Here is a 1,153,433-nt window from a genome sequence, read left to right as displayed (position 1 = left end):
CAAGTTGTCTATTAGAGGACATTGGAAGAACATATGAAGAGGATCTCCCATAACGTGGGGGCAGGACCAGCATTTAGGAGAGTCAAGCAATTTAAATATATGAAAGTCACTGGGGGTAAGAAATAATCTGTAGTAAAAGTAATATAAGGTCGGCGTTGTGCTGGCCGAGCGGGAAGTGGTGTGAATCTTGGACCAAAGGAGATCCCAGGTATCTACAGGAAGATCAAGGCCTAGGTCCTTTTCCCATAGAAGTTCCAAAGGGGACTTAATTCTAATTGGAGGGGGATGGGATATCAACTTGTAAATGGTAGCTGCTTTAAATTGGGTGGAACAGTCAATAGGGGCAGAGGAGGAAGATGAATGATCGAGAAAAGAAGTGGAACTAGGGTTTGCAGGGTAAAAATAATAGGTGAGAGCATCTTTGAGTATACTATAGTGAGAGGAATGATGTGGTTAGATGTCATATAGAGATTGAAGCTCAGAAAAAGGTAGGAAAGTGTTGTGTTTCTCCAAATGCTGGGGGCTAATTATACCGTTATCAATCCACTCCTTCCAAAATAAGGCGCGATTATTAATCTTAACATTTTTGTTATACCAAAGAGGGGTATCCAAAGAGCGGGTGGTGGAAGAGAAGTGTGCAGCAAGTGAGGAAAGAACTAAAGCCTTAGAGTGAACAAGAGTGGGGAAGGACATGCGTTTCGGAGGTAAGGTGACCTGGATGGCTGAGAGAAGAGAAAAAGGAGAACATTGGGCCTGTTCTAAGGCGCTCCACGCCGTACATTGTGAGGCATCGGAATCGGTCAGAAAGGTCCAAATTTGTTTCAAAGTAAAAGCTGAATGATATCGTCTAAGGTTAGGAAAATTAACTCCTGCTAGATTTTTAGGGAGTTGAAGACAGGCCAGTGAGATTCTAGCTTTGCGATTATTCCAGAGAAATTTGATAAGCAAACTATTGATAGTGCGAAAGGAACTGTTCGGGAGAGAAATAGGAAGCATAGAAAGGTAAAAATTAATAATGGGGAGAAGCATAATTTTTATCGTGGCTAATCTGCCCCACCATGAAAGGAAAAGAGGAGACCAGATATCAGTAAGGGCCGTCATTTTTTAAAGAATTTCAGTATGATTGAGTTTATTAAGGTCTTTAAGATTATTACAATATAAAATACCAAGATATTTAATGTGAGAAGGAGTCCATTCGAAACCAGAATCAGTAAACATGGAGGGGAGACGGAATTTATTTAGAGGTAGGATTTCTGATTTGTCAACATTCAATTTGTATCCCGATACACTAGAATATTTTTTTAATAAAGAAAAAAAGGGCGGATGGGAGACAATTGGGTTAGAAATAAAAATAAGGATATCATCAGCGTAAGCAGTGAATTTTATATCAACGTTTTGAAAGTGAAACCCGTATAATCTTTAGAACATCTAATAGTCTCTAGGAAAGGTTCAAGAGCTAGGATGAAAAGGAGGGGAGAAAGGGGACAACCCTGTCTTGTGCCTCTGAGAAGGGGGAAGTATTGAGATTGACAACCGTTTACCCAAACTAATGTAGTAGGGGCAGAGTATAAAAGTTTTATGAAGTTAATGATAGTGTGGCTGAATCCATGCCATTTCAGAGACCCAAATATGAACTCCCAGCTTACCCTATCAAACGCTTTTTCAGCGTCTAAAGTGATAGCTGCAATAGGGGATTAAGATTTCGAGGCTAAGCGTATGATATTAAGAAGAGTGCGTGAATTATCTGTAATTGAACGTCCTTTAACAAAACCAGATTGGTATATGTTAACTAAATTAGGAATTACCTTGTTAATGCAGAGGGCAAGAAGTTTAGCATAAATTTTACAGTTGGTAGTTATAAGGAGATTGGTCTATAATTCTTGCACAAAGAGGGATCTTTTTCCTATTTGGGTATTAGACACAGCATTGCTTGCGTAAAAGAGCCCTGTAATTCGCCAGTGAGCAAAAAGGAATTTATCAGTGACAAGAGATGGGGGATCATGAATGCTTTGAAGTGTAGAAAAAATCGAACAGAAAAGCCACCCTGGAGTTTTAACTTTAGGTAGCAGGGCCATTGCCTCCATAAATTCAGTAGCAGAGATGGGAATATCAAGGGAAGTAAGATTAGGAATGTTGTCAGGGGATTTAGGAATGTTTTGGAAGAAATAATCGATAAGATCAGAAGACAGATTAGTCTCGGGTCTATGGAGAGAGGAGTAATATTTTGAAAAACAGTCAAGTATGGTAGAATCTGAAAAATGTAGAGTTCCCGAGTCATCCTTGATGGCTGCAATTTCAGATTTTTGTTTCTTAATCTTAAAATAATTTGCTAAAGATCTGCCTGCCTTATTGCGACTGCCACACATTTTGGCATTGAATTTTAGAAGGATGTTTCTAGCCGAATCCCAAGAAAGTTTGTTATATTGCATTTTGGCTTGAATAAGGAGAGGTAAAGTATCATGCCAGTTAGTAGTAAAGTATTTGTGCTCCAGGGCTTTAATTTGTTTAAGGAGCAATAATGAGTGTGAAAGAGCTTTCTTTTTTTTCCGGGACACAAAGTCAATGATAAAACCCCTGGCAGATGGTTTGAAAGCATCCCAAACAACGTGAAATTGAGAGATGGAGGTCAGGTTCTGTTGAAAAAACTCTTGGGCAAATGGAACAAATTGGGCAGAGAATTGCATATCTAGAAGGAGGGAGTTGTCAAAGCGCCATCTCTTGGAAGCAGGAGAAGGAAAGGGATAGTCCATATCGAGAATTACAGGGGCATGATCAGATATAAGTATAGAACCAATCTCGACTTTAATCATAAATTGGAATGCAAATTTTGTAAGAAAGATATAGGCAATCCGTGAATGCGATTTATGAATGGGGAAAAGAAAGGAAATTCCAGAGTATAAGGGTGAGAAGTGTGCTAGGTATCTATTAATCCCCTATTGGTAATGGTTTTGAAAAAGCCTTTCTGCATCCTATTCGGGATATATCTGGTCTGGGATTTCCTATCAAGGAAAAGGTCCATGAGATGGTTACAATCCCCACTCAAGATTAAGTGCTCGGCTGCATGGGAAGAAAGAAAGGTGGAAAGGTCACTCCAAGAAAATACATTCACGCCATTTGGACCATAAACATTGCAAAAAGATAACAGGTGGTTGTTAACTGTAACATCTAAATATAGCCATCTACATCTGTAAATGTGTTCTGTGATAAAACATTTAAAGATTTGTGAAACAAGATAATCACATCATTCTTATTATGAACAGCAGGTGAGCAAAAGATTTCACCAACCCAATATTTAAGTAAAATAGATAAGTCTGCGAGCTTGAGGTGTGATTCTTGCAACATTGCAATTTGGCAATTCAGTCTAGCAAGGTGCGATAGCATCCTTTGTCGTTTGATGGGATTGCGCAATCCCTTAACATTCCAATTTATAATACGTAAATGCACTTACTGAAGCCGAGTCCATTGGGAGCACCACCGCAACAGCTAGCTGCAGCCGCCACGCCTCGCCGGACCCGCTCCGCGGGTCCCGCTTCGCGGCTTAGAGCAGCTGACAGCATTTACCAAAGGGGCTTCACATCAAGCGACAGGACCGGCAGGGCTGCGAGCGCAGAGCGGGGGACTCCACGGACCAGGAGTCCCCGCGCGCCCATTCATTCAAATCCATTGCTATATTGAACATTTGCTGATGGAGAGGCACTGGCACGCATCTCTTGAAGGATGGCAGTGGGTCTTTACTCCTAGGAGTATCAGTGCACTTGTGAACCTGTGCTAAGGATTTGCTTCAGTGATTCTCTGGCAGCAGCAGGTTTGTGCCTCTGGATGTGTTAGTGCACCTGTCTTTCAGTTTCTCCATGATTCTGGGTGTGTTCATGTATATTATCTCTGATGTGATGGCTGTATTTCAGTGGCATAGTTCTCCTAGGTGTGAAAGTAGCTGTGGTTTAGTGACTGTCTGTCTAGTTGTCCCTGTGCCCGAGTGTTGGTATGGTACTGCAGCTGTGTGACAGTGGCTATATATCAGCAGTTGTATGCTCATGACTTTGCTCTGGCATTTATCAGTGCACATGCGCTCCTGTGCAAGGCCTGTGTTCCATTGGCTCCAGCTTAGTCACTGTGCAGTGTGTCAATGAATCTGTGCTCCACTGCCAGAGCACAAGTTCACCCGTGCTTGGTTTTGTTTCCATGGTTCTGTCTCTCTTTGTATGTGTCAATGGCTCGACACTCCTGGACATGTCGGTGTGTATGTGCAATTGCGTTAGGCTATGTTTCATGGCAGTCTGCTTCAAGGCACATATGCTTCTGTGTTTCAAAGCCTTTACACAAGAGCATGTGTGCACTGGTGCACCCAGGAGTACAGAGTCACTGAAATATAGTCTGGTTCAAGAGCACCTGTGCACTGACAAGTGGAGGAGTGTTGTGAATTGTTTCCATCACCTACCCATGGCTAGTCATCCATGGTGAATTAACATGAAATGGGTATGTGCTAAAAATCACAATGTGTTGGCTTATGATGATTTTGCATTGTTTTCATACATAATATTTGACTATGTTATGCAGATTTTCCATTGTATGTATGCTGCAATATTACGTGAAAGCCTGCAATTGGCAGTCAAGTTATCACCCTGTCCATGATCTGTGAACACTGACTCAACAAGGAGAACACTTACTATTGTTGACCCAAAGACAGACATGCAAGTATGTGAGGATTTATATTCTTAGCAGATTGGCAGAAATTTAAATGGAGGCTATTGTTGGCCCTTCATAAAATGTGAGGTCTTTATCTTCTGTTTACATTCCTAATCCTCACTTGTGCTACTGTTTTACTATGTTTCATACATACAGACCGGCACCTGTGCCACAAAACGACCAACTCAACAGGGATCTAGAAGCCCATTTGACTTACCAGTAACACAAGGCAAAGTTTGGCAGTCAGTTACCCCAAGTACTTGGGAATGTTAGAATGGGTTCCCTAAGTATTGTTGGGTACACATGATATATCCTGACACAGGAAACCGTTCAGTGACCGAAGTAGGAGAACTATTAAATCAAATTGTAGGTGTCTATACGTGGCTTAGGCAATATGTATTACAAACCAATGTTACAAGAGCAGTTCCTGTTGAACTTGCGCAACAACCCCAAGTTGCCATACAGTCAATTATTTCACAGACTATAAATGCTATTATGAGAAGGGGGAAGTATTGAGATTGACAACCGTTTACCCAAACTAATGTAGTAGGGGCAGAGTATAAAAGTTTTATGAAGTTAATGATAGTGTGGCTGAATCCATGCCATTTCAGAGACCCAAATATGAACTCCCAGCTTACCCTATCAAACGCTTTTTCAGCGTCTAAAGTGATAGCTGCAATAGGGGATTAAGATTTCGAGGCTAAGCGTATGATATTAAGAAGAGTGCGTGAATTATCTGTAATTGAACGTCCTTTAACAAAACCAGATTGGTATATGTTAACTAAATTAGGAATTACCTTGTTAATGCAGAGGGCAAGAAGTTTAGCATAAATTTTACAGTTGGTAGTTATAAGGAGATTGGTCTATAATTCTTGCACAAAGAGGGATCTTTTTCCTATTTGGGTATTAGACACAGCATTGCTTGCGTAAAAGAGCCCTGTAATTCGCCAGTGAGCAAAAAGGAATTTATCAGTGACAAGAGATGGGGGATCATGAATGCTTTGAAGTGTAGAAAAAATCGAACAGAAAAGCCATCCGGCCCTGGAGTTTTAACTTTAGGTAGCAGGGCCATTGCCTCCATAAATTCAGTAGCAGAGATGGGAATATCAAGGGAAGTAAGATTAGGAATGTTGTCAGGGGATTTAGGAATGTTTTGGAAGAAATAATCGATAAGATCAGAAGACAGATTAGTCTCGGGTCTATGGAGAGAGGAGTAATATTTTGAAAAACAGTCAAGTATGGTAGAATCTGAAAAATGTAGAGTTCCCGAGTCATCCTTGATGGCTGCAATTTCAGATTTTTGTTTCTTAATCTTAAAATAATTTGCTAAAGATCTGCCTGCCTTATTGCGACTGCCACACATTTTGGCATTGAATTTTAGAAGGATGTTTCTAGCCGAATCCCAAGAAAGTTTGTTATATTGCATTTTGGCTTGAATAAGGAGAGGTAAAGTATCATGCCAGTTAGTAGTAAAGTATTTGTGCTCCAGGGCTTTAATTTGTTTAAGGAGCAATAATGAGTGTGAAAGAGCTTTCTTTTTTTCCGGGACACAAAGTCAATGATAAAACCCCTGGCAGATGGTTTGAAAGCATCCCAAACAACGTGAAATTGAGAGATGGAGGTCAGGTTCTGTTGAAAAAACTCCTGGGCAAATGGAACAAATTGGGCAGAGAATTGCATATCTAGAAGGAGGGAGTTGTCAAAGCGCCATCTCTTGGAAGCAGGAGAAGGAAAGGGATAGTCCATATCGAGAATTACAGGGGCATGATCAGATATAAGTATAGAACCAATCTCGACTTTAATCATAAATTGGAATGCAAATTTTGTAAGAAAGATATAGGCAATCCGTGAATGCGATTTATGAATGGGGAAAAGAAAGGAAATTCCAGAGTATAAGGGTGAGAAGTGTGCTAGGTATCTATTAATCCCCTATTGGTAATGGTTTTGAAAAAGCCTTTCTGCATCCTATTCGGGATATATCTGGTCTGGGATTTCCTATCAAGGAAAAGGTCCATGAGATGGTTACAATCCCCACTCAAGATTAAGTGCTCGGCTGCATGGGAAGAAAGAAAGGTGGAAAGGTCACTCCAAGAAAATACATTCACGCCATTTGGACCATAAACATTGCAAAAAGATAACAGGTGGTTGTTAACTGTAACATCTAAATATAGCCATCTACATCTGTAAATGTGTTCTGTGATAAAACATTTAAAGATTTGTGAAACAAGATAATCACATCATTCTTATTATGAACAGCAGGTGAGCAAAAGATTTCACCAACCCAATATTTAAGTAAAATAGATAAGTCTGCGAGCTTGAGGTGTGATTCTTGCAACATTGCAATTTGGCAATTCAGTCTAGCAAGGTGCGATAGCATCCTTTGTCGTTTGATGGGATTGCGCAATCCCTTAACATTCCAATTTATAATACGTAAATGCACTTACTGAAGCCGAGTCCATTGGGAGCACCACCGCAACAGCTAGCTGCAGCCGCCACGCCTCGCCGGACCCGCTCCGCGGGTCCCGCTTCGCGGCTTAGAGCAGCTGACAGCATTTACCAAAGGGGCTTCACATCAAGCGACAGGACCGGCAGGGCTGCGAGCGCAGAGCGGGGGACTCCGCGGACCAGGAGTCCCCGCGCGCCCATTCCCAGCTGGGCTGCTCTCCCTGCTGGCACCGCCCCCGCCTTCACAATCCTCAAAACGCCGCTGTAATTGAGCAAAGGCGGATTGCACTTACTGAAGCCGAGTCCATTGGGAGCACCACCGCAACAGCTAGCTGCAGCCGCCACGCCTCGCCGGACCCGCTCCGCGGGTCCCGCTTCGCGGCTTAGAGCAGCTGACAGCATTTACCAAAGGGGCTTCACATCAAGCGACAGGACCGGCAGGGCTGCGAGCGCAGAGCGGGGGACTCCACGGACCAGGAGTCCCCGCGCGCCCATTCCCAGCTGGGCTGCTCTCCCTGCCGGCACCGCCCCCGCCTTCACAATCCTCAAAACGCCGCTGTAATTGAGCAAAGGCGGATTGCACTTACTGAAGCCGAGTCCATTGGGAGCACCACCGCAACAGCTAGCTGCAGCCGCCACGCCTCGCCGGACCCGCTCCGCGGGTCCCGCTTCGCGGCTTAGAGCAGCTGACAGCATTTACCAAAGGGGCTTCACATCAAGCGACAGGACCGGCAGGGCTGCGAGCGCAGAGCGGGGGACTCCACGGACCAGGAGTCCCCGCGCGCCCATTCCCAGCTGGGCTGCTCTCCCTGCCGGCACCGCCCCCGCCTTCACAATCCTCAAAACGCCGCTGTAATTGAGCAAAGGCGGATTGCACTTACTGAAGCCGAGTCCATTGGGAGCACCACCGCAACAGCTAGCTGCAGCCGCCACGCCTCGCCGGACCCGCTCCGCAAGGCCCCGCTTCGCGGCTAAGAGCAGCTGACAGCATTTACCAAAGGGGCTTCACATCAAGCGACAGGACCGGCAGGGGTGCGAGCGCAGAGCGGGGGACTCCAGGGACCAGGAGTCCCCGCGCGCTTATTCCCAGCTGGGCTGCTCTCCCTGCCGGCACCGCCCCCCTCGGTGAAGTTAATCCAGCACAGCTACAAAAGGAAGCACTATCTCCGCAGCGCGGGAGCGCGCGGGGAGCGCCGGGAGAAGACCGGGACAAGAGCGGGGCCGTCTGTGGCCGTCCGAGGCCAAACGAGGCCGGGCTGGGCCCTTTCTCTTAGATCTACCCGGCTATCTACTTGTCCCAGTAAGTTATCCTTGTGAAATCCTGCCCACTCGCCTTTCGTACCGCCTTACTGCCGACAGTGATGTCTTCTTCTGAGGCATTGCAGGCACCGGTCGCACAAGGGTCCTTTCCGCTAGGCCCTTTGGACAAATTCTTTGCCAAAATTAAGACTGACGTAGACCGGGAGCTTACCTTGGCTGAAAAAAGGGCGAGTCGACGTCTTTCCATTGACAGGCTGAAATCAAAACCTACAACACTCTTGGATGCAACTACAACAGTCAGCTCAACTCTTATGGATTTTACCCCCCCAGTAGATCATGTTAACATTTCACCTCCCATAGATGACATTCCACTCATCTTTCAGACCAAATCCACTGCGCAGAATGAAATCATTATTATTGAGGAGCCCATCAACTCTCAGGTACTTGACATTCAGTCAATAGATTTATGTACCCCCGTTGTAGATCCAGCCCCTCTCTATGATCCAGACATTCCATCTCCCGTGTTTACACCAAGCATATCTGACCACCATACTAAGTGTACTACCCTGGTCCAGCTCCCATTGTCATCACCCAGGGACACTCCTAAAAGCTCTAAAACCCCCTCCAGTAAATTCTCCTTTGGCTCCCCTCCTAGGAAGCGTAGAAAGAAGTTGACAATTAAAAAGAGAGTTGTCCCCCCTAATCAATCATCACCTTCCATATTTACTATTCCTAATAAGGTTGGGGCTGTAGTCCCCGAGAAAGAGACTACTTCCAGTTCCATCTCGGTACCCAGTTACGCGGGTCTACTGGATGACATCAACTGCCTTATTAAGGCATTGATCCTTCCCCTTACCGAAAGGATCAAAAGATTAGGGGAGAATGTGGAAAAACTTCTACAAGGGCATTCAGAGCCATCTTCTCTTAACTTGAATGCCCCTGGAGTCCCTACACAGCCTTCTAAAGAATCTAAAACATCTAAAACACCTAAGACAGTGTCTGGTACACCCAAGGCAATTGCACTTCCAACACCAGGGCCACGGAAACCGGCCCAAAACTCCATATCACACGCTAAAAATAGTAATAAAAGTAATAGTAAAACAACTGTATCAGAAAAACCTCCGACTGTGGATAAACCCAACTCTCCTAGAATGCCCCACAGTACGCGTCCCAACAATAGCACTAACTCAAAACCCTCACCTACCGTGCCACACCAGTCAATTAGAAGAACACAGAACACCGTAGATTTGCCTCCTGAATGCTTAAATTATGTTATAGCCCTCACGGGAGTGTTGCCCCCGCCAGAAGGCAAGCGCGAACATCAGGCCAACCTAAAAAATAAGGTCATCTATTGGCTGAGGAGGAATAGACCACTCCCGCCTCACCTTAATGGCGATATCGTCTCGGCCAGACGATGCCATTGGGTAGGTACTAGACCCAAGGATATTGAAGGTGACGTGATCCTAGTAAATTTCAAGGATCACAGATTGGTAACCTATATTAGTGATTGGTACCCTGGAATGGGGGAGGGGGGAATTTCAACTCACAACCTAAGCTATTTTTATCCTGAGGCTATACTGAGGAAACCGCCACCCCAGCCTAGACCCCACCACCCTGATAGCTATGGTTGTCCAAAAACCCCCGGTGGTTTTAACACCCCTATATCTCATAACCTCCACAAGGGCGATAACACTCCTTTTCCCTACCATCCGAATACTTTTGTCCCACTGCCATATAGACCTTCCGGCCGAGATAGTCTAGCATATGCGAAGACACTAATAGATCAGAATCTATTCCAAAATACCAATGACTTCTGGCAACAACCCAGTCAGGCACCATTACAACCAATGAAACCTAATTACTCCAATTTTCATTGGGGCAATCCACGTCATCACAATCCAAAAGAATTTTGGAACATACCTCTGTCAAATTTTTACCACCCGTTATCAGGATTAGATGACAATGAATTACTCCATAAACCATCTATCGGAGAGAAATTTTCGGATGGCCCTTGTTCTAGCCATCGCATCCCCATCCACCCCGCGTCATTCAGCCCTCTAAAGAGCAATAGTGGCAGAATAGAAGTGGGTACGGACACACTAAATGAACTACGGTCATCTGATCACCCACAGTCTCAACAGTGTGCGGATAACGGCTTAATTTCCAATCCTTTGAACCCTTCATATACTCCTATCACCAGAAGACAACAACTTGACCTACCTTGTGTGAATCTAGGCTGTCCTTCTGGAGACATCAGCAATGCCACTGCCTCTAGTTCTAGTTCACTCATCTCATGGAACGTGGCGGGTCTAGCTAGCAAGGCCCTCAACAAAGCTTGGCTGAATGTTATCCATATGTATGACATCCTATGTTTTCAAGAGACTTGGTGCTGTGAGGAAGTGCATTTACTGGGGTACCAAACTTTTCATTCTCCTGCCATACCATCAGCCCAGGGTCACAATAAGGGGGGACTCTGTGTCTATGTATCAACAGTAACAAAGGTTAAGATCCATAAATTCATCTCTAATACCCACTTTCAAATTTTACTCCTCAAGTTGGGCACATTAGAGAACATAGCCCTGCTGAACTTTTATAATAATATGGCTGATACTGAACTGGAGACCACTATGTCAAATATATCTCGTCTGCTGTCACACATTGTGGATCACCTTGAGGGGGCTACAATAATGTGGGTAGGGGATTTCAATTGCACCATCTGTCCACAGTCCGAATCCCCCCTGTGTGGTATTTCGGATCCTGGCGAGGAAAATCCAACTCACTTCGTGCATACAAAGAGGGGGATGTTGTTAAACACTTTTGTCCTTAAATTTAATCTCTGTTTTGCCAACCTGCACTGTCCCTCACCTGTGCAGTTTGAGCCAACGTTTTTTGGTAGAGACTGTAATTCAATCATTGACTTTATATTAATTTCCACTGCCAATTCTGGAATTTTGACCTCGTGTGTGGTTGGCAAGGATGTATTTAGTGACCATTACGCCCTTTCTGTTAGTGTTAAAACAAAGGAACGTAATTTCAAGAACCCCACCCTTTCCAGGTATCCCTATAGTGTAGATCTAGCCAAAATTAATGGCTTCGCTGTGAAATGGGAGAGGATTGTTCCCGCTGCTTTTTTGAAAAAACTACTTTCAGATTCCGCAAATGATGTTAACCTCTGCCTAGAGGAACAGGCGGATTCTTCTTCTGTTATGACCGCCTTTGGCAACATCCAACAGCGGATAAAACACTTGCTAACCAGGGCAGCGAATACTAACCATGTACAAAGAGAAGGGTGGTTTGATGGGAATTGCACAAAAGCATTAAAATCTCTCAAAAAAGCTTTAGCCCTCAAACCTAGGGACCCCGATACAATTCGTAGTGCTAGGAAAGCATATAAAAGTACATTAAAAGAAAGAACCCTGGCCTTAAAAAAGCAAGCGTGGGATACACTAAGAGAAGCCTCTGCCCAGAAAAACCCAACCAAGTTCTGGAGGCTTGTTAAATCCTTGTACCAGCCAATTAACAATGGTAATAAAATTGATCTGGCAATAACAGGTGACAGATGGTTGACACACTTTAAGAAGCTGTATACGGACACAAAGCCAGCTGAAACCATCACTCCAATAGGACATGTTCCAACTATCCCACAAATTATAGACAGTAGGAGAAAGACCGATCCCCATGTTTCTGCATTCCCTATTGATATAATATTCACGGTGGGGGAGATGTGTGATGCAATTAGGGACAGTGCATCAGGCAAAGCTCCTGGGCCAGATTGTACCCCGGTGGATGTGTACAAGGCTGAACCAGATTTTTGGGCCCCCTTGCTCACAAATGTGTTGAACAAGGGCAACCAACAGGGGTTTATAGATAGCTGGTCGGACGCAATAGTGGTCCCCATTTTTAAAAAGGGCAGGCGCGATGATCCAACCTGCTATAGGCCAATATCTTTATTAGATGGCCTTATGAAATTAGCAGGGAGGATTATCTTAAAGAGACTCCAAGAATGGGAGGAGGAACAAAATGTAGTTTCGCACCTCCAATATGGTTTCAGGAAGGGTATAGGGACTGCTGAGCAGTGTCTAAACCTGGCCCTTCTTTGTGCTAAATACACGCAGGCTAGAGGTGGATCACTTTTTATTACTTTTGTTGATTTGAGTTCGGCTTTTGATTGTGTGGACCACCTTTTGTTATGGTCAATATTGGCCGAAATGGGTATTGACGCACGCCTAATCACTTTTATTAGAGAATTATATCACAATTGCGGGGCAAGAGTGAGATTTGGCAAGCAAGGCGAATGTACTGACAAATTCGCCTTGTCAAGAGGAGTCAGGCAAGGGTGTATCTTAGCCCCCAGGCTATTCACTTACTATATCAACTCAGTGGGCCATTATCTTTCTCTTTTTCAAAACGACTACCCTACCGTGAAAGGTCTACCGGTCCCGATCCTTCTGTACGCAGACGATGCGGCTATAATGTCCCGGACACAAGTGGGACTGCAGAGGGCAGTGTCCAAATTTGCAGGTTTTATGCAGGATAGAGGGCTGAAAGTAAATATCCAGAAGACCTTCACCATGCCATGCACTAACAAGCGCACTAAGGTCCCTTGCAAAGTGCTCCTGAACAAGCAGAATATAGCCACCGTAGACAAGTTCTTTTACCTTGGTATAATGTTTGACAGGAAATGTCGCTGGAAACAGGCGATCGAAGCAAGAAAGCTGGCCTTTATCCACACTATAGGTGCCCTACGCGCCTTTTCAAACAGAGTGGGTGGTAAACCAGCCAAAGAACTGGTCCAAATATATCAGGCGAAGTGTGTGTCCACGGCCACCTACGGGGCGGGACTTTGGGGCATCGAGAAGGACCAATCCTTGCAGAGCTGTGAGAACCAGTTTATCAACTACCTTCTGGGTGTCCCAAAGACTACATCCTCATTTATGACACATATAGAGGCGGGAGTCAAACATCTGGGAGACATAATTAAGATGGCCCCAATCCTTTTATGGCACAAGGTATGGACTACTAGAGAGGCCAGCTTTAACAGGGACCTCCTAGAGGACTGTTTGGCCCTAGATGGGGTCGCAAACTTCCGGTGGTTGTCGTACGTAAGATCCGTACTCAGTGGCATAGGTCTCCTGGACCACTATGTAAATCCCAGGAGCATGGAGGGTGTACCTAGAGCAGTTCTCAAGAAAACATTGACCACTCATCTGGAAATCTTGAGATGGAACACCGAAAAAAACAAGCAAACCATCCTAAATTTCCAAGAAATCACCCCTATCGAAGGCATGCAAAAGTATTTAAAAGTGGACCCCAGCCCTTATTATAGAATGCTTCTGACCCGTTTACGTCTCGGTACTTTCTTTCGTATTGTTTCTGTACCGGAGATGAATAACTGGTCTACATCGACTTTGATATGTCCGTGTGATAACATCGCACTTCAATCTAACTTGCATTTAATGTTCTTTTGTTCCTTTTATTCCATCCCCAGAAAACTTTATTTGAAACCTCTGTTAAAACGATGGGGAGTAAGAAATTGCAGGCCTGCTTTCTTACGATTGTTAAAATTGGAAGACGAGCATGTGATCTTTGTGGTATCTCGTTTTTTAAGATCTGTCATGCTGTTGCGGAAAACCATGCTGTGAAACACTTTTGTCTGGGTCTTTCCATGTATTTTGTGCCGGTTATCACTATTTGCAATTCTAACTGTATGGTATTGGATGATTCTTAAGATTTGCTCATGACTGCAGCTCTTTTTAAATGTTAAATTTAATATGTAAGCTCCTATTAAGTGTGATGTTTTTACATGCATTTGTTGTGCTTTTATGATTTTATGCAAATCGAATAAAGCTTATTCTTACTTACTTACTTACGTAATCCTTTCATGAGTAGGAGAAATAAAAAGATAGAGAATTAAAAGAAAATTTAGAAGGAGGGAAACCGTTAACAGTGAGTATCTTGAAATTAAGGAAAGAATAGTTAGGTAGCATGAACGAGTGGTTAGAAAAAATATAAAAAAGAGAAAATAGAAAAAGATGGAGAAGTCGTACAACAAAAGAAAGAGAGTGTAGGGAGAAAAAACTCCGAAGGTTATGAAATGAACAAAACAGCAACTGATAGAAGAAAGCACGGTGAAAAAAGAAGAAGAAAAAGAGACAAAGAAATCTGAGGATTGAAAAAACATGAGGACCCATAAAAGAAAAAAGGAAAAAGGAGAAGAGAGAGGAACAAGTGCAAGAGAGAAAAGTGGTGAAGGAAAAGACTCCACCCAAGCAGATATCCAAAAGATGATGACCAAAAGTCCACAGACTTTAGCCATAGAATGATTTAGAGGAGAAGACATTGAAAAGGGAAGGGGTGCGGCGAAAGGCAAAACAACCACGCAGAAGAGGAACAACGAGAAGAAAGAAGTGATAAAGTGGGACAAGAAAAGGAGAGAAATGTATTTTGATTATGAAGAAGAGGGGTAAAGGAAGTGACTGTAAAAGGGAATTTCAATAAGGGAGAGTAAGGGAAGCTTACCATACACTGGGGAAAACAGGACCGTGGAGTAATACAGAACAAACAGGACGTACATGAGGGCCACGAGTGGAAGGGATATCGTCAACTGTAACGGGGGAAACAAACCTAGAGGACACAGAAGAGAATAAGGAAAACTATGTTAAAAGATTATGAAGAACATAACAAACAGAGAGAAAAACAAAGTTGATAACAATGAGTTATTATCATGGCTTGCTAAGTTCCATTAGGTCTCCTTTGTGAGAGTGGATAAACTTTCGGAGTTCGGCTGGATCCTCAAAACTCACAGTTCTGTCCTTATAGGTAACTTTAAAGAAACAGGGATGGATTAAACCATAACGTGCATTCTATGAGCGCATTGCAGGTCTTAATTCAAGGAATTCCTTCCGTCGATTGGCGGTCGACTTAGCGACATCATGACTGAAGAAGATTCTGTGGCCAGACCAGAAGAATTGTTTATGTTGTTTTGTAGCACTAAGGATAGACATGAGATCTGAATAAAGAAGGAAACAGACAATGATGCCTCTTGGCTTGGAAGAAGTAGAAGCACTCTGAGGCCCAAGTCTATGTGCCCTTTGAATGTTAAAATCCATAGTCTTGGGAGGGCCAACAAGTTGGAGAACTTGAGTTTTCAGGAACGTGATCATGTCGGTACCCTCAGAATTCTCCGAAATACCATAAATACGCAAATTATTGTGTCTGTTGCGGTTTTCCAAATCCTCTGTGGTCTTTTTCAATTGAGTTATTTCTTTTGTAAGATTTTCAACTTTGGTTAAGACATCTTGGGCATCAATAACCTTCTGTTCAACGTCTGCGAGTCTGGAGTCAAGACCCGTCCACTTGTCTTCGATGCATTGTAGTGAGGCAGGAGGGTCAGTCATGAGAGGCCTAATAAGGTGCAATTCCTCCATAATGTCCTCCAGCGTGAGAGGGAGTGGTGACTTGGAGGATGAAGGGGGGTCTTTTTTAAGGTGTTTGCCTGGTCCAGCGTTAGCATTCTTGCGCCAACAAGATGAGGGACCGTGAGGTTTGTGGGAGTGATCCATATTTGTTTATAAGAATAGTGAATAACCGCAGAGTTATTATTAAGATAGCACCAGTTGAAGTTGCGTCAGAGCCCTAAAAATTAACTGCAAAGTGGCACCATAGGAAGTTTAACAAGAAAAAATGGTAAAAGTAACTGAAAACGGTGCATTAAGACATTTTCACAACCACCTAAATGAGGCAAGAGGTGGTATCACAGTCAGCGTATGGAACTCCTTGATGGCGTTGAAATGGGAATAAAAAAGAAAATCAAAACCACTGTTTTGCCTCTGTTTCGCACTCCAAAAACAGTGTGTTTTTGCAAGATGAAGGTGATAAAGAAGAGAGAGAAAATGCGGCGTAGCAACATCGCACTGACTGGAATTCCAGCGCCTAGAGAAAAGGAACTAAAATGGCGGCCGCAAGGTGACAGGAAAAAGCGCAATAACTGGTCATTCAGACCCTAAAAAGATCTGATACTTTCCCAATGTTGTCCCCATGCATTCCGACGCCTGAATCCGCCGTGGAGCAAAGCAGCAATTCCCCTAGGAGGTCCCTGGTATTTCGAGATCTGCTCGATGTAGCGGGGCTCCTCAGGTGGTGGCCATCTTGCATCGCCGTGCCGTCTGCTATGTTTTAGCTTGTTTTCAATAAAGTTTCCCCATGTCGATGAGGGGTAATTCCTCAAGCTATCACCACAGACGGCAGTGAGTGCTCACTCATCTAGCATATGCACAAGAGAACTTCGAATCCGGTGGGATTGAGTGTCGATTTATTGCAAATGTGTATGACTTTGTTCTAAAGTACAGCCGCCGCTGAAAGCGATCTTGCGGATCTGGCCCACGATTGATCAATTATAGATTTGATCAGCTTGAGCAGGGTCATTAAAGTCATTAACTGTCTTTATTTATATTTTGAGCACCATTTTTTTTATTAATGCACTGCAGGAGCACTTCACCTCCCCTATCCCCTATGTACACCTTATTGCTTAATTTATGTAAATGATAGTGCAATATTCATCAAAAATATATCATTTACAGTAATTTTGCTGTCTGACCTCCATGTTTTCACTATGTAAATTCTACATAGGATTAATTGCAAAATTATCCAACAGAGCCAATTGTTTGTATTACATGCAATATTAGGCAGGGCTAAGAATGGTCCTGATGAAGGTCCCCAACCCTTTGGGCGATACAGGAGGCTAGTTTGGATGGATAGGTGAATTGCTTTCCTCCATAATCCACACAACTTGTTTCTAACCATATCCAGGGTTCCCAGTTAATAAAACTGAAAAGCTCATAAGTATACCCTGAGATTTTTAGGAAAAACATCTGGATTCCTACTCTTGTCAAGAACTATTTATCAGGAATTTCTGATTAGTGGTATCTGATTAGTGGTAGAGTCCAGCAGGTGGTACTTACCTACCATGGCGTGGATAGGTCACCAATGATGAAGCATGCCACATACTGTAGGTGACCAGTTCAAATCTTGGTGGATTACATTACCCCTCAGCTATAGAGACCTTAGCACTTGTTGGGTGTTATTTAGTTGTCGGAAGGTTGTCCTGAGATCTGTAACCTCTCAAACTCTCTCTCTGTGCGTTCACACATGTGCACTGACACACCCATAAGCACAGAATCTCAGAGATACACCTTGGAACATTAGCACATGTGCACTCAGACACCCAGAAGCACAGAAACATTGACACACAGTTGCCAAGAGCCATTGAAACAAGCCTCTGCACAGCAGCATATGTGTGTTGATATGCCTAGACGCCCTCTACTACTAACACACAGCCCTAGAACAGAAGCAGACATGCATCTGTACACCCAAGAGCACAGAGCTCCTGATGCGCAGTCGCGTACATGGAGCTGCCGACACAACCCTTGCACAAGAGCACATTTACACTCACACCCTCAGCAGCACAAAAACACTGATACACAGCTACTGAGACAGAACCATCTAAAGAAGCCCCAGGCCAGGGGCACATGCGCACTGACATGCCCACGAGCCGAACGCAGCCCTGCCACAGGAGCATGTGTGCACTGACAAGTCACACCCAGGAGCACAAATCCATTGCTATATTGAACATTTGCTGATGGAGAGGCACTGGCACGCATCTCTTGAAGGATGGCAGTGGGTCTTTACTCCTAGGAGTATCAGTGCACTTGTGAACCTGTGCTAAGGATTTGCTTCAGTGATTCTCTGGCAGCAGCAGGTTTGTGCCTCTGGATGTGTTAGTGCACCTGTCTTTCAGTTTCTCCATGATTCTGGGTGTGTTCATGTATATTATCTCTGATGTGATGGCTGTATTTCAGTGGCATAGTTCTCCTAGGTGTGAAAGTAGCTGTGGTTTAGTGACTGTCTGTCTAGTTGTCCCTGTGCCCGAGTGTTGGTATGGTACTGCAGCTGTGTGACAGTGGCTATATATCAGCAGTTGTATGCTCATGACTTTGCTCTGGCATTTATCAGTGCACATGCGCTCCTGTGCAAGGCCTGTGTTCCATTGGCTCCAGCTTAGTCACTGTGCAGTGTGTCAATGAATCTGTGCTCCACTGCCAGAGCACAAGTTCACCCGTGCTTGGTTTTGTTTCCATGGTTCTGTCTCTCTTTGTATGTGTCAATGGCTCGACACTCCTGGACATGTCGGTGTGTATGTGCAATTGCGTTAGGCTATGTTTCATGGCAGTCTGCTTCAAGGCACATATGCTTCTGTGTTTCAAAGCCTTTACACAAGAGCATGTGTGCACTGGTGCACCCAGGAGTACAGAGTCACTGAAATATAGTCTGGTTCAAGAGCACCTGTGCACTGACAAGTGGAGGAGTGTTGTGAATTGTTTCCATCACCTACCCATGGCTAGTCATCCATGGTGAATTAACATGAAATGGGTATGTGCTAAAAATCACAATGTGTTGGCTTATGATGATTTTGCATTGTTTTCATACATAATATTTGACTATGTTATGCAGATTTTCCATTGTATGTATGCTGCAATATTACGTGAAAGCCTGCAATTGGCAGTCAAGTTATCACCCTGTCCATGATCTGTGAACACTGACTCAACAAGGAGAACACTTACTATTGTTGACCCAAAGACAGACATGCAAGTATGTGAGGATTTATATTCTTAGCAGATTGGCAGAAATTTAAATGGAGGCTATTGTTGGCCCTTCATAAAATGTGAGGTCTTTATCTTCTGTTTACATTCCTAATCCTCACTTGTGCTACTGTTTTACTATGTTTCATACATACAGACCGGCACCTGTGCCACAAAACGACCAACTCAACAGGGATCTGGAAGCCCCTTTGACTTACCAGTAACACAAGGCAAAGTTTGGCAGTCAGTTACCCCAAGTACTTGGGAATGTTAGAATGGGTTCCCTAAGTATTGTTGGGTACACAGGAAACCGTTCAGTGACCGAAGTAGGAGAACTATTAAATCAAATTGTAGGTGTCTATACGTGGCTTAGGCAATATGTATTACAAACCAATGTTACAAGAGCAGTTCCTGTTGAACTTGCGCAACAACCCCAAGTTGCCATACAGTCAATTATTTCACAGACTATAAATGCTATTATGGACAGAGATGCCACCCATAGAGGAGTGCAACACCTGGGGAAGTGTATTTGAGAGTATCTACACCACTATGCATGGCACACCCTCATTAGCGGGTCTACCAGATGTCTTAAGACACGTACAAAATGAGCCTGTTCTCGATTTAGGTATGAAATTAATAGGACATTTTTACAGTCCCCTCAATAATTTTTAAATATCATTCAGCTGTGGCAATATACATACCAGAAAATGGCAACCTTTCCTGCTCAGAATCGTAAACAGGAACTACCGAAAATTATTTCAGAAGTTTAGACATCTGCGAGCCGTGATACAATAGGTACATGCAGGGCTAGCTTTAACACTGGTGGCGCCCTGTGCAACATTGTTTGTTGGCGCCCCCCCCAATGACCACATCTGCCATGAATTCCCTCACTAGCACCCTTTAACAGTGCCCCTTTAGGCTCCGTAACCACTGTCTCTCAGATTCAGTTAGCTTCATAGCACCACTCATACTAGTGTAATGGGTCAGAGCACTTTACATCACACACACATTGCACAGAGCCAATCATATGTGTGTAAATCAGTGTATAGGAAATGTTACATCAGGCAGGACTAGACAGTGTAGTGTAGGAGTGGAATAGGCACTTTACCCCACACACTTTTACTCCGCATGCAATTAGCCCGCAGTTTTCACACCGCAAAATCTTTTACAACGAGGGCTTTCCAACACAATCTATTCCAACGCATTTCCCATTACAACACAATTTACTATTCAGGGGCATTACTTTGGGGAATGCATTGTAATAGTTTGTGGTGTAAAGCTCTGCATTGTAAAAGATTTTGCAGAGTAAAAAATGCAGGGTAATGTTATGCAGAATGGAAAGGGGCGACCACTCGGTCCCCCCGAACGTATGGCAGGGTGCCCGGATCCCCCCGGGAAACCATTTTGGGCGGGGGGCGTGTCTCGGCTGGTATGCCCGAAGCGGCGTAGCCGGGGCGCGCCTTTTCCCGCCCAAGAAAGGGTTGTCCTAGACACCTACACCGTTGGTCACGCCCCGTAGGCGTACCAGAGGAGGGTACACGCCCTCCCGAAGAGGAATAAAAGGAGCAACAATCCAGAGAAGCATCCTCTTGTTCCTGTGCTTGGAAGCTGCACCCTCTCATTGCACGTGAGCCGTAGACGGAATAAGGAGCAATTTTGAGAACTTGTAATTTTTGTGTTTCTCTTCCAGGAGCCTTCTCTCCCAGCGACTTCGGACCTCCGGATCCAGGACCTCGTTGAGCAGTTAAGCAGCAAGGGTCGAGTCTCTGACAACGATGCCTGGCAAGAAGGCCGGAAAGAAGGCAGGGACGGAGCAGATGCTCCGCATGCTGATGAAAGACATGGCGAGCATGAAAAAGCAGATGGCGGCAATGAATAATACGGGCAGACCAAAGAAGGTCATCGGACCAGCATTGCCGGGAGTAGTCCCCGCAGGGAGAGGTAAAAGGGCCAGGAATAGGGCGGCAGCGGGGGAGCCCCTATTTCCCGAGTCACCCCCGGTAAGCCCAGTTAGTCCACTCGAAGCCCCGGTACCGATCCCGGATGTAGGTCAACCGATTCCGGTTGTAGTTACGCCCACTAGCGAGGAGGAAATGCCTCCGGAGTTGGCCGCCCAGTTGGCCGCATGGCTTGGAAAGAATACCGAGGGTGCAACGGCCCCCGGAGACACGGCCAAAGAGGCTAGGTTGCTAATAAAGCAGTTGCGGCAATCGCGAGATGCTGGGAAGGCGAATCTCTCTCTTGTCCCCTCACAGATTCCCTCGGAAGAACCAACGGCTGGCGGTGGGAAATCAGCGGGACCAGTAATGGAGTCTGGTAAGCAGCCGTTGCCAATGGCAAAAGGGGGGTCTTTGCCCTCAAGAAGGGAGAAAGTAGTTCAGCATATTCCTCTGGCCACGAAAGAGATGATTTGGGCTGATAAATATGTAAATATGTTTTCGCTCCTGACTGACCATCACGAGATTGAGTATGTTAAGGCTCAGAAGGATTTGTTGCATCCGAGTGTGTGGTGCGCAAAAATGGCGGGCTTCAGGGTGGATGAGACGATCTCTAATTGGGCCAAGGCCTTTGGGATGTTTACTGCTATTATGGGTGAACGTAAGCCAGAGATTATGACTGAATTAGCCTGTTATCAGACACGCATAATGGATTTCTATGAAACGTATGAGGGCGATCAATGGAGGGGTTATGATAGTAAGTTTCGTAAGGCCAAGGAGCACGATTCGTCTCTGACGTGGGACTGTCTCGACTCCGTCTCTTGGCAGAAGCAGCTCCTGCCGGGCACGACAAAATCGTCTTCGCGTGGCGAGTATGGGTTGGCGCCTTCCCGCCATCAATCGGCGGCGCCTTTTCGATCAAACCCCGCAGGTGATCACCAACCCAGGAGTGGTGGGAATGGGGGTAGAAAAGGGGTTTGCTGGAATTTTAACAGAGGCAAGTGCACGAGGCCACATGGGACATGTAAGTTCAGGCATGAGTGTGCAGGTTGCGGACATTCTTCGCACCCGGAGAGTTCGTGCAGAGCCAAGAATGGGGATACCGGGGGTAGAGGAGGTACCAAACAGGTCTAATATCGGCCAAGGGGTACCACTACCTACCCCCGTAGATATCATGGCAATGATCCCCTGGCTAAACGAATACCCTGATCATGTCTCCGCTGGGGTGTTACGGGACGGCTTCTCGTATGGTTTCCACATACTGGCGGGGGATTTTCGGGGGGACTCACTGTGCAGAAATCAACTGTCCGTTCAGCAGCACCCGATGGTGGTAGAAAGCAAGATTGCGAAGGAAGTTGCCCGGGGCCGGGTCGCCGGCCCATATAGGCACCCGCCAGTCCCTAATTTCAGTTGTTCACCGTTGGGTGTAGTCCCCAAGAAGGACCCAGGTGAGTTTATGTTAATTCATAACTTGTCGGCTCCTAGGGGTCTTTCGGTAAACGTTGCGATTGATCCAGGAGTCTGTTCGGTGCGGTACGCGTCATTTGATGAGGCCGTCGCCATGTTGAATCGCCTGGGGCCCGGAGCGCTGATGGCTAAATCGGATATTGAGTCAGCATTCCGGTTGCTCCCGGTACATCCTCAGGATCAGCGTCTGTTAGGTTTTGTATTCCAAGGACGCTATTACATGGATTGATGTATGCCAATGGGTTGCTCCATCTCTTGTGCTTATTTTGAGAAATTCAGCTGTTTTCTGCAATGGGCATTCACCAGAGCTACGGGCTATACACAGGTTATGCACTACCTAGATGATTTTTTGTTCTTGGGGCCAGCCGGTGACACGGAATGTGCACAGGCTTTACTGGAATTTTGCAATCTCATGAAACGGTTTGGCGTGCCATTGGCACCAGGGAAAACGGTGAGGCCATCTACTTCACTCGAGTTTCTTGGGATTGAGCTCGATTCAGTGGAGGGATGCTTCCGTTTGCCCAGGGAAGAGGTAATGAAATTTAGGGCCTCGCTAGAATTGTGCATTAGCAAAGAGAAGGTAACTCTCCATCAGTTGCAGCAAGCGGTGGGCCAACTTAACTTTGCCCTCAGAGTGATACCAATGGCCCGCCCCTTTTCCCGCTCTATTGCACAAGCCGTGGTCGGTCTCAAAGAAGGACACCACCGCACGAGACTGTCTGCAGAGGTTCGCCAGGATATGCGCATATAGTTGGCATTTCTGGCGGATTTCAACGGTCGAGTGGTATGGAGCAAACCACCAGCATCCTCGGAAGAGCTGGGTTTGTGGACCGACTCGGCAGGGAGCGTGGGATTTGGCGCCATCTTTGGTAATCGATGGTCGGCACAAACATGGCCGACGTGGTGGCACACCAGTGGGCTAACAGGTAACATTGGATTTCTTGAGCTGTTCCCCATTTTGGTGGCCCTGAAGGCATGGCCTGACAATTTCCGTGATCACTCAGTTGTATTTTGGTCCGGTAACATGACCGTGGTTGAATGCATAAATAATCAGGCAGCACGCTGCAAGTTGATTTTGAGATTGCTAAAAGAAATTGTCCTACTGTGCATGAGACTGAACGTTCAGTTTAGGGCAAGGCATGTGCCGGGTGTATTGAACCAGGCGGCTGATGCACTCTCTCTTTCCCACATGCAGGCCTTCAGGGGTTATCTACCTTCTGCGGATCTAGTGGCGGCACCGTTTCCCGAAGCTCTCTGGTTACTCGGTGGCCCGGATTACAGGACCTCGTGGGAGCCAGCCTAGCCCCCAGGACATGGAAGGCATACGAAGGAGCGTTTCGTTCCTATTGTGCATTTTTGGGTCCAACAGGAGGGGATAAGTGGGGACAGGAGGAGTATGTACTGAAGTTTTTGGTAGCACTCCACAAGGCAGGCCGATCAGCAGCGACGGCCAAGAGGCACCGGGCCGCCATTGCATTCATGGCGCAGGCTTACGGCATCAAGGACCCTACATCGTCCTTTCTGGTTAAAAAGGCGCTACGAGGGTGGCAACGCCTCGAGGGTCATAAAGTAGACGAGAGGCGCCCGATTGGGTTAGAAAGATTGTCCCTGCTGATGTCAGTGCTCCCTGCGACATGTTCCTCCCAGTCCGAAGTAGTGCTGTTCCGGGCTGCTTTCGCATTAGCATTCCAGGGGGCTATGCGGGTGAGCGAGCTGGTGGCAAGAAATAGGAAGGATGTGGGGGGAGGTCTATGCCGGGAACACGTTCTGATCAAGGGTGATTCAATGGTAATCACAATAGCCAGGTCTAAAACCGACCAGGGCGCAATGGGGGACAGTATTGTGGTCCAGCGCATGCGAGGGTCCCCCATGTGCCCGGTGCAGTGCGTTGAGCAATACCTGGCACAAAGGGCTGTAACATGGGGGGGGAAGCTTGCTGAGACACACCAACACCACCCCACTGACAAGGTTTCAGTTTCAGCGGGTGTTAACTTTGGCAATCGCGGCAGCGGGCTTGGACCCGAGCGATTTTGGGACCCATTCCTTCAGGATAGGGGCTGCTACAGAGGCTACAGCCAGGGGTCAAAGTGTGGAAATGGTGAAACAATTGGGACGATGGTCCTCGAACTGTTATAAAAGGTATGTGCGGTTGCACATGTTGTGAAGCTAATGTCATGCACTCACGCTTCTTGTCTTTTGTTTGGTTTACAGATTTGCGAGCTTGCGAGGCGGGGCGGACTGTGCAGTCGACCCGACACCTGGGGACCAGCGGTCAAAGACCACCGGCTGAGGAAAGAGTGGTGTGGGTCGTGGGCCACTCATACGTGAGGCGTGCCGCGTACGTATTCAAAGCAGGTGACATGATTCACGCAGCTGGGGATTACGGGTACAGGGTGACCTTCCATGGAAGGGGCGGGCTCTGTATTGACCGGTTTCAGTGTTTTGTCGAGGAACTGTTAGGGCGGACGAGGTCACCGCCGTCTATAATCATAGTGCATCTGGGGGGCAATGACTTGGTATCGCTCGGTCGACGAGTACTCCTCGAGCAGGTTCTATCCACTGTTAGCTGGTTGGCAAAGAGGATTCCGGGGTGCACGATAGCATGGTCACACATGATTGCAAGGAAGGTGTGGCGGGGGGCCCTCTCTGTGTTAGCTTTGAATCATTCAGTAAAGAAGGTTAATAACAAGCTGGGCAGATTGTTTCGTTCAGGACAGTTGCACTGTATTCCGCATGGATGTATCCGGGGGGATCATATGTATCTCGAAGACGGGGTTCATTTGTCCCGGGAGGGGAATGTCTTACTCATAGGAGACTTCATAGCATGGTTACGGGGTTTGTATAGTCATGACCTTTAGTAGGAGTGTGGGGGGTCCGGATAGCCGGTCAACTATCCGGCCTGTGGCGGTAAGGTCATGATCGGTGAGCAGTAATTTCAAGATCCCTAGAGGGGGCGTCACCCATTATGGATGGGAGCACCCGGGGGGAGGCGGCCATGGGCCCCTCACAAGGGGAGGCAGCACCCACTAAGTATGGGGTCGCCGAAGGGAAGGCGGTCATAGGCCCCTCCCAGGGGAGGAGGCGGCTCGATGCCCCTCCTAGGAATTTCCCGGGGCCAGGATATCCGCGACGGTGGATGTGGTGAACAGTGTGGGGTGGGAGGGGTGTCCACGCTACCTTCTAGACACCTCACACGAGTCCTCGGACGACCACTAAGATGGCGTCGAGTTAAATAAGGGGCATAGAGGTACAGTCCTCTGTGCGACCGCCCCTCACACGTGAGGGGGGAGTTCTGGTAGTAGGGATCTGACACCGGTTACGACCTTGCCGTTGGCCCGTAATGTTAGGATTTACAATTTTTTATTTTAGAAAGTATGCATTTGCAGGATGTTTAGACTCGGCTAGGAGAACCTTTGTATTAGAGATTTGTTAAGGTTGGCCAATAAACATGACTGCAGTGAAATGTATAAATGAAAAATTGTACATGATATGAAACTGTTATTTTAATGTTTTAATTTTGTTTCATATTTTAATAAATACGGCCGGGAGGGTAACTCCCTCCCGCCTTCCAAAAGTTCAGAACTGTGTCCGTCTTCCCATCCTTGGGGATTGTGTCGGGAGGGGGTGATAGGCATCCCGGCCATATAACGCATGCGGGGCAAAGGATGTTCCCCGTAGGGCTGACATGTCATCGGTACTCATAGGCAATATAGTCTAAGAGTCCTTATTCTGGAAAAGCACAAATTCAGAATTTAAAATATAACATAATTGTCAGGGTTTCTCTTTAATAATATGAATGGTTTTCTACCCAAATGAACCCCTTTGGCAAGATTAGGACAATGAAAGACTGGGCAAAAAAACATATAGCTCTCACATATACCTTGCAGTTTGCGTGCATCTCTTTGATGACAGTTAATAGCTCAATGTTCTATAATTAGGATTTTGACTTAACAAAAAGAGCTCTCTAATAGAATTAGTAACCCACTGACCAATTTGCATTATATCCACTTTGTTATCTTCATGGTACACGTTCTTAGCAGCAGGCATTTTAACCCTCCGTGCTACCTTAGGATAAGTCAAACCCTCCACTGGACAAACCTCCGTTCTCTTTCCAGGGAGATAATTAATCATTGAGGTTATCTGGACATTTTAATTGGTGCCTGAAAATTGCTGGAGGTCAGGAACATGGCAGCCGTTGCTTTAAAAATAATAATATACTTACAAAAATGAGGCCCCCACCCCAAGTCAGCACCCAGTGCGGTGGCTACAATCGCACTGCCCAAGAGCCGGCCCTGGGTGCATGAGCCAATTAAGCCACATCTCAAACAAAAGATGAGACTGAGGGTACTGGCAAGGAAAAAGCTGCTCAGACCCTAAAAAGAAGCAGAAAGTAAAACAGAAAACATGGACTGGGTCTTCCTCAATGCAGGAGTCCAGCCCGGGTGGAGATAATTTGAGGGACCGTGATAAAATGGAAAAAGCTGGAATGGTATTATCATCATCCTGACAGCCATTCTTCTTGTTCTTTACAGGACTCCAATAATATAATGGCAGAATTGAATGGATGGACTGAATACCCCAGGAAATACAAATCAAGCAGCAAAGTGAATCAGTGTGTGAAGCTAAAGTTAGTGTAAGGAAAGAAGAGAACCTTTCAGACTCCTAATTTGTGGACAACTTAGTAAGCATGTGTGAGGATCTAGAACTGGCATCTCTTCTGGATGGGCAGTCTGTGGATGTCTCTCAGGTGGGGGGTGATATGGATTCATTTGGGGAGGTCCAGGATGAGTCTGGCTGCAGCATTCTGTATGGTCTGCCGTAGTGACAACGGCCTGAGTGCGGGTCTTTTTTGGTGTTAGTTGGGATCCATCTGGAGATTTTGCTGTGCATGCGAAGTGTGTAGAATCAAGAGTAAGCAACAGTGTTGACTTGTACTTTCATGATCAGTTGGCTGTCAAAGAGGATGCATGCATGGTCGGTCGGTGTGGGTGTAGATTCGATTTCTGCAGGCAACCAACTGTTGTCCCATGCGGAGATGTTCTTCCAGAAATCAGTACTTTGGTTTTGTCAGAATTGAGTTTGTGGCAGTTGTCTCTCATCTATTTGGCTACATTGGTTATGGCGTCGCAGAAGTAGGATTTGGCGTTGGAAGAGTCCTCAGTGAGCGAGAGGATCAGTTGAGTGTCTTCTGTGCAGGAGACTATCCTGAGTCCGTTGGATATGACAACGTCTGCGAGGGGGGTCATGTAGATGTTGAACAGGTGAAGCTGAGAAATGATACTTGTGGTATGTCGCATATGATGTCTTTGGGGGCAGAGGTGAAGGGGGCAGCCGGATGCTCTGTATGCATCCCGTAAGGAAGGAGGCGATCCACTTGAAGGCATCTTGCTGTATGCTTATGTTGTAGAGTCTGCTGTGGATGAGGGCGTTATGGGAGAAAGCGTTGAATGCTGCAGAGAGGTCGAGGAGGCTCAATACCACAGTTTTCCCATGGTCGGGGAGTGTTCTGATGTTGTCTATGGCAGAGATCAGTGCAGTCTCAGAGCTGTGGTTGGCACAGAATCCTGATTGTGATGTGCCCAGTAGGCGGATTTGTACCAGGAATTCACTGGGGCTGCTGGTTGATGACTGTCTCAAGTACAAGTAGAACAGATGATAATTTTGGAGATCGCTGGGGTTGGCAGAGGCTTTCTTTAGGAGGGGCTGACGTCTGCTTGTTTCCATCTGTCCTGGAAGGTTGCTGTGGGGATGGAGGTGTTGAGGATGCTGGTGAGTTTCTGATTGGGTTCATTGCGAGCTTGTAGAGGTGGTTGGGGCAGGGGTCGGTGGGCGGCCCAAGTGGATGGAAGACATGATGGCTGAGGTGGTCAGAGTGGTGAGCGGAGACCAGGTGGTAATGGTTTGGCTGATGTTCACTGGCTGGTTGAGATATTTGGGGTTGAGGTTGGTGGGTTGGAGGTTGAAATTGTAGTAGATGTTGGTGATCTTGCTGTGGAAGTAGTCTGAGAAGGTGTCACAGAGTTCTTGGGATGGGTGGATGGTGTTCTCTATGGCTGTCGGGTTATTTGACTATTTTGAAGAGTTCCATTGTTTGGTTTGCTGCCGAATTGATGCAGGTGGTGATGGCTGCTTTCTTGGCTTCTTTGATGTGCCGGTGATAGTTGCTGAGGGCTGCTTTGTGAGCTGCTAAGCAGGTGGGGTTCTTGGTAGCGCACCATATTTTCTCAAGTTGGTGGCAGTTGTATTGGTGGTCCTGAGTTCTGGGGTATGCTAGCTGGAGGTCTTCTTGGGTTTGGTAGGTTTCAGTGGGGTGACTCTGTCAGCGTTATCGGTGATCCATGCAGCGAAGTCCAGGACAGTATAGTCGAGTTCTGTTAAGGCTTCAGGTTGGGAGGTGGTAAGGGTTTGTGACCACTGAGTTTCGGTGACCGTGCTCTAAGTGCGGTGTGAGGAGATCTGATGCTTGGTGATGATGTGCTGGCTGTCAGTGTTTGTGAAGTGTACGATGGTGTGGTCAATCCAGGTGAGTTCTGTGGTGTGGCTGAATTTGATTTTGTTGCTGGAGGTGAAAATGGGGTCAAGTGTGTGTTTGGCTTTGATCGTGCGTTCGGTGACCAGTTAGGTGAGGCCGACGTTTTGAAGTTCTCCAGGAGGGTAATGGAATTGGCGTCTTTGGGATCATCGATGTGGAAGCTGAGGTTGCCAAATAGGATGTAGTGATGAGAGGCAATTGCTAGGGCGGCAATGAGGTTGGGGATGGCATCGCAGAATTTTGCTCAAGGACCCGGAGGTCTGTAGGCAAGTGTATCTCTTATAGTGGTCTTTGGGTCAGTTTGCAGTAGGAAGTTGAAGTGTTCCATGAGAGGCATGGGGTCATTGTTGGTGATGGTGCATATGATGGTTTCCTTGAGGATGAAGGTGATGCTTCGGCCTTGATTGTTGGCGCGATCTCTGTGTATCATCTTGTACCCTTCAGAAGTGGTGGTGGTGATGTCAGGGCTCGAGGAGGAGTTGAGCCACTTTTTAGTGATGAAGGCAACATCCGTGGAGAGGGTGGTGATGGTGTCCCAGATTTCTGTGGCATGTTTGCAGAGTGAGTGGGCGTTGAGCAGGATACAGTGGAGCGGTTGATGGGTGTTCTTGGTCTTGTGGCAGAAGTAGTGCAGGATCGTTCGTAGGTTGTGTCGCAGGAGAAGTGGCAGTGTCGGCAGGTAAATGGTCCTTTGGTGCATAGTGGGAAGGAGGAGACACAGCTGTTGTTTCGGAATCCAGGGGTCAGGACCAAGAGTTCCTTAATGGTGGTGTACTGTGGGTGGCAGGAGGGAACGGTGCATTGGCGGCATGCCCGCTGCATGCGTTCACTGCATGGCTGTGTGGCAGCCTCCATTGGTAATACTGGCAGGCTGTCAAGGTGAACCTGGGTGCCAGAAAGGGTCTGGTGCAGAAAGCTCAGGATAGCAGGCAGCGCAAGGGCAGGTACAGCAGGCAGTGCAGGGGCAGCAGGCAGCGCAGGGTCAGTAGGCAACGCAGGGGCCAGGGCAGCAGGCAGCACAGGGAAAGGGCAGCAGGCAGCACAGGGGCAAGGGCTGCAGGCAGCGCAGGGGCAGCAGGCACTGTACCTTAAGCTGGGGGTCTGGTGAAAGAGGGGTGGCCGAGCCTGGCCTCCCCCGGGCTGTGATGGGGACCGATGGGCCCACCCTGGCCTGGGCACCACCTACACGTGTCCCAGGATGCAGGAGGCGACGCAGTGTTTTAAGGCGCCTGGGCATGAGAAACAGCAGGAAAGAAGCTCCAATTGCATCCCAGCAGCCTCTGGGTGTGTAGGCAGGCGGAAGGGATTTCAAGGAGTCCTAAGATGCAGGAGGTGGCGCAGAGTTTTAAGTTGCCTTGGCAGGAGAAACAGTGGGAAATAAGCTCCAATCGCATTCCAGCAGCGGAGGCTGCTGGGGTGTGTAGGTCGGCGGGAGGGATCTGGATGAATCCCGGATTTTAAGGAGCATGGGTGGGAGAAACAGCAGGTAAGAAGCTCCTTAGTACCTGAAGACCTAACAGAAATGTATGCAAGTGAGTGGGCTTTTAAATAGGCTCCAGCTTTGTATAGAAATCAAGCGGGTGGTGCAAACAATCAATTCCACACCTCATTCTCCTAAGGAGTGATCCCCAGGTGCAAACTCAATACCCTCTGAAGCTAGAAGCTAAATATGCCATGAAAGCTATTTTAGACCTATCATAATTATAATTAAAACCTTACAACTCATATAGAACAGGTTTAAATTATAGAAATGTAAACTCACATACACACACGTATGCTGTGCAAAAAATTCCATAGCACTGGACTGATAATGAACCTTGCGCGGAAAAAAATTGCTTACATTGATGACATTTACATCACAGACAATGACTTGACTGAACACTGGACAAGGGAGGCTAGCAAAGTGACTTTATTAACTAGGTACAGATATAAAGTCAACTTCAAAAAATCCAAAATTGCTTAAGAGTTGGCACTGACTTCCTACAGAAGTGTGCATCTTTACAACCTCCAAATACATTAAGACATTAAGAAAAGTACAAACCCTGGTGGGATTTCCTAACTTCGAGAGAGCTTCCTTGCCACACTATGCTGGGTAAGTAAAGCCTTTTATTGTTTTGATTTCTCACATGTTTTCAGAGATAACAAAATGAATCTAGGAATTGCAGTTATTCACAGTGCCTCCAGCTACGCAAACGAAGTTTGCAATGAGGGACAGACATTTACATATTTATACTCCACTGCTGAAGCACACTTCACTCCCACAGAGAAAATTCTTACTGCAGTGCAGATAGACATATTGAAAGAGCGTCCTTTGGAGCAGGGGTAGTTATCATATTAGTTTCTCCCATACCAAACTAAAGCTAACATACCTAATGCTCCCAACCTACAACTCTGCTGGGGCAGTGGGCCTATTGGTAAATTGAAGTTAAGGTAAATTTGAATCTGAAATTACAGTCTGCACACAAGAGCATTTGCAATATATTAAAAGCTGCACAAATGCTCCACAAACGCCTAATGTTTTATCCATACAAGAGTACAAGAGTGTGTTCTGCATTGCACCGATGGCTCTGCACAACCTGCTCTTGGAACTAAAGGAAACTACTCCGTGCTTGTGCTCTGATGCAGGGAATTTTGAAAGATGGTGACATCAAGCTGCTACATACAGACAGTACAATCTTAGGTAACTGCACTACACATCTCACAAAAATACATGCCCTGTTGTTTGTGCTACAAAAGGCTGATCCATAATTTTCCACACTGATAGTGCTGAATTTGGCATTTTGTGTGCCAGGTTACAATGTACATTTATCACATTGGCACTTAAATTGATTCAGAGAATTAAAGTGGAAATCAACAAAAAAATAAGTAACTTGGGGAAAGGTGGCTGCCCTCTAGTATAAGCTTCTTTTGGTCCATGTGCAGCACAATGGCTCATGAAAGTGAAGGAATTCATACCGATCAACAGTACAGACAGCAGTAACCTGACCTCACACCAAGATCAATACAGATATTTTGGCAGTGATGCAAGCAAAATTATAGGGAGAGAAGCCTCCTGATCCTGACCAACGGTGTTCTTATCGGAAGTGGAAGTGGAAGATAGTCTCTGAAGCTCAGTTTGAGTAGCATACACCGAGTCCAACGGTTTTCCTTCTAAATATGGACTCGAAATCTCGTTTGACCAACATATTGTAGTCAAAATATTATGACTACAAAAATATTATAGACAAATATATCAGAAATAACTCTACTGGTTTAAAAAAATATTGAAGTCAAAAATATAATTTACTAATATATTATTTCTATGGTGTGTTTTTACTATATAGTATTGTGGTTTTTTTATTATTTGATGTTAGTATTATAGTAATTTTTATATTTATAGATTTATTATTTAATATAGTAATGTATATATTTATTTTGGGTTGTGTTTAATGGGGGATTTGGTGAGTACATTTTTTTATTTAAATGTAATTCATTAATTTAATATTATGTATTTGTAATTTATTTGTTTACATGTTTAATATATTTCCTACTGTGTATTGAAGTTTAAATTCTGGTTGTATTGTTTAGGGGTCATTGGGTGAGCAGTGCTTTTCAATCATTTATGCATTAATTGTAATCTAAAAAAAAATAGTTCTGTATTTGCTTACTTATTTAATACTTAATTGTTTATTGCATTTTAATTTTGAGTTGTGGAGTTTATTGGGGGTTAGTGTGGATAAAATATGTTTGTAAATGAGCAGGTCATGTATCTTTATGCATAGTGTTTTGTTTATTTGGGTTTCAGTGGCTATTTTGTTTTTTAAAGTGTGTGTTAATGTTAGAAACTTTTTAAATATTCTAGCATTTTAATATTTGATATCGTTTCTTTTTATTTGTTTGTATGTGGGCATATTTAGGGAATGATTGGATAATATTTTTTATTAAAAAAATTGGACCACTACAATTAAATAAAAAACCTTTCATTATAACATGTTTTATTCATTTTCTTTTATGTTAGTGTGTTATTTTGAGAGTTATTGAAATACTCGGATCTTATAATTTGATTATTAAAATTATTACATTTGTGAATTTTTGATATATGTTATTTTGTAAGGTGTATTTTATTTTCTGTCATAATATAGTGATTTTAGACCTCTTAATGTTTATTTATTTTGTTTGTTTGTTATATTTGAACTCCTCAATGTGTGCACTTTACAAATGTCTGTGAAATTAGAATAGTAAATATGACACCATCAATGTATGGACTTTCCTCAATGTGTGTCAGACTGGAATTAGAATATTAAATCTTACCCCTCATTCCCAACACTTGAATGTTCCCCAATGTTTATTAGTCTGGAGTTAGAATAGTAAACCGGTCATCCTCCCTATGTGTGCACTGCTTCAAATGTTTTTAATTTGGAGTTAGAATAAATTATCTGACCCAATGTTTGCTTGCCTAGAGTTAGCATATTACATTTTGCCATCCCAAAGTAGGCACTTGCCCCAATGTTCGTTAGTTTGGAGTTTGATTTATGGTCACATAATCTATGCACTTTCCAGAATGTTTGTTAGACTAGAGTTAGAATAGTAAATCTTAAAACTCCATGTATGCACTTTCCCTAATATTTGTCAGATTGGATGCACTTTCTCCAATGCCTGTTAGATTATAGTTAGAATAGTACATCTGACCCAATATTTCTTCGACATGAGTTATCATAATAAATCTGTAGGCATTGCGCACAATGTTTGTTAGATTGGATTTAGAATAATAAATCTGATCCCCAAAAGTATATAATTTAGAAATTTAGAAATATTTTGAAGTTAGTTTTATATTGTGTTTTTTTAATTATTGGCTGTATTTTTCAACTTTTTTAGTGTTTTAAAAATATATTTTTTATGTATGTTAATATTTTTTATAGTTGGTGAATACATCTAAAATATGTTTAGGTCTTTTTTAAATAAATATTATTTATATGTCTTTTATTCTTTAATATAAATTAAAGTTATATCACATTTTTTATAAAAGCTTATGTTTATGAGTATAGTGAATGCACAGTCATTTATTATTCAATATATTATAGTGGAAGTGGATTATAGTCTCTGAAGCTCAGTTTGAGTAGCATATACCGAGTCCAACGGTTTTCATGCTAAATATGGACTCGAAATCTCGTTTGACCAACATATTGTAGTCAAAATATTATGACTACAAAAATATTATAGACAAATATATCAGAAATAACGCTACTGGTTTAAAGAAAAATATTGAAGTCTAAAATAAAGTTTACTAATATATTATTTCTATGGTGTGTTTTTACTACATAGTATTGTGTTTTTTTATTAATTGATGTTAGTATTATAGTAATATTTATATATATATAGATGTATTATTTAATATAGTAATGTATATATTTATTTTTGGTTGTGTTTATTGGGGGATTTGGTGAGTACATTTTTTAAATTAAATGTAATTCATTAATTTAATATTATGTATTTGTAATTTATTTGTTTACATGTTTAATATATTTCTTACTGTGTATTGAAGTTTCAATTCTGGTTGTAATGTTTAGGGGTCATTGAGTGAGCAGTGCTTGTCAATCATTTATGCATTAATTGTAATTTTTTTTAAATAGTTCTGTATTTGCTTACTTATTTAATTCTTAATTGTTTATTGCATTTTAATTTTGAGTTGTGGAGTTTATTGGGGGTTTGTGTGGGTAAAATATGTTTGTAAATGAGCAGGTCATGTATCTGTATGCATAGTGTTTTGTTTATTTGGGTATCGGTGGATATTTTGTTTTTTAAAGTGCGTGTTAATGTTTGAAACTTTTTTTAATATTCTAGCATTTTAATATTTGATATCTTTTCTTTTTATTTGTTTGTATGTGGGCATATTTGGGGAATGATTGGATAATATTTTTCTATAAAACAAATTGGACAACTACAATTAAATAAAAAAAACTTTTATTATAACATGTTTTATTCGTTTTCTTTTATGTTAGTGTGTTATTTCGAGGGTTATTGAAACACTCGGATCTTATAATTTGATTATTAAAATTAATACATTTGTGAATTTTTGATATATGTTATTTTGTAAGGTGTGTTTTATTTTCCATCATAATATAGTTGGGATTTTAGACCTCTTAATGTTTACTTATTTTGTTTGTTTGTTATATTTGAACTCCTCAATGTGTGCACTTTCCAAATGTCTGTGAAATTAGATTAGTAAATATGACACCATCAATGTATGGACTTTCCTCAATGTATGTCAGACTGGAATCAGAATATTAAATCTTACCCCTCATTCCCAACACATGAATGTTCCCCAATGTTTATTAGTCTGGAGTTAGAATAGTAAACCTGTCATCCTCCCTATGTGTGCACTGCTTCAAATGTTTTTAATTTGGAGTTAGAATAATTTATCTGACCCAATGTTTGCTTGCCTAGAGTTAGCATATTAAATCTCGCCATTCCAAAGTAGGCACTTGCCCCAATGTTCGTTAGTTTGGAGTTTGATTTATGATCACATAATCTATGCACTTTCCGGAATGTTTGTTAGACTACAATTAGAATAGTAAATCTTAAAACTCCATGTATGCACTTTCCCTAATGTTTGTCAGATTGGATGCACTTTCTCCAATGCCTGTTAGATTATAGTTAGAATAGTTCATCTGACCCAATATTTCTTCGACTTGAGTTATCATATTAAATCTGTAGGCATTGCGCACAATGTTTGTTAGATTGGATTTAGAATAATAAATCTGATCCCCCAAAGTATATAATTTAGAAATATTTTGAATTTAGTTTTCTATTGTGTTTTTTTTAATTATTGGCTGTAATGTTCACATTTTTAGTGTTTTAAAAATATATTTTTTTATGTATGTTAATATTTTTTATAGTTGGCGAATACATCTAAAATATGTTTAGGTCTTTTTTTAAATAAATAATATTTATATGGGTTTTATTCTTTAATATGAATTAAAGTTATATCACATTTTTTATAAAAGCTTATGGTTATGAGTATAGTGAATGCACAGTCATGTATTATTCAATATATTATAGTGGAAGTGGAAGATAGTCTCTGAAGCTCTGTAGCATACACTGAGTCCAATGGTTTTCCTTCTGAATATGCACTCGAAATCTCGTTTGACCAACACATTGAAGTCAAAATATTATGACTACAAAAATATTATAGAAATATATATCAGAAATAACTCAAATGGTTGAAAAAAAATATTGAAGTCTAAAATATAGTTTACTAATTTATTATTTTCATGGTGCGTTTTTACTACATAGTATTGTGTTTTTTTATTCATTGAGGTTAGTATTATAGTAATTTTTATATTTATAGATTTATTATTTAATATAGTAATGTATATATTTATTTTGGGTTGTGTTTATTGGGGGATTTGGTGAGTACATTTTTGTATTTAAATGTAATTCATTAATTTAATATTATGTATTTGTAATTTATTTGTTTACTATATTTCCTACTGTGTATTGAAGTTTCAATTCTGGTTGTAATGTTTAGGGGTCATTGTGTGAGCAGTGCTTTTCAATAATTTATGCATTAATTTTTATTTTTTTTAAAAAATAGTTCTGTGTTTGCTTACTAATTAATACTTAATTGTTTATTGCATTTTAATTTTGAGTTGTGGAGTGTATTGGGGGTTTTTGTGGGTAAAATATGTTTGTAAATGAGCAGGTCATGTATCTTTATGCCTAGTGTTTTGTTTATTTGGGTTTCGGTGGCTATTTTGTTTTTTAAAGTGTGTGTTAATGTTTGAAACTTTTTTAATATTCTAGCATTATAATATTTGATATCTTTTCTTTTTATTTGTTAATATGTGGGCATATTTGGGGAATGATTGGATAATATTTTTTATTAAAAAATTGGACATCTCTAATTAAATAAAAAACCTTTTATTATAACATATTTTATTCGTTTTCTTTTATGTTAGTGTGTTATTTTGAGGGTTATTGAAAGACTCGGATCTTATTATTTGATTATTAAAATTAATACATTTGTCAATTGTTGATATATGTTATTTTGTAAGGTGTATTTTATTTTCCATCATAATATAGTTGTGATTTTAGGCCTCTTAATGTTTATTTATTTTGTTTGTTTGTTATATTTGAACTCCTCAATGGGTGCACTTTCCAAATGTCTGTGACATTAGAATAGTAAATATGACACCATCAATGTATGGACTTTCCTCAATGTGTGTCAGACTGGAATTAGAATGTTAAATCTTACCCCTCATTCCCAACACATGAATGATCCTCCAATGTTTATTAGTCTGGAGTTAGAATAGTAAACCTGTCATCCTCCCAATGTGTGCACTCCCAAAGTAGGCACTTGACCCAATGTTCGTTAGTTTGGAGTTTGATTTATGGTCACATAATCTATGCACTTTCCAGAATGTTTGTTAGACTAGAGTTAGAATAGTAAATCTTAAAACTCCATGTATGCACTTTCCCTAATATTTGTCACATTGGATGCTCTTTCTTCAATGCCTGTTAGATTATAGTTAGAATAGTAAATCTGACCCAATATTTCTTCGACATGAGTTAGCATAATAAATCTGTAGGCATTGCGCACAATGTTTGTTAGATTGGATTTAGAATAATACATCTGATCCTCCAAAGTATATAATTTAGAAATATTTTGAATTTAGTTTTCTATTGTGTTTTTTTAATTATTGGCCCTATTTTTCAACGTTTTTAGTGTTTTAAAAATATATTTTTTATGTATGTTAATATTTTTTATAGTTGGTGAATACATCTAAAATATGTTTAGGTCTTTTTTTTTAAATAAATAATATTTATATGTGTTTTATTCTTTAATATGAATTAAAGTTATATCACATTTTTTATAAAAGCTTATGTTTATGAGTATAGTGTATGCACAGTCATGTATTATTCAATATTGAAATGTATACTTGTTTGCAATAATAGTTTATTAGAACATTATTTTCCTTAATCTATTTTATTTAAATTGTATTTAATTTAAATTATAATGTAATTACAATTACATATTTATAGTTACCATTATAATGTCGAAATTTTGGACCACACTATTTTTGACCTTGATATTTTTGTATTTTTTTTTATATGTATGTAGAGTGGATATTTTTGTGGTTATATGTTTGCACAATATTTTTGCAGAAAAATGTTTTTGTGGACGATATTTTGTCATACTCACCCACTGTATTATCCTGCAGAACACAGTTACTCACTAAAACCCTATTAACTCAACCTTACCTGGCAGTGGCTATGACACATGCATAGAATTTTCTCTTCTATTTTCCTTAAATGCTAAATAAACAACAGTCTTGAATTGCAGATTTAGCCTGTTTTTTGGCTAGCTGTGCTGAGGGTCCTCACAGAAGTACTTAAACTTTGTATCACTCTCATCCCCTAAATAGCTCTGTTCAAAATTATGGAAGATGGGTTTTAACAGATATTAGACGACCTTTCTTAAACTGAGTCTCTTTCTAGAAACAACAATAGTGCTCAAAACTGGAGATCATCAGAAGCCCCATGGATTGTCAAGTTAAACTTGGGGCTGGCCATGTGACATTTTCTCGATTTATCAGTCTCTGTAGCTCCAGGATGCCCCCAGAAACACCAAAAGATATGGGCACAGACTCAAAATCAAGCCACCCAAGCAAGAACAAACCCTATTTATAAGACTTAGGACCAATTACAATCTTGGCGGATGAGATACTCTGCCACCAATGTAACGGATATCCCGTCCTCCATATTACAAGTTCCATAGGATATTATGGAAATGTAATATGGCAGACGGGATAGCCATCATGTTTGTGACATAGTAACCCTGTCTGCCAAAATTGTAATCAGGCCCTGAAATTCTGGTGCGCCAACATACACATTTTTATACTTGTCATTGTCCTTTGTAATGTACATGGATGGAAAATTGAGTGCCACTGTTTGCCTGCGCTATTTGTTGTTTATTAAACAAAATAGTAATACAAAAATTACCAAAAATACTTGCTGGCATGAGTGATCATTGAAATGCCACAAACACAACTGTATATGTTTCATGACACATCCAGGGACTCACAGATACGCTGCTCAGCTCTGTTTACATGCATTGATACATAAAAGGGAAAACAGCCACTAATGCACCAAATGAGTGGTGCTTGTGCACTACACAGTTACTACATAGTTACTCACTAACAACTGCACTATAGCAAGCATATAAATGTATATATGTATGGTATATACAGCTGATGACACACTACCCCATTCACACATTTGCAATAAGACTACCATAGGTACACAGTCTCGCACACGTACAAAACCATAGAAATTCACCCATTATAGTTAGTTCACCTAACTATAACTTGCGCCCCAGCAATGCACTGCTGATGACATCACATATTACATCATTCATGACATGGTCAGTGACATCACTGATGACATCTCAAATGACATCATCCAGTTACTGTGTTTTAAAAAAAAGTTTAAATATGTATTAAATATATGCCGAGGTGTATTGAAGAATGAGTGGGTGTATAAGTGTCTCAATGGAGGATTTAGTAGGTCCGTGACTGTCTGTTTAACTGAGTGATTAAATGTGTCTTACTGAATACATGGGTTAGTGACTAAACTGTGTGAATGTCTGTATCAGTCTGTCTGTTGTTGTATAAGCTGCTGCATGTTGGTCAGTAGCTACATGAGTATCTATATGGGTTATCAATTGGTTGCTCGAGTATTTTTATGGGTGCCTGGATGTGTGTGTGGGTGGGTGGGAGGTGTGTGTATGGCTGCAAGAGTGCATGTGAAAACAGCTGTATGGGTGAGTGAGTTTGTGTATGGGTGTGTTGTTGAGTCAATGGATGTTTTAATGGTACATGTCCAAGTAACTACATGTATTTATTTATTTAAAGAGTTTTATATAGCTCTGGCTAGACCCGAAGGTATCAGAGTGCTTTACATAATGTTCCACATAGTTGCAAACTTACATCAGTTACATATTACCAATGATACCAATAAAAACATTTAAGGAGCATAGAAGAAAAGGAAAATGGAGTGAGAAGGGTTAGGGGGTAGGGGAGAAAGGGGTAGGGTATAGATACAATGGAGAGATGAAGGGAAAGTCTGCCCAAGGTCCGGCTGGGTAGGTGACGGCCGAGGGGGAATCCGCAGCCCATCTCCTCTTCAGCTATCAGGTAGCTCCAACGGGCATTAGTCAAATAGCTAGGTCTCAATAGAAAAACATGAAAGGGCTAGAAGGCAAGAGGAATGGAGAATAAAGGGGGTAGGGTGAAGAGGTAGGAGGGAGATGCGACAGAGGGACGAAGGAACGTCTGCCCAAAGTCCAGCTGGGTAGGTGACAGCCAAGGGGGGATTCACTGCCCGTCTCCTCTTCAGCTAACAGGTAGCTGTTAGTAAGACCCTTGCCTCAGGGATCTATCGGGTCACTGAAGAGCTTTGCAACTACTGGTGTTATGATTTTCATTTATTTTAACTGAACACGGAAATCTTTAGATGGTCCTAACATAACAAGCTCATTTTAATCTTTCAAATTAGCATGTATCTTTATAATAGTGACAAATATTTACAAATCTCAATTGTATAAGCAGCGGTACTCACTTTTCCCCCTTCATATTGTTTTACAATATCTTGCAGTTCAGATGTTTGTTTTGTGAGGGGACAGAGAACACAGGAAGTGGTAGGTTTTCCTCAAGTGCGTAGGTGGTGCTTCCTGTTATCACCCATTTGGGTGATGCTTTATTTGTAGATGCCTTTTTTGCATTTCAAGTGCATGTTTTTGGTATGCGCCATTCCAGCTGCAGTGTTAACTTGATGGTTCCTTTAGCTTCCTCTGTTGTTAACTTGGGCAGGTTGGTAAACATGGTCTTAAGCATAGGTCACTGCTCTTCTTAGGTCCAGTCTTTGTATTCTTCTTGTTTTAGTGGTTTGCCATAAACAACTATTGCAATTAATGTTCTTCTTGACTTATAGAACAAATTAACTGTTTCCACCATTGGTCTTGAACTTGTAGGTCTTTGAATTTAGCCTATGCATAAATGCATTAATAGGTATAAAGTACATTTCTTCACCAAGTCGTGTCAGGCTAATTTCTTTGCCGTTAATAAAACATCTAACCCTTTAAACAATTTCCTGTCTAGTACGGTTTATAGCCAAAACAGTTTTGTCCCATTGGACTTTCACCTCGTCTTGGTAAAATAGGGCCAGCCTCATCAGTGCTGGAACAACACTGCAGCAGGGATGTTACCACATTTAAAGGACCCCTTGTGCAGGGGTTTATTTATGATAAGATTCAACACAATGCGTCGATCAGTCCTCACGTCCGTTGTTTCTCTAATGTATGACTTTGCTTATGCTTTACTAGCATTGATGACCCACTGAAACTCTTCCCACATTCACTACATGTGTATGGCTTCTCTCCTGTGTGAGTTCGCCAATGCTCAGTTAGGGTTGATGCCCGATTGAAGCTCTTATTGCATACATTACATGTAAATGATCTCTCTCCTGTATGCATCTTGCTATGTCTAATAAATGTTGACGACTGAGTAAAGCTCTTTTCGCAGTCACTACATGTATACGTTTTCTCTCCAGTGTGTAGGCGTTTGTGTGACAATAAAGCACAGGAATCAAAAAACCTCTTCCCACATTCACTGCATGACTGTTTTTTCTCCTGTATGGCTTCGCTTATGTTTTACCAGTGCACACGACACTGTGAAACTTTTCCCACATTCACTACAATTATAAGGCTTCGCTCCAGTGTGTGTTCGCATGTGTTTGATGAGGGAAGATGCATGGCTGAAGTTTGACCCACACACATTGCATGTTAACGGTTTCTCTCCTGTATGTATTTTTATGTGACACATAAGTATGGATGATTGAGAAAAACTCTTCCCACAATCACTACAAGTATACGGTTTCTCTCCAGTATGTAATCGCTGATGTAGGACGAGTGCTTGTGAGTGGCTACATTTTCTTCCACATTGATTACAAAAATATGGTTGCTCGCCTCTGTGGACTCGCTGGTGTGAAATAAGGGTTAATGAATGACCGTAACTCTTCCCACACTCACCACATGTATATGGCGTCTCTCCCATACGTAAGGTTTGGTGCCTCTCCAATGCAGTTGATTGCCTGAAACATCTGCCACACTCAGCACAAGCATATGGCTTCTTACCAGTGTGATTTTGCTGGTTTACACTTTCAGACTGATTTAAATGCTGCTCACACTCTGTGTCTGGTTTCTCCCTATTGTGTAGTGCCTGGTGTTTCATCAAGTCTGATGACAGCATGACTCCCTTTCCACATTCTAAGCATATTTCCCCTGCATGTGTGAGCTGTTCTTTGAAGAAAGTATATGTGTGGCAGAAATTCTCTCCACAATGTTCACATTTATAGGACCTTTTACCTGTGTGGGTTTGCAGATGGCGGATATGATCAAATGAAGCACTGCCACTTATCCCACATTCAGGGTGTGTGTATGGTTTGCCACCAGTGAGCGTTTGTTGGTGCCTCAATAGATTATCTGATCAGTGGAAACATTTATCATGTTTCATTCCAGAATATGGCCTCTCTTTCCAGTGCATCTCCTGGTGCCCATGGAGGGATGGTGAGGAACCCAAAGTATGTCCACAATCACTGCATATGAACATGTTTACACCTCCGCCTAATCACACTGCTGAAATGAAGCAAAGCATTTTCCAGACACACTGTGAACAATTTGTTCCCAAATTCTAATTTCTTGTCCTTCACCTATCATAGAAAGCAATAGGAATGTTCCTAATTTAAATGCAATTGCACAGGTTTCATGAGTTCAGAGCTTCAAGATCAGACGTATTCACTGATTTAGACCTGAAATACTTTCATTTATTGTTGAGGATTGTTTTCAGCGATATGTGCCCTGTTGTAGAATCCTGTATGACGACTTGCTGAAAATATTCATGCATAGCCCTGGAATAGAATAAAAGTCAGAGGGGAGGTTATTCTGTGCACCGATGCACATGTTATAGAAACAGCCGTATGAATCTCTTCTTAAATTCAGTTTGCTACAAGGTTCTGCATTGCCAGTCACTTTGACTGGAATGAAAAAGTATTTCACTTTCTCTGTGCACATCTATGGCTTCCCTGGATGTAAAGGCTTGAGCAGATTTTCTGTACCAATTCCTCTCTTACATTATGTAGCAGATAATCTGTGTTTAACTCAGTCCTTCACGTTGCTTCTCAGTGAGGATTTCCTTTGCTGTAAACATAGAGCCTTAACACAAATCCCACTTGTGATGTAGTGTTTGAGAATAATTCATGTTCATAGTGATTGCTGCACTTGTTTGGATCTGCCCCTCCTCTGAAATCTTCTTTGCACCGCTGGAGGTTGGGCGCTGACATCTGCTGTGTGTACGTCTGAGGTCATACTAGGAGGGACATGGCACCAAATGGTCGAACAACTACGATGTCCACGACAATTCCAGACCCAAGTCACTAGGTGGCAGAATAATGCACAGCATATGATTGCAAAAAGGAGTCACTCTGCAAAACTGTTTTTGCTATTGGGAAGGGTGGCATTCTATCCTAGTCTAAAATTTGGCACTTTCCTTCCAAAAGATCCTCTACATTGTAGAATTCCCATTGTTCTTGCACTTTTTCATCTGCATCAGGAATTCATCTGCAGCGGTTTGTTGTCTCCCGTGAATAGTGTTTTTAAAACCAGATAGTCTAGGTCAGGCATGCTTTCTCAAAAGTTGTGCATGGCATAAGTATCAGCTTGCTTTGTCCACTGCATCCAGGGATGACGTAAGATAGGCACTGCCAATACTCTTTACCTCGTAGTATGACGGACTTTGCTCATTTCTTAAATTGATCTAGCAGGTATTGCATGAGCTCTTCTACTACTCGACACTGCTGGTGGCCATATCTACTGAGTACAACATTAGTGTGGAGTATTCTCCATTGCATAGCTGATGCCCTCTCCATCCCTCTACCTACTGCCTCCAACCTCATTTTATCTTTGACTGGGGTTGGGACCATAAAGGGAGCATTTCTAGAATCAATCTGGTTACATACCGAATGTGTATAAGCTAAACTCTTCACTAATGTGTGACATAAGGTTATGTCATCTGTTGGGGAAGGCCTAGATGAGTACTAATCAACCTCTTCTGGTGGGGAGAGTTGCAGCATGTTGCCAAATGACTTCATCCGGACTACCCAGTTCTACGGCTAGGTCTAAATCATCCTCTTAAAAAATGTCAAGAATTGGTGGTGGTAATTCATCTTCCTGCTCTGGCTCAGTCTCATTCCTGGGTGTTTTGTGCTTAGCTGGAATTCGGTATACCTTGGAGTCGTCTTCTATCTTCATGTTTTTGATGCAGTGCGGTCATTTCGGCTTGAAGATTGTGTATCACCTTCCTGATACACCCATTTGACGTAGTGCATTGTAATGGCTCTTTTGCCACACAGGGAGCAGTTCGGTCCCCTTCATTCTGGGGTTGATTGTCTTTGTCATTCCTCTGATCTCAACTAATTTTAGAGTTGAGCCCAAGTGTGCAGGGTTGTCCGCACTAGTGTGTTTTGACTTTGCCCAGAGGGCTCCCTTTCTTTTGGTGCTGAATTGAATGTTGAGTGTTTGACGGTGAGGGTTGTTTCCCTAGTTTTGAGCCCGTTCACATCAACCTGAACATACAGAGTCTGAGGCTTAGCGGGTATATTGTTTTTTATCAGTGTAAACTATTTTTTAAGAACGGTGTCTGAAATGTTTTTAATGTCTAGTTCTAATGATACCAACTCTTCAACATCAGAGCCCAACTGTTCCCCAAAAGTCCCTGCAGTCTCTTTGGCCTTTGGTCTTCAGTGGAGTAGAGAATGTTTTGTCTGAGCCATAGCATAGTGTGCAGAGTGTTGTTTTTCGTCCACCTTTTTGTTCTGTGCAAGAAAGCCTTATACGCCTTACAACCTTCCGACTTCTGGTCCCTAAGTAGGTTGCAGAATGCATGTGGGGTCTTCTGTTTTAGCTTGTGGTGACACTGGACAAATCCTAAAAAGTGTGTTTTCATCCTTCCTGGTGTAGGGAAACTGATCAGACCCTGGGTTTACAGCTGACCCCCGTCCATGCATTTTGCAACCATCCCTGTGGTCATGGCTCAGATAGAAAAAAACTATCTCTTTTGATTTTCTACACCGTTGTTACAGCACGCTGATGCAGCTTAGACATCAAATTTCTGCCATTGTGTTTGTTGCTCCTTCTCATCAGTGTTAGACTATCATTGAATCGGAGCACTAACTTACTTCCAAACCCAATGACAGAAAAAAATCTAAAATAGAAATTGTGCACTGGCCATTGTGGGATTATAATCAGTGTTAAAAAGGGGCAAAACTACTCCTCTGGTTGACCTCCACAAGGAAGACATACTAGGGGATTGCTCTTCTAGACTTAACTACTAAATGGAATGAATGTGCAGCATCTGAAACTAGAATCGAACAATGAAGCAAAGCACAATGTGCTTCTCCATGACTTTGAATGGTCCAACATCCTGGAAACTGCATGCAACAAAGTTGATGTCATCTTTCAAGAACTACTGGATAAACCTGAAGATATTTTCAAGTGATCTAAGAATGGCTTACCATGGCTCATTCACAGCTGGTGAGGGAAAAGTTTAAAAAGAAACCGGGGCCCCAAACAATGGTATAAAATATTTGATGTATCCTGATTTACCCAAGAAGGGACTCTTAAATTAGGCATGCTTTACACAGATGTTTAAAACAGTCCTTTATGACTTAAAGGGCTGTGTGTAACGCATTTTTTTAATAATAATATTAACATTGTAGGAGTAAAAAAGAAGCATACATGTACTTGCAGCAGTGATTGTATAAGAGAGTAAGTATGCATTTGTTCCTATTTGAATAAGTGATGTGGTGTGTAAATAACTGTATAGGTCAGTAAATGGAAGTGTGATTAGTTCCTTGCATGACTGACTAGGTGTGCGAGTAACTCTGGATGAGTGGTGGGGTGTGAGTGTCTGTATAGGTGTATGAGTGCTTATGATAGTCTTTTATTGATGAGTGATTGCATGTATGAGTGATTGTATGGGTGAATGAGTGGATGTGTGTGTAGACCTAGGAATCAGTGAGTGAGTATGTAGTAACTGGTATTGGTGTGTCCATGGTTTCGAAAATTGTAGTCTTTATTTAATGTAGGTGTATCAAAGGTTATATTAGAGAGTGAGGAGGTGGATCAGGTTTACCAGTGGATGATGTCATCAGTGATGTCACTGACCATGTCATGAATAATGTAATATGTGACGTCATCAGCAGTGCATTGCGGGGGCGCGAGTTATAGTTCGGTGAACTAACTAGAATGGGGGAATTTCTATGGTATTGTACGAGAGAAATGTCCAACTAACAATAACGTCCCTGAAACCTATGGCTTTTTCAGTGAATTTCTAAGGTTTTTTAAATGCTAATTTCTAACTAAACATGCCTGAAACCTATGGTGTTTTCAGTGAATTTCCAAGGTTTTTTAAATGTTAATTTATTATAATGTTCATTAAACCTATGTTTTTTTCAGTAATTTTGAATTTTTTTTGTTGATATTTTGTAACTTTAATATCCTAAAAATAGTTTTTGTATTTTTTTTTTGTTTGGTATTAAAATAATATAATGTCTTCTGTTTTCTCAAATATTAATATTTTTTGGGGGGGGAGAAAAAAGTGGATTTGCGCACCCATCATGTACCTATCTCGGTGGGTGTGCGGATTCAAACTGCCATATTGGTAAAGTCATGAAGGACGCGCGTTTTAGCCAGCCCACTCCGCTTACGCTTACATGGAGGGAACTACAACGCTACATGTCCCAAGTCTTCGTGATCTGCTGACCACAGGTCTAGGTGTCAGCATGCCAAAGCCACTCCCTCATGGCTGGTTTACACCCACACCACACCCATGCAGCAAAGGCGACACAGGACATGTGACCCTGCCAACAACAAGGGCCAAGCGCTTGTGCTCTATGCCATTTCCACTCTCTATCTGGGTGTATCCTTGTGCTTATTATGTTGGTGGCAGCCGAGGCCCTTTGGCCGACACAAGCCTCCCCCAACGTGGCGATGACTTGAAGTGCAAAGAGTTGGTGGCAGCTGAAGCACTTTCCCGGACACTGGCCTCCTGCCACGTGGTGATGACTTGAGGTGAACAGAGTTGGTGGCAACCGAGGCATTTTGGCCAACATGGGCCTCCCGCCACGTGGCGATGACTTGAGCTTCACTGACTTAGCATCACCAGAGCTGAGCCGCTGTGCAGCCTGCGATGATGTGTAGGCCTCGATACACCATCTTGGCAATCAAGACCCGATATGAATTGTGAGCTCGGGTGGACCGCATGTACGCCAAAGGCAGCTGGCTGTATAGACATGACTCCTCGGCGCGGTGCAGCACGATGCGCTGGGGGCCTGTGCCGCAGAATCCAGCGACGGCTGAGGAGGTTGGTCCGGCACGTGGTGGGCCCTCTTGGAGACACGCCGATGGCAGCAGGTGAGCATTGAGGTCTGGGTGTGCATGGTAGGGCAGTCATCGCTGGGCAGCGGATTGGTCTGGGGACCAGGGCTGGGATGCTTGAGAAAGATGTATGAATCATGCGCACTGTCCGAGAAGTTTGCGACGGAATTAGAGTAGAGGCCCTGGTGGTCCAGTTTTGCCTGCACATTGTTGGAATGTGTGTGGTTTCTGTTGCAGTGATTGTGTGCAGTGTCGGCAGGGGCCCAAGTACTACATGTGTGCAGTCAGTTGCCTGCAACATGTGCAGTAAGCCTGCTATGGCGTGGTTCTCTTGCTTGATCTCCAGCTGTTCCTGCGCAGTGTGGATGAAGCGAACATGCAGGTGTATCAAGCTGAAACGAACCGTGATGCTTACAGGTGTGATAAATCCTGCATATTGAGACCATAACAGAAGTTCTTGTGGTTGTAACGTTCCTTTGCTTTCCTACGAAGATTACGACCACACAAACGTCTGTTAGGTTCATTTTGTGCAGGATTGATCATACCTGTAAGCATTCCGGTTTTTCCAAGTGAAATATATTGTACCATAATACGTTTGTGACCATAGTAAAGCTTGACCATTGTCTTCATTTATCCAACAGGTTTCTGAATACAGAGTTTTTTGGATTTCCAGGAGGATATACAGTGTTTTCGATCCACAAGTTTATGTTACCCGTTGGCAAAGTCACTCGTTGTTTGATGTTTTTGTGTTGTTAATTTCTAATAAAGCACTGTTTTTCAACTACTGTTGACTACTAGACTTCATGACCTGGCGCACCCCCATTCAGTGACTACAATCTTGGATCCAGAGCACAGAGGCGTCAAGCAACGGCTGGGGTTGGGGTTGGTTGTGCAGGAATACTACGAATTGGGACGAGCGGGTGGTGCGGATACAAGGGCCCTACATTGCTTTTGTACACATGCATCCAAGACGTATGAGGAAGTTTAATAGGACTGCCTGTGAGACTCCTCCGATTCTCGCAGTTGTTAGTTGGAAAGTATCAGAGGCCAACAGGTGCAGCAAAGCCAGCAGCTTTGTCTGCGTAAGGATGTTGATTGTCCACTGTGTTGGTACCGTCAGCCTGTGTGCAATGTGGCAGTGTGCACCAACTTTAGAATGGAGTGATAATTCTTTCGCCACTTTTGCTGCGCTAAATTGCCAATAACTCAGTGATAATTCCCCACTGTTGGGTTATAGGGTGACTTTAAAACGAGCCCCTGTGTTTATTAGGACTTTGTTGTAACTACATGCGAATCACAAGAAAAAAGATGAAAAAACAAGAAAAATGGGCAGGGTACAAACACCCTGACCCCCTAGGCCTGCTCAGGGACTGGGTGCACGAATCCAGAAAGAAAAAAAAAAACAATGGGGCGTATTCTCATGGACTATCGCTGAGTTATCGCACTTTAGTGCAGCAAAAGTAGCGAAAGAATTATCATCCCATTCTCAACCTGGTCAAAACGGCAGATATCGCCAGTTTTCCAGCGATAGCTTCCGCAAAAAACATCGCCATGAATGAGAGCGACAACTAACGCTAATGATATGCAGATAGGCGTTCCCTGGGAAAAAAACACGAAAACACCACTTCCCGATATTTGCAATGACTAACCAAATTTGCGATGCAATCCAAAAACAGGGAATATAACGTGTTAGCACTAAGAATTTAGCATCTGCCTTTTACTGTTGTAAAGCAGGATGACTACCTACAATATGAAAAGGGAGCCCAGCCCAGAGCCACATCTGAAGACCAGCACATGTCATAGAACTACTGATCATGCAGCTCCGACACCGAAGAACAGATCTCACTATGCAGAGCACAAACCTCTCCATGTGTACATATACTGCTGGTGCTTGTAGTGTTGTGGACAGTGGACGCAACCATGTTACCTCAGGCAGTGGGGAAGATCTCAGTCATGTAGCTTTGTCGTGCCCCCCTTTAAGAGGAAGCGGAAGTGGAGTGGGCTGGCCAAACGTACGCCACTCCAGAGTAGGAGTGTGAAAAAATAGGCTGGGGCTCTGGGTGTGGTTCCCTTCTGGGAAGGCCAACGCATCTGACAGAGCGACGGCCCTCACCCTGCCATGAGGCCACCAGCGTGACCACCGACCTCATCGACACAGGCCACCTGCAACCCAGCGGCATAGAACCGCAGAGTTATGTCTGTACAGACTACTGCCTTCGATGTACACTGCGGACAGCAGGGCTCACAATTCAGATTGTGTCGCGATTTCAGATGACGCAGTGCAGTAGGCAACAGACATTGCTCCCAGTGCAGCTCACCTGGACCATGCATCATCGCAGGCTGCGCACACTCTGAATGCTTCTGGTCCCACTAACTGTGCAGCTCAACTCAATGCCATGTTGCTGTGAGCTCTTGCTGACCGCAGCCTCCGGCTTACATTGCGGACTGCAGGGGTCACAATTCAGATCGAGTTGCGATTGCAGATGACGCAGTCCAGTAGGAAACAGACATTGCTACCAATGCGGCCCTCCCGTACCACTCATCATCGCTGGCTGTGCACACGCTGAGTGCTTCAGGTGCCGCTAACTTAGTGCACCACAAGTCACTGCCACATAACCTTATTGAGAAAGAATTAATTAGGCAAAAGACATTGCTCCTAGTGCAGCCCATCTGGACCATGCATCATCACTGGCTGTGCACACGCTGAGTGCTTCAGGTGCCAATAACTCTTTGCACCTCAAGTGAACGTCACGTGGCTGTTGGCTCTGGTGACTGCTGCCTCCAGCCTACACTGGAGTTAGCAGGGCTGACAATTCAGATAGGGTCGCGATTGCAGACGACGCAGTCCAGTAGACAACAGACATTGCTACCAGTATGGCCCGCCCGGACCACGCCTCATCACTGGCTGCACACACGCTGAATACTTCAGGTACCACTAACTCTGTGTAGCTCAAGTCAACGCCACATGGTTGTGGGCCCTTGCTGACCACTGCCTCCGGCCTACACTCCGGTCAGCAGGGCTCACAATTCAAGATTAGTGCTGATGCAAATTGTGTAAGAGAGTATAATCGGTTAAGAAGACCAAATGCTCCCAATCTGTGCAGCTCAAGTCAACCCCACGTGGCTGGGGGCCCTTGCTGACTGCTGCCTCCGGCCTACACTGCGGTCAGCAGGGCTCACAATTTAAATTCAGTCTTGATTCATTAATTGCACTGTCCAGTAGGCAACAGACATTGCATCCAGGGCGGACCGCCCGGACCACGCATCATCGCTTGCTGTGCACATGCTGAGTGCTTCAGGAGCCACTAACTGTGCAGCTCAACTCAATGCCACGTGCCTGTGGGCCCTTGCTGACCGCTGCCTCCGGCATACACTGCAGTCAGCAGGGCTGACAATTCCGACAGAGTCACGACTGCAGATGACGCAGTCCAGTAGTCAACAGACATTGCTTCCAGTGCAGCCCGGCCGGACCACGCATCATCACTGGCTGTGCACACGCTGAGTGCTGCTGGTGCCACTAACTGTGCAGCTCAACTCAATGCCACATGCCTGTGGGCCCTTGCTGAACACTGTCTCCGGCCTACACTGCGGTCAGCAGGGCTCACAATTCAAATTCAGTCTTGATTCATTAATTTCAGAGTCCAGTAGGCAACTAACTATAACGTCCCGGAAACCTACGTATTTCGACAATGTATTCCGCACATATTTCATTTTTTGTTCCATACCCCTACACTGCGGTCAGCAGGGCTCACAATTTGAATTCAGTCTTGATTTATTAATTGCAGAGAGAATTGTACTCTATGTCCTTGGAGTTTGTCAAGAGGAAGTGACAAAAAGCATTCCTCGATGTCTGTGCTGACAACTGCCTTCCATCTACACTGCGGACAGCAGGGCTCACAATTCAGATTGAGTCGCAATTGCAGATGACACAGTCCCATAGGCAACAGCCCGCCCGCACCATGCATTATTGCTGGCTGCGCACACGCTGAAGGCTTCTGATGCCACTAACTCAGTGCACCACAAGTCACCGCCACATGGCCTTATTGAGGCAGAATTAATTAGGCAAAAGACATTGCTCCGATTGCGACCCGCCCAAACCACGTATCATCGCTGGCAGCGCACACGCTGAGCACCACTGTTGCCACTAACTCAGTGCACCACAAGTCAACACCATGTGGTTGTGGGCCCTTGCTGACTGCTGCCTCCGGTCAGCAGGTCTAACACATAGCCAATCCAATCCTGTCCTCCAAGTACATGCCATCATCGCTGGCTGTGCACACGCTGAGCTCTTCAGGTGCTCCTAACTCTGTGCATCACAACTCAAGGACCCTTTATGATTGGCTTTCATGCTGTAGACACCGGATGCAACAATGTCACCTCAGGCAGCAGGAATATCCCGAAGGGACATTAACAATGTCTTCACATGAGCACGCTCATCTCTGGTGCCCCTGCCTCAGTGCACCACAAGCCATGGACCCTTTACGATACAATCTTTTGTATGTGATTTAAGATCTGGTGCCCCTACCTTAGTGCACCACAAGTCAGGGACCCTTTATGATTGAATCTCTGTGTGTGACCTGATGATCACTGTTGTAGTTGTTGCCAGCACCAACCATTCGCTGAGGCCTGGCTAACACTCACCCCACACGCATCCAGCACAGACATGTGATCCTGGTAATAAAAAGGGGCCCTGCACACATGCCCGTAGCCTGTTCCCCTATCTATCTAACTGTGTCTGAGTGTTTATTAGGTATGCATGATGGCCCTGGACCCTACCACATTACATTGCGCTTTTGACTGCGCACGCAACCATGTTACCTCTGGCATTGGGGAAGACCTCGGTTATGTAACTTTGTCTGGCTCATTCTATGAGTACATGGGTAGAGACTGGATGATTAGAGTACTGCAAGGAGGATGTATGGTGAATTTATAAATGCTTGGGGATTGGCAGAGTTATTGGATAAGTACATATGTTGGCGGAGCCTAACCCCAGAGCATGAGCTTGGCTCTAATTGGCTGCCAACCAGTGGCACCCCAGCGGAGTGTCAGGATTGCAAACCAAGCCTTGGGAGAGCCGACGCTACGCACGGAGCGTGAGTAAGCACTGCGCCGGTTCCTAAGGTACCGGCCTTCTCTGCTACGGGATCACCACAGCCTTTGCTCTAGTACCCTGGGTTCCCGCCCACTAAAATCTGGGCGACTGGCTAGCGGGAATACCGCACGGATGCCTGGAAAACCGAGTACGGGAGCTTGGAATTCTCATTGTGGTATACTGCATTCTCATTCAGTGGATACCATCCCAGGTCGTTAATCTCTAGAGCAAGGAATTCTGACTGTTAGATCCCCGGTGTCCCTTCGACTGGATCCCTTAAAGCGAGCTACTGGGTTTGTGCAGCACCGGTAATAAAAGGCCCAGAATCCTGTCTGCAAGATATTCCCAGCCCCACAGCTGGATCATCGACATACGGCGGATAGAATCTACAGAATTCTGTAAGTGTAAGCGGAGTGGGTAGAGGCTGCCAAGGCCAGTCAGGGGCGCTACTAGAGCCAATTTTCGGGGAAGGCTGATAAAAAATGTTTGGGGGGGTAATTCTTCCAGTCATAGGCAGAGTGGATATGCAGGGGCTCTAAGAAGGGGTTGAAAACACAACAAAGCCTCCTTTACAGGTAAATGGTCTTTTAAAGGGATCACTGACATAATATAGAATGACAAAATATAGACTTACCAAAATATAGTCACCAAAATATAGAATGCCAAAATATCGAATTCCTATCTACAAACAGGTAAGTACAAAAATATCGAATCCAAAATATAGTCTGTAAAAAATATAGTCAGTCAAAATATCGAATTTTTTCAAATGTCTTAAAAGTAATTTAAAATTAATGAGATATAATTAATTTAAGTTATTAATAAAAAATGTACCATATTTTACCGTAGGATAGCAGGATGGTAACATTTAATATTACCACTCCAGTGAGTGCAACAGTAGGGAAAGCGTTGGATAGCGTAGGGGTAAAAAATACTATTCCTACTCCAGTGAGTGCAACAGTAAAGAAAGCGTTGGATAGCGTAGGGGTAAAAAATACTATTCCCACTCCAGAGTGTGCAACAGTAGGGAAAGCGTTGGATAGTGGGAGGGTAAAAAATACTATTCCCACCCCAGTGAGTGCAACAGTAGGGAAAGCGTTGGATAGCGTAGGGGTAAAAATTACTATTCCCACTCCAGATAGTGCAACAGTAGGGAAAGCTTTGGATAGCGTAGGGGTAAAAATTACTATTTCCACTTCAGAGAGTGCAACAGTAGGGAAAGCGTTGGATAGCGTAGGGGTAAAAAATACTATTCCCACTCCAGAGAGTGCAACAGTAGGGAAAGCGTTGGATAGCGGGAGGGTGAAAATTACTAGTCCCACTCCAGTGAGTTTAACAGTAGGGAAAGTAATGATTTAATACATTATTAAAAATAAATTAAATATCAATACCAATAAAACATTAATTGAAATTAATTACCAATGTAATATTATGTAATAATTAATTAGAAATACAACTATATATTAGTTATTAAAAATTAATAACCTATTCATAATTATTTAACAACTAATTAATGTTCAATAACAACAACGAATTAATAATAAAAATTAATACCAATTAAAAATTAACAGTAAATTAATTATCAATACACAAATAGTATTTTTAATATGTAATTAATTACAATTACATTACTTCCCACCCTATTCCCCTATAAACCCACATCCCACTACAGAAAATACATTAATACAATTATCATAATTATCAAATATTTAATTAATACAAAATAATTACCAATTAATAAAAATTAATTGCCAATTAATAGAAATGAATTACCAATTAAAAATTAATTAACAATAATTTTAAAATCAATACCAATAAATGAAAAAAATTACTTACTTAATTACAATTAAATTACTTCCCACCCTATTCCCCTATAAACCCACAACCCGCTACAGAAAATAAATTTAGAAAATTAACATAATTAACAATTAATCAATTAATACAAATTAATTGGCAATTAACAAAAATTATTTACCAATTAAAAAATAACAATAAATTCAAAATGAATACCAATAAATAAATAAAAATATTTAATGAATTACAATTAAATTACCTCCCACCCTATTCCCCTATAAACCCACAACCGGCTACAGAACTAAAAAGCAACATTTAATTAAAAATTAATAATAATTGCTAAAAATTAATATTTAATTTAATATAATTAAATTACTTCCCACCCTATTCCCCTATAAACGCTACAGAATTAAATTACGCAAAAATTAAATAACATAAAATTCATTACTTAAAATACATTAAACATACATTACAAAAATTTGTATACACTTTTCACACATATACTAACATACAAAACACTTTAAAAAAAATTATATTATTAAAAAATCGATATATTTAATGCCTATATTATATACTTCGATATTTTGACTTCTATATTTTGAAAATCGATATTACTTACCTTAAATTCGATATTTTTAACCACTATATTGTGTCCATTCGATATTTTGTCCATTCTATATTTTTATTTTGATATTATGTCCATTCTATATTTTGGAATCGATATTATGACTGTTTAACCTTTTAAAGACCTGTGAAATACTCGGGTGCCGCGCTGAGAGCCGCGCACCCAGGGCGTTCACACTAGAGGGCCGCGCTGAGAGCCGCGCTCCGGGCGCGTTCACACTAGGGGGTCGTGCTGAGAGCCGGGCATCCAGCGCATTCACACTAGAGGCCGTGCTGAGTGCCGGGCCACCACTCCAAACTTTTCTTTAAAAAAACGATCCACTTCCATTAATTTATATTCGCCCCGAGGACCTATGCCTCAGCGCATGCCCAATTCTTGAATGTTTTACTAATCATTAGGAAGGGGGGCCACGTCCACTTCTGGCCCCTGGGACCCCAACCCCTGGGGCCTGGCCTCATCGTTAGGGACCATGGGAGGAGCCCCAATGCCCCCCAAGGTAATAATGTAATGGTAATGTGGTTTCTTATATAGCGCACGTATCACCAAAAAGGGTATCTCGGCGCTTGCTTTGGGAACCCGTCCTGGTTTTTCCCTGTGGGATAGCCCAGCTGGGCACCCCCAAGGTGAAAGCCAGGCATCCCGCCGCGGGGCCGTAGTGGAGATTGAGCAAGCTATTGCCCAGAGTTGCAGAGCGTGAACCCCTGATTCAAGTAGGCACCGGAGCGAGAATTATCAGGTCCGTGGACATTTGGGCTCCAAACCCTGGTCCCGGGCCGACCTCTGCTTCTGGGTCTGCCTCCTCTAACCGGTGAGCCACACTTCTCCACAGGTACTGTCGTCTCCCTGCCTCCTGCAGGAACTCGCATTGCTTTTGGGCAAGGGGACCTGCTAACATACAGCTCCCCTTGCCCAAAAGCAATCCTGCTTTGCTTAATTGAAGCGAGAGCAGGAGTTCCTCCTCTCACTTCAGTGAAGCAAACCAGGGTTTGCTATGACAGGGTGGGAGACGTGCTGCCACCCTGTCACAGCAAACAACAATGTCCCATGTGAGGGCTACCCAGGACATTGCAAGAGCCGGCCCTGGTGGGTGGCGGTCACCAGAGCCATCAGAGCCCAAGGCCCCCCTGCATACTTAATTAAAGACCCGGGGGTGGTGATACCCGGGGCTGGGGGCCTCAGAGGCTTCCCCAAAAATTACAAAACAAGCTCCAGGGAGGTGGCGGTACCCGGGACTGCGGGAGGGCCATGTGCCCTCCATAGCCCCGGGGAGGTGGTGGTCCCCGGGGCTGCGGAGGCCCCGTAGGCCCCCACAATATAATTATAGGATTGCCCCAGAACCTGGCCCACCCGGGGGCTCATTTAAATGAAGTGGGGGAGCCCCCGCTTCAGTTCTTTTTTATTTTTATCCGGATTCGCGCACCCAGCTCTCATTCTGACATTTAAAAAAAAAAAAAACCTACTTTTTTGGGCCTGGGGGTCCTTGTGGGACCCCTGAGCAGGACTAGGGGGTCAGGGTGGTTCTACCCTGCCCCCTTTTCTTCTTTTGTAATTTTTTTTGACTGCTTTCTTGTGACTCGGTTCTACGGAGTCACAAGATAGCTGCCAACACTTCCTGGTTTGAAGTGTTGGCAGCCAATCACTGTGAAGCTTGTGGGTGTGGCAACCAATTACAGTGAAGCTTGTGGTCGGGAGGGTGCGCAAACCCACTGCTGCCCCAGATATTGAAACTTTTTTTTTTAATTTCTCAGCAACTACTGAACGGATTTACACCATTTAAAAAAAAAAGTCGCTTTCTGAATCAAGCACTACCTTTTTGTCAAATTTGGTGTAATTCCATCCAGCAGTTCGGGCTGTAGCCTTGGCTAAAGTTCCCTATGGTAAATTGACTTTTTAACTTTTCTTTTTTGAATTTCTCAACAACTACTGAACTGATTTACACCATTTAAAAAAGGTAGCTCTCTGACCCAAGCGCTACCTTTTTGTCAACTTTAGTGTAATTCTGTTCAGCAGTTTGGGCTGTAGCCTGTAATAAAATTTCCTGTGGAAATTAACATGGAGAAAACTTTTTTTGGGACCCCCCTTTTTTATCGGCTCACTGCTGGGAATGAACAACCCCAACGTTCAGGATAGGAGCTGACCGGGATAGACCTTTTTTGGGGAGAATTTCACAAACATTCGTCAAACGACACCAAAGTTATTAGCAAATCAAAAAATGCTTTGCCTATGGAAACTAGGTTCTAACTATAACTACCTACTGGCGACTATATATATTTTTGAAGTGTGTGCATAATATATATATATATATATATATATATATATATATATATATATATATATGTATATATATATATATATATATATATATATATATATATATATATATATATATATATACATTTATTTTACACAGCTCATTCTGCATGGAGACATACCTTGCAGCACATTGCCGCTATCATGGCCCTAGGCACACACTATCACTGATGCAAGAAAGAACCCATGTTTACTGACATACCCAACAGCACACAACCACTGACTCATAGACCAAAGGTAGTATATGTACTGGCCACACTGCATACAAGATTCTTATACAAAATGCTGTTTTGACCTAACGGTGAAAGCATAGCTCAAGCAGCACACAAGCACTCTAAACGTACAAATTGTAAAAATTCCCCACATGCAGAAGCCATGAGGGGCTATTGAAACCTTGCCCACACAATAATGTTCTGTCTAGGGAAAGCTGAATCCAACCTTCTTTTCCAAGCAGCAAAATGGTATGGCTCAAGTCCTCATTGTGTTACAAAATTAAATACATTAAATTATTTGCTCTACATGGGGACTTTGAATGTCATGCGTTTATCAAAGCTGGTGGTGTAGCAACCAGGGTTTTTTGAGATGCGCTCATTCACACTCCCATGTGATTGAAGTACACAGGAAGGAGATAGCCAGACATGCCCACTGGGTGCCAGTTAGTTATCAAATGAATAAAGGACTTTTGTGTAGTTTGATGTATGAATCAACTGCCTCAGCCGACAAATAAACTACTGTGTTCAATATAGCAGGGAAGCAAATGTAGGTGGTCACCAGCCAGGAAGTGAGGTTGGTGTATACCCACGCCGGGACACTCCTTGGAGTAGCTGTGTGCGTTATAAGAGTATGCAACATAACATAACGAATGGCAGTTAGTGGAGGAAGTCAGTTTGTGTCAGCTGATGGAGTCGTAGCAAGAGACGAGAAGAAGAGACGGGGTGCTGAAGAGCTAGGAGTGGTGACCACAAAATACCAGGAGAAGAGCACGTGTCTGAATTCCCCAGAGGGAGGCTTCTTCCTGGACCTTTCCACAGACTGGGCATTTGTGCTGACCCAGCCTGGGTTGACCTGAGCAGCTGGAAGTAGAGAGAGGAAATCTCTACAGCATCAATTAGGCATATACAACCCAAACCAAAAAAGGAAAAATAGAAATGTCACATTAATTTCCATATTCTAGGATTATATGGGATTGCTTCTTGTGAGGGGTATATTTGAGAAGGTTCCAACAAGATAATCAGAAAATATTAGCGCTTATATACATATTTGCAAATATCCACACTTAGAAAAAACACATAGGGGCAGATTTACAATAACTGGCGCATCCCTGCATATCAGCAGATATGGATGCGCCGCATTCACAATGCGGCGCACCATGGGGCAAAAATGGACAGATGCGTGACGCATCTGTGCCGTAAAGGCGGCGCATTGCTGGAGTTGCGTTGCAAGCGCGACGCAGCTCCAGCAAGGCTCCGGGGTGCCCTATCTTTCAAATGCTGCGTCAAGCCTTACGCCTTCTTCAAGCAGGCGCAGGGTTTTGATGCAGCATGGGTTTAAAAGTGACTGAGTGAAGTTTTGTAGATTTCACTCATCCACTTTTAGGAGGCGTTCCTGCGCCGGAACCCCCTCCCTCCCCCCCCTGAGCCGGAACGCCTACTTCTGGTGTCTGGTGCCGTTGCGTCACAAAAGTGACGCAACGGCGGCATTAAAGAGGCGCAAGGGGCTTGTAAATCTGCCCCATTGAGTCATCACACAAATGAGAAGACGTTCCAGAAATGTCATTGTTATAGAACGCATCCCTGGGGCTGGCTACGGGCGTGTGATTCTGTGGTGTCCCTCTATGTATTAGAATGAATCCACATGCAAGAACTTCCATGCATATTCGAAGTAAAACTAACCGATGTTTTCACACTGTTGGCTCACAGCAGGCCTGATGTGCAAGAGAAAGGGCTACAATGCAAACATCTGGCTCTAATTATAAGAAGGAAAATCTGTCCAAATAAATAATCCCAAAGATGAAATCATCGTTATACTGGTAAAAGTTCAAATAATAGTTGTGTTGTACACGAGAGAATTACACATCTACGAGGCATTCTAAAGACTTTTTGTAAAGGAGGATTTATGGCTGTTGCTAGTGCGTGGTCCTGTGAACATATTTTTAACTGCAGCAAAGTAGTTTGACTGGTTTAACACTGCAGAGAGCTGAAACGAGAAACAAGCTGATTTTTTTAAGCAAACTGTTTCTGTTTCATGTTGCAGGGTTGCAAATTTGAATTGAAATTATTGCTTATGTTTCTTGCAGTCATTAAATTGTCCAGTTCATTAAATGTGTCTGAAAACTAGAGAAAAATAGCACGAAGTGGTGTAGATCAGTTAAGGCCAGTGAATTGTGATTAGTGGGCATGCGCAGTTGATCTTAGAGATGAATTTAATTTGGAAAAGTTATCTGTGTCAATGAGCTTTAGTGTCTGGTGCATAAATTGCACCACGTGAAGCACCTAAGAACACAATGGGGGAGATTTACTAAAAAGTAGTGCAGTGCATCAGCCACATTTGTGGCACTGCGTTTCACTAGCGGGAGACAGAGCAGTGCAGGGACCTATCTACGAGGAGATGGCACTCACTGCTGCTCTCTTCCGCATTGCTTGGGCACAAACAATCTGCCTACCACAGTGCAAAAGTGTTTAAATGATGTCTAGCATAGGTTTTGTACTGCAAGGGAACCCTTCCAGTTCATAATGTTGTGCTTTCACTTCCCTTAAACCTGTGCTGTTCAGTGCATCACTCATGCAACACGCGAAAGGGTTGGAGAAGTAAAAGCATCTCTCCTTGGAAGAACCTTCCTCTAGGAAGAGTTATTGTTAGACACAAAGCCCTGAATACTAATTTTAATTGGTACGGCCATGTGTCAAAAACCATAAGTGGTAGCCAGGGAACGCCCATATACCATCCATTGAATGCTACCATTACGCAAAGTAGGGCAAATCAGTGCTTGTGTCACTTTTTTGCTACTTTCCTGTGCAAAAAAAGTTTAGTGCTGGAAAGTAAATACTTTATCAACAATTTGCATAACTTTGTGGTGGGGCAAAGTGTTGATCAGTCTGTTCCAATGTGTTACTAAAGAATTGGCAGGCTGGCGTTTGTATTCACGACTGAATCTTGGATACGTTAATGGTAGATGGCTCTTGATGCTCTAGACTTGGCAACCCTGGTATTCTCAGTGCTATACAGGCTGGTCTGAGTATTGCCTAACCAAATCCAGAACAAACAAGCATTTGCAATGCAATAGGTCTCGCATTATAAAAGTTTGAGCTGTTGGCATTGCTAATAATAATGCAACACTTGCAGCTCAAAGATTCAATAATGTGAGACCTATTAATATATATAATATAATATAATAATCTTTATTTGGATATAAAATAACATCCTTAAAAGACGCGCCAATAGCAATACACATTGTAAAAGCAAAACTAACATCAAATGATCAACTTTAAATAGATACAGAATTCCCACATTGCATTGTGCATCTCCCTGTTAAACAGTCCAGATAGCGTTAAAAATGACTTTAAAAGATACGGAGGTTGTTATACCAGTGATTTACAGTGTTGAACTTATAGGACAACCCACCGTTATTAAATAAGTACAAATGTTAAAAAAAGGGATCAGATATATTAGCAACAGCAGATCAATAACAGCAAGTCGTAATAGTACAGTTGTCAAGTTAAAAATGATACGATTTGATTTAGGCTGTTCCCAACGCCAGGGGAGCATGCAAAAAGTTGCGATATGCAAGGCGTATAAACAATGTGAGGCCGATGATTAAGGCTGTGTTTTCTGGGCATAAGGCCGCAATGATTGCCTGTCTGCAGGATCAAATTCCCAGCCTATTCCACTCCGTTTTCAGTTTGCGTCTGCGCTGTGACATGAGTGCTGGGCAAAGACAAACCACGTGCTCCAAATTTTCAGCCGTTCTGCCGCACCCCCTGCACCATGTTACATCTGACGTGCGACGCCAGCCTGGCAGGTCTTTTAAAAATTGCCAGTCACCGAGTCTGATGTCCATAAAACTGAGTTTTAGATGCAAGGAGTAGGTGCAGGACAGATAAGTTGGGGGAGCTAAACGCCCGTACGTGTTCATAATGGCCCATGCGTGTCTACGTTTGGCAAGGTGGTTTTTATCCATAATGAGGGAACTAATTCGGACGCTTTTCTTAATGGCGGATTTAAATACTGTTGTGCTGGTGTTGAGATCCCATAGGTCACCTGCCAAGAGTTCTTGAATGGACTCCTTGTAAAGGCGGCCACACGTGCCCCCTGGCTTTTTCTCGAAAATGTCTTGCCAAACTAGTGACTCTAATGAGCCTATGTCTGCTTGTCTGAATTTATGGCAGAGATTTAGGAATGTGCCGATGCTGGAGACTTCGTAGTTTAATAGGCCTGTGAGACCTATTGCATTGCAATTGTTTTTCTTTTTTATATAACTACACACACACACAACCACACCAAGCAATGGCATAGCCAATAGTTTTCGCTTTTGGGACCTTCTAAGCATTTATTTATGCAGCATAAAATCCTTTGTGCAACCACATCAACTGTTGCGTGGCTAAACAATTATAAGGTCCCAAAGGCGACACCTATTGGCTATGCCAATGCTTGGTGTGGTTGTGTGTGTGGTTGTGTGTGGTTGTGTGTGTGTGGGTGTGTGTGTGGATGTCTGTTTGGGTGTGCTTGGGTGTGGTTGTGTGTGTGGTGACATATTAAAATAGAGACATGACAGAAGTTTAGATTGCTCTTAACAAGCACAGGTCAGCGATGGGCCTATATGATTGCAGGATGAGAGGTATGTCTATGTGAGTGTAGTGTGAGAGGTGTGACTTTGAGTGCGCGATGAAGTGTACTGGTTGAGTGCAGGCAGAATGTCACAGGAGAAACTTTGTTTTGTCTTTGTGAGCTTGTAGTGAGCAAGGTGCTTGCATGTCAATGCTGTACTTGTCAGTGTTGGGTAATCGAAGAAAAAAACAAGGCATATTCACAACATTTAAAACACTTGGGGCCAGATGTAGGTAATCCCAGTTTACCGACTCTTAAATACCGAATCATACCGAATCGGTATTTCAGAATCGGAAAACAGGATGTAGGATGTAGGAAAAAAATCAGTAAAAATTACCGATTCAGTAACATTCGGATTTTCAAATCGGTATTTACCGATTCGGTAAATACCGATTCGGAAAATACTGATTCGGTAATACCCATTCAACCCTATGGTCCTCCAGGCCCATAGGAATGAATGGGATTTACCGAATCGGTATTTACCGATTCGGTATTTACCGAAACGGTAAATACCGATTCTGAAAATACCGATTCGGTAAATACAAAAAGAACCCAATTGAGCCTGTCAACCAATCAGGAACACCCACCACACCCCACAACAAAGCAACAGAGGAACCAACCAATCAGATACAACTACCCCTCCCCAGTACCTGGAAGTGGCCACACTCATGCAGTTGCAGAGCAACTGAACTGTTTGGAGTGCTGGAGGAAACACAGAGCAGCAGGCTGCCCTGAGCATAGCTGAGCTGCAGAATGGAGTCCCAGGATGGCCAGAAGGATGGAGCTGAGCGCAAGAGGAAAATGAAAGTCAGCCCAGCAGAACTGCAGGTGTTGGTTGAGGAGGTCGTCAAACACCGCTCCCAGCTCTTTGGCAAGCAGTCTCTGCATGTTGCTGAGTCAGTCAAAAGGAACACCTGGCTGGAGATTCAGTCTAAGGTCAATGCCATTGGGGTCATACACAGGGACATTGATGACATGAAGAAAAGGTGGTATGATCTGTGGATCATTACAACAACAAAAAATGCAGCACAGAGGAAGGAAGCTGGAGCCACAAGTGGAGGGAGGAACAGAGCACCAAGACTGACAGATCTGAAGCAGCTGGTGGAATCCATCCTGGAGCCAGATAGTATCCATGGGATTGGGGATGCTGACAGCTCAGCCAGAGCTGCTAAAAAACAAGGTAAGATGCATGGACATTAATCCCCACCCTTTTCCCTGACCCCCTTCCCCAATGTGGGTGTCTGCATCAAACTCCAGAACTGGTTTTATCTATTTCCAGCAATGCATCATGGGAGACGTAGTCATAGGATAATACATCAATGCAGTCAACATAGAAATCAGCAAGGCATGCCACACACTACATCCATAAGCTGTTGAGGACTAGGCAATTGTGTGATAGGAATGTGATTTAATAATGACACACAGGTGAACAACACCACTGACCCAATGTTCATATCTGTTCACAGGAGAGTCATCGTGCAGTACAGCGCAGGAAAGGGAGGAGAGGGCACCGGCAACGAAGAGGAGTCAGAAAACCCCCGAAAGAGCAGGTCAAAGCACTGTTCTGCAAAACACACCCACAGTGCAGGCAGCCACTACACCGGAGCGACCCACCACACCACAGCCTTTGTCACCTTTGCTGTTTGGGTCACAACATTTGGAACCACCTGCAGTTTCCCCCACACCAACCTCAGAGTCATCTGTGCTGGGAAGGCCAAGGAGGCATGATGTGCCCCCTCTCAGGATTCTGGAGACGTCAGATGAGGAAGATGTGGAGGATTCAAAACCAACAAATCCACCTCTGGCTGACAACGCTGGGCAGCAGACTTCATCTGGAGCTGTGCGTGCTGGTGTCCGAGGCCGAAGGGTACGGGAGAGAGGCGAAGGCCAGGATGGAGAGGGGGTCTTCTGTGGTCTTGAGGCCACCATGGTTAAAGTCCAGCGCCTGCAAGCAAAAGGCATTTTAGCAGTTCGTAGACAGGTGCGCACTTTAAATAGCAGGATGTCCAACATAGACTGGGGGATTGGCTCCATGACAGAGTGCATGCAGTCCATGGCAAAGGGTATGAGGGACATGACACAGTGCATGAGTGCTCTCTGCGAAAAACTAGATAGTGACCACTCCGAGAGGCGCAGGGATCGTCAGTGCATGGGGCAACAGACCAAAGCCATGAACCGCCTTGCTACAGCAACCTCCCTGCTATGCCGGCGCTCTGTCGCCATGCAGGATAACATTGTGCACTGCTGCACGGTTTTTTCGATGGGGAGAGTCACCTCTGCCTTGGAGCTTTTGCTCACACACCAGGCAGCCACTGCTGGAGACACAGGTGTTGGGGACACAGAAGACTCCACCAGCAGGAGTGGCTCTAGCACTCCTGTTCCTGACATTCGAAGGAGCAGCAGGCTCCAATCTGCAGACCCAGGCACCACTGCAACCGTTGACATCCAGCCTCGTGCATCCCACACTGTAGTGCGTGGGCGCAAACATTAATGATGCCCTAAACCTACAGGACAGGTCACGGTGAGGTAAACTGTGAGCACCCAGTGTGGAATACAGACATAATAGTACCATGGTGTGGTATCAGTAAAGTGCCGTAGTGACTATTAAACTACGTACTTCAAATACTAAACCTGTCTGTGTCTCCTTACTTACTTAGAAATAGCTGCGTGTGATCTCTGCCCGTCTCAGTCTCCCGTCTGTTGCTGGTGCTGCTCCTGCTGCATAGTGCTCTGCCTGTTCTGTTCCATCAGCAATATCCTCTTGATGTGTGATTTCCACCTCTGTGCCTTCCTTGGTGGCAAGATTGTGCAGCATGGCACAGGTCGCTATTATTTTGCAGCAGATAATTGGAGTGTACTGCCGTGCACCTCCACTCTTATGGAGGCAGCGGAACCTGCTTTTTAGTAGTCCAAATGTGCGTTCCACAACGCTGCGTATTGCTCTGTGTGCCACATTGTAACGCCTGGATTCATGTATGGGGTGAGAACAAAGGAGCGCAGAGCAAAAGCACTATCACCTAGGTGGAAAAGAGAGTGCCATTAGTTACATACTCATGATTGATTCATGTGCATTGACTATCAGGGTGGGTATCCATCCCCAAAATCACCAGCAACAAGGCGTGTGTATATCCCACTGTTCTGGAAGATGTACGAGTCGTGGGTACTCCCTGGGAATTTGGCCACAATGTCTGTTATAATGTTGCCAGCGTTACATATCACCTGCACATTGATTGAGTGCGTTGACTTCCGGTTCCTGTAAATGTGTTCTGTGGCTCAGGTGGGCAGAGTGGGATGTGGGTGCCATCTATACAGCCTATGATTTGAGAGAAGTGTGACAGTTGATAGAAATCTGTTTTGGTTTTCGAAGGTTCCGCAGGTGTGTCAGGGAACCTAATATAATGATGCATTCTCTGCATCATGGCCTCAAAGAACTTTCTGAAGAAACGGGACAGGCAGCTCTGGGACACACCACCTACTGCAGCAATCACACTCTGGTAACTCCCAGAGGCAAGCAGGTGTAGGCTACACAGCACCTGTACATGGGGTGGGATGGCGTACGCCCTTGGTGTTGGGTGATCCAGGAGTGGGTGAAGGTCCCTGATCAAGTCCAGGATGGTTTGGGGGTGCAGTATCTCTGGCTCAGTCAGTTGGAAGAGCGTTATCCTCTGCCTGTAGACTTGCTCCTCCCTTCTCCATACCCTCTCTCCTGCTGCCTGTAGCCGTAGCCGCCTTGCAATGACGTAGAATGCTGCCATTCTGGTAGCACTGTTGCATTTTGGGTCCTTATTTTATAGCCTGCACCTGGTTACCACCTGCTTTCAATCCATGGCATTTACCGACTCTTAAATACAGAATTTCATGAAATTCAATATTTTTTAGGTTTCCTACATCTCAATAGTCATTTTTTACCATTTCTTATTTACTGATTCGGTAATTAAGAATTCGGTAAATAAGGATTTGGACAATACCGAATCAGTAGAATAACGACTCTTATTTACCGATTCAGTAGTATTTTGTCTCATACATCTCATTTTCCAAATACCGGTCGGTAACGGCCGAAATTACCAAATTTCGGCCGTTACCAACTGGTATTTGGCTACCTACATCTGGCCCTTGCACACTTGAATGCTCAGAGAGCTGGCATGAAAACACAATTTCATTGCTCAGCCTCTTTTCTGCTCCACCAAAGCGAAATTACAAATCCAGATTGCCGAATCTATCTGAAAACAAAATTATTTTATCCTCTCACGAGAGGGCATATTTAGTAACAGTGTCACAATGGCAGTCATAGAAAATGTAAGCAGCCTCACCTAGACCTGGGGAACTGTTTTCGCCTTTCTAAACTCTGCTGCTCCCGCCGTTCGATTTTTAGCTGTACTCTTTCAAGAGAAGTGAACAGATTTTACTTTTTTTTCTTCTTTGCGTCTCTTAATAAAAGCTTCTATAATGGAAAATAAATGTTTTCAAAAGGGCAAGGAGGGAAATATTTCATCCCATCAATTATTTCCGCTTTGTTAGTATCCCCACCAAATAATGGAGAACTGCAGAAAAGTGAATACGGGCTGGCAGATTGTGCCAAGGATCGAAACCGCATCAAACCTGTTCACTAATGTAAGCCCAGTTTCAGAATGACGGTGGCTGGAGGGGGTTATAAAGAGGTGAGCACCAAAGGCTGCTCTGGTGACGCAGACTGGCTGTGTTTGCCAAGGGTCAAAACTGCATCAAACCTGTTCACTAATTCAAGCCAGTTTCAGAAAGAGGGAAGTGTGGGGGAGAGGTAGGCACCAAAACTTTGCTACGGGGACTGGGACTAGCTCTGCTCTGGGGCAACAGAGACAACACTTGGTCCAAACAAGATAGGGGCGCCTAGCAGTTGGGCTGCCTGAAGAAAGATTTCAAGATTTGTATACAAACTCAAGATGTATGTGGAGTTCAGAGGGCATGTCTGAAAATACAGCATCCTTCTCCACCCACGCCCCAGAATCTTCTGGCACGGAAGCACCTCAGGTTACGATTCCTGGTCTATCTCACCGCGGCAACAGCCATCAAACCACACAGACCCACAGGAAGCATGGGGTCCTAGAGACAGGCCCTTACCTGCAACTGACATGCACTTACAGGAAGAGGGAAGACATACGTAGAATGAAAAAAAAAAAGTGTGCATGTAAAACATTTCCCCCGCCAAGAAAAGTTTGCTCAGTGGTGTCATTTTCTCTGTTCTCAACTTGCTGGACAAATGCCATTGCGAGAAGGAAAGCACACATGGCATGCTGAAAACCCAAAACACAAGAAGCAGCCGCCATTGTGAAAGCAGTGTCTGTGAGCGGTGTGTGTGGCTGCCACTGCTAAAGCGCGGGGGTACTGGGCTGCTTACAAAATAAAAGCGTGCATGGTGCGCTGAAAATAAAAAAGCAAGCAGCATCTGCGAGTGGTGTGTGTGGCAGCTACTGCTAAAGTGCGGGGTGCAGGGCTGCTTAGAAAATGAAAATGTGCCCTGAAAATAAAAGTTTGGTTAGCGGTGCCGTTTTCTCTACTCTCATGACCAGCTTGCTAGAATGCACTTGCGCACGCAACGTTAAAAAGTGTTGCGCATGTCGCGCACATCTGTGCGCGTTCTAGCAAGCTGGTCACCGCTTTGGGAGCACTTCCAGAAGCCGCTACTAAATGTCTCTTCGAATAGCACATGTACGCTGACTCAGCGAGACCTAAAAAACAGAAAAGGAAACATATTACACACTGACTGGTTGTATCCAGATAAATCAAAATCCATAAGTTCCATTCTAAACACATACTTTATAGGGGTACATAAAATGTATAATAATTTACAATGTACTTTAAACACTCTTTATAACATATCCAATAAAAGTTCTCATCGAGGTCCTCAGATAGATATTTTGAATTGTTCAAACAAAATGGTTAGAGTATGGATTTGTTTTATTTTTAACTCTTTTTTTAAAATAAACTAATTTTTAAATATCCTAATTTCTGCATTTCTAGTTAATACATATATTGTAAATTATCATATTTTCTCTTGTCTTTATGTCATATATTAACTACTATTTTGTGATTGTGATTCCTACATATTCAAATCCCTCTGATAGATTCAAACAACAGCTGCTCCTCCTCTAGGATGGAAGAGTATCTCCCCCCACCCCCACTGCAAGCCCAGCATATGTAAATAAAATGGTATTTACCGCCGGTCCAGCCTAAGTGCGAGGGTGGGGCCATTCCTACTGATTGGCAGAAGGTGCCACTGGTCTAAAGCTTAAAGTGTACACGTTGGACATGCACACTTTAAACCTCACCAACCCGAGCTGTGTTAGACATGCCTGGTGAGGAGCAGGCATAGGTCCCGAGTCTCAATCGGAGCACTTGGTTAGCTTGCTCCAACCCATCCTGGCACTTCTCTCATGTTGATTACTGATATAAACAGCAGGAGAGCAGCTCCTGAATTGATTGGTTAAGTTAGTTGAGCCACGGTCTCATGTCCCGGACTGGAGGACAGGAGACGAGAGATGGCATACCGAGGATTCACATTTAGGGGGATATTCTCAAGAACGTGTGATAATCATCGCAAAAGTAGCTTAACGCAACTCCTCACATCGCAGTCTATCGCGGAAAAATAACGCTGTGTTAACACTGTATTCTCCACACAGCGGTACCATGCGATAGTTTCACGATAACGCATCAAATTACCGCATTAAAATCAACGCGACGCCGAAAAAACACGAAATACGAACGTGAAAATAGTAGTGATGAGCCAATCCCGATACAAACATCAGCGATAACCAGCGACAGGCCTGCAATTCCCAAGCGTCTGCAGGAAAATGCTCCATAAAAGCAGAGTAAAATATGGTGAGATGACAATGTACGAGCACAACCCCACAGCTGTGACGTAGAACAAATGATCATTGTCCCGCATCAGATAGGCATCTCCTCACAGTCACAATTTTCATTGACATGCATTCTGTATGTAAACTGCGCCAATGGGGAAACATACATGGAACACACTGTGAAACCGCATTTCCCCTTCACATTGCAGAGGGACAATCAACACCTCCTGCACCCAGACCTGTCATGTCCATGATCAATCAATTATGAAAGTATGGATGAATGTAGGGGCAGTGACGCCCCTTACGTACATGTTACCCATGTCGTGGGTCTTGAGCCACAGGGTACACCCCTGCATCATGGCGGTACCTATCTGACCCCAAAATAAGCCCTGTTGACACTTGTAGGCCACAATTGACAGCCAATTTGTAAAGATGTGGGACATGTGAAACGCTGAAGAGTGGGATTCCGTACCAACTGTGACATACAGAACTGGAATTTCGAATACGTAACATCCTAAACAGCCTCTTTGTACAGAGGTGACACAACCACCATCCATCAACAAATCTCAAAATTGCTAGCACTACATGTCGCACTCACACTTGTCTGAGTGATGTGCCTGTACAGATGAGTGGCTGTATGTGACTGGGATCTCCAGTTTTGAAGATTTGCACAATATTTTATTTAAAACACAATTGTTTCTTCACAATCTTGTCCGTAGATTCAATGATAGTTGCAAATAATCAGATTTCCATAGATTTTTCTTTATTTATATTATTTTCAATATCATTACTTCATGATTCAATTAGATGAAATGTTTCTCCACATTGTAACTCGAATCAATAAATGCTTTAAACAACACCCAATGCGGGTCGTAAAGGAGACCCTTCTTCAGGGGTCTGTAAAGGAAAGATACAGGACCAATTCAGTCGTTATAAATTAAATTAACCAACATAACCATCATACAGTTAGCAATAACCAATGTACATTGTCTATAATACATCTTATATACATCTGGCATCGTGTTGCTATCGTGATAACCTTGTGACCTTCCTTGGCATAGCGGATTGATGGGGCAAACAAAAAAAATGCTTATTAGCAAAAAGTATGGAGTTACGGAAAGGATGCTGTCTTGTGGACGAGGGCTTTGTACGATATTTAAATGTTCAACAACACTTAGCATGTGTTCATCATTGCCTTAGAGAAATACTTGCGTTAATTCATATTTACACAGAACACGTTCATGTTAGTATAATATGAGCAACATGCAAGGCTAGTACGCTGCGATACGAGATGACGAGTGCTCATATTTACTTATGGTTGTTAGTTAAAGCGTTCGCGATCACCATATTATTCTACGCTTCCTGATGCGGAATTCTGGGAAACTGTGAAAACCAATAACGTGTGTCTATAATGAACCTTCCGCGATCATTGAAACAAGTGTTTGGCTTCATTTTGTGTCACATGATGAGTGTATCCAATCGGAATACTCGAATTTCTCGGAATAAATGCGGGAACCTTAAATATGAATTTTAAGTATTAGGTTCATGTTTTAATTAAAATATTATTTATAAATGCAACAAGGCAAAAACGTCCTGCGTACTGTGTTACCTTTCCCAGTCCAAAATGCTAGGAAGATTCTAAAAATTAAAGCCTGTGGTCATGTGATACGAGAATGAGGCTTCACCATAGGTAACATGGTGTGCGACCCCATTCAGTTGAATGTGATTAAATCTACAATGTGGGAGGTCAGCATGGGATGTTGAGATGAAATGAAATGTTGCATCACAAATGACATTCAAAATATATTAATTGTGTGACATGCGAGTACATGTTCGCCATGTATGAAAATTATGTCTATTCGGGAATTAAGAGTAAATGAAGACATTGATGTGTACAACTATGACAATTATAGAAAACATGCATGTTCCACCCTGTCATTCACCCCAAAAGGTTGTAATGAGTTCATTTTTTTAATCCAATAAAATTCCACTCTTAAGCGTGATTTATGTGGGTCCTATACAGATGAGTGACATGCACACAGGGAATGTGCCTTGGAATGCATTTATTTGCACATGCTGTGCCTGTGGTCATTTTGTACTGTCCCATGATTGCTAAGGACTGTCACAATGTGACGTTAACATGAGAAGACATTGTCAATGATGGTGTTCCTACAGGCTATTCCAGCTGCGGCTGCAGCGGGGTGTGGTCCACCTGCCTCATCTTCATCATCATCGTCCAGTGCATCTGGCAACTGTATCCATGGGGCATTGCTGCGTACACATATGTTGTGCAGCACACAACATGCACGATCATCTTGCACACAATGTTTGGGCTGTACAGGAGCCTTCCACCTGTGATGTCCAGGCACCTGAAATGTGACTTCAACACGCCAAATGTGCGTTCCACAATGCCCCTGGTGTGTTTGAGGGCCAAATTGTACTGCCTCTGAGCCTGTGTGTTCGGGGCTCGGAGGGGTGTCATCATCCAAGCGCATAGGGCATATCCTTGATCACCTGTGACAGTGCAGAGAGACATGAGTCAATACTTCGTACTGCATGTGTTGGCAGGCTCACTGGTTCATTGGTGTGTGATATGTGTGACTTAGTGATTCCTGTATGACATGTACTGTTTGTTGCAAATGAGCGGCATCAATGTGTATTAGATAGCCTCACTGCTGCTCCTCCTTCCCCGAGCCTATTCACTAGTGTGCGCAGCGCGGTTGCAGCACTTGCACCCCTATGGTACACCATTGTCATGCCTGTCTGCACCTGTTCACAACCTGTCTACGACACAGTGATGTTGTGCGCTGAAGGTGGGTGGCCACGTGTGTTTAGGCCTATGGTAAGGACCGGGCAGACACAAATGTAGAGTTTATGCCTGGCTGAACTCGCCATCCGGTTGATAATATACATTTGGGGCATGCTGCGCTAATAGCAACACACACAACAGTTGGCATGTCTGATCCCTGACCCCGAGCAGGCTTGGGCTCCTTCATCTACCCCTTCGGCCGAGCCCGCACTCCGGGGGCATGCTACATAGCAACATTGTCCATTGCGGTACGGGCGGCACAGACACTACAACACGCAATAGTTACTTCCTTGGCAAGGCCTAAACTTAACCATGCCCAGAGCCATGTGTTGAAGAACCACACCCCTACGCTGTACTGGGTATACACCTGTTACAACGCAACTTTTACAACTACCTACCATTACAACGCAACTTTTACAACGCATACCATTACAACGCATTGCGCTGGGGGGCGCTCTAGGATAGGGAATACGTTTAATTTACTATCCAACACCTTCCCTAGTGTCCACGGGGACTGGAGTTGGAATAGTAAATTATACTTACCACTATCCAGCACCTCTAAGCGCTATGCGTTGTAATGGTATGCGTTGTAATGGTCGCGTTGTAATGGTAGGTAGTTGTAATGGTATGCGTTGTAACGTCATACATCCCTGTACTGTCGTACCCCTGTCCACTCCGCTTACTCTCACAGGGGTGTACGACACAGCTACATGTTCCAGGTCTACCTCACTGCCTGAGGTGACAAGGTTGCACCCGCTGTACACAACACAATGTAATGTGGAATGGCCCGGGCCCTCATGCATACATATTGACCACACAGACACACTGAGATAGTTTGTGGAACTGGCTACGGGCACGTGCACCCGGCACCTTTAATTGCCAGGGTTGCATGCCCATTGATGCCTGTGCTGGATGGGTGTTGGGTAGTGTAAGCCACCCCTCAGGGGTTGGTTGGTGCTGGCAACAACTACAACAGTGATCAGACAACCAGAAGTTCAAAGTTCAAACAGCAAGGGTCCATGACTTCAGCTGCACAGTTAGTGGCCCCGGATGCACTGCGGCCGGCACAGGCACACCACCACGGGGACGGTGACTTGCGGTGCACTAAGGTAGGACCACCAGAGTTGAGCGGGTCCTCGTTGATGTCCAAGGAGAATGTCACGGAGTGTTACGGGGGACAGTGGAAGGTGTCCTTCCAGGGCATGATGCAAGCAGTCAATGGCACCAGAGCTGGAGGGGATGCAGTCTGCGATGAGGCATGGACAATGATATGAACACTGCCATGAAGAGATCAAGACTCAGTTCCAATTGTGTGACCTACTCGACCGCAGTGTGTGCCGGAGGCAGTGGTCATCAGTGGCCCACAGCCATGTGTCATCGGCTTGCGATGCACAGAGTTAGTGGCACCAGTGCAGTTGTTGGTAGTGTTCGATCAACTCCGTAACGGAGATCCTTTTTTCCTCCGGACTGAACCACATCTTCCTCTTACTCCTCTCCTTGCGTACTGTGACATGAATTCTGCCATGAAGAAATCAAGACAGTTCCATATGTGTGACCTACTTGACCGCTTTGTCTGAGGTGGGATGTTGGTTGTCTGCTGTGTTGGTACCGTCAGCCTGAGGGCAATGATTGTCAGGATGCGGAGGATGGTTGTCCTTTTGAGCCTGTAGTGGGCAATGACATTCTCTGGTGTTAAGTCTCTGAGGCTGGTGCATTTCCTGAAAGTCCGCTGTCTTGTTCTGCGCTGCCTCTGTGGTGGTCCGAGGGGGGGCGGGAGGGGTCTGGGGGGGTTGGAGGCCTGAGGGGGGTGGCGGTGGGTGTTGTGGCCCTGTTGGGGCTCCGAGCTGCATGATCAGTAGCTCCATGGCGCCTACTCTGCATCTCATTACCGATAGTTGCCCAGGTCCTCTGTGGCAATGGTTTTGGCAGCCGCTTTCGCAGGTAAACTGGTGATATGGGCTGTTAGCACCAGGTTGTGAATGGGGCGATACATTTATCGCAACTTTGGCTGTGATAAGGTGCCAATAACTTGAAGATAAATCCTTGAGAATATGCCCCTTAATTCGAAATGTTAAGCAATTTAGGGCCAGATGTAGGTAAATCCCATTTACCGATTTTGAAATACCGAATTTTACCGATTCGGTATTTCAAAATCGGTAAATGGGATGTAGGTACCAACATCTGGATTTTTTACCGATACCTTGAAATTCGGTATTTACCGATTCGGTAAATACCGAATCGGTATTTGCTATTGAATCCTATGGGCCTTGAAGCCCATAGGATTAAATTCAAATACCGATTCGGTATTTACCGAATCGGTAAATACCGAATTTGTCAAGGGTGCAGGGGGTGTCACTTTGACACCCTCTAGCACCCCCAAAACGGGCATGTGTGCAATGTGGCACACAGACATGCCCTAAGGGCACGTCTGTCTGTCACATGGCACATGTGTACATGCACAGATGTGCATGTACACAGGAATCGGTATTTTACAATGGATTTGTATTCCCGGGTAAAATACCGATTCTGAAAGCCATGTGCCAATGGAAAATTGGCTACCCACATTGCATTTTCGGTAATTTTACCGAATCGGTAAATATTACCGAATCGGTAAATTTACTGATTCGGTAATAATAACGATTCGGTAAAATTACCGAATATGTGCCCCTACATCTCCATAGCCCTTTACCGATCGGAAACGGCCGAAAATCGGTATTTTCGGCCGACTCCGATCGGTAAAGGGCTACCTACATCTGGCCCTTAGTTCCTATTTATACCTCTGGTGTTTTACTTAATCTTGCATTGTTGCATTGCAATTCCTAAAAGTATTAGCTATTTCCTGGATGTTGTTTCTGTATTTTATTCATGAAGTACATTACTCTTGTACAGTGCATACTTTGAACTGAGTTGTGTTTAGGTAATTATAACAGGCCACAATTAAGAGCTCTGGAGTTGAGGCTGAAGGCACTCACTGTGCCTGTAAGTGGGTCAAAAAGTGTTCAAACTACATGGCCATCCACTCCTTGTCCTCTCTGCAGAGCGTTCAGGGCAGTGGTTCCTTATTCCAGTTGTAATTGTGACTCTCTGTAAATGAATATGATGGGGCACTCATCAAAGGTTACACGGTTTTCAAAATAATGACAAGGTGCAATTAAAAGAAAATGCAATGCTCGCTCGCTACTTAAAATTCATCCTTAACTTTTAAGCTCTACCACTTTCAAATGTCACCAGTCACCACTGATGCTGTAGTTGTTTTTTGTGCTATGCCTTCTATATCCAAGCTTTTCTTACTGAATAGAGTCACTGTACATGGAGTACAGTTTTGAGTACAATTTTGCGAAAATGTGGAGAGACATTGGGATAGCTGTGACAGGACAATGCACACATATATCTCTCATTCCTATTATTTGGTTTGTGCCACAAAGTGGAGCGGGTGCAGGAAATACCCAGGTAAAGCTATTAGTGCTAGAGTTGAATGCTGTGTCGGAGTCAAAATATTGTCTTGCTCACGCCTTTTTTTATGGCTGTAAAGGATAAAAAGTCTCAGTCAATAGTAAAAGGGGCCTACTACAATGAGGATACTACAAAGTATTCAGTCTGCTATGACGTGACCTAGAGTCACAGAGTACCTTGTGCCAGGTAGACAATACAGTGGCCCTGAGCCCAGGTGGGTGAGAACCAGCAAAATCTTTCAAAGATCAAGTCACCCAAATCACACCATCTAAAAAGAAAAAGGTCCCTACGAAGTGTGACATTTTATGGATGCCAAACAGATACTTCCCACAGTGCAAAGAGCCTCAGTTGATGTGACTGCTGTAGATCTAGTAGAAGGTACCTAGAGTCCTTACACACTGTTTGGGGAGGCTAGTTCCAGCCCTAACTGGTCTCACTAATAGATGTCAAAGGAGGGATTACCGTGTTGAGCTTGCTGGCCAAGTGGCTCGGGCATAAAAAATAAATGAATAAGTCAACAAACCTACCTACTGTGCTAACTTTCCAGCAACAAAATGCATATCTACCATAAGACTATGTTTCAATATGTTTAAAAAAAAGTGGAATGAGACTGAATCGACAGTGAGACTAAACAATGCAAAACGAACAACATTAATATTCTGCAACATTTCAAGTTCAATTTATTCCCCGTGAATTTATGTGAAACCAGTGTAAGGGCTCACAGGTACACACACCCCTGACATGCTTTTAAATAACATTTCATTTAGAACTTCGGAAACATAACGAAAAACTAACCTTTTTCAACATCCCAAACTCACTGATCCGCTGTCATGATCCACCAACAATTCTACTGCATTCTGGAAGTTCTTGTCTCTCTTTTACAGAGGAAACCCCCAATACTAGCCTTACTTCACTGCCTGAATGCTCTTCTTCTTTCTACTCCTAGTCTTATCTCTCTTTTCCCTCTCTTTGTTGCTCTTCCTACACCTCAGCCTCCCACTCATCATCTCCCAATATATTTTGTTTGTTTTTACCCCTCCTCTTGACCTGCCCATACCCTAATACTACTGTCTATCTTGTACTTCTATCTTTACCTATGCTGAAGTACTTCTAACTCTGCCTATATGTTAGCCCCTTTAATGCTACCTCTGCCCTTGTTTCTCTACTACACCTATACCCTGAGGCCTCTACCCCTGTCTTCACCCTAGAGAGTTTACCCTTACTTTTAGCATAGTACCTCTACCTCGGCTATACCCTTGTATATCTAACCCTCCCTATATTTTGCTACCTCTAACCATACCATTGCACCTGGAATTGCTAGCATGGCACCTCTTGACTTCATATATCTAAGGGCTGCAGCACTTATTGTGCCACCCTTAGAGGCCCTGTACCTTTACAACACACTGCCATAGCAGGCTGTGTGTTGGTGCACAACAAAGTGAAGAGTTGAGATGGCACACATCCCTGTGTGCCATCCCTACAACCCACTGCCCTGGCATAGGTAAGCCACCCCTCTAGCTGGGTGTACTATAGCAGTGATGAGGGTACAGGGGCATGAGCCCTGTACCACTACAGTGTCTAAGGCAATTCTATGTTGATCAAAAAGGACTAGCCTATTTGTGAATAAGAAAGGACTCAGGACTGTGTGGCAAAGGGGAAACCATTAGGTGTCTTCATGAAGCCCTCACCCACCAACCTAGTTGGTGGCATGCTTTATCATCGGGCCCACCCAGTGACACCGAGTGTGTCCGGGGTGTGCTACTACACCTGAACACAGCGGAGCTGGTATGTTGCTGAGTGTGCGATGATGTGCAAGTGAAACTTTAAAAGGCTATACATTGGTCCCAGCACCCGAGGGGATCATTAATCTTTAATATCTGAGCCTCTGTTCGCTTTAAAAACAAGGCAAGCGGACATGTGGAGTATATATTAGGACCTCCTACATCCAGGTGTGGTCTACATGTTTCAGCCAGGCCTTTGTAGTGAAACTGGCTTTCCTCAGGAACAATAAATAAGGGATTGTGCAATCTATACTTAAGTGAGTGTTTGATAGAAAAATGTGAAGCACTCACTAAGGTGGTATATATGTGCTATATATGTGGGAGGGGGATTCCCTCTCCAAGCATTAGCTAGCGTTTTGCTGAGAATGCCCCAGAGGAGTAATCCGGCAGAGTTGTTGACCGGCTCTGGCGGCCAAGACCTGCTGTAAACCTGTAGTTCCGTCACGGACCTCTTAGACATTGTAAGTTCAGTACTGCCATTAAGAGTATATGGTGCTGGGAGTTCGTCATTACATACTCCACTGCACCATGATGGCTTAACTGAAAACTGGGAAGGTTGGTATCAAACTTCTCAGCACATTAAACCCACACAGGTGCCAGTTTGGTATTTAATGCAAAATGCACACAGAGGGCATTTTAGAGATGCCCAATGAAAAATTACCGAACTCTAGTGTCCTGGCTGAGTGGCTGCTTGCCATCTGCCACCACCAGACATGTTTCTGGCCCCTGGGTCGAGAGCCTGATGCTCTCGGGGGTCTGAAACAATGCACATCCTGGGGCGAGGTGCTAAGCCTCCTCCCCCAGGATGGGCAGGGTGTACAAGGGAAACTTTAAAGGCTTGTCGCCCGTGTGAGCTACCTCAGGCCTATGCTGCTTCCAACAACTGACCCCCACCAGTTCTGAACCCCACTTTGATTGGGAGAATCGGCAGGAAAACCAAGTGATTAAGGGAGGTGTACCCACCTTTGCCAATCCCACCCCTCAGGTGGGAGGGGAGGTGAAGCACAACTCTCGGTCCCGCCATTTTGAAGATGGCGGTACCCAGCCAAGCAGAGAGAGGCATATGCCCCCCTCCACTGGAGGGTGGCATAATAGAGGGTGTACCTACCCCAAGGAAGGGACCCATTGGTCCCGACCTTTACTTACCTGTAAAGCCCCTAAATCTAGTATTTAGGGGCAACCCCGAACCTTGCCTGCTCAGACAAGAATCAACCAGAAGAAGAGCTGAAGAAGGACCAGAGAAGTTGTGCTGAACTAAGAAGAGGAGGAAGCCCACTAACTTGGCCCCAGCCCTACTGGCCTGTCTGCACCTCGAACCAGCTCCAGTGAAATCTCGGTGTGTCCTGCAGCCAGCAGCCCTCAAGAACCCGAAGGACCGGCCCTGCCTTCCAAAAACAAGACTTTGTCTCCTGTGAGCACTGGATTTTCTCACCCACAGATTCCTGACCTGGGATCTGGTGATCCCTGACCTACCTCAAATCTCCAATCGACGCCTGAAGCCCCTTTCTGGAGGATCCCCCCAACCGCGACCGGAGCTGGTAAGAAAACCCGACGCCTAAAGACACCCCTGCACCCGATGTCCCACGGCGTTGGGTGGCCCAACCGACGGTGTCCCAGCATCCCCAGGCATCCCAACTTACATCTCCAACCAGTGGTCATCTCCAGAAGATCTTCGTCCCCGAGCCTGCAGTGTTTGTTGCAACCGGAGAATACCCACTGAAAGCAACAGGGCACCCGACGCCAAACCAGCACCCTGCACCCAGCCGCCCCTGCGCCGATGCACTTTGTGTGCTAAACCGGATCCCCCTTTGCCCTGAGCCTAACACCAGGAGCTTTGCTCCCACAACATTGTGGCCTGCTCATGAGCAGCCACCAACCAGAGGCCCCCTATCCCCGATTGGATAACATTGAGCCTCAGTACTCTGCACCCGTCCGCCCTAGTGCCGCTGAGTGTGTAATGAGAGTGCATCCTTGACCCGGTGGGGAACCCTGGTTCTAACCCCAGAATACCAACTCCCACAAATAAGTACTTACCTGCTGTTAGGATTTGTGCCATAAACATGGCTAATCCTCATGCTGTACATTAAGCTTGTCTACATATGTAAATCATTGTGCCCCTCATTTGGATTATGTATCTAGACTCTGTATCTGGTTAGTTTTGTGAAATTGTGCACTGTAAACGTACAATAGTTATGATTTTGTGTGTAGACTGGTATTGTTTTCTGTAACAATGTCATAATCACCAAGCTGTTCTTGTATTGCAAACTGAGCCAGTTTAGCTTGGAAAAGCATTAACCAGCAGAAAAAGCGGCAGTTAACATGTGCCTGTCGATCGTCATCAGTTTGTTCATTTACATAGGCAACACGCGCTAGGCTTCGTTACCATTGAGTCAATTGATCCAATCAATGATTCAATTTAATTTTTATTATAGATTTGGAACTCCTAGGAGTTCCACATAAAAAACTATACATATTATTACAAGTAATAAAACAGAACAGAGTTCATTCCACGAACCATCATAAAATTATCAGGGACCTGCGTTAGCGAGGCTAAAATTCTTTTAAGTGACAGCAGTCAATATTATCAGTTATCACATTACGTAAAATACTTAAGGTTTTCAACATTAAAATCGTATACAGAATAAAATCCAAGGTGCAATTTCAACTAGAGGATCAAAAATTAGCAGCAAGAAGAATGGAATAACAGAACCTCTCGTAAAAATGTGCAAAGGGCAGTAAGTATCAGCCAGTTCATATGCAGAACAAAGTCAAAAGTTGAACGTCAGCCAGAAGATTCAATTTGGAATTAGCAGCGAAAAAAAAGGAATGACTAAACATAACCAAACTTGTGCAAATAGCAATTCAGTAGCAGCCAGTTCATGTGCAAAATACATTCAAAATCCCACTTCAGCTGAGTTTTAAAATGAACAACAATAACATAGTGGGACACAAACACAACATACCCCTATTGTGCAAAACAGTAGTAAATAACAACCAATCAGTGTGCAAAATACAAATTGATAAAAGACAAAATACTAATACTTTGCAAAAGTATAACAAACAAGGTGGTTAACCACCCATTTAAAAGAATATGTTATAGATTTCAAATATATACATAAACTCCTTAAAATTATTTAAAAGCTTTACACACACTGCTTCGTTTTTTGGACAAAAGAGACAGTCTTGTGCTGATGTTACATTTTTAACACCATTTTGTAAAAAAATCGGCCGAAGCCAACGATAACGACTCTAGTCCAGTACTGGACCAAACAAACAAAACATGGTCTAGGGTCTGAATGCTCAGCTTACACAAGTTACAAGTGTTTCCATTATTCAAATTCTGGGACCAGTTTGCTGTTAAATCACTTCCGTGTTCTAAATTCCAAAATAAGTATTTTTGTGCAATTCTCAGTGAGTTTGTCCTTACTATTGATTTTAATCTGTCTTTAGAATTGCAAAATTTAGTATCTCTATTAAAGCTAATTTTGTCACTTAAGGTTTTTAGGAGAGATTTAAATCCTAATGGTGGGAGTGTGAACATTGATTCTTCTTGTATAGCAAAGGTTTTTAGTGCCAATGAGAAATCACAGTAAAAAAAGTGATTACCTGCCTTAATATCGAAGATTTCATGACACATAAAACCTCTTAATGAATCTGGCTCGCTATTTTTTAGCTGATATCCCCATCCAATAACCCTAGATAAGCCTTGGATATAGGAGCATATCAAACCGAATTCCATTCTAATTCCAGCCATTGAGACTAACGTGTTAAAATTACATATTTTACATAGTATCTGACCTTCAATCCTATCCAAAACACCCCAGTTCTTAACAGGGATTGATTCAATCGCATAGAGCAAAGTTGGAGGAATTTTTTCTATGGAGAACGGAAGTTTGATCTATTTTTATTCATAACAAAGTCTTAGAAAGTTTTCCTAATGCTCCTTCTTTGTCTTGCAGATTTGCTGAAGGGGAACCTTTCTGCTAGGTAAGTACCTTTTTCCTGTGTTTATTGTTTCACTCAACTTAACTATAATTGTTCACTATAACACCAGTACTGTACAAGCTGAATATCAAGTCCTCTTAGTCACTTATCTGTATCTCTTTGTATCTTTTCTTCAGGAAACTTAAAGCGCTACTCCAGCTGACAAGACAATCGCTGACTCCAGCTGACAGGAAGCTCCACAAACTCTGAAACGTGCCGAAGGCTTGAATGACGCTCCGGTAATTCTCTTCTCTGAGACTCAGGTTGATTTTGGGGACAAGATAGTGGAAGAAAAAGGGAAGGAAATAATGAGGGGCAGAAGGGGTCTAAAAATATATATAAATCGACCCAAGGTAAGGGATAACGCGACGCTGCGGGCAGGGGAAGGGACACTGTGGAGAAGGGATATGACTCTAAGGAATATGGAATGGAGCTGAAACAAAACGCTACAGTCTCCTCAGAAACTCTGGTGAAGTGCGCACTTTCGTTAGCGCTCGCACTTCACCAGCTGTCATGGTTCGCCTGCAGACTACAACTAGACCGCCGACTCGTCTTCCGAGTCGGTGGCCACCTTGGAATTCCGCTCGTGAGTTAGGGTACTCCAGTGGCAACTCCAAGGTGAAACCACGGTTCCAAATGTACATTCAGAGTGTTTTCTTCTGGTCGGAATTCGGGTAAGCCTGACACAATGTCATAATCACCAAGTTGTTCTTGTATTGCAAGCTGAGCCAGTTTAGCTTGGAAAAGCATGAACCAGCAGAAAAAACAACAGTTAACACGTGCATGTTGCTCGTCTTCAGTTTGTTCATTTACATAGACGGCACGCGCTAGGCTTCGTTACCGTTGAGGCACCCGACCCACCTGAAGCCTATAATAGGCGTAAAAGCAGAACTAGACGAGCTTACGCTCATTATTGAAGTTCCCATTTACCTGATTTCTTTTCCTGAAGCTCCCGCACCAATCCAGCGTTCTTTTCGGCTCCCACTCCCGTCTTCAGCATCTAGGGCAACACGGCAATGCAACGACTTCCTGAACTGCAATCTGGCTTCAAAACCATACCGACCTGCAACAAAAGGCAAAAACAATTCGAGTAAGGCATTTCCGATTCTGGCGCTTGTAGAGGAAGCGCGTTCAAGTTAAAGCAGGTACTGTTTCTATTTTAAAACAAAATACTTATCTCCTATTCTTGCACTTGCAAAGGAAGTGTTTCTGGCTTGGTACAAACAGTGGGCTTTTTGTCAAATAAAACGGAGATAGGGACTTTCAAAATGAAAGGAAAACTAGACTCATTTGCTAATTATCATGAAATTGGATATTTACTACAAAGACTTTCTGTTTGACTATATATTTGTACGGATTATAATCATTAGAAGGTTTTATTCAATAGTAATTGTAGCATGAAACAGTGTATAAGCAATTATTGGTGAATATTCTAATGAGTTGACAAGTGTTATTTTGTTCCTACAGAGAACCGCTTACAGCATTAGATAAACATGAATGATCTGATGGTAAAGAGAGGCATCATCTCTATTATTTGCTGAGCAGCATGTTAAATCAAAGGTATAGTGTTGTGTATAGCATAAAACAATATTGTGAAGAACACACTATAGACCAGTCAGTTTAAATTTATTTATTCTTTGCATGTAGATATTGACCGCTGAAGAACTGCAGTATTAGTGTGTGTTCAAGATTCCACAATCATTGATACAGTTGTGCCAACCAAGAGCTGAACCCAGCAAAGTGTTTTCTTTCTGTTCATTTTTTATTTTGTCCCATTTTCCCCCTTCCCCTAGAGATCTGCTCTTGTCAAGCTGTGTTTTATATACAGTTGGACAGGCATAGATTTTTGGGGGCATAGAGAACAGTCATCTCATCTCTCAAATCGAACATGATTGATTTCAGGTGAGTGGAGATTCGACAGAAGTGCAAGCCTTCACAACAAATCAAGTTCCTTTTGAGAGATATGGACGTAGATCACAACCGCATTGTTGTCCAAGCCATGGCTCAGGCTCTGAGTGAGGACACGAGCCAAGATCGATCTGTAGCAGAAATGTTACACAATTTACAGTGTGAAATTCAAAAATTAAAAGATGAAAATATGGAATTGCGTAATGAATTGATACGTTACAAACCTAGGGAATCCTTTTGGGGCAGTCCCTTTCTTCAGGCCTTCAAGACCCCTACAGAATTAGGTGCTAGATCAAAGATGTCAAAAACTTTCATGGCATCCGATGCCACATCACCGTCAAAAGCTTTCTTGGCATCCAATGCCACATCACTGTCAAAAACTTCCATGACATCCGATGCCACATCACCGCCAGTTCATGTTACTGTAGCAGTACCTAATGTTGTGCCTTTAGCTGCACCAGAGCATTTGTTTGGTGATAGTGCTAAATTTAACATCTTTATTAGTCAGTGTCAACTGCATTTTATTTGTAAGTCACAAGATTTCCCCACTGATGCACCCAGAGTGGCTTTTGTGTTATCTTATTTGGGAGGCACAGCCGCTAATTGGTCTATCCCGTATATAGGTAGGAATGATCCTGTTTTGTATAATTGGCCTTTGTTTAAAACAACAATGACTAAACTGTTCACTAAACACACATATGTTCAGGCAAGCGATAATGAATTACTGAATCTTAAACAAGGAAGTAAGGATTTGTTGAGTTATTTAACCACATTTAATAGGTCATTGATAAAGACCCAATGGCCAGGAGAAAAACGCATTTCCCTATTCATTAGGGGTTTGCAGGAGTATTTGAAAGATGCTCTGGCACATATCGTTGAGTTACTGGATGATTATTCAGAATTTGTAGATTAAGTAGAAAAACAAGATCATCGTCCAGGAGAGTAAGTAAGTAAATTGTATTTGCATAGTTAATTAAAACCATTGCAATTTCTCCATTAAAAATGTTTTCTTCTACACACAATACATTTTCCTTCACACCCATAAAATTACATCTACATAAAAATATATGTTATATTTCACATTTCCTACTTAAAATCATGAGGTTATTACATTTTAACGAACATTGTTAAATAAGATTCAGTTTGAATTTAATGTTCTCTAAGAGCTTAGCGAAGGGTCGAATTCCAACATTCTCTTTTCTGCCACCTTCATAGATTTAATACTTTTAAACAACGTTAATAATTCAGCTTGATTTAATAACCACTAAAAGCATAATGAAGGGTCAAGTTTCTGTATCTTTTTTTCCACCAGCTTCATAAACTTCACCAAGCTACAGTTCAACTGCGGGTCGTTGGGTTCAAAACAGGCGAGAACTGCATGTCTTCGTGAGCATATTCCTCGCTTGTTAATATGGAATTTCAACAAACGTTTCCTTTCCTCCATCAGTTTCTCACAGGAGCACAGCAAATGTGGCATATCCTCAGACGCCATGCCACATAAACGACAGAGGGATCCCCCATTATCCTTAAGCCAGGGAAATGGCATATGCGAGGTAACAGGCCCAATCTATACTTTAAAAACTTCAATTTTGTAGTTCTTGAGTACCCCAAATCAAGGTAGCTCTATTGACCTTGTTTAGAGTAGGAGTTTAGGATGATCCACCCATGTGACCTCTTGGCAACAAGCGCCTTATCTTCAATCCATGAAATATGTTTTATTGTTTTCTTTACTAATCTTTTGATCGTAGTATGATTAGTAGGGGTATTCCACAGCTCCTGTAGCCCTAGGTTCGCCAGGCTGTTTTTCAAATACTTAGCGGATGGCAAAGCTGGATTCCGCTCTAGTTCTGACCATAAGTAGCCATTTAAGGTTCCCTTTTTGGCCTTCAGGACTTTGTCCCACGTAGTTATGTAAGCCCCCTGTCTTGCCAGAGACTGTTTCTGGCCGCCAAACTCTAGCCTAAGTTGAGCTGGGGAAGTATATTTTGGCAGGCTGAAGATGATTCTATATGCAGCTGTCACAGTTTTATCCAGAATCGCTGCGTCTCTTCCTCTCTGTACTTTACTCCCATAAGTGATTGTGGGCAGCAGTTTGGCTCTTATAACTTGTGCCAGGGGTAGAAGAGATGGACTGGTAAGTCTGCTATTTAACTTTTTAGGGACATTGCTATTGCAATGCCTTTTCCTCTGATGCTGGCTTTCTGAATAGTAAACTGGCCACTATTGTCAATTTTAACTCCTAGATACTTATACACTGTTGTATCTTCTATACGGATGTTGTTCCAAAACCAACCATGTGGAATTTTCCCTTTCTCTTTAATTGACATTGTTTGTGTCTTCTCCAGATTTATCGTCAATTGGTTTGCATTAGAGTACCTCTGTGTGGCATCCACAAGATTTTGCAGCCCTATTTTTGTATGACTGATTAGAACTATGTTATCCGCATAGAGTAGCGTTGGCAGTATTTGACCTACTAGTTTTGGTGCGTGAGAATTGCAATTGTTAAGAATCGGAATAAGGTCTCTTACGAACAAGTTAAAAAGCGTTGGGGCCAAAACACATCCCTGTTTGAGACCCTTATTGGTTGGGATACGTCTAGACAAGTGAGAACCGTCACCCAGCTTCACCTGTATCCATGTCTCGCTATGCAGGTTAATCCTCAGGTCTAGCAATGGCCCTGGTATTCCCCACCCCTTCAATTTAGTCCATAGAAGATTCCGATTAATATGGTCAAAAGCCGCCTGGAGAGAGTAAAGGGCTAAGAACAAGATTAGATGCCAGATTGATTGTAGCTAAGAATGACAAAAAGGATGCTGAAAATAAATTGCCTGAGCCAGAACCGATGCAGATAGGAGGAGTCAAGGGGCCATTATCTGCAGAAGAAAAATATAGGAAGCTTAAGTTGAATCTATGCTAATATTGTGGTCAGTCTGGACATTTTTCCAGAGATTGTTCTATAAAGCCAAAAATACCAAAAAAGATTAATACCATAGCTTCCAAGAATACAGAACATGAAAACTAAAGAACTCGTCAGGAATGGAGATCGCCTTGACGAGAGGCACAATTCCACATATCTCCCATCTAGCTAACACTGTAGCCCGTATACCAAGATATTTTATCATTCGGGTTAAATTGATTTTAAGCACACAAAATAGACATTTAGTTTTGGTCCTTTTACACTCTGGGGCGACAGGAAACTTCTTGGATATTCGGTTAGCACAAAAATTGCATATTCACTCAGTATCTAAGGCACAAACAGAACCAGTCTGTGCTGTTGATAGTTCTGCATTGTCCCCTGGTTTAATAACCAACCAGACTTGTCCCATCACTATGGTCTGACAGAATGGCCACACAGAAGTAATACATTTTGACCTCATAGACACACCCACGTTTGGACTCATTTTAGGTGTACCATGGTTAAAAATTAACCTGGACTTAAGAACAGTAACTCTAGACTCCTTACATTGTCGGTCACATTGTTATCAAGAAGCACACACAGACTCCATGACAGTGTTACATTGCGCCAACACCACAACATCTTCTCCTATCATACCTGAATACCAAGATTTTAAAGACCTTTTTGACCCTGAAAAAGCTTCTACTCTATCCCCGCATAGATCATATGATTGTCGTATAGATTTAATCCAAGGAGCTACACTTCCCAGTAGTAGAGTATATGCTCTTTCTGAGGAAGAAACACAATACCTACGGAGTTATTTGGATGATCTATTGGCATTAGGCTTTATTCGACATTCTACCTCCCCTTTCTCTTTGCCACAATTTTTCGTTCTAAAGCGGGATGGTGGCTTAAGAGAATGCATTGATTATCGCAGGTTAAATAAAGCCACTATTAAAAATATATATCTGTTACCATTGATCCCAGTCCTTCTTGACCAGTTACGTTATTCCACTATTTACACAAAATTGGATCTCTGAGGGCCTTATCACCTTATACGGGTCAAAGAGCATGATGAGTGGAAGACAGCATTTCAAACCAAGTTTGGTTTATTCAAATACACTGTCATGCCCTTTGGTCTGTGTAATGCCCCTGCGGCCTTTCAATATTTTATAAATGAGGTCTTAAGCGAGTTTCTAGATATCTGTGTAATAGTTTACATGGATCTCACCCTCATTCATTCAAAAGACAAAGAAGAACATGTTCAGCATGTAAATGCAGTTTTAAAAAAATTACAAGAAAATCACCTCTTTGCAAAATTGGAGAAATGCATATTTAATACCGATACCGTAGAATTTTTAGGGTATTGTTTGTACCCAGCTGGAATAATGATGGACTCAAAGAAAGTGAGTGCCATATTGGATTGGCCAGAACCGACGTCTGTTAAGGAAGTACAGAAGATATTAGGGTTTGCCAATTTTTATAGGCGCTTTATCCCTCAGTTTGCAGAAACTGTTGTGCCTATCACAAAATTGTTGCAAAAAGGACAGGCGTTTTCTTGGACAGATAAGGCAGCTCAAGCTTTTACCAGGTAAAAAGAGAAGTTTACTTCAGCACCATTGCTGTGACATCCTGATCCTGATCTCCCCTTCTTTGTGGAGGCGGATGCGTCACAGGTTGAAGTGGGAGGAATTCTCTCGCAAAGAGATTAACACGATGGGCAATTACATCCTGTAGCGTTTTATTCCAAAAAGCTACTTCCTGCTGAGCAGAATTATACGGTGGCCGAGAGAGAGTTACTAGCAATCAAACTAGTCTTTACACAATGACGACATCATTTAATGGGTACTAAATATCCTGTGATCATTTTTAGTGATCATAAGAATTTGCAATTTTTCAGTTCTGTCAAGGCACTTAAACCTCGTCAAATGCGATGGTTACATTTCATTAGTGCATTTGACTTTGTCATCACTTACAGGCTTGGCACAAAACAAATTCAATCAGACATTCTATCACGTTATGGACATACAGCTGATTCAAAGAAAGAGATAGTAAGTCCTCCTATTATTCCTCCTCATAAAATTGTAGCACCATTGTACAACAAAGTGTCATTACTTTAGTAAGAGAAGAACACCTTAAGTTAAACATACAAGAATGGTTAGCAAATCCAAAAAACACTACTCAGGACGGTTTATTCTATCATGATAGTCTCTTATTCATACCAACTTCTGACTTGCAAAATAAGGTCTTAATATGGCATCACGATTCAACCTTAGCAGGTCAACCCTAATATTAAAAAACTTTAGATAATTGCAAAAAACTACTTTGGTGGCCCTCCTTGTCAAAAGATGTTCAAACATATGTAACAACTTGTCCTATTTCAGCCAGAAATAAATCTTTACAATAAGCACCAGCAGGGTTGTTACAACCTTTATCTACTTCCCCAAGCCCATGGCATTCTATTAGCTTAGATTTTATTACCAATTTACCAATAGCCTATGGGTATACTACCATCCTTATGGTTGTAGATTATCTTTCAAAAATGGCACATTCATCCCATTGCATAGAATACCAACTGCTGTAGAACTCAGTAACATTTTTATGGCTGATATAGTCTGTTTGCATGGCCTGCCATCTAAAATTATCTCCGATCAGGACAGTCAGTTCACATCTAGGTTTTGGAAAGAATTTTTTAAAAACCTTCAAATGGAAATAGCCCTATCTACAGTCTTCCATCCAGAAACTGAAGGACAAATCAGGCTCTACTGCAAACCTTACGTTGCCTAATGACCGACATAACCAGTGATTGGGTGTGACTGAGAGGACACAATGGCAATTCATGATTCCCCTAATAAAGAGTGGTGGACAGTGAAACCCCGTTATCATCCTCTGTCCATTCTCTGCAGGACGAATGGAGCAGTGACGTCATACCACTGTGGCAATCACGGGAGGAGGAAAATGTGGAAGTTGCCTTTACCTGGGCATACGATCATCGAGATAAACCGCCCCCTTGTGACGTCAACCTGTCTTCATTGGAAGCGGATCAAACGTCGTGCATCGTCACCAGAGAGAACCCAACAGTGAGAGGAGTGACACCAGAGTTTGGAGAGGAGCGAGAAGGGAAAGTAACCGACGACCATGCAGGACAGACCCCGACGGAGGGAGCCCCGGCAGAGCCTGGAGGCCAACGACACTGCGCACCGCCGAGCCGCGTTCCTGGAGGAGCGTGGCTACTACAGGTACGGCAAAGAGTGTCGGGCTGGGTAGGGAGGTGGGGAAACACGGCGATATAGCAAGGTGCTAGCCCATACATCCCCCTCACCTCTCCAGTATCCTGATACTAAATCTAGCCCCCCAATACCCTGCCAGTACACCCGCTTTTCACCTGTGCACTTCCCTCACGTCGAGAGTGAATTGTGTTGCACAGCGGTGATCCCTGCACCCCCTGGTACCTTGGATAATACGAGTAATTTTGGACGTCATACCTGAAGCGCTGACTCTTTCCTCCCTACATCAACCTCGGCGGGAGTCCGTGGAAGCAGACCCGACAATCCTGACGTGGACAGGACAAGCAGGAAACCTCCAACCTCGAGGAAGCCTTTCACGACGGATCCAGCCCAGTATTCAAGGGTCAGACTTACCACTCGAGGTAAAAGAACCTTTACTAAAATAATACCTTATCTCGCAAGGCCTGGTCTCCGGTCCCTGACTTCTACCCCGCCACAACTGGTGTCAAAAGTGGGATCCACCACCTCCATCAGTCAACCAGGGATGGAGCAAGTCATTCAACACCCTATTAAGGGACAGAGAAATTAGAATGGGCGATAGAAAGGCAAATGCCGTCGGCCCAGGCCGATCGTGAGGTGTTCAAGAACACCATTCCCGCCCAGATTGAAAGCCTCCAGAAAGTTATCCATGACCCAGGGACCCCTACACATGGAGAAAAGCGAGCCCCTGTACACCATCCATCAGGGGTATCCCTACAAAAATATATTACAGGGGAAGACCCGGACGCCTTTCTGACAAACTTTGAAAGGGCCGCCCGAGCCTGCAGGTGGCCAAGGGAGAAATAGCCATTTTTTTTACACCTCTTCTGACCGGAGAGGCGCAGTCCGCCTATCAAGTCGCTAACGACACTGGGAATACTCCCTATCAGGAGATAAAGGATATAATACTTGATCACTTCGGGCTGGACGCAGAGGCCTATAGAGTCAGATTTCGGAAGCAAAAGGGTATACCTGGAGAAAACCCCAAGATTTTGTTTTTCCGACTAAAGATGGCTGCCGATAAATGGCTGAGACCGTCTAGTAGTAGTAAAGAAGAAATTATGAACAGTATATAATTAGAGCAGTTCATGGAAGCACTGCCTTATGGGACCCAGAGGTGGCTGAAGCAGCACTCGGGACTCACAGCTGATCAAGCTATAGAGATGGCGGCCAACTACTCCCGAGCTCAGCCCCGGGCTCTGCCTTGGGACAATGAAAAAAACACCAAGAACCCTTAGCAATACGGAGTGGAGAAAAAGCCAAAGATTGTAATGGACACATCAAAAAACAAGCCCTTCAGGACTGAGATTCCTCCATTAAAGGGGCCACAATATTTTGAACGTGGAGAGTGGGGACACCAGTGGAGGAACCTATGGAGGTTGGGTACATCCCGAAAGCGGTGATGTAAACTGCAGAAATAGGCCCCTCTTGTTACATAAGTGTCCAATTGAACAGTAAAACAGTGAGAGCACTATTGGATTCAGGTTGTAAGCAGTCTGTTATCCAAAAGGGTCTAAAACAACCTGACAACTGATCCCGGACACTTTGTTACATATTAGATGTGTACATGGGGATGTAAAACCCTATCCCCTTGCGCTGGTTACCAATATTCCTGAAGGTAGGTCAACATGTACAGTACGGGTGGGAGCAGTAGAGTCTCTCCCAGCGGACCTTATCAAAGGGGTAGATAATCCGGACTTTCTCTCCCTCTTTCAGATAGAACTGAAGAATCTAAAGGGAGGCCAGGAAGACCCATGCAGCGCCCTTATCACTACAAAACCGTGGTTAATAGACAGAAGTTTTCGCTTCGCCCAAGCTAACAATTCTTCCCATTTTAATGTTTGGGAGTCCGCCCATATTTCCATGTCTACCCCAACCGGCACATATCCACGATTTTTTATTGAGAAAGACCTCCTCTACCAAGAAGGAAGGGCCAATGAACCCCGTCAGCAACTAGTACCCCAGGTATTCTGAGCTCAGATTCTCTTTTATGCACACGCCCATCTTACAGCAGGACACTCTGGGTCAGAGAAAACGACTCAAAATATATTGAGACAGTTCTATTGGCCTGGCATCTATAAGGATACCCAAGATTATTGTAAAACATGTGAGATCTGTCAAAAAAGGAACCTACAACATCCTCTGGCTGTTCCTTTACAACCTATGCCAATTATAGGAAGGCCATTCAAAAGGATAGGCATGGACATCATAGGGCCCCTACCCCGAACCTCGAGAGGCAACCTATACGTGCTAGTATTGGTAGACTATGCCACATGCTTTCCTGAGGCCTTTCCTCTCCGGGTCCCCACTTCCAAGAACATTGTGGAAAGACTCCTTGAGCTGTTTTCACAGGTGGGGTTCCCCAAAGAAATTTCGACAGACCAGGGGACTCCGTTTGTATCTCGACTCATGAAGAAAGTATGTCAGACACTAGACCTACACCCTCTACGAACATCGGCCTACCACCCTCAGACAGACGGATTAGTAGAGCGTTATAATAGGTCGCTAAAGACCACCCTTAAAAAGATGCGTACGGTAGAAAACAAAAATTGGGACCGTCTACTGCCCCTGGCCCTGTATGTACTAAGGGATCAAGTACAGAGCAGCATCGGATGCTCATCCTTCGAATGACTATACAGGCGGCAACCCCGGTCTTTACTCGACATCACCAAGGAAGCCTGGGAGAAGGAGGAAAAAAATGAACAGAAGTCTCTATTGGAGTACACCCACCAATTGAAATCCAAACTGGGGAAGTTGCGAGATTTGGCTTACTCCAACTTAGAAAAAAAAAATTAAACAGAAGAAACAATACGACAAAGGAAAGAGATGGAGGAGATTGGCTGTGGGGGCTGGGCATTGGTGCTCTTACCATCGTCTTCACGGAAGTTCCAGAGTGAATGGCTTAGGCCTTTTCCAGTGATAGAGACCATCAGTAACACAACCTACCGGTTACAAATGTCTCCATTCTGACACCAATGTTATCACATCAACATGCTAAAGAAATGGCTAGGACCGCTGCCAAAAACTGCCCAATTTGGGCTGCCTACCTCTGTGAACCTCTCCACAGTCAGCCAACTACCCGTGAATGAGTTACAAGTTTCCTGTATCCGGCTACACCTTCCTCCAGACTACCCGTCACTCCGGGCCGCTCATGATCGCCACGAATGGCACTACCCGCCTTTGTGATTTAATACGAGCTTTCACTTACTAGCTTTACACTTTGGTGCGGACACGCTAGTTGTAAACCGAACCCGACCAGGACCGGGTTGGAAGTATCACCGGTCCCCCGAGACTATGATCTTTTACTCCTTCACAGCCCTGAAGAGTCAATGGGTTAACTGCCCTTACTGACGAAACACGTGTCGGCTGGTTTCTTTGTCTCTTTGGAGTCTCCTGGACAGGAGGCCCAACTTTTCACCAATTAAAAACTAAAGACGGAAAGAACATCGTGTGTGACCTTATCCTTGAACGTCTACCATAATTACCTATAACCTTACACTTGTTGTGTGCGCTTGACTGGCTGTTGTACCCGTGAATGAGGACCTGACAAAAGACATGAAGAAGGAACTACAGGACACCCTGCATCCGTTCCCTGGCATATTTTCCGATTCCCCAGGAAGAACAACATTCGCCGAACATTGTATCAAGATAATGGAAGGAAAATATGTAAAACAAAAACCCTACCGTATACCCGCCGCCAGAAGGGAAGACGTGAGAAGGGAAGAGCAAGAAATGCTACGACTTGGTGTGATCCGTCCCTCTAAAAGCCATTGGTCATCACCCATTGCGATGGCCCCTAAACCGGACGGGATGACCCAGTTTTGTCGCCTATCCCATTCCCCGAGTGGACGTATTGATCGAACGTATGAGGAATTCCCGGTTCTTCACCACGTTCGACTTAACAAAAGGCTATTGGCAGGTGCCCCTTCGGGAGGAAGAAAAACGCAAGACAGCTTTTTCCACTAATGAGGGTCTCTTCGAATTCAATGTCCTCTCTTTTGGCCTGCAGGGGGCCCCCGCTACTTTTCAGCGAGTCATGAACAACATCCTCCAACCTCACAAATCATTCTGCTCAGTATATCTAGATGACATTGTTGTCTTCAGCACTACCTGGGCAAAGCACTTAGAACGATCTTGCAGTCCCTGAAACAGGCGGGGGCCCACATAAACGCAAACAAATCCAGTGCAGCATTTCCCAGGGTCAAATACTTGGGTTATATCGTAGGTGATAGAGTAATCGCCCCTCAATCAGAAAAAGTTAAAGCCATAGCCAATACCCCCTTTCCCTCCTCCAAACGGGACCTACATGCTTTTTTTGGTTTGATCGGATATTACAAACGATTCATACTCAACTTTGCGGCCCTGGCGACCCCTCTTACAAATCTCTTAGGAAAAGACATTAGACAAACACACCTACTGAAACCAACTGAAGAAGTAGAGCAGGCTTTCAAAAACCTGAAGAAGGCTATAACCCCAAGCCCTGTGTTAGTGTCCCCAGATTTTAACAAAACCATTTTCTTGGCTACAGACGCCTCTAACAAAGGGTTTGGGGCAGTACTTTCACAAATAGAGGAGGACGGGTTGGAACATCCCATTCTATTTATCAGCAGAAAGATGTTCCTAGGGAATGTAAATATCCAAAAATAGAGAGGGAATGTCTGGCTATTAGGTGGGCTATTGAGAAGCTTAAATACTATTTAGAAGGGCAATTGTTTATCTTATTTACCGACCACGCCCCTTTGCAGTGGATGTGCCGGATCAAAGCCCAAAACTCCAGGGTTCTCTGCTGGTTTTTGTTCTTACAACCTTTTAAGTTCAAGGTACAGCACCGTAAGGGAGAGACAACGGCAACGCCGATTACTTGTCCCGAGCCTTTCCCCTCCCCGAATGGGAGAAACCAGGCGGGGTGGTGTGTGACCGGGAGGACCCGATAGCAATACATGATTCCCCTAATAAAGAGTGGTGGACAGTGAAAACCCCGTTATCATCCTCTGTCCATTCTCTGCAAGACGAATGGAGCAGTGACAACAAACTACTGTGGCAATCACAGGAGGAGGAAAATGTGGAAGGCGCCTTTAACTGGGCGTACGATCATCGAGATAAACTGCCTGCTTGTGACGTCAACCTGTCTTCATTGGATAAAGTTGAAGAAGTGGATCAAACGTTGTGCATCGTCACCGGCAGTGAGAGGAGTAAGACCGGTGTTTGGAGAAGGGTGAAAAGGGAAAGTAACCGACGACCACGCAGAAGGACAGACCCTGATGGAGGGAACCCCAGCAGAGCCTGGAGGCCAACAACACCATGCACCACCGAGCCACGTTCTAGGAGGAGCGTGGCTACTGCAGGTACGGCAAAGAGTGTCGGGCTGGGTATTGGGGAGGGGAAACACGGCGGTATAGCAAGGTGTTAGCTCGTACATCCCCCTCACCTCTCCAGTACCCTGAGCATCAGGATGGCGTTGATCCAGGCCATTGAGCCCTTTGTCGTGGACGGTGCCACCTCATCCCTCACCCCGCGATGAAGGGACTGGACCGACCGTCTCCAGATCTATTTTGAAGGGGCAGGTATAACCTGGGACAGGCGTAGAGCCCTATTCCTCCACCTAGGGGGCAAGGACATACAACGCATTTCCAAAACACTAGTGGAGGCCACACCCAAAACGTATGTGATGCTACTCAATGCACACTTTGAGCCGATGGCGACAGAGACTATGAAAGGTTCACCTTTCGCCAAGCCAAGCAGGAAGTGGAAAAGTTGTTGGACGTGTTCCACGGGCGTTTGAAGGAACTGGCCACCACGTGCGGCTTCCAAGATGAACAAGAGGAGATCCGGGGTCCAATAATACAGGGATGCTACTCGTCCAAGCTCAGAGTGAACATCCTTCAGAAGTCAGGAAAATCCTTGGCTGACATCCTCACCCTGGGTCCGTAAAAAGAACTATTGCAGGCCAGAGCATCCCATATGGAAGCTGCCCTTCACCGCCCCATCAAAACGGAACAGGTCAACGTGTTGGAGAAGGTGAATGTGGTGAGACCCAAATCACGCCAAAACCCAGGGGAACGACAGCAAGACAAAAGGAATGTGGCTACTGTGGAGGCACGCCCCATCGCATGCAGGACTGCCCAGCGAGAGTGAAGCGGCACACAGCTTGCAGGTGGATGAACCATTTTGCAGCAGTATGCAGATCATCAAAGTCCCGGAAAGAAGCAGCACAGACAGTGGCCGAAGCACAAGATAGTGAAGACATGGACGACGACATGGGAGACTACCCTGTCCATTATGTATTTGCAGTGGACCAACCACGATGGAAGAGCCCTATTCCTCCACCTAGGGGGCAAGGACATACAACGCATTTCCAAAACACTAGTGGAGGCCACACCCAAAACGTATGTGATGCTACTCAATGCACACTTTGAGCCGATGGCGACAGAGACTATGAAAGGTTCACCTTTCGCCAAGCCAAGCAGGAAGTGGAAAAGTTGTTGGACGTGTTCCACGGGCGTTTGAAGGAACTGGCCACCACGTGCGGCTTCCAAGATGAACAAGAGGAGATCCGGGGTCCAATAATACAGGGATGCTACTCGTCCAAGCTCAGAGTGAACATCCTTCAGGAGTCAGGAAAATCCTTGGCTGACATCCTCACCCTGGGTCCTTAAAAAGAACTATTGCAGGCCAGAGCATCCCATATGGAGGCTGCCCTTCACCGCCCCATCAAAACGGAACAGGTCAACGTGTTGGAGAAGGTGAATGTGGTGAGACCCAAATCACGCCAAAACCCAGGGGAACGACAGCAAGACAAAAAAAAGGAATGTGGCTACTGTGGAGGCACGCCCCATCGCATGCAGGACTGCCCAGCGAGAGTGAAGCGGCACACAGCTTGCAGGTGGATGAACCATTTTGCAGCAGTATGCAGATCATCAAAGTCCCGGAAAGAAGCAGCACAGACAGTGGCCGAAGCACAAGATAGTGAAGACATGGACGACGACATGGGAGACTACCCTGTCCATTATGTATTTGCAGTGGACCAACCACGATGGAAGAGACAACGACTTCCAAGGTGCATGCTCAAGATCCATCACCAGGACGTAAGAGCCACCATAGACACAGGGGTCTCGATCGAACTGATGGCCTCCAATGTATACAACCAATTAAGCCCACACCCACCTTGGAACGAAGCAAAGATTTGGGTATTTGCCTACGTACAGAAGACCCCATCCCACTCCTAGGATGTTTTAAAACAAAGCTTTGGCACCAGGACCTCAAGATCCCCACCACAGTATATGTGACCAAAGAAGGAAGTGGAATGCTGGTAAGCGGACAGATAGCAGAAGAGCTGAAACTGAGCTCCTTTGCCCTGGCAGTACAAGAAGAGGAACTAGAGGCCATCATGGAAGAATTTGACGACATCTTCAAGGGCATTGGATGCCTAAAAGGGAAAGAAGTCTCTCTACACATTGACCCATCAGTCCAACTGGTACCGCTGAGGCACAGGCACATTGCGTTCCACCTGCGAAAGAAGATCGAAGAAGAGCTGGAAGTACTGGAAGAGCAATGGATTATAGAGAAGGTCAGAGGACCCACCCCATGGGCATCCCCGATCGTAGTGGCACAAAAGCCAAATCAGGCAGGGCAGGTCTGCATCTGTGTCGACATGCGCCTCCCAAACGCAGCTGTAAAACGGGAACGCCACCTAACCCCTACCATCGACAACATCCTGAGGGAACTGAACGGTGAAGTGTGGTTTTCAAAAATTGACCTACGGTCCGGCTATCACCAACTGCCCCTCCACCTGGACTCTCAATACATCACTACTTTCTCTACACTCGTTGTCCTTCGGAGATACAGACTCCTCAATTTCGGGATCTCGAGTGCCGCGGAGGTGTTTCAGAACACCATCCGTGAAGTACTCAGCAGACTCCCAGGAGTTTTGAACGTAAGTGACGACCTGTTGGTATATGAATTATGAATGGAGGATCACCACCGTCGACTTCGCAGTGTTCTCCAAAGGATCAAATAGTCCGCACTTACCCTGCACAAAGAAAAGTGCCAGTTCTTAAAGAACAAGATCAGTTTCTTTGGCTACACATTCTCTGACAAAGGAGTAGCCCCCAACCCCGACAAGGTGCAAGACGTCCAGGAAGCGCCAGCACCCTCCAATATCTTGGAAGTACTGAGCTTTAGGGATGGCAAACTTCTGTGGGCGTTTCATCCCGGACTTATCCAACCTCACACAGCCCCTCATGGAGCTAGAGAATTCCACCACCACATGGCAGTTGGGCCCAGACCAGGAACAAGCTTTTAAGGACACCAAAGCAACCTTTCGGCAGATACCACGCTGTCGTATTCCAACCCGGCCCGGCCCACCAATGTCGCCATTGACGCCAGTCCCTATGGGCTAGGGGTAGTGCTCACGCAGCTACAAGGCAATGGGGAGTGGGCCCCGATTGCATACGCGAGCTGCTCCCTGACAGACACGGAACAGCCCTACTCTCAGATGGAGAGAGAAGCAATTGTCATCCATTGGGCCTGACGGCATTTCAATATCTACGTGTATGGTCATCCGTTCACGATCTCCACCGACCACAAGCCCCTCATCTCCCTGTTTCAAGGGTTGGCATCCAAGCCTCCCCCAAGGATTGAAAAATGGATCCTTCAACTGCAGGGGTATGATTACCGAGTGGAATACAAGCTAGGCTCATCCAACCCTGCGGACTACCTATCGAGACATCCGAGGGCCGCAACTAAAGCAGAGGAAGAGGATGCAGAGGAATACGTTCGATTCATAGCGAAAAGGTCCCGACCCCTTCCGATGAGCCTTGAAGCTATCGTGGAAGCCACCCGGGATGATGAATGCCTGCAACTGGCCATTGTCGCAGTTCAAGCAAACAACTGGCGCCCCATTCAGTCCACAATGACCCGACGGGCGCCCCAAGCGAAGACCATCCTGGAGTCAATGATGCGGATCAAGGACAAACCTTCTGTCGACAGCAGTGGTTGCCTACTCAGAGGTCCGCGACTGGTGATCCCATCAAGCCTTGCTCAACAAGCCGTGGACCTTGCACACAGAGGACATGGCATGGTAAAAACAAAGAGTCGCTAAGAGCAAAGGTGTGGTTCCCGGGATGGGCACGACGGTCGAGCACACGTTCATGATGTGCTCATGGTGCCAGGTATCAGGCCAACCGGATCGTCATCACTGAGGGAAACCCCCGACGGCCATGGGACTTTGGACATCTTCCGGATGGGCGGTACGCACTTGTGATTATTGATGATTACACAAAGTACCCCGAGATTGAAATTGTGGGAAGTCAAACAGCCATGGATGTGATTACCAAAATGGAGAAAACCATTGCAACTCACGGAATCTTTGAGGTGGTGAGAACGGATAGTGATCCACCTTTCCAGGGGCAAGAATTTGCAGACTATCTCAAGGCCTTGGGCATTCAACACCGAAAAGTGACCCTGCGCTGTCCCAAAGTAAACGGGGAAGTAGAGAGATTCATGCGCACTCTCAACAAGGTGATACGCATTGCGCATGCTGAAGGAGCGCCCCTAAAGAGAGCCATCTACAGTTTCCTGAGAGAATACCATTTGACACCCCATCTCATGACTGAGACAGTCCTGGGACCAGCAAGCCTGGGTCGAGTGGTGCGAGACACCATCCCTCATCAACCAAACTGGACCCCATCTCTGATTGACACCGCAAAGGTCCTAGCCAACAGGATCAGTACCAACGACCAAGCCAGCATCGACCGACAAGCAAAAGCATCGACCATTCACGTAAGGGACAGGGTCTATGCCAAAGACAGGTACCCAAGGAGCAAATTTCATCTTCCCTTTGAACGACGCCCATGGACAGTGATCCGCTGAACCGGCACGATGATAACAGCCCAGGGAAGAACTCACACACAACATATCTTTCTTCAAAAAGGTCCATGCAGTCAGTAGAAGAAAATATGGTTGGTGTCCAAGGGACGATCGCCATGGAAGATGCGGACAGATCTGACCAAGGTATCTCATCGCTGCTCGGAACTCCAGACAGGGGACTGCCAGGGTCCCTGGTGAGATCTCCAGAGGACTGGGTATAGCAAGAAGTTGCCCCTACCATCCTCAAGAGGAGATCATTTCAGATATGGCCTGAGGAGCAATCCGGCTCCCTCTTCACACCTAACAGGGTTCATGGTGTGATGAACCAAGGACTTGCAGCGGACGGTGACTGGTACCGGAGCTATATGTTTGATGTTTTGTTTATTGTTTAATAAAGGTTGGAAGGAATGTAATGTCCTCCAGCGGAGTAGCTTTGCAGTCTGCCCGCACTCGGAGGTGACACGCAAGCGCTGGCGCGTGTCGTCAAGCGCTGGGTATAAATAAAGAGGCGTGGCCCGGCTCCAGCAGTCAGGACCACGCAGTTAACTAATAAATAGTGTCCGGCTCTAATTGTAGCCACCTCACTAATTTTTCACCCGCGCGCGGCGCTCCTTCACAGGTCCCATGCTCACTGTGTAGGTGTTCTGGACATGCTTTAGCACCCTTCTGGGGGATAACCTGGCAGATTGGGCTGGACACAGTGGCGTAGCTGGGGGGGGCGGTGGGGGCAGTCCGCCCTAGGCAGCACTATTTTGAGAGCGGCAGCCGGGCTGCACTGGCCTGTTCCGGCAGCCTCTATAATTTATTTGGGGACACTGACTGACACTATTGTCAGTCAGTGTACCCAAATAAATTATAAAGGCCACCGCAACAGGCCAGTGCAGTGCGGCCGCCGTTTGAAGTGCAAGCGCTGCACAGCAGCACCGCACGTCACGTGGACGCGCATGCCGTCCGAATCATTGCCCTGAGGGGGTGGGATCACTGCAGGAAGCAGAATGTCAGAACCGCGAGGTCAAAGCTGGGGACCATTTAGGATGTGTGTGAAAGGAGCGCGAGGGCAATGAAGACACGAGCTGGACTCCAAAATGGTGAGAACCTTTTGTTTGAGGGTGTTTTGATGTAAAGTGCATTATGATTATGGCTTCCGGTTTTACTGTGTTTATTCTTTAACAACTCCAGGTGTATGTATCCATATTGATTTTCTGTTCATCTTGTCGCCATTTATGTTTCCACATTAATTTTATTATTTAACCAATAAAAATACACTCTTTGTTTGGTACCTGTAAGGCTTTAGAATACTAAGCTTCATTGTACGACATTACACTCACTTTAAAATTTTTGCATTGTATTGCAAGCATTGGTGCACAAATACAACTATGTAAGGATTCTCATCCCGCTTTTCTTAAGCTCCCTTATGGTGCCAATATGTACCAATATTGGCCTAAGTGTGTCAACTGGAAGAGTAGATGGTCACTCTGAACAAAACCTACTTGCTGTACATTTCCACTTTTAAAAGGAAATACAGACGGAAACTACATTGTGTTGTCAGTCCTTAAGTGTAAATATTTGTAAAAACAGATAACTGGAAGCCATACTAATTATTTACAAAAAAAATGATTTGGTTCCTAATGGCGCTTCCTTGGTAAGATAACTAAGGAAGAGTCCTTTCCTATGTAGCTCTCTCTCCTTTTTGACCTCTCTATCTCATTCTCTCTCTCTTTCTTTTACTCTACCCATTCTCTCTCTCCTTTGCTGTACTTTGGACCCTCAGTCCTATTTCTCCTGGTTCTCTATTTTTAACTCTATCCTAATCCCCGTTCAATTCTCTCACACTCCCCTTTTCTTTCCCTCTACCACCACCACCACACACCACTCACTCCATGTGTACAAAATGTTCTCTTTTCTCCCTCCCTGTGTATCTAAACCAGCCTCTGGCCAATAATCCCGTGCTTTCTTTCTTCTGTCTCCTGGGTTTTGAAATAACCTCTACGGAGACCCTGTATACAACAATAGACAAATATCTAAATACAAAATCCTAACTAATCCAATTGACTCGATGACTTGGTTTTTGTGAGGGAATCTGTTATGTGTTGCAAACGAGGTGAGCATACACTGGTGTTGTCACTGACTGGGCATCTTCGACCTCTGGTGCTTAATGAGACAGGCTGTTACTGTGCACCAACACGGGTTATCACTGATGGGCAGTGTTTATGGCTGGGCAACTTCTACTGCTGACACTGGCAGAAAGCTTTCACTGCTGGTTGTCCCTAAATGGTACAACATACACCACTTACTACTACTGGCAAACCCAACTTTCACTGTTGGTTTTCACTCACCAAGGTAACAAATACCACTAGTTATTACTGTCTGGGCCATTTTCTACACTGTTTCTGAGGGAACAGGACAACATCCACTGCTAGTCAGTTACCCTGACCATGGGCACCTTCCACTGCTATTTATTACAGACCAGTGTACCTTCCATTGGTAATTCTCGCGGACCGCAACAAACTTCCACCGATAATCAACTGGTAATTTTAACAGACTGCAGCAACCTTCACTGGTAATTTTAACAGACTGCAGCAACTTTCACTGGTAATTTTAACAGACTGCAGCAACTTTCACTGGTAATTTTAACAGACTACAGCACCCTTCACTGGTAATTTTAACAGACTGCAGCAACTTTCACTGATAAGTTTAACAGACAGCAGCAACCTTCACTGGTAATTTTAACAGACTGCAGCAACTTTCACTGATAAGTTTAACAGACAGCAGCAACCTTCACTGGTAATTTTAACAGACTGGAACAACTTTCACTGGTAGTTTTCACAGACTGCAGCAACTTCCACTGGTAGTTTACACTGACCACTGAATTTAAAGCAGTAATTGTCACTGACTGCAACAACTTCTACTGCTGGTTCACAGCACTTCTGGTGACCGCAGACCACAACAATTGTTAATTAACTGATAAATGTACACTCACCATATCCAAAGGTTTTACTGTGCTAAGTGGCCACATGGAATAAAACAATACACTCACCTGCAAACAACAGAGGCGCTGCACTGCCCCCTTGTCCAGCTAGAAACCTGAGGTCTTCTACTTCTCGCATTTATTAATCCCTCGTATTCACAAGCACAGATCATGCGGGTGATTTTGCTCGTAGCCCCCAGGGCATGGACCACTCTTACCTTTCACACTGGGCTCATGCAAAATCCTCTCGGTTTCTGAAAGGCACTCCAGACCTTTTTTATTAATTCCTATGCATAGATCCAGTATCCTGCTTTTTGGGTCATTGCTTTAAGGTTTAATAGCTCTAGGACACTCCTAACAGGAATCAGGGTAACAAGTGTTATATATATATATATATATATATATATATATATATATATATATATATATATATATATATATATATATATATATATATATATATATATATATATATATATATATATATATATATATATATATATATATATATATATATATATATATATATATATATATATATATATATTCCTGATATATATATAGACGGGACGGTGCGTGTTCACTAGATTAAGCATCGAACTGCCTTTTCCTTTGTGGAGCAATTTGAGCTCTCAGCTTTAGTGCCATAATGTCCGCAACAAAGTTGCGTGAGCGTGAGGAGGCGGCAGATGCCATGTTTTTGGATTCCCCGGCTGGGGGGTCCGGCCAAGTCCCACGGGCGTCACAAATTAACACAGGGAGCCCCACCATTCGTGACTTATTTAAGAAGCTGGAAAAGCTGATGAAGTCAGAACAATCGAAATGGTGGGAGCATAGGTCTCTCTCCAGGTACTTGCAAGTTAATCGAGTGCCCAGGGGGCTGAGAATAACTTTGGCCCCCAGTTACGAGAACCCGGACCCATCAATGCTGAAGGAATGGGCTGAAGCCAATTTAGAGTCATCAGCGAAATTATTGAGAATTTTGGTGAAATATGCAGCCAGTGACCGAGACAAGCTGCAGATTGAAATTGACAAATTGGAGGAGGAAATAGCTGGGCTGGGAGAAAACGAGCAAACTAAAAAATTGCGTGAAGAAATGTTGGTCCGTTTAAACAAGGAAGAGGAAACCATTAAAAAGAGGAAAGCCTATAAATTTGAGCGGGACCGTCTGGACTATGCTAACGGTCAGATCTTTACTTTTGCCAGACGATTTGAAGGAGTAAAAGCAAGGTTTAGGGGGGCACAAGGTGTGGTGCCTGCAGCCCGTGATAACTCCGTGTCCAGCTCAGAATTCAGCTCTAACATGGAGAGCGAACCAGAAAACGAAGGCAGAACGGACCCAGCATTGGGGTTTACAAGGCTCACTGCGGCAGAGGAGGTGGATTGTCTGTGCCAGGACCGCAAGGACACTCTGCGGTCAAGTCGATCAAATCGAACACCAGGCGCAACTACAGGAGGAGCCAACGCCGCAAAAGGTGCAGGAGCCGTAAAAGCACAAGCCAAGGGACCCCCAAGAGGCAGATGGAATCGCCCGAAACCACGCAATCAGGCGCAATCGAAAGCCCCAGCTCAGTGATTAACCTCACAACAACAGAATTGACAAGGCAAGAGGAGGCGGTCCTTGCTTTGGGACTTTCATACTGTCCGCCAAACAATTTCAATTATGCAGATGCACGTATGGACACATATAGATTCATTCGCAAACTGAAATTAAGTAAATTTCACTGCCTTCACTCCAGAAAACAAACTCCTGTTATAATTAGCAGTCCGACCTTGCTAACTGTGGGAGACCAGGACGATCTGAATGTAATTTGGTCCCTCCAGAATGAATCTACTGGTAACGATGGGGGGAGTTGCAACATGGAGCGTACAAATGCAGCTGCAGGTTTGACTCCGTTCAAGCCTAAATCAACGTTCCAGCCCATCATGCTCCATGATAATATTGACGTTTATCATGATTTGGTGACCAAGGAATTAAAACAACTGTATGTGGCCACCAACAAAAAGCATAATATTATGAATAAACGCAATTGGAGCTACATCAAACTGGTAGAAAAACTCAATGCGGATAACAATATTTTGGTGCGCCAAGCGGACAAAGGGGGCAATGTTGTCCTGTGGCCCAGGAATTTATATCTGCAGGAGGCAGAAAAACAGCTAAATGATCTTGCATGTTACAGGAAAAGCAATTGGCCAACATTAAAAGCAACTTGGGGGGACCAGGTGGCCAAGCTACAGGCATGGAGGAGTGCAGGTATCATTACGGAAGAAGAGTTCCGTTTTATGAGAAGGGAACATCCTGTGGTCCCTTCTTTCTATTTAATTCCGAAAGTCCACAAAGACAGCAGCATGCCCCCTGGACGCCCCATAATCTCCGCAATTGATAGCTCCCTGGAGAATGTATCTAAATACATAGACTTCTTTTTACAGGATTGGGTGAAGGGATTGAATTCATATGTGCAGGACTCGACAGATTTTATTCGCAAGACTGAAAAATTGGTTTGGGGCCCTGACCTCTTACTCATGACTCTGGATGTATCCTCGTTATACACCTCCATTTCCCATCGAGACGGTCTGAAGGCTATAGAACACTTCCTCAACAAACGCCCCATACATTATGGGGTGCACAATAGGATGCTGATTTCCATGGTCCAAATGTGTTTGGAGCAGAATTTTTTTCTGTTTAACAACCAGATTTATCATCAAATCAGGGGTGTCGCCATGGGGGCCTGTTTCTCTCCTAGCTACGCATGTTTGCACATGGGGCTATGGGAGGAACAGGTCCTGGCGGGTGATCTGCTTAACACCATGGAACAGCACGTGGTCACCTATTTACGATATATTGATGACCTTTTTTTCGTATGGAGGGGGACAGAGGAGTCAGCAAGACATTTTGTGGAAAGGCTGAATGTGAATAATTTGAACCTGCATTTTACATCTTGTATTGATGCTAAAAAAGTTTGTTTTTTAGACATGGAAATATATGTCAGTGAAAATCGCATGCAAACTAGGCTCTACAGGAAGCCGACGACTGGCAATACTATCTTGCACGCAGCCAGCCACCATCCCGGCCATCTGATGCGCAGCATTCCCTATGGGGAAATGTTGCGCATTAGACGCATATGTAGTAGCGAGGAGGAGTGTAATATAGCTCAAGAGGCTTGTAAAATCAGATTCCTAGCAAGGGGGTATTCTAAATCCTTGGTTGAGTCCGCTCAAAAGAGGACGCAACAGATATCCCGGGAATCCGCCCTGATCCCTAGAAACAGAGAGGAAGAAACCGCTGTGGGGGGAGGGGTGAATAGCCCTCGCATGATTATGACATACAGCAGGCAGCATTCAGCTCTAAGAAAGATATTTTGCGGTAACTGGAATCTCATATTGGGAGATCCGATTATTGGCAACAGAGTATCACAAAAGCCACTCCTCACCTTCAGAAAGTCCAAATCGATGGCTAATGCTTTGGTCCAGAATGCCTTGGAACCCCAGATGTCTTCGACATGGAAGGCTTTAGGAGGGGGTTTCAAAAAGTGCATCCTATGTAAGGCGTGCAAATATGGGATCAACAAATCTTCTTATGTTGTCCCATTCTCCAGTACCCCTAGGAGAATCACCAAACGCCTTACTTGCAAGACAGATTACGCGGTATATGTGCTGGAGTGCACGTGTGGCTTGAGGTACGTGGGTAGTACCCGCTTGCCGGTCCACAAACGTGTACTTCAGCACATCAGAGCTATTTCTAACAAAGACCAGGCCTACCCTGTTGCTAGGCATTTTGAACAGCATCATAGCTCTAATCCTATGCATCTGTCGTATTTTGTTTTGGATGCAGTCTGGCCCATGAAGAGAGGGGGTGACCGTGAGGCGAAATTGCGCCTACTGGAAACCCGGTACATCCTAGAACTTGATAGTAAGCAGCCACAGGGTCTAAATGCAACGGAAGATCTTTACACCTGTTTATAAAGTCATGACAGGCATTTTGCACTTGCTTTCTCTTCTGCGCTTACAATTATTCTAAGATATGTCAGCCATTCATTATGTGTTTGTTTGGAAATTGCCACATGGGTACATGGTCTTTTTAATTTTACAACACTGTTGTTGCTGCATGTTAAAACATCTAAAGCCTCCACATTTTCTGTGTTAAGAACTTTTCTATATACGGGAGGATTGGTCCTTGGAGTTTAACCAAGGGTTCAACACAACATGTGTTTTTTTGAATAAGTTATGATTTCTTTTTCATACATCTATTTGAGCACTAGCACGAGCACTTTATGTATTTTTTGTTACTTAGCACTTTTCTTAGCCTATGCCAGTAAGTGAGGTACTATATCAGGACGCAAATTCACGAGATTCTGTGCCCACTGGGGCTTAATTTTTCTCATCAAGTGCCTTGTACATTTGGAGGTTGAGCGTTTTGTGTATTTGAACATCTGATTGCAATGAATCCATGTTTGATTTATGTGGGTTTATGTTTATGTTCACGACACGATTAACTTGTATTTATACAGTTATTTACAACATTCTTTGTGGTTTTTAAAGTGTGAATATATATTTATATTTTATATATTAAGCCACTTGTACTTTTAGCAGGGTATGTGTATGAATTAGACATAGATCTGCTAGCACTTGAAAAGGAAGTATTTCTTCTATGTTGCTGATTCTTGTGTAATGATTTGCGCGCGCACTTGCACTTTAAATGTTTGGCATTGGCTGTAGGCAACTGGCCATGTGATCAAGCTGTAAAGGCGAAACGCGTTATGGCGGCGGCAGGCTTGCTGAAATAAACACGAAGGATTGAGCACTACAATTTGGGTCCGTTCTTTCGTCAGCGTGAGTGTGGGGCTGGGGCTGCTGCCTTAGCCGGTGACGAACTTTCGTTCATATATATATATATATATATATATATATATATATATATATATATATATATTCCTGATATATATATATTCCTGATTCCTGTTAGGAGTGTCCTAGAGCTATTAAACCTTAAAGCAATGACCCAAAAAGCAGGATACTGGATCTATGCATAGGAATTAATAAAAAAGGTCTATATATATATACACACACACACACATTTCACTATAGTAATTCAACACTAATCCTTTAATGGGTTCCGGAGTAGCGTGCTACTCTCCAAAAAAGCACTTCAACACACCAACAGGGGTAACAAGTGCTATATAAATGCAAACCTCTGCTATCCTTCTCAATCCAAATAACTGATTAATATCCACCACTCAAATTACTTTCATATTTCACTATACTAGTTCACCACTGATCCTTATGGGTTCCAGAGAAGTGTACTACTTACCAAGAAAGTGCTTCAACACCCCATTAGGGGTAACAAGTGCCATATTAATGCAAACCTTTTTCCCCTCTTCTATCCCTCTGCTATCCTTCTTAATCCAAATAACTGACGAATATCCACCACTCAAATTACTTTCTTATTTCACGATACTAATTCACCACTAATCCTTTATGGGTTCGGGAATAGCATGCTACTCGCCGAAAAAGCCCATTTACGCTTTGTCCGGGGTAGTAAGCGCTATATAAATACAATTACAATACAATACAATAAGGCTAGCAACAAGGAAGCAATGATGAATCCGAAGACCATAGAGGTAAATTGATGGATGTTTATAAGATTATCTCCTACAAAAATATTTTTGTGCTGCGATATTTAAAACACTGGTACAATACACCTGACAGCCTGCATGGAATTAGCAGGCCTTACAGGACAAAAGTCATCACCTATCTTTCTAGCTTTCTCTCCCTTTCTGTTTATCCATACTTGTCTGTGTGCCAGCCCGCCTCTATGCTTCTCCGTTTCCCCCTTTCTGTCTATCTTTCATCTCTGTCTCACTGTTTGTATTTTTTCCTAGTTGCCTTTCTTCCTCTTCTACTGTTGACTGCCTGTGTCTGCCATCTCCGCTGATATAAGTACCTGCCTATCTCTGTCCCTCTGTCTGCTTACTATCTCGCATTGTTTCTGCCCCTTTTTTTCTGCCTACCTTTCTGCCTGTCTCCCCCTCTCTAGTTCTTTCTGTCACTGTCTCTCAAGGTCTTTCTGTCCATCTCTTTCCCTCTGAATGTGTCTCTCTCTTTCTGTCTTTCATTCCCATTCGCACTGTCAGTCTTCTTTGTCTGTCTTTCTGCCTGTCCATTCCATCATTCTCCGTGTCTCATGTTTTGCCCCCTTCTGCATCATCTTGTTTCTCTCCATCCATCTAGCTCTCCCCATAGCTGACTGCCTCTATCCATCACTGTCTTTTCTATCTTTCTTTGTCTGTGATTCCTCTACAGCCTGTCTTACTTTCTTTAACACTTTTTATTTTTCTCTCCCTGTTTATGCCTGAGTTCTTCTTTTGTCTTTCTATCTGCCTTTTTTTTCTATCTCCCTACTTGAACGTAAACCTGACTTTGTAATCTCTATCTGCCTGTCCCCTCTGTGAGAATTAAGTTAGGGAGGGTCCAGGGGCAATGAGAGCGCCTCACACCACAGGAATTATTTAAAAAAATGAAATCTTGGCATTCAGCACCTGATCAATTGGGGACTCCCTGCCCGGGCCCGAAGCATACCACAGCAGCCACTTCAGCCACTTCAGGTCGCTGCGCCTGACACCTGGACACCACATTGTATTCTCTAACGCTTTCTAGCCAGGTAAAGGCCAAAAGCCATTTCCTTTTCTTCTGCTAAAGTCATGGAACTCACTGCAGGCTCCAGGCTCCAACGCACTCTGTTGGAGGTCGTTTGTAATTAATTTACGGCTTACGCAGATAAAACTCATGCACTGGTGCTTCTCCATAGCAGATGTTCACGTTCATGATCTTGATACTTGTGCACCTCAAAGAAGAGCGCTCCAGACACATTTTAATCCTATAAATGGGTACTTTTTCATGTCTTTAAGTTGTGGACCTGGCTGGCAATCCTTAGTGCCTCCGCTCTCTGCTACCTGTCTTTTGTGAGTAATTTACGGCTGCAAACCAGAGGATTCATGCTTCATCCTTGTGACCTCCCTGGTTGCAATAACAGCGCTAGTGAACTAATGCTTTTAATCCTATGTAATTATATATTTACTCCTTGTATTTTGGGCACCTCTCAAAAGGACCACTTGGATTCCTCTACTCGCCTTGGTACTCTCACCCGTACTCCCACCCCCAGGGGGGTTTACCACACTAGTGAGTAGGTATGCCATTCCCTAGATATTTGTCTATAACATTCTTAGATCGCCCACAGCAATTAACCAGCAGGTAATTATTTTCTCTCTTGAGCCACATCCTGGAACACGCCACTTTTCAATTTTGTACCATTAGGCTTTAATGTATCACTTTAGAATTTTTCCAACCGTGCTGGACTATATCCAGGTTCTCCTGCCTCTTGGCGGAAGTTCCAGCGGTGTAGCTGGGGGGGGCAGTGGGGGCAGTCCGCCCCACGCGGCACTATTTTGAGGGCGGTGGCCGCGCTGCAGTGGCACGTTGCTGCAGACTTTATAATTTATTTAGGGACACTCACTGACACTACTGTCAGTCAGTGTTCCCAAATAAATTATAAAGGCCTCCATAACGGGCCAGTGCAGCGCGGATGCATTTAGAAGTGCAAGCGCTGCGCAGCAGCACTGCACATCACGTGACTTCCTGCTGCTGTCCGATGCAGTGTCAACGGGTGTCAGCAGTGCCTGAGTGAGAATGAAGCTGTGGAGGCTCCAGCGGCAATGAGCGCACCTCACACCGCAGGAATTATTTTCAAAAATGTGTTCCTGCGACCGGACCCACCCAACCCAACCCCAAGGATCGCAGCAGCCACCGCAGCCCAGGGCACACTGTTGTGCAGCTTTGCTGCTGAACCTGAAGCATGCCTGGGCATGGTTTGCCCCGGGAGTCAGTGGGGCCACGAGGAGCCCGGGCCGGGCCGAATTGCCCCTCGCCTCGAGCGAGGTAATTGTATCTCTCATTCTCCTAGTTTTTAATAAAATTAAAGATGTGCTTGCCTTTTAAAATATCAGCGCCCAGTTCGTAGTCATGATAATCTTCAGCTGCCTGCTCTGTTACAAGATGTAGTTTTGCAGTCACTCACAGCCTGTGTCTGTTGAATCACTCGTTTTCACGAGACGCGCCTCTCCACATACAGTCGCACTAAAATCGTATTAGGCTGCTTGGGCAGATAGAGGTTCCCCAACTGGGGGAGGGGTGGGTGCGGGCCTCTCAGGGTTAATGATTTATATTACAGTTGGAGTCAAGTTAGCTTTTGGACAAAAAAACATTTCTATTCGTTTATGTTGGATTTTTTATTCAACCCCAGCGTGTTTCCCTCGTCTTCTTTGCTTAATGTTACTCGTGTGAAGGTGTTACTCATTGTCATTGAAATGTCACTCATAATTTCACTGAAATTATGAAACGTCACACATAGCAGTCTGAAACCTTGGCAGCTATGGTGCTCTCTCTGTTATGTGTAGAGGGAGTGGGTTGCAGGCTCTGACCTTGGCCTTGGACACAGGGACAAACCGGCACAGTAATAGAAGCAATGTTTTAAATGGGCCTGCACTTCAAAATACTATTCTTTTCAGTAATGGAACTTTTGTTTCGCAGTTTTGTAGCAGTACAGAGGTGTTAAAAGTACTACAATGTTCCTTGTATATTGAGTAGTTTTCGGGTAACACACAGTGTCAAGTAAACTCTAGTGATTAATTTACCTGCTGGAGAGAGATGGGAGTTTCATCTAGTGGCAGGTTTCATTTGTGTGAGGTATCGCAGGTGGTTAACATCATAGCTGCCAAGTATTCGCATTGCTAATGTGACATTTCCATTGATGCAGTGACTTATGAAAGACATTCCACAGCGAAATGTGACACTTCAAAAACATTTTATACTGTGGTAAAATAATGAATTGCCTATTCATTGTGCTTTAAGTCATTGGCTGGGACATCGTAGCACCTTAAATACAGAAGTCGTTAACCAGCACTCTTTACCCACCACCACCAGGAATCTATTCCTTTACTGTCCGGTTACACGCATCTGTAGTGACTGATTTAATCAATAAAATATCATAATGCAAACAAATGCATTTCCTACCGATTACTTTAACTTGGATGGTGTGCATACATTGTGCATTTATTGTATATGCTGTTACTTGAAGGTGAAGACAATCGAAACTTGGACAGAATAAACATATTTTGCCCTTCCAGCTTTGTTTTTAACTTACTGCCCCTCCCAACCCTCTTCCCCTTCATCCGGCCTGGTACTGCCCCAACTGCAGAACTCAAGTTAGTCTAGTGATCAGGTGCAAAGGACTCACCTGTAGTATCCTGAAGGTGCTGCCAGGGGAATCGTGGGCAAACCCAGTGTGGTGGACCAGTCTGCAGACATTGCTGAGGTCATGGACGGGGCAGATAGGGGACAGGGGACTAGGGTCCTGCACAAACTGTGAGGTTATGAGTGAGATGTCACAAACAGGGTGGGTAGAACTGATGTAAGTTTTGGGTTTCCTTCTGCTTTTCCTTCAGCGGCGTAGTTAGGTGGGGGCAATCCGCCCCAGGCGGCACTATTCTGTGGACGGGGGCTGTCTAGCCGTGGACCATGTCATGTATGTGCATGTAACTTGCATGATCCAGGTAACTATTAGCGGTGATACTACGTGTCTCTGTGCCCTCTTTCAGGTGCTCGCCGTCCTTTTTTCCCCAGCCACCCCACCCCCAGGGGTCGGTAATCTGAAGGACAGCCCAGGGCGCCACAAGCTCTAGCTACGCCTCTGGCTGGACAGCTTCCAGTGGAGTAGGACCAAGGATCCTCTTATCAGTTGTGGGTAATTCGAGCATTCTTGTTGCAACTGGTCACTGCGTTCCGCTTATTTCTGCATCGGCAGTAATGAATATCCACCACATGGTGGCGCTGTTTCCCTTTTTTTAAAGACAGCACGGCATTAATCGTTGGAAAAGTCTACCTAATTGAAAATCTGTTATGCGTATTTCTTTTGTGCTCAGAATTTTGGTTACTTGTTTTTATAGGGTGAGTACAAAAATGCACGTTTTTGTTTTATTATTATTAGTGAGATGTTTAGTGGGTTTGTTCTCACGGTCAGTGGGTGACACTAGCTGCGGTGGCCTCCGAGAGAACACCTTGTGGCCTTGCACTGGCTTCTCATTGTGTCTCCTGAATTACTGCCCAGGTCAGAACCTGTGAATGGCCAATTTAGAGCCACCGTCCTTCTGCGTGGTGCCGTATACAGAGGACACAGAGATAAACATGCATCTGGTATGCAGCACTGCAGGGCAGACTGTACAACACAAGGGGGCGCACATGGGAGGGGGAACCAGGCACCCGTCATTTGCACCTGCTAGTGGCTGGATCACCGTCCTATAACCAACTGTTGTCTTTCTTCTTGGGCACAAAAGGGTTACAAAAATACAGAATAACTGTTACTAACTCCTTTATTTATCGGATTCTCTTTGGTACTTGGTCCCTTATATGTGATGGAGCTTTTCTCCATGAGAAATAGTTCACAAAAACGTACACTCCAAAATACAGACTTCCAAAATCTCAACCGCAGATTTTCTTAGAATTCACGCAACGCAGTATAGCACGGCAAGTTATTGGGCTGCGTTGCATGAATGGGAGAGAGCTGAAAAGCACCATATCTACCAAGCCATGGCTCTCCTCATCTCTGTCCTTGCGCTGCCGCGGTTGAGGCTGCCTAGTGTCAACGCAGACACCTTTTCACCACGGGTTGAGGGTGCCTGAATTACAGGCAGTTTTTTTTTTTTTTAGGAAGATATATACCTTCCTGCACAAAAAAATCCTTAGAGGCATTTCCACATTTTTCCAGCATACATAGAAAGAGGAGATAACGAGGAGAAAAAAATATAGGGGCATATTACCAACGATTAGCGATATTTATCGCTAACAATGCTTAGCAACGAATTTTTTATCGCTAAGTATCGCCGGAAATTATCGCTGAGATAACGTGCTATTAGCAACGTTTATCTCCAAAGAGATACATTTTCCGGCGATAGCATGAATATCGCTGAGAATACAGCGATATTCACGTATTAGCGACAAAATGCTCTTAGCCATGTTATCCACCTCCCATTGGATAACATGGCTAAGGACTGGTCAGAGCAGGCGTTAGTTTTTGGCGATAGCAGGAATATTTCCATCGCTACGCCTGCCTTGCTAATAGGCGACAGCGACATTAGGGACTGCTTTCAGTCGCTAACTGGTTGGGTACGCCCACTTTGCAAGTCATTAGCGATAAATAACGCTGACATGCAAAGCAGGACCCAAACCGCTCGCTATCGCCTAAAGCTGTCGCTAACTGCTGTTAGCTACAGCTTGCTAATAGAGCGATAGAATTATCGCCGCTTAGCGGCCAAAAACGCCCGCTAAAGCGGCGATAATTGCCTATCGCCCTGCTTGGTAATATGCCCCATATTTCTTCTCATTACGCCACTGGGGAACGCTGAGAATTTTGACGCATTCTGCATTCCCAGGATACTAGCTTTATTAAATATGGGAATGCGCCAAAATCGATATTTGGATGTATAGGAACACCCATGCTCCACCAATGGAACGCTTTCTCAATTCAAGGTAACACAAGGCAGTTAAACCATGCAAACTGGCTCAGCATGGCTTAGTAAATACCAAAAACGATCTTGTGTCTGGTCTGTGCCTCAAAAGTGACGCAACCCCAATGCCAAATCATACTAAATCTGCAACTCGATCTTTAATAAATTAGCGCTCAGTCCTGGCTGTGTAGCTAAGAGAATTTTGTCTCCGAAAACTTCTAAAAGTCAGTACAAGCAGAAAGTATTAGATATATGACAGCTGAGCATAACTAAGCTGTATGTTTATCTTACTACTGTGTAGGATTCCTATATGATTCTGGCATGTTTCGCGAGGATTCCTACACACCTTAAAAGCTAAATTCCTAGTTGAATGGTGCCAAACTAAGACACTGATTTAGAAATATAAGTCGGAAATATACTTTCCTGGGTCTAATGTGAATTCTCGGGACAATCCCTAACATTATCAGAATTCAGGATTTTCTAGGATACATTCTGGAAAGCTGCGAGTGTCACAATTTTCCCAGGTGGGCTTCTGCAAATCTTTTGTAAGAGGAAGTACCCACAAGTATTTTTTAATCATGTTTGGTAATTGGTTTTCCCCATGAGGAAACATTTTTTTTCCTTTGGACAAACGGCTTCATTTGCACCCCCACCACTTTTGCAAGTATTCCTTCCTAATTCCCAAGTTGGATCTGTAGGTAGCCCTGCTCTTGGTAGGTAACCATTTCCATTTGTGTTCAAGGAGGGATTATGACTGGCAAAAGTTTGTAAATACCTGGTAACTTACTGTTTTGTGAGCGTTTACTTGCTTGATTTATTTATTTATTTATTTATTTATTTGATTTGTATGGCGCGTTATAACCACAGGGGTCTCTAAGCGCTGTCTGTCCAGATTTACGTGAAAGATGTTGCGTGATGAGATGTTACATTCACTTGAAACCAGCTGTGCACCTAAGAGCTACTCCATGCTTGTTTAAACAACACAGTTTTTAGTTTTTTTCTGAAGAGAAGTAAATTACTTTCCTTCCTGAGATCAAAATCCAATTTGTTCCATAAAGCTGGGAGCATGTTGGAGAACGCACGGCCCCCCACCGTGGTTAGTTTGAAGCGGGATTGGGACAGAAAAGTGGCGTCCGACGAACGCAAAGTCCTACCCGGCGTGTAGGGGGATATTCGGGATTTCAGGTATTTGGGTGCTTTGCCGTGCAGAGCCTTGTGAGCAATACACAATCCCTTGAATACAATTCGCTGACGTATTGGGAGCCAATGCAGCTCCTGCATCAGGGGAGAGGCACGGGCAGTCCTGGGTTTTTTGAATATGAGCCTAGCTGCATCATTCATAACTCCCTGAAGCTTGTCCAGCAGCCGCTGAGGCAAGCCTATGTATAGGGAGTTCCCGTAGTCCAGCCTAGCCAGAATTGTGGCTGAGACCACGTGTCTCAAAGTAGGGAATGAAAGCAATGCAGAGATCTTCCTTAGTTGTTTTAAGAGGCCTATACAGGTGCCCACTACGGTGGAAACCTGTTTTTCCATGGATAATTTGGTATCCACATATAAGCCTAAGCTTTTGACTGCGGCTGCCGGTTTTGGTGGTGTACCCAGCTCCTTAGGCCAGAATTTATCGCACCAGGGGTTGCCCGAGATGGAGATGGGCAACACTTCCGTTTTGTCCGGATTGACCTTCAGAGAGTTCTCGGACATCCAATTAACTGTGGTTTTCAGTATGTCCTGTAGCCTAGTGGATGCTCCTGGACCATCATCCAGCCGGATGATAATCTGGGTGTCGTCGGCGTAGTTATACACTAGGCAATCCATCCTGTTCAGGAGAGCAATTAGTGGCTGCAGATAGATGTTGAAAAGTAGGGGTGACAAGGCAGAGCCCTGTGGGACCCCGCAGGTGATCGGCGCGGAGGTGGAGAGTAAATCGCCCAGCTGCACTCGTTGTGTCCTACCCTGCAAGAATGATGCAAGCCATGCATGTGCTGTGCCCATGACACCAAAGGATCTCAACCGCGACAGAAGCTGTTTGTGACACACGGTGTCAAACGCTGCGGAGAGGTCCAATAGTATCAGGGCACTTGGTGTTTTTACATCAGCCCGAGTTCTTAGCTCATCTAAAATAGATAGCATAACTAGTTCCGTGCTATGATTAGCACGGAACCCTGCCTGATTGGTCTCCAGCAGGTTGTTGCTCTCTAGATGGGCCGAGAGTAGAGCTAACACATGCTGCTCAATCACTTTGGCCAAAAAAGGCAACTGAGAGATGGGCCGGAAGTTTTTCAGACATTTTGTGTCATTTTCAGTCTTCCATAATTGGTGCTTGACCAAACTTTACTGGACTCTGCAAGTGCATTTTTTCTAAAGTGAAGTAGAGTTGTTGTCATTCTGTCTATGGCAATAGCCCATCTCTCCTTCATACTTATCTTCCATATGTTCCTTCTAGTGTTTGTTTCCAGGTCCTCTGCCTATTTTCTTCTTTGTGTTCTCAGGATCCCCAGGCAAATTCTGGAGGCCATACCTTCTCTTATTTGGCTCCCATGCTATGGATAGTAGGGCACTCTTTAATACAGGAAACACACACTCAGACATACCTGACCCTTCACCTATAAGCCTTGTGTGTTAGATTTCACTGCGGCAGATTTTGGGCACTACTTTGTATCTAGCTTAGATTCCTTCTTTCTTCGTATCCATATTCTTCTTCTGAAGTCCTTGTTTGTTCAGACCCAAAAATGAAATTTCTATCTTTAGTGGGTTTTTTCGGGCCAGAGAGAGGGAAATAATACATATTTAGCTGCATCAGGGATCACGTGTATTTTATCCGAGGATGTGAGAGCAAGAGAAATCCATCTTTGAATTAATCACCTTCCTGAACGAAATTGCAGTTTCTTAGAATTAGATTATGTACTCTTCATCTTGCCAGTTGTATGAGAACACAGAATGGAAAAGAGAATGTGCATGTAATCACACTTTTTGAGAAAACCTTAACCTGTTTTCCATTGTTTCCCCATCTCTGTGCAAGTGGCTAAACCAGCCTTTAAAGTATCAAGGCATTATAACAACAATGTTATTTTGTAAATTCTGCATCAGAATTTGCATTTGTTAGGTATACATGGCTAGGCTGGTGATGACATAGGCCCCCATATAAGACTCATGTGGGTACATAAGTTCCATGCACTGTGTGTGCAGCTATTCACACACCAGTCCTTTTGCTAAAACTCTCTTGTTAAATTATTACTTCTTTAAAACTACAGACTGACTAGGTGATGAAAAGTAAGGCCACTGTATGTTAGTAATGTCTCTGGCCACTATAGAATTATAGATGTGTGCATACTTTAATACTGTCAGTAGCAGGAGAGGGTATGCTTACAACAATAGTGTGGTGAGCGCATGTAGCTCTTGGGATATCCTATTACTTATAGCAAATCTTGATGCTTCATAACTACAATTATGCATTCTCTATGATACAAGCCACCACTTCACCTATATTTACTTTGACAGGTAAATTCCGCAGTAGTTGTATAAGTTGCCAGGCGCAGCCCGTGCAGGTAAGCGCAGTGGGGCATGGGGGTGATTTGACGTAGGACGACTAGGGAAACTTAAATAAATAAAAAAACATGGTTTTCTTTATTAAATTAAAGTTTCCCTCGTTGTCATATGTCGAATACCCCCCTACCCGCCCCACCGCTCTTACTTTCACGGGCGGCACCTGTACATTGCATAAATAACAATGCTTAACCTATAACTATAGTACCCACATGAACAAACAAATGAGTATAATAAGTCTATACAAGTACTATAATTTTTATCAGCATTTGCATTAAGTTAATTGTTTGACTTTAGAGTCCATTATTTCTGGTTTGTTTCCAAAACATTTGCGGCACTCCGAAGACTGGTGTGTAATTCATATTTATTTCATCATTTAATTTTATTTCTTTATTTCGAGTTTTATACAGCGTGAGCTAGAACCGAGGACATCAGAGCACTTTACAAAGTTTGTGTAGAAGCATTAATAAGGAGTACGCTAGAAAAGTAGTATGTCTACATACAGCAACGTATATAAAAGGAAATACCATACAAGGGAGCGGAACAAAAGTCAATATAGTTCGGGGGTTGCGATGGCAGGATGTAACAGGGTTCGGCGGGATGAATGAGTAGTTGCTTCAAAGGTAGAGATGTGTGAGTTCTTCGATGGAGGATGGGGAAGTGCATCTGAGCAAGTTGATTATTATAGGAGGGTGGGTTCAGGTTTGTTGAGAAAGAAAAGTTTAAGGTTTTTCTTGAAGTATAGGCAGGATTGTTTGTCATATAATTCTTGAGGTAGAGTGTTCCACATTCTGGGCGCGCTCCCGGGGAAGGAACGGGTGAGTGATTTTTTTTGTCTTGAATTTCAGCAGAATCACGAGCAGTGTTTGAGCTTTGCAGAGGCCTCGTTTGACCAGCTTTTGAAAAGAAAAGTTTGGTTGTTAGTGAGGTAAGTAGGGTTTCCACTGTAGAGAGCTTTGTGGGTTATGCAAGCAGGTTTGAAAATGCTTCTCACTTCAATTGGTAGGCAGTTGAGTTTCCTGAGTGTGGGAGTAATGTGGTCATGTCGCCTCTCCCCAGAGAGAAGACTGGCCGCTGCGTTGAATGTGGATTTCATAGGTTTGATGTGGATTTTTGGAGAACCTGTGATCGTTGAGTTGCCATAAACCAGATTTGAGAGGACAAGGGATTGAACTACAGTTTTTAGATCTTCAATGGGGATTAAGGGTTTGATTTTGTTACGTGTTTCAGCAGGATGAAGACACTTTTTACCGAGATGTTATTATGTACTTTCATGTTAATGATGAACGATGCATTTCGACCAACAGGTCTTGTTCAGAGCTAGTTAGTCTGTTCTTTGTGGCTCTTTACATGGTTTCCCATGATGGCAATTAGAAGGCACACATGGGACTTGTAGTTCAACGCAAAGTGATGAGTGCATTTACAAACTTAAAGTGGCACTTGTGTTATATCAAAAGTGCAAACTGTAAGTAAAAATTATATAAAAGCAACACAACTAATTAGAATTCATTATAACTGTTCATAAGACTCTAAGGGGCCCATTAGGATGGAGGGCGGACTGCTGTCCGTCCCCCGCCACCCTAGCGGTGCTGGGACCGGCCGCCAGTGGTGTGGCGGTCCCGCACCGGCGATTAGGATGCCAGCGCCACCGTGGCGGTGGCATCCTCTATTCCCAGCATTGTGGTGGGCGGTGCTCACAGCACCGCTCACCACAATGCTGGGATGCTTGGGAATGCACTGCGTGCATTGTCATGCACAAGGTGACAGGCACCGCGAGGTGCCTGCCACCATGTCCATGACAATGCAGGGGGGTACCATAGGTACCGCCCATGTGTACCCCCCACCCCCCAATACACCGGGGGGCCCGCAAAGGGCCCCCATAAGAGCATTCCGCATGTCTTTCCATGGCGTCAATGCCGCCATAGAAAGGCATGTTCCCGCCCCCAAGCTAATATGAATGGCGGTGTCTAGATACTGCCACCATATTAACGGAAAAGCGGCAAACGGTCTTCCCGTCCATACTAATATGGCGGGAGTAAATGGGTGGCGGGCGGGGAAGGATGTAGGGTGGATCGCCACCGCCCGCATGGCGGTGGCGATCCGCCCTACATCCTAATGGGCCCCAGGGTGAAATCCCTAAGGTACATTGACACAAACGTTTTCACAATAATACTTTTAACTTTTTCGCTCAATATTACGTATCTCGTATAGCTGTTTTTTCTATAAAAAAATTCCAAAATCTAGGATTAACAATGAAGGCAATTACATCCTCAGTACGTTTACCATGTATTGACTAATTATACCAACTTTCCTTAATTCGATTACACGCACTATAGCTTTCTAATGACATTCTTTAAAAAAAAGTCCTGTTCAATTACATCACAAGTGCTTTAAAATGACATATCAATCAATCAGTGACACTTATAAAGCGCGCTACATACCCGTGGGGTCTCAAGGCGCTGGGGGGGGGGGGAGCCGCTACTGCTCGAACAGCCAGGTCTTCAGCTTCTTCCTGAAGGAGAGGTGGTCTTGGGTCAGGCGCAGGTCGGTCGGGAGGGAGTTCCAGGTCTTGGCGGCCAGGTGGGAGAAGGACCTTCCTCCTGTAGTCGCTCTTCGGATGCGGGGGACGGCGGCGAGGGCGTGGTTGGCTGATCGGAGGTGGCGTTTGGGAGCGTAGAAGTTGACTCGGCTGTTGAGGTAGCTCGGGCCTTGGTCGTGTAGGGCTTTGTGTGCGTGGGTGAGGAGGCGGAAGGTGATTCTTTTGTTGACGGGGAGCCAGTGAAGGTCTCGCAGATGTCCGGAGATGTGGCTGGTTCGTGGGATGTCGAGGATGAGTCTGGCTGAGGCGTTCTGGATCCGCTGGAGTCTCTTCTGGAGCTTGGCGGTGGTCCCGGCGTAGAGGGCGTTGCCGTAGTCCAGTCGGCTGGTGACGAGGGCCTGGGTGACGGTCTTCCTGGTCTCGGTGGGGATCCACCAGAAGATCTTCCGTAGCATGCGTAGGATGTTGAAGCATGCCGAGGAGACGTTGTTGACTTGCCTGGTCATGGAGAGGGAGGAGTCCAGGATGAAGCCCAGGTTGCGTGCATGGTCTGTCGGTTTGGGTGCGGTGCCCAGGGCGGGAGGCCACCAGGAGTCGTCCCAGGCGGAGGGAGAGGGGCCCAGGATGAGGACCTCCGTCTTGTCCGAGTTCAGTTTCAGGCGGCTGGTCGTCATCCACTCGGCTACCTCTTTCATCCCTTCGTGCAGGTTGGCTCTGGCGGCGGCGGGGTCGTTGGTCAGGGAGAGGATCAGCTGGGTGTCGTCGGCGTAGGAGATTATGCTGAGGTTGTGTTTGCGTACGATGGCCGCGAGGGGGCTCATGTAGACGTTGAAGAGGGTGGGGCTCAGAGATGATCCTTGGGGGACGCCGCAGATGACTTCGGTGGCCTCTGACTTGTACGGTGGTAGGCGGACTCTCTGTGTTCTCCCGTCGAGGAAGGAGGTGATCCACTCCAGCGCCTTGTCCTGGATTCCGACGTTGCTGAGGCGCTGTTGCATATGCGCAAAGTACTTTTCAGACACGGTGATCCCCATATGGGCTGTTTTCCCTTTGCTTTATATTTCATTCCCTTCTTTAAATTGTCAGTTAAAACATACCATTTTAAAGAAAACCACAGAAATTCACCAGTTATGTTTATCTCAAGTTAATATAATTAGTCCCCTAAGGTAAATATAACTTGCGCCCCCGCCATGCACTGTCTTCTCATCTGAGATGTAATTTCAGATGTGGCAGCAATGCTACCAACAATGTCATAGATCATGTCATGAGTGATGTAACATGTGTGGTAAAATAGTGCATGGCAAGGGCGCAAGTTATAGTTGATAGTTGAGGGAGGAACAAAACACTATCATTGTAGGGACTGGAATCTCGTCTCATAATAGATATCAATACAGTGGTGCCTTTTGGTATGAATCCCTATAAGGAGATGTCTGTCCCCTTGTAAGATGAAGAATGCATTAGCTATCGCTGACCCGAAGTGTATGATATCTCAAGGTTATAATCAGCGACGGACTGTCTGCAGTGGGCACCGGGCATTTCCCCCGTGGGCCGGAGAGCTGGGGGCCGGTTTTGTGCAAGTGGGGGCCGGTTTTGCAGCAGTGCGCAATATCGCCCCCCTGTAAGTAAAGCGGGAGCAGTGCTCTTCTTGCTAGCCCCGCCCCCACCTGGTCCCAGGGCCGGTCAATCAGCAACCTGCCAGGGCTGGTTGCTGTTCCCAGTCTGGCCCTGGTTATAATGTTGATTTTAACACACTTATTTTTTTTAAACAAATGTACAGTGTTGGTATCTTCTTGTTTTGGCGATTTTTAGATATATTTCTGTATTTTTCCATCAAGATTAGATCAGCATAAGATCACACAGGAGTTTTGTATCAATATTTTCAAAATGAACTTTTTCACCAATAAATGGTTGCCCACTAGGACTAGACTGCGTAACTTCAGAGATTTAATCTGTGTGTCTTTGGAGCATTATAGCCACTCATGGCCAAGAATCAAATTGATGTACTATGAATTTTGATTAGATCTGGACATCAGATTCTGACTATATACAATGGAATTATGCAATAACCATTATTGTAAATTAAATGATATGCTTTGATCTTGATTTTGTAACTTTAATAAGCAATGCGTTCTATAAACAGAATCAATTGTGTAATTAATCAGCTTTGTTACGCACATTTCTGTGCTTTTCACAGACCATGGTGTCTTTCAGTATGTGTCACGACTCAAGAAATATTTTTAATGGTAGATGGGATGTCATGTGAGCAAGACCTTTACTAGGTCCAAACACATCAGGTTTTCCTTGTTTGGTATAAAATAATAAAAACAAGTTTACAGCAACATATATATATATATATATATATGACCGTCACACACTCTGGGTCCTTGAGTGAAAAAGTAGACGGCACTCCAAGTCTGTGTTCACCACAAAAAGATTTATTGGCAGACCCCCCTGCCCCCTCGAAAAAAAATATATATATATATATAAACTCTGCAGTTGAAAAGATACTACTTGTAAAATTCCACTGTAAATTGCAAAAAATAATACATTTACAAAACAAGTGTAAGTTTACCTTTGAGAAGCAGACCCACAGAAAGAAGAGAGAGAATATTATTTACCGCAAGCAGTATGATGCAAGTGAGAAACAAATCGGTGATCCTGACTAAATATTAATTGCAATGTACATGTGCTATTGCAGTAAAACAATTTCTAACATTGGCATAAAAGCAATGATTTGTCTAATATTTTCAGTAAAACTTGAACATTAGAGGATTTATAAATGTTCACTAATTCTAACAGTCACTTTATTAATAAGGGAAAAATGTCCTTGGTTGCTTTACGATGTGTAATATAAAGGTAATAGTGTGTGTACGTTAAGAAACAATGCTTCACAATATTTACTCTACTAGTTAAAGAAGCGTAAACCAGTGCTACATTTCTTGAACAAGTCTTATGTTTATACCATATATATGTGGACAAATAATCCACATATACTGATACAATATTAGCTGGCTGTGAGTAAACAGTAAAGAAATTTAGATTTCAGTCAAAGAAAGAAGTCACTGAGCTTAAAGCAATTGTCTACTCATTAACTAATGGTCGTTAATGGCTTTTATCATCTTTTTGGTCCTGATTACAAGTGCCCTGAAAGGGGTAGGTGCTATTTATTGCAAGTGATAAAATCTGACTCCCCAGCGTTTGAAATTGATTGGGTGCAATAAATTGCATCTATTCTGAGTTTTTGGGCAATAAAATGGACTGTGGTTCTTATCACACCAAAAACTGCATACGCCAATAAATACCGTGGGGCATATTATCAAGGGGGTTTATCTCCGCTTTTTTGGCTTTAAAAGCCAAGAAAGCGGAGATAAAATTATCTCCCTATTACCTAGCTGTCTCTAACACCAGTTAGCGACAGCTAGTAGGAGATAGCAACCATCTTGGGCCCCACTTTGCATGTCAGTGGTATTTATCACTAATGATATGCAAAGTGGGCGTGCCAAGATGTTAGCGACTGAAAACAGTCGCTAACATCGCTATCTCCTATTTCCAACTTTTGGAGATATTCGCGCTAAGCGCGAATATCTCCAAAAGCTAACACCTGCCCTGAGCAGTTCTTAGCCATGTTATCCAATGGGAGGTGGATAACATGGCTAAGAGCATTAGCTCGGTAATGCATGAATATCGCTGACTTTTCAGCGGTATTCATGCATTGCGGCGATTTTTATCGCATTTGCGATAAACCTTGGTAATACCAAGGTTTATTTGCGGTAAAAATCGCCGCAGTGCAGCGGTAAATTTTTGTCTCTAACCAAGCAATAGCGATAATTATCGCTATTGCTTGGTAATATGCCCCCGTATTCTTTTCTCCTCTTTAATTCCAGCAGGTTTTACTTGCCAATCTCAAAGGCAGGGAGCAGTTTGTATTGCATCCAGTAATTGCTAAGTGCGGTAACTTCCGGGTTTGCGCACAGATCGGAACACTCAGGCCCACCTATAATCAGGGCCTGTGAGGACAAACAGTAATTTGCGGCTTATGTTTTTCTAGCTTGCTTCTGAAATACGTGGGAATTTATTTTTGGACACTCACATAAAAAAATGTCAAAATGCATACACTTTTCATATGCGTAATACAACATTATCACTTCACTGCACTTGAACCCCACATACATAATGGGCACTGCCTTTTGCCTCATTTCTCTGTGTGATGTGCACTTAGTATGACAGTTTTCTCACATGCAAAAACATTACATGTCATGCAAAATACAGCCTTCTGCTTCATATGTAATGACAAACAGCTACAAGTAATTTATATTTTGGAAAATTACATTACTAAACATGACTAAATAACTTCCCCTAAATTATTTACATTTACAATGCATCCTAAGAGAAGGTCAATAAAGGTACAAATATGTATGTAATACATTAAAAAACAATGATGATGTACACATGTAATTAAATGTATCAAATAGGGCTCAATACTGCACATCAATCATTGGCTGACCAATTAAGGATATTAGTGTTTTAAATGTGGGATTTCAATTGGAGAAATGTATACCCACTACACGGCATTCACATGTCAATTAGATCTGAAAGTAGATCCATGTACATGAAAGAGAAATGATGCAAATTACACATATGACACCTCTTGTATTGTATTATTTATGTAGCATGACTATCATATTTGCCATATTGAAGTGCTTGCCCGCATGTGTGCTATGCAGAATTGGGTGTGTGATTTGAACAGTGCTGTACTTCATTTGATCTCAAATAGGATGTATTTCCATGCTGCGTGTCATGTCCAGTGTGATGTGCTTCTCTTGTTATGGGAGGCAGGGCCCAGCAGTGTGTTTGTATCAGGAAATTTACTTTGTATTTATGGATAGTGTCAGCCACGGAGCCGGCGCCCGGATTCACGCAAGGCCCCGGCTTGGGCCTAATCGCCGGAGGTGCGGCGATCATGGGCTGCTCTGCCAGGTGAGGGGGGTGGCGCGGCGGATCGGAGGGCGCAGCTCTGGGGAGCGGACTCACAAGTCCCCAGCGCCCAACAACACAGAGAGACACTGCAAGGGCCCAGATAGCGCTGCCACAGTTAAAACAATGGCGCCACAAGGCCTAGCATAACTAGGCCACAAATAAGAGCAGCAGAGCCACCTGCAGAGGGGCGAGAGAGAGGCAACCCCAGGGCGGACAGGAGAGATCAGGGGGTGCTAAGCGAGCCTTGAAGGGAGTCCCGGGACCCTGACCGTGACAAAGCGAGTGGCCCCAACACTGCAAGCGCTGACCGTGCACCTCCATTGCCCACCAGGTCCACGAACCGGGAGAAGAGGATGAAGGGAGCCGCCGAAACCACAGTAAACAAGAGAGGGCTCGGGGGCAGTGTTCGGGACCCCAGAGAGTGCCTACGGACAGATTGACGCTCCTGGGGGCTGACTTGGAAAGGGCTCAGCGATCTGTCAGCGGAACACGAGGTGCGGAGAGACCCTGCCACAGGGGTAGCAGCTCGGGGGGCATAACACGGGCCTCCAGTGTTGGGCAGAGACCAGGGGCCGTACCGAAGAGACGTGGCCTCCGTGGCACGACGGAGCGGGCCGCTGCAGGGCGCCACGAGACAGCACATTCCGGGATCCTGGGCCTAGGGGTACACGACCCTCATGGAGTCGCAACGCCATCCCGATGCACAGCACCCCCTCCTCCCATTGCGCGTCCGTCACGGACTGACTGAGGTCCCGCCAAGGAAAGCGACTCGACTGGGGGACTCCCGGACCGGCAGAGGGGAGAAGGATGGCGTCCTCCAGCCGCAAAGGGAACCGCACCATATCTGAGATGCTGACCAAAGGGACTTCTAAGATCGACAACAGCCCTGACAAACCAGCTCAAGCGCCCCCCCCCCCCCTAAAGGAAAAGATCACGCACAGGGGGAGGCCCCGGCGACCAAAGCGCTCATGGAAGCCCTCTTCACCTCTCTTAAGGAAGACATCCAAACCTTCCGGCAAGAAATGGCAGGGGACTATAAAGAACTCCGACGGGATGTCGACGACCTTGGGAGAGGGTGGCCGCAAACGAGCTCATGGGTCAGGCCAGAAGCGAAGAGATAGAGCTCTTGCGGGAGGAAATCATTAGGCTTAACGAGCAACAAACGGACCTCCAATCTCACACAGAAGACCTGGAAAACCGCTCAAGGTGCAACAACATTCAGGTCCGAAATGTGCCATCCAAAGCAGAGGGGGACAATATGGCAGGATACCTACAAACCCTATTCCGAACGGTGCTCGACGAAGACGAAGACTTTGAGATCCGTATTGTTAGAGCTCACAGGGTGGGCCCAGCTCGCCGAGCTCAAGGTCCCCCGCCAGACATCCTGGCTTTCCTGCCCGACTACCCTCTCAAGGAACGCATACTGAAGGCGGCACTTCTCAAACAGCCTCTTCGCTTCCAAGGCCACGCAGTGGAATTATTCCAGGATCTATCGGCAATCACCCTACAAAAGCGGAGATCATTCAAGATAGCCACCACCTTTCTTCGCAACGAGGGGGTCCCATACTCCTGGGTGCACCCGTTTTGACTGATCTTCAAATGGAACGGGGCCCTTCACCAGCTGCGATCCTTATGAGACACTTGCACCCTGCTGGGCATTCAACACGAGGAGGACCAACCGGACGACAACGAGGGAGGGCGGTCGTCCGGGGCTTCATCCAGATCCCCACAGGCGACTGGCGATGGCTGGCAAAAGGTGAGACGAGGACGGCCCCCAAAGAAAAGCCTCAAGCCAAATCCAGAGACAATGGCACAAGAACAGGCCGCAGCGATTCAGGAGGTCTCCAAAGACACTGGCGCGAATCCTGAGAGACTGCAGCGATGGTCGTAATCAGCTAAGTTATGGTGTCAAGGTTGGGGGGCGGGACGGGGGGTCTTGAGCCGCCACTGCCACATAACCCACACGTTTACTCATCCACCACAGGCCTGGACAGACAGTATAAAGGCCTGGGACAATGTTTACCAGTTGGAGTTCCATGTTTGGACTGGGGGGGGTAGGGGAGGGAGGGGAGGGCGCAGGATGGGGGGGGGGGTTCAGGGGGTGAGTCCAGGTGTGTTCCATTCGCCCAGACAGCGAGATCAGAAGGGGCGAGTGATCTTCCACTAGAACCATGGAAGAGAGTGAGTGGTTATAGGCCTCCTCATGGCTGAAGAGTCTCTCCAGATTCTCACCCTCAATGTTAAAGGGCTAAACAACCCAATCAAGAGGAGAGCGGTGCTCTCATACCTCGAACACTCTGGAGCGGCAGTGTGCCTCCTACAGGAGACACATCTATTAGCTAAGGATTGGCACCGCATGAGGTCCAGGGCATTTCCGACCCAGCTCTACTCCTCCACCACAGAGAAAAAAGCAGGAGTGGCCTTACTCTTTGCTAAACATTTCAAAGGCCGGGTGGGGGACAAAGTAGCGGATTTTAAGGGCAGGCTCCTAGCCCACACGATCCACATTGGGACCTTGTCACTCACAGTGGGGTCCATCTAAGCCCCTAACACAAAGTAGGAGGCGTTTCTTACAGGGGCACTCTCCGAAGTTCTGAGCGCTAGTTCGAGGCACATACTGATTGGCGGGGACATAAATTTGGTCATGGATAACGAAAGAGATCGGTCGGGTCGTAGGTTTGGCGATTCTGGGGCTCTCTCCATTGAAGGGAAACATTGCCTCACCGACCGGGGGTTCCTGGATACCTGGAGGGAAACTCACCACACAGCCCCGGGGTTCACCTTCTACTCTCATGTACACCATCCATATGCCAGAATTGACCATTTCCTCAGCTCCGTTGACTTCGCCCCGATGGTGCAAGATATGGAAGTTACCCCAACGGCCTTATCTGACCATGATGCAGTAGTAATGCACCTACAGGTTCCATGACAACGTACACACAAGGGTAGTTGGCGTCTCCGGGAAACTCTGCTCTCCCGCAAAGGGGTCACACAACAGATAGGCCAGAGTATCACGGACTTCTTAAGCCAGAATGACACAGGAAAGGTGGCAATGACAGCGGTCTGGGGGGCGCTCAAGGCGGTTATTAGAGAAGAGCTGATTCCAATTTCAGCTGCAGAAAATAGGGAAAGGAAGGAGCGCCACCAGGAGTTGACGGCGCAAGTGCTAGAATTGGAACCGGCGCACAGCCGAACGGGGGCACCTAGAATCTGGCGCAAGCTGAAAGCAGCCAGGGCACAGCTGGTGAGCCTGGATCTTGATCGGGCGGAATACGCTGCACTGCGCCTCAAACACACATACTACGTGGGAGGGGACAGGACGGGCCGTTTCCTCGCCAATAAGCTCAAAGCGAAAATCGTCCGAGCTAAAATCCCACTCATATGCGAGGAAGGGGGCCGAGAGCTTCGGGAAGACGGCCATATAGCGGAGGCATTTAAGGCATTCTATGCCTTGCTCTACACAGCTGATCCCACCTCTGAATCTGAAACGGGAGCAGCATACCTGGATGGAGCTAATGTGACGGCCCTCAATGAGGCTAACGCCCAGGCGTTGGACACTCCCATATGACTAGACGAAGTGATCTCCGCTAGTGCACGCCTCAAACCGCTCAAGGCGCCAGGCCCGGACGGATTCTCCGCTGGCTTCTATAAGTCCTTCTGCCCCCTTCTAGCCCCGGCACTAACAAAGCTGTTCAATTCCTTTCAGGGGCCTGGAATGATCCCTCCAGAGATGCTAGAGGCCGACATTATCGTTCTACCAAAACCAGGCAAGGAAAAGACCCACTGCGCGGCTTACCGGCCAATCTCCCTCCTCAACCTAGACTTAAAACTTTTCACTGGGATCCTGGCAGCGCGACTAGGCCCATGGCTCCCCGGCATAATAGAGCCGGATCAGGCGGGCTTTATCCCCACACGCCAAAGCGCAGACAACACCAAGCGCCTCTTACACGTGATCGATAAAGCATATTACAACGCCACAGACGCGGCCCTTCTCTCAGTCGATGCTGAAAAAGCGTTTGACCGGGTTCACTGGATCCATCTAGACCGGACGTTAGCGAAATTCGGAACGAGCGAAAGGTTCAGGGCATGGGTGGCAAGCTGCTACACATCCCCTCAAGCAACAGTTAAAGTGAACGGAACGAGCTCCAAACCGTTCGCCATACGCCACGGCACGAGGCAGGGCTGCCCGCTCTCGACCCTGCTGTTCGCCCTCTATATAGAACCTTTCGCCCAGCGCGTGAGGGACAACCGGGCCATCACGGGCATTAAATTTGGGGGCGAGGAACACACGATAAGCCTGTACGCGGACGACATCCTGGTCGACGTGGATAATCCTAGGGTCTCGATACCAGCGTTCTTGGAAGAGATGGAACGATTTGGGGAGGTGTCGGGCTTTAAGATGAATATTAGCAAATCTGTCATTCTTCCACTGGGGTGCAACACCCACCAGGTCAACAGGGGCTCGTTAAATCTGAGAGGGCTGTCCACACAAACTTCACTCCCATATTTGGGGATTGAACTAATGCCCAACACGGCTCAAACAGTGGAGCTGAATTACACTAAACTGCTCACACGCATCCAGGAGGATATTCGGCGATGGAAACAACAACCGATCTCATGGCTGGGCCGGGTAGCTGCGGTCAAAATGTCCCTGCTGCCGAAGGTGTTGCACTTGTTTCAAACCATTCCAAACACCCCTCGGATAGGCATGATCAAGAAGCTGCAGGACATGATACAGCAATACGTATGGGCTGGCAAGCGCCCTAGGATGCAACGTGACCTGCTCACGCGCGTCCCCGTGGAGGGGGGGTTGGGGGTCCCAGACTTACTGCGGTACTTTCAGGCTGCACAGATGCGATATCTGTTGGAGTGGTCCAGGCCTATGTCTGAGAAGCGCTGGCTATTCCAGGACAGGGCCATGGTCGGGATGCCGCTCTGGAAGATTCTGTTCTTGGCGCGAACAGATAGGCCAGCATACATTAAAATATCACCCATCACCAGGACGCTTCTACACGTCTGGGATGCGGTAGCGGTAACTAAAGACCTCACGTCCTTTCCCTCGCCAATGACGCCACTATTTGAGAATCCGGCGTTCCCACCGGGAATGGTCCATGGCTCCTTCCCGCAATGGAAACAGACCGAGTGCAACTCGGCAGGTCACCTATTTGACACACAAGGCTTTATGACACTGAAAGCTATACAAGATGGGTTCTCCATCAATATACCGCAAAACTTTCAATATTTCCAACTGCGGCACTGGCTCACCAGTACGGACGTCATACCACACACAGGCCGCATTCTTAAGCCATACGAGAAATGGCTTCTTGCCAAAACCTCGGATAAACGGGCGATTACAGAACTGTACAGGATGTTAACTCCCCCCCAGCCAACAGCTAAATCCGCAGGACAGCAGCGGTGGGAGCGGGAGCTGGGCCGCACGCTCTCACACAAGGAATGGCAGGACGTCTACTACCGGGCACATCACACGGCCCGTAATGTAGCCAATCAGGAGGCGGCGGTTAAAGTGGCATATTACTGGCACTTGACGCCGGAGCGGCTACACAAAAGCAATCCTCGCCGAGACCCCATGTGCTGGAGGGGCTGCGGACACATAGGGTCCATGATCCATCTGCTCTGGGAATGCCCGATGGTACTGGAGTACTGGGAGGAGGTCCTTCGGGATGTAGACGACTGTTTCGAAACAGAGATTCCCTGTTTCCCCTCATACGCGATCCTAGGCCTGCTCAACAAGCTCACCTTTCCACTCAAGTCCATTTGGGGACGCCAAATGGGTCTGGCAATAGGAGCAGCGACGCAACATATTCTCTCACTCTGGGGCACCCCAAGGAAACCCACACACACAGGGTGGCTCCACAGACTATGGTATATACTGGGAATGGAACGGATACAGGCGTCCCTAACACAGACTTCCGACATCTTTAGGGAAACATGGGCACCCTTAATCTCCTTGCTGTCACAAGAATTCCGCGAGCTCACTTGCCCAAAGTATCTCAAAGTCCTTAGACTAGTTGCTGAATTCGATAAGCCACCAGAAGACAGGACATGAAAGGTCAACAGAGGATACACTCATATGCCACACACCTACACAGCAGAACACACCGGACAAAAAGGGGGAGGGAGGGAGGGGTTCGTTTTGGGGGCACTGTGGTTGGGGTTAGGGAGGGTCTAGTTGGGAGGCGGGGTACGGGGGTTTTGAAAGACAGTTGATTACTGGGCGGGACTCGTGCCCTCTTGCATGGACTCATGGCACTTTGCTCCAGAGAACAGCCTCCTGATGCTTATCACGGACTTTGGGGCGACAGACGCACTGGGGGCTATGTCTATCTGATTGCTGTAATTTTGTACTTGAATGCAAATGAAAATAAAAATAAATTTGATCCAAAAAAAAAATATATATAGAAAAACATGTTTTTGAAAAATAGATTTAAAACACTTCACACCCTATTACACTAAAATTACAACAACCACAGAACTAATTAAATAAGTAACAGAAAAAAAGCCAGAACACATTATTTAAAAATCAATAACAATACAAAATTAATTATTTTCCAAAACACCACAAACATAATATTGAATTAATATACAAATTACAAAATCAATTAAATTATTAACACAATTATATAATTAATCAATTCACAAATCAAACCATTATTATCTTTTTTAAATGTATCTATTAAATACATTTAAAAACACCTAATTTACTTAATTATCAAATCAACAAATGACACCTCATAAAAAACATTAGTCAATTAAAAATAAATATTAAATAATCCACCAAAATGTTACATGAAATAAATAAAAATGTAATATTACCAATTTAAAAAATAGCACTGCACTAAAAATATTTAAACACGATTAACATAATAACAACTAATAACACACAAACGAATAAAATTCACCTAAATAATAAAATAAGACATCATATACAACTATATCTAAAAAACATATTAAAAGACTTACAATAACATTATTCTTACTGACTATTCTGTCTCCCAATATGTTTGACATTATGATATTTTAAACATTGTATTTGTGTCTCATTATACTTTTTAAACAATATTTCAGTGTAATACCTAGAGATGTCTAGTTGTCAGCAACGCTGTCAAAACTGAAAAGTTTTCAGTTCAATTATAGTGATGTGGAACAAAAGCATTTTGGTTACTGGAGAGGAGAGTCTGTTACACCTAAATGACATTGAGATGAGCAAGTGTCTCTAGGGTTGGGGTAGGAGGTAGGGGTTTAGTCTTTCCTGACTTAGCTGTTCTGCATACCCACAGGATCGTTCAGTGATGAGTATGTTTTTTTGTAGCAAAAAGGTCACAAGTCTGGTTTTTATTGGGGGGTTTTGAAAGCAAGACATGAGATTTTAGACCTGTGAAGTTTGTACTAGATTCCATCCTTAATTTAGCAGATATGTAATATGCGTGAAAGGTTGGCAATCGAGGAAGTGGAGAGGAGGTCTTCATTACTGTCAGCTATTGGGAGAACAGTTCCTGAGGTTTGCAGTTTTCATTCATAGAGGTTTGATTTCTGTGCATCTTAAGACTATGAATCTTGACATTTGGAGGAATGCTTCATGACTGAAAGTATCAGGAAAACTCCTCGGTTATTTTTGCATTGGGTGTAGAATACAGATAGTCTTATTGTTAGTATTGTAAGGCAAGTAATGACAATAGAGGAAAAGAACGAGATCTCAAGGGCCTGTAGTTTGGGTATTTCATTGTTCATATTTTTCTCACCACTGTGTTTTGTGAGTGACAGGATGGGGTTTGGAGGGCACTAACTAGAGCTAGAGTGCAGTGTCATTGATCATCGAAGAAACTAAAGTTAAGGTTCTTTCGGTATGGGTGTAATTGAGTGTTGTGTTAGCTGTGAATAGACAACTTTTTATTTATTTAAAGGCTCATTGAGCATCGTGAAATGGAAGATGGGGTTGAGTTGGGTGTTATAAAAATGACCCCTGTGGTTTCCCCCACATTATTCTGCGTTCTGTAGACCAGAATAGAACAAAACATGCAGTATGAATGTGGGCTACTTCTTAATGATGCGTTAATACTGCACAATGAAAAACTGGAACTCCACAGCATTGGTGATTCTCCATGTTTTATTACTATATCATTTTAGCAAGGCACTCGAAAACGAAAAGAAAAAAAACAAAGTTAAACAATAAAAGAGACCAAGCAAAGTAAAGAATGAAAAACTACGAAGGAAAATCAGGTAAAAACAACCAGGTAGAAAGAAAAAGACATTGAAAAGAGAAATTAAATGAAAGAGGGTTATGGAAAAAGGAATACATGGCTAATTAAAATGAAAGAGTAAAAGAAATTGAGAGAAAATGTAAGGTGAAAAAGCATGCAAGAAAGGAAATAACGAAAAAAGAATAAAGGCAAGGAAGAAGAAAAATTGGAAAAAAAGCACAGTAAGAGACATCAAAGGAATAGAAAGAGAAAGCAAGAATGTGTCTGTAAATTTAAAGACATGAGCATGATGAAAGAAAAGAAAAAACAGAAAATTAGTGCATTTCAGAAAGAATCTGTGAAGAATAAATAATATGAAAAAAGAGCAAGATGGTAAGCGTCATGCTTCTTACATGCCTGCAGCCTGTGTTCCACAGACAAGGTGTCTCTCTGGTTTAGTCCCTGTCCTCATCTCAGAAGCTTCCATCCTATACAACTGCCTTTACAAACCTCTGCTAGCCACTTGTCTCCCTTTTTTAGGCGAGGGGTTTAGTAGGCTTCGGTGGGGGAGAATGGCGATTAGGTTGATCACCTCCCTTCAGGACATTATGGACATGGTTTCCAGTCCTGGGCTTTTGTGGGATAGCCTGGTGCATTCTGGGTGGTGTAGTCTAGATTTGCTTCCATTGAATTAATTAGACTAGCACAGCTGAAAGCAATGATTTGCAGGTGAAATGTTCAGGACTCAAGACACTGTCCATACTAACTTGGAGAGAGGTCACCCACCCTACTGAACAGTGAGGCCTCAAATTGCATGTTTGTTGCATGTCATCAAGGAGGGAAGAAAGAAACAAACAAACAAACAAAGAACAGAACACAAATAAAAAGAAAGTATGAAAAAATGTCAACATTTTAAAAAGGAAGGAAGGAAGGCACGTACACATCTTGGATTCTCTCATTGCAGCAGATGGGTAAAAATATGGATTTTCCGGTGTGGGGCTTTATCACATAAATGATTATAACACAACAAAATAACATGTAAATCGAGCAACATAACCACACAATTAAAACATATCAGGCATATCACAACAAAACAATAACAATGTGAATGAATCACAACCACCACAGGACATCGCAACACCACATTTTAATAATGCAGCACAAAAGCATAACAGTACTAAAAAACAACGCAACATATGAACAATAACACACAAAAAATATGCACAAAATTTCTGCCATTTTTATTATGCAGTCGTAAAAGGTGTTCACACCAAGCATGGCTTTACTTTCCACCAACGATATGAAATAGCACCTGTCAAAAATGTTTTGGGGTCTGGGCTGATGAATTTTCTGCTCCTCTCCTTCTCTCCTTTGGGAGTCTGCAGTCATACAGACCTAGTACCCTGGAATCCAGTTGATGCAATAAGGGAAGCCATTTTGAACTTGAATTCGGACAGTATTGAGTTTTTTTGTTATTCATTGTCTGGTGCTTAGTAGTTGATAGATTTCGGAGAGTATTGGTATGTCATCTGAAAAGACATAGGCCTAGATTACTGTCCCCTGTAAAAGGGTATGATATTTGTTCCAGCACTGCATGCATAGTAATTTACCAAGTGTGACAAATAGTAAACAATTATAACTATTACCTGAAAAATGGGGCATAACATGCAGATATTTGTGCTTGCTGCACAAAAATCTGCATGTGCCATTATTTACTGGGGCTAATACATTTTGGCAGATTTTACTTGCTGAAATTTACTGGAAGAATATGCGGTGGTTGCGATGCTGATCAGTACCATAATCAAGTCTTAATTGTCTTGTTGTATCTTTACCACTGCCCCTATCATCTCCCCTCTACTCCTCCCCCCTATTTCCTTCAGTACCATCCTACAAATGCTGGTGCTGTAATGAGAATTTCATAGGGAGCTAAATGATGACAATTACATGTGCATGTCTGTATCACACTCACATCTGCTCCTATTACATTATAGCAGCATTATTTAAAATTGTGTACATTAATATATTCTACTCTGTGCCTACTGAAAAATAATCACTAAAGAACTGCAAAAAAATAGAGCTGCCTGCATGCAACACTTTTAGCTTTTCAGCAAAATTGTTTGAAGATTATATAATAAAATACACTGTGTGCTCCAATGTTTGTGGGGGTGAGGTGGGTAAAACCCTTCCAGCGAGGGTCAGGCTCACTTATGCACTCAGTCCCTATTCAACATGTGGTTTAAAGTGAGGGGTATTAATATTCTGGACGCTCACTTGAACTGAGGGATCAAATATTGGGACATACTAACAGGGGTAAGATTTCGAATAGGTTGTTCGCCATGGGGGGTCTCATATTAAAACAGATAATCACCATTGGAGATAATATTTAGCAGTCCTTCAAATGCCCCAAACTTCTACCAAAACAATAGGAAGACAGATAAACCTGGAATCAGGAAGGAAGGTGTCTCTTTCTCATCCTCAAATGATAGAAAACAGAAAGACCCAAAATTGTATAAAAGATTGTGAGTGCTACAATGGTGGCAGTACCAAACAATATTGTTAATTTGAAAGGGTGTGCTGCAGTGCGAAAAGATCACAGTATTTCTGGCAAGAAGAACCATTTTGTAAAGGCTTGGAGAGAAAGAAGAGAGGTATTTAGATGTGGGAACTATGGAACAAACTACAAGCACCTATTGGAAATGGAAGTTGTAGCAATAACGGAGGCGGAAAAGGTTCTTCTCATGCATAGGCATGAGGAAGTAGATAGTGATGAAGTAAATAATCCTTCCATATGTGGGTTGGGGTAATGGATGAGTAGATATTTCTGGCTCTCCCTATACAATAATAACCCAATCTTGTACGGAGGGAAATTAAACAAATCAAGGTCTTAATGTGAAGAAACGTATACCTTAGGTCTTGGTAACCTAAAGGAAATAGTACAATCCTAATCTGTTATTTTACCTCCAGCGTGGAGTTTAAGGTGAGGAGCTGTGGTATATGTTTAAGGAAATGTGCGCCTGTGTTAGGGTGGGAAGACAATGATGTTTGTGGATTAGGTGAGTCTTATGTGCGCAAAGGTAGGTTATCACAGTCGAGGCAGTGGATAGTAAGAGTGCCACCATGATAGAGTTTCTGTGCATGTTTAATGGTAAATTACAGTGTTTTGTCTGTGAAACTTATTTTAAGTCAGATGCATGTCTGCAAAACATAAATTACACAGGGTATTATTGACAGTGCAAGGGAATCTGAGAGAAATGTTGAACAAACGTGTGACAGCGAAGTGATTGAAGAAGTCCCCAAGTGGGTATCTCTAAAGATCCTTGCCTGGAGGGCGGATGGATCCTTAAGAATGTGTATCAACTTTATGGTATCAGCTTTATGGAAGAAGTTAACGCAAACTTTATGATAACACTTCCATCCACTGTAAACTCTGAATGAGCTGTGGGCATGCTTGCTGGTGTTCTGAAATGTTGACATTGAAACTGTGCTCAACCAACCATCATCCAAGGTCAGAGCATCTCACAGCATTCATAACGTGTTAGGGCGTATTCCAGTTTATAAGAATGTCCTTGTCATCAGCATCAGCTCAATTAATTTTACACAGAGAAATGCATTAGATGTGTATGGACATGGGAGCTTCCAGGTGGACATGGTGATGTTTATAAGTGTTGTTGAGGAGAATACCAAGGTACAGGGAGTAGTGTGTGAAACATTTTGAAAGAATGGGCTTTCTCTGAAACGTGAGAAGTGTCCAAAGTAAAAGTCAACTATTTGCACCTCAATATATCAGAGGTGATATTTAGACTGACGTGTCCATTGGCTGAAGTGACACCTTGTACACTACATCTTGCTGCAAATGAGCAATCATAATTTAATGATTTGCACAAGTACTTTGCCAAGATTTTACAAAATGTTGCAGACAAAATGAAATCACTGAAATCACGTCTCAAGAAAGGTGCAGCATATGTTTGGGAGAGTGTTATCAACAATTCAATGTATTTGAATGAATGAAAAATGAAAGCCTTACTGTTCCTACGTGACATACTTTAATGTGAAGTGTGATTCTGTAATATCAGGGGATGCAATTACTTATTGGTTGGTGTAGTCCTTCCTAATGGAGTCCTTCCTAAGCTGCAGTAAGACTCATCCTCAAACTACCTTGCCGCACCCACATCACCCCACACTTAAGGAGCTTTACTGGCTCCCAAACACAAACACACTCGGTTCAAACTCCTCTCACACACATACAAACCACTACACAGCATAGGCCCTGCCTAGCTCAACAGCCCCATTCACTTCCACTGACTTCCCAGGCACCTATGCTCAGCTGCACACTCACTAGCACATATACCCTGTATACACAAAAACAAAGCTGGAGGTCGTGCCTTCTTGTACATCTCCTTTAAAGTATGGACTGACCTCCCACATCACATCAGAGCCTCCACATCGCTTTATGAGTTCCGCAAGAATCAGAAGTCTTGATTTATGATATAATCTCACTTGGGAGATAGCCGCCCACCCACCAGCTTAGTGTCTGGATACCCTCACATGTGGTTAATGCTCTAAACAGAGACATAACAGTGGAGGAGTTCTTACAGGTGGACCATGACATGTTTATCAAGGAGATTGTGAGAGGTAGACAACATTAATGCTCATGCCTCTGTCAACTGAGTTACACAATTAACATCCCCTCGCAGCTGTGTCTACACATTTTTATTTTATTTATTTATTTATTTTATTTATTGTGATTTTATATAGCGCAAACTTTACCCGAAGGTGTCAGAGCGCTTTACATAAGAACTAGTTGCAAAACATAAGGACTAAGGATTACATGTGTTACATAAAAGATACAAACAGAAAAAATTGCAAATGTACAAGATGTAGAGTCACACAAGGAAGAGATACAAACAGAAGGAAGAGATGCGAATGGATATACTCTAAGAGTCACATAGGAATGGTAGAGACTAAAAGGTCTATTGCATATGCTAGTGATTAGAGTTATCTCTATATACATAGGGAAGGGATACGAGTGGATATACTCTAAGAGTCACATAGGAACGGTAGAGAGTACAAAGGTCTACTTCATATACTAGTGATTAGAGTTATCTCTATATACATAGGGAAGGGATACGAATGGATATACTCTAAGAGTCACATAGGAATGGTATAGACTACAAAGGTCTACTGCATATACTAGTGATTAGAGTTATCTCTATATTCAAAGGGCAGGGATACGAATGAATATACTCTAAGAGTCACATAGGAATGGTAGAGAGTACAAAGGTCTACTGCATTTACTAGTGATTAGAGTTATCTCTTGCATATACTAGTGATTAGAGTTATCTCTATATACATAGGGAAGGATATGAATGGAAATACTCTAAGAGTCACATAGGAATGGTAGAGAGTACAAAGGTCTACTACATAAACTAGTGATTAGAGTTCTCTCTATATACAGAAAGGCAGAGTTCCATTAAGTGGGGTCGTAGGGGGGATGCAGTCACAGCACCGAGGGAGGGTGGGAGGGATACAATGGCATGGAGAAAAGGCAAATCAGAAAAGGGAAGAAACATTTGAGGATCGTCAAGGGGGAAAAGGGTTAAAGGATGAAGGAATGGACTAGATGGCGGGTCAGAGTCCAAAGAAAAGCGGCCGAGATCAGCAGCAAAATAGCGGCCAGGACAAAAGAAAAAGGAAAGAAGTCCAGGAGAGTCCGTGGCGTAGTTTCTTTTATTCGCATGTGGCTGCAGGGCTGCTGCCTGCATCTGGTGTTTTCACGGCCCCGCTGCTTTAATTTGCGGAGGGGTGTGTGTGCTCCGAGTGCATCTCCGGATCAGCCCTCTCTGCTGGCCCAGAATTGCGGGGGCTGCCGCAGACGTGGGGCTCTGCTTGCGCTGGTTGCTGAGGCAGAAGGTGCAGATCTGCTTGGGCTGCGCGTTATCACCCTCCCGGGCCGGGCTGCTGCCCTGCTGGTGGTGGGATACGGTGGTGGTGTGGCACGGCTGTCCGTCGCCCACCAGCAGCACGTTGCCCAGGTAGGAGATGTAGTTGGAGGGCAGCCGCAGGCGCGTCTCGATCTTGGAGAGCTTGCAGTCGGCGGGCTCGGTGGAAACGGGAGTGCGCAGGGCGGTGAAGGCCATGTTGACGCTGTTGGTACGGTCGCGCTCCCGCGTGTTGGCCGTGTGGTGCTGGCCGGCTCCAGGTGCAGCTGGTGAGTTATGTGTGGGTTCATCTGCCCTGGTTGTTGTGTGGGTTCATCCACGCTGAGGGTGCTAAGTAGCTACTGCACTTTAGGCTTCCGGGAGATGCAGAGCCTGCCAGCTGTGGTAGCCTCTGGGCCTCTACCCTTGATGTCACCACTCTTGCTTTAAGGTAATGCACTGCTGAGCTACGCGCTCAGGATGTCCTTATGTCCACCATTTTGGAGACAGGCAAGCGTACTTATTCCGATATTGCCTGAATCAGCTCCTAATTCAAATAATACCGCACCGGAGCTTAAGATGTGTGTCGGACGTCACTCGGCATAGATGTCCTCAGTGCAGCTTGTGACTGCCTGGATACGAGAGGCTCGTCCAATTCGCTCTCGCCGAGTTGAAAACAAAGGATCTTCCGCCATTTTGAGTGAGCCGCGCTCACAGCAACTTCACTCGCCGAGTGTAGAAGCCGGCATTATTTCCATCAGCAAGGACTCGCTTCTTCTTCCCGAGACCTTCCGATCACCGTGGCTATGTTCAGCAGGCGATTTCTGCGGCCCTAGCCCGAGGCACAGGCTAGGGCCTCAAACCAGCTGCTGGAGCCGCTGGATCCATGCGTGTCTCGTGCTCAAAGTTTATCAGCATGCATTCTTAATTGTCCACCAAAATGTTGAGTAACTTTTAATGTAATGATTAGAAGTGTGGCATTACATTCAGATCCCTCTGCAATCAGGAGTTTATATGGGGACTGGAATTCTACGTTTTGTGGCACACACTGCACCCCCAACATTTCCCTCAAATACACAAAAAGGTTCAAAAGGTGTAATTCATCACAGTAAATACAGACTTGACTTGTTATGTCTCATTATCAGTTACAAGTAAGAGGTGTTTGTAAAAACGAGAAAATTGCTCATTAAGGAATATCACATCTGGCGCAATCATCATCAGGTCCTTAATCGCAGGCATGCCAAGGTGATCTTCTAGTCAAGTTTCCTCTCACCACATTTGGTGGATTGTAATTTTCACTATATTTCACCAACTGCATGTAGAAAGAACTCATTTGATACTTGCACATAGGACTGTAACTCACTTAGGTCTAGGCCAACTCTTCACGACATACTTAGTCACCTGTCCCACATCGTTGTTCCGGACCAGGGCATGCAATTACTCTCTCATGGTACTGACAACATAAAGGTAATGCAACTTAGAATGAAGCATCTCTACCCTTGCTGTTAGTAATTATGGTGCATTCCTGCTCTCTCCAGTTGGTGCAGGGCAAAGCAGCAAGTTGGCTTGCTGCATTGCGTTGTGCCAAATAATGTTAAATATGGCTCCCAGTGGCTGCAGTTTTCTCTTGGTGCCACTGGCGGCTACCGCAATATTGAAGTGGGAGGGCGAGATGGGGGAATACATTTCTTTTTTAAACTTACTTGAGTAGTGACTACCTAAGTCTTCATCTCCGGCTCTCCTCGAGTTCCAGCATGCACGTGGTACAGGCTCCCCACCCAATCCCGGTGCTGCTTTCATGCTATGAGAGCAGCACCAGGATTTGTCTGAGCAGCGTGGTTTGCCACTCAGAATGATGCCTAGGTGCCTGTGATGTTTTTCCAAACTGGCTGTGCAACACAGCTGAGTTGGAGAAACCTAAGTGTGCATGTCTGTTTGGCCAGCCTAAGACTACCAGCAAAACAGACGTGCGCACTTACAGTGCACCTACCACTCCTTCCTGCTATAGCTGGCCCCACCTCTACTTATACAGCTGCCATCAGTTCAATCAGTCAGGGGTCATTTTATTTTTCGCTAGACAGTTGACTGACTGACCAGTGGGGCAATGCTCCTCTGCCATTACGGAGGAGCCACCCCTACTTGGTGCTTTAGGATAAGAAGAGGGTGTTGCGGTTTACAAGGTACAGAAATGGGTGAGTTAGGTATAGTGAAAGAGTAAAAAAGAGGTAGTGTAGTGTGTGCACCACTACTTAGCGCCAAAGTTTGGAGCTGCCAGGAAAGAAATCTTTTCCCCTGAAATATTTATTTTCAGATAGAATGTGGGTGCTTCTTGTAGGAAATGTTTAGAAGGATCCTGAATAAACTCCTCGACCTGAGCCCCACAAAAGCTTTGAAAGGCCTGTTGCCAGAACTGTTTCCAAACAGGGGCGGCTCCCCCAATAGGGCAGAGGCGCATCGCCCCACTGCTTTCTCGCAGTGCAAGAAGCAGAAACATAAAATGGTAAAACTACCATTTTATGTTTCTTTTTCTAGTATTTGCGAGAAAGCAGAAGTGTTTAGTTGCAGGCGGGCGGGTGGGCGGGTCTGCTCTACCAGTTGGGCTGGGCAGGGCTGGGGAGGGGAGGAGTGGTGTGCCCACTCATGATGAGGCATGACTTTTTAGGTCGGACCTCTGGGGCCGCCCAAACCAGTCATGCGCACTCTGCCCTTTCTCCATGCAGGCTGCAATTCAGCCTAAATAGAGAAAATGGCCTCCCCATAGGTGCCGGGAGGCGTTCCCATCATTCACAATGCTGCAGTTGCAGCTTTGGGATTGGCTTTAGGGAGGGGAGGGAAGCTGCCCCCTTCCTGTTCCTGCTGGAGCCAGGAAAGGAGAGCACGAGCCGCAGCCGAAGCTGTAAAGAAAACGCTGGACCTGGACGGTGGACAGGTATGTTTTTAAAACAATTATTGCATTTACACCCAACCCCAGCACGACCCTCCCCATGCGACCGCAGCGCTCGATCCAATGCCCACCCCCGCGATTAATGCCGGCCGCGACTGTTTCCAAAAGCTATCTGTGGTGAATCTGTCGAGCTAGCCGAGGTGGGGAAGTGTAGGCTTCCAAGAGGTGGAAGCCTAATTGCAGTGCTGCTTTGGACTGAAAGATATTGAGAGGACGTGGCGAGTCAGTATGTGATAATGTTTATTCCTCTTATTGGTTTGCTAGGGTTGCGTAGTGCCTGTGCATTAAAAGGTTTGAGCCACATCTGTCTTCAGTATTTTTTTAGAGTACTCTGACTCTTAATTGTGTGTTGTCCTCTAAAACTGTTTTTGTTAGGTCTGGACAAATATAGATGCAAAGTATCTATTTGCACAGCCTCTTAGAATGATGGGAACTTTGTAAACTTGTTAATCACCATAACACATAATATGTTTACTCCTTGTATTGTAAGGACAGTACCATGGACCTCTAAGTTTATTACATGTTAGAGTTTGGAGATACTATCTTTAGATTCTGATGGGCTGCAAAAAGCTAAAAAGAGAACACACAACTGTATTTAAATTAACATGTTTCATTATATGAAAACACCTTTTGTAGTATGATATATAGAGGCATATAAATAAAAACAATCTTGGTGAAAATCTTGCGAAGTACTTTCTACTCTGCCAGCAGTTGAATAGTTATAAAGTTATCAACTGCAGGGGGCAGTGTCGCTCTATTAACATTTTACAGGCCACCCTGCTTGTGTTTCAGCCTGTCACAGTGCTTTGAAGCTTGAGGAGCTGCTGCTCAGTGATTTTGACTCCAGCTCTTTACTGTGCACTATGGTCCAGAGTTAACATTGTGTCACGCAACACAGCACGGCAAGACAATTTGCTGCCCTGTGTGAAAGGGAGAGGAGAGGACAGGAATGTGCCATATCTATCAAGATATGGAACATTCCTGTCCTCTGCCTTCGCTGGCGCACAGTCAGCAGCTTAGCGCCAAAGCAGGCACTCTTGCGCCATGAGACACATTCCTGTACAAAAACAATCCTCAGAGATATTTTCCTCTTTATAAAGGCCAAGTTTATCATACTTTCATACACCATAGCAAGACACCTTGTTTTGCTGTGCTGTGTGAAAGGGAGAGGACTGCACCATATCTATTAAGGGATATATGATGATACAATGCATGTATTTACAACAAATGTTTTTACAACGCAGGTACCTTTACAACGCATACCATTACAACGTAAGTATTGGTAAATATATATTAATTTTATAATCGTAAATTAATTTAAAAAAATATAATTTAATGTAATTTAATTTAAATTTAATTTTAATTTATTTTTACCCTGTACCCCTGTACCCCAAAAACCCAAAACTGACCCTCAACCCCAAAAATACCCCTTTACCCAAAAACCCAAAACTGACCCTGAACCCCCAAAATACCCCTTTACCCAAAAACTAAAAACTGACCCTGAACCCCAAAAATACCCCTTTACCCAAAAACCCAAAACTGACCCTTAACCCCAAAAATACCCCTTGACCCAAAAACTAAAAACTGACCCTGAACCCCAAAAATACCCCTTTACCCAAAAACTAAAAACTGGCCCTGAACCCCAAAAATACCCCTTTACCCAAAAACTAAAAACTGACCCTGAACCCCAAAAATACCCCTTTACCCAAAAACTAAAAACTGACCCTGAACCCCAAAAATACCCCTTTACCCAAAAACTAAAAACTGACCCTGAACCCCAAAAATTCCCCTTTACCCAAAAACTAAAAACTGACCCTGAACCCCAAAAATACCCCTTTACCCAAAAACTAAAAACTGACCCTGAACCCTAAAAATACCCCTTTACCCAAAAACTAAAAACTGACCCTGACCCCCAAAAATACCCCTTTACCCAAAAACTAAAAACTGACCCTGAACCCCAAAAATACCCCTTTACCCAAAAACCCAAAACTGACCCTGAACCCCAAAAATACCCCTTTACCCAAAAACCCAAAACTGACCCTGAACCCTAAAAATACCCCTTTACCCCAAACATATAACATTTAAAATATAATTATATACTTACCAATACTTACGTTGTAATGGTATGCGTTGTAAAGGTACCTGCGTTGTAAATACATGCGTTGTAAAAGTTTTTGCGTTATAAAAGTTCAGTTGTAATGGTATGTCGTTGTAAAAGTTGCGTTGTAAGTGATGTTTCCCCTATTAAGATATGGAACATTTGTGTCCTTTGCCTGCGCTGGCGCACAGTCAGCACCAACGGAGGCACTCTTGCACCGTTGGACACCTTCCTGCACAAAAACAAACCTTAGAGGTATTTTCCTCTTAACCTCATCGATGCTCATGACGAGCTGAGCTCGTCATGAGGCACGGCGCTCATGACAAGTCGTGGAACGCTCACACACTGGGATAATTCCCCTGCTGTGCTGAGTGAGGGAATGGGTGTGGTCATGATGAGCTCAGCTCATCATGAGCCCACGAGCGCCGTGCCTCATGACGAGCTGAGCTCCTCATGAGCATGGGGGCGCTGTGCGTGCCCCCGCCCTCTAGCACAACGGGGGAATTACCCCCGCATGGAAGGGGTTAATAAGGTCCAAATTTATCATAATTTCAGGCACCATAGCGAGACACATTGTTTTGCTGTACTGTGTGAAAATGAGAGGGTATGAATGCACAATATTTAACATTATTTAGCACATTCCTGTCCTTTCCTAGTGCTGGCACACAATGTGGTGCCTTGCACCACTGCAGGCACCCTTGGGCGTGGTGCAAGGGCGCCTGTGTCGTAGACACGATTATTTTTGTGCTAGAAGGGGTACTTTCTTGCTCCAAAGCAATCCTCTGAGGCATTTTCCTCTTTCTAAGTGTGCTGCAGAATGAATGAATGAATGAACGCAGAATGTAACCATCCACTTCCCACCAGAAGCAATGTTAATCTGAGGACCTCAGAAACTGAGGAAAGTAATCTATCGGACAACAAAGTATCAGATGTCTCGGAGACCACCCTCACACAGGGTCCACAAACAAGTACTGATGGGAAGAGTTTTTTTTAAGCAATTCCAAACGCTCAATCAGGGACAGAGAGAACACCATGCAGAGCAGAATTTTTGGAGAGGCAAAGGAAGAAGCAATAGAGGAAAAACAAGAGGAATAACAAGCAAAGGCAAGACTTAAGAAAAGAAAGAACAGTGCCCATGGGAATGACAACAAGGGCATGACAACCAACACAATAAATGTTGTACATTTGTCTAAGTGTGTCTGTCCTTCCAGCAAAATTGAAGTTGAAAAAATGGTTTCACTTTCAGCCTATGAGAGTGCGGAACATAGATACCTCACCAGTATTAAGTAATTTGCGCATTGAGGATATTGAAAATTACACACATTGGCAATGCTAGATGATGGTCAAGATAGCCATGATGACCCCTTCATAAATTTGAGTAGTCTCAACATTGATGTGGACAGGACATGTCCCAGTACTTTCAAACTAGTCTACCTTCATACCAATGGTCCACTGTAAGGCTGTGGAGGTCTTTAAAAAGGGTGTAATTAATGAACTCAAGAGAATGAGATACAAGACTAAGGCCAACATAAAAAGAATTTGTCTGGTATCCACTTAATGCATTAGAATATTTGAAAAGGGATTCTTCTATTTTCATTCAGCAATCTGACATGGGGTGTAATTTTATACTACTCTCCAAGTCCGACTATCTCACTCAAGGAATGAGGCACCTTAATGATTCTACCTGTTATGCTAATTATGAGAAAATAGCCGCCTCAAATCTGAAGTAAAGGGAGATGTTAGTGAATTGAAGGGAGATAGGGCTTCTCAAATGAGAGGAATACCTCAGATGTGAACAGATATAGGACTATATCTGTTGCTCAAACTCCACAAGAACACACAGAAACCGCCAAGGAGACCAAGTGTTTCATCCATCAGGTTATTCCTTGAGAATGTATCTAAGTACATTGATCATTACCTCAGACCATCTATAGCTGCACTTCTAGCATATATCAAGGACATCATGCCCTTCCTTACTATTATTGAGAACATACATTGGGAGGAGGGTTACACACTTGTCACACTGGATGTGAGCAGCGTATTCCCAAGCATTAGGCATGACTTGGACATCTAGGCCGTCAGACTTTTTATTAGAGCCAGATCCAATCCCCTTCTGTTCCATACCAAAATGTTATTGGACATGATCTATTACTAGAAACACAAAAGGGGGCCTGAGGCGGTTTAAGGGACTAGCGAGGGCAAACTCCCCGTAATAATGCTATGGAACACACAAAGAGCCCTCAGGTCTGGAATCGCTCAGAGCGAGTGTGTGTGTGGAGACAACTATGCTAAAGCAGAGGGGGGAATCCCTTTTCAAGACGGTTTCCCTCACACACCAGAAGTATCATGCTTCATCATCGGGATGCCTCCTCGCGTCACTAGGCTAGTCATGACACGGGCTACAACCCCCTCGCTGCGAGGGAGGAGCTCAGGAATTTTAAAACCCAATGTGAGCGTTGTGTGAGGTAGAGGGAGTGCAGTGCTGGGTAGAGAGTGGTTTAAACCTGTACAAGGTTAGCCTAACGCAGTTTATTGTTGCTACCTTTTGCTAGGAATAAAAACAACAAGTGAGTAGTGCAACTGCCGATATTAGAGGCTGCAGCACTAGAAAGTAATCAACATGTTTCAACCCGTTTTTCTACAGAAGTGTCATGGCTTTCGTCAGGATCTCTTTGAAAAGCTACTGTGACGTGAGCGAAGAAAAGTTAAAACGTGATGAATAATATGTGTGAGATACTTAAACCAGTGATCCGGCAGTTCTGCAGATTCACCGGTCAGACCTGCTAAAGTCAGGTACACTGCACATCTGTCCCTGGCGGGTAGCCAAAGAGCTGGTGTTTCCATGCTCCACCAGAGCGGTTGGATAGGCGTTTGTACCTCTTTGGCTACCCACCAGGGACAGATGTGGTAGTATACCTGACTTTAGCTTAGTCCCCAGTCTGCCTATTACACCCTTACAGCGACTCTAAGGATGAGGAACCAGACCATCTGACAATTATCACAACATATTCCAAACAAGCATTTAACATCAGAAAGTTTTTTAACAAGAACCTGCATGTACCAAAAGTTGACGAGATACTAACCAGGTACCCACATGCCACCATACGAATCACCTTCAAGAATAGCAGATCCCTATGAGATAACCTCAGCCACAATCTTGTTACTCAACACATCACAAACAAACTGTGAAGGGGAGCAGGAGATGTAAGGCCTGCAGCAGTAGCTCCAGCTACCCCTGCATTAAAAATCTCAACACCTCAAGAGAACACATTATCAATGAAAATCTTCCATGCCACACGGTATAATGTGTTTACTGCCTCATCTGTCCTTGTGGAAACTCTATATTGGGAGTGCAGTACTCAAGGCCAAGATGCGTGTATTAGAACATAAATGGGCAATTCAATAGAATAATGACCAGTATCTGGTTGCGAGGAACTTCACAGAATGAAAAGCTACTCAAATTTGTAGTGATTGATGGGATTGAACCTAAACTTAGGAGTGGCCACAGAGAACCTAGGTTGCAGGTTCTGGAATCGAAATATATTCTTGACTTTGTGTCAGGACCTGCTCCACGGGAACCGATTGATGAACAAAGGGGTCCACCTCCTGACGTTACCAACCCCCTGAATATTATACACAGGGGGTTCGAACCATCAGGCGAGGGATAAATAATGAAAAGAGACCGGGGACGGGTAGGGGTCAGCAGGGACAAGGGATCTGAAATGACAGAACAAAATCTTTATAACACCTGTCATACAATCCGGCTACTCACAACATAACTCTATAGACCACTGAATACCTTATGTGGCTGTACACTGTTCGCCAACGAGTTTAAAGGGTTAATAGTTCTGTTTCCTGTAAGGAGAGACACCTGTTAACACATATGTCATTTATATGTACATGCTCTTGGAAATACACACCCTGCAAGAATACACACCATGTTATGTGGAAAAGAACTTCCGAAATATAGACCCCTCCCTGGTTAATGAACAAGTTCCTCTAAATACTTCTTTGAGATGAGCACAGGTTCATAGTCTTAATTTCTCTAAAACGAGTTTGCAGTAATCACCACATTTCATCACTCCTTAATAGAATATATGTCCCCTTCTGGATTTTACACAGTTCCTTCAGTATCACTATGATATGTCCGTTGGTGCACTCAACAGAAGACAATGTCTTTATCCAATATAACGGCAACGTGTGGTTGTGACCGCCACTACGTTCCGCTATAAAAACAAACCAAAGTTACAACTGAAATATCCTTGTTAACGGCAACGTGTGGTTGAGACCGCCACTACGCTCCGCTAACAAAACAAACCAAGATCTCTTTCACTCGCCGGTAGCATGTAGTGAGCCCACCACTAAGCTCCGGACCAATACGGAACAAAAGTAAGCTTGATTTCACCAAAGAACCACGGTAGCTTGCAGCGGCCGCCGCGAAGCTCCGGGAATCACTCACAAACCCCGAAGAGCCGGATTTGAAAGATGACACGCATCCAAACGGTGCGCGTCTTTAAAAGCGAAGGTGACGGTATTTGGTTGCCGGTATGCGCCCGAGGCCAGGGCTCCCTCCCGGATGGGGGAAAACAAATACCTTACAGTTGGAGCGGAGCAGGAATCAGCGCTCCCGCTTCATCTTAGGCAGCAACATCTCGAACAACACCGGACCTCCAAGCACGACAAGAAACATAGACATAGGACTAGGAATTACTTGCAACGAGTTTCCTGCCTTACCAGACTATATACTTCCTCCCAGCTAGAATCATGGGATGTGTAGTTCTTAAAGATTAGGTAGGCGCTGAATGCAGAAACCTGACAGTATGCCCTCCCTCCTAGCGCCTCCTAGGCCCAGGCTTGGTAGGAAACCTCCGATGAAATGCTCGAACAGCCACGGGAGCATGTACGTTCACTGATGGCTCCCAGGAGTCGTCCTCCACTGAGTAGCCCTTCCAAGCTATCAGGTACCACAATGCGCCTCTGCAACGTTTAGAGTCTTTTATGCATCGCACCACATACTCCAGCCCATCGTCGCCCAACACCGGAGGTGGAGCTCTCCTGTGAGCAGCAGAAGCTGGTTTCAACAAACTGCAGTGAAATACCGGATGAATACGGAGAGAGGCAGGAAGCTTCAGTCGATAAGCCACAGGATTAACCTGTTTCAACACCACATACGGGCCAATGAATTTAGGATGAAACACCGAACGGAGCTTGAATCTAATGTTTTTGGTGGATAACCACACCTTGTCTCCCACATGGTATACAGGTCCCACACCTCGGTGTTTATCTGCCCATTTCTTGTACTCCTGTTTGGCTCGGACCAAATGACTGGTCACTTTCTTTTGGATTGCATGCAGTTGTCGAACCGTGCTCAATACCGATGGTTGATTACCCACCTCACCAGGAATTGAAATCGGTAAGGCTCGGGCATCGAATCCATAGTTGGCATAGAAGGGAGACACTCCCAATGAGCTGTGCCAGGAATTATTATAGGCAAATTCAGCTAGCCACAGCAGGGACACCCATGATTCCTGTGCTTCTGACGCATAACAACGTAAGTACTTTTTCAACGTTTGATTGAGCCTTTCGGTCTGGCCATCAGTCTGTGGGTGGAAACTGGTTGACAAAGATGCTTTGATCTTCAACGCCAAACACCATGATTTCCAAAAGCTTGCAATGAACTGTGGACCCCTGTCCGATATTATGGTTTCAGGGATTCCATGAAGACGAAAAACATTAGACAACAGTAACTGCGCTGTTTGGCCTGCCGTGGGTAGATTTCGGCACGGTATAAAATGTCCCATTTTAGTAAGACTGTCCACTACCACCAGTACAGCTGTATGGCCATGATCAGAAGGTAACCCAGTGATGAAATCCATACTGATACTCTGCCATGGTTTCTTTGGAGTGGGCAGAGGCATAAGTTTCCCATTACTCAGGCACGGCCTCGTCTTTGCACGAGCACACTCCTCACACCGGCTCACCCACTCGGTAATGTCTCGGGACAAGGTATCCCACCAGAACTGTCTTTGGACAAGAAGCACTGTTTTCTTTATGCCTTGATGACCAGACATCGGAGAAGAGTGACACCACTCAAAGGCCTTTTTTCTACTCTCCAAGGAAGGCAAGAATAGTTTCTTTTCAACAAAAGGCAAACCCCTGATAAGGGATCGTCTGGTGTCTTTGCTACACCATGACCTCCAGGCTGTCTCAGTCTTTTGTCCCTTGATTGTCTCCAAGAAGACATCCGCATTAAGCACACAAATCACTTTGCTAGGCTCAATAATGGCATCCAATGGAGGATCGATTTTTTCCTCTAAGGAGTCGCCCAAGCGTGACAGCGTATCTGCTTTCTTGTTTTCAATGCCTGGACGGAAGGTTATCAGAAAATTGTATTCCGCAAAAAACAGCATCCATCGCATCTGTCTCTGGGACAGATGTCTAGCAGTTCGCATATATTGCAGATTGCGATGGTCCGAGAACACGGTCACTGGATGTAAGGCCCCCCAAAGGTACTGTCTCCATTCCTGAAAGGCCTTTTTAATAGCAAGGAGTTCTTTTTCAGCTATGGTGTAGTTTTTCTCCGCTTGACTCAGTTTTTTGGATAGATATGCCACCGGATGGAGTTGACCTGTTTGTGCATGTCTTTGAGACAGGATAGCCCCTACTGCTTCATCCGAGGCATCTGCCTCCACAACATATGGCAATTCAGGTTGAGGATGTGCCAATATGGGAGCCGTAACAAACGCCCTTTTGAGCAGATGGAAAGCAGAATCCGCTTCCTGCGACCAATCGAACACCACCCCTTTTCTAAGTAGCCTAGACAGAGGTGCAGCAAGGCGCGAAAAGCCATCGATAAACCTCCTGTAGTAGTTTGCGAACCCCAGGAAACATTGCACCTCTTTCACTGTTTTAGGATTGGGCCAAGACTGGACTGCTTGCACCTTTCTTTCCGCCATTTGCAGACCATCTGGACATAGCATGACCCCCAAGAATTCCACAGTGGTTACACCAAATTCGCATTTACTTAGTTTACAGAATAGGTGGTTCTCTCTCAGTCTCTGTAACACCTGCATCACATGATTGTGGTGTAAATCATCATTACAAGAATAAATCAGAATATCATCAATGTATACCACTACACTGATGTCTACTAGATCTCTCAAGACATCATTCAGGAAGTATTGGAAGGCGGCCGGGGCGTTACATAAACCAAACGGCATAACCATATATTCAAACAACCCATAACATGTTTTGAAGGCCGTCTTCCATTCATCACCCTCCCTCATCCTCACAAGATGATATGCCCCCCGGAGGTCTAACTTAGTATATATGCAGGCCTTTCGTACTTGGTCTAATAGCACAGGAATGAGGGGGAGAGGGTACCTGTTTCGGACAGTGTTTCTATTCAACATCCTATAATCCACACAAGCCCTCAACTCACCATTAGCTTTAGCTATGAAAAAGAGAGGAGAGGCCGCAGGGGACTTGGAAGGGCGAATAAAACCTATATCTTGATAGTGTGTCAGATACTCCTTGAGATGTTTGGTTTCAGGCACAGATAACGCATACACCCGACATGTGGGCATCAGGGCACCCTCAACTATGTCAATGCAACAGTCATACGTACGATGAGGGGGTAGTTCATTAGCCAGCTGTTCGCTAAATACATCAGAAAATGACTGGTAGGCCCCTGGTAAAGTCACTTCCTTTTCGGCCGCGGTCGCCACCTGAAAGGGAGTAGACAACTCTCTAGCCTGAGTTACCGAACGATCTGACATATGTTCCTGACACCCTGATGAAAGGAACCTCAATTTTTTCTCTTTCCAGTCTATGTCAGGGTTATGATAGGAAAGCCATGGCATACCCAAAATTACCTCATATTGAGGAGCCTCGATTATGTTGAGGGTTAACTCATCTCGATGTTCCCCTTCTGGTAGTTCTACCACCAACAACACCTCCTCTGTCTGTTCAGTAATCTTTCCAGATGTTAAAGGTTTTCCATCTACCGCCCATACCTCCTCTGGGTGTGCTCTGGGAATTCGTTTTAGATTCAGGGATGTGACCAGTCCACTATCTATAAAATTGCCCGTGGCCCCAGAATCAATCATAACCAGTACTTGGTGTCCCACTGAATGGCTTTCCAAACACATGGACAATACGATATGTGACACTGATTCCTGAAGCATATCACAAACCAATGAAGGCAGTTTTAAGGGTGTCGGATCATCCCTGTCATCCCTGTTTTTGTCATATACCTCGGTACTGGAAACCGCTAACCTTTTCTTGACCCAGCTCCCTGTACTTTTTGGCTTGGAAGGACATTCTCTCACGTAATGACCTTTTCGTCCGCAATACATGCACAATCCCTGGGTTCTACGGGTTTCTTTTTCCTCTCTGGTTAAGGGTGCTCTCACAGCCCCTATCTCCATAGGTTCATGGCTCTCCCCTATGGATGAAGGCCCTTTCTTACTGAAGTACTCTGGCCTAGATGATCCTCTGTCCCATTTTCTCCTGTCACCAGACCTCTCGGACATTCTGCCATCAAGTCTCAAGGACAAGTTAATCATACCTGCACAGGTAGTGGGTTGGGGGTCTATTTGAGCTATAACATCTTTCATCCCATCCCGCAACCCTTGATAATAGATGGACATCTGTTTCTCTTCAGGCCAGGATGACTCGGCCACCAATCTATTAAAGGATGTTAAATAGGTAATCAGTTCGTTACGTCCTTGTCTCAACTCCATTAGTTCCTTATCTGCCCTGAACGTAGTGGCTCTTCGATCAAATACTCTCTCAAACTCCGTTCTAAAAGCCCCCCAATCAGAAAGAATGGCATCATCCCTCCTTACTAGTGGGACTGCCCAACTGGCTGCGTCTCCTATCATATAAGAGATGGCAAATGCTACTCTTGAGTGGTGGTTGGGAAAAGAAGCAGGTTTGCATGAAAAATGCATCATAATCTGTGTGAGAAATATCTGCGTTTTAGAAGAATCCCCAGAATATCTCTCAGGGCTTGCCAATGGGATTGGAGGGGGTACAGTTACTTGTATGCGAGGATTGAGTGTAGCAGCATCAAAAGGATTACCAGCAAGCCTATCCACTCTTTCCCTTAAAGCGGTGGCTTCTGCTCTTGAGGCAGTAGCCTCCGCTCTTGAAGCCACCAATTCTTGTTGGACTAAAACCAATGCTTGTAGTACTTCCTCTAGGGTAGCCATGTTTGTTCAACAACCGTGTCAGGTGGAGCATATATCTTGGGCAAGTAATTCTGTCAGGACCTGCTCCACGGGAACCGATTGATGAACAAAGGGGTCCACCTCCTGACGTTACCAACCCCCTGAATATTATACACAGGGGGTTCGAACCATCAGGCGAGGGATAAATAATGAAAAGAGACCGGGGACGGGTAGGGGTCAGCAGGGACAAGGGATCTGAAATGACAGAACAAAATCTTTATAACACCTGTCATACAATCCGGCTACTCACAACATAACTCTATAGACCACTGAATACCTTATGTGGCTGTACACTGTTCGCCAACGAGTTTAAAGGGTTAATAGTTCTGTTTCCTGTAAGGAGAGACACCTGTTAACACATATGTCATTTATATGTACATGCTCTTGGAAATACACACCCTGCAAGAATACACACCATGTTATGTGGAAAAGAACTTCCGAAATATAGACCCCTCCCTGGTTAATGAACAAGTTCCTCTAAATACTTCTTTGAGATGAGCACAGGTTCATAGTCTTAATTTCTCTAAAACGAGTTTGCAGTAATCACCACATTTCATCACTCCTTAATAGAATATATGTCCCCTTCTGGATTTTACACAGTTCCTTCAGTATCACTATGATATGTCCGTTGGTGCACTCAACAGAAGACAATGTCTTTATCCAATATAACGGCAACGTGTGGTTGTGACCGCCACTACGTTCCGCTATAAAAACAAACCAAAGTTACAACTGAAATATCCTTGTTAACGGCAACGTGTGGTTGAGACCGCCACTACGCTCCGCTAACAAAACAAACCAAGATCTCTTTCACTCGCCGGTAGCATGTAGTGAGCCCACCACTAAGCTCCGGACCAATACGGAACAAAAGTAAGCTTGATTTCACCAAAGAACCACGGTAGCTTGCAGCGGCCGCCGCGAAGCTCCGGGAATCACTCACAAACCCCGAAGAGCCGGATTTGAAAGATGACACGCATCCAAACGGTGCGCGTCTTTAAAAGCGAAGGTGACGGTATTTGGTTGCCGGTATGCGCCCGAGGCCAGGGCTCCCTCCCGGATGGGGGAAAACAAATACCTTACAGTTGGAGCGGAGCAGGAATCAGCGCTCCCGCTTCATCTTAGGCAGCAACATCTCGAACAACACCGGACCTCCAAGCACGACAAGAAACATAGACATAGGACTAGGAATTACTTGCAACGAGTTTCCTGCCTTACCAGACTATATACTTCCTCCCAGCTAGAATCATGGGATGTGTAGTTCTTAAAGATTAGGTAGGCGCTGAATGCAGAAACCTGACACTTTGACTCACTAGCGCCTATTGGTTTGAATTCGAGTGAAGAAATGTCTGTGCATTTAGGTTATTCTGTGTAATTTCTGATTTATGTTTCTCCTCCCTTGAAGCTTTTTTAAGTGTCATTGGATGTTGAGCTGATTTTAAACACTTTTTAATCTTTTTCTCTTTTCTCCTAGGTACTTGCACCTATTGAAACTGAGAGTAGCCGATGAGCCCTTTTTCATTACCTTTTAAACAATGCTCTGGCAGTGATCACCTCCTGCGCAATGATAAGGCACATCGGCCCTATTGGGCAGGACTTTATTGTGTGCATCTGTGATCCATGTTAATGCCCCTGGCCAAAATGCAAGACCCTAGTCTGGGGTTCTTGTATTTATTTAACCTTACCCTCATCATTCAATTTGTGTAACACATGTATGCCAACTTGGGCTAGACTGATCTCTAAGAGGATAGGCTGGGAGGGGCTGTGAGCGGGTTGGGTCTCTTATAGAGGGGCATATTTTATGTCCATCCCTTTCGATCCATACACCCGCAGCAGGGTTATGGGCTTGTACTTTACGCTGAGCTATGAACCTGACCATAACCCTTTTTCTACTACGGCACTTCTCCTTTTGAATGGGGGTAGCGTAGCATCACACACACACCACACTGGATAACTCCGGCAGATCACAGGGGTACTATGTATGGTTACCTGTATATTTCCAGTAACGCTATGCAGAGCATTGTACTTAAAGAGTCAGAAAGTTTATATGGCACTCATGGAGGGCACACAGTATGCATAGAGTGGCCTACATCCAGGGAGACGCTCTTGGTAGTATTTGAGCTTTGCTATGTGAGGTGTCTATAGGATGGTACTGGTCATGCACACTCTATCACCGTATGCACTGCTGCCCTGGCGGGTGATCTATAATCATGTATTATACTTTGATTGTTATTTTTCTTTGGACTTTTCATGTAATTCGGTGTTTATTCAAACTCATGATACTATATATTTTGAAATTGAGAAACATATTCCAAAATGGCAGCCGCTCTCAGCTTTGTATGCACTTATCACTAACTGCAGTCCATTATCTCTGTTGATTAATAAGCAAATGTAATAGGGCATGTCAACTTCATTCTCTAACTGTGAGGAAGGCTCCGGCCGAAACAGGTCAGGGAGGCCATACCTTTCATTAAATCACCATTGACCATCCAGGAGTGTCCAAGTAGTCATTGATACTGTGAGGATTGCTTTGGATATATATATATATATATATATATACATACACTAAATGAAAACAAATCAGTGGTTGTGCGCAGTTCGGATAAGGGAGGAAATTTAGTGATTTGGAAGAAACATGAATAAAATAAAGAAGCATTTCAGCAACTCAACGATAGAGACTGTTATGTTAGAATGGCAAGCACTAACATCAAAACTATCGAGTCCAACTACTACCTCAAATTGAATACCTGGTTTAAGAAAGATCTCATCACGAAACAGGAATTCAAGTTTTCAAAGAATGAACATCCTGTGTTCCCCCTTACCTATTTTCTGCCCAAGACACACAAATATCCGATCAGGCCTCCGGGAAGACCCATTACATCCGCCCACAGGAGCCTATTAGAACATACTTCTCAATATATCGACCATTTTCGACTGACCCATGTCAAGGCATTGCCATCATATGTACGAGATACGAGTGATTTTATCAAAAAACTACAAGACATACAGTGGAGAGAGTCTTACCAACTGTTGGCACTTGATGTTTCCTCTCTCTATACGAGTATAAGACACTGCGACGGCATCACTGCTATCGAACACTACCTTGACAAGGAGTTGAACCACAACATAGAACATAAGAAAATGTTACTTGATATGTCCATGTATTGTCCTACCAACAATGTGTGCATGTTTAATAACATCCTATACTAGCAGATCAGAGGTGTCGCAATGGGGGCCAGCTTCTCCCCGAGTTATGCCTGCCTTCATATGGGCAGGTGGGAGGAGCTGGTCCTCAGACCCATGATACAGAACAGTGGTAGAATTATATCGTGGCTACGATATATTGACAATGTTTTTGCTGTATGGGATGGGTCACATGAATCTGCAACACAATTTGTAATGGACCTCAATTCAAATGAGATTAATTAGCATTTTACAGGGAACATCAATAACCAAACAATCACTTTCCTTGATACTGAGGTTTAAATCAGAGAGGGGCAGATTCACACTAAACTGTTTAGGAAACCTACAGCGGGAAATTCTACTCTGCATGCGAGCAGTGCTCATCCGCGGCATCTTATCAGTGGTATTCCGTATGGTGAGATGCTGCGGATGAGACGCTTGCATAGCAGTGAGGATGACCTCAAAACTGCTCAGAAAGAATGCATGCAGAGGTTTCTAGCTAGAGGCTATTCCCAAAGAACCATAGAATCAGCCATTAGTAAATCCATGACAAGGACTAGAGAAGAGCTGTTACAAGAGGGGGATGGTGATACTTCAACTCCCCAGAAAGAAAAAGAGAAAGAAAATGATGGCAGAGAAATGGCCTTCAGAATGGTTTTGCAATTTAGCAAACAACATAACCAAATCAAAACCATTATTGACAAAAATTGGCCCTTGGTTCTGGCAGATCCGATTATTGGGCCTGACCTACCCCCCAGACTTTCCATCACATACAGCTGTGGTCCATCCATGAGGGATAGGTTGGTGGACACCAATCCTGAAACCGTGGATTCAGTGGATTGGCTGAGAAACAGAAAGGGATGCTATCGCTGCAAAACATGCAAAGCGTGCCAACATGGCATTAACAAAACAGAATATAAGACCCCGTTCAGCGACAGGAATAAATCTATTAACAAACTGTTGACCTGTAAAACAGACCACGTAGTATACATTTTAACCTGTCCCTGCAAACTAAACTATGTGGGAAGTACTAAACTGGCAGCACATAAAATAATTCTACAGCATCTCAGGGCCATCAGTAACCAAGACAACACTTACCCTGTAGCACGACATTTTAAAGAAAAACATTCAGTCAATAACAAGGATCTTATATTTTATGTAATTGATACCATTCCCCTAAGCAGGAGGGGAGGAGACAGGGAAAGTGTGTTGAGGTTACTAGAGACAAGGTACATTCTGGAATTTAACAGCAAACAACCGAATGGCCTGAATGTTACAGAAGACCTACATACCTGTCTATAAACATGATTGGCCCTCTATAGATATCTGTATGCTCCCACCTTAGAACTATTTAATACAAAAAACAACAAATGGAAAATATATACTTACTGTTCCATCGCCTCTGGGCTCTATACCTCTAAGTCTCAAATATAGCACTTTATATATAAGGGATCATGTCCATAATATAGGAGGAATTATTTGTACATTTGCACATATATGACCATGAAATATGATATTGATATTTTTACTGTGGTTTTTAGTACTGTGGTTTTTAGACATGGGATTTTTTTAGACATTGTATTTATATGTATATATTTAATATGTATGTACATGTTTTATAATATACTATTTATATTCATATTTTTATTGAACCATTCATGTATTATTTATATACAACCTATATTTATTTTTAGGAAATATGGACATAATCTATGAATGCATTTTTTGCACTATGCGGAATATTATAAGTGTTGAATTTATTCTATTTTTCAATACTTCAGGCTCTTTGGGTATTTTACCAGAATCGAATCATGTCTATACCCATGAAAATCACTTATACTTTACAATATATACTTCTCTTTATTTGGTCTGATATTAATGTGCAATTCGTGATATAACATCTAAATTTATGGATATTTGACCAAGAGTTTTAAACACGTAGACCCTACAGTAGATAAGATGATTTAAAATACAATGTATGCACTGTCAACTTACATTCAGGTATTTTATTTCACGCATCACTTTATATTTTTTTAGCACATTTACACATTGTTTTATCAACACCATCAGACATAGATAAGGACGACTTTCACACAATGATATTCGATCTATCAAATCATGTGACTGTAACTGTCTATTTATTAAGAAATGTGATATGCATTTGCAATTTATTACTATTTACGTATTTATACGGCATATCGAAGTGTTTACAAAATTCAGTACATATCGGTAATATTCGCACCATGCCAAAGAAGTATGTCCACTATGTCTATTGGTGTATAGGAACACGTGAGCACTATCACTTGCACTTGCACATTAAACAAAAAAAAAGGTTGTTGTACCGTGTCATGTGATCAAGGCTCACCCCGAGCCGAAAAGCGTCAGGACCGACCAGGCAACATCAAATAAATCCATTTGGCACTATCTAAGTGGTCCGTCTCCGTTTCTTGCTCAAGTGAGGACGAAAAACGGAAATCTACGATATATACACATATATCTATATATATCTTTAAAATGAATAAAATCCGAGCGATTATTACCTCATGGAAGTGCTGGAGGTTCTTTGCTGCAAGAGTGCAAGAGGTGATCTTACTTGATATATATATATATATATATATATCATGTGATCAAGGCCTTTGGAAGCCAAAACGTGTTATGGCGGTTGTGCAGGGCAGCAAATAAATCCATTTTTGCACCAAAAACCTTGGGTCCGCTTTCGTCTGTTCCAGGGAAACTGGATGTCAGGGGGTGAAGTCAGCGATATATATATATATATAATATATTACCTACTGGCGGTAGTTTCCATAGGAAAAGCATTATTTTATTCGCTAATAACTTTGGTGTCGTATGACAAATCTTCGCGAAATTCATTTAGAAAAAAGTCTCTCTAGGTCAGCTGCTATCCTGAAAGTTTAGGGGTGATTTGTCAAGCGGTGGCTGAGAAAAAAGGGGGGTCCCAAAACGCGCTTTTCGTGTGGTCATTTCCATAGGAAATATTGAGACAGGCTACAGCCCGAACTGCGGTACAAAATTACCGCAAATTTGGCACAAAGGTAGTACTTGGTTCAGAAAGCAACCTTTTTTTTAAATGGTGTAAATTTGTTCATTAGTTCCTGAGAAATTCAAAAAATAAGAGAAAAAAACAATTTCCGATAGGAAATTTTAGGCAAGGCTACAGCCCAAAGTGCTGAACGGAATTACCCCAAACTTGGCAAAAAGCTAGTACTTGGTTTAAAAAAACGCGACCTTTTTTTTAATGGTGTACATCCATTCAGTAGTTGCTGAGAAAATCAAAAAATAAAAGTTTCGATATCTATGGCCGGGAAGGTTAGCGAACCTTCCTGACCACAAGTTTTATCCTAATTGGCTGTCAACACTCATCGGGTAAACATGATCATTTTAAGCGAAGGGGTCAAATTACGATCAGCTGAAGTGTTTCTGGAGTTATTGGGGGGGTGTTTGAGATTTCTGGCAAACTGTGCTATGCACATTGTAATCTTTCCTGCCACTGAAAATACCATGTTCTCAGCTTGCTTGCCATATTTTCCAAAGTTAAGGATCCAAACTGCTCATGCTCCATTCTTTCAAAACGTTCACCACTCTGTATGTACTGTAAAAGAAAGCATTGAAATGCAGTGGCACACGCATGTTTGAAAACACCCACACTTTTACTGAAATGGGCTTATCTATGATTTTTAAATGTATTTTCAGAGTAGTTGAAAAACTATTGAATGGTGCGCTGCAGATTTAAAACTTGAATCTTGTTCATTTCAGCCCAGTGACACTGTTATACATATACAGTGCTTTATTTTAATCGAACGCCAGGTGGATACAGTGATGTCTTGAGCGTCGCATGCAACTGGCTGCATGTTAAGTGAGAATGCAGACATCTCCCACTGCAGTCCAATTTACCCACTGAGCTACCTGCAGACGAAATGAATAGGAAAGTTCAAAGTAGCAATTATTATTATGAAATATGATGCCTATCTAACCACACACAGTTCTAACGTGCAGCACCAAATTACTGCAGCTCATGGTAGTGAAGGTTTTTATAGGTCAGTCAGGAGGTTTGCAGGGCTTCGTGAATGAGGACACGATAGGTAGGAGAACATATGAATTTACCCAACTGTCATGGTGCAGGCAAAATCTTTGGTAGCATTTACAGGAAGAGCCACCAGTGAAGACTAACCAAAATTGATGACATTAGCAATGTTTCAATTATTTGTGCTATATTCAATAAAAAGCTGCAGCCCTGTGCAGTACACTACATAGGATCTGAACTGCTTAGTAAAGGATACATAATTGGACGGCTTGCTTAGCAAGGAGCAGAATGAAATACAATTAATATTGATATTATGATTATATTTTGTTCATGCTGCTATACCGGTGTATTCAAAGGGCTGTCACACTAATCTGCAGGAGTCAGTACGAAGGTGAGAGCACAGCACTGGTGATTTCACTGTCCCACTTTGGGAATGTTTGATATGAACAAGAAATGTCCTGCCAGAATTACTTCAATCGTTAAACGGGACTGATTTCTTACATAGCACAGGCACAAATTCACAGCGACAATCTACCTTCCAAAAATGAGCCTTTTCATGACAATAACAAAGCTCTCTTTTTGCACACGGTAAAATAGGAAAGGTGGTTTCTTTGATCATGAGATATTGATCTTGGTAGTAGTCACAGTGGGTTTACCATTTCAGTGCATTCAGTGTTTAAATAAAATGAGCGCAAAATATACAGGGTGAAAGGGGGTACTCCTTGCCATCAGGTGGCACTACTACGCTTTTTAAACCTGTATTGACAACATATACGGGAAATGTCCCAAAAACAAATGTCAGGTTTTATCCAGTAACGTTTGTATAGATTCCTTGCTGCCGGTAATGAAACAGAAGCCACAGGTTCAAATAAATAATTTAGCAAATCTAGACACCACATTCCCTTGGTTGGACAGAACTGTGCTGTCTGAACGTAAATAGATTGCCATCTTGTAGTGGCAGAGCCTTGTGCTTTATTTAAAAAATTAACATTAAAAAAAAAAGTAGTCCCTTCGAAGTAGCGCCTGCCGCGACCTGCGTGCTAACATCAGGAGCGCGGGGAGGAGCGTCGTCCAGGAACGCGAGAAGGAGCGGCGGACATGGTGCGGGGGAGGAGCGGTGACGAACGGCGGAATGGTGGTGAGGACCGGCGGACAGGCGGGAGGAGCGGTAAGTGGCGAGGAGCAGCGGAGCGGTGAAATGAGGAGCGCGGGGGAGGAGCAGCGGCTGAGGTAAGGCTCCGGGCAGACGGGGGTCGGGGCAGGTGGGTGTCGGGATGGGCGGGGGCCCGGGCTGCTTGACAATGTCGGGGCGGGCGGGGGGGCGGGCTGCTGCACAATGTGCGGTGAAATGAGGAGTGCGGGGGAGGAGCGGCGGGTGAGTTAAGGCTCCGGGCAGGCGGGGGTCGGGGCAGGCGGGGGACGGGGCGGGCGGGGGCCCGGGCTGCTTGACAATGTTGGGGCGGGCGGGGGGCCGGGCTGCTGCACAATGTCGGGGCGGGCGGGGGTCGGGGAAGCCTGATTGCTCCCAGACAAGGTCGGGACGGGCTGCTAGTGAATATATATAGACATACACACACATATACATATATATGTATATACATATATATATATATATATATACAAATATATATGTATAAACACACACACATATATATATTTATACACACTTATAAACTTACCTGATATATACTTTTCATTCGATTGTAAAGGTATATGTGGTGAAGGCATATGTGTGGTAAAGACCTGAGTGGTAAAGGCAATGCATGGTAAAGATGCATGGTAAAGGCATTGTGTGGTAAATGCTGCGTTGTGAAGGTTTTGTTCCTGTGGGCAACACAATTAGTTTTGACTCAGAGTTCCCTTTAATCCAGTTGGACTCCTTTAATGACCCAGTTCCACACCATGATTGGAAAAAAGCCTATGCCCTAATTGGATCACAAGGGCTTGTAAACTTTCAAACAAGGCAGTCAGGAACTAGTGAGTTACATCAGCCATTTTCAGCACCGGCCTCTGAAGCTGCCTAGACAGTGGACGGACAACTCTGCAGCTCCAGAATTCAATCAGGTATTCAGAAATGATTCAAATGACGCTTTGTTATTAACTATAAATAGACCCACCACATCCACGGAGTTGATTGATTTAACCCTGAAGATCAATGCGCAAGGAATTCGGATAACTGATTGACGCACTTGTTTTCGTTGCCTTTCTTCTTTGACATTTAATCGACATGGGGACTGCTAGGGTTCCACACTTCCACCAAACCCCCTGACAATAGTGAAAGTGCAGCCCTCATTGAAGAATCCATGAAAAAAAGAAGACTTGAAAACCCCTGACAGAAGAAGAAAAGAAACGCCAAGAAAATAAGGAGTTTATTTTTTTTGTGGAAAGACGGGACATTTGGTAAGCTGGTCCTCAGTTGCAGGAAAATAACTCCTCCAATCTCTGAAGAATGGGCCCAGGCGGGCTCAGGAATTACGGAAATGTCCTTTACAGACCATGCACATTACTCAATGTCATTTATGATTGCTACCTCACAAGGACCAGTCTAGTCCTTGGCCTGTTGACTCCGGAGCACTCGGGTGTTTATGGACAACAAACTTCAAGAAGCTAAACATAACTTTACTAAGGAAAAATCGGTAAAAAGAGAGATTCAAGAATTGACGGCACTGCTCTCGCTTCCAGAGCTGTATGTTTCAAGGCTCTCACTTTGTTCCTGGCTACTCACTGTCGCAAATCCCTTTGCAATGAGACAGGAGTCGGAGCATTAAGTAGCACGTCTTTATTCTTCTACTACCTGGCACGTACTGCTTTGTTCCCCGGTTTTCCCTTTCCTCTTCCGGTTCCCGCCCCTTCCTACTTGCCTGCCCTGTCCCTAGACAGAGGTCAGGCATAACGATACGACACCTCCCCCTTTTGTACAAAGTCTTACTGTCTCTCATATCTCTTCGATGAGGCATGCTGGCCTTCTGACTTGTCTTGTCGGGCGACTTGATTGCTCTGGTGCCCTGGCGTGACGATCTGTGGCATCATCAGATCTCGCTGGGCTGTAATGACCTCGGTCACTGTTCTCACTTTGGATCATTGAGTCAGTGGAGGCTTCACGTGGCTGGGTCTCATGATGGCTATTGGAATTGCACTTCTTGAAGTGTGAGATGTTTCTAGTGATCCATTTGTGGTCAGCCTCTGCTGTGATCATGGTTCCTTTCCGCCTGCTGACTTTGAGGGGATGAGCGAGGTAGCGACTATCTGCTTTTGTTCTTCGGTCATTCCGGACCATTACCCAGTCTCCCTCTTGGATATCAGTGTCTCTGGCTCGTCTGCGCCAGTCTGCATACGCTTTCATTTGTAGTTTCTTTCCATGGTCTATCTTGACTAGTGTGTCATGATCAATGTTCATATTCCGTGACTGGAGTGTGCTCTCCAGTATGGGCAGTCGAGTGCGGGGAGTCCTTCTTAGCATCACAGTGGCTGGGCACTGATTGGTGGTGTTATGCGGCGTTGTGCGATATGCCCGTAGTACTTCGTTCAGGGCTTGTTGGATGTCTCGGTGAGTTAACTCTGCTTGCTAAACTGCCTTTTTCAGAGTCCCCATAAAGCGTTCCACCATGCCATTAGCTTGAGGCCACAGTGGTGTGATTTTCTGGTGCTTGAAATTGAGATGTTCTGCGAACTCTGTGAATTCATGGCCGTTGAATGGGGGCCCATTGTCAGATTTGACTCGCAGCGGGATGCCCCATGCTGCGAAGATTTCATCGAGCACTGGAATCACTGCGGTTGCTCTGGTGGATGACACTAGATGTGCGAATGGGAATCGGGAGTATTCATCCATGACAACAACAATGTATTGACCTGATTTTAGAGGACCAAAGAAGTCGATTGCGACTTGTTGCCATACCCCTTCTGGCAGTTCTGACATTTTGCGGGGATCGGGTGGTTCTTCGCGACTCACTAGTTGACATGGTAAGCAGTCTTTGAGAGTCGTCTCCACCATCTGATCTAGCATGGGGAACCAGACACGTTCCCGTAGTGCCTTCTTCGTGGCGCTAATGCCTCTGTGGCCTTCATGGGCGAGGTTGATTACTCCTTGACATAGCTTTTGAGGGATTACGATTCTCCCCCTCTCAGGAGTAGACCATCGTCACTGATGGACAGTTCTTCTTGGACATGCTTGTATCCTACCAGGTCACAGGTGTGCTGACTGGAATCTTGAGGTGAGTCCTTTACATGGCGCCAAGAGTTGCTGCGTACACGGGCCATGACATCTTGTAGGACTGGATCTTGTGCTGATGCGTCCCGGATGGCTTCCAATGGGACTATAGGTGGACAGGCGGTGCCGATGACAAAATGAATGTATTCTTCCGCCAGGGTGTGCGCCACACCAGTGAGTGGTTGGGGGTGTCGGGACATGTAGTCAGCTGGATTTTCTGCTTTCCCTGGCTTGTGGATAATGGTATATATATAGTCCTGGAGACGTAGTCCCCATCGTTCAATGCGCGGTGGCATCTTGGCGTTGGGGTTGCCAAAGATGGTGACGAGTGCTTGGTGGTCAGTGATAATAGTGAAATGCTTCCCGTATACAAAGAGATGAAAATGTTCACACGCCCACACCACTGCCAGGCTTTCTTTCTCTGGTTGAGAGTATGCTTTCTCGGTATCCGTGAGGCTGCGGCTGGCATACGCGATGATGTGGCGTTGATCTGAGTCTTCTTGATATTGCGCCAGGATGGCGCCTAGACCTACCGGGCTAGCATCGACTGTGATTTCCGTTCTTTTCCTGGTATCAAAATAGGCAAGATTGATGTCTGAGCTAACGGCCTGTTTGATCTCGACAAAGGCTTGCTCACACGCGGTAGACCACGTGAATGGTTGACCCTGACGTGTGAGCTCTCTTAAAGGATAGCTGATGGTAGCGTAGTCTCGGATGTAGCGTGCGCAGTAGCTTGCCATTCCGAGGAAGGAGCGGAGGTCACTGACGTCTCTGGGTGTCGGGGTGTCAGCCAGGGCAGACACTTTCTCTGGGTCTGGTTTAATTCCGTCTCTGGAAAAGATGTGACCGTAGAAGTTCAGGGTGGTCTTGTGAAATTCGCATTTGTTTGCGTTCAGAGTTAGGTTAGCATTCAGCAACGCATGGCATACTCTGTCCAAAGCAGTGTCGTGTTCGGTCTGGTCTTTCCCAAAGACTAGTAGGTCGTCACTGTAATTAAAAGCGTTGGGAATCCCTTGGATGACTCGCCGGATGGCCTCTTGAAAGATTTTGGTGGCTGATGAAATACCAAAGTTTAGTCGCTTATAGCGGAAGAGGCCCTGATGTGTTGTGAAAGTCGTGATGTACCGCGACTTGTCGTGGAGCTCCAGCTGGTGATAACCTTTGTTAAAGTCAAGCTTGGAGAATACTGTAGCTCCATTGAGGCGAGTGATCATATCACTTATATGTGGCCCTGGATGGCGCTCCCGCTCGATGGCAGTGTTGGGCGCGGTGATGTCCACACATAAGCGCACTTTGTTATCTTGTCCTTTCTTGGGTGCCACTACAACTGGTGCCACCCATGGGGTGGGTCGTGACGTGCGCTCGATGATGTCCATTTTTAGAAGATCTTGGAGCCCGTCATCTACAGCTTGTTGTAGGTGGAAGGGCACCTTTCTGTGATGTTGAGCGCCTGGGGTCACACGTTCGTCGATGTGCAGTTTCACTTTGAAGTGGTTGAGTTTTCCTAGTCCTTTAAAGAGGTTCGGGAATTTTGCGACGATGTCGGGGGCATCTTCGTTCATGTAGAGGAGTTCTACTCGTTTTAGTCTTTCAGCTGTTGGTAAGCTGAGTAAGCATATTTAATCAAAAGGAGACTAGCTCATCAACTACTAAGTTAAAGGACTCAAATATGTTTTGTCAGGGGGTAGGAAAGCCTTGTAGGTGTGTTCATGAAGCCCTCATCCACCAACCTAGTTGGTAGCATGCTTCATCATCGGGCCCACCCAGTAACACCTAGCGTGTCCCGGGTGTGCTTCAACGCCTGATTACAGCAGAGCAGGTATATTACTGCGTGTGCAGTGTGAGGTGTAAGGTATAGTGATGTTAAAACGGCTTGGCGGGGGTCCCAGTACCCGAGGGTAAATTAAACTTTAATAACTGGGCCTCCGTCAGCGGTTAAAAATAAGGCTTTTTGGATGTAGGAGGCGAGTTACGACCTCTCACATCCAGTGGTGGGTCGACATGTTTCAGCCAGTGCCTTATAACTATGCTGGCTTTCATCAGGACTAAGATAAAAGGGTGTAGGTGCGAATTAGAGGTAATGGGTGTGTAATCCAGACTATGTGTATACACGCCCTAAAGTGTTTATCTATGTGTGAGAGGGGGATTCCCTTCTCAAAAACACCTGTACATGTAACATATAGGGGACAGAGACAAAACATACAAGGAAAAAAGAGTCACTAGAGTGTTTAGTATCATACATATCAAGTTGCCGGCACTATAGCGGTAGAGGTGCTGACTATAGACGGCTACGGTGTAATGGTACTGGTGGTACCATTATGGTGAGGTTCGCACTAGTAATGCGGGTGTGGCGTGGCTAAAACACGGGTATCACATAAATGGTGCATAAATGTGATGAGGCGCAAGAGGACCTTCTTACGCTAAGTTTAGCTGTATATGACTTCAAGGTAGAGAAGTGTTTTAGCCACGCCACACCCGCATTACTAGTGCAAACCTCACCATAATGGTACCACCAGTACCATTACACCGTAGCCGTCTATAGTCAGCACCTCTACCGCTATAGTTCCGGCAACTTGATATGTATGATACTATACACTCTAGTGACTCTTTTTTCCTTGTATGTTTTGTCTCTGTCCCCTATATGTTACATGTGCAGGCGTTTTTGAGAAGGGAATCCCCCTCTCACACATAGATAAACACTTTAGGGCGTGTATACACATAGTCTGGATTACACACCCATTACCTCTAATTCGCACCTACACCCTTTTATCTTGGTCCTGAAGAAAGCCAGCATAGTTATAAGGCACTGGCTGAAACATGTCGACCCACCACCGGATGTGAGAGGTCGTAACTCGCCTCCTACATCCAAAAAGCCTTATTTTTAACCGCTGACGGAGGCCCAGTTATTAAAGTTTAATTTACCCTCGGGTACTGGGACCCCTGCCAAGCCGTTTTAACATCACTATACCTCACACTGCACACTCAGCAATATACCTGCTCCGCTGTAATCAGGCGTTGAAGCACACCCGGGACACGCTAGGTGTAACTGGGTGGGCCCGATGATGAAGCATGCCACCAACTAGGTTGGTGGGTGAGGGCTTCATGAACACACCTACAAGGTGTTCCTACCCCCTGACAAAACATATTTGAGTCCTTTAACATAGTAGTTGATGAGCTAGTCTCCTTTTGATTAAATATATATAAACCACGGGGATATGGACTAGCTATCTGGTCCTCTCTCTCTCTCTTGATACGCATAAGCTGAGTAAGCAGTCAGCTAGATCCGGACCTTCCACGACGTGAATATAGGCTGGAATCATCCGGTCTTTGTATGACAGTGTCATGTTGAAATGACCTAGGCATGGTAATGGCTTTCTTTTTTTTTTTTTTTTTTTTTTAATTTTTGGAAGACCTTTATTGACAAGAGGGTACACATACAATCCAGCACGCAGTCCGAAGGCTCACAATTGTAGTACATATCAATAAGACGAGTCTTTAAGGATCAATTACAGAGGTACTGCGGTCTAATTTTCAAATTAAGAGTCTGAAGGATAAATGGTATCAGGATATCGTGAAGCAGCACATTGGTCCCGGCCTTATGGAACCAGGAGAGAACAGTATGCAATGCAGTAAATTGCCAGAACCACATCTCGCCACAGTTGAGAGTCATCATGAAAGAAGCACAAATCGGGAAGCATAACGACCAGCAATCACTTATCAAATCACAGTGTCCCACCCTCAGGAGGCCAAGATCCATAACCAAGTCGCAAAAAGACACATTGCGTGAAACTCCCCAATCGTGCTGAACCCCAATCCCAAAGAGAGAATAAGATATATAAAAAGAAAAGAGATAAGAAAGAAAGATAGAGGGCCATAGAAACACAGAGGAACATAAAACACATCCCATCCCCCAACCCCCACCCTGCATACCAGCGGAAGGCCACGGGCCACCCCCCCATAGGCATTCCTGTCGCCCCAAGAAGAACCCCAAAAGTGGGAAAGAACGGAGGAGGGCCGTAGCACCAGCCCCATGTACACCCCCAACCCCAAAAGCATAAGCCCACTTAAAAGGAACGTGGGCACCAATGTACAGTCATCCCAGCCACCCAAGGTCTCCAGTGCAAACAATGTTCCGCTTCGGCACCGAGGTCACAAAGAAGTGTCGTAGACAGGCAATGGTCAGCCCTGGCCAGTCCGAGAAAAAGTCAGCAATCCTCCCCAAGTGTGCGCAGGTAGTGGCAATAAATCAACAGTACCAGAAGGGGCCACACAGGTTCGCAACAAAGACCAGAGTAATAACTCAGGAGCGTTCTCCCGGGATGTACCGTCTTCCGCAAGAAGGCAAGGCGATGGCAATCAGGAAATAAGTCAGCCGGCAGGAGAGCAAAAAGAGTAGCAAAGATGCAGTCCCGGTTATCGTGCTCACTGGTCTCGTCATCCTGCATCTCACACGCCTGGGAGAATCCTCAGCTGCAGCAACCGGGGAGAAATCGGGCTCACGTTCCTCAGTGCACACAGCTGTGCCCAAATGTTCCATTGCAGGAGAGGTGATGAGCTGCGAGGTATGCATATTCACCCGTAGTCCTTGCAAGTCAATGCACCAGTCACGAAGGGCCAGCCAAACATCTTTCACCGTAAGCGCCATTTTCTCACTACTAGCGCCCCAGGACCTCGGGCCTCACAGAACAAAGAAAGTCCGTCTCAGCGGCGGCCCGGCTTCAACTAACAATGCGCGGTGTTTGAAGGAGTTGGAAAGAGTCACACTCAAGCCCCCATGTAGCCACAGCGCTACGCGCCTCTTACCGCATTTCGGCCAGAGTCCGGTCCAGGCAAGCTGTTCTGCCTTCAGATTTACCTTCCCAAAGTCGCAGGTACCGGCCGGGAACATGCGCTGTAGAAATCAATGGCCCGTTTCCGCGATTTATCCAGGGGCTGCGGCAAAGAGTAGTTTTGGTTTCACCACTCGGGGCACCGAACCATCATGGCTGATCGAGGCTGTTGTTTACGCATTGCGGGGCGGCTGCAGCGTAACCCAAGGTCCCGGCTCACACCAGAGCGAAGGCCAGAAACTTCAGGACGACGATGCTCGGTCGTCCGAGGCGGTACGAGGACCGGAGTCACACGGTCGGGCTCCACCGCAGTTCCGCTGCACTGGACCACGGCTGGGGTGCAGGATCGTAGACAGGATGGTGTTGGAGGTGAGGGCGAGCTGCGGAGCTGGGCTTCTATGCGGCAATTTTGGCCGCCGTCTTGGCTCCTCCCCGGTAATGGCTTTCTTGACATCCACGTGAGTATGCGGACGGCTGCTGGCTCTAGCTTGGGTCGTGGTTTCATGCTTTGGTACTCAAGCGCGCATATGTAGTTTAGCGACGCTGCTGAGTCAAGAACAAATTTGGCCGGGTGATCTCCAATCTTGATATCTAGTTTCGGGTATTTCTTCAGGCAGTCAGGGTCTGACACCATGCAGATGTATTCGTCACTGTCTTGTGACACAGGTGTGTGTGATAGTGACTCGCTGGATATTGATCTTTGTGATCGGTATGAGCTTGTTGACCGACCTTGTGATCCTTATGAGCTTGCTGACCGGCCTTGTGACCGATATGAGCTTGTTGACCGAGCACTTGATCTAGAAGAGCTGGAGGAACGTCCTTCCCTCCCTTTTACTGCGCGGACGTGGCGTCGTGTGGTAGGCCGGGTTTTTGAAGGCCTTCGTCTTGACCGTTGGGTCTGACAAACTGTCTCAAAGTGATTTTCCCTCCCACAGCGATGACATCGCTGGCCAATAGCTGGGAATTGTCTTGAATGAGGGTAATCCTGTCCACACCTGTAGCATGCTGGCGCAGATTTGCTGGATTTCGTATGTTGTTGCTCGTGTCGGGACGATGTCCTCCTAGAGGTTGTGAAATGGGTTGGTTTGCTTGACCTGTGAGAGTCTGCTTTGTACCTTGTGTCCTTATGTGCTTGCATCTAATGCTTGTTCTTTCCTTTCAGTCTTGTGAGTCTCCATTATCTTCGCATGGTCTTCTGCCTGGTCGTTGATTCTCGTTAGTTCTTCAAACTCTTCAAGAGTGTAATGTTTCTTTAGTAGCCGCCGGCGTAGCAACTCTGATTGGCAGCCTTCAATTATGCGGAGTCGTAACGCATCTTCAGTGTTGAAGTCATCGAACTCGCAGTGGCGCGCTAATCTTCTGATACGCACAATGAAGTCACACATGCGCTCCTCTTTCTCTTGGGTGGCTAGATTGAACATGTAGCGTTCATAGTCCAAGTTACGCTTGTGTAGAAATCTTCTGTCAAGGGCTCCCCTCACGTCGTCGTAAGGGGCAGTGGCTGCATTTGGCAATTCTTTAATGATTTGCGCGATATCCTTACCTACTAAATTGCGTAGGGCTATAAGTTTTTGCTTGGGGTCCTGTACTTGCGACTCAGTCATGTAGTCTTCAAAGTCTTCGATCCAACTCTTCCATTTGGGTCCCATGCTATTGCCAGGGGTCAGTTCCAGGGGTTCCGGTGGCCGTAAATAAGGTACCCCCATGTGCGTCTGGGGTGTCAGTGCTGGGTTGCCTGGGGCTGCTGGGCCTGGTGGGTTGGTCGGAGCCGTCGCTCCTCCTGAGGTACTTGTAGAGCTGGGGATAGACATTCTGATATACTCTCGTCACCCCGTGCGTTCCTGTGACTTGATTTTCAGTGTCTCTGAGCTTTCCCGCTTATTTTTAATGGCTTATTGGCTGTGACTTTGGTGGAGCCTGACCTCAAAATGGCCACCTTTTCAGAATCATGTAGAGTCTATGGCCAGCGCCTGACCTCAAAATGGCTGCATCTAGGGACGCTGCACTGTGTCAGGCCTTGCTTTATTTCAGAGGTTATGCTTTGCTGCAAGTGTCCTTCATTCAAAATATGGAACTCACCCCAGTATTCTCTGCCGCCTTGTGCCCACTCGCCGGGCTGGGGTCGTTATCAGCGCTTCCGTTCTCTTCGCGCCGCGTCTGGGGTGTGAATTCTGCCACAATCACCTTTGACGGGGAGGGGGCTGTAGCTGCTTGGCTCCCGCTGCAATTCTTGTTTCTGTTGCGCCTTTCGTGCTGGCTCACACGCTCTCGGCAGCTCCCGACGCGCCGATCTTTGCTTTTCGCGCTCTTTCGCGCTGCCGTGTGATGGGCTGCAGACTCGCCGGTCACGGGCCTTGCACGGATGGCTGGGGCTGCGTTTATCTTCATTGGGCCTGCAGGGATCCCACCCTCGTCGCCAGTGTCGCAAACCCCTTTGCAATGAGACACAGGAGTCGGAGCATTAGGTAGCACGTCTTTATACTACTACCTGGCACGTACTGCTTTGTTCCCCGGTTTTCCCATCCCTCTTCCGGTTCCCCGCCCCTTCCTACTTGCCTGCCCTGTCCCTAGACAGAGGTCAGGCATAACGATACGACACTCACCAGGACACGTAGAAGAGATTCATTTAGATTTAACTGACTTGGCATAGGAGGCATAACACTCAAATGAATTGAAACATGCAAGAGGTAACTTTAAATTTGCCCTATTGCAATGCACATTGCTTTCTGAAAACAGTGACTGAAAAGGCCCAGTTTTTGAGGTGTTTCGTTCTACGACCAGGAATAAGGTCGGGTATGAAAATTAAGCAGTTTAAGAAATAGGAGAAACTGCAACATGAGCACCGAGGGAGGAGGTGACACTTTGCTTTGGACAGAAAGAAACAGCAAAGTTTGCATGACATGATTAGAAAGTAGTGGTAGCAGTTTGAGATTATGTGGGGCACTCAACACTGCAGAAGCTAGAATGCAAACAGTCACTACCCATATCAAAATTAGAGGTAGCCTGGGATAGTAGTTACTATACCTGGTTTGTATTTCAATGGCCCTGGAATTGCCATTGATGCCCAGGGATCTTTAATAGAGTAGCAGGAGCTATAAGAACATCTTACAAAGCTTGAACACCACCAATAAGGTTACTGATAAGGCAGAGGAGAGAGAAACTTAGGGGCTATAGGATCCAACTTCCCTAACTGAATGCAATACACATAAAAGTATCCTACAACCTCATTAGTTCCAGACCCAAATGATAGGGTACATAACTAACCTAGGTAATCCTCCCACAGACACTAATAACACAGTTTTAGTTCTTTTTGTAAAAGACCCTCACCCGCTCTAGTAGTAGCATGCTTCATCAACAGGTTGTATCTTGGTCCCTTAAAACCAGACTGGAGTCAACCATGTTTCAGGGAGTAGTTTAGAGATTGCTCTCTGCAGGGTCTTGAATAAAAATACCTCAAAACACCCAGGTATCCTTTTAATAGTAGGTGTTCTCGATACAGATAAAACCAAAGATCTAGAATGATAGTGGGGGGGTGTGGCTCTGCACTCTTATTCAAGTTGACATGTTTCAGCCCTATTTTGAGAACGGCCCATAGGGGCCTCGGGCTTTCATCGGGACTAAGGAAGTGCCCTGGAAATATTTGGCATGTTGCCGGTTTATATTGTGCTCGCTTGTTCTAACTCTGTCAGTCTGGACATAGAACACACAAAACACATAACTTGCACCTGTAGTCCCACATTCCTCACTGGTGTCATGTTGCTTTTGACACCTAAATATACTCCTTGTTTCTTCCTGGCGGCTACAAGAAGAGACAGATAGAAAAACAACAAAAACTGTTTTGTTAGGCTCCGTGGGAGGATTACCTAGGTTTGTCCGTACCCTATCATTTGGGTATGGGACTAATAAGGTGGTAGGAAATGAAAGTAAACAGGGTTCAACAAGTTGTGGTTTATTTCTGTGGTTTCCACACATAGCCTTTCCTATATTCTCTTAGCATCAGACTGTTTATGATCTAATGGTGGGACAAGGTCACAATCTTGTGATATCATCAGGGATCAAAATTAATGGCAGCAGTTTTGGGGCAGTAGTGATGGAGCGGGGAGAAGTTGTGGGGGTTAAAAAAAAATATGTATTGCTTACCTGCCTGTAGGCCAGCTGACCACCACCTCTCCTCTCCTCTGTTCTCTTCTCTTCCTGTCAGCACTTAAGCTCACAGGCTCCCAGATTTTCCTAGCCAATCACAACGCTGCTGTCACCAGCATTACAGCAGTGTCGTGATTGGTCTGAGCGGCCTCGTTCAGCACTCAGACAGGAAGTGGGAGCCTGTGCATGTTCTTCACCCAGGCAGTCCAATGCAGCCAGATGGAGAACATGCTAAGAGTGCATGACTGTTTGACCGGCCCAAGACGGCTGGCTAAACCATCATGTGCACTTAAATGCACCAACCACTCCTCCCCATGCTGGCTGTGACAACAGCCAAGCCCGCCGCGCCACGCCCCAAAAGTGGCTTGCGCACAGAAAAATTAAATGATTATCACATTGTGTTATTATCATGTTATTTTTCCTTTTTTGCACTGCTGAAAAGCAGTGGGGTGACGCTCTTCCACCTTAGTGGATGAGCCGCTGCTGGTCAAAATGTGCTTGATCTCACTTCACCTACTCCTGGCATTTTGTTGAATAGACATTCTTGATTGACTGTACTGAACATCTGGACTTAGGGGCTTGTATTTAATTTACAACTTTCTTTTGAACCACAAGTGAACCCCGTTGTAAAGACAACTGTTTACCATCTGGGCAATGCTCCTTCATAATTCCAGACATAGGACCTTGCTAGTCTAAATGATCACAGTACTTCTAGCAGAACGTATGGATAGATTTAAAGAATCCAGGTTAGTGCATTGAGAGTGATCACCTTGCTTTCACCCTGCTTAATAAATTTGATGATAATGCTCCGATAAGAAAGGACCTTGGCTGAATCATGGTCAGGGTAGACAGAGAAGCACTGAGTGACCTGGAATGGATGTCCATCAAGTGGCCTGCACTCAGATTTCCTTCAAGTGACCCAGGCTCGGTGTACCTGGAGAGGCTCAGTCTAGGTGTCTCTCGAGTGTTCACATACACCATGAACATCAACTGTTCAGTGAGGCTTGCGAGGAGCAAGCGTTTGTTAACATTGCCAACAGGAAGGAGGAGATTCTACTTTAGGAAAACATTTGACCTTTAGCAATTCTAATAAAGAGGAATGTAAACACTTACCAGTAAAATCACAGCCCCAAGGCTTTAATGCACCTAAACCTCTCCAGCCATTGCTAGACTGAGGTAATGGTCAGTCCGCCTCTGCTCATGGCAAAAAACATATCAACGCCGCCAATACTACTCTAAAATTGAACCAAATCACAAGTGGTTCAGTAAATATCTGAAAACAGAACAATTTAGACTGCCTTTCACCTGAACCCTACATCTTCGCGACTGAAGAAAATCAGGCAAGGCGTCAGGATTTCACTGGCATTGAGGACAGGGATCCGATGTTAACTTCACTTCATCCCGTTTCAAGCAAATAAGGTCTGTTATGAGCTTCAGTATCTGAAATGACTAGTGAAAAGTGGGAAAGGCTGTGGAAAGAGAGAAAACACTGTGTAAGTGCCTCGGCATGCTGACCTCGGAAGTGTGAATTGGCGGTAGGCTTGCATCAAAAACCCTCAATCTCTGATGGACAGACTGGTAACCCCCATAATCCTATAAAATAAGTTACGAGGGGGGCGTGTCCTAGATGGCGGCCTGACAAGACGTGAATCCGGAGGCTCCCTGGCCCTGAACCCCTTTCGCCCCTCTATTCAGCCGGCTACCCCCTCACACGGTCAGCTTCTTGACCCCCTGGTCGACACCTTGCAAGTTTTTATAAAACATATTGCCACCAGGTAGCCCCACTTCAATTCCTTCGACCAGCCTGGCGCGATCCCTGCAGAACTCCTGGAGGCGTCAATCTCAGTCATCCCAAAACCGGGCAGGGACACGACCCGTTGTGGTTCGTAACGTCCGATTTCGCTATTAAATATCGACTTCAAACTCTACACAGGTATTCTAGCAGGCAAACTGGCCCCGTACATGCAACAACTAGTGGAGCCAGACCAGGCGGGTTTCATACCCCAGCGACAGACCAGTGACAATACCAGACGTGTCCTCCACCTCATCGTGGCCGGTTCTCGCGCACACCCAGACTGTATGCTCCTCACGATCGACGCGGAAAAAGCGTTCGATAGGGTGCACTGGCCCTACCTGGAACAAGTCCTGCACCCTTTTGGCTTCGGGGAGGTCCTCTGCACCCGCATTCTGAACTGCTATAGACAACCTAACGTCACGGTCCGCGTCAATGGGCATACCTCTTCTCGCTTCCCGATCGGAAGAGGGACCAGACAGGGCTGCCCCCTTTCCCCCATCTTGTTTGCCCTCTACATGGAGCCACTGGTGCAAAGGGTTAGGCAGCACAGCCTCATCAAGGGCATTACATTTGGAGGTGACATCCACAAAATTAGTATCTACGCAGACGACGTCTTGCTCTCCCTTACCGAGCCTGTGCAATCACTTTGGGCGCTTTTCATTGAGCTCCATAGCTTTGCGCTTGCCTCCGGGTTTAAAATCAACACGGAGAAATCGATCGCCCTTAATATCTCTTTATCGCCTGACACCCTCTACGAAGTGCGAGCTGAACACGATGTGCAGTGGTCCGACTCTACAGTCCCCTACTTGGGGGTCCTTCTGGGCCCCACCATTCCCACTACGATAGAAGCGAACTATACCAAACTTCGCATGCAACTCCATGAAGAACTCCGGAGATGGAAACGACACTCCCTCTCCTGGTTGGGGAGGATAGCTGCCACCAAAATGACTCTGCTACCACAGATTCTCTATCTGTTCCAAACCCTCCCCCTGCGACCACGGCGCGGCTGGATCCAACAGATGCAGTCCGAGCTGACACGCTATATATGGCAAGCTCGTCGACCACACTTTAAACAAGCCATTGCAGTCCTCCCACCCGGTCATGGCGGCGTAGGGATACCAGACCTCCAGCTCTACTTCTACGCGGCACAACTCTGGAGCCTGGTGGGGTGGTATCAGCCTCACTCAGGCAAGCACTGGCTTTTTCAGGACCAGGCAGTAGCAGTGAAGCCCCTACAGGGGATCCCCTTTCTCCCTAGGTGCCATCGGCCGCCTAATCTTTATGCCTCCTATATCACAGGCACGGTCATGGAAGTGTGGGACCGCGTTGTGTCCAAACATGAACTGTCTTCCTTCACCTCCCCTCTAACACCGCTCTTTGATAATCCCGACTTCACCCCGGGCCTCGACCCGAAAGCATTCACGAATTGGCGCCGCTCTCCCTGTAGAGAACTAGGGCACCTCTTCAATTTGGAAGGAATCCTTTCCTTCTTGCAGCTGAAAGAGCATTACGGCATCCCAGAGGACGACCGACTAGCCTACCTGCAGGTTCGACACTGGGCACTCCACTCTGATGTTAAGCCCGGAGCGCAGCGGTTTCTTACCCCCTATGAGAAGTGGCTTCTTACTCGCACATCCGAGAAAAGTTGATCTCGGACCTATACCAACACCTCCTCCTCACGAACATACATACATACAACGCAGGCAGATGCCGATGGGAGCGGGAAGTAGGCAGAACCCTCACGCACAAGGAATGGAGTGGTATATACCACAGGGCATGACACTCCGCATACCACACCGGATTGACCGAAACCCTAACCAAAGTGGCCACCTACTGGTACCTCACACCTGCACGCCTTCATCAAGCTGACCCACACATTATCGACCGCTGTTGGAGAGGGTGTGGAGAACTGGGCACATTGGGGCACCTACTCTGGAGCTGCGATCGCATACAAGGGTATTGGGGCACGATAATAGATGAAATTGATTCCCACCTGGACACTCAACTTCCCCGATTTCCTGCTTACAACCTTAATGGGGCGGCCCAACACCCTGATGTATCCCCTGAAATCTTGGAGGGGTCGCCTCATAGCGATTACATTGGGAGCTGCCACACAAAACATCCTAGCACATTGGAGGACCCCGCAGGCTCCCCCACACACGGGCTGGTTGCACAGGTTATGGATGGTGCTCGGCATGGAGAAGCTGCCCTGGTACGGGCCGGCCGGGGAGACGAATTTCCAGAGCTATGGCGTCCCTTCTTGACTCTGCTCACAGGGGAGTTCCGCGAACTGAGCTGCCCCAGATACTTACGTCTTCTCAGGCTGGCCGACACTCCAATCCCGGAACCCAAGACAACCAAGGGAGCACGACACCACAAACACTGATGCTCCTTACATATTTACTACCTCTGGACTACAGTGGACTTTTTCTTTTAGATAGGTGGACAGGAGGGGAGGGGGGAAGGGAGGGGGTGGGAGACACTGTTTTGTGTTTACAGATATAGACGGCCTATATTGCTGCCTGCTTTGGCAGGCACAGGATGTACTTATCGCCTTTACATTGACATTTGCCTTGCTAACCTTGCCTAAAGGAATATGGCCCTATTGTCTTGTTCTGTGTGAAAACTCAATAAAAGATTTAAACCATAAAATAAGTTACCATTAATCTAAATATACGTGTGTACAACAGGTAATAACGTATAGTGAGTGTCAGTAGAATGGCTTTCCAGGGTATGGTAGTGGATGGACTATGCTTGAATTGCCCCCAGATGACCAGGATACAGTCCAGGAACCAAATATGAAGGTCTGCCTCCGACAGTTGAGTTGCCCAGTAGCCAAGATGTTCGAAGTTGGAGCAAGAATTCTTGAAAGAAAGTAAGCAAAGCTCAGAAACTGTGGAAGGAAGGGTTAACCTGAGTTGCCCTAACCACCTAAGGGAACCGAAGGGAAGCAAAAAAAAGGAGGTACAGGGAACCAAGGGGGTAGCCAGAAAATTAAAATACCCCTGCATTTTGATCCACCTTTCGGATCCTAGATTAGGTCCCTTAAACCCACTTTCTATCTATCTCTCTATACATCATTTAGGCCTTTCATGCATCCATCCATCTATCCCTCTTTTCATGCTTCCATCCATCCATTCTTCCTTTACCATTTTGTCTAGCCACCCTTTATTCATTTCACCCTTCCATCCATACTTCTGTCCTATCACTCACACTTCCAGCCATGTATCCATCCTTTTCTCATTCTTACATCCATTATTTTTCATCCATCCACCATTTCACCCTCCTTATATCAATGCACTCATCCATCCAGACTTCCATTCATCCGTTCACCCATTCATCCAGCCTTCCTCATTCCAGGCAATCGTTCTTTCACCAGCCAATGTAATTGTTGTTTTGCATTTCCATCCATCAGTCCTTTCACCCTTGCTCCCATCTTTTCATGCGTTTGCCCCTTCCTTCTTGTCACAGTTATGTTCTTTTTTTCATATGTCCCTTTCACTCTTCCTTCAAGTCCTCTCTCTGACAATCTGGGCAATAGCTTGCTTAGCCTCCACACCGGCCCCAACAGCGCTACGGATGCCTGGCTTCACCCTGGGGGTGCCCAGGAGTGGACACTTCACAGGGAAAGCCAGGAGGGGTTCCACAGCGGTATGAGTATCAGCGCCAGGAAGCCGAATAGGCGACACTGCAGGGTGACCGTCTGGTGTCAGTGCGCTCTATAAGTACCATGACACTTACATTTACATTTACATTTAATCCACTGCCAGAAACTCCCAGCCCATTTTTCCCGCTCTTGCAAGTTCCTGATTTCTCTTTTTGTGACGTTTTGCTGTCTTTCTCTTCCTTTGTCTTTCCTTGCACTCAGTAAACATCTGATGCAGGAAACAAGTGATGGCCCCCAAAAATAAACTCCAGGGGTCCCACTGGCAAGCACCAGATCAAATTAAGCACTGCTGGTGTCACTGCACCTTCTGCAACAATGGAAGCTGCATCACTGCACACTCTCTCCCTCCTTTGCTATGATTGACATCCCATTTCTGACCTCTGTTATGGTTTTCTCTTACTTTGTGTTACGTCCCTGTGACATTAGCCCTGATCTCTGTAGACCGCATGCCCTGGAATCCTGAAAAATCAGACTCCAACCTCCTATCTATCCTTCCTTCTTTCTCTATATGTATCTTCTGAATAATCCTCGGTGTTCTGAAGATGCCTAAAGGCTACACATAGCGCACTACAAACCCCCTTACACAGCAGCGAGCCGCGCCGAAATGATTTCATTGCCGTTTTATTTTTTTCACAAAGGCGGGCCACAGCATGCAACCAGCCGTCCCCAAGCCGGGAAAAGTGTGGGCGCGTCCTCTGCTGCTGATTGGCAGCATAGAGGACCGGAGCAGTGGCTTGACTGGAGCTCCAAAGTGACCATGTCACTTAGGTCGGCAGTCTCGCATCGGCCAAAGTGTCATGCGCATTTTGAAGCTCTCCACCTAGCTGTCAGACAGCTGGGTGGAGACCAAGCAAAGGCCTCCACTGCCCGAAGGAGCAGCTAGCCAGCCCACTCCATCCAATCCCGGCGTTGCTCTCATGCTGATTAACAGCATGAGAGCAGCGTCTAGATTGCTTAGGAAAGTTAGCTCTTACTCATGCTCGGAGCCAGAAACTATAAAGAACACAGTGGACACAGCCCGGGTAGGTAACATTGTTTTTATGTATAGTGTGTCTGTAGTCAAGCCTGTGATTTAGTGTTTATTTATTGTGCATGTTTGTTTTATTTATGTCTGTTGGGAAGCAGTGAGGCACTTACCTCGCCTCGTCACTTCCAAAGGCTACCAGCTGTCCCTGCCTCCAAATAAATAATAAACACAATACCTTGAAGATACTATGTTTTCATGCAAAATTCTCGGATAGACAAAGCATCACAGCATATTGGGATTTCAACAGTAAGAGTCTGAAGATGTTACAGCCAAAGTCACGCTGAAAAACCCTCACTCTCAAAACGGCTGTGACTATCGGCCACGTGTGCAAAATCATTCCAGTTGGCTGGTGTTCCCGTGCCAAAAAGTAACGTTTTAATGAGGAGGCTGAAATATCTACATCTGAACGTTGTTGATTAACTTCTGTTTTGCATTCTGGAAGGTTTGCACTGCTTACTGTATAATTCAGTCTTATAATGTGATATATCTATTATAATTGCATCACGATTGTGTATCGCTGACATGGATTGCATCACTTTTTCCTAAATGTTTCTATTTTGTACATCCTGTCTCAGCTGTGCGTAGGCTTTCTTACTGCATGCAACGTTGCACATTACAAATAAAGCAATAAACATAATCCGAACTGCCTCTGAATATTTTCCATTACTGACTTCTGCACGCTCCACTGGAAATACAATTCCATGGCTACAATGGGCAACACATTTCCAAATGCAGCCAAGTTGGTTCTAAATTGTTGTTGCTTTGGTTTCGTTGCATCCTGTAAAATACTTTACTTTTCTGGTGCTCACTGTGGTTACACTGTGAGGTATTTAGCACAGATGCTGAAACCATGCCAAATATGCAATTTCTTTTCTTTTTAATGAAATGCAGTTATTATTTATTTAAAATGAAATCCAGTTACTGGATGCCCAGCCCGGCTGATGGTAATTATTTTATAATCATTTCCCCATAGGTCTCCCACTCTTGTGTTTTTACTAGTGTACACATGTGTATAGTCCTGCTGGACACGTCACTGTATCCAGTCACTCTCTGAGGGCTGGTCTCTCACTCACTCCATACCCATCCAGTACAGGCGTCACGAGTGACGTGGTGCCTGCCAATTAAAAGGACGTGGCGAACATGCCCAGGGCCAGTTATATGTACCCTACATATGTGTCTGTGTCGTCCATGACTCTCCATGCAGGCCTAGGGCCCACAACTCTACAATGGGATGAGCAAGTCTGACAAAGCGGGTTTGCTGGCAGTAGCTCTGCAGTTCCTCGTGTGGGAAGCATAGCCTGAATATGAGGCAGGAAGACACCCAGGTCTGGTTTGGACTGACTCAGAGCCCCTTGGACACAAAGACTTTAAAGGCATTTAGGGGTATAAATGTGAGAGCTGAAACCCCTGAACTCAAGACTGAAATCCAGACTGAAAAAGGATTGAACGTACTTCGTTATCAAGAGGAACCTCTGCCAAAGAAGAACAGCTGAAGAGACTGAAGAGAAGGACTGCCCTTGCTGTGTGGTCTGGGCTGGCCTGCAGTTTGCTGATTTCACTAAGGAGAGGGCAAGGGACTTTGCTGTGTGTTGTGTCCCCCTGCTTGTGCGGACTTTGCTGTGTGCTGTGTCCCCCTGCTTGTGAGGACTTTGCTGTGTGCTGTGTCCCTAAGTAGCGTGTCTCCAAGGGCCCGAGGAGAGTTGGTCCCCTGTTGTGGAAACTCAAGAACATAAAAGTTTCCAACTGTGTCTCAGCGACGCTTGGTGCATGGTGCTTGTGCATGCCTGAGACTGCTGTGTGGTCTGTGGTACTGTTTACGAGGTGCCCCCTGATCGCATTGCCCATGCTACTGCATTGCTGTTTGTGGCCAGAGCCGTCATCTTAACTGAGGCTGTGAGTGAGGATCACCACCGCCGGCCCGAGCCGCAACAAGCTACAGGAATTCTGGAAGACTGCCGTGTGGTCTGTGGTACTGTTTACGTGGTGCCCCGTGATCGCATTGCCCCCGCAGCGTGAAACATCGTCGATGCTGCTGCATTGCTGTTTGTGGCCCGAGCCGCCATCGTACCTGAGGCTGTGAGGGAGGATCACCGCCGCCGGCCCGAGCCGCAACGTGCTAAAGGATTTCTTGAGGCTAAGAGAGCTGCAAGGTGAAAAGGATTGTGATTGTTGTTCACCGGGAGGAATCTGCCCAAGATCGTCAAAGAAGGAGAAGGCATTGCCGTAACCCGTCTGGCTACAGCGTCGCCTAACAACGGAGCTGCAACATCACCGGGGCCGCCCTGCAGAACGTCCGACGAGCGGGGAGAGAGAGAGAGAGAGAGGCAGCGCACCCCCCAGGTAAGGCTTGGTCTCCGGTCGGGAGCCGCAAGCGTGTGTGGCCTGGAGATGCGTGCAGGAAGAGTACAGGAGTGCTCCGAGCTCTCTCCCGCTGCACCACGTTAAACGTGCTGAGTCCCCGAGCTGCCCGTACCTGCCCAGCAGTACAGGGGCCGCCCCTTTAAGCTTATGACGGTTGTCTCTGTTGTTGGTGGACTAGTGGGGGCCCAAGTTGACCGCGCAGATTGGCGTACAGCATTATTCCTTGCATTACGAACTGCCTGATTCTTGCATTATGAACTGCCTTATTCATGCATTACGAATCGCATAATTCTTGCATTACGAACTGCCTGATTCTTGCATTACGAATTGCATTACGAATTGCATTACAAACTGCCTAATTCTTGCATTACGAACTGCCTTATTCTTGCATTACGAATTAAATTATTCTTGCATTACGAATTGCATTATTCCTGTGTTACGAACTGCATTAGTACGTGCATTAAGGACTGTCTTATTACTGCATTACGACCTGCATAGCATTGCACTAGGACTGCATTTGATAATCATGAACTGCTCATTAATACTGCAAGAACCTATGTGTGATTGCTGGCCTAATAACCGGCAAAGTGAAACATTATGAATACGCATTTGTTGGATTTCTATTGTTTGGCCTCATTGTATTCCTTTTGATAAAGATACCGCTATTTTCATAAAAACCAGTGTGGTGTCCATTTGTGGGATTATCACTGTGTTAGTGGGAGTGTTGTTGCAAATACTTTACACGTTGCCCTGGAGATAGGCCTGGCTGCGTGCCAAGCTAGCGGAAGGTGAGCAGGGGTTATCTAAGAGGGTGTCCCACCTTTACCTGACTAGAAGTAAGGGTCCCTAGTTGGACTAAGGTACCTACCTCAGGCAACTAAAGACCCCCAGGTCTAACAGAGCCCTTTACACGTATAATTTTATATGGTAGCACGCTACCTTGTGGCTACTTGAGAGCTGCAGATTAAATGTGGGTAAGTGTGGTGGGCTAGTAGTACGTGAGTAGGAGTCCTATTACAATGCATGATTGGGTGTAGTACATCTGCTGTCTGATGACATGATGGACGTAGGTGGAGGAAGATGGTGATTATAATGTGGGAGAATAAGGATTATGGTATACATGTAGTCCAATTAGAGTCCAGTCAGGAAGCAAAATGCCCCTACTGTGCATCATTCTTTCAATGCTGTGGTCTCCATTCTATTGCTTTGTCCTCCCTCATGGTAGCTGTTAAGTTGTTCTCGTTTTCCTCGAATTTACTATGGTGGTCATCACATTGTGTGCTGGAGATCATACTGGTGGGTGGTCTATGTTCTGGTACATAGTAGGATTTGATTAATATGCCAACAGACTGTCTACGGGTCATTGTCAGAAGGTAGCTACCTGTTAATGTACCTATATTGTGCTTAATTTGTGGGAAACAATTGTGCCCACATTTTTTCTTATAAGACTGATGCCCACTAACACAAAGTCCTTTCCCATTCTTCAAATATGGAGCCGCATATAATGTCCACCTCAGTCGTCTAATTAAGTAGGTAGATTTCCATGTTGGACCATCAATTTCAAATTATTCCAGTTACAGACACATCATACAATACATGTCACACTTTTTGTATTTATACTCTTTCTGGAAACAGCAACTCCTTTGGACTATACAGCAATCACCCTACTTGTTACACCATTGGAGTCGCTCCAGATTATAATAAAGGTCTGTAGAACATGCACTGTTAGTAACCCACCAGAAAGGTTATGGCTTTGTTTCTTATATAATTTGGTTTTTAAATAACATCGCATCAATTGTTTTCTCTGTGAGCTTCAGAGAGGACAGTTTATGCAGATGTACACACACATCCACCTTTATGCGCTGATGGGTTCTTGAGATGAGATTCCATATGTAAAAGTTCATATCTCAAGATACACTATGTTTTGTACATATTGTATATTATGTAAATATGTATAGTAATACTTAGTGAGATGTAAATTTATATTGTGAATAGTGGTATAGTACAGTCTCAGGTTTTCAGGTTTCAAGTCTTTATTTCGATTTGATAAATCATAAAAGACACATTGTAACACACTTTAAAAGATATAAGTTATATAATTTTCCAAAAACGAGTCCATGTACAGATATGTTTGTTATTAATTAAAATCTCACTACAACAACAGCTAAATTCAGATATGTAAAGAGAGCAATACATCACTGAACAAGGGCTTCATTCAAATAAACTAAGCTAACGTAAACCATACAGTACTAACCAACCCAAAATAAATTATTTAAAGAAAAATTTAAAAAGATATTAAACATCTTAGATAAGAAACCTGATACAATCATGAAAATTGACAATTACATTATAAACAATAGCATTTAATAGAACACCATTCCATATATAAAGTGCAAGAAGTGCAGTCGTATGTTTTGCAGTGGAAGGGGTGTGCAGCCTTATGGATGGGTATTAGAGGGCTCTATCAAACTTGTCAGATGTTTTGACCTAATAATCCAAGCCCACCCCAGATATTTGGCTAGACTCACTACAAACACCTCGGAGGTGTTAGTCTTTAGCGCCCAAATGGCCTCTGCAGATTTTCTAAAAGGTAGACGCTGGAATAGCGGTTTTAGCCATTTGGTTCGCGGCGCCAGGTAGCTAGGGCAGGCAAATAGAAAGTGGCCCTCTGATTCCTTCTGCCCCGAGCAACCTTTGCAGAGATCTGAAACACCAGTGGACCATTTATTTATAAAGGTGTTCAACGGCAAAGCTCCTACCCGGAACTGGTGGTAGAGTTTCCTGTCACGGTTTGGTGATAACGTCCCAGTAAAGCTCACGGGACGGGTCCAACTTAAAGGTAAGGAACCTACCCGTGAGGCTGGTAAAGCTGGAGACTGAAACTCGTATTTGACGGAGCGAAGCCCAATACAATGCTTTAAACTCTTGTTTAGAGGGAAAGGCACTAGTTGAGGGAGCTATCCAAAGTGGATCTAACCCCATATCCACCAAGGTGGTTTTTACCGCTTGGAGCCAAGGAATTTTCCCAGAACCTCCAATTGACCTGACTTCTGCTAATTCTTTCGCAAATAGGGACAGGTCAGGGGAGGTCCATAATCACCTCCAAAGGGCCACCAATCTGAATGTGGCCATCTCATTGATCGGAGGACATCCCAGATCCAAGCAAAGAGGAATGGATGGAGACGACTGTGGTAAGCCTACCAGGTTCCGTAGGAACTTACATTGGGTTTTAAACAGATTTAAGAGGTCCATATGACCCCAAAGATTTGCGCCATATAAGATTGCAGTGCTAATTTTGGCGTCATAGATCTTGAGAGCTGGGGTAACCCGCTTGGTGATGGATCTCTTTTGCTCCTTTATTAAACAGCCAGTTAGCCGTGCAAGTTTGAGATGTTGTGCACCGACTTGATCTTTCCATCTCAGACGGCTGTCTTGGGTAACACCCAGGTAAGTCATAGTCTCAACTTGCTCTAGGTTGACTCCACTCAAGTTTACAGAGCTCCGGACAGGGTGGTTTCTCGTAAAAACCATGAACTTCGTTTTGCCCACATTCACCGTAAGATTGTTTATGGCACAGAACTCCTCAAAGCGGTCCAGCGCCCGCTGTAAACCGCTACGCGTTCTAGAGAGGAGTAAGGTGTCATCGGCAAAGATGAGCATTGGGAACCTTGTCCCGGCCAGCATTGGGGCATCAGTGGGGGTATCCGAGAAAAATTTCACCACTTGATCAATGAACAAGAGGAAGAGTGTTGGTGCCAGGACACACCCCTGACGGACACCTCTAGTTACGGGAAATGATTCTGTCACTTGTCCCTGGCCTCCCCACCTCACCCTCGCATAATTATCCTCGTGGAGTTTAACTATTAGGTCAAGTAGCTCTGTTGATATTCCCAGGTCTCTCATAACTCCCCACAATTTGTCCCTTGGCACAAGATCGAAGGCGGACTTCAGATCGATAAATGCTGCAAAGATGGTACCACCACCGAGCAAGACCACTTTCCAGTAGATCAGACAAAGTCTGAACACCTGGTCGATGGTGCTTATGCCTGATCTGAAGCCCGCCTGCATGGGAGATAATATGCCCTCAGATTCGATCCAGCCCTGAACCCTGCCCAGGACCATACGCGCAATGATTTTTTGTATGGAGTCGATGAGACTAATCGGGCGGTAGTTCCCCGGGTTAGACCTGTCGCCTTTTTTAAATATTGGTATTATCTCGCCCCCTTCCAAGATTTTGGGATTCTTGCTCCTTTAGCTAATGAGTTAGCAATCTTGGTTATATAGGGCAGCCACAAGGCGGGGTTTGCTTTGAACAGATCAGCGGGGATGAGGTCCATACCAGGTGCTTTCCCTTGCACGGTCAGGCCTAGTGCGAGCTCAACCTCTGTTTCTGAAAAGATGAGTTTCTCCCCGTTGTTATGTAACGAAGGTGCCTCTCCCAAGATTTGTAGGGGTTTAGGGTTTTCAGCACTGAATTGGGCTGAATAAAAGGTTACCCACTCTTCTGGAGGTACATGGTTTGCGGGGGTGCGCAAATCAGAATCCTTCCCCCACTTGACTAAATCCCATAACTTTGTCGGATTGTTCGAGGTGGAAGCATCCAAAAGATCTGACCAGTACTTGTCCTCCCACTCCCGTTTGGCTTCCCACTGTATTTTCCTGTATTGCAGCCTAGCTGCTTTAACTGTACCCATATCTCGGGATTTAATTGCTTTAATAAGGTGTGTATGGGCCTCCCTGCATTTTTTGTTATACCATTTCTGGTGATGGGGGTTAACTTTGGTGGCACCATTCCGACATGGGAGAGAGAGTAGGGACTTTAACTGGTCAAAACAGCGAATATGGAGATTAATAACAATATTAGCCATTTCCGCACTACCCCCCAGCAAATCATTTTTCAACATTTCAATAAACACATTTTTGACCATAGTGTTAACATTATCGTACATATAGTACAGTCATATACATGCGTTAGCATTAAAATCAGCTGGTTTGTTTAGACATATGACCCCTTGGTGTTAGAGAAGCTCCCTATGTAAATATCAGTCCTTTAGATAATCCAAGTGTATGTAAATAATGCAACTAGTGGGACGCTGTGAATTGAAATCTAATTTGCAAGAATGATAAACTAAAATCAAGTTTTTTTCCATTATAGTATCAATCTGTCACATATAGTACATACAGAATTCCTGAGGAAGGCTAACCACCGAAACGCTTTGAAGAGGAATTGGTTCTGTATTTCAACAAAAGACTGATCAATTGATTGTGATTAATTTGTGTTTGTAATTTACTATATTTTTTTGCACATGGTCACTTGTAACAGGATACTATCTGTACAGTCACAAAAGATGTAAAGTTTTTTAAAAAAATATATAGATACACAAAATGTAAACAAACTTTTTGATACAACTAATAAAATTAAACTAAAAAACAGATCATACAAAAATTAATTAGTACCTGAATCTTCTTTCAGCGTCTTAACTATGTGATTTAAATCCTTGCACATAACCCAGTGCCAATTCCCAGTTTTCCCAAAAGCCCACTAACACCACTACTGGCACCCACTTCCATGACTCGTGCAGTCCACATGCACTTCATATGCGCCATCCAAAGCTTTTGATAGTCGCACTATATCTATGAATGTCGCCCTGGACTGTGCATATATAGAAAACAGCTCAACCCAGGTTTGCTGCTAGTTTTTTCATAAGGTAAGATGTGGAAACTGCTATTTGAGGTAGGTTTCCCCTGCATCCAGAAACTCCATTCACTTGCTTCTTTTTTCTGTCTCTTCACTGCAGTTCTTCATTCCAACTTGACTCTTTCTCATTGCAATTTTCTCATTTCCAATCTCTGCTTTTTCCTCTCCACCAGTATATCTTTGTCATGTTTTCTCCCTCTCTCCAGCACCAGTTTTCACCCGTTCTATCTCTGGCTCACCAGGGTTTTCTACCATTTCTCTTGTTTTCCCTCCTGGTCTACCTCTTTCATGAATTTTCCTCTCCTCTCGCTATCTCTTTCACTCTACTTTTTTCTACTAAGCCCTATTTATCATCCTAGTCCTTCATTCTTGCCCTTTCGCTAATTTTGCTCTTTCTTTATTCTTACCATCCCTCTCTCTCCCTCTCCCTCGGTTTATCATTCTCTTGTTCTCTCCCCTCCTATCTTATTCTCTCTTATTCACTTATACTCAAATCTTACTTCTAATAATATCATCCGCAATGACTTAGCCTTTCATTCACTCTAATTCAGTCCTTTCTCCATAGCTCTTCGTATGACCCCTCCTGTGCCCTCTCTCTTGCTGTGAAGCAGTCTGAGAGACAGAAAACAGAAAGAGGAAACATGCACAATCATTGTCCCTGCCCACATCAGTTTTATCTCTTAAAGGTCCACCTTCGTACAGTTGAATAGAGCCAAACCTTTCATCTTCACTAAATCGTTCTCCCCTAAGTGAATAACGAAACCATCTAGACATGGGGACGCTCTCGTCAATAACTCTAACTTTGGCAACAGCTCATTCCAACGCATCCCGCCTTCCCTGAAATCCTTGATTTGAACTGTAAAGTTATCAAATCCCAATAGTTTGCCACACTTCCATATTTCTTGCTTGATGCACTGATTTCATGAATGAGTGCCCAGAAATCCATGCCTCAATATGCTTGTGCTGAGGACCTGCAAAACAAATAACAGTTCATTAATGACAGTTACTCTAACGTCCAGCTCAAATTCAAATTGCACTTATAACAAACAGCCTGACCGCCAATGCCCCACCCTGCTCATTTCTTCATTAAACCAGCCTCTCCTCTCAGCCCCAGTTGCCATCCCACTTCATAAGAGATGTGTACCAAGTTCAGCCTCAAGTAATTCTATCAAAGCTAACGCCTTCCTCAGGACCCCCCAAAACATGCAACGCCAATACTTTACCATGTTCAGCATGCTGAAAAACCCTCTGCTTGAGTGACCACCCCCTGGTATAGTTCTTCCACCATAGCAGAGGACAAATCCTCTCGACCGGATAAACCCACAACAGGGGCGGCTCTAGGCTCATGGTGGCTCTGGGCAGGGAGCGTAGGTAGGGGCCCCTGAAGAGGGGGTCCAGGCGGGGCGGAGCGCGGAGGCCAGTGAAGAGGGGGTGGTCAGGGTGTTTGGAAGTGGAACAGAGGCCGCCAAATCCCTGCCAGGGCCCGCCACGCAAATATGTCTCCATCCTCAGAGGATTATTATATTAAGGATATATATTGGCGTGGTGGCCCCTGGGGTTTGGTGGCCCTGTGCAGGTGCACAGCTTGCACATGCCTAAGGCCGCCCCTGCCCACAACTTCACACATCAGCCCTGTCCTCTGGGATCCGTTTTTGACCTTGGTAACCATACCTGAGCTCCCTCACCCTTGACACTGACGTCCTCCCTCATACTCCCTCCTTCCTCTTAGACCCCACTACCTCTGCCACTCTAAAAGCCCCCAAAAATTGCCAGCAGACAGTTATCACCAAGAAAAGCAAGCACTGCTTCCCGTCCTTATACAAGTGTGAAAGAGCCCCATTCACTCTCCTTAAAATACGTAGGCACATATTCATCAGGGTTCAGCATTGCCCTGGCTCCACACAAAACGCAAAACCTAAATGAGATTTACCAAGCCATGCAAGGCCACCTTGTGTTGCTTGATAAATCTAGAATAACACAAGGCAGAACAAATCACTGCTGTGCGTTACTCTGAGGTAGGGGGGCATGCCACGGGTGGACCGTTGGTGCTCCCACACATCCACCCATGGATTGAGACGCATTCCCAGATTTACTAACATTGGTAGACCTGAGAAGGCATCAAAATGGCATGCCACCCTGATGGAGCAAGGATTCGCACGTAAAGCGCCTTGCTCACATACAAGAACCTCGCCTAAATGTATAATCATATTAATCCAGTTGTTCGTCATTTATTAAGCGTTTTTCCAAACACGCGGGTGTCCCCAGGATGCTTGCTTGTATGTCTTTCCCATACTAACGAAGCTTGCAATAAAGAAACGGCTGCTTCGCTGAAATTCGGTCTGCGCATGCGTCGGTCATACCCATGTGATGTGACGCACTCGCATTCTGGAGGGAATCTATTGCACATGCGCACTGCTGCAAACATGGCCGCTTGTCTTTCACCACGCTCTGTGCTTGCTACAGCTGCTTCAGCCTATCTGTCTTTTCGCACTAAACAGTAATGCTATAGTTATTATAAAGTAAGGGATGTTTAGACATTCATCATGGTATACAGTGTGATCATTTTATATGTGATTTTAATTTGTTCTCGCTTACTTTTCATGTAGCGCGTCTCTGGGGCTGGGAAATTCGGGAGTGGAGCCATACTTGAGGCTCTGCTGGGCTCCGACATGTGACCAGGGAAAAACTCTACTGCGCAGAAGCTGAAACAAGCCAGCTGGCTCCTGAAGCACAATGCGCCTGAGAAACTCTCTGGGAAGAACAAATCTCACCTTGGAAGAAGCAATACTGTTGCTACCTATTATGAACTTTACTGTACTGCTGTATGCTTATGCATGGGAACGTGAACCCAAGGGGCGGGTAGGAAAATTTTAATATTTAGGATGGGAAAGTCGAATTCTAGGAGGTGGTAATGACCGCACCACCTCTCCTGACCAATCATAATGTGGGAAATTGTCACTTGCAACATTAGTGGGTGGTCTGAGAGACCCCAAAACAGTATAACTACCCTAGTTTAGCTTAGGAAAATTGTCCGACTTGTCCGAGTAGCAGACCTGTCACTGACCCTACGAACTCTATAGGTGCTCAATCTAGAGTGCTGCGGAGCACTCTGTCCATACTTTCCACAAACTCCTAAGGGGTGGAAATAATCCTAAGTGCTGGCGAAGCACTTTGCTGGGAAATTCGAAAACCCAATCGGGGTTGCTGGCGGATTACTTGCAGGAGAGGGGTAACGCAGGCGTTGCTGTCCGAAGCTGTAGGTGTTGGTCGTACCCTGGGAGGCCCAGTCTTGACCCAAAACCTGAGGGGTATCCTGTCCTGACTGTCCTTGGGCTGTGTCTACTCGCATTCTGGGATTCCAAATCCTTGAGGGTCCTTGTCCCCGTCTTTTCCAAACTGACCCGTGGCCAGGGTTAGTTCTCACTCCTAATTAGGTAAATATGAACTGTGGGTTTGCGTTTTTCCATAGTCTTCTCTCACTTAGACTCATATCTTTTTCTCTTTCTTAAGGGAATAATCTTGACTTTGATATTGATTTCTGAAATGCCAAACTATATATGTTTTGCTTATTAGATTTGTTCCACATCTCTCCCTTCCTTTAGAACTTTGCTGAACCGTCGAATTTATTAGTGTGTTCCAATTTTTCCCTTTCCTTTAGTATGATTGCGGTGAACTTAGCAAGAATAGTCTAAAGAACGTAGGTTAAGTACATGTTTTAGGTCCCATCCATATCCTATGTCCTAGTATAAAGTTGCAGTGACTAGCTCTGTTCTAAATTCCTTCCTTTTAGTCTTCCCATATACTCAAATGGTCCTAGTTTTTATTCATAGTTACCTAGTGGTTTTGATCTTAATGATTGACGTATTACTCTGCATATCACTTATTGCCTTGGCATATTTTCTTTGAACTTCTATATAAAACTTTTAACATCATCAGGTGTCTGTGGTCATTTTACAGAAAATTGTGGATAAGTATGTACTGATTTATAAAGAGTATTTTTCTAGGCCCCTGTCTACTATTTCCCTGATAGCTCCATATCTGTCATAAATAATGTGCCTGTGGTAAGTCGGGTACATGGTAAGCAGAGGTGAGAAACCAAACCTTAATTGCTCATAGAAGCGTGCAGGAAGAGAAGAAAAGGTAATCATCACCCGGTTCACCCAAATGTCATTATTGTATTGAATATGCACGCCAGGGCCCAGTGCGTGTAAGAAATTGGTAACCTCGGTGACCCGGGTGGACTGCGCGCTCTATCAGTAATTTTCTGGTAACCAGAGGATGGTTTGGACTAGTTAGATTAGGTAGACAGGATAACTGGAAAAAAAAAAAAAAAAAAAAAAAACGTGAAAATAAAATGTGCTGCTGAAATTTCTATGCTGCTGATTTTTTTATTACATTGATTTAAAGATTTTGAAAAGTTTTTAGGATATATATGTCTATGTATATGAATGTTGCATTGCTGCTATTAGTGTGTATGTTATATTAACAGAAAAATTGTTTGTAAATGTTCAGTGTAGTCCGAATCCCCGGGGAAGTATTTAGCTAACGGTGAGCAGAATCCGGTTAGCTGTTGAAGTCACTGGTTTGAGACATTAGTGCAGGGTTAGGAATAACTGGAAGCACTAATTAGGACCTTTGTTTGCATCTGAAGTAAATGATAGCTACGAGTCCTTTATAAAACTTTCATTGCGATATCACCTAGTAAGGGTCACATACGGAAGAAGTAGTAGGGTCTCCGAGGCTTGAATGGTAAGTAAATTAGTCCGCTGGTGAAAGCCTGACTTAGTATATATCCCAGGGAGAAGTGGATAAGTCAGGAGAATAACAGGTTCTATTTTACGTATGTGAAAGGTTAGGCAAAGAAGTCTACCTTGAGTGAATGAAAAGTAGACAGAAGTGGTTTACTAGCAGTGAAAGAAAATTCTTCTATCTCTATAGAACACTCAGACATAGTGGCAAACGTTGCGTGTTGTTGACTAAAATTTGCATTCGCACTTTAGGGAGAGTAAAAAGTTTCCGTTACCTTGTGAAGGAAGGAGTCGGTCGGAAGACTGCCCTGACGTCACTCCGTGCCGCGCTGGTATTGGTCAAAACAGCGGGTGTGTAGGGAAGCTGAATTTGTGAAGGAGGGGTGAGTGCCAAAGCGTGAGACTCTGTCTTGCAGAAAGGCCGCGCACCCATTGGTTAAGGATCTTTTGTGTTCTTTGAGTGGATTGGGTATTACGAAATAAAAGTCGCGCTAGCATTGGAAGCACAAAGGTAAACAAAATTAATCAGGCCGAGTTAGAAGCGAGTCTGGAAAGTTGCATGTGGTATCCAGATTTCATACCGAATCCAAAGTACCTAGGATTTCATAAGGATCAGCTTATACGAGGTAGACCGCACATGATGTATGGAATAAAAAGAAAAATGTCATTTACTGATAAAATAAAGAATTTTTTCAAAACTGACAAGCCCATTAGAACGAGGGAAGGCGTGCTCATTCCCCCGCCAAATACTCCTGCCTCTTTCATGATGTTTGATAAAGGGTACCATACTTGTGTATGGTTAGAGAACTGGGCAAAGTATACTGCAGATGACGGACTCCTAGCCTTCCCTGTTGAAGGTACATTTAATGGTCGGATTCTGTTTAACTTAAGGACCCGCATGAATGAATTACATCCTAGACCTAGGTTGACCCAGTACGAAGCCCTAGAAGAATGGGAGATTGAGGCTCTAGAGAGAGATAGACCCTGGATGGACAAGGGAGTAAGTAAATGGTATCCGAGGGTTCAAGCGCAAACCAAAGAGCAGAAAATGAAACAGTGGAGGCAAACCATGATGACTGAAGGACTGTTTCCAATGATGGGGGTGTTAGAAGAGGGGAAAGGAAAAAGTAAAGAAAAGACCCATCATTTAATGCCCGTGGGGGACTCAGAGGATGAGCACCTAGAAGATTTGTTAATGAAAAATCCACCTCCCTATGTTGCAGAATCAGAACCTGTGCATTCTCCAAACCCTTTTTCGAAATATCCCAGATGTCGGAGGGATAGTGATACAGATGGAACGGGTACAGACAGTAAAACCAGTAATGGGGATGGGTTTTGCAGACCAAAATGTACGGTCCCAAATTATCAGCCGTTCGGAGAAGATCCACCTCGGTTGGTCACTCCGACTGCTCCAAGTATTTATCCTCCCTTGGTACCTCAGGTATTGCATGACAACTCTGCAGAAAAGGCTTTATGAGAGAAGGAGAAAGAAGCCCTGGCTAGACAGCGGGATGATTTAGTTCGAACCATTACCCAGATACATCCCCATCCTGATTCCCTGACTATTCCAGTAACTATTGGTCCAGCTATTCCACTGTATAGGGATGACCTGGCTAGTCCTCGTCCTCCTGTTATCACCCCAATTATGCCCACTCCTAGCATTCCACTCCCGAGAAAAGAAATGCTCATAGATGATGATCAAGAGAGTGAATGTGAATCAGTGGTTCTGATGGACATGCCCATCTGGGAAACCAGAACTAGCATGTCAGGATCCAGAAGTCAGAATAAGGCAAAAGAGGTTCTGATTGGGAGTACGTCGGGGGTTAGGAGTGCCACAGTAGTATCCCCAGAAGAATTAGACAGATGGACCAAAGAGTTGGAGAAAGAGACCACTCCCCAGTCCAGACCACTAGAAATTTAGAAACTAAGGATAGAAATAGAAGAAATGATGGCTGGAAACGTAGGAGTTGAGCGCCTAAACTCGTACAGTGAAGAAGAGTTACTGTTTATCAGCAAAAATCTTACCCGAAATGCTAGGTTGCTCCATGAAAGGATAATGGACACAGCCTCAGAAATGGGAATCGATGTCAGTCGCTCCAAAATCCTTCAGAAACCCTACAGAGTAGACTTTTCAGACAAAGATTTAGAAAGCTTGAATGTGGTGGGAAAACAGATCCAGATAAAGGAATTGTTGAAACTCTTGCAGAAGTGGGGAGAGGTGGGGAAATGGAGAACCCGGTGGGCAAAGAAAAAGGAAGACAGCAGGGCAAAATCACAGGCTTCAGAATTCGTGTTGAAAGAAATAAAGCCGACAGAAAAATTGTGCCCCATGAGAGAGGTCCCAGGAGGAAAATATGTACACGTCCCTTGGTCCCGACAGGATATTGTGTCATTTACAAATGACTTCCCGAAATTACGGGAGAAGCCTGTTGATTGGTACAGGCAGGTAGAACGCTTCATAAAAGTTCAGAAATGTCTCTTGAAAGACCTAGATGGGTTTTTCGACATTGTGGTCCCTGTAGACCTATGGACCGAATATAAAATAGAAATTAATTGGCCCAATGATGAATATCCCAGAGATGAGAAAACCGGAGCTCCCTCACCTGAGGTAATGAGGAAGTATGATCAGGTCATACAGTACCTGAAGAAAAAGGTGCCCGCAAAGGAGACAGATTGGACCAGAATAGATAGAACCACCCACGAACGTGATGAAACTGTCCATTCCTTTTATGAAAGGTTACTGCAAGTATTCAAGACTTACAGTGGAATCGATAATGTGGACATGAAAGACATGACCCATTTCAGTTACAGATTTGTGCTAGGATTAAGACCTGAAATATCACAATGGATTCGAGATAATAAAATCAGTTGGCAGGGAAAACCTATAGATGATGTCTTGAAATACGCAAAATATTGCGAAGACGAAATTGAAAATAAAAAGAAGGCTCTCAAGGAAAAGGTAATGTGGGCACAGGTGAAATTAGCTGAACAGCAGGAAAACAGTTAAGTAAATTAAATTCTAATAATAATGCTCAGAATGCCACTGCTGGGGGAGGAGGAAAGCCCCAAGCTAAAATGAGTCGGGAAGAGGCCATGAAGAAGTTTCCTTGCCATGGGTGCGGCCAGATAGGGCATTGGAGAGACGAGTGTCCACACCTGCAGGCCGGTAATGCCCCTGTAAATGGTTTAAATCCACAGGTGCCGAAAGAGGGGACAAGAAAGAACCAGCAACAGGTAAAATTACCTCCAGTACCTCGCGCTCCTAGACAAAATTTTAAGAATCAGGGTCAGCAGAATGAGAGGGCGGAAGTATGGGAAATCGAGAATGAAAGAGATGCCATCATTCCACAGTATTTGTTAAATGATACCTTCCTCCGTGAAGATCAAGATTGACGGGGCCTGAGAGGGGAGGACGAGGAGTGCGTGCTTGGCGCCTCCTTACCGGTAGACCAGACTGGACCATACATTGAAGGAAAGGTTGAAGGAAAAGACGTCACCTTTCTGTTGGACACTGGTGCTACCAGATCTACTGTAAGAACAGTGGATGTTCCTAACCTACCCCTCTCGGGAGAAGCGATCCAAGTAGTGGGTGTCTCCAATCAAATAATAAGTACTCCAGTAACTGAACCAATGGAAGTTTCTATAGGAAATTTCAAAGAAATGCACAGATTTGTGGTCTGTGATTCCAGTCCTGTGAACCTGCTAGGACGTGATTTGTTGTGCAAGATGCATTGTACCATCTATTGCACACCAAAAGGCGTCGAAATTCAGACCCCCGATGAAGATGGTCTGTACAAACTGATGTTGGTCAGACAAGATTCTGATATCAAACCTTTAACAGTTGAAGATTTACCTGAAGAGCTCCAGTTATAAGTAGTACCAGAAGTGTGGGATTTCACAGGAAAAGATGTAGGCTTAATGGCAAATGTGGACCCAGTTAAAATAGCAATAAAAACAAATGCTGTATACCCCAAAACCAGACAGTACAAAATGAGTGCAGAAGTAAAAGCAGGAGTAGCGACTGAGATTACCAGGCTGCTCGAAGCAGAAATAATAGAGGAAGTGATGAGCAGTCCCTGTAATTCACCTATCATTGGGATCAAAAAGCCTAGTGGAAAATACCGGGTGGTGCAAGATTTGCGCAAGGTAAACCAAATTGTTGTGCCTTGCTGTCCGGTGGTGCCTAACCCTGCAGTGATACTATATCAGATTCCCTGGAATGCAGAATGGTTCACTGTCATCGACCTGTGCCATGCATTCTTTTCCATCCCATTGCATCCAGAAAGCAAGTTCCTTTTTAGTTTTGAATTTGACAGTCATATCTATGTCTGGAATCGTGTCCCCCAGGGGTACACCGAAAGTCCATCGATTTTCAACCAGATACTAAAAAAGTGCCTTGAAACCCTAGTGCTGCCAAGAGAGTCTGTTTTGGTACAGTACATAGATGACCTGTTAGTGGCATCTAAAACCCAGACGGACTGTGTCACCGACACAATTGCCTTGCTGAATCACCTAGGAAAAGGAGGACATAAAGTGTCACCTGACAAGTTACAATTTTGTAAGAACTCAGTGAAGTATCTGGGGCACCAGATAGAAAAAGGAATCAGGAAAGTTACTACAGAAAGAATCAAAATAATTAAAGCAATGGAACTGCCCAGAACTCAGAAAGAGGTAAGAATGTTCTTAGGAGTTGTGGGTTACTGCAGACAATGGATTGTAGGATTTGCAGCTCTAGCAAAACCCCTGATAAAAATGACCAAGAAAGGAGTAGAAGACCCCGTCAGTTGGGACAGTGAAAGCATGAACGCTTGGGTAACTTTGAGAAACTGTCTATGTACCGCTCCTGCATTGGGTATGCCTGATTACACTAAGTCCTTTGAGCTATTCTGTGACACGAGAGAGAATTGTGCTCTTTCAGTCCTGACCCAGGAGCACGGATTAGTTAGACGACCGGTGGCCTATTTTTCGGCCACCCTAGATCCGGTGGCTGCTGGATTACCTGGATGCCTGAAAGCAGTGGCTGCTACTTGCGTCAGTCTGGAACAGAGTGAGAACATTGTCATGGGACATCACGTCACTGTATATGTTCCTCATTCTGTTGTAATCCTACTGACTAGAACTAAGACCCAGTACCTCACACCTAGTCGGCTGACTAAGTATGAGAGAATTTTGATTGGTGCTGAAAATGTAACCATTTCCCGGTGCAATGTCCTAAACCCTGCGACACTGTTACCTGTTCCTCTGGATGTAGAAATTGAAGAGGGAGGGGAACATAATTGCATCGATTTAACTGAGTTCAGTACTAAGCCCCGTCCGCACATCCGTGAGATAGCTTTACTTGATGGAGATCTTACCATCTTTGTGGATGGCTCGTGTTTAAGACATGAAAGTGGAGGACTGTGTGCTGCCTATGCTGTGGTCACATTGACGCACACTCTGGAAGCATCTTACCTGTGCGAGGTGAAATCTGCACAAGTGGCAGAGCTCATCGCGTTAACCAGAGCATGTAAGAGGGGTAAGAACAAGAGAATAACTGTTTACACCGACAGCCAGTACTGTTACGGGGTTGTTCATGACTTCGGCCAATTGTGGTTACAAAGAGAATTCATGACTTCCTCAGGTACCCCTATCAGGAATGGAAAGGTGGTACATAACTTACTGGAAGCTATTCAATTGCCCAAAGAATTGGCTGTGGTCAAGTGTGCGGCTCACCTATCAGGAAATGACGATGTGACAGCCGGTAACAGGTACGCTGACCAAATTGCCCAATTTTGCGCCCGATACCAAATGTCCCTCCAAATTGCGTTGTGGGGTGGAACCAGCTGCCAACTTATGTTGTTTGAGAATGTGTCAACGTGGGAAGAATTAAAGGATTTGCAACAGGCAACAGACAGGCAAGAAAAAGGCAGGTGGGCAGCAGATGGATGCAAATTGAGAGATGATGGTGTGGTGGTAAACTCGACTGGGGTGCCTGTACTGCCTGATAGCTTGATAGACCCCATGATCAGAATGATACATGAACCAACACATATGGGAAGGGACGCAATGTGTCGGGTGTTTGACAAGGTGTTCTGTAATTCAAAGTTCAGGAACCAGGCGGAAAGGCTTTGCCAGAGGTGCCTAGTGTGTCAGCAATTCAATGCAGGAAAAAGGACTGCGGTAGAACAGAGTACTATTGGAAAGGCAGTAGGTCTCTTTGTCAGAATGCAGGCAGACTTTATAACAATGCCTAGGTGTCAAGGGTATAGATACATCTTAGTCATAGTTTGCCTGTTCTCCCGGTGGGTGGAAGCATATCCCGCAAAGAAAAATGATGCCCTAACTACAGCCAAATTATTGCTCAGGGAGTTGATACCTAGGTACGGAATTCCTGAGACAATCGAAACGGACCAAGGTGGGCATTTTGCCAACGATGTCCTAGAAGAACTCTGTAAAGCATTCAAAATGAAGCAAAGACTGCATTGTGCCTACCGCCCAGAGGCTTCTGGGGTAGTGGAGCAAATAAATGGCACCCTGAAATCCAGATTGGCCAAAATGTGTGATTCCACAAAGATGAACTGGATAGAGGCTTTACCCCTTGTGCTGATGAGTTTGAGAAGTATCCCGAACAGAAAAACTGGCCTAAGCCCCCATGAAGTGTTAATGGGAAGAGTGATGCGACAGGCATGGGTACCCGGACACAAACTGCTAAGCATTTCTGATGATATGGTATTAGAATACTGCAAGCAGCTGGGTGACCAAGTGCGTTCTCTCTCTCAGCAGATTGGAGAGACAGCTGACGAGTGGCCAAAGACTCCAGCACATAAACTGCAACCAGGAGATTGGGTGGCGTTAAAGAAACACACCCGGAGCAGTTGCCTGAAACCAAGGTGGGGAAAGCCACGACAAATGATCCTCGTCACTACAACTGCTGTAAAGTGTGCTGGTGTACCGAAGTGGATCCACGCCAGCCACACGAAGCGGGTAACTGGAGAAAACGCGACTGGAGCTGAAGGCAGCGCTGCTGAAGAGGCTTCCGAGGAGGAAAGTCCGGAGCTAGCTGACATCGAACTGCCGAGCACAAGTCGAGACGTTGAATGGTTCCCCGCCTACGACCAGGTTCATGATCCAATACGAACAAGGAAATATTCCTACTTAGACAGTGAGTGGGATAGTCCAGGTGAGCTAGAGATAGAAGAAGAAGGTCAGGTCAACGGAAATCACATTACACCTGATCAGGAAGTAGGCCAAGTAGGGTCAGATCAAGACATCGAAACTCCTCCTGAAACTCCGGAGACTGGAGAGGGACAGATAATAATTAGAGCTGACGTTCATGCAGAAGAAAACGAAGAAATCGAAGAGCAGGAACAGGAACAGATAGAAATAGACCAACGTGTTCAGACAACCGAAATAAAAGCAACCAAAAATAAAAAGCAAGTACGATTTGAACCTGAGCAGGGTCAGATTAGGGACCAGGCAGAAGAAATAGATGAAAGACCTGGAACTAGTCAGACAGGTAGGGAAACAGAAGTGCCACAACAAAAAGTAAAGAGAGTGCACGAGGAAGGCCAAGTTTCCTCAACTACTGGGAGGCACGGAGGCAGAAGTGCACCCCGATACGTCAAGAGACTGAGGCTCAGACTAAAGACAGTCGAAGAAAAACTGAAAGACTGAAAAAGGGCTGAAAGTGAAAGAAAGGCAGCCCAAGGCAAATCGCTAAGAAAGAGCGACAGAGTAAAGAAACAGAACCGACTGTATCGGAGCCCTGAATGGACTTACTTTGTGTTGGAGGAAATTGACGAACCCCACCACAGTGGCAAAAGTGACGAAGAGTCCATCACTGATCGGAGTTCTGACGAAGACCCTCCTTGAGAAAGCCCCGAAGTGAGCCTCTGGTACAAAGAAACGAAGAGGGGTAGCAAAAGCCACCTGTAAGCTAAAAATGTCTGATCCGAATGTCTCTGGAAGGTCCAGATTTGGGTGTTGCAAAACCTGTTGTAAAATATGCTTATGTAGTATAGCTATGCTGATAGTGATGTGGATAGGACTAACAGTTTTCCTACCTTTTATGATAAGTAAAAATCCTAACTTGTCCCCTACTGAACCAGAAGCAGTAGACGTAGGGGCTGTACAGACTGCAGAGACACCACGAAGCTTAGAAAGACGTGACAAACAAATAAGTCTGACACACACACAAACCGATTTAGAAGCATCAGATGAGGATGGACTACACTTTCACAAAATGAGAAACAGGACACATTTAAATGTTTTTGCTAACTTGTTAGTGCATTACGTAGAAGCTATGGAAATAGAAGACTGTTATGTCTGCATGAAGCTACCAACTTCAGTGGCTGAAGGCGTGACATATCACCATCTACCTTTAACCTATGGAATTTCTTGTAGTATATTAGCTAGCTTGTTTTATAGGAGCACTTTGCAGTACTATTATTCAAATGCTGACGTAGTATTTTCTGAACTTCATATTAGAGGACACCTGAACCTTGTGCATGTTAGAAGTGAAGTGACCCGTTATATGGGAGAATATTTTCTGACTATAGGCAACATAGATTTAGACGAAGCAAGACAAGCTAATCTGACCTGTTCTCTGCAAGAGCAGGAAAAGATGTTCATAAAGATGGCAGACAGAAGGAGAGAAAAGTTTCAGAAGAAAGCAAATGACGAAAAGGATAGAGTCCCTAGGTGGGCTGAGCACATGGATAACACCTTGCAAGGCGAAGCTAATCCTGCCTTGTTGTTGGATTTTGAACGAAAGGGGAAACTTTGTATCCATAGGGAAAAGACAGAGTACTATAACAATGTATTCATCGGTTCCAGTGAGTATGAACATAATTACAAGGTAATTGGAGGTTGGGGTTTCAAAAATGGGTCAGAACCTGTGTTTCCCGGAATATATTATATATGTGGGAACAAGGCTTATTTCAAATTGCCGGATCACTGGTATGGAAGCTGCTACTTTGGCATTGTTTTCCCGAAAATATACCATGTGAATAATGCAGCTGGAAGCGATGAAGAGACTAATGGCTTAGTGCGTAGTAAACGTGAAAGTGTAGGTGAAATTATAGGTGATATTTTTAGTGCACTGATACCTGGAATGAGGTTGGTAGTTCTGAACACTCATAGAATCTGCAAATTGTCTACGGTAGTGGACCGGCTATCAACGGACACTGCTGCTGGATTCCTGATGGTCAATACTGAAATGGTTGCGATCAGATCAATGGTTTTGCAAAACCGTCTTGCTCTTGACACCCTATTAGCAAAAGAGGGCGGAGTCTGTAGAATGCTGAAAGCGCAACATTGTTGCACTTACATTCCTGATAAAAGTATCGAATTAAAACAATATGTGAAGAACATAACTAATTTGGAAAAAGAACTCAAACCATTGGAGGTTGACAGTGCCTGGACGAGACTGACTGGAGGTCTCTCCTCTATAGGTAGTTGGTTTACTAACCTAGGTAGAAATATTTTGTGGAAAATACTGATGCCAATAGTTGTAATAGGCGTAGTTGTATTGATCATTTTCATCTGCTGCAAATGCCAGAAATGCAAAAAGAAGTATACAGTAAATAAGAGGGGGGTGAAGAGAAATATTGATGAACTAGAATTAGAAGAATTAAGGAATGAAGTCTACAAAAGGGTGAAAAATCACCACTCTCATAGAGAAGCTGAAAGAAAAATCAACAATAAGTTTGTTGAAATCCAAATGAGTGATGTGGATGAATTAAAAAAAAAAGTTGGCATCTGTTTCCTTTATGTGGTGATGATAGTAAATATCATCAAAGAGGGGATTGATGGAGCAAGGATTCGCACGTAAAGCGCCTTGCTCACATACAAGAACCTCGCCTAAATGTATAATCATATTAATCCAGTTGTTCGTCATTTATTAAGCGTTTTTCCAAACACGCGGGTGTCCCCAGGATGCTTGCTTGTATGTCTTTCCCATACTAACGAAGCTTGCAATAAAGAAACGGCTGCTTCGCTGAAATTCGGTCTGCGCATGCGTCGGTCATACCCATGTGATGTGACGCACTCGCATTCTGGAGGGAATCTATTGCACATGCGCACTGCTGCAAACATGGCCGCTTGTCTTTCACCACGCTCTGTGCTTGCTACAGCTGCTTCAGCCTATCTGTCTTTTCGCACTAAACAGTAATGCCATAGTTATTATAAAGTAAGGGATGTTTAGAATTTCATCATGGTATACAGTGTGATCATTTTATATGTGATTTTAATTTGTTCTCGCTTACTTTTCATGTACCGCGTCTCTGGGGCTGGGAAATTCGGGAGTGGAGCCATACTTGAGGCTCTGCTGGGCTCCGATATGTGACCAGGGAAAAACTCTACTGCGCAGAAGCTGAAACAAGCCAGCTGGCTCCTGAAGCACAATGCGCCTGAGAAACTCTCTGGGAAGAACAAATCTCACCTTGGAAGAAGCAATACTGTTGCTACCTATTATGAACTTTACTGTACTGCTGTATGCTTATGCATGGGAACGTGAACCCAAGGGGCGGGTAGGAAAATTTTAATATTTAGGATGGGAAAGTCGAATTCTAGGAGGTGGTAATGACCGCACCACCTCTCCTGACCAATCATAATGTGGGAAATTGTCACTTGCAACATTAGTGGGTGGTCTGAGAGACCCCAAAACAGTATAACTACCCTAGTTTAGCTTAGGAAAATTGTCCGACTTGTCCGAGTAGCAGACCTGTCACTGACCCTACGAACTCTATAGGTGCTCAATCTAGAGTGCTGCGGAGCACTCTGTCCATACTTTCCACAAACTCCTAAGGGGTGGAAATAATCCTAAGTGCTGGCGAAGCACTTTGCTGGGAAATTCGAAAACCCAATCGGGGTTGCTGGCGGATTACTTGCAGGAGAGGGGTAACGCAGGCGTTGCTGTCCGAAGCTGTAGGTGTTGGTCGTACCCTGGGAGGCCCAGTCTTGACCCAAAACCTGAGGGGTATCCTGTCCTGACTGTCCTTGGGCTGTGTCTACTCGCATTCTGGGATTCCAAATCCTTGAGGGTCCTTGTCCCCGTCTTTTCCAAACTGACCCGTGGCCAGGGTTAGTTCTCACTCCTAATTAGGTAAATATGAACTGTGGGTTTGCGTTTTTCCATAGTCTTCTCTCACTTAGACTCATATCTTTTTCTCTTTCTTAAGGGAATAATCTTGACTTTGATATTGATTTCTGAAATGCCAAACTATATATGTTTTGCTTATTAGATTTGTTCCACATCTCTCCCTTCCTTTAGAACTTTGCTGAACCGTCGAATTTATTAGTGTGTTCCAATTTTTCCCTTTCCTTTAGTATGATTGCGGTGAACTTAGCAAGAATAGTCTAAAGAACGTAGGTTAAGTACATGTTTTAGGTCCCATCCATATCCTATGTCCTAGTATAAAGTTGCAGTGACTAGCTCTGTTCTAAATTCCTTCCTTTTAGTCTTCCCATATACTCAAATGGTCCTAGTTTTTATTCATAGTTACCTAGTGGTTTTGATCTTAATGATTGACGTATTACTCTGCATATCACTTATTGCCTTGGCATATTTTCTTTGAACTTCTATATAAAACTTTTAACATCATCAGGTGTCTGTGGTCATTTTACAGAAAATTGTGGATAAGTATGTACTGATTTATAAAGAGTATTTTTCTAGGCCCCTGTCTACTATTTCCCTGATAGCTCCAGATCTGTCATAAATAATGTGCCTGTGGTAAGTCGGGTACATGGTAAGCAGAGGTGAGAAACCAAACCTTAATTGCTCATAGAAGCGTGCAGGAAGAGAAGAAAAGGTAATCATCACCCGGTTCACCCAAATGTCATTATTGTATTTAATATGCACGCCAGGGCCCAGTGCGTGTAAGAAATTGGTAACCTCGGTGACCCGGGTGGACTGCGCGCTCTATCAACCCCACCAGAGGCGCAATTAGGAGAAATGTCTCTATTTCTCCTCTTTGTTTCCTCTTTCTAAGTGTGCTGCATTCTGCAACACACATAGAAAGAGGGAAATGCCTCTAAGGATTGTTTTTGTGTAGGAAGGTGTCCCTTCCTGGACAAAAACAATCCTTCCTGCAAAGTAGGCACCCTTGCATCATGGTGCGAGGGCGCCGGTGTTGGCGCTAGGCAGCAGCTTGTGCAGGAATGCGCCGTATAATGTTAAATACGGCATATTCCTGCCCTCGCCCTTTCATGCAGCACATCGCAGCAAGGTGGTTTGCTGCCTTGTGCTGGGTGAAATATTGATAAATATGGGCCCTAATGTCACAGACCGCTGAACCTTTCCCAAAGAAGGCAAAACTGCCAACTTACTAGCAATAGTCACTGCCGATAAACCTTTCTCAATTAATAACATTATGCCATTTGCAAATTTGCCCTTCTCAGCTCCAAGCCGGCGTCGACTCCATCTCCTAGCCCCTGAAGCCAAAAACCCTGATCATGCTTAACTATACGCCAGTCGTGTGGAATCCCATAAAGAACTACTGATCAGTTACATCACACGGCCCATCCAATGGTCCACATGGGTCTCGGCACTGATGTCTTCTTCTCATCCACCGAGGGTACAAGCCTACTGTGAATGAGAGAGACTATCCACAATGTCAATGTCCATTCCTGCAATGTGCCAGGCCTTAAACATCACTCTGAAGCACAAACATTCCAACACACAAAATGTGCTACAACTGCAAAACCTTTAAGTGCCCGTCAACTGCCGGTCGACAATATTGAAAACTCTAAAAAGGCAGTGCTGCGGCCACTGCACTTCTACTCGTCTGCCCAAGATTCCTCAAACAGGTTTCCTTGCCAAGATAACACCAAAATCAGCATCTGCCTCCTGCCCCATCCTTCACAAAAAAACACCGTGGAAATCTCTCAAAAAGCTGCCACACTCTCAAATGCACCTTCACCACTAAAGTCAAACACACCCTATGCTGAGGAGGCGAGGCCTCCTAAAGGGCCAAACCCAATCTCCAACAAAAGGTATCACCCACGCTCACTGTTGAACAGGCACCATTTGAATGGTCAAGCCGCACCAGAATGTCCCTTACCTGGACTTTTTGTTTTTGCCATCATCTTGTTAAAAAATCTACCATCCTTTCCTTCTCCACCTACAACCTCTCCTCCATTTTTAACAAATCCAATTCTACATCTAGACACCACCTATCACATCTGAAAACAATTCCACAGACCACTTTACCTCCTCCCACATCAATGTCATGGGAACACCGATGGAATCTCTCAAAAATGTCGGCCACACTCTCAAATCTTCCTTCACCCCTGAAGTCAAATGCCACATTTGGTGAGGAAGCGAGCCCACCAAAAGAGCCAAACCCAATCTCTGACAAAAGGTACGACCCGGACTCTCTGCTCTACAAGCAAAGTTTAAACGGCCAAGCAGCACCTGAATGGCCTGTGTATGGGCTTGTTTGTTTGCCAGAATCTGGTCCAAAAGATCTATGAACTTTTCCTTCTTCTCCACTGGCAACCTCACCTCTGTTTTTAACTAATCCAATTCCATGCCCAGAAAAGTCAAAACCTCAACCGGAGCCACTGTCTAATCCGGGCCAATTTCCCCATTGACTGCTGCGGGCCCTTGTGCCACCTGCCTATGTCCCATGCTGCATAATATGGTGCTTTCCACTGTACTTGGAACATTCATGCTTAAAACTTGTTGCATTATCCCTTGTTATGGGGCCAGCAACCCCCTGCACCTCCAACCTGTCTGCCGCCAACTATATCAACCCATCCTTGAGTAGGACAGCCCTGAAAGGGCTTCTATATCACTGGCCACCGACTGCCAGTATATATCGTCGCTGCCAGTTTGGTCGGCTCCATTGTCTGAAAAAACAATTTGTTGTCCAGCTGTCCCCAAATCCTGTCCTTATTTTCTGCTAACCATGCCCTTATCTTCTCAACATACCTGGCACACGCGTGGTGCCAAATTATAATTGTGCCTTCCACACCACATCATTGTATTTAAATAACGCCACATAGCATTCAGGAACATTTTCGCAACATACACTTGAATAGATAAGGAAGGCAACCGTTGAAATCTCTATTGGGACTGGAACCTTAGGCCTCTTGAAAAATTCATATTCTTTCTCGTGTGCCCACTCCTTTACTCTCACCTGTCTATGCAAAACTTGAAATGCTTTAATATACTCTCCTTTTCAGACATGCTGAATGGTTGGCACCACCAAATGTCCCCCCAGTGGTTTAGTAATTCCCATGTAAGAAAGTTTCTGATGCTTAATCTCTTTGCTCCCTCTGTGCCTTTAACCATCCTTTTTCATCCATTCACCTTTTTTGATAACTCCAGATGCTGTATGCTTAGTCTTTCCCTGCTCCACTTTATTGTCACCTTCCAAGCAGGTCCCCTTGTTCATGTATGTACTTGCCTTGAGATAACCTCAACTCTTTACTACCAGATGTGTCCATGGCGGGGAACATCACTTACAACGCATTTTTTACAACGCACTACCATTACATCGCAACCATTACAACGCATACCATTACAACGCATTGCGCTGGGGGGCGCTCTAGGATAGGGAATATATTTAATTTACTATCCAACACCATCCCTGCTATCCACGGGGACTGGAGTTGGAATAGTAAATTAAATAATTCACTATCCAGCGCCTAACAGCATTATGCGTTGTAATGGACTGCGCGGTAAAAACCGCGTTGTAAAGGCATGCGATGTAAAAGCATGCGTTGTAGTGACACCAATCCGTCAATGGCACATACCCCTACAGACTGCATTGACGCTATGTCCCCTGTTTTCTTCCATATTATTCTCATGTCCTTACCTGGCCTCAAGATCGGTGCCAGCGCCAAAGCCTGCTGTTCTGATGGCTGACTTTGCTCTGTCTGGACCAACACTGTCTTCTTCACTTCCAGCCTTGTCAATGCCTTCTGCCCACCACCACTCTTTTCCTTGTACCTCCACGTCACATATTTCACCCTCTGTCAAGTCAACATTCTCGTAATCCAACAACATATCATCCATCAAAGATGCCACCTCACAGAGCCGTTCACCACTCGTAGTTGGAACAGCACCATCACTGACAACTCCATCAACATACTATGCTTCATATAACACCTAGGAGTCCTGCTGCCTAGGTGAAGCCCCATATAGCCTTCCTCTCTCCCATCCGCAAAGTTCCCTTGATGTCCTAGAACTGGCCACACAGACACAAGTTCTGTCTTTGGTTTAGGGTATTCGAGGCGCACTACTCTATCTCAGCTGTGCTTTCCTGTCACCAGTGGCCACGTTGTATAAACCTACCTGTCCCACCAGATCAGCTGACAACTCACCCTGAGCCGTACCTCCATGTCCACTTGACTTTATTCAGCCACACAAACCCACCTGCCCCTTTACTGCCTAAACTCCTCTTTCATTCGACCGCACACCACTTCACTAGAAAGCCAAGCACTCAATCTGGTCATTTCTGTTCCCTCCCCCCACACCCCAATCACTTGCTGCTTCATCACTCTGACCCCAGCCCTTTCAGTAAGGGCCGCCCTTTCCCCTGTCCTTCGCAGCACGTTGTGCACAATAGCAGCCCTTCCATAGCCTTCTGTGGAACCCCACACCTCCTCTTCTGCCCTGTCTGCTCCTTTTGCATACCCTCCTCCTGCAAAGCCTCTCTCCTCGCCGAGCCCTTTGTTTTTATGACCATTCAGTCCTGCCGCTATGTCAGTGGTGCAAAGCTCCCACAGTTCTCTTTTCATTGCTATTGATTGGGATTTCCTTCACTTACTAGATACATCTAGTGGCAGGCCCACGTCACCCGAAGCCGCGCCAACCTCCTCTTCAGCTAGTGCCACCTTCTGATGAACAGGAAGCGCTGCGCTCCCTAAGGAATCCACGCTCCAGGCCCCCTCTTCAAAGAATACTAAGGTGTCTGCCTACACCAAATTATGCACCCCGGCTCCTTCCTCTACAAATAACGCCTCTGTCCTACACAGGCGCGCAACACCTATAGGGCTGAAAGGACTTCAGCCACCCCCAGTTGTGAATGTCAGCCCGGGCTGAGACAGGTTCCCGATTTGGTCTGTCTTATTGCAGCCGCACCCGAGTACTTCACAGGTCTTTAAAAGAACATTTACTTGTTAACGAGGCTTTGTTGTTTTTTCACCCTTTCTTAGAGCCCCTGCATCTAACTCTGCCTATTGCTGGAAGAGTTATACCCCGAATGTTTTAGTAGCTCCACCCCCGAAATGTGGCTCTAGTAGTGTCTCTGGTCCCACCCTGCCTCCCTGACACTACTGCTGCTCACACTCCATCTATAATGGGTATTTCCTCTGCTCCCGCTCTCGTCTTACTGGCCTCAACCTTTCCAAAGCATTTCCCATTAAATAAAGCCTCCTGGCATGGTCTTTGAGCCCTGGAGGTCTGTCTGGATGCGCCTCCTCCACTCCTTCTACTACCCCCAAACTCACATCCGCCCACTTCACTTTGCTTTTTGGGTGGGAAGCAGAAGAAAATAGCCGCTGCTACCCCCGCCTGACTAACACCTCTGATGTCACCCCCTCTTGTGGACCGATGCCTAACCTAAAACCCCAGGCGTTATAAGATTTGCTCTCCTTGCCTCTTCCAAAGCAAGTAGTGCCTCAATCACAACCTTACTGTGAGCTTTTGCCAAACTTATAACCCCTTTAACCGACAAGGTCCTAGCCAGAGATTGGACTGTCCCTGCTGTCTGCTATATAGGAACAAAGAGGGGTCAGCTACCCTCACCCGAGACAACCACACCTGGGCACCCGGCGCAGCCAAAGAACACCACGCCTGGATCTCCAACTTCGCAAACGAGCTCGCCCAGCTACGCAACCCTGACTGATAATGCCCCAGGAAAGCCGCCTGGTTCACCACTGCTCTTCAAGAAGCCAGACACACCTGCAGATGCCTGAAAAAGAACTGGAGAAACACCAAGACAACCGAAAACCACACCACCTACAAGGACGCCATTATTGACTACCACAACCAGATCAGAGCCACCAAGAGGAACTTCATCCACAACAAAATCCTGGCCAACTCCACCAACTCCAACAAACTTTTCAGTGTCATTCAAGAATTCACCAAGCCATGTAGCGAAGCCACAGACATCACCCCATCCCAAGACCTCTGTGACAAGCTTGGAACCTATTTCCACCTCAAGATCAAAAACCTCTATGACAACTTTATCGACCATCCACCAGACGCCACAGACGGCCCCCCAGAAACACCAGTCAGCCCACTATCACCAACTGGACACTGATCACAGCCGAAGACACTGCCTCGACCATGAAAAGCATGCACTCGGGGCCCCTCACATCTGCCACCTCACGTCTACCACAGAGCTGCGGCTGCCATCGCACCTGAACTACAATGCACCATCAACACCACCTTCAAAACAGGCACCTTCCCAGACAACTGGAAGTGCGCAGAAGTCAGAACCCTGCTCAAGAAGCCCACAGCTGACCCCACCGACCTCAACTTCCTCTTCCTCCATCTTCCTCCTCCCCTTCGCATCCAAAGTTGCAGAGAAAACAGTCAACAGCAAACTGACACGATTCATTGAAGAGAATGCCGTGCTCGACCCGTCCCAATACAGATTTTGATGCGACCACAGCACAGAGACTGCCCTACTCGCCGCCACAGACGATATCCGCACCCTTCTTGACCAAGGCCACTCTGCAGCCCTCATCCTACTCGACCTATCAGCGGTCTTCGACACCATCTCCCACCGCACACTAGTCACCAGAATACAAGACGCAGGCATACAAGGAACAGCCCTGGACTGAATCTGATCATTCCTCACCAGAAGAAGCCAAAGGATCAGACGCCCACCCTTCCTCTCCGACCCCACGAAAATCATCTGCGGAGTCCCACAGGGTTCATCACTGATCCCTACCCTCTTCAACATCTACATTGCCCCCTTCGCAGCCATCATCCGACAACACGCCCTCAACATCGTATCCTACGCCAACAACACCCAGCTCATCCTCTCCCTCACCAAAGACCCCACCACTGCCAAACTCATCTTCCAGAAAGGAATGCAAGACATCATAGTCTGGATGACGGACAGCTGCCTTAAGCTCAACACCGAGAAGACAGAAGTCCTCATCCTCTGTACCACCCCTTCTGCATGGGACGGCACCTGGTGGCCGACCGTCCTCGGATGCCAACCTACTCCCTCAGACCACGCCAAGAACATCGGCATCATACTCCACTCATCACTCACCATGAACCAACAGGTCAACGCCGTCACTTCCAGCTGCTTCAACACCCTCTGCATCCTCCGCAAGTCCTTCAAGTGGATCCCCCAGAGTCAAGTAAGACAGTCATCCATACACTCATCACCAGAAGACTGAACTATGGAAACGCACTCTACGCCGGCATCAACAAGTCCCTACTCCGCAAACTCCAGAAAATACAGAACACCGCCACCAGACTCGTCTCGGCATCCCCCGACATGAACAGCCAACACCTACAAAGTATCCACTGGCGCCCCGTGGAGAAAAGAGTCACTTTCAGAATCCTCACTCACGCCTACAAATGCCTACACAACAATGGACCCAAATACCTCAACGACAGAATCAACTTCCACGTACCCAAAAGAAACCTCCGATCTTCCAACCTCGCACCGACCGAAAACCCGCGCATCGACAGAGCCAGAGCAGGCGGGAGATCCTTCTCTTACATTGCAGCCAAGACCTGGAACGAACTACCAGTAGACAGCAGACTTGCCCCCTCTCTGAACACCTTCTGGAAGACCCTCAAGACCTGGCTCTTTGGCTAAACAGATCTGCGGACCCCCCTTCCTCAGCACCTTGAGACCCTCACGGCCTAGTATTTATTGTGTGAGAAATCTGAGTCCTGATGATGGAGAAACATTCAATGAAAAGTCCAAAGTTTCGTTTTTTCCCTTTATAATTATATGGAGGTAAACCTGCTCTGACATGTCAATTAATGTAGTGTAGACTTTCTATTCAGTGTGTATGATACTCTGCTGCATAAATTCTATTTGGACTGTGTGTTTGTTACCACCACCCCCATACATGTTCATCAGCTGCAAGTGAATTACATGTTGCAGGTCAGTCGGACAGGAGCATTCGTGATGAGATTTGAGCAAGTAAGGTCTCTGGGTGAATATTGAAATAACTAAAGTTCAGCATATTTAATGTTGATTTACTGTTTGCCTGTGTATTGGGCGTTTGTAGGTTTCTGGCTTCTCAGGAACAAACACTCTGTCTACCTGGAACAGCTGTTAGCATTTGATAAGAGGGAGCGGCATCCTGAGTCATAGATAAATGAATAGCAAATCAGCTGTCTCCATGGGAGTGTATGCAGACATCCTTATCCGGATGTTGGATGCATGAGGCGAAGGCATCTCCTGCAGAGATGGACCAGCTGAGGCCAAATGGGTCAGCAGACACTTGAAAGGGCACATAACACCTGGTGCAATACACATCTGTGGAACTAGACTTATTGGACAAACCAAATAATGAAAGCATGTATGGAACAAGGAAGTATTTTGTCCCATCTCCAGGAGAGCGATCCCTTTGACAGTGTTTGGATATGTTAGTGGACACAGTTAGTACCCTAAAGAACAAATATAGGGCACCTTATATATGAGGTAGAGCTAAGATAATTAGTACAGTTTGGTCCATCAGCAGTGGAGAACAGAATGTTCGTGAGCCTAACGACCCGCAGGTACGACTCAAATTTCTTAAAATGCTACATTTGGAGTAAGCCCCCAGTGAATATGAATTGACAATTTCTAATAAAAGAAAAAAAATACTTGAGCCATTGAAGAAAGAGATCATAATGCCCAGAGTCACATGGTGCTGGGCTAATCTGCCGCTGGTGCCGGGGATCGAACCGTGAACCCCAGATTACGTCACTGCAGAATTGAAGAAGCATAACTGATAAAAACCAATAATGTTTCCTTCTGTATTTTAGTTCTTCTGAGGCATGTGGTGAAATATACTTGTTGTTTGTTATAAAGAATATTCAGCAGAATTACATGCTCAATCAAAAAGATTTCAAACAAATGTTTGCTCCTGTTGCAAAATATTTTATTTTCTAATGTAAAATATATCTGATGTAAACTGATTTGAAATTTATTTTGTAATCACCTGTTTTGTTGAATCCCATCTATATGCTAGACGCTAGAGTCAATGTAATGTTCTTTAATAGTCCTCAATTAATGTCATGTACTCTCCGTCATGTTTATTATAATTCTGTTTCAGAAACAGGACCGTCTTCGGAGGTCCAGCCTGGTGGATTTGAATTTGTGCACTCTAAATTACCCTAATTTTGAGTCACTTATAATTGTAGAGTTCATTTTATTTGCCACTTATAGGAAGATATCACTCACGTTATATCAAGAGAAATATTTTAAAAGATATTACTATAAACACACCAATACAAACTCTAACAATACTTGAAGATGATCTGTTAGTTTATAAACTTGGAAAAATGCTAATCGAATGATTCACATTCGAGAATCTCCTGTGTTTCCAATTGGGTTCTCAATGAAGGCATGGTCTTACTCGAGCCATGGCTCAGCCAGGGAGCTCTCCTGCGGAAAGGTGTGCTCTCGCCTCTGTCGTTTGGGGCTGGAGCAGTAATGGAGTGCATGAGACTTTACCCAAATCCAGTGGAAAGACTTTTCAACTCCTCTCAGCCCTGTCTTAGCTAAGGGAAAAGTCCACAGTTGAGGTAGCAACCCATCGCCTGTCCAAATCCAGAGATGTGATGAGAGTTCAGTCCATAGATGTATAAGTAAGTCAGTGGCCTTTTCGCCCGACTGAATGGGGGAACATCCTTCACAACGCGGTCAAAACACCGCGGTGCTATTACGACGCGTCTTTTACAACGCAAGTCGTTACCACGACTTGCCCTGGAGGGGGCTCTAGACTAAGGAATAGTAGATTTACTCTTCCAACACCTTCCCTACTGTAGGTAGGCTGGAGTTGGAATAGTAAATCTTACTATTCTTAAGTCCAGCACCCTACAGCGCAAGTCGTGGTAACGACTTGCGTTGTAAAAGATGCGTTGTGATGTACCGCGATCATTTTGATCGCGTTGTAACCATACAATCACTGAATGGGTATGTATCGAAACATACCCATGGACAGCCCCAACCCCCACTGACCGCATCAATCAGTTTAAAAAAAACACCAACTCACGTACCCATTCTCCCCTACTACTAAGGGACCCAGAAACGGGGGACATATTGTGCAGAATTCCGATGCTACATGGGGGGTGGGGGGGGGGGGGGGGGTTCAAATGCTTCAGTAACAGGGTTAAGATGAGTGCAGCAGTGTCCTTGTATGCCTTGTTACCATTACCTTGTCACTGTCCTTGCCAGACTTGTCCAGTTCATGCTTTTCTGTTTGTTTATGTTTCTGGGTTATGTATTACAATGCCTTCCTCTTTGCTAATTCGGATTCGCATCGCACCTGAGCCATTACCTGGTGGGGCTCGGCACCTCAAACGCAAGAAGTTTTACATTCATAGTGAAATCAGACCTAACATGTATATGTTAATGATGCACCAAATTGTTATGCTCCTCAACTGTTGTTCTGAAGCTTTGTATCATCAGTACTAAACACTATAAAACTCAATAAAAATTAGTTTAAAAAAATGTCAATGGCCTTATGGCCCCTAATGTCTCCCTTCATGCCACACCTTGTTTATTTCTCCATTTCATGCCCTCTCCTTTTTGGTCTTGGCAACAGAAGACATAAAATGAATGTAAAATGTATTTTTAAGGGTATGTATGAGATTTTCATTCATATTTTATGTTGGATCTGGGTGAAAGGCTTGGTGCCTTGTGCTAGTCGAGTTAGTTTATCTGAATAAGTGCATTCAAAAGACTAAAGGCCTGATTTATTCCTTGGCGGATGGAATATCCCGTCACAAACGTAGCGGATATCCCGTCCACCGGATTACAATTCCATTATATCCTATGACACTTGTAATATGGCGGAGGGGATATCCGTCACTTTTGTGATGGGGTATCCCATCTGCCCTTACTTGTTGAGGTTAGATTCACCTTCAGAAGTCTAGGTTATTTTATACCTATCCCTCATCTCTCGCGAGCACTCCGTGCCAGCCGGCATGTGTGACTAGCGTAGTGGAGATATCAGAATACGATCCTTCTTGCTACAGCACCCTCCTGTTCTCCCAGCATGACAAAAATGCAACAGCATTTCATAAGAACTGGTTTATCGATAACCACTTCTCTAATCCCCTTTCTTTATTAGGAAGTTGCTCCGGGGCACCTGGAGCAGCTGCTTGCTGCAAGGGCTTCAGCCCACCTGGCGAAAGGCCTGGTGGAATACAATGCCTATCCAGCACTGGGCTTCGGACAGTAGCCCACTGTAATTATTATTCAGATTTGTACAGCGCATGGCTACCCAACCAAGAGTTTTCCAGCTATAAGTTACAATAAAGGTACACAAGAGCACAGTAGAGACTGCTTTAGTAACAACGTTTAAAATAATCCCATTGTAAGTTTCCTGTGAAAGAGTGAAAGCAAGCAGCAGGATCTCAGATCAGCAGGGAGAGAGTCCCACAGCGTTGGGCCTAAGGAGGGGAGGGCTCGACCTCGTTGCCTAGATCTCTTAACTCTGGGAACTACTGTGAGGTCCAAATTGCTTGAGCTTAAGGACCACTTCGAGAGTGTATGGCAACACCAAGGATCTTAGGTAGAACTGACCAGAGTTCAACAGACATTTGTGTACATAACACACTGCCTTAAATTGAATAAGACGTTCACTTGGGAGCCAGGGCAGTTCGCGAAGCAGCCTGACAGTAGAATGTAATTTGGGCGGACGAAGTAGAAGTCTTGCTGCTGCATTCCGCACTATTTAGAGACGTCTAAGAAGGTTCTTGGTTACTCAAAAATACAGAATGTTTCCATAGTCAAGCCTCAAAATCACCAAGGCCTGGATGACTATTCGCTGGGCTGAAAACGGACGACATCCTAAAAATCTTTTGAGCCAACTTAGAATGCAGAAGCAGGTATTGGCCACTTTGGAGATTTGGTGACTCATAGAAAGACTTGTGTACAGCCAAATCCAAGGTTCATGACTACTGGAACAGGGACAGGTATAGTCCCCATCACCTAAGGCCATAAACGAGGACACTACAGATGGGGACGGTTTCCAAACACTGGCACCTCAGTATTGTCTCCATTTAGCTTGAAAAAGTTAGAGTTCATCCTGGAGCAGCCTTTAGAGGATAAGGAGACAATGATCTGTGTATTTTCGGCATTAGATAGAAGTGAAAGGTCATGCTTTTCTATAATGTCCTTGAGTGGTCCTATGTACAGGTTAAAGAAAAGTGGGCTAAGAGAGTGGAGCCCTGAGTAACACCGAAAGGCAGAGGGTGTGGATTAGACCGATGATGGTGGGTGTTCACTTGGAAGACCCAGTCCCAAAGGAAAGACCTCTGCCAAGCCAGGGCTGTGTCCTGAACTCCAACGGCCTCTAACCTTTGAAGTAAAATGGTATAGTTCACCGTATCAAACGCTGCACTGAGATCTAACAGAATCAGTGCAGCAGCGCCACCACTATCTGCTTGTTTATTTTTGTATTTATTTTAAAGGTTCTATATAGCGCTGGCGAGACCCGGAGGTATCAGAGCGCTTTACATGAGTATCAGACCACAGTTGCAGGTTACATCATTACAAAGGTTACACGGTTATTAGAGCTTGGCAAACATAGTTACATGTAAGGTCGAGATAAACAAAAAGGACATATACATAAGGGAAAAAGCAGGCATGGGGAGAGATTCAGGGGAGGGGGCGGAAGCAGGGGGAAGAAGAGAGAGAATGGAGGAGGGAAAGAGTAGGGGAGGGTGAGAGAGACAGCATGGCAAGAGATGGGGAGGGTGACGGGGACACAAACCAGTAGACGAGTCAAAGCTGCGTCCAAAGTCCATTAAGCTGTGATCCCCGGGGAAGTGGTATCTTTTGCCATCGATATTCTGTTACGGCCAATAGAGCAGACTCTACTATAGCCGGATTGAGAAGGGTGGAGCAGTCTATTGTTTTCAATGTACGACGTGAGTTTATTATTCACATGCTTCTCTAGGGTTAGACAATATGAGCAGGAGGGGTATCGGCCTATAATTAGTCCAAATGGAGGAATCCAGAATGGATTTTTTAGGCATAACCACCGCATGTGTCCATGCCCCTGGAACAGTGCCTTCTGGGAGTGAGGCATTTAAAAGTTGCTTGAGTGAATCCAGCACAGATAAATCGAGACACCAAACACCGCAGGAGAGCAGTGGTCAAGAGGGGAACCTGACTTGACAGAAGTGAGGATTGATTTAAAAGTCAGGGGGTCCAAAAGTTGAAAAGCACTCAGTGAGCAGATCCTGGCAGGATGGTACAGTTGAGAATTAGAAACTAAAGTGGGGGAGACTGCGGCGTGCAACCTGCAAAGTTATCATCTGATGTAGAAGGGTGAGTGGCTTGAATATCAGCGACTTTCTGCAGGGAAAAAAACGTTTTTTTTTTTAGCAAGCCCCCTAAAAACAGATGACAATTACCTTCAATTACAATCAATCAAACTAGATTTGAAGAAGTGAATTATCAATGAAAGAATGTCTACTATTGGGTAATCTTGAGTTCAAAAGTCACCCACTGCAGTACTGGGAAATTTGCTTTTAGCAAAGGGCACTTGAACAAGGTATTTCTGACATCATAGATTATTTTAATGACTTTGCTAATATACCACGTGAGGATATTGAAAAAAATCTTGGCGGCAAAATTGATAATTGTGTGATACCGACATTTGCTGTTGCGAAATAAGATGCCAGTGGAGGACACGGGGTTGAAAGAAGGAAAAAGGTGCATTGCGATAGTGCAACTGTGTAACCAGGTCACAGCACATCCTGGGGGGTAGAGACACTTTTTAACCTTGCCGCCTTCCCAGGCGTGTGTTAATGTGCGTGAAGCACACACCCTATAATTTAATTTCTCTTGGTGGAGACACACGCCCTGTTGTGTGTAAATAAAAAGTAGAATAGAAATATCTGCATAACAATATTTTAACTCAGTTTCAAAGTCCTGGTGGCATTCAAGGCCAGTGACTAAAGAATTGTGAAAGCTCCCTCCCCACCTCCCTTCTGGAAATATTCACATTTTTTCATTTGTCAGATTTTCCTTCTGTTAAAGAAGGCTGCAAAGGACATTGTATAAACAGACAGAGAAAAAAAACATTTACCAAGCACTGAAAGCAAGATCGACCACAATTCGCAGCTGGCTGGGAAAATGTTCTACACAGTGGAGAAATTGAGATAAGAGGACGTGTTTAGCTTTAATTTTTTGGGAGAATTTTTTACTGGAAAAAAGGTTCATGTTTTGGGGCACTTGGTATTGTGAAGCTCTTTAGCTCCAACACCTCTCTGCGCTCTGTAGAATGGTAAGTGCAAAGATGAAGAAAAAGGAAGAAAACATTTGGAAAAATGGCTTTGGTTGTGTTGCGCATAAATCACCCGAGAGGCAGGAGTGTAGTTGGGTGGTCCCCAAAGTGTTTATACAAAGGGTCAGATTTTCAGCTTCTTGTTGAACTCAAGAAGTGAGGAGGAGGCTCTGATGTGTTGAGGGAGGTCATTCCAAGTCTTGGGTGCCAGGTAGAACTATTACAATAAGGACTTCCCCCCAAGAAAATTTCCTTTCCATTTTTTCATAAGAAACTTTATTGAAATACATGCAAAAGGGTCATTTGTATAAGTCGGGTGATTTATCACAGATAATTGCTACTAATGTTATGTTATTATGTATTGCTCTTTGTCACAGATGTGAATTTATATTGTGTGATGTTTGTTTGTAAAGCGCAATTAAGTTTTTTTTCAGTATGTTTGTAATGTTTTATGAAATGTCTTGCTATCTGGTTATGAATTGATCATGTTTCCATTCTTCATATGAAAATATAAAAAGTTTTCTACAATAATTTAAAAGAAAAAGGTAAAATAAAAATACCATGATAAACAAAAATGTGTTTGTCTACAGGATTAATACGCAACTTTAAAGAAATTGAGGTATAGGTGCACCTTTCTTAGTGTGCATTTATATTACCGCCCTGCCCCATCCTCGTCCCTTTGGGCCTGACTCCTCTTGTTTTTTTGTTTTATAAGCTACAGCACCACTTTTGATAGGATGGACCGAGGAAGACCATGGAGGAAATTGACCGCATGGGGGATTCCACCTAAGCTCCTGAAGGCAATCACATCTTTATATCAGGGACATGGGTTTATGTCAGCAGTTCCCAAACTGTGCGCCGCGGCACCCCAGTGCGCCGTCAAAACTAGCCTGAGGCGCCGCAACCACACTGCTATCAAGCACATGCCCAGGATTTGAAAGACTGTTGTTTTCTTTCACTCTACAATAGATATCAGTTGGTTGCGAGGCCGCTGCCTTCTGGAAAGCTGTGAGATCTGAGCAAGACTTTTACATTCGCAGGTCCCTGATTTTCTGGCTGTCTTGGAAAACCAAAATAATCTGGACCACATACAGTAACATGAAAAAGGTCATTTTATTAATCACTAATAAGCAGTGTTGCTTTGAATAATGGTGTAAACGCAGTCATTTTTCTGAATGCTTTTGGGCAAGTAGCAAATTCATGCTTGCTTTTTAACTTAAAAAGAAGGCATTTTATTGATATACTTAATGAAGCAGGCTGGCTTTCTGATTCATCTTTGTCTAAAAAGGAATGCTGTATAAACAAGTTTTGGAACATAACAGTGTTAGCTTCCACTTTAGGTTGTTTCATAAGTGAGTAAATACTTCTGATGCTCACATCATGGAAAAGATTATCTTCATACTCAAACTTGAGTGCAAACTGACTAAAGTGCTTCTCAAAGAAGGCGCACCTGAGAGAGCCTGTTGTATTTTTATTTTCTTACATTTATGACTATAATACCTTCATCCGCCTCATCCCAATTATTTTCAGGGATGATAAATGGAAGTACTAGCAAGGCTGGGCTTACATTCCCCCACCTAACAAAAAAATGTACATAATGGGGAGCCACAGCCAATGGGCAATAAGTTAAGGGAGCCGTGGGCCGGAAAATTTTGGGAACCACTGGTTTAGGCCATCACATTAACTTGAAGAGTCGCCACAAACAACGGGCTCAAACAGGGCTGTGTTTCTGGCCCCCTTCCTTTTCAATCTTTATACAGATCTGGGGGCCTCCCTTGAAGGAGACAGCCTAATCACTCTATGGCTGGGCAGGGTGAGACTCCCCATTTTGCAATATGCGGATGACACAGCAATAACGGACCATACCTGGGTGGGCCTCCAGCTAGCCCTTAACGCACTTGACTACTACAACCAAGAGAACCATCTACTGGTCAATCAGAGTAAAGCCAAGGTAGTTGTGTTTGGGAAAGACCTACATAACAGGCAAGCTCACTGGCAACTGGGAGAACAGCAAATAGGGACAACAACAGCCTACAACTTCCTTGGGGTCTGGCTTTTGGAGAGGGCAAAATCAGCTACCCACTTAAAGCACCTTAGCTTAAAGGCCAACTGTGTCATCCACACATTGAAGCGAATGAGCCACCGCCTGATAAGTCCAACCCCGAGCCAATGCTAACAGTTCTGAAAGCAAATTTGCTACCGGCATCAACTAAGGTCATCTGGCCTTTCCTGGCTAGATTTATAATTGCCTCACAGGCCAAGGCACACAGGACAGTGCTGCTAGATCCGCGGCATAACAGAGAAGCAAGGTGAAGGCTGGAGCTTGGCCTTGACAGGCCAGATTTGGCAAGTCAGAGGGACCTGATAAAGTTCTTCATTAGGGTCTTGAGTGCCTGTGAAGACTCACTTAAATACCAACTGAGGAACATTTATGAGGAGGAGGGCTCTCCCTGGCACTCCAGGCTTGGTCAGGCAATTGGCAACTTGAAGATTGAAGCAGAAAGCCTGCTCTTACCCGACATTCCGCTATCTGCCTGGAAAAAAGCAGTGAATAGGCAGGTATTCGTAATCTCGTTTGAAAAAGACTCTGCAACCTCTCGCCTCAGTTCCATTACAGTGCCATTGGATACAACATACATCTTGGGGAGGGCTCATCCTTATCGATAAAATGCATGGACAGCCCAGGCCCACAGGAAAATACTCAGCATGAGACTCGCCGTGCTACAAACCACAGATTTCAATACAGTTTGGGCATGTAAAGGAGAAGCTCTCGTGCAGGCTTTGCTCAGACCGCAAGAATCCTGGCTGCATCTGCTGCACTGCTGCCCCAAACTGGCCAATGACTGATGCCGCCTATTTTGCCCCATTTTCAGGGCAAAGGGTATTAGGACTTGGAGGGAGGCTTCGGACTTGTGCTTCACCGAAATCACAGCACGCAATCTAGTCAGTTTAGTGAAGTTCAGGAATTTCATCAGATTAGCAATTAATGAGTTGCCACAGATTAACTCTAGACATTCGACGGGCTAATACATTGCACTTTTAACTTGCATGGTGCACCTTAATTTTTTCAGGTGGTAGCATGGTATTTTCCCACCATGTGTAGAAGGAGAGAATAGCAAGGGCCACCCACCAGTAGTTTAACAATATTGGATTTTCGAGTCTCTAATACTTACTGGTTCACACTTGCTGGGCACCCATAGATTAACATCAACCCTGATGGGATAGCACATTGCACTTTAAATTTGCATTTTACACATTATCCTTCCAGTTTAGTTGCACAGTATGTTTCTATCATACTTAGAAGGAATATATAGCAAGGGCCTCACCTGACTACCAGTTTAAATAATTCTGGATTTTTAAATCTTTATTTATGGATTTTAGGACGAGACATTGCTCATGTAGGGTCGCACAGCATAGGTCTAACTTGACGTGTTATGCCTTATTTCAGGATATAAAATCAATCCTACAGGAGCCTATGTCTTTATTAAAAAGGGTCTGACATTTCTATCTGTTGCTCTTCTTCATCTGTAAGTGCAATTTACATTAACTTAAGAGTACTTATGACCCTGCAATTTTGAGATCCATGAGACCGGTGGGTGGGGGATGGCAAACAGCAACGTATATTTTACTGTAATTTTTTTTTTTTTATTGAACGGCTAATAAAAAAAATACCCACTTATTTTGCTTAAAGATAACTGGGTGTTATGTAATGTCTTGGCTAGTTGGTGTTGTTTTATTCTTTTGAAGTGCACCAAAGCTAAAGCCCCCTAGGTCATTGTGTTGGCGGGGTGACTAGGCTGAACTGAGCTGTCCACACAGCCATGACCAATCACAAGAAGGCCTCCTGGCTTCGATCGGCTGACTGCAAGGCACTGGTGTACTAACATAGGGACTCTTCATGCAGCATGTCATGGCAACCTCTGGATACAAGCGGTTCAACCAATCAGTAGATTTGTAGCGAGCTTCTTGTCACCCCAAAGAAAAGTTATTTCCTAACAGTAACGCAGTTTTAGATATCGTCCTGCCAAAATATCATAACCAAAATAACGACTACCATAACATTTGGCAGTTAAGTACATATAGATAAGTATAGAATTACAATACTAAACTTGCTGCTGTATATGTCTTTAAGGTACGTACATCTGGACTTAAGAATAGTAAATCTATACTTACCTGTATATATTTATTGTAAGAAATCAGAGTATTAGTTGAGTGGGTCAGAACAGACCTCAAATAACAATTACAATCCTTATCGTGGTAACCACAAAAGTCACTAAATTAACCTATGTTCAACCCACTGGTTGCATGGCACAAAGCAGTTAGGCTTAACTTTGAGGAATTGTGTAAAGTATTAATGCAGCATTCAAACAGTAATAAAGTGTAAGCACAACACAAGAAAATTCCCAAATCAATTTCTACAATAGAGAATGACAACAAAACAACAAAAATCCAAAGAGTAGAACTGGAGTTATGAAATTTTAGAGTTTAAGGTTCAAAATAGCATCTAAAAGTGTTAAGTGCCAACCGTGATTATCTGGTTGTTGTAGATTAGGCCAAAGTCAAAAGTTAAGACTGACTGCAATGAAGCATGACTCGGATACAGGGACCAAGTTTGTCTCAGTGGGAACAGTTTTACCTTCTGACTTAGGGTCATATGTATCAAGCCTTTTACCCGTTTGCAAACAGGCAGATTCTCAGAATCTGCCCGTTTGCAAATGTGAAGAATGGGAAAAAGTCTTTTGGGATGATTCTCTGTTTTGCAAATGCAATTAAGGAATTGCAAATTGCGATTGCTTAAATGCAATTCTGGAAGCACCAGAAATTTGCTATTTGGCCTTAAGGAATTGCAAATTACCACCAACTTCAAGTTGGTGGTAATTTGCGATTTTCTTTAAAAAAGCACTTTTTTGATTTTTTTAAAAGTGCCATATGGCGCACATATATGCCCTTAGGGCAGACTCCTTCAATCTGTGGGGCTTTTTGATTTTTCTAAAAGTGCCATATGGCGCACATATATGCCCTTAGGGCAGACTCCTGGAGTTCTGGACTTTTTGGTTCCGTCCAGAGGTGTCAGGGAACAACACCCAAAGACCCCGGAGTTCCACCTGCCTTGGTGCACAAATGAACAGAAACACGGGCTTCTCGATGGTGGCGTCAAAGACCAAAGGTTTATTACTGCAGGGACACAGAAGTCACAGATACTACACACGGGCAGTAATCAGGAGCCTGTTCAATTTGTACAAAGCGGGTTGCTCCTTATATACTAAATTTTAAGCTGGGGGCGAATTCTTTACATGTAATACATTCCCAAAACCTTTGTGTCTAAAACAATAAATATTTGGTGTTACACAGGAACCGTCGATAATATCTGAGGCCAAACATTGCGAAGAGAGGGGTTCCCACTAGTTTGTCACAATTCCCTGTCAATATTGCATTCAGGACCCGGACCGCCTCATCGTAAAGTTCGTTACCTCCCCCTAATAAAGATTCAGAAAGAAAGAAACAGGGCCAGGTGTGGAAGATAGAAAAGTGGGATAAGGGATGTTTGTGGGTTGTAAATGGGCAAGGCTACCGGCTTCGGCCGCCTAATCATGATCAGGACAATGGACACGAAGACCAGTTTGGCAGGACTGGCCTCGGGCAGAGGAGGTAGCCTTTGTCGAGTCATGCAGCTACAGCGTGATCTGGTTTAAGGTGCACGTGTCATGAAAGAGGTGAATCTCCGGCTAAGGTTACGTGTCCTTAATCGAAATGAAGTGATCAGAGGCTATTGCGTATGTGAGGGCAAGAAACACAAAATGGCGGCCATGATCTAAGATGGATGCCGTGGGTAGATCAGAAATGTGTTTATAAAAGGAGTGCTCTTGCTCATAGCGTAGCGTAAACACCAGGATATACTAAATGGATCATTTGCGGTTCGCTGATACCAATATTATGTATTTCCGACAAACTTGAAAACACGGGTTCAAATCGTCACGGAACCTCAGACCCTCCTTTTGCCCTTACATAGGCAATTACTCAATCTATGTCAGAATCTAGTTCTATGCTCATCAGGTCAGTGACATGCTGTTGTATCATCATCCTTTCTCGTGTCTTTTCTCCAAACGCAGGTGGTTTTCTGAGACAAGTTGCAGCACAAAGACTACACAGAGCAGGACCACACTGGATAATCAGACAACATGAGAATAGGAATACTAAGATGACACCAATGACCATCAGAACCTTCCATCCCCACGCTGATATCAGAGTCCAAAACCACTCCATGAAGGACCAGTTTCCCTTGTCTACATGTATGGAGTCTGAAATCTTGTGCAACTTAGAGATCGCCTCATAGACTGTTGGAGCATTATTAGGAATAAAGACACAGCAGCTCGATTGGATCATTCTACATACCCCACCTCGATCTGCAAGTATAACGTCTAGAACCATACGGTTCTGCAACGTCATGAGCCTATCCGCCTGAAGCTCAGCTGTCAGATTGCTAAGGGCACCAGCAGTTTCGGTAATAGTAGATTCAACTACCCGTGTTAGCTGACGTATGTTTCTACTATTGGCCATAGGTCCCCAGAACGGAAGGAAGCCTTTGAAGAAGTCTCCAGCTTCCTGACCAGCGGTATCTTCCTTGCTGAAGACACCTCTCGCTATTCTGGTTCTGTGGTAATCAGATGAAGCAGTGTATGTCGGAGGCAACAATCGAGCAATGTAACATGATCCTGAAAAGTCGGCAGGCAACCATGTATAGGCTCTGTCTCGACAAATGAAGTAGGTACCCCTAGCAGTAAGAAAGGCAGGGGAAGAGTTAGCCGGAAACACATAAGTCTCTACGCACTCACTCCTCCCTAGCTGAGCTCTCGGATTTCTTCCGTTACCTTGCAAACAGACCTGACCTCGGTGAGGTACGACCCAGATTGGAGTTGAGCTTTTACGCTTGCTTTCTCCTAAACTAAGGCGATACTCTGAAGTATTCCAACTTAAATATACTCGCAATTCGTCTCTAGGGTAAGATGGAGTATTATTGACGTCCTTGACCATGTCAATAATTCCCTGGACTAAGGCTTTGTTGGCAGAGTTATATTTAGTGGAACGCGGTGGACGTGGAGGATAGGTTTCAAGGGCATAAGCAAAGATGGTTTGGAAGGCCTGAAATGATCCATTATAGCTGTAAGGCAAAACCAGATAGGGAATACCTTTATCCATAGTGTGGGGTATCAAACCACACACCCAGCAGTCTGTAGTGTTAACTACCAGTTGGTGTTGGTGCAAGAGCTGTGCAAAAGTGTTGTTGGTGAACTCTGAGCGTCTGGCTTGCTCATGTTCCGGAAATGAGTGAAAAGAGTGTATAGAAGAAACAGTAGAAATAGCAGGATCAAGGGGAGGTACTGTAGAAACTGGCACAAAAATCAAATTTATACTAAAGACGATTCCACCCACCAATGTTGCTAAAACAATCAAAAATGTAATGGCACATTGCATCAAAAAGCATTTGCTATGAAGAATTCTATTAAGTCTGTTTCTGCGAACATAAATCACATTTTCTCGTTGCAGCGCAGGAAGCTCCATCTTCTACAATCCGCTCGCGACCACTGATGATGTGTACGTAGATGAAAATGCCTCTATCAGCCCTGGGAGTTCCCAGAACCAACAGAAAGATCGACCTTGTGTCAGACCCCTGCAAATTCAAACTAGGCACACAGCCACGACCCTACGGCTACCCAGACGGCAAGGCAATTTTAAAAACAATAAACAATAGCAAACTTCCTGGCTGAAGGCAAAAGTTCAATATATCAAAATCACAATATGCAGTTGCCTGCTTTATTTGTCCATTTTACGGCTTCTTAGGTTGTATCTCTGCTTCGCTGGTACTGTCTGATCGGAAAATAGTGTATCACTAGCAGCTGTTGCAGAGTTTAAGTTCGCAGATAGCAAAGTTTCTTCCGATGCTGGAGACAAATGTTCAATGTTCAAAGGAGTCTTTTCAGGAGGAGAGTCAGGTTTTGAAGTGTCAGTAATCAATTCGGCATCGCTGAAAGAGATGACCTTCGGTGTGATTTCAGATTCGGAGGCACCAATTCCCTTTTTCACCCAGTCGTCGTAAGGGAGCGGCAAAGGAACACGCTTAACATGAGAGGCGTGTATCCAGTGCTTACGGCCAGCTACACGAACTGCTGTCCTCGTTGCCAGTAAGATCTGAAAAGGCCCCACAAATCTCGGCTGAAGGTTCTTCGTCCTCGCGAAGTTCTTGATGACAACCAGATCTCCTGGTTTCAGCTGATGCCCTGGACTCTCCGGAGGTTTTGGCAAAGCATCGAAAACCTGTTGATGAATAAGACTCAATTTAGCAGTCAAGTCGTAAAGGTAGTCTATCAACATAGGATATTCTATGGAGCAAAATTCTTTAGGCCTTGGTACACCCCAGATATTTGCCGGGCGACCAAAGACTATCTCGTACGGACTAAGCCCTATTCTAGAATGTACTGTTGCTCTCGTTGATAACAAGGCCAAGGGAAGTGCGTCTGGCCAGGCTAAACCTGTGGATGCTTGTATTTTGGCTATTTTCAGCTTGAGGGTGCCATTGTAACCCTCGACTAAACCAGCAGACTGGGGATGGTTTGCACTGTGAAATTTCTGTTTCAATCCTAGGCCGGCACACACACTCTGCATAACTTTCCCTATAAACTCACTTCCGTTATCTGACCATACAATCCGTGGCATTCCATATCTAGGGAAAAATTCTTTGAGAAGAATTTTGGCAGTAGATAGGGCAGTGTTGTCCTTTAGTGGGTATGCTTCTATCCACCTGGAAAAAGCACAGACTACCACCAGGACATATTTCAAATTATTGCAGCGCTCCATGTGAATGAAGTCTAACTGAATCACTTCAAAGGGGCAGGAAGGAGGAGCGAAATGACCAGCTGGAGTTGGAGTTCCCTTGCCAGGATTATGCATCAAGCACACCATACAATTTTTCACCACTCTCTCTGCACACTTACTGATTCCCTCATTCTTCCAGACCGGAGCTAACATCTTACATATCCCTTTAGAACTTATATGCGCTACTCCATGTGCCATCGTCACTACTGCAAGCACATACGCATCGGGTAACATCCAACGCTGCTGTTCTGTCAAATCAATCCAACATCCATTCGAGTCCAACTTGCCCGTACTTTCTCTCCATACACGTTTCTCTTCCTCAGTTGCTTCTTTCTGAATCTCTTTCACACTTTCCATAGTATCCTCACACATTCCAGACTCAGCAATCCATCTTGCAGACGTAGCAACATACATTCTGCTCATCGTGTCTCTAGCTGTCTGTTTAGCAATTTCGTCAGCAAAAGCATTCCCACGACCAACATCATCCGTGATTGCTTTATGAGCACTGCACTTCACAATCGCAACTTCAGTCGGCAAGGTTAGAGATTCCAACAAGTCGTTAACTAGCTGACCATGCTGGATCTTAGTCCCATGGGACGTAATGAAACCTCTTTCTCTCCACAACCGGCCAAAACTATGGGCCACGCCAAATGCGTACTGACTATCTGTAAACACATTTACTCTCTTTCCCTCAGCTAAAACACACGCTCTCGTTAGAGCTATTAACTCTGCAGCTTGGGCAGAATTCTGACTCACTCTTGCAGTCTCCACAATCGTCTTCAAAGTCGTTACTGCGTAGGCAGCAGTCACATCACCATTCTCCAATTTAAAACATGACCCGTCCACATACAGCGTACCATCCGGATCTAATAACGGAGTATCTTTCAAATCTATGCGTCCTTTTGTCTCTTCCTCCGTTTTGAAATAGCAATCATGTGGCTCGGAATCACTCGACTCTTGATCAGTCGGCAACAATGTTGCTGGATTCAATACATTGCATCTTTTGATCTGAATATGACTCGCTAACAGTGTCAGCTCATAGCCTGATAATCTAGCACTGGTAAGGTGTTGTGTCTTGGTTCGGTTCATGAGTGTATCCACAGCATGAGGAACCATGACCACTAGCATATTGTTCATCACCAAACCAGCAGATTGTCGAATGGAAGCTGCAGCTGCCGCTGTAGCTCTCAAACAACTAGGTAACGCTCTAGCTACCGGATCTAATGTTGATGAAAAATACGCACACGGGCGTTGTTTATCACCAAACTTCTGTGTCAGAACACTCAACGCGCAACCTTCTCTTTCGTGAACGTAGAGCGTGAATGGTTTACTGTAATCAGGTGTACCCAATACAGGAGCTGAACACAATGCTCTTCGTAATTCAGTAAAACTCTCTTGGCATTCATCAGACCATGGCACCGGACTCGGAACATTTTTCCCAGTCAAAGCTACCAATGGTTTCGCTAAAAGAGAAAAATTTGGAATCCACTGCCTACAGTAAGAGGTAATACCTAGGAAGGCACGTACTTCTCTCTGTGTGCGTGGAACACTCATCTGCGTAATTGCTTTTAAATCTAAACCAAGCAGATTTTCATTACAACCTGTCGTCAAAATCAGGGGTGCTTTCAATTGGCACGGTCCAACAGAAATAGACAAAGGACCAGATATCGGGTTGTAAACAGGGGCGCCTGAAAAACCTACGGAAACATTTGTTGAGCCGGACAAAGGTGCGCCAGGGAGTTTCGCATGAATGATAGAACTTTTTGCGGCACCAGTATCCAACAGAAACGGTTCGACTACACCTGATGTTGCTACTGCGACATAAGGCCCACTCTGATCCACTGGAACTGATACTACTCCCTCTCTCTGTCCATGGCTGTCCTAGTACCCATTTTGCTGAAAACCCTCATCTACTTCATTATAGTCCTCAACAAGATACTGTTGAGATCTATTTTGCTGAGCAGATTGTCCATTTCGTTGATCAAAGTGATTGGAGGGACGATCATTCGTTTGTGGAGGCATAGCACCTCGTCCTCGTCCTCTAGAATTCTGCACAAAACCACCACGACCTCTCTGAGCTGCTGCTGCATTATTTTGCGCTAAGATCGGACATTCATTTTTATAGTGACCCTCTTTCTTACAGTACGCACACTGATTCCACTGATATTGAGGTCTTGATGAACCATAATCTGCCCTTTGGTATGAACCTTGCTGCGTATTAGTCTGATTCGTGCGAGGCGGATACGCCTGCTGCAAAAGAACTTTAGTTTTTAAATCTTTCGTTTTCTTCTCTGATTTTTCCTTTTCCTCTTTATCCCTATTTTCGTAGTACTGTGCAGTCGCAAGTATTTGCGCTGTCGTAGATACAGCCCACGCACTTTCTGAATCCTTTAATTTATTGCATAATTCAGGTAACAAATTATGCACAAATTTATCTACAAACAGTCTTTGCCCTCCTTCTGTACTCATGTCCTGACCACTATGATCTACAAAAGTCTCTTCGAACCTCGTGAAGAAGTCGGAGACACTTTCGTCTTTCTTCTGCCTGCATGCTGACAGCTTGTCCCAATTTACACGCAATGCTGGCATCAGAGTCTTCATTAGATCAATTATTCTACCTGGAAGATTAGCAATTAGAGGTTCGGGTTTTGCACCACCTATTTGTTGACCATCTGCTGCAGTGATAGCTGCCCAATCACCACCTAAGGCAGCTTGATGATCCTCTCTACGAATTTTAGCCCAAACTGGTTGCGGAACTACGTTACCAAACAACATATCGATGTCGGCTAGGTTCATTATACAAGCCTCAACTGTCTGTGTTAATTCCTTGTAATATCCAGCTGGATTCTTACGTGGATCTGGCAAGGCCTGTTTCACCGCTAACACTTCAGCTCGCTTCCATGGAATGTGTATCCACACTTGTTGAAACTGTGCTGGAGCAGCTGCAATTCCTGCATTATCATCACGTTGTATTGCTTCGCGCCAGATTGGAGGAACCTCCCTCATAGGATATTGGCGACTTAGTTTCATTTTACCTTTTTCTAAATCTCTCGGTGAACGAAGAGATGGATCATTCCTAAAACTTAAAATAAGTTCCATCGCTTCCTTTATATTCTCACCCACTATCATTCCAGCAGCGAACTCTTTCTGAACTCTAATTAAATCTTCCAAATCTGATTCGACATCATCTTCTTCTATTTCTTCACGTAACAACGAGCACATCTCATCAAAGACGTACCGTTGCGTTGGTTCCCCCCACTGCATAAATGTGTCTAGCACATCTCTCGTACTATATCTTCTACTCTTCGAAATCCATCTGAGAGCCGTGGAATCTAAAATTCCTCGTTCCTCAGTACTTGGAAGCTGACTTCGTCTCTGAACAGAGTCAGGAGTAGGAGTCTTAATTAGAGTTTTATATAAAGGAGACAGCATATTAGTAACAGAATCAGTGATTCTTCGACGAACAGAAAGCGGAGTTAGCACACTCGTAGACGTAGAGAACGCAGTAGAGGTAGGAATAGATAACGGAACAGTAGGAGTATCGAGGAAAATAGTTTCTGGAGCAGTACGTACAGAGGTAGGTATGGAAGCTGGCAGTGCAGGAAGAGAAGGAGCTGTAGGAACATTCACATTCATCACAGGAGGTACGGGAACTTGATTCTGAGGGATAGGAGCAGGAACACCAGGTTGTCCAGCAACCGGCAATTGAACATTCGGGACAAGCGGAGCCGTAGCACCTTGTGCATACGGTGGAGGTGACCTTAACAGATAAGATAGCAGAGGATCGTTTTCAGAATCCTCCAGTATCTTAGCCATTTTCGATGGCAAGGCAGGATAGCACTTGTCAATCGCTAGATTATGCTCTCTAATGGCTATATCTATGGCCTTCTCACACTCGTTAGCCTGCAACTGTTTAGCCGCTTGCTCTAGAGTTAACTCTTCTTGTTCTTTCTGTTCTTTCTTCAACCTTTTCATTTCTCTCTGTTTGGATTCTTTCCGCCAGTAACGGAAAGAATCAAACATTGCCGGCCGGGCTTTCTTCCTGAACAATTTCGCTTCTAAGTTGTCGAGAATCTCTGGTTCAAAACTACCATGCAGTGGCCAACTAAGGACACCATCCTTCTTACAATAACGGACCCATACCTCATTATAAGATATAGGACCCACGCCATGCTTACAATATAAATCATATAGGGGAGTCCCAATCGGAGGAACCAGACAAGAGTCCTCCAATCGTGAGTCACGGTTGCAACCAAAACAAGACAACATTTTCCGACTTACCATTTTCAGTCCGGAACACAAAACAAACGAACACGAAACAAATATGTGCACTTGAACCAAGAACTTAGGCCTACCAAAACGAACTGATGTATCGATACCCAAACTAAACCAAATAGATTATCGTAACTAGAACAACCAGTGATAATCTGACAAAACCAAACCAAACCAAGAACCGATCAAGGATTTTTAACAATCCTCACAAAAGTAACCAGCTAGCTATCACTAAATACTTAACTGAGTCACTGAAGACGTCACCAAGGAGAAACCCGTCACGTTTCGCCGTACTAAGGACTGCACCTCGGGTCCAAGACAGGGCGACGGTCAAGGCAACGGCCCACTGCAGCCGTCCTGAACGGGAAACCCTCGTGGAAGAGAACTTCGGGCCACTTTTGCGATATGCCGGGATCGATGAAGTGGGGCGCCTCCCTCAGGAATCTTCACACGAAGCTTCTCGAACTCTTCAGGCTTTTGGACCGGTACTGAATGACGTGGCCCCACGTTGGGCGCCAATTGGAGTTCTGGACTTTTTGGTTCCGTCCAGAGGTGTCAGGGAACAACACCCAAAGACCCCGGAGTTCCACCTGCCTTGGTGCACAAATGAACAGAAACACGGGCTTCTCGATGGTGGCGTCAAAGACCAAAGGTTTATTACTGCAGGGACACAGAAGTCACAGATACTACACACGGGCAGTAATCAGGAGCCTGTTCAATTTGTACAAAGCGGGTTGCTCCTTATATACTAAATTTTAAGCTGGGGGCGAATTCTTTACATGTAATACATTCCCAAAACCTTTGTGTCTAAAACAATAAATATTTGGTGTTACACAGGAACCGTCGATAATATCTGAGGCCAAACATTGCGAAGAGAGGGGTTCCCACTAGTTTGTCACAATTCCCTGTCAATATTGCATTCAGGACCCGGACCGCCTCATCGTAAAGTTCGTTACCTCCCCCTAATAAAGATTCAGAAAGAAAGAAACAGGGCCAGGTGTGGAAGATAGAAAAGTGGGATAAGGGATGTTTGTGGGTTGTAAATGGGCAAGGCTACCGGCTTCGGCCGCCTAATCATGATCAGGACAATAGACACGAAGACCAGTTTGGCAGGACTGGCCTCGGGCAGAGGAGGTAGCCTTTGTCGAGTCATGCAGCTACAGCGTGATCTGGTTTAAGGTGCACGTGTCATGAAAGAGGTGAATCTCCGGCTAAGGTTACGTGTCCTTAATCGAAATGAAGTGATCAGAGGCTATTGCGTATGTGAGGGCAAGAAACACAAAATGGCGGCCATGATCTAAGATGGATGCCGTGGGTAGATCAGAAATGTGTTTATAAAAGGAGTGCTCTTGCTCATAGCGTAGCGTAAACACCAGGATATACTAAATGGATCATTTGCGGTTCGCTGATACCAATATTATGTATTTCCGACAAACTTGAAAACACGGGTTCAAATCGTCACGGAACCTCACTCCTTCAATCTGTGGGGCTTTTTGATTTTTCTAAAACTGCCATATGACGCACATATATGCCCTTAGTGCAGACTCCTTCAATCTGTGGGGCGCGCCCCCCTGGGGGGGCGCAACACCATCCTAGGGGGGGCGCACACTGCACTCTAATTTTACCTTTGTTCCCTGAGTCACAAGTAGCAAGTCTTTTTAGAGAACTCCGGTGAGGGAGAAGGGAGGGGAAATCAACGGGGCACGAAGTGCCCATGCTTTTGTTATGTTAACCATCCCAGGAAGGGGTTAATTCATAGAGCTGAAATGCTTCAGCTGGAGTGAGGAGGCAGGAAGTCTCCTCGAACAGACAGGCCTGTTCCTTGCATTTGATATTATAGTAGAGGAGACATCCTGCCTCTCACTGCAGCTGAAACATTTCAGCTCTATGAATTAACCCCTCCTGGGAGGGTTAGCTCTTCACCAGAAAGGAGACAAAGTTTATTTTAAAACTACACAGGGACGCGCGCAAAATGCCAGCCAGCCATGTGTTCTTTTAAACAGACTGCAAATTGCTTGTCTGTAAATAAAGAAGCAAGTTCCCTTTTATTATCAGCCATAGATTATTCAGGCAGCCCTAGAACACAAGTAAAAGTTATTTCTATTTCTATTTGCTGTTCAAAGTATGCATGGACAACTACTGACAATACAGATTTAGGTGAGTGCTTATTTTTGGATCCCCTGGGACATCAAAATAATGAGCTGGCAACCCTAATCACAAGACTGGAAGTTTGTTGCAGGATCACCACATTATTTATTTCCTCCAACCTGATCCCTGGTTACTGCCATATTAGCAATAGTTAAACACTTTTGAAACCCTACGCTGCCATCAATAACATTCTGAGTTACTTCAAGTGTCGGGGAATGCACCTTGCATTCAGACAACTCGCTCCTCATTCTTGCCCTTCACTTTCAAGCTCACCCTGCACTCACACTGATCCCCATGCACTCACACCATTCACCCACTTACCCTCATTCACAGTGATCACTCTACACTCACAATGCACTTGCACTGTTCACCTTTTACCTCGCCCTGCAATCACACAAGCACACTACTCAACCTGCACTCAAGTGACACTTCACTCACCTGTCCCCCCTGGCAACTCCAGCTATTAAAACAAGGTGGTGGCATTAGAGCCCATTATGGGACTGGTAACGCACACGGAACTCTGAGAAGGACCAAGGAGATCCAGCTCCTAAACTGTATGTGGGAAATCATTCTTATTGCCTTTGCACATTGACGGAAATTGAAGAAACTTTAGGAGTGTCCAAATTAAATTGAAATAGCCTTGAGAAAGCCCTGGCGTTATTCGCCACACAGGGCGAAACACGTGTCGGCTGTCTGTGTTGAATGTTGAACCAATAAAGACATTTTGGGAAAAAATTCTAATGAAAATGGAATGAATCCTTTACATTTGAATGGTGTTTGCAACTAAGAGAAAAAGGATTTAGCTTGGAACTAATATACCTACAGAAAAGGAACATATACTCGTATCTATTCTACATTTTGAAACTTTGAAGCTCATAGGGTCCAGAGCTTTGAGTATGGTTCCCTTGTTTCTTTAAAACCCGCAATAAAAGATATATGCCTGGAATCCTTGGACCCTTTTGCTTTTGTTGAAACTCACCTGTCCCCCTCACTGCTCAATCTGCAATCTCACTCAAATAAGCCCACCACTAACCATACATTCATTCGTCCCATTCTGTACTTATATCTGAACCCAAATTCATATGGTCACCTCGCTCACCCTGCAGTCACTCCTCTTACCTTACTCGCAAACTGTTGCATGGCTCACCGTGCACTCACATTAGCACTCCTGCCACCCACACAGTGCAAAAGGTTAATGTGCCTGCTCCATAGAATGTGTACCATGCAGATCACAGAACTGAGTGTGAGTAAACAATGAGTAGCGCTACAACAAAATGAAGAGAGATGAGGTGCATCGTTGGTGAGTGGTAGTGAGGGAATTCATGGAGAAGGAGGACGTGTGGGAGGGGGCACCAAAAAAGACTGTTGCACTGTGTGCAACAAGTGCTTGGGCCAGCCCTGGCTTGGAGTGTTAGCCCCCACCCAAAGTTCGGGTCCTGTACACGAGTATGGGCATGTCGTGCCCCATCAAGATTTCCGTCCTAAACTACAAAAGGACACATTTACTTGCACTGCAATCCAGCTTTCTAGGGGGCCCCTTGATAGATAGCTCTGTTTTTGCCATGAAGGCCTGGAATAATTCCTAAACAGATTCTTGTAAATACTGTTTTGTTTTATTTCTTTTTATTATGATTGATGTAAGAAGCTATTACTATTTGCAGAGAAATGTTTGTTTCAAGCAACAACCATAAAAAAGTTTATTTTAGATCCAAGCAGCTTCTCACATATGAGAAATTGGAGGATGTCACAGAGATTATTCGCTGTAAAATTAGTGGGCTGCTGCTTTGTTACAACAGTGAAAACACACATCACTATCTGGACAACAACGCACACAACTGCAAGGAACTCTTCAACATCGTGAAAGAGCTTTCCAACCCCAGCGCAGGAAACAACGACATCACCCATCGCAAGACCTCTGCAACTCCCTCGCCTCATACTTCCACAACAAGATCACGGACATACACAGCAGTTTCAACAACCAACCAACGCACACCATGACCGACCAACCACCCCCCCCCACCACCACCCTCCACTCCTGGACCCCGATCAGCACCGAAGACACCATCCGCACGATGAACTCCATCCACTCCGGATCACCGACCGACCCCTGCCCTCACCACGTCTTCAACAGGGCCGACGCTGTCATCGCACCCCACCTGCGAGACATCATCAACACCTCCTTCGACACCGCCATCTTCCCTGAGAGCTGGAAACACGCCGAACTCAGCGCTCTACTCAAGAAACCAACAGCGGACCCCACCGACCTCAAGAATTACCGCCCCATCTCGCTTCTCCCGTTTCCAGCCAAAGTCATCGAGAAGACCGTCAACAAGCAGATGGCCGCCTTCCTCGAGACGAACGGATCCCTCGACCCCTCACAGTCCGGCTTCCGAGCCAAACACAGCACCGAGACCGCCCTCATCGCCGCCACCGATGACATCCGAGCCCTGATGGACAATGGAGAAACAGCGGCCCTCATCCTCCTAGACCTCTCTGCGGCATTCGACACGGTCTGCCACCGCACCCTAGTACGGCGCCTCAGCAACATCGGAATCCAGGACAAGGCGCTGGAATGGATCATCTCCTTCCTCGACGGAAGAACACAGAGAGTCCGCCTACCACCGTACAAGTCAGAGGCCTCCGAAGTCATCTGCGGCGTCCCCCAAGGATCATCCCTGAGCCCCACCCTCTTCAACGTCTACATGAGCCCCCTCGCGGCCATCGTATGCAAACACCACCTCAGCATAATCTCCTACGCCGACGACACCCAGCTGATCCTCTCCCTGACCAACGACCCCGCCGCCGCCAGAGCCAACCTGCACGAAGGGATGAAAGAGGTAGCCGAGTGGATGACGACCAGCCGCCTGAAACTGAACTCGGACAAGACGGAGGTCCTCATCCTGGGCTCCTCACCCTCCGCCTGGGACGACTCCTGGTGGCCTCCCGCCCTGGGCACCGCACCCAAACCGACAGACCATGCACGAAACCTGGGCTTCATCCTGGACTCCTCCCTCTCCATGACCAGGCAAGTCAACAACGTCTCCTCGGCGTGCTTCAACATCCTACGCATGCTACGGAAGATCTTCTGGTGGATCCCCACAGAGACCAGGAAGACCGTCACCCAGGCCCTCGTCACCAGCCGACTGGACTACGGTAACGCCCTCTACGCCGGTACCACCGCCAAGCTCCAGAAGAGACTCCAGCGGATCCAAAACGCCTCAGCCAGACTCATCCTCGACATCCCACGATCCAGCCACATCTCCGGACATCTGAGAGACCTTCACTGGCTCCCCGTCAACAACAGAATCACCTTCCGCCTCCTCACCCACGCACACAAAGCCCTACACGACCAAGGCCCGAGCTACCTCAACAGCCGAGTCAACTTCTACGCTCCCAAACGCCACCTCCGATCAGCCAACCACGCCCTCGCCGCCGTCCCCTGCATCCGAAGAGCGACTACAGGAGGAAGGTCCTTCTCCTACCTGGCCGCCAAGACCTGGAACTCCCTCCCGTCCGACCTGCGCCTGACCCAAGACCACCTCTCCTTCAGGAAGAAGCTGAAGACCTGGCTGTTCGAGCAGTAGCGGCACCCCCCCCCCCAGCGCCTTGAGACCCTACGGGTATGTAGCGCGCTTTATAAGTGTCACTGATTGATTGATTATGAATATTAGATGTAAACGCTTTTAGAATTTCAACCATAGTGCCTGTGCACCAGTAGTAGCCTGGCTAAAGAGGGTAAGGCAGAGCTGAAAGTAAATCATTTAGACTCAAAGCTGTTCTGAACAGGGGCCTCCAAAATAGTTTTGGCCCAGGGCACCCAAAATCCTTAACATGTCCCTGCCACCACAAAGTCTGTCAGACAATATTGCTCTGAAGTAACACAGACAACATCATTCATTTGTTCTATTTTTTTTAAACATAAGCCCGACGTGTCCTTAACGCCAACTGCTTCAGGCAAGCAACTTATCGTACTACTAAGGAATTCTCAATTAGGTGTTCGTTCAGCGCCCTCTCTGTGGACTTTCAACTTTGTCTTCGGGTCCATAACAGGTTGGTGGGCAATTATCCCATTATAATGCTGCCTAAAACGTTTGTTAATGATTTCAAGAGAAGATTTGTTTCTCGCGTACCAGCTCTGAGCTAGGGAGTGCTCAAAAAATCTGACAACACTGTCTCCCTTACAGTCCCTGTTTTGGCTTAAAATGTCGGCAGAATATTCAGCTTTGAGAAAAACTGCTATCAAACTCTCTTGCCTTTTAGCTCATCCTATTTATTTGAGACTGTGTTCTCAGCACTTGCGGTATTAAAGACTAGGGGGCAGATTTACAAGCGCCCTGCGCCACCAGTACGTCAGTTTTTGTGGCGTACTGGTGGCGCAGGGGGGTCCTCCATATTTACAAGGACGAGAAAAGCCATCCTGCGTGACTTTTCCTCTCCTTGTAAATACGGTCCCTTCACACGCAGCACTTTGTGTTGAAGGGTTGTTCCATGGGTATTGCTGTGGATGTTCCCACGCAACACCCATGGAACAAGACACATGTCCAGATTTACAAGGAATCGTAAATCTGGAAATGCATCTGAATGCTACGCCACCCTAGAGGTGGCTTAGCGAGGCGCAACATGGAGAAATGTTTTCATTTCTCCTCGTTTTTCCCTCTTTCAATGCGTGCTGCATTCTACAGCATGCATTGAAAGAGGGAAATGCCTGTAGTGATTGTTTATGTGCAGGAAGGTGCCCCTTCCTGCACAAAAACTATCTCCCCACGATGCAGGCATCCTTGCACCATGGTGCAAGGATGCCCACACTAGCGCATGGCTGCAGTTTGTGCGCCAGTGCAAGGGGAAGCACAGAAATGAATCATATTCTTGTAAATATGTCGCATCCCAGTGCTTCGGAAGTGCCTTGTAGATCTGCCCCTGGATGTGGAGCACAACCTGAGGATGGCAGTAGCAAAAATTCATCCACCGATTGACCGCCTGTGGCGAAAAACAGGCACACCCGTCACATTTATGTTGGTGGTGTTAGAAATCAATGTCATGTGCAAAACAAAGCATCCTAGTAAAAACAATTTGCACATATTTTATCTAGGAAATGGTGGTTTGAGCTGTGTAATCCAGGATATGCGCGCGGCGGTCGATTATATAATGTACCAGATTCCAGAAATTTCTGTCCGGTGTTGGGGGGGCCCAACAGCTAAAGAAATTGAGCTGGGGGTGCTCAACCTACAAAAGTTTGAAGACCTCTGCCTTAGGGCATGTATGTGCGCAAAATGTGCACACATGCATATTTCAGGGGTGCAACAGGGTGGCCTTTTGGCACCCTTGCAACCTTGAAATTGCATTCTCAATTTGCGATTCTCTAATTGGTAATCGCAAATTGAGAATGTCTTCCCATTCATTCCCATGGGCCTCCTAGCCAATAGGAATTAATGGGAAGTTATTCCTAATTTGCTAATCTCAATTTGCGATTTGCAAATAAGGAATATGTAGGATTCGCAAAATTTCGAGCAAATCCTACATACATTGCATTTTGCCAGCAGCAGGGTCCAGGGCACTTCGAATTGGAACTGGTGAGCTGGGCAGTGGCAGGAAAAACTTCTGAAAGCTTGTTGTGTCCCTGTAGCTCAATCAAGAAGTCAGCCAACTGACCCTTGGAGTCACTTCTGGCGTTTGAGATTCAAGGCAAGCAGGTCTAGTCTTCCTTCATGTTCTTCAGACAGCAGAGCAGTCCTTCTGATTCTTCACAGGTCCAGGTATCTTCTGAGGAGGGAACAGGGGTGCCACATTTATGCCCAGTGCCAGCTTGTGGGTGGGGAAAACTCCTGGCTACTCCCTAACCAATTTCAGTAAATGTTCCCTGGCCTGATCCAACCTACTTTTGCAGCACTTCATGTGTGTTTTATTGCATACTAGCCCACAGTGCTGTTCGCATCCTAAATCAAACATGGCAGAACTGTCCTTTACCTGATCAGAGCTCCCTGTACCCACCTAGAGATGTGGTAATGATAATGGGCAAACCTTCCCCCGTTGTACTCAAAAGCGTTTCTGGGGGCAGCCACTCTCCCACCAGGATTGTTGCCTGACTGCCTAGCAGGACTAGGTGTGAGTTGCATCTGCTTGTCACAAGGTAGGCACCTTTTGAAGTCAAATTAAGTTCCTGGGCACAGCCAGGGTGGCCATTCTGTCAGGGGAGAAATATCTTTACCACATCCAAGACATTTGTCCACTGTCTAAGAACAATCCTCAACTCACCACAGGAAAGCCTTTAACTGGGAGATGACACTAAATACTGAGAGGAAGGCACAGTTGGCTTAGGCAGGAAAATACCAACTTTCTAAAAGTGCCATTTTCAAAATAGTAATCTGAAATCCAACTTTACCCTTAGACTGGATTTTAAATTACCATTCGTTTGAGTCATTCAGTCACGGTTCTAGCTATTCCTAAACTGAAGTTCTGCATTATAAGGTCCTGCAATATAACCCAGTGCTTTACTGTGGGAGAGCCAGCCTTGTCACAGTGAAAAATGACTTTCAAGATTTTTCACTGCCATGACATGTCACTCAAGTATCCATCTCATACCTTTTAAATACCATACACCCAGTCCTATGGGAATTTAGGACCTACCTTAGACATGGAAGGTACATGCCTGGCAAGAGATTTATTTTCCAGGTCAAATGGCAGTTAAAAACTAACAACCCAGATTCCAATGAAAGACTTGTAGACATGTTTACAGTGCTACTTTAGTGGGAGGCACAATGAGTGATGCAGTCCACTAGTAACATTTAATTTACAGGCCCTTGGTATATGTTGTACCACATTCTAGAGACTTACAAGTAAATTTAATGTGTCAGTCAGAGATATGCCAATGTTATCATGTTTAAAAGAGACAGCACAAGCACGTTACCTCCGGTTAGCAGGAGTAAAGTGTGCAGAGTCTTATGGCCAACCAAAACGATTCAGCTACAGAAGGCAATACATCTGTGGGAATATGATGTAGAAGATGGTAATTTCCAACACTTACCTTCACAGTATCATGGAAGTCAATATTTTGGAAACAATATTCTGTCAGGATGATATTTTCTCACTCAATATTGTGATAGGCAACCTAAAGAAAATTTGCTACATCTTTAGAAGTTTGCCAGACTGTGTGATAATGTACCATTGAGACTAGGATTAGAAGGTGATACCAACGGGTATCTGGAAGGTTGAAATTTACAGTATCGCCCCCGCCTTAGTCTTAGACCTCATGTTCAAGTGGTAAGGAATGAAGCCTTTTATGATTTATCCATATTTGACATTTAAGATAACATCAGGGGGCAGAGCTTTAACAACTATTGATATATTAATGGCGATACCCCACTGTTTCGGGAGTGCGATTGTGACAACATCTTTATATAATATAATGAATCCCAGTTTATGACTTTTATATGGTTCAACTCTCCTGGTGATGAGTATATAATTATCAACATATTTGTCATATGTCTGTAGGCATGTTTTGAACCTATTGGGTTAAATAATAAACTTGAGCGTATTTTTTTAAACTGATGACTCATATACCAACTTAGCACACCTGCAGCCAGTATGCTATGCATAGTCACATTATCTTACTCATACTTAAGGAACACAAAATCTGACACTGCTCCAGCCTTTCAATCTTTTCAACTTAATTGGAAACATACAGAGCATCCTGACTCAGATGTCTGAAGTAAAGGTCAGAAAATGTCAAGGGTGTTACTTTTGTCTGCCTGGTATGATGTGGTAAGGGCTAGAACCACTTCATCCCATTACACACCATCACTCTCAACACATCTGCATTGATAAAACAGATCACTTCAGGGCTCAGCTGGATGGCGCTAAAAATAGACCCAAGAAGCTCTTTGAAATCATCAAGCGACAAGCTAACCACTCTTCCAACCCGATCTCGACTCCCATTCTCTTGCTCCCTAGTGGGGAGGATTTCACAGTTCACTTCTCTGAAAAAACAAGGAAAATTTAGCTGGAGCTACTACCATTCACCCCAATTTTGAGGCCTCTGAACCTCACCACAACATCAGCTGAGTTGGCGGAACCATTCGCAGCGTCCTCGCCCATCAGTTTTCAGACCCACACTAAAAGAGTGGCAGCTACCTGTGTGGGTCTACTGAGGAGTCTCAATCCAATACAAAAGTTTTTTGACTCCAAAGTTCGGCAGCTCATTGTACAGGCCACAATCCTCTCTCACTTGGATTATGCTAGTGTTCTTCTGCTGGGCGCTAACAAAGCCGAGATTGCGCGACTCCAACGAGTTCAGAACTCGGCAGCAAGAACTCTGGTGGGTCTTCCTCGCAGATGCTCTGCCAGAGCTACTATCATAAAGCTGCATTGGCTTCCTATTGAATCTCGCATTCAGTTTAAAACTCTTACCCTGGCATTTTAGATCCTTAAATCCAGCTGCCCTAAACTCCTATGCCCGCTTCTGACACCATATGTGCCTCAGCGCAGTCTGCGCTCATTGGGTCAACATCTAGTGACCGTACCTCGCACGAAACTCTGTCGCATGGGCGGCCGTTCCTTCGGGGTGCTGGGAGCCAAGCTATGGAACTCCTTGCCATTGAACATCCGCATATGGAGTACCTGTTTGCTTTACGGAAAGCCGTTAAGACCCATCTGTTCCCCCCCCCCTTAGGTTTGTCGTTCCAGCTCTTCACCTCTATCGGTACTGCACTTGTTGATCTCTAGCGCCGGGACGCCTCTTTGCTGGGGCAGCTGTTGCGCTTAAACAAACCATTAACATAACATAACATAACATTGGTTATGCTCTCAAAAATGCTGCCTCTTGTAAAACCTTTCTCCTTCCAGCTATCACTGAGCTTTTACACAACATGGCGTCCTTTAAACCCTCCAACCATTTCAGTGATCCTCTACCTGCTAAGTTTTTTAAAGATCTCAATTCAGCCATTCTCCCTCTGTGGTCCAGGATCATTCATGAATCTCTCATACAGGGAAGGATCCCTGATAGCCTCAAGGCAGGACAAGTTACTCCCATTTCTAAGAAACCCAACTCAGATTTATCTGATCCTAACAACTTCTGACCCATCGCACATCATGACTCTAGCTAAATTGATCGAAAAATGTGTCCACTTGCAGCTATGCAACCAAATAGAGAAATATCAGCTCCTTGACCCCTACCAGTCAGGTTCCAGAACAGGCCACAGTACTGAAACAGCACTAACTCACATTGTAGATGACAACTTGAGATCCCTTGATCAAAATGTCCCTTGTCTCCTGATCCTTCTTGGCCTGTCATCAGCATTTGATACCATCAAACATGAAAACCCGATTGCTCTTCTTCAACATAGGTTGGGTCTCACTGGCCCGGTCCTAAATTAGTTTGCCTCTTTCCAACATAACCGCACACAAAGAATCAAAGTCTACCACTCCCTTTCAACCAGTACCCCAGTTGGGATCAGAGTTCCACAATGATCCGCTCTCTCGCCACTCTTTTCAACCTGTTTATGGAACCACTTACCTTCATTCTGAACCATGTTAACATTCAGTACCACATGTATGTGGATGACACGCAACTGTACTTGAAGATCTCCTCTAATGAGGACATTAAAACGCCAAATGCTGCACTTGTACAAACGCAACAATGGTTCGCCCAGAACCATCTTAGGGGTGCCAACTTTCAACTCAACACCCTAAAGAAAATCCAGCCTTTCCTTCCCCCCCAAGGCATGAGGCCGGCTGTACAATCCCTGGTTCTCTCTAGACTGGAATATGGATTGGTTACCCTTGGTGGGCTTCCCAAAGCAAGCCTGGCCCCGCTCACAGATGCTCTAAACACATCTGGCAGGCTCATCACGGGCTCTAGAAAGTATGACCACATCTGCCCCGACCTTTTGCAACTTAATTGGCTATCTATCGAAGCTTGGATACGTTTCAAGATAGCCTGCTTGACGCATAAAGCCATACATTACAACACCCCGGCTTACTTGGCAATCCTTCAGAAAAATCTGAAAAGAATACAACAAAAAGATCCTCAACTCCAAAAAGGAATTTATTAGATCAGAAAGGGATAACGCCAAAAACAGACTACGGAAACTATTCGAGATCTAAAAACAACAATCCAATAAGTTGGCCAAATAGGCCCAAGAAATCACAATAACGCAACTAAGTTGTGAAGAATTCTCAACATTCTTCACCGACAAAGCCAACACGTTGGAAAGTGAGCTCAGGGGAGCAGTGGATAACCTTGACAACCAAACACCCTCAACGAGCAATACCAACTCTAAAACTTATGATGATAGGGCAAAAACAAGGCACATTGGGATACCTTCAAGTTATTGGACCAGAATACCATCGCCAAAACGCTATTAGATATCAAACCTAATAACCAGAATATTGACTCACTCCCATCAAAATGCCTGAAAGAAATCAGCCATATCGTGATTCCTATATGGACAAAAATTATAAACGCCTCTCTAGCCCAAGGGATAATGACTAAAAACAGGTCAAGTAGTCCCCATCATCAAAAAACCTACAGCGGACCCGGCAGATCCGAATAACTTTCGCCCAGTGACCAACATTCCTGTACTTGCTAAACTAATAGAGAAATGTGTACAAAAACAACTGAGCCAACACATAGCCAAGTTCTTGCTACTGAACAACTGCCAGTCGGGATTCAGAACAGGACACAGCACAGAAACGGCGATCCTACATATTGTCGATGATGCTCTACAGGCCCTAGACCACAATCGAACATGTCTACTCATCCACCTAGACCTGTCATCTGCATTTGACACGGTAAATCATGAAAAATTACTGAACAGGGTCCATGACAGGATGGGAATATCGGGTAATGTGCTGAAATGGTTTGAATCTTTCCTCCAGAATTGAACGCAAAGATTCTTGGTCTACCAATCACTTTCACCTTCGTACCCTAACTCAATTGGAGTCCCTCAAGGATCCACATTATCTCCATCACTGTTTAACCTTTATGTCGAAGCTCTTACAGAAATTCTCTGAAACGCCAAAATATCCTTTCACATGTACGCGGATGACATGCAGATATACATCAAGATCGCGACTCTGGAAGACATGTCTTGACTCTGGAAGACATCAGGTTAATGAATGAGACCTTAAAAATGGCATTACAATGGTTAACTAACAATCATCTGAAGGTAAACACTCAAAAAACAGAATTCCTACTAATCTCATCACCAAAGAACAACACAGAGGTGAAGGAATGGTCCAAAATGATCACGGCGCTTAACTGCACCCCGACCCTTGTTGACTCTGCAAAATCACTAGGAATCACTCTCGACGAGAACCTAGAAATGAAAGCCCATATCAAATCAATGGCAAAAAGTACCCGTTTTCATTTGAACTACATTAGAAAAGTGAAACATTCCATCTCTAAGGCGGATCTCAAACTAGCAGTCCAATGACTGGTTATCTCGAGATTTGAATATGGATGCACTACTTTAGCAGGTCTATCAAAAATTTCCACAGCACCACTAAAAGCATGCCGTAATGCAGCTGCAAGAATTATCACCGGATCAAGGAAGTTCGACCATATCTCTCCACACCTTAAACTATTAAACTGGCTACCATACAAAGCCAGAATTCAGCTAAAAATGGCATGTATCACCCACAAAGCGCTTCACTACCATACACCAAGATACCTTGCCCAGAAAATTGAAGTATCTGGAGGAAATAGACCAGCTAGGAGTGCCAAGGAGCTGGTACTGAGGCCACCCATTTTCCGGAAGAAGAAAACTTATGATAGGGCTTTCTTAGGAGCAGCCCCCAGAATCTGGAACTCACTTCCGCCAAACATTAGAAAAATACCAAACCCAGCAACCTTTAAGAGGGAAACTAAGATATTTCTAATGAGCAAGTTCCTCCCATAGACAAGACAGCTCATCATTAACACCATGACATAGTTTTGACCAAGACATATCCACAAGGGAAGTGAAAAGAAATTCACCAGCTGTTTTGGGGATACTCGCGGGCAGTACTACACGAATCCTGACCCAGGATTGGAGAATATGGAATACACAGGAAAAGTCAACTAAAAAATCTTTTGCACTTAGGTTTATCCAAAATCTACCTCATATCACTGTACATACTGTGTTAACCTGTTACTTATAGTTTTACAGCAGTATGGGGAATAGCCTTGATCAGTACTATACTAATCCTTGACCCAGAATTGAAGAATATAGAATATACAGGGAAAGTCACTTAAAAGCTTTTTGCAATCAGGAAGTCCCAGTTCACCATATAGATAGTTATATCCCAAATCTACTGCATGTCACTGTATATACTTTGTTAACCGTTTATTTTGATTTTACCATTTATGAATGTATACCTACCTACGTCATATCACTGTATATCATTATACTATACAAGATTTGTCTCTAATCTACCTCATGTAATGTAAAGCACTCTGATACCCAAGGGTCTTGTTCGCGCTATACAAAACTCTTTAGTATTAAATCTTTTTTATTGAGATTTTTACCAGCACATATAACAGGGTTACATGCAGGTTGGACATCTTATCACCTATCAATGCAAGATTTGAGTCTCGAAAAGACAGGCTGACAATATCCCCACTAGAACAAGTTCATGCCATTACAAGAAGGCTTGTTGTGTGCAATCAGGGACTAAATATAACAAAACTCCAAGAGGAATCCCCCCCCCAAACCTCTCCCTCCCCCGCCCACCCCCCACCCGTGTTCCAAGTCCACCTCCTATACTATATAGGCCGTTCGTACATTCTATCTTTGCGACACCTATACCATCTCTCAGAGCCGCAGTAAGCAGAGGTATCGAGGACAGGTGACCTCCCGGAATTCAGAGGCCAACAAGGACAAGAAGGGCTGACACAGCTGGACATACCTAGATCCCTCCCCTGCCATCGTCAGTGTAAGCTTCTCCATACCAAGAATCTGCCACAGACGATAGAGCCAGCCACTGAAGGTTGGGACGTGGGACATCCGCCAGTGCGTAAGTATATTTTGCATTGCTGAACCCAGTGCTACAGCTATCAGGCAGCCTCTGCGGGAGCGCAGTGGGTAGGTCAGAGGATTTGGAAGGCCCAGGAGGAGACATATAAGGGAAATCGTGGAATCTCTGTGTCAAAGTGCACGTCTATTTCGTCTAATATCTGTTTCCAATAAGCCTGGAGATGAACGCAGTCCCACAGGAGATGTACTAGGGTGCCCACCTGTCCACAGCCCCTCCAGCAAGTTTCTTATCTACTGTGGTCCATGGCATGGATACGCTCAGGAGTATAATACCAGTAGGTTACAATCTTAATGAGGGTGTCCGTGAGTCCCATGTGATATGCAGAATGTCGTGCTCAGTAGTATATATCCTCCCACTCCTTATGACTAAGTGACCTGCCCAAGTCCCTATCCCAACGCGCTCTCCCGCACTATATGTGTGAGTGAATCTAACCTGTAGCATCTTATATAAGTTGGATATAAGCTTTTTGTTTGTCTTGCATGTGATGAGCCAGTTTTCGTAGGGGAGGAGGTGTCTATCCACCTCGGAACGGACCGGGTCATTTAGCGCCCAATGTCGTGCATGAAAATATCATAGTCTCTCCGACCCTGGCATTTCATAGTCTTGCCTAAATTGGGAGAAGGGAATGATTCCTTCAGCTGAGTACATGTGATATAGGAAGCGACATCCCGAGGGTCGCCACCTCGCAAAGGCTGTTGTGTCCATACCTGGAGTGAAGTCTGGGTTATCTAGTAATGGAGTAAGCGGGGACGGAAATGTGGTAAGTTTGTGCTTAACATTGGTTTGATCCCAAATCTCCACCTTTGTGATGTATGAGGCGTATAAGTTAGGGGGGCTATGCTGTTTGCGTAGAAACGGAATTTCCTGCAGGGGTGTTGGACTTGGCCCTTCTGGCAGGTTCACCCCTGAACTTTTTGCCTAGTGTTTCTGGTCTTTGAGCACTTTGACACTGTGGCGCAGTGTAAAGTGCGTCCTCTCCCTGAGTGCGTGTGTGAGATTGGCCTGCTCTCCCATAGGAATGCATGGGGAATGTCTGTGTCCCTGGTAGTTCCTGATGCGTGAGGCGTGCATGGTCAAGTTTGGTATGTGCGAACTCGTGAGAGTGAATGCTGCGCAATGGTATGTGCAGCGTTTATGTGTCTTGTGCGGAAGCGCCACTTCTAGACATGGCTGTGTATGTGCTGTGAAGGTGCTGGCGTATGATTGGCTGGAGCTGGCTGGGATGCCAGGCTCCAGGAAGTCTGTGGGTCTGCCCCGGTGGTGAATGGAGAGATTAGCATGCTGATGTGAGGGAGGGGCTGCGCCTGTGTCCTGAATGAGGCTGGGTTTCCCCCACACAATGCTGGCTCCGCCCCCTGTGGTGCGACTGATGACCCTAGCCTGCCTGGTGAATGAAAGGGGTGGTTGAGCCATCAAGGGTACTCCAAGACCAGCTGCGACTGGTTCTGCCCCCACCCTGCACCTACAGACAAAGGAAAAGGTGTATAAAAGAGGGGCTGTGACCCCATGAAAAGGTTCTTGTTTGCTGCTTGAATCTGCCAGGGGCGTGCTGCTGCTTGGGCCCAGGGGAAGGCTTGCCTCCCCTGGGCTCTGCCCAGCCCCTGGACTCCTGAGGACCTTTTGCTGGACTTTTGGGTCAACTAGTGCTGGGGAGCGCGTTCTCTGGACCCTTTCCTGATTTATAGCGCTGGGAGCGCTGTATTCAATTGCCTAGCGCCTGGGAGCGCTTTATTTCACTTATTACGCTTGAGAGCGCTTTATTTTATGCCCCTAGCGCTTGGGAGCGCTCGTTGTGCAGCCGGTGCCCACCCGGCGTCTGCCCGTTTAATTGTGCCGATTTTCCAACGAGCGAGTGCCACCTCGCTTTATATCTTCATTGGACGCCGGTGCCCACCCGGCATTGCCCCGTCCTGGGATTGTAATTGATCACGAGGGAGCCCACTCCTCGGATCATGGGACCCCGCCTGCCTATCTGAGGCGAGCCGCCGCGCTGCCCGCGGCGACCCGGAAGTGCTTGGCCGGCCGGCCAATCAGAGCGCGGCTGGCCGGAAGTCCCGCCCCCGGAGCCCGAGGAAAGCAGGAAGAAGGACGGGAGCTCACCCCGCCGGCCTCCGACATGCAATATGAAGAGTGAGGATGGGCACGAGGTTCCCCAGGGCAGGAGAGCCCCGCCCGCGGCCCCAGAGCGACCGCCGGAGAAGTGCTGCAGGGAGCGAGGCTCCCGTGGGAGGAGGAGAGCCCCGCCCGCCAGGAGGAAGCCGGTGAGTGGGGCCCCGGGGGCATTCCTTCTTTGAGCCGGTCGAGGCTCCAACATCCAGGCAGCTTTGTTCATAGAGCCACGAGGGCTCTAGTGCCTCCCTGTTACGCCGGGTCTCCTGAGAGGGACCCCACGACCCGCATTTGTTTCCTGAGCCCTGAGAGAGGCTCGAAGTGCCGATTTGCTTTGCGAGCCAAGAGAGGCTCTTCAAGTGCTCCTAGGTCCCCCGTGAGGGACCCCACTGCCCAGTAAGGCGGCAGTCTTGTTCGAGAGCCTGTGAGAGGCTCAAGGGGACATTTTTGATTTACTGAGAGCCCACGAGGGGCTCAGGCGCCACCAGTATCTTTGAGAGCCCAGCGAGGCTCCCCCATTGTTGTTCTTGAGCCCTGGAAGGCTCAAACATTGTTGCACCAGTTGCCCAGCACTTTGTGGGCAACTGCCATGTTTAGGTTTTGGCGCAGTGGCGCAACCTGGACCCTGGACTTTGATGTAAGTTCTGGCTAATGTGATTCTGGCGCATTTATGATTTATGTGCTAATGTGATTTATGCGAAGTGTTCTTTGCTGCACCTCTGAATGTGTTGTAGATGCATCATGTGCCTTGTTCCTTACACCGCTGAACGTGTGTTGATGCGTCATGTGTTCCTTACACCGCTGAATGTGTTGTTGATACATCATGTGTTTTGTCCCCAGGTCTATACCCCTAAATGTATGTTGATATTTAGTTGGTTGTTCTTGCTAGTGCAGGTGGTGCTAGTAAGGTCCTGGTTCCCTGCGTGACCTGTTCCTAGGGTGGTTAGGATTGCGTAGGGAGTACTTACCTGATTACCAGTAGTTACTTGTTTTGTGCTACAGTGAGTTTACATTCTAAAAGTGCTATTTTTAAAAGTGTAACTTCTAAAAGTGCTGATTCCTGACAGTGGTCCAGGTGGCCCTGTCTTGTAAATATCCCCTGTAAATTCTGCCCGTGCCCCTGGCACATTGTAAAGTGTGTGTTTTATCTAATGTGTTTTGGTGTAATACAAAGGCTATTTTTATATATAACCTTGTGTGGAGTTTCCTTTGTGGTGGGCCTTGGGTGTTGTTGCTGGGGTGCGTGCGCAAATACTTAACTCATATCGCCTCCAAGTTTAGCCTTGCTGCTCGCGCCACGTTACCTAGAGGGCGAGTAGGGGTTATCTTGGCGTGTAACTCCCTTGCCCTGACTTGGGAGTGGTGGTCTCTGACTGACTTTGGCGAAAGCCCTGGCCAGCCAGGGATCCCATTTCTAACATTGGACGCAGCGGTGAGGATAAGGATTTGTGTTTGCGTTGTACCACAGTGGCAACGGGCCACACTACAAAACTCTGCATTTTAGATAAATCACATTTTGGGGATTATTGTATGGTGCTTTTGATAAAAATGTCATTTCTGTGGAAATGTGTTTCTTGTGCACTTTGAGTTAGGTGTCCCTAGCTCGGGAGGGTAGATCATCCCCCTAAGTGCAGTGTGTTTTCTGGATTCACCAGGAGGGTGGGATCCAGTGGTGGCAGCATAAGTGTGTTCAGTGCATGTGTCCCCCGTCCCTGCCCTGGAGTGATGGTACCTGTGTCACGTGTGGTCAGGTTGAGAAATCAGGGGTGGTAGAAACTGCCTTACCAGTCTGGGGAGGGGTGTGTGTGGACGAATGGTGTGTTGCACTGAGCAAGTGTGTGAGTTCTCTGGATGGGGAGCTTGCTGAATGCTTGTGTACTCTTGTTTTGCTCAGATACCTAAAGTTCCGTGTGTTAAACTTTTCCCAAGAACGTCTGCAGAGAGTGGAGCTGGCTTTTGATTTCTGTGGTCTATTTAGAGACAGATGTTTGGAGTTGGTAATGTTTTGGGAGTAGAGAGCCATAGGGGATGGAGTGATTCCAAAAGGAGTGGCTGAGGTGTCTTCCAGCCCAGTGTGGTGGAAGAGGTTAAGTGTAGCCCAGCTAGGTCTCGGTGTAGGGGCTCACGTCCTGTCTCAAGAGGAGAAGGAGTGGGTGGGACTGCATGTCTCCAGGTGCCCGAAACCCAGTGTCAGGACCTAGAATGTTTCTGAAGGGAACGTCAGGTCGGGGGCCTAGGCTGTACCAATAGGTCATTTGAGGAAGATCTCCCAGAGTGTTTGAAGAATGTAGAACATCGGTGAACAGGATTGCATGGGTGGGCCTGAAGCTCATGGGAGTTTCCCCTGCCCCTGTGCCATTGTGTTAATTGTTGGGGAGTGACCCTAAGGAAAGGTTCTGGTCTTCCAGCCCAGTGTGGTGGAAGTGGCTCAGAGGAGCACAAGCCTGGTCTTCGTAGTCTGAGTGTTTTGTTCTTAGGAACACCAGGTGAGGGAGCCTAGCATGTCCGTATGGAGCGTCCTTCTAGGGAGATCTCCCTGTGTGGAGAGAACGTGGAGCGCCTGTAAGCAGGGCTCTAGTAGTTCTGTTATCTGGCAGTACCGCTCCAGTTGGGAGGGTGCAGAAGTCCAGATGGAGGGGTGCGAGGGGGATAGGTTCCCCAGTGGAGTAACCAGTGGGTGAGGGGCCAACCAGAAGGGTTGTGTCGCCAAGGAGTGACCAGGGTGATGCCACTTCTGTCCTGTGTGTCAGGCAGACTTGTACACGACACATTAGTTATGTGTCACCCTCAAGGAAGTCCTGGTGCGCCAGGCATCTGACCAAAGGGGTACGTCCCTCGGTTGGGGAGCCAGTAGCCGGTGTGTCCGGATCTGGACGTAAGGGCAACTGTACGTAGTGTCCTGGAGTTACAAGAAGGAACTCCTGCCTGAAGAGAAGGAACCGGGTAAGCTGTATGGGGGATTGACCTGCAGTGGTTGCCTTGCTGCTGAAGGAGGAGAGAAAGTCTTAGATTTTTGTTTTCAACTTGTAGAAGTCCTGGTGCGCCAGGCATCTAACCAAAGGGTAGCGTCCCTAGGTTGGGGAGCCAGGTTCAGGTGGTTGCCTGTCCTGGACGGCAGGGCGACTGTAGCCAGTGTCCTGGCCGGTTTGTCTTCTAGGGGTACCCCTGTGAACACAGGTGGGGGTCATCTTAAGTGAAGAGACCCTGTGTTTCCCAGAAGGGGTGGTACAGGCCTAGCAGGGATTTTTAGGGTTCTTGGCTGAGTGTTGTGGTACTACCCTGAGAGCAGGTGGGGCCTACCTTAAGTGGAGGGACCCTGTTCTACAGTGGGAGGGTGCTGAACTCTGGAAGGGGGTCAGAGGAATTCTGACCCCTGTGCATCCGGTGAATTTGAATCCCAGGTGGGAGAGTGTGTTCTGGAGGGTGCTTCAGAAGTAGAGGTAGGGTGGGGCATTCTTGCCCGTGACCTCTGGTCAGCCTGAGGGTGTGGACCCTAGGTTGAAAGATCAGTGGTAGTTTGGAACTACACTGAGAAAGGGAGTGGAGAATGGCTATTGTAGGCCAGGGGTTACTACCCCCACTCTGGGGATTGGTAGGGACCAGTGGTATCTGGGTGGCCTAGGGCCTGGTCCTAGCCGTGGACAACTAAGGAGTACCAGTGGGGTAGCCTAGTTGGGCCTGGTTTTTTTTAAGTATGTGCTTGTCTTATGGATCAACGTGGCGTAGAACCGGAGGGTGTCCCTGCAGTGCGGGCCCGCGTCCGTGTTCTATCGCCCCAAGCAGGGAAGTCCATCACGGTGTGATTGTTCTCCCCTGTGTTTTGGCTGGAAGGGGGTTGTGTTGGACTTGGCCCTTCTGGCAGGTTCACCCCTGAACTTTTTGCCTAGTGATTTCTGGTCTTTGCGCACTTTGACACTGTGGCGCAGTGTAAAGTGCGTCCTCTCCCTGAGTGCGTGTGTGAGATTGGCCTGCTCTCCCATAGGAATGCATGGGGAATGTCTGTGTCCCTGGTAGTTCCTGATGCGTGAGGCGTGCATGGTCAAGTTTGGTATGTGCGAACTCGTGAGAGTGAATGCTGCGCAATGGTATGTGCAGCGTTTATGTGTCTTGTGCGGAAGCGCCACTTCTAGACATGGCTGTGTATGTGCTGTGAAGGTGCTGGCGTGTGATTGGCTGGAGCTGGCTGGGATGCCAGGCTCCAGGAAGTCTGTGGGTCTGCCCCGGTGGTGAATGGAGAGATTAGCATGCTGATGTGAGGGAGGGGCTGCGCCTGTGTCCTGAATGAGGCTGGGTTTCCCCCACACAATGCTGGCTCCGCCCCCTGTGGTGCAACTGATGACCCTAGCCTGCCTGGTGAATGAAAGGGGTGGTTGAGCCATCAAGGGTACTCCAAGACCAGCTGCGACTGGTTCTGCCCCCACCCTGCACCTACAGACAAAGGAAAAGGTGTATAAAAGAGGGGCTGTGACCCCATGAAAAGGTTCTTGTTTGCTGCTTGAATCTGCCAGGGGCGTGCTGCTGCTTGGGCCCAGGGGAAGGCTTGCCTCCCCTGGGCTCTGCCCAGCCCCTGGACTCCTGAGGACATTTTGCTGGACTTTTGGGTCAACTAGTGCTGGGGAGCGCGTTCTCTGGACCCTTTCCTGATTTATAGCGCTGGGAGCGCTGTATTCACTTGCCTAGCGCCTGGGAGCGCTTTATTTCACTTATTACGCTTGAGAGCGCTTTATTTTATGCCCCTAGCGCTTGGGAGCGCTCGTTGTGCAGCCGGTGCCCACCCGGCGTCTGCCCGTTTAATTGTGCCGATTTTCCGACGAGCGAGTGCCACCTCGCTTTATATCTTCATTGGACGCCGGTGCCCACCCGGCATTGCCCCGTCCTGGGATTGTAATTGATCACGAGGGAGCTCACTCCTCGGATCATGGGACCCCGCCTGCCTATCTGAGGCGAGCCGCCGCGCTGCCCGCGGCGACCCGGTAGTGCTTGGCCGGCCGGCCAATCAGAGCGCGGCCGGCCGGAAGTCCCGCCCCCGGAGCCCGAGGAAAGCAGGAAGAAGGACGGGAGCTCACCCCGCCGGCCTCCGACATGCAATATGAAGAGTGAGGATGGGCACGAGGTTCCCCAGGGCAGGAGAGCCCCGCCCGCGGCCCCAGAGCGACCGCCGGAGAAGTGCTGCAGGGAGCGAGGCTCCCGTGGGAGGAGGAGAGCCTCGCCCGCCAGGAGGAAGCCGGTGAGTGGGGCCCCGGGGGCATTCCTTCTTTGAGCCGGTCGAGGCTCCAACATCCAGGCAGCTTTGTTCATAGAGCCACGAGGGCTCTAGTGCCTCCCTGTTACGCCGGGTCCCCTGAGAGGGACCCCACGACCCGCATTTGTTTCCTGAGCCCTGAGAGAGGCTCGAAGTGCCGATTTGCTTTGCGAGCCCAGAGAGGCTCTTCAAGTGCTCCTAGGTCCCCCGTGAGGGACCCCACTGCCCAGTAAGGCGGCAGTCTTGTTCGAGAGCCTGTGAGAGGCTCAAGGGGACATTTTTGATTTACTGAGAGCCCACGAGGGGCTCAGGCGCCACCAGTATCTTTGAGAGCCCAGCGAGGCTCCCCCATTGTTGTTCTTGAGCCCTGGAAGGCTCAAACATTGTTGCACCAGTTGCCCAGCACTTTGTGGGCAACTGCCACGTTTAGGTTTTGGCGCAGTGGCGCAACCTGGACCCTGGACTTTGATGTAAGTTCTGGCTAATGTGATTCTGGCGCATTTATGAATTATGTGCTAATGTGATTTATGCGAAGTGTTCTTTGCTGCACCTCTGAATGTGTTGTAGATGCATCATGTGCCTTGTTCCTTACACCGCTGAACGTGTGTTGATGCGTCATGTGTTCCTTACACCGCTGAATGTGTTGTTGATACATCATGTGTTTTGTCCCCAGGTCTATACCCCTAAATGTATGTTGATATTTAGTTGGTTGTTCTTACTAGTGCAGGTGGTGCTAGTAAGGTCCTGGTTCCCTGCGTGACCTGTTCCTAAGGTGGTTAGGATTGCGTAGGGAGTACTTACCTGATTACCAGTAGTTACTTGTTTTGTGCTACAGTGATTTTACATTCTAAAAGTGCTATTTTTAAAAGTGTAACTTCTAAAAGTGCTGATTCCTGACAGTGGTCCAGGTGGCCCTGTCTTGTAAATATCCCCTGTAAATTCTGCCCGTGCCCCTGGCACATTGTAAAGTGTGTGTTTTATCTAATGTGTTTTGGTGTAATACAAAGGCTATTTTTATATATAACCTTGTGTGGAGTTTCCTTTGTGGTGGGCCTTGGGTGTTGTTGCTGGGGTGCGTGCGCAAATACTTAACTCATATCGCCTCCAAGTTTAGCCTTGCTGCTCGCGCCACGTTACCTAGAGGGCGAGTAGGGGTTATCTTGGCGTGTAACTCCCTTGCCCTGACTTGGGAGTGGTGGTCTCTGACTGACTTTGGCGAAAGCCCTGGCCAGCCAGGGATCCCATTTCTAACATTGGACGTAGCGGTGAGGATAAGGATTTGTGTTTGCGTTGTACCACAGTGGCAACGGGCCACACTACAAAACTCTGCATTTTAGATAAATCACATTTTGGGGATTATTGTATGGTGCTTTTGATAAAAATGTCATTTCTGTGGAAATGTGTTTCTTGTGCACTTTGAGTTAGGTGTCCCTAGCTCGGGAGGGTAGATCATCCCCCTAAGTGCAGTGTGTTTTCTGGATTCACCAGGAGGGTGGGATCCAGTGGTGGCAGCATAAGTGTGTTCAGTGCATGTGTCCCCCGTCCCTGCCCTGGAGTGATGGTACCTGTGTCACGTGTGGTCAGGTTGAGAAATCAGGGGTGGTAGAAACTGCCTTACCAGTCTGGGGAGGGGTGTGTGTGGACGAATGGTGTGTTGCACTGAGCAAGTGTGTGAGTTCTCTGGATGGGGAGCTTGCTGAATGCTTGTGTACTCTTGTTTTGCTCAGATACCTAAAGTTCCGTGTGTTAAACTTTTCCCAAGAACGTCTGCAGACAGTGGAGCTGGCTTTTGATTTCTGTGGTCTATTTAGAGACAGATGTTTGGAGTTGGTAATGTTTTGGGAGGAGAGAGCCATAGGGGATGGAGTGATTCCAAAAGGAGTGGCTGAGGTGTCTTCCAGCCCAGTGTGGTGGAAGAGGTTAAGTGTAGCCCAGCTAGGTCTCGGTGTAGGGGCTCACGTCCTGTCTCAAGAGGAGAAGGAGTGGGTGGGAATGCATGTCTCCAGGTGCCCGAAACCCAGTGTCAGGACCTAGAATGTTTCTGAAGGGAACGTCAGGTCGGGGGCCTAGGCTGTACCAATAGGTCATTTGAGGAAGATCTCCCAGAGTGTTTGAAGAATGTAGAACATCGGTGAACAGGATTGCATGGGTGGGCCTGAAGCTCATGGGAGTTTCCCCTGCCCCTGTGCCATTGTGTTAATTGTTGGGGAGTGACCCTAAGGAAAGGTTCTGGTCTTCCAGCCCAGTCTGGTGGAAGTGGCTCAGAGGAGCACAAGCCTGGTCTTCGTAGTCTGAGTGTTTTGTTCTTAGGAACACCAGGTGAGGGAGCCTAGCATGTCCGTATGGAGCGTCCTTCTAGGGAGATCTCCCTGTGTGGAGAGAACGTGGAGCGCCTGTAAGCAGGGCTCTAGTAGTTCTGTTATCTGGCAGTACCGCTCCAGTTGGGAGGGTGCAGAAGTCCAGATGGAGGGGTGCGAGGGGGATAGGTTCCCCAGTGGAGTAACCAGTGGGTGAGGGGCCAACCAGAAGGGTTGTGTCACCAAGGAGTGACCAGGGTGATGCCACTTCTGTCCTGTGTGTCAGGCAGACTTGTACACGACACATTAGTTATGTGTCACCCTCAAGGAAGTCCTGGTGCGCCAGGCATCTGACCAAAGGGGTACGTCCCTCGGTTGGGGAGCCAGTAGCCGGTGTGTCCGGATCTGGACGTAAGGGCAACTGTACGTAGTGTCCTGGAGTTACAAGAAGGAACTCCTGCCTGAAGAGAAGGAACCGGGTAAGCTGTATGGGGGATTGACCTGCAGTGGTTGCCTTGCTGCTGAAGGAGGAGGGAAAGTCTTAGATTTTTGTTTTCAACTTGTAGAAGTCCTGGTGCGCCAGGCATCTAACCAAAGGGTAGCGTCCCTAGGTTGGGGAGCCAGGTTCAGGTGGTTGCCTGTCCTGGACGGCAGGGCGACTGTAGCCAGTGTCCTGGCCGGTTTGTCTTCTAGGGGTACCCCTGTGAACACAGGTGGGGCTCATCTTAAGTGAAGAGACCCTGTGTTTCCCAGAAGGGGTGGTACAGGCCTAGCAGGGATTTTTAGGGTTCTTGGCTGAGTGTTGTGGTACTACCCTGAGAGCAGGTGGGGCCTACCTTAAGTGGAGGGACCCTGTTCTACAGTGGGAGGGTGCTGAACTCCGGAAGGGGGTCAGAGGAATTCTGACCCCTGTGCATCCGGTGAATTTGAATCCCAGGTGGGAGAGTGTGTTCTGGAGGGTGCTTCAGAAGTAGAGGTAGGGTGGGGCATTCTTGCCCGTGACCTCTGGTCAGCCTGAGGGTGTGGACCCTAGGTTGAAAGATCAGTGGTAGTTTGGAACTACACTGAGAAAGGGAGTGGAGAATGGCTATTGTAGGCCAGGGGTTACTACCCCCCACTCTGTGGATTGGTAGGGACCAGTAGTATCTGGGTGGCCTAGGGCCTGGTCCTAGCCGTGGACAACTAAGGAGTACCAGTGGGGTAGCCTAGTTGGGCCTGTTTTTTTTAAGTATGTGCTTGTCTTATGGATCAACGTGGCGTAGAACCGGAGGGTGTCCCTGTAGTGCGGGCCCGCGTCCATGTTCTATCGCCCCAAGCAGGGAAGTCCATCGCGGTGGTGATTGTTCTCCCCTGCGTTTTGGCTGGAAGGGGGTTGTGTTGGACTTGGCCCTTCTGGCAGGTTCACCCCTGAACTTTTTGCCTAGTGATTTCTGGTCTTTGCGCACTTTGACACTGTGGCGCAGTGTAAAGTGCGTCCTCTCCCTGAGTGCGTGTGTGAGATTGGCCTGCTCTCCCATAGGAATGCATGGGGAATGTCTGTGTCCCTGGTAGTTCCTGATGCGTGAGGCGTGCATGGTCAAGTTTGGTATGTGCGAACTCGTGAGAGTGAATGCTGCGCAATGGTATGTGCAGCGTTTATGTGTCTTGTGCGGAAGCGCCACTTCTAGACATGGCTGTGTATGTGCTGTGAAGGTGCTGGCGTGTGATTGGCTGGAGCTGGCTGGGATGCCAGGCTCCAGGAAGTCTGTGGGTCTGCCCCGGGGGTGAATGGAGAGATTAGCATGCTGATGTGAGGGAGGGGCTGCGCCTGTGTCCTGAATGAGGCTGGGTTTCCCCCACACAATGCTGGCTCCGCCCCCTGTGGTGCGACTGATGACCCTAGCCTGCCTGGTGAATGAAAGGGGTGGTTGAGCCATCAAGGGTACTCCAAGACCATCTGCGACTAGTTCTGCCCCCACCCTGCACCTACAGACAAAGGAAAAGGTGTATAAAAGAGGGGCTGTGACCCCATGAAAAGGTTCTTGTTTGCTGCTTGAATCTGCCAGGGGCGTGCTGCTGCTTGGGCCCAGGGGAAGGCTTGCCTCCCCTGGGCTCTGCCCAGCCCCTGGACTCCTGAGGACCTTTTGCTGGACTTTTGGGTCAACTAGTGCTGGGGAGCGCGTTCTCTGGACCCTTTCCTGATTTATAGCGCTGGGAGCGCTGTATTCACTTGCCTAGCGCCTGGGAGCGCTTTATTTCACTTATTACGCTTGAGAGCGCTTTTATTTATGCCCCTAGCGCTTGGGAGCGCTCGTTGTGCAGCCGGTGCCCACCCGGCGTCTGCCCGTTTAATTGTGCCGATTTTCCGACGAGCGAGTGCCACCTCGCTTTATATCTTCATTGGACGCCGGTGCCCACCCGGCATTGCCCCGTCCTGGGATTGTAATTGATCACGAGGGAGCCCACTCCTCGGATCATGGGACCCCGCCTGCCTATCTGAGGCGAGCCGCCGCGCTGCCCGCGGCGACCCGGAAGTGCTTGGCCGGCCGGCCAATCAGAGCGCGGCCGGCCGGAAGTCCCGCCCCCGGAGCCCGAGGAAAGCAGGAAGAAGGACGGGAGCTCACCCCGCCGGCCTCCGACATGCAATATGAAGAGTGAGGATGGGCACGAGGTTCCCCAGGGCAGGAGAGCCCCGCCCGCGGCCCCAGAGCGACCGCCGGAGAAGTGCTGCAGGGAGCGAGGCTCCCGTGGGAGGAGGAGAGCCCCGCCCGCCAGGAGGAAGCCGGTGAGTGGGGCCCCGGGGGCATTCCTTCTTTGAGCCGGTCGAGGCTCCAACATCCAGGCAGCTTTGTTCATAGAGCCACGAGGGCTCTAGTGCCTCCCTGTTACGCCGGGTCCCCTGAGAGGGACCCCACGACCCGCATTTGTTTCCTGAGCCCTGAGAGAGGCTCGAAGTGCCGATTTGCTTTGAGAGCCCAGAGAGGCTCTTCAAGTGCTCCTAGGTCCCCCGTGAGGGACCCCACTGCCCAGTAAGGCGGCAGTCTTGTTCGAGAGCCTGTGAGAGGCTCAAGGGGACATTTTTGATTTACTGAGAGCCCACGAGGGGCTCAGGCGCCACCAGTATCTTTGAGAGCCCAGCGAGGCTCCCCCATTGTTGTTCTTGAGCCCTGGAAGGCTCAAACATTGTTGCACCAGTTGCCCAGCACTTTGTGGGCAACTGCCACGTTTAGGTTTTGGCGCAGTGGCGCAACCTGGACCCTGGACTTTGATGTAAGTTCTGGCTAATGTGATTCTGGCGCATTTATGATTTATGTGCTAATGTGATTTATGCGAAGTGTTCTTTGATGCACCTCTGAATGTGTTGTAGATGCATCATGTGCCTTGTTCCTTACACCGCTGAACGTGTGTTGATGCGTCATGTGTTCCTTACACCGCTGAATGTGTTGTTGATACATCATGTGTTTTGTCCCCAGGTCTATACCCCTAAATGTATGTTGATATTTAGTTGGTTGTTCTTGCTAGTGCAGGTGGTGCTAGTAAGGTCCTGGTTCCCTGCGTGACCTGTTCCTAGGGTGGTTAGGATTGCATAGGGAGTACTTACCTGATTACCAGTAGTTACTTGTTTTGTGCTACAGTGATTTTACATTCTAAAAGTGCTATTTTTAAAAGTGTAACTTCTAAAAGTGCTGATTCCTGACAGTGGTCCAGGTGGCCCTGTCTTGTAAATATCCCCCGTAAATTCTGCCCGTGCCCCTGGCACATTGTAAAGTGTGTGTTTTATCTAATGTGTTTTGGTGTAATACAAAGGCTATTTTTATATATAACCTTGTGTGGAGTTTACTTTGTGGTGGGCCTTGGGTGTTGTTGCTGGGGTGCGTGCGCAAATACTTAACTCATATCGCCTCCAAGTTTAGCCTTGCTGCTCGCGCAACGTTACCTAGAGGGCGAGTAGGGGTTATCTTGGCGTGTAACTCCCTTGCCCTGACTTGGGAGTGGTGGTCTCTGACTGACTTTGGCGAAAGCCCTGGCCAGCCAGGGATCCCATTTCTAACAAGGGGTCTGCCCGCCACCGCCTGATCTTGGAATAACCAATGCTTCTCTGACTCCCAACGGCTCCACTCCACCAGGAGACGCAGTTGAGCAGCTTGGAAGTAGAGCAATAAATCTGGGAGCCCGAGTCCCCCCTCCCGGGGGAAGTGTGGCCAGCCTCGGTTTAAGTAGCGGTTTACGACCGTTCCATATGAACTGGGTCAGTTCTGACTGTGTTTGCTGTATCCAGCCAGCTGGAGGTCTGAGCGGGATAGTACGAAATAGGTATAGAATCTGTGGAAGGATTGTCATTTTCACTACAGCTACTCTGTCCAACCACGACAGAGGGTAATGTTTCCAATGCCCCAGTTCCCATCAAATCTTCTGCTGCAGCACAGTATAGTTAGTAGTAACTGTTTCCGTGAGGGAGGGAGCTAACTGGATTTCCAAATACGGGATCGCTTTCTCTGCCCACTGGATGGGGAGCAAACCCTGCAGGTATTCCCGAGTGGATGTCTCTAACGATAAATCCAAGGCCACCGACTTATCCATATTCACCTTGAACCCGGCAGATCGAGCAAAAAAGTACAGATCTTCCAGGCATGCAGGCAGTGCGTCTCGCGACTTAGATAACGAAATCAAGACGTCATCCGCATAGAGGCTAATCGTGTGGACATACCTGCCAAATTTGATCCCCTTAACCAATGGATTGCGTCTCAGCCTCTGTGCCAATGGCTCCATGTAGAGAGGGAAACACAGAGGCGATAGGGGGCACCCCTGCCTGGTGCCTCTCTCTATGGTGAATCGGGGAGATATGACTCCATTAACTCGAACCGTGGCCATCGGGAATTTGTAGCAATTTAGCACGTACGTGCGGAATTTCATTCCCAATCCCCATTCTTTCTACGACTAGTGCCAGGTAGGGCCAATGGACCCTATCAAAAGCCTTTTCGGCATCAATAGCCAGCATCATGTACTCTCCCGGAGTGTGTGTGGCTTTCTCAATGAGATGCAAGTCGCGTTTGGTGTTATCAGAGGTTTGGCGTTCCAGGATTAAACCCGCCTAATCCGGGTCAACTAGTCCAGACATGTGAGGTGCGAGACGGGAAGCCAGAATCCCAGTATATAGTTTAAAATCCACATTAAGAAGGGAGATAGGGCGGTATGCCCCACACTGAGATTTGTCATTCCCTGGTTTGGGAATTACTGCAATAGAGGCCTCCAGAAGATCTACCGGAATCGCACCAGGCTCCGAGAAGGAATTTAAAAGGTGGGTGAGGAGAGGGAAGAGTTGTGCACCGAATGTCTTGTAAAAGACCACGGAGAAGCCAACAGCTCAGGCGATTTCGCGAGCTTAAGACGCGAGATGGCGGAGATAGCCTCCTCCGGTCGAATGTCTTGGTGAAGAAATTCAGCTTGATCTTTAGTTAGCACCGGTAGCGGGACTTAATCTAGGAAAGCCTCCCCACTTGAGCTCTCTAGTGGAGAGCTAGTGTATAGATCAGGATAAAAATCCCTAAAGTCTGCAGCAATATCACCATCGTCCGTGACCCGACCTCCGTCTTTTCGAAGAATCTCTTGTACTTGTTGCTGCTGTCTAGTCTCCCGTAACTTATGGGTCAACAGACGCCCGCACCTATCACCCTGAGTGTAAAAAGTGTGTCGCAGCCACAGGGCTGCGAATTCTGCCCTGCCCTGGTCAATGGCAGCCAATTGTTGGCACACCGCTTTAAGCTGTCTCCACTCCCGAGGAGCTCCTGTCCTCTGGTCCATCTGCTCTAATTCCCTAATCTATTGAGTGTGTTTCTCCCGTTTGCGCCTGTGCTCAATGTTATCTGCGACTGAGATAGAGATCAACTCCACCGCCTTCAGTGCAGCCCACTGTGTAGTGAGCATGGTGTCAGTGTTATTGTTGTGAGCAATATAGCCTGTAATGACTTGCTGAACCCTTGTGACCACATCTTTGCGATGGAGTAATGTCTCTCTAAGGCGCCACGCCCGGATAGGGTGATGGAGTGGTGGAAATGAAAAAACAGCTGTCAGTGGGGCATGATCAGAGAGGGAGGCAACTCCTATGTCCACCTCCGTTGTCAGAGAGTGTAAGGGTGCAGACGCTAGCAAATAATCTAACCGAGCATATGTCTTATGTGCGTTGGACTAATAAAAGTACTCGTGTTCCTGTGGATGGAAACTACGCCATAAGTCCCTAAATCCCAGATCAAGTAGCCTGGTCAGTCCCCCAGTGGAAAGGGTGCCTGTTTGGTGTGTGTATTGGCATGACCTGTCTAAGGTGTTGTCAAAGACCAGATTCAGATCTCCCCAGAATAATGTGGCGGTCTGGCGTGGCGACGGCCTCTGTAAGCGCCGAGTGGAAGAAGCGCTCTTGGCTATCATTGGGGGCATATACTGAGCCAATAGTGATCCTTAAGTCGCCAATGGCAAATCTATAGGTTAGCAGTCTAACTTTTATCTCAGCGTCTTTGTGAAGAACCCTACCCCAAAACCGCTGAGCCACCAGGATAGCAACCCCTGCCGTTTTAGTATTGCTCGAGGAAAAGAACTGAAGAGGGAACTTTCGGGAACGGAGTCGGTGACAATCTTTCGACAAAAGATGTGTCTTCTGTAGGAGACAAATATCAGCTTGGGATTGTTCTAAACATAGAAGGATCGCTTTGCGCTTCACTGGGTTGTTAATACCCCTCACATTCAGGGTGATTACTTTAAGCGTGGTGGTCGGCATTCAAGCAAAATGGAATATGGTGAGAGCTGCAGGACAACACCATTTCGGATATTAACAAGGCCCAAGGACACTGCAACCCCAGACAACTCATAAAGCCCCGACCTACTTTAGCCCTAAACTGAAGGTGGACAAGGAACACAGCAACTCTCCCTCCAAGCAACCATCCCCCCCCCAAAAAACCCGTAATAGAAAAAGAGAAGAACAAAAACATATTGTCCACCATCCAAAGATGATCGTAACAATAGTGAATTGGGCCAATCCGTCAAAGTCGGTTAAGCCCCCTCCCGACCGACGGCACGGGACAAAACCAAGAAGCAAGTGGCCTGAGGTTGTCATTAATTCAGCTAGGTTGAGATGCAGACAATTCTGTGGACACCGCTTCCACTGCGGCCTGCTGCCCCTTCAAGATTTCTGCTACCGGAGGCTTCCGGGCACGCCACTGCCGTCCCTGTTGACGCCACCGGGGTCTGGAGCTCTCCACTTCCACTGAGGTATTCACCCTGTCGGACTCTTCGGCAGGGGGATCTATGCCCAACAGTCGACAGGCCTCTGTCAGGCATTGGAGCTGATAAAGTTTATTGTCCATTCGGAACACCAGACGGAACGGAATGCCCCAGCTGTATGTGATGTTGCACTCCTGTAGGTGAGCCGTAACAGGTTTAAAGAATCTGTGCTTCTGCAGTGTGAGGGCCGACAAATCCTGGTACAGGACCGGCGACTGGTTCCGAAATGCCAACAGATGCATCTGACGGGCCTTTTGGAGGATTTCTTCCTTGGTGCGATAGTCCTGCACACAGACTAAAATGTCCGGTGGGGAGCAGAGGAGGCATGCGGCCGACCCACCCTGTGCGCTCTATTCAGACGAAGTTCCGACACCAGAGGCCTCCCAGGATGTGATTGAAGAGTTCCTTCGTGTATTTGAAAACATCCCTCGTGTCTTCCTGGAGCTTCACCCCTCGGATCCGTATATTATGTCGCCGAGAACGATTTTCTAAATCTTCCAAGTGAGTCTGGAGATCAACTTGTTGGTCATGGATTCGGATGATTTCCTGTTGCAGCGCTGCTATTTCTGTATCCTTGCTGTCGCTTTTGTTCTCGAGCTCTGCAACTCGTTCACCAATACTATCCACGTCCCTACGGACCTGTTTTATTTCTTCAGTGAATTCCTTCTTGAGAGTGTGAATATCCTCCCTCAGCGCAACAAACATCGACTCCAAGAAGGCCTTGGTGATCGGCTCTGTACCTTCCTCCCTCTCGGAAACGGGCTGCGAAGTGCCCGAAGCCATGCTGGAAGAGTGTTGATTCGCTTCGGACTTGGCGAACAGGTTCCTCAAAATTTTGTCCTTACGTCCTCTGGATGTGGACATGTCGCGCGTCAGACCCCTCTGGACTTATAAGCTGAGCACGCACTGTCAGTCAGCTAGGTCACCACCTCAGTGCCCGCAGGGCCACAGCGTTTTGCCGTTTCGTTGTATCCCGCATTAGGGGATGTGTGAGGGCAGTGGACCGTGGGAGTGGGAGGCCCAGAGATTGCTGCGTCTTTCAGGATGAGGACCCCCGGCGCCTCTGGGCGTACTATCCCACCGGTGGCCTGAGCCACCCTCCCTGTGTGTAGACTTACTCTTGGCTCCACCGGTGGTGCGGAGCTCTCATCAGCAGGCTCTGCATCGGGCCCCCCACCAACATCAGTGTCTCCAAAGCCGGACTCGCAACCCCACTCTCCTGCAGCACCGGAGTAGGCTCAGAAAAGCACCTTGCTCTCCACCACTTGGCGTCTCTCCAAAGCACCAATCCACCCCACCAGTCGAGTTCCCTTCCAGCAGTCACTTCACCGCCCCCCTCAGGCCTCCCCAAAGTCCTTGTGGTGCACACGCAAACCTGGGACCAGGCCGCCACTCGTATCCTGCGTCCCTGCTCTCCGCCGCAGTCCGGTCACTGGCGCCCTCCCTGCTGTCTGTCTCCCAGTCCTTTGTAAGCCGCCCTCAGACTAACCCCTCTCCAAGCGGGACCCCGAAGTCCTCAGAACAGCCCCAGAGCCGGGCCGCAGTACAGACCACCTCTCACTCCGCCCTACCGGCCCGATGAGCCCAATCAGTGCCTCTCACCGCACAAAACATGGATCGCAGAGAGCTATTTGGCTAGAGACAGCACTGCCAGGGCCTCAGTGGGAGCCGCATGCAATCAGAGTCCTCGTTGCTCCACCCACAGGACCTCGCCTGAGCAGTAGCGATATGGGGCCCACAGCAGTGCTCTGCAGTCCTGAGGAGCCAGGAACACCACAGCGTGCTCTACTGCAGGAGGGAGGGCCAAGAACCACTGATGCGCTGTCCTAAAATGGTGGCGAGTGCTGTCTTATCTGGAAGCACCTACGTGGTCCCAGCAGTGGTGTTCCATCAATGTCCCTTGTGCAGCCTCCCGCAATGCCCACACTTCGCGACTAGATCACTCTCCTCTCCCTAGCCTTTTGTCAATTTCACATACCCTCGGTCTGGCTCCCGGCTCCCCACAGTCCACAGAGCAATGGCTCACCTCCTTGCTCTGCAACACCAGCGAGGCTCAAGTCGAGGTCCGCTTTCTTTCTGGTCTCTCCCAGATTCACTGCGACCCCCAGGCCAGCTCACTCGCGCCTTCGCACTCCGCCAGGTTCGAGCAGGGGAGGAAGCCCAGGTTCAGCCTCGGACTGCTCCACGTACCACTCCCCTCACCAACCTGTTCGCCAGGCCGCAGCTCCCCGCACCCGGGCACCTTCACTCTCACCCCGCAATGCCACCGCAGGAGAGCGCCAAAGTTCCTCGAAGGGCCCACAGCAGTCTCCTCGCCGGTCCCGGAACTAGTAAGCTACGCGCCTTAAATTGCGGATCGGGCCTCCCACCTCGACACTCAACGGGCTTCCCATTGCGGCGCTGCTCTGCTGTTCGCCCCCTCAGGTCAGTCCGCCGATTCTCCCCTCACGGCCAAGACATGCTGGGGTCAGGACTCCGCCGCCCAAGATCTCCACCTGCCAGTCCCGGACGAAGCTGTACAGTCCTGTCGTTACCTAGTGCTGCTGGCTCAGCCCCGGTCACAAGCTGCTTCAAGCGCCTTCACAACTCCACGCTGGTCCCCTACCATTCCGGGACCTCTCCTACCATTCAGGATGTGCCGACAGCAGCTGAAACGACCCCAGGGGCATTGCTTTATTAGGCCAAGCGGGAGCTCGGGAGCAGTGCGTCCGCTCACTCCGCCATCTTAGCCACGCCCTCCATACAAAACTCTTTAAATAAAATAAATAAAATAAGCTTGAACTTTCCGACTCAGGCCGGAACTTAAGAAGTACTTCCACCCTACTTTTGAAACCTCCCAAATTCAAAAAGAAAAGATCTTACAATCGTGCTTTCACTGGTCTTGCTCCAAGAATCTGGAACGCCCTGCCTCCCGAGATCAGATCCAATCCTCCCACTGCATCTTTCAAGAAACATGTCAAACAGCTATTCTTGAATGAACACTAACAACATGAACCTATTCTCATGCTGTGTCTACAAATTTGATTCTTATTGTGCCCAGTTGTTGTGATTTATTGTATGCTTGTCTGTTAAATTGTTATCGTGCTCTAGGGCACTTCTGATATAGTTCGGATCAAGCCAATTCCCCAACCCCTTACAGGGTTTGTTTCCCCTCTTTGTTTGACAATGTATGAACTTGCTACACCATTTGTACCACTGTGCTATGGTTACTCATGCTTTCTCCACATCCGTACAGCGCTCTGATACCCATAAGGGTCGTGTTTGCACATTATAAAACTTTTCAAATAAAAAAATAAAATAAAACTCTGACCATGTCCATCCTCAACAACACACCACAGTTCAATCATCTCTCACATAAATAAATACTGCAAACTGCACACCGATACAAAAGGGGATGATGGGCGGAGCGTTTGAGCAAATCAAACACTCACCCCCAGTCAACTGATCTTGATTTAATCCATCACCATTCTTTAGCTCACTCAGCCACCCCATTTCCGACATGGCCATATGAAAATCAGTCTGACCCTGTGCCTCATGGGAACAGTCCAGCCCGAACTGCCAAGCCATGTCTTCCCTGGACCGGAAACAAGCATCCTGGGACCGGTTTCGGATTCATAATCCTCATCAGCCAGGATATCTTGAACCCAGTGGCCAAGTGAGCAAGGGACTCACGTCTGAGCATACCCTGCCAACTTAGGGCGAACAAAGCGATACAAAAGGGGATGATGGACAGAGCGTTTGAGCAAATCAAACACTCACCCCCAGTCAACTGATCTGGGTTTAATCCATCACCATTCTTTAGCTCACTCAGCCACCCCAGTTCTGACATGGCCATATGCCATGAGGCACAGGGTCAGACTGTTTTGCATATGACCATGTCTGAACTGGGGTGGCTGAGTGAGCTAAAGAATGGTGACGAATTAAACCTAGATCAGTTGACTGGGGGTGAGAGTTTGATTTGCTCAAACGCTCCGTCCATCATCCCCTTTTGTATCGCTTTGTTCGCCCTAAGTTGGCAGGGTATGCTCAGACGTGAGTCCCTTGTTCACTTGGCCACTGGATTCAAGATAGCCTGGCTGATGAGGATTATGAATCCGAAACTGGTCCCAGGATGCTTATTTCCGGTCCAGGGAAGACATGGCTTGGCAGTTCGGGCTGGACTATTCCCATGAGGCACAGGGTCAGACTGATTTGCATATGGCCATGTCTGAACTGGGGTGGCTGAGTGAGCTAAAGAATGGTGATGGATTAAACCTAGATCAGTTGACTGGGGGTGAGTGTTTGATTTGCTCAAACGCTCCATCCATCATCCCCTTTTGTATCGCTTTGTTCGCCCTAAGTTGGCAGGGTATGCTCAGACGTGAGTCCCTTGCTCACTTGGCCACTGGATTCAAGATAGCCTGGCTGATGAGGATTATGAATCCGAAACCGGTCCCAGGATGCTTGTTTCCGGTCCAGGGAAGATATGGCTTGGCAGTTCGGGCTGGACTGTTCCCATGAGGCACAGGGTCAGGCTGATTTGCATATGGCCATGTCTGAAATGGGGTGGCTGAGTGAGCTAAAGAATGGTGATGGATTAAACCAAGATCAGTTGACTGGGGGTGAGTGTTAGATTTGCTTAAACGCTCCGTCCATCACCCCTTTTGTATCGCTTTGTTCGCCCTAAGTTGGCAGGGTATGCTCAGACGTGAGTCCCTTGCTCACTTGGCCACTGGATTCAAGATAGCCTGGCTGATGAGATTTATGAACCTGAAACCGGTCCCAGGATGCTTGTTTCTGGTCCAGGGAAGACATGGCTTGGCAGTTCGGGCTGGACTGTTCCCATGAGGCACAGGGTCAGACTGATTTGAATATGGCCATGTCTGAACTGGGGTGGCTGAGTGAGCTAAAGAATGGTGATGGATTAAACCCAGATCAGTTGACTGGGGGTGAGTGTTTGATTTGCTCAAACACTCCGTCCATCATCCCTTTTTGTATCGCAAACTGCACACCAGCACATTACAAGCCAGCAACCAAACACCATCCGCATTTCGCTCCTCAGTTAACAAAAAATATATAGTCCGCACTCATTGACACATGCTTTTTAACTCACCTTCAACAGCTGCAACCGCAGAACAGATAACAGACCCCATTATCACTAATAACATAGACTTGGTCTTGCAATATCCAGCATCCACTGTCAACAGGTACATTTGAACACCTCATCTTCTACGTCTGCCACATTCCACTCATTGCTACACTTAGAGTCTCACTACATATCATCTCAATACACATCACAACCCAATATTCATCAATGGTATAACTGTCTGTATAACAGCAACCTTCTTAAACTCTACCCTCAACACATTTCTTGTTGAATGTAACCTCCCAAGAGATTCAACTAAGTGAAGGCCACTTTAATGTGACTACACATTAAGACTATCTCACACTGAGAACTCGACAGAACGATTTGGTTCCAGACCTTTCTTGATGCTTAATAAGTCCTGGGGGTCCCTAGGATTTCCTTGGATTTTCCTAAAAACATACAAACAAAATACACTTTTGCACTGTATGAGTTAAAGTGAAGGGATTTCAAAAAGTTGTCATCACGGTGTCAGCTGTACCCTCTCTTCTTTGACCTGCGCGTCAACAACATTCTTGGATTGAATCAGTTTTGAATAAAAGTTGTTCTGTGGAATAGACAGATCCAAATGACTGTACTGGGTGGTGCGCTGGATCATGTAAATGCCTTAACTAATATCAACCCACTTCTGAGGGACCCTAACAGCATATTCCAATCAGCCTCAGACACACAAGACTCTCCCAAATCGTAATCATTGAATGTCAAACCATCAACTTCAAGGCTCAGTCTGGAATTGATTAAAAGCAATTACAACATCAGACATCCGGAAACCGAGACGCACAAACTTGCCAACCTAAAGTAACTTTAACCATCTGAAGACACTTCTCAAAAAACGTAAATTGGAGCCGGAAGACATTGACATTCACACACCAGGTGTTCCTCAGAAAAGTCATTTAGAAAGCCATCTGAAACTTAGTCCACTACAAAGTAAAGAGCAGCACCCTTTTACAGACCTGTCAGTCTCTTTTCACGTGAAGCACTGAGATTGCATTAATCCATGCAGTGGATGATACCCTCTAATTACAGACAACATTAACGTCCGTCTTCCCAAACTGCTCAACCTCTCCATATTATTTAACAGTTTTGACTATCAAACAATGCTGAATGTCCTCACACACCAAATGGAACTTCGAGGTCCTGAGCCTGCAAAAGGTCTCAACATATATGGGGAACAGACTACAGCTGGTACAGAAGACCTACTCTGGATCTTAGGCCATCCCAGTAATTTGAACATTCCCCATTGCTCCATCATTTACCCAGTATACATGGAACCCGTAGAGGTCCTTTTGGCTGACATAGTGTCAATGTCCACCACCTTCCCATCGATTCACGGCTATATCTTGTTATCACCTCACCTCAAGTCCTGACTCACTATCATCCAGTCATGGATGTCCAAAACTAACTTCAAGCAAAACCCAACCAAGACCAAGTTTGTCTTCATTGTTAATGCAATCAAATAACACATGTGCAGAACTGGCTGGATGAAATTAATCAAGTAGACTTCACGCCTTGAATTGTTAACTGTTCTAAAGAGTTAATTTAGACCCTGGCAGACAGTCACCATGCCCTCCGTAAAGGGAACTGTAAATCATGTACTCCACCACTCTAGAGGAGGACTGACTGCCCTATTCAAAATACACATCATTCACGAATAAAGATTACTAGGCATTAGCTATCATAACATCTGCACCAACTATAGTACTGTCTCTCCTTGACATTGACAGTGTCTTGCTTGTTGGCAACCCAGACACTCATCTGCCTTCTCTGCAGAGTGACCTCCATTCTGTTTCAGACCTCATTAAAGGTTTCTGAAAGTTTGCTACAACAGTACCATACGAGGTTCCACTCGCGCCCATTGCCTGCCCTTACCCTCTTCTAAACTTGCTACATCATCTAAAAGGCATTCAATGATGGAACACCACCATATCAGGAAGCCAAGTTAAAGACATCAATGTGAATCCTTACTAGATGCAGCAACAGAATTCCCAGACTATGGACCTCGAAGTGCAAGAAAGAGAATATCAGATACCAGGTCTTCTCCTTTTCTCGCCCCAAGAGTATGGTAAGTTATCCCAACAGAAATTTGACAAGCACCATCAAACCTCCGATAAAGAGCTTAAAGGGCTGATTTTTAAGCAATACCACATCATGGAGTTACCTCATGTTCACGGAATCCCCCAAATGAGAACTCCCTCTGAGATCTCATAGCTACACCTCCCACTACAAATTCATGGTGCTCACCTAACCCCTTTCCTCTGACGTCCCCCACCCTTGTACCTAGCCACCTTCCTATCTACCGTAGCTACAATGTACCTCAGCCCCATCATCTGTACATCTCTTATTTGCATTATAACTATGTTCGTACCCTATAAATCTACATAGCCATGCCACATACGCACATTGTATTGTAGCATGAGTTGTCTATCTGTTGCACTTACAGGCAATAGTTGCCCACAGAAAGTTAAGCATTTACTTTTAATTGCTTGCTCTGTAAACAAAGTACTTTATTTGAGTTCCAAAATCTATTTACCTAGATGTTTTAACAAAAAAGTCCATTCTTGTCTCTGTCATAGGAGCTGGAACTTCTTTCTGCAACTCATTTGCAGTAGAAGTCAGAGCTATTCCCAACTACCAATACATAGCAATGTAGAGTTAGTAAAGAAAACCGAGCACCTCATCCTCAGTTGTAGAAGAATATCTTAGTTGGTCAAGGGATGGCTTTAGCAAAATGGTTTCCCTAACCCAAGAGTTGACTCCTATGAAACCAATGTCTAGTGGCACAAATGGAAGCGTATTGCCCCCTCGCCTGCACAATATGGCGAATGTCCCAAGATTATCACCAACAGAATAAATGGTCAGCTATAATTTTGTCACTAACTCTGCCTACCTAAAACTCTGTTTCTAAGTCAATAGGGGTCTGGCCTGGTCTATGTGTCTATTGCCCTCATCTGTAATTACTTTGACGCTATGGCCAGCTCCAACTGTCTGACGCCCAGAGTAGGCTGAGACCTGCTGTTAGTGTTTGAGGCCATCAGCTTTAAGGACAGAAAGTCCTTGCCTTGCTTTATGACCAGTGATTGCAATTACATTTCAATTCTGGCCGCCCTACTGGTTTCTATAGTCCTGAGCTTAATACTGAACAAAAAGGTGTGAGTTGCTCTTGTAAGCAAATACATCCACTCTATTTGAAGGGTCTAAACTGGCTCAGTCAGTTTGCACTGAGAGGCTGTTCTTCAGAAAAAGGACCCAAATCCCTCACCTACCCTAGGTTCTCGGTGTTCTCCTTTGCCAGCAACTGTTGTTGGAAGGCAGGCTCTTCCACAGCTTGCTGTTGACCGATCTGTTTGGCATTTTAGAAAGTTGAACATAAACTTGTATTAGTTAAAGGAGTAGAACTTCTTTATTAAGTTTGCCTCCCTATTAATAAAAGATTTAAAATACTTATGATGGGGAATGGGTGGTTTAAGACATCTCCCTTATCTAGCCTGAGGTCGACATGTTTCTGCCCTTAGTTCTTAATAAATCACATGATTTTCAGTAGGACCTAAGATGTGAATCTCTATAACTCTTAACAACGTAAGTGAAGTCATTGTAGATAACGTGGATATTAGAATGGGAATGTAACCTGTACTTCTTGTGCTCAGGTGACTCATGGAAACTATCCTAAACTGTTACTCTCTGTGTACTCAGACTGGTAAAGGGAGACACGTGTCTATCTTTTGAGACTCTGCAGCGATCGACTAGGTGGACACACAGGAGTGCACCGGATTCAAGATTGCTCAATGTCTGGACATGACTCCTAGGCTCCTGCTACCAGTCTCAGTGCTCAAGGAGATTATTAATGTAGGATATATTACTTTCTCTTCACAATAACCTACACCTATTTGTAAAGTATTGGGAGCTGGCACTGGATTTGCTCGGTAAAATCTCCTCTCATTCCCCCAGTATTGTTGCAGCTCTGAGTTTAATGATTGAGGTCTTCTGGCCTGCTCCACATGTCTGGCCCTTCCTGCTGTGTCATTCTGACTGGTGCCACTTGTACAATGTGCTTGGGTTTAATGCCAGTGAGGTTCTGTCTTTCCACAAGTCTATGGGGCGCCATGTTTCAGTACCAGCAGAGTTCTGGTTTGTTCCAAGTGTGACAAACCCTCGTTTTATAAATACAAAGGGGCATATTTATTAAACATTCAGGCAGCACTGTGCATCAAGCTACAAAGCTAGGCTGCGCTGCGTGGCAGGGAAAGGGCAGGAATGCCCTGTATTTAACCTAATACGACAATTTCCTGTTGTTTCCCAGTGCAGGTGCACAATGTACTGCCTAGCACCAGTGCAGGCACCCTTGCATCATGGTGCAAGGGTGCCTGCGTAGCATGCAGGATAGTTTTTGTATAGGCGGAGACGCCTTCCTGCACAAAAACAATCCCCTGATGCATTTGACTCTTTCTATGTGTGCTGCAGCATGTAACACACATAGAAAGAGGAAAAAACGAGGGGATGCATAACATTTTGATGCATTCCAGGTCTACCAGTAATAGTAACTTTGGGAATGCACCAAAATCCATGAGTATCATGTGAGAACACCCACGCACCACCCATAGAACACCTTCCTGGGCAGAGTAACGCAAGCAGCTATTTGCGCTGCGCTATGTTATTCTATATTTATCAAGACACTCAGGGCCACGCAAGGTGGGCCTTGCGTCGCTTTAGAAATCAATCTTGTGAGTTGTGTCGCTCTTGTGCCCTGTTGCGTGGCGCAAGGGTGACACAACTCATTGGTAAATATGGCCAAAGTCCTCACACAATGGGAATCTTGTCTATGCCTAAAACCTGATTCACAAAGGTAAACATACACTTTTGCGTAAGTTTACAATTTTTTGCAATTCACAAAGCAATTTTATGAGTAATATCTTTACAACTGCCTTTCTTTTTATGTGCGGAGTCTGTCACAAGATACTACTAAATTTGCTTTTTGAAGTACAAAAAATTGTAAACTCACTCCGATGGACTCTGGGCTAAAGAATCAATAATTTGAATGTAATTGTAATTTATATAGCGCATTATCACCAACGGTCTCTAAGCGCTTGCGTTGGGAACCCGTCCTGGTTTTTCCCTGTGAGATAACCCATACTGGGCACCCCCAAGGTGAAAGCCAGGCATCCCGCCGCAGGGGGCCATAGTGGAGATTAAGCAAGCTATTGCCCGGAGTTGCAGTGTGTGAACCCGTGATTAGAGCAGGCACCGAAGCGAGAATTATCGAGTCCGTGGACATTTTGGGCTCAAGACGCTGCCGTGTTAGGAATTGAACCCTGGTCCCAGGTCTGACCTCTGCTTCATGGTCTGCCTCTTCTAACCATTGAGCCACACTTCTCCACTGTTATCACGTTACATACTACATTATTACTGAAGACTTGAAATCAGAAATGTAAAGCCTTAAGGAAGCAACCTAGCAGCAAAATGTATTGGTTGATAAGCCGACTATGAAAAATATCTGATAAATGTAAACAGGACGATCAAAACTGCAACCTAGTGGAAGAATAAAAGGCTTTCAAAAATTGGAAGAATATGGCTTAAAATGGACAAAAAATATTTAATATTGGCAACTGATTTATATTGAAGTATTTGCTCAGAATGGATCTTTTTAATTAAAGTTTCATTTGTTTATCAGTTGTATACTAAGCAAGACCATCAGCGATCTAAATTATATAAAGAATGTGATCTATCAGACGAAATCGGCATTTTAAATATAATTAGAACAGTGGAATGTTGGGATCTCCATTGAAGACAATTGAGTAGCTACGGGCTTCTAAAGGCTGATATAAGCCAGGACATTCCAATATTTGTGTTCCTGGTTCTCCCTTTTTGATTTAGGGCATTTTACCCTCAGTGGGTGGAATATTTTAATAGCCTTATAGGCCTTCTGCCTCTGGCTATACCACTTGTTAAAGGCCCTCTCACTCACTAAATGCCCTCACCAGTGGCAAGGGCCTATAACTCGGGTTAAGGACCTTTAGCAACCAGTATTGCCCTCAGCAGAAGGGTATAAGGCTATATTAGAGTAACTTGCTGCAAGGTGCTCCCTCACTCTTTTTGGAACTTACATAGTACTGTATACCTCGGGCAGGTATTCTGTGCAGGTGCGTGCACCGCCCTCCCGTAGCACCAGGCCTTAGTCTAATTATCTTAATTTGAAACTGTGTCATAAATTCCAGAGAAAGGATGGGCATGTTGCTGAGGTGTGATGAGATAGCCTGGCACACCCCAGGAAGAAAAACAACAAAGAGACAACATGTATACTAATTCCTGTAATCGAAAGGTCACGGGCATCTTTTACCCTCTTCATCTGGGACACTTGGCAGAACAGCGTGCTGACTCACATATAGGAGGATTTGCAGGTCTCTGCACGCTTGGGGACAAACAGGAATCTCCACAAGAGGTTGAGCCCAGCAAGGGATGGGCTTTCTGACTCATGGAGGAAGGAATAGGAAATGGGTGTCTCCGAAGGTGAGTTCGTAGTTTCCCGGACTGGTATTGGAAGCATAAAGAGAGTGTGCTTCAGTACCAAAGATGATCTTCCTACAGACTGGGGCTGCATGACTCAGCAAACATGTGAAAGGGAAAACAATATCTGACAAATTAGATATCCATAGAACAAACATACAGAACATGCCATTCAAGACAAACCTAGTAAGAAAAAAGCTGTTTGGAAAACAAAACAGAATTTGAGGGTGAGGTATCAATGCAACCTTTGAGTAAACTATGTATAAGCTCACCATACAACCCCAAGTACTCATATCCCTCCTCAGGATTGCACTCCCTCTTCGAGAGTCTGGGTATTTTGGTGATCGCAAATTAACTGTCTTTGAAAAGTATAATGTCCCTGGGGGGCGGAGCTAGCTCGCAACGAAGATGGCCGCTTGAGCTTAGCTCTCCGCAACGCCGACAACAATCCTCCAAATATCCTGTAGTATCCCTAAAGAAACATACATCACAAGCTGGGAGGTGCTATGGTAAGGAGCCCGGACACAGCGGATCGGATCCACACGGAGGTCTGTCGCTGGCAAAGGTTGCTGTGGCGCAGTAAAGGTGGGAGCCTTGAGGGCCACAGAGCACCGGGCTTGGGTGCCGACTGAGGCGGGACAATGTCACTCTGCGTGCGGCTTCCCGGCCGGCAGCTGCGGCGTGGGGGTGCGGAGCCCAAAGGAACCCGGACGTGCAGGTCTGTGCACACCCGGCGTGGACCGGAATTGCCGCAGCTGCGGAGGGTATGCCCTGGGGGCCTGGGAAAGTCTCCTTGTTCTCCCGGGGGAGGGGCCCCCTGCTTCTGAGACTTCACACGCTGACCGGGACTGGGAGCAAGAGGCAGCCGTGCTGAGGCAAGACATGCATAGAAGGCCAGGGAGCTGGTAATCCTGGAAGGCTGGTGTTGGATAGCGGGCAGTGAACAGAGGGACAGAGACCAGTGGACCACCTAGACTTTGCCCTGGGATCAGCACACAGGACGGAGTGGTAACGCCATACTGCGCACCATGAAGGCGCCGGGCCATGGATTGTAAGGCGGTGCCTGGTGGCAGAAGATGGCTTGTGTCACGGAAGCGCATCGCCCCTGCAGGAGTGGGCGCAGCATCAGGGAGCAGGCATAGGTGGGGGCACTTGATCGCTCAGTGCTGGGTGCATGGCCAAGATGATCCTCTGCTGGGGAGAGCCTAGTGAAAGTAGATTGGCGGGGCCTGCTGAGCTGCGTGGACACCACCTGCATAAGAGCAAGCACAGGAGCAACGCAACACCTAGCCCAGACGAATATACGCTAGCCGAGCAACGGCACGATCTAAATAGTGCTTGTGGTCATAGGGACTGGGACGCGGCCTACTACATATAGTTTGCGTGGGCCTTGCTTGGTGTGCGGAAAACCCCCTGGAGACCCGGCTACGAGTGGTGCTAAGACTCAGCGACCATGGGCAGAGGGGACAAAACACAACCCAAGCTCTCATTTGACCAGAAAAGATCTAAATCGCATGACGCCACGTCGGGCGAGGCCTCCCGACCTGCACCTCCTCTGACTGAAGAATCAGACACAGACATACGGTCTATTCTTAAATCTATGGAGAGATCGTTACAAAGTGGCATCGCGTCACTGGGCACCAAAATGGACTGATGGACAGAATGGTGGAGCGTCTAGACAAACACGCGGAAAGACTCGACATGTCGGAAAGACGCCTTACGGAGGTTGAGGAAGCACACACCTCCCTTAACTCGGAGCACAAGCAGATGGGGAAGGTGTTACGAGTACTACAGGACAAGACGGAGGACCTCTAAGCAAGCTCACGCAGATGCAACCTTCTAATCACGGGATTACCGGAGACGATCGCCACAGGCAATATGGAGCAGTTTGTCGAGAAGCTGTTGGTAACATTGCTGGGGGACGGAGTGTTTTCCACAATGTTTGTGGTGGAGAGGGCGCACGGTTCCCTGGGACCACGACCGCTGGTTGGGGGCCCACCGAGGCCGATCATCGCGAAGCTACTGAACTATCGTGATAGGGATGCAGCGCTTCGCATGGCCCGTGAAAAGAAAGTCCTGAATATGAGGGCTCTGAGCTATCTCTGTACCCGGATTTTAAGGCTCGCGTCCAAAGGGAGTGCAGGCACTTTGTTCCCCTGAAAAAGCAGCTGCGAGAACTCGCCGTTGACTACGCCATGCATTACCCTGCAAAATTAAGGGTGAACAGACAGGGTCGCTCACACATCTTCACGGACCCCAATGTGTTGAAGCAGGTGATTAAATCCTGGGCTAAGGAGTACCGCAGCAGCCCGGAGGAGTCTCAATGTAAGGAGTCAGCTGGTGGCACGCTGGATGATCAGGACTGACCTGCATTGACTATGCAGACACGATGAGTATGAGGGTCTGGTCTGGCTGGGGTGGACGGGAAAACGAAGTGGAGGGGCCACATGCGCTGCTCCCTGGCTCACAATATGGGGTTGGAGTTCCCGACACCTGCTGAAAGGTTACAGTCTCGGAGAGACGGAACATCGAGACGGGACTGGTCTGTATGTTTGACATGTTTGTGTGTAGTGTAGTTCGAATAATATATCCTATAGATTAAACGTAGGACTGATGTCTACTAGGTCTCTATCGAATATACTAGACTTAATTTGTGAGTGCCAGCTAGCTCAGAGTTCACTAGAAACTTTCTCGAATTAACAAAAAGGGATAAGTTTCTGACAACCGCATAAACATGACAACTTTGTTTCCTCAAGATAAAACTGATCTTCAGAGTCGTGGAAACAATAGATAGATATTTCACTCAGTCAATCGTGCATGCTTCGTTTCACTAGAGGTGCCAAGAAAATAGATAGACGGGCGTTTTCAATAAAAGGATTTATTGAACAGTCTTCTTTTTCAGGCATAAGAAATGAACTGCTACAATCGTAAAACTGGTTGCAAAATATAATGCATACAGTAGAAAGAGTAGAATAAAATATTACTGTAAAAGCATGGTATGGTTTCTAGACCATAAATAAGTACATACATAAATAACAGAGGCTAAAAGTACTCAACTGGTGCTCCTAAAATACGCCTACCCCGATGTACCTATCCTAAGCTTAGTACGAGGGAAGGAGTAAGTGAGGTGTACCATAAATGTACTATTCATTTGCCAAGAATCTGTCCAAGAGTTCTCTTAGGGTCTAATCAGCTCCGTACCTTGGTTACAACGAAGAAGGTCAGGCCCAGGACTCGATTTCCCAACAACCCGCAAGGGTAGCTTGGAAACACTGGAGCTGGATTTCTCGGCAAGAGAAAAGGCAGCGTCTCTCTCAGCGCATCTGCTGGAGGGTCGGCATCCTTCAGGACTTGCTGCAGCGAGATGCGTCAGGCAAGTAGACAGTCGAACTGCTCCAAACCACCGTGTGTTTGCTAAGGCAAGTGTGGGCATATTTCTACCTTGAAGTTGCCGAGTTTGAAGTAAAGGTGGACATAATAACATCATCAAAGAGTCTCAGTTCTTTGAAAACTCAATGAGTTATTTGATAAGTCAGTTTTCGAGCAAGAGGGAGTCCCTAGCTGCTGAAGCCGAGTTTTCCAAGAATCCGTTGTAGATTTTCGGAACTAGTGGAAGTATCCCTGCCGTATTTGGACTTTATAAGCTAGGGCCAAATATGGTTATGATTTCTATGCCTATATAAGGATATGGTGTTTTATACCTATATAAGGGCATGAATCGGGAAAATTACAATAGGGTCCTAAAATGGTACACAACATGTGTTTATGGTCAATGCCACTGAGAGGCAGGGGTTCCTAGAATTCGGGTAATGTTGTGTTGGAGGAATTATCCTTAGGTCCCGGGGAGCGGGGCGACCGCAAGGTTGAGCACGACACGCTGGGGGGTTACTGTTTACTATTTTTTACGGTGTTTGATGGTAGGGGCTGGGCAATGTATGCATAGTTGGGTGCTAAAGTGCGACAGACGGAGCTACCTCTGCCCTCGAGTGCCTGGCACACTGGTTCACTTAGGGGTAGGGTTTGGGGGGATGGGGAGGGGGAAGGGGGTGTGAGGGCGGGGATTCTGGAGTCTCATGCGGCCGAGTTGGGGGTGGTTAGCTGTGGGTGGGGGTAGAGGATGCAGGGGGGACAGTTGGAGTACTGAGACGTTGGGGGGAGGGGGGCGGGGTTCTTTTGGGATTGTTGATGCACCACACATTTACTTGCAATGCCGTACGACACAGGCACCAAACGGGCATTGGTGCGGACGGCGCATGACACAGGCAACACTCGTAATCCGATAGACTCCCTGCGAGCCGTGTCATGGAACGTTAGAGGTCTTAATGACCACTGCAAATTGCGGAAGGTGTTAAGCTACCTTAACAGGCAGAATGTGGATGTGGCCCTGTTACAAGAGACGCACCTACCACCATTGAGCCCTATGCTTCAAAGTAGGGAACTGCAGGGGAAAATTAACTCGGAGAGCTTCACCTCATATGCTAGGGGGGTATTGACTTGTGTGAACTCCAGAACGCCTTTCAAGCTGATACTGTTACATGCTGACGTAGAGGGGCGCTATGTGATTTCCAACTGTCCCTCCCCTGACAGTGGACTTATCAACTTAACAGTGGTGAATATATATGGCCCGACTATGACAGCCCTGAGTTCTTTTCGGTGCTGGCTGCCGTCACCAAGCAGTCTCGCAACACACAGTTTGTATAGGGAGGCAACTTCAACCTGACACGTAATCCAGAGTTGGACAGGTTGGTGGGGCAGCCCAGAAGGCTGGTTGCAGAGGCGCGAATATTGGACAGCATAATGGTCCGCATGGGCCTTGAGGATGTTTGGTGAGTGCGGAATAGTGATAAGGGCGGTTTACACATTATTCAGCTTTTTATAACAATCATACACGTATTGACTACTGGCTCGTGTCTTCCTCTTTGCTGTATCAGTTCAGCCATTGCGTGGTACTCCCGCGTACTCTCTACGACCACTCCCCACTGCTGATGGTGCTGACCACTCCGAAGCCCACCATCCCACCATTTACGTGGCGGTTTCCTCCCTACTCTTTGCTGGACCCGGTATTTAGGGAGGATCTCACTGAAGCCATAGAATCATTTGTTGATATAAATGTGGGTTCTGTGGATAGTTTCCAGACTGTCTGGGAGACGTTCAAACTATACATAAGAGGCATAGCAATGTCTAAACATGTGGGGTCTTCAGAGCTATCAGGAAGAGGTTATCTGACCTAACGCGAAGGCTGACAGACCTGGAGCGACAACAGGTCGAGAGAGGGACTGCAGAATGAGATACTGAGAATAAGAAACTGATAGATGAATACCACGACGCAGCCGACAGTGAAGTGAAGCATATGGGGAAATATGCGTTGACACGTACGTATGGGGATGGAGATAGGCCTGGTTCGGTGCTTGCACGGATTATGAAGCCGAAGCGTGGAAGGTGCAGATCTCTGAAATTAGATCTGCTGAGGGCACCGTTCTCACGGAGGAATCGGATATCACTGGACGCTTCAAACTATTTTATGCTGAATCATACACCTCCCGCCTTGGAAGCGCGGATGAGCAGATACTGGATTACCTGGAGCATATTAAGCTGCCGGTCCTCTCTGATATGCAAAGGGAGTTCTTAATGCACCCTATATAAAAGGGTTAGATTTCTGAGGCTCTGGCGGGTATGCAGGCCACGAGTGCGCCCGGGACAGACGGCCTGACGGTGAATTTCTATAAAACCTTCTTGGACCTGCTATTTCCACGCCTGTCCTCTCTATTTGATGATATGTGCATCACTGGTACTATGTCGCCGTCAATGAGAGAGGCTCTGTTGGTCGCCATTCCAAAGCAGGGAAAACCCCCTGATGAGTGAGGCTCGTACCGCCCCCATCCCTGCCCAATGTGGACACCAAGATATTCGGTAAGGTTTTAGCAAATAGGCTGGCTCTACTCTCTGCGGGCTTGGTGGCACGAGCACAGGACAGATTTATTCCGAACAGGAACCTTATATACAACATGAGGACTGTGTTTGGCACTATGCAACACGTGAAACAAGAGAACAAGGCAATAGCAGTATTTCTTGACATGGAAAAGGCTTTCCACTCGGTGGAGTGGGCCTTTATGAGGCAGGTCCTGTTGAGAATGGGGCTGAGGACAGCCTTTTTACAACTAATAGGGGTGCTATACCACTGCCCAACGGCGCGCATTCGCTTGGGAGATTTGGTCACGGAGCCGATCTCCATATCCAGAGGGACCAGGCAGGGCTGCCCCATGTCACCGCTGCTGTATGCTCTGGTGGCAGAACCGCTGGCATGTGCTCTGCGCGAATACCATGGTAGTGAAGGCATAGGGTTTCCTAAGTATAGAATAGTAGTGTCAACCTACGCGGACGATACCCTCCTGTATGTTCGCCACCCCGGATATAACTTAACGTCGGTTATAAGGGAAGTGGTACATTTTGGTGCTCTATCAGGACTGAAGGTCATTTGGGCGAAGTCTACTGTTTTCCCTCTCACCCCAGTTACGTCAGAATTTGAAATGGAGTACCCACTGCAATGGACCACTGATTCCATTCGGGTTTTGGGCATTAAGCTGCATACGGATTCTGAGACAGTGTTTAGGGAGAACTATGGCACAGCTATTGCCGAACTAGAGGATGACGTGGAAATATGGGCTAGACTCCCCTTGTTCCTGATGGCCCGTATTTCCATTATGAATGGTGGTCTTGCCTAGGATGTTGTTCCTTTTCATGAACATTCCGATAGTCTTGTCCCGAACCTTCTTTCTTAGGCTCCACCAGTCCATGATAAAGCTAGCTTGGGTGGGTAAGCAAGCTAGAGTAAAATGGAAGGTCCTTACGCTAACGTATCATACGGGCGGACTAGGGACGCTGGACTTTGAGCTGTATTACCGAGTAGCGCAGGGGGCACAAGTCCACTCCTGGATTCATGGGGGGGGGGGGGCAGATGTCCTGTACCTCCGCATGGAACAACTGTTCGAGGACCCCTATCCGCTGCCAGCTATATTTGAGCCAATAGATTGTATCCTACAGCAACAGGCAGGAGCATAGCTCTACTCTCCATACATGCCGATTGAGTGGACGCTGAGGCTGGGGCAATGCAGGGATAAGGGGGTAACGCAGGCGTTACGGACACTGTCGATAGCAATGGCAATGGATTTATTTCATGAGAGAGTGGTAAAGACGTGGCAGTAGGTGGAAGAGACAGCGGGTGAGCATACTATACTAGATAGATTCCAGTTCTAGAGTGCGCGGAGCGTTGCGCGATTTGTTGGGGGAAGACTTAGCAGAACCCCCTGAGGTGAAGGAACTGACACACGTGATCAGGACTGAGTCCCCTCGCAAGATGATTACTGCATTATATAAGTTACTCTTGGCGCACAGAGAGCATGGTTATACTGCAGCCCGACTGCCTGGCAAAGGGACTTGCAAATAACAATAGAAGACTCCATGTGGTCATTCTGCTGCCTCAACACGAGAAAGATTTCACTCCATGGCAGGCACCATCTCATACATTTTAAGTATATTAACAGGGCCTACTACACCCCGGAGCGGCTCTGCAGATACGGCCTACATGAGGAGGCCGCTTGTGAAAGATGCTAAGCACCAGAGGCAGACTTCTTGCATCTGGTGTGGCAGTGCCTTGGGATCCAAGCATACTGGGTGGAAGTGTTTAAGGAATTGGGACGGTGATTGAGCTGGATCTCTCCCCTGACCCTCCGATGGCACTGCTAGGATACACGAGGAAATTACCCAAGACGGTTAGGCGGCTGGTAGACATGGGGCTTCTCATGGCCAAGCGCAGAATAGCACTATGCTGGATGAAAGGCCCGGTACCGACACTTAGGCAATGGTCATATGACCTACTATGTTGTACATAATCCGAAAATTATAATGAGCTGCTCCCGCCTCGTAGCAGGCCTAAGAATTTTTGGGGAGTATATACAGCATACAAGCTGGGCAAGGCTGATGGACAGATGCGGTGGAGGATATGGTCGCAGAGGAGAGGGGGCCAACAGATCTAGACCCGGAGGGGAGACGAGAGGAAACCTGAAGATGGAAAATTGTGGCACAGTCACGTAAAGCCAACTCCTATGAGGTACACAGTTAACATGGGTTCAAGGGGGTGGAAAGCGCCAGATGAATGTATGGAGAAATTTATTTATTTAGTGTATTTTGGTATCGCGCACAGCTACCCCAACGGGGTGTCCCGGAGCTCCTGTGTGATTACATGCTGGCTAAGATGTTTATTTATAAAGAGAGATGATCAGCAGAACAGGTAAGTTTTTAGGGCTCTCCGGAAGGGTTGTTCATCCTGGATCAACCGGATGGCATTTGGTAATTTATTCCAGAGGGCCGAAGTCAATACTGGAAAAGTTTTCCCGCCTGAGCGAGTTTTCCTGAATCTGGGAACGGTAAGGAGATTTTTTGAGGAGGAGCGTAAAGTCCTAATGTTGTTATAAGGAATCAAGCAGGTGGAGAGATAAGCAGAGCCCTTGCCTCTCAACGCCCGATGAGCCAATACCAGCGCTTTGAATTCTGCCCTTTTGTGTATCGGGAGCCAATGAAGTTCACGACGGTGGGGAGAAATGTGCTCACGTAAGGAAATACCACTAACCAGTCGAACCGCAGCATTCTGGACTGTCTGGAGGCGATGACAAAGACCCACAGACAGGCCAGTATAGAGGCCGTTGGCGTAGTCCAGGTGTGAAGTAATTAACGCCTGGACTACGATCTTCCTGGTGTTACTGGGCAGAAAATGGTTGAACTTTTTTACCATTCTAATCTTAGCGAGACATGCTGCGGAGACTGTCTGAACTTGATGGTGAAGTGTGAGGTTGGAGTCCCATCTAACTCCTAAGTTTTTCACAGAATCTTTAGGGAGAGGGGGGGCACTCAAATCGAGAGGCCACCAGATGTTAGGGTCAAGTGGAGTCGGCTGGTGGAAAAAGAGAACCTCCGTTTTCCCTGCGTTCAGCCTTAGGAAATTATTGTCCATCCACAGGGCAATTGTGCGGAGGCAGTTTTTTAGGGGATCAAAGGTTATGGGGGTAATACTATTAAATGAAAACAAAAGCTGGATATCATCAGCGTAAGAGGTGACCTTTATAACAGTTTGAGCGATGATATCAAAAAGGGGGGAAAAATAAACATTAAATAGAAGGGGGCTCAGCGAGGAGCCCTGAGGGACTCCCCACCGAAGCGGGCGACTTTCTGAGGTAAATGGGGGAGTGGACACTGCCTGGGTCCGGTTGGACAAAAAAGATGAAATCCATTTTAAGGCCGTACCCTGGATACCCTTCGATTGGAGGCGTTCAAGGAGGAGGGGGTGGGAGATGGTGTCGAATGCTGCTGACAAGTCCAGCAGCACCAACACCGCTCTTGATCCCTCGTCCATCCTCCATCGTACTGCATCTGACATCTCAATTAGTGCCGACTCAGTATTGTATCCTGGCCTAAAGCTGTGCTGACAATCATGATAAGCACCTGATATTTCTAGAAAACCCGCTAATTGTTGTTGAGCGAGTCTTTCGAGTACTTTAGCAGGGGCTGGTAGCAGGGAAATTGGCCTGTAGTTGGAGGGCTCATTTGGGTCGGCACTAGCTTTCTTAATTATAGGGACTAGACGTGCTTGTTTCCAGGAATCTGGGAATACTCCCAACTGTAAGGAATCATTCCAGATCCCATTCAGAGTGGGGTTAAGAATGGGGGCTAAGGACTTATATTGCTTAGCGGGCCATGGGTCCAGAGGAGAGCCGGATTTGCTTTTAGGAAGTTCCATAAGAGATTGTTCCAAGGTAATCTCTGCAAAGTCAGAGAACATACACTCTGTGGCAGGGACAGGGGGTTGATGGAGCTTTTATTTACGTGAATATTGCTGGGGAAGGAATCATAGATAGTGGCTATTTTGTTCTCGAAAAAAACAGAAAGGTTATCACAAAGAATCTGTGACACCACTGGAGGTCGTTTTAAAGCTAGGGGATCTGTAAAAGATCTAACTGTCTCAAATATTTCCCTAGATGAGCCTTGTGAGCGATTAATTTTTTCTTCAAGAAAAATTCTTTTATGTTCGATGATCTTCTTCCTGTAGTTTTTTAAAGCAGACTTATAAAGGGATTTGCGGTCAAGTGAGAAGGTAATTCTCCAATGTCTTTCAAGGCGTTTACATTCCGATTTAAGCTTTCTAAGATCATTGGAGTACCATGGGGCCGATGGGGCAGAGCGATAAGTTTTTATGGGTCTGACTGGGGCAATAAGGTCGATTACCAAAGTGATCCGATCATTAAAGTTAGTCAGGCGAGTATCGAGATCTGAACTCGTATCTAAAAGGTCAATAGGTTGGAGATAAGATGCAAGGCTGTCAGGAGAGATTTTGCTCCAGTTTCTGCCCTGTTGCTTGGCCGGGCAGATGTGTCGGTTCATGCAGTGGCAAGGAAATGAGAAAGGGACAAGCAGATGATCCGACCAAATTACTGGAACAGGATCAAGAATGGGTAAGCCGTCCAGATTGGTACAGATCAAATCGAGGGTGTGGCCCACTTTATGAGTAGGGCAACTAATAAGTTGATTCAGTCCGCCATCTGCTAAGGTGGACAGAAAATTAAGGGAAGTGGTGTCCTAGGTATTGTCAACATGGAGATTAAAATCCCCAAGGAGAGTGAAATTGGCATATCGCAGTGAGGCTTGTATGACGTAATCTAGGAATACTGGGAGATGAGATAATTTAGAGTTGGGGGATCGATAAACCAGGAGACCCGAAAAAGGTAAAATTAGGCGAAATTTTAATGCAAAAAGGGAGTGCTTCAATGCTTTCCAATTGGTTGTAGGAAAAAGAAGAAATGGTCCAGTGGGCTCTATATATAATGGCCACTCCGTCCCCAGGATGTGGGCTCTGTCTATTAGCACACAAAATACTATAACCTGAAGGAATAGCTAAGTGTAACGCAGGATTAGTGTCATCTCCTAACCAAGTCTCGGTGAGAAACAACAGGTCCCATTTGTCCTCTTCCAGGGTGTGGAGTACATCAAGAGAATGTTTGACTAGGGACCAACAGTTTAGCAAGCCAGCTTTTAATCGTGCCTGAAACGGGGTTTTCTGCAGGAAAGGGCAGTTATGCTTTAAGTCGCCGGGTTGATCTGAAGAGCATTTTATGAGGGGAAAAAGGGGGTTGACAGCTATAGGTGTAATCGATGGTAAAATACAATGTCGAGGCCTCATGGATATAAGCATGGCACTTTCATAAGTCAGAGGGGAGGGAATGCTATGCATAGCAATACCTGCGTCTGTGGTCGCTGTCTGGTCGCGGACGGGCAGGACTGGTACTCCCCATGGGAGCAGGTTGTTGCCTTGCTGGGTGAGGAGAATGGCTGTGGCTATATAGAGGGCAGCAGGTATAAGACCAGGTAGCAGGGGCTACTCAATGTCATTCTTGCTAACAGGAGTTCGCAGGTAAAATTGATGTGTTGCTTGTTGCACGCCGCCTGCCCGGTTGGGTTGTTGGCACTCAGGCTGTGTAAACTAATATTGGCCCTGGATTGTTGGCCGAAAGGCCGAGTACGTGTGTTTGGTATACTGGGGGGTAAATTTTCTTATAAGCACTGCTGTGTTTTAAAAAATGCTTTATAAATAAAGTTAAAAAATAAATAAAAGTATAATGTCCCTGAGACATGGGTTGGATCCGAGGGAGGTTGATCAATTTAGGGGTATCAGCTGTGACTGCATCCAGCGACTGCTGTGATTGATGAGTGGACCCACCATCTCTACAAATATTGAGCAGTGCAGGTAAGTTGGGGGCAGGGATGTTGCAGACTGGTCAAGCTCCAATAAGGGACAGATGAATTGCTCAAGGTGCAGACTACAAAAGATCACAAAAGAATAACAGAATGAAAGATATGAGGTAGACGCAAATTGCACCCTTTCTGCAGGGGCCCAAAATTAAAAGGGATATAAGCAGTCTTGGTGTACGAGCAAATGATGTGCGGGAGACATGACCATCCAGGAATGGTCACCTGTTGCCTAAGAGTCAGAGTATTAGGCAGCGTGGAGAATTTTAGAAAGCCTTCCAGGCAATGTATGGACATCGCTGAAGAACCTCACATGGGTGGAAGGCAAGTCTTTGTTGTAGGATTACATATGGGCTTTCACTCATGACAGGCAGAAATATAAAACAGTATTACCTATCTTACAGGTACAGGAGCTAGCTACTGATGGTGTAGGGTCAGAACGTGATAAAGGCATGCACTGGGAAACAAGAAATCAATGGTCTTCTAGACTCCTAGGGGCAAAGCACAGCAAGCAGCCAGTCCTTCTTCTCTATCCATGCACAGCTCATAGCTTGGCCTCTTAGTTCATGGTTCCTGCCTGATATCACAATGATATCTTGAGATCTTGCTCATCCACTGAAGTCTGCTGCAGATGGGTTTGCTTGGTTCGCTGTGGATCAGGAAATGAATGGTAACGAGTGCATGAATCCTTCGCCAGTACTTTGCAGGAGTCCTTCTCCAGTACAGTGATCCCCAGCCCTACCCTTGACTGGTAAAAGTAATCCAGAGATTTAGGGCATCATCTATAATCTCCAAGGCCAGCCAGAAATAGTTCAGTCCTATGGAGGGATGGAGCCAGTGAAGACACAGGGAAGGACAGGAAATATTGAAACTCTTTCTACTGAAGATCAGCACCATAATGGAACGCTATCATTTTGGGAAAAGAGGCCAGAAGGAGGGGGAAACAGTGAAAGAGTTTGTGTCAGACTTGAGAAAACTAGCCGCTAGTTGCAAATTTGGAGGTGCGCGTGAGGAGCGCAGAAGAGATTAATTCTTATTAAAATGTAAAACATGGAGAATACGGGAAGAGTTGTGGTTGAAGAATGATCCGCCTCTGGGGGAAGTGTTGATTGTGGTGAAGAGGTTGAACCAAGATGCCTTGCGTTACGAGAGATAAAACAAGATGGAGTAAGGAAGACTACAGTGAGCGAGATCACGGAAGAACTAAGTGAAATCATGGTGGTCAAAGGAATGAAAAAAGAAGTGAAGAAAAATAAGAGTGTACAAGGGTTTAAAGGTCATTGTTACAGATGTGGTAAGGTGGGACATCTAGCCAACAACAAACACTGTCCAGCATTGAGAGCAATGTGCAATCGGTGCGGGCAGAAAGGCCACTTCAGGTTATGTTGTAAAAGTGGTACAAATTACCATAGTAATGTAAACTACAACAGGAATAGCAAGAGAGATGCACACACCACTTGTGACAAAATTGTTTTACAAATAGATGGAGCGGTGTTGGGCAACCCAAAGGATGTCAGCGATATTGAGGGGCAGAATGTTGAAGCTATGTTTAAATTGTGCTCCAAGTAGACTATAATTTCTAAGAATATGTTTTACAGAAAATTTAGAAAAGGGAGGAAATTGCACAAAATGGATGTTAAACCTGGCGGTTATGGGGGACAACCTATTTACATGTTGGGTTACTTTTGGGGAAATGTAGCTTACAAGGGCAGATACACAGTCACAAAAATGTACGTTTCTCTCAAGGGGGAACAACATTTGGGATGGCCAGCAAAGAAGGACCTCAACCCCAAAACAGATCCTCAGATTCTAGTTCAAAGTGTGGATCAAACTCTAACTACTATTGAAAAAAAGTTCCCAGAAGCATTCACTAGTGAACTGTGATGTTTAAAGCATTATGAGCACAGACTGAAACCAAATGAAAACTCAACACCAGTAGCAGCCAGAGTAAGGAATCTGCCTTTATCAATATAGGAGGCAGTGAGGGAGGAACTGGAAAAGTTCTGCAGGTTAGGTGTCAATGAACCGGTTGAAGCCACTGAGTGGTTAGCCCGTATTGTTGTAGCCAAAAAGGGTGATAGATCAATTTGGTTGTGCATAGATCTGAGGGCACTTTTCAAAGAGGTGGCAGTAGGCAAGTATCCCTAGCCAAACATCACATACATGATGAGTAGGGTGGCAGGTGCCAGAGTTTTTCGACCATGGATCTGGCATCTGCATATTGTCATGTCAAGCTTCATCCAGACTCTCAGGATCTAATGGCATTTATCATGTCCATTGGGGTATACAGGTTTAAACAAATGCCATTCAGGCTTTTCTCAGCGGCTACTGTATTTCAGAGGGTCATGACAAACATGCTGCAATGCATAGCAGGTGTATTCTACTACCAAGATGCTGTTTTAATAATTGGGGAAGACCATGTCCAACATGACCAAAGACTAAGACAGGTTTTGCAAAGATTTCAGGAGCAGGGCCTCATGGTAAGGCGTGAGAAGTGAAAGTTAGGTTGTTCTGAAATAGAGTTTCTATGACACAGGATCACAGTGAATGGTATCTTGCCCAAAACTGAACGTCAGAACACAATAGTGAACATGACACCACCTACAAACAAGGAAGAGAATAGGTCCTTTATGCGTATGCTTGAGTTCTATAGCAAATTTGTTGACAATCTTTCTAGGCGAAAATTTCACAGTCAGTCCTTACTAAAGAATGGGGTACAATTTGTATGGTCCGAAGACTGTCAAAAGGAATTTGATGATGCCAAGTCCGCATTAGCAAGACCACCCAATTTGAAGGCTTTCATTCCAGGCAGAAATACTGTGATAACCATGGATGCTAGCTCAGAAGGCTTAGGAGCAGTCTTAACAGAAGGAGAAAAAGGCGTTGAGAGCATTGAATTGACCTCTCGCTCATTGCGGCAGGCAGAAATTTGTGATAGAGAAGGAGGCATTGGCAGCACACTGGGCAATTAACAAGTTCAGAAGTCTTGTGTGGGGGACAATATTTGGGTTAAAGGCAGACCACAAGCCACAGAAAGGGCTGGATTTCATCTCCATTAGGATCAGGAGGTGGGTGGTGAACCTGCCGGAGTATATGTTAGTGGTGGAGTATGTGCCGGGAGTAAGAAACTATGCTGCAGATTGTCTTTCACGTCTCGTAGGGGAACTAAGGGAGGAGGAAACTATTAGCAACCCACAAGGGGAAGAGGAAGCAGAATTGCAAGATGAGAGTGTCTGTGCCTTAACACAAGGAGCAGTTGAGGAAACACAATGGAAGGAAGAATTGGGAAATGATTCTCTCTTACAGAGAGTTTGTAGTAAAACACAGGAGGGGTGGACAAGCCAAGACAGACATGAGAAAATACTCAAGCCATGTTGGATGGTGCAAGGGGAATTGCCCGTAGCGGATACGTTTCTTTTCAGGGGCACGAAACTTAGCCCAACTATGGTCATAAGAGACAGGTTAATTGACTTGGCTCATGAAGGACATCTCAGGATCACAAAGACCAAACAGAGACTACGTTTGGACTTTTGGTGGCACAGAATAGACTCGGACATGGACAGAAAGATACAGGAATGCATACCCTGCTCCATTAGTGACAAAATACTTAAACTTCACACAACACCCATGCACTACAGATCCCTACCCAAGGGCCCATGGGTGGATATCCCTTAGATTTTGTAGGTCCTCTTACAGGAGAAAAGCAGTTCCCATACATAATAGTGCTAGTGAATCGTTTCTCATGTTGGCCAGAACTAAAGTTCGTCTTGGATATCAGCACCAAGACTGTAATCAAATTCAAGCTAAAGGAGTTTCTTAGAGAGTGGTTGCCCAGCTCTATTCAGACATACAATAGGGGACAGTTCTGCTCCCAAGACATGAAAGAGTTTTTACATTGCAACGGTATCAGACACAGGTTAAGTTAGTTGTACCATCTCGAAAGCAACGGAATGGTGTAAAGGTTAAATAGAACCATCAAAGAGGGAATTCAGTTGGCTAGAGTCAGCGGTTTGTGTTTTAGCGAGGAAGTCATGAAACGACTAGAAGCATATCGCTTGAGTCCACACCAAACCACAAATGTCACACCTTTCGAGCTCATGAAAACTAGGAAACCTAACTCGAGACTTGTGCTTGGTTGGATGATGTGGCATAAGGGTTAGTTGGACTTTACTAAGGTCAAACAACATGAACAAATAGAACAGAGAGTCCAAGCTGAGAGGAAAATACGCTATGACAGAATACATGGAGCTAAAGACACTCAATTTGAAGTGGGAGAACTGGTTAAGGTCAAGGCACCCAAAGGCAGTGCAATGTGATCAGGCTTCACAGAACCTATGAGAATTGTGAAACTATTCAGGAATGCAGTAAAGACTCATGATGGCAGGATTTGGAATGTGGAAAGAGTAGCGAGATATTTTGATCCAAAAGAGAAGGGTCCTGTACCAGAGGAGAATGTAATGGTCAAGAATACGACTCTCACTACACATTACTCTGAAAAGGTCGGGGCTTCCATCAGGTCTATCAGCAGGAGAATATGCAGCCCACATTTTCTTAAAGAGATGTAATAAACACAGTTTGAATTTTCTTCTACTGTTTTTTTCATCCAGCATTGTTCCATGTTTCGTTTCTCCTTCTGGTTGAAGTATATTTCCTATTGTACATATATCTCCTCCTCTCACTCTTTGTTTCTCCCTCTTTCCCTTTTCAAGTGCTCTTGTTGTAAAAGAGGGGGATGTGTGGTATCTTCCAGCAGGGGGGAGTTTATCCCTCCTTTTCCTCCTCCTCTCTACCCTCTCTATTCTGTTTGGTTCCCTCTCCCCATTGCCTGGGGCCCATGACCCCCCTGGAATGTTGGGGAGGTTTGATGTGAAGCGTCAACGTCTCTAAGAGAGTTAGAAGAGGAAAACGGGTTGCATTTAAAAAAGAACATTTAAAAAAAATTCTATTTGCAGGCAGTGGTCCATGGGACCACTGCCTGCTCTGAAAAAAAAAATTGCTACCATTCCCAAAGGGGAAGGGTTCACTTGGGAATGTCCAATTTGCGAATGGGTTAACACCTACCACCAAGGGACCCCTTCCAATTTGAGAATGTAAAATATATATATTTTTTAAGAGACTGTAGTGGTTTCACGGAGCACTGCCTACTCTTAAAAAATGAAACTGAAAAGTTTCATTTTTTTCTTTTTAAAGACAGACCGTTTTTCTTTACGGAAAATGGGGTACATTTAAAAGTGCTTTATTAAACAACGATCACAGACATGGTGGTCTGTTGACCTCAGCAGGCCATCATCTCTGTAATGGCTGAGAACTGCGACCTACCTCGTTAACATTCATGAGGTAGGTCAATTTGCGACTCACTAGAAATCGCCATTTAAAAGATGTATGTTTTTTATTTCAGGAATTGCAATTTCCTAATTGCATCTCTAGATTTTTTTACATCTGGCCATATGTTCCTTCCATAGTTTTAATGTACACATAACTGGCATTTAACCTACTTTAAGAATCCATTCAAGAAACAACCTGTAGGGCAGTGCATGACAAACATAATTGTTTAATGCACTTTGATGCAACTTAACTCCTTCTCACCTCCTCCCACTAATAGGCCCGATTCACAAAAGTAATCTGAGACAAAATCCTAAACTTAGTACTTTTGGTATTCACAGAAGACATTTAGTAGTAGTAAAGTTAGGATTCCTAACTTTACTACTACTAAACTGAGACAAAATCCTAACTTTATGACTTTCGGTATTCACAAAAGGGATTTAGTAGTAGTAAGGTTAGGATTCCTAACTTTACTACTACTTAACTGAGAAAAATCCTAACTTTTCGACTATCGGTGTTCACAAAAGGCATTTAGTAGTAGTAAAGTTAGGAATCCTAACTTTACTACTACTAAATCCCTTTTGTGAATACTGAACGTCGTAAAGTTAGGATTTTGTCTCAGTTTAGTAGTAGTAAAGTTAGGAATATGTAGTAACTTACACCTCTGTCCATACTTGTTCTTCTCCTCTTTCATCACATGCAATGCCTCTAGAATGTTACAGTGTGATGATGCTCTGAGGAATGTTGGGTGTCTCTCAAGAAAGGCACAGTTGAGATGGGCTGAGCTGCCTGCTGGCTGCTCCTGGTGGGACTTGTACTTTATTACTTCTGGACTCAACTACTTATCTTCAATAAACCACCTTGAAATACCCCAATGTGTCCGGCTTCATTACTAAAATTTTATGGCGACGATTTGATCTTACCCTCAACGTGCTCAACTCAAGAAGTCAGTTTTCAAGAAGGCAAGATATTCAAAAAGCTTCATCTATCTTCAAACTTAAAACAAAGCCCGACCAGTGACCACTACAACGGTCGCCCCAACCTACACTCGCCAGATCCTTCTTCAACTCAAGTGTGTTCTCAACTTCTTTAACTTCAAGGGAAATCCACACTACTGCAACCTCAACACTTCAACAACACCACCTCTACAATGAAGGTAAATGTTTTTGCCTGAGTGTGTCTCCTGTGCGCAGTAAGGTGTTCATGTTCTGCGCATATCAACATCAACCTAATTCAAAATAGGCCAGTTCCCCCTGCCTGCGTCTCCCTGCTGCCTCACAGTTCTTGCTACTTCCCAGTTCCCGCTGCCTATTAGTTCCTGCTGCTTTCCTGCTGTTTTTACAATACCTCATTACCTCAAAAATCTAACGTTTTCAAAATGTCTGGGAAGTGTCACTGTGGGGAACTCTATTTTTCAATGTGTGAAACGCAACTCATGTCAGATGCCTCTCCAATATTCTTCAAGTCCAGTGTGTTTTCAAACTCTGCAACATCAAGGGAAGGGCCAAGAGTAAATCTTCCTACCTCGAAGCTACGTTCTTGTTCCTGCTGCTCTTACAGTACCTGAACCCCTTTCAACATGCAAGGTAATGAGTCTGTCTATGTGTCTCCCGTACTGAGTCAATAACTAAGCACTAACCTCTATACCAACGGCGATGTGCGGCCTAAAATGTGCTTATTTACCACCGAGACACCCACTTCTGGAGCCATCACATATTACAAGGAGCTATTTATACTATAAAATTAGCAGTTTCATTTCTAGCCCTCTGACCTACCACACCAAAGGGAGTAGTGATGACTGTCATAGTGATTATAACTACTGTAGCATCTGTACTGGAATTTATCTACTAGTGAGGGGTGCATCTATGTCATGTTTATCTCAAGCCAGCCTACTTCACACTTCACTCCGTCATGATGTGACTTAACGTCTGATCAATCTTGTTTCTTTCAAGTTCTCCAATCTTGTTACTTTCAAGTTTTTCAATTGGCACCATTGATCGACATCTTTTGGCACAGTGAGTTTCTCAAGTAACATTTTCCCTTTACGTGTGTTTTTATCAACAAGTCTCCATTTTTTTTATGTTTATGATAGTTTGCTCTCTGTGAGACATCCATATATCCAACTGCTGTACTTTTGTTTAAAAATAAGCCACGCGACTCTATAACCGGGCACGCTCTTACCTGCACGTGGATCTCCTTTACGATTCTGCATTCGATGTTCCTGTGACATCTCCCCTCCGTGGGATCGTTTTCGCTACAATGAGGTCTTCAATTACTGCTGGGTGACGTTTTTGTGCACTGACGCGCCGTTAGCCACCCGGTAAGACACACATCCCGTGCCACCATATTGAAGTTGACCAAACAATAATGGTTTTGTCGGGAGGAGTAATTCAATGTAACATTGTACTTAATACTTCAATGGCAATTATATGTCCCAGGAGGGGTACATATGTAGTAAGACAAATAAATGAATGAACACTGACCCAAACCGTGAGAAATTAAATCTTTAGTATTCAACTTTCTCTGTAATTTTAACTAAATCAAGCATTAGCTATGCTGTCCAAATTACAAGAAGACACATACAATGAAATACAACAAGTGATGTAGATCGTGATTTGTGATGGACAATTACAGGTTACACAACATAGATACATAAAAATGCAATTTTTCAAGCTTATCAACTGTAATCACAATAGTCTTTTGGCAAAATGATTTCTTTTGTTCCTATCAGACTTTGTACAGTTAGATCTATAGCAGAGTACGTCAACGTTTCAACCCTAGAGATGATGCAAAGACTATGTGCATCTGGGCGGGTCTTCATCAGGACTGAGAATAGGTTGGACAGTCTATAAATGAAAATAACACTGGGTCAGGGCTCTCCGTGGGTCAGTGAAAAACTACATTTGGTGTGGGGCACCCTTGGTGTGCTCACCTTGGTACTGGGTATACGTTTCCTCAGTTCTTAAACTGCTTCCGGTGCCTGTCAGCCGATAGGTCACACAGGATGTTGTTGGATCACTGGTTCTATAAATAATATATGGTAAACCCTAGTGCCCGTTAGATTGACGGTGATGTGGTCTTACTGTCTTGGTTTACAGTATCCTCATACCTTATTATTGTGTGATTGATTCTTCAACACCAGCCGGTGGGAAAATCTACGGATCTGGGACACCTTGGCGATTGCCTACAAGGATAATGGGTTGGGTCTCAGGCTAGTCATGGATAAATGCATGTAGAATGGTGACTTGAGTGATGTGAACCGTGCTCGATTAAAAACGGTTGCCAAAGTGGCCTTGTGTGGCATGCGGGATGTTCCACTGGTCTATCCTTAAGGATCAGAGTATGGCGAGCGTTGTTATTAAAGGTTGCAAACATTTGACTTGTGTCAATGAAATCGCTATAGTCGATCTATGCAATACGAAAATGGCCCCTGTGTGAAAATGTCTATTTCTAACACAAACGGAGGAAACGCTGTAAATTGCAACACGTCGTTAAGGGGTGAATGCGTGTGTTAGAACAGGTGCTAATAACGTCTTATTAATCTATTGACATGAGAGAATTCGCCGGTCATGCACACTCTGCGTGTGCGGCGAATTTTCTCGGCAAATATCACAACGCGAATTTTAAAAAAACGCGCTGCATATCAATAGATTTATAAGACGTTATTAGCACCTGTTCTAACACACGCATTCACCCCTTAACGGCGTGTTGCAATTTACCGCGTTTCCTCCGTTTGTGTTAGAAATAGACATTTTCACACAGGGGCCATTTTCGTATTGCATAGATCGACTATAGCGATTTCATTGACACAAGTCAAATGTTTGCAACCTTTAATAACAACTCTCGCCATACTCTGATCCTTAAGGATAGACCAGTGGAACAACCCGCATGCCACACAAGGACACTTTGGAAATCGTTTTTAATCGAGCACGGTTCACATCACTCAAGTCACCATTCTACATGCTTTTATCCATGACTAGCCTGAGACCCAACCCATTATCCTTGTAGGCAATCGCCAAGGCATCCCAGATCCGTAGATTTTCCCACCGGCTGGTGTTGAAGAATCGATCACACAATAATAAGGTATGAGGATACTGTAAACCAAGACAGTAAGACCACATCACCGTCAATCTAACGGGCCTAAGGTTTACCATACATTATTTATAGAACCAGTGATCAAACAACATCCTGTGTGACCTGTCAGCTGACAATCACCGGAAGCAGTTTAACCCCTTGTATGCTGATGACGGAACCGCTCCGTCATCAGCTGCGGTGGCGCTGTGCTGATGACGGAGCGGTTCCGTCATGGCCCGCCCTCCGTTCATGCGCGGCGCGAATTCCGCGCCTGCGCTGAGCGTTCTATTGAGTGGGCGGGGCCATGACGGAACCGCTCCGTCATAAGCACAGCGCAACCGACGCTGGTGACGGAGCGGTTCCGTCACCAGCATGCGCCCGCCGCTCTTCTGCCCCGCCCCCTTAGCACTGCGGCGGAATAGCCGCCGCAGTGAAGGGGTTAAGAACTGAGGAAATGTATACCCAGTACCAAGGTGAGCACACCAAGGGTGTCCCACACCAAATGTAGTTTTTTCACTGACCCACGGAGAGCCCTGACCCATTGTTATTTTCATTTATAGGCTGTCCAACCTATTCTCAGTCCTGATGAAGACCCGCCCCAGATGCACATAGTCTTTGCATCACCACTAGGGTCGAAACGTCAACGTACTCTGCTATAGATCTAACTGTACAGAGTCTGATAGGAACAAAAGAAATCATTTTGCCAAAAGACTATTGTGATTACAGTTGATAAGCTTGAAAAATTGCATTTTTACGTATCTATGTTGTGTAACCTGTAATTGTCCATCGCAAATCACGATCTACATCACTTGTTGTATTTCATTGTGTATGTCTTCTTGTAATTTGGACAGCATAGCTAATGCTTGATTTAGTTAAAATTACAGAGAAAGTTGAATGCTATAGATTTACTTTCTCATGGTTTGGGTCAGTGTTCATTGATTTATTTGTCTTACTACATACGTACCCCTCCTGGGACATATAATTGCCAGTGAAGTATTAAGTACAATGTTACATTGAATTACTCCTCCCGACAGAACCATTATTGTTTGTTTAATTACCCGCCCAGGTTCTGAGGGTTATAGGGTTACCCCATTACACTTAATGACCATATTGAAGTTGGCCTTCATTCCTGTTCCTTGATTTTTCAACTTCTATCGGCCAACCACTTTGCCGCCATTGCTTTTACATTGATATGGTGTATGCAACTCACACGGGCGTTTCTGATGCATTGCCTGTGTCTGTCAACAGTGTCAGTTTTAGGACACATTCCCTGGCCTTGTCGAAGCTTACACCTCTCCTTATGATACAACGTATGGTTTATGGTGAACTTTATTTTAAGTCCTGGTGGTGAGTGGTTGTTTGTTTTATCTAGAGACAATTAGATTATTTTTCAAATTGATTCAAGGAACACCAACCAAGCCAGTGTGTACTTATTGTTTCTCCACGCGCATTATTTGGCCACAGTTTCCAGTTTTTATGTAGAGCTTATGACCTGTGCACAAACCAGCACAACGTTCATTGCCACACAAACTTTTCCGTAAGAGTTTGTAATGGGAGAATGCATTGTGTCTCTCCACTTCGAGAATTTTAGTGCGTTTTCTTGGTTTAATGCTTACCTTATGGAGAATTTTCAATTCAAATGATATGTAAGCGAATGGAAATGTTTACATTACAGTTTTCTCAAATGTTTTTCCTCCCAGAATTCTATATTTTGTTTTTTATTTTGGCTCAATTCAATGACTCAATTACTTCTATGTCAATGCTTGTGTCCATCTTTCTCATAGTTGGGATTGCACACTTCTATTCACATTATTATTTAAATGTGCACGCATGCATGTAGTGTTCCCTAGTTGTGACATTTTATCTCAATTCTTCTATGTTGATGCATTCTTGAAACAATCCCTGGTAGGGTTTTGCGCATCTATTTTTAAGGTTAATACATGGGTTTACTACCTTTCAATTCTTCAATTTTTGTTCAATGAGTGAATTTTACTGTAATCAGTGATTACCCAGGTTTTCTCTCTTATGCAGTGATGGGGTGATGTTGTCCTGTTAAACAGATGTCAAAGTAAATGTGCTCTGTTCTGAGCTAGATTTCTTCAAGTTCAACTATTAAGTTTGGATGTGCCTGGGATCCATTTCTGAATGTTGCCTACTACTACCCAAACTGCATCCACCTATCTATACGTGGTTACTGTACATGAACTTGTGCAAGGACAGAGAACTCAAGACACCCTTAAGAGCATGCATTCAGTTGTGTATGTATGTAACGTTCAAAGTGAGATGTGGAGATGGTACTGACATGTAGTTTTACAGTTTTACAGTTTCCTTGCCTGCCAGTTCAACAAGGTCTCAAAATGCAAGGTATTTAGTTCACTTTCCGCTGTGTCAAGAATAAAGGTAACGTTTGGATGCCTGTGTTTTATTCAATTTTCAACTTTTAGTCAAGTTTGAATTTGGAGTGTGTTAGTCAATTAGTACTCGCTTCCATTCTATTGTTAGCATCCCGCCATTGCCGAGTCTGCCTGCTGCAGGGGTTGTGATCGACTTGAGCAAGAATGTGTAGTTTTGGTTTTGCTCAATTGATATTTCGCCCTCTTGCTACAAAGCCAGTGCTATCCTACAGTTGCTTTTTGTTTCAATTCAAAGATGGCTCGCAGACTCTTCCTTTCTAATGGTGTCTGCGCTTTCGAACCATTTAAAGGATTTTTCCTTTTGGGTTTCACTGGACGTTTGGCAGTGAACACACACATTGTTCAGGTTGCAAGTTCAAGTGGTGAATAGGTTTGCGTCTTTGATAGGACATGTTGTACGGGCCACACTGTTACTTCATGTTCTAGCACTATGTCAAAGACCTTTAGTTACCAGTCATGACGTTTCTTGTTAACCGTATCTACTTTGGACGTCATTGCTTCACCATTTTTAGTGTGGTGGTGTATTTCTCTATTTTAAAATGCTATTAATTGCTTATGTATGGTTTCGAATTTTACTGCAAATGTTCTAGTGTTACTTTTTATTTAAAGAGTACATTAATGCACCCTTTATTCGATTGTTTTATTTTTTTTAATTCATATGCATGCCTGTTTTTAGCTTTCATTTTTCAAGTCAGTTATTATCATAAGGGGCATTTACATTTCTTCTCTGGAATGTATCTGTGTAATTTCTATCCAGCTCAATAGTGTACACTTGTACTCTAATTATACACACTTAATTCAATTACTCAATTATCAAAGTATGTACATGTGTTCAAGCTCAAATAACGTTTATTACCAATACAGAATGTGTTTAAGCGTTATATTTCTAATACTCGATTTTCTCAATTCACTCAATTATCAAAGTATTTGTATGTGTTTAAGCTCAAATAACGTTTATTACCTTTACAAAGTGTGTTTAAGCGTTATATTTCTAATACTCGATTTTCTCAATTTCAATTTGTGCTTTTCAAGTGATCCCTGATTGAGGCTGCCCAGGTTACCCCTGTCTGCTTCAAATGATCTCCCTTAACTGTTTAATTACTCAATGTTTTTTATTTCAATTTGTTCAGTACTTTCTAGCTGGAAAGTCTTTCTCTTTTCTGGCATGTCAAGGTCAATTTTTACAGGTTTTTTTTTCCTCACAGTTCTAGCTCTACGTCAAAGACCAAATATCACTGTGTTTATTTTTAATTTGTTTCAGCTCATGTTCAATTACTCAATTATTCAGTTAAATTCTATTTTATGTCATTTTGTGTAGTATTTTCCTAGCCAGGATTGAACAGTTCAATAGACGAGATATGTATATATATATATATATATATATATATATATATATATATATATATATATATATATATATATATAATCTTGCTATAATTTTTCAAGTATTCAATATGTCTATTATCAATGTACATGCATGTATTTCTGTTACTCCATTACTTCAATGCTGTATTCTCTCTCCGGGATTGCACATTTACAATTTGCATGCATTCCAGAAGAATTCCCTTATTGGGATTTCATTGTGTTGTACTTACAACGGTACTCACGTTTTCAAATGGTCACCCTCAACAGTTCAGTTACTCTATTATTCAATTTTTTTTTCGATGTGTGACCTTTATTAGGCTGTCGATTTGTGTTTCTGCCTCTCAATATTTCAATGGTTTTTTTTTTTCAATGTGGACTTTTTGAGGTTGTCAGTATGGGGGTTCATTCCTCTCAATTCTTCAATGTTTCTTCAATATAACCTTCACTATGTTGTGGGGTTATTCTCCTCAATTTTTCAATGTGTGACTCTACGAGGTCGTCTCGATATGGGTTTTATCCCTTTCTATTGCTCAATATGTGAACTGTTACTTTGTATCTCTATTCCATTGCTGTCTACTTTATATTTTGCTTCTCTTTTAACAGGGTAGTATGAAGTATGAAGAAACTTTTGTTGTTCTTTCCTCTGCTTCTCTGTTTGTTTTTTCCATTTAGTCAATGTGTGTCTCCTTTCATACCGTTTACTGCCAGTGGGTGTGTCTGGAGTAGTTCTTGGGTTTCTCTTTCCATTTTCCTTCTCGTTGTTTTATGGAGAAGGGAGGATGAGTATTTATTTATGTCTTTGTACAAATCAGTGGTTTCCGCCCACTCTTTCTACATTCCTGTTCCTTCCATGCAGTTTTTAGGTCTCGGCCTATTCCTATTCCGCAGGAATGGAATAGGACGAGTCTATAGCAGTGAAACCAAGACTTAAACTAAGGTCTCCCAAAAAAGAGGATTTCCACGAGTGCATGTGCTCATGCACGAGCCCGAGCCTTCTGCCTGCCTCCTAGGCAATCTGCTTCTCCACCCCCTGGTGTTTCTGGCTTGCTCTTCAAAGGCTTCCCTTACCATTTGCTCCTGCCTCCCCGCCCACTGCTTCACACTTCACGGCCGCCAGGCCGTGACTCGCATTTCTGCCCAGCCCCCCTCCCAGCGCTGCCTTGTTTTTTTTTCGGTCTCAGTATCCAGCTGTCTTTTGCAAAGTCCTACCTATCTGATTGCCTCTTCTATGCCTCACACTCTGCCATGCCTCACCTTGTCTTGTTTTGTTCACTTCTATATAGCGTGAAGTCTACCCAAAGGTATTGGAGCTCTTTACACGAGCCCCACTTACATTATACAATGTCACGTTCATTTCACATAGGCACGGGGAGATTGTGTGATTACAGATTTGCCCAGAAGCACACCATGTTGAGCTGACGCCGAGACTGGAATTGAATAATTCCATAGTTCCAAAGTCGACGGCTCTGTAACGGCACGTCCTCTCGAAAGGTAGCCCGGAATCAGCTGTTCCAGCAGCACCGGCCAAGGGAGTACAGCAGTCCGAGAGCACAACACACTGACCAGCGCCTCGAGGTATTTTTGTAGCCCATGCACGACCGTCTACCCTATGCCTGCTCGTAGGTGCAGTGGCACAAGGGCTCTCTTGAGATTTAGTGGTTCACTGCACCCCAAACATTGCTTTCATTTACCGCCTCGCTGGACGACAGCAGACCTATTTTCCTTTGCATTAGGGCCCAATGCGCCCTTTCAACGTCACTGGGCGTGCCCTGATTTGGGCATGACAGCACCCTCCCTGCTAATGTAATTTTATAAAAAACAAAAACAACCAATGGAGCATTTTTTTTCTCCAAATGTCAGCCCGCCGCCTCTCAGACGGCTGTGGCGGGGCTGTCACCAGCAGCTGCACCATAAATTACGCGTCCAATTGGCACTGTATGCTGGCGATTCGAGGAGTGATTTGCTGGGCGTTTCCTGGATATAAATCACTGTTTCCGCTGCATCGTTTCACGAAGTGGCGAAAAGTTTGAGGGCGCTGCCAGTCAGCTAAAGCCCAAACGAAATATAAGGCACGGGCGGCGCGCAACGGGATGCCTGGCTACTTTGCTCAACTGGCGCTAGGTGAGAAATATATGGATTAGTGAGGAATGGTGTGCCCCCACCTCAACCAACCATAACGTATCACCACCTGTGAGTCTAGCGGCCTGAACCCTCTCCGGCTCCCATCCACCCCTTTATGCTGTTATAAACTACATCAGACCTCCTTTCATTTTCCTGAGTATGTGTTCCATTCACAAGTAACTATCTTTCACTACGTATCAGCTGAACTCCACCCTCTACTTTCCCCAGCGCACCATCCCACAACCGTACAAGAACCCCACCCCCACCTGACCTGGAGAGCCCGTCCTTTAACCACGTCGCTAACTGGGCTGCCTCACTGAGACAGTCAGCCCGGGGGAGGCTGTGGCTGCGTCCAGGTCCAGCTGTCAGTCACCTAAGCCTGGTCATTGTTGTACATGGAACTTTACTCCAGATCAACACATCTGGCATTCATTTACAGTTTACTGTAGGATTCGAAATTGACTTACATTTTCAGGAAATTGCAACCATAACGTACAAGAAAAAGACACGGCACTAACACACAAAAAAGCCTGCGTCCATGATTCATCAGCACCTGTGTTTGGTATTTACCATTATATGCATGAGTATTTATGACCAATTATATTCAGGTGTATCTCTGTAGTATAACACCTGACACTTTAAAAAATTCACTAGCGCACGTTTTATAGCGCCTGCAGTTAGAACGTCAGTCTGTCCAATCCGGTTCTGCAGTTAGAACATCAGTCTGTTCAATCTAGGCCTTGAGTTAGAACATCGGTCTGTCCAATCCAGGCCTGGAGTTACAACATCACTCTGTCCAATCCAGGCCTGGAGTTAGAACATCGGTCTGTCCAGTCCAGGCCTGGAGTTACAACATCACTCTGTCCAATCCAGGCCTGGAGGTAGAACATCGGTCTGTCCAATCCAGGCCTGGAGTTAGAACATCACTCTGTCCAGGCTTGGAGTTAAAACATCAATCTGTCCAATCCAGGCATGGAGTTAGAACATCACTCTACCCAATCCAGCCTGGAGTTAGAACATTGGTCTGTCCAGTCCGGGCCTGGAGTTACAACATCACTCTGTCCAATCCAGGCATGGAGTTAGAACATCGGTCTGTCCAATCCAGGCTTGGAGTAAGAACATCACTCTGTCCAGGCTTGGAGTTAAAACATCAATCTGTCCAATCCAGGCCTGGAGTTAGAACATCGGTCTGTCCATTCCAGGCCTGGAGTTAGAACATCAGTCTGTCCAATCCAGGCCTGGAGTTAGAACATAACTCTGTCCAGGCTTGGAGTTAAAACATCAATCTGTCCAAACCAGGCCTGGAGTTAGAACATTGGTCTGTCCAGTCCAGGCCTGGAGTTAGAACATCACTCTATCCAATCCAGCCTGGAGTTAGAACATTGGTCTGTCCAGTCCAGGCCTGGAGTTAGAACATCAGTATATCCAATCCAGGACTACAGTTAGAACATCCGTATATCCAATCCAGGACTAGAGTTAGAACATCAGTCTGTCCAATCCAGGCCTGGAGTTAGAACATCAGTCTGTCCAGGCCTGGAGTTAGAACATCAATCTGTCCAACCCTGGCCTGGAGTTAGAACATCGGTCTGTCCAATCCAGGCCTGGAATTAGAACATCAGTTTGTGCAATCCAGGCTTGGAGTTAGAACATCAATCTGCCCAATCCCAAACTTACAATCGTTTCAATGCCACTATATGCCATTGCCAAACAATAATGTATTGTAGATGAACAACTGATAAAAGAATTAAAGCAGAATACTTAAGACTATTGGCATGGACAAGAAAAGACAACCGCATTTTAGCCATGTTACCAGTGGCATAACAAAAGTTGTGGGGGCTCCCCTGCAAGGTACATGGAGAGCCCCGCCACGGATTTAATCCAGAGGTCTCAGGCGTGTGTACTGTGCAAAGGGGGGCCCCTGCAGCTTGGGAGCCCCCGCCCTGCAGGGGCATGTGTTATGCCACTGCTAATTATGCACAATTGGTGGTAGTGCAAAGATGGATATAGGGAAATTCCCCATCACTCATAAATTGCTAATAGACACACCCACTTCCATTTGAAATCACACATCACTCTCCTGTACCCACTGCTTAGAGACCATGCCCTAGACAAACAGATCACTTTTGTTTAATATAAATCTATGTCATATGAAATATGAATCTTAAAAAAAACAACTGTACCTCTGCACTCTCCAAATAAATTATAGTGGTCATAAAATGTTACACAATTACAATTAGATATCTAGCATGCCTGCTCACAGGAAACCAATCCATACAATCAGATTGCTGCACAATTTCATTTAATGTCAAGTGTGACGTTTCATACAAAAGTGCATAAACAATAGGCAGGGTTTAGTCGAAAACACAAGCAAATATTTCTTGATAAAAGTTCTGTTTTCATTAGTAAGTGCACGGTGGTCAAGATCATGCATCCTCACTGTTTGTAATGATGGAAAAACAGACAACAAGTGTTTTGTTACAAGGTAACTTCTTCAAGGCTGTAAATAGTATGAACATCAGTCAATAAGCATTTTCTTACATAATTGAACAATCTACTTGAGTTGGGCAAGTTTTAAAATAACCATTAAGACAAGGACCACCAAATTGAACTGTGTCAACAAACAAGAATAAGTGAATGAAAAAAAGGAGAAAGAGAGCCTAGAATCAATGACATGGACAAGTCAGGATGTGCCAATTTGAGAAAGTATATAAAGTGCACCCAAAGCTTCAGAATATATGGTAAAATTAAGGAACATAAAAATGATTGGATTAAACCAGTCACCACAAACAATTGATAGTGCCAAAATATGAAGAAAAATGTGTTGTGGACAAAAACTAAAGAATAAGTCCATCCTTCTAGAGATGCTAAATGGCATAAGCGGTGGAACAGGCCATAAGTGATTGTTTAATCTAACAGTAGATAAAAAGAAAATGGCTATATCTACCTATGCGTATGGAAGATGAAACATCCAAGGAGAGTTGGAAGCTAGCATTCTATTCTTATGAAAACAGAAGATAAAGACGACCCTACAATCAAATAAAGAGTGTCATAAAAAAATAATGGAAACTAATGACGTAATGAGCTTGGCTGGCTATCAAGATCAGCCCCAATTTGATAAATAAGATACCTTGAGAAGATCAATTTGAATCTCAGGCCATTTGTCTAAGGTGACTCCTTAATGCATACATTTAGCATTAATTTGTATGTTTCTTGTATTGCAGTGGCTTCACTCTATCTATCTTCGCCCTCACTCTATCTATCTATCGCCCTCACTCTATCTATCTATCGCCCTCACTCTATCTATCTATCACCCTCACTCTATCTATCTATCGCCCTCATTCTATCTATCTATCTATAGCCCTCACTCTATCTATCTATCGCCCTCACTCTATCTATCTATCGCCCTCACTCTATCTATCGCCCTCACTCTATCTATCTATCTATCTATCTATCCATCACCGTAACTCTATCCATCGCCCTCACTCTATCCATCGCCCTCACTCTATCCATCGCCCTCACTCTATCCATCGCCCTCACTCTATCTATCGCCCTCACTCTATCCATCTATCGCCCTCGCTCTATCTATCGCCCTCACTCTATCTATCTATCTATCTATCTATCACTCTATCTATCGCCCTCACTCTATCTATCGCCCTCACTCTATCTATCTATCTATCTATCTATCACTCTATCTATCGCCCTCACTCTATCTATCGCCCTCACTCTATCTATCGCCCTCACTCTATCTATCGCCCTCACTCTGTCTATCTATCGCCCTCACTCTGTCTATCTATCGCCCTCACTCTGTCTATCTATTGCCCTCACTATCTATCTATCGCCCTCACTCGATCTATCACCCTCACTCTATCTATCTATCGCCCTCACTCTATCTATCTATCTATCTATCGCCCTCACTCTATCTATCTATCGCCCTCACTCTATCTATCTATCGCCCTCACTCTATCTATCTATCACCCTCACTCTATCCATCGCCCTCACTCTATCCATCGACCCTCACTCTATCCATCGCCCTCACTCTATCCATCGCCCTCACTCTATACATCGCCCTCACTCTATCCATCGCCCTCACTCTATCTATCGCCTGCACTCTATCTATTGCCCTCACTCTATCTATCGCCCTCACTCTATCTATCGCCCTCAATCTATCTATCACCCTCACACTATCTATCCATCACCCTCACTCTATCCATCGCCCTCACTCTATCCATCGCCCTCACTCTATCCATTGCCCTCACTCTATCCATCGCCCTCACTCTATCTATAGCACTCACTCTATCCATCTATCGCCCTCACTCTATCTATCACCCTCACTCTATCTATCTATCTATCTATCTATCTATCTATCTATCTATCTATCTATCTATCTATCTATCTATCGCCCTCACTCTATCTATCTATCTATCTATCTATCTATCTATCTATCTATCTATCTATCTATCTATCTATCGCCCTCACTCTATCTATCGCCCTCACTCTATCTATCGCCCTCACTCTATCTATCTATTGCCCTCACTATCGATCTATTGCCCTCACTCTATCTATCGCCCTCACTCTATCTATCTGTCTATCTATCTATCTATCTAGTGCCCTCACTCTATCTATCTGTCTATCTATCGGCCTCACTCTATCCATCTATCGCCCTCACTCTTTCCATCTATCGCCCTCAATCTATCTATCACCCTCACACTATCTATCCATCACCCTCAATCTATCCATTGCCCTCACTATATCTATCACCCTCACTCTATCTATCGCCCTCACTCTATCTATCGCCCTCACTCTATCCATCGCCCTCACTCTATCTATTGCCCTCACTCTATCTATCGCCCTCACTCTATCTATCGCCCTCACTCTATCTATCGCCCTCCCTCTATCTATCGCCCTCACTCTATCCATCGCCCTCACTCTATCCATCGCCCTCACTCTATCCATCGCCCTCACTCTATCCATTGCCCTCACTCTATCCATTGCCCTCACTCTATCCATCGCCCTCACTCTATCTATAGCACTCACTCTATCTATCTATCTATCCCCTCACTCTATCTATCACCCTCACTCTATCTATCTATCTATCTATCTATCTATCTATCTATCTATCTATCTATCTATCTATCTATCTATCTTATCTATCTATCTATCTTTATATCGCCCTCACTCTATCTATCACCCTCACTCTCTCTATCTATCTATCTATCTATCTATCTATCTATCTATCTATCTATCTATCTATCTATCTATCTATCTATCTATCTATCTATCCATCTATCTATCTGTCTATCTATCTATCTATCTATCGCCATCACTCTATCTTTCGCCCTCACTCTATCTATCTATTGCCCTCACTATCTATCTATTGCCCTCACTCTATCTATCGCCCTCACTCTATCTATCGCCCTCACTCTATCTATCTGTCTATCTATCTATCTATCTAGTGCCCTCACTCTATCTATCTGTCTATCTCTATCTATCGCCCTCACTCTAGCTATTTGACTATCTATCTATCACCCTCACTCTATCTATCTGTCTATCTGTCTATCTATCTATCTATCGCCCTCACTCTATCTATCTATCTGTCTATCTATCTATCTATCTATCTATCTATCTATCTATCTATCTATCTATCTATCTATCTATCTATCTATCTATCTATCTATCTATCTATCTAACGCCCTCACTCTATCTATCTGTCTATCTATCGCCCTCACACTATCTATCTATCTATCTATCTATCTATCTATCTATCTATCTATCTATCTATCTATCTATCTATCTATCGCCCTCCCTCACTCTATCTATTGCCCTCCCTCAAGTTCAAGTTCAAGTTCAGGAATTTGTATAGCGCACTACTCACCCAGAGGGTCTCAAGGCGCTTGTGGGAGGGGTGCATTATTTATCGAATAGCCAGGTTTTAAGTTCCTTTCTGAAGGAAATGTGGTTCTGTGTGAGGCGGAGGTGAGTGGGGAGAGAATTCCAGGTCTTGGCCGCCAGGTAGGAGAAGGATCTTCCTCCCATGGTGGATCTGTGGATGCGCGGAACTGCGGCGAGGGCTTGATTGGAGGATCTTAGTTGACGGGTGGGTGTGTAGAAGGACAGTCGTGTGTTGAGGCATTCGGGTCCTAGTTTGTAGAGGGCCTTGTGTGCGTGGGTGAGGAGACGAAAGTTATTCTCTTGTTGACGGGAAGCCAGTGGAGGTCTTACAGGTGGCCGGTAATGTGAGCTTGGCGAGGGATGTCCAATATGAGTCTGGCTGATGCATTTTGGATGCGTTGGAGTTTTTTCTGTAATTTGGCTGTGGTTCCGGCGTAGAGGGTGTTTCCATAGTCCAGTCTGCTAGTGACAGGTGCGTGGGTGACAGTCTTTCTTGTTTCGGTGGGGATCCAACTGAAGATTTTTTTGAGTATACGAAGTACGTTGAAGCAAGAGGATGAGACGGCGTTGACTTGTCTGGTCATCGAGAGGGAGGAGTCTAGGATGAAGCCTAGGTTACGTGCGTGGTCTGTGGGTATGGGTGCTGTGCCCAGGGCCGATGGCCACCATGAGTCGTCCCAGGCAGAGGGGGATGACCCTAGGATGAGGACTTCCGTTTTGTCTGAGTTAAGTTTTAGGCGGCTGTTTTTCATCCATTCGGCTACTTCTTTCATGCCTTCATGAAGATTGGTTTTGGCGGTGTTGGGGTCTTTGGTGAGGGAAAGGATCAGCTGGGTGTCGTCAGCGTAGGAGATGATGTTGAGGTTGTGTTGTCGCGCGATGGATGCGAGGGGACTCATGTAAACTCCCTCACTCTATCTATCGCCCTCCCTCACTCTATCGCCCTCCCTCACTCTATCTATCGCCCTCCCTCACTCTATCTATCGCCCTCCCTCTATCGCCCTCCCTCTATCGCCCTCCCTCTATCTATCGTACTCACTCTATCTATCACATCACCACAGCATCACTCAGCACCACCACAGCATCACTCAGGGGCACCACAACATCATAATGCGCTACTCAGCATCACTGAACGCCACAGCATCACTCGTCGCCACCACAACAATACTCAGCGCCACCACAGCATCAATCTGTGCAACCATTCAACAACAACTGGTTCAAATATGTTCTCTCAATGTTTCAAGCTTTATTACAAATGTTACTAAAAGATGTTAATATGTCACTTCTGTTCTTGGATTTTCATCACAATAAAATACACTGAGCATAATCTTCATAAACGTTATTTACAGAAGTTTAAGCTATTGCCATTATAAATTACAATAACTTTTAATTAAGTATTAATTATTAAAAAAATAAAAGCCATTGTTATTTGTAATATTAATACATCAAGTCACGTAAATACAACACATATTGCATTACAAATGCTATAGGTGTCACATTTGTGAAAGTTAAAACTATTGGAATTGTAAATGACAAAGCTATTAATTTAGCTATTTTCAAAACCAACACATAAATACAAAATTCGGCATTTACAATCCCTATATCTCAAACTTTCCTAATGCGAGACCTTTTGCATTGCAAATGCTTGTTCTCTCTGCCAGTTCCTGTTGTTCCAGTGTTTTACTTCTCTATTTTTCTATCCATTGTTGGGTTAGGGAAGAAAGGGAGATATGTAGTAACTTACACCTCTGTCCATACTTGTTCTTCTCCTCTTTCATCACATGCAATGCCTCTAGAATGTTACAGTGTGATGATGCTCTGTGGAATGTTCGGTGTCTCTCAAGAAAGGCACAGTTGAGATGGGCTGAGCTGCCTGCTGGCTGCTCCTGATGAGGCTTGTACTTTATTACTTCTGGACTCAACTACTTATCTTCAATAAACCACCTTGAAATACCTCAACGTGTCCGGCTTCATTACTACAGAATCCTAACTTTACTACTACTAAATGCCTTCTGTGAATACCAAAATTAGTACGTTTAGTATTTTGTCGCAAATTAGTTCTGTAAATCGCCCCCAATGATTTTACCAAATCATGCCTAGCATGCATATATATATGTGTGTGTGTGTACGTAAGCTAGGTTTGATTTTATATATATATATATATATCTATATCTATATTCACTGAAAAAACCATAGGTTTCACACCAGTTATAGTTCGGAATTAGCATTTAAAAAACCTATTAAATTCAATGAAAAAACCATAGGTTTCACACCAGTTATAGTTAGCTGGAAATTTTACTGACATAAAACCATAGAAATGATAACATTATAGTTAGTTGGACTCACTATAACAAGCGCGCCTGCAATGCAATGCTGATGACGTCACATATTACATCACTCATGACATCGTCAGTGACATCACTCATGACATCACTGATGACACCAGCCAGTGAATGTGTGTCTTTCTTTAAAATTAATATGTTTAATATTTGTATTTGTAATGGTTGATGGACGAATAAATGGTTAAATAAGTGTGTAAATGGATGTTTTTTTTTTTTTTAAATGATTGGTTAACTGCTTTATTAAGTGTATTTTATTGAATACATATATTAGCGAGTAACTTTTAAATATTGAAATATATATATCAGTGTTTCACTTTGTGTATAAGTAGCTGCATGGGTTGGTGACTGACTCACTGTTTGTATGTGTTTTGAAGACAGCATATGTGCAGGACTGTATGGGTGGATGAGTGTGTATATGTGTGTGTTAGTGAGTGAATGACTGTCTCACTATTGTGTTTTTTAGTAACGACATATATTTTATTCTAGTGTATGTGAGTTTTGATGTATATAAGTGAGTATATGTGAGAGTAAGAGATTGTAAGAGTTCCTGTTTAAATAAGTATATGTTTATATAAATGATTGTTTAAGAGAGTAAGTATGTGTACGTTTCCTTAGAAGTAAAGAGGTAGTGTGTGTATAGTTTTATATGCAAATAAATGGATGTTCAATAATTTATTTGCATGTGTGAGTATGTGTGTGAGTAACTTTTGGATGACTGTCGGTATATAACAGGATGTATAGATATATCACTACATATGATGAGTGAGTATATGTATGAGTGACTATATAGAACTGTTGGTAAATTAGTGGATGTGTATATAGATGGTGGAATTACTGAATTGGTTGTTGTAACTGGTATGGGTATCTCCATTTTTTTGAAAATGTTAGTTTCTATTTTTGAATATCTATTTCAAGGATAACATTACACTAAAAGGAGGTCTGTCACTCTGTCACAAGGATGGTGTCATCAGTGATGTCATGAGTGATGTCACTGACGATGTCATGAGTGATGTAATATGTGACGTCATCAGCAGTGCATTGCAGGCGCGCTTGTTATAGTGAGTCCAACTAACTATAACGTTGGAATTTCTATGGTTTTATGTCAGTAAAATTTCCAGCTAACTATAACTGGTGTGAAACCTATGTTTTTTTCATTGAATTTGATAGGTTTTTTAAAATGCTAATTCCTAACTATAACTGGTGTGAAACCTATGTTTTTTTAAGTGAATTTCATAGGTTTTTTTAAATGCTAATTCCTAACTATATATAGGGCCTCAAACCTATGAAATGTAATATTTTTTATAATGAATCCTATATTGTATATTTATATAATATTTGGTTTTTTTTCTTAGTTTTTTTGCCCTGGTGCGCTCCCGGTGCGCGCCCCGGTGTGCGCACTGGAAAGCGCATTTTTTCGGAGCGCCCCGGGTCACGCACCGGTGAGCGTCCCGTTAGCGCTATTGCCGCGAACGAAAACATCATGACGTATCGCGTAGCCGCGTCCGCGTGATACGCACGGCGTAAGCGCACCCGGAAATACTCGAGCGAATACGATCGCGCAACGTAATCATCTGACGCGCTTACGCAATGCGCCCCGTGGCGCGTCCCGTGGCGCGCCCCCGGGCGCGCCCGGGTGCACGTCGCGTAAGCGTGTCGGGTCATGTGACCTAAAAATAACACTTTTTATTGGTACAGAACAGTTTTGGTTTCTAAATGATGAAAGCCCAGGTCATGTGACCTGAAAATAACACTTTTCATTGGTTCAGGACAGTTTTTTTTCCAAATGATGAAAGACCCCACCTTTTTTCCTTATTCTGACTTTGTCCTTTGACTGAGGAAGACCTGTTTGGAGATCTAACAGAAATATTTTGTACTTTAAAATGGCTACAGTAGCAGCAGCAGCTGGAGCATCTGCACCACCACCACCACCAAGAGGACCACCACAACATTACATCGGTGGTCAAGAAGAGGAGGAGGAGGAGGAGGGGAGAAGGTGGCTGCCAGAAGACAATACCCCATACAAGCCAAGGCAGCACATTGTATGGGAGTTTTTTTCTATCCCAGAGGGCAAGAAGAAAGTCAATGCTCCCAAGGTGACTTTCCAAATCTGTGGCATTGAACTGTCAAGGGGGAACCCCAACAAAAAATATTCTTTTGGTAATAATACCTTGATTAGGCACATGCAGCGCAAGCATCCAAACAACTATGCTGCCGCAGAGGTGAGAGAACTGGCCAGCAACCCTCCCCAATCTACACCCAGTACCTCCAAACGAAAACAACCCACTCCCTCGGGACCAGAGACAAGGGAGACGATCCCTTGCATACAACCACGGTTTGGTGAATTCAGGATCACATGTATTTTTCTGTGGTAAGACCATCTCCTATGGTGAGCAGAGCATAAAGCTCATCCTCCTTGCTGGTGACACCCACAATTGCCCCAAAAAACCCTAATTTTTTCCTGATTTTTTTTTGCTCCAGTTGAGCCATTTTCACTTCCCTGTTTTTTGTTTCACCCCATAATAATAAAAATAAAAATATAAAATAGTTCATAAAAGCCAAAAAAAGAAAAAAATGTTCAGAAAACATTAAAAAAATATAAAACAACAAAAAGAAGAAAAAAACAGTTCTTTTTAGAACTACCTCCAATTTATAAAAAAGGCTACATTTTTAAAAAACTCTATCATTCTTTTTTCCCCATGGAACGCTTCCCGGTACGCTCCGCGGTGCGCGTACCGGGCGCTCCCTCCGCGCAAATAAAAAAAAATATTTTTTTTTTTGCCCCGCGGGGCCCTTTTATAGCCCCCACATCAAACCTAGGGGTCAGGGGGGGTCTACTCTGCCCCCTTATGGTCATTTCCCCCTTTGTTTTTGCCACCTCTTGTGTCTGGATCCTACCGAGACACACGATGGCGGCCTCTCCGGACATGTTTGGAATGTTGACAGCACCCCGGTGCGCGTACCGGGGAGCGCTGATAGATATATATTTTTTTTTAACCTAAATTACTCAAAATCCACCGGAGCACATTTCTTGAGACATAGCAAAGGCACATCGGGCTACCAGTCCCTACAATTTTGCCAAGTTTGGTGGAAATCCATTCAGCCGTTCGGGCTAAAAGTGAGGTCGACCGCCCTATGGAAATTAACATGGGAAAAACACGTTTTGGGACCACCCTTTTATCTCGGCCCCCGCTTGACGAATCCCCCCCCAAACTTTCAGGGAAGGACCGGAGCGCCGTGAGGCAAATTTGAGGAAATTTTCAGGCAGATTCCTCAACCGGCGCCAAAGTTATTCACAATAGAATGTTGAGATTTTGTATTGAAAATAATCCTAACTATAACTACCTACTGGCGACCGCCAGTAGGATATATATATATATATATATATATATATATATATATATATATATATATATATATATATATATATATATGTATATAGATTACCTACTGGCAATAGCCAGTAGGTATATATAACTTTGGCGCCGATTGAGAAATCTGTGTGTAATTTTCCTTAAAATTGCCTCGCTCCGCTCCGCTCCTTCCCTGAAAGTTTCAGGGGGATTCGTCAAGTGGGGGCTGAAAAAAAAGGGGGGGCCCAAAACGTGTTTTTCCCATGTTAATTTCCATAGGAAACTTTAGACACGGCTTGGTGAAAATCTGTCCAGTAGTTTTTGCAAAAATTGAATGTGAAATGCAGCCCTTGAAATTTTCCATAGGACCTTTAGACACGGCTACAGCCCGAACGGCTGAATGGAATGACACCAAACTTGGAAAAATGGTAGGGACTGGTATGAAGTAGTGCCTTTTTTATATTTGGTGAAAATCGCTCCAGTAGTTGTTCAGAAAATTGAATTTTCCCAAATTATATATCTATGGGCGGGACACAGTCCGCGCACGGTTCATGCACGGTCCTTACACGGTCCTTGCACTGTGCGCGGACCCTAGGTGCGCGAGCGGAATTCTGATTGGCTTTTGGATGTCTGTCAACATTCCAGTCAGTCGAGATGAGGAAGTGCTGTCCGCCATCTTGTTTTTGTGGCAGAAGGTAGCTGTAAACAGAAGGCTAGTACTTGAAAAGGAGGCAGGGTAGAGATTCCTGACCCCCCGTGCGTGGACGGTGGTCTAAAAAGACTAAACAAAATACATTTAAATAACAAGTTTGAGTGTTTAGATGTTGGTTAAGTGTAATATTGAGTGGTGACTTTTTCACCTTTGGGTTTAGATAGGTGTTTTGTGGAGAGTTAGTATGGTAATAGATAGAGAGCAGTGGGTGTAGGTTGAAGATTATGTGAGTTTGAAAGTGTTGAAATTTTGAACCAATTAAAATGTTACTTTGGTTTTGATTTTGTGTGTGATGAAATTTGATTGGCTGGGTATCTGAATATGTATGAGAAATTAGAGGGAAACACAGCCATTTTGTAATTGTAGTGTCTGAGGTACACTTCTGAGGGATTTATTGGAGATGAATTTCTGGTGTGAGATTGACACAGTATTTACTGTACAACAGTTTTCTAGAAGGTGAGTTGTTAATTTGTAAGGAGATCTATGTTGTTTAGTTTAAGTTAATAGAAAAAATGTTTTGCTACTCTCTCTGTCTTTCTCTCTCTCTCACTGTGTCCCTTTCTGTCCACCACTGTTCTTTTTCCTTTTTATCTTTTTCTAAAAATTATTTTGTTTCACTTATTCCTTTTTCTTTTCTCTTTATATTGTTGTTTTTCTCTCAGTCTTCGATATTCCTGTTGATGAGAGTAATTTTGAAGGAGAACTTTATGATGGAGGAGATGGCATGGAGGATTTCTATGATGAATCCTTGGATTCAGATTTAATGGAAGCTTTGGAGTTCATTGAGTTTGAGGATTCTTTTTGGGAGATTTTCAAGGCCTCGCCGCAGTTCCACGTATCCAAAGAGCCACCATGGGAGGCAGATCCTTCTCCTACTTGGCGGCCAAGACCTGGAATTCACTCCCTACTCACCTCCGCCTTACACAGAACCACATCTCCTTCAGAAAAGAGCTCAAAACCTGGCTATTCGATAAAGAATGAACCCCCTCCCCAAGCGCCTTGAGACCCTCTGGGTGAGTAGTGCGCTATATAAATTCTTGAACTTGAACTTGAACTGATGATGCAATGTTAGACGATGATTTAAATTTCGAAAATTCCCAACAATAAATGTATATTTAGTAAATAAAATTTGTTTGAGAAATAAACTTTTTTAAATGTAATTTATGAGGTAGTGGTCAAATAATTTTTGTATGAAGTGAGATTTGTAGTATAGAGTGCAACATTTTTGTGTTATATAGTAAGTTTACTCATATCCTTAAGCCTTATTGAAATGTAAAGACATGGAGATTGCATGATAGTATGGGAACCGTGTAAATGTAACTGCATTGCTGTAATTTTTTAAATACCAATGCTGCCTTGTCTTTTTATACTACCCTAACAGCAGTGCACTATCCTTATTACTAAAGACTTGATAAAGCTAGTTTAATTTTAAGTATTTCTAAAAACGATAAATTAAAGTGATTTATTTTTCTTTCCAAGTTACAGCAAGAAAATTTAAATATAAAATTGATCACCACAATGAGGAGGCAGTTGTAATTTTTATGAATTTTCTGCAACCTATATTGAGATTATGAATGAACCAGAAATTGACAGTATCAGTAATAATCAAGTTGATGTTGGAGGCGAAGACATGATGGAATTCTTTGATCAGTCTGTGGATGATGAATTTGTAGAATGTTTGGACACCATAGAGTGCCAGGAAATTTCTTTGCAGACTTTTCATGAGGAGAATCCAGAAGATGTGAATGAAGAAGAAATACCAGATCAGTTAATGTGAGGAAATATGAATTTTTATGATCAATTGTGTCCCCTATCTTAGACCCCAACGACTCCGTGTACGCGCTACAAGTACATGTATGTTCCCTCCACTTCCAGCTATGAAGACGCAAATACATTTGCGTCCAACGTTAACGTGTCCTCTTTCAGATCCACCATGAATGGGTCGAATATTCCGTTCCTAAGTATGCCTTGCCAACGTCTTTATGTGGTGTACTTTACACGTTTTTCAGCTCTGGCGAAGTAGGCCCTGAATTCTGCCATCGAGCCTTTCCCTGCCTCCTGCCTCTGAATGTTTCAGCCGGGGCCTGCATCTGTATCCGTGACCTTTGTCTCACTCCCTGCGCGGCTAGCGGTGCCTGGCTCAGCCTGCCGGCCTGCCAAGACTGTATTCAGCCTTCAAGTTATCTGCTCCGCTCCTCGAAAAATACATTCCTGTCTAGTAGTTCAAGTAAACATCCTTTCAGCTGCAGAGCAAAGGGCCCGGCCTCACTGTCTCCGTGCAAGTAATTCATAGCTCCTGTTACCATGGTAGGCCCATGACCCCTCGCATCTCATGCAGACACGTAGACGCTTATACACGCACTCACAGTTAGTATAGAATAGCCTCTGCCCGAGAGACCTTTCCTTCCAGATAGTACAGTTCCTTAAACACGAGATATTAGATGCGATTTGGGATTAGGTTGATCTGACATCCCAGACTTCTGTCTCCTCATGTAGGGCTAAATGTCAAGTCCCCTTCACCCTCCAGTTACACGTCAATCACACGTCATGCTGCCTGCGCGCGCATCTCTGCCATGTATTTTTGCTGACACTGCAGGATACTCTTATGGATCCACCCACTTGTGACATCTCCCTAATGACGTTTCTAGTACACGCCTTCATGCACGCCTATTGTAACGCCTTTTCATTACGTATGTGTACTCTTATCTCTCCTCTCAGCTGTTACGCCTTCTGCATCTGTCTTTACTGTAATGCATTGACTATATATACGATTAACTGTCAATAAAGTATTGTCTGTCAGTCCCTTCCCGAACCTGCGTGGTGACGGAATGGTATGCTACCTTGGTTCGAACCAATACCAATTCCTTTTTAAGGAATAAAACCCCTTTATAAACCTCAAATATCACGGATTTTGCCTCTTCTTTTTGACTGAGTTATTCTTATTGAACTTTACCGCATAAATTAAGTATAGGTAATTTAAATTTACCACATAATTGGCGCCCGAACAGGGACCCCTCCCCCACCCCACGCACCGGAGGTGCGTTGCAGGCCTAGCCCCCTGCCACAGCCGGACGGACAACTACGCGTACCCGCAGGATTTCCTGTATTTCCCTCAGGCCAACGGAGGTGACTGAGGCTGCGATCAACACCCAGACGAGGCGGTGAGGAGTGCGGAGGATCCCGACCAGAGCCTAGCTGAGAGAGCAAGATCCGAGGTATACAGAGGCCCACCAGGTTCCGAAGTTCCGAAGTATCTGCGTCAGAAGTCGAGTCCAGTCCGGTCCAGTCCAGTCCAGTTTCCGAGGCCTTTCGTTCCGTGCTTCCCGGTGAGTACCATTGCTGGGGACGCATCTAGACGTGCGCATTAATTTGTGCCGGTCAAGACGGGTTTGGGTACACAGACCTGGTCTGCACTGTTTAGCAGTGTATCTGTACTGTTTAGCAGTACATCCAGTCTGCACTGTTTTAGCGGTGTATCTGTACTGTTTAGCAGTACATCCAGTATCATGTAGTTAGCTAGTTTTATTCTAATCATTGTTGTTCGTTTTAAAATGTTTTAATGTGTTTTCAAAATGTCGTGGTATGAGTGATTGTTCGATTTTCATTATTGTGATTATTGTGTTAATTGTGTTCATATCTAAGTAAGGATCAAGTAGCCTGAGTTTTAAGATGCCGTTATTCTCCAAATTAAGACAGATAAAAACTAGAAAAGGGATACTCGAGGAAGCCGTTCCCATTCCACCTAGGGACACTCCAGGGTAGTTTATGTACCACAAACATGGCCTAGATGCCGTTTTATATCTCGATTTATGGGTGGACTACACCAAGGATCTAGCAGAGAATCAGAGATGGCCCGCTGCTGGGACATGGGATGCAGATTGCATCATGAGAGTAGAAGAAGCATTATGGAAAAAGAAAGCCAGACAGTCACAGAAAGATGCCATTGAATTATGGCGTAAAGAATCGCATAGGCGTACAGAAAAAGCACACAGAAAAGAAGAGAAAAGTAGAGAGGATTCAGACAAGGCCCGAGAAAACGTATTAGTTGAGGAAGGTATCCGAGTAAAAATAGAACAAGTAGATAGACAACGAAACACCCTTATGAATGGTATGTATCCTCTTCTGGCCGAGGGTTTACCTAAGGCCACCCCGGAAGTACCAAAATATCTGCCACCTCCAATGCTCCCGACTAAAATGCATCATAAAACCGCAAAGGATATTTTCCTTTCTTCCTATCTAGACGATGCAGCCCCCGAATATGTTAATACCGCACCGCCCCGCACACCCCCTACTGGCGGCGCTCGACCCCGAGATAGTCAACCCCCACCTCCGCGACAGCTACTCCTCCTCCCGTTCCAACCCTTCCGGCTGTCCGTCCACCTCTTCCTGCACCTATTCCTCCTACTTTACACCCAACGAATCCCTTCGGATCCGGCGCCTCAGGAGGCGCGTCAGGAGGGGCGATAGGTTTCCAAACCCCACCACCAACACATCGATGGACTTATAGGGATCTAGCACAACAACGTACACCTCAAGCAGCCGATTTTGACATATATAAAGAACGTCTTGCAGATTGTAGATATGATCCAGTACCCGGTAAAAAGAATGATGACAGAATGATGCTCGCATCAGTACGATTGCGACGAGTTACAAACTTTTTATTGACAGTACCTCGAATGGTTGATCATCTAGATAGAATATATCATTTTGTTCAAACAGGGGTAGGCCCTGAAAGTATTGGCGAGGCCATGGCTTACCAAAAAGTTGATACTCAAGGCAAGATATTACGGTTTTTTATAAACTGCCTAATAAGAGAAGTGGATAGGCCGGGTGCAAACCCGGAAGAAATAAAAGCACTTCATAGATGGGGTCAGAATATAGCAGACGGGAATCATGATAAACAGGCTTGTATAGAAAATATGTACCGAAGGATCAGAAATGCAGTAATAAATATACATGAAAGAAGACAGCCAGCACCAGAAATAGATTCAGACAAACTTGAATCCTCGGGGGAGGAGGACGCACCAGAAGAGACAGCAGGACAAGCACAATTACCAGTTAGAGAAATGATAGCTTATGTAGGTAAGGGAAGATCCTATAATAATTCAATGCGTCCAGTACGTCCCGAAAGTAAAAGAATTTTTCAGGAAGCCATGTCTAATCCGAGAACGCCTGAACACTTATTCCAAGCCACTGACAACATGTACTCGATTCTATGGACGAACAAGAATTAGCTAGGTCAGCAGTACAATGGGCTGACAATCCTGAGAAATATAGTGATGATGCGTTAGCACACACATTTTTGAATATGACTCCAAGCGAACAGCGTTTAGCTGGTATGTACATGATACAACACCTACTCATATTGTATAGAAGCCAACACTCCGATCCAGGTCCCCTGCCTGATATATTAGCAGAACTACTCATGAATAAATGGAGAGGTCTAGGTACCGAGCTAATTAAAGTAATTCTAGAACATCGGCACAGATATAGTGCCTTCCTGTGTCCACAGCCTGATTCAGCACACTCCATGGAAAGAAAAATGTATTACATAGACAGACAGAATCCGTTACGAGAAGTGCACCCAGTTAAGAATGATGATAATACGCTCAGACGCGTGTTTGTGTACACGCCCATAACTAAAATAGAATTATTGGAAATGAAAAAATTAGTGCCCAGCCATGACAAAGATCCAGCAGGTTTTCATCGTGAAATAAAAGACATGTTACTCATGGGTGATTACACTTATCCTGACCTTATGAAAATATTGAAAGTACTACTGCCTGCTGGTATTTACGAGAAACTCAAAGAAAAAGAATGGGAAGTGGGAAATGCAAAGATTGATTGGGCTGCATTAGAAAACGAAGAAAATACCCGAATTCCAGGCCTAGGGCTTGGAGACAAAGTTAAAGCGTTACCAGGATTGTTAGTACAAGTATTGCCACGTTTATTAACTACGAAAAAGGAAGACTGGGGTGCAATCTCAGCCTGTAAACAGAAACCCGATGAGGACACTAGCGATTTTTATTCCCGATTTGAAAAATGTTTTGGTATTAACAGCGGCCTGAAAGCAAGTAGCGGATCATATCCACATCTTTTTGTAACAAAATTAGTCGAGAATTCACTGCCCCAGGTTAAGAACAGAGTACTAAAAGTCGAGAGTACTTGGCAAGCTAATACCCCTTCACAAATGTTGCAAATGTTACAGTACCACCAGAATAGAATTAGAGAAGAACAAGAACACGAACAAAGACGTATGAAAGACACGAAAATGAAAATGTTAGTTGCTCAGTCAGTTCCAGCTGACGGTCACAAAAAGGGTGCGACCCAGCCCAGTAATTCAACGGCTCCTGTTAAAGGGGTATGTAACTATTGTAAACAGCCAGGTCATTATATAAACGATTGTGCAGTTCTGAAACACAATATCTCCACGGGTAAGACCAAGGAGAGACCACGTCCACCTAGACAAGATCAAGCCCAACAACAAGTACCCCAGAATATACAGCATATACCGCCTATGCCAGCTTCACAACAGACCGTAGCAGTACCACAGCCACAGCCTATTGCCGCAACACAAAACACGACACAACAGATGTACCAGTATGCACAAAATGACTACCCCGATTACCAGCGATACACATGAAACAGCCTAGAGAGGGAGGTTGGCTTGCCTCTTATTGAGGTTCCTGTAGATCAAGAGGGTCCTTATGTACACAGTCAAGTATTAGGGAAAGACAGAAAGTTTTTAATTGATACAGGGGCAAGCAGAACAACGATTAGTCACGATGAGGTTCCGGGGGCACCCCTCTCAGGCTCACAGAATGTTTCCCTTGGATTTTCAGGAAAACCTATTATTAACGAAGTATCACAACCTCTTCCTCTTGCAGTTGGTCCTCTGACACGGACTACAGATTTATTGCTTACAAAATCATGCCCAGAAAACTTGCAAGGTATAAAGACACTGAAAGCTCTAGGAGCTATAATATGCTGTTCTCCGGAAGGAGTACGATTATTCTTGCGAGATTTTAAAGGTCACTATGTATTGAGAGACATGGATCACCGATTACAGAATGTCCCTGCACATTTGTGGGCACAAGGCCCCACTGATGTAGGTTGTATGCACATTACACCATATCGAGTCACACTCAAAGCAGGAGTGGTATTACCACGAATTCGGCAATACAAGTTACCCCCAGATGCTGTAGTGGCTTTACTGAAAATCATTGACGAGCTCATTGCACAAGGAGTGGTCGTGGAAACAGACTCCAATGTATGTAATTCTCCTATCATTCCAGTTCTTAAACGTACTGACCCAAATGCACCACCAGTTTATCGATTAGTTATTGATCTGCGCGAATTGAATAAATGCATTGTACCACAGTATCCCGTGGTTCCAGATATCTCTTCATTACTGACAGCTATTGATTCAGAAGCAACGTTCTTTACTGTAATTGACCTCAAGAACGCCTTCTTTAGCGTCCCAATCGATCCGGAAAGCCAATACTTGTTCGGATTCTGTTTAAATGGACGAAGTTTCAAATTTGCACGCGCACCTCAAGGATTCACAGAAAGCCCCAGCATCTATAGCCAAGCACTGAAAAGACAACTTGACAGTATCCACATGCCTGTTAACACCGCCCTACTTCAGTATGTCGATGATCTGCTGATCACCGCCCGAAGCGAACCCGAATGTGAAAAAGCATCACTGACGGTTTTAAATTTTCTGGCCGACAAGGGGCACAAGGTATCCTCTTTGAAGCTGCAATTCTGTGTTCAGCAAGTTGTGTACCTTGGTCACTTGCTGTCCAAAGGGGGGAGACAGCTCACACCTGATCGCATCCAGGTAATTGTAAACATGTCACCTCCCAAGACACAAAAAGAGGTGCGGGCCTTTATAGGCCTCACTTCGTACTGCAGACAATGGATTCCCCAATATGCATTTCTAGCAAAACCACTCATTCAGTTGACAACCCAGGAGGCAGCGACATCGACTGTCCTCCCTTGGACTCAAGAACATACACAAGCTTTTGAAGACTTAAAGAAAGCCTTATGTCAAGCACCTGTTTTAGCAACACCATGTTACAGTAAGCCTTTTACACTTTTTGTCACAGAACGCGAAGGTACTGCCTTGTCAGTACTCACTCAGGAACAAGCAGGTTCACACAAACCGTGTGCTTACTTTTCTAGCACATTAGATCCAGTAGCCCAGGCTCTGCCTGCGTGCTTGAAATCAGTTGCAGCGACAGCTTTAGCAATCAGGCAAAGCGATTCCATAGTGTTAGGACATCAATTGACAGTGCAAGTTCCACATTCCGTGGAAGTTCTTTTAAACCGTACACAGACCCAACACTTGACTATAGCAAGACTGACAGGTTATGAATTGACATTGTTTCAGCCATACATAGAAATCAGACGCTGTAGTACATTAAATCCTGCCACACTTTTGCCATTAAGTGGCGTAGACCCATTGGCACATGATTGTATTGAAGTCATTACTATTACGACGAAACCCAGACAAGACTTGACAGACGTCCCATTACCAGATCCAGACCTGACACTTTATGTGGATGGTTCATGTATGAGAACAAGTACAGGTGAATTAGTGGCCGCCTACGCAGTCACGACAGACACCGAAGTTATTGAAACCAATTGTATCGACACCCTGTCAGCTCAAGCAGCAGAGCTCATCGCTCTGAGCCTGCATTCAAGCCAAAAATAAGAAAGTTAACATATACACAGATTCACGTTATGCATTCGGAGTCGTTCACAACTTCGGAGTCCTTTGGCGAGAGAGAGGTTACTTAACTTCTCACGGTGCCAACATTCAACACGGTCCCCTCATTCAAGCTCTGTTAGATGCAATACACCTGCCTACTAAAATATCTATCATGAAGTGTAAAGCACATACAAAAGTCATCGATATCATCTCCCAGGGTAACGACCTGGCAGATCGAACAGCTAAGCAAACTGCTCAGAATCAAACTCATGTAACTGACGTGACAAAGACAATAGTTCCGACATCGACACATTGCATGACAGTCAGGGATCCCGCACATGATGTAATTGACATACAGACACATGCTACACCAGATGAAATCAAGAAATGGACTGAACTAGGAGGGATCCAAACAGATCAGGGATGGATGACGAAGGGAAAATCTACATGGTTTCTCCCCGACTCTATGGTTCAAGTCATCATTAATACGATACATAGTCCAGCACACCTAGGAGAAAAAGCCATGCTAGACAGTATTCAACACATATGGTTCAATAAAAACTTACGAGCAGCAGCCAAACAGAAAGTGCGTACTTGCATGATTTGTTGTCAGTTCAATCCAGGTAAAAGCATTCCCGTAGAGCAAGGTAGATTTCAGCCTCCTGATCACCCTTTTGAAGTCCTCCAGATGGATTATATCCAGATGGAACGTTGTCGAGGATTCAAATATGTCCTCGTAGTCGTATGTGCACTTTCCCGATGGACAGAAGCATATCCAGTCCCAGATTACACTGCTCCGACCACTGCCAAGCAGCTGGTTCGCGAATTCTTCCCACGGTATGGTTTGCCCAGTATCGTGTACTCAGATAACGGTCAGCCATTCTCATCCGAGCTTGTGAAACACATTACACTCCTGTTAGGCTATCAATGGAAATTCCATTGTGTCCGGCATCCCGAGGCAGCAGGTCTCGTGGAGCGCCATAATCAGACTCTGAAAATCCGACTTTCAAAAATCTGTAGAGAGAAAGGCGTTGACTGGATAGTAACTTTGCCAGTTGCGCTCTTCTACATGAGAATGATTGCGCATTCTCGAACAGGGCTATCCCCGTATGAGGTGGTCTTCGGTAGGCCACCAAATATGTGGGGGACGCCCATACCTCGTAAAATAACAGATGTTGACTGTATTATGCTGACAGATTACCTTGCTTCCTTGATGTCTGCACTACAATCTTGTCGTTCACAGGTAGCTGCAGCCTTTCCCGACAACACCCAGGTGAAGCCCCATGAAGTGGTCCCTGGGGATTTTGTTTTTGTACGTAATTTCGACCGGAGAAGTCCGCTGGAGCCCCGCTGGCAAACCCCGAAATTGGTTCTTCTGACGACGAGGACTGCCGTGAAGATTGAGGGCAGGAAAGGGTGGCTGCACTCGAGCCACATTAAAAAGTTTCATGGACTTCCTTCTGACTTGAACTCTCAGCCCTGCCCTCCTCCACAGACTGACTCAAAACTCCCCCTGGTTGAGAAAACCGCATCTCAAGAATATAGATTGAAACTACGGTCTAGCAAGTCAGACAGTTTAATTGTTTAAGTCCTCCCCTAGGTGAATCGGTTAAATTCGTTTCTGACATGTATCCCCTAGACCGAGATAGAGAGAGAGATAGACAGAGACAGCTCAAGAAACGTGCATATTGTAAATCACTTCGTAGTCACTGTATAGTGACATTATTGATTATGTTTTTTCTAAGTCTTCTGATTATTGCTGCAAGTATATTACTGCATATCTATTACCCTATTTTCAAGCGTGCACATTCTGCTTTCAACGTCACTGCCGAACATTCTTTTAGCGAATTACCTCCGCATGAATTGTCTTACAGACTTGCGCTACGCAACAACACATTCATTAGTATGTTACATCACTCCCATTTGACCAACAACGCTACAAATTGTTGGATATGTGGCCGACTCCCTCCCTTCCAGAAATACAAGGGAGTTCTGCCCCTTTTTCCGTACCCGTTCACACACAATGGCTCATGTGGTGCATGGTTTAGACTGATTAATTCTTTAGATTCTGATACTATAGTTTATGAAGGAAATTGGGTTTGGGGAAACCTGAACTTAGTTTTGCTTAAAGCCTGCTACCCTAACAAGGAGGGACTTCCCACAAGGACAGGAACTGATCTAGAAAATGAAGTATATGGATTAGGTAACTTTACCATTAACCTCATGATTTTGAATGTTGAATCCGAAGCTGCACCAGTTTTGCCTGCTATGTCAGTATTACCAGTCACAGGTGAATTATGTGTTAGGAAAAATGGTTCAGTACACTTTGGTCATAGTAAATGTACTACTGTGATCGAATTCAGTGATCAAGGCAAGTCTACATTCAGAGCTACTCGTCATTCCTACTTCATTTGTGGTCATACCGCATATATACGCTTACCTCTAGATTGGGATGGTACCTGTTACATTGCATTCCTTCTGCCACCTGTTTTCCTAGCCCCTCCTGATTATCATAGAAATACTAATCTAGTAAACCATAGACTCCGAAGAGATCTCCCGATTGTCGATTACACTGAAACGGCATGGGAGCAATACACAGACTTCAATAAAGGTTTCTTTCCCTACTTAGGTGCTGTCTTTAATAGTAAACTGATACGCAAATTAACTAGAACCCTCGAAGCAGTAGTGAATAAAACTACTTCTGCCCTAGGCAAGTTAACAGAGGAACAGTCTGCGATGCGGGTTGTTGTTCTTCAAAATCGTCTCGTCCTTGACGTCATCCTGGCCGATAGGGGCGGAGCCTGTAAGGTCATCGGGTCGAGCTGCTGTGTTTTCATTCCAGAAAACGCGCCATCAGTATATAAAGCTATAACCCGTCTCCATAAGATTGCAAGTTTGATACACCAGAATCCAGGCACCTGGACTTGGTCCGGTTGGTTCTGGACCACGTTGACCGCCTGGGGGTGGAAGGTCCTATCCTTCCTAGGCATTGCCCTTCTCGTAGTATTCAGTTGCTGCCTATGTCTGCAATGTGGGCCAGCGATTTGCGGCCTGTGTGCCACATCATGTATTCCACATTCAAGTTCCCATTCAAAACGCCATAAGAAGAAAGAAGAGCAAATGATGTTACGCGAACAGATTGATCGATTCATGAGGATCGATATATCATGAAGGGTCCGTAGGGGACAAGGAGGGAATGAGGAAATATGAATTTTTATGATCAATTGTGTCCCCTATCTTAGACCCCAACGACTCCGTGTACGCGCTACAAGTACATGTATGTTCCCTCCACTTCCAGCTATGAAGACGCAAATACATTTGCGTCCAACGTTAACATGTCCTCTTTCAGATCCACCATGAATGGGTCGAATATTCCGTTCCTAAGTATGCCTTGCCAACGTCTTTATGTGGTGTACTTTACACGTTTTTCAGCTCTGGCGAAGTAGGCCCTGAATTCTGCCATCGAGCCTTTCCCTGCCTCCTGCCTCTGAATGTTTCAGCCGGGGCCTGCATCTGTATCCGTGACCTTTGTCTCACTCCCTGCGCGGCTAGCGGTGCCTGGCTCAGCCTGCCGGCCTGCCAAGACTGTATTCAGCCTTCAAGTTATCTGCTCCGCTCCTCGAAAAATACATTCCTGTCTAGTAGTTCAAGTAAACATCCTTTCAGCTGCAGAGCAAAGGGCCCGGCCTCACTGTCTCCGTGCAAGTAATTCATAGCTCCTGTTACCATGGTAGGCCCATGCCCCCTCGCATCTCATGCAGACACGTAGACGCTTATACACGCACTCACAGTTAGTATAGAATAGCCTCTGCCCGAGAGACCTTTCCTTCCAGATAGTACAGTTCCTTAAACACGAGATATTAGATGCGATTTGGGATTAGGTTGATCTGACATCCCAGACTTCTGTCTCCTCATGTAGGGCTAAATGTCAAGTCCCCTTCACCCTCCAGTTACACGTCAATCACACGTCATGCTGCCTGCGCGCGCATCTCTGCCATGTATTTTTGCTGACACTGCAGGATTCTCTTATGGATCCACCCACTTGTGACATCTCCTTAATGACGTTTCTAGTACACGCCTTCATGCACGCCTATTGTAACGCCTTTTCATTACGTATGTGTACTCTTATCTCTCCTCTCAGCTGTTACGCCTTCTGCATCTGTCTTTACTGTAATGCATTGACTATATATACGATTAACTGTCAATAAAGTATTGTCTGTCAGTCCCTTCCCGAACCTGCGTGGTGACGGAATGGTATGCTTCCTTGGTTCGAACCAATACCAATTCCTTTTTAAGGAATAAAACCCCTTTATAAACCTCAAATATCACGGATTTTGCCTCTTCTTTTTGACTGAGTTATTCTTATTGAACTTTACCGCATAAATTAAGTATAGGTAATTTAAATTTACCACAAATGTTGAAAATTCTTTTCAATTTTGAAAATTCTGAAGATTAAATTTATATTTAGAAAGTAAGAATTGTTTGTTTGTAATTTATGAGGTAGTTGCCAAGTGAATGTGGTATGATGTAAGACTTGTAGTATAGAGTGCAATATCGCCGCCATTTTGTGGTTTCAAAAGAAAGTGAACAATAAAAGATGAAAACGTAGAAAGGGGTTCCCTGAAGGACTCCAAAGGTCAAAAATAATATTTATTTAAAAAAAAAAAATTCTATAGGTCCGCGCACAGGAAGTGCTCAGAGAGTGACCTGTGAGTGCTCGGAGAGCGCACTCTACCGGCGCCATTTTGTGGTTTTAAAAGAAAGTTAACAATAAAAGATGAAAACGTGGAAAGGGGGCAGGGTTGAGTGTCCATGACCCCCAAGCCCTTCTCAGGGGGTCTCTAAAGGACTCCAAAGGTCAAAAATAACGTTTATTTAAAAAAAAAAAAATAATTCTCTAGGTTTGTGCCCGGGAAGTGCTCGGAGAGTGCAGTGTGAGTGCTCGGAGAGCAAACCCTACCGCCGCCATTTTGTGGTTTTAAAAGAAAGTTAACAATAAAAGATGAAAATGTGGAAAGGGGCAGGGTTGAGTGTCCATGACCTCCTAGGCAAAGGGGGCAGGGTAGAAACAACCTGAGCCCCTAGGGCTGCTCAGGTGGTCCCTCAAGGATATTAACATATTTAAACGTTATCCACTAATAGAATTTTCATTTTAAAAACCTTGCGAATTCACTGAAAAAAACATAGGTTTCAGGCCTTATATAGTTAGGAATTAGCATTAAAAAAAACTTGCAAATTCACTGAAAAAACCATAGGTTTCAGGCCTTATATAGTTAGGAATTAGCATATAAAAAAAACCTTTGAAATTCACTGAAAAAACCATAGGTTTCAGGCCTTATATATTTAGGAATTAGCATTTAAAAAACCTTTAAAATTCACTCAAAAAACTATAAGTTTTAGGGGTGTTATAGTTAGCTGGACATTTCACTCATACAAAACCATTGAAATTGCTCCTATATAGTTAGTTGTACTAACTATATTTCGCGCACCGCAATCCACTGCTGATGATGTCACTTATTAGATCATTCATGACATGGTCAGTGACATCACTGATGACATCTCAAATGACATCACTGATGACATCACTGATGACATCATCCATGTGACAATCTTACACCTTTTCATACACTATTAAAATCTTTCATCACTCTTTGTAAAATACAGAGTATCATATTTGAATCCATTGTCACAGCAATACAAGTATCTAAAAATCCACTCAGTGATTCATAGATGTATACACACATCTAATCACTTACCAGTAGATTCACTCATACATGCTGTCAATGAACAATAGAACACTATAAAAAATACTTATACGCCAATATCGACATTAAACAACAGCACACATCCTAGTCACATATGAAGTCATCCTACTCACTTATGCAAACAATGGATCATACTTACCTATTTACTTAGCAAAACACTTATACAAACACCACTTCATCTATTCATTTAGATAGTAAGTCATACTTAGTGAATTTTAAAATCATTATTACAAGTATACAGTTATCCATACAGTCACTCACACAATCATTGAGTCTTATGTATACTTATTTATATACAACAACTGACACATACACTGCCTTTTATTTTTCTAGTTTGTTGGACATGTACCATTGAGAAATATATTTGCTCATCACCACACCCAAAAAGAGATTCACTCACCCAAACTGTTAGAGCATGTAGTTTTAACTTCATATATCTACTGAATCAACTATTCACACATCTTTGGACAGTCACACACCCCCCACCGAACCACACACACTTTCACACTCCCATACAAATACTCAGTTAACTAATCAATAACTAATATAGACTTTCACATAGCTAGTAACCAACTGTAGAATCAGTTTACACAACAACTGACAAAGTGATACAGATATTCACACAGTTTAGTCACTATCCACTATATTTAGTGAGACAATAAAAGATGAAAACGTAGAAAGGGGTTCCCTGAAGGACTCCAAAGGTCAAAAATAATATTTATTTAAAAAAAAAAAATTCTATAGGTCCGCGCACAGGAAGTGCTCGGAGAGTGACCTGTGAGTGCTCGGAGAGCGCACTCTACCGGCGCCATTTTGTGGTTTTAAAAGAAAGTTAACAATAAAAGATGAAAACGTGGAAAGGGGGCAGGGTTGAGTGTCCATGACCCCCAAGCCCTTCTCAGGGGGTCTCTAAAGGACTCCAAAGGTCAAAAATAACGTTTATTTAAAAAAAAAAATAATAATTCTCTAGGTTTGTGCCCGGGAAGTGCTCGGAGAGTGCAGTGTGAGTGCTCGGAGAGCAAACCCTACCGCCGCCATTTTGTGGTTTTAAAAGAAAGTTAACAATAAAAGATGAAAATGTGGAAAGGGGCAGGGTTGAGTGTCCATGACCTCCTAGGCAAAGGGGGCAGGGTAGAAACAACCTGAGCCCCTAGGGCTGCTCAGGTGGTCCCTCAAGGATATTAACATATTTAAACGTTATCCACTAATAGAATTTTCATTTTAAAAACCTTGCGAATTCACTGAAAAAAACATAGGTTTCAGGCCTTATATAGTTAGGAATTAGCATTAAAAAAAACTTTGAAATTCACTGAAAAAACCATAGGTTTCAGGCCTTATATATTTAGGAATTAGCATTTAAAAAACCTTTAAAATTCACTCAAAAAACTATATGTTTTAGGGGTGTTATAGTTAGCTGGACATTTCACTCATACAAAACCATTGAAATTGCTCCTATAAAGTTAGTTGTACTAACTATATTTTGCGCACCCGCAATCCACTGCTGATGATGTCACATATTAGATCATTCATGACATGGCCAGTGACATCACTGATGACATCTCAAATGACATCACGGATGACATCACTGATGACATCATCCAGTGAATGTTGTTTTGCTTTGTTATTTAAATATGCATTATATATATATAAATTTGCATTGAAGAATGAGTGGATATATAGAATAAATATTTGGATGGAGGATTTAGTAGCAGTGTAATTGACTGTTTACTTGAGTGAAATGTCCAGCTAACTATAACACCCCTAAAACATATAGTTTTTTGAGTGAATTTCAAAGGTTTTTTAAATGCTAATTCCTAACTATATAAGGCCTGAAACCTATGGTTTTTTCAGTGAATTTCAAAGGTTTTTTATATGCTAACTCCTAACTATATAAGGCCTGAAACTTATGGTTTTTTCAGTGAATATAGATATAGATAGATGGATGGATGGATGGATGGATAGATAGATAGATAGATAGATAGATAGATAGATAGATAGATAGATAGATAGATAGATAGATAGATAGATAGATAGATAGATAGATAGATAGATAGATAGATAGATAGATAGATAGATAGATTTATACATGATACCAAAACGTCTTCTCGGTTGCTGGAAACAAGACGAGGCAAACCCAACTTCAGTGCAAAGTATTTATTGATGCCCGACATAACACCGCCACTACGCGTTTCAGCCCGAAAAGGGCCTTGATCACATGACACTTCTGAGAAGTAAGTGTGCAAATTTAAAGCAAAAGTGCATGCCTAAACAGAGACCATTGATTGGTTAAATGACATAGAAGACATACTGTCGTCTTCTACTGTTACGAATCACATATTGTCATTCAATTACAAAACAGAGTAAAATCATTGTAAAATACAATACTGGGGCACTGAGTCGACAAAACTGACAATGTCAACCTAGCAGCATATTGAATTTAAAAAGACCATAAAAAAATAAATAAATATGCTATTTAAAAAAATCATTCAATAAATAACTGCATTAGTACAGGCAATAAAAACCTTAATTTACCTATGTACAATTGCTCGCCCATATTCCATTAACTGCTAATTATTGTGGAAATATCACTGTATGATTCCCTTCTCTTAAGAGCAGTGTATTAAAGACAATAAATTTAGCCCAAGTGGGCTGATATTATGTGGTCACATAAATATAATAATATAAATATGTGCAAAATTCCGCAAAACAATTTCCTGTTTTTAAGGCATGCTGTGCAAAAATGAGTGTTAAGAATAATAAATATCCTAGTGAAAAAAATATATATAACAAGAGTGAAAAATGTCTTTGTTAAAAGACCTAAACTAGGTCAGTAAAGCAGTTTGTTCACAGCGTTCAGTTACAGCACAAATATTCATAAATAAGTATAGCAGTCATCACTGGCATTTAATCCATTTGGTACTTTGCAATCTAATAAAATGATGTGCCTAGTCTCTAAACTATGAAGGAGTGCCTCACGATCACCCCCTCTCCTCAGTGGAGGGACACAGTCAATTACAAAGTATTTGACGCCAGAAGGATTTTTATTGTGTCCGTCCTCAAAATGCCGAGCGACCGGGTACGCGGTGTCGCCGTTGGTAATGGCTCGCAGGTGCTGGAGTATCCTCTTGTGGGCCTGCAACTTGGTACTACCCACATAGCGCAGGCCACATTGACACTCCAGCACATACACCGCGTACTCTGTCTTGCAAATAAATTTCTTTAGGATGTGGATCGGTCTATCTGTAAAGGGACTCGAATACTCGGTTTTGCTGATTCCATTCTTAAACGCTTTGCATACCGAGCATTTCAGAAACCCTTTACTGGTGGTGAGCCATGACTTAGAAGACCTAATCTCTGGGCTACTAGATACCAACCAATTGCTCATTGATTTTGCCTTCTTGTAGGTAATACTGGGCGAGCGTATCACATCTCGACCCAGTATTGGATCGCTGGCAATCAGGGCCCATTTCTTTTTGATAATCTTGCGGATAGCTAAATGTTGGCTACTGTAAGTTAGGATCAACCTAGTCTCATTTAGATTGGTCTTGAGCTTGGTTTGGCCACCTTTCAACAATACTTGTCTATTCACGGAATTGGCTCTGCTCATAGCACTATCCAAAATATTCGATTCGTAGCCTTGTCTCAAGAATCTAGCCCTGCATTCCATCTGAGCTGTTCTGCAATCTTGTTCTGTGCTACAGATGAGTCTAATACGCAGCATTTCACCGTATGGAATGCTGCGTATTAGGTGTGCAGGGTGGTGGCTGGAGGCATGGAGCACAGCACAGCATTGCCGGCCGTAGGCTTCCTAAACCTATATATATATATATATATATATATATATATATATGATGTGTTAATGTTGTACATACTAAATGATAAATATGTGAAAAAACTTAGCCTAAATCCACTAGGAGTTCAGGTAACATAAATAGACAGGCGCCATGACATATGGAATTAGCACTCTGTAACAATAGAAAATTTCCCTTAAATGACCCTGCGCGCCCTGCAATGACACTGCGAGGTGCTTACTAACGCGCGCCCTAAACATCAGAGCTAGCATGCGTACTAATGCGCTCAGAGTTTCCCCAAAACCGCTGCACCCACTGTAACAAAGCTTTCCCCAACGCAGATACAAGGCGGCTTGACAAACGCGCGCCTTTGAAACCCTGATAAACCGCGTGTGTTATTAAAACGCACGCATTATTTCCTGCAACATGCCGAAACTGTACCCGGTTTTTAAAACACTGCATCAAAGCTTTCCTCAACTCAGATAAGAGGCGGCATGACAAACGCGCGCCTGTGAAACCCTAATGAACCGCGTGTAGTGTTAAATCGCTCGCATTAGTCTTAGAACATTCCCCAACTGTACCCGGTTTTAAAACACGCTGAGAGTACACACAGTAGCGCGACAGACCCAACAACTCGGATTAAGAACAAACATGCAGGAATAGCCTATGGTGTCTGGTTACTAACTTACCAGCGCCGAGAAAGTTTTCCATTTGGGAATCGACTCGTGGCATTCAGTCCATCCAGGCAGAAACAATGCATACACATGCAGCGAGCAACAGGCAAGGCAGGAATGAGAAAATCACCAGGCTCATGTGACATAAGGGTTTCTATAGTAACGAAACCAAACAGGGGGGAGGATGATGTAACCAATTAGCAGTGAAATTGAAAGTAACTTGTTCATGTCAATTGTAAGTGGACGACGCCCCATATTACCATGGAAACTGGGTGTGACTAGTGTGTGTAATGAGAAAAACAAGCTAAATTGTGCGTAAAAACAGGAGTTGAACATGCATGATGTAATGCAATGACTAAGGGGTATAAATACAAACACAGAATGTCATGATGTTGTGAACAAGGCGGGTGCTTACCGCCGAAACGCGTCAAGCAGCCTATATGCAAGAATAAACTTATTTGGAATCAACAAAATTTCACGGAGTCAGTGCCTTACTTGGATGAGAAAGTTTGGAGTGTTCCAGATAGATAGAAATCTCCTGTCCTGGAGATTCAACACTGACCCTCCTCGATTTGGTGCACTGTGGAAGATAAGGACAAATTCTTGGGTATTCTTTCAGAGGAGAGACACGCAGCGCCCCCCTTAACCAGAAATTGGAACCTGTGAAGCACCAAGAGTGTCTGGAAAACACCACGGAGAGCCTGACTGGAATCTACAGTTTCCGTAAGGCGATTGGGATTGCCAGGTAAGGCCAGTACGTGTGTGAGAGTACAAGACCCAAGGGTGTGTATGCACTAACCAAGGTATTTAAGGGAGAGGTAGCCTAAGTGCGGAGTGCGCATAACTAAGGCAGTGAAATATTCCAAAAAACTTTTAATTCTTAAAGAAACACACAATGGCTGTGGAATGGGAGAGAGAAAGGGAAGAGGCGGCACGGAACATATTCCAAGACACTGACACAGGCGAGGACAACACTCCTAACGTGTCAGCCCCAAAAAACAAAGGAGGGAACAAAGATGTAACAAAAGACCTACTGACAGAACTGGAGAAGTTAAGGAAAAAAGAGGTGGCAAAATGGTGGGAGGTGAAATCATTAAGCAGATATATTGAAGTCGGCCGAGTACCAAGAGGGCTAAGAATACTGGTAGCCCCAACGTATGAAAACCCAGATCCAGCTATGCTCCAAGACTGGACGGATAACAGCGCACTAGCATCAACCAACATGCTAAAAATCTTGACAAAATATGCAGCAAGCGACAGAGAAAAACTTATCGCCCGCATTGAGGAAATCATAAAGGAATTAGACACTAAAGAAAACAAGGAAGAAATAGCCAAAAGTTTGGATGAAATCAAAGGGAGAGTCCTTAAACATGAGGAAGAAATAAAAGAAAGAAAAGCCATAAAATTTCAAAGGGACCGGAAAGATTATATGACTGGAAGAGTATATACATTCGCAAGAAAGTATGACCAAGTACGTAGCCAATCACTGCACAAGAGCATGACCAGCAATGGGACCCTAGGAGAACAAAGTGAACCAGACTTAAGTACTGATTATGAATCGGAGAATGAAATAAATAACCCGCAGGGAGCCACTGGACCAGTACCCACCCCTGCACAGGAGTTGGCTTTTTTAAGGGTACAACGCCTCACAACACTGAGGCCAAGAAGACCATTTCAACAAAGGAGCAACTCAACCTCAAAACAAGACTCCCAACAAAAACCAAGAGCCGCCGCCGGAAAGACAGACGGTGGGGAAAAGGACAAAGAAAAAACGAAACCAACGGTAACAGCAAAGAAACAATACAAAAAGAAATCTCAGCGATAATGACAGGAAACACAATAAGTAAAGATAACACAGTAATTAATCTTTCAAACATGGAATTGTCGCAAAGAGAAATAGAGATTTTATCCTTGGGACTAACGTTTTGTGCCCACACAAACTTTGACTATGCTCAAACCAGAATTGATTTCTTTCAATATATGCGGAAGTTAAAACTTCAAAAATATTTTGCAAACACCCTCAACCAAAAAGAAAGAATTGAAGGGAATATCCAAACCAATCAAGGACTCAGTGTGGCAAATATGAATGTGTTGAGGGATATGATTGACATTGAACAAGACAACACAAATAACTTGGTGTCATCTGGAATGGCTGCAGAAATCACAGACATAGACATTTACAAAACAGAAAAAACCAACTTCAAACCAAAATCGGTATTTATGCCAATAACGCAGAAGGATGGGCTTGACTTGTTCACAGAATGTGTTATCAAAGTTTTTAAGGATTTATCTACAAAAAGCTCAGAAGAGTTCTTTTCAAAATATCAGAATAGAAATAGGCAGTATGAGAAACTGATGGAAAAAATAAAAATGAGATCAGACATTGTTATCAGATGGTCTGACAAAGGAGGAAACATTGTGCTATGGCCATTACAAATGTATAACGATGAGGCAATCGCACAACTGCAAGATCAAGATTGTTACACCAGAATAACTCCGACACAGCTGGTGAGTGTCCAAGAGAAATACACAAATGAACTATATAGATGGAAAGGCACTGGGTTGTTGAGCAAAGAGGAATTTGAGTATTTGAAAACGGATTACCCAACATGCCCCCAACTATACCTCATACCAAAGATTCACAAAAATGAGACAACACCGCCGGGGAGACCGATAATCTCAGCTATCGGCAGCCTATTTGAGAAAACCAGCATTTTCATAGACCATTTTTTACAACCCTATGTGAAAGCCCTGCCAGCCTACATAAAGGACACGAGTGATTTTCTATGTAAAGTGTATGATGTACTTTGGGAAGATGATTATGTGTTCATGACCCTGGATGTTCAATCCTTATACACTAGCATTCGACACCATGATGGATTAAGGGCAGTGAAACATTTCCTAGGGCAGAAGCCAATTGAACTATACAATCACACCAAAATGTTGTTGGAAATGACGGAGTGGTGTCTGACCAATAATATTTTCATTTTCAACAGACTCCACTACAGACAAATCCAGGGATCAGCCATGGGTACTTGTTTTTCTCCCAGCTATGCGAATCTACACATGGGCTGGTGGGAGGAACAAGTACTCATGGCTGAACACCAAACTACTATGTCAAGTAATGTGATAATGTACAAGCGTTACATAGATGACATTTTTATACTGTGGAAAGGTCCTAAAGAAGACGCAGAATTATTTGCTGCAAAGCTAAATGAAAACACACTTAACCTGCGATTCACCTGTACTACTAACCCCACCTCAATTCAGTTCCTAGACATAGAACTATATGTAGAACAGGGCAAAATTCAAACGAGAACATACCGCAAGCCCACAGCCGGGAACTCGGTGCTACATGCACAAAGTTTCCATCCACAGAACCTGAAGGAGTCAATTCCCTACGCAGAATGCATAAGGATGACCAGAAACTGCAGTACCAAGACAGGACTAGATGAGGCTAAACAAAACCTGTTTGCAAGACTAGGAAAGAGAGGTTACAGTCACAAAACGTGTAACAGAGCAAACATAAAATGTAGTAAGACCAATAGAAAAGATCTCCTCTTTGCCAAAAAACAAGAAAAGACAGAGACTCCCAAACCAGAGCCACCTAGATTGATTACAGGATTTAATGCCTACCATAACCAGGTCAGAAAGATTCTGACCAAACATTGGCCGCTAGTAAGGAGAGACCCCGTAATTGGAGAACTATGTGGCAATAGACCAATGATGGCATTTAGGACGGCTAAATCCATGAGGGAGCACCTAGTCTGCAATGCGCCGGCCATCAAAAAACAGGATGACTGGCTGACAAAAATCAAAGGCTTCAGCAAGTGCAGTAAATGTAAAGCCTGCAAGCATGGGATAAACACCACTAAAGTAGAAATACCCTTCAGAAAGAGACCGTACAAGATCAGAGGCAAATACAATTGTAAAACGGACCATGCGGTGTATGTCCTAAACTGCATCTGTGGTAAAAGATATGTAGGCAGTACCATCCACCCTGTACATATCAGAGTCCTCCAACACCTCCGCGCTGTAAACAATGACGACCCAGCTTACCCTGTAGCCAGGCACATAAACACAACCCATGCAGGGGACATTGGAGTATTAACATACTTCGTCATTGACAATGTGCCAAAAAATCCGAGAGGTGGCAACCGCCTGCAGAGTTTGAGAAGACTAGAATCACGGTATATTATAATGCTTAATTCTAAGATACCGAATGGTCTCAACTCTGATGAAGCACTCAGTGTCCATCTCTAACCATGGAAACATGGTTCTTGATGACAATGCCCCGGAACCTGTCATAGGTAAACTTCCCCCCTCCCGTCCAGTTAACATCTATTGTTCATTTTTTAGAATAATTTTTCACTGTATATATTAGCACTATTATAACCCCTATAGCAGTTTTAGCCTGCAAGTGCAACATTTTAGACAAATCATTTTCACACACGTATATGTCAATATAAGGGGAATTAATGCTAATGTTACTTAATTGATGACCCAGAAAGCAATGCATAGATGCAATAAGGACCAACACTTTGGTTAGAAGTCATGTTGTAGTGCTAGATATGTCGTTATCCATCAGTGCAAGGCACTGAACAAATGCCTGTATTTTTGTCCACTAGGAAATGATGTGTTAATGTTGTACATACTAAATGATAAATATGTGAAAAAACTTAGCCTAAATCCACTAGGAGTCCAGGTAACATAAATAGACAGGCGCCATGACATATGGAATTAGCACTCTGTAACAATAGAAAATTTCCCTTAAATGACCCTGCGCGCCCTGGAATGACACTGCGAGGTGCTTACTAACGCGCGCCCTAAACATCAGAGCTAGCATGCGTACTAATGCGCTCAGAGTTTCCCCAAAACCGCTGCACCCACTGTAACAAAGCTTTCCCCAACGCAGATACAAGGCGGCTTGACAAACGCGCGCCTTTGAAACCCTGATAAACCGCGTGTGTTATTAAAACGCACGCATTATTTCCTGCAACATGCCGAAACTGTACCCGGTTTTTAAAACACTGCATCAAAGCTTTCCTCAACTCAGATAAGAGGCGGCATGACAAACGCGCGCCTGTGAAACCCTAATGAACCGCGTGTAGTGTTAAATCGCTCGCATTAGTCTTAGAACATTCCCCAACTGTACCCGGTTTTAAAACACGCTGAGAGTACACACAGTAGCGCGACAGACCCAACAACTCGGATTAAGAACAAACATGCAGGAATAGCCTATGGTGTCTGGTTACTAACTTACCAGCGCCGAGAAAGTTTTCCATTTGGGAATCGACTCGTGGCATTCAGTCCATCCAGGCAGAAACAATGCATACACATGCAGCGAGCAACAGGCAAGGCAGGAATGAGAAAATCACCAGGCTCATGTGACATAAGGGTTTCTATAGTAACGAAACCAAACAGGGGGGAGGATGATGTAACCAATTAGCAGTGAAATTGAAAGTAACTTGTTCATGTCAATTGTAAGTGGACGACGCCCCATATTACCATGGAAACTGGGTGTGACTAGTGTGTGTAATGAGAAAAACAAGCTAAATTGTGCGTAAAAACAGGAGTTGAACATGCATGATGTAATGCAATGACTAAGGGGTATAAATACAAACACAGAATGTCATGATGTTGTGAACAAGGCGGGTGCTTACCGCCGAAACGCGTCAAGCAGCCTATATGCAAGAATAAACTTATTTGGAATCAACAAAATTTCACGGAGTCAGTGCCTTACTTGGATGAGAAAGTTTGGAGTGTTCCAGATATATATATATATATATATATGTGTGTGTGTATATATATATATATATATATATACATATATATATATATATATATATATATATATATATATATATATATATATATATATATATACATACATATATATATATTTAGTTGTAATTATACAACTAAATTGATAGCCGGACTCTTAGACTCTTATGAGTCCGGCTATCAATTTAGTTGTATAATTACTCCTTGTTCAGAAAGCCTATAGCATACTAACAGAATCAGTGATGACATCATTGATTATATAATCCAGTCATTGTGACAGCTGCATATCAGGTTTGTGGACTTGAAGTAATGCAACATGCTACATTTGTGTCCAATTTGCTGGACACATAGCACATCTGCAAGTCACCCTTATTTGGTGAATGTTACCCTCTTTTTACTTGTATTCACCCACCTAACAAACAAATTGCCTTCATAGACTTCAATAGGGTCCCCCCTTTTTAACACCATCCATGCTCATGACGAGCTGAGCTCGTCATGAGCCGTGGAACGCTCACACGAGGGGATAATTCCCCTGCTGTGCTGAGAGTTCCACGAGAACGGGTGCAGCTGTGACGAGCTCAGCTGGTCATGAGCACCGGAGAGCCATGCCTCATGACGAGCTCGTCATGAGTATGGGGGCGCTGTGCGTGCCCCCCCACCCCCCAGCACAGCGGGGGAATTACCCCCTGCAGCGGAGGGGTTAAACCTTGAACGCCCTCCATAAAAGTGTTTGTACTCCATTCATCTTTACTAAATTACCCTTTTAAAAGCTTTACATGACCCTTCATTTTAAGTCAAGAGGTTGACAGGTATGCATTTGCCACTGAAAAGATATCTTCTGCCAGGCCCTTTGGAACAACCTCCATAGTTTTTTTTTAAATACACTACACACATTCTTGAGATGAAAACCGTGGCCTTTAACCACCGAGCCATGCTTACAACACCACTGTGAGATAAACCACCTCTAAGTGGAACACCTTCTATAGTCTACTTTATCCAGCAATCTGTAGTGCCTCAAAAGCTTCAGCAAAGACGTAGAAATAAAGATCTACACCTTATAAATGTACCTGTAACATAGAATTTTCAATAGCACTGTATTACAAGTCTTTAACACAGGCACGAGCCGAGATATCCACTGGTGGATAATCTATTGTCATCAAAAGCTTTGAAAAAAAATTGCAATAGGCTTTGGTTTTAAGACATACCTTACTTTAAAAACATATCTCTGTGACCCACATCATGTGCACTCATGCTTTACCTTGTTTAACATGGATTCATATTTGCACTCCCCATTTTAGTGATTTGTAAATGGTGCTGCACATAACTTTTAACAAGCAGCAACATACTTGCCTCAGCGCTTACGATATTTCCATGTTATGCTCCCACATGGGTTCACACAGTAGGTCTCTGCTGTTTATGACTAAGGTAGTAAATAACATTACATCGTTAAGGAAATTAACAATACTTCGTTCATAGTATTCACTTTCACAGTGTTATTTACCCCATTTGTAATTTAACATGTAACAACAAGGGTGAGATCATGAGCATTGCATTTTGTGTGCGGGTTGTGGGTTGCCAAGCTTTTAAGCAAGTTATGGATTGCGGTACTAACCAGACCTTGCCAATTTTTGTTTTCAGTTTTGATTCAAGACTACAACTGTTCTTTAATTGTATTTTAAGTGAGATTGTTTAAACATACGTGAAGGTGTAAGAACGACCATAGCTAACCACAACTTTACTTTATATGTATTCATCAAAAAAGCACAGTTAAAAACTTGGTTATGCTTTGGGTCGAATGCCTAAAATCACTGAAATCTGCCAGGTTTGACAAATAATGCATGCAACACGCGGCATAACTGAAGGCGTCAGCCATGATACTCTCGAGTCGTATTAACTCTTTTTCTGTGCCAGTAGCCATAGGTGTTTTGTGCATGGCAGTCGCTGAAAGTAATGGCGTATGGTATGTTCGTTCAAAACCATAACTGGTGAATTTCTTTGCTTTTTTTTCTCGTATGAACCGGAACTTAGTTTTTAACTGTGTGTTTTTCAGAGAATGTCATTGCTTTTTTCTATGAGGTGCTTAATTTTCAAGTTCCACTGCACACAGCATTCAGCATTGCATGGCAGTGGTTGGCTGTAGCCCAACATGCTACAGGCATCAAATCTGGCTGTGTGCAGCCCTGGACCCAACCCCAGTTGTGGGCGTCTAAACCCCACTATATAAGGCCTTTGGCCTGCTCCCAGACCCCGGCAGCCAACCTCCAATGCACACGGTGTTCAACTCTGTGCAGCAGGTGCTTACCATGAGCTTAGCTCTTATTTTGTTTTTAGTGGGTGGTTCTGAACAGAACAATTTTTTTAGGGGGAGTGATTTTTTGGGGCTTTTTGTTTTTTTACATTTTTGTGTTTTACTCCTTCCCTATTCTTTTATTCTGCTGCACACACCAGATGTGCACCTCGCATTCCAAGCGACAGAAGAAGACTAACAGGTCTCCTCCTCCTAGTGGTCCACCTACTCCAATGCCACTCTACTCCACCTCAGTTCTGTTCCTCTCCTACTGCACCGCATGCACTTGTCTTCATGCTTAGGCTTGAGATTGATGTTCTGAATATGTACAGTCCTTAGTCTCCTCTGCTTAGCTTTTGGTCACAGCTCGCATGTGACTGTCTCCATGTGTAGAGTTTCTTCTTACCTTCAGGGTGCATGAAAAATACCCAAACAATCAAAAACTTAGACTGGCCCGCCATATCTCAAGTGTCCATGGACATCCGTGAGCCACTGAGCCCCAGAGAAAGTCTGTCGCTTGCTGCTAAGAGTGCCCCGACCACAGTATGGCAACAGGGCTGCCGACCCGGCATACGTTTAAAAATTTGAGCTCATTATGTTTTCCTGACTACTTTTTGCATTTAAATCCAGGGCGCACCTAAGGGGACTATTTTATGTTCATCATTTGCTACTTGTATTTTTAAAATGCCTCCATTTGTTCTAATAGTGTACGTACTAGTTTTATACAGATACATTATGTTGTATTATTAATCTGCTTTTTTGACATTTTAACACACAATAATACAAAGGGATTGCAATGCTATAAGCAATACAGAAAGTTCCGAGTTTTTCTACAACAATAATATAAATAATGTCTTTTTTACTTCCCAGAGTAAAATTGTTGAAGTCAAACATATACAATGTTGAAGTTAAGAGAAGCAGGCCTACATGTTTGCCCATCTTGTAAGAAGAGGATTATCTCTTTTATTCTGTGTGTCACTGTTATATTTTATCATGTTTATACAGTTTGGAGTTTACCATATCTTCTCCCGGAAGCACCTCTTTAAATTAAGACTAGTATTGCAGAACAGTATTGGCCATTACAGATTTGCTATGAGATGTGACTTGCTCCCACAAAGGCAGAAGAAGCGAATTTCTATTTGGTAAACCAGTTTCTTAGAATATCTGACTGATCGTCAGTAGCTTGGGGCAGGCCTACAAAGGTTTCCTTCGAGAAAAGTGCAGACAGTCCATGTGCAGCAACACCAAAACAAAACCACACGTAGAAAATAAAATACTTAAATGTCAATTTAGTCAAAAAGAGAAAAATATCAAATGGTACAAAAATGAAGAAAGCACCATCAGGAGGTATTACAGAAACTAAAATCATTGAACAAGGAACAATGTGAAAGTAAAAGTAAATGTAAGTTTATGGGGTGCAGCACGCTAGAACCTCATCATCTTTAAAGCTGACCCATGATACAGTGTGTTTGGAAACAAGTTGATGGTTCTGATAGAGCGCAAACTGAACAAAAATGCACGAGTGCACTATAAGCACATGTTAGTCGCACAATTATAATAGAAGTGCCATTAAGGATTGAAGATATATATGCACCTATACTTAGACGTGTGTAGTTAACATAGAAAATACATATAGAAGTAGGACTGATGCAGAAATGTGTGGTAAAAGTATTCTTATTAGACGTGATTAATCATGATCCATGTTATGTAGCTGCTAATGGAGAAATGTCATGCTGTGAGGCATTGAAGGGAGCAGGCCTCATGGCCAGGACAGAAGGGTTTAGAAATGAACGCTCATACATGAACGTGTATTGCAATAATGTTATAGTGATTTGTTTACTCGTTAGATTTATATTCCATAGAAGTGTTTTCTTATTATTCGAGCATAAGATGTTAACATGTTATTTCAAGTTAACCACTGCGAAAAGGGTTGTAGGCCTGAAAGGAGAAATAGGGTTTCTTAGTTGCACGTGTTGACACATGTCGAGTTGTATTGAGAAATACGTTGCAAACTTCTGTTAAAAGTCTATGAGAACGGGATTCAAGCTGCGGATGTCTGTCTGCAGGTGCGAGGGGGTTCCGATTAAAAATATAATGAATAGAGCTCTGTTCGAATAGACTGGTACAAACATGGAGGAGGATTCAGGAATGTTTAGGGGGTATCAGCGGGCCCGAGAAGAGCCTGAGAAGCAAGGTCAACGCTGAACACAAGGCCCAGAGGAAGATCATCATGGAAAAAGCCAGAATTGACACCACGTGAGGGGCGTCTCGTGAGGGGCGTTTCAATTGTAAACTGTGTTTTTGTATTAGGGTCAGCACCCCTGGGTGGAGTTAGAGCAGATGCCTGAGGACCCTGCAGAGAGCGGATGGGTAGGCAGAGAGGGGTCATGACTGGAGATCATAGGTTTTCACTTAGAGACTAAGAGTGGGTGATCTTCTCAGGAAGACATTCACAGCTGACACCTTTGATAGGTAGGGACTTTGTTAAGTAGGGATACCATCTAGTACAGGGTAGGGACAGCCTAACCTGATTCTTTCCTTCCTCCTGTAAATGACGGACAGATCGCAGTTCGTGTCTATGCTTGCAGCCCTGTTGATTCTGGAGCTAGTCCTAGTAGTGTTCTTTGCCCGCCTAAGAGCTTTCAGAGAACACATGTTTGTAATAGTGCCCTTGTATCTTTTGAATCTCATTTTGAGATGTCTGTACTTGCAGTTATCAATGACTCTGTAATAAACCTTTAAAACTTAGAAGCAGTCTGTGGTTTTTCAGAGTCGAGCCCATTATTGATTAAGTTAACCTGGTATTGGATGCACTTTCTTTCCTCAATGACAGGCAATAAAGGTTCAGACGACCAGAACGGGGTTTAGATCTGGAGCGATAAGATAGAGGTCTACAATCTCGTCCTTTCAGTTGGTAGCTATAGAGGATGGTTGCCTTCTTGAGGAAGGTGATTTAGGCCAGGTTAGATTACCCCAAGGCCCCTAGTGATCGATGATCGGAAGAACCGCCCGCCGAAGAGGGTGCTGACGGCGCGAGAAAGAAACGCAGCAGTAACGGTCGAAAGTGAGTATAAAGGGTCATGCGTGTTAGATTGCGGTGTTTTTGTGTTGCTTCCATGTTGTAATGTTTGGCGGAGTTGAATGCCTGTAGAGTGACTGTGGAACAGGTTGTGAGCGCGCGCAACCGGTGCAAATCTTAAGTTCAGACGAGAGCTTAAGTGGTTCGGGTGTATCGGACATCCAAAGTAATTGTCAACCAAGAGTGAAGGGGGTCATGAGGTACCATTGATCGCCCGCAGGACCGTGATAGGGGGAACGTAAGAGTGAGCGTGTGAGTAACGGACGCTGGTCGGAAGTTACTGTGTGTAAGTAACCTATCAGAGAGACGACTGCCTGAAAAGGCATTTCGCCAGTTGTGGTGACAATTACAGATAGACTGTGGACGTACAGTCAAGAAAAGTGATCGCTTGGTCGGAAGTAGTCATTTTTCAGTGTATGAATGGGACGCATGCGTGACCGGGAGACGAGCTGAGAAAGGAGGGGAACAGCTGCGAGAGGGAGACGAGTGACGTCAGGAAGTGCCGCGCTGGGATTGGCCGGCAGGGGTGAGACTGCGCCGTAAGACAAGTGACGTCAGCAAGTGCCGCGCTGGGATTGGCCGGTACGGGTGAGACCGCGCTGTGATAGGCCAGCTAGCAAAGCCGCGCTAGGATTGGTAGATTGTCACCAGGAAGTAAACAGAATAGCGAAGCAGGAAATTGTGTGTTTAATCATGAAATGTTTTAAATGGATAAGAGCGGCGTTTAAAAGAGAGAGGCGAAGATCTTATGATGGGGAAGAAGCCCCGCCGGAGGGTACGCCGGCAGATTATATGGCAACGAGTGTTGGGTTGCATACTATATTGTGGATTTCAAATTGGAGTAAGATTACAGAAGGGAATGAGGAACTGACGTTTCCAAAGTACGGGACGTTTAGATTAGAGGTACTGCATAGATTAAAAACAGTTATGACCGCAATGAGACCTCTGCCTAGACCGACCCAGTTTGAAGCCCTCAATGCATGGATTAGGGCGGCGCACGAGAGAAACGAGAACAGGCGCCAAGAAAGGGTGAAAAGATCGGTAAGAGCAGTGCAGGACGCCAAATGGGATGCGGATGCTAAAAGATGGAGAGTGCATAACCTTGTAGTAAACAAACTGTACCCAGTGATAGAGGTGGCGGGAAACAAGAACCCATTCGAGGAAGATGAGAAGAGCGAGACAAAGGACAGCGTGATAAATAGGTTGCTAACAGACAGGCCACCCCCGTACAACAGAGAGACAGAAAATGCCGAGCCCAGCAGGGAAGGAGGGGCTGACATAGGGGAGTATAGACCGCTTCCTAGCACGGATTGGGATCCCACTGCAAATAAAGTATTGCCTCAACCTGGTCCGGTGCAGAGAGTAGTCGGAAGGTTTGTGGTACAAAAGGCGCCAGAAACGGAGCGTGCCACATCCTACGCACTGCCGGACGCCCTGCAAGTACCTGTTACTATAGGTCCTATAGTATCGATATATGACCCAGAGAGAGCCAGCGGGGAGGAACAGGTACGAGTGGACAGGGAGAGGGCAGAAATAATGAGGAGGGACGAAACGATCAATTCCCCCAGACAGCTGCCAGGACCAAGAGATTGGAGTACCCCAGTACACACAGCAGTAGATCCCACGAGAGATCAGAGGGGCCCGAGGTGGCCGACGGATCTGAGGGGATCAGGACCGAAATCCTTCCAGGAGTTAAGAGAGTACCTGAAGGAATGGGATGCGACAGTAGAGGCTCACAAGAGCCTGATAACAGCGGAAGCTGAAGGGGAAAGCCAAGATAGCAGGATCCGGACTCACTGCGGGGCTGGCGAAAGCAGTCCGGAGTGGGACGGGAGGAGCCAGGAAAATAGAGACGGTACTTGTCGCTCCAGGAGCGGAGGCAGACCCGTAGTGGAGAACAGGAACCGGGAGTGCGGGGAGGTGTCCTGTCCCATTCTCAGTGAAGGGGATAGGAGAACGCAAGAGTACAGGGACAGCTTTAAGTGTACACCCCGTATGTCTGGCAACGGCGGACAAAATGAGAGTTGCGAGAGGTCTCGCCATGACCCCTGTGAGCACGGACATGAACGTAATCCGGGGGACATGGGAAGCAGAGAGGGAGCCTACCAGATATTGAGTGACACGAGACAAAGAGGGAATAGCGACAGACTGGAGAACAGCAGAGAGTCCTATCATGGGGCCAAAGAGAACAGACAGGAGGGACAAAATGAAAGCGGGGGAAACAGGGCGGTGTTCCACCACCCTCCAAGGGAAGATGGCCGAGCATGGGACTTAGAAAGATGGGAACAAGGGAGGACCCTCCCTAACGCCCCTGAGCCTAGACGTAGGACTCGGAGCTGGGATGGGAGGGAGAGCAATGAACCCCTTAGGAAAGACATATTGCGAGCCGAGATAAAAGCAAAGAGACTTGATGTCGCCAGTTTAAGAGCAGATCTGGACGACATGGTAGATGGTACTTTGCCTTTGGAGAGAATGGAAATGTATGAACAGGATGAAATATTGTTCGTGGCAAAGGACGTCACTAGGAAAGCGAGAACAGCACATGAGAAATTAGTCGAACTGGACGGAAAATACATGGTAACCAAAGCATTACAGGGTAACCACAGGCTACATTATTCAGATCAGGACCTAGATGAGAGAAGGACAATCGGATTAAAAACACACATAAGGGAACTGATCACTGGAATAAGGACATGGAGAGCTCTGGATAAATGGGAGGAGAGATGGTCCAAGAAAGGGACCGTCAGGAGGAGCATGCTTGGGATGTCCCCAGAGGGAGGACTGCAGAAGGTAGAGGCATACCCTTTGCGTGAGGTCGCAAACGGGAACTACGTGCATGTGCCCTGGAGTAGGGGGGACTTAGCTGCCTTTACCAATTCCTTTCCTAAATTGAGGGAGAATCCAGTGGAGTGGTATAAGCAGGTAGAGAGGTTCGTAAAAATCTCCAAAGTACTCTGGATTGACCTGAACACCCTGTTTGACATTGTAGTACCAGGGGATCTGTGGTCAGCATGTAAAGTCAGTGCTGAATGGCCCACATCAGAACCAGAGAGAGATGCGCAGACTAATGGGCCATCCGAGACAGTAATGGCAAAATATGAGAGAGTGATGACTTGGCTGAAGGATAAGGTGCCAATGCAGGACATAGATTGGGTCAAAATAGATCGGACTAGACAGGAACCCAAGGAGACAGTCCATGAATATTACGAAAGATTGCTGAAGGCGTTTAAACAATATAGCGAGTTGGACGTAATGGATCCTAAAGACATAGGGCAGTTTGTGTCTAAATTTGTTTTGGGCTTAAGGCCGCAAAAGCAACACTTGATTTGTTGGCAAAATAAACCGTTAGATGAAATTCTGAGATATGCTAGGTACTGCAGCGATGAGATAGATTCCAAAGCCAAGAAACTAAAAGAAAAGCTGATGGTGGTCCAGATGCAGTCAGCTGGTAAGGGTGGACAACAGCAACAGGGAACAGGGACTGGGGGCAGGAGACCAAATAACCAGAACAAAGGAAATGAGGAGAACTCTAACTTCAGACCTAGGGTAGATATCGAGGCATTGAAAAAGACGACCCGGTGCCACCAATGTAACGAGGTGGGACATTGGAAACGCGAGTGTCCCTACAATGTAGAAATTGGAGAAGTAGAAGTAGAGGAGGAAGAGGTTCAAAACACTCCACGAAGAGGGGCAACAGCCTACCAAGGAAAGGTGGCCAAAGGGGGGACCCCTGCACCACGAGCCCAGTTCCCTCAGCCACCCCGAATAGCGACGGGGGGAAAGACCTATAGACAGATGCCTTTTTTCGTGGGTGGAGAAGAGTGTTACTACGTTGATCCCCTCACAGGGCAGAGAGTGGAGAGAGAGGACTGTACCCTCGGGGCCGTCTTAGAAGTAGATCAAAGGGGACCCTACGTGGAGGCTGAAGTGGCAGGGTGCCCCACGACTTTCTTAGTAGACACCGGGGCCACTCGATCCACGATAAGATCAGCTGTAGTTCCAGGCCTGCCAATGTCCGGAGAAACCATCCAAGTGGTGGGGGTCGCAAACAGGAGAATAACAAGCCCACTGACAGAACCAGTGCTAGTGAAAATAGGGAAATACAGTATCAGTTCGTGGTTTGTGATTCTAGTCCTGTATGTCTGTTAGGAAGGGATCTATTGTGCAAGTTAAATTGTACAATATATTGTACACCACAGGGAGTGGAGGTACTGACTAACGATGATGATGCTGACTTTAAAGTCGCTAACTCAAGAACATGCATAGAGCTGTATCCCACTCTGACGGTGGATGAGCTCCCCTGGGACCTGAGGGAGACTGTGATACCAGAAGTATGGGATTTCACTGGGGAAGAGATTGGACTAGTCAAAGGAGTGGACCCAGTGAAAATAATAGTGAAGCCAAATGCTGAGTTTCCGAGAACACCCCAATACAAATTGACACCAGAAACCATTGCAGGTATAAAACCTGTGATCGAGTCCATGATTAAGCAGGGAATACTGAAGGAAATCGTGGGTAGTCCATGTAACTCCCCGATTATGGGTTTGCAGAAACCAAGTGGGAAATTCAGAATAGTGCAGGACCTTCGAAAAATCAACAACATAGTTGTGTCATGTTGTTCAATGGTACCGAATCCATCAGTGATATTGTTTCAGATACCGTTCCAAGCCGAATGGTTCACCGTGATAGACCTTTGCCAGGCTTTCTTTTCGATCCCTTTGGACGAGGACAGCCATTTCCTTTTCGCTTTTAAGCTGGAAGGTCGCGTATTAACATGGTGTTGTATCCCACAGGGGTATACAGAGAGCCCATCGATCTTTAATCAGCTTTTGAAGAAGAATCTTGAAAGTCTAATACTGCCCCAGAATTCGGTTCTGGTCCAGTACATAGACGACCTACTTGTCGCGTCAGAAACTGAAGAAGCTTGCAAGGAGGACTCCATTGCATTGCTAAATCATCTAGCAGTAAACGGACACAAGGTGTCTCCGAGCAAATTGCAGTACTGCCTGACAGAAGTGCAGTATTTGGGGCACAGGATTGAAAAAGGAAAGCGGAAGGTGTCCCCAGACAGGATAGAGGCGATCATGAAAATGAACGCACCTAAAACACAGAGAGAGGTCAGGATGTTCCTAGGGATGGTGGGTTATTGCCGACAGTGGATAGCAAACTTTTCACTGAAAGCAAAACCCTTGCAAAAACTGACGCACAAGGAGGTGAGTGATCCGGTACCATGGGACAAAGATTGTTTCATGGCATTCCTGCAGCTGAGAGAGGACCTGTGTCGTGCTCCTGCTCTGGGAATGCCTGATTACGACAAACCATTCTTGCTTTACTGTTGTGAAAGAGAGGGTTGTGCCTTATCAGTCCTGGTCCAAATCCATGGGAATGCCCGTAGACCAGTTGCCTACTTCTCGGCTACCTTAGACCCAGTAGCCGCAGCGTTGCCCGGATGTCTCAAATCCGTTGCTGCAACGGGTGTCAGCATTGAGCGCTGTGAGAATATAGTTATGGGACACCAGTTAGAGGTGTATGTGCCACATTCTGTTGAACTGTTGATGACCAGGACCAAAACACAGCATCTGACGAATAGCAGGCTCACGCGCTATGAGCAAGTCATTCTTGCCGCAGAGAACGTGACCCTCAAGAGATGCTCTGTTTTGAACCCTGCCATTGATGCCACTTCCAACTGACATTGATGATGACGAATGTACAGACCACGATTGCCTCGATGTGACTGAACTATGCACCAAACCGAGACCCGACATCGTGGATGAGCCACTGACTGACCCTGATGAAGTTTTCTTTGTTGATGGCTCATGTGTAAGAGACGATGTTGGGCAGTTGAGAGCAGCCTATGCTGTTTGTACAATTACTGGAGTAGTGGAAGCCGCATGCCTGGAAGGAGTACACTCCGCTCAGGTAGCCGAAATTATTGCATTGACGCGTGCCTGCCTGGCAAGCAACCAAATTCGAGTCACCATATACACCGATAGCCAATATGGTTTCGGGGTAGTTCATGATTACGGGCAATTATGGTCTCAAAGGGGTTACATGACCTCGTCAGGTTCCCCCATTCGAAATGGAGAGTTCGGAAGACTATTGTTGGAAGCCTTGCAATGTCCGGCAGCTATTGCCGTAGTGAAATGTACCGCGCACACAAGAAATCAAGACTTTGTGTCACAGGGCAACAGGTATGCGGATGAGGTGGCACGATACTGTGCCGAGCAGGGATACTCTTTCACGGAGGTGGAAGTGGGTGGAATCAGTGTAAGGACTGAATTAGCCATGATATTGGAGACTGTAGATACTTGGGACGAGTTAAAATGTGCACAAGAGAATGCCCCTGATTTTGAGAGACACTCATGGGAAACGGCAGGATGTGTGGTGGGAGAGACAAACTTTTGGGTTTCATCAGATGGAAGGGCAGTGTTGCCAAATGAGTTGGTGAGCCCAATGGCGCGACAAATACATGGTCCAGTACACCTAGGGAGAGACGCAATGCTGAGAGTATTCAGACAAACCTGGTACAACCCTAAATTCAGAGTAGCAGCCGAAGCAGTATGCCAGCGTTGTGTGACCTGTCAGCAGCTGAACATAGGGAAAAGAACACCAGTTGCATTGAGTCACATAGGGAGGTCTGGAGGTCCATTCAATCGAATGCAAATCGATTTCATCGAAATGCCAAGGTGCAACCGCCTTCGATACGTGCTGGTGGTTGTTTGCATATTTTCCAGATGGGTCGAGGCATACCTACACGCAGGTGTGACACCCTCACAGTAGCTAAGTTATTGCTCAGGGAACTCATTCCACGCTTCGGGGTACCGGCCTCTTTGGAATCAGATAGGGGAACGCATTTCAATAGCGATCTTGTGAAGATGATCTGTGCAGCCCTGAACATAGACCAGAAATTGCACTGTAGCTATCGACCAGAAGCTTCGGGAATTGTGGAGCAGATAAACGGCACCATCAAATCCCGAATTGACAAAATGTGTTCATCGACATCTCTGAGTTGGCCCGATGCCTTGCCATTGGTTCTCATGAGCATCCGTAGTACCCCAGACAGAAGAACGGGACTATCGCCACATGAGGTGTTAATGGGGAGGGCAATGAGATTGCCATCAGTACCGACTGCAGCCTTATTGAATATCACAGATGATATGATCCTGGACTACTGTAAGGGTCTGTCTGACGCCATTCATTCTGTGTCTCTTCAGGTGCAGGCTGCCGAGGTCCCGACGAGCCAGGACTTGTGTCATGACCTGTGCCCTGGAGATTGGGTACTCATTAAAAAGCACGTCAGAAGAAGCTGCCTAGATGTCCGCTGGCGTGGGCCCTTCCAGATCATCCTGATATCGAACACTGCTGTGAAGGTGGGAGGTCTGCCCAACTGGATCCACGCGTCTCATACGCGGAGAGTTCCAGCACCTCTGGAAGAAACAGCTCCTCTCTCGGATGCAAGTCCAGCTGCAGACAGAGAAGCCACAGAGGGGGCCAGCCAAGCTGTAGAGGTGCAAGAAGAAGCTGGGAGTGTGTCTGACCAAGCTGAGGACGGTCAGTACAACTGTGAAACCGACGACGCCACAGAAAGAGGAAGTAGCTGGGAGTACGAATCAGACGCGGGCCAAGCTGAAAGTGAGCCCGAGAGAAGCAGAAGGACAAGGAGCGAAGGGGCAAGGCGTAGAGAGGCTAGTTGGCCCCAGAGGAGGAGGCCAAGTCTGAGGTCAACTCCAGAGAGGACTCTTGCTCCTGTATCCGAAGACTCAGATCCGGACGAAGGTGCTCTGGGCGCTGAAGCAGCAGGTCCAAGAAGGTCAAGGCGAGTACGCGTGCCTAGCAGAAGATACGCCACCCCTGAGTGGACATATCTGGCGACAGATGTCTTGGGAACAGACGACAGGGAGAATACGGGCGGTGCTGGTGGCCAATGTTGAACCCATCATCACAGTAGAAGTACAACTGTTGGTGCCTGGAGTTGAAGCAGAAGGGTCACTAACGTTCAAAGTCCCCAACCCTCCCTACCTGAGCAAGTTAAAGCACATGTTCTTCACCGAATTGCAATTCCCCGACTTTGGAACAACGATAACAAGTCATGAGGAAAGCATTCTTCGCCTGGAGCTATTGAACTTTGCTATCCAAGCCGCCGGTCCCAGTCTCATTGTAGATGCTTGAAGACTTTGTAAATAAGCAAGAAAAAAAAAGATAACCTAGCGCCTAGGAATGCAGAAAACTTAGGGGTTTCCTTTAAGTGGACGGAGAAGGGCTAGGGTTGTCTGAGAGAAAGTTTGAAAAGACTTTTGCCAAAAGGAGATTGCCAGCTTCCGATTGTGTGGTTCTAAGGACTGAAAAAGAAAAGACTGTAAAGGAACTCATGAGAAGGAACTTTGTGTTGAAGAAGAAAAAGGAACCATACCGTCTGAGGGACATGGAGGCCGGTAGCCCAAATCGTAAAGCCAAATGTATAATAGGCACACTTATAGTAGGAGTGATACTTCTTATAGCTTTAGTAGTTACTGTATCATATGTGATGGGACACGAGAGTGAGGCAGAGGTACCAGATGCAAAATCTGTAGTGACACCAAAACCCACTGCTGCTGGTAAGAACGGTGAAACCGAACAGGAGAGAGCACTATTAGCAGCAGAAGCCCGTAGGTTGCACATGGATGAGTCCCAAGGCGACTATAGGTCAAATGCTTATGCCAAATTATTGTACGAATATGTAGATGCCATGGAAGTCAAAGACTGCTACGTCTGTATGCAGCTGCCCGCGTCTGTAGATGAAGGCATTAGATATCATCATCTCCCATTGACTTATGGCATTACATGTAGCTTATTGCTTAGCATATTTTATGGTAGAGATAGTTTTGAGTATTATTTTTCCAATTATGATTCAGTGTTACCTGAGGTCCCCAATTATAAACAGATGAACAAGTGGGACTACTACAAGAGTGAGGACAGATTGGCCAAGTTCTTCCTTCCTTGGGATACTTTAGATACTTCACATGCCCGCAGAAACAATCTGACTTGCAAAGTGTCAGAAGTCGAGAAAAAGTTTATAGGGCAAGTGGATGATCGATATAGAAGACAAAAGATCCTGAAAAAATCAGGACAGTGGAAGACAGATTGGACCGAGGAGGAAAAAGATCACAAGAGAAAGGGTAGTAGTGGTCCTATAGCTTTGGATAAGACACAGAGAGGGAAGTTATGCCTTCACAGGAGCAAAACGTACTACGAAATGTATTCGTAGGGGAGGTCAGTTGTGAACATGCTTTTAGATTAGAGTATTACACAAAAGACTTTTTGAAGGGAATGCAAGTGATTCCAAATGTATATTTTGTCTGTGGAAGAAATGCCTATGTGAGACTACCTGACAACTGGTATGGATCATGCTATTTGGCCATTGTCTTCCCCAAAATATACCACGCTCAAGACTTAGAGATCATAGAGGGCAAGGTTCAAACACGAGGAAGGAGAGACGCAGGAGATGCAGAACTGGTTGGAGACGTGTTTGAAGCTGCATTTCCTATTTTAGGACTGATCCTCAATGATGTCAAGATTAGAAGACTGGCAACAGTCGTAGACAGGTTGTCTGCCAGTACTGCGACATCCTTGATGCTGGTGGAAGGAGAGATGCAATCGATAAGAGCCATGGTGCTTCAGAACCGTCTTGCGTTAGACGTTCTGCTAGCAAAAGAGGGCGGAGTCTGTAAGGCTTTGAAGGTCCAGGAATGTTGCACTTACATTCCAGACAATTCAAAACCTCTGGAGAAAGTTATCATGAACATAACTCACATTCACAAGGAGATCGAAGACCTGACTAAAGTAAATGTTTGGGAAAAAGTGGGTCATGGAATGGGTGAAGTTGGAGGTTGGTTCGCCAACATAGGGAAGAGCTTTGTATGGTACATACTGAAGCCTATCATCATAATACTGATCTGCGTGATCGTGTTGTGGGGATTGGTGAGGTCGTACCAATGGTACAGATCAAATAGGCTGGAGAGGGCCAGGAGAGAACAGGAACGAAGATTAGCTGCCATGCAAGACAATCAGTACAAGAGTCTGAGGGCTCTAGAGATGCTGAAACGAGAGAGAATGGCAACTAGTTCAGTTTGAATGTTGGTGATGACCACGAGAGGTCATCAAAGGGGGGAACTGATAGAGCGCAAACTGAACAAAAATGCACGAGTGCACTATAAGCACATGTTAGTCGCACAATTATAATAGAAGTGCCATTAAGGATTGAAGATATATATGCACCTATACTTAGACGGGTGTAGTTAACATAGAAAATACATATAGAAGTAGGACTGATGCAGAAATGTGTGGTAAAAGTATTCTTATTAGACGTGATTAATCATGATCCATGTTATGTAGCTGCTAATGGAGAAATGTCATGCTGTGAGGCATTGAAGGGAGCAGGCCTCATGGCCAGGACAGAAGGGTTTAGAAATGAACGCTCATACATGAGCGTGTATTGCAATAATGTTATAGTGATTTGTTTACTCGTTAGATTTATATTCCATAGAAGTGTTTTCTTATTATTCGAGCATAAGATGCTAACATGTTATTTCAAGTTAACCACTGCGAAAAGGGTTGTAGGCCTGAAAGGAGAAATGGGGTTTCTTAGTTGCACGTGTTGACACATATCGAGTTGTATTGAGAAATACGTTGCAAACTTCTGTTAAAAGTCTATGAGAACGGGATTCAAGCTGCGGATGTCTGTCTGCAGGTGCGAGGGGGTTCCGATTAAAAGTATAATGAATAGAGCTCTGTTCGAATAGACTGGTACAGACATGGAGGAGGATTCAGGAATGTTTAGGGGGTATCAGCGGGCCGGAGAAGAGCCTGAGAAGCAAGGTCAACGCTGAACACAAGGCCCAGAGGAAGATCATCATGGAAAAAGCCAGAATCAACACCACGTGAGGGGCGTCTCGTGAGGGGTGTTTCAATTGTAAACTGTGTTTTTGTATTAGGGTCAGCACCCCTGGGTGGAGTCAGAGCAGATGCCTGAGGACCCTGCAGAGAGCGGATGGGTAGGCAGAGAGGGGTCATGACTGGAGATCATAGGTTTTCACTTAGAGACTAAGAGTGGGTGATCTTCTCAGGAAGACGTTCACAGCTGACACCTTTGATAGGTAGGGACTTTGTTAAGTAGGGATACCATCTAGTACAGGGTAGGGACAGCCTAACCTGATTCTTTCCTTCCTCCTGTAAATGACGGACAGATCGCAGTTCGTGTCTATGCTTGCAGCCCTGTTGATTCTGGAGCTAGTCCTAGTAGTGTTCTTTGCCCGCCTAAGAGCTTTCAGAGAACACATGTTTGTAATAGTGCCTTTGTATCTTTTGAATCTCATTTTGAGATGTCTGTACTTGCAGTTATCAATGACTCTGTAATAAACCTTTAAAACTTAGAAGCAGTCTGTGGTTTTTCAGAGTCAAGCCCATTATTGATTAAGTTAACCTGGTATTGGATGCACTTTCTTTCCTCAATGACAGGCAATAAAGGTTCAGACGACCAGAACGGGGTTTAGATCTGGAGCGATAAGATAGAGGTCTACAATCTCGCCCTTTCAGTTCACCAATGTTAAAAGGTATTTAGGACCGAAACTACAGCATTATTCACAGCCACCTGGTAATGGGGTATACTTGGTGATGGGTCAATGGTTCATCCCAATTAAATGCTTTACCTTCCAGCTTTAAGCAGTTTTAGAGGGTAGACTATATGCTAGAGCTGAGCCTGGCTCCTCAAGGGTGAATACTTCTTTTTCGCAACACCGGGTAGCCTTTAACTTCACTGTGCATAGCTCAGAGTGGGACAAATTGTTAAAATGTATTCTGGGAGTGTATATCATTTATGAGTATGTTCCACTAGCGATAAAGAAATCCAAGTCCATGGTTTTACAAAAAGTTTTTAACCTTGTTATGATACTCCAAAAGGGCTTCTTGATTTCCAAGCCACAGTTTGAAGTTGTTGGAAGGCTCCCCACAACATTGGTTAGATCCACAATAACATGTCCACTTACAATTGGTTCTTTTAATCCTCTGTAGAGGCACCAACTCCCTGAGTCTGCAGGGTCTTGTTCGATTCCAAAACACAGGGAAAAAAAATCACATGGCAGCCCAAGAGATTCTCCTTGTGCAACTCCTGTACTGGTTCCCTTCCAAGCAGATACAGCTTCCTTGGTCTCCTAGTGTTTGTGAATTCTCTAGCTCCTGGGGATAATTTTTCCATAGCGGGGAGTCTTTACTGACCAGAATCTGAACATCTATATCATTGGGAGTCATGAAGAGGCTATGTTCATTAGCTCTTGAAGCGGCATTTCAGTCCCAGACATTCCAGACAAAGCTCAAGAAACAATTCTCTCTGCAGTCCTCTGTCAGGTCGGTAGGAATTTTTTCAGCTGCAGCACGCAATACTTCATTTTTCCTTCTGTACCAGTCAGCTCGCTCCCATACACTTGTCATGTATGGGTTTTAGCAAACTTGACCAGACAGTGATTGACAACAACCTTTGATCAAATCAAACTAATGTTCTTCAGTTTCACCACTTATGTTGTCATCTGTGTGACTCAAGACATGTTTCAGAAAGTACTTGTATGCAACAGCTGTCATAGACAGGCACACATGTAATCTAAGATTCCAGTAGGCTGATTCCATACTGTCGAACTGTTAAACTCTTTTCTCCTCTCAAACCGTGTGTGTAGCTCTACTTTTCTGAATTTGAGCAATCTTCAGAAAGAGACTTAGGCCCTCATTTCGAGTTGCCCAGAGCAGTATTCCTGACAACAGAAGGATACCACTCGGGCACACTAAGAGTTGTCTGGTGTTTTTTGACCCATCATTATTCGGTCCTCGAACATCGAACACAGTTTTACCAGGAGACTATCTCAACAAGGTAAAACTACAGGTTCAGAGGGACAGGGTCTGTGTACTGAGGGACAGCCTGGCCACCGCCCCCCAAATCACAACATGGAGCAGAAAATGCTCCACACAAAGACTCTTAATCCTGTGAAGCCACTAATGCCCCCCAAACCAACTCCCTGACCTTCACCAGCCTCTGCTTAGATATTTACCAGCTGCTCATGGTGGGCAGTAAATATGTGTGTTAAAACTTCGTTGTTGGGGTAAACCTGTGATAAAGGTCTTGGTAAACCCGGTTTGCAGGTAGTTCACGGCACACCAAATGAAGGAGCACCTTCAAGGCCTCATCCAGATTAATGAGATTTTCTCCCAAAGTCACAAATGCATACGGCACAAATTAAAGACCCTGCACCAGAGTTTTGCTTCACCCAACCCTGTTTAGTAGAATGTGGGGTTTTGTGAGCACTGGATCCTCCCCCTACCCCTCTCAGCACCTTGAGACCCTTTTGGGCGAATAGCTGCACTTAACAAGCCCTTGATTGATTGACTGATTGATTGATTATATATAAGGCTCCCAGTTTTCAATTTTTACTGATTTTTACAGATAAATACAGACAGAAAACGATGTGTTTTTTTAAAAACTTTTTTTCGTGACTGTGACAATTATTACACGATACATTCAATCATTGTACATTCTATCAGTCTTTTCCTTTTTCTTTTTTTTTGTGTTCAAATCATTTTTATTAGACAATACCGAAGAAATGAAAAGAAGGCAGGAGTGCATCAATAATACATACAGTCATGTCATTACATTGCTGATGTAAAAGAATAAGAATTGGCAAAGAGAAACAATAAGAAAGAAGGAAATAACAAACAATAATCAATAAGTACAGAGATAGTCAATAATCAATAAATAAATTAAAGTAACACATTGTTTGATTCAAAGCCACACCTCCATAGCGGTACACATAGTAGATGCACACAATTGGTTATGAAAAACAGATTGCCGTTCCGTAGTACTATGTGAAGATACAGCTTCATAATGGTGTAAGTGTGGGTTTGAGTAACAGTTAGCTTTCCGAGGTATACAGTGTACAAGCAACCGCCTTGTTCATGTATATTGTGTCAGGGATATAGCCTATGAAAACACAGTGCAGCACAGCGACAAATGCGAGATCTTACTGATAGAGTATGGTAGTATGTAAGACAACTATAGAATAGTAGTATACTAATTGTGATCTAAGTGTGGCCTGTCCCCGGGTGCCTACTCTCCGGTATTCTCAGGTAGCTAGTGAATATGTAGGTAGCCTATGGGGGGTCAAAGTTGAGGGAGGCTGCATCCAAAGAGGACCAGAGTTTCTTATTGGTAACTTGCCATGGGGAAGAGTGTAAAGCGGGATTGTCTACTCCTCTGATACATGATAGCCATTCCTTCCAGGCAGCGAAAGAGACCTCTGCAGCCGTCTTCCAGTGACAGAGGACCACCTTGCACGCCAGGGTTAGTAGTAGGTCAAGGAGTTGGCGATCGTGGTCTCTTATTAGCATTGGGTCAATGGCCCCCAGCTTTTCCTTTTTCTTTAACTTTAACTTTGGCGTAGTATCCTCCATATAGAATTTTCGTCATGTCTTATATTTCTCCGGATATCTTTCCATTACATCGTTTATCATTTGCATTCAAATTACAATATCGTGAGGTTCCGTGACGATTTGAACCCGTGTTTTCAATATTGTCGGAAATACATAATATTGGTATCAGCGAACCGCAAATGATCCATTTAGCATATCCTGGTGTTTTCGCTATGCTACGAGCAAGAGCACTCCTTTTATAAACACATTTCTGATCTACCCACGGCATCCATTTTAGATCATGGCCGCCATTTTGTGTTTCTTGCCCTCACATACGCAATAACCTCTGATCACATCATTTCGATTAAGGACACGTAGCCTTAGCCGGAGATTCACCTCTTTCATGACACGTGCACCTTAAACCAGATCACGCTGTAGCCGCATGACTCGACAAAGGCTGCCTCCTCTGCCCGAGGCCAGTCCTGCTAAACTGGTCTTCGTGTCCATTGTCCTGATCGCGATTAGGCGGCCGAAGCCGGCAGCCTTGCCCATTTACAACCCACAAACATCCCTTATCCTGCTTTTCTATCTTCTGCACCTGGCTCTGCTCCTTTCCTTCTGGGCCTTTATTAGGGGGAGGTAACGAAATTTACGATGAGGCGGTCCGGGTCTTGAATGAAAAGTTGACATGAGATTATGATGGAAAAGTGGGAACCCCTCGTTCGTAATGTTTTGACATCAGATATTGTCGACGATTCCTGTGTACACCAAATATTTATTGTTTATGACACAAAGGTTTGGGAATGTACTAACATGTGAAGAATTCGCCTAAAGGCCAAAATTTAGTATATAAGGAGCAACCCTCTTTGTACAATTCGAACAGGCTCCTAGTTACTGCCCATGCGTAGTTTCTGTGACTTCTGTGTCCCTGCAGTAATAAACCTTTGGTCTTTGACGCCACCATCGAGAAGCCCGTGTTTCTGTTCATTTGTGCACCAAGGCAGGTGGAACTCCGGGGTCTTTGGGTGTTGTTCCCTGACACCTCTGGACGGAACCAAAAAGTCCAGAACTCCAATTGGCGCCCAACGTGGGGCGACGTCATTCGGTACCGGTCCAAAAGCCTGAAGAGTTCGAGAAGCTTCGTGTGAAGATTCCTGAGGGAGGCGCCCCACTTCATCGATCCCGGCATATCGCAAAAGTGGCCCGACGTTCTCTTCCACGAGGGTTCCCGTTCAGGACGGCTGCAGTGGGCCGTTGCCTTGACCGTCGCCCTGTCTTGGACCCGAGGTGCAGTCCTTAGTACAGCGAAACGTGACGGGTTTCTCCGTGGTGACGTCTTCAGTGCCTCAGTTAAGTATTTAGTGATAGCTAGCTGGTTACTTTGTAAGGGTTGTTAAAATCCTTTTTGGTTCTTGGTTTTGTTTGGTCTCATAAGATTATCACTGGTTGTTCTAGTTACGATAATCTATTTGGTTTAGTTTAGGTATCGATACATCAGTTCGTTTTGGTAGGCCTAAGTTCTTGGTTCGAGTGCACATATCTGTTTCGTGTTTTGTTTGTTTTGTGTTCCGGACTGAAAATGGTAAGTCGGAAAAACTGTATGTTGTCCTGTTTTAGTTGCAACAGTGACTCACGATTGGAGGACTCATGTCTGGTTCCTCCGATTGGGACTCCCCTGTATGACTTGTATTGTAAATATGGTGTGGGTCCTATATCTTATAATGAGGTGTGGGTCCGTTACACTAAGAAGGATGGTGTCCTTAGTTGGCCACTACATGGTAGTTTTGAACCCGAAATTCTCGACAATTTAGAAGCGAAATTGTTTAGGAAGAAAGCCCGGCCGGCAATGTTTGATTCTTTCCGTTACTGGCGAAAAGAATCCAAACAGAGAGAAATGAAAAGATTAAAGAAAGAACAAAAAGAGCAAGAAGAGTTGACCCTAGAACAAGCAACTAAGCAGTTGCAGGCTAACGAGTGTGAGAAAGCCATAGAGGTGGCCATTAGAGAGCACAATTTAGCGATTGACAAGTGCTATCCTGCCTTGCCATCGAAAACAGCTAAGATACTGGAGGATTCCGAAAATGATCCTCTGTTATCTTATTTGTTACGGTCACCTCCACCGTATGCACAAGGTGCTACGGCACCACCTTTACCGAATGTTCAATTGCCGGTTGCTGGACAACTTGGTGTTCCTGCTCCTGTCCCTCAGAATGAGGTCCCTGTACCTCCTGTGGTCAATGTAAATGTTCCTACGGCTCCTCCTCCTCCTCCTGGATTGCCGACTTCTATACCTGTATCTGTCTCGCTTACACCTACTGTTCCACAAACTATCTTCCTTGATACTCCTACTGTTCCGTTATCTGTTCTTACCTCTACTGTGTTTTCTGCATCTGCGAGTGTGTTGACTCCACTTTCTGTTCGTCGGAGAATCACTGATTCTGTGTCTAACATGCTGTCTCCTTTCTATAAAACCTTAATTAAGACTCCTACTTCCGACTCTGTTCAGAGACGTAGCCAGCTTCCGAGTACTGAGGAACGGGGAATTTTAGATTCCACGGCTCTCAGATGGATATCGAAGAGTAGGAGATATAGTACGAGAGATGTGCTAGACACGTTTATGCAGTGGAAAGAACCAACACAACGGTATGTCTTTGACGAGATGTGCTCGTTGTTACGTGAGGAGATAGAAGAAGACGATGTTGAATCAAATTTAGAAGACTTAATTAAGGTTCAGAAAGAGTTTGCTGCAGGAATGATAGTGGGTGATAATATAGAAGAAGCGATGGAACTGATTTTAAGTTATAGGAATGATCCATCACTTCGTTCACCGAGAGATTTAGAGAAAAGCAAGACGAAATTAAGTCGCCAATATCCAATGAGGGAGGTTCCTCCAATTTGGCGCGAAGCTGTGCAAGCCGATCATAATAATGGTATTGTAGCCGCTCCAGCCCAATTCCAAAGAGTATGGATACACATTCCGTGGAAGCGAGCTGAAGTGTTAGCAGTGAAGCAGGCCTTGCCAGATCCACGTAAGAATCCTGCTGGATATTACAAGGAATTAACACAGACAGTTGAGGCTTGTATAATGAATTTAGCAGACATCGATATGTTATTTGGCAACGTAGTTCCGCAACCAGTGTGGGCTAAAATTCGTAAGGAGGATCATCAAGTTGCCTTAGGTGGTGACTGGGCAGCTATCACTGCAGCGGATGGTCAGCAAGTAGGTGGTGCAAGACCCGAACCCCTAATTGCTAATCTTCCAGGTAGAATAATTGATTTAATGAAGACTCTGATGCCCGCATTACGTGTTAATTGGGACAAGTTATCAGCATGCAGGCAGAAGAAAGACGAAAGTGTCTCCGACTTCTTCACGAGGTTTGAAGAGACTTTTGTAGATCATAGTGGTCAGGACATGAGCACAGAAGGAGGGCAAAGACTGTTTGTCGATAAATTTGTGCATAATTTGTTACCTGAATTATGCAACAAATTAAAAGATTCAGAGAGTGCGTGGGCTGTGTCCACAACTGCGCAAATACTTGCGACTGCACAGTACTACGAAAACAGGGATAAAGAGGAAAAGGAGAAATCAGAAAAGAAAACGAAGGATTTAAAGACTAAAGTTCTTTTGCAGCAGGCGTATCCGCCTCGCACGAATCAGACTAATATGCAACAGGGTTCGTATCAAAGAACAGATTATAGTACATCGAGACCTCAATATCAGTGGAACCAATGTGCGTACTGTAAGAAAGAGGGTCACTACAAAAATGAATGTCCGATTTTAGCGCAAAATAATGCAGCAGCAGCTCAGAGAGGTCGTGGTGGTTTTGTGCAAAATTCTAGAGGTCGAGGGCGAGGTGCTATGCCTCCACAAACGAATGATCGTCCTTCAAATCACTTTGATCAACGAAATGGACAGTCTACTCAGCAAAATAGATCTCAACAATATCTTGTTGAAGACTATTGTGAAGTGGATGAGGGATTTCAGCAAAATGGGTACTAGGACAGCCGTGGACAAAGAGAGGGAGTAGTATCAGTTCCAGTGGATCAGAGTGGGCCTTATGTCGCAGTAGCAACATCAGGTGTAGTCGAACCGTTTCTGTTGGATACTGGTGCCGCAAAAAGTTCTATCATTCATGCGAGACTCCCTGGCGTACCTTTGTCCGGCTCAACAAATGTTTCTGTAGGTTTTTCAGGCGCCCCTGTTTACAACCCGATATCTGGTCCTTTGTCTATTTCTGTTGGACCATGTCATTTGAAAGCACCTCTGATTTTGACAACAGGTTGTAATGAAAATCTGCTTGGTTTAGATTTGTTAAAACGACTATATGCGACATTGTACTGTTCTCCGGAAGGAGTACAGCTTACGTTGGGTAAAAATATCACCTCTCCGATGTACTTGTCAATGGATGCACTCCCGCCAGAGCTACGCTCACTCCCTGATTCTCTTTGGGCGACTGGTCCTAATGATGTAGGCCTTTTAGAAATACCACCATATGTAGTAACTTTAAAAGCGAATGTAAAATTTCCAAGAATTCCTCAATATAAAATATCTAGTGAAGGTGAGCGTGCACTTTTATTGATTGTGCAAGATTTGATTAAGAAAGGTGTGGTTGAAGAAACGAGAGGAAATGTCTGTAACAGTCCTGTACTACCGATTTTGAAACGAACTGATCCTACCAAGCCTCCAGTTTATAGGTTTGTTATCGACCTTAGAGAGGTTAATAAAATTGTGGTCCCGCAGTTTCCTGTAGTCCCAGACATTACTGCCTTGTTAACACTGATTCCTGCTACAGCTACTTGGTTCTCAGTCATCGACTTGAAGAATGCCTTTTTCAGCATTCCGATAGCCGAGGAAAGCAGAGATATTTTCGGCTTCTGTCTAGGAGGTCGAAGTTTCAGATTTAAACGCGCTCCACAAGGCTATTGTGAGAGCCCATCTATTTACAGTCAAGCATTAAAAAGCCAGTTAGATTCCTTTGTCCTTCCTCCAGGTTCTGCTCTAGTACAGTATGTAGACGATCTTCTAGTAGCTGCCGATGACAAGGAAACTTGCAAAGCAGCTACGATTTCGTTATTGCATCATTTGTCTAATTTGAATCACAAGGTGTCACCTTCGAAAATGCAATACTGTTGCCAAGAAGTGACCTACCTAGGTCATCTCTTGTCAAAGGAGGGAAGGAAGTTGACCCCAGAGAGAATAAAAGCAATTACGCAGATGAGTGTTCCTCGCACGCAGAGAGAAGTACGTGCCTTTTTAGGCATTACCTCTTACTGTAGGCAGTGGATCCCAAATTTTTCTCTTTTAGCAAAACCGTTGGTAGCTTTGACTGGGAAAAATGTTCCGAGTCCGGTGCCATGGTCTGATGAATGTCAAGAAAGTTTTACTGAATTACGAAAAGCATTGTGTTCAGCTCCTGTATTGGGTACACCTGATTACAGTAAGCCATTCACGCTCTATGTTCATGAGAGGGAAGGTTGCGCGTTGAGTGTTCTGACACAGAAGTTCGGTGATAAACAACGCCCTTGTGCGTATTTTTCATCAACATTAGATCCGGTAGCTAGAGCGTTGCCTAGTTGTTTGAGAGCTACAGAGGCAGCTGCGGCTTCCATTCGACAATCTGCTGGTTTGGTGATGAACAACATGCTAGTAGTCATGGTTCCTCATGCAGTGGATACACTCATGAATCGAACGAAGACACAACACCTTACCAGTGCGAGACTATCTGGTTACGAGCTGACATTACTAGCGAGTCATATTCAGATCAAAAGATGTAATGTATTGAATCCAGCAACGCTGTTGCCGACTGATCAAGAGTCGAGTGATTCCGAGCCACATGATTGTTGTTTTAAAACGGAGGAAGAGACAAAAGGACGCATCGACTTAAAGGATACTCCGTTATCCGATCCAGATGGTACGCTGTATGTGGACGGGTCATGTTTTAAATTGGAGAATGGTGATGTGACTGCTGCTTACGCAGTAACGACTTTGAAGACGATTGTGGAGACTGCAAGAGTGAGTCAGAATTCTGCCCAAGCTGCAGAATTAATAGCTCTAACAAGAGCGTGTGTTTTAGCTAAGGGAAAGAGAGTGAATGTCTTTACAGATAGTCAGTACGCATTTGGCGTGGCCCATAGTTTTGGCCGTTTGTGGAGAGAAAGAGGTTTCATTACGTCCCATGGGACTAAGATCCAACATGGTCAGCTAGTTAACGACTTGTTGGAATCCCTAACCTTGCCGACTGAAGTTGCGATTGTAAAGTGCAGTGCTCATAAAGCAATCACGGATGATGTTGGTCGTGGGAATGCTTTTGCTGATGAAATTGCTAAACAGACAGCTAGAGACACGATGAGCAGAATGTATGTTGCTACGTCTGCAAGATGGATTGCTGACTCTGGAATGTGTGAGGATACTATGGAAAGTGTGAAAGAGATTCAGAAAGAAGCAAATGAGGAAGAAAAACATGTATGGAGAGAAAGTATGGGCAAGTTGGATTCGAATGGATGTTGGATTGATTTGACAGAACAGCAGCGTTGGATGCTGCCTGACGCGTATGTGCTTGCAGTGGTGACAATGGCGCATGGAGTAGCGCACATAAGTTCTAAAGGAATTTGTAAGATGTTGGCTCCAGTCTGGAAGAATGATGGGATCAGTAAGTGTGCAGAGAGAGTGGTGAAAAATTGTATGGTATGCCTGATGCATAATCCTGGCAAGGGAACTCCAACTCCAGCTGGTCATTTCGCTCCTCCTTCCTGCCCCTTTGAAGTGATTCAGTTAGACTTCATTCACATGGATCGCTGTAATAATTTGAAATATGTCCTGGTGGTAGTTTGTGCTTTTTCCAGGTGGATCGAAGCATATCCACTAAAGGACAATACTGCCCTATCAGCTGCCAAGATTCTTCTCAAAGAATATTTCCCTAGGTATGGAATGCCACGGATTGTATGGTCAGATAACGGAAGTGAGTTTATAGGGAAAGTTATGCAGAGTGTGTGTGCCGGTCTAGGGCTGAAACAAAAATTCCACAGTGCGAACCATCCCCAGTCTGCTGGTTTAGTGGAGGGTTATAATGGCACCCTTAAGCTAAAACTAGCTAAAATACAAGCATCCACAGGTTTAACCTGGCCAGACGCACTTCCTTTGGCTTTGTTATCAACGAGAGCAACTGTACATTCTAGAGTGGGGCTTAGCCCCTACGAAATAGTTTTTGGTCGCCCGGCAAATATTTGGGGTGTGCCAAGGCCTAAAAAGTTTTGTTCTCTAGAATATCCTATGTTGATAGACTACCTTTACGACTTGACTGCTAAATTGAGTCTTATTCACCAACAGGTTTTCGATGCTTTGCCAAAGCCTCCGGAGAGTCCAGGGCATCAGCTGAAACCAGGCGAGTTTGTGGTTATCAGAAATTTCGCGAGGACGAAGAACCTTCAGCCGAGATTTGTCGGCCCCTTCCAAATCCTACTTGCAATGAGAACAGCGGTTCGTGTGGCTGGACGCAAGCACTGGGTGCATGCATCCCATGTAAAGCGTGTGCCTTTGCCACTTCCTTACGACGACTGGGTGAAGAAGGGAATTGGTTCCTCCGAATTTGAAAGCACGCCAAAATTCATCCCTTTCAGCGATGCCGAATTGATCACTGACACTCCAAGCTCTGACTCTCCTCCAGAAAAGACTCTTTTGAACACTGAACATTTGTCCCCTGCATCAGAAAGAACTTTGTCATCTGCGAACTTGAACACTGCAACAGCTACCAGTGAAACGTTATTTGCTGATCAGACAGTACCTGCGAAGCAGAGATATAACTTACGAAACCGTAAAATGGACAAATAAAGCAGGCAACTGCCTATTGCGATATTTTGAAATTTTGAACTTTTTCCCTCAGCCAGGAAGTTTGCTATTGTTTTGTTGTTTTTAAAATTGCCTTGCCGTCTGGGTAGCCGTAGGGTCGTGGCTGTGTGCCTAGTTGAATCTGCAGGGGTCTGACACAAGGTCGATCTTTCTGTTGGTTCTGGGAACTCCCAGGGCTGATAGAGGCATTTTCATCTACGTACACATCATCAGTGGTCGCGAGCGGATTGTAGAAGATGGAGCTTCCTGCGCTGCAACGAGAAAATGTGATATATGTTCGCAGAAACAGACTTTATAGAATTCTTCATAGCAAATGCTTTTTGATGCAATGTGCCATTACATTCTTGATTATTTTGATAACGTTGGTGGGTGGAATCGTCTTCAGTATAAATTTAATTTTTGTGCCAGTTACTACAGTACCTCCCCTTGATCCTGTTACTTCTACTGTTTCTTCTATACACTCTTTTCATTCGTTTCCTGAACATGAGCAAGCCCGACGCTCAGAGTTCATTAACAACACTTTTGTACAGCTCTTGCATCAACACCAACTGGTAGTTAACACTACAGACTGCTGGGTGTGTGGCTTGATACCCCACACTATGGATAAAGGTATTCCTTATCTGGTTTTGCCTTTCAGCTACAATGGATCATTTCAGGCCCTTCAAACCATCTTTGCTTATGCCCTTGAGACCTATCCTCCACGTCCACCGCGTTCCACTAAATATAACTCTGCCAACAAAGCTTTAGTCCAGGGAATTATTGACATGATCAAGGACGTCAATAATACTCCATCATACCCTAGAGACGAATTGCGAGTGTATTTAAGTTGGAATACTTCAGAGTATCGCCTTAGTTTAGGAGAAAGCAAGCGTAAAAGCTCAACTCCAATCTGGGTCGTACCTCACCGAGGTCAGGTCTGTTTACAAGGGAATGGGAGAAATCCGAGAGCTCAGCTAGGGAGGAGTGAGTGCGTAGAGACTTATGTGTTTCCGGCTAACTCTTCCCCTGCCTTTCTTACTGCTAGGGGTACCTACTTCATCTGTCGAGATAGAGCTTATACATGGTTGCCTGCCGACTTTTCAGGATCATGCTATATTGCTCGATTGTTGCCTCCGACATACACTGCTTCATCTGATTACCACAGAACCAGAGTAGCGAGAGGTGTCTTCAGCAAGGAAGATACTGCTGGTCAGGAAGCTGGAGACTTCTTCAAAGGCTTCCTTCCGTTCTGGGGGCCTATGGCCAATAGTAGAAACATACGTCAGCTAACACGGGTAGTTGAATCTACTATTACCGAAACTGCTGGTGCCCTTAGCAATTTGACAGCTGAGCTTCAGGCGGATAGACTCATGACGTTGCAGAACCGTATGGTTCTAGACGTTCTCTTTGCAGATCGAGGTGGGGTATGCAGAATGATCCAATCGAGCTGCTGTGTCTTTATCCCTAATAATGCTCCAACAGTCTATGAGGCGATCTCTAAGCTACACAAGATTTCCGACTCTATTCACGTAGACAAGGGAAACTGGTCCTTCATGGAGTGGTTTTGGACTCTGATCTCAGCGTGGGGATGGAAGGTTCTAATGGTCATTGGTGTCATCTTAGTATTCCTGTTCTCATGTTGCCTGATTATCCAGTGTGGTCCTGCTCTGTGTAGTCTTTGTGCTGCAACTTGTCTTAGAAAACCACCTGCGTTTGGAGAAAAGGCACGAGAAAGGATGATGATACAACAGCATGTCACTGACCTGATGAGCATAGAATTAGACTCTGACATAGACTGAGTAATTGCCTATGTAAGGGCAAAAGGAGGGTCTGAGGTTCCGTGACGATTTGAACCCGTGTTTTCAATATTGTCGGAAATACATAATATTGGTATCAGCGAACCGCAAATGATCCATTTAGCATATCCTGGTGTTTTCGCTACGCTACGAGCAAGAGCACTCCTTTTATAAACACATTTCTGATCTACCCACGGCATCCATTTTAGATCATGGCCGCCATTTTGTGTTTCTTGCCCTCACATACGCAATAACCTCTGATCACATCATTTCGATTAAGGACACGTAGCCTTAGCCGGAGATTCACCTCTTTCATGACACGTGCACCTTAAACCAGATCACGCTGTAGCCGCATGACTCGACAAAGGCTGCCTCCTCTGCCCGAGGCCAGTCCTGCTAAACTGGTCTTCGTGTCCATTGTCCTGATCGCGATTAGGCGGCCGAAGCCGGCAGCCTTGCCCATTTACAACCCACAAACATCCCTTATCCTGCTTTTCTATCTTCTGCACCTGGCTCTGCTCCTTTCCTTCTGGGCCTTTATTAGGGGGAGGTAACGAAATTTACGATGAGGCGGTCCGGGTCTTGAATGAAAAGTTGACATGAAATTATGATGGAAAAGTGGGAACCCCTCGTTCGTAATGTTTTGACATCAGATATTGTCGACAATTCCTGTGTACACCAAATATTTATTGTTTATGACACAAAGGTTTGGGAATGTACTAACATGTGAAGAATTCGCCTAAAGGCCAAAATTTAGTATATAAGGAGCAACCCTCTTTGTACAATTCGAACAGGCTCCTAGTTACTGCCCATGCGTAGTTTCTGTGACTTCTGTGTCCCTGCAGTAATAAACCTTTGGTCTTTGACGCCACCATCGAGAAGCCCGTGTTTCTGTTCATTTGTGCACCAAGGCAGGTGGAACTCCGGGGTCTTTGGGTGTTGTTCCCTGACACCTCTGGACGGAACCAAAAAGTCCAGAACTCCAATCGCCTGTATGTGAACTGTCCCTCACTCCCTTCCCTCCCCCTTCCTGTCTCCCGGCCATTTCCCTGCACATACTCTGTATTTTGGATATATTAGCTTTAGTATTTCCAGAGATTCTTTCAGTCTTTAGGCTTGGTTATCCGGTGCATCTTGTATTCGTATCTGTACTCGCTGGCATTCTACATATCATGTGTACAGTCATATGGTATGTCCTTGTGACAATTCTAGGTCTACATCTCCCATCTCTATCAACATTCATTCCCATTCTTGCGCTATAGGATATTTACGTAGTCCTTTCTCTTCTTCCCTACGCAGTGCCGCAGTTTCCGCTTTGCCCCATTTCAACAAGTCAGATCGCCATATTTCTACATTTGGGGGTCTGGCCAATTTCCACCTCATAGTGAGAACCCTGAGTGCCATCAAGAGGGCTAAGTCTAAGAATTTCAATTGTGCCTTACAGGTCTTGGATCTCTTCCTGTGTCCTACCAGGCAGGGTAGTGCCCCCTCAGGGATCTGCTGGGCTGTTGCAGTGTATAGTGTGTTTCTGATCGTCACCCAGTAATTGCGTATTCTCGGGCATGTCCACAGCATATGGAGGATGCTTGCTTCATCCTCCTGAAATCTAGGGCAGTTGTGGGGGGGTGGCAGGGAACATCCTCTGGAGCCTTTGGGGGGTGAGATATGCCCTATGTAAAATCATGGCCTGTATGAATTTGAATTTAACGTTTCTGGACACTCTCCTATGGTGACCTAGGATGACCTTCCATTCCCCGTCCGTTATGGCCTCCCCTGTGTCTGTAGCCCAAGCCTCCCTGAGTGTGGTGAGGGGCAAAGCTGCATGTTCTCTAATGCCTACATAGAGCCATCTCACTAGGTGTCCACCCGTCCCCATACAGTGGAGGAGATGGACCAATTCATGTTGGTCTGGCTTGGTGCGTTGTGGAGCCCATGTACGTCGTATATAGTGGGTCACCGAGGCATGCAGAAGGTACATTCATGGCGGGGCACCTGTGGATTGTGCAAAGGAGGCATGATCCAGTAGAGTGTTGTCTCCGAACAGGTCCCCCACTCTGTCCACCCCGGCATCCGTCCAGGGTTGTAATCTGCGTTGTGTCAGATTCCCTTGTGGCGTTGGGAGTCCCAGGAGGGGGATGCTGTCTGCGTAGGGAATAGTCCCTGCTGTGTACGTCAGTGCCTTTCTCCAACATCTCAGAGCAACATATAATAGGGGATGGCAGTCCCTGGGGATCTTGGCTGTGGGCAGTAGAAGGGAGTGTAGGTCTCCGCGTGCCAGTTTGTCTGCTGTGAAAGCAATCTCATGTAGGTCTCTACCCGCCACCCAACGTGTTAGCCATTGGAGTTGGCTTGCATAATAGTAGCTTCGTAGGTCTGGTACACCTAGGCCTCTCTGTCTGGTATTCAGTTGTTGTTTCTTAAGGCTTATTCGCCTTCTTCCCGACCCCCATATGAGGTTGATTAATAATGTGTTCAGTGTGGTAAAAATTTGCTGTGGAAGTAGCACCGGCAAGTTTACAAAGTAGTACAGTATCCGGGGAAGTAGGACCATCTTTGAGATCGCCACCCGTCCCATTACAGACAGGGGTAGGGACGTCCAGAAGTTCACACTACCTCGAAGGCCATTGATTGCCCTCCGTACATTACCCTCGATCTGGTCTTCCGGACTCCGGTACACGTTGATGCCGAGGTATTTAAATGTGGTCGGTGCTACCTGGATCTCATAGGTACCAAACTGTACATGGGTAGGCCGCTGCCCTTCCCGGAAAAAGAAGCCTAGGGATTTTCCCGGGTTTATGGCCAGGCCAGAGATATTCTCAAATCGTTCAAAGATGGTCGCTACATGTGAATGATCATCATGCAGATTCCGGAGGAACACCAATATATCGTCGGCATATATGGAGACCAAATTATCGATTTCTCCAACTGGTATGCCCGCCTCCGCTGCCCTAGCTCGGATTGCGATCGCCAGGGGTTCCGGTGTAAGTACGAACAGTAACGGCGACAGCGGGCAACCCTGTCGGGTGCCCCTGTGGACGTCATAACTGTCCGAGGTGTGCCTGCCTGTGCGTGCTCTAGCCGTTGGATTTGTGTATAGCAGACGGATCCATTTTATCAGGGCATCCGGGAAGCCGAAGCGGCTTAGGGCTTCAAACATAAAGTCCCATGTCAGGGAATCAAATGCTTGTCGGAGATCCAGGGCTATGCAGCCAGCGTGCGGCAGATCCTGTGGGGTGGTCGCCATGAGGGCGTGGAGTCGCCTCGTATTCTGGGAAGTGCTCCTCTCTGGGAGAAAGCCACATTGTTCAGTATGAATCAGGCCAGGGAGATGGGTTTGTATTCGCAGGGCAATAGCTTTGCTAAGGATTTTATACTCCGTGGAGAGCATGGAGAGGGGTCTATAGTTGCTCACATCAAGGGTGTCTCTGCCGGGTTTCGGAATGGATATTACCAAGGCCTGCATAGTCGTGGCTGGTAAGTGGCCGGCCTCATAAGCAGTTTTGTATATTTTCTCCAAGACGGGTGCCAGTGTTTCAGAGTAAGTTTGATAAAACTCCCCAGGCTGTCCGTCCATACCCAGAGTCTTACCCCGGTTAAGTGTGTGGATAGCTACTTTTATTTCCTGCTGCGTTATGGGTCTGGCTAGGGCCGTCTGAACCTCTCGGATTAGGGTTGGTATTGTTAGTTCTCCTAGGAAGTCTATCATGTCATCCCTAGCATCTGCGGGGGCAGGAGCATAGAGTCTAGAAAACTATGTGTTTCTTGTCTGTATTTATTTTTAAATGCAGAAAAATACAGAAAGTGGTACTTCTTGTGGTCGACTCTCTATGCTATCCTTCATGAATTTCAGGCCAACAGTTGAGCACAAAGATATCATGGGGTGGTAAAAAATGGGTTGAGATGTCCTTAAATACAGGAATAGCTTAATATATATTTGTATATAATGCTAATATTTACCTGTGGGTGTAGCATTTTGTTATTTTCTGCTTCCTAATTTGCTAAAAAGTGACAGGCATCAAATTATGAGTGAAACTTATCAGTTAAATAAATGTGGAAATATACCTTTTTACAACTTCATTTACTCTCAAAACACATTTAAATATAGATAAATATCAATACCATGGGTAAAAAATAAATATGGATAAATACAGACGGGAATATTAAAAAAATCAATACCATAAACCGGGAGGCCTGATTATATATATAGCCACTGAGGGGATCCTCCTGGGCAGGCCTGGGCCCAGGAATCTCAAGTGATATAACAAGCACTGTTGAGCGGAGGGTTAGTATTGCAAACTGGTGGGAGCTGGCGGAGTTATTACTATTGAATTAGGTTGTCAGAACTCCATCAGGGATGACAACTGCCATTGCAAATTAACCCTCACCTCTATGCCACTGATAGGTCTGTGAACAATGGACAAGCCAGATACTAAACTAAAGCGGCTGAACTTTGATGGCAAAAATGGAGGGTGCTCAGAGGAATGCTTGATAGAGAAATACTCTACATTGGCAGAAACTCACAGGCAAAGTGTGAGTGATTCCAGTGAGACTTCTCTTAGAAATGAAAAAAAGCCTAGCCACAATAGTCAATGAGATCAACTCCTTCACAAAGCGGATGGATGACATGAAAGATGGACTAGATGAAAAACAGAGCTGTCTGGTGGGTATGTGGAATGAGAGGCTGTGGTTCAGATATGCTGGCCCTGTGTTGTAGAGGGCTTTGTAGGCGTGTGTGAAAAACTTGAAAGGGATTCTTTTGTTGACTGGGAGCCAGATGAGTTCTCAAAGGTGCTTGGTGATGTGGTTGCGGCGGGGGATGTTGAGGACCCGTCTAGCTGCAGCATTTTGAACGTTCTGTAGTTTCCTGACGAGTTTCTGGGTGACGCCAGCATAGAGTGCTGCTGATGATTGCGTGGATAACCGTCTTTCTGGATTTGGTGGGGATCCATCCGAATGTCTTTCGAAGCAGGCGAAGTGTGTCAAAGACTGATGAGGATACAACATTGATCTGGTAGTCCATTGTGAGTGAGGAGTCCAGCATGATGCAGAGGTGTGCGTGGTCCGGGGTGGGGGGTTTAAAAATGCAACCGGCCACCTGGAGATGTCCCAAGCTGAGGGGATGGTCCTAGGATGAGGACTTTGGTCTTGTCTTAGTGGATTTTGAGGCAACTGTTTTTAATCCAGGTGGCAACGGCCTTCATTCCACTGTAGAAGTTTCTGGCAACTGTGGGTTCATTGGTGAGGGAGAGGATCAGCTGGAAGTCCTCGGTGTAGGAGACGATGTTGAGTCTGTGGTTCCTGACTATGGCTGTGAGTGGGGCAATGTAGACCTTTAAGAGGGTGGGGCTCAGGGAGGAGCCCTGAAGCAACCCCAAAGCTGAGGTAGTCTGACTCACAGTGTTTGAACGTTGAGGAAGAAGTAGATCCAGTCAAGGGCCTTGTTGTGGATGCATGCGTCATGGAGTCTCATGATTAGGGTGCAGTGGGAGACGGTGTTGAAGGCAGCTGATAGGTCCAGAAGGAAGACGGCTGCAGTTTCTTCCCTGTCGGGGAAGGGTCAGATGTCATCAGTCGCAGCGAGGAGTGTGGTCTTGATGCTGTGATTGCTTCAGAAGCCGGATTTGGAGGTGTCCAGGACGTGTTTTGCTTTGATGAACTCAGAGATTTGGGCATTGATGGCCCACTTGATGACCTTGGCTGGAAAGGGAAATACAGAGATGGTTCTGAAGTTCTTGAGGTCTGTAGGGTCAGCTGATAGCTTCTTCAGCAGGGGATTAATCTTGGCGTGTTTTCAGTCATCAAAGAAGGTAGGGGTCTCGATGGTGCAGTTGATAGTACGGCAAAGCCTTCGGGCGATGGAGGTGGCTGCTCTATGGAAGATGTGGTGCAGGCAAGGGTCTGAGGGGGCTCCAGAGTGGATGCTCTTTATGGTCTTGAGTGTGTCATTTGTGGTGAGCAGAGTCCAGTTGAGCACAATCTGTTGGGGTTCAGCGTGGTTAGATGTGGCGGTGTCAGGCATGGTGGGAAGGTCTTGGGTGTCATCATAGATCTGCCTGATCTTATGGTGGAAGAAGGTGCCGAGTTTGTTGCAGAGGTCTTGGGAGGGTGGGATGTCTGTGGTCTTGCTGTTGGGACTGGCAAACTCCTTTATTATGGCGAAGAGTTCTTTGCTGTTGTGCGTGTTGGTATTGATTCTGTCTTGGTGGGCTGTTTTTTTGTGGTTTTGAGGACGAGGTGGTGTGCGGTGATGGAGACTTTGAAGGTTGTGTGAGTTTCCTGGTTTTTGTTGTTTCTCCATCTCTTCTTGAGTTGTCTACAGGTGTGTTAAGACTCGTGGAGAATGGAAGTGAACCAGCTGGCTTTCTTGGAGTGTTGCTTGCAGGGTGAACTCTTGAGTGGTGTCAGAGCAGTTGGGGATCCATCACTGGAAGTTGCGTGCTGAGGTATTAGCGTTGGCGGATGTCAGCAGTGTGGTAGTGCTGAGGGAGGTGATGCACTGATCTTCGCTGACCTTGTTCCAGCTACAGCTGGTGCGCCGAGGGCAGTGGTGTACTGTGGGTTTGGTGATGGTGAAGTGCACACAGTGGTGGTCGGTCCCAAGAAGTTTGGTGGTGTGGCTGTAGGTGATGTTTTCATTGGCGTAAAAGAAGGGATCAAGCGTGTGTCCTGCTGCTTGGGTTGGAGAGATGACTAGCTGCTTGAATCCAATGTTGGCGAGGTTCTCCAGAAGGGATGCGGTGTTCTGGTCATTGAGGTTGGCCAGGTGAAAATTGAGATTGCCAAGTAGGATTTAATTGGTGGATTCGAGAGCCTGGGGTGTGATGAAGTCGATGATGGCGTCGGTGAAGGGCGAACGGGGGCCAGGAGGTCTGTAGATGAGGGTGGTGTTGAGGTTGGTCTAGATCTGGAAGTGAAGGTGGAGGTGTTCCTTGGCTGTTGTTGGGTCTTCCAAGTGGGTGATCAGGCGGAGGGTGTTTTTGTGGTTGATGGCAATTCCTCCTCCTAGCTGCTTGATGCGGTCTTTGTGGGTGATCTTATAGCCGTCAGGGATGGTGTGGCAATGTCTGGGCCAGAGCTAGGGTTAGTCCAGGTTTCAGCGAGGAAGGCGTTGTCGGGAGAGAGATTTCTGTGGCTTGTTTGTGGAGGGAGTGTGTGTTGAGGAGGATGCAGCTGAGTCAGTCGGGTGTGCTGTTGGTCAGGTGGATGCCGTAGGAGCTGGAGTGTGGAGGTGGGAGAGGGTACAGCTGCAGTTTCAGCAGGAGAAACCTATTTGGGTGTCCTTCGGTGACGCTAGGTGGCAGGCGGCGGGCGAGGCGTATGGTGTTGAGGTTGAGGAAGGTGCTGGGGTCACATCAGTGGAAGGTCTGAGGGCCAGGGTCCGTGGCGCTGGGCGCGGTCCAGGCGAGAACAGGCTTAGGCCACCCACTTCGGCCACCATTAAGTAGTGTGCAGGGGCTGGACAGCTGGGAGGCGAGAAACACTGGGAGCGGGAAAATGGAACTGGAGCGGGTTGGGTCAGCGGGGATTGCAGGGACAAAGAGTGGCAAAAGGAAAGAAAAAAAGGAAAAAGGGTAGAAAAAGGCAGAAAAAGAGAGACAGGGGGCAGCCCAGCAGCAGAGCAGTCACGCTCTACCACTAACCCACCAGGGGATGAGGCGCAGGTGAAGGAGGGCCTCGAACCACTGACCCGAGGGTCAGATGTTCAGCACCAGGGAGCTCGGGCAGCAGCTACCAGGCGGAGCTGGGCAAGGAAGGGAGTAGTGCACTGGTGAGGTCAGTGGATTACACCTTCACCGCACAGTACCATTATTAAATATGGTGCAGAGGGGGGGCTGGACAGCTGGGATGCGGGAAACGCTGAGAGCTAGAAAGTAGCACTGGAGGGGGCGGGCCTGGAACTTTAGACTAATACACTTCAAGTACATCCACAGGGCTTATTATACACATGCCATAATAGCCCGGATTGGCATGGCAGCGAACTCGGACTGTTGATGATACAGTGCACCTGAAGCACCTGAAGCAGACTTCATGCACCTAGCATGGGACTTCCCAGGTGGAGTTAGTGATAGACTCCTTTACTAGCCTTGCCCCATTTATGGCCTTGTTGGGTTGCGTGAATCATAACCCTAAAACATACAGACCCACTTCCTGCTACCTTCTGGGAAAACGCAGAGTTGCTATGTCATGGGGTAGAGGCCAACCCCGCAGCTCGCGGATTGGTTGAAAGGCCTATCTCCTTGTACGAACCAATCAGATGTATTTGAAATGAAGCCATGACTCCCTCTGCATCTCGACCTAGAGACATCTGGGGACCTCTCTCCATTCCAGATACCTTTTAATGCACTAAATCAATCCCTAGAGTCCACGTTTGCTCACTCTTACAATTAGTATGCCACAGGGGCCAAACAAACATTATGTGCGTGTGGCATAGCATTACAACTTGCAATTTTTTGGAGATTTGAGCGTGATTTGTGTGGAACTTGTAAAATCTTGAAACAGGTTTTTTTTTTTAGGAAATACAGGTCTTTGCAAGTTTAATTTTTACGAACTCGGCGAACTTTCGCATTCACTGTGCACAAAGACACCTCATAATAAATTACCAAGTCTTTAGTCCCACGCAGCCACGCCTATCCTCCTCCTCCTGGAGGCTCATGGGAGGCACGCTTGGAATTTCCAAGAAGCCCCCGCGAGGCAAAGGCACGTCATGTTTAGTCTAGAGAGCCGCTGCCGTTCCTGCGACGCTGTAAGACGCGCGTGAAGAGGTTTCAACACCCCAGTGAGACTCTGCCCTGGAACTTCAAAACGAAGGCGCCGTTGGTATTTTGAAGACGAAATTGTTGCTGTGCGTTTGTTTTTTTAGCACTGCATGGGTCCAGCGAGAGCATTCATTCCGTGCAGCTCTCGGTGTGAAATCCTATCCGAGTTTCACAGTTACGCTGTCAGAAGAATACCACATCCCTCACTGGTCCATTAATATATGGTGTCTTAACCAGAGATGTTATGTCTTGAAGCAGTGCAACCTTTAGGGTCACGGGATCTAAACAGGCTTTGTGCGGAAGCAGCCTTATGCCATACCCACATGCAGTGCTTAATTTCTAAAAAAAAAAACAAGCATTTGCAATGCAATAGGTCTCGCATTAGGAAAGTTTGAGCTATTGGTATTGTAAATGACAATTTTGTGTTGGTTTTGAAAGTAGCGAAATTAATAGCTTTGTCATTTACAATGCCAATAGTTTTAACTTTCTCAAATGTGACACCTATACCATTAGTAATGCAATATGTGTTGTATTTACGTGACTTACATGTATTGATATTACAAATAACAATGGATTTTAAAAAAATATTTAATACTTAAATAAAAGTTATTGTAATTTATAATGGCACTATATATATATGTGTGTGTGTTTGCATGTATGTACTCATATTGGCTGATAACATGTATGTATATATGTGTGTATGATATCATGTATGTCTGCTAGAGAGCAGCGGAGTACCGAACAGTACACGTGGTCCCAAGTCATTGCTCCAGTTTGCTGACAAGGCGCTTCTTCTGCTTAAAAGGCGCTGATGGGGAGGGTGGTGGGACGGGAACTGGTGCAGCGCCGGGGATGCTGTGCAGCACCAGGGATGGCATGCAGCGCAGGGGATGGCGTGCAGCGCCGGGGAGGCTGTGCAACGCTGGGGATGGCATGTAGCGCCGGGAGGCTGTGCAGCGCTGGAAATGTTCTCAGTGGGTGCTCTGCCCAAGTGTGCACCGCTGGGGACGGTGGACAGCGCTGTTAGCGGAGCAGGTATGTCCCTTCAGCTTCCAGAGGGCTGGTCTGGGTACAGCGCCGAGGCTGGTGTGCTGGACAAGGCCTTGTCTGACTCGCTCTTAGGGGGTGCTCTGCCTCAGCCCAGGTGTGCAACGCAGGAGCTTTCCTGTCCCTTTTGCGTCCAGGGGGCAGCTCTGCCCAATTGCAGTGCTCATGCTGGTGTGCTGGGAAGGTTACCTCTGACCTTTCCACCTTGTAGATGCCTGCTCTGCCCACACCCTAGAGCACGCGTGCAGGGCGATATCCCTCCGTGGCGCTTTCACCTGCCAGAGGCCTGCGGTGCCCTGTTTATACCCACCTCCGGGGGCGGCTGGATCCGTCCGGTCCACCCCATCCCAAGAAGAGGCTTATGATTGGTACAGGTTTGATTTTAGCGAGGCGTTCACAGAACAAGCTCTGTGACAGTGTTATCAGTGCAACAACACTACCAGTTCCGATCAGGTGCGAGGAGAGGGGGCCCGAAGAAAGGCAGGAGGAGAGAGAAAGGGGAGGGGGCGGGAGGAGAAAGAAAGGGGGCGATAAGGAGGAGAGAATGAGGAAATGATAGGGGAAGCGACGGGGGCTAGAGGGGGGAAGATGAAAGGAATGATGAGCGAGTGGGCGGCTCCAGGACAGCTTCAAAGGGGGAAGATTGGGTGCTTCAGTGAGACAGCTTAGTGGGTTCCATTTGTGTTGCTGATATGTGGACGTCGACTGAAAGCCGCAGGTTACAGTCCAACATAGTGCTGCGGGCAGTGGTGCTCCTTAGGTAAAACTCTTTACGCTGCTCGACCAGCTCTCAAGTAAGAGCTAGCCACAGCACGACTATTTTCCACCTAGAAAAGTTGCATAGAAGCACACGGATTTCATCAGGGTCTACCGTCAAAGGCACGGCGTGGATACCAATAAAAACAACTTTCCTAGATAATTGAGTTAGGCTTTTTTCCCATTAGAATCACTACTTTAAATGTCATGTACTTGCAGCCCAGGCTTGGCAGATTGTTTTCAAGTAAAAAACAGCTGGATACTTTATTATGATGAATTACGCATTTATTTTGTCACCGCTATTCGGCCTATTTTCAGTTTGCATCTCATCGAGGCTTGGATGTCCAGTCTCTGACAGCGTTTGACAGAAAAGAAACAAGTTATGCTTTGACACTAATCGTCCCCGCACTCACCTCTCAGCGCTGCCTCTTCTCCCCAGTGATGTATTGCTGAAAGGGACGCATCGCTGCCCAAGAAGGTGGAAGGAGGTGGCCCCCGATCATTCCTGCACTTCCGGTTTGCCCTTGGTGGCTGATAGGCCGCACCATCGCAATTAAAATCGATGTAAGGTTACCATGGCACAGGGCACAAAGGGGGCATGCCTCAACAACGTGATTAAAAGCGTTTAAAGCTCCCCGGGCATACACTTGCCTTCTGCTGGGGCGGGACTTCGTCCCCCAGCATTCCTACACTTCCTGTTTACCCTCAATGGTGGGGAGGAGGGGCCACATCGCAAAAACGTGCTTGAAAGCTCTTTAAGCTTTCCGTGGCAGGGACGCTCCTGGGAAAAAGGCGGGTCAGTCTTTCGCTTGACGAAGAGATGGCTATAAAAATAAACCAGGAGTCTGGAAAGAGAAGGGGAGGGGGCTCGAGGCACATTGCCGGTGCCTGCCCCCACCGCCTACCAATCCGTGCAGCCGCCACCACTGCGGGACAAGAGGAGCCCAAGAGACACGGTGAGTGGGGTCAGGAGGCTGTGTGTGTGCGCGTGAGCCCGAGACTGGAGCGGGAGGGGGGTGGGAGGGGGGTGCATGTGTGTGTGTGTGCGTGTGCGTGTGTATGCTGAACCTGTGTGCTGACTTGCTGAGAATCTGAAGCTGGGGATGTGCACGGCGCCGGCCTGGACGTGCACGTCCCCATACAGCATTTCATTTCTAATTGAGCGCGTTAACCGAAAGCGAAAGCGCGCCCACACAGCAAGCAGCCAGCAGCAAAAGTGCGCTCACAAAGACAAATCTGAGACAGAAAAAGCACGTGTCCGACTCGTGTCCACATTCCCAGAAACGGGCAACATAAGTTGTCGAGCTAGATGCAATGCTTCACATTGCTTTCTCTAGCTCGACCTTAAAAGTGCCTGGCTCTGGTCTGGAGGCCACTGCAGCTTGCACCCCACGTTGTTTCTGCCAGAGCTCCCAATGATAGAAACAATACAATTTATAACCATCACACTCCTAAAAGTGAGACAATTCAGATTATTCCAGGCCCCCAAAGCTGTAAGAATGGCTTGAGTGGCAGGTATTAGTCATTTTAATAAATCACTGTTGTTTTGATCATCACTAAGTTAGCCAGACAGCGCCACCTTGTCATAAGTGCCGGTGTTGATAATTAAGTTCTGGTGCCGAGCACCAGAAACCACTGGCTAAAATTAAGCACTGCCCACATATTCTAACATTAGGCAGGATTTCTAAATGCAGAGCTTGTTTTTACTTTCTCCTCAGAAGACTGGTCTTTTTCCTATGACTCCAGGTTGGCTGGGCAGGCAGTCTTTCAACCAGGAGAGATAAAACGGACCAGATAAAAACATCCAGAGGTCTAATGTTTTCCCAGGTTCTCATTTGAGTAGCTCAGCAAATCCATGTTTTTTTGCTTTGCATTCTGGGACAAGAAGTCCTGTTTTTGTAACTGGATAAGTAGGACCACATGTGTTAGAATACAAATAAAAATCCTGGACTGGATGAGCTGTTCATGCGTGGACCAGGGAACTTGACAGCTCTGCTAAAGTCACAAAGGCCACAAGGCTAAAGCTGAGCACAGCACACAGCAAGAGCCAAAGGATCATCTACGTCACATGGAAAGCGTCCAGAAGAACTGCTATTTTGTGAGCAAGACCAGACCCAAGCACAACTTGCATTCAATTCATAAAAATGTATGCCGACAAGTGAAGGTGTTGATGTCACTTAGCATGATAGGCACTCTTCTCACTTCTTCGCCTCCTCCCCCATCGGGCTTGGCTGTCTCACATTCAGCATGTGTGCTGTTGCCAATCTGAAGGAAGGCAGGGCCAGAGCAGTGACTGGCTCTCCCACTTTCAACAATGTTGACACTGACAGAAAGAAGGTCGATAGCAGTGACCAGGGTCAGATTTGGATTGCAATTAGGCCTGGGCAATCCCTAAAAAAGTTGCCCACATTCATAGGTTGTGCCCTTTCATGAAACATCATTTGGTTAGTCTCATTGGACTCATTTTTTGAGAAATGTTTGGCACCGTGAGAATTTGAAAGTCTATAGCATGAGTAAGATTGGTAAAAACAAGAAGCAATGCATTTTGGCCAGGTGAGCATGGTGAACTAAAATGTCTCAAGGGCCACAATACCTGATTTGGCTAGGGTTGCTACCAGGCTGTTGTTTTACCAACATGACCTGGTTTTTAATATCCTGGCTAGTACGAAAATGAAGAAAATCACAGAAATACTTTTTCCCCCTCTGATTCGTATGTATTTTAAACAGTCAACTTAAGGTGAAAGCACTTTAAAATGTGTTCTAAAGCTGTTTTACTCATCTGTGACTAATAGCTAAACTAAACAAAGAGAGAAATGCCATGTTAAAAAATAATTCAGATATTTTTATTTAAAGAGTGCTCTCTAATTATCATGCTCTGGCTTTTTCAGAATCTGATAGCATGAATAAATTGCAGATTTTTCTAATAGCTTTTTCTAGTTTTACGTAGGGTGAACTGTGTCCTAGGGCACTGTAGATAATTACATGAGCACCAGTTACACTAAACAACATCAAATACATTTTTACTTCAGGCATTGGGAGATTAAGTGGTTTACCCAGAATCACAGGATGTTGAGCCGACGTTGGGACTAGATCCTGGTTTCCTATTTCCAAAGTTAGCAGGTTTGGCTGTAACGCCACCTCTTCTGTCGTTTAATAAAAGCTTAATAAAGGTTGCCTCACAGCGAGGCCTATGCAAATACACACACACCCTCCGGGAGAGGATGTGGCCTTACAGCTAGAACGGTCGACCTCAACACTGGGGAACCGGGTTTGAGTCTCGAGAGGGATGCTCAACATCCTGTGATGAATGAACAAATCACTTAATTTCCCCTTGTCTAACCAAAAATGAATGAGTCCTTCTGTAAGCAACTGGTGCTCAGTAAAGCACTCTGATACCTTTGGGTCAAGTTCCCTCTATATAAAACTCTGAGGGGAACAAGCATTTACAATGCAATGGTTTCGCCTTTGCAAAAGTTAGAGCTATTGGCATTGTAAATGACAACATTTTTATTTATGTGTTGGATTTGAAAACAGATAAATAAATGGCATTGTCATTTACATTGCCAACAGCGTAATCTCTCGCAAAAGTAAGACCTATTGTACCCTACTGGACGAGCTCAGCAGACAGCAATTACTACCACACACACACCCAGAGCCAGCCACACACACACACACACCCAGAGCCAGCCACACACACACACCCAGAGCCACACACACCCACACCCAGAGCCACACACACACACCCAGAGCCACACACACACAGAGTCACACACACACGCAGAGCCACACACACACACGCAGAGCCACACACACACACCCAGAGCCACACACACACCCAGAACCACACACACATCCAGAGCCACACACCCACACACCCAGAGCTACACACACCCACACACCCAGAGCCACACACCCAGAGCCACACACACACACACACACACACACACACACCCAGAGCCACACACACACCTAGAGTTAGTGCATGGGCGCTATACAAGGACTTCACCTCATTGACGAAGGCGTACTTGACAAAATAAGCACACGTAGGGCAAAACGAGGCATTGTAACTGTGTGGTGATGGGTAGGGGAGAGAACGGTGTGCAGTTTGCCCCAAACTGCAACACAAAAAAAGCTCAGCCGAATCCAAGAAAAAAAAAATAGGCTTTTTATTTATACAACTCTGCAAACAGACCGAGGAACATCGCTGAATAGTTGACGTTTCAGTGTGTACTATATCAGCACTAAAACCCGACAGCAGAAAAGTAACGTGCTCCTGTGAGAGGGGTAGAGTCTGGGGCAATAGACTGACTGGCACTGCATGTCGGTCTCATCTGTGAGCAACTTCAAGATTTCTTGACCCGTGTTCAATGTAAAACATGAAATGTCAATAGACGGTGCTAAAGCGGAGTTTGCTATGGACCTCATAATGGGGCTGGCCATAGTGTGGACAAATACATACACGGAAAAACACCTTATAACCAGAGGGTACTCCGCCACACTAGCACAACGAACCTGACAGGTTTCTTTCCTACCTGGACTGTAGAATAATTTATTGTGCAGAGTGGAAGTCTGCTCTAGCTTTGCAACATGGAAAATCGGACTCCATAAAGTTTGAAAGGAGTCCAAAGCATCAGCAAACAACCCACTTCATATCACTTTGACCGTAACATTAATTTGCTCCTTGGTGGAAAACTGAACATTATTCTCTCCCAGAATATGTACAAGAAAGTAAATGCTTTGCTTATAAGAACGAACACTATGAAATAGTGTGGCGAATCTAAAGGTTATTGTTTGTAGACTATCTTCAGTAAATCTGTTTAGTTTACACTCTTCCAATACAGAACCTTCAAATAAACTAAGCAACGCATGTTCAGTGTAATGCTCCTATGTTTTTTTCGCTGCATGAATAAGCAGCTTGGATCCCCTCATTCTAGGTAAAACTGTGGCATGCCCAACTTTTAACTCGTACACGGACTGATGCTGCTTACGCACAACCAGGCTAAATGGGTAACATTTATTGCTGCATTAAACCAGAGACGCCCAATGGTTATTCTGGAATGGACGCCCAATAATCCGACTACACTCACACCCTGCAGGGCGTGAGAGAAAGTGGGTAAAAGCGATTATGTAGCAAACTGGGCAGGTACTCGATGGTGACTGCATGTTAGGAGCCGGAACCAGACGTGTGCCACCAACGCAGTGGGTGCCTGCCTCAAAAATATTACAAAAGTATTCAAAGGCGAAGAAGTAGTTAAAAAAAAAAGTAAAGAACTCAGGTCACATGTGACATTCATTCCATGACGGCCGGCACGTAAACCAATTCGAGGTTTCTAGACTGCTGGGAGACTCGGGGTGGAAGGTCACGCCCGCTACCTAAGTGCCGGCAACTTACCCAAGTGCAGTCAACCAGGAATTTTACATTCATGCGAGACTTGCATGCTGTGGAACTCGACGGCTATCGTCGCGAATATTTAAGCATCAACTATACTATGGTGTCTGCCTCAAGTTGTTTGCAGTGTTAAACAAAACAAGCTAGCAGTGCAAACCTGCTTCGGGTAATAAGTATCAAAAGCGAGTCAGACCACGAACGTATCAAGAAGATACACTATGCTACAGCTTCGGTTTAAGAGGAACTTGCTGGCTGTCCACTCTTAAGCGTATCAATGTTGCTTTTGTTCAGTCTAGTCATCTAAGTAGTTCAAGCCAGAGGCACTGCCCACAAAAACTCTCCACAAATAACTGAAGCGGGTACACAAAAAAAGTCAGTACAACTGCTAGGTAAACGCAATTTGAAAGAGAAAAAAACCCACAGAACAAAACCCAACCAGAAGGCATACACAGACAGCGGGAGGGGGGACGGGACATAAAACAAGGATCGCGGGAGGGGGGACGGACAGCGGGAAGGTGGTCAGGATACAGCCACGTGGGACAGGGACAAAGTTAATAATGAAGACAAACATCGGTGTAAAAAAAAAAAAGTACACGCCCACAGTGGCCACGTCTTCATGATGTTGCGGAGAGGGAAAGAATCTGCGGAACGCCCATGAATCGCCTCGGTGAATGAGTGACGCCTCTCTCTTCCAATGGCTAGCCTCCATTTATGGAGCTAGCCAATGGAACAGAGAGGTGGGAATAAGCCACATACTGGTAAACAAAAGTTTTCGCCTGCACGAAACGCTGCTTGCGCCGCTGTTCACCAGGCGAAACCTAAAAAAGGAAGGCTTCTCCTACTTCACTCCCTCCCCAGCCCTCCTTTGCCGTGCAGTGAAGGGGTCAAGAAAAAGGACACAACTACTGCTGCTCCAGTGGGGGCTGAGTGGTAGATGGCCCATAGCCGAAAATCCCTCCCCCCCCCAGAGAGATCCCTGCATACTCCCATCCTCCCCCACCCACCATTGCCTGAATGTGATGGCCTGGCAGGGGAGGGGGTCAGGGGCAAGACGCTGCTTCTGGGCCAAGTCGGACCCATGCGGCCAGAGGTAAGAATGGCCCAACAAATGGAGCAACACCTGGCCCCCAGTAAGGGCCATTTTCACACTTACCACCCTTGCCTGCCCATCACAGCCTGAAGTGCGAGAATGAAGCTGAGGCCGTTAAAAACAGCCCACATTTTACCCTTTGGCACCGGCACATTGCAAAATGGCCGACTGCTGGCTCCCCAATCCGACCTTGGCAGTGACTGACTCTTGCACTAGGTCAGGTTTCTCCAATGAGTAGCTGGAGAATTACTGGTGGCTCTCCGGCAAGCAGTAAGTATCTCTCCTGTGGCAGCCCAGCCTACTAAATTAAAATCTTTGCTAGGCTGCATTAATATAAGTGCACCAAAATTGCAAGGTGTGTAATTTAGAAGAAAATGTTTGCATTTTGAGAACTCATAAGCTAATATTTGGAGAAAAATGGTTGAATTTCCCAAGTACATTTGACATTTGAGTGATAAATTAGGTGGTGTTAGAGAAACTTTTACTAACATTATTTAGTTGGTGCCCGGGGTATTGCAGATATTATGGGTGTTGTGTATTAACCATGTAGAGGCATTCCACATTGAGAAAACATTTTTTTAGCTTGACTTCTGGCGACCTTGCCTGTTGCACTCAGATGATCTCTGCTGGTATTATTGCATATGGTAGCCACTAATGCAATCTAGTCTGATGTGCACTACACCAGCTCTAACAATATTATTAGCTCAGGATTACATGCCATGAACAAACATAACTCTTATTACAGAAAAGGTTTAAGACCTCTGCACTAGCTTCTGCCAGGACCAGCTCAAGAGAGCCAGGAGCAGGAACTTCGGATAAGTATGTCCCTCCTCACTCCTTTGTCATCATCATTGCAAATTTATAACGCTTGGGTTCCACTAGTTTGGTGAGAAGTGCTATGGTCTCCCAGACGGAAGGCATGCAGCTGTCTGTCTGCCTGTGTAGGTTAGATTGGTGGTGAAGCCAATATGAGGGCAGAAAATTGTGTGTCCTGGAGATGATTCGAGCTGTACTGTGGAGAGCACTAGAAGCCTAATGCAGCAGTTACCTCTGGAAGAATATGTATGGAGAGTCTTAACGGCTTCCTAGCACAAATGTGACACGTTGTCATAAAACCCAAATGCATTCACATTTGATTATGGCATGTCCTTCGTGCCCCCTTTTCCTGTTAATGTTCACAACTGGTGTTTTACAAAATGTACCTGAAGAAATAAAAATGATGGTCCACCAGGTTGTACCTGGTGGCCGCAATAGTTAATTTGTCAAAAAATACCTGCCGGGGCTCTCTTCAGGAGGCTGCTTGCACCAGCCCATTTTTCCTGTTAGCGCCGCCTAAAACAGAACCAGTTACTAACCATGAAAGTCATGAGTGGCATAATGGTTCAAATCGGTGTCAACATCCTGTGATTTTGTGCAAATTACTTATACTCCCCATTCATTATTGTGTCCTTAACTGGTGCTCATGAAACACGCTGGAAACCACCAACTCAAATTAAGCACTGGTGACAGTTCGGGATCTTTATTTTTATTTATTTATAAAGTTTTATATAGCGCGAACTTGATCCCAAAGGATATCAGAGCGCTTTACAATCTGAGCTCAGCAAGAACACTGGGATAGGGTAGGAACAGAAAGGCCTGTCATGGTGGAAGCAGGTGGGATGTAAAACCCTGTCTATAAGGCACTGAGGGAGCTAAGAATGTACACCGACAACCTGAGAGGGATCAATTCGCAAAATGTATAAATGTTCATACTGATGTTACCTCTACTGCTTGAATGCACGTTCACTCTTTTATGAATTCACAAAACGAATAGTGGTTGTACCTGGAACGGTGCACCACTTGCAGCAATCCAGGTACAGTGCAGGAAATGTTATGTTACTTATTTACACTTCACATTGGTATTCACACAAGGAAAATTCTACACACAGGACAGTTTCTGTGTTCAATTGCATCTGTTTTCCCCATGGAGAAACCCCTTCCTATGTACCCTCACGAAGGTAGAAGGTGTTCCAAATCTCTTCCCATCTGGATGAGATTTATCCAGCTCTTCACTGCAGTAAGCCTCTGACCACTTCCTGTGTGTAAAGGGCCAGAGCTGAGTTTGTGAATGCTCACAAATTAGCACAAAAGACAAACCATTCCAGGAGCCACCAACCCCCCACCCCTTGCCCAGGAGTTACACGTGCGTAACTGTATGTAGTCAGGGCAAACAATTAGGTAAGTGCAAATGTATATATACAGTATGTCAGTTACACAGTAAAATAGTTTACTATACATTTTCTATTATTAAAATAAAGAAGCCTTATCACGAAAACCATAGAAACACAGCAGGTTATCAGAAGCAGCTTACCTTCATTGGAAGGAAGTGGTACATTTAGCTGAGGAGGAAGCAAAATGTTGTCAGTGCAAACTGGAAATTAGGGATATTCCCATATTAAATAGAAGTGTTAGAGTTGCGCAGTAGATAGGGAATGTGTTTGAAATGACATCTGAAGTATGGAGTGGATGGGGAGGATTATACGTTCCCTCATTTAGTGAATGTGTAAAATTTAGGAGGGGCATGATTTTTAGACATTCATATTTAATTATATGTGTAATAGAGAGCCCCTGTTGAAATTAAGGACAGACAACCCTTAACAGATATCAACAGTGTCTGACAGACATGCCACTATCAAGGGAGTCTCCCCTTGAGCATATTATTTTCAATCGATGTTTGGCACTGCTCTAAGTCCTACCGGCTTTTAAGGTAGTGGTGGTCGTTTACAGTAGTGGAATAAAGAGTAAGGCAAGTATGGAGCCTCAAAACACTACTTATCCACTACTATAAACATAGGATCCCTTACTGAAGGCTAGAAGGTGAAAGACAGGATATATCCAGGCCAATTACCGCTTTCCGAGACAAGGAGTTGGTTCCATGGGGTGACAGCTGACCAATAGCTTTAGGGGGTGGTGTCAGGATGGCGAGTCCTGAAAAAAAGGAATTCTATTGTAAGCAGTCCTTTTCTCTCAGTGTAAGGAGCTAGGACTGAATGAAATGGTTTTAACGCCACCTTCATCTATTTTCACAATAAGTGCATGATTCCACTTAAAGGAACGGTGACAGTTATCCTGTGTTGGAAGAACTGGAACTGATTGAGTAGTTTTGACACCTCCCTCATCTTTTCCACCCGGGCAGTGGAGACCACTGACCTCAAGAGGAAATTGCCTGAGAAAGATCTTTAATACATCCCCAGATGTTTGAGGTATGCAAAGACTGATAAAGGTCTTGGCAAATGTGAATATACATTTTTTTCTGAAACTTTCCACCTGTTAAACGAAGGGCATGAACAAATCTACAGGAGCACTTATGTTACAATAAAGGAGGAGAAACGGCCTAATGTGAGAATTTTTTAGCCCACCAGCCAACAATGGATGTATGACGTTACAACGCATACATTCACAATGCGTACCATCACAATGCAACTTTTACAACACAAGATCCATTACAGCTCATGCTATTACAACGCATGCCATTACAACACAGGTCCTATTACAACACGTGCCATTACAACGTAAGTATGGGTAAGTATTTTTTAATTTTATTTAATGGGAATGTAATAGTAGTGTAAATGTTGGATAGTGTAGGGTTAAAATTACTATTCTAACTCTAGGGGGTGTAATAGTAGGGTAAGTGATGGATAGTGTAGGTGTCAAGAATCAGTACCTGGAATTCCAGATTCCGTGGGAGCGTCTGGCCGAAGAGTGAAGCTTAATTCCCAACTCCCCTACACCCCTGACCCAGAGGACTCTGGACTCAGAGATGAGGGGGAAAGGGGAAGTGGAAGAAAAAACAGAGAGACTGCCACACTGGTGTCTTCACCTCAATTCTTCTGCTAGGAGATGCGTCACCTGAAACAACAAGCAGACTTTTACTATAGTTCTAATAAACCTGACTAGAGATTTTATTCAGTAATCCTGCTCTGTCTCCTTACCTGACTTAGTGTGTGCAATTGCTTCTCTCTTGGTTTTGGTGAATGAATATTTGAATACTCTAAATTATACTGTCAACTTTATCTTCAAGAAAATGTCTCTATTGAATGCTTCTGGAGATCTTCTCTAGAGGTGGTAAGCAAAAATATATATATATATATATTTTCATCTACTTGAGTTAGCTGACAGGCTTTCTCTTACTGTTGAATTCTGCCAAAAGCCGAAATACTGCTCTCCAGAAGACTATCAGGAAGTTGACTAAATTCTTGTAAATAGCGCTACTAAATCTTGTCCAAAAGTGCTCACACAAGAAGGAACAAAAGTCTTGTGCCTCGTATATCCAAACAACTGTCGAAGTCTCTGTTAAGTCTAAATGGATATAATACTCTAGAGGCTGGCTGAATCTTCAAGAACAGAACGAGTGAGCACGTCGTGAACAAGAGCCTCTATATCCAGGGGAAAACACAGGAATTCACTGTAGCCAAAGCAGTAAGAAAATTGGGTGGATCTTACCAGCTACGCACAACCAGGAGTCTGACAGGAAACACTGCTCCACAGACGGAATGAGGACTCGCACTGCAGCTAGGAATCGAGGGCGGGAATACGGAGTCAGAAACTCCACTGGAACTCTTCAATAAACACCTCGGGATTGCGAATACAGGTCAAAAGAGGGAAGGGGCAGGAAACCTGAACGGTTGTGACAAGAATTACCGCCAAATGATGCGGTCGAAAACGGGAGCACGAAATACGCTGCCGTCTCCCGAGAATTATCAGTTGAAGTGCGCAGCGGATTAATTGCTCGCACACCAAATGTCCACCAGCGCGAGCGGGAGGTCTAAACGCTAGAATGCTAACCCGCTGCGTGAACAAGAGGAAAACAGGAAGGTTTAAACTATCTTGGCAAAATACCGGGCTACTAACTGGCTCCAACCAAGGTAGGAAAATGGCCTGCTAAATCTCTTCGACTTTCTGTAGATCGGGTAGAATGAAGTTGAGGATAAAATCTGGACGGGGATTTGACCATTCCTGAGAGTACCCCCCACCAAATCACCCTATCCAGGATCCAAGGGATGTGCCTTATGGAACTCTTTAATCAATCTGGGGGCATGAACGTTTGAGCTTGGTTCCCAGGACCTTTCCTCAACCAAGTAATAGACTTTGCCTCTCTTAATCTTAGAGTCTAATAACCTCTTGACCTCAAATTCCTCAACTGAATGAACCTGAATAGGAGCTGGTGGAAGTACCTTCCGAAGGTTTGGAGGGCTTCGTCTGACCAAGGAAACGTGGAAGGTAGGGTGAATCTTTAAAGTTTTAGGCAGGCTTACCCTAACACTCACAGGATTTACCATTTGCACTACAGGATATGGCCCCACAAACTTAGGCTGGAACTTTTGATTACCTTTCAACCGCATATGGCGAGTCGATATCCAAACTTGATCCCCAGGTTCAAAAACGGGACCCTCCTTGCAATGCTTATCAGCCTGCTTCTTACAGGCTGCCTTTGCCTTAACTAAATTAGCAGAGGCTTGCAGATAGGCTTGCTACAAATTCTGAACAATTTCCCCAGCAGCTGGTACATCAACTTCCAACCTCCCCACTAGCATATTGGGATGCCTGCCTGAATTCTGAAAGAAAGGGGAGAAACCGGTAGCAGAGTGGACAGCATTATTATAAGCAAACTCCGCTGTACTAAGAAGAGAAGGCCACTCACCCTCTTGTTCCATTAGATACAAGCGGAGATATTGTTCAAGATCTTGATTAACTCTCTCCGTCTGTCCGTCAGTTTCTGGGTGATAACTGGTGGACAAACGAGAGTCTACACCCAACCCTTTCAAAAACGATCTCCAAAAGGGAGACACAAATTGAGGATCCCGATCGGAGATGACTATCTTGGGTATGCCATGCAATTTTACCACATGCTGGACAAACAGAGTAGCCAATTGAGTAGCATTAGGAAGGACCTTAAGAGAAACAAAATGACTCATCTTTGTGAATTGATCAACCACCACCCAAATGATGGAATTCCCCTGACTAGATGGCAGATCCATAATAAAATCCATAGATACTGTATGCCAAGGATAAGGGGGAACTGGCAAGGGCTGGAGGAGACCGTGAGGTGATTGTCTAACATTTTTGCCTTTAATACATTGTTCACAAGTGGCAACATACTGTCTAACCTGAGCGTCCAAACCTGGCCAATCAAAATTACGTCTCAACAGTTCCAAGGTTTTAGATACTCCTTTGTGACCAGCTAATTGCTGATCATGAAACAAATGAATAGTCTCTTCTTGCAGTTTCTCACCCGGAACAAATGATTTTCCCAGAAAAAATGGCTTACCATCCTTGACTGATCGATCGGGACCCTCAGAATCCCAATTCAGACATTCATCTTTCAAAAATTCCTTCCGGATCTTATCTTCCAAATCATAATCTACAGACACAGCCACGATCTTTTCTTGAGGAATGATAAACTCTTCTTTCTTTAAGTCAAGATCTTCACCCAAATTCAGACGAGACAGAGCATCAGCCTTCCCATTAGCAGCTCCGGGCTTGTAAGTAAGGACAAAATCGAAATCTGCAAAAAAGAGAGACCACCTTAGTTGTTGTGGGGTCAAGGGTCGGGCTGATTTCAGAAACTGCAAGTTGCGATGATCCGTGAATACTGTGACCACATGTCTTGCTCCCAGCAAATAATGCCTCCATTCTTGGAATGCTTCCTTGACCGCCAGCAGTTCCTTATCGACGACTGGATAGTTGTTTTCAGCAGGTGACAATTTTCGTGAATAATAAGCTACCGGATGGAGTTGCCCAGTATTCTTATGGCGTTGAGACAAAACTCCTCCCACTGCCCAATTGGAAGCATCAGCTTCAACAAAAAATGGTTCCTTAGGATCGGGATGTCGTAAAATGGGCGCCGTGATGAAAGATTCTTTGAAAAACTGGAAGGCTTCTTCTGTTTCAGGTCCCCACAAAAATGTTAATTCTTCCTGACCAAACGTGTTATGGGACTCACTTTTTCCAAAAAGTTTTGAATGAAACGTCTGTAAAAGTTAGCAAAACCCAAAAAACTCTGTAGTTCTTTAACAGATTTGGGGGCAGGCCAATCCTTGATTGCTTTTAATTTTGACTCATCCATTGACACCCCCTTTGGGGAAAGAATAAAACCTAGAAATTCTAGTTTGGACGAATGAAAAACAAATTTCTCCAGCTTGACAAATAGTTGATTCTCCAATAAACACTCCAGGATTAAACGAACATGACGAATGTGTTCTTCTATATTCTTGGAAAAAATAAGAATGTTGTCAATGTAGACAACAGCAAACCGATCCTGAAATTCTCGAAGAATGTCGTTCACAAAATGTTGAAACGCTGCTGGAGCGTTGCACAACCCAAAAGGCATTACCTGATACTCAAATAGTCCAAATCTTGTACGAAAAGCCGTCTTCCACTCTTCTCCTTCAGCCATCCGCACCAAATGGTAAGCCCCCCTCAGGTCCAATTCAGTGTAAATGTGAGCTTCTTTGACTTGGTCCAAAAGTTCGGAAATGAGTGGTTAAGGATATCGATTCTTCTTAGTCACCAGATTTAACGCCCTATAGTCAATGCAAGTCCTCAAACTTTTATCCTTCTTGGGAATGAAGAAAAGGGGAGAGCAGACTGGTGACTGAGATGGTCTAATAAATCCGTTGGCCAAGTTCTGCTCGAGATACTCCTTCAAGTGCTGATTCTCAGATTCAGAAAGGATATATATCCGACTGCATGGCAAAGATGCTCCCGGCTCTAGCTCGATCTTACAGTCATATTCCCGATGAGCAGGGAGTTTCTGCGCTTCCCTTTCATCAAATACTGCCTTTAAGTCAAGATATTCTTCTGGGATTTCTGGGACATCTACAGCACATATCATCTGTGGTTGATTCGCCAAACAAAAGGACTGAGAGGGTTCAACCTCCATGGAACGTGGATGAAAACAGTGTTCCAAACAATATTCAGAACTCAGCTCAACAGTGCGCTTGGCCCAATCAATATTGGGGTTGTGTTCAGTGAGTCATGGCAACCCCAAAATCAATTGAAATTGCGGGGCATCAATTAAATTAAAACTGATGAAACTGCGATGTTCACCTGGCCCCAAAACTGTAATTACCTCAGTGTCAAACGTAATAGGACCTGAAGACAGCGAAGTACCATCGACAGCTCGCACAGGTTCTGGTTTAACTTTCTTTACAAACTGAATGCCCAAACTTCTTGCAAACTGAATGTCGCAAAAATTTCCAGTGGCTCCTGTGTCAATCATGATGGTTACTGTAGCTAATCTGGCTTCCCCAAACGAGATTTGACTAGCAATGATAAGATGCGGAGCAGCACTTTGCAAAGTATTTGCCAACAATTGAGGGTTGGGAGTTGTCTTCGAATCAGCTTCCACCAGGGCAACTCCGTCTGCTGGTGAAGCCGGTCTTTTAACCATGAAGCTGTCTTGGGCCGCCTGGGACACTGTTTGACAAAATGACCGGCTCCACCGCAATACATGCACAATTTCCCAACACGTCTCTTTTCTCTTTCTTCTTTGCTGAGCGGTCCTCGAACTGTGCCAATTTGCATGGGTTCTTCCGTAGATACTTCTTCCTTGGCCCTCACAACTTCAGTTCGTACTCGGTCAAATCTTGGTGGAATGGGTCGAGAATCCTTTCGTCGTTCAGTGCATCTTTCAGATTGTCTCTGATCAATTTGTAGAACCAGATCAATTAACTCTGAAACGTCTGCAGGCCTCTTAGGGATCTGAGCCAAGCCGTCCTTCAATTCATCCTTCAAACCCCGGTAGAAAATGGCCGCTCTTTTAGCCTCCGGCCATTTTGTTTCCACAATCAGTTTATTGTACTGAGCTAAGTAAGCCACTAACTCTCGGTTACCTTGTTTCAAATCCAAGAGTTCATTGTCAGTTGACTGTGAAATAGTTCTTCTATCAAAAATGCGCAAAAATTCTGTCTTGAAATTTTCAAAATTGTATAGCACAGGATCATTGGTGGATACTAACGGCATGGACCACGCTGCAGCATCGCCACTCAGGTAAGACAGCATGAACGCCACTTTAGATTAGTCCTCCTTAAAAATAATTGGCTTACACAAGAAATGAAGAGAACATTGGGTAACAAAAACCTGTGCCTTATGGGGATCTCCCCAAAACCTTTCTGGAGGGGCTAATGGAATGGTTGGGGACATAGCATGCACCACCTGTGTTGTAAGCTCTGAGTAAGAAGGCAAAGGGCTAAAAGCTTGGGACTTCTGACCACCAAAAATAGGACTAGGGCAAATAGAGAGTTCATTTAGACGTTGAGGAAGATAACTTGTTTCCTGATTAGATTTTCTAATCTCCTCTCTAGTCTCACTCAACTGTTTCTGCAACCCTTCTAAAATGGAACCCAGAGCCTTTACATCGAACCCTTCAGCCATGACGACCAGACGGAAGGCAACTGCGGGCACTTCAATCTGTCAAGAATCAGTACTTGGAATTCCAGATTCCGTGGAAGCGTCTGGCCGAAGAGTGAAGCTTAATTCCCAACTTCCCTACACCCCTGACCCAGAGGACTCTGGACTCAGAGATGAGGGGGAAAGGGGAAGTGGAAGAAAAAACAGAGAGACTGCCACACTGGTGTCTTCACCTCAATTCTTCTGCTATGAGATGCGTCACCTGAAACAACAAGCAGACTATTACTATAGTTCTAATAAACCTGACTAGAGATTTTATTCAGTAATCCTGCTCTGTCTCTTTACCTGACTTAGTGTGTGCAATTGCTTCTCTCTTGGTTTTGGTGAATGAATATTTGAATACTCTAAATTATACTGTCAACTTTATCTTCAAGAAAATGACTCTATTGACTGCTTCTGGACATCTTCTCTAGAGGTGGTAAGCAAATATATATATATATATATATATTCTCATCTACTTGAGGTAGCTGACTGGCTTTCTATTACTGTTGAATTCTGTCAAAAGCCGAAATACTGCTCTCCAGAAGACTATCAGGAAGTGGACTAAATTCTTGTAAATAGCGCTACTAAATCTTGTCCAAAAGTGCTCACACAAGAAGGAACAAAAGTCTTGTGCCTCGTATATCCAAACAACTGTCGAAGACTCTGTAAAGTCTAATTGGATATAATACTCTAGAGGCTGGCTGAATCTTCAAGAACAGAATGAGTGAGCAAGTCGTGAACAAGAACAAGAGCCTCCATATCCAGGGGAAAACACAGGAATTCACTGTAGCCAAAGCGGTAAGAAAACTGGGTGGATCGTACCAGCTACGCACAACCAGGAGTCTGACAGGAAAGACTGCTCCACAGACGGAATGAGGACTTGAACTGCAGCTAGGAATCGAAGGCGGGAATACGGAGTCAGAAACTCCACTGGAACTCTTCAGTAAACACCTCGGGATTGCGAATACAGGTCAAAAGAGGGAAGGGGCAGGAAACCTGAACGGTTGTGACAAGAATAACCGGCAAATGATGCGGTCGAAAACGGGAGCACGAAATACGCTGCCGTCTCCCGAGAGTTATCAGTTAAAGTGCGCAGCGGCTTAATTGCTCGCGCACTAAATGTCCACCAGCGCGAGCGGGAGGTCTAAACCCTAGAACGCTAACCCGCTGCATGAACAAGGGGAAAACAGGAAGGTTTAAACTATCTTGGCAAAATACCGGGCTACTAACTGGCTCCAACCAAGGTAGGAGAATGGCCTGCTAAATCTCTTCGACTTTCTGTAGATCGGGTAGAATGAAGTTGAGGATAAAATCTGGACGGGGATTTGACCATTCCTGACAGTAGGGGTTAATATTACTATTCTAACTCCAGGGGGTGTAATAGTAGGGTAAGTGTTGGATAAGAATAGGGGTTAAAATTACTATTCTAACTCCAGGCGGTGTAATAGTAGGGTAAGTGTTGGAGAGTGTAGGGGTTAAAATTACTATTCTAACTCCAGGGGGTGTAGTAGTAGGGTAAGTGTTGGATAGTGTAGGGGTTAAAATTACTATTCTAACTCCAGGGGGTGTAATAGTAGGGTAAATGTTGGATAGTGTAGGGGTTAAAATTATTATTCTAACTCCATGGAGTGTAATAGTAGGGTTAGTGTTGGATAGTGTAGGGTTTTATTAGAATAAATTAAATTTAAATTAAAACAAATTACATTTAAATAAATTAAATTAAAATTACATCTAATAAAAATAATAAAAATAATGTAAGTAAATGAAATTAATATTAATTAAATAAAATACTTACTCATACTTACGTTGTAATGGCATGCATTGTAATAGCATCTGCGTTGTAATGACATGCGTTCTAATAGCATGCGTTGTAATGGATCTTGCGTTGTAAATGTTGCGTTGTGATGGTATTGCATTGTGAAGGCTGTTTCCCACCAACAATATATATTTTTTTTAAATGTTTGATTTCACTAGAATAGTATTTTTTAGGTGGAGCCTCCCAGACAGCACAAGTTGTGTGGTTGCAAAATACCTATTGTGTCCTTACCAAGAACGTACAGGGGTTTACATCAGCCTCTCCCCCATTGCTTACCTTGGTTTGGCTTTATTGTCACTTACTTGCTCCTTTTTCAATGGCTTCCCTTGACCATCTTGTGTTTGTTCCTCCCTGGATCATAGCATCTTTACCTGTGTCCTATCACTACTCACTTTAGGGAAACTACTTCTTTCTTTTTCATTAAGTACTCCATCTGTACATGTATGTTTTTTCCAAGTTTTTCATTTTGTGTTTCCAGACCCCCCAATAAAAAAACCCTAGCCTGTGCTCTCTGTTGCCCTGTCTTGTTTCTACTCAGATTGGGTGTCCAGACGTCCGGGACAGTGCCAGGTTGGCTCATATCTCGGGTTTTTGAGGGGGTCAACTGAAAACAGTAAGATGCACTTTTTTGGGTGTTCTAAATCTGTGCTAGTTAAAAGCTGTTATAAGTAAGCAATTTAATTAAAAGGTATGATGCTGGTTGTAGAAATTACCTTTTATGTATTTTCGTAGTGCCTCTTCTGTGATCCTATGTTGATGAGAGCTGTCATTCTGCGCCATTCCGTTGATGTAAAATTGTAGTCCTTCTATTTTTGCAAAATGTCCCGGTTTTTGATTCTCAAGATTTGGTCACCCTATACTCAGTCCCTCTCCTGTGTACTTCTCCTCTGAAATCCCCCATGCTCTGTGTTGCTGTCTTCCTTGTGTGTTTCTCCCCCCCATGTTGCTCTCACCCTCTGCCCACTCCTTGTTGCTTTCCTCCAATCCTCTCCTTCATGCACTAATACCCACTCGCTCCTTTGTTCCCCCACCTTCGCCCTTCTTTTATATTTATTTTATATTTTTGGGGAGAGCCAAGCAGCAATTGCCCACCTATAAAAGCGCATTAACGGACTCACAATTTCTTTTTTATTGACCTACAGAATGACGCATCCGCCAACACCTGGCCCGTCAGAGTATTTTTTAGGTCTCAGCTGGCGAAATCAGCGCGCATGCAGTGCTCTCGTCATACGAGAGCTTCTTGGAATCAAAACAGATTTCAAAGCCCTCGGAGGCGGAGTTGTAGCCCCGCCCATCTTCCTCATTCGCTGGCGTCATATTCGATGCAAAACACTGGCTTCTGATTGTAAAGGAGGCTTCTTACTCCCTCCTTGTTGCCACCTTGTCTCCTTTTGGCCCCGCCCACCGGGATTGGATCGTTTACTGGCGGCGTGACACTCTCTCCTTCATTAGTCCCTACGCACTTTTTTTTTCTCATTTGGCTTTGGAAAAGTCAGCTGCGTGTTTACGTTCGCATCGTGCTTTCACTGCCTTTGCGTCGACACAAACAAAAACGCTGTATTTCCATAAGAACCCCAATTCTTGTGTAAAATGTACTTCACAGTTGTCCCTCCCTGCAAGCAACATATTTTTAGATAATTACACATTGAATGAGAAAGAGAGGATATGGGTGGGGTCTACAGAGACCCGTAAAAACATCCCTCTGGGGCAGCAACAAAACCGCATCATGCGGAGGATAGGAGGCCGGGGATTCCCCCAAATGGTGCATATGATAACACACAATCGAACTGTTATCTTCAACCAACAGAAGCACAGGGCACTTGCTTGGCCGAAGCACTCATGACAATTCCATCCGAGAGCGAGCCTGTGGTTCTCTATGTACTGCTCGCTTGCGGCACCTTGTTTATTTTTAATGCTTACTTCATCCCGCAGCAGCCAGGCACTTTAGTTATTTGACACACATTTACCGAACCCGAGAGAGCTGATAAGTAGAATAATAATGGTCCCTTCCTCTGACATCACGCGCAATCTACAATACTAAAGCCCGAGATGATTCTGCGCTGTTGCCAGGCAACGGGTCTGCATCCAGCACGCGAAGAATCTCGCACTTAGGAACGAGCTCATTGCGGTCACTATGAGAACGTTGCCAAGTATTTCGCACGTGTGACACCCGAAAATCACGGCATGCTCTGGCAGGGCTAGGCAGTGAACCATCACCACCATATGGCAGAAATCAGCGCAGACTGTGGCCCACCCATGCTCAGGAGGAAAGAGGCCTGCCAAGGCGTGGGAGGGCAGGAGGGAGGATTGTCACGGGCAGAGCCCGCCATGTGGTAATCTTAACCAAACAGTCAGTGATTTGCTACCATAGATTCTGTTACACACCGGAGCATGCTTTCCTGTTGAGTGTGGCGGTTTTAAAATGCAGTATACGCAGGACCACTGGAATTATGGGGCCGAGGAGGGCCAAATTATGTGGCAGGGTTGACGAAATTACACTGCAAGAAAGGGCAAATAATGGAGCATAATGCATCATATTTTGTGATAGTGATACTTCATTATTTTGGAAAAGATTGCATTTTATTAGTACCACCCAAATACAATAATAAGCAAATGAAAGGCGACAAGTCATCCTTTGCGAAGGGTCTTACAGTGTGTAGGGACACGTGTTGCCATGTTTTTAGTAGCTTTTAGAAAGTTTGAGCTAGAAATGCCCTTACTAAATTTATTCATACGTAAATCGCAACACATCCCAATTTCTTGGAATTGTTTGTATATTCAATGTTATTCCCATTAATGGCGATCTATAAATACACAAAGTAGGAAGTGTATGTTTGTGTATGTTTAAACATGCCACACAAAGTTAATTTGCTAACTTTTTCTCCTTTCACCTGTTGGAGATTTATACTTTTATCTGTGGAGAAACAATTTTGGGGTGTTTGCATCCCTTCCCATCCTAAAAATGGATTTACTTGGGTATCTGACAAGAGTGAATTTTCTGAAATGTGAAACAAAGGTTCATGTGATAAAGTCCAATTATGAGAAACTAGGCGTAACTCCAGAGTACATGCCTCTTCGTCTTTAAAACAAGAAGTTTAATAAGCTGTAAAAGAAACGTTGTTAACCTTCAGTACTTTTTTTTGAGCCCCTCTAGCCCCCTTTTGTGGTTTTGATCCCCTCCAACCTCCCAGGATTCGCCTGCGACAGAAGCACTGTTTTGGAAAACCTTTAGAAGTTGAGAAGCACGATTTCCGGTGCCTCGGCGGGCAGGGTTCCATAAAATAAACAAGCATTAAAAATGCAATAGGTCCTGCCTTTCATTTGCTTTGCTATACAATACCATTAGCAAAGCAAATGGGTCAAACTTAATCAAAGGCGAGACCTATTGCATTTTTGTTGCTGGTTTTTGTTGCAGATACTAAATAGCACAGATGAAAAGCATTAGGTGATACCTGCTGGCTTTCCCATGGCGAGTTAACTCAATGTTATTTGCTCCTAAAAGTTAAAAAAATATATTGTTGATGTCCTTAAAATAAACATTATTAACTCAACGAGTTGTGTATTTAATTTAGAAACATGATTGTCCTGAAATACCTCACAGCAGCACCCTTGCGCTTTTTCCTTTCCCATGCACCATTCTTAGAAACAAATATGTCTGCACCTGTTACACAAAGAATTTAAAATTTTGGGCCTACAGGTCGTCATGATTTATTGCAGACATAAAAACTGTACCTGAATTCTCAAGTCACTTTTCAAGCAGTTTCTAGTGTCAGAGAGGCGCCCGAAGTTTAAATCCAATAGGCTTGAGGCCAAATAGCCAACCGCAAAGCTGTGCTGAAAGATCTGTGCATCGGAAGAGCTCATACTTCCTGGTTCACACAGTAGTCTCCAGGTTTCACTGTAGAGTTCGTATCCATGTCCCTTCAAACAATAGTCACGCGCAGGACACCGTGGGGTTCTTGTTAAGGTGGGTTAGTTTCAACAATCTGTTTTAACAGCTGCCCCCGGCCAGTTCGGGAAACAGCATTCCACAGTAGAGAATGTCCTTATAAAAAGTTTGTAAAAACGAGTCCCTTTGGCTCAGAACTCACAGAGTGGTGCAGAATTTGACATGTTTTATACAACTTTTGACTTCAATTCTTAGAATTACAATTCATTAGCACGAAGAGTGTCAGCGAAGAATATCATTTTAGGAAGTTATGTACAGCAGTGGACTTTTCAACTTTTTTTCGTCCATCATAGTACTTGTTGTAAACACATACTCTTATCAACAAATTCAACAATTTTTTCGCATAATCCTCCAGATTTTCTCACAACTGGTACCACCTACCTTTATATTTTATATCTGTATATTGTTTCCTGCACTAACCTTTGAAATCAATCTTAACTCTTCTGCAAAAAAGACCCCAGAAATTAATATTTTATTTATTTGAAAAGTTTTATAAAGCGCAAACAAGACCCAGACAGGTATCAGATCGCTGAACAAAAAGAAAATAACGTTGACACGAGGAAATAGCAACAGTACAATACAATTAGGCAGCGTAAGAAGAACCTGAAACATAAAAAATTAATGTGGGTGCTAGGGGAAGTCGAGGTAGCATGTGATCAAACAGGTAACAACCCTACTAGAAGGAGGCGTGCAGTTTTAGCAGTGCACGAAGTCAAAAGAACAACAAAATACATTTCAAAAACACAAAGTAAAAATGATTGCCAAGCAAGAGAAGGAAGTGTCTAGCAAATGTCATAGAGGCTATTGCTGGTGAACGCCTTTTGCACCCCGGTTACCCACAAATTCCTGCACGCTCTTATTTATAATGGAGAAAGCTCTCAGAAGGCAGTGGTGCTGTGACAGTTTTCACAGGGGGGCTGCTGCCATGAATGTTATATCCCTGAAGTCATAGGGATTGTGAAAAATCCAAGCGTCATTGAAAAAAACAAGTAAGTAAATGTGGCACGACCATTCATGAGGAGTGGTATGTAGGTGGGTGTGCATTTTGGAGCACTGTTGAGGTAGTGCACTGTCATTTACAGACAGCACATTATCAGTTGAAATGGCCCCTAAATTTGCATAGACATGCAGTTTTACTGGTAGAACTATATGGCGCAAAACAATAAAGTGCAGAAATCGGGTTCCAGCGAATATATATCATTTGCGTATCACCAAGTGTCTTCATGTGTTTTGATCCTACTGAAATCCTTGTTTCCATCACACTTCAGAGTTGCAAAAAAAGTTTATAGTTCATTTACCAATATTTCAATGTTGGGTGTAAAAAAAACTGACATGCTACAGCCTTTCCTTTTATTTCCTGTACCCCAGCAGGATTGTCACTTAGATCACTTTTAGAAAATCCTTTCACTTTTCAAACATAGAAGTAAAAGCAGAAGACAAAGCCTGACATTTGACCTTATTTTGTGTTTGAATATGCACAAAATGTGACAAGATAAACACAAAATCCAAAGGCATCTTTATTTCTCATTCACCTTCAGAACTCCGGCATAGTTATTTTGGTTGTGATTCAGCACCCCCAGTACTCCTACTGTCAGCACCTATGTCGAAGCGACAAAATACTAGTCTTCTCAGGCGCTGTTAAATTGCCTCTAGCCATAGTTGCCATGGTGCCTCTACAAGCCAGATGGGGAGGGTAAGTTCGGAGAATGTTTTTAGGCTATGGGATAGGAGTGAGATTTCCACATCGGGGGATGTGTGGGAAGGGGACCACACACACTCCTTCCAGGATGTACAACGCCAGTTGTCATTATCCGCTACACAATTCCATACATTTCTGTAACTTCGCCATGCTCCATCATACTACATACAAATCCTGATTAAGCTACCAGACTATAGCTCCCTCAAGGCAAAGCTATGGACGGGTCTCTTGGTAGGAGCGCAGTGTTCTCCATGTATTGCACACCGATGACAATGCCAGAGAGACCCAGTTATCTCTCCGGCAGAGTTGTTTGGGATGAATAGGACCACTGGAGGATGACCACTTGCAAGATGCCCTATTGGCCCCCATGAGTAAGCCATTTCATCTAAATTGTTACTGATTCAACTATTTTATCTTTATGCTGCGTACCTTACACCAAGGTGCTTGAGGAGGACCAGGAGGCTTTCCCAGCCGGCCTGCTTTCGCTGCTCCTAAATGGATGCAGACTTTTTTCACATGGTGTGGGCCTGTCCACAAATAGTGGACTTCTGGCAGGCCATTGGGAGGACGTTGTCTCAAGTTCTGGATAAGCTGGTGGAGCTCACCCCGAAAGTGGGCCTTCTTGGTATTACGGAGCGTATTAGTGGATCTCACTATGACTAGATACTGGTGGGAGCGACTACCCTGGTGGCCAAACGGGACATTGCCCGTAAATTGAAATGTTCCTAACCTTCTGCCCTGGTAGAGTGTCGAAGGGGGATGGGACTCTTGGGAGTGCCCACAGAAGCACACCAAGATTTGGGGGATGTGGTGGTCGTACTATGGTGGGGGGAAAGTGGGGTGCTGGACTTTTATGCTGGGAGTCTCAGGTGGAATGTTTACTGATTAATGCTGTGTCACTCTTACTATGGACTCTAATGCTTGTTTGTTGTCAAGAAAAAAAAATTGGTTTATCAAAAGTTTGGAAAATGGTCCTTGTCTTAAGATGGCACCAAACTGCGAAGTGGCCCTGGATGTCAATGAACTATCTTCATGTCAAAAAGTCTAGGTAACAGTTTTAGAAACTCTCTTCCTCTAAACATATTCAAACGTACTACTAAGAACAACACTCCTCAATAGTCAGAGCTTCAGTTGACATTGTGACAGATGACTGAGAACATTGGACACATTTAGCCTAACAAAAAAATGAGGCCTGATGGTAGTGGAAATGCGGTACCAGAATATTGTTGAAAAAACACTGTGCTACAAAAATATTGCAGCACAAATACATTCATCTAAAACAGAGAGATCAATCTTCTCCAGCCAAAACACCTCCTCTCACCCACTGACCCATCTCCTAAATATCGCATCAAAGCTCCCCTCCTAAACTGTAGGACAGATGCCGCTAATGGAACTTTCAGATCTACCCTCATCCAAGACTGTGACCTTGATGCTATTACACTCATTAAAACCTGGTTCTGCTCGTCTTCCATGCCACGATTTGAGCTCATCCTGCTACTAGAATTCAACATCTTCCTCCTCAATAGAACAGAAAAAACCTGGTGAGGGTGTTGCCCATATCGAAAAGGTTCTCCTTAATGAACATTGGTTAAATCATTAACCCCTAGATGCATCAACATTGTCATTTGCGATTCCTTATTTGCGAAAAATAAGGAATCGCAAATGGCAATGCATCATTAATTTCGCTATTTTATTGAGATTCGGTAAAAATCGCAATTTTTACCGAATCGCAATAAAATTGCGAGTTTCAAATAGCAAATTCGCAATTCCCATTCATTCCTATGGGCTGAAATGCCCATAGGAATGAATGGGAATTGCGAATTCGCAATTTGAAATCGGAATGCAACAAAGCCTTTCAAGGGTGGAGAGGGGGGTCCAAAGGACCCCTCCCTGCACCCATGAAATGCACTTTTACATGTGAGTTACATACACACATGTCCTAAGGACATGTGTGTCTGTAACTTAGAAGTTTAAAAAATGCATTTTTATGCGTTTTTAAACATTTTTGCAAATTACCACGAAGTTCAACTTCGTGGTAATTTGCATTTGCAATTTGTAAAATCGCAAATGTTTTGAGAATGATGCATTGCATTTAAGGAATCGCAAATTTGCGATTCCTTAAAAGCAATCGCATTTTTGGAACTCGCAAAAAATAGCGATTTTCCAAAAATGCTTGATGCATCCCAGAAACCAATTTAGGAAGTGCAAAAGGCCGATTTTTGCGAATCGCACCTTTTGCACTTCCTAAAAAGGTTGATGCATCTAGGCATTTACTCCTTGTTAGAGTGCCTAACAGTGGGTATTACAAACACAACACATAAACCACTGAGTCTGGACACCCAATACTGCAAAGTTAATTTTGCAGCAAAATGAGTTTAGTTGAAGGTTTTCTTGATTATGGCACTGATCAACTCATCTCCTCGTGCGGTCAGATTTTACTGAGCGATATCATACTGTTCTGAGGAGGAGACGAAGACACCCTTATCCCACCGAAGGCCTTTTGTATGGGAAAACAACCTATCAAAACATTGCTCCATCCCTACCAGACAAAAAGAACTGTAACTTGGATAGGATATTCAAAAAGAAACACCTCTTACAAATCTCAAAAGTTCTGAAATTGGATTGGGAAGACCACATCTTAATTTCTCAGTTCTCAAATACAATGACAGCAAGCAATGGCAAAGCCAACAGGATTTAACGTGATAACAGATATAAAACCGGGGTTTTAGCAAGTGTACACATTATTTTACAAAATATAGTAAAACTTATAGGGTATTCTGCATCTGATTTGCCATTATCTCCTGTTTTTAGCATACCCTGCATACAAAAGTCATGTGGGCTATTGGCAGGAAGCTAGCTTGAGCAGAAAGTATCTTTCAGCTGCAGTTTTAGCTTACCCGCTGCTGAAAAGTAGGTGAAATCATGTCATGAGAAATTTCAAAAACGTTTTTGAAACCCAAACTTTGTGAATTTCACAAGCGTGGGTAAAATTCAACGGGACCTAATGCAAACACAGGCAAAACATATATGAGAAGAAAAAGACACAAGCATAGTAGGCACAAAGAGAAGTCCAGAAACACAGCACAGAGTTGCACATTTGTGAATGCGTTTCCATGTATTAGCATATTACAGCCAGTCCTACAGACTTTGGCAATGCTTACATATTGGTACGTATTGTCCCTTAAGCACTGCCCTTCCCATACTGCGACTGCACTCTGGAACAACCCTTTTTAAGTAAAACTTGCAGCAGGGCCTGTGGTATCTTCCTTCAGGAAAGCAGCAACTTCCTTTCACCACAAACAGCAAGAGTTAGGAGTAGTATACAAAGGATGTAACAACATAGTGTATGCATAGGTGTCCTCGCTTTGCTCATGTGCCCCTTGCCCTCCCTGTTCGCTTGTCAATTCCATCCAATACAGTGCCAACCTAGGAGTGCCTGTGTGGGTAAACAGAAGATGACTCATATTAATCTATTCCTGAGTGATGAGATCACAATGTTGATGCATGTTTGTCTTTACCTAACAGCTATTGTGACCTTGTATATACTCCAATCACCACGTGGGATATTACATAAAGCAAAGCCTCCCTTTTTCTGCCTTAACAGACACTCGAAAATAACACTTAAAATCTATCGCTGCTAGGGTGGCTTATGTCAAGGTTAACATATATAAGCAATATCTACCACAATCTACTCAATAGGAATTCTCCCCATCCAATCTAGATCCACTTATATTCCCCATCGCAGAACAGGACAGAAACCCTTTATGAACATGCAGCTCCAGAGGGACCCCTCAGCACAATACTGTTGGGGGGAGGCGGGCTTGGGACAAGGGGGTGCTGTGAAAGATGGCATTGTTATGTTTATGACTGTTGTTTATACATATAAAAGTAATAAAGAAGAATTATAAAATAAATTATAAGGAATTATTTTGTATTTTCAAATGAATGTTTATGTTACTTAAATTTGGTGGTTAATTATATAAATTGATTAATTGTTATTTTAATTATTTAAGTGTAGTTTGTGATTTGTAATGCTAAAAGTATGTTTTGTATAGCTAAATTAGTAATTTATATTTTAGTTGTGGGTTCTTGTGTTCTTAGGAAAACAGGGTGGGTCATTTTTTAAATCATAACTTTTTAAACAGAGGGATTATGTTTTAAATTGATAATTAATTATGTAGACTGTTAATTGGTTATGTGATTTCTTAATTATTTGTTAATTAGCACATTTACTAGCATCTGTATATTGTATTTTATATTATTTATTGCTTTTAATATCTAACCCTGCAAAAGTCCAAGACCGTCCCTCCTTTTGCTTAAATTGGAGTAGGATTAGTAAATATACCACCTCCAAAGTACGATACTTCCCTACTGTTCCTTAGATTGGAGTAGGAATAGTACATTTAACCCTTCTAAAGTCCATCGCTTCCCCTATTGTTGCTAGATTGGAGCCTGAGTAGTAAATGTAACTCCTACAAAGCCATACACTTTCCCTACTATTGATTAGACTGATTAGTGGGAACAGTAAACTTAACCCCCCAAAAATCCAATACTTTCCCTAATTTTGCTTACTTTGGAGTAGATCAATCTAATCTCTCCAAAGATCATACTTCCCCTGCTTTTCATTACATTGGACTGGACATAGTAGCTAACCATGAAAAAGTGAAAGACCTTCCCTTCTTTTGCTTAAGTTAGAAAGGAAAAACTAAAATTTTCCCCTCCAAAGTCCAACACTTTCTATTTTTGCTTGAATTGGAGCTAGCACAGCAAATTTGATTCTTGTGAAGTCCACCACTTTTGCTAGTTTTGTATATTTTTGATGACTGTTATTTTGTAATATTTCTTTAATGTTAATATATTTTTAAATATGTAATTTTGTTATTTAAATGTTAGTTTTATTAAATATTATTTTTCATTAAATACACGTATTGTTAACTTATGTTTGTTAATTTTAGTGTATTATTATTATTATTGATATGATGTTTTAAAAAAAAATTTAATGTGTTTTTTCGTTTTTAAAAACATATTTTACTTGAAAAAAAGATTTCTTTTTATTATATTAATATTTTTCAGTTTACTATTTTAAATAAATTACTTATAATGCTATATATTTTCAAATTTTTATATGCTCAGCTTTATTTGACGATATTCTATCCCACAATATTTTTGAGACATTAGTTCGCCACCCCTGGGGAGGTCAGAAATTCAATATGGTACTGCATCTCCCAGAAGAGGAGGCCACCAAAGCTGAGGGAGAGGTCTTTCAGCATTACAGCTAAGATTTGAGGTATGGAGCTACGGAACCTGGAATCTGTGTATGATAAACCTGAGGTCATCAATACCAAGGTCATATTGTAATTACTCTCTAAAAGACATATGGAGCAGAAATCCGACCCGCGGGACCTAGCCATTTCTGAGGGAGAAAAACTGATCATCAGGTAATTGTGGGCTCCAGAGGAAGAAGGGGCCACCACAAGCGGCGACGGAAACAATCTACTGATTAGTCCTGGGTAGGACATATTGACAAGGACCCACTGAAACTTACAGACAAGCGCAGCATCACTTTAAAACACATCAGTACCCCTGGGGAATGATGACAAACATGACTTTATAAGGATACATACACCCCTTCCCCTTAATAAAAACAAAAAAGATGCTTAGGAGCATTGGATTGGAAGAATAAAGTTGGTGTCATCCCAAACTCTACTGCACTTTACATTATTTTGTAAATTTTATCAAACTGCAAGATAATTCTTTTTATTACCTCCTTTGTTTCTTGCAATTATTACCCAATGCTGACATATGTTTTACATTGGGTGTTTTTTCTTAAATCAGCTGTGTCCTATCATAAATGTCTGGATTTCGGGGGGGGGGGGACTGATTATCTTTGGCATCTGAATAAAGAATTTGTTTCTTTGATTTGGTTTGAGTTGGGGCTCAATGAAAGAGTGGAGTTGGTGTAGCACTACTCAAGTTGAGGGGAGGTATATTGAAATGTCAAGGCTGTCAAAGGTGCGCAACACAGGGGTTCGCACTGAACCCCAATGGGTCTTGAAGAAGAGACTGAGGACCAAAGATGCATTGGGTGGCATTGAGAGCTTGAAATGAAGAATCTCTCCAAACTCTCCAAGAAGGTGAATGGAGGAAGGTGGCGAGAGGAAGCCTCCGCAGGAGGTGCTGAGAAACAGCTCAGTCAGAAATGCAACACTGGTGAGAATCGCTGGTATCACCATTGGGAGTCATAAGAGCAATTTAAAAAACTCCCCACCTAGAAATCAGGTTTTACCTGATGGCTTTACAGCATCCTTTAATAAGGCATCTAAAGGTGTCCTGACAGAACTGTTAACACAGGTATTTAATTACCCTAGAACCTAACAAGAATCCTACCTCTTGTGGGTAATTAAGACCTATACCTTTACTGAATAGCAATGTTAAGATATACACAAAAATACTAACATCCTGCCTTGAGAACAAAACATCCCTCACAACTGGGATTTATAATATGTAGACAAGCAATACATAGCATTTGCCTGGTTCTAAATCTTAGTTATATCGTCCTGAGGGAAAACCCCAGTACGTTCCTTCTCTCCCCTGATGCAGAGAATGTGTTTGATATATCTCATTAGAGATTTTTAAACAAAATGGTTAAAAAAGCAGCCTTGATCCAAACATTCAGTCATAGATCTTGGCTAGCAAACTCTGTATATCCCTCCGCCAAAATCAAGGTTAATATCACCAGCAGCCAAAACTTACAAAACACTCACCATGGAAATGAGACACGTATGCCATTTATCTCCACCTATCTTCTCCTTGGCCATAGAAACCCTACTGCAAAAAATAAGCACCAACCCTGTGATCTGAGGACTAAAGGTGGGACTGTCTACCTTTAAAGTAGCACTGTTGCAGATGACATATTATGCTTCATTGACAGAACAACCCTTACCAAAAAAGGCCCAAACATTAAAAAAAAATATTCTCCCATGTACTGGGATTTAGAATCTATTTTTCAAAGTCCATTGGTCAAGATGCCTTTGAGAACCTCCTCAGTCTTGCTGAAATAATGCAGACTTGTGGTTTCGCTTTAACTAGACATCCAATTGGGCTACCTAGAGATCAAATTGCCAATGAACCTAGACCATCTGTATGATGTCAAATTTATCCCACTACTTATATTTTATTGAAGAACTATACCACAAGGGAAAGCTAGAAATGTCATGGTTTGGTCGAGTAGCCAGCATACAATTTAATTTCCTCCTTCAGCTACTATATTACTCAAAATTCTTCCACTTATCTTTCCTATTGAAATCTTTAAGTGGATCCAAGTGAAACTACCTGTCTTCATATTTGGGAAAAGATACAAGGAGAAATGCAAGAAGAGACTAGTGTTCCATCATGTAAAACGCTACAAACAATAGGTAGAATTGAGATTCCTAATTAATCTCACAACAACCCAGAATCGAAAGCTCTGGGTACAAGCGGAACGAGAACATTCTGTAGTTCCTTGAATGAGGAGAGGAGAAACATATTAAAATCTACCTGATTTACTCTACAATATTGGATAATGTATTCTGGATAAGAGGAGTGACAACATTTTCCTCGCCGTAGTCGCCTATAATGAACAACCCAGATTTTTTTCCCGGATGCAAAGATAGGAGATTCAAATTCCAAAAATTCTTTATTTCGGCCTTTATGGCCATGAAAGCACATAAAAAAAGTATTACAGCATAATTTACACACGTGATTCTTGCAAAGGTAAAGTGTGCATGATTTGCAAAATTAAGAGAAAGAAGGGTTCTAAATATAAAAAGGAGCTAGTTCAGAGTTAATATTTTTAAAACATTGAAAAAGATAGTTTAAAAAAGCGTTGATACATTTTGTTTGCATTTAAAGACTAGATTATCCAATTAACCCAGCTTTTAAAATATATGACCGTAAACACCACATAGAAAATAAGTAACGGGTAACTGAGTACACTATGGGCTGACTGGTATCATATTTTTGGATCCCATAGGCCGCCGCGCAATACTTTGTCCCAAGGTTCCGACACACCAGTTGTAACCATCGGTGTCTAGCCTTCTGGTATGCCAGGCAGATGAATGAAACATGTTGGTCTGTTTCCAGTTTATCTGCACAGAATGGACAGTCCTGAGTCAAAGTATTTCCCCATTTACTTGTGAATACGCGCAATGGTAGTACACTGTACCTGAATTGCAGGTACCGTTTTTTTGCAAGTGGGGGCTTGTATGACATCAAGAAAAGATTCCAGCTTGTATTGGTCTTTTACCTCTAAAAAAGATAGGTTTAGTACGCCTGTATCGGAATTGGCCTTTATCTGATTACGTTTAAATTTTCTAAAGATCTTTGACAAGGCCTTCTTGGGAGTTGTCATGCTAGTTTCTTCAGCGCTAGTCCATAGGCCTCCCAGTCCCATCCTCATAGCAGCCAAGGTGGTTTTAATGTAGGACAGCCAGGGGGTTTTATCAACTCTCTGTAAGTTTACAACTTCTTTTTGGGGGGCGCTAGAGGGCGCACTGCAGAATGGCCGCACTGTCGTGAGGCTCCTGCTGCCCGGAGCTATTATCCGCCTAGGGATCCTGATTACCATTGCTGCGCCCTGATCTGACCCTATAGATCTACTGGGACACCGACTGGCCACCCACGGTCCAACTCCTGGTCCATTCGGAGGTTGCTGGCCAAAGTTACGAGGGCTCCAAGTTTCCCCGACTTGCGCTCTGGAGGTCGGGTGTTCCGTAGCCCGGCGTCATCCTTCACGCTAGCCTGCGGCTCTGCACGTGGGGTGTAGGCCCTGCTCTGTGTGTGCGTGGGGGTGTGGCTGACCGGAATACCAAGCGCGGCGGCCGTATATAGTGGGCAATGTTTGATTTATTTCGATACTTCGGTTCACAACAGGGTGTTTATCGAGCGTCAATGTTCCACAAATTAAAGGTACAGCTCCTCGGTTGGAAGAAGGGTCCGGGTTCAGTAACGTTTCCAGCGGGCTCTCCGGGTCTTCAAGTCTTGGGGATGTCCTCGGAGGTACCGGGAGGGAAATAAAGAAAAGAAAGGAGCCGTTAGTCCTGCCGGACTTCTCTCATCGGATCCCTGTTACCAGCACCTGGGAGTGTGAGGGGTATGAAGACGAAAGTGAGGAGGGGACGGTAGGGTCGGGGAAGGTACAGACACAAGCGGGGTATCGAGAAGCAGAAGGGGTGTTGGGTGGTGGGACGTGAGGGTTCGAGGGTTTATTTACAAAGTGGAGGAGTGCTTCACAATATTTACACAGTGCTACGGGTGACGACGTGAGCCTAAAGGGGTTTAAACTATACAGAAGGAGTTATTTACACTGCACCTAACGTGCTATCAGGGTGGTTCCGGTTCACTCACCCGCTCCGCCGCAACTCTCCAGGTTGAGTTGCGGCCGCTCCCCAGCAACCTCCGGTGGACTCCACCAATCTTCGGACCAGTCTTCTTCCTCTTCGCTCGTCCTCTCCTTCACCGCTCCGGTCGGGGTCTCCTGCCACAAGCTCAATCCGACGCTGGACTGTTTCCTGGTTCCGGTCTTTCTAGTGTCCGGATCACGTGAGGGGGAGGTACTTCCGGGGTCGGGAGGTAGTGCTTCCGTGTTTCCGCCGTTCCGGATTGGGTCCTGGAACAGAGGACAGAGGGTTGGACATTTGGTGGGTTGGGCTGTTACTATGGACGCTCTGGCTGGGATCTCTGTCGTACGCGAAGGACTGCAGTAACGTGGAGCAAGCCGGGTATGTGAGGACGCCGCATCACACTCTGCCTCTCTCCACCGGGCCTACTTGTTGGCCGGGCATGCTGCTGAATGCTCCCCTGTTCTTGAACTGATTTCTCGGCTCCAACATCTGACTGCCCAGGAACTATTGCTTACGGAGACACAGCGGATCATCGTCTGGTCGCCTGGAGAACAACCCCTTTGGCCTGGGAGCGGAGACGGCCATTTTTCTTCGCTGGGAGTGGCGGGGCGTACATGCCTGCTCGTGCCCCCGTTTTTCGGCGTTTGGCCTAGAACTAGGGCCGGCCTGCAGCCTCACTCTTCTTGACTTTGGTGCCCCGCTGTGCTACTAGCGCTTTATTATGGGGAAGCCGGACACTAAACAATCTAAGTTGTCCTTTGACTCTGGAGTGGCTAGGAGGGGAACGCGACTGCTCCAGGATGCTGGGACATCGCGGTCTCCCCCCCCCGCCTGTCGCTGATACTGTGCCGCAGCCACCAACTCCGGACTTTCACCAGATGATGCAGGAGATGAGGCAGGGGTTTACCACGATAGTGGACAAGGTGGACAAGATGTCGTCGCGCATGGATGCGGTGGTCCAGAAGCTAGACGTGCACGAGGAACACCTGACAACGGCGGAACAGCGCATCTCGGACCACGACGACACGGCTGCCACTCATACCTCCCAGCTGGCGAGAATGGATAATATATTGCGGGTAATTGCCGCTAAGAATGAGGAGTTGGAGGCGAGGAGTAGGCGCAATAACGTTCGTATTGTAGGTGTGCCGGAGTCAACGAATGTTGGAAAGATGGAAACCTATGTGGAGAGACTTCTGGTGGGCGCCATTGGTGCGGATGCTTTCTCGTCCCAGTTCATCGTCGAGAGAGCGCACCGGTCACTGGGGCCTCGGCCGGCCTCTGGAGCCGCACCGCGCCCCATCATTGCGCGTCTTTTAAACTATCGTGACCGTGACGCTGCCCTCCAGGCTGCCCGCACCAATCGGGCCCTCTCCTTTGATGGGGTGTCTTTTACCATGTACCCCGACTTCACGCCGATGGTGCAGGACCAGCGTCGTAAGTTCCTGGGGGTGAAAAAGAAACTTCGGGAACTGCAAGTAGACTACGCGTTGCTTTACCCTGCCAAGCTTAGAGTGACGCACCAGGCTAAGCAACACTTTTTCACTAACCCACAGCATGCTGAGGATTTTCCAAAGCGCCTCAAGCTCAATCGAGCGGCTGCAGATCGAGGAGGTGAACATTCGGCGGCTGAGGAGGAGGTCGCCTGATTGGGGTGACTTTGTTCCTTTTTTTTTTGTATTGAGACGTTATGGACGTATGTCCTTTGCATTGACTTCCTTCACCGCATTGGAGGCCTAACTGCCATCGGTATTTTTGAGACGGGGGCCTTATCTTGCTTGTTTGCAATTGTATGTATGGGTGGCGTTTATTGGGGTCGGTATGGAACCGCAGGATGGTGCTATTTGGTTTCGCGCTCTGGGCACCCACCCCCCCCCGCGCTGCGCCTGGGGCCATTTGGGACTCGTTGGCTCGGACACTGGCGTGGTGTGTGGGAGTGGTGTCGTGCACCTCTAGAGGGTTCCCCGAGGGTGTACCCCACTTGTACCTTTGGTTTGGATTCTAGTCCTTTGTTGGTTGACTGGATGTGTGTTGGGGAATGGGGGGGGGGTGATAGTTGGGGTGTCATCAGGTGGGTGGGTGGGGTGGGGATGATGCTGACGACACGTGCTCGCTCAGGCCTCATGGGTCCTTGCGGGGATTGCTATTGCTGTCTGTGTGTACAGGCGCGGCTCCGAGCCCGCTGCTTCGGCTGGTCCATTTTTATTCTGGGCGGCATTGGTCCTGGGGCCCTTGCCTTTGTCGGTTGTGGGCCTGAGAGGAACGGCCGCCATCTTTGGCGACCGCGTGGTGGTGAGCGCGCTACACGAGGAACGCGTGTGCGGGTTGTGGGCCGGATGTGCTGGGTTTGCTGCGTGCTGCGCGATGTGTTTCCTGGGTGCCTGTTGCACGGATGGGGCAGCTGGGGGGGGGTTGTTGCGGTTCTGGTGCTTGGTTTGGAGATGGCTGGGATGTGTGTGGAGTGTATGTGGTGGGACGACTGCGTCCTGGATTGGTGTCCTGCTGCTGGCTGCTGCTGGGAGTCGGACGTTCCGCCTTTGCTCATTGGGTCCTGCGGGGCCCTGAAAATGGCTAATGTCGACTGTCATTACAGATCAGATATCAATTTTGTCCTGGAATGTACGGGGTCTTAATGATGCCAGAAAATGTCGTAATGTGATCCAGTATTTGGACAGGCATGCTATTCATGTTGCCCTCCTCCAGGAGACGCATCTGCGACCCGGATCTTCTCCCAGCTTTGGTGGGAGGTGGGCTGCGGCCAGGATGTTTGCTTCATACTCCTCCTATGCTCGTGGGGTTGTTATCCTTGTTAAAAGATCGCTTGCATTTCAAGAACTGGGATCTATGGGGGACCCTGAGGGGCGCTATGTGCTACTGTGGGGGCGGCTTGGGCAGGTCACTGTGCTGTTTGTTAATTGCTATGCTCCCAATGTTGATACGCCAACCTTTTTTGTTACATTGTGGGGTCATGTGCTTGCTGTAGATGCCACTTACATTGTGTGGGGGGGGGATTTCAATTTTGCACTTCATGCTCAGTTGGATAGATCGGACGGGAGTCCTCAGTATAATGTGCAAGCTAGAGAAGTTCTGCGTGGGGTTGTAGAGGAGGCTGGACTGATTGACAGCGGGAGGTACTCTCACCCTGCCACTACGGAGGGCACTCATTACACTGCACACGCGCGCTCATGGGCGAGGCTGGACTATGTGTTTCTCTCTAGGGGGTTGGTGGCTGGCCAACGGGAGGCTGTGCATCTTGCTCGCACGTATTCTGATCACTGCCCGGTGAAGGTTGTTTTATCTGTTCCCGGGCTGCAAAGGCCGCGCCCGCCCTGGCGCCTTTTTCCGACTGCCTTGCTTGACCCTGTGTTCTGGGAGGAGCTTGGCGAGGAGGTGGAGGCGTTCTTCCCCAGAAACAAGGGTTCTGTCGACAGTGTTGAGGTTATATGGGAGGCATTCAAGGTTACGATCCGAGGAGTCACTATCTCTAAAAGTTGTGGAATGCTTAAACTGATTGTTCGGACCCTCGGGGGCTTGGAGTGTGACTTGCGTGACTTAGAACGCAGGATGCAGGCTGACTCGGATCCCGATCTTTTGAGCCAGTTCCGTACCAAGCTCTCCGAGTATGAAGAGGAGGCCGCCAGGGAGGCTAAACATAGGGGAAAGTATTGGACGGCGAGGAGGTATTGTGAGGGGGAGCGGCCCGGTAAAGTCCTTGCTGCCCTTACTAGACATCCAAGGCATGGGTCGGATGTGCTGGAATTGGTTCTGCCGGATGGCACTCGCTGTAGGGACACTGTGGAGATTCAGAGTACCTTTATTGACCATTACCCACACCTTTACACGACACAGCAGACTGGTGAGACACGATATGGCGGATTCCTTGATGAGTTGGCACTTTGTTGGTTGTCGGATGATCATCGGGCGTTCTTAGGTAGGCCCCTGGAGGTTGAGGAGGTCAGGAATGCCATCATGTCTTTGAATAATGGGAAGGCCGCTGGTCTGGATGGCCTTCCTGCTGAATTCTATAAGTGTTATGTGGACATTATGGCCCCCGTCCTCCGCGAGGTTTTTGAGGAGTCCCTGGAGGAGGGGCGACTGCCGTGTTCCATGCGGGAGGTCGCTATTACGTCGCTGCTCATGCCGGGAAAGGATCCGTTGGATGTGGGTTCCTATAGGCCCCTCTCATTGCTCAACTGCGATGTCAAAATACTCGCGAAGGTCCTGGCGGTGAGGCTTCTGAGCTCATGCCTGTTATTGTTCTGCCCGATCAGTCGGGGTTTGTGCCCGGTCGTGCTACCTCCCACAATCTTCGCACCTTGTTTTCCCTTATTTCGACCATCGCTCCAGATATCCCGGTCGCCGCCATCTTTCTTGATGCCACTAAGGCGTTCGACTCCGTTGAGTGGTGCTATCTTATTGATGTACTTTGTCGGATGGGCTTTCCTCGGATCTTTATTTCATGGGTTAAGCTCTTATATACTGATCCGATGGCGAGGGTGGTGGTGAATGGGGTGTTATCCCCCCCGTTCCCTCTCACGAGGGGGACTCGTCAGGGATGCCCCCTCTCGCCCCTCCTATTTGCCATTGCCATTGAGCCTCTGGCTTGCAGGATTCGTCAGCTACACCAGCAGAGCGCCTTTAATTGTCTTCAGCGTCAGGTCGGGATTTCTTTGTACGCTGACGATGTCACGCTTTATGTGAAAGATCCTGAAAGCAACCTTAATGCGCTCTTGCGAGAGCTGGTTGCTTTTGGGGGTGTCTCCGGTGTCCATATCAACTAGCGGAAATCCCAACTCTTCCCCCTTACTGCGGCTGTGGCTAGGTTTCCTCTTGATTACCCTTTGGAATGGTGCGATTCGGAGCTGCGGTACCTCGGCATTGTTGTGTCATTGGTCAGAGAAGAAACGATCAGGCTTAATTATGGTGTGGCTATTACTAAACTGGCAGATGACGTCACTAGATGGATGTCCTTGCCTCTCTCCATGGCCGGTCGGGCGTCACTTATCAAGATGGTAGTTTTGCCCCGCTTCCTGTACCTCTTTCAAAACCTTCCATATCATCCTGGTGCTTATTTCTTTCGCAGACTCCGCTCTGAGCTTATACGATTGTTTTGGGGGGGCAAACAGCCGCGGGTGGCTTGGGCTACCCTTACGCTACCCTATTCTGATGGGGGATTCGACGTCCCTGAATTTGAGCTTTACTATCTTAGCGCTCAAACGCATTACGCTTATCACTGGATGCGCCCCACGCCGTTTATGCCCCAAATAGCGGCTGAACATTGGGTCGCCCATCCGCTCCCATTGGAGGGGTTAGTATTGGGCAAGGTGTCAGATGTGGATACGCCTCGAACGACGGTGACATGCACGGTGGATGCTTGGAAACGGGTAGCACGACTGCTGGGTGTCTCCTTTCTTTATTCGCCGGCCCTGCCTCTATCCTATCATCCTGATTTGTCTCTGTTGCTGGAAACGGGGTTTCAACGAATGTGTAGGCGGCTCGGTATTCTTACGTGGGGTGACGTGTTTCACGAAGGTGCCTTCCGTACCCAGGCTCATTTCTTTGGAGTTGCTGCCTGCTCCCCTTTGGAGCTGTTTTACTATGTTCGTCTTAGGCAGGGCATGCGTGCCTTGTTACCGGATTTCCCTTCGGAGCCGGAGGTCACCCTCCCCCTCCATGTGCTGTTGGTTTCAGATGGGCGTCACCTGGTGTCGAAATTATACGGTGCTATTCGCCGACAGCGCTCTGTCCCGGCCAATCGGGTGCGTGAGCAGTGGGTTGCTGAGCTGGGTTCCCCTATTACTGACGAGCAGTGGAAGTATTGCTGTGGACTCACGGCCAATGTTTCTTCCAGTTGTCGCCTGAAAATCATCCATTACAAATTTGTCCAGAGGTACTATTACACCCCGGCGAGGAAACTTCTGTTTCATTTATCGGAGGATGACAGATGCGCTAGGTGTCGAGCAGAAGGTGCTGACTTTCTGCATTTGGCTTGGAGTTGTGCGGGGGTACTGGAATACTGGACTCAGGTCCATGAGGCCCTGCAGGTTATGGCGGAGGATGGGGTGGGGTTTGACCCCTTGGTGATGTTGCTGGGTTATTCTAAGGACGTGCCTGCCTCTCATCGTAGATTTGTTGACGTGGCCCTGCTTCTGGCTAAGCGTAGGGTTGCTTGCTGCTGGGGTCGGGGCAGGGTACCGCGCTTCCGGGATTGGTTGAATGACCTCATATACTGTCAGGACCAATATAATGTCTATTCTGAATTGATGCCTGTGAGGTGCAGGCCCAAGGACTTTTGGAGCCCGCTTCAGGTGTACCTCCTAACCAGAGCTGTGCAGGATTCTGATTCTGAACATGAGGACCGAGTAGGTGTTGGTTAACTGCAGCACGATGGGCTGGGATGTCATCCTACATTTGCTGATCCTCAGGTATCGGGGGGGGGCTGAACTGCATCCTCTTTCTGCGGGCTCAAGGGGGCTGTATTTCCTTGTATGTCGCTCAGATGGTAGAAATAGAGATCGAATTCCTGTCGGGTCTTAGCCCTTCTTTCTGTTCCTCCTTTGTTTTATTTTTGCGCTAACAGAACATGCCCATACTGTATCATCTCATCAGCTTACCTATGCGTCCTGGATCATCATTCTCCTACATGCTATGTGAATTTAAATATTGCTATATATATTGATTGCTATGCCACTCTGTACTCTGGACTTTTTTTTAGTATGTCGTACTATTGTAATGGCCATTTATGACTGTATGTATCATGTATGCACTTCCTTTTTCCTTGCTTATCTCCAAATAAAGGTTTAAAAAAAAAAAAAAAAGTTTACAACTTCTTTCAACTCTTGTTTGAAGGACTCAAGTTCTGGAGTACTCCAGATACGTCTCCAGTAGAGAACAGGCCTTAGGGCAACTTCCTCTGCAATGGGTTGACCCCAACGTCCATACGAAGCGGCAAAGAATAGGAGATTCACAAAATGGCTAAGACGAATGAAGGCAAAGTTTAAAGATCTATTTGAAAATGGATAACCTAGAACCCAAGTTTTCTGATAACAGAAATGGCAACTGCAGCAAAGTGACCCTTACAGAAATAACCAAATTATGCGGTGGGGCAGGGAGAAAGAAAAAGAGCAGGAATTTGAATTACAAGATATTTAACTGTCATTGAACACTTATTAAAAACACGAAAAAGGGCATAACTATGTTATATAGCCACCTAGGAAATCTACAGCCCTTCTCTAAACCCACATACACAACGAAATCGGAGACAGAATTTGGACTAGACATTAGCAATGACACCAAGTAAAATGTCTGGACTAGGCAAGTTACATCATCGATTTGAATTCCACATCAAGAAAATGGTTGCAAAAGCATAAGGAGGTGGGATTTAATTCCCACAAAACTCCATATCTCCGATAGCTGTTGGCGAGAATGCAGGGAAAGAGGTACTACGAAAAACACTTGATGAGCGTGTAGCAGGGTACAAACATTTTGGAAAGCTATATTAACACAAATCACAACCATAAGAGCTGCCAACCAGAACTAAACCCCTTAAGAGACAGCAGCAGTCTGAATACCCACTCACTTACACAACTGGCAAACTCCGTACCCACAAGGTTGCCTATTGATTCACTGCTGGGAACTAGCAAGTCCCACCCCTGCTAAACATTTGGTTGGCTAAACTGTGGTCAATATACCTAATGGAAAAATGAACTGCCATTGTACACTCACACATTCAAACCAGGTCTGGGGTAGGACAGAGCAGCCCAGGGCACATGTCAATGAAAGGTTCAGAAATAAACACACAGGGGCTTATTACAATGTCGGGCAGACTCGACATCGTTGCGGATTGCGATCGTCCGAACTTGGATCAGCGGTTCCAACCGCAGTATTTAGATGCAACTGCAAACAACCTTTTTTTAATGGAAGCTTATGCGGCAGGCCGAAAAGGCCCACAGCACAAGCTTCCATTGAAAAATGTATGTTTTCAAGTATCCCTGCATCATGTAGCAAGCACCTCAGAGTGCCTGCCACAAGTTGCAGGTATGTTTAGGGGGGGCACCATAGGTGCCCCGCTGGCCCCAGAGTGGAGGGCCAGGAGTGAAGGGGGCCCTGCTAGGGACCTCCAATGTCGCTTTCCGACAACCTTTCCATGTTAGAATAGCCAACATGGAATGGCTGCTGGAACCCGACATCATAATCTTGACGGCGGAGCTGCCGTCTTTAAGGGATTATGAAGTGTTTCCCACACATTGAAAGGCTCCTTGAGCCTGTCGGAAGTGCACTGGATGGTCCCTCTGCCTGCTACCTCTGACCACACACATTATAATGCGTCTGTCAGATCGCAGCAGTAGATGGCGGTTGGACTGCAACCGATGAGCCGTCGGTTGCGGTCAGACCGCCATCGTAATCGTCCCTAAAGACTCGTCGTGCTCTGCAAAGGTAATTTCTGAATCCTTTCATTTGTTGTAAAACAATATTTACTGCTATGCCACCTCTAAGCAGGGCAGTGCTTTAGCAAGGGTGCCATGAGCCTTAATGCAGTTAAGAAAAGAGGGCCTTCCAGTGGGCTTCGCGTAGCATCCGCTGCTTCTAATGATGGTGCCACTGCATCCGCTGCTTAAAATGATAGCTAGGTTCTTAAGGTGCAATTAATTCACTAAACAAAAACGCTGGAAGAGGGCCCAAGGCGATTAGAGATTATCGACCCTTCAGTGTCCTATCCCCCAAGCTACAAGTATTAGAAAGCAAGTGGGACACTATAGGTCAAAAAAATATGTGGACAGAAAGTAACAAGAAATGGCGTAGGCTGTGTCATAAGTGTGTGTCATCACAAGTGCCAAAGAAACCCATCAGCCCACCCAATGGCGGAGCATCATCATCTGGGATTTTTGAGAAAGAAAACTGGTATCCCATCCAAGAGTCCCACTAGTTGTTATCGTAGGACATCCACGGAAGGATCCGCCAGTGATGTACCAGTATCCAGGATGAAATATGGTGGTGCTGAGAAATAGCGAATTGCAGTGTGAAATGAAAAAAAGAAGTGCAAGCTAAAATTGGCAATTATGATGCCAAAGAACAATTTATTAAATGGTCATCATAATGTCAAGGTTAAAAATAGTGTTAGGATAGTCAAAATAGATGGTAACTATCCAATGGTAATCAAGGAGGTTGACATGCAGACGATAGGTAGTCCAGTGACCAGAAAGGATTAAACACTACTGCAAACATAAGTGAGGAGAAATAATTAATAAACATAGAGACCCTACCGTATGTCAGTGTTCCAAATCAGGAAAAAGGTGTCTCTGGAGGATAGTTCATATCCTGGGAAGTAAAGTGAATGCACAAACATACAATGACACACACGGAAATGGACACAGACATGTAAACCATCAAATGTAACAGTGATGACCCACATAAGTTAATGCTGTAGCCAGTGCATTATATCAGCAAGCTTTCATAGATATCCATATGGTATATCGATTGTTAATTCACCCAGAACAAACTTGGGATCAGACCTCACCTCTCCTGGCAACTCGCTCAGGCAATGAGGCCCCGCTCTAATAATATGAAAAAGAAAGAAGTAGTTTGCAAGAAAAATTGTTATCCTGCAAAAAGGTCATATTATTTATTTATTTATTTATTTATTTATTTATTTATTTATAAAATTTCTAAAGCGCGCAAATACCTTACGGCGTCTCGGCGCTAATGTTAGCATATTTCAGATTGCGAGGGTTACAGAATGTTACTGGTTAAAGAGCCAGGTTTTAAGATGTTTTCGAAAGGAAAACAACGAGGTGTGTTCCTTAATCTGAGAGGGAACCTGGTTCCATAATTTGGATGCCGCCACTACAAAACGTCTATCCCCCCATGTCACCTTTTTTGTTGGGGGGATTTGGAGCTGTTGGGCCGTCGATGACCGCAGTGTTCGGCTGGGTTTGTAGATTTTAAAAGCGTTTTTAAAGAAGTCAGGCCCATTATTTTTCAGCGCCTTGTAAGTAATGCACATGGCTTTAAACTTTATCCTGCTTCTTATAGGCAGCCAGTGAAGCTCCCGAATTGTGGGAGAGATAGAGGTATATTTTGGAATCCCCATGAGGATCCTTGCAGCGGCATTTTGGACAAGCTGAAGTTTGTTCACCACTTGTTCCTGTGCATTGAGCAGAAGGCCATTGCAATAATCCACCTTGGATAGTACCAAGGAGGACATTAGGGTTTTGCCAGCAGTAGGAGGAAGAAAAGGGAGCAGTTTCTTCACCATTCTCAAAGTGTAGAAAGAGGCCGAAACCACGGCATTGGCGTGACCAAGGAACGTGAGCTTGCTGTCAAAAAGCACGCCCAGGTTTTTCACCTTGACTACTGGCAGTGGAGGCATACCCAGTTCCGGAGGCCACCAGACTGGAGACCAAGACGGGGTTAGTTCGCCAAAAACCAGTACCTCCGTCTTGTCGGAATTTAGCTTTAGGCAATTCTGGTTCATCCAGGTGCTGATGGCCTTCATGCCTGCCTGAAAATTAGCTGCCACAGCTTCTCCGTTTTTTTGTATTTCCAGGATCAATTGTGTGTCATCGGCGTACGATGTTAGCCCTATGCCAAATGACTTAATTACCCTCGCCAAGTCCGACACATAGATATTGAAAAGTGTCGGACTTAGCGAGGAGCCCTGGGGAACACCGCACGGGAGAGAGAAATCAGGGGAGCTGAAATTTCCCATTATGTACACAGTCATGAAACCTTGATATCCGCTCTAGTCTCAGAAGGACAGTCTCAAAGAGACCTTGTAGTATTTCGATGGTATTAGTTGTCACCGTCATGAAGAGTGACTTAGCCTATTTGATTTGAAGAATAATGTTTGGGACATATCAAATATCACATCCTTGGTTGCATTGTTTTACTATTTCACAGCTACACTGGGCATTTGGTTTTTTTAAATAGCCCTGGGCGGTTGGGTGGCGGGTAAAAAGACGAACCAGCACATCAAGAAAGGAAATACGGTATGCCGGAAGTCAAAACATTAAATATTAGGTGTTGCCAAATCCAAATAGAGTTTCTGTGCAAGTTGAGGCAGGTGGCGGTGCCCAAATGTTGCAGTCGATGGCAGTTTCTTGCCTTACCTGTCTGTCGGTACCTCGGGCTTAAGCCTAAGCCGAGGGGGAGGTACCGACTGACCCAGTGCAAGCGGTATTTATAGTACTTCCCATTAGTTTAGTAATTGGTTTTCCCTCTAAATAGGGTACGGACCAGGAAGGAGGCTACTCGTATTCTGGCATAAACTGTTGTCCACCTATATGTATAGATATGTGGACCACAGAGGGGCCTATTTTACCAGGCAATAGGCGGAGCTAAGTATGGGCGGAAAATCCATTACGCTCGCGGATTTTGCGGATTTTCGGTAAATTCGCAATCCGCGAGATTTGTGAATTTCCCGCAAAATCCGCAAATTCGCACGCAGCGGATTTTTTTTGCGGCGCGCGGCGTGGGTGATACAATTTTTGCGGCGCGCGGCATTTATCATCGTTTGCCAAGTTGTTTTTCTCGATATTTTGCGAGTGCTGCGCCTTTTTGGATCTTGCTGTGTGATCCCGCGGGAATTTGGCGAGCGCGATTACGTCATCGCGGCTTGCCAACTTGCACAGCGAGAGTTTGTTAACGCGAGTACGGCGAAATCACGTCTCGCGGTACTTCGCAATTGCGAGATTTGAGATGCGGCGAGCAGCAACAATCTCGCACAAGCGAAAATATAAAATTTGCAATTCTGCACAAGAAATCTACCAGCAAGCAGCATAAACCTTCTTGAAATGATGATTTTAATCTGAATAACTCCTTAGGTTGACATTTGCCTGCACTTTTTTAGCGAGGAGTCCATTTTGGGGAGGAGGGGAGGGGGGTGGGAGGAAGGAAGTGCCCCACAGTCTTCAACTTCCTGTTCCTGTCCAGCAGGCTCCTCCCAGTGCTTTGTCCATCTCCTGGTCACTTTTCATTTGGATCTGGGGCTGGAAGGATTACTTTTTGTGGATGCTGCTGGATATTTGGATTTGAGGCCTTTTTGACTTTCTTTAGATCACTGTTGGATTAGAAATTTTACAAGTAAGTTTGTTTGGGGCATTACAGTTGCTGCAACTAAAATTTTGGAATTTTCAATTTTTGGGCGGTTTTGGGGCCTTTTGTCCAGGAGTACTCAGTGGTGGGTGGACTGAGTCTTTCTGTGGGTTGTCTTGAACTTACACATCATGGAGGGCATGGATGGATTGGGATTGTGCTGATTTTGCAGTGATTTTCGTTTTTTGGGACTGTACTTGTGGCCTTTTCACCAGGGGTATTTGAGTCTAGCATGGGCCTAGTCTTTCTGTGGGGTGTCTTGAACTTAAACATCATGGAGGGCATGGATGGAATGGGATTGTGCTGATTTTTCAGTGATTTTCGTTTTTTGGGGCTGTACTTGTGGCCTTTTCACCAGGGGTATTTGAGTCTAGCATGGGCCTAGTCTTTCTGTGGGGTGTCTTGAACTTAAACATCATGGAGGGCATGGATGGAATGGGATTGTGCTGATTTTTCAGTGATTTTCGTTTTTTGGGGCTGTACTTGTGGCCTTTTCACCAGGGGTATTTGAGTCTAGCATGGGCCTAGTCTTTCTGTGGGGTGTCTTGAACTTAAACATCATGGAGGGCATGGATGGAATGGGATTGTGCTGATTTTGCAGTGTTGTTCGATTTTTGGGGGTGTTCATGGGGAGGGACAGGCCATGTGGCTGGGGGCCATTTTGAGTGCTTCTACAGGCCCTGGCCATGTGCTGGGAGGCAAGTGGCCATTTTGAATGCAGGCATTGTTGTTAGGCCTGCAACCATTTTGCCTACTTTTCAACCTTTATGCCCAGGGGTAGTGAGTCTTGCATGGGCCTAGTCTTTCTGTGGGTTGTCTTGAATTTAAACATCATGGAGGGCATGGATGGAATGGGATTGTGCTGATTTTTCAGTGATTTTCGTTTTTTGGGGCTGTACTTGTGGCCTTTTCACCAGGGGTATTTGAGTCTAGCATGGGCCTAGTCTTTCTGTGGGGTGTCTTGAACTTAAACATCATGGAGGGCATGGATGGAATGGGATTGTGCTGATTATTCAGTGATTTTCGTTTTTTGGGGCTGTACTTGTGGCCTTTTCACCAGGGGTATTTGAGTCTAGCATGGGCCTAGTCTTTCTGTGGGGTGTCTTGAACTTAAACATCATGGAGGGCATGGATGGAATGGGATTGTGCTGATTTTGCAGTGTTGTTCGATTTTTGGGGGTGTTCATGGGGAGGGACAGGCCATGTGGCTGGGGGCCATTTTGAGTGCTGCTACAGGCCCTGGCCATGTGCTGGGAGGCAAGTGGCCATTTTGAATGCAGGCATTGTTGTTAGGCCTGCAACCATTTTGCCTACTTTTCAACCTTTATGCCCAGGGGTAGTGAGTCTTGCATGGGCCTAGTCTTTCTGTGGGTTGTCTTGAATTTAAACATCATGGAGGGCCTGGATGGAATGGGATTGTGCTGATTTTTCAGTGATTTTCGTTTTTTGGGGCTGTACTTGTGGCCTTTTCACCAGGGGTATTTGAGTCTAGCATGGGCCTAGTCTTTCTGTGGGGTGTCTTGAACTTAAACATCATGGAGGGCATGGATGGAATGGGATTGTGCTGATTTTTCAGTGATTTTCGTTTTTTGGGGCTGTACTTGTTGCCTTTTCACCAGGGGTATTTGAGTCTAGCATGGGCCTAGTCTTTCTGTGGGGTGTCTTGAACTTAAACATCATGGAGGGCATGGATGGAATGGGATTGTGCTGATTTTTCAGTGATTTTCGTTTTTTGGGGCTGTACTTGTGGCCTTTTCACCAGGAGTATTTGAGTCTAGCATGGGCCTAGTCTTTCTGTGGGGTGTCTTGAACTTAAACATCATGGAGGGCATGGATGGAATAGGATTGTGCTGATTTTGCAGTATGTTTCGATTTTTGGGGGTGTTCATGGGGAGGGACAGGCCATGTGGCTGGGGGCCATTTTGAGTGCTGCTACAGGCCCTGGCCATGTGCTGGGAGGCAAGTGGCCATTTTGAATGCAGGCATTGTTGTTAGGCCTGCAACCATTTTGCCTACTTTTCAACCTTTATGCCCAGGGGTAGTGAGTCTTCCATGGGCCTAGTCTTTCTGTGGGTTGTCTTGAATTTAAACATCATGGAGGGCATGGATGGAATGGGATTGTGCTGATTTTTCAGTGATTTTCGTTTTTTGGGGCTGTACTTGTGGCCTTTTCACCAGGGGTATTTGAGTCTAGCATGGGCCTAGTCTTTCTGTGGGCTGTCTTGAACTTAAACATCATGGAGGGCATGGATGGAATGGGATTGTGCTGATTTTTCAGTGATTTTCGTTTTTTGGGGCTGTACTTGTGGCCTTTTCACCAGGGGTATTTGAGTCTAGCATGGGCCTAGTCTTTCTGTGGGGTGTCTTGAACTTAAACATCATGGAGGGCATGGATGGAATGGGATTGTGCTGATTTTGCAGTATTTTTCGATTTTTGGGGGTGTTCATGGGGAGGGACAGGCCATGTGGCTGGGGGCCATTTTGAGTGCTGCTACAGGCCCTGGCCATGTGCTGAGAGGCAAGTGGCCATTTTGAATGCAGGCATTGTTGTTAGGCCTGCAACCATTTTGCCTACTTTTCAACCTTTATGCCCAGGGGTAGTGAGTCTTGCATGGGCCTAGTCTTTCTGTGGGTTGTCTTGAATTTAAACATCATGGAGGGCATGGATGGAATGGGATTGTGCTGATTTTTCAGCGATTTTCGTTTTTTGGGGCTGTACTTGTGGCCTTTTCGCCAGGGGTATATGAGTCTAGCATGGGCCTAGTCTTTCTGTGGGCTGTCTTGAACTTAAACATCATGGAGGGCATGGATGGAATGGGATTGTGCTGATTTTTCAGTGATTTTCGTTTTTTGGGGCTGTACTTGTGGCCTTTTCACCAGGGGTATTTGAGTCTAGCATGGGCCTAGTCTTTCTGTGGGCTGTCTTGAACTTAAACATCATGGAGGGCATGGATGGAATGGGACTGTACTGATTTTTCAGTGATTTTCGTTTTTTGGGGCTGTACTTGTGGCCTTTTCACCAGGGGTATTTGAGTCTAGCATGGGCCTAGTCTTTCTGTGGGGTGTTTTGAACTTAAACATCATGGAGGGCATGGATGGAATGGGATTGTGCTGATTTTGCAGTGTTTTTCGATTTTTGGGGCTGTACTTGTGGCCTTTTCACCAGGGGTATTTGAGTCTAGCATGGGCCTAGTCTTTCTGTGGGGTGTCTTGAACTTAAACATCATGGAGGGCATGGATGGAATGGGATTGTGCTGATTATTCAGTGATTTTCTTTTTTTGGGGCTGTACTTGTGGCCTTTTCACCAGGGGTATTTGAGTGTAGCATGGGCCTAGTCTTTCTGTGGGGTGTCTTGAACTTAAACATCATGGAGGGCATGGATGGAATGGGATTGTGCTGATTTTTCAGTGATTTTCGTTTTTTGGGGCTGTACTTGTGGCCTTTTCACCAGGGGTATTTGAGTCTAGCATGGGCCTAGTCTTTCTGTGGGGTGTCTTGAACTTAAACATCATGGAGGGCATGGATGGAATGGGATTGTGCTGATTTTGCAGTGTTGTTCAATTTTTGGGGGTGTTCATGGGGAGGGACAGGCCATGTGGCTGGGGGCCATTTTGAGTGCTTCTACAGGCCCTGGCCATGTGCTGGGAGGCAAGTGGCCATTTTGAATGCAGGCATTGTTGTTAGGCCTGCAACCATTTTGCCTACTTTTCAACCTTTATGCCCAGGGGTAGTGAGTCTTGCATGGGCCTAGTCTTTCTGTGGGTTGTCTTGAATTTAAACATCATGGAGGGCATGGATGGAATGGGATTGTGCTGATTTTTCAGTGATTTTCGTTTTTTGGGGCTGTACTTGTGGCCTTTTCACCAGGGGTATTTGAGTCTAGCATGGGCCTAGTCTTTCTGTGGGGTGTCTTGAACTTAAACATCATGGAGGGCATGGATGCAATGGGATTGTGCTGATTTTTCAGTGATTTTCGTTTTTTGGGGCTGTACTTGTGGCCTTTTCACCAGGGGTATTTGAGTCTAGCATGGGCCTAGTCTTTCTGTGGGGTGTCTTGAACTTAAACATCATGGAGGGCATGGATGGAATGGGATTGTGCTGATTTTTCAGTGATTTTCGTTTTTTGGGGCTGTACTTGTGGCCTTTTCACCAGGGGTATTTGAGTCTAGCATGGGCCTAGTCTTTCTGTGGGGTGTCTTGAACTTAAACATCATGGAGGGCATGGATGGAATGGGATTGTGCTGATTTTTCAGTGATTTTCGTTTTTTGGGGCTGTACTTGTGGCCTTTTCACCAGGGGTATTTGAGTCTAGCATGGGCCTAGTCTTTCTGTGGGGTGTCTTGAACTTAAACATCATGGAGGGCATGGATGGAATGGGATTGTGCTGATTTTTCAGTGATTTTCGTTTTTTGGGGCTGTACTTGTGGCCTTTTCACCAGGGGTATTTGAGTCTAGCATGGGCCTAGTCTTTCTGTGGGGTGTCTTGAACTTAAACATCATGGAGGGCATGGATGGAATGGGATTGTGCTGATTTTGCAGTATTTTTCGATTTTTGGGGGTGTTCATGGGGAGGGACAGGCCATGTGGCTGGGGGCCATTTTGAGTGCTGCTACAGGCCCTGGCCATGTGCTGGGAGGCAACTGGCCATTTTGAATGCAGGCATTGTTGTTAGGCCTGCAACCATTTTGCCTACTTTTCAACCTTTATGCCTAGGGGTAGTGAGTCTTGCATGGGCCTAGTCTTTCTGTGGGTTGTCTTGAATTTAAACATCATGGAGGGCATGGATGGAATGGGATTGTGCTGATTTTTCAGTGATTTTCGTTTTTTGGGGCTGTACTTGTGGCCTTTTCACCAGGGATATTTGAGTCTAGCATGGGCCTAGTCTTTCTGTGGGGTGTCTTGAACTTAAACATCATGGAGGGCATGGATGCAATGGGATTGTGCTGATTTTTCAGTGATTTTCGTTTTTTGGGGCTGTACTTGTGGCCTTTTCACCAGGGGTATTTGAGTCTAGCATGGGCCTAGTCTTTCTGTGGGCTGTCTTGAACTTAAACATCATGGAGGGCATGGATGGAATGGGATTGTGCTGATTTTTCAGTGATTTTCGTTTTTTGGGGCTGTACTTGTGGCCTTTTCACCAGGGGTATTTGAGTCTAGCATGGGCCTAGTCTTTCTGTGGGGTGTCTTGAACTTAAACATCATGGAGGGCATGGATGGAATGGGATTGTGCTGATTTTGCAGTATTTTTCGATTTTTGGGGGTGTTCATGGGGAGGGACAGGCCATGTGTCTGGGGGCTATTTTGAGTGCTGCTACAGGCCCTGGCCATGTGCTGGGAGGCAAGTGGCCATTTTGAATGCAGGCATTGTTGTTAGGCCTGCAACCATTTTGCCTACTTTTCAACCTTTATGCCCAGGGGTAGTGAGTCTTGCATGGGCCTAGTCTTTCTGTGGGTTGTCTTGAATTTAAACATCATGGAGGGCATGGATGGAATGGGATTGTGCTGATTTTTCAGTGATTTTCGTTTTTTGGGGCTGTACTTGTGGCCTTTTCACCAGGGGTATTTGAGTCTAGCATGGGCCTAGTCTTTCTGTGGGCTGTCTTGAACTTAAACATCATGGAGGGCATGGATGGAATGGGATTGTGCTGATTTTTCAGTGATTTTCGTTTTTTGGGGCTGTACTTGTGGCCTTTTCACCAGGGGTATTTGAGTCTAGCATGGGCCTAGTCTTTCTGTGGGGTGTCTTGAACTTAAACATCATGGAGGGCATGGATGGAATGGGATTGTGCTGATTTTGCATTATTTTTCGATTTTTGGGGGTGTTCATGGGGAGGGACAGGCCATGTGGCTGGGAGCCATTTTGAGTGCTGCTACAGGCCCGGGCCATGTGCTGAGAGGCAAGTGGCCATTTTGAATGCAGGCATTGTTGTTAGGCCTGCAACCATTTTGCCTACTTTTCAACCTTTATGCCCAGGGGTAGTGAGTCTTGCATGGGCCTAGTCTTTCTGTGGGTTGTCTTGAATTTAAACATCATGGAGGGCATGGATGGAATGGGATTGTGCTGATTTTTCAGTGATTTTCGTTTTTTGGGGCTGTACTTGTGGCCTTTTCGCCAGGGGTATTTGAGTCTAGCATGGGCCTAGTCTTTCTGTGGGCTGTCTTGAACTTAAACATCATGGAGGGCATGGATGGAATGGGATTGTGCTGATTTTTCAGTGATTTTCGTTTTTTGGGGCTGTACTTGTGGCCTTTTCACCAGGGGTATTTGAGTCTAGCATGGGCCTAGTCTTTCTGTGGGCTGTCTTGAACTTAAACATCATGGAGGGCATGGATGGAATGGGATTGTGCTGATTTTTCAGTGATTTTCGTTTTTTGGGGCTGTACTTGTGGCCTTTTCACCAGGGGTATTTGAGTCTAGCATGGGCCTAGTCTTTCTGTGGGGTGTCTTGAACTTAAACATCATGGAGGGCATGGATGGAATGGGATTGTGCTGATTTTGCAGTGTTTTTCGATTGTTGGGGGTGTTCATGGGGAAGGACAGGCCATGTGGCTGGGGGCCATTTTGAGTGCTGCTACAGGCCCTGGCCATGTGCTGGGAGGCAAGTGGCCATTTTGAATGCAGGCATTGTTGTTAGGCCTGCAACCATTTTGCCTACTTTTCAACCTTTATGCCCAGGGGTAGTGAGTCTAGCATGGGCCTAGTCTTTCTGTGGGCTGTCTTGAACTTAAACATCATGGAGGGCATGGATGGAATGGGATTGTGCTGATTTTTCAGTGATTTTCGTTTTTTGGGGCTGTACTTGTGGCCTTTTCACCAGGGGTATTTGATTCTAGCATGGGCCTAGTCTTTCTGTGGGCTGTCTTGAACTTAAACATCATGGAGGGCATGGATGGAATGGGACTGTGCTGATTTTTCAGTGATTTTCGTTTTTTGGGGCTGTACTTGTGGCCTTTTCACCAGGGGTATTTGAGTCTAGCATGGGCCTAGTCTTTCTGTGGGGTGTCTTGAACTTAAACATCATGGAGGGCATGGATGGAATGGGATTGTGCTGATTTTGCAGTATTTTTCGATTTTTGGGGGTGTTCATGGGGAGGGACAGGCCATGTGGCTGGGGGCTATTTTGAGTGCTGCTACAGGCCCTGGCCATGTGCTGGGAGGCAAGTGGCCATTTTGAATGCAGGCATTGTTGTTAGGCCTGCAACCATTTTGCCTACTTTTCAACCTTTATGCCCAGGGGTAGTGAGTCTTGCATGGGCCTAGTCTTTCTGTGGGTTGTCTTGAATTTAAACATCATGGAGGGCATGGATGGAATGGGATTGTGCTGATTTTTCAGTGATTTTCGTTTTTTGGGGCTGTACTTGTGGCCTTTTCACCAGGGGTATTTGAGTCTAGCATGGGCCTAGTCTTTCTGTGGGCTGTCTTGAACTTAAACATCATGGAGGGCATGGATGGAATGGGATTGTGCTGATTTTTCAGTGATTTTCGTTTTTTGGGGCTGTACTTGTGGCCTTTTCACCAGGGGTATTTGAGTCTAGCATGGGCCTAGTCTTTCTGTGGGGTGTCTTGAACTTAAACATCATGGAGGGCATGGATGGAATGGGATTGTGCTGATTTTGCATTATTTTTCGATTTTTGGGGGTGTTCATGGGGAGGGACAGGCCATGTGGCTGGGGGCCATTTTGAGTGCTGCTACAGGCCCTGGCCATGTGCTGAGAGGCAAGTGGCCATTTTGAATGCAGGCATTGTTGTTAGGCCTGCAACCATTTTGCCTACTTTTCAACCTTTATGCCCAGGGGTAGTGAGTCTTGCATGGGCCTAGTCTTTCTGTGGGTTGTCTTGAATTTAAACATCATGGAGGGCATGGATGGAATGGGATTGTGCTGATTTTTCAGTGATTTTCGTTTTTTGGGGCTGTACTTGTGGCCTTTTCGCCAGGGGTATTTGAGTCTAGCATGGGCCTAGTCTTTCTGTGGGCTGTCTTGAACTTAAACATCATGGAGGGCATGGATGGAATGGGATTGTGCTGATTTTTCAGTGATTTTCGTTTTTTGGGGCTGTACTTGTGGCCTTTTCACCAGGGGTATTTGAGTCTAGCATGGGCCTAGTCTTTCTGTGGGGTGTCTTGAACTTAAACATCATGGAGGGCATGGATGGAATGGGATTGTGCTGATTTTTCAGTGATTTTCGTTTTTTGGGGCTGTACTTGTGGCCTTTTCACCAGGGGTATTTGAGTCTAGCATGGGCCTAGTCTTTCTGTGGGGTGTCTTGAACTTAAACATCATGGAGGGCATGGATGGAATGGGATTGTGCTGATTTTTCAGTGATTTTCGTTTTTTGGGGCTGTACTTGTGGCCTTTTCACCAGGGGTATTTGAGTCTAGCATGGGCCTAGTCTTTCTGTGGGGTGTCTTGAACTTAAACATCATGGAGGGCATGGATGGAATGGGATTGTGCTGATTTTGCAGTATTTTTCGATTTTTGGGGGTGTTCATGGGGAGGGACAGGCCATGTGGCTGGGGGCCATTTTGAGTGCTGCTACAGGCCCTGGCCATGTGCTGGGAGGCAACTGGCCATTTTGAATGCAGGCATTGTTGTTAGGCCTGCAACCATTTTGCCTACTTTTCAACCTTTATGCCTAGGGGTAGTGAGTCTTGCATGGGCCTAGTCTTTCTGTGGGTTGTCTTGAATTTAAACATCATGGAGGGCATGGATGGAATGGGATTGTGCTGATTTTTCAGTGATTTTCGTTTTTTGGGGCTGTACTTGTGGCCTTTTCACCAGGGATATTTGAGTCTAGCATGGGCCTAGTCTTTCTGTGGGGTGTCTTGAACTTAAACATCATGGAGGGCATGGATGCAATGGGATTGTGCTGATTTTTCAGTGATTTTCGTTTTTTGGGGCTGTACTTGTGGCCTTTTCACCAGGGGTATTTGAGTCTAGCATGGGCCTAGTCTTTCTGTGGGCTGTCTTGAACTTAAACATCATGGAGGGCATGGATGGAATGGGATTGTGCTGATTTTTCAGTGATTTTCGTTTTTTGGGGCTGTACTTGTGGCCTTTTCACCAGGGGTATTTGAGTCTAGCATGGGCCTAGTCTTTCTGTGGGGTGTCTTGAACTTAAACATCATGGAGGGCATGGATGGAATGGGATTGTGCTGATTTTGCAGTATTTTTCGATTTTTGGGGGTGTTCATGGGGAGGGACAGGCCATGTGTCTGGGGGCTATTTTGAGTGCTGCTACAGGCCCTGGCCATGTGCTGGGAGGCAAGTGGCCATTTTGAATGCAGGCATTGTTGTTAGGCCTGCAACCATTTTGCCTACTTTTCAACCTTTATGCCCAGGGGTAGTGAGTCTTGCATGGGCCTAGTCTTTCTGTGGGTTGTCTTGAATTTAAACATCATGGAGGGCATGGATGGAATGGGATTGTGCTGATTTTTCAGTGATTTTCGTTTTTTGGGGCTGTACTTGTGGCCTTTTCACCAGGGGTATTTGAGTCTAGCATGGGCCTAGTCTTTCTGTGGGCTGTCTTGAACTTAAACATCATGGAGGGCATGGATGGAATGGGATTGTGCTGATTTTTCAGTGATTTTCGTTTTTTGGGGCTGTACTTGTGGCCTTTTCACCAGGGGTATTTGAGTCTAGCATGGGCCTAGTCTTTCTGTGGGGTGTCTTGAACTTAAACATCATGGAGGGCATGGATGGAATGGGATTGTGCTGATTTTGCATTATTTTTCGATTTTTGGGGGTGTTCATGGGGAGGGACAGGCCATGTGGCTGGGAGCCATTTTGAGTGCTGCTACAGGCCCGGGCCATGTGCTGAGAGGCAAGTGGCCATTTTGAATGCAGGCATTGTTGTTAGGCCTGCAACCATTTTGCCTACTTTTCAACCTTTATGCCCAGGGGTAGTGAGTCTTGCATGGGCCTAGTCTTTCTGTGGGTTGTCTTGAATTTAAACATCATGGAGGGCATGGATGGAATGGGATTGTGCTGATTTTTCAGTGATTTTCGTTTTTTGGGGCTGTACTTGTGGCCTTTTCGCCAGGGGTATTTGAGTCTAGCATGGGCCTAGTCTTTCTGTGGGCTGTCTTGAACTTAAACATCATGGAGGGCATGGATGGAATGGGATTGTGCTGATTTTTCAGTGATTTTCGTTTTTTGGGGCTGTACTTGTGGCCTTTTCACCAGGGGTATTTGAGTCTAGCATGGGCCTAGTCTTTCTGTGGGCTGTCTTGAACTTAAACATCATGGAGGGCATGGATGGAATGGGATTGTGCTGATTTTTCAGTGATTTTCGTTTTTTGGGGCTGTACTTGTGGCCTTTTCACCAGGGGTATTTGAGTCTAGCATGGGCCTAGTCTTTCTGTGGGGTGTCTTGAACTTAAACATCATGGAGGGCATGGATGGAATGGGATTGTGCTGATTTTGCAGTGTTTTTCGATTGTTGGGGGTGTTCATGGGGAAGGACAGGCCATGTGGCTGGGGGCCATTTTGAGTGCTGCTACAGGCCCTGGCCATGTGCTGGGAGGCAAGTGGCCATTTTGAATGCAGGCATTGTTGTTAGGCCTGCAACCATTTTGCCTACTTTTCAACCTTTATGCCCAGGGGTAGTGAGTCTAGCATGGGCCTAGTCTTTCTGTGGGCTGTCTTGAACTTAAACATCATGGAGGGCATGGATGGAATGGGATTGTGCTGATTTTTCAGTGATTTTCGTTTTTTGGGGCTGTACTTGTGGCCTTTTCACCAGGGGTATTTGATTCTAGCATGGGCCTAGTCTTTCTGTGGGCTGTCTTGAACTTAAACATCATGGAGGGCATGGATGGAATGGGACTGTGCTGATTTTTCAGTGATTTTCGTTTTTTGGGGCTGTACTTGTGGCCTTTTCACCAGGGGTATTTGAGTCTAGCATGGGCCTAGTCTTTCTGTGGGGTGTCTTGAACTTAAACATCATGGAGGGCATGGATGGAATGGGATTGTGCTGATTTTGCAGTATTTTTCGATTTTTGGGGGTGTTCATGGGGAGGGACAGGCCATGTGGCTGGGGGCTATTTTGAGTGCTGCTACAGGCCCTGGCCATGTGCTGGGAGGCAAGTGGCCATTTTGAATGCAGGCATTGTTGTTAGGCCTGCAACCATTTTGCCTACTTTTCAACCTTTATGCCCAGGGGTAGTGAGTCTTGCATGGGCCTAGTCTTTCTGTGGGTTGTCTTGAATTTAAACATCATGGAGGGCATGGATGGAATGGGATTGTGCTGATTTTTCAGTGATTTTCGTTTTTTGGGGCTGTACTTGTGGCCTTTTCACCAGGGGTATTTGAGTCTAGCATGGGCCTAGTCTTTCTGTGGGCTGTCTTGAACTTAAACATCATGGAGGGCATGGATGGAATGGGATTGTGCTGATTTTTCAGTGATTTTCGTTTTTTGGGGCTGTACTTGTGGCCTTTTCACCAGGGGTATTTGAGTCTAGCATGGGCCTAGTCTTTCTGTGGGGTGTCTTGAACTTAAACATCATGGAGGGCATGGATGGAATGGGATTGTGCTGATTTTGCATTATTTTTCGATTTTTGGGGGTGTTCATGGGGAGGGACAGGCCATGTGGCTGGGGGCCATTTTGAGTGCTGCTACAGGCCCTGGCCATGTGCTGAGAGGCAAGTGGCCATTTTGAATGCAGGCATTGTTGTTAGGCCTGCAACCATTTTGCCTACTTTTCAACCTTTATGCCCAGGGGTAGTGAGTCTTGCATGGGCCTAGTCTTTCTGTGGGTTGTCTTGAATTTAAACATCATGGAGGGCATGGATGGAATGGGATTGTGCTGATTTTTCAGTGATTTTCGTTTTTTGGGGCTGTACTTGTGGCCTTTTCGCCAGGGGTATTTGAGTCTAGCATGGGCCTAGTCTTTCTGTGGGCTGTCTTGAACTTAAACATCATGGAGGGCATGGATGGAATGGGATTGTGCTGATTTTTCAGTGATTTTCGTTTTTTGGGGCTGTACTTGTGGCCTTTTCACCAGGGGTATTTGAGTCTAGCATGGGCCTAGTCTTTCTGTGGGCTGTCTTGAACTTAAACATCATGGAGGGCATGGATGGAATGGGACTGTGCTGATTTTTCAGTGATTTTCGTTTTTTGGGGCTGTACTTGTGGCCTTTTCACCAGGGGTATTTGAGTCTAGCATGGGCCTAGTCTTTCTGTGGGGTGTCTTGAACTTAAACATCATGGAGGGCATGGATGGAATGGGATTGTGCTGATTTTGCAGTGTTTTTCGATTTTTGGGGGTGTTCATGGGGAGGGACAGGCCATGTGGCTGGGGGCCATTTTGAGTGCTGCTACAGGCCCTGGCCATGTGCTGGGAGGCAAGTGGCCATTTTGAATGCAGGCATTGTTGTTAGGCCTGCAACCATTTTGCCTACTTTTCAACCTTTATGCCCAGGGGTAGTGAGTCTTGCATGGGCCTTGTCTTTCTGTGGGTTGTCTTGAATTTAAACATCATGGAGGGCATGGATGGAATGGGATTGTGCTGATTTTTCAGTGATTTTTGTTTTTTGGGGCTGTACTTGTGGCCTTTTCACCAGGGGTATTTGAGTCTAGCATGGGCCTAGTCTTTCTGTAGGCTGTCTTGAACTTAAACATCATGGAGGGCATGGATGGAATGGGATTGTGCTGATTTTTCAGTGATTTTCGTTTTTTGGGGCTGTACTTGTGGCCTTTTCACCAGGGGTATTTGAGTCTAGCATGGGCCTAGTCTTTCTGTGGGGTGTCTTGAACTTAAACATCATGGAGGGCATGGATGGAATGGGATTGTGCTGATTTTGCAGTGTTTTTCGATTTTTCGGGGTGTTCATGGGGAGGGACAGGCCATGTGGCTGGGGGCCATTTTGAGTGCTGCTACAGGCCCTGGCCATGTGCTGGGAGGCAAATGGCCATTTTGAATGCAGGCATTGTTGTTAGGCCTGCAACCATTTTGCCTACTTTTCAACCTTTATGCCCAGGGGTAGTGAGTCTTGCATGGGCCTAGTCTTTCTGTGGGTTTTCTTGAATTTAAACATCATGGAGGGCATGGATGGAATGGGATTGTGCTGATTTTTCAGTGATTTTCTCTTTTTGGGGCTGTACTTGTGGCCTTTTCACCAGGGGTATTGAGTCTTGCATGGGCCTAGTCTTTCTGTGGGGTGTCTTGAACTTAAACATCATGGAGGGCATGGATGGAATGGGATTGTGCTGATTTTTCTGGGTTTTTTTTCCGATTTTTTGGGGGTGTATAACTGAACTGATGTTCCTCTGTCTTCCATTGTTTTTAGGTGCACAAGACTCAAGAGAACCACCATTGCCAGGAAGAAGTCCTGCAGCGGTGTGTGTGTGCAGCATAACGTCACGCGACGTCACGTCTGGCCTCAGACAACTCTACAATTCGTGCAACTGCGGCCTGCTGTCTGACCTGCTCTGAAGAAGATGGCCCCAAAAAAGGTGTCCGTAGCTCCTCTAGCAAGAAAGTTGCTAGTAAGGAGCAGAAGAAGCAAGTTACCAAGGAGGCTGGTGTGCCAACCGCCACGTTTTTTGGGAGCAAAAAAAAAAGTACGCCTGCAGCAGCAGGATCTGCTGGGGACCAAGCTGGGAGCAGCACCCCCGCTCCATTGGGTTCAGTGCCTCCACCACCACGCCAACTTAAGTCAAAGCCCTTGAGTGCTTCAGAGGCAGTCAGTGTTCTTCTCCAATCACCATCGACCAGTGATGTTGGCTCATCGCAAGAAAGTAGCAGCAATGTCCCTGAATCAACACAGGTTGTTGTAACTCATCTGACAAGTGTTGAACAACCACAGCCGCAACAACAACATGTGCAAGTACTACAAGCCCAAGTACATGTGGAAGGAGAGGCAGCGCAAGGAGATGCGCAAGTAGAGGTGCATGGAGGGTCACAACAAGATCCCACAATAGTTGTCCCTCCCGAAGTAGGGGCACATCAGGAAATCGACAATCAAGCCGAGGTATCATTGGAAGGCACTTCTCCTAATGATTATTCATTGTCTTCCACAACCCTAGCAAGGAAAAGATCAAGGGGGGTGTCTACATCTTCTTCAAGCCCACCTCCTTCTGATGATCTGGATGAAAATTGGAAACCACCACGGCTGTCTGAGAGTGAGGCACACCATGATCTGACAAAGATACCTAAGCGTAAAAGGAAGGTCGTCGAAAAACTCATACCTATGGAGTGTGATGAGGCTCAACAAGAAGTGACGCATACTGCTGCTGATGAAGCCCTTCACGACGACGATCCAGTCATCATAAATGTCACTGCAGCCCCAGCGGGCATGCAGCAAAGAGACATTTTGACCCTATCCCGAGAAGCTGCTGAGCGTGATGATGATGTTGACGAGGAGGCAATGGAAATGGAAACACAACAATCATTAGATTTGGAGTTAATTAGTACACCAACACCTACCGCTTCCATATTTCTTCCTCGCAAGAAGGGACCTCCATCCACCTCGACCTCAATTCGTGGTGGTGAAAGTGCAAAACGTACTGAAGTTCGGCAATCCACATCCTCCACTTCATCTGGCATTAGCAGCAGGACCACCACCACCAGTATCGCCGCCTCCTCCGGCCCCCAAAGACATTTCAAGTCTCCAGTTTGGGACTTCTTTAGTGTTTGCCCAAGAATGGAAAACGTAGCCATTTGTAGCATTTGTAAGCTTCGAGTTAGTCGTGGTAAGTTTGGTACCAACTATGGTACCGGAGGCCAGAGAGGTCATCTTAAGAGAGCGCACCCTGTCCAATGGTTTCCGCACCTAGAGGGGGTCAAGGAAGCCCGAATTGCACGTAATGAAAACGTTGATTTTTCATCTGATGATGACGAGGAGGAAGAAGACGATTCAAACACTTCACTTACACCCAGTACCCCTGTCAGCAGCACACCCCATGTGAGGCGACTAAGAGTGTGGGAGAGAGTGAGACATCAATGCGGAAAAGTTCATCAGCGAGCGTAACTGGGTCGAAGATATCATCATCATCCCGTAAATCCTTGGTCCAGGGCAACATTAAAAAGATGTTGTTTACAGAAGCGCAATATGAACGCAACCACCCACTGACGCGTCTGTATAATACTAAGCTGGCTAAAATGCTAGCTCTGGACCTTCTCCCTTTTTCTTTTGTAGAAGGGGTTGGTTTTCTAGAATTAGTGGCAGCGCTCTGCCCTAAATGGAAGGTTCCTAGCCGGTTCTATTTTGCCCGAGTTGCGGTTCCAGCACTACATGAAGATGTTTTGAAGGTGATTGGGGCAGCTTTGCAGAAGAGTGCTGTTCACACTATACATATGACAACAGACATGTGGACCAGTGGCGCAGGCGCTGATTACATGTGCATCACTGCACACTGGGTCTCTTTTTCAGGGGCTAAAGCAAAGCTAAACACAGGTGTTGACACGGACATTGTTTTTAAAGCTGCTCGGAAACATGCAACACTAGCCATGTTTGGTTTGGAGAAACGTCACACAGCAGAAAACATTTTGGATGTCTTTAACACAAAGGTCCTTAACTGGCTGTCCCCACTAAAACGCCAGGTTGGTTATGTTTCCACGGACAATGGCGCCAATATAGTTAAGGCCATGAGGGAGGGTAACTATTTCAGAGTGCCGTGTTTGGCGCACTGTATAAACCTGGTTGTCCAAAAATTCTTGGGTAATAAAGGCAGTGCAGCGTACAGAGTATTGGACACCTGCCGAAAAATGTGCAACCATTTCAGCCATTCTTTTAAGGCCTGGAAGCAGCTGAGGAGCCTGCTATATCAACGTAAAATGCCAGTGAAAGCACTCATCCAGGAGGTGGTAACACGTTGGAACTCAACCTTCTACATGCTTGAGCGTCTGTATGAGCAGTATACGGTACTCGATCAATATTTCTTTACAGAGGGTACAGAGGACCTGAGGATGGGTGCGGCGCAATGGAACATAGTTCAAAGCCTGACACGCATGCTTCGTCCTTTTGAATTCTTCACGCGTGCAGTCAGCAAGGAGGACTGTAATTTGGGAAAAGCTATCCCATTGTTGTACATGCTGGAGGACCAACTGAAGGAGGTGTGTTCTGTGTTTGAAAAAGATGTAAAAAACCAAGACTCTTTTGTTCTGGCTGAGAAATTATTAGAGCTCCTACAAGGTGATGAACGTCTTAAAAAGATCCACTCAGAAGAGCATTACATTTGTGCTACTATTCTGGATCCACGCTACAAAAAGGCGCTGGCAGGCCAAGCATTCTTTCCTTTTGATGATGAACATGTTCCAAAGTACAAACATTGGCTAGCCTTGTCAGCCAAGAGGTTTGAAAGAGAACGGCTGAAAATTGAAGGAAATGGCAGTACATCAGCAGGCCATCCCCAGTCAAAACAATCCACTTCTGCACCAGTGGCTGTGGCACAAGTGACCTCTCAGCCGTTAAAGACACCGGCAACCGGATCATCTGCACCAGACACAACAGAAACATTGGAGGCTGAAGAGGATTGGCTAGCTCTGCGTGGGTTTGGTTCTCAAAAGGTCAGAGGCACAGCAAGAGCTAAGCAAAGTGGAGGAACCTTGGATGAGGACCTTGAGTCGATGGTGAAGGACTATCTGAATGACTCAACAGAGGTCTATGTTAATTCTGACCCATTGGCGTATTGGCATGGGAAAAAAGAATTGTGGCCACAGCTCACCAACCTGGCTTTAAACTACTTGTCTTGCCCACTCGCAAGCGTGTCTTCTGAACGTGTTTTCAGTGCTGCTGGTGGCATTGTAACTCCCAAACGGAGCCGCCTCTCACCCAAAAATGTGGAGAGGTTAACAATGATCAAGATGAATCAGCACCTCATACCACCAGATTTCAGAGTACGAAAAAGCGCGCCGGATGAAGACGAGGTGGCCAGCAACATAGATGAGGGAATTTCTACTCTGTCAGGTGACACTGAGCTCACCCTGCCTGAATTCGCAGAGTATGATGACGAAGTCTTATTCTCATTCCTGGACCGTGATACCGAGCCCTGAAAATGAGACAACGAATCAATAACTTTCTTTTTCGTCCTTATTCACTTTTATTCCTGTGTGTCTGTCTTTCTTTGTTGTGCACAGTTAATATATTTCAAACTTTAATCAGATAATCACAAAAACAAGCCCATCAGCAGAACTGTCTTCACTGGTTTGCTAATTGATTTGAAGTTGCCGCAGTCTGCATTCCTCAGGTTCACAAGTTCAGAAGAACATGCTCCTCTATCCTCCTCCTTCAGACTCCTATTTCCATCAAACCAGAGGGCTGGTTTACGCCCAATGAAGAAAGACTCAGCACTTGTGGGGGTGTTGTTCTACCTCTTTGCAGGTGAGTTGACGGCTCTGGGACCATTGTTGGGAAGCTCTAATACCGGATAAAAATGGTTTGGACCAAATCCGAGGGGCACATTTTTTAGTGTTTTTGTTGACTTGCTTGCCTTTGAGGTGCTCTTAGGGGGCTTCCTGGTGTTTGTGGGTGAGTATCGGGGTCTGGGAGCACTGCTGGGACACTCTAATCTTGATTGCATTTGCTTTTCAGGAAATCCGCGGTGGCAACCCCGACTTATGGCCTAGCTACGCAGCGCGTTTGGACCGAAGGCCGAGAAATATTGCAAGTATGAGATTTTGCTTTTGGCCTGTTTGGGGGTGTTATGCTTCTTGGCGGGTGGGTTGGCGGGTCTTGGGGCATTCCTGGGAAGGTCTAATACCGGGTAGAAGTGGTTGGGACAATATCCAGGCCGATTTTATTTTTGCTATTTCTGACATTTTGCTCAATGTAGCGTTTTCGGGGGCCTGTTTTGGGGGCTTCCTGGTGTTTGTGGGTGAGTTTCGGGATCTGGGAGCACTGCTGGGACACTCTAATCTTGATTGCATTTGCTTTTCAGGAAATCCGTGGTGGCAACCCCGACTTATGGCCTAGCTACGCAGCGCGTTTGGACCGAAGGCCGAGAAATATTGCAAGTATGAGATTTTGCTTTTGGCCTGTTTGGGGGTGTTATGCTTCTTGGCGGGTGGGTTGGCGGGTCTTGGGGCATTCCTGGGAAGGTCTAATACCGGGTAGAAGTGGTTGGGACAAAATCCAGGCCGATTTTTTTTGTGCTATTTCTGACATTTTGCTCAATGTAGCGTTTTCGGGGGCCTGTTTGGGGGGCTTCCTGGTGTTTGTGGGTGAGTTTCGGGGTCTGGGAGCACTGCTGGGACACTCTAATCTTGATTGTATTTGCTTTTCAGGAAATCCGTGGTGGCAACCCCGACTTATGGCCTAGCTACGCAGCGCGTTTGGACCGAAGGCCGAGAAATATTGCAAGTATGAGATTTTGCTTTTGGCCTGTTTGGGGGTGTTATGCATCTTGGCGGGTGGGTTGGCGGGTCTTGGGGCATTCCTGGGAAGGTCTAATACCGGGTAGAAGTTGTTGGGACAAAATCCAGGCCGATTTTTTTTTTGCTATTTCTGACATTTTGCTCAATGTAGCGTTTTCGGGGGCCTGTTTGGGGGGCTTCCTGGTGTTTGTGGGTGAGTTTCGGGGTCTGGGAGCACTGCTGGGACACTCTAATCTTGATTGCATTTGCTTTTCAGGAAATCCGTGGTGGCAACCCCGACTTATGGCCTAGCTACGCAGCGCGTTTGGACCGAAGGCCGAGAAATATTGCAAGTATGAGATTTTGCTTTTGGCCTGTTTGGGGGTATTATTATGCTTCTTGGCGGGTGGGTTGGCGGGTCTTGGGGCATTCCTGGGAAGGTCTAATACCGGGTAGAAGTGGTTGGGACAAAATCCTCGCGGAAAAGCCTTTTGGCACTTTTTGTAACTTAGGGTTCGTTAGGGTTAGCCCTAGCAGCAGGATTGCATGTGTTTCGGGGTGTTCTAGATTTTTGCAACTGAGTTCTGGGGTCTTAGAGCACTCGTGAGAATGTGTAACTTTGGTTGCAAGTCATTTGAAGAAAATCCATAGTGGGAAAGGGGGGATTTGGCATAGTTAAAGAAAGCCTTTGCCACTATTCTTAACTTAGGGTTCGTTAGGGTTAGCAGTATTTCTATTGCATGTGTTTGGGTGGGGGGGTTTTCGAGTCTTGGAGCGATGCTGGCTATGGATACTTTTGCTTGGTTGCTTGCAAGTGGTTTGAATGCAATCCACGGTGGGTAAGGGGGTACTTGGGCCTACTTTTACTTTCAAAGTACGTTTTATCACCAGTTTTCTGCTAGGCCTAGTTTTTTGAGATTTGATTGGGGGTCTTCTACATTTTTGCGACTGGCTGTAGTAAGGGTCTGGGTGGGAGCACTGCTGGGAAGATCTAATTTTGTTCTAAAACACAGTTTACAGGACACCTAGCTTGAGGGGAAAGATCCGCTACATTAATTTGCCCATACTTATTTATCCTTCAAAAGGTGACTCTGACAGAGTACGCACTTTCAAAAATATTGTACTGTCTACTAGGAAAATCAAAGTGTGACTTTTTGCACTCCACAGCCTACATACCTTATATTTATTTATCAGTGGTGTTGTAATATTATATCACTTCCTGTTTTTCGTTGAATAATTACAGGCCGGGTTTCAGTCTGTGCAATGGGGAAAAAAGGATGGAGTCAGGCTTCACATTAGCGAGCCACAATTCAGCATCAGGCAGGCAGTGGACAGGGTGTCTTCTGGTCACCAACATCGATGGACGAAGCGTCAGCTGCAATGGAGGAGTGCCGCTAATAAGAGGATTTTTTTTCTGCAGGCAACTTACTTACCAAATTCAACAGGACAACTACAACAACATACAGATACAGTATCCTTTGTCTTTTTCTCTGACTGTGACTGCATTTCTTGGATCTCTCTCTGCTTCTAAATTTATCCCTTAACACATCACTTAGTCCACTCCACTATCACATCTGCACCACACATAGTCATTTGTAAGTGCTCCTACGTAATTCGCAAGTCGCAGCACGCCCCAGCCCGTAGAGGACTGGGATGGCCCCAATGATGAAGCATGTCACCAAGGGGCAACCCTGGTGAGTGAGGGGACACCTAGAAAAAGAGCAATTTCTCCTTTTCTATCTACTATACCTTCCAGACCAACCCCATTGAGTGTTGTGAATGGATTTATAGTGACCAGCAAGGCTCTCAGGTATCTGGCAACAGAGACCTTATGTTGAAGATAGTTATCAATAATTCCACACACGCCCTGTACTGTCGCATTCTTTCTTCCACAGTTGTCGAAAGTACTACTTACTTTTCACTGACATACATCCAGTAGTGCATGCACTTTCAAAGATTGATGGATAGGTTTGTACCCAAAGATTTCTTTATGTTCACAATTGTTTGTCCATGCTGTGCTATTTTTTCTTGTCTCCCAAAACCTTTCCCAAAAACCCCCATAACCATCCATTTTTCAAACCCTAACCCTCTTCCCCCGGGCTGTGTGGTTTTCATTGATGTGTGACTAAATTACAGCAATAAATCCACACACTTGCTGGGGAGGATAAGGTGATAGCAACAGGCTGGTGAAGAAATCCGAGGATATATTCTTACTCTGATTGACAAAGACCCATGGCTAATGTCAAATAACTTCAACCGAATTAGTTATACTTTAACATTTGTTAGGCTACAATGTGGCACTGTTCTAGTGTACTTCTGTCACCTGCTATATTCTCTATTGTACCGTTGTATTGCTCAGGAGGACAAACCAGATTGCATTTTCTTTTTTTTCATAGGCATGCAACTGCCACTGTGTCACACCACTAGTACCACCGCTATGAGGACATTTTATCCGCCCAGGATTGCCAACCTTATTCGCTGTTTCCCGTGGAGCCAGCCCTGGGCCTAGCCCTACTTGCAAACAGAAATTACAGGTAAGATAGGAGTTTGGTTGGAGGTAGTATAATGGAGTATTAGGAGAGACGAGAGATTGGATTGACGGTAGTACTACTAAAGTCCTAGGACTATTCAGGAAAACAAACTTACTGTTAAACCCCCACCCACCAGACTCAAAAACAGTAAAAAACAGGTATGGTCAGATAAAGTTTCAAAAAGTATATTTTTATAGCCCTAACAAAAGAATCTCCCGCAAGACCCTCCCTAACCCCAACGATTGTCCTTCAAAAGTCCCCAAAAATCCCAACTCCCAATTCCCACCCCCCAAAAGTCTCTAAAAAAGAGGCAAGGGACACTATGGCAGGGTGCTGTTGGAATTAGCAGCCAGGGCATCATGCTCCTTGCGGAGGGTGGCAAGTTCGAAGCGGAGGCCCTCCACCACGTTCTTATAGTTATGGACCTCCTGCTCCAGGTAGGACAGTCTGAGGGATAAGCGGCGCCGGTGTGCCTTGCAAATCCTGTGAGGGGCAGCTGCTTTCTTTGCTGCTCGGCAGTGGCGTTTGGCTTTGGTAGCCCGGCTCCGTACCGCTGGAGCACTGCGCTGGCTGGCAGCTCGCACGGAGGAGGATGCACCTGTCCCAGTGGACGTTGTTGTTGTACCAGACTGCGTCTCCTCCTCCTCCAGGGCCACCAGCCGCCGATATTCAGCGACAGTGGCATCCAGCCTCCGTTGCCGGGCCATTCGAGCCAGCTCCATCCTCCTTGATGGTGTCTTGGATTTGGAAGGAGCAACTACATGAAAAAAGAAAGACATAGTCTGTAACCAATGCTCCTTAAGATTAACACAAAATGATTGAGCAGAAAGTTGTCACAGTACAAGTAGCAAATTGAAAGCACAGTACATAACTATTGAGGACAGTATCTATGTAACTTCCGACTTCTTCATCCTTGCTCTAACATTAGTGGGAGTTTCAGGAACAAATTCTACGAGCACTATGGACTTCCATTACAGTCGACTACGACAGTACACCACTCTTATTCTTCTTCTTCTCTCTTGTTTAGGAAAATTGGTACGTTATCTTATGCAAGCCAGCATAATGCCAGCGCAGTGAACTTGCACCCGAGAAAAACAGACGCACACCATGGTGAGTGAGACAGACTTGCGTTACTGTACCGGTCCAGTACATGCAGGTGGTGAAGCTCTTACTTTTCTATTACGGGTGGCACTGAGAATACTCTGTTAAAAGGGCTACTGCTTAATTAATTTAGCTTTCACCCTAAAGTGAAAATGAGTATTAGAAAAGGAAAATGAAGAAGCTAAATTATCTGATTATCTATCACTTCACATGGGATGTATTTGATGACATATGGGATGACTTTAGGTGCTTTGCTTATTATTGAGTGAACAGTGATACCCCCACACATGAATGACGTACTACTACTAAACTAAAGTTATTAAGAGAGGTAGGGAGTGTCCACCATAATAACCGGATATATGCTGTGCTTGCAGTTGCAATACAAACTACTGCTACTATTCATGGTAGTATTTGGACAACGTTACAACTTCTTTTCCTTGCCTTTCCTACACTGGAACGGACATGCGGGTGCGGTGTTACATGCTCTTCAAAGTAACACTTAGTTCATCCAGTGACCGTCTACTCTCTCTAGATACACATATGCTATCTAAGAGTCAGATAGTACCATGAATGATCCAGGCATCCATCCATTCAAAGTATATGCACACATACAGTTTCTGTCTCACCCACCCAGGCTGTTCTCCTTCCACCCATCCTTGCTTCATCATTCACCCAGCCATGCACCATACCATTTTCTTACCTTCCCAGCCACCTCGGGGACCAAGCAAACACATATCATTCTTCTTTGCCAGTCATCATTACATTTCTCGTGCAGCAACACACTTACTTACACCCTTCTTTCGCTTTTCGTTCATCCCATCCATCAAGTTCACCTCAGATCTGATTGGGATTCTTCTCGCCAAAAACTTCACAGCTAAGTCGAAGTACATTTAGAGGAGGCTACTACCTGCTTTTTTTATAATACACCCGTGCAGAAAGCACACTCTGCAGTCTTCAATCTCAATGACTAAGGAATGTATAGCTTACCTCTGCCCGCCACCACCGTGTGAACCCTCACAGGCATGTCCTTGTCCGGCACTTGCACCGCCTCCTCCCCAGAGTTGTCCTCCTCGTCCAATGCCACCACCACCTCCGCGCTGGCCCCGTCTCCAGATGTTCCACCTACAAAGTGCATTTAATAATGTTAGAATACACCACTCACTACTATATAATATTTGGTCTAGGAGGAAGAAAGAAATGTGAAAAAAACAGTATACAATTTAATAATTTATGACTGTGTACTCTAGAGTAAAAATGTCCCTTTTTCCACGGAAGGCTGCTGTCTTGCTGCACTTTTTGGCACAACTGATGAATGTTTGCTTTTTACTTTTTAACACGCACCACTTTTTCTCCTAACAGACAGAAGCTTGACTTCTAAGAACACGAGCAGGATCAAGTTCAAACCAGGTGAGAGCTCGGCTCGACCACAAGAAATGTGTCCAATTAATCGTCAGCACTAAGCACTTTTCCATTTTCAGTTACACGTTCACTTTTATGACAAACTTGAATTTAATAAATGTGTTTACTTTTAATAAAGCTTTTAAACTTAAATAGACTCTGTGGTTTTTGGTCCTCCAGACTAGAGTGGATGAGCTAAAGGTTTTCGAATTTTTGCAAGCATGAGTCCGTGCCTCTGCCATCGGTGACTTTGGGAGCTAAATGACTCTGCCACACTATCTAGTCAGTAAGGAGATTGGGGGTTCAACTACAAAGTCTGTTATCACTGAGGTATGTGGAAAGTCTAACAGTTACAGCACCTATTATAATTGATAAGCTAAGAAGCGATGCATTATTCAGTGTCCATAGTTCTGTTTGTGCAGATTTGTCCCTGCAACAGTAGTAGAATGGATTGTCCTCCTATCCAAACCAAAAGTAAAGTAGTATCTTATTCTTTCTTGGTGGTCATTCACCTTTTTATTGTTGGCAATGGTCAAAGCATAAACATTTAGAATACTTGAAAAGACATTATGGACAATCCCAGAGGACTGCACTCAGTGCATAGAGCTATTGCTGACTAGAATGGTAGTCCAATGGAAATGCCAAATGTGCAATCTTAGTTAGCTACACAGACAGACTAATAAGAATAATCTAGTAATACCACACGGAGTCATAGTCGAGGCAGGATAAAAATTTAGATCCTGTCTACAAGAAGATCAAAGACGATTTTGAAAAAATCGAATGAGGAACGCTAGGAAAAAATAAGTACTCTATATTAAAATTAAAACTTACTGGGGCCAGCAAAGGAGCCCTCGCCTGCCCGGTCCTGGCCTGCATTGTCAACAGCACCCTCCTCCTCCTCCTCCTGTGTCCTCCTCTTGCCCCTGGGGGAAGATGATGTACAACATGAAAGAAAGAAAAACAGAAAACATGGATGATATTTCTCAACCAAATCAAACATTTCAAAAGAACTAACAAAGTAACAAAATATTTTTGTGAAATAGCAAATAGGGAACGACTCCACGGGATATATTATTGACCAATCTCATGTGGTCGACTACGTCATTACTTTAGTATTGCTTGATTTGCGGACCGTCGAATTGGAAACTACCCTATGTAACTCACTAAACAAAGTACTAAAAAGGTTTGCCTAGGATTGGCAGGCAGCAGTCCGCAGCACGCAAAGTGACAGCCAAAGTCCATCGTGATTGAAGATCAGCGACAACACTAAAGTTTCCTACTACATTAACCAGTCATTAAAATACTCAAACTATTAATCCACCACCACTATTTCTTCTTATCGCCATGTGTACAAAGGAAGGACTGGACTTGAGTCTGTAGGGGCTGATTTAGAAGGCCCTTGCGGCTCTTTTGCTCCATTGTTGCGTGACTTTTGTGACGCAGCGACAGCACAAAAGAGGTGCAATGGTGCGGCGTATATTAACAACGTGACGCATATGGGAGATGCATCACGTTGTAAAGCCCTGCGCCAATAGGGGGCGTTCCGGCGCAAGGGAGGGCGTTCCTGCGCAGGAACGCATCCTAAAAGTGGCTGAGGGAAATCTACAAGATTTCAATCAGTCACTTTGAGGACAATGATGCGTGACTCAAACCCTGCGCCTGCTTGAAGCACACGTACGGCTTGACGCAGCATTTGGGAGATAGGGCACCCCATAGCCTTGATGGAGCTGCACCATCGTTGCGACGCAACTCCAGCAATGCGCCGCCTTTACGGCACAGATGCGTAACGCTTTGGTGACGTTTTGGGCCCATGGTGCGCCGCATTGTAAATACAGCGCACCATGGGTGATGGTGGCGTGACGCACAATTACTGGTGCAACCCTGCTACTTTGCAGGGATGCGCCGGTAATTAAAAATCTGAACCTTAGTGTGTAGCATTACGCAGTTCTTTAAACTACACTCATACATAATTTCACAGGCCAATGAAATGAACACAAAATCTAAAACAAATAAGCATAGTAGCAACACTACTGAGAAGAAGGAGAGCAGTGTACCTGAAATGCACAGAAGATTTTTAAATATAATTTACCTACAATGTAATGAGCAGCATTATTGCTCTTGGTAAAAAACAAAAATTTGCAATATAATAACACAGCAGGAGAAAACATAGTAGTAAAGACATAGCTACTACTACTAACCAAGCCCGGGGATCTCAAAGCCAAGGAGGTCGAGCAGATCTCGCTCACGGGTCAGGACATCCGTCCAACGGTGGGTGGCCTGGTTGTAGGTGCGCCAGACCCGAGAGTGGTGGTAAATGATCTGGTACACCTTCTCCCACCGCTTCCGGCGCTCCCGGGCCCCGTACCCGGCACTGATCTTGCCGCCTCCCATGATGGTCCTGGGGAGGCGGCGCTGAACATAAAAAACGAGTTGGCCCACCTCCTCCGGGGTAAAGATCTCCCGTGGCATCACTAGCTCCCCCCTCAAACGCCCGCACGGGAGCCGGACACGGGGTGCGGGACCCTTCCCCTTCTCGGGATGCTTCCCGGCTCCCTTCACCATGGTCTGGGCGGAAAGGAATAAAGAAAATAGAATAGGGAAGAGAAGAAAAGAAAAGAGTTTACAAAAGTAGTTTAAAATTAACCAAAAGTAGCAGTAAACACAAAAATATAGGGCTAGAAAAATAGAGGGATAGATAATAAGTAAAATAGATCAAAAAAAACTTCAAACAAGCAAAGGATGGCAGAGATTGACAGAGGATACAAAGACCATGCCCAGAACCATAGCAACAGCGACGGCTCGTGGAGGGCGTTACGGTGGGGCAGGAGGGTGGGGAGGGGGAGGGGCAGGGTGGAGGTTGCTAAAAACAGGCATATGGATAATTGCAGGTAAGTAAACAATTTAATTAATAAAACGAATTTCGTAGTGCGCCTTGCATCACAAAATGCAATGCAGTGCGAGCTACGAAATTCGTTTTATTAATTAAATTGTTTACTTACCTGCAATTATCCATATGCCGGTTTTTAGCAACCTCCGCCCTGTCCCTCCCCCTCCCCGCCCTCCTGCCCCACCGTAACTCCCTCCACGAGCCGTCGCTGCATAGCAATGAATGAGAAACAAGATGGCCGCGCCCGTTCACGACCGCGCGGGTAAGTTCGCGCGAGATTTTCCTTGCGAACACGCGCGAAACTGTACTGGCAAGCCGCAGACTTTGCGAGATTACACTTCGCGCCCGGAAACGGAAATACGTCAGGCAAACAAGATGGCTGCGCCCTTGAACGACCGCGAGGGTAACTTCGCGCCTTGCGCTATGAGCGGCTCGCAAAAACGCACAAAACCTTGCCAACTAACACGCCGCAAAAAAAACAAATTGCATATTCGCACAAATTTGCGGCTTCCGAATCCGATCTCGCGCGAGTTCGCGCCCCGCGAACCCCGCGAAATTGCAGAAAAACGAGTTTTTCAAAACTGAAAGCACTCGGCAGGGGCAAGAGTTCAAACTCATCATTAGTAACAATTCCCTGTAGTGCTTCCTGACTGGGGCCCCTCCAGAATTCAGTTGCTAGTTGCAACAATTGTATGACCCTGCTCTGACCCTCACAGCAGGCTCATAGAATAGCTACAAGTAGGCCACAAAGGTCCTGGGGAAAAAAAATGCACTGCAACAGAAAGCAAAATTAAAGATAAGGAAGCAGGTGCCAGACTGGAATTTTAAAACAGTGACAGATTAATAAACTAACCCCAAATTAATTCATCTCAGTTGAAGCAGGGCTGGTGTGCTTGCTTTTCCCCCCCATAATCTACAGTAATGATGAACCAGAGGGTGGCATTGATGTAACAGAGGGTTGCAGTGGTGAAACAGAGGGTGCTGGGAACCTGTGATGATGAACCAGACGTAGAAACAACATAATCGCGACCGTTGCGCGCCGAAATGTAAGTTCGCAATTGCGAACTGGTACAAAACCCTCGCGAACTGGCAGAAATCCTTGCGAACACAAAAAAAAAAAATCTGCAAATTCGCAATAATTCGCTGATTTTGCGGATTGCGAGTTCGCAAATCCGCAAAATTCGCGAACGCGAGATTCGCAAAATTCGCCCATACTTAGGCGGAGCACATCCGGTGAGAGCGGAAGTGGTTCGGCTACAGGTGACAAGGAAACAGGAGATTGAGGCTGGTTTTTTACTTTACTGCCATTGGACATCGGCGCGTAAAAAATTGGTTACGCATCCGGATGTTTAAAGATTTCAGTAGGGCCGCTCGCAGATTGTCTGGCGAATTCTAAATAATCATCATGAGAGTATCCGTGCACGACTGTGGTGTCAATATATTGATCTATCAGTAAATCAAAAGACAGCTTGATGGTATAACATCCGGCGGACCGCAATGGAGCCATGTATTAAGCTGCAACCGGAGAATGGATTGCATCAATGTAGCAAAATAGCTGCACTCTCATTGGTCCTCACGTCTAACGGCCGTGACGGAGTGGCTTTACGTATCTTTCCAGAAAAGGCAGCGGTGACATCGATGTTCACAGTACCTCCGCTGTCCAATGATTAATGCACGATAAATATACTTTTGTAAGTACAAATAATGCACATATAGCCATATGGAAGAAGTTCTCTGGCAACGGCTCAGTGCTGCTGCATCTCTCAAGATAAACACATGTGGCCCACGGTACATAAGTAAACTAACTGTAATTAGTACAGATGGATGGGCGAATATCTTAGTGTATATTGGTCAAGTCATGTAGCAAATGGAAAACATTCTTTGGCAACAGCTCAGTGCAGCTGCATATGCCGTGGTGGACTCACAGCTCACGGTCCAAAGGTAGATTAACCATAGAGTAGGCAAAAGTCGAATATCACAGTGTGTATTAGTATAGCCAATATACCATGATTCTATTTGTTGGGGAATCTATTGGATACTAGATCAGTATTCAATTTATTGTCACAGACCCTATACGTATTGTCTCTCATAATCCTATACAAGAAAACAACCTGATGTTGAACCATTCTTACGGACTCACATGGGGCCCTCGTTGCATGTTACAGGCAGGTTTGGGAAATACCAGAGTTTGAATATAAGAGAGTCAAGAGTTATATCTTAATTAGTTACCACGAATTCAGGACAGACCTTCCCGATTCCGGCACCCTGGTGTTTTTAACGTATAATGTTAATCATAATCCGGGAGGCGTCATCATGATGTTAGCCCCTCGTATTGATTCTACTCTATATGAGGACTGCTCTTATGTCGTTTCACACTGCAATTCACTATTTCTCAGCACCACCATATTCCATCCTGGATACTGGTACATCACTGGCGGATCCTTCCGTGGATGTCCTACGATAACAACTAGTGGGACTCTTAGATGGGATACCAGTTTTATTTCTCAAAAATCCCAGATGATGATGCTCCGCCATTGGGTGGGCTGATGGGTTTCTTAGGCACTTGTGATGACACACACTTATGACACAGCCTACGCCATTTCTTGTTACTTTCTATCCACATATTTTTTTGACCTATAGTGTCCCACTTGTTTTCTAGCAATTACTTCACTGCCACTTGTAGGACACAGAAGGGCTGCCCTGCTGAACAAGTCCACCTGATGCATGGCACACTTAGCACTCACCACCATACAACCTCATTCTCACACACAGCATTCATGTATGTGAAAGATGGGCTAATTCTTTGCAAATCTATAAGGGTGCACCGCCATCAGACAGTAAAACAGGAAGTCCTGCCTCCTATCCCGACAGCCTAGGTATCTATTCATTGATGCTTCAACTCTATGTTTGAATTTATTTCCAAGGCTAACATTTGATTATGGAGGTTACAGTGTGAAGGAGAAAGGAGCCAAAAGACATTTTTTGGCAGTGTGAATCTTTAAGACAGTTTCGCCAATAAGAGATGCACAGTCTACATATATGATGAGTAGGAAGAAAGAAAATGTCTACAGAGAACATCATATAATTTATCATAGGAAAACTAATTTTTGTAGAACTATCAGTTTATAAGAAATTGTAAGAACATTTTACGAGGCAAACAGTAATTTTATATTTACATAAAATAAAATGTAAACCATCTGTACTTCACTGCTTTGAGGAAATGGCTGTTATTTGTATGCCACAACTGCTTAAAAAATGTGATAGTTAGCAAAAGCCAGTATTTCTTGCCTTCAAAATAAAACCTTAAAACAAGAAGTCGAAGAAATAATTTCAAAACTATTTTAGAGTTGTCTAATCTGTTTCTAAATTATTAGGATTGCGTATTAAAAAAATACTACAGAGGAATGTACACAAAGTCTTATTCACGTACTAGCAATTTACAGACATTTTTCATGAGAAAGGTGACAACTCCTTCTGTGTCTATTTCGGGACTCAATCTGATTAAAAAGAGCGATGATGCCATATTTTGGTGGTCTTTCCATTAAAAATGGATTTAAAACCACGGGCTATGCCTTCGCTCCCCGCCTGAATTAATTCTGCACACACTTGCTCAAGGGTGAAGAGATGGCACGTCGCCAAAGCTGAAGCAGCGTAAATACCTCGACATGTGGCAGCCGGTGCTGTCAGGCGCCGCCCTGCTTCAGGAAACAGGTTGAATTCCACTAGTGTCAGTTTCTGTCTTCCCTCCCAGAAGACGACACCTGGGTTCAAGCACTGAGGACAGAGCAGAATGCCAAAAGCGCAGCGTCAGTGTCACGTGACTATCTTACAACAAAGAAAACCGGGTCTCCTCATGTTGGGATATCTGAGAGTGTCACTGGACACGCTGTGACGTCATCTTTACAACACACTTCCCAGAGTGCTGTTTCTAGACTGACATCTGACCCGCTGTCATGTCACCTTTACCACAGACACACTCAGGGCCGACTTTAGCGCTGGTGTCGCCCTGCACAACAATCGGTTTTGGCAACCCCTGCCCATGACTTCCTCCTCGGATTTCCTCACTACCACCCTGCAAAAGTGCCCCTCATCTCTCCATGGCCCTTCTCTCACATACATTTCATGTAGTTGAAAGCACTGGTAAATGCTGGCCTTACTAATCCACTCAGCTATCCACATAAAACACAGTTCTGTCCTTATCAGCAGGCATGTTAAACCTCTGCCTTTACTTAATGGCGAGTTAAAACTGCCACTAGACAAAACTCCGATCTCTCTCTCTAGCAGGAACATTAACCACAAGAGTTATCGTTACATTTTAAGTGCTGCCTGAAAGCACAAGGAACTCTGCAGCAGGTGCTTTTAAATGGTAAGTAATTGTTAAGCACAGCACCCCCCCTGAGGTCACTGCCCCCCTCCAGGTAAGAGCCCAGTGTGACCGTACCTGTCGCACCTCCCAAATCCGGCCCCTGGTCTCCAAAACGAGTGACAGGATTTCACCCTGAGTGATAATTCGGGGTGAAATTCCACCACCCGATATTCAAAGTGCCTCTGGCCTGGAATTATTAGGTCCACAAACTCCGGAACGTATCATTTTTGGTCCAGAAGCACCGGACCCTTTTCCAGGCTGCAGACAGAGACTGTGGGCAGCAGCATGGCCCACACACAGCCTTATTCCTGCAGCAGTGTGCAGGGAGCAGAAAATGCCCTCTCCGATGCAGTAGCGGCTCCTCCACAAAGCGGAGGAATGTCGCCCCACTGCTTTTAAGCAGTGTAAGTAAAGGTAAAATAAAAAGAGAATAACCCTATATTACAATTAGATTTTTTCCTTGTTGCTGCAGCTTTATGGGCGGGGCTGCTCTGCTGACAGAGCAGGGGAGGGGAGGAGTGGTTTGCACTCCCTGAGGTGCGCATGAATGTTTGGCCGGCCCTCTCGGGCCAGCCAAACATTCATGCGCACTTCGCATGCTCTCCACCCAGGCTGCATTACAGCTTGGTGGAGAACATGCCCAGGCCCCTAGTCCCTATCTGAGCACCAAACCACAGCGTTCCGACCAATCACAACGTTGTATTACAGAGTTGTGATTGGCTCAGGGGAGCCTGGGTGCTTCCTGGGTGCTCTGCTCCTGTTCCAGAGACGATGGTGGGAAGAGTGGCTAGACTCGGCAGGATGTACTTTTTTTTCTTTACCCCCTCTCCTGATCCCCCAGCCCTCCGCTCTCCCACCCCGATCTGTGCCAGCCACCACTGCCCCAATTATAATGTTTTATACTACCCCGCTGACATATTTCATCTGCTCGAGGCAGATTCAAAATGTGAAAAAAATAATTCTTCGGAATCAGGATAAAAACTGCATGGAAATGGAGCCCATGTTGCTGGGTCCCATCATTTTTTTCCCATGCCAGAGAGAAAAGTTGTAGTCACTGGGTTTTGGTGCAGGGATTTTCCCATTGGCTGTAATGATAGATTGCAGTAGTCTGGTATCCCCACACCAAAAACTGGAATACTTTGTATGCCCTAGAGGTCTGAGTTCAGGCCAGATTTTTCGGCTAACCATTGACTATGTACATTATTTTCATTTAGCTATATTGCATGTAAGATTATGGGCATATCATGGAAATCCAGTTTGGACCTTACCTTTATTGACTGAAGTTCAGCAACCAAAGAGCAGACAGGTTTACGCCTGTTCCTTATTAATTGTAGGTCATTTGGCTGTGTTAGACCTGTCATCCTTAGGGTGGTCTTCCCCCAAACCTTTGGCTTTGACCTCCACATTTTGCTGAATCTTTTTTTAGGCCTTAGTACTCTGAGCATTTTACCACTGCTGACCAGTGCTAAAGTGCATGTGTTTCTTCCCTAAACATGTGCAATTGGTGTATACATAATTTACATATTTAATTTACCTATAAGTCCCTTGTAAAGTGGTCTACCATACACCCAGGGCCTGTACAATGCTACTAGTGGGCCTGCAGCACTGATTGTGCCTCCTACACAAGTAGCCTTTCAAACTTGTCCCAGGCCTGCCATTGTAGGGCTTGTGTGTGTAGTGTACTGCCACTTAGAATTGAAATTTAAAACTACTTGCCAAGCCGTACACTCCCCTTTTACTACATATAAGTCACCCCTAAGGGCAGGGTGCTATGTAAGTAAAAGTTAGGACATGCACTTTTATGTTTTGCATGTCCTGGTATTAACAAACAGCTAAATTAGTTTTTTACTACTGTGCGGCCTACTCCTCTCATAGGTCAGCATTGGGAATTCCCTTAATCACCTTAAGGTGGTAATTCCTGACCAGAAAGGGGTAGCCACTTCATGTTTTATATCTATGGAATAGTAATCATAAATCCTCCCTACTGGTGAAATTGGATTTACCATACCTGTTTTCAGAAATGCACTTTTAGAAAGTGGACATTTCTCTGCACTTACAGCTGTGTGTGCCTTGCAGCCTGACTCCAATACATGCCCAGGGTGGGTGACAGCTACACTTTGTGCATTCGCTCAAAACAGTCACATACACAGGAAGGATAGGTGTGTCTGAGTACCCATCTACATACATCTGCATTCTGATGGCCCTACCTGGGCAGGCCGGAAGGGAGGGGCTAACACGTCATTGTATAGGTAGTGTCCTGTACTCACACAAAGGGATGATTTACACCCCATAGATAGCCTGGCAGACAGTTCTGAATTGAAAGGAAGATCTATGCATCGCAAGGAGCTGCTTTGAAGTCACCCCCACATCAAAGTAACTTTTGGGTATAAGTATTGGGTCTCTGAACCCCTAAAATCAGACTCTAATGGACTTGTAACTGAAGCTCGGCCAGAAGAACTGATGTGCTGCTTAAAGGCCTGAACTGGACTGCTGGTTTGGAAGGCCCTGTTTCTCTGCTTGTTCCCCTGCTACCGGTTCCTCTCTGACTTTGCTGGAGGAAAGCTGGACTCTGTAATAATAGCAAGCGGTTAGATAACGTAGCCAGGGAGAAACAACATGTAGGAAGCACAGCAACCAATTAAAAAGTACAAAATTGAATTTATTTATGAGTATACATATTCATGGTAAAAACATTTTAAACTCAAAAAACATGGACACAAAACAAATTAAGAAAACAAATTAATCAAATGCAAATAAAATATCTTTCTAACACAGTTACACAAAAATTCATAAAACAGTGGCAGACAGAAATAGTCATCTGAACCCCTAAAATCAGACTCTAATGGACTTGTAACTGAAGCTCGGCCAGAAGAACTGATGTGCTGCTTAAAGGACTGAACTGGACTGCTGGTTTGGAAGGCCCTGTTTCTCTGCTTGTTCCCCTGCTACCGGTTCCTCTCTGACTTTGCTGGAGGAAAGCTGGACTCTGCCTTCTCTCTCAGTGTGCTCCAAGGGCTTGTTGTCTTGCCTCCTATTGCTTGAGACTCAGAGATATAAAAGTCTCTACCCCTCCTAATGTGCCTGGCTCACAGGAAGTGGCCCAGATACTTGCAACATGGACTTCAGCGCATCTCTTGTCTGTGTGTAGCAGAACCGGCGCATCGACCCCGTTGTGGGAGTAAATTTGGTGCATCGTATCGGAACCAACGCTTTGCCTTCTGAGATCGACGCATTAGACAGTGTTCACCGCCACTGCAGCTTGGAGAGATCAATGCATCCCCTCAACTGTGTGGAGAAACCCAGAGCATCACTCAACGCCTCTCGACTCTGGCACCCATCTATGAAATCGACGCATTGCCATCAGCGTATAGAGGAACTTGACGCATCCTCGACTTGCGGGACCCGCATCGACGCTTCTCATAACGCATCTTGATGTTGCAACCAGGAAAGGTACATTGTTCACAAGGGCCTGAGTGGGTTGTGTATACAGCTGGCGCATCCATTGCGGTAAGCCTGAACTTTTACTTTGTCCCGGTCCAGCGTGACCTCAAATAACCCCTAAAGCGCTATTTGCTTTTAACTTATTCATTTGAAATTCCATATCTCAACTTCTATACATTGTATTTTTGTATTTTTGGTCTTGTTTTGTTCATAATACAATAATCTATTTTTATAAACCTGTGTGGAGTCTTTTTGTGGTGTATTCATTCTGTTACTATGTTTGTGTGTTGCACAAATACTTTACACATTGCCTCTTTAGATAAGCTTGACTGCTCTGTGCCAAGCTACCACTGGGTGAGCACATATTATCTTTTAGTGTATACTTAGCTAACCCTGACTAGAGTAGTGATTCCTGCCTGGCCTGGGTGCATACCTCAGGCAACCAGGAATTCAATTTCCAACAGGCTGCTACAAGCTGGATGTTTCCTTCCTGATTCAGGAGAACAGCCTGGACTTCCTGTTTTTGACTGAAACATGGCTACACGAGGCCTCCGAGCCTGACATAGTCCAGGCCATGCCCCCTCTGTACCATATTGTTCAGCAACACCGTGAAAACAAAGAAGGTGCAGGATTCACTATTATCATTAAAGACCACTTCAGGGGTGTTATCACCTCTCCATCCACCAGGATTGCGAATGCCTCTCTTACTCCAACCATCACCTTCTCTGGGGTCCTACTATAACCCCTTAAGTGCTGCTGACGGCCAATGGTCGTCAGCAGCGCTACCTCCCCAGTGCTGCGCACGACCATTGAACGTCCATTCAGCACTAGTTCTAATGGACAGCGCAGCACTGGGGAGAAATGTTTACACGCAGCTAAGGTGTTAAAGGCCAACAGGCCCCCCCTACCATTTCCTCAACACACATCCTGAGAAAGTCACAGATATGGCCCTTAATAAAACCAAATTAACCCACCTGGTTCACTTTAATATTCACGCTGAGAATGGCGCAGTGGGCGCCTCCAACAGCCTGCTCCCTACAGTTCAAACAGAAGGTCAGCAGCCCTACCCACGAGAAAGGGCACACTATTGACGTGGTATTCATTAACACTCCCAATTTACAGGTACTACAACTACAACCTATTCCAGATATATGATCAGAACCACCGCTTGATTCCCATCACCTTGCACCTTCCCTCTTCACTCAATGGCCCACACCTGTCCAAGAAGAAGGATTGCTGCTGGTCTAAACTAGACAATGAAGACTGGGCAGCTACCCTTAGAAAGTACAACCCCGACCTGGGGAAACATATATCTGGGGTTAATTCCAAGTTCCTTAACTGGATTAATAATTACCTGGACAAAGTCCTTTCTGCGAAGACACAAAATAGTACACAGCAGAGTAAAAAATCTCCTTGGTTTTGCCTCCATCTGTTAGCACTCAAGAAGAAGTGCAAAAGGCTAGAAAGGAAATGGAGGAAGCACTACGATGAACTGAGTAATGGTAGTACCGGGATGTAGTTAGGCATTACCACTCCAAGATCAGAGCCTCCCAGGCATCCTTCTATACAATTAAAATTGAGAATGCCTCCAATTTGCCTAGAGAAATCTTTAAAATTCTGAAGTCCCTCATAGAGATGAAGACAGACTGTCCAACCTTAAAACGGTCAGTCACTCACTGCAGTAAACAGGCTTCCTTCTTCTCAAAAAAAAAATCCTATACATCTACTCATCCTTTCCTGAAAAAAACAAATGAGACTAAGTCCCCTTCAGGCAAACTACCCTTAGTTTGCCAAGAACACAGCCTTTCGGTCTTTCCTGCTATCACTCACTATCAGCTTTTGGCTTTATTCAGCCAAGTGAAGTCAGACTCCCCCCTTGAACCAGCTCCCCTCTGCATCTTAGCACAAGGCTCTGAGAGCATCTTTCCTGTCCTGCTCGAACTATTGATTCTATCATTACTGCTGAAAAAGCCAGACCTATACACTTCATGTCTGGGAAATTACAGACCCATCTCCCTCCTGCCAGGTGTATCCAAATTCCTGGAGAAACATGTTAGTCACAGATCTCCCTCTTTCTGGAGCCTAACAATCTCCTTCACTCCACCCAAATGAGTTTTGGACCACAGCACAGCACTGAGAGGGCACTGATACATGAAAGAAAAGAACTCAGGCACATTGTGAACCAGGGAGGCTCTGCTGCAGTCATCCTTCTGGCTTTAAGTGCTACTTTTGATACTGTGGACCACGCAGCACTTATCCAGAGGCTCTCAGAGGTGAGGATAGGCAAATGTGCCCTAAAATAGTTAAAGTCCTTCCTCTAAGGAAGAAGCTTCCAAGTACTGAACCAAACTTGCTTCTCAGACATTCTAGCTCTAAAATGCAGAGTCCCGCAGGGCTCCACATTAACCTCTACCCTTTTTAACATTTTTACATACGATCGTTAGCAGAGCTAGTTCAATCTTTGGTCTGCCTATATGTCTCCTATGTGGGCGATACACAAGTATTCACCTTTATTGCCCTGGAACACAGCTCCAAATGTAAACAACGTGCCCTCTGCTTAAGGGAGGTATCCGACTGGATGGCCAATTGCTCCCTCAAGTTAAACAAGGACAAGATGTAGCTAATGTTCTTAGGTAACAACAAAGCTAAGAGAGAGATACTCCCTTTGGCCAGAATGCCTTGGGACTACGCCGAACCCGAAAAACAAAATAAAAAGTCTGAGTAGCTGGTTGGATGATACACTTACCATGACACACTTACTGTGGAACCCAGGCCAAGACACCAGCAGCAAAATGTTTTGGAATACTCAGACTACTAATAAAAGTGTTAGTTCTTTTGTCCCCCATCACAAATACTCATCATACAGGCTTTGATCACCTCATGGCTGGACTATGAGAATTCCTTATATCTAGGATCCCCACATTGCATCAAACGAAGGTCACAGACCATCCAAAATGTGGCTGCCCACCTCCTTTTCAAAATTCCAAGGCACCTGTCCTCCACAAGGTTGGCCTTGGTTGACCTTCATTTGCTTCCCATAGAGCAGCTGGTGTGGTTCAAAGCTCATTTTATCACGCACAGGGCCTTCCACAGCATCAGACCACAAATTTGATGTGTTCTCATCGAGCCGTATTAACCCAGAAGGTCCCACAGATCCAGATGGACTGGGTGCTCTTTTAAGTACCAGGTGCCTAAATTGTGGAATTCCCTGCCACTCGCACTGCGTCAAATTGAATCTTAATCAACCTTCAGGAATGCTCTGAAGACATGGCTATTTGTCAAATAGTCATCTCTCGTCCACTCTCCAAATCAATTTAATTAGATTAGATTTAGGATTGGGTGAATTTTATTTTCATGACTTTGTAAGTGGAAGCAGTTCACGGTGCATATCCCTGAAGTGTTTCCAAGAAGCCTCTACCTTCCCCAGTTGTAAAACAGTACTGTGAGCGCAACCAACATGCCTACGAACATCAAACTGCATGATTCATGGTTAGTTCTGACAGTTTGTGCAGTCAGGGCTGTTCATGTGATTCTCCCTGCACCAGACCAAACAATGTTGGCCACAGAATACCATACAAGCTTCACAAACCTCCTGAAATCCCTAAAACCTGACAATTTTGTAGGTTCAACTATAGTGTGGATTCTGATAGTTTTTGTAGTCCAATTAGATTCTGCAAAGGGTTTGAAAAATTCAGGCAACATCTTCCTCCTTTACGGCTACATTATTATTTTACACTTGAATGTCTTAACATGAGATTAGCCAACAGATAACCTTGGGGGAGTACAGAGGTCATGCATAGCTCAGGGCACCCTTAGACTTTCCATTGAAAACATCCATGGCCACAAACCCATTGATGACACTGATTTGAGGATGCTAGGCCATTTGCTTTACTTGTATTTGGAAAAGGGTGTGCTACTCTAATACATGCATCTGTGTGGTTTAAGTTCCTTAATTAGATTTAACTGTCATCATCATATTCCCAAAATAGTACCCTATATCAATTGTGGTAAGATTTCTCTCCTGATTGGTCAACTGCTTGACCTCATGCACATGCATTCCTAGGGTTCTGGAATGAGTTTCATCCACAGAGCACATATTTCGCACAGCCTTGTATCCCTCTCTTCGTTAGGTGTTTCTAAGGGACCACTTACAGAATATCGAAAACACAAATATTGTGTGAACAGAATATCATGTCAAAAATATCGAGGACCAAAATATTGAGAAGGTAAGTGCAAATAGGTAAGTATAGATTTACTATTCTTAACTCCACATCTACATACTTTGAAGATATATATATATATTGTCAAGGTACATATATGTGGAGTTATATATAGTAACATTTTACTTACCTATAGAAACTTACCTTCACCATATTTTTGTCCTCCATATTTTTGACACAGTATTTTGGCCCACAATAATTGTATTTTCGATATTTGGTCGAAATACAATTTTTAAGCCCTTTTTTTACTTTTTTGGTAATAGTTACTTTTTATGTTTATAGTGTGAAGGAAGAGGACTAATCTGCTAAACCTGGACTCTACAGACAATCCCTGCAGAGATCTGTGACTCCGCCAACGCTTACTGGCTTACTGTTGTGAAATTCATTGGTAGCCTTAGGCCAAGATGACTGGAGGCAGGCTGATTCATGTAGAACCAATTTAATTCACTAACAGGCACGTTGAAAAATACACAGAAGAAATGTGAAGGTGCAATGGACGGATGCCAAACTAGGAGATAGATGTTACTCATTCAGCTCCCAGGTAGTATTGGCAAGATGTCAAACGACACACTATAATCTGAGCTGCAAACAGCTCTTCTATAAAACATAGTGTTATGGCAGGGGCACTGATAAATGAAGTTGTCCTTCCATTGTTGAAAGAGCCTCAACCCGACTACCCTGAGGTAGCCAACTAGTGGAGAATTTCACACTTGCCGTATCATAGGCCAGTGATTAGTGAATAATCAAATTCTGCCATTTGTGGGGATGTACTTGTTTTGTGGTTGTCAAGTGCAACTTTACCAAGAAGATGTCAGTGCGATGTACAAGGAACAACCAAGTAGGTGGGCAAGTCTTTACAGGAAAAACCAACAAAGAAGAAGTGATAAACAATGTATGCCATCTGGGGGAACTTGTTGGGTAAGGGTCATGGGACAAATGGGTTACTAGTCTCCACTTTTGTCAATTGAGCCTTTTTACCTCTGATGTCATAGGACCTCCTTAACATGAACTCAAAATCGAGCCCCAAGTACACCACTTTAGCACGCCACCCTCAAGATGGTTTGGCAGAGCGTCAAATTCTGACTCCGGGAAGTGATGCAGGCTAGAGACACAGAACTCAGTGTGCACAGTACTGTGTTTGCTTGCAGGAATATGCCACACCAGTGGTGCTGGATAAGATAGCAGTATCGCATTGCCTTCATGTCCCACGCTGTCTCTCCAACTGCATCTGTTCCCCTTTTTTCTCCTCTCCTTCCTCTTTTAGGCCCCACCCCAGGGACTGACCAAATGGCCACTGATCAGCCAGCAGGGTTCTAATGTCCTGCCCCCTGACCTGACCTCTGCTTACTGCTAGCCCACACCCCCCCCCCCCCAACTTGATGAGTCTCCCATTCCCCCATCGCCCCACTGTCTTTTAACCAGTGTCTTCCATTTCTTCCATGAGTCATGTTAGTTTCTGGGAAGTCTTCTGCAACTGTTGTCGAGGAGTTTGGCCAGCAGCTCTCTTCAGTGCAAGGCCTGCCACTTTTATTATCATCCTCCTAGGCGTTGCTCTCTTCCAGTTCATCCTGCACTACATACATTTTCACTATTCCTTGATGCAGTTTCTTTGGCATGACATTGAACTTGTTTCTTACCCCGTTCACATTCCACCACACCCAGCTTGTCGTGGATGTGTCTGAATGAGACCAGTTTTTTGAGTACACCCCGGCTGAGGAGATGTTCTCATCCAGGTGTTTCCAATCATTTTGACTAGGCATCCCTTGATCTCATGGAGGGTGGCATCTTCCTTGTGTTGCTTGTGATGGTGTCTAATGGCACAACAGAGTGTCGAGCCTGGTCTATTATAAAATGTATCTATTCTTCTGCTCGTGATTACCTTTCCTTTGTCGGTACTTTGGGATGCTTTGACATGTAGTCAGTCTGACTTTCTGAGTTCCCTGGCTTGTGCATGATGGTGTATGTGTAGTCTTTGCTATAGTATGCTATAGTTCTGGGGAACCAGATTGTACTTTGACTGTCTGTGAATTATGGTTCTGTGGATCCCTTCTTAACTATTTTCACTCTATTCCTATACACGACCCTGACACTGTGACTTGTTCTTGACAGGTGGGACGTTCCCGCTTTAAATCCCGCTCTCTTGTGAAGTTCCTTTGGGTGCAAGGCAAGTGAAGGAGTGGCAGAGGGGGAGTGCAGTTGCCCGACACAGGAAATCTTATACAATCCCCTCCGGAGTCACTCCGGTCCAAACAACATCAACCAAAAATGGCACCGATTATGTTTGAGGGCACAAAGGAGCACACACAGGGAAGTCTGATGGAAGGCTAAGTAATCATACTCAAGGACCTCTGAGCCCAGGAGAAGGTGAGTGCTGGGAGATATCTGTGGATGCACATTATATGGCCATCCCTCAAGGTCAAATAAGACCATGCTGAAGGAAGTGCAAACACTCTTGAACTGGCTTACCGTTTTGGTATATATGGTTGTAAGTCTGCTGCAGCAGAATGAATGCAGTGGGTAGCGGGTCTTTACCCTGGCTACAGCCGTGATACTCCTTAAGGCCAGAAAGCATGGCCCAGGATGTTCAAGACCAGAAGGCATGGCCCAGGATGTTCAAGGCTGTATTTAGGGAAACCAGGGACACAATAAGGGTTAGGTACAAAAACAGCTCACTGACGGTCTTGGTGGGCTAGACCTTCCTCAGAGCTTCACAGGGTGGTGGTAGATGTAGGAATGTAGTCTCTCCTAGACATCTCTACTTCTCCGGAACACTAGGCTGTGGATTCTTCTTCTAGGTACTGCCTATTCAGTATCCGCTTCTCAGTACAGCAAGTAAGCTCTTTCCTTCGAGGCTCAGCCTTGAAGTTCCTCTAGCAGGATGCTGGATGTCAGGTTTGTGCCCAAACTTGATGGAAGTTGGCTGTCAAGGACACCATCTGTGTTTGGCATATTGGGATACTGAGTGGAAATGGCAGTGTTTCAGGGATGTTTCACTGACTGGTGTCTAGGCTCCTTACCCAGTGCAGAGGAGAAAGTTTGGAACTCAGTAAAACGTTCTCCTCTTCACTGGGTGAGGAGCCTAGACACCAGTCAGTGAAACATCCCTGGAACACTGATTTGGCATTGCCACTCAGTATCCCAATATGTCAAACACAGATTGCATAAATCCCTCTCTAATTTGAGCAATATGTGGTGTCAAGGGAGTGGGCTTCTTCTATCACACAGACTGCAAAGCCACATCTCTTTTGAACTGCAACTGTGTGCCCTCATGGTGCTGGTAAGAGCAGTTATGCTCCCCATCATTATCATGGGAAGGCCCCTTTGAAATTTCCGTTATGCTGGCATAATCTCACAAAATGTCAGTAATTTCACATTACGCGTGCTATGTGAAATTCCCGAAACTACGCTATAATGCATATTGCATAATTGAATGCTTTTCATGGCAAAAATGTGGCACAAGCGCACAGCAACACCACAATCGACCAGAACGCGGCTTCATTTCTCACTAAAATATAGTTTAAAATGCTTCCTGCATTTCGGGTAATTACACATAATTTCACATAACTGTCCAGAAATGTTACCTAATTACGCAAATGTAAATTATGCAAATTAAGCACGGCCTTAATTATGAGATCCACACCACAGATCGTTTTAATTTCACACAATTTGATCTCTAGTGTATTCTATCTTTTCAACTAGGAAGTAAAAAGTGAGGATATGCAAAGTCACGACAAAATAATAAAAGTTTGCCAAAGATTGAAGCTTTGCCCAAAATATACATTATATGTATTATAACTCTGAAGCATATAGCTAAGACTATGGATGTTACAGGTTGGTATGAACATGGAAGCAACATTACTGTACCCAACAAATTAACAGCTAGATTCATCAACGAAAAATGGGCTTGCAAAGGGCCAGATTCTGAGAATCTGGCCCTTTGCGAGTGCAATTTTTGCATTTGGGATTCATTATCCCAAATGCAAAATTCGCTATTAAAGAATTCGCACATTTACGAGGAATTGCATTTAAGGAATCTCTATGTAGATTACAAATCCAATCCAATCCAATCCAAAAATCTTTATTTCGGCCTTTTAGGCCATAAAAGAAACATTCAAATACATACAACAGTATAAAAATCATCATTGGAATGTACACAAATACAAGTAACGAGACTTCTTATCCATTTTAAAATCGAATAGATAAAATACATAAAAAGGGAACAACACAATTCATAACATGAGAGTAAAATTGACATTATGGTAAAAGACATTTACAACGGAAGCCGTAAATAACAATGAGACAGTGGCAGAATATTCAATCTATGTTAGTTTATCCTTAATCAGCTTGGACCTCATACGCCAAATAGAACTGTCTCGAGTCGAAGGAAATGAGGCATAGAAGATCAAATGTATGTATGGCTCAATTAAACAAATGCAACTTTAACATGGGACACAATCATTTTATTACGAGGGCAACAGATTTAATTTGCCGCCTCTACATATAATTTTGAATGATGTCTAAAGAAATATGTGACTTGTATGCATACTAAGTCATTAAAAGAAACCCATGTGAATTATTAATCTCAAATCCTTTCTCTTAAGAACCATGAATTTGAACTAGTTGGATTTCGTCACAGATCCATCTGTTTTACCACACCACAATACTAAAAACTTGATGCAAAAAGATTTATTTGTTACAAAGCCACTTTATAGCTTTGTTTCAAATACCAACCTTCTTCAAATTGGTACTTCTTCTTGATAGTTATTTTAGCTATCTTGAACTAGCAGAGCCCAATGTATGTCAAACTATTAGAAAGCTTTAGAAAGATCGATTTGCATGTTTTATCTGCAGTTCATCCACAATTCCTTAGACTTACTCAATGGTCAAAACAATTTTGGAGATTTGTTTTAGATGTTTTATTAGTATGAATTAAAATAACTGGACTAAACTGCAACAATTGACAGTTTATCGTTCAAAAACCCCAAATGTTAGTGAGTAGTTTTATCTCCATGTTTCTGTGTTGCTGATTTAAGCACACAGGCTCACAGATTAGCAGGTAGTATACAGGCTTGGGCTCTGGGAAGGTAGCACACAGCTCGGGATGAGCTAGTAGCACAGAGGCCAGGGGTGGGCAGAAACATGAAGGGGTGGGCAGGTAGCTCACAGGCTCAGAGGTAGGTGGACAGCACACTGATTCAGGCTTAGAGTGGGCAGGTTGTGCACAGGTTAGTAATGGGTCAGCTGCACACCGACAAGGGTGGACAAGAAGCAAACCTGCTCAAGGTGAGCAGGTACCGCACAGGCTCAGAGGGGAGTGTGTAGCAGGAGGGTTCAGGGGTCAGCGGGCGGTACTCAGGCTCAGCCTTGACAGGTCACGCACAGGCTGATGTGTGGGACGGTAGGACTGAGGCTCATGAGTGGGCTGGTAGCTTAGAGAGGTTCGAGGTTGGATGTGTGACACAGAAGCTCCGAAGGGAGATACAGGATAAAGAATGCCCCCCGAATTGCTAATGGGCATTGACTAGGAAGCAGATTCTAAAAATGCAGTATTCTAAATGGAAAAAATATTCACCTATGGGATCATTTTAAGGAAACCCAGTAATAAACTGATGAAGTCAGGAGGGGTAATGTTCGTTCGCCAAAATCAACAGAAGGTTTGCATGTGTCTGAGACACACTCAAAGGGGCAACTCTTTATACTTCTTCACTAAATATTTCAAGACATGTTTTCTTGACCGATGGCTGTGGATACATGTGGTCTGTTTGGTAAGGTTTGGACTCCACTATTAAACTCCCAGATGGGAAGCAGAGTAGGGTTTGGGGCAGGTGAGCCTTTTGGGGGGCAGGGAAGGTGGGGATACACAGTGGGAAACCCCGCAGACTGGAGCTCCACCTCCGGCTAACTGCCCTTCAAATAGCCTCTACATTTCTCCCTCAGGCGTTCCCTGTTCATTCTCCTGCCCATCAGCCTGACATCAAAGCAGTGCCAGAAAAGATCTGCCTCCTCTCTAAGGCCACGACTGAGTGCGTACTTCAGCCTACAAGATCAAAAGAGTCACAAATCCTGAGTAGTACTAGCCCCTTCCCTGGAAGGCTCGTAGATGGTGCATCCAAGCTGCCCCTGGGGCAGATAGGAAAGGCTTTTGAAAAAAAGACAGAGGGTGGCTTTAGTCACCACTAAGGCCAGTTGTCAGTGTGCTCCCAGGTGTACTTGCAGACACGTTTGTGAAAGATATAGTAAAACTTCAGACTAATACTCTCTCTGCACATCCACTGGGCTCTAATTTGGGGGTTTTGAGTACCAGATAGGACTGAGTTGGTTTCTGATTTCTGAGCACAAGTTAGCAACAGGGGCTAGAACCAGCAGTTTTACTATATTAGTTGCTCCCAAAGTCTCTCTGATAGGAGGTCCAGCTACCACTGGAGAGGAAGCACCATGGCCTCGGCGGGTCCCCTGCCTCGGCTCTGGATTTCTTGGCTATGTTGTGACTCTCTTCCCTCAAAAGGGCCACGTGTTGTACTTGTCCGTGACTGCTGTTCAGTCCTACCTGCTGCAACCCTGAACTGGCGTAATCCAGGCCGCACTGTGGACATCTGCTTTCAAGTTATCCCCTACCTAAGAAGAAGTCTCTGACCCTTCCATGGGCAGGGCAGGACTTTTATTCCATGGGCATTTCCCCAGTGGGGTGGAGCCTTTGGAGGCCGGTTCTGAAAGCTTATTGCTGCTCCTGGTGCCTCTGTCACTTTCCCAAGCTCCCTGAGGTTTTGCAGCTGGCACTGGGAGTCTTCAGGTGACAGAAGAAGGGAGGGAGAAGGCATAGAGAAAGCGACCAGAGAGAGAGAAGAAAGAAAGAAAGAGAGAGAGAGAGAACCAATAAATGGAAAGAAAGAGTTTGTGTGAGAAGACGAATGGTGCAGGCTTGTTTGAGTATTTTTACCAACCGTGTCCGCCGGTTGATATCAAAATCTTGTACTTACCTGCATCCCCCACTTACTGCGTCACATGAGCATAGGTGGATCCAAGTCCCAGGACACTGCTTGTCTATCTGAACCCCAAGCCTTCACTACAGCGATAGGTTAGGATAGAAGGGTTAGGATAGAAGAGATCTGCGGAATATGTCCACCGGTGGCTCAGGACACACCCAGTTCAGACTATAGAGCCCTTAAACAACTGATGAGCTTGTGCCCTGTCCTGCCCAGGTCCATCTCCAGCTGGGAGTCTCTTACATGATTACCCCAAACGTCACCTGCCAGGCACCTCTTTGTTAATACCTCAATCTCCCACAACCTACTGGAACATTCATAATTTAGGCACAAACAGACACAACCATTCATGTGTTTAGGCAATCTGATAGATACATCTAGCCGCAGATTCCTTAACTTAGAATATACCCAGCAGGTGTCAGACTAGATCCGGAAAACTTTCCGCAGCAGCACCTCTCTGCCCCGCCGTCAGCAGTGCCATATATGCCACCCCCCCCCCCCCCCCGCAGCGCTGACGTCAGTTTTCTTCTTTGCCGCGTCCCAACATGGATCCTGGAAAACCAGTGGTTCCTTGGCCTGTTTTTCGGGTCTTCTCGACACCTTAGGTGACCCGCAACAGTGTGCAATGCCTTCGGGCTTTAAGGGGTGTGAGACCTGTGCACGTCAGATGTCTGTAACGGATCCGCACGCCATCTGTATGTGGTGCCTAGGAGTGCACCATGACTCCAAAGAGTACGACGTATGAAATTGCTGGCCGCACGGCTGTCCGGTCCTGCACCTTCGCGTCGCCGCTCTCCCTTTCGGCTTCAAGCCCATTCCCGAGGTCGTTCCCACGGACGTCGTTTGGAGGCGGGTAAGCACAAGCGTAAGTCATGTAGGTCTTCCTCCCATACGCGTGGCGCTGGCGCCCGCTCTTCTCGCTCCTTGCCGGGCACGGGCGTCCGGCAGTCGCATCCTTCATACCCCCCCTTTCCAGGTGTCGGAGCGACGCGGGCCCAAATGGATGCTTATTCCAAAGCACTACACTCTTACTTTGGGTCATTCCCTCTCCCTGGTGCGCCTTCGGGTCTCATAGAGGTGGAAGGCACTCATGTCGGGTCCTCGCCGGCGGATTTGTCCTCGGCGCCAGCTGCGTGCATCGACTCCAGTTCCGGAGCTGTTACGACGCCAATGAGACAGGGCCTAGAGGGCCCTCCCAGTCAGCCGTTTAGCCCTTCAGTCTCCGCATAGCCCTGAGCGGCTTCCTGCACTGACGTCGGAGGCGGCGCCGGGCTCGATGCCCTGTTCCCCACATGTTGCTGTGGGGTCGACGTCGGACGGCGGACAGGCCGAGTCCCCTTTGGAAGTCGTCGACATCCAGATGACTCCAACTCGACGTCGGTCGACGCCAGTGCCGACGTCAGTCAACACCGGTGCCGACGTCAGCGCCTCCTCTATTACAGGAGGTTGGTGTCCCATCCGACTCCTCGGACGTCGATGCAACTACCATGCGACATCGGTGTACGCATCTACACCACCTCTTATGAAGGAGGTTGACACTCCTCTGGACTCCCCAGATCTGAGGTCGTTTCGGTCCATGGTGCAGGTATCTTGTGTGGCGTGGCCTCTGGATCAGCCTCCGGCTCCTCCACTTTTGCTGTCTAATGGACGGACCATCTCCTACCGATGGTTTATTATCACCTCCCCGGATGGCAACTGAGGCTAGTGCTGCCTATGCACAGGCGGCAGCTATTCTTAGTTTTCAGCCCCCTGTGGTTTCCCTGCCTTCTGATCCCTATTTGACATCCTTTTTCGACACACAGGCAAGGCCTTCCTCTGATGATCCTGTTGATCGGGCCATAGCTCGTCGACACAGTCCTGCCCCGGATGATCCGCCCTGCCTATCCCTTCACCCTAGAGCTCAGGGCCTAGTTGTTCAGGCAGCTTTTGACTTAAAGTCTTGCTCCGCCTTACCACTGTTACCTCCCACCAGGGAGTCTAGGTGGTTGGACACATGTGGTCATCAGCTTTTTGCCTCTGCCAATGCTGGCATCTGCACATTAAATACGGCTTGCGTGTTCGCACGCAAATCCTCTACCTTTTGGGACTCGGTCGAGAACCTTCTTCCTTCTATTCCTGAAGGCCCGCAGGTAGAATTGTTTTGCATTTTGCGTGATGGTAGGGGAATGGTGCAATTTTCCCTCCGCTCTTCCCTTGACGCCACTGACTCAATGGGACGAGCTCTTGCTCGGCCTGTGGCTTTGCACCGCATTGCATGGCTGCTCGACAGTCGTTTCCCAGAGAATGTTCGGGATGCTCTTAGAGATCTACCGTTCAATGGCGTGGACCTTTTTGACAGCCACGTGGATTCAGCGGTCTTGCGCCTCATGTCTGGGCTACCGTGACTCTTGCGGCATGTTTTTCTGCCTTACAGCGTCTTTTTATTCTGCATAAGCGATGTTGCCTTGTTGGTTTGATTTTCAAACATGTCCCAGGTTCTTTGCATAGCACCCAGATGGTGCAGCACGCATAGACAGAGGAAAAAATTAGGAGAAATAAAAGTATTTCTCCTTGTTGCACCACTCTTATGCCTACCCACGGAAGGCGTAGGATTCGGATGTATTCCCAGCTTTACGTTGTAAATCTGGAAATGTGTCTGGTTCCATGGATGTTCCCTGGAAATACCCACAGCAACACCCACCGAACGCCCCTTACATGCAGAGTATCATGTTGGTTGAAGTATTGTTGGCACGCACTTCCGGTGGCGCCAGAAGTGACGTCATGTGGGAGCGCCGTGCAATCGTTTGGGCAACGCGGCGTGGGTCAGCAAGATTAAGTAGGGTATTTACAAGAGTGGACATGCTGCTTCCTCAACTTTTTTTGGGAGATAATTGCAGCTTTTTCTTCAACGCTTCCTCCGTTTGCTTTTTGGTGTAGGGAGAAACCTTTATCGGGGCAGGAGCGAGATCGGATTGCTGGCTTCTCAGGTAATTGACGGACTTGTGTTTTAATTTTCGGTGGTTCAGGAATTTTCTTTTTGTTGAAATCAGCCCTCGAATCAAAAAGGCTTACAGCAGCAAAAACTGCTGTTTGGTCATTCTCAAGCACTGTCTGGGCCTACAAGGAAACTTAGAAAAATAACAAATATATTTTTGAAGGAACTAATCTGCAGCAGCAAGGTTTAGAAAAATCTCGCGCTGCATTTGGATTAAAAAAAAAAACACAGCATTTTAGCCCCAAAACTGACCTGAAGTTTCTGCGCCACGCAAAGAAAAAATATTGATAACTTTGTGAGGAAAGAAAGTACTGGCCTGCAAGAAGATGCCTCTTAGGCATTGGTGCTCCTTTTCGGTATTATCTATCGTGTCATCTAGTTGGCATAGCGTGCATGGTCTGTGCAAAGAAGAGTGGATATTGGCTTCAGGGTTTAATTCTGTAATAAGAAGTAGGAGTTACATGTCATGAAACTCTGTTCCTGCAACATTAACTGAAATGTTTAGCATTGCTCGGGTTAATATTAGCGTATTTAGACTCTTTTCATCCAAAAAGCATATTTGATGTTTGCATTGTGGTATATTCGAATTGGCGACCATTTACTTGCTTACATAATTGAGACCGAAAGCTCTTTTCTGTACCAGTTATGTCAGCACCTAAATGTAAATATCGCGTCAGTCATCCTGGTATGCTTTTTTATAGAAAGTGCCAACACCCTTTAATGCGCTCTCATACGTCTATTGGAACAGTGTTTCAACTTGTCGGTATTGCTTAAGCATGGCCATTAGCAGATGACGCAGTTTACAAATTCCCCTAGAAGCAAAGTAGTATTAGAATTGTTTTTATAAGATTTTAATATTTTGAGGATGTGTGATGTCACATTATGTATTGTGTTAATTATTTTACGGCTTCAATATACACATTCGTTGCTGAACTATTCTTCTAATCACTGGTAACTTGTGAGGGGAATGTTTTGAAACTGAAATCTATGAAGGTGGCAAGTAACTACTAGAGAGAAACGGGAGTTATTTCTCAATTCTCTCTCCATCCTTTTATAACTCGCCTTCCTCTAGCCCTTTTTCAACTCACTTTCGAGTAGGTGACATGAGGACACAAGTGTAGAGGGAAATTTTGGAAATTGCGTGTAATTTAAATTTCACCCAGGCCCGTTTTTGACAGCCCTCCCTCTCAAACGCAAATGTAAATGTAATGGCTATTGTCAATTTGAAATATGTCTTTCCTTTAATGGTAGTGTGTTATCACACCATGCCTACTATGCCACTCCACTTTGTTACCATTTTTTTTTACAACTCTACATCACTTCACTGTACAACACTCTGCTCCGCTTCACTCGGCTCCACTCTATGCGATTTCACTGTAAGACACTCAACGACATAGTTCACCACTCAACGCCAACCCACTCTGCTCTACTATCCCCTCCAATATATCAACCTCCACTCCACGAGAATGTATCCTACTTAACTAAAATGTACCATTCCAATCACCCATACTCTACTCCTCTCCAATATACCCCACTCCAACCTAATCTACCACAGTACTGTTCTCTACTCTACCCCAAAATCCCATACTCCACTCTTTTTCATGGAAAATAAGGAAGGCCACATGCTTAGGATAAATAATAACACAGATTGTCCCAGGGGTGAAGATCAAAAACCAGGCAGCACACACTGTGTTTTACACTACCAAAAACACTTCCTCATGTAAAATGCCATTCTACTTGTGTTTGGCTGTGGTGTTCTCCACATTAGGAGCTCACCCATGGGGTGTTTTGTGTTATTATGCCATCATTGCTCTTGCTAGATGTGGTGCGTTTCCTTTAATTCGAACCTACATTTTGCCCTTTAAAGTGCCAGTAGATATCTTGTCTGTGCCATCGCCATAACAGCGTGTCTAAGTGCTGGACTTGCCCTAGAGCCGTGAGACTGAAGCAGACACTTGTGCAGAGGCTCTTGAACTGCTGCACCCTAGTACCGCACGGCTAAAGCAGACGCTACCTCAGCACTGATTGAGTCTTTGCCCACAGGAAGTAGGCAATGCTTTGGATATCATGGGCCTTGCACGATGTCTGCATGGGGTTGATTGCATACACCTCCTATGTTAATAAACACAGTAAGTTATCTTAATTACACATGTCTGGAGGTTGTCTCTTTAAAGGGCATGAAATGCTATTTAGTGTTAACGTACCTAGTGATCATCCCTCTTCCAATTCAAATGAAGGTATAGAAAAGCAGGAAACAAATTAGTAATGAGGTGTCTAAGAATAGAAAAAATACTAATTATTAAACATTATGGTAAAAGTTTTTTATATACATACATATATATGTGTAATTGCAAACAATGAGGGGGAATAACCTTAACAATGCCACGGTAGCACTCCATTATAACCAAAAAAATATACATCCTAGTTAATACTAGGAAAAAACATATTTTGCTAGATAAGATGTAATATGAAAAAGCTACACAAAAAAGTGCTGGGTCAGATAAGAATATAGGGTCTCCTTAAGAAATCAGGAAACAAACATATCTATTTTCTCTTTAGAGCCAGCCTGCGTTAAAAAGGAGAAACAAAAGAATAACCATTTCTCCACTCTCCTTGGATCAGATAAATCCGATAAGTACCTATGTCCTTCTAAATATGTATACCATCATCCTACCATATACCAGAGAGACGAGGATTCTTTGGTTAAATATATCTTTCTTCTCTCATTGTATTCTGTACAGGACGAGAGGCCGAAGAAACTCAGGTGCGAAGAAACAGCTACACGGGCATGTACCTCTGGCGAGGGGACGCAGAGGCGAAGGAACCCGGAAGAAGATATCAACGACCTGGGAGAGGAAGACCCGCGTGTCAGGGCTGGAACATGTCAGAGATGTCCAATCAAGGATCCACAAATTCCTGACTGCAGGACAACAGGACCCGAACAAGTAAGTCAACAACACAAAGGGAGTGCCGGAAATGCTAGGCAGAGCTGTGACTTATGCAAAGCACATTCTTGTCTCGGACTTCTCAATTTATTCACACTTCACTCCACCCCGCTCCCTGTCTGCAAATGGAGAGGGTGCGACTGACAAAGCCCCTACCCTGCTGTCCTTGAGTCTGAGTATAGAGCTCTGTGCCTGAACCTTGTTCTATCTAATGCCACTAATGGTGTGTGTTTAGGGCCTTGTTTTTTGTGAACTAGGTTTTCTGTAATTGATTATGGCAATCTTCAGAATTACCTCTTTTAGATGCTGAAAGGAGGATGTAGCGTGGATCCTTGTTCAACAATTTTTTTTTTTTTTTTTTAATTTTTGTAAACCTTTATTGTGCATGAAAATATAACAAATACGGGCCCACAACCATCAGGCCGGCCACGATACGTTTGAGCACTGGAGCGAACAATACAATTCCTCAGCGGCACCAGGTTAAATCAGCAATCAATTATCAGTACAACAAATAGATTCGTGTCGCCGAGAAACAGGAGCAGTGAAGGTTAATTTTAAAGTTTTTGTAATCTTAAAATATATGACAGTGAAGAATAGAAATCCAGGAGAGCTGAGTCCGTACAGTTACTTCACAGCATGAGCAGGCAAGAGCTTTACAGGAGACCAAGCGTTAAAGCCATTCCAGGCAATATGGCGGGTACGAGTAAGACAACAAAGCCGTCAGTGTAGAAATCCCACACCATGTACAGAACCGCCCACTCTCTAAACGTCCCTATCCCGGACCCAGAACAGAAAGTAGGTAAGAAAAGCGCAGAGAAAGAATAAAAATAAGGCCCATAGAAACCAACATGAGAACTAAAACCTTCCCCCCACCCTACATCATTGCAGAGGCTACGGCCTACCCCCCCCCCCCCCGCAGTGTGTCTGTCGCCCGCTAAAGAACCCGAAATATAGACAAAGGAAAGAAAGAGGGAAAACCCTAAGAAAAGAAGAAAGAAAAAAGTCACTTATGAATATAGGGAGAAAGAACAGTAAATCCTAATCCATAACTCCCAAGAAAAAGGAATGTGGGGAGGAGCCCACCAAACACCAAGTCTCTCGGACACCCCAACCATGCAGCAACTCCCACCCTATAAACCACCTCAGGATTATCAATTGTACAGTACGAAATAAAATAGGGAGAGATTCCACGTACCATAGCAGCACTCACATAAAGGGTGTCTCGTCCCGAGGTCCCGCCCGCCTGACAAGTCTAGTCGTACCATCCCCCACATGTACCAACAAAAACAATGAGCTGTGAACCCCATATAACACAAGGAGAATTACACTCGCACAACGCAGGAACCGATGCATACCGAGATTTTAGTCAGCCAGGAAAACACAGTCCACCAAGAAAGTCCGCTAACCCTGACCAGTACGTATTCGCCCCCACAGCCAAAACCCTCGTACGGCAGTCCACACGGGCTGAACAAAGGGACAAGATGGCCGCCCTCGGCAGGAAGATGGTGTTCCATAACAAAGTGGACGGGTCCGTCCGCGACCAGTTCCATGTATCCCGCTAGACAGCTCCAATGGTTGCACACTGGTCAGCAAGAAATTGAGTATCAGCAACAGGGCCAAATGAACACGGGCAGGCAGACTTACTGGTTGACGTGTCTGTGGCGGCATTACCAAAGGTAGCAAAGCCTCGATGGAAACTGTGAGCACTGGTGGAGGCAGAAACATTGTAGCGCCGGTAAAAGAAATAGGTAGCAATTCGCGTCCACCAACACTGCTGGGAGGCTGAAGGGTAGAGCACTTGTTTGGCAACAACGTCGCCTGGGCAGGAGTAGCCACAGTAACATCATCCCAGTGAGAGAGGCAGATCGGCGATGTGCAGGTCACCACGGGCGTAGCAGTCTCAAACCTCTCATACAACGATAAAAAGCCCAAACGCATCTCTGCCCGCAAGTCATGGATTGCAGCAAGAATGGAGCCATAAGTTGGTGCCGCTGGGGTGTCCATATTCGCCTCGATCACAGGCGCGGGTCCCCAGACAGGACAGTGTCCGGGGGACCTCAGCACAGTCCCGGTCCCATCCGAGGCAGCGTGAGCAGTAGATGCAGCCCGGTCAGCCATTCCAAGAGCCCCGCCGGGGGAAGCAAGGGGACGCGGGGGCACAAATGCCACAGAGATCGCAGAGATATAGATCGCTGTCCGACCGCTGACACCCAATCAATGGGCGACTCGTAATGGAAGCCCCACAGTGGTCGGGAGCAGGCTTGAGGGAGAGCTGCGGTGTTTAAGTGTCCGCCATCATGGGGGAGCGCTGCGTACCTCGTTTGCAGACCTCGGCAGCGGAGGCGCCAGAAGAAGTTCCCGGTCGGAAGGCACTCCGTGCAGAAATGAAGGGCAGGCGCGGTTAGCAGCAGGCAGAAGCGCAAGTCAAGGCGCTAGATTCACTCCGCCTCCGTAGCCTCGGTAGCTCCGGCAGCCGCCATGCCAGCGTGTCCGCCTGGGTCTCGGTCTCAGGGGTAGAGACGAGCTCCGCAGTTTTCTCGGCCGTGCATTGGGTCCCAGGCAGGCAGGAACGTCGGGGGAGCACCAGTCAATTCCGCACACTGTCCCCGTCCCCTCGCTGTTGTTTCATAGCAGGATAAGGTCAGGATTTCGACGAGGGGAACAAAGGATCGGGGAGCCGAGAGACTTCACGTCCGTTCACTTCGCCATCTTGGCTCCTCCCCCCTTGTTCAACAAATTTGAAATGCTTTAATAGTTGCAGTAAGGCAAGTTATGGAACAGATAGATCACTGGTATCCTGGAAAGCTATCACTCTACCCTGATAGTATGTCCAGAGGCTTATTTCTTTGAATGAGTGGTAAAGGGCCTTGGTGCCATAGTCATGCACCCGTAAAGGGCCAACATTGAATCAGTCAACTGTTAAATGCCAAACTTGTCACTTGCCCAAGCTGGAAAAGAACACACATGGTATCTCTCTCCTGTCTCTAGATGTCTAAGACGTTTATTTCTGACCTGCACCATCCCTTGGTCATGTGAAAGCCACTGTAACGGTGGCTATGCATTGAGGATCAGTCTAACAAAAATGTTAGAACCCGTGCAGCGATAATCTTACCTTTCACATGCTACCTTGGCAAAAATATTAAAGTATGTCCATGTCCATGTGCTTATATATAGTCAACATTTAGTTTTTCCAAGTTTGTCTCAGCCAATAAGACTTAGCAACTTACAAACTGAAAAAAGTAGCAGCAAATTGCGACCTGGCAGTGTATCCATTTTCCATGGTCTGGAACACAGAGTTGTGCCCTGTACCTTATAACCATGAGTTCACCAAGTTATGTGGTCAGTGCCCCATTCCACATGGCGGTGATCAGTGGCCTGGGGCAAACTTGCCTTGCTTTGCTATTACTAAGCGTGGCCTCATGACTCTGTTTGCACTTGTCAACTTTTATTGGGGGAGTCTGTTGCCCAAGCAAATCCACACCCAGCCACTACTGGCACAATTTCCACTCTGATTGATCTTGAACTATGAAAATACTTGAATATACATACAGTGTTAAAATATATATTTGCATATGTGGTCCAGGATCATATTATTGTACAAGGACTCCTTCACACCTAACTAACAGACGTCTGCAAAAGAGCAATAGGGGAGGGGTTGTAGAGTTTGCGCTACAAATGGCATGCAAATCTGGCGCAAAGCCTTGAGTTGGGGTTTAATTTCAGAATGTGTAGGTCCAGGTGAGGAGCTCAAACTGGATGAATGGGTGATGGCAAACTGCACTTATAAAACACTGTGCTCACAGCTTTTATTTAGACCTGATCAGCTCTCCCAATAATTAGATCAGTTGCCCTGTTCCAAACACTTAGCCGTAAGCTCCTTTTTGGATTTCTGGTCAGTATGGTAATTTCTTAGACTGTTTTGCAAATAAGAATATTGTAAGTAGAGTTCAGGCTCAACATGGCTGCCTCCATGATGGTTTTGTAAGTTAAATCTGGTATTGATCGCTTTCTGTTTGCATAGGAAGCGGGACAACGTCTGGTGAACTGCAGTTTCTTCACTTGGACGGGGCAGCCCAAACCTATTAAAAACCTAAAACAGTGGTGGTAACATGATACTGATTTATGTAAAAAAAAAATTCCCCAGAATTTATGAACTCTATGTGCAGGGATGGCGGCTGGCCAACACTGGACAACAAAACTATGAGAAGGAAGCTGGCTATAAAGTATGCAATGCCGGAAGAGGACTAAGGAAAACCCTGAATCTAGGAACAAATAACGACGTTGCTGGCTTTCATTCAGCCTTTTGTTCTTCTTGTAGTATTCTGGCATTTTTTCCCCTCTAGAACAGTGTCCTAGACTTTTTTTGTTCTATTCGGTATCCTGGCTCCTATGGAACCAAAAGTGTTTTAGATCAATAAAATTACACATGGACACATCCCCTTTGATGCTTTTTCATTTAACCATGATTTATTTCAGTCTTTTGTTACTGGTCATCAAGTTAAACAGCTCTAGGTAATTCTCTGTATCTCAAAGTAAGGCAAGTCCCAGTGAGTCTGGAGCATGGGAGTAGCTGCACAAGTTGTTAAACTCATCTGAATGCAAAGCATAACATTGTTGCAGACCACTACTTTTGTGACATATGGTACTTCTATAGCACAAAGCTAGCCAAAAAGAATGTTTCTGAGATTTATTTCATACAGTGCCCGCATCTCGCGATAGAGTATGAAAAGTATCTTTCCAGAGCAGGAGAATTTTGATCTGATAGTTGGGACCAGATTTATGGATGTTTTGCTTTTGGTGTGCTTAAGTTTTCTAATGCAGACTTGATTCAAAATCTTTTCAAGATTTACAAACCAAAGCAAATTGGTATTTGGTACAACACTCCTCCAAAATGGGTAAAGTTTTCACTTTTTTCTAGGCATAGTATTTTTTGTACTGAAAGAGGGCCCTTCCAGTACAAAACCTAAGCTAGACTCTCGCAGACATCTTTGCTGACTGACTCACTCTCTCTCACTGACTGACTGACTGACTCTCTCTCTCTCACTGACTGACTCACTCTCTCTCACTGACTCACTGACTCACTCTCTCACTGACTGACTCACTCTCTCTCACTGACTGACTGACTCACTCTCTCTCACTGACTGACTCTCTCTCTCTCACTGACTGACTCACTCTCTCTCACTGACTGACTCACTCTCTCTCACTGACTGACTCACTCGCTCTCACTGACTGACTCGCTCGCTCTCTCTCACTGACTGGCTCGCGCGCTCTCTCTCACTGACTGACTCGCTCTCTCTCACTGACTGGCTCGCTCTCTCTCTCTCACTGACTGGCTCGCTCGCTCTCTCTCACTGACTGACTCGCTCTCTCTCACTGACTGACTGGCTCGCTCTCTCTCACTGACTGGCTCGCTCGCTCTCTCTCACTGACTGACTCGCTCTCTTTTTCTCACTGACTGACTCGCTCTCTTTTTCTCACTGACTGGCTCGCTCGCTCTCTCTCACTGACTGGCTCGCTCGCTGTCTCTCTCTGACTGGCTCGCTCGCTCTCTCTCACTGACTGGCTCGCTCGCTCTCTCTCACTGACTGGCTCGCTCGCTCTCTCTCACTGACTGGCTCGCTCTCTCTCTCTCACTGACTGGCTCGCTCTCTTTCTCTCACTGACTGGCTCGCTCGCTCTCACTCACTGACTGTCTCTCTCTCTCTCTCTCACTGACTGGCTCGCTCGCTCTCTCTCACTGACTGGCTCGCTCTCTCTCTCTCACTGACTCTCTCTCTCTCTCACTGACTGGCTCGGTCGCTTTCTCTCACTGACTGGCTCGCTCGCTCTCGCTCACTGACTGGCTCGCTCGCTCTCTCTCACTGACTGACTCGCTCTCTCTCTCTCACTGACTCACTCACTCACTGACTCTCTCACTCACTCACTGACTCTCTCACTAACTGACTTACCTTCACCCTCCTTTTATTTATGCCCCCTCCATAAAGAAAAAAACACAACAAGCAACCATTGGGACAGGCAGATACAAGTTGCCAGCATTGAAAGGACAAAAAAAAAAACCCAGACGTTATTTTTAATATGTTCGTTCAGTTGTACATAATGTTTTTGTGGTCATATCTAAGGTAACAAAAATGCTTCTGCCACTTCTTTATTATAACTTTTTCAGCATGCAGCAGAATCTGTACAGAACAGCTTAGACATTGGTAAAGTCAATATCTCGCTAAACACTTAAAAGTTACCAAAGGCGAGACCTATTGGCTAAGCCAATGCTTGTTATTATTTAGTTGTGTAAACCAGATGCTTCATCCCTAGAACGTTTGTGGCATTTCCTATTCATGCCCCCAGTGCTTTTCTTTGCACTTCGTAGGCATTATGTGATTGATTTTTTTCAACTTAACCTATTTGATCATTATGATCATATTCTAAATAATGTAATAAACACTGGATGTTAAAAATAAAGTTGATACATAAGAACTATGCTATATTTTACTACTAAAAATGCAGCCACAATTGCAGTCACATGGTCAAAAAGGCAAAACCTATTGGCTTTGCCAATGCTTGTTTTTGTAACCATTATTTGCTCTGCTAACAAAGTAATAAAACTGTATTTCCTAACATCTTGTGAATGGCAAACAAGTATTACTACTGGAGGTCATCCTAGAATAATACTTCTGCATATTGACACCGCCATGCAGTAATACAGCCAGAACCTATCCTGCGGTAATACATACCCAATATTAATTAATCAACTAGTACGGTTCCAGTCACATTCTAAAGTTATCTTTGGTCATCCATGAGTAATGCAACCTCATCCTGAAATACTCAAAGGATCATTCTGGAGTAGTAAAAGGTCATCACATGTTTTCCACTAAAGTAATCAAGGACCCATCCTGGAGTCATCCACCCTAATCCTGTAATCAGCATGGGATCATCTGGCAGTAGTCCAAGCTAATCACATGTTTTCCACTGAAGTAATCGGGCCCTAATCCTGGAGTAGTTTCTCTGATGACTCTAGATAAAGTCATCCCATTTAAAGAATTAACCCTGTGGGCAGACTTCCGGATGGTCTGGGATGACGTACCCAGTTAATTACAGAAACAGTTGAAGTCATCAGATGGCTTCAGGATGGGTCCAGGATGATCTTCCTTTTTGACCAGGGTCTCCCTGGACTGGGTGCACTTGGTAGGACTGTTCAAAGCAAACACGGAGGGCACGCTGACAGGCCACTCGGATGTTCAATGATTTTTGATGCTGCGACCAGCGTAGTTTTTGTGGTGGCCGCTGGGCCCCCTGCTCCCCCCTCTCTTCCCCCCTCTCTCCCTCCCTCCCCCCGGCTCCATGTGCCTTCCCTTCCTCTCCTGTCCTACCCACCTATATCGGACATGACTACCCCGTAGTATTATATAACTGAGTGGAGGTATTTACAATACAGTGGCAGAGTTTCTTTTTAGTTCCATATTAATAGAGTTGGTAATTGGGGGGTGGGGGTGGGTAGTTCTATATTGATAATTAACACACTGATAATGTTTGATATATGTAGTGTTTGATATGTAATTGCATTAGAGATGGTGGTACAAATGCTGAATATCTTGACACTATATTGTAATGTAATATTATGATTGGAACATTGAGAAGACATGCATACTTCCTTACGAATATGAAAAACCCGAAAATGTAATCTGCTCCATGTAATATACATAACAGATTTGCAAAGCTTAATAAAATGTGTTAAAAATAAATTTAAAAAACAAGGAAGTTTGCAAGCCCAAAGCGAAGTGTACTACCATAATTCAGGTGTATAATCAAAGCTAGGATGACAGTTCTCCTGGTAGAATCTGGGAGAAAAAAAACACATTTTCTCAATGTTTTGATAATGGAAAAATGAGAAGCAGTCGTATGGTTTCTCAGAGAAGAAGGAAATCCTATTGTCAAAACGAATGCCTTGGTTTTTAGCCTGGGCAGAGGGACAGAGTTGAACCCCAACTCAGAGGGCCACCAGGCATCCAATCATACTGAAGGCTGGAGGCCAAAGAGGTGCAGCTTAGTCTTATCTCCATTAATCTGTAATCAGCTTGATTTCATCCACACAGCAACACCTGATATGTATGATCACAAACATTTGTGGATTGGGGCAATGCTGTCTTAGACCAAAACCACAATTTGGGTGTCGTTAGCGTAAGATATCACCTCATACCCAAAAGATCTAATCAGCTTGGTGAGACAGGAGACAAAGGTGTTAAACAAAGTAGTGTCAAGTAAAGCAAGATATTTTCCCTATGGGAGATACTGTTTCCTGATCCTGAACCAGGATTCAGAACGTCATACTCAATCTACAACAATCATTCAACTCGCATTTTGTTGGCTAGGAGAACACTCACCAGAAGGGAAGAAAAACAGTCTATTTGTAAAAAATATACAATTTATTTTAAATAAAAAACATATGAATTCTTATGCATAGCTGATTAAAAACATATAATTACACAATTAAAACCACCTAGTGTGGAAATGGAGAAAGAATTTGGGGAAAAGACACTGCTATCTGTCTTGATCATGTCATTTCGGGCCCCCGTTTGGCAACAATGGGAGGAATATTCTTTCCTTATAACCAAATAATTTGTTGACAACACCGAATATGACTTGTTGAAAATGCTCAGCCCATTTTGAAAAATATTCAATTCGGTATACTTTTCCATGAGTCCGTCCTTCATATCCTCCACTTCCATATCTAAATCCTGCCAAATGGTTTCTGGAAACTCAGACCATAACACTGGTGCCCTACACGGTTTCGGTGACTTGTCAGAATTTCGGCAGCGTTCACAACCTTGCACATGCCTTAATATCTGGTTTAATGGATTAAGACAACAACATGTGTGCCTAAAAGGGATGATACTAGAGATTCTCTAGCTTCACTTCTAATCTTTTGATCTGGACGTCGTTGGACCCCCGACGTCACCTTTAGGAGCACCATAACATAGAGTTAACCCTTCTTAACTCCAATAAAACCTCAGCTGTGCATCTATCCAATATTATATCATATTAATATCTGGTTAACCATATAAGGCCACCAAGACACAAGTCTCACTTTTCTTTCGGGAGCTGTTTCACCAAGGTGCCCTATTGTGAACTAATAATCTGCTTGCAAATGCCATCTGATGTTATAAAAACTGTCTACTTTCTTCACTATGTTATCCATTATTGAAATCTCCAGCCTTGCATTCCAAAAAACTTGGAGCTACAGCAATAGTAGCTATCCTTTGGTGAGAATGTATTAGTATACTCTCATACCCCACCCAACATAGTATTTCACTCCATGACCTCCTTCCATTAATCCTCTGAAATTACTGCTACCCACTCCCCTTTGGCTTCTTAGACAGTTACAATATCAAACTATTCACAAATTTGATCATATTTTTCACTGGTATGCCCAAATAGTAATCTTAATAGGCAATCAGCTATGACATTCACATCCCCTGGAATATATGACTCTTCAAAGTTATTTGCATATACCTTTGACAAAAAAAGACTCTTCCTACTCTGGAAGATGCTCTTCCTTTGCTATTACCATTTAACAAAGCCAAAAAAGGTTTATAATCAGTTCTTATCTTGAAATTCTTCCCTCCCAAATAACACCCAAAATATTTAACACTCCATGCACATGACAATGACTCTCTTTCTATTGCTATCATTCAAAATCGCTACCAAACGTCAGCAACTCGCATCAACTGTCACAATATTTCTAGTTTGGTGTGAATACGGAATGAGAAGTGAAGACATAATAATTTGCTTTTATAAGAAATACAAATGCCATTTCTTGTTCATCCATCAATTCTTCTTTTTACACCTCTTTTCAAAAGAGCCCTAAGCAAGAATTTGTTAATAAATATTTTGAAAAGCTCACAGAGACCAAGAACTTATCTCAACAGATTCTTGTCTTCAGGTTAACTAACTAAATTGATTGAAAAAATTCCTTCTACCGAAATTCTGAAACCCACATATTCAAGTTCATTAGCTAAGCATTCCCATTTCTCCATTGCAAGGTCATTCCCCTTTCTTATAAGATTAACAGAACATTTTCTAGCCATTTATTGTGTCCAACCATTGATCAACCAAAAATACAATATTTCATCTATTAGCCCATCTACACACATTTTACTTCAGCTTTGATAAACAGATGTGGCAGAAGCCAATCCAAATGGCATTCTCATACAACAGAAAGCCCCTTCCGGAATGATAAATGTTGCAATGCCTCTTGAACTAGGTTACAGTTCTATGTAGTGGTGTGTTGATTTAAGATCTAAGGTATTTGCTCTTCTAACATGGTGAGAATCTCCTGAATATGTAGAAGAAGATGACAATCCATAACAATCAGCTTATTTATTGAGAGACGGTCAGCACAAAATTTCAAACTGCCTGATTTTTTTCAAACCACAACAATGGGAGACACCCGTTCAGATGAATGAACAGGTCAGATGACACCTTGGTCTCACAGCTCCTTAGTTACATTTGTCAGATCTTTACATACAATAATAAGTACATCTCTTAACTTGTATTTAACTGGCACTGCAATTTCTAAGTTGGATATGATGTGAAAATCCTTTTACCTTTCCCAATTTATTGCAAAATACCAATTTGATAGCATGCCATGCAATCTTTCATCAGCAATTGCCATGTAATATAGCAGTGAAAGAAAATCAAGTACACAATGTAGTGGATGTTTAGCATGTAGATTTAGAGCAATTTCCATAGTTCCTTGGTGACGCCAACCCAAAACATGTTGCCATTTGAGTGCTACATACACTTTTACAATAATTTGTCTTCTCTCAAAGGCAATTATTGATTCAAAATATCCCCACATATCAATCTTCTTCTCACCATACCCATAAGTCCTGATATCATTTAGTTTTAACTTCCTGTGTTTGCAATTTTTGAGAAAGAAATCTTCAGATATGACGGTGAAGGGGAAACTGCTTTAACTTCCACCATGAGATCATCAATTTCCAGTTTACAATTCAGTGGAGGATATTGTTCTCCAGCAATTCCTACACAACTTCCTCTTCTCCCTGCTTTTCACTGAACTTATCCAAACTACTGCACTCATGATCACACAAACTTGAACTTCCAATATTCCCACCGGACTCCATATTTGTGCTCTCATCCATAACCATGGTTTGATTACCCAATATGTTTTTAGCCTCCTGTACTATACTCAACATCCCACTGACTGTTTCATATACAATAGATGAATTCTTGTGGACGACAGAAACTGTGTTACCAGTTTTCTTTTAGCGCGTGTTTGAGAAGTTTCCTATATTACTACAACAAAATACTCCCTTCCCACAGTAGGCAAAACTTTCTAGAAGATCTATAGTTTAATGAGCCACACTGTGTACATCTATTCCTAGAAGGGCCTTGCTGTTCAGACAAACTTTTGTTTTTAAGTCTTTCAATGTTTGTTTTGTCTTCAAACCGTTTGTTGAAAACTGCAGCCGCTTCCAGCTTGGACTCAGTCTCTATAATAGGTGCCTTAATTGACAATCTTGAGCTTAAGACCCTCCTCGTCACATCAATTGTTTCCGCTATGGTAGCATCCACAGCTCATCCCAAAACTCCTTATTGGAGAAACAAATGACAACAAGGTCTTCAATGTAAAGACCAACAATATTTTCAAAGTCACAGTTAGGCGCTAGTACTTTGAGCGCCAGCACATATAAATCTGTATGCCCATTAACTAACTGATCCCTGGTGTAGAAATTAAAATGTTGGATAATAATCAAGGCACCTTTGCGAATGAAGCACTGTCAAACACATCAGTGAAAACGTGATATTTCCTTACTTCAACTCCCTTTGAAGGCATAAGAGAAGGTAAATACCTCTTAACTTTCCATACCAATTAAACTAAGAGGCAGAGCTTTTCTACTGTTACATTTAGGCTTTCCTGTTTTCAGTCTCTATTTGTTGTGAATTCTGGTTAGATCTTTTCAGTGGTTTCCAATGTTTTCAAAAATTATAAAAATCAGCGGTTGTCAGTGTGTATTAATTTTTTTCCACATATAATTAAATGGCTAGTGTTTTTACAGGGCTCAGAAAGAAATTTGTTTTCATTTACTTCTTTCCTCATTCTTTCTTGTAGTCAACTATTTCTACATTTTTCCCTGCGCCTAACTCACTTCTATGTGCCCTTTCATTGAATTTGCTCTTTCAAGTAACATTTACTTATTTCTCTTACCTCCCTGCCTCTCTAATTCCCCAGTATTTCAAATCCTTCTTCACAGCAGTCCAGTCCCACCATATGTTAAGGATGACCATGACTGTTAATGTTAATGTTAAGCCATACTTTTTGAGCGCACGGCTACCCCAAGAGGGTGTCCTGGCGCTTTAGCAAAGAGTATAATAATAATCAACAGAAGTGTGTCAAGGTAACTCATATAACACGAAACAAGACTCAAAACTCATTGATGTCAAGTAGACAGAAAAGGAAGTACCACCATCTAAAGAAACAAAAAATTAAGTCAAGAAATCAGGAATAAGGTGCATGTGCTCAGTGATGAAAAAGAACCCTCAGGCACTGCCTATAAAGGTCAGTAGCCAATTGTCTTCATTGGGTTCAAAAAAGTAGGAAAAACGAAATAGTGATAAGGTAGTGCATTAAAAAGAGCGTGGGCTACTCATCACACATTACATTTTATTAAGAGGGTAGCTCTAACTCTAGTAAAAACAGTGCGAATTCAAGGACTGGTAGATGGTTGGGTTAGTTTGAACCAACAAGTCCTTACTAAAGTGACAAAAAAACAAAAATGGTCAACATGTTTCTGCTTTAAAGCCAGTGATCGGCTCAGCATTCGTCAGGACCAGGAAACTCTATCTTGTACCTAGAAGGGCCCTCACTAGGGTGTCCAAAACTAAGGTGCAGAGAAACAAGTATACAAGACTAATACAACCTGATTAGTGCAGACTTCCTATATTGGGTAAGTCTTCCAGCAGTCTCACCCCTAAGGGGGAGACAGAAAATCTGGAAATAAAACAAAAACAAGTTTGTTTTAAAACATGACTGATATGGCGTTTTCACAGAAGTCATACGTTTACATCCAACATGCACCAAATTTTGACCGGGAAAAATTATTCTTAAATAAAGTAGTCTTAAAGAACTTGAAAAACTAAGACCAGAAAAAAGCCATCACAATACATCAATGTCATTACAGTACATGAATGGTTGAACAGAGCTCCTAATTACAGAAGCCTGATATAAATGGCAAGCAGATGTTATTTATCTGCGTTCACAGGGTAAATATAAACTTTTGAAATGCTCGTCATAGTTTAAAACCAACCGGAGGTTGGGAATGAGGCGACTAGAGAAAGGGGCATATGAGCCTGGTCTGTCAATTCACACAAAAAGGGGGAGAAAGAACTCACATTTGTAAGCCCTCAATAGGACCTCATGGGCTGGCGGTGGGGGGAAAACCTTCACGCTCGGTCCATCTAGAAATGTGACATTGTATAATTCAAAGCGTTAAAATACACCCGATTCCGTACGGATATATTTAGACAAATGGGGGCATTGACACAAATGCATTACAAGCACCTACTTGATCCGATGCGACTCTCCGCCTGCGGACCTATTCAAAACCGCGACCGCCGCCCGTAACAACAAGCGGCAATGGAGGCGCGGGTTTGTTTTAGTAGAGAGAAAAAACGCGGAAGCGCCAGAGGGGCGCGGCTCACGTTAGCAAGTGGTCACGTGCTTGCAGTGACGTGCTCTCGCTAGGTATCGGATCGTTAAAGGGGCCTCGCACCACTACTCATGTCAATACACGGAAAGGGAGAGAAGACTCGTTTATCACTAAAAAGTCCTAATAATACTGGCAAGAGAAAGGGCACAGACTTGGGATGGTATTTATTTATGCGCCCTATATAGACAAGTAAGACTGTAATAAATCGCTACATTAGCCCAACTGCCACAGTTGATATAAATCGCGAGATACTACACCCTGGCACTGCCAAACAGGACACAATGGACCCAGTAAGAGCTCTTTCTGTGGGGAGGGAGAGGGTCCTAGTGGAGAAAAACACTGTTTGAAACCCATAAATCTTTCTCATTGTGATGCAGGTCACTGAAAATCAGAGTGATGATTAACAAAAGTAAATCATTCATAACAGTTATCGTCGCATTACCGTGCCCCATGGTATTTCATCATTAAGCCCATGTAGGTGAGTAGATAGGCGGTATATCCACCTCTGTTCTTTTTCAAAGAGGGTGCCCTCATTGTTGGAATTAATTTGCTCTATCACCACCCATTTCACATTGTTAGGGCTGTGACCATTTTCTAGATAGTGGGTGGTTAGTTTGGTAGTATTCCTGCCACATCTAATGTTGCTACGATGTTCCCCAATGCGTGTCGTTATCCGCCTGGTGGTCATGCCCACATACCTAAGATGGCAGGGGCAAGTAATCAAGTAGATAACATTACTTGAATTACAATTGGTGTGACTTCTCAATTGCCATTCTTTCCCTTCCTCCAATTGTAAGACCTTGGAAGTGGTGGTAAGGTGACACACACTACATCCCCCACAGGGGGAGTGGCCTGTAACGGGTGGTAAACCCCAGACATTAAGCACAGTTTGATGATGTAGGGTTTGATTTGTTCTGGGGCGGGTATGTACAAGTGCGTCATGTAGACTCCTTTCTCTTTTGTAGGAAAATAGAGGCTTTTGCCATTGCCGACCATTACTCGTGAGTATTCTCCAATGTTTATTGATGCAACCGCTAACGGCATTGGAGATGTTGCTAAAGGTGGTCACACATGTTAGAGGGACAGCAGATTCAGTTTCCTTTTCATGGTCCTCCAACAGGGCCTCTCTATTGTTATTCCTAGCCCTCTTGCGGCTTTTTTGTAGTACTTTCTTCGGGTATCCTCTGGTTGATAGTTTGACAGTGAGATCATCCGCCTGAGAGTTAAAATCATTCAGGTTACTGCAATTTCTACGGATGCGTAGATATTGGCCGAATGGGAGGTTTTCCCTTAAGGGACGAGGATGGAAACTCGTGAAATGGAGGAGGTTGTTGGTACTGGTCGGCTTATAATAGGTTTTGCTCACAAGGCGATTGCCTTCTCTGGACAAGGTAACATCTAAGAAGACAATTGATTTAGAGTCATATTGGTGGGTGAATCTAAGATGGGGGTCACACGTGTTCACCCAATCAAAGAAAGCCAGAAGGCTCTCTTCTGACCCTTTCCAAATTAAAAGCACATCATCAATGTACCTCTGCCACAGGATAACATTGAGAGTGTAGGGGTTACCAGGGCCCAAGATGTGCGTCTTCTCAAAATTGTGTACATACAGCCCCGCTTTAGCAAAGAGGCCTGAAGGAACCATGAAACCAAAGGCAGACACGCTACAGTCACGATAATTACTTAGTGAAGAGCAAAGTCTTCAACTCCTTCCTAAAAGCCAGAAGGTTATTCGCTTTCCGAACAGAAAGTGGGAGCTCATTCCACAAACAAGCTGCCACATGTTGGAAGGATCGGCCGCCCATCCGGGCACGTTTGACCGCAGGCACTTCCATTTTGGCCAAGTCAGCTGACCGCAGCGTCCTCCGTGGCGCATAGAAAGCAATACGCTTCCTAAGATAGTTGGGACCAACAGAATGAGGGGCTTTAAACGCCAGTGTAAGGAGTTTAAATCTGATTCTGCCAGAAATCGGTAACCAGTGCAGCCTACCTAGTAGCGATGGGGCACTGGCTCTCCTAGGCAGGCCATAAATGGCTCTGGCCGCCGAATTCTGGACGATTTGCAGTCTGGATAAAAGATACTTTGGTAGGCCTGCAAAAAGCGCATTTGCATAATCCAGACGAGATCCCACAAGCGCCTGGACTACATTCCTACGATACTGCAGTGAGAGCGGTGGGAGGAATTTCCTAAGCATCTTGAGGATGCCGAAGCATTTCCCTGATAATCCCAGAATGTGTGGACGGAACGAGAGATCATCGTCGAACACCACTCCAAGATTTTTTACTTGAGAAGATGGTTTCTCAGGGGGGAACATGTCCTGGGGCCACCATGTCTTCCAACCAGGATCAGGGGCACAGCCGAAAAAGAGCAGCTCAGACTTGTCTGAGTTGCATTTAAGGCTGTGCCGCTGAAACCACGCAAAGACTGCGCTCAAACAGTCTTTGATTCTGCCGCCGTCGAAGACCTCTCCCTTCCTGCAGGTGAACAGGAGCTGGGTGTCGTCAGCGTATGAGATGACCCGGGCCCCAAACGCCTCCGCTACCTCCGCCAGAGGGGCCATGTATATGTTAAAGATGGTGGGGCTCAGAATGGAGCCTTGAGGCACCCCCACCTCCAGCGAAGGCATTTCAACAGAGAACGGCGGAGCCCAGATCACCTGTCGGCGGTCGGCGAGAAAGGATTGGAACCAATCCAACACCGTCCCCCGCAGACCTATCTCCCTGAGTCTTAAAAGGAGACCTGCGTGTGGGACGGTGTCGAAAGCCGCCGACAGGTCCAGCATGACTAACATAGCCTTTCCCCCCTGATCGAGCGTCTCCCTGATGGCGTCGGTTACCTCTACCAGAGCTGTCTCCGTGCTATAGTTCGCACGAAAACCAGACTGGGAGTCATGCAGCAGTTTGTTATTCTCAATAAAGGTGGTAAGAGTATGCTGAACATGTTTCTCCAACACCTTCGCCAGAGCAGGGAGGAGGGAGATCGGTCTGTAGTTAGCCAGCTGCAGGGGATCTAGCAGAGGCTTCTTGATCAACGGCAGAATAAGTGCATGTTTCCATTGTCGCGGAACCACCCCGGAGCTCAATGATAGATTAAGCAGGGGGTTCAGCAAGCTGTTCACAGCTGAAGCCACCCTGCCCAAACATTTCGCCGGACAGGCATCCAGAGGAGAGCCAGATTGCAAACGGGATAGCAGCTCGAGCGATGTTTCACAGGACAGCTGGGGAAGGACAGATAGTAAGGGCCCAGACTGGGGATATGTTTGCACTCCATTAAGATTTGATTGGAGCAGATTAAAGATTAATGGTGGGCATTTACTAAACCTTCCTGCTGCTCTGTTTTCCCCATAAATTGCAAGGATTTGCTGAATTACAACTTTCTACATAGGACATGCAGTATATAATGGGGTGCTCCATGCTCAATTACTAGAAGCCTCTGTTCTGTTCTTTGGCTTGAGAAACCAAGGAAGAACTGGTCTAATAAATGCATTTTCATTGTCTGATCCAGGTCTCTTATCGCTCCACCTGGCTATGGGGGGAGTGCGTAAAAAACTATTATATGCATATTATTAGCTATAGGGAATTTGTTACAGCAAATTGTGTTACTGTATGAAGAATCAGCAAAGGTTTTAAAGACGTTTCATCACCAGCTGGAAGCCTTGGTTCATTTGTAGTTCACAACAGGAATCTTGTTTACTTTACATTGTTGGGCCCAGCCTGTGGGATTTTGTTTATCTAAAGACCTTTGAAGCATTCATTTTTTAACAGCAATGGAGTACGTCTTTATTTTTCTAAAAGCAGTGAGGGGTCTGTGCTACTGCCAGACATCCAGGACAGTTGTACAAGGCACTTTAGCTTTGTATTCTGTGCAACAGGCACTCTTCTAGTGCATTTTGAATCTTGGCTGTAAGAACGAGTACAGCTCAATATGTTTCCATTAAATAGGGTCTGAGTATTTTGCATAGGTGATGTTGCCAAGTTTCAAGCCTTTTTTGATACCATAAGTTCCTAGCATATTTTTGGTATGGAACCAGTAGAATTGAACGTTGAACATGGTGATCATGGGGTTGTATCAGTTTGCATGCTTAGAATGGCTCCGTCCACCTGTTTTTGTTGAAAGTACACAAATCTGCAGCACATACTAGGATAATGCCTGCAGTATTGTCAACGGTTTATGTACTATCCTCACACATTTTCTGAGTTCATGTATGCACTGAAAGCAGCACAGTTTTACCAAAAACATCTCATGGACCTATGGGCACTGAACATATTTATGATATGTCCCCTGATAACTCTGTTTGGAAGGATGCCGTTCCTGTATGCATGCTTTTGAGACAATCAGAACAGCATGTTGTTGAGTAGTGGGCTTTTGGAAAGACATTGATTCTGAAGGCATCTATATGCAGAGCACAATCACAATTCCTGAGATTTCAGAAGCAAAGCTCTGTCACAATCATGGAGGTGCTTCTCGCTCTGGACTGAGACACTGCAGAGGGTTCATCTGTGAACTTGCTGGCCACTACAGTGCAATCAAGCAGGGAACAATGACATTAAGCAGTATGATGTGAACAATGTTCCCATAACGAGAGAGGAAGTAGGTCCGGGTTTTTGCATTGACAGCCGATTGCCGATTGCCGTGGAAGGAGGAGAAGGAGGAGGAAGCCAAGACGCAGAGGCATTGAATTGCTGAATCGCAGAGATTGCTATCTCGTGCCCCCGCAGCTCCTAGCTCCAGGCCCCCGGCCTCTAATGTCCAGTGCTGCTTGAGTGTTGTGTAGTGCTGTGCTGTGCCCGGGGTTCCACAACAAGCTGGGAAGAGCTGACCCTGTGGAGCAGAGCGGCAGGGGCGGCTCTAGGCTCATGGCGGCCCTGGGCAGGGAGCGTAGGTAGGAGGCCCCGGAAGAGGGGGTCCGGGAGGGGCGGAGCACCCCGGAGCTCAGGAAGATGGAACAGAGCCGGAGGCCGCCAAATCCCTGCCAGGGGCCGCCACGCAAATATGTATCCATCCTCAGAGGATTATTATATTAAGGATATATATTGGCGTGGTGGCCCCTGGGGTTTGGTGGCCCTGTGCAGGTGCACAGCTTGCACATGCCTAAAGTGCCCCTGAGAGCGGGCTACATCTGCAGGTGAGGCGTGTAGCAGGGTGCTGAGTCAGTGCTTGCATCAAGGGCTGAATCAAGTTGGGGCTGTCCTGGCTGCACAGGCGTGAGTTGGCACCCCTGCCTTTAGCGCCACCTTGCCCCCCTTGTGTCCTGGGAGTCAGCTTCACAACAGCCCATCGCCGTTACTATTGAAGGATGGACAGCGTAGGAGAGCAGTGGTGAGGCAGGCCGGCCTCCCGGCGGGGTGGACAAAGCTGCAAGAGTAAGCTGAATAGCTGAACAAGCCAAGTCCCCTGTGTCTAAGAGACCTTTCAAACGCTCGTTGTTAATCTATCGCCAACCGGAGTCACTTGTTAGAAGAAAATCCGTGCTGTATTTTGGATCAATTGGGGACTAGCCAAACAAGGCTTTACTTCACCTGCTTTTGCTGTGTCTCTGAGCCGAGCACCTTGCTGTCCCTGCAATTACAACCAAGCTCTGTTGATTCTTGCTGAGTGGCTTCTGGTCTCGGCACTGCCTGGACAACAATATTCTATCAGGCGGTCGCTGTTGGCCTCTGACGGTTGCAGTAGATCTGACTGATCCCAGAGGTGTTGAAAGTGGTCATTGGTTGCATTCGAACAATATGTCCTGGCAAGAGCGCTACAAGCAGTGGTAAATGAACGCGGGGGCGCTACAGGTGGTGAGTGGGGCGTGTAACCGTCATTAGCGGGCGGCTGCCGGCGGTGATTCTAGGTTGAGGCGGCAGAAGCGGCCCAATCCTGTACACTCCACCGGCTCACTCTGCTCCCCGGATTCTTTGGATCAACCAGTTTGTGGCTCTTACCCACTACAGACAGGCAGTGGCCTATATCTACAGGGGTTTACTTTATAATGAGATCAGGCAAGGTCAGGAACCAACCAAAAACCAAAATCAAAAAGCCTTAAAACACCGTTGGGTAACTTGACAGAAACAACTTTAATTCCAGGGGCCACGCTATTACCATCAACGCATTCAATTTTTGGATCAATAACTCCCTCTGGAAAATTCACGTTCCTAAAAGATCCAACTGCAGTTATTTATTCTACACCAGGTAAAACCACTGGTCTTCCTAAACCTCTGACACCTTACAAAATTAAACCTTCTCAGGACGAGGTTCAGAGTGCAGTAAAGGAACAACACCAATAATAATGAAAAAAAAAGAAGTTTCAAAAGAAGTGGTCAACGTGGATAATATTCATCGGAATGTCAATAATATGTATACCATCCAGGCACAAGTGCATGCAATAAGCACAGCTCAGTCTGTACCAGTAATTGATCAGATTATGGAAACCACCAGTAACCATTGTATTAGTGGCAATCCCAATGGTCCCTCTACTCCTAGACAACAACCAGTTAAAATAAACTCACAGGTCGCTTTCAACCCTGTACAAAGCCCGGTTCCAAATACTGAGGATTCTTGGATCAAATCTCTCTAAATTTCAAACAAAACAGGTTTAATGCAGGCGATAGAAACTATTACTACAAATCTGTGTCAGACACAACTTATACCTTAAATAGGAGAGCAACAGAATTCAGTAATGGAAATATCAAGCATGCACAAACACTTTGTAAATGTTGTAACAAGCCCTGTTGATGAAAATTATATAATTTACACAGTTAATAATGAGCAAAAACCCAATATGAAGTAAACATCTACTGTAACAAGCCCTGCTGATAATAATGATACCATTTACACAGTTAACAATGAGCAAAAACCCTATATGGAGGAAATATCTGTTAAAAATAAGAGTGATCAATGTATGAGTCAAAAAAATATGGAAATAACTCAGTTATCAGGAAGCATCATCAGGAATAAAGCTGTTAATTTACAAACTAATAGTAATTCAATTCCTTTATTTGAAGCGCAACCACAATCAATAATAGAAATATCAATCTTGCTTGAACATCACAGCTTTATTAGCCGAGCAAAAAATTTAAATGGAAACAAAATATCAAATTGTGTACATGAGAAATTCACTCTCAATCCAGCTGGGCGTGCACAGGAGAGTGCTGTTCTAAATCACCCCAAACATAGTCCAGTAGCAAGGGGAAGAAGCTTTGAAACAGATTGGAAAATAGAAGACCTTATAATTTTGTATACCTCTCTTATAAAAACTTTACAAACGTCAGTATCGGCACTTAATTTGCAGTCGGACAACCTGGGTATTCGAAGTAATTTGATGAACATTATAGCAAGTTACATTGCAGGAATAAATGTCAAACTAGACTCATTGACAAGTCAAATTATTGCTCAAAACAGCATACCGACTCCGAATTCAGCTCCAGCAACTAACTGTGTATGCCGCAATATAATTGAAAAACTAAGTGACCTACCAAGCATCTTAAAGAATATTTTAAGGGAATGCAATCGGTCTGCCTCGTATTCAGAGCCACAACGTGCAGAGGTAATAGTTGCATCAAAGGGGATTAAGGTACAACCAACAGTATCGTACAGTAACGCAGTGGGTGCTCCACCGGATGGGCAAATGATTCAGGTCTCGCCATTCAATCGCGACAACACTCTTAATTCAAGGGGAATAAGGGCGCATAGACGGGAATTTAACGAGGACATTTCAATTTTAGCATCACAGCCTCTATTGTCCGTTACACTAGATAATTCACAAACAAACTTAACAGATGTGAGGTAATATGAATTTTCATGGTCAGTTGTGTCCCCTATCGTAGACCCCACCGGCTCCATGTACGTGCTTTAAGTACATGTATGTTCCCTCCACTTCCAGCTATGAAGACGCAAATACATTTGCGTCCAACGTTAACATGTCCTCTTTCAGATCCACCATGAATGGGTCGGATATTCGGTTCCTAAGTGTGCCTTGCCAACGTCTTTACATGGTGCACTTTCATGTTTTCTAGCTCTGGCGAGTTAGGCCCTGATTCCTGCCATCGAGCCCTTTCTGCCTCTTGTTTCTGAAACCTACAGTCTGCTGCCTCCTGACCTCTGCCTTACTTCCTGTGCGGCGAGCGGTGCCTGGCTCGGCCTGCTTGCCTGCCAAGACTGTATTCAGCCTTCAAGTTATCTGCTCCGCTCCTCGAAAATACATTCCTGTCTAGTAGTTTAGGAAAACATCCTTCCCAGCTGCAGAGCAAAGGGCCCGGCCTCACTGTCTCCATGCAAGTAATTCATAGCTCCCGTTACCATGGTAGGCCCATGGCCCCTCGCATCTCATGTAGACACGTAGTCGCATATGCACGCACTAGCAGTCAGTATAGAATAGCCTCTGCCCGAGAGACCTTTCCTTCTAGATAATACAGTTCCTCAAACACAAGATATTAGATATGATTTGGGATTAGGTTGTTCTGACACCCCAGACTTCTGTCTCCTCATGTAGGGCTAAATGTCAAGTCCCCTTCACCCTCCAGTTCCACGTCAATTACACGTCATGCTGCTGCGCGCGCATCTCTGCCATGTATTTCTGCTGACACTGCAGGGTTCTTCTATGGATCCACCCACCTGTGATACGTTTCATGTGACGTTGTCTAGCACACACCTCCGTGTACGCCCTCATGCACGCCTTCTGTTACGTACTTGTGTCCTTATCTCGTTTCTCTCAGCTGTTACGCCTTCTGCATTCATTACTATTATGCGTATTGACTATATATATGATGTTCTGTTAATAAATCATTGTACATGTCCATGTCCATTCCCTTCCTGAACCCTTGTGGTGATGGAACATGATACCTGGTTCGAACCAATTCCTTTTTAAGGAATAAAACCCCTACAAACCTCAAATGCCACGGATTCTGTCTCTTATTTTTGACTGAGTTATTCTTATTGAACTTTACCGCATAAATTAAGTATAGGTAATTTAAATTTACCACATAATTGGCGCCCGAACAGGGACCCCTCCCCCACCTTACGCGCCGGTGGTGCGTTGCAGGCCCGGTCCCCTGCCACAGCCGGACGGACAACTACGCGTACCCGCAGGATTTCCTGTATCTCCCTCAGGCCAACGGAGGTGACTGAGGCTGCGATCGACACCCAGACGAGGCGGTGAGGAGTGCGGAGGATCCCGACCAGAGCCTAGCTGAGAGAGCAAAGTCCGAGGTATTCAGAGGCCCACCAGTTCCGAAGTTCCGAAGTACCTACGTCACGAGTCGAGTCGAGTCCAGTCCGGTCCAGTCCAGTATCGAGTTTCCGAGGCCTTCTGTTTCCGTGCTTCCCGGTGAGTACCGTTGCTGGGGACGCATCTAGACGGGTGCATTAATTTGTGCCCGGTCAAGACGGGTTTGGGTACACAGACCCGGTCTGCACTGTTTAGCGGTGTATCTGTACTGTTTAGCAGTATATCGAGTATGCAGGTAGCTAGTTTTATTCTGGTTATTGTTGTTCGTTTTCAAAATGTTTAAATGTGTTTTAATGTCGTGGTATGAGTGATTGTTCGATCTACATTATTGTGTATATTGTATTAATTGTGTCCAAGTCCAAGTAAGTATCAAGTATCAAGTAGTACGGCTGAAACATGCCGCTGTTCTCCAAATTAAGACAGATAGGAACTAGAAAAGGGATACTAGAGGAAGCTGTTCCCATTCCACCTAGGGACACTCCAGGGTACTTTATGTACCACAAACACGGCCTAGATGCTGTATTATATCTCGATTTATGGGTGGATTACACCAAAGATTTAGCAGAGAATCAGAGATGGCCCGCTGCTGGGACATGGGATGCCGATTGCATCATGAGAGTAGAAGAAGCATTATGGAAAAAGAAAGCCAGACAGTCACAGAAAGATGCCATTGAATTATGGCGTAAAGAATCACACAGACGTACAGAGAAAGCACTCAGAAAAGCAGAGAAAAGTAGAGAGGATTCAGACAAAGCCCGAGAAAACGTATTAGTTGAGGAGGGGATACAAGTAAAAGCAGAACAAGTAGACCGACAACGAAACACTCTTATGAATGGTATGTATCCTCTTCTGGCCGAGGGTTTACCTAAGGCCACTCCGGAAATACAGAAGGATCTGCCCCCCTCCATTGCTCCCGACTAAAGTACGTCATAAGACCACAAAAGACGTATTCCTTTCTTCCTATTTAGATGACGTAGCTCCCCCATACACAAATCCATGTGTCCCTGCACCACCCGCTGACGGCACCCCACCCCGAGATAATCTACACCCACTTACGCAACAACAAACTCCTCCTCCCGTTCCACACCCTGCGCCTATTCTCCCAGCCCTTCCTGCACCTATTATTCCTGGCATTCACCCACTAAATCCTTTTGGACCTGGCACCTCAGGAGGTGCGGCAGGAGGTTTTCAAACGCCGCCACAAACACATCGATTGACTTATAGGGATTTAGCACAACAACGTACACCTCAAACAGCGAGTTACGACATACTTAAAGAACCTCTTACAGACTGTAGATATGATCCAGTACCCGGTAAAGACGACAGAATGATGCTAGCATCAGTACGTCTACGACGAGTTGCAAATTATTTAATGTTACTACCAGGAATGATTGATCATCTGGACAGAATATATCATTTTGTCCAAACGGGGGAAGGTCCTGAAAGTATTGGCGAGGCCATGGCACACCAGAAAGTTGACACTCAAAGTATGATATTACGTTTCTTCATAAACTGCTTGATAAGAGACCAAGATAGGCCTGGTGTAGACAAGGAAGAAATGATTGCACTTAACAAATGGGGTCAGAATATAGCAGACGGAAAACATGATAAACAGGGTTGTATAGAAAACATGTACCGAAGGATCCGAAAAGCAGTATTAAAAATACACGAAAGAAGACAGCCTGAAAGAGAAATAGATACAGACAAAAATGAATCCTCGGAGGAGGAGGAACAACCAGAAACGACAACAGGAGCATTGCAATTACCAGCTAGAGAAACGATAGCATATGTAGGTAAGGGAAGACCTTTTAATAATTCAATACGTCCGGTACGCCCAGAAAGTAAGAGACTTTTTCAAGCTGCCATGTCAGATCCGAAGACTCCTGAACATCTGTTTCAGGCTACCGATAAAATACTTCAAGAACGAATGGGGTACCATGTACTCGATTCCATGGATGAACAAGAATTAGCCAGGTCAGCAGTACAGTGGGCTGACAATTCTGATAAATATAGTGACGACGGCTTAGCGCAGACCTTTTTGAACCTTTCCCCTGATGAACAGAAATTAGCTGGAATATACATGATTCAGCATCTCATTACGTTGTTTAAAGGCCAACATTCTGATCCAGGTCCCCTACCTGATATTTTAATAGAGCTACTCTCGAATAGATGGAGAGGTCTAGGAACCGACTTAATTAAAGTAATTCTAGAACATCGACACAGGTATAATACTTTTCTGAATACACAGTTTGCTCCAGCCTCACCCGTAGAAAGAAAAATGTATTATATAGACCGACAGAATCCCTTGCGAGAAGTGCATCCAGTTAGGAATGATGATAATACCTTTAGACGTGTGTTTGTGTACACGCCCATTGTAGGAGAGTAGGGTCTGCAATCCTATGATCACCCAGATTTTTTGCTTTTGTTTCACTGGTTTACGACTTTCTCTGGCTGTGGGCCTGCCAATCAACCCCACAGCCTGGCTGTTCTCTTTCTAAATTACGATATGTACCCTAGGTGCATTTACCAATTGGTACTGGGCCACCTTATCAGACCCCGTAACGCAGGGCATAGGTGTACCCAGAGCCGCCAGGGGCTGCAGCATGTATTATGCCACCCCGGCTGCCCTCCTAAATTTGACACAACTGGCTGCATGACAGCTGGGGCAGAGTCGTGTAATCACCCTTTGCTTTAGGTATAGCAGCTCTATATCTAACCATACAATGGACACCCGAGTTCCTATCAGTCACTCCTATGGCAGGCCTTGACAATCCTGAAGGCAGAGTGCGTGGGCTCGTGTGAACTAGGTTCTGGCCCGAGCCGAGCCCGGTTGCAGCTTGCGGAATCAAGACCCAATGGCTGTTCCATGATAACGCGTACCACATCGGTAACTTCGGTGTCGCGTTATCAAGGCATGTCGAGTAAGGTGTCATACGAATCGGGATGCTGCCCCCTCACCAATTCTGGCGACGAGGTTAGCATTCCGCCCTTCTAGAGGGACACGACATGTACGTAACTGTGAACCCCGGGTAAAGTTAACTAAAGCCTCAGCTCCACAAAATGGATGCTGCCACCACAGACACGAGTCTGACCTCCTGCTGCTGGGAGTCCTTCCAGCGAGGAGAGCATGGACAAAGGGTTTCCTGTCGAGGGCGGTGTTCGCACCGTCCCAGACAGGGTTTGTGTATTCTGGGTAGGTAGGGCTTTTGCGAGAAGGTGACTGCGGAGTGGCACCCCGGTGCTCACTACGCATCTGCCGGTTAGAACCAGTTCCAGGGGCACCAGCCCTGGCCTGGGGAAAGTCCGGCAGGGGAGAGGGGTGTAACTACCCCCCTTCCTGGTCCCACCCTTAGGGCAGGACCTAGTCATGTACCCACCCCTTTCTTTAGAATAAAGGCCGGAGCGGGGACCCTTCCAAATTAGATCATCTTTGAATCAAGAACTACTTTCTACGAAAGGACATTCGAGACTCTTCTCAAGATTTCTCCCTTGTGACTAAGGAGTAGTCACCCTGCATCAGCGGGCACCATCTAAGAACTCTGCGGTTTGCTGTAAGTCCTTCCTCAAGGAATCCGACGGCCCAGCTCGACGAGAACCGGCTTCCCTGGCACCTCTGACCTCTACCCACGTCATCAGCTCAGCTGTGATCTGTGGGTGCGACGAGACCTCGAGGGACCGGCCATCATCAGAACCTGCACGCTCTTAACCAGTACGACCATCGAAGCAATTCTCTGGTGAGTGCTCTGGGGTCCGAGAAGCCCCGACCCTGAGCCGCTCCAGCACCGAAGTGCAGTCTCCCAGCATCTCCACGATCTGCGTGGGGCCCTTCTGCTCGCTGCTCAGCACGTTGTCCGGTCACTAGCCGCTGGCTTGTGCCCTTCCTTGACGACGACCGACAAACAACTCTGCTGGTCTGGTTGCTCCAGATCGGCCCTTGCTCCCTTTTCCGAGAGGAGCACCCCGGACCCTCCTGGTCCATTCAAGACACCATCTTAGGCCTACCACGTGGCCCTGAGATCTGCCAAGGCTTGTTGCCCCAATCCTGGGCCCAGCGACGCCGACAGCATCATCCTTCGTGGGACAGCTCGCACCTCCATCCTGGTCGCCGACAACGCCTCCTGGTCCGTGAGACTGCAGAGCCTAGCGTCGCCCACTCACCTGGTCGAGGTGACGGCCAACCGGTGCCCTCCTGGTACCCTCTGACTACTGGCTAGTAGTACGAACTTGGTCCCCTCTGCTTTCAGGTATCATCGATCTCTGATCCAGGCTTGGATCTCTACGAACTATTCATCACTGGTCGCCGGCCAGCAACTCCTTTTCTTCCGGCTCCTGGCTCGTCAGCGAAGACCCCCGACGCCTGTAAGACTTGTGCAGCCGCAGCCCTCGTGGCTAGGTAACTTCGGCATTTCGGTGCCTGCATAGCCTCCTTACTCTAGGGTCCTGAGTCCCTCGCTTCCGACTTGCCTTATCGGGTCCGCCCGAGACCACTAAACTTCCCGTGTCTTCGGACACTTGTTTTAATTGTGCACTTGAAGTATTTTCCTAAGAGATTTGGTTTGTGCTTAGTACCCTGTCCTCATAAAGAGTACAGGGCTGTTGTGATTCTTAAATAAATATACCGTTTATTTTCATAACACTTGTGTGGTGTCCTTTCACTGGGTGTTCAAGGGATACATGTGTGGTAAACAGCTGGCTTAACACGCCCTCTAGAGTCTTTAGCCTTAGACTGCTCGTATCCACGCTACTAGGATAGCTGGTCTATAGGTTGACTTACAACCAATCATCATAAGGGTCGTTTGGAACGATACATAGCGGTCGCTAGAATAGCGAACGCTGCATATCGGGCCAACTTCTCACATTGGTGGCAGCGGTGGGATTTGAGCTTGCTGTTGTTTTACCACACGTATCCTAAGAATATCTTGTTGAAAGATCACATAAGTACTGTTAGTACATATAACTAAGCTTAGAATACTCTTGAGTTCTACTGAACCAGCTGTTGCAGCTCCTCAAGGCCTAGCACACCTTGGCTGCAACTCTTAGCAAGGGATCAGTAGGTAAACACATAGTGTAGGTAGGTGCATCACTTACACCACACTAGAAACAGTATGTCGGACAAAGGAGGAAACTCTGAGTCTCCCCTTGTGTCAGTTGACCCTCCACAGGTCATCCCTTCAAGATATACTGTGCTGAGCTTCAAGGAGTTAAGACAAGTGTGTCACTCCAGGAAGATCAAGCAGGGGTCTAACCCCACAACGTCCTTTCTGATTGGTCTCTTGGAGACTTATGATGCCAGAAAAGCTGAGACCCTTCCCAGCTCTTCTAATCCAGAAGGAGACATGCCTCCCCTCGAGGGAACCAGAGACGATCCTGACCTCATCCACCTCGCAACTGAGAACGAAGATGTGGAGGATGATGAGGATGAGGATCCCTCTGGGGATGAGGCAGATAAGGGACAGGTAGAAGTCGTTAGACTAAGCAGGTCCAACTTAAGCAAGCATGACAGTGGTACTGGGGGACCCCCGGGGCCACTATCAGGTCAGCTTAACATTGGGAATGGACGAGCCCGATCTCTGTCAAGAGACTCTGGCAGATCCCTTCAAACCAATGGCTCTCACAACTCTTCTCAAAGAGGGATGACGTCCCCTCAGAGGAGAGTGTACGAAGCTAAGGAAAGGGCAGCTAATCTGAGGATTGAAAGGGAAGAACTTGCCCTGGCCAAAGAGAGGCTTGCCTTTGCTAGAGAGCAACAGTTAAGTAAGGCAGTCCCCACTGGTGGCAGCATTATACCTAGCAATAGGGAAAGGAGTTTTGATACGAAACACCTTGGTAAGATAGTGCCCCCCTTTAAACAAGGGGACGACATCCACAAATGGATTACTGCTTTGGAGAGGGCCTGCACTGTGCAAGGTGTTCCCCAGAGTCAGTGGGCAGCTATCTTGTGGCTCTCCTTTGAAGGTAAAGGAAGAGACAAGCTCCTCACCACAAGGGTAGAGGATGCTAATAATTACCACGTCTTGAAGAATACACTCGTCGAAGGGTTTGGCCTAACCACGGAGCAGTACAGGGTGCTGTTCCGGGATACCCAGAAAACGCAGTCTCAAGACTGGTCTGACTTTGTCGATTGTGCCACTAAGGCTTTTGAAGGCTGGTTGCTGGGCAGTAAGGTTACTGATTACGAAGGATTGTATAATTTGATGATGAGAGAGCAAATTTTAAACAATTGTCAGAACCAGTTGTTGCATCAGCATCTTGTCGACTCGGATCTGACCTCTCCCCAAGAATTGGGAAAGAAGGCAGACAGATGGGTTCGTACAAGAGTTAAACAGAACCAGGGCCAGAATCAAGGTGGTCAGAAGAAAGCAGACCAGAAGGGTAAAGATTCTAAGGGGGAATAAAATGACCAGAAGTCTTCGACAGGTCCCCAACAACTCAAAGAGGGTGGGGGTCAGGCTCCCCAAAAGAAGAAAGAAGGCCAATCCAAAAGATGGTGCCAGTACTGCAAAAGTAAATCTCACTGGTTTAGTGAGTGCACCAAGAAAGGAGGAGGGCAGACTCCTGCCACTGCAGCCCCTAAGGCACCTGTGCCCCCTAGTACAGCCAGCAGTGGTAGTGCACCTCCCAAGGGTTTAGTAGGGTTAACCCTGGGTTCTGAGGGGCGTGACAACTTAGTTGGCACACTCACTCAGGCTGTCCTTGTCAGTACAGGGGATGTGGATATGTCCCCTGACGTAAGTCCCAATACTTTGGGCAAATACAGACAGACGCCTTTCATAAACGGAAAAATGGCTCAGGCCTATAGGGACACTTGTGCCAGTGTCACCATGGTGACACCTAACTTTGTGGACCCTGGACAGATCATGCCAGGTACAGAATTCCTGGTGACCAATGCAAGCAATGTCACTACCAATCACAGTATGGCAATTGTAGCTTTCTCCTGGGGAGGGGTAACTGGCCAAAAGAAGGTTGTAGTTAGTTCAGACCTCCCAGTGGACTGTTTGTTGGGCAATGATTTGGAGTCATCACAATGGTCAGAAGTGGAGCACCGGACTCACATGGAAATGTTAGGCTTGCCAGCACATGTGTTCGCTGTGACCAGGTCACAGGTCAGGAAATGCCCCACTGAACAGGTGCTGGATCCTGGAACAACGGACCAGACACCTCCCAAGAAAAAGAGCGGTAGGGTTAAGGCTGCGCCTTCCCCCTTGCCCCAGGTCGTGGATCAAGTCTCAGAGGAGGCTGACCTACAGGAATTGAGGGAAACTGAGCCTAGGGAGTTCGAACTTGATCAAGTTGAATTCTTGGGTTCAGGGGGACCCTCAAGGGAAGACCTGGGGAAGGACCAGTTAGACTGCCCTTCTCTTGAACCCCTCAGACAGCAGGCTGCTGCTGAAGCTGCTGGGAACGCCACAGGTACCCACAAGGTATACTGGGAAGATGGACTCCTGTACACTGAGTCAAGAGACCCCAAGCCTGGCATGACCAGGAGGCTGGTTGTACCCTTGTCTCAGCGTGGTTTCCTACTTACCTTGGCCCACGAGATTCCCTTAGCAGGTCACTTAGGCCAGACGAAAACGTGGGACAGGCTTGTCTCACACTTTCACTGGCCTCATATGAACGAGGATACAAAGGAGTTTTGCCGCTCCTGTGTCACTTGCCAAGCCAGTGGTAAGTCAGGTGGCACGACAAAGGCCCCCCTTATACCAATGCCTGTGGTGGGGGTGCCCTTTGAACGGGTGGGGATCGACATCGTCGGTCCCATGGAACCACCAACAGCATCAGGGCACAAGTTTATACTGGTGGTAGTGGATCATGCCACCAGGTATCCTGAAGCTATTCCCCTTAGGACCACTACAGCACCTGTTGTGGCAAGAGCCCTAGTTGGAGTATTCTCCAGAGTGGGCTTCCCTAAGGAGGTCGTCTCCGACAGAGGTGCAAACTTTATGTCGAGCTACTTAACTGCTATGTGGAAGGAATGTGGTGTCAACTACAAGTTCACTACACCCTATCATCCACAATGCAATGGGCTTGTTGAGAGATTCAACAGGACCCTCAAAGGGATGATTCATGGACTACCTGAAAAGCTTCGGCGTAGATGGGACGTCCTGATCCCCTGCCTTTTATTCGCTTACAGAGAAGTCCCACAGAAGGGGGTTGGCTACAGCCCTTTTGAACTTTTGTACGGGCATCCTGTGAGAGGACCCCTATGTTTGGTGAAGGAAGGATGGGAGAGACCTCTCAAAAAGCCTGCAGCCAACATAGTGGACTATGTGCTTGGCCTCCGCTCGCGGATGGCTGAATACATGGAGAAGGCATCTGAAAACCTTAAGGCCAGCCAAGAACTCCAAAAAGCTTGGCATGACCAAAAGGCTGTCTTGACTGTTTACCAGCCCGGACAGAAGGTGTGGGTGTTGGAGCCAGTGGCCCCAGCAGCACTCAAGGACAAATGGTCCGGGCCCTACACCATCCTGGAGAAAAAGGGAGAGGTCACCTACCTGGTCGACCTGGGAACTCCCCGAAGCCCCCACAGGGTTCTTCATGTCAACAGGCTCAAGGCATATGTCGACAGGAAGGACATGAGTTTGCTCATGGCCCTAGATGAGGGACAGGAAGAGGAGAGTGACCCTCTCCCCGACCTGCTCACTCAGAATCCTGACGATGGATCGGTCGATGGTGTTGTCTTTTGTGGCAGCCTCTCCGAACATCAACAGAAAGACTGTAAACAGGTTCTTCAGTCTTTCACACATATGTTCTCTCTAACACCCAGTCAAACCGATTGGTGCACCCATGAGGTTGACACTGGTGACAGCTTGCCCGTCAAGAGTAAAATCTACCGGCAGCCTGATCACGTTAGAGACTGCATCAAGAGTGAAGTGCAGAAAATGTTGGAGCTGGGAGTCATTGAACCCTCGGATAGCCCTTGGGCTAGTCCCGTAGTTCTAGTGCCGAAACCTCACACCCAGGGCGGTAAGAAAGAAATGAGGTTCTGCGTAGACTACAGGGGTCTCAATGCAGTCACTAAGACTGACGCCCACCCAATACCAAGGGCAGACGAGCTTATCGATAGATTGGCTTCGGCCAACTACCTAAGTACGTTTGACCTGACAGCTGGGTATTGGCAAATCAGGTTAGCTGAGGACGCCAAGCCTAAGACCGCATTTTCTACCCCTGGTGGGCATTATCAGTTCGTGGTGATGCCCTTTGGTCTGAAAAATGCACCTGCCACCTTCCAAAGGTTGGTGAATCAAGTCCTTACTGGGCTGAATGACTTCTGTGCGGCGTATCTAGACGATATTGCTGTCTTTAGCTCCACCTGGGAGGATCACCTGGTCCACCTGCGGAAAGCGTTAGAGGCTCTGCAAGCAGCAGGCCTCACTATCAAGGCCACCAAGTGCCAGATAGGGCAGACACAGGTTGTATACCTGGGCCACCTTGTAGGTGGAGGCCAGGTTCAGCCACTGGAGAGCAAAATACAGTCAATCAGGGACTGGGCTCCTCCAACCACCCAGACTCAGGTTCGAGCTTTCTTGGGCCTGACTGGATACTACCGGAAGTTTGTCAGGAACTATGGTTCCATCGTGACACCATTAAACGAACTGACAAGCAAGAAAATGCCAAAGAAGGTTCAGTGGACAGCGAGCTGTCAAAAAGCATTCGATGACCTAAAGCAGGCCATGTGCACGGCGCCTATCCTTAAGAGTCCGGACTACTCCAAACCATTCATTGTCCAAACAGATGCTTCTGAGTTGGGTGTGGGAGCTGTTCTTTCTCAACTGAATTTTGATGGTCAAGACCAGCCCATTGCTTTTATAAGCAGAAGGCTGACCCCTAGAGAGAAGAATTGGTCAGCTATTGAGAGGGAGGCCTTTGCTGTGGTTTGGGCCCTGAAGAAGCTGAGGCCATACTTGTTTGGCACTCACTTCAAGATTCAGACCGACCATAAGCCCCTCTTATGGCTAAATCAGATGAAGGGTGAAAACCCCAAACTGCTTAGGTGGTCCATTTCCCTACAGGGGATGGACTTTACAGTGGAACATAGACCTGGTACTGATCATGGCAATGCCGATGGGCTCTCCAGATATTTCCACTTAGAACAAGAAGACTCACCTGGTCAAGGTTAGCTTATTGTTCCGACGTTTGGGGGGGGGTCATGTAGGAGAGTAGGGTCTGCAATCCTATGATCACCCAGATTTTTTGCTTTTGTTTCACTGGTTTACGACTTTCTCTGGCTGTGGGCCTGCCAATCAGACCCACAGCCTGGCTGTTCTCTTTCTAAATTACGATATGTACCCTAGGTGCATTTACCAATTGGTACTGGGCCACCTTATCAGACCCCGTAACGCAGGGCATAGGTGTACCCAGGGCCGCCAGGGGCTGCAGCATGTATTATGCCACCCCTGGCTGGCCTCCTAAATTTGACACAACTGGCTGCATGACAGCTGGGGCAGAGTCGTGTAATCACCCTTTGCTTTAGGTATAGCAGCTCTATATCTAACCATACAATGGACACCCGAGTTCCTATCAGTCACTCCTATGGCAGGCCTTGACAATCCTGAAGGCAGAGTGCGTGGGCTCGTGTGAACTAGGTTCTGGCCCGAGCCGAGCCCGGTTGCAGCTTGCGGAATCAAGACCCAATGGCTGTTCCATGATAACGCGTACCACATCGGTAACTTCGGTGTCGCGTTATCAAGGCATGTCGAGTAAGGTGTCATACGAATCGGGATGCTGCCCCCTCACCAATTCTGGCGACGAGGTTAGCATTCCGCCCTTCTAGAGGGACACGACATGTACGTAACTGTGAACCCCGGGTAAAGTTAACTAAAGCCTCAGCTCCACAAAATGGATGCTGCCACCACAGACACGAGTCTGACCTCCTGCTGCTGGGAGTCCTTCCAGCGAGGAGAGCATGGACAAAGGGTTTCCTGTCGAGGGCGGTGTTCGCACCGTCCCAGACAGGGTTTGTGTATTCTGGGTAGGTAGGGCTTTTGCGAGAAGGTGACTGCGGAGTGGCACCCCGGTGCTCACTACGCATCTGCCGGTTAGAACCAGTTCCAGGGGCACCAGCCCTGGCCTGGGGAAAGTCCGGCAGGGGAGAGGGGTGTAACTACCCCCCTTCCTGGTCCCACCCTTAGGGCAGGACCTAGTCGTGTACCCACCCCTTTCTTTAGAATAAAGGCCGGAGCGGGGACCCTTCCAAATTAGATCATCTTTGAATCAAGAACTACTTTCTACGAAAGGACATTCGAGACTCTTCTCAAGATTTCTCCCTTGTGACTAAGGAGTAGTCACCCTGCATCAGCGGGCACCATCTAAGAACTCTGCGGTTTGCTGTAAGTCCTTCCTCAAGGAATCCGACGGCCCAGCTCGACGAGAACCGGCTTCCCTGGCACCTCTGACCTCTACCCACGTCATCAGCTCAGCTGTGATCTGTGGGTGCGACGAGACCTCGAGGGACCGGCCATCATCAGAACCTGCACGCTCTTAACCAGCACGACCATCGAAGCAATTCTCTGGTGAGTGCTCTGGGGTCCGAGAAGCCCCGACCCTGAGCCGCTCCAGCACCGAAGTGCAGTCTCCCAGCATCTCCACGATCTGCGTGGGGCCCTTCTGCTCGCTGCTCAGCACGTTGTCCGGTCACTAGCCGCTGGCTTGTGCCCTTCCTTGACGACGACCGACAAACAATTCTGCTGGTCTGGTTGCTCCAGATCGGCCCTTGCTCCCTTTTCCGAGAGGAGCACCCCGGACCCTCCTGGTCCATTCAAGACACCATCTTAGGCCTACCACGTGGCCCTGAGATCTGCCAAGGCTTGTTGCCCCAATCCTGGGCCCAGCGACGCCGACAGCATCATCCTTCGTGGGACAGCTCGCACCTCCATCCTGGTCGCCGACAACGCCTCCTGGTCCGTGAGACTGCAGAGCCTAGAGTCGCCCACTCACCTGGTTGAGGTGACGGCCAACCGGTGCCCTCCTGGTACCCTCTGACTACTGGCTAGTAGTACGAACTTGGTCCCCTCTGCTTTCAAGTATCATCGATCTCTGATCCAGGCTTGGATCTCTACGAACTATTCATCACTGGTCGCCGGCCAGCAACTCCTTTTCTTCTGGCTCCTGGCTCGTCAGCGAAGACCCCCGACGCCTGTAAGACTTGTGCAGCCGCAGCCCTCGTGGCTAGGTAACTTCGGCATTTCGGTGCCTGCATAGCCTCCTTACTCTAGGGTCCTGAGTCCCTCGCTTCCGACTTGCCTTATCGGGTCCGCCCGAGACCACTAAACTTCCCGTGTCTTCGGACACTTGTTTTAATTGTGCACTTGAAGTATTTTCCTAAGAGATTTGGTTTGTGCTTAGTACCCTGTCCTCATAAAGAGTACAGGGCTGTTGTGATTCTTAAATAAATATACCGTTTATTTTCATAACACTTGTGTGGTGTCCTTTCACTGGGTGTTCAAGGGATACATGTGTGGTAAACAGCTGGCTTAACACGCCCTCTAGAGTCTTTAGCCTTAGACTGCTCGTATCCACGCTACTAGGATAGCTGGTCTATAGGTTGACTTACAACCAATCATCATAAGGGTCGTTTGGAACGATACATAGCGGTCGCTAGAATAGCGAACGCTGCATATCGGGCCAACTTCTCACACCCATAACGAAAATGGAACTATTAGAAATGAAGAAATTAGTGCCCAGTCATGACAAAGACCCAGCTGGTTTCCACCGTGAAATAAAAGACATGTTACTCATGGGTGATTATACCTATCCTGACATCATGAAAATATTGAAAGTATTACTGCCTGCCAGTATTTACGAGAAACTCAAAGAAAAAGAATGGGAGGTGGGAGAGCAAAAGATTGAATGGGCTGCATTAGAAAACGAAGAAAATACTCGAACCCCAGGCCTAGGGCTTGGGGACAAAACTAAAGCATTACCAGGATTGTTAGTACAAGTATTGCCACGTTTGTTAGCAACGAAAAAGGAGGACTGGGATGCAATCTCAGCCTGTAAACAGAAACCCGATGAAGACACTAGTGATTTTTATTCCCGATTTGAGAAATGTTTTGTTATTAATAGTGGCCTGAAACCAAGTAGCGAGTCATATCCACACCTTTTTGTATCCAAATTGGTCGAAAATTCTCTGCCCCAAGTTAAGAATCGTGTTCTGAAAGTCGAGAGCACATGGCAAGCTAATACCCCTACACAAATGTTACAAATGTTACAGTACCACCAGAACAGAATTAGAGAAGAACATGACCACGAACAAAGACACAAAAATGAAAATGTTAGTTGCTCAGTCAGTTCCAGCTGACGGTCAGAAAAAGGGTATGACACAGTCCAATAATTCAGCAGCTCCTGTTAAAGGGATATGCAACTATTGTAAACAGCCAGGTCTCTATATAAACGATTGTGCAGTTTTGAAACACAATATAGCTACAGGTAAGACTAAAGAAAGACCGCGTCCTCCTAGACAGGACCAGGTCCAACAACAAGTACCACAGAATATCCAGCCTATGCAAGCTTCACAACAGACAGTACAGACCGTAGCGGTACCACAGCCACAGCCCATTGCCGCAACACAACATGCCACGCAACAGATGTACCAGTATGCACAAACAGATTACCCCGATTATCAGCGATACACATGAAACAGCCTAGAGAGGGAAGTTGGCTTGCCCCTTATTGAGGTTCCTGTAGATCAAGAGGGTCCTTACGTACATAGTCAAGTGTTAGGAAAAGATAGAAAGTTTTTGATTGATACAGGGGCAAGCAGAACAACGATAAGTCATGATGAGGTTCCAGGGGCACCCCTCTCAGGCTCCCAGAATGTTTCCCTTGGATTTTCAGGCAAACCTATTGTAAATGAAGTATCGAAACCAGTACCTCTTTTAGTTGGTCCGTTGTCTCGCACTACAGATTTGTTATTAACGAAATCATGTCCAGAAAACTTGTTAGGTATCAAGACACTGAAAGCTCTAGGAGCTGTTATTTGCTGTTCTACGGAAGGAGTAAGACTGTTCTTACGAGACTTTAAGGGTCACTATGTGTTGAGAGATATTGATCCCAGATTACAGAATGTTCCTGCACATTTATGGGCACAAAGCCCCACTGATGTAGGTTGTATGCACATTACACCATATCGAGTCACACTTAGGCCAGGAGTGGTCTTACCACGTATTCGACAATACAAGTTACCTCCAGATGCTGTAGCGGCTTTACTGAAAATCATTGACGAGCTCATTGCACAAGGAGTGGTTGTAGAAACCGACTCGAATCTATGTAACTCCCCCATCATTCCAATTCTTAAACGTACTGATCCAAATGCAACCCCAGTTTATCGATTAGTTATCGATTTGCGCGAATTGAATAAATGCATCGTACCACAGTATCCCGTGGTCCCAGATATCTCGTCTCTATTGACGGCCATTGATTCCGAGGCAACGTTCTTTACTGTAATTGATCTGAAGAACGCCTTCTTTAGTGTCCCCATTGATTCGGAAAGCCAATACCTTTTCGGATTCTGTTTAAATGGTCGAAGCTTCAAATTTGCACGCGCACCTCAAGGATTCACTGAAAGCCCCAGCATCTATAGCCAAGCACTGAAGAGACAACTAGACAGTATACACATGCCTGACAACACTGCCCTGTTACAGTATGTCGATGATCTACTGATCACCGCCCGTAGCGAACATGAATGTGAGCAAGCGTCACTGACGGTTTTACATTTCCTGGCTGACAAGGGACACAAGGTGTCCCCTTCGAAGCTGCAATTCTGTGTTCAGCAAGTTGTTTACCTTGGGCACTTGCTGTCCAAAGGGGGGAGACAGCTAACACCTGACCGCATTCAGTTAATTGTAAACATGTCACAGCCCAGGACACAAAAGGAGGTACGAGCCTTTATAGGCCTCACTTCTTACTGTAGACAATGGATCCCTCAGTATGCATTTCTAGCGAAACCACTCATACAGTTGACAACCCAGGAGGCAGCGACATCGACTGCCCTCCCTTGGACTCAGGAACACACACAAGCTTTTGACGACTTAAAGAAAGCCTTATGTCAAGCACCAGTTTTAGCGACACCATGTTACAGCAAGCCTTTTACACTTTTTGTCACAGAACGTGAAGGTACCGCATTGTCAGTACTCACTCAAGATCAAGCAGGTTCACACAAACCGTGTGCTTATTTTTCTAGTACATTGGATCCAGTAGCCCAGGCTCTGCCTGCGTGCTTGAAATCAGTAGCAGCAACAGCTCTAGCAATCAGACAAAGTGATTCCATAGTGTTAGGACACCAATTGACAGTACAAGTTCCACACTCCGTGGAAGTTCTTTTAAACCGAACACAGACCCAGCACTTGACCATAGCGCGACTGACAGGTTATGAATTGACATTGTTTCAGCCACACATAGAAATCAGACGTTGCAACACATTAAACCCTGCTACACTTTTGCCATTAAGTGAGACAGACCCATTGGCACATGATTGTATTGAAGTCATTACCATTACGACGAAACCCAGACAAGACTTGACAGACACCGCATTACTAGATCCAGACCTGACACTTTATGTGGATGGTTCATGCATGAGAACAAGTACAGGAGAATTAGTGGCCGCCTATGCAGTCACGACAGAAACTGAAGTCATAGAAACGAATTGTATTGACACCTTGTCAGCTCAAGCAGCAGAGCTCATCGCTCTGACTCAAGCCTGTATTCAAGCCAAGAACAAAAGAGTTAACATATACACAGATTCACGTTATGCATTCGGAGTCGTACACGACTTCGGTGTATTATGGCGAGAGAGAGGTTTCTTGACCTCTCACGGTGCCAAAATTCAACACGGTCCTCTCATTCAAACTCTGTTAGATGCAATACATCTGCCTACAGCGATATCCATCATGAAGTGCAAAGCACATACAAAAGTCACAGATACAATTTCCCAGGGTAACGACCTGGCAGACCGAACAGCCAAGCATACAGCTCAGACTCAGACTCACGCAACTGATCTGACAAAGACAATAGTCCAGACACCGACACATTGTATGACAGTTAAGGATCCCGCCCTAGATGTAATTGACATACAGACACATGCTACACCAGACGAAATCAAGAAATGGATTGAACTAGGAGGGGTCCAGACAGAACAGGGATGGATGACGAAGGGAAAATCTACATGGTTTCTCCCTGACTCTATGGTCCAAGTAATCATTAACACAGTACACAGTCCTGCACATTTAGGAGAAAAAGCCATGTTAGACAGTATTCAACACCTCTGGTTCAATAAACATTTACGAGCAGCAGCCAAACAGAAAGTGCGTACTTGCATGATTTGTTGTCAGTTCAACCCAGGTAAAAGCATTCCCGTAGAGCAAGGTGGATTTCATCCTCCCGATCACCCTTTTGAAGTCCTCCAGATGGATTATATCCAGATGGAACGTTGCCGAGGATTCAAATATGTCCTCGTAGTTGTATGTGCACTCTCCCGTTGGACAGAAGCATATCCAGTCCCAGATTACACTGCTCCGACCACTGCCAAGCAGCTGGTTCGTGAATTTTTCCCCAGATATGGTTTGCCCCGCATCGTATACTCCGATAACGGTCAGCCATTCTCGTCCGAGCTGATGAAGCAGGTATCTCTCCTGCTCGGCTACCAGTGGAAGTTCCACTGTGTCCGACATCCCGAGGCAGCAGGCCTCGTGGCACGCCACAATCAGACTCTGAAAATTCGCCTTGCCAAGATCTGTAGAGAGAAAGGTGTCGACTGGATAGTAGCTTTGCCAGTCGCACTCTTTTACATGAGAATGGTCGCACACTCCAGAACAGGGCTATCCCCGTATGAGGTGGTCTTTGGTAGGCCACCGAATATGTGGGGGACGCCTCTGCCTCGCAAAATCACTGATGTTGACAGTAATATGCTGACAGATTACCTTGCTTCTTTGATGTCTGCACTACAATCATGTCGTTCACAGGTTGCTGCAGCCTTTCCCGACAACACCGAGGTGAAGCCGCATGAAGTGGTTCCGGGAGACCTCGTTTTTATCAGTAACTTCGACAGGAGAAGTCCGCTGGAGCCCCGCTGGCAAGCACCAAGACTAATGCTTTTGACCACAAGGACAGCGATAAAAGTCGAGGGCCGCAAGGGTTGGCTTCATTCGAGTCATATAAAAAAATGTCATGGACTAACGCCAGATCTAGCCTCCCAGCCCGGCCCTCCTCCACAGACTGACTCAAAACTCCCCCTGGTCGAGAAAACTTCTTCTCAAGAATATAAATTGAAATTAAGGTCTAGCAAGTCAGACAGTTTAATTGTTGAAGTCCTCCCCTAGGTGAATCGGTTAGACGAGTCTCTGACATGTATCCCCTAGACCCCAACAGAGAGAGAGATAGACAGAAACAGCTCAAGAAACGCGAATATTGTAAATTTCTTCGCAGCCACTGCATTGTGACATTATTGATTATGTTTTTTCTAAGTCTTTTGATTATTGCTGCAAGTATACTGTTGCATGTATATTACCCTATTTTCAAGCGTGCACATTCTCCCTTCAATGTCACTGCCGAGCACTCTTTCAGTGAACTGGCCCCGCATGAATTATCTTACCGACTTGCGCTGCGCAACAACACATTCATTAGTATGTTACATCATTCCCATCAGACCAGCAATGCTACAAATTGTTGGATATGTGGCCGACTCCCTCCCTATCAGAAATACAAGGGAGTTCTGCCCCTCTTCCCGTACCCGTTCACACACAATGGTTCCTGTGGTGCATGGTTTAGTTTAATGAACTCTCTAGATTCCAATTCCGTAGTTTACCAGGGCAACTGGGTATGGGGAAATCTGAACACAGTTCTGCATAAAGTATGTTTCCCTGACAAGGAGGGTCTTCCAAAAAGGACAGGGACTGATCTAGAAAATGAAGTATATGGATTAGGTAACTTTACACTTAACCTCATGATTCTGAATGTTGAATCCGAAGCCGAACCAGTCTTGCCCGCCATGTCCGTACTACCAGTCAAAGGTGAATTATGTATCAGAAAGAATGGTTCAGTACACCTGGGTCATAGTAAATGTACTACTGTGATCGAATTCAGTGATAAGGGAAAGTCTACGTTTAAAGCTTCTCGTCATTCCTACTTCATTTGTGGTCATACCGCATATATACGCTTACCTCTAGATTGGGATGGCACCTGTTACATTGCATTCCTTCTGCCACCTGTTTTCCTAGCCCCTCCTGATTATCATAGGGACACCCATCTAGTACACAATAGAACACAGAGAGATCTCCCGATTGTCGACTACACTGAAACGGCATGGGAACAATATACAGACTTCAATAAAGGTTTCTTTCCCTACTTAGGTGCTGTCTTTAATAGTAAACTGATACGAAAATTAACCAGAACCCTCGAAGCAGTAGTGAATGAAACTACTTCCGCCCTAGGTAACTTAACAGAGGAGCAGTCTGCTATGCGGATTGTTGTTCTTCAAAATCGTCTCGTCCTTGACGTCATCCTGGCCGATAGGGGCGGAGCTTGTAGAGTCATCGGGTCGAGCTGCTGTGTTTTCATTCCAGAAAACGCGCCATCAGTATACAGAGCCATAACCCGTCTTCACAAGATTGCAAGTCAGATACACCAGAATCCAGGCACCTGGACTTGGTCCGGTTGGTTCTGGAGCGTGTTGTCAGCCTGGGGATGGAAGGTCCTATCCTTCCTAGGTATTGCCCTTCTCATAGTATTCAGTTGCTGCCTATGTCTGCAATGTGGGCCAGCGATTTGCGGCTTGTGTGCCACATCATGTATTCCTCATTCAAGTCCTCATTCAAAACGCCGTAAGAAGAAAGAAGAGCAAATGATGTTACATGAACAGATTGATAGATTAATGAGGATTGATATATCATGAAGGGTCCGTAGGGGACAAGGAGGGAATGAGGTAATATGAATTTTCATGGTCAGTTGTGTCCCCTATCGTAGACCCCACCGGCTCCATGTACGTGCTTTAAGTACATGTATGTTCCCTCCACTTCCAGCTATGAAGACGCAAATACATTTGCGTCCAACGTTAACATGTCCTCTTTCAGATCCACCATGAATGGGTCGGATATTCGGTTCCTAAGTGTGCCTTGCCAACGTCTTTACATGGTGCACTTTCATGTTTTCTAGCTCTGGCGAGTTAGGCCCTGATTCCTGCCATCGAGCCCTTTCTGCCTCTTGTTTATGAAACCTACAGTCTGCTGCCTCCTGACCTCTGCCTTACTTCCTGTGCGGCGAGCGGTGTCTGGCTCGGCCTGCTTGCCTGCCAAGACTGTATTCAGCCTTCAAGTTATCTGCTCCGCTCCTCGAAAATACATTCCTGTCTAGTAGTTTAGGAAAACATCCTTCCCAGCTGCAGAGCAAAGGGCCCGGCCTCACTGTCTCCATGCAAGTAATTCATAGCTCCTGTTACCATGGTAGGCCCATGGCCCCTCGCATCTCATGTAGACACGTAGTCGCATATGCACGCACTAGCAGTCAGTATAGAATAGCCTCTGCCCGAGAGACCTTTCCTTCTAGATAATACAGTTCCTCAAACACAAGATATTAGATATGATTTGGGATTAGGTTGTTCTGACACCCCAGACTTCTGTCTCCTCATGTAGGGCTAAATGTCAAGTCCCCTTCACCCTCCAGTTCCACGTCAATTACACGTCATGCTGCTGCGCGCGCATCTCTGCCATGTATTTCTGCTGACACTGCAGGATTCTTCTATGGATCCACCCACCTGTGATACGTTTCATGTGACGTTGTCTAGCACACACCTCCGTGTACGCCCTCATGCACGCCTTCTGTTACGTACTTGTGTCCTTATCTCGTTTCTCTCAGCTGTTACGCCTTCTGCATTCATTACTATTATGCGTATTGACTATATATATGATGTTCTGTTAATAAATCATTGTACATGTCCATGTCCATTCCCTTCCTGAACCCTTGTGGTGATGGAACATGATACCTGGTTCGAACCAATTCCTTTTTAAGGAATAAAACCCCTACAAACCTCAAATGCCACGGATTCTGTCTCTTATTTTTGACTGAGTTATTCTTATTGAACTTTACCGCATAAATTAAGTATAGGTAATTTAAATTTACCACAGATGGATCAAGAAATTCACTCAAGGACGAAGTAAATATGCCCCCAGCCGCCCTAACAAAAAGGCAAAAGAAGCAGTTCAGGAAGGCCAGAAAACGCCCTCAAAACAGCAAGGAAATAGATCAGAAGGTGACTGGCCTCTACCCAATTTTTAACTTCAAGGGGGGAAAAAATCAGCCCGCAACCACCTTTATTTTGGATAGTGGCCAAAAGGAAGTAAGGGTGCAACATTTCAAGTATCAATTGGTGAGGACGGAAGTATCAAACCCAGGAAGTGGAGAGTCTTTCAATTCAAATAGGGCACATGACTTAAAAAAGGTACACAAGACTTATGTGAGGCGGGGTCTGGGTTAAATGCTGAACAGGTAGTAACAAGGCATTTCAAGGGTAGTAAAACGTCATCCATCATTTTTTTTTTTTTTTTTTTTTTTTTAAATATATTTTTATTGCAGGAATCAGTAAATCAGTACAGTAACGACCAGCATTGTATCATAAGCAATATTAACAGAATAAAGCCCTCTGGCCCCCCTCCGTAAAGTCCGTACACAGCCAACCGGCCCACAACCCTGGGGTCGGGCGGCAAAATGCAATGGGGGTCAGTAGGATGCTGGAGCTGGTCCGGATAATGCACTGTCCGTCATCTGCTTTTCCAAACAAGCCTAACACCCCCAAAATAAACCCCCCCCCCAAAATGTCTACTAACTAAGAACCCCCCCCCCCCCCACCACCACCAGCGCCAGGGAGCTATCAACATAGGATCTGCTATTGGACCCACGGGGAAGGCAATAGGACTGTCAGTGCTAACGTTCACCGGGACTCGGGGCGAGTCGACTCTTCACTTTCAGAGTCGCTGGGGGCACAATAATCCCTGAGGGCCTGCACCAACGTTTCCCACTCCAACGCGGCCTCCTGCGCCTTCTCATTACCCTGCCTCCAAGCCACTTGATATCTCAGCGCGCTCTCTCCCGCCGCCCACTTCAAAAGCTCACTGTGCCATCTGCTGCCTGCCGGACCAGCTCGTGCTTTCCAGTTCCTGGTCACCTCTCGCTTAGCAAGGAGGAGCCCCAGGTCGATAAATTTACTGGAAATTTTATTCCTGGGGGTATGGGGGAACCAGTGCAAGAGCCCCACCGCCGCATCCAATGATAAGAGTCTCCCTGTCACCTCCTCCAGGGTCGTCGCTACCTCCTGCCAGTAGGACGTCAGTCCTGGACAGGCCCATAACATGTGTAGGAGGTCCGCCTCCTGAGCCGGGCATCTAGGGCATTCCGCCGAAGCCGTGGCAAAATAATGCCTGATTTTCACCGGGGTCAGGTACGCTCTATGGAGAACATAATAGTGGACCAGTTGGAAACGGGCGTTACGTGTGCCCTTCCAGGCTCGTCTCACCAACTGGGCCCAGGTCGTCTCCGGGATCTCCCTACCAATGTCCTCCTCCCAGCGGGTCCTCAAAGTGGTGAGAGGAGCCAACCCCTCGGTAATCAACCTGCCGTAGAGGCAAGTGACCGCCTTCACCGTGCCCGCCGACATCATTACGTACTGGCACACCTGAGATAAGTGGGGTTCCTCCTGCCCGTTCTTCCAGTGTGCCTAAATCGCTCGTACAATGGCCGAGTGCAGCAGAAAGTCACCCCGGGAGATCCCGAAGCGGTCAATGAGATCCTGAAAGGACAAGAGCGCTCCGTCCTCGTACAGATCACCAACGAGCTGTAAACCGGAATCCTCCCAGGCCGCCAAACGTGACCAATCCCCTCCGTGGGGGAGGGCCGTCAGCATCCCCAACGGTATTTCAGGCGCATATGGTGTTCTCAGGTGGCCTCGGGCGTGGGCCCGATTCCAACACAGGCGGGCAGTCCGCTCCTCCATCGACAAGTCCCGCAGGACTAAACGTTGTCGCAGCGCTATAAAGGAGAGAACATGCCTGGCCATACCCGTCCCTCTTCCGTCTTCCGGGCCCCGGAATTCCCTGGCGATCTCCTGGGTGAAGGTCTGGAGCTGCGCCGCCAGATAGTACTTTTCGAAGTCTGGCACAGCGAGCCCCCCCTCGTCTTTCGGCCTTATCAAGGTATTGAGGGCCACCCGCCGCCGGCCCGTTCCCCAGAGGAATCCGAACACCATAGAGCGTAAGCGACGAAACGTGGCCGGTGGGACCCAGATCGGCAAAGTCCGGAAGTAATACAATAACCGGGGAAGCGCCACCATTTTGAGCAGGGCGATACGTCCCGCCACTGAAAGCGGCAGCGTGGCCCAAAAGTCCATGCAACCTCGGAGTGCTCGAATGCAGCGGGCAATGTTCCCATCTAGGAGGTCGGGTTGGTCGTGGTAAACGAATACCCCAAGGTACTTAAAGCAGTCGGGCTCCCATCTAATCTCCCTACTTAGCGCAGGGGTGGGGGTACCCCTGCGTACCGGAAAAAGACAGGTCTTAGACCAATTCACTCGGAGGCCCGAGACCTCTCCGAACTCCGTGAGCGCCAATTCCGCTCCCCGTAAAGCGTCGACCGGGTCCTCTAGGAAGAGCAACAGGTCGTCCGCATATAGCGAGACATAATGCGGGCCCGCAGACGTCCATAAGCCCGTATAGTGGGCTCCCGAGCGAAGGTGCATCGCCAGTGGCTCCACCGCTAGCGCAAAAAGAAGCGGGGACAAGGAGCACCCTTGCCGCGTGCCTCGTTCCACCGGATACCGCGATGAAATCAATGGGCCCGCTCGGACCCTGGCCGAAGCAGAAGCATAAAGAACCGCGGTCCATCTGACAAATCCCTCCCCGAGGCCGAATCTCCGTAACACCGTGCAGAGGTAGTCCCACTCTAGGCTATCAAAAGCCTTCTCCAGGTCCACCGACAAGACTACCGGGGACGGGGCATCCACAAATGGTTCCCCTAGCAAACGGAACAACCTACGAATATTCATAGTCGTGTTCCGCCGTGGGATGAAACTGGCCTGGTCCTCATGCACCAGGGAACTCATATGTCCCAGCAGCCTCGAGGCCAAGATGCTGCTCAGTATTTTGTAGTCCACCGTCAACATTGATAGGGGACGGTAGGACCCCGGGTCGGATGAGTCTCGGCCCGGTTTGAGGAGAGGAACCACCAACGCCTCACACATCGAGCTCGGGAGTCGCCCCAGCCTCTTCGCCTCCCTGTAGACCACCAGTAACCGAGGGGCTAGGAGGTCAGCGTAAGCTGCATAAAACTCCACTGGTAGGCCATCTAGGCCCGGGGTCTTGTTTCTCGCCATCCGTTTAATGGCCCCGCGGATCTCCCCTAATTCAATGTCGGAACCCAGAGTTTTCGCCACTTCCTGCTCCACTGTGCGGAGCTCCAGTGGGCGAAGATAATTATCAAGCCGGTCTGGGTCACGTGCGGAGCGACTGCAGTATAAACATTCATAATAATGCCGGAAGCAACTAAGAATCTCCGGTTGGGTGCATACCTCGGTCCCGTCTGCCCCACGCATATTTGTCGTCGTCTGGGACTGGCGCGTAGGGTTGGCCAACCACGCCAACAACGCACTCGACCTGTCTCCCTCCGCGATAGACCGGACCGTATAGGCCTTATAATCAAAACAGCGGAGCCGTTCGACCTCCACCGCTACCCTCTTCCTCGCCTCCGCCATTTGTGCTTGCAATTCCGGGTGTCCGGGGCGGCGAACTTCAAGCTCGCGGAGTGCCCGGTCCGCTGTGTCTAAATCAGCCAGGATGACGCGCCTCATGCCCACCTTCTTAGAGATACAGTAGCCCCTCACCACTACCTTAAAAGCGTCCCATTCTAACGCCCTAGTACTCGCGGAGCCGCCGTTGGACGCAAAATAATCCGATATTCTCTCCCCCAAGTCCGCCTTGAAGACACTGTCCTCGAGGATCTCGGGTCGCAATTTCCAGGTGGGCACCGCCGGCGTCCCAGGAAACCAGCGAAGGTCCAGTAGGAGGGGGTTATGGTCCGAGATGGTCCTCGATAAGTACTCCGATCGGACCGCTGCCGAAACCAGTTCGGGCGAGCCAAGAAAGCCATCTAGTCTGACATGCAGCTCATGGAGGCTCGAGAAATATGAATAATCCCTAGACGCGGGGTGATGCGCCCTCCAAATGTCCGTCAAACCCCAGCGGGTCTGCCAATCCTGACGACCCTTAGCCGTGCGACGGACCGGGGAATCGGGGAGCGGGGGATGCGAGCGGTCTATGTCCACATCCACTACGGAGTTAAAGTCTCCCCCCAGCAGGAGGGGCCCGGCGAAAAAGTGGGCCAACGAGCCCGATAACCTGGAAAGGAAGGCAGTCTGGTCTACATTAGGAGCGTATACACAGCAAACGTTCAGGTCCCTCCCTCCTAGAGTGCCCGAGATGGCCACGAAACGCCCCTCTGGATCTAACACTGTCCTCGTGACTTGGAAGGGGACCCCTGCCCTGATCCATATTAGCGCCCCCCTGGCATAAGCAGAGTACGCCGTGGAAAAGACCTGCCCCCGCCATCTACGCTGAAGCGCCGCCCCTTCCGCCTTGTTCAGATGAGTTTCCTGCAGCAGCGCCATTTGCACTCCCCTACGCACTAAATAAGCGTGGACCTTGTGGCGCCTGGACATAGTGTGAAGCCCCCTTACGTTCCAAGTAACACATTTCAAGTTAGCAACATCAGCCATTGTCCCAGATTGTTCTTGCACAGTCCCCCCATCCGGGTCCCCACAAAGAAAAGGCATCAATCCTCCCAGCGCTGATGGCGGCCATTTTCCCCAACCAAAACCAAACAACCCAAAAACCAACCAAACCCCCCCCCACCCACCCCAGAACAGGACCCAAACTGCACCATCTAGATCCCATCCAAACCTCGTCTTTCATCAACCCCAGAACCCCCACTAATCCTACGGTCGCCACCGTAGGAAGGCCTTATGGGCCAGGTGTGGGCTGGGCGGAGGCAGTGGGCCCTCGTCGCCCAGGCCACCAGGACTATAACAAGCCCCAAACAGTGCCAAAACCTTCCGGGGCAAAAGCAGAGGCCCCCCAACCCTCTCTCCCTCTTTGTCAGCAATAAAGGACGGCAACCGCCTCCCCCCTGCCGGGCCCCCACCCAAAACAAGTCAGTATACCCCGTTACCCTTGTCCATCTAGAAGGTCCTCCACCGATTTTGGTGTGATCACCGGTGTATGGGTACTATCCGCCACTGAATCCTCCGAGTCCGATGGTGCTCCCTCATCACCCGGGTTTTCTTCGTCCTCGATGGCTCCATCCCTTGCTCCCGACAGCTCCGACAATACTTCCAGCACTCCCCTCCGTTCCGATGATGTCTCCGCAGTCGAGGGCCCTCCCGTGCGGCCGCGGCGATTCCTGACCCTCTTGGATCGCCTCCTTTGTTCCGGCTCATCTGCCTGTTGGGACGAGGAGCCAAAGCCATCTTTCCCTGTCCGGTATAGTTCGAGCCAGACACAGACATCCTCCGGGGTGTCGAAGAACTGGGTTTTGTCATCGACAATGATGCGGAGCCTTGCAGGATATAGGAGTGAATACTGAATGCCCTCGCTCCTGAGCTCGCGCTTAACCGCTAGGAAGGAGAACCGCTTGCGCTGCGTCTCGTAGGTGTAATCCGGGAAGATGTTCACCTGACTGTTCGCTACTTGGAACGGGCCATTGTGCCTGGCGGCATTGAGGATTAAGTCCCTGTCCCGAAAATGCAGCAACCTCGCCACCACCGGCCTCGGGGTGCGTCCCTGCTGTGGGGGCCGTGCTGGGACTCTGTGGGCCCGTTCCAGAGTGTAGAAGGAGGACAGTCCCTCCGGGACCACCGTGTCTCGGAGCCAGGTCTCCAAGTATCGCACCATGTCGCCATCCTCGATCTTTTCCGGCAGGCCCACCACTCGGATGTTGTTCCTCCTGTTGCGGCCTTCCGCATCCTCCGCCCTCCGTTCCAGGGTCTCAATTCGGGATAGGGCATCCTTCATCGTCGCAGCCAAGGTTCGCTGCGCCGGCTCCAAGGTTTTCACCGTGCCCTCCACCTCCTTGACCCGGTCTGAAAGTTTGCCATGGTCCGCCCTGAGGAGGCCCAGGCTCGTCGCCACCTGAGCAATGTCCTGTTGGAGGGCTGATCTCGTAGTCTCTATCGCCTCTAGGACACGGTCGAACTGTTGCTGCATCGGCGCGCTACCAGAACTTTTTGGGTCCCCATGCTCCTCTTTGTCCTGGGCTTCAGAGTCCGAGGCGGTCTGGGTGGATCCCTTGGCTCCTCTAGGTTTCCCCATGCTTCCAGGGGCACTCCGTGAGGGTCCCGGAGTAGGCGTCTCCGTGTGCAGGTGTCGACCACGACCTTCCCGGGTGCTTGTCCTCAATTCGGGTATGGGCGACCTCCTTCTCCAGAGCCTGTGGAGACTCCGCCGCTTCGGCTCACGCCACCGCCACGGCGTCCGAGGGCACCGATGAGGGGGCGGAGACAGCCGTCGCCGAGTCGGGCAGACCCGTTCACCCACTATAGCCCCGGGGTGAGGGCCACCAACTCCCTCGGATGATCTGTGGCGCCAGAGTGTCGCGCATCCCATGTAGGTGGACTGGCCAGGAAGACGTTGCTAGTTGCGGAGTCGCGAGGTGGGCCACCGCTCGGATCACAGGGCGTCCGCTCCCGGTGCCCTCCACTGCGTGGGCACCCGTCCGGCCGTCCAACTGAGTGCAAATCCGTTGCAAAAGGTCCAATCCAGTAAATGTCCAATGTCCAGAACAGCCGGGGATGGCGAAGCCGGGCGCCAGTCGGCACCCGCGGCACCTCTTCAACTCAGTAGTTCCGACCAGGGGGACAAAGGAGTCCGGGCGCCATGTTGGGTCGCACTCCGCAACTCCGCAAACTTCGGTTTTACTCCGGAGCAACCCTCGTCCGAGCTCCACCAGGGGCCCCGGCAGGTTTCCGTCGGCACGCTCAGCAGAATGCGGGGTCTGGGGTGCCCCGCAGCCTCCGATTTTCAGGATAATCCCGGGCTTAGTCCCGGAGCCGAGCTCTCAGGCGACCATCGCCATCGGCGCCCAAGCCACGCCCCCTAAAACGTCATCCATCATGAATAATATAAAAGTAACAGATACCATACTAGATCAATGTGTGATGGCGACAAACAACTGTGCAGAAAAGTACGACCCTATGCTTCGTAGTTCAGCTCACGATTCAGGCCCAAATACCAAAGTCCCGTTGTGGAAAGGGAGAGAGATCAAAATACAGAAAGGATTCCTGTTGGGTGTAGAGCTGAGTGACAGAGTTGAAATAAAATCTATTTCGCAGCACGTGATAGAGCAGGGTCCTATTAAGCCTGGATCCTCTGGTGAATAAACTACCAGCCCTACTCTTATCATGCAACCAAGAGTCAAAGAGCAAACACATCAGCTACATAATCAGTTATTACTTGCTCCACAATAAACCTCACTGGGCCCTCAGGATTATTTGAATAGAGGTAACATTTTGAGTTTAATGGCAGCTATTCCTACTTTAAAGTGCTTAAGGTCAAACGACCTCCAGTCAATTGAGTTCGACTAGAATTCGGTTTACAACAGCAACAGCTTCATAGAAGATATGCCATGTAAGAACATGTTATAAAATTTGGCGCAATCGAGATAATGAACTCAATAATGCACTCTGGACTGCGTTACAAGATGATCCGCAGTCCAGTCCGCCTATTATGCATATCTTCAAACTTCATTACAGGTCACAAACATCGCAGCTCTTTGGTAGAAGAACCTTCCTTATTCAACTTTCCAGAAAATCCTGAAGAAGGGAGCAAAGCACCACTCGTTACTTGAGGACAAGGCCACCCTAAGCAGATGGGCACATGCATGGATGGTCTTGCAATCTTATGTAAAACTGCAACAGGCGGCATATTTGGATCAGCTATTTTCTTACCATTTAAAATCTAAATTCATAGTGATACACTTATGTAAATTGCCATCAAATGCAGACCAGCCAAAATGGAAATATCCGGGCCCAAAATCTTGTTGTCTCTGTGGAGCACTAACGCAGGATTTTATTCACTTAGTCTGTATCTGCCCAGCGTTAGGCGAGGATTGCCGAAAATTGTTTAGGGGGCCACTCAATACAAGAGGCGTTTGCTCTTGCAGAACTGCAATATTAAAATACCTAGATCCGGAAGATCCACAGCTTAACTGTTGTTTGACCAAACTCCTAATTAAATATGAGGAAATATCAAATAAAGACTAGTGGCAAGGCTAAATTGTTACAAGATGTATTATTGGAGACTATGCTAAGTGGACCACTTACTCTTGAGGAACTGATATATTAAAATGCTCGTGAGCAGCCTAGTCAACCCTTGATCAGCCTCAAAATCTAGTAAAATGAACATTCAAAACAAGGCCAGCGGCCTGGTAAAATAGTTGTTTGATGTAACACTTGAGACATTGTTTTTAATATTAGGACATTTTATTAAATGTTTTGTTTACATTATATAGGAAGAAGTGTAAATATCATGATAAGAAATATTCTTATTTTCAGACAACACAAAAAGTGATATTTGTTTTAATGTTGCTATTGTTGTGGTTTTAATTAACTGAACAATAAACGTATTTTACTTACTAACTGCACAAGGACGCTTTAAATGGCTTAAACATGGTCCACGTGGGTTATATGGGGAGCATCCATCCCAGAAAAGTGCTTAGAGAGAAGGACTGCATTTATACGGTTTGACACCAGAGGCCACAAAAACAAAAAACAGTCCTTTCGGGTGTAGTGTACTTCCTGTATTCCCAATAGGCTCTCCGCATTGGAATAATATATCCTATAGATTAGACGTAGGACTGAGGTCGAGTAGGTCTCTATCGAATATACTAAACTTAATAGGGAGTACCAGCGAGCTCAGAGGTCACAAGAAACTTTCTCGAATTCACAAGAAGGGATTCGTTTCTGACAACCGCATAAACATGACAACTTTGTTTCCCAAGAATAAGAAATATATCTCTAGAGTCGCGGAAACAATAGATAAGTATTGTGGTTCTGTGGTCCCGAATTGGGTTCGACAGTTCCGAAACCCGATTTATAAAGAGCGTCGGAAATGGACGATTTTGGTGTCAACAGACCGCAAATGGCGAGTGTAGCATGTCTGAGTGTTTTCGTATGAATCGATATAGGGGAACACTCTGCATTTGAGGATTTAGTTTGAACCCTCGGGTTCCATTTTGTATGTGGCAGCCATCTTGTGTGGTTGCCCTAACATAGGCCCTATGATCGTGGCCGAACGAGTCCTTGACACGTACGCCTTAGTTGACTTCTGGTTGACCTGGCCGAACTGACTCCTCGCCTGGGGCGAATCCCGCTGAGCCAGTTCCTTGTTCAGCAGCTGCACTGATAAAGATCAAAGAGCAGGACGTGCCCTGACTTTATGGCACACCGTTCCCACTCCTCTATCTCCTTTCCATCTGTTTCTGCCTTTCCTTTACGACATGTTCATCGATCTGGGTTGAAGGTTTTATGGTGGGTTTGTCCGGCCTGATCAAGCAGGAACTTAGCATATGTCCGATCGTTTTGGTGGGCTGGACAACGGAAAGTGGGATTAACTTTGTCTGTCGTGATTCGTTACCTTTTGAACTTGTTCATTGGTTAGTTTGTATGCACCGAATGTAAATTGTGATGTTGCCAGAGGTGTAATTTTCGGCATAAAAGACCGAGTTTCGTTCATTGAGTGGGTGCAGTCTCTGTCGAACTACCCGTGTGTACTTCGTAGACCTCTGTCCCTGGTTGCAACCAATAAACTTTGGTCTTTGACGTCATCGAGAAGTATTCCGTGTCTCTGTTTGCCAAGACAGGGGAATCCGGGGTCTTTGGGTGTTGCCCTGACACCGCTGGGTTATTGTAATAGTATTGGTTCCGAGAAAACCCAGTACCTCAATTGGCGCCCAACGTGGGGCGACTTCAGCGGTACCGGTCCAAGCCAGAGGTTCGTGAGGAGCTTCGTGAGAAAATTCCGGAGGTTGGCCAGCCACTTCAGCGACCCCTGTATGTCGACGTGGTTCCGAAGGTCTTTGCTGCGAGGTTTCCCGCGTCCTGACGGCTACGAAGGACTGCTGCCCTGACTGTCACCCTGTTTTGGAGCCTTAGACGTTTGTAGAGCGAGACGATTGACGGGTCTTCTGGTGACGCCATCGACAATTCAGTTAAGTATAAAGGGAGTGTCTCCTAGTCCTTAGTTTGTTTTGTATCCTTTAGTGGATAGCTTTGATTTGGTACCTGCAGGCCCCAAAGCCAAGGGATTTGTGTATTCACGAGCTTATCAATTTTAGATTACCCTTGTTGTTTGAGGCTAGACTAGTGAGCAAGATGTCTGGGTTTAGCAGTTTTAGGAATTTGTTTAGTTGTGGTACGTTGAGGGATTCCCGGTTAGAGGATTTGTGTCCGGTTCCTCCGATCGGAACTCCTACATACGAGTTGTATGTGAAACATGGAGTAGGTCCTATTAGCTACAATGAGATTTGGGTAAAATATACGAAGAATGACGGCGTCCTACAGTGGCCCCGGTATGGTAGTTTCGAGACAGAAGTTTTAGATAACCTTGAAGTGAGGTTGTTCAAGAAGAAAGCCCGGCCGGCAATGTTTGACTCTTTCCGTATATGGCGCAAGGAAGCCAAACAGAAAGAAATTAAGTTAGCAAAGAAGAATAGAAAGGGTATGTCAATGGTGCAAGCTGCTGTTGCATACAGAGATGACAAAGAAGAGAAAAACAGTGAGCAGATGCTTAGAGTGAGGAAGTTAGAGGTAGACAGGTGCTACCCAGTCTTGCCGGGTAAAGAGCAGAAAGACGATAAGGAGCTTGTGAAAGACCCTTTGATGTCGCATTTGCTAAATTCACCACCACCTTATGTGCAGAATGCTACGGCACCACCACCACCTGTTGTAGCCGCGCAAGCACCTATTGCTTTGCCTCCTGTTATTCCTCCACAGCCAGCTTCTTCGTTGGCTGTTGTTCCTTATGCGCAGCCTTCTCAAGGGTTGCCAACTTTGCCTCTTCCTACTACTATTGCCTCTATGCCTGTTCCGATTATGGATCCTACTACTACTACTGTTTCGTCTCCTCTTGTCCTTCCGACTGTTCCTTCTCCTAGACAGCGGGTGACCGCTGCCTTTTCTAATTTTCTAACTCCTTTGTTGGGACAAATGGGTATGTCTCCTGTGAGTGAGCGTAGACAATCGCGTAGCCAATTGCCTGATACAGATGAGCGAGTGGTTTTGGACCATATGGCACGTAGATGGGTGACGTATAGGTCCCAGTATGATCTAGAAGGTATTATGGATGTTTTCCGACAATGGGAAGCACCAAAGCAGCGCTATGTTTTTGAGCTTATGTGTGCGTTCCTCCATGAACAATGGATGGACGGATTGGGTAGAGTTCCTGTAGAATTGTCTCGATTACGTTCAGAATTTGCTAAAGGAACGATTGTGAGTTTGCTCGATGTTGAGAAAGCAGTATCGACGTTATTGTCACTTCGTAACGATGTCCCTACTGAACGGCTGTTTGAGCCAGATTCATCCGTAAGAAGACATGCGCGTCAATATCCGATGCGAGAGGTTCCTCCGATATGGAGACCTGCTGATGCTGCTGCTAATCCACCTGTTGTTGCGCACTTTCAGCGAGTGTGGGTTCATATACCATGGAAGCGTGCAGAAGTTTTAGCGCTTAAGCAGACCTTACCCGATCCGCGGAAGAATCCGGCAGGATATTATAAAGAACTTACGCAAACTGTGAGTTTGTGCGTTATGAATTTGGCGGATATAGATATGTTGTTTGGGAATGTTGTCCCACAGTCCATCTGGAATGTCGTTCGGCATACAGATCATGATCATGAATTGGGCGATTCATGGGTGAATCTTGTTGCAGCAAACGATAGACAAGTTGGAGGTGCTAAGCCTGAAGATGTTATTGCTGAACTTCCTGGTAGAATTATCACTATCATGAAGACTTTAATGCCTGAAGTCCGTGTTAATTGGGACAAATTGTCAGCCTGTAAGCAGAAGAAAGACTTTTTCTCGCGTTTCGAGGAAACTTTCGTTGATCATAGTGGTCAGGATATGGCTACTGAAGGTGGCCAGAGATTGTTCGTTGATAAATTCGTGCACAATCTTCTTCCTGAGTTGTGTACTAAGTTGAAGGATTCCGAGAGTGCTTGGCCTGTTTCTACGTCAGCGCAAATTCTTGCTACGGCTCAATACTACGAGAATAGGCGTAAGGATGAGTTAGAGAGAGCGGATAAGAAGACTAAGGAATTGAAGACTAAGGTTCTTCTACAACAAGCTTATCCACCCCGTGTTAATAATCAGCGCGATTATCAGCTGCCTCAACAGTATTCGAGGAACTCGCAAAGAGACGAGACTCCTCAACAACAGCGTATTCAGTATGGGCCTAATCAGTGTGCATATTGCAGAGAAGAGGGCCATTATAAGAACAGTTGTCCGTTTTTGTTGCAACGTGCTAATAGTGCTCCTGGTGTTAGAGATAGAGGTGCTCAACAAGCGCCTAGAGGTAGAGGTCGCGGACAAAACGCGCGCCCTTTGCCTCCGCAGAATTCAATGAACAGTTTCGATCAACAGCAGAATGCTTCTGGTAGGTCTACACAGTACTACGTAGATGATTACTATGCTGAAGGTGATGAGGAGCAAGGTAATGATTGTTAGGACAGCCATGGACAAAGAGAGGGAGTTGTTTCAGTTCCGGTAGATCAGAGTGGACCTTACGTGGAAGTGATTGCATCAGGTGTGTCAGAGCCTTTTCTGCTAGACACTGGTGCTACGAAGAGTTCTATTATGCATTCTAAACTCCCTGGCGCACCTTTGTCTGGCTTTAATAATGTTTCTATAGGTTTTTTTGAAGAACAAACGAGTTGCTGGCCCTCACACAGGCAAACGGCAAACAGGCAAACGGCAAACAGGCATCAGAAATTACTAGTCCTTGAGTTGATTATTCAGCATTCTAAATTATCCAAAAAAGAAAAATGTAATTCTCTTTTTTGACCTTTTGGGCACTATAGTGGTTTGAAATTTCGCAAAGAATAATTATTTGTGGATATACAATCGCTATTTTTTTGTGTAAAAGAAGTTTGTGTATAAATGTTCATTTACTTGTATATATGTTAGTTGTATAATAGTTGTAAATATTTGTAAATGTTTGTGTAAATATATCAAAAAATAATTCAAAATTTCAAAAGGGTTGAAATAAAGTAACCCAATCAAACAGAAGATTCGCCTTTGTTTGTATTCTCAATACTCTGAGAGAAAAAATCAATGTGAGGGCCAGCAACTCGTTTGTTTTTCATATATATTAGGTCCAGCTGCCCCCTTGTCCCAGGACCAGACTCCGTTTTTTTCACAATCTATAGGTTTTTCTGGCGCCCCCATTATGAATTCGATTTCCGTTCCATTGCCTCTTTCTGATGGTCCTCGTAGGTTCGAAGCACCCCTTCTTTTGACTACAGGTTGTAATGAGAACTTGCTAGGCCTTGACCTGTTGAAGAGATTGTATGCGACTTTGTACTGTTCTCCGTCAGGAGTACATCTTACTTTGGGTGAGAGTGTGATCTCTCCGATATATGTTTCGAAAGATTGTCTTCCACCTGAGTTGTCTTCGCTACCGGATTCGTTATGGGCTACGGGTCCAAATGATGTGGGCCTGTTAGATATTCCCCCATATGTTGTGACGCTGAAGGCAAATGCTCAGTTACTGCGCATTCCGCAATATCGTATTTCAAGCGATGGTGAACGAGCGCTTTTGGCGATCATTTATGATCTGATCGACAAGGGTGTTAGTGAAGAGACTCGAGGTAATGTGTGTAATAGCCCGGTTTTGCCTGTTTCGAAGAGAACTGATTCTTCACAGCCTCCTGTATATAGGTTTGTTATCGATCTTCGTGAAGTGAATAAAATTCTTGTTCCACAGTTTCCTGTTGTACCCGATATTACTGCATTATAGACATTGATTCCGGCTTCTGCTACCTGGTTTTCGGTGATTGATTTGAAGAATGCTTTCTTCGGCATCCCGATTGCCATAGAGAGTAGAGATATTTTTGGACTCTCTTTAGGAGGACGAAGTTTCCGCTTTAAGCGCACTCCTCAAGGTTATTGCGAGAGTCCATCTATCTATAGTCAAGCTCTGAAGACGCAACTTGACTTGTTGGCCTTGCCCGAAGGTGCAGCCCTTATCCAGTATGTTGATGATTTGTTGGTCGCTGCCGATACAGAAGACATATGTAAGGATGCCACCGTGGATTTGTTGTCTCATTTGTCTGAATGCCATCATAAAGTTTCTCTCTCGAAATTGCAATTCTGTCGCCAAGAAGTAACCTATCTAGGTCACCTCTTATCGAAGGAGGGAAGGAAAATGACCCCAGAAAGAATCCAGACTATTGCGAGAATGAGTGTCCCTACGACACAGAGAGAAGTACGTGCGTTTTTGGGCATTACGTCGTACTGTAGACAGTGGATCCCAATTTTTTCCCTTCTAGCGAAACCTTTGATAGCTCTTACGGTTAAGGATACTCCAAATCCGATTCCTTGGACTGAGGAATGCCAAAAGAGTTTCTCTGAACTACGTAATGCGTTGTGTTCGGCTCCTGTGTTGGGTACTCCCGACTACAGCAAGCCTTTCACATTGTATGTCCATGAGAGAGAGGGATGTGCATTATCGGTTTTGACTCAACAATTTGGCGGGAAGCAACGCCCATGTGCGTACTTTTCGTCAACATTAGATCCTGTGAGGGAGGAGCCAAGATGGCGGACGGACAGGACGTCTGAGTTCCCGGCTCCGCTGCCCGTCTGCTGTTTACATGCCATCCTGATCTCCATTCTTGCCTACGACGCGAGCAAATGTAGCCACGAATGCGCTGATACTTCCCGCGTTCCTCCGATGTCCCCGCCGGCTTTTTTGGTCGAGGATTCGTAGAGTTTGCCGACTTCGGACTTTGCCCACGGACTCTGGCCCGATCACCGCCGCCGGACACCGCTGATCACGTACGGTGAGACGACCTGGGGCAGGACCGGCGTCTGGGGGAACGTTACCGGCTGTGGAGTGGGCGGCTTGGCGGAGCCCCCTTAACGACGGAGAGGATACTTGTGTGGTTGGGACCGGGCTGGCGATACTTCCCTTGTTATGCGGCCAGCGGTCAGAGCGGCATCCATTTTAGAGCGCCTACCACCCGCATTGCCATACAGCCGAGGGCTCTCACATCGCGCGAGCCCCGTATTGCGAGCAGTATCTCTCTTCTTGGCTTTGAGTGCTGTTCCCCCGTGCTATGGAGTCGCCCTCCCCCCTCCGATGTGGGCTGACTGCAGAGATGGTGACGGTGCCGGTCTACCTCGCCGAAAAGACGAAAGCTTTCATACCCCCGACGCAAGCTGCCCTGCCTACTGTCGAGATGAAGGGTGCCCTGGTGGCGCCACTGCACACTGCTGCCAGGCTGAGGCGGGGAACAGATCTGACCTACGGTGACATCCTTCTAGCCCTTGAAGACCTAAGGGCGACATGGTGGCGAAACACTCGAGAGCTGGAGCGGAAGATTGATGACGCTGTGCCATCCAGGGGACTACTGCGGCTGTCTGACCCCCCAATGCCTCTCATTCCCTTCGAGGCGGATACAATGTGGCGACAGGGGGATACTGTGGAACGTCCTGTCCCTGGCTACAGTGTCGAGTGTTCTTTTAATGACAAAGCTGCAGCTACAAAGTTCCCTTTCACTCTCAAAGCTGAGACTCTGCCTCTGCAAGTGTTGCCATGGCATCTTCAACATCGCTGGAGTGTGTGCCGTTCTGTGGGGGAAAATGTGTTCGTCATTTTGGACATGGTGATGGTCGGTGATTGGGAACTCTCGCTTCCTCTTCCTCTGCTTCTTCTATGCCGTGAGCGGCCATCTTGCTCCTTTGTTCTGCCTGAAGTGCACTCCCAGCGGTGGCCATGCTTGGAGGGGTTTCTGCGTTCAGGCCAGGGCTGATGTTGCCCCCCTCGATGATCTTGCCTGATCGCCTGGCCATGACCCGGACTAGAATACCTGTCGATGTATTTGGTGTGTTGCATACGTGTAATCCACTATTGTAGATTGCAATTGCTAATATTTGCCACGGTCTTCCTCGTTTTGGGTCGCATATGATGTATCTGATTTTTGTCCCCCCCTAACGTGGTGGGTGTACGTGCGGACCGGGGGCCTGGGGGTCACTATTGCTGTTGGTGGTCACGAACTTGTTTTTGCTTGGCTGGGGGGGAATTGGGTTGGAACATCACTTTGATTGAGTTGGGGCAATACGTGGGTTATCCCTTCTAATCAATGGCAATGACTTCTGTATTCGCTCTGTTTTGGTCGACGGGTTGTAGGTCCTGGGCGGGTAGTGGGAGCCGGGACTCGGAAATTATGGCCCTCCTCCGGGGTTAGGTGTTTCGTGGGAGTTTTAGATTAGATCACTCTTTTCTTGCTCCCTATATCTAAGGTGATGTTATAATTTCTTTTTTCCTTTTCTTACTCTTATCCTATATTTCGGGTTTATGGGGCGACAGATGCGCTGCAGGGGGGGGGTAGGCCGTAGCCTTCGCATGCGTGTAGGGTGGGGGTTTGGGGATGGGTTTTTGTTTCCTTTCTGTTTCTATGGTGCCTTGTTTTTTCTCTTTGATTTACCCCTTCTTTCTTCTCTCTTGGGTCCATGTCGATGTAGTGGCGGGTGGGTGGCGGTGGACAACTGTTAGGACTTCGGGTCTGATATCCTTGCTGCATACTTTCTTGCTGCCAGGCCGCCTGGTTATTTCGCCATTTAAATTGTTGGGCCGTGTGTGCCTATGTCGCTATTACTATATTAAGTCCACACGGACCCTGTTCTTGCTTTTGGCTTATTTTTCACTTTATATTGAAACAAAATGGTTGGAATTTACTAGCTGCTACGAAAAATTTAAAAATTAACCTTCATTGATCCTAGGCGCGTAAGCACACGATCTACAGTGTAACTGCTGACTGCTTGCTATTTGTTATTGTTATGCTGCTGCGCCACCGTATTGCATGCACCTGTGCTTAACAGTATTTGTGGCCGGCCTGAGGGTTGTGGGCCACTATTTGTATTTTCTGGATGCACTAATAAAGGTTTTCAAAAAATTAAAAAAAAAAAACATTAGATCCTGTGGCTAGAGCGTTGCCGAGTTGCTTGAGAGCAACTGCAGCAGCGGCTGTTTCAATTCGACAGTCTGCTGGTTTAGTTATGGACAATACGCTAGTGGTTATGGTTCCACATGCAGTGGATACCTTGTTAAATCGGACGAAGACACAGCACTTGACTAGTGCTCGGTTGTCAGGGTATGAGCTTACGTTGTTAGCAAGCCATGTGCACATCAAGAGGTGCAATACCCTAAACCCGGCTACGCTGTTGCTGATTTCGCTTGAGACAGACGATGATAGCGAAGAGCAACACGACTGCTTCTTGAGACCAGAAGAAGAAACAAAAGGGAGGATAGATTTAAGATATACTCCTCTTCCTGACTGTAATGATGCTTTGTGGGTTGACGGCTCGTGTTTTAAATTACCAAATGGCGATACCACTGCAGCATATGCCGTGACGACTTTACATACAGTTGTCGCAAGCGGCGGAATTAATTGCACTCACGAGAGCATGTGTGTTGGCCAAAGGGAAACTAGTGAATGTGTATACTGATAGTCAGTATGCATTTGGAGTGGCTCATAGCTTTGGACGATTGTGGCGTGAACGTGGATTTATTTATTTATTTTTTTAATTTTTGAAAACCTTTATTCGTGTAGATGGTTGCATACAAGTACGGGCCTACAACCCGGAGGCCGGCCACGGAACAAACTGGAAAGCACCTTTATCAATAAAAATACAGAGTGGTTACACGGTACAGCACAATGCTGCGAGTCCGTGATGCTAACTAAGTGGAACCACTCGGCATAGGATCAGAGAAGGTTAATTTTTATATTAAGAGAATAAAGGATCGGTTGTACAATAAGCGTCCTGGTGCACATGGCGGGGAACAAAACCAACAACAGTATAATAGGGAATCCATAGATCTATCATCAGAAAAGTTCAAAGCATGCAAGTCATAGATGCTCCTGCAATTCTCCTTCGGCAGTGTCCACCCGCAACCTCATGTGCCCAAAGACAAGCAAAACATAACTCTCATAACAGTCAAACCATCAGAGAGACGGATCAATTTGCAATCATTATACATCCCAACCCGGAGAGTAAAAGGAAACAAATAAAACTAGAAAAAAGGAAAAGGGGGGACTCCACGTCACTGTACCCACCCCACGGCGATAATGGCGATCAACAGTCCAGATAGCAAACATGCTTAGGGGTGCGGCGGCTAAGTCAGGATAAGCAGAACCTAAAGTAACGTATTATATAGGACTACCCAATCCTCCCCCCCAGTAACTCACCCGGCGGGAATCACGCACAGTCATGGAGACCCAAGAAAATGACACAAAAGAGCCATAGAAACAAATAACTATCTAATAGACCCCAATCCACCCGCCCCACCCTGCACCCCTGCAGAAGGCTATGGCCTACCCCCCCCCCCGGCAGCGTGTCTGTCGCCCTAAACATGAACCCGAAATATAGAGTGAGATAAAATAGGGAAAGGGAAAGAAAAAAGGGAAAAAGGGAAAGCCAAGGGAGAGGAAACCATGTAACAGGGCGCACGGCCCCCCACCCCCCGCCCATACAAACAGTTAGTGCTGCCCAAAACGAAACTGGCAAGTTTTCAGGTAGCAATGCTTATTAAGGATTCGACAAGTTATCGCAATTTGGGGCAGTCCATAACTCCATGCACCGAACATCAGCCCTCCGGATTAAGAACCGGGCTCACCCCAGTCCTTTCTTAGCTATCGCCATGATGTATGTCGAAGTAGCGGGCATAAAACAAAGCGGTGAGAAAAGGCCGTGGAGCAGCCGCTGAATGGCAAATGGAAGCAACCCATGGGATCTCCTCCGCCGATGGTAATGCAGAAGCTGTTTACGGCAGTCATATATACCAGTGTCAATGGTCTCCAGCAAGTCTTCCCGCATGCGAACCGGAACATCGCTACCCCCACCAGAAAGCGGGGAACAAACAGCGACCACCTCGGGCCCATACGCATCTCTGAGGGACGGCCCGGGAGTAATGGCGGTCACAACACTGTCTTGTACACAAGAATCCCGGGCCAAGGTCACCTGCCAAATCCTCAGAGCTCGCAGGACGTCGCCAATCGTGGGTTCGCGCTCCCCAGTGCAGGCCCCAGCACAGTACAGTGGTACAGCATCGACATCCCGGGGCGTTCCACAGCACACGACAACAGCCGCCATTTTGCGAGGACAGCGCCCTCCCTTTGGAACCAACTCCTGGGGTGGGCTCACCAGTAGGGCCCCACGGGATCCCCCTCAAGCACGCGACAGCACCCTCGGTGCAGAAATGAGAACCACCAAAAGAGGGAGACCCGCCGGCGCCACCGCTTCGCTGGAGCCACTCTACGCCACCGAGCGATGAGGTTCGGAATGGCCGGGCAAGGCAACAAAAGGGGGGAGCTAACAACACGGCGTCCCCCACACACAACTTGCCGCACTTCACCTCTGGAACACCGGACGGTAGTCCCAGGCGCGTTCAGTTGCCTTCGGCCTTTTCGCACAACGGCATCTTCCGGCCGGCCTCCATCCGCCACCCGAGGCCGCCACCGAAACCGTCTCGCCGGCCACTCGCTGAAGGCAAGGCCCCGGTCTCCACCCCACAGAGGCCGCACTTCCTGGGAGGACGCCGCTGCGGACCCACTGAACGCCGGATCCACCAGGACGGGTGGTGAGTATCAGCAAACATTCATCTATAAGATGTTATCCTTTTTGGGCAGGATGGGCAGCAGGATAGATGAGAGTGGGCAGGGAGGTCGGCGGAGCCGAGCTACCATGCGGCCATCACGATGTCGAGCTTGGCTCCTCCCCGTGAACGTGGATTTTTGACATCGCATGGGACGAAGATCCAGCATGGGCAGCTGGTGAATGAACTTCTTGAATCTCGTACGTTACCTTTGCAAATAGCGATCGTGAAATGCAGTGCCTATAGAAAGATTACGGATGATGTTGGTCGTGGTAATGCGCTTGCGGATGAAGTTGCGAAAGAAACTGCTAGGAATGTGACGAGTCGAATGTATGTTGCGGGTCCAGCGAGAAGGGTTCCAGAGAAGAGTATGTGCGAAGACACTATTGAGAGCGTGAAGATTATCCAGAGTGAGGCCACTGAAAAAGAGTTGGATGAATGGAGAGAGAGTAAGGGTAGGTTGGATTCGAATGGTTGTTGGACTGATTTGTCGGAACATCAAAGATGGTTGCTGCCAAACACGTATGTGCTTCCAGTTGTTACAATGGCACATGGATTGGCACACATTAGTGTGAAAGGGATTTGCAAGTTGTTGGCTCCGGTTTGGCAGAATGTGGGAATACCCAGATGTGCAGAGAATTTGGTCAAGAACTGTATGGTGTGTTTGATGCATAATCCTGGTAAGGGAACTCCAACACCAGCTGGTCATTTTGCTCCTCCTACGTATCTGTTTGAGGCTTTGAAGCTAGATTTTATCCATATGGAAAGATGCAACAACTTAAAGTATGTATTAGTGGTTGTTTGCACTTTTTCTAGATGGGTAGAAGCATACCCCCTTAAGGACAATACTGCTCTGTCCACTGCGAAAGCTTTGATCAAGGAGTTTTTTCCGAGGTTTGGTTTGCCGAGAATCATTTGGAGTGATAACGGAAGTGAGTTTGTGGGTCAAGTGATGAAGAGAGTGTGTGATGGTCTCGGAATTAGGCAGAAATTTCATGCTGCAAATCATCCCCAATCAGCTGCTTTAGTTGAGTGCTATAATGGCACTCTGAAACTTAAGTTGGCCAAAATTCAAGAGAGCACTGGTTTACAATGGCCAGATGCCTTGCCATTAGCACTTTTGTCCACCCGAATGACTGTGCATTCACGAATGGGTTTGAGTCCGTATGAGGTTGTGTTTGGTCGCCCGGCGAATGTTTGGGGCGTACCAAGACCGACGAGGTTTAGCGACCTCGAATATCCTGTTTTGCTTGTTTACTTGCGTGAATTGACGACTAAAATGAGTGTTTTACGCCAACAGGTATATGACTCCCTTCCACAAGCTACAGAAGATCCAGGCCACGCCATAGAACCTGGCTCTTGGGTCTTCGTCAGGAATTTTCAGCGCACGAAGAACGAGCAGCCCCGCTGGACTGGGCCCTACCAGGTCCTGTTGTCGACGAGATCTGCGGTGCGAGTACGTGGGAAACGCCATTGGATACACGGCTCCCACACGAAGAAAGCACCCTTACCTTTGCCGTATGATAAGTGGGTTCAGGATGGTCTCGCAGATTCTGAAACAGAAACAATACCGAAATTTGTAACGTTCAGTGATGCTCGTTTGATTGGGACTAGCTCAGAACTGGAGAGCGATCGTTTTTTGCAAGCATCAATACCCCCTGCAAATCGATTGGACACTACTGAGCCTCATCTTTTGTTTGCTGATCAAGAGTTACCTGGAAGAAATCGATACAATTTGAGATCGAGAACTAAGGACAAATAAAAAATTAATAAAGTTGATTTTTTTTTTTTACTGTTTGCAGGTTAACTCTCCACCAAGGATCTACGTATTTTTGTTTTTCTGAACTGCCATCCGGTTCTTGCTGCTAGGGTCGCGGTTGCTACCAATCTTGGGAGTGTAAGCCTGAGACACTAGGTCCTGGGTTCTGTTGGTCCGAGGCAGTCTTCCTGGGTGCAGCAGAGGCACTCTCAAGCAGAATCAACCAACCACCGCAGGCAGCAACTTTAGTTTAGGATGGATTTCTTTGAGTTGGAGAGACCTGTGCAGACACTGACTTTTAGAAAACGCATTTGCAAAATAATGTCGAAGAAATGCTTTTTGATACCATGCATACTTTTACTACTGAGTTTCGTAATTTTCATAGTTGGTTATGTAGCATTTGTTTTTAAAATGACGTCTAATTCCACTGTGCAATCTACACCTTCACCTACTGTTTCCTCTCATTCTTTCCACCCTTTGCCCGAATATGAGGTAGTGAGACGTAAGGAATTCTCCAATAATTCCTTCATACAGCTTTTGCACAGCATCAGTTAGTGATCATTCACCTCATTCACCATCTTAAACAAATAGGGGTATCAGGAACAGCCAATCGATGGCTACAATCTTTCCTAGAAAATCGCTCTTTCCGAGTAGTTGAGGGCACCACACAATCCAGGACCTGGCCTCTTGACCAGGGTGTGCCTCAGGGCTCGTCCCTGAGCCCCACCCTTTTTAACATATATATGCTCCCCTTGGCAGACATCGTCCACTCATTTGGCCTGGAGTTGGTCACATATGCTGACGATACTCAACTGATCGTCTCCGTGAACCAAACTATCGCCTCCCCGCCCAATCTCGAGGAATGTTTAGTGGCAGTTAACAAATGGATGGCCAGCTCTCACCTAAAACTTAATGGTGATAAAACGGAGCTTATGATTCTTGGAAATCCAAACATCCCCTGCCTGCTACCAAACTGGCCCCCATGCATGGGTACCCAGCCTCAGTCCAAACCCCAAATAAAGAGCCTGAGCATCTGGCTTGATGCCAATCTGAATTTCAACTACCAAGCAACAATCGTATCTGCCACCTGTTTTGGCTTGATGCGTATGCTCAGGAAAGTACTACCACTTCTCCCCCCACAAGCCCGCAGGATCATGGTGCAAGCTATTATTCTGTCCCGTTTAGACTACGGGAACACGCTGTACCTAGGGGCCCCAGCCACTACAACAAAGAAGCTCCAGGTCACGCAAAATGCAGCAGCCCGTCTCCTGCTGGGCCTTAACAGGCGGGACTCAGGGACTGCTGCCCTAAAAAGACTCCACTGGCTACCCATCAAGGCTAGAACACTGTTTAAATCAATGTGCTTTATGCATAGGGCTATGTGGAAGGAAGCACCAGCAATGATCTGCTCGCTGGCCACTCCATATCTCCCCCGCAGGTCGCTGCGTTCCAGCACAGCCTTTCTGGCCACCGAGAACCAAGTCAAACGTGCCAGATGGGGAGGCCGCTCCTTCTCTTGGAATGCGGCTAAGGCATGGAATTCTCTGCCAGTCTCCCTGCGTGGGGAACCTAATCTCCTAAAATTCCGGAAGGAATTAAAAACCCTCCTTTTCAAATAAATTACACCGCCTTTACCTGTCCCCCAGTCATATTCAGCGCTACGAGGCCTCCGGGTTGTCTGCGCTTAATAAAACCCATTTAATAATAATAATAATAATAATCAATACAACGAACTGCTGGATTTGTGGTTTGATGCCTCATACAACCGATAAAGGAATTCCTTATTTGGTCTTGCCCTTTAGTTTGAATGGTTCGATTCGAGCATATAGAACCATGTTCATATTTGCCCACAGTGTTGACCCCTTACGTTCACCGAGAGATAATCCGAAGAATAGTCCTATAGCTAGAGGCATAGTCGACATGATTAAAGGGACTAATGCAGTAGAGACTATTCCAAAAGATGAGAGGCAACCATATAGTGGTTGGAACGTAACTGGATATGGAGTTAGTCTGAGTATTAACCAGCGAGCGAAAAGTCCTCTACCGATCTGGATAGTGCCCCATAAGGGCTACTATTGTCTACAGGGCAACGGTAAGAATACGAAGGCTCAGTTAGGGAAGAGCGTTTGCGCTGAGACGTATGTGTTTCCGTCTCAGTCTTCTCCAGCGTTCTTAGCTGCTAAGGGTACTTACTTTGTTTGCTATGACAAAGCGTATACTTGGTTGCCCGACGACTTCTCGGGCACATGTTTTGTTTCCTTTCTGTTACCCCCCACTTTTACAGCTGCGGCAGATTACCACAAGACGAGAATTGCTAGAGGTGTCTTTAGCCAAGAAGACACTGCAGGACAAGAATTGGGTGATTTCTTCAAGGGTTTTCTGCTGTTCTGGTGACCCATGGCTAACAGTAGAAACATTTGTCAGCTTACGAGAGTGGTGAGTCCACCATAGTGGAGACCGCCGGTGCCCTTGGTAACCTGACTGCTGAGCTCCAGTCGGATAGACTTATGACACTTCAGAATAGAGTTGCCCTAGACGTTATTCTGGCAGATCGAGGGGGAGTTTGTAGATTGATTCAATCGAGCTGCTGCGTTTTTATTCCTGACAATGCTCCGTCAGTCCTCCAGGCCATTTCCAAATTGCACAAGATCTCCGATTCTGTCCATCTGGACAAAGGGGATTGGTCTTTGATGGGATGGTTATGGGGATTGATATCCACTTGGGGTTGGAAGATTCTGATGGTCATTGGTATGGTTTTAGCAATTTTGTTAATGTTTTGTCTCTGTGTACAGTGTGCTCTGGCTATTTGTGGCCTTTGTGCTACTTTGTGCGTACCGAAACCTGTCCGGAGAGAAATGCATATGTAGCCGGGGCAGGGGGGCTAGGAATTCTCACAGTGGTAACAACAGGCTCAACAGACACTTGACCAGTATACCGTTTTAAACTGGGTTTTATTTTTAAAGTTCTCTTGGTTCGAAATGTAAGTCTCTCCCTTTCAAACTCAATTTTATCCGTGGTGGTGGTCTTCGGGACACGCAGTTTTACAGCTTGGAGTTTCCAGGGCACACAAGATGGTTCAGCGTCGGGACTACTCCAGGTAGGCTACGGGCTGTTAGTTGGATCTCGTCTCCCGGTCCGGTAACATGGAAGAGAATGGACAGAGGGAGGCCGTTAGTCGCTATATCTGATAAGTGTTTGCACCCAAAGGATTCCCGTGAGTGTGAGGGTCACCGGTGTATATACAAACACTCTTGTGCGAAGAACGTGATAAAACTAGGGTAGGAGTGAGGTACGAGAGAAGGTACGGTAACAGGAGAGGGGAGCTGGAAGAGAAGGTAGGAAGGGTACACAGGGGATAGAACGTACAAGGGCTTTTTACACTATTCACTCGGGGCACTCTTTCTCCCCACCCAGGCTGCCCAACGCCGCCGTACCTGGTTAAGCCATACTCCTCCCCCGGGAGTATGGCACGGCGAATCGCAGGAACGTTGGCCTCCTGGCTTTCCGTCTGCTTCTCGTCCTCGGTTTTCTCCCACGTCTTCTTCCTTCCGTCGGTGTGCTTCGCGTCCTCCATCCGTTGGCTCTCCGATGACGTCACACGCCGCGTACAGGGCTTCCCCTGTTTTCAACCATTCCGGACTGTCGACGTCATTAGAAGGCGGTGCTTCTTGGAAGTCGTCGCACTCCCACTTAAAGGGACTTGAGTACGCTTCTTCGGGCTGCTCAACCTCCCAATCGTTCTTCCGAGTCGCAGTCTGTAGATTAGAAGAGTCACAGTCAGGGTTCCACCATTCCTCACGATCACTCATCCCGACCCTGTTACACTGCACCCCCCTAGGATTCTCCCGATCGGGGAGAATAGGAGTCCTCGACAGGAAGTCTGCATTACCATTCTGGACCCCCTTCCGGTGTACTATATGGAATGAGAACGGCTGAAGGAACAGAAACCACCTCAACACCCTGGAGTTTTGCGACATGTTTCTCTGCATCCACTGTAGCGGAGCATGGTCTGAAAAGAGTGTGAAAGGCTTCCCTTCAAGATAATACTTCAACTTGTCCACAGACCACCGGATCGCCAAACATTCCTTTTCCACCGTTGGATATTTGCATTCCCTCGGGAGTAATTTTCGACTGATGAAGAGAATGGGGTGTTCAATCCCATCGTCGTCTGTTTGCGACAACACCGCACCTATTCCTACATCAGAGGCATCGGTAGCTAACGAGAAGGGTTTTTCAAAATCTGGGGGAATCAGGACTGGACTTGAGGTAATGGCCGCTTTTAAGCTTTCAAAAGCTTCTTTAGCCTCTTTGGAAGGGCAGTTCCCTAGGTTGTTTTTGGAGGTATGTTTCAGAAGGTCAGTCAAAGGAGCTGCAGTCTCTGCAAAATTCATTATGAACCTCCTATAGTAGCCTATCAATCCCAGGAAAGCACGAAGTTCTTTTTTTGTGGATGGGAAAGGGGTACCTGTGATGGCTTTTATCTTTTCTTCTTGGGGAGCGATGACCCCCTCTCCTAGCATGAACCCCAAATACTTCACTCTGGGAAAGGCTGCACGAGATTTTTTTGAATTTACGTGCAGTCCTGCATTTTGTAGGTCTTGAAGAATTTTGGTAAAATGATCTAGATGCTCCTTCCATGTCTTGCTGAAAATGACGATGTCATCTAGATACACCGAGCTATACTTAGTATGAGGGGCTAACACTGTGTTCATGAGTCTCTGGAAAGTGGCCGGAGCTCCATGGAGCCCGAATGGTAACACAGTAAACTCGAATAGCCCATCATCCGTAGCAAAAGCTGTTTTGTGCCTATCTTTTTCTCGTAACGGTACCTGCCAGTACCCTTTGGTCAGGTCTAGTGTTGTTATATACCTGGACTCTCCGATTCTCTCAATCAATTCATCAACTCGGGGTATTGGGAAGGCATCAAAAGAAGAAATAGCATTTAATGCGCGAAAATCCATACAAAACCGGGTCGACCCATCTGGTTTTGGAACCATTACTATGGGCGAAGCCCAGTTGCTACGGGATGGTCTGATGACCCCTAGTCGAAGCATGTCTGTTACTTCTTTTTTTACATCGGCTCTCCTGGCAGCCGGTATACGGTAGGCCCTCTGCTTCACTACCTTGCCTGGTTCAGTGTCGATACAGTGCTCAGCTAGGTGGGTGCGTCCAGGGACATCCGAAAACATCGGTGCGAACTTTTGTAGGGTATGCAAAAGTTCATTTTTTTCGGGTTCTGTTAGATCAGGGTTTATAGGCAGTTTATCCAGGGTAGAACTTGTGTCTTTGGATGGTAAGGCTAGATTTGCCGATTTGGGTGGTGGTCCTATCCATTTTTTCAAAAGGTTTATATGGAAGGTTTGTTGTCTTCCCGGGGTGATTTGCAACCTATAGGTTGTTTTACCAATAGTTTCCACTACCTCATATGGACCCTTCCACTCGCTCCTGAACTTCTGGCTGGATGACGGTAGGAGCACTAATGCCCAGTCACCTTTGTTCAGCACCCTCCATTTTTTCCCTTTATCGTATTGATGTCTCTGATTCACTTGGGCTCTTTCAAGATTGGAATACGCTAGGTCCCTGAGCTTACCTAGCCGAGATTTCAACTGGTTGGTATATTCCAGTAGTGATCTCTGTTCTGTCTCTTCTTCCTTTTCCCAGGCCTCTTTAGTGATCTCTAACAGGGATCTCGGTTGTCGTCCATACAACAACTCGAACGGGGAGTACCCTAAGCTACTCTGTACTTGGGCCCGCAACACATAGAGAGCCAGGGGTAACAATTTGTCCCAGTCTTTGTTTTCGGCAGTTAACATTTTTTTTAGCGTGGACTTGAGAGTTCGATTGTATCTCTCAACCAATCCATCCGTCTGTGGGTGGTATACTGAGGTGCGTATGTGTCTCAGTTCTAGAGTCCTGCATACTTCCGCCATCATTTTTGAAACAAAGGGCGTCCCCTGATCCGTGAGGATCTCCCTAGGAAACCCCACCCTCGAGAACAACTCAATTAGTTTGTCGGCTACATTTCGTGTTGTTGGAGCACTGAGAGCAAAGGCCTCAGGAAACCTGGTGTTGTAATCCACCACAACGAGTGCATAAGTATGTCCTCTAGATGTGCGGGGGAAGGGACCAATAAGATCCATCCCTACTCTTTCGAAGGGATTACCAATGATAGGTAAAGGTTGGAGGGGCACTGCTGATGGTCTGACCATATTTTTCTTTTGACAGACCTCACACTGTCGACAATATTCCTCTGATGTTTTATATATTCCTGGCCAAAAGAACAGTTTAATTATGTTCTGTAGTGTCTTTTCAGATCCACTATGTCCTGCCGTGAGATGAGTATGGGCATAGAATAGTATCTGCTCTCTAAAGTCTTTGGGAACAACTAACTGTGGCGGGTCGCCAGCTTTTCCTTCCCTATACAACAGTTCGTTTATGATTCTAAACTTAGGGTACACTGTGGTTGGCGTTGTTTCGTTTACATGGGCCGCCTCCCATGCGTTCAAGAGTGTTGGGTCGTTACTCTGGGCAAACTTGAAACTCCTGTCTAACACCCAAGGTTCTGTAGTAAGTAATGCCTCTTTTGGACGTTCTAATTGTTTTCTGAACAGCCTCAGGAAGTCAGGATTATCCACCCCCAAAATCAGATCCTCGGGTAAAGACTCTACTACCCCCACCCTCACTACACAGGGTTCTCCACCCAGAGGCTTGATAGCAAGTTGGGCTACTGGGTACGGTTTCACATCCCCGTGTACACATCGTATGTGTACGATTGAATCAGGGCCCAACTGGGATGGAAGAACGTGTTGTTCCTTTATGACCGACTGTTTACAACCTGAGTCCAAAAGAGCTTTTATACATTTACTGTTCACAAGTACCCTGGCGTAGAAGGACGGGCCCATCTCCGCTGTATACATCACGGTCTTTGGGATGTAGCCAACCTCCATGGGTTCATCAGGTGGACGTTTCCGAGGGCACATTCTTGCTATGTGGCCCCACTCTCCACAATCAAAGCACTGCGGACCTCTTTGTGATGGAGGTTCGAATCTTAATGGCCGGGTTTTCACCTGCTCCGCGGCTGGTTTGAGTTTCTTTTCTTGTTTCAACAACCCTGTGGGACCTTTATTGCCTTTGTCCGAGTCCCAAGGAAAGGTACGAGGCATAGCTCTATTAAAGTTTGAAGCCATTTCAATTGCCTGTTCAGCAGTGAGACCGGAATGTTGTCTTAGCCACCGCTGAGTATTGTAAGGCAGCGCCTCCATAAATTGTTCCAGATATATACTGGTCATTACTTCTTCTTTGGTTCTACTCTCTGGTTTTAACCACTTATCGGCGGCCATCTTTAGCCGCAAGTATAACGTTTTAGGGTGTTCCCCCGCTATACCCTTTTCTTTCCTGAATCGGAGTCTATAGGCCTCTGTATCTAGTCCGAGATGGTCCAATATTACTGCTTTAATAGTAGCATAAGGCGTTACTCCTGCATGGTTAGCTACTTGGTACACTGCTTGGGCCTCCCCAGAAAGTAATGGAGCCAAAAAGAATGGCCACTTGTCCTCGGGCCAACCGCAAGCTCGGGCCGCTCGTTCAAAGTTGAGAAGGAATGCATCGGGGTCTTCCCCCGGTACGTATTTCTGTAGTTGCATTCCAGATGGATGAGGTCCGAAAGCTCTTCTCTCGCTTCCGGAGGATACCCCTGGGTTCTGTACTACTTTGTTTAGTCCTTCGAGCTGAGCCGTGATTGTGTTTTTAAACATGTCCCTGTCAGCGTCTGCAGCCGACATTTGTTGGCTGATAGCCCACTCTAATTTCTGTTGGCCTTCAATAAGTTGTTGTACCACTTGTTCCATGACTGCTGTTGGTATGGAGGGATTAAATCCCACTTCTGACACCACTGTAGCCGGGGCAGGGGGGCTAGGAATTCTCACAGTGGTAACAACAGGCTCAACAGACACTTGACCAGTATACCGTTTTAAACTGGGTTTTATTTTTAAAGTTCTCTTGGTTCGAAATGTAAGTCTCTCCCTCGCAAACTCAATTTTATCCGTGGTGGTGGTCTTCGGGACACGCAGTTTTACAGCTTGGAGTTTCCAGGGCACACAAGATGGTTCAGCGTCGGGACTACTCCAGGTAGGCTACGGGCTGTTAGTTGGATCTCGTCTCCCGGTCCGGTAACATGGAAGAGAATGGACAGAGGGAGGCCGTTAGTCGCGATATCTGATAAGTGTTTGCACCCAAAGGATTCCCGTGAGTGTGAGGGTCACCGGTGTATATACAAACACTCTTGTGCGAAGAACGTGATAAAACTAGGGTAGGAGTGAGGTACGAGAGAAGGTACGGTAACAGGAGAGGGGAGCTGGAAGAGAAGGTAGGAAGGGTACACAGGGGATAGAACGTACAAGGGCTTTTTACACTATTCACTCGGGGCACTCTTTCTCCCCACCCAGGCTGCCCAACGCCGCCGTACCTGGTTAAGCCATACTCCTCCCCCGGGAGTATGGCACGGCGAATCGCAGGAACGTTGGCCTCCTGGCTTTCCGTCTGCTTCTCGTCCTCGGTTTTCTCCCACGTCTTCTTCCTTCCGTCGGTGTGCTTCGCGTCCTCCGTCCGTTGGCTCTCCGATGACGTCACACGCCGCGTACAGGGCTTCCCCTGTTTTCAACCATTCCGGACTGTCGACGTCATTAGAAGGCGGTGCTTCTTGGAAGTCGTCGCACTCCCACTTAAAGGGACTTGAGTACGCTTCTTCGGGCTGCTCAACCTCCCAATCGTTCTTCCGAGTCGCAGTCTGTAGATTAGAAGAGTCACAGTCAGGGTTCCACCATTCCTCACGATCACTCATCCCGACCCTGTTACAGCATAGTAATAAGAAAATGCTACAACAGCATATTGATGACTTGATGAATATAGATCCGGATTCAGATTAAAATGGGTCTGGGTTTATTGCCTATGATAGGGCAAAAGGAGGGTCTGTGGTTCCGTGGTCCTGAATTGGGTTCGACAGTTCCGAAACCCGATTTATAAAGATCATCGGAAATGGACGGTTTTGGTGTCAACAGACCGCAAATGGCGAGTGTAGCGTGTCTGAGTGTTTTCGTATGAATCGATATAGGGGAACACTCTGCATTTGAGGATTTAGTTTGAACCCTCGGGTTCCATTTTGTATGTGGCAGCCATCTTGTGTGGTTGCCCTAACATAGGCCCTATGATCGTGGCCGAACGAGTCCTTGACACGTACGCCTTAGTTGACTTCTGGTTGACCTGGCCGAACTGACTCCTCGCCTGGGGCGAATCCCGCTGAGCCAGTTCCTTGTTCAGCAGCTGCACTGATAAAGATCAAAGAGCAGGACGTGCCCTGACTTATGGCACACCGTTCCCACTCCTCTATCTCCTTTCCATCTGTTTCTGCCTTTCCTATACGACATGTTCATCGATTTGGGTTGAAGGTTTTATGGTGGGTTTGTCCGGCCTGATCGAGCAGGAACTTAGCATATGTGCAATCGTTTTGGTGGGCTGGACAACGGAAAGTGGGATTAACTTTGACTGTCGTGATTCGTTACTTTTTGAAATGCTACTTGTTCATTGGTTAGTTTGTATGCACCGAATGTAAATTGTGATGTTGCCAGAGGTGTAATTTTCGGCATAAAAGACCGAGTTTCGTTCATTGAGTGGGTGCAGTCTCTGTCGAACTACCCGTGTGTACTTCGTAGACCTCTGTCCCTGGTTGCAACCAATAAACTTTGGTCTTTGACATCATCGAGAAGTATCCTGTATGTCTGTTTGCCAAGACAGGGGCATCCGGGGTCTTTGGGTGTTGCCCTGACACCGCTGGGTTATTGTAATAGTATTGGTTCCGAGAAAACCCAGTACCTCAGTATATCACTCAGTCAAGCGTGCATGCTTCGTTTCACCAGAGTTGCAGAGAAATAGAGAGACAGGCGTTTTTAATAAAAAGGTTTATTGAACAGTCTTCTTTCTCATGCAAGAGAAGTGAACTGCTACAATCATTAAGCAGACTGCATCTGGCTAACTACAGTACAGGCCCATCTCCCTGCTCCCAGGAGTCAGCAAGATTGCTGAAAAATTGGTCAATAGGAAACTCTCTCAGTTCCTGGAAGCTAATAATAAGCTAAAAAGTTCCCAGACGGGCTTTCGACCAGGGCAGGGCACCGACATCGCCCTCCTGGCAGCGGTAGAGGAGGCCAGAGCACTATTGGATGGAGGAGGATCAGTGGCAGTGATCCTCCTCGACCTAAGTGCGGCATTCAACACCGTCAACCACCATCTTCTCATTAAAAGACTTAAAGGAGTTGGTGTGGAAGGCTCGGCTCTATCCTGGCTTTCATCCTTTTTAGCTCAACGGACCTACCAGATCTGGGAGAAGAACGCCAGCTCCTCCGAAATTCCCCTCCAATGTGGTGTGCCTCAGGGCTCCTCCCTGAGCCCCACATTATTTAATATCTATATGTCCACATTGGAGGAGGTCATCACCCCATTCGGAGTGAGCGTCGTCAGCTATGCTGAAGACACACAACTAGTGGTGTCTCTATCCCACCCCAGACAACAACCAGCAGACCTATTCAACTGCCTTACGCAGGTCCACTGTTGGATGAATAATTCAGCCCTAAAATTAAACGGTACCAAATCTGAAGTCCTGCTCCTCGGCCCGAAAGAGCTCACACTCTCCCCGAACATCTGGCCAGCTTGTCTGGGCCCCCCACCCAATCCAAAAGAAGAGGTAAAAAGTTTAGGTGTGTGGATCGACACTGACCTCTCATTCACAGTGCAGGCAAAGAAAGTAGCCGGGACCTGCTTCGGACTCTTGAAATCTCTGAGGAAAATCCTGCCCCTCTTGCCCTTCAACTCCCAAAAATTGCTCATTCAAGGCCTAATACTATCGAGGCTCGACTTTAGCAATGTGATTTATCTGGGCGCTCCTGAAGCCACCCTCAACAAGCTTCCAGAATACTGCGGCCCGGATTATCACAAATACGCCTGCCAGAACTTCCGCTAAACCTGCTCTAAAACTCCTCCATTGGCTTCCTATAAGGGAGCGAGTCAAATTCAAGGCCTTATGCCTAGTCCACAAACTTATACGAAATCAAGGCCCCCCAGTTCTTAGTAAACTCATCACTCCCTACAAATCCACCAGATCCCTTCGTTCGGACACAGAAAACTTCATCACTACCCCCAGATTCAAGAAAGCCCGCTCAGGAGGAAGACGTTTTTCAGTACAAACTGCACGCCTTTGGAACTCGCTCCCCCGCGACCTGCGGCTCGAACCACAATACCTGCGCTTCAGGAAGCGACTGAAGACTCATCTTTTTCCCCAATGACTCCTCTCCACTCATTAACTGATCTTCTGTCCCCCCCCAACCCCCCTTTTTTTACTTTGTTTTGCCCTCGGTCCCGCTGAATTTAAGAGATAGGGTTCCTAGCGCTGGGATACCTCAGGGTGACTATGCGCTCTACAAAAATAAATAATAATAATAATAATAATAAAATATAATGGGTACAGCGAGAGGAGTATTGTAAGATAATACTGTAAGAGCACTGTATGGTTTCTAAGCCATATAAAAATACATACATAAATAACATTGAGTAAAATACTCAACTGGTGATTCTTAAATACGCCTATCCCAATGTACCTAACCTGAGTCTAGTATGCGGGAAGAAGTAAGTATTGTGTAGCATAGGTTTAGTTGTTTTTGCCAAGAATCTACCAAAGGTTTCTCTAGGTGCTAATCAGCTCTATACCTTGGTTTAGAATGAAGGAGGTCTGGTATCTCTGTCTCAGGACTCGATTTCCCAACACCCCGCAAAGGGAGCTTGGAAACACTGGAGCTGGATTCTCGGCGAGAGAAAGGCAGTCTCTTGATCCGTGAGTCAGTTGGAGGGTCGGCTTCCTTCAGCACTTGCTGTAGCGAGCTGCTTCGGGCAAGTAGATAGTCGAACTGCTCCTAACCATCGTAGTTTGTCATAGCAAGTGAAGGTATATTTATACCTTGAAGGTGTTTAGGAATGCCATAGATTGACGTAAAGTCAGGCATAATAACGTCAGGAAAGAACCCCTAGGGAATAGTTGTTCTTTGCAAAGTACAAGAGTTCTTGTACAAATCAATATTCAAGCAAGGGGAAGTTCCCTAACTGCGTAAGCCGATTTTCCAAGAAATTGTTGTGACATTTGGTACGGGTGGAAGTAGCCATGTCTGTATTTAGTCTGCATGGGCTATGTCAAAATAAGGGATTGATTTCTATGCCTATATTAGGGCAATGTGAATAGTACCTATTTAAGGGCATGAATCGGGAGAATTCACTTGGAGCCTAAAATGCCACACAACACTGGTTTCTACAGAAAAACAAATATTCCCTTTGAGGAGTTTTATCTGTTTTAATCAGGATTATTTTAAACTGGAAGCTCTAATTACAGTCAAAGGGCTCCTCCTCAATAGTGAGCAAATTGTTATTAAACACCCTGGGCCATTTCTCCTATCTCATATTTGGTTTGCCAGGCAAGTTGCAGTCTAAGTAAAACACAGCATGATTTTGGTCTTCTGTGGTAATAATGATTAGGGGAAAATAGTGGATGAAACTGTTAATGAGGGTTGGCCCTAAAATTAAGTGTGTGAAATCCAGTTAGAAACAGCTGTTTATGGGCTTATAACTTACTAGGGAACTCTCAAAAGAGGCTATTCACTTGGAGAAGTTCAATAGTGTGCTGCTTTCCTTTACTTTAAAACAAAGAGGGAACAAGTATCTCATCTTTAATCAGCACAAAATGCACTGCCTCTCCAGTGCATTTGAAACAATAACACAAGATGGGCAACCCACTAGATGTGTTCCTACCTAGTGGCTCACAACATGGGATGCACACCAGGGATTGTTGATGGAAATGTGGTGTTTGATAACATTGGTTTGTTAACAGAGGGCATACATACCTGTACCTGCATTTATAGTAACGATGCAATGCTATCTCCGGAACATGGATCTGAATGACAGGTGAAATGCACCTCTGTTAGAACTGCATCAACTCCTTTGTCACGTGAATAAAAGTGGTGTCCTTGATCTGCAGAGTTGAAACGCCTGGGACAGAAGTTCTGATTAAAGTGTGAAAAACCAACAGCTCAGCGGAAGGAGGGAGAGGAGACTTGTCAGTAGGCTCCGCCTGAAGAATCTGTCACCAAATTATGTGTTATTGAATGAAGAACTCACACAGAGACCTTAAGAATAGGGTTTAATAGGAAGCTAATTTTTTTGTGTTATTTAGTAGATTTTAAGAACATAAGTACATACATACAGTTCGTACAATAAAAGCAAAAATAAAACAAAGCTACAAGTAGTCACAGCGGTCATGAATACACATCGTAGGGCATTACTAAGAGTATAATAAATAATACACTTATTAACTTTCCAGAGGGATACATATATTCTTAGGTGACCAATCTTCTCATAAGACTCCTTCCATGGAAGCCAGTTGGTATGACCACTGGAACCTTTCATACAGATACAAATTCAATCAAAGACTAGAAAGGACATGAAATGCCATGTGTGTACCTGATGTAACATTCCCAACATAGCATCCATATTATCTGTAGTGTCCACCCAGACGTCTAACTCTCCCACTAGATGTGAACTGGTCACCCAGTGGAACCTTGCTAGTTGTCTAAATAACTCCTGTATAGGCTCCAAAAGTTCTTGGGACGGCTACGAGGGGGAAGTAGATTGCTGTATAACTCAGTCTGTGTAATACAGAACGACATATCTCTGGACCATTGTGTCAGAGAAGGGGATGAACCCCGCGCCCAGTGCATAGCTACAACCCTGCTTCGCTATTAACAGCCTCATATCAACTAGGCGCCTTGAATCTTTCCTTACCTGCTTAGAAAAGCTTAACAGGGCCAACAGATAATCTGGTGGCAGTGATTCTTTGGTTATGTCACTTCATTTTTGGAATATTGACCCCAGACGCTCTCATTTGAGGGGCACAGCCAAGCTAAATGAATGAATCCTGCCGACTCTTCACTAATAGTAGGCTACTTGCACTGAATTCCAACCTTCTCAATGACAGGAAACTACCTCAAACTTTGAACTCAAGTCAAGGAAAAATAGCACGTACACAAGTCTGGACAACATACAAATACAACAAGAGAGGAAAGTGTAGTGAGTGCAAATGTGTAAATGCAAATGAGAAATATATGTGAATGTATGTATGGTAGTATAGTTGTGCATGAGAGGACACACTTTAAGTTCTACAGATCTCCTCCCAAGGCTGAAAAGGCTGAGGTCAGAATTGAGGGGTGCTGTAATGTATCACCACACAGGTACATAGCACAAATATGCCTTAAGGGCGGGGAGGGGAGTGTGTCGAACGGTTTTCCCAGGTCGTCATAGGGGGAACGGCGTTGCGCTGGATGTGGTTGGCTGCCTAGCAATATACGCGTAGGAATACTTGCTGTCCCGGAGGTCACTACCAATCATCTGTGTTTGCTGCTCAATACTCGATCTTTGGGCGGGCATGCGCTTGGCATATATGAGCTCCTCGTATCAGAGAGGCCGCTATGTCTGATGTTGACCGAAACTTGGTTGGGGGAAACATCCAATCCTGATCTTGCAGCCGCCATCCCGTCTGATTATGTCATCTTCCGGCAAGATAGAATGAAAGGGAGAGGTGGTGGTGTGGCGATTGTGGTCAGGCGCTCAGCTTCTTGTGTTGTGGTTCCGATGAGGCCCTGGCTTTTTCAATAACCTTATCTGCCCACCAATCCTTCGTGGGCCTTCTTGTCTATCGTCCCCCGGGGCCCCTGGGTTCATTCCATGAGGATTTACAGGCAAGGGCCATTGAGCTATGTTTAAAGGCTAAACATTGTATGGTCTTGGGTGATCTCAACATTCATATGGACCAAGGAGGTGAGGGAGACACTATTAAAATCTTGGAGGTCACCGCCCCTCTCGGTCTTATCCCCTACCTGGCTGTACCGACCCATAATAGAGGTCACACCCTTGATCAGGTGTTTTCTACCCTGCCTCTTATTATAGCTAGCCCGGTCCCAGTGCTCTGGTCGGACCACTTTCTGATATCCTTTCAGATTGTTGGGGTCGGTAAGCCTGTGTGTGCCGTCCCTCCTCCATCGGGGCAACCCTGTCGGGCCTATCATAGGATTTCCCTTGAAGATTTGGGACAGGCTTTTATGGATAATCCCTGCCCGCTGTCGGGAAATCTGGAGTTCGACCTTGCCCAGTTGCAAGCCTGGTTTAGGGAGCGGCTCAATGAACTTGTTCCTGAGTCCTCTCCTCGTAAAACTCCCAGGCGGACCTCTGCACCTTAGTTCACAGAGGCCTTGGCCTCGTCCCGACGCGCTTGTAAGAGTGCTGAAAGACGGTGGCGCCATAGGTATGAGGATGTGGCCAAGACTGAATACAGGGTAGCTATTAAGGTCTATCATGCTGATATTCTGCGGGAAAAACGGCTTTACTTCTCGGCTAGAATAGAGTCAGCCTCCAGCTCCTGCAAGGAGATCTTCGCTATTGTGAAGGAGTTCATGTCGCCCAAAGCTACTGTATCCCAGCACGAGTTCTCTGAACCATGGGTGATTGCACTGGCCAGTTTTTTTCATGATAAGATCAAGTTAATCCAGGACTCCTTCTCAGCCCCTGTCTCTAAGACAATGGTGTGCCAAGAGGATTTTTGGAGCCTGGCGGAGGATTCGGAGCGTACTCTGTCGGAATTTCCTCCTCTGTCGATCCCTGCGTCGCTGGATTTGTTATCTCAGCTTAAATCAGGTTCACCTGCTGACCCGTGCCCTGCCAGGTTCTTGGCGAGGATGGCGGAGGTGGTCAATCCTCTTGTGAATCCTGTGCTGAATTGTTCTTTGACCAGTGGCTTTGTTCCTGGCGTCTGGAAAGAGGCGATGGTGGTTTCGCTTCTCAAAAAGCCGGGCCTTGATCCGGTCCTTCATGTTAACTATCGCCCGATCTCTCTCCTACCTGCTTTTGCCAAAATCGTTGAGAAGCATGTCCACAAGGTCCTCTCGGTTTTCCTTGAGACACATAGCTTGCTGCATCCCACTCAGTCTGGCTTCCGAACCAACTTTAGCACTGAAACTGCGCTTTTAGAAGTCAGTGAAGCTATCAAGGAAGTGCTGGATTCAGGTGGTAGGGCCATGTTGGTCATGCTTGATCTGTCGGCGGCCTTCGACACCGTCCCTCATGAAGGTCTTCTTCGCAGACTTTATGAGATCGGTCTGCGAGGGACGGTGTTGAGGTGGTTTCAATCTTACCTGGCTGGTCGCCGACAGGTGGTCTGGGGCCCCCCCTACTCAGCCGAAGTGCCGCCTCTGGAGGTCGGGGTTCCGCAGGGCTCCATTCTGAGCCCAACTCTTTTTAATATCTTTCTGACCCCGTTGGCAGTGCTGGCTGAGTCCTTTGGGGCCCAGATAATATCATACGCCGACGATACTCAGCTCCTTTTTACGTGTGCAAAGGGGGCTGAGTTTGATGGAGAGAGGATTTGTGGTTGTCTTGGAGCTGTCTTTGAATGGTTCCAGGGCAACAGTCTCAAGTGTAATCCGGGCAAATCTGAGGTGCTCTTCTTCGGGTGTAAATCTGACCCGAGTTGGCAAGCATGGTGGCCGCACGACATGTTTCCTCCGGCGTCTTCCTCCACCGTGGCTAAAAACTTGGGGTCAAAATTGATAATGGGCTGACTATGAAAGCCCAAGTTCTTGGTCTTGTGGGCGTTTGCTTCGGTCTGCTTAGGATGCTCCGGAGGTTTCTTCCTCTGCTTTCATTAGACCATCGCAAGATTACCGTCCATGCCCTCATTGGTTCGAGGTTAGATTACTCGAACGTTCTCTACCTGGGTTTGCCCAAGTATCTGTTGCAACGACTTCATGTAGTCCAGAACTCGGCGGCCCGGGCTATTTATGGTCTTCCCCGTCGTGCTAGCACTTCTGACCTTTTAATTACCCTGCACTGGCTTCCTGTCCAGAAGCGGATTGTTTTTAAGGCCCTTACGTTGGCCCACAAAGCACTGTATGCCACTGGAGCTACCTATAATCAGAAAAGGTTGGCCTTCTATAAACCTGCTAGGGCTCTCAGATCTGAAACCCTCTCTCTTGCGGTGGTGCCTGTGGTGAAGAAGGCCCAGACTGGTGGACGCTCTTTTAAGCGTCTGGTGCCTCAGCTCTGGAACACCCTTCCCTTGTCACTCCGCAGCACTTGCATTTGCTTGCCTTTAGGAAGGGTCTAAAGACTTGGTTGTTTTGTCTCTAGCTTTCTGTTATTTTTTTTCTGGTTTATTCTACTGTTGTGTTGTGTGTTAGTGTCTGATCCGTGGGTTGAAAGCGCCGGGACACTCCTTTGGAGTAGCTGAGCGCTATATAAAACACCCACATAACATAACATAACATAACAAATATGCTTCATGTAATACTGATACGGAGAGCCATCTTGAGTGCTCTTTCCCGCACTTGACCTCTTGCTACCACCGTTCATCTGCTACTTCCTCCCACCAAATTTTCCTGGCCACATTCTACATTCCATGATGATGGAACATCATGAAACCCAATACTACAGGTTTCATTAATAGAACTTAAAAAACTTCGGTAGAACGTAATTCTCTTCCTTGCCTCAAACCACTGAATGATATATTGTGGATTATTTCCTCCTGGTTGAACCATAAACGGTTAAACCATAGTCCTACTAGTCCTGTAAGTGAGACCAAGTAAAGTGAACAGTTACAAGTTCACATGGTCTATTTCTGTGTTAAAACTGTTAATATACTTAGGAACTCCACATCACTGGATGAGATGTGGCAAGTGCAATAATCAAGAAAACCTTAAAGTTTGGATGATCTGATTTTCAAAACCAAAAATCAAGACATTCAACAAATTAGAAATGGGACTACAATTTTGCATCACCGAGACAAACAGATTGATTTTCCAGCTCTCAGTAAAATAGAAAACACAGACAAAGTGGAACTAAGGAGAATTAAATGTAAATTTTACAGGAACTATTATTTGTCTAACTTAAAGTGCTTTCTGCTGGGAATGTTAATTCTGCATTGGAACACATGAAAACTTGTGTCACTCTGTGTTAATTTCTCCCTCTCTAAAACTCTTGGACATGTGCTAAATTTACTGATATGTACTGGGCCAGAAGGTGGAAAACCAAGGCTGTTCCAGGAAATCTAGGATGCCTTGTCACTCTACTTAAAGGACAAATTAGATAAGTGATCCCTTGTCCCCCTATGTAAAGGGCAAATTAGGTAGGTTTCTCATAGAGGGGACACTACAAATACAGAAGAGAGAATGTATCCTTGGCACAAAGAAAGTGTTACAAAAGCATTTGCAACAAAGTTAACATGTTAATGGAAGAGGAGGTCGAACCCAGTGTATCGTCTTCCTCCCCACCCCTTTTTAGGTTTCGCCTACGCAACGTGCATGCACTGCATAGGAGGGGACCTTTTGCAATCGATCAATATTTTGGCTAAAAGAGTTCAAGTTTTGCTTTGCATTCTATTGCAACGCGTGCACGTTTGGCGTTTCCCTTGCGGGAGCGAGCGTCGGTGCCATCTGTTTGTAATTATCTTGAAAACAGATGGTGCCCCTGCTCGCTCCCGCAAGGGAAGCACTGTGTGTGTCTGGTCCACGCGAAGGGTCCTGCGGTAACTTGAGGCTGTTTTTTTCCTGTTCTTTTCAAGTTTAACTTTATTGTTCCCCACTTACGGCTCTGCCTCTCCAGCCCTTTCTCCTCACTGCGGAGCTTTCCTGACTGCCGCCTTTTGGCCGATTTATGCTGTCTCCTTTTGCCATCGGCTGCCTGTGTTGCCTCTTGGTACTACGTGCAGGTCAGGCAAGTCGTGTTGCTTCTTCCAGCCTCATTGGGAGTCCTTGCCTGCTTCCTCCAGGTCATTGGCTGGTTTTCTCTTCTTCATGTAGCCTAGGAAATCAGAACTTTGCTCCTCATACCCAGGCAATGTCGTTTGGCAACTGGGTTGTCCTACGCTGGCTCGCACAGCATATTTTCAGCTGATTTCTCCTTGTTTTCGCCAGCACTGTTCTGTTGGTTTGTGCAACTTTCCCTCACACTGATTAGAACAACTCTAGTGGCTACATGCTTCAAGCTTTGCGTTGCTTTTGTATACTCTCTGCGAGTTCTACTACGCGCACTCTTGTGGAGGTTGGGTGGAGGGGACGTGCATGGACACCAGACACACACATCAGCCACAATGCTCATAAGGTCCCAAAAGCGAGACATATTGGCCATGCCAATGCTTGTTTTTTTATACAATGGTAAACATTAAACAAACATGATCAAGAAAGAAGTTCATTCTTGCCACTGAATTTATCCAACTTAATAACCAGGCTGGAAACACTGACTCTAACTTCGTTGACAAGAACAGCCCAGACATTTGCGGAGGTAATGGTTTTGCATATGTCTAGGCAGTGCTTTTTTTAGTCTAGTAGTGTAATCAAGACTTTTTGATTTTACAAAATATTTATATATATATATATATATAATGTATTTACTTATATTAGCTCTCAGCCAGCCCTCTCTGTTTGTCTGTTATTGTGTTATTTACATTTTTTTTCGCCCACTGCAGCTAGGGTTGCAACCTGACAAGTATTCTGCAAAAATAAGCAAAATTACCTGAGCCAGTATTTTTTGCCCTTATCTGTACATACTTCAAACAGTAAATATAAATATAAAGCGCACTTTTGTTTAGAGCTGTGTTGACAGCCCGACTAGTCAGTCAGTCAGAAATACTTTTATTTGATCTCGTTAAAAATCATAAAAGAGTAGAAGAAGTTCAATGATACAAACATGTTAAAAAAAACAAAATACATAATTAGATAAATTGTTGAGGGTTAAAAAGGAGCTAACAGAAAAAAATAAAAACATAATGCTGTCATGACCTGGATAATCGTCCATAGATAATACATTAGATAAAACTTTCATGTTAAAAAGAAGTTTTGAACAGAGAGAGGCGGTACTGTACACCGGGGGCCCTGAATTTATGTTGATGCAGGAGAAGAACAAGGGTCCAAGCGGTCTTAACTGAACCACTCCAGTTCATTCTTATTTGTTGTCTAATTCTTTGGCTGCCATTTTCCAAAGCATAATGGCTTTGCAAGAAAGTTCAATGGAGTGGCCTCCAAGACATTGTATGACTGCCGGTCTGCATGTCCGTAGCTGATTTTTTATCAGCAACTTGCGGAGGACCCTTTTCCGAATTTCTAGAAGTGTGGGGCAGATGCATAAGAGATGTAAGAGGCTCTCTTCTCCTTGTCCACACAGCCGGCATTCTTTTGTTGACCATACTTGTTTCCATTTTGGGGTTAGGTCCTTCGTGGGGAATGACCCCAACCGTAACATGGTCAGATAATGCTTTTTATGTTGTGAGAAGTGATCTAACAAGTATCAATCAATCAAACAAGCATTTATATAGCGCACTACTCACCCGGAGGGTCTCAAGGCGCTTGGGGAGGGGGGTCCGCTACTGCTCGAACAGCCAGGTCTTGAGCTGCTTCCTGAAGGCGAGGTGGTCTTGGGTCAGGTGGAGGTGTGTCGGGAGGGAGTTCCAAGTCTTGGCAGCCAGGTAGGAGAAGGACCTTCCTCCTGTGTTGGCTCTTCGGATGCGGGGGACGGCGGCGAGGGTATGGCTGGTCGATCGAAGCTGACGTGTGGGAGTGTAGAAGTTGAGGCGGCTGTTGAGGTATCTTGTGTGGAAAATGAACCCGTAATCCTATCGATGCCCAGGCCGCTGGTGCAAACCGCCTCTTAGTTTCCATGTTGAATAATTACCAAATAAAGAGACGGGCGCTGGAAGCAGGAATCAAGAACAGAGTTTATTTCTCATGAGGAGAGCCAGTCATTTCGGACACGAAACACAGTGTCTTTCGGGAGGTGCTCTAACAAGTGAGCTGAGACTCTTGCTTTTATACCTTACAGAACACTTGATAACACAATCAGGACAGTATGACGCAAAAGAAAGACATCCCTATAATCCTCGTGGTGATCCTACTCCACATACGTTCACAATGGGGACCCTTGACCTGCTGATAAGAGGGGAGGGTAATCACGCAGCTGAGTGTTTCGTAGGATGTGTACGCCTGATCATAGCCCAGGGGGTGGGGTGGCTAGGATCAATAGTGGGTCTCTTGAGGAGGAGTGACTTCATACAATAAGGGCAGTAAATGGTATCTCCTGGCTTAGGCGATGGCCTCGGACATGTGTGGTCAGCCGGACTCGGGGGAAGGGGTCATCAAAGGAGTGGTATTCATGCCGCGTGGACAATCGAGCGCGGAGGGAAGGCTTGTCAACAGAGGGGCATTCATGGAAGGGGAGGAGGTGTTGGTCAGGCACGCCCGTGACTCTCAAGGACAGGGCCTTGCAGAAGAAGAAGGTTTATGACTTGCCCATGTGAGGAGAAGGGAGGGGTAGCCAGGGTGGACACAGGGACAGAGTCACGCAGAGAGAGAGAGAGAGAGAGATCTGATGACCAGTACATGAGAGAGCGGGGGCAGTCAGGTGCAGCTGGGGAGGGCTACGTCAGCCAAGGCGAAGGATGCCTCTTCAAGAGGGAATGGGGGGGGGTTTTGTGCGGGTCAAGCAGGAGAGTCGCCTTTCGCAGCGGGGTCGCACAGGGGGAGAGGGTTTCATGGCCTACGCATAAGAGAGGGGGTTTAGGATAGCGCAGGAGGGAAGCCGGGGATTCCAATGGAAAAAAGGCCATGGTGCCTAGAATGGCTGTACATATGCATATGGGTACGGGCTCTTACTGGCAGGGTGATACGGTCAATAATTTACAGTATCCATGGTGCCCACAGGGAGAGGAGTGGGAGAAGAAGGGGAATGAATGCTGTCTATGTACATCAATTTCTTCAACTTTCACAGTCGCCCCTTTTTACATAACAGCAGTCATTCTTGCAATTGATGGATTTACAGGTAGACAGGCATCGTTGATGAATTAGCATTTGGTCGATACTAGCATTCGGCGTACAATCATAGACAGTTAAGGTGATGGGCAGAATGCAGTACATAGGAAATTACATTTTCGTTGTGTTCCTGACAATTAAACGCACTACATAGCATAAATCTTTCTAACTTAAAAATGCGACCAATGAACAGCTTTGACCAGGTAGTTGAGAGCGGAATTCAGTTCAATACACATGATCTCTTCGTCCCAGTGTCTTTTTATCAGTGAGCCATCACTGGTAGGCTCTAGTCCGTGTACTTTCGTTGGCGCTGTTGAGCACCGGCGGTGGAGCTATGGGTCCAGCTCAGTTCTATCCTTTCGCGTTGCAGGGTGCGGTCAGTCCTCTGCTGTTAGACCACAGTCCTGTTCCCTAAACAATCCGGTTGGTGGCGCCTTATGCTCGGCACCCATAGTTCTGTGGCAGCACCTATTCCCAGTGGAATGCGGTTCTTTCCTTTGGCAAAAAGTCACGTGGGAATGAGGGTGAGTGTGGTTCAAATAGTCGATAGGAGAGAGAGGGGGGGTGTTGGGTCAGAGTTCCTGGGACACACAAAAGGGACCAAGGGAGCAAAGGATAACAAGCAGGCAGGCCCATCAATCGAGCCCAAAGAAAAGGGGGGGGGGGGACGGAGACTCCAGGCACACGTGGGTTAGCAGACGGAGGGCTTCAAGGCGGCCCGTCGTTTTCCTTTTTCCACGTTGAAATTGCGGTCTCGTCCCGTATCCTGTTGCTCTGCGGCTCCACCTTTGGTCGAGGTCACACGTGTCCCAAGATCTGCAGTCAGGCTGTATGTCGCATCTGACCCATCTCCTTCGGTGATCGTGAATCTTTGAATAGGTACAAGACAATGTTTTAGAGAAATGGCAGAAGAAGATATCTAAGCATGCGAATTCCTCCCTCAATTCTACGCATTTGGGAGATACGCTCATTGGTCACATTCAGAGGTCCTATTACCAAGCAGTGCATGTGTCATCATTCCTACTGAGTTTATGGCAGGTTTATTCATTGTCCTGTTTATAACTCAAGTGAGGACAAATGAGATTCCCATCAACTGTGCGTTACATCATATCCAACATTACGGATCATTTCCCTTCAGGACTGGCTAACATTTTCAGGCAGGGCGGGGGTGCCATCATCGACAGTCAGGCAAAACAAGATTTTCTCGAGGGTCAACAGCTACTCATGGTCATCATGTTTATATCCGGGACAGCAACTGGGTTCTATCAAAATGGGGCGGGGATGCTTCGGGCGCTTGCGCTTGGGTGCAAAAAGGGGGGGGGGTGGGGCAATCTGGGCATTGGGGGTTCAATCTAGACGTTGGCGTTCGTCTCTGAAGAACAGACATAAGGTGCCATTGACATACAGTTCCCCTATAAATGGCCAGATTTGGGGGACTTTAGTCGTCTTACCTGTCCTTTCCTTCTCAGCCAATTCAAGTTCATTCATTTTGCAGAAAGGAGAGGCAGTAATATGGCGAGATACAATCATTTTAGTTTCGGTCAATTTTCGCTGAACACCTTCGCGTTCAATATGTATCAAATCAGACTGGTACCGGTGGGGTACAGTTTTACCAAAAAGAGGGAGAGAAAATAGGGAGACTCTCATAGAGAGTGAGAGTCGTCCGCAATCCAAACGAGCCATTCGGTACACGTATGACATGTAGAGAGAGAGAGAGAGAGAGAGAGAGAGAGAGAAAGAGAGAGATAAGGGGGTGGAGAGAGAGAGAGAGAGAGAGAGAGAGAGAGAGAGAGAGAGACGTGTACGAAAATAGGTCATTTAGTGCGCTCACAACACGGAACAGCAAAAGGTCAGGTAACATGCAGATACAAACAGAGGGAAGACATAAATCCGTACATTACACACACACAAACTCAGACAGGGAAGACGGCACATGTATTACACATATACAAGACATTCACGACAAGACAGCTGTTTTTATATATATCCTACGTATCTTTACTATCCTTTTTATCTACGTGCTTAGCTCTTTCTACCCTTCCCCCCTTTTCCTTCTCGCTTGTCACGCCTGCGAGCATTCCCAATTACCAATACTCACACCTCGGTTGGTCGATCAGAAATTAACCTGGTCGTGCTAGTTACCCATGGTTGGATCTTAAACCATTTTTCTGTTCCCTCCTTTGGTGGGAAGTTCTCCAGGCTGAGACAACGGCAAGTATTGATCGGGAGAACAGTCGGACAGCTTGGCTATATCTATAAGGGTGTGAGAAAGGGGGTAGTGCATTTTGAACATCAGCAACATTTCTAACTTCCTAGGCGGGTGGTGCCGTGGCAACCCTTACCCGTACAATTTTCCTTGTCCTTTCCCTACCTAGTAAAACGTCCAGTTACATTATTTAACACGTCATTTCTAGTCAATTTTTCGTCATTCAGTACCTGTCCATTTTCTATGTCGGTCCATCCTCTCAGTCGCTATGTCCTAAGGAGGAACAGTCATGTTAAGTTTTTTTTTTTTTTTTTTTTTTAAACTTATCGTTACAACGACTACACACATATTCCCTCTTTCCCTTTTTCGTCGGTGGTCCGACCGTCGCTCTTCCATACTTCAGCCGACGTTCTGACGTGACCTGCAGAAGGGAGGGAAAAGAAGGGGTGGGGGGGGGGCAGCATTCAAAGTACATCAGCATGTAGTAGTCCAAAAATGTTTTTACCTACCACCTACTCGACCTATCTCCGCGTACTGCATTTCTTTACCATCTCGGCGTTTAAGCCTAGAGGGACCAGTAATGTCAGATAGATGATCATTGACGATCTACATATCTACGCGAGTTACTCGGTCGTAACCCTCTCTGTCGGGTGCAAGGGTGACGGCCAGGTGGCATTTCTGTGGTCTCGATTTAAGAGCGGCTAAAACACTTTTCCGGCTGTTTGTGACACATAATGGAGCTGCTAAATATCTGATCCCTTTTGATCTACATCCTTCATCATACTTATTCTTCGCTCACAGTAGTAGGGCATCCAAAACTCATTAATGCAACTGCTACAACCATGCTTTCTTTTTCAAAATACTTTTAATAAACGAAATTGGTGGCAGTTCATTACATAAAGTGCAGCAGTGCAATAAAATCGTATTAAAAATTCCTTACAGAGCAAGCATGATGCATGTCAAGAATTCAGTTTTAATTAATTCATAAATTCATTATCCAATACTCATTCTTTATCTAAGTTACACCAATTCATTTTCCAAATCATAATCAGTACCCACCCTAAGTCAATTCATTATCCAAGCACATACTCAACATCCTTCATATCTACTTTCATTATCCAAAAACTGCATATAGATCTCGGGGCAACAAGCTGCGCAATCAGGGTGCAACAAAGTTTATTCAAATACGTTTCATTTTGTGGCGGCGCCATTTTGGGTGGGGTCAGGCAAGTTCCAGCACAGTCAGAGTGTCTCTAGTCTCGCATGGTTGGCCCAGAACTTTCCGTTGGCAGTTCAAAAAGTTTTGTGCTATGTGGTTAACAGTCTAACAAATATGGACCATGAGTCAAAGAGTGGGGAGGGCGGCAACAATTTTCCTACCGGGTCATCCTGGTGTTCCTCCGGAACTGAACAAGTCTGTGCCGCGGCTGCATTTTAGCCATTTCCAATCCGAGGCTGGTGCCGGCAGGAGTTGCACCGGTGTCGTGGTTCCCAGTGAAGGGGGCGGGGGCACCCATGCGGAGGGATCGGGGTGCCCCCCGGCTCTTATAGAATCTTCAAGGTTGAGGGGAGAAGGCATGGAGCGTGTGCCCGTCCTGGGCAGAAGACCGCTTTTTGATGTTGACCCTCTTTAAGTAAGAGCATTGGGGTGTCGCTGGAAGCCTCCACCTGGAGGGAGGTGGGGGAGGCTCGTTCGCGTCACCTCCCCCTTCCAGCGACCCCGCGCCGTTCCTCGGCTCCGTCGCTTCGATATTGGCCGTGGTGGCTATTGAAGATGGGGGGGGTGGTCAGCGGCTGAGGCAAGACAGCCCCCCCTTTTCTCTTGACATGTGGCGGGACTACCTGGAACTGTCCAGGCGTCGACATGTGGCGGCACTACCTGTAACTATCCAGGAATTTGACATGTGGCGGGACTACTTGACTTGCCGCCATTCTCGCCCCCGGCTTCGGCCTTCTTCGTGGGTCGGACCAGGTGAGAGACAGAAGGCGGGGGGTAGTCGGTGGCTGAGGCAAGACAGCCCCCCCCGTGGCCTGCAGAGCAGCAGAAGAGGAGAGAAGGAGAGGTCTCTGCCATTCTTTGGACCGCCTGCCCAACATCATCTCCTCCTGACCGTGGCCAGGCGAGCCCCTCGTGCCTCGAGGCCTCGCCTTCCGGATGGGCGTAACCGCGGACCTGTTGCACTTCGGGAGCTTCCGGAATGGGGGTAGGTACCTATTGGATTGTTTCTATTTCATGTGACCGTTATTTAGGCGTGGCGGGCAATGAGGCAGGCATGTCGGGAGCAGGAATAGGCAGTGAAGCCTAGCTACCTCGTGGCTATTTTTGCCTTCAAACTTTTCACCATTTTATATTTCTTGTTACGAACTATTTCTAATGTTTCTTATTTTTAGTGAAGTCAAAAGCTCATCAGGGGGTTACTGACTTAGCCTGATTTCTTTTTATTTTTCTTTCTCTTCCTTAGCGTGTTTCGAGCTAAAGTTTTCTGTTAGTAGGGAACGGTGATCACTTCATATTTTTTATGGGTCCTTTTCACTAGGGGGTACTTCTGGACGGACCAGACGAGTTCCCTCCAATAAATGGTCCGGGGTGGAACGAGATTATCGATCAAAAGGGGAACATATATTCCTTCATTAGGGTATCATCCTAGACAGACCGAGCGATGTACTTCCATTTACTAGGGTAGCCTCCTGGACGGACCAGATGGTCTACTTCCACTAAATGGCCCATGAGCGGGGAGCATATGTCCTCCATAAGGGTAGTCTCCTGGGCGGACCATGCGAGCTACCCCCCAAATAACCAAACAGTGGGGAGTGGGTAGGACTGACGAATTCACAAAGGGGCATAACCTACCCTTTACTACTTGCAAAGACTAGATAGAATATTTCTATTCCACGTTGTTTGCAGGCAGAAAATACCTCAAACGAAACAATTCCTGGAACAACAATGTCCAGGCAACCAACCAATCAGTGGGGAGAAAAACAGGCATGACGGATTACAACGGGGACAAATGTCTGCATTACCTGCCCTTCGCTATCCAAAAAGGAAGACAGAATATTTCTACTCGTCTCAGTTTGTAGACAGGGAAGATCTCAAAGAACAACAATCGATTATTAATCGACTTCAAACAATTCAGTGGGGAGAAAAGTAGGCATGACGGATTAATACCGGGGACAAAAGTCTGCATTACCTACCCTTCTCTATCTGTAAAGAGGGACGACGTTCCTATTCGCCGCTGTTTGCAAACAGAGAATGTCTCGTTCTCAGAAGAGAACCAATATGTCAAGTAGCCTTCAAAGCTAAATGAACCAATACCAACAATTTCGGTATACAAATACCGATTTTCAATACAAACAATCAATCAATCAGGTGGATAGAGCCACCCTACCAATCAGGCGTAAAAACACCCTACTTAATCTTACCCGGACCGGACCATACGGACAGTTCTTCGACTTCCTCCTCCAGCGCCCGATCGTTCTCTTACTCCATGTAGCATTCCTGTGGGATTCCAGTCAGGACAATAGGTCACTCAAGAGAGGTCCGTTCAGAATTGGTGAAGTTCTGTCGATCGGCAGCCGGGCGAGGGCCCTCTCAAGGCAGGCATGCCCCGATCATTTAGATGTTCACTTCTTCGTCTGGATCTCTCTTACCGAACCTTATGTCACTGATGGACCCCGCGTTGGGACGCCAATTGTGGAAAATGAACCCGTAATCCTATCGATGCCCAGGCCGCTGGCGCAAACCGCCTCTTAGTTCCCATGTTGAATAATTACCAAATAAAGAGACGGGCGCTGGAAGCAGGAATCAAGAACAGAGTTTATTTCTCATGAGGAGAGCCAGTCATTTTGGACACGAAACACAGTGTCTTTCGGGAGGTGCTCTAACAAGTGAGCTGAGACTCTTGCTTTTATACCTTACAGAACACTTGATAACACAATCAGGACAGTATGACGCAAAAGAAAGACATCCCTATAATCCTCGTGGTGATCCTACTCCACATACGTTCACAATGGGGACCCTTGACCTGCTGATAAGAGGGGAGGGTAATCACGCAGCTGAGTGTTTCGTAGGATGTGTACGCCTGATCATAGCCCAGGGGGTGGGGTGGCTAGGATCAATAGTGGGTCTCTTGAGGAGGAGTGACTTCATACAATAAGGGCAGTAAATGGTATCTCCTGGCTTAGGCGATGGCCTCGGACATGTGTGGTCAGCCGGACTCGGGGGAAGGGGTCATCAAAGGAGTGGTATTCATGCCGCGTGGACAATCGAGCGCGGAGGGAAGGCTTGTCAACAGAGGGGCATTCATGGAAGGGGAGGAGGTGTTGGTCAGGCGCGCCCGTGACTCTCAAGGACAGGGCCTTGCAGAAGAAGAAGGTTTATGACTTGCCCATGTGAGGAGAAGGGAGGGGTAGCCAGGGTGGACACAGGGACAGAGTCACGCAGAGAGAGAGAGAGAGAGAGATCTGATGACCAGTACATGAGAGAGCGGGGGCAGTCAGGTGCAGCTGGGGAGGGCTACGTCAGCCAAGGCGAAGGATGCCTCTTCAAGAGTGAATGGGGGGGGGTTTTGTGCGGGTCAAGCAGGAGAGTCGCCTTTCGCAGCGGGGTCGCACAGGGGGAGAGGGTTTCATGGCCTACGCATAAGAGAGGGGGTTTAGGATAGCGCAGGAGGGAAGCCGGGGATTCCAATGGAAAAAAGGCCATGGTGCCTAGAATGGCTGTACATATGCATATGGGTACGGGCTCTTACTGGCAGGGTGATACGGTCAATAATTTACAGTATCCATGGTGCCCACAGGGAGAGGAGTGGGAGAAGAAGGGGAATGAATGCTGTCTATGTACATCAATTTCTTCAACTTTCACACTTGGGCCTTGGTTGTGTAGGGCTTTGTGTGCGTGGGTGAGGAGACGGAAGGTGATTCTCTTGTTGACCGGGAGCCAGTGCAGGTCTCTCTGGTGTCCGGAGATGTGGCTGTGTCGGGGGATGTCGAGGATGAGTCTTGCTGAGGTGTTCTGGATCCGCTGGAGTCTCTTCTGGAGTTTGGCAGTGGTTCCGGCGTAGAGGGAGTTGCCGTAGTCCAGTCGGCTGGTGACGAGAGCCTGGGTAACCGTCTTCCTGGTCTCGGTGGGGATCCACCTGAAGATCTTACGTAGCATGCGCAGGATGTTGAAGCACGACGAGGAGACGGCGTTGACTTGTCTGGTCAGGGAGAGGGAGGAGTCCAGGATGAAGCCCAGGTTGCGTGCGTGGTCTGTCGGTTTGGGTGCGCTGCCCAGGGCAGGGGGCCACCAGGAGTCGTCCCAGGCGGAGGGCGAGGAGCCCAGGATGAGGACCTCCGTCTTGTCCGAGTTCAGCTTCAGGCGGCTGTTCATCATCCACTCGGCTACATCTGTCATCCCTTCGTGTAGGTTGGCTCTGGCGGTGGCGGGGTCGTTGGGGAGGGAGAGGATCAGCTGGATGTCGTCGGCGTAAGAGATGATGTTGAAGTTGTGTTGGCGTGCGATGGCCGCAAGGGGGCTCATGTAGACATTAAAGAGGGTGGGGCTGAGCGAGGAGCCTTGAGGAACGCGGCAGATGACTTTGGTAGCTTCTGATCTGAACGGGGGGAGGCGGACTCTCTGTGTCCTTCCGGCGAGGAAGGAGATGATCCATTCTAGTGCCTTCTCTTGGATTCCAACGTTGCAGAGGCGCTGCACTAGGGTGCGGTGGCAGATAGTGTTGAATGCCGCGGAGAGGTCCAAGAGGATGAGGGCCGCTGTTTCCCCGTTGTCGAGCAGGGCTCGGATGTCATCAGTGGCGGCGATGAGGGCGGTCTCGGTGCTGTGGTTGGCCCGGAAGCCAGACTGCGAGCGGTCGAGGGATCCATTTGTCTCGAGGAAGGCGGCCAGCTGCTTGTTGACGGTCTTCTCGATGACTTTGGCCGGAAACGGGAGGAGCGAGATGGGGCGGTAGTTTTTGAGTTCGGTGGGGTCCGCTGATGGTTTCTTCAGTAGGGCGCTGAGTTCTGCGAGCTTCCAACTCTCCGGGAAGGTGGCGGTGTCGAAGGAGGTGTTGATGATGTCCCGCAGGTGGGGTGCGATGACAGCGTCGGCCTTGTTGAAGACGTGGGGCGGCAGGGGTCGGTTGGAGATCCGGAGTGGATGGAGTTCATCGTGCGACGGGTTTCTTCGGTGTTGATCGGGGTCCAGGCACGGAGGGTGGTGGCGGGGGGTGCAGGTGTGGTCGTGTGGTGCGTTGGCTGTGTGATGAAGCTGTTGTGTATGTCTGCGATCTTGTTGTGGATGTAGGAGGCGAGGGAGTTGCAGAGGTCTTGTGATGGGGTGATGTATGTCGTTGTTTCCGGCGTTGGGGTTGGAGAGCTCTTTGACGATGTTGAAGAGTTCCTTGCTGTTGTGTGCGTTGTTGTCCAGTCGTTCCTTGAATGCGGTTTTCTTGGTGGTGTGGATCAGTTGGTGGTGTTTTCGAGTGGCGAGCTTGAGGGTGGTCATGTAGTCTGGTGTTGGGTCTCTGCGCCAGGCTCTCTCGAGGGCTCGGCAGTTCTTCTTGGAGCTCTTGAGTTCGTCGGTGAACCATGGTGCTTTCTTACTGCCGGGTCTGCTAGGGGGGGTCCTCAGGGGGGCGAGGTCATCTGCGCAGTTGCTGATCCACTTCGTGAGGTTGTTGGCGGCCTGGCTGGGGTTCGCTGAGCTGGCGGGGGGTCCTGGCTCAGGGATGCGGCGAGCTCGTCGGCCGTGATCTTGTTCCAGCTTCTGCGTGCAACCTGTTGCTGGTGGTGGTGGATCGTGTTCTTATTGAAGCTGAAGTGGACGCAGCTGTGGTCCGTCCAGTGGAGTCCGGTGGCGTGGCTGAAGGCGATGTCCTTGCTGGATGAGAAGACGGGGTCGAGTGTGTGTCCGGCGTAGTGGGTGGGGGTGGTCACCAGCTGCTTGAGACCGAGGTTGGCGAGGTTGTCCAGCGGGGTGGTGGTGTTGCGGTCGTTGTTGTTCTCCAGGTGGAAGTTGAGGTCCCCGAGGAGGATGTAGTCAGCGGAGGGGAGGGCGTGCGGGCTGATGAAGTCGGCGATGTCTTCGCTGAATTGTGTGCGTGGTCCCGGGGGTCTGTAGATGAGGGTGCCTCTGAGGGTGGTCTTGGGGTCGGTGTGGATCTGGAAGTGCAGGTGTTCGGCGGTTGTGAGGGTGGGGGTGTCGTCGGTGTTGGTCGTGATGCGGATGGTGTTCCTGTGGATGATGGCGATGCCTCCTCCGGTCTGATTGCCGCGGTCCCTCCGGGTGAACTTGTATCCGTCCGGCGAGTGGGCTGGTGTCTGCGGGGGCCAGGGGCCAGGGGTCCGGGCGCTGGGCGCCGGCCAGGCGCGGACGGGCGCAGATGGGCTTAACTTTGGCGCGCCTTCGGCGCACAATCGGTGCGCCCGCTGCGCGTCAACGCTGCGCGTGCGCGCGGTCGCCATTTATGGCAAAGTGCGAGGGAGGGAGGAGCAGCTGGGAGGCGGGAGCGGGGAGGGCACAGAAGGAAAAGGGGGCGTGGCCGCTCTCACGGCGGCGGGAAGCGGGGAGCGGGGCGGGTGGGCACAGGGGGCAACTACAGGGAAAACAGCACAGGGGGCCACACAAATACAGAGAATAGGGGTAAAAAGCTAAATTAGACAAGAAGGAAACAGATTAATCAAAAAGAAAACACAGTTATCGCAGGAGACCACACAGAGCGGCGGCGGGGGGCGGGGTCAGCAGGCAGGCTCAGCGAGACTGAGGGCGGCAGCAGGCTGGAAGCACACGCTACAGCTGGTGGCCGTGCGGCGCGGGGGTGTCCTAAGAATAGGTCACCTATGGTTGTGGTTTGAGCGACTGATAAGAACTAATCACTGCCCAAGCATGTTTTTTCTTTGAGAATGCAGTTTTATCCATTAGCTGTGAAATTTGTTTGGTTGCGCTGTTTACTGCCTTTTTGAAGCCAGAAAAAGGGGTGTTTGTGTGCCATGCCCCTTCGAGGTGTAAGTCCTTGAGTGAACCTTTTAGGACTGTGACGATGGAATTATTTAGCCTCGCTTGCTTTTCGATTTCTTCCCAGCAGGAGTGGGCTAATGTGTTATCTTCTGCTTGCCTCATCCGCCAATAGTATTTGATGACCGCCCCTTGTCTGGCTGGTTTCTGATTTTTTAGCTCGTGTTCCAGTCGAATCTAGGCTTGAGAAATGTGCTGGGGAATTAAGAACAACCTCTTGAAAAAGCTCTATTGGGCTTGGTTAAGGGCGCCTGCATCTATTGTATGCATTATTTCTGACCCGTATGATATGGTTGGTATGAATTTGGCTGCGATTACCTTCAACACATGCCCTGTTGAGCTGCCTTTTAATTTCCTGTGTAAAATTTTAAAGGCGTAGAGACAACCCGACTAATAAATTAAAGAAAACAATGGCAGAAAAGCCATGTTACAAAAGAAACCATTCAATTTCGTTTAAAGTCCTGTTTAGTATCGTGTCTGGGCCTTTGCAGACTCTTAAAACAATAACAAATGGATCTTGGAAAGGGCGCAAACCTAACTGTAACATACAATATGGGGCAATGGATCACCACACTGCAACAATTGGCTAACTTCACTATGACTGACAGCATTCTGCCCTTTTGCAAGCAGCCCGTCCACATACAGAGAAGTCCCCTGGTGCAGGTATTATGATTGTGAAGTGTGCCTTTTAACACCAAAATTATTTTTAGCCAATGTTTATTTTAACTCTAAGAGAAACCGGCAGCTCACCCAGCAATAAAAGTTGTGCAAAGACCATGACAAAAGAAAAGCAAACGTTGGCAAATTTAAAGGATTGGAAGCCAACGCCCTACCTATTGGCTTTGCTTTGCCATTGTTTGTTGTACGAGTAGGAAATTAATCCCCAAGACGAAACCGTCAGCAACTGTGAGTTCAAGGTTTAATAGAATGTCTGCTCTTTCTTTTGCAGCAAATACAAGTTTTTAATGTTTTGCTTTTTTGTGTTTTTAAAATGTTTCAACCGGAGACAACTTGTTGACTTTTGGTCCACGAGGATTTCACAATGGGAGGATGTATGGTACTAAAAAGGAAAACGGGCTACGCTGCTACTCAGTCGTTTGTGTTGCCAACCTCTGAATAATTGCACGAACGCGAAAAGCCTAAAACAAAAGCACGCCCAAAAGTGAAAGACGAAATATTAATTACCTCAAATCTTTCTTTTCTCTGCCTGTAATGTTAATCTAACAATTGTTGGCAATAGATTTTCTACAAATAATTAGTATTAACATTCTTCAGCATTGGATTCTGGAGGTTTATAGCAGCGACTTATATTTCAACAAGCGTTTCAGAAAGCGGCTCTACTCAGTCTTCTGTAGTTCATGTGGATTTCAGCCCACTACCGCCTACCTCAAGATGGCCGTCGTGTTACTTTGGGGTTTCGAACACTCGTGTCCTTTGTTTGTTTTCAGTGAAAGTTTTCTGACAGAAACGCCTGACTAGAAACGGAAGATGGGTTTCTTGGGTGTCAGTGAGCGAGGCGCGTGCTGGGTGGCGTGCGTGTGACGTTTCCTGGCAGAGTTGGACACAGCTGTCTGCGCTATGCCAAAGTGCCGGTGTCTCTGTTGAGAAAGTTACAGGGACCGTAGACAAAGCCCCGCAAGGGCCACTGTCCGAACCCCTGGCAACGGCAGACAGAGTTCCAGAAGTTTTCACATATCCGCTGTCGGGGCAGGCTGGCTTCTGCCTACATCGAAGCCTCGTCGCCTCAGAGCCGCATTATTTGTGCCCAGTGGCCGGTAGTGAACCGGAGCCAGGGGCCACTGATCGGGTCCCTCCCGCTGGGCAATCGCAGTGTAGAGAATGGAAGGGCTGGGGCGGCCGAGCGCTGACATCCTGAGGAGGAACCCACAGCAGGACTTCGAACTCATCCAGAAGGTGGGCAGCGGGACCTACGGCGATGTGTACAAGGTAAGTGACATCCGCCAATTCGGGGAGTCCGGTTTAGGGGGATCAACCCTGTCAGTGTAATGGTGCTGGAGACTTCACGGAGTCTGATGACTGGAGTTTGTTTAGCTTTTTACTGGCGCTGTAGTTTGTGGACTGCTTCCCCTGTAGTGTCGGAGGAAGGCTTTGCACAGGATGGACTCGGCCTGTATATTTTTAAGTGCAGCGCCTACTAGTTTGAGGCAGATGTTACCACGTTTGCTTTGGTGTCGCCCTTTGGTGCCGTCTCGTGCTGTAGCCTTCCATGGTCGATTTGTCTTCCAAAAGCTCAAAACTCGTCTCCTTTTAATTAAAAAGATCTAAGACAGTTTATAACAAAAACTGGGTAAACTTTTTGCAGGAACTACGTTTTCCGTGAGCAGTGTTTGGGAGAGGATGTTGAAAGCTACATGGCAGGTGTGCAGGGCTTTTCTAGACCTTGTTTGTCTATTTCCTTTTCAATTACGTGCACTTTTGCTTTCTCATCTTGATTGCAGAATGCAAATAACAGCTCATTGGACTCGGAAGAGATCTGTAGCGAAGCGTCGTGTGTGCTTTAGCCAAATATCACCCTCTGTATAAAATGACTGATCTGCTGCAGCCAGTTCGGGGGAGGAGTGTGTTATTATTTGTATTTTTTAAGCAGATGTACAGTATTAAGGGTTAAAAACAGATGACTTGTAACCAAAGGCAGAGAAGTTTAATAAAAATTAAAGTAAAACATATCTGGACTAGGTTGTGTGTGCGTAAATTGCCGATAGGATGTTGGAATACAAAACTACTAGAAGCCCCCTCCACACACCCGCCCTTGGTGAAACCCTTATTTATATTTCCATTATTGGCACGGTACAGGCTACAATTGTTAAAAAGCATGACATGGGGCGATTTGAACCTTAACCACGCTATCCTTTGGGTGCATTATTTTTCTTCAACTGACTTTTTTGTTCAGTACACAAGATCGAAGTGCCCGTGTAAGTGTGCATCGGCTGTGAACAGATGAAAGTGGCATTTAGAATCCGGGGAGGAATTTGAACTCCATTCCATCACAAACTCATCTGCAATTATGTGAAATTGCTGACATTTCTGGACGAGTTTAGACCTATATAGTAGAGGTGGAATCTCAGAATAAGTATTCGTACACACCAATAGGACCGATGTCCGCTAATGGGAATTGAGTTTAAAGTTTTTTTCCTTACTCTTGTTGTCGATGTTTTCTGGCAAGCTTGACATATTTTACATCATTTAAACTGATTTTACGTTTCCACTCAGTGTTTAAGTGTACATGAATGCTGCTGTTTTGGTTCCTTTCCATTACACGCACTAAGCAATCCATGAAAAAATAAACATGCTGAAAAGATAAACGTAGCAACATGGATGGATATATATATATATATATATATATATATATATACAGTGTCCCTCTTTAATTCAGACCAGTATTAATCTGGTTCATAAAACTTGAATTCTAAGCAATGAATTTCGATAGACATGTGAATAAAGTAAATGTTTTTGAATGTTTAATTGCCATCCAAGTCTTGACAGACCAGGAGATCGACATTAACGACTCAATGGGGTTAAAGTTACACAAAGGCACTCAGCCAACTAACTTAAACGACACTAAGTCATGAATCACAAAGTGCTCAAATATTCAGCAGCATGATGGAGATTTAGGAACATTTCCTAGCAATCAAATTGCAGTAAATGGCACATACTTATAATTCATAAGTGACACTCAAGCCCCACAATGCTTCGTAATGCCGGACACCAGTCTGTCAAAATCAAGGATGAGGTTTAAAATGATATATGTATACAATCCTATCACACCAACAGAAACTATTAAGCAGAAAAGTTATTACAGTATTTCAATTCATAGAATTAATACAAGTCCAGTTGTATATGTGATTATCAAATCGGGTGTGAGACTAAGTGATTAGATGCTCATCCTAAAATTATTGAATCGGGTGTGAGACAAAGTGATTATATGCTCATCCTAAAGTTACGTAAGGATTTTTTATGGTGTGTGTGTATTAATTATAACAGTGCTCGTCACCTGGTGATATCAACATCCGAACTGTGGGGCCAAGTACATGTAAATCAATACAATAGACGTACATTAATGATTTACATGTAAATAATCATAGCTTGTGAATATACCAATATTAACAAAGTAATATATTTCATATTTATACGTTCATCTAATTATACATATGTTGAGTAAGCAAGCAAACATTAAATCATGTCGTTGATATTGTAAGAACTCCTTGCATAATCAACTGTTATTGTAAAGCAAAATAGAGCGTACATTCGCTTGTATTGTAGTTATTAATACTGTACAGTAAAGTTACTTTTAGTACATCGAATTATATCTAGGTAAGTATCTAGTCAGATACTGTGTTTCAGTTACCTAAATAATAGTGCAGTTCCTGATCTGAGTTCATACCGTGCTCTACCGCACGCATAATTAGTATCCATGACGCTTCTCTGCGTCTCAAGGCCAATTCTCTGTTCCCCCCCCCCCTTGGATCATTTTTTACCCGGTCTATTGCACAGAAACTGATTGTTTTGTTCTTGCCTTGTTTAGGACATTGATTAATATGTGTGGCAGTGTTGTATCTTGCATCCTGGTGTTTTATAGCTCTTACATGTTCAAAAATCCTATCTTTAAGAGATCTTTTTGTACTGCCTATGTAAAAGCTGCCACATTTGCATGTGATCATATAAATTACAAAGCAACTGTTACAGTTGAGTAGTTGTTTGATAGTAAATTCTCTACCCATATAATTGTGAAACGTCTCAGCTGGTATACTGATTTACATTATTAATTTTGTATTGAAATGTTGACTTTGTGCCCCAATACAACACTCAATATTATATTATAACTTGGTTATTTCAGGCATAAAAGTTTACAAGTTTCTAATATCAGGTAAGCCTGAGTATAAACACTTAGCTTCTAAATGAACTAGACAGATCACCAATTTATTTACACATATCGACACCGGCGACAAAGTAGACCCGGCACTGGTACTTATAATAACTCACGGAATGAAGCACAAAAACGGTAAAAATAAACGCTGGGGAGAGCACTACACCGTTGAGTTTTTGAAGTAAGCACAACCAATATGATTGAGAACTTCACAGACTGTGGGGCATACTGTTATCTCTCTAAAATGAGATTTTCACTCTTTTCTATGGGAGTTACTCATATTCTCCCACCTCCTCTTCTGTCCTTAAGCACTCATCTAATGACCAGAGATATACATGGTAAATGTTATCTCTCACTTGCTTTTAAGTAAACAGAATCACCTTATGTACAAACAATGATTATGAGACAATGTATCTCGCAATTCCAATATTTTCTGTATTGTACTTTTTTCCCAGCCCTGATGAAGTCGTGGGTTCCTGCCCATTCGACGAAACACGTGTTGGCTAGACTTGGGGAAAGCCTTAAAGATTAAATGAATCACATATACAACCGGACTTGTATTAATTCTATGAATTGAAATACTGTAATAACTTTTCTGCTTAATAGTTTCTGTTGGTGTGATAGGATTGTATACATATACTTAAATCTGCGGATTATTGGTGGGTAAGGATGACAACCCATACCTAGGCACCCAACAACCCAAATAAGTAGAGTGCATTGGACAAATTTTGCCTATATATTGTAACGCGCCACAACCACCTAGAACTGTCATCTTTCAAATCCTTACGAGGTTTAAAATGACTCCAGGCATACCAAACTACCAAGCCCATAATGCAACGTAACACTGCTACATGGTGTCTATGGTATAAATAAGTAACACAAACAAAGGACAAATGTTTGTTTAACCGTGACCAGGGACAGTTAATGTCCGAAACGCGTAGGTGGGGAATACCTACATGAAATAAATAAACCGAAATAATCTTTGGAGCGGTGTGCGGCGTCTTCTTGAATGAAGGTCTATTTGCTTATGAATAAATTGCGAGGCTGTCCCAAACTTCGCCACCAGCACCAGCTATCAAGTTGCTCCCCCCGCCTGGGACATTTGCTCGTTTTATATATATATATATATATATATATATATATATATATATATATATACTCACCTAGAATCTTTGAAATATTAATCTAAACAAGTTGACAGTCTCACTAAGATATAAACAATGGTGCTCTTGGGCGAGCCACGGGACCAATTAAAGATAGGTTCAGTGTTTGGATGAAACAACAAAAAGAATCCACCTCTAAAAAAAGGGGGGTACAGTTTAGTATGTTTAATCACTGTGTTATGGAAAGTGCGTGTCCTACAATGGTAGGACGCATGCTGTGTTTGCTTAAATACCCCTCACACACCAAAAAAGCACTTGGTGTCATGCTTCATCATAGGAGTCTTCCTGCCCACTACGGGGCGTGTTACGACCTGCACTTACGCAGGAGCACTGATAATGTTATGCTATGTGTGGTGCAGGAGTAGTGAGAGGGAGGGTCAGAAGTGAATGCAAGAGAGTAAGTTTAAAAAGGACCTGGCCTCGTAGACATACAAATTTTAATAGGTCAAGGGAGGCTGGTGCTGATAAAAGCGTGGTTCGGAGATGTCCTGCGTTATGTGCGGATACTCCTAATGAGTCAACATGTTTCGAAGCATCAAGGCTTCTTCGTCAGGACAAACAAAGATCCCTCCTGTATACACCATGTTACTCACAATTTGTGATCTATAATATTGTGATATGTGAAAAGAGAATGCATTAATCAAGCATTTTATACAATACCCAATGGTATGCCTTAATCAATGTTTATGTAAATGAGACAATGCCCCATGAGCCTCAAGAACGGGTGGAAAGGACGTTGCCACTGGATAGTGCCCTCAACAGTCCCTTACTCTCCGAAGTTCCATCCCGCGGCTCCGAACACATCTGTGCTTTTCATGCAGACAAACATCAGCAATTGTTCGCCACAGTAGAGAAGCAGACTAGTGTCAATTGAAGTTTACCACTCAAGTTAATGTGTAATATAACCAAAGTTCGCAAACATAGTCCAGATGAAGATGGCTCGATGATTTGGAAATGGCACTAAATCAGATCCTTTAATTATATAACTAATAACATGTTCATATACTTTGCATCATAAATGGGGATCACCATGCAAACATGGCAAGTTCTTCTAGCAAACATAAGGAGATGATGGACGGAGCGCTGAAACATTCAGACACTCACCCCCAGTCACAGTTCTGGGTTGAATCTATCCATGGGTGTCTGCAGGGGGGGCAAGGGGGTGCGCTTGCCCCCCCCCCCCCCCCCCTGGATCGCCGGTCTATCCGGTGCTGGCCCAGTGACCATGTGATATTATTGCTTAGGCAGCGCACATTGCTGTAGCAGACCCCATGTGTTCCGAGCAGGTAGGCCATCCACATTCCTTTTATCCCTAATTTTCACAACTACAGCAGGCTGTGCTGTTCCCCTGCGAGAAGCCCCAGGAGTTTAAACGTTCTCTCACTTGGGACCTCTCGCACTTATTTGAACTCTAGAGGCTGCAGCAGCCCCTCCCCGACCTCGAGCAGACTGTGGACAGGCCCATTGTCATTCTATCTGCTGCTGATCATCGCATAAAGAATGACTATGGGCCATCTGCCTTTTACGGGTCTTGAAGGCGAGTGCTTGGAGGCAGTAGATTCTACCACCCACATCTGAGCAAAAAAAAATCTACTATTAGATCCGTTAGCTTTTTTTTTTTAGCCTAAACTGTTTAGCTCGCGTTTATTTTTTATTTGTAAATATTAATCATTACTTCTGAACCGAGTTTCCCAGCCTCATGTTCTCACATATTGCTTTGCAGTAGTCTAGATGTGCAAAACTGCATGAAGCTGGGAAACTCAGTTCAGAAGTAATGTTTAAATTTTAGTAACAAAATTAAATACGAGCTTAAAAATTTAAAAAAGCAAACGGAAATTAGATCCTCAAACACTGAAGTTACATTTTTGCCCCCCCTGGAAACATTTCTGCGGACGCCCATGTATCCATCTTCATTTCTTAGCTCACTTTTCCACCTCAGTTCAGACCCAGCTATAAGCAAATCAGTCATGACCCTGTGCCTCATGGGAACAGTCCATCCCGAACTGCCAAGCCAGGTTCGTCTAGCAACCAAACTCAGATAGAACTATGATCAGAAACGTTACTGTTGAATGAAAGCAGCATCCACATGCGTTTTTTAAGAGAGTCCACATTTAAGTATGCCAACCGTATCTGTACACAGTGAAAATATTTATGCCACTTCACACATACATCACCCTGACTGCAAGATGTAACCAACACTTGGGGCTGTGATGAAGGAGACAACTGTATGCTATGAATACAAACCGCTCCTGGTACCTAGTAAATTGGTAAAACCTACTCAAGAAACAAATCCAAAGTACTACCATTGTGCATCCCTACACGTCTGCATTTGAATGTTACATGAAGCACTCTATTAGGAAAATGTACTGTAAGAATTTGGAAAGATCTCATGATTGCCAACTGAGTTGCATTTCCAATGATGAATACCCGCTGGTTCAATCTATCCCTCTACAGAACCCTTTTATTGATATGTTTGTTTGACCTAGGTTCTGCAGAATACTCTGGGCTTTCCCATTGTTTTTTATTTACATCTTATCAAGTTCAGGATAGCCACAAGGACACACAAGGCACCTGCCCTATCCTCCTTTTCTCTCTTTACACACCTGCAAGCTGCTCCCCTTCCACTCAACTGCAGAAAGGCACCAGGATGCATTTCCGTCCTGCCACACAAACTAGTGTGCAGCCGGGACCAACCAAAGCAACTGTCTCTGCTGCAGTGTACTCGGAAGATTGAAAGCTACATCAATCATGTGGAGAAAACCATGCTCAATTTGGAGAAAGGAGAATCCAGGCTGATCTAAAGCAAGGGAAGCCATAACTGACCATATCCCAATATGATTACCAACTCACCTCCACTCTGGACAGTTCTAGAACCTGCCCTTCTGTTTCAAATTAATCTCATTCAGATGATTGTTATGGAAGCACACCTGAAAACCACTGCCAGCAGACCAGAACCCGCATGAGAAACGCATCCTCACCAAATCAGACAGGGCAACTACAGCTTACCTATTGTAGCCAAGCATGGATTCAGAATCTTTCACAAATGTTATCCAGTGCATCAGCCATGGAGAGGCCCTGTACGAGATACAAGGGCATTGAGGCTGGTTTATCCTTTGCGATTGAAGTAGATAAAGGTCTTCTGTGGGTACTCTTGATGGCATGTGTGCAATTGGTAACCTTTATTGTGAGGGAAAGCCACTGATATTGTTGCAGTCCCACTCTGCTTGTTACATCTGGTATGGTGTCTGGGCAAGTGACATTTCTTGTCATATGCGACTTGAACGCAAAATATAGTTTTGAGAAGACCATTTTGTCTCTAGTGACTCCTTACCGACACGTAGGAATAGTGTGCTTAGCATCTTGGTCTCCGTGACTTTTCGTGTTTTTTTTCGTTGGTATCTGATGAGGATGTCTCAGGTGGTGTTGAATCTGAACCCACCCCTCTATACATTCCCTGCCTGTGTAGCTTTAGAGTGCAGCAGTTTTATTTGAACTTGTTTTCTTTTCTGCTGTTCTCCTCTTCAGGTTTCACTTGGCTCTACGCTCCAAGTAAGGTTGCATTCTTATAAAGTTTCCTGTCGTATTGCAGGCTCGCTCCATCATCGTAGCCCGTGTTATGCTTTGGGATGTTGAATTGATGGTATTAGAAGTGCTTTTGTTAATGTTGATGGTGAGCATTCCAGGTACAAGGCATTCTGTGATCTTTTGTGCAGTGATGGTATTGTGGCATTTGTTACCTGTTTTGGGCCTTGCCACGTTTTAATTTGAAACCTGCCTTCTTGGTATGTTCACTTATACCATCTTTTAGTTTTTTTCTAGTTGGATTTGCTTATAAGAAGGTAATTGTTTTGTAGCATGTACTTTTTTGTGTTGTGATTATCTATTTAAGTAAACCATACCATGAATGTTTTTTTTTGCTTTGGAAAACAAAACTGCTTTTTATGTTTTTAACATGTTTGCGTACATGTGTAGTTCTTTGCTTGATGTGTTATTATGTTTTGGGACAGTATTTTGGATTGCTGGATTACAATGTTTGAGTTTCCTGTTTGATGCAGACGTCCTTGCTCATAGTGCTCATAAATATTTTTTGGGGGAAATGTATCCTTTTCTTGATTGGCCCACTCATTTTTTATAAGAGAATCTTAAGATGCATCCATATCTAAGCATAGAAAAAATTAATTGTCACAGAAAATTTAAACCATAGCCTTTAAGAAGACAACCATACAACATATTCATTCATATTCTAAAATCAGTCACAGTCCACCCATTGTTGAAAAATGTGTATCTATTTTGTCAAGACTACTGCACCTAGGACAACGTCTGACAAAGAAGGAAGCAAATCATCACAGCTATTGAGAAAGCTGCTACATCAACATACTCAATTTAGTGCTTTAAGGAAATACTTAATTTATTACTTCTAGGTAGTACTTCAATGATGGGCCAAAGAATTGCATTTTATATTTGAACTATCGCCACCATTTAGGGATAATGAATTGTTTTGGGAAACATTTTGTTTTTCAATCTCTTAGAAAAAGGGACACTATTACTTTCACCTCAATCTGTTTTATGCTCCCGATAACTAATCTGATTTAATTGTTCATGCTTTTAGGTCACAAATGTACATTGTATCCTCATCGCCTTATTCGTCAGATGTTCAAGCTAATAAATTCCACTGTACCATGTCTAAGGCCTTTTTCCATGTAACCTACCATTTCAAGACTCTCCCTGTGACGTGAGGTTATCAATGAAGGGTTCCTCACGCTGCAGAACTCAGGACTGTTTTAATTGCGTAAATGCTTTGTACATGCAGACCTTTGGGAATGTTAGCAAGGCTTGTATCTTGCCCAAGTACTGTTACGAAGAAAGTATGCAGTGCCTTCCACAACCACCTAAGTACAATATATACACCATGGCTTCATTAGACCCTCCAGCTGAGAGACGGTTGTCTTAATCACCTCCCAATACATCACCCCTATGAATTTGCCATTGTCTGAGAAAAAAAGGTACAACTATTTTGATATTTGACCCTATTAAATGTAATGTTTTGAATGCAGTTTAATGCATAGTTTAAACATGCTCCTCGTTTTGAACTAAATTGCCTTTCTTTTAAAGAGGCATTTTAGTGTTGGTATTTAGGCAAATTTAGATAAGAGGGGGAGTAGAAATTGTGGTTTTCTTTTGTTTCTCCCTTTCAGTCAGTAGTCTCCATCTTTATGGGAGTTATTTGGAGAATACAGGTTGAAACTTAATAGTGGGAAAACGGAAATCCTCATCTTCGGTGGAAACAAAACTCTCTGGGGTCCCCAACACTGGCCACCTCAGATGGGTGATCTCCCCCTCCCTTCAGAATCTGCTCACAACCTCGGTATAATCATTGACGACCAGCTGTCTATGAAACAGTAAGTGGTTAAGGTTGCCTCAACCTGTTTTACTATTTTAAAATGGCTCCAAAAAATTCTCTGGATGCTTCCACCTTCAATGCAAAAAAAAAAACGTTATCCAGGCTTTGATCGTGTTCAGACTGGACTGCGGCAACGTGCTGTATTTAAGGAGGTGATTCAGAAGCTGCAAGTGGTCCAGAATTCTGCGGCCAGACTTTTATGCCAGCTACCCAGAATGACCTCTATTACAGGTCCACTCCGTGACCTTCACTTGGCTTAGGATGGAAAATCGTTCCAAATTCAAAGCCCTTTGCTACATGCATAGGATCAAAATGGGTTCAGCACCATACTATCTTGGTGCCTTGGTGCATCCATACCACGCCTCACGTCTCCTGCGATCCTCTAATCAGTTAAAATTCCAAGTCCCCAGGATCAAACGAGCACGTATGGGCGGACGGTCCTTTGCCTATTTAGCTCCTTCCCTATGAAACTCATTCCCGTTTCAACTACGTCATGAAACGATCTACCACAAATTTCGTAAAGACTTAAAAACATGGCTATTAAATCACTAGAGTTTTGGCCCTTTTCTTTCTAGTGCGAGTCCGTAGGTGCCGGGAAACTTCTGGGTAGCTGTGCGCCATATAAATTAAAAATAAATAAATAAATAAATAATACGGTAACGCTCTGCATGATAGAGCTGAGAGTCCGATTTAGACATTAGCTGATTAATTTACTTTCTGCTGTTGCACAGATATTACTTTGCTCGACTGGTTGTAAGAAATCATCCCTGTTTAAGGTTCTCTGTCTTGGTGGCAGATGGTGTTCATCAAAGTATGGTGTTCATCAAAGTATGAGTTGACCACCCTCTCCTTTATTAACACAGGTATCTCACTCACTCGTTGTCTGGCTCTCTCATCAAATACTATCCTGAACACATATCTGACTTCCTATGTAGCAAACAGTGCTAGCCCCAAGTGAGCTCTTGGGAGATTGGAATGTAGGGGAACCTTTCATTTGACTACAAGTATATTTCCCCAATCTCACACATTGTACATGATTTGCACAGAAGGTTGGTAGCCAGTAAACATTTTTGTCGAATTCATAAAATTAAATGCACTAAAGTAGGATGGTTCCTTAGTATCCTTTAAGGAATCTTGTGATCTCTCGCTGTCAGTGGCACTGACTATCTGTATCAATGACTATGACCTTCCAGCTGGATATATTCAGCCTGCACCTGGGAATTGTGATGACTTGGAAGAACCCTTCCAGAATACTTGCGGCCTACTTCAATCAACCTGAATAGTAGGCCTTTTATACAGGCATGAATAGTGGTGTACGGCTAGAAATTTGCGCCAATCATGTGAAGTCATGGTATTTGACCAGTCTCAAGCATACATAACTCAAACCTAAACAGATTTCCAAGTTGTTTAGGTGTTTTTTTTGCACATCATTTTCCAGATGTTGAACCTACTATTCAGCCCCCTTTGCACCGAAGTGGTTTACTTTCCTCCTGATTACAGCACATTTACGTGATTAAGCAATTATGACAGCAAATTATTGTTATATTTATTGAGCTTGCTATGATTTACAAAACAGGTATTCGAGAAATACACAAAAATCAATTATGAAATCAAACTTTAAAGGCGTAAGGGAAAAACAAGACCTAGGTAGATGGCATAGGTGACTAGAGCAACTTTAAAATGCTAATGTACATTCAAGGCAGCAAAAACAGTTTTGGATTTACTGCATAAACCTTTGGCAACAATTATCAAGATAACAGGTATCCTTAATACTGAACATCTTATAATGGTACACATTTCGTATATGCGTATCATCTGATGGGTTAGGTCTCGTTCTAGGTGTTGTCTGGCTGGGGGTGGCCTACTTAAGACGAATCAATTTCATTGGGCATGTAGAGGTAGCTGATTTTGCCCCTCCCATCGACATGACAAAGGAAGGGCCACTATATGGTCTCAAATTTTGCCATGCAGTCGAGAAGTACAACTGTAAATTTTTCCTTGGTGTGAATAGTCCTTAATTGACCAAACACTTAAGACATAGGTCTGGGAGTTTCTAGAATTGCACTATCAGTAATTTCTCGTTGCTAGTAACATGTGTCAATCGTTTATCACAGGTATCATAGTGAGATATATTGTTCTTGGTCTCCTCTGCTACCATATCTAATTCTTTGATTTATGACATCATCTGACCTGCACTATCCATAATGCCTGCACTGTAGGACACTAATGGCCACATACAGAACATTTTACCCTTCTCACCGCATCTCTTCCAATGTCTGTTTGAGTAACTAACCATAACCCACAAACTTGCTGGCGTCGGATACCATCTCATGATAACTTAAAAGAAAATTCATATCAACTGAGAACAGATAGATGATGTGGAATCTCTGTTCCGTATAATGCCCATTTCCAAGGACATTTCCCTGCCTACCTCATTCACCCATTCTTCTTTGTACCCTTGCTTAGAGGCCGTTGACGAGCTATGTAGTTTAGTACAGAGGTTGGTGATAGCTTCTGTATGATGATGTTTGGTCAGACAAGGTCTCGAAGAGTGTTCAGTTTCTACCACCCATCTCTCTACGATTCCATGACTAAAGAAACTGAATTAATCTCAATGTATCTGCTGGAGCCAAGTTGAATGCCTGTGGAGCCTCTCCAGACAGGATTACGCTGTTGTTAAAGAGATCCTTCAGTCTGGGTGGACAATTCTCATCCCATGATATAAATCCAGAGTCTATAAGACTGGGAGGAAAATCAGAATTGAACACTATTGGTGACGTGGGAAAACTGAACGAAGTAACTCTAAACCCTGTCATGATATTTTGTCCCACGTGTCTAACAATATAGAGATGGAGTAAAGAGTTCTGTCATTCACTGGCTGGTGAAATGGCACTAAACTTTATAAGATAATGTAATGCAATGTTTTTATTTAATAGTTCCATTAACAGCCATGCCACTATAATGGTGACTTTTGTTCATTCAAATGCTGGTCCTATGTGCACAGCTCTACTCTAATGTTCATCATCTGGGACCCTAGCCGCTTCTGTTATCCTTGCTTCATTAAGGTTAATTTAGCTATTCTAAGGGTTTTGTTTGCCCAAATAAAGACTAATAGTTTTTGGGATCATGCTTATGACTTGCATTGAAACTATTCGCAAAAGGGTCTGAACTATATAAAGTAGTTGTGGATAAAATTCATTTTAACACAGGCCATGCTTCCCACTCAAGATATTTCTACTCACCCTCATTTATAAAGATCCTTAATCAATGCATTGAAAACATGGTATATGGCACTCCTAGAGGTGTTTCATTGATGAGGGGATATTTCATTGGTTCCTGAGAGCATTTGAAACCGGCACCCTCAAGAACCTCCCCATTCTCACCCTGGAGATCTGCTACATTTAGCCTTTAGATTTATCAAACTTAATCTTAAGGCTGGAAGCGGTGATAATCTTTCAATTTGTTAAACCTATGGGGCAGTGATTGTTGAAAATGAGTAATGAAGCAGAGCATGCTGACAGCAAAGAGGGGTGTTTTGTGATGGGCAGATATAGTTTGTAGGCCAAAAATACAATTCTTGTTTTTAATTTATTGAATGAGTAGGTCCACTGACAATGCAAAATAGGAGGAACAATCGGAAACCCTGCCTAGCCAGCCTTGACAGTGTTCTAACTGGGGAAAACCTGCCATTGATGTTGATTTTTGCCTTAGGCTATCAGTTGAAAGCCGAAATTCATATTTTCAAGTTGGGCCCAAGCCCTGTCTTGTTAAGCTGTTTGCCTATGTAAATCGGTTGGAGTCTATCAAACTCCTTTTCAGTGTCATGTGCTAGCAGAGGTGTCTTAGTGTGTGATTGTTCAACTGTGTATTGCATTAACAGCCAGTCTGTTATTGACCCAGGTTAGCTTGCATTTAACAAATCACGATTCATAACAGGAGATTAATAATTGCTGTATGGTATTTAGCCTTGCAACCAGAATTCTAGTGGAAAAAAAATAGCAGCAACATTTAGCAAAGCTATATGGTGATAGGATTCATATAAATGATTGTTTATGTTTAGTTTTAAAGCTAGGATTAATACTGATCCTGACATTGATTCTGTTAATTTGCCTCTCTGTAAGACATAATTAAATACTTTTGTCATTGGGTTTGCTGTAAGCTCTTGATATGTTTTATAACATGATGCTGTCAAATTATTGGGACAAGGTGCTTTATTCTCCGTTAATGAGGCTATGGCTGCCTTTATTTCCTCCGCCGAGATGAGTTCTTCTAAGTGTTGTATATCTCCCATGTTGATCTGGGGAGGTATACAATCCTCTAAATGTGCTGCAGCGTCTGCATCGGGGATTTGTTGTCAGTTGGATAACTCAGAATAGAGTCTATGAAAGATTGTATAATGTCTTCTGCAGTGTTCAGCTGTGTATTCTCTCCAATGTTTCAAGGAGTGGATGTAATTTTTAGCTTGCTGCTGCACAAAGTATTTTTCAAGTCCTTCTCTTGATCTCTTAGGAGCATTGAAAATAGACGGTTAGGCAGTGTACAAGCTTCGATTGTTTGTTTTATTTCCTATTAGAGAATTAGCTTTTTTTCTCTTTTTTAAGAAAATATTTTTTAACGACAAAGCACCTAATCTCGAAATCAGCTCTCCCCAAATGACTGCTTTTGCAGTATCCCCAATTGTATCCAACATCATCTGTTTCATTTTGTAGAAAATCATTTTGTAATATTTCCTGGATTAGTCGCCCTAATTATTGGATCTCTCAAAACTGGCTTGCACAATTGCCCCTGAGGGTGAGGAGAGTGTGTTTGTGTGGACACTTCCGATCCATTGCCACAAGGATGTGTATGTATGTATTTATTTGGGTCTCAGTAGTTGAGGAAGTCAGGGCTGAATTACTCAAAAACATATCCCACTTGCCTGGCCCTAACCTTCCCTTTTCTTACATGTAGGCCCAAGGTCCCCCCTAGGCAGGGTGCAGTGTATGTGAAAATTAGGACATGTACTGGTATGTGTGACAAGTCCTCATAATGAAGTGCTGCCAGTTTCGTTTTTTTACTATTGAAAGGCTATCTTGCCCCATAGGATACAATGGGAAATGCTTTATAACATCTTACAAGTATAACTTCCCATTGGGACAAGATAGAGAAATAAGGTTTAGGCTCTCTGAACTTAGAGTTTAATAGCACTTCTTTTTAGTAAAGATGGTTTTAAATTGTGTGTTTGAAAATGCTACTTTTAGGAATTATGCATTTTCCTGTTTAACCATTCTGTGTGCCTCTGCCTGTTTGGGTATTGGTTGTCTGGTTTTGGAGTGACAGGGGCTGTGGATGTGCATTCACTGTAGACAGCCACTGGGAGCGTTGAGGTTTGCCTGGAACTTCCTGGATGACTCAGAGCTGAGCTGATTAGACCTTGGCTGAATTGAGTAGTGGGAGCAAATGTCCTTGCACCTGAATAGGGCCTGTCTCTCTTGCACAATGTTGTCTCCACCCCCTGTGGTCATAAAGCACCAGCGAGGATAGGACTGGTTTGAACTGGGCTCTGAGACCCTTGCACAAAGAGAAGGAAGACAATATGGGGTATAAGTGTTAGACTTTAAACCCCAGAGAAGAATCTCCATGCATCGCAACTGACGCAGAACCACTCGACTCCGCATCGATCGCCGACTCATCCGGATTTCCACGCATTGCACCTGTGCGCAAAGTTTTCCCGACGCATTACCCGCGGACTACAATCGTCCTGAAGTCGACACATCACTTCCCCCTACGGACCGGATTCAACGCCTCACTTCTCCTGCGTGCAGCAGAACTGTTGCATCGCCTCCACATGGTCTCAGGAACTGACTCATCTCTTTGTTTCTCAACGCTTCCCATCTCTGCAGCTTGTTGGCCTTGTGAATTTTTACGCCTCAACATGTACTTTGTGAGAAATCACTCATCCATAGTTTTCTATGGACCCAGTTGCTTCAAACCTTTTTAAAGTCATATTCTTATAACATGTATGTCAGATTTGTGTCTTTTTGGTCTTGTTGCGTTTAGATAATGATACTTTTATTTTTCCTAAACTGGTGTGGTGTCCATTTGTGGTGATATCACTGTATTACTGTGTGTTTTGAGTAGAAATACTTTACACATTGTCTTTGGGGTTAGTCTGTCTGCTCGTGCCAAGCCACCCAGGGGGTGAGCAGGGGTTATCCAAAGTGTGTATCCCCCTTACCCTGACTAGAGGAAAGGGTCCCTATTTGGACTAAGGTATCTACCTCTGCCAACTAGAGACCCCCATTTCTAACAGGGTGACTTTGTAAATAAAGAAAAGTGTGAAAGAACACCCCTTTCTGTGTGGTATTTTCTTATTTTTAGGATGTGATTTCTTTCATTTCTTTGTTTGTTTAAGGTTGTGGTGGAAATATCTAAAAACAGTGTGATTTTATCACCGTTACCACCTTTAAAGGAGATCACCTACATACAGCTGCAAGGATTTCTATCTTCGTTTTGAAAAAGATCTTTTTTCATCTGGAATGCAGAATACAATGCATGGGTGTAAGCCACTTTTTTCAGGCACGTTCAACCAATGTCGGATGATTTGTCGGAAGTGGCTCTCCAATTCTACACTGGATATACCTTTACTCACTCCACAAATGCAAATATTGGTGCGCTTGCTTCGATTTTCTTCATTTTTGATTTTGTGTAGAATAGATTCTTGTTGATGCTTTACTGTTGTTGGTCTCTCTGCAACTCATCTTAGTGGTGTGCATGCTCTGCCTGACTGGTTTCCCTTTTTGTCTAGCCTCAGTTCAACCTTTTGCATGAGTAATCAAGGTCCTTCAGATACGTGGAAAAGACAGTTTGCAGTGCTGTTAACTCCTACTTGAATTCTTGAAGAATCAATTGTACGTTGCCTTTTGTCGCTAGGGCCTGTACGTCGGTGTTCATTGGCAACTGCTCTGTTTGGACTGAGGGGGCTCATTTGGGGTTCTTTGAGCTAATGTAGCATTGTATCGGGTGTTCTACTTTATAATTCATGGGCTCTTGAAGGCAAGCATCCTTATTATTTTTGTCTGTATGAGGAATTTGCCAACGCACTAACGCCAGGTTCCAGATTATGAGTGCATGTATGGCTCAGTTTGACTTAACAAAGGGAAAGGTACTTTTAAAACGATACATAACTTGTTGCGAATTTGGTACAGCATTGGACTAGATATATTTCCAAATTGATATTGACATCTTGCATGCTTTAAGGTGTATATGGAACATCTCCTTCACTTATTGGCACTGAACAAACAATGGCCATTTTCTTATGTATATCTTTTTTTTTAACTCCAGTGATACTGTATTGAGATCAATAAATCTGGCTTGACAGCCCTGCTGTGGAGTATTGTTACCATTTCGTTAAAATATACATAAAATAGGCTTTGGCTTCGCCCAGAGGAATGTCACTCTGTCACCTCATACTATTAGTTGTTTTGGTTTATTACTCGGCCTCAATATGTTTGCCTATTGTATTTGTATAGCACGAACCCCGCCCATCCAACGCAATTGATATTGACATCTTGCATGCTCCAAGGTGTACATAGGACATCTTCTTAACTTTACTGTCACTGAACAATAATGGCCATTTTTTTAATATATGTTTTTAACTCCAGTGATACTGTATTGGGATCATCAAATCTGGCTTGACAGCCCTGCAGACGAGTATTGTTACCATTTCCTTAAAATATACATAAAATAAGCTTTGGCTTCACCCAGAGGAATGTCACTCTGTCACCTCATACTGTTAGTTGTTTTGGTTTATTTTTCAGCCTCAAATCTATGTTTGCCTATTTTATTTGTATAGCATGAACCCAGCCTAAAGACCGTGGAGGACGGATTCATAGCCCCCTGTGCAGTGCCTCCAATCCCTAATGACTTATTTTAGTTTTGAAAAGATCAGTATACATCAAATTCTTTCTCATTGTTGCGTTTTTATAAGAAAACAGGTTTTTTCATTGCAGTATGCTTTTAATAAATATTTTATTCTGGATTTGAAATGCACACTAGGTCTATTGGCTTTGTGAAAGCATGTTTTTCGTCTTTTTTCCGCCTCAACGCTCAGTCTGCCAACGATAAGGCTATTCTCAGTAGTTGGCCAACTTCAATCAAAACCTAGGGGAAACATCCACAGTTGGGTATGAAGAAGTGCATGCTGTGCCATAAACAGACAAAAATAGGTGTACTTATGTACAATTTGATTACTGTACTGTAACATGTATATATATCTCGTGCTACCCCTACGCAGGGCACAAAAGCACCTGACTTCATAGGTAACTTGCTATGCTGTGCAGGGTGTGTCGTTGGAAGAGTGTTGTCTTTGTTTTGATCTTATGTGGTAAGTGTTTCTGTGTTGTGTGTGATAAACTCAGTGGTGTGGTTATTGTGTAATGGGATGTAGCTCTTGGCAGTGTGATGAATAAAGAAGTGTGAGAGACAAGCATGCAGTTTTGAACACCTCTGCTGGTCTCATTGTTATTTCTTATGATCCTAGTCCATTAAGATGGTTACCGCAATGGGTTGTCCTTTCTGCAAAGTTGAGTTTATAGTTTATGGTTCTGAGCAGGCATAGATTGGAGGCAGAAATGGTGTGGAGATCTGATGGTATGGACTTCGTTACTATCCTCCCATATGATTGCGAAATGTCAAGAACCGGCTATAGTATATAGCCAGTTGTGACTCGCAGAGGTGGACTAAATTAGAGTCCTCCATTGGCAAGTGGTATATGGCGGCTCTTTTAATTTATTCCTTGCTTGTTCAGTTAGTAATGGGTGGCTTATTGCTGTGGGCTCCTACAGTACTGGGTGATGGAAGATATAAATATATTGACTCAAAACGAAAGGGGTGTTTTTAATCTAGAAAGGGCTTAGTCTCAAACTTGTATGTAATCCTTAATAATGGGGAACTTTTAAGAAATGGAGATCCATATAACAATGGGAGTCTGACCTGGTACTGAGCGCACTGAATTGCTGCGTGGGAAAAAGCTGGCATCTGTGCCTCAAATCCTCAAGAGCCTACATCATAGCAAAACTAAAAATATAATTAGGATGAGGTGGTAACTCGCACTGCATAGACTACACACCATATATCCAAATGTGCCAGCTGCATGCTGAAGATGTAACACCGAGGTGGGAACAGTGCGCTTCATTTGTTGGGAGTGTGTGAAACTTCAGATGTTTTGGAAATAAATTTGAGTCCTATAGATGATATGAGGGGAATGCCGAATGAGCACAACCCTGTAAGCATCCTCCTGCGTGCACCCACTGTGAACAACACATCGTGAGGTGCTACAATTTGTAAAACGTTTAATTATGTAAATGTTGGGTACAGGCAAAAGATGTTTTGCAGTATTATGGATAGCCGCTTACCCTACGCTAGTGGCATTGTGGATAGCAGAATTATGATGAACTGTGGCTCTAGAAAAGCTCATGCTTTATATCCACAGACCACCGAAACCTTTGAGAAAGTATGGAACTTGCTGATACTCTATTTCACTTTGCTACTGTTTTTGAACTACCCTCCCCCAGTTGAGAGCGCTGGGGCCTATTCTACATAGTCTGTATTTGAAAGTAGTTGCATGGGATCCCAGGTATTTGTGGGAGTGTTAGAGGAGGCAACCCCAAGAAATCTGCACATGCATGTTCTAACACCGCGTAAGGCAGTGGTAGCTGTGGTTTGTTGGGTGATGAAGAGGGAGGGGAGTTCTTGAGGTACACATGCATCGTAAGCTCTTTTAAATGTTGTAAGCACTATATCATACAATGGTCTGCTGGTGCCTGTTGTTAAACCGGTTTTATTTTCAAATATCAGTGATCACATTTATGGTACAATACAGCGTTGGCATCAATCGTACGCTATGTTAATAACATGGCATATTTAATCCATATACATAAAGTGAAGTAGTGTGGCTCACTGGTTAGAGGCGGCAGACCCGAGAGCAGAGGACGGCCCGGGACCAGGGTTCGATTCCCGGCGCGGCAGGTTTCTGGACCAGGGTCAGCGGACTCGATAATTCTCTTGCCTCGGTGCCCACTCTGATCAGCGTTCACACTCGGCAACTCTGGGCATTAGCTTGCCTCATCTTCACTAACGGCCCCACCAGACCGCCGGGGATGCCTGGTCTCACCCTGGAGATACCCATTAAGGGACCATCTCTCAGGGAAGCCAGGAAGGGTTTCGCAGCGGTCGAAGCGCCTTGGGACCCTCTGGGTAAGTAGTGCGCTATATAAATGCCTATACATACATACATACATACATACATACATACATACATACATACAGCCACCCACAGCATTATAATGCAGAGTATAATAGTTCAATGCTAGTATTTATACAATAATTACCATTAGTGAACATTGGTAAATGCTCCAGGCTTCAAGGAGTTTTGATTACAGATCTAGACAATGTTTACTGCAAACCAACATAACATAAACTTGTTACACAGCTACCCCCCAACAAAAAAATGAAAAGGCGGGGAGACGAGACAATAGAAAAGAAGATATCTTATCCCAATCGACCAATCTCGTCTCTCTAATGCTACGTCTAATATGCATATTCATCTATTGCCTGTTGTTAAACTTGGATACTCTTTTTGAACTATCACGACCGGAGTCTCGCTTCTTACCTTGGCATTATTGTGGGTCATGTTGTACTTCTTTCATAATAACAGTAAAAAAGTTTTCCAAAAATGGTTGCCATTTGTTGCTGTTCCTTAAGTTATAATTAACTTTACATGTTATATGTGCATAAGGATGTGTTAAATATTGCATGTCCTTTATTTACCTGCAACGTTACGAAACTGGATGAATGCTAGTATGATGTGATTTATAAATGGTGATGTATACGGATTGTACAACATTTTATTTCAAGTCATTTGATAATGTTATTCCTCATACGTATTTTTTTATTTTGTATTATGTGCATCAAATACAACCGTCCCCATCACTTACAATTACTGTTATTCGTTTACATAATATACAAAGTAGTACCACAGTGTGAAAGAAGTGTAAGTACTGTTGCTCCCACCTTAATGTCTCCCATGTAGAGCGTTCTCTCAGTTTATCAGTCACTCAGATCTGGATCAGAGTCTTCGGGTGGAGAGGCGCATATGTTTCCCCGAAATGTGTTTCACTTCCCCCATACTCGCATCCATTTACGGGGGCAGCCTCTATTAATAAATACTGCCTTTTCCCGCCACCATGGCACTGTCTAGGTCACAATGTCACTGCTGATGAGGGGCCCGCCTGTGCTCCCCAGTGTTGTGCAATATTCCTTTTGGCCAGTGTGATACCTAGGGTTGCCCAATCCTGCTCTGCATGGTTGAGATGTGTTGGCTCCCACAAATTAAGTAAGCATCTTCATGGTTTGGGGACAGTGAAGCCACACACGCGAGTGATCGTGGCCATAACTGCCCTCCAATATTGTGTAATGTGGGGGCAGTCCCATATTATGTGGTAGAAAGTACCCGTGAGCCCACAACCCCTAAGGCACAGTGGTGTATCAGCCCTCCCTATTTTGTGGGGTGTGGTTCTAGTGAAGTATGTTCTGTGTAGTATTTTAAGTTGCACAAGTTTTAATCTGGAGGGAATCTCCACCTCCAGCGGGGACGCCAGCGCCTCCTGCCAATCCTGTTCATCCATCTCTCCTCCCACCTCTGCCTGCCATTTCTTTTTAAGGCTGTGTGTGGGATCCTTCTGATTGTTGAGCAACTTACGGTACGTTAATGAAATTAAATTTTTTGGTTAGGGAGTCTGTCAACAAGCGATCCTCAAGCGGTGAGGACTCCGGTAGATCAGTTCCTGGAGGTATGGCCTTCGTCAATGCGTGCTTTATTTGCATGTATCGGTATTGTTCCGTTCTTGCCATCTGATTCGTTGCCTGCAGTTGATCGAAAGTCACCACCCCACCCTTTTCCACAGCTCCCCGACCCTAGAGATGCCTATGAGATCCCAGCGGGTGAAACCCTTACTCGTGCGCAGTTTGCCGAACCTGGGTGAGTCCCAAAGTGGCATGTGTTGAGTTATCACCCCCTCCCAGCCTAGCGTGCGCTGTGCCGTGCACATTTGTATTTTAGATTTGTAAATCCTATTTGTAATATTATTTGGGTCTTTTAAACTTTTAAAATGTTACATTTTTCATATTCCTTTTTGTTCATGAAAGAAAATGAACAAGAGGTGGTCATAATTGTATTGTATTTTATTTGGATTTCTGTAGGATTTAATACATTGACAAAGGCATTGAAGTACTTTCCAGTAACTAGAAGGCTACTCCCGTTATTGATTATTAGGAATTATCTTGTGCTCCAAGGAGTTTTTTCCATGCATTTGCACCAGTTTCTTTGGAATACATTAGTTTAATGAAAGTTATGGTGTAATCATTAATGGGGTTTTTACAAATTCCTACAAATTGTTTGTGGGATGAATAGATAGGCTAGAGGATAATAGTATTGCTAAGGTGGATGGATATGGGTTCAAAGACTGGGATGTTGTGGCCTCGAAATGAGATGTGGCAATTTGTAGAAATACAATAATGGAGATTAATCGAGACACGTATGAAACTTCGAGTAGGATATACTTGGGGTGGGGGGTGAAGGCATGTAGAGGATGGAGGTAAAAAGGGTGATCATTCAAAAGAAATAATGTTTTAAATCAGGTCCAATTTAATGCAGGGTTTCAGAATATAGTGGCATGAGGCTTTTCACGAATAGCATGCGACCTGGGGATGTAATACTTTAGAAAAAAAACATACATTTGCACGGGAGACAGTGCTATTAATAATTTTGATAGGCACTAGAATGAGGCGAATGGTCTGTTTGGCTCTAGGATTGATTTTTGTTTGACCGGAATGTCTTCTGCATGGTATAGGTGTGTACTTTTGAATAGCGCCGTGATGTGGTAAGGTAATAAAATAAAGTGATCTGATAGCGCTTTTCTTTCAAACGGTGGGTTGTGGGGAGCAGCACAAACAGGAGGGTTGGGGGTGTCGGGAGGGAAGATGCAACCCAGACAATGGTCGAGTTGCGGGTGGGTGGAAGTAACATAAAGGGTTTAGGGGGTGGAGGGAAGAAAGAACATGGACAAGGGGACGTGAGAGTTAAGAGACAACACGAAGCAACACGAAGCAACATGACAGAAAGAAGAAAATAGAATAAGAAGCAGCAACGTGAGGGAAAGAAGAAAAAAAGTAAATAGTGCCTCAATCATAGTGCCAGCAGCAGAAGGACCCTAATCAAGATGAAGCAATCTTTACTTGGTCCATGCTTCAAGAAAAGGAAGTGAGTCTGGCACACGCTACCCATTTTGAGGCAGAAAATAAGATTGACAATTAAGCCAATTAATGGTAAGCAATGTGCTGGCTCCAATCTCCTTGTTGTATATAATAGCTCTGTCAAGCGAGAGTTCATGCGCTGTCGCAGGCCAAACCTGAAAAAGTACTGTAGCATGTTACAAAAAACAGCCCTGTACCTTGTACAAATGTCTCCCACTCACATTGTGCAGGTACAAGAGTGCAGCTTCTGAGTTATCTATTTCTTTCTCTTACCTTCACGCTGGTGTCTTTGTCAGTCTGCTTTTTCATCAAATTGAGTTCTCACTGCAAAATGGTATTTTTCCATTCAAATAGCATCACCCACACTTGCGGTTAGTGCTCACATTTGCTACAGGATGTCACAAAAGGGCCTCCGGGAGAAACTTGTGCTATTTTTGCATAGTATTCCTCCTAGATCGACAAGTGTATCGAGGACTGCTTCCTGAAATATCACATCGGAACCATAATTTCCAAAATTGAGGGAACCATTTGTACAAATCCTTTATTTCTTAGCAGTTTTGAGTCAAAGTATTGTGTAGTTGTGTTCCTTGAGTGACAAGGTTGCCTCGCTTTTCACCTGACTCCGCTTTCACTGACAAGAGTAAATGAGGGCAATTAAATTTCTCCTTGTTAGTCAAACACAAGCCATTCACCAGAGATTGTAGAAATAAGATACCTACTAATCTCTCCAACTTTCAGGAAGCTGAAGGGTATGCATTCTCAGATATAATTGTTCCAATGACTATTCTTGTTTAAGGGAGCCAGAGTTAAACTTGCATCTTTTGTGAAAGCTGTTTTGTAAAACAATGTAGTTGCATTAGTTGAGGCTACATGACTAACCAGTCTGAATGTACGGTCCTGCGTTGACTTACCAGTCCTTAGGGAAGGGGCGTCCAACAGGTAGCTCAGGAGCTACTAGTTTAGTCGCTAGTACCCTGAAAGTAGCTACAAGAAGTCTAGTCCAGCACAGTAATCTTTAATTCGGATGGTCTAGCTATATTGAAGTAGGCAGCGCTGAATATCCCCATATCCTTGGAGTGATCTCTAGCCAAACCAATGGCAGAAAGACTTGCTTACACACTCTGTAATAGGCTGCATTACCTGCAACATAACCACCTCTCCACTCTAAATTTGCAAAGTTGCATGGAGAATGGTCCGTTTGCAAGCCCCACTCTATCAAACATACAATGTGTATGAAAAGTGTGCTAAAAATGGAGTACTGGCAAGAACCCGAATATGGAAGTATGTGGAACCATACTTTAGCAATCTATAGCCAAACAGAGCAAAGGTTAGATTGAAAGTGGAGATGGGTAATTATAGTTCATACTGAGTATGGAATATTTCTAACTTTTAGAATGTGTTTTGTTCCAGTTGACACTTGCTTCTGTTGCTGTTATATCATTAGCCATGCGGAGGCGTTTTATTAACCGCTTAATTGAATTGTGCGGTGTGGCGGGTTTATTGAGTGGGCAGGGCCGCGTCGGCCAACGGACATGCACAGCACTTCAGAGGTAGTGATTGCGACGGCTGTTGGATGACTGGTGCATGGAAAGGGTTAAGATAAAGCTTTTCCTGACCTTGCTGTTCATAACCTGGTCTTATGAATTGGGGTGGATGGTGTTCTACTATAATATCTCATTTTATCTATCACCCATTTAACCTCATGGGTGCTGCTGACGAGCTCAGCTCATCATGAGGCACAGTACAGCTGCACTCATGACGAGCTGAGCTTGTCACGGCCTTTGGAATGTTCGCACGCGGGGATAATTTCCCCGCTGTGCTGAACGCTCCAAAAACGGGTGTTGCCGTGATGAGCTCAGCTCGTCATGAGTGCAGCTCCGCTGTGCCTCATGACGAGCTGAGCTCGTCACCAGCACGGCGGCGGAAACACCCCGCAGCGAAGGGGTTAAAATATTCTATCCCTAATCTAGATTACCTCGATATGAGTGTGTGTGTATGTGTGTGTGTGTGTGTATATATTTATTTTATTTATTTATTTATTTTAGGTTTTTATAGAGCGCGTAGTCACCCTCGAGTATCCCAGCGCTAAAACCTCGGACTCCTAAGGAAAGGAGCAAAACGAAGCTGATGATGAATCAGGGGAAAAGTAGGGTTTTGAGGGACTTCCTGAATCGTAGGAGGTTAGGTTCAGCTCTGAGATTCGGGGGGAGCGCGTTCCATTTTTTTGCTGTGTTGACTGAGAAGCGGCGGCCACCTATGCGGGCCTTCTTCACCCTGGGGACCATGATAAGGTTTCCATGTTCTGACCGAAGCGCTCTCGTCGGTCTGTATGGTGTGATCCAATTGTTCAGAATTGGGGGGCCGGCGTTGTGCAGAACCTTGTGAGCCAGGCAGAGTGCCTTAAAAGCGACTCTTTCCCTAACAGGGAGCCAATGTAGTTTCCTCAGAGCTGGTTTGGCTGATGTTCTGGCTGGGGTGTTCGTAAGTAGACGGGCTGCGGCATTCTGGGTCTTTTGCAGTGTTTGGAGAGTGGATTCCGGTGCTCCGAGGTAAATGGCATTGCTATAGTCCAGCCTGGATAAGATTAAGCCTTGAATCAGCAGAAGTCGGGACTGGAATGGTAGTACGGGGAGCACCTTTCTGCATGATCTCAATAGGCCATAGCAGATGCCGGCTGTTTTTCTTGCCTGTGTCCTGAAGGTGAGATCTGTCTCCAGCCATACTCCCAGACTCTTAATATATATATATATATATATATATATATATATATATATATATATATATATATATATATATATATATATATATATATATATATATATATATATATATATATATATATTCACTTAAAAAACCATAGGTTTCAGGCCTTATATAGTTAGGAATTAGCATTTAAAAAACCATTGAAATTGCTCCTATGTAGTTAGTTGTACTAACTATATTTCGCGCACCCGCAATCCACTGCTGATGATGTCACATATTACATCATTCGTGACATCACTGATGACATCTCTGATGACATCACTGATGACAACTCATTTAATTTAAGCAAGCTATGGGTTATGTAATGCAAGCTGAATCTGTGTAATTCCTTTGCTGGAACAAACCTTGTATATTATAGCCAAAAAAAAGAAACTTACTTCTCTGCCAACTTTAACATTGCAGTACCAGGTTTAGCGTTTTATGGAAATGGAGACTGGAATCATCACAATTTTTATATAAGTTGGCTAAATTAAGAAATTCACCAAAAAGCTTAAACCTTGCTTGCTGAGGTCCAGTCTACTTACAGTGTTACTTTGAATGATATTTAGCCTGCAGCCTCCTCGTGAGAATCGTACTTTGAGAATTAGTAGATGTGAAATGCGACCTAGAATTTCTATGAATTGCAAAGCTCGAATCCTGAGGTAGAGGTCTCCCTTTGCTTAGCCTTTAGCCTTAGTTCACTAATTGCGAATTTCCAAGATCTACTCCAGATTTTGACTGGCAAGTATCAGCTCATTGGTACATTTAAGTGCCTATTAGTATTTATTGAGATTTAGTTGTTGTCTTCTCAAAGTCCTACTTTGAGATGGCACTTAAGACCATTTGTCTAAGTTGCTTATAAAAAGATGGATTGATTGTGTATAATGTTCGAGTGGTGGTATACAGGCTTGCACTATATCATACATTTAGTACACTATTTAAAGAGATTTATATTTTGTACCTTGCCATGGCATTACCCTTAAGATTTGGGTTCTGATGTATGAGAGGAGGAGTGCTCGGGGAGGGGATGCTGAGAGTGGGGGAGGGTGCAGACTAGAGTATTGTTATGGGCTTACCTCATCTCGTTTAGGATAATTTGTTTAGGGTGACTATCCTCGAAAGAGTTTTAAGTAGTTTGAAGAATCTGAGCCTTGAAGAGAATGCCGGGGTCTGGGTTCTATTAGTATAAGGAGGTTGACTGAAGGTAGGTTGCAAATGTAGTATGGTATTCAAGCAGCTGAGTGCTGCAGTGGGTTTGAAGGCAAGGGTGTAGTCTATATTGTGGCCTTTGTTCAGTAGTTACATTAGCTGTATTGCTAGATGACATGGAATAATGGTGGGTAACTCGAAGGGTAAGGTATATAGTGTTTGTGGTGAATGGAATAGTTAAAGTAGTTCTGCTAACTCTACCGGGCGCCACTTGGGATGGTAGGCTCTTTAGGCTGTTTCTAGCTGATGGAGCCTGGCAGTTGTGGCGGTGGATGTAAATGCTGATTTCAGTTGTAATTGAGCTTAGAGTCTAAAGGACCGAGTATCATCAACTAATTGTGCTTGAGACAAAAAGTTTGGATTGAAGGAGAGACAATATTTTGGGGAGCAAACTATCTCCTTTTCAGCTTGTAGATGGTCAAAGAAAGCACAGGCAGTTACGTCACTAGGTGAGGTCGTCTCAAGGGAGAACAATAGCCAAAGCCAACAAATAAACCAACATTATATAGAAGGAGAATGCAATTAACCCCTTCGCTGCTGCCGCGATTTTACCGCTGTGCGGTAAACAAAAGAACAGGGCGGGGCCGTGACGAACCCCAGCCGTCATCAGCACACGCCCACCGCGGGGCGTGACAGCTGGGGTTCGTCACCAGCATGGCAGGGGTTAAAGACAATCAAGCACTCCATAAATCCCCAGCCTGACACTCCTATCTCGCACTCAACAGTCAAGTGCAACACTATCAACCACTTCTTCAGTGAGAAATAAAGAGATCCAACAGCGTATTAACAACATTAAGCCTACTTCTTTTCTAACACCTACCCCTCTGCATTGCATCATTCAATGATCTTCCTACAAACCCCTGGCTCTCACCACTCTCCTCAACGCCCTGAAATTCATCTCCTATAAGGAAGTCTTACTCAAGTTCTTCATTACTTCACTATCCGGTGATGCTCTCTCCACTACTCACCATTGTCCATGCTCCCCTTACACTCCAGTAGAAACCCACACCATACCCCGATGACCTTGCCAATCACTGACCCACTACTTACCTACCCTACAAATGTAACTTCAGATCATGCTGCAGCATGGGGGTCATTTACCTTACAAATCTACACCTTTTCAACCACAGATGAAGAATGCTCTTGCCTCCTGATATTAGTGGACCTCTCAGCTGCCTTCGAAACCATTGTTTCTCCCATCCTCCCCAGCACATCGAAGTATTGATGAGGTTCACTGGCATTGCCCCTCACTTGGCCTTCTTCATTTGCAAGAGATTCAAATTCTTTCACACAGGCACATCTAGGTCTCAGTATCCTCAGAGTTTCATCTTGTACTTCATCATCTTCAACCTCATCATGGGGACCCTTGGGACTAATCCCACCAATAACATCAAAATTCACTGATTAGACGCACTATAGAAATCCTTTGTCTCAAATATTTCCTGCATATCACCCATACCTAGATGTCCAATTAAAGTTCAAGTCCACCCAAAAGAATGTGTGGGGGTGGGGGGGTTTAAAAACACAGAAAGCACGTAGGGTGACTGTTTGGGGGGCAAACACGAGCGTGATGAAGGGGAGTTACTTTTGGACAACGTGCTCAATAACGGTGCATGTCCAAAAGTAACACGAGTACACCTAGGAGTCTGCGGCCAGTGGTAGGACACTGGCCACTGGAAGCTGTAGTTGGTCCATGCTTCACAGCGCCAATGAAGACTTCGAGCCCGGAGGAAGCCGGAGGTGATCAGGAATGCGCTGACCAATGGTAAGTAAGAAACCAGATTGACGTTGGAGCCAACCACTGGTAAGTAAAGGTAAGTAATGGGCAGGCTCTAAGCCCTTTTTATTTATGTATTTTATTAAGCTAGCTTTCGCTGACAGTGCATAGGGGGAACCTAACAAGGCTGCTTGTTAACAGATCTCTGTACTTAAGGTGAAACCGTTCATCACAAAATCGATGTCCGAACGGCTGATCAAGTCCTTTTTCTCTTGCAGCTGGATGGTGGCATGGCTCTGCCCTACAGCTTTCCAAAGTACTCCCAGAAAGGCATACTACATGCTGCAGAATGCCTCCTAAAGGCTTGAAGAAATAGGAGCATATATACCCAGCCTTGATAATGCCAACTAGCAGGGGTCTGCTGGTTAAAGCAGAGTTAAAGAGGAAACTGGGTACACTTGTTTAGAGAGATAAGAGAACCATTCCGCTATTTTTCTTACAGGTCCCAGATAAATAAGGATCGGTATCCTATTTTGTGATCAAATATTGAATGCTGCTAGGAGGTCAAGGAGAATAAGAACGAATGAAAGGGGATTGTGGTGAGCATAGATGAGAAGCTGGAGACTGCTTGAAAACCATTTTCATGAAGTCAGTTTGTTGCAAGCCAAAATATGATGGAATAAATTGTATTCAGCTGAACATCAACCACAGTAGGGTGTGTAAGTCAAATTGAAATGTTGGGCGGTAGATCAACGTAGAAGCTGGTTTATGTAGTCCAGAGGTGAAGGCAAAGGATTAAAGCAAATGGCATGCATATGGGTGTTTCCATGTAGTCTTTCGAGGACCACAGGACTAAGTCTCCACCACCTCACTGACCATGCTGCTGACAGCCTGCAGGGCAAGTGGTGGCAATCTCATATAGGTCCCCCCTTCATCTTATCTTGGGAACCATAGAAGGGACCCTTTGCCTGCGAAGCTTGAGATTTGTGTCTGAGATCCTAGCAAAAACACTGCTGGAGAATACTAAGAAGGTTCTCTGTAGCCTAGCTAGTTATGATGAGGACTTGAATCAGCTTGGATTCATTGTGCTATACGAATTCCTATGAGAAAACCCAAAGCTGAAACTGCTTCTTAGGAAACACTGATGGTGATCCTAAGGGTCGGGGACCAGAAGTAATCAATCCTGAAGAAAGTGTTTCACCAAAAATAAATGTTCAGCTGGGGATCACAAGTGTTGCTACTCCACGAACTAAGCCCAGAAATGCAGTCTGTTAAGAAATACTCAGTCTGATGGATACCAGGGCTGTATTCATCCAGACCACCGAGGCTAGAAATACGTTTTCGTTTAGGAGATGGGCAGACCTTTTATGATTGTCTTCAAAAGAGTGATGCGATGAAAAATGTCTTTTGTTATTAACTGGTATCACATTTGTTTAGGTCTCTTAGGGGCTGGGTTTTGCTCTTATGTTCCTGGGCCTCGATGGTAATCCTCTTGGTAAAGGGGAACATGGTATATGGTTAGCTGAATCAAAATGCTGTACTGTTGATCTTCAAACATGTGTTTTTGTCACTTAATGTTTCTTTTTTCTTCAGACCTTCTCCTAGCTCTATCACTCTGCATTATTAATCTACAGAAAGTTGAACTATACATTTTCTAAATTCTGAATAGTTGCTTGGAAGCGATCTGAGGTTACTTCTTAATTGCCGATTACTTTGCTCTCTGTTGAGATTTGACAGCAGTCTAAATATGCTAACTGGAAAAGGGAAGGAAACTCAAGTGAGCCCCTTGGTGATGGGGCTAGTGCTTTTATTATTTGAGGGCTGCAGGGACAGTAAATTGATTGTAGTACCATAAACCTAGTTGTTCGCTCTGAGGTTGGGCATCCGTTCCATTGGGGATGCAGGGTCGAAGGAGCAAAGTAGGGCGAAGTTTAGTGGTAGTGCATGAGTGTAAGAGAGTGGGGGAGACTGCTGAGTCTATTTCTTATGGTAGATATTTTAGAACAGAGGGGCTGTCCTGCTGGGTTCTCCAGAGAATGAAGTTAAAGGGACCCCATATCTCTTAATTGGAGGAGTGGAGTAGGAAGCTAAGCGATAATGGTCACCAGCACTCCAGAGACAGTCCGCAGCAGAAAGTGGGTTTATGAGTACATACCTTTTAATAATATCTTGTGTATATATAAAATATGTTTACAGTAGAAACAAGCTACAGAAACACACAGGGCACAATTCTAAATATAATGCAGTATTAGTACAGTGAAATAGGAATCTCACAATGAGAACTTAGAGGATATGTGACTTTACTCTGCAGCAGTAAGAGCAGATGCAAGGACAAAACAGTACTGAAGTGTTGAGGTTAAGTTCAGGCAAAAGGGAGAGTGTCCTGGAATTGGGGCACTCAAGAAGGGGTACAGTATAGGTTTGCAGACCTCGGAGTTGTTCTGCGACAGACAGGAAAACTACCTGCGTGTACACAGGACTCTTCATGGACAACAAAAGACCCTCCATTTGGGTAGTAGGCTAACCAGTCTGTTCGGGAACGCTCCTTGTGGCAGTTCAAAAACGAAACCAGCAAACTATAAAAGCCGGTGTGTGCTCATTAGGCTGATTCGCAGCAACTTGATTCCTTCCGCCTCCATCTTCTGATTAGCCTTTTCAGGAGGCATGGATGTTCATGAGCAAAACGATGTTTGCGATGGGGAGGTCTTCTGTGTGTGTAATTCGATCTTCGTCTTGCACAACACCATTCTTCTTTATGGTAAATGTTCAAGCACATTTATGGTTAACACTAGGATAGTCACACATTTGATATATGTGAAACCTTTATCAGAGTTCATGGACCCTTGTGTTTGCGAAGGATTACACCAGCGTAATTTTTGTAAAGATTTTTATTTCAAATTAAAATCTATACTTGCATATGGGGCACCCTTAAAACTCGGGACTCTGAACTTCATTTTACACAGGCTAACCAGCAGCTCTCCTGGGTGCATGTAAGCACCCCAGAAATAGTATATATCCGCTCCCACTTGCTGGTACTTCTGGCCAAGAGGGCCAAAGGAGACCACTCTTTTAAGTCTAATGGTTTGGAGATCTGTGGGTTTCTCTTCTCTCAGAACTCACTGAAGTGGTGAATTTAAGAGACCGTTTACAGTTTGTGGGATCTTTAGGGATTAGGTGCTCCTCGATCTGTTGCAAAGATTAGTAAATCGAAGTGTTAATGTAGTGGTTGTTTGAAATATGTATTTTAACGACTATGCAGAGCCACTCACTTTGAAGCTGTACAGGGCTTGTTTACAGGATAGCTTCAGAGTGTGACTTTTGACAGGAAATGATTGTGTGGTACTGCATAGATCTGGCTAGTCAGTTGCCTTGGTTACTGCACTAAGGAAATCTTCAAGCTAGCAAACGTGAAAAGAAAAATGGTGAAATCCTCATTCATTTCGCACTTCCTTTAGGAGTTTCACATGACTCAAAACTCCAACATAGCATCTGTACTGAAAACGAACTCACGGGAAGATGGCAATCCATGACCCATTTCCATGTATCCTCCTCTTATACATAGTAAATGATGGCTCGCATTCACGGAGCTAAGAGCTAAAAACAAAATGTGAAAGTCATTGGTCTCAGTAAAATAAAATCCAGACTTGCAGACCTTTCTTAAAATGACCAAGATATTTTTGCTATTTTTGGGACGTATACTCACTAAGCAATGCCTTACTCATAATTTTAGTGAGATGGCTCTGTGAGTTAAGCGCCAGATGTACAGATCTGTGTGTAACTCAGCAGCCCTATGTAGCTATTCATGCTTCTTAGGCTGATGAAATGAGCCCCATTGTTTTGGGTACCGATAAGTGTTTTTATCTGCACCAGGAATGTGCATCTTGAAGTAGGAGTGCTTCTTCAAACCAAATAGCATGTTGGAGTTGCTCTTTAGGGCCAGAGTAACGGCAGTATAGCCCCAGGGAAGAGCAGAATCATGGATTACGTTAGTTGCTGACAAGAAATTCCAACGTCTTCAATGTTCTTGTTAATATGAAGGCTACTTCAGTGGTCAAGTTAACGGTGGTGTCCAAACCTACTGAACGCAAGTAACAGTGAAAAATCCATGACCCTTCAGGACTTTAATTATACAACTAGTGTCAAAGACCACGTAAAACAAGGATGGGTCAGTCCTGGTTCTCCCATATGGGGACGATGTTACATACATTGGGATGGGGCACTTGGAAACTATTAGAATGATCGTTTTGTTTAATGGTAACAACATTGTTCTGGTTCACTCAGAATAATGCAAAGAAAGGCACTGTGGAGGATACAGGTCTCGCGCGAGGTGAGTAAATAAATGCAATTCACACGTCAGCTCTGTGCTTTCAGCATCAGAACGAAATGCACAATCCAAACAGAATTCTAAAGGCACAATCAATCACTGCAGCATGAGGAAAGAGACCTTTATTTGAAAAGAGACCTAAGAAAATCTGCTGTGCGAACAAATACAAAACTGAGAATCAAAATCTAGAGCATATATCAATAAGACATTGGATACGTTAGTAAAAAGAGAATGCACTGGGTTGGGTGTAGAGGCTTCACAAAGACCGAGGCATTTGTTAGGTGAATAGGAAGCAGCTAAGTTGTCAGACTCGACTTCAGTGCCACACCATAAAAAGTGGACCAGCAGTTGCAGGTTAGCTATAGATGAATAAAAGTGGAAGAGGTGTATGCTAAATTATCTACAAATGACGGCGTTGCAGGAACTTGCAAATCTCAAGGAATATAAGTTGATTGGGCCTGATTGCCAATATACCAAAGTATCAAAGGCGTTTCCAAAGATGATAGCAACACTGTCAACCTTGTTCCGTTTACTGCAGTGCACTAGGAGGGACCAGAGAACATGAGTAAAGTATGTGCCCCCTATACTGTAGGAAGGGGAGCAGGAAATAAACTGGAAATAAACTGGCATACATAGTCCAGACTGTCATTACAATGGTAATTGAATCCAATATATTAAATCCAATGGGTTACAGGATTAAGAGAAGCATGGGTTGTCAGAAAGACAATTGTGATAAGCATGTGTGATCGTTTTTTCTTAGGCACTCCATGACAAAAGCAATCATAATTGATACATTGATGTGATCAACTTGGTGTTACACAAATTGTTTCTTTGAATGTGTATGCGATGTGCCACCCAGTGATGATTTCATTGGTCCATAGCAATGAACACCCCCTGACAGAGCAGCTTTCTTTGTTTCTGGATTGTTAAACCGAAGGATCTCTTAGTGTCCAGGTCTTTGATCGACTTACCAGTCTAGGTCCTAGGTTATGAATATGCAAAAGTGGGCAACACTTTTTCAAATCTTCTTACAAAATATTTACTTACAGAAAGGTTCATCATTTATAAAAATGTATTTTTTTTTTCAATTTGATCTTTCACAAAGATAAATGAACGGTTTCAACGTCTGGTAAAAAATGGTATGCAGCAGAACATTCAGAGGTCGTCTTCGAATGCAGTGCTGGTGAAATTTTCACACTTGGGTAATCATTTCAGGCCCTTGCAGACATATCTTTCTTTTCAGCATGCTCCATGGTGTCCGGGAATGAATAAAGTATTTTTCATAAGTTGAAATGATTACACAGTGAATGAGAATTTCAAATCGAATATGTAGTGTCTTTCAGAGTTTGCACCTTTAAAATGTTTTTAGTGAGACTTTAAAACTTAGACAAACTAAACATTCGGGTTGCCCAAATTAAAAGAGCAGAATGTATGCCATTGTTACATTCCAAGTAGGCGGATGATTCCATCACACTAATTTCTTAGAGTTCATGGTGGTGGTGTGTCTGTGATAAGTAACCCAGGAAAAATAAGATTTGCTCTAATCACACCTGTTCTAGGACTATTCTGGTGACGTGGCAAGTAAAAGCAGTGCATGGCGTATCATATATAAGTTCTTGGTACGTAATACTCCAGATTCGTTCACGGCTTTGTGGGTGAAATGGGAGGGTGATCTTTGGCAACTGGATGACGTTGAATAGGCAACGGCCCTGATGGGACCTTGGCAATGGCAATTACTGCATGATTCTGCCTGATCCAATTGAACTATTTAAATCTTATATATTTAACCACACAACGGCTATGGTAAATGAATAGAGCAGCAGATTCCACCTGCCTCCTATGCAATATGGCACACTATGTGGAGCTGCATGGTACTTCATTCGTACAGCTGCTCCAGTGACACAACACTCAGTTGAAGAGTTGAGCATCTGCTAAGATTTCAGTATTCACAAGAAACCATGTTACTTTAAGGTAAGTGATACTCCTTTTGTGTCTACTCTCCCCTTGTCTCAGGTGTTCCCTAGAGGGGTTTGTTGGAAGGACCATCCTTTTCAGTGGAAGCAGGAGGGCAAGGATTGACATTGTTATCTTTTAAAATATGATCCTGGTATGCCCCGCTTTTAGCATAGGTACATTGTTTCTTAGCCCCATGTGGTGTTTAATTTTCAAAATAATTTGTCCTGTTGGTGTATAATATGCCTCTTTACAGAAGTGTTACGTGTTTGAAATAAGTGTCCAATGTGCCTGTTGACTTAAGTGGGCATATTTTAAGGTGTATTACATCTCCAAGAAATGTGCCGAATCCAGTTAGAGCGTTATGGGCATATTGAATGTATTAGGTGCCATGAAGTCTGCAGGGTTTAGTGATGGTGATAAAAAAATGGGACAGAGAAGCAAAACTGCTAAAGGGAGGATTGTTTTACGAAAATGTTAACGTTGAAACCCCTGGAGACCTACCCATGTGCGTTTGTTTTTAATTGCTTCTCCTGATGTTGTTTCCTTTGTACAGATTATTTTTTTGCACATCAGATGTTGCTGTGAGGATTTTGATTGTTTCAAGCTTTTGCGGAATTTAATGACTAATCCTGTTCCCCTGTCTCAGCCTACATGTTTGGAAAACATTAATTAAGTAAACGTTTTCTTTTTTTATGTTGGAATGGTAATCTTTTATTCACGACTAGATGTTGGTCAGAAGCACATTTTTGCTCCGGAGAAAACTGCATCCCAAGACAGTTTTATTTAAAATGAACATGTTAGTAGCTCCGCGTTATTTGACTAGATGAGTGTGTCGTAACACTGTTGGCTTACACTTGTCATTTTATAAAGGAATAGTCAAGTCATTTGTGTTGTTTGCCTACATATAGTTCCAAAAGGAGATGTCTGCGGAACTACAAGCAGCGCAAAAATGAGGTCTCTTGAGCGCCATGTAGAATAACGCACTTCCTCCAAGTCTTCATGGTAGGACTGTTGGTGTACAGCACCTCATGGTACTGTGAGCTTGGTATGTATGTCAAGTGTCTGTCCAGGAAGTATAGTTTTCTGAACTCCTCCTTCCATGGTGATATAATGGAGACTGGTAGTGCTTGCTGCCTGAGACCACAGATGGAAAATTGTAAATACGGAGCATTCATCTTAAAATGAGCCTTTCTTAAGGGAACAAAGAAACATCTGAGAAAATGTGGGTTTGCAGAAATTACTTTCTGACAGGCAGGGTTGCAGACGCTGGAAGAGTTTTCACGCGACAATATCCATTTATGCAGTATGTAAAATTTCTGACTGTACGAAAATGAAACAAAGCATAGTTTATGTTAGAGAAGCTGCAAGCAGAGAAAGCTTTTTGTTTTCAACCTTTTATTGACCTTTCTTGAAAACCTTTATTCTGCACCCGACTGCTTATGTGTAACACAGACGGATATCTGGTATTGTCATGTTTAGATCACGAGACTACTCCTGCTGTCCGAGGAAATTAACATTTTAAAAAAACGCGATTGACAATCTATGCTACGTGATTTACAAACGAATGTACTGTTGGAGAGTGATTAAATGCGTTTTTTTGTGTTGCCATTTGTTTGTTGGTTATATGATTTCTGTTGTATAGATGGAATCATGAATGTATATTTCTGCAAAGGGCCACGGTAATCATTCTTGAAAATCTCCAGCTTATTTGAATGTCCAGGCATACAGTATTTAACCTGGAGCATCTGTTGAGTAGTAGATTGTCCACTGGTGCTCTTTGCACCTCTGCTAGTGTAGATACACTAAACATTTCCCATCGTTATTGTTGCAGGGGCAACTTAATAGTATCACAGGTGTGATTGTTCCTTACTAACCAGCGCCGTGTGTACTCTATCTGCAAAAGACTTACGGCCTCCGACACTTTGGAGTATCTTGTTTGAGTAGAGAATGTATAGATTAAAGAGAGCGCAATTTGGTGCAGTGGAAATGTCCTTTGAGTTGTAAACTGGTGTGTAACCCATTCCAGAGAAACCCTGCTGGTTGTGAAATGGTATCCAAACTTTTCTTTGGGCCAGCTAACACACTAATCTGTTGCGGATGCTGAGGCCTAGATCTGTTTGTGATGTCTTGTAGGTCCTGAACCTTTTCAATGGCCTGGAGTAGCATAATAAGCGTGTCCGCTGTCTTGACTGATCATGTCCTGGATTGGCGACCTGAATCAGAGGTGTTAGCTTATAGATTGTGCTACGTTATAGCAGTGAAGAGACCTTTCTTAATTCAGAAGGAGTGCTGTACCTACTAGCCACACGTTTGTAAAGTTCCACATATGTGTGATACTCGGACTCGTGTCCTGAAACCCCATGTGCGTGTCAAGTGTGTGTTTGTATATGTATGTGTGTGTTTGTGAGAGATGGATGTCATCAAGACTTCGTGCTATGGTTAGAGTATGATCAGTGGGATCCATTTTGGATTGCCCCTTGTTTGACATGGTACAGGCTGGAGGATGGAGGATGGAGTTCAGCTTTCCCAGACAGCCGTAGTGCATTACCTGTATTCCTGGAACTTAAGAGAGTGGGCCTAGACACTGAAGTGTGGGAGGATAGAGACAGGGCTACCTTGTAAATTCTGTGAGGACCTTTTAGACTCGGTCATTTGGTTGATGGCAGGATAATGGGGATGAGTTAGCAAGTTCTGTTAGGGTAGGGAAGTTTGTAGGTTGTCCCAGCCATTTTGTCCTCTCCCCGAGTACTACATTAGAAAGACTGATTGCAGCCCAGCGCAGATTGGTTACCCTTCATTTTGCACATATTGCATACTCCTGCTTGGAGCCACTATCATCACTACCTGTTGAGAGAGCCATCAGATTGCACAAAGTTGTCTCTGTACTACAACCAGAAAATGAAACGTGAAAAGGAACCACTCCAGACTGATTCTTGGACTTTAAATGGGGAGGATCAGCACCCGCCATCCAGAAAATCAGTATAAAGGTGGGTTCCAAACCCCACCCCTTGCCCCTTGTTCCAGTTCCAAATTCTTTTTGACCAAGGAAGGGAGTTCTCTGCAGAGTACTTGAAGTGCTGCTCTGACCGAGGACTAGTGCCTGCCTGACAGCCAGTCTACCAAAAGTCAGGACACATCATCTGCAGTCAGTTCAACTTGCTGGAGAACTTTGGGTCTGCATACCCCTAGAAGCAAGAAAGCATTCTGCCTGCTCCGAAAGGGAAGGAGTTTGCCTGGCCCTGCGGGAGTAGAGACTTTGCCCAGCTGTGTTCCTGACCTGTGGAGCACCGACAAGCATGCACTTATTACCGGGAGTATACCCAGTGCTAACCAGAGCTGTGAAGAGTCACCCGGCCTCATAGTGCAGTTCATGTGGTGAATGGCCTTAAGAATCAACACAACCACCCCCCGCCACAAAAGCTCAATAGTTTTGCCCAGCATCATATTGACATGACCAGAGGGGCCTCATTTGCTGCTGCTCTGACGTGCTGCGAGTCCTCTTTGGCCTGACAAACTACCATAGCATAGGACCATCACACCGGCCTGGAGGCCACAGCTCCTGAAGACTAGTGACCTCTGCCTGGATGTGCTTTTCATCCTCAGGAGTTTCATCTGAGAGGAGGGGCTGTTTCCCATGATCCCACTCCTGCTGGCTAAGACGCTGACTCTATGACCAGAAAGGGCTCATCACCAACCCCATACCGACCATGCCTGCCCCTTGGACAGGTGAATCAAGGCCTGTAATGAAAGACATAGTCTTGAACTCAAAGGATAGTTATGCACATTAGAAGAATTAAGGATTGCAAGCTTGTGAACTCTTTGCAAAATATAAACTGAACTGACCTGTAGGTTACGGAAGTTAGTAAACGACATCACAAGCCAATTGGTGAACTCACACCTATTCCAGTTCCTTCACATGATTTTTCCTTAGCTGCCAGAACACCATAGTCAGTGGGAACTATAATAATTGTATTCTCGTGAGGAGTTTAGAGCAGTTTATGGTGCTTTGTGCTTTTGTCTATGGCCTCTTGCACTGGTTGGGTCTTTGTACTGGCACGCTCAGCTTCAGCAGGCCGTGCCGTAGAGATGCACCAGACTCCGGCTTTGTTCTAGCATTGGTGAAAGGAGCAGCATGCAGCCACATGTCAGGAAGAACCGTAGGAGGGTTGGTGCTTGTCTGTCAACAGATATTCCATTTGCTGGAGTGGAGCCTAGTTTTAGAAGGCCAGTATTCTGCAGTTTAGCAGCAGCATATTCCCAGTCATGATCGGTGGACCCATGGATTTCTAAAATTCAATCAGTCCGTTTGAAGCAGAATGTCTCTCCATGTAAGAAGCTTGGTAGAGCAGGTCCTTGTTGGCTCATGGCTCAGTCACACACTACCTTCTCCAGAATCTGCTGTGGTGGCTGTGCTTGTGTATTTTCTCACACCCAAAGCTGAGCACCTTCCTCTGTGGCGGCGGCAACCACCATTGCACATTTCCTGATCACAGAAGACCATGTTAGCCATTACTTAAGAATAACCCTTATGACTAGTGCACCGGAGATGATCAAGGTCTGTTTTCCTTCCACACACTTTCCAGTATCTGTGATCATTATTGTAAATTGAGGCTACATACCTTTCACAAACATTCTCTTTAATTACACAAAAATGACCGCCAAGGAGGTACATTTGCCAGCGTTCACTGGACTCAATTGTCAAGGTGAGGTCAGTTGCCACTAAGCCTGGATGCAGGTTCTATTGCCCTGAGTCCAAATACATGTTTCTACCAGCCAGTACTTGTACAAAGGCATAGACTGGTGGAACAGGAAAAGGTTTACTCTACGAGGCAAAAGGGTGTGAAGACCAATAGAGCGCCTCCCGCATCTTAGGATGTATTAAAGACAATATGCGGTTGCTGATCATTTTATTTACTCATCCCTCTATGACATGACTCCTAATCCATGCACTTTTGTATTCATCCATCTGTGTATTCACTCACCTATTTATTCACACACTTAACCACACGTCCTCACTCATTTATGCACTCTCTCCCATTCGTCTGTGAAACCACTCGCCCCTTTGTTCATCCACACATTTATTCATCCATACATGTACACACTCATGTCCACCCACACACTGATCCCAGTGTGTGGGTGAAAATCAACGAAAATCGTTATTGTGGTGCAACATCATGTAATGGATAAAGTGGGAAGAGTTTGCAGATTAAAAGCTGTGAGAGTGATATCCATTTTAACTGATGGAGCTATATAACTCATTTAATCACTATTTTCTAGAGTTGTGAAAAGAATTCCTTCTTGCTAGATGTCCACTGAGACATCTGATAGACTGAACATTCTGTTGTATGTTCTAGTATTATTCATGAGTGATATTTCACATATCGTTTATATGAAAAATAAGTAAACATGTGTTTTCATGGTGTGTGTAATTGTTGAAGAAAGATGGATTGCAAGAACTTTGATATCCAGATTTTGGTCCAAAGTTTTTCGAATGTATTAAAAATAGGGAGTTCCCCCGCCTACAATTATTGGATATGCCTCATAAGAAGTGCCATGACTGTTCATTACTTCTGGGACTACGTGTGAGGTACCCTATTCCCATTTGCTTTTGGAAATTGTATGGTCAAGATCCTATACCTTATTGGATGCTCTTCCATGAAACTGTCCATGGATCTGAGATTATTAGCTTAGTGGTTTTTCATTCTGAGTTTAAATATAAAAATCAGTTCTTGAATGTTGTTGTGAGCGCTGTATGACTTACAATTTAGTGAATTTACTCAGACGAGAAGGCAGTTGCCATTGAATACAGACAGCACCCTGACGAAGGTTGTGTTTCACCCCTACAATCTTATTGTGACTACCGAAATGCGCGTTGGCGCATTACTGTCTATATTTAATATATTGTGTGCATTTGAATAATAATGTCTCTGAATTCTGTTGAAATACTATGTATGATTGGATGTGAGTTTTTCATTTTTTACCTGTTAATGTAGTTTTCTGTAGTTTTCTTGGCTAGGTATGTTCTTCTGCTTTCAATGTGACGCTCACAGAATGTCTGTATATATTGTGAATATAATAACGATTAGCCTTTTATGTATTTGATAAAAACATTTTCTATTGATGATGAATAAATCATGAAATGAACTTATCTGACTTATGGTTTCATAATACTGTAGATGTATTGCTTTTTTAGTAAATAAATTGGAGAAGTTTGTTCTTCTGTTTTTGTTACTGTGTATGAGGTGGGTGCATCACTTCACCCAGAAGGCAGGTGTGCCCTACAAAATGTCCGCCACTCCTATAATGGCGCAACGCCTAGCATACAAAATAGCACTCTTGTACAGCATCTGGGTTGAAGGTGATGAGGCATAAAAGTTTTCAAAAACGGTTGCCTCTTTCAATTCTTACCGTCAAGAGATTTACGATAATTAATCCATGATGGAATTGTGTAAAATGATTGAAAAGAAAAATGTGAGGTTTTATACTGCGTCGTAAAAGCATGCAGAAGTGTTTTGAAACATGGAAATGTGAAAACTTAAGCCAAGAGAGAAACAGATATTATTTACCTATGCATGTAATCACATGATTTGAGAAACAAATTTAATTAAGATCGAAAATGTGATGATGATAACTTTTATGAGGTATCAAAATTATATAATGCCTACATAAGAGCACATGCAAATATTAAAATGCTTAATCTAGCAATTACTGATAGTCTGAAGGCTAGCAGCCTATTCTAGTATTGAGTGATGAAAATGTGTATTTTAGAATGGAAACATAAATATTTTGTTTTGAAAATGATAAACATGCAAATAATGTTTGGTAGTGCCTAATAAGGACATGTAACTTCTAGAAGAAGAATAATAATTGAATTTTCTAAGAAAATTGAATTTATTATATTGATTTGTGTTTTATATTAATCATAACGTGGTAATGATTCAGTGAATTTTCATGTAGGCCTCAGATGCTTTTTTTCCTTGTTCGAAAATTTGAATCTAGCTGAAGTAGTCACTGTAATGCTGTGAGAACTGTTAATGAAGTTTCTTTCTTATGCATAAAGAAAAAGGGCTCTCTTGATTCAGCAACACTCTTGACAGAAATATATTGATAAAATTGCAAACCCAGAGAGAGCATGGGAATGGACAGACTGTGAACAAAGTGAAACTTCTTACTTAGGAGGAAAGGATAGAAATGTTAAATAATTGAATTTGATGAGTTTGCGAAAGGATTACTTAATGGTTCTGGAATTTTCAATGAGGGATTGATCACACCACGAACAGCCCACTGTGGATAACCAATGGAAATCATATTGGATTACAAGAATGGATACTTTGTGGGTGTAAACTAAACCTTTTGGAAGTATAAATGCCTCTTGGAGGAGGCGTCGGGGCTGGCTGCCATTGTCCTTTTTCCTGCCTGGCATGCTGTTGGACTGAACTTTGATTTCTCCTTAATGCCGAACGCATTTGAACTGAACTTTCCTAAACTGACTTGAATCTGCACTTACTGGCTGGTAAAGTGTGCAGGTGGTAACCTTTCGGTTGCAATGTTTTACTGACTCTTTCCTGTGGCACACTGAACTCCGATTCTGCCTTATTTGGATTGTATGATCTAAATGCTGAATCTCGATTTTCCCCAGGTTTTTCTTTTTTCCTTCCTAGGCAACCAGCAAATGTTTCTCCTTATTTTGAAACTGTATGATATTGTGTGGTTAATTTACTAATTGATTGTTATTAAATCTGATGCGAAATGCAATTTTATGTTTCCTGACCATTTAGATTGAGGCTTTAGATAAATGATTTACATGAACTAATCTTATCGTATTTAAGTCATTCTTGGAGTGAACCTCATGATCTTATAGTTTATATTTGTTGGTAATACCAGTGAATTGGTACATGGTATTTAGCATGTTTTTGGCATTTCTTATTCCAGGTCCCCATAAGGAATTGTCTCCCGTTCTCTGAATATCAAAGTGCTTGTTAGCTCATATAAAAGATCCATTGGAAAACCAGTGGTGGTAGCAGGTTATGTTTATGGGCCGAGCAAGTAAAAATTATCAGATTGGTAATTTAGTAGTGAAGAGAAATGTTTGCCCAGTCTTCCGCTGCACCAGAGGTTTGCCTGGTCTGTTGGCTTAGTGCAGTCACTGCATGGATCTGTATTTGACGGCATTGCCCTGGCAGCGTGACGACTCAGCATTTCATCTTGCAGAGGTCAATAAATTAATAGCATGGAGTTGGGCAACAGCAAGCAGTGATTATTCAACACTAATTTATATGGGTGAACTTGTGTGTTGCAGCCACATGTGCTGTATCTTCTGCAAGCTATTTTCGTGTTAAGTGATGGGATAGTGAAGAGGTCAAGTTTGGGGGGGTTGCAGTAGGATGACATGACTGCGGAGCTCCCTATGATGTACCAGTGGGGGTTAGGGTTAGGTGGTTACTCAGTAGGGCAGTCCCTACCACTGTTGAAAGTGCTATCCATTTTTTGCTTTTTACTGCAAGCAGACTATCCTTAGGGCTTTCCGACTGCTCCACAAGCAGAGGATCATGGCTTTTTGAAAGTTCACCTCTGTGTACATTTGTTTCCTTACAGGTCTTTCCAGCTCGCTGATTATCGTAAGTAAGTGCAGCTCTTCCAGTGTCACAGTTGGTGGAATGTAGTCCAGAAATGGTTTCAAATGTACCTGTTGCTAGTGAACAATCCCAATCAATGTAGCTCCTTTCTGGTCGGAGGACAGCATTTGTCTAGATTAGTTCAGATACCTTTCTTTCCTTAACCCCTTGCCTGCTGATGACGGAACCGCTCCGTCATCAGCTGCGGTGGCGCTGTGCTGATGACGGAGCGGGTCCGTCATGGCCCGCTCGGAGCGCCTGCGCGGCGCGAATTCCGCGCCTGCGCTGAGCGTTCCATTGAGCGGGCCATGACGGAACCGCTCCGTCATAAGCACAGCGCCACCGACGCTGGTGACGGAGCGGTTCCGTCACCAGCATGCGGCCGCCCCACCCCCTTAGCACTGCGGCGGAATAGCCGCCGCAGTGAAGGGGTTAAAAAATGCAACTGCATGATGGTACAGTGATTCCCGTATCAAACATACTTTAAGCATTGTGGGCATATGCATTCAGAAGTGCATGTGTCTGCCTATCATAAGTATGTTCAGCTGCCAGCAAGAACAGTTCAGTCCCATATAAGCTCGCCCAAGCCAAAAGGCAGCGGAGCTCTGTCGCAGGTCAATTCAATTGCCAGAGCGCCTCTTTGCGCAGCACAGATAGTACAGTTGCCATGATTTTGAGGTGAATTGCACTAAGTGACGCTGTGACTGGGCCCCCCTGCTCGCTCCAAGCCAACCATGCCTCCCCTTCTGTTACAACCACCTCTCTTCCTGACCGGCCTCTGCTACTACTGGTCCCATGGGGCGACTCAGCAATCCGCTATGACTGAGGGCAGCGACAGTGAGGGGACAGTAGACACAATCCGCTTGTGGGATAGCAGCCTCAGGCACGCCCCACCGATTGTGGTGACCCCCTCCATTGCAGCCCAAAAAACAATTCCTCTTCCCCTTATGAGGAATCACACACTGCCCCAATGATAGTGCTGTATGCAATTGAAAAGGAACTAGGTAGAACGCTATGAATGACACTTAAACAAACCAACAAGTGGGTGAGGGGCTGACCTCTGTGTATTGATGGTATAACAGCCCCTACCACACATTTATTTCTGCCACAAAATGAACATGAATAAAGACGAGAATACTCGTGCACCATGATTTAAGTACTGCCTCTGGACTAACCAATCAAACCCCAGATTTGTCAATGCTTACACACCATGCCAACGAAGACGCCATCCTCATGAGTGCAGATCTCCACAGACTGACTAGGGCCACTACTTGGGGTGGGAATGTTGCAGCAGGATGGGGCGTAAATTAATAGAAGACGATTCGCTATTCAGATGCGAACTAATAAGCTTTACGAGGCAGCTCAGGTTGTTTTGATACAGACCTAAAGTTGGTTGGACGGCAGAGCTGCACTGGAAGTGTGGGGCACCTGAAAGAGAGAGAGCACTGCATTTTAAGTTTTGTTTTTGAAAATCGTTCTTGGAAAGTAAAAGCAATATTCTGTGGATAGACCCACATCTCATATATAAGGCAGTCTATGCATTAGCCCCTCCCTTGGAAACGGAGTCTCTCTCATTTATGTGTGGGTCAGATGAAGAGGAGGCTTCTTCCGTCCAGTACTTCGTGAAGTTGGTGATTTGTCACTGTGCCGACTGCACAGAACCTCACTTATACCAGTTGTAGTAGACAATAGTATCTTTACTGTCCAGTATGGGTGGTGGTGGAATAATTTATTAACCGTATCAAATGCTTGCATGCACGGTAATTATGGTATACAGTAAATGTATTCAACGTTCATAAAGGAACTACTTTATGACGAGAAAACAAGCATACGCTAAAAAGTAGTGTTCATTGTTTCCAATTCTTGGCAAATACAAGCTTTTGATTATATTTGCACCATCGTTTTTACGAGCGTGTAATCAAATTAGTGACACTTGCAGTCAAAAGGTTATTTTTAAAGGAGATATAAAAACTGTTCAAATTATGATATAGAATTACTAGCAAGTTTAGGTGTTCTTTGGTGATGTCTGCGATAAAACGACAACATGTAGAAAGTACTGTTAAAGAAGCCACCACTTGCAACACTGGTGCACAGTAATCTTTAATTAAATCTGAAAGCATTGGCAGTGTTTTTGATTTTGGTCCAGCTGAAGAGGTAATAGTCCTTTTTAAATGGCATTCCTTAACCATTAATCTCCAGTCTAGTTGGCTGCCTTTGTCTTGGTAATGGATTGCTTTGCATTTTGTGGTTTCCCACAGCATCCCAGGAAATTCTTTCAGAAAGTTGGATCACTGTCTATTTTTAGGTCTTGCTTGCAGTCAGTTTTAACTGTTTGTTGTCGATTACCTGTTGTCTGAAATACAATATACATAGTGGGCTTTGGGTCAGCACCTTGCTCATGATTGGATGTCATTATTGCTTCTTACGGTTCCCTGCTCCTTATTCAATTGCTTTGGCCCCATTCTTGTTTTCTTCTCATCCCTGCAAAATGTCTTCTGTACGTTCTTTCGGATTGGATGGTGTGTATCATTTTGTTGTTGACTTGAGGGAATTTAGTTTTTTTTGCTTTTTTTTACCTCTCCGTGGGACCGGATTGCTTTACTCACACTCTTGCCCCTCTCCAGCTTTATTTTATTAAAATGCTTTTTCTGAGAGCTTTGCAATTAACGTTGCTACTGGGCTGCTCGCTTTTTTAGGTTTCGTCTGCACAGTGCTTGTGCTGTGCTTGAGAAATCTATTGTTTTTAATATAAACTTAAGAGACTTACATCTTGTCTCCTCTCTTTCCTGGCTTCTCTTTGATTCCTGTGTGTGGTGCCACTCACCTTTCCTCCATTTCTATTGGCTGTTGCATTTTTTTCTTGCATTTTCCAATGCTTGTTCCGCGTCTGCTCTCTTCTCTGTTTCCCGCTGCCGAAATACTGTTTACATCTGCTTTGGAGGAACTATATTTTCATAAAGTTTTGCCTTTTACTATTGCAGCATATTTATATAACAATTTATCTACCAGAGATAGTAAGTGATTTGCACAGAATCAAAGGATGTTGTGCAGTGCCGCCCAGAGTCGAACCGGGATCCACAGCTCTCGAATCGGCAGCTCTGGCCGCTGCACCACATCTTCTCCACTCCCGTGTTATCTGTCAGGGAGCTTTTTCCTACTCCTAGACTATTAGTGCTGAAAACAGTTCTTTATGCATTATATAGGTGAAACTGACCCATTACCAATGCTTGTTACATTTGCTCCTGTGTCATCAAACCCTGTCCTTTCCTCCATGTTATTTCTTTCTTCTCTTTTTATTCCGAATTCCATTTGCAAAGGTCTAGCCGCAGAACCCGGCTAGTGTGAGGAGCCTCCCGGCAAAATTTATTTTATGATTTACTGTTGCAGAAAGTTAGTCGTCCATCTTGGAACCGCAAGTTAAAGTAGAAAAGAAAGAAAAGAAACTAAATGACCGTGAGTTCATCATCCCACAAGCACAGATGGACATCTTGAAATGTTAGCACTATTCCAAGATGGGTGGCCACCTTGAAGTGGTTTTTAAAAACAAAATGCATTCAAAATAGGCAGTAGGTGTGTGTGGTGCATGCTTTCACACTCATGTCCTTGAACTTTTATATTAACTTTTTGCAACGAAAACAAGCATTAGTAAAGCCAGAAACTCGTTAAAAAAGGGGCGATTAAATGACTTTGTCGATGATTTTTTTTGTAATGTTGATGTTGAACCTTATGCTGGTGCCCAAATACACCTAAAGTTAGCTGCTGCTCACGCTGTTCCTTCTCAGTGTCCATGCTGGCAGCATTGTCATTTGTTTTATTTTAGTTTATTTGTTCTGGTAAATTGTACTAATTTGGTTCACTCCTGTTATTGTAGAAATATGCTACGATTCTAGGTTTGAAGAATAAAAAGCTCATGAGTACGAATCTTGTTTCAAATGTTTATATCATTCTTTCAAGTGCCCTGATGTGGTTACTTTGTTTTCTCATGCTACAGGATGATCACTGGGAATTCCATCTAGAAGATTACAAATGACATGATCGATGTTCGTTCTATTTCAGATGGATAACTGTGATTTTCCAGCTAGGGCATCTGTAATTGGTTCCACTGATGTGAGGACCAAGTCATTGTGCACCAGTTTTGACACCTGACATCCTTTTGCATTAGATGCCATGCCTTTTTATCTGTTGCAAGAAAAGTCACACTGCATGCTGCAGTTCGGTGCAGCATGCAGTAATACGTTCACATGTTATGTTATGTTATGTTATTTTAATTTTGTATAGCGCAAATTACCACTGGTTTCTAAGCGCTCAAAGAAGGAACAGGGCCCTGCATGACTGCTGGCAGGAGAATTAAACAGATGTCAGTGTTTTTCTGAACAGATGGGTTTTTAACAACTTTCTTAAGGAGAGCAGGGCTGATTCCCTACGCAAGGCCTCAGGTAGGTCGTTCCAGATCCGAGGCAGGAAGACCGAGAACGCTCTGCCTCCTTTGGTCTTGAGATTGTATCTTAGGGAGGCTAGTTTACATGCCTCTGTAGAGCGCAGAGCCCGTCCTGGCACGCACTTTTGGACTCGGTCCTTTATATATTTTGGCGCGTCTCCATAGAGGGCTTTATGGGCTATGCACAAGCTCTTAAAGTGCACCCGCTGTTCGATAGGCAGCCAGTGCAAATTATGCAGTAAGGGGGTGGCCCTCGTACGCCTAGGGAGGCTGAAGATTAATCTAGCTGCGTCATTTGGCACCACCTGAAGCCATTTCAAAAGCCTCTGCAAGATGCCTAAGTAAAGGGCATTCCCGTAGTCTAGCCGGGAGATAACACTAGCTGATACAATTGTTTGTAGGGCTGAAGTGGAGAGGAGTGGAACAAGTTTCCGCAGTTGCCTAAGTAGGCCCATGCAGTTGCCCACCCCTGCTGATACCTGGCTAGACATTGATAGGTCGGAATCTATCTTCAAGCCCAAGCTCTTTACTACTGGTGCTGGGGTGGTCGGTGCCACCCCTAATTCTGAGTGCCAGAACAGTTCACACCAAGGGCTATTTTGGACTGGCACAATGAGCACCTCCGTTTTTCTGGATTAATTTTTAACGAGTGAGCTGCCATCCAGTTAACCGTAAACCTGAGAAGGTTTCTCACCCATTCTTGTACCTGGCTGGTATGTTCAAGACGGACCAGGAGTTGGGTGTTGTCAGCGTAGTTACGACCTGGCACTGCCTGCCTGTAAGTGCCTCTACCAAGGGCTGCAAATAGATGTTAAATAGGAGTGGAGACAAGGCAGAGCCCTGTGGGACTCCACAGGTCAGGAAGCCCAAGGTCGACATCTGGTCACCCATTTGAACTCTTTGGGTGTGGTTGGTCAGGAAAGATCTTAACCACTGAAGTGCTTGCCCTTTATACCCAGATTCGACAGACGGCTCAGCAAGATGTCGTAGCTGACCGTGTCGAATGCTGCTGACAGATCTAATAAAATCAGAGCACTTGGATGTTTCTTATCGGCTTGGACTCTAAGCTCGTCGAGCACGGACACCATCACCAGCTCAGTGCTATGATGTGTCCTGAAACCGGCTTGTCGGGGATGGAGCAGATGATGGTCATCTAGATATTTTGCAAGACATTTCAGGACGTGTTGTTCTAATATTTTAGCAAGAAAAGGGAGCTGTGAGATGGGCCTATAGTTTTTAAGGCTGAGGCATCAGCCCCTAGCTTTTTCAAAAGGGGGGTGACCCTTGCTTCCTTCAACTTGGCTGGTAGGTAGCCTAGCTCTAAGAATTCGTTGAGTAGTTCCAGGGCCTGCTTTCCCACTCCCGGCAGGGCCATTTGAAAGAGGCTCGGCGGGCAGGGGTCCATATGCGAACCTGACTTGGTCTGAGTGGCCAATGAAATTAAAGTGGCCTGGCCAAGTTTTGGGAGGCTAGTCAACTGGCTACTCAGGCAAGGGGGGGCATGCTGGTCCAGGGCACTGGGATCTACAGGATATATGGTGATTTCAGAAACAATATCCCTAACTTTTTGAAGGAAGAACTCCTGGAAGTTATCACAAGTCTGCACATCTCCCACTGCGTTTTTGTCCCCTTTTTGGCTCAATTCCTTCAGTATTGTAAAGAACTCCTTTTGTTTATTTCCCGTCCGACTAATCCTAGCTTCATAGAATGCTGCCTTCTTCCCTAGGATAGCTGATTTATATGTGCCAAGGAGAGTTTTATAGGTTATTAGATCCAGTGGGTCATACCTAAGTCTCCACCTCCTCTCAGCTTGGCGAAGGAACTGCTTTTTTCCCCTTAAGGGCTCATCGTACCATGGGGCACCTTTCCCTTTATCTCTAACCGTTTATTTTCGTTCGGGCGCCAAGAAATCAAAGGCCTGACGTAATTGGGAAAACCGGCTGCACATTTGTGGTCCAGGTTATCCTCACTTTGCACAGGGACAGGGATAGAATGGAGTAAGGCAATTAAGGCATCTGCCTCGACGTTCTTCCATAGCCTGACTTTCCTCCACAGGGGTAGTGGCCGCAAGAGTGGGCTATCCATGGGGACCCAACATCTCATCAGCAAGTGGTCCGACCAGGCACAAGGACTGATGTCAGTTATCTGTGCCAGTGGTTTGGAGGACCAGATTAGATCTAGTGTATGCCCTTTAATATGGGTAGGTGTATTTACCAGTTGCACCCCCACCTTGCATGATTAGTAAGGCAGAGGTATGGATTTATTTTTATTCTAAAAGTCCAAGGGACCACTTGCTACATGCACCTACATGTTCTGTAAAATCCACTTGTCCTACTTATTCCCTACAAATTATACGGACAAACTGAGACACATCAACATTTTATTTGATCAAGGATGATAAACCATATCGGTGTTTAGCAATAAAGGTAGAGCAAATATTGATTGTGGTATCCCAATTTAGCCCTACGTACAGAAGTACAACTAAACATGAGTTTGCATGGCAGGCTGTTCTAAGACTAGCTATACTGACAATTGACCAGCTCTTGTTCACAGTGTGCAGGGCCGAGGACAGACATCACCCACTGGCTGTGCGAGGCATCCAGGTCATCCCCTGGCCAGTGGTAGAAGCTTTTTGACACAAAATCACTCTCAGATGACTCCACTTACAAAACAATTGTGAGACGGATCGAGATCCAACAGCTGTAGCACAGGCAATGCCTGTCTTGTCAGGATGAGCCTCACTTGTGCTTACTGCTCTGGTAAATCCCAAATCAGGCACATTTTAGGTAGACCTTTTGAAGGCAGCAGCCTGCCTGAAAAAAGAATGCATTTCTAAAAATGCCTGGAAGCCCTTTGAGCAGTAGCCATTCTACAAACATAAGACAAGAACTCTGCAAGCTAAGGAGCTTGCAGAAGAGGAGGGTTCTAAAGTTGATATAGGTTCTATAGCAGAGGGGTCCTATGTAGGTTCTGAAAGGCTAGATCCATTCCAGACATTCAGGATAACTACTTTATGTAAAAGAGTTCTAAAGTGATTAATTGCGTGTGGGTTTATCTCATGTGGTAATTCAGTGAAAATCGGGTATGCATTAGCCATTCCTAGAACCTACGTTGGGCACTTTTGGAACACCAGCCCAAGCCCTTACTACCACATGCTGTCCTAGTGCACTGGAGGCTCTGCTAAGTTTTGTAGCATGTCCTCGAGCGTTATTCGGTACTTGCACCAAATCGAGTAACGGATACTACAGCTACTCCAAATATCGATATATTAGTGTGGCATCCTGCATAAACTAGAAAACTGAAATTAATAAAGCTGTGGTCTGCTTAACACCTTGCCTGCAGCAGGAATTCCAGCCAGGTGCTGGACATTCCAATCACGGGCGGGGTCGTGACGGAACCCAACCGTCATGTGCACAGGCCACTCGTGGCTCATGTCGGCTGGGTTCCATCATGAGCATCGAAAGGGTTAAACAAAAATAAACAAGAAGTTGCTGTTGGCATGGAGAAAAAGGTGCTACCTTTTTATGCTACCTAAACTTGTCATCAGTAGAAATGTATTCAGTATTCCATGCCAGGCCCATGTAGTTCAGAGTTCATCTGACACCTTCTCTGCACCAAGCGCCGCCTGGATTGCAGCCACTTGGGGAGCTGGCCATCGAATATAAAAAATTGGCGAACAGGTTCTACGTAATACCCGTAGGGAGGGCCAATTTCACATTCAAGTGTGGTGAAACAGTTCTTAATCACAGGCTTTTTTTTTTTTAGGTTTTGCTTGCGCTGTGCTTGTGAAATCTATTGTTTTTAATATATGTTAAAAGGGGCTTACATCCCTCCTTCACTTTATATTGGTCTGTATGCTTGCCAGTTTACTTTAATCCATTGCTATTGGGGGTAGCCTGTTATCCCTTTGGTAACTCTCTTATTAGTTTCCCATGGCCTAACTACTCATTTCCATCCACATTAGTGGTTTGAACTTTTTTTCTTTTGGTTAACGCTACATACACGGTGTTATCTTTCCCTCTAATCACCTAATATTGCTATATTTTACTACTAAACAGACCGTTACAATTGCATTTAAAAGGGCCTTGATTTAAATGACGCAGCAGGTGCAGTGGCACCGTTGTCAAAAGCTCTAGGGACCCCACTAAACAGATTATTGGCAAATGTTACTACTAGACAGACAGTCACAAGTGCAGTTATCTAGCAGGCACTAGGATTATGATTACAATGGTGCAGCAGGTGCAGTTGCACCAGGACCAAAAATTGCCAGAACTCCTCTAAACACCAAATAGTCACAAGTGCAGTTACCTTGCTGGCACTAGGTTCATGATTTAAATTGTGCAGCAGGTGCAGTGGCACGGGCCCAAAAGCTGTGGAACTATTGTTCTTATGCACAGTGTTTGCTGTTTACCACTATTTATCTGCTTCTTGATGCACACATTTAAAACATGCTTGTTTTACTCTGCTTTAGTGGGTGGAACTTTTAACTAAGTTTCACATTCTTTACGATATTGTTCCACAAATAAAATAGCATTTTGTTTTCTGTGTCACATGTTTGTCGCTAATATGTTTTTCTTCTGTGACATGTTTGTTGCTGGCGTGTTATGTAGCATAAACCCGAACAAAATAATTGCAATGCTTTATGTGTGCATGCTCTGTGGTGCTCAGAACAGATAGTTTTAACCTGCTTTATCTGTTGGGACAGTTTCTGTATAGCATTATGGCACCAGACCACTGCGACAGTGTCTTGGATTGTAAACACGGTCATGTGCCTGTTCTAAATGTATTCCTCAAATTTTGTGATTGTAACCTGTTCCTTCTACTGGCCAGAAAGGGAGGTTGTATTGTTTCCATAGCAGTGAATTCGAAAATTCCAGCTGCTGGTCATTGCTGTTGCATTGCGTCAAAGCTTGTCTTTATGAGCAAGCATATTTGGTGATTGTATGGGATTTGTGGTGCTCTTTTTTTTTGGAAGGTATCTATTATTTGGGAATACTTTTAAATTAAAAAAACAAGACATTTTTTTCTTCTTTGGTGTGAGTTTTCCACTTTTTTAACACCGAGCATTTAGCTTAGTAAGCTGGTAAGTTGTAAGACTGTCTTTTTTCAAGCTGGCCTTTTGTGTGTAGATTATATTGTTCTAGCACTAAAAACATTTTATATGGTTTGCTGTATTTTCCATTGGCCATATGAATAAGCAACGTGGAAGTTGAGCGATATTCTGTAAACTGAAGCAGAAGTTATTTCCTAATGGTGAGAATTTTGTCTTTCATCTTTCCGTGGATGTAAAATCCATTCATATGTATTTGAATACTTTTAATGCATGGTATATTAGCTTAATAATTGTTGGGTTTGAGTTGTCCAAAATAATTTAACCCCTTGCGTGCGTTTGTCCGCAAATAGCCGTCGCGAGCACTACAATGGTTGTGCTGCGCATGCCCGTTGGCCGACGCGGCCCCGCCCGCGCAATTGAATGTCCGCAATTCCGCCACGGTAAATTGGTTAAACAGCCTCCTGTATTTTTGTTGTTATGTAATGTAAAGAACACCGACTGCACATTCTTAAAACAGGCAAAGTGCAGTTATGTTTATGTTTACGAGATTTGTATAGCGCGTAAATACCCTGGGGTGTCTCGCGCTTGTAGACTGAGAATGTGGACAAGGAAAGCGCTGGAATAATGAATTATTGATTAAAAAGCCAGGTTTTTAATTATCTCTTAAAACAGGCAAAGTGCAGTTATCTAGCAGGCAGTAGGGTCATGATTTCAGTGGTGCAGCAGGTGTAGTGGCCCCAGGGCTTTTTATAACAAATTTCTTGGAAAAAAATACAGTATTTGTTACAACATACAAACCTCAACGTTTGTAGCACAATAATTGAAAACGTCAGTGTACTGTTTAAATAAAGAAAAATTGTACACCTTAAGTAACACAATGACATTGCAAGGGCAAATATTTACTATATGCTCATTAATGTTTTAGAGTATGTTCATGTTTAAGTTTTTTTGAAATAATAAAAAATGTGCAGGACAAAATGAAGAAAACTCCGTAAGAGACATCTGCAATAAAAAAAATTGCCCATCTCAATAAAACAATCTCACTTTCAGTGTGTTTCTTTAACTTATATTGCACAATTGCTAAAATGCTCATTTGAAAAATGTAAAGTTAATTTTCATCTGTTTATTGTAACAATGCACAATACACAAGCAAAACCTTTCATCTAGTTTTCGTAATCTTGTTTTTTATTTATCTCCAAAAGTAGCGCTTACGCTGTACTTGTACGGTTTTTCATCCACCCATTACCTATGCTCCCCATAGCTGCACCACTTTTAAGCCTACTTATCGGGTACATTTTTTAAATCTTTTTCCTCCACCATTTACTTATTCTCCCCACTTTATAATACCACTAGTAACATCACAACATATTGCATTTTTGTACATAAATAAGTCATAACACTTTAACAGAATTTCTGTACTTTATATTGTACAACTACTCCACAAGCTACAACGTACAGTAAAAAAAAGCTATCCGAGCGGACACGCTGCTCATGAACAGGGGACTCCTTAAAACATAATCGAACTGGCGAAAGCCACCTTGACGGAACAGGAGTCATAACTAGACAGACAATTTATACGGATTTATTACAACGGATGACCCCCGTAGAACCCATATGCGGGTTGGAATTATCACCGCATACTACTGAAGAGAAAAAAAAAAAAACAGATCTGGAAATAGCCTTGAAAAAGTCGGGGGTTACATTCCCATATACGACGAAACACGTGTCTGCTGTATGAGAGTTTCCAGTGAACGGAAATAAATTTGAACCTGATTTACAAGAACAAGAACTCATCGTTACTATATTGGAACAACTGGTGGAAACACTTGCATATATAGCAATACTGTAATTTACGTTTGCTAAGGAGCATTGCAGTTTTTCTCGTGCATATATATCACAGTTCAGGTACCAGAGAAGAGAAATGATAGTGTTCCCTGGGAGATTGGTAACCCACCCTCTCTGATAGAACAGCAGCGCCCCGTTAATGTCCTAGGTTTTTCAACATCGGTCCTTAGAAGGGGGGAGGGGTTCATCCTCCTGCTGTACAACCCGCAAGCCTTGCAATGTACCCAGGTTTTACTGTTTAAATAAATAGAAAGGGGGCATCAGTAGAAAAGCAAAGGATCATAAAGATGCAAGAAATCCAGAAAGGCGTGAGCTGGTTGCCATCTGCTCTATCCTTGACAACCCTCAAAGATGAAAAGCAGCTCAATCTAGTGCCAAGGAATGGAGAGGCTTAACCGTCTGCTTATGGAATATGGGAGGTCTGCATTCTAAAATCGAGGATGCCTCCGTAGTGGAATTTCTGAGCTCATTTTATATAATAATGATGCAGGAAACCTAAGCTCAAGTCAGTTTCCCCCTCATAGGTTTGTTAAACATAGTAAACTGTCCCAGAAAAACTGCTCATGCGGAAGAGGAAAAGGTGGCCGGGCTAATTTGACTGTTACAATCACAGAATTAACCACAAACCAACCTTGGATTCTGGCCCTGGTCATGAACAGTTGGGCTCAGAAATCAGGCGAACCGCTGCTGCTTGTAAATGTTTACATTAATCCAAAGAGGACGGCTGCAAGAGTGGATACGTTTATTGCAAATATGTTGCAGTTAAAAACATGTCAGCAATCATGTTTCTAGTAACGTGAGACTTTAATTTAAACTTGTTTCATCAACCAAGTGAAGAGCAGACCGAGGCATTTGGGTCCCTCCCAGACCAAAGTCTGCCACGCTGTATGCGATGAGACAAGATTGTGGAAAAATTAGTAAGAGCATGTGAGCTAGCCAGCCTCATCATCCTGAATGGCCACCTGCTAGGTGACATACCGCCAACTTTGACTAGGTCATCCAATAAACCTGTCTCCTACTTAGATTACACGATGGTAAACCATCCATTACACAATGAGATGATGGATTTTAGAATCATCCATCGTCAAGAGAGTGATCAGTATTTGCTGCAATGCTAATTGCTTTTTCAAGTAATGATAATAGTTTTAATTAAGAAATAAACTAGATTTTGAGTAACTGACATATAGGGTGTAAGCAGTTTGACTGTTACATCACTGACCTGCCACAAAATATGGCACGGGCATTCCTAGCCAGTATCCTGGACCCTCCTTTCCCCCTCAGGCAGGAGATGTCTGTTTAGTAGTTGTGAAGTTCCTGAATACAGAGATAATTGGAGGATCTATCTGTGCCTGTCTATGTAAACCAAGCAACAAGATTGCTTGCAATGGGTCCATTGGGCATTCAATCTGGCGGCATTGGCAAATCCAGGTAGCAAATTCCTCTGATCAGAGTGGCACTAGGGTAACATGTATTGGCCTTCATGGATGATCAAACTGGGGCTCTTTCAAAGTCATTTATATACATTTAAAGAACTAGTTAAAACACGAGTGCTCATTAGTGATCCTCCTTTTCTGTCACAGCTAGGAATTCACATTCGTTTGTCTAAAGTCTTCGAACTGTTTCATAGAAATCCACCATCTGGAAAGCAAGAATGCAATTTTACTTCACTGTATATCAGAAGTTGTTTGATTAACGTTATTGGCTGAACAACTAGGGAGCCGTAATTGAAGCGAGAGGGTGACTATGTGTGTGTTGGTAAAGGGGAGTTGGCACTTCTAAAAGAATCTCTTGCTGTGGCACTCAACAACTCTTATGTTTGCGAGTGTGCGAGAAATAGGCGTGAGACTCTTGAACTGTGCTAAAAGCGGTTATAGGCAAACCAGAAATACTGCTGCAGTTTACAAGACCTTTTTAGTTGTAATTTTGCTTCTTCCTGAAAAGATTTGCCAGACAGTTTACCTTTCAGACTTGGTGCATGTAGATATTCCATTCTGGACTTTACCCGAATTCTATCTACTGAAACGTTTTGGGAAGTTACAAGCTTCCAAGTATTCGAGATATTGAAGCTGACTCCTGGTCGAACCTCTTGGGAGCATATTATTCTCCCACGTCACTGCTACCGATCCGAATACATGATGTTTCCTAACTTGTGCACGACTAGTGCAAGGAGCTACAGTGCAAATGAGTGCCATTTTCAACAGAAAAGAAATATATATATTTTTTACTTAAACCTACTTGGAGACACCGGATTACTTACAGAATGGAGTGATGTCAGCCATGCAAGTTAAAAATGCAAAATAAAAAAACTGTCTTGTTGGAAACCAGATTGTGGGCTGTTCAGAACTGCTTGCGCACTGATTTTGGGCAACATTTTCTTAATGGAGAAATAGTTTGGTATATTTTAAAACATGGATTAAGTATTTGGGAGCTGAATTAAAGTAAGAAAATCTAGATAACTTCGGTGCAAGTTAGTTTTACTTCATCTCTAATCTAGGAAAAGTCTTATCTTATTCAGGTAATGGAAATAAGTTCTATTAATTAAAATTATTTCTAAGTACTTTTGGTCATGAAAATCCTTATACTTAGCTGCTTTTGTGGCTACTTGTGTGTTTTTCATGATCAACTCCCATCTGTAATTTGTATAATCCCCCTGCCACCACCCAGATTGGTTGAGGTGTTCAGGATTGCTGTACTGGTCCGTGAGTCCTGTCTGGTATACCGGAACATTGACAGGGTATAGAGTTCTTGCAATTGACATCAGACATCCAGAAATGCGACAAGAGAACAGAACCTAACATAGAAGAGGCAGGTAATTCGGAGTCTATTCCCTGTGAATGAGATCCATTAACAGAGCAAACAAAGGCTAGATAAAGATTGCCTAGAACGGTCGTGCTCACAGAGGAAACCCAATTAACTTTGAAAATAATTGTTTACCAAGTAAGCTGTAAGTGAATTTAAGTGAATAGATTTTGGATGAACAATGCAAATACATGTAATTTTGAATCAATAAACACACAATAAAAAGCAAAGGAGTGACCATATTAATGTGGCACAACCTTTTTTGATTGCTTTCACCACATATAAAAAATACACAACGAAGGAGTCCATGTTTTGTTTGCATCTGTGGCTTCTTTGACTACCGGTACAAATCCATATTTATTTCAAGACCGTTGCGATAACAGGGATCCAGTCTGATGTAGAATCTGTCTTTATGTGCACATAGTCCAGTGATCTGAAATACACATGCTCTGTTAAATTGCCCACAGCAGTAGCCAGCGTCAATCAGTTTGGAGGCTGATGTTTTTGTGCCAAGAGGCACTAATCTTTGGAACGCCCCATAGGTAGAGCTCATGTATCATACTAATCCGTAAGATCTGCGCATTGTTTGGGCAACATAAACTAGGGGCTTGATGCAAAGACTGATCCTGGACTCCTCGTCAGGGGTAGTAAGCGCTATATAAATGCAATTACAATACAATTACAATACAGTGAGACTTTTTCCAATATTATTTATTGAAATGAGCATATTCTTGCCTAAAATACGTGTGCTGTAATGATTAGTAGACCGAGGCAGATAAATGTAATTACAAGCACCAAAACCGCAAAGAGTAGATCTTGTTCCACCATGGTGCTAAACAGTTTATATATGCAGGCATATTAACAAGGCAGTAATCTAGAGTACTACCATGTGAACCCTACACTAAGCGTACCTATAGTGTGTGTAGGTGTAGAGCCAAGCATCCCCCCCCCCCCCCCCAAGGGACCATCCAACCTCATTACCTTGTGGAAGAGAATGAGAGTCCCGTCATGGTTACGAACTGGATCCCCCTCCCGAGATGTCAGACCCCTGCATGGTGAATTCTCCGCATGCAAGGACCTCTGGTGTCATCTGGAGTGTGTCCCCTGCTAATCTATCAGGATACTCATATTTTATAATAGAAAGCAGCCTTGCAATGTGCGTATAGATCTGTGATGATATGGATATATAGATAGCCCTGTCACCCCTGGATGAAAATAGAGATGGCATTTGTACACAGTGCGAAAAGAGACCTTGTAAATGATGTTGAGGGCAGTGTGATAATGTGCGAAGCTAGATATGTAACCAGTTTAGTTTCAGGGAAACTAATTCAACATTTTCGCACACGCAAAGATGTGAAAAGGCTTACTGCTGAAAAATAGGACAATGTAAGAAATAAGGTGCTTCGGTACATAGGCCTAACTTGGGAATATAACACTACTTGACATTCCTAAAAATTCTGGAAAATACACTGTCAACAGTCAGCATGCCATGATATGAGGGTAGTCCATCGTTTTTATTATGTGAGAGTTTATGGAAGACTCCGCCAACGTGACACCTTGCTCTGAAGTAGCTATAGGCAGAATCGTCCATGCCTCATAAAATTGCAAATATTGTATTTTATTCGAATCTTTAAGGTTGTAAATCAACTCATGTGTGGGTAAGACAAGTAATTCGAGGAGGTTAGGATAAATATTTTTTTGGGGTGGGCGTAATTCGCTTATCTGCTTTTTTGTAAATAAGTGAAATTATGGGAAAATTACAGAAAAATGACATGTAATTATGCAGCATGAAAATCCGTAGTTTTGTGCTGCTTTAGTACAAAAATGTTTCATGTCAATTTTTGGAGTGAGAATGCATTTTGCGGTAAAAATGTAGCACACAAATTACAAGTGGTGTGAGTAACAGCTGCTCTTGTTCTGTCAGTTCACTTTTTGTGCGCACATGCAGTAAAAGATTACTGTGATTTTTATGTAATAAGCGTAACGCGAAAGTCCCAAAATGACATCAACCTAACTCAAGTGATCTGAAAGAAGTAATAAAAATAGATACAACTCGCATTTACAATGCAATGGTCTCAGCATTGTTAAAGTTAGAGCTATTGGCATTGCTCATGACATTATTTTTATTTATGTTTTTGTTTTTTAAACATATAAATCAATAGCATTGTCATTTACAATGCCAATAGCTTAATCTCTTGCAAATGTGAGACCTATTGCATTTGCACCCACACCTAGAGCCACACACACAGAGCCACCCACACGCACACACAGAGCCCAACACACACACACACACACACAGACATCCCTCAGTCTAGATCAGCCACACGCCCATCTCTGCCCAGTAACGCCCCAGGGAACAGAGGCAAGAAAAAAACGATCAGAAGCAGGGAACGATCAGAAGCAGGGAACAGAGGCAAGAAAATCGAGCACAAGCATGAAACAGAGGCAAGAAAATTGAGCAAAAGCAGGGAACAGAGGCCACGGAGCCCCCCACACACACACAGAGCCCCACACACACACACACAGCCCACACACACACAGACATCCCTCAGTCTAGGTCAGCCACACGCCCATCTCTGCCCAGTAACGCCCTAGGGAACAGAGGCAAGAAAAAATAAGCAGCTCCCCCAAAAATTTAAGTTTTACAAAAACCAAGAAAAAACAAAATTCAGCAAAGGCAAATGGCATCTAGCCAGCGCCGGACCTACTAGTTTTTCCAATGCCTGCAATTGTGAAAAGTAAATATACCAATCCAGATATGACTGTTTCCACAACACATCAAAGGATAAGAGATACCACTAAATAATGGAAAAGTTGGAATCAGCCCAAGGGAGACCTCCGTTCTTTGCCTGCATGATGCGCAACATGCTATTGATGGCTGCGCGGGGTCTCCAACACTGGGGACTTCCATTATGGGGGATGTGGTAGTCCAGGTTCACTAGAGGAGCTATCAATGAGGCTGATTAAAGACTGCCAAACAATAGGAGGAAAAGGAAACTGGGTATAACAAAGCATCAGGTACACACAGAAACATTAAAAAAAAGCAAGCATAACGAAGGAACGGGGGGGCTGAAAAGCAAGCAGAACGGGGGGGCTGAAAAGCAAGCACAACGAGGGAACAGGGGGCAGAAAAAGCAAGCACAACGAGGGAACAGGGGGCAGAAAAAGCAAGCACAACGAGGGAACAGGGGGGGCAGAAAAGCAAGCACAACGAGGGAACAGGGGGCAGAAAAAGCAAGCACAACGAGGGAACAGGGGGGGCAGAAAAGCAAGCACAACGAGGGAACAGGGGGGGCAGAAAAGCAAGCACAACCAGGGAACGGGGGGCAGAAAAGCAAGCACGACCGGGGGGGAGCAGAAAAGCTAGCGCAACGAGGGAATGTGGGGGCAGAAAAGCAAACACAATGAGGGAACAGGGGGGGGGGCAGAAAAGCAAGCACAACGAGGGAATAGGGGGGCAGAAAAGCAAGCCCAACGAGGGAACAGGGGGGCAGAAAAGCAAGCACAACGAGGGAACAGGGGGGGCAGAAAGGCAAGCACTATGAGGGAATAGGGGGACAGAAAAGCAAGCACAGCGAGGGAATGGGGGCAGAAAAGTAAGCACAACGAGGTAACGGGGGGCAGAAAAGCAAGCACAACGAGGGAACGGGGGGGGGGGCAGAAAAAGCCCTCTCACCTGCATTGTAGAAGCAGTCCAGCACGCCGGTCTCCCCGAAGGGCAGCATCTCCAGGCGGACGCCGGCCCCCTCGCACGCCTCCCGCAGGCTCTCCACCGCGGCGCCCTCGCAGGCCTGCACCCCGGGGCTGGCCCACTTCACCACGTACGCCACGGAGGTGCTTATGCACCCGGGCGAGGGCAGGCAGGGAACAGAGGCAAGAGTTTTACTGAAAAATCTAGGCCAATGGAAAACGTGTGCCCCGTATCACCTCTCCATTGAAGCAGTGGATACGTGTGGCATTAACATGAAAAAGACTGGAAGGCTCAGCAAATCACCCTGAGAATACGACACCCAGTCCAAGCTCTCCACACCAACTTCCTACTGACCCACCAGTGGATAGTTTAGAGGGATGTATGACATTACAACGCATGCTTTTACCACGCATGCCTTTACAACGCGGTTTTTACATCGCAAACTATTACAACGCTTAGCGCTTTGGGGTGCTGGATAGTGAAAAGTTTAATTTACTATTCCAACACCAGTCCCCGTGGACACTAGGGAAGGTGTTGGATAGTAAATTAACCTATTCCCTATCCTAGAGCGCCCCCCAGCGCAATGCGTTGTAATGGTTTGCGTTGTAAATACCGCCTTGTAAAGGCACTGCGTGGTAAAAGTTGCATTGTAAAGGTTGTTCACCAGTGTAGAGCAACCATGCATGGTTCAGAGCAAGCCAGTGAAGCATTTTGCATCCAGGGTCTCCTACCTTGGCGTTGTCAGTTTGGGTACAGTTGTCCCCATTGCAGTAATACATGCTGCTAAGGTAGAGAGGCTACGGCTGGATACAGCTGATGTTCCACCCTTCTCTCCAGGCCACACCGAGTACCCACAATCGAGCATGGAAAAGGAAACAGGACAATAATACAGCACAACTACTGCCGGTAGCTAACCGGACAGACATCTTGGAATGGCAGATAATTCAGAATTACTGCGGTCAATGTCGGGAAAGAAACAAAAAAAAAAAACAGGACTGAATATTTTATCCTTAGGATGGAGCCACATTCGGAAAAAAAATGATCTGAGATCAAATATGAAAACATCTATTAAAATATGTTTTAAATATATAACATAATTTAAAATATTAGGGACGCATCTTTTTGCTATTACTGACTCCAGTGTAGACGATAAACTTTTATTCCAGAGTGACTAACCGGTGATACGAATGAAAAAGACTACTTCTACCCATTTCCAGTGAGTCTTCTGCCTATTCGTCGAAGCTCTGCCTGCTGAATGTACAGGAAAAAAAACAGCCCAGCAACAGGGGAGGGGGCATGCGCGATGTCTTCGTTGTCAAAATGTAAACAAAAAAACCATGATTGCGTGTTCAAGTGCCAGCCCGGCTAAAAGATCGCCATCAACGGCCTGATCTCGACGAGGGAACTAAGCCAAGCAGATGAGGCAAGAGCCAAAACGGGGGCGCCTTCGGCAGCCAGACCATGGAGGTGGGCAGGGGAGTGAAATAGGCAGTAGAGCCAATGCGCGGCTAAATAATTAAATTAAGAAGCCACGGAAGGCTTAACAAGCGCCACCATGTTTCTCCGAGGCGAGGCAGGAATGCCTCGGAGAAACGCAGCGTAATTTTTGGATTTGAGGGCGTGTTTTATTTCTCTCCTCTTCCCATTGGCTGGAATGTAGAATTCCAGCCAATGGGAAGAGGAGAGAAAGAAAAGAGAAAGACGCGAAAAAACACGCCCCCGAATCTGAAAAAGACGGGGCTTAAATGGAGTGACACCCCTCTCCTCTAATGGCTGGCCTCCGTTTAGGAAGCCAGCCAATGGAGAAGAGGGGCGGGTTGAAGCCCCCTACTCTAAGACATAAGATCTCGCCGGCGAGACTGCGCAAGCGCAGCCTACACAGGCCGAGACCTAAAAAGGCCTACTTTTTGTATCGATTTTTATTACTTCTATTGCGTTCTTTCATTACCGCGAGATAAGCCACTCGCTAAACTCTCTTGCCAATAACGTACTTTTATACATGTTTACAAAGTGATTTAAATTCACTAAATTATAGTTTGTGTAACCTACTGTTGTCTTTTTTTTTTTAGGCCAGAAATCTACATTCAGGGGAGATGGCTGCAGTTAAAATTATCAAGCTTGAACAAGGTCAGTCTTAACTTTTAGCATCCAGTATTCAATAGTTCACGTACAATGCTGATTTCATTTTGGGTGCTTTTCCTGTAAGAGATGTATGTTATGAGCTGCTAGGGAAATAATCTGGTAAACCACCGGAAAAATAAAGTACTCATTGTTTATATTAGCAGATCACGGTGCCGAAAGAGTGCAATATGATCCCAATGACAAATCATAAACGCTGCATTTCTATTATCTGCATCAGATGTGTTTTCAGATTTAGGTGCAGATTATATGGTTTCTTATGGGTTTTTTCTGTATCTATAGACTTTAGATAATGGGGTCCTTTATCAAGAATGATTTTCTTAATTTTGGAAGGTTTCCCACTTGAGTTGATATTTAGTAATCTTTTATTTTTGCCAACTGGATTGTTGTAACCCGAACCAAATTTAAGTTTGTTTTTTAGGTATCACTAGTAAAGACCAATAAATCTAATCCTAATTCATAGCGTTATAGCTCCTTCAATAACATATTTTAACCGTCACACCATATGATTCATATATTCATTGACCGTGAAGCTATTACACTCAGTAGGCATCCTTGATGTTTCATGTATTATTTTTCAATTTATTGACCTTTGTCTGAACGCTCGACATAAAGATTGTGCTCGACCAACATTTTTGTAAATCGATGTCCCAGACGTTATGGTTATTTTCTTTAAAATTAGTAACACAAAATAAAAGAATGTAAAAAATAGACCCTTCTAGTTTCTGTACGATATCCGTAAATATGGCATTTTTTCTAAACCAGTCACCTCTTGAATCCATTCCCAAGTTTATCTATATGCAAAATGTCCCATATTTTTGGAAATGTGTGACTTTAGCTAGTTATTTAGGTAGAACCAAAAGTGACTGTGGGAAAGCACTTCTTCTCTGTTTAATAAAAACTGAGCTATCCGTAGAAATTGAGAGGGGTTAAGTTCCCAAATGTACGTCTCCCCTAGACCGCGCATGTGCGATCTCGTTGAGAAATGTTGTTTACAATCAGTGGGCTTTGCTTTTTATTGGTTGCCTTCACTGTCACTCATATACGCTTGATTGTATGTTGTCGGCATGTGACAGCTTGTCCTTCTTTTTAGTGTGCTGAACTCTCCCATAGAGCATGGCACATGTGCTTGCGTCTTTCCAGTGCTTCTCTTCTGGGTGCTACTTTTTTCTTTAACTTGAACAAGTCTTTGCAAATTTATTTTGGCCACATTCTTGTGCTTGAACCAGTCTTCCTAGGCAGCGTGTGACGCCTTCTTCCTTTATCTGTAGTGCACCTTGGACACATCCTGCGTTTTATTTGTTGTTTTCTATATACCATATTAAATTATTTGCTAGTGCATCTCACCCAAGTCCAGGGCGTTTTCTCTACTACAAAGGCCCCATATGTTTTCATGTTTGTGCAGTTTACGGTAGGTACACACCAGATAATTTGCGCAGAGGACACTTCATTTTTCAGTATCTTTTTTAATTTACCATTAAATTGGATGGCCCAGCTTCAAAGTCCACCACTGTGCCCGTAACCGTTTGCATAAGGATGTGAAAGACAGGTCTGCTCTTTAAAAACTGAAGTACTGATAAGTAGTTGCAAACAAGAAAAGAGTGTTCTATGGTACACAAAGAACCACACTTGGAGCAAAGAAAAATGCCACTGGCCTCACTCAGGTCAGTTAAGAAAGCCCTCACTCACCAACCTGGTTGATGACATGCTTCATCATCCGGCCCCACTGAAGAGGCCGAGTGCCTCTCCAGTAAGCTGCGACGCCAGGTCTACTGCGGAGCGTTTTTTTTTGTGAGTTTAGGCGTGAAGTGAAACTAATTAGTGGTGGTGAGAGATAAAAATGTCTTAAGTGTTTCAAAAATTATTTATTATTTGATTACTGGGACATAGATAAAATAAAGTGTTGGAAAATAGTCCAAAATTAATTGTTTGGTTATTTCCAGAAACTTTTAATATCAGTCAACATGTTTCTGCCTTAAAACGGTGTAAGTTTACCAGGCATTCATCAGGACGTAAAAGTGAACTAAACCCTGGCGGTATGAGCACCCTAAGGCTCACCCTGACCTTGAGACGTGAATGTGAAAAGTAAAAAAGTGAAAAAAAGTGCAAAGGAAAGAGCTTGCTCCTTCCTGGTTACTTCTGGTTTAGGAGGCTTACCGACTTAAGGTTACTGCACCTGTGGAAGAAAAAGGGGACATATACAAACATACAAGACAGGACAAACAATTAATAATCTGTCTTGTTCTTATGAGTATGCTTGTAGTGCTCCAGTTGTTGTGGGAGGACAGTGGGTCGCAAATTAACACTATAGTTATCACCAACCTCTGTCCCTGGGGGAACATATACTAGTTTTAGGGAGTGTGGTGGGCTACAAGTGAACTGGTAGCCATAGTTAAAAAGGGAAGCGCGTGTTCCTGGTCAGGATCAATGGACCAAAATGTCTGTGACCCTGCATCAAATACAGTAATTTTAAAAATGTCTCACTTGTATGGTAAATGCGATCGACACCATGGGTCACGGGAGGGGGGTGGTAGCGTATTTGGCACACCCTTTTTAGATTGAAAAATGTAAAACAATATAATCGAGATTAGGAATAGGCGAGATGTTACGAATGAAGATTCGGCTAAGCGCTGGTAAGTTACTCACGCCCTTGACGCCAGGCACCCTCTCGGAACCTGAAACACCCTCGACCGGACCCCCACGATGAAGTGCGTGGACGGTGAGGTTGTATAAATGACTCCGAGTGTAGCGCGGCTCACTTCCTGGATGGGAGTGGCCGTGTGTGAGGATGGGCAGTTTCTAGTCCGTTGCCCAATCGCATAGAATAGATCACGAGGGCGGAAAGACTCGGAGCTAGAGCGTTGCCTTCCGAATTGCTAAACCGTGTATGTTCAGTATCCATTAAACTTTATCAGTCAGTATATACGTGAACAGTAAACACGGAGCGCCTAAGCTGGGATAAATCCCAAATTGGAAAATTACCTAAAGTTGCTGTCTGGACTCCAATAAATTCTTACAAATACACCCTAAGAGTGTGCAGAGTAGCGTACAGTGCTACAGGTTCAGCGTAGTCTCAGGGGGATAATTTGTTTGACTCATGGGCATGACCTGGCATGTTCATTGGTGATGGAGAACTCGAGTACATTTATTACATATACACCCTAAGAGTGTGCACAGTAGGCATACAGTGCTACAGGTTCTGCGTAGTCTCAGAGGGATAATTATAACAATAGGCTCGACTTGTGGGCATGACATGGCATGTCCATTGGTGATAGAGGGGTTAACTGGCTCTGTAAATGAGCGGGCATGGTTCATAAGAGTGATTGATCTAGTGCACCTACTCAACATTAGTTGTGAATACTAGTGTGCTCCAGCATTCGGTTCCAAGGTGATACTGGTTTAAAAGACTTAATGAACATGCTCTCACTGGGGTAGAATTACTTGAGCACAGAGTTCGCTGGAGAGGCACTCGGCCTCTTCAGTAGGGCCCGATGATGAAGCATGTCATCAACCAGGTTGGTGAGTGAGGGCTTTCTAAACTGAACTGAGTGAGGCCAGTGGAATTTTTCTTTGCCCCAAGTGTGGTTCTATGTGTACCATAGCACACTCTTTTCTTGTTTGCAAAAACTTAACCGGGGACTAAGAGTGGTTCCTTATTCTCCCTACCTCTCTTTTTGTTGTTGTGTACTGATAAGTAGTACATATTTAGTACGAACAACACTACCCTCTTCTCATTCCAAGTTTGTTTTTTCATTATTTGGAATATTTATATTCCTAAAAATTCTAAATAAATGTATTTGGGTACTTTACATGAGCAGCACCCACACTACATAAGACCCCATTCTTTTTTTACGCATGGGGACATATATTGATTTGCCCAGGATAACAGGATGTTGAACCATTTCCGGAAACTCAACTCGGGAGTTCAGGTGGAACCCGGCATCTCTCTTTAATTCTCTGCTGCAAATCGCTTGGTACCGTTTTACAGCTAGGAACAGATGTTCCTTTATCTCTCTTCCATCTCAAACAAACAAGCATTTGCAATGCAATAGGTCTCACATTTGGAAAGGGTGAGCTATTGGTATTGTAAATTACATTTTTTTTAATATGTGTTGGTTTTGAAAATATATAAATTAATAGCATTGTTATTTACAAAGCCAATAGCTTACAGTTTCCTAATGTGAGTCCTATTGGCTGTGGCAATGCTTGTTGGTAGCAAGCAGGGACAATGCTGTTGTGGTGCTGAGTGATGCTGTTGTGGTGCTGAGTGATGCTGTTGTGGTGCTGAGTGATGCTGTTGTGGTGCTGAGTGATGCTGTTGTGGTGCTGAGTGATGCTGTTGTGGTGCTGAGTGATGCTGTTGTGGTGCTGAGTGATGCTGTTGTGGTGCTGAGTGATGCTGTTGTGGTGCTGAGAGATGATGTGGTGTTGTTCCAGAGTGATGTGGTGTTGTCCCAGAGTGATGTGGTGTTGTCCCAGAGTGATGTGGTGTTGTCCCAGAGTGATGTGGTGTTGTCCCAGAGTGATGTGGTGGCGTCCCAGAGTGATGTGGTGGCGTCCCAGAGTGATGTGGTGGCGTCCCAGAGTGATGTGGTGGCGTCCCAGAGTGATGTGGTGGCGTCCCAGAGTGATGCGGTGGCGTCCCAGAGTGATGCGGTGGCGTCCCAGAGTGATGCGGTGGCGTCCCAGAGTGATGCGGTGGCGTCCCAGAGTGATGCGGTGGCGTCCCAGAGTGATGCGGTGGCGTCCCAGAGTGATGCGGTGGCGTCCCAGAGTGATGCGGTGGCGTCCCAGAGTGATGCGGTGGCGTCCTATAGTGATGTGGCGGTGTCCTAGAGCAGTGGTTCCCAAACATTTTGGACCCGTGGCTCCCCTTGAACTAATTGGCAGTTGGCCGTGGCTCCCCACCATTTTTTTACCGGTGGGTGGGGGAGGATGTAAGCCTGACCTCGGGAGTACTTCCTGTTGTCTTCCTTAAATTAATTGGGATGCAATGAAGGTATTATAATATTTGTAACAATATAAGATAACAGTTGTTTAATAAAAACTTGTTAAGTGTGAAACGATACAAGATTAATAGCCAAACATTAAACGTAAGCAACTTCTTTTTACCTTGAATTATACTTTTTAACAATTCTCATTTAAAAATACCATGGCTAAAAATATAAAAATCTGATGCTTGCATGTTGGAATATTCATTACAATCCGCTCCAATGTAACCGCTTTATTGGTTTGTATAAAGTCAGTTCATTTTCCTGCTTTTGTCCATTTTAAAGTGCAAGTATGTTCATGCAAAATCACCTTGAGACTGAAAAGTAATTAATTAATGATAATGAAATAACACAGTTCCCCTACTATCTTACCTATTTCACATGTTTTGACTGAAATGATCATGTATGGTCTCCTAAAGTGCATTTGTGATAGCATTAAACCAGGCACATCTAAAGGTGTAGACGTCCTGTTTAAATAGTTGATAGCAAATGAACTGATGAATATCATGTAGTCTGTCACTAACTGATCTGCTTCAAGCAAACATTTTATAAAAGCTGCTATTATTTGAGGAGTCTCTCCTTTCATGTAAAAGAGCAAAGCGTGTTTTTATCGGATTTAAACACAGATGATTGTATACCATTTACACTGGGGGCTCCACTCGATCTTTGTACGTTTACAACTATATTAGTACTATTCGGGTTAAAAATATTCTCGCAAACTTCTTCAGTCCTTTTCTTTGCTTTGAGGCAAGACTTCCATCTCCATAAGAGATTGTCATAATAGAGTAGCAAAAGGTAGTTTTCCCAAATGTCCAGGATTACTCTGTTTTCTTGTGATGGTTGATCCTCATTGTCTAGATCAGTGACAACTTTCCATAAACAACTATTTTCTTTATAGTTAATTGTCTATAGATTATTAGCCATTGCCTTTCAGTATATTTACTATTAAACACTCGGTAGGCTTTAGTCAGGAGGGACCCGATGATGAAGCATCCTACATAATGTGGGTGAGGGTTTCCATCTTTTTAGCAGTATATCTTTGGGATTGTTTCTGTGAAGAATGGCCACTACAAATAAAAAATAAGTTATTGCTCCCTGGATCTATGGTGGTCCCCAATCAGAGCTTTAAGTGAAATGAAAAACATGGGGTGAGGGCAGGAATCTCTAAAAGGCTTGTGACCTAAGAAGCATAACTAGAAATCCTTTCTAGGAGTTGTGTCCAATGTAATTAAGGGAGTGTCTTGAAACATGCAAACTAAAATCCTGCGCTTCCTATAGTGTACCTACCAACCAGTATTTTGGTTCATCTCTCTGTGAGATTTCTGTTATTGTATCCAGGCATGTCATGCAGTGACAGGCATGCATCTAAAACAAGCCAAACCTATTGGCATCGCCAGTGCTTATTAGCAACATCCGATAAATGAGTAAAAACTAATATTTTATTGTAAATAATTAGAATGTCAAATGTTTCAGTTCTGAAAATGAGACCATGAACATTATAAAGATATGTGGAAAGGGTCTCAATCACTTCCGTTTTCACCTTCACACCACTGTCCTCTCCCTATGTGGCACTCACGCCGTTTTTCTTCTTACATATTTTTATGCAGTCTACAGAGAGGCCAAGAATTGGATGAGAATTTAGTCTGACCACTTTTTTGACCCATTGACTGGCACTGCCATTAGCCTCAACTCCAGCGCCCGCCAACGTAGTCATGAACACTGAGCCAAAACATTAACTTATCCAGACACCTAGAAGTTAGATAGTTCATTGTATGCACTATAAGAGAAAGACATTAGTGGTAATAAAAAAACTAAAGAATTGCAGCATACACAAACCCTGGAAGAAGTAATCACTGTTAGCGAATGCATGATTAAATAAAACATGAAATGCAAACAGGAACTTGTATCGCTGACATGGATTACCTTACAGTCATCGTTCAGAAATCAGTCAGTGATTTCCCTGGAAAATTAAGGGCCCGTTTTAAGACCTCTACATAAGGACCCATGATAATGACCTATATTAATGCCAATGTTAATTACTGCCAGGTCTGATGCCCGGAGGGAGCTGTCCCACTTAAATCCATGTCACCAATCTTACTGTCACATGATATCCCAATAACTGCGTGTTCTTTCATACTTCGACATACTGTGTACCAAGGCGATGTGTCATTTTGGCAGGAACCTGTGACACTATAAACAAATTAGCTTTACTGTCCTAATGCAGATGAGCATGTGTGTTTGAAAATATACACATCTTCGACGACTTTCCAAAACAAACACAAGATAGTTTATAAATGTCGTTATTCGGTCAAATATTCGGTAAAAAGTAAAACGCCAAATATCTATATTATTGTGCCCAACTGCCACGTTTCTTAGGCAGGCAAGGAAGACCAACTTTTTAGCTGAAAGGGCCTGCTTACAACGGGTTCAATCTCGACGTTCATTTGCGTCAGACGATCTAGCTATTGTGGTCGCGGCACCCTGGCTCCTCGTTACGGCTCACCGGGGTGCCGCGGCGCACAGTTTGGGAACCGTGGTCCTAGAGTGATATGGTGGTGTCCCTGAGTGATGTGGTGGTGTTGTGAGGCGTGCAGCAGTGTGAGGCGTGCAGCAGTGTGAGGCGTGCAGCAGTGTGAGGCGTGCAGCAGTGTGAGGCGTGCAGCAGTGTGAGGCGTGCAGCAGTGTGAGGCGCGCAGCAGTGTGAGGCGCGCAGCAGTGCGAGGCGCGCAGCAGTGCGTGTCGCGCAGCAGTGCGTGTCGCGCAGCAGTGCGTGTCGCGCAGCAGTGCGTGTCGCGCAGCAGTGCGTGTCGCGCAGCAGTGCGTGTCGCGCAGCAGTGCGTGTCGCGCAGCAGCGTGTGTCGCGCAGCAGCGTGTGTCGCGCAGTGTGAGGCGTGCGGCAGCATGCAGCAGTGTGCGGCGTGCAGCAGTGTGCGGCGTACAGCAGTGTGCGGCGAGGCGCGCAGCAGTGTGAGGCGCGCAGCAGTGTGAGGAGCGCAGCAGTGTGAGGAGCGCAGGGGTGTGAGGAGCGCAGCAGTGTGAGGAGCGCAGCGGTGTGAGGGTGTGTGCGGGTGAGGGTGTGGGGGTGTAGTGTAGTTCCTATATTCCCAATAGGCTCTGCGCATTGGAATAATATATTCAGCAGTGTAGACGTAGGACTGAGGTCGACTAGGTCTCTACTGACTATATTAGACTTAAGGTTTGCCAGCTAGCTCAGAGGTCACTAGAAACTTTCTCGAATAAACGAGGAGGAGTTTAACCTCTCTGGATAGACAAGAAGGGATTAGCTTCTGACAACCATATAACATGACAACTTTGCTCCCTCAGAATAAGAGTATATCTCTAGAGTCGTGTGAAAACAATAGACAGCTATTTCACTCAGTCAATTGTGCGTTCTTAGTTTCACCAGAGTACAGAGAAGAGAGAGACGGGCGTTTTCAAAAAATTCTACTTGCCAATAAAATAGGTAAACTGCTCAACACGGAAGCGAGTCCAGATGCTTGTTAGTTTAATGAGGAAATCGGAGTAGGGGTTGTTGGGCGGTTTAAAACTGCGACCCCCTTTGCGCGATAAATAACATACCTTTCCGTGCAGACTTGTTGTGCGAAATCGAACGGCGGCTTCCTCTTGAATAATTTCCTACTGCAAAAAAAAAAGAATCCTGCTTTTTTGTTGGGGGATGTGTGTTCTGTCTGGTACCGCATATTAGCCAAATAGCCCGGCGAGATCTCAAAGGCTTCCGTCCATATTCCCAGTGGGTAAAGGGAACTATCTGAATCGTGTTTTGTCATGTAAAGGTGTAATTCCTGTGGAAGTGCACGGTCTGCCTCAGAGTGATGTAAACATACCGGAGCCTTTTATTTGCCCTAATAGGAAATGGCCTTATGTTGAGCACAGCTGACATACCATGCGGTACCAAGGACGCCTCATTTGTAACCCTCATATTTACTATGCTCTGTCTTCGAAGAATCAGACACCTGACTCGTATTAAGTGAATAGTTCTACAGCTACTAATGACATACCGGCAATTAAACCTGTCAGTGCACTGAGCAGGGGCTGCGTGTTCCGGCGATTGAGTGGCTCAGTAATCGTGTGCCTCTTGATAACCATGTTTGATTGAAGAAAGGCCAGTCGTCACGTCTGATTTAACCACATGGCTGCTGGCAGTTTTCCCGTCCTGTGCTGGAAATTGCCATTTCAGTGGCACTATGACGAGCTCAGCTCGTCATCAGCACATGACACCCGTGGGTGATGACGAGCTGAGCTCGTCATCAGCATCGAAAGGGTTAAGTAATAATAAGAATACTACTAATTATTAAAAGAGCCTTTGTTGGTAGTCTGGTATGCAGGGCTGAGAAAGCTACGCAGCCTTCTTTTAGTTAATGGCCAACATTGTTCCAAACTAAGCACCAGTTTATACTGCACTGGCAGTTGGCATACAATCACATGTAGGAATTATGCAGAGGTCATAAAAGGTACTTAATTAGCATTGCAAATTGTGGTCCAACATTTATGAGATGTCTGCAATTTTGAAAACAGATACATGATTACACAATTATCAGCTTCGTGTTTCACAGGACCGTGCCAGCATATCAGCAAAATATCAAAATTAGGATTTCCCAGAAGTCCATAATTATTAATTTGTTTCATAACTGTTATGTTATGCACTCTGGAAATGCAAAGTAGACCGTTGGCACATCTTCCCTTTGCAAACATTGCATAGCGTATAGTTGTATAATGCATGTCCACCTGGGATACGTGAACATTTGGGTAGCGTGGCGATCAATAGAAAATGTTGGTTATTGCCCAATTCAATGGCGCTCCTTTTATCGACCTCGGTGGGATGAAGGGCTGAGTGGGCCCGCCGGGATTCAAACTGGTGACCTCATGCACGAATCCCACGGCGTCCTTCCCTTTGCAAACATTGCATAGCATGTAGTTGTATAATGCATGTCCACCTGGGATACGTGAACATTTGGGGAGCGTGGCGATCAATAGAAAATGTTGGTTATTGCCCAATTCAATGGCGCTCCTTTTATCGACCTCGGTGGGATGAAGGGCTGAGTGGGCCCGCCGGGATTCAAACTGGTGACCTCATGCACGAATCCCACGGCGGACGCATTGTCCACTGAGCCGCTAGAACCGGCAAAAAAACTTACCCAGGGATTTAAGCGGGATGAAAACACTGGGGGTTCTCTCAAGGATGGTTTCTGATATAGTTAAGGGCGTAGCCTAAAGCAAGTTGGAACTCTCTGATTAGCATTAGGTGCCGCCTGGCTGATATTTTGACGCTTCTTCCTGTCTTAGCATGCAGATATCTAATAAATATAACAAGCGAAATTACACCTACAGCAAGCTAGTATTATTGGCTTTCTCAAGGGTTGTAAGTTGCATATGATAAATAAGCTACAAGATGAAATATTTTGTATAAAATATTTAAAATGCTTCAGTTCTGAATTGACGAGACTGTGAAAGAACTGTAACAAGTCTCTTTAAAGATACTAGAAAGGCAGTAAAGGACAGTACTGCTGCGAAATTAAGATTTATTTTGTTTTCACTTGGAGGGAGAGGATAATAAAAGAGCCCGACAGGGACCTGTTTCGACACTTGCCTTTTCTAGCACCGGCAGGACCTGGTACACTTAAAGCCCTGTACTTAACAATGTAAGATTGTGGAAACCTGCACAGATTAATATATTCCAAAGTGTTGTAGGGGTGTCTCATTTTTCATCACCAGGCGGTAATACGAAACCATCCCGAATTAATAAAGGTCTCCCGGTTGCAAACCTTTGCATCATTCCTCTAAAAACCGTATGTAGTCACAGCCTGCGTGGTCGCTGATGGGAAATATCTTTGTTTACCCTTCGAAATAAAGCATGCAGCATGCGAGGCACAGCGCATTATACTTGGAGAAAAGACAACATCCAAACATAATCTAAATTGGAGGCGATGTTGCTGCAGCATTGGATTACAAGCAGCTCCCCTTGACACAACACCCTGTGTATGTCTCTTAAAGGTTGCTCTGCTGCTTTTCGTGGTCTTCCCCGTGCCCTTTTGTGGTAAAAAATGGGAGACCTCATCTTGCCCAGAGAACAGGCTTTGAGTATTTATGAAGGCTTCTTGACAAATAGGCAGGCAGGCCCTGCCACACATCAGTGACTGCCTTCATTGCTACCCGGCTTGTTTACATAGGATGCTGCAGCATTTTCGCGGATTGACCAAATCACAAGCAAAGATGCATTTATAATCCGCCAAACCGGGAGGCAGCTCAAAAAAAAAAAAGAACTATCTAAAAAAAAATGCTTGTTTGATTAAGTTGCTCACCGTGAAATGGACCCCCCCCCCCCAAAAAAAACGGCTGCGAATGGTGCTGGCACATGCGCCACTGCCAGCATCTGTCTTCAATTAGGGCGTAATTAAAGACATATGGGCTGTGGTACGCGTAACAGACACCAAAAGGCCATAGGTGGAGCTACGCGATCGCCTATGGCCTATTGCGTGTTCTGTTATAAAACAGCACGCATGCAAAGTCCAATCAAAATGGACCTTGAAATGCACATGCAAAAGCTATGTGGAATTTCAAGGTCCATTTTTGAAACCCTAGTAAAAGGGCTTTTCGCTCGCTTTGCTTGCGAGCCCTAAAAACTGATGAACTTGATGAACGAGTTTATTAGTTTATTACAGTTCACTTGCGGCCTAACTTGGTTAAAAACACTGCCGCTGTCAAGGAATTCCCAATCATTTCTAAGAAGCTGAAACACTGCACTGCTGCTTTTGCACAAAAGAACCATACGAGAATAATTTCCCCTTTCATGAAAAAATATATAAACACAAATTACTTGAAATAAAGCTTCAAGAACTTTTACACTGCACACGACTGCGTGATTCCATTGACAACATAAACCAATTTTTCCATTCTATTTATTTACTATTGTCAATCATTACTTAGGCTGCTTATTCTTCAAGTAAAGTATTTTCAATCGTATTGTTTTCTAATTTGGAATACTTTTTAAATTTCAATGTAGGTGACTCGCTTGTGCTTGCCTTCTAAAGTTTGCTTAAACTCACCTTTTTCTAAAACATTACTTTCATGCTCATACTTTAAAGGTGCCTGCTTCTCAAGTCTGTCTGGTGTTGTTGTGTTTGCTTGTCTGAGAGTACCTCAGCCCCTCTCTCTCTCTCCAGCACTTTCCCATATTACAATTATGCTTTCGGAACTTATTTCTTCTATGTTACTCGTTGTTTTGTTTCTGCGCGTCCCCCTCTATTACCACTTTATTGATTAATTGATTAAATACCTATACCCTGTTCATTCAGTTCTAATTGAGGACACGGGAGAACTTAAACCACAAGTGCAAACTCCAAATTTAGAAATAGAAGCTAGCAAAAAACACCAAAAAGAAACCGGTATATTTTTCCATTCTTTTATGTTTGTGTACATGCTCTTTTGGATTTCTTTCATAGCCAATCGTTTATTTTTCTGAATTCATTCCTGGGCAAAACACACTTTTTGGTCGAGCAAATACGCTGCGCTGCCTGCAGGGCGGACCTCAAAAAGGAGGTATGAAGCGCTAGCATTTTTACACAGCACATCCTCGACTCGACCCGAGGTTATTGGAGCGCTTTACATGAGCACCAGTTACATCACACAAGGACACATTCATATTTTTGTTGTTAAGCTCGGTAAGATTAAGTGATTAGTCCGGAATCACAGGATGTTCTGCCTGTGCCGAGGCTCGAGCCTGGTTCCCCAGCTACGAAGTCGGTAGCTCTGGCCATAGCGCCACTTTTACTCGCCTTCTGTTTTAAGAACAGCTGCCACTCTCCTTCCCCCACATAATGCACTTGTTCCTGGTGTTAAAAACAAGGACTTATTGGCTGCTTTGCCCCGTAAGTTATTAATTTTCTATTTTGCCGTTGCATCTCACACGCCTGAGACCTGGTGAGTTTATCCTGTCATTGTCTATTTCCTACTTATTCATTTAACACAACCGCAAGGCCGCAGAGCGTAGTCCAATATCCAACATAGGCACACACAATGCACCTAATTAATCCGTCCCACCGCCATTGTGGCTCTCACTCACTCTTCCTTTTCACACTCTTCCTGTACTCTCTCTCCTACACCGTGTGCACCCCTCACCCATATCTGTGTAGCAATCCATGCCCGCTTTGTACCCCGTATGCTCCCTTTGGCACTATTCACTAGCCCTGTTTTCATAGAGTTATTAACTGATGGGCAGAGTTCAGAGCTGACCACTCCAGGGGAAGTGGAGAGAGCGGGGATAGTTTATGGCAAAGCAGTTAATTTTCACTATTATTTACCCCACAGAGCATGCTTGGCCTGTGTCTACTAGGATGTTGTTAGCTTACTTTAACAAAAGATGAAGCAGGGGAGAGGTTTAACTTTCCTAAATCCTTATCGCAGTCTAAAAAAATCTTCTTTAATTTTACGAGCTAGTCTTTCAAAACCTAATTCAAGCCTTAGTAACTACAACATCCAACAATTACATTTTTGCTGAAACATTTCCGTAGTTTAGTTTCCATAACCTTCAAGACTTGACATGTGAAATGCGTTGTCATAATAACATAAAACGATTATGAGGGAACATTTACAAAATTCTCCTGCATAAAGCAATAGGCTAGGCATTTAATTGCCCTGATTTCAAGCACTAACTTGCTCTTACTCCCCAAATACTTATGTGTAGTTGAACCATAATCTTTTTAAAGCTGTTGGGAAGGCTTCAGTGTCCGAATTGGTTTCTTTAACTTTGGCCACTCTATTCTTTCTGTTGAATGCAGTGTCGAATCCTCTCTTACCACATAGTGAAGTGAGTGTAGGAGATTTCTGTGTGCTCAATCCTGCGAGCTACAAAGAGTGTGTTTTGTAAATACTTCCACAGCAGTACCGAGGAGCATGGTTTTGTGATCACTGAGGAGATTTTTTTCGCGCTGGCCTTGTTATACTGCCCTGCCAAGCGTTTGTGACCGTAATCTTTTTTTTTTGTAGGCAGTAGAAAAGAGATGAGTTTCTAGCCCATAAATTCGACTTTTTCTGCATTACGTAGGATGAAATGGTTTATCGGGTTTTCGGGCTGTATAATGAATTGACAGGTTTTGATAGATTGTATCTAAAAGGTAGCTGAGGCAGAAGTCTACTCTTGCTTTTTTAGGTCTCGCACCTGCTTTCGCAGAAGAGGCCTATTGTCGGCGGTTCTGCTTACAAGGACTAAAAGAGGAGACAAGAGACTGGCAAGCGCCGCCTGCCGTAATCGGATCAGTTTGCGCGCACGTTCACCATCTCCTGTCTCCATTTTAGCTCCATGTAAGCAGACACACACACGCACCCACACGAGCGCACATACATGCACGCACACATAGAGCTACCCCCCCTGCGCCGCCGCCGCGCACACACACACACACACACACAAGCGTACAGAGACACCCCCCCCCCCCTCTACAGCTAAGCACCACTCACCTCATCGGCGCCACTCTGGACTTCTTCAGCCTCCGCGGGGCTCTCCCTCGGGAATGGGAGCCCTGCGTCTCCACTGCTTCTCTGGCCAGGCACTCCGTGGGCGCGGGCTTCAGAAGACGGAAGTCCCGCCCCACCACAGGTTTCGGTTTCAGGAATGACGAGGAATGCACGCGCTCGTCTTGTTTGAAGTGTTGACTCCGCATGAACACACCACTTTACGATAAACGCGGTACACTTGGTTCTGCTTTTCTCCAGCATCTCAAATCTGTATCTTTCATAGTATGTTTTCTGCATTTATTTTGCGCTAAATGTACACAGTCCGAGCATAATACAGCAGTGTCGAAATGTTGGGGTTCCCGTACACGAGTAACTGAAACGGCTGACACTACAACCAAGAAACTTTGTTTGAATTCTATTTTTTTAGCCAAAAGAGCAGTTCAGCACTGGGATAATCTCGATCGCTTTGTGTTCTCGTGGCGCGTGACAGTGTTTTTAACCCAAACCACCTTTTACTCTGTAACGTGAAGTGTCTCTGTTGCCATGTTTAGGATGGCTAAATGACTCTGTCTGTTGCAAAGAAGCTACGCCTGTCTGGAAGTGTCACATATAGCGTTGCAGCTGTGCGCGTGCAGGAGTGAGGAAACACGAAGGGCATGTGTATGGCACCCAATCTGTCGCTGCTGTGGCATCAGTGCAGTTTTGGTTCATGGGTCTCCCACGCGGGTACCAGCTTTCCATCACTGAGTGGAGTCTAGTGCACCTTGCACCATTAGTAGAGTGGATGTATCCCTGTGTCATATTAAGCGCCATCTTCAATGAGCCGTGGGTGCACACGAGTGTGAGAGCTCATGTTCTTCTGGGGGGTGCACGGAATCACTAACGAATCTTCTAGAACGGCAGGCATGCCTGTTGTCTGGCTATTGCATATGTGTGCAAGATAACCGGTGGTAGCAATTGCTAGGCATATCTGGGCATATGAGATGTGTGGCCTTCCAGTGTACTTTGTGCATGGGCGAGGTGGACAAAGGGCCTGGACAGGTGAGGAGTGTGTGTAAAATGCCCCCCCCCCCCTCCCACACACACAAACGCATGTCTCAGACAGAATCTCCCATTTATGCCAATGGCTCAGCCTGGCCCGGGCCGCTGGGCCTGCCGACTCCAAGGCCAGGCCTTCAGGGAGAGGGGCTCAGAGATGTCACATTCACTTATGAATGGATGGAGGCAGAGTAAAAGCAGATGGGATTTGTTATAGCGAGATACCAGAGTCATGGAGGGGCGGAACCTACGGGGTACTCTCACTACAAAATGGAGGGGCCGTGAGCAGCTCTCACCGCCCGGACCATACTAAGTGCCTCGAAAAGCCCCAGGCGATCTTTGGTAGAGTGGGGGTGCTGTCGCAGCTCTGTGGTGAACTACGATACCATGTCAGGGAGGATGCATACTTTATTGTCGCTTTTACTACAGTATGGTGCAATAACCCTAAAATACTAAGGGTGATGAGTGGCTGAATGATGCAAGGACTGCTCTTTTGTATAATTGTAGTCTTAGGGAGTACTAATGTTTGAATGTGAGTTCCTTTCAATGGTCCGTGCTATAATTACCCTGAGATCTCAGGGAGTATGTGTGGGGTAATAGGTTGGTGTTTTCACTGCTCTGGTATAACTATCTTGATGTATTAGAGGATGAATAGTTTGTAGCTATCACTTTCCCTGCTCTAAGATCTATTTATCTTGGCATCTAACAGAGGATGAATGGTTATAGCTTGTTGCTTTCTGTGCTTTTTGATATAATTACCTTGAGATCTTAAGTTTGAAGAATGGTTGGTAGGTTTTTTTTTTTTTAGATCTACACCATTTGAGTTCCTACATTGTCTGCAAGTAGAGCTCATACCTGAAAACTCGTTCGATTGCTTCTATCCTCTAAGAGGCATGTTGCCCTCTTTCCCAACATTACAGTGCGTCAGCAGTGATTAATTTGTTTGGGGCTCTTGTGAGGAGTCAGCTTACACAAGCCCATTTCTCCTGTTATCATTGCCTAAAACAAAACCAACTGCGAACCACGAAAGTGAGGGGAGGTTGTGGCGTAATGGCCAGAGCAACCGACTTTGGAGCTGGGGAACCACGTTGGAGTCTAGGCATTGACTCAACATTCTGTCATTCTGGGCAAATCACTTAATATCCCCGTAAATGAATGTGTGCTTAACTGGTGCTCATGAAAAGCGACAGTGTTGATGATTTAGTGCCAGTGCTCAGCACCAGAAACCACGGGCTCAAAATAAGCACTGAATGTCAGCACCTTACACTCAGCACTGCACATATTAGGAAACTCAAACATGAACCTCGTTCTTGATGTGATGGGACCACCAACCGACAAGACAGAATAGTAACTTTCACAGGAACAGATAACCATCCCAAGTGCTACCACCAACACACCTGTAACAGCGAAAGCAGCAAACTTGCAATCGTTTATTCTATGTAACATCTCCTATAAACTATGTAAAAGTAGTGCTGCTCCAGGCCAGGAAGGGCAGTAGAAGGAAACAACTATCAATCATTCATTCTCCCTAAGATCCTAAGGTATGTGCACCACAAGGCTGTCCAAGTGCAAGCAATAAACTATCAACCATTCATTCTTCCTATCATCACATAGTAAGTATACCGCCTAGCAGTGAACTCCACAAACTGTGACCATTCCTCTTCTCTAATATCTCAATGTAATTATACCCGAGAGCAGGGGGGAAAAAACACCAAACTACCAACCATCCCTCAATCCTAAAATCTCACGGTATTTATACCTGAGAGCAGTATTGTGTATTTACTTAAATATTAAATATTAATTATATCAATCTTTCACCTTTGAAATCTTTTTTAAAATACATATTGTCTTCTCATTTTAATGTAACTTCGAATTCCGTCTAATTCATTGAAAATTATTCTAGGATGCTTAAATGTATTTACATCACATCAGAAACATTTAGGAATCTGGGTTTATTGATGTCATATTTGTCACTTAATAAATACAACAATGTATCCAGTTAATTCTCCCCAATTTCCTTTGACAACGGACTTTCAAAAGTTACATTCTTAAGAGTGCCAGGATGACTATTTTCCTGATGCAAATTCTTTTGGCGTGAGGCAAAGTTCTCTATCTTCCTGTATAGTTGAGGGTATCAAACATGAATTTCGGTTTTATGTACATTTTCCTAGGTAGCATGTTAGCTTGTTGTAAGAGGTGGGTTGAATCCCATCCTACATTCCATTCTTAAGTAAGGTACCCTAAGAGATTAAAGGAAACAAGATGACATAATTTTTCGCCCTAAGCTCTTACTATCTAAAGATCAAAGCTTTCATGAACATCAAAGCTGACAGATTGAAAAAATAAAATCTAAAGGAAGACAGAGGTCCAACAGAACTGCCATCAAACACTTCCTCAGATGGAATACAAAGTTCCATTACCATGGCCGTTTTGTTGCTCCAGAAAATCACATCCCAGTTCTTTATATACAATGAACTCACAAATAAAGAAAACTCTTGATTAAGTAGCAGAACAGGGACCTCAAAGCTGTTTGTTAACTGTCTTCATGAGAGTTGCAGTGGAGAGGGGAATTGGGGTAGCAGGGGGCGGGAATAGACGCTGTCTCCGTCCTCACATTTTTTAGTCAGAGGGTCCTAAGAACACACAGGACTCTACTCCCCATATTTCTACCTCTAACCATATTCCAGGCATGTATTTACTAATATTTGCTTTAAAAAGTGGGCTATTGACTACACGTTAGCATGTTGCCAGGCTTATTGAGCAAAATATTGGTGGTTATCCCAAAGTACGTAACTGAAGAAAGATTCCTCTACCTGGCCCAGGTATGAAATAATCTAAATACTTAAACATGGAAACTATTTCGATTTGAATTCCAAAGCTCTGTTAATTGTTTTACACTAATATCAGCATAAACAATAATACACAACACATACCAACACACTACGAGATGAACTGAAGTGAGCGCTTAAATAATGTGCAGTTTTCCTCGTTCTCACCCTGCGTCTCATGGTTAAAAGACGTAAGGTAGTTGCCTACGGGCTTCTGGCAGACCTTCATCTCGCTGAGCTATTGCCACCAGGTGTGTTTATGATCCTTATGACGGCACTTCTTGAAGACGGAGAATGAAAAAATATGAATTCAGTGGGTGATGGCTTAAGCAACACAATGAAGATGGTGCGTGTTTTAACAAGCATTTGCAATGCAAAAGGCCTTGTATTATTGCAAGACCTATTGCAAAGTTTGAGATGTTGGTGTTGCATTATTATTAGCAATGCCAATAGCTCAAACTTTAATAATGCAAGACCTATTGCATTGCAAATGCTTGTGTTGGTAAGTATTCATGCTGATATATACTATTGACCTATCCATTTAACCTGCACACACCACCTGCAGAGGGCCACTTGAAACCGGATTTCTCCTGGTGCTTTAAAAGAGTTTTGATTTGAGTGCTTCTGTTAAGCTATTGAACATTGATTGACAGGTTCCGTTAGGTTCTGGAAGAGTGTCTCCCAGGACTGATCCATTGAGTAAGAACGTTCTGCCTCCTTTTAGTATTTTAACTCAACCTTGCAAGGCTGCAAAGCATTTTTTTAAATCTTATCTTGCCTTCTGACATTTCTCATGGACAAATACAGAGAGATTCAGCTAGATAGTTTTCGTGGGGCATTGTTATTGATCCATATATACATCCGCCATCTTAGCTTATTGCTTATTAAGTGTTTTTAGGGCTTTTTTGATAACAAAAATAAACCTAAAATGTCTTGTAGGGGCGAAAACGACAACCCCCTGCCTCCTGCTTTTCTACCCCTACCAAGCTGCGCAGTTGCTTTGATATGCAAGTTCAGCTCAAGTGTCCATTGCGCGAGCCAGGAGTGTATATCCTCTGTGATTGACTAAATTAATATTCAATGGTTAGGGTCTTTTGTGCTTAGAGTTGTTGATAAGCCACTTCTCTGCAAGCGACATCTCTGCATTCTGTAGGTAAGTATTTCAGGAGTGAAGACCACAACTTCAAAAAGGATTGTTTGGTACCCCTGATCGAGTACTGGATTTTCTCCATGCATAAGATGTTCTGTAGTCTGGAGTTACACATTCATGGAGGTGGGGGAATCAGTGTCTTCCTCATTTCGACAGAATCATTTGCTTGGCCGAAAGGAACAGAATATGGATCAGAGCCACACACCTCCTGTGTTTCCCCATTACACGTTCGTAAACCTCACTAGCAGGATGTCCCCTGGGTCCTTCGTGCTAGGCCTTTTAAGGGTGTCTTTTATTGCTTTTAAGATTCCCTAAACATATCACATCCCCAAATTATGTGCCATTCTTTCTTTTCTCTTTCATCCCCTCTTGCGTCTGTCTGGCCTGTTGCTGTTCAAGGCATATAAGCTTATCAGGACCTGGTGCCAAAAATTGAAGAGTTTGCCAACCTGATTATTATGTCCCACCGTTCTTCTGTAAAGGATTTCCCAGTTCTTCTACCTCCTACCTACTCTGAAATGGAGTCGTCCCAATTACCCCTCTTGTGGAGCAGTTTGCAAATTCTAGAAATATGTTTTTTATTGATACCCATTGTTGCAGTTTTTCAAATGGTGGCAGGGGTCTCCTGACAGCTGCCTTCATATCTTAGTGTAGCACCCAGTGCTGGATTTGTGTGTACCTGAATGTATATGCTTCTTTTGACCCGTATTGCCTCTTGATTTGCTCAAAGGATTTGTTGGCTGCCTTGTTGAATAAGCCCCCAATTTGTGTGCATCCTGCTTAGCGCTGGTTATGAAAGACCTCCTTATTGAGCTTCGGTGCAAATGTCGAGTTTCCTACGATTGGGACAGGCGGAGTTCAATGCGGAGTGGGTTTACACTCTGTGCCAGTAGAGGTCATCTTCAAGCAAATGAAACGTGCTACGGATTGACAACATCCCATAGCATCTCTAATTCTTTCTCTTTTAACTGAAACAGTTGTAAACTGTTACTAATAATTTCTGGCTTGGCAGTTTCTATTCTGTAAACCTAAACTGTATTGCTAATATTCCTTTTTTTTCTGATGGATACTTCTAACTGCAGATTCCTCAGCTCGTGAGTTTACCCAGACTGGATCTCGAAACTTTAAAAGTAGTGCTCTTGCGCGCCAGTAGGTTGCATTGTGTGGCTGTGTGCTGACCTTGTTCTGCTCCAGCAGTCATCAAACACCTCCAAGACTGTAAACCTCCCTATATTGTGGGGTTACACTATCAACGTAACGAAGGCACACCTGACCCTCATGCAGATGCTCCCGTTCATCAGAGCTATTCTAGAAATGCTACGGTTTTGTGTCTTTCACCTGGAGCAGAGACTCCTGGACACTTCGTTGTTTCAGCCTCTGTCCTAGATCTCAGTGCGGATGACGGAGGCTCGTGGAGTTGTTTGGCCTCCTGCATTCTCCTAGCTAAACCCACCAGGTGGCACATGCGGGCTCTGCAGTGGGACCTCTAATGCCAGTGGGCTCAACATCAGGGAAATCTGATGAACTGTATCCAGATTTTGGAGGAAACTCCACAAGATCTGTAGTTGTGGTTACTGGACCGCGATTGGGTAAGTGGCAGGTCCCTTTCCTTACCCCACCCAGAGCATCACTGCTGGGTTTGGGAGGCCATCTGGGAGCAGTGGAGATCAAAGGCTTCTGTTCCCCTGTAGAGACTAGACTCCACATCAATTTGTTGAAGTTGAGGGTGATTCGCTTGGATTGAACTTCTTCCTGCGCATATTAAGGGAATGCTGGTGCAGGTGCTCACAGACAATAACACCGCCATGTGGTACTGCAACAAGCAGGGTGGAGTTGGTCTTATGCCCCATGACAAGAGGCTCTGTGCCTCTGGATGTGGCTGGACCGTCAAGGTTTTTCCTTGGTGGTAAACCACCTGTCAGGATCTTTAAACACCAGGGCCGACAAGCTCAGCCGCAGGATGATGAAAAGTTGCACCTGGAGCTGGCACAGGGTGGCTTCCCGCAATTGGAAAGACCCTGGTCGATCTTTTCGCCACCACAGAGAACGTGGGTTGGAATTTCAAAAAGCAGTTCTGTCTCTCGGACACTCCTCTGTCTAGAGTGGAGGTTGGGCCTCCTGTATGCCTTCCTGCCAGTGACTCTCCTGGCCTGATTTCTGATGGTCAGGAACAACCAGAACCAAGTAATCCTAGTGGAAATGGATTGGTCCCGGAGAGTGCGGTACCCAGAACTCCTGGGAATGAGCATTTGTCCTCCGATAAAATTGCAGCTCATTGGTGTATGGGTGTGCCTCCTGACAAATTGACCCAGTACAGGCAAAAGGATCTACATTTTTGTTGTTTTTTCTCTTCTTTGTCTAGCAAGAATTTGCCTTGGGCAGTGTTAAGGGCAACTCTTTCGTCTTCCATGAGGTTGTCCGATCAGATTTACCTATTTGAACACCTGTTGTAATGAAACATTTGAATGGTTTGCAACATTTATTTATTTCTGTCAAAAACCTTTGTCAATCCTTAGTGGGACTTGCGCTTAGTCTTTACGTTTTTGATGTACACCCCTTTTGAGCTGTTGCACAGTTGTTCTTTAAGACATCTTACTTTGAAGACAGCCTTTCTCATTGCCGTCAATCTACCCTATACTACCTTCTCCCCAGATAAACTGGTATTGAGGACCCTAGCTTCCTTTCTTCTAAAAGTGGTCACTCCTTTTCATGTTAGGCAGTATATGACCCTTCCAGCATTCATTGCTCCTCTAAGGAGGAAGAGAGACTCCATTTTTTGGACACTAAGAGAACACTAAGCTTTTATGTCAGTCGTTCAAGAGAACGTCGAGTGGACAATCAGCTCTGTGTAGGCTTTTCAGTAGTATGGAAGGGCAAGGCAGTGCAAAAATGGACTGTCTCTTGATGGATTGTTCTGTGCATAAAGATTTGCTACACACTGGTGAAGAAGCAGCCCCAAGAAGGCTTGCAGACTCCTTCCAGCAGGACCAAAGCTTTCACCACTACATAAGTACGGAGAGTGGCAGTCCTGGACATCTGTCTAGTGGCTATGTGGGCATTGGTACACATGTTCAGAAAGCACTACTACCTCAGCAGTCAGGTAAAATGAGAGGGGCATGTTGCCCTCTCAGTGCAGCAGAACTTTTTGTATGAGGCAGTTGAGACCCACAACATTGGGAGGTAATGCCATGGTATGTATTCAGAAGGTTAGGAATCTGCAGTTAGAAGCATCCATGAGAAAAACAAGTTATTTGCCTTCTGTAACAATTTTTCTGGTGGAAACTCTAACCACAGACTCCTGCCTCCCTGTTCGTTCTGTGAACTGAACTCTTGTCACATCTAAAAATTCCTAAATTTAGAGATCAGCAGACTGGTCATTCTAATCTGTTAATGAACACTGCGTCTTAGGGCCTGAACAACCTGGAAAGCAACTGATGTTTGCACGCATGGGCTCCACTTGTCACTTGCAAATTTAAGCGATTTGGCATGGAGCCATATGACGCCACCTACTGGCACGCAGGAGCTCTTAGTTTACACCAGGGTCAGATTCTAACAGTGATGACCCTGATGAGTGAGATGAATTCATCCCACAGTATGATGAACACAATTGATTTGCGAAGATGTGTGCTGTCCATGAATATTGATGGATTCCTGTAAACCCAGTACCAAAAGATAGAGGTGTGATTGACAGCTGCAACTCATGGTGAGACATTGGTGACTAGGTCTGTGAGCAAGCCCCTGTTTGTACTAATTATATATATTATGTTATCAATTTCTTTGTTGCTCCTTTACGCAATCCAGCACCTTGTTTCCTAGCCAGCCAGACCTTTATTGTCAATGGTAAGCTGCATGAGGTCCTGGCCTTTTGTGTTGTATATCTCACAACACATCTAAGGCACTGTTTCCTTCCCATTACAGTAAACTTGTCAGTGTAGTTATGTTGGGGTTCTGTTGCTGTAGTGAACTTTTCAGGAATGTTTAGTTTTGAAACTGTCATGTGAATAATTGAAGAGATATAAATTATACACTGTCGAGAATGTTGTAATCACCCATTTTGAGCTGTATTGTCCATTTTCATAATGCTTAATGGACATTAGTTGTTTCCAAGCTGTATTCCTTATGAACATTAGGTATGATAAAACATTACAACTTGTCGTAAACTGACATGGTGTGTTAATCCAATGGCCTTGGTTTCTTTACTTTATGGTGCTTTAACAAATGTTTGACTGTTGTGTGGTTCTCAACTAAGATTACCATTCTCTTAGTAAGATTACCAGTTAATTGTACATCTAGTGTGTGACATTGGTATTGTTAGTATTGTGGGATTATTTGTGGTATTGTGCTTTGTGTGTATGATAAAGTGTGAATAGTGTGTGCGCAGTCAACCTTGCCTAGACATTTATAATGTGTTGCTTAGATCAATGTATGACACTGTACCTAGAATCCCACCACACATCCTCTTGAGTTATCCTAAACTGCTTACCCAAGTGTATCCAGAGAATGATGGACACTTAATTGAAAGTCAATTTCTATTGCAGAATTTGTTTCTTGAGCTCTGGTGATCACGGATTCTGGTAATCGGGAACCCCTAGCTTTCCTCTCATGGAGAAGTCAGCAGAGCATGCATCTGTACCCGCAAGAGAACCTGCCTTGACCCCTACAATCATGTCATTAAGATCTGATTTGCCAGTAATATTTAGACTGACTATGACTATTTAGCTAAAATTGGAGAGTAATTTTTATTGAAGGGTCCACCATTTTGAGTTGCTCAGCTTGCAAGTAGACATGCTGCGGTCTTCTGCCAGTGAGGTGGGGTAACCTAGTCAATGACTTGTGTCACTAATTGATTACAATGAATGTCTTAGGAATTCTTCTCAGCATCAGATAAAAAAGTTTTGAATCTTGGATAGACACTCACTTGTCTTTGAAGGTCTGCCTGATCATCACTTTATCACCTAAGTGCCTCTATATCTCCCCTTCCTCCTCCTCCTTGTAAGTAATCCTCTAGAAATTCAGTAACAGCTTTGATTTCTTTCTAATTCTAATGACTCTAGTTCAAGTTCGGAGATTTGTTTAGCGCACTACTCACCCAGAGGGTCTCAAGGCGCTTGGGGGAAGGGGTGTATTTTATTTATCGAATATCCAAGTTTTAAGTTGCTTTCTGAAGGCGAGGTGGTTCTGTACAAGGCGGAGGTGGGTGGGGAGAGAATTCCAGGTTTTGGCCGCTAAGTAGGAGAAGGTTCTTCCTCCCATGGTGGATTTATGGATGCGGGGAATTGCGGCGAGGGCTTGATTGGATGATCGTAGTTGGCGGGTAGCGGTGTAGAAGGACAGTCGCGTGTTGAGGCATTCGGGTCCTAAGTCGTAGAGGGCTTTGTGAGCGTGGGTGAGGAGACGGAACGTTATTCTCTTGTTGACAGGGAGCCAGTGGAGGTCTTTCAGGTGGCCGGAAATGTGAGCTTGTCGGGGAATGTCCAGCATGAGTCTAGCTGAGGCGTTTTGGATGCGTTGGAGTTTTTTCTGTAGTTTGGCTGTGGTTCCGGCGTAAAGGTTGTTTCGGTAGTCCAGTCGGCTAGTGACCAGTGCGTGGGTGACCGACTTTCTTGTTTCGGTGGGGATCCATCGCAAGATTTTTTTGAGCATGCGTAAGATGTTGAAGCAAGAGGATGAGACAGTGTTGACTTGTCTGGTCATTGAGAGGGAGGAGTCCAGGATGAAGCCCAGGTTGCGTGCGTGGTCCGTAGGTATAGGTGCGGTTCCCAGTGCCGGTGGCCACCATGAGTCGTCCCAGGCGGAGGGGGATGATCCTAAGATGAGGACTTCCGTTTTGTCTGAGTTCAGTTTTAGCCGGCTGTTCTTCTTCCACTCGGCGACTTCTTTCATTCCTTCGTGTAAGTTGGTTTTGGCGGTGTTAGGGTCTTTGGTGAGGGAGAGGATCAACTGGGTGTCGTCTGCGTAGATGATGTTGAGGTTGTGTTGGCGTGCGATGGATGCGAGGGGACTCATGTATATGTTGAAGAGGGTGGGACTGAGTGATGATCCTTGTGGAACGCCGCAGATGACTTCGGTGGCCTCAGATCTAAAAGGGGGGAGGCGGACTCTCTGGGTTCTTCCGGCGAGGAACGGGATGATCCAGTCCAGTGCTTTTCCTTGTATTCCGATGTTGTTGAGGCGTTGTATGAGGGTGTTATGACAGACTGTGTCGAAGGCTGCGGAGAGGTCAAGTAGGATGAGGGCAGCTGTTTCTCCGTTGTCCAGTAGAGTTCGGATGTCGTCTGTTGCTGCGATGAGGGCGGTTTCGGTGCTGTGTTTGGCTTGGAAGCCGGACTGTGAGGGGTCGAGGGATTTGTTGGCTTCGAGGAAGGCGGCGAGCTGACGGTTGACAGCTTTCTCTATAACCTTGGCAGGGAAAGGGAGTAACGATATGGGGCGGTAGTTCTTAAGTTCAGTGGGGTCTGCTGTGGGTTTCTTTAGGAGGGCGCTGAGTTCGGCATGTTTCCAGCTTTCCGGGAAGGTAGCGGAGTTAAGGGAGCCGTTGATGACGTCTCGGAGATGGGGTGCGATGATGGAGTCTGCTTTGTTGAAAATGAGGTGTGGACATGGGTCGGTTGGCGATCCTGAGTGGATGGAGTTCATCAGACGGATGGTGTCTTCAGTGGTGATTGGGTTCCATGCGCAGAGGTTTTTAGAGGGGGGTGTTGGTTCGGGGGTGGGTGCAGTGGACTGGTCTCCGGACGGGTTTTCAAAGCTGTTATGTATGTCGGCGATTTTGTTGTAGAAGAAAGAGGCTAGGGAATCGCAGAGGACTTGGGAGGGAGTGATGTCGTTGTTGCTGGCGGTGGGGTTGGTGAAATCTTTGACGATGTTGAATAGTTCCTTGCTGTTGTGGGCATTGTTGTCAAGTCGATCCTTGAATGCTGATTTCTTGGTGGATCGGATCAGTTAGTGGTTTTTGCGGGTGGCGTTCTTGAAGGTGGTCAGGTTGTCAGTAGTAGGGTTTTTTCTCCAGGCTTTCTCGAGGGTACGATATAACTTCTTGGATTTCTTAAGGTCATCGTTGAACCAGGGGGCTTTTTTGTTGCCATGCTTGATTTGATGATTCTTCAAGGGTGCTAGTTCGTCTGCGCTGTGGGTGATCCATTGTGTGAGGTTGGTGGCTGCCTTGTTTGGGTCCGATGATTTGGCAGGAGGGTTTTGGTGTAGTGATGTGAAGAGCTGGTCGGTGGTAATTTTGTTCCAGTTTCTTCGGGGAATAGGTTGTGGGTCATGGTCTTTTTGAAGTTGAAGTGAACGCAGCTGTGGTCCGTCCAGTGGAGAGTTGTGGTGTGATTGAAGGAGATGTGCTTGCTGGAGGTGAAGATTGGGTCAAGCGTGTGTCCGGCATAGTGGGTGGGGGTATTGACAAGTTGTTCGAGTCCGAGGTTGGCCAGGTTGTCCAGAAGGGTGGTGGTGTTGGAGTCGTTTTTCTTTTCAAGGTGGTAGTTGAGGTCTCCCAGTAGAATGTAGTCCTCTGAGGGGAGGGCGTGTGGGCTGATGAAGTCAGTGATGTCATCGCTGAACTGTGTACGGGGTCCTGGTGGTCTGTAGATAAGGGTGCCTCTGAGTGTGGTCTTAGGGTCGGTGTGGATCTGGAAGTGAAGGTGTTCGGCGTTTGTGATGTAGTCGTCGGAAGTGGTCGTGATGCGGATGGTGTTCCTGTGGACAATGGCGATTCCTCTTCCTGTTTGATTGGTGCGGTCCTTTCGGATGATCTTGTAACCGTCCGGGATGGCTATGGCGATGTCGGGTGCAGATGAGGCGTTCATCCAGGTTTCTGTAAGGAAGGCAACATCCGGCGATGTATTGTCGAGTAGGTTCCAGAGTTCAATGGCGTGTCTGTCGACCGAGCGGGTGTTGAGCAGGTAGCACTTTAGTTGGTTAGTGCCGGAGCTCTGTGTGGAGTTTGTGGATTTACTGTGGGTCCTGATGCAGTCTAACTTGCAGGAGTGGCAGGTGAAGGGTCCATGGGTGTGTCCTGGGGCGGCTAGGTAGCAGTTGGGTGGGCGGCCGGGGTTAAGGGCTGAGATGGTTGCGGCATCATATGTTATGCGGGCGGAATGGGTTTTGCGGGGGTCTGGCGCTAGGCGCGGTCCAGGTGCGGACGGGCGTAGACGGGCTTACCTTTGGCGCACCTTTGGCGCTCATGGGGCGCGACCGCTGCGCACGAACGCAGTTCATTTCTCAGTACTGCAAAAGCCGTACTGAGAAATGGACATAATACTGTTTTCCAACGCCCAGTCAGAGAGCCTCTGCAGTAGGATTCTGCCCACTTTTTTAACCATAGAATCAATTAATGAAATAGGTCTATAACAGAGAGGGCTACCCTTGTCCCCCTTCTTAAAAGCCCAAAAGCTGGGCTCAGACTTATATAGATCTGGCAGGATCCCATCAGGACCCGGAGCTTTCCCTGCTGTAAGCCCCATTATACCCTCAATGACCTCACCTCTATCAAACCTAATGGAATCACCGTTATTGAAAGGAGAAGAATTGGAATTATCATTCATCGTACAACAATACAGTTGCATGAAGTGTGTTTCCCATTCCTCCTTTGTTATGCAGCATTCCAGACCATCCCCTGGGTCCTCGACCAAAAAAGGACTTTTTACTACCGCCCAGAATCTAGTGCTACACTTCAAAATAGAGGGGTCGAGAATCTCACTCCATGCCTCTTCTCTTAAAAATTCCCGGCGTCTGTTAATAACGAATTTATATTTTTTCCTACACTGTTGAATATTCTCCTTTATTCTGGGATTTGCTGCCAGGGCTATCCTTAAGTTATGTGACGCCCTAGAGCAGTCATGATTGAACCCTCTTGGTCCCCCAATCTCTGTACGCTTTACAGGGGCTGACATCAACTGAGACACCCTGTCTGAAATATTTTGAAAAGCACTTAGAACATGACATGGTTCCGTCCCTTCTTGAGTACATTTTGCAATTTCCTCGGTACACTTATCCTTAATGTCTTTATACAACAGGTCAGGTGTGATCATAGACCATTTAAGGCGCCGTCTACCGTCAGTAGTGCTCAGCCTACCAGTAGTACAATTCCGACCTTCCTTGCCCACCCAGGGGCCCTTCAAATGTACAGTCAGTGGATTATGATCACTAAATTCACTGTGTTCAATGATGGAGTCCACAAAAGTCTGCATTGATACAGAGAGTAAGACCTAATCAATGAAGGTACCCCTCCCATGACCCTTGAATGTTGGGATCTCAAAGCACTTAGAGGGATCCCTCAATGCCATTGTCAGTGATGAATCCAGATTATTCAGTAAGTCATTAAGAACGCCCCCCTCCGCTGTATGTTCCATATGCAAGCCCTCAAAGCGGTCACAGTACAGATCTGAGAGGCTTTTAAACAGGGGGTCCCCACAAGGAAGAACATTGAAATCACCCATAACCATGAGATTATAGAGGCATACCTTCATTGAAGTGCTAATAAATGCATTTAGTGCTAATATAGGACTAGAAGCGGAACAAAAGTTAACTGCATTATAAAAGTTTACCAGACCAAGCAAACAATCTCCATTTAGTACTAAACCAATAATTCTGGAATTGTCTGTTAAAACTCCACGTGTTTTACAAGAGAGTGCTACAGAAATAAACGTGACCAGGCCCCCTTTAGTTCTACCTCTGCTAGATGCTATCGCAGGAACATAGAAGGCCTTGTACCCTTCAAGAAAGAAGTCACTGTCCACTAACCAGGTCTCCTGCAGACAAATGATTTTAAACTGCTTAATGTATCTCACCCAGTTACAATCTGTCATCTTTGTGCCCAGACCCGCAATATTCCAAGAGATTACATTGTTTCCGGACAATTTCACGTGTGTAATCTCCGTGTGACCCACTTCACCAGATTTTGCATTTCCTTGGTCCATAGACTCCTCACGTCAATCACATGCCTCAAGGCCTGAGAGCAAATCAAATCTATTCTGTGTTTCCACCATAAACCCATTACTATTTTGATTAACAACATTATACAGGTATGGTGCTATCGGTGCCGGAGCCTGAGATTGAAACAGTGGCCTATAGTTCCTGCGTTTAGGCGGGACTTTAATCAAGTGGGTATACAAATATCCAAGCGGACGAACACATATACTGTTCGCATCAGACAATAAAGATGATGCTCTTAGTAAAACTGTTGCCACGTGTTGGGGATGTCTAAAGTTGACAACAATACAATCCCCATTATTTGACTTTCTAGATGGGCCAATCCAGTTTACCCTTCTGACTGATAATATTTGGTCAGAATATGCAATTGGGAATCCACAGTTAGTGTTCAGCCAAGCTACTGTTTTATTTTTTAGTGAGTCAAGGGATTCCCCATGTAACTGGACAGAATCATCTTCTTTAGTTGGAACATTAGTCAAAACAGCCACATAGGGTGCGCAGTCGGGTGGGAGATTAATATAGCGACTTCTTCTTATTTGTCTAAAATCTAATCTACCATCCTTGTCTACTGATGTCTGTACAGTCGGGTCAATTTTTGATGGGGGTTCAGATAGAGCGTTATCTACTGCAGGGACTTGCCGACAAGTCTGCTGTACCGATTCCCTCAAGGGTCCCTGCCCTGTTTCCACAGCCCTAGGTCTAACAGGCGGGCCGATGACAGGTGTGCAGATAGCAGTCCACCTAATCTATCTACCTCTAAAGCCAAAGTATCTACCGTAGCTTACTTGACAGGGGGCTAATCAGCTCTTCCATTTTTGCCACAATTTTTCCTTCTAAGGTACTAATCAAGAGGGTAAGTTGGTCAATTTGTGTTTTAATACCGCCCTCGTTATGTCCCTCAGAAGGACAAGAACCTGTGATGGGACCATTATTAACTAATGCAGCTGTTTCGGCCCTTTTTAGGTCTCGCCTGTCGATGCGCATGCGCATCGAGCAAGGCGAGAGTATTGGGACTTATCCGCTCTTTATCCACACTGCAAGGAATCGTGGCGATTCCTTGCAGTGCACGAGAAATTTAAGCTCAATGCGCATGCGCATTGAGCTTAAATGCGCGTGCACATGCCCCCAGCCGCCTGCCTTGCCTACTCTCTCTCACAGCCTCCCCCAGCTCCGCCCCCTCACTACTTGATTGCACGGCCGCTAGGCCGTGCCTCCCCTACTCTCCTCCCCCCTCCTCCTCTTCTCCCCTGCCTGCCTGCCGCTAGGCCGTGCCTCCCCTACTCTCCTCCCCCCTCCTCCTCCTACTCTCCTCCCCTGCCTGCCTGCCGTGTCGCACCTCTCCCCTCTCCGCCCCCTCCCCTGCCCGCCGTGTTACGGTGAAAGGCTTGTTTGTTTATTTTACCCGCCGTGTCTCTGCTGCTTGCCCCTGTCCTGTCTCTCCTCCTCTCCCTCTCTATACCCTCCCCCTCCCCCCCACCACTCCCATCAAGTCCCTCTGGCCCTTCCCTCCTCCCCGGACCACACAGTCCAAGGATGCGCCAGCAGCAGCTCGGATTCCCGAAATACTTCCACTTTTTTCTCTTTAAACATAAAGCAGCTCGTGGCGTCCTTGGGGGTTAGGGGTCTTGGTGGAATTTTTCTCTTTAAACGCTGTCGTGTGAGCTTTTGTTATTCCGACCTCCCCCCGCCTGCTCCTTCCATGGCACAGGCCGAGGTCTCGAGCACAGGGAGGGGGGGCGCAGGCGGGTCCGACCAGGCCCTTACAGATGTTTAGAATGTTGTGCAAAACTAGATATCGTGCAAAGGGGGTTATTGATTTAAACAAGTTTCAAGTCTATTTTTTTCCTCTCAAAGTTCGATACAAGATTTTATAAAAAGATAATCAAACACACCCCCTCCCCCCTACCACTCCCATCAAGTCCCTCTGGTCCTTCCCTCCTCCCCGGACCCCTCCTCCCCTGCCCCCTCCACCCTTTCTTGGTGCTCTGCAGCCCGCGGGGCCGACAGAGGTACCTCTTCTTTCGGTTTCCGCTCAACAAGGACCCGTTCCCTTCAGTCCCGGGCGCCGCTGCGTCTCTCCGTGTGATCTTGCTCCCGTGCCCCTTGCAGCTGGCAGTGCCAGGGTTTCTCCGTGCCTCTCTCGCGCCTGCTCTGCTCGCACCACAACAAAGGAGGCAGAGTTGTATGGATGTCTGGAGCGGCGGGCAGGGCAGGATGTGACCTCAGCTGCAGGCAGAGAGGAGACCCCCGTGCAGGGAAGCCGGAATCCTACACACGCTGGAGCCCAGCCAAGCCCCTCCCGCCCCCAGGCTGGGGGGCTCAATGTGCATTCGATCATAACACTCTATTTAAGAGTAACAGCATAACTCTTTGCCTGATGTCTGTTTTGCAAAGGGGCTCTACCGTCAGGTAGCACCGTTTACAGGTTTTATCTTCCTTGATGTGGGTGGGGAAGGCTCTCTCCTAAGTTGTTACAGCTAAATGTGGAACAAGCTATTTAAATAAAATCTTCCCAGACAATGAAGCAGGGTTTTCCGCCAAGGCTATTCAACTAACCCTTGTATGGTCCTGACTACACTTATAGAAACATATACATTGGTCTGGCCCAGTCCTACCAAACTGTGACTTTGGACATATATTAGGGTGTTATCAGGGTCAATAGTACTTACTATCGACAGTGGTTGTAATTTAAACAGTCTATAAGCAGTCCTCTGAAGTCATTAGATGTAGCTCACTCACCCTCACCCTCACTCACCCTCACCCACACTCACCCTCACTCACCCTCACTCACCCTCAACCCCTCACCCTCACTCACCCTCACTCACCCTCACTCACCCTCACTCACCCTCACTCACCCTCAACCCCTCACTCACCCTCACCCACACTCACCCTCACCCACACTCACCCTCACCCACACTCACCCTCACCCTCACCCTCACCCTCACTCACCCTCAACCCCTCACTCACCCTCACTCACCCTCACCCTCACTCACCCTCACCCTCACTCACCCTCACTCACCCTCAACCACTCACCTACCCTCACTCACCCTCAACCCCTCACCCTCACCCTCAACACCTCACCCTCACTCACCCTCAACACCTCACCCTCACTCACCCTCAACACCTCACCCTCACTCACCCTCAACACCTCACCCTCACTCACCCTCAACCCCTCACCCTCACTCACCCTCAACCCCTCACCCTCAACCCCTCACTCACCCTCACTCTCACTCATCCTCACTCACCCTCAACCCCTCACCCTCACTCACCCTCAATCACCCTCAACCCCTCACCCTCAACCCCTCACTCACCCTCACTCACCCTCACCTTCACTCACCCTCAACCCCTCACCCTCACTCACCCTCAACGCCTCACCCTCAATCACCCTCAACCCCTCACCTTCACCCACCTTCACTCACCCTCACTCACCCTCACTCACCCTCACTCACACTCACCCTCACTCACCCTCACCCACCCTCAACCCCTCATCCTCACTCACCCTCAACCCCTCACCCTCACTCACCCTCAACCCCTCACCCTCACTCACCCCCACTCACCCTCAACCCCTCACCCTCAACCCCTCACCCTCAACCCCTCACCCTCACTCACCCTCAACCCCTCACTCACCCTCAACCCCTCACCCACCCTCAACCCCTCACCCTCAATCCCTCACCCTCACTCACCCACACTCACCCTCACTCACACTCACCCACCCTCACTCACCCTCACCCTCACTCACCTTCACCCTCACTCACCCTCAACCCCTCACCCTCACTCACCCCCACTCACCCTCAACCCCTCACCCTCAACCCCTCACCCTCAACCCCTCACCCTCCCTCACCCTCATTCACTCTCAACCCCTCACCCTCACTCACCCTCAACCCCTCACCCTCACTCACCCTCAACCCCTCACCCACACTCACCCACACTCACCCACACTCACCCCCACTCACCCTCACTCACACTCACCCACCCTCACTCACCCTCACTCACCCTCACTCACCCTCACCCTCACTCACCCTCACTCACCCTCACCCTCACTCACCCTCACTCACCCTCACCCTCACTCACCCTCACTCACCCTCACCCTCACTCACCCTCACTCACCCTCACCCTCACCCACCCTCAACCCCTCACCCTCACTCACCCTCAACCCCTCACCCACCCTCAACCCCTCACCCTCACTCACCCTCAACCCCTCACCCTCAACCCCTCACTCACCCTCACCCTCAACCCCTCAGCCTCACCCTCACTCACCCTCAACCCCTCACCCTCACTCACCCTCACTCACCCTCAACCTCATGCTAAAGATTTACAAAAAAAACCCATTAACAATTCTAAAAGCACTAACTCTAATGCTGCGAGACCTATTGCATTTCTAATGCTTGTTTTTATTATGCTTACCCCCCCGTTTAGACTGTGATTTTCTACAGTTTCTCACCGGTCTCGGTGCTGGCTGTACCTGTTCTATTTCCTCAATGGAGGTATCTAGCCGATCATCATGTATCTCTACAAGTACCTGCGCTACAGTCGTTATGGCATCCCTATTACTAGTATCAGGGTTATCAGGCATAGGTGTATCCACTACTGCGGGAGGCGCCTCATCCTGTAGCAGTGAAGCACTTCCCCGTCCTAGAGAGGCCCTTCGATCATTGTTAATTTGATTAACCTTTTTGACTAGATAATTGTCCATGGTGCCCAGCCCAGAAGTAGATTTATCTGCTTTACCTCTAGACATCACATCAACTTATTGTGACTCTCAAAGTAGAGATTAATGAAATAGGACAGTCTACAGAGATGCAAAGCACTTTACACAAACACCCAAGTATTAAAATATAAAATCTCACTTCAATAAAAGAAGTCCTTCTCAACAGGACCAAAGTCTGTGGCCCAGCCCAGTCTCCTCAGGCCTCTGAGGGCCACAGAGGGCCCGCCCTTTGCCGGGCTTAACCCGGCGCTACCCGGGCGCGTCCCGCGGGACGGGAGGCGTTCCGGTCTTTATTGGCGCCTCCAAGCGCAGCCTCTGACGTCCCGGGTGCGCCTCTGCCACTGGGGCACCTGGGAACTGTGGTCTGCTGTTGGCCTGGTGGACCGGCCGTTTCGATCACAGCGCTTGCTGGTCCGCAGGTAAGGGAGTAGAGCACAGAGCCGTTGCCCTCACGGCGATGCCTGCCGGTCAAGAAATGCCCCCCACAGAGCGCTTGGCGCTCCGGTCTTTATTGGCGCCTCCGGGCGCAGCCTCTGACGTCCCGGGTGCGCCTCTGTCACTGGGGCACCTGGGAACTGTGGTGTGCTGGTGGCGTGGTGGACCGGCCGTTTCCCTCACTTGATGTACTGATGGCTGCTAAAAGCTATCATACAAAACACAGTACAAGAGCAAGTGACCAGGAGGAAGTCTGTGGGCCACACTCAAGCAGATCAATCTCTTGACTTCTTTACATCTCTTGCTGAGAGCATGCCATTCCTTTTCAATATTGGCATCTGTATCATGTTATTTAATTCATGAAACCAGCGGTATTCCGAACGATATGGAGCAACAAATGAATATACTCCCAGAACAAAGAAGGATGTATAGTGAGCCCTGAAGAAGGTCTTATAGAATTAAACACCATTACAATCAAATTGTTGTAAATTAAGATCTAATAAAGTAGTGGAAACAAGCCATGCTGGACCATCCTTCAATATATTGAATGCAATTGAATGGGAAAATTTGTGCAATTTGGAATAATCCCACGGTGGAGACTTGATTACATTGTGATTATGAACATATACAAAGTGTTGAGTAATGCTGTTTGACGTCTCATGTCACTCTGCTTGTCTGTTCTGTTATCATCTGACAGTGAAACATTTGACTTAAGCTATAAGGTATAGATGTTTTAGGCTGGATGCTTACTGGAACAAGTGGTAAAGGCCTGTTCATCTTGAATGAGGTTGTAACGCACTATGTGGTTGATCTGCCCCTCCCTTACTCCCCGGTCACTTGGTATACAGTCATATGAGTAGTGAACCCAGTTATCACCGATCCTAAGCACACTTTACATGAGCTTGTGAACTCCTGTGAGATGAGGCTGCCTTGCCTGATCACACAATTATCACCTCTTTGAGTTGCAGGTCTTTGGATTTATGCTATTTCCCATCAGGACAAGGAAGTCCTCGAATCAATGCTGATTTTGTTCTTTGGCTGAAGCCCACATTTTAACATCCTGTCTGCTTTCCATACTCTTACTTTTCCTTAGCTTAGCTCACAATAATAATTGCAGACCCTCATTAACTTTGTTTACATTGATATCACCATAATGTAATCGCTAGACCACTTCTTAATTACTTGGAATGGTTTCTCTTAGGCTATTTTAAGGTGGATAATGGGATGGGGGGCGCTAGAGGGCGTACAAGCGGAATGAGTGCTTAAGCGCGCAGCTCCCGCTCCTTGGTTGATTATCCTTCATACATCCTCTGCCACGGAGTGCCGAATCGGTTGATTTCTCCATAATTTGTCGCAGGACATCATTTCCCACACTCGACCCAAGTCTGGTGGCGCTGCGAGACTCGAGACCGGAGTTACGAGCCTTTGAAAGTTAACCGGCGATCGCTCTGGAGCTGGCGGGCGAGGGCGGCCGGCTGCAGCAATCTGCGATACACCGGGGATGACCACGAGGACTTAGGCCGCAGATCGGCGTGGCCAGCGGGTTCTCGCCAGGACATCACTTGTGGGCTGGGAACGGAGGTAGGAGGCTGCCTTCTCACTCGCGCGAGGGCGCGATCCACCGAGACGGCCTATTCAAACGGAGCTCCGCCACCCCTTGAGCCTCCTCATCTGGGCCTTATGCGACGCCACTGGATTGCGTGGCTGCGCCGAGTGGGGAAGCTCTGGTGCCACCTCTATCTGGGAATTGTCGCCCCCCCTCGCCATCCGAGCGTCTGAAGGGCGCACAAACCTGCCAGAAACCTGTACCTCCCCTGGTTGTGCCCTTGCTAACCTGCTAGAGCATTACTCTGTCCGGCGGTTGTTGTAACACTGCTTTCCTGCAATTGCCTCCCTCAGTGACAGTCCGAAGTGCTAATACGCTCTACAGTGCTCGGGTGCTGAGTCCAATCGCCACCATGGTGCGGCCTGAGAACCGCCAAACAAAGCTCAGTGCAAAAAAGGGCGCGTAATCAACGCAGTCGGATCCTGAGCCTAGCGCATCATCCCCAAAGGCTACCATCTCTTCTGCTAAAGACATTGACCTGACCAACCTGATTCAGGAGATGAGACAAGGGTTCGCCACCGTGGTTGAAAAGGTTGATGGAGTCACTGCTCGACTGGACGCACTGGTGCACAAAGTCGACCGTCACGAAGAGCGGATCACGGCTGCGGAGCAACGCATATCTGACAACTCGGATGTCGCCTCGACTCACACGACGCAACTGACCAGGATGGACAATGTGCTCAGGGTCATAGCGGCTAAAAATGAGGACTTGGAAGCCCGCAGCCGCCGGAACAACATACGAGTCACCAATGTGCCGGAATCCACAGACACGGGTAGGATGGAATTATACATTGAGAAATTGCTCGATTGGTGAGGATGCCTTCTCACCTCAATTTATTGTGGAAAGGGCCCACCGCTCCCTGGCACCTATGCCCAAACCTGGACTACCACCGCGGCCCATTATTGCTCGACTATTGAATTACCGGGACCGAGACACCGCACTTAGGGCGGCCCGGTCTCAGAGGTCGCTACAGTACAATGGTGTCGCTTTCTCCATTTACCCAGACTTTACGCCAATGGTTCAGGAGGAGCAACGCAAATTTCTCCCAGTAAAGAAAAAGTTGCGGGAGGCCCAGATAGACTATGCGCTCCTGTACCCTGCGAAGCTGCGAGTTACACACCAGGGAAAGCAAAGGTTTTCCACCAACCCGCAGAAAGTGGAAGACTTTCTAAAATCGCTCCGGAGGGCATGCAGGGAGGACCGAGAAGCCGCAGAGGAATGGGAGAATGCAGACTTATCTCCGGCGCTACACGACGACTAACTGCCGACATGTGCTACACTACGCGCCTTATCTGCACTGGATTGTACTCTCTCTACAGATTGGAGCGCAGACATTGGGGGACTTGTGAAAGATGGACCTGCACGGAATCTACACCCCTGTGGTAATGTAAACCAAGGACCACTCTCCTGGCCCTAGTCTCCACCGAGGGCGGCACAGTAACGGAGCTAGGGACCGGGAAGTGGCTGTGCGTACTCTGTCTTACCCCTACTGGGTGATCCCCTTTGACTTGCTGATGTTTCTGATGTTGTTGTTGCTAGAGTTGGGGGGGGGAAGTGTGGGGGGAGGGCTGCTGGGTGGGGTTGCTTGGCTGCTGGCATGATTGGGATGCTGGGGTGGGTGGGTGAGGGCAGGGGGGGGAGGGTGTTCCAAGTGGCATTCATCGACTGGACTCCGCGTTTGGACTTTGTTTTGGTGTGTGCGCCGATGCTGGTGGGGCGGGCGTGGCTCTGTCATGCTGCCTCTTTTGGCACTGCTATGCTTCTTGTTGTTCTATCTATGGCTGCTTTGATTGCGAGCACGCAATTGACCTGCTTATCCTGGAATGTTCGAGGGTTGAACAATGCCAAAAAATGTCGAAATGTCATTGCCTATCTTGATAGACATCATGTACAAGTTGCCATGTTGCAGGAAACACATCTGTCATCACAGGGTGGAACCTCTTTCGCGAGCAGGTGGGCTGGGAACCGCACTTTCTCCTCATATTCAACCTTTTCGAGGGGGGTTGCCATCCTCATTGCCCGCAAAGTCCCATTTCAGAGGTTTGGAGAGCTGATCGACAGGGAGGGCCGTTATGCATTGCTGTGGGGCAGGATAGGCCGTGACACATACACATTTGTGACCACATATGCACCTAATGTCGATACACCTGCTTTTTTTACTACTCTATGGGGCAGGATTCTGTCTGTTGGGTCACAACACATCGTTTGGGGTGGGGATTTCAACCTGGCACTGGTACCTCAGATAGGGCGGATGGAGTTTGCTCCTATAAGCCTAGGGCACGAGAGGCGCTGGAGGGAGTCATCGAGGAGGGTGAACTATTGGATATCTGGAGACACTTGCACCCTCATGGGAGGGAGGGAACACACTTCACTTCACACACCGGAACTTGGGCACGCTTAGATTACTTTTTTGTTACCAGGGGTGTAGCTGCGGAGCTGGTGGGGGTGCTTCACCTGCCGAGAACATACTCCGATCACAGTCCTGTCTTGTTACACTTCCGCACACCGGGGTGGGATAGCCTGCGACTGCAGTGGAGACTCCGCCCTGACATCCTTCTTGACAGCCTGTTTCGCACTGAACTGGGGGAGGAGATAACAGACTTCTTCACTAGAAATAAGGGATCAGTAAATTCGGTTGAACACATATGGGAGGCATTTAAGGTCACTATTAGGGGATATTGCATCTCCAAAAGCCATGGTGTGCTACGTGATATCCTTAATTCGATCAGCACGCTGGAAAAGGAGCTGCGGGCTCTGGAACTTCGCATGGTGTCTGAGACTGGCCCCGAACTCCATGCTTCCTTCAGGGAGACGCTATCGAGGTATGAGGAAGAGGCTGCCAGGGAGGCCAAATTCCGTGGTAAACACTGGCAAGCCCGTAAGTATTGCGAGGGAGATAGGCCCGGGAAAGCACTCGCCACGCTCACGCAATCTCCGCGAGCGCATAATACCATACCGGAACGCACCGACACTTCCGGCACTACTGTTAGGGATTCGGATGTGATACTTAATACTTTTATGGTGCATTACCACTCGCTTTACACCTCCACAACGGGGCCAGGCGCGTCCTATTCTGAATACCTCAGCGACGTGGCGCTGTGTTGGCTCAGCGATGGAGACAGGGCCTTCCTAGCGGCACCTATCGAACTGGATCAGGTCGGCGAGGCCATCATGTCCCTCAGGAATGGCAAGGCCCCGGGACTCGATGGCATACCTGCCGAGTTCTACAAAGCCTACATTGACATCATGGTCCCAGTACTCCGCAAGGTATTTTCCGAATCCCTTTGCGACGGGGTGCTTCCCTGTTCTATGCGCGAGGTGGTGATCACCTCACTCCTAAAGCCAGATAAAGACCCCAAATCCTGCAATTCTTATCGCCCACTCTCCCTCTTAAACTGTGATGTTAAAATACTTGCTAAAGTATTGGCCACCCGGCTGTCGCTACTAATGACCAGACTTGTGCTGCCTGATCAATCTGGCTTTGTGGCGGGCAGACCCACCTCCCACAACCTTCGCACCCTTTTCTCTTTGCTCCGCACGGTTCACCCTGATACACCTGTAGCAGCCGTATTCCTTGATGCGACTAAGGCTTTCGACTCTGTCGAGTGGCCTTACCTGTTCTCGGTTCTAGCCAGTACGGGGTTCCCCAAATTGTTCATATCCTGGGTCCGCCTCCTCTACACTCGTCCCACGGCGAGGGTACTGATCAATGGTCGCCTGTCGCAGCCTATCGCAATCACCAGAGGCACACGGCAGGGATGCCCACTCTCTCCCCTGTTGTTCGCCATAGCGGTTGAGCCTCTTGCCTGTCGCTTGCTTCAGCTACACCGTGATGGAGCGGTACAGTGCCTACAGCGTCAAATTGATGTTTCCCTTTATGCGGATGACATCACGCTGTATGTTAAGCACCCTGAGACACATCTCAATCCCTTACTCAGAGAATTTGTTATGTTTGGCGGGGTGTCAGGTGTTCACATCAACTGGTCCAAGTCACAATTTTTACCCTTAACAGAGGCGGTTACTGATTTTCCTCTTGATTATCCACTTGAGTGGTGTCGGTCTGACCTCCGATACCTAGGGATCCGCATCTCTCGCGACAAGGACGAGACATTGCGATCCAATTATGGAGTGGCAATAACCAAGCTGACCGCCTCCGTAGATCTCTGGATCACTCTCCCGCTCTCTATGGCCGGGAGGGCATCACTCATAAAAATGGTGATACTTCCCCGCTTTCTCTACCTTTTTCTCAATATACCTTACTTCCCTGGTGCTTTCTTTTTCAAGACTCTAAAGACTGAGTTGCGCAGGCTCTTCTGGGGAGGCAAGGGCCCCCGGCTCAAGTGGTCCACGCTCACCCTCCCCTACGACAGGGGTGGTTTTGATGTCCCTGATTTTGAAGCATACTACCAATGTGCGCAGGCGCACTTCGCCTACAACTGGATGGCTCCAACCCCCTTCATGCCACACATAGCGGTGGAGGACTGGATAGTGCATCCTCTCCCGCTCAATGGTTTGCTACACTGCCCTGAATCACCCATAACTACGCCGAACACATCGGTTTCATGTACTTTGGATGCGTGGCGCCGCATAACCAAGAGCTTGTCTTGCCAACTACTTTACTCGCCCAAGTTGCCGCTTACTTATCACCCTAATCTCACCCTCTTGTGGGAACCAGGTTTCCGCAACCTCTGTGCTAAGATTCATATTACCTGCTGGGGTGATTTGTTCTCCGACGGTTGTTTTAAATCGGCGGACCTATTCTTTGCGACGCATGACCGCACTCCTCTCGAGCTCTTTTACTATATACGTCTGCGTGCAGGGATGAGAGACATCTTACCTGAGTTTCCCGACGAGGCCGAGGTCCTGCCTCCGCTACATTTCCTATTGTGTTCGCAGGACGGGGCCCATTTGGTCTCCGGCCTTTACCGCCAGCTCAGGGGAGCTGCTCTGATGCCGGAGTCCAGTGCCCAGCTGCGCTGGTCTACTGAGCTTGCTACTGATATATCAGACGAGCAATGGCACCATTGCTGTGCGCTCACCTCCCGCATCTCTGCTAGTAGCAGATTGAAAATCATCCACTATAAATTCCTACAGCGGGTGTACTACACGCCGGTGAGGAAACGACGATTTGGCCTGGCGGAGGATGACCGCTGTGAGCGCTGTCGCGCCGACCGTGCCGACTTTCTTCATTTGGCATGGGAATGTCCCCAGGTGGCATGCTACTGGCGGCAGGTAACGGATGCTCTCGCGGAGATGGTAGGGGAGACAGTACCCATGAATCCACTGGTGACCCTTCTTGGGAACACGCTGCAGCTTCCTAGGTCTTGCCGGAAATTCATTGATACCGCACTCCTTTTGGCCAAAAGGCGTGTGGCGTGCCGATGGGGCAGAGGCAGAGCGCCCAAATTTAAGGACTGGCTGGCGGACTTGACCCACTGCCAAGACCAACATACAACATTTGCTGAACTACTGCCTGTCTTGAGTCAGCCCAGCGACATCTGGGATCCACTGGTGCGCTATCTACTCGCACGATCGGACGATGTAGATCCGACGGAAGACCAACCTATCACGGATTAGTGCCCTGGCTCATATTCCGGACCTGACCATAGGCCCTACTTATGTACACACACTTCCTTTCTATATGATCCTTGTAGGGACCCCCTGTCCTCTAGCTGTAGTGTTCTTACCCACCCCCCCCGGACCCTCACGCGATGCTTGACATCGTAGATCTTCCCCCTTGGATAGCCCATCACTCCTCCTTACTTGTACACTGACACCCTATGCCTTACCCGCCATATGCTACTATACCCTCTTTTAGACGACACTCCAGGGCTCCGTACACGTCACTACTTCCGGCTATTGGTGGTTCTATTGTTAGGAAAGCTGTGCTGCGGCTACAGTATTATTTACAACAAGGGGTGGTGAGGGACAGAGTCTCTGAATTAAACAGAATACTCTCACCCAGTCAAGAGATCAGGGCTAGATCCAACACCGTTTTTTAGCTCACTGCACCATCCCAGTTAGAACCTGGCTGTATGCAAATTAGTCTGTTCCTGTCCCAGTGCATGATGGGAACAGGGCAAACCAAACTACAAAAGCCAATTCTTACACTGGGAAGGAAACAAGCTACCGGGGACCGGTTTCTGGCATTTCAGCCGTCTTCGGCCCGGCTTGCTTGAATCCTGATGGTGCAATGAGCAAGGGACTCACATCTGAGTATACCCTTCCACGCTTAGGGTGGACAAAAATATTTACAACAAGGGGTGGTGAGGGACAGAGTCTCTGAATTAAACAGAATACTCTCACCCAGTCAAGAGATCAGGGCTAGATCCAACACCGTTTTTTAGCTCACTGCACCATCCCAGTTTCAGAACCTGGCTGTATGCAAATTAGTCTGTTCCTGTCCCAGTGCATGATGGGAACAGGGCAAACCAAACTACAAAAGCCAATTCTTACACTGGGAAGGAAACAAGCTACCGGGGACCGGTTTCTGGCATTTCAGCCGTCTTCGGCCCGGCTTGCTTGAATCCTGATGGTGCAATGAGCAAGGGACTCACATCTGAGTATACCCTTCCACGCTTAGGGTGGACAAAAATATTTACAACAAGGGGTGGTGAGGGACAGAGTCTCTGAATTAAACAGAATACTCTCACCCAGTCAAGAGATCACGGCTAGATCCAACACCGTTTTTTAGCTCACTGCACCATCCCAGTTTCAGAACCTGGCTGTATGCAAATTAGTCTGTTCCTGTCCCAGTGCATGATGGGAACAGGGCAAACCAAACTACAAAAGCCAATTCTTACACTGGGAAGGAAACAAGCTACCGGGGACCGGTTTCTGGCATTTCAGCCGTCTTCGGCCCGGCTTGCTTGAATCCTGATGGTGCAATGAGCAAGGGACTCACATCTGAGTATACCCTTCCACGCTTAGGGTGGACAAAAATATTTACATCACCACCCCCTTTTCTAAATCGTTTTTGGCCACTATAGGTGTGGCAGGGTATACTCAGACATGAGTCCCTTTCTCACTGCTCCATCAGGATTCAAGCAAGCCGGGCCGAAGAAGGCTGAAATGCCAGAAACCGGTCCCCGGTAGCTTGTCTCCTTTCTGGTGAAGAATTGGCTTGGTAGTTTAGTCTGCCCTGTTCCCATGATGCACTGGGCCAGGGACAGACTGATTTGCATATAGCCAGGTTCTGAGCTGGGATGGGGCAGTGAGATAAATAACGGTGATGGATCAAGCCCTGATCTTTGGACTGGGTAAGAGTGGTCTGTTTAACTCAGACACTCTGTTCATCACCACCCCCTTTTCTAAATCGTTTTTGGCCACTATAGGTGTGGCAGGGTATACTCAGACATGAGTCCCTTTCTCACTGCTCCATCAGGATTCAAGCAAGCCGGGCCGAAGAAGGCTGAAATGCCAGAAACCGGTCCCCGGTAGCTTGTCTCCTTTCTGATGAAGAATTGGCTTGGTAGTTTAGTCTGCCCTGTTCCCATGATGCACTGGGCCAGGGACAGACTGATTTGCATATAGCCAGGTTCTGAGCTGGGATGGGGCAGTGAGATAAATAACGGTGATGGATCAAGCCCTGATCTTTGGACTGGGTAAGAGTGGTCTGTTTAACTCAGACACTCTGTTCATCACCACCCCCCTTTTCTAAATCGCGGCTACAGTATTATGCACACCTCTGCTCACCTGGAATGCCACACCAGATCACCACCACTTATCCTGTTGTGCAGACATGAATTGCCTCTTAGTTACTGCATCGTTGGGGTGTTTCGTTGAGCTGTTATGACCATAACTAAAATTTTCAAAAAACATTGTTCTACTGCTGCTCATCCACAATTGCCCTGCAACACCGGCTGTGTTACTACCTTTCCCCACCTATATGCAGTGCCGCCGGGCCTCCGGGATGCCGGCCATAAGGCTGTGTAATAATCATCTCCTTCTGCTGCCGGCCTCCGGGTTGTAGGCACAAAATCTGTGTATTACGATTCATCTTATACAATAAAGCAGATTTGAACTCCAAAAAAAAAAAAAAAAGAGGATAATGGGATGTATGATGCTCTTGTTCTGGTTGTGCTCTTTTTGTTGGGATCAAAGGTAGCTTTGCTTACAGTATCCCTGCATTAGCCCAACTGTGATAAGTGAAGGGTAGCTGCTATAGCTACTTCAGAACATTCTGTACGCAGTGTGCTTTTAATGCATCCTTCAAGAACGATGTACAATTTGAGAAATGTATATGCCCAACAGTTGCCTGAAGTTTGCTGCTTGATGATGTTTTTTTTTTTAACCAAAATTATTCGTCAAGATTACACATATAATGCAGATCTCTGATCCCCAGAGACAACTGCTGCATAAAGATACAAAAGTTGACTTTGACCATTTTACATTTTGAAATCGAGGAGAATATAAAAAGCAATACAAATGTAATAAATGACTAAATAGCCACCCTCCCCCACCCTTCTCCCCCACCCCCACTTCTCCCCGCACCCTGCGCACCATCCCCTTATCCCGGAGCAGCATAGCACCAATTCACACAAGCACCTACTTTCCACAACTCAATATCCCCCCAAGGAAGGATAGGTAATCCTTGATGATGATTTTTAATTGTGAAGAAATGTTTATTGTATGTATACAAAACACCATTGTTTTTATATTTCTTTAAACCACTTATGTGAGAGTAGATATTTCTACTTCCTGCATACTCTACTAATGACTGTTGTTTTTCTTTTTCAGGGGATGATTTTTCCTTAATACAACAAGAAATATTTATGGTTAAAGAATGTAAACATCGGAACATTGTTGCCTATTTTGGAAGCTATCTCTGGTAAATTTGTTTAACTACTTAAAGTTATAGTGCCACATATAGTTAAATTAATTGTTAAAGTAATGGTCTGTTTTCTTTAACATGCATTTAAATATGATCACAAATTAAAGTGCTACTTTTTAAGGTGACTCTCCCCCTTGTAAAGTAGAAGAGCAAGTTTTCCTTGATACAAAAGGTAGCTACCATCGAGTCACTTCATGGTTCTTTTAAGGAGATGGACACTGAGATTATGCTTTCTCAGCGTCTTTACTAGTGATATTAGCAATTCAAAAATTGCATCTCCCACAACCCCAGGTAAATAGCGTAGTTTTTTTTTAAACAACCTTTATTTCATGAATCACAGTTCAGACAGCTTTTCTTATGCCCTCAACCCTGAGGCCGGCAGCTTGTAAACACACGTTTGAGCATAGCAACCCATACACAGCTATCACGCCTACAACCCAGCGGGCCAACAGCATATCGAGATCTTACAGCTAAATCAATGTGGCAAACAGTGATCCAATATATTTAGTAGGTAAGCAATGGTATTCTATATATAACGCACCAAAATACCCCCCCCGCCATTCTTACTGTGCTTTGGGCCCACATCGGGCCTGACACAATTCCCGCCACTTCCGTGGCCTCGCCGCAAATCAGACCACATTCCATCGGCTCTAGTGCATTTCCCGTATTTCAGAATGTCTAATCCCCAGAGAAGATGATAATCTTATCCCTCGGCATATGAGGCACTAATTACACAGGCATGATATTTATGTCCTCATGATGTTCCGCTCATTCTTTCGCTGGATCGAAACATCGTTGACATTGTAAAAATACCGTATACGCCCAAAACTTCTGTTTATCTTGCTTTAAAGGTGTATTTTGCAATTCGTTCTTGTGGCACTGTTTATTCCTTGTGTGTAACAAACCTTAGGTTTTGCCTGAGCCCTTTTGTTGTTTCTGTTTTTTCCCCTTGTTCTGTACTCTATCGGCTAAGTAGGGCACACGCTTGTGCCCCACTTTATGCGTTTTTGTGTACTATCATCTACATTGCCTTACCAGTAAAGAATTGACCTCGGTCCGGCTGGAGATGTCCACTTAATATAGCAACAATTGAGTATATGTTTATTAATAGCTTACATATTTCCCTTCTCTGGGGACCACTGTTTGAAATATTTGACTCCCAAGGTCCCAGGTCGACTTTTTTGGGCTCCCTTGTTGTTTCAGAATATATTCTATATCTTGTAGCATCTATGCCGACTTCCAGTCCAGGATGCAGTTGTTGACCTCATTGAAACCGTGTGCATGCTGATGTGCAATCATATTTGCATACTCTGTAAAATGATCCATTATATGGAACATTTTGCTTAAAAAAAGCCATCAAGGTCCTTGATAACTTTTCCAGCATCTTCAAATGAATCCATTCTCTATCTCCCCATATAGTGGTTTATGGTCTAAACAGCGGTAAATGCCCACTAATCTGATTATTCTCAAGTGAATGAAGGATTAGACCATATCCTGCTTACAAGAGTTCACTGAAAATAAGCTTTTAGTAGCTGTAGACAACTCCTCCAAAGATGATAAACCTCCTTTTTGTGATGTCAGCACATTTTGCATCTCGTCCGGACATCTGATGCTCATATTAGATTCATTTATTTGCTGAAGATTGCGCTCCAAGCATCCATGTGATCCACTGAAGCTAAAATTGAGTGCTTCCCGAAATACGTACAGTCCTATCCAAAAAGAACAGGTCTTTATGAAGATACATGTTTTAAAACATCTCAAAGACTCAGTGGTTCAGTGGTATTGGAAATATAGTCTTCTTTGATGAGTCATTGTAACAAGTGTATCACGATTGTCTGAATTGAAAATGGTGATACAGCAAGAGCAAACCACTACAACTTTTCATCTGATCATCATATTCATATTACAAATATTGTGTGAGGAAAAACTCACCAACCCTTAATTAAATCTATTTGGAGTTCCATCACAATCCTCTGCGGAAGATTAATTTTTTTCTATTTATGATGAACTTCAACTCTTCCAAAGTGTAAAATTAATATGTGCAATCCCCTCTAAAAGTAGATCAAATTATATAGCTACATTACCATCCTCAAGGTCTGCTACCACTGGCTGTAAACCTTTGTAAAATTCCAAGGCTCATTGAAGATTCTAAAAGATAAACTTCAAGATATTTTTGTCCTCGTCATCTGAACTAGACAACCCTCCTGTGTGGTTCGTAAATGGGAACTGAGGGATTAGTATCTTTAAAGTCTAGATGCACCATGAAATTCCTTCCTGAGATTCTTTCAGAAGCTGAACCCCCTCCATATTGAAATACTCATTCAAAAACCCAGACATTAAGCTCTTTGAGGCTGAAGAGAGTCCTCTGTTTTTCAGATCTAAGAAAAGTATGTTCATACCTTTTTATAACAGTGGTAATATTTGTTCAGAAATTGCTGCTTTTGTAGGGAATAGTGGATAGTTTTAGCATGGTTTTGTTCCACTGTGTTTCATACGGTTGTGTCCTGAACCCATCTATCACCTGCAATTCCCAAATAGCTAGTATTATGACTGCTCACTTGTATTTGAACACTAGTCTTTCCATTTCTGTTATTGTAGAAAAAGTGGGAATGCACTGGCTCTGTTTTGTGTTCTTTGTTCGTGTACTGGAATTTGTAGTGATAGTCTTTAACTGTAAAAAACAGAGAGGTACCCCTTGAGTAGGCCAAGGGAAATGGGGTTAATCAACCTAGGTAAGAGAAAGGGTTCCCTTAAGGCACAGATAAAGACAGGTATAAAATAACGTACCTTATGACTTAACAAATACATACAACAAAATATGGAAAAGTTAAAAATTCATTTATTTGAATATATTAAAAAAAAATCAACAGGGATAACTAAACTAATTCCCTGAACTAAAACAAGATAAAATTGAAACAATACATATAATTGCGACCTGCACAATTACAAGCAGACAGAACAGTTACAACATACATTTGTTGGATACAGATTTGTATATTCTTTCTCCGCTCTAATATCACCAGAGTAGTATCACTACTAAATCAGCGTATCTATTATGGTGTTGGAGACTTGAATTATACGCTTTAGGTTGCGTCGACTCGTTTTGGTGATAACTCCTTATTATGATCACCTTTATCAAGACATAAATTTTGTCTGCCAGAACCAGAGGGTATGTAAAATCGCCCTAGGAGTAAATGTCATGCAGAAAATTAGCATAATTTTTAACTCAGTGGACTTATAACATTACTGTAGTTAATACGTGGAAAAAATCACAACATATTTACAATTCATTGTCTTCTGTCATCTCTATTACTTATTTATGTTGGTTACAATGGACACCATTTTTTTCTCTCTAGGTTAACATGTACATTTTTTCAAAATATTAGAAAAACCTTAGAAAAACAGAGAAACGATTTACTAAAAGTGGCTCATGGCTATTGACTTTGTCGCTCTAAATTAGGCCACATGGTTTATCGACAATAAGTTACTGCAAACATATCCTGTATTTTCCCAATATGCCTTGAGCTAACAAAGCAGTAAGTGAGGCTATTTATTCGGAAAACGATTTAGAACCCTTCATAGGTAAATTCCACAAATAAAGATTTTTTCTAGAAACGCAGGTAAGGGGCACTTGGGGCCTCAGATTTCACTATTCTTGAAACAAAGTGGGGGGTACGGGTCCACTAAACCAGTTGAATTGTAACAAAGAACACCCAAGTTTCAGAGATAGACGTATGGGCTAGTCATATTAATATCAGCTTACCCTGGGATAATATTGCCGATCCTTTATAGGGATCACTTCACGTTTCCTAATTGGAGCGTGGGCTTCTGTAGTCGCCTTATACAATGCTGCTGGTAGTGGTATATTTCTGTTTCTGTGGTAACGTGGAGTTTTGCATTAATGCATATCTTCTATAATGCTACATTGTTAGGGATAGAAGAGATAGTTTAGATTCATGCCTACCAGTTCTGAATAAATGCGATCTTTTGTTGTCCCCCTCACCATAGGAGACCAAGGAAAAATGGTTGTGTTGTAGACCATAAGTATTGTATGCAATCAGATTGCATATAATACACAGAAACAGAAATATACTACTACCAGCAGCATTGTATAAGGCGACTACAGAAGCCCACGCTCCAATTAGGAAACATGAAGTGATCCCTATAAAGGATCGGCAATATTATCCCAGGGTAAGCTGATATTAATATGACTACCCCATACGTCTATCTCTGAAACTTGGGTGTTCTTTGTTACAATTCAACTGGTTTAGTGGACCCGTACCCCCCACTTTGTTTCAAGAATAGTGAAATCTGAGGCCCCAAGTGCCCCTTACCTGCGTTTCTAGAAAAAATCTTTATTTGTGGAATCTAGGTAGGATAATAGGGTTACCTATTAGGGGTTCTAAAACGTTTTCCGAATAAATAGCCTCACTTACTGCTTTGTTAGCTCAAGACATATTGGGAAAATACAGGATATGTTTGCAGTAACCTTTATTGTCGATAAACCATGTGGCCAAATTTAGAGCGACAAAGTCAATAGCCATGAGCCACTTTTAGTAAATCGTTTCTCTGTTTTTCTAAGGTTTTTCTAATATTTTGAAAAAATGTACATGTTAACCTAGAGAGAAAAAAATGGTGTCCATTGTAACCAACATAAGTAATAGAGATGACAGAAGACAATGAATTGTAAACATGTTGTGATTTTTTTCCACGTATTAACTACAGTAATGTTATAAGTCCACTGAGTTAAAAATGATGCTAATTTTCTGCATGACATTTACTCCTAGGGCGATTTTACATACCCTCTGGTTTTGGCAGACAAAATTTATGTCTTGATAAAGGTGATCATAATAAGGAGTTATCACCAAAACGCGTCGACGCAACCTAAAGCGTATAATTCAAGTCTCCAACACCATAATAGATACGCTGATTTAGTAGTGATACTACTCTGGTGATATTAGAGCAGAGAAAGAATATACAAATCTGTATCCAACAAATGTATGTTTTAACTGTTCTGTCTGCTTGTAATTGTGCAGGTCGCAATTATATGTATTGTTTCAATTTTATCTTGTTTTAGTTCAGGAAATTAGTTTAGTTATACCTATTGATTGTTTTTTTAATATATTCAAATACATGGATTTTTAACTTTTCCATATTTTGTTGTATGTATTTGTTAAGTCATAAGGTACGTTATTTTATACCTGTCTTTATCTGTGCCTTAAGGGAACCCTTTCTCTTACCGTGATAGACTTTAACCCATGCTTTGACTAGCCGCAGCACTCTGTTTTCTACTAGTCTGTGCAAAAGTTCCTCTGGGGAAAATCTTTTTCATGGAATTTTGAACCTCGACCAGTGGTGTAAATGTCTGGCCATACCTACCCATGTCTTTGACATTGGTTTATCTTCCACCCACTCTTCGTAGTCCTTGGATTTGTTCCCCCTTCCCAGGTTCCACATCAAACTTGAATGTATTTGGTGTTTCTACCTAGCCAAAAGGCAGCAGAGTGCTGTACAGGCTTAATCAGTGTTGGGAGCAGATGCCGGGTTCTGAGATTGGTTGTAGACTATTACTTTTCCAGCTCTTTACTAAATTGGAGCTGGGTTGTGGCAATCCTGAAGGATACATGGATGTTGTTCTAGATCCTGTTTGCACCAATGGGAAAGTTAGTTTGCTTTTTGTCATTCTTGCCTGCTTCCTTATCAATGGATTGCCTTTTCCCAGGTTGTCCATCCTGTTTGGGTTCCCCCTCTGGAGCACAGCCTCTTTGCCATCTCTAATTGGCTGGCTTCTATTCTTCTGCTGCTCATTTATAGGGAATTACTTTTTTATACAGGATTGGGGTATCTTTCATAGATTCACATGCTTAGAATCATCCCCGTTGACGAGGTGGGAGTCTCACGGTACAATAAAACATATACATTACAGTCATAATAACATCACACTATATGCTATTGTAGATAGCAAAGTCACTACACTAGCCTATCTTAGTCCTTTAGCAAAAAGAACCAAACTTGGAAACCAGCCAATCAGGAAGCAGCACCCTCTTAGAACCTTCCCCACAGAGAGGCAAACCCTCAGATTTTCTACCGCACCTCATGTGTTAGGGAGTCTCCCTGAGCTCTACTCAGTTTTTTCCTTAAACCTTTACTTCTTGAGAGAAATAAATTTCTGATTCTTCCAAGAAAAGTTTGTTTTTGGCCTGTTCTTCATGTGGGAAGAAGCGATTACACTTTGAGGATCCACATAAAGAATGTATCTACTACCTTTACTCTGCTCATAAGGTCAAGGATTGCAGGATCTGTAGAACCTTTCCTGTCAAGACCTTGAAGGATCGAGAGGGACGTCTTTTGGTTTGGCTGGAGAAGTTAAAGGCGTCGTCTAAGGTGGTATCTGAAGGAGAAGGCAGTGTAAGTCCTCAAGCCTTCACCCCTCTATCCAAGAAGAGGGATTGATCTGGAGATCCACCTGAAAAGCAGAGTAAGACTCTGAAAAAATCTCACTCTGAGATTGGTCACTCTTACTCAAAAAAAGAGAAATCCTCATTCTCTGCTGAGGTGAAATCTGGAGAAAGTTTCATTGAAAACTACCTCAAAATCTCTTCCTGAGCCTCCGTCGATGTCTAAAACAGCTTCGTCGACGAGAAAATCTTGTTGGAAGGTGAGTAGATTTTCAGCGTTGAAGAAAATGCTATCGTCGACGAGAACCCAGTCGACGGCGCCGTCGACGAGTATTCCATCGCCGTTGACAATACCCATCACGTCGACGCCTGCTGCGTCGTCGACTATGCCGTCGACGATGATTCACCTTTCGTCTACGAGTACCCTGTCGATGATGCTACAAGTCCCGTCGACGAGCTCACCGTCGACAACATTATCATTGACATGCCCACCGTGGACGATGCTATCATCGACGAGCCCACCGTCGACTAAGATTGTACTCTCGACGACGAGCTCGCCGTCGACGACGACAACAACCTTGACGTCGACGACATCGTCGACGTTGACTTTTCCGTCGACGTCATCCATGATTACAGCGTCGATGGTGTAATCTATTACAGCAATTTCCACAGAATCTGATTCACCATCCATGTATATTTCGGCTACACTGAAGCGTAAAAGACCCACGTCCTTGCAAATTACGCCAGTTTTGAGCTCCAAATTAACATCTTTCAGGCAAATTTACCAGGATGTATCTCACATTTCACCTTTACCTCCTAGCCATTATTTGGAGGAGTCTGATGATGGTGACCCCTTTGGACAATTCCTATAATTGATCATATCTGGGAGGTAGGGGTGAAGATTACGAAGACTCAGTTTTCAATTCCAGCGATTCTCCCCAGGATTGACAAAAAATACAAGGCGCCAGATGATGCCCCTGCCTGCCTTTCTGGTCACCCCAAACCTGACTCTGTTATCTCAGGCAGCGCAGAGGAAGTCTCTGAATCCTTCTCGTCCAATAACAGCCCCACCTGACAAAGATGGTAGGCGCCATGACAACATAGGCAAACGCTTTACCACCATGGCGGGCGCTACAGTTCGAGCTTTGAAAAGTTTAGCTATCTTAGGCAGATAGGATCGACAATTATGGTTGGACATCTCACCTTATATAGAGTATCTGCCTGATGACAAGAAAACAGAAGCAAAGAAAATTCTCATGGAAGGTGAAAGAATTGCTTCTGAAGTCATCGACATCTCTATGGATATAGCTTATGTGGGATTTCGTCAACTTGCTGGAGCAACTACCCTTAGACGTCAGGGCTGGCTGAAATCCACTAACTTTCGCCCTGAAGCCCAAACAAAAATTCTGGACATGCCCTTTGACGGCGATCTATTATTTGGTAAACATATCGATGACGCATTGCAAGAGATAAACAAGCATTTGCAATGCAATAGGTCTCGTATTAGGAAAGTTAGAGCTATTGGTATTGTAAATGACACATTTTTTATTTCGGTTTTGTTTTTGAAAATAGCGAAATTAATAGCTTTGTCATTTACAATGCCAATAGTTATAACTCTCGCAAATGTGACACCTATTGCATTGATTTTAATTTGAGATTCTATAATATCCAACAACCAACAAACATTTAAAGCACTTTCTACTGTATGGGAGACTTGAGCCTTAAAGCTAATGGACTGAGCGCATTATACTAATTTCCTCAGGGAAATCAGATCGCCTCAAAGCTTTGCTTCTCTATACGTTCAATAATTCTTCTACGAAAGTTTCTGAAAGAACTGAAAGGAAATTACAGAGGAACCGGTACTTTTAAAGAGGTAAGCTCAGACTAATAAGGCTACACAGGTCCACTATTCAGCCAATGTACATGCCCACAAAAAACTATGAAAGCCATGCCACAGCTGGCTTTTAACCCTGCACGTCTGACCAATGACTGCCCTTTGTTTTAGAAATCTTCAAGTAGCTGTACTGTGGTGCTGTTTTTCCACTAAACTTACTCGAACCAATTTAATGCAATATCTACCCATCCTTAAAGTTGCTCCACTCTGCCCTAATACGGTTTGGTCTAGCACGACTTCATGAACCAGTCATCTCCCCCGCTCAGTACCAAAGCACACAAACTTGCACATACTTGTATTCACCCTTAAGCGTTTTTAATTCCAGAGTCAAGGGAGAACCTGTGAATATGCACCCTGGCACTGCAATAGCCGCTTTTATGCGAAACAGTGTCATCTTAGGCACTGGCGACCCTCGTGGAACAGCATCTACATTACCTGCTGAACCTTTTCAAAGCAGGGCCCAACATGGTAGTGTTGCAGGCGCTCTACTTACATTAAACCAACCCTTAGGCAAAGGATGGGCCCTGGGGTGTCAGCTCATTGTTTTCCTTTCTCAGTTTCTTTTTTGGCACAGCTACTGCTTTCATTGTTGTCCAAGTTAACGGCCTTTTGCATGCAATTTGTTTACCCAAGGAGTGCTAATATTGCCCATTAGCAATGGCATGTCCACATCTGCATTTAAAAGGCAATCTGCCCTCTCTCCCATGTATTGTTTAACCCTTGATTGCCAACAAGAAAAGGGCGAAGGTCGGGAACAAAAATGTATTTAGCATTTCACAAATCTTCCATGGGGCACTGTGACATGATGCCATCAGCTATTCATGGCTTATCAGTTCAGCAAACTGCGTGTTGCATTGCGCTGCTTACGGTTTTGCTTTAACATGGTCTTTATGGACTGAAAACCCTGGCTGTTAAGTACTGTTGGCAAAAAGGTCAGAATTAGCCAAAGGCATTGTACCTTACATGGAGCCATTTGTCAACCTTGTTTCAAGATTTTACAGAGTAATCTAGTCCATGTGAAAAACGGCTTGCTTTATATGTAGATTCAAAAGTAAACAGACTCTGCTCATGTATTTGTGAGCGTTAAGTCTTTCATTCACACCATGCATTAAAAAATGTGACACCTACATCATTATTTAAAAATTTTTTGTGTCATTTGTAATAAAGCTTGAAACATTGAGAGAACATATTTGAACAAGTGATGCTGTGGTGGTGCTGAGTGATGCTGTGGTGGTGCTGAGTGATGCTGTGGTGGTGCTGAGTGATGCTGTGGTGGTGCTGAGTGATGCTGTGGTTGTGCTGAGTGGTGCTGTGGTGGTGCTGAGTGGTGCTGTGGTGGTGCTGCGTGATAATGTGGTGGTGCTGCGTGATAATGTGGTGGTGCTGTGTGATAATGTGGTGGTGCTGCTTGATAATGTGGTGGTGCTGCTTGATAATGTGGTGGTGCTGCTTGATAATGTGGTGGTGCTGAGTGATAATGTGGTGGTGCTGAGTGATAATATGGTGGTGCTGAGTGGTGCTGTGGTGGTGCTGTGGTGGTGTTGAGTGGTGCTGCTGAGTGATGTTGTGGTGGTGCTGAGTGATGTTGCTGAGTGATAATGTGGTGGTGTTGAGTGATAATGTGGTGGTGTTGAGTGATAATGTGGTGCTGCAGAGTGATAATGTGGTGGTGCAGAGTGATAATTTGGTGGTGCAGAGTGATAATTTGGTGGTGCAGAGTGATAATGTGGTGGTGCAGAGTGATAATGTGGTGGTGCAGAGTGATAATGTGGTGGTGCAGAGTGGTGATGGGGTTGTGCTGAGTGAAGATGTGGTGGTGCAGGGGCAGAAAGGCACAACAAATGAGTCTAACAGAGGGCAGAAGGGCGGAAAAAACAAGTGAGCAAGGGCCAATACAAATGTGGGAGAAGGACATGGTGGGCTAAAAGCAGCCGGGGGTGTTATATGTAAACAAAAACTTGCAGTTGCTTGGGAGCAGGGACCTAGCTATATATAAATACTATAAAAATAGCCACACTGTCTTGATTGTGCTGATGGCTTTGCCAGTATTGTGTAAACATTTCGATATACGAACTGGCATAATTAATGTTGGGTAGAGTTTGGATACAGGATTTATATTTGTTTATGTTCTGCAACCACAACACGAGTACAAAACATGGTCTGGGCTGGCAAAAGATAGCAAGTACTTCAAAGCTGAAATAGCGAGACCTAAAAAAACAAGTCGGATGGGGTGGGGGGCGTGGGGGAAGGGGAGTGAGAGAGTGGGAGGGAAGCCCTGGCACGAAGCGTCGCGCCATGCGGAAGGAAGAGTTGCCGCCTTTAGAACGGGGGAACCGGGTTCAAGTCTCAGCGTCAACTCAACATCCTGTGCTCTTGGGCAAACCAGTTAATCTTCATGTGTGTCTAATAGCAAGTTAATCTTCATGTGTGTCTAATAGCAAAAAGAAAACCAAAATGAAAGTGTCTGCGAGAGGTCGGCGTGACAGACACAGTTTTGGCATGGGTTAAATCTTTTCTATCCAATAGGTCCCAAACTGTGTCCTTGGGTCCCTATCTATCCAGCGAGAAACCTATAACATCAGGAGTTCCCCAGGGGTCCATATTAAGTCCTCTCTTTTTTAACATCTATATGGCCCCCCTTCTCGCTGTGATAGAATCGCATGGGATCCTCGTCACGTCATATGCTGACGACACACAACTTGTCGTCACGATTGACAAAAAGTGTACGAGCGCAGACCTGCGTTTCCAAAATTGTCTTTCCGATGTTTTCCAGTGGCTTAACAAAAATCATTTAAGATGCAATAGTGCCAAGACTGAAATCATACCGCTGAGCAAAGATCTATCCTTCTGCCCGAAGGACTGGTGGCCCACAGGATCTGAGGCCCCACCCAGCGCTGTTTCTTCAGCGCGAAACCTGGGCGTGGAATTCGATTCATCCCTTTCTTTCGATGACCACGTCAGGATCACTGCTGGACGTTGTTTTGGACTTATTAAATCTTTAAAAAAATTCTTTGATCTCCTCCCCATTGCAGCTCGGAAATCAGTTGCGGTAGCTTTAATACTCTCCCGACTTGACTACTGTAATGGTTTAATGGCTGCAGTGAAAAAGTCCACCCTTAAAAAGCTGCAGAGCATACAACATGCAGCTGCTAGATTGGTGCTGGGACTCCCTAGAAGGTCATCAGCTTCAATGGCGCTGAACATCCTCCACTGGCTACCATTACACAAAAGGATTCTTTTTAAACTTCTCCTTACTGTATTCAAAACCATGACTTTGTAAAGCGCTTCACACGCTACAACCCCTCGCGATGTCTGAGATCCTCCGGTACAAATCTCATTACTATTCCAAGATTTAAGTACAAAACCAAGGGTGGGAAAACCTTTACCGTCCGGGCAGCTAGGGCATGGAACAATCTACCTGTCAATCTTAGATTAACTGACAAAGAGAGCACTTTTAGAAAACTCCTAAAGACATGGGTGTATCAACAACCAGACACCTCTGTATTGGCAGCCATCTAGTTCCAGTTTCTCCATCACGTACCATCTTTCACGTACCCACTGCACGCAATCCTAGCGCCAAGATGCTCCTTTCGGAGCGTATGTCCGCGCTCTATAAATACTCAAAAATACCCAAAATATCAAATATCTGTGTAATGTTAACGGTGCTCATGTAAAGAACTCCGGGGGCACGAGTGAGGGCACGGATGACTGCTGAAGCTGTAGAGATGGGTCGAACAAGTGAGCAAAGGCCAATACAAATGTGGGAGGAGAACATGGTGGGCTAAAAGCAGCCGGGGGTTTTATATGTAAACAAAAACTTGCAGTTGCTTGGGATCAGGGACCTAGCTATATAAATACTATAAAAATAGCCACACTGTCTTGATTGTGCTGATGGCTTTGCCAATATTGTGTAAACATTTCGATATACGAACTGGCATAATTAATGTTGGGTAGAGTTTGGATGCAGGATTTATATTTGTTTATGTTCTGCAACCACAACACGAGTACAAAACATGGTCTGGGCTGGCAAAAGATAGCAAGTACTACAAGGCTGAAATAACGAGACCTTGGAGAGCGAGGGATAGAGAGGAGGCGGGGCGGGGAGCCGAGTCGGGGAAGTACATGCGAGTCATGGCCTGCGGCCGTGAATAAGTGACGGCGGGGGGCGGGGCAGCGGAAGCCTTTGATGTGGCAAATGCTGCTGGCAGGGGGAAGCTCGTGCACGAGGAGCTTGTCACGTGATTCGCTTCTCGTGAACTGTTGAAAATCCGGATCGTAAAAAGTCAGCTTTGTGGATGGACGGCGTTAGGTCTCTCTACGAGATCTAAAAAGGACACCGATAGTGCTAGATCATTGGGTACCTTGCAGTATAGAAAAATACCTTTTCGAGGAGCAAGAGGCAGAGGTTCTTACACCATTTGCGGAGGTTACCAGAAGTACCAGCAACAAGGTGGCCAGGGTCATTACGGATATCATTATCAACAGCAACAGTAATCCTATAAAAGTCCTCCAGCGGCCGCTTACAGGCAACAGGGCAGGAAACGTCAACCTCAGGGCAGAGATTCTGCCCGAAAATAGTGACAATCTCATTGCACCTGCACCAGATATGCCACAAGTATTCAAAACTCCAAGAATTTCCCAACATCTCAAAAATTGGAAGAAAATAATCACAGACAAGTGGGTATTGGATATAATAAAATTCGGTCACACCCTGGAGTTCACCAAATTTCCCCCTCCTCATCCACCTTTAAAGAAAAACCCACCGCATCTTCCTCTACTCAGAGAAGAGGTTAAGGTTATGTTGTCGTAAGGGGCGATAGAAAAGGTTCCTCGCTCTCAAACAGGAAAGGGATTTTATTCTCGCTTTTTTCTGATAAAGAAAAAATCTGAGTATTGGAGACCAATCTTGGATTTGAGAATGCTAAACAAATACCTTCAGAAAAAAATAATTCCGCATGGTAACACCCAATTCATCCCAAACATCTAAAGTTCCTGAGATTCACTGTGGCAGGTGTACATTTCCAATTCAAAGTTTTTCAATTTGGCCTGCGCTCAGCTCCAAGAGTCTTCACCAAATTTCTAGCTCCGGTAGCAGCTCATCTCAGGCTGCAAGACATCCAACTATTCCCATATCTGGACGACTGGCTGATAAATGCTCCAGCCTTTTGTCAGGCTTCTCTCGTAACAGCAAAATGCCTGCAAGTTTTCCACTCTCTGGGCCTCTCCCTAAACATCCAGAAGTCAAGCCTCTATCCTTCCTGAGTAATTCAATTTCTAGGAGCAAAACTAGACACTGTCCAAGACAAAGCATTCTTGTCCACAGACAGAATATCTCGCCTCATCTCTCTGGCATCAGATATTCTAAAAAGAAAGTTCGCTTCAGTGAGACTGGACAAATCTTTTCTAAGAATTTTGTCATTGGCAATTCTGCTAGTGCCTCACACGCGGCTAAGAATGAGATCAATTCAAGAAGAGCTGGACAATCAGTGGCTCCAAATCTCAGGTTCGTTCTACGACATAGTTCAAGTAACTCCAGTTATGAAAGAAACTCTTTCTTGGTGGAGGTTTTCCAAAAATGTCTCCGTAGGGCTCAATTTTCAACCTCCAAGTCTGGATTTCATTCTCACTACGGATGCTTCCCTGGAAGGTTGGAGTGCCCATCTTCAATACCTCAGCATAAGAGGAAGAGGTCTACAGCAATGGCAAAGATGCACATCAGTTTTTTGGAGCTTCGAGCAACTTTCCTGGCCCTGCAGTCTTTTCTACCTCAACTCCAAGGGTCTACAGTTCTCATCAGAACCGACAACACCACTTGCATGCATTATTTAAATAAGCAAGGGGCTACCAGATCTCACATTCTGTGCCAAGAAGCTCAAAACATCTGGAAGTGGCTTCTCTTACACAATATTGCAATCAAGGTGGAACATCTTCCAGGACTCCAGAACACCTTGGCAGACACTCTCAGCAGGACAACAAAATCTTGCCATGAATGGGAACTGAATCAAATGATTCTGGAAAATATCTTTCAGAAGTGGGGCAAGTCAAATCTGGATCTCTTTGCCACCAAAAGCAATCAGAAGTGCCCTTTCTTCGCGAGTTGGGAACCGGAGAAGGGCTCCTGGGGAAACGCTTTCATGATGAGATGGACCGGAATTTTTGCTTACTCGTTCCCTCCTTTTCCTCTGATCCCGAGACTTCTACACAAGATAAAAAGGGAACCATGCTGTATGATTCTGATTGCACCGAAATGGCCAAGTCAGTACTGGCCCACAGAACTTCTCCTTCTCTCCAAGTGCAAACCATTCCGTCTTCCAATAATACCGAATCTGTTGTCTTCCGGGGCAGCATCACTTTGTTCCAATTGTCTCATTATGCAGTTCCTGAAAGGCCTTTTCAGAACTTTCCCACCTATTAGAGATCCTGCTCCGGAATGAAGACTGAATCTGGTTCAACAACAACTGATGAAACATCCATTTGAGCCCATTCATAAAGCGGATTTAAAATATCTCTCTTGGAAGACAGCGCTCCTATTAGCACTCACCTCTTCCCGACAAGTGAGTGAAATACAGGCGTTCACTATAAGACAACCATATTTGAAGTTTACCAATCATGGCAGTCCTGCCAATTATAGGCCGATTTCCCTCCTGCCTGCTCTCGCAAAGATAGTAGAGAAGCATGTGCACATTGTGCTCTCTACTTTCCTTGAAACCCACAGTTTGCTGCACCCCACCCAGTCTGGCTTCCGGACCAACTTAAGCACCGAAATGGCGCTATTGGAAGTCAATGAGGCCATCAAGGAAGTGCTGGATGCAGGAGGAAGAGCCATGTTGGTAATGCTCGACCTATCGGCGGCCTTCGACACCGTCCCTCATGAGGGTCTCCTCAGCAGGCTCCATGAGATCGGTCTGAGAGGGACGGTGTTGAGCTGGTTTCGATCTTATTTGGCTGGTCGCCGGCAGGTGGTCTGGGCCCCTCCTTACTCGGCCGAAGTACCGCCTTTGGAGGTCTGAGTCCCGCAGGGCTCCGTGCTGAGCCCGACTCTTTAATATCTTTTTGACCCCTCTGGCGGTGCTGGCGGAGTCTTTTGGGGCTCAGATCGTGTCATACGCCGATGACACCCAGCTCCTTTTCACTTGTGGGAAGGGGGGTGAGTTTGACGGAGAGAGTATCCGAGGGTGTCTTGGGGCTGTTTTCGAATGGTTTCAGCGAAACAGCCTCAAGTGTAACCCAGATAAATCTGAGGTGCTCTTCTTCGGGTGTCAGTCTGACCCAAGCTGGCAGGAGTTGTGGCCGGTGAATATGTTCCCTCCAGCGTCATCTTCTTTGATTGCCAAGAACTTAGGGGTCAAGATTGACAATGGCTTGACGCTAAAGTCCCAGATCCTTGGACTGACCGGCGTCTGTTTTGGCCTCCTTAAGATGCTCCGCAAGTTCCTTCCCCTGCTCCCGCTGGCGCATAGGAATATCACGGTCCAGGCCCTTATTGGTTCGAGGCTGGACTATTCGAACGTCTTATATTTGAGTTTGCCCGAATACCTTCTCCAAAGACTACAGGTGGTCCAGAACTCGGCGGTACGTGCCATTTTTGGCCTACATCGCCGAGCGAGAGCTTCGGACCTTTTACATTCTTTACATTGGCTGCCTATTCGGAAGCGGATTGTTTTTAAAGCACCTACGCTGGCGCATAAGGCATTCCATGCCGTGGGAGCTGAATATATCCAGAAACGGCTGGCCTTCTATAAACCGGCTAGAGTCTTAAGATCGGAATCTCTCTTTCTTGCCGTTGTCCCTGCTGTCAGGAAAGCAAGGGTGGGGGGGCGTTCCTTTAAACGCTTGGCGCCCCAGCTCTGGAATGCCCTTCCTCTGCCGCTCCGCAGTACATCTAATCTCCTGGCCTTCAGAAAGGGTCTGAAGACGTGGCTCTTTGGTCAGTAATTTGCTCGCTTTCTTTCTCCTTTGTGCTTGCCCTCTGCAGTCTGTTGTGGGTTAGAAAGCGCCGGGACACTCTTCGGAGTAGCCGAGCGCTATAAAAGACACCCATAACATAACATAACATGATTATGTCCTTTTGAGAACTAATCCCAAGTTCATACCTAAGGTTCCTACTTCATTTCATCTCAACGAACCTGTGATATTGCGGACATTCTTTCCTAATCGGTCTTCAGCAGCGGAAAAGTAATTACATACTTTGGATATCAAAAGATGCTTGAAATTCTACATATCTCGGACTGTGTCCATCAGAAAATCTGACCAGTTATGTCTCTCGTATGGTGGTCACAAGCCAGGATCAGCTGGATCAAAGGCTACTATCTCAAGGTGGATTGCATCCGCTATTCAATACTGCCATTGCAAGTCAGGCCATCCATTGTCAAATAAGCCTAAAGCTCATTCTACCAGGGCAGTGTCCTCATCTATGACATTGTTCGCTGGTGTGTCTTTGGACTTGATTTGCCGTGCTGCAACCTGGAGAAGTGTGCACACTTTCAGTCGGCATCAGTGCCTGGATCTGGCAACAGAGGATGAGTCAGCAGTTGGGCAAGCAGTACTACGAAACATTTTTAGATAAGGTAAGCCTTATGATAAGAGTATATTGTTTCTGCCATTGTACAATTCTTTCTTGCATATAACTATTGTTGCATATAATCTTTATTTTAGTACAGATATGCATATATATATATATATATGTATATATATGTATATATATGTGTATATATATATATGTATGTATATATATGTATATATATGTATATATATGTATATATATATATGTATATGTATATATATATATGTATATATATTTTGCACTGGTTTGGTATGGTGTATTTTAGATTTTTTCTTATGATACCCACCATCCACTATGCATCTATGTATTATTTACTGCTAGCTACTCTGATTCTAAGCATGTGAATCTATGAAAGATACCAATACTGGATAACTGAAGTTACAGGTAAGTAACTCGTTTTCTTCTTAAACATTCCATGAGGGCAACTCTATTCGATTGTGTGCTTCTCCCCTTACTTTTCTTGTTTTTTGTGGACGACAAGGATGCAAGGTGCTTCTGGCCTCTGTGACATTTAAAACAAGCTTTGAAAATGCAATAGGTCTCGCCTTTGATTAAGTTAAAGCCATTTGCTTTGCTAATGGTATTGTATAGCAAAGCAAATAGCTTTAACTTCATAAAAGGCAAGACTTATTGCATTTTGGGGAGGTGGGAGCGGCAGGTGGAAGTATCACAGAACCCATACTCGCGGGCAGTGCTGAGGTTGGCTCCCAGCAAGGAGTTGAAGCGGTCCACTTCCGTCGACAGGTCTATGGCCTGTTTCCAGCTCCGGGAGTGTGGAGCAAGTGGGTGGGCAGAGCTTGGGGTGCCTGTGGAGGTGTACAGGGGAGAGCATGGGGTGTCTGTAGAGGTGGACAGGGGAGAGCTTGGGGTGTCTGTAGAGGTGGACAGGGGGAGAGCTTGGGGTGTATGTGGAGGTGGACGGGGTGCAGATTGAGAGTGCGAGAGGGCACGAGTTTAAGTACGTCTGAAGGTTTGAAGGTGGATTTGTAGTTGAAAGGGCCTAGGACTCGGAGAGCTGGGACGTATGGAAGAGTCTGGAGGGGGCTGAAGAGTGAGACGGTCTGGGGGCAGGGGTGTATGGAGTGCATGAGAGCGGATATGGTTCAAGGGAGTCTGAGGGGGTCTGGCGTCTATATTAAGCTATCTGAAGCGTCTTAGGTGGGAAGGTTTGTGTGACTGGTCTGTGGCTTCAGAGGACTTTAACCATCTGTGGTGCATGGCGTCTATGTGAGACTGGAGTTTGCTTGAAGGAGCCTGAGAGGGTTTGTAGATAGATTTAACCTGAGGAGTTTGTAAGAGAGCGGGCAGGGGAAGGGGGTGTATGGAGGGGCTGAGGGAATCTGAACCGATCTGATGTGTTCTGAGAAGATATCTATGTTAACCATTTGTGTAGCGTCTGAAGTGCGCCAAGCACTGAGCAGGATAGGCGATTGATGTAAGAAGGTAGTCTGGAACAGAGCCCAATTTGTTTTAACAGGTCTCTGGTTTTGGAGCACTGGGGCGGTAAGGGGGCTGGAGTCTGAAGGGGATTGAAGTGAGCTGGAGGTGTGACAGGTGTGAACAAGGAATGAGGGTAAGGGTTATGAATGAGTCTGGGTAGTTAGAGGGAGACGAGGAGCTGGGTAGTTTCGTAGGGCTATAGGGCGATGGAATCTGGTGTTTTGTAGGGTCAATGAAGAAAAGGTAGAGGTTGTGATGGTTGGGGTGAGGGGATGTAGTGGACAGTAAGGGGTCTGCAAAGACCGAAGGTGAGGAAGAGCAGCCTGTGACGAGCGGTCAGAGAACACGAGGATGTGGATGGCGGGGGATTGTTGGGGCTCTGAGATGATGTGTATTTTGGGAGCGGGGGAGGGGGTCCTGTGGGCTCTGATGTGAGAGATAAATTAGTTGCGGGTTGACTCTGGTCTCGGGCTCTGCTGCAATCCAGTTAAAGCCCCGCCCACTCCCTGATAATGGTGAGGGTTTAACCCCCTTTATGCCGGCAACCAAGGTCGAAGGGAGAGACAGCGAATTTACCCTCTCCTGCCCCTGCGCGTTATATCTGTCTGTACTTCTATAAGTACATATCTTAACTGGTGTGAAGCATCTCCTAGATACTAAACATTGAAACAACCATCTCTCAGGCAGCTTCAAAAATCAAAGACTTACCTCTCAAAGACGTTTAACAATCATGGACAGGCCTCTCTTTAGGAAGCAAAATCATCTTGGAAATGGACCTCTGAAAAGTATACAGCAATTACCTACATACACTTCTCAAGAGTTTAAACAATCACAGGCAGATGTTTATCAACGAGGCTAAAAAGACACACTGTGCCACGCATCAGCTCGTCTTCCAGAGGCATTGGTCTGGTAGGGACGAGTTTGGTGACTCTGCACCGGCCCGGCTTGTGCTTATGAAGCATCGGCCTGTTTCCTGGAAGGCTCGAGATGACGTCAGGCCTCTCGGTTTGACACCATGGACCTGCAGAGCTCTGGCTGGACGGGCGGGCGGGCGGGCGGGCCTCGGGGGAGGGAGGAAGGAAAAGCGAAAGCACGCCGCCATGCACGCGTAGGGACCAAAAAATGGCGCGCACGTGCACATCCCTACGCTAATGAAAGTAAACAAAGATGGAGTTGGGCGGTCCACATGCACGTGCATTTTTTTGTCCCTTCGCGTGCATGTTTAGCTTTGTGAATGGCAAGAGCAGCCATCTTTGTCCATCTGGACGCGCGTGCATTCAGCTTTTGCTGAGTTGATCGCAAAAGGTTCTCGTATGGCGAGTGCAGCACATGCGCTGCTTTCGCCAGGTGAGACCTAAAAAGCTAAAACGCTTTGTTGCTGCTTCTGTTTTATATTATTTATTATTTACCAGTCTATCTCTAAACAGTAAATAATAATAAAAAAGGATCCTGAATTGTAAATGATGCATATGTGCGCGCATATCATCACACACATGCGCTTACAAAGTGATGTGGCTGCATCATTGTGCCTTTGTTTTGCATTCTTATTTCTTTCCTTGGGGACTTGTGGCACAGCATATAGCCAATGCTATACAGCATCGCCAAAATGCAATGGCACAGCTAATGGATCCCAATGATGATACTAATGGACTTTTCACTGCTTATTCTCTTTTGCACTCCTTATTCTCCAATCCTATGGTACCCTTGAAGAACCACCTTCCAGTCACCAGTCGGTAGCCCTTGCGACTTCTGCACCAGACCACTCAACCCCTTCACATTTTAAAATGACATTTTGTGTCACACACTTGCATTAATATGGCTGGAAATAGGTTTAAGTGCTCCACTTTAGCCACGTTTCTGCAGTATCTTCCTTCGTCTCTATCCCGGTGCCCGTGTGTGGCTTTGCCGTGTCTTACTGAAGACAACCATGAATGAGTCTACCTTGAGGCTGCAGTGGGAGTGGGCATCCGACACCCATTGTCATGCTGATAAAAACCCAGCTCTAATGGCTCTTCCCCAAAGTGGCCATGCCAGCGGAACACAACCGGAGCTAAAAATATGAAGGACCACAGGATGCAAGAACCTCGGCTGCGGCCGCTTAGAATGTTCCTCATGGCAGATACTCACTGATGCTTGCTAATGGAGTCATGTTCGCACCACAGCCTGCATGGATGTTTATTTTCTACATGCCACGTGTTCCAAAAAGAGTTAAACCTAATATCAACGGTCTGTGTATAAATGAAATACTGTCTCCCTTTATCAGCAGAAAAAGGGTGCTGCCGTAAAGTTATTCTTGGAAATAGAGTGGTGACTTGATGCTGGAGCAGAAACGATTAAAGAAATGTTGAGCTAAAATATGTCTCTCTTAATGTGGGAAATTTTGTGTTCTCTTGCAGAATAGTATAGATGTCGAGAAAGCCTAAAGGGGCCATCCGGTGTATGTCACAATATATGTTAAATCCCCAGCTGACATTAGCAAACAAACATTATAGAACTGTTGGTGATTGCTAGAGAACACTGGATGACCCCTTTAATCTTTCCACCAGGTCCTAACGGACAATCTGTGATAATTTTTTTTAAATGCAAGATCTCCGCACTAGAACCATGCTGAAAATATACTTACTGTGAGAGGACTTCCTCAAGCATCTTAAAATCATGTGCTCCGAAAGAACCCAGTTCTGTGAAATATCTAAAGCCCTCATCGTCCAATAGCACCTTTGTAATTTTTATTTCAATGAACAGCGAAGGGTCCTTGGATCCTGGGTAATTACTTTGAGCTCATCCTACGTTTTTAGCATATTCATCCCCAAAGCAATTGTTTGATGTACATTTTTAGAATACTCTTTTCATTCCTTTCCTGCACTTTTTCTTCTTCGAACACAAAGAATGCTTTGCTCGCTGTATTCTGTTTTGATTTAATATACTTACGTTTACTATACCTTTTTTATTTTGTAGCACTGTTTTCTCAATAACTTTTAAGTTTTACTTTGAATGGATTGGAAAAATTCAGTAGCGCGTTAGATAGCCATGCCATCAAAATTAATTGTATTGAATTCTGTTGCCGAATTTATATAGCGCACACTACCCATATGTGGAGCCTGGTGCATCTGCTTGCATGAGTAGCACGCTATACCATGTAGCTTGTGTGTTTGGAAGGATGTTTTTGTTTTGATCCTATGTGGAAAGTGTTTCCATGTCATGTGTGGTGACCACTGAGGTGGGGTTATTGTGTTATGGGATGCAGCACATAGCAGTGTGTTGGATGATGAAGTGTGAGAGACAGACGTACAGTTTCATCATTTCCAAAAATCTGGAATCTTTAAACAGCTCTGCAAGCCCCTTTATGGTATTTTATATGATAGTCTGCTTAGCTGGTTATTGCACTGGGTCGTCCAATCTAAGCTTTTGGGTATAGTTGTGGTTCTGAGCTGGCACAGTTGGATGGAGACAGAAGTGGAGAGCGATGTTGGGATGGGCATTTTTATTATCCCATATCAGTGTCTATGCAAGAGTCGGATTGCATAGATAGTTAGGACCTGCAGTGAATGGATTATATGAATGTCCTCTAAATTATGTGTCAAATCTCTTTAGTTATTCTATGCCTGCTCATTTGGTGATTGCTAGGGGTTTGGCTGTGCAGTGCCTATGATGGACTATCCTCATTGCAGATATGTATTATGTGAATTTAAGATGTATAAGTTACATTTTGTTACAAACCACTGTGTATTATGGTTTTAGTATTACCACAGTTCAGTCTTTTTTTCTTTTTTTTTTTTGCTTACCTGCAAATCCAAAGCAGTTTACTGATTGAGTTGTTTGCAAATTGTGGGTTGTAAGCTGAGAATTGAGATTGAGGGTGCCACTGTTTTCTGGGCTCTGATGCTGGGATCTGCTGGTGCAGTTATCTTGGAAACCGCCATGATATTAACTGTCTTCAGATATGTATATGCTCCTGGATGCTTCTAATACTGGCTGGTTGTGAGTCCCAGAGCTTTGGGGCTTGTACTGAGAAAGCAGTGCCACCTACACATTTCTTATGGTATGGTGGTATAAGGGGTGCAAGCCTTGAGCGCAGTGTTCTGTTTGGTTTGTTTCGCTTGAATTTAACTTTTAGATATAGCGGTCCTTTTCCTCTGGAGGTTCTGTGGTCAATGCAGAGTGCCTTGAACATTGGCCTTCTAACCATAGGTAGCCAGTGAAGGGATTGCAGGATTAAACTCTTGCATACTCTTGTGTGAAGGCAGAGAAGAAGCCTTGCGATAGCATTTTAGTTCAGTTGTATGTTGCGTATAATTAATACGGGCACACCAAGGTTTAGGCTACTGGCATAGTCAAGCTTGGAGATTGGTATACATGGAATGAGAAGATACGACACAGTATTGTCATTGTTACAAGGTACTCTTTGTGATGTTGGCATCTGGTATCAAGGATAGCTCCGAATCCATTGTTTCTCCTAGCTATCTAACTTCTCTTGATGTTATCGGAGGGACTTCAAGTTCTTAGGCTGTATGACAATAGACTCATAGTTTTGCATTATCCACATACCATAGTTTCTCTTTGCGGTATTGAGCTTTAGATGGTTGTTCATCATCCATGTCCTTATGGCATTTAGGCCGTAATCCAGTTTTGAATTGTATAGGTCTTTGGGACAATCCATATTTAAAATGATGTGGGTGTCATCTGTATACTTGTAACATACAAGGTTGGGGATATGATGGACCCTTGAGAAAATCCACAGTGTTATGTGTGATGAGGTGATGTGAAAGGGGGTTTCTAACATATGTCTTATTCAGTAAATTGGGCTGGAAACGATTTGTTGTTGCTTGAAGACTTAAAGGTTGGTTGTGATGGTAGATCCTTCTTGCCAAACCATATCTTGAGGTCTCCTAGAATGTGTAGATTAGATTTAGAAGAAGGAATAAGTAATAGACATGTGGTGACGTCATTTCATCAAGGACTGTCTGTGTCATAGCTATTTGTAGGGTTTTTATGATTGACAGCTAGACCTCCTCCAATTTTGCCAATGCATTTTTTGTTATTTATATGAAAATAATGAGGGCTGGCTTTGTGGCCTGTGAGTGCAGAAGCTTTGCTGTGCCATGCTTCTGTACAGAAGGTGACCCCTGCTGATAGTAAAAGCGTTTTTTTTCATGGATCTTGGGTTAAAGACCAGGCAGTTTAGTTGTTGTGTTTTTCTTCTTCATTTCCTGTAGTAAGGGTGGAGGGCAATAAGGTGTTTTAATATGGCAGTTTGGGGGTGTATTGTCTTGTGGCTTTTGGTGGGGTTGGAAGTCAAGTTGTTTGGTTAGAGAAATGAGGACTTTGATGTGTGTGCTTTTTGTAGTGTCATTGCGGTGTAACTTCTTTGTTGTCTGGTGATTTGTGTTGGGGGATTGTGGTGGGAAGGTACTAATAGGGAACCTTGTGATCATACATTTAAAAACTTTCCTTGATTTTTATTTTATTTCTGGGGTTCGGACATTATGTTTATAGGTTATTTGGGTTGCTGTAATTGAATTGATATTTTGCTTGCTATAGGTTATGTGGCGTTGTGGTTGCACTTTTTCTGTAAAAGTTAGATGTTTGATGGGGATTTGTTAGCAGGTAAAGTTATTCAGTCTTTGTATATGAAAGGGGGGTGCTTTAGTATAGGTGGAGTTTTAGGGCTTATTAGTTGAAAAATATTTTGTGAGAGGTTGCTTTCCTGAAATTCTTACGTTGGGGATGAAAAGTTTCTGTCCCTAGGCCCTTTCCAGGGTTTAACATGTAACATCCTTAATCTGTTACCCTTTACCTGGACACCCTGAGCACTAGGGTTAAATAGCCCTATGGACAGTTTTTCCTTAAATGGTCACATTTGTGGTCCAGAGAGATATCTATCTATACCGTCCGTACCACTTGCACGTTAATTCCCTCTTTCCTTGAGCATTGCTAATTTTGCAGCACTTCCGTTTAACACACAGTGCCTCATCAATCAACTCTCTATATATTGCTGCTGCATCGTTTCCAGTCCCGCTTTTTCTTCGGTCTCTTCCCATTTTTCATCTAATAAAGCATTTTCAACTTCTCTGTAAATGCCAGGTCAACTTTAAACTCTTCTTTCTCTTGTTTAGCTTGCCCACCACACTGAGAATACTCTCTTGTTAATCATCAACCATCTCCGACTGTGGCCATCAAAGCACTAATAACTACATTGTCTAATTCTTACGTCCGTGTTCACCGCTACTCTTCTTTGCTGTCTTGATTTCATTGGGCTTGTTAGGACTGCGTTTAAGTTGTTAGCTTTCTAACCTTTAGGTCCATATTTATGTTGTGTCCTACTTCCACAAATAAACTCTTGTCCAGAATTTGTTTGAGTCCCACTAATAGTCCTCATCTTGTGGCTGCATGTTTATGTCCAGCTCTTTCTGATTCCCCGCATCTGGTAACCCACAGTGCTAAGTCAAAGGACCCAAATCTGTCACATACATGCTGGTACCTGTCAATGGAGAAGCTGGTATGGTACCTGTAGCATACTAAGTGGCAACATCATCCCTTCCTGTTCCCAGACACGCTGTGTGGACCCTCACCCGTGGCTCTTTTTTCCCTTGGTAAGATGCATACTTTTTTCCTGATGAATGAGTTTGTGCTCAAGCACATTTTCATTTTTTCTTCGTTATACTGCCATGAAACCTGTTTTAAGAGACCGCCTTCGCTGTAAAGGACAAGCCCAGGCTTTGAATGTGTCGGCAAGTACTGATATGCCCTAGATTGTTCGTACTTAGGCTACTGTTGTACATATGAATTAGCAGTTTCTCAGAGAAGCCATTCTCTAAATAAAATAAAAGCTCTTTAAAGTGTATGTAAAATGAGCTATTCTAAGGTTGTATTGTAGTATACTTCTAGAGCCCTTCAAGACATGAGAGTACGAAAATTAATTAGTCCAAATAAATCCGCAAATGTGAAGCATGTCTTCATTTTTATATGTATCTATTCCATTTTAGATTAAAGTTTGAGTGATACTGAGTAATGACAAATGTAAGTAATCTATTCATGTTTTAAGTCATTAGTGTATGAATGAAAAATGTCCTAGCTTTCGTAACGGAACGTTTCAATTCTATTAAGGACACGGAAGCGAGGATTAGGCTATTCTTTCTTCTTTCATTTTTTAACAGCAGCCATTTTAACCAATAACCTTCAATAAAAAGACTACATTTCCCATGAAGCTTTAAAAAAACCCTCAAGTTTGTAGTAAAGTCTCCGATCCAATTAGGTGCCTTTTCGTTCCATAACTGTTGATGACCCTTGCTGGACTTCCTCTTTCTTCCTGCGACAAATACGACCGTGGAAGTTTCTTAATTCTGTTTTCAGGACTCTGCACCTATGGGCGGAAAAGGAGTCCTAATATCCTGCGTGCGGTGAGGTTATCTTGGACAGCATTACAGTAACGCATGAAAAAAACAGGAAAACGCTTTACTTACATTTTGACGCATGTCCCATAACCCGGGTGGGTTCCAGTTCATCCTGAGGGCAGGCTAATCCTCGCCTTCGTGTATTTAATAGAATTGAAACTTTCCGTTACGAAAGCTAGGACATTTTTCATTCTATATCAGGATACGGAGGCGAGGATTAGGCTAGTTCAAAACGTATCCACCACTAGGGTCGCAATGGAGGAGACTGGCTTAAACTAAAACCTCTTGAAGATTGAGTTTGACAACCAGTCTGCTGCATTCAGAATGTCCTCCAAGAGAGCTCCTAACACGAAGGCCTTCGATTCCATGACGCCTCTCGCTGAATGTGCTCCAAAGACCTTCGTATCGATGCCAGATTCTAGCATTACCCAGGGAACCCATCTTGCAATGGTTAGGGATGAAACTGCCCGAAACGTTTTCCTCAAAGCAATGAGAAGTTGCCGCTCTCCATGTGGACGCACGGCCGCCGTCATGACCTCCTAGGCCTTGATGCATCTTACCGCACAGAGTTTGGGCACTCCTAGGAAGGCCGGTATGAAATCACCCGCATCTGGCATTCGGTGCAACGAGACATGTGGAAGGTAACGCCTTCTGTGGTGAATGATTTACCGGAGATATCAAGGGCCCTGACATCCGAGACTTGTCTACAGGGCACCAAGGACGGCAACATGGCCAGTTTGGATGATAGTTGCATGCACGATAAATACTTGTTGCTAGGGCATCTGGATAGGAGATGCAAGACCTTGTTGACATCCCAGAGGACTGAATATCTCGGTCCTGGAGGAAGGGAAAACCGAATGCCGCGCAGCTTTTACACTATCGGGTGGTCTCCCACTGGATGATCTGCTACGGCGGCTTGCCCGACCGAGTTTGCGGACTGGAAGGTATTAATTGTCTTGTACGCCAGGCCCTCAGAAGTCAAATGGACCAGAAAGTATGTGGAAAAGTCTGCCCCCACAGGATCCAGACTCTGTTGCAGACACCAACCCTTCCATCGAGCCCGGTAATTCTCCATGCCATAAGAGGCAGGAAGTCTCTCACAGTCAGAGGGTGCAGATTGCCCACTGGGTTGCTCAGGAGATGAGGGAGCTGGAGTTGACGGATTGTAGAAGCCCAGGAAAGTTCCATCCGAACTGGAAACAATGGTTGCGCTCTCAAGACTGGGGTGATCACCACCAGTTCCGACCTCTGCTGGCGGGTTTGGGTTGTCAACCGCATTATTATGACGAAGGGCGAAAGGCATAACCCCGTTCCAGGGCCCAATCCTGAAGGAACGCGTCCGTGACCGTCTCCCCCGGGTGCGGTCTCCAGCTGAAGTACCTGGGAAGCTGCTGGTCGCAAACAGGTTGACATAGAAGGGTCCCTATCGATCCTGAAGGGCTTGGAATATCAGAGGAAAAAGCCTCCATAAACTCGAGTCTCGAAGATGGCGGGATTGCCAGTCCGCCACATGGTCGGACACTCCCGGGAGATGCTCCACCATCACTGAAACCTGGTGTGACAGGCAATACTCCCAGAAGTCCTTGGCGAGGTCCGCTAGAGCCTTGGAGAGAGTCCTCCTACCCAGGTGGTTTATGTAGCGGAGGGCCGCCCCGTTGTCCATTCTGAGGAAGACGGAGGACTGGGCTCTGTCCCTGGTCCAACATCGGAACGCGAAGGAGCCCACCATCCCCTCAACGCAGTTGATGTGGAGTGACCGCACTGTGACGGACCAACCTCCTCTTGTGGTGAACTCTCCACAACGTGCCCCTCAGCCTGAACCGCTGGAGTCCAACTCGATCACCAGGACCGCAGGGATCCGAAGATAGCACGACCTTTCCATGCCTCCATGTGGAAAGGCCACCAATGGAGCTCCTCATTTGCTTCCTCGGACAGCAAAACCTGCAGGGCATAAGTTAAACACCAGCACAGATGAGACGCATTGAGTCTCTGAAGTGCCAGAAAATGAAGAGGACCCAGTAAAATGGCCCGGATTGAGGCTGACAACAGTCCAGCCTCTCAGGTGATACTACGCAGAGAGGTCTGAGGCTTCTGTAAAATCTGCTGTATCTTGTGACAAATTTTCGCCATTTTCCTGGACGGGAGGCTTAGTGTTGCCAACACAGAATTGATCACAAACCCTTGGAAGGTGATCGAGCGAGAGGGAAGGAGGCAGGACCTGGTTCATCACAAATCCCAGTGACTAGAGGAGAAGCACTGCCGACCGCAGTTGTTGCGATAAAACCTGAGGACACTGATTCATGAACAGCATGTCGCCAGATAAACAATCTTCCTGATGCCCTGCAACCTCAACCTCTCCACCTCCAGGTGCAATATCTTGGTGAAGCACCACTGCGCCGACGACCGAACAAAGGGAAGGGAGATGAACTCAAAAGTTTGGCCCTGTAATAGAAATTGGGGGAAACAGTGAGGCGGAAAGATAGGAACCATAAGGTAAGCACCCTTGAGGTCCAACAGGGCGAAGGAGGAAGGTGAGGGGGGACCTGAACAAAGAAGCTATAAAACTCCATGTGGAATCCCTGCACCGTTTGGAGCACCCAAGCGTCAGTCGTGAGGGCCCACCAGTTGTCTAGGAATTGAGCTAGTCTGCCCCCCAAGCAACGACATGAGATAATAAAAGAGCTCACCGTGGGTAGGGGGAGCGCCGCCGCCACGGGCTCCTTTTAGCTGTCCTCTGCAACTGGACTGACCCCTGGTGGAGTACAAGTTTCCTGATACTGACCTATCTGTGACTGTTGGCCCCTGTCGGCGGCTGTCAGTGACTAGTGGCCAGTCGAGCGCCCCCACCACGGCCGGCCCCGCTGAAAACCCGCGCATTGAATATGCTTTTCACTGTGGACTGGCCCTTGTCCAAGGAATTGAAAGTAGAGACAAATTTAATAAGCTCCTTCACAAACGGATCACCAAAGAGCCCGCCCTGAGCCACCTGGCCTGCTTCTGAGATGGCTGGCTCGCCTAGTTTTGGGTCCAGTTTGATAAGAAGCAACCTGTGCCTCTCCGTGGAGAAGGCACAATTTGCGTTGCCTAAGAAGATGACGCGTTGAGCCCAATTACAGAGGACTTCTCATGGAATCAGGGCCCCCGCCGTCTTAGCATCCTACGGCATTTCGAAGATCTTTACCAAGGAGCCCGTGACATACAACAGTTTATCCTGGCATGCCCGCCAGGACCTGTCAATGCCCTTCTTCGGATCCGTGATATATTTGGTCAGGAAAGTTGCCATCTTGGCGTAGATTCCCGGGGTAACTGCCACTTTCCCAGCGAGGGATGGTAGAGGGCATTCCGCTTTAAGACTGGAGCAGACCTCCTGATCAAGGGGTTTCCGTAGCTGACTTGCCACATACCTGGCTACCTTCCCACAAGGACCCACTCTGACGAACAGGGGTGTAGAGCTTTGGATCCAGGAGGTCCTACTGGGCATCCCCTGGAGGATTAGCGGCCTGATGTGTGTCTGGGAGTAGGGAGGGGTGCCAGACCTGCCATGGTATGATTTGCCGTCCGATCCAACCTGGGACTCGTTGCGGGGAGGGAGCTGATCCCTGACCGTCTGAGGGTGGGAGGTCTGGTGGGGCTAAGTCCCATGGCGCAGTAGGGGTTTTGGTGTCTAAGAACGCCTCTATTAGCCTGTCAAAAGCGTCTTGGTCCACCCTCTCAGGGTGTGGGCGCTTGCGTGGCTTCTCGGGGGATGGGGGGTATAGCCTGCTCTGGAGGTTTAGGGGCCAAGGACCTAGGAAGCTCTACCCTCGCAGAGAGGACTTGCAGGCACTTCTGTGCCAGGTCCATCAATTTCCTCTAAAGGGGCTACTGCCTCTGAGACGCCTTGACAATGGAGGCATCCACCGTGTTGAAAAGGTCATCTGGGAGCGGGATGTATTGGGACTCCTCCTCCTTATAGTAGCAGTCAAACTCGTCCACCTTCCAGGGACTCCAGAGGAGTTGAGGGCTAGAGGTAGTTATCAGGTAAGCATGGTAAGTACGGTGGTGGCCACCCACCAGGTAAGAGGGCTACTGTGGTTGGGCGGGAACCCAAGGTCAAGATACCTGGAGGGCGTGTACAGCAAGCATGGGGGAGTGGTGGCTGGTTGTGGCAGAGAACCCCTACATGGGCCGGTCTGGACGTATTCAGGCTGAGGAAGCCTGTAATCTTACCCCAGAGGGGTGTTCTGCTCCAGGCTAAGCCTTTTAATCTACACCGATCGGCAAAGGCTGATGGAGGCGCTGGCCGTGACTGACGCAACCCCCTATCTGTGTTAGCCGAGAGAAAAGCTTCCAGAAGGACCAAGGAAGGCGAGCCCTCTGGCAGCCAGTGGACCGCCGCACACTTCCGACCCGGCACTTGAGGTAAATCAATCGTGGCTGTGTAGGAGCGACGTAGTGTTCCAGCGGCCGCACAGATGAAGAGAAACTTTGTAATAAATCAAATTAGTCAGCAATAAAGCACAGTACAGAGAAAATGCGAAACAAACAATCCCAAGCAGCACTGAGGGAAACTGTCTAGACTTAACTGACACAGGCTGCTACAGCGAGGAAAGAACAAGTCCAGCAGAGGTCATTGACAGTTATGGAACCAGGAGGCGCCTGATTGGATAGGAGACTTTACTACGGACTTGATGGTTTTTTCTAAAGCTTCATGGGAAATTAAGTCTTTGTATTGATTGTTATTGGTTAAAATGGCTGTTGTTAAAACATGAAAGAAGAAGGAATAGCTTGATCCTCGCTTCCGTGTCCTGGCATAGAATTAAAACTCTTCGATCCTCACTACAAGTTTGCCGGACTGGCCGGGGTGTAGTATTTGCCACAAGTGGCCCCAGGATAACAGAAATGTGAGGCTAAACATTAAAATCTGTTTTTAATACAACAAATTCCTCATATTTTGCCTTTTTTGAATGTTGACCTTCCTCTCCGCCCCCCAATTAATTTCAGCAGGTTTGCCATGCCTTTTTAAAGGGAAAACTGCAAAGGTGGGGTAATTATCCCACAACTCATAATTCTAGTCCCTATGCAAACATACGCTTGCAGTGGATTGGAATTTAGCCTGTAACTTGTAATGAGGGCTTTAGTTTAATTTCACTACATAGATGCACACATATAAGGGAACCATAGTGTTGGACTTGGTCCTCTCAAGGGTCACCCCCAAACGTTTTTTGTTCACAATCCTATTTCATCAACCCATTTTTGTTGGCTTTTAGGATGCTGTGCATTATGCCACTGTTAACTAGTGCTAAAGTGTTTGTGCTCTCTCATTTAAACATGGTGAAATTGACTTACACCCAATAGGCACATTTAATTTACTTGCAAGTCCCTAGTAAAGTGATACTACATGTACCCAGGGCCTTTAAAATTGAATGCTAATAGTGGGCCTGCAGCACTGATTGTGATACCCACTTGAGTAGCCTTGTAAACATATCTCAGACCTGGCATTGCAGCCTGCATGTGCAGTTTTAACCTGCCATTTCAACCTGGTAAAGTAAATCATTTGCCTGGGGCCATGCCTTCCGCCTTCCTTTTTAATACATTTGTCACCCATAGAGTGGGCGCTTAACAGCCCATAGGGCTGGGTGCTTTGTGTTTAAAAAGTTGGACATATACTCTTAAATGATATTTTCTCGTAGGGAAAAACGTTAAGTTTGTTTTATTACTAATGCAAGACCTACCTCTCCCATAAGACAATACTGGATCACCTTATACATTTAATAAGTGATATATTTCAATTGGGAACAAGTAGGAACGGTTTTGGTACCTAAAGAATTGTAATTTATTCTATATAGTGCGGAATGTGTGTTACAAAATGTAAATGTGAGGCCACAATCTAGATATCAAGGGCATGGAACCGCCCTAATCAAATGTCTCACCCCCCGCCACCCCCGCCACCCCCAAGTACACTGTAAACTGTGGTTATTGTGCTAGAATTGATGTTATGGTAATGCTGCTTTGAGAAACTGCCTCACATTCTTGTCAATTTAACATGGAAAAAGGTAAATAAAGTTTAAAAATAAATTGTAATTTAAAACCCTGTTTAATGATGATATTGGATTTTAAGTCACAATTCTGAAAATGCCACTTTAAGAAAGTTTGCATTTTCTTGTCCCATCCATTTGTTCCCTAGGTCACATGACTAGGTGTAGCTGGCAGTTGGTCTTTGTGTAGTGCTCCCAGTTAGTGAGACAGAGGGAATATATGTTGGCAGGATGGCCTTCTCTGCCTTGATAAGGGGCAGGAGCTGTTGCCGACCACACTTGCAAATTACAAAGGGTCTGTTTACACTAGTATTTTGTGGCCTCCGATAAGCTGGATGCCAGGGCAGGGAGGTGGGACATTCCAAGCACATGTGGGGTGGATATCTCCAGAACCTTTAAAGTGGGTACCAGCTATACATAGTGGATCCAACTCTTCAGTACATCTCTGGGCCTGTGGAAGATTCAGAAGTGTGCTGCTATGCAATAAGGTGTTGCCATGCTGCCTTAGTAAGAAAGAGTGGAAAAGCTTCTTGATTCCAGGACCACCAGAGTGACATCGAGGGCTAGTTGGCGGTCCTGCTCAGAGTCTCGGGGACAGAAAAGGCTCCAACCATGATCGGGACCTTCCTTGCTTTGGGACTTGTCACCCAAGTGGTGCCACCCCAGTCCTGCACCCTTGGAAGTGGACTTGAAGGAGCTCTGACAGCCCAGCATTGGTCCTGTGAGCAGAACCAATGCAGTGTGCTGCATCTCCCTTCAGCCGCTTTAGAACCACCGCTGCCCTCTACATCTTTGACACAGGCCTTTGCATCACTACACCCTCATTGACGGCATCCTTGACGACTATGCATTACTCCACATCACTGCCACGCAGCTTCTTCCAAACCACCTCTGCGCAATGCACCTTCAACGCAGGACTTCTTATCGCAAGCCCCTTGCCGACGGCCTCCTCTATGACGACGCATGACTGCCCTCGGAACCGGCGCTGCGCGAAGCATCCTCAATGCAGGATCTTTCAGCACTCCCCAAACCAGGGTTTAAGGTAGTTTGTTTAGCGAGTCTAACTTTCCCTGCATCCAGCCCTTACTCCATCTCGATCAACCTAAATTTGTTACTTTGTGCCTGTCTGGCGCGACCAGATAACCTCAGTTGGCACTTTGTGCTGCTAGGCCCTATTTTCAATTAAATCTTAAAAATTTCATATCACCGGCTTTATTGATTGGATTTTTGTTGTTTTGATCTCAAATAATTCAGTACATTTTATTCTATATTTCTAAATCTGTGTGGGAATTTTCTTGTGTTGTGTTCTCACTTTATTACTTTTTGAAGTGTTGCATATTTACTTACTGCCTGTAATTGTTACGCCTGGCTGCTTTTATGCCTTAGTACCAGAGGGTTAAGCAGAGGTTAAGTTGAGGGGTTGCTGTGTTTCACCCTGACTTATATTGTGGTTGTTGCATGAAAAGGGGTTTAACCCCCTCAAACAGTAACCCAATTTCCAGCACTTAGTTTAAAACAGCAGCACCCCTTGGCGCTGTTGAGGTAGAGACCGTGACGAGATAGTTTTAGTGCAAAAGTTGGAGCACATATAGAAATCCCCCTTGAAGCGATGAAAGCGCATCGCTTGCTAATGAGCTGTACATTAACAAGTCCAGGAAGCTCTATCCTTGTACTCACTCTCCTCCCACTGCTTTTTGAGGTGTTCTTATTTCTTCATTTATGGCTGTCTTCACATAATCTTGTATACCCCTAGTGTTTTAGCATAGTATGAGCAGCATTACACCAAGTAATGAGTACGCCTGTTTTGATTACCCTACCTATCTTTAGATTACTAATTGTGGGATTGGTTATTTAATATTGAGTCAAAGTTTTTTTTCTTCTGTTGCTCTCTGCAAAGAGCAATGTCAAAAACTTAAAGGATTTTTAAGAGGGAATTCTGCTCAGTACTTGCCCTCAAAATATGGGCCTCATTAACCCCTTCCATGCTCATGACGAGCTCAGCTCGTCATGCAGTACAGTGCTCCTGTGCTCATGACGAGCTCAGCTCGTCATGACCACACCCGTTCCCGTTTTTATTGCTGTCCAGCACTGCAGAGGAATCTCTCAAGCAGCGATGTGGTTACAATGGTGATGGCGGACAACCAGAGATCCAGGGGGAACAGGGGACCCGCTAGGGGCCCCCAAAGCCCCTTTCCGCTTTCCCTTCATGGCGAGTTAACCACCATAAAACGGCCGGCGGGTTTACCGCCATGAAACTGTCAGCAGGGTAATTGTAATCCCTACGGCAGTGCCTGAACATGCACCCCCACTGATGTAGGGATTGCAGTCCCCCCGACAGGCTCAAGGAGCCTGAGAGATGTGTGGCAGTCGGTCTGTCTGCCATCTCTACATCCACCTGCCATTGTAATGCTGCGGGCGGTCCAGCAGGGTCCGATGGTGATGGGACCGCCACCAACGTCCTGGTTGTGGCGGTCTCACCGTCCTTGTAATGTGGCCCTATGTGTTTCTATCTTGAATTCCTTCCGCCTGCCTCTGATTTTCCTTTCATCCCAGTCTATGGGCTTAAGAGGAATTGCACAACTTGGATTGTATTGGTTTGCTGTTATTTAGTAATATCTATGTGAAACTCCATAGCCGAATGATGGAGCCTGACTAGCCAGACTGGTCTGAATTCCGGCTTTTGCTCTGCCACTTCTGCTGTTTTGTGGAGCATCGAACCGGACGCAGCAGACCTTGGAACACAGCCGCTGAAAGAGCTTTTTTTCTCAATTGGAGCGTGTATTAAGCTTCAGTATTTTTATTGCCACATTTAAAGAATGGCTATTGGAGAAATATGTAATAGTTTGTGTTTTTAAAACAGTAACATCATAGCCTTTATCGTTCTTTTTTTGTCTTGTTAGTCGAGAGAAGCTGTGGATCTGCATGGAATACTGTGGAGGTGGATCACTTCAAGATATTTACCACGGTACTGTAATATCTATTCTGGTATTTCAAATACTCTTTGTGACTACAGGTGATGTGCAAAACATGTTGCTGTCTTGCTAAATGTAAATATAGATTCTTCTTCTTTTGTTAGTTATCTTCTTGTGCTTTTAACTCTAAGAACATGTAGCAAAAACACATCTTCACCGGCATCGCAGGAGCGAGGCATCAAGGGTCACTTGTATTCCCTCCACAAACTGCTCTTTTGCTCCTTGAACTCTCCACTCCCCATGCCACAGAATCCAGATCACCACATAATATTCTAGAACTTTCATTTGTCACCCACCGACACTGCAGTAGCCAAGGACATTATTCTTCAGCTCTGTACTCCGAAAAATCCTTTCACTACTCCAAACCGTCTCATTTAGGTGACAGACTTCCTTTTCGCAGTGCATCTTTTCCCCAGTGAAATATCATATGCACCTGTCTCTCTAAGAGGCACGTCTCTAGGCTTCAGAACCTGGCAGCTCGATTGGGTTCAAACCTTCCTAAGTTAAACCATATGAAACCCACCCAGCAGTGCCCACTGACTGCCACAGCACGAGTGTGAGCCCTGTGTCCCGTTAAAGAGTGCTTGTAGTTCAAAGGCCTAGAATACCTGCAGAAGCTGGCACCGCCCTAAGCACCTTCCATCAGCTCGGCAGACCTGATCACACATGGTGTGGTGCAGCACCAGCTGTTCGACAATGGCAGGCACGCCTAGAAGTTTTGCACTTTTGTTGAGGATTTCTTATGGTTTAGTGTCACAGTAATGCTTTTGCATGTGTGACTAGTACAGTGGTCTCAATAGTGTGGCACGGGAAAGTGGCCACCTTTCAGTGGTTGACAATTTATTGAAATCACAGTCCATTCTTATATAGTGAGTGCAACGGTCGATTTTTGTTTCTTGGAAAAAATATCTCCTTGCCCACTTGTAGTGCATTTTAGCCCTCAGTACAGTATGTTTGGAGTGTACAGACTGTACAGAGAGGTACAATATTGCTGTTTACATCAGACTATGTTGACACCCTAAAAAAGGTGGAGCATTCCAATACCATGCTTCTAATCATACTCCCATGTGCTATGTATTAGTTTGTAGTAAGGTGCCACTTAATTTTAAAGTTTTATATAGCGCAAACTTTACCCTAGAAGGGTATCAGAGCGCTTTACAGATAGTTCAATTAGTAGAAAATAGATAACCAAGACGTTGCAAATCAGGAGTGGGGCAGTGATTTAAAACCAGTACTCAGACGGCTTGCAAGCCCTGGTTGGAGAACAGCGTCATATCAGTATCTAGAGAATGAGTTTCTGGGTTCAGGGTAGAGATTTGTTCCTTAAAAGCAGTTTGACTTCTTTTTTTAATGCAGTGATTGAAGGGATCAGTCAGATTTCCGGGTGCAGGGAGTTCCAGATTATAGGGCCAATCCGGAAACGGCTCTGTTGTATGTATTTTGATTTCTAAATTTTTGAGGTTTGAGCAGTAAGATGCTTGTGTTTCTAGATGATCTGCTACCACCGGACAGTTCCAGTTTGTCAGCTAGCTACTGCGGTGTATTGAAGTGTAAGGCTTTGTGGATCATGCAGGCAATTTTCATCTGAAGCCTTGCCTCATAAGGGAGCCAGTTTAGTGCCTTCAGATCTGGAGTGATGTGGCTGTACCTTTTCGATCCATTGATGAGCCTTGCAGCAGAGTTAAGGGATGCCCTTAGTGGAACCAACTTGGATCTCGGCAGACCACAAAGGGTAGCACTCCCATAGTCTAATTTGGGGATAACTAGCGCTTGCACTGCTGATTTAAGGTCGTCGAAGGGGAGGAAGTGTTTTATTTTTCGTAGAATGCTCATTTGAAAGTTTGCACCTCTGGTGGCTGAGCTGATGTGTTCTTGCATGTTGGGATTCTTGTCAAGTGTAATTCCTAGTGATCTTGTGGAATCCATAATATGTGGAAGGCAGTTTAAAACTGTTAAGTGTTTCATCCAATCTTCGATGTTGAAGGATCTTTTTGGTGGGGCAATTAAGAGGAATTCAGTTTTAAGCGAGTTGAGTTTAAGGTGGTTTCTGGATAGCCAGGTTTGGGTTTTTCGCAGAGTTGTGCTGAGCAGACGGATATCCTCAGGGCAGGAGATTTTAAGGTATAGTTGGGTGTCGTCTGCGTACATGTGATATTGTACATTGGAAAATTTCAGAATTTGGGTTAGACGCTCCATGAACAGGGGAAAGAGAGTAGGTGATAAGGTGGATCCGTGAGTGACCCCTAAGGTGACAGGAGTGGTAGTCGGCAAGGATTGATTAACCATAATTCTTTTGTGTCGAAGGCTGAGGATAGGTCTAGGAGGATTAGAAGGCAAGATTTGTTCTAATTGTCATCAACTATGTGGTTAAGGATTGTTTCCGTGCTGCGACCCTGACGGAAACCGTATTGAATTGGTCAATAAGGTGGAACTGATCAATGTGATTGCATAGCTGGGTATGTACACATTTCTCAAGGAGCTTTGCCAGAGAGGGAATGTTGGAAATGAGACGGACGTTATCTGTAATCGTATCATCCCCTGTTTTTTTTTTTTTTAGAATGGGGGTTACTTGCCTTGATTTTAGGCAGTCTGGTAAAGCCCCTTGGAGTAGTAAGGCATTCACTGTCGTAGTCCAGAGAGGGATTAAAGAGGTTTTAATCTCATTGAAGGTGTTTGCTGGTAGAGGGTCGCAGAAGTGGTTTGACGGTTTAAGTGTTAAGATATTAGGAATGGCATTTTCATAAAAGGTTTTGAAAGTATCCCACGAGGCGTTGTTTTTGGGGGAGAGGCCATGTAGGTCTGAGTGCTGAACGATCATATGCTGGCCTGGGCTATTCAGGGGTGTCATTGGGAGGAGCTCAATTGCTGTTTGGAGATCACTTTCAATCTTTAGACTTTTCAAGAAAGGAGGCAGCAAATATATTGCAGTTTGGCATCAGAAGGGATTCCATTGTGCAGGGGTTGGGTTTTTGAGTAGATTGATGATTGATAATTTCGAACAGTTTTCTTGTACGATTTTTGGCTTTGTCTAGTTGAACTCTGAAGAAATTTGCTTTGGAGTTTCAGATATGATTATTGTAGGTGTTCCTCAGTGATTGCAGGTGCTTGAGGTGTTCTAGGGACTGAAAGCATCTCCACACTTGTTCGGCTAGTCTCAAATTGCGTCTTTCTTCATTTAGGCTCCCTTTGTTCCATGGTTTGGAGTCTCTAGTGGACAATCTTTTTAGCTGTAAGGGCACAACTGTATCAAGAATGTTTTAGTGGTTTGTAAGGTCATGGACATCTGACCTGTCCGCTGGGGTAGGCGAGGCGTTGTTGCTGAGGGATGTCAAGTCATTAAGGTTCATGTCGCGACTGATCATTTTCCATTGTCTGGGTTTCTTGAGTTGTGTTTGTGTCCTCACTCATTCGGTGATGAGAAAGGTGATGCCGTGGTGATCTGTCCAGTCGCATGGGACGATAGGTTGGAGTTGAATGGAGTTTGCTTTAGCAATGGTTAGGTCCAGGGTTGCACCCAGTTTGTGCGTATGGCTGTCATAGATTTTGTTCAGGTTAAGATCCACTAGAAAGGATTTTAGGCTGTTAACTGAGGGGTCATTGGGGTTGTTCCAATGAAGGTAGAAGTGACGTAGGACGATCTGGGAGCAGTGTTGTCCTACGTTGGTAGTTATGATTTCCATGATTTATTCGATGAACAAGAGGTTGTCTCGTGGAGGGTGGTAGATCACGTGTAGTGTACATGGGGTTTGTTGTTTCTCGCAACGTTTATGCAAAGGTTTTCACAAGCTGATAACTCTACGGTTTGTAACTGATTCACCGTGAGGTCTCTGTGGTGTATGCAGGTAATGCCTCCACCCAGTCCATTCAGTCTGACTGATCTTATAATGTCATAGCTAAGTGGGACTAATATGTCTAAGATTGGTGCAGAGGAGTCCTTTAGCCATGTTTCTGTTAGGAGTAAGCGGTAAAGATTGTGGGCAAGGATGAGGTAAGCAATGTCCACTGCGTGTTCTATAGCCGATCTGCAATTTAGAAGCATGCATTTCAGGTGTGGTTTGGTGTCTACCGAGGTCTTCAGTATAATTAGGACCTGCTTATGGTTGGACTTATTTACTTCTCTGGAGTTAGGGCAAGGCTCTCTGTGTGAGTTCAAGGCAATTGTTAGTATGGGAGTCAGGTTGTCTGGGTTTTCGTGGTGTGCAGGATTATACATGAGGAGAAGGGAGTGTATGTCATTGTCCGATAGCGGATCCTTAAGCCTGACAGGCCTTGTGGAGGCATTGCGGTAGGGTATAGATTGCCATCTTGTGAGAGGGGGTGGTGAGATGGTTGCCAACCTGTAGTAAGGAGGGCATGTTTGTGGTAGTCGTGAGTCGGATGTGTTGAGTTGTGGATGGATGTGCCTATTATTTTCTGGAGTCCTTTCTGGCCATCCATTTTAGGCCAGCTCCAACGTGATATTGATTAGTCTCTGTAGGTCAGATTTGAATTGGTATAGGTCTTCTGTAATTTCGTCAAGTCTAGATTCTATTGAGGGGTGAGAGCATGTGATCGTGGTGTGGGGCAGAGGGGGCCGGGAGGTAGGGGGGTGCTCTGGATTGCGTAGTTGGGTTGGTGCTGGTCTGAGAGTGATGGTGAGGGGGAGGTCTGGCTGGAGATGGTTTTTAGGCTTGTATTCTGAAATCAGGGGTGGGGTCGGGGTGGAGGAGATATTTTCGTTATTGTGTGACTCAGTGGTCCTTGTAACAGTGATTTGTTGGTGCGTATTGGTTTGGTGATTAGATGGGAATGACTCTGGTCCATCAGGAGGTATGGAAGAGTTGGTATTGTGTAGGCTGTTTGCTGTGGTGGGATGTGTAGGGGATAAGAGTGAACCGTTTAATGTGGCTAGCATGGGCAAGGACAATATTTGGGGCACCTGCGGATCGTGTATAGATCTAGGATGATCTAGAGAGGGAGGCTGAGTCCTTATTAGATACTGCATGTTTGATCATGGGGAAGAATTTGTTGAATAGATCTTGGTTAAGGCCTGATCTGATGACTGGATAAGGATTATCCTGTTGTTCTAAATGGAGATGGTTAATTTTGCATTGAAGGAAGGTGAGGGAGCAACGTATAATCTTAGGCTGTGCGAGGTTTTCCTGGTTGTAGAGATAAAGAGCGTCAAGTAGAGGGATTTCCTCCATTGGGCTCTTTTTTGTGTGTAGAAGATGAAATCATTTATTATGGTTCCTTTAGATGCGCAGTAGTAGGGGTCTGAGATTAGGATTTCTGGGTGCAGATTGGGAAGTCTGTGTTTGAAGTTCTTGAAGGCCATTTTTGTTAGATTGGGTGGGTATTTAATTTTATGGGCATTGCGGCCGTCGAATTCCAGGTAGGTGTCTTTTGCATCAAGAGAAACAGGATCCATGTCTGATAGGGAATTAGACGCAAATGGACTGATCAAAGAGGACAGGATGTATTGTAGTTTGAGTGGTGTATATTAACATACTGTCAGAGCTGGGAAAATGTCAGATTATGGATTACATTAAGATCACAGGTTATGATCTGAAGAGTTCTATAGTCATTACTGTTCTGAAGACAGAAACCGCGATCTTCTTGATAGAAATGTATTTTGCACTCGATAAGCATGGTGTTTGGTCTGGTATTCAAATATGACCTTGATACTACTGTAATATATGCATTTTTCGTTTCACAAAACTGTTATTCTTTTATTACAGTGACCGGCCCTCTGGCAGAGCTCCAAATCGCATATGTCTGCAGAGAAACTTTACAGGTATAGAGCTTACGTAAAAGGCAAAACATGTTCTTTTTTCAATATTGTAATTCCTGAAGAATACTGAACTTCTCTGATGCCTCCTACTTTTCAAAACGACCCCCACCAAGCTGTGAACAGTCTACTGTATATTTAAAAAGAAAAACCGTTATTTAGTGTCCATCCCGTGATCATCTTCACCCCGTGATGTAGCTTTGTGCTAGAAATGAGTGAAGCCTGACTGCAGTGCTTTAACGTATGGACAGTGATTATTGAATGTGCTACTTATACGAGATGGCCTGTTTGGGGGGGCAATTAGGCAACACCCTTGCAAGAAATAAGGCAAACATAGAAAAATCTGTAGGGGAAAGTAATTTCTGTCAAATGCTTGAGTGAAAGGTACTTGAAAAAGCAAAGATTGTTGCCTCCATCTCTGCTTGAGCATCAATGCCTTACGGATGTAAGCCATCCTATTACCAAGGGTTTAAGATCGGTTCAGGGCAATACATTGACATAGGCGAAGGAAACCAGTAGAGTGGAAATGAGTAAAGGCAGGCTTGACAAACACAAATCCCGTACCTCTGCTTTGAAAGGCTGAGGTTAATGCCATGTATGCCTCTTGAGAGGCACAGATCACCTCTGACATAAGGGTCATGGACAAGTCATCTTACTCAAGTGTCACACTCTGAAAGTCACAGAAAAAATGCCTTCACAACAATTGTGGGAGTAATCGAAGTGCATCAAACACAATATAGTACGGACAATTGGTGCCCTCAATTGAATTTAGAAAAAGCTCCACCTTTGCATTGAAAGAAAAATTCTGATTTGTTTTTTATATATTTGTTTGTGAATTAAACCGTTTGTGTATTTGTTTGATAAATGCTTGTTTCTGTAATTTTTTCCATTGTTTTGCGTTTCAAGCCATTGTAATTGCTTAGGTCAGGGTCTCCGGATTTCAGTAATGACTAGTGTCCAGTAATGATTAAGTGGGGGTCCACAGAAGTCCAAAGTTTTAGAACCACTGTTCCAAGATACATCATTGATTTGAGTCAAGTGAATTGAAACAAACCTTTAGGATAGTGACTCTCCGACATTGTTCATGTTTCCAGAAAAGAAGCTCAGAAACCAAAGGTCTACCCTAAATGCCAGCTCCATAAGGTTGATAAGGACTGATAAGAGTGTTAAATCCCATCACCGTCTTCTGTTTGTGAAAAGCCTGTGCTCTGTGAGCTACCATCAGCACAAGGTCACTTTCAACCGTGGGACCTGCATGCAGAGTAATGGTGATCACATCACACATCTGCTACTGTAGTCGTAAGCCTGCTACTTTGCACATTATAAATTATTTAGATTCAACATTCTACATCGGGGTTTAAGAAAAACCCGTTATTGAATATCAATTTTACAGATCATTCACTACAACAGATTTTTTCCACAAATTCTTAGTCTTTTAACTCTATTCACCTCTCTCTTTCCCTTCTCATTATATGCAGAGATTAACAGGCAAGACACTACTGCTAGATTAACATAACCCAGTGCAGCAAATACGTTGCAATTTAACATGCATATTTTCATTAAAGATGTTGTCCGCCACCAAAAATGAACATTAATAGGAAATACATTTTCTACTTTTTGAATTGTGTGTTGTCTCCTCCCATACAACCCCACTTCGTTTTTGTTAAATTCCCTATTCAGGTTTAAATAAACATTTCAGTTATCATGACTGTTTTTTTAATCCAGGGAACCTATGTAGTTATTAACCTTTCTATTTCTATTTAGGGCCTTGCTTATCTACACTGCAAAAGCAAAATGCATAGAGACATCAAGGTAAGATGCTTCCATATAGGCAGTCACTTATTTGGTATCCAGAAAATTATTGTGTAAAACCAAAGGATCGTTTACAGGGATCTCTTTCTTTGGGCCAGAGTTTTGTGATTTTAAAATGATACAAAGGCAGCTTGTATTGGAGATCACTTGAATGCAGTAGATCGTGCACCCAGGGGTTATGCATAACCACATATGTTGAACAGGTACTTCACGGGGTTTGGGAAAAATACAGCTATTACAGGTATGTGCTGGTATTTTGTCATTTGCAAAAACAGTTGATGGACTGAATGCAGAACAATGTCATACATTCGCCCCAGTACAGAGATCTGGGCCTAATCCATCGTTTTTTTGCACTCCACATCACCCCAGTTCAGACATGGCCATATGCAAATAACCCTTGACCCTGTGCCTCATGGGAACAGTCCAGCCCGAACTGCCATGCCATGTCTTTTCTGGACCGGAATCAAGCATCCTAGGACCGGTTTCTGGCTATCAGCCGTCATCAGCCAGGATAGCTTGACTCCAGTGGTGTGGAGAGCATGGGACTCACGTCTGAGCATACCCATCCCACTTGGGGTGACAAATGCAAAAACAACAGTTGATGGACAGAATGCAGAACAATGTCATACATTCGCCCCAGTACAGAGATCTGGGCCTAAATCCATTGTTTTTTGGCACTCCACACCACCCCAGTTCAGACATGACCATATGCAAATCAGCCTTGCCCCTGTTGCTCATGGGAACAGTCGAGCCTGAACTGCCAAGCCTTGACTTTCCTGGACCGGAATCAAGCATCCTAGGACCGGTTTCTGGCTATCAAGCTGGCCACTCGGAAGCACCACCAGCTGATCCGCGCCGCCAAGAAAACTGCATTCAAGGACCGGCTGGACAACAACGCACACAACAGCAAGGAACTCTTCAACATCGTGAAAGAGCTATCCAACCCCAGCGCAGGAAACAACGACATCACCCCATCGCAAGACCTCTGCGACTCCCTCGCTTCTTACTTCCACAACAAGATCGCGGACATACACAACAGCTTCAACAACCAACCAACGCACACCATGACCGAACAACCACCCCCCACCACCACCCTCCACGCCTGGACCCCGATCAGCACCGAAGACACCATCCGCACAATGAACTCCATCCACTCCGGATCACCGACCGACCCCTGCCCTCACCACATCTTCAACAAGGCCGACGCTGTCATCGCACCCCACCTGCGAGACATCATCAACACATCCTTCGACACCGCCACCTTCCCTGAGAGCTGGAAGCACGCCGAACTCAGCGCTCTACTCAAGAAACCAACAGCGGACCCCACCGAACTCAAGAACTACCGCCCCATCTCGCTCCTCCCGTTTCCAGCCAAAGTCATCGAGAAGACCGTCAACAAGCAGATGGCCGCCTTCCTCGAGACGAATGGATCCCTCGACCCCTCACAGTCCGGCTTCCGAGCCAACCACAGCACCGAGACCGCCCTCATCGCCGCCACCGATGACATCCGAGCCCTGATGGACAACGGAGAAACAGCGGCCCTCATCCTCCTAGACCTCTCCGCGGCATTCGACACTGTCTGCCACCGCACCCTAGTACAGCGCCTCAGCAACGTCGGAATCCAGGACAAGGCGCTGGAATGGATCATCTCCTTCCTCGACGGAAGAACACAGAGAGTCCGACTACCACCATACAAGTCAGAGGCCTCCGAAGTCATCTGCGGCGTCCCTCAACGATCCTCTCTGAGCCCCACCCTCTTCAACGTCTACATGAGCCCCCTCGCGGCCATCGCACGTCAACACAACCTCAGCATAATCTCCTACGCCGACGACACCCAGCTGATACTCTCCCTGACCAACGACCCCGCCACCGCCAGAGCCAACCTGCACGAAGGGATGAAAGAGGTAGCCGAGTGGATGACGGCCAGCCGCCTGAAACTGAACTCGGACAAGACGGAGGTCCTCATCCTGGGCTCTTCACCCTCCGCCTGGGACGACTCCTGGTGGCCTCCCGCCCTGGGCACTGCACCCAAACCGACAGACCATGCACGCAACCTGGGCTTCATCCTGGACTCCTCCCTCTCCATGACCAGGCAAGTCAACAACGTCTCCTCGGCGTGCTTCAACATCCTACGCATGCTACGGAAGATCTTCTGGTGGATCCCCACCGAGACCAGGAAGACCGTCACCCAGGCCCTCGTCACGAGCCGACTGGACTACGGCAACGCCCTCTACGCCGGTACCACCGCCAAGCTCCAGAAGAGACTCCAGCGGATCCAGAACGCCTCAGCCAGACTCATCCTCGACATCCCACGAACCAGCCACATCTCCGGACATCTGAGAGACCTTCACTGGCTCCCCGTCAACAAAAGAATCACCTTCCACCTCCTCACCCACGCACACAAAGCCCTACACGACCAAGGCCCGAGCTACCTCAACAGCCGGATCAACTTCTACGCTCCCAAACGCCACCTCCGATCAGCCAACCACGCCCTCGCCGCCGTCCCCCGCATCCGAAGAGCGACCACAGGAGGAAGGTCCTTCTCCTACCTGGCCGCCAAGACCTGGAACTCCCTCCCGACCGACCTGCGCCTGACCCAAGACCACCTCTCCTTCAGGAAGAAGCTGAAGACCTGGCTGATCGAGCAGTAGCGGCACCCCCCCTCCCCCAAGCGCCTTGAGACCCTACGGGTATGTAGCGCGCTCTATAAGTGTCATTGATTGATTGATTGATTGATTGATCAGCCGTCATCAGCCAGGATAGCTTGACTCCAGTGATGTGGAGAGCATGGGACTTGCGTCTGAGCATACCCATCCCACTCGGGGTGACAAATGCAAAAACAGTTGATGGACAGAATGCAGAACAATGGCAATTTGGGCTGGACTGTTCCCATGAGGCACAGGGTCAGACTGATTTGCATATGGCCATATCTGAACTGGGGTGGCAGAGAGGGCTAAAGAAAGGTGATGGATTAAACCCAGATCTTTTCACTGGGTGTGAGTGTTTGATTGGTTCGGATGCTCCGTCCATCACCACCCCCTTTTGTACCGTTATTTTGTCATGACACTGTTTCTCTGCCTCATGAGGGATGTGCTATGAAAATGGCAAGTTTTTATTTTTATTTATTTATAAAGTTTTATATAGCGCTAGCTAGACACGTAGGTATTAGAGCGCTCTACATTCACAAGGGAAAAGAAAGATTGCATAACATCGCAGGACATGAGGATGCATAAAGATATGAGCAAAGACCTAATACTTATGTATCCAGTGAGGGGAGAGAGACGCAGGGGGTTGACACAGTCAGAGCCACCATCCTTGACGGTCAAAGTGAGTGGGGAGTCCATTATGTTATTGATAACTAGGATAGTTGACTTGGTCGAAAAAGTATTCGTTGAGGAGAAGGAGTTTCAGGTCCTTTTTGAAGCAAGAGAAGGAGGGGTTGCATCTGAAGTCCATCAGAAGTGCGTTCCACATCCTGAGAACGTTGCCAGAGAAGGACCAGCACTGGGTCGTTTTCTTTTTCAGTTTCGGAGGGATGAGAGGAAGTGAGTTGGTGCTTCTCATAGTTCTGGATTTTCCTGCTTTTACTAGTTTGCTGTTTAGGTAAATGTAAATGTAAACATATTTGTAAAGCGCTCTATTACCACAGAAACCAGTGTATCCTGGCGCTGTACTCATACTGCTAGGGAACCCATCCTGGCTTTTCCCTGTGAAATGTCCACTCCTGGGCATCCCCGGGGTGCAAACAGGCATCCCCAGCACTGTTGGGGGCCGTTGTGGAGACTAAGCAAGCTATTGCCCAGAGTTGCAGCGTGGGACTCATGTTCAGGTTAGGCACCGAGGCGAGAAATCAGGTCCGAGGAATTATGAGCCCAAGAACCACCGAGATCAGCCGAGGCGGCCGAGGCGGGAATTGAACCCTGGTCCCGGGCCAGACCTCTGCACCAGGGACTGCCGCTCTAACCAGTGAGCCACACTTCTCCACGTAGTAGGTAGTTTGGGGATTGGGTGTGAAGGACATTGTGTGTGATTCAGGCCAGTTTGTAAATACATCTACCTTCCATGGGAAGCCATTTGAGTGCGTTGTGGGTTGGTGAGATGTGTTCAAATTTTTTTATGCCAGTTATGAGTCGGGCTGCCATGGTAAGGACTGTCCTTAGTGGGGCTAGGTGATCTTTTGGTGACCCTGTTAGGATGGCGTTTCCATAGTCCAGTTTAGAAAGGACTAGGGATTGTACAATTGACTTGAGATCATCTTGAGGAATGAAAGGTTTAATTTTCTTGAGGTGTTTTAAAGAGTAAAGCGCACAAGTTCTTCATATGGTCCTTCATTGACAAATTCTTGTCCAGGGTAATGCCTAGTGACTTTATCAAATCAGATAGGACGAGGTAGCAATTTTGATCATCAAGCTCCTTGAGCCAGCCTTGAATTGGTTGGTGGTAACTTTTCGAGAACAGTACTAGTTCCGTTTTGTCTGGTTTCATTTTTAAGTGATTTGCGTTAAACTAGGTTTGGATCTTGGTTTGCGTACCATTAAGGTGTCAGATGTCGCTGGGTTATTTGATTTTGTGGTACATTTGTGTGTCGTCTGCATGAAGGTGGTATTGAACCCCTGCTTGTTTCAGAATAATTGCAAGTGGTTCCATGAAGAGATTGAAGAGGGCTGGTGAGAGGATCGAGCCTTGTGGGACTCCAAGTTTGACTTGTGTTGGTACAGAGGCATGGGTTGATTTTAATCTGTTGCGAACGGTGCTGAAGGACGGAAGTGAACCATTCTAGCACTGTGCCATTAATGCCTGATCGACTCTTCAGAGTCAAGTAAAGCTCGATTGTTTATTGTCAAATGATGCAGGTAGGTCAATAAGTATGAGGAGCAATACGTTTTGCGTTGGTATAGGGTTTCTGTGACTACCTGAGAAAAGGTCGTAGATGTGGGTAATACCCAAGTGCAGTATTGTTTAAATGTTAAAAGATACTGCCTCATGGATACCCCCTAACCATGCCATATGGTAAAAAGTGCATCTAGATGAATACGTTGAATGAATTTGACTGCAATGTCCTTTTATTGCATACTTATGAAGGATGTTTGGGGCAGGAAAATAAACATGAGCTTTGATAAAGTGGTGATTTAAGCCAAATTACTCTGCTTTGTTTTCATAGACTGAAAATGCATATATTAATCTCCTAACAAGGGGTAACCTTAGCAGAATCATATTAGTTCTCCCACATTACTGTCAGTGTGCATTAAAACCTGTAATTCAGGGGGGAGGAGCCAAGATGGCGGCCGGGACGGACGTTTGAGCTCCCGGCTCCGTGGACCGTCCGGCTTTCTTCGATAATCCTGCACAATTCTCCTGTCTTGCGCCGCTCTACCGCCGTGGATTTCCGGCACTGAAGCGACCGGCGTTCTCCAGACACCTTTGTCGGCTGGTTTAGTAGCAGACTCGGTGATAAACTCGACCTCCGACGCTTCCCCTGGTCCCCGCGTAGAGGGTCGCCACCGGATGCCGAGGGATGTGGACGGCGAGCTGGGCTGAAACATTGTGGGTGATCGCGGGGGTGTAAACGCTGGCAGCACGACTGATATCGGACCCTTCCACCCGGGTCGGACTCCCCCTTGCGCTGACGGCGGCATGGACGGCGCTGGAGCCCTCCAACAATAGCTCTCCTCCGCCACCCTGGCAAGAAGCGAGCGGACTCCATTTTGAGGAGGCTCCCCGAGGTGACCTGCTGGCATTCAAGTAATCGTAGGGCGCTCTCGCCCTGGGCAGTTTCCGAGTGGCGCACGGTGCTATTATGGGGACTGTATTCTAATGTCTCCGAAATACACGGCTTATTGACTTGCCGTTCATCGCCCGCATCGGAGGTGACAATGGCGCCTGCTCATCCGGCTGGGACGCGGTCCGTCCCTGGTTTCACAGTGCCTGCGCGCCCTTATACCCCGGAGCTGATTGTCCCATCGAGGGAGCAGAGGGAACGTGCGGATCGTTGCCTGGTACTGAGAGACCCGACCTGTGGGGATGTATTGGCCGCCCTCGTGGAGTTGAAAATGGAGATGCAGAGCACCGGCCGGGCGCTGACCCGGAGACTCGATGGGGCACTCTCTGCAACGGGACGTTCCCAGCTGGAAGATCCCCCGCCGCCCGTGTATTCTTCTGGAGGCGAAACACTGTTGCAGAGCGGAGGGACGGCGGTGCGGAGTCCTCTTGCCTACAATGTATCGCATCAACCCGCCGGCACGGATACAGTTGCGGAGACACCCTTCGGTTTAAATGTTGTGACTCTACCCCTGAGCTACCTGTTGAGACCTGACTTTCCACGTTGCCAGCCTGATGCTACCCTGGCTGCACCAATTGATGGAACCTTTGTGGCATGTTACGGCTGTGTTTGGGACCCCGCGGTGCGACACGTTTTCCTTGTCCCCTTTCCTCAAGAGCGGCCATCTTGCCCCTCTGTCCTGGCTGAAGGTGACTCGCAGCAATGGACGGGCCTGAACCGCATCTGCCGGTCCGGACAGGGGTGAAGACGTGCTTGTTGTCGCTTCGATTGGACTGGCTGGCGGGGACTTGGACTGGCACACGTTTTGCAATATTGGCTGAGTAGTTTTTTTGGTATCCTGTGTTTTTGCTACATGTCGCTGTGATTTCACCTCCTGTTTCCCTTTTCTGCTGGGTCGAGGACTTGTGAAGTTCTGAGGTGCTGGGTGGTATTGAATCGGGACCACCGGGTTTACGGGGGTCCATTGAGACTGTAACGTACTTGGCGCAGGATATATGGGCGGTGTGGGAGTCCGGGAGTTCGATTGTTGGGTGGGCTCCTCCCCGCTTTTCCTTTTCCTGGGAGTAATAGGGTAATGCACTCTTCCTTTCTCCCTGGGTTCAATCGTGATTTTCTAGACCTTTTTCCTTTCTCTTTCTTATTTCTATATTTCGGGTTCTTCTGGGGCGACAGACACGTAGCTAGGGGGGGGGGTAGGCCATAGCCTCGGCATGCGTGTAGGGTGGGGGGTCATCTTCGGTAAGTTTTTATTTCTATGGGCCTTCTTTTTTTTCTCCGTCCTTTTCTTCTGTCTTTTTAGGGTCAGTGGTGGGGACTGGTGTTAGATGGGTAGTGGTTGGGTGGCACATCTCGCTGCGTATCTCTATCCTGATGTTACAGTATCGTGCCGCCATTTTAGATGTGTTTACTGCTAGTAGTCTCTCCTGTTGGCCGTTACCCATTCGTCATGTGATTGTCTGTACTGTGCACTGATCCGTACTAGCTTCTGTATCTCCTTACATACAAAATTATTTTAAAATTAACCTTACTGTCTCCTGCCACTCGGTGCACGTAGATTTATTGTACCATGGGTCGTATGCTTTTCTGTGCTGCCGTGCCACCGAGTGGACGTATCCTTTGCTAACGAGCTTCAGAAGTGTTGTGGCCGGCCGGATGGTTGTGGGCCCGTATTTGTACTGTGCAAAGAGCTTAATAAAGGTTTTCAAAAAAAAAAACCTGTAATTCAGAAGGGGAATGGAGAGATGAGGTTAAAGCCACTGGAATGTTTTCACATACTTCCTCGGTTCACACTACATTTTAATTATATTTGATCACTGCTGTCGTCAGCTGGTTTGACTAGTGATCGTAAGGTAAGGGACTATCCAGCTCTTAGTTTCTATTCAAGGAATCTAATAAAAATATTTTCAATTTTATGGAATTCTAGAAATGTAGGCTATTTAATAGTCTCCTCTTTCTCCCTGATATTACTGGGAAATAGTAGGTCTTCTCCATTACTGACGTATATAATGCTTAGTCTTGAACATTTTGTCTTCTACTTGACATAAGTGTGCCAGACAACCCACATTTCTTTATGCCGGAAAGATGAGCTTGTTTCAACCTGTATGTGTCCCTTGTCTAAGGTGGTTTGCAGGTGACCTCTCCTGTTTTCTTACCTACTATCCTGAGTGTTCCTGACCCTGGAGTACAGTCATTTTGTATTGAGTTACACAATGGATATCTAAGTACGTTGCTTCAGTAGAAGAGGAGAGTTGGCATGGAGAGTCGTGTGGAATGGCCTCTCCGCTTCTCCGGGTAGAGGAGGCTAGCTGCCACTATAGCCAAGGGCCCTACTTCTAATGGTGAGCTGATGACTGCATGTCAAACATAGACTGGGAGCAGTAAACCAGGCAAACATCAGTGACCCGATTGCTGAATTTGCTTTGTATACAATTACCTTTGGAATGCAAGCATTTAGTGTAAGAACAAGGTGATCTGAGGATGGACGTGAGCATGCAAGGAGGTACTTACGTTTGTTTTGTCTGCCAAGTACATACTCCGGACATCCTGATAAGTCAAATCAAGGCATTAACCCGACAGGGAGGAACAGGGAGGAAACAGAGGAGAGATTTTGACTGCCTGTTGATCAACGCCAGATCGATGGTCAAGCATAGTTTAGAGGTAGCTGAATTAATTAAAGATCACAACACTAAAATAGCATTTGTTACTGAAACGTGGACGGATGCGGCGTCCGGCCCGGACCTAGTAAAGGCGATCCCAGCGGACTACCTCAGTTATACACTGGATAGGCTGAAGAAAAGAGGAGGAGGCCTTGCTGTCATATATCACCCATCCATCAAAGGTAGCTACCTCCCTATAGTGTCCGACTCTTGTGAGTCCCTAGCATTTAATCTAACTTTATCGGACCATCAATCCTTTAAGGGCTGTCTCTTATATAGACCACCGGGCACCAAAACTGGGTTTCTGGGGGAAGTGGGCAACTTTTTAGACAAAGCACTGTGTACTAAGGCCTACACTGTCCTTGGGGATCTTAATTTCCATCTGGATTCCAGTCAGGACAGTGATACAGTGGTACTAAAAGACCTAATGGAAGGGCTGGGGCTAATACAGGTGGTCATCGGGCCTACTCCTAAAGCAGGCCACACGTTGGATGGGATTTTTACGAGTCACCCAGACTTGCAATTCGCCGGGACAGAGCCCGTAGCCTGGTCAGACCATGCTGTGGTATGGTTTAGAATTCAAGGCGGGGCATTACATAGGGCAAGACGGATTTAAGAAGGAAGTCAAGGTTAGTAGAGCCGGGACTACAATAGATCGGACTGCCTTAGAGGATCTTCTGGTATCCTCCAAGGTACCTCTGCCGGTAGGAACAGAGGAAGCCGCTACCACTTCTGCCAACTGGATTTACCAAGCTTGCATTACACTGGCCCCACCTAAAAGCTGACTTCCAACCCGCACAGCTCCATCAGCCCCCTGGTTTACAGACGAACTCGGGGAGCTAAAGTGCGAGTGTAAAAAGCTAGAACGAGTCTGGCGCAAAAATTATAACGAAGCTGAGAAGAAGACATACAGAGCTAGCCAGGGAAAATATAAAGAAAGAAAAAGACAACTTAAGGAAACCTACTTTACAGATCGCATCCTTGGGGCAAAAAATCGTCCAAGGAACTCTTTCACACAGTAGCCAGCCTGGCCACACCTAAACCAGCAGTTACGTCTCCAACTCAGGAACTCTGCGAGAATTTAGCTCATTTTTTTTCAAGCAAGGTGGAAAGGATTTATGCATCCTTGGAAGCCCCTGTGGCACATAGCCTGCGGGCATCTAGATCTAGGAGCCCGAAGGCAGCCATCCAGGGCACCAAATTGCAGGGCTTCATTCCAGTGGAAGGGGACGAGATCAAGAGACACTTGCTGAGCATAAAATCTGGCTCACCCTATGATCCCTGCCCAGTAACAGTTGCAAAGCTGGCAGTAACCCCCATAGCCAATGCTCTAGCAGGGGGAACAACCGTTACAACAGACTACTTTTACCATGCAACTACTACAACGCAGGATCATTTACAACGAATGCCTTTACAACGCATGACATTACATCGCAGATGCTATTACAACGCATGCCATTACAACGTAAGTATAGGTAAGTATATCATTTTATTAAAACATTTATTTAATCATTTTTTTTATTTAATTAATCAAATATTAATACATTAATAAATATTAAAAATAAAATAATTATTAATAAAAAAGTACTTTAAATAAATTAAATAAATTAATTTAAGTAATTTTAATATTAATTAAAAAAAGTTCTATAAAATAAATAAAAGTAATTTTTACCCCTACACTATCCAGCTCTTACCCTACTATTACACCCCCCTGGAGTTAGAATAGTAATTTTTACCCCTACACTATCCAGCACTTACCCTACTATTACACCCCCCTGGAGTTAGAATAGTAATTTTTACCCCTACACTATCCAGCACTAACCCTACTATTACACCCCCCTGGAGTTAGAATAGTAATTTTTACACCTACATTATCCAGCACTTACCCTACTATTACACCCCCCTGGAGTTAGAATAGTAATTTTTACACCTACATTATCCAGCACTTACCCTACTATTACTCCCCCCTGGAGTTAGAATATTATTTTTAAACACCTACACTATTTAAAAAAAAAAAATATATATATATATATACTTGTTCGTGGGCTGGTGGGAGGAGCAGGTACCCAGGAGCTGTATAGTTGGAGGCAAAGAGGGTAAGGTCGTCTGCTGGCATCGATACATCGATGACCTTTTCATTGTGTGGAAAGGTAACCTTGAAACAGCCCAGGAGTACATCAATGTACTCAACAATAATCAACTTAATCTGCGATTTTCGGGAACAGTGAGTCCAGTGGCAGCGGACTACCTGGACCTCAAAATATACGCAGAAGATGGTCAACTCCACACTAACCTCTTTAGAAAACAAACTGCTGGCAACTCCACACTGCACGCCAGCAGTAGCCATCCACCCCAATTAATCAACAGCATCCCCTATGGGGAATTGCTAAGACTTCGTAGGAACTGTTCTAAACCCTCGGATTTCGAAGCGGCTGCTTCGGAATGCATATCCCGATTTAGAGCTAGGGGATATGGCGAGAGAATGCTCCATAACACTCTAAACAGAGTAAGAAAAATAGAGACAGTCCCTCTTGACCAGTAATACTGAACAGGTCAACCGAAGGGGTTTGCCAGGTGACAACAAGGGCAAGTTCAGAGTTATAACTCCCTACTCAACAGGTGCGGATAGCTTCAGAGCTATGCTACGCAAGAACTGGCATATTCTTTTAACCAACAATGTGCTCAAAGAAGACCTTCCAACCCAGCCACTCCTAACCTTCAGTAAAGCGAGATCACTAGGCGACATATTAGTACACAGTCATCTTGATAAAGTGTCTCCAAGAACTAACACTTTAAGGGAGCAACGAGGCTTTTACCCCTGCGGCCGCTGCAAAGCGTGCGCAGGTAGTAAACGCGTATTCTCGTATACAATAACAGAAACTGGCAGGAAAATCTACATAAATAAATTCATCACCTGCAGCACACAGTATGCCGTCTACTGCTTGCAGTGCCCCTGTGGCTTACGCTACATTGGGAGCACGATCAAGGAGATAAAGCTCAGAATATTAGAACATATGCATATGCGAGCCATCGACAAAACAGATCAGACCTATCCGGTGGCTCGTCATTTCGCGGAAGCACACAATCGAGACCGGAATAAGCTCCAGTATTTCGGCCTCGATATTGTACCCCCTAATATTCGTGGAGGTGACCGTCTACGCAGATTAAGGAGACTAGAGTCCCGATATATTATCGATCTGTGTACGAAACATCCCAAAGGTCTTAACAGTGGGGAGGAGATGGCTTTCCATCTAGGGAAATGAGCAGAGAATAACAATTGATATACACTATTCCTAGATGATAGTGCACTTTATTGAACTGGAATTAGAACTTCTTACATTATCATATTTGGAACAAATGTATACCAATGTATATAATAGCTCTGAAACCTGTATCCGATTTTCCGTCTTGTATATATCAGCATGTGAGAGACACGTCATTGTTACTTAACTTACAGTACCTGGTTTTGCCGTATAACCTACTACTATGAATTTAGGAAATATCACTAACACCTTGTGATCCAGATTGAATGAATCTAATTTTGATCGGGTATAATGCAGAAGTCCAATTTAGATGTCTCTCACATATTTAGCTTTCCACTGTATATAAGATGCACTTTAACCACATTTGTTCTAATTTTGAATTCACGTTATAATTTTCATTTGAAATGTGATTGAATACTGTGAACAATTATACATGCCCCTTCTGATGTTGTACGCGATGCATCTCACTCTATACCCACTTGTCTCAACCCCCCTCCCAGCTACATCCAGCTTTCAGCTGTGGTTTGAGAATTGATTCATTTTCCTTTTTGTGTACAGGTGATTTGGAATATGTATTGTATATGGTTACACAAGCCGATCCACGGCTTTATTGTTTACGTCGATTTTATGACGTTTTATTGTGATAAGCCTAGCAGGGAACAATGCGATTGCCCATCTGTGGGCTTTACAAAGCAATTTGCTATTGTTGTGTTACATCTACTATACACTACAAGATGGCCGCCTCTGTCTCATGCTAGGCTTCAGTCCCCTTGTTTGTGTCCACACCTGACTGGAAGTGGGAGTGACTATGTATGTTAAAAATAATGTCGGAAACAAACACAGTGCATCACACACTGACGAAGGCAGACCGCCGAAACGCGTCTGTGTGCACCCCTCCGCTAAATAAAATCTAGCGCGTTTGTATTCCTCAACCTCGAGTGCTGTTGTATTCTTTCCAAGGAGGAGTGGGAAGGACTTTGGAGCGTTAATATATATATATATATATATATATATATATATATATATATATATATATATATATATATATATATATATATATATATATATATATATATATATATTCAAATACATTGAAACATTTTTTTATTAAATAAATAAATTAATTAAATATTTATTAATGACATTTTTATTTAAAATTATATACTTACCTATACTTACGTTGTTATGGCATGCGTTGTAATAGCATCTGCGATGTAATGTCATGCGTTGTAAAGGCATTTGTTGTAAAGGATCCTGCGTTGTAATGGTATGCGTTGTTAAAGTATGCGTCGTAACGTCATACATCCCTCTACCAAGATTATCTAAGCAGTTATTTGAGATGGGGGATTTTCCATCGAGCTGGAAGCGGGCGTCCATCAAGGCGCTATTAAAAAAGCCCAATTTGGACATCTCGGACCCCAACAACTAACGGACAATTTCCAGACTTCCTATGCCGGCCAAGATCATAGAAAGGATTATGAACATCCAGCTTAGTGCATACCTAGGAACCACTCAGGGGCAAGACATCTCACAGCATGGGTTTAGACCAGGCCATAGTACCGAGTCCGCCCTGATCAAGTCAACAGAAGAGATCAGGAAGGTGATGGACTCCGGAGGTCGGGCGGCCCTGGTCATGCTGGATTTGTCGTCGGCCTTTGATACGGTCCACCATACCATCTTGGTGGACCGGCTGGAGGAATGTGGGGTTCAGGGGAAGGCTTTAGACATTTTGAGATCTTTTTTGACCAACAGGGTCCAGGTAGTCGCGCTAGGGGACTTTGAGTCAAAACCCTTTCAACCACCTTGTGGGGTTCCTCACTTAGCCCTACCTTGTTTAATGTCTACGTCTCTTCCCTGGCCCCAGTCATCCGCTCCCATGGGTTTGAACTTACATCTTACGCAGATGACACACAGATTGTGGTGTCACTGCTACCAGGGAGGGAGAATGACGTGGCCAGCAAGTTCCAGGAATGCATGAAAGCTGTGAGTAAATGGATGGCCGGAAACTGTCTGAAACTCAGTTTGGCTAAAACCGAAGTGATACTGTTTGGCTCTAGGGCCAATTTTTGGGGCCCGGGCTGGTGGCCAGAAGAGATGGGGACACTTCCCACTCCTGTTAATAAGGTGAAGAACCTGGGGGTCATCATAGATGACAGACTCTCTTATAAACCTTAGGTAAACGCCTTGGCCTCATCCATCCACTGGACATTGAAAATCCTTTGGAAGGTTCTTCCGTTTCTTCCAGGGGAATGTAAAAAAACAGTGGTGACGGCTTTGGTGCTCTCACGACTGGATTACTGTAACAGTCTGCTCCTTGAAGCCCAGCAAGGAGTACTTAGCAAGTTACAGATACTGGAGAATGCAGCAGCGTGCCTGCTTACAGGCTTGCCCAAATTTGCGTCCATCTCCCACGAACTAGTGAAATTATATTGGTTGCCAGTAAGGAAGCGGATCCTATTTAAAAGCCTGTGCATTGTCTTTAAGGCGATCCATGGTATAGGTCCAGCATTCCTGGGGCAATCTTTTCACTGGCACAAACTCGATAGACTATTGAGGTCAACTACTCTGGGATTGATCAAGACCCCACGCATCGGAAAAGTGTGTTGGGGAGGCAGGAGTTTTAGCCGAGGGGCGGCGGTGACCTGGAATGCCCTTCCAGCGGCGCTCCGACTGTCCCCCGAGCTTATGACCTTTCGGCGAAAGCTAAAAACATGGCTTTTTGTAAATTAACCTGGGGATTTAGTTTCAGGAGTTATCAAGACAGCGCCAGGACACCGTAAGGTAACAGTGCGCTTTACAAGTGTCAAAAAAATAATAATAAATAAATAAATAAGTATTGCAAAATGCCAGGGGCACATTTTGGTCAAGGGCAATATGTCCTCTAGTGTAGCTTGCCCACAGAACAAGGAGATTTTTTAATGTTTCAACCTTACTTTCCTGAATATCAACTCCCAGTCTGTCAGTACACCTCCCCCTGCCTCAGGACACCACCAGAGGTATCGACGGAGAGGGCGGTGCCTCCCTTGACCTGAGTCAGAGCCAGGTGACGTGAGGCTTGCTACCTCACACAGGATAGGTATGAATAACCATCCATCCTGCATAGAGGTACTGTGATTGGTCACATATAATGATATTGTGATGATTCCTAAGTTTGTCATTTGGCTTTTTTTGTTCTCACTGTTTTCAAAAATTTCACCTAATGCAGTAGCTATCACTACTAGGTCCTGAAGAAAGCCGGGGTCCTTGTGCCCACTACGACTGAAACTAGTTGACCATTTTTCTTCGGTAGATTAATTCAAAACCGATACTGTGTTTTTTAACAAGTTCATCAGTGGTCACCAATAAATGTGTCTTGGACCACTGCTGTATCTTTTTTAATTCACCTACACACACATTTCTGTCTCTGTACTGCATTTTTACTCGCATGGCCAGTATACCTTGGAGATACTTAGCCTGTCACTTTTCTTTTCGTATCATTGGTCTCATATCACGCCTAGTCCACCAGCTTTTGGCTTGCTGCCAGAATAGCTGAGGTGACTGGGGTACCTTTGGAGTTCCAAATGATGACACTGGCCACGAAGGGCAGTTGATGGAAATCCTTACCATTTCTTTCCCCTCCTCAGGGTTTCTTCTGTCATGGAGTTGTACTTGTCAGAATTTTCTACCACTACTAGCTGTCATATAGGCTAGTGGTTTGTCTTTGGGTCTTGCCTCTACCCTTGTTCTGTGACTATTTTACATATTTATTTTCCAGACCACCAGTTTCGATGTGTTTTTCAGTCCACAGAGATACCCAGTGGTAAAATCAAAGACGAGTCGTCTGGTACAAAGACAATATATGTTGTACCACAATGTACACGCTGTTCAAAATCACATAGGATTGTTGAGGCAAGATTTCTTCCTGTGTTGTTGTGCAATTAGGCACAAATAACACTCAGTGTCTAGCTTTGTTTCTTTGACAATCTGCACTAAAGTATCTTGTACACCTGTGCCAGGCTCATATATTTGTGGATAGTTTGTGAGTTAGGAGATCCCTTGCGATTCTCCAAAGATGAAAGAGAAATAAAAGCTGGTGGCCTGCTGAGCGGAGAGATCTTATGTCATTGGAAAAATTTCTGAGGCTAGAAATTTAAAGTCCGAGCACATTAAGGAAGCCAGCCCAGTATCCCAAGAAGTTCTCTGAGAACAAGAAGGCAGAGGGGGTTCCATCAGATTTGATCGAGCGGGGTCTAGTTAATCTTGCTGTATTGGCCGACAAATGGTAATCCAAATGCTAAAACAAATAACTGGAGCATCATTGTTCAAAGTCGAAGAGGGAAAAGAGGTCCCAGCAGAATGGTTTCAAATTGAAAGGACATGGCCAGTGCTGTACCTAAGGATCCTGGCCAGGACGGAAGTGTAAGGGGATCTAGGCTCCTAAATAAACAAAATCACCACTGTGGGCGTGAAGTGAGCTCATTCCCTCCTTTCTCTGTGGTTTTGAGTGCAACAGAGAGGGCTTAGCAAAAAGGATTGTGCCTATTAAAGATTCTGTACCAGCCATATGCCTGAATACTACCTATGTACATTGGTACCACTTTAGGCCCTGTGGCACTTAGTCCAGTCATTATGTATATCTGGAAGAGAGACCCAGACACTCAAAAACATTCACAAAAACACCATGTGATCTGTTAGCATTGTGGTTATCGAGATTAAGGTTCTTTCCCTGAGGCTTACTGGCACCAACTAAAACGTGGTTGAGAGGAACTATGACAAACCTAAGGAGATTCTCCCTGGCTCCAATAGCATTGTCCTGCTTGCCAGTTAGAATGCCATGGAGTACCCACATGACAGGATTGAGCTGTAAGTCAGTGACAAGATAGCCATGATCGCTATAGAGGTGTAAGAGAAACAGGGTGCTAAATACCTTTTTGTTCAGTGATCTTTTATCTACTGAATTTAGTGCCAGGCCACAGACCTATGTGACCTGTAGCATATCGGCTGTGCTTACCGGGCACAAGGTGCACATGAACCTCAAGAGAAGGCTATAACCACACAAGGGGTGGAGTGACCGAAACAGGATAGTGTAGTGCGGATCAGGTAAGGCTTTGAGAAGACACTAGCCATGGTGCCCATCACCTGTGCTCCAGACAGAGAAGAGTATAAAGCTCCAAAGGCGGATCACATGTTGTAATCTGGTTTAGTGCTAGAGCTGTGGGGTGCAATAGCTGCTAGAGGACTGTCCTGGAAGGAGTTCATCCAGGCACAGGCTTGGTGCCCTGCTCAATAGGTCTTTAGAAGGAAGCCCAGATTCAGGTCACCATAGAGATGGCTATCAAACCATAGCATAAACTGGAGGACTCGTTCCTGTACAGTGACGCCCCCCCCCCCAACCCTCTCCTCCATTCCCCAGCCTCTTGCCACATCTTTACCTCCTCACTGCTACCTCCTCACCCCCCCCCCCCTCCCTCCCCTCCCTCCCCTCAGCTAGCGGCTGGTGGTTCATCTAGTACAGAGGAACTTCCTGTTATTACTGGTCCCTGAGTTTGCTTTAGCATGGCATTTGGACATCAGAAATACCCAAACCATACTCCACTCGCTGTTGCATGGGACCTGTCTGCGACAGCATTCAAAACTATTTGTAAAGAAGGTACCCTACAAGTCAAATTAGTATGCAAGCCTGGAGATGAGACCACAGCACAGTTGGTGCCTCTACCTGTAGTAGATGTGCTGCTTGAAAGGGTAGACATCAGAATAGTTAGCCTCTTTGACTTCAGACCCATTTTTGCTTCCACTAACCTGTACATATTGGTTGTAGTAGCTCATGCCACCAGGTGACAGTGGGTGGTACATTTGAGAGTTTGACTGTTAAGGTAGCAGTGAGTGCATAGCTTGCAGTATTTTTGATGGTCTGGTTTCCAGTGATGACTGACAGATAAACCAATTTCATCTCCTCTTATATATTACAGAGTGGTGAGAGTAGGCTGGTGTGCCCTACCGTCCCCAGACCAATGGATTGGTGGAAAGGTTAAAGACCTTCAGGAGCATGATAGCAATTATGCCTCCTGCCCTCAGGAGGAAGTAAGATCTTCTCCTGCCATGTCTTTTGTTTCAGGAGATTCCATAGAAGTATGTAGGGTTCATTGCATTTGAGCTTCTATTTGGGCGTTCTCTCTGCAACCCACTGATTTTGGCAGGGAGTATCTGAAAGAAACACGTAGTCCTAGATTCCTTACCTTAGATTTACCCCCAGGCGTCAGACTGGATCCAGAAAGTTTTTGTCGGAAGGTGGCGTTGTGTGGCTCCGCTTCCGTCATAGGTGCCATGATCGCCAGTATGACATGGCAGCAGCTACTTAGATGCCACCCTTGCGAGCAGACGTCAGTTCTGTTCTTTCTTTTTCTGGCCCAGCAAGCGCCGATCCAGGAAGAGCAAGTACCCCCCAGTCACAGTTTTTTTTTAAGCCTTTTGTCTCAATTCTTTTGAGTCGATCGACTTTAAGAACTGTGGGGACTGTCACTGCATGATGTCGGTGACGGACCCAAACCGCATATGTCTCTATTGCCTGGGGCGCGGCCCGGTCTGCCGGCCATGGTGCCGCAGACTTTGCAGGAGCGGTCCTGAAAGTTTCTGGAAGTCCAGCAGTCGGCTCCGCGCCGCTCAAGGTCCCGGTGCCGTGAGAGGTCGAGGGACCGGTTGCGGAGCCATCACCATTGTCTGGATCAAAGTCTTTGCACTCGGAGTTAGGTAAGTCGAAGTATTCCAAGAAGTTGTAGAAGCGACTTCCCCTCATGCGTCACGGCTGAGGGTGCGGTTGGTGCCACCCTCGCGGCTCCGGCGGAGTTTGCGACATAGCCGGCCTACCCACCCTTTCCAGGTCCGTCGGTGACGCCTGTTCAGGTTCTAGAGTTTCTTGCTGCCATGGCCCGGCTTTTTGGGTCGTCTTGCCCCGCTGGTGCGCCTACGAGCCCCACGGGCTCGACTGGTGGTCCTGCCCTTCCATCGCCGGCGGCTTCGGAAGGACCCCCCTGGATCCGGGCTCGGATCCCCGGTGACACCGGTTGACCTCTTAACACCTCCACCGGTGTCAACCCCTCCTCCGGCGCCACCTCTGACGTCGTCCGGCGCCACTGCTGACGCCGGACATGGCGCTGGATCGGCATCGCTCGATGCCAATTCCGACGCCGATAGGGACTTTTTACCCCATGTCCATCCTCCTTATTTTCTGCCTTTTTCTCAGACTTCGGATGGGTCTGAGGACCCTCTCACACAACAGTGTGACTATGATCTGGACTGTGTAGAAAAACAGTGGTCCTAGACTATTATGGCTCAAGATCAAAGCAATACCATTAAATGAGTATAAAGATATTCATTAGGCACATGAGAATATAGGCAAAAAAGTTTCAAGGCCACTACCAAATGACTGATGCCATTTTATTCAGTCATGATGGGTTACTCCAAAGATAATGATTCAAAAGCATGAAAGCAACTTTGCACTCAGCGAGGCCGGCGGATGCGGTGCGCTATTATTTTCGGATTAAGCTACGGAGAAATCTTTCGCCTTCAAGAATATCGAAGTACTTGACAATAGCCCAGACACCCCCACGCCGCTCCTCCACACAGCGGTGCTGGGAAAACGTTCCCACATCCTGATGTTATGTTACATGGGGATTTATAAAGCGCAACATACACCGACAGGTTCCTTGGCGCTGTAGAAGTGAACATACAGGAGTGATAATTGTTGAACAATGAAGCCAAACCTTGGTTACTCACCAGCCTATGTGCATTGATACCCCCTGCCCCGTCCAGTGGAAGACCCGCAGCTGAGGACCCCACTCACCCTTATGCACTAGGGTCGAAACGTTGACGGCCCTAATAGGCCTACACCCTTCATTTGACCCCCTACACCTGAATCACAGATGTTACACTGTGAAGAAACCAGTTTAGAAAATGTACTGTACTTAACTGTGTTTACAGGGGTAGGCCTGAATGTCTAAAGGGAGACCTTGCAATTCATGCTGGATCCCTCATGTTATAATTTATTTGAATTTCCATGTTGATGCAACCACAATTTTTTCCTTTCCTTTCTATTTCTTCACATGAGCACTAACTTTCACACACTCCCTTCTTCTTGATGATAACCGTGTGGATATAACAATGTATATCATGGTTTTGAATCATTATCTTTAGAGTAACCCATCATGACTGAATAAAATGACACTATCAGTCACTTGGTAGTGGCCTTGAAACTTTTTTGCCTATATTCTCATGTGCCTAATGAATATCTTTATGCACATTTAATGGTATTGCTTTAATCTTGAGCCATAATAGTCTAGGACCACTGATTTTCTATACCAACCGACATACAGGTCCTTTGACTTTACTGGGTAACCCCATTTATTATAATGGTATGATCTGGACTGGGCAGAGGACTTGGGGGATGCCAGTGGCCTTGACACCTCACCTGACCTTTGGCATTCTGTCTCCTCCTACCGTGGCTACGGAGGAGGGAGCCAGTTACGCAGTGGTATTGCGTAGTCCTGCCTCGGCCCTCCACCTCGAACTCCCTACAGTGGCTATAAGGACTAACCTAATGACAAAAGTGCTTCGGCCGGGGGCAACGTCTTTGGAGCCCTTGTTGCCTTTTAATGACGCACTTTCGGATGTTCATTTGGGCACTTGGTCCAGGCCCAACACAGGGGCTCCTGTGGACAGAAACGTGGTCCGACTCCATCGCCCGGCTCCGGGTGACCTCCTCTCTCTCTCCCAGCACCCCACTCCTGAGCGCTTCCCAGAGCGCGTTCTCTTCCGCATCTCCAGATATTTATTTATTTATTTATTTAGACTCTTGTATCGCGCAGGAATCAATCCCGTAAGGGTATCTCCGCGCTTTGCTCTTCCAAGGCTAAGCATACTTTACAGCTACAATGTAGGTGATTATTGTGGTGGGAATGCTTCTCGGAACAGTAGAGTTTTCAAGGATTTCCTGAAAGACAGGTGGTTAGTAGACAGTCTTAAATCAGAGGGAAGTTTGTTCCATAGAGCGGGGCCAATTGAAGAGAATGCTCGATCTCCCTGTCTAGATTTTTTTGTGACAGGTGGTTTCAGGAGAGCTTGGTTGCAAGAGCGAAGTGACCGACAGGGTTTATATAGCTCCAATGATTGGTAGAGATATTTAGGACTATCTCCATATAGAATTTTATGAACCGTGCAGCATATTTTAAAGCTGATTCGCTGCCGTACAGGGAGCCAATGCAGCTCTTCTAACAGAGGCTTGGATGGAGTCCTGGGTGGTGCACTCATGACCAGTCTAGCCGCCGTATTCTGGACTACCTGCAAACGTCCCACCGCATCTGCATTGGCAAGTGTCAGCAGGGCGTTGCAGTAGTCTAGGCGGCTAGTAACCAGGGCCTGTACGAGGGTCTTCCTGTAGGTATCAGGAAGGTACGGGAAGACTCGTCTTAAGAGGCCGATGGTGTGAAAGCACAATCCCACGATATGGTTAGTGTGTTCCTTGAGGGTTAGGTTTTGATCAATTTTTACCCCTAGGTTTTTAACATGTGGCTTTGATGTTGGGACTGGACCTAGGTCCAGCGGCCACCAGTCAGGAGACCACAGAAGATTTGCTTTGCCGAAGAGCATGATCTCTGTTTTTGTGACGTTGCATTGGAGGTAATTAGCGGCCATCCAATGTGACACTGCCCTCATACCCTCAGCAAAGTTTTCCTTGACTTTATGGTCAAGGGAGCTGAAAGGGTAGAGGAGCTGAGTGTCGTCAGCGTAGGAGACAGGTGTGAACCCATATTTTCGTACAATCTCAGCAAGGGGGGCCACATAAACATTAAATAATGTAGGGCTAAGACAGGAGCCCTGTGGCACCCCTTTCGTGAGCACCCTCGAGATGGAACTATAGGGGCCCAAGCTGATAGATTGAGATCTCCCGGAAAGGAAACTCTCCAGCCAGGATAGTACTAGGCCTCCTATCCCCACTCCCTGCAGACGGCTGAGAAGAATGTCATGGGACACGGTATCGAAGGCCGCAGACAGGTCCAACAGCACTAGAATCATGGAGCCCCCTCTGTCCTGTGACATTTTGATCTTATCAGTCACCGAGAGGAGGGCTGATTCAGTGCTGTGGTTGGGCCTGAACCCAGATTGAGATTGGTCCAGGCCCCCTGTCGCCTCGATAAAGCTGGAAATGATGGTATTCGCGTGTTTCTCAGCCAGTTTGCTAATGAAAGGGAGGAGGGAGATGGGGCGAAGGTTGGAGAGCTCTGACCAGGGTAGAGTGGTGTTTTTACGAATAGGGTTCACGACCGCTTCTTTCCAGTGTTGTGGGAGTTTTCCTTCGGCAAAGGAAAGATTTATTATCTTGTGGATGGATGGGCCTAAGGATTCTGTCAAGGAAGAGATCAATTTAGCAGGGATCAGGTCGTTAGGTGAACCGGTCTTCATCTTGTTAATGAGTGTTTCCAGTTGCTGCAGGGTTATTTCTGGGATTACATTAAGGGTATTCCCAGGAGTCGTCATAAGGGGGGTTTCAGAGACATCATTCTTTAGTGGGCCTGCGACTTGCATGATTTTCTTATATATCCCCTCAATTTTATCTTCAAAAAACTGGGAGATATTATTGCAGAGGTCTTGGGAGAAGGTGTCAGGGCTCTCACACATTGCTGGACTAGTAAAGGCCTTTATGACCCTAAATAGCTCTCGAGTGGAGTTACCTGCTTCGGTGATTTGGAAGGTGAGGCTGATTTTCCTTGCCTTTTTAATATTTTTATAGTAGTTCATAGCTATCAAATATTGTTCCTTATCTTCCTCCTTACGTGTCCGTCTCCAGCACTTCTCTAGTTTCCTACATCTTTGTTTTTCTATTTTTAGGGCCTCGGTATACCATATTTCTCTTTTAGCCAAAGTTGGCTGTTTAACAATTTTCTGGGGGGCCAGTGTATTAATGGCTGACGCCAGGGAGGAGTTAAATTTGGAGAGAGATGTTTCTATGTCATCCGAGTTTAAAAGCCCTGGTTCTTTCCAGATTTGAGTAAATCTGGCAGGAGTGACTTTGTGCCATGGTCTCCGTTTAATGGACTGAGTGGTAGGGTAGGTAGTGGATTCGGGGGGGTGTAAAAAAGAAAAATCTAGCATTTTATGGTCAGACCAGTGGATATACTTGGGAGGATGACAATAAACTTTAGGAAGGGAGGTAAAAATCAAATCCAAGGTGTGTCCACCAGAGTGGGTGGAGCCATGGTTGCGGAGATGAAGACCAAGTAAAGCAAGATCGGTTACGAGAGCTATAGTATCAGAGCGGTCTGTAATGTCAATGTGAAAATTAAAATCGCCGAGTAAAATAAAATTTTCATTGGCTTTGATGTGCGGGGCTAGGAGTTCAGTCAGGGCTAGGGAGAACCCAGCATTGGGTCCAGGTGGACGATATACTAATGCGCCTTTCCAGTAAACTGTGGGGCTAATTTTGAGGTGGAAGATGACCACTTCCATAGTGGGTAGCAGTACTTGCTCTATAATTCTGATGTTCAGGGTATCTTTATAAATAATAGCGATCCCGCCTCCTACCTTTTCAATTCGATCCTGGCGAAGGATTTTGTATCCCATGGGTAGCCCTAAGGTGATAGTGGGGATAGTGTGGGGTTTGAGCCATGTTTCGGTGATAAAACAAATCTCGGGGTTAGTGCTGTGTAAGGTATCCCAGAGTTGTACATGATGTTTAGGGAGGGACCTTACATTCAAAAGAAAACTTTTCCAGCCTTTGGGGATGGTAGGATTATCACAGGTAAGACCAGTTATGATATGACTATGGGTAGCTTGAAATCCACAAGAAATGCAAGAAAGAGGTCCTTCGGGACATATGGGTAGTCTGTTAGTACATATTTCATTGTCTTTGAGCTGTAAGGAGAGTAGGTCATGAGCTGAGTACCTTATGATAGGAGCAGGTGGTAGCAAGGCCATTATACCAGGGAGTAATGGCAGAGTAGAGGGCCCCTAGCCCCGTCCAGTCGCGGACGGGCGCAGACGGGCTACTCTTTGGCTACTCTTCGGCGTCGCTTCGGCACCGCTGCGCGCTCAGGGCGGGGCGAGGGCTAAATAGCCCCGCGAGACCCAGCTGCTAGAGCGCTAACCGCCAAGCAGTTGGTAACAGGAAGTGGTGTCCTCCCCCTTGCAGTCAGAGGGGAAGACGGATCAGAGATCTGTAATGCGTCTCCTATGTCAGCGTTACACCCAACAGAGGTAGTATGTTAGAGTGCGTGTGAGCAATGCGATTTTTAGCAAGTTTTTAAAAATTCTAAAAGTCCGTTTTTCCACAGAGATTAAAATACCATCAGTAATCACATTCACAATAAACAAAAAGGAGCGCAAGCTTGGGCTAGAGCCTGTGGCGAGCAGCGGGTCAAAGGTACTGCCACTACCCCTTACCGATAGGGAATCCAAGAAGCTGGAGCAGCTTGGCAAGAAGCTGTTTTCATCTGCCAGCTTAGGGCTGTGGTCGGTGAACACTGCATGCCTCTTGGGCCGTTATTCCCACTCTGTGTGGGACACGGTTGCGCAGGTGCTGCCAAACTGTCCGGAGGAGGCACGGACAGTACTCTCCTAAGCGATAGCAGCTGGGAGAGACGCAGCTAAGTTCACCATTCGTTGTGGGCTTGATACCGCCGCCTCGCTGGGCAAGGCGATTTCCACAACGGTGGCGCTTTGGCGCCACACCTGGCTGGGGACAACTGGCTTCTCAGGGGATGTCCAGAACACTCTGATGGACATGCCCTTTGATGGCATTCGCTTTTTTGGCAATAAAGCAGATAGTGCGTTGGAGCGCTTTCCGGACTCGGGGGCTATGGCCAAGGCCTTGGGCCTGTCGGCCACTCGGCCTCCTCCGCCTTCTGCTCCTTTCATGGACACGGAAGGGTTGCCCCAACACGCTTGTTTCAGAGCCACAGGCCTGCGCAGCAACATCTTCAGCGCGGACGTAGGAACCGCCGAGGCAGTTCTGGTGGCCAGCGAATGGGTCAGTCCACATCCACCCCGCAGCATCCACTTCAAAGCCTTCCTAGTCCAAACTTCAAACGCCAGTGGGCGGCAGAACTCACCATCAACTCCCCCACTGGTGCAACATCCCCTCGGACAGGTGGGTGCTGCAAATTGTCCGAAGGGGCTACTCCCTCCCTTCTCAGTTTTCAGCGGTGATCAAAACAGATATGTTCTGCAAAAATGTCATCTTTAAAGGTCTATTAAAACCCAGCATTTTGGAAGTCCCTATTCTCATGAGGGCAACATTTGTCTTTCTAAACACTCAAGTAGAGAGGGGGGATAAGCCAATGCATGTCCTCCCCTAGCAGTCGGAAAACAAGCTGTGATGGGGGTTATTTACCCCTCTGTGGTTGCAAATTATCAGTACCCTACTTAGGATAAGGAAACTAGTAAAAATACCAATCTTTTTGGAAGATGAAGCCACCCCATATGTTGCATGCATCATAGGAAACCTCTCCCAACCCTGCAGGATGGTACCACATTGGTGGACTCAACCACCAAAAAACTGGCGGGAGGGTATTGTTCTTAGATAAAGTACTACTGGACAGTGCGGGATCCAAATTAAGTAAAAATACCTAGAGGTACCCAAGTTATCACCTTTAATATTGGGAGCCTCTAGGACGTATAACACCTATTATGAGACAGAATGTAAGCTCAGTGACTCGATCCATCCCCCTTACGCCAACATGTTTCTGCACTTGTTGATTGCTGATACAGGTCACGGCCATTCATCAGGGCCAAGGATTCGTAAAGGATGTCCTATTCACCGTTTACAAATCACTATGTGAAACTAATTTTGCCATGGTGAATCCTAAGTTGTTTTTGAATAATTACACCCTAACTAACGGAATACTGATTACAAGGTGTGGGAGGAGACCGTGTCCTCTGGAGTCTCACATTCATCAAGAGGCCGTTCGTTCCTTATGCCTATATGAGCTCCTCACCCTGCCGCTGCTACCAGCAGCTGGGTGAGGAGGTCATATAGTGAAGAGGCCAGTCAAGTCAGCTCATGCCCAATAGTGACAGTATCCTACAGTAAACATTGTATTCCCCCAATGTGTGCAGGTCCTATTAGACAGTATAAGCAAAGCTGGTTTCTTATACACAACTGCATTGTTCTCCTTTATGGCAGTGCCCCCATTTAAAGAGTTTTACAACACTATAAAGTTTCTGTTGAATTGTGATGTGCAACCTATGACAGATGCATATATTTTGGAAGACATTCTGGAAATGTAATCTTTGAACAAAAGTTTACTTCAAGAGAAATTGTCTATGCTGCTCTTTCATCTTGCAGCTCAATTTGAGGTGAAAATGGTAGCAGGATGTATTTATTAGAAATGTGTGTTCCTCTTTTCAATGGATGGTTGTTAACATCTTCTCGATTGCCTTCAGGGTGCAAACATTCTTCTAACAGACCATGGAGATGTTAAATTGGGTAAGTATCGCAATTATGTCTAGTATTTGTAGTTTTGGGGATTTTTTGCACAGTTGAGTTTGTCCTGATTTCAAGGTTATGTCATGTCTGCCTGAGGCCGCAGTTGAAGAGTGCGCAACTGACATTGTGTGCGATTTGGACGGCATTGAAAGGGTTGTATGTAAGCTTCTGTGTGCCTGTCATTCCATCTCATTACCTCGGAAGCAAACCTAAACAGCAGAGTTTTGGAAATGAGTGCTGCGGGGTTCCAGATTAAATTTCTGCTTATAGCAGGGATGTAATCTCCTCTGAGGTGCTTTGTAATGTCTTTCTTGCTGTGAAACATTAGTGTGATATAGACTTTTTGGATGCCTCTTGGCTACTCTAGCTGCAGCTTTCACCAATTAATTCTTCTCATCGGTTAAGACCAGACAGGTACGTGCCATTGACATAGTTTAGTCTCCACAGTACCAAACCGGCAGAGACTGGTAATCGAGATAAGGTAAGGTTGTTTTTCTGTGTCACCATGTTCATGTTCTGCAGTTAAAGATTGGGATCTTCAGGATGTGGCTAAACATGGTGGATGTCACAGTACAGTTTCAGACAACCAGTATTTCTAGTTTTGACTGATTTAGTGTCAAAATGGACTACCTATCCCATTGCGATTTTACACAGAAGTGCATTAAGTAAAACATTCTAAAGATGGGTGCTCGTGTCCAGCCCAGTTTGACTGAAATGGAGCAGGAAGATAGTTTGGACCTGTGGAGAAGAATCAGCCTTATCTGACTTAAGCCAGCACACCAGTAGCCTACTGTACTTAAACTGGATACCTGAATGCCACTAGAGTGAAAGTCAGCAGTAAATGCTGAAGGCACATAGTGATGGGGCATTTTAGGTTGTTCAAATGAACTCTGTTGTGGACATTTCAATATAGTTTGTATTGTGCATAAAAAAATACTGTGGTGATCTTAGTAACTTCTCCGACAATTTGAAGATTTAGCTCAATATTTAAATGTTATTGTTCCATCCATATTTTAATCCCTGGAATCCCATCTGTATAGTGGGGAGAATCCACTATAAAATAAAACGGCAAATGAGCCAATATTCATAATGTATCATTAAAACATTCAAGGCTCATTCTGTGAATTTATTTGTAAATCACATTGAAATAATGACACATTTGCCTAAGTCAGTAGTGGCGTGCTTTTAGAAATGCTTTGTGTAAAAACATTCTTTGTGCTTCATCTTATGTTTTACAGCTGATTTCGGGGTAGCAGCAAAAATAACCGCTACTATTGCAAAAAGAAAATCATTTATTGGTACCCCTTACTGGTAAGACATGAATCACTGCATCCTTCGTAGCTTGACCATTACCATATAAGGCACACAACATTTTCTAACTTTTAAAGAATATTCAGAAGTGGAAAAATCCTCAAATTTCTACCTGCTTTCTGGGGGGCACTATTATTCCTCATTAGTTCTATCGTGAAACCCCGTAGGCCGACAGGACCTCTGCCTTTTTCCTGTATAATTACCAGGACCAACCCCTGATTCCTGGAAAGAATATGCTCCTTTCTGTAGTTTTAAAAGCATGTGAGTGGAAACACTTGAAATTCCATTTCCAAACACATTCTTTTAAAGCTGTCCAGCCTCATCATACTACATCTAAATGAAGGGATAATTGAAGCGGTCAATATCATTTCATAATTTTTCTTCAATATGTGCGGGATAAAGTCAGGGGAGTGTTTCCATATTTAAAAAAATAGTAATGCTACAAAGGATACCGTTTTTAATTGTAAGCTTATACTAAAAAATGGGAATTTAAAAACATCACATTTGGCACTTCCTCGTTCCTTCTTTTAGTATGGGTCTCTAAACGCACAATAGTTATTTTTCTAATTTGTTGCACAGAGAATGTGTACTTTACAACTTTTTATTCTTTGTAGTATAGGCTTTATGCTTGCTTCGGTGTGTTATTCCATGTTTGCACATTGTTGCATAGTTGTCATTCTTGTATTGTTTGGGATACAGATTTGCTTCTGATACCATAACACCTCTCTGGTGGGAAGTAAACCCACATTAGCTTGAATGGGTATTTGAAACACCTCAGAAAGCTGACCAATTTTGACAGAGTGATGAGTGCAGTTATAATGTTCTTATGTTAAGAAGCATGTTTTCGAAAGAGTCTGCAATACGAATACACTTCTCATCAATCGCAGACCGGGGACAAGGTTTGAAGACAACAAATGAAATCCTGCAAAATCTGATTAAACTTCCTTCCAACGGTCCAGGCCATGTAGAACAAGAACCAACACTAGATGACCAGACAGGAGGCTAACCCTTACAATTGATTAGTCAAGGGAATATTGCAAGCTGGATGGCAGTAAGTGATGAGGAAAGTGACATTACAGTTATGGAAGTCAATACAGTGTGCCACAAGGGGCGCACGTATTTCCAAATTTAGTATTGTTGTCGTATTGGGGAGTGTAATAGTCTGACAGTTTTTAATGTCTCTCTACTGACTTGCCGGCAGGTCTCTCAAGGAGAAAGCTCTGAAATGACGCCTCCCACAACTGGCCTGGAATTCTCTAATGGCTTTAGGCAATCATTCAGATACTGCCATATGTATGTAGAATGCAGACCTGAATTTCAAACCAATTTTTCCTGATAAATCGACAGGGTTGAAAATCAGTTTATTTCTGGGTGTGATTTATGAGGACAGGTGGAGTTAAATCAGTTGAGTGTCTTTAGGTTTCCTGAGGAGGACAAGTCAGATTTCTTCAGCTTCTGACCCACAATTACATCTACTCACGAGAGTAGAAGGAAGTAGCCGGCACTACACTTCTCTTGCAATGCTGAAACTCTGTCAGGAAGTCTTTCTATACTGGATTATTTGTTTTTTGTTGGCGACAGGATTCCTGATTTTTATTCAGGGGTAAAAATGAATCCAATATAAATAAAATCGTCATTAGTAACCATTATCACAGTTTTGAGCAGCCTCCCACTCTACATAGTGTGTATGATTTAAGGACATTATGTCAATATTTTTCCTGTAGGGTCTTTTCATGGGAAATAATTTGTTGGTGCTCCACTTAAGACTGCATTTAAATATTGCACAACAGCTATAATTCTTTTCTCCAGGTTTACAAGAATAATATGTTCATGTATATTCAGTGACTTCATGTATGTTGGAATGTTTTATATTTAGGATGGCACCAGAAGTGGCAGCAGTGGAAAAGAATGGTGGTTACAACCAACTGTGTGATATTTGGGCAGTCGGGATTACAGCAATTGAGCTTGCTGAACTTCAGCCACCAATGTTTGACCTTCATCCAATGAGGTGAGTGTACTAGTACAAATTTCTTTAAGGTGGAAGGCATGGAAACCACTTCGAGTTGGATTATCCTTTCCTGAAATATGAATTCTTTAATTGTTTTGAAGGTCTGCTGTAAAATGTATCACGTTCTTTTGCACAATTTTGAACGTTATGTATTTAAAAATGAATATTTTTCTCTTTCATATTTAGAGCTCTGTTTTTAATGTCCAAAAGTTATTTTCAACCTCCAAAACTGAAGGAAAAAGCAAAATGGTGAGTCAGTTAACATGCTATGATAAAAGCTACATTATTTATTACTATCCCAGTGGGAAAATATTCTTTACTGTGCTGTTTTGTTTTTGTAACTTCATCTTATTTTTGATCCTTAACCTGTACTATAACTGATCAATGCAAAAAATGTTATGAATAGTTTATTGCATGTAAATAAAAATGTGAGGTGCATTTTAGTAAATCTTTGGTTTGGATTATTTTTTGAATAGTAGGTTTATTAATTATGAAATTTGAAGACCCAGAAAGGAGAATAATTACCATACTCATCCACTCTTACACCTGACAGTCATTTCTTAATCGAAAGAAATATAATAGAATGCCTTTGCTAGAGAAATTGCAAACAAAACAGGTGATGGACAGAATGTGGATCAATGTCACACATTCACCCCAGTCCAAAGATCTGGGCCCAAATCCATCGTATTTTTGCACTCCACACCACCCTGGGTTAGACAATGGCGATATGCAAATCAGCTCTGACCCTGTGCCCCATGGGAACAGTCCAGTCCGTACTACAAAAGCCATGGCCTTCCCAGAACGGAATCAAGCATCCAAGGACCGGACCGGTTTCGAGGTAACACCTCTCATCAGCCCGGCTAGCTTGACTCCAGTGGTGTGGAGTGCCTGGGACCCACGTCTGGGCATCCCCAGCGCACTTATGGCGGCAATTGCAAACAAAACAGGTGATGGACAGAATGTGGATCAATGTCACACATTCACCCCAGTCCAAAGATCTGGGCCCAAATCCATCGTTTTTTTGCACTCCACACCACCCTGGGTTAGACAATGGCGATATGCAAATCGGCTCTGACCCTGTGCCCCATGGGAACAGTCCAGTCCGAACTACAAAAGCCATGTCCTTCCCAGAACGGAATCAAGCATCCGAGGACCGGACCGGTTTCGAGGTAACACCTCTCATCAGCCCGGCTAGCTTGACTCCAGTGGTGTGGAGTGCCTGGGACCCACGTCTGAGCATCCCCAGCGCACTTATGGCAGCAATTGCAATGGGCAATTGCCGCCATAAGTGCGCTGGGGATGCCCAGACGTGGGTCCCAGGCACTCCACACCACTGGAGTCAAGCTAGCCGGGCTGATGAGAGGTGTTACCTCGAAACCGGTCCGGTCCTCGGATGCTTGATTCCGTCTGGGAAGGACATGGCTTTTGTAGTTCGGACTGGACTGTTCCCATGGGGCACAGGGTCAGAGCTGATTTGCATATCACCATTGTCTAACCCAGGGTGGTGTGGAGTGCAAAAAAACGATGGATTTGGGCCCAGATCTTTGGACTGGGGTGAATGTGTGACATTGATCCACATTCTGTCCATCACCTGTTTTGTTTGCATTTGCTAGAGAAAAGCACAAGCTGGCATAGAAGGGACAAAAGGACAGGATTTATGTAAGAAAACAGACACAATAAGCACGAAAGGATAGGCATTACACATGCCGTTGATAGAGTTCATTCCCTGTCCCTTCAAAAAGCTCTTGTTGGTATTTTTGGGAAAATATGGCACTTTGCCCTTTCAAAAGAATCCAATTGAAATGTGGACCGTCGCACTCCTGGGTGATCCGTGTAATCCTAGTGATGGGTGCCTGATTTGGTAATCCTCCTGGGCATGAGGGTACAAGACAATGAAAGTAAACGCGTTGGCTCCCGTGGGAGTAATGTTCCTAAATCGGCTCAAAGTGTCAAATTTTCAATAATTTATATACCAGTTTTGTTAAAGTGTTTTTGATAAGTCGTTAATTTTATTTTTGCATTCTTTCATAGTATTGTATTCATGTATCAACTTGTTCCGCCTAATGCATTTCGGGCTGTCGCCCTTCGTCTGGCGACTTTGATTTTGAAAATATGAAAATAAAGCAGGTTGTACTAATAGCACAGGATGAACATCCTATGTATTGACATGGCAGGCAGTGAAGGGTGAAAACCGTAATACAGAGTGAATGTGAATCCGAAAAATGTGTGTGGCATGACTACCAGGTCGGTGAATGCTGGGTTCATCCATTGAAGCTCACACAGTAGCTATTAATTACCTACAAACCATGTTTTAACCCCCAATTTTAACCCCCAAACGAGAAGGAGCAACTAATGGCATCGCCCCGATAAACACAAGAATCAGGAATCACGTGGAACAACCGTACTGACTGTACTGAGGTTAAAAGCTAGCATTTTCACTTGCTTGGGTCTCTGCATTATTTTAGCACAGACACCATGGCAGTGTTTGACAGTGTTTATAACGGATTTGACTTTTGAAGAAATTACCCAAAATGTTTTGTCTCATTGTAAGTTAATTTTAGTGATTACCTCATCAGCAAGGCCTCAACCTTGAGCTTAGAATTTCTATTTTTATTTGGTGCAGAGAAAATGATTATCTGAAGTGGTATATGTCCGTGAAAATTATATTTGAACAATATAGTCTTACGGCAAGTTTTTACCACAGGAATTTCTGGATTTTAAAATGCTAAGAATTCATGGTTTAATCGGTTGAGCTTGAACTCAGGGCAAAGCTAACATAACAAGTATTGGTCATTCAGGAATAGAGGAAATCCAATCAGAACTGGGGGTTTTGTTTTCTCCAGATACCGACAACAACCCTGGATCTGTTTGTAAAATCGAAATAATAACTGAATATTTGTGGTATTGATTATCACACACTTGGTAGAATTCGGACTGTAGGGCACTCCTGTGACCTTTCTTAACCGGAGCCTTTAGTCAATCACCAAATACAGTTTCATGTTTTGTGTATTTTTAGATTTGGTTTTAAATGTTCACGACGTCCATATTTACTGGGGTACTTCTTGATTCTTTAGACGAGAGCAATTTGATTATTTACTAAAGACCCTCTTGCTGTGCAGCAAACAATTTCTCTCACAGTCATTTGATCTGCTTAACCCACCAAATTACAATGTTTTACACTATTTTTTTAATTATTTTAAAGGTCAGCAACGTTTCATAATTTTGTCAAAGTCTCATTAACAAAAAATCCAAAGAAGAGACCAACAGCTGAAAGACTTCTAACAGTAAGTGCTTGTTTGTAATACTTGAACATGTTTTCACCTTGCTGCAATTAAGGCATGCAAAACGTTGAAATATGAAATGATGAGCTAAAAACAAGCAGATCATTTTTTATAAAAACAATGTGCATTTAGAAAGTGTTGTTAATATTTGATTCTATTGTTTCTAATTTTGTAAAATAAAGCATTCTATTTTTGATGTAGTGCAATTGAACTAAAATGCGTTTTAGGATTAATTCTATGGCACGCATTCCTTTTGTAACCATCTGCCATAAGTATTCAGCTAAAACAACAAACATTTATACACACACACACACGTAGTGACGGTCGCCACTGTGTGATTGCAGTTAGGACCGGTTTCTATGGATTTTTTGTTCTGCTAATAACTTTGGCTACATTTACTAATCTTGACACAACTTTCCAAAAAACTAAAAAAAAAAAAAAAGTCCCTCCATCTCTGCTCATTTCTGGAAAGTTTCATAGTGATCCGCCAGGTGACTTCCGGAAGAAAAAAGGAGGGGGTGGTTAGGCCCAAAATGCTGTTTTCCCATGCAATGCCCCATAGGAATTTTTTTGTCAAATATTTTTAATAATCGCAATACATTCCGAACCTAAAGACCGTAAGATGCCATTCAGAAGCTATATCCGTATTCGGCATTCCCTTATTTCTCATGGAATTCCTCTTCACAGATTTATCAGCATGTATTACTAAGTATAAGAACTAATGTAGCTCACATATTCCCCCTCAACAACACCCTCTTTCCTTGCTACTCCCCCAATCCCCTGCATATTCTAAATTATTGAAGTCCTCTCTAAAGATGTCGCTCATTCTTTCAATTCTGACTGCCTGCCACAGCCGGGCATGCCATTGTGTCAGGCAGGGGCCTCCCTCTTTTTCCATGATGCTGCTATTGCAAGCTTTTCTGCTCCTAGGTCAGTTTTTGTTTGATATTTCAAAAATGAGTCTTTTAATCCCAGTTGAGCATAATCCGGGTAGTATGGGATGTGGTACCCCAAGATGTCTTTAATGTGAGCCAGAATCTTGGACCAAAAAGGGTGGATTGTTGGGCAGTCCAATAAATGTGGTGAAAATCGCCCAGCACACCACAGTCCCTCTAATATAGGTCTGACATATTGGGTAAAAATCTATTCAATCTGGTGGGGGTATAAATACCAATTTTAAAGTACCTTGTAGTGGGCTTCCTGTAGGCCTAAGGAGCGATTGTGACAGGCTATATCCTGCCACAAGGACCTCCAGTACCCCTCCAGTATGTTGCGTGCTAACTCTCGCTCCCAAAAGGTAATGTGACGTGGTTGCTGGGAAGGTGGTGTATGGAGTAGCAGGGCATATAGGAAAGATATAGTGCCCTTAGTTGCCATTGCCCCCTTCACAAAGCGCACTACTTTAGTGAGCTCCCTAGTTGCCGCCTCCGGAATTTCTGGGTGTAGCGCCCAGTGACGTAGTTACAAATAGTGGAAGTGTTCGGCAACTGAGAGCCGAAAGTCTCTTTCGTAGTGCTCAGTGGTAAGAATGTCCCAATTGCGAAATAGGTACGTAATATGAGGCATCCCTCCTCCCTTCATGCATCAAATGAGCCTTTTTGTAGCGCCGGTCAGAAAGGCCGGATTGTAGTGTATTGGGATGAAATGGGAGGGAAATGTCATCCACGCGGACATCTTGACCACCTCATCCCAGGCTTTTAGGGCCGTTCTCGTGAGTGTGCTTATGTACGCATTCAGGGGGCGGTCCACCTTTTGGTTTTCATAATATATCACATATGACACTTCCCGCGATCACCCTGTCCATATGGAGCCAATGCTTATATGAATCTCTGACCATTCTGTAACTACGTGTAATTGGACAGCTTTATAATAGAGATTAAAGTCCAGAAGTACTTTACCCCATTCATCTTTCGGACGTCTAAGCAATTTAAAAGGGAGGCAGGCTCTTTTATTTTGCCAGATGAACCTTGTTAGCAGTGCTCGGGTGTTTTCAGCTATCCCTCTCAAGGTCAATTGGTAGGCTTTTGAATAGGTGAAAGAATTTCGGTAAGACCACCATCTTAGTCACGTGTATTCTACAAAGCCGTTACAAGTACATCTGGCCACCACTTATGGTCATTCTGCAACTGTCTGAGGAGGGGAGGGCAGTTAGCCAGGAATGGACTAGAGATCTTTGGAGTTAATTTGATGCCAAGATAGGTAAGCTCCTTCACCCACTGAAAGCGGGTCACGGATACCAACAACCCCATCTCCGCGTCAGCTAGCATCAAATTCAGGAGGTAGGACTTAGATAAGTTAATACGAAAGCCCACGACTTTCTCAAAGAGTTGGAGCTTTCTCAGCAAATTTATTCGGGAGCTTCGTGGGTCTGTGATGATTAATAGATACCTTTAGTCACCTGGTTTGCCCTGATCTTTGATGCGAGGGGCTCTATTCTCAGCACAAAGAGGAGGGGTGAAGCGGGCATCCTTGTCTCGTTCCCCTCCCGAGATGAAACTGCTCTGAGCTCACTCCATTAACAATTACTCGGGAGCAGTGTAATTGGCCCACCTGGCCCACCTGGCCCAAGTGATCCCTCTGTGCTTCTGCCCCGAGTGGTCGCTCCTCTGCCTCTCCACCGTGTAGCGGTATCGTTGTCCCACGCTGCTTCTGCCATTGAATTAATTGTTTGACCCACGCTGCTTCTGCCATTGAATTAATTGTTTGACCCACGCTGCTTCTGCCATTGAATTAATTGTTTGACCCACGCTGCTTCTGCCATTGAATTAATTGTTTGACCCACGCTGCTTCTGCCATTGAATTAATTGTTTTAAACGTCGCTAGCATATTTGTTTGTACTGCCATTCAATTATTTGTTGTAAGCTCGCTAGCATATTTGCACTGCCATTTAATTTAATTAATTGTTTCAACCTCGCCGCTTGCCTGCCGGTTTCATAGAACTGAGCTGCATTACTTCACTGTACTTTTAACCGCATAGAGTGCTCCTCGCCTGCTTGCACCATTGTTTTCTTGCCAAAGTCATAGCGCGATACCCCCCAGCGCCCTGCTCGACTCCCCCCTCCATTTTGTAGCTGTTGTTGGTGTGCTTCGTGTTGACCCGAGCCCGCCCCGCCTCCCAGCCGAGCCGCCCTCGCCCCTCCCCTCCACTATCCATATATGACAGTAGTTCCCGCGCGCAGCGTTTACGCGCAGCGACCGCGCCCAACCCGCGCCGAAGGTGCGCCAAAGGTAAGCCCGTCTACGCCCGTCCGCGCCTGGACCGTGCCCAGCGCCAGACCCCCTGCCCCTCGCGCTGCCCAGCCCTCCCGCATTACCTACGATGCCGCCACCCTCCTAGCCCTTAACCCCGGTCGCGCCCCCAACTGCGTCCAAGCCGCCCCTGGACACACTCATGGACCTTTCTCCTGCTTCTCCTGCAAATTCAGCGGCACCGTCAACATCTCCGCTACGACCACACCACAGATTCCCGACCCCACCCACCTACAATGCATCCTCCTCAACACCCGCTCGGTGCACAGGCACGCCATTGACCTATGGAACCTACTCGACACCATCTCTCCAGACGTCGCCTTCCTAACGGAAACATGGATGAATGCTTCCTCCGCACCAGACATCACCATTGCCATCCCTGAAGACTATAAGATCACTCGCAAAGACCGTACCAGCCACACAGGAGGAGGAATCGCTATCGTCCATAAGAAATCAATCCGCATATCAACCAGCTCGGACGCCAACCTCGCCAACTCCGAACACCTTCACTTCCAGATCCACATCGACCCCAAAACCACACTCAGAGGCACCCTCCTCTACAGACCACCAGGACCCCGCGCAAAATTCAGCGAAGACATCACGGACTTCATCACCCCACACGCGCTCCCCTCCAAAGACTACATCCTTCTGGGAGACCTCAACTTTCACCTCGAAAAGATCAACGACCGCAACACCGCCACCCTCGTGGACAACCTCACCAACCTCGGACTTAAACAACTAGTCACTTCCCCCACCCACATCGCAGGTCACACACTCGACCCCATCTTCACATCCAGCAACCATGTCTCCTTCAGCCACACTACGGACCTCCTCTGGACTGACCACAGCTGCGTTCACTTCACCTACAACAAACCAAAACCCACCAACCACCTCCAACCAACTCTGCAAAGAAACTGGAACAAGATCACCACCGACCAGATCTCCGCATCGCTCCTTCAAAACACCCCAGCCCTCTCTTCTAATGCTAACGAAGCCGCCGCCAACCTCACCCTTTGGTTATCCAACACCGCTGACACCCTAGCACCACTGAAAAAACGTCAAAACAAACCTGGCAGCAAGAAGGCCTCATGGTTCAACGATGATCTCAAGAAGTCCAAGAAACTCTGCCGCTCCCTTGAAAAGGCCTGGAAAAAAGACCCAACCACCAGCACCAAGGACGCCTTCAAAAACGCCACCCGCACTCACCACCAACTAATCCGAAAAGCCAAGAAAACAGCATTCAAGGATCGACTTGACGACAACGCCAACAACAACAAGGAACTTTTCAACATCGTCAAGGAATTTTCCAATCCCTCGGCCAACTCCAACGACATCACCCCCTCTCAAACCCTCTGCGACTCCCTAGCCTCATTTTTCCACAACAAGATTGCAGACATCCACAACAGCTTTGACAACCAACCCGGAAACCAACCCACCCTACCATTTGCTGATCTTCCCCCCGTGAACACCCTTAACGACTGGAACCCAATCTCCACTGAGGACACCATCCGCCTGATGAATTCCATCCACTCAGGATCCCCCACAGACCCATGTCCTCACCACATCTTCAACAAAGCAGACTCCGTCATAGCACCGCACCTCCGAGACGTCATCAACTGCTCCTTCAACTCCGCCACCTTCCCGGAAGACTGGAAACACGCTGAACTCACCGCCCTTCTGAAAAAACCCACAGCGGACCCCACCGAACTCAAAAATTACCGCCCCATCTCGCTTCTCCCTTTCCCGGCCAAAGTCATCGAGAAAGCTGTCAACAACCAGCTCGCCGCCTTCCTCGAAACCAACAAATCCCTCGACCCCTCACAATCTGGCTTCCGAGCAAAACACAGCACCGAGACCGCCCTCATCGCAGCAACAGACGACATTCGAACTCTACTGGACAATGGAGACACAGTCGCCCTCATCCTCCTCGACCTCTCCGCAGCCTTCGACACAGTCTGCCACAGCACCCTTCTACAGCGCCTCAGAAACATCGGAATCCAAGGAAAAGCACTTGAATGGATCACCTCGTTCCTCACCGGAAGAACCCAGAGAGTCCGCCTTCCACCATTCAAATCCAAGGCCTCCGAAGTCATCTGCGGCGTACCACAAGGACCCTCACTCAGTCCCACCCTCTTCAACGTATACATGAGCCCCCTCGCGGCCATCGCACGCCATCACAACCTCAACATCATCTCGTACGCGGATGACACTCAACTGATCCTTTCCCTCACCAATGACCCCAGCACCGCCAAAACCAACCTACACGAAGGAATGAAAGAAGTTGCCGAATGGATGAAACAAAGCCGTCTGAAACTGAACTCAGACAAAACAGAAGTCCTCATCTTAGGTACATCCCCCTCTGCATGGGACGACTCCTGGTGGCCGGAAGCCCTCGGAAAAGCACCCATCCCGACAGACCACGCACGGAACCTGGGCGTCATCCTGGACTCTTCACTCTCAATGAACAGACAAGTCAGCGCTGTATCCTCTTCCTGCTTCAACATTCTTCGCATGCTCAGAAAAACATTTCGCTGGATCCCCTCCGAAACAAGGAAAATAGTCACCCACGCTCTGGTCACGAGCCGACTGGACTACGGAAACACCCTCTACGCAGGGACTACCGCAAAACTCCAGAAGAAACTCCAACGAATCCAAAACGCCTCAGCCAGACTCATATTAGACATCCCACGCAACGATCACATCTCTGGTCACCTTAAAGACCTCCACTGGCTACCCATCAATAAGAGAATCACTTTCCGACTGCTTACCCACGCACACAAATCACTCTACGACATCGGCCCAGAATGCCTCAACTCACGACTGTCCTTCTACACCCCCTCCCGCCAACTACGTTCCTCCAGCCAAGCCCTCGCCACTGTACCTCGCATCAACAAGACCACCATGGGAGGCAGATCCTTTTCATACCTGGCTGCTAAAACTTGGAACTCTCTCCCCGCTTACCTTCGCCTTACCCAGAACCACCTAGCATTCAGAAAGCAACTTAAAACGTGGATTTTTGACAAGTAATTCTCCTCCCCCTCCTAAGCGCCTTGAAACCCTACGGGTATGTAGTGCGCTATATAAATCCTTTGACTTGACTTGACTTGACTTGGCCCGGACATACGCTATAAAGGAGTCACAGAAGCCAAATTGCTTTAGGGTGTGGAACAAAAAGTTCCAGTCCACCCTGTCTTTATCCACATCTAGACCAAGTATTACTGCTAGGATACTCTTTTTTTTTTTGGTAGCCTTCTCGATCAGATGTGTCACCCTCCAGACATTATCATGAGTCTGCAGCCTTTAAAGAAGCCTGATAAATCGCGGTGAAGCAGATCAGGTATCTGGTCCTCCAGTCGCTAGGCCAGGATTTTGGATTAAAACTTTGCTTCGAGATTGAGGAGTGCTATGGGGCGAAAAGAGCTACATCTCTGTATCCTTACCTGATCTCGGTATGACTGTGATGAAGGCCTCCTTCTTTGTAGGGGTTACCCTTCCAGTCTCTACAATATGGTTAAAAAGAGGTTAGGTTCTGCGCCATACGTTTATAAAATTGAGTAGTCAGACCGTCCGGGCCGGGGATTTGTGGAGCTTCAATGCATCTATAGTCTGTCTCATCTCTTCCTCACTGATGGGTTCCCCAAATTTTTCATTTTGGGTTTGTAGCACTTGTGGAAGTTCCACTATGTGTAAACAGTCAAGATGATATTGTGAGTCGACAGGATTCACTGTGTAGCGCGTTTTATAGAACTGCCCAAAGACTCGTAACTTTCTTTGGTCTGAGGTTTCCACTTTTCCTGTACAGTGGAGTATGTCTCCTTGTTCCCTGCACATCCTTAACTGTTGTGCTAAGTGTGCCTCCACCTTGTTGCCATGTGGGTAGGTTGTTTGCTTAAGCTGAAGGAGTCAGTTATGCTCTGTTAGCATAGATTGCATTACGTTTCCCTTTCACGGCTGTCACTTTCCGGTGGAGGGTTAGTGTTGGGGTCAGTTTATGGGCCTATTCTAAGGTGCGTAATTCTCCCTCTTGGGTTAATCTTTCCCTGGTCCTCTGATTATTTAGTGTTGAGATTAACGCTACACAGTTGCCTCACAGGACCGCCTTAAATGTGTCCCAGTTATTGGCGAGGAAGTATCCTGGGACTTATTCAGCTGGAAAAATTCTCTAATGGTCTTGTGGAGCTCGTCTCATAACAATCTATCTCGAACCAGAGCGTGGAGAAAGAACCACCGCTTGTATTTAGGTGGGGGGTGTTTCACTCAAGGGTGTCGACCACCAGCTTGTGGTCAGAGATAGTTATTGAGTGAATCGTCGCTTCCCAAATTTCTTGGAATACATAGTCTAACCTAGAGTAAGTATGGTGGACATTAGAGAAAAAAGAATATTCCCATTCTCTGGGGTGATTCTCCCTTCATGCATCGAGTAAACCCAGATTGTGCATTGCTTGTTTCATGCCTTTTGAGAAGCTACCCATCTGCATCCTGTGGGGGTGGGTACTATCCATGCCAGAGTGCCATGTAAGACTAAAGTTGCCCATGAGAATAATTTCTGCAAAGCCCCCTAGTAGTGTCAGTAAAGTTGATATATGGGCTATGTGATTGGTGTTTGGTGCATATGTTGCTGCGATAGTGCATATTCTCCCCCAAATACATCCTTTCACTAGAATCACCCTCCCTTCTTTATCCGTTTTGTAGCCCTCCGGTTGGAATTTTAGTGTGGAGTGAAATAGGAGCACTACTCCATTGTGTTTCGTAGAAATGAAAGATTTGTATATCAGGGGGTGCATTTTATGTTTTAGCCAACTGTCATCTGACCTTTTTAAGGTGGGTCTCCTGTAACGCTGCAATTTCATAATGCTGGTCTAGTAAATATTTCCACATCTGATGCCGTTTGGTCGGTACATTAAGCCCCCTGACGTTCCATGTAGCTACCATTGTGACAATTGGGAGTTCTTCTGTCTGACTCTTCTCCTCTCAGTGCATATCCTCCCCTCCTCGACCCCCGCTCTCTCCCGAACCCAGGCACCTCTCCTCTTCGCACATTACCAGTCTGAGAATTTTGTAGCCATTGTCTCAAGTTACTGGGTGATTCCCGAGTACCTGCAGACAAAAAAAAGAGAAAAACTACACCAAAATAAAACTGGTAGAGACAATCGGTCACGGATCTGATCCATAGATATGGTAGGGGAAAGTTATGGGAGGTGATTCGGACCAAAGTCGCTACCATGTCTGTAGTGTTGCAACTGCATGCACAGGTGCATATTGGTGGCTATAATGTGGTATGCAACATTCCTCTATCTAGTGATATTTGCAAAAGGTTAAAAAAACTGGAGGACTGTGTTGGGGCAGCACCGTCCATAGCAAATATAGATAGTCACATGTGGAGTGTTGATCATTCCTTCTTATAGTGAACAATCAAATTCTAGCTCTGTAGTGTGACCGTATTAGTCAGGATTGAGGTGACATCACACTCTCACCCTATCAGCGTTTCCTCGGTTTGGGGGGCTACTGGGAGAGCTATGGACCTTCTCCCTGGGAAACTGTGGAATCTGCTCCCGATGCAACAGATTTGCCAGGTATGTTTCACAAGATTTGCTTGGCCCCCACAGGGGACAGAGCTTTTTCTGGCATTGCCACAGGAGTAGCCCCTGCAATTGTAGTCTCAGTCTCATCCCAGGCTATCCGCCAACCCCTCTCTATTCCAGTTTAGCCCCCAGCTCAGTGTGTGGTGTCGCCGCCCCCTCCCGGGGAGCCTGGACAGTTATTGCAAGTGTATGAATAATAATAATACACTCTTTATTGATTGGTTTAAAAAACCATTTACAATTTAAAACATGACTAAATCGAACAATAAAAATGACGATAATAAATGTTGAAAACTGGGGATTTAAAATTACTAAAGATTAGGGGAACCATTATGGGCTAATAATGTTCTGCTGGGAGACATCGCTCTGGCTTTCTGATGTTGTGGTTTCCGATTTGGTTGTTGAGTCTGTTAACTCGGCCGCCATGCTAAGATGAGGAGGGTTTGGATGTGGTTACGGCTTCCAGGATGAAGGAGGGCGCAATAAAGAGCACACTGGGTGGGTTTTGAACAAGAAAATAAGCACATGAGAGAGAAAGCAAGTGGATGAGGAGAAAGCAACGTAGAGCATGCATGGATGGTATCTGGGGAAAAGCAAGACACGAGGGAAAGAGCAAAAAAACACAGGCACTCTTGTGTGTTGAAAAAAGAAAAAAGTAGTTCCTTGAATGTGAGCAGTGGATAATAGAAGTAACCCAGTCATAAGGATGGTAACAAGGCAATGCCCCAGGGAAGGGACAAACAATAGGAGGAAGGAAAGCCTTTGAATAAGAAGAATCAAATGAACATGAATAGAAAGCCGACCAATGGTTATCAGTGGGCTGGTTCAAGCCCACTTTAAGTTTTTTGTGTGGTCCACAAAGAGGTCTTCTGCAAATAGACATCTTAACACTGTTTGTATGAGAGACCTAAAATGGTGGACGCCTGGCTGTAATCTAGCAGTTAACCACAAAACGCAGTGGGTATACCGACCTACCCATCCAGTCAAACAATGATAATCAGTAACCAGCTACATCCTGAACAGTCTTTCATAAAATCATCTGAGGGGCATAACCATGGCAGCTAGTCAGAGCTCCTGAAACAGCAAGCCCTTTGAACAATTCTGATTGGCTGTCATCAACTTATAATCAATCTCTTGTATTGTAATTGCTTTTATAAATATTGCTTACTAACACTGATAAGGAGTTGGAGCCCTTTTGGGCAAGTAAAAACGTACTCCAGAACCCGAGGTTATTGGTAAATGTATTGCTTTTTATTTTTATTACTGGGCCTATCTCAAAAGAAAGAAAACCCCTCCATGCATTTCTCGAGCTTGTTTCTTTCAAGTGTGCATGCTAGAGGAGAAGGTCAGGGGCAGGTAGGATGACTGAATGGATTGTTGAAATGATGTAGGAAGATTAGAGTATTGATAACTTACAAGCAAGTGATTATCAGTTTCTGACTAAAGGATTTAGGCTTAGGCAGTTCACACCCGTACATATAGGGGTAGGTCAGAGGCAGCTTTGTGTAGGAGCAAGTTAGAGGAGCCGAGACTGCCAGGGATGGTGGGTATTTGTATATGGTGACAGGAAGCTTGTTGAATTTGATGCAGTATTGAGCACATAATCTATCTTATTTAACTTATCTATCTATTATTTGTAGAGAGTACTGTTGGCAAAAAAGGTGTCCTTGTTCTAAGAATCCAGTAGAGGACCATATGCACTCCATTGTTAGATAGAAAAGCTAGTTTTCAAGAGTCTTGTTAAAGTAAATGTTGAGAATGTTGTGATTTGTATAGGTATGGAATTAAGTTCCTTAACTTAATAGTCATAAAAGAGAATGTTCAGGCTCCACAGTGAGCCTTCTTAATCTTTGCACCTGAAGAAACTGGCATTGAGATGCCACACATAAAGGAGGCCCAGTTTTCCAGAAGCACATTGACTGATGCAGAGACACATAAACCTCACTCACCCATGTATCAATTCGGAGCATATGTAGTCCTGGCAAAAAGCTACAAGGTGCAGTGCATCTAAGAAGAATAAGACTACTATGTAAAGCAGCATTCTGGATCACCTAAATTTGTGCAATCAAAAATGTGGAAAGGCTTAGATCTGTAATGTGACCATTGTCTAGTGTACCTAGGATAATGCCTTGGATGATGGTTTGTGGACAATTATTCACTCCTTGCAGGTGTAAAAGAAAGCAATTAGCTGTGATGTGAGTATTTTGCATGTCCCTCAAACGCTTGTCATCAAACAAAAAATACCAGGAGTTCGACAGTGTTAGTGAGTGGGAGGCATAGAAAGCAAGATCCCAGCACTGATCCACTTCCCACGGATGGCTGGCCCTACTCTTGCAGCTAACCTCGAACTGCTATGCGATTACTTGCCTGCCATGCTTGAAAAGCAGTAGTCTATGACTCAGGAGGAGTGCGCAGCAACTGCATAATCTATCCATGGAAACACAGTTTTATATAGCGCGAACTTGATCCGAAGGTATCAGGAATCTGTGCGCTTTACACAAGCACCAGTTGCATTACATGAGGACACATTCATTTTTGGTAGGCACAGGGAGATTAAGTGATTTGCCCAGAATCACAGGATGTTGAGCATCCTTGCCAAGATGTGAACCCTGTTCTCCAGATTTGAGGTCGGCCGCCCTAGCCGTTGGGCCAACTCCTCTCCCCTGATTGACTGATGACCGCAAATCTAAATTTAAAGAGTTGGTGTCAGCAACACTTATGATCGTCTGTCTGTCTATCTCTTTGGTTATCTATTCATTCACCCATCCTAAGGGGTGTCATGGAGTATGATCTTCCTACTAGTTCACATGCAACTAGCTAGACCTTTCATGAATTAATTACTGCTCTTAACCCTTTGGGAGAAACACAGTTCGACCCTAGTAATCCATAGAGAAATCTTACATGGTCAAATGTGTGTACCTTTTGATCCGAAGTCACTGACTGTACTGTATGCGTCGTTAAGTTTAGTAATGCATACTTGGCATTGCTGTGCAAATACACCCTGCCACTCCCTTTTCCTCCTTAAAGTAAAACTGAAGCATCTTTTGTTCATGTTGCCATGTACTTATTGGACGGATACACCCTTACCCTGGGATTGATAGCAGTCCTGGTCCTAAATAGCTTAGCCATCGAGGTTAGGGAAAGCATTATTAGCCAACTTGTCATTGATGATGTAGAGAAAACTAAACATAGTTTGATTTGTGCTGCAATGCCTTTTTAACAAAAGCATGCCCTATATGTACATATGTCTAACATGACATAAAACAGGCTTAGGCACAGTGCACACAATAGCCTGATGAATATTGCGTTGGTTAAACACCTTACTGTGCTGTGTGTTTCTCAGTAGATGTCTAAGCTTTCTTGAGAAAAAGCAGATTATTCTCTACAATGTGTTGTGCGGAGTAGTAGCTTCTTTCTTTAACATGTCGTCCCTAGTCACACAGTGCCTTGATGTGTACAGGTAGATTAGCGACTATTCTAGGACCTGGTTCACAAGACCCAGGCAGCCTTGAGCCTCTACATAATTTCACCAGCTATTAGTATTTAACACCAGTATACTCAAACTGCTGTTAGCGTATTCTCAAAATCTCACAAACAGATGTTCGGTGATGAGAGATATCTTTTCTGAACAGCTCACCTCAGAGAAGCACGATTTGCCTTCTTCTTAACAATTTTCTGGAAAGTTGCCAAATAAAGGCAGAGTCTTTCCTAACGGAAATGCATCTTCATGGCCTGCATCCAGGTATATGATCTGGGTTGTACAAAGTCCTGGCTAATACTTTAACAATTCTTAGAGTTTATGGAGTGGTGCTAGACACAGAGATGGAGACAGCTTTCCCTCTCAAGGAAGGAGCCCAAGATACACTGAATATAGTTCCAATGTCTCAAACAGATGCAAAACTGATAGTGAAAAGGTTTCTGTTATGAGATCTTCATTGATATTCATAAATAGTTCCACATTTTCAGCAGAATTTTAGATCACTGACAAAAAGACTGTTCTCTTCTAATAAAATACAATGTTTTAAAATATTCCTGTTTCATTTCAGCATTAACTGTTTCTGAGGAAATACGATCCGAATTAGAAATGTATCTATATTATAACTAGGCTGTCTGGTTTTAGGTTTAAACCTATTATAACTGATAAAACCCAGCCGGAAGAGAAATAGCCCTTACCAGTTTAAACATATAAACCTGAAAAAAACCCTGCACAACCACAAACTAAATGCCATTCTAAGAAAGGAAAAGGAGAGTGAAAGTCATTTTTATGACTTCCTAAAGATGTAACCTTGTTATATAAACTAGCAGTAAGAAAGACTGGCCTAACATTATTCTGCTTGAGTTTTGTTGTTTAGGGATGTCACTAAAACATTGTTTCTTCTTCCTTTTTTCAGTTTTGTGGTCTTTGGTCTAAAGATACGGGGGTTAGAAGCATGTATTAGGTGTTGTTTATTTATTTTATAAACTGCAGAAAATCAGGAAATATGAAAATCATGTTTGATTTTTTGGCTGTGTTTGAGTCTTCCACTGCTAGGAAAACTGTAGATTTCATAAGAATCTTTCCCAATATATACCATCACATTTACCCACAGAGAACAGGTAAAAACCCTTGATAAATCAGCCCCCTTTTATAGTGAGTCAGTATTGATAGGTGAATTGCAAAACACCCTGGGCTTTAAACATTCAATGCAAGCTATAGTGACAGGCATATGTGAAAAGAGTGCAGTCACAAAGCAGCTGGGATACTGGTGAAAACATGACACCCGACTTTTGGAAAACATAGAACGCTGTGTCACTTGGAATGCTGCTGCAAAAAGCTCTTACCAAGTTTAACAAAGATTGGAGTGATATTGTTTATATTTACAGGGATTCAGCAACGTATATGAAAAAGTTGTGTGATGACCTGTCAAAATTGATACCGGAGCTGAAATCCTTCCCTGCAAGAGATCCTTGCCACTTGTCCAATCTTCAGAGTTAATGAAGAATGCTATTGACTTTTTAGTCCATTCTGATGCACTTTTTGTTATGCGCAGAAACTAAAATGCAAATATTTCTCATTTTGTGCTTTGTCTGGCATCAAAGAAACAGTCAGTCCAACTGTGTCCCTTAGCTGGTGGTTCTCAGTCCTAGAGGCAATGATTGCTATATTATCCATGTGGCAACTGTTTACAGAACTTTTGCTGAGTGAGGATGCCAAAAGCAAGAAACGTGAGGATCTTTGGTCACATATTGATTGATAGTGATTTGAAAAAAGTACACTATCCCATTCTTAAATTTTTACAGGAAAGCATGACTTCTGTAGTGGAGATAATAAAAACACCGTTGTCTACTAAGTGTTCAGCATAATAGGTGTAGATGTGAAAAATCTCCTTGGGAGTAGGCTGGGCAACACTTTTAGTGACTTTGGCATTGCAACATTGTTCCATGTTAGAGAGTTTGCCACTTGGTAAGCAAAGAAATGTTGAGGAGCAAATCAGGAACTTTTGTTTTGCTATGCATGAGAAATAGTCCTTCACCAACCATGGCATTTCAAGTTAATGAAGCCTCACTGTGGAGCTCTACACAAGTTATAGATTCCTTCTGTAAAGGGAAATTTTCTCAGGAGTTTCAAAAGTGCTTCCTCATTTTTGAACGCTTCAAAAACTCTGAGGGCATATACTCCCAGTTCAATGCACATGTCGTAGAACTTGTTACAGAGAATAACAATCTTCAGGTGCACCAGTATTGGCATGGAAAGCTATGTCAGTGGCCAGAGTTAGAAATGTTTTTACTGGCTATTTTGCCATTGCCTGTCTCAAGTGCCAATGTTGAGAGGACCCTTTCACAGATAAAAGTTTACATGGAAAGGAAAGAGCGAGCGTGCATGACCAAAGACTCACTGAAGAAGTATTGTATGGCGTACTACGATAAGTTTGATTGCAAAAATGTATTTGGCCCTAATATACACTGTATGTACACTGCCTATATACCATGCACCATCAGTCAGAAAGCAAGCAATAATAAAAGCAAAACATTCCTTAAACACCGGAAAAATACTGTTTCTGTTGTTTTTAATGCACGAAAATGTGTAACCGCTGATAATCACTGTTTTTTTAAGGTATTGAAAACACTGAAAAAAACACTAGAATTTACCAAAAATAGAAACTGAAAACAGGACAGACTAATTATAACAAAGTAAGGCTGGATCATCCCTTTCATAATAATTTTTAAAACCGAAAAGGGGAAAGAATTTAAGGCAGATGAGGCCCGATAAGTTACAATAGCAGGAAATTGGAAGTTGCTACTTCAAGAGAGCCAATAATCTTGCTTTCCTGTATTATAGAGCATTAGCAGTTTAAGTTTCTTTATTTGTGTGTTCCAGTAAGCTGGATTTCCAAAGCAGGAACCTATTTCGCTTCCCTTTATTCTCCTGAAAGGTGGCTTCAAAGAAGGAGGTTCTCGAAATTACCCCAGAAACATTGAATTTCTCCAAAAGAATCTTCTCATGAAGAGAAGCCAAAGTTATCTACCTGTCAAAGGAAATTATCTTTTATCCAGCTGTAACACTTATAAACAAACATTTTCACATTACTGTTATCTGAAAAGAAGTTGCCCTGCTTTTTAGCCAAATGTTACTCTCCCAAACATCATGACATCCCAGACAGGGATGCACCTGTGAAGTCTCCATTTGAGAAATGTATGCAGACTTTAACTACATTTCCTCCATGGATTCTACCACTAAACAACAATATGACTCTCCATAAGGTGTTAGCCAGGATTGCTACTGAGCTCTGTATTCCTTTAGTATGCACCAATTCTGGTTGGCATTGTTCATTAAGATGCTTTAACATAGTTTACCATATTAGCCATTTGGTTACTTGGTCTTCTGCAGTTGGCCATTGAGTTATTAGCACCTGCTACAACAAAGCTGGCTACCCTACACCTGTTGAAGTATTGTTGACCACCAGAGCATGATCTGCTTTTTCAGAGGATATCTTCGTCGCCAGATTTAAATATCATATCTGTAGTAAACAATAGCTATTCCTTACCACTTTCTTCACATACATTCCCAGAAATTGAACGACAGAAGATTGCTGCTCTAGTACTGCTCAACTTGTTGCTAGGTGAAGGAAGCCCCTTTGCGAAGTACGCACCCCTTTTCCTGAAAGATCGAAAATACACTTTTCAAGATCTCTCTGTGGTGCGCATATGTTGCCGTGGTATATTTATTCACCGTCCATCTTAGTTAAGGGTAATAAGCTTGGGAACTGACACCAACTTTCAATGTGGAGTGTTGTCATTAGTGGGAAAACGTTGAATACGGGAGAGATGTAAAACATGGTATAATCGCAGGAAGGAACGTTTAAATAAGGGTTACCGTTTAGTCTTGAGTTCAAGGTTTAATGCTGTTGTTTTTTAATATTGTAGTGAATCCCTGATGAAGGGCAAAGAATATGGCCGAAATGCATTGGATATAACACTGAAGATGTTTCTATAATATATATATGTCTTGTTCTAGTAAGAAAAGGCCTGGGTGGGCAATCTGCGACATTTGAAGTGTTAAATATATATGGATCGTCTCCCATGCGATTGTTTACAATAATGTTTCAACAAGGTTTAAAACTCTCATGACATCGGATGAATAAAACAATTTGAACTTGAAAAATGAAGTAACCTTTTGTGTAAAGCAGTTCCGCTGTGCATCCAATAGGAGCGGGATGCCCCTACTCTCGTGTGTGTTTAACTAGAGTGGTTGTTAGGCAAACAACACTATTATCAGGACTGCATGCAAAATAACAAAATTTCAATAGATTTAAACAAGCAGATAAAAAAAGTGGTGTGTATTTCGTCACTCTTGATAGAAATACCTTTGTTTCAAAAGACCTTACTTTGTAGGACAAATTCAGGATGCTGACTCTGACCCAGGTCCTTAATTCGAGGTGAGTGGATGGTGTCCTTGGCCACACACATTAATTTATCTGTCCTACAGCACCACTCTCTGTTTCTCTGCTTTGTTAAGATCTCTCAGTTCTGCCTTAGCCCCTATGGTGTTTATGAAGGTGATGATGGTAGTTAGGAGTCAGAGTATTCCCATACCTCTATAACTGGCTGTTGAAGGCGAGTTTGTCACAGACAGTTACAGACCACCTGCAAAGGGTCATCTTGGTCGGCTCTTCCCAAGAGTTGTCGATGAACAATCAAAAATCTCACCTTTGGTGAGTGCAGGAGATTTCCCTTTATAGGTATCATTTTGGACATGATGGTGTTCAGCGCCTTTGTGTCTCTGTCCCAGACAGTTGAGCTATTATCCTGATATTTCAGGCTTTGTTCCAGCCCTGGATGGTCTTGAATCTTCTTGATCTCATGACATCATGTATTCTAGTGCCCCGCGCTTGTTGGCAAATGCAGGCTGTGCAGTGGAACCTCCATTTTCTGTGGGCGCAGCACTGGGAATTTCTCATGGACAGCTGAAAATGGAGGTTCCACTGCACAGCCTGCATGTGCCGAAAAAGTGTGGGGCACTCAGACGAGATAGCTTGTGGCTTCCAGTAGCAGATAAAGGATTGCAGCCTAACTTGTGGAAGGTAGTTCTCAATACCCAATCTAAAGCTCACACTGGTGACTGATGCAATGGTTTTTTGTAGGGCATGTCACCTGGGAAAAGTGGGGATCAGATGCCTTTGGTCACCACTACAACAGAGGCACCACATGAATCTTCTGCAGCTGCATGTCATCCAGTTTGCTCTCAAGGCCTTTCTGCCTTCCATCAAGGGCAGTTTTGTACAAGTTCTGTTGGATACCTCGACCGTCATGTGATACTGCAGCAAACTGTGTTGGTTCATAGATGCTGTTCTGGGAGGTGCTGAGGTTGTGACGCTAGCTGCACCTTCAGGGGATTTCCTTGACTGTCAGCCATCTGATGCGGTTCTTGAAAACCAGAGTGGACAAGCTAAGGCGGCATCATATAACTGATCATGAGTGGTCTTTAAAATCTGGAGGTGGTTCAGGGCGTGTTTGCGCAGTGGGTCATGCCTTTGCTTACTGTTGAGTTTTTTTTAACTTTAAGGTTTCAGCCTCATTGTTCCATTAGAGACTGGTTTCACCCTCCATAGGAATCCCTTTGCCTTTACAATTTCTTTCCCAGCACTGCCACTTACAAACTGGTTCTGAAGAAGGTCAGTGGAGACCGCTCATTCTAATAGTCCTCGACTGGTCTCAGATTGTCTGATACACTGACCCCCTGAGTCTGAGTGTCTCTCCCCCACTCTCCCTACCTCTTTAGAAGGACTTGCTCTCCCAACAGTATGGCAGAGTGCTACACCCATACCTCGACAATCTACACCTTCATGCAAAGAGACTGACCTGAACTCGCTGAGTGGATTCAGTTGCCCAAGAAAGTAGTGGATGTCATCTCGGAAACGTTCTTCTCATTCATGAAGTTGATCTATTCTGGACGCTGGGCAAGCTACATTTCCTGCTGTGATGCTGCCTTTTCCGCTACAGACTCAACTTTGCTATGTTCTCCTGTTTGTCCTGTCTTTAGCCTTGTAAGGCTTTTGCATGGGCACAGTTGTGTTATTTGCTGGGCCCCTCCACGTTTGCCAGATCAGCCTGTTTATTTAAGTTATCAGTTGTGATGTGTATATATATATATATATATATATATTTTTAAATAGTGCTTTAATATTTTTTTCCCCTTGTGCCCTTTATAATGCTACACGGCGACCTTGATACGGTTTGAATTTTTCTGGATTTACATGCTGTACATTCCACCATCTAGTGTTTAGCCCCTGAATTTGTCTCCTTGAGTCCCTTAAGTTTAAATTTTGTTTAAATTGTCGGTGACCACTTGGTGCTATATCACTCCTTGTGTGATGTCAGATGTACGCCTTGGAGCCTCTTCTCCTGGCCGCCATCTTTAGATTGTGTTCTGCTGTTGGCTGTGGAAGGACAGCCAACAGCTGCAGAATGGACGAAGAAAAGAAAGGAAAGTTTTTCTCCAACAGAGTCAAGGAGTCACCGAAAGTTGGAGGAATTTAACCAGACTACCAACAGACATCTTGTAAGATCACCAAGACACCAAGGAAATCTGGAATACTTCGAAGATTTTGCCTCAGTTGCCACCACAGGTTTGCACCTGAGGATAGCCATGATATGTGCAGTCTTTGTCTCTCGAAGGATCACAAATCAGAGTGGTGTGAAACTTGCTCGAAATACCAGCCTACGACCCTCTGAAGGCAAGAGAAAAGCAGAGATTGGCCCATTACACTATGGCGTAACCCCAGCACAAGCGGGGATTGTTTACTGTCTGGGGCTTGCCAAGTGATGAAGAAAACCCTGAAGAACCTGATCTAGCACAAGGGGAAGGCTGCTACGGTGGAGTCATTGAGGTCAAGAAGGAAATGAAGTCAAGGCTAAATATGGTGACCGAAAGAAATAGCAGGTCATGCAACAAGGACACAATATGGCTGAACCAAACTCTTTCAACTTGAAGCACTCAAAGGCATTCATGATACCGAAAACTCTGGCAATCAACAGGAGGCAAAGGCAAAATGAGGCTCATGGGTCAAGACCAAAAAATACAGTCTGAACAAAAGTTTGGAACTGGCCTCCACTCTTAAAGGAGATCAAGAACACAGGTGGTATAAGGAGCTCTGTAAAATCAGGCTTCAATGCCCAAAGGAGCTTGAAAAGCTCAATGCTTAATAGAAGGCCCTTGATGCCGATCAATAGAAACAACCAGCTCATCAGTACTGATACACAATATAAGGGTGTCGGGTACGACACCTACAGACAGCTACCCTGAGTATGGCAGCCTAGCATCTGAGAAAATTGAGTTTTTCACCTGGGCCCACCTGTAAGGGCCATGGAGGCCAACTGGAGTGTCCTATTTTTAAGAAGTTTTATATAGCGCTAGCCTGATCGGAAGGTATCTGAGCGCTTCACATTAAGTACAAAGCAGTGCAAAAGAAGGCAAACATGGTACAGTAAGGAGTACATTCAGGCTATGAATCGTTAGAGAGGATGCTAACGAGTTCTAAATACAGAGTCTTGACAACCGCCTCGACTTGAGGAGCAGTGACGTTTAAAACACTCCGAGCTACTCCTATCTGTTCGATAGGGAGCGGTCGAGGAAAAGGATTTCGAGTTGGCTTTTGAATTTGGGGAAGGAAGGAATAGTTCTGGTTTGGGGGGCTAGAGTTCCATATCTTGAGCGCATTTCCGGCAAAGGATCTGACTGCAGTTATTTGTTTTCGTGTTTTTAGCGGGATAAGAAGTAGAGTATTAGAGCTTCTGAGAGTCCTGTTCTGACCCGCTTTATTGAGTGTGGACGCCAAATATTCGGGTTTGCCTGTGTGAAGGGCTTTCTGTGTGAGGAAAGCTGTTCTAAAGTTCGCCCGCATTTCAATTGGTAGTCACTTGAGTTCTTTTAGTGCCGGAGAGATGTGATCAAATTTCTTTATTACAGTGACCATTCTGGCGGCCGCGTTAAGGGATGTTTTCAGAGGAGCAAGATGAGTTTTGGCTATTCCCGAGTTGATTGCATTTCCATAGTCCAATTGAGACAACACCAATGCTTGGGTGGCTTGTTTGAGGTCTTTGGGTGGAATGTAAGGTTTAATTTTGTTTAGTAGTTTCAAGTTAAGGAGAGCACTCTTTGCTGAGATCTTAATGTGTATGGTCAAGTCTAGTTTGGTGTCTAGCGTGATTCCTAGTGATTTAACTGAGTCAGCCAAGGTGAGGTTTCCATTGAGCGCATCGATATCTTTTAACCATTCAACCATTTGTGGATTCTCTTCTTTGTTCGCGATGAGGAGTAGTTCTGTTTTGTCCCGGTTCAGCTTTAAATGGTTGCTTGACAGCCAACATAGCACTTCCTTTAGTGTTTCATTGAGTCTGTGAATGTCTTTAGAAGAAGAGATTTCCAAGTAGAGTTGGGTATCGTCAGAGTAGAGGTGAAAGGGGATGTTAGCTTTTATCAGTAGGGTGGTGAGGGGTTCCATGTAGATATTTAAGAGTTGGGGGGAGAGCACAGATCCTTGGGGCACTCCCCTCTTGACTGGGTGAAGGTCGGATTCAAAGCTTCTGATTTTGATTCTTTGGGAGCGGTTGTGCAAGAATGAAGAGAGCCAGTTGAAGACCACGTCAACGAGTCCGGCCCTTTCTTCAGGAGCTTTGAGGAGAAAATTGTGATCGACCGTGTCGAATGCCGCTGATAGGTCTAGGAGAATGAGGAGGCAACACTGGTCAGAGTCCAGAGATTTGTATATATCAACAATTACGTTGAGGATTGCAGTTTCTGTGCTGCACCCTTTCCTGAATCCCGATTGATGTGAGTCGAGTAGGTTGGTATTGTCTAAGTGTCGGGTTAGTTGGTGGAGAACACATCCTTCTAGGATTTTGGAAAGAAGAGGAAGGTTAGAGACCTGCCTGAAGTTCTTTAAGTCATTTCTGTCCAGGTCTGGTTTTTTTTTAGCAGTGGAGTGACTTGTCCAACTTTCAGACAGTCTGGGACGACTCCAGTTTTTAGGGAGCTGTTGATAATCCTGCACCACAGTGGGGCTAGGGAGAGTTTGAGTTTCTGGGTGAGTTGAGCCGGAAGGGGGTCAAGGGTATGAAAGGTGGAGATAAGTTTGACTATCTCTTCTTCTGGAATGGGCTGAAAGAGTGACCAGGGTTTATTAGTGGGCGGGGGGCGCTACTAAGCACCCCACCGTGTCTGCTATGGGTAGGGCAGTTGGTGATCAGAGATCGTTCGATCTTGGAGATCTTGTCATTAAAGAAGTTAGCGAAGTTGTTGTATCGTTCTTTGGAGGCCCGCCCCAGGGAAGTGTTGGGTTTGGAAGTTTGCTGTCTAATAATCCTGAAGAGTTCCTTAGGTCTGTTTTTTGCACTCTCCAGAGCAGAGCGGAAAAACATAGATTTTTTTGTTCTTGATGTGATTGTTGTATTTCTTCTGGATAGTTCTGAGTTTGTCACGCTCACAGGTAGTGGGCAAGCTCCTCCAGCGTCTTTCTGCGGCTCTTAGTTGTCTCCTTTCTTCATTAGTGTCAGAGTCGAACCAGGATCTGGATGGAATGGCTTGGTCAAGGGTGTTTGGGTGCCGGCCATCTGTCGGGTGGCTACACAGGCATCTATTCAAACTTTGACCCAGCAGTACTACTTTAAGACTCTCTGGTCCGCATTCAGCGCCATTTTGCAAGCATATTCCTTTGGGATTTCCTGAAGTGAAGTCTAGTACCCAGACTCTCCACCTTTTGGCATTAATTCAAAAGGTGAAGAATCAGCATTTAGAAGTAGGTATAAGAATACAAACCGCAGATTCCACATCGGACCTCCCTGTTCTGTGAAACTGTCTTCTAGATGTTAAGGTCCCAGTTTAGATTTTGCTCACTGTCATGGTTCTCTATTACTGATGTTCCACTTGGTTTGAAATGTATGTCAGTGCAAAGGGCGGTACGATATATGCTCCTTGCTGTCCTTTCCGGAAGCGGAGTAAGATTGTTGTGGAGGCTGATGGTGCCACCTACCAGCATGTGTGAGCAACTGCAAGAAAGATTTCGGAACCCTATTTCCTGCATGTGGAAACGACTGTTAATGTCCACCCGAAAGAGTTTTTACGTAGGTAAATAACTGTTTTGCTGTTTTTGAACTGTTTATATTTTGTGTATAATATCACTGAAATTAAGCTGCAATAAAATGGAAAAAAATGCTGTAGAATAAAAATGTGCAGTGCAACTAAAAAGATGTGGTGAAAAGAACAACTAGTCCTGTTGTTTTCTAACGGAGAATTTGTTTTTTCTTTTTCAGCATAGCTTTGTTTGTCAGGCTGGTATCTCTAAAGCTTTAGCCATCGAATTGCTGGACAAAGTAAATAACCCAGAAAGCCATCAGCATTATGTGGAAGCAGACGAGGATGATATTGAGGTGAGTAAAACGTGGTTATTACTGATAGGAGTACTTCTCCATTGGCATGTTTCAAAATGGTCAGGGGTCTTAATTATGGGTGGTTGCTTTATGAAGTGCTATGATGAAGTGAGGTCTGCAATTTGGAGCACCTTAAAGACTAACTTTTATTGAAACATTTAGTGGTAGATGGCGTAGCATACTGCTATCAATTTTGGCGATCTTTTCTTTGTAGAATTACGGTATGATGTCTTATTTTCCATTTTATTCTGTGGCACGAGTAGGTCTTGTAAAAGAAAACAGTATTTGCCAGGTTCCAATGTGTTTCTGCTTCTAAAAGAGTATCTTTTTATTGCTGCTGTGAAGAGGTGCATTAATGCAAGGTTTACCACTTTCAGATCCTTTTTGGGCATCTCTGGTTTGAGTGAATTGTTTTCTATCGGAGTTCATAGATAGTCCTGCACCAAAGTGTGTTTAGCTTATGCCTCACAGTTTGTTTTTGGAGAGGCTGGTGGGTGCAGATGTTGATCTTGGTTTTATTTTTTTGGTGTGGTGGCCGGGGGGGTGCTCTGCATTGTGTTACGTGATGGTGTATTAAGTTTCCATTAAATGTGTCTACAGGGTATTCCTTGAGAGAGGACTGTTGGTTTGCTATTGTTGATAGGCCATAGACTGTATGGTGAGGTAGTATGCCTAGGGCTTGATGCACTGTTTTGTGGGGAGGGTGTTTATGAAATAATAGAGTGTGGCTTTCCTTTTTTTTATGAGGCATACTGTCCAATAGGTTTTGAATCCTGTTCAGAACCAGAAAAGCTTCCATGGGCCCTACATGCCAGTAGGTGGCGCCATTGCATCCACTGTGATTCCCTCCTGCTATGGACTTGACAATATGTAACCATAGATTGGAGCCACTCCTTCTCACTGACGTCAGTTCCTTTTTTCCTGAACCCTTTAACGTGGATCCGGAGCACCACTCATCTGTATTTTGTTTAACTTAAAACAACTTTTAGTGAACAGCATTATTAGGAAGTGTAGTAGGGATATAGCCTTGGAATGCTATACTAGTTATGGGTCACAAGCATATCATATTTCTGTGTGTGATGTGTGGGACTGAAGTATGAGTCCAAGCCTTGCAGTAAATACTACCGTATATACTCCGTGATTAGGAAGTGGGAGGCCAAGATGTACATGGTAGAGCATAAAAAGCGGGGGCCTTCCCTCTTGAGTTGAAACCATAGGACAAGACGTTGTAGAATATAAAAAATCACCATAAAAGGGACTTTCGATATTGTTGGGCTGAGTCCTCTAGTTGGAATTGGCTGGATCTGATTCGGGCTTCCTCTGATCACATTCACATCTTTGAAAAGAAGCTTCTGAGTTCACCAGACCACCTTCAGATCTGCAGAAAGTTGCAAACTTCATAGAGGCTGTGCAGCAAATTTTCAATGAGAGACTGCCTCTCTGGTGTTCCTTTGGCAGCCTCCAGTTGTTCTTCAGCTGTTGGCTCTACTCTGGGTGCTGACTGACCCTGCCAAGGGATCGCCACTTTATCCTTTATCCTGAAGAAACCCAACTTTTACCCTGGCAAGGAAGCCAATTACCAGCATATCACTTTATTGCCAGCTTTGGGGAAGATTCAGGAGAAAGTGGTGGCCAAACCGTGTTCCTGTTCCTTTGAAGGCTAGGACACCACATTCAGCCATCTGTGGAAGTTGGGCTTTCGTCCTGGGCACTGAATCCACCCGTGATGAATCCAAGGCCATTATGAATAAGGAGGATGGGAGAAGAGTCATCCTTTTGGATATGTCGCATTTGATTCTGTATATCATGAAATTTCTTTCTGAGATTGGTGGACATTGGTTTAGGATGTACTCTTGTTTGAAGTACATTCTGATCATCCAGATGGTCATTCCTGCCCTTCAAGTCTGCCAAGGTAGATGTAACCTGTAATGTATCTCAGCTGTCATCCTTTTCTCCAATTAAGTTTAATTGTTATGTAAGCCCTGAATCTTTTACTGTCAGAACCCTTGCCTGCAGTTCCCTTCTCTAATGATACCCAATTGCTGGTCACACTTGTTGATGTTCCAACATCTGTGTTGAAATGTAAGCACTGTTTTACAGTAGTCTGGCAATTGATGAGCCACAACTATTTTTAACCGAATGCCACCAAAATTGAGCTTTTGTTAACAACATATTTTGCAGGGGCTACCCTCTTTGTCTAGGAAGTCTTAGTATACCCAGTAACCATGTAAAAAAGGTAGAACGACTTGATCTTTTTAGAAATCAGAATGCTTCCATGTCTTTGACAGGCTAAGGCCGTCATTTCAGACTATTTCCGCACTCTGTGTTTCTTGAGCACAACACTTCCCTTCCTTCGTGAAAACAAGCGTCCTTTGATGGTCGCTGCCATTGCAGTATATAGGAATTCCAAGGCCTACTCCATGGGATTCCCGTATAGTGCTCATAACTTTGCAGTGAGAACTATTTTGAAGCTTCATAGTTCTGATCATTTTCCTAAAGCACAGAGAAGCCTGCACTGGGAGTAGAACACACAACTTAAGCAGGTTTGGAGTGCCCGTAGTAGGGTTTTTATGGCATAAAGTCTGAACTTGCTGTCATGTTCAAAAAGTATTCCCCCACTCAGGTGCCAGAGAAAAGAGCCCACCGGCGGCAATTTGTTCCATTACCTGTCACACTGTCGAACAATCTAACCCACACCCTAAAGACCAACAGTTAATTTGACATCAGGTGATCGGAATTCTAAACCCCAATTATGAGACTTCAAAACTCAGTCCAATATTTTAAACACTACAGTCTGTGAAAGGCTCTCCACTTTCTGGCATCGGGTTTCGTAGGTTTAGTCTTAGCTGCAGAATGTTTGGTATGTGGAACCCCTTTATACACCAGAAGTGTGTAGCTCAGTAGAAGTTAAATGTTAACACCATTAGAGCATGACTTTGCCAACTTTGATAGCTCAGTTCCTGATGTGTGCCTGGCCTTTGCATTATTTCATGAATATGTTAAAAGCAATCATGATTTGAGGTAATGTTTCATCTCTTGTGATTGTACAGATTAGGATGAGGCTGCTTGAGACATTGAGTTTTACAGTATTTCGTTAAGCCTGGTGTTATACCTCTCCTAGATGGTCTACAATTCAGTCCATGTGGCGAGGGGTTCTTTCCTAACTTCAGTTAATGAATCTCAATTTAAAAGATTTTCCATCCAAGGGCCTGGTCTTGAGTATGCATTCTTAGACAACATTATCACTCATACTGTATCTCAGAACTGATGTGCAATTGGAGCAGGCTTTACCACTTCTCCCTCAAGTCTTTCTGTAACTTATATGAACTATTCACTTTCTCCTCCTGTGCTTTTCTCACAGTTCATGTTTACAACTCTTTTCTAGAAGGTAAATATAATAATGGAGATCCCAAGATGGAGCACATTTTTTCCCTGTACTATTTATATACATTTCCTACATGGTATAGTGCTACTTGCCATCAGTTATGTAGCATTAGTTCTCATTGTGCATCCTCATCATATTTGTAAGAATCCAACCCACGCTTCATGCTATCTCACCTTTCTGGCTGCAGATTAGAATGTAGATAGCTCCAGTTGGTGCAGGTTATTGTGGAAATACTTTTAGTGTGAAAATTATGAAGTTGAGTGGCGCATGATTTAATGCATTACAGACCTGGCATGCCTAGGAAATAGGAAAGTCAATGGACATCCTCGAAGCGGAACTATGTTACTTGTGGATTTGACAAGTTTCACTTCCATATCATCTATATCTTGAGAATTTATGGGACTTGTTGATTCCTTGTACTGACTTTTGGATTTCTGAGGGTTAGTTTATTTGTTAAGATGCACACAGTGTGTAAAGGGTCCACTAATATGTATATTTCTTGTTCCCAATTACAGCCACTGCCAGTCGCTATACGTCGTACCATTCGTTCGTCAAACAAGAGCTCTAGAGCAGAAAGGACTGCTTCAGAAATAAATTGTAAGTTGAAAGTACCACATTATATATATATGGTTTTTTTTATTTGAAGTTTTTGTTATGCAATCAATGCAATAATATCAGTTTTTTGTTATACAGTGACATAACTAAAATAAATAACAAATATATCTATCTTTAGACCACAGGAAAACCGACATCGTATAACAGAAGCATTATAGATTATACCCAACAAACAGACCAGGCAGCATCTATACAGTAACTGTGTCGTCTTGTGCGTCTTGAAGATCATATAGAGCATGGCCTCTTTCTCATGTCGTTGCAACCCCCTGCGTTGCCCTAACAATAGAGCGGTAGACACCAATTTTCTTAACAGACCAGGATAAATACCTGTGTCCAGAACAGGGTCACTTTGTGGCACTGCCATGCTATATGAATTACGTTTGCTTCTGGGTGCAAGCATGGCTAGCAGTTGCTGTCATCTGTTTCTCCCTGTCGCGGTCACTTCTGCTAGGGCATAATATACCTTGTGTGCAAATGTATACTCTATTAATCTATATTTCCCTTTGGGAGACATGTCTTTGGTCTGGTGATTGCTTGTCTGAAATCTTAATACTGTGTGTGTGTCTGTGTGTAAATATTTATATGGATGTGTTTTTTTAATTGGTGAGAGGCCCCCAAACACTCCCATTTTATTATAAAAATATATTTTGTATTTTAATGGGGAAAATCCCCCCACCAAAACCCTTACCCACCCCTAATCCCTCACCCACCCAATACCCTTACCCACCCCTAATCCCTAAAAAGATCCTTACAACCCTATGCCCCTACCCTACCCCAAACTAAAACCTAAAAACACCCACACCACCCAATACCTTTACCCAAACAATAACTATATTTGCGCCCTGCCATGCATTGCTTATGATATCACATATTACATCACCCCCCTCCTTTTTTATTTTCAAATACTTTTTTTTTTATTCTACAAATTTCGTCGCTGGGGTGGGCTTACCCGGTTTCTGTGATGGCTTTGGGAGGGGATCCAAGCTGCCCCCATCCCCATATTGTATGATTTCGAATTGGGGGTGCACTCCTGTGGCCGTTTGAGGCTCTGGGCCACATGACTGCTCTCCTTTTTGACAAATGTTGGCCCCGGGGGTTGGCTCCCACTGGCCCCATGACCGCTTCGGCAAGGGGGCGGCTCCTTTTCCCATATCAAAGGAGTTCGTCCCCAGGGATGGGTTCCACGGGGCCTGGGATGGCTCAGGGAGTAGGGCAGTGGGGCCCTTTCCCTTTATTCATTAATTTTGGCCCGGGGTGGGCTCCCTGGGGGTTCATAATGGCATGGGGAGGAGGGTTCCATGCCCCTATACCATTATTTTTTTTTTTGAAAAGCGCCCCAGATGCCATTTTCTTTTTTGTTACCATCCCTACCCTGCCCTCTATATTATTATAATTATAAATAGATTTTTTTTTTACATGTTCAGGACAGATGACTACGTCCCTGAGTCCTGTAATGGCTGGCAGCAACATTAGGATACAAAAGGGGATGATGGACTGAGCGTTTGAGCAAATCAAAAACTCACCCCCAGTCAACTGATCTGGGTTTAATCCATCACCATTCTTTAGTTCACTCAGCCACCCCAGTTCAGACATGGCCATAAGCAAATCAGTCTGACCCTGTGCCTCATGGAAACAGTCCAGCCCGAACTGCCAAGTCATGTCTTCTCTGGACCGGAAACAAGCATCCTGGGACCAGTTTCGGATTCATAATCCTAATCAGCCAGGCTATCTTGAATACAGTGGCCAAGTGAGCAAGGGACTCACGTCTGAGCATACCCTGCCAATTTAGGGCGAACAAAGCGATACAAAAGGGGATGATGGACAGAGCGTTTGAGCAAATCAAACACTCACCCCCAGTCAACTGATCTGGGTTTAATCCATCACCATTCTTTAGCTCACTCAGCCACCCCAGTTCAGACATGGCCATATGCAAATCAGTCTGACCCTTTGCCTCATGGGAACAGTCCAGCCCGAACTTCCAAGTCATGTCTTCCTTGGCCCGAAAACAAGCATCTTGGGACCGGTTTCGGATTCATAATCCTCATCAGCCAGGCTATCTTGAATCCAGTGGCCAAGTGAGCAAGGGACATTATCCTCCTATTTCTGGCAGCCAGTCAGAGTGGTTGGAGTCTGACTCCAGGAGGAGCAAGATGGTCTAGGGGCAATAAAGCTCCCTGGGCCCATCAGAGTGCTCCATTTTTTTTTTGCCGCTCTTGAGAGAATCTCTCGAGCCTATCTTGGACCCAACGGTCCATTTATGCAATTATTTTCCATCCTTAATTTCTCACTAACTACTGAATGGATTTACATGAATCATAAAAAGCACACTCCGCCTACCAAGATCCAGCTTCATGCCAAATTTGGCGTCATTCTGTTCAGGAATTTTTGCTGTAGCTCTGCCTAAAAAAGTCTATAGAAAATGCATGGGTATTTCGCGTTTTTGGACCCCACGTTTTTTGTTCGCCCCCACTTGTCAGTCACCTTGAAACTTTACATGCACAAACTAGTCAAAAAGTAGCACCGTTTTGGAAAGTTTTCTGGAGATTCGTCAAATGTGGTCAAAGTCAAAAGGAACACAAGAAATGCTTTTCCTGTGGAACAGTCAACCTAACTAACTACTTGGTGGCGACTGCCGCTGGGTAATATATCTATACTACTATAATAAAGGAAGAACTTTCAGCCTTTGAGGCGGGTAAACTCAGGAACCACAGCGCCAATCCACACACCCGATACACCGTTGGAATCGTCCGGGTGTGTAGATGGTTATAGGCTATATAAATGTAAAAAAAAAACGTTATTTAAAAAATTTACAGTAAAAAAAAAAGTAGTCCCTCCGAAGTAGCGCCGGCCGCGACGTGCGTACTCATGTCAGGAGCGCGGGGAGGAGCGGCATCCAGGAGCGTGACGAGGAGCGGCGGACATGGCGCGGGGAGGAGCAGTGACGTGAGGAGCAGCGGACAGGCCAGCAGCAGTGCGAGCAGCGGACAGGCTGGAGGAGCGGCGGCTGAGGTAAGGGAGCAGTGGAGTTGGCGTGGGGGAGGAGTAGTGACGTGAGTAGCAGCGGACAGGCCAGCGATCGTGCGAGCAGCGGACAGGCAGGAGGAGCAGTGGCTGAGGTAAGGGGACCCATGTCGGGGCAGGCGGGGGTCGGGGCAGGCGGGGGTCGGGGCGGGCGGGAGACGGGCAGGGTGGGGGCTCTGGCTGCTGGACAATGTCGGGGCGGGCGGGGTCGGGGAAGCCTCTTGCTCTCGGACAAGGTCGGGACGGGCTGCTAGTATATTAATAAAAACACACTTAGCCTTAAATTATTTACCTTTCTTGGTTAAGACATATGAGTGGTAAAGGCTGCACGATAAAGGCAAACTGTGGTAATAGATGTGTGGTAAATGCATTTTGTTGTAAAGACCGCATTGTAAAGGCTGCCTCCACATTTCTCATGAATAAAATTCCAGTGTTGGTCATTTGAGGTACCTATACACACCTGTCCAGGAATGATTTGTTAAATAGAAAAAACCCTTTTGTATTGCTGTCCATAGAGATCTGAAATGTGCATGATAAATGACAGAGAAAGTTGTGTACAGTGTGTGCATGCAGCAAACCCTTGCTCTCAAGACATTCACAGTCTGTTAAGTACTCCACTCAAGATGGATCCTCTATTTACTCTAGGCAGTCTTCTTTTTTTTTTTTTTTAAATACATGTCCTTAAGTTTTTTAAACTATAGGAACGTTTCAGCATCTTAGCAGGTTCAAAAGTTTTTTTTTTCTAACCAACTAAAAAGTTTTACTAGGAGCCGGGAAAGTTTAATATTGTATGCCATAAGTGGTCAGGAACATTCAACAAGAGCAAACATATAGACAAGTAAATTAATCATGACAACAAATGTAATATGTCCGGTATATTGAGCAATTGCATGACCAGTAGATTTGCAGTCTGGAAGGTAGTGCTGTAAGGGGTCATCCAAAGGGTGACCTATTAAAGATAAGACAGATGTAAATCTATTTGGATTGTCTTCTGCTTTCCAAATTGGTGAGATGGGCCCATATCCCCTGCAAGGATCAGCCTTCAGGCGAGGTATAGGACTTAATGGAAGTTTGACTTTTAGTGCATGTGAGGTTGAGCGTTCATATCCTCAGAAAACTTGACTCTCTCTCTGACAGTTGCTGTTATTATTTTCCATGGCACACTGATGCCAAGCCATAGACCACCATCGACTTGTGCTTAGACGGTCTCAGACCTTCGGTTTTTGGCCTGTCATTAGTCTGGCAGATGATAAAACTGGGGGATTTGCTAGAAAACAACGAGCTTGAATAAAGATTAACCTGGTCACATGTACTACAGTTAATGAGTATAGCAGCAAGTGTACATTTGTAATGTCTCCGTTGGATACGATCTTCCAAAACATTTTAATGTGTTTAAACATCCACCACATATGGCCTATATAGTTACATCCCCTCCAGCATGTCTCTGAACCGCCAAACATTGCCTTCAGTCTTACCTGTATCATATACCATATCAACATTCCTTTGCAGCACTTTCTCAACATTGAGTGCAAATGAAAGATTTGACTGCCCACTGCCAGATGGCTCTCCTTAGAGCTTTCAGGTATATCAACCTGACAATCTCTGGACCAACTCCTTACATATGTTTGTGACTGAAAGGGTTATCTCCTCTCAAGCTCTCTGTTTGTACTAGTCCATGAGTTTTTTACAAAATAAAATGTGCTTCTGATTCAGTATATTTGCAGCTCTAAAGAGAAGTGACAAGTGCCTCAGAGGCCAGGTCTCACTTTCTTTGCCCAGTGAATCGGTCTCAACTCACAATCTTGAACTATGCCACTAAATATCTGACCTGCACCAAAGCATTAATATTCACACTTATCCCACTGAACCCCTCCCTCCAACCGCTTCCAGCAACTTATGGACTTGGGTTTTTTCAGAATTGTCACACCATAGCATCTCAAACTGCTGTAGGGTTTTGATGTTGCTGCTGGTGTATATGCTATGTTCGTAGAACAGCACTTTGACTCCAATTCATTGATTTCAAGTCCCAATAATGTAACTGCCAGTACTCCTCAGATGTACAGTAAAGACTTCATTCCCCCTGCTGTCAAAGCTATGGCACTGTCAGTCCTTTGACCTCTGAGCCACTGTAAAATGAAGGCAAGACACATGAATACCAAGCCACCCATAGCTTTCATCAAGTCTCCCCCTTATGAACAAGGGCTGTAGATTGAGCATTCGAGTGTTGGAACTCAAAGAAATGGAAAAAAGTATTAAAATAATGGGGGCAATTTGAGCTCTTTAGAAAGTAAGGCTGACGAGTGAGTTTTAAATTTGTGTGAAACTGTAGGAGGTTCTTCTTCAGAGTTCCAACATATGGTTTCCTGTACAGCAAAGGTGTTCTTTCCTAGCGTAAAACCTCTCAGGAGTTTAGGCTAAGCAGGTTTGTGAGGCGGAGATGACTCAAATTTCTTGCTAGGGTAAATATCTTAGAGTCTGGGTCTGAAGATAGTGGCTTTGTGTACCAGTTAGACTTTCCAGCAGTAGGGAGATTCATCATCAACTCCAGACTCTAATTCACTAACTCGCTCTACTTATTCCTGCTCAAACATAATTTCCCTGGTGTCCAAGAGATCCTAAAAACTACTAGAAGGCTAGCATCCATGAAAAAGCACTCTGTATATATTACTAGAATATCGCGTTTGAAGTATCTGGCTACAAAAATATCATAGCCAAAATATCTACTACCACTAGATCATAAGTCAAGGTTACTTGTTTTAACTCCACTATAAATGTAGTCTGAGAAGATGTAGCTAAATAGATAGATTCAACTTTAAAGCACTTGGATGTAGAGTTCAGAATAGTAAATGTGTTCTTACCTTTATCTATACCTATACCTATGCTTATCTTCACAATATTGTGATGCTCAATATTTTGACTGCAACATTTATGTAGCAAGATATTTAAAAACGGGCCACACAACACTGAAAACAGTAAACTGGCTTTCCATCTGCACCCATGTCATCATTTGGTGCCTTATTCACTGAGTAACCCATAGAAAGGCCCATGACCACAATGATTTGTGGTAACCTGATAAAAACCTCCAGATCATTAAAACTGATTACCATTTCAAAGGATAAGCACACTTTGCAATCTTAGGATCTTGCTTTTGGCACTTATTCTTTATGGCGTTTCATGACCATGTGAGAAGTTGGCCTGATATGCAGTGGTCACTATTCTATTGATCACTATGTATCAGTCCAAACAACCCTTATTGATGATTGGTTGTAAGTCAACCTTATAGACCAGCTATCCTAGTAGCATGAACAAGAGCAGTCTTTAGGCTAAACTCTAGAGGGCGTGTTAAGCCAGCTGTTATACCATCACATATACCCCTTGATCACCAAGTGAAAGGACACCACACAAGTTGTTATGAAAATAAAAGGATATTTATTTAGAACACAACAGCCCAGGACTCTTTATGGGGACAGGGCGCTAAGCACAATACAAAGCTCTTAAAGAAATACTGAAAGTCGCACAATTTACGCAAATGCCCGAGGGGCACGGAAAACCATATACTACAAAAGTGGAATGCGAAATTACTAGCAGGGAAGTACTACTCTCGGAGACTTTGGAATCGCTAGGCCTACAATGCTGAACCCTTAGATTAGAAGCAGGAGGTCTAGGAACGCCGTGTGCAGAGTGGGAACTCTCACGCGTAATGCGGGACAAAGTCTATGGATACTAGTAAAGCAAAAGTTAGTGTTTTCGGGCGAACCCGACTAGGTAGGTCAAAAACGAAAGTGGATCTAGACACTTAGAGAGTTGTTCTACCCTGGAGCACCGAGGTACTCGGTTTACCTAGCGCAGGGGCTGCGGCTGCATAGAGTTCAAGTGTCGTCGGGAATCCTCGTTGACGAACCAGGAGCCTGAAGTGGAAGTTGCTGGCAGGCGACCAGTGAAGATTTTCCGGGCTAATCCAAGGACTGGGTCAGCTGAAGAAGAGTACCTGTAAGCAGAGGGGACCAAGTTCTGAATCACTAGCCTGTGATTAGGTGAGCACCAGGATGGCACCGGACGAGGTCACTCATGCAGGCGAAGAGGTGACACTAGATTCTGCTGCTGCACGGACCAGGGGCACTGATGTCGACCAGGCTGGAGGTCTGCGAGCTGTCCCACGTCGGATGTCTGCTGCTGGCGATGCTGGATCCGGTGAAGGAGGCAAGAAGCCTTGGCTACGGCAAGCCCACGTGGCGACACAAAATGGTGTCTTGGGTGGACTGGAGGGTCCGAGGAAGGTCCCCTTCAGGAGGAGACTAGGGCCAGTCTAGAGGAGCTAGACCAGCGGTGAAAACAACGTAGGTCGTCGTCTGGAGGGTCACTAGCCAACGGGCAAGTGACCGGACAACGTAGCAGCAACCCAGGAGCAAAAGGGCCCCACGCAGATCTGGTGGATGCTGGGGGGCTGGTCTTCGGTGCTCGTGCTGCTTGGGGTTGGGGCTTCTCTTACCCCAGTGCACCCACTCGAGGGTCCCTCGGTGGTCGTGCTGGTTCAGTGTCGTGCTGGTTCTGATGATCGCCGGGTCCTCTGGTCTTGTCGCACCTACGGGTCTCAGCTGTGCTGTAGAGGCAGGTTGAGGTCAGAGAGGGCAGGGAGTCCGGGTCTCGTCGAGCTGAGCAGTCTGGTTCCGGAGGAAGGACGTTTCAGCAACCACAAGATACTTAGGTGGTGCCTGCTGCTGCAGGGTGACTACTCCTTAGTCACAAGGGAGAAATCTTAAGAAGAAGTCTTGAGTTCCTTTCGTAGAAAGTAGTTTCAGGATTCAAAGATGATCTAATTTGGAAGGGTCCCCGCTCCCACCTTTATTCTAAAGAAAGGGGCTGGTACGGGACTAGGTCCTGCCCATGGGTGGGACCAGGAAGGGGTGTGGTTACACCCCTCTCCCATGTCCGGACTTTCCCCAGCTCAGGGGCTGGTGTGCCCCTGGAACTGGTTCAAGCTGGCAGATGCATAGTGAGCACCGGGGTGCCACTTGCAGTCACCTTCCTATTCAGACCTGCCTACCTAGGATACACAAAACCCTGTCTGGGATGGTGCTAGCACCGCCCCTGACAGGAAACCCTTTGTCCAAGCTCTCCTCGCTGGAAGGACTCCCAGCAGCAGGAGGTCAGACTTGTATCTGTGGTGGCAGCATCCATTTTGTGATGCTGAGGCTCGAGTTAACTTTAACCTGGGTTCACAGTTACATACATGTTGTGTCCCTCTAGAAGGGTGGAATGCTAACCCCGTCGCCAGAATTGGCATGGGGTTAGTATTCCAATTCGTATGACACCTTACTCGACATGTTTTGATAAAGCGATACCAGAGTTAGCAAATAACCGCGAGGATTATAATGCACTTAGGAGTATATGGTACGCGTTATCCTAGAACAGCTATTAGGACTTGGTTCCGCAAGCTGCAGACGGGCTCAGCTCATGCCAGAGCACCATCTCACATAATTCCAAGCACTCTGCCTTCAGGATTGTTAAGGCCTGCCATAGGAGTGACTGATAGGCATACATGTGTCCATTTTAGGGTTAGATATAGGTATACTATATCTAAAGCAAAGGGTGATTACACCACCTTGCCCCAGCTGTCGTGCAGCCAGTTGTGTCAGATTTAGATGGCCAGCTAGGGGTGGCATAATACATGCTGCAGCCCCTGGTAGGCCCTGGGTACACCTATGCCCTGAGTTACAGAGACTGATAAGGTGGCCCAGTACCAATTGGTAAATGCACCTAAGGTACATGGAATCCATTTTACAGAGAGAGCAGTAGGCCTGGGGCCCTGAATAGCAGGGTCCCAGGTCAACTAAGTCGAAAAACCAGCAAAACACCAGGCAAAAAGTTGGGGGTAACCATAGTCAGGTATCCACCTTCCTACAGACCACACCAACATTTAGGCCTTCTATGAAAAGCTGGTCTTATTTGACCCATTTTTCATGCTTGCTCTTGAATATGGAAGTGCCTTTGTGTTCCAGTTTATAGAGCTGTGCAAAAAAATATTTATTCACTTGATTGAACCATAGCTCTGGGATATACGATTCATGACAACATTTACATTCTAGGTGACTGAGTACACAGTTGAGTTTGGACTGTTCTCCAATTTAAACCCCAGGTCTTAGCAGCAGTGACTGATGAGGATTGGATGCACCTAGGGTCTGGTCAAATAAAAGGCATGGGGCAGCGTTGAAAACAAGGGGTAGAGAGAAGTCAATCAGAAGTATTTCTATGTTTTTTGCAATTGAGTGTAAGTTTGAGAGACATAGTGTGATTTATTTAGGAAAGTAGCCCGATGGGTCAGTTTAGAGGTGTAATAACCATAGCTTAGTATTACATAAATATTCATGTATGGTGTGATTCAAGTACTTAATGAGCACTGAAAGTGGTATATGTTGACCTTAATTAGTTCATGTATGCATTTTTTAAACTTCAAATTATTGGAATACATGCAAACCAGCAATTTCTAGGTTTAAAGAGATGTGATCTTAAGGAATGGCTAGACAGTATAGTAACCCTGATGAGCAGTTCAACAGAAAATAAAGTTTTCATAAGAGTACTTGTGGAAAATCTGGTAGGTGAAAGGCAGGGCATTCCAGAACATTACCTGGCCTTAAATTGGACTCACCCCAATCAATGTACAAGAAGTGCACAATGTCTATTGTAAAATGCGGCCCATAATGACATCTAGCAGAACAATGACCATCTTCACCTGGATATGCCAGCTATGAAACACTTCAGCAATGTATTTGAGTAGCAAGAGTTAGTAAACATCAGTCAGTCTGTTGATCCCACAGTGTCTCCATTGTAAAAATAAACAAATTAAAAAACCCTGATAGTCTTGGGTAGAGAGTGGCCAGACAAGTTTATATGTTCATTGCACTAGCTTCCTTGAGATCAACAAATGTCTTAAAAGTAGCCTTGAGTCACCCTTTAACAGTGTGGCTTACCTCAAGACGTACTTCCTTGAAATGTTTTGTGGGTTTGGGGGTGGGGGGGGAGGAGCGAGAGAAATGGAAGGATACACCAACTGAAATTACATCCAGAAGCAGGGTGAAGTAATTACCAAACTTTGCCAACGGAGGAAGAGTTAATGCCATTCAGGATACCATAGGTTGGGATGCCCTGAGCGATTGTCAGCGGTTTCAACTATTTATAAACATTCCGCACATCACTTTTGTGTGTTAGATGCCCTCCAGTGAAGCACCATAAGAACAGTTTATAGGCCAAGCTGATGAACTTGGGATCTAAAATGGAAGCATTGGGTTAAGTGTAGCTACGAGATGCATATGAGACTGCTACAAATTCAAAGAGGAGCAAGTTAGTAAAATCAGTATATCTGGAACATATATTTGGAATGTTGGTGGTTGTTATTAACCTGCATTTTCCAGATAGTTTGTGCAGATGTGACATGATTGACTTTACTAACTTTCCCCCTTTGAATTTGAATTTATTTATTTATTTTATTTTTGACATTTCTAAAGCGCTGCAAATACCCTCGGGCGTCTCGGCGCTGATAATACAGTTACTTGTAGAGAGGAGAGTGGGGAAGGGAGGGGAATCACTGATCAAACAGCCATGTTTTTAGGAGTTTACGGAAGTGAAGGAGGGAAGGGCTCAGCCTAATGTTTTGGGGAAGAGTATTCCATAGTTTCGGGGCTGCTACTAAAAAGCGGCGATCGCCCCAAGACACATTTTTGGAGCGAGGAATGACTAGTTGGTTGAGGGTAGCTGATCGTAACAGTCTACTTGGTTTGTACAGTTGCAGCTGCTCTTTCAGGAAGTGTGGTCCTTGGTTTTTGAGTGCCTTATATACTATGCATAAGGACTTGAAGTGTATTCTGTTACGAATGGTAAGCCAGAGGTATTCCTTTATAGTTTTTGATATAGGCTCATGTTTTGTTTTACCAGAGAGCAGACGTGCTGCTGCGTTCTGCATAGATTGTAGTTTGCTTATGACTCTGGATTGCGCATTAAGGAAAAGGCCGTTGCAGTAATCCAGAGTTGATAGCACTAAGAAGCTGACCAAAGTTTAAATTGCTGACTCCGGGAGAAAGGGGTGAATCTTCCTAATCATCTTCAACTTAAGATGAGCAGTGGATACTGTTTTATTAGCATGGTCCATGAAGTTTAGTCCTTGGTCGAAGATGATTCCCAAATTCCTGACTTTAGCTGTCGGGCTTGGAGGGGTGCCAAAAGCTTCTGGCCACCAGCATGATGGCCAGGCTGGGAGAAGAGGTCCAAAGATGACTACCTCAGTTTTTTCTGAGTTCAATTTCAGACAATTAGTGGCCATCCATTCTCCTATATCTAGCAATCCCTTTTTGAATTTTTCTGCCACTTGATCTCCGTCGCCTTTAATGGCTAATACCAACTGGGTATCGTCGGCATAGGAAGTTAGGCTCATCCCGTGTGCTTTGATGGTATTGGCAAGGTCCGACACATAGATGTTAAATAGTGTCGGACTGAGGGATGAGCCTTGGGGAACTCCACATGGTGATGAAAGTGGTGCCGATTGAAAAGGTCCTAAGGTGACGGCCTGCGTTCTTCTGGCCAGAAAAGAGGCAAGTAGGTCTCTAGCAGAGTGACAGATACCGAGCCCCTCGACACGGTCGACCAAGATGGTCTGGTCGACCGTGTCGAAGGCCGCGGATAGATCCAACATTACCAGGATCGCTGTCCCCCCCTGGTCCCTGATTGCCCTGATATCGTCAGCAGCCTTAATTAAGGCTGTTTCTGTCCTGTGGTATTTCCGAAACCCAAATTGCGTGTCATCCAAGAGGTGGTGTTTTTCAATGTATTCAGATATCTGGGTGATCATGGCTTTTTCAATTACTTTGGCTACGAATGGGAGACTCGCAATGGGCCTGTAGTTTTTTAGCTCGTTTTTGTCGAGGGAAGGTCTTTTTAGCAGGGGTTTTAATAGGTTTTTTTTAGCGGGTCTGGATATGTGCCTGAGAGCAGAATGGAATTACAGACTTGAGTAAGTAATGGGATAATAGACTCCATTACAGGCGGGAGGACTGAAAAAGGACAAGGGTCTAGGGCCGATCCAGATTTAATTGTTGACACTATTGTTCTTATGTGGTCAGTTGTGACTGGTTGAAAGCTAGAAAACGTGTTTGCTGCGAATGGTGTGAAGGAATTAGCTTTCCTTGGGGGTGATTTGGCCGAGAAGGCCTGATAGATATCATCAACTTTAGTGAAGAAAAAGGAGGCTAGAGAATCACATAGAGCCTGCGAAGGGAGGGGGGGGGGGGGGGGAGAGGGGGGGGAAAGGGGGGGGGGGGAGTGATATCCGGGGTATTGCCTGACAATGATTTGGTGATTTGGTACAGTCGTCTGCTTGAGTTTTTAGCTTTTTGGATTTGGTCTGAATAAAAAGCTTTTTTCGCCTTTGTAATCATGGCTTTATAAAGTGCCAGTGATTCCTTGTTGCTCATTTTGCTGGCTGTGTCATAGGTTTTCCTCCAGTGCCTTTCCTTGTTCCGGTTAATTTGTTTTTGTGACCTTAATTCCTCGTTGTACCATGGGGCAGTGGTTTTGGCTCTATTTCTTGATAATACTTTAGTAGGAGCTAGTTGATTTGTAGCCTGGCCCAACCAGGTCTAAAATTGAAGTAGTGCAGAATTGGGGTCGGTAGACAACATTGGGCGAGTACAGTCCAGATTTGATCTAAGGTCGTCCTGATTTATATTTTTCCAATCTTTAAAATGTTTTTGAGGTGTTGAGGTAGATTTTTTATTAGGAAGGGTATTGATGGTAAGTTTAGCAAATATTGCGTGATGGTCTGTCCACGGCATGGGTAGGATATTGGTTATTTATAGACCTTCTACGTTGAAAATATGGCATCCAAGGTATGGCCGGCTGAGTGGGTGGGGGAAGTAACCCATTGTTTTAACCCCAACGTTTCCATGTCGGAAATTAGAGTAGCAGTGTCTGTTAGGTGACCTTGGTCCAAATGAAAGTTCAGGTCACCTAGGACCGTAAACGCACTTTCGGTGGCAACTGATTCCATCGTGGTATTAATATTAGTTAGGAATGCTGTTTTCGTTCCAGGGGGGCGATATATCAGTATTCCTTTAAAGTTAAAAAAGGGTGATAACTTAATGGCAAACTGCATGGCTTCACAGGAGGTTGATGGAATAGGGTTCGTTCTAACAGGAAATCGATCTCTGGCTATTATAGCCAGTCCACCCCCTTTTTGTCTGAATCTATCCTGACGGTAAGCTTTATATCTCTCAGGTACTGCAATTGCCAGATCTGGCTCTGATGATTCATCTGTTCATGTTTCTGTAACAAACAGAAAATCCAATTTGAAATCAGTTATAAGGTCTGCAATCTCCTGCCTGTGCTTACAAAGTGAGTGGGCATTAATCAAGGCGATTATTGTAACGTCCTCTTTTTCGTTCCTTGCTTGTTTAGTATTGGCGAGGGGTAATCGTATAGGTATTGTGCAGGTACAATGGGGGCAATATGTGGCAAGGTCGATGGGGACTACAGAGGGGTCTATCCTAGCACAACAAGTGTTAGGTGGTGGCCGGAGTGTCAATAGGCGATGTTGGGTATAGGTCCGGGTAATGTTTGGCGCCAGTCGGGCAGGGGTTGTGGCCCTGGGCCCGGTCCCGGCGCGGACGGGCGCAGACGGGCTTGCCTCTGGCACGCCTCCGGCGCGCCGCCGGCGCGCCCGCTGCACCCGCCCGCTGCGCGGACGGGAAGGTCCTATGTTTTTATACATGTGGAGGGGCGGGGAGGGCGGGGGGATTGAAAGCACTAGACCGCAACCCTTACCTCCCTCAAGATGGCGGGTGAGGTGGGTCAGGTCACGTGTGAGCGCCTGGAGACGGCAGCGCTGTAGCCAGGAGGAGCCTGAGTTCGCGCCTCTAGCGAAGCAGTTTCGCACTGAGGTGAGGGCAATTAAAAATGCACATTAAAATATCTACACAATTAAAAAATTCGCTAGGTGGTCAGACAATTTACAATGTTCTCCGAGTAGTAGAAAGGATAGAGAGAGGATCCCCCGGCTTCCGCCTCAAGGGAGAGCGTTTAACAAGTAAAAGTTTCTCTCATATGCACTCCTAGTCTTATCATTGAGCCATGGGAAAAGGTTTTTATGTTTTGGAACAAACATCAGCGGATTATAACCTTTCCCAGTCTTACTAAGTTACTGAGATATAGCCCCCTTTTTTCTCCTGGTTGCAACCTGGTTGTCCAAATGCGCACTTCTGTCTATTTATACTGTTGTACAGCTTTTAAATTGTCATTTAATGACATCCTCTCCTGCAGCCAAACACACCTCATTGTTTTATTTTATTTATTTATTTATTTATTTATTTGAAAAGTTTTATATAGCGCTGGCTAGACCCAGAGGTATCGGAGCGCTTTATATGAGGAAGAGCATTGTGTTGCATGACATGGATGCATGCATTTCTTGCAGCAGGTTTCTTGAGCACTGTGATTCGAATATGCGAGCCCTTCTGTCTTAGAGTTTATCCAGATATTAAAAATGACCGAAGTGTGTCAATGTCTTATGCAGGAGTGCAGACTTTGTGAGTAGCTGCAACCCTTCATTCCACTTTTATTTAGCAGTCCTGCTTCACTTTTGGTCAGTTTATAGATATTTTCCAGCTATTTTTTGTAAATCTGTTTTTATTATTATTATTATTATTACTGAGTTTATACAGCGCCTGGTTAGACTAGCCAGTGTGCCCCCGCGCTATTCAGTGGCCTAGGAAACACCCCAGTACAGCTCACAGACTAATGCGGTTTAACTTTTTGGGAACAGATATGTTTTAAGTTCTCTGTGTAGGAGAGTAGGGTCTGCAATCCTATGATCACCCCAGATTTTTGCTTTTTGCTTCACTGGTTTATGACTTCCCTGGCTGTGGGCCTGCTAATCAGACCCACAGCCTAGCTGTTCTCTCACTAAATTGACACGTGTACCTTAGGTGCATTTACCAATTGGTACTGGGCCACCTTATCAGACCCTGTAACTCAGGGCATAGGTGTACCCAGGGCCTACAGCATGTATTATGCCACCCCTGGCTGGCCATATAAATCTGACACAACTGGCTGCACGACAGCTGGGGCAAAGTGGTGTAATCACCCTTTGCTTTAGATATAGTATACCTATATCTAACCCTAAAATAGACACATGTATTCCTATCAGTCACTCCTATGGCAGACCTTAACAATCCTGAAGGCAGAGTGCTTGGAATTATGTGAGATGGTGCTCTGGCATGAGCTGAACCCGTCTGCAGCTTGCGGAACCAAGTCCTAATAGCTGTTCTATGATAACGCGTACCATATACTCTTAAGTGCATTATAATCCTCGCGGTTATTTGCCAACTCTGGTATCGCTTTATCAAAACATGTTGAGTAAGGTGTCATACGAATTGGAATACTAACCCCTCGCCAATTCTGGCGACGGGGTTAGCATTCCACCCTTCTAGAGGGACACAACATGTATGTAACTGTGAACCCCGGTTAAAGTTAACTCGAGCCTCAGCATCACAAAATGGATGCTGCCACCACAGACACAAGTCTGATACCCTGCAGCTGGGAGTCCTTCCAGCGAGGGGAGCTTGGACAAAGCGTTTTCTGTCAGGGGCGGTGCTAGCACCATCCCAGACAGGGTTTTGTGTATCCTAGGTAGGCAGGGCTGAATAGGAAGGTGACTGCAAGTGGCACCCCGGTGCTCACTATGCATCTGCCGGCTTGAACCAGTTCCAGGGGCACACCAGCCCCTGAGCTGGGGAAAGTTCGGACATGGGAGAGGGGTGTAACCACCCCCCTTCCTGGTCCCACCCATGGGCAGGACCTAGTCCCGTACCAGCTCCTTTCTTTAGAATAAAGGTGGGAGCGGGGACCCTTCCAAATTAGATCATCTTTGAATCCTGAAACTACTTTCTACGAAAGGAACTCAAGACTTCTTCTCAAGATTTCTTCCTTGTGACTAAGGAGTAGTCACCCTGCAGCAGCAGGCACCAACTAAGTATCTTGCGGTTTGCTAAGACGTCCTTCCTCAGGTGCCAGACTGACCAGCACGACGAGACCCGGACTCCCTACCCTCTCTGCCCTCTACCTGCCTCTACAGCACAACTGAGAACCGTGGGTGCGACGAAACCAGAGGACCCGGTGACCATCAGAACCTGCACGACACTGACCCAGCTCGACTGCCGAGGGACCCTCGAGTGGGTGCATTGGGGTAAGAGAAGCCCCAACCCCAAGCAGCACGAGCCCCGAAGACCAGCCCCCCAGCATCCACCAGATCTGCGTGGGGCCCTTTTGCTTCTGTGTCGCTTGCCAAGTTGTCCGGTCACTTGCCCGTTGGCTAGTGACTCTCCAGACTACGTCCTACGTTTGTTTCACCGCTGGTCTAGCTCCTCTAGACTGGCCCGAGTCTCCTCCTGAAGGGGACCTTCCTCGGACCCTCCTGGTCCACTCCAGACGCCATTTTGTGTCGCCACGTGGGCTTGCCGTAGCCAAGGCTTGTTGCCTCCTTCACCGGATCCAGCATCGCCAGCAGCAGACATCCGACGTGGGACAGCTCGCAGACCTCCAGCCTGGTCGACATCAGCGCCCCTGGTCCGTGCAGCAACAGAATCCAGTGTCACCTCTTCGCCTGGCTGAGTGACCTCGTCCGGTGCCATCCTGGTGCCCACCTAATCACTTGCTAGTGATTCAGAACTTGGTCCCCTCTGCTTACAGGTACTCTTCTTCACTGATCCAGTCCTTGGATCAGCCCGGAACATCTTCACTGGTCGCCTGCCAGCAACTTCCACTTCAGGCTCCTGGTTAGTCAACGAGGATTCCCGACGACACTTGAACCCTATGCAGCCGCAGCCCCTGCGCTAGGTAAACCGAGTACCACGGTGCTCCAGGGTAGAACAACTCTCTAAGTGTCTAGATCCACTTTCGTTTTTGACCTACCTAGTCGGGTTCGCCCGAGAACACTAACTTTGCATTTACTAGTATCCATAGACTTTGTCCCGCATTACGCGTGAGAGTTTCCACTCTGCACACGGCGTTCCTAGACCTCCTGCTTCTAATCTAAGGGTTCAGCATTGTAGGCCTAGCGATTCTAAAGTCTCTGAGAGTAGTACTTACCTGCTAGTAATTTTGCATTCCACTTCCATAGTAAATGGTTTTTCGTGCCCCTCGGGCATTTGTGTAAATTGTGCGACTTTCAGTATTTCTTTAAGAGTTTTGTATTGTGCTTAGCGCCCTGTCCTCATAAAGAGTCCAGGGCTGTTGTGTTATAAATAAATATCCTTTTATTTTCATAACAACTTGTGTGGTGTCCTTTCACTTGGTGTTCAAGGGGTATATGTGATGGTATAACAGCTGGCTTAACACGTCCTCTAGAGTTTAGCCTAAAGACTGCTCTTGTCCATGCTACTAGGATAGCTGGTCTATAAGGTTGACTTACAACCAATCATCAATAAGGGTTGTTTGGACTGATACATAGTGATCACTAGAATAGTGAGCACTGCATATCAGGCCAACTTCTCACACTCTGCGGAAGACTTTTTCAGAGGACTTTGTCCGGAGTCTGAGATAAAGAGCATTCCAACTCCGGGCAGCCAAAAGGTGGAAGGATCTGCCACCCATCCTGGCCCTAATGGTCTTTGGGATACACATTAATCCAGTACCCTCAGACCGCAGAAGCCGTGTGGGTTTGTACAGCGTGAGCAGATTCTGCAGGAAACTGGGGCCAGTCCCATGGGCAATCCGATGGCCAATGCAAAGGGCTTTGAACTGGATACGCTCCTTGATTGGCAGCCAGTGTAGTGTCTTCAAGGCCTTCATGGAGGAGGATCTTTCCGGCAGTGTCAATACCAGTCGTGCAGCAGCGTTTTGAATGTGCTGCAGACGCTGGAGACACTTCACATTGGCTCCCAAATATAAGGCATTCCCGTAGTCCAGCCTGGAAGTAACCAGGGCATGGACCAGGGCCCTCCTAGCTGACACTGGGAGCAAGTCAAGCGTTTTCCTCAGGCAGCAGAGGATGTCAAAACACGTACCAGCTACACGTCTAGTATGACACTCGAAAGATAGTTTCGAGTCCATCCAGATACCAAGGTTCCTGACCTGATCTTTAGGTTGGGGTAGAGGGCCCAAGGACTGGGGCCACCATGCAGATGTCCAAACTGACGGAGACTTGCCTACAATTAGCACCTCCGTCTTGTCCCCGTTTAACCTAAGTCAGTTGTTTGACATCCAACTGGCCAGGTCCTGAAGACATGACGCAAAGCGACTGGCTCCCTGCTCAGCTGGCTGTGAGAGAGCTACAATCAGCTGGGTATCGTCAGCGTAAGTCACCACATCAACCCCATGTTTCTCCTTGACTAATGCCACCGGAGCAACATAGAGGTTGAATAAGATGGGGCTCAGACTGGAGCCCTGCGGGACTCCCTGGGTCAGGGCAATAGCCCTGGACCTATGGGGTCCCTGCTCCACACAAAAACTGCGCCCGTGGAGAATGGATTCCAGCCATTGCCACGCCTTACCACCAACTCCACCTTCCCTCAAGCGCTGAAGCAGAGTGTGATGTGCCACCGTGTCAAACGCGGCACTGAGGTCAAGAAGAATCAGAGCCGCTGTTTGACCTTCATCCACATGTTTCCGCAACATCTCCGTGGAGTAGAGTAACGCTGACTCCGTGGAGTGGCGGGCGCGGAAGTCTGCCTGAGTGGAATGTAGCAGTTGGTGGGTTTCAATATGAGCCGAAAGGCGTTGATTGACACATTTTTCTGCTATTTTCGAAATATAGGGAAGGAGTGAGATAGGCCGTAGGTTAATCATTTGAGTTATACTAATCTGTGATTTCTTCTTGAGTGGGAGTACCACTCAATTGTAACTATACAGAAATATCAATCATGACTATTATTATGCACATCAGTTTCAATAAGTCAGCAATAGCTCGTACAATTGCCCAGTCGGGGGCGATTAAGATCACATTCATTTGGCTCAGTATACCAACCCCATATTTCTCATAACTCTTGATCAGTGCTGTCGCTGTCATGATCAGGTATAGGCTCACATATGTTTCCACGGTAAGTGTTCCATGCTGCCCATATTTTGGCCCATTTTTGGGGACAGCCCCGGGCAATGTAGACCGTTACATAAGACGAAAGAATGTATTGGCCCGGATCGGTCTTGAAATTGCGCGCGTTCGTGCTCCCCGATACTTTCGTTCCACCAAGATGCTGGCGTCCGTATTGCAATACGTGCAATTTCAAGACCGATCCGGGCCAATACATTCTTTTGTCTAATGTAACAATTACGGTTGGGAAATTTTTCCCGCTCACTCCCCCATACTGGTGTCCCCATCTATAGTTTCTTTTGAATAGCTTGCAATTTAGAGTCTTGGGAGGTGATCGCCTCAACGTGAACTAGCATACCCTACCGGGTTGGAATTATCACCGGCTTGGGGATGTCATTAGCTTGGAATTCAGCCATAGAGCCCAGTAGAGTCGGAGAACACTGTTTCTCTGATGAAACACGTGTCGGCTGGCTGTGTGACCTTTTGTGTGATGACAAAATAAAGAAATCAAAGAACTTCTACGTTGGATTGGTTCCATTTGCTTTTACACTGCATCAACCGGATGTATTACTATACTATTTGAGTGCCTAGGACTTTTGCTATAACTATTATCTGGTTTTCAAGGCCTTCTGGATCTCCATTACCTTGCAAAGAGAGTACATTTGTAAATTCATCTAAGTGAGCATAAATAGGAAATTTTGGTCTTGGGAAGAGGTACGTTATTTTAGGGGTAGATTACAGAACTGTAAATGTAAAGCACTGGTGGAGTAAGTGATTTGTATTTGTGATAATGAATCTTTAAAAAAGTTAAAAAAATATAGAATGTGTATCTTCTATATTATATACATGACACAAAACATGTGTGATCTTTATTTTCTAGTTGACAAACTGCAATTTGAACCGCCTTTGCGAAAGGAAACAGAAGCTCGTGATGAAGTGGTATGTTGGTTGATTATTTTTCCAACTCGGTGCTTAAAATGTCTAATTTAATTGGTTGTCCTGCTTCCAGACTGTGTCACAGTCATCGTCTCCTGTTGGTTTATTTCTGGAAACATTTCATTATGGAACATGTTAAGAGTCAACAAATTCATCAGGCAACCCTGTGTGATTGTTAATTTGTCTCTGTTTGCAGTGGTCTTCAGCTGACAAATCTACCACGTGGGTTGTATATAAATCAATTTCCAAGTTAGGGTTGGGTTTTTGTATATATATATATATATATATATCAATTTCCAAATCTGAAAGAGACACGTTAGTGATAGATTCCTTACCTTAGAATATCCCCAGGCGTCAGACTGGATCCGGAAACTTATGCGTAGCAGTACCATTGCGCGTCGGAAGGCGTTGTCTGTGGCTCCGCGTCCGTCGTCGGCGTCGTGGGCGCCGTGATGATGTCGTTGGAGTACTTAGACGCCGCCTCCGCGTGCTGACGTCAGTTCTTCTTTTTTCCGCGCCAGCCAGCGTAGATCTGGAAAAAGCAGTAACCCAGTCAATTTTTGACTAACTTTTTTTAGATCATTTTTGATCCTTCTCGAAGTCTTGCGACTCGGATCGGTGCCGTAGGGATGCCTGGTTTCAAGCATTGCGACGATTGCGACTGCACCATGTCGGTCACGGATCCTCACCGCCTGTGCCTGACGTGTCTAAGCGTCGACCACGATGACGAGGCCTGCCCCGACTGTCGGGCCCTTTCGAGGAAAGCCAGGCAGGAGCCATCCCGCAGGCGGCTCGAACTCCGGCAGTCGGCCCCGCGCCGAGTGAGATCCCGGTCCCACGGGAGGTCGAGGGACAGGTCGCAGGGACGGAACCGTCACAGCTCCGGGAGTCGGCACCACTCCTCCGGGTCCAAGTCGTCAGGTAAGAAACACAAGAAGTCGGAGAGGCATCATCGCTCTTCTGACTCCCCCCGACGCTCGCGCGACGCGCCCAGGGGTTCAAGTGACACCGCCCACGCGGCTCCTCGGGAGTCGCATCCTGCCCCATACCCTCCGGTCCCTGGGCTGAACGCGACGCCGGAGGAGATTGAGCGCTTCCTCATGGCCATGAGGTCCCTTTCTCCTCCGACGGGCTCCGCGGCGCCTTCGGGCCCAGCCGACCCGTCTGGGGGCCCTAGCGGGTCGGGGGCTCCGACCCCGACGCCGCCTTCGGGCCCGGTGCCGCAGGGCCCCACGATCCCGACACCGCCGGTGCCCTCGGGCCCGGCGCCGCAGGGAACAGCGGCACCGGCGCCGCCGGCGCCTTCGGGCCCGGCGCCGCAGGACGCCGCTGGACCTTCCTCGAGACCTTCCTCGGGCTCTGGATCGTCACCGGTGGACCTTACGACCCCCCCCCGGCGTCGGTCCGTCTGGTGTCACCTCCGGCGCCGTCCTTAGGCGGCGCCGCCCCCGATACCTCCTTTGCTTCGGTTCCGACGTCGGGACGGCGCCTATCGGCGCCGCACCCGATGCCGTTTGGAGATTTTTACTTCAATGAACCGACCTCATTCAATTACAACCCTGAATCTCAGGAGATGGGTGATGAGGAGGATTGGGAGGGGTCTGAGGACCCTCTGACCAAGGAGTGTCAGTCTCATGCGGACTGGGCAGGAGACCTTGGGGAGGCCAGTGGCCTGGACACCTCTCCAAACACTGGATTTGTCTCTCCTCCTACCGTGGCTTCAGAGGAGGGGGCTACCTATGGTGTGGTGTTGACGAGGGCTGCCAAGGCCTTGGGCCTTGAGTTCCCCGTCGCGGCCATGAGGATTAACCTCCTCACAGAGGTCCTTAAACCGCAGTCATGCTCGGCTGAGCCTCTGCTGCTTTTAATGAGGCCTTGACCGACGTTCTTTTGGGCACTTGGTCCAGGCCCGCTACGGGTTCGCCCGTAGATAGGAACGTGGCCAGACGCCACCGCCCGGCGCCGGGTGACCCATGTTTCCTGTCCTCCCACCCCACCCCCGAGAGTCTGGTCATCCAGGCCTCTAATTCCCAGACCGCATTCCCGACGGCCCCGCCGGACAGGGAATCCAAGAGGTATGAGAATTATGGAAAGAAGATATTCTCCTCCCTTAGTTTGGGACTGCGGTCTTCCAACACCGCATGCCTCTTGGGCCGCTACACTCACTCTCTGTGGGAGACGGTGGCGGAAGTGCTGCCAGAGTACCCGTTGGAGGTACGGGCCAAACTCGGCCAAGCCCTTGTGGAGGGTCGATATGCAGCCAAGTATTCAATCAGGTGTGGGCTGGATACTACCGACTCGCTAGGCAGAGCGATGGCTACGACAGTGGCGGTGAGACGCCACGCCCGGCAGATGTCCAGAACACTCTGATGGACATGCCGTTCAATGGCCGTCGCCTCCTTGGCGACTAGGCAGACCGCGCGCTTGAGCACTTTAAGGACTCCAGGGCTACGGCCAAGTCCTTGGGCCTCTCTGCCCCGCGCCAGCAAACGGGTGCCTTTCGCTCCCTTCGTGGCCAGGGAAGGGGCGTCCCCACACGTGCCGCCAGCCACTCGCCGCAGACTGTCGTCCAGCGCAGGTGTGTCAGTCCACACCTGCCCCCGCAGCATCCACCTTTAAACCCTCCTAGTCCGTGCTTTTCGGCCCATGTGACGCCAGTGGTAGGCAGGGTTCGCCATCACCACTCTTACTGGCGCACTGTCACTTCGGACAGGTGGGTGCTGTAGTTCGTCCGGTGGGCTACTCCCTCCCCTTCGAGACGACTCCTCAAGCCATGCCACCGCAACACCACCGCCTATCGGGGGATCACTTGCAGCTCCTGCAGGAGGAAGTTTCGGCCCTCTTGGCCAAGGGGGCCATCAAGCGCGTTCCTGGGCCAGAAGTAGGACGTGGTTGCTACTCCCACTACTTTCTGGTACCCAAGAAGGGCAAAGGGGGCCTACGCCCTATCTTGGATCTGAGGAACGTCAACGGCTTCCTCCAGAAGGAGAAGTTCAAAATGCTGACTCTGGCTCAGGTTTTAGCTGCCCTAGACCCAGGAGACTGGATGGTTGCGTTGAACTTGCAGGACGCGTACTTCCACATCCCGGTCCTGCCGGCCCATCGGCGTTACCTGCGGTTCACAGTAGGCCACGGACACTTTCAGTTTACCGTGCTCCCCTTCGGCCTTACCAGCGCCCCACATGTGTTCACGAAGGTGATGGCGGTGGTCGCAGCTCATCTGCGCAGGTTGGGGGTCTCAGTCTTCCCCTACCTCGACGACTGGTTGTTAAAGGCGGGCTCGCCCCAGACAGTCGTCAGCCACCTCCAGATTACGGCGGATCTCCTGCACCAGCTGGGATTTTCCATCAATGTGCCGAAGTCACACCTGTGTCCCTCTCAGAAGCTCCTTTTCATCGGAGCGGTTCTCGACTCGGCGCAGTTTCGGGTTTACCCGCCTGAACAGAGAGTTCGGGATATACAGGCCCTGATTCCAATCTTCCAGCCTTTATCCCGGGTTTCGGTCAGGTTGACGCTGCGGCTTCAGGGGCTGATGGCCTCCTGCATCCTTCTGGTGCATCATGCTCGGTGGCGGATGCGGGCTCTGCAGTGGGACCTCAGTTTCAGTGGGCCCAGCATCAGGGCAACCTGTCCGACCATGTCCTGATCTCGGAGGGCACTGCGAGACAGCTGCAGTGGTGGCTCACGGACCGTGATTGGGTCAACGGCAGATCCCTCTCCCTTCCCCAATCAGAGCACGTAGTTGTGACGGACGCATCCCTCCAGGGCTGAGGAGGCCACATGGGAGAGGCGGAGATCAGGGGCCTCTGGTCTCCGGCGGAGTCCCGGCTCCATATCAACCTTTTGGAGCTACGGGCGATTCGTCTAGCACTGAAGGCATTCCTCCCGTCTGTCCCAGGGAGTGTAGTGCAGGTGTTCACGGACAACACCACCGCCATGTGGTACTGCAACAAACAGGGCGGGTGGGGTCGTGGACCCTCTGCCAGGAGGCTCTGCGCCTCTGGCAATGGCTGGAACATCAGGGCGTGTCTCTGATGGTTCAACACCTGGCAGGTTCTCTGAACGCCAGGGCGGACGAACTCAGCCGCCGGTGTATGATGGATCACGAATGGCGTCTGAACTCGGACGTGGCGCAAGGTCTCTTTCTGCAGTGGGGAGAGCCTTGGCTAGATCTATTCGCCACAGAAGAGAACGCGCAATGTCATCAGTTCTGCGTGTTGGAATTTCCAAGGCAGCACTCGCTCGGAGACGCCTTTCGTCGCGAGTGGAGTTGCGGTCTGTTGTACGCCTTTTCGCCTATACCACTTCTGCCCAGAGTGTTGAAGAAGATCAAGCGCGACCGGGCAAAAGTCATCCTTGTGGCTCCGGACTGGGCACGAAGGTACTGGTATCCTGAGCTACTCAGTATGTCAGTCGATCCCCCGGTTCGTCTGCCTCTTCAGGAGGACCTTCTGTCGCAGCAGCAGGGGACGGTCCTCCACCCGAACCTGTCCAGTCTCCACCTCCATGCTTGGAGATTGAGCGGCGACAGTTGAGGCCATTTGACTTGCCTCCTGAAGTCTGTAACATCATTCTGGCAGCCAGGCGTCCCTCCACAAAGTCGGTATACGTCTGCAGGTGGAATAGATTTGTAGCATGGTTCACAGCAAAGGCTATGGATCCCCTTAATGCCCTCCTTTCTGAGGTTCTCCTCTTTCTTCTCTCTCTTGCCCAGCAGGGCTCTGCTCTGGGCACGGTCAAGGGCTATCGCTCAGCTCTTTCAGCCTTTTCTAAGGCTGCCTGACCAACCTTCTTTATTCAAGTCCCCTATTGTTAATCGATTCCTGAAGGGAATCACTCATACGTTCCCTCCTGTTCCCTTCATGATGCCTCAGTGGGACTTGAACCTGGTTCTTACGTTTCTGATGTGCGCTCCCTTTGAGCCACTTCACAACTGTCCTCTTCGCCTTCTTTCTTTGAAGACTGCCTTCCTGGTAGCCATCACCTCTGCCAGGAGAGTGAGTGAGCTCCAGGCTCTGTCTTGTAAGCCTCCTTTCCTTTCAGTCCATCCGGACAAGGTTGTGTTACGGACAAGGCCTTCCTTCCTTCCCAAGGTAGTCACGGCCTTCCACATTGTGCAATCCATCACCTTGCCCACCTTCTTTCCGCCTCCGCACCCCTCGAGAGAGGAAGAGAGGCTCCACCGTCTGGACCCAAAACGTGCGCTCTCATTTTATTTGAATCGCACACAACAGTTCCGGGTGGATGATCAACTCTTTGTTGGATACGCGGGCGCTAAGAAAGGGAAAGCAGTGCACAAGCGCACCATCTCCCGGTGGATCATCTTGTGCATCCAGGCATGTTACTCCTTGGCTAAGAAGGAACCCCATGTTGGGCTGAGGGCTCATTCCACTCGGGCCACAGCCACTACAACTGCCTTGGGCCGCGGCGTGCCCTTGCAGGACATTTGCCAGGCGGCTACGTGGGCCTCGCTGCACACGTTTGCACAACATTATTGCCTGGACAGTCCAGTCCGGAGGGATTGCTACTTTGGCCGTTCCGTCCTCCAGGACTTTCTGGTGTGATTATTGGTTCGCAGACCCACCACCACTGGGTTTTTTATTGCTGGGGTATCTATTCTAAGGTAAGGAATCTATCACTAACGTGTCTCTTTCAGATGCACAAGTTACTACTTGTGTAACGATATATCTGTAAGAGACATTAGTTAGTGATAGATTCCTTACCGACCCACCCATCCTCCCCGTTCTGCGAACCGATATCTAGGGTTAAGGTCATCCCCTTTCAGGGCCCTAGTTTCATGGCACCAGTGTTGGTTTTTGGCATGGCTCTGCGCTTCTGGCTCAGAAAAGCTGTGTCTAAGAACTGACGTCCGCACGCGGAGGCAGCGTCTAAGTACTCCGACGACGTCATCACGGCACCCACGACGCCGACGACGAACGCGGAGCCGCAGACGACGCCTACCGACGCGCAAGGGTACTGCTATGCAAAAGTTTCCGGATCCAGTCTGACGCCTGGGGATATTCTAAGGTAAGGAATCTATCACTAACTAATGTCTCGTACAGATATATCGTTACACAAGTAGTAACTTGTGTGTTAGGGTGGATAGCCACTCTGGTATTTTCGGTCCTATCGACCCCTCTTTCTGCTATCAGCATTACTAAGTTAATTGGTTAAGCTGTTTATTTATATTTTTAGTTTAGCGATTTAAGCATAACTATAGATTGAGCAGGCATTCTTGAAGAGACCCGAAATTGACCTACTTGTGTATGCTTTTACTTCAAATGAAAGCATTTGTGCGTGACTATTTCAGATATATTTTGGTATTACTACGCCATTGGAATATAATTTATATTCAACATGTTTTTTGCCAATTCTACATATATAGTACAAGCCCTAATTGTGCCCTTTTTGGTTTATTAGTATCAGTTCTGTTGGTCTCTAAGATTGCTTGTTTTTTTACAGGCGGTCACTGTGGTTTTAGGCAAATCCATGGGTCGCATTTCATAGTCTCTGGAAAGTCTTCTAGTAAATACCTTTTTATAGTGCCTAGTGATGGTTTAGTGTGTATATTTAGGATGGGAGGTCCGTGTGTACATTTCAGTTCAAAAACTGTATAAGTGCAGTATTTTCATCACAGGTAAAGTTTATTCTGAAAGCCCATTTTTTGATTATCGAGGGTTTGCATGTGTGTGCCCCACTTCGCCCAATGTTTGACAGAGTCCATTCTGTGGAAACAGACCATGAGAAGTCATTGAAGTAACAAAATACATCTGACTCCCTCCAATAATCACAGCTGGCCACTTGGTCACACTGTGGGAATTAAACAGATTCCTATTTATCGAGGGTGCATGGGTGTTAACCTTTGTGTGTCGTGGGACAGACCTTGCCTATTTGTTTTCTTGGTCTGTACCTTTGTATAGCCATGAAAGGGTAGCCTTCTGTAAGCACCCCTATTCAGGAATGTTCCATTGGAAACCCATGAATTATTGGGGTGTTTTCTCTGTGTTATCTCCAAAGTCTGTAACTAGACTCCTACAGATCACATTCTTGCGTTCAGACTTTCATTTGTAATAGATCACCTGAAGGGATACATCTTTTATATCCTCCCTCGTGGTGTACCCATTCAGTTCTCTAGGTCTTCTCCTAAGGAACATAGGTCCGAATGTCGAGCCACAGTAAGGGCAAACACCTGACCGCCCTAATCTGTCCCTGATGTTGCCTCCAAATGTTTGGGTAAATAACCCCTGCGTGACATTTGTTCAGTGACTCTGCGATATCGTAATAGTGCCCAGTTTTGCCTTAGAAAGGACTTGGGATAGGCATATGGAGAGCACGTTCGTCCCATTCGATTCGCGTTCTTGGATTAATCCATTCTATCTTCCTTTTAGATTACTCTAGAATGTTTTTCCTTCAGTAGAATTGTCCTCATCAGAATGTTCCAAGAGATTGTCCATCGGAACTTGGCCTCCACATAAGGGGGACTTCTGGTTACCATTCACCTGTTTAAACTGCTGCATATCTTTTTAAAGAGAAGGTGACACAAGAAGACCTTGATGTGTGTAAAATGTTTTTTTCTTTGTGAAGGATCTTGCGTATTCTGTATCACCTGACGGGACAGTTTACATCGACTTTTTTTGCATTTACTGTGTCTTTTTGATGAAGGGGTGTTGGTGAAATTTCTCTCACTGGCTCTTCAGCAGTTGTGGAAGAAATGGGCGGGTGAATAGTTCTTGATTTCATTGTAGAGATTTTGTTTGTTGCCGCAATCGGAGCCTGAGCAGCAGTTGATGTCCTTGAATAGGTCCTCCCTGTCTGAGGTCCTTCGGACTCTTTTCGAAGGTGGTGAAGGATTAGTGGTAATGCCATTCTCTGCTTACAGGAAAGTGCCTCTGGACGCTACATTGCTTCCTAGGGAATCTCAATAAGAATCGTTTGTGTTCACTCTTTTGATTGCAATAATTAGTCGCCTTGTTTTGACTAAATCTTGTCCAGTTTCTGTGGTGTTCTCCTCGTCTGCAGCCGCCACTCCGACCAGAGCTGGTGTTCCTCAGACTAAACTTCTATCCGTTTTATTCTCGCATAGAAAGGGCCAAATTAAAAACTGTAGCTACAGATACGTTTTCTGCACTTTCTTTTAATTACTCCTGAAAGCATGGCTTGGGGTGTGCATTTAAATTAGGTTATTTCCTGTCCTCGTTGAGCCTGCATTTCAGACCCACCATATTTTGATCTGAGCATTAGATTTTTTTTATTGATATGAGTATGTTAGACCTGATGCACAAGCAATGCATGCAATACAGAGGCATCATTGTTAGTGTCCATTTTTAGGGCTTGTGCCTGCGTTGCAGTGCGCAGCATTGCTCGCGCAGCGAGAGCTCTTTTGTATGGGGCTTGTGCGTATGATCAGACTTTCGCCGTCTGCCATTGGGTTTAGCGTATTTTTTAAATAGAAATAATGCACGCAATTGGGCAAAGGTGGTCGCATGTCCCGCCTTTGCTCCGCACATTCCCACTAGTGGCCAGCTCGCGCAGCAGTTCGCATTAGTCTCGCTGCCGCGCTGCCCCCCCCCCCGCTCCTCTGTGCGCACCACTACTTTCGATTCCCGGCCCTGCTCCTCTGTGGTGCGCGCGCACCACTGGTTGAAACTACGATTCCCATTTTCCAAGTTGTGTTCCAGGAGCCCATGAACGATTCCAACAAATAGCGCCGGCTGGCCTTATACGAAGCCCGGATGAGAATGAGCTTCGCCTTCCACGTTTGCCCAGGAGAGCGAGGTCAGTTCTTTCCTCCTTGCACATTTATTCAGCTTGCGTTCCATCTTCTGTGAACACCAGCCCAGGCACATCAGTATTCCCACCTTCAAAGCTGTTTCTGGATGTGAGCTATATGTTATAAACTGACAACTGTGTGTTTAGCACACATGATAGTCGGATTTTGTCAGTGACTGCAAGTGTTTGTGACGTGTTCAGGTGAGTTGGTGTTTTGCTTCATTATGCAAGTGACTGTTCATGTGTGCAGAACAAGACCAGCATAGTTAAGCCCGTGATTGTATTTGTACAGGTGTCCATGTGAAACTGAATAAGGGCGGGATGGGTGACCGAGCAAAATCACTGGTAACTGGTGCATGTACGTGATGTCGCATAAGTACAAGACGATTGAGTCAAACTGCACATTCTAAGTGTATATGCGAGCATTCATCAGTACTGCATGGTTGAGTGGCTGCATTCGTAAGTGTGTGTGTGAGACTGAACATGTTCCCCGTAGTTGTCACTGAATTCTTGAGTGAGGTGTGAGACTGAATGATGAGCACAGCACTGATGCCTCTGACTGCCTTCATAAGTGTCTTTATCTACGTGAGGCTTCATGAGTACAGCATGGTTGAATCACTGACTGTTCGTAAGCGTGTGTTTGTGAGGTTCTTTGTGTATTTTGCGCAGTTCAGTCACACTGCGTTCACAACATGAGTGAGACTGCATAAGTACTGCATGACTAGGTCGAATTACCTTCATAAGTGTCTGTATGTAAAATAAGACCGCATGAGTGCAGTATGGCTGAGTCTGACAAGAATGGAAGGTGTGAGACTTCATGAGCACAGCTTCACTGAGTCTGACTGGAATGGTATGTGTCTGAGACTGTATGAGCACAGCATGGCTGAGTCTGACTGGAATAGTGTGTGTCGGAGACTGAGTGCAGCATGGCTGAGATTGGCTGCATTGGTATGTGTGTGAGACTGTATGAGTGCAATATGGCTGAGTCTGGCTGCATTGTTGTGTGTTAGTATACTGCATGAGTACAGGATGGCTGAGTGAGTGATTGCATTGATAAGCCTGCTTGTGTGAGACGGTACAAAAGGGGGTGGTGATGGACGGAGCACCTGAATCAATCAAACACTCACACCCAGTCAAAGATCTGGATTTAATCCATCACCGTTTTTTAGCCCACTCTGCCACCCCAGTTCAGACATGGCTATATGCAAATCAGTCTGACCCTGTGCCTCATGGGAACAGTCTAGCCCGAACTGCCAAGCCATGTCTTCCCTCGACCGGAAACAAGCTTCCGAGGACCAGTTTCTGGCATTCCAGCCGTCTTCAGCCCGGCTTGCTTGAATCCAGTGGCAAAGTGAGCAAGGGACTCACGTCTGAGCATACCCTGCCACACTTATGGCGGCCAAAAAGCGGTACAAAATGGTGTGGTGATGGACGGAGCATCTGAATCAATCAATCAATCAAACACTCACACCCAGTCAAAAGATCTGGATTTGATCCATCACGGTTCTTTAGCCCACTCTGCCACCCCAGTTCAGACATGGCTATATGCAAATCAGTCTGACCCTGTGCCTCATGGGAACAGTCCAGCCATGTCTTCCCTGGACCGGAAACAAGCTTCCGAGGACCAGTTTCTGGCATTCCAGCCGTCTTCAGCCCGGCTTGCTTGAATCCAGTGGCAAAGTGAGCAAGGGACTCACGTCTGAGCATACCCTGCCACACTTATGGCGGCCAAAAAGCGGTACAAAAGGGGGTGGTGATGGACGGAGCATCTGAATCAATCAAACACTCACACCCAGTCAAAAGATCTGGATTTAATCCATCACCGTTCTTTAGCCCACTCTGCCACCCCAGTTCAGACATGGCTATATGCAAATCAGTCTGACCCTGTGCCTCATGGGAACAGTCCAGCCCGAACTGCCAAGCCATGTCTTCCCTGGACCGGAAACAAGCTTCCGAGGACCGGTTTCTGGCATTCCAGCCGTCTTCAGCCCGGCTTGCTTGAATCCAGTGGCAAAGTGAGCAAGGGACTCACTTCTGAGCATACCCTGCCACACTTATGGCGGCCAAAAAGCGGTACAAAATGGGGTGGTGATGGACGGAGCATCTGAATCAATCAAACACTCACACCCAGTCAAAAGATCTGGGTTTAATCAATCACTGTTCTTTAGCCCACTCTGCCACCCCAGTTAAGACAATCACCGTTCTTTAGCCCACTCTGCCACCCCAGTTCAGACAATCACTGTTCTTTAGCCCACTCTGCCACCCCAGTTCAGAGACAGCATGTGTTTAGCATAGTTAAGTCACATTGCATTCATAAGTGATGCGTGTGAGTGCATGAGGAAAGCATGGTTGATTATTGCATTGGTATGTGTGTGAGACTGTATGAGCGAGCATGATTATGTCTGTCTGGAATGGTATGTGTTTGAGACTGAGAGTGCAGCATTGCTGAGTCTGGCTGCATTGGTATTTGAGTGAGGCTGCATGAGCACAGCATGACTGAGTACGACTGGAATGGTATGTTATTATAGTGTTTGTATGCGCTGTACTTAGCTGCAGGTGGCCTGTGTGAGAAAGTGCCATCTTTCTTGCATTGGTATGCCCCTACGTTCTGCTAATGTGCTTTGACTGAGTGTGCCCTGGGCTCCTGCCAACCAGGTACCCTGGGCCTGTGTCCCTTCTCTAAAACTGTGTTGAACCTAAAACCCAATTGGCATCTCTGGCCACCTGTCAGACCCTAGTAAATGGCACCCTAGGTACCCAGGGCATGGTGACCAGAGAAGAGCCCTAAGGGTTGCAGCACTTATTGTGCCACCCTTAGGGGTCCTGTACCCTGACACCCACACACTGCCTTTGCAGGCTGAGTGTTCAAGTACAGAACTAAACAAAGAGTATACATGGCACACATCCCTGTGTGCCATGCCCACAAGACCCACTGCCCTGGCATACCTCAGTCACCCCTCTAGCTGGGTGCCCTATGCCAGTGGTGTGGGCACAGGTGCATGAGCCCTGTGCCCCTACAGTACCCAGGGCCATTCCAGGGCACTGCAAGTGCAGTGCTGCCATTAAGAGTATATGGTGCTGGGAATTGACATTACGAACTCCACAGCACCATGATGGCCCCACTGAAGACTGAGAAGTTTGGTATCAAACTTCTCAGCACGTTAAACCCGCACTGATGCTAGTGTGAGATTTAATGTAAAATGCACCAGAGGGCATCTTAGAGATGCACCCTGAAACCTAACCTACAATCCACGTCTGGACTGAGAGGCTGCCTAGGCTGCCCCACAGCAGACATGTTGCTGGACCCCTGGGTGGAGAGCCCCCACTCTCCTGGGCCTGCAACAATGCACAAGGTCTCCTCACCCAGGATAGGCAAGGGGAAGCTTCAAAGGCCTGCCGCCTCTATGAGCTTCTCCAGACCATTTGCTGTAATCAGCAACTGGCCCCCACCGGTTTTGACCCCCACCCTGACGGGAAACCCTACATCAGGAAGGGGGGGTACCAGCCTGTGCCAACCCCACCCCTCAGGTGGGAGAGGAGAGGTGAAGCACGACCCCGGGCTCCGGGCTTCTTGAAGACGGGGAGCTCTGCCCAATCACAGCTAGGCTCCTGCCCCCTCCCACAGGAGAGGAGCAGACAAGGGGGTGTACTCACCCCAGGACAGGGACCTATTGGTCCCTGCCCTTGCCCTACCAGTAACGCCCCTAAATTCAGTATTTAGTGGCTCCCTGAACCTTTCTTCCTCAGATCCCGATAAGAAAAGAAGACCCGCCGTGCAGCTGCTAACAGGACAACCCCAACTGACTTGGCACCAGCCCTACCGGCCTGTCGTTCCTGGAACCTGCTCCTGCTTAATCCCGGCGACTCCTGCGGACAGCAACCTTGGGACCCCCGGAGGACCTGCCCTGACCCTCTTAAAGAGACTGCACCCGCAGAGCCCGGCCCCTGCCCGAGTGATCCAAGACCACGAGGACGTCCCACCGGCAATTGGGCCCCGAAGTTCAGTGCCCTCCTCGACAAACCAGACAACGCCTGCCGCCTCAGAACCAGGGACCCCACCAACCGCGACCAGCCGAGGGTAAGATTCCCGACACCCAAAGTCACCCCTGCATCCGATACCCTGCGGCCCCCTGTGCCCCCCTGTGCCCTCCTGTGGGGTACCTACCTCTTATCCAAGATCCCAACTTACCTCTCGAATTGATGGTGGCACCTGAAGAATCTCCATCCCCGAGTCTGCAGCTTTGTTCGCTTTTTACCTTTTCCATTGAATAACATTGGGCGCCCGACAGCTCAAGAGCACCCTGCACCCAGCCGCCCGAGTGCCGCTGGAAGTGCAGCTACTACCCTACTCTACTTCCCCACTTGCCCTGAGTAAGTGACCAGGAGCTCAGCTCCCATAGCCGCATGGCCTGCTTGCTTGCAGCCACCAACCGAAGGCCCCCTCCCCTCTATTGGATAATATTGGGCCTAACTATCTCTGCACCCGGCTGCCCCTGTGCCGCTGAGGGTGTACCAACTGTACCTACCTGACCCTGGGGGACCCCTGAGTCCATGCCCAGAACCTTAACTTCACTGGTGGAGTCCTCACCTGGAAACCGATAACCCACTTTCCTGCCCCAGGATAACATTGACTGGTTTGACTCGAAAATTCTTTCAAGTGTGAAGTTTTGAAACTCTAAAATATTCCTATAAAATCAACCCAATACCGAATTCCGAAGTAATCACCTGTGATGAGGAGAGAAGCCAGTACTGTACCTTGGAGCCCAGTACTGAACCGCAAAAGTAATCCTAACCGGGTTTACTAGTAACCTGAATTTTCTCCATAGGAATCCATGGTCTGCTTTTCTGTGAAATTTCTTCTAAGTGTCTACTTTTGAAAACTTCCTACTGCAACCCCTGTACCTGTTGTGTTTACAAAGTTATTTCCTTTCTATAAAGTAATTACCTGAGATCCCTCACAATTGAGAAAAGTATATTTTGATACTTGTTGGTTCTAAAAATATAACAATTGGCCTGGAGTTCAGTCTTTGAGTGTGTGAAACCTTTTGCTGTGTACAACAAATGCTTTACACTGTCCTCTGGTACTGCCTTACTGCTCGACCAATCTACCACTTTTGAGAGTAAGGTCAGCCCTCACTTTTTCCTCTGTTATATCTCTGGGGTTGGTGGCCTCTATACACACTGTACCTTACTTTGGTCGAGTGTATGTAGAGCCACTTTCTCACAGCCTGCCATTGTTTTTTTATCATAGTGTGTGTATGTGCTGTACTTAGCTGCAGTAAGTATTCAAAACGGGATGACCCTGTGCCCCTCAGAAACTGGGTAAGTATATATTTAAACAAAAAATGGTTCTGTTGGGTAACACAGTTAATGATACCTTCACTAGACGAGTAGCACGAAAATACAACACAACCTCTACACAAAGATTATATATAGAAAAATTATATATAATAGCTGACAAAGTAACTCACTGTCGTTACTTATTAAACAGATATTTGACGAATTAGGTTAAAAAAGGATTGAGAGTGAGACAATCAACTCAAATTGTTACTTTATATATGAATTACATATTCAATGACATCCACAGTAAACAAAGAGAAATAAATGCTGTCAACAGGAAATGTACACATTAGTGACATGTGAAGTGACACAAGTGTTTCTAGTGCTCTAATATGTGAACAATATATACAGTTTGCCATATGTACAGTTTGGGAAGTCAGAGCTTTGATGATGCAGTGAATCCTATCCTTTGTCTGATGGAATCCTGCAAACTCTGAATGTAGAAGTACTTCGACGTTTCGACCCTAACGGTGCCCCATCAGTCTGACTGATGCCAGATGGAAGACGGTACTTCGGCCCGTCTCTCCCCAGATTCGAGTTGTTTTTAGCATACATACAGTGGCCACTGACCGACTCACCCACCAGGCCAAGACCTCCCGAGGTGGTGATTCAGCCATCCATTTCCACAAGGCCAGCATTCTTCGGGCCGTACTAGGGCTGTCATCTAGAGGCAAACCCCCGCCCCTTCCATTCTCCCGTCCTGAGGAAGACCCGTTGTGACCACCCACTGGGGCACCGTTAGAGTCGAAACGTCAACGTACTTCTACGTTCAGAGTTTGCAGGACTCCATCAGACTAAGGATAGGATTCACTGCCATCGTTTGGACTTCCCAAACTGTACATATGCCTGCACTGTATATATTGTTCACATATTAGAGCACTTGAAACACTTGTCACTTCACATGTCACTTATGTGTAAATTTCCTGTTGACAGCATTTATTTCTCTTTGTTTACTGTGGATATCATTGAATGACGTAATTCATATATAAAGTAACAATTTGAGTTGATTGTCTCTCTCAATCCTTTTTTAACCTAATTCGTCAAATATCTGTTTAATAAGTAACGACCGTGAGTTACTTTGTCAGCTATTATATATCATTTTTCTATATATAATCTTTGTGTAGAGGTTATGTTGTATTTTCGTGCTACTCGTCTAGAGTACTTAGCTGCTGGCCGCACGCCATACTTTTTATAGTACTTGTATGTGCTGTACTTCCGGGCAGTCGCCGCTGCCTCAGGGCCCTGACAGCGCCGCAACAGCATGGGCTTACGCTCCTAGAAGTCCATCTTTTGACAAAGTGGGTTGGAGCCATGCCGGAACCTGGCTGCCACAGTCTAACATCGACAGTGTTCTCTGCACTCCCAGGAGCATGTGACATGCGAGCAGCAGAATCAGTTAAACTTTCAGTGCCCAAACCCTTTGGAATTCAATAACAAAATGAGCATTGTCATGAAGCGGAGATCGCTCTCCACAAGCTCCTTGAGTGCAACAGATGGCGCTTGGTAAGTTCGTCTTTACATACCTTAAGTTCATTTTGTATCATGTGTTCTGTAGTAGGGGATCTCTGTGTATAGTCATAATCTTGTGAATAGTCCTGCCCATGTGCGTGGACCCCGGAGCAATCGAAATAGCCTCTTAAGTTGTCTTCTTCTGCAGTCCTGCATAGACACTTAAGAGAAAATCAAGGACAAATAATGCAGCTTAAAACTACAAAGCTACATTGGCTATCACTTCATCTTGAAGTGAAAAAGATAGCCAAAGAATATTAAATTTTACACACTTTGTTAAGTTTCACACCTAAAGAAACTCCCCTTCACAAAAATCCTTTGTCATGATAGAGAGGAAGGGTTGGACAGACAAGCCCCATAGGCTGCCTATATGTTTCTGGAAAAGGGATACCGTGCCTTTAAGGAACTTTCCAGAGACCCTTGGTATACCAGGATGCACAGCTTAAGGCCTTTTACTTTCAGTTCTTTTTTCCGGCTCCTGCTAGCAGGATCCTGGAGCATTGAGCTCTACCTTTTTGGGTATATCCTCAATTTCTGGAGCTTTTCCAGTGTTTTGAGCGTTTTACTCGACGTCTGGGGTCTTCCTCTTCCAGTTGCTGTCTTTTTTGACCAATTTTGCCACCTCTTTCTTGTCGAAATGCCAGCTTCATTTGACAAGTGCCCTGAGTGTGGTAGGAAGAAGGCAAAATCTGACCCCCACAGAGTATGCATACTCTGTCTCCCTTCTACCCATGTCCCTGACTCCTGTGATATTTGTCACTCTTTCTCCAGGAGGAACCTGCGTGACCGGGAGAAGATTTGTCTCAAAGGCCTGGAGCAGAGGAGACATCAAGACTTCTGGGCATAGAGGGAGTTGTCATCATCCTCTGCCCGTCCATCGGCCTCTGGGGGGCTCCACAGTCAAGAAAAGGCCCGGAAAAGGCACCAGTCCCAGTCGACATCGATGGCTTCGACGTCTGCGTCGAGAGGTATGACTACCATCTGCTCCCCGTCGACCCAGGGCTCTGGGTCGAAGCGATGTCGACGTTAGGCGTCGAGGGGTAGGACGTCGAGACCTCGGACGAGGTCGAGGACTTCACCGGTGTCGACACACCATTGACGTTGTGATGAGTCCCAAAGAGGCAGGCGCTCGCTGTTGAGGCGACACAGCCGTTTGCCTTCAACGTCGACAGGAAGATCGCCGTCGAGGAGAGAAAGATCGAAGTCGAGGCGAAGACACTCTACGTCGGGGAGTTTATCGACGTCAGGAAGAACGACGTCTAGCAGAGACGTCAAAGAGATTAACGTCGAGGAGGGAAAAGTCGATGTCGAAGAGGAAGTCGAGGCCCAGAACGGTGTCTAGTGCCTCTGTGATTAGCGTCTCATCGTCATCCTAATCGGTGAGTCCCTGGTCACGCCGGCGCTCTCGCTCAGAGAGGTCCGTCTCCAGAGCGTCCTCCCCGAGGCCTGCTCGTAAGAAGAGAAGAGTTCTTAGGTCACCGGACTCTGATTATTCTCGGACCTACTTGCCCTCAAGGCCCAGGACGTCTACGCCTCCTCCTCTTCCCCAGCTTCCTCCTCCACCTCCTCCTCCTCCTCCACCTCGGCCTCCACAACCGAACCCTGTGGTTCCGGCGCAACCTCTTCCATTTCCGCAGCCTCCTTGGCCGGTGGTTCCTGCAAGGCCCAGAAAGCCAAGGTCAAGATCCAGAGGGAGGCATTGCTCCCGCAGTGAGCGTAGATCTTCGAGGTCACGCCATTGTTGACGGAGGTAAAGGTCATGGTCCAGGTATACGGACTCGTCCAATGACAGGAGATATTCTCCCACTTTGTCGGACTCTCCTCTGACGAGAGTGTCACCAGTGGATGACATTGTGACGTTCCAGGATGTGCTGCTGAGGGGGGCAGCGAAGTTCAGGATCACATTGACTGTGCCCACCCCTTCCACCTCTGTGATTTTTGAAACATTGCAGCACAGGCACCTCTCTTGCCCTTTGTTACCTTTGGTGCCAGGACTGGAAGAACCGGCCATGGAGCGGTTTCTGACGCCGGCCTCGTTGAAGTCGGCGCCATCTAGACTCCAAAAGAAGTACAGGCCCCTGGATTCTGATCCAGCGTTCTTGAGAGCAGATCCTGTGTCGGATTCTGTTGTTGTGACAGCGGCCAAGAAGCAGCATTCCACTGCCCCGTCGTCTACTGTCCCTCCAGACAAGGAGAGTCGTCACATGGATTTGGCAGGAAGGAAAGTCTGCAGTACAGCTGCCACTTCGAGGAAGGCGGCTAGTGCATCAGCGCTTTTGGGCCGATATGACCGCTCTTTGTGGGAGTCCTTGCAACAATTCATTGAGCTCCTCCCGAGGGACAGGGGGGAGGACTTCCAGGAGATTTTGAATGAGGGCATGATGGTCTCAAATCAGGTCATCAGTTCGGCGGCGGATGCCTCTTCCCTGGCTGCGCATGGGTACTGCCATGGCATAAACTTGAGGCGACATTCTTGGTTGCGCCTTACCTCTCTTAAACCTGAGGCGCAACAGTGGATTGCTAATTTGCCCTTTGGGGCTCATGTGGAAGAAGAGATGGCCCGCATGAAGGCGGACGTAGAAACGCTGAAGACCAGTGGAAGTCGTTCCGTCCCTTCCAGAGGTGTTACTCTTCTCCTCTGTCTCAAAGGGGAAAGGGTCTATATTCCAGGTTCTTTCTGATACTCAAAAAGGACATAAACGAGTTCAGGCCCATTCTGGATTTGCAATACCAAAGGGGATGATGAACGAAGCGTTTGAGCAAATCAAACACTCACCCCAGGCAACTGATCTGGGTTTAATCCATCACCATTCTTTAGCTCACTCCACCACCCCAGTTCAGACATGGCCATGTGCAAATCCGTCTGACCCTGTGCCTCATGGGAACAGTCCAGGCGGAACTGCCAAGCCATGTCTTCCCTGGACCGGAAAGAAGCATCATGGGACCGGTTATCGGATTAATAATCCTCATCAGCCAGGCTATCTTGAATCCAGTGGTAGAGTGAGCAAGGGACCCACGTCTGGGCATACCCTGCCAACTTAGGGCGAACAAAGCAATGCCAAAGGGGATGATGAACGGAGCGTTTGAGCAAATCAAACACTCTGGATTTGCGACAAGCAAACAAATGGATTCGCAGGGAGAAGTTTTGCATGCTGTCCTTGCACCAGATTTAGCCTCAGCTGCAACGAGGAGACTGGCTTTGCGCAATAGATCTGCAGGATGCGTACTTCCATGTGCCCATTGCACAGAAACACAGGAAGTTCCTGCAATTCCTGGTCGGCACCAACCACGATCAGTACACCCGACTACTGTTTGGTTTGAAGTCTGCACCCAGGACTTTTTCAAAATGCATGGCAGTGGTAGCAGCGCACCTGAGAAAGAACAAGGTGTTTTTCTACCCGTACCTGGACGACTGGTTGATCAAAGCCTCCACCTTCCAGGAAGCACAATTGCTTTTCAACAGGACGGCCGTTCTGTTGAGTCAGCTGTGTTTGCATATCAACATGTCCAAGACCGCCCGACCCCGGTTCAGTGCCTGCAGTACTTGGGAGCCTCCATCAATACTCTCAGAGCAAGTGGGTCTCCATCAGAGGAGCGATGCTGATCGATCCTTCGGAAGGCTCAGGCTCATGTCCGTTCCATCAACGACAGTGAGGACGGTGTCTTCTCTTCTGGGGTCGATGGCCTCTTGCATCTTCCTCACACCACATGCATGCCTCCACATGAGACCGCTGCGGGAATGTCTGGAGGATCAATGGGACCAGAAACGATGGAGCTGGGACGACAAAATCCAACTGTTTCTACACACTCAACAGTCCTGAGATGGTGGTGTTCAGCAGAGAATCTCCTCAAGGGGGTTCCGTTCCACAAGGACATTCCCATACAGACTATTGTGATTGATGCTTCTCTCCACGTCTGTGGAGCCCCTACAGACCATCTACAGATCCAGGGAACGTGGACCCAGACAGAATCCACGTACCACTTCAACTTTCTGGAACTCAGAGCTGTTCATTTGTCGCTGAAAGCCTTTTATCTGTCCTTCCAGACAAACTCCTTGCTTGTACAGACGGACAATATGACCACAATATATTACCTCAACAATCAGGGGGGCTCGAGATCGCGCACACTATCCCAGGAAGTGTAGGCGATCTGGCACTGGCTGTTTGCCAGAGGACTGACGATAACGGTGACCCATCTACCAGGTGTGCCGAATGCTCAGGCGGACGCACTCAGCAGGCTCGTTCAGGAGAACCACAAGTGGGTCTTAAACGGCGAGGTGCTAGGAAACATCTTCGAAAGATGGGGCACTCCAGACATGGATCTGTTCGCCACCGCCGAAAACAGCAAATGCCGAGACTTCGCCTCCAGGTTTTACCAACCGGGGACTCTGGGGAATGCGCTATGGATCAGCCGGCCGAACAGCTTTCTGTACGCTTTTCCACCCATTCCCCTGATTCCGGCAGTGCTCATCAAACTATCTCCGTCAAGAGCGTAAATGATCCTCATTGTTCCGGAGTGGCCTCGACAGTGGTGGTTCACAGACCTGCTCCACCGGTGTCTCCAACCCCACCTGCGGCTTCCATGTCGGCCGGACCGTCTAACGAAGATCAGGGGCAGATGGTGCACCCCAACCTCTCATCGTTGTTTGGCGGCATGGCTCCTAAGATAGTACAGTATGGACACTTGAACTTACCTGACAACTGCATGGAGATACTCAAGGAGGCTAAGAGACCTTCCACCAGGACTTCCTATGCCTACAAGTGGAAAAGGTTCTGCATCTGGTGCACGTCTAAGACCGCTGATCCTCCCTCCTGCAAGGAAGATGTCATCCATCCATATCTCTTGCATTTGGCTCAATCTGGCCTTAATTTCCATTCTATTAAGGTTCACCTCGCAGCATTAACTGCTTATAGGAAATGCCCTTCACAAACATCCTTCTTCTAGATTCCTGTAATTAAAGATTTTTTGGAGGGATTGAATAAAGTGTTTCCCCCTGTTAGGCGTCTGTCGCCATCATGGGAACTGAATGTGGTGCTGTCTCGGTTGATGAAGGAACCTTTTGAACCCATACATAAGGCTTCTCTGCAGCATCTTTCCTGGAAGGCGGCCTTCCTTATGGCTATAACATTGGCCCGCAGGGTGAGTGAGATCCAGGCCTTGTGTTGCCAAGAGCCTTATACAGTGTTTCATGCTTCTAAGGTTGTCATGAGGACTCACCCCAAGTTCCTACCTAAAGTGATTTCTGATTTTCCTGTCAGACGATAACTTTACCTACGTTCTTTCAACACCCTTCCTCTCCGGCGGAGAGGTCTCTTCATTCCCTGGATGTAAGAAGGGTGTTGAAGTTCTACTTAGATAAGACCAAGGACGTTCGTAGGTCAGACCAATTGTTTGTCAATTATGGTTCGGTCAGGACTGGTCTTACCACATCTAAACAGTCCATCTCTAGATGGATACTGTCCTGTATCCAGTTGTGTTACCAAAAGGCTAACAAGACCTTAGGGGGTAAGCCTAAAGCCCATTCCACCAGGGGCAAAGCAGCTACAACGGCTTTGCTACGTAATGTTCCCATAGCAGATATTGGGCTGTAGGGCTGTCACTTGGAAGTCGGTCCATACCTATGCCAAACACTACTGCCTGTACTCTGATGCCAGAGCAGACGCTCGGGTTGGGCAGGCTTCGTTGAGAAATCTGTTTGCACAGTAGTGGTTTTTATCTATTTCGTCCACCGCTGGTTTGGTTTGTGGGGATGGGCTTGCCATTCTATTCACAAGATTATGACTATACACAGAGATCCCCTACTACAGAAGGAATAGTTTCTTACCTGTAACTCTAGTTCTGTAGTAGGGGTATCTCTGTTCTAGTCATAAGCGCCCTCCCTCCTCCCAGGTGGATGAAATGATAATGTACTGATTGCTACAGGTCTAGCTTTATACACCTTAAAAAATAACTGAAAGTAAAAGGCCTTTGGCTGTGCATCCTGGGATACCAAGGGTCTCTGGAGTGTTCCTTAAAGGCACAGTATCCCTTCTCCAGACACATAATGGCAGCCTATGGGGCATGTCTGTCCAACCCTTCCTCTCTATCATGACAAAGGATTTTTTTGAAGGGAGTTTCTCTAGGTGTGAAACTTTACAAAGTGTGTAAAATGTAATATTCTTTGGTTATCTTTTTCACTTCGTGATGAAGTGATGGCCAATGTAGCCTTGTAATTTTAGGCTGCATTATTTGTCTTTGATTTTCTCTTAAGTGTCTATGCAGGACTGCAGAAGAAGACCACTTAAGAGACTATTTCGATTGCTCCGGGGTCCACGTACATGGGCGGGACTAATCACAAGATTATGACTGTAACAGAGATACCCCTACTACAGAACTGAAGCAACAGGTAAGAAACTACTCCTTCTGCTTTCTCTCAAATTAAACAACTAATGAAACCGGGGCTCAGAGCGACAAGGTGACGTGCCCAGGATCACACCATTTCCTAAAGCGAGGAAATGAGTATGAGAGTTTGGTGCAGCTTTTCAGTTTGGGACCCTGCCTTCTGTTAATATCACAAAGTGTTTGTAGCTCCAGTTTGCACTTTGGCAACAGTTTTTCAGTATAACTCATATTGGAATGCACATAAACGTCCTAGATTTGCTTTTGACTTGGAACAACATTGCTTTTAATGTCAGGCCTCAAGGACAAAGCGCCTTCCTTGTTATTTTCCCGTCACCTTCACACTACATAGCATACCCATTTTCTTTGCGTTGGAGTCTGCTGATGTAAACCAAGTTGTTCTCAAATATAAGGCACTAGATAACTGTTAGCAACGAGAGCACAATGTAAAAAAAAAATGTAAAATGCATTTGCAATGCAATAGGTCTCGCATTTGCGAGAGTTTAAGTTATTGGCGTTGTAAATGACAAAGCCTTTTATTTATGTGTTTTGAACAACACCAATGAAAGGCATGGGCATTTACAATGACAATAACTTAAATTCTCGCAAATGCAAGACATATTGCATTGAAAATGCTTGTTATTATTTGTCATCTGGGTGATGGGGACACAATGAGAAAAATGAGAAAATATAGACACAGTTTTGAGATCGCGACACCATCCTTTAGGCGGCCAGAGTGGCGCCAGCCATTCAAATTCAAAATTCGCGAATATCCTTTTTCCCCGATTATACGGCGGAGGTAACACGACGGAGGAGGACATTTTTAGAAGTAAAGAAGACGTTGCGTGAGCAAGAATTACCCTACTCCATGTTATTCCCGGCTCGGCTACGGGTGGTCGCCGATAAGGTCTGGTTTTTTTACTCTCCCGAGGCGGCAAGAGACTGGCTTGATGGCTTGCGCAATGTGGAGCGTAGGTCCGGCAGAATGCACCTCGGACATCGAGACGACAGCGGACTGGCTCACAAACTTCAGACAGAAGAGGCGCGAGCAAATCACCGACGCTAGAACTATCTGAGGCTGCCGGGGGAAAATAATGTGGACAACCCGTATACAACTTGGTCGCTGACTCCCTGATTGACTGCCCATACACACAGGTCGTGAATGGATGCTGGCCTGGGTACTCTGAAGGGAGCAGGGGGCTGCCTGCTCGGGGAGACACTCTCCCCCAACGTGCAAGTACTCTGTTTTTGGGATGGGTTAAGCGCTCTGCTCAGTTGGAGAGGCGGGCAGTTGAAGGTCCGTTAAGCAGGGAGACAGGGAGGGGATGAGTGGGGGGGGGCTGTTGGTTGTTGGTTGGAAATTCACTATGTCGGTCAGAAATTGGTGCTTGCTGTGTATGTTATAGCTGGAAGGATACACCTAAAGGTCCGGTTAATCCTCCTAGATTCATTTGTATGTGTCTGCATGACTGGAAATGGCGGATGATCGGCTACGTAACGCGGGGAGCGCTGAGTCAAGGTCATGTGGTTCTTCCCTTCGAATACTCTCGTGGAATGTGAGGGGACTTGGGGATAAGGTGGAACGTGGCCTGGTACTAAATGCACTGAAGAGACAAAAACCCCAACTAGCGCTGTTACAGGAGACACACTTGACGGGGGGGGCACTAGGGCCTTAGATAGGAGGGGGTACAAGATGGTGGCACACTCAGAATTCACATCGGGCTCCCGGGGAACTGGCATTTAGATTAAAAATCCTCACAATTTATTCCACTGAGCACGAAAATTGATGGTCAGGGTTGCTTCGCAGCCCTGCAGGGGCAATGGGAGGGTCGCCCCCTGACTGTGGTATCAGTGTACATCCCGCCATCCCTTCACTCAATAATGCTTCCGGCTCTCAGTGACTTTTTGCTGTCTCTCCCCGAAGGCGATGTAATTTTGGGAGGGGATTTTAATGCTACAGTAGATACACAACTTGACAGATTCCCTGCGACAGTTTCGCCCCGGGGGACCCTCCCGGTTTAAACGTTTCCTGACAGCAATGGGTCTAGTAGACATCTGGGGTCACGTCCACCCCCAAGACAGGCAGTACACATTTCACTCCACGGTCCATAACAGCCTTTCCCGAATAGATTACTTTTTAGCTTTGGGTGGAGGGTTACAACACGTCGATACCGCAGACATCCACCCTAGAGGCATTTCAGATCACTCCCCGATCACCCTAACAGTTTTCACCCAGGAAAAGTCACGCAGCCGTATATATCCCATTCAAGCATCATACCTCAAAATCCCGAAAATCAGGAAAACCCTCCAGAAGGCTACAACACAATATTTCGAAGAAAACGTGGCTACCGTGGCCTCTTCAGAGGTGCTATGGGAAGCCTACAAAACAGTGTTGAGAGATCAGGCAATATGCTCCATTGCAGCCCATAAAAAGGAGCAGACAGCCGCACAGTCTAAGCTCGAGTCGACACTGCGCGACTTGACAACTTTGCATGAGGCTTACCCTACAATAGACATGGCACATACCCTTACACTCCACCAGCAACTATACACGGAACATGTTCGACATATGGTGAAGGGGCACATCACTGATACACATAATCGGATATACGATGTGGGAGATAAGGCGGGAAAGATGTTGGCCTGGCTCGATAAGAGGGGGGGGTGGTTCCAGAGGGATCCAACAAGTGAGGGATAGCAACGGCGCAACTCAGACAAGCCCTGAACGGATAGTGGAAGCCTTGGCGACACATTTTGAGAAGGTGTATACCCCAGAACGAGTGGTAACTACTGACATGGCACGGGAAGCGCTAGGTAGAATAGAAATCCCAGTATTACAACCGGAGGCAGCAGCCGACCTGGATGTGGCCATAACTAGCGATGAAGTACAGCTGGCCATACGAGCGCTCAAACCTGGCAAAGCTCTTGGACCGAACGCCATTCCAGTGGCATGGTATCAGTCCCAGTCTGAGGAGCTCAGTGCATACTTACTCTACATGTATGAGGAATGCCGAGAGAAGGGTGAGCTTCCACTCGATCAAAGAACGGCCACTATAGTAGCGATACCTAAACCCGGGAAGCCACAGGAGGATTGCTCCTCATATCGGCCTACTCCCTGCTGAACGCGGCAGGTAAAATTTTGGCCAAGCTCCTAGCCAGCCGGTTGATGGCACATCTGCCTGATCTTATCCATCCAGATCAATCCGGATTTATGCCTCATAGGAACACGGCACTGAACCTTCGCAGGGTTCATGGGGTACTGGCGAGAGCGGACCTGATCCACGACCAAGCAGTAATACTGTCCCTAGATGCGAAAATGGCATTTGATTTAGTGGAATGGAGCTACCTATTCGAAGTTTTGGTCTGTATGGGCTTCGGCTCGAAATTTATATCATGGATCAGACTGCTGTATACGAAACCAATGGCACATGTAGTAGCAAATGGCCACATTTCTCGAACATTTCCATTGGGGAGAGGCACCCGACAGGGCTGCCCCCTTTCACCTTCGCTTTTCGCGCTCTCCCTGGAGCCCCTAACTAATTTAATAAGGCAAACGCCCTTACTTAAGGGGATACAATGGAAGGAAGGTTGGGAAGACAGGCTGTCCCTTTACGCGGATGACATGCTGGTGTACTTAACAGACCCCGAGCGTGGTGTACCGGTGCTCTTGAATTTGTGTGACGATCATGGTAAAATTTCAGGTTACACGATCAACTGGAACAAATCAGAAATGTATGTTCTGAAAGGCCCGGTCCCGGTGCTAGGCCCTGACTGCCCCCTGAGACTAGCTGGCTCCTCTTTCAAATATTTGGGGATCCATGTCACACAGGATCCAATGGAATTCATACAACTAAATCTGACGCCACCCTTGGAACGGCTCAAGCAAGACGTCAAGTTCTGGGCGGGGTTGCCATTGACAATGCTGGGAAAAGCAGCGCTGTACAAAATGATGTCCTTGCCCCGCTTTCTGTACATACTGGAAAACACGCCATTTCCGGTGGCGCCAGCGTACTTTAAAAAGGTGGCAGCAGTAGTTTCTGGTCTGCTGTGGAGCAATCTCCCGACGCGTATTGCGCAAGCCAAGCTACACAGGGGTTGGTATGATGGTGGAATTGCGCTGCCGAATCTTAACCTATACTACTGGGCGGCGCACCTTAAGCCCATTAACCAGTGGATACATGCTTCACAGACTGACCCAGCTTTCAGAACAGATAGGGCACAACTGGGCACCAACAACATGCTAGCCCCACTCTACGACCAGCGTAAAGTGCGAACATTAACGGGACCTACTAAACTTACTGTAACGCTGTGGCATATGGCGCTAGTTGCGCTGGGCTGGAAGGGGAAAATTACCAAACTTACCCCACTCTGGGATACCCGTGCCTTGGGAAACTTGAGATACAGCAGGGGCTTCTCTCACTGGGACACCATTGGGATATCCACGGTGGGCGACAAGTGGGAACTGGGTGAGGTCATTTCATTTGACCGCCTGAGGGAATTGTATGTACTGGGGCCACACGAATCATACCGCTATGTTCAGATATGCCATGCTTTGCTGGCGGCCATCCCCTCCGGGACGGATCTACCAGAATCCTCCCCACTGGAGGATCGTCTTCTAACTGACTTCATGATTGAACGAGCGACATCGTTGACTTACCGCAAACTCCTAAATAACTTACCTGACCCGCTGACCTCCTTGAAAGATAGATGGGAAGGGGAAGTGGACGCCCTGGATGAACACGAATGGAATGAGGCACTAGCGTCTCCAAAAGAGGTAGGCATCTCAGCCAGACTGAGACTCGTACAGCTTAAGGTCCTACACAGAGTGTATTACACAAGAACACTATTACATCGCATCCACAGAATACAACATCCCTACTGTCTCCGTGGCTGTGGGGAGGAGGGGTCCTTTTTTCATACAATCTGGGACTGCCCACGCATACAAAACTATTGGAGACAAATACTGCGCACTGTGTCATAGACTTTAGAGACCTCGCTCCTTCCAGAACCGAGGCAATGTCTCTTAAATGTGTGGGGACCGACTGACCTGTCCAGATGTGGGTAACTTTGGGTTACGTTAGGAATGATAGTGGCCAATAGAGATATCGCTCAGCGTTGGGGGGCGGCAGAAATACCGACTAAGTCGCAGTGATGCATGAATATGGACAAGATAATGGTGACAGAGAGGGCGGTATACTTGAGCCGTGCGTGCCCGGGGAAGTGGAATAAGATATGGTCCCCATGGAATGTGTATCGTGGTGAAATTTGTGATCCTCTGCCAGAGGACGACCAGTTGGAGTCGGATGATGAGGGGGAGGTTTGTTGAGGGGTCAAGGGAGGGTAGGGATTGCTACACAGTAACACATGGATACATGGGAATTACTGCCCGTTGTAGGAAGGTGGATATCGGACTACGGTTACCCCCAACTTTTTGCCTGGTGTTTTGCTGGTTTTTCGACTTAGTTGACCTGGGGCCCTGCTATTCAGGACCCCAGGCCCCCTGCTCTCTCTGTAAAATGGATTCCATGTACCTTAGGTGCATTTACCAATTGGTACTGGGCCACCTTATCAGTCCCTGTACAGCATACCTTAGGTATCCAGGGCATAGGTGTACCCAGGCCCTACCAGGGGCTGCAGCATGTATTATGCCACCCCTGGCTGGCCATCCAAATCTGACGCAACTGGCTGCACGACAGCTGGGGCAAGGTGGTGTAATCACCCTTTGCTTTAGATATAGTATTCCTATATCTAACCCTAAAATGGACACATATATTCCTATCAGTCACTCCTATGGCAGGCCTTAACAATCCTGAAGGTAGAGTGCTTGGAATTATGTGAGATGGTGCTCTGGCATGAGCTGAGCCCGTTTGCAGCTTGCGGAACCAAATCCTAATAGCTGTTCCATGATAACGCGTACCATATACTCTTAAGTGCATTATAATCCTCGCGGTTATTTGCCAACTTTGGTATCGCTTTATCAAAACATGTCGAGTAAGGTGTCATACGAATTAAAATACTAACCCCTCGCCAATTCTGGCCACGGGGTTAGCATTCCACCCTTCTAGAGGGACACGACATGTATGTAACTGTGAACCCCGGTTAAAGTTAACTCGAGCCTCAGCATCACAAAATGGATGCTGCCACCACAGACACAAGTCTGACCCCCTGCAGCTGGGAGTCCTTCCAGCGAGGGGAGCTTGGACAAAGGGTTTCCTGTCAGGGGCGGTGCTAGCACCATTTCAGACAGGGTTTTGTGTATCCTAGGTAGGCAGGGCTGAGAGGAAGGTGACTGCAAGTGGCACCCCGGTGCTCACTGTGCATATGCCGGCTCAAACCAGTTCCAGGGGCACACCAGCCCCTGAGCTGGGGAAAGTCCGGACAAGGGAGAAGGGTGTAACCACCCCCCTCCTGGTCCCACCCATGGGCAGGACCTAGTCGCGTGCCAGCCCCTTTTCTTAGAATAAAGGTAGGAGCGGGCCCCCTTCCCAAATTAGATCATCCTGAATCTTGAACGACTTTCTACGAAAGGAACTCTTGACTTTCTTTGAGGACTCTCCCTTGTGGCTAAGGAGTAGCCACCCTGCACCCGCAGGCACCACCTAAACATCGCGGTTTGCTGCACGTCCATCCTCCGGATCAAGACTGACCAGCTCGACGAGACCCGTATTCCCTGGCATCTCTGACCTCTACCTGCATCATCAGCCCAGCTGAGATTCGTGGGTGTGACGAGACCTGAGGGACCGGCCATCTTCTGAAACTGCACGACGCTTAACCAGCACGACCGCCGAGGGATCCTAGAGTGAGTGCGCTGGGGTTTGAGAAGCCCCAACCCTGAGCAGCTCCAGCACCGAAGTCCAGCCCCCCAGCATCCACGAGATCTGCGTGGGACCCTTCTGCTCCTTGCTGCTCACCGCGTTGTCCGGTCACTTGCCTGCTGGCTAGTGGCCCTCCTGACGACGTACCACGACGATTACACCGCTGGTCTGGTTGCTCCAGACTGGCCCTTGCTCCCCTCCAAAAGAGGGGCACCCCGGACCCTCCTGGTCCACTCCAGACGCCATCTTGACTCCACCGCGTGGGCTTGCCTTTGCCAAGGTTTGTTGCCCCCATCTTGGGTCCAGCATCGCCGACAGCAGACACCTTCGTGGGACAGCTCGCACCTCCAGCCTGGTCGCCGACAACGCCTCCTAGCCTGTGTGACTGCAGAGTCCAGCGTCGCCCACTCACCTGGTCGAGGTGACTTCATCCGGTGTCAGCCTGGTGCCCACACAATCACTGGCTAGTGATTAAGAACTGAGTACCCTCTGCTTTCAGGTCGTCTCCATCACCGATCCAGGCTTGGATCACATCGAACATCTTCACTGGTCGCCTGCCAGCAACTTCTTCTTTCAGGCTCCATAGACTACAACGAGGATTCCCGACGTCTTTTGAACCCTATGCAGCCGCAGCCCCTGGGCTAGGTAACCCGAGCATTTCGGTGCTCCAACGCAGGTTCACTCTCCAAGTGTCCAGATCCTTTTTCGTTTTAAGTCTATCTAGTCGGATTTGTCCGAAAACAGTAACTTTGGAAATACTAGCCTCCATAGACTTTGTCCCGCATCCCGCGTGAGAGTGCACACTCTGCACCCGTTCTCCCTAGGCCACCTGCTCCTAACCTTAGGGTTCAGTAGTGTAGTCCTAGCGATCCTGAAGCCTCTGGATCTTGTTACTTACCTGCTAGTATTTCGCATTCCACTTTTAGCGTATATGGTTTGTCGTGCCCCTCAGGCATTTGTGTAAATTGTGCAACTTGAAGTATTTTCGTAAGAGTTTTGTATTGTGCTTAGCTCCCTGACTCATAAAGAGTTCAGGGTAGACTTGTTATAAATAAATATCCTTTATTTTCATAGCAACTTGTGTGGTGTCCTTTCACTTGGTGTTCAAGGGGTATATGTGACGGTGAAAAAGCTGGCTTAACACGCCCTCTAGAGTTTAGCCTGATGACTGCTTTTGTCCACACTACTAGGATAGCTGGTCTATAAGGTTGACTTACAACCAATCATCAATAAGGGTCATTTGGTATGATACACAGTGATCACTAGAATAGTGAGCACTATATATCAGGCCAACTTCTCACACCCGTCACTTTGGTTTGAATCTACGACAATAACTAGCAACACATACTGTCGGGTAGACTTTTAATACAGCTAAACAGCATTACTACTTTTAGATGCCCGCAATGTGATTTCCTCATTGTTATTTTTGTTGTTTTCATAAAAAACAGAAAACCAAAACCTTTACTGATTAGCAACATGACGTCAATTTTGTACCTTTCACTTAGCCGTGTGATGCACCTTTTACTTTCAGCAGCATGATTAAAGTATGGACTTACTTTATGCATGACATCCAATGCTCATTTATTAGCGGCCGGCCCTTTGGGTTGTAGGCAAATGGCTGTGTAATTCTGTGAAGGTACAATAAAGGTTTAAAAAAAATATATATATATATATATAGACACAGACTAGAAGAGGCTGCATTTGGGGGAGGATGGAGTTCAGCAAGATTGTTTGGCTTTGAATTTGATCTCTCAACATACTCCCGTTCTGTACAAAAATTAATTGACTAATCTGAAAGAAACAGGTTATTGTTAGATTCCTTACCTTAGAATATCCCGAGGCGTCAGACTAGATCCGGAAAGTTTTGTGTAGCAGTACCTCTGCGCGTCGGTAGGCGTCGTCTGCTGCTCCACGTCCGTCGTCTGAGTCATTGGCGCCGGGATTACGTCGTCGGAGTACTTAGACGCCGCCCTCGCGCGCTGACGTTAGTTCTTTTTTTCCACGCAGCAAGCGCAGATCCAGAAAAAGCAGTACTCCTTAGTCACTTTTTGACTAACTTTTTCGATCTTTTTGATCCTATTTCGAGTCGTAAGATTATCGGTGCCGGTAGGGATGCCCGGGTTCAAGCCCTGTGCCGATTGCAACCGACTGATGTCGGTTACCGACCCCCATCGCCGGTGCCTGTATTGCCTTGGGACCGACCATGACGACAAGTCGTGTCTCGACTGCCGGGCCTTGACGTCGAAGGCTAAGCAGGAGCGGTCCCATAAGCACCTCGAGCTCTGGCAGTCAGCCCACGCCGTTCATGGTCCAGTTCGAGGAGGAGGTCAAAGCACCGGTCGCGGGGCCACGATCATCGCAGCTCGACGAGTCGACACCATTCGTCCGGCTCCTAGTCCTCAGGTAAGAGGCACAAGAAGTCTTCCGACTCCCCCCCGACGCTTGCGCGATGATGCCGGGGGTTCGGGCGACACTGCCCATGCGGCTCCGCTGGCGCCGCTGCCAGCCCCATACACGCCGGTCCCTGGGCTGAACGCGACCCTGGAGGAGATCGATGCCTTCTTCATGGCCATGAGGTCGCTCTCTCCTCCGTCGGGTCCCGCTGTGGCACCTTCGGGCCCGCGGCCCCGGCACCGTCGGCGACTTAGGTCCCGATGCCACAGGGCCCCACCGGATCTGGGTCCGGATCTGGGTCGCCGCTGGTCGACCTTACGACTCCTCCGCCGGCGCCGACCCCCAGGGTGTCGCCCCGACGCCGTGCCTGGTTCCTCCCTCGATCCAGATCCGGCGAGAGAAGAGCAATTCTTCTGTGATCCGGACCTGTCCTTTGCACCTGACTATCAGGAGATGGGAGACGAGGATTGGGAGGGGTCTGAGGACCCTCTGCACGGGAGTGCCAATCTTATCAGGACTGGGCAGTGGTTCTAGGGGAGGCCAGTGGATTGGACACTTCGCCCGACACTGGCTTTGTCTCCCAGCCTACTGTGGCTACGGAGGAGGGGGGGCTTACAGCGTGGTGCTGACGAGGGGGTCCAAGGCCTTAGGTCTTGAGCTCCCCATCGCGGCCAGGAGGACTAACCTCCTCACGAGGTCCTTAAACCGCAGGCAATCTCTTCGGAGGCTCTACTGCAGTTTAATGAGACCCTTTCTGACGTTCTGTTGGGCACTTGGTCCAGGCCCGCTACAGGTCCGCCTGTAGATCGGAACGTGGCCAGGCGCCACTGCCTGGCCCCGGGCGACTCTAGTTTCCTGTCCACCCACCCCACCCCCTAGAGCCTGGTTATCCAGGCCTCTAACTCCCAGACCCCATTCCCGACTGCTCCACCTGATCAGGAATCCAAAAGGTATGAGAAGTTCGGTAAGAAGCTGTTTTCCTCACTTAGTTTGGAGTTGCTTTCAGTCAACACCGCTTGCCTTTTGGGCTGTTATACCCACTCTCTGTGGGACTCGGTCGCGGACGTGCTGCCTGCTTACCCGGAGGAGCCCCGGGTCAAACTCGCTCAAGCCCTTGCAGAAGGGCAGGATGCAGCACAGTACTCTATCTGATGTGGGCTGGATACCACAGACTCGCTGGGCAGGGCGATTTCCACGACGGTGGCGGTTCGCCGCCACGCCTGGCTGAGGTCAACCAACTTTTCGGCTGATGTCCAGAATTCCCTCATGGACATGCCGTTTGATGGCCGTCGCCTCTTTGGCGACAAGGCAGACAGTGCTCTTGAGTGTTTCAAGGACTCCAGGGCTCATGGCCAAGTCATTGGGCCTGTCGGGCCAGCGCCAGCAAACTTCTGCCCTTCGCTCCTTTCGTGGTATGTGGTAACCGCTGTGGCGGTGCCAGGGGACAGCGGCGAGGCCCGTCCACATCCACCCCCACCCCGCAGCATCCGCCTCAAAGCCTTCCTAGTCCGAGCTTTCAGACCCATTCGACGCCAGTGGGGGCAGGGTTCGCCATCACCTCCTCCACTGGCACGCCATCACTTGGGACAGGTGGGTGCTGCAAATCGTCCGAAGGGGCTACTCCCTTCCCTTCGAGGCGACCCCTCCAGCCATGCCACTGCAGTACCACCGTGTGTCGAGGGATCACTTGCAACTTCTGCAAGAGGAGGGTACGGCCCTCTTGGCCAAGGGAGCCAACGAGCGCGTTCCTGGGCCAGAAGTAGGGTGTGGTTGTTACTCCCACTACTTTCTGGTTCCCAAGAAGGGCAAAGGAGGCCTACGCCCTATCTTGGACCTGCGGGACGTCAACGGCTTCCTCCGGAAGGCGAAGTTCAAGAGGCTGACTTTGGCTCAGGTCTTAGCTGCCCTAGACCCGGAAGACTGGATGGTAGTGTTGGATTTGCAGGACACATATTTTCACATCCCCGTCCTGCCTGCCCACCGGCATTACCTGTGGTTCACGGTAGGCCGCGAGCACTTTCAGTTGACCGTGCTCCCCTTCGGCCTTACCAGCGCCCCTCGGGTGTTCACGAAAGTGATGGTGGTGGTCGCAGCTCATCTGAGCAGATTAGGGGTGTCAGTCTTCCCCTATCTCGGCGACTGGCTGTTAAAGGCGGGCTCGCCCCAGACAGTCGTCAGCCACCTCTAGACTACGGCTGACCTCCTGGACCTTCTGGGGTTCTCCATCAATGTGCCAAAGTCACACCTGTGTCCCTCTAAGAAGCTCCTCTTCATCAGAGCTGTTCTGGACTCGGCGCAGTTTTGGGTTTATCCCCCCCGAGCAGCGGGTTTAGGATATTCAGGCTCTGATTCCGATCTTTAAGCCTTTATCCCGAGTCTCGGTCAGGTTGACGCTGTGGCTTCTAGGGCTGATGGCCTCCTGCATCCTTCTGGTGCATCACGCCAGGTGGCGGATGCGGGCTCTGCAGTGGGACCTGAAGTTTCAGTGGGCCCAGCATCAGGGCAACCTGTCCGACCACTTCCTGATCTCGGAGGGTACTGCGAGACAGTTGCAGTGGTGGCTCACGGACCGCGATTGGATCAGCGGCAGATCCCTCTCCCTACCCAAACCGGAGCACATAGTAGTGACTGATGCGTCTCTCCTGGGCTGGGGGGCCACATGGGAGAGGCGGAGATCAGAGGCCTCTGTTCTCCGGCGGAGTCCCGGCTCCATATCAAACTTCTGGAGCTGCAGGCGATCCGGCTTGCACTGAAGGCATTCCTTCCCTCTGTCCGGGGAAGTGTAGTGCAGGTGTTCACGGAAAACACCACTGCCATGTGGTACTGCAACAAACAGGGCGGGGTGGGGTCGTGGACCCTTTGTCAGGAGGCTCTGCGCCTCTGGCAATGGCTGGAACACCAGGGCGTCACCCTGGTGGTTCAACACCTGGCAGGTTCTCTAAACGCCAGGGCGAACAAACTCAGCTGCCGGTGCATGATGGATCACGAATGGCATCTGAGCTCGGACGGGGCGCAAGGCCTCTTTCAGCGAATGGGAGAGACTTGGTTAGATCTATTCGCCACCGAAGAGAACGCGCAATGTCATCAGTTCTGCGCGTTGGAATTTCCAAGGCGGCACTCGCTCGGAGACTACTTTGGGCTTTTCATCGCGAGTGGAGCTGCGGTCTATTGTACGCCTTTCTGCCTATATCACGTCTGCCCAGAGTGCTGAAGAAGATCAAGCGAGACCGGGCCCAACTCATCCTTGTGGCTCCGGATTGGGCACGATGATACTGGTATCCCGAGCTACTCAGCATGTCAGTCGGTCCCCCGATTTGTCTGCCTGTACACAAGGACCTTCTGTCGCAGCAGCGGGGGGGCGGTCATCCACCCGAACCTGTCCAGCCTCCACCTCCATGCGTGGAGATTGAGCGGCGGCTGTTGAGGCCATTTGACTTGCCTTGTGAAGTCTGTGATGTCATTCTGGCAGCCAGGCGTCCCTCCACAAAAACGGTATATGCCTGCAGGTGGAACAAATTTGTGGCATGGTGCACAGCAAAGTCTGTGAATCCACTCTCTGCCCCCCTTTCAGAGGTTCTCCTCTTTCTTCTTTCTCTTGCCCAGCAGGGCTCTGCTCTGGGCACTGTCATGGGCTACCTCTCTGCCATTTCAGCCTTCTTAAGGCTTCCTGATCAGCCTTCTCTTTTCAAGTCCCCTGTTGTATATAGTTTCTTGAAGGGCATCACTCACATGTTTGCTCCTGTCCCTTTCGTGATGCCTCAGTGGTACTTGAATCTTGTTCTGACTTATCTGATGTGTGCTCCCTTTGAGCCACTTCACAATTGTCCTCTCCGTCTTCTTACTGTTTAAGACTGCATTCCTGGTTGCCATCACCTCTGCCAGGAGGGTGAGTGAGCTCCGGGCTCTATCTTCTAAGCCTCCTTTCCTTTCTGTCCATCTGGACAAAGTTGTCTTGCGAACACGTCCCTCTTTCCTGCCCAAAGTAGTCATAGCCTTCCACATCGGGCAGTCCCATCACCTTGCCCACCTTCTTTCTGCCTCCGCATCCCTCGAAAGAGGAAGAGAGGTTCCACCGTCTGGACCCAAAACAGCGATCTCATTCAATCTGGCCCGCACTCGCCAGTTCCGGGTGGATGACCAGCTCTTTGTTGGTTACGTGGGCCCTAAGAAGGGACGGGCGGTGCACAAATGAACCATTTCTCTATGGGTTGTTTTGTGCATAAAGGCTTGTTATTCAATGGCTAAAAAGGAGCCTCCTGTGGGGCTGCGTGCCCATTCCACTCAGGCCACGGCGGCTACTACGGCCCTGGGTCGGGGAGTCCCCTTGCAGAACATCGGTCAGGCAGCTAGTGGGCCTCGCTGCACACATTCGCTAGACACTACTGCCTGGACAGCCAAGTAGGGAGAGATGGCTTTTTCGGCCGTTCTGTTCTCCAGAACTTTCTGGTGTGATCATTGGTTCGCTGACCCACCAGCGGGGTTGGTATTTTTGGGGTATCTATTCTAAGGTAAGGAATCTAACACTAACCTATTTCTTTCAGATGCACAAGTTACTTACCTTCCGTAACGATATATCTGTAAAAAAATAGTAGTTAGTGTTAGATTCCTTACCGCCCCACCCATCCTCCCTGTTCTGTGAACCGATATCTAGGGTTAAGGTGTCTTACTTTGAGGGCCCTAGTTTCATGGCACCAGTGTTGGTTTTTATCATGGCTCTGCCTGTCTGGCGCAGAAAAGCTGTGTATAAGAACTGACATCAGCGCGCGAGGGCGGCGTCTAAGTACTCCGATGACGTTATCCCGGCGCAGACGACTGACACGGAGCCGCAGATGACGCCTACCAACGCACAGGAAGCTTGTTTCCTTCCCAGTATAAGAATTGGCTTGGTAGTTTGGTCTGCCCTGTTCCCATGATGCACTGGGCCAGCGACAGACTAATTTGCATGTAGCCGGGTTCTGAGCTGGGATGGTGTAGTGAGCTAAAAAACGGTGATGGATCAAGCCATTATCTTTGGACTGGGTAGGAGTGTTCTGCTTAGTTCAGATACTCTGTCCATCACCACCCCCTTTTGTGAATCGTTTTGTCCACCATAAGCGTGGAAGGGTATACTCAGATGTGAGTCCCTTGCTAACTGCACCATCAGGATTCAAGCAAGCCGGGCCGAAGACGGCTGAAATGCCAGAAACAGCCGGAAGCTTGTTTCCTTCCCAGTATAAGAATTGGCTTGGTAGTTTGGTCTGCTCTGTTCCCATGATGCACTGGGCCAGGGACAGACTAATTTGCATGTAGCCAGGTTCTGAGCTGGGATGGTGCAGTGAGCTAAAAAACAGTGATGGATCAAGCGCTGGTCTTTGGACTGGGTAGGAGTGTTCTGCTTAATTCAGATACTCTGTCCATCACCACCCCCTTTTCTGAATCGTTTTGTCCACCATAAGCGTGGAAGGGTATACTCAGATGTGAGTCCCTTGCTCACTGCACCATCAGGATTCAAGCAAGCCGGGCTGAAGACGGCTGAAATGCCAGAAACCGGTCAAAAAAAACACCCCCTTTTCTGAATCGTACCGACGCACAGGGGTACTGCTGCACAACTTTCCGGATCCAGACTGACGCCTGGGGATATTCTTATGTAAGGAATCTAACACTATCTACTGTTTCTTACAGTGACTGTGTGTCAGAACATGTCCATGAGTAAAGGAGTTGCTATGCCTGGCACTAAAAACGCATCAAAACAACTGCTCCGAAAACCTAAACAAGCTGTGGACTCGGGAGATGGAGATCTGACTTTGAGCCTCAGTTCACACTCCAATAAATGTACTGCTGTTCACGTTTTTGTTTTCAAGGACATCTGAATATTTGATTACATCGAAAGCATAACATCTCCAAAAAACAACTTTTCACAGTCCCTGTACACATCATACTTGTTTTGCAATAAAAACTAAAATAAATATTACAGAAGTTTGCTCACGTGCAACGGTTTTCAAGGACGTCTGAATATGTGATCCCGTCGAAAGCATAACATCTCCAAAAAAACAACTTTCCACATTTCCCGCACACATCATAATTGTTTTGGAATAAACACGAAAATAAAGTATGAAAGAAGTTTGCTCAGGCGCAGAGGTTTGGAAATCAGCAGCCCTACAGGCAGTTATGTTTTGAACGTGCCTTTTTATGTCAAAGGGGTTAAACAAGAAGTAGCTGTCGGTAGTGAGAAGAGGTGTAAAACCTGTCTGGCGAAGGACGTTTTATTGCATTCTCTTGAAGAGGGGCCGCATTGCTAGGTGGCCACCCGCCTACGCTTTAGAGGAGTCCCCATGAAGCAGGATCTGACGGAACTTAAGTGGCAGCCATGCAGTGGCATCAGCAGCGGCCCCAGACACTATCCTCACATAACCCTTTGCAGCTGCCGCCTGAAGTGCAGTATCCGCGAGGAAAGAGCTCACGCTCTCTCAGCTCTAAGAGCGGACCATTTGCGCCAGACTCCCTCCACGGGCCGTCAGGAGAAGTGCAGCCGTGCCCCCTTCCCACTGCCCCTCCCTACCTGACCCCACTGACACACTTCTTGGCCTAGGGCTTTGGAACGCCGCTGACCAAACTCTGCAAATTTAATTCAGGAAGTCTTTCACACAACACGTGTTGAAACTTAAAAAACTAAAACAAGGCCTGACATTCATGAGGTGCAAGGAAAGGGAGGGGCAGGTACAACTGGCGGGGTGGGGGGGGGGGCAGGTCCGGAGCATGGAGAGGGGGCGATGAAGAGGGAGCAAAGGTGGAGCCGGCACAGGGGAGAGAGCTAAGCACAAAATCACAGTTGCAGCCCGGGGGGAAGAGGGGAGGGGAACGAAACCGGGAAGTCTGCATCCTTGCCCGTGACATGGGCGGGGCCTGTGATGCGGCTGGAAGAGGCTGGTGCGGCTCGTTCATGCGGGGCTACCATGAGGAAGGGAGAGCCCGCGGTAGCGTTGGAAGACCTGAGAAGTCCCGGGTCCCAGGTGGGGGCCCGGGTGAAGTGGAGAGGCGGGGTGTGTTCCTGCAGGGCTCCCTTATGCTGAGGGAACCCTTGCAGGGCGTCGCATTGGAACCCCGCGCAGGCTGCAGAGAAGAGTCTCTCCACAGCAGCCCGGTGAGTGGGGCTGCATGCTGGCACTAGCACCGCCTATCCTGAGTGGTCCTGCTGTTGCAGGCCACTCCATAGGGGGCATATTTAATTTTAAGCACCAGTGTGCTGACACATCTTGGGCATTTTGTGTAGTGTATTTCACGCCGTGCAGCCGATAGGGAGAAGTGAAAGTGCATGAGGCTACTGAGGACGCAAGGGGTACTGCTCGCAGAGCATGCTAGCGCGCATTCACATTTCCAGTCCGGCATGCACGTGCCACTGTTGTCTCCCTTCAGAGGAAAGTCATAGCAATAGATCTCACTGGCGACAAAGTTGTTTTTGAACTGCAGCAATATTTGTATGATTGTGCACATGAAGATTAAAATAATTTGGTATTTTTCAAGCTATTTATTCTAATGCCCCATGTTAAAAGTGTTAAGTTTACTTTCTAAAGGTATGTTTGCATTTTTCTAGAGCGAGGCCAGAGGCTATTTTGAATCACATTGGCATCCGTTTGCTGACAGTGGAAATGCCAGGTAAGAAACATTTTCGGTACGAGGTTACTGTCCATATGCTTTAAAGGGAAGTCTTCTTCAGTCTTTACATCGTAGTGCTTGCTTTTTGAGGGTACACTCGAGTCCTGGAATGAGACAACATCCCGCTCTACCCCCATTTTAAAATTTAACACAGATTTTAGCACCCTCTATTGTTCAGCGGACACTTAAAGATTGAGAGTCCAGGTGCATCAGACATTTTGCTATATGATTTGCCATTATAAAGTTGTACTGCTTGAAGCATGCTTCTCCTTGGTTACTGGTGAAGATAGTTCTATTTTCTCACTCTAGGTTGCTCCTTAGCAGGTGCCATCTAGGAGAAGTTGTCTGCTAGAAATAGGTTCCTTTGAGCAGTAAGGGTGGTTTCGGCTGACATTATAAAAACCTGCTGTTCTTTTAGAAGCTGGTTTTGACTCAATAGGCACCTTAATCAGCGTTTATGTTCCTTTCAGTTCCTTCATATATTGGGCGTAGCTAGAGTCGGTACTAAACTAGGTCCTTGCTTGCATGCTCACTTTCCTCCTCACATATATTTCACAGTTCCAAAATGTTGGGATTGATTTTTCACTTTAGGATTGATTCTTCCTGTGGTTTGATTGAGGCTGGGAGCTGCAGTTTTTCTTCCTTTCTTATGTTGAATAGCCGTATATTGCTTATTGTGAGTTGGGTATAGGCTGCAAGTATTTAACCTCCTTCTCAGGGTTGGTTTATTTCAAAAGATAGTGTCATGCTTCCTAATGATTATTGGATATTGTTGACATATCAATATCATTTCACCTTCTTGACAGTCCCATCTTGCTAGTTTCTTTTTCTACCTTGGGTCTTAGTGGATGGGCTCTTAAGTGTTCTCTGTGCTGCAGAAACTGTTTTATGCTCCCGTTTATTGCCATGATGTTCAGAGGGGGAACTTAAAGTGGGGGGGGGGCAAATGACTTGTGATAAATCACTTAACCTCCTGTGCTTATATTATAAGACATTACAATACTCAAACCCTTGCCATGCACAGTGTTGTCATAAAATCATTTCAGATGTCATCAGTGATGTTATCAAGGATTTTATAGAACATGTCATGAGTGTTGTAATATGTGAGGGTATGAGCAGTGCATGACAAGGGTGCAAGTTATAATTACTTTAGTTAACTATAAATGATTTCACATTTTTTTTTGTTTAAAATGTTAGGTGAAAATGTGAGTTAAGACTTGACTATAATGTAACTTTAACCTTTGTTTTTTCTTCAGTGAATTTCGGAGGTTTTAAAAAAAAAAAAAGAAATTAAGATGTTATTACCATATCTAACTATAACGTCATTTTTACCTTTTTTCATCAGTAAATTTCTGAGGTTTTTTTTTTAAATGTAAAATTACAATAGGAAAGGCTGTCATTTTAAGTAAGGCAGACGTATTGTCTTTGTTGTTAAATCACCACAATAATTTATCAGCAATTAACATGTCCATGTGCATTCATGGCAAATCTTAATAATAATTATTGTTACAAAAATATTTTGGAAAAAAGCATTTTACTCCAAAGAACCATAAACATATCTTGGAGTTTTCTTTAACACTTTTCACTTTTCAAACAACAAAATAATGCCACAGCACCACCCACAAGCGGTCCCTGCACGTCAACTGAAGAACAGATAGCTCCAGCTCAGAATGCTTTAAAAAAAATATGGTAAGCCCTCCTGTATTCAATGAGCCAAGAAACATATGTAACTTTTCATTTTTAAATGTTCTTAAGGGGGCTGCCGCACCTCCTGCAGACCCCCACAACATATGCAAAAAGAAATTGGTAGTGCCCCTGCTCCTTCTAGGGCACAAAGAGGATAAAACATATTCACGTATACAGCCCTCACAGGGCATTATGGAGCACTCCCTGGTAGGAGCTGTAACTGTAGAGTGAGCAACTACCCCACTGATTTCACATTTCTTTCCTTTCTTTTAAAATAATAAAATATTTATATTTGGAAACAGCAGGGGAGGCCCATGGCCACTGTGGCTCCAACAGCTTCCCTGCCAGCACTTATCCTGGGCCCCAGCAGGAGCTGGCAATTCTCTTTTTTTATTTTATTTGTGGGGTGCCCCGGTCACACCTGTGTACCCACAACATAGCCAGCATGGGGGTCACAGGGGGAGGTCCAGGACCTCTGCATTCCCTACTCTCCGGCTCCTCATTTAGCACCCATCTTGGGTGCTTATGGGAGCATGCTTCACTAATTTGCTCCTGCACAGTGGGGAGCAGCTTTCTTTCTGCCCCTGCTGGATGGGAGCAATCTACAATGTCCAGGTGTATGGGGTCCTTGGGACCTCCTTGTAGATGGGTCCCCAAGGGATGGGGTCCCCCCTGGTGCCATAACATGGTTCGGGGAGGGGGTACACCATGCCCCCTCCCCAAATATCACATCAGGCCCTATGGGATGGGGTTTCTGGGGCCAGTCTAAGACTGGGCAAGGGAGGCCTCTGGTCCCCTCCCCAAATAAAATATTGAATCTGAAACCCCCCTCCCCCAAAAAATTACATCCGCCCCGGTAGGATGAATCTGATTCTGCTGTAAATAATGCAATATGATATAGGATAGTATGTCATATAATATGCTAGGTAATATATAATATCAATACAATATTATTTTTCCAGAATGAACCACTGGGCTTTTTCTTAACACAAAAATTGATATGAGGCCTTACCACATGCTCCGCTGCAGAAAAGGCACCCCAAATTCACTAAATCGCAAAATTACTCCAACATTTTTCAGAAGCCTTTTGATTCTATTGAACAGATGCCAAGGGCCAGCACACCCAACTCTGTTAAGTGTTCCAGCTCCAGACTCCATTGCAGATCACCATCTGCCATTTTTATGATCAGATTAATATCTTGGCCACAGGCAGGTATCGAAGGGCCCGGTCAATGTTGTGATGTTAACAAACGATGCTGGTATTACATTAAGAAAAGTGTCAAATGTACCCTTCTCTGCTATTGGTGGCCTAGATGCCATTATCTCTGTATTAAAGATTATCACAAAATCTATGGTTTCCTGCAATTTGTATTACTGCAGATGTATAGGTTCTTATACAGAGGACATGTATGCATGCTCTTCCAGGGCTGGAACGGCATGAGCGCTATGTAGACAAAATGTGCCAATTCAAAGCATTTTTAGGCCTGATATATAGATTACTTTGCCCTTCTTCTGCATGGAATACCTTCTTGTGTCATGTCCAGAGGAACATGGAAGCCTCTAGACTGGCTTGTGGTGCTGTTTCATATTTCCCTTTAGTTTTCTTGCTTGTGGCGGACTGTTTCTAGAGAGTGCAAGGTGTGTTTGGAAACACTAGAGTCTTTCATGTTTTTGACCCAAGTCTCCAGGTATTTCTCTTGGTTTCCTTCCTATTGGTATTTGAGACAGCAGATCCGTAGCAGTGAGAGGAGGACGCCACATTGCAGCATTGCCGCCTCTCACGATTGCCCAGGATTTTCCCGAGGCCCCAGCAACGGTGAACTGCGGCTCCCCACTCTCCCGCGCCCCTGCCTCGGAGTAAGCTGCGAGGAGCGGTGGCGGAGTAGCAGATCGGTCAGAGCACTGCCACGTTCCTGCAGATAGCAGTCTGCGGTGCCCGCCTCTCCCCCGTGGTGTCGGCCTATGCAAGGGGGCTTACACGGGAGCAGAGCTGAGCTGCGGCGCTTAGGAGTCTCAGAGCTCCGGAGTCAGAGGATAGTTCCCTCGTAGTGGAGCGGTCGTGCAGGCGTTGAGCGTGCAGCGACTCCTTCGGCATCTTGGAGACCCTCACCTGACACCGGTAGCCGCGGAGAGCACAACAGATCGGTCAGAGCCGGTGCCAAAGCTCCTACGGTAAGCGCACCCGCCATTAGACGGTGGCCGCAGTGAGTGTGTGCCCTTGACAGATCGCGAAGGCTGCCCGATTAGATCAGGTACAGCCTGCGATTCTGCCTCGCGTGCCCGGCTTGCCCTTCCCTCATCATCTGCTCGTCATCTGCTTGCTACCTGTTTGCCTTCTGCCCGCCACCTGCTTCGTGCACACTCAGTTCGCCTGCTCCTGCTATCATTACCAGCTGCTCCTCACTTCTCTTTACTTCCAGCCACTGCCATCTCTCCAGCGATCGCCTTAGTTATCATCACAGCCGCTACCATTGCCACTAACAGGGCAGCCAAGGAACCCAAGGCTGCCCGCTGCTCCCTCCAGCCACCACCAGCCATTTAGCAGCCACTGCAAGCCGCTGCTACCGCTACTGCAGCCAGTGTAGCCAACACAGCCACTGCTTTACCTGTAATTAAGGGAGGAAATCAACCAATTGTTTGTGCCCTGCACGGCATCGTTGAGCCACAATCCCCTGGGTGATTTTTCCGGGCGTTTAGAACATTCTAAGTAGCCCAATCTGCTCGGTCAATGGGGGTGTATGAGGGACCACCCCTTACCCCATGCCCCCCTACGTCTCCCAGCGATGAGATCTGGGAAAACCAGGAAAGCCCCATACAATCTTTCAAAAAAAGGCATCAAGAAGAGGGTTTCTGACAATGCAGTAGCAGACCAATCGCCACCTGAAAACCTGGCAAACTCATCGAATCCAGTTACAATCGGGTATTGCCTTGGATACAGCACCAAGTTACAACCCTATCAGTCTTCATCTCAAGTCCAGCCTCCCCTCATCCATCAAATAACAAGCGGAGCTGGTGGAGTCTGTGTGTTTAAGGACCATCGAAACTGCAAAGATACGCAATCGAGACCTTCAGCCATCGCAGTTTCTTCATCTAAAAAAATTTCTTTGAGGGACTATTTCAGAAGTTCTGTATCCTCTTTGAAGTCCAGATCAAGCTCACTTTATATACCCCAGATTCCTGCTTTAACTGCCTCATCCTCAGCCCTAGCCCCAGCCCAGCACCAAAAACTGGTCCAGCCCATGATCCATGTGTATGCCGGTGAGAAAGGCCTCAGTTCATCGTAACCAGGCCTTTCAACAAGTGCCGATTTCCAAATAAAAGAAGCTTCAGAGGCCCCTTCATCACCTCGGGTTCACTTCGAGGCCCTCGACCAGTCCTCCTTTGACTCACAGGTCAACAACTTTCAGATTTTGGCTTCTGTTTCCCCTCCACCTTTCACTGGATGCCAGTTGACCTCGCCAGATCATCACTCTGTTTGGATTCCTAGCTAGTTTTCTCCCTTAGCAAACCAGTCCCAAGCCCTCAAGGCCCATTTAATAGCAACTACTAAAGTTCTCACCCCACAAGTTGCAACCCAGGCAAATGAACATCTAAGCAACCCCACAACGTCATCTCCAACCCTTTCATAACCAACTGCCAACAGTTGTCAACAAAAGATCAATACAGGCTGGGGCCTCAACACCATGCCCAATACCCACCTTGACTTATCCTTTTTTTTTTACCAAAGAATCCAACAGATCGACCGTCAGCCCTCCATCTCCAGACCTAAACGAGCTGTGGTCATAACTCCTCCAAACCCTTCATTCTACAGTGTCAGCATTGAACTACCACTCAGACAAAATGGATCAACAGGTGGATCTATTAAAAACTATTGCTGTGTACACCGTTGGAATTGATGAAAAAATGGAGGTGCTCAATTCACTGATAATAAAAGCTCAATCAAGTGCAACTAGTTCAATCGGTATGTTGCTACTCTCCCATCACCGACTTTGTCCTCATTGCCCCAATTTCTGTCATCAGTACTAACAGAAATTCAGAGGTTACCAGAGTCCAGGCTTCCCGATTCCACGCCACTGGCTCCTCCACAGGGCAAACATCCGGAACCAGAGCACACGTCCGATAAATTATCACCCGTTTCTTTACCATCAATCAAAGCAACAGCAGTCTCTAATGCATCCACCAACACAATTACCAACGCCAAACCACCCCAGCAACCCGCCTATCGACTGTCAAAACAGGGAGAAAAAAAAAGGCTTCGGAAATCCCGCAATAGGCTTCAGTTCCTTCATATATTGGGCGTAGCTAGAGTCGGTACTAAACTAGGTCCTTGCTTGCATGCTCACTTTCCTCCTCACATATATTTCACAGTTCCAAAATGTTGGGATTGATTTTTCACTTTAGGATTGATTCTTCCTGTGGTTTGATTGAGGCTGGGAGCTGCAGTTTTTCTTCCTTTCTTATGTTGAATAGCCGTATATTGCTTATTGTGAGTTGGGTATAGGCTGCAAGTATTTAACCTCCTTCTCAGGGTTGGTTTATTTCAAAAGATAGTGTCATGCTTCCTAATGATTATTGGATATTGTTGACATATCAATATCATTTCACCTTCTTGACAGTCCCATCTTGCTAGTTTCTTTTTCTACCTTGGGTCTTAGTGGATGGGCTCTTAAGTGTTCACTGTGCTGCAGAAACTGTTTTATGCTCCCGTTTATTGCCATGATGTTCAGAGGGGGAACTTAAAGTGGGGGGGGGGGCAAATGACTTGTGATAAATCACTTAACCTCCTGTGCTTATATTATAAGACATTACAATACTCAAACCCTTGCCATGCACAGTGTTGTCATAAAATCATTTCAGATGTCATCAGTGATGTTATCAAGGATTTTATAGAACATGTCATGAGTGTTGTAATATGTGAGGGTATGAGCAGTGCATGACAAGGGTGCAAGTTATAATTACTTTAGTTAACTATAAATGATTTCACATTTTTTTCAGAAGTTCTGTATCCTCTTTGAAGTCCAGATCAAGCTCACTTTATATACCCCAGATTCCTGCTTTAACTGCCTCATCCTCAGCCCTAGCCCCAGCCCAGCACCAAAAACTGGTCCAGCCCATGATCCATGTGTATGCCGGTGAGAAAGGCCTCAGTTCATCGTAACCAGGCCTTTCAACAAGTGCCGATTTCCAAATAAAAGAAGCTTCAGAGGCCCCTTCATCACCTCGGGTTCACTTCGAGGCCCTCGACCAGTCCTCCTTTGACTCACAGGTCAACAACTTTCAGATTTTGGCTTCTGTTTCCCCTCCACCTTTCACTGGATGCCAGTTGACCTCGCCAGATCATCACTCTGTTTGGATTCCTAGCTAGTTTTCTCCCTTAGCAAACCAGTCCCAAGCCCTCAAGGCCCATTTAATAGCAACTACTAAAGTTCTCACCCCACAAGTTGCAACCCAGGCAAATGAACATCTAAGCAACCCCACAACGTCATCTCCAACCCTTTCATAACCAACTGCCAACAGTTGTCAACAAAAGATCAATACAGGCTGGGGCCACAACACCATGCCCAATACCCACCTTGACTTATCCTTTTTTTTTTTTACCAAAGAATCCAACAGATCGACCGTCAGCCCTCCATCTCCAGACCTAAACGAGCTGTGGTCATAACTCCTCCAAACCCTTCATTCTACAGTGTCAGCATTGAACTACCACTCAGACAAAATGGATCAACAGGTGGATCTATTAAAAACTATTGCTGTGTACACCGTTGGAATTGATGAAAAAATGGAGGTGCTCAATTCACTGATAATAAAAGCTCAATCTCAAGTGCAACTAGTTCAATCGGTATGTTGCTACTCTCCCATCACCGACTTTGTCCTCATTGCCCCAATTTCTGTCATCAGTACTAACAGAAATTCAGAGGTTACCAGAGTCCAGGCTTCCCGATTCCACGCCACTGGCTCCTCCACAGGGCAAACATCCGGAACCAGAGCACACGTCCGATAAATTATCACCCGTTTCTTTACCATCAATCAAAGCAACAGCAGTCTCTAATGCATCCACCAACACAATTACCAACGCCAAATCACCCCAGCAATCCGCCTATCGACTGTCAAAACAGGGAGAAAAAAAAAGGCTTCGGAAATCCCGCAATAGGCTCACAGAAGAGCCCAAAAAAACAATTTGCTACTTTTTTACAAACAGTAAACCAGCGACAGCACAGGCTTCAAGCACAGTGCCCACGTCCCCGCCAGCCAGTTGCAAGCAGCCCAATCCCCAATGTCCCAAAAAGGACCCTTAATAGTAAAACTTTCAACAGAAACGGAGTCACCACAAGCTTCAAGGCATTCCCCACGTCTAATATCTCAGGATAAAATTGGAGACACTGGAATCAGGCAATTACAAACCAAGGAAGAACTAATAATTGTCAACAGGTCAGCCACAACCACGCCCCCGCAAAAGCGTCCACCAACTACTGAACCCTCTTCCCCACCTCAACTGATGATTAACAGTCCAGGCTTACATCGCGCAGCTAACCCCATCAAAGAACTGGACCATCCGTTTTGGGCAACTCCATCCAGCAAACTTCCTTTGGCTTGTATGCGCAAAACAGATTTTACCTCTGCATCAACCAACCAAGTCAGTGAGCAAGCCTCCCCTTGTATAGTATATCAATTTCTCAAAGAACATCAGAAGTTAAGCTTAAGCCAACTAAGTCCTTACCCCTTGAAATCCACAGCCCAGCCACAGACACCAATGAGACCAAATTACTGTTAACACCAGAGTACGTCTCTCAAGGCCCACACGACATGTTAAATCGCGTCAACATAACCCAGCTTTTCAAATAGAACCCGGACCTGTGTAAGCTGCAATCAAAAGACCTACACACCATCGAATTTAAACCCAGTATCGGCCCCCAAATGGAAGAATCGACTCTAATTACACTAGCATCTAAAGGCACTAGGGAACTGGTTCATTCTAAAGCTGACCAATTCAAAAACTGGGGAATAATCTTAGCAACGCCCTGAGTTCCCCGATACCCTTCAATACTTGTACCTAGCCAGGCCCCAGCTTCAAGTATAAGCCACACCCCCCTTTCCATTCCAAAGTCAGCCAGAAGCCGCTCTCCCGTCAGCAATGACAAGTGCAGTGAAGTACAGCAAACCATCAGAAGTGCAGACTGGTCATGGCTGCCAGGAAGCCCTATCCCAAAGTTGGACCAACTGAAATAACTTGGAACACAATCTAATAATCTGTTCCTGCAATATCACCGGTCTTTTGTCGAAACTGCAATCCCCAGACACACTTGGATTTAAAAAAAATAAAAAACATTATTCTTCTCCAGAAAACCTGGCTATCAACCAGCAACCAAATTGAAGGGTACCTGGAATTCACATTGCCCGCCACATTGCAGAGCCAGTTCGGCAGACTGTGCGTTGGACGGTCTATCTACGCGGCTACTAGACTGTCAGCACGTATCAAACAGCTAAAATTTGAAGTTGACTGGGTCGCTGGCATTGTGTTCAAAAAGTTCACATCGGAGAGCAAGCTACCACTGCTAAATGTTTACATTTCTCCATGCACCAGTGAGAAAAGATCCAAACTGGACTGCCTGACCGAAATATTATGCAACATCTTAAGAATATATGGCAGAACATCATGTTTAATCTCTGGAGATTTTAATACCAAATTCTTTCACAACCAGTTTGAGGACATACGGTTTTCCAGCGGTTCCCTCACATCTCGCCACACAAACATTACCATCAGGACTCAGATCGTCTAAATTGGAGGAATATGCAGTCCTCCAGTGCAGCAGAATAGGTTATATAGTAATAAACGGTCGCTCAACCAGAGATACACCTGACCCCCCCCCCCCCCCCCCCCCCCCCCGCAGCCTGTGCAAGAACTAACGGATGAACCCATTCATTTTTAGACTTTACATTAGGAAACCGTGAAATGCTCACCCTAATCGAGTGCCATTTCATTGCAGCACAGGGGGAAAGTGACCATCGACCCCAAATAATATCTCTCAACATGCCTCATCATCAGGCACTTGCTCACACAATATCAGACAGTCATTCAGAGAACCTAAGGCAAATGAAATGGACATCCAGCGCTGTCCCCACTGTCCTGGGGAAATGCGGTGCCTTTCTACGTTTACCATGCGAAAAAGATGCGACGGCTGGAAAGTGCTTGTGAACAGTTTATTAAACGAATTTCCTTCCACAACTTCGCATTTCACCTGCAACAAAAATAATTTCAATCTCAAAGAAATGCAGCTCTACGCCCCACCACAAAAAGCCCAGGAAACGCAATTTTATTTTACCTCTACCAGGAAGCTCAAAAAGTAATAGGTCTAACACAAAGTTATTCTGGTCCCTTGTGAACAGAGGCCCATTATGAGGCAGGGGACACAGCAGCGCAAACTTAAGTGCTGACGACTGGACCGAGTTTCTATTCAACCACTTCAGTGAACATTTAAGTAGGACCGAGCAACCCAGCCCCCATTCGACATCCAAATCTTGGCCACCACTCAGTGAAGGCCACTGCACAGGAAACATTGGGTCCACTACCAAAGTTGAAGGCGCCCCGGATGCAACAATAATTGAGAGAAAGGAGCCACCAAATGCTTGAACTCCAGAGATGCTGATGACTCCATAAAGTTTTAAGAAACACCATCGCCCGGATGATTAGGAAAGGCAGGTCAGACAGAGCCCCTGGCCCCAATGGACTACCTCAGGGCTTGTTCAAGTCAGGCGAAACGTTGTGGTCAGGTCTCCTTGCACCCCTCTTTTTGCATTGCAGGCTCAATAACCACATCCCGGATTCCTAGAAAGGTGCTATCATTCATCCCATCTACAAGAGTGCTAAAAAATTACAGAATGAAATCCCTACTTGATATTGAATCCAAATACTATGCCAGCATTTTACCAGAAGAACTGTCAACCTGGGCTGAATCAACACAGCGCCTCCCCTTTAATCAGCCCGGCTTCGCAGCTAATTCAGGCACAACCAGCAACCTACTGACATTAACTGTTTTGATGGAGAAGGCAGACGTTTGTCGTATCCAACTATACTGCTGCTTCATCGACTTCAAGGTGACTTTTGACCGGGTGCCAGGCGGCCGTCTATGGCAAAAATGTGAGCGCTGGGGTATATCCCCCGCCCTCTTACAAGCCATAATCCAATTCCACACACGAACCTGGATAAGAATAAAATTGGGCGACTGGTCCCATGTTTAAAAAAAAATCCAAACAGGAAGCAGTATTAAACAAGGCTGCATGTTGGCGCCCCTTCTTTTTAACCTGTTCGTCTGAGACCTATCCCCCATACTTGATAAGGTTAACTCCCATCCGCCTCAACTGGACGGAACCCGCATCAGCAACCTGTTATACGTTGATGACCTTGTGTTATTGGGCCACACAAAGGTAGGCCTACAGAGGCTACTCGATGAACTCCTTCCCTACACACTTGACAATGCTCTCGAATTGAATCTGTCAAAAACAAAAATAATTTATTTCAGCAAACAGAAGCAGTGGAAAAGTAGGTGGTTTAGTGCCACACTATAAATATTTGGGAATCTTCCTTGACTCCAGGGGTTCCTTCACTAAACAACAAGATCTTGTCAAGGCTAAAGCACTGTCGCTTGAGGTTGCGCGGCAAAACTCTAAAAACATCTACTAGGGCCAAGCCTAACTCTACTGCTCCAGGTGATGAAGGCAAAGATCACCAATTCCTTATCATACGGATACAAGATTATGATGGGCACAACAAACATCCTATTAAATAAATCAACCACCAGTATCTTTACACGAGCATGTCACCTGCCGAAGTCTTCATCTCCGGCACAAGTCAGATTAGAACTCTGCCTGCTAGATCATAACGGCGTGGAGGCTGGCGCTTTTATTAAGTTCTGCATTAGACTGCGCAATTTCCGGGATGGCAGTCTTGAGGCCAAACTTTGAAATGAAATATCGACCAGCACATCTAGCCAAAAATATCGGCACCACTTGGCCCACTCCCTACAGCTACTCGGAGTCACGGAATATTGGGGAACAAATCCTTCGCCTTTGAAGACCGTAATTAAGTGAAATGTTTGGCTCTGGTCTGTTCACTCCGACAGGGCTAAACTATCCAGAATGAAACACGCCAGGGCTGTTGTCTCCGATTATAAGCCAGGGGTTGAGTCATCCTACTTATCAAGCACATACTCACTCTTTTGGAAGGTTAAGTTCATGGCCCTCAGGCTGGGCGAGTAGCCCTTTTTAAAGAATCTGCCACAATGGCAGCGCCACAGTCTCAATATCGAATGCAGGTAATGCGAATACCACTCCGAAAGCATGGAGCATATCCTGCATATGCACAGCTCTGCTTAACTACAGGAGAACTTTATTGCGAGATGAGTGGAACAAACTAGGAACTTGCACATGTCAGGCCATAATAGCGGCTATGAACCCAGAAAATACAAAGCTGAACATTCGGTTCACCAAATTTGTCATCAGAGCTGCTAAAATACTGGGGGAAGAGCAAGGCAGCAAATCTTCCACCGGTCGGCCTTGCCACTTCTTTGTAATAACACTTTTAGCGGCCCCTTCAGCTAAGCCCACCTGGAGACTGTCTTCAGTACTTTAATACTATCTGTCATATTTATTGGTCCCTTCTTTTAGACTTTCTTAAAACCATTCCATGACTGTTAAGTTATCCAATGTCCTTGAACCGTAAATACAAATGAATATTCTGACAATTTTTAATTTTAACCCATTTTTATCGCAAGATTACTTCACTGTTTTTGCACTAACCGGGGTCCTTTTCTTCTTTCTTTTTAAATTTTTGTATATGTACACATGAGTTACACGGTTTTAATATTTTGTTATGGTTTTTAGTAATCAATCAAACTTGAATTTGAGACTGCTCTAAAGTAGAATACGCCATTGTGCGGATGCGTGGGGAGCAGTTGCTTGCAAGTTATTTTTTTGTTTACCTTCAAAGAACTTTCTCACTCCTCACGACGTAGAAGCTGGTTTGCATCAGTTGATAATATTGAAATCTTAAAAGGAGTGCAAGAACTGTTTAGTACGTAAAATTATATTTTACCATATTCTACTGGTAATTTGATATGTACTTGAGTCTTTAAACTCAGTTTGTTTGTGTACATGCATTAAGTCCAAGTTAAATGTTAAGTGGTGTTTTCGGTTTCATAATCCTTTGATTTAGGCCACCGCTGACGCGATTTGCTGATAGCATTGAGGATCCTGAAGAGTAAGTGCATGTTTTATTTACATTTTAAATCTGTGATTACCGTGGCTCGTTGCCCTTTTACTTTGATAAATGAAACTAGCCATAGAAAACCTATCTGGATCATATATTGAACACTTAATTTATATTAGATGCGTTCTAAATGTGTTAATTAGTTGTTTATCATTTAGGTTTCAAATTGTTTTCTTTGTTTCCTGTAGTAAGGAAGATTGTCTTCTTACCCACAGTCATTAAGCTTCATTATGGCTATTCATTTTTTTCTGAAATGCCAACATTGTTTAATTTGAAACTAACCATTATTCAAAATGTAAAAGGTGGTAGTTCAACTACTTAGGCCCTCTTTTATGAGCACACTGCAGTGGTAATCCAGCACAGGAAATCTTACATTACCTTGAGATGCTATTATGTCAGGATCCGGGGTTTCTGCACTATCCCCTAGGTTAAAACCTGGCTATGGTGACTAACCATGAGAAGCTTTATTTGGCAAGTGATTCCAGCATTTTGTCCCTCTTTCTGGTGTCCCTCCCCATCCATATTTGTATGGGTATTTTCTGGATTTTCCTTCTCAAATGCGTGCTCTGAAAGGAACTTTAAAGTGCCATGTTCCCACCCTTCTCACTATACCAGTTTGACCGTAAGCACATGTTAACGGCTGAATCACAATTACTGTAATCAGTGTTTAATTTGTATAAGAATTAAGTGCCGTGCCCAAAGCCTGCTCAGAAGTCTGTGACAGGCCCCAGAACACCTAATTCCAAGGCTTGGTAGTCTGAAATTCACCTTATGCCTCTTTAATCGAATACCAGACACTTCCTTCACTTGCATCACTCTTGCCGGTTCCTGATTTTCCCTCAGTAACAGTTTTACGTTTTTATTTCTTCTTATTTCCCCATTCTGCATATTTCCCTCTCAGGAAATGTCTTATTAGGCAAAATAGGTGTCGGTCCCCAGAAATTAGTGCCGGAGCCCCCTACGGCACCAATGACTCAGATTAATTATGGATGATAATTCTTGTAATAGGGCCTTGATTGGTGCTACAGATACAAACACATTTCATAAGGGAATTCCACAGCCTCCATGTTGAGCATAGAATTCACTCAAGTTACTTTTATTGTATAGAACCTGCAGCAAGGTTTGACCATCGTTTATCTATCTGTATTAGTAATCTTTTAAGTTGAAGTCCGCAACAAAAATAATTTGGATATTCTATCAACCTGAAATGCAAAAGTTAGAAGAGCCAGCATTTTGCAACCTGACATCTGTCTGTTCTGTCCTTTGCTGTAATCATTCCTCTTGCTTCTTGCTATTTTTTGCCGCAATGATTCTGCTTGCTTGATGCGATCTTTTGGTACATTCATACTTCATGCTCGATGCTAACCTTTGCTACAAGCACACTGTTTCCTTGGTGCTATCTTTTGCAACAATCATACTGTTTGCTCGGTGCTAATCTTTGCTACAATCGTACTGCTTGCTTAATGCTATTCTTTGCTACAATCGTACTGCTTGCTCTGTGCTATCCTATGTGACAATCATACTGCTTGCTCGGTGCTAATCTTTCCTACAATCATACTGTTTGCTTGGTGTTAATCTTTGCTACAATCATACTGCTTCCTCTGCGCTATCCTTTGCTACATTTATTGTGCTTGCTCTATGCTGTCCTTTCCTACAATCATACTGCATGCGCAGTGCCATCCTTTACTACAATCACATTCCTTCCTCGGTGCTATCCTCTGCGGCAGTGATACTGCTTGCTCGGTGCTAATCTTTGCTACAATCATATTGCTTCCTCTGTGCTATCCTTTGTTGCAATCGTACTGCTTCCGCAGTGCTATCCTTTGTTACAATCATACTGCTTGCTCGGTGCAGTCCTTTGCTACAATCACCTTGCTTGCTTGGTGCTGCCTTTGCTACAATCATGTTGCTTGCTCAGGGCTATCCTTTGCTACATTTATTGTGCTTTGCTCAGTGCTGTCCTTTGCTACAATCATACTGCTTGCTTGGTGCTGTCCTTAGCTAAATTAATTGTGCTTGCTTGATGCTATATTTTCCTACAATCACCTTTCTTGCTTGGTGATGTCCTTTGCCTCAATCATACTGCTTGCTCGGGTCTGTCCTTTGCTACAATCACGTTGCCTGCTTGGTGCTGTCCTTTGCTACAATCTCATATTGCTTGCTCTGTGCTATCCTTTGCTACAATCATTCTGCTTGCTCAGTGCTGTCTTTTGCTCCAATCATACTGCTTGCTCAGTGCTGTCTTTTGCTACAATCATACTGCTTGCTCGTTGCTGTCCTTTGCTACAATCCCATACTGCTTGCTCGGTGCTGTCCTTTGCTCCAATCATATTACTTGCTCTGTGCTGTCCTTTGCTGAAATCATTCTGCTTGCCTGGTGCTGTCTTTTGCTACAGTCTCGCACTGCTTGCTCTGTGCTGTCCTTTGCTACAATCTGATACTGCCTGCTCGGTGCTATCCTTTGCTACAATCATACTGCTTGCTCGGTGCTGTCCTTTGCTACAATCTCTGACTGTTTGCTCGGTGCTGTCCTTTGCTGAAATCATTCTGCTTGCCTGGTGCTGTCTTTTGCTACAGTCTCGCACTGCTTGCTCTGTGCTGTCCTTTGCTACAATCTCATACTGCCTGCTCGGTGCTATCCTTTGCTACAATCATACTGCTTGCTCAGTGCTGTCCTTTGCTACAATCATATTGCTTGCTCTATTCTGTCGTTTGCTGCAATCATTCTGCTTGCCTGGTGCTGTCATTTGCTACATTTATTGTGCTTCCTTGGTGATCACCTGACTACACTATTTTTATTTGAGCGCAGTTGGAAGTTTTATATGGCACATATGAATATTTTTGAGTTCATTAAGTAAACACAATTGTTTTAGTCGAAATGTAAACCACCATTCTACTGTTCTCGTATAAATAAATATAACAACCACTATACATTCCTGCCAATTCAATTCTTTCGACCCAGTTACACAATGTTTTAAAATTAAAAGTTGTAACAGTACTTTCCACAATTGGTTTGCCAAAGAAACTTTGCTAGTCATATTAAGTTTATAAATTTTTCACAGAAACTTTGTATGGTAGATTGGAATGCATAAAGTAGCCAGAATACATTTCGTATTCCTCAGAGGAATAGATATTTTTATGGCTCAAAAGCACACAAGCTGCCACCTGTGCACACCCCATGGGCTAATTAGCCCACCTGGTTCCTTTAAGGTCCCACCTATTCGCCATGCCCATCCTCAGTCTCAGTAAAAACATCCTGCCCTTAACCGCTCAGCTGTTTGACAGCACATAGGCCTTTTTAGGGTATGGGTCCACAGCCTCAGGATGCAGACCCCCTTCTACCACAAACACTTCTACTCTGAGTGCACTCTGAACACCGTTCTTCATCTGAAAATCTGTACTCTTAGACTGACTGCTTGCCTGTCACACAGATCCTCGAGGCACATCTCGGCCGCTGGATCTCACCACTCAACCTACACCCCTTAACAACACTCAGACCTGGTAGCGCGTTTGAATGAGATCGAGGCACATCTCCGCCGCTGGATTTTACCACTCCACCTATACCCCTTAACAACACTCAGACCTGGTAGCGAGTTTGAATGAGATCTCTCCAATTGCACTGTCTCTCATATGAACTCCATGACCTGAAAGCCCTCTCAATTGAGCCCCTACCCATGCACAGTTCTCTCACTTCCCTGGGAAAGCTGCCCATAGTCCCCGCTAGCGCAATCCCTTGCCTCGTCCAACACTCTTTGCACCATCTCTCTAAAACCCTACCCCTCCCTAATGCCCCCTCCTGCCCTAGAAAAATGCAGGTAAATCTTGCAAGCAGGGATATAGAGGAGCAACTCCTCTCTTACTCTATCAATCTAGACACCGGCAAGAACCCTCTAGAGCAAATTAAAGCCATTCATGCAAACCTGCACAGGGAATCCTCACAAAACCTCAGAGTAGTAAATAGTGACAACCCCAAGAGAGTGAACATCACACAGACTCATACCGCTCACACAACTGTATGGCTGACGTGTACTTCTCACCTGCATATCAGCCAGCAATATCATCCTCACGGAATCCTCGCTTAATCCCTCTTCCACCACTATCCTAGACATCCTAGTTCCTCTGAGTCATGATATAATCTGTCTTGACTTATCTAAGAAGCAGGGAGGTGGCCTAGCTTGTATACACTGAAACACACTATCGGCTTCCCACACAGAGACTACCCCTCCACCTTCCAGTGAACACCTTTGCCTAAACATTGAAAGTAATCACCTACCGGGTTGCAAACTTCATACGTTCTACCACTCACCGCCCCCACGGGAGACCATCTCTGCTTCATTGAATAAATAATGGAAATCATCTCCTGCAATGTCGACTCTTCAGTGTCACAAAACTCCCTCAGTGATTTATACGTTCACTGGTCTAACCCTAATGACCAGGCGGTAACTAGCCTAAAATCTTTCTTATTGGATCACAAGATGACCCAATTCTGTGACCGGCAAACTCGTACTAAAGGAGAAATTCTTGAGCTCATGATATCTTAAGGAAACACCGTCACACTGGATGACATTACCCCATGTGATTGGTCCGACCATTACATCATCTCCCTCCGTATTAACAGGGATGTGGTACTGAGGAAGAATCAGCTGAAGAAAACTAAGCAAAGGAAAAAGGACCTCAGAAATATCAACTCGGAAGATCTAACAACCCACTGTGAATTTGCCTTGTCTTCACAAACCGACATGACGGATGTTCTTGATCTTACTGGATTCTATAACTCGACTAACTCTAATATCATGGATTCCATAGCACCATTACAACAACAAAATGCCTCTTCCAGAATCTCCAAACCTTGGTTCAACAACAATATAAACTCTGAACGCTGCAACTTAAGGGCAGCCGCAAGATCCTGGAGATCCAAAGCCTCATTGGAGCATTTAAAAGTTCTTCTAATTAAAAAATCAAGAATGCTAAGGCTGATTACTTCAGATCCCAACTTAATCAAGCCTCAAACCGACCCAAGAAACTGTTTGAAATTGTTAAACAACAATCTGTGAAAGCACCCACCCACCCTGGAAACGCCTCTCCTTCATGCAACAACCTGGCTGCTTTATTTAAAGAGAAAACAAAACTCATCAATACTGACCTTGAATCCAAGAAGGCTCTTCTGACAGCATCCGACACTGTGCCTCCTCCGGCTTACTATGAGAGGCTCGATCCGCTTAGTCTTAGCACCAAGAGCAATGCATCATGGGGTAATTTTACTCCCCTCAGCGAAAGAGAATCTACAAAACCCTTCATAGTATCAACCCTTCAGATCACTTCAGCGATCCGCTGCCACCAAACGTATTCAAAGAAACCAAGGATGCCTTCATACCCCTGTGGACAAAGATGGTCACCGCTTCATTGTCATAGGCACAGGGCATGATGCCCCGAATGCCTAAAAGCAACTCGGGTTACACTCATTCTAAAAAAAACCAAATGCAGATAGAACTGATCTCAACAACGTCCGCCCGATCGCCAACATCCCCACTCTGGCTAAGCTCCTTAAAAAATGCGTGCAATCGCAACTCTGCACTCACTTAGAGAACTTCCTACTCCTGGATCAAAATCAATCCGGTTTTCATAGTGGTCACAGTGCGGAATCGGCGCTCACTCACATTATGGATTACATGTTAAAAATGCTAGACCAAAACAATTCTTGCCTCCTAATCCACCTCGAAATTTCTTCACAGTTTGACACTGTTAATCACGACATCCTGTTATCCGTTCTTGAGCACAGGATGGGCATTTCTGGTCTGGTATTGCAATGGTTCTTGTAATTTCTGCAAAACCGATCCCAAAGACTCAAGGTGAATCAATCCTAAACCCACCAGGGGGGTCCCACAAGGGTCTGCCTTATCCCGCATATTCTTTAACATATTCCTAGAACCTTTAGCAAATGCACTTAATTCCACGAACACTCTTTTTCACATGGTTGCGGATGACTTGCAACTTTACCTGAAAATCACCTCCTACGAAGATTTCACTTCACTCAACTCTCCCCTTACAAATACTCAAAACTGGCTAATTGAGAATCACCTCTTACTCCACACCTCCAAAACTGAATTCCTTCTCATATCTACGCCTAATCGCACCCCCAAGATAGACCACTGGATGAAACTCCTCACAACCTTCAACTGCTCTCCTCATATTATTGACTCTGCCAAATCACTCGGAATCACCCTAGACATGCACCTGAACAAGCCGGGTCTGGTGGCGCAGTGGACTAATGCATCCACTGTAGGGGCCTGTGTTTGACATCATGGTCACAGGTTCTAATCCCGGCGGGTCCACTCAGCCTTTCATCCATCTGAGGTCGATAAAATTAGTACCATTGTGTTGGGTAACAATATACAATGAAAGCCTCCTCACAGCCTTTAACTGCCTAGATTTAAATGAAATCCTATATTGTTTTGACAGGAAGAACAAATACATATAATTCTATTTTCATTAGAAAAGTCCTAAATGTGGCTTTTAAAATAAAATCTTGTAAGGTGTTTTACTCCTGTTAATCTTGAGATGTAACAGGCAGAACTATAGTGAGAAACAAAGATTAAGTATTGTCACATATTTGTTTTTGGTTTCTGAATGATTGTGGATATACTTAAGTAGTGTAAAGTGAACTGTAAATATGCAAAGCATAAATGATAAATCTGAAATCACCAGTAAGATATTCACATGGTGGCTCATGATACTCTCTATATAAGTATGTATGTAAGGTGCTTTGTGCTTGCCAAATGTAAATAATGTGTTTCTGTCATTGTGCTATAGATCAACGCTAAAACGAATAGTGCCACCCCCGCTACCTCCCAAGGTAAGCTCTGCAACTACCTAGATGGTTGAATATGTTGAATGAAAAATATTGATAAGGAATATTCTTTCTCATGTATTGAATTCCTATTAGATTTGTAAGTCACAAGCTTAGAATTATTAGAAGATCATTCTTCCGTGACTGATAAATGGAATACTCTTAAATTGAGTCTGGTAGAACCTACTGTTCCCTGTGCCCTGGAATAGTAGAACTATGGTAATAAGCACTTCATAAGAAGCTATTTATTTTTTACTTTTCTGGAATTTCCAATCCCAAGGGACATATGGTGGCTGGCATCTTTTATATTTTTGGGATACTCCATATAATCTCCATTGCCATGCTTGCAAAATGGATTTGAATTTGTACAGGTGTAAGTTAGTGTTACCCTTAAAGAGTGCCGGGTTCTGTCAGCTCTCAGTTGAGCTACTTCTCAATTTCTGATGGATACTTCAAACAGTAGAATCCTAACCTTTAGAATATCCTCAGGCACAAGACTGGATCAGGAAGATTTTTCAGTCTAGCCCCTCTGTGTCAGTAGGTGGTGTTATGCAGCTCTATGTCTACTCAGTTCCGCCCCAGAAGTGACAGCTGGCAACTGCATATAAGTGCCACCAAAGCTCGCTGACGTTTGTGCCTTTCTTTCTGCGTCTCCATAAGCGACACTGGAGCTAGCTTTTAACTTTTTCTTGTCAATTGACTAGTTATTTTCTCAAAATTCTTGTCCACTGTGCAGCAGACAATATCTCCTTGTAAGTCTATATGATTTAGGGACTGTTGCAAGCAGATGTTTGTGACAGATCCTCTTGAGATGAGTGCCCTTATACAGCAGAAGACTTATCTTCATCATGGCCCAAGAATTTGGGTAAGTCAGAGTTTGAAAAGAAGCATAAGAAGTTGAACCTGGCCTTGTCCCAGCCTTTCTCCTTCTGAGAAGTTGCTATGCATCAAGCTTCCCCTCGGTCTCCCTCTCTTTCTAGGGACATGGGCGAAGCTGCTACAGATGGACTGGAATGAGCCTGAGCGATTGCCAGTGGCTGAGATCAATGTAAGCATACCACCCATCACCTTGTTGCAACCGGTTGAGGAGTTCAAAGAAGACCTTTTCAAAATATTTGGCACCCTGCTGGATCTCTCTAGTGAGCCTTTGGTCCCCCAGGGTCTGCAAATGCCTCCAGTTGGCTTACCACCGTCGTGTCCACCCTTAGCACCAACTATGCCTCCCGAGCTAACTTCCAGTTCAGCGCCAATTCCGGAAATGACTCCATATGTGGACCCATGTTTGTCCCTACCATATGAACGCTGGCCCTATTTTCCGTTCCGACTCTAAACCATACCTCAATTTCGACCTCAGTTGAAGTCACAGCCCCAAACAGTTCAGACGTGCCCAGCCCCAGTACATTCTGACTGACAAAACATTACCTGTACTTCCAGTCCAGGAAGAATTCCATACAAACCTGGTTCAGAATATTCAGGGTGGCCAAGATAAGCCATATAAGTGATCAGATCAGGACTAGACACTTATGGACTCCATATGCAGTGCAGTCTGGGCTAGCTTGGTGCTCTGAAGCCACACATTGATGAGCCCATTGGCTTGCCCCAGTATTGGAACTTTCATAGATTCCCATTGCTTGTATTATCCCCCGTCGTCGGAATGGGAGTCTTGGTAACAAAAATGACATAGCAGTAGGTACAAAAGAGCAAGAAAAAGGCCTAGGCCTCATTCCCTTTTGTAGCATATCCACCTCTTTTTGTAAAAGAGACCAAAACTAAGCCTCAGCCAATCATAAGAGCCTCACCCCATAGAACCCTCCTAAAGGAACCTCAGAGCCTCAGATTGTCTACCGCACGTTGTGCTTAGGGTGTCTCCTTTGAGCTCTGCTCATTTTCTACTCTTTTGAACATTTTCTTCAACTTTTTTCTTCAGGTTTGTTAGGTGTTTCTTCTGAAATGTCTGACAAGGAGAAAAAGGCCCTTTTCAAGTCCTGTTCCACATGTGGCAAGAAAAGGCTGTATGTGGAGGACAGGCATAAGGACTGTTTATATTTCCTGTATCCGGATCATAAGGCTGCGGACTGCGAGATCTGCCGCACCTTCTCTTCAAAGACCCTCCGGGACCGTGAGGGTTGCCTCCTCACTTGGCTCCAGAAATTGAAGTCAAGAAAAGAGACTGTGTCAAGCGACAGTGAGCACTCTTCTTCAGCACATCATCCAGAAGGTCAGTCAAAAGGGGTAGGGCTTCCCCTTCACCTTCTGTGGCGCGCCCAGTTAAGGCCTCGAAAAAGACCCCCCGTGAGTCTGAGGGCCAAAGTCCTGTAAAATTTCCTCACCAATGGTGTAAAGGAGAGGGAAGGACCATCTACACCGTCAGCAGTGATGGAGAATGCTACAACTTTCAATAAGCCATCTTCTCTGTCATCAGAGAAGTCAGAGAAAAGCTCCCAGTCGTCGACGACGCAGCAGAAGGCTCCGTCGACTAAGGCGTCTAAATCCAAGGTGACTAAAGTGCTCGTCGACGGCAAAGTCCATGTCGACAGGATCGTCGACGACGGTGACGGCGACGTCGACTGGGATATCGACGACTGCAATGACGACGAGGATTTAGTCGTCGACGAGTGCTTCGACGACGACAACCATGACGACGACTGCAGGATTGTCGACGACACCCATCTCGTCGTCGACAGTCCATCCGTCGACAGTGACTCTTCCATTGATGACATTGATGACATCGACAACGGGTTTACCTTTACCTTCTCCATCGACCACGGTACCGTCGACGATGCAGTCGCCGACAGAGAAAATAACTATTTCCTTGAAAAGGATAACTCCGGACATGACGTCCCCAAGGAGGGTTACCCCCTTGCCTCTCGCTTTGTTACTGGAAGAAGAAGAAGAGGATTCTGACGAAGATGATCAGGACTCTTTTGGGTATGCTCACAGTCCATCTCAACTGCTGGTAAAATATCAGGAAGCAGATTCTGAAGGCGAGTTTCTTCATGAATGTTCTTACCAACATTCTTATCAACGTCAGGAGTCCGCAGGCCAGAAGATGGTGTCTGTTCCTTCCTCACTTTTGGCGGATATCCATAGCATTCTGCAGGACTATAAAACCAGGTCCTCTCGGGTTACACCTCATGCTGCGTTTATCCCGGCAGTTCAAACTTTACCTGCCCCTACAACTTCTCAAAGAGGGAAAGGATTCTATTCTAGGTTCATCCTGGTAAAGAAGACGCTGGAGAAATGCGCTCTATTTTAGATCTCAGAGAACTTAATACCTATCTAATTTCCCAATCCTTTCGGATGGTTTCACTTCTTGATATATTACGTCTCATCAATCCAGAGGTTTTCATGGCCTCTCGATCTCGAAGATGCGTATTTTCACATACTGATTCACCCAGCGCACAGGAGGTTTCTACGGTTTACAGTAGCCAAGAGCCCTTTTCAATTCAGGGTTTTACCCTTTGGACTTCCCTCTGCCTCAAGGATCTTTACCAAGGTGCTGACACCTGTGGCAGCTTTCCTACGGAAACATCATTTTCAGGTCTTCCCATATCTGGACTACTGGTTGCTGAAGGGCCCGTCCAGGGATGACGCAAGGGAAGCAATCAACGCATATACGAACCTATTCCAGAATTTGGGTCTTACTCTCAACAAAGGGAAATCATCTCTGATTCCGTCCAGGACAGTGTGTTTCCTGGGGGGCCATCTTGGACACAAATCTCGACAGGGCTTTTCCATCCCTACAGAGGCAGGAAAAATTGCAATCCTTGGCGCTGCTATTGAGAAAAAGAAAGTGTCTTTCAGTACGCCGTTACAAATCCCTTCTGGGGGTGATCTCCTCATGCATTACTCTGATACCTCACTGCAGATTGCGGATGCGGCCTCTTCAGGAACAGCTAGACAAACAATGGAGGCGAGTTCACGGCTCATTCGACAACAAGGTGATGATTACTGTAGCAATGAAAAGAACAGCCTTGTGGTGGCGTTTCTCCCACGACTGCAGGGGTCGGCGGTTCTCGTTCGAACAGACAACACCACGACCATGCACTACATAAACTAGGAAGGGGGTACTAGATCTCTTCCGTTGTCTCAAGAGGCCCAGAAGATTTGGAAATGGGTTATTCTTCATGGAATATCGCTGCAGGCAGAACATCTACCAGGAGTTCTAAACAAAAAGGGCGGACAGACTCGGCAGGCTGTCATCCGTCCGCCAAGAATGGGAACTGAACCAGGTGGTCTTGGAGGAGATTTTTCAACGGTGGTGCAAACCCTCAATAGATCTATTTACCACCCCGATCAACAAGAAATGCTGGTCTTACGCAAGCAGGCTTCACCATCGAGGGTCATTAGGGAATGCGCTTTCGATAGCTTGGTCAAGAGCATTTGTGTACGCCTTTCCCCCCATTCCGATGATGCCGAGGCCTCTCAGGAAGATCAGAGCGGAACCGTGCAAGATGATCTTAATAGCTCCTGCTTGGCCGAGACCGTTCTGGTTCACGGAACTTCACCTTCTGTCTCTCGTCCCTCCTCTTCCTTTGCGGGCGATTCCGGATCTTCTCACGATGTCCCACGGGCAGATTTGGCATCCGGATCCAGATTCATTACACCGGACTGCATGGCTCCTGAGCAGCGAGAATTCATGAACCTTCCCATCTCGAATGAAGTAAGAGAAGTTCTGTCTCAAGCTAGAGCCCCTTCCACAAATAAAACTTACCGTTTGAAATCGTTAAAGATTTTGCATTTGGTGCCGGAAGGAAAGTGTTGACCCTTTCTCTTGTCAGCCTCATCAACTTCTACCTTATCTATTGTCCTTGGCTAAGACAGGATTGGCTCATTCATCCATAAAAGTTCACTTGGCAGTGATTTCTCGCTACAGACGCTCTGCATCTGGACCTTCTCTCTGGTCTTCAAGAATAATTAAACAGTTTCTCAAGGGCTTATTCCGAGTCATTCCCCCGGTGAGGCCTCCGCCTCCCACTTGGCACTTGAATTTTAGTTCTCGCACAGCTCATGAAAAATACCTTCGAACCGATTCATCGGGTGGACATGAAATTTCTTTAGTGGAAATTGGCTCTCCTTCTTGCCCTCACATTGGCAAGACGCATTGGGGAATTGCAGGCTCTCACAATACAGGAACCTTTTCTCCAGTTCCAAAGGATTTTAAGAACTAATCCGAGGTTCATACCTAAAGTACCTTCAGACTTTCACGTAAATGAACCTGTGATTCTCAAGTCTTTCTTTCCTCTTGGAAATTTTATTTGGATCGCACCAAAGAAAACGGGGAACGATACAAGCTATGGTAATCTATGAAAGTTACCAATACTGGGGAACCAAAGTTACAGGTTAGTAACTTGTTTTCTTCTCTGGTGACATTCAGGCACCACTCGCGGATATTAGTTTTGACAGTTCTGACCTATTGGGCGAGAAGGCTGACTCCGTACTAGAGCAATTCATCTGCAAGGTAGTGTCCTCAACAGTTTGCCTCTTCTGTGGCATCAAGGGTTTTGTTACAGTCTGTACCAAGACCCATTTCCCCAGGAACAGGCCCCCTAGTTCTTTTGGGGTGGGAGATACAGTAGACTATGTCCAGGCCCACAGGGACAGCTAACCTTCCAGTCTCCCACCCCTCAAGCAGCAGCCTCCAACCCGCTTTAGTTTGCTCCTAGCAGCACAAGACCATCCTGTGGGAGTCAGAATCTGTAAATAAGCCGGTAGTGCTGCTGGGCCAAGGTGTCCGCCCCGCCTCACACATCAAAAGAACTCATCTCTGGTAAAAAAAAAAAAAATATAGCACTCAAAATTGAGGTTCCCAAAGAGATTTCATTTGAGAAACAAGAATAAGTCAATGAATTTCGGTCCCAACTTGCAACCTTGCGCACAACAATGAGCACCATTACTTTCCATACATATATAGTATCACATGATGTGAAAGTAAAAACAGACATAGGAACCAAAGAAATTTGCACATTTAATTTTGGTCGCCATCTTTAAACATGTTCAAAGCAGCAAAAATAAAATACAGATTATATTGCATGTTTAAAATCCATTTTATTCAAACTGAATATTCAAGATTGGACAGTAAAAACAAATTTCGAAGTGCTCAGAAGTTCTTTTGTTTGAATCAGAGCACTCAGCAGCAAATAGCAACTACGAGGTCACAAAAGCTAAAGACAATATATAAAGCCATGCGAGAGGAGGAGACAATGGAAGAGCAGGTGGGGCAAATCGTGTGGAAGCAGGGGCTACAATATAAGTAAATCCAGAGGGTGAAAGGAGGTTAAAAGCAGTACACAAGTAGGGGTGGGCGGAACACGCAGAGTTTTACTCTGTGGAATTCCATGGAGTTACATAAAAACTCCACAAGATTCCACGGAATTCCGTGAGCAGGCAGAATTCGGCCCATCGAGCTGCTTGCGCTGATTTTGAGCTCTGGAAGCTTGTTCCACGCTGTCAAATTGGCACAAATAGCACCATGCAATGCACCAGAGGGCACTGCTTCCCTCTGCCGCTCGAGTAGATTTTCTACTTGAGCGGCAGCTTTCTCAACCACTCGCGTTGAGAAATCTCGTCAGGAGGTGTTCTATCGCCCATAAAATGGCACTAGGGGACTCAAACGTAATGTTTGAGAGAAAAAAGTTTGGCACTCAGTAATTGGCAGAGTTTTGCCGGAACTCTGCGTTCCAAGTGAAATGTAGTGTGGGCAAAACTCTGTGAACCTCACTGGTGGAGTGGAATTATTTGTCCACTCATATACACAAGGGAGAGCGCAACACTAGACACTGGGTGGATCAGAAGGAGAAGAACATGAGCAAGAGAGCAGCCCACAAGGGAGAGTGCAACACGGACTAGGGGGAGAAGCACATGTGAGAGAGAGCAGCACATGAGTGCAAAAACAACATGGACTGCAGCATGTATGGCAAGTTGTAGGTGTTTGGGAAAAGCACATGAGGAAGAGAGTTGAAAAACACATGTAGTGCTTAACCACAAAAAGCAGTTAGAAATGGAAGTCACCCAAGCAAAAAGTTGTTGAGAGGCCATGCTCCAGTTTGAGGAACAAACACAAGATGGGACAAGATACGCCATTTAATAAGAAGCAAACAAATTAGAGTGACAATAAAACCAATGGTAACTAATGGGTAGGTCCTAAGCACAATGTGAGCTCTTGGTAAGTCCACCGTAGATCTTTTGCAACTGGACAGCTTGGGCTCCATGGTTAGCCAGAATTAAAAAGTCTGCACAAATCATTGATATTCACTACCACTTATCAGAGACTTGTAGCAAAGAATGATTTTTTTTAAATAAATTTATTGTGTATGTTTACAATTGTTCACTCTGTGCATATATTTCCTATTCACATTTTAAAAAAATTCAGCAACACTGAAGTGATTATAACGTGCACAATGTATGTTCAAAGTGTTAACTATAAATCAGATTGATCCAGAAAATTGACATGTTGTATCTAAGATCAGTTTTATCTGAAGTTCATGGAACCTCTTTTCCTTTTATAACCCCATGGCAATTACTACAGAATTTTGATTACTTTGAAAGGCTTGCTTTAAAGCCAATGAAATATTCTTCAAGAGACTTGACTTGCCGCATGAGCAAATGCACTGTTAAATTTGAATAGGGTAATTCAGATCATCCGCCATTGAACTGTGGTGTTATGGCCCAGGATATCAAGCAGTTTCACAGAACAATTTGAAACTGAGAATGTTGAAGCCTTACCACTTAAGTGCTATCAAGGTGCATACACCCTTTAAGTGTGTTTTGCTGATAATCATTTTACTGCTCATCATCAGGCCTATACGTTTTAAACACTGACTGCACCTTGCTTTGATAGTTCTATTACTGTTCTACATTGTATTCTAATTACAATCTTATAGCTACTTCATGGATTACGTCTTGGCTGCTCGACCTAGCTCCGCCTTGCGTGGCAAGTGTGCAATGGAATAGCTTGGTTAACCTTTTGTCTTTCACTGCTACCTGGCGCACTGTGGCATCCCAGGTAAATGTAAGAATCTATCATGGATCCTACCTAGTAACTACACTGACACCTTAGCTAGATAAAGGCCCCTCACAGATGTTCAATTTTCCTGCAAATTGCTGATCTCCCAACCGCTTTTCTTGTTCCCCCAATTCATTTTCTGGGTGTTTATTGTACATTAGTTTCATCTTTGCCCTATCCTTGGATTGAGAAAATTAGCCTTAATGTATGTCACCACTCTGGCACAACTATACATATATGAAGCTACTGCATTAATTTCTTAAGTAATATGCTAACACATATTCAGGTTGCACTGCTTTGTGTTGAATGGGTGAATTGCTGAAACGTTGCCTGTGATGCCTGGCAATACAAAATGAGGAATCTACAGGAGGAATATTGAGGATCCACCTGAAAATGTATTACAGAAGAACCTTCTCTTAATGTAACACTAATTTAAATGATATGCTCCCTGCACATTCATTTGTTTCACGAAGTGTATTAATGTGGGATGGATCCTCCTTAATTTGGTGTAATTTAGCCACATTCTGCAGTTCAGTAGTCATTAACTGTATGTTATGCTTTGCTTATTACTGGTCTGTTTTTGCTCCAAAGTACAATCCGGCACAAACCTGAATAAAGAATTACTTTTCTAAATTTTGATTTTGTTTCAGCCATTGAGGATAAACAGTTGTCCTGAAGAACGCATAGCAGATGAAGGGGAGATTCAAACAATAAAACGTAGTCAAAATTCAGACAACAAACATCCACAAATTCATAGAACACAAAGTATTCCAGGTTCAGTGCAACAAGTTGAACCTTTGTCTTCCACTCTGACTAACAGTGTCAGCAGTCCTGGATTGCTATCTTCCAGATACTGTGAAATTGGTAAGGAACTGATTTGAATCTTAAAATATTAAGTAACCTAATTTGTGCTTCTGTTAATTGCTGAGTGTTAATCTGAACTAAAATGTTTTGGAACATATTAAGTGCACTTTGAAAAGAAATGCAAAGCATATTCATAAAACTATATTCAGGAGCTCACCCATCCTTCAATCTAAACACAAATTGCATGCTTCTGTGTTTTCACAGTCAACCTGCTACATTTACAAATGTTCAACCCTCTTGGTCAGCTCGCTTTCAAATAATAATTGCTAAAAACTTTATAAAATAAAACCTTGAGTAATGAAATAACATATTACGTACTGTGTCATTTCAGGGTGAGAAGTATTTGGTCTTAAGACTATGCACAGTGGGAGATGTGTGAAATATGTTCTTTGAGTGGTAGCTCACTAAGGGATGATAATAGGAATACAGTGCAAAACCAGCTCTGTGCCAACACATTAGAAAGATAGCAAGCATGTGATCAGCTTTAGCTCATTATTTAGATGATTAGATGAGAGATTTGAGAAGAGCTTAATACATTTGATCCACGGTGGGTCACAATAACAAAGTATAGAACTGTATCGGCCTGTCCTGAGACTCTTTCTAAATGTTCTGTCCTATAACTGTTCAGGATTATAATTTCAAATGTTGTAATTGAGAAAATGATTTAAATACTGTGTTGACCCACCTCTGTAAACTGTACATTAATGTATTAGCCCAGGTACTCTCTCTTAGGAGACCCATTAGTGTCCCCTGCATTTTCATAGCATAGTGAACTGAAAGGGTTGAAATGTGTATAACCTGACATCAAGAAAGCAGGATGAATATTGAAATCAGGGACGATGGATCACTGCTGAATACATTTCGAAATATTTCTTTGAATATTTTTGTAGTATTTAAATGCTGATTACTAAATTATGTGTGCGTGTGTTTTTGTTTTTATTTATTTATTATTTGGCAATGCAATCTTCAAAGAAATTAGCTGGGGTTATGATGTGACTAATGGCTTAAAGTGAATATCTAAAGCCCCTTGATGTAGTAGTTAGTCAATGAGACAGGTATGATTACCCTCACATCCACTCGGCCTTCTGAACACCAATATATTTGTTTTCTGCCTTACTGATTGAATCCTGATTACCCTCGCTCATCCAGCTGCTTGATTGGTTTTTGTTTAATTTTCTGTCCTTTTATGCTGGAATCCTCAGTATCTTGTCTGCCCCTCTCAACAATGGATTCTTTTATACTCAACAGAGTATAGAAAGACTGGAGAAAGACTCACCGCCTAAAGACTCTTTCTGTTCCTGCCGCTGATCCCTGCTACAGGAGTAGCATAGCCTTCCAGCTAAAGCCCCGCTGAGCGACCGGGAGCGTGAGGCCGCAGAGGAGGACGAGGCGCCGGCCCCAGGACTGCGAGGACCAGCATTCACCATCTCCAGCTGGTCCTCTTCCTGTGAGAGCCGCGCCCCCTTCCAGTGCCCTGCCCCCAGCGAAGCGCTACAACTTCTCGCGGCACCCGCTGCGCGGGTGCCACTCGTGGAGAAAGACTCACCGCCTAAAGACTCTCTTTCTGTTCCTGCCGCTGATCCCTGCTACAGGAGTAGCATAGCCTTCCAGCTAAAGCCCCGCTGAGCGACCGGGAGCGTGAGGCCGCAGAGGAGGACGAGGCGCCGGCCCCAGGACTGCGAGGACCAGCATTCACCATCTCCAGCTGGTCCTCTTCCTGTGAGAGCCGCGCCCCCTTCCAGTGCCCCGCCCCCAGCGAAGCGCTACAACTTCTCGCGGCACCCGCTGCGCGGGACGCAGCCCGGGGCGAAGCCCGGGCCAAGGGCGGGCCCGTTGTTGCCCGTTAGTGCCCGATAGAGACCGGACCGGGCCATCCCTCTTTCAACAACGACCCAGCAATAAATAAACATGCCGCCCAAAACAAGAAGTGCCTCCAAACCCAAATCCAAACACGCGCAGGAGGTAGCACAAGTAACAGGCCCTATTGACCTATTTATATCACGGGTCAACGAGACTATAAATCAAAGCATAGCTCTAATGGAGAAGAGAGTATCATTAGACCTCATGAGCGCAAACGCAAAGCGATCTTCATTAGGTGCCATAGCAAACGCCACCTCTCCAATTAACATTAACACCCAAAATAGCTCCCTTCCTGTGACTCTAACAGCTCCAGACCTAAACACTGTACCATCGGTAGTTGACCTGTCGGTCACGCATTCTGAGTCTGATCTCTCCATAACATCGGACGACCTGGAAGCAACTCCCGATCTAGCTGGTTGCCAAACTCAGGGAGATATCCAACCCACCGACAATCTACCCCAGCAAGGTGAGAGAGAAGGAGCAATACCGAAAACTCGACCAACAAATAGTGGAGAAACACACAGTCCAGAGTGCCAGGAACATACAACGACTCATTCAAACTCCTCAACCTCTAATAGCATACTACATATCTCCGGAACAACCCTCCCACACAAGGCAATCTCAAATGATAACACCTTTAACCAATGTAAGACCTGCAGAATCACTTCGCAAGTCCTCACTACAACCAAAGACCTACTATATCAATACTTAAAGCCAATTCAGCTAAGTATCAGAAACTTGGAAGCCCAACTAACGATAATCTCGGCCACCCTTCTAGATTCAAATACCCGGATAGACATAAAGGGGCAGCGTAACACCTCGCACCCACCTAAAAAGCAAAACCAACCACACACGCAGAAAACAGCCATCCACTCAAACCCAACATCAATAGCGCAGAAGAATCCAAAACAAACCACTACAATACCCAAACCTAACGTGAACACCCCTCATCCCCAGAAGGAGAAACCCCCTCCTAAAACAGCACAGCAAACAGTACCTACAGATATAACTACGGTAGGCACTCCACGCCCAGCAGCAAATATAGATTCCAGCAGAATCTGTCCAGAAAAGTCCGAACTTCACACATCGAACCCCCCGCCACCTCAAAAAACATTCAAAAATACACCCAAAAACACACCAAAAAAACCTTCTACAGTTAGGCGTCCTGCCCATATGCCCCCGGAAGCTACTCCCTATACAATGGTTCTAACAGGAGTACCCGAGTTAACAGATGATACACCAGAAACTGCATGGTCACTTAAAAATAAGGCCATGCAGTGGCTTAGTATCAACAGACCCCTCGAATCCCACCTCTCGGGAGGGATCACCGCAGCCCGAAGGGTAGCCTGGATAGGCAAAACGAAAAAAACAATACGCGGTGACTGTATCATCGTAACCTGTAGAGACCCCGCAACTGTAGACCACATCTGCGCCTGGCCTCAACTCGATAAGAAAGGGGGAATAGATGCCCGTCACCTTTCCTTCTTCTACCCCCCAGCGAAACAACATCGCAACCCTCCACCGTGGGTATGGCACCATCATCCCAAAGATCCACGAAATCAGGACCCATGGCACCAAGTACCATGGAACCAGACAGAATACCCGCATGATTATATAGTTAGGGGTGGACCAAGAGAAAGGTACATAGAACGCCAAATTCCTTACTGGCAGGATAGACCCTATCAAGCTTACGAAGGATGGCAGGGCTTCCCAACCCATAATCGTTTCGATTGCCTCGAAATGGTCGACTTACCATTTCTGGATAAACTTAGTCACCACAAAGCTGACACCACACAACACTCTGTGTCTGATAAACAACATACAGCACGACCAGAGTTGCCCCTTACACCTGAGATACCCTCGTCCCACCTAAACAACCTCCGGATTAGTACTCCCTCACCAGAAGTAGATACCAGCCAAAGATTAAACAACGAGCTAGACACAGCTAGTGAAGTCAATATCAACAACTTGACAATATCCACTAACGTGAAAGAGAAAGAGGTCACAAGCGTAGGTATAGCCTATTGGAACATCGCAGGCCTAACCGCAAAAATAACATGCCCTTTATGGCTGAATACTGCAAGGACCTACCAAATCCTGTGCCTTCAAGAGACCTGGCGTACAACCCCTCTCCATCTAGCGGGCTACAAGACCTTCTTCACCAAAGCAACGCCGAGCGCCATGGGAAGGCCAAAAGGTGGACTCATAATCTACTTCTCTAATACTGTTCCACTCACAGTGAAATTATTAAAGGAAACATCTATTTTCCAAATCATTCAAATTACTCATCAGACGGCAGCAACGAAAAATTTATTCATACTTATAAACTATTACAACAACGCAGGCTCCCTAGAATGCTGCTCCCATCTAGATGAAATGGTGGCATTAATATCTTCACTACAAAGTGCAAATCTTAACATAACACTCAACTATATATGGGGAGGCGATTTTAATCAAACATTATGTCCAAACCATAAAAGTGGGATTTGTGGACTACAGAACGAATCTGGAAATCCCATCCCCCATTTTGTTCATACCCCGGGCGGAAATAAGCTTAATGAAATCCTCTTCACTTTGGACTTAGACTTTGCCAACGAACTAGTTAACCCAGTGCAGGAATTTTTACCCACCTTCCACGGGCGAGGCTGTATGACAACCATCGATTTTATCCTAGCCTCAAATACTTCTAAAGGCTTACTAAAAAACTACAAAGTAGGATCCAGTCCAATCAGCGACCATTACCCCCTGAGTGTGGAACTCCTTACGGGAAAAGTGGGTTCATCTTCAACAAAAGCCAGCTCTCTTGACCAACAATCACTGGCCATAAAGAAGAAGAACGGCTACACCATCAAATGGTCAAAGATCGATCCAGAAGAGACCACGCAAAAGATACTTGCAAAAATGCAGACATGGCTAATGGACTGTCTGTCCGCAGAGGCACCCCCCGAATTAATTATTACCTCCTTTAACAACATTCAAGGAGCAATAAGGGAAGAGCTATTCAAAAACACAGCAAATAAATCAAAACCCCCCAAGACGAGATGGTTTGACTCTGACTGCCGAAAGGCCCTTACGTCTCTTAAAGAAGCTCTTCGACAAAAACCCAGAGATGCCCAACTCATTTCATACCGGCGGAAAAAGTACAATAACGCCCGGAAAAACCGTAGGCGACAGATAAAGCAAGACCTATGGCGCCAACTACACGAGAGTGCACTAAAAAAAGACAGTATCACATTCTGGCAGACAATAAGATCACCTTTTCTGGATAACATCACTGACCCTCATCACTTAGACGTGGCAATAACCGAGAACGACTGGGTCCATCATTTTACAAAAATCTTTGGCCCAATAACGGACCCTCCCCAACCAGAAGTTCAGGAACCAGTAAAGAATAACTTTCACCCCATTAACCTACGTTTCACAGTTACTGAGGTTAGAAAGGCCATTAAAGCCTCAAAAACCGGCAAGGCTCCCGGCCAAGACGGGGTACCCATGGATCTGTTTTTACACAATAGCGATTACTGGTCACTAATAATCACCCGGGTAATGTCTGCAGTCACCGAAATCGGACTTCTTCCATCATGGTCAACATCTACCCTTCTGCCAATATTTAAGAAAGGGGACCGCAATGACCCCGCGTGCTACCGACCAATCTCCCTTCTGGACTCCACGGGCAAGATTGCAGGTCGACTACTCCTGGACCGATTACAATCCTGGGCCCAGGAAAACAACACCATCACAGACCTACAATATGGTTTCCAGAAGGGGCTGGGGACGGTGGAACAGGCCCTAAACCTGATCCTCCTGGCCGGAAAATACACACGCGCGAAAGGAGGTAACATCTATTTGGTCTACGTAGATCTGAGCGCGGCTTTCGACTGCGTTCAGCATGCAAAGCTGTGGCAGACCATGACTAGCCTTGGAGTGGATCCATCGTTACTAGCCTTCCTTAGGGAATTATACACCAACGCGGAAGGCCGAGTTCGCTATGGCACCGGCGGCGAACTATCACGCCCCTTCAAAATATCACGAGGAGTACGGCAAGGGTGTGTACTGGCTCCCTTCCTGTTCAATCTATATACCAACGGGATTGAACAGGTTATGCTGGAAGGGAGCCAGGACCTTCCACAGATGGCACGCCGCCCGATACCCATCCTTCTGTATGCCGATGACTCGGTCATCCTGGCTCGGACACCTAACCAACTCCAACGACAGCTGAATAAATATGTGGCATTCATGGACTCCCTGGGTCTAAAAGTAAACACCAAAAAAACTTTCACAATGACCATCGGACCAAAACGGGGAGCCTCAAAACCCATATTCATTAATAATAACAGGCTGGAAAAAACATCGGTATACCCCTACCTGGGTATACTTGTGGAAGATACAATGACCTGGCACAAAGCAATCGAAGCCAGGAACCTCAACTTTCGCCGAGCAGTATCAGCACTAAGTGCTTTCTCCAGGAAACTTGGTAAACCAGCGGTAGCGGAATTGCTAACGATTTACTATGCAAAATGCCATAGTGTGGCCACGTATGGAGCAGGCATTTGGGGCCACGGTCGCATTGATCAACTCCAGGTAACGGAGAACGCCTTTATCAAATATATCCTAGCTCTTCCTCAAAGTTCCCCGATTTTATCAGCACATCGGGAGCTGGGCATGGAATATATAACAGACACCATACGATGCCAGCCCCTCATACTCTGGCACCGCATATGGTGTAACACTGAAAGCCACATAACACGTTCCCTTATTACTGAATGCCTTGGCCTAGCACACTGGAGAAAAATACCGTGGCTTAACTACATCCATAAATTCCTTCAAGACCTAGATCGTGAGCAATATTTCCTCGAACCACCCTCAATAGAAGACATTTCAAAGAAACAGCTGAAAGAACTTTGCATGGGCCACTTAAGAGAGCTTCGCAACCAAGCCGAGATTGTTAAAACACAAAATGAAAAAATCCGCTTATTGCAGCCAGAGAAACTGATACAGCCCTACTTGATGTTTTTTCTTTCGAACTATGAAAAATTCCTATTGACAAGACTACGGTTCGACCTTTTCTTCCGCACAGTCTCATTTCCTGAACTGAATAACTGGTCTCGAAACTTGACATGCTGCCCCTGTGAGGGACTTTCTAAACAATCAACGGTCCACGTCATCTTGTTTTGTAAATACTATAGACCAGCAAGAAAAAAATGGATTCTGCCCCTCCTCCGTTTAAGTGGACTCAGACATACATATCCAGCACTTGCTTATCTTCAGACACCGAAAAACCCACACGAAGCAAAATTGATAGTGACCTTTTTAAAATCAGTAATAACAACCCGTCGTAAAATCGTTTTTTAACATTATATGTGTCCTACGTAAATGATCTTTTTTATTGTATTAATTCATGATCTTTATAAAACTGTACTTTTTATGATTATGCAATTTTATAATCGAATAAAAGTTGATGAATATATCGAATATATATATATGAATATATACTCAACAGATAGGCTTCAAAGACATTTTAACTATTTAATTGTAACATCCCATTCTTTGCTCTACCTTTTTTTACTAGAGAGTTGTTACCATAGTCATTTGTTAACTTTGTGCTTGAGTTACAGGAAAGAGATTATATTCTCTTCTGCAGTACTGCAAGAGACTTTCATCGTTAATATGGCAAACGCAAAAAGAGTATAGCCGACCACTCACCCCCAGTCAAGAGATCTGTGTTGAATCCATTGGTCTTTTGCTCACTCTGCCACCCAAGTTCGGACCCAACCTATGCAAATCAGTCTTGACCTTGCTCCTCATGGGAACAGTCCAGCCCGAACTGCCAAGCTGGTCGTCTCTGGACTGGAAACAAGCATCCTGGTGCAGGTTTCAGGGTATCACCTTTCATCAGCCAGGCTAGCTTGAATCCAGTGGTCCAAAGACGGGTGGCATTGTGAGCAAAAGAGTGATGGATTAAACCCAGATCTCTTGTGAGTGGTTGAAAACTTTAAGCACTCCGCCCATGATCTTGTGTTGTGATTAAGTCCCTCAGTGGACACTGTGAGGGTCCATCCTCCGTGCTTCAGCAGCTCCTGACGTCCATGAACCCAACCAGACTGACTTACCACTGACAGAGGTTGTTCTGCAGAACTCTTAAAAGATTCCACAACATCGCATACAGTGAGTTTAGTCATACAGGTCGAGGTAGGATTTGCCAGTGAATAATGTTTTACCTTTATTAGACACTGAACACCTGAGGGGAGGAAATTCCCAAATAGTTGGGATTGGTTTTGTTCAGTACAAGTTTATCTTCCTACGATTGGGTGCAAAGTGGTTATTGAATTATTTGAGGATGAACTTCTAAACTTTTTTTTAGGGTCTCTTATACTTAATGTTAATAGAATTTGAAAATTATAATTGATTGTAGTTCTGTTCAGTGAGGCACACACAGATTGATTACTGGCTGTTCATAATCTGATTTTACTTTTGATTAATGCTGCATTTCTCGGTAGATTAAATAACTTTACCCATTAGGTAGAATCAGATTGTTGGAGACTGCTCAAGAGGCTGTTCAGAGCCTCAAAGCACCACAGAAAGAAACAATAGGTCCCATTCAATGCCATCTTAGTTTTCTGAGCATCATTATGGCTCAAGCTCTCAAAGCGTCGCCCTGACTTCAAGGATGTTGTAGTCTGTTTCTGCCTTTGGGTTGCTGCCATCCTTGGCCATAATGCTAACATCTCTTCACCTCTGATGCTGTGCTTTGTAACAGCCCCAACTGCATTGTTGTTGACAAGGCCTTTAGGGCAGCAGAGGTCTGTATGTCTAAATCAGTTTATTGATATAGGTAAATCACATTTTCCTGATGGCGAGTCAGAATTAGAAAATGTGTTCTCATATTTGAGCAGTGATGTAGCATTGTTTTTAGATTTACAAATATTTGACTTCATATACCTCAATACTGCACTATGTTTACTCCGAAGCGATTTTTCACAGGTGCCATTAACTTGGCATGAAATTCCTAACTCCTAACTATCAATCTTCAGCTTCCCTAGCCTCATCTTAAAAAAGCCCTAATATGAGCTTTTTCTCTGTCTCTATCTTTCTTACAGTTGACTTAGATCTATTGCCCAATTGTATTTTCTTGAATTTTTTGGCATATATCTCCTGGTTCTATGCTTCTGAGTTGTTATATGATAGAGTTGTAAGTAAAGCACCCAATAAACTTGTGTTCCAGGAGCACTATGTAAACATATTGATTAAAGTCATCTTGACACTGGCCTTAAATTCTTATTTCCACATCTGAATAAAATTTTTCATTATCATTTTGTTTGTGTAAGCTTAAGAGCACTATGGTGGGGTGAGGAAAGCTGACAGGAGAATAATCTACTGAGATAAATATCACATTACTTCAGGAGGCACTCTAGAGTAGGTTTATGAGCAGGGGTTTAGACTCAAAGACTTGCCAAAGAGGTGTGTCTCTAATGTCTGGGTTTGTTGTGCATCTCCCAAGTATTGCATGGACTACACCAGAATTAATATATAGGTGATCAATGACAGCACAGCCAAGCTCTGTCATGAACCATTGTTGAAAGGCATGTAAGGTCCTGTCTCAGTTGGGGGCTCAAATCCATTGTTACTCTCACGGCCTTCCTCTGGAAATGTGCTTGTCACAGTCAAAAACGTCAGGTAAGTCAAAATCACAGAAACAACACAAGTCAAAGCATGACCTGCATCCTCCTGCCACTCTTGTCGGGAGAAGATGTGTGGGAGACAAACCTAGTGGGAGTCTGCCACAAAACTTATTTAGTCTTTTGAGGGGACATACCCCTTGCAAGTTTAGGCAGCAATCTCCCGATCTGCATCAGAATGCACTGAAAGAAATGAACTGCCCGTTGGATCGCCGTGGTAGGGGTTATATTTGACTCTGGCTTCACTTCCTGGTGGTATGGAGGCACCTTGGAGCGGCATGACGCCACCTGAAGCCACATGGGGGAATTGCTGGAAAAAATATTCTCCTGTTCCAGTCTTCCACCTGGGGTATTCATATGGTGAGGTACCTCAAGTTGGATAGACTATCCACCAGAAAGAACATTACCGAAGGAAAGTAACTTGTTCTTTAGTGTGATCACAGCTGATCAGCCCTAGAAAGGAATTTCTTTGGAATACAAAAGTGTATTCCATAACCTTCCCTTAGAAACACTGGGGATTCGAAAGTTTAATTATGATTATATAGAGATGTTTCAAATTCAAAGTTCTAATGTAGTTGAAAGATAGTGTAATACTGTCATTTTCCATACCAAAATATATAAGGAATGCTATTGACCAAAACAGCATAAATGTGTCCTTGTAACAGTAGAAGAAATTCTAGTTACGTGCAGAATTCATGATATAACCCCCCAAATAATTTGTAACAAAACTTCTCTGTTATATTTAGGGACTTCAGATGGCTCTTTAAAATCGGATCATGAAATCACTGATAATAGTGTACAAGCACCGCAGCTGCCACGCAAAAAAGAAAAAAAAGATTTTCCGGTATGTATTTTTCACTGTAAACTTGTTTTGATGCAGCAACATACACTCTTCCTTGGCAAGTGATGCTTGTGTTAGTGGTGGATAATTAGAGTATTGGGTTGAAAAAAAAGCCATAACGTAAATACTATTGTACCATTTAAGTAATTACTATACTTTACCTCTTACTTACTAAGCAATGCATTTCTCATGTTCACTCGCCCAGCTATTACCTTCTTTGGCATACTACCCTTTGTTTGCTATGTGTTGCATTCAACATTTTCTCCAGTGTTTGTGCTATTGATATGTTACTTTGTGTAGCCTTCTGACATCACAAAAGTCTTTACGGCTCGAGAGATTTGCAGAGAATTCCCCTTCTTTAGCAGAAGACCTACTAGTTTTCTTGCCAATAAGTCAGTCATCTTGTACATTTTTCACTCTTTTAGGAGACATTATAGCTTGGACACTGAATTGAGGTATAAGGCAGGTATTGGTCATACTGTTCTCCAGACGTTTCTGGTTTGATTGTTTTACTTTTTCTCCTGAGACCCAGCTTATATTTTCTGTGAATTCTTTATTTAATATGCATATAGACAAATGAATGTACTTCTGAAGAACAAGTCACTCAACCTAACCTTGTATCTCACGGATTCCCATAAATTACTCATAGCTTCTCCCAGCCCTCCCCATTCTACCTATTCTAAGAACCATAGTTCTCCTCTTGGAATTTGGTTAATGGCTTTTCACATTGCTCCTTTTTTGTGTCTGTGTGGTTTTGGGTGTTAAGGCTGAACAGTCTTAATGATGCAGGCAGTGCCTTTGTCTGCCTGCATACCTGTTCATTGACCAAGCTCTGTCTGAATTGTCTAGAACCAGTCTTGTGTATGGGGATATGTGGAAAGATGGCGAAGCCATTAGAAAAACATATTCATTTTCAAAAAACGTGTCTGTAGACACCTATGCTGTTCTTACTCCTGTCATCAAGAGTTGGGCTTGGCTGTTTGCAGGTTTTTTTTCTTCAAAGATGTTTCTCAAGTCTCAAGGTGTGGGTTGACACCTCCCTTAGTGGACAATCTGCATGGGCACTGACTTTATTTTAGGTTGTGTTTTCTGCTTCCATCAGGTTCGAGCATATATAGGGTTAATTGTGTTTCTCTTCCAGGGAATCCTCATCAATAGTTCTAAGAACTAAATAGTTACGCCCACGAGCAGGACCCTGGAGCACTTTTAAAATGCATGTATGTATACATAAACAATATAAAAAATTATTTAATCTCACAGCAATTGCACCCTATAAACAGGCAAAGAAGTCCATATTTTATTTTCATTAAAAAAAATAAAACTTTGCTTCCATACAAGTCACCATGGACTATAGGTGATCATAGCAAACCTTCCACAGACGTTCTTTAAAAGGAAAAAGGAGTGAAGGACAGAATTCGTCAATAGGATGCAAGTAATACATTCAACTAATGCAACTGATATTGTACCTTCACAGTACCCTCGGTATCCCATCATGTCTCACAGGTGACCGTTAGGCCAGTTCATTTTTCCAGCTCCTGGAAACAGGATCCTAAGATACTGAGCTCTGCCTTTTGTGGCAAATTGCGACAGAAAAGCTTTATTAACTAGTGGTTACAAGTTTTTATGCAACATTTAGCATTAGAGTAGTTTAACACCTTTTTTCTGCCTAAAATAGATTTCTTTTGTTAGAATGCCTTCACTTTTTGTGAATTGCCTTTCCTATGGAAAAAAGATGGCTCCAACACAGGGTTTGTATCCACTGCCTTCCAGAAGATCACCATCCTAGCTCAGGCAGTCACTGTAAAAAAAAAAAAAAATGTCCTCCAAAAGAACAATAAGAGGCAGAGAAAAGATCGACTGCATGTACTACAGGAGAAGAATGCTGGTCCCTCAAGAAGCCATGGTGAAAGCCACTCTACCACCAGAGAACTTTCCTTCTGCTCTGAGGACTTACAAGAGGCAGATCCAAGGTCAGAAGGCATCAAGAAGAGAGATCATTCCCGATCGGCGTTCAGGATCGTGATTTCAAAGAACTTCCCTACCTGTGCACTGTTGACGGGTACTCCATCAAAATTATCGTCAAGGGACCAAATTCGATCAATGTCTAGGCAGGTGTCCACATTGAGAACCTCTCCATCGACGACAGCACCAAGGTTGACGTCAAAGCATTCATGTTCGCAACACTGCCACCAGTGGCAAAGCATTTCCCGTCAACGTCAAGTCCCCTTGAAGACTTCACTGTCACATCGGTTGCGGTCAAGACCAAATCTGTGACATCAAGATCTTGATCTCCATCACTCCATTTGTCACCAAGACTGTTGCAAGACTTTAAAAAAATGTAGAGGGGGTTCTCCTGCTTTGGGTTGTTCTCAGACATATTCGTCCTCAAAAAACACCCCGAAGAAAGTCTGTTGCATCTCGCTGTCTCCTGGTCCTATGCCGAATTCAGTTATTTGTAGCTGCAGCTAAAAAAACAAATACTGATACTTCTACTGCCCCACCAGACAAAGAGAGCATAATAATGGACTAATTGGGCAGAAAAATGTGTGGAACATCTGCAACAATCATGAAGGCAGCAAGTGCGAAAGATCCCTTGGTAAAATGTGATCATTTCCTGTGGAACTCTTTACAAAAATTCTCTGACAAACTCCCCAAGGTAGACAGACAAGACTTCTAAGATGTCCTTAATGAAGGAATGCTATTATCAAATCATTAGGGCAGTAGCAGATACGTCAAACCTGGCAGAGCATGGGTACTGCCATGGCATCTCCACATGACGTGACTCTTGACTGAGACTGACCGGCCTAAAGCCGAAAGTACAACAGAGAAATACTAATTTATCATTCTCAAGCTCAACATTATTCGGTGCACATATGGATGATGAAATGTCAAGAATGAAGTCTAAAATGGACACTCTAAAAGCAGTAGACCTGAAAAAAAGGAAGAGCTCAAAGTGGTACATGCCTTATGACAGGTTTTAACTTCCCTCAGAGGGTTCAAACCCTTCATTGGTTGCACCAACAGCAGCAACCACCTAGGCAACCGTACCACTACAGGCAATCATCTAGTGGGAAAGGAGGTCATCAACAACCTAAAACTGCACCTGCAGGAAAACCTTCAGCAAAAAAATGATTTCCTCCTTCCCTTTTGCCTTCTCCAGTAGGCGGAAATGTAAGCAATTATGTCAGAGTGGCACCAAATAAGAAAAAATACACATTGGTCTAGAATATTGTGCAGATCCCCTCCTACTTCAATACCACCAACCACACCATCGAACTATCAGATAGATCTTTGCAAAAGGAGGTCAACACATTGATGCTGAAGAATGCAGCGGAGGACATGCCGCACAATTAAAAAGGATTGGGAGTTTACTCCCGGTACTTTCTGGTTCGGAAGAAAAGACCCAAACAAGAATTGAGACCCATACTAGACTAGACTAAAATAATTGCACACATTTATAAACAAGCATATGCAATGCAATAGGTCTCGCATTTATGAAAGTTTGAGCTATTACCGGTGCAACTGTTAATGTTTGTTAGATTATTTTTTTCCAATAATATCCCAGGAGTAGAATAAGTATTAAAAGAAAAACAAATGGATATGTATGCTGAGCTGCAATTTAACAAAAATAATAATTGCATTAAGGATGCAGTACCTTATGTGGCTAATAGAGAGGTCCCTTTACAACTCCACAGGGACACCTAATAACAGCCTGTGGTACTGCACACATTTCTTGCTTTGTGTATTTTCTTTTTCTACTTATGTTACTGCTGGGATATTTTTGAACAAAAAAATCGAACTAACATTATTCGCAGTGCTTAATAGCTCTGCTGCCTAGAGAGTGAGTGAGAGTCAAAAAGAGTGAGAGAGAAAGTGATAAAATGTGAACACAGAAATAGGTAGAGCAATTTTAAGAACTAAGTGAGAGGCAGTGTGAAGATAAATAGTTAAATGAGAGTGAGAATAATATAGATAAATTGAGAGAAACAAAGTGTTAGAGAAAGTTGGAGAGAAACGGAGAGAGAGATTGATGGTGTATAGATAGTTTAATAATAAAGGTTTTATAAATGTGAGTTAGATTTTCCGAGAGATAAGCAGGTTATAAATATATATAGAGAGTAAGTTTAGGAGAGAAATAGAGGGAGTGATGTGATATATGTAAGTATGTATATGCGGGCAGTAAATGCCTGCATTAATTCACTAACCAGAGCTAGGAACTGTGTTTAAAGGTTCCCAAAATTAAAAAACAATGTTGTTTATTCCTGCACATTCCGACAATAAGGCACAATCTGTTGAACCATGCTCACACCAAATAGGTCTGTATTTTGCACCTGTTACACTGGATTCAGGGGGAGTTTGCAATAAAAAAACTAGCTGGACTAGGGAGCACGTTTTTAGCTGCTGTATTTGAGAGAGGTAAAAGAGGAAGCTTGTTTGTACTTTTGAGAGTAAGAGCATTTGTTTGTTGCAAGAGAATATAATGTGGGTGAAAGAGGTTTTCTGGGTGTTCGAGAGAAAGAATAGGTGTTTGAGAGAGATACTTTGTGCTTTAGAGCGAGAGAAAGACGGTGAGAGAAAGAAATGTGTGTGTATGTGAGAGGAAGAGAGAAAGAACCTGTGAATGTGGTTTGTGCGGAGTGAATATTTGTGAGTATTATGTGTGTGAATGAGAGAGAGAGTTAAAACCTGAGAGATAAGTGTGTGTGAGCGATAGAATAAAGAGAGCTAATGGAATGTGTTTGTGAAATAAGTGTGTGTGTGTGTATGGGTGTGTGGGTGTGTTTATGTGTGTAAAACAGAGTCACAGAGAGACATACTTTAGAGCTACAGTGCAGTTTTGAGAGGGAAAGTATTGCAGTGAACAAGTGTTTGTTTGTGTGTTAAGTGCATATAAAGCCCACTGGGCAACTGTCGTGATGGTGTTGTATATAAAAAAAAAAAAACATAGGGCCTGAGAGTTAAGGAAAACCCTGTTTGTTCAGCTACAGACTTCACCAACCATTTGGATAGGTTCAAAGATTCAGAGGTTTAACATTTTAACATTTCCTGACGTTTTAACACTAGCGTATATGCATGCAGGTTGCTACAAGCATTTATATTTTAGGTGTACAAAGTGTACCTGGTGTACTTTTTTCAACCATGCAACTGGTGCTCATGTAAAGTGCTCTGGCACTTTAGGGTCGAGTTTGCGCTATATAAAACTACAATGAAAACATGTGGCTAAGCAGGTCAACAAACAGGGACTCCTTATAGGGCTGTCTCCTTCTTAGAGCAACCATAGAACTGCTTCCAAGTGGTGTGATCAGTTTGCAAGAAACAGTACTTGAAGTAGTCAAAAGGCTGGATTTTATGGAGCGGTGAAGTGCACTCTGCGGCTACAACCCGATGTGTTGTTTGTATTTTGTAAAGGGAGGTGTTTAACCCTTTTACCGCGGTGCAAATTCCGCCGCGGTGGGGGCATTCCATTATGTGGGCGGGGCTGCGTTGGCCAACGGTCGTGCGCAGCACCAGGCAGGTAGTGCTTGCGTCGGCTAACGGAACGGGTTAATGCAGGGAAATGTGCGCCTATTAAACATGCCTTTTGCATGAGAGACATCAAAGTACTGTACATTAAATCAATTTAACTGTAATTGGAGTTGCACTTAACATTATTTGAAAGCATCACTATAATTAGTTCTTTTTAAGCACTACTTCTTAGGCATGTGCTTTAAAGTAGGCGGTAGAAGAAGGGACATGCGATCGGTCTCATTAACCTCAAATGTTATTGCAATTGGATGCAAAGTACGAATTCGCAGGAACCTAACTGAGCCGCAGAGGACCATAATAAATTTAAAAACCCAGGCTCAAGTGGCCCAAATGAGACAGTAGGGCCGGTGATGCTTGACGGCAAGGCCAGCAGGGTTACGAAAAAGGGATATCCGGTTACACAGACTCTGCACTTGCACCTAGAATTCATGGTCAAGGGCCCGCCACATGGAGCAAAATGAGCGGTGGCAGCGAGTTGAAGTCAGGAAATTGCAAGGTACGAAAGGAGCACAGTCTCCATTTACCGGTTACAGGAAATAAGGTCTAACTGCCTATAGTAAATCCCCTTCACCAACATCAAATAGGTGTAGTTAAGGGTTTCTTGGAGGGTATTAAGAAGGTTTTCCTAGAACTCCTTCTGCCCATGGGAGCTTAACATTGTTTTATCTAAATTAATGGGGCATAGTTTCGAACCTATTCACAAGACTTCTTTATAACACCACTCATGGAAAACCGCTTTTGTAGTTACAATTACTTCTGCTTGCAAAGTGAGCAAAATCCTAGTTCTGTGTGCAAACGAACCAAATACAGTTTTTCACAAAAACTGAGTTATAATGAGAACTCCTACTTGTTTTCTCCCTAAAGTGGTTTCTGATTTTTCCCATCAAACAATCTCTTTACTTACTTTTCTTTCCAAATCCTTCAGTTCAATTGAACAAAACTAGATACTGAAGAAAATCTGTGACTTTTCATAAATTATGGACCAGTGAACTGGTTTGCCTTCTACAAAACAATCAATATCAAGATGCATAGTTTCTTGTATAGTTTTTGCATATCATTCGGGGATGAAGCCCTTACCTGGTTGGCCAGAAGCTCATTCTACTTGAGGTAAAGCGGCTGTCATAGCTATTTTTAGGAATGTTTCCATAGCAGATATTTGCAAAGCTGCAACCTCGAGTTTTATCCAAACTTTCACTAGACATTGTCTAGATTAGGACCTCCAGAAACTCAAGTGGGCATGCATCACTGAGGAATCTTTTTGGGTAATTATTGGGATTGCCACTATTTCTTGTCCACTCTCTCAGGGATAGGGTTGCTTTTCTATTCAGTGCTTATGACCACTGTGGAGGATCACCTGGAAGAGAAAGAAAAGTCATTTACCTTTAATCCTAGTTCTCTTCCAAGTCTATCCTCATCAAAGTCATAAGCTACCCTCCCCAGACAAGAAATACTAGACTGACTGACTCGACCTAACTGCCATATCTGGGACAATGATGGGATACTGAGGATACTATAAGGTTCTTAAAGATATGGTACCAGTTGCATTCGCTGAATGGGCTACTTGCAGCCTGTTTTCTAATTCAGAATTTCATTTATTTTCCTTTTAAAGGTTTGCTATCTATACTCTATGGTGGCATATTTTATTTTATTTATTTAAATTTATAATGCGCTGCAGCTACCCAAAAAGGGGTTCCCGGCTCAAACCGCAGATTCAAGGAGAGGCTGGAGACATGGTAACTGGCTAATTGTTTAAAAGCAATGTTTTTAAGGATTTGCTAGACTTAATGTAATCGGTCTCGTTGCGTAGTGAAGTCGGCAATGTATTCCACAAGGAGTGACCTATATAGGAGAAAGACCGTCCATTTGATTTTGGGAATGACAAATTTTCCTTGCTTGGAGGAGCGGCGATTTCTAGAGGGGAAAATAGGGGCAGACTAGGGATTGAAGGTGTTTCGGGGCATTACCTGCTTTGATTTTGTGCATGAAACTTAGGGCTTTAAATTTGACTCTGTCTTCAACCCTGAGCCAGTGCAGGTTTCGTAGGTGTTGGGAGGTAGAAGTGGCTCTTGGGACCTTACATAACAGCCTGGTTGCAGAATTCTGTGCCATCTGTAGTCTGCGTGTTATGGCTTTGTTAGAGCCCAGGTAAAGCACGTTACAATTAGTCAAGCCTTGAAGTAATCAATATATATAAGAAACAATATCCCAACTGGTATTATTTATGGACAATTAAAAAGGATATCCGTACAGTATTATCCAAAAAGAAAAAAGGAGACTCAATATGAATTTCGTATGTGCTCAAAGCATCATTTATATCAACATTTCAGAAAATCACGTAGGACAATTACAGTTAGTGTCAGCAGTGCAATTAATAAATAGCCAATGATAGCCCAAAATTGTACAAGGTGCACGAGTGTAAAGTGGGTGGCACTACGGCGACGCAAGTGAGAGTGAAAAGCAGAGTGGTCGGCGCAAAGTGAGAAGTGAGTAAATATATACAGTGCGTAAAAAACAAAGTGGTATTTAAACAATTGAGTTTTGCATATATCATTTTATGACAACCACTAAGTAAAGGGCGCCTAGGAATTCGCTGGGAAGTCGACGGCGTTTCGATCCATAGTACTTTGAATCATCATCAGGACTGGAGGGCCTAGGGCAGGGCTGTATGAAAGAGAAGGGGAGGAAAGAATGAGGGGATGGTCGGGTCATAGGTCCATCAGGTTGTTGGAAGGAAGAGGGGGGAAGGGGGAATGGGGGAGAAGGGAAGGCGGTAGGGAAGACTCACCGTCAGGCAACTGTTGGGAGTGGACCACTGGTCACGGAACTGGACGGTTGTCTCAGGATCTAAAGGGCAGGACGGGGGTGCAGACAGGTCCGAGATTGCATCTTCGGTAAAGTAGAAGCCTGTAGGTGGGGAACAAGGTGGAGAGCCATGTCACAGGGGAGGGCTCGAGGATAGGGTTTGTACGAGTCATGCATGTGGCGCAGGGGGGACTTACCGGGGGTGAATGAGAAGTGATCCGGGACCGGGAGGTCCAAACAAGATGCGGATACTTTCGGTATTGGTGATCGCGGTAGAGTAAGTTGATCTGTGTAGAAAGGGGCGAGTTAGAATCAACGGTCAACCGGTTATGTAATGTAGATGCAACTCAGGTCATGCATGACAATCAGAGGGACTTACCCACGGTAATTTTAGTCCGAGAGTGGTCGTAGATATCAGAGTGGTAGGGCGAGGGGAATAAATCTGTGGAGAGGGAAAAGAAATCAACGAGGGGACTACCGCGACATTAGCGGTGAGTTCCGCTCAAAAACGATTGAAAATAGCTTGTAGGAAAAAGCCGTGGAAAATACCTTTCCTCGGAGTCCAAGCGAGTGAAACGTTGTATCTGGGTTGCTGTGGCAATCAGTAAGCGAGGGACAGAGCTGGATAGATATTGGGTCAATGGGTCTGCCCCGTGACGTGGACCTACCGGGCTATGGTAAAGGCAACGGGATAGGCGCGCGGTGGGAAAGGGTCGTGGCTAAGATCTGAGCGTCAGCCCCAGGGAGAAACGAGAGAAGGAAAATAAATTAAAGCCCGAACCCGAAGGGGAGCAAGAATGGGAGGCACGCTATTGGTACATAGTTGCTTCTACAACAACAGCCATAACAGTTGGAACCAACACACAGGTAGTGAGTGTAGAATCATGGATGTGTGTGCATAAGTCTAATACAAATAATTATATACAATTATATACAGAATTATTATATACAGTTGATGTCATCAGGATGGAATTAGGATTGCAGAGAATATACATATAAGATATGAATTCAAGAGAAAACAACCATGTTAGCATAGAGACCCAGAAATGGATTGAGACTATCTAACAGGCTGTGGGTAATCAAGGCATTGACCACTTTTTTCTGGGTGGACTCTGGCAACATCCAACAGATTTTCTTTTGCCATTTAAGGATGGCGAAACACGTAGCTGTAGCTTTTACTGCGTGTGAGTGCATGCTAAGAGAGTCATCAATAATGATGCCCAGATTACGCTCTTGGGGAGAGGATGTAGGAGGAGCACCCATTTCGCATGGCCTGTGTTGGGGACCCCACAAATTTTTGTTTTTACCAAATATGAGCACTTCCGTTTTTTCTCCGTTTAATTTAAGGTAGTTATGTTGCATCCATGATGCTATTTTGATTAAGCCCATTTTTAGGGGGTAGGAGTCCTTAGTGTTCTTAGAAGAAAGAGAAAAAATAAGTTGGGAATCATCGACATAAGAATATAGTGTCAGCCCAGATTTCTCTACCACTTCAGCTAAGGGACTCCTATACAAATTAAAAAGTAGGGGACTAAGTATGGAGCCCTGTGGAATCCCATGGGCAAAAACATGCGTTTCAGAGCAGGCTGTACGGAAAAAAACTTGAAACGTGCTTTTGGCAAAAATGAGGCAAGCCAATTGAGAGCTGAGCCACGGATGCCCAAGGAGCTAAGAGAATTAATTAATACAGTGTGCGATACCGTATCAAATGCGGCGCTTAAGTCCAATAGAATAAGCGCCACTGTGTCTCCCATATGCAAGTGGCAGAGTATGTTTTCCGTGACTCCTAACAGGGTGGTTTCTGTAGAAAAACTTGTTCTAAAGCCCGACTGGCTAGGATGAAGCAGGTTTTGGGTGGTTACGAATTGGGCGAGGTGCAGATGGACATGCTTTTCTAGAATTTTAGAGAACACCAGCAATAAAGAGAGAGTCCGATAATTCGTGGGTTGGTCAGGATCAGCTCCTGCTTTTTTTCAGAACTGGGTGTATCATTGCATGCTTCCAATCAGGTGGGACGATTTCTTCCTGAAGGGAAGCATTGAGGAGATCTGTAATTACATCCAGCGAAGAAGGATCTAACTGCTTAAGTACAGATGGGCAAGGGATCTTTGGGGGATCCAGATTTGATGTTGTTAAGAAGTTTTATTAGAGTTTCTAATTTCAGCCTAACCCACAAATCAATAAAACCGCCCGACTTGATTTGATTACTGCAGTTATTGTCGGCAACAAGAGGTATCGGTGATTCAATCGAGGTAGGGAGACACTTATCTTGCTCAAGCACGGTGTCTTGGTTGATTTTTTCAACTTTTTGTACAAAAAAGGTAGCCAGTGTCTCGCATTGCTGCTTATTTAGTGACTGGGTGTGGCTATAGATTTTGAGCATGCAAGCTCCTTGACCATATTAAATAGCGTTTTTGAGCAATTTAGGGCATCTGAAATAGTAGAAGAAACATAGCCAGCTCGAGCTTTTCTACAAGGGTGATTATTTTTTTTAACTTCGTTTTATAGACCTTTCTAGATTCAAGCATGTGGCTTTTTTCTCCACCTTCGCTCCAACGCTTAGCAGTCAGATTTTTCTTTTTTCAGATGTTCAGTGAACCAAGGTGCTGGGGGCCGGTGATTGACACTTGTCTACCACTTTCTAATAAAAAAGTTAACAATCACATGTGAAAATAAATGTTTTCTTTTTTTCAATTAAGAGATAATTTGGATTTCCTAGCCTGCAATTGTTGAGTGTAAATATTTAGTTTCTTAGATTTATGTATGCATACACACATATTTTACAAGTGCTCTAGGATCGTAGCACATGGGGTGGGCTATTCAGTGCTTATGACGTTAATGACTTTACCCCTGGAAGAGAACTAGGATTATAGGTAAGGAACGTTTCCTTCCCATACTTTTTTTCAGGCCTACACAATTAGATTTCGATATGATGCATTGGAAAACCAGTCTGCGCCTTAACAACTCTGTTAAGCTACTTCACTGGACACCTTCAGAGGACTGATGACCAACACTCAAAGTACAAAATGTGTGGGGCTTCTTCCCACCCTTTGGGCCTTGCAAATCCTCCTGACACTGGATAATGCAGACCAGAAGGGAGTTGTGGAATGGACATCCTTTCATCAATGTCCCTGGTGCTGTTCTGAAAACGCATCGTTGGATAGTTCTAACGTCTGCTACCTGTGCCTCTCTCCCTACCATGACAACTCCTCCAGTGAGTCCTGCCTTGCCTTCCACTCGAAAAAGACACAAAGGTACCAAAGCAAATGGGTTTGGGTAAACTGTATGCACCGTCAGCCATTCTCCATACCTCTGGACATGTTCAGAGAAGATTATGTCTTTGGCATTAAAGAAGATGAAGAGTCTGGATCTCCAGAATACCAGCCACCCAGGCAACACCCAGACTAAAGACTGTTTCCCCAAGCGTGTTGGAGCATGAGGAATAGTAGAACATCTATCTGGCACTGAAGACAGCAGCCCTCAAACTAAGATCCTGACCAGGATCATAAGTACACCACCTAGCTCTTGACGCCCACACCCACAAGCTCCGGTTGGCACTGAGAGGTGGTTTCATAGTCCACCAAGTCTTCACCCAGGTCGTTAAAACTTACCACTCGTTGAGTCCTACCCATTTCAAGGGAATCCAGCATCCCCCCTCACATCTAAAGTCTGCACCAAAAGTCCACAAATGCCAGTGTCAAAAATACCATCAATGTTGTAGATCAAGTCGATACTGAAAGCTTCATTGACAGCCAGATTTGAACAATCTGAGGTGCAGATTCTGCAAAGACTCCCAAGAGGAGCTCCACATCGGGCAGACGTGTTTTTTCATTCACCCTGGCACCAGGAAGATCTTGGCAATACCACCCCACCAAAGCTAACCGATATACTCCCTCACAAGAGAAGGCTTGCTTTTGAAGGAGAACCCTCCTCAAAAGCCCCCTCTCATAGCCAGCAATGAAGAAACACAGTGATAGGGTCTTAAGTCCTTTTCCTTATGTTCCTCTTCCACCAACGCCACCTAATCCACTGCCACACTCACATACATCACTTCCTCTGTCTCCACTAGTCAGCTGAGTGGTCCCCATGCACCTTTTCAGATCATGGCAGTCCATATGACACCATTGACCTACATGACCAGAAATTAGACTCAGCGCCCAATCATAAACCCTGGGAAGACTATAATTTCGAACCGGGGTGATCCTGACTTGGACCATTACCCATTTAGGGCATCCCTGCCTGATGATACCATGGCCTATCATTTGATCATCCAGAGGGCTCGGGGTATCATAACATTAAAATGCATGTCATTCAGGAATAAAAGGACTTCCTTGTGGAGACTCTTTCAAAGTCTGTATGCTCCATGCTGTTTTTGCCCATGTTTAATGCCATGCTTAGGTCTTCCCCAGAGAACTTCAAGGAGCCAGTTAAAGCTAGGGTAGTGACACCTAGAGTTGAGATGAAATACAAACCCTACCCTAGTGGCCCTACTTGCATCAAAAAGCTATATTCCTCCTAACATTGATATTTCACACAACCTGTGAGTGTGCCTCACAAAAGCCACGCCTTCTGTAATGCAGGTATAGGAAAATGGATAGTGAAGTGCCTCAAACCGGCTACCAAAATCTGATATCTGGTCAGTACCACCCACCATTTACAGAGCACTACTGAGGCAACACCTAGCTAACCAGCACCCTATGGTTGACTAGACAGTCCTAAGGACTTTATTCCAGACATTTGCATCATACACACGCCTCGCACCGCTTATGGGGAGTACTGTTTTACAGTATGTGCGGGGCATGTCTATCGATAGCCACACATACTAAGAACAGAAAATATTACTTACCATGTAAACATCTGTTTGTCGCCTGCATTGCTATAGATTCACATACCCCCACTCTCCTCCCTTGAAGATTGTATTGGTTGCAATTATTTTCGTTTATCATGTAGCAGACACTGCACAACAAGCATGGTGCACATTTCCATGCTCACTCGACACGCCATACACATTCTCACCCTCTGTGCGAAAAATAATTTTAAATCATGTTATCTGTGCCCTTGCAAATGTTCTACTAATGGAGTAGCCACAGCACTTCTTTGAAGAAAAATAACTGGTAAACATCTGAGCTCAACACTAGATGGCAGGAGCATGCAGAGCATGTGAATCTAAAGGACTACAACCTAAAAACAGGTGTGAACAGGGGAATTATTATTTTCCTACCTAAATTATGTAACACTTTTATCTATGCTTAACACCTTGGCTGCTAAGGCAATTCCCATCCTGTGCTGGAAATAGCTATTCTTCTTTATTCATGACGTGCTCAGCTCGTCATAAGCACAGCTCCAGTGTGCCTCATGACGAGCTGAGCTCGTCCTGAGCAGGGAAGGGGTTAAACGGACACAGCACATCCAGTCTGAGATGGCGCTTGGGTATTTGATAGACCACAGATTATCTTCAGTTCCATTAGAAAGTTGGGTTTCCAGTTATTCATGGATTTGCTAAGTAAGAAAATCAGCATCTGACAATTGCTCTTCGGAATGCAGTAGAGATGTTTTGTAAGGGTTATCACATGGAGATGTGGAGTACTCCACAAAACAGTCTTTGATTGGTTTGGGCCAAGGAGGACATATTGGTATATATATGTAACCAGGAGTGTTCTAGTTAGTTACCAGTCGCATGTGGTACATTCTCATTTCAAGTGCTTGCTGTCCAGTGTTGAGGTAGATGCTGCCAAATAAAACTAAGAGGGCGAGGGCAGTGTTATTCACTTTCTAATATTAGCTGCACCAGTACTGACAGGATCACAACTTATTCGCTGACCAAGAGGAAGCGGGCGTTTCATCTGTTGTCCCAAAGTCTGTTAGTGAGTTTGGGATGCTGGAGACGTTAATGTTACATGTTTGCCTGGATTTTTTTTAAGACACAGTGATTGGTGTTAGTTTAAGATAAGGGCAAGCTCATTAAAACTGAGGACTTTAATTTCTGGTATTCTTGTTTTATTTTATAGTGTGGAAGTTTTGTAATTTTATTATGTAGCACTAATTTGCCATGGACCTTGAACTGGTCAGGTTTTTATTTTTCGCTTCCCTTCCTATGAGTGTTAAGATTGCATGGCCTGTAAGCAGTGCACCATAAATTGTATTTTTCTTTTTTTAATTCAGGTGAGTTGTTATTTCCTGTACCATATTTATACACAGTTATTGTTTTCTCTTCTGTCCCTTCAGTATCACCATGATTAGTCAGTAGCTTTATATATTTGTTCCTTAACAGAAATCTGCAATTAATGGTCTGCCCCCAACGCCAAAGGTTCTGGTAAGAATGTTCGTTTTGTAGTGCAGTAGTTAATGTTATCAATGTTTGTAACTCAAGAAGTCCCCATTGTTTGATTGTTAATAAATGAGAATTACATGATTTTGTTATCCTTCAAATTCCCAGGTTTTGTACATTTACTCACTGTTTATGCAGGCTACAAATGGAAGCTTTCTTAAAGTGATAGGAATATTTTTTTATGATTGCTGAGATTAAAGTCTTTGAAGCATTGATTAATGAGATGGTTTTATACCTTGCCATCGCTGAGATCTACGGTACCTTTGCCCTTTTGATGGCAGAGGAGACCATAGGTTTTACAGCTTACTACTAATAGTTATATTGACCTAAGACAAGGAATTAATACTTTGTTCACAGCATACGACACTTGTAGGTGCTGTAGCTTGATATTGCTTTGTATCCACTCAATTCATCTTTTTTATTTTTAGGAGGAAAGGTGACAGTGCATAATCAAACTATCCTGCGATATACAGACGTACAAATATCTATTGCATAATCATAGATACAAAGCAGAGTTTGGTCAGTATGCACTTACTTAGACATAGAACTTACAGAAACATCAAACATTTCAAAAAACAACTGGAGCAGTGCAGTGTATAGTATACTTGAGGTCATAGTCTATTAAGTATAAGGCTTGGCATCAAGAATAAGGCGGTGAATGCAGTTTGGGACTAGACTAACAAATGTCTGGGGTTTATGGCACATCTGAGTTTTGCAGCAAGTAGCATGTGAACGGAGCCTAAAGGTCTTTAGGCCTGGAGGCCTCTGGCAGTTCTTCCGCAAACGTGGCCAACTGCTTTTTACAATATACAATCTCTTTAAGCCATTGCGACAGTTTAGGTTCACCCTTCCCACCCCAATGCTGTGCAACCAGTTGATTGGACAGCAATATGGTTATCACAAGGCTTTAATTTTTTACCATACCCAATAAGCAGATCTCTGGTTACATTCCACACTCTTGCTTATAATCGCTGGGAGTGTGTGTGTAACATCCAACCAGAATCTATGCATAGAAATACACATCCAGGAGAGATGCACAAAGTCAGCCCCCCGCATCTTGTACATTTAGCATCTTCACGCAGCCCAAACCTTTTTAACTTCAACTGTATGTAGTACAATTGATGCTGAACTTTGAAGTGGATGCTATGGAGGTTACAACTCAACTGTTCATCTTTAGTACCTCATACAATGGTATCTTGATCCCTTGTAAAGCTCATATGCCATGATACTGAACTATGTACATGAGAGTGCACCAGTACCCTGTTTAATGATAAACTGAATTCTTTCTCGGCTCCCTTTTAGTATACTGGAGTAATGCTGAATTCTGCTACTGCTGAATGTGAAGCGAGTCAGTGATCTGCATACCCAGTAGGAATTTTCAGTTAATTCACTGCGAGTGAATGCCAGCTTTTTGTAGTTCTTCTGTGTGTACCAGTTTATGAGCTCCTGCTGGTGTGACGCTGGAAGAGCAAACTAAGCATCAAAATATTGATTCTTAAAGCCTGAGCTTATTCTAGCTCATTGTGTCTGCAATTTTGCACTTACCAAGAACTATTTGCATTGTACCAGAGTCTAGCTTTGCTGGTGATAGGGTGCAACTGTCTCACATTCTGTCCTGCTAAAATGAAGCTCTTTTTACTGCAAGAATTGCGCTGCGAGGCGGATTTTAAACTCTGTTGTCTGATGGATACTTTTACCAGCAGATTCCTCACCTTTAATGCACCCAGGCATCAATCTGTATCCTGAATCTTTTCAATAGCTTTCCACACTGGTATGAAGTGCTGCTGTGGCGCCATTTCAGTGCTGGAAGCAACGCCATCGTGATGTCACAGTAATCTAAAATAATTCCCCACCCCCTGCTCACTGATGTTGATTCCCTTTTTCCATAAAAATCAAATCTGGAGCTTCAATTCTACCTAGGGAATCAGTTAAAGTCTGTCAACATTTTACCTAAATTTCCTGGTGCAGTACACAATGTCAACACCCTAAATAATCAGAATTTAAGCCTTGCTGGGACTATGTTGGACAAATGTCCATCACAGACCCCGTGACATCTGTCTCTGGTAATTGGGGTTTGACCATGACGCCAAGGCCTGCAGCTCTCGCAAGAGTATGCACAACAGAGCTATTAAGAAGCAAGCGGCAAAGAGGTTCATGACCCGTCCCGGGTTTGGGATGAGCATCAAACAAAAAGGAAGACCAGACCTAGATCGAGGATCCCAGTGTCACCACTAACCCTGGGCGGGTAACTCCGCTCCGTCAGCGGAGTTTGCAGAATTTTGCCTACTCCGTGCTTGGTTGTGCACGCTGAGTTTAGTCAAAACTCCCCTCAGTGGAGGAGCGGAGTTAGCCAGCCCCTCCACAATCCCAAATTAATAAAAAATTAAAAAAGCAGGCATTTACCTGCATGGTTGCCTCCTCCTCTGCCTGGCCACTCTCCTTCCTGCTCCTCGCCGTCCTTCTTCTATGATAAAACCCTGCGCATGCGCAAGACCTACAACGTAGGAGTTTTTTATCCGGTCCTGTAGCAAGAATCTATACCACTGAAAAAGTAATGGAATAGACATTTGCTTTACTGGAAGAATTATGAAATAATAGAGAACGAAATAACAAGGGTTCTTCCGCTCTATGCAGTGAGACCTGTGCCCTTTACCATCCATCAGGTCACAACGGTGGCCGCTTCACTAATACACCAGGCTTCTCTTACTGGTCCAGCGCACACAGCGGCCTGGGAATTAGATTGAGTAAAAGTGGTTAGGCCTAGAAGAGTACATATTGATCTACCACTTGTATGTCCTCTGTGAGTTCAGTCTATTTTTGCCAATGGGGATGACAATCTGGATCTGGAGTGGTGGCGAGCGTCACCGGGTGACGGGCGTTGATGTTTCAGAAAGTCCTCGGCCTACTGTGGATTCTGGAAGAGATGTTGTTTCTCCCTGTAACTCGCAGCCGCGCTGGGTAAAGCATTGCATGTTCTAGTCTACTTTCTTCTATTCCCGGGCCAGCTGCAGTACTGTATCTCTGTCGAGGTAGTTGAGGAATTTGATGATGATGGGCCTTGGTGGTGGCGCCGGCGGGGTTTCCTAGTGTTCTGTGCACTCTTTTGACCACCAGGTGCTTAGAAAAAGCTTGTGCTCCGAACACATCGCAAAGTAGCCTCTTAGTGTACTCCTCCATGTGCCCTGTGTTTGTTGATTCGGGTAGGCCAAGCAAGCGTACGTTATTCCGGCGGGAACGCGCTTTCAAATCTTCGTTTTTTGCGGCGATGATTCTCAGCACCTTATCCATCTGGGAGATCTGCCCAATATTACTGCCCGCGTTGTCTTCCAAGTCTGAGACCCTGGTCTCAGCTGCTTGAATCATGCTGTCATGTTTGTCTATCTTCTGGACGATTGTGTCCCTACGCGTGAACATGACGTCCATTTCAGATTCGATCGAGCTCAGACTGTTTCACATGGTGAGGAGGATTGTCTTCCAGTCTTCCTCCTGATCGTCATGGGGGGGGGGGGCAGAGGCCCTGCTTCTGATTGTTGTTCTTGCTGTGAGCGTGCTGATTTGCACGCCTCAAATGGCAGTTTTGACTGTTTGCCATCCGTACGCCCCATTGTATCTGTGGTAGTTCACCGTGCAAGGGGCCATATCAACTCCCCAGCACCAGCCAGATGGTCGCGTATGTCAATGGCAGGAATCACCAATATGCGCTAGTTCACTTCTCAGCAGGGAGCGCTGTCCTATCTTAATGTAGGTCCACGCTGGCTGGGTTAGGGTATAGTTTTGCCAAAGCAGCTCCAAAAGCACTGGGGGGAGAGGGGGACAGGCCCCCACATTGGGTCAAGTGCAGAGAGGATGGGGGGGGGGGGGCAGTCATTATCTTAATACACCGCACAAGCAAATTAGAGGTAATGTTTGCACAACCTCCTTATCAGCTTTTTTTTTGTACAGATAAGTTGGTGCTGAGAACCAGGGCAACCTTTCTTCTGAAAGTCAGAATACACTTCCATGTCAGCCAGTCGATAACGTTGCCTGATTTGTTTGTGCCACCTCATCCCTTGAAAGAGGATTAGCGGCTCCTTTGCCTTGACCCCAAGAGAGTGTTGAGTGTGTACCTGGGTCGCACAAAAGACCATCGGTTGGCCATTCAGCTCTGCATCAGATGACCAGTCCTCTATCAAAATCTGCTACAACCTGGCTGAAGCTCCTGTGCTTCTCCCCTGATCGACATCCTTAAAATACAGTGACAGGAAGAAATTATAATCGAAATGATAGCTCCCGTATGAGTTCTTAATCATGTTATAATGAGACCGAGATTTAATATTTGCCAACTAGAAAGTCATCGAGCACCTAGTGATGTCTAAGGAGGAATAGTGAAAAGTGTTGTGCTGCCTAGCACCAGAAATTAAAGGGTGTAATGATGCATGTGTGAATCTATGATGTCCATTTTTTAATGAATTTCTGTTTGAACAAAGCCATGTAAAGATTGATGCAGTTAATGTATCCATTGCAGTTAGCTCCCAAAAAGTATTTGCAAAGCCAGTAGAATTCATTGCCTGAATCTGTTGACTGTGTCAATTCTTGTTTCCATTCCATTTAATGTTTCCCGTCCCATAGCTTCCTCATAAGGGTCTCAAGGTTGAGTCAATCACTACTGAGACATATGCTATTTAATGTGTTCTGCAAGCCAGCCACAGATGCTAAGCAAACGCTGTCTGCAAGTACTTGCTCTAGAGTAAGTGTTAATGTTTTGCTTTAGTCAGGCACATTAAAAAAAATGTTTGATTCAGCTACCATCTTTCAAAGAATCTTACTTTAGGACAAGGTTCCAAGCTTGTGTGGAAAGAATGGGCACTGAGCAGATATAAGAACATGCGCGTGTTCGAGGCATGTGGGCTGCTGAATTCATATCTGTGCATAGATCGCCGCCTAGTGTTGGGTCCGGATGATTGCACACTGTTGTCCTGGAAGAGTCTTCGAAGTATCACGAGATAGATGGCTCCTCCCGTGGACTACAGTGTGCATGGGCATCCTCTCCATCCCCAGATTGTTTTTTTCCGCCATTGGGTTCGGATGTATATTTCCTAACTCAAGTTCGGAATCGATAGAAAACTTTCTTTTTGGCCAAAAGGCCTATAGGTTTCATCGGTATTGTCTTTGCGATCGGTGCCGAGTACTTGTTCCAGCTCGATTCTCGAGCCGGACGTCAAGGAATAGCCGCGTGGCTATTCAGCTCCAAGGGCCCGGTCGACGCCAGAGGCCTTATCGACGATCGAAATGGAACGGAGCCCATTCAAAAGATGTCCCGTTTGCAAATCCAACTATCCTCACATCGACGTCCACCTGGTGTGCAACAAGTGCCTGTCTCCGGATCACGATGAAGCCAGCTGTATGGCTTGTTCTCGGTTCCGGTCCAAGAAAACTCTTTGCCTTCGACGCGCGGCGCGGAAGGAAGCCCAGCAGACAGCGCCTGACCCGGTGAACATCTTCGATGCTGAAGACGATGACGGGGTCGAGCAGGAAGTTCAAGAGATCCGGTCGGATCCTGCATCGGAGGTTGACTCCAGTTATGACGCAGAAGATTAGGAGATGGTTGAAAGTAACGAAGTAGTCGACGAGGTAGGAGACGACGATGAGGCCTTTGGGGCTGTAGACGATAGCTCGAGCGAAGAGCTAGGCCCACTCGCTGGCTTGGGGGCCGACACTGAAACACTCAATAAGGCTCAGGTTGAGGGATCGCCACAAGGCCTTACCCAAGATCAAACCAGTAGTTCTACAGCCTCGCTTCAAGGCCCGGCTACGGACAATTCTAAAGAGCCATCGGTTGATCGATCGAAATCGAAACCAACAACATCGGTGACCACAAAACCGAAAGCACCGGAAACCAAATCGAAACCGAAAGTGCAAGTTACTTTGGTCGGATCGTCGGCTTCGACGCAACAAAAAAGTACTATCGACCCGGAGAGGTCGCTAAAGAGTGTCGAGCCGAAATCCGGGGCACCAAAGAAAAAGGTCATGGACATCGACCCAAAGACGTCGGCGCCGAAGACCGCTGACACAAATAAAGGCCTCAAAGCGCAGGACGCTACCGATCCTAAGCGTCGACTCGACAAAGCGAAAGTCAGCAAGGACATTGAGCACAAAACACACCGTGGCTCTAATGATCCCGTCGAGTAGACACAACCGTCCGCCTCTTTTACGAAGCAAGTGTCGGACTCGCTGCAGCACATAAAGGAAAAGGCTATAGCTGTCGGACCGAAGGCCGCTCCACCCCAAAAACAGTCAGTAAGACTCCGAAGGCGTCGGCACCGATAAAGTTTATACTGCCGCCACTGGTAACACCTAAGGTGTTCGCCCCACACACTGGCGTCGACCCGGCCAAAAAGGTGTCCATGGGGAAAAAGCCTACATCTACTGAAGAGGCCATGAAGCATCGACAGCCTCTACGGGAAGACCAACCGAGGCAATTCATTGACGCTGAAACTGGTAGACTTTCCATTTACAAGCGAAAGATCGTCCCAGAACAGCCAATGGAGTCTTATAATATTCCATTAAAGAAAAAAAGGGATTCAGCAACGTCACCTCTTCTGTCTGAACCTCTGCACCCATATGGACGATAGCCTGTTTTTTCTTCACCCACACATTCAGATGCGGATGTAGAGGATGCTTACAATGAGGAATACAATTATCCTAGCTACACTGATCCAGAAGACCACCCTGAACCCTGGACAGACGCTGTTGACCCAGGGGAGCCACGAACTGCCCCTCACAGCAATGTCTATGCTGTTAAAACATCACCAACAGAAGACACAGCTGCGTTCAACGCACTTATGAGAGGGCAGCAAAAAATCTCGATGTCCAACTCCATACTGACCCTATTGAGGAGGATTTTTTATTTGACCCCTTCTCAACCTCTGAGAGAACTGTCAAGATTCTACCCATGCTAAAAGGTGTCCTGAAACACGTTGGAGACATCTTTAAGGAGACCACAAGGGCCAGAGTGGTAAACCCCTGGATTGAAAAGAAATACAAACCAGCACCTGGGGACCCTACATATATCAAGGGACAGTTGCCATTGGACTCGCTAGTTGTTTCCAATGCTCGTGAGAGAGCGAAATCGCAAACCACGGGTGATGCTCCTCCCCCTGACAAGGAGTCCAAAGTGCTAGAAGCCTCAGGGAAGAGGGTAGCAGCTCAAGCGGCCATTGTCTGGCGAATCTCCAACACACAGGCACTCTTAGCCAGATACGACAGGGCTCATTATGATGCACTTGAAACCCGGTTACAAAACTTGCCAGATGAGTACAAAGAGGCAGCAGAAATGCTAATTCAGGAAGGAAAACTTATTTCCAATGCGTCTATTAAGTGTGCGCTAGACGCAGCAGACACTGCGGCCAGGACGATTAATACAAGCGTTATGTTACGTAGATACTCCTGGCTGAGAATCTCCGGCTTCAAGCCTCAGATACTAACCACCATACTGTTATGTTAATATATATTTTACTTTTGTATAGCGCGCGGCTACTCAAAAAGAGTGTCCAGGCGCTTTGAGTAAGGAGGGCTACAGCACAATAACATAACACGGTTAAAAGAAGAAAAAGACCACAGGCAGAGAGGACACACAACAGCAAGGCGGCCTACTGGGTAAACAACCAGGTCTTGAGACCTTTTCTAAAAGCAAGTAGGCTGGTGGCTCCCCGGAGTGTGAGCGGCAGAGAGTTCCACAACTGTGGCGCCAGTAGTCCAAAGGAGCGACCTGCTAGGCGAGCTCTCTTCACTCGTGGGACAACCGCCAAAAACAGGGATTCCGACCTCGGAGAACGAGCCGGATGGTAAAAGGCAAGTCTCTTTTGGAGGTACTTTGCTCCCACCACATGGAGGGCCTTATAGGCCAGGGTCAAAGCCTTAAAGGCGATCCGTTTGCGGATTGGACGCCAATGCAAAGTCTGCAGCAAGCCCGCTGCACTGGCACGTCTATTCAAACCAAAAATAGCTCTCGCAGCAGCATTCTGCACAACTTGGAGCCGCTGTAGCAGATACTCTGGCAGGCCCAGTTACAGAACGTTCGAATAATCTAGCCTAGAGCCTATCAGGGCCTGCACAGTCAGCTTCCTGTGCTCCTCAGACAAAAGGGGAAGAAACCTCTGCAGCATCCTAAGGAGGCCGAAGCAAGTGCCCGACACCCCCAGGATCTGGGATTTCAACGTTAGCCCCTTGTTCATCTTGACCCCCAGGTTCTTAGCAATTTGGGATGAACAAGACGGAGGGAACATATTGATAGGCCACCTATCCTGCCAGTCTGGCTCCGTGTCACACCCAAAGAAGAGTACCTCGGACTTATCGGAATTGCACTTGAGGCTGTTCAGTTGGAACCATTTAAAAACAGCCCCAAGGCAATCCCGGATACTCTCCCCATCAAAGTCTCCTCCTCTCTTGCACGAGAAGAGGAGCTGGGTGTCGTCTGCGTAAGATATGATCTGGGCCCCAAACGACTCCGCCAATGCCGCCAAAGGGGTCATGAAGATGTTAAAAAGGGTCGGGCTCAAAATAGAGCCCTGTGGGACCCCGACTCCCAGAGGCGGCATCACGGCGGAATCTGGCGAGGCCCAGACCGTTTGCCGGCGGCCAGCTAGAAAGGAGAAAAACCAGCTGAGCACCGTCCCCCAGTTAACCCTGATCACTTATTTGGCCCAGAAGTGGACACCACCTTGGAAAAAATTAAAAAGGACACAGAGACTGCAAAGTCCATGGGAGCTCTTCAGTCCCAGCAGTTCAGGGGTGGTTCTTTTCGTTGCTCCAACAATAGAGGAGCTTCCAGAGGCCAAGTTTCCCAGCAGGCACAATATAGTAAGGGAGGCACGCAGACCACCTACAACAATACCAATAGGGGTGGCTATCGTGGAAACAGCACCAAGGGCAGAGGTCGCGGAAACAACAACTCCCGATCCTCCGCCACCAACAAACAGTGACGTCTTGTCACTACCCCCGACCATATAACACCGGTCGGGGGGAGACTACAACAGTTCCTGCCGGTCTGGAAATCCATCACTACAGACAGGTGGGTGAGGCAGCTTATCCAGTACGGTTATTGTCTGGAGTTAACATCCACTCCACCCAACATACCCCCAAGACACTGTCCTATGTCCGCAGAGCATATGCAGTTATTACAGCAAGAGGTAGTCAGCATGCTGCAAAAAGGAGCCATAGAGCTCGTGCCTGTGGAACAAAGAGGTACAGGGGTGTACTCGCTGTACTTCTTGATCCCAAAAAAAGGACGGGTCCCTCAGACCCATACTCGACCTCAGGCCCCTAAACGAGTACATCCTGTCAGAACACTTTCACATGCTCACATTACAGCAGGTTCTACTGTTGCTCCGCCAGGGAGATTTCCTCGCAACACTAGATCTAAAGGATGCATATTTCCATATACAGGTACACCCGTCACACAGAAAATATCTCAGATTTACCATTCAGGATCAACATTATCAGTTCAAAGTTCTCCCCTTCGGAGTAACAACAGCACCCAGGGTGTTTACCAAGTGCCTAGCGATAGTGGCTGCACACCTACGGAGACAGAATATTCACGTCTACCCTTATCTGGACGACTGGCTTGTCCAAGCAAAGTCGGCCCAGCAATGTGCCACCCACATGTCTCACACCATTCACCTACTTAACAGCCTGGGATTTTCACTGAATTATCCAAAGTCCTACCTTCAGCCCGCCCACGTACGACATTACTTGGGCGCGACAATAGACACTCTGGCAGCCAAAGCACAGCCAAATTCAGTGAGGATCAACAGCATTCAATTGCTGATACAAAAATTCAGACCACAACACTCGCTTCCAGCACGAGTGTTCATGCAGTTGATAGGCATGATGGCCTCCTGCATCTTCATAGTCCCGCACGCGAGACTACACATGTGTCCGCTTCAGGAGTGCTTAGCACGTCAGTGGAATCAGGCTCAAGGACAATTAAAAGACCTAGTGTTGGTGACCGGTTGCACATACGACTCTCTGCAATGGTGGAATCCACAAAACCTTTGCAGGGGCCGACCGTTCCAAGAGCCTGTACCACAGATAATACTGACAACGGACGCATCTCTCGAGGGATGGGGAGCTCATGTACTCCAATACACATTGCAGGGACTATGGACAATACAGCAAAGGAAGATGCACATCAACCTTCTGGAACTGATGGCAATCTTCATGGCAATGAAAGCATTCAAGGTACATTTGTGCAACAAAGTGGTGTTGATCTGGACGGACAACATGACTGCCATGTACTACATACAGAAGCCGGGAGGTACACACTCTCCGCAGTTGTCTCATGTGGCTCAGAGCATGTGGAAGTGGGCCATTCAGAGAAACATCTTCCTCATGGCAGAACACCTCCCAGGCAAGGAAAATCAGATGGCGGACCTGCTCAGCAGGCACAGCCATCAAATGCACGAGTGGGAGATACATCCATCAGTACTCCACCCGTACTTCCAGCAGTGGGGTCATCCAGTGATAGACCTATTCGCCACAAAGGAAAACGCAAAATGCCAAAGCTTTGCCGCCAGGTTCCCACACCCACAGTCGCAGGGAAATACGATTTGGATGAACTGGTCAGGCATATTTGCGTACGCTTTTCCACCAGCACCGCTAATACCGCTAGTGGCACGCAAACTGAGGCAACACTCAATGACTCTCATCCTGGTTGCTCCAACGTCGGCACGCCAACCATGGTACACCACGTTTCTAGAACTGTCCGTGGTACCGCATCAAAGACTGCACCTCACACCCAGACTCTTGACGCAGAACCATGGCGACATTCAGCATCCAGATCCGCAACAGCTCAACCTGGCGATCTGGCTCCTGATGTCTTAGAATTTGGCTACCTCAACCTGCCTCCTGACTGTATGGATATCATAAAGGAGGCAAGGAGGCCCACAACTAGAGCATGCTATGCAGCCAAATGGAAGCGTTTCGTCATTTATTGTGCCAATAATGACATTAATCCGCTAGATGCATCTACTCAAAACATCATCTGTTATCTATTACATCTATACAAATGCAATCTGGCCTACGCTTCCATTCGTATACATTTATCCGCAATAGCAGCTTATCTCCAAAATAGGCGGCATCTCTCACTTTTCAGAGTGCCTGCCATCAAAGCTTTTCTGGAAGGACTCAAATGAGTTTTCCTCCCAGGCACCCACCAGCACCTGTATGGAACCTAAATCTGGTCCTTACCAGACTTATGGGTCCACCTTTTGAGCCTCTCCACTCATGCGAGATACAATTCTTAACGTGGAAAGTGGCTTTCCTTATAGCAATCACATCGCTACGACGCGTTCGTGAACTTCAAGCACTAACTATCCAAGAGCCATTCATACAAATTCACTCCAAAAGGGTGGTACTACGCACTAACCCTAAGTTTCTGCCTAAGGTGGTTTCACAGTTCCATATGAATCAAACTATAGAACTACCAGTGTTCTTCCAGAACCCAGATTCAGTGGCAGAAAGAATGCTCCACACACTAGATGTCAAAAGAGCTCTCATGTACTACATTGATGGGACAAAAGAATTCAGAAAGACAAAATAACTGTTTGTTGCCTTTTCACCACACCACAAAGGCAACCCCATTTCAAAAGCAGGTATAGCCAGATGGATCGTTAAGTGCATACAGATTTGCTATCAAAAAGCTAAGCGCACATTAACGATTCCCCCAAAAGCCCACAACACGAAAGTTAGGGGCATCCATGGCTTTCCTGGGAAACATTCCCTTAGAGGAAATCTGTAAAGCAGCCACATGGTCTACCATACACACATTACCAAACACTACTGCGTAGATGTGCTCTCCAAACAGCAGGCAGCTGTAGGACAGGCTGTTCTAAAAACACTTTTTCAGACTGCTGCAGCTGGCACAGGCAGCCGCCGCTAATGGAGGGACTGCTATGTATTCTATGCTCAGATATGAATTCAGCAGCCCACATGCCTCGAACCGAATATGCTACTTACCAGTATGCATCTGTTCTTAGCATGTAGGGCTGCTGACATTCATATCGCCCGCCCTCCTCCCCGGCGCCTGTAGCGGCTGCAGCACTCAGAATTACTCTTAGCATGGTCCTCACTTACAGTACTGAGCTCCATCTCTGCCACAATGGCGAAAAACAATCTGTGGATGGAGAGGATGCCCATGCGCACTGTAGTACAGGGGAGGAGCCACCTATCGTGTGATACTTCGAAGACTCTTCCAGGACAACAGTGTGCAATCATCCGGACCCAACACTAGTCGGCGATCTATGCACAGATATGAATGTCAGCAGCCCTACATGCCAAGAACAGATGCATACTGGTAAGTAGCATATTCGTTTACTTATCATTAAAATTAAAATTGCATGTTACTTATCATTCTGGCCTGCAGATCCCAAGAAACGGAAAGCAGAATTGCCCTACAGGAAAACTGCAAGGTGTGGTAGAAGTTTTACTATGAGATTATTTTACCTCTTAGTATTCCTCTGGCTGCCTTTCCTGCACACAGCCCTATTGCAGTCCATCTGCTCAGTGCACATGTACACAAATTGTTAAGCTGGATAGAATAAAAAGGAAGTTAGGATTGGCAAACTGGTATCTATCTCTAGTTTGTAGGAGGACAGAGAGTAGGCGGTTTATGAAATTACGTATCCTCTTGATACTTTTCTGTTCTGCGGTAAAACACAGACGATGGCTTGAAGGTGCATTAAAAACCAATTTTGCACACTTTACTAAGGTGAGTAATTTGTTGAAACTCCAGCAGGATACTACAACTTAGCTGAAAACTGCCCGTTCCATGGCCTTTATAGTAGCACCAGACTTTAGGTCTTTTGAAGTTACTTATAGGGGGCCTTTCAGCCATCATCAGGATCCGTTATTCTGTTTGTGTCATTCATTTCTTGTGCCACACCCAGAATACACCACGGGACAGCCCACTTCTGCCCTTGGCTAACCTCACTGCTAGTGACAAACGAAGAAAAAAAGCTGTTGGCCAACACCAGATCTTTTGGCTTTGCCAGTGCTTGTTTAACAAATTAATGACGTTTCAGTGCTAAACTGGAAAACTTGAGCATAGTATAAAGTATTATAAAACAGATATAGCATTATAATTGTATATACAACAATTATAAAAAACTTAACGTTCATAAAATTTTTGCTCATTCGGCCTATTAGGCCAAAGTAAAAATATGTAGAATTCTAGTTGGGTAACATTAAATAAAAAGTATGTTTTTACTAATGGGGGTTCTTAGTGACAACCAATACGAGAGTGAAGTTTGCATTATCTATGATGTTACTCGGAACCCTGAAGTAGAAAAACCTATCCCTGTAATTCACTGTTAGTCCCTCTACAAAGTTATGTTATATATGGCCCATCCAATCATATACCCATGCTTTCAGCAGCTATGCCAGGGTTCAGAAGTCATGGGTGAGCCATCAACAACATGGCCCTTCCTCACATCTGGTGACCTGCCGAATGACCATCATGACGCCACCAACTCCCCACTTAAAAAAAAAAAAAATCCTGCCACCCTCTCACGGCCCTCAGTATTACCTCTAACCCAAAATATTTTTTGAAATGTACTAGGTGTCCTGTCATACATCCTCACCACCATTTGCATTCACTATCCCCTCTACAGCCCCAAAAAATAATAATAGTAATCTGAAGTCCTGCCACTCACTTCACCACCCTCTGTACCTTCGGCGCCGCATTGCCGCCCCCTTAGTTCAGAGCAGAGGATTCCTTTCAAAATAGCACCAGCAGGAAACAACTTTGTTTCCCACTGTTGATACTTCATAGCAGTGAATAACCAGTTTTAATGTGCTGTTCACGCTATTGACTCTCGGTGAGAGTGCACATAAACATTGAAGGGCCCATGTCTGTTGCTAGAGATATCGTTATGGCTCCTTAACATGCTTTTGCAACAAAAGAACGCAATGTTATCCTATTATGTTACATGATTATTAATACAGTTAGAATCTTTGAAGCACAAATTAAACTGTTAACATGAAAATTTGTACTCATCCAGTGTTTCCAAAATGTCTTTTTAGATGGGAGCATGTTTTTCTAAAGTATTTGATGGCTGCCCCTTAAAGATTAATTGTGCAACATCATGGATACATACGGATACCAAAGGTAGATTGTTTTCCTTCTAGTTATTTTCATATTTAGTAAGAAAAAAAGTTTGTCTCATTTTGGCTCATTAAATTTGTAGATCAGTACATCATATTTGGAACTGAAGAGGGAATTTATGCATTGAACCTAAATGAACTTCATGAAGCTACAATGGAACAGGTAACACCTATTTTTATTCTTCAGCACTATTAATACAAATGCACATTTGCACAGACGAGCTGCTCAGTGGTTTTGATGTACAATTTACTACCCATTTTTATGTGTGTACTTGGCTGGACAATTTTAGAACTCAAATTTCCTTTATGAACACAGTTTGTATATCCACTGTCGCTAATTACTGCCAATGACTGTGATGGTTGTTTATTCTTGAAATGCCAATTAAAAAAAACAAGCATTTGCAATGCAATAGGTCTCGCATTAGGAAAGTTTGAGCTATTCGTCTTGTAAATGACACATTTTTTATTTATGTGCTGGTTTTGAAAATAGCGAAATTATTAGCTTTGTCATTTACAATGCCAATACTTTTAACTTTTGCAAATGTGACACCTATATCATTTGTACTGCAACATGTTTTGTATTTACGTGACTTAGATGTATTGATATTACAAATAACAATGGCTTTTAATTTTTTTAAATAATTAAATACAAGTTATTGTAATTTATAATGGCAATAGCTTAAACTTTTGTAAATAACTTTTGTGAAGATTATATTCAGTGCATTTTTTTGAGACGAAAATCCAAGAACAGAAGTGAAATATTAACATCTTTTGTGACATTTGTAATAAAGCTTGAAACATTGAGAAAACATATTTTAACCATTTGTTGTTGAATGGTTGCACAGATTGATGCTGTGGTGACGACGAGTGATGTTGTGGTGGCGACAAGGGATGCTGTGGCATTCAGTGATGCTGAGGTAGCGCATAGTGATGTTGTGCTGCCCCTGAGTGATGGTGTGGTGCCCCTGAGTGATGCTGCGGTGGTGCGATAGATAGATAGAGTGAGGGCAATAGATAGATAAATAGAGTGAGGGCAATAGATAGATAGATAAATAGAGCGAGGGCCATAGATAGATAGATAAATAGAGTGATGGCGATAGAAAGAAAGAGAATGGGGGCGATCGATAGATAGAATGATGGTGATAGATAGAGTGAGTGCGATAGACGGATAGAGTGAGGGCGATAGATAGACAGATAGATAGAGTGAGGGCGATAGATAGATAGAGTGAGGGAGATAGATAGACAGATAGATAGAGTGAGGGCTGTAGATAGATAGAGTGAGGGTGATAGATAGATAGAGTGAGGGCGATAGAGTGGTAGAGTGAGGGCGGTAGAGTGGTAGAGTGAGGGTGGTAGAGTGAGGGCGGTAGAGTTCACTGACTACAAAAACAGCTAAAAGATGCTACTGATAAACACTTGGAGCAGATACGATGAAGATTTTTTTTAAAAAAAGTTGTGACGATACAAACCTGTATTTTTATTTATTTTATTTATTTATTTTAAAATTTTTATATAGCGCTAGCTAGACCCGTAGGTATCAGAGCGCTTTACATACACACTGTAAAACCCGAAGGAAATTGCACTACATAGTGGGCGGGCAGTAAGGAAGCAAAACAGAGATAAAAAAAATACAACATGAAAAATAGATAAATAGTGCAGCGGAGGGAGGGAAAACAAACAAAGGTGAAAACAAACACAGACCGGTCACCACTATGCGGAGTTGTCGTGCACTGATACTACGTGCAGTAGATGGCCTGGCGTGTGCACAAGTGTGCAGTGTGTCTGAAGAATTGAGGGTGCGACTAGTGTGAACCCACATTGTATCTGTGGGGATAGTCGTGCGTGCACCGATCCCACGTGCAGCAGATGGCCTGAGGTGTGCACAAGTGTGTGCAGCGTGTCTGAAGAAGCGAACCTAGTGTGAACACACATTGTATCTGTGGAGTCGTCGTGCACCAATCCCACGTGCAGCAGAGGGCTTCGCGTGTGCACAAGTGTGCAGTGTGTGTGTGTCTGAAGAAGCGAACCTAGTGTGAACACACATTGTATCTGTGGAGTCGTCGTGCACCAATCCCACGCGCAGCAGAGGGCTTGGCGTGTGCACAAGTGTGCAGTGTGTCTGAAGAAGCGAACCTAGTGTGAACATACATTGTATCTGTGGCGTCGTCGTGCACCAATCCCACGCGCAGCAGAGGGCTTGGCGTGTGCACAAGTGTGTGTGTCTGAAGAAGCGAACCTAGTGTGAACATACATTGTATCTGTGGAGTCGCCGTGCACCAATCCCACATGCAGCAGAGGGCTTGGCGTGTGCACAAGCGCGTGCAGTGTATCTGAAGTTACGACAGTGCACAGATTCATTGTGCAGATATCATAAATAGAGGACCAGATGAACCCAGAAGCGTGCAGCGTGTTTTCATGAGCATGTCCACATTATATCTCGGAGTGAAATACTCTACTTACAAACTGTCATTATTAGGATGTGCTTATAAAACATGCGTGGCTCTTTGGAACATGCGCGCCTTATCCATGGACACATTAAACTCGGGTGCGTGGTATGAAACCAAGTATTGTGTGTTTGATTTACAGACGTAGGTGCGGGTTTTCGAAGTGTTTCAAGGGCTGTTTCTGAGAGAATAAAACATATTTATCAACAAAGGGGTGCTGGGAGCCCCTAGTGTCTTGGAACATGTAGGTGTGGGCGAAGTACGCAGTAAGTACGCACCGTTGGTCTGTTTGCTGCGGACCCACAACACACACGTGTCACAGATGGACACAACGTGTGTTCGTGTCAAAAAGAGTGCCGTACATGCAATAATTTCGAGTAACAGGGTTTGTACTTCACTTCAACCACGTACAGGGCCCTGATACTGTGATGGTCATGTTAGCTCTTTAAAACACATAATAAATATAATAAATACATAAATAGAAGTATGTCTGAGGGCAGGGGTACCAAGGTGCACTTAGCAAACTTAAGCACAGTACCGGGGCCCTCCTCCCCTTTTAAAAGAAATCTAAACATGTCCTGTCTCATTTACAACAAACAAACGAAGCTAAAGCAGGCGCAGGAGGGGGGGAATGTTGAGTTTGTAAAAGGGTGTAAAAGTAAACGTCTGGCTCAGCACTTCCTGCCCCTGCTTACAAAGTGTGTGAGGGGGGAGTTGTGATCCGCGCATGTGTATCATACATGCACACATTCATGCATAATTATTAAAGCCCGGAGCTGGGACAACGTGCGCGCACAATGCATCGCAGTGTGTTCAACATGCAAGAACATTCAATGACATTGCGGCGTGTTCAACACGCAAGAACATTCAATGACATCGCGGTGTGTATTTGTACACTTTACAATGCTATTGGTGTGTATTTGTCCACTGTACAATTCAATCGGTGTGGGTATTGGGTAGCAAAGGGTCACAAGGCGGCTCGTAGAAAAGGCAGTGACATCGCGGTTTGCACGTAAATCATGGGTACAACATGCACTAATCCCGAGGTATGTACAACATGCAATGACATTCAAATGTGTACAACATTTAGAAACATCTAATGAACTACAACATGCAATTAAATGTGTTGTGCGAATTCTTACAAAAACATAACAACATTTATATAAAATGCAACAAATGTTGCACACAAAAAATACCCCTGCGGTGTGTAGAACATAACAGCATGCAAAACATCGCGTACACACAGCTAACAATGCCGTCGCCTGAATAACATGTGACAGCAACGCGCTTTATAAAGGCTCAATTATAACAAGACAGCTCTGTGTAGCTAGCTCTCTGCTGTGCCTTTCCCGTGTCGTCATCTATGTAACGGGGCCCCCAGTGGCTCTTGCAGTCTGCCATGCCAAACCGGTTTACACACATTTTTAAATCCGCCCTAATGACTATTGACAGGAAACAAACGGGCTGAGGCGGACTGAGTGGCTTGCTGGTATGTTGTGCATGGATAGCTAGGAAGTCTATAAAAATAAAGTAAGGAAAGAGAGCAAGATAGTCGGTGACGAGAAGAGGTGGGGTGGGGGAGCAAGCGAGAGTGGTGGCGATCAGGGAGTGAGACTGTGCAAACACGTGGGTGTTTTGGTGAGCAATAGAGGCGCCCGAGAAAGGAATAGAAACAAGTCCGGTAAATAAATACCGCAAGTCACCGCCTTCCGTCACTCTGCCGGCCTGCGACCAGGAAGTCAGGCAGGCCGGCGCGACAACAGGAAACAGGAAGTAGGAGGGCGGGAGCCTACCCCGCCTCCCACGGAAGAGCCGCGATTGGACGGAGCCGCCGTGTTTGGAGCACCGGAGCAGGCAGGAGCCTACCCTGCGCCCCGGTGCCAAAGGAGGGAAGAAGAGTCCTGCTGCCGGGCCCTGCAGCTGAGGAGAGCCGCCGCACGAAGGAAGCCGGTGAGTGGGTTGCTGAGCGGGGGAGGGGGGAGGCGGGGGAAAGCATGTGCGCGCGCGAGTGCGGGCGGGCGGGCTTTGTGTGCGTGCGTGTGACTGTGGGGGAGGGGGGTGTGTGTATGTGTGTGTGAGCGAGTGTCTGTGTGCCTGCGTGTGTATGCGCTCGCCTGTGTGTGCATGCATGCAGAGGGGTGGGGGCTGCCTGCCTGCGTCTGTGCAAGGGCTGTGAGTTACTCTGCGCATGCGCGGGGACTCTGCGCATGCGCGGATCTGACGCGCGCTCCCGCGGTGAAAACTGCGAGAGCTCGTAACAGATTGGTGTACCCTTTTTCAGCATTCTCACTAACGGGCCACAATAGGTCTGAAGCAGACACCTCAATGCTCACGCATTGAGGGTTAGGTCTGCTCGACCTAAAAAACTCCTTTATAGGTCTCGCCTACAGACACCTGTTTTCAGACAGACTTAGAGTATTCATTACAGACTTGAAGTGGACTTTGGGTCCCTCCCTGTGCTCATGATTCAGTGGCTTTCTTTCTGTATTCATTTGTGTCTTGAGTGAATGGCTTCCTTCCTGTTATTGTTTGTCCCAATCAGGATAATTTCACTCTCCTTGTGTTACATCTTTCCACTGCTAATGTCAGTACATGAAGGGCCATTTTCTTTTCCTCTCACTTTTATCTTCCTGCTTCCCCTCCTTCATTAACCTCTCAATTTACAAGCTTCAACCTCCTCTTACAGCGGCTGATTGTCTCTTCCCGCATCCTCTTGTAGGACCCTCAATTCTCTTGCCTGGCCTCCAGTATTGGTAGGCAGCTGACCATCGTTGAATAGTTTTGAAACCATTCTGAGTTTGCTTCTTTTGCTGCTTTTGTGTACATATGCTCACACAAGCACTGACCCTGCAACTCACAGCAGCGATCTTGTAGAGTATTCCCTTAAAATACAAATACTAATACATTACAAAATGGCGGTCATTCATGCGTGCACCTTCACGGAGACAAAACCACTAGCAAAGCCAATACATCTGTGCCCTGTTTTCCGCAGGAGACCTATTGGCTTTTGACTAATGTGTTAGCTTATGATGTTCCCTCACTTCTACGGAATTCTTGGGAATTTTCATTCTTTGACACTGACGTCACTGCAAACAGGGACAGGGCAATTTTACACTGGTTGACTGTGACCTCACTGCTTGCAGGGAAACAGCACTAGTAAGCCATGGTGGATCGCTAAGAGCTGCAGTTTTGCAAGGATATCCCATATTGACGTTCAAAAAAAAAAAAGCAATTCATGAAGGAACATTGATAGAAACTGTCACACAGGCAGTGTTGTAATTCTCGAATTTGGAAGTTGCAATACAGAGAGGGTTAATCACTGAAAAGATATCTTATAGAGTCTTCTAGCTGCAGAATCCCTACCGTAGAAATATCTCCATGTGTCAGACTAGATCTGGAAACTTTCCATGAGCAAGTACCCCTATACGTATGTAGGAGGCATCGTTAAGCTTCTTGAGCCGTCATCAGTGCTGTAAGTGACGTACGCAGGGCCTATGTAGGTGCCACCCCAGGACACTGATGTCATTTCTTTTCTTTCCGCTGATCTGGAGAGAACTATCCCCAGTAATTTATTTGATTGTCCTTATTCTCTTTTTCTACCTTTTTTGAAGTTTTTTTTTTTTTAGATCTCCTGATGTGGCAGAGATGGCTTCGAGAAGAGTTAGCTTCAAGCCCTGCGGCATCTGTCGGTGACAGACCTGCATCTTGTTTGCCTCTGGTGCCTTGGGCACAACCAATACCAACAACCTGCTTCTCTTGCCACTCTATGCACACCAAGGCATTGAGGGAGCAGTCCCTCAAGCTCCTTGCAGCTCGACGTGTGATACCCTTGATCCCGTGCGAGAGAAAGGGCCGGGTTCTGTTGCAGAGCCATCATTCTTCGTCTCAGTCAAAGTCGGCCGAGTGTTCTGGTAAATCCAATAAAAATAAATGAATAAGAGTTTGGCGACTTGACCCCATCCATTGATTTCGTCCGATGACAGGGGTGTGGTAGAGTAACTTTATTGTATAGTTAATAAAAACAATTACAAAAGAATAAAAACATTGGTTAAAACTAATCAGTATACATTCCTGATTTGGACTTAGCAACATTAGTGAGGAAAATTATGTCAAAAGTGTCCAGTGCCAAGTCAGTTTATTTATACATTGTCCGTTAACTAGTTGTGTGGCGGTGAGTTAAAAACAACTTCCTCCACTGTATCCATTGACTGGCTAGGGAGAGTGGTAAATGCAACTTCTAGCATGGCTACAAATTTGTCAGACCTATTCTTAGTTTTCAGCTTTGTGCAGTGATACCCCTTTTGTATTCAAACTTCATGACAAATTTAATCTGCAAATGAATTGTGGATCCGCTGCACTCAGAGTTTGTATAGTGGCGGAGCGAAAGGTACGTATTCCATATGCAATGAACTTTGCCTTTAACCAGTACCGTTGTTCCTGAACCAGTGCAGGGCAGATGCAAAGTAGGTGGATAAAGTCTTGTTTTGTGTCGCCACATAGGTCACACTCCTTTGTGTCAGGTTTCCTCCAGTCTGGTATATCGGCATTTGTCGGCAGATTACCCATCCTTAAGCTAAGGTTTTTTGATTTGATATATGAAGAGAAAGAAAACCCGAAATAGGCTGCAGGTTTTAGGACGTTGTATGATTGAATTGTCATCCATGCGTGAGCTGGGTGACTGAAGAGCGATTTGTCGCTAATCAGCGAATGCCTGTTTGCTGCCTTTTTAACAGCTAGCTTAAATGATGGTACCGGAAGTTTAGTTTGCCACAATGATGCAAGTTCAGTGGAGTCAAGGGACTGTTTTAAATACTTAGCATACTGGGAGTTCGGATTATTTTGCATTGCTTCCCACGTGGCAAGGTTGATTTCTGTTTCCCTATTCATCCATACAATTAGTCCGATGAGATGAGGGAGTGTTTGAGCCTGCCCCTAGGGCTGGCTGCGCGCCTCCCTTTGTTTCGGGATCAGGGTCGACCCCTGCCCAAACTCTGCAAGGTCCGCCACAGCACCAGTTGGGCCCCTTGGAGCCACAGATGGATCCGGACTGGCGCCAGTCATGCCACTTCGCTCTTCCCCGCCTGCCGTTTCCTCCTGCCGCCATCCCCGTTCTCTTCCCTGATTCTGACAATGTGCCAGAGGGGCGTCGTCCGAAACCAACTGAAGCCTTGACCTCAGACCGGTTGCCTGAGCCCCATTCCTTAGGGCTCAAACTTGGGGAAACTGAAACAAATTGGACACGTTTGTTTCAGTTTGGATGCTGAGGAATACCAACCCTTAGACGCCAACATGGGTGGTGTGAGGACTTGGCAGATGCCAGTGGACAGCCATAGTCTCTTCTCCTGCTGTGGCTATGGAGGAGGGTGTTTCTTTTGCTGTGGTGGTGAGAAGGGCGGTCAATGTCTTGGACCTTAGCCATCCCTCATTGGCAGTCAAGACTAACATCTTGACAGAGGCGCTTCAGCTAGGAGTGACGCCCTCGGAACTGCTTCTACCATTTGATGAAACCCTTTAGTAAGTCCTGGTCCAAGCCCAGCACAGAGGCTTCTGTGAATAGGACAATAGCCCACCGCCAATGCCCTTCCCCAGGGGACAAATTTATCCACCCAACAGCCTACCCCATAGAGCTTGGTGGAGCAAGCCTCCACTTCCTGTGAAAATCCTGGAACATTCTCGACCCCTCCACCAGAGTGGGAATCAAAGAGGCTGGACACCTTAGGCACAAAAGTGTTTTCTTCCACCATCCTGGCACTGCGGTCCGTGAACACTGCATGCCTTTTGGGGCCTTACTCCCATGCATTGTTGGATTTGATTTAGGAAATGCTTCCCATGGTGTTGGAGAAACCCCCGGCCATACTCTTCCAGCTATAGCAGACGAGCGGGACACAGCCAAGTTCATGAGTAGGTGTGGGCTGGATATGACCCACTTGCTAGGCTGAGCGGCTTCTTAACTGGTGATCTTACGGCACCATGCATGACTGAGAATAACTGAATTTTTAGGGGATTTCCAAGCCTTGCGTATGGACATGCCCTTTGAGGTTTACCGTCTCTTCGGAGACAAGACAAGCTCAGCGCTGGAGCTACAGCCAGTTCCTCCTTGGGATTTTCCATGGCTCCCACCAACCCAAGCCCATCTTTTGTTGCCATAGAAGGGGCTTCTTTACCCGCCCAGCCACCACGGCATAAAAGCTCCAGAGCCTCTACATGCCCAAGGATGCAGTACCACTAGACCCTGTGGGTCGGGCAGCCGGAGGTCGGGTCAGTCCACCCCCCCAAACCCCGGCAGCCGCAACCTTGAAACCACTTTGCTTGAGGCCCGGGAGTTGGCTCCGATCTGTTCAAAGTCCCGGTCCCGTGGGAGGTCGAGGAACCGGTCGCAGAGCCGCCACCATCGTTCGATGAAGTCTTGGTACTCTGGTTCAGGTAAGACGAGGGACAAGGAGTTGAAGAAGCGACGCCGCTCTTCGCCTTCCCCTAGCTTGTCCCGCGACACTGCTGAGGGTGCGGATGGTGCCACCCCACGGCTCCGGCGGAGCCTACGCAGTTGCCGATGGCCCACCTGCCCTTCCCGGGTCCGTCTGCCACTCCGGCCAAGCTGCAGGAATTTCTGTCAGCTATAGCCCAGCCAAGGTCGTCCCCGGCTTCCATCCCGAGACGTGCCGGACCGGTGTCGATCGACGCCGATGGGGAATTTCTCTGCCCAATGCAAGCTAGATCCGGACTGGGAAGAGGATTTGATGGACGCTGGTGGACTGGATTTTTCTCCAGAACCTGGCACACTGTCTTCTTCTACCGTGGCTACGGAGGAGGGTGGTAACTTATTCATTGGTGTTGCGTGGGCAGCATAGGCTCTCCACCTCGGACTCCCTACAGTGGCCGTCAGGACTGACCTCCTGACAGAAGTGCTTCGGCCAGCAGCTTCCTCTGCGGAGCTGCTGCTGCCCTTCAATGATGCACTTTCGGACGTTCTTTTGGGCACCTGGTCCAGGCCCAACACAGGGGCTCCTGTGAACAGGAAGGTGGCCCGACTCCATTGCCCGGCTCTGGACGACCCCATTTTTCTCTCACAACACTCTACCCCTGAAAGCTTGGTTTTCCAAGCTTCTGCATCCCCGAGCGCATTCCCGTCCGCACCTCCTGCGCAGCAACAGTCTCGCTGCGGACGTGGGACCCGCCAAGGTGGGTCACGGGGCAAGTGGGCGGGTCAGTCTACCACCTCCCCCGCTGCCACTGCCTCCAAACCTTCCTAGTCGGTGTTTCAGGCCCATCACATGCCATTGGGCGGCAGGATTCGCCATCACCTCCCCCACTGGCGCACTATCACTATTGACAGGCGGGTTTTGCAGAGAGCCCGAAGGGGCTACTCCCTCCCCTTCGAGACAACCCCTCCAGCCATGCCGCCTCAGTACCACCAAATGTCTGGGGATCACTTGGTGCTTCTCCAGCAGGAAGAGTGGCGCTCTTGGCCAAGGGGGCCATCAAGCGCATTCCAGCACCAGAAGTAGGTCCTAGTAGTTCTTCCCAATACTTCTGGTTCCAAAGAAGGACAAGGGCCTGCATCCCATCTTAGACCTTCGGAACGGCAATCGCTTCCTCCAGAAGGAGAAGTTCAAGAGGCTCACACTTGCTCAGGTCTTGTCTGCCCTAGACTTGCATGACGCTTACTTTCATGTCCCCCTCCTGCCGGCCCACTGGCGCTACCTGCAGTTCACAGTAGGCCACAAGCACTTTCAGTTCACCGTGCTCCATTTTGGCCTTACCAGCGCCCCTCGGGTGTTCACGAAGTGATGGTGGTGGTTGCAGCTCATCTGCACAGATCGGGTGTTTCATTCTTCCCCTATCTCGAAGACTGGTTGTTGAAGTCGGGCTCGCCCCAGGCAGTCGTCTCCCACCTCCAGACTACCACCGACCTCCTGCATTTGTTGGGGTTCTCCATCAATGTACCGAAGTCGCACCTAATCCCCTCTCAGAAGCTCCTCTTCATCAGAGCGGTTCTGGACACGGCGCAGTTTCGGGTCTATCCTCCCGAGCAGCGGATCCGGGACGATCTTTCAGCCCTTGTCCTGGGTTTCGTCAGGATGACCTCGAGTCTGCTGGGCCTCATGGCCTCCTGCATCCTGCTGCTCCATCATTCCGGGTGGCGTATGTGGGCTCTGCAGTGGGACTTGAGCTTCCAATGTGCGCAGCATCAGGGAAACCTGTCCGACTACGTCCAAATCTCGGAGGGCACTGCTCGACAGTTACAGTGGAGGCTCACGAACCAGCGTTGGGTCAACGGCAGAACCCTCTCTCTTCCCCAACCGGAGCACACAGTGGCGACAGATGCGTCACTTCTGAGATGGGGCGGCCACATGGGAAAGGCGGAGATCAGAGGCCTCCAGTCTTTGGCGGAGTCCAGGCTCCATATCAACCTTCTGGAGCTCCGGGCGATCCTACTTGCACTAAAGGCATTCCTTCCATGTCTCAAGGGGAAGGTAGTGTAGGTGTTCAGACAACACCACTGCCATGTGGTACTGCTACAAGCAGTGGCGGGGTGGGGTCGTGGACCCTATGTCAGGAGGCTCTGCGTCTCTGGACATGGCTGGAACATCAAGGCATTTCCTTGGTGGGCCAATACTTGGCAGGTTCTTTGAACGCCAGGGCAGACTAACTCTGCCGCAGGTGCATGTTGGATCACGAATGACGTCTTCACTTGGAGGTGGCGCAAGGTCTCTTTCAACAGTGGGGAGAGCCTTGGTTAGATCTATTTGCCACCGAAGACAACGCACAATGTCTTCAGTTCTGCACGTTGGAATTTCCAAGGCGGCGCTCGCTCGGTGACGCTTTTAGTCACGAGTGGAGTTGCGGTCTATTGTACACCTTTCCGCCTATACCACTTCTACCCAGAATGCTGAAGAAGATCAGGCGCGACCGGGCCCAAGTCATTCTTGCGGCTCCGGACTGGCCTCAAGAGTGTGGTATCCCGAGCTACTCAGTATGAACGTGGACCCCCCGATCCGACTGCCTCTTCGGGAGGATATTCTGTCGCAGCAGCAGGGGGAGGTACTCCACCAGAACCTGTCGAGCCTCCATTTCCTTGCATGGAGATTGAGCGGCAACAGTTGATTTCTTTTGATTTGCCTCCTGAAGTCTGTAATGTCATTCTGGCAGCCAGGCGTCCCTCACTAAATCAGTATACGCCTGCAGGTGGAACAAATTTGTGACATGGTGCACAAAAAAAGGCTGTGGATCCCCTTCCTGACCCTCTTTCAGAATTCCTTTTGTTTCTTCTCTCTTTGACCCAGCAGGGATCTGCTCTGGGCACTATTAAGGGCTACCTGTCTCCAATTTCAGCCTTTCTCAGGCTTCCTGATCAGCCTTCTCTTTTCAAGTCCCCTGTTGTAAGTAGATTTTTTAAAGGCATTACTCTCCTTTTTCCTCCTTTTCCGTTTGTGATTCCGCATTGGGACTTGAATATGGTTCTTACTTATTTGATGTGCGCTCCTTTTGAACCGCTTCACAACTGTCCTCTTTATTTACTTACTTTGAAGACTGCTTTCCTGGTTGCCACCACCTCCGCTAGGCGTGTGAGTGAGTTCGAGGCTCTTTCCAGTGAACCTCCTTTTCTGTCTGGTCATCCGGACAAGGTTGTGCTCTGTACTCGTCCTTCCTTCTTGCCAAAGGTTGTTACTGCCTTCCACATAGGGCAAACTATCACCTTACCCACTTTCTTACCGCCTCCGCACCCTTCCAGAGAGGAAGAGATGCTTCACTGTCTGGACCCAAAACGTGCGCTCTCATTTTACCTGAATCGCACACAAGTGTTCCGGGTGAATGACCAGCTCTTTGTTGGTTACATAGGCGCCAAGAAAGGCCAGGCTGTACACAAGAGGACTATCTCCCGCTGGGTTGTCTTGTGTATAAAACCCTGTTATTCTCTGGCTAAAAAGGAACCTCTGGTGGCGATGTGCGCCCATTTTATCAGGGCGTTCATTGGGATATGGTGTCCCCCTGCAAGACATCAGTCAGGCAGCTACGTGGGCCTTGCTGCACACTTTTACTAAGCATTATTTCCTTGAGAGTCAAGTCTGGAGAGACTGCTTCTTTGGCTGTTCTGTGACTTTCTGCTGTGATCTTGGTTCGCAGACCCACCACCGGGGTTGGTATTGCTGGGGTATCTATTCTACGGTAAGGAATCTATCACTAACGTTTCTCTTTCAGATGCACAAGTTACTTACCTCTGGTAACGATCTATCTGTAAGAGACATTAGTTAATGTTAGATTCCTTACCGCCCCACCCATCCTCCCTGTTCTTCGAACTGATTTCTAGGGTTAAGGTCATCCCTTTCAAGGCCCTAGGTTCAGTGCACCAGTGGTCAGTATCTTGCAAGGCTTTGCGTTCCTGCCGCGGAAAAGGAGGCGGCTAGAGAAAGGAATAGAAATTCCCCATCGGCGTTGGAATCGGCCTCGATAGACACCGGTCCGGCACTCTCTCCATGTTTGGATGGAAGCCGGGGACGACCTAGGCCGGGGAGCCGGGCCATAGCTGACAGAAATTCCTGCAGCTGGGCCGGAGTAGGCCATCGGCAACTGTGTAGGCTACGCTTGAGCCGTGGGGTGGCACCACTCGCACGCTCAGCCGTGTAACTGGACAGGCTAGGGGAAGGCGAAGATCGACGTCGCATCTTTGACTTTTTGTCCTTCGTCTTACCTGACCCCTAGTCTGAAGACTTCGTCGAACGATGGTGGCGGCTCCGCGACCGGTCCCTCTACCTCGACCGAGACGTTAGATGGTACAGAGCCGACTCCCTGACCTCAAGCAACTTTTGGGACCGCTCCAGCAAAGTTTTCAGAGCCATCGCCCCGCAGTCGGGGCACGACGCGGGGTCGTGGTCTCGCCCCAGGCAGTAGACACTCGCGGTGCGGGTCCGTCACCCACCTCGTGCTGGACAGCCCTCGCAAGACTTTGAACCAGGCATACATATACACCAGGAATAAAAGCCTCAAAAGAACAGAGACAAAAGTCCCCAAAAACTCAGTCAAAAATTGACTGGGGTTACTGCTTTCTCCGATTCTACACTTGCTGGCGCGTAAAAAAAAATAACTGACGTCAACGCGGTAGGGCGGCATCTAAGTAGCTGCCACGACGTCATCCCGGCGACCATGACTCCTACGATGGATGCGGAGCTTCATGCCGCCACCTTGTGACGCGCAGGGGTGTACTGCTGATGAAAACTTTCCGGATCCAGTCTGACGCCTGGAGGTAATTCTAAGGTAAGGAATTTATCATTAACTATTGTCTCTTACAGATATATTGTTACCGTAGGTAAGTAACTTGTGCTTTTGAAATGGAGGGCTTTGTGTATCAAACATGCAATCTTTAGTTTTTTTCTTGCACATTTTCTAACCAATATAGAGATCTTGGGGCTGTGGATATGTGTTAATTTCTTTTTGTATCAGTGATGAGTTTGGCAGTGGCATTCAAAGAAGCCCTGAGCGGGCCAAGGTATATTTGGGGAGGCCACAGAGTGTCACACTACCATAGTCTAGCCTCGGCAGGACAAGCGCTTGAACCACCAGCTTGAAGTCCTCTTGAGGGAGGAATGGTTTTTGATTTCTAAGAATCCTAATTTGGTGGTTAGCACCCTTACACATCTTAATTATATTATTCTTCATGTTAAAGTGCGAGTCTAGGGTAATTCCGAGAGATTTCGCTGAGTCAATGATATGAGGGGAGCAGTTGAAGGCAGTGAGATGTTTCATCCAGCGGTCTATCTTGGGGGTGTGATTAGGAGGAGATATGAGAAGGAATTCTGTTTAGCGGTTTTGAGAAGGAGTTGATTCTCAGCCAGTTTTGGGTAATCGTCAAGGTGGAATTGAGTGATATGAAATCTTCAGAGGAGGTGATTTTCAAGTAGAGTTGCGTGTCACCCGCATACATTTGAAAAAGAATATTCATGGATTTTAGAGAATTCGCTAGCGGTTCTAGGAAAATATTAAAGAGTAGGGGAGAAAGGGCAGATCTTTGAGGGAACCCCTTGGAGACTGTAAAAGGCTGGGATAGGGTTTGATTCACCTACACACTTTGGGATCTATTGTGAAAGAAGGACATAAACCATTGCAATACCAGACCAGAAAGGCCCATCTGGGTTCCAGAATGGCTAAGAAGTTATCGTGATTAAACATGTTGAATGCTGAGCAAAGATCAAGGAGGATTAGGAGGCAGGATTCATTATGGTCTAACATTTTAAGTATGTCATCCATAATGTGAATGAGCCCCGATTCAGTGCTGTGACTGCTCCGAAAACCAGATTGATGTTGATCCAAGAGATTGAAATTCTCAATGTGCATGCAGAGTTGTGATTGCATGCATTTTTCTAGGAGCTTAGCCAGAGTGGGGAGGTTGGAGATGGGACAAAAGTTGTTGAGGTCAGTTCTGTCTGCATCATGTTTTTTAAGAATGGGTGAAACCTGAGCTGCTTTTAGACATTCAGGGATCTTTCCTTGAGATAAAGAAGCGTTGAGAATCTTTGTCCAAAGGGGGATGAAGGCGTCCTTGATTTCTTTGAAGACAGATGATGGCAACGGGTCGCTAAAGTGATTAGAAGGGTTGATGCTATGAAGAGTCTTGTAGATGTCATTTTCATTGAGGGGAGTGAAGGAGCCTTAAGTGGCCTTGTTCTTGGTGCTAATACTAAGAGGCTTTAGATCCTCAGAGAGGGCAGGTTGAGCCGCACTCTCAAATGATGTAGGAAGGGCCATCTTACACTCAAGGTCAAGACTGATCAGTTTAGTTTTCTCCATAAAGAAGACCGCCAGATTGTTGCATGAAGGTGAATTGTCAGCTGAGTCAAAGTGGATGGGTGCTTTCGCTGATTGCTGTTTGACAATTTCAAAAAGTTTCTTAGGGCAATTTGAGGCTTGAATAAGTTGGGCTCTGAAGTAGTCAGCCTTAGGATTTTTTTATTGTAGGAGCTCCTAACCGATCTAAGTGTTCACTGTTAATGTCCTGAAGTCACACCTGATTCCCTCTCAGTTGCTCCCTTTCATTGGAGCTGTCCTGGACACAGTGAAGTTTTGGGCTTATTTTCCTGAGCATCGAGTCCAGGCTACTCAGGCTGTGAAACCAATGTTTCAGCCTCTATCCTGGGTTTCAGTGAGAGTGACTCTGAGGCTGTTGGGCCTCATGGCCTCCTGCATCCTGCTTGTGGCACATGCCCCTTGGCATATGCAGGCTATTCAGTGGGACGTGAAGTTCCAGTGAGCGCAGCATCAGGAAATCTCTCTGACATGGTTAACGAGCTGCAATTGGTTCAACTGCAGACCCTTGTCTCCTTCCCAACCAGATTTGACTGTGGTGACAGATGCGTCACTCCTAAGATGGGGCAGCTATCTTGGCGAGGTGGAGATCTCCTGAGGCAACTGGACTCCATAACTTACTGGAGCGCGGGGCAATCTCACTGGCATTGAAAGTCTTTCTACCCTCCATCAAGGGAAGGCTAATACAGGTGTTCACGGACAACAAAGAAAATTCACTGAAAGTGGTGGAGGTGTCTCCGGTAGGCTGGTCTGATCATTATCTGATCAAATTTGATGTGACTGGTATTAAACGGAATGAATCTGGTAGGAAGGAGATAAGACGCTTCCTTAGCAGGGACTGGAAAGGTTTGATGAGGAAGGCTAGTTCTGCCCCTGTATTCCATTATGAAGGCTTGCTCGAACCAGGAAAACATGTGGAGGACAACTATGCCGCCTTTTGCTCATATATTAAGGATCACCTTGACCAGATTGACCCTCAAAAAATGATGAAAAGAGATGGTAAACTTTCTGCGCCCTGGTACAATAGTGCCTTGAAAAATTTTAAACTTGCATGTAGACAGGCAGAGCGGAAATGGAGGAGGGAGTACTTTTATTTTACTATTATAGACAAATCGATCTGGAAAGAGAAGATCTGTAGCTATAAGAAAAGTATTGTCTCCACCAAAGCCGAGTACTTTGCAGATGTAATTTTGAAGGCCTCCAACAGTTCCAAAAGCGTTTTTAAAGTATTTAATGATATAGCCAATCCGGCCTGTACAAAAAACAAGACCCCACCCTCAACTCCCCCACGCAGGAACTGTGTGATAGTCTGGCTGTCTTCTTTGATATTAAGATTGATAGTATCATCAAGGGACTTGAAGTGAACAATATGGCTGACAAGATCGTTGACCCTCCACTGGCTGGGCATGAGGACCTGAGAGTGATGAGTGAGACCCCGTCCCAGCTGCCTCGTTCGGACCATTTTGACATTCGGTGCACTGAGATGTTTGAACAAATTGCGCTTGGTGTTTCCTCTGGGTCACCTTTAGACCCTTTTCCACACAGGGTCTGGAAAGCGCTTGGTGCCAAACTGTACCCTCCTCTCAGAAAGCTGTGCAATCAATCTTTGCACAGTGGGATAGTTGCCTCATGCTGGAAGCAAGCAATTGTCTCTCCCTTATTGAAAAAACCCTCACTGGACCGAGCCTGTCTTGAAAACTACAGGCCCATTTCACTTCTTCCATACCCAGTGAAGATCATAGAGGGCCTTGTGAGTAGGGCACTCTTCCAGTCCTGGAGTATAATGATCTACTTGATGATGTCCAGTTTTGCTTTCGTCCAGGACATGGGACGGAGACTGCACTGCTGACCATGTTGAACGATCTTCGTTTGCATGCAGACAAGGGTCAACAAGCCATCTTGATCCTATTAGATCTGTGTGCCGCATTCGACACGGTCAACCATTTGGTCCTCTCGAAACTGCTGGAAGGAGTTGGCGTAGTTGGTCAGGCACTGAAATGGTTCCACTTATATTTATCTGACAGATGTCGGGCGTGGCTCTCAACCCTTTTCAATCAGAGTTACCATGGTGTGCCGCAGGGCTCTGCCATAAGCCCTTTTCTCTTTAATGTATACATGCGCCCCCTGATGGACATCATTAGATCTTTCGGCTTTGGGGTGGTTAACTATGCTGATGATACTCAGCTGATTCTATCACTGGAGGGAGAACAGTCAACCTCCATGGAGAGTTTTCATAACTGCATGCAGAATGTGGCTCAGTGGTTAAGAGACAATTCGCTGCAATTCAATGCAGATAAAACTGAAATTATATGTATTAAGAGTGGGAGAGTGCCACCTCAGCTTCTGGACGATTTTTGGCCTATTCCTGCCCACCCCCCACTGTTACCATCTAAGTCAGTTCACAATTTAGGGGTCTCATTTAATGAAAAGTTGACCTTGTAGACACACGTTAATAAAACTTTGGGGAACTGTTTCTCCCTTATTAGGGTTTTGAGGAAGATTCTCCCTCTGCTCAAACATGCCCCCTGGTAGTTAGGAGCGTGATTCTGAGCAGATTAGATTATTGTAATTCTCTTTTGTTGGAATCCCCTAAGTTTATAACTGGTAGTCTGCAGAGAATTCAGAACATGGCAGCTAAGTTGGCCCTGTCGCGTCCTCGACACTCGTCCTCCTCCCAGGCCCTTGTGGAGATGCATTGGCTCCCCATAGTGCAGAGACTTTACTTTAAATCGCTCTGTGTTGTGTTTAAAGCGCTACATGGATTGGGCCCTATACCACTGCAGAGTAGATTCTGCTGGTATGCTCCTCCCCGCTGCCTTCGGTCCTCTTCAGCCTTCTTGGTGAAAATACCCCGGACCAGAAGAGCTAAGTTGAGGGGGGTCAAGCTTTCAGTGTTGCTGCTGCAAGACTCTGGAATAGGCTGCCTCCCTAGATGGGACAGATGAATGATTGTGAGAAAGTGGCTCTATATGTACTGGATCAAAGTAAGGTACAGTGTGTATAGAGACCTCTAACCCCAGAGGTATAACAGAGGTTAAAGTCAGGGCTGACCTTACTCTCAAAAGTGGTAGCTTGGTCGAGCAGTAAGGCAGTACCAGAGGACAGTGTAAAGCATTTGTGTACACCCTCAGTCAGCAAAAGGTTTCACACACTCAAGGACTGAACTCCAGGCCAATTGTTTTTATATCAAAAGATATAGTTGTTTTATTTTTAGAACCAACATGTATCAAAAATATACTTTTCTCATTTATGAGTGATCTCAAGTAATTACTTTGCAGAAAGGAAATACCTTTGAAAACACAACAGGTACAGGGGTTTCAGTAGGCAACACAATTCTAAACACAATCTAATATTGAGCTCAGTGGGTTTGTCTACAAAAAATGCAGTTTATTACTTTGTAAATTACTTTTGTAATTCCAAAGCTGGGTCCTAGATTTAGTCTTGGGGTCTAAGCTGAAAACAGTTTAGTAAAAACGTTTAGGGTATTGCAATGATTTTAAGGAATATAAGGTATTTTAAAAGTTCACACTTAGAAACTTTTCAGTATAGATCTAGCAATGTTTATCCAATGGGAGAAAATTCAGGTTACAGTTAAAGTGCGTTCTCGTTACTTTTGTAATCCAGTACTGGGCTCCTAGGTCCAGCACTGGAATCTCTGCCTAAGACAGGTTAGTAATTACGTTTCAGTAGTTGATACGATTTTTAAGGAATATTTTAGAGTTTCAAAACTTTACACTTAGAAGATTTTTCGAGTCAAACCAGTCAATGTTATCCTAGGGCAGGAAAGTGAGTTATCGGTTTCCAGGTGAGTACTCGACTGGTGAAGTTAAGGTTCTGGGCATAGACTCAGGGGTCCCCCAGGATCAGGTAGGTACAGTTGGTACACTCTCCTGGTCACTTGCTCAGGGCAAGTGGGTAAGTAGAGTAGGGTAGTAGTGCACTTCCAGCAGCACTCGGGCGGCTGGGTGTAGGGTGCTTTTGAGCCGACGGACGCCCAATGTTATTCAATGTAAAAGGTAAAAAGGGAACAAAGGCTGCAGACTCGGGGACGGTGATTCTTCAGGTGTCACCACCACTTCGAGAGGTAAGTTGGGATCTTGGAGAAGAGGTAATTATCCCAAAGGAGGACACAGGGGGCTGCGGGGAGCTGGTGCAGGGATGTCTTTTGGTGTATGGAATCTTAACCTCGGCTGGTCGCGGTTGGGGGTGGTCTCTGGTTCTGAGGCTGCAGGCGTCGTCTGGTTCGTCGAGGAGGGCCTTTGGCCACTGGACTTCGGGTCCCAGTCGCCGGGGGGACGTCCTAGTGGTCTTGGTTAACTCGGGCACCGCTGGGCTCAGCGGGTGCAGAGTGGGCTGGATTTGCGGTTCCTGGCTGGCACCAGGGGTGTTGCTGTTGGAGCAGAGCCGCTGCTCATGGGAGTCCCAGTCTCTAAGAGGGTCAAGGCAGGCAGGTCCTCCGGGGTCCTCGAGGTTGCTGCCCGCAGGAGACGCCGGGGTTAAGCAGGAGCAGGTTCAAGGATCGACAGGCCAGTAGGGATGGGGCCAAGTCAGTTGTCGTCGTCCTTTTGTTAGCAGCTGCAAGGCAGGTAGTACTCCTTCTTGTTCTTTTTCTTGTCTTTCGAAACGGAATCTGAGGAAGGAAGGTTCAGGGAGCTCCTAAATACTGAATTTAGAGGCGTTACAGGTAGGGCAAGGGCAGGGACCAATAGGTCCCTGTCCTGGGGTGGGTACACCCCTAGTCTGCTACTCTCCTGTGGGAGGGGGGCAGGAACCTAGTTGTGATTGGGCAGGGCTCCCCATCTTTAAGATGGCCGGGGGGTCATGCTTCACCTCGCCTCTCCCACCTGAGAGGGGTTGGCACAGGCTGGCACACCCCCCTTCCTGACGTAGGGTTTGCTGCCAGTCTTCCCGCCAGCGTGGAGGTCAGAACTGGTGGGGGCCAGTTGCTGGGTACAACAAATCATCTAGAGAAGCTCAGAGGCGGCCGGCCTTTGAAGCTTCCCCCTGCCCATCCTGGGGGAGGAGACCTAGCACCTCACCCAGCATGTGCGTTGTTGCAGGCCCAGGAGAGCGGGGGGCTCTCCACCCAGAACTCCTATGTGGCAGCCTCTCAGTCCAGACGTGGATTGTAGGTTAGGTTTCAGGGGCGCATCTCTAGACGCCCTCTGGTACATTTTACATTAAATCTCACACTGGCATCAGTGCGGCTCTAATGTGCTGAGCAGTTTGATGCCAAACGTCTTCAGTGAAGTCATCATGGTGCTGTGGAGTTCGTAACGACGACCTCCCAGCACCATATACTCTTAAATGACAGCACTGCACTTACAGTGCCCATGAATGGCCTGGATTCTGTAGGGGCACAGGGCTCATGCACCTGTGACCACACCACTGGCATAGGGCACCCAGCTGGAGGGGTGGCTGATGTATGCCAGGGCAGTGGGGTTGTGGGCATGGCACACAGGGATGTGTGCCATTTCAACTCTCTGTTTAGTTCTGTACTTAGACACTCAGCCTGCAAAGGCAGTGTGTGGGTGTCAGGGTACAGGGTCCCTAAGGGTGGCACAATAAGTGCTGCAGCCCTTAGGGGTCTTCTCTGGTTACCATGTCCTGGTACCATTTACTAGGGGCTGATAGGTGGCCAGAGATGCCAATTGGGTTTTGTTTCAACACAGCTTTAGGGAAGGAACACAGGCCCTGGACACCTGGTTTGCAGGAGCCCAGGGCACACTCAGTCAAAGCACATCAGCAGTTCAGCAAAAAGTAGGAGCATACCAATGCAAGAAAGATGGCACTTTCTCACAATGATCTCTTACCCTTTCGCAAACAAATAAAAACTTGTCTCTTTCCAATAATCTAACCTCTAGCTGTTCATATCCCAGTGGCTCATTACTGCTTCCCTCTTTTAGCGCCAGGATGCCTGATGGGTTACAGTGCGCTGTACAAATTCTGTGTACAATTACAGATACAACAACACTCCTATGTGGTACTGCAACAAGAAGGGCGGGTGGGGTCTTGAACTGACACTTGTATTTATGAATTATGAACATCGTGTAAAAAATCAAGTTGTGTCAGATGTCATTGATATGCAAATGTTTTAAATGCTATATTGGTTATCATTGTATTGTAATGATTGAAGTGTAAAACGTTATTATGGTGAAGGCAATAACCATAAAATAAGAAAACGCAAAAGGATAAGAGTACTGGATGCATACATATAAAAAATCCACTGATGTAACATAAAGGAATCTTGGTATGTTCAAAAACAATACAGGCAGTGCATATAGGCAGTTTCAGGTTCAATTGTTACTGAATTTATGTCATTTTATTACTCTAGAGGTAGACCAGCAGTTCCCTAGGCCTACATAGCACACTAGAAGTTGAGTAACAGTTCAAAACATCTGATTATATAAAACGCACAGAGTAGGGAGTGCGCCCATCCTCATAACTATTTTAGCTTTTATAGGCACCACACACCGCCACGCCAAGTCACACAACACCACCTACCAGCGCACAGGGGTACCCTGCCTGAAAAAATTTCCGGAGCCAGTCTCATGCCTGGGGATAATTCTAAGGTTCGGAGTCTATGGCTAGATGGTCTCTACCAGATAAGGAGTTATTAAAGATAAGTAACTTGTTCTTTGAATTCTCAATCCTTTATTTGATTTTCTTAAAATTCTTCTATGTATTCTAAATGTGTCCCTTGCCTTCTCTGAAGGCAGATCTCAAGAAGAAAACATGTATTTCACAATTTCTTTACACAATTTCTACACACATTCCAATGTTGTGCTAAACATTTTTCTGCACAGCTCCTTCTTAGGGCGATGTTGGGTTCTGTATTTTTTATTTGCTGTACCTGTGTAGGCTGGCCCCACGTCTGTAATCTTCCACATTCAATCACATGTACTGTACATTTAACTAACTTCCTGATGCCAAGGAGAGAGAAGACCACATGATCGACCAATGCAGACTGCCGACTGCAATGTGATTGATAAGAACATGGGAACTGTTGCATGGCCATAATCAAGTGCGTTGGAAAAGCAGTGGGTAATGTTCCAGAACTATATTGTGGTTGCCAGGGGCGGCTCCTCCGCTAAGGTGGAGGAGCATTGCCCCACTATTCTCAAAGCAGTGAATAAAGGAAAACTAAAATGATAATAACTTTATTATCATTTTATTTATGGTAGTTGCGGGCTGGGTTAGGGTGGGGTGGGGATCTGGGGTCATAGGGGGAGAAGTGGTGAGCACTCTGTAAGTGTGCATGAATGTTTAGCCGGCCGTCTTGGGACTGCTAAACATACATGCACACTTTGCATGTTCCTCACACAAGTTGCATTACAGTCTGTGAGGAGAACATGCCCAGGCTTCCATTCCCTGTCTGAGCACCGAATCACGGCACTCAGACCAGACATAGTGATTAATAGCAGCATTGTGATTGGCCTAGGGGAGGCTGAGTTTGCTTTCTTTCCGGGACGTCAGCAGGGAAGCATAGGAGATGCGACCGGCAGCAGAGGTAAGTGGGTTTTTTAATTCGTTTTTTTCACCCCTCCTCCCCCCGCCACCCCCGTTCCTTCCAGCCACCACTGCATGGGTTTAGATGAGCAGTCTAGGGTGATGAAGGCCTATTGGTATCTGTGTTGAGATAGCAACCTGCTGAAGGAAAGACACAAATGTATTCATAGACCTGCTTGCCAACAATGGAATTGGATTAGCAGAAGTGTCCTACAGATCATGATGAAGGAATTTTTGCTGTGCTGTCTTTGGGTCAGTCCTGAAAAGGACTCAACCCTCTGATACCTATTCATGAGAGTTATGCTGCATTGGTAGAACATGCGGATAACGCAGGTCATAGAACTAGAATACAGAAAATGTGTTGGAGGGAAGGAATTGGATGCTGGCATTGCCAGTCCAGTACATAAACCCCAAATTGCAATATGAGATCAAGGTATATTGGCAGTACTGCCTGTTGTCTCCATTTCACAAACGCGCAATGTTCCAGTCTTGGGTTTTCTTTTTAAAGTCATTGTTTTAGTTGTGTTAGTGCAGTTGAAAGGAATCAGTACATCAACTGCCAGCATTCATTAGATTGTTAAATTAAAATTGAGAACTGAAACACTATATTCTTGGTCACACAGATTAGTCTGGTAGATTTGTTCTTGCTTTAGATGAGTTGGACCGCACGTGTAAAAATAATTATTTGTAAATGAAAATTAGAGGACTTCAAACTTAATATCTGTGAGACCTGAATCCAAGGGATAACATTAAGTAGCAGAGATGTTTTGTCCCCTCCATACAGGGGGGTGGTAGTGCTCATAACCGATCAGAAAGGTATTTTGTGGGTCTTCGTATGGTATTAGTGTGTATCCTGTGTAACCGGTTTTAATATTGTGTGTTTATCATAGATATGCAAGAGGAAAGTTTCTAGATGGGAAGGTTTTGAAACAAATGTGGACATTTAGCTCAAAATGGCCATTTTGGGCAGAGCTATATGATGTTTTACAGTCAATGTGTGATACTGTGTCTAGACCAAAACCTTGCACCACTGTAGGCAGCTGTAGATGACTTTTGGGTGCATTTAAAAAGTTGTCATCTCGCCTACTTCCTCGATTATTAATGTTTTCTTTCTGTTTCATTATAGTTGACCTCCCGCACTGTTGTTGAGATTAGGATAGTTGTTCATCTTGTAAATATATATATCTTGTTTATTCATTGCTTTCTGTAGAAGAGCGGCCATTGATTTGTGGCATCCCAGTGAGCTGTTGCTTATCGTGAATCAAAATGCAACATTGAAGTGCTAGCAATGAGCCTCTCTAAGTTCCTATGGTTTATTTTCAATAAGCAAGGTGAAATAATACAGACAAGCTAACTGATAAAAGGTAAATAGTAGGAAGAGGAACGTGGGTTCCTCCAGAGTTGCTTATCAGTTTGTGCAGATGCAAAAATGCTAGAATAACTGCAGAGCTCATTAAATCCATGCCATTACCCTTCATGAAAAGTTTCATGGGGCTTTCATTAATCCTCTCTGGTAGCTTCTCCACGGTTCCACTGATAATTCTGTCCCCATCATATCTGCCTCCTGCCAGTGCTCTGTGCAGGATGAAGCCCTTCAACCACTGCTAGTGTTTTGGCTTTGTCAATGCTTTTTTTTATATTTCTTTTTATTAACACAAGGCATCATCCAAATACAGCAGTGCATATGATAAAGGAGGGTCGTTCACAAGTACAATACCTAATACAAACATATCGGCGGGGAGGGGGGGAAAGGAGCATGAGGTACAAATAGGCAGATTTACACGCAAGGATCAGGGGGAAAGAGTAGTGTCCGGCTCAACAATTACAGGTGGTGTACAAATGTTTCCTCTATATTGGTTCCAAGGTCCCCAAATACTGTTCCATTTTCGAGGGCGGCCTCGAGCCAGATAGACAGTTTTTTCACGGAACGTACACCAGTCCATACTCTCTTTCCACCTGTCCATAGTAGGTGGCCTCGCTGACCCCCACAGCTGTGCATTATTCCGCTTTGCAATCATAATCCCAAGAGTAACCCATCAGGTTTGCGCAACGTTGAGGTCTGTGGGCTCCCAAATATTCAAAAAAAATCTCCTAGCTTCTGGTAGGAGCCACACACTTGTTACCTCATGCATTACATCATGTTCCCCTTTCCAATACTCCACCATATCTCGACATTCCCACAGTATATGGAAAAACGTTCCCACCCTGCCACATCCACGCTTACACAAGCCACCTTCTGAGAACCCACTTGCAATCATATGGGGACCGGTGACATAGATCCTATGCAAAAAATTTTATTGGACGAGTCTCAATCTGGCCGGGATCGTGACTTCCTTAGGGGAAGACACCGCAGACTGCCAGTCTTCATTGTCTAGTTCAATACCCTCCTGCGTCCATTTATTCCTTAATTCCGTCAAGAGGTCAACTCTGTGGATTATCAATCTTTTATAAATAAGTGAGATGGTACCCATCTAATATTCGATCTTCTAATGGGGATGACTCTGGTATAACCTCCCCCTCAGGGGATATTGATTTCAGTGCATGCCGCACCTGCGCATAGCGAAAATATTCCGTACCATTCAAATCATATTCGGTTTGTAGTTCCATAAATGACTTCATTTTACCCTTCGCCCAAACATCGCCCACAGTAGAGATCCCTATCAAGTCCCATTTGTCAAACCCTTTCGTGTTCCACAACCGACCTAGCCTTTCCGAACCAAATAACGGAGTAGCCAGAGTCAAACTATTCCTCCATCCCAATGAACAGGTAACATCATGCCATATACGTACTGCTATTCTGGTCGGGCCCATTAAACTTTTCTCCACAGATCTAGTATAAAGAGCTCTGTTGTAATTACCACCAGAGCGTAGCCATCTATCCATTGCGTAGCCTGATCCATATTAAACCCGTAAGTGCCATGATTTATAGCTCCCAATTGAGACGCCCAATAGTATCTTTTAATGTCAGGGAGGGCAATTCCCCCATCGTACCATGGGAGCGTCAACTTAGCCAGCGTTATACGTGATCGACCGTCCCAAAGCAAACTACGCTGCAATCCTTACACTTCCCGAAAGTAACTAGCCGGTACCACATCCATAGTGTTTTGAAGGGCATAGAGGAACCGTGGCAAAGACATCATTTTAAATAGGGCTGCGCGTCCTAACAGCGAAAGTGGGAGTTTCTTCCAGCCCGCAACATCACTTTTCAAGCGAGCCAGCGGAAGAAGAAGGTTCTTAGCATGTCGAATTTTGGGATCGAGAGAACTATAGATCCCAAGATATTTAAATCCGTCTCTAGCTCTCTGTATAGGACAGTTATGCAGCAGGTTGAGGATCTCGCCGTATAACACGTAGAGATAGGATTTCATCCAATTTATTAGCAATCCTGAGTTTCTACCATAGGAGGCTAAAACATCACAGACAACGTTAAGGGATTTCCTGGGGAAGTCAAATAAAGCAGTATGTCGTCGGCATATAAAGAAACTCGATACTCAAGTTGCGGGGACCAACGGATACCCTTTATTTTTGGGCTCCCGGCGGATCCAAGCCGCCAGGGGCTCTAGTGCCAACGAGAACAGAAGGGGAGATAGTGGACATCCCTGTCTAGTGCCCCGCCCAAGACAAAATGGCGCTGAGACACGATTGTTTACAACAACCTGGGCCAGAGGTTCAGTATACAGGAGCTTCACCCAGCTAACTCAGGACCAAAGCCGAACTTAGCCAAAGCAGCCCACAAATATGGCCACTCCACCGTGTCAAAAGTCATCGTAGCGTCAAGTGATGCTAGTTCAGCTGGTTCTCGTAAGGTGTGTGCCCTAGCAAGAACTCTGTGCAATCTGCGCAGACTTAAAGACATATTCCTATGAGGAATAAAGACAGACTGATCGGGATGTACCAGTTCACTAATAACCTTGACCAACCTATTGGACAACACTTTAGTCAATATCTTAGGCTCCGAATTAAGAAACAAAATCGGCCTGTATCGCGCACAACAAGATCTAGGCTTCCCATCCTTGGGTATAACCACTATTGAGGCCACTCTCTGATCTAGGGGCAGGATCCCACGTTCTCGAGCTTCCAAAAACATATCTCTCAGAAACGGGGCAATCCTGTCTGGTCGAAGCCTATATAACTCGATCGGAAGACCATTGGGACCCATTGCTTTCCCAGAATTCAGAGAGCGCACCGCCAAAGCTATGTCATCCACTGTAAGTTTACTATCCATGAAATCGCTGTCCTCTTCAGCCAAACAGGGAAGTTGAATATCCCAAAGCAACTGGCACGAATCCGCCTCCGATCTAACCGAGACGAGGTATACACATGACGGAAATAATCCGCAAAGCCATATACTATCCCTTGTGGATCACCTATAGGATCACCCCCTGTATTCTCAATCTCCGGAACCACCAGATCTGCGCCATCTCTCCTGTCTAGCCAAGCAATCAGTTTACCTGCTTTATCACCTACATCATATAGACGTCCCTATTGTTCTCGACTTAGGGTCTTCGCACTATCAGTAACCAACGCTATATACTCTAACTGTTTAAGTTGCAGAGCATGTAGTGTTGTTATGTTAGTAGCATTTCTAAGGCGCGCAGCTGCCCCAGCCAAGGGGCGTCCCGGCGCCTGATCGGGTACCACAACACAACAGATCGATGCTGGGAAGGAGAAGGGGAATCATACAGCAATAGGGAACAGATACGTTTTTATGGCACGCCTAAAAGAAGTGTAGCACGAGTAATCTCCTGTCCCAGTTCCAATTCAATATTAGCTATGTCCGATTCAATTTTCTTGGAAGAAGTGTTCCATCGCCTTCAAGAGTTCCTTGCGAACCTTCGGATTACGTAAATACCATGGATTTATAGGGGCGATCCTACCACTAGTGCCCAGGGTCATTTCAAATCTGATCCAAAGCGGCGAGTGATCTGAAATTCCTCTAGCAAGATGTTTCACCTCAGCAACATACGATGCCTGAGCAGCCGGTATTAAACTATAGTCAAAACGTGAAAGACTACCATGAGCGCCGGAGTGAAAAGTAAACTGTCGCTGATTAGGATGGAACAATCTCCAGCTATCTATCAAGCCCAAAGCCTCTAGAAAATCAGGGAGCCATTTATGTGTCCGTCCCGTATCACGGGGCGGGGATCTATCCATGATGCCAGAGACTGCAGCATTGAAATCTCCACCCAAAATCAGTAAACCTCTTGGGAGATCTAAAACAAGTTTCCCCAGCTCAACATAGGTAGTAGTTTGTAAACCCGGGGGGACAAAAATCGAAACGAGGGAGAGAGTGTATCCCTCCCAACGTCCTGATACTGCTACATATCGAACTCGATCATCTGTTGTGACGGAGTCAACCACAAACGGAAGTTATTTCCTAAGGAGGATCCCAACTCCCCTAGACCCCGAAGTAAATCCGGCATGTGCCACCAAGCGGTAGCCTTTTCTATGCATAGCATTGCAAGCATTCCCCACCAAATGAGTTTCCTGAAGTAGAACTACATCCGGAGAGTGTCTCTCAAGGAATTGTAGAACCACACTGCGCTTAATTTTATCCCCCAGTCCATTCACGTTCCAACTCAATACTCTCAGCCCTATACCCCCCATCATAAAGCAGGAAAGAGACCCAACCCTCCTCCAGTTCCAGCACCATCATTTAACAATTCTGGTATAAAATGCCTTGGAAAAACACAAATACAAAACCAAAAAACATTGCCCCCATCCCCCTAACGAACTAACAGTTACTCCACCCCCCACCCTGAACCCCTGCTCACTACTTTCCAGCCACCCCAACTCGCAGTGTGCCTTTCGCCCCAACATCTAAACTACACTACACAAAAGCTAAATATGAGGAGGAAAATGACCCACGGACAGCCCGGTAAACCTCCCAAATTACTGTGGCAAAACATAATATTGTAAAAAGTAGAACCATAGTCCGTTCCCCAAGTTTCGGAGTTCTAGCGGCAACAGTACTTATTCTTGGTCCTGTGCACCCCCTTCTTCATCTCCACTCTGTCTGCGAGGATCCTCTTGAGAAACTAGTGTGTCCAACCAGTCTGCCGCGACTTCGGGCTTATCAAAAAAATAGACCTTCTCGCCATGCTCGATTCTCAACTTGGCAGGGTACATCATCGCGTATTTGAGTCCCTTGTGGCGAAGCTTTCGTTTGACCCCCATGAAACTCATTCTCTGCTTTTGGACTGCTTGTGTGAAGTCCGGGAAAAAACGAATGGATGAGTTCTCATATTGCAAAGGGCCTTTCAATCTAGAGGCCTGGAGGATCGCATCTCTGTCCCTAAAATTGAAGATTCTCGCTATCAAGGGTCGAGGCGGTACACCAACACGAGGCCTACCGCCGGGAATCCTATGCGCTATTTCAACGGTAAAAAAGTTCCCAAGACCCTTGGGCAGGAGATGCTTTAGTACCAATTCTTCAACAAAAAGGTCTGCGGACTGCCCTTCCGCTTTTTCCGGTACACCATTAATACGCACATTGTACCTCCGAGCCCGCCCTTCAAACTCCTCCAGTCTACGGAGAGCCAGGTCATTCGAAGCAGTCAGATTCCGGACTTCTGTTTGCAAGTCTGTGACATCTGTCGTAAGACTGGCAGTTTTTATGTCCAAAGACTTCACCCTTTCACTAGTTTTCGTGAGGTCAGTCCGAATCAATTTCATGCACAAGAGTCTCCATCTTTAATCCGAGAGTGGACTTGACTCCATCAATGGCGGACATAACAACCTGCAACGTCAGCTCTGGTTCCAGGACAGAGGTGTCCTTAAATCCTTTCTGAGATTTGCCCTGTCCACTCTGCGACCCCTTCGATTGAGCATACCGGTCCATATTATTAGATTGGGTATACCTTCCCCCTCTGACGGTTTTCGATTGTCGCTTTTCTCCCTCCGGCTTGGTCGCCATTGGAAGTCAATTCAATGCTCACCATCTAGCTCAAGGGGAATAGTGACCAAAACTCCCAATCTCCAAAACAGCAACACGTCCTTGCTATGTCAGGGCGCTGTACAGTTTTCGCCGGTAAGGGTCTAGGACAATTTGGAGCGGACTCAGAAGCTTCTCAGGCGAAATCAAAAGTGAAACTCAGACGTGAAGTGGAGCCAGGCCAGTCACTTCCGGTGCCAGAGGCCGATGTTGTTGCATTACCACTCGGGTACTGTGCCAATGAAATCACCGATCATCCGAGGGGAACAGGCCTCAAGCTTTACGATCCTGTAACTCCAGTTTCCGGGGAACGTTCGAGACGCGGTTTGCAGCTTTCGAGTCTCCTTCGGTTCCTATGCAAAATACAATCCACAGTAGTCAGGATAAATAACAGGATATATTCGGGGGGCTACGGGGGTCTCGGGAGCCCTAGGCTCACGCAGCCATCTTGGATGCTCGTGGAGCTCCTCCTCCTGTCAATGCTTTTTTAATTCTGTCACAAGCCTTCACACAAGGTAGTGTCATCCGCCCATTTGGAATGAAGGAAAAATATTACAAGATGGCTGCTATGCATGCAATGTTCGATGGCTACCTGGGGGAAAGCAAAAATTGTCAAAGTCTTTAGACCGCTATCAAAGGTGAGACCTATATGCATTGCCAGTGTTTGTTTAGTCTTGTTAGTACCAGTCAGTTAAGATTCCAGTCAAATAGAAGAAAAATCAGTTTTAGGTCGTGGCATGGTTTGTGACAATTTACAGATAAATGCTGAATCTGAAAGAAACAGGTTAGTATTGGATTCCGTACCTTAGAATATCCCCAGGCGTCAGACTGGATCCGGAAACTCTTGCGTAGCAGTACCCTTGCGCGTCGTAGGCGTCGTCTGCGGTTCCGCGTCAGTCGTCAGCGTCTTGGGCACCGTGATGACGTTGTCGGAGTACTTAGTGCTGATGTCAGTTCTTTTTTCCGCACCAGCAGGGCAGATCCGGAAAAAGTGGTACCTTAGTCACTTTTTAAATAACTTTTTTGAGATCTTTTTGATCATTTCTTCGAGTCTTCGACACCGATCGGTGTCGATAGGGATGCTAGGTTTGAAGCCTTGTGGGGACTGCGACCGACTGATGTCGGTCACCGACCCTCACCGTCGTTGCCTCCACTTTCCCGGCGTCGATCATGACGACAAGACCTGCTCCGACTGTCGGGCCTTAACCTCGAAGGCTAGGCGGGAGTGGTCCCGCAAGCGGCTCGAGCTCCGGCAGCCGGCCCCGCGCCGTGAGAGGTCCCAGTCCGGGCGGAGGTTGAGGGACCGGACGCAGGGGCGGAGCCATCATAGCTCCGGGAGTCGACATCACTCCACCGGGTCGAAGTCGTCGTCAGGTAAGCACAAGAAGTCGAAGAGACGTCATCGCTCTTCCGACTCCCCTGACGTGGCCGGAGGTTCGGGTGACACCGCCCTCGCGGCTCATGCGCAGTCGCGGGCGTTGCGACCTGCCCCATACCCTCTGGTTCCTGGGCAGCAAGCGACGCCGTAGGAGATCGAGCGCTTCCTCATGGCCATGAGGTCCCTCACTCATCCGGCGGGTTCTGCGGCGCCTTCGGGCCCAGCGGACCCATCTGGGGGCCCTAGCAGGTCGGGTGCTTCGGCCCCACGCCGGCGGGTGCTTCGGCCCGACGCCGTCGGCGCCTTCGGGCCCGGCGCCGCAGGGCCCCACTGGATCCTCTTCTGGATCCGGATCGTCGCCGGTCGACCTGACGACCACACCGGCGCCGATTCCACAGGTGTCACCTCCTGCGCTGTCCTCGGGCGGCGCCATCCCCAATACCTCCCTCGACCCGGTTCTGCATCGGCGCCGCTCTAGACGCCACTTGGGGAGTTCTACTTCAATGACCCGGCCCCGTCCTTTGACAACCCTGATTATCAGGAGATGGGTGATGAGGAGTATTGGGAGGGGTCTGAGGACCCTGTGACACATGAGTGTCAGTCCCAGGAGGACTGGACAGGTGGACTTGGGGATGCCAGTGGTCTGGACACTTCGCCAGACACTGGTTTTGTCTCACCTCTTACCATGGCTTTAGAGGAAGGGGCAACCTTCAGTGTGGTGTTGACGCGGGCAGCCAAGGCCTTGGGCCTTGAGCTCCCTGTCGCGGCCGTGAGGACTAAATTCCTCACTAAGGTCCTTAAACCGCAGTCAAACTCAACGGAGCCTCTGCTGCTGTTTAATGAGGCCTTGACCAACGTTCTTTTGGGCACTTGGTCCAGGCCCGCTACAGGCTAGCCTGTAGATAGGAACGTGACCAGACGCCACCCCCTGGCCCCGAGCGACCCCTGTTTCCTGTCCACCCACCCCAACCCCGAGAGCCTGGTCATCCAGGCCTCTAATTCCCAGACCGCATTCCCGTCGGCTACGCCTGATCGGAAATCCAAGAGGTATGAGAATTAGGGGCAGAAAATATTCTCCTCCCTTAGTTTGGGACTGCAGTCTTCACACACCGCATGCCTCTTGGGCCGTTACACCCACTCCCTGTGGGACACGGTCACGGACGTGCTGCCACAATGCCCGGCGGAGGTCAAGGCTAAACTCGCCCAAGCCCTTGCGGAGGGGCGAGATGCGGCCCGTGTGGGCTGGATACCACCGACTCACTGGGCAGAGCGATGGCAACGACGGTGGCGATTCGTCGCCACTCCTGGTTGAGGTCCGCCAACTTTTCAACGAATGTCCAGAATACTCTCATGGACATGCCGTTTGATGGCCGTCGCCTCTTTGGCGACAAGGCAGACCATGCGCTTGAGCGCTTTAAGGACTCCAGGGCTACGGCCAAGTCCTTTGGCCTCCCAGCCTCGCGCCAGCAAACTGGTGCCTTTCGCTACTTTCGTGGCCAAGGAAGGGGCGCCCCCACACGTGCTGCCAGCCACGCACCGCAGACTAACATCCAACGCGGTGGTGGCCGTGGAAATCGCTGTGGAGGCGGTTGGGGACAACGGCAAGGCCAGTCCACACCTTCCCCCGCAGCATCCGCCTCAAAACCCTCCTAGTTCGTGCTTTCAGGCCCATGTGACGCCAGTGGGGGGCAGGGTTCGCCATCACCACTCCCACTGGCGCACTGTCACATCGGACAGGTGGGTGCTGCAAATCGTCTGAAGGGGCTACTCCCTCCCCTTCGAGACGACCCCTCAAGCCATGCCACCGCAATACCACCGCGTATCGGGGGGATCATCTGCGGGTACTGCAGGAGGAAGTTAAGGCCATCTTGGCCAAGGGGGCCATCGAACGCGTTCCTGGGCCAGAAGTAGGGTGTGGTTGCTACTCCCACTACTTTCTGGTACCCAAGAAGGGCAAAGGGGGCCTACGCCCTATCTTGGACCTACGGAAAGTCAACGGCTTCCTCTGGAACGAGAAGTTCAAGATGCTGACACTGGCTCAGGTCTTAGCTGCCCTGGACCCAGGAGACTGGATGGTAGCGTTGGACTTGCAGGACGCTTATTTCCACATCCCCGGCCCAACGGCGCTACCTGCGGTTCACGGTAGGCCAAGAGCACTTTCAGTTTACCGTGCTCCCCTTCGGCCTTACCAGCGCCCCACGGGTGTTCACGAAGGTGATCGCAGCTCATCTGCGCAGGTTAGGGGTTTCAGTCTACCCCCTACCTCGACGACTGGTTGTTAAAGGCGGGCTCGCCCCAGACAGTTGTCAGCCACCTCCAGACGACGGCAGACCTTCTACACCAGCTGGGGTTCTCCATCAATGTGCCGAAGTCACACCTGTTCTCCTCTCAGAAGCTCCTTTTCATGGGAGCGGTTCTCGACTCGGCGCAGTTTCGGATTTACCCCCCCGAACAGCCGGTTCAGGATATACAGGCTCTGATTCCGATCTTTCAGCCTTTATCCCAGGTCTCACAGGTTGACGCTGCGGCTTCTGGGGCTGATGGCTTCGTGCATCCTTCTGGTGCATCACGCCCGTTGGCGGATGCGGGCTCTGCAGTGGGACCTGAAGTTTCAGTGGGCCCAGCATCAGGGCAACCTGTCCGACCATGTCCTGATCTCGGAGGGCACTGCGAGACAGCTGCAGTGGTGGATCATGGACCGAGATTGGGTCAGCGGCAGATCCCTCTCCCTTCCCCAACCGGAGCACGTAGTTGTGATGGACGCGTCCATCCAGGGCTGGGGAGGCCACATGGGAGAGGCGGAGATCAGAGGCCTCTGGTCTCTGGCGGAGTCCCGGCTCCATAACAACCTTTTGGAGCTGCGGGCGGTTTGTCTAGCACTGAAGGCATTCCTCCCCTCTGTCCTGGGGGGTGCAGTGCAAGTGTTCACGGACAACACCACCGCCATGTGGTACTGCAACAAACAGGGCGGGGTGGGGTTGTGGACCCTCTGCAAGGAGGCTCTGCGCTTCTAGCAGTGGCTGGAACATCAGGGTGTGACCCTGGTGGTTCAACACCTGGCAGGTTCTCTGAACGCCAGGGTGGACAAACTCAGCCGCCGGTGCATGATGGATCACGAATGGCGTCTGAACTCGGACCTGGCGCAAGGCCTCTTTTAGCAGTGTCGAGAGCCTTGGTTAGATCTATTCGCCACCGAACAGAACGCGCAACGTCATCAGTTCTGCGCGTTGGAATTTCCAAGGCGGCACTTGCTTGGAGACGCTTTTCGTGGCGAGTGGAGTTGCGGTCTGTTGCACGTCTTTCCGCCTATACCACTTCTGCCCAGAGTGCTGAAGAAGATTAAACGCGACCGGGCCCAAGTCATCCTTGTGGCTCCGGACTGCGCACAAAGGTACTGGTATCCCGAGCTACTCAGTATGTCAGTCGATCCCCCGGTTCGTCTGCCTCTTCAGGAGGGCCTTCTGTCGCAGCAACAGGGGACGGTCCTCCACCCGAACCTGTCCAGTCTCCATTTCCATGCTTGGAGATTGAGCGGCGACAGTTGAGGCCATTTGACTTGCCTCCTGAAGTTTGTGATATCATTCTGGCAGCCAGGCGTTCCTCCACTAAGTCGGTATACGCCTGCATGTGGAACAGATTTGTGGCATGGTGCACAGCAAAGGCTGTGGATCCTCTCTCTGCCCCTCTTTCTGAGGTTCTTCTCTTACTTCTTTCTCTTGCCAAGCAGGGCTCTGCTCTGGGCACTATCAAGGGCTACCTTTCTGCCCTTTCGGCCTTTCTGAGGCTGCCTGATCAACCATCTTTGTTCAAGTCCCCTATTGTAAATCACTTTCTGAAAGGCATCACACACATGTTTCCACCTGTTCCCTTTGTGATGCCTCAGTGGGACTTGAACCTGGTTCTTACTTATCTGATGTGCGCTCCCTTTGAGCCACTTCACAACTGTCCTATCCGCCTTCTTACTTTGAAGACTGCTTTCCTGTTTGCCATCACCTCTGCCAGGAGAGTGAGTGAGTTCCAGGCTCTTTCCTCTAAACCTCCTTTCCTTTCTGTTCATCCGGATACGGTTGTGTTGCGGACAAGACCCTCTTTCCTGCCCAAAGTTGTCCCGGCCTTCCACATCGGGCAGTCTATCACCTTGCCCACTTTCTTTCCGCCTCCGCATGCCTCAAAGGAGAAAGAGCGGCTCCACCGTCTGGACCCAAAACGTGCGCTCTCATTCTATTTGGCTCGCACAAGTCAGTTCCGGGTGGATGACCAACTCTTTGTTGGTTACGTGGGCGCTAAGAAGGGACGAGCGGTACACAAGCGGACCATCTCTCGGTGGGTCGTCTTGTGTATCAAGGCTTGTTACTCATTGGCAAGGAAGGAGCCTCCTGTTGGGCTGAGGGCCCATTCCACTCGGGCCACGGCGGCTACCACTGCCCTGGGTCAGGGAGTCCCCTTGCAGGACATTTGTCAGGCAGCTACGTGGGCCTCGCTGCACACGTTCGCAAGACACTACTGCCTGGACAGCCAAGTCCGGAGGGATGGCTTCTTTGGCCGTTCCCGCCTCCAGGACTTTGTGGTGTGATTATTGGTTCGCAGACCCACCACCGGGGTTGGTATTGCTGGGGTATCTATTCTAAGGTAAGGAATCTAATACTAACCTGTTTCTCTCAGATGGACAAGTTACTTACCTTGCGTAACGATATATCTGTAAGAAACAGTAGTTAGTATTAGATTCCTTACAGCCCCACCCATCCTCCCCGTTCTGCGTACCAATATCTACGGTTAAGGTCATCCCCTTTCAGGGCCCTAGTTTCAATGGCATCAGTGTTAGTTTTTGACATGGCTCTGCGTTTTTGGCGCGGAAAAGCTGTATCTAAGAACTGATGTCAGCATGCGGAGGCGGCGTCTAAGTACTCCGACAACGTCATCACGGCGCCGACGACTGACGCGGAGCCGCAGACGACGCCTACCGATGAGCAAGGGTACTGCTACGCAAGAGTTTCCGGATCCAGTCTGACGCCTGGGGATATTCTAAGGTAAGGAATCTAATACTAACCTGTTCTAAGGTAAGAAATCTAATACTAACTACTGTTTCTTACAGATATATCGTTACCGAAGGTAAGTAACTTGTTCTTCGCAGTTTCTGCCTAATGTGCTACTAGAACGAGTATAAAAATTGCCTGCAGCTCTGACAAACTGATCATCCATCTGTTGCCTCTTGCCTCTTCTGCCAAATGTATAATATGTTGATGTGTCCCTTCCCAAGGGACCCCTAAGGCTGGTTTATTTAAGTATTAAAAGAGTTAACAGTTGGAGGCTTGGTTTATTGCTTTGACCCCAGACCTTACCTCCAACAGACCTGCTGGCTAGGGACCCGAATTTCTCTGCACAGAGAATCAGGGCTAGATTTTTTATTTTGTCCTTTAGCGCCAAGACTTTACTTGATCAACAAGTACCTTGCACCGCTCAGTGGGCGAGTATGCCTCTGGTCACTTTTGTCAAGCCCCAGTTTTCATCAGCTGATCTCACAGGCTGTGCTTGTGAGAAGTTGGCCTGATATGCAGTGCTCACTATTCTAGTGATCACTATGTATCAGTCCAAACAGCCCTTATGGTGATTGGTTGTAAGTCAACTGATAGACCAGCTATCCTAGTAGCATGGACAAGAGCAGTCTTCGGGCTAAACTCTTGAGGGCGTGTTAAGCCAGCTGTTATACCATCACATATACCCCTTGAACACCAAGTGAAAGGACACCATACAAGTGTTATGAAAATAAACAGTGTATTTATTTAGATCACAACAGCCCTGTACTCTTTATGAGGACAGGGTACTAAGCACACAACAAAACTCTTACGAAAATATTTTAAGTTGCACAATTTACACAAATGCCCGAGGGGCACGGAAAACCATATACTATAGAAGTGGAATGCGAAATTACTAGCAGGTAAGGACTGTACTAATAGGCTTTGGAATCGCTAGGACTACGTTACTGAACCTTCAGATTACTAGTAGGAGGCCTAGGGGACTCGGGTGCAGAGTGTGCACTCTCACGCAGGATGCGGGACAAAGTCTATGGGAGCTAGTAAAAACAAAGTTAGTGTTCTCGGGCGAACCCGATAAGGTAGGTCGAAAACGACAGTAAATCTGGACCCTTGGATAGTGAGGCTATGCTGGGGCACCGAAATGCCGAAGTTACCTAGCCCAGGGGCTGCGGCTGCATAGGTCTGAAAAGACGTCGGGAATCCTCGTTGACGAACCAGGAGCCTGAAGAAAGAGTTGCTGGCAGGCGACCAGTGAAGATTGTTCGAAGTGATCCAAGCCTGGATCGAAGATGGATGATGCCTGAAAGCAGAGGGGACCAAGTTCTTGACCACTAGCCAGTGATCGGATGGTTGTCACCTCGACCAGGTGAGTGGGCGACGCTGGGCTCTGCAGTCTCACGGACCAGGAGGCGTTGTCGGCGACCAGGATGGAGGTGCAAGCTGTCCCACGATGGTTGATGCTGTCGACGTCGCTGGACCCAGGATTGGGGCAACAAGTCTTGGCAAATTCAAGCCCACGCGGTGGACCTAAAATGGCGTCTGGAGTGGACCAGGAAGGTCCGGGGTGCTCCTCTTTTGGAAGGGAGCAAGGGCCAGTCTGGAGCAACCAGACCAGCAGTGGTGATGTCGTCGGGCGTCGTCGGAAAGGCCACAAGCCAGCGGGCTAGTAGCCAGACAACGAGGTGAGCAGCAAAAAACAGAAGGGCCCCGCGCAGATCGTGGAGATGCTGGGGGGCTGGACTTCGGTGCTGGAGCTGCTCAGGGTCAGGGCTTCTCGGACCCCAAAGCACTCACCAGAGGATCCCTCGGCGGTCGTGCTGGATAGAAGTCGTGCAGTTCTGATGATGGCCGGTCCCTCGAGGTCTCGTCGCACCTACGGTTCTCAGCTTAGCTGTAGAGGTAGGTAGAGGTCAGAGGTGCCAGGGAAGCCGGGTCTCGTCGAGCTGGTCAGTCGGATTCCGGAGGAAGGACGTGCAGCAAACCGCAGAGTTCTAAGATGGTGCCTGCGGATGCAGGGTGACTACTCCTTAGCCACAAGGGAGAAATCTTGAGAAGAAGTCGAGAGTTCCTTTCGTAGAAAGTAGTTTCTTGATTCAAAGATGATCTAATTTGGAAGGGTCCCCGCTCCTGCCTTTATCCTAAAGAAAGGGGTGGGTACACGACTAGGTCCTGCCCTAGGGGTGGGACCAGGAAGGGGGGTGGTTACACCCCTCTCCCATGCCGGACTTTCCCCAGGCCAGGGGCTGGTGTGCCCCTGGAACTGGTTCTAGCCGGCAGATGCGTAGTGAGCACCGGGGTGCCACTTGCAGTCACCTTCCTGTAAAGCCCTGGCTAGCCAGGATACACACAACCCTGTCTGGGATGGTGCTAGCACCGCCCCTGACAGGAAACCCTTTGTCCAAGCTACCCTCGCTGGAAGGACTCCCAGCTGCAGGGGGTCAGACTCGTGTCTGTGGTGGCAGCATCCATTTTGTGATGCTGAGGCTTGAGTTAACTTTAACCGGGGTTCACAGTTACATACATGTCGTGTCCCTCTAGAAGGGTGGAATGCTAACCCCGTCGCCAGAATTGGCGAGGGGTTAGTATTCCAATTCGTATGACACCTTACTCGACATGTTTTGATAAAGCGATACCAAAGATAGCATTTAACCGCGAGGATTATAATGCACTTAAGAGTATATGGTATGCGTTATCATGGAACAGCTATTAGGACTTGGTTCCGCAAGCTGCAAACGGGCTCAGCTCATGCCAGAGCACCATCTCACATAATTCCAAGCACTCTGCCTTCAGGATTGTCAAGGCCTGCCATAGGAGCGACTGATAGGAATCTGTGTGTCCATTTTTAGGGTTAGATATAGGTATACTATATCTAAACCAAAGGGTGATTACACCACCTTGCCCCAGCTGTCGTGCAGCCAGTTGTGTCAGATTTAGATGGCCATCCAGGGGTGGCACAATACATGCTTCAGCCCCTGGTAGGCCCAGGGTACACCTAAGCCCTGAGTTACAGGGTCTGATAAGGTGGCCCAGTACCAATTGGATAATGCACCTAAGGTACACATGTCAATTTAGTGAGAGAACAGCTAGGCTGTGGGTCTGATTAGCAGGCCCACAGTCAGAGAAAGTCGTAAACCAGTGAAACAAAAGCAAAAAATCTGGGTGATCATAGGATTGCAGACCCTACTTGTGAGAGGTTTGGTTTGTAATCTAATGACTCCATGTTCTCATTCACCTTGAGCACTCAAGTGAAGGTTTTACCTGTGTGTAAATATTATCATAGGGAAGGAGAAGATAAGTTCATCTTTTTTTGACAACCTCCGCTTCCAAATATAATTTTCTCAGGTAACCCAACACAGTTTGAAACCCTTAGATATTGTTTAATTTCGCATTTCAGCTGTTCTCTTATGGCTTGATATCTGGGTTCCACTGGAAGTGCCCAGCAACCCCAAGATTAGAAGGATGCTAAGCTGATATATCGTTCAAGGGTATCCCTGAGCTGCTCCCCAAGGTTAATACAGCCAGCTGTGTTGGTACTGACTCAAAGCTGCATCAACCAAGCAATTTGCAAAATACTTTGCTTGTGTTGGTGATGCTGCAGTTACCTTGACAGTGTCATGGCACAAACATACACTTCAGTGAAGAATACTTGTGGGATCGGTTGTTTGAGACCTCTGAACATCTCGTGGCTTCTTGATCTGCCTATTAGTACTAAAAGAACAGTGGTAGGTCGGCACTGTCATGCTGCGTGGGTTCCACATAATGGGAAGTTTAGGAATAGTGTGGTAATACCACACCCCACCCCATGGTTTCTGGATTTCTAGCTGCACCATCACAAAGCTTTACAGCCTCCCTTATGAGGAGCTGTGCATACAAGCTCTGACCCTGTTCACAGGGCCGGTCGCTCCACGCACCGCACGGCTCCCCGTGAGTGTGCCCAGGTTCTCACCGCTGCTGTCACGAGTTCGCCTCTGACCCGGTTGATGAGTATTCTGTGATTTTTGTAATTTGTGCCCTGTGACTGTAATTGTGCCTTTGGTATTGTAATTGTATTTTTGCTTCCTCGCCGGCCATTTCAGCGACCGTCTCTCCGGCTCTGTGCACCCCCCCCACCCCGCTGATGCTGCCCTGCGGCCCGCCCCTTTTCTCTTCTGTACCCTCTCCCCCCTTCCTATTCGCCGCCCCACTCCCGCCTCCCAGCTGCTCCTCCCTCCCACTTCGCCATTTATGGCGGAGACTGCGCGAACACGCAGCGGGCGCCCCGATGTCGCGCCAGAACCCCTGGACCTTGCCGGACCCAGACCAACCGACTGAGATACGACAACGCCACCCTCAACGCACTCAACACCGGGCGACCGCCCACCTGCTATCAAGCCAACCCCAAGCGCACCCACGGACCCTTCACCTGTCAAGCCTGCAAATTCACCTGCCTCCAAAACCGCTCTACGCCCGCCAAACCCAGCAGCAACAACCACCTCAAGTGCATCCTCCTCAACACCCGCTCCATACACAAGCACGCCATCGACCTCTGGGACCTCCTCGACACAACAGCACCAGACGTCGCCTTCCTCACGGAAACCTGGATGAACGCCTCCTCAGCCCCCGACATCGCCATAGCCATCCCGGACGGCTACAAAATCACCCGGAGGGACCGCACCAACAAACCAGGAGGAGGGATCGCCATCCTATACAGGAACACCATCAGCGTCACGACCAACTCCGAAGACACCATCCCCTCCACCGAACACCTACACTTCCAGATCCACACCAACCCCCAGACCACCCTCAGAGGAACACTCATCTACAGACCCCCGGGCCTACGCGCACAATTCAGCGAAACCATCGCGACCTCATCAGCCCGCACGCCCTAGTCTCACCAGACTACATCCTCCTTGGAGACCTGTACTTTCACCTAGAAAACAACAACAACAGCGCCACCGCAACACTGCCCGACAACCTCGCCAGCCTCGGACTCAAGCAACTAGTGAACTCCCCCACTCGCCTCTCCAGCCACACCCTCGACGCCATCTTCTCAGCCAGCAACCACATCGCCTTCAACCACGCCAAAGGACTGCATTGGACCAACCACAGCTGCATACACTTCACATTCAAGAGGACCGCCTCTCACCACCACACGGTTGATCCCCCGCAGATGCTGGAGCAAAATCACCACGGACCAGCTCACCACATCACTGAGCCAGAACCCACCTGCCGACACCAACTTACCCAACGCCAGCACCGCAGCGCTCAACCTCGCACACATGATCACCAACTGCACCGACGTCCTCGCCCCCGTAAAGAACACCCACAACAAGGCCACCACCAGAAAACCCTCATGGTTCACAGCCCCCTCAAAGCCGTAAAGAAATCCTGCCGAACTCGCGAAAAGACCTGGCGCAAATAACCGACAACGGAAAACATGACAGCCCTCAAAACCGCCACCCACGAATACCATCAGCAGATCCGGAACACCAAGAGGACATCGTTCAAGGAATGACTAGACAACAACATCCACAACAGCAAGGAACTCTTCAGCATCGTCAAAGAGTTTCTCAAACCCTGACGCCAGCAACAACGACATCACCTCTACATAAGACCTCTGCAGCTCCCTTGCCAGGTTCTTCCACCGCAAGATTGCAGACATACACGACAGCTTCAGAGCCCAAACCCCACCTCCGGACGCCAGCCCAACGACCCACTCCACCACCATCAACTCCTGGACCCCCATCAGCAGTGAAGACACCATCCACGTCATGAACACCATTCACTCCGGCTCCCCCTCCGACCCTTGCCCCATCACATCTTCAACAAGGCAGACACCATCATCGCACCCCACCTCTGGAACATCATAAACAGCTCCTTCACGTCCGCTGCCTTCCCGGAGAGCTGGAAGCGCGCTGAGATCAACGCCCTCCTGAAAAAACCCACCGCAGACCCCAGGGACCTCAGTCATCGAGAAGACCGTCAACAAACAGCTGACCACCTTCCTCGAGGACAACAACTCGCTCGACCCTTCCCAGTCCGGATTTGGAGCAAATCACAGCACCGAGACCGCCATCATCGCAGTCACAGACGACGACAGAACGTTGATGGACAATGGAGAAACAGCCACCCTCATCCTCCTGGATCTCTCAGCAGCCTTTGACACCGTATGCCACCGCACCCTAGTACACTGCCTCAACAACACGGGTATCCAGGGGAAGGCCCTGGAATGGATCACCTTGTTCCTCACCGGCAGAACCCAGAAAGTCCGCCTCCCCCTTTCCGCTCCCCGGCAACCGAAATCATCTGCGGCGTACCCCAAGGATCCTCACTCAGCCCTACACTCTTCAATATCTACATGAGCCCCCTCGCCATCATCGCACGAAAACACATCATCAACACCATCTCCTACGCCAACGACACCCAGCTGATACTCTCCCTCACCAAGGACCCAGCCACCGCCAAATCAAACTTCCAGGAAGGAATGAAAGAAGTAGCAGACTGGATGAAGCACAGCCGGCTCAAACTTAACTCGGACAAGACGGAAGTCCTCATCCTCGGACAATCCCCCTCTGCATGGGACAACTCCTGGTGGCCCTCTGCGCTGGGCACCGCACCAACACCCACGGACAACGTACGCAACCTGGGCTTCATCCTGGAGTCCTCGCGCACAATGACCAAACAAGTCAACGCCGTCTCATCCTCATGCTTTAACACCCTGCGCATGCTCTGGAAGATCTTCCGATGGATCCCCGCCGACACCAGAAGAACAGTCACCCAGGCCCTCGTCACCAGCCGACTGGACTACGGGAACGCCCTCTACGCGGGAACAACCACCAAACTCCAGAACCGTCTCCAGCGCATACAAAACGCCTCCGCACGACTCATCCTCAACATTCCCCGCCGCAGCCACATCTCAACCCACCTGAGAAACCTCCACTGGCTCCCCGTCAGCAAAAGAATCACGTTCAGACTGCTGACCCATGCACACAAAGCACTCCACAACATGGGCCCGGAATACCTCAACAGCCGACTCACGTTCTACACACCCCCACCCGCCAGCTCCGCTCCACCAACTTCACCCTCTCCATCATCCCACGGATCCACAGAGCCACCACCGGAGGAAGATCATTCTCCTACCTTGCAGCAAAGACCTGGAACTCCCTCCCCACTCACCTACGACTGACCCCCCCTGCCCCCCCCCTCCCACAGCGCATTGAGACCCTAACGGGTCAGTAGCGCGATCTACAAATATCTTGATTGATTGATTGAATAGAAATGGTCAGTGTGGCAGCAGTGGAAATTAAACTGGTTAATTAAGTGACAGCTTACCATGAATCCATCAGTAGGGCGCCTGAAGGGAGCAGTGCACGTGAAAGTACCTCTCTGTGGATAATCTCGTGCTGATACTCTTTGGTCCCCATGCGCCTCACTACTGTCTGTCTGCGCTGTAGACTTGAAGAAACAGTTTGAGTGTAGTGGCGGGTACCAGGGTTTGGCCCCGTAGGTGGTGCTGAGGCCTGCAGGTACATGTGGCTTTCATGCAAATGTTTGTTTTCCCTTGAAAGAGATTACTTGTGCCACATTTTACACGTTGAACTCCCATTGATCTTCAGTAGAGGGTGTCTCTCTAACAGCACAAGTGCCCCTACAGTGGGTAACATGTAGCTTTTTTTAGGATTGTGGCCACTGGACTCATCAGTCACAGTGTGAAACACTCAGAGTTTGGGAAATAAAGGTTTTAAAACTTATACACCACATGTTTGAAGATGGGTGTTTACTGCTGTGGTGGATGGAAGTGAACTCGGGTTGGAGTTTGGTTATGTTGGGGATAGTTTGGACCTGTGGTCTCTGGTTGTTCTGGTTCCCTGTTGTACACTGTGTTGTGTCGAAAATGATGAAGATCAATTATCAATTAATTGTTTGCTATTTTTCTAGGTATTTCCTCGGAGGTGTACTTGGCTGTATGTTATCAATAACACATTGATGTCACTGTCTGGTATGTATTCATATTGTACAGCATATAAAATGTGAGATTAAATAAAAGTAGTTTATGGAAAAAGCATTCTGCAGGCTTAACTGTTTTAAAACCACGTATAAAATATCACACGAGGTCTGTAACGCAGTGAACATTTAAAAGGCAGTTCTTGCATTTAATGGGAGTGAAATATTTTACAGCTGGGCATAAACTCTACTCATTTTACTGGGTGCATTTTTCTGTCGGTTACTGTGAACACCTTATGACAAGAGACCACAGAGGTGTAAACTACACTTTGAGTTTCATGTTAGGCCTTTGACCCATGCAGAAATGTTTTCAACAGAGGGATGAGCTAGCTGAAGGAGGTGATCCTGTCACAAAGGCAAGGCTTTGTCTGTCCCTAGTTTAAAGTCTCATCGTGGAAACTTCCTCCTTTATAAACCTACCGGATTTTGAAAATAATTCTTTTTATGTTTAAAATTTCTTTATTGAATTTATGCATTCAACAAATACACTCGCCACAAAGACAAAATATGCATTATTACATCCCACCACGTGGATGAAGCGGTAAAACTATTAACATAAACAACCCCAACATCTTCTCCCTCCCCAAAAAGCCCTCCCCTGTATGTATAGCGGCCAGGCCTGTTATGCCGTATACTGAGGGACTGTCTGCATCTGGTCAGTAAGGCGCAGTAGTGTCAAATATTTAGGGCAAGTGAGTTCTTAGAATTCAGAGCATAGTGGCGATAAAAAGGCTTTCCCAACGGCAGGGAATGAAGCACTCTTACTGATAAGTGAAAGGGATATCTGCTCCATGCCAAGAATGTACCACAGTCGATACAACCATCCCGTATGGGTGGGCAGACAGCTAGTTACCCAATGTGCAAGGATGTTTTGGATAGACTCCCCCATGGCCAGTGCTATTTGGCGACCCCTGCGTTGTTTGAGAGGGAACATGAGTGTTCGGTAAACCTAAGAGAAGGTATGCTGGGAACCGGGGCAGTTCAGTGTCAAAGTGAGTATCTATCTCCTGAAGTACCTGCACCCAGTAGGGGTTTAATGAGGGTAATCCCACAGTATGTGGGTTCAAAGTGCCAGGTATACCGCATCCGCGCCAGCACAAAGTCTTGTGTTGGGTTGCATTTGTGGAGTCTGACAGGAGTGAAGTACCAATAAGTTAATTTAGTAGGCGACCCTACACTAAACCAAATTACGCGCATTATGCTTAACTCTGTAATAAATGTCCTCCCATTCTCGCTGGATAAGTGTATGTTCTAATTATATTTCCCATCTCTTTTGGCTCGGCGACTTTTGAGGTGTTGGGGACTGTCTTATTAAGCAATATAACTGCGATATGAGGTGGGGGTTGTTAGCTTTGGACAATAGCCACATCTCAAATGTGGTAAGGTGGTGTGCATGAACCAGTGTTTATTTGTTGGTAGTGAAATCATTCTGATTCGGGGAGGCCCTGTTGGTTTCGGAGATCTTCAAAATAAAGCGGGCCCTCTTTATCAAAGAGGTGTCCGATCGATCTGCTTCCCTCCCTGTCCACCATGTTAAGGCCATTGTGTCCATCCCCGGGGAGAAGGAAGTGTTTTCAACAATGGAAGTCAAGGGGGAAGGGAAGGTGGTGAGGTTCCTTTTCACCGCTATTTTATCCCAAGCCTTAGGAGGGGCTCGCGTTACAAACCAGAGATAAAGATTCTTAGGCCTGGCCATCTTTGGCAGGTGAGGAATTTGCCATAGTGACCGCCCTGCAGCTATGTGAAGCCAATGCTTTTCGGACTCCGAGCATGACCATTCCACGAACAGCTTGATCTGGGCCGCCCAATAATAGTCCTGGAGGTTTGGATACCGAGACCCCCTTCTCCCAGGGCCTGTAGCTTAAGTCGTGCCGCATTCTAGGTCTCTTGCCCTGTCAGATAAAGGATTCTAACTCCTGCTGAAGTTTACGTATAATGCCCGGGGGTGGTTCCAGTGAAAGGTCTGAAAGAGGAATAATATCTTCTGCAAAATAGACATTTTAATAGACACTATCTGGCCGAGCCAAGACAGCGCATGTGGTCTCCATCGGTGCAGGTCATTCCTGACCTGGCGAAGCAAAGCGGTGTAGTTTAGCGTTGTGGTGTAGTGTAATGACACAGAAGTTGTATCCCTAAGTAGGGGATCGCTACTGGGGCCCATTGAATGTGGTGTGCATTTCTCAAAGAGTTAAGTGTTGTGGGTTTAAGGTAAGGTTGAGAGCATGTGATTTGTGGACAGTTATCTTGAAACCTGCAGCCTGGGAGAATCGCTCCAATTCTGACAACACAGCCGGGGGAGGCCTGAGGATTTTCTAATGTCACTAATATGTTCTCTGCGTAGAGACAAAGCATATGTGTATTTCCCCCTCTCCCCTCCAAAACAGATACCAGAGACGAGCGGGGTATCGCGAATACACTGAGCCATTGGCTCCATGTATCGGGCAAAGAGCAGGGGAGGGACGGGGGCAGCCCTGGCGTGTGCCTCTCTGTATGGGGAACAGGGATGAGGTGTGACCATTTACCAAAACAGTGGTATTTGGGCTAGTGTTCCCATTGAAAAAACAAGCTATGAATCTCTCAAGGGACCCAAAATGCTGCAACGTCGCCTTTGAATATGTCCAATTTTCGCTGTCAAACGCTGTCTTAGCGTCCATTGACAAAATCATGCATTCAGTGTCGAAATGTTGGGCTTTATCGATTATATAAAGTATGAGCTGCTTGTTGTCTGTGCATTGGCGGTTGGGGACAGAACCTGCTTGGTCAGGGTTGATCAACCCTGGCAGGAGAGGCGAGATGCCAGGATACTGGCTAATAACTTAAAATCAACATTAAGGAGGGAGATGGACCTGTACGAAGTGCATTGTCTCTTGTTTTTCCCATCTTTGGGAATTATAATCACTGATGCCCCTAGCATTGTCTTAGGGAGGGCAAATGATGACACTATAGCGTTGTATACACTAGTGAGGATAGGAGCCAATATGGGTCAGAAGGTTTTATAAACCGGGCCGAGAATCCATCTGGGCTTGGAGATTTCAGTGGTTTAAGCTTGGAAATAACGTAGACTGCCTCCACAATTCTAAAAGGGGACTCAATGTGCCCCGCGTTATCAGAAGTGATTGTGGAGGTGGGGACTCCCTAAAGGTACTGCCCTTGGACCTGCCGGAAAGATCTTTTGCTGTATAAAGTTTTACATAATATAGGCGGAATGTTTATGCGATTTGCTGATCCGTAACCATCTCCCCTCTAGTGGAGGCGATCACAGAGGCGATAGTGGAATCACAGAGGTGATAGTGGATGGCTACCTCTGTGTTCGTAGTCTGAGCCAATAACCTCACTGCTCTGACCTGCCTGTATAAAAGTTGTGTAGGAGTCTAAGCGCTGCATACTCTGTTCTGTCCATGTCGAGCTCTGCTAACTTGGAGCGTGCAGCTTCAAGTTTTCTCCAGACTCTTGGGACCCCAGTTCTCTGATGTATACGTTCCAACTCCTGTGTCTGTTGCGTCAAAAGCTCTCTCTTCTCCCTGCATATCTTATTATCTGAGGCTGCAATTGCTATAAATTCTCCTCTCACCAGTGCTTTTAAGGCGTCCCAGAGAACAGCTATATGGGTTTGGGAATATCATTTAATTCCAAATAGTCTTGCAGTGCTTTTGAAATCTGTTGAACTACCTCCGGGCGATACAGCATCGTATCACGGAGGCGCCATATTACAGGAGGTGGTGTGCCCCCGTGGCAGTGAAAGGGCCGTGGTGAGTTCTGCGTGATCTGATGGAGTATGTGGCAATATATCTATTTGCACAATATAAGGTGTTAAACTTTTCGTGGCTAAATAATAATCGATTCTTGCATATGTTTTGTGGGAGTGGAAATAGAAAGAGTATTCTCTAGACACAGGGTGATTATCTCTCCAAATGTCTGTTAGTCCTGCATCAATAAGCATCTGCTTCCCCTCTTTGAGAAGGCCCCAGTCTGCCCTTGTCTGTGGGCTGATCTATCTAAGGCGTTATCAAAAACTATATTCAGGTCTCCACCCAGCAGGATTGTCCTGTCTTGAGAAGTGCCTACTTAATGCACTACTTTTGACAAGTATTCCTCTTGACCTTCGTTGGGGGCGTAGACTGACCCTATAGTGAGTGCTTGTGAACCAACAGAAAAGGAGTGGGTCAGGAGCCGTCCCTTCAGTTCCACTTGTTTGGGTCCTATCTTACCGGGGAACCTGTTGGATAGGAGGATAGCCACTTCTGCTTTCTTTGTAGAAAAAAAGGAAAAGAGCTGGTGTGGGAACGCCCGAGATCTGAGTCTGTGTGTCTCCCCGGGCAAGAGATGGGTCTCAAGCAAGCAATATGGCCTTCAGAGCATTCTAGATACAACAGAATGGCGCAGCGTTTAATAGAGTTATTCAAACCTTTTACGTTCAAAGTCAAAATCTTAAGGGTCTGGGTCATTACAATAATCCTGGGGAGAAACTAGAGTGCTGCGCTGGGCTTCACTGGGGTGGCGCTGTTTGTTGGTATCATTTTGTTGGCCTGACTTAGCCCTTGATTGGGTGACGTGGGGGGTTGAAAGGTTTCACAGGCGTGTCGGAAGTAGGGGCTCGAACTAAATAACAACCCCAACAAAACACAACAAATTAACAACACAACACAAAAAGAATTGTAAATGTCCTGGGAGTGTATTCCCACTTGATGGGGGTGGAAGAGTACCAGATCTTCGGCCTGCCCCGCTCTCCCCGGGGCACGGCCTAGGTATGAAGACATGAATGCACCATTGTAGCTCTACTACATGGGGCGCTTGCAAACTCAAACACTGCCGCGGGCAGACTTATGCAAGGCCGGTGGAGTCCTCTCCCAAGGACACCAGGACAGCTTGCCTCTCCATCACTATGGTTTCTGGGTCAGGACACAGACTCAGGGAGCCTGCACCAGTCGTCTTCCAGTTCCCTGTTTCACGTCCTCTGCCCGACTCAACAGGCGAGGGCGGGCCTACCGCAGGGTCCTCTTGAATGTTCAACAGTTGGCAAGCCGCCTTGACTGAGCAAATTTGTTGAATTTTTCCTGTTGAGGCGGAACGGGTGTCCCCAGGAGTATGGGATTTTGCTGTCCCGAAGGTGCATTGTAATGGGCTGGAAAGCTCTCCACTTCTGGAGAGTTGACGCCGCCAGATCCTGAAACAGGAGAGATTGATGCCCCTGGTACTGTAGTGAGTTACAGTCTCTGGCTCTTTGAAGGATGCGCTCTTTCAATTGAAAATCATGCACACAGGTAAGGATATCAAGAGGTGGGGCCAGAGAGTGCCTTCCCAGGCCCACCCGATGTGTTTGGTCCAGTTTGATCTACATTTCCTCTGGGGCTTCAAGGAGCGAACGGAAGAGACCCTCCACAAAGACTGCAATGTTCTTACCTAATGACCACGCGGATTGTTGTGTATACGATTGTTGTTTCGCCCTAGGGCCCTAGGGCGATTTCCGAGGTCTTCTCCATGCGCTTGGAGGTCTAGGTGCTGGTCCTTCAGGCGTATTACCTCCTGCTGGAGAAGTTTGATGTCCTCATCCCTGCACGAGCTCCGAGTCTCTAACATATCCACTCTATCCTCCAAGGGAGTCCACGTCTTTCCTCACCTCCCTAATCTCCTGCGCTTTTTCAGTCCTCGTCTGCTTTAAATCTTCTCTTAGAGATGCGAACAAAGTCTCGATGAATGCACAGGTGAGTGGTGCCTCACTTTCTTAGGGTTCCGTCAAGTTGTTTCTGCATTGTTTGATCCAGATGTTTTAAGCAGCATGTCTTTGACTGATCCGTCTCCCCCCACCTCCCCCCAGCAGCTGCCATGGTCTAGGCTCTGGATGGTTCCATATCTCCCAACTCCCGTGGGTATCCAAGAGGCGAACACCCTTATTGCCATCTTAGGGGAGGGCCTGCACTACAGCTGCTGCAGTACTTGCACTATGCCTTAAAGTCAATGACTTGGGGGTGAGTGTTTTTTATCGGAGGCAGCTAAGTTTTCAAAACCTCCACAGGGACTTAGGGATCCGCTTATGTGAGATTCTGACCAACACTTCAGACTGTGGTGTGCCCCTCAAAAGCAGTCTCTAAATGGTGGATCTTCGCGGGCTGTGCCGGGGCCTCTCTACTCTTACAGGCTTGTTTTGCTTGAGCGGGGTATTGCTGTGACACTGGGGTGGATGCCGTGGGCCCCCACAGAGGGGACAGTATCCTCTCCCCTGCCCCTCCTCGCTTAAACCCGAACGATAGGCTCGAGTGCCAGGTCCTGCCCCAACCTCCTCCTGCTCCAGCACTCCACTCCTGCGTCTGGACTTTCTCTCATTCATCACCCACTGGTCAAATGTGCCTTTTGCGGGGATAACCAAGAGCTCAACAGGTCTTGTAAACAGGGAGGAGCCGTCAATGCCCACTCTCTGCCCAATCCTTTTCTACTCCTAGGGGCCAACGCATGCCCAGTCCGGCCCACTCTAGGGGAGGTGCCCTTAGACACTACCAGGTCCGCCACCCACCTGACTCTTGTGGGCTGTTAGTGGTGTGTGCAGGGTAGCTCAGGCGCTCCTGGGTCCAACAACTGTGGAGGCACCTCCCGCACCGGGGTCGACCTGATGGGTCACTTCCCGCTCTGGCTCCCGTGGCCCTCCACCTGTCCAAATCCCAGTATGGGTCATCTCCGTTAACTCCTCATCTGTCCCAGCCAGGCCTCTACTCCGATTGGTCGTCCCCTGCCAGGAACCGCCCGCTCACCTCTTCAGGCCTCCCCAAGCCTCACTCGACACTTCCACACGCGGGGGGGGGGGGTGTGGGGCACCACGAGCGAGCTCAGATCCTCCGGTTCCGAAAGGTTCTTCTTTCAGGGCTGCGTTCTCACCACACCAGCATACCATGTAGCGGAGCCACTCCTCCACGTTGCCACGCAGTCCGGCCCTATGCTTATTTAACAATTGCCACAATTGCAGTGCGCCTTACGCTATTCCAGGTGTTTCACTGAAAGTCATCCAGTCCATATTTGGCTCTTTGTTTCCTCTCTGCCAGCCGAATGACTCCAACAGTAATTTGGAAATGGCCCCACCTTTGTCGCTTTCCAGGCTGCTTGAAATAGTGTATATAACTTAAACGTATGTTTACCTTTGTAGCCAGTGGCGGCTGGTGAGGTTTGAAAGTGGTGAGGCGTAAAATAATGATTGTACTGCACTGCAGCGAGCGAGCATTTCCCAACAACCTACGGAGGGTTTGGGGGAGCGGCGTTCTCCCCCAGAGAAACTTTTGAAAAAAGAGTGGACAAATGGTGCATTTTCAAGCAAATTTGTACATCTCTCTTCCATGTTCATCTAGAAATGCGTGATGATATAAACTGACTTTAGTGGTATTTAAAAATAGCCCAGCCAAGTGTGTGCTTGCAAACATAACATTTATGGTCCGTCGATGACGTACCTCCTGAAGTACACACACAAGTCAGGCTAAGCTGCACCACACCCACACAGTGTGCACAGTGATAATAGATAGTGGGCCTGCACAGGCGTCTAACGCTCCCACACGACAGGCGTTCTTTGTGCACACTCATATGCAGACACTCTCAAAGATATACCAAAAAATATGTTACTGTGTAGGTTATATAAACCACTACCAAGATATAAAGACACCAACAACCGTGACCCACTCCCCCCGTACGACCTTTCCTGCACCGAACCAAACACCACAGATTAAGAAACAAAATATTGTACCTTGTAATACAAGGGTGTTTCGAGATTATATTTGCACATTAGAAACCAATGCAAAATATTATATAACATAAAAGCAAAACAAATAAATCTACAGTTTATAAAGATACAAAGTTTACGAACAAAATAAAACAAGAAAATGGCACAACGAACCACCTCCGTTTATTTAAGGGTTCAGTAACATAAGCAGGCCAGCCTCGATCAGGCGCTATTAAACATTTTTTGTGCCTTGTAAATGCAGGCCTCAGACCTACACATGGAGCTGGGGTCCCACGCTGCAGTTCTACTATGACATTGTGTACATATTTTCAGTAATAGAACCACACCAATCGCTGTACAGTAATAGGCAAAAAAAGTCAACCTTCGCCTTGAACGCATACACAAAGGGTGGGATCCAACCTTTCTGTTTGGGAAGTCATTTTAATTTAAATAAACAATAATCTAAGCACACCGACATCCAGAAGGTGCTAGAAAAATAAATGTTTTATGGCTCTTGTAAACACAAGGCACACACACACACGCACACTACCCTGGCACTGCATTTTCTCTCTGCCCATTCTTTGCACTGCACTTCGACTTTCTGTGCACATCTCTATTCCCTCTATACTACTCACCTACTCTGATCACTGCAACTTTTCTCACCTCATTCTGTGAAGCCCTTTCTACATTTACTACAGTTTTCAGCTACTTCCATGCGCTGCATCTGTATTCTGTGTACTCCATCTATGCTCTCTGTAGCTAGAGGTCGTTCTCTGCACTGTGCCCTCAGCAAAGAGCCCTTGCTCTGGCTGCTCCATCCCTCTGAATATCTCTGCATTTTCTTCGTTCACTGGGCACTGAATCCCTAAGCTCTTCAATACATCTATTATGTGTGCCCTGCAGTGCACAGACACCACACACTGCACGTTGCGTCATCGTTGAAATTTTCCCTATACTATGTGCACTTCCTCTCTGCTCTGCATCCACATGCACACTACGCCACCACGTTGTGCACTGCATTGCTGTTTCAGCGCACTGCACGGCCACTTTGAATGCAGTGCATCTTCACTCCACTTGCACTGCAGTTCTGCTGTCTGAAATTCGTCCCCACTCTGCACTGCATCACTCTGTGCTCTGCATCTTCATTCTCTACACTGCACCCACACTTTGTGCACTGCATTCTCTGCATGAGGTCTACGCCCACTCTCTGAACACCTTGTCCCACGTGTCCTTTATAATACCACACTGCATCCTCCTTTGAGGCACTGCTTATCAACACTGTGTACACTACATTCTTGCGAACACACGCACTGTATTCTCACGATGCGCTCTATAACCCTATACCGTCCTCCCACTTTGTGCCCTCCATCCCACTATAGGTGGGCATGAGTTAAAATGAGAAGCGCTTCGACGCCTCGTCAGAGGTAGTAAGCACTATACAAATACAATTTTACAAAAAAAAAATCTAAATGTGAATTAGGCCAGCGATATGTGGGTGTCTGCCTGCACTACAGAGTGGGGACATTGGCGAGCGCTGAATCCACTTCAGAGTCAAAGATTTGGGGTTACGGTATCCGTTTCAAAGAGACATGGGTACACTTGCCCTCTTTAGAGATGGTATCAGAACAACCCACAGTAAATACTGCCTCCACCACAACACTCACCTACTGTCAAGCACAATGTACCCCGTCCCCGCAGCCACCTGCAGCAACCTTGAGCACTTCGTTAGGCAGACCAACGAGCCAAAGGCAGCGTGAGATGAGGCCGGAAGAATCAGTAGGCTTGAGGCCGCAGATGATGACCCGGTCTTCACAGTCAGGCCGCAGCCCCTCTGAAGCCGCCATATAGAAGGCCCCAGGTGCGATCCTCTCCCGGCTTGGGAAGGGCCACGCCAGCGGCACTCCCTGGCCTCCGACTCCAGTGGAGAGAAAGGCAAAACCAGCACCCAGGATCAGTCAGGGCACCTCTGCCACCGCGCCTTCGCAGCCACTGGGCAGTGCCACCACCCACTCGGGGCACCATGACCTGCAGGCTGCCTGGGTGACTGCGCGGTGACTGCTCTCAACCAATCCTGGCGCTGCATTAGCAGTACCACTGCGCCAAGATTGGCTAAGAGCAGGGTTAATGCCTGCCCATAATGAGACCCGGGGGTGGCGTCCCTCGCACTCTTACTCGCTGTAGGGTAGGGAGGGGAAGGTACTGTACCTTGTGCGCATGCGTGGGCCAGTCCTAAAAATCACTAACCCAAAAATGTACATGCGCACACTGCTGCTGCGCTGTTTCTGCAGACTGCTGTCCTGTGCTGTCAATCACTGACGCAGCCCCGCCCACACACCTTCCGCGATGTCGGGCTTGTCCCGGTAAGCTGAGCTAGCGTTGCCGCAGAGAAGTTTGCGAGTGAGCTCACGTTCAGATTTATTATTTACATTTTTAATCCTGCCTGTTCAGCTAGACAGTCGTCCATGGCTAGTGGGGAAACGCCCCAACGCCCCCAGTGAACGCACCGCCACTGTTTGTAGCACAAATGATTTTTCAAATGTTCCAGATAGTCCGATTCTCATAATTCACACTTGTAAGATATTATAATTATTGTAAAACTATGCGTTGATGTCTTCAGCCAAGTTTTTTGCTATAGTTTTTTATGTGTAACTTATTGATTGATCCTATAATATTTAATGAAGTTTAAAATGAACTCAATATACTTTGTGTCTCATGGTTTAAAACATGTATTTTCTTCCTCCCAATTATGACTTGTTTTCGGTTCTACACACCCCCTCGGCATTATTAGAAGGTAAAGATTATTTCTTTGTTATTGTATGTTTAAACTTTAAAGCAACAGTAAAATATAGATATGCATTGTGTGTGTTATATCTGAATGAGACTTACAGCTGCAAATTCCTTACCTTCGAATTATCCCCAGGCATCAGGCTGAATCTGGGAATTTTTTGTGAGCAGTACCTCTGCTCGCCGGTAAGTGACATTGTTCTGCTCCACGTGGCATCGTCCGCGTCTGAAGTGATGTACATACTGCCATGTAGGCGCCACTTCAGCGCGCTGTTGTCAGTTATTCTCTTTCAGCACCAATCGCCACAGATCTGGGGAAGAGTTACCCCCAGGCACTTTGCTGACTGATCTCTTCCAACCTTTTGTCAGTTTTTTCTGAGCCATTGTTTACTGATGTGGCAGGGATATATACACGAGGAAAGCTGGTTTTAATCCCTGTGGTGCCTGTCACTGGCAAATGTCAGTCAGTGATGGACCTGCACCGTGTCTGCCTCTGCTGTCTCCAGTGCAAGCACGGCGCAGAGACCTGCTTCTATTGCCGTGTCATGCACCCCAAGGTCTTGAGGGTGTGATATCGCAAGTTCCTTTGCCGCTCAATGTGCAACTCCACAACAATCTCGATCCTGGTAGAGATGAAGGTCCCAGGATTAGTCAGAGCCATCGATCTTTGTCAAAGTCGTCCAGTTGTTAGGTTTAGTCCCACAAAATGAAGAAGAGTAAGAAGCTGTATAGGTCTTCGACTTTACCCCGCCAATCAAAGCCATCCAATGAGACGAGGGAACATTGGCAGTTCGAGGCATATGAGCTGCAGATTCTACACTTTGCATTAGATAGCCACCTGGTGTTGGGCTGGGATGATTGCATGTTGTTGTCGTCTTGGAAGAAGTCTTTGTAGTCACAAGATAGGTGACTCCTCCCTTGGACAATGGTGTGCATGGGCTTCGGCTCCATCCTTAGATTGTTTTTTTCCGCCACTGGGTTCAGATGCAACTTTTCCGCTCCGGTTCGCAAATCTACTTTTCAAAGTCTTAGACGCTCAAAAACTTCTAAAACAAACTTTAACTTCAATACACACAGACTCGACCTCATCACTTCGATTCCGGTCGTCGGCGCGGGCCGTTTGGGACTACCCACGTGGTGAGGCCTACAATACATGGAAAGGACACCATTCAAAAAATGCCCCGTGTGTGGAGCAAAATTTCCACACAGCGACCATCACGAGGTGTGTAACCTGTGTTTATCACTTGAACACAACGAGTCCAGCTGCACAGCTTGTGCGTCCTTTCGATCCAAGAAGACTATTCGAGATCGGAGGGCCCGTCGACGCGACATACAGAGATCAGCTCCGGAACCGGCGGATATTTTCGAAGAAGGTCCATGTGTCCCCGAGCAAGATACCGATTATCTCCAGATCGTATCTGAGGCAGACGACTCCGATGACTCCATACCATCAGGTCAAAGCATGAGTACGACTGCCTCTACCCTAGCCCCCAACCCATAAACCAAAGGCTAAGGTCAAAACTCCGCCTTCGGAGCTCAGTCAAGACCAAGACAGTGCTTCGAAAGCCCCGCCATCGAGCCCGGCTCCGAGGAAAATATTAAAGCCTTCCGGTAGCTCCATACCGAGCAAACCGCAAGTGCCGATACTACCAGATCCCTTGGCACCGAAATCAAAAGAAGTCCCGGTTCCAAAAAAGACTCAGAAACTGTCGACTCCTACACAAAAGACGGTACCAAAACCAATGAAGCCTGCTTCGACCCCAAAATCTTCGGTGCCGAAACCCGCAAAGTCTGATTCCAATGCCTCCAAACCCTCGAACCAGGCCTCGACTCCGAAAACAATACCTTGGGTGCCGAAAAATACGCCAAAGGACTATACAACAACTCCTACGGGTAAAGACAAACAAAAACCAGGCCTGGAGCCAAAAAAATCAGCGCCGAAAGCAATTTCTCAAGAAGAAGAGCTTTTTACAACTGATCCTTTCCAAAAATGGATATACAGAAATCCAGAAACAGGACATGTTTACACCACACAGGAAGAGGAAGTCAGATACAGCACCTACACCTCCAGTGCCTGTCAAGAAGAAGGGCTCTGCCACATCTTCTATGCACCCTTCTTCTCCTGTATCTCCTTCTCCTACTCTCCCTTTAAACATTTCACCTGAAAATTCTCCTCCTCATTCTCCACGCCATACACCTCGTAAAGATGCTGATGATGATCAGTATAGCAGGGGGGAGGGAAAGACCCAGATGACCCTTTCCCCTACCCAACAGGTACACCAGACTGGGAAAACCCAAACCCACAGGATATACCAGATATTCCTGACCCACATATATATCCATCTAAACATTCTCCTCCAGAAGACAATATTGGGACAATAGGGATGCCATCTATCATAATGTAACTATGCATTCAGATGAGGCAGAAGAACATCTTTTACTAGACACTTTTGAACAATCACAAAAATCTGTGCAAATACTGCCAATGATTAAAGGAGTAATTAAACATGCACCAGAAGTGTTTGAAGATCCTGTAAGGGCTAGAATCATCAACCCAAGGATAGAGAAAAAGTACAGAGCAGCTCCTGGGAATCCTGCTTACATTAAAGGACAGCTACCCTTAGACTCCCTAGTAGTTTCAAATGCTAGGAAAAGAGCAAATTCCCAAACATCAGGCGAAGCAGAACCTCCTGATAAAGAATCTAAGATCATAGATGCCTCAGGGAAAATAATAGCTGCCCAAGCTAGCAATACATGGCGCATTGCTAACACACAAGCCCTCCTCGCAAGATACGACAGGGCTCACTATGATCAGCTAGAGAAGCTCTTACATCTACCTGACCAATATAAATCACAAGCAGATGACCTCATACAAGAGGGTAAGCTTATATCAAATGCCTCTATTAAATGTGCACTAGATGTAGCAGACACTGCATCTAGGGCAATAAACACCAGTGTCCTCCTTAGACGTCACGCGTGGCTACGCATTTCAGGATTTAAGCAAGAGGTACAGACTACTATCTTAAATCAACCACTCAACCAACAACAATTGTTTGGTCCATAAGTAGACACAGCTCTTGAAAAAAATGAAAAAAGACACCGACACAGCCAAGTCTATGGGAGCTCTGCAGTCTACCCAAGCGAGAGGCTCCTTTTGTCGCTACTTCTTCAGAGGAGGCTCCAAACAAGCTGGAGTAGACAATTCCGCTTCCTTTAAGACAAATACACAAGTATCCTCTAATAAAGGATACTTTAGAGGGGGCTACAGAGGTAATAACAATAAGGGAAGAGGTCGAGGTAACTACAACAATCGATCCTCTACCACCACTAAACAGTGACTACCTTTAGCTCCCCTAACAGCATACCACTCCTGTAGGGGGGAGATTAGCACAGTTCCTACCTGTCTGGAATTCCATCACAACAGACAAGTGGGTAAGACAAATGATCCAGTTTGGTTACTGCCTAGAGCTTACAGCTACCCCTCCAAATATACCACCCAGACAGCGTACAATGTCCACAGAACATCTAACGCTGCTCCAACAAGAGGTTCTCTCATTGTTGCAAAAAGATGCAATAGAGCTAGTTCCATTGCAACATCAAGGAACAGGGGTCTACTCACTCTAATTCCTAATACCCAAAAAGGATGGGACACTAGGACCAATTCTAGATGTAAGGCCTCTCAATCTGTATATACACTCAGACCATTTTCACATGGTCACTTTACAACAAGTGCTCCCATTATTTCAACAAGGCGATTTCCTAACTACATTAGACCTCAAAGACTCCTACTTTCACATTCCTATACATCCTTCTCACAGGAGGTATCTCAGGTTTGTGATAGAAGGACAACACTATCAATTCAAAGTCCTTCCATTCGTGAACTTGTTGAACTGCACCAAGAGTGTTCACAAAGGAGGAGCTACGACACCAACCAAGATGGCCGCATAGTCTCCCGGCTCCGTTGACCCCCGTCCTACGCTCGCTTATCTTGTGGAATATCCTGATCTCCTGCCCCGGATTCGTGTGGGTGAACTAGTCGGCACCCCGATGGCGTGATCACAGAATTTTTCTGATGTTCTGGGGTTAAGTAACATCGAAAATGCTTTGAGGCCTAACTCAGACTGGAAGCCGGGATCTCGATTGCTGGTCTACCCGGGTCCAAAGTGAACAACAATGGACTCCTGAGGCTGGTCGGGTCCGGTCCCTGGGACTTTTGAGATTTCTCTGGACTGCTTTGCAACCATCTGTCGCCTGGTGCTATACCGGAGGTGAGGTGACGGGTGGCGCGCGGCGCCGACTCGCGGGGGGCCCTGGCCCGGAGGCCCGGCACTAACACCGCTGGCGCCCGGGGGTGGGGGTCCCGCCGTGCGTTGCTGCGTGCTGCTGGCCCGTCCCTCGCGGCTTGTTTCTGCTCCGGCGTATCCTACCCCGGAGAAGGTGCCCCTCTGTGGGGATCGTTATGCCTGTGGCCGTATGGAACCTGGTAGAACGGACTCAATGTGGCCCTTCTTTGCGGATGGTAATGGCGGAACTTGCGGCGCTTCGCGCGATGGTGAAGGCCCAGGTTAATCATTGGCTGTCGGCGACAGATGGGATTATGGAACCGGGAGCAAGCCCTGATCTGATTTTTGAGACCCGGCAGCCGCCTTGCCCCCCGTTGGAAGCCTTACCGGCGCGTCTGGACCCGGTGCTGGAAGCTATGTATGCCCCCGAAGGAATGGACCTCATCGTGATTGCTGTGATTGGTGACTCTCACACGTTCTCGGAAACATCAGTCCTACAGTTATCGGAGCATTTCTCTGCTTCCCCCATCCTGGATACTGTTGACCCATACTTGGATCTGTATCGAAACGAGTCGCATACCCTCCCCAATCGATCTCCCAACATGGCGGATGGAACAATGCTTGGCTTCGGAGACGGGGAGGGACATCGTTGGTGCAAGCCATGTGCGTTGGGATCTGCTATTCCTCTCCCATTTGCTGACTCAGGCTCCAGCTGCTTCTGTGTGACGTTTGACTTTCTGGGAATGGGGCTTTTCTTATCAGAGGGACTTGGCAACTTTGTTAGACGGGGCCAAGGCTGAGACTGCGGGTTGAATTGTTTACGATGGATCTATTGGTAACGGGACTGCTTCATTAACAGACGGATTCCGGGACGGGGGTTTGTGGTTCCCCCCGGGGTATTTATGTAAGGTGGGCGACTTTATTCGTGTTGGCTTAGGGGGGGCCCTTTGTTAGGGCGGGGGGGAGAGACCGGGAGCGCATAGACTATTACCCTCCTCCACTTCCCCAGTGGGTGGGGTTTTCTTTCTTTTTACTTTTCCCTGTTTCCTCTATATTTCGGGTTTGGTTCTTGGGCGACAGGCACACTGCCGGGGGGGGGGGGGGGGGGGGGGGGGGTAGTAGTCATCTGCAGGGGTGCAGTGTGGGGGGTTGGGGGAGGGGACTTTGTCTTTCGTTTGTTTCTATGGCCTTTTTTCACTTCTCTTCTCTTCTTTTGTCTTTTTCTTTTTCTGGGTCAGTGCAGTGGGTTTCCTTTGGTATCAATCACTGCTTTTTCATCTGTGCCTCAATTTTCGTGGTGTTCTCTGGGTCTTAGGGCAGGTGACTGCAGGCGCGAATTGACCGTAATATTCCTTTATGTCCTGTACCTCCTGTTTCTGCGCCATTGATTTGATCGATTACTGTTTACTGTGGACATGTCTACTATTCTGCCTGCCATTTTTCGCTGCTAAGAAATTGTTCGGCACCTGATCCTTCCATCCTATAATATAAAATGAAAACCTTTTATATCCTGTTTTCCTAATTGTGCTGCTTAGTGACCAAGAGTACGCTAGCATGGAGATTCTGCTCCCCGAGGTGCTACATGTGATTGCAAATTGCTCTCTGCTACTCTCACTGTTTAGCGGCCGGCCCGGGGGTTGTAGGCCCATACTTGTATTAGGTTGAAATGTCAATAAAGGTTTAAAAAAAAAAAGTATTCACAAAGTGCCTAGCAGTAGTAGCAGTACATCTCAGAAGACATCATATCCATGCCTTCCCTTACTTAGACGATTGGCTCATAAAAGCCAAGTCATTCAACCAGTGTGTTCAACACACATCTCACACAATTCAAACAGTGCACAACTTGGGGTTTACAATAAACCACACCAAGTCACATCCACAGCCCTCTCATGTACATCAATACCTAGGGGCTACCATAAACACCAATACAGCTCTAGCTTATCCCAGTCCAGCCAGGATACAGAGCATTCAAACCTTAGTCATAAGGTTTCAAAACCAACACTCTCTCCCAGCCAGAGTGTTCATGCAATTAATAGGCATGATGGCATCTTGCATTTTTATTTTACCATATGCAAGACTGCAAATGCGCCCATTGCAGGAATGTCTAGCTCATCAGTGGAATCAGGCACAAGGACAACTAACAGACCTGGTGTTGGTGGACAGCCGCACACATCGCTCTCTTCAGTGGTGGAACACCAAAAACGGGTTCATAGGGTGGCCGTTCCTCGAGCCTGTTCCACAGATAGTACTGACAACAGACGCATCCCTCACAGGATGGGGAGCACATCTTCTCCACCACACAATTCAGGGAAGATGCACGCTCAACTAAAAGTGTTTCACATCAATTACCTAGAGTTGCTTGCGATTTTCCTGGCACTGAAGCCCTTCCAAGTGCACATACAGAACAAAGCTGTGTTAATCCGGACGGACAACATGCCAGCCATGTACTACATACAAAAACAAGGAGGCACACATTCCCTGCAACTGTCCCAGCTCGCACAAAACATTTGGAGATAGGCCATTCCACAAAAAAATGTATCTGCTTGCAGAACACCTTCCAGGAGTTAACAATCAGATAGCCGATCTGTTAAGTCGACAGACACAACAGATTCACAAATGGGAACTACATCTGCAAGTTCTTCAACCATTCTTTCACAAGTGGAGTCATCCAGACATAGACCTGTTTGCCACACACGAAAACTCAAAATGCCCAACCTTCGCCGCCAGGTTTCCACACCCGTTGTCCAAGGGCAATACGATATGGATGAACTGGTCAGGCAGATTTGCGTACGCTTTTCCGCCAACCCCACTAATATCACTAGTGGTATGCAAGCTCAGACAACAGTCTCTCAAAATGATCCTGGTAGCTCCCTCATGGGCAAGCCAACCGTGGTTCACAACACTGCTAGAACTCCCTCTAGTTCCACACCAAAAATTGTCTCTGACACCATCCAGGCTAACGCAGAACCATGGAGACATCAGGCATGCAGATCCAAGTCAACTGAATCTGGCGATCTCGTTCCTGAAGTCTTAGAGTTTGGTTACCTTAACCTGCCACCAGACTGTATGAATATCATTAAAGAAGCCAGAAGACCTACTATTAGAGCTTGCTATGCTGCTAAATGGAAAAGATTTGCCATTTACTGCAATAATAATCAAATTGATCCTTTAGATGCTTCCATCCAAAATATTATCTGTTACCTTCTCCATTTACAAAGATGTAATCTGGCATATTCATCTATAAGTATACATCTTGCAACCATTGCCGCATACCTACAAAACAGACAACATATGTCGTTGTTTAGAGTACCAGCAATAAAAGCTGTTATGGAAGGATTAAAAAGAATTATTCCTCCTAGGTTACCACCCTCTCCAGGGTGGAACCTAAACATTGTTCTTACCAAGCTCATGGGACCCCCTTTTGAACCTTTACACAAATGAGAACTACAATTTCTCACATGGAAAACAGCTTTCCTTGTTGCTATTACTTCTCTTCGAAGAGTTAGTGAGATTCAAGCTTTCACTATACAAGAACCATTCTTACAATTACACCGTAACAAGGTGGTTCTAAGAACTAATCCTAAATTCCCTCCTAAAGTCATTACTCCTTTTCATCTAAACCAATCTGTTGCGTTACAAGTGTTTTTTCAAAACCCAGACTCTGTAGCAAGAGAGAGCTTTACACACACTAGATGTCAAAAGAGCTCTTCTCTATTACATCGATAGGACCAAGTCCTTTCGCAAAACAAAGCAACTATTTGTAGCTTTCTCTCCACCACATAAAGGCAACCCCATTTCTAAATCAGGAATTAAAAGGTGGATTGTTAAATGTATACAAATATGCTATCACAAGGCAAAACGCACATTAACAGTTCCTCCTAGAGCACACTTCACACGCAAACTAGGAGCCTCCATGGCTTTCTTAGGGAACATTCCCCTAGAAGACATCTGCAAGGAAGCAACATGGTCTCCAACACACACCTTCATTAAACACTATTGTGTTGATGTGCAGGCCAAGCAGCAAGCTGCAGTAGGCCAAGCTGTCCTTAAAACTCTTTCAAACTACTGCAACAGACACAGGTGACCATCGCTAGGGGAGACATTGCTGCACAATCGATGCAAAGTTATGATTCTGCAGCTCATTTTTTTTAATCAAAATATATTTTTATTGCAGAAATCATTCACACATTTAATCCGGTTAACAATTATATAAACATCGTTTGTGATCGATGAAACCATAATATTCATAATACACAGCCATTTAGCCCACAACCCGGGGGTTGGGCGGCGTGAATCAGATATGTAGTATGCGTGTGTATATCACATAATCATGAACATGTCCGGCCCACAAAGAATAATCGTATCTGCTTTTCTTTTACTCCCACTTACCCAACATACAAACCCCAACAACCCCTGGGAGCCAATACTTGAGCAAGCACCACCCGTCCCGAGTCTCCCGCTCCCGTGTCCCTTGTATCAGTCCAGGACAACGTAGCTCCACAGTTACAGTAATCAGCTCGATCTCAGGTGCACTCATCCTCCCAGCCAGTCCCTGATAACAGGGATCTCCTTACCCGGTGGTCAGCTCCACCCCCTCCCCCCTTACTTGAATGGTGGTGTGGGTGTTTATATAAGCACTCAATATTCGTAACGGTAATAGCAATGGGCTAACGTAATTACTCGTTATATGTAGTAGTCACATGGACGTGGAGCTCACTCCTCTTCTTCCGTCAACTGTAAGTCCTTCAAAGACTGGACCAGTGCTTCCCAGGATCGAGCTGCCTTCAACGCTTTATCATTACACGATCAGGTAGCCTGTCGGAGCCTCACTACACTCTCGCAGCTGGCCCATTTACAGAGTTCCCTCCTCCAGCGCCCAAACGTTGCCTTCCAATTCCAGGTAATTTCACGCTAAGCCAGCAGGAGCCCTAAGTCGATAAATTTGCTGGTGACCTTGGTCTTGGCCGTAGGCGGAAACCAGTGTAGCAGGCAGGTGGCCATGTCATAATCCAGTTGTCTGTCTGTGATCTCATTTAGGAGTTCCCCTACTTCCTCCCAGTAACCGCCCATACGCGGACAGAACATGAACATGTGGTCTAGCTCAGCACCTTCCTCCCTACATCGTGGGCACGCCGCATTCTGGGCCTGAAAGTACTTTTGGATCTTCCCCGGTGTTAAATAGGCCCTATGCAGCACAAAGAATTGAATCAGTTGGAGACGAGCATTTCTAGAACCCTTCCACACCCGTTTGAGGATCTGTTCCCAAGCGGCTTCCGGTATCTCCCTACCTATGCTTTCCTCCCATTTCACTTTTAAGAGTATCTAAGGGTCGCATGCCCTCCCGAAGTAGCCTAGACTGGAGGCACGTTACCGCTTTGATCGTGCCCGACGCCATCACAGTATATTGGCAAGCAAGGGTGACCTCCGGCTCCATTTTCCCCCTTCTCCAGTGCTTTTGAATCGCGGTCGTGACGGCAGCATGAAGCAGGAAGTCTCTCTCTGGGAGCCCATACAGGTCTCGCAGCTCTGGGAACAAGGGCACCAGTTCCTGGTTCACATACAGGTCTCCCACCACCTGGACGCCAAATTGTTCCCAATTCGCCAGCAGCGACCAATCCCCGCCATGCGGCAGCGCCGTCAACATTCCAAGTGGAATTTCTGGCGCGTACGGGTGCGGGGTCCCTGCTTTCCGTTGCATTCTGTTCCAGCAAAGTCTGAGGGTTCGTTCCTCCCCCGTCAAGTCCTGCTGGTCGAGCCTTTGCTGCAGGACTATATAGGCCTGTACATAACGTGGGATGCCCTTCCCCCAGTCACTCTCCGGGCCCCGATATTCCAGCGCTATGTTTTGCGTCAAAATCTGCAATTGTGCCGCCAAGTAATAAAGTTCAAAATCCGGCACCGCCAGGCCACCCTCCACTCTGGGCCTCATCAATGTCGCCAGGGCTATTCGACGTCTACCACTACCCCAGATGAAACCCACCATCAACGTTCTCAGTTCCTTAAATATCCTTGGCGGAAGCCAGATCGGCAGTGTACGGAAATAACATAACAGCCTGGGAGGTGCCACCATCTTAAGCAACGCCACCCTGCCCATCACCAACAGAGGAAGCGTTGCCCAGAACTCCATACAACCTTTCAAGGCTCTGACACATCTGCATATGCTACCCTCCAGCAAGTCCTGGTCTGTTAGGTAAATCCGGCCCCCCAGATAGGTGATGCACGTTAGTTCCCATTTAATGGGTCCCAGCGTCACAGGCCCAGGGAGACCCCTCCACATCGGAAAGATGCACGTCTTAGTCCAGTTCACCTGGAGACCAGAAACTCCCCCAAAACTGGACAACATAGCAGTCGCCCACTAAAGATCTACCTCAGCCTCCCGGAGAAAGAGGAGCAGATCATCCGCATACAGGGAGATGTAGTGGTGATCACCCTGTTGCCACCCAGATGCAGCAGTCCCCTATACATCCTCCCCATCCTTGCCTGTGCCTCCAACGGCTCGATCGCCAGTGCAAACAACAGTGGCGATAATGAGCACCCCTGTCTCGTGCCTCTCATGATTGGATATTGGTCAGAGATCACCTCGCCCAGCTTCACTCTAGCCGTGGCCGAGGAGTATAACACCCTTGTCTATTTCACAAACCTGTCACCCAATCCAAAGCGGACCAGGACCCTGCAGAGAAACGCCCACTCCGGACTATCAAAGGCTTTCTCAATGTCGACAGAGAGCACCGCTGCGGAACTCTCTTCGCTCTGATTGTCCGCCATGATCTGAAGAAAGCGGCGGATATTCATAGCCGTGCATCTCTTGGGAATAAAGCCCGCTTGATCTCCGTGAACCAGCGACACCATGTACGGCAGCAATCGTGTCGCCAGTATGCGGCTCAGGATTTTATAATCCACCGATAACCTAGATAAAGGTTGGTAGGAGGCCACATCCAGCTCTGATCGACCCGATTTCAGAAGAGGGACTATCAAGGCCTCACGCATCGAATGTGGGAGGTGTCCCTCCGTCTCTGCCGCCAGATACAACTCCAGTAAAGCGGGTGCCAGTTTGTCCATGTATGAAACATAAAATTCAATGGGAAACCCATCAGGGCCTGGCGTCTTATTTCAGGCCCTGTGTTTAATCGCCACACGTATTTCCGCTAATGTGATATCCTGTCCCAACATGTCAGCGTCCTCTTCCTCCATTCGCGGTAAGGGGGTCCCCTCCAGATATTCTTCTATGTCCTCCTCTGCCTCCCCCCTTCTACTGCTATACAGGTCTTCGTAATAGGTAGCAAAGCGAGACAACACCATGTCCTGCGAGTGGGTCAGAGTACCATTACCCATCGCTATCTGCATAATTGGCCCACTTCTCTGCACCGGGTCGGCCAGTCTAGCCAGCAGCGTTCCCACCTTATCCCCCTCTGCATGGGCCCTCGCCAGGTAACCTCTGTTATCAAAGCATCGCAGCCGTTCAGTTTAGGCTGACACCTTCTCTTTTGCCTCGAGCAATTGCTCCTGCAGGGACGGCACTTCCGGTCTCCTCTGCTCCAGATCCCTCAAGGTCTTATCTGCTCTCGCTACATCATCCACCACTGATTTCCTGGCTCCTGAATACTTGGTGATGCATAACCCTCTGATAACCACCTTAAAAGCATCCCACTCCAACGCCCTAGAGCTAGCTGTACCCCAGTTCTCCCGGAAGTAATCATCAATGCCCTCTCCCACCTCCGTCCTAAATACCTGATCTTCCAGAGTCTCAGGGCGTAGGCGCCATGTCTGGATTGCCATCCTCACCCTCTGCCAGTGAAGCGACATCAGCAGTGGGTTATGGTCGGAAATAGTTCTAGTGAGGTATTCAGTTTGTGTCGCCATATGGGCCAGCAGGGGGGAGCACGGATAGCGTCAATGCGGATGTGTAGGTCATGCATAGAGGAAAAGAACGAGTAATCCCTAACCTGCGGATGCTGGGCACGCCACACATCAATGAAGCCCCAGTGGTCTTGCCAGTCGGATCTCGTTTTAGCCAGGTTCCTAACCGGCGCAGCCGCTAGAGGAGGGTGCGATCTATCCATGTCCACATCCGAGATAGCATTGAAATCCCCTCCTACAATGGCCAGGCCAGCCAAAAGTTGGCACCCGACAAACCAGCCAGGAATCGAGCTTGCTCAGCGTTCGGGGCATAAATACTACACAGCACAATGTCCCTGCCAAACAGTCTGCCCTCTACAGCCACATATCGCCCTTCTTGATCGATCACCTGCCGAGAGACCTGAAACGGGATCCCGTCCCGTATCCAAGTGAGTACCCCCCTGGCAAACGCAGAATAAGCTCTACTGAAAACCTGACCCCTCCATCTCCGCTGCAGTGCCTGGCCCTCCGTCTTGGTAAGATGTGTTTCCTGTAATAAAGCTATGTGTACCCCTCTCCGCAATAAATAAGCATACACCTTATGCCGTCTAACTATAGTATGTAAGCCTCTCACATTCCAAGTGATACATTTTAAATCGCGTAACGTTTCCATCATTGTAGCCCTGCTTCCCCGTCCTCCTCAAAATAACAGCACCCACACCTTTGCCAACACCCAAAAACTCAACCCCCCAAAAAAGCTCCCTCCAACCCCAGAATACAGAACCCAACCCCCCCCCCCCCCCCCGAACAGGACCCAATAACAACGTATCAGCCCCCGTCCAAACAGCCACAACAAAACACACAATACTATCCTGCGGTAGTCACCACAGGTTGCCTTAAGGGCAATAGGAGTGCAGATCAGCCCCGACAGGCAGCAGCGCTACCCCCGCTTCCGGCCCAACCCCATAAAGCAGCATTCCCATCCACAAAAAACATAAATATTACCAGGGGCTCAATCCCCTTCTAGTGTAGTCCAATAACGGGAGCTCTGCGATGAAAGAGAATCATTCTACAGGTCGTCCGCAGATGTGGGTGTCACTTCCGGCCCCATGGTGCTGTCCACATCCGAGAGTTCAGAGCCTGATTGTTTCCGTTCCTCATCCGAGTCTGACCCTCAGTTCGAGTTCCCTTTCTGTGACCCTGTTATTTCCGCTGTCGCCGCCTGAGCGTTCCGTTTGTCAGCAGCTACTTGTGCAAGCATGAGGGCCTGTTGATTTCTGTTCTACTTTTGGATACGCTGCGATTGGCGAGTCCTTTATGATTTCGGCTGTCCCCGGCTACCCCTGTTCCGGCGGCCTGTGCCCGCCCTGTAAGACTCCAGCCATGCCCATGAATCTTCAGGTGTCAGAAAGAAGTGGGTCATGTCCTCCACAATGATTCTCAATTTGGCGTGGAATAATAATGAATACTGGATCCCCTCCTCTCTCTAATGGATAAATAGGATGCCCTGCGCCGCTGAATGTCCTGCGTGTAGTCCGGGAAAATCGTAACTGAGCCGTTCTCCACTTTAAAAGGGCCCTTGTCACGTGCATTTTGGATCAGCAGGTCCCTGTCTTTATAGTGGAGGACCCTGGCAACCACAGATCTGGGCTGGCGACCTGATAGCGGTGGCTTGGCCGGAACCCTATGTGCCCGCTCGAGCGTGAAAAAGGCGGTGAGGCCCTCCGTGGCAACCTGCGTCCTAAACCAGTTCTCCATGTAAGCTACCATGTCCGATCCCTCCACTTTCTCCGGCAGGCCCACGACCCGTACGTTATTGCGCCGATTTTGACTTTACGCATCTTCGGCCTTCTTTTCAAGGGTTGCGAGGCGCTGTAAGGCATCCTCCAGCTTGCGTTCCACCGTCACCACCGCCGGTTTCAGTTCCTGCACCACCAGCTTAGTATCCTTCACTCTATCCACCAGTTTCGAGTGGTCCGCCTTCAGGAGGCCCAGCCCCGTTGCGACTTGCGAGATGTCATGATGTAAGGACTCTTTCGTCGCCGTGATGGCTTCCCGGATTTTGTCTAGGCGCCTGTTCAGCCGTTTCTCTGATTCTGTGCTTTCAATATCCTCTTCGTCATTGCGGACGGCGCCCTGCTCCGCAGCCCCCTCTGTCTCACTCGTGGGCTTCATCATGAAGGTTGTGGTGCACTCTGTTTCCTACTGGAAGGACTACTTGCGCCAGGGAGTTCGTTCACAACGGCCGCCCAGGACGTCGCACACAAGGGCCGGCTCCAGCCCCCGCCGGATTTCTATAATTGCTCCAAGCTAGCGGGCCGCCATTCCACAGCCACGTCATGCACCCCACCTTGGCTCCACATGTTGCCCTCCGCAGTCCGCTTCCAGGTGTACGGGGTCCCCGGTCTCCCAAATGCACCACTGTTCCGCACCCCGCCACCAAAGCCAACAATCAGGGCCGGGGCTCAGTCTTTGTGCCACTGGTTAGCCCCCTTCAGCGCAATCCTCCGATGCGCACAGGAAACTAAGTTCCAGTCTGGGCTAACAGTGGGGGTGCAGCGGGGTTCCACGGCTGCTCCCATGGCCGTATTATCCCAGCATCCTCTCTATTGCGTCACCCCGAGGTGCAGACCAAGGGAAGATATGCCACCTCAATATGCTTCCTTATATCCACGCTCGCTGCGGCAGACCCGTCTCCTTCACTCCTTCAGTTCCGCCGGTCCGACTGTCCCCACCCCCACTGGTCCGTGTATAGGGCCTCCGCCCGTCACTCACCAGGGCCACAGGGATACGTCGGTGTTTCGCCGCCGCTGGGGTCTGCTCGTCCCTTTCTGCTCCGGTGCCTCCCTCCAGGGAGCGCCGAGGGCCGGCGTCGATCTAGTGGGCAGCCACCGGTGTAGTTCAGTGCACGCTCCTAATTCAGGGTCTCAGGTTCCCCCTGCTCTCCTTGGGTCGAGCGCCGCACAGCTGCCTCGCCTTGTTCACTGAAAGCAGCACACACTGCTCGCCGACCACAAATACCTCCGGGGCAGGATTACAACGCCGTGCCTCTCATGTAGCTCCAGTAATGGCCGCCATAGTAGGACCTTTGCGGGGCGCCTTCCCCTCTGGGCAAACCCCCATCACACACGCTCGCCAGGGTCCGCTCCCCAGCGCAGACCGTAAGAGCACCGGCCACCCACTGATCACAGCGGCAATCGTCTCACAGCTCACGGGCGCCGGGCCTCTATTAGCGGCTTCCCTGCTTCCGGGTCAGTCCTGTCTCCCTTTGTACTCCGCCATCTTGTGGGATCGCTTTTCACTGCTCCGATATTACCGCCCGGTCCGGTAGCTCAGCGGAGCCTCCGGTCGATGCGATGTTCACTTCAGGATGTTCCCCTGATATTCCGACGCAATTACATGCGTTGCAAGCCGCAATCAGGATAATTAAACCGGATAATCGGCGGGTGCGGACGCGGAGCTCTTGGCTCACGCCGCCGTTCCCATCAGCGCCGAAACCACGCCCCCAAAATCTGCAGCTCATATGCCTTGAACGGAAAATGCTACTTACCAGTATGCATCTGTTCTTGGCATGGGGAGATGCAGATTTCTACACGCCCTCCCGCCTCCCCGGGACCTGTATCTGTTCCAGTTTTATCTTAATTATATATACACGCATGGACATCCTTTCTTTCTTTCTACTGACTCCATCATTTCCCATCATGGCGAAAAACAATCTAAGGATGGAACCGATGCCCATGCGCACTATCGTTCAAGGGAGGAGTCACCTATCTCGTGACTACAAAGACTTCTTCCAAGACGACAACATGCAATCATCCGAGCCCATCACCAGGTGGCGATCTAATGCAAAGTGTAGAAATCTGCAGCTCAACATTCCAAGAACAGATGCATACTGGTAAGTAGCATTTTCCCTCAAGGCCTGGCTCGGTGTCCAAGCCTGTGCCTGGGCCATCTCCGCGCCTCCCAGAGTTTCCTAGAGCTAGAACAGCCCCTGCTCAAATATGTAGGTTTTATGAGGCTGTACACCTTATATCTGGTTGGTTTATCCCTTCAGGCCCTGCGGTTCGGGAGGGCCCCTTCTATTCTTCTGACGGAGGGTTCGCCCCTGGCACCAGTCGGGCCCCTAGGATCAATTAACAGACCCGTACAGGTGCTGGTCAAGTCATCTCTACCTTCCGGGGCGCCGGCTCAGATGCTGACGCCCCAGTGCAGACCCCATTCTCATGCCCGACTACAACATAGAGCCAGGCTGGAATCTGTGTCCTATTCCTATGGGCTTACACTTGGGTAGATGACTGGACACCTAGTGTGAGAATCTGGCGATGCCAGTGAACTGGACACCTCTCCCGATACTCTCGTGGACTCTCCTTCTTTGGCTACCGATGAGGGAGCCTCATATGCAATGGTGGTGAGAAGGGCAGCCGAGATCCCGGATCTTCAGCTACCTACTGACATTGTCAATACAAACTTCTTGATGTCAGTGCTTCAGACTAGGGTAACCCAATCTGATCAGCTTCTCCCCTTTCATAAAGTCCTGACAGCTTTCCTACTTGGAGCCTGGTCAGGCCCTCCACAGGGGATTCTGTGAATAACACAATTGCCCCCTGCCATCTCCCCGCTCCAGGGGGCCTTAGTTTCCTCACCCAGCCCCCCACTCCTTAGAGCTTGGTGGTCCAAGCCTCTACCTTCAAAGTAAATCCTTGTGCATTCCCTACCACTCCACCAGACAGCACATCCAAGAGGCTGGATCTCTTATGAAATAAAATGTTATTTTCCGCCAGCCTGCATTGCAGTCCGTGAACACCACAGCCTTTTGAGCAGTTACTCCTACTCACTCTGGGACTCGGTTGCACAGGTGTTGCCTGTGGTTCCGCAAGAAGCTCGGGCCATACGTTCCCAGACTATGGCTGACGGAAGAGACACAACTAAGTTCATCATACATTGTGAACTGGATAGGACCTACTCGCTAGACAGAGCGGTTTCATCGTTGGTGGCCCTTAGGCGCCACACACGAGTGATGACTATAGTCTTTTCGGGGGATGTCAGAACTTCGCTTATGGACATGCCCTTTGATGACTCCCCTCTCTTCGGAGATAAGGCGGACTCAGTGCTGGAGCACTTCAGGAATAGCAGAGCGACGGCCAGGTCCTTCCAACTTTTCCATGGCCCCTCGTCAACCCCAGTTAGCCTTTCGCTGCTCTCGTGGCTGCATATGGGTCTTTCAGCTGGTATACTACACGCCCAGCCACCACGGCTCGCAAGCTTTCCAGCCTCTGCATGGTCAATGGCAAGGTACCCACAGACCTCGTGAATCAGGTAGCCGAAGGTTGTACCCGTCCACCGCCTATCAGATGAGCAAGTTACTTACGTTCATTAATGCCTTCACTGGTAGAGACTATCTAGCAGTAGATTTCTTACCGACCACCCATTTGCCCCTGTTTTTAATCTGCACTATATCGCTTACCTGCACTATAATTCGGTCATTTCCACCGCTGTTTGGGCGGCCCACTAGCTGTTCCTTAAGTTCGTCGGCCATTTTGGGTGTAGCTGGGGACGTTTGCGGCCATATGGTTTAGCACTCTAGTGCTCAGCTGGGCACACGAGCTCCCTACTTAAGGCGAGTTCCTTTGAACAATCGGCCTAGGATAAGGCTTATCTGCATGACGCTGCACTAAAGCCCACAGCGCTGCTGCTAGTATTGCTTTAAAGGCGTTCGCGCTTTTTTTAACTTACAATTCCCTTTTTTTGTATTTAGTTTAAAATTGATTTATTTGCCCCTGTTTTTAATCTGCACTATAGCGCTTACCTGCACTATAATTCGGTCATTTCCACCGCTGTTTGGGCGGGCCACTAGCTGTTCCTTAAGTTCGTCGGACATTTTGGGTGTAGCTGGGGACGTTTACGGCCATATGGTTTAGCACTCTAGTGCTCAGCTGGGCACACGAGCTCCCTACTTAATTCTCCCATGGAGACGCGCAGCGGTGACGCGCAGCGGGCGCACCGTATTCGCGCCGGAGTCGAGCCAGAGTCCTGCCCGTCTGCACTAAGGAGGCGCAAAGCGCCAGTGAGGACTCTGTCTCTTTGCCGCATAATGGAGGTAGGTACTCTAGGGAGGAATTGTTGAGTGTCCGGCACGCTCTTTCATACTGTGCTGTGGACTCCATAGATCCGCTTTCCGGTCCTTTCCATTGTGCCTGTCAGAATTTCTCTCTTATTAAGCCGGCCCCTATTGCATCTTTCATTGACTCTATTGCCTCGCCCCTGACCGTAGCTTCCCACACTATTCCCTCCACTTTCAAAGACCTTATGATCTGGAACCTTAATGTTAGGTCATTACCCAAGCAGTAAAACATTTTTACCAAGGAGTAACCCTTTCAGAGAAAAGGGATAGGGTTATTAGATGCTCTAAAACAACAAAAATTCCCTTTTCATAAGTTTTTGAAGAGGAAAAACTCCCTCTGAGGGATTTTCTACCGGCAGGTTAAGGATGGACCATATGGTGTATTCACGGTTGCTTAGAGAATAACAAATTTACATGCGTAACATTATTTAACACAAAATTTGTCTAAGGTTATTCAAATCCCAAACTTTAAGGACTCCAAACAAAATTACTGTACATTCGTTGCCTAAATAGGAATATGCACAATCACAGGAGAAATTTCATAAAAAATGTCTTTATTTGGTGATTTCACCGACCAGTTAATTAAAAACAAGATACATTCACATTTATTTCTCACAAACATTAAAATCTTAAAAAGGGCTGAAAAAGTGTCGACGCGGCGTTACGGTGATGTCAGTTGTCACCTTCTTCAGGACAATATTTCACATGTTAAAATCACTATATTAAAAAAAATACAAAGGGTACAGTTATTTCCATTCTCTTAAGTGATCACAGTTATTCTACAACTATTAACACACTTAATGGTACGGTAACTCCTGTGTCAGTATACATTGACCAATACTCGTATATTTAAAACCTTGTGCATATTCTTCATGGTCTCTACTCGTTTTTATTTAGCCTATATCTATAAACAATGAACTGTCTTTGCTTGACAGTGCCGGGCACCTCTTTCAATTGATGGCTGTGGTGGGGCTCTAAGGTTGTTTTAAACTCAAACCTCCTGCCTTGCGGGATTACCCAACTACTTTTTTATTAATCATACCATTTCTCATCATATTAGAAAGAGGTGCCCGGCACTGTCAAGCAAAGACAGTTCATTTTTCTTAAATTTAAAACACAGGACCGCAGATTGCCCACACGGTTCTAAGAGGGATATCAGAGTAAGGTGAGACCATAGAAGGTTGCGAGATTGACAAATGTCTGTTTACGTATGTCAAGAGACCAGTAAATATTTACTGTGCCAAACATACTATTGTTTATAGATATAGGCTAAATAAAAACGAGTAGAGACCATGAAGAATATGCACAAGGTTTTAAATATACGAGTATTGGTCAATGTATACTGACACAGGAGTTACCGTACCATTAAGTGTGTTAATAGTTGTAGAATAACTGTGATCACTTAAGAGAATGGAAATAACTGTACCCTTTGTATTTTTTTAATATAGTGATTTTAACATGTGAAATATTGTCCTGAAGAAGGTGACAACTGACATCACCGAAACGCCGTGTCAACACTTTTTCAGCCCTTTTTAAGATTTTAATGTTTGTGAGAAATAAATGTGAATGTATCTTGTTTTTAATTAACTGGTCGGTGAAATCACCAAATAAAGACATTTTTTATGAAATTTCTCCTGTGATTGTGCATATTCCTATTTAGGCAACGAATGTACAGTAATTTTGTTTGGAGTCCTTAAAGTTTGGGATTTGAATAACCTTAGACAAATTTTGTGTTAAATAATGTTACGCATGTAAATTTGTTATTCTCTAAGCAACCGTGAATACACCATATGGTCCATCCTTAACCTGCCGGTAGAAAATCCCTCAGAGGGAGTTTTTCCTCTTCAAAAACTTATGAAAAGGGAATTTTTGTTGTCATTACCCAAGCACCATTCGGAGATCTATGATCTTATTACGGATGAGTCCCCGGACATTTTCTTTATGACGGAGACTTGGTTACAGGACGATGATACGGCGATAGTTAATCTTGCTCTGCCTCCTGATTATTCTATTCATACCCACAATCGTAAGTCTAGAGGGGGGGGGGATCGCCGCGATTGTTAAGTCTTGTTACCCGTGTACTTGGAAGGTCCAGAATGTGGCTGGCTGTGAAAGTGTGTATTTCCGCATAACAATCAGCCACCACTTTACATTGGCTGGACTGCTGATCTATCGCCCTCCTGGCAATGACACTGCATTTAGAAGCTCTCTTCCTGAAATAGTCGGCTCGCTTGCAATGGGCTCTGCGAATTTCTGTGTTATTGGAGACCTCAATCTTCACTTTGATCTCTGCCAGAATTTTATCATTAGCAATACTCTTGCAGATCTGGAGGCACTTCAGTTCCACCAGCTGGTCTCTTACCCCACGCATGTGGGCGGACACATATTAGATCCTATCTTTACGAATTTGACCAAGGTAAAGGTGCTGCAGCCAAGCCCAGTGGCATGGTCCGACCACTTCCTGGTGAAACTCTATATTACGATCAAGGATTTGCCTTTTAAACCTTTAGATAGAGTTGTCCTAAAGCGTCCCTGGAAAAAAATTAAGCTAGAGGACTTTAATCGTCTGTTCGAGCATAACCCGCCGGGTCAGTTCACCGATGTCGAAGCTGGGTATGATCTCTTCTGTGATTGGATCACTGGGGCCCTTGATACTTTAATTCCTGCCTCCTGGAGCAGAGTCCGTTCTTTGGAACCTAGTCCATGGTACGACGATTCTCTTCTGCTTTTAAAGAAAGCCTGTAAACAAGCTGAAAGGCACTGGCGTAAGTCGTATGAGGCAGGGAAAAAAACACGATCTCTCTAGGGTTAAAAGTTTCCATAGAGCTGTATGCAGGGCCCGTGCAGCATATTACGCTCAAGAGTTTAAGAGCAGTCCTAACCCCGCCAAGCTGGTCTTTAAGGTTCTTAAACATCTGACTGCTAAAAGAGCTCCCGCAGCGGAAATCTGCTCGGTGTCTCACTGTGAAGACCTTGCAGCTTTTTTCTTAGAGAAGGTTCAGACGATTTATCGTTCTTTTACCAATACTCCTTCTCCCAGTGAGACTCCTAGGCTTAGTGCCAACACTCCTGAGACCTTTGCCTCCCTCCCTGTTATGTCAGCGGAGGTGTTTGACAGGCTAGTCATCAAGGTGAAATCTGGATCTCCGGCTGATCCCCTCAGACCGGCGCAATTCAGAGAATTATCCACCCTCGGTCTTCCCTCTGTGCGTCATTTAATCAACCTTTCTCTCCTCTGGTTCAGTCCCGATTAAATGGAAGCAGGCGGTGGTCACTCCTATTCTTAAGAAGCCTATACTAGATCCTCTTGGGTTGGAAAACTACCGCCCGATCTCACTCCTTCCTTGGGCTGCGAAAGTAGCGGAGGCCCATGTCAATGTCCTCCTGTCTGAGCATCTCCAAAGGGCAAACATTCTAGACCCTTCACAGAACGGTTTTCGTGCCGGCCACAGCACTGATACTGCCCTTCTCGCAATGACGGAACACCTGCGGGCCGTGCTAGATTCTGGTCATACTTAACAACAAGGGGTGGGGATGGACAGAGTTTCTGAATTAAGCAGAATACTCTCACCCAGTCAAGAGATCAGGGCTAGATCCAACACGGTTTTTTAGCTCACTGCACCATACCAGCTCAGAACCGTTTTTGGCCACTATAGGTGTGGCAGGGTATACTCCGACATGAGTCCCTTGCTCACTGCACCATCAGGATTCAAGCAAGCCGGGTCGACGACGGCTGAAATGCCAGAAACCGGTCCCCGGAAGCTTGTCTCCTTTCCAGTGAAGAATTGGCTTGGTAGTCTGGTCTGCCCTGTTCCCATGATGCACTGGGTCAGGGACAGACTAATTTGCATGTAGCCAGGTTCTGAGCTGGGATGGTGCAGTGAGCTAAAATACGGTGATGGATCAAGCCCTGATCTTTGGACTGGGTAAGAGTGGTCTGCTTAATTCAGACACTCTGTTCATCACCACCCCCTTTTCTGAATCGTTTTTGGCCACTATAGGTGTGGCAGGGTATACTCAGACATGAGTCCCTTGCTCACTGCACCATCAGGATTCAAGCAAGCCGGGCAGACGACGGCTGAAATGCCAGAAACCGGTCCCCAGAAGCTTGTCTCCTTTCCAGTGAAGAATTGGCTTGGTAGTCTGGTCTGCCCTGTTCCCATGATGCACTGGGCCAGGGACAGACTAATTTGCATGTAGCCAGGTTCTGAACTGGGATGGTGCAGTGAGCTAAAAAACGGTGATGGATCAAGCACTGATCTTTGGACTGGGTAAGAGTGGTCTGCTTAATTCAGACACTCTGTTCATCACCACCCCCTTTTCTGAATTGTTTTTGGCCACTATAGGTGTGGCAGGGTATACTCAGACATGAGTCCCTTGCTCACTGCACCATCAGGATTCAAGCAAGCCGGGCAGACGACGGCTGAAATGCCAGAAACCGGTCCCCGGAAGCTTGTCTCCTTTCCAGTGAAGGATTGGCTTGGTAGTCTGGTCTGCCCTGTTCCCATGATGCACTGGGCCAGGGACAGACTAATTTGCATGTAGCCAGGTTCTGAACTGGGATGGTGCAGTGAGCTAAAAAACGGTGATGGATCAAGCCCTGATCTTTGGACTGTGTAAGAGTGGTCTGCTTAATTCAGACACTCTGTTCATCACCACCCCCTTTTCTGAATCGTTTTTGGCCACTATAGGTGTGGCAGGGTATACTCAGACATGAGTCCCTTGCTCACTGCACCATCAGGATTCAAGCAAGTTGGGCCGACGGCGGCTGAAATGCCATAAGCTGGTGTCTGTGGCCTGGCACTAAAATGGTTCCAGTCTTTCTTGACTTACCGCTCATTCTGGGTCGCCACCCCGCCTTTTGAGTCCAAACCCTATCCTTTAGAACTGGGTGTGCCTCAGGGGTCGGCTTTAAGTCCCACACTCTTCAACCTTTATGTTCACCCGTTGGCTGCGGTTGCCAAACAGTGGGACATGACCATCGTTTCCTACGCTGACGATGCGCAGCTGGCGGTTGTGCTGAGTGGGAAGTCAAACCTTGAGGCCCCCAGGTTCAGAGCAGGGCTCCTGGCGGTGGCTGACTGGATGACAGCCAATTGTCTTCAGTTGAATGCTAAAAAGACTGAGATACTGGTTGTTGGCAAACATTGTGACATGTGGAGTGATGAGTGGTGGCCCCCCGAGTTAGGTGTTACGCCTACCCCGGTATCGGAGGTAAAAAACTTAGGGGTTTGGCTAGACTCTGCCCTTAGTTTCTGCGCTCATACCAAAAAAGTCGCAGCCACTTGCTTCGGGATTCTTCGAGGACTCAGACCCATTTGAAGTTCTTTGACGCCTCTACTAGGCAGTTGGTCGTCCAGGCCACCATTTTGTCTCGGCTCGATTATGCCAGTTCGCTCCTGTTAGGGGGGGAACCGGGCGGAAATCGCCCGGATGCAGCACATCCAAATTGCTGCGGCCAGAGCACTGGTGGGGCTTCCGAGGTTGTGCTCTGCGAGTGCAACCATTCGGTCTCTTCATTGGCTGCCTGTGGCGCAGAGGATCGATTTTAAAACTGTGTCTTTCTTTTAAGATCCTCAAGCTGTCCTCCCCTCAGATTCTTGAGAATTTGCTCATTCCCTATGCTCCCTCTCGCTCCTTGAGATCTGCCTGTCAAAATTTGGTGGTAGTGCCTCGGTTCAAGTTGTGTAGAGCTGGAGGCCGGTCCTTCCGGGTTATGGCGGCCAAAGTTTGGAACTTGCTTCCGTCCCATATCCGTGCACTTGACAATCTGCTTGCATATAGGAGGGCCATTAAAACTCATTTGTTCCCTAAGGTTTTTTCATTTTTTCCCTTCTTGCTCCTGCCCGTAGTTTGTGTGGCGTTGTGTGTTATCTGCCTGTTCAAAAGCGCCGGGACGCCCCTTTGCTGGGGCAGCTGTTGCGCTATAAAAATTCCTATAACATAACATCCTCCATGCTCTTCGAACAGATTTCTGGGGACAGGGATTTCCCTTTTCTGGGCCCTAGTTTTCAACACAATATTAATGAGTGTGCTAGGGGACTATGCGCTTCGGCATGGAAAGTTGTGAAAAGTAACCGACGTTAGCAAGCTGAGACAGACAACACCGACGATGCCACACAGAGCCAAACAACGCAACCTACTGGCATGCAGGTGTACTGCTCAAGAACAATTTCAGGATCCAGTCTGATGCCTGGGGATAATTCTAAGGTAAGGAATCTGCGGCTAGTCTCCACCAGGTAAGGGATTACTGTAGAAAAGTAGCTTGTTGATTGACACCCATGAAGTAGGTCTGAAGTTAGAATATTCAGCGAAATAGAGAATAAAGTAGCACAATAATAAAATGGTAGTTAAATATCCAAATATCCTAGCTAAGCCAGGTTAGTAACCATGAAGAAACATTAGTTAGGGGATAATCCTACATAGCAATCTTCGAACTTGTTGCACTAAATCTTTCTTTTCAACAAATCACAAGCTCTGCGCTGTAATTAGTTTGAAAGGGAAGGTAGATTATGGCAGTGAGGCTGTGAGAATGAAATGAAATCAAATGACACTTAATATAGCGACAGCTGCTTCAACAGAAATTTCCCAATGCTCTTGTAGGCAGTATGACTTGCCGAAGTAACGGGGGACTAAACATAGCCCAAAAGCCAGGTTTTGAGATGCATTTTAAAGGTAGACACAGATTCAACCTGCCATAGTTTGATAGGAAGATTATTCCATAGGTTTGCTATCCACACAGTAAAGGAACTGCTTCCACAAAATGACTTCTAGAGTTTTGGGATCTGCAGGAAGTGGCTATTGTTGGATCTAAGTGCCCTCTTTTGAGTGTATGGAGATAGTCTATTCAGCAGGTAATGTGGGCCTTGCCATAAAAAGCTCTGAAAGTTAATGTCAGAGCTTTGAAATTGATAGGTTGTCCCACCAGGAGACAATGCAGGTGTCCCGACAAATGTGGAGAGATATGATGATGGCTCTGAACTCTCCTGATTAATCTTGCTGTATTCTGAATTAACTGGTCTGCTTTTCAAATACGCATGGAGACCATGGTAGAGGCTTTTTGAGTAGTCCAGGCGGGATGTAACCAATGAAAGAACTACTGTTTTCCTTATCTCTTCAGGGACCAGACCAAGAAACGTCTTTACATTTTTAATCTTCATAAAACAGACAGATGAAATTTGTTTGATTTACGCCTCAAAGGATAGCTGAAATGAAACATAATGCCCACATTTGTAACCACTGTGGTAGGATTAGGAGGGTGTTAAGTTCATCAGGCCACCAGAAGAAAGGCAGTGGGGGGGGCATTTTGGTTAAAAAAACAAAGCTTCTCTTCTGTCTGACTTGTATTTTAATCAGTTTGCATCAATCCAAACTGTGACACCCCTAAGACATTCTTTGAAATTGTGAAAAGCTGCCTTTGTGTTATCTTGGAATGAGAAAAGCAATTGTGTGTCGTCCACGTAAGACACAACCTTGGCACCCCAAGATTTGATGAAATTCGGCAAAGGGGCAGGGTAAAGATTAAAAGAGGGCTCAGAGCAGAACCCTGTGGAACACCAAGGGCCAGTGCTTTGGGAGAATAAAATGCTGGTGTGAATACACCCGTTTGGGATCTGCCCTCCAAGAAAAGATTTGACCCATAAAAGAGCCTTGCCTAGAATGACAAGATTGCCAAGTCTTCTCAACAAAATGGCATTAGAAACCGGGTTGTATGCTGCCGACAAATCAAGAAGCAACACCATAACCGGTGTGCTCTTGTGCAAATTCTCCCTGACAAACTCTTCCACCTCCAAAAGAGCTGTCTCCGTACTAAAACCTGACTGAATCATGGAGAATAGAATTGGCCTCCACAAAAGTGTACAGTTGTTGATTGGCCAATTTCTCCAGAATTTTAGCAGGAGCTCCAAGGATAGATATGGGCTCATCAAGCTTGTGTCGTCATTAAACTTTGCTTTGTTTTAGCAACCCAGAAGACATGCTGGTTTTCAACACAGAATAAATTCTCAATAGAAGCAAAGCATTCCATATTTCTTTAAGCGGAGGGCTAAAGTGCTGTGTCATAAGTTTGAAGATGTGTGGGAGACAGACATCGTCTGCTGACGCAGACTTGCATTTTAATAGCTCATTTACAGAGCGTTCTTCAGAAATAGAATAGGGGCAAATTAATAAAAGTTTGGCTTGTAAGAGGGCGCAGCACACGGTATGGTTTCCATATTCTCCACATCGGTTGAGATAATAGCTAAGGCTTCCAACAGAGACTTGGGAAAGTAGGGACATTTTTTTTTAACCTTCCCATCAAAAAGACAATAGCTTTTCACATAGTTTGGGTTTTGTCCCATCAGGTGACAAAAAGGAATTAACTTTCCACTTCCTTTGCTGAATGTACTCCCACTTTGATATGTTGCACAAAATATTCTTTCATGGCAATACAAGTATTTTTGTGGTAGATCAGAAGCGCTGTTTAATAGAGGGTCTTAACATTGTAGTCATACGTTTTTCTCTATTTGCGCTCCAATTGGCTGCACAAACATTTCTCCGTTCTAAGGAGTGGGGAAAACCAGGGTGCCTGATTGTTGAGGGTGAGTTTGAAACTAAAACTAAACTCTCAATATTTCCACATTGGCTTAGACGAGTAGTAAATGCCTCAAAAGAATCTTTGAAGATAATAGCCACTCCCCCGCCAGCCTTGTTCCTGCCACAGTTTACCACCACAATGCAATAGATAGTTGTCTTTGCAAAAGCCATGTCAGGGTTTGAGCTGTCTTTCAGCCAAGTTTCTGTGAGGAAAAAAAGTCCCAAAAAATGTCAGCCAGGAAGAGAAAGATAGCAGATTAATGTTTACTTAAGGATCTGCAATTAGTAAGGCAGCCCTTATAACCCCAAAACTTTGCACTGAGTATGTCACTGTTTCGGTGGCAGTGAAAGCCTGCCTGCTTCTGGAAGTGGCTGCACTCGTTCGTAGATAACCGTATTAGACAAGGCAAGCCCACACAATTTACAGGAATACACATTCTTACCCATTTCTGAGGTGGCATAGTCCTACTGGTGACAGCACAGATTGGTATTCAAGGCCAGAAGTATCTTCCTGGAGTAACTGATGCATTGATTAATGGCATATTGGGCACACGGTTAGTGCTGGACATGGACTTGGCGCAGACAGGCTTGCCTTAGGCACGGCATTTGAGTGCCAGCTGTGCATCTGTTATATGGGAGGGAAGAAACTAGAGGCACCCAAGCCACTAGAGCACTAAAATGGTGCTCCAAACACGTCCCTACCATGAAGCCAAAAGCACAGTTTTCTCCCAACCTCTTCCCAAAAGAGACACCAAAAAGTGCAAAGTACCTGTAAATAGAGCTTAACGCAGAAGCTCTCAGGCACCATAAAGTGCGATCAAGAAACTGCAATCTTAAAATCCGATTACCAGCCTAGAGAGAATGTCTGGGGTTGGGCAAGACTGTGTACATCGTTGAACTAAAAAAAAAATAATAATAATTCAGATTGCAAAAGAGCATTTGTGATAAAGAGGATTTGCAACAATAAAACTTGAAGAAAAGCTGGCCTGAATTCTGTAGGCATATAGCAAATGGTGCAGATGCATCTTCAGATGTTCTATACCTTAAGATGCATCATTTCAACAACTTTCAAACCTCTTTGAGTAATGAGATCAAGCAAAAATATGTATTTATGATAAGAGAGACTTGATTCGTGGAAGGGTACCAGTGTGAATCAAATATACGATCTGTTGAATTAGAGGAAGTGAATCAAGAACTAAAGTGCCCAAAAAAGGGTCAAGTCCATACATGGAAAATAAAGTTAAAAAGAAAAGTCCCTTCCCTTGGTCCTGTAGGCTCCCTGCAGACTTCTTCTCCTTGAGGCCTGATATCTGGTGTGGCCTACTTGTTCCATTTTTGTATAAGTTTGTAAAAATAGGGGACTGTTCTACCTTCATGCCTTGATAGTGCCCATATGTAAGAATCTTAATGGAATGGTTCCTCCAACTTGTTGTCAAATTTCATTGTTTGACAGAGTAGGAAAAATGTATAGAACATTTCTAGTTAGTAGGTTTAAGACAATGATGGAAAAAGAAGCAATAATAAATGTCTGTCAGGAAGGGGTCCAAAGCAAAATGTTGAGCAGGGATTTTGCCTCTATTGTCTTATCATGGAATATGTCATTTGAGAGGCAAGAGCCACTTTTATGGTCTTTCACAGTCTCAAGACGGCTTTCAATAATGTGGATAAAAAACTGCTGCTGGGTGGCCAAATTCAAATATATACCTCTTAAGCCATAATACAGACTATCTACCTTCGGCAATAACGCAACTGTGCGATACTGTCTACAAGGAGATGTTAAGAATCATTTTAAGGTTGTGAGACAAAGTTGCCTTTTGTCACCCTTTTTGTTAAATATTGTTATAGAAGACTTGTGTAATTTTATGGCACGAAGTGAAGTGGACTTTCCAGTGGTTAATGTCAAGGTCTCTTGCCTCTTATAAGCAGACAATATAGTGCTGTTGGTACACTACGAAAATGATCTATATAAACATACTTCAGTTTAAAAGGTACTATGCTGTCAAGGCATTAGGAATGAATGCTGTTAAATTCAAAACCCTGACTATAGGTAAGAAATGTATTCCCAAGATACAATTTTGTATAATTAACACCCCCACTGGAATTAGTCCCTTATTTTGATGATCTGGACATATCTCAAATTTAGTTATGGAAAATGACCCTATTTTATGTAACGCTCTGAACATGTTTTCTGTTTATTCCAAGGTGCAACTAAACTACTTTCTGTTCTCATTTGAGGCTTATTGAGCCTAAACAAAGGCAACTGCCCCATATGTGGCAGTTATCTGGGTTTAAATTTGAATTGTCTATCGGAGGCGCAAAGCTTTCGTTATGAAGGTGATTTTTATATTACATAAATTAGTCCCCACAAAAATGTTAAGGTTGAAGCTGGTATTTGAATAGCTGGGCAGTCCAGAAGAGGCTGCACTTAAACCTGTATTATTGTGGGTCCCAGTTTGGTCTAATAGGCAAAAGGATATCGTTCTACATAGACATATGTCCTAAAAACAGAATATGCTACATCACTAGCGTAGATTAAGCTTGTAGAGGAATATTTTGATGAGCACTGATATTCTGTGTGTCTGACCCAAATGTAAGTAGAAGCATCACAATTGTTTTAATTAAAAGAAGATTCAGGGAAGTCAAGATATGTTTACTTTGTAACTCAGTTTTAGACTGCTCTTTTGGTTAGACTTTTTTTTTAAATGTGAAAACCTCCATGTTAGTGAATTATTTTGATATGCTGGTGCCTTCTTACTCAGAACACTTATATTTTGAATTTCCTTTGGGGATGTTACAGCTTAGACATTTTACTGCAAAATGAGCGTCTACTAATGAAGAATCTGGCAATTGCAATTTCAAACATATAGAATACAAGTTACATTTTCTTTTTATTTGTTGGTTTTTAATATAGCCTTAGAATCTGACATGGTGGGGTCTACCGGCCATTAAAGGCTCTCTCTAGCGCTAAAGGCCAGCACGAAGGTTGAGGGCCTTTAACAGGAAAGCGTGCCTTTTATTGGCTGGTAGAGCCTGCTTCGGAGGGCTCTAAGGCTATTAGAACATTCCGCTCCTACATGGCAGAATGTTCTAATTTGTAAAACAAAGGCCTCACAGAGATCGGTCGGATTGAAATTCCCTCAGGCTTGGTGAGGCCTTTGTTCGCAGAAACAACTGTGAACAAACATTGGAACGATGGAGCTCCGGGCTTCTACCAGCCATTTAAAGCCCAGAGCACTTCATTGGTTTCAGTGGAGCTTCCAATATCCCAATGTTATAATTATGACTAAGTGCAAATAGATAAAACCTTTATTAGTGAAATTGAAGGTGGAATCAAGAAGAGTGATGCGGTTGATAGGCAAATATATACGGTTCAGTTCATTAACAATTGCATTATATAGAAGGAGCATAGAGAAGAAGGCTACAAGTAGTGAGTGTATGCGTTTTTGCTTCTATTCTGTAGACAGGATATTCAAGAGTGTGTGTTAATTTTATGTATATATTTTTTAGGTTCTGTTTTATATTGGAGGAATAGCTTTTTTTCATTCATTATTTTAAATCTTTCTTTGAAATGTTTATAAGGTTTGTATGTGTCTGTCGATGGAAAATTCCGATGGGTTTCTATTTCCTTGTAGTAGACAAAATCCGGGTGCCAAATCTCAGCTGAAGAATATACAACAAAGAAACCCTTTAAAAGGCCGAATATACAACTCCCAAGTTTCCAACATGCAACAGATATCCAACGTTTTATAGAAACCTTGCCACTTTTCATGTTGCCATGTATCAGAAAGCTTTCCTATTTTCTATGAGGTCAGATTTTAGGAGTTCCTTTTAACCTCATTGAGCATTGTTGTGTAATTAATGTAAATGTCGCTTAGGTGTAGAGGCTCAAAATTTCATCTGCTTTGAGGTGTGCATCCAGCACTTTGTAGTAGTTCATACAAATCTTTGATATATTTGAATCATGTTTCAAAGTGGTGGCACAAATGCTGAAGCTCGCCTAAACATATTCTAACAAAAGTACCATGGAATTTTAATGTTAGTATGTTTTGTTTTGTTAAATAGGAAAAACATTTCAGCTTTATTCACACAACCTTAATAGTTTGTTTGAACAAGCTAAAAAACCAGGCCTCGCTGGACATGCCCACAGGTTCCCTGACAGAATATTACCAAGGTAAGCTGATTAAAAACTGCATTTTAAAGTTTGATGTTATTTTATAAAAAAAAAAAATTCTGCAGGCAAGCAAATTTGGAAAGCTGGTTGGGGACTGCTGAAGGAGCCCACTTCACACACAAAAACTTTAGGCTGAATGATTTTAATACTTTGAGAATGTTTATGAATCTTTCTAGGGGTTGTTTTTCCTCTCAAACATTTGCTGTCCGGTATAAAGTGAGGCTGTAGACGTCCTTCCTCCTAGTAATTCACACACCTTACTATTAGCTGACGTACAAGGTTTCAGTGTCCTTAGCATCACCCAAGTTGTTTTCCCGTAACATAGATAATGCTCTGTAGAGTTTGCCACAAAGGCTGTAATTTATAGGGCGAAATGCTTGTTATTTTGTACACATACAACAACTAACACCTTACAAGAAAGTCTTGACTAGTCACTTCAGAGAATCAAGCAAGCTATGCAACTCCAACATCTTAGGTACTGGTTACTAACTCTTGTGGTTTCTAACTAATATATTCAATTGAAAATTATCACTGTGCCCCGTTTATAGACACTTCTTTGTACTTACTGTGTGCTCCTTAGAAATTTCTGTCCCAGCCCCCAAAAACGGCACTTACTTGGAAAAGATATTAAGGTATTTTAATATGTGACCCTCATTACTTACTTTGTACTTAATCTTAACAAATTGGCAATATTTTTCATATCTAATACATTAACCACTCATACCTTCCTTTTGTCTGTGGGTGGAAACATCCATTCTTAATTAGGAGCACTATTTTGTATTTAGACTGATATATATGCAACTTCAGCCGTTCAAACCTCCCAAACAGTTCCTTACGTGATCCACAGTCAGAAAATATTAGGGATTGTGGAGTGTCTTCAATGTTTTGTCAGTCAGCCAATTATATTTACTGTCATTTCTTTAGGGGTCCTTCTTTCCTTAGCGTAATATCTCCTCAGCCTCAACAGCAACAAGAGTTCTTTTGGCTTGTGCTATGGTGGTGAGTGTTTTGAAAGGAAGCAACTTTCATCTTTGATTCTAGCTTCTTATTTCCAAATCCCTACAGGTATTTTGACATTTGTGCTTCAAGATTGGTAGAATGCCATTTCCAATTTCTCGTGCTGCCTTGTAGCTTCAGTATTGGTGCCAAACATTTTCACTAAGCTGATGTTTGTGGTAGCAGCACATCTGTTCATGAGCGCTTCCATTTCTTCCTTGCCTGGATTGCCCAATACAGGAGCTATGTTGTCCTTTATTGGACATCTGTATCATAGTCTGATTCTCTCCCACAAACCGCTTCCCACTTCCAATTAATGCATACCCTTGTTCACAGACTAACTAGGATTTGTACTCTGCTGTGGAAAGTAACCTCTCATTCCACAGTAGCTCCTGGAGTTCATGGGAGCAGTTTCAGACTCAATGAAGAGGTTTTCTGCCTCCAGAGTGAGTCTCCAGCTTTCTCCGAATGTTGCAATAATTTCGTCTATGGACCCAATATAACAGCCTAGCATGGGAGCTGTTAGACATTCCGTTTCTCCCCAAGTTCAGGCCATATATGGTGATCGTTCAGAGACACCCTTTTCGTGGGAATCTCTTATGGACAATTTGGCACCAAACCAGATATGCTTTAATCAAGGGTTAAACCTGTCTGCAAACAATCTCTATAACACTACCTAAAAGTGAATGCCATATCACTTTTCAAGATCTGGAAACTGATCACCAGTTTGCAACTTTGCAATATCTTTGTAGGCAGAGCATATGCTGGTCTTAACAGAGAACATCAGAGCTATGTTTTTTGTCAACAGTAGATCTAGAGTCGGTTCTTTCCATCCTTGCAGAGGAACGTTGAGCTTTTAGTCCTTAGTCATTAATTGCGATGTTTCCCTTTCTGTTACCCATGTTGTGGAAACAGACAATTTTTATGGTGATGTGCTGATCTGGCTGAGTTCAGTGTTTGAAAAATTATGATACAGGCATGAATCATGGGCCTTCTAGTAGGTAAAATTCACTCCTCGTGCACCTTTCATAGACTGTGAACCCCCTAATGTCGCAGAGGAGGGGGGAATTTATCAAAACATTCCCACAGCATGTATCGACCCCTGAAGCTGCAAGGTGTATTTTAGCAAAGCCCCTTGACTTTCTCATTTCACAAAAACAATGTTTACCCGTTCCATACAAAAAGGTTTTTAGCCTGGTGTGTTTATTTTTTGTGTGGATTTGCTCATGTTAGGGATTTTACCTTTACCTTGATTAAGGAGTGCCACAAATGAGCACTGAGAAATGTTCCCAGTGATCTCCTCAGCATCACTGTTCTTAAGATCCCCTTTTGTTGAGATTTTGAAAAGGTGTCCATAATTCTTTCCCTGCAAAAACATGATTTATTTAAATGAAATTGAGGGTAGTGTTACATTTTGAACGGGTAAGATATAAAGATCATTGTTGCAATGAGTGATGTACCTAACGGGTAAGCCAAAATTATTTTCTGTTTAGAGTAATCTATTTCTGTCGTTTTGTAATCCCCTATCATGCGGTTTACATTGGTTTGCATTTTAAGGTACAGCTGGGAAGAACAAGAATATTGAAAGGATAATAATTAAAACGGAGTATATAGATACCATCTTTAGAGCACAGAGGAAGCAGTTATTAAAAAACAGCGATTGTGACATTTAAGTAGAGACAACAGCCAGTGAGGAAGAGGACCTGAATGAATATAGGGTTAGTCAGTTTCCAATTTTGCACAGTCTATCCAAGCTTTGGGTGTTGGTAACATCACACTAAATGCTAAACGTGTTTTTGCCATCAGGATCTTTATTTTGTTACAGCAATCATTCTGCCCAGCTGCCAGTTTGAAAGATTTATTCAGGACATATACTTATTACCTAGATGATGAGAAACCTTGTTTATGATAATCCTTAAACAAATATAGAAAGCATTAAAAGTATGTTTTTTTCTTCTTAGGTGATTCGGTTACAGTGAGTTGCTATTGGTCAATTTAAATGTGGGACATTGCGTCGAAAATAACAACAATAAATTGCCATGAAGAATTCCTGCCAGATAGTAGAGAACTTCCAGTTAGAGGGGGTTATTATAAAATCTTTATGACTTAATCAAAATTAAAACTTGTTAGGAGGTTTAATTTAAAGGAAATGTTATTTCACTTTTGCCTCAGTCCTTCTGACCCCACTCCAAAATGCACTTCTCCTACCATTCATAGAAACATATGACAAAGGGGAAGGGACACCTCAATGTTATATTCTAGTACAAACAGGTTAGCTTACACAAATGAAACTATCTCTTTGCTTCACTATTTTTAGAAAGACCTTCAATAAATTGCCTGAGCATTTGGATAATACACCTACTTTTTGTCTGCAGTCATGATAAAGATTTGGATCACAGATTACGAAACTACCTGGTGTATACATTTCCAGTGCACACAGTACTCATTCTGTATCGCTTCCTACATTAAAATTTAGTTTTTTCTGTTGTGACTTATAAATCTAGCCCCTCACATTGTATGTTGGTAAAAAGTGGTTGTTAAACTGAACAAAAAACTATCTGATAAAGATTTCTAGACGCAGATTCCTTACCTTAGATTGTTCCCAGGAGTCAGACTGGATCTGGAAGATTTTTGAGCAGTGCCCCCTGTGTTTCGTAAGGTGGTGATATTCAGTTCCACGTCTGCCGTGTCTGTAACGGAAGTGACGTGGGCTATGTCTATATAGGCACTAGCTCAGCACGTTGACTTTGGTTCTTTCCTTTCCCTTCCAGCTAGCTCTGAGCTGGTCTGAGCTACTCCTCAATCTTTTTTCGACAGGCCTTTTTCGACGTAAATGTGAATCGTAACTGATGTAATTTTGTAATTTGTGGAGCCTCATGTAAAGCGCTCTGATACCCCCGGGTCTATCCAGCGCCACACAACACCTTTGCACTCACCTGTCCTTGCCCTAGTCCCCACCCTGTTTACCTGTGAATTTCCCGGGTCATTTGAGAGCTAGCTATTTTGTCTGATGCCCGATGGAGCTACCTGGTTTAGCTATAAGGGAGACCGGTTGGGATTCCCTTCTTGGACGTCACCTACCGAGTCGGTCTTTAGCCAGACTTCCTTTCGTCTCTCCTGTCGTCTCTTCCTGCTTCCTCCCTCTATTTATATCTCTACTTTTCTCCTCTCTGTGTATTGAGACTGAACTATTTTGTCTGATGCCCGATGGAGCTATATGGTTTAGCTATAGAGGAGATGGGCTGGGGATTCCCTCCTTGGTCGTCACCTACCCAGTTGACCTTTAGACAGATTTCATTTTGTCTCTCCTTGTTGTCTCCTCCCCCATCCTCCCTTTCTCTCCTTCCCTGTTCCCTCCCATCTACGCTCCCCTTTATTTTGCCCTCCATGTTATTTAAATGTTTCCCATTGAGACCTAGATATTTGGCCATAACCCGGTGAAGCTACCTGATAGCTATAGAGGAGATAGGTTTTGGAACTTCCCCCTCGACCGTCACCTACCCAGCTGGTCTTTGGGCAGATTTTCCTTCGTCTTTCTGCCATTTCTCCCTCCCATCCTGTGTTTCTGCGAACCTCTTCCCTCGACATTTGAAACCGAACTACTTTGTCTGACGCCCGATGGAGCTACCTGGTTTAGCTATTGGATAGATGGACCGTGAATTCCCTCCTTGGTCATCACCTACACAGTCGATCTTTAGACAGACTTCCTCTCGTCTCTACGGTTGTCTCTTCCCTTATTCTCACGTTCTCACCTCACCTATCCCCCACTTCTTTTCTCTCTCCTCCCTCTCCTCTCCTAATGTATTGCTGATGGTTTAATGTAATGTGTAATTGTTGATCTTTTTCTGTTATACTGTTAAACCACATTGTTGCACTTCCTTTCGTCCATCCTGTCGTCTCCTACCTCATCCTCCCTCTATTTATGTCTCTCCTTCTCCCCTCTCTCAATGTATTGAGACTGAACTTTTTTGTCTGATGCCCGATGGAGCTACCTGGTTTAGTTATAGGTGAGATGGGCCATGGATTCCTTCCTTGGTCTTCATCTACCTAGTCGGTATTTAGACAGACTTCTTTCCGTCTCTCCGTATTGTCTCTTCCCTTATCCTCCTTCTCTCACCTCCCCTGCCCCCTCCACTACTTTTCTCTCTCCTTTCTCTCCCCTCCTAATTGTTTTGCCTAATTTTGGGGATTTATTGTGTTATTGTTGAACTTTTTCTGTTACATTGTTGTTTCTCATGTAAAGCGCTCTGATACCTCCGGGTCTAGCCAGCGATATATAAAATTCTTTAAATAAATAAAATAAATAAATAAACTTTCTCCTGGTGTAAGGTTATGCCGCCCACTAAACTGGTATGTTTCAAAACATGTGTGGCCTGACGGTAAATGACGGTATCTGAAAGAAACACGTTAGTGTTAGATTCCTTACCTTAGAATATCCCCAGGCGTCAGTCTGGATCCGGAAACTTTTGCGTAGCAGTACCCCTGCGCGTCGGTAGGCGTCGTCTGCAGGCGTCCCCTGCGGCTCCGCGTCCGTCGTTGGCGTCGTGCGCCGTGATGACGTCGCTGGAGTATATAGACGCCGCCTCCGCGCGCTGACGTCAGTTCTTCTTTTTTCCGCGCCAGTAAGCGCAGATCCGAAGAGCAGTACTCCGGTCTTTTGACCAACTTTGTTAAAACTTCTACTATCTTTTTGGTGCCTGGTAAGATGCCCGGTTTCAAGAATTGTGACGGGTGTGACCGCACGATGTCGGTCACGGACCATCACCGACTCTGCCTCCGGTGCCTGGGCCCCGACCACGACGTGGACGCCTGCGTCGATTGCCGGGCTCTGACTAGTAAGGCTAGACGGGAGCGGTCCCGCAAGCTGCTCGAGCTCCGGGTGTCGGCCCCGCATCGGGAGCGGTCCCGGTCCGGCCGGAGGTCCAGGGAGCGTTCGAGGGAGCGGTCGCGGAGCCGCGCCGGACGCTCCGGAAGTCGTCACCATTCGTCGGGCTCTTCAGGTAAGAAACACAAGAAGTCGGGGCGTCGTCATCGTACCCCCGACTCCCCCCGACGCTCGCGCGACGCGGCCGGGGGATCGGGTGACCCCAACCCCGCGGCTCCGCGAGAGTCGCCGGCGCGGCCTGCCCCATACCCTCCGGTCCCTGGGCACGGTGCGACGCCTGAGGAGATTGAGGCGTTCCTCATGGCCATGAGGGCGCTCAGTTCTCCGACGGGGCCTACGGCGCCTTCGGGCCCAGTGCTACCGTCTGGAGGCCCTAGCGGGTCGTGTGTCCCTGACTCGACGCCATCGGGTGCTCCGGCCCCGGTGCTGCCGACGGCTTCGGCGCCGCAAGGGCCTTCGGGGTCGACGCCGGCTGGCCTGCCGGCCGGCCCGGCGTCGAGTCCATCGGGGTTACCCCCGACGCCGTCCCCGCGTGGCGCCGGTTCTCCTGTGCCGGCTCCGGGCGGCGCCGTCCCCATTCCTTCCCCGAATCCGGACGCGGAGTCGGACCGGCGTCGAACGACGCCGGGCTCGACGCCGATGGGGCCTGTGAACCCCGAGGAGCCGGTCTACATCGTTGACTCAGAGTATGGAGATGATGAAGAGTACGGGAATGGTTGGGAGGGGTCTGAGGACCCTCTGTCACGCGAGTGCCAGTATGACCCGGACTGGACAGGTGATTTGGGGGACGCCAGTGGTCTGGACGACTCTCCTAACCCTGGCTTTGTCTCTCCTCCTTCCGTGGCATCGGAGGAGGGAGCTGCATATTCAGTGGTGCTGATGAGGGCTGCCAAGGCCTTACACCTTGAGCTCCCCGTCGCGGCCGTGAGGCCTAACATCCTCACTGAGGTCTTCAAACCGCAGTCATGCCCACAGGAGCCACTTTTGCCGTTTAACGAAGCCTTGTCAGACGTTCTGTTGGGCACGTGGTCCAGGCCCGCTTCAGGTTCGCCTGTTGATCGGAACGTGGCCAGACGCCACCGTCCCTGTCCGGACGACCCCAAATTCCTGTCCACCCATCCCACTCCCGAGAGTCTGGTGATCCAGGCCTCTACCTCCCAGACCGCATTCCCGTCGGCCCCGCCCGATCGGGAATCCAAGAGGTATGACCAGTATGGTAAGAAGGTCTTCTCGTCCCTGAGTCTGGGACTGCGGTCTTGCAACACCGCATGCCTCTTGGGCCGCTACACCCACTCTGTGTGGGACACGGTCGCGGACCTGCTGCCAGAATGCCCCATGGAGGTGCGGGCGAAGCTCGGCAAGGCTGTGGCTGAGGGCCGAGACGCAGCTAAATATTCCATACGGTGTGGTCTTGATACGACCGACTCGCTGGGCAGAGCTATGTCAACGACGGTGGCGATTCGTCGCCACGCCTGGCTGAGATCCGCCAACTTTTCGGCAGATGTCCAAAATGCCTTGATGGACATGCCGTTCGATGGCTGTCGCCTCTTTGGTGACAAGGCGGACCACGCGCTGGAACGCTTCAAGGACTCCAGGGTCACGGCCAAGTCCTTGGGTCTTTCGACCCAGCACCAGCAAACGGGTTCGTTTCGCTCCTTTCGTGGCCAAGGAAGGGGCGCCCCCACACGTGCTGCCAGCCACGCGCCGCAACAATCCTTTCAACGCGGTGGCGGCCGTGGAAACCGCCGTGGCGGCGGTCGGGGTCAACGGCGGGGTCAGGCCACACCTCCCCCCGCAGCATCTGCCTCCAAATCCTCCTAGTCCGTGCTTTCGGCCCCATGTGACGCCAGTGGGTGACAGGGTTCGCCATCACCACGCTCACTGGCGCACAATTACGTCGGACAGGTGGGTGCTGCAACTCGTCCGAAGGGTCTACTCCCTCCCCTTCGAGACCACTCCTCCAGCCATGCCACCGCAGAACCACCGTGTGTCGGGGGACCACTTGACACTTCTGCAGGAGGAAGTTACGGCCCTCTTGGCCAAGGGGGCCATCGAGCGCGTTCCTGGGCCAGAAGTAGGGCGTGGTTGCTATTCCCACTACTTTCCGGTACCCAAGAAGGACAAGGGGGGCCTACGTCCTATCTTGGATCTACGGAACGTCAACGGCTTCCTCCGGAAGGAGAAGTTCAAGATGTTGACATTGGCTCAGGTCTTGGCTGCTCTAGACCCGCAAGACTGGATGGTAGCGTTGGACTTGCAGGATGCGTATTTTCACATCCCCGTCCTGCCGGCCCACCGGCGTTACCTGCGGTTCACGGTGGGCCAGGAGCACTTTCAGTTTATCGTGCTCCCCTTCGGCCTTACCAGCGCCCCACGGGTGTTCACAAAGGTGATGGCGGTGGTCGCAGCCCATCTGCGCAGGTTAGGGGTTTCAGTCTTCCCCTACCTAGACGACTGGTTGTTGAAGGCGGGCTCGCCCCAGACAGTCGTCCACCACCTTCAGATGACGGCAGACCTCTTGCACGACCTGGGGTTCTCCATCAATGTGCCGAAATCACACCTGTGTCCCTCTCAAAAGCTCCTTTTCATCGGAGCAGTTCTGGACTCGGCGCAGTTTCGGGTTTATCCTCCGGAACGGCGGGTCCGGGATATACAGGCTTTGATTCCCATCTTTCAGCCGCTATCCCGGGTTTCGGTCAGGTTGACGCTGCGGCTGCTGGGGCTGATGGCCTCCTGCATCCTTCTGGTGCATCACGCCCGGTGGCGGATGCGGGCTCTGCAGTGGGACCTGAAGTTTCAGTGGGCCCAACATCAGGGCAACTTGTCCGACCACGTCTTGATCTCGGAGGGCACTGCGAGACAACTGCAGTGGTGGCTTACGGACCGCGATTGGGTCAGAGGCAGATCCCTCTCTCTTCCCCAACCGGAGCACGTTGTCGTGACGGACGCGTCCCTCCAGGGCTGGGGTGGCCACTTGGGAGAGGCAGAGATCAGAGGCATCTGGTCTCCGGCGGAGTCCCGGCTCCATATCAACCTGTTGGAGCTGCGGGCGATTCGTCTAGCACTGAAGGCATTCCTTCCCTTTGTCAACGGGAGTGTAGTGCAGTTGTTCACCGACAACACCACCGCCATGTGGTACTGCAACAAACAGGGCGGAGTGGGGTCGTGGACCCTTTGCCAGGAGGCTCTGCGCCTCTGGCAATGGCTGGAACGTCAGGGCGTGACTTTGACGGTTCAACACCTGGCAGGTTCTCTGAACGCCAGGGCGGACGAACTCAGCCGTCGGTGCTCGATGGATCATAAATGGCGTCTGAACTCGGACGTGGCGCAAGGCCTCTTTCTGCAATGGGGAGAGCCTTAGTTAGATCTATTCGCCACAGAAGAGAACGCGCAATGTCATCAGTTCTGCGCGTTGGAGTTTCCAAGACGGCACTCGCACGGCGACGCCTTTCGGCACGAGTGGAGTTGCGGTCTGTTATACGCCTTTCCGCCTATACCACTTCTGCCCAGAGTGCTGAAGAAGATCAGGCGCGACCGGGCCCAAGTTATCCTTGTGGCTCCGGACTGGGCTCGAAGGTACTGGTATCCTGAGCTACTCAGCATGTCAGTCGGTCCCCCGATCCGCCTGCCCCTTCAGGAGGACCTTCTGTCGCAGCAGCAGGGGACGGTCCTCCACCTGAACCTGTCCAGTCTCCACCTCCATGCTTGGAGATTGAGCGGCGGCAGTTGAGGCCATTTGACTTGCCTCCTGAAGTCTGTGATGTGATTCTGGCAGCCAGGCGTCCCTCCACAAAGTCGGTATACGCCTGTCGGTGGAACAGATTTGTGGCATGGTGCACAGCAAAGGCTGTGGATCCTCTTTCTGCCCCTCTTTCAGAGGTTCTTCTGTTTCTTCTTTCTCTTGCCCAGCAGGGCTCTGCTCTGGGCACTATCAAGGGCTACCTTTCGACCCTTTCCGCCTTTCTAAGGCTTCCTGATCAGCCTTCTTTGTTCAAGTGCCCAATTGTAACGAGATTCTTGAAGGGCATCACACACATGTATCCTACTGTTCCGTTTGTGATGCCTCAGTGGGACTTGAACCTGGTTCTAACCTTTTTGATTTGTGCTCCCTTTGAGCCCCTTCATTCTTGTCCTCTCCGTCTCCTGACTTTAAAGACGGCTTTCCTGGTCGCCATCACCTCTGCCAGGAGAGTGAGTGAGCTCCAGGCTCTTTCTGTCCAACCCCCTTTCCTGTCCATTCATCCTGACAAGGTGGTTCTTAGGACTAGACCTTCTTTCCTGCCCAAAGTAGTTTCTGCTTTTCACATCGGCAGTCCATCACCCTCCCTTCCTTCTTCCCGCCTCCGCATCCTTCCAAGGATGAAGAGCGGCTCCATCGTCTGGACCCAAAACGTGCGCTTTCATTTTATATGGATCGCACACACCAGTTCCGGGTGGATGACCAACTGTTTGTTGGCTACGTGGGTGCGAAGAAGGGACCATCTCTCGGTGGGTAGTTCTGTGCATCAAAGCGTGCTACTCTTTGGCTCGGAAGGAGCGTCCTGTTGGGCTGAGGGCCCATTCCACTCGGGCCACGGCGGCTACTACTGCCCTGGGCCGGGGAGTCCCCTTGCAGGACATTTGCCAGGCGGCTACGTGGGCCTCGCTGCACACCTTTGCGAGGCACTACTGCCTGGACAGTCAAGTCCGGAGGGATGGCTTCTTTGGCCGTTCTGTCCTCCAGGACTTTCTGGTGTAGGAATGTATTGGTTCGCAGACCCTCCACCGGGGTTGGTATTGCTGGGGTATCTATTCTAAGGTAAGGAATCTAACACGAACGTGTTTCTTTCAGGTGAACAAGTTACTTACCTTCGGTAACGATATATCTGTAAGAAACATTAGTTAGTGTTAGATTCCTTACCGAACCCACCCATCCTCCCCGTTCTGCGAACTGATACCTAGGGTTAAGGACATCCCTTTCAGGGCCCTAGTTTCAAATGGCACCAGTGTTGGTTCTCTCATGGCTCTGCGTTTTCTGGCGCGGAAAAGCTGTGTACAAAGAACTGACGTCAGCGCGCGGAGGCGGCGTCTATATACTCCAGCGACGTCATCACGGCGCACGACGCCAACGACGGACGCGGAGCCGCAGGGGACGCCTGCAGACGACGCCTACCGACGCGCAGGGGTACTGCTACGCAAAAGTTTCCGGATCCAGACTGACGCCTGGGGATATTCTAAGGTAAGGAATCTAACACTAACTAATGTTTCTTACAGATATATCGTTACCGAAGGTAAGTAACTTGTTCGACAGGCTCCTGCTTAGTGTGGTTGTGATGCAAGGAATGGGCCCACGACTCGAAGACCTTCACGGACTTGCACACTATGCATCCCAAGGTGCTGAGGGAGCGCTCCCACAAGCTCCTCACCACCCAACGTTGGTGGACTCTGGGACACTCAAGGCCCCAATAGCGCAGAGGGTCTCTGAACCTTTCTCAAGCCCTTCCCGAATGTTGTCGTTGCACTCCAAGTCGTTGGGTAAGTCCTACAGATACAAGAAGTCGAAGAGATCTTCGACTTCATCGTGCCCTTTGAAGTCTTCTGACAAGGCACAAGCGCATCGGTACTACAGGCCCCGTGAGTCAACAGAACCTGAACCTGGGTCTTTTCTGCGATACCTTGATTTTTTCCAGAGCGACCCCGCCCAGATTAAAGAGTTCTACGATGCCCTGCGCCTCATATTTGGGTGGCTCAGCCCCTCTGGAACACCTCCCAAACCCCCCTGCTCCCAATTGTTATACCGTACTCTGACACAAAGCCAGATAGACATCGTTCCACGCTGAGACTCTGGCGGCGATCATGCCCATGCTTCCCAAAGTGGAGCCAGTGCCTTATTTGTTTGATGTGGTACAACTAGAACACAATGTCCTGAAAGGTGAAAGTCAATAGACAATTATACATAGCATGCACATAGCATTACTTGGGTGGGCAAGAAGGAGATTACTCATTTTTTTATGTCAAAAGATAATTTGTTTAACTTTATGTGGTAACAATCATATCAAGGTCGGATATATACAGTTAGGAACAGCACTGCATAGAATGTATTGACAACCACATGGAACTTGGTGCAACAAACGTGAATAAATAGTGCAGGTGGCGACGCAAGTGAAAGAAAAACAGCGTAGTCGGCGCACTGTGCATAAGGTGCAGACTATTTACAGTGAGTGGCTAGACCGGCGCATGTGACATAGTGATATCACAGTGGGCATAATTAATTTTGGTTCAAGTCTAAAGCCACTAAGGAGAAGTGCGCCTGTTAGTCAGGCTGTTGGGTCGACGGCGTTTCGATCCGGAGCATTTCGGATCATCATCAGGACTGGTTGTCTGATTTGGGGAGTGCTTCAAAGGATCCTGAAGAAGTGGAATCCTTGTAACCAAGTAGAATTCAAAGGCTTGAGGCAGCTTAGTGGGTCACCGGTTAATTGGTGTCTTCGCTGCTGGGCATAGCTTGCTGCAAATTAGCATTTGTGTCGGCCATGTGATTAAGCCGTATTTCGGTGGGTATCTGCCGAGGAAAGCAGTGTTGAAGCCGGCCATTTCAATTAGCCGTGCTGAATGGGCGCTGAATGGATCAGCGCGACCGGCGGCATGTCCGCGAGGCAGTTGTCTATGGGTTATACTCCTGTCTTATCTTTAATATTATTTGTTTGATGGGCCTGTGAGGGCGACCAACAGGAGGGGTCTTTGAACCTTTATGGTCACCAGAAACCAGATGAAGAACAGGACAACTAGTGCAAGGAATTGGGGAAGGCAGTTGATTAGACACCTCACGGTACTCTGGCCTGGTGTCTAATTCTAGAGTGGCAACGGAGGAGGGAGTCTCTTTTGCATTGGTGGTGTGTTTGGCACCGAGGTCTTAGATCTTAACTTGCCCACGGAAGCGCTTCAGCTGGGAGTCTCCTTTTCTGAACCCCTACTTCCCTTCAAAGAAGCCTTTAAAGACATCCTATACAGTCCTGGTACAAACCCTACACATTGGCTCCTGTGCATATGGGCGAGTGTGCATTCTAATACAGCATGTCTCATAGAGAAGCCTATGCGCCGCTCAGACTCGAGTTAATAAAACTATTGTCATTAATCATGATTGATGGTTTCAAAACATATACCACACAATGATACTTGGCAGCAAAGGTTGGTTGGTTTAACATGAATCCTTGTTTGGAGAATACTCAAACTTTCATGCAAACCTACACTAAGCACTGCATTCATTTGATTTTATGTTGCAGGATAGTAGGTCGTTACGTAGCACAGACAAAATATGAGATCTCCGTTGAGCACTAGAGAGAAGCCACATTTTTGCACCCTCTGTAGGCATTGGATCTAGCATTTCGGAATTGTTTGGTATACACTTTGATCATAGTCTCTTTAGGACTCTATCTGGACGATCTCTACACTAACCCTTTATGGTAGCTAAATTAGGAAAAATACCTTCAAGAACAGTTGTGACCTGTTGTAAGAACCTCTTTCAGAGGGCCACAGGGCAAGTAGAGGTTACTGGCCCCAACTGTGGCAGTTGAGGCCTTTTTGCTCCTGATGTGACTTACTATGGATTCTGAGAAACTGGCCAGTTACCACGTCAGTGCTGGACTCTCCGGAATAACGTGGTCCGAGCAGACATTGCTCCCTCAGAGGGGGAACTTGGAACGGGGGTGAATACAATAAATTATTGTTCATCATACTGCTGTTAACACAAAGGTAAATCCAACATTCACACACAACTACACAGTTCCCATGAGGTCAGGGCTCTAGTGTATAATAAGCAATTCCCTGTGTCCCACTCCCTCCTCGCACCAAGCAATAGTGGTTATTCCCCATTCCCAATGGGAAAATTCCAAGATATGTACCACTGGTATTCTGCATCTCAAGAGTCCACTCGGACTCTATATTAAGATCCTCAATGTTCCAGCGCTGCAGGGCTAACTTAGCAAGCAAGTTCCCTCCTGGCAGATTTGCCTGAAGTCAGTCTTCACCGCACCTGCAGGATCAGAGCGACCACAGTACTTGAGCGGGCCCCTTCCGTAGGCACTGGAGTGGCAGCAGCTGATTCTTCTTCATCACAGGGTACATTTGCTTGGCAAGAAAGTCGGTGATGGGGGTCCAGGGCAGGTGGTCATGAATTCCCTGGGTGATGTCCCTCCACCCAGCAGGGAGACTAGCAGACTTTGGTCCTCAACCCTGGTCACAGGCAGAAGTCATGCTGAACTTTCCCTCCTCGCACAGCCCGTTTGGCTGCTTGGCAGCAGACCAATTTTGGGGTCTCAAGCTCCCCTTCTTATAGTCCATTTCCAGAAACTAAACGTAATTCAGAGTCTGAAGTTTTGAAGTGACCAATCCCTCTCTTGCTCTTAAAAACAGTCTGTCAAAGCAGGTGCAACTGCAAATCTGATAGCCCGCAACACAGGACAAGGGAATGACTAGTGTTCACACCTGGATGTCAGCCTCAGTGGTATGTTTAATAAAATGGTAGCCCATGGCCTTGTCCCTGCTCTTTGATTCCCTCATCAGCTTCCTCTCCTCCTGAGATGTGCCCAGACCCCTTCCTTGGGACTGCTCTCTGAATCACAGAGAACCCTTTGAAGTGTATAGGGGAAGCCTGGCTCTCCCCTCTTGTGTGTGTTCCACCAGCTTCAAAGCAGCAGGACGGCATCCATGCACAAATCTGTTTGGCCTTAACAGCACCCCTCGGGGTACCAGTCTTCTCCTATCATGATGACTGGCTGTTGAAGGCAGACTCGCCCCAGGCTGTCATCTCCCACCTCCAGAATAAGGCGAACCTCCTGTGTTTGCTTGGGTTCACGATCAACGTGCCGAACTCCCTCTCAGACGCTTCCTTTCATCAAAGCTGTTCTGGAAACAGTGCAGTGTAGGGCCTATCCTCCTGAGCAGCAAGTCCAGGATATTCCGGCTGATAAGATGTTTTCGAGGCATGTGGGCTGCTGAATTCATATCTTGTGCATAGATCGCCACCTAGTGTTGAGTCCAGATGATTGCACTTGTTGTCTTGGAAGAGTTTTCGAAGTATCATGAGATAGGTGACTCCTCCCTTGGACTACAGTGCGCATGGGCATCCTCTCCACCCTCAGATTGTTTTTTTCTGCCATTGGGTTCGGATGCAAACTCCTATACTCCAACTTCGGAAGCGAAAACAAAACTTTTCTAAAGGCCAAAAGGCCTTCGGTTCGACGGTATTGTTCTCGATCGGTACCTCTTTACTCGATCTGGTCGTCGACGCGGGCCGTTGGGCCTTTCGACGCCAAGTGAGCCGACCGTCGATGGAAAGAAGCCCATTTAAAAGGTGCCCGCAATGCCACGCCAAGTTCCCACTTACTGATAAGCACTCAGTATGCAACAAGTGCCTTTCCCCAGATCATAAAGAGGAAAGCTGTCCAGTCTGTGAACAGTTTGGATTCAAGAAAAATATTCCGAACCGACTTGCAGCCAGGCAAGAAATGCAGCGACAGGCACCAGACCTGGACAACATCTTCGATGACGACCAGGAACTACAAGAGGCACCGGTCTCGGACCTAGAGATCGTCACCACAGAGGACTACTCAGACTCCGATGACGAGATCCCGCCGGGGCAAATTGTGAGTAACCTGCCCCCGACACCATCTACCCCAATGACAACGGCTCCGGTTAAGGCATCGCCAAAAGGCCTTAGCCAAGATCATAAAAAAGTTTTGATTGCCCCGCCATCCGGCTCTGCTCCAAAACCGAAACCTTCAGAAACCCCAGGGCCCAGTAACATCGTCCCGAAGAAGGTTCCAGAGCCAAAGAAGGTCACCGACCCGAAGGGCGCGATCCGTAGGCGGCCGTACAGCCAAAGAGCGTCAAGCCGAAAAAGATTGTCGACCCCAAGAAGGCCGCACAGCCCAAAACTGTCGAGCCGAAACACGCTGTCGACCCGAACAAGGCCACGCAACCCAAGGGCGCTGAAACTAAAGAAGGTCGCCGACTCAAACAAGCCTTTGGCACCGAAAAACGTCGACCCAACAAAAGGCACCGTATTGAAGCACGCGTCCAAGCCAGAACGTCCTCTCGGACCGAAAACACCGGATCCGAAGACGTCAGTCGATCCAAAAAGGACAATCGACTCCGGGAAAGACGCTAAGCCGAAAAAACTAAAAACTACAATCGATACCGACAAAAACATCGACTTGGGAGATACCACTTCTCCGAAGAAGCCTACGTAGCACAAAAACCGCATCGACCCGAAAGACAGTCGACCCGAAAAAAGGCCCGAGCCGAAAAAGCCGGTTCCTAAACACAAAGTAGTCTACAAACCAAAGCCTAAGGTTCAACCCAGGACTGTTGAGGAAGAACTCTTCCACCCAGATCCCTCAGACGACCAAGCAAAAATTTTTATTGATCCACAGACTGGTAATGTTACCATCCTGCATAGGAAAAACAGGCCTTTGGACTTTGAACCTCAGTCCCCCATTCCAATGAAGAAAAAGGACTTTGGGACTTCTCCTTCTAGACCCTTCATTCCTTTTCAACCTATTATACCTACTACTCCTTTCAATCCTTATATTCCTTACTCTCCCTCTCATCACGGGGACGACGAGGGTAACACAAGGGATGAGCCACAGCCTGAATAGGACTTCCCACAAAACACTGACCCTCAGGAACCATGGGAAGAGCCAACTGACCCCTATCACACCCATCCCATTCCTGACATGTCCTCTTACCCTGCTAAACCGTCTCCTACTGATGACACAGTAGTTTTTAATCAGCTCATAGATAGGGCTGCACAGTTCCACAACGTGGATATGCATAATGACCCAGTTGAAGAAGACTTCTTGTTTGACACCTTTCCTACATCTGAAAAAAGTGTCAAAACACTTCCCATGTTAAAGGGAGTTCTGAAACATGCACCGGACATATTTAAGGACACAGCCAGGGCACAGGTAATCAACCCCAGAATAGAGAAAAAGTATAGGGCGGCCCCTACAGACCCTACTTACATCAAAGGGCAGTTACCACTTGATTCACTGGTAGTGGCCAACGCACGTAAAAGGGCCAACTCCCAAACAACCAGGGAAGCACCTCCCCCAGACAAAGAGTCAAAGATACTAGAGGCATCAGGGAAAAGAGTAGCGGCACAAGCCTCCAACTCGTGGAGGATAGCTAATACACAAGCTCTACTGGCTCGGTACGACAGGGCACATTACGACCAGCTAGAGACCCTAATGCAACACCTACCTGAGCCTTCCAAAGCACAAGCCCAAGATCTCATACAGGAGGGAAAATTCATAACAAACGCCTCCATCAAATGCGCGCTTGACGCAGCAGACACTGCAGCTAGGTCAATCAACACTAACGTTCTACTCCGCAGACATGCATGGCTGCGTATTTCTGGTTTTAAAATGAGGTACAGTCCACTATCCTTAACCAGCCTGTTAACCAGGACTTTCTGTTTGGCCCTGCTATCGATACCATTTTGGATAAAATGAAAAAGGACACAGAGACAGCAAAATCTATGGGGGCATTGCAGTTTCAGCAACAAAGGGGCTCCTTTCGTCGCTCCTCATATAGGGCAAACACACCAGGACATACCTCACAAACAACGGCCTCGTATAAAGGTAACGCACAAAGTTCCTTTGCTAAGCACACCACCAGAGGAGGCTACAGAGGTAACAATACCAAGGGAAGAGGACGTGGAGGCAATAGCACCAGAGCCTCCACTGCCTCAAAACAGTGACTCTATCACACTACCTCCAGACCACATAACACCGGTCGGAGGCAGACAACAACAGTTCCTACCCGTCTGGAACACAATTACCACAGACAGGTGGGTGAGAGAAATTATCCAGTCTGGCTACTGCCTAGAACTGACTTCTACACCACCAAACATACCACCAAGACATCGTCCAATGTCCAGAGAACACATCACCCTATTACAACAAGAGGTGAATTGCATGCTAGAAAAGGGGGCCATAGAGCAAGTCCCTTTCCAACAGCAAGGGAAGGGAGTGAACTCCCGATATTTCCTTATTCCCAAGAAGGACAGCTCTCTCAGGCCAATATTGGACCTCAGACCCCTAAATCAATACATCCTGTTGGAGCACTTTCATATGATCACGTTACAACAAGTGCTCCCGTTGCTACAACAAGGGGATTTCCTAGCAACACTGAACCTCAAAGATGCGTATTTCCACATACCCATCCATCCAGCCCACAGAAAATACCTCCGGTTCACAATAGAAGTTCAACACTACCATTTCAAGGTTTTGCCATTCGGGATTACCACGGCTCCATGAGTGTTTACAAAATCCTTAGCGACCGTGGCAGCACATCTCAGGAGGCAGCACGTCCATGTGTACCCTTACCTGGACGATTGGCTTATACAAGCAACATCGTACCAACAATGCGCACAACACACGTCTCAAACAATCCAGCTGTTACACAGCTTGGGATTCTCAATCAACTACACAAAATCACATCTGCAACCATCCCACATACAGCAGTACCTGGGAGCCACCATAAACACCTCAGTGGCAAAGGCGTATCCAAACCCAGCAAGGATAGCCAGTATGCAGACACTCATTCGAAAATTCCAGCCACAACACTCTCTCCCAGCTCAAGTCTTTATGCAGCTCATAGGCATGATGGCCTCCTGCATATTCATTGTCCCCCATGCCAGACTACAAATGCGCCCATTACAGGAATGCCTAGCACGGCAATGGAACCAGGCTCAAGGACAACTAAAAGACCTAGTGTTGGTAGACAGTTGCACTCACAACTCTTTGCAGTGGTGGAACCCACAAAACCTTTCCAAGGGGCGACTGTTCCAAGAGCCGGTTCCACAACTAGTACTCACAGCGGACGCATCCCTGACAGGCTGGGTAGCCCATCCCCTTCAATACACGGTACAGGGGCTCTGGACAAACACGCAGAAAAGACTGCATATCAACCAACTAGAGTTGCTAGCGATATTCCTAGCCCTGAAAGCATTACAAAACTACTTGTACAGCAAGACAGTGTTGATCCGGACGGACAACATGACTGCAATGTACTATATCCAGAAACCGGGAGGAACGCACTCTCCACAGCTGTCCCATCTGGCACAGAACATATGGAAGTGGGCGATTCCAAAAAACATTTTTCTCCTAGCAGAACACCTCCCAGGGAAAGACAACCAAGTTGCCGACCTGCTCAGCAGGCACAGCCAGCAGTTACACGAATGGGAGATTCACCCCCAAGTCCTCCAACCATGGAGAAATCAGACACCCAGATCCCAACCAAATGAACCTAGCGATCTGGCTCCTGAGGTCTTAGAGTTTGGGGCTCTTAACTTGCCCCCAGATTGCATGAATATCATTAAGGAGGCAAGAAGACCAACCACACGCGCGTGCTATGCAGCTAAATGGAAAAGATGTGTTATTTACTGCAACAATAACCAAATCAATCCATTAGACGCATTAATACAAAACATTATATGTTACCTGCTGCACCTACAAAGATGTAACTTGGCATACTCTTCAATACGGCTACACCTTGCTGCCATTGCAGCATACCTTCAAAACAGACAACACTTTTCACTGTTTAGAATACCAGCAATCAAAGCTTTCATGGAGGGTCTAAAAAAGGTGAATCCTCCTAGGACCCCCCTTCTCCAGTCTGGAATCTCAACATAGTGCTTACCAGACTCATGGGCCCTCCTTTCGAACCTTTACATTCTTGCGAAATACAATTCCTAACGTGGAAAGTTGCTTTTCTAGTGGCCATCACCTCACTCAGACGAGTGAGTGAATTACAAGCGCTTACAATTCAAGAACCTTTCATGCAGGTACACGCCAACAGGGTGGTTCTTAGAACAAACCCTAAATTCATGCCTAAGGTTGTATCCAATTTCCATATCAACCAATCAATAGAACGGCCAGTGTTCTTTCAAAATCCACAGTCAGTAGCTGAGAGAGCACTGCACACACTAGACGTAAAGAGAGCTCTACTGTACTATGTGGACAGAACTAAATCCTTTCGTAAAACAAAGCAAATGTTTGTTGCATTTGCACCACAGCACAAGGGGAGTCCAATTTCAAAATCAGGAATAGCCAGATGGATAGTTAAATGCATTCAGATAAGCTATCAAAAGGCAAAACGCACTTTAACCGTCCCCCCAAGAGCACACTCCACTAGGAAAATGGGGGCATCCATGGCTTTCCTAGGAAATATTCCTCTTGAAGACATCTGTAAGGCAGCCACATGGTCCACCATACAGACTTTCACAAAACATTACTGTATAGATGTACAAACAAAACAGAAAGCTGCTGTAGGCCAGGCTGTTCTCAAAACTCTTTTTCAAACTGCTGCAGCTGGCACATGTAGCCACCGTTAAGGGAGAGACTGCTATACATTCTATGCACAGATATGAAATCAGCAGCCCACATGCCTCGAACGGAATATGCTACTTACCAGAATGCATCTGTTCTTGGCATGTAGGGCTGCTGACATTCATATCGCCCGCCCTCCTCCCCGGTGCCTGTAGCAGCTGCAGCATTCTCTCTGGCATGGCCATCTCTTACTTTGCTATCTCCATCTCTGCCACAATGGCGAAAAACAATCTGAGGATGGAGAGGATGCCCATGCGCACTGTAGTCCAAGGGAGGAGTCACCTATCTTGTGATACTTCGAAAACTCTTCCAAGACAACAAGTGCAATTATCCGGACCCAACACTAGGCGGCGATCTATGCACAAGATATGAATGTCAGCAGCCCTACATGCCAAGAACAGATGCATACTGGTAAGTAGCATATTCCTTCAGCCTCTAACCATAGATTTTAGTGAGAATGACTGAGGCTGCTGGGCCTTGTGGCCTCTTGCATCATGCTAGTAACATGTTCCAGATGGCATATGTGGGCTTTGTAATGGTACTTGAAGTTCCAGTGGGCATAGCATCAGGGGAATCTCTCCAGCATGGTTCAGATCTCAAAGGGAACTGTACAGTGGTGGTTGACCAACTGCATTTTTGCTCCGAGTCAGATCCTCCTCCCTTCCCCAACCAGACCACACAATAGTGACAGATGTATCACTCTTGGGATGGGGAGGCCATCTGGGAGAGGTGGAGGTCAGAGGACTCTGAGCTCCGGCGGAAACCGGACTCCTCATCAACTTGATGGAGCTCCGAGCAATTCACTTGGTACTAAAAGCCTTTCTTCCTTCAATCAAGGGAAAGTTGGTTTAAGTGATACGGACAACACCACCGCCATATGGTACAACAACAAATAGTACGGGTGATGTCCTGGACCCTCTGTCAAGCGGCACTGGAACTTTGGACTGGAACAGCAGGCATATCCCTGTTGGTTCGACACTTGGCAGGTTCTCTGAACTCCAGAGTGGATGAACTCAGTCGCCGATGTCTAGCAGATCACAAATGGCATCTCCATCTGGAGGTGCCACAAGGTCTTTCAACGGTGAAGAAAGCCTTGGTTAGATCTATTCCACTTTGCCAAGAACTCACAATGTAAGCAGTTTTGAGCGCTGGAATTTCCAAGGCAGCTTTTGCTCGGAGACGTTTTTCATCTTGACTAGAGTTCAGACCTCCTATACGCCATTACGCCCATACCACTCCTCTCCAGAGAGCTCAAGAAGATCAGGAGCGACCGACTCAGTCATTCTTGTTTCTCTAGAGTGGGCACGGAGAGTCTGGTATCCCCAGGTTCTCCAATTGAGCATCAATCCTCTGATCAGTCTGCCCCTTCAGGAAGGTCTTCTGTCGCAGCAGCAGGGGAGGGTCCTCCACTTGAACCTGTCAACTCTAAGCCTTCTTACATGGAGATTGAGCAGCGGCAGTTGATAGTATTCAATCTTCCTCCCGAAGTCTGTAATGCTATTTTGGCAGCCATGCATCCCTCTCCCAAAACCGTATACGCTTGCCGGTGAAACAAATTTGTAAACTGTTGTACAGAAAGGTCTATTGTTCCTCTTTCTACATCCCTCTTTCAAGTTTGGCTCTTTATTTTGACTCTTGCCCAGCAGTGCTCTGCACTGGGCACTCTCAAAGGATACTTTACAGCCCCATCTGCCTCCCTGAGGTTGCCAGATCAACCCTCATTATTTAAATATCCTATTGCAAATAGATTCCTCAAAGGCCTTGTACATATGTTCCCACCTTCCCCTTTCATTATGCCTCAGTGGGACCTTAATTTGGTTCTTACCTTCCTGATGTGTGCTCCATTCGAACCTATGCACAATTGCCCCCTCCAGCTGCTTACCTTCAAAACAGCCTTTTTAGTGGCAATCACTTCTGCCAGGAGGGTGAGCGAATTGCAGGCTTTGCATTCCAAGCCTCCTTACCTGCCAATATTCCCTAATAAATTGGTGCTTCGCACTAGGGCCTCTTTCCTCCTGAAAGTGTAAACCCCATTCTTTGTGGGGCAATCTGTCACCTTGCCCTCTTTCTATGCTCCTCCTCACCCCTTTAAAGAAGAGGAGCGACTCCACTAGCTGGACCCAAAAAGAGCATTGTTGTTCTACCTTAACTTCACTAATGAGTTCCGGGTGGATGGCCAACTCTTAATGGGATACTTTGGAATGAAGAAAGGTCATGCAGTGCTGAAGAGGACTGTCTCATGATGGGTTTTCCTCTGCATCAAAATTTGCTACACTTGGACCAAAAAGCAGCATCTTGAAGCCTTAAGGTGTCATTCCACCAGAGCTAAGGCTGCTACCACGGTGTTGAAACCTGGAGTTCCAGTTCTCAACATTTGTCAGGCAGTAATGTGGGCATTCCTGCACACGTTTACCAATCACTACTGCCTGGACAGACTATTCTGCATGGGCTGCCTTTTTGGCTGGTCTCTCCTACAGGACTTCCTGTTCTAAACTTATCTGCAGTCCCTCCTCCAGGGATGGTATTGCTTGTGTATGTATTCAGAGTCTGCGGCTAGATGTCTCCCTCAGATGGACAAGTTAATTACCTTCGGTAACGCCTTATCTGGTGGAGACATGACATAGCTGAAGATTCCTCATCGACCCACCCATCCTCCCTGCACTGTGGACAGGTTTCTAGGGTCAGGGCTGATACCTTTCAGGGCCCTAGTGCAGAAAAACACAAATGTCAGTGCACTTCATGTCTCCATTCTTCTGGTTTGGAAAGTCATGAAAACTGACGTCAGCATGCTGAGGTGGTGACTATATAGATGGCATGGACGTCACAACTGCACACTGGTGGTGGGAAAAGAGGCCGCGGCCTGGGGCGACAAATGGTGGCTGGAGTCTCTCGGCAAACTGCCCGAACCAAAAAGTCTTGTGAAAAACCTTGGAGGCTGGGTGGATTCCGCCCTTAACTTCACTCATCAGACCAAAAAGGTTGCTGCCACGTGCTTCGGGATCTTACGGAACCTTAAGCCGATTCTTAAGTTCTTTGACCCTCAGACGTGCCAACTCGTAGTGCAGGCAGCTATCCTCTCTCGGCTAGACTATGCAAGCTCGCTTCTCCTGGGCGTAAACATAGCGGAGAAAGTAAGACTGCAACGAGTTCAGAATGCAGCAGTAAGAGCTCTGACAGGTCTCCCTCGGCATCAATCAGTGGCAAGTACACTTACCAAACTCCACTGGCTTCCGGTTGAGACGAGGATACACTTCAAGACTCTTTATGTCTAGCATTTAAAATCCTGAAAACCGCTTCTCCGCCCATGCTAGGTCCACTATTAACACCATATACACCTCGGCGCACTCTGCGCTCGGAAGGACAGAACCTTGCAGTCGTCCCCCGTGTCAAGTTATCACGGATGGGCCGCCGATCCTTCCGGTATTTGGCAGCCAAGCTTTGGAATGCTTTACCTTCCCAAATCCGCGGTCTGAATGACCTTCTGTCTTTTAGGAAAGCTATAAAAACCCACCTCTTCTGCTAAAAATGTTTGTTATATAAGTTGCAACCTGCAGCCGCAGCAACCCTCTCTATATTGGTGCAAGAGCCGGGACGCCCCTTTGCTTGGGCAGATGAGCGCAATAGAAGCGTATATAACATAACATAACAGACAACCTCACGCGGAGCAGACTGATGCCACTTACCAGCCCGCAAGGGTATTGCTAGAGGACAAATCTTCCATGATCCGGTCTGACACCTTGGAAATTCAAATGTAAGAAATCTGTGGCTAGATCATGTCACTGTCAGATAAGGCATTACCGAAGGTAAGTAACTTGTCCTTCAGGTGCCAGACGATGTAAGTGTTATAATGATATTTACGTTAAGTTAATGACACTGGCCGGCCACTGACTTTGCTCTTCAAAGCAATTTTGCCAGCAGGGGATCTTTTGTGTGGCGCCCACCTGCTGGAATGCTCGAATGATCCTGCAATAAGATGAGGTACATCATGAGCTGATGCTTGAACTTTTTCCTTATGGAGGGCGTAAATGTATTATGCCTCCTTATGTTAGTAGCCTTCCTATGGTAGCAGCCATTTTTAACTAGTAATATTATGATACTTTATTCATGAAGAAAAAATCTGAAGATAGTTTTCCTGAATCTCTGAGAAACTGATAGAGAGGCACTCCTTCAAACGCATCATCTTGCCATGGGAGGTGCTTACACTTTTTGTATGTTTATGGTCCTGGAGATGGCATGAATGTTATGACTGTCGTGTTTCCTTCAGAAATTCCTTTTGACAGACAGGCAGGCTGTGGGCAAAAGTGCTCTTTTCTGCAGCTTTAGCCTGAAAGCATGCAGGAAACTTTGCTCTGCTTACTGAGTACATAACTCAGGAGACTTTTTTTAACATAGTTTAAGTTTTAATTCGGGTGCCTTCCTTTCCCGCTTATAAAGAACTGGGGACAAAATGTACCATTATAAATGCAGTTGTTTTCTTTGTAGTGTGTGTCATACTTATGGTTCAGTATATTCAACACTGTATACTTAATTTTCAGGAGGTTTGCTTTAACAACAAAAATTCCTGATACAAAAGGCTGTCACAGATGCTGCATTGGTAAGTTTGTGTAAATATTTTATAGCTTTATTATTGAATGTGTAAAAACATTTGATGCTGAAAGGTATTTTTTTTTAAAGGTTTTTGGTAAATGAGTTGGAACAGTCTAATAATGTAACAAAAATGTTTTTGATAGTCATTTTATGTGTTCCATGTTCTAAACAAATAATACCTATGTGCTGTAATGTTTTAGAAAGGTGCTGTATTTCTTCTGTAGATTATCTATAAAGCTATCCTAGCCTCTTGGCTTAACTATGAAATGTGTTTAATATCTTGGGAGCTCTAATGAGCTATGCTAGACCTACTCACTGTAAAAACAATCTAGATCACAGGGTTGCTGGACAGACAGAGCCGGGCCCTAATTGTAACAACTGGGGTTTACACCACTGCTATCCTGAGGCACCTGTACTGCGAGCCACCCAAGTGGGAACATTTACCCCTTCTAAGCTTGACTCTGTGTAGCGAGGTACAGCTGTCAAAGCCTGAGTTAGAGGCTCTGAACTCATCCACACAACATAGAAAACTCAATAAATCACTGACCAGTTAATGCCTTTGCTTTTAAAACTGAAAAGTACTTCATTATTTATACATATTACTAAATACTAAGCTCAAACTAACTAATATGTAGACCTTGTCGGGTGGAAATATCTACGGCGACACCCACGTTCACCAGTAACCAGCAGCAAGCCTCTTCATCCAGCTGTGCAGGACAGCAGACTGTATTTTAATAGGTGTACATGGGTTAGAGAGAATGAGACTTAATTAGTGAGACTTAAGCTAAGGTAAAAAAAAACTGGTCAGAACCCTCTCTCTCTCTCTCGCTCATTCCCTTTATACTTCAGTGTTTATATCGAACTTTCCCACCTGTATACATTTAAGAAATGTTAAGAGGGTTTTACCCAAGGTGAGGAAGCTGGGTAGGGTACCTCTTGGATCCTGAATAGGAAACATAAGGAAAGAATATAAATTATCTAGGAAGGCTATTGTTACCAAGAGGTCTAGAACTCTCTGTAAGCCATACATTCTTTCTGCACTGCCTTAATCTGCTTTTGAGCAGTGGCTGCAGAATCAGAGGCGAAAAAATCTTGAATAATGTGCAACAAATTCCCATGTTCCAGCATGTAAAATTTTACCAACCGTATGGAGGTACTCCATCATCTTCACTCTGTTGATTTGTTAAAGTGGTACTTTAAGCGAAGTGTGACCGAACAGCTCTTGGTGGAGTGCACATAGTAAGACCATCGATGTCTCACTTTTGTGTCATTGCGTACAACATTGCAGTGCAAGTTATGATCCACCTTGCTGTTTCAGGGTTACTCATTTCATGACAAAGTACTTCTGAAAGGACACCTTAAATTAGCGGAAAAGTTAATTTAGTGAAATGTATGAACTCAGTCCTTGAACTGCCAGATATTCAAAACACTTGGGGCCTGATTTAGACTTTAGCTGGCAGTAGTCCGATTGTTGGGGTGGAGTAGGACATTACCTAAGCCTCCCTGACTGCTATCTTCTACGTTAAGTGATGACCACCGGCCCATCGATCATCTGTGCTTTGAAAGATACCACATCACAACGGTTCACTTCAGGGTTCAAAAAGGTTAGTTGTCAGTGGCTGTCGGTTTTGATGGTCGTCCCCCAAATAAAAAAAAAAAATGCTTTTCAATAACAAGCTCACAAAGTGGAAATTTATTTGTGAAAAACAAAAAACTAATGACCCCCCCCCCCCCCCCCCCAAACCCTAGGAATTTCCTCTAAGGGTGTGGAGCCATTATTATTTTTCTGTCCCACACCCCAGGTTTTTCATGGCGTGACAGTACAAAAAACAGACAACACATCTCCACCCAAAGTAAGAGGTGTAATGCCCTTACTCCAAAGGGTCTTACTCCTTTGGAGGAAACAATTAGTTGACGGAGTGAAAGGGGGCTCTGTCAAAGGAAACCTAAAATAGATATGCAAACTAAGAGATAGGCGGACTACTCTGTTGTGTTTGTACTCTCTCCACCAAACACTAAACCAGGCACCTAATTTGCTCATGAACAGTCTGACACCTGATGAGTTTACCAGAAGACATAAGGAAGAAACAGGATCTGTAAGGATTGTTCGGTATTGATTCTTTATGCATTCGTTCACGTTCTTATACTTTATTTCATATGTCATCTTTCTATTCAGTAAACACCAGCACCTTGCCCTTTTTTTAAAGTTAATGTATGAGCATATACATCAGGCTTTCTATGCGGCCCTTTTCTTTGCACTAGTTCAGTGCAGGTCTTTCATCATATTAGGTAATTTATTCCTGTGTGGACCTTTACCCTCTTGTGAGTATTTAGATGAAGCATCATTAAAAACTGATTGACCACTGGTGAACTTTTTCTGGGTATTCTTTTACTAAAGGATTAGAGAGAGTCTATTCTTTATTATTCCATGCAGTGGCACTTTTTAACCAAGAAAGCAGATGGTGTCACCCAGCTTGTGACTTTGGGAGTCATCTTATCAAAGGTTTCTTATATCCAGTAAAATAATGATGCTTTAAAAAATATGGATGTTGAAAATGATCATAACTTTTACCTTTATGATAACTTATCCTTCTCGAACTTGGGAGCAACAGCTCTTAGCTCTTGTTCTTGGAAAGGTGTGCTTTAATCACTTTGACCGTTTGTTGTTGCAGTACAGAAACTTCAGATTAATACATTCAAAAATCCACATCTTTAAATGAGTAATATGAAAATTAAATGTCATGCTTAACATTAACAAAAAAGTTCCAAAAAATTTGAAAGAAGCTGTCTGTTAGGAACTACCCAGAAATGACAACATTATTGTGTGCCAAATGAAAGATATTATCCTGAGCTGTTAGTGTTTTTTTTTTTACCAGGCTGTGATTTTCCTTAAATGTACATAACAGTTTTTGAACACTTAAAGTAACCAATCAGTTTCATAGAGAAGAGAGGACTCTGCAGGTTGTGGTGTTCTCAGACACTGGAGGCAAGCCTGGGATCTGGAGAAGGCAAAGGTCTCAAACGACATGGAAACTGGACTGTATTATTTAGAGATGACCATGGGGTTAAGGCTCTGCTGATTGTCTAAATTAGTTGTGTTCTTTTGTTCGAAGTGTTCCTTACCAACAGTGTTACTTTATCAATTGTTCATTTATTTGGCTATGTTTATCATTTTGTTAAATAAATATGAAACCCATGTTCAAGCATGTTTTTCTATTGGTTGAAACAATATTCCTGCTGTCATGACTGTCTCGCGGGATGTAGAATTGTATTAACATCACCTCCAAAAACAGTTCTGAGCTCAAAGCAGTCTACTGAAATGTTTCAGGTTTAGAAAGAAACTCTTGCGTTTGTTTATGGGTGCATAGACGTCTGGCAGTCCAATCTCCCCTGTATTTTACTCTTCAGTATACATTTTTCTATTTGACTTTTTGTTGTTGTTACATCCCTCCTAGTTCAAATTAATCTTTATTTGGTATGTGTGCTGGATGGAAAACCTAAGGCTTGCTAGGTGAATGTTAGGTGTAATGTGTCTTTGGTAGTGTAAAAATTATGTGGGGGACACCAGGGAACAATTGAAGGATTTTAAATAGTTCAGCACCATTCTTCCCCTTTATTTCTGACTTGAGTGTTTTTACATCACCAGTGTCATGTAATCATAAATCTGAATTAATAAATCGAACATTCATATAGGCATACATTTATAGTGGGGGGTTTGGGTCAAACCTTTTCAATCATTAGTTTAAGCTCTCATTCACATTTTATTACCACCCACCACTGCTTACAGTGTTAGGCAGTGGTTCTGCTCTCTTCAGCCATTAACTCTTTTGCATTGTGATAGATTGTGTTTCGTCTTTATTAAGTGTGCCCATCTGCCTAAAACAAAGTGCACTACTGTTCCAATACTCGTAGGTAGTGCTTTACTTTGCCAATGATTTTTCTTTCTGCTTCCCAAGGCTAGACCCAGTGAGTTAGCCAACGCTTTTTAAATAAGCTGCTGCAGTGATTTCCGCTCATTGGCTTATTTTCATTATAGCAGGATTTACCAGTTTGTAAATCAGTTTCCCTTCATTTTCATGCATCTACCACATCAAAGATCTTGTGGAGGTGTACCTTCGTTTTGATCATTGTAAGACCTTTCTTGGGGTAATTGGTTAAATAGAACACTATACAAACTGAGTTTTTGGCACCTCATAAGTGGGAGTTATTACTCAACGGAACCCATTTTATCAAGACAAGAATAAGGAAGAAATAAGATAAAACCTGCAAGGCTTAAAACCCATGCCATTCTTGTTACATGGAGCTGTGTGAAGTGGGTACATTAATCATTTAGCTGTTCCAGCAGTATGACTAGTGTCCTGCAGGGAGAACAACGATCAGTGCAATAACATCATCAACCCACTCAGGTGCCTTGCTTGTTGTGCTGTGAAACAGGCATGTTACCATTGCATGCTATTTCATGATGCTTCAAACCTGAGACAAAAGGTGGCACTCCTCTCTCTTTAGCAGTTTTGTTAAACACCAGTGTTAGCTTAGTATTACCTTCTGAAAACGTACTGAACACATGGATCTGTGCAAGAGGGGTCCCCCTACGCTGTTTTCCCCTTCATAAAAAAAACTTCAGAAGCTGCTTAAAAACAGGACCACTACAGAACCATCAGGTGGAACAATGGGACTAGGACTCTGAAGACAGGACAATCAATAGAATCAGGGCTGGGAGATCATGATCTGTTAGAACAAAAGTACTGAGAGGATAAAGGCCAAGTCATTAAGGACAGAGGTTCTGGGGGGTCAGATCACAAGGACTAAGAGTTTGTGTTTGTATAAAAAAATGTGTTCTGGGCACTGACACTTACTGTGCCTTCTGTATATATTCTATGCTATGTGCCAATTGATGAGTACACTATAGATAAACTTTGAATATTGATTAATGGGATTTTAGGACACCTACCTACCTAGCCAAATGTATCCTTTTGATATCTTTTATATTGTCAGCTACGTACCTTTTCATTTTATCCGCCTTGAGAAAGGCCCAGGTGGGAAGGGATGAAACACGCGTTGGCTGTTAGCTTCACAAGAGATCTGGTTCACTGTTCGAACCTGCACCTTTGTCTGATTATAAATTAAAACTGCACTTTCCAGTCACTGTTTGGATTTATGAATTTTGCATATGGAATACGATCAAAAAGATAAACAAAAGTTGATTTCGACATCTAAATCTCTGATGCATATGCTCTAGTGGGAAAGAGGCATCTCCCACATTGAGGTCAATCGAGAATATGGATACTTCACCCAATAATAAAGGGTTTGTGACTCTTGAGATAACCCCTTTTTTCTTTTTAAAACACAGATTGTTTTATATCAGCTGCAGGTGTTTCCTATTTATACTCGGACAGTTGTCTTGGCTATACAGAAATACACGGGATAATCTCAATTACTTTTATTGTGTGCCTTCAGGGGCCCTGGTTCACCATCGGCAATAACTATTTTTTGGGTGATGGTGAACGGTATTGGCAAAAAAAAAAGTTGCCATTGCTTGTTTTTCTAAATTCTGCTCTGCCAGGTTGTGTATAAGTCACACAGCAGTTGAGGATTTAGGTGGAACTGATGTGTTTTTTATGGAAAAAGGCATTCTATGGCATACCTTAGAGACTCCATGAATGTGGGTATTGAAGCACTTCGTGGCACCCGCAGATTTAGTTTGAACACATTAGGATGTGTGAGGACATGATCAAGTACCCCTTCAGCAGTAACATTACAGAGGTAAATTGCTGGTCTCCCACTCTTTCTAAATTTCATGTCTCGCCATGAAGCGACCCCACCTCTCTAAAACCTTCAAGTGAGTTTTTTTGTCTGTACACAAACTCTACTGAGGCAGGCTCCTTAGCTGTCTGTATATCCCATTTTGACAACTATCCCTCATTTAAACCGTTAATTTCTGGGATGTTAAACGTAATGCACCATTATTTTCCAGGTGGAATCAACCAGATCTGATCCCATCTGCTCATCTCATTGGATGATCCATCCCACGAATACATAGAAGCCTTACCTTCATTGTCCAGTCTCATATTAAATTTGTTTAATTATTTTGGCGATGCTGTGGAATAGATTTGAAAAGCGTAGTATGCATCATAAAAAAGTATTGACATTTATCTTTGATGCTTTTCCTGTCTTATGCATGGATGTTCTCCTGAAATGGTCTTCTCCTCGAGAGAGAATTATTCTAAAATATGTTATTGACAGATAATACATTAAATGTAAACCCGAGTGAATGAAACCTTTTTGTTTACTTTCAGTGAGAAATCCTTACACAGGGCACAAGTACCTCTGTGGTGCTTTACAATCTGGAATTGTTTTGCTACAGTGGTATGAACCGATGCAAAAATTCATGTTAATAAAGGTATGTTTTTATTTTCTTTGATACAGCCTCTTCAATTTCTACTTTGATGTGTCGCAAAACAGTTATTACATTTGTTGTTGTTTTCTTGGCATAGTATGCCACACATTTTTATTTTCATGCATGTTGCTTATGTACATGCATTGACCTTTTTACTATTAATGCATTCAAGAATGTTTTATGCTTCCCAAAGTGTAGTCATTGTAAATGTCCCATAAATTGACCTTTTTGCTAGTAATGCGTTCAAGGCGATTTTAGGATTCCCAAAGCGTAGTCATTGTAAATATACCAGTATTAATAATATATTCATAATTTGAGTGTATTAGATTTCATGATCAGTGTTTTATTTTAAGGAATGTCACAAACTTACTTTATTCTAAAGAGAAGTGAGAAGACTGTCCTAATATCTTAAACCCTTGTTTTGATGGCTGCATGCTACTCTATTTAAATTGGGGCTCCAATATATATATTCCACTATTGGTAATATCAAGTATCCAGTATAGTGTGTCATGAGCTTTAGTGACTTCCATTCCAGTTTTTCTGTGCACTACAGACCGGGAATCCTGAGCTATCAAGATATTCTTGCCAATGTCAATGGACTGAGGGAAAGCAGAAAAATCGGTAGAATTTGTGAATTCCTAAATAAGTCTGGCGCCCATATTCTTCTATTAGAAGAAACCCACCTTAATCCACAGGAGTGTAGATTGGCTTTTAAAAATCAAAAATGGATACAGGATATTCTATGTTCTCAGCAGAGCAATAATACTAGAGGAGTGATGATAATTATCAGAATTAATAGTGGAATAAGGGTTGAGAAATATGAAACAGATAATACAGGCAGATGGCTGACCGCATCATTGGTAGTGAAAAACATAAAGATAACATGTACTGTATATTATGGCCCAAACCAAGATGCGCCAGAGGCCTTGGTTAGTCTGAAAACTAGCCTTATCGAGTTGAATGCCCCCATCATATTAGGTGGCGATTTTAATTTGGTATTCGATCCTAGATTGGATCGCACTTCTAAGGCTCCTGTACCTCCACTACTTAGATCTAAAAGGGAGCTTGGAAACATAATAAAGGACTTCAATTTGATAGATGTCTGGAGGACTAAGAATCTGAATAACAGAGACTATTCATTTTATAGCCACAGACATAAGAACCACTCACGAATTGATTTTTTTCTTATCGATCAAAGTCTTCTTTCTGAGACCCTTTCCACTGCTTATATTTCGGCAATATTATCAGATCATTCCTTAGTGGAGCTAGTGCTTAAGCTCCCACAGAATTTACAAGTTAGGAGATGGACCTTAGATAGATCCTTATTATCACAAGAGAATCTAAAGCTTGAACTATTGAAACATATGACAGAATATTTTCAACTAAATAAGAGCACTGTATCGGAGCAAATATTATGGGATGCTTTCAAGCCTTTCTTAAGAGGTATATTTACATCCGAAATGATAAGAAGAAATAAAATTAGAAAAAAGGAAAATGAAGACTCTATCTCTTATAAAGCAAAAAGAGCAAGATTTACAGAAAGCTTGCTTAGAACAACGGATCGATGTGACATCCATTCAAAAAGAGTTAGAGAACTTAAAAATTAAATACCGGGCCAACCTAGATAAAATTATTAAATTAAGGTGGGATACGAGTAGACTCCAGAATTTTTCTTATGGGGAGAAATGTGGGCGAATACTAGCTTGGAAGGCCAGAGCAGATCGTGTTAGGAATCAGATATCCGGTTTGAGGATACAGAGCTCTGGCGATATATCATCAGATAGCGGTGAGATCTTGAGTGAAGTTAAAACCTACATGCAAAATCTATATATGGGGAGCAATGACAAAATATGTTTGGAAGAGGTAGCTCAATGGTTGGAGGGAGTAAGTATACCACGCCTAACAGAGACGGATAGCTCTTTTTTAAGCTCACCAATTAAAGAGGGAGAGGTACATGATCAAATTAAGAGGATGGCCAGCGGTAAGGCTGCAGGCCCAGATGGGCTCCCAGCCGAAATATACCAAATAGGGGCGGAAATTTTATGTCCCATTTTAACAGCCCTTTTTAATCGAATACATTTAGAAGGAGATCCTATACCCCCGACATGGTCACAGGCCACAGTAACCCTAGTTTTGAAACCTAATAAAGACCCCTCATTGGTTGAGTCGTTTAGGCCAATCTCGCTGCTGAACGTGGACTATAAAATCTTTGCAGGGGTTTTGGCAGCGGGATTGGCCAAAGTTATTAAGACTATTGTTCATGAGGACCAGAGGGGCTTTATGCTGGGCAGACAATTAAATGAATTGACCTTTCAGGCCATTGCGGCAATTGACTTTGCTTCAGTGGAGAAGGTACCATTAAGTATAGTAGCCATCGATGCCGCTAAGGCCTTTGACCAAGTAAGTTGGATGTACCTATGGGAAGCTCTGTCAAAGTTTGGCATACCGACTAACTTTATAACATCGATAAAAGCGTTATATTGCCAACCCAGAGCTAAATTCTTAGTAAATAACTTGCTTACAGATTGGGTTAAAATTACACGTGGCACTAGGCAGGGTTGTCCCCTATCCCCCTTATTATTTAATTTATACTTGGAGCCCTTTGTTATCAAATTACGATCAGATGATCTAATCGAACCTTTTCGCCTGAATGAGCTAAATTTGAAATTTGCCCTATATGCTGATGATCTCCTAATGTTCACATCTAACCCCGAAACGTCAATCCCTCAATTATTTCAACAAGCAGAAGCATTTGGAGAAGTTTCTGGGTACAAAGTTAACAAAGAAAAAACTGAGGTCATGCAATGGAACCAGGAGGTTAGGTTTCCTGGTGTAAAGACCCGTATGAGATATCTTGGCATCCAGCTTGTACAAAACATTACAGACATACCCAAAGTTAATTTGAAGAGGGTACCTAAAGATATCAATACACTTTTACACCGATGGTCGGGATTGGCGTTAAACATCTTTGGTAGAGTTAATCTGTTGAAGATGATCATACCAAAGATCACCTTCCTTTTTAACTCAATACCTCTTTCATTTAGCCCTAAAGATATTGCCAAAATACAGGGACGGATAGGGTCCTTTATTTGGAACTCCAAATCGCCCAGAATTTCTATGAAAAAACTTAGAAGAAAGATTAAAACAGGCGGGCTAGCTTTTCCAGACATTCTCCACTACTGTCAAGCTTTTCACTTTAAAAACTTTAGGTCAATGGCCGATAAAGCTGACTCATCCTGTTTGGGTCAACTATTTCAAGCTTTGTTACATAATATTCCTCAAGGTAAAGAATTTTTTTTATTTAAGTTCGGAGACCCGAAGTTCTACAAGAAGGTCAGATTAAAAGTCTTGGGAACAGCTTTGCGAAATTGGGTGTTTATCAGGAAAAAATTGGACATTTCTTACTACACTCCCCTTGCCCCCATATGGGATTCGCCGGGAACGCCGAAATGCCTTAGAGATCAATTATCGATTCCTCTTAGAACAGCGGGCATTGGACAGTGGCAAGACCTCATCGTAGACTCTAGACTAATGGAGTGGGGTTCATTATCCAGATTAACAAATGGAACCCTTACTAGATTCAAATTTTATCAATTATCCAACTGGTGTAGTACTATCACTTGGAATCTCACAACTAATCCTAAATTTGATCTAGTAAAGAGAAAAGGGAGCTGGAAAAAAGAAGTTTCCTTTTGGTACGACGCACTAAATGAGAAAGATCAAGCCACAGAATCTGAACTTAATAAATTATGGGGAGAAGAAATAGCTTTACAACATGGCGAATTACAAGGTCTTTGGGGAGATTCTTTTAAATTGTTGCATACGGTTCTTAAATCTGCCCCCTTAAAGCGAAACCACCTGTTTACATTATATAGAGCGTATTTTTCACCCAAGAAGCTGTCCAAGTTTACGAATATGGATTACTCTTGTATGCGCTGTAAACTTTCCAAGGCAGACGACATACATATGTTCGCTGAGTGCCCTAAATTATCTCTCTTTTGGTCCAAAATAGAGGAATTTATAATAGAAGTGTGTAATATACGGTTTAAAATTACTCCGATGATCATTTTTTTTGGGTTAGAGTTTGGATCTCCGCTTAATGAGATGAGGACTAAATTTATATTCTATGCAATGATTATAGCTAGACGAGAAATATGTAAACTTTGGAAGTCAGAGATCATTCCTACCTTTGCAGATTTTTTAAGCTATATTATATATATCAGTGAAGCTGATCTTGCATGTGATAATTCTTGCCTTGACAAAACTTGGGCGGCCCTGGTGGCCTGGCGGAACCGATGATATATATTCCTATGATTTCACCTGGGTCCTGTGGACGCTTGGTATCCTACCCAACTGAGGGCCGTATAGACTATAGGGTATGGAGTGGACCTAGCTCACAGTGGAGACTGGAGGGGTATCCGACCTTCTCTCCCAATCTGGAGCCAAGACGGTAGTTTTGGTCCAGTTGGACGGAACATCGCATTGAGGAGAGGAGGAGATACCCTTTCTAGAATACCCACTTCTGGTATATGAGGAATACAAAAAATTAAAAAAAAATTTAAAAAAAAAAGATATTCTTGCCTTTGTTATTTTTTATGATTTTGAAATTCTTTATTTCTGTTTGTTTCCAAGTCTTTGGGCTTGAAACCCTACACCAAATATTATTGACAGTTGTTGGTAACTAATTTGTATTCTGTGTGTCGTTAGTGATTGAAATGAATAATAATGTAACAGTGTGTGAGCTAAACTCCTTGCATCATCCTAAAGAATCCATGTTTTCTGCTGAGGTTCATTCAAAATCCAGATCTAGACCTTGTTAATGTTGGTTTCCTCATCAAATATCCCAAAAAAGACAGATGAAACACAAGTACTCCACCTCTTGTCATGAGTACAAAGAGAAAAGAAGAAAGATTATTCAGACGCCTCCTCGAAATCTATTCCAGTATCGAGAGGTTACGTCTGAAGGATCTAGTGACCGAGCCATCTTTTTGTGCATCACATAACCAGGTTTAGTGTTTCTAACAAGTTATCCAGTATTAGGGGTGTCTTTCATAGATTCACTTGCCTGAATCATTCCCCGTCGTCGAGATGGGAGTCCCAGGTTCATAAAAATAGTAATGTCCTATTACACATATAGATAAATAGACCCAAGGGCCTCACCTTAGTAACATATCCTTGTCCTTTTGTAGAAAGGACTTCACTCTAGAGAAGAGCCAATCCGCTATCACCTCCCTCTAGAACCCTCCTGGAAGGAGCCTCAGTCCCTCAGATTTTCAACCGCACGTCGTGCTAAGGGAGTCTCCTCTGAGCTCTGCTCAGTTTTCATTTCTCAACTGGGTTTCCAGTGTTTCTCTGGTACCATTTTTGTTTTCTGGACTAGAGTTACTAATATCTTCATGGCTGAGACACCAAAAAAGGTCTTTTTAGGCCCTGTGGTTCGTGTGGGAAGTAAAGGCTGCATATAGATGACCAACATAAAGACTGTCTATATTGCCTGTATCCAGATCATTCTTCCAAGGATTGCAAGGTGTGTCGTACCTTCTCCTCTAAAACCCTCAAAGATCGTGAGGGACGTCTCCTAATCTGGCTTCACAGATTGAAAGATAGAGACCAGCTGGAATCTTCTGAAGAAAGTGAAGGCTCTTCAGTTTCTTCCAAGTCTTCTCAGAAGAGACCAAGAGTGACTTTGCCTGGCCCTTCCACACAGCCTCATCAAAAGAAGACACTGAAAAAGTCTTCAGAGGTTCCCACCTTCAAGAAGCCGACTTCAACTCCGTTGACGACGACATCGGCGACGACGGTTAACGACGAAGAAAGCTGTTTCTTCAGTACAGTATGTCACTACGTCGACGACTACTGTTTCAACGTCGATCGCAACAGCGTCGCTGACCAAGTGAACGACTACGACCCCATCGTCGACGGCAGGTAAGATTGTGTCATCGACGATAAGCATCAAGAAGACACCGTCGACGACGAAGCAGTCGGCGCTGCGCTCGCCGATGACTGACTAGTCGACTAGCTTGACGACTAAGACATCGTCGACGTCGACAACACCGTCGATGAAGACTCTGTCGACGCGAACACCGTAGACGAGGACGCCGTCTACGAGATCACCAGCGATGACACCAGTATCGACGATGACACCCAACGACTACAACATCAGTCGACGCCTCGTCGTTGACTACCACTCCGTCGACGGGCTCGTCGACGACGATGGATCCAAGTTTGAAGAGACATATGTGCTTCTTAGGATCACAAAAAAGATTCTAATGCCGGAGGTAACATCACCAAGTAGAGTCCAACCGCTGCCTCCAGCATGTCTCCTTGAGGAGGAGGATTCAGATGAAGGGGACATGTTCCAAACTGCGACAAGCCCCTCTGAGCGTAATGTGAAATATCAGGAAAGTTCTGATGAAGATGAGGAGCAGGAGGAAGAATATCATCCACCTCCTCCACCAATGGTTTGCCTTCCAGCCTCTTTAGTCCCGGACTTACAATACCTCATAACCGATTACAAACCGATGTTTCCACAGTCACCTGCACCTCAACCCTCAGCAGTAACTCTCTCACCAACACCACAGCCTCCACCTTTTAATTTAAAGCCGGATCTAATCAACTTATCACATCCTCCGTCTACCGATGAAGACGAGGAAGACGACCAGCATGAAGAGGGAGAGCTTCAATCTAACCACGATGAATGGGATTACTGTCATTCCCTGCCCTGCTTCTCCAGTACAGGCATAAGCGGACTCGCCACCCGGAGATATCGGAGGGTTCCATAATGTCATTGAGAGGGCAGCTCAATGTTTCCAAATCCCCATAGTCTCTCTCCAGCAAGAATGCTTCTTATATGATTTTAAGGAGCCCTTAAAATAAAACTGTGAAATTGATACCTATAATAGAATACCTGTGGGGACAAGGTGTTAAAGTGATGCAGAACCCTTCCTCAGTACCTCCGGTAGTTCCTCGCTTAAACAAGAAGTACAAGGGCGCCTGACACTACGCCAGCCGGACTCTGTGATTACACAGGCAGCTCAAAAGAAGTCCAAAAATCCTTCTGCCCCGTTGTCAGCTCTGCCAGATAAGGAAGGCCGAAGGCTGGACAATATTGGGAAACGTTTTTCAACAATGTCTGCTCTGACAGTAAAGGCGTCTAATACCTTAGCGCTTTTGGGACATTACAACAGACAGTTATGGGCAGACATAGCCCCTTATCTAACAACCTTGCCTGAGGAATCGAAGAAAGAGGCAAAGAAGATATTACTCGAAAGGAAACGCTCAGCGTCGTAAATAATAGACTGCGCGATGGATATCGCAACAACTGGATTTCGTCAACTTGCCGGGGCAGCTGCTTTGAGAAGGCAAGGTTGGCTGAAGGCAACTTCCTTTCGTCCCAAGATTCAGACGAAAATCTTGGATATGCCTTATTATGGCCAATTTATCTTTGGACCTCAGATTGATGAGGCATTACAGAGTATTAAAAAGTACACGGATACGGCCAGAGCGTTGGGAACTCTCCAATACAAAAATGTGTCCTTTCGCGGCTCAAGAGGGAGAGGACAGTCCTCTTACAAGGGGAATTATCAATATCGGTCATCATACTCTTTGGGGCAGCAACATCGGCCACAGTTTCAACAACGCCAACCGCAGCACCAACAATCTTCGTATGGAAAGCGTCCTTTTGGGGTAAAAGCCACTGAAAAGGCAACGCTCATAAACCATGACCTTTCCCTTCGGCCAGCCTCCAATTCATCTCTGCCCTCAAAGATTGGAGGAAGAATTTTCCATTTCCTAGAAAATTGGTAGAAAATTACCACGGACCAGTGGGTTCTACAATTAGTTCAATTCTGCCATTCATTGGAGTTCCGTCACATACCTCCCCGAACTCCTCCCCGACCTATGCTTCACAAAAATCTGTGTCTGCTTCTCCGAGAGGCCTCTCTTATGCTCCAGAAAGGGGCGAAAGAAAAAGTCCCTTTGTCCCATCGAGGGAAAGGAGTTTATTCACGCTTCTTCCTAATTCAGAAGAAGGAAAAGAAGTGGAGGCCGATTTTAGACCTGAGAGCCCTCCACAAATTCCTAAAGAAGCAGTCATTTTGTATGGTAACGATCCAGGAGGTTTTACAACTCCTAGATATAGAAGATTACATGGTATCCCTGGATCTTCAGGATGCTTATTTTCACATCCCAATTCACAGAAATCACACAAAAAAATAAGATTTGCAGTAGCGGGCAGACACTTCCAGTTTTTTGTCCTTCCTTTCGGACTCAAGTCTGCACCTCTCATTTTTACAAAATGCCTCTCTCCAGTGGCTGCATATCTCAGACAACAGCACCATCAAGTTTTTCCATATCCGGACGACTGGCTGATCAAAGCTCCATCCATAGAAGACGCGTCCAGGTCTTCCAACGCTTGTTTGCAAATTTTTAATCGTTTAGAACTCCCACTCAATTGGGGAAAAATCAGTCCTTCTACCGTCACAACGTATAAATTTCTTAGGCGCTACACTCGACTCAAAACGGAGAAAAGCTTTTCCATCACAGGAGAGAATGGAAAAGCTGGTGACACTGGCTGTTCTCGTAGCCTCAAGGAGAACCTTAACGGTTCGCCTTTTCAAGTCCCTACATGAAATGATGTCATCATGCATCCTACTTGTTCCGCACTGCCGCCTAAAGATGTGCCCTCTCCAAGAGGCACTCTCAGCACAATGGGTCCAAAGTACAGGGTCATTCGATGATCTCATAAAGATGACTCCTCAAATTGTCAAAGCTCTGCAATGGTGAATGTCTTCTTGAAATCCTTCTCAAGGCTTGCCCTTCTTAATTCCAGCTTTGCCACATGTCATCACAACGGACGCCTCTCTGGGAGGCTGTGGAGCTTTCCTCCAAGAACTGCAGATAAGCGGAAACTGGTTCCCTTCCGAAAAAGGGCTTCATATAAATCTCCTCGAACTGCAGGCGGTCTTCCTCCCCCTTCAAGCCTTTCTCCCAAGAATCAAGAACTCACTAGTGCTCGTACGTACGGACAGTACCACGACGATGCACTGTCTCAACAAACAACTGCACAATATCTCACTTCGGGCTGAATATGTCCCAGGCACGGACAACGTCCTAGCCGATTCACTAAGCAGACAACACACAATGTCTCACGAGTGGGAGCTGGATCAAGAGACCCTCAACCAAGTATTCTCTCAATGGGGGTACTCCTCTGATCGACCTATTTGCCATAAAAGGCCACGCCAAATGCCCTCACTTTGCAAGCTGGCATCCCCAGAAAGGATCTCTAGAGAATGCATTTTCGATCGCATGGTGCAACGTCTTTGCGTACGCCTTTCTGCCGTTTCCAATCATTCCCAGAGTCCTCAGGAAATTGAAGGCGGAGCCTTGTACACTCATTCTGATAGCCCCAACCTGGCCACGCCAACATTGGTTCACAGAACACCACTGTCTCTAGAACCACCAATGCGATTTAAGCAGTTTCCATCCCTCCTCACGATGAGCAACAGGCAAGTCCAGCATCTGAATCTGGCATCTCTCAGATTATCCGCTAGGCTCCTGAATTCAAGGAATTCCAGAATTTAGATATTCCACCAGATTGTAGAGCCATGCTGGCTCGGGCAAGAGCAGATAGTACCAGCAAAACATATTCTTTGTAATGGAAGAGGTTTAGTATTTGGTGTAAAACTCAGAAAATACATCCTTTTTCATCTTCTCCAGAACAAATACTGCCTTACCTTCTCCATCTAGCAAACTCGGGCCTTGCTCATGCTTCCATCAGGGTCCACTTGGCGACCATATCCCGTTACAGGATATCTACTACAGGTCCTTCTCTCTGGTCTCACAGATTGATCAAACCGTTTCTTAAAGGTCTCTTCAGGTCTTTTCCACCCGTGAAGACTTTACCGCCTACCTGGCAACTTAACACGGTCCTTAATCAGCTCATGAAGCATCCCTTCGAACCGGCACACGGGGCAGATCTGAAGTACCTCTCTTGGAAGACAGCACTCCTTCTTGCACTTACTTTGGCAAGACGAGTAAGTGAGCTCCAAGCTTTCTCAATTCAGGAGCCCTTTCTCCAATTCAAGCTAGACAGGGTAATATTGCGAACAAATCCCAAATTTGTACCAAAAGTCCAGTCTGAGTTCCATCTCAATGAACCTGTTGTCTTGCGCTCTTTCTTTCCAAATCCTCAGACTGCAGCAGAAAGAACATTTACATTCTCTGGACCTTAAAAGCTGTCTGAAATTTTATATTGAGAAGACAAAATTCTTTCGTAAATCTAACCAACTTTTTGTAGCTTACAGTAGACCCAGGAAAGGTCTTCCACTCACTAAGCAAAGTATTTCTCGCTCGATCTCTGTAGCTATTGCATGCTGTCACAATCTGGCAGGTCAACCCCTGCTTTCTAAAGCACGAGCCCATTCTACTAGAGCGATGTCTACATCCATGGCGTTGTTCGCAGGAGTACCAATCATAGACATTTGCAGAGTGGCAACATGGAAGTCGACACATACCTTCACCAGACATTACTCCCTGGATAAAGAACTCATGAAAGATGGCGAAGTACTGCTTGTCCGACAGCAACATCTTTTTCAATAGAGGTGAGCCTTCCTTTCCTCCCACCATCCTTTTTCCATGTGCGCACATTTCTTTATTGTATTGTTTGATGGTATTACTGCTTATTATATAATGTTCCTATTGGTCACTTGATATGTTATTATCTAATGACTTGTATATTCTATACCAACCGAAATGTGCTTATCATTGCTTGCTACTCTGATTCAGGCATGTGAATCTATGAAAGACACCCCTAATACTGGATAAGAAATGAATTACTCACCTGTAACTGCAGTTGTCCAGTATTGGTGTCTTTCATAGATTAACATGCAACCCTCCAGCCTCCCCTGGAAGGACTCCTCCAATTCTCTCAGTGATGTACTTTAGCACGGTGCTTCCGAAAATCTCAGGGACTGAGGCTCCTTCCAGGAGGGTTCTAGAGGGAGGTGATAGCTGATTGGCTCTTCTCTAGAGTTTGGTCCTTTCTGCAAAAGGACAAGGATATGCTACTAAGGTGAGGCCCTTGGTCCTATTTCTCTATATGTCTAATAGGACATTACTATTTTTATGTACCGGGGACTCCCATCTCGACGACGGGGAATGATTCAGGCATGTGAATCTATGAAAGACACCAATACTGGATAACTGCAGTTACAGGTAAGTAACGCATTTCCTATGTTTGCTATTGCTGTCATTCAGTGATGTCTCGCACAAGCGCAAGTTTCCTTATGGTCCCTAAATCTTCTGTTGCGATTTAATTCCTTTGGAGTCATTGTAAGACAAGGACTCTTAGAGTAGACACATGCGTCAAACGAATACCTTAGTTATATTCAATAAAGACTTTTTAATTGCTGTTCTCAAGACTGCCCATCCACCTCCAACTTCCTCGTTTCTGGGCATGGCTCTCTAATCTCTGTTAAAGACATACCTGTTTCTAGTATTTTTGTCTCTGTCTTTTAGCTTGCCCTCCATTGAGCAGAAAATTGGGTTGAGCCGATTAAATTCTGGGGAAGTGACATCATGGTGGTATGCTGTTGCAGCGTCACTTCTGTGAGTGATGTTGGCACCTGTGTGCCCAGGTGTTGGATTGGTGAATTGCTTCAAAATTTTTTACATCTAGTCTGACACCTGACCATACATCCTGGATGAAGTATCTACAAAAGTTAAAGCATACATTGGAAAAATGTTTTTCTTGTTATCAAGACAATATTTGAATGTAACTTTACTAAGATGACTTTGAAGTGGATTTTCTCATTTGATTGCTGACTCAGACACATTACTTTGGGCTTCCTAGTTAGGATAACTATATGCCAGATTATTCTGGTCATCCAAGAGAGAATAGTACTCTGCTCAACTTCTCTGAAATGTGTGGGTATGCCACCTGAAAGGCAATAATTTGGAGATTTGAAAGTGTTTGAAGAATGTATGCCTATGATTACAGTTTTTAGAGAATGTTGGTATGAGTGGCGTCCACAAGGTTCTGGATGGTGGTACCGCCATTCCCTTACTTATTTTTTGACAAACATTTGTTTTTCCTCTACTGAGCTTGACAATTATGAAAGCCCACTGGTGCTGCTCTTTATCATTTGTGATTGTTGCTGACATCATTGACTAACACAGTTGTCAGTGCAATTCTCGAGAAAAGGCACACGTTTTGTTTAAATGTAAACTTGAAGGCAAACTGCCTACCTTTCTACCAAGTAAATATCTGTCCAGTCGCCAGAACTGTAGTTCTTGGTCTTCATCAAGCCTTGGTACATGGTCGTATGAGGCATGTTGTACGTTTTGTAAGGGGGACTGCTGTATGATGATCATTTTGATCCTGGATATATATATATATGTGTGTGTGTGTGTGTGTGTGTGTGTGTGTGTGTGTGTGTGTGTGTGTGTGTGTGTGTGTGTGTGTGTGTGTGTACACGCATGTATTGCGCACAATATTTGTTCAACTCTGTATCAGGCTATTTTTGTTAATCTTTAACCTACCAGCTTGCACGTACGCTCGACTTCACGCATTCTCTGAATCTTGTGAATTTGCTTGATTTTAGATTTCAATCCCTTTTCCCACTGTAGGTTTCCCTACCTGGGTTTTGTGGCGGTGTTGTGCCTTCTCCCCAGGCAGCAGTAGCATATGCAAGCATCTCTGAGGCAATACACATCATACCTTAACAAGTTAAATCCTGTCGGACTGTGGGTCCAGAAGTTGACAGAATTTATCCAGCAATTAGGATAGTCTGCTTCTCGAGCATTAGAGCAGCACACTATTAAATGTGGTAGATCCTCAGGTTGACTATGACATCTTGTTCTGATCACCAGATAAGTTAACATTCTGGGCCATTCAGCTAGTACGGAGATCATTGTGCACAGCTTTGAGGGCTTCACAGCAGCATAGAAGAGGCGAAAAATGACTAGGACTTTAACCTGGGTGTGGTTGATCTGTTCCGTCCACAAAGTCGCCTTGCTTCTTGCAGCCTACCTACCTCCAGTGCATATTTTCATGCAACCAACTATTTCATTTTATTCTTTCAAGTCTTCATAGGTCGCTCTGCCCGATCAAAATTGCCAGCAACTTGTTTTAGTAGACCGATACTGCTTAACTTCTGAAAGTGAGAAAGCCTGCCACTTACAATCCCAATCATACATTTCACAAGCATTACTGCATGGACTCTAAGAGTAGAGCTGATACGATGTTCAACAGAGCAGTACAGTAAAATGTAAAATAATTTAGCACATGTTAAATTTATAGAAAACATTGATCACATCACACAATGAGATTCTTGATTCAGCACAGTATTTAAAGTCTAGAGTATTAGTGTGTCGTTCTAGACCATGGGTACTCACAAACTTTCTCTCTGGGGCCAAATTTACAGTTTGGTTTGTGTCCGAGGGCCGCATCGGTGGGGGGGCAGGGTCAGTGGGGGAGGGGGAGGGGCTAGAGCAACAACATAAAACTGACCATGAGGTTGATCATAGGTCCCTGCAGCGGACGCCTTCGTCCACTGAGCCGTCCCGGCATGCACACATCTCTCTCGGTCTCCCTCCCTCTCTAGCGCTCTCTCCCTCTCACCCTCCCTCTCTCCTGTCTTCCTCTGTCTCACTCCGACTGTCTCACTCCCTCTGTCTCACTCCGACTGTCTCACTCCCTCTCTCTCACTCCCTCTCTCTCACTCCCTCCCTTTCCCTCCCTCTCACTCACCCCCTTTCACTCCCTTTTCCCTCCCTCTCCCTCCGTTTCCCTTCCTTTCCCTCCCTTTCCCTCCCTCTCCGTCTCCTTCCCTTTCCCTCCCTCTCACTCCCTCCCTTTCCCTCCCTCTCTGTCTCCATCTCACTCCCTCTCCCTCCCTGTCCGTCTCACTTCTCTCCGTCTCACTCACTCCCTCTCCCTCCCTCTCCCACTCACTCATTCACTCACTCTCTCCTTCTCTCTCACTCGCTCACTCCCTCCCTCTCACTCACTCCCTCCCTCTCACTCACTCCCTCTCATTCACTCCCTCCCTCTCACTCTCACTCACTCTCACTCACTCCCTCCCTCTCACTCCCTCCCTCCCTCCCTCACTCCCTCCCTCCCTCACTCCCACTCCCTCCCTCCCTCACTCCCACTCACTCCATCCCTCTCACTCACTCCATCCCTCTCACTCACTCCATCCCTCTCACTCACTCCATCCCTCTCACTCACTCCATCCCTCTCACTCACTCCATCCCCCTCACTCACTCCATCCCTCTCACTCACTCCATCCCTCTCACTCCCTCCCTCTCACTCACTCACTCCCACTCATTTACTCATTCTCTCTCACTCACTCCCTCTCACTCACTCCCTCTCACTCACTCCCTCTCACTCACTCCCTCTCACTCACTCCCTCTCACTCACTCCCTCTCACTCACTCCCTCTCACTCACTCCCTCTCACTCACTCCCTCTCACTCACTCCCTCTCACTCACTCCCTCTCACTCCCTCTCCCTCCCTCCATCCCTCTCTCTCTCCCTCCCTCCATCCCTCTCTCTCTCCCTCCCTCTCACTCCTTCCCTCTCACTCCTTCCCTCTCACTCCTTCCCTCTCACTCCCTCCCTCTCACTCACTCAATCACTCCCACTCATTCACTCCCACTCCCTCCCTCCCTCTCACTCACTCCATCCCTCTCACTCACTCCATCCCTCTCACTCACTCCATCCCTCTCACTCACTCCCTCCCTCTCACTCACTCCCTCCCACTCACTCCCTCTCACTCTCTCCCACCCTCTCACTCACTCCCTCCCACTCCCTCCCTCCCACTCACTCCCTCCCACCCACTCACTCCATCCCTCTCACTCACTTCATCCCTCTCACTCACTCCCGCTCACTCACTCCCTCTCACTCACTCAACTCATTTACTCACTCACTCCCACTAACTCCCTCTCCCTCACTCACTCCCTCTCCCTCACTCACTCCCTCTCCCTCACTCACTCCCTCTCCTTCACTCACTCCCTCTCCTTCACTCACTCCCTCTCCTTCACTCACTCACTCTCCCTCCCTCACTCCCTCTCCTTCACTCACTCCCCTTCACTCACTCCCTCTCCCTCCCTCACTCCCTCTCTCTCTCCCCCTCTCTTCTCCCTCTCACACTCTCCCTCTCACTCCCACTCACTCACTCCCACTCACTCACTCCCACTCACTCACATCCACTCACTCACTCCCACTCATTTACTCATTCTCTCTCACTCCCTCTGTCACTCACTCCATCTCACTCACTCCCTCTCACTCACTCCCTCTCCCTCACTCACTCTCACTCCCTCTCACTCACTCACTCACTCACTCACTCCCTCTCACTCTCTCTCTCTCTCTCTCTCCCTCTCCGTCCCCCTCCCTTTCCCTCCCACTCCCTCTGTCACCTCACCCTGCCTGTGCGCCAGCCGGGGCACACACACACTCACAGCTGCACCCGAGCACTTCACAGGTCATTAAAAGACCATTTGCATGTTAATGATGGCTTTGTATTTCACCTCTCCTTAGGCCCCTGCAGCTTTACTCTGGCCATTGGTAGGATCGCCCGGCCAGCAGCTCCCACAGAGCAGCAGAGTCTCTCGGGCTGCTGCAGACACTTTAACAAAAAAACTCGGGAAACACAGGTATGATGTCTCGGGGGTCCGCGGGCCACCAGGGAAGGCTTGCCGGGCCGCCACTGGTCCGCGGGCCGTACTATGAGTACCCCTGTTCTAGACCATCAGTTCTGATGAAAACTTCCAATCACTGCTTCTTCCTCCTTGTAAATCTAGCCCGGTGCCAAAAGGTTCTTTCCTAGAGCATGTGGCACCATCGTCCTCTGTTGTGACTGTGTCCCTTCTTCAGAACCACATGTAGGTGCCATCCCTTCACCATAATGTAACTACCTCCGTTTACACACCCTTCTACGGGGGTTCAGAGCCTAGTTCCTTTGTGTCAACTTTAAAATTTTTTGATCAAAACATTGTGACGGACTCGAGTAAATTCCAATCCCCCATCCAAAATGCAATCTTTAAATTGTTTTGCCTGCACTTGTCTGTTACAGTCCTGCACAGTGTTTTTTCTTTGGTGCCTCTGTGCTAAACATGACTCAAAGTCCTGCAGAAAATGCTCCTTGATGTATCCGAAGGCCATCTGGTAACAGGAAGCTGAACTCTAGGTTGCCAAACATGAGAAACCAAGTCGCTCCCACTCCAAATTGCAAACCAATTCCCTGTTGTGCTCCTGTTCACTGTCTTCGAGTAAGTCCAAGATAAGCTGAAAAATTCCTAAAAATCCCAAATCTGAAATGTTAGTCATAGATACCTTATCTTAGAATTACCCCAGGCATCAGACTGGATCCGGAAAGTTTTTTTCGTCAGCAGTACCTCTGCACGGCAGAAGGTGGCGTCGGAAGGTGGCGTCGGTCGGCTCTGTCGTCAGCTTCGTGGTCGCCGGGATGACGTCGCGGTAGCTACTAGAGACCGCCCTCGCGAGCTGATGTCAGTTGTTTCTTTTTTCGCGCCAGCCAGCGCAGATTCAGGAACAGCAGTACCTCCAGTCACTTTCTGACTGACTTTTTCTCGACTTTTGATGACTTCCTTTTCGAGTCTTCGACTTCTAAGGTGCACGAGGGATGCCCGGCTTCAAGCCATGCGGTTTCTGTCATCGGATGATGTCTGTGACAGATCCGCACCACGTGTGTCTTTTTTGCCTGGAGCGCAACTACGACCCCAAGTCGTGCTCCGACTGCTGGTTGATGGCGCCGAAGGCTTTGCGGGAGTGGTCCCAAAAGCTGGTTGAGTCCCGGCAGTCGCTCCGCGCCGTTCGATGTCGCGAGGGAGGGCGAGGGACCTATCGCAGAGCCACCGTCATTCGGGTTCCAAGTCTTCGAAGTCTTTACACTCAGGGTCGGGTAAGTCGAAGCATAAGTAGGAGTTAAAAAAGCATTGTCGCTCTTAGACTTCTCCTCGTCGGTCGGCGACCCGACGAGGAATGTGGGTGGTGCCCCTCCCACGGCTCTGCACGTGGAGCCCAAAGAGTCAACTCTGCGTTTCCCTCCCTTTCCGGGACCCGGAGCGATTCCAGCCCAGTTTCGTATGTTCTACATGTAATGCACCCCATATTGTGGGGCTGATGTCTTCTCCACCGGTTGCTCCGGCGCCGCAGGCCCCCCTTGGATCCAGGCCTGGAACCGGATCGGCGCTGGTGGACCTCATTACACCTCCACCGGCGCCGCTTCCTCCGGCACCACTACCATGTTTGACGCCAGTCGCCCCCCCAAGCCGACGTAAACCCCGGCCTCCATCCCGACATGGACCTGGAGCCGGACCGGCGTCGTTTGATGCCGAAAGCGGTTTTAATGCCCCTGTTCACTCCTGGGGCCCCTTTTCAACCAGAATGGACCCAGATTCTGAGAAGTAGGACTGGGAGGGGTCAGGTGACCCTCTAGCTGACCTGGACCGTGAATAAGACTTGAGAGAGGAACTGGGCGATGCCAGTGGTTTGGACACCTCACCTGACCTTGGCTGTTGTCTCCTCCTACCGTGGTTACGGAGGATAGAGCGTCGTACACAGTGGTGGTGAGTAAGGCGGACGAGGCTCTCAACCTCGAGCTTCCTACGGTGGCGGTCAAGACTTAACCTCCTGACAGAGGTGCTTCAAACGGCTGCGAGCTCTTTGGAGACCTTGCTACTGTTTAGTGAAGCCCTCATCGACAACCTTTTGAGCACGTGGTCCAGGCCCAACATGGGGACTCCTGTGGACAGGATCATTGCCCAACGCTACCGCTGTCTCGGGTGACCCCACTTTGCTTTCCCATCACCCCACCCCGGAGAGCTTGTTGGTCCAAGCCTCCACCTCCAAAAGCCCTTTCCCTACCGGTCCACCGGAAAGGGAATCCAAGAAGCTGGACCACCTTGGAAAAATAAAGGTTCTAGTCCGCCAGCTTAGGATTGCGGTCCGTAAACACTGCATGTCTCTTGGGTCGTTATTCCTACTCTGTATGGGATACAGTTGCACTGGTGCTGCCTCAGTGTCTGGAGGAGGCCCGGGCAGTGCTCTCCCAGGCTGTTGCCGCCGGGAGGGATGCAGCGAAGTTTGCAATACGTTGTGGGCTGGACACCGCAGACTCTCTGGGCAGGACCATTTCAACGTCGGTAGTGCTTCGTCGCTACGCCTGAATGAGGTCGACTGGTTTTTCAGGGGATGTCCAGAACACCTTGATGGACATGCCCTTTGATGGCTGTCGCCTATTTGTTGACAAAGCAGACAACGCTCTAGAGCATTTCATGAACTCACAGGCTACAGCCAAGTTCTTGGGCCTCTCCTCTCGCCCTGCGCAGTCTGCATGATAATAATAATAATATTAATAATAATAGGGGCATTTGTAGAGCGCTGAGTTACGCACACCGGCGTGTCCCCGCGCTAAGGTGAGAGAGGCGGAAGCTGGGAGTTTAGCTGAAGGGCGGGCAGTCTATCTGACATATAGGTAAGTTTTTAATTTAGCACGGAACCTAGTTTCTACCGGTTCTAAACGTAGATCCACCGGAAGTTTGTTCCAATGATTTGCCGCTAAGTACCTGAACGATCTGCCTCCCATGCGGGCTTTCTTCACCTTGGGGATTCTCAACAGTCCCCCACCCGCAGATCTTAGCGCTCGAGAAGGTTCATAGGATTCAATCAAGCTCTGCAGTGGTCGAGGTGCCCTGCCATTCAGAATCCGATGACAGGTGCAGAGGGCCTTGTACTCTACTCTGCTCCTCACAGGGAGCCAGTGTAGCTTCTGCAAGGCCTCCCTCGAGGGCGCCCTTTTGGGCAGCCTGAGGATCAGACGTGCTGCCGCATTCTGCAGCACTTGAAGGCGACCAAAACTTTTCCCAGGTGCCCCCAGGTACAGCAGGTTCGCATAATCCAACCTTGCGGTCACCAATGCATGTACCAGGGTTTTACGGGCCTCCATGGGCAACAGTTCCAGAACTTTCCTCAGCCTTTTCAAGACTCCAAAGCACATACCCACCACACAGTTGATTTGGGGCCCAAAAGTGAGACCCGCATCAAACCACACCCCCAGGATTTTTGCCTCCTGACAGGGGGTGGGGGTCGGCCCTAGACAGGATGGCCACCAAGCCGACGACCAAGCAGACTGGTCTCTCCCCACCACAAGCACCTCTGTCTTGCTGCCGTTAAGTTTCAGACAGTTCATAGCCATCCAATCGGCAAGATCTTTCATGCACGACTGGAAGCCATCTGCCGCAAGACAGGGTGCGTGCGACAGGGAGATGACCAGCTGCGTATCATCGGCATAGGATACTATTTGGAGGCCATGGCTCTCTACAATGGAGGCAACAGGTGCTACATACAGATTAAAAAGGGTCGGGCTCAGAGACGAGCCCTGAGGCACGCCCTGGCCCAAAGGGACCCCTTTGGAGTAGCAGTCTCCTTGCCTCACTTGGAAGCTTCTGCCCGTTAAGAAGGCCTGGATCCACCTCACCTCTGCATTTCACCCCTTTCATGGCTACAGAAAGGGTGCCCGCTACGTCCAACCCAGAGCCACAGGGTGCAGCAAGTTACCCAACCTTCGCGCATCCGGGGACATGGGAACAACTGTCGTGGTTCCGGGGGCTAGCGGGCAGGCCAGTCCACCAGCCCCCCTCTGCAGCAGCCTCCAAACCCTCCGAGTCAGAACTTTCAGGCCCATCAAACGCCAGTGGGTGGCAGGATTCGCCATCACCTCCCCCACTGGCGCACCATCACGTCGGACAGGTGGGTTTTGAAAATAGTCCAAAAGGCTACTCCCTCCTCTTCGAGATTACCCCTCCAGCCATGCCACCAAGATACCACTGCATGTCGGATGATCTGGCCCTTCCCTAGGAGGAAGTTATGGCTCTCTTGGCCAAGGGAGCCATTGAGCGCGTTCCTGTTCCTGAAGTAGGTTTTGGTTGGTTCGAGGCATGTGGGCTGCTGAATTCATATCTGTGCATAGATCGCCTCCTAGTGTTGGGTCCGGATGATTGCACATTGTTGTCCTGGAAGAGTCTTCGAAGTATCATGAGATAGGTGGCTCCTCCCTCGGACTACAGTGCGCATGGGCATCCTCTCCATTCTCAGATTGTTTTTTTTTTTCCGCCATTGGGTTCGGATGTACTTTCCTCGAAGTTCGGAATCAAAAACAGTTATTCTAAAAGGCCAAAAGGCCTTCGATTTTGTCGATTGTTTCGATCGGTCTAGAGAAACTTTGTTTAGAGTTATCCAGCTCCGGACGTCGAATCGGGCCGCAGGGCCTTCTCGACGCCACGTGGACCGGTCGTCGATGGAACGGACTCCTTTTAAAAGATGCCCTCAATGTAACGCGAAATTCCCACATACAGACAAACACTCTGTATGTAACAGATGTCTATCCCCAGATCATAACGAAGACGACTGCATAGCCTGTGCCCAATTTCGATCCAAAAAGACAATCTGGCCACGATGTTAATAATGCAGCAATCCGCGCGGGAGCCAAATAATATCTTCGACGAGGAAGACTTTGTCAAAGCCGAAGAATCGGAGGAACAGTCCGATCAAGACTCAGAGCATGACTCCAATTACTACGTCGATGACGAAGAAGACATCGTCGAGGTAGGAGACGACGATCAAGGGATTGGAGCTGTCGAGGATGACTCCAGTGACGAAGCGGGCCGAATCGTGAGTACACCGCCCCACAAGCACATTAGGTCGGTTCCAAAGGCTCAGGTCGCGGCATCGCCGGAAGGCCTTAGCCAAGATCTCGATACCGATTCTATAGCCCCGCACTCCAGCTCGGCTAAGAATATTCATACAGAGCCATCTCATAAGCATCATCAAAAATTGGTATCGAAACCAAAAACAGTGGAACCAAAAACGAAACCGAAACCGATAGACAATACAGTCTTCGGACCGAACTACGTAGACCCATCGGAGTCGAACAAAAAGGGCGCCGAGCCGAAGGCCAACGTGCCTATACAAACTCCAGAACCGAAGGCCGTCGACCCGATAAAATCGGCTCCGACTGCAAAAACAAAAGGGGTTCTTCGAGAAGGCCTCAATCCCAAAAGGGTTGTCGAACCGAAACAGAATGTCGACAAGCCAAAAGTAGTTCCATCAAAAACTATCGAGCCGAAGCCAAACAAGCCACAGAAGGGCATCAAGCTAAAAATTCAAGGCATCGTACCGAAACAACAGCTTTCGAAGATGCCTCAAGTTCAAAAGAAGTCGATCGAGCCGACTAGAAACGTCGAACTGATCAAAACATTAGCTCCAAAGAAACCAGCACAGCCAAAAAACACTGTTGGACTGCCTAAACCTTTGGGACCAATTAAATTTGGACTTCCAACTCCCCTTGACAAAAAGCAAAAAACTCTTGGAACGTCAAAACTGGTCGACCCTAAAAGCAGTGTCGGACCGAAACAATTAAAGTAAAAAACTGCTGAAGAGGAGATCTTATACCCAGACCCTTCAGCAGAAGAACAGTTGAAACTCTACATTGACCCTAATACTGGCAAAGTTACTCTCTACAAAGGGAAAGTCAGACCAGTATCCAGTAAAGACTCCTATACTATCCCACTAAAGAAGAAAAGGGACTGTGCTACTTTCCCTATTCTATTTGAGCCTATCCATCCAGCTATGCCTAACACATACACAGATTCACCCACACACTCAGAGGAAGAGGTGATTGATGAAGATAATGAGGATTACATTTACCCAGTAGACCCTGACCCAGACACCCAGCCACAACCATGGGCGGACTCAGTGGACCCTTATAGCTCTACACCCATTCCAGATACACCTGCATACCCTACTAAGCCTTCCCCTACAGAGGATACAGCTGCATTTAATGCACTAATAGACAGAGCAGCCCTCCATCACAATGTAGAGATGCATGCAGACCCCATTGAGGAGGATTTCCTCTTTGACACTTTTGCTACATCAGAAAGGTCTGTAAAAACATTACCTATGTTGAAAGGGGTACTTAAACATGCAGGAGACATATTTAAGGAAACCACTAGGGCAATGGTAATTAACCCTAGAATAGAGAAAAAATACAGGCCAGCACCATTAGACCCCACATATATTAAGGGGCAACTGCCTCTAGATTCATTGGTGGTATCCAATGCACGTAAACGTGCAAACTCCCAAACAACAGGAGAAGCTCCTCCTCCAGACAAAGAGTCGAACATTCTTGAGGCTTTAGGCAAAAGGGTAGCTGCCCAAGCAGCAAACACATGGCGTATTGCAAATACGCAAGCCCTGCTAGCTAGGTACGACAGGGCACACTATGACACCTTAGAGACATTCCTCCAGCATTTACCTGAACCTTACAAGGAACAGGCTGAGGAACTAGTACAGGAGGGAAAGCTAATAACTAATGCCTCCATTAAATGTGCCTTAGACGTTGCAGACACAGCTGCCAGGTCAATTAACACAAGTGTCATGCTCAGAAGACATGCGTGGCTTCGCATCTCAGGTTTCAAAAATGAAGTTCAATCCACTATATTAAATCAGCCAGTAAATCCAGATTTCTTGTTTGGTCCAGCTGTAGACCACATTCTGGACAAAATGAAGTAGGACACTGAGACTGCAAAGTCGATGGGAGCCTTGCAATCCCAACATCATAGAGGCTCCTTTCGTCGATCCAATTACAGAGGAGCTGCAAGAGATACCTTGTCACAGCACAGCTCAAACTACAAGGGGAACACACAAACCACCTACAACAAAAACAATAATAGAGGTGGTTAGCGAGGCAACAGCAACAAGGGCAGAGGGAGAGGAGGTAATACCACCAGATCCTCTACCAACACCAAGCAGTGACTTCTTGTCGCTACCCCCAGACCATACAACACCGGTCGGGGGACGACTACAGCTGCCTGGCAAAACATCACCACGGACAGGTGGGTAATACAAACTATCCAAAATGGCTATTGCCTAGAGCTCATCCCCACACCGCCCAACATACCATCCGTACACCGTTGTATGTCCACAGAACATCTCAACCTATTGCAGCAAGAAGTTATCAGTATGCTGCAAAAAGGAGCCATAGAACCGGTACCAATACAACATCAAGGTACAGGGGTATACTCTCTATACTTCCTAATCCCCAAAAAAGACGGGTCTCTCAGACCAATATTGGACCTCAGGCCCCTAAATCAATACATTCTATCAGAGCATTTCCATATGCTCACTCTACAACCGGTCTTACCACTGCTGCAGCAAGGAGACTTCCTCACAACTTTAGACCTCAAAGATGCATACTTCCATATACCTATACACCCGCCTCACAGGAAGTATCTCAGGTTTACAATAAAGGTCAACACTACCAATTCAAAGTCCTTCCTTTTGGTGTGACAACAGCCCCACGGGTGTTCACAAAATGCCTAGCGACAGTAGCTGCACATCTAAGAAGACAAGCATATTCATGTCTACCTGTACCTGGACGACTGGCTAATACAAGCAAAGTCGGCCCAGCAATGTGCCAGCCACATATCTCGCACCATTCATCTCCTACACAGTCTAGGCTTCTCGCTGAACTACCAAAAATCTCACCTGCAGCCGTCCCATGTACAATAATACCTGGGAGCAACAGTAGATACTCTAGCAGCAAAAGCATACCCAAGCACAGCAAGGATCAACAGTATGCAAGTGCTCATCCAAAAGTTCAAGCCACAACACTCGCTCTCTGCACGAGTGTTTATGCAACTCATAGGCATGATGGCTTCGTGCATATACATAGTCCCTCATGCACGACTACACATGCGTCCACTACAACAGTGCCTAGCACAACAATGGAACCAGGCTCAAGGACAATTGAAATACCTAGTGTTGGTAGCCAGTCGTGCATACAACTCTCTGCATTGGTGGAAACCACAAAACCTTTGCAAAGGTCGACTGTTCCAAGAGCCTGTACCACAGATAGTCATGACGGCGGACGCATCCCTGTTAGGATGGGGAGCCCATGTCCTTCAGTACACAGTGCAAGGCCTATGGACAACACAACAAAAGAAAATGCACATCAACTTACTAGAACTGATGGCAGTTTTTCTGGCACTGAAAGCATTCAAAATACATTTGTGCAACAAGACTGTTGATCCGGACGGACAACATGATGGCAATCTATTACATACAGAAGCAGGGAGGAACACACTCTCCACAACTGTCACACCTAGCTCAAAGCATGTGGAAGTGGGCCATTTAAAGAAACATTTTTCTCATGGCGGAACACCTCCCAGGCAAGGACAATTAAATAGCGGATCTGCTCAGCAGACACAGCCAACAGATGCACGAGTGGGAGATTCATCCCAAAGTGCTACAACCATACTTCCAACAGTGGGGACAACCAGACATAGACCTGTTCGCCACAAAGGAAAACACAAAATGCCAGAAGCGTTTTGTCATTTATTGTAACAATAATGACATAAACCCATTAGATGCTTCAACACAAAACATCATTTGCTATCTTTTACACTTACATCGTTGCAATTTAGCTTATTCATCTATACGAATTCAATTAGCTGTCATAGCAGCTTATGTTCAAAACAGACAGCATCTTTCGCTGTTTTGAGTGCCAGCAATTAAAGCATTCATGGAGGGACTCAAACGAATCATTCCTCCAAAACACCCACCTTCACCAGTCTGGAACCTGAACATTGTTTTAACCAGACTGATGGGACCACCATTTGAGCTGTTACATTCATGTGAATTACAATTTCTAACATGGAAGGTGGCCTTTCTGGTAGCGATTACTTCGCTTAGAAGAGTTAGCTAACTGCAAGCCCTAACTATTCAAGAGCTGTTGGACCCAGCCCTTTAGGCAGGTTCACCCCAAGACTTTTTGCTTTTTCCTAGCCTGTTTCTGGAACCTGGTGGTGGTGATTTTAGGCCTCTGCGCACTTTTTCACTGTGGTACAGTGTAAAGTGCTTAAGCTCTCTGTGTATGTGTGGTGAGTGACCTGCCCTCCCATAGGAATGAATGGGGAATATGTATGCCCATGGTAGTTCCTGATGTGTGGTGAGTGCAGGGGCGAGTTTGATATGTACGAACTCGTGAGAGTGAATGCTGTGTAATGATATATGCGGCATGAATGTGTCTGCTCTAGAAGTGGTCTGTACACAGGACTGAACTTCTCAAAGTAGCAAGAATGAAAAAGGAATGAAAGAAGAGTTAGATATGTGTGTGCAACTAGATGGAAATGAATCCCATCAGCCCACCCATATGGCGGAGCCTCGTCATCTGGGATTTGTTAAAGGGTCCTGGTCCAGATAAGGAGACACACCTGATGAATTGTGCGTATACTCCAATTCTCCAGGACCACCCAGGCGGATCCGACCTCAAGTACAGAGAGTGGGTTCAATGGTGTGAGAAATCAAAAAGGGGTTTGCAGTGCAACAATAAGTGTAAAAACAAAAGTCAAAGGATAGTGTAGGTTAAAATTGACTACCATGATATAGGGAACATTTTTATTGGGAAATAAATCATGGGGTCCAGGTTAAAAATGGAGTGTAAGACAGTGCAAATTAATAACTGCCCTAAGAAGATGATATAGTGGTCGACATGTTTCTGCTATCTCAGGGGCAGCTCCCTTCTTCTTTTTGATAACGTTTTATGTTGGGGGTTTAGGCTGATAGTGGTCTATAAATATTGCCACCCCTTGGACCCTTCCCCATCTTGTTGTGTTACATAGTCTAGAAGTGCCACTTTTAGAAGTTGGCATATTTGTGTAATTTGTGTCTGGCGTGTGATTGGCTGTCTGGTTTGAGGGTGCAGGGGCTGGAGAGCCCAGGAGGCTGTCTGAGTCAGCCCGTGGATGAAAGGCAGCATCTGCTGCCAGGGAAGTGGGAGGAGATGGCACCTGATAGTGAAGGGCTGTGCCTGCCTGACCACAATGCTGGCTCCACCTCCCCGCTGGGCGACTGTCACCTCTGTCCCGGATACTGAAGGGACTTCCCTATAACCAGTTCTAGCTGGTTCTCACACTGCCTACACAAAGACTTCAAAGACTTTTCTGTGTATAAGAAGGGGCTGTGTCCCCTTCCAAAATGTTCTTGTTTCTGACTTGAATCTACCAGGGGCGGGTGCTGCCCAGCCCCTGGATGCCTGGAGGACTTCTGGGGGACCCCTCTGCCTTGCCTCGGCTGATTGGGGGACTTTGCTTTGCCCCTTGGATCTCTGGGACCTTTGCAGCATGGAGAAGCTGCATTTTCCCTCGAGAGCGCGTGAGTTGTATTTCTAGCGCCTGGAAGCGCTGTGCTTCCCCCTGAGCGCCTGGGAGCGCTCCGCCTGTCTTCTAGCGCTTTGGAGCGCTTTATTTCCCCCAAGCGCTTGAGAGCGCTTTTTATTGCCAAGCCAGTGCCCACCCGGCATTTGCTGAATTGGCTGTGTGATTTATGGATTAGCGAGTGCCCACCTCGCTTATTTGCTAGTTGTATATTTGAAACTCGAGGGAGCCCACTCCTCGGTTAATTCAGCCCCCGCCTACGAGTGCCTGAAGTGGGCCGCCGCGCTGCCCGCAACGACCCGGAAGTGGTTGGCCGGCCGGCCAATCCTGGCACGGCCGGAAGCCCCGCCCCCGCCCGGGAACGCGTGGAGCTGCTGGGCCGTGTGTGAGGAGACAAAGGAGGATGGCGGCCTGGCCGTCGGGGCTCCCGTGTGCTGGAGGGAGCCCCGGAGGAGTTGAGGAATAGCGGATGGGGCGCGGGGCACATTGCCGGTGCCCGCCCCCACCTCACGTTGAAGACCGGAAGTCCCGCCCGCAACTCCGGTGAAGAGAGGAGGAAGCGTCGCCTGCTGCTGGGGCTCCGTGTGCTGAGGGAGCCCCAGGGAGAGAGAGAAGGCTGGCGTCCCGCGTCGGAGTTCCGGTGAGTCGGGGCAGGGCAGAGTGGGGCAGAGGAGAAGGGAGGGGCGCCGGGACACCTTGTCGGTGTCCGCCCATCCCACACACCCCCCCCCCCCCCCAGTGGCGCGAGCTCGTGCTTATTGTCAGAATGAAGCCACGAAGGCTTCAAGGGCGGCACCGGTTGGCAGTGGGTCGCCCCAACGTGTGTAGAGCCCTGAGAGGCTCCAATGCCGCATCTGTATTTACGAGCCTGCAAGGCTCAAGGCGGCATATTCGTGTTTTTGAGCCCAGCGAGGCTCCAAAGACTGGGCAAGATTTGTGTTACAGCCACGGAGGCTCTAGGGGGCCCGTAGTTATTTAGAGCCATGAGAGGCTCTTGGGGGCCATTTTAGTTAAGAGGGGGCGTCGGGGCACATTGCTGGTGTCCGCCCCCTCCTGCCTGCGAGGGATTTGTTAAGAGCCTTGAGGGCTCCAGGGGCCTATAATTGTTTAAGAGCCTGTGTGGCCCCAAGTGCGCAGTTCAGAGCCTGTGTGGCTCTAGCAGTGGCGCAGTTTGCGCCTAAGGGTCAGTGAGGGCCCTGGCGCAGTTTGGATGATTCACAGCTGCCCAGCAATTAGTGGGCAGCTGCACAGTTTAGGCCTTTTTGGTGACTGCTTACAGCTGCCCAGCACTTTGTGGGCAGCTGCCACGTTTAGGCCTTTACTTTGGACTGGCGCTGCATGGCAGCGCGCCATGACATTTGGACCCATGGCATCTTTGCCCCAACAAGGCCAGTTGGCCTAGGGACTGCCACAGGTGGTGGCTTATGTAAGTTGTGCGTAATGTGGTTATCTGCTATGTCTAGGATGGTAACTGCCTTCTGTGTCTTTTTGCGCTATTGTATGATTCTGGCACCTCTGAATGTTTTTAGGCATCATGTGTCTTCTTGCCCTGCACCTCTGAATGTTTTAGGCATCATGTGTCTTCTTGCGCTGCACCTCTGAATGTTTTAGGCATCATGTGTCTTCTTGCGCTGCACCTCTGAATGTATTTTATTGCATCATGTGCTTTGTTCTTAACACCGCTGAATGTGTAGGTTTATGCATCATGTGTTTCTCTTTACTACTCCTCTGAATGTATATTCATGCATCATGGGTAATGTGTTCTTGTTTATACCCCTAAATGTATTTTATTCTTAGGTGGTTGTTCTTTTAGTACAGGTGGTCCTAGTGAGGTCCTGGTTCCTGTTACCAGTGGATACTGGTTGGGATCTTTTGATTACCATTTTATGTTTATTATTCTTTATTCTAGAAGTGCTATATCTGATTCTGGCAGGCGCTCACGTGGCCCTGTCCTGTGTAAATAATCCCATGTGAATATTGCCCGTGCCAGTTGGCACAATGTATATGTGTGATTTTATCTGATGTGTTTTTACAATACAAAAGTTATTTTTATAATAACCTTGTGTGGAGTTCCTTTTGTGGTGTGCCTAGTATGTTGTTGCTGTTGTGTGCTGGCGCAAATGCTTTACACATTGCCTCCGAGTTTAACCTTACTGCTCGTGCCAAGCTACCAGGGGGTGAGCAGGGGTTATCTTGGCGTGTGACTCCCTTGCCCTGACTAGAATGGTGGTTTCTGCCTGGCTTTGGCGTCAGCCTTAGCCTACCAGAAATAGCCAGTTCTAACAAGAGCCATTTATCCAAATACATGCACATAGGGTGGTGCTTAGAACAAACCCTAAATTCATGCCAAAGGTGGTATCCCACTTTCATATCAATCAAACAATAGAACTGCCAGTGTTCTTTCCAAATCCACAGTCAGTACCTGAAAGAGCACTACATACACTAGATGTCAAAAGAGCTCTTCTTTACTACATTGACAGAACTAAGGATTTTAGGTAAACTAAACAATTGTTTGTTGCCTTTTCACCACAACACAAATGCAACCCAATTTCAAAATCCGGGTTAGCCAGATGGATCGTTAAGTGCATTCAAATATGTTATCAAAAAGCAAAACGCACCTTAACAGTTCCCCCAAGAGCGCATTCTACATGCAAACTAGGGGCATCTATGGCTTTCCTGGGAAACATTCCTCTAGAGGAAATATGTAGAGCAGCCACATGGTCTACCATACATACCTTCACAAAATACTACTGTGTAGATGTTCATTCCAAACAGCAAACTGCGGTAGGACAGGCTGTTCTAAAAACTCTTTTTCAAACTGCTGCAGCTGGTACAGGTAGCCACTGCTAAGGGAGAGACTGCTATACATTCTATGCACAGATATGAAATCAGCAGCCCACATGCCTCGAACGGAATATGCTACTTACCAGAATGCATCTGTTCTTGGCATGTAGGGCTGTTGACATTCATATCTCAGGGACATCAGTCGCTTCCTCTGGAAGAAAAAGTTCTAGATGTTGGCGCTTGCTCAGTACTTGTCTGCCCTCGACTCACAAGACTGGATGGTAGCGTTGGACTTGCAGAACACTTATTTCCACATCCCCGTCCTGCCGGTCCACCGGCGTTACCTGCGGTTCACGGTAGGCCACGAACATTTTCAGTTCACCGTGCTCCCCTTTGGCCGTACCAGCACCCCTCGGGTGTTCACGAAAGTGATGGCGGTGGTTGCAGGTCATCTGTGCAGATTGGGGGTTTCAGTCTTCCCCTATCTCAACGACTGGCTGTGGAAGGCGGGCTCGCCCCAGACAGTCGTCTCCCACCTCCAGACTACGGCTGACCACCTGCATTCTCTGGGGTTCTCCATAATTGTGCCGAAGTCACGCCTGATTCCCTCTCAGAAGCTCCTCTTGATAGGAGCGGTTCGGGACACAACGAAGTTTCGGGTCTATCCTCCCGAATAGCGAGTCTGGGATATTCGGGCTATGATTCCGATCTTTCAGCCTCTATCCCGGGTTTCGGTCAGAATGACCCTGAGGCTGCTGGACCTCATGGTCTCCTGCATCCTGCTGGTCGATCATGCCAGATGGCATATGCAGGCTCTGCAGTGGGACCTGAAGTTCCAGCAGTGGGCGCAGCATCAGGGGAATCTGTCTGATTGCGTCCAGATCTCGGAGGGCACTGCGCGCCACCTGCAGTGGTGGCTCATGAACCAGGATTGGGTCAATGGCAGATCCCTCTCCCTTCCCCAACCAGACCACACCGTGGTGATGGACACGAAGAGCCTGGTATTCCGAGCTGCTCAACATGGCCATCGACTGCCTCTTCGGGAGGATCTTCTTTCACAGCAGCAGGGGACGATCCTCCACCCTTTCCAGTCCAGACTCCACCTCCTTGCGTGGGGATTGAGCAGCGACAGTTGACGTCTTTCGACCTGCCTCCTGAAATCTGTGATGTAATTTTAGCAGACAGGCGTCCCTCCACTAAAACGGTATACGACTGCTGGTGGAACAAGTTTGTGTCATGGTGCACAGCAAAGGCTGTGGATCCCCTTTATACCCCTCTTTCTGAGGTTCTCTTGTTTCTTCTTTCCCTCGTTCAGCAGGCCTCTGCTCTGGGCACTATCTTTCGGCCATCTCTGCCTTCCTTCAACTTCCAGATCAGCCTTCCCTTTTCAAGTCGCTTCTTGAAAGGCATAGCTCATCTCTGTCCTCCTATTCCTTTTGTTATGCCTCAGTGGGCCTTGAACCTGGTTTTAACTTATTTAATGTGCACTCCCTTTGAGCCGCTTCACAAATGTCCTTTAAGGCTCTTGACTCTCAAAACTGCGTTCCTAGTGGCCATCACATCTGCCAGACGAGTGAGTGAGCTCCAGGCGCTTTCTTCTAAACCTCGTTTTCTCTCTATACATCTGGACAAAGTTGTCCTTAGGACTCGTCAATCCTTCCTGCCCAAGGTTGTCCCTGCCTTCCACATCGGGCATACCATCACTTTGCCCACCTTCTTTCCACCTCCGCATCCTTTGAAAGAGGAAGAGCGGCTCCACTGTCTGCACCCAAAACGTGCGCTTTCTTTCTTTTATTGATCGCACAAAATAGTTCCGATTTAGTCAAGATTTATAAATGCCTAATAAAGAGCTCGAGGGACCATCTGGTAACAATACTAGAGGAGGCCAAAACAGAAGGTATACTTCCTGCAGATCAGCGAACAGCAGTAATTTTCGTAATCCCGAAGGAGGGTAAATCACTTCTATGAATATCTACCCCAAAACATTTCAAAGCACTACATCCACAGCACAATACAGTTTGTAATGCCAGACAAGTAGGTTCAATATGGAAAAATACAGAACTATATTCATGGCTTTCCAAAACTATCAGTTACACCTAAGCGCAGCTTATCCTGAACAACTAGTATATGCAGAGATGTTAATTAATATGGCTGCAAATCTCACCATTCAAGTAAAAATAAAATGCTACAATTAAGCTTACATCCTAGATGCCCCTTTGTTTATTTCTCACACAGTGTGTGTGCATTTGACTACTGAATAAATGGTAGCTCCAAATTAGATTATGCAAACTGTCAGTGTCCTGATGCGGTCAGTAAAGGGCACAGAAAAGACCAGTGAATAGACTGATGTCAGCGCGTGGATCCTTCCCTTCCAGTGCATAGGAGTCTTTGCAAGAGTTTTCCAATTCAGTCTGGCACCCAGGGAGGTTCACAAAGTGAGGATTCTGCGGTTCAGCAGTGTCAACCAGAAAGAGCATTTGTGAAGTAATCATACGCCGAACTCCATATCACAGAATTAATTTAACATCAAACATCTTTAATACGTAATTCCCTTGTTCACCCCACAATTCTCACCTCTCATTAAGCTTTCATCCCAGCACACCATCTTGCTTCACTATTCCTTTCACTGATGGCCTCCTTCCATTCCCAGTCCTTCTCACTTCCTTTATCAAAGCATCCTCCAATGAAGCCTCTTTATCCTCCTGTCAAAGACATCCCAAACACTGTCTTCCTTCTCCTACTTTACCCCCCTCCCCCACTGAGGGTGGATAGGCCCACATCTGAATTTCCATCCCCTCACTCCCCAAAACTACCACCAACACCCCTGCAACCGGTCATCTCCTCCCTAGCTCCCGCCCGCCCCTAAACCGACCTATCCTAAGTCCCGGCCTGTACTTTCCTCTCCACAAATTTTCCTGGGCTGAGACTAGGCTGTGCATTCTAAAAAAAAACAATGCCCCAACCCGTACCCCCTGACCCTCCATAGCAAATGTAAGTCACTTATTCTTTGTTTTGGTACATTCCCCACCTGGAGGTGTGAACTATTCAAAGTTGGATAAATGTGCTGCAGCACAAGCTATAAGAATGGTGGATGTTTAGGTGTTAACATTTCATCCACAGAAAAATGTGTTCTAGGTTGTTGCCTTCAGCTTATAAATACTTCACTTTTCTGTTTAAAAAATGTTTTTTAATGTTTTTCAGCACTTTGATTTTCCTCTTCCAAGCCCTTTAAAAGTATTTGAAATGCTGGTAATACCAGAGCAAGAATATCCAATGGTTTGTGTTTCAATAAGTAAAGGGTTCGAGTCCGATCAAGTTGTACAGTTTGAAACCATCAACTTAAGCTCTGCTTCCTCATGGTTTACAGAAATAGGCTCAGGTACGTTTGAATTATTTTGGTTTCGTTTTGTGTACTCTTTTCATGAATGCTCTAGATTCTGAATTTTGGATGATTCTTCAATGTGTAGAATGCTCATATTAACATCTTAACACCCAAGTCAACCTTTTATCTTCAATACAAGTCTTATGATTTGCAGTCTTTCTCCCATCCCAAGCTAGCACTTAGCAAAGCATTCATGGGCAGTTGTCGTTGAGTCTCTTGTTTTTTAGCACATGGTGGGTACTATAAAAACCAAATAGACTAAAGGTTTGGCCAAGAAATGGACTAGCTGCCAGTGTTACAGCTATGTAGTCTTGCATGAAATCCTAATGTACAGTACTTTTAATACTCATCCAGCAGCAGGAATCTGCTTCATTAATTCCAGAAGGAAAATGGTTTTGAGAAATAAAAAGAGAGCTTGCGATATATTACTATTTATTTGTTGCTTTTGTGATGATGGTTGTAAATAGCCATTTACATGTCATGTCACTCGATGCTCAAACCTAAAGTTTAGACTGGTTCGAATCCATAATGTAATAGTATTTAGAGTTCGGTCGCTGGTTCCCCATAAATAAAGGCTTGTGATTCGCCCCTCAAATACTCTCTGTAGTGTGTACCTCTGGTTTGTCTGCTTGATGTATCTACATTTTGAAAAAGGTTTCTCTAACTCTTTTTTTGCTTATTTACTGGAACAAGAACTATAAAATGTTTTTGATGTAGATCTTGAAAATTGTAAAGCTAGATGTTTACTAACTGGCCACATGGGCCAGTGCAAATAATAAATGAATGAGTAATTTATCATGTTATCGCTCCACTTGCCTCCTATGAATAATTGTCTTTAGAGCCTTCTTTCAAAACCGTAAATATGGTGCTTTAAGTGCGATGCATACTTGAGTTTTTAAGATGAATTTACATATTAATATCTTGTAATGGCGGTAGCCACGAAAGTATGCATTCATTATTATTTAAAATGAGGATACAAAATTTATAGTTTTCGTCTAGGAAATTTGAATGCAAAGGGGTGCATCCTAAGCAAAAAAAAGACTGCTATTAAATTTGTTTTTTATACAATTAAAGCACTGCAGGAATTAAATGAAAAAACAGCTTACCAGAAGCCTGAGAGCTTGAGTAACAAACCAAGAAACTATTGCAAACTAGGGGAGGATTATGAATATTAAAAACAAGAGTTGGACGTAAGTTTTATTTAAGGACCAGGCTTACAAAAGCTTATATATCAACTGTTTCAGGTAAATACTTAGCAAGCACTCTTTCCTCCCATCCTTAAACATGGGTACAATTGTTTTTAGGATACAAAGCGGGTGTGCCTGTGGGTATGTGCATTACTTTGGGTAGAAGGATTTGTATGTTGTACCAAAGACCAAGGTATGAAACTTGCACATACATGCGCACAACATATTAGTAAAGGCACTTTTATGTGAGTTTTTTTGATTTTACTTTCATTATAACCAAACATGTAGCTACAAAGTATCAAACATGAAACTACAATCACTCCAGATAGCAACCCAGACTACCCTTACACAGCTTATAGTAGGAATCCCAACAGGGCAATCAAATGAAAGTGTACGAGATGGTGGTAGCCATGGTTTGGTTACATCAAGTGAACAGCACCCCAGAGTGTATCAAAAGAGAAGTCCCTTCTAAGACCAGCAGACTGACGCCTCCGCATCCACGGTTGCAGCTTCTGGCGAGAGGTTCCGCTTTGTATCTCTGCCACGGTCTGAGCGACCATGACACTGTCTCTCCCGAAGGCCACTAACAATCCTCCTCAAGCCTGCACGGCAAGCTACATTGCTCCTAGTCTTACTACATTTCGGCAAGCACTGCTTTTTATTCTCCCTTCAAGCAGGTATTACAGCACCCAGGCCTCGATTCTATCACATAAACTGCCTCAGAATTAAGAATTAAGCTGTTGTGTGCGAGCCGATCTATGTGACCAAACTGAAGGATGAAGCTTTACATTTAACCTTAGGTTTGAATACATTTTAATTAACCTTTTGACATTGTGTTCAAACATCAGTAAAGCATCATAAGTAGACTTGTCCATTATATGTGTAAACATCAAGATCGCCCCTAATAACACCCTGCCTCGAGGCTCCCATCCACAGGCTATTTGTCCTACCTTCCCCATCCCCAGGGCCTCCACATTAAATATTCACACCATTTCAGTTGTGAGGTAGGCCTCTTAGAATTCATGGTCAGTCATTACAGGGTCCAGCCGGTGTCTCTGGCGCTGATAGACTCCAGTGTTATCAGCAGCGTAGCGTCAGGGGGGTATTTTGGGTATTACGGACCTTAATAAATGTATTTTCAGGTAAATAGTTGAGTGGAAGGGCTCTCAATCGGATTTGCTGAGGTGTCTGTTGGATTTTTACAATCACACAAACACTCAACCCATCTCTGTTTGAAAATCACCCCTACCAAACCATATTGCTCTCCCTTTCCATGGACCTCTAAGCCCCTCTCACATGTCCTGCTGGTCATACAATGTATTTCAATATTATATGCATGTGTGATTTTTGGAAAATCTGAATACCTCCCCCAACCACCCGCAATCTTACTGACAAAGCTGCACCCCTGAGTGTAATAGTCCTCAAGCTTAGGGGAACTAAGGAGTCTCGGTGCCCGGCTTCACTTCGGGCACGACCGCTCCTGTAACCTCACTGATGTAGTTTAAGAGGTCTTCAAATTGAAAATGTATTCCTGCCCTCGCACTAGCTTCCACAACTTATTCTTGCTAAGGTTCCACCACAGACGCCCATCCATTAATGTTCAGATGGTAGGGTTGGCTGGCCCCACAGGCTTAGAATGATTATATTTAACATTCAGCAGAACGCTTCATGCCCACTAAAGGGCAGGTTGCCTAAAATGCATTGAAAATGTTGTTGTGGATAATATTTTTTTAACATAATTTGAGGGGTTTTGCATTTTGTGAACTGTAAATTGGTACAGGGACATCGCTGCCCAGTCTCGCCCCCAGCCAATTCAACATTACGTCTTCCAGTGGTACAAGCAATAGGAGGATGGGGAGGGAGCCCTAATAGTCCTTACAAAGATGAAGTATTAATAATGCCGACCATATCATACAAAGCAAGAATGCTTCTGTTTCTTGGGGCACATAGGCATTATCTACTCTCCTCAGCATAGTTCATAACCAACACTTTTTAAACAGGTGAAAAAACATGAAAACAAATGGAACACACCAAACTCAATTGGAGTCTTGCGGAAGGGCTGCTCAATTAGCCAGCGATGATCACACCATGGTGGGGTAGATGGCTGTGGGGCTAGCGGTGGGCAAGAGTTGGATAATAAGTTTCAGTACTCTAGAGGGTGTGTAGGCATTTTGTATGACCCAATGGGGGATCCCATGTCATTCTTGGTGTTCTCCCCACTTTCTGAGGGGGAGGACGTTGTTTTTTGGGGGGAGGGTGGGGGGGGTGGGGGGTTTCTTACCCATGTTATCTGTTAGGTGGAAATCCTGCACTATGGTGTGTCCGGCTTGAACATGCTCTGGTGCTCTATGGCCATGCTACACCTCCCTTTGGAGAGCTGTCTCTTCACATTCTGCCCATTTTATTACCTCAGTATGCCAGCGTAGTAGATTAGGACCCCAGGGGTCTTTCCAGGAGATTGCTATTTTGCAACAAGCCTGTATCAAGGCTAGATTAAGGAACTGTGACCTATTGACTCTCATTTTGGGTCTGGGGAAAAGGCCCAATAGTGTAGTGTTTTCAATGTTACGGTAAGTAGCCCTTGTAATACTGGAAAACAGATTCCTAGTACCAAAGGAAGGCCTGGCATGCCCAAGTCATATGGTAGAAGCTGGCATCCACTGCGCTGCACAGGGAACGCACCACCTGTGCTGTTGGGAACATCATGTTTATATGCTTAGGTGTAACATATACTCTATGCAAACAATATCGTATGTGCTTAAATCTGGCATTTCTCGAGGTGTGTGGGGGTGTGCTCCAATTTTGAGTTTAAATCTTTGAAATCTGCATTTTCATATCTACCACCCAGTAATCTATTGATGTAGATAATGTTAATTTGCTTTGTATGATAAATTGAAGCACAGGTGTACAATGGATTTTGAAAGAATGCAGAAAAAAGCTTGGTTTTTTTATGCATTGAGAAATATTGCTCATTTACCACCAAAGAGTAGAACTTAGGTTTAAACATAGTGCACTAAAGTCTTGGACCCATGGGTTATAAAGTTGTTCTGTGGCTACCTCAACTGGTTTAGTATAGTACATTTGTGATCATATTATATTCCATGGATACTTCTACCTGCGGATTCCTCACCTGTGGAACAATTCAGACCTCAGACTGAATTAGGAAACTTCAAAGCTTCAAGGTCGCCAGTAGAAGGTGCTTGATTCAGTCAGAGCCCGAAGTGAAATCAGATCATGCCCGAGCCCATATAGCACCCGCCTTGATATACCGTAATTTGTTCCCTTTTCTCCATGCCATCAACGTGGATCCGGAGCTTCTCTTCTTAGGAAAATCTTTCCTCACTAATGCTATACATTCAGTACCTTCTTTAAAAGAGAATGTGTCCCCCAAAAAAGTCTGGTTTAAGCCTTGCAGGAACTATGAAGGACAAATGTACATCACAGATACCCATTCATTTTTTGTCTATGGTGTCTGGGCTCTGAACACACCACTAAGTTATGTTCCTCATACTTCAGTATGAATCCCAAGGCCATTAAGGAACACAAGGCCAAGTTGTTTATCGCCTGGCAAAAGACCATCAATGTTACCGAAAACGGTCTCACCATCCCGGTCTCCATTGACATCATCAGGGGAAAGGCACACCTCAAGCACATGAAAAAGGACACACAGTGGCCTAGAAGTAGATCCCCTCAATGCTTTCCTTCTTCAGCAGGACGCTCTTCGTCGGAGATGGAACTCGTCCTTATCCTCATGGAAGATCCTCCAAGCAGCCTTGAAGAACCGGCTCTGGACCAACCTCCAGTCCAGATGCCAGCGATTCCTTCAGCACCGGTCCTGGCATTTCCCATTTTTACGGCGCTTAGTACGGATCCTGCTAGGTTTCCTAAGGCCATGTTTGGAACGGTTTCAATGCCCTCTTGCTCTACTTCAGCCATATGGAGCCACCTCGATTTCCGCTCATCCTGCCCTTCCGGCAATACTGCTTCAACCCTGCACTGCACCTCATGGTGCCACAACCATCACAGTGAACGGCACCAATACTGTCTCCCCCACCATCTTCACCTACTACCATCTCCTCCTCTGCCACATCCTCTGGATACGGAACAATGGCACCGCAGCCAGACGTCGAGCCACAAGTTCACTCATGTCGAGAGGTCCAGAGAATTCTTTAAAGAACCTGCTTCCGGAAAAAAAATTGGAGCGGACTTCAACCCACAGGAGCACTTTTCTGATGGCAATCCCTTGCACGACCTCCTGTATTTTATGGTTTAATTCTTTTATTAGGTTTTATCAACAAGCAATACGTTCCACCACATTGGGCTGAGACACAGCCCTCATGCGATATACTGCAGTCATTAGCGAAATGCTGTAGAAGATAAGGAGCGTATGAGAACAGAACAAAACCCATGCTATATGGGAACCCAAACCCATCCTCCCCTCAAGTCAAGTCAAGTCAGGATATTTGTATTGCGCACATATCACGTCCAAAGAGTCTCATGGCGTATGCAGACGGTTCTGACAGAAAGGTAAGCAGCCACAATTTGCAGAAAAGCCACGTCTTGAGTTTCTTTCGGAAACTAGTATGTTCAGAGGTTGTGCGCAGACTGAGAGGCATTTTATTCCAAAGGGATGGTGCCAAAAAGGCAAAAGCGAGACCTCCATTCCTGGCAGTTTGAATTCTCAGTGGAGTGAGTAGTGACTCAGTGCTTGATCTCAGCTCCCCTCCTCGCCCCTACCCCGTTCCTTGTCCACCAAACAAAAAGAAAATACTCAATGTTGGAATCTTGCATTTGAAGTGCGAGGCTCACACCCTGTCTCCCTTGGATTCAGAAATCCGCAACAGACTGAGGTACCTTGGGCAGGTGACTTCCTTAAATCGGAGGAGAGAAGGGACAGAAAGGGTTGCCACAACTCTACAAACGATGAGTCCCTCCCAGCCATCGTCAATGTCAATTTCTCCATCCCCCGGACGTACCATAGCCGGTGCAGCCAGCCTGTAAAAGTATGGATCTAGGCGGTGTGCCAGTGTGCTACAACATTTTGCACTGCCGAACCTAGCGCTATCGCCATCAGCCGACCCCGGCGGGATCTAGGTGGGAAGGTCACAGGATTTGGGAGACCCAAGAGGACATAGTCCAGTATCCCTGAATTTGCGCACAATTCCAAAGCAGGTGTACCAAAGTGCCCACCTCCCCGCATCCCCCGCCAGCAGGTGACATTTTGAGAGGGGTCTATGGAGTGAAGTCTTTCGGGGGTATAACACCAATAAGAATCAAGTTTGGTGAGAGTTTCTGTCAAAACCATGTGGTATGCCGAATGACGGGCCCTGTAATTTACCCCTACTCATTCCTTGTGAGTGAGTGTTCTGCCCAAGTCCCTCCTCCACCTCGCATGGTTGGCACTGTACGTGTCTGTATTCCGGGTAAGGAGCATTTTTATAAAGGTCAGACTTGAGTTTGTCTGATGTGCGGGTGACCAACCCCTTTTCATACACAGTTAGGAGCCTGTTGACACATGGCTGCATCTGGGAATGGAGGACACTGTCGAATCTGACCGTAACGGAATCTCTCAGACTCTGGGAGTCCATAGTCTATTTTGAGCTGGTGGAGTGGTATAATTCCGTTCACGTCAAATGGATGGCCCGCTGAGCAGAAGCGCGAGGGCCTCCATCTAGCGGCGATCGTCGCATCCATCCCCGGTTGGAAATCCGGGTTCTCAAACAGCAGAGTAAGGGGCGAGGGGAATTTAATGAGATTGTTTTAGGCTAGTGTGATCCCATGTGTCTAGTATGGCCCGGGTGAAGTGGAACACATAAAGAGAGCTCGGCTTGTAGTGCCTGCTTAAGAAGGGGATACCCTGCATCGGTTTGGTGGCTATTGCCTGATCTCGGAAGAGCCAATTTTTCTCCGACTCTAGGCAGCTCCACTCAACCAAATGGCGTTGCTGGGCCGCCTGAAAGTAAACCAGAAGGTCGGGATCGCCAAGTCCATCTGCCTCTGGTGGAAGCATTGTCAAGCCGTGCTTCATCTGAGGTTTGCGGCCGTTGCAGATAAAACGTGCAAGTTCGGATTGGGTCTGTTTAATCCAGCCAATGGGGGGGGGGTCGGTGAGGTAAGGTGTGAAATATGTATAATATTTGAGGCAATATGGTCATCTTGATCGCCGCTATTTTACCAAGCCGGGAGAGCAAGTAGCGCTTCCATTGGCTCAGCTCTTTACGAATCTTCTGCCTCAAGTTGGTGTTATTGATGTGCACTATTTCAGCCAGGGAAGGGGTCACTTGAATCCCTAGGTACGGGATTGCCTCAGTCGCCCACTGTATGGGGTGGCGATATTGAATGCATGCACGGGGGTGGGATGTGAGGATGAGGTCAAGCGCAACCGATTTGTCCATGTTCACCTTGAACCACGACGCCAATGCAAAGGTTTCGGGCTCTGCTAGGCATACCGATAGTGTGCGAAGAGGGTCCGATATAGAGATGAGGACATCGTCAACGTACAAGCTGCCTATGTGAGTACTAATTTCCTGAGATCTCAGTGTGGGTGTGGAGGCGATGGGCCAGTGTCTTCATGTAGAAGGCAAAAAGGACCTGGGGCTTTGTCGAGTTTAAGCCGCAAAATAGCCACGATGACCTCCTCTATCCTGATGTCGCGAGTAATCTGCCTGAGCCTTCGTCAGGCTGGGCAAACCATTGAGGGCAAGGTAGTTGGCATCGTCCTCGAGGGAGAGGGGAAGCCGGAGTAAAGACGTGCATAGAAATCCTGGAATGTCTCAGCAATCTCTGAATTGGAAGAGACTCTCCTTCCGTCATCCCGTTGGATCTCCCTCACCCATTGTTTTTGGCGGGTCTCTCTCAGCTTCTGAGTGAGAAGGCTGCCACATCTGTCTTCACCCACATAGTAAGCGTGCCGCAGCCAATGGGCTGTGTACTCCTCTCTGTTCTGGTCTAGACCGGCTAGCTGTTGTCGCATAGCTTTGAGTTGGCGCCAAACCCGAGGCGCTCCTGTACGCTGATGAATCTGCTCCAATTCTCTCGTTTTCTGGGGAAGGTCGTCCCTCTTGCACTTGCGCTCTATGATCTCCGCGGTCAATATAGCTATTAGTTCCCCTTGAATGACTGACTTCAGCGCCGCCAGGGAAGTATCAGGGTTTGCATTGTGAGAGAGGTAATCTTTTATGGATCGCTGTATATTACTGTGGTGCGGTCAAGGATGGTTTTACGGAGGCACCAAACCCTTGAGGAGCTCTGTGTGGGGGGGGAGTGTGAGGGTAACCATGACTGGTGCTTGGTCTGACAGAGAGGCCACACCTATCTCCACATTCTCAACCATGGTGTGTAGAGGAGTGGAGGCCAGCAGATAATCTAACCGAGCTTATGTTTTGTGCATGTTGGAGTAGTAGGAGAATTCGTGGCTGTGGGGATGCGCGCAGCGCCAGAGGTCATGGAGATCTAGGTCGCGTAGTCGGGTTAGACCTGTCGCGGATAGTGCACCTGTCTGATTAGTACGCTGGCAGGATCTATCTGCTATGTTGTTTAAGACTAAGCTTAGATCGCCCCCCAGGAGAAGCCTACGCTCTGTTGTGGTTGTCGCCTTGGTGAGGGCTTTGTGCAAAAACCACTCCTGACCGTCATTGGGGCCGTATATTGAACCAGTAGTAAATGTGAGGCCACCTAGGGCGAATCGGTAGGTAAGAAGCTGCCCTTTGATAACAGCTTCTTTATGGAGTATTTCTCTGCGGAATCGCTGCTCATCCAAGAGGGACATCCCTGCTGATTTAGTGGAACCAGAGGAAAACATCTGGGTTGGGAGCCTAGGTGATTTGAGGGGGTTACAGTCTTCAACTAATAAATGTGTTTCCTGGAGGAGGCATATGTCTGCACCTGTATGTTCTAGGCAGGACAGCGCCGCTTTACGCTTAATGGAGTTCTTGAGTCTGCACATTCAGGGTGAGTATCTTAAGTGTATTAGGGATCATGCAGGGAGATTTAGGGAGCTTGCTTTAGGTGGGATCCAGAACCCCGGCACTGTAAGTACATGGCGTTTGTCGTACAGGGAGGCCCAGTGTAGTAGAGACCGTGCAGCGGATAAAAAACGGTCGACAAGGAACCCAAAAACCCCCCAAAAACAATAACCCCAACAAAGTGACTAATTAGCGTCCTTTCGCAGAACTTAGCCTTGAAAAAAAGGGAAAAAAATATCAACTTGGAGTCCATCATCCTTCGATGGTCGGAAGCAAGTCAACTTGGGGGAAACTTTTTGGTCATGAGCGGCCCCCCTCCCGCCAACAGCCCAAGGCACAATATGAGTCCATCAAATCTGACATTCTGAGCTCTGCAGTTCATCCAGGACTTAGCCAATTCCGCGGAAAGGGTCTCATGGGCCGACCTCTGGCCCTGTGAAATTTCAGCGGGAGGTTTTTTGGGACGGCGTCTCCGGCCCTGCTGGCGCCAGCAGGGTTTTGCGTCATCCGTGTCCACTTTAGGACCATCATCTCCGCTTTCTTCAGCTGGGGGATCTACTCCGAGCAAACAACAAGCCTCGGAGAGGGAACGTAGCTGATACAGTTTGCTGTCAATGCGGAACACCAGCCGGAATGTATGATATGTTGTGTTGCTGAAGATATGATGTGATGGGTTTGTAAGATCTCCGGTTTTGCAGAGTGAGTGTTGCAAGATCCTGGTAGAGAACAGGGGACTAACCCCGGAATGACAGGAGGTTCATTTGATGCGCATTTTGGAGGATTTCTTCTTTAGTATGGAAGTCCTGTATGCATACCAAGATATCGGACGGTGGGGCCATCGAAGCACGTGGGGCCCGCTCTGTCCAGGCGAAGATCAGTGTCCAGGGGTCAGCCCAGAATATGATTGAAAAGTTCCCTGGTGTATTTGAAGAGGTCGCCCTTGTCCTCATCCATCTTAACTCCACGGATCTGAATGTTATGGCGGCGAGAGCGGTTCTCCAGGTCCTCTAGGTGCGACTGCAGACGCACTTGTTGATCGTGGATCCTAAGGACCTCCTGTTCTAGCGCGCCATCTGTGTCTCTCCCATCACTCTTCTCTTCCAGCTCGGCGACCCTCTCCCCGATGCCGTTCAACTCTCTGCAGCCGTCCTTGATCTTGAGAGTCCCGCTTAAGGGTTTGCAAGTCCTCCCTTAGCGCGACAAATATGGATTCCAGAAAGGCTTTAGTGATCGGTTCCCCGCCATCACCCCTCATGGATGCGGAGTGCACAGAGCCCGTCGCCATGTCGCCGGCGTGCTGCTCGGCCTGCGCCTTCATGAATAAGTCCTTGAAAGTTCTGTCCTTGCGCCCCCGGGAGGAGGACATATCACACCCCGGTCAAAGCCTGGATTAGTCGCTGTTCGGGCCGGCTCAGTCTCCTGCTTGTGCTGCGCCACTCCGCTGGGCTGCCCACTAAGAGTCAAGGGTAGCAGGGCAACGGTAAAGACAAAGCGGGGATAGCAAAGCAGTCTTCCAGCGCTGCAGGCCCCTTGACACTCCCCACCTCACCTCCTGGATGTCGACGTTGTCGTCACCACCACAGCCGTCCCTCTATAGCTGTAATTACGGCCTCCAGTCACTTTTGGGCCGTTTCACAAAGCGGCGCGTCGTGACTCTGCTCCCTACTTGTAGAGCAGCTATGGAACTGGTAAATGCTGCGTGTGACAGGCCCCCAGTAAGAACGCAGGCGCACACCCCCCGCAGGCGGACACTAGGCTTAGTCTCTCGCTGCCATGAGGCTCAACGGAGATACCCTGGGTCCGGAGGCTGACCGTAGCTCAATTCTTCTCTCTTCCCTTCAGTCCACTCACGCTACACAGAGGTTCTTTAAAGTGGGCACTTGCCTGTCTCTGTTGGGGCGGGAGAGTCCCGGTTAGGCCATGGGACCCTCGACGAGCCCTGAGCCCACCCCGCTATCGTGGAATGGCGGATAGGCTCCCCTCCGCCGCGGCTTCCGCCGTTCAGTGGGCCCAGTCTCCACAGTGACAGGGGAGCAGAGGCTCTGCCACCACAAAAGCTGTCCGCGGGCGGAGCTAGTAGGGTACGGTGGCGTTCTTGGGCCCGCTGCTGGGTATCGCTGATCCGCTCCATTTATCTCCGCGGTCCAGCCGCTACCATGCGCAGTGGGGCAGCGCGCCCCGGCAGTCATCGCACACCAGGACTGTACCCCTGCGATGCCCGCTCTCAATCCAGCTCCGATGCCAGGACAATCTGTGGCTGAAAACGGCAAAAAGCTGGTGCTGTAGTGGGCCGTCGGCAGGAGCGACAGAGGAACACATCTGCTCACGCCGCCATCTTTGCCACGCCTCAACAGCCTGGATTTTAAACAACAGTCATCTGCAATCAGGCTGGACACCTTGCCCGAACTCGCTAAAGATTATTCCAGAGGGTTACTTACTCCACAAAGTGATGCTCAAGGCTGCTGAGCTGCCGGACCTGAGACAGCGACAAAAACTAAAGTCCTTGCTGAGGTTCTAATTCCTTTGGCGAGCTGCGTCTCCCATTCAATGATGCTCTGTTAGACACAGTGCAAGTTAGGTGGGAGAAACCCTCTTCATTCCCAGCAGTGAAACGCCTCCCCGTCGGTATAATTTGGCTTCTTTCGACCCAGCCTTCTTGACTTCTCATTTATCCCCGGAAAGCCTCATTATAAAAGCCTCTTGTTCAGGGACACAATCTTGTGACAACTTTCCGACATTCCCTTCTAACAGGGAATCTAAACAGATGTTCTTTCAGCTGGGAACATGGCTCTCAAATCCCTTAATGCAAATTGCTTACATGCTTTGTGGGACATGGCACAAGTAATACTTCCTCATGTCCCACCTGACATGAAAGAAGACTTCAAGAAGGTATAGTGGATAGCCAGAATGCTTTGCTGCACATCTTGAAATCCAGCTTGTACTTCATCGCCAGAGCTATGGGCACCTCCTTCTAAGTAAGACTGAATGCTCCAGCTTAGAACGTCACATTTTATTCAGATTTTGAAGCTAATCGCATAGACAGCTGTGCCCATTTAAGATTGCTAAAAAAGTACTTCTTAAGACGCAAAAAAAGGGGTGGCTAACAACCTCTGTTAGCCATCCCCACAGATTTCTGAACAAATATCTGAAAAATTATAAAATTAAAGTTGATTTTGCCGCAGCAAATTCTCTAAGCCATGTCAGAGCAGGAGTTGTTAGTATTCCTAACCTGCAGAATGTATAGTTTAATTTCCTTATAGGAGTGGATCGCAAGAACATTTTGATATGTCTCTTAAAGGATGCACATTTCAGTTTCTAATACTTTTAACCTTTCTGCTTCTCCCTAACAATACACTTCTACCAAGGCCTTCATCCACTCTTTTCAATCCTTTCACGAAGAATAAGTGACTGCAGTGGTTGCACCCTCCTTCCTACTGAAAATCATTTTGAACTTCCATCTATCCTAACCAGTCAATAAGAGCCCCAGATTTATAAAGGGGACAAAGAAACTGAAAGCATTACTGGGACATAAAATTATACAAATATGCTATACCAATGCATGTTACATATTTGGAAACCGTCAATGCACCCCCTTCACATTCGATGCGAAAGTGTATGACATTTGGGTAGTCACACATGCGTAGTAGTCCTAGACGCTGTCATACATAGATCAGTATGATATTTGGATACTTGTGCTGGTATACTCCTCACCTGATTCTAGTAATGAGACGCTGTTCTGCAAAGACGTTGTAGACCTTCTTCCATCATTTGGAGATTCCAGTTTGCTTATGTCTGTCTTATCTGTTTAATTCTAATTATACACAGCAAAATGTTTATCCAGATCCAAAGTACCTCACCTTTCAAATCCACATCTGTGTGACATTTCGACTCTCAGATATATGCAACTTTAATGAAATGTCATTTCAAATCATCAGATAGCCCTGTAGTGTATGTCCTGCAACATTTATTTGCTGTGATTCTGCTTTTCTCTTTAAACAAAATAATTGACGTAAAATTGTTATTAATATTATGGTTCCAATCAACATTAATCAAATCTTTTAAAACGTCCAACATTAAAATGTGGTGAAAACCAGAACGGACTGATGAGCTACTTTTTCATATTCTTTGAAGTATTGTACGATTAAACAAATTGTACAATGTATGATAATTTGATCATGAATCCCAAAACATTAATAAATCCAAATCCATGTTACTGATTGAAAATTCCTTAAGGTTTCATCATAACCTTATGCATGAATTTTCGACATTTTAGACCTCCCTTTTTAAAGCCGTTACCTTTAAGTTGGATTCATTTTTTTTTTGTTTAAATTCTTGAATTTTCTGTTTATTTCATTAGATTACTGGTATATTATTTCTAAATATTTGTTTTATAGGTGGTCATCAACTGGAAGCTATCCATGTAACTCAGCTAGAAAGAGATACAGTTCTTGTCTGCTTGGACAGTAAGTGGTCTTATGGATTCTTTTCACGTTTCAAACTGAATTGACCAAACGATCAATGTGTATCAGCCAATTTTGTTTTTGATGGCATTCTGCAGGTTTTATTGTGTTCAAGTATAACTGTCGGACATCCATCCTCTTAAACACTGTTCTTATTCAGATGGGAGTAGTGACAAACTAGCTTCACAAAAGCAATATGTGTGTTTCAGCTGACAAAGTAGAACACTATGAGTCCACTAAATTGGTTTTAAGTAACTCTCAAGAATACTGAAATAATTCAAGCAAGGGTTCGTCATAAGCATGAATTGAACGCTAGAATACCTATTTTGCACTAGAGATCAGTGTTCTCCTGTTTTGTTCGCTCAAACAATGTCTCTCAGGAAAAAATTGAATATTAGAAATGTGAATCCTGTTCATACTCTATAGCATGAAAACCCCACCATACTGGCTTTGTTTTTTATTTATCTTTTTGTGTTCTTTATTACCTTTTTACCAAAGTCTGTCTGTAGAGTGACAAACATGTTCATAAACTAGGCAGTGTAATTGTGTGACCATCTGTTACAGTATGTGGGAGCCCACACAAAAGTGAATAGTCCCAGACTCCTTAATTCTATCCTCTTACTTAAGTTGGCATGGCAGAACATCATAAAAACCTAAAAAACATAAACTCTAGATAGTAAGTTCTTTGCATCGGCAAAACAACAGTAGATCTTGGAGTTATTTTCATGGCTCCAATATACAAGGATACAATAGGGATCTTTAGAATTTGATAGAGTGGTGTATTTCTTTCCTCTGAAGAAAGTACGAAAAGGGATGAACATTTTTGATGATCGGATCAAAAATATGTCTTCTCTCTGATCTATAGCGCTAATCCAGATTGTGGTATAACGTCTCCCAGCACCATTTGTTCGATGTAACCAAAAGAGATAATGTTGGCTTTATGTTACTAAATCTAAATGAAAAGCACAGTCACAATGTATTGAATTGCCTCTTGACTGCAACATTTTTTGGAGCTGAATTATGTTTTGGGTGTTATCACTTCAGATAGTTCAGTGGTCATGATGAGAAGGAAAAGCCATGGTTTACAGATTAATAGATTCCACTGCTCCAATACTTAGTCACAAAATCCACAAATACATATCTGCCCATTCTGCTGCATGTAATTGCATGAAAGGGAGTAAAAGTGGTGATGCTACTGCACATCAATCTGTTAATAGCATGTTACAGTGGGGACCATTCAATCAGACTGGTTATTGTTTCTTGCCCTCCTCGTCATGAACGTCAAGCTAGCTTGATGTACTAGTGAAAAATAAAACTTTACAAGTTGAGGGCGCTTTTCTTTGGTATCCCTTCTCTTCTGAAATTATTGCCAAGTAACTAATAGAGGTTGACCCGTAAAAGTTGAAGGAATCAACCAAAATGCACAGCTGGGCATTTGCTTCATGGTGGGGATTCTAAAAAGCCAGCAGTGTGGTTACAACCCACATTGCTGCCTACCCAAGATCCTAGGTCATTCGAGTGATCCTGGGCTAGTCAAAGACCGATATGTTCCAAACAGATCATATATTACAGGGATAATAATGTGTTGCTATTTCTGAGTCCAGCATTATTGGTCTGGTGCCTATATGCCCACACACAGCACTCTAATTGATAATGACTGAGGTTGTATTGGCCAATCTGTCAGATTCAATATTTAATGTGTAAAACATTTTAAACAAGTTGAGTATGTTCACTCAAATTTGGAAACTGTCACATTGTGGTTACATTATATAAGAATGGGCATTGCTGTGGAGTGGTGTGGCTCACTGGTTAGAGGCGACAGACCCGGAAGCAGAGAACGGCCCGGGACCAGGGTTCAATTCCCGACGCGGCAGAGTCGTGGACCAGGGTCAACGTACTCGATAATTCTCGCCTCGGTGCCTACTCTAACCAGGGATCACACTCAGCAACTCTGGGCATTAAGCTTGCCTCATCTCTACAACGGCCCCCCCACAGACGCCGGGGATGCCTGGTTTCACCTTGGAGATACCCAGAAAGGGACCATCTCACAGGGAAAGCCAGGACAAGTTCCCCAGCGGTCTTCCGCGCCAGGATACTCCGGTAGTAATTGAGCGCGCTACAAAACAGCATATTACATTACATTGCTGTGCTTTTGCCTTTTCTTACTAACTAGGTTTTGATCAAAGGTTGATAGTAGTGTTAAGTGTCGTCAACCAAGTAGGACAAGCTGACAATGCTCCTGAAGGCGCAGTGCAATAATAATTTCTAATGGTTACTATTCCTTTGGTAGATTTTTAATATTTGATGTATACAAGCTGGTAACCCAGAACTATAGCATGTATTGATAGCACATAACCGTGCAACGTATGGGTGGACTGAAGAGACCACTGGAGAGGGACTCATCAATAGCGGAGGATAACCTGGCTCCATTGCAGGAAGTAAAGCCCGGCAGGGGAGCCCATGGCGAGAGACTGTGTTACATGCCCAACGCAGGGTCGGAAAAATATGGGATAGGCTGGATTGCTTGGTTCGGTGTGAATACCGTCAACTGCTACACTGAGAGTGGGACAAATCAGGTTGTCTGTTGGCATGGCTTCTCAAGGGTGAATCCCCCTTCCCCCAATTATTCTCGCGCTCCAGCAGGCGGATGGTAGCCCTGTATATACACTGCACAGTATTAACACCCTCATGCAGGCTCACCTGTCGTCGGTGTATAGTGAAGAGGTACATCTAGCCCCGGATGTATTGGATGGTTTCTTGGATGACCGGACGCTCCCCAGCCTAACTGAAGGCCAACGCAAAGGCCTCGATGGAGATATCCAACTGGAAGACCTGAAAGAAGCAGTGACCAACATGGCTCACTGCAAATCCTCTGACCTTGATAGTCTGCCGGTGGGTTATTTTCAGTCTTAGGAAGATCTCCTACTCCCTCACCTACTGGACTCCCTGCAAAAAGCCAGATGCAAGGGATTCCTACCACCGACGACGAGGGAGGCTCAAATTGTGATGCTTCTTAAACCAGATAAGGACCCATGTATGCTAGGCTCTTATTAGTCCTTATTAATGCTAATGCTGTGTCAACACCAAAATACTAGCCAAAGTGTTAGCACTCCGGCTGAGCAGAGTGGTATCTCGGCTGGTCCACACAGACCTATGTGGGTTCATGCCAGTGCGTGGTACATACACAAACCTACGTCTGTCTCATGTCCTACACGCTAAGGAGGCTATGGACCTCAGTGCTGTCATCCAAGCCCTAGACAGCGAAAAGGCTTTCGATACTCTTAAGATGTTGACTACTGTGGGTGGTGCTGGCACAAATTGAGCTCGGCCAGGAATGAATTTCCTGAGTAAGTCTCTTTTACAGTAAGCCAACTGCTAGGGTTTGAAATGGCAGAGTGATTTCTGAACTTTTTCCCATTCAGCGTGGCACGAGACAGGGTTGCACGCTGCACCCACTTCTATTCGCCCTGGCGATAAAACCCCTGGCCATTCGATTGTGACAGGACATGGCTCACTGGGGTGTCTCCATAAGTGGCCCGGTTCACGTCGTATTCCTGTACACAGATGTTGCCCTCTCCGACATAACCCACCCAGAGAGTGTGTTATCGGTTCTTCTGGACAATTTAACAGGATTTTGTTTCCTTTCAGGGCTGAAGGTTAACAATTCAGAAATCGGTTAGATTTCCTCTTGCAGCATTGGTTGGTAAGGAGGTAGCAGATCTCTCCATAACGGTGTTTGGATGGGAATGCGATCGTTTCTGGTGCCTAGGAATCAAAGTGCCACTTTCACCAACGCTCAATACGCCTTGAATATTGGAGTAGCCCTTGAAGGTTTAAAGTCCTCTATCCACTTCTGGAATCGCCTCCCACTCTCTATAATGGGTCATGTGGCATCGGCCTGGATGGTCCTTCCGCCATGTTGCCTCTATGTTCTTCAAATCTCGTTCTGCACTATCCCCAGATCCACCTTGAGTCTCTTACTAGTCTTCTTGTCTCTCTGGTATGGGCCAGAAAGCGCAACAGAGTTAAACTAGAGATCCTTAAGTTGGATATGGATCTTGGGGGACTGGGCCTCACGGACCGGTCTCTTTATTATCTTGCGACCCTCCTTCTAGATGTGGTTCAATGGTGTGCAGAGGGCCACCATATATAGAGAAAGATCTACCTGTGGATTGGGGATGTGTAAATAATCTCCCGGAATGTCTCATGGGATCCAAGCCCCCCTTCAGGATTACCCATTTGTAGTACAATGGGTCGCATGGGCTTGGGAGCGGGGCTCACACTATTGCTGCAGAAGGCTCCATACACACGAAAGCTGCCATTACAATGGCTTCAGAGCTTCTGCCATATTAGGTCCGTGATGGCCCTAATAGAGTGGTGTCAGAGTCAGTGCCTCGTGGCAGGAGTTCTATACCTCAATAGAGCTTTTAGTTCCTTTGCCAACGTACAGGAATGCTTTTGAGTCCTGGCTGGACACTTCTTGCAGCATGCAAAAATGTTGCACACTGCACGCAAACTTTTGACATCCTTTCCCGAAGAGGCAGTAGAGTCTAAAACCCAAAAATCCAACACATTCCTTGGTGTTGTGCGGCATCTAGCGCATGTCGTAGAAACGACTTGCGATGTAATGCCATGTGTGGTAACAACGCGGACGATATAACATCCAGATTGTTGTTACCTACCCGCGTGGTATTGACAGCGTTATAAACGCTGTTTCCCGCTGAAAAGTGTATCGGCAGCTCGTCTAACAGGTGTTCTAAACCTGAATTGTGGGATCTTTCTAAAAAAAAAAAAAAGTATTCTGCTTCACATCCATAAATACATAAATAAAACATTTTTGGAGGAAAGCAACTTATTCTTCACATCACCATTATTCCCTTTCAGTCTTTGTTTTAATTTACAACAATAGGGTGATGACTTTCATACACAGCATGTTATCACTTACAATGACAATGGCTATTTTGGTTTACCCTTTGATAACTCTAGCACAGAATCTCTGCTAAGATTAACAGATTCCTATATGATGCACTTGAATATTTCAAACAGTTATCTGTCTGCTTGGAAGCAAAGGTATCAACATATGTTAACATTTTCCACTGGTTGCAGATGTCTAACTTTATTATTCTCAGCAGTAATTATCTTGATTTGAACTAGTCATTAAGGGATGTTTAGGTTTTGCTTATGTTATATAATATGTGAATATCAAATATGTGTCATGCATATTAACCCTTGTTTCTTTAACATTTGATCTAATGATGGTTCCTAAGAATTTGTGAAAATTGTGACTCTGCAAGGAAGATTAAAACCAAGCAAAAGGTTGGCTTCTGAACTAAGTTTTGATTTCCAGATTGAATCTGTAGGTATGTTGAATACATTTGTCATCTACTTTGACCTAAAAACTGTTTTATGAATGCCACACGACAGTTAAGTTCATTAAAGTATCAAATAAAGATCATACATGTCTCTCTTTTTGAATGAATGTTTAATTAGTGCCAAAATTCGCTCTGAAATTCATCATTGCAGTCTGTTTATTGCCCTTTATAACCAATGACTTCAGATCTGGTCACTTTTGCTATACTATTTTTCTGTTGTAATGTAGGTAGCCTATCATTAAAATATAATGCACAACTTTGTCAGGGATGGTATTTGTCTCCTCTGTAGTATTTTTTATTAAATCTGTAGACTGTTGACAGAAAACGTGTTTCAGTAAACAATCTGATTTGCAAACAGCTAATACTAATGTTAACCTGCTAAGCCTGCCTTACCATTTTTACTTATAAAGATATACAGTGCCACTCAGCATTTGTCTTTTTTTCGGAACAAGGTTGTATAAATTCTTTGTCATGCTTTCCTCCAAATCCCAGGCATATACTCTTTAATTGGGGATTCAGTACAATTACATCGTAAAATATATGTGCTAAGTCAATTGTTTTCTTTTTAGTATGCTATAATCCTTTAAAAAATGTATTTGTTGTGTTTGTAATTTAAACAATGTATATACTTCATCAACCTATTGAATGAGTAATAATAATTTCTCCACAAGCCCAAATATAGAAATTGCATATTTCAATAAGCTGGTGCCAGCAAAATTGAATTCACAAACAATACATTCAGTCTTGTACAGTGCAATGAGACTATTGCCCATTAAAAGGTAAAGCTAGCGATATGTTATTACCATGAAATGTAACTTACATTTGTTAAATGTTTGCAATTTTCTTTAACATTCCTAGAGTTAAGCAATTTAAACCTTGACTCTGTCCAGAACTCTTTCAGTCTTTTTGGAAAAGTTATTAACTTTCGTGTTTAGTATTAATTGGTATGGACCTGAGTCTGCACATGTTCTCTTCTGATCAAGACTCCTCATTCAAGTTGCTTAAAGTAACCAGGTTCTTAATAATAATAATAATAATAATAATAAGGGTAGCTTATAAAGCGCTTGGTTACGCCAAAGCGTGTCCCCGCGCTGCAACTGAAGAAATCTGTGCGAGGTGGAGACCAGTGATCCGTTATCTGGAGAACAGGTGTGTTTTTAGGTTCTTGCGGAAGCTGGATTCGGATGGATCCAGACGGAGATGGAAAGGGAGGGAATTCCAGCTTTTCGCTGCCAGATAACGGAAGGAGCGTCCGCCCATACGGGCTCTTTTGACCCTAGGAACCTGAAGTAGGCCCTCATATGAGGAGCGCAGCTCGCGTGCAGGTGTATACCCTGTCACTAAGTTCTGGAGTGGAATAGGAGATTTCTTAGCCAGGATGCGGTGGCATGTACAGAGGCTTTGAATTCCACTCTGCTTTTTACTGGCAACCAGTGGAGGGTTTTGAGAGCGGCTTTGGTGTCTGATCGTTTCGGAATTTTTAGGATGAGACGGGCTGCCGCGTTCTGTATTACCTGAAGGCGATTCATGGCTTTGCAGGTGTGCCCAGGTAAAGTAGGTTGCCGTAGTCTAGGCGTGATGTCACAAGGGCGTGTACCAGTGTTTTCCGCGCTGACATAGGAAGGAGGTCAAGGACCTTCCTTATGGTTTTTAGGACACCAAACCAGACGCCTGCAACTCGGTCTATTTGGGGTCCAAAAGATAGGTCAGCGTCGAGCCATACGCCAAGGTTTTTTACTCCCTGGCGGGGTATGGGAGCTTCATCCAGACATGGAGGCCACCACGCCGATGACCAAACAGATGGGTTCCCCCCCCACAACGAGCACCTCGGTCTTGTTGCCGTTTAACTTAAGGCAGTTGGTGGACATCCAGGCTGCAAGTTCTTGCATGCAGTTCCTGAAACTGTCCATCGCAAGACCGGGTGCACGCGATAGGGAGATAGCCAGCTGCGTGTCATCGGCGTATGACACGATGCTCAATCCGTGACTCACGGCAATTGAAGCCACTGGAGAGACATAGAGATTAAACAAGGTTGGGCTCAGGGACGAACCCTGGGGGACGCCCTGTCCCAAACCTATGTCTCTCGAGTAGTGGTCGCCCTGGCGAACCTGGAAGCTTCTCCCTGTCAGGAAGGATTGTAACCATTGGAGTGCAGCTACGGATATACCTCTGTTGTTCAGACACTGTAGCAAGTTGTCGTGCGCCACAGTGTCGAACGCTGCACTCGGGTCCAATAGAATGAGGGCCATGGTGTGTCCCTCATCTACCCCCTGACGAAGGGTCTCAACTGCAGTAAGCAGTGCGGACTCTGTAGAGTGGCGGGGGCGGAATCCGAATTGGGTGTCGTGCAATAGGCAGCCTTTTCCACGAAGTCCATTAGTTGTTTATTGACCCTTTTTCAGCCACCTTGGCTAGGTAGGGCCGGAGTGAAATTGGGCGGAGATTGTCAAGTTTCTCAAAACTGATGGTAGGTTTCTTCCTGAGGGGCAGAACAACCGCCTTTTTCCAATCCCTAGGTACTGTCTTGGTGCTAAAAGATACATCGAGTACATGTCTAATGTATGGTTCTAGTACCCTTAGGCTATCCCTCAGGCGTTTGGGTGTGGTTGGGTCTCGCGGAGAGCCCGACTTCACCGACCTACAGATTTTTAGAAGATCTTCCGTGGGAGGGGTAGTAAAGTTGGTAAGTCTTGGTTTATCTCCCCACTCCCTTGGGCTTTCAACGAAGTCTGCCCCGGTTTTGGACTGCGTTTTGTTATTTTATCTGAGAAAAAATCTGCGATTTTGTCACACAATTCTGGCGAACAGTCATCGGGGGCAATAGCTGGGTTTCCGCTTGAAAGAGTTTTGTAGAGTGAAAACAGCTCTTTCGTCGAGTTACCAGCCTCACTGATCCTAGTCGTAAAGTATGCTGTTTTCGTCTTTCTGATTAGTCCATGGTAGGTTCGTCTCTCGGTTAGATAATTCTTTCTGGTTTCTTCAGAGAGAGTCTTGCGCCATTCTCTTTCGGTTCTTTTCAGTGCGGTTTTCTGAACTCTTAGTTCAGCGTTGAACCACGGGGCAGTTCTGTTTATGCGTCCCCCAGATTTGGTTTTTAGCAAAGGGGCTGTGCGGTCTAGTGCCTGATTAATGCGTGTGCAGAGGTTAGCATTGGCCGTGTCAGCATCCTTCCCACCTGGGCTTCCTCCTTTCGTTAATTCTGCACAGAATTTAGACTGAGAGAATGTAGCCCATTTCCGTTTGAGGTGGTACATAACTGGTGGCTGTGGGGGTCTGCTTCCAGGGATTCGTATGGAAAAAGGGACCAAATAATGGTCCGACCATGGGATGGGAATTGGGGTCATAGCTTCCGCTTCCCCCCAGTTGACAAATATGGGGTCCAGCAGATGACCCAGTTGATGGGTAGGGCCTCTAACAATTTGGGTAAGTTGGAGGGCTTTCAGTGCCTGACCAAAATTCTTACTGACGTGGTCTGAGGGGTTATCAAGATGAAGATTGAGATCCCCGAGTACCAGAAACTTGTCATTGCCCAGTGCGGTTTCCATGATTCCTTCAACCAAACTCTCCTCGAACCTGGCTATGGGACCTGGGGGTCTGTAAATTAGTATGTCCTTTAGCGTGTAGTTATTATTCACTTTGACAGTGAAACTCCCTGCTTCACTGTCCAGGATGGGAGAGCTATCTAGCTGGCATCGTAGGTTTTCGCGGGCTATAATTGCGATTCCGCCTCCTCTGCCTGTGGGTCTATCCAGTCTATGTATTGTATACCCTCCTGGAGTTGCCTCAAGGGCGTAGGGTGTAGACTCATTATCTAGCCATGTCTCTGTTAGAAACACAAGATCCCATTGGTTCTCAGTAAGTAGATCATATAGGTCTAGCCTGTGTTTTCTCAGTGAGCGTACGTTAAGCAGTCCGCAGTGTATGGTATAGTTCATATTGGTTGTATTCTTACCATGGTCGAATGAGAAGTGACAGTGTTCGCAACCCATATCGTTTTCCACGCATAGACTATGCTTGCAGGAATCGTCGATTTTGTGGCATGAGTTCAGTAGATCCTGCTTGCTCCACCGTATGTGGCCATCTGGAGGAGCAGGGGTTATGGCCCTGGACCGCGTACGACCGCGGACGGGCGCAGACGGGCTTGCCTTAGGCGCTCCCGCTGCGCTCGTCCGCTGCGCTTGCGTGGGAAGCACATTTAAGGAGAGGAAAGGTGGGCGTGGCCTAATGGGTGGGCGTGGCCTCGCGCTAGCGATGGCGGCCGTGAAGTCTGCTGCAAGGAACAGCGCTAAAATCCGCTGTAAGTGCTTGCAGGAGTTAAAAATGCAGAGAGGATCTCTGAGTGGACACAAAGTTTTAACAAATGTAAAATAATCACTAAATAAGCAGTTAAAAGGTCTTTGGAAAAAAATAAATACCTTACCTTAAGGCAGTGTTTCCTAACCTGTGATCTAGGGACCCCAGGGGGGTCGGCAAAGCCTAGTCAGAAGGTCCGCAACTGCTTAGAAAATCAAATAATATGACGAGTATGTAAATAAAGAAGCAGCATGTAAAAATGTTAAGACTTTCTGTAAATGTGAATTCAAAACTGGAGGCAAAAAATTTATTTAGTATCCGCAAATAGATTTGTGGGAGCAGTGCAAGTGCATCAAACAATATTGTATGGACAAAGAGTGGGCTCAATTGAATCTAGCATGCCCAGGGACTTTACTATCTTTAAAGATGCCTACCATGTCACATGCAAATGTAACTAATATCTGAGTCGGAACTCTTCCTTTGTCCCCCTAGTCAATGAGGCAACAGACCCTGTGGGAGAGGAATTATCTGAACCGGTTTTGAGTAATCACAGAGGGGTTGCTCATTTCCATGGCCACACCGCTAGGGTGGGCACAGGAGCTCTGCACAGGGGAAACATTTTGCATCTAGGTTGCAAAGTGGCAAAGTGATAATTTGTTGCACTAGAGTGTTAGAAATGGGGGTCTCTAGTTGGCAGAGGTCGGTACCTTTGTCCAAATAAGGACCCTTGCTTCTACTCAGGTTAAGGGGGATACACTTCTAAAATAACCCCGGCTCAACCCCTTGGTAGCTCGGCACGAGCAGACAGGCTTATCTCAGAGGCAGTGTGTAAAGCATTTGTGAACACACACAGTAATACAGTGAAAACACTACAAATGGACACCAACCAGTTAGGAAAAATCTGTAATCTGTATCTAAACCCAAAACAATACCAAACGACAAAAATCCACAATACAGTATTAAAAATATCCTTTAAAAAATAGGTTATTCACTTAAATAAAGCTTGTAGCAACAAATAACTCCACCTGGAGCTGTTACGATGTTGTGATAGGTGAAAATCCCAAAGTAAGGCACCGACCGCGAGGTGCGCGGCGTCGGGCCTGAAGTCAAGCAGACCCACAAAGAACAGTACCTGCAATTCGATGAAAGCAAAGATGGTGCACAGCGTTGGGGAGGTGATGATGTTTTGGTGTCGGCAGAGTCGGATCCCTAATGACCCCAGGGGAGGTGACGCTCGGTTCCTTACTGCAGCGCAGGTGAGGTGAGACGTTCGTTCCTTACTGTGTTGGGGAGGTGACGTCACGAATGGCGGCGAGGCAGCAGTTCCTCACAACTGTGCGGTGTGGATGGATTCGGGAGTCACCCAAGTAGAGGATCGGCTCTGCGTTGTTGAAGCACTGCGTCGGAGAAGTCAGGGCTGCGGTGCGAGTCTGGACGGTACGTCATGGACGTCACGAGCGGTGTCCTCTGCTCCGGTACAGTCAGCGGCCTCGTTGACTTCTTCGGAGTCGATGCAGCGCAGCTTCAGCAGGCGTCGGGCCTACGGTGCAAGTCAGGGCGATGCGTCATGCTCTTCACGAGCAGTGCCCAATGCTTCGCTGAAGGTTGGGGCGTCGCTCGCCGGCATCGGTGTTGCAATTTCCTTCTGTAGCAGCTGAAACAGCAGTTCCAGATGCAAGCAGGCAGAAGCGGTGAAGTCTTTGTGTTCCTTTGACTGCAGAACAGGAGGCAAGCTCAGTTTCAAGCCCTTGGAGATCTTTTCTTCAAGCAGGTGACAGAAGCAAAACAGCAAAGTCCTTCTCCTTTCTTCAGCAGCAAGCAGCCACTGCAGGCCAATATCAGACAGCAAACAGCACAGGGGCAGTATTCCTCCTCAGCTTATCTGGCTCTTCTCCTTAGCAAAGGTTTCCTCTTGATTTCCCAGAAGTGACCTAAATTTGTGGGCCCCAATATTTTTTTGTTACATTTCTGTTTATTAACTCGATAAACAAGCTTCAGATATAAACAATCAATCATACATTTGTAGAGAGGAGATCGCAAGTTGACAATTTTCAAGCAATATAGCACATTAGAATCTAGATAAATATACGTGTACCCCATCACCCCCCAAAAGTATAGAGCCCTCAGGGACTCCTGTACAATGTCCACGGTCCCCATATTTTCTCCCACTTGCGAGGGCATCCCCGGCTTTGATACACTACCCGTTCTGCCCAAAAGCTCCAGTCCAAGTCACATAGCCATGCAGCCACTGTCGGAGGGTCTGTCGCTCCTCATGCGCCTGCAATATTCCTCTTGGCTACCCCCCTCTAACTCCCTGCCAATGCCAACCATGATTTGGACCCCTTTGGCCACTTGAGTTCACCAGTGACACCAAGAATATGCCATCGGGGATCCAGGGGAACTTGTGCAGCAACTACCGCCTCCATCACACGGGCAATGCCCTCCATCAATCAATCATTTGTAAAGCGCACTACATACCTGCGAGGGTCTCAAGGCGCTGGGGGGGGGGGGCGCAACTGATTGAACAGCCAGGTCTTGAGTATCCTCCTGAAGGTCAGCAGGTCTTGGGTCTGTCGTAGGCTCAGTGGGAGGGTGTTCCATGTCTTGGCGGCGAGGTGGGAGAAGGATCTCCCACTGGTGGTTGTTCTTCTGATGCGAGGGACGGTGGCGAGTGAGAGGTCGGCGTAGTGTAGCTGGCGGTTGGGGATGTAGAAGGAGAAGCCGTCTGTTGAGGTAGGCTGGGCCAGTCTTGTGGAGATGTACGGTATTTCTGAAGCTTGGGGCAGACCCACCGGATATGAAAGAACGACTCCCTCTCACCACATCCCCTGGCGCACTCCTCAGAACCTCAGAACCTCCACCCCTAATGTGTACTTGCACCATTCTTGAAGCATACGATCTGTAGAGGATGCAGAGCTAGATCAAACGAAAGTGCGCTCTAATTGCTGGGTCCCAATATTTATACCACAAAATCCTTTGTTCTCTCAAGGCAGAGAGTGTCTGTACCCAGCCAAAACCCGTTCAGTCTTCATTGGTGCAGCTTCCTGGGAGGAGGTAGAGACATTATTGTTGCAGGCAGACCAGGCCCATTCAGGTGAAAAGGAAATCTCCTCCCCCTACTCCAAATGCATCCCTATTCTGCCCTGACCTGACTCATAAGATTTTTGGAGCCACAGCCCTCTCCAGCCCTCTGTCATCCAAAAGCCAGACCTGCAATACACAAACCTAGCAGAGGCACACTGGATGGTTAGGCAAGAAAATACCTACTTTCTAAAAGTGGTATTTACAGACTATAAAAATCACCCTCACTAAAAGATGCATCTTAACATTCTGAGTTCAGGCGTACTAAACTTAATTTTCCTATCTTGTTCCTAGGGTCAGTTATGTGTATAAGATGTTATAAACTAACTCCCCCTTCTGGCCGATGGGAACAGATAGCCTTGCAATGGTGAAAAACGAAATTGGCAGTATTTCAGGACATGCCACACACATCAGGGCATGTCCTACCTTTCACATACAATGCACCCTGCCCTTAGGGGTACCGTGGGCCTACCTTAGGGGTGACTAATATGTACAAAAGGGAAGATTTAGGGACTGGCAAGTGTGTGCACTTGCCAAGTCGATATGGCAGTCCCAGACTGCACACAAGCTCTGCAATGGCAGGCCAGAGCCACATTTTACAAGCTGCTTCTGTGGGTGCCACAATCAGTGCTGCAAGCCCACCAATAGCATTTGATTTACAGGCCCTGGGCACACATGGTGCACTGTACTAGTGTCTGACAAGAAAATAAAACAGCCAATCATGGAATCACTAATCTATCACAATTATTCACAAAGGGAGCACTTGCACTTTGGCACTGAACAGCAGAGTCCAACACATAGCACAACACAGGAAGTAGAGGCAAAAATAGAATGGAGACCCACGCCAATGGTGCCAGGTCTAACATAGGGCATACAAGAATGTTGCAAATGTCAGTAGGGTCACTACAGGGAATGTATTTCCTATTGGTTAGGGAAGGGCCACGAGTCCACCCTTCCCCCCTCCCCTACCCTCCCCCAACACACAGGTTTGTGCCAGGCATAAAATATGGCACACCTGGGCACCCTCTTGGAAACAGTACTGGACCTGTGGGAGACAGTGGATGACTGGACCTGCTGTTGAGACCTGTGAGGAGACTTCTGAGGGCTGGACCTGCTCCAATTTGCACCCAGGACAAAGAAGTGGACCCAATGGTCTTTTAACTGACAATCTGTTAAGCAACAGGGATGCAAACGATGCAAGAAGGCTACTTTACTAGAAGAAGCCAGCTGACCAATTTCAACTTGAAATGCCCTGGACCCTGCTGGTGGCTTCTGGTGGAGTGAGTCCTGATCCCCAAGTACTGGAACCCATGACTGATGTCTAAGTATTCCTCCTGCCTGAACTAAAAACCTGTGACTTAGAAACTTTTTGCCAAACTTGTACCTGGAGAACGGTCATGGGACCAGGACCAGCCTACCAACCGATCCGCTGAGGATACATCACCAACTGGCCTGATTTCGCCACAGCTGTTGCTATTTTCTTCTCCACAGCAGCACCTTTTATTCAGTGGGCCCAACGTAGACATGCATCCTATGATGTTAAACCCTATTCAGCTACAACCTGCAGCCATGCCCCGCTGAGGAAATCCGACTTCCAGAGAAAAGTCTAAGTCTGAAGGTAGGAAGCTTCACCGGACTTGACTACAAGAAGCATCCGATTGATGTTGACTTTCCTAGATGCAAAGTCTGGACTTTTCCTGCTTGGAGCTTTACCTCGACAACCCCAGCGACCTCACCAACACCGTCTTCGGCAACCTTGCCAACATCTGACTAAAACAGCGAGTCACCACGCCTACCCACAAGGAAGGAAACCTCCTCGACCCCATCGTCGCAGGTGGAAACATCCACTTCAGCCACACACGCAACCCCCATGGACAAACCACCACTGTGTGCACTTCCTTGCCAACAAACCCACGCCGCCCAAACCTGCACCCTGCCCTCCACGAAGGAAGTGGAGCAAAGTCACAGAGGAGCAGCTCAACTCCACCCTCAACTGCGATGCCCCATCACCTCGACCAACACCAACCTCGCAGCCAAAGAACTCCACAGATGAATCTCCAACTGCGCAGACTAGCTCGCACCCCTACGTAACCCCGACAGACCGTGCTTCAGGAAGGCCACCTAGTTCACCGCTGACCTCCAAGAATCCAGGCACACCTGCATACTTCTCAAGAAAAACCGGGGAAACAGCAAAACTTTGGAAAATCGCACCACCTACAAGAACGCCATGACGTAGTACCACCAAAGCATCAGATCCACCAAAAGGACATTCATCCAGAACAAGATCTTCGCCAACGCCAGCAACTCCAAGAAATTCTTCGGCGTCATCCAGGATTTCACCAAGACCCCCAGCGAAACCACGTACATCACCCCTTCCCAGGACCTCTGCAACAAGCTCGGCTCCTACTTCCATCTGAAAATCAAGGGCCTCTACGACAACTTCAATGACCAGACACCTGACTCTGAAACTACTTTCTACTCCAGCAACACCAGCCAGCCCACCATCTCCTTCTGGACCCCAGTCACCACCGAAGACACCACATCGACCATGAAAGGCATCCACTCAGGATTCCCCATCGCTCCGAAACTACGACTCACAACCAATGGCACATTTGAAACCGGCATCTTTCCTGACGACTGGAAATGTGCAGAAGTCCGACTCCTGCTCAAGAAACCCCTAGTAGATCCCATGGACCTCAAGAACTACCATCCTATCTCTCTCCTCCCCTTCACGGGCAGTCAGAGAGAAGACCTTCGACACCCAACTAACAAAATTAATTGAAGAAAACGTCATTCTTGACCCCTCCCAATCTGGATTCCGCCGCAACCACTGCACCGAGACCTCTCTACTCGCCACCACAGACGACATACTCCCAAACTGCAGCCCTGATCCTACTCTACTTCTCTGCAGCGTTCGACACTGTCTACCACCGCACACACACTGCCAGACTCCACGATGCCAGAATACAGGGAACTGCCCTCAACATGCCCTGCTCCTTCCTCACTGGCAGAACCCACAGAATCAGACTGCCACCCTTCCTCTCCGAACTTATGGAAATCAATTGTGGAGTACTCTAAGGATCGTCGTTCAGCCCCACGCTCTTCAACATATACATGTCCCCCCTTATCGTCAGACAGCACAAACTCAGCATAATATCCAATGCTGTCTTCGCCCAGCTCATCCTCTCCCTCACCAAGGACCCGATCATCACCAGACTCAACTTCGAGGAAGGAATGAAGGACGTCACATCCTGGATGAGCAGCAGCTGCCTGAAGCTCAACTCGGAGAAGACGGAGGTCCTCGTCCTTTGACCCTCCCTCTCTGCATGGGACAACACCTGGTGGCCCTCCGCCCTCGGCAGCCTTCCCACCCTATGGAAAACGCCGGAAGCCTCAGCATCGTACTAAACTCCTCCCTCTCCATGACCCGACAGGTCAACACCGTCGCCTTCAGCTGCTTCAACACCCTCCGCATCCTCCGAAAGACCACCAAATGGATCCACTCGAATCAAGGATGACTGTCACCCACGCACTCATAACAAGGAGCTTGGACTACAGAAAAGCTCTCTACGCCGGGATCAACAAATCTCTGCTCCGCAAACTCCAGACCATACAGAACACTGCAGCCAGACTCATCCTCAGCGTCCCATGACACAAACACATCACCCAACGCCTGCGTAACCTCCACTGGCTCCCCTTTGAGAAGAGAATAACTTTCAAGATACTAACCCACACCTCCACAACACCGGACCCCAAAGTTTCCTTCCACGTACCCAAGAGGAACCTCCGGTCTGCCGACCTTGCCCTTGTCGAACCCCCACTCATCCGCAGAGCACAAACGGGTGGAAGAACCTTCTCCTATGTCGCCGCCAAGACCTGAACGAGCTCCTGATCAACATCAGACGCGCCCCCACCCTGCACATCTTCAGGGGCTGTTTCCACCATCACCTCATCGACGTGGAGTCCGATTGAGATAAGGGTCTGGAATCAAATTAAGGACGCAGAACTAGAAAATCTCGTTACCCTGTTCCGTAAAGCTCTTAAGACCTGGTTATTTCAAGGAGCATATCTCTAACTTTTCCCTTGGTGACTCTTGAGCTTTCCGTTTACCATCCTCCAGCGCCTTGATGCCTACGGGTTAAGTTGCGCTCTATAAATCCCTATTAATTAATTAATTAATTAAGATGTGCTTATTACAACTGCAGGCTTGAAGCCCACAGAAGTGGAGGAGGCCACCACCCAGTACACTAACTGGGTGGACACCGCTTTCAAAAAACTAACCCCAGTAAAAACTGTTTCCCAAAAGATCACAACCAACTGCTCCCTGGTATACGGAGGAACTTAGAAATAAAAAACGTATTTGTGAACGCTACAAACGGAATTGGAGGCAAGAATATAAGGAAGCGGAGAAAGAGATATACAAACAGAGCCTTGTGGTCTACAAACAACTTTTATTCAATGTAAAGAAAAAGTTTTTGGCAAACCGAATCAACCTAGCAAAAAAAACTCTTCTAACTAACTTTTTAGAACTGTATCTGACTTCCCCCTGTCCAGCTAAAATTCAGTCGAGCCAGGAACTGTGTGAGGACACTACCACGTGTTTCCTGAATAAGGTGGAGTCCTCTTCTCGGCTTTCAACCTCCCTAGACCAGTTGGGACAGAAGCTCTAATTGAGGGAAATAAACCACTTTCTGGCCTCTCTTCCATATTTGATAAATTTTCGCCGTTATCTTTCAGTGACACTAGAAATGCTTCTCACCTCAACGAAATCAAGTTCCCCCCTATGATCCCTACCCAGTCTCTGTGGTCAGACTTGCCCCGGAACCTATTGCCCTTTCACTCTGTTTAATACAATGTTTGAATCAGCGCACATCCCCAAATCCTGGAAGTTAGCCTCTATACTTCCGCTGCTAAAGAAACACAATTTGGACCCTAAAGATCCTAATAATTTTCTACCAATTTCGCGCCTCCCACTACCAGCAAAATTGGTAGAGAAAACAATAAATTTGCAGCTCAGTGCCTTTGTACGTGAAAATCATACTATGGGCCCCACTCAATGTGGTTTCAGAGAAGGGCACAGCACAGAATCTGCGCTCATTAAATGCACAGAAGAAATGAGGGAAGCACTAGATCAGGTAGGTAAGGCCACTTTAATTATGTTTGATCTCTCTACGTCCTTTGATACGGACCATCATGATCTGTTGATGGATGATGGATGGACTGTCAGCATACGGGATCCAGGGTAAAGCGTGGAAGCTACCGATATACTTCCTAACCGACAGATCACAAATTGTGTCATTGGGCAAATTTTACTCCAGGGGTCATCCCTTAGTCCTACACTTTTTAATGTTTATGTATCATCCTTGGCCGCCTTGATCAGTTCCTTTGGATTTTTCCTTACCTCTTATGCGGATGACATGCAAATTGTTGTCTCTCTGCTGACAGGACAGGAACTAGGAAAAAGTAAAAGGTTGCATGATTGTATGGAAGCACTCAAGAGGTGGATGACACAGAATTGCCTGAAGCTCAGTTTGGGGTCATCATGTTTGGAAATCATGCCAACTTTTGGACCCCAAATTGGTGGCCAGAAAAACAGGAAACTAAAGAATTTGGTAGTTATAGTTGATGACCAGCTTAACTGTGGTGATAAAATTAATGCTGTGGCGTCAGCCACTTCTCCCTCAGAATGATCAAAAAAATACTGCCCTTTCTGCTGGCAGACAGTCTGCGGACAGTCGTTACAGCACTTATCTTATCAAGGTTGGACTATTGTAATGGTCTTTACCTAAACGTACAAGAACGTTTTTTTTAATAAACTTCAACTGTTGCAGAACAGACTGCTTTCCAGCACATCTAAAATCTAAATTTGCTTCAATCTCCAAGGAAATCAAAAGACTTCACTGGCTTCCAATAAGAAACGGGTGTGTTTTAAATCCTTATGCACCGTTTTCAAGGCCCTACAAGGAATAGGACCGGCTATCTGAAGTGGACGTTTCAGTGGTATATTCCCATCGCTCCTTAGGAACTAAATTGGTGACAGTAGCCACCGCTAAAAAAGCTACGTGGGGAGGGAGAAGATTTAAAGTTTGTGCTGCAAAGGCCTGCAATGACCTCCTCTTCCATCTGAGAAATGCCACTGATCTTTTGGCATTCAGGCAAGGTCTAAATACCTGGCTTTTTAACGTGTAACATTTCCACAATGCGTAGTGCTCAGAGGATAGTAGCTAGTGCCAGGACACCTTTGGGTAACCGCTGCGCTTTAGAAATGAATATAACATAACGTATAAAGGTGCTCCACTCCTCCTCATTACACTGATGTGTTCTACCTAAGCCTACAAAATGACAATGTGTTGGACTCATTTCCTGAAGCTGAACTTGACTCACCACATGGATCACGAGCAGAAGAAAGTTCTTTGCACGGGTGGTCAGGAGGACAGCTGAAGTGCCAAATATTTGGTGCCCTCCATTGAAACAAAGTCAAATGTTCTGGCAGAGATTCTTCAGCCAGGACCCTCGCATTTGTGCCATAGATCTGCAATATTCATTTCCCTCTAAAGGCCAGCTTAAATGTTTTCCACTCAGCTGCTGTGCTGTTTGTTGTTCCCTTCATTATAGTGAAAGAACTCCTATATGAAAGTACGTAAATTGTCCACAAAGTTTTAATCCATGAGCGTATCAATCCAGGGTCTCCATATGTATACTCTGAGTACTTCTTACCCCTCATTCTTCATCTTGTGAATTATCTCCAAGCGTAAGCCTGGATCCAAAAAGATTTAGAGCAGTTCTCTTTTCCACTGTTAAGTGGAACCGTGCGGCTACTCTCCCAACGCCATTCCGCTCTTAAAGCAACAAGTGGAGTCGCATGTAAGTGCCACCATTGCGTTTTGACATCGGTTCTTTCTGATCCACTTCTTCGCCTTGTTCTTCATCCAGACTTTTCATCCAAATTTATTGTGTGCAAGGGATGTATAATTCCTTATAACCCCAGAGTTCAAGCTGCTTAGGCACTGTCTCAAATAAATGTCTGAGGACATCCACGCATTGTTAATATGCATTCTTTTTGACGAATCCTGCCTTTTTGGTAGGGAAGCAGACTCCGTCTTGAAGCCTTTTAAGGAGAAAAGAGCCACAGCATGTCCTTGGGCCTTTCTGTTCCCCCAAGGCAATTTCGCCAACAATTTCAAGCTCTTCATAGCTACACTAAAGGCTTTCCTTTCCCATCAACGCCAGAACCATCCTTCTACACAACAGGCGTCTGATGGATACTTATACCTGAAGATTTCTCACCTATATAACAACCGCAGGCATCAGACTGGGTCTGGAAACGTCAAAGCATTGCGGCAGTCAGTAGCAAAGGGATCTTATTAATCGGTGTGTAGAAATGATCTATCAAACAGGGAGGAGGGTTGCTCGGTGAGAAATCTGCAGGTAGAGTGTCCACCAGAAACATTATTACTGCAGGTAAGTAACTTTTTCTTCTGATAAATAATTCTACCTGCAGATTCCTCACATGGAGAACAGATTCCACAGCAATACCTCACCTATGAGGAGGGTTGATGGATGATTGCCACCAGAAAGTCCTGGTGGACCAACCTGGTGAAGTGACCATCCCTTCTTACTTTGGCGTTTAGACAATAGTGTTTAGCAAATGTGTTTGTTCCTTTTCTTTTAGCGCCTTTGATGGGGACCCAGAGCTTCTTTCCTGAATTATATATTTCCTCACAAACTGAAACTGCGCAGTACCTTCTTTAGAAATGCCTCTCCCCACCTTCCACCACCAAGAAAGGCCAGAGTTTAGTTGTTGCAGTGACTGTGAAGGGCAAATGTCAATCAATCAATCAATCAGATAATTTGTAAAGCGCACTACATACCCGCGAGGGTTTCAAGGCGCTGAAGGGAGGGGAGGAAGAGGGTGCTGCAGCTACTGGTCGAACAGCCAGGTCTTGAGTAGTTTCCTGAGGGATAGAAAGTCTTCGGTTTGTCTTAGGGTGAGGGGTAGGGTGTTCCAGGTCTTGGCGGCATGGTGGGAGAAGGATTTGCCTCCGGCTGAGGTTTTACGGATGCGTGGGACGGTAGCCAGGGAGAGGTCTGCGGAGCAAAGTTTCCTGTTGGGTACGTAGAAGGAGAGTTGGCTGTTGAGATAGGCTGGGCCAGTCCTGTGGAGTGCCTTGTGTGCGTGGATCAGGAGTTTGAAGGAGATTATTTTGTCGACAGGGAGCCAGTGCAGGTTCCTCAGGTGGGGGGTGATGTGGTTGTGGCGCGGGACGTCGAGGATCAGGCGTGCCAAGGCATTCTGGATTCTTTGAATTCTGTTGATGAGCTTGGACGGGGCTTCGGCGTAGAGGGCGTTTCCGTAATTTAGTCTGCTGCTGACTAGGGCCTGGGTGACTGTTTTGCTATTGTCTGTCGGAATCCATCTGTAGATCTTGCAGAGCATACGGAGAGTGTTGAAACAAGTGAAGGAGACAGCGATGACTTGTTCCCCATTCCACTTGATTTGGTGTTCACAGCACTAAGTTGTGTTCTTCATGCCTCAGCATGATCCCAAGGCCATGAAGGATAATAAGGCAAACATCATGTTGAGGAACAATTAACGTCACTGCAAGCGACCTTATCGCTCTCTGCCCCCTTTGACGAGGTCTGAGAAGAAGCGATGCAAGCACAAGAAAAATGACAAAAAGTGTCCAAGAGGTAGGTCTCCTAGATATATTCCCTTTGTAACAGGACCCTCGTCCTCGGCGCATGAGCTTGTCCCTATTCCTATAGAATATCATTCTCGCAGCTCAATTCCTTGCCTTTGTTTTCTATGGTGTTCGGCTTTTTGGATATAAAGTCAGCCTGCTGAATAATATAAAAGCTTTCACTGCTTTTGAGGTTTCAGAAGGGGATTCTCTTTTCGTCCCTGTCAGTACTCACCTTTGGTCCTGCAGCAACAACAGCAGCAGAATCTAATTGTCAGACAGTACAGAGGACGTGGCAAGGCAATGGGCTGAGGATCTACCCTGTAACGTTCCTTTTTGCTCATCCTCCTTCCCAGTGCCACAAGGAAAGCAGGTCTAGTTCTCTTTCTCAGCCTCACCTGGGGCCTGTGGGAGGAAGGGTGTCCCATTTTCTATACACCTTGACAGCCATTAGTGCAGACTGATAGGTCGTACAAATTGTAGAAAAAGGTTACTCTCTCCCCTTTCTGCAGTTCCGAAAAGTGCTGACGTCCGGGCGTCTATTTAAGCACTGAGATGCTGGCAATGTCACGTGGAGCAGAATCGAGCCACCTGACGTTGCACGCAAGGGGTGTTGCTCAGCAAAAGTTTCCGGTACCAGCCTGGGAAATTCAAAGGTAATGAATCTGCAGCTAGATAGTCTCTACCAGATAATGAGTTACAGAAGATGACTAATTTGTTCATCACTTCTCTTCTGGTGCTGACCGAACCCAGCTCCCTCTACTGGTGACCTCCAAGCTTTGAAGTTTCTGGATCAATTTGGACTCCTGGGATTGTTCAACAGGTGAAGAATCTACAGGTAGAGTATTCTCCAGAAAGATTGTTACAGCAGGTAGGTAACTGATACTTTTCCACCTTTTGGTTGCTGAGACCGAAATTCTCAGAGATGAGGAGTACAGCAGGTTCCAACTGCAGCTTAGTACCCCTCTCCACTTTAGTATGCTTTCGTTCGTCTTTGCAGGCCCAAAAGCACCCTGTCACAGGCAGAATCCAATATTTCAATAATGACAGACAAGCAGCTCTTACAAATTGGTAATCAGGCTACGCCCTACCTTTCTTTTCTACACTGCTGCAACTTCCACAGCTCTCAGGATAGCTAGCTAAAGCCCTTGTGTCCGTCTTACGACAGGAAGTGTAAGCCTTTTTTGTCAAAGAGGTCATAGAGAGGGTCCGGCATCAAATGTAGGAACTGGGTGTTACACTTGCTACTTCATTGTGCTGAAGAAAGAAACTTTCATCCTATTTTAGATATTTGCACTCTCCTTGCCTTCCCGTGGAAGGGCAAATTTTAGATACTCACGCTAGCCCAGGTCCTATCTGCCATAGACACTGGAGGCTGGATGGTGACGTAGGACCTCCAGGACTCTTATTTTCACATCCCGATCCTCCAGAATCACTGCTTCTACTTGCGGTTCACATACGTCAGGGGCATTTTCTGTTTGCATTGCTCCACTTTGACCTCACGAGTGCCCCTAAAATGTTCTTGAAGGTAATCGGGGTGGTTGCAGCACCTCTGTAGAGATTGGGGGTACCAGTCCTTTACTGGTTATTGAAAGCATGCTCTGCGCAGGGAGTTGTATACCACCTCGTGAACATCATTAGGGTTTACTATAATCCAGCCAAAGTCACACCCGACTCCTTTGCAAATGCTCTTTTTAATCTCAGCCTTTCTGGATACTGTACCGTTACCTGCCATTTCCCCAGAACGGAGAGTCCAGGACTTTCAGGCTATGAGCTTGAAGTTTTAGTACAGTTCCTGGACATCTGTGTGGGTGCTGGGATTGTTGGCCGACTGCATCCTACTGCGGGCTATGCAGGTGAACCTGAAATTCCATCAGGGAAATCTGTCTGAATGTATCCAAATATCAGAAAAGACTACAGGAGATCTGCAGTGGTATCTACTGGACAGCAATTGGGTCAGTGGCAGGCCCTCCTCCTTACCCGACCCAGTGCCGATGGTGTTCACAGACACATCACTATTGGGTTGGGGAGGCCCTCTGGGAGAGGTAGAGATGAGTGGCCTCCTGTGTCCAGTGAGGACGTAACTCCACATCAACTTGTCGCTTGGTTTTGAAGGACTTCCTACCCACCTCATATATCAAAACTGGTGCAGGTACTCCTGTACAGCACCAAACTCCATATGGCTTCAGTGGGTTTCTGGGGGGGTGTGCCAGTAGGCTTTCTGCCTCTAAGTGGCTGGACCAACATGCATTCCGCCTCTGGAAGTGGCAGGACCACCTGGGATTACTCTGGCGGTGAACTACCTGGGTGGGATCTTTAAACGCCTGTCAGGCAAACTCTGCCACTGGCGTCTAGCAGCTCACAAATGATAGTTGTACCCGGAAGTGGCTCCAGCCATCTTCCTTCAGTTCGGAAAGTCCTAGTTCCGTCTTTTTGCCATTGCTGGGAACTCACACACAATTTGAGCACTTCCTCACAATGGACTTTCCAAAGCAGCTCTCGGTTCGAGACGCTTTCCATCGAGAGTGGAGCTCGGGACTCCTCTAGGCCTTCCCGCTACTACCCTTCTAATCCCGAGGTCTGAAGATTAGGAATAACCAAGCCCAAGTCATCCTAGGAACGCTGAATTGTACCAGGAGAGTTTGGTACCCAGAACTACTGCCCCTGAGTATCTATCCTACGATCAAGCTGCCACTTTGGGAGGATCTTCTGTCGTAGCAGCAGGGCAGTGTATTGCACCCAGATGTGCACACTCTTCATCTCCCTGCTAGGTGATCGAATAGCAATAGTCAACATCCTTCAATCCGCACCCAAGGCTGATGTCACCCTGGCAGTGAAATGCCCATCTAAATCAGTGTACAGCAGCCTATGTTACAGATTTGTGGATTGGTGCTGCACCCAACAAATGAATGGCAGACAGCCAAAGTTTTCTGAACTTTTCCTATTTGTTTTGTCCTTAGCCCAGCAAGCACTTGCCTTTGGCACTGTTAATGACTATTTAGCAGCTCTTTGTCTTTTAGTAGCTGCCTGATCAAGTTTTTTATTTAAATCGCCCGTTGTCACGAGGTTTCAAAATGTTTTTGTTAGTAATCAATGAGAACTAGCTCTGGTTTAAATTGTTTGTATGTCTGCGGGTGGAGGAAAACCATTAGGTTTTATGAAGGCCCTCACCCACCAACCTAGTTGGTGGCATGCTTCATCATCGGGCTCCACCCGAGGTACCGAGTGTACCTCAGGTGTGCTTAGATGCCAGATTACTGCAGAGCGGGGTTTTTTGGTTCGTGAGGGTGCTGTGAGTGTGCACTGAGTGAGGTTTAAAATACTGTTCTGGTTGTCCCAAGACTGTTTTAATGGTGGGCCCCAGGCAGTCAATAAAAATAAAGGCTATCGGACGTGCACTGTAGGCTTATGGCCGCCGTCGTCCTGTGCGGTCCTGTGCGGTCCTGTGCGGTCAACTAGTTTCAGCCAGGCCTTTTCTTCTGGCTTTCGTCAGGACCTTATATGTGTAGGGTGTTACAGGGGTTAGTATGAGTTTGTCAGTGCCCTGTGTGTAAAGCACACGCTACGGTGCTTATATGTGCAAGAGGTGTTTCTTCTCGAGTTGTACTTGTAGGGGGTAAAAAAGGAGAGACATAACATTTAAGTAAAGGCTCCTTGTAACGGGCTAAAAGCATTTAGTGAGGCCGCGCCAGGTGCCTAGAGGTGACCACGGACAAGGCGGCAGTGTTGGCGTCAGTGGCGGGTAGTGAAAGTGTGGCCGGTCTCACAATATGCGTTATTATATGTGAAATTAGGCCTAAGTACTGTAACCACAGTTGGCGTAAACAGTGGTGAAGGAATAAAAAACATTAAAATGGAGTTGCTTACACCTGATTTTAGCGAACAACTCAGCATGGAGCTCAGCCGGGGGCCAGGACCATATGCTCTCTAAATTGGGGTAAAAAGGATGTTGGGGGAGGGGGGTAGTCTGCACCCAACAAGGTAACGGTAAAAGGATGCACACACAAACACGGCCGGGGCAGCATGAATGGTGGCTGTACCGTTAGCAAAGTTGAGTTCAGGTACTTACTGCGCGATGTCGCTGGGCCCGCAATGAACCTGTTGTCCGGGCAGAGGCTCCGTGGGAAGTGAGCTTCAGTGTGGAGAGCGCTTAAATACCTGTGGAAAGAGCCAGGTGTTGCTTGTTAGCGGTGTCAGGTGTTCTGGCCTGGGCACGTGTCACGGGGCGTGTTCAGCTTCCTTTTGTCTCGGAGAGATGCCTGTAGTAGAGGAAATAGAAGAAAGACTCGCATGCAGGTGTATGTAGCACTCTATTTATTTTCATAGTGCAATTGAAAGTCTAAATTGCTAACATGCTCGTGCAAATGTGCGGTTGTCTATAGGAGGGCTAACTCATTTAGGGGAGTCGCGCTCCATCTGTGCGCTATAAAGGAAGGGCGCCCTCTCTATTTAGATGTAAAGCGGCAACTAGGTGGGGCTGAGGAGCTAGTTGGTACCCTTTCCCGCAGTTCCCCGTACACATCTACTTCAAAGGAGCATAACAATGGATCTGGAAAATGTCTAATAATATATGTTTACTGGCTCCAGGGGGATGCGAGAGGCATCCACCTAAAGTAAGATGATGGATTCATATAGATGATATTGCTCACAGATGACCAAGAATTACGGGACTGAAACCTACACGTTTTCCCTCTAACATTTTCCCTTTTTTGAACTTTTTTTTGTTTTATTTGTAGTCTTCTTGTCTCACAAATGGTTAGAGTTTAAATTCTTCATCTCATTGTTGCTGACAAGTTTTGTTCATAGACTCTCATGATGATTTTATTTGGTGCTAAAGGAAAGGTCAGGCATGGGCATGTGTGAGCTCTGCTCCTGTGTACCGTAAGATTAGGGGATGGAGGTAAAATGTATTCATGGTCTCACACAGGGACTTGGACTCTTAAGTACAAGTACAATTTGAGTTTACCCTTCAGGACCTTATTGCAGGAAATAAAAACACCTCTTCACAAGAAGCCTGAAGAGCTCAAACACTTTTCAATATCCTTCTACCATAAACAGAGAGAAAACATAAAAGAAGATACGTAGGTCAGCTCAGGTGACCTGTTCCCTGTTTATACTGATGCAGGTCTCTTATAAGACATGCACTAATCAAGTGTGTAGAACTCCTTGTTGTTTAAGAGACTTCCTCTGTGGAGTAGTCGTCCTATGCTGTGTGGAACTCCTTTTGCATTCCGAAGACCCGAATCAACAATATCACAGAGGCAAAGAGACTCATAATGGTGATCCTGTATTGCATTTCAATGATGATATAAACAATTTCTTTCTTCCTTAAAAAAAACACTCCATCCCAGCGGTCCCCAGACTAGTAGTTAAAAAGAATAAGCCAGCCTCATTTGTGTTTATATTTCTCCTATAGCATCCCATGCCTTAGAGGCTGTTACAGGCATGTCTTAGCACCATCACATTGGGCGAATCCCAGTGCCTTTCATCCCCCACCCAAAGATGGCAAAGTGAATTAGTTAAAATCCCTACCGGGGATGGTGTTTGCTTCAGGCATTTTCAAACTCAAAGCCTCCAATACAGTCTACCTTGTGGCTAAAGTAGGTTCAAATGTCCATAGGGCTGTCACTTCTCTAACCTCTAGCAGATGTACTGTCAATGTGTGAAGTAGTGTTCTTTTCATATACTTTTGAGCTCAGATGAGAAGATTTTTCTAGACCATGGAGTTTTCCTTAAAAAGTTGAGTAACTGTATAGAGAGTATTGCCATTTACAGTGTGTGTATGAGCACACCTAACATTAAAGGCCCATGCCTTTGAATGCAGTTATAGAGGGGGCGTGCAACACCTGTTTGGGATTGAGGAGTCTGGATGTAAATTAGGGACTGCAGCCCTCTGTTGCCCTCTGGTGCCCATCTGCAGCTTTGGCATCCAGTACCAGTTCAGGAGGTGCTGCTAACAAGTGGTAACAAGATAACAGAATGTGGACGAGGAGCAGAATTTATTGGATTAGCTTGCTATTGTTTATTTTTCAGACTATACAGTGGAAAATTTAACTAAAGTTTAAACCACTCAACTTGTTTTTAGTAGTGGCTCTAAATTTCAAAGTGTAATTGTTTTTTTTCTTTGCTCTTCCTTAGTGTGCCTTCAAGATAGCGTATTAGCTTTCTGGAAACATGGAATGCAGGGTAAAAACTTCAAGTCAAATGAAGTAAGTTAATATTATTTTTCTAAAACACACTTTCTAATATGTAATAAAGTCTTTTCTGAGATTCTTTGTTTTCATTCTGTATAGTGATGGTCTTAATATCTTCTTGTGGTTATCAAGACAAATGTAAATTCATGTTGAATGATTTCTTTTGTACCATCAATTTAGTGATAGGCCATGTTTTAATATTTACATATTTTTATTTAAAGGTTACCCAGGAGATTTCAGATGAATCTAGAGTTTTTCGATTGTTGGGATCAGACAGGTATATTATTCTATTGAAAATGAAATAGTCGATTAAAATATTTCCACACTTCATCCAGTTATTTCTTTTATTGATAGATTGCATCTGACTATCTTTAAGTACAAAATAGAATTATATGCTTCCTCTGACAGAAGATCTCTGAGCACTTCGTATAATGATTCTGTATGTCTCTCCGATTCCAAGAGCAAGTATTAGTTCCAAAACCTCAGTCAATCCCAATACTATTTTTGTGTTCACGCATAAACCTTACCAATGTAGCCTGAACAAAGTTACCTTTACAGCTGTCGCCAAAGTTACTTTTCAGATATTGGACATTGAATGCATACAACTAATATTGTAAATCTTATGTAGCTGAATGTAAACACTGTTAAAATGCTGTTGATTTCCCCATTAATTTATCCATGTTTGTTTTGTCTTCTAAACATGAAGGGGCAGGAGTAGGGGAGGCCATTCACTGCCACCTCCTTTTGTATGATCCCCTATCTACTGCAAACGTTCCTGTCAAACACAAGGTTACATTTAAATTGTGGAATGTTATCTCTGGAGAAGAGTTGGTCAATCTGCTAACTTAATTTACATTCATTTAGTTAAAAAAATAATTTCACCAGTTAATTTATCTACAGCAAAAAAAATAGTAAACTAAAGCATTGCAATTATATGTGTATTAAAGAATAAAACAAAGATGCACATTACTTGTGTCATCACTAGCAATGGTTTACATTTTTGCTTTCCAACTATCATGTAGTCTAATCTTTCGAAATCCAGGACTCTAAATTTAAACCTCCTTATATGTTAGAGTTGAAGTTATTTGGGGCAATAGAGGAACAGGGGGAGCTAGCTCCTTTATTGGATTTTGTATTCGATAAATCAGACCATCTGTTTGCCCTACGACCCTAAACAGCCACAATTAAATTTTTGTTCCTGTCTGCTGAAACGGATCATGTCTTCTCCGTGCATCCGGTGGAGTAGATTACATAAACACATCATTGCAACTGGACTTTCTTCCTATCTTTATTTCCTTTAATCTTAATTACCATCTGTTTAATACCTTTTATCTGAAAGAAACAGGTTAGTATTAGATTCCTTACCTTAGAATATCCCCAGGCGTCAGACTGGATCCGGAAACTTTTGCGTAGGAGTATCCCCGCGCGTCTTTAGGCGTCGTCTGCGGCTCCGCGTCCGTCTTCGGCTTCGTTGACGCCGGATGACGTCAGTTCTTCTTTTTTCCGCGCCAGACCGGAAAAAGTGGTACCCTTAGTCAATTTTTGACTAAACTTTTTCGATCATTTTTTATCCTTTTTCGAAGTCTTAACGACTCCGACGGTGCCGTTAGGGATGCCCGAGTTCAAACCCTGCGCTGACTGCGACCGACTGATGTCGGTTACCGACCCCCATCGCCGGTGTCTTCATTACCTGGGCCTCGACCACGATGACGAGGCCTACTCCGACTGCCGGGCCCTGACGTCCAGAGCTAGACTGGAGCGGTCCCGCAAGCAACTCGAGCTCCGGCAGTCAGCCCCGCGCCGCTCGAGGTCCCGGTCCGCGAGGAGGTCGAGGGACCGTTCGCGGGGTCGGAGCCACCATAGCTCCGGGAGTCGTCTTCGGGCTCGAAGTCCTCCGATAAGCACAAGAAGTCGAAGAGACGTCCTCGCTCTTCCGACGCCCCCGACGCTCTCGTGACGCTGCCGGGGGTTCGAGCGACACCGCCCTCGCGGCTCCGCCGGAGCCGCAGGCGTTGCGGCCTACTTCATACCAGTCAATCCCTGGGCAGAACGCGACGCCGGAGGATATTGAGGCCTTCCTCACGGCCATGAGGTCGCTCCGGCGCCTTCGGGCCCAGCGGCCCCGACTGGCGGCCCCAGCGGGTCGGGTGCTTCGGTTCCGACGCCGCCGGTGACTTCGGTCCCAGCGCCGCAGGCCCCCACAGGATCCGGATCCGGGTCGTCGGCTGTCGACCTTACGACCTCGCCGACGCCGGCCTCCAGGGTGTCGCCTCCGGGCGGCGCCGTAACCGATCCCTCCCTCAATCGGCGCCGCTCTCGACACCGATGGGAGATTTCTACTTCCATGACCCGGCCCCATCCTTTGGTCCTGAGTCTCAGGAGATGGGTGGCGATGGGGATTGGGAGGGGTCTGAGGACTTTCTGGCACAGGAGTGCCAGTCTTATCAGGACTGGACAGGTGAGCTAGGGGAGGCCAGTGGTCTGGACTCCTCGCCAGACACTGGTTTTGTCTCCCCTCCTACCGTGGCTACGGAGGAGGGGGCTGCCTATAGTGTGGTGCTGACGCGGACCGCCAAGGCCTTGGGCCTGAAGCTCCCCGTCGCGGCCGTGAGGACTAACCTCCTCACTGAGGTCCTTAAACCGCAGGCAAGCTCGGCCGAGCCTCTGCTGCTGTTTAAAGAGGCCTTGTCTGACGTTCTTCTGGGCACTTGGTCCTGGCCCGCTACAGGTCAGCCTGTAGATAGGAACGTGGCCAGACGCCACCGCCCGGCTCAGGGCCACCCTTGCTTCCTGTCCACCCACCCCATCCCCCGAGAGCCTGGTCATCCAGGCCTCTAACTCCCAGACCGCATTCCCGACGGCTCCCCCCGATCGGGAATCCAAGAGGTAGGAGCAATACGGAAAAAAGTCATTCTCCTCTCTGAGTTTAGGGTTGCTGTTAGTCAACACCGCGTGCCTCTTGGGCCATTATACCCACTCTCTGTGGGACACGGTCGCGGAAGTGCTGCCACAATGTCCGGAGGAGGTCCGGACTGAACTCGCCCAAGCCCTTGCGGAGGGTCGAGATGCGGCACGGTACTCCATCCGGTGTCGGCTGGATACCACAAACTCACTGGGCAGAGTGATGGCAACGACGGTGGCGATTCGTCGCCACGCCTGGTTGAGGTCCGCCAACTTTTCGGCTGATGTCCAAAACACCCTTATGGACATGCCGTTTGATGGCCGTCGCCTCTTTGGCGACAAGGCAGACCATGCGCTTGAGCGCTTTAAGGACTCCAGGGCTGCGGCCAGGTCCTTGGGCCTCTCGGCCCGTGCCAGCAAACGGCTGCTTTTCGCTCCTTTCGTGGCCAAGGAAGGGGTGCCCCCACACGTCCTGCCAGCCACGGGCCGCAGACTACCGTCCAGCGCGGTGGCGGACGTGGAAACCGCCGTGGCGGCGGTAGGGGACAACGGTGAGGCCAGTCCACACCTGCCTCTGCAGCATCCGCCTCAAAACCTTCCTAGTTCGAGCTTTCAGGCCCATGTGACGCCAGTGGGGGGCAGGGTTCGCCATCACCACCTCCACTGGCGCACTGTCACATCGGACAGGTGGGTGCTGCAAATCGTCCGAAGGGGCTACTCCCTCCCCTTCGAGGCGACCCCTCCAGTCATGCCACCGCACTACCACCGCGTGTCGGGGGAATCACTTGAAACTTCTACGAGAGGAAGGTACGGCTCTCTTGGCCAAAGTGGCCATTGAGCACGTTCCTTGGCCAGAAGTAGGGTGTGGTTGTTACTCCCACTACTTTCTGGTACCCAAGAAGGGCAAAGGGGGCCTACGCCCTATCTTGGACCTGCGGAACGTCAACGGCTTCCTCCGGCATGAGAAGTTCAAGATGCTGACACTGGCCAACCAGAGCACGTATTTGCGATGGACGCGTCCCTCCAGGGCTTTGGGGGCCACATGGGAGAGGTGGCGATCAGAGGCCTCTGGTCTCCAGCGGAGTCCTGGCTCCACATCAACCTTCAGGAGCTGCGGGCGATCCGGCTTGCACTGAAGGCATTCCTCCCCTATGTCCAGGGGAGTGTAGTGCCGGTGTTCACGGACAACACCACCGCCATGTGGTACTGCAACAAACAGGGCGGGGTGGGGTCGTGGACCCTATGCCAAGAGGCTCTGCGCCTCTGGCAGTGGCTGGAACATCAGGGCGTGACCCTGGTGGTTCAACACCTGGCAGGTTCCCTGAACGCCAGGGCGGACGAACTCAGCCGTCGGTGCATGATGGATCACGAATGGCGTCTGAACTCGGACGTGGCGCAAGGCCTCTTTCAGCAGTGGGGAAAGCCTTGGTTAGATCTATTCGCCACAGAAGAGAACGCGCAATGTCATCAGTTCTGTGCGTTAGAATTTCCAAGGCGGCACTCGCTCGGAGATGCTTTTCGTCGTGAGTGGGGCTGCGGTCTGTTGTACGCCTTTCCACCTATACCACTTCTGGCTAGAGTGCTGAAGAAGATCAGACGCGACCGGGCCCAAGTAATCCTTGTGGCTCCGGACTGGGCACGAAGATACTGGTATCCCGAGTTACTCAGCATGTCTGTCGATTCCCCGATTCGTCCGCCTCTTCAGGAGGACCTTCTGTTGCAGCAGCAGGGGACGATCCTCCACCCGAACCTGTCCAGTCTCCACCTCTCTGCTTGGAGATTGAGCGGCGACATTTGAGGTCATTTGACTTGCCTCCTGAAGTTTGTGATGTGATTCTGGCAGCCAGGCGTCCCTCCACAAAGTCGGTATACGCCTGCAGGTGGAACAAATTTGTGGCATGGTGCACAGCAAAGGCTGTGGATCCACTTTCTGAGGTTCTCCTCTTCCTGCTTTCTCTTGCCCAGCAGGGCTCTGCTCTGGGCACTATCAAGGGCTACCTTTCTGCCCTTTCCGCCTTCTTAAGGCTACCTGATCAGCCTTCTTTGTTCAAGTCCCCGGTTGTTAATAGGTTCTTGAAGGGCATCACTCACATGTTCCCCCCCTGTTCCTTTCGTGATGCCTCAGTGGGACTTGAACCTTGTACTTACTTTTCTGATGTGCGCTCCCTTCGAGCCGCTTCATAGCTGTCCTCTCCATCTTCTTACCCTTAAGACTGCTTTCCTGGTTGCCATCACCTCTGCCAGGAGAGTGAGTGAGCTCCAGGCTCTTTTATCCAAGCCTCCCTTCCTTTCTGTCCATCCGGACAAGCTTGTGTTGCGGATAAGACCCTCTTTCCTGCCCAAGGTAGTCACGGCCTTCCACATGGGGCAGTCCATCACCTTGCCTACCTTCTTTCCGCCTCCGCATCCCTCTAAAGAGGAAGAGCTGCTCCACCGTCTGGACCCAAAACGTGCGCTCTCTTTCTCTTTGGATCGCACACGCCAGTTCCGGGTGGATGACCAACTCTTTGTTGGTTACGTGGGCGCTAAGAAGGGACGGGCGGTGCACAAACAGAGGGTCGTCTTGTGTATCAAGGCATGCTACTCTTTAGCTAAGAAGGAGCCTCCTGTTGGGCTGCGGGCCCATTCCACTCGGGCCACAGCGGATACTACTGCCCTGGGCCGGGGAGTCCCCTTGCAGGACATCTGTCAGGCAGCAACGTGGGCCTCGCTGCACACGTTCGCATGACACTACTGCCTGGACAGCTAAGTCCAGAGGAATGGCTTCTTTGGCCGTTTCGTCCTCCAGGACTTTCTTGTGTGATTATTGGTTCGCAGACCCACCACCGGGGTTGGTATTGCTGGGGTGTCTAATCTAAGGTAAGGAATCTAATACTAACCGGTTTCTTTCAGATGCACAAGGTTCGAGGCATGTGGGCTGCTGAATTCATATCTGTGCATAGATCGCCACCTAGTGTTGGGTCCGGATGATTGCACATTGTTGTCCTGGAAGAGTCTTCGAAGTATCACGAGATAGGTGGCTCCTCCCCTGGACTACAGTGCGCATGGGCATCGCCTCCATCCCCAGATTGTTTTTTTCCGCCATTGGGTTCGGATGTGTTTCGGTTCCCTCTGTCGGAACCGATAGTTGTTCAACTTCGACTCGAGACCAAAAGGTCTTTAGGCTGGGCGTCGGTATAGTTACGTACGGGTTTCTTTCTGACTCTCAGCTCCGATCTCTTGCTGCCCTTCCACGTGCTTTGGGCGCGGTCGGGCCTACACTACACTCTTGCTATGGAGCGAACTCCATTTAAGAAGTGCCCGGTGTGTAACTCTAAATATTCACACCTCGACGTGCACCCTGTGTGCAATACCTGCTTGTCACCGGATCACCGCGAAGACACCTGCATGGCGTGTTCGAAGTTCCGGAGCAAGAAGACTTTAAAGATTCGTCGGGCCAATAGGCTCCAGGCTCAATTATCGGCTACGGCGCCCCCACCAGATGACATTTTCCAGGAATCTGTCGAGGGAGAAGACGACGTGCAAGGTTCGGACTCTAATCCCGCATCCGAGGGGGAACCCTACGACGAGGATGCGGAGAACTTTGACGAAGTCACCGACGAGGTAGGGGACGACGATCAGGCTTTTGCCACGATGGGTGATAGCTCGGAGGAGGAGCATCCCCAAACAGACTCAAGGGTTACTACCCTTCATACGGCCCAGGTCGAGGGATCGCCTTCGGGCCTTACCCAAGATCTGACTATGAGTCCTACGTCCCCGCCTCCGGGCCCGGTCACGGACATTTATGAACAATCACTTGCGTCGAAGAAAACGAAAGTGAAGGCACCTGGTCACGCACCCTCGGATGCGGAACCGAAAGTGAAAGTTGCGCTGGTGAAGAAGGTTCTGGAGGCGTCAACTTCCAAGAAAACCAAAATGGCCGACTCGAAGAGCCACGCCAAGATGGCCGACCCGAAGCCATCGGGATCGGTGCCGAAGGCGAAAGCGTCCGACGCGGCTGCGCCGGCTCCGAAAGGGGTTGTGGACCCGAAGTCTGCTCCGAAAGGGGTTGTGGACCCGAAGTCGGCTCCGAAAGGGGTTGTGGACCCGAAGTCGGCTCCGAGGAAGCGTCAGGGCGACGACGCGCATAGCCATGGGGCGTCGGCCCCGAAGAAGGCGCATTCGGGTGATCGGGCTCTCGATGCTGAGAAGTCGCTCGAGCCGGTCAAGCCCTCTCCGGCCTTGACGAAGAAGGTGGCGGAATCCCTCCAGCGGATTCGAAAGGACAGTGTGGTTCCCGAGTCGGGCACTGTGGCGCCAAAGCTCACGCCTAAGCCGGTGAAGGAGCAAACGCCTATCCGTTTCACCTTTCCTCCCAAGTCGGCGCCGAAGGCCTTCGCGCCGAAGCAGAGTGGACCCTCGAAGGAGGTTTTGGCACCGAAAGCTGCCTTGGTGGTGTCGAAGCTTCGACTCCAACCGCTTGCTGAAGAAGAACGTCGTGAGGTACTCATCGACGCCAACACCGGAAAACTGTCGCTCCTCAAAAGGAAGATCACAACGGAGCCGGCGTTGGAACATTTTAAGATCCCTCTCAAAAACAAAAGGGACTCTGAGGACTCTTCGGCTCTGGTGGAACCTGTGTCCCCACAAACCCTAGGACACTCGCCGACGCACTTCGCCGCAGCCGGTGCGGACGAGGAAGATGCCGAGTACGACTATCCGGCGTACTCGGATCCGGAGGAGGAGCACGTTCCGTGGTCCGCCGGAGGCGACACGGAGGACCCGCAGGCGGGTCAGGACACTCAACTTTTTGCGGCCAAGACCTCCCCGACTGAGGACTCGACGGCCTTCAATGCTCTGATTGAGAGAGCTGCGGCTAACCACGACGTCGAGCTGCACTCGGACCCCGTGGATGTGGACTTCTTATTCGACACCTTCTCGGTAGCCGAAAAGTCAGTCAAAACACTACCGATGCTTAAGGGGGTGCTTAAGCATGCAACGGAGGTTTTCAAGGAGCCGACCCGAGCGCGGGTGGTCAACCCTCGCATCGACAGGAAATATAAGGCAGCGCCCACTGATCCTACATATATCAAGGGACACTTGCCATTGGACTCCTTGGTTGTTTCCAACGCTCGGAAGAGGGCGAACTCTCAAACTACTGGTGACGCTCCTCCCCCAGACAAAGAGTCCAAGATCTTTGAGGCCTCAGGCAAACGAATTGCTGCACAGGCAGCTAATATCTGGAGAATATCTAACACCCAAGCATTACTTGCACGTTATGATAGAGCCCATTATGACACATTAGAGGCCATACTGCAACACTTGCCTGACCAATACAAGGAGGCGGGAGAGATGCTCATTCAGGAGGGTAAACTCATTACGAATGCATCCATCAAATGTGCACTGGATGTGGCAGACACAGCCTCCAGGGCTATCAATACCAGTGTGCTGCTTCGACGCCATGCCTGGCTTAGAATTTCGGGGTCCAAACCCGACATCCAAACTACGATCCTCAATCAAACAGTGAATCCTGACCACCTGTTTGGCCCTGAGGTGGATGCCACACTGGAGAAAATGAAGAAAGATACGGAAACTGCCAAGTCTATGGGGGCTCTACAAAGTCAGCAGTTTCGGAGTGGTTCCTTTCGCCGCTCAAACTCCAGAGGCACCTCAAGGGGACAGGCGTCCCAGTCAACCCAATATTACAAAAGTAACCCCCAAGCCTCGTATAACAACAAGGGTCGAGGTGGTTACAGAGGCAATAATGTCAAGGGCAGGGGACGTGGAAACAATAGTTCCAGGTCCACCACCACCAACAAACAGTGACGTCTTGTCACTGCCCCCCGACCATGCAACACCGGTCGGGGGGAGACTCCAGCAGTTCCTGCCGGCGTGGAAAAACATCACCACGGACAGGTGGGTGAGGTCTATTATCCAGTACGGGTACTGTCTGGAACTTACGTCCATTCCACCGGACATACCCCCAAGGAGCCGTCCTATGTCAGGCGAGCACTTGACCTTGTTGCAGCAAGAAGTTCTTGTCATGCTGCAAAAAGGGGCAATAGAGCTCGTTCCATTGCAAGAGCGGGGAACAGGGGTTTACTCCCTGTATTTTCTGATTCCCAAAAAGGACGGATCCCTCAGGCCGATCCTGGACCTCAGGCCCCTGAACTGGTACATCCTCTCGGAGCACTTCCATATGCTCACGTTGCAGCAGGTGCTTCCCCTGCTTCACCAGGGGGACTTCCTGGCTACGCTGGATCTGAAAGATGCCTATTTTCATATCCCCCTGCATCCTTCCCACAGGAAGTATCTCAGATTCACGATCTTAGACCAGCATTACCAGTTCAAGGTTCTGCCGTTCGGGGTCACCACGGCACCGAGAGTGTTCACCAAGTGCCTAGCGACTGTGGCTGCGCATCTCCGTCGCCAGCACGTCCACGTCTTTCCCTACCTGGACGACTGGCTCATTCAAGCAAGGACAGAACAGCAGTGCGTAGACCACGTGTCACGCACCATTCATCTCCTGCACGATCTGGGATTCTCTCTGAACTACCCAAAGTCCCATCTCCAGCCCGCCCATGTGCGACAGTACCTGGGCGCGACGATCAACACTCTGGCAGCCACCGCGCAGCCGAATTCAGTGAGAATCGCCAGTATCCAGGCGCTGATCCAACGATTCAGACCCCAACACTCGCTTCCAGCGAGGGTGTTCATGCAGTTGATAGGCATGATGGCCTCCTGCATCTCCATTGTCCCGCACGCGAGACTACATATGCGTCCGCTTCAGGAGTGCCTTGCACGTCAGTGGACTCAGGCTCATGGGCAACTGACAGACCTAGTGTTGGTGAGCGGTCGGGCATACAACTCTCTGCATTGGTGGAATCCACACAACCTTTGCAAGGGCCGACCATTCCAAGAGCCTGTCCCACAGATTATCCTGACGACGGACGCCTCTCTCCAGGGATGGGGAGCGCATGTACTCCATTACACTGTGCAGGGACTATGGACACTACAGCAAAGGAAGATGCACATCAATGTGTTAGAACTGATGGCAATCTTCATGGCCTTGAAGGCATTCAAAGTACATCTGTGCAACAAAGTCGTGTTGATCCGGACGGACATGACGGCCATGTACTACATTCAGAAGCAGGGAGGCACACACTCTCCACAGCTGTCTCATCTGGCTCAGAGCATGTGGAAGTGGGCCATTCAGAGGAACATCTTCCTCATGGCAGAGCATCTCCCGGGCAAGGACAATCAAATGGCAGATCTGCTCAGCAGGCACAGCCATCAGATGCACGAGTGGGAGATACATCCATCAGTACTCCAACCGTACTTCCAAAGGTGGGGTCATCCAGAGATAAACCTGTTCGCCACAAGGGAGAACGCAAAATGCCAAAGCTTCGCCGCCAGATTCCCACACCCCCAATCACAGGGCAATGCGATGTGGATGAACTGGTCAGGCAGATTTGCGTACGCTTTTCCCCCAGCACCTCTGATACCGCTGGTGGCACGCAAGCTCAGGCAGCACTCGATGACGCTCATCCTGGTTGCTCCAACGTGGGCTCGCCAACCATGGTACACCACGTTTCTGGAACTGTCCGTGGTACCGCATCAAAGGCTTCATCTCACTCCCAGCCTTCTGACGCAGAGCCATGGCGACATTCAGCACCCAGATCCGCAACAGCTCAACCTGGCGATCTGGCTCCTGAAGTCCTAGAGTTTGGCTACCTCAATCTTCCTCCCGATTGCATGAGCATCATTCGGGAGGCAAGGAAGCCCACTACCAGAGCTTGTTATGCGGCTAAATGGAAGAGGTTTGTCATCTACTGTGCTAACCACAATATTGACCCTCTAGATGCTTCCATTCAAAACATCATTTGCTATCTTTTCCACCTGTATCGATGCAATCTGGCATACTCTTCCATCCGCATTCACCTGTCTGCTATGGCAGCATACCTCCAGAATAGGCAACACCTTTCACTCTTCAAGGTCCCTGCTATCAAAGCCTTTCTGGAAGGACTCAAAAGGGTCATTCCACCAAGGACCCCACCAGCTCCAGAATGGAACCTCAACGTGGTTCTTACGAGGCTGATGGGTCCTCCCTTTGAGCCACTGCACTCTTGTGAGCTTCAGTTTCTGACTTGGAAGGTTGTGTTCTTAGTAGCAATTACATCGCTACGGAGGGTTAGCGAGCTGCAGGCGCTCACCATCCAAGAACCTTTCTTCCAGGTACATGCTAACAGGGTGGTGCTCCGCACTAACCCTAAATTCCTACCCAAAGTGGTATCCCAATTCCACTTAAACCAGACAATTGAATTGCCGGTGTTTTTCCAAAACCCAGAGACGCTGGCGGAGCGCATGCTCCACACCCTTGATGTTAAGAGGGCCTTGATGTATTATGTAGACAGGACAAAAGATTTTCGCAAAACCAAGCAACTTTTTGTTGCTTTTGCCACTCACCACAAGGGAAACGCTATCTCTAAAGCAGGGATTGCTAGGTGGATAGTAAAGTGCATTCAGATCTGCTACGCTAAAGCTAAGCGTACTCTCACTATCCCACCGAGGGCCCACTCCACCAGGAAGTTGGGGGCCTCAATGGCTTTCCTAGGTAACATTCCCTTAGAAGATATCTGTAGAGCAGCCACATGGTCTACCACACATACTTTCACTAAACACTACTGTGTAGACGTGCATTCCAAACAGCAGGCAGCTGTTGGTCAGGCTGTTCTAAAAACGCTTTTTCAGACTGCTGCAGCTGGCACGGGCGGCCGCCGTTAATGGAGGGACTGCTATGTATTCTATGCACAGATATGAATTCAGCAGCCCACATGCCTCGAACTGCAAATGCTACTTACCAGTATGCATCTGTTCTTGGCATGTAGGGCTGCTGACATTCATATCGCCCACCCTCCTCCCCGGCGCCTGTAGCAGCTGCAGAATTCATTCATATACATACATATGCTCATGGCATGGTCATCATTCACATTCTTCACTCCATCTCTGCCAATGGCTAAAAACAATCTGGGGATGGGGGCGATGCCCATGCGCACTGTAGTCCAGGGGAGGAGCCACCTATCTCGTGATACTTCGAAGACTCTTCCAGGACAACAATGTGCAATCATCCGGACCCAACACTAGGTGGCGATCTATGCACAGATATGAATGTCAGCAGCCCTACATGCCAAGAACAGATGCATACTGGTAAGTAGCATTTGCATTACTTACCTTTGGTAAAGATATATCTGTAAGAAACAGTAGTTAGTATTAGATTCCTTACCGCCCCACCCATCCTCCCCGTTCTGCGAACCGATATCTAAGGTTAAGGTCATCCCCTTTCAGGGCCCTAGTTTCGTGGCACCAGTGTTGGTTTTTATCATGGCTCTGCGTTTCTGGCGCTGAAAAGCTGTGTATAAGAACTGACGTCAGCGCGCGAGGGCGATGTCTAAGTACTCCGGCGACGTCATCCCGGCGCCAACGACGCCGACTACGGACGCGGAGCCGCAGACAACGCCTACCGACGCGCAGGGGTACTGCTACGCAAAGGTTTCCGGATCTAGTCTGACGCCTGGGGATATTCTAAGGTAAGGAATCTAATACTAACTACTGTTTCTTACAGATCTATCGTTACCGAAGGTAAGTAACTTGTGCATTGTACTATGACTTCTATTTACGACTGAGAGCGAACCTGAATTGGGCCCCCTCGCTACTCCAGATTGTTTAGTCACTAAGAGTCACAGGCCAATTAAAAAGACCATCACAAATCATTTGTGTACATTTCCTGCTTAGAGATCAGATCGGTTAGGTTTCCATTTCCCTCTTTGACCCAAAACTATCTCCTTGCTTTAAGCGCTTTAAACTCCTGAAGATTGACTCATTATTATGGATACTACTGCCCACAGATTCTGATAGATACATCTGCCAGTGGATTCCTCACCTTGTGAATATCCCCCTTGCGTCAGCAACATTCGGAAATTCTTTTTGTAGCTTCGCGCCGACGTGGACTTGGACGTCATAGAGACACGGCATCACTCGCGACTCCGCTAACGTCACCGACGCCTACAATAGGCCCACGCCGGTGTGATGACATCAGTTCCCTTTTTTCCGCGTCGTCGACGCTAACGGTTTCGGGATACTCAGTAGCTTTTGGTAACTCTGTTACTGTTTTTCCTTGTTTTCTTGTTCTCTTGCCTCTTTGCCTCCCTAAAATGTCGACAAAGAAGACCGGATTTAAGCCGTGCAGGGAGTGCGGGAAGATATAGGGTGGCACCGGAAGACCCTGCTTTTTTAACATCTCACCCTTCTCCTGAAAGCCGGGTAATTCAAGCTGCGTGCTCTAAGAAGTCAGTTGGTGCTTTTTCCCAGGTGCCTGGTGACCAGGAGGCCAAGAAGCAAGATCAAGTGGCCAAGAAGACATTCTCTTCCGCAAGTATGGCGTTGAAGTCAACAAATGCCACTTGTCTCATGGAAAGGTATGTGCACGCACTTATGGACTCAATGCGCACGTTGATTCCTAAGATTCCGGATGACAGCAGGGGTGACTTTGAGGAGGTATTGTCTGATACTCAAGCAGCAGCACGTGAAGTTATCCAAAACGGTCTAGATACTGCTGATTCTGTGGCACGGATCATGGCCACTGCGGTAGCCACAAGAAGATCAGCTTGGCTAAAATCCTCGGATTTTTCAGCAGACGTGCAGGCAGCACTGTTGGATCTGCCATTTGATGGAGTTGGACTCTTTGGCAAGAAGGCAGATACAGCCTTAGAGAGGTTTAAAGACAGCAGAGCAACTGCTAAATCTCTTGGTCTTCAAGTAAGAGGTTCAACGACCAGGAAGTTGAGGTTTTGGTCGCTCTTCATTTCGGACCTATAGACAAGGTCAGCAGCAGCAACAACAGCAGCAGCAGCAAAATACCTTGTATAGGTCATACAGGGGAAAGCAAAGGTCTCGTCCTCGAGGACGTCAAGCCTCTTCCTCCTCCCTCTCTTCCAACCCCCCAGCCACAGAAAAGCAGCCCTAGATCCGCCATTCAGGATCATGTGGGTCCGGTGGGGGGTCGGCTTACCTACTTTCTACGGGATTGGGAATCGGTTACATCAGATCTTTGGGTTCTCAATCTCGTAGAAAATGGGTATGCTCTTCCCTTTCGGGATTTCCCTCCCAATTACCCTCCTTGCCAAGGTTATTGCACAGAGGAACATCTGTTACTTCTACAGGAGGAAGTACAGACTCTGTTAAGAAAGGGTGCCATAGAGGTGGTCCCAGAGCAGGAAAGGGGTCAGGGATGCTACTCCCGGTATTTCCTGATCCCCAAGAAGGATGGCAGACTTCGTCCAATCTTGGATCTCAGGATCTTGAATCTCTATCTGAAACGGGAGAAATTCAAGATGCTCACCCTTGCACAGGTTCTTCAAGCGCTGCTGGAAGAAGACTGGATGGTGTCGCTCGACTTGCAGGATGCGTATTTTCATATACCAATCCTGAAGTCGCACAGGAAGTATCTCCGTTTTACGGTGGGGTCACAACACTACCAGTTTGCGGTCCTTCCTTTTGGGATTACTACTGCGCCTCGAGTCTTCACCAAGGTGATGGCGGTGGTGGCAGCACATCTCAGAAGGTCGGGGATCCCGGTATTCCCTTATTTGGACGACTGGCTGATCAAAGCAGAGTCGTCCGAGAAAGTGCTCCAACATCTGCAAGAGACAACCCAGTTGTTGTACAGGTTGGGTTTTTCAATAAATGTACCCAAGTCTCACCTGGTGCCCTCCCAGCGCAACCTGTTCATAGGTGCGGTACTGGACACAACAGTGTGTTGTGTATTCCCTCCTCCATACGACATACAGGAAATGATTCCTTTATTTTACAGTGGAGCGGTTGTTCCAGTCCTGAAGGTCCTTCGCCTGCTCAGTCTGATGGCTTCATGCATTCTGTTGGTCAACCATGCACGCTGGCACATGAGGGCGCTCCAGTGGTGTCTCCGCAGGCAGTGGAATCAACACAACGGGGATCTCAGGGAGTCAGTGAGCATCTCCAGAGAAGCTGCACCGGATGTGTCTTGGTGGGGCGTGGAAGGCAACCTGTCTCAGGGGAAGCCTTTTCATCTGCCTCATCCGGTGGCGACAGTTATAACAGATGCATCCATTCTAGGGTGGGGTGCTCATCTAGGGGATCTGGAGGTCAAGGGTCTTTGGTCTCCAGAGGAAAGGTTGCTTCATATCAACCTTCTGGAATTGCGGGTGATACGTTTGGCACTCAAGGCCTTCCTTCCTTCCCTTCGCGGTCGGTCGGTTCAAGTCCTGACGGACAACACGACCGCGATGTGGTACATCAACAAACAGGGAGGAGTGGGGTCGCAGTGTCTCAGCAGGGAGGCTCTGCGGCTCTGGTCCTGGGTTCAGGACCATCAGATTTGTCTGATGGCAAATCATCTGGCCGGGGTTCTGAATGTTCATGCAGACAATCTGTCGGCAGTTCTCGGCCGACCACGAGTGGAGGCTCCATCCAGAGGTAGTTCGCGACATCTTTCAGGTGTGGGGAACTCCTTGGGTGGACCTGTTTGCCACTCACGAGAATGCTCACTGCCCGTCATTCTGCAGTCTCCAGTATCCGATGCAAGGAGCCTTGGGGGACGCGTTTCAGTTGAGTTGGGGAAGTCAACTCCTTTACGCGTTTCCTCCCATACCATTGATTCCTCTGGTTCTGAGGAAGATTCGCCAAGACCGGGCCCAAGTTATATTGGTCGCCCCGGATTGGCCGAGAAGGGTGTGGTATACAGATCTTCTCCATCTCTCCTCTCACCCGCCGCTCCGTCTCCCTCTCAGGGCAGACCTCCTCTCTCAGATGGAGGGGCAGGTTCTACACCCCCACCTCCAGACATTACACCTTCATGCCTGGAGATGGAACGGGGCAACCTGAATTCCTTTTCTCTCCCGCCTGATGTGGTGGATGTCATCTTATCAGCCAGGCGTGACTCCACTAAGTCCATATATTCATACAGATGGTCAAGATTTGTCTCATGGTGTGGAGAGAAAACAATTGACCCTTTGAAAGCCAATTTATCTGATGTTCTCCAGTTTGCTCTCTCTCTGGCGCGGCAAGGGCTTGCTGTTGCCACAGTTAAGGGCTATCTTTCTATGCTGTCGGCTTTTCTCTGCTTGCCAGACCAGCCATCTCTTTTTAAGTCTCCTGTAGTGCTGAGATTTTTAAGGGCCTCACAAATAAGTATCCTCCTATTCCTTTTATTGTGCCTCAGTGGGACTTCAATCTTGTCTTGACCTTTTTGATGGGTGCCCTCTTTGAGCCCCTTCACAAATGTCCTATGAGGCTCTTGACTCTAAAGACAGTCTTCCTCGTTGCAATAACCTCAGCAAGGAGGGTAAGTGAGCTTCGAGCTCTTAGTTCCAAGCCCCCATTCTTGACCATTCATGCTGATCGAATGGTTCTTAGGACCAGGGCTGCTTTTCTCCCTAAGGTGGTGACTCCTTTCCACCTTGGTCAATCCATTACCCTTCCTACCTTTTATCCTCCCCCTCACCCTTCCAAGGCGGAGGAGAGACTGCATCGTCTAGACCCTAAGAGTGCTGTAAGCTTCTATATGGACAGAACAAAAGACTGTTGTTTGGATGACCAGCTCTTTCTTGTTTTTGCTGGTTGTAAAAAAGGAAGAGCGGTCCATAAAAGAACATCAAGATGGATCGTCCTCTGCATTAAGATCTGCTACTCTTTGGCCGGTAAGGAACCACCAGAGGGTATACGGGCTCATTCTACAATGGCTAAGTCGTCAACCTCAGCATTGGCTAGAGGTGTGCCTGTAGAGGATATTTGCAGAGCCGCGACTTGGACCTCTCTCCACACTTTCACGAAGCATTACTGCTTAGATACCGAAGTGAGGAGGGAGGGTCACTTTGCGCGCTCAAATCTCCAGGACTTTCTGGTTTAGAAGAGTGGACACCCTCCTCCGGGAGTGGGGACTGCTATGGGACTCTATTCACAAGGTGAGGAATCCACTGGCAGATGTATCTATCAGAAGAACAAGTTACTTACCTTCGGTAACGCTTTTTCTGGTAGATACAGTATCTGTCTGTGGATTCCTCACTGACCCGCCCGCCTCCCCGTTGTCTACTCTTCTATACCAGAATTACTGTAATGTTTTTACTTCATGTTCAAGAAAATGTGTTATTTAGAATGTTTTCTTCATTTGCTTCACACTGCGTGTGTTACCTTGACTATTGTGTACTGTGTATACTGTGTATATATCTACCGTCATTGGTCCGTCCGTGTGCCTCGAAGGCACGGAAAAAAGGGCGGAACTGATGTCATCATGCCGGCGTGGGCCTATTGTAGGCGTCGGTGACGTCAGCGGAGTCGCGAGCGAAGCTGTGTCTCTGACGTCCAAGTCCACGTCAGCGCAAAGCTACAAAAAGAATTTCCGAACGTTGCTGACGCAAGGGGGATATTCACAAGGTGAGGAATCCACAGGCAGATACTGTATCTACCAGAAAAAGTAACTTGTTCTTTATCACCTTATGAATATCCCTGGTGATAGACTGGCTCCGAAAAAGTTCTCCAAGCAGCGTTGCCATCGGTTTCGTTTTTCCATTGCCTACCTACGTGGATTCAGTGCTCCTTTTCATCCATTATTGAAGTCTCCAAAATTCTTTTGATATTGTCAGAAGTTTAGGTCAAATGCCAACTCCCTAGTTGTCAGTTGTCAGGGTGGACTAGGCACTGGAACACTGTGGGTTGTACTGCCCACTATCTTTAAAAAAAATATTGATGCCAAGATATTGGCCATGGTCTTGGCCACCCAGCTGCAGCCATTGCTTTCCAGCCTGGCATTGCTGGATCAGTCAGGCTTCATACCGGCACACTCCACCACCCATTACTTGCACACCCTGTTTGTGCTGTTACATAATCTGAATGCATTGCTTCAGGTGGCGGAAGTCCTACTTGAAGCAGCCAAAGCCTTCAATTCAATCGAATGAGGCTACATGTTCAAGATTCTGGCACATATGGAGATGTTAACGGCATGCCTGCTGTGGTTTCGACTACTGTACACTAATCCAGTGGCCTGTGTACGAATAAATGGTAACACGTCTGAGGGGTTCTCAATATACACAGGGGTACGCAACAAGCAACCTTTGTAACCATTATTATTTGGTATTGCTCTGGATTCCCGGTCTTGTGTGATCCGGTAGCAGTATGCAGCTTCTGCACTCTATTTTCACTTGCGCCAACTGGTTTCCTTTTTATATACGGAGGACATGGCGCCATATATATATATCTAGCACTAGTAATCTGTGAATATATAAGATTTGTGCAGTACTCTGGCCTGAGCATTAAGTGGTCGAAATCGGTTGTGTTCCCTCTGACACCAAGCACTCGAGCATACACACAACATTTTACCTTTCAATGGAGTATGGATCCAGATAAATAATTGGGTATTTAAATTCATAGTGCCCCTGAACTGGTAATCCTTTACAATTATGGTAGGGCCATTTCACATTCGGAGGATCAAATTCAAAGGTGGATCCGGCACCAGACCGGTGGAATGTGGTGTCGGACCAACCACTGGAGTCGGTGAGATGGGCTTTCTACTATGCGCAACTGAATATACTTATCTAATTATAATTTTCTCATCATTCATTTTGAGTATCTTCACCAAATGTACTATACATCTGTCAAATTATGTAACTATGGTTTGAGGGAAGATGCGAAATGTGTGCATTGTGTAGTGCAGGACGCAGATTTCCTGCATCTGGCTTAGTTGTGTTCTCCGGTCCAGAATTTCTAGTTTCATATTACAGAGGCTCTGACCACTATGGTGCCAGAGACAGTGGACTGTATCCCCAGAATGTGTATTGCTGGGAATGGTAAAAGAATTGGACTACCAGTAGACGCTGTGTGGCTGTGACTTTACTGTTGGTAAAACAGAAAGTTGACATGCATTGGGACACCTGAGCCCTACCCGCCAAATGGCAGTGGCTCTTGGACCTCGCATTCTGCAGGGAACAGTTACAAATGTATGCGAAAGAGCTAGGAGGGCCATCATGGCTGAAATAAATTTGTAGCCTCATAACGACCTATTTGCTCTGTGCTCCGGACAGAGTGTAGGTGGGGATATCATTGGGAAGTTAGCCTTCAATATCTTATTGTGTTTTATCTTTTCTTTGAGTTCCTTTACTAATCCTTACAATTGTTAAAAAAGTTGTACAGGGAATGCTAGTATATTTCAAGATAAGTGGCAGTGATGGTTGCTGTGTTAGCAGTTTTGTATTTTCTGAAAAGGCAAATAAAAACGTTTTAAAAAAAGAAGCAGGGTTCTACAAGACTCTCTGGAAGTATTCAGACTTTCCTCAGGGATAGGCCTTTCAATGGTAATCGACTTTTCACAGAGAAGGCAGACTCCTTAGGGCACTACAAGGTTAAGCCACAGCATGTTCACTAGAGCTAGCTTCATCAACAGACTCATTCATAGCAATAGTGCCATTTTTCCAGCTTCTCAAAACATTAACCTTCTAGTCTGCACAGCCGGACTTTGGACAGACTTTCCTTCGTCTCTCCGCTGTATCTCCCTCCGCCCCGCTCTACTCCTCTCCACTTTCCTGCTACTGCCCTCTCCTGACCCTTAGTCCCCAACCTGCTTATCTGTGAAATTTCCCTAGTCATTTGAGAGCTAGCTATTTTGTCTGATGCCCCATGGAGCTACCTGGTTTAGCTATAGGGGAGACAGGTCAGGGATTTCCTTCTTGGACGTAACCTACCCAGTCGGTCTTTTGCCAGACTACCTTTCATCTCTCCTGTCGTCTCTTCCCGCATCTTCCCTCTATTTATGTCTCTCCTCTCTCAATGTATTGAGACTGAACTATTTTGTCTGATGCCCGATGGAGCTACCTGGTTTAGCTATAGGGGTGATGGGCCGTGGACTCCCTCCTTGGTCGTCACCTACCCAGTCTGCCTTTAGACAGACTTCATTTCGTCTCTCCTTGTTTTCTCCTCCCCCATCGTCCCTTTCTCACCTTCCCTGCCCCCTCCCCTCTATTCTCCTTTTATTTTGCCCTCCATGTTCTTTAAATGTTTTCCCATTGAGACCTAACTATTTGGCCAATGTCTGGTGGAGCTACCTGATGGCTATAGAGTAGATGGGTTTTGGGACTTCCCCCTTGACCGTCACCTACCCAGCCGGACTTTGGGTAGACTTTCCTCAGTCTTTCTGCCGTATCTCCCTCCTACCCCTTTTCCCTTACCCCCATCCCCTCTACACTTCACTTATCTCGTCTTCTATGCTCTTGTAATTGTTTGTTTAGCAACTGATGTAAATTGGAACTGATGTAATCTTGTAATTTTGTGGAACCTCATGTTCTAGCCAGCGCTATATAAAACTCTTAAAAAAAATAAAAGAGATGCAAACAGCACAGCAGTTATTACAGTCCTTTTATGAAAAAAACAGAAACAAAGGCCAACAGCCAGAGACTCCCGGCCCCCCTTTCAATTGCCACCAGTTGTGTAGCCAACAATCTGCTTTGGTTTGTTTTTCCCAAGTCTTCCGAATTGGTTGGGGAGAGGATCTATGCCTTTCTGGACCTTTGGAGAACTGTTACCAAAGATATGTGGGTGATTCCGTTGTTGTGAAAGGGATAAACTCTTCCTTTTTGACCACTCCTCTGATGCCTCCTCTCGCTAAGGATAAGCTTTGCTGGTCTGACCATGCCTCAATCTTGGAGACAGAGGCTTGTGCCCCGTTTTAGAGCGTCACATTCTAAAAATTGGGATAACCCAACAAGTCGATAGCGGACCTGGGCACAGCACGGGAACACAAAATCTGTCCGTGACTCATTTGCCATGAGGTAAATTTGAATATAGACACTCTGTGTTGTGTGAAGTACTACAACACTGGTATTAATACCTTAAGGAACCACTCTCATGTATGCAATCAATAACTTATTTATGAAAGCATGTGATGAGAGATCACACAGGAAGCGCCACAAAAGCCCGAGGTATTTGCAAAACATTTATTAGTTAATTACACTGATACCACAGTAAATCTATTTGCAATAGAAAGAGGGGAAGTTTGGTGGTGGTAGTGGTGGGTAGTGAGAGTGAAAGTCATAGAAGTGAGGGTTAAAAAAATCGATTTTTTCAGTAGTTACTGGCAAGCAGACCAGTATCCGAGGACCTGTCTGTTATGGAACATTTATTTACACATCTGTAAATTACAATCCTGCACCAATGCACTTTCAAGGCTATGCAGGGCGGGACACCGGTACAGGTCTTGTATGGTGGTGAGCTTCGACGTTTCGACTCGGCTAATGCAAGGAGGGAAGTTTAGACCTCAGCTGCGAGTCTTCTTCAGGACGGGATATGGCAACCTATTCCTGGTGCCAGGTCGGTCTACTCAGGTATGTAGAAGAATCTGGGGAACCAATGGCCCACAATCACCAAGGGTAATGGAAACAATGGTGTGCAGTAATTCAACCACCGTTCAATTCGTATCTCCATTAATGATATCCGTGAAATCAATCACTATCCTCGATTCAGGAGTGAACGGCTCAGTCCATGCTGCTCGTGGAACTCTGGGCAGAGACTGGAGTACGAGCAGTGCCGACCCTCTTTCCCGCACGCAACCTATTGCAAATAGATTTACTATGGTATCAGTGTAATTAACTAAAAAATGTTTTGCAAATACCTCGGGCTTTTGTGGCGCTTTCTCTGTGATCTCTCATCACATGCTTTCATAAATAGGTTATTGATTGCATACATGAGAGTGGTTCCTTAAGGTATTAATACCAGTGTTGTAGTACTTCACACATTCAAAACAACAAATTTCCTTTTCCAAACTTTTTAGGCCGGAATCCTTAGGAGTCAATATATAATATAGGAACAGGTGGACTAGTGTGTAATGAGTATTTGCGCAGGTTACCAAATTTTCAAACCTACTTAGATGGATTCTTATATACAAAGGTTAAGTTACACACAACCCAATGTCAAAATTCAAAATATGTTATTTATTATTCACTGTTGAATTGCTGATACATTTCTAGAGTCAATTAATGTGGTTAAAAACACATGGTCACATTATTTATAAAAACATTTTTGCTAAAAATTCAAGAATCACAAGACTTATGTGCACAAATTATTACACCTAAAACACAAAATGTATTAATGAACAAATTGTCGACGCGGCGTTTCGGTGATCTACAATATCTGCACCTTCTTCAGGACATTGATGTTCAATTTAAAAACACATCTAAACATAAAGGTGTATAATAACAATCCGTTAGACAAGGTACTGGGTTGTTTTTTCACAATTTTATCTAATATCACTGTTCTTTAAGTATTTATCATGAACATCCTATTTATTAATTTCGTACATTAACCATTGTTAAATGCTTAAATGTATCCGTATTAATCCCCTATTATTTGGTAACCCTTCAAAAACCTTTGCTCATATCCCTGCATATGCTAAGACAATTTAGCTTTTGAAACAGTTATAAGAAAATGTCTCATACCTATTGGGTCTTGAAAAGACTTCCAATAATCTGTGAGGATACATTTTGTCATTGTAGTACTTCACAAAACACAGAGTGTCTACATTCGAATTTATCTCATGGCAAATGAGTCGCGGACCGTTTTAGAGGGTGCCATGGAAGTGTTTCCTTTGGCAGAGAGTGAAACAGGGTTTCTTATGTGCCTCTTTCTGGTACCCGGTGAGCTTTGCGGTCTCATATCTATTTCAGACTTGAGGATTCAGAACCTTTCCTTCAGGCTGAACAAGCTTAATATGTTTTGGAGTCAGGACTTGTTTGCCTTTAACCCTTGGCAGGACTTGATGGCTTGACTGGTTCTGCAAGATGCCAGTTCTACCAGTTCACAGCTGTTAGCCCTGCTTCCTGGTTGGATCCTAACTCGGGTGGGGAATTCCTATCTCCCGACGCCCGAGACATCTAGATTTCTTAGGAGGGCAAGAGGTTTTGATTTGCATTTTGTCCAAAGGACAAGTAGACAATTTTATGGTAATACGATACACAGCTGTTCAACCCTGTAGGTCACAGCCAGTAAATAAGTTGCTCTGAGCAGTTTATTGGCAGTGAAAGGGTCAGCGCAAAAGCTGGGGCTTGCACTTTAATTTCCCCAGAGCAGAAAAACAAAATGATAAAGCAGAGCTCAAAGTTAGAGCCAGCTCAATAAGTTCGTGTGGCTTCCAGGCCCTCCCCTGGTCCTTTTATTTTCTTCGAGCATGACACACACATCGAGCTTCTGCAGCTTAAGTACACTGGCAGCAATGGCATGTATAAGGCTGCTTTTTCTGCCTCTTGGCCCCTTGCTCTGACTTGAACTGTATGACCCCCTTCCTTGTATTCTCTCCTCCACTCCTGGGCCTCATGGGGCTCCAATATCCCTGCTCATCTTCAACTCACTTTGATTTTCCTTCTCATGCACCCCCTCCTTGGCACTTTGCGTTTCCTGTACACCTTATGTTACACCCGGTGCCTGCCTCCGCCGCCCTCTCTGACATCCCTGACCTGCTCCCCTTGACCTCTCATATCGTCAAGGGCTTCCATTAAATCTCATTAGTTTCCCCATGTGCTTTCATGCAGGCCTAAGGCCACCCCCAATTCTGTCCTTGCACTAGGCCTCTCATCTCACTTTGTGCCTGCACCAGGGGCATTGTGAACACATCGCTGTAGCAACTACAGCAGCTGTAGAGTTGTTGATGGGCCTCTTCAGTCTGCAAGTCCGCAGACAAAGCCCATAATGGACTTGAAAGGGTGGGTGGGAGAGTGAGTGAAAGGGTGGATGTACAGTTGCATGGATGAATACGTGCACGAGTGGATGATAGATGCATAATTTAATGAGTGAAAGGGTGAATGGATAGATGCATGTATGAATAAGTGAAAGGGTGGAGGTATAAATGCATGGATGAATACGTGCAAGAGTGGATGATAGATGCATAAATTAATGAGTGAAAGGGTGAATGGATAGATGCATGGATGAATGAGTGAAAGGCTGGATGGATATTTGGATGAATGAGTGGAGTGAAAGGGTGGGTGTTCAGATGCATAAATGAATGAGTGAAAGGGTGGATGGATAGGCGCATGGATGAATGAGTGGATGGATAGATGCATGTATGAATAAGTGAAAGGGTGGATGTATAGATGCATAGATGAATACGTGCAAGAGTGGATGATAGATGGATACATTAATGAGTGAAGGGGTGCATGGATAGATGCATGGATAAATGAGTGAAACGCTGGATGGATAGATGGATGAATGAGCGGAGTGAAACGGTAGATGCATGGATGAATGAGTGGATGGATGCAAGGATGGATGTGTGAAAGAATGGTCGGATAAGTGCGAGGGTGAATGAAGGGATGGGTGAGTGGATGGATAGGTTGAAAGTGGATTGATGAGTGAAAGGATGGACGGCTTATTGAAAGGGTGGATTAATGTTTGAGAGAGTAGATGAATAGATGGCTGGGTGGGGGTGGGTGAGTGGAAGGGTTGATGGGTGGAAGGGTTGATGGGTGGACAGTGGAGTGTAAAGGTGGATGTAGGGATTAGTGAATGGGTGGATGGATATATGAGCGAAACGGAAGAGGGACGGGTGAAAGGGTGGATGGACAAGCGAAAGCATAAATAGAGGAAGTGAAAGAGTCTGTGGATAGATGTGTAAAGGAGGATGGATGGGGTGGATGGATGGATGAGTGAAATGATGGATGGAGGGATGAGTGAAAGGGTGGATGAATAGGAGTAAAAAGGAGGATCTGTGGGGTGAAAGGATGGATGGATGGATGAGCAAAAGGATGGATGAGTGAAAGGAAGGCGGGATGGATCAGTTGGATCAATAGGTTTGGAGATGCCAGGATAGGTTTGAACATGGGCTTCGTGAACGCCCCGGTTTAGCAGCTACAGTAGAGGTGGAGCTCTTGATCGGCCTCTTCTGTCTGCAGCTCAGCAGACAAAGATTCCTAATTAATGTGAAAGGATGAATGGATGTGTAGGTGAAAGGATGAGAGAGTGGAAGTGTGGCTGGCTAGATGGATGGATGGATGGATGAATGAGTGAGTGACCGGGATGGTTGAGTGACAGGGATGGTGGATGGACAAAGGATGTTATAATGAAGGAAAGGGTGAATCAGTGGATGGGTTACAGGGTTTAAGGATTAGAGAGAGAAAGGATGGATGAGTGTAAAGGATAAATGGATGGATGAGTGGGAGGATGGATTGATGGATGGGTCGAAGGGTGGGTGGAAGGATGAGTGAAAGGGAGGGTGGATAGATGAGTGAAAGGGAGGGTGTATGGATGGGCGAAGGAATGGATGGATGGTTGAAATGGATAGGTTTGGAGATGGAAGTGTAGGTTTGGATATGGATGAGCGTATTGACTGTCGGATGAACAGATGGACAAACAGATTGGTGAAAGGCTAATGGATAAAAGAATGAATGGGTGCCAATGTAAAGGTGAAATGCTAGATATCAGTGGGTGAAAGGATGAATGTATAGATGCTTAGATGGAAGAGACGAAGCGAGTTATTCTGTTGACGATTCCAATTACTTTTTTTGCTTGCTTGGTGTCATAATAACTTTGGATCACCGTGAGGGGTATTTTAATTTTCTGGTTACTCACTTGGCCTACACTATGCTCCTTTCTCTACCTTGGGATTATCAGGAAGGCGTGGTGCTGTATGCCAGCGCGTTCTTACTAGACCGCTGGTATTTGGTCTCATAAAGGCCACATTGCCATAGAAATTCCTGGCACTGAACAAAACTACTTTGTAAAAGAGCAGAATGCTGTGACACAATGAAGCCAGCTCACAGATAGGAAGAGATAGCATTTTATTAAAAACAAAATGTCTTGGTTAACTCAGATGTAATTAGAGGCTCAAATGTTAAAGTCATAAAAGTGCACCCATGATATATGTCCTCGTATTAATGCAGATTTACGTTCTTCATGAATTCACATGAATTTCCTTAAGTAGGCCAGGAAACCCTAGTCCTAGAAAATATTTGTGAATTGCATCTTAGCATGAGCAAATATGAATATGCCCCAGCGGAAATCTGTTGAGTGTTCACAAGTTCACTTTTTCTCCAACCACATTTTTCCCAGCCCTGGAAGAAACTTTACTTCTGCCATTTTTAAGGGGTAAATTGCTGACATTTCTCAGTATGGGAAAAGATTGGAGAAGAGCTGGTGAAAAACTCCAAAATTCAAATCCTTCTATAGTATTAGCCTGACATAACCGGAGAGGCTATTATCAGAGCTCTTCTATAAAGAGTTTGCAGCCATTATTTGACGGCGCTCTAGATGGCACCAAAGGGACAAGTGGATTTTGTAACAGGACATGAAGATTTATGAAGCTACTTGTCCCATGGACAAGTACATATTTCATTAAATTCCACACCCCTGAGTCTTATAGGAAACAAATGAGGGGCTATGTGAGGATTTTACAGTCCAGCACACGCCCCTCAATTCTTAAATAAACATACCAAAAGGTATGCTGTTCCGGGGAAAGATTGGTACTCATTTAGTATTTTAAATAGCTAGTCAGACAGATAAAGCATCCCTTATTGGATACATAAGCCCTCACTCTCCGAAGTGGCATGTTTATCATTGGACCATGCTCCTAGCTGGGTGGGTGCTGCAATGTCCAGTGGGCCACAAAGTGAGGATTCTTTGCCGAAGATTTTTAACTTATGCAAAGATGCCTGGAAAAGGCAGTTGAGTAATGCCCTGCACTCAGCTTGGAGAAGGGATGAAAGGCATGGTGGTAAATTGTAAATAAGTGAAGTTAAAATTTGCTATGGGTCATCAATAAAATATTCTTTATGCTGAGAAATCCTGCCAAAATGAAAACCAATTGCAGAATCTAGAAGGATTCTAATTAATTCCAGGTTCTAAAAAGGTTTCTTGCCTAAATCAGCTCACAAAGAGTCAATTGCAATTCCTCTGGACCAACTATCGGTACGGCTTCTCCAACACGTAGCTGGTGAACTACTAGTAGCTCTCCAGCTACCTGAAAGTAGCTTTCCAGTTTGCAGCCTAGCCAACTGAACTGGCAATTTTTGCTAGATTGAATTTAATGTATGTATACCAAAATTGAAAATGTAATTTCGAGATGAAAATGTGTATTTTCAGAACACATAAATTGATGTTTGGAGAAAAATAGTTGAATTTCCCAAATTATATTTAAATGTCATATTTGGGTGGTAAATCAGTGTTGGAGAGAATTATTACTAATTTTAATACCTTAGTTGGCACTGCAGCTATAGCGGTTATACAGTACGGATGTAGAGGTATTGCACACTAATATAGCATTTTTTTTCCTTTGCTCGGAAACCTACCTGATGCCCTTAGGTGAACAATGGTGGTAATCTTGCATATGGGGGTAATCTTACTTTTTGTTTGATGTGGTCACGATTACAACTATAATAACATTAATAATAGTTCAGGATGATTTTCAATAACATCATAAGAATCTCTTATTAACCCCTTAGGTGCGCCTGTCGGCCAACAGCTATCGCGAGCACTACGTCGCTCCGTTGGCTGCCGCGGCCCCGCTCACACAATGGAACGCCCGCACCGTGGCGGAATTGCCGCCCGATAAACGGGTTAAGGAAAAGGTTGGAGACCCCTGCCCTAATTTATCTAACTGGTAGTGCTACTCATGTAGATTGGCATTGACTGTTTAGTCAGTGCCTCTCCTATCTTTTATCAATTATAATTCTTGATGCCAAGGATAAACAGTCTTTGGAATTGGGCACAACATTGACTAACAAGGAATGTTTTGTGCAGTCTAGATTCTGTTGGTTGTCCAATGGTGGTTTTCTGCAAAGTCTCTCCAGCCAGTACAGCAGACACCATAGTCTTTTAGAGGCCCTGGACATGGGGCCTGGCAGGCAGTGTGCAGGCAAGCAGTGGCATCAGTCCAACCATTCCCCCTGCCTTTCTGCAACAGCCACCAGAGTGCTTTAGTTTGGCCTTAGTGGTGCATGCCCTTGACGAAGAAAGCTCCCACTGTGGGGAGGTGTCCAGGCCATTTGCCTCCTGAATTCCTTTGAATTCATCTACAGATTCCTCTATCTCACCCTCTTCAACCTCCTCTCTCTGATACTGTTCTTCCTCCAACAGTCTCTGTGCTGCTCTCCTCGAGCGAAACCTTGCTTGGGGCGTCGGCGGCGCAACACGTGGCACCGACACCTCTGGAGCTGGCGTCGAAGGAGGATCCGAAGGTAGTATCGGTGCCGTACAAAGCCGAGAGGAAGGCCCACCAGACCGCGCCGGGGACTATACGGCGTAGAAAATCTCGGAGCTGGACACTGCCGTGATGGTGTCGCCGGCATGAAAGGCACAAAGGGTGCCTGGGCATAATGCTGAGGCACGCCCAAATTGAAGGCGAGCGGAACCACAGGAAACGAAGGTGCTCCGGAGGGGAAGGCTGCCTTGGTAAATACTCCATACATCGCATTTAAAAAATGCGTTGAATCTGAACTTGGAGTAGGAAATTGAGGATACTGAGTTGAGTCAGCATCCACACGAGGAGCATCTGACGTCGGAACAGTCAGATCCGCTGGCGGAGCCACAGGTTCAGCCTCGTGTACAGGAGAAGGATCATCCTGAACAGACAAGTCCTCCGAATCCTGTGAACCTTTCGGCGCCGGCGACCGCGCCGGAGTACCTTTTGGAGAAGGAGATCCTTCCGGATTCACCTGAGAAGATGGCGAAGGAGACACAAGGGCTTTCTGACTATTTCGAGGAGCTGGAGAAGGTGATCTCGAAGCCTTCCCCTTCGACGAACGGCGTTAAGAGCATGTCTCCTCTTTTTCTTGTGCTACCTCGTCTTCGACGCAAGCGAAGTCGATGACTTCGATCTTTTAAGTCCTCTCCTTTCCTTCTTTGCTTTTGCCATAAAAAGCTTGGCCTCCCGTTCTTTTCGAGCTTGTTCATTTTTCAACAGCTGGAACAGTCCTCCACGTCGTGATCCGATGACAAACACCATAAACAGACCTCATGGGGGTCAGTGATGGACATATGACCCCTACACTCTCTACAGGGCTTAAATCTGGACTTCCATAAAGACACCATCGCAAGGCAACAGTTAAAGTTGAAGAAACAACAAAGTATCTCAACACAGTAGGGAGAGTCCCAGAAAACCGTTACGCATCAATGGCGCGTAAAAAAAGGAACTGACGTCATCACACCAACGAGGCTCTCTTATGGCTCCAGTAACGTCATCCGGAGTCGTGAGCGGGCCGTAGCATTGAGACGTCCTCGTCGGCGTGGAGATCTAGGAAAAAGTTTCCACGGAATGTTGGCGTAGTGGATATTCATAAGGTGAGGAATCCACAGGCAGATACATCCATCAGAATAACGAGTTACTTACATTTGTAAATGCTTTCTCAGGTAGGCACTTTGTCTAACCGCAGATTTCTCACATCAGAATACTTCCCAGGTACCCGATTGGATCCGGAACCTTCTCTTCAGCCATGCTTTTGGGTGTCGTTATGTGGCGCTGTGTGGTCCGTACTGGCCCAACTTAACACTCCACAGACCTGGGAGGGCAGGGAGGAATCTCAGATTAGACAGAGGATACACCAAAAAGAGCACAGCAACTTGTTCTTCTGATAAATACTTCCAAATACAGATTCTTCACCATACAATAGATACTTAAGCAGTACCTCCCAGGCGTAGAGTCTGTGGAGTGGAATAAGAACAAAACATCCTGCAGGACATACTGGGAGAGAATTCCTTGCCGCCGGATCTGGCTGTCAAGAAACAAGTGCTTCATTAATGTATACATTGACACCACCCTCGCAATCTGACAGATGTCAAGAAAAGGAACTCCACAAGCAAATGCAATGGTTGCAGCCTGAACCCAGGTGGAATTGGCTTCTAAGACTTTACAGGCTGCTTTTCATCCAGCATGTAGCTGATCTTGATGCAGAAGACTATCAACCTCAAGAGGGTCCCCTTCTGCACAACCTTCCCTTTCTTCGTTCTGGAGAAAGCCACAAAAAACTGGTTGTCCGCACAGTGTTTCTTGGTAAGATCAACATAAAAGCTTAAAATCAACTTGTCCTCCAACTTGTTCAGGAAAAAGGTGATGTGAGGCCGTTGCACTTACAGTGTCTGGGGTTCACTTATGCACGAGCAGACAATCACAATGAGGATGACAGTTTCAAAGTCAAGAGATGAGCAAGCAACTATGCATAAGCTTAAGGGCATACGCATGAGAAACATCCAACTGGTGCATCAAGAACAGCTTGGGAGAGAACATGTGTGCAAACCTGTCATAAATTCTATCACAACAGGTGATTTAAGCAAGGATGGTTGATCAAGTAAATGCAGAAAGACCAAGAGGGCCGACAAATAACTTTTAATAATGTCCACTGGAAGGCCTTGCTGGGCCAAAGATGAAGCAAAAAAAGGATGTTTGATAGCTTTGCTTGCAAGGGACCAATATTATGAGTGCCACATCAGGCCACAAATTTATGCCACCGCCTTGCATATACTGATTTTGTGGAATGGTGATTAGCAGCAATGCACTTCAGGCTGCAGATAAGTCAATTGCCGCTGCTCAACCTCCACCCATGCAGGTGTGATTGTGCACATACAGGTGGAGGATCCTGCCTTGACGTTGTGACAGAAGATCCTTACCAAGTGGTAGCCTGATCCAAGGACAGATGCTCTGGGTATCACACTATCCTGATGCAATCCAGAGGCACTAGGATGACTTGGGCCTTGTTGTTCTTGGTCGTTTTCAGAACTCTGGGCATCCTGTGTTCAATTCCAGTCGGAATGCTTCTCCTAACGAGTGTTCTTTCAGAAACTCAAATTTGCTAAACTTCTGGCTTGCGTGTTCTCGTTAGTGATGAAAAGAAGCCAGGGTACTCCCCACTGCTGGAAAATGCCCTGTGCCATCTCTGGATGTTGATGCCACTCCTGAATCTGCTAGTCTGCTGTCGCAGTCAGGAACCGTGCCATGTAGTTCACAATCAGGGAAATGTCCTGGCACTGCAACCAATCCCAGACACGCAGAGTCTCCTGGCACTGGACCTCACTCCACCCTGGTTCTTGCAAAACCACATGTCAGAGGGGTCGTCTATGAGAACCTGTACCAGTCCTTCCTTGATAGATGGGGGTAAGGCCTTCAGAGCAAGACAAATGGCCTCCAATTCTAACAGATTGATGTGCAGCAGACCTTCTTATGAAGAGCAGAGTGCTCTGTTCTGCACAATGCCTACATAACCTTCCCAGCCAGGCAGGGTCTTACCCACTCAGTGGGGGAGAGGGGTCTGCAGGGGGATCAATTGTGGTCAAACCACCCCCACTACAGATCATGAGCCATTTCCTACAAGATCTGGATGACATTAGTCGGATTTTGTTGATGCTGGGCCCACTGGAACTTCAGATTCCATTGCAGAGCCACTTGGCATAGCGCGTACAAGGAGGATGCAGGAGGCGGAGTGGCCAATAAGTCTCAAAGCCAATGTCACCGTAAACCAGGACTGTGAAGGACTAAAACAGATCCAATGAACGGAAGCATCACCAAAGTTTACAGGTGCAACTCTGGCTCATTAATAGTGAACCCTAACAATATCAGGAGATTCACCATTGTCTAGAGCTGGTCTATGACTGACTGGGGCAAGTCTTCCCTCAACAAGCAGTTGTCAAGGATGGGAAAGACTGGTATCCATGACCTCCTTAGAAAGGCCACAACCACCTCCATCACCTTCGTGAGCATGGCGCTGGTGAGGCTGAGAGGGAGCACAACAAACTGAAAATGCTCTGGGTCTACTTTGAACCGAAGGAAAATCCATAGGACTTCATAAGGGGTTACCAAAATATGCATATTGCAGGTCTAACAACACCATCCACTTGGAGGGCTGCATGGCCAGCATTAAAATGTTCAATTTGTGCTTTCACAGGAAGGTATTTAGAGGTTTATGGTCTAAAATCAGATGGAGACCCATGCCCTTTTTCTGCACAAGGTAATAGTGAGAGTAACAACCCTTGAGTTTGGTACTCTCTCAATTGCACCCTTGAACCGTAGAGTTCAAGAGGTAGCTCTATATTATACTGTCATCAGAAAGGCTGCAGAGCTTTTAGACTTACAACTACCTACTGCTGAATTTGAGCCGAATTTACTGCTTGAAGTTTTGCATTCGCCTTCTTTCATAGTGGAGCCGTTGTTGCCTTTTATTGAAGCCTTAACGGAACCTATCCTGGAGATGTGACGTAAACCACTCTCTTCTCCTGCTGTGTCTAAATCTGTGGCAAGGGGGTATGGATCGGCTCCAGGAGACCCTCCTTTTCTTTCTACACATCCGTCTCCAGAAAGTCTGCAAGCGCATTTCCTCAGGCTCCTGCTAACAGGGATTCTAAAAAGTTGGAGCAATCGGCTAAAAAGGTCTTTTATTCTACTAGCATGGCACTAAAATCAACCATTGCTATCTGTTTGTTGGGACGTTACATACATGCGTTGATGGCGCCCAAGTTGCCGGATGAAGAGCGGGGAAATTTTATTGAAATCTGTCGGATGCTCAGGCTGCTGCTCGACAGGTTATACGGTCTGGCCTAGATAAGGCTGATTCGGTGGCCAGGGTTATGAGTTCCTCCATAGTTACCTACTGGTAACTTAGATCCTCTGGTTTTTCCCCAGACATACAGGCTACCCTTCTTGATTTGCCCTTTGATAGTTCAAAATTTTTTGGGGCGAAAGCTGATTCTGCTCTTCAAAGGTTCAAAGAGCACAAAGCCACAGCAAAATCCTTGGGATTACAAATCCAGTCATGGGGGTTTAGTTATAAGAAATATCAAGGGTTTGGGAGGCCCTCGGCAGCATAATTCTCTTTATAAGTCCTATAGAGGAAGAACCAGAGGTCGCCAATGTGGGTCGGCCCGCAATCTCTCCTCCTCGTCTTCTACCTCCCTTGCTCCCCCTGGTTATGTAGGAAAGCAACCCATAAATCCCCCATCCTGGATCTTGTGGGTCTTGTAGGGGGTCGGTTGTCTCACTTTCTACAGGGTTGGAAATCGGTCACGTCAGACCTTTGGGTTAAAACCTTGTAGAGAATGGGTACGCCCTTCCCTTTCGAGAATTTCCTCCACCTTACCCAGGTTTTTGTTCGGAGGACCATTTGCTTCTTCAGAAGGAGGTCCTTGCTTTATTACAAAAAGGTGCGATAGAGGTGGTTTCGGAGCAGGAAAGGGGTCAGGGATGCTACTCCCTGTATTTCCTGATCCCCAAAAAGGATGGCAGGTTACGTCCGATTCTGAAGCTCAGGATTTCGAATTTTTACCTGAAACGGGAGAAGTTGAAGATGCTGACCCTTGCTCAGCCTCTTCTGGCGCTGCAGCAAGAGGACTGGATGGTGTTTATCAATTTACAGGATGCATATTTTTACATCCCCATCCTGAAGTCGCACAGGAAGTATCTCCGTTTACAGTAGAGTCGCAGCACTACCAGTTTGCAGTCCTACCGTTTCGTCTTACTACTGCACCTCGAGTCTTCACAAAGGTGATGGCAGTGATGGCAGCTCATCTCAGGAGGTCGGGGTTTCCAGTTTTCCCTTATCTGGACAATTGCTGTTCAAAGCGGAGTCCCCAGAGATGGTGCTTCATCATCTGCGAGTAACAACTCAGCTGTTGTTCAACTTGGGCTTTTCAATAAATGTGCCCAAATCTCACCTGGTGCCTTCTCAGCGCAACCTGTTCATTGGGGCGGTACTGGATACTACTGTGCGTTGAGCTTTTCCACCTCCACAAAGAATTCTCTACATTCAGGAGATGATTCCTTTGTTTTATGATGGAGCGGTTGTTCCAGTCTTGAAAGTCCTTCGCCTGCTCGGTCTGTTCGCTTCTGGCATTCTATGGTTCAACTATGCATGCTGGCACCTCAGGGCACTCCAGTGGTGCCTCCGCAGGCAGTGGTATCAACACAACGGAGATCTCAGGGAGTCAGTCAGTAAATCTCCAGAGCCGCTGCAGTGTAGCTGTCTTGGTGGAGTGGGCAGGGCAACCTGTCTCCGAGGAAAGCCCTTTCAGCCTCCTCTGTCGGTGGCCAGAGTGATCACGGACGCCTCCACTCTAGGGTGGGGTGCTCATGTCGAGGTCAAAGGTCTTTGGTCTCCAGAGGAAAGGTTGCTTCACATCAACCCTCTGGAATTGCGGGGGATACGTTTGGCACTAAAGGCTTTCCTTCCTTCCCTTCACGGTCAGTCCGTTCAGGTCCTGACGGACAACACTACTGCGATGTGGTACATCAACAAACAGGGAGGTGTAGGGTCGTATCTGGTCCTGGGCTCAGAACCATCATATTTGTGTGTTTGCAAATCATCTAGCTGGTGTGCTGAATGTTCGTGCGGACAGTCTGTCGGCATTACTCAACCAATCACAAGTGGAGGCTTCATCCAGAGGTGGTCCATCACATCTTCGAGATGTGGGGATCTCCTCAGTTGTACCTGTTTACAACTCACGAGAACGTGAACTGCCCGTTGTTCTGCAGTCTCCAGTATCCGATGCTGGGGGACGCGTTTCAATTGGATTGGAACTTGCATCTCCTTTACACTTTTCCTCCCATACCCTTGATTCCACTGGTTCTGAGAAAGATTCGCCAAGACCGGGCCCAAGTTATATTGATTGCTCCAGATTGGCCAAGAAGGGTTCACCCCTCATCGCACCCTCCGCTCCATCTCCTTCTCAGGGCAGACCTCCTCTCACAGTCGCAGGATCAGGTTCTACACCCCCACCTCCAGAGCCTGCACCTTCATTCCTGGAGATTGAACGGGGCAACCTGAGTTCCTTCTCTCTCCCGCCGGATGTGGTGGATGTTATTTTATCGTCCAGGTGACACTCCACTAAGTCTATTTACTCTTCCAGATGGTCTAGATTTGTTAAATATTGTGGAGAGAGATCTTTTGATCCTTTAAAGGCCCACTTGTCAGATATTCTTCAGTTTTCACTGTTTTTGGCCCAGCAGGGTTGGGCTATTTGTCGGCTTTATCTGTGTTTCTTTGATTGCTGGATCAGCCGTCTTTGCCATTGTTTTGAGATTTATTAAGGGCCTTACCAATAGGTTTCCGTCTACTCTCTTTGTTATGCCTCAATGGGATTTAAATCTTGTTTTGACTTTCTTGATGGGTTCCCCGTTTTAACCCTTACATAGTTGTCCTTTGAGTCTCCTGTCTTTTAAAACGGTCTTTCTTGTGGCTATCAACTCAGCAAGGAGAGTGAGTGAGCTTCAGGCTCTCAGTTCAAAACCCCCGTTTTTGTCAATACATGCTGAAAGGATGGTTCTCAGGCCCAGGGCTGCTTTTCTGCCTAAGGTGGTTACTCCCTTTCATCTAGGGCAGTCCATTACCCTTCCTGTATTCCATCCTCCCCCTTCCAAGGAGGAGGAGAGACTTCACCACCTGGATCCAAAAAGAGCAGAGAGCTTTTATTTGGATAGGACTAAAGACTTGCGATTGGACGATCAGCTCTTTGTGGGCTATGTTGGACGCATGAAAGGCAGGGCTGTGCAAAATCTCACTCTTTCCAGATCGATTATCTTGTGCATCAAGATCTGCTACACCCTGGCTGGTAAAGAACTGCCTGAAGGTATTAGAGCTCATTCTACAAGGGCCAAGTCATCCAGTTCTGCTTTGGCCAGAGGTGTTCCTGTAGCTAACATTTATAAGGCTGCGACTTGGGCATCCCGCCATACTTTCTCAAAACTTTATTGCTTGGACTCCGAGATGAGGAGGGAGGGCCATTTTGTGCACTCTGTCCTGCATGACTTTTTGGTATAAAAGGGTGCACTCCCTCCTCCGGGAGTTGGACTGCTGTGGTATTCTATTCATAAGGTGAGGAATCCACAGCCAGATGTATCCATCAGAAGAACAAGTTACTTACCTTCGGTAAAGCTTTTTCTGGTGGATACAGTATCTGCCTGTGGATTCCTCACTGACCCACCCTTCTCCCCAATGTCCACCTTTGTATACCTTAAAGGTGGGATTGTTTAACATGTTGGTTTTGCATTGTCTTTTCTATCTGCATGTATGTGGTTTATAGGAAATGCTTTTATTCTTTGGCTTTCCTGTTGATTTTACACTATGTGTATGTGTTTGAATATTGTGTACTGTGTATACTTTCAATCTGTTGTCTGTCCACCTGTTCGCCTCAGATGCATGGAAAAAAGGGGTGGAACTGACGTCATCACTCCGACGAGGCTCTCTTATGGCTCCGGTAATGTCATGTGGAGTCAGAGCGTTGTGATGTCCTTGTGGGTGTGGAGAGCTAGGAAAAAGTTTCAGCGGAATGCTGGTGCAGGGGATATTCATAAGGTGAGGAATCCACAGGCAGATACTGTATCCACCAGAAAAAGCGTACCGAAGGTAAGTAACTTGTTCTTTACTACAATCCAGCTCTTACGAAAGGTATACAGAGATGAGTCTCCGATGTACTTCATTCTTGGAGCATGATCCTTCGCCCTCTAATCAGGCTGCCCGTACAGGAGGATCTTCAGTCGCAACAGCAGTGCAGGGTTTTGCACCAAAGCCTGCATTCCCTCCACCTTCATGCTTGGAGATTTTCTTCCCCTAGAAGTCTGTGATGTTATTCTGGCAGCCAGGCGTCCCTCGACAAAGAAAGCATATGCCTGCATTTAGAACAAGTTTGTGACACGACACCAGAGCTGAAGCTGGGCCAACTGCGTTAACTGGCGGAGTCCCTATCCTGGACATCTGTCAGGCAGCAGTGTGGGCAACAAAGTCAGGTCCATTTCCCTGCTGTAGACTGCAGGACTCCCCGCCACTAAACTCTGCCATGGCATCTCTCAAAACACAACTTCATGGTTAAGGCTTCCCTCTGTGAATACTAAAAACTGCTTCAGCTTTAAACAGCCAACCTGCCCTTTTCAGGAGCAGCTTTCTTTGAGTAGCATACAGAGGAATAGATTCTTCATATAAAAAATTAAGCTGCAATCCTTAATACCATTAGCTTGGAGTAACAAATTACTTCATGTAATGTAGACCCAAAGAACACCATTTTTTCCAACAGAGGGTTCAGAACTTGAGAAGACCCAACAGACAAGGGGCCAAAAGCATCTGTACCAAAGAAGAAAATCTACTCCATGGAAGACATTACTTGCCAGGGCAAGGAATTCCTTTGGTAATCACCATTGATGTTCCAAAACCCTGCTTTAGTTATCCAGTTTCTGTAAGGGGAGCAGTGATGTCTCATTTGGTATAGTGGAGGTCCATAACCACAGATAGATGGATATCACACATCATAAGACAAGGATACCTCATTTTCTTCAAAGCAATTCCAACGTCTGTCGTATCAAAACCAATGTTGAATCACCAACTCCCTGTACTAAAAGGAGAAAACTGGCTCCTAGTAGCCAAATGATTAGTGGAAAATGTTTTATCACAACAGGAAAACAAAAGAATGTACTCCAGGTATTTCCTGGTTCCCATACAAGAGTTACTAAAACCAATATCATCCAATAGTAGACCTCTGATTCATCAACAAATATGTCCTCAGAAGGAACTATTGGCTCAGTTCCATAGATCTGCAGGACACGGATTTTAACATTCCAGTTCTAGATCAACACAGAAAATAATTGAGATTCTTCGTATGAGATGCTTACAGGCAGTACTTCACTCTTGCATTCACACTCAGATCTACTCTCTGGACTTTCTTAGCGCATGGCAGATGTAGCAACCCATCTGAGTAAAGCAAGAGTATTTGTTTACACATTCGTGGACAGCTGGCTCATAAAGGCAGACTCAAGGGAGCTCAAAACTTCAATTCCACTCTAAACCTTCTTTAGTTTAGATCTGAAGATCAATATGGAGTTGTCCGGGTTAATTAGAGTTGAGCGTCTCACATACTTTGGACCAGAAATAGACTTAAAAAGAGAAAGTGTATCTTTTGTAGGCGAGAGTCTCCTCAATCCTAAGCAAATGCTTGGAAGGAAAACATTAATCCTACAGCTCAAGTCCCTTGTAGGATTTGTGGTATCAAGCATATGCGTAGTCCAAAATGCAAAACTGTTTATGGGACCTCTCCAACAGTGCCTCGTAAGAGAAACAAATGGAAGGACCATGTAATCCTAAAGCCCCAGGCTATACAGTCAGTAGCATGGAGGTACACCGATCAGAATCTCTTGAAAGGAGTATTCTTCCAAAAGAAAATTCCCAAACGAATCCTAGTGACTGATGCCTCCCTGTTAGGATGGGTGAGCCCACCTCAGTCGGCTGTCAATTCGAGATCTTTGGACAGTCAAATAAACGACTCAGCACGTCAGTCTATTGGAACTAAAGGCAGTTCACCTTGGCCAAAAGGCTTTTGTACGCTCCCTGGAAATGAAAAACTTCATTATTAAAAGGGCTACACAACAACCATGTATTACACCAACAAGCAAGGAGCACGAGATCAAGCGATTTAGCTGTTTTAGCTCAAAGGGCGAGGCCTTAGGCCTCGACCAGACGGAAATCTAACAGCAATACAAATCCCAGGAAATCAGACTCAAGAAGATTTCCTTAGTCGACATCACAAGGAAAATTGCAAACGTATCATGAGCAAAGTCATATGAAACACCTTTCAAGAATGGGGATTCCCGACATTAGATTTATTGGCACTGCAAGAAACAAAAAAATGCTGAGACTGTGTCCAGAGCACCAGAATTCATTGGATAAAGTACTTTTGACCAATTGTCCAACACCATTTGTCCATGGTGTTCCTCCCATTGCTCTCATTCCTACAGTGATTGCCAAATTAAGCAATTCTAAGATCAAAATCTTAATAGCTAGCCACAATCCTATTAAATTCCCAGAAGTATTGATGCCTTATGTGGTGTATCTAGACAAATCAAAGTTACACATCTCTTCTATAAAACGCCACCTGGCTGCTACAATGCCATACAGAAAGTCACCACAGCAGGTTTATTTGTTTAAGGTTCTAATAAGTAAGGATTTTTTTAGAAGGCCTCAAAAAGGTTCTTCCATCAGTAAAAAGGCCATCTCCAACATGGGAGCTCAGCTCATACTTTCAAGTTGAATGTTCTGTTCTTGTGAACCTATTGATAGAGCAACATTGCAGCAGCTCTCAGGGAAACTGCCTTTTTAGTTACAATGACTTCAGCTAGAGGACTGTGAGTTACAAGCTTAATCAGCAGAAGAACTATTTACTTTTTTTTTATTCCGATTGGGTTGTTTTGAGAACTGAGATTTTATTCTTACACAAAGTCATGTCTAATTTCCACATCAGCCCAACTATTACCATACCAACTTTCTTCCCCAACCCGTCTACACCCGCAGAGAGGGCTCTCCACTTTTGAGGTTTCATTTGTAAAAAAAAACTAGAAAAAGGAAACATTTGTTTATTGTGGTCAAATTAGGTAATGACTGGCCACGTTTTAACAATCCATCACAATTGGACAGTGGCTTGTATTTCCTTATGTTACCAATCTTCAAACAAACTATTACCAGGCAAACCTAGAACTCACTCCACAAGAGGGGGAACATGCTACCACCAAATGGAAAAGAAACATCTCTATTGCAGAGGTTTGTAGAGCCACAACATGGAAATCTGTCCATGCTTAAATAGGCACTATTGATACTGGGGAGATGGCTGTTCTTGCGGTCACTACCTTTCTATGAAATAGGACTGGTTCCTTTGGTGCACTTCAATGCGGTGAAACAAAATCGAAACATTAGAGGCTCCAAACCGTGCCGCAACTGCTGGAAGCAAATGTCCATCACAGAACCACATGATGTGTATCAGTTCTGCCTGGGATCCTGCCGCACTTCAAAGTTGTGTGACAAGTGCACTCTTATGCACTCGACGGTGATCTGGGACCACAAGGCAAAGCTCCACATTGCTCAACTCAATTATGTTGCGCTCAAGACATGAGTCCAGCTCCAAGTTTCCTGGGCTATCGTCAACTCTGCAGCAGATTACGTGGCTTTCATTATTGCGATACAGGTCCCCTCTGGAGTGCCTTCAGGCACTAAAGAGCTGCAGGACCCTCCAGTCGTATTACACTGGTGTGTCCCCCCATGTCCTCTGCCTCCTTAGAGCATGTTTGCAGGCCTATACCGGTTCCAGTACAGTCTTCCACTCCAGCTCCGAGATCCATGCTGGTTCTCCTTGCACTGAGACCGACCAGGATAGCACTGGAGTATGTATCATTTCGGTTCTCAATGCAACTTAAGCCGAAGCCCGGCCAATCTCGTGCTACAAGATTGCTAAAGCAGAACCTTTTTCAACATAAATCTAACCTAACCTCTCCACTGCAATTCCACTACCAAAAGAGACTCTATTCTCTTTTTAGCTCTTACTGTAACCATATGCAGGAACCAGGCAGGACCACTCAGGATACCAAGGAAGATTAAGATGAGGGAGATACTATGCTCCCTCCCCATTATACAGATGATGTATTAACTAGATCTGCAAAATGCCAATAGGTTGGGTGGATCCCCTGAAACCGAGATTGACTCACCACATTGACCATCAGCGGAGAAAAGTCTTTGTTTGCACAGGTGGACAGGAAGGCAACTGATGTACTAGAATTGCATTTGCTCCATCAAAACAAATTAAAATGCCCTCTTATTCTTCAGCCTCTGAGCCATTGTTACCTTTAAATGAGGCACTTACTGACACTTTAGTGGCTAGATAGTCAAAACCATGTTCTTGCCCATCAGCAGGCTAATAACCAGTGACATAGACTTGTGCCTTGCAGCCCATCTTTTCTGACTTAACACCCTACTCCTGAGGGCCTCAATGTGTAGGCTTTTATTTATTAGGTTAAACATAACTCTTTTCTGACCATTTCCCTATGGATGGGGAATCCAAACGGATTGACATATTTGGCAAGAAAATGTTTTCATCTGCGAGTTTCACCCCGAGGTCTTTAAAAGTTGTATGCTTGCTGGGCAGATACACACATACTCTCTGCGACACTGCCAGCAAGTTCTTGCCGGTGCTCCAATCAGTTCTTAGAGCCTCTTTTGCACAACCAATACACGACTAACAGGATGCAGCGCAGTTTGTGATTTGTGCTGGCATGGAATACTATGGATTGCATTGGAAAGGCTGTTGGTACCAGCGTGGCCTAGAGGAGGCATGCATGGATGCGTTCTACTGGATTTATTGGAGATGTGCAGGCCCATGCCAGGCTGGTAGGATCTTTCATTTCCTCCCTGGCTTGAGGCTTATTACATCAGAATATGGGCCTTAAAAGAAGTACAAAGAGGCAAAGCCCTATTCTTGAGTTCCTCTCTATCACATTTATATCTCACACTAGAATAAACTTTCGAGGAACACTTGCAAATCCTAATGCAGGAGGTACTTTTGCTCTCCAAATGGACTAACTAGCATGTATCTGACTCTGAGAAATGTGAGGTGTTACTTCTCATGCCTAAAAAAGATGGACATTTGCATCTAAATGTCTTCCTATTGAAGGACAAATTCAAGATACTCATCTTGGCTCAGATTCTTTCAGCTCTGGACGCAGGAAATTGTATGGTGTCATTGGAAATGGAGGATGCATATTTTCTTCTAACTCTACATGCCGGCCGTGCAAAGGGGACCAAGAACACTTTCATTACCTCTTGCTCCCCTTCAGCCTTACCTTGGCCCCACTGAGTTTACAAAGGTGATGGCAGTAGTCACTGTCTCTTTGAGGGTTGATAATGCATGTCTTCCTGTATTTTGAGAGACTGGCTGCTGAAGGCTTGTCTCACCACAGTCCATTTTAGACCACCTCCAGACAATAAGCAGTCTCTTAATATTGGTATTCAAGCAAAGTCACATTTGATCCCCTAACAGACTTGCTTTAAATGGGGCAGAACTGGATTCAGTGGCGTTCAAAGCCTTTCCCCCTGTCATGTCAGTTAAAGCACCTAGTGTGTCTGTGGTGTCTCAAGCACGACCACGACTCCAGGCCGTGCACGGTCTGCCGAGCCATGGCACCAAATGTTTTGAGGGAGCGGTCCCTTAAGCTGCTTTCTGCCAGACGGGTGACAACGGGTTGCACGACTTCTCTGAGATCCCGATTGAGAGGGAGGTCACGGAACCGCTCAAGGAGCTCCAAGTCCTCTTCTTTCCATACCCAGTCCTCAGGCCGTTCGGGAAAAGAAGCACAAAAAACACAAGTCGTCGAAGTGTACTTCGATTTCCCCTCAACTGTTGGCCATCGACGATCGAGGCATGGTTCTTCAGAGTCGTTGCCAGGGACCACTAGAGCCTCCCACCAGTTCCGGGATCTGGAGCGACCCGCTCAAATCAAAGAATTTTCCGAGGTCATTTGCAAAGTATTTGACCGGCCTTTGGGTCCCACTGGGAAAGAGTAGCCCCATTGGGTTCTGCACCGACTGCTCATGGACCAGTACCAGTGCTGGCTTACCACTGCGACCTTCCCCAGCCCTGACACTGTTGCTCTCGGCGCCAGCCCCATCCTGATACCCAATGACACAGAGGTGCATCGACCCACACCGATTCCGGCACTGACAGGACCACTGCGTCCTAGGTCAGATCCTTAGCCCTATTCTGAAGGGGTAGACAAGAAAGAAAAGTGGGTAGAGGTACCTGGACCTTTTGGAATACCAGTTTGAAGGTGATATGGACTGGTGGGAGGAACTCCGGGATGTCAGTGGTCTGGACACCTCCCCAGACACTGTTATGCTTTCTCCCCGTACCGTTGCTATGGATGAGGGAGCATCTTAGTCCAGGGTGAGGCTGAGGTGCTGGATCTCGAGTTGCTCTATGTGGCAGTCAAAACTAACATCTTGGGGTTTTACCCTATTCTATTCTCCCAAATTGCCATTGGAAATGTGCAGGCAGTTGCCAATGAGAGAAGAGAAAGAATTTATCACAGCCATGCGTGTGTTGAGCATAATCCGTATGGGTGACTGTTTTCTGGATGGGACAGTCAAGCAATGGGATACGCTTTACACAGCTTTCCCAGAAGCTTTCCTGTTTGCAAGATTTCATTTTTTCCGGGCAAGACATGCACTTCGAACAATACTGGTGGAGGACATTCTAGAACTACCTAAATGTACCTCTCTAACGTACCTGCTAAATGCACGACCCCTACAACACTTGATCTCGATATTGTACACACTTACAAACGAGGAGCCAGACCCTCCTGCTGCAAAATCGCTTCAGGAATAGCGCGCAGAATTACAGATAGATATTACTGATGAACAATGGGTATATTGCTGTAGGGACACAAAGACTATATCGCAAAATGGCAGACATCGCTTAATACACTATAAGTTTCTGCAGAGAATGTACTACACCCCAGTTCGTCTGCACAAGTGAGGGCTCTGCGATGATGACAAATGCATGAAATGTGGGGTGGCAGAGGCAAACTTCACGCGTCTAGCATAGGCCTGCTGGGGGATTCAGAGGCTTTGGGAGACGGTGCACATTGCATTGCAGGACATAGCGGGAGTAGGAATGAGATTGGCTCCCCTGGAAGCATTGCTAGGCTACACTAAGGAGTATCCCAAAGGCACAGGCAAATTATTAGCACTGGGTATCCTAATAGCAAAGCGCAGGATCGCTATGCGATGAATGAAGGGCCCCACACCCACGAAAGAGGAATGGTGTGGCGACCTACCTCGCTATAATACACACTCCGAAAACTTCAATGCACTTATGCCCACTTGCTTTAAGCCTAAAAATATTTGGCCCGTAACTAGGTTGAGGAAGAAACAGGGGAGGAACATGAGAGGACAGGGATTGGCTGAAACACTGAGGACGCTGCAGGGCTGCAGTGTGGACCTGTTTGAGTTGCCACTTATTGGGCTGGGCTGTTTCACACTGCTGCGAGAGAGGGATTGGGATGTACCCCCTAATTGTAAAATTATGTATGTGCATCAATGTATAAGGATACCACCAGTGTCAATGTAAAGTTGGAATTTCTCATTTTGCTGCAACTGTCGGGACAGACTCTGTTTTGTTTCGCTGCTGCTGTAAGTATTGCAATGATCAATACACATGTTTAAATATAAAATGAAAATAAAGTTAAACAAAAAAAAACTAACATCTTGATGAAAGTGCTACAGCTGGGAGCTTCCTCTTCAGAACACATTGCTCCCTTTTAATGAAGCACTGACGTTTGTCCTCCTGGGAACCTGGTCTAAGCCCAATTCAGGGGCTCCTGTAAACAGTACAATCACCCGCAGTCACCGAGCCGTACCTGGGGACCTGAGTTTCGTTACTCAACACCCGACCACTGAGAGCTTTGTAGTCCAAGCTTCTACGTCCCATGGCACATTCCCTGCCGCACCTCTGGACAAGGAAACCAATAGGCTGGACAGCTTGGGTAAGAAGATCTTTTTTTCCAACAGCCTTGCTTTGCGGTAGGTGAACACCACATGCTTATTGGGCCACTGCTCCAACACACTATGGGACACTGTTGCGCAAGTACTTCCATGGGTCTCGAAGGAGGCCCAGGCTGTGCTCTCCAAAGCAGTAACAGATGGGAGAGATACAGCAAAGTTTGCCATTAGTTATGGTTTGGATTCGACCAACTTGGTGGACAGAGTGTTTTTGACAACGGTGGTGCTTTGACGCCACACATGGCTGAGAACATTTGGCTTTTCAGGGGATGTCCAAGCTTCCCTCATGGACATGCCCTTTGATGGTTACAAGGCAGACTCTGGGCTGAAGCGCTTTGAGGATTCACGGGCGACGGCCAAGTCCTTTGGCCTCTCAGTTGCCCACTATCAACCCAGTCTGGCTCTTACCCCTTTTATAGCCACAGAAATGGTTTAACCACGCCTACCCTACCCCAGCCCCCACCCGATGTCAACTGCCCAGTCTGTGCTGATGCAAGGATGCTGTGCATACCAACCCCGTGGTTCGGGTAGTCAGAGGGCTGCCACAACCACCAATTATCCTGCATTTGCAGCCTCAAAGCCCTCTTAAACTTGCCCTACAAGATCATAGGCGTCAAGTTGGTTGCAGAATCCCCATCATCTCTGCCACTGGTAGACCATCACATCAGACAGATGCTCTCTTCCCTTGAAATACTTCCCTCCCCTTTACCTCCACTCACGATCGACTAATGGAGGATCATTTGTCCTTGCTCCGCGAGGAAGTTACAGCTCTTGGCCAAGGGAACCATAGAGAGGGTTCCGTGTCAGAAGTAGGCAGTGGTTGCTTTTCCCACTACTTTCTGGTCTACAAAAAGAACAAAGGGCTGTGCCCTATCTTCGATCTAAGAACCCTCAACCTCTTCCTTAAATTGGAGAAGTTCAAGATGCTTACTTTGGCTCAGGTACTGTCTGACCTGGACCCCTGAGACTTGATGGTAGCGTTGGACCTGCAGGATGCTTGCTTTCATATTTCCATCCTACCTGCCCATCGATGTTACCTGCGGTTTATGGTAGGCCACATGCATTTTCAATTCATCGTACTCCCATTTGGTCTTACCAGCGCCTCTCTGGTGTTCACCAAGGTGAGGGCTGTGGTCACAGCTCATCTGCACAGATCAAGGGTGCCTGTCTTGCCCTATCTTGACGACTGGTTTCTGAAGGCAGGATTGCTCAAGGCCTGTCTCTCCCACATCCATATTACTGCTAACCACCTGCGTTTGCTGGGGTTCACTATCAACGTGCTGAATTCACACTTGACTACTTCTCAGATGCTCCCTTTCATCTGAGCTGTACTGGACACATTGCAGTTTCGGGCTGGGGTTATATTCAGGCTATGATACTGATATTTCAGCCTCTATCCTGGGTTGTGGGGAGAATGACTGAGACTGCTGGGCTTCATGGCCTCCTGCATCCTGCTAGTGACATGCTGGATGGCATATGGGAGTTCAGCAGTGGGATCTGAAGTTCCAGTGGGCGCAGCACCAAGGGAATCTCCAACATGGTCCAGATCTCAGATGGAACTGCAAAAAACCTGCAGTGGAGGCTAACAACCAGCGATTGGGTCAGAGACTGAACTCTCTCCCTTTCCCAACCAGATCTCACAGTAGTGACGTATGCATCACTCCTGGGATGGGGCAGCCATCTGGGTGAGGTGGGTGTCAGGGGGCTCTGGTATCTTGTGTGGACTACACATAAACTTGCTGAAACTCCAAGCGATCCAACTGGCATTGAAAGCCTTTATCCTCTCCATCAAGGGAAGGCTGGGACAAGTGTTCACAGACAACACCACTGCCATGTGGTACTGCAACAAACAGGGCAGGTTGAGTCGTGGACCCTTCATCAAGGGTAACTGCTTGAGCAGCAGTGCATATCCCTGGTGGTTTCACACCTGGCAGGTTCCCTGAACGCCAGACCGGACTATCTCAGCCGTCAATGCCTAGCCGATCAAGAGTGGTGTCTCCATCCAGAGGTGGCGCAAGGTCTCTTTCAGCACTGGGGAGAGCCTTGATTAGATCTTTTTGCCTTCTCCAAGTCCGCACAATGTCATCAATTTTTTGCATGCTGGCGTTTCCAAAGCGGTTCTCGCTCTGAGATGGTTTTTGTCTAGAGTGGAGCCTAGGCCTCCTGTACACCTTTCTAACCATACCACTTCTGCGCGGAGTTCTCAAGAATATCCAGAACAACCGGGCCCAAATCATCCTTGTGGCTCTGGCAGACACTGGCATCCCGAGCTTCTCAGCATGAGCATTGATCCTCCATTCAGGCTGCCTCTTAGGGAGGATCTACGCTCGCAGCAGCGAGGGAGGGTCCCTCACCCAAACCTGTCTACTCTACACCTTCTTGTGTGGAGATAGAGCGTCGACAGTTGACAGCATTTGACCTTTCTCTTTAAGTCAGTCTGCATTGTTATATTGGCAGCCAGGCGTCCCTCCACCAAGACGGTATAAGCCTGCCATTGGAAGAAATTTGTATTATATTGTACAGAAAGGTCTTTTGACCCTCTTTCTGCATCCCTTTCGGATATTTTACTTTTTATTTTAACCCTTGCCCAGCAGGGCTCTGCGCTGGGCACTCTGAAAGGGTATCTTTCTGCCTTGTCCGCCTACATGTGGCTCCGGACATACGAACCTATGAGAGCCGAGTGAGGCTCTATCCAGAGTGAGTATTCCTCCCAGATTGAGTACTCCTCCTCCGTGGGTCTTCAGACTGAGCAGCATACTCGCCTGCCCTGTCCAGATCTCTTGGAGGAGTACTCACTCTGGATAGAGCCTAACTCAGCTCTCATACGTTCGTATGTTGCAATTCTTTGGCTTATTGTTCTGAGTGACACTCCACCGTTCACTATTTCGAGTCCATTCATCGTTTTTGACCATACTCTGGGAATTTACTCATTCCTGTATCATCCGGGACGGAAGTACAACCGGCAGAGAGATCAATCTACTTTCAGTTATTTCACCGTACGTGTGCACAGGCATCTGGTATAGACATTTGTGGACCTTGTGTCTGTTGATGGGTTCAGGGTTAACCCCCCCGCCTGTAGCACCGTACCTTATCAAGAACATTCTCATACAGATGTACACACAAGCAGGCGCCATTGCATACCACATGAATCTAAACCCTTCTTTCGCATCTCCTTTCGAACTGCTTCATATTTGTCCCCTCAATCTGCTCACCATCAAGACAGCCCTTCTAGTGACAGTCACATCTGCCCGGAGGGTGAGTGAGCTGCAGGCTTTATCATCCAAGCCTTCATTCCTGTCTATTTTCAGACCGGTTGGTGCTCAGCACTAGATCCTCTTTCATGCCGAAAGTGTTAACATCATTCATGTGGGCCAATCCATCACCTTGCTCACTTTTTATGCTACTCCGCGTTCCTCAAAAGAAGAGGAGCGACTCCGTCTGGACCCAAATAAAGCGTTGACGTTCTACCTTGACCGCAAACGTGAGATCTGGGGTGGATGACCAACTCTTCATGGGGTATGTTGCAGCAAAGAAGGGTCGGGCGGTACAGAAACATACCATTTTGCGCTGGGTTGTTCTCTGTATAGAAATCTGCTACACACTAGCAATGAAGCAGCCCCCTGAGGGCTTAAGGGCTTATTCCACCAGGGGTAAAGTTGCTACCACTGCATTAGTGCGTTGCGTACCAGTCCTGGACATCTGCCAGGCAGCAACGTGGTCATCCCTGCACACGTTCAGCATACACTACTGCCTGGATAGTCCGGGATGGGCACTTCACCCATTCTGTCCTGCAGGACCTTTTGGTTTAGAATTTGTCTGCAGCCCACCACCGTGGATGGCATTGCCTGGGTATCTATTCAAAGGTAAGGAATCTGCCGCTAGATGTCTCTATCAGATGAACAAGGTACATACCTTTGGTAACGCATTATCTGGTTGAGACCAGATCTAGCCACAGATTCCTTACCGATCCACCCATCCTTCCTGCTATGCAGACAACTTTCTAGAGTCAAGCCTGATCTCTTTCAGGGCCCTAGTTTGGACATACCAGTGACAGTGCACTTCATGGCTTTGCTCTCCTGGCGTGAAAAGTAACTGATGCCAACACGCAGAGATAGCGCCTTTGTAGGTGACGCAGACGTCACTTCCGATGCCAACAATGCAGTGTGGAGCCGATCGATGCCATCTACCAGCGCGCAGGGGTACTGCTCACACAAAAATCTTCCGGATCCAGTCTGATGCCTGAGAAAATCGAAGGTAGTGAATCTGCGGCTGGATCTTGTCTAGATAATGTGTTACCGAAGGTAAGTAACTTGTTGTTCATAATTTTCATTGTTTTGTGGACTAGATTAAAAATGGTCATTCTGCCTTTTATATTTGTATTGGAAATATATTTACGTTTTGGGGTGTGGGGTTAGATGAGTCAAATTTGGTAACTGGCCGGAATGATTGTAAGTTGTATGTATCTTATTTCTGTGAGGCAAATGCATAGAAGTCACAAATTATTGTTATTTGTAAAGATTTTTATTAATCGGCAAGTAAAACAGTATTTGATGGTTAACTGTATCCTCTGTTCATTGCAGGGTTGTGGTGTTAGAGAGCAGACCAACAGATAATCCTACAGCCCACAGCAATCTCTACATACTGGCTGGACATGAAAATAGTTACTAGGTTACAGCAATATCAACAGATATATATTATTATTGACATAGGAATATTCAACTTCCAACATAAAATTGTCAACTCAAAGGACGTTTTAACGGTGTATCTTGGTTTTCAGTTCAGTTTGTTAGAATAATTCTTTTGACAGGAAAATAGATCATTTTTATCTGGCTGCTGGAAACAGCTGTTCTGTCTCTCGCCACTGTGTGGCTGGTTTTATCAAGTTAGCTTAATAAAAGCTACTAAAGAAATGCTCCCTCCCTGTGTGTCATAATGATGTACAACTTATAAAGTGATATGGGTGCCTTAACATGTTACACACTTTATGATTTTGTATGAATACAGCAATAACGTTAGTACTTCAAAGTTGTTTTCCAATTTTGAGGCACAATACTTAATATTTTTCTGGGAGCTTTTGTATAACGGTGAGTTGTTTTTTTTAATCAAGGAAGCAGAAGTATTCTGTGAAATGTGATGTTAAATTTTTATTTATTAATCTGCTGCTAAAATGGGGTTATATATAACTTTTGGAACATAGGATTGCATAGCAGTTTAGTACATTAATCTGATTTTAGAATTGATGAAGTATGTAGCACAGTTCAAGACTTCAATTTGATTGTATTCTTTTTAACATGTATGTTCAGTTTTGTACAAAAAAGTGCTTTGTTGTTCTTTCCTAAGTTACCAGAAACATGAGCTTGCTTTTATCCGTGTGATGAGGGTGATGTTAAATGTAGGAAGCAGTATTTAAAACTGACTGTTCGTTCTTCTCGCCTTTTTAGGTCACTTCAGATATTGTCATTCTTATTTACCATTCCATCTAACATGTTTACAAATTAAAAACATGATGTTGGGGAGATTTATTACCCGGTTTAATATAGTATGTGTCTCGGCCTGTATTGTATTGTCTAGGTTTCAAATATGTAATGAATTCCTCTATTCATTACAAATGTTTATAATATATATATATATATATATATATATAATCTAGCAATTCAGAAAATACACCGCACTCTTCTCGGATGATTAAAGCAGTTTAATCCAGCTCAGAAAAACTTCCTTCACCTACGCGTTTCGAACAGTAAATGTTCCTGATCGCGGTAGTTATCGGCTTCCCAAATGTAATTGCCATATATACACAAATTCATGGCTTAAACGTATGTAGGGTAATCGATGATTGGCTTTAACTAAGCCTAGTACAAACTACCCCTCCCACAATGCCTCCTAACTGTCAGAGTGGGAAGGAGGGTATAAATAACAGAAAGTGAAAACGGACTTGTAACTACCGTGATCAGGAACATTTACTGTTCGAAACGCGTAGGTGAAGGAAGTTTTTCTGAGCTGGATTAAACTGCTTTAATCATCCGAGAAGAGTGCGGTGTATTTTCTGAATTGCTAGATAATAAATCACGAGTCTTGTCCTTGACTCGTCGCCTGCAACAGCTGACTGGCCGCTCCTCCTCAACCAAGGGACGTTTGCTTGTGAAATGTATATATATATATATATATATATATATATATATATATATATATATATATATATATATATGTATATGTGCAAAACACACAAATACAGAGGTCTGTGCTTTTTTTGCTCAAAGTTTTTAACATTGTTTTGAATAACATGCAGATAACTGCTACTTATTGTTGTTGGCAAGCATGCCCTTCGTTATGGTGTCCAAGTCACAACATGTCACACATTAATAAAAAATTTCAGAATGCTAAACATTTTTCAAATGTTTTAATGAATGGTGTTACTATAGGATTATTCGATTATTGAGAATTGAGGTCACAGTCTTAGTGTAAGCTGTCACAGAGTTTCCACAAGGCCAAAACAATCTGACCTCTAAATAAAATGATAGCCTGGCACAAGCAGCAGGCCACCCTCCGAGAAAATGCCTGTGGCATAAAATAACGTGTATTTGTAAAGCGCAAGTTCACCCCCAACGGGGTATATTGGTGCTGAATAACAGATGTTTATTGTTACCCAACTCAATGGTCCTCATTTTATCGACCTCAGATCGATAAAAGGCTGAGTGGACTCGCCGGTATTTAAACCTGTGGCCATGGGGTCAAACACCGGCCCCCGCAGTAGATGCATTGGTCTACTGCCAGACCCGGCTCAGTTTTTGGTTCTGGCTTCAACGTTGCTCTGTACCCTGCTACGTACCTTTATACTTTAAAGTGCACAGCCTCCTCGCTTCATAAAGTATTGTCAAAGTCCAATAACCTGTTTGTTTTAGACTCTGGGGCCCTGTGACTCTGAAAATATATCCCAGTAAGGATGAATATGATGGGAGGAAGGCAGTGAACCTCCTCCCACCTAACACTACCACTTCTGGACTTTCTCTGGATCTGCAAAATGTGAGCAGCCTCAAAACCCTCACCTGTGCAGAACATCCCAGTCTGACAGGGGCATCCCTCAGCTGCGTTTCTCTTTTTGCTGAGTAATAAGGATGGCAGGGTCAAGGCTGATTTGCATATGGCCATGTCTGAACTGGGGTGGTGTGGAGTGCCAAAAAACGATGGATTTAGGCCCAGATCTCTGTACTGGGGTGAATGTATGACATTGTTCTGCATTCTGTCCATCAACTGTTGTTTTTGCTCAAGTAACTATGGGCCAGATGTAAGACATACCAATTTGCGACTCGCAAATTGCGTCGCATTTGCGACTTTAAATTTGCGGCTCGCCAATTTTGTTGTACAACAGTGTCTCGGACACTGTTTGCGATTCCTAATGAGGTCGCAAATTTCATTGCCTCATTAATATTAAGGAGGCAGGTGCAATTTGCTACTCCATTAGGAATAGCTAGCACTCACAGCGATGGTGGCCTGCTGGGGTCAGCAGACCACCATGTCTGTGATTGCTTTTAAATAAAGCAGTTTTTTTTAAAGTGCAGCCCGTTTTCCTTTAAGGAAAACGTGCTGCTTTAAGAAAAAAAGAAAAATTAAACTTTTCAGTCAAAACTTTGAAGGGCTGGCATTGGTCCTTGGGACCACTGCCTGCGCTTAAAAAATATTTTTTGACTCATTACAATGGGAAAGCGGTCCCCTGGGGAACCCTTCCGGTTTGCAAATGGTTTACCGCCTACTTGAAGTAGGTGGTAAATTGCGAGTGTTTTGCGACCACAATTTCTCTCGCAAAACATTCACCCATACAAATGCGAGTCACTATTAGGAAGGGACGCCCTTGGCACGGCCCATTCTAATAGCGAGTTCGAAACCTCATTTTGCGAATCGGTAAAATGTACCGATTCGCAAAATGAGGTTTGTACATGGTCATGCCCTAAATTGTACATCTGGCCCTACAACTCTGGCCCCAGTGGTGGGCTCCTCGGGACAATGTAAAGTATCACATCCCAGGGGATGGGGTGCTGCCCCCTCCTCCCTTTCTGTAAGTAATTTGACCCCATTGGATAGGGCCCTGGGCCCCCAAACTCTTGGGGAGAGGGGTGCACACCCCCCCCTTTTTTTTTTTACTCTGCGGTCGATTGGCTTCCCAGAAGCCTAATGGTTGCTCGGGTAGGGGGGCTGCATGCCTCCCACCCATTATTAAGTAATCGGCCCCAGAAGATGGGGTCCCTGGGACCCAATGGAGGCACTCTGAAGGAGCTGCATGACCCCTGCCCCTTTAATGTGAATTAGTCCCCGGGAATGGGGTCCCCGTAGCCAGGAGTGGCTAAGAGAGGGAGGCCCAACTAACGCTCCTCTCCCAAATATTATAAAATAAGGACCCACTGGCCCTTTTTATTTTAGTCAGATATGAGGGTCCCTCTGCACTCCCCCACGACCCGACAAGGGCTAGGGGGACAGGGTATTCCTACCATGCCCCCTTATAACTGTCTTTTATTGTTTTAACTCTTTATAGGAGAC

The 1,153,433-nt window shown here is 45.9% G+C and overlaps 1 protein-coding gene and 2 pseudogenes across 1 annotated transcript; 1 reads left to right on the top strand and 2 right to left on the bottom strand.

Annotated features, from left to right (window-relative positions):
* Nucleotides 1-41,277: 41,277 nt before the first annotated feature.
* On the bottom strand, nucleotides 41,278-42,610 carry LOC147689820 (uncharacterized; annotated as a pseudogene).
* A 95,813-nt stretch (nucleotides 42,611-138,423) lies between these two features.
* Nucleotides 138,424-138,789, bottom strand: LOC147689819 (basic helix-loop-helix transcription factor scleraxis pseudogene; annotated as a pseudogene).
* Nucleotides 138,790-572,952: 434,163 nt separating this feature from the next.
* Nucleotides 572,953-1,150,441, top strand: MAP4K5 (mitogen-activated protein kinase kinase kinase kinase 5). Its single transcript, XM_086937299.1, has 32 exons — nucleotides 572,953-573,515; nucleotides 636,769-636,826; nucleotides 681,733-681,823; nucleotides 716,430-716,494; nucleotides 722,222-722,277; nucleotides 724,036-724,083; nucleotides 750,195-750,237; nucleotides 751,476-751,548; nucleotides 753,425-753,556; nucleotides 753,743-753,805; nucleotides 756,759-756,840; nucleotides 779,457-779,573; nucleotides 783,474-783,555; nucleotides 803,541-803,599; nucleotides 842,372-842,433; nucleotides 855,329-855,373; nucleotides 862,193-862,235; nucleotides 870,885-871,098; nucleotides 881,381-881,478; nucleotides 896,075-896,116; nucleotides 910,190-910,274; nucleotides 910,354-910,433; nucleotides 954,284-954,344; nucleotides 995,706-995,814; nucleotides 1,020,603-1,020,661; nucleotides 1,026,951-1,027,054; nucleotides 1,059,273-1,059,450; nucleotides 1,072,999-1,073,067; nucleotides 1,078,332-1,078,424; nucleotides 1,100,630-1,100,700; nucleotides 1,100,907-1,100,962; nucleotides 1,149,482-1,150,441. The coding sequence occupies exons 1-32, from the start codon at nucleotides 573,408-573,410 to the stop codon at nucleotides 1,149,567-1,149,569; spliced, it is 2,634 nt and encodes an 877-aa protein (XP_086793425.1). The 5' UTR covers nucleotides 572,953-573,407; the 3' UTR covers nucleotides 1,149,570-1,150,441.
* Nucleotides 1,150,442-1,153,433: the final 2,992 nt, after the last annotated feature.

Source organism: Lissotriton vulgaris, chromosome 9, assembly GCF_964263255.1.
Source record: "Lissotriton vulgaris chromosome 9, aLisVul1.2, whole genome shotgun sequence".
Lineage (NCBI taxonomy): Eukaryota > Metazoa > Chordata > Amphibia > Caudata > Salamandridae > Lissotriton > Lissotriton vulgaris.
Note: the sequence above shows the minus strand (reverse complement) of the source record. Positions and strands in the feature narration are given on the sequence as shown.

What these genes read in the sequence shown, in the direction of transcription:
- MAP4K5 (XM_086937299.1), top strand. Translation starts at nt 573,408, where the DNA reads ATGGAAGGGCTGGGGCGGCCGAGCGCTGACATCCTGAGGAGGAACCCA. An exon ending in ACTTCAAGATATTTACCACG is followed by an intron (nt 716,495 to 722,221) that starts GTACTGTAATAT and finishes CTTTTATTACAG; the next exon opens with TGACCGGCCCTCTGGCAGAG. An exon ending in CTGAAGGAAAAAGCAAAATG is followed by an intron (nt 753,806 to 756,758) that starts GTGAGTCAGTTA and finishes ATTATTTTAAAG; the next exon opens with GTCAGCAACGTTTCATAATT.